The 1138156-nt window shown below is 41.4% G+C and overlaps 4 protein-coding genes and 2 long non-coding RNA genes across 11 annotated transcripts; 2 read left to right on the top strand and 4 right to left on the bottom strand.

Moving 5' to 3' along the window:
* Nucleotides 1-89396: 89396 nt before the first annotated feature.
* On the bottom strand, nucleotides 89397-103797 carry LOC144586310 (uncharacterized). The gene is made up of 2 exons (XR_013541075.1): nucleotides 99994-103797; nucleotides 89397-97529 (listed from the first exon to the last, which is right to left on the bottom strand). It is a non-coding gene; the product is annotated as an uncharacterized LOC144586310 (long non-coding RNA).
* Nucleotides 103798-105490: 1693 nt separating this feature from the next.
* On the bottom strand, nucleotides 105491-137750 carry LOC144586545 (uncharacterized). The gene is made up of 2 exons (XM_078384883.1): nucleotides 124884-137750; nucleotides 105491-118454 (listed from the first exon to the last, which is right to left on the bottom strand). Exons 1-2 carry the CDS (start codon nucleotides 126972-126974, stop codon nucleotides 117060-117062), a joined length of 3486 nt encoding a protein of 1161 aa, XP_078241009.1. The 5' UTR covers nucleotides 126975-137750; the 3' UTR covers nucleotides 105491-117059.
* Nucleotides 137751-139979: 2229 nt separating this feature from the next.
* LOC144586546 (uncharacterized) lies at nucleotides 139980-162032 on the bottom strand. Of its 3 annotated transcripts, none has more exons than XR_013541421.1 (2): nucleotides 153562-153677; nucleotides 139980-148839 (listed from the first exon to the last, which is right to left on the bottom strand). XR_013541421.1 is itself a non-coding variant. In XM_078384887.1 (2 exons), the coding sequence occupies exons 1-2, from the start codon at nucleotides 153969-153971 to the stop codon at nucleotides 148571-148573; spliced, it is 483 nt and encodes a 160-aa protein (XP_078241013.1). In that variant the 5' UTR covers nucleotides 153972-162032; the 3' UTR covers nucleotides 139980-148570. The 3 variants fall into 3 exon arrangements, 2 of the variants coding, with proteins under 2 accessions (XP_078241013.1, XP_078241014.1); XM_078384887.1 differs by lacking the exon at nucleotides 153562-153677 and adding an exon at nucleotides 153758-162032; XM_078384888.1 differs by lacking the exon at nucleotides 153562-153677 and adding an exon at nucleotides 150702-150907.
* A 23177-nt stretch (nucleotides 162033-185209) lies between these two features.
* On the bottom strand, nucleotides 185210-1064207 carry LINGO2 (leucine rich repeat and Ig domain containing 2). Of its 4 annotated transcripts, none has more exons than XM_078384884.1 (6): nucleotides 1063063-1064207; nucleotides 862640-862736; nucleotides 680487-680568; nucleotides 661790-661866; nucleotides 441543-441702; nucleotides 185210-197889 (listed from the first exon to the last, which is right to left on the bottom strand). In XM_078384884.1, exon 6 carries the CDS (start codon nucleotides 197851-197853, stop codon nucleotides 196033-196035), a length of 1821 nt encoding a protein of 606 aa, XP_078241010.1. In that variant the 5' UTR covers nucleotides 197854-197889; nucleotides 441543-441702; nucleotides 661790-661866; nucleotides 680487-680568; nucleotides 862640-862736; nucleotides 1063063-1064207; the 3' UTR covers nucleotides 185210-196032. The 4 variants fall into 4 exon arrangements, with proteins under 4 accessions (XP_078241010.1, XP_078241011.1, XP_072848133.1 ...); XM_078384885.1 differs by having other exon boundaries at nucleotides 661836-661866; XM_072992032.2 differs by lacking the exon at nucleotides 680487-680568.
* Nucleotides 556856-593879, top strand: LOC144586547 (uncharacterized). Its single transcript, XR_013541423.1, has 2 exons — nucleotides 556856-567020; nucleotides 587238-593879. It is a non-coding gene; the product is annotated as an uncharacterized LOC144586547 (long non-coding RNA).
* LOC144586237 (uncharacterized) lies at nucleotides 1030488-1066266 on the top strand. Its single transcript, XM_078384086.1, has 2 exons — nucleotides 1030488-1033538; nucleotides 1065767-1066266. The coding sequence occupies exons 1-2, from the start codon at nucleotides 1030607-1030609 to the stop codon at nucleotides 1066264-1066266; spliced, it is 3432 nt and encodes a 1143-aa protein (XP_078240212.1). The 5' UTR covers nucleotides 1030488-1030606.
* Nucleotides 1066267-1138156: the final 71890 nt, after the last annotated feature.

Below are 1138156 nucleotides of genomic sequence, written 5' to 3'. Positions count from 1 at the left end.
TGTACTTCTGGGAGTTCTCGGTCCACATACTGCTGAAGCCTACCTTGGAGGATTTTGAGCATAACCTTGCTAGCGTGTGAAATGAGTGCAATTGTACGGTAGTTGGAGCATTCTTTGGCACTGCCTTTCTTTGGGATTGGGATGTAGACTGATCTTTTCCAATCCTCTGGCCACTGTTGAGTTTTCCAAACTTGCTGGCATATTGAATGTAGCACCTTAACAGCATCATCTTTCAAGATTTTAAATAGTTCAACTGGAATGCCATCACCTCCACTGGCCTTGTTGTTAGCCAGGCTTTCTAAGGCCCACTTGACTTCGCTCTCCAGGATGTCTGGCTCAAGGTCAGCAACTACATTGTCTGGGTTGTCCGGGATATCCACATCTTTCTGATATAATTCCTCCGTGTATTCTTGCCACCTCTTCTTGACGTCTTCTGCTTCTGTTAGGTCCCTCCCATTTTTGTCTTTTATCATGTTCATCTTTGCGCAAAATGTTCCTCTAATATGTCCAATTTTCCTGAACAGATCTCTGGTCTTTCCTTTTCTGTTATCTTCCTCTATTTCTTTGCATTGTTCATTTAAGAAGGCCCTCTTGTCTCTCCTTGCTATTCTTTGGAAGTCTGCATTCAAGTTTCTGTAACTTTCCCTATCTCCCTTGCATTTTGCTTCCCTTCTCCTCTCTGCTATTTCTAAGGCCTCGTTGGACAGCCACTTTGCTTTCTTGCATTTCCTTTTCTTTGGGATGGTTTTCGTTGCTGCCTCCTGGACAATGTTACGAGCCTCTATCCAAAGTTCTTCAGGCACTCTGTCCACCAAATCTAGTTCCTTAAATCTGTTCTTTACTTCCACTGTGTATTCATAAGGGATTTGGTTTAGATTATACCTGAGTGGCCCAGTGGTTTTTCCTAATCTCTTCAGTCTAAGCTTGAATTTTGCTATGAGAAGCTGATGATCAGAACCGCAGTCAACTCCAGGTCTTGTTTTTGCTGACTGTATAGAGCTTCTCCATCTTTGGCTGCAGAGAATATAATCAATCTGATTTCGATATTGCCCATCTGGTGATTTCCATGTATAGAGTCGCCTCTTGTGTTGTTGGAAAAGAGTGTTTGTGATGACCAGCTTATTCTCTTGACAAAACTCTATTAGCCTTTGTCCTGCTTCGTTCTGAACTCCAAGGCCAAACTTCCCTGTTGTTCCTTTTATCTCTTGGCTCCCTACTTTAGCATTCCAGTCCCCTAGAATGAGAAGAACATCTTTCTTTGGTGTCAGTTCTAGAAGGTGTTGTAGATCTTCATAGAATTGTTCAATTTCAGTCTCCTCAGCAATGCTGGTTGGTGCATAAACTTGGATTATTGTGATGTTGAATGGTCTGCCTTGGATTCGTATTGACATCATTCTATCATTTTTGAGATTGTATCCCATTACAGCTTTTCCCACTCTTTTGTTGACTATGACGGCTACTCCATTCCTTCTACGGGATTCTTGTCCACAATAGTAGATATGATAATCATCTGAGCTGAATTCGCCCATTCCTGTCCATTTTAGTTCACTGATGCCCAGGATGTCGATGTTTATTCTTGCCATCTCCTGTTTGACCACCTCCAGCTTCCCAGTGTTCATAGATCTTACATTCCAGGTTCCTATGCAGTATTTTTCTTTGCAGCATTGGATTTTCCTTTCACTTCCAGGCACGTCCACAGCTGAGCGTCCTTTCGGCTTTGGCCCAACCACTTCATTAGCTCTGGAGCTACTTGTACTTGTCCTCCGCTCTTCCTCAGTAGCATGTTGGACGCCTTCCGACCTGAGGGGCCCATCTTCCAGCGTCATATCTTTTAGCCTTTTGTTTCTGATCATGGGGCGTTCTTGGCAAAGATGCTGGAGTGGCTTGCCATTTCCTACTCCAGGTGGATTGCGTTTAGTCGGAACTCTCCACTATGTCCTGTCCGTCTTGGGTGTCCCTGCACGGCATAGCCCATAGTTTCTCTGAGTTACTCAAGCCCCTTCGCCACGACAAGGCAGCAATCCATGAAGAAGTGTTACTTTAGAGTGTTAGACCATTAGAGTGTTACTTTAACTATTAGTTGATTGGAAAAGATAAATAGGTGGTCACAGTTCTTCCCATAGTAATGGAAGCCTTCTCTGGTTTCTCCTCCTCAAATTACTGTTCAGAGCATGAGAACTATCTAGGATTCTTGCTCTAGTCAGCTGATAATTTAATCATTTGACATTGTGTCTTGTCTTTTAATAGCGCTGAATTAGGTCTGCACAAGCAAGATATACTTTTTCAAATTATTTTTTTTTGTCAGTGTGCTTCTTGTTCCTGTTACTTAACAATAATGGGTACAATCATGCAACATGAAATCGGCCTATCCAAAGGACACAAACGATGAAAACAGAGCAGAATAACTATTAACTGATAAGACAATCCAGACTTCCATTTCATTACTTAAAAAGAAAAAATTGGAGCAAGAGATAAATTTCTCTCCATCGTAAGGATTTAGAAGTTGAAGTCAGTTTATTTTGAGAGTATATCTGCTATACTTTGAACGTGTGTACATAAACACATACTAGCAGAAACATTTTAAGCTGATTCAAGAAAGAATGTGGCTCCCTGGAGAGAATGGGTGGAAACTTAACAGAATTCAGTGCTCTTCCTTTAACTCTGGATGCCGGAGGCAACTCAAGCCTCCAACTCTGCCTGTTAACCAGCAACAGGTGTATGCTTCCACGTTACATACGTATAGTCTTTCTTACATATTTTATTTACATTAGTACATTTCATATGTTCAAGACTTTAATATAGTGACCTGCTCCATTACAAGTTCTGCTTCCAGTCTGGTCTGGGTCTTCCATGAACACAGTTGTCCCAGTAACTAATGGCTTGCTCATTGCTAAGATTTTTTTTAAAAAATGTTATCTTGAGTATTGGCTTTTTGGTCAGTAGAAACTGAGAATATGCTGAACAGAGAACATGAGAGAAAAAGGATGTGAAACCCACGGTTCACTCCTAATGAAAACAACCAACTATGTTGTATTCAATCTCTACATCCTTTTAAGCTAAGAGAAGTAAAACTCAATTGTGGAAATAAGATAAAACGTTATAACCCACTGGGGAAAAAAGAGTGTGGCAGAATTTCAGGAACTGGATTTAGTATTTACTGTGTAAATTGAAAGTAGCAACTACTTGTATATCTAGAACAGTTGGGTTTTTTTTAGCACTGTGCAGGAAGCATCTCTTTAATGGGGAAAGTTCAAAAAGAAGGCTTGCACAGATCCAACATGCCCTGTCTGATTTCCTCATCCATTTGAGGAACCTTTTAAAATACGTCTGTCTGCACCAGCAGTGTAGCAGGGTTGGAATAGATTCAGGCCCTTGGTTCCCCCCACCCAATACCTCCCACATTCTCTGTTGCTTTTCTGCCTTTGTGGAGACTTTTCTGTTACAAATACAATATGCTGAAAAGGCATGATACAAAGTTTCTGAGGGAAAATGTTTATTTGGCTACGAGCTAGCTGAGATGTTTGAATACATATGTACCCCACAACAACAAACGTAAGAAAAAGACCAAAGAAACAAAGAATGCAGGCATAAATATATGGAAAGTACATGCAAAGGGACATAAAAGCTAATTTAAATTGATATTTCTTTGAAAGTCTCTTTCTCAGGATATATCCCAAAGGATAACATTCCTTTTGGCATCTGTTTGTCTTTTTAAAATGATATCTTATTTCCTTCAGGAGATCTGAAAGAAACCATTTATTGTTTTAGGATACCATTTGCTCCAGGATGGAGGATGGATATGTGAGGTTTACGTTTCTAAACAGTGGCTGCTTATCCTATACAGTAGTTTACTGGGGGGACACTATATACTGGGCTTTGCTATATATAAGAAAATACATTGGCTATATATTTATATAATTGCTACATTCTAGTGCATCTGGTTATATAGAGTTACAATGAGGAGGAATCTTACTTTCCTCCACCAAGTTTTTTTTAAAGGAGAGATTAAGGCAAGATGCTCCCAAGAGGGTGACTGCCCTCAGACTCCGACAAGCAAGTGAAACGGAGTCCATGGTTTAGGCCTCTTGCCATTCTGCTTTGTTGGCCCAGTTCTCTTCCTCGTGTGCTCTCCGCCCCCGCCCCCCCGACTGCCCCACTTCTTCCTTCTTCTGGCTAGCTGTCTTGATCCTTTTATATCTTCCTCTGAGCAGGAAAACTTCTCCATGGCCTTTGGCCACTCTCCACCATTTCCTGCCTTTCAGACTCAATTTTGTTTCTCTCCTCTGAAGAGGGTATAGAACTGAGATGATGCCTCAGGTGGGGCATCCACCAAGGGCCCATGGTAGAGGCCATTTATTTTTAAAGTTCTCAACAGAAATATGTTCAGATAGAACCCTTCCATGGGCCAAAGCACCTAACAAGTAAATTAAAAATTCACTGTCATTGTTATGATTCCATAAAGTATTTAGAAATCCTTTGATTTTACAGACAAAAAAATCTTATGCCCAGAGCTGTTTATCTAAACATGTTTTGAACTTTTTTTAAAAAAAGCAGCCTGTCATGGAACCATGACTTAATAAAGTGGCTTTTCAGAACTGCAAAGTGTAGCATCAGTTAGAATGAAATTGAAACAGGCGGACTTGTCAGTCTGCCTTGCAAATGCACACAGAGAGAAAGAACTTTGAAACACATTCTTGGAATATTTCTCTCTCTCTCTCTCTCTCTCTTTTACAAACACAGTCAATTTTCAAGCTTGGCAACATACAACTTATTGACTTCACAGAGAGAGAGAGATATGGTGCAATTGGGGAATATGGGGCGGGGGGGGGAAGAGAGTCAGTCTTCAACCTTGGCAACATATGATCTATTGACTTCCATATCTGCTAAGTGATGAATGTGAAAGACTGTTCCAATTCATTTTGATTTGGGGGCAACAAATAAATCTATGAGATTTTGAGGATTATGGGTAGCAAGCAATTAGCATAATTCATGCATGCAATTTGTGGTTTTGGACAGACACTTTGATGCACTTACCAATAACAGTAATGAAAGAAGCCTTACACCTGACTCTTTCTCAAACCTCCTTTCCAAAAATACACTGCCTTTTCTCTTCTATAATGTGCCATTTGGTTAGATTTATTAGACTGTAATTATAAGCATCTAAATCTAATTTGACTTGGACACAGGAATAGATTTTCTTTCCAATCTCTCTAGTTCTAGAAAAGAAGCCATTTATTATGTTCTGCAAGGATCTGCTGTTTACATTTCCTGTTGTGTCACCTCTGCAGCTGCCAGTTTGACAAAGCAATCATTTTAACTTTGTCCAGAACCCTTGAAATTCTTTCCAGTAATATCCAGATCGAAGCCCTATTAAGATCAAACAGACAGGGGTGATGGCAATGAAACAGAATGTGAAAGAGAACAGAGAGAAGACTTTGTAGTTGCAGAGAGAGAGAAAGCAGTAGACGGGAGAGCAAAATAATACATTCAATGGCAATAGAAAACAGTTGTTCATAGGCTGTGTTGTCAGCATTGGTACACTATAATAATAAATGGGGGAAGAATTTATGTGACATTTCACATTTTCTCTTCAACCTACATTTGGACCCATAAGCAAGTTAAAACATGTTTATAAGTAATCTAGTCTTTCTCAGCAAATTACTCATAAACATGCTCAAACCCAAGCCGAGACATACAGTAGGTTGCAGGAAAAATACGACATGCCATAGAAATCCCCCCCGCTAATAATAATCACCAAGTCAGTTCTGACATATGATTACCCTTTTTAGAGTTTTCCAGGTGCAGCATATTTAGAAGTGTTTTTTTTTTTTACTACTGGGGGCACCTTGGAGCTTGCCCAGGACCACACAGGCTGGCTCTATTGACAGAAGACTACAGTAGGACCCCCGTATCCACTGGATCAATATCTGCTGACTAACTTATCCATGATCTGAAAATACTGTACTGTACTGTATTAAAAATATTGAAAGAAAGAAATCCCCCCTCCAATTGCATGTTTCACCAGAACAGGCCAGATTAAGGCTTTCACATGGATTTTCTTATTAATGTTGGGAAGCTTTAAAATAGAGAAAAGTGACAGAGGGACAGTTGCTGAATCTGAAGCTCACCTTGTGAACTTGTAAATGCTGAATTTTCCAGGAGACTTTCTTATTCCCAATCAACGTAGCCAATTATTGTGCTATGCCAGTTAACAGCATCTATTTTAAAGCTTTTAGCAAAAATTCCCATTAATTGTGTTTTGTCATTCATATACCACTCCCTTATGATCTTTCAGCAGACTACATTTTAATTTATCTTTCGGGAAATTATTGAAGACTCCTCTAAGCATAAAATATCCAGATGGTACTCAGTCTCAGAAAATAAATTCTGGGTTTTATGGCTTTATTCGACTGACAAGACCCACAAATTTTAAAAATGCAAAAAAGAGTATTTGCTCATTAGATTTATTAACTTTTGTCCCTGAAACCTCAAATAATTTACTTGGCACAAAAAGGATTGTAAAGAATGGTTTTAATGTAATACTTAAAGCTGACTCAGGAAAATGGGTCCTTGCTCCCTGCGGAGAGAGAGAGCCACTGAGAGGTTGCATTTAATTAGGTGGTGATAAGGTCAGCCACCATCAGACCACACTCCCTTTGCTCAGGGGAGAATCCAGGTCTAATGTGTGACCGCCCATGTGGATGGGGCCATTAACATGTTGGGACATGTCCAAGGAAGTCAAGAGCTGGACTGGAAACCTCCACCTCTACATGGATGTTGAAATCACCCAAGACCAAAAGCTTCAGAGATTCCACAGTGCTGCAGAGACGAAGTCCGCCAGCTCCGGTAAGGAAATGGCTGGGTTGCAGGGAGCACGGTAACCCAGCAAGATACCAATACCATCCTTGGCCCAAATCAACACGTGTAGGGCCTCAACACCTGGTGTCAACACCGTGGAGCTCCTAACAAACTCTAGAGCAGAGGTCCTCAACACCCGGTGATGGTCCGTGGCCTGAGACAGACCGGGCTGCTGAGACAGACCTCCCGCCCCCCATGCACTCACCCCCACACAGCCTGCTTGTGGTTGTGCGCACGCTCCAGCACACCCGTCCAAGCACCACATCACCATTTGTGCATGCACATGAGTGTGCGCACACCCAGCGCATGCTTGTTCACATATATGCATGAGTGTGGGGGTTCTCCACCTTCCCTAGCTGGTCTGCAGACCAAAAACGGTTGGGGACTGCTGCTCTAGAGCAGTTTTTTTACAATGGCTACTCCCCCCGTCCCTCCAGTCTACCCTGGTGTTCGACTGCATAGCCTGGAGGGCAGGCAAGGGTCAAGGGAACAACCCCTTCCCCACCCATCCAAGTTTCAGTTATGCATGCCACGTCTACATCCTCCTCCAGAATAAGGTCTTGGATAATCTGGGATTTGTTGGATACAGACCTGACATTCAGCAATACCAGATTTAGAGTGGAAGGATGGCTGGTCTGACTACCTTGAGTGTGACGGTTGGTCACAGTGCTAGAACAGTGAACAGCCTTCAAACATCTGTTCACCGTTCTTCTGCAACGAGTAGGAACTGTGCCAACGCCATATCTCCCTCTACCCGTAATCACTCTGATGTTTCGAGGACCCCCGCGGGGGGGGCAGGCCCTCCACTCCATGTCAATCAAAAAGAAGGGGGAAAAGGAAAAGACCAAAAAGATTACAATTTAATAAATTAAAAAATACAATAATAATCAAATTATCAAAATTAATTAAACCATAACATAAAAATAGACATGTAAATTTAAATTAATTAATAACTAATTTAAACAGTTAAACATTTAAAACATAGAAGAAAAGACATTCCACACCCAGGCTGCCCCGCACCAGTCATACCCAGTAGCAAGTCTCACTCCTCCCAACAGGCTCGTTGCCAAAGATGATTTAGTCACCGTTAGGCAACAGGGTTGGTAATATGGCCAGCCCTTTCTAGATAGCAAGCCTAATCTCGCCAGGGAAGGTAATGAAATTACAAAGGCAGCGGGAGACAAAAGGCACCAGGCACTAAAAGTCTGAACCTCCAAACAAGAGGGAGGGAACGGGGGGGGGGCATATCACAGATTCAATGTGCCGAACGAAGTGCCAAACCTCAGTTGTTCAGACACCAACTGACCAGCCATGTTTCTCAGGGCCAGCACAGTGCTGATGCCAACGGTCCTCACCGAAACCACCCTGCCAGTTGTCAAAGCAGCATCCCCACAGTGGAAGGCTTCCTCCACAGCAGGCTCCAGCCTGTAAGCCTTCTCTCCCCCTGAGCCAGGTGGCTGATGTTGGAAAGGGGTGGGGCAGCCAGGAGTAGCAGGGCCCAGTCCTGCAAGACAAGGGAAGATTGAGCCAGACTCTCTTGGACGAGCTAGCAGCTGGCAGCAGCCTGGCCACAGTCCCACTGTCTCTCACACAGTGACCTGTAGATGGCAGATGTTGTTCAGCTCTCCCGAGCGCAGGAATGCTGGTCCGGTGAGTAAGTAAACACAGATAAACTGGGGACAGAAGTCGTCCCTTATTGGGACAATACATTGGCCTTAACACATTCATGTACACACACATTCAGAATAACATACCTGTGAACATACCAAGTTCTACGTGTACATAGAGACACCCCATTCAACCATGCACACATGGCATTTTAGTGTAATCAAAATCCACAATTGTATGTATTTTTTGTGTATTGAAATAAGGATGACAAGCTGCCATTATTTATATGCCAACTACGGCTCATTATAGAGGTAAACTCCTCTCATCCTTGCTTTCAAAAGTTTGTTTTAACCAATTTTCAATAAAATGCAAGAATGGTCTGCTGCTCTATACCAATGGAGAACCCATTTCCATCGTGCTATTGAAAATCATTCACTCAACTGTTATTCTGTGATGTTTGGAAACCGAAGAGAGAGAGAGAGCTTCTTGAGAATGCGCCTTGCTTGAGGTACAGCAGATGCCAAGAAAATTAAGCGAATAAACCTGAGAAAAGCATTCTCTCTATCTCCTCTTTGTTTTATTATCTTATGTTAGCAGAATACAGCATTGGCATTGCAGCAGAGAAGCTGTTGTCAAATGCAAGCATACTTTTAAAGGCTCATGAGAGCCATCTTACTGGACCAGACTCCAAAGGTGGAATTTAAGTCAGTCTAGCCTGACTGACAGTCCTGTTTACTAGCTGGTTAAAAACCACAAGACTTTCAAAGCAGCAGGCCTCACGGTTTACGTCTGAGTCAACATACACAAATTCATGCTATATGTCTCAAACAACAACCAAACACTTTGTAAGGAGGCTGTGATAGAAAGAACTCACTGTTCATCTCTAGCATCTGTACCTTTACAAGTTGTGCAGAAGAATACATTTCTGTATGTGTAGATACAGTGGTGCCTCAATTTATGAACTTAATCCGTATTGGGATGGCGTTCGTACATCAAAAAGCTCATACGTCGAGCAAACTTTTCCATAGGAATGCATTGAAAACCATTTAATCTGTACCTGCTGTTTTTTGTTCATATGTTGAGGCGCTGTTTTTAAGTTGAAGCATTAGTTCTTATGGGTTAATCCGTACTCTACCACTAGGGGGATAATTTTTTAATATTTTTTCTTCTTCTGACCTAATATGAACTTAGGTCAAAAAAAGGGCAGGAAATATTTTTTTTTCGTTTGCAAGTTGAGGCTCCATTCGCAAGTCGAAGCAACATTTTGTGAACGGAGCAGTTTGTAACTCGAAACGTTTGCAAGTGGAGACGTTTATAAGTCAAGGTACCACTGTACAGTAACCCTTTCTTCTATGTCACATCGCCACTCTTCTACTGGTTATGTTGGCTAGGATCATAGTCAATAGTCGAAGATGATGGGGCATGCAGTTGAACCACAGTTACCCCAAAATACTGATGTTCAATTCCTGGCTGTTACAACAATGTTTAATAAAAATGGGATGTTTGTTCTCCATGCTCAGTATCCTATTGTCTAAATGCAGAGTGAAAAGGCAATAATATGCATTTATCTGGGGTTATGACAGGCTCCCAGACACATGTCTATTTCCATACTGGTTGCAAGATGAGAAAGCCTGAGGGGGCACTGCTTCTGTACCTGCCCTTCTATTCCTCATTTAGCAAGTGGTCCTAAATGAATATGTCTCATGAATGTTTGTTCAATAAAAACAAGACTCATACTGGGAATTACAATATCTTACCTTAGAGATGGTATTTGGGGGATTCCATTTATCGATGTGACCAATGGAAGTAACCTCTGATGTTCAGGGTATTTCTAATATTTCATAGAACACAGACTAAATTGAAGCCATATATCAGTATTTTGTTCTATTCTCTTTGGATCATCAGCGTGTAAACAGTCTTCAAGGTAATTTTTAATCTATATGGAAATTAGGTGTTATTTCTGCAGTCATGATACAAATCAGTCAGCACCAGAAAAGGAAGGATTCATTTGAAAAGCAGCATTTATTGGAGAGGGAAAGAGAGACATGTTTGATCTTAATAATTAGTCACCTGCAAATGCAGATGAATTTGATTTATTTTAGGAATGCTTTTGATGAATCCGTTACTACAACCATCTGGTTTCTATTTACAGAATCTGTTTCTCAGTGGATATGGTGCTATTATTTATTCCAGATTTTTTACAATGTTCAAAATCCTGTTGCACAGTTACACAAAAGGCATAACTTTTAGAGTTGAATTGCCTCATGTTAAGAAATCTCTGTAGGCATTATTTGTAGCATGCTAAGTCATGCTGGCCACGTGGCAACGGAAACTGTCTTCGGACAAGTGCTGGCTCTACGGCTTGAAAACAGGATGAGCACCACCCCCTAGAGTCGGACACGACTGGACTAAAAATGTCAAGGGGAACCTTTACCTAAGTCATGCAACTCAGAATGTAACAGATGTTTATGAAGGTTTCTTAATTTATGGCAATTCACTGCTAAAAGTTATACCTTTTTCATAACTGTGGAACAGGATTTCAGCTGGTGTCTTCCTTACATTTTTCCTGTGGACATAATTTAGGATGATACATATTCCTGGCTATATGCTACATAAAATTTAGCTGATTGGGCTGCTGTCTCACACAGAGCTCATGATACTGAATAAGCAGAGTGCATTCTGTAAATTCTAAAATACTGAACTAGGAAAGCCAACACCTTTAATTCTTCTGCTCTACATGATGAAATTGAGCACTTCTAGATCATTCTAGATGCTTCACAGAAGTGAAAGTTCCCTACAGCAAAGCCATTTGCAGGTAGAAATAATAATAATTAAAGGACCAGCATGTATAATTAATACTAAGTGTATAGTTAGAAAAGATGTGTGTTGAGATATGTACATTAATTACTCAGGGTAAAAGCCATGCATCTTTCACACAGTTTCTTACATAACTTGTTTATTAGTGAAATGGCCTTTAGAACTCTTGCCAAAATAATTGTTTAGCCTGTTCTTTGAAGAACATTGGAAAAAAAATTGGTTGGCATAATCCTCTACATGGAGAGCTCAACAATCTGAACCTATATAACTGCATCAATTTGAAATTACTTGCATTCTCAGCGCTCCTTCCTCCAGAATCCTAGGATTTGTAGTTTGATGAGGAGCTTAAACTCTTACTGTTGAGGGGGAGTGCACTAGAGCAGTGGTTCTTAACCTTTTTGAAAGAACCGCCCCCTTGAGCCATTGAGGAAGTTATCATCACCCCCCTCCCCATGGTGATGATATTTATTTATTTATTTATTTATTTATTTATTTATTTATTTATTTATTTATTTATTTATTTATTAAGACACTTAAATCCAATGACCCCTGAAAACAAAATTCAATTCCAAGAAAATGAAATGCCCCCCAAAAGTAACATTTAATAATTTAGTTGCAAGCGAATTTTAAGACGAAAAAAGAAATACAGTATAAAAAGGGCATAAAAACAAACCGCAATGCAGGAACTAAAAATTTCAAGACAAAAACTCTGAAACTAAATTAAGATTGGAGGAAAATATATATTCATGCACACTGTAAAAAGGCTGCAGCCATCTTCACAGGTTTGGCTTGCTCCAGTGCCCCCCTACCGCCCCCCTTCTGCTCCAGCGCCCCCACACCGCCCCTTTTCGTTCTACTGCCCCCCCTGAAAAATGAAATCGCCCCCTGGGGGGCATTATCGCCCACGTTAAGAACCACTGCACTAGAGCTCTCTAGGAGAGAATTGTTAAGTTTGTGTCCCAGTGGTATACTGGAGCCAGGGCTTGCAGGGTTGAAGCCCAGGGACTTTCTAATTACTAGGGACTATGACATCCCCCCAGCCTCCCCTGTTCCTTGTGAGCTGAACTGCTCTCCTTTTCTGTACTGGCATGCCTATCAATCAATCCAGCACTAATTAATCCTTCCTTCCTGCCTCTCTGCTGAGTGCTTCCTTTCCCTCTGTTTAGTCTGTTGAGGTCAGTTTGTTTGATGTTGTTCTGTTCACAACTGTAAGTAATGAAACTTTTGATTCTTTCTCCTGCAAATGTCTCAAAGTGAGTAATTGAGATTTTAAGTGCTCGTTAATAAGGGGTAGAATATCTAGGGAACATGAATCTATTCGTCTCTGTGGATCTTGGTAATTTTGCTGTGTATCAAAAGGAATTTTACCAGAATTTCAAAATGCTACAATAATCAAAACAATGGGACTTGCATTCATATTAGTTAAATAAGCCTTGTTTGTTTAGTGTGCCTACTTTTATTAAAATCAACAACTGGATTTACCCTGTAATATATTGTAGTGGTTTAATGAAAGCTTAACTAGTGAGGGTGGGAAATCTCTGCTTTGCCTTTTCCTGGTTTGACTTTCCATATTGCCACCTGGCAGGACAAAGTTCCAAACAGAGTAGTCCTAAAACGAGCTGGAATTTTTAGCATGTATACATTACTGAAACAGTGACATCTACGTTGGCTTGGGCACATCGTGAGAATGGCTGACGGTCGGATTCCAAAAGATCTCCTGTATGGAGAATTAGTGCAGGGAAAGCGCCCCAGAGGGAGACCACAGCTGTGATACAAGGATATCTGCAAGCAGGATCTGAAGGCCTTAGGAATGGACCTCAACAGATGGGAAAGCCTGACATCTGAGCGTTCAGCCTGGAGGCAGGTGGTGGAGCATGGCCTCTCCCATTTTGAAGAGACCCTTGTCCAGCAAGCTGAGGCAAAGAGGCAGTACCAAAACCAGGAAAATCAGGGAGCTGGACAGGGGACAGATTGTCTTCAGTGTGGAAGGGACTGTCACTCTCGAATTGGCCTTCTCAGCCACACTAGACGCTGTTCCAAGTCCTCCATTCAGAACACATTACCATCGTTTCTCAAAACTGAAGGATGCCTACAATTACCACAGAGTTCTGCTGGTTTTGTTTGAAGCATGGTATTTAAACTTGCTGAGGGCTCTGCTGAATTAAGGTGTCTTCTGTTAGTGACATTCGTCTGCTCACAATATTCCAGCTGCATTTAACAGATGAAGTCTTTGTTGCAACAGAATGACCAAAATCCATCCCTCACTTCTGATAACTTTAAAAATTGTATTATCTTCTGACATTGCTGTCGTGACAGTGATTTGCCTCATTTTAACTCATCACAGAGGGGTGCTGTCAGGTTCAGGATGTACTTCTGCAGATGGCTGTAAAAATAAAAGGATCAGATGTAAGAGCTACGTATTAGGAGGGTGGGGAGAGAGGAGGAAAGAAGCCAGTCATTTACAGATGCTTTAAAAATAAGCTGCTTCACCTAAAGCAGTGGTTCTCAAACTGGGGTCCCCAGATGTTCTTGGACTGCAATTCCCAGAAGCCCTCACCACTTACTGTGCTGGCCAGAATTTCTGGGAGTTGCAGTCCAAGAACACCTGTGGACCCCAGTGTGAGAACCACTGCCTTAAAGGACACCACAGGTGAAATAAATTATGGGTTGACACCCGGTAATCACATCCAGCAATTACAATACCCATGCCGCATGGCTGAAATGAAGAAGCCTCCTAAAAATACAGAATCACCACACTGAAGAAACATGAGACTAGCTAGGTGGCAAACCTTTGGTGCTCCAGATGTACTGGACTACAACTCCCCCCTCTTTTGCCAATGATAAATGACCATGGGAATTGTAGTCTCAAACATATGACGTGTCAAAGGTTTGCCACCCTTGAGCTAAGAGAGAGCAGGGCATGCTATGGCAGCACCCAGTGGTGCAGTCATATTTAAGAAGAATGGGTGGATAGATTCCCTCGGGTGTGTGTGTGTTCTCTATACACATACTTAACTGCTCTGGTCTTTGCTGACATGGCAGTTTCTCCCCTTGCTATGGTTTCCCTTCATAATGCTGCCTGATATGAGGTCTCTCAAGATTTTGGCAGCAGTACAATGGTCTCCTGACAGCTTGAAAATGTCATTGATTGAAAGTGCAAAGTGAGCCATCACATAGAGGATACCAAACATTTTGATGCTGCTCAATGCCATGACTGTATCCCATGGATCTGTAGTTTGGTGAGGTGCTTAGGATCCTTCCTCTTCTGTGGTTCAGGAGAGTGCTACTACAGCTCTCTAGCAGAGAATTGTTAAGTTTTTCTCCCAATGGTATATTGGAGCCAGGGCTTGCAGGGTTGAATCCCAGGGACTTTCTAATTACCAGGGACTATGACATGCCCTGACATCCCCTCAGCCTTCCCTGTTCTTTGTGAGCTGAAGTGCTCTCCCTAGACAGCTGGGGAAAATTGATGTTTTCAGGAGAAATATAGTTTTGCGTGCTGGTGTAATGCAAGGTATCTGAGGATGGATTGGTTTTGAGTGTGGAATTAAGAACCATAAACTTTGCAACTCCCCCTCCCCACAAAAACCTGTTTCTTAATTGTTGTTGTGGACCAGTCCAGCTGTTTGCATTTTAGGGCTGTTTTTATGAGGGGTGGGTGGCTGTGGGAACTGTCATGATGAGCAGATATACTCCCAAATATGCCATGATGCTACCCTGACTACAGATCGTGGGTCACGACAGTTAAAGGGTTATCAGATTGCTGTGTAGTGTAGATACAGTATACCTTTCCTGGAGTTCGTATCTTCCTCTCAGCATTATCTGCAAAACAGACTGTCAGCACAATCTTACTAAATGCACTGTTTGGATTCACATTGCTGGACTTTAAACTTCCTATTTCTTCACTGGGCTTTAGAATCTAACCAAAAACTTTGCTGTCCGACTTCATCTAGTTTTCATTTGCTCTTCTTGCCCAGAGTGTGGCAACCGTGGGGTCTTGGACTTGGGGCCAATGTGCTCTATTTAGCATCCATGTGTTAGGATCTTCATCCACAAAGCTTATCTTTAAAAAGCAGTGCTTGCTGAAACAGCAACTATCTTTGCATATCTAGGGAAGGCCTACTGCTGCCAAAGCAAACCAAACATTGAAATCTTAGGAAGATGGCTTGAGTTGGAATTAGTAATAGTCCTTGCCTCTTTTCAAAGAGGAAGGCAAAGGGATTCAAAACTACCTCTGCCCATACATTGCTGACCCCTGGTGGAAAGAAGCCTTCTCTCTAACTCAAGAGTTATTAGGATTATTTAATATTTTTAGTGGTGGAGCCCAGCAGCCTAATGTGAAGCCTGTGACTATTGAAAAGATACTGTCTCTGTGGCGACAGGCAGTAAGATGAGAAGGAAGGAAGAACTACAGTGGTGCCTTCACTTATGAACGTCCCAACCTATGAACATTTCGAGTTACGAACAGCTCTGTTCGCAAAATTTTGCTTCGACTTGCGAACGGAGCTTCAACTTACAAATGGAAAAAATGTGGGGAAGGCGGGAAATTTGAACTTTCAGTTAACTGTTGGCCAGCAAAAAGGCTGCTTGTCTGCTACCTCGCTCTCCCCAGCGGTTAGAGAGTGTGAATACAGAGAGAGACTTCAGACTGCCTACTACCTGGTACTGCCTGGTACTGTACGGACTGTATTTTATTTTGGCTTTTTTATTTTTGGATTTTTGACTTTCTTTTTCAAAACAGAGAGACTGTCTGTTCTGGGTGAGTACACTGTGTTTACTGTACTTGCAGCTTGGGGTTGGGCTAGGTGGCTAGGTGGGGGGTTGTGTTTCTGTGCTGGCTGTTGGTTTTAAAATCAGAAAACTGTTTGCAAAGGTCTGGCTGGCTGTTGGCCTCTAAAGTGCATTTTAGTCTTTTGGTTGCTTGGTTTAGCATGTGTGGATTTAGCATGTGTGGTTTTAAAATGTGTTTTAGACTCCAAACTCTTTTTCCTCCCTCCCATTTTCTTCTCTCTCTCTCTCTTCTCTCTTTTTGTGCTTAACAGCACAAACCTTTGTCTGAGGGGTCTGTGTGCTCCAGTGATGACCTTCTTTCTTTCTTTCTTTCTTTCTTTCTTTCTTTCTTTCTTTCTTTCTTTCTTTCTTTCTTTCTTTCTTTCTTTCTTTCTTTCTTTCTTTCTTTCCTCTTTTTGCCATTGTTACCTCCCTCCCTCCTTTCTTGCCCTTTTTTTAACCTAAGTTCATCTTAGGTTAAAAGAAGAAAAATTCTCCCCCTAGTGGTAGAGGACAGATTAACCGGTATTGCATTAGTTTCTATGGGAACCAATGCTTCGACTTACAAACCATGCCTCGACATAAGAACAAAAAACAGCCGGAACGGATTTATTGGGTTTCAGTACATTCCTATGGGAAATGCTGATTTGACTTACAAACGTTTTGACTTACAAACATCTTCTGGGACAGATTAAGTTTGTAAGTCAAGGCACCACTGTACTAATTTTTATTAACTGAGCAAATCCATTTAAGGAAGCCTATGAGGAAAAAGGAACTAAATCTGGTTAAAGAAAGCCCTAGAGTTGGCTTCCCGGCATGTCAGCTACTATTCTGCTTCCCTCCAACTAGCAGGAGGAAGCAAGAGAAAGAGGTAGAGGGAAATAAGAGGATCAATGTACATCTCAGTCTAAAAAAGATGGCAGGAGACACGCTCAGCTTCATCTGGCCATCTATTTCTTTATCAACCCTCCTCTAGTCAGATTGCTGGCTACATGTGTTGATACTAAACTCCAACAAGAACAACAGTGCCAGGAAAGGACTCTCATGTACATATGTCCACAATATATATATTTATTTATTTTTAATAATTTTTGAGCCAAGTTGTAAAAAGCAATGCCCTGCAAAAAAAAATATGCTTGATGAATAGGAATGGAGGAAATTGGGTGATAAGGATGCAGATTCATGGGAGTTTACACTGTAGGATATTTTATTGGCACAACAACTATCTTAAACTGTAGAAATACAATTTAATATCCTTCATGTGACTTTTAAATTAAGTACTTGGTGTCTATAGCATGGTGGCAGTACTATTCAGTTGCATTTCAGTAACTGGGACAGGATCACATTTATTTAGCTGCAATGGCGTTGCTAAGGACACCATTGCAGCAACCTTGCTTTGACAGAAATGGGCAGGTGGATGGGATATGCAAGGTGGCATTCATCTGTGGAGGAAGTGATGTCCTCCAGCTATGTGACTGCATTGTTCTATGGAGTCAGTACAAGTTGCCTTCATCCATCCTTGCCAGCCATGCTCCCTGCATTCCGCAAACTGCCTGAACTAAAAAAAAATAATTTCCTTTCTGTTCAGATCCATTTGCTGAGTCCTCCACAAAAGAATGGGAAACAACAAAAATAAATAAATAAAAAGACTGAGAGAAAATAATAAAAACGGGAAGTATGGAAAAGGGCGATGTGTAAAATGAATCACAAATAGTCAATAAACCCTCCATGCACAGAAGAAAGAGAATGAATTACAGTTTCATAGCTCTGTGCTAGCCTATATTGGCACCATCTTTCTGGTATTGGATTTCTTCTTGCCCCTTTGCTCAGAATATTCTACAGTTAGATTCTGTAAAGCAGTGTTTCCCATGCAATTGAGATTGTTTTATTTGTTTTTAGGCAGGTTCGCTGTTTTTGTTGCAGCTTGTAGTTTTCACAGCCCGTCTTCAAAAGAGAAATCCCTTGTTTGTAAAAAGCTCCCAGCTGTTATCCTCAAAACACCACCCCTTTCAAATTAACCAGAAAAAAAGTTCTTCTTTAATGACTCAGTCCCCATGGAATGAGGCTGACTTGTTTTTGGCCAGCTGTAGACCTAAATAAACTGTTGCTTTCTGTGTACACACCAGCAAGCCCATAACTCTTGTACTGAATAAAGTTATTGATCTAAACCCAGTTCTTCATCTCAGCTAAAACAGATGCTTTGAACTAACTGGATTGACATAAGTGTTTGTTTTGACTTTAATTTGCTTTGGCAACGAGCATGTGCTATAAAGAAAGTAATATGTAATACAATTCAGCAATTGACTTGATGAGAACCAGTCGTTAGAGTTAGGCCACAGATGGATAACTTCCAGTTTCACACATACTCATCCCCGGATCATGGAGAACTATACTTACCGCCCCTTTTTTTATTTATACAGTACTGTACTTTAAAAAAACCCGAAAAGCTCCATTCTGCCCTCTAGTGGCCAAAAAAAGAGGGATGTGGTGGGGCCAGGGGTCCCAGGAGTGCCCTCAGAAAATTACCCCCTCCCCATGCTATGTAGAGGGCACAAAGTGAGTTTTTGAGACTTAAAAAAAAAAAAACATTTTGCGGGGCCCCAGAGAGAATGTGTTTGATTCCCCAGGGACCACATGTGACCTATAACCCACATTGTGTCCACTCTTGATTACTCCCTTGATTTCTACAAATATTACAAATCATCATATATGGGATGATAATCCTATAGTACTTCAATATTAAATGAAATTTTATCAGACAAGGTGAAAAAAGATACGAGATCTGAATGCTATAATCCTTTTACCGCTCTATCTGGGAATAAGCGACTTCTCAGAGCATCTATTTCAGTAGACATGCTTAGTGTTCTAAGACTGATGGAGGTTGCCTGATAGTGTCACACAGCCTTTTGTGGGGGGGGGGGGAGTGGGTTTGTAATTCACATTACAGAACTTGCCTCTGGAAAATCATGTTTCTTCAAGTCTGAATTGGCAGCAACAAAATACAATGCTCTCTTGTTTCACCTCTGTCAGGGTAAGCATCACCCCCAAGAAATGTATTGCCATATGTAAAAATGACCTCTTCGTGATTTTGTGGAAGACCGCTAGCATTTCAATTCCAAAATGACAGTCAATATAGTATAGTGGTTACAGTGTTTGGCTAGGACTTGGGAGGTCCTGACCCAAGTCCCCATTGAGCCATGAAACTCTCAGGGTGTTCTTTGGTTCAAGACCCTATTCTGGCCTGATCTACTTCATAGGACAGTTGTAAGGATAAAGTTTGTTTGTTTGTTTAAAATATTTTACCTCAATATTCTCCTTAAAAGAAAGGCCCAAGGCGGCTTACAACAATGAAAGACAATACAGTATTTAAAGTTGAAAACTATGAGTATACAACAGTGATTAACAAAATTAAAAGACAATATTTAAAACTATGAACAATGAGTAAAGAGGCATCTTACATCAATAACAGGCAATATTAAGGTAAAGATCAATAAGTATACTTTTTAAAAAAGATCAGTAAGTAATGGCACTCTGAGAAATGCAAAACACAAAAATTGAGAAAACAAAAATCCAATCAAAGCAGTAATACATAGCAATCTATCTAAAAATCACACACAGGTAGCTAGTTACTCAGGGAAGGCTTGTCTGAAGAGAAAGGTCTTTGCCTGCTTGTGGAAGGACAGCAAAGGTGGGGACAACTTGGTCTCCTATGGAAGGGAGTTCCAAAGTATGAGAGCAATGACAAAGAAGGCCCTATCAGATGTACCTGTGAAGGTAGCGGGATGGAGAGAAAGGCCTCTCCTGATGGTCTTAGCACTTGGGCTGGCTCATAATGGGAGATATGGTCTTTGAGATAGCTTGGACCCAAACCATTTAGGGCATTGTAGGTTAAAACCAGCATTTTGAATTGTGCCTGGTAGCTGATAGGCAGCCAGTGGAGCTGCTGTAACAGCGAGCTTGTGTGATTCCTGTAAGCAGCCCCAGTCAGCAACCTGGCTGCTGCATTTTGGACCCGTTGAAGTTTTCTGACACTTTCCATTGGCAGCCCTACAAAGAGGACATTACAATGATCCAGCCAGGAAGTAACTAGGGCATGTATCACAATGGCCTGATCAGATCTCTCAAGAAATGGATGCAGCTGGCACACTAGTTTCAATTGAAACCTGGGCATCCAGGCTCAGGCTGTGCTCCTGTTTTTTTTCCAGTGGGAGTTGGGGAGAGGAGTGACCTATATGTCTCTTTTGCTGGAAGAGCAACTATCATATTGTGCCGTTCTGAGGTTTTGTTGGGAGGGATGTAGGGTGAATGCCAATCACTTAGAGGAACCAATTGTTTTTCCCTGTACCTTAGTGTCTATTACCTCAGTCAGGATTCAGTGTCCATTTTAGAAATCAGTCTGTGAGTATGTTAGTATTTAGAAATGCTAGAGACAAGTTAGAACTGTAGGACCCCCATATCTGCGGGATCAGTATCTGCTGATCCACTTATCCATGGTCTGAAAATATGAAAAAATATTAAAAGAAACATCCTAGAAATATGTATTTCTAAAGGTGAAGATACCAGAACTAGCCACTAAAGGGAGCCGGGAACCATCCTACATAGTACTTACCTATTTAAATAATCTGTGATTTTCAGCATCTGCAGGGGGCTTGGAAGTGATCTCTGTGGATATGGGGGTCCCACTGTATATAGTAACTTAGCTTACTGTAACCAGCAAGTTAAGTGAACCAAGACAGTGAAAGAAACTAATGTCAGCTTTTTCAGGATACTGAGAACTCTCCAATGGAGAAAAACAACTTTCCCCCAGCTACATAGTCCAAAGCTATTATACCACTTTATGTTGCCGATAAGCCCGACAGATCAGTACCGTTTACACCTAGTGAGCCTAACCTTTAAAAACCGAGATGAAAAGGGATTGTGAGGACTTATTATTATCCCAATAGGGTGTGCTCAGAATACATTCATTTTCCACAACAGACTTAAGATTTGAAGGGCTCTTGTAAAGGGTTGCCACAGTCCACTGTTCCAAATCATACAAATTGACATGCAAATCAAGTGCATTAACTGCAATTATTTATCTACTAACATGTTTCATCCTTGGCATTTTTATATAGTTAGCACTGATTTGAGCAAGCCAGTGTAGTGCAAACATTAAGAGTGTTGAATTTGAAACTGAGAGATTGAAGTTTAAATCTCTGATCAGCCACAACGTTCACTTAGTTTCTTTGGAATGATCAATATTTTTTACCTATACCTACACTTGGATTCTGGCCAAGTGCCATCAAAGTAAGATTTGAGCAATATTTGCTTTCGTGAAGAAACCCAACCACCACCATCACATGGTTTGAAGAATACACAAAGATTAGTAAATAAAAAGATGTTGTGAATAATAGGCTGAGGAAATTAAAAAAGGAAAGAAAGAAAGATTCTGGATATGTTTAACCTGATACAGTAGGAATATTGAATTTTATAGTAATCTGCCTCATTTATACATCATAATCCTAATGAGAACTTGAACTGTGAGGAGCTCAGTACCTTGTGCTGGAAGGTTCAAAACTGAATAGCATTTTGAACAGAGATAGAAAATCACTGTATCTCAACTTTGTCCAACAACCCTGTTATCCCAGAAGCTCAACAGAGACTACAAAGAACTAGTTATCAGGTTTCCAATAAAACATACCTAAGGCATGTCTAGGGTCTACATAATACTCTAGACATGACCACTTTATATTTGTATCTAGGGATATAAATTTGAACCACAGCCCATTTCCCACTTCCAGAACTGGCCGGCCCACTCACCAGGCTCCGTGCAACACTGGGGTCCTCCTTTGGTGGCTGTACACCAATCCTGACAGGAGACCAGATGGTGCTTCCCTACCTCCCCAGGCCAGTGCTGAAGGAGGGTCCCAGTGCCATGCACAGCCCGTTGAGTGGATTGGCCAGTTCTGGGGATGGGAATTCATATTTCATATCCCTAGATATGAATACAAAGTGCCCATGTCTATAAGACTCCATTCCTCTGATATTACTGTTTCTCTAGAACAGTGGTTCTTAACCTTTGTTACTCTGATGTTTTTGCAACTCCCAGAAACCCCAGCCAGCACAGTTGGTGGTGAAGGCTTCTGGGAGTTGCAGTTCAAAACTCCTGAGTAACCCAAGGTTAAGAACCAGTGCTCTAGAATACCACCTGAATTTTCACACAAGTCTTTGAGGCCTGGCTCTCTAAGCAGTGTTGGCAAACTCATGCTGGTTAAATGAGAGATGACAACCCTGCATGCATAGCATTTCAGCCAGTGGGACACTGAAGATCTGTCCAATGATTATTCTGAATATTCTCATTCAGTTTGGTAGAAAAATTATCTGCTTTGCCAAGAATTTCACAGGAGGAGAATTTCAGAGTATTCCCCACGAGTGAGGTTTATGGTTCTTGTGCTTGTTTTACAGTGGTACCTCGCTAGATGATGACCCCGCTGAACAACGAATCTGCAGAACGATGACTTTTTGGGATCGTTATAGCGATTCGCAAAACAGTCATTCCTATGGGCGATTTCCGCTTGACGACAATTAGGTCCGTGCTTCATGAACCGTTTGTTCACAAGACAACAATTTTTTCCGACGATCGTCAGCTCCGCAAAATGGCTGCCCTGTGTTTTCCGGACCCACGCTTCGCAGGGCAGCCATTTTAACAGCTGATTTGCATTCGCAAAATGGCTTCCCTATGGGCGATCTTTGCTGGACAACGAGGTATTTTCCCCATTGGAACTCATGAAATGGGTTTCAATGCATTCCAATGGGGAAACTGTTTTCGCATGATGATGATTTCGCTTAACAGCGATTTCAGTGGAATGAATTATCGTCGACATGTGGGGCACCACTGTACTTATCAGGTGGCCAAGCAGTGTCTGTGTGTTTACAGCTTAAATTTCACTGTACGATATTCCGCATGGCAACTAACAGCTCCCTTCCTCGCCACAAGCTGACCACACTTCCATTAAACTTCCAGGGAAGATAATATCAAGTAACTCCTCCTAGAGGCTTTTTCATATCAGGCAATGTGGATAGCAAGGGACGCTGCAGAACGAAGAGAGGTATAGAAAGAAAACACAAATAGAACAAATGTGTTTTGGCTACTTTGCAATGTTATGGTAATGCACTGGATGTCTCTTAGTGTGGAACTAGCTAAAATATCATTTTATTTCAGGTATTTATGTATCACCCAACTTAGTGCAAAGCACTACTCTGGGCAGTTCATTCATTCTTAGAAACCTTTATTGGCATTATATGGTACAAGGGAGTACATACTGTAGCACAGTTACATTCCAGTTCCAGGTAAAGGGAGGGGCAGGCAAGGGGTTGTAGTAGGTTAGGTTCAGGAAAATTTATGAGGGTTTGGGGTGGGGGGAGGTCTTCATAACAGTGAGGAGGAACTCAGCTACTTGACTGGTAATAGAAGTCGAAAAATCGCTCAGAAGTATGGGGGAAGGGTCAGGAAAAAAAGGGGAAAGGGAGGAGAGAAGTGGGCCTAGCAGCCGCTTGCGAGGGATATTGTGAGTTGGACACCAAAGTAAAATGTGGTCCAGGGAATCGGGTTCGGATGCACAGAAATGGCACAGTCTGTTGGAACGAGGAGTTCTTGTAAATCTTCCGAAGTGGGCTGCAGATGGAAAAATGTTCAGCCTGGCAAGCATGAAAGCTGGTCTTTTTTGAGGGTTGGACAGTTGGTTAAAATAATTAAAGGGACGGCCGAGGGAAGGGGATAGGCCAAAAGCAAGAGGAGAGCAAATAGGGTTCATTTGGGAAAATAAGGTTGCATATTCAAGATCATAAAGACTGGACCTAATGGTTTGATGTGCTGAGTGGAGATTCATGTCGGCTAAGGTTTCGACAGAGAGAGATAATGAAGATAATTTGGCTTCTATAAAGTGAAACCACATGGAAGTAAAGGGGTCCTTTAATAAGTCTTGTAAGATTGAATCAGGGGGGGTTAGGAGGTGAATTCTGAGCCAGAACTTGAAGGTAATGGTCCAGGCTAGGGTGGAGGGTAAGTGGATACCCAATTCTAGGATGATGGTGGAGAGTCTAATAAGATTAGGGATCCCAAGGATTTTCCTGAGAAAGGAGGCGGCCACCTTGTCAATTTCAGAGTTTGCTGCCTCGATCCAGATTGGGACTCCATAGAGTAGCTGGGAGATTGTTTTAGAGTATAGGATTTTAATGGCAGCAGGGACATACTGATTGCCAGAGTGGAAGTGAAAATGGGAAATTGCACTGAGGGAAAGGGAGGAAGATGCAGTTACAGAAGTGCGATGTGGACTCCATGAATGCCGGAAGTGAAAAAGGATCCCCAGATATCTGAAGGTCTGAACCTGTTGATATATGGAGTTGCCGACTCTCCAGGATGACGGGGCCCAGGATTTGCCGAAAACCAGTATTTTAGTTTTCTCTGAATTTATAATTAAATCGTTGTTGGAACAATATTGTTGGAAAGAGAGGAGGAGCTTGCGGAGGCCCATTTTGGTGATAGAGAGGAGAAGGGCGTCATCCGCATACATGAGGAGAGGGGTAGGCGAGTTATTTAGAGCAGGAGGAGAGAAATCGGTACCGGTTAGAAAAGAAGGAAGGTCAGCGAGAAAGAGATTAAATAAAAGGGGGGCTAGGATGCATCCCTGGCGTACACCCTTGGTGACAGGGACATTGTCTGTCAGGGTGCCAGCACGATCAATCCTGATTCGGCATGTATTGGAGGAATGTAAGCGCTGTATTAAAAACAGGAGGTGTTGGTCAATCCCCCAGTTGGAGAGTTTCCTCCAAAGTAAATCTCTGTTGACCGAATCGAATGCACCTTTGAGATCAATAAAGGCTGAATACAGTTTGGTGCCGTGGTGTTTAGTGTATTTGCTGATCAAAAAGGAGAGTGTGAGGATATGATCCAGGGTGGAGGCACCCGGGCGAAAACCAATCTGTTCTTTGGCAGGGAGCCCAATGGCAGAAGACCAAGAGGTGAGTTTCGAAAGGAGGTATTTGGAGTACAGTTTTCCTATAAAGGATAGGAGGCTGATAGGTCTATAATTGTTTGGAAGGGAGGGGTCACCTTTTTTGAAAATTGGGACGATAGTTGAGGAAAGCCAGGAACAGGGGATAAGACCAGAATTGTTGATAAGAGTGAAAAGGTTAGAAAGGAAAGGGGACCACCATGTGGGATTATTGAGTAGGAGTTCGGGGAAGATCCCATCTGGGCCAGGGGCTTTCCGGGGTTTTAAGGAAAGAATCAGCTCCATGATTTATTCTGGGGCAACCGGAGGCCAGGATGGGAGGTTGGGAGGTGGAGTGGGATTAGTTAGGGTAGAGCAAGAAGAAGCAAAGGTTGTGAAGAAGTACTCAGTCCAAGCAGAAGCTGTTATGGGAGTTGGCGAGCAGAGAACGGCGGAAGGAGATGTATAGAAAACCAAGGCCCTACTCTGGGCAGTTTAAGTCAAGAAGATAACACATCAAACCAAAATGAAAGCAACATTAACACCTATCTCACCTACAGGCCCTGGCTCCATGTGAAATTTATTTTCCAAGTCTTCATTTTTGACCTGGGGAAAAAACCTGTGAACTTTTCAAAATATTTACAAGCTGAATACTCTGATCAAACATTTCCTCTTCTATCTGTCCTCCCTCAGTCCCTTATGCAGTCATCCAAATAAAGGGCAGGGGAAATGAAACACATCCTAATGAGATCAGACCAGGAAGGCATTCAATAAAATTCAGAACAGTGACAACATGATATACAGTATGCCATTAAATCAAAGTGAGGAAACTTGTGGCTCTGAGGTGATGATTAAATAGAACTCCCACCATCTCTTACTGTTAGTCACCATAATTGTGCTTGATGGGAACTCAAACAGATTCCCAACCTTTTGCTAGGGATACACCTCAGCTAAAAGCAACATGTGATCTCCTAGCCACTCTGTCAAGATATTTACTGATATCTGAAATGTAAGATGACAAACATACCTTTAAAAAAAAAAAAAAGGTCTCATCATTATATCAGTTCCAGTATCTTGTATTTATTTCTTAAAAGTATTATTTGCTGCTATAGGTTAGGAAAATCCTTCTGGCTGGCCCTGAAAATAGAGACAGTTGTTTTCCCCCAACAGTCATCCATCAAACAGGTGGTGACTATAATCAATCAATCAATCAATCAATCAATCAATCAATCAATCAATCAATCAATCAATTAGTTAATCAATCATTCAATCATTCAATCATTCAATTAATTAATTAATTAATTAATTAAGGGATTCAGATCAGCTCCCGGTATTAAAAAGACAGTATGTCATAGATTAAAAATAAATAAATTATAAAACTAATGAAAATGCATTGAATGATGGAAAGCACGTAAAATGTTAAAAAGCTATCTTAACTACGAAATGGCATTCAGGAACTCAGTCATGATTGTTAAAAGTCAACCTGAAAAGGTGGGTCTTCAGCTGTCAGCAAAAGGATAAAAGGGAGAGAGCCAACCTAACCTCCAAAGGGAAAGCATTCCATAACCTGGGAGCAGCCACAGAGAAGGCCCTCTCTTGTTTCCCCATCAACCGTCCCTGCGCTGGCAGTGAGACCGAGAGGGGGGCCTCTTCTTATGATCTTAAGTGCCAAGAAGGCTGATATTTGGAGATACTGGGTTTTAATACTAGGAGTTCCTTCAGGTAGCTTGGACCAAATCCATATAGGGCTTGACAGGTAATGACCAGCACTTTGAATTGGGCCCAGAAACAGACTGATAGCCAGTGCAGTTCCATTTATATGTGACGGAGGTGGATGGGTGGGTGAGAGAGATTAGAACTAAGCTCTAATTAATTTTGTTTGTTATTTCTAAAAACATCTTCTTGTACTATTTAATATCTTGCACAAAATTGGAAAAGGGATCCTTTAATCTGTGGTAATTACATCATTCCTGCTGTGCAGGCAGAGCTGCTCAATAGGTTTCACCCTATGTTTTAAAAAGAGAGAACAAAATAATCTCTTTATTCGGATTGCTCTGTCTTTCACCTTCCCACTTAACATAGTCATCATGACCACCAGCTACGATGAATGATTATGGGAGAACACAGATTCTCTGTGTCAAGAGTTATCCCAAAATGTTTTGTTGCCTATGGCAAAGGGAAAAATTATGGCCCTCTCCATTTGGACGTTGACCAATTTGGCATCAGAATTTTCCTTCAACAGGGCTAAATGTTTAGATATTTATGCATAATTTATTCATGCAGCTCATTTTTGTTCTAATCACTAACAACTGGAGCTCCTCTCCAAACAGAAATAGATATAGCAGTGTCTAAGGTAAAAAAATGAAAAATACATCCCATATATTTTCTGTTTTGCACTTTGCCCATATCATTCTCATTTACCATTTCTCCACAATAGCAAACTGAGTGGCTGCATTTGGCCTGTAGGCAGTACTTTGCCTACTCTTGGAGTACAGATTTCTGACAGAAATTTAAGATTAAATGTTGATGGAAATACATATACCAGTGGACCCTCGACTTACAGACGGCTCGACTTACAGACTTTTCGAGTTACAGACTTCTCTGGCTGCAAAATTTAGATTCGACTTGCAGCCGGAGAATCGACATACAGACCAGAAAAAACCCAAAATGGAACAAAAATAGAATAAAAACCGCCAGTTATGGGATTAATCGGTTTTCAATGCATTGTAGGTCAATGGAGATTCGAGCTACAGACTTTTCGACTTGCAGACACCATTCCAATACGGATTAATTCCGTAAGTAGAGGGTCCACTGTAATTGCCAGGGGCTTTTAAGTGCAGACGCATAGTCCAGGAATGGGAGGGTATATATCACGGGTTCCCAACCTGGCGATTGGGACCTCCAAGAGGGTCATGAAATATTTTCTGGGGGAGTCACCACAGTTATTTTTAGTTGCAATTATTTTTGTATTTATTATATTAAATATGCTATACACAATGCTGTCTTGTTTAATCTTCTTGGCCTGCAGACAGATAATTTTAATCTGAACCAGAATTACAGGCAACCTAGAGTTCTTAGTTATTTCTGGTCCCTTTTGGGTGGATTTTCCATTTATGCATGTGCAACCGCTCCTACCCCCTCTGAAATTCTCTGCTTCTCTGTATGCACCTCTGGAGGATTGATGTCAGGCCTTTGGACCAGAGCGTCAGCCTTGTTCAAAGAGGCTTGAATGAGGTGGGTATGTGGTGCACACTGGGAGTGCTAACATCCAATATGGCGGCAGGATGGAAAAGTTATTCTCACTGTGCCAGTGGTTTGTTTCACTCCACCTGAGTCTCCAGCTCTTCTAGGTACAGCGATGGCAGCATAGTGAAGGGAGAGGGGACCTGGGCAGAGAGATGCCTCCAGGCCCCACTTGAGTCTTGGAGGAGGAAGGTAAGAGGAGCTAAAAGGTGAAAGAGAAGAACCAGGGAGGGGGTGGGCATGGTGCGGGTTGCATGTGGGGTATTTATTTGGGCTTGAGGGAGAAAGGCTTTTCACTGAGGGGGCTTTTTGAGGATGAGGAGACATGGAGGGAGAGTCATTTCCATACTCAAAAAAGGGAAGTAAATTCAAAGACATTTTTCCCTCTCATTTTTTTTCTGATATAGTCAGATTTAGAGCCCTGCCCATAATTATGTATTAAGAGTCTCGTGGTGCCGTGGTTAAACTGCAGCACTGCAGCCAAAACTCTGCTCATGGCCTGGGTTCAATCACAGGTAGCCAGCTTGAGATTCACTCAAGAGATTCACTCAGCCTTTCATCCTTTTGAGGTCAGTAAATTGAGTATTCTGCTTGCTGGGGCAGGGCAATGTGTAGCCTGCATAAGTAAATTGTAAATCATCTAGAGAGTGCTTTAAGCACTCTGGGGTGGTATATAAACACTATGCTTTTACATTAATATGAATGTATTAGAGTAAAGTTTTATTCTGAAAAATCTATTTTAATGTCTTTTCTTTACCTCATTAAATGCTTTTTTATTCAAATGTGGCAGGTTACTTGGTTATAATGAAAGGGGGCTGCAACTCAAAATAGGTTGGGGAACTGCTACTGTATATATGCTAGTGTTGATTTCTTCAGCATTGGAAATGAAGAAATAAACAAAATATATAGTTTAAGACAATTTGTATTTATTTCCTTGCAGGAGGCCATTTCTTGATTAGTTTGGCAACTTTGCTCTGTGCTGCTCATGTCAGGAAGATGCATGAGGATTTATTTCAGGGCAGACAGATGAATGAGCCTCTTCCATCAGAAAATAGGATTTGTAAAGCAAGAACTGCTGGTTTGCATTTCAGCACATTTTGAGCACTGTATATGATTAAGTTTGGTTTCTTCATTGTGACACAGTTTAACTTAACAAGCTTTGTCTCTTATACAAACACACAGGGCAGTATTGCATTGACCATCAATTAAGGCAATACCTGCCCAGAGGTAGGGCAGAGGGTGCTCAGCCCACCCTCTGCCTTACCTCTGTTGCACAAGCAGAAATCATAGTGGGGCTTGCACTTGCACAAGGAAATGCTATTGTGAGAAAGGGGGCAAGAGGAAGCCACCTCCCCCTGTGTGCTGTTCCCTCTATCCTGGAAAAGGGAGGGTTACTCAGAAAGTCAAGCCCCAGGGCTTGGAAGCAGGGAGAAAGAACATGCAGAGGAAAAAACTGACAGCACAGGCTTAGAGGAGAGAAAAGGAGAAGAAGAGAGAGGTGGGGGGGAGAGAAGAAGGAGGAAGTATATAAAGGTGGGATGAAAAGAGGGGACGCAGAGAGGAGACAGGGTGGACTGAGATTGAGAAGAAGGCAGGAAAAGGTCTACCAGAATAGACTGGGAATGGATTGAGTTGGAGGATCTGTGGACAGGGGACTGGGAGAAGTTGATTTTGCTCAGGGAAGAAGCAGCGAGATGGAGACAAGAGAGAATCCCCAGGAAGCCTTCATATTGGGAAGAGCAAGAGAAGAGAGAGAGGAGGGGAAAAGAACAAGGCTTGTGTGATTGGGTTCATTTGAAAGTTGCGGCAGTTCCTCAGCTTTGGTGGGAAATAACGACTGAGACTTGTCCTTACTGTTTACAACTTTGAGTTTATTAAACCTCGGTGTTTCAACAACCACCGCAATCGGATCGTAATAAGACAAATCAGGCAAAGGTCCATAACTAGATGAGGATAGTTCTTCTTGAAAATTAGGGTAACTCACTGAGGGGCTGGACCAAAGCGCTCCTGATCCATGGGATTTCTCAGAAGGGCGCTCCTTACCACGCAAATGGTGTCACAACTTGGGTGTTGAACTCAGTCTCCATTTTTCGGTGGCTTGTTGTACGTCTGCTCCAGCCAGATCACCTTCCTTCCACCTCCCTGTCCCCGCAGGAAAACAATCACTGTCCATTCTTGAGTTTCAAACGTTGTCTCTCATTCTCTTTTCACCTCCAGGTCCAGTAACAACCCACCAACCTTTAGGTTAGGAAAGTCTTTCAAAGGACCACACGTCCTCCCATACTTTGAATTTACTCCTTCATTCTCGAATTTACTGCCTAATCTCCTCTCTCCTTGATCTTATATACTTTCCTCCCATACTGTACTTACTGTATGTTTTTAGCTCCTCCCCTTTTCCTCCCTCTCCTTCTACCAGACAGACCTCTATCTTCCCTTTCTCCTCCTCTGGTGTCTCTATGGGTGAGGACGGCTCAGTTTCCTCCTTCTTTACTTCACATCTTGGTACAGGGAAAAGTGGGAAGAGGGGAAATGATGAGACCCGGGAAAGTCCCTCTCCAACCTGTACCAGGCCTGTACAGTCTCCACACTCTTCTGTGGCGTATGGATTTTTGTTTGTTAGTGAAGCAGAGTTCATCCTGCCATACATCAGGCCTCAACACTGGTATGTTGAGTGTAAATTCAATGGTGGGTCATCTCTGTGGGGCTGAGGCCTGCTTTTCAGATTTGCAGACAGCCTGTGTGCAAGAATGGCCTTTGGATTCATCTAAGGCCCACCTCTGCATTCGCTTAAAAATGCATTTTACCTTGGCATTCTTCCAACCATGAACCCTTTGAGCTCTTTCATATTTCATGTGATTGTGTTTCTTGTGTTTCTTAAATCAGTTTCTTTTGTTCTTTGTTCTGTTCTCATAGACTGCTGTATGATTTGTACAAATGAGAAATGGTGTAGAGATACTACTGCTATTACTACTCAAGTCAAAGCTTTTCATATACATTATCTTCATCAGTGTGAAAAAATTATATTAATCCAAAACTAAATCCACAGTTTAGGTTTGGATAGGAGAAGGTCAATGATAGTGACAATGGAAGGACAGTTTGAAATGCTGTATTAGTTAGTGGCCAAGCTATTCAGTCATATACATAGTTAGGTGAATGACAAGTTAATAATCCAGAATGGCTAGAAAGTAGCTGGAATCATATCTGTAAGATTGAGAGCAAAGAAAGACTCATCTTCGATGTAACTTCTGTCACTCATGGAATGAAGTGGATAGACGAAGTCAATATCTCTGAGGAAAAAGGAGTAACGGATCAGAAGCAGTCTGAGAGTTGGACTAGACTATACATTTACTATGCACATTTTTAGAAGAGATGCTCCCTTGAGTGTCATAGCATTAGATATGCAGTTGCTTGTCTACATATCTTGCATGTAGCATGCTTGGTTTTATTATTAGCTATTTGACGGGAAACACAGGCTTTACCTGAAAAGCTGGTTGACAGGTATGAATGTCTTCAGAATCCCACTGGAAGAAAAACAGTTTAATTGGAGGAAAGCATTCTCTTTAATGTCTATCATGATTCAGAGAGCAACATGAGGAGAGACTTGTTTTAACCTTTTGAAAAAGCTCTTTGGAGTGCCTCTCTGGATGATATTATTTATTCACTTCATCATTAAATTTACCTGTCACAGCCTACCAGAAACACAGAACAGACATTTGGTCTAGATGGGTGGGATAGAAATCCAATCAATCAATCAATCAATCAATCAATCAATCAATCAATCAATCAATCAATCAATCAATCAATCAATCAATCAATGTACAAGAAAAGTCAGATTAAAAAGTAACTTTTTATGAACTAAAACTCCCAGAATTCTTCAGCTAGCATGGATGCTTTTCATAGTCTGAAAGACTATAAAGTAACTTCTCATGCCAACAGAGTCCATTCAGTTCCAGGATTTTGAGGGCTGAACTCAGAAGATTCACATATTTGAATCCTATGTTATTGCTAAATTTGAGTTATTACCTCTTTTTCCTTGGGAGGCTGCTGATTTTCAACTCTTACAGTCCAACACTGTTCTCGCCATGCAGAAAACGGCTATATCTATTGAATTTGGCTTGTTGAAATGGGGTAAACTTTTCTTTTAAGGATTTAAAAATCTCTTCAGGTGGGAGGTGAGAATACATGAGATTTGTTATTGTTGAATGACTGAGATAATGAAACTTACAGATTTCACATCCCTAAGGCAAGTATTTTACATCTCTGGTGACCCCCCACAAGGGAAACCCCATTCAGGTAAGCAGTGCCTCAGGATCAGAGCATGAAACCATATGTTGTTGGACTCCTATCAGCTCCAACCAGTATGTCCAATGAGCACGAGAGATGGGGGCTTAACAGCAATAGCTGCGTTCATATGATTGCTGCACTTTCCCAGACAGTGACAAAGTTTCAGCAAGAGTGGGGAACCAGTAGAACTCCAGACGTTGTTGGGTCTACTTAGACAGATTCTCTAGCTCTCCCTAGAGCATCCCACTTTTGGGGAAATGAAACATATGCAAGAATGTGAACAAGTTTGTCTGTGTGATTAGACTCAGTAGAAGCTGGTGACTCTGATGCCCAGTGGCAGTAAGCCCCTCTGAGTTTTAATCTGAACTTTACAGGAGCTATCCAAAGTGCTGAATCACACCAGCAAGATAGGTTCAGCTCATTGGGTAGTTTTCTGAATGTTCGAACTAAAACCCATAGCAGAATCATCACCATTGCAGAAATAGGAGTCACCAGACTCCACTGGATACTGCTTTCTATTCCCCCGCCCCATACATTTCTGTAAAACTGCATATCACAGCTACATTTCTATAACCACAAAATGTAACCTCTTGATGTTGTTATGGAAAACAGTTATTACATTAGTTAGTACAGGAATTTATGCTTTCGCCATTAAATAAAGGCATGTATGAGTACACATAAATACCACTTTCATTATCTACTGCATTAGTTACAGCTGTAAGAATGAATGGAGCCTGTAGGAAGACGCAATGTTATAATCATCTTTCCTAATTGGTTTTTTTTGGTTTTCAACACTATATTTCATTCTTCTTCCACTTGTAGTAATGATTCTCTACTGAGCAGTGCAGACCACTTGTTATTGAGTTCCTCAGCAAATTATGGCATAGTGTGCTGTAAATAGCTTAGGGAAATGACATGTTTTAGCTGCAATCTGGTCTGAAACGTTTCATGATCTGAGATTATATAATGCATTTAAAAAAAGAAAAAGAAAACAATAAAGAGAGACACGTTTTGAAAGACTTGGAACTGGTTATTTCTCACATTTGCTCAAAGCTTTTTCATTATTCTTGGGAGACCAAATGGTGCTAGAAATCTCACTAGGTTTTTGCCAAACATTTCCAGACAAACAAAACAAACCACTGCCCCCAAAGGACCTTTGTAACTCCAGGGTATCTCTTTATATTATGTTGGCTTTGCAAATGGATTTTGTATTTTAAAAATTGGCCTCCTGCTGCAAGCTCAAGGCAGCTGACCAAACATAATCTACAATCACAAAGTCAGACAGTGCCCACTTATAACAAGGAGCTCAAAGCACTAAAAATAAAATCTCCTTGGGATGCATTCAGCCCATCACATCAGCCTTCTATGATTCTTTTACTGACCAAATCTGTTCTCAGTTTTGTTTTGTTTGCTCATTGTAACTCCGTGTAATTTAACAAGCTTCATCTCTGGTACACACTCAGGGCCATATTGCATTGACCTTCGATGGAGCTCGCTTTGTGCTCCAACCAGTCTTTGCCTTACCTCTGTTGCACATCACAGCATGGCCCCATTCTTACACAAGAGAACACTAAAAACATGTTTTCAAAGAGTAAAGTAGTATATACAGTAGCCCTAAATCCAATACAACCACAGCACAGAGAAAATCTTTGCCGGCGCCATGATTGTGTAACTGCTTGTGCAACCTCTTCCATAATCTCTTGCACAACCTCTTAACCACAACTGTATTAGACAGTACACAGTGAGATATAGACAAGTACAATTTGTAAAAGAGTTAGGTAAAACACAATCCTACTCAGCAGATATTAAATGGTGTGGGCAAATAAAGCGCATTGCCTGGCCTTGGAAAGAGATGGCAGAAAGCATGCCTATTGGGGAAGGGCATGCCAAAGACAAAACACCACACGTCACCGCACAAGGACCCCAGAGGAACTTAGAATTTTACTAACAAACATAATATTTTCCTCTGGGAAGTTTATCTCTAACATTTTGGGGACTTTAGAAATAAAAAATTAAAACTTTTGTGCCATCATAGTGGTCACAATGACCAGATAGGCGGGGTATAAATAAATAAATAGATAAATAGATAAATAGATAAATAGATAAATAGATAAATAGATAAATAAATAAATAAATAAATAAATAAATAAATAAAATCAAGTCAGTTCTGATTTATGGTGACCGTTTTCAAGGCTTTCCAGATAAAAAGCACTCTCTGGGGAAACCCTGGGACTGTGCAGCTTGTCCAAGGCCACACAGGCTGGCTCTCCTCCCAGGAGGCACAGTGCAGAATCAAACTCTTGACCATATCTAAACCACTGAGGTAACAAGAATTGAATTCTGAATTAGATTTAAAGTTTCTTTTTGCTCAATCTAGGCAATAAGCTTATTGTGTTCTGAAACAGTCTCCAAAGGAGCCCCATACACAGCGTCGAGACAGCATGTTAGCAGAGCGCAAATAAGTGTAGCCAGGCTACCTCTGCCCATTTAAGAAGATTCAGTGAATCAGTCTCTTCTACAGTACTTCATTTTCCAGGTCTATATTATTCCCCGGGGCACCTATATCCTTGTCGGCTAAACTGACCAGCTGTATAGTGTGAGTATCACAAACAATGAAATAGAGTTACATATTGAGAAAGTCATCCAATAAGTTCTCATATGTTCCCCACATTCTGTCTGCACGTGGTACCCCATGTGCAAGAGTTTACTGCTTGCTTTCTGGGGCCCTGTACTTGTGGGGTGGATGGCTAAATATGCCATATACATCTTTCTACTATAATTTTTAAGAATGGCTTATTTGTTTGTTCAAAATGGGAATGTGTCCAATTGTTTCATTGCAAATAAAATATGAAAAATACAAGTATTAAAAGCTCAAACCAATGTCAGTTCCAACTGGCCCTTTGAAATCAATGGCATTTAAGTTATGTTTGATTAATCTATTCAGTTTGGTTCAATACATCTATTCTAACTGGGACTAATATTAGATTTAGCCTAAAAAGTGTTCCATAAGATGGTATTAGGCTACATGTTTGAAAGGAAATTGTAAAAGCACTTTCATCAGCCAGTTGCCTAGATCTCTTTTAAACATTACACTTCACTGCACCAGTCAATGCTCATATGGAGAGGCCCTGACTTGCGTTGATACACCAGTAAAAAGATAAGCTACCTCTTGTCACTGTGTCGTATTTACTTGCTTTTGTCTCTGTCATAAATATGTCTGGTTGTGAAAAGTAAGGCGGAAGTCCCTAATACATATTTCTATTTCATTTTATGAAGGACTTGGTTATTTATTTAAGCTTAAGTTAGAGTGTGACTGCATTGCCACATACCACATAGTTTGTGTTAGAGGTTTTTAAACCAGTTGGGGACTATCAGGAATAGTTTCTGGTGCTGAATTCACTGTAGTTACTGTTGATATGATTATCTATTTTCAGTTGTACCAACTGGTACAATTTTCAACGGGATCACAAGCCCATTCCATTAATATTCCTATTTCCCACCTTCCCCTTTATCCCTCCCCATTTATCCATCCTCTCTGGCCAGCTGCTGTGGATGTCAGGCATTGGGAAGAATTAGTCCTCATGTTCCATACAATGATGGTAACTGCTTTTTCCACATAGTGCAGAGATATAACATTAATATCCGTGCAGTTTATGACTTGGGCACACTCTTTTAAAATTTATTTATTTATTTATTCCTGAAGTGACATAGCACTGAATTGATTGAACAGCTTGTTAGTCTAGTGCAACTTCTTGTCATTTTTTTGAAAAATTGACTAGCTTTGTCAATTTTATCTGGATCCCATTAAGGCTTTAAGATCAAGGCAAGAAGATGAGGAGGGGGAGTCCTCTCACAAACAGACTGGAGAAAGAAATTCCAGTTCCAGCCCACATCAATGACAACTACACACCTTGTTTGGATTAGCTCTTAGTGAAATGACTGCAATGAGGAAAACAAACTAACAAACCAGCAAGGCAGCCTAAAAAGTATGATGTTTATCTGACACAGTGCTAAATTTAACAAGCATATATAAAATTGACAAAGCTGGTCAATTTTACAAAAAAAAATGACAAGAAGTTGCACTAGACTAACAAGCTGTTCAATCAACTCAGTGCTATGTCACTTCAGGAATGAATGAATGAATGAATGAATGAATGAATGAATGAATGAATGAATGAATGAATGAATACATACATACATACATACATACATACATACATACATACATACATACATACATACATACATACATACATACATACATACATACATACATACATACATACATTTTAAAAGAGTGTGCCCAAATAGAAGAATTATTTGGAGGAGGAAAGACCACAAAGCGCTCACTTGAAGGGAATTATCAAACTGTAGGGACATACTCTGCTCCATTGGAGATGTCATGGTCATTGTTACCAATTTTATTTACATAGGCCAGTTCACATCTTGATGGTGACCTAAATGTAACCACTGTGGTGATATCTGAGCCCACAGCCATGTATACATCTGAATTTCGCTCATAGGAAGGTGCTGTTTGTGCAGACTGACATTCCCCCCAGGGAAGGCTGAGATTTGGGACCTAACCAGATACAGAGATGGGAGGCTGGTTGAACAGGGAGGTTTTCTGGGAGCTGTAGTAAAAACACTCTAACCTTCACATCTTTGCCAAAATGACTGGCAATGCATCTTGCTCAAAGAAAGCATCAATTCACTGAACACCCAAGAAAGCAAAGTCTGTTGGTGAGATAGTTGCTTCTATTCCAGAGAAGCTCATGGAAGGCAGTATCTGTCCCATTTCTTAGAAATGCTATTCCCACCTGGCCACACTCCAAAGGGAAAAAGGTAGCATTTCCAACAAATATCTGATTTTGATCTATAATTTAGAATTTCCTGTGAATTAATAAGAAGGGATTGCTTTCAGAGTATACTGGTTTAATTCCCCCCCCCCCAATGAGCATAAATTGACCAAAATCCTGTTGAGCAAATTACACCTGTTTGAGGCTCATGATGTCAGCAGAAGAGGAAAATCTTTGGTAATTAAAGAGTTCCTGCCTCAATCCCAAACTTGACTTGCTTGCAACTCGCTTGAAATAGTTTCATGGAGGGTGAGTTGGATGACCCCTAGGAGTGAAGCAAGAATTCTTTAATCACCAGTAATGGTAATTAATATATTCGTACTTCAAAGTTGGGGCTTACCCAACTCTCCTGAATCCTACTTCTTCACTCTGTCCATTGCACTACATTGGCTGTTATTCAGTTGGTTTGTATTGTATTGTATTTTTACTGTCAAGGACAGCAAGAGATACTGTTGGAATCCCTGCCATTTGCCCCCAAAATAACTTGATGTCTTGACTGGAGGGAGCTGGGTTGACATTTGCTACTTTATACAGCAAAAAAATAAAAAAAAACATTTTCAAAAATTGTATATTTTGAAGAACCTGGGTAACAGGAATATATGGAACAGGACTCCAACATCTCCACATGGGCTTTGTGGATAATTTTTGTTAAATGCAAATGATATTTCATAACATAATTTTATGAAGCTTGTAAAATTAGAAATACATGCAGACAGATACGCATAGACATTTCTCTCTCTTTATACAGTATGCTTGGTAGGTGGCCATGATTCTGTCTTACTTGTAGACTTCAGTGTGTCTTAATTAAACCTAGATATGCTATAAATCAGATCATAAAAGTACTGCAACACATTTTTTAAAAATGGAGGTGGAGAGAATGAATGAACTCATTTTTATCCATCCTAGGCAGCAACTCAGAACTCTTTCAGTTTGTATAGTCTATTGCAGTTTGATTAATAATACTGCTTCTTCCCATGCAGTCACTCTGCTGTTATATATTTCTCTCTGTTCTTTGGCGCTCGTTACTTTCACTCTCTTCAAAAATGAAACAGTGCTCCTACTTGGGTCACTTAATTACAGCCCACACAACGCCCGGTGGGGGGAACATTTTGCTGATTCATGGAATTCTGATCAGCTCCAAATTACTCTCAAGAGCAGCCTATTACGAATCCTGCTCTCAGGTTTCTCCCCTTTTCTTGAGTGCTGACATATCTTTGATCGCAGGTTCTCTCTGTCTATTAACCACATTTCAAGTTTCAGATCTTTTCACCCCTAGCACTTCTGCACATTTTAAAATCTCTTTTTATCCCTCTGAATTACATGGTTCTCATTTCCACTATAAAGCCACAAGTATTTTGCTACTTCAGGCAGAGGACAAGATGGCACCCTAGTTACTGCAGCCAAATGTGGTAGCAGTTGAAGCTTACTTCAATAAAAGGCAATGGGATTGAATTCTCCACACCTGAGAAAACAGGTCAGTTTAGAGAGTGCAGGACCGGCTTTATGGCACACACAGCTCTGTCTTCCAAGAGAGAGAAAGGACCTGGCGCTCAGGTGGAACAATTCAGAGGCTGCCCTGAAGTAGGTGCCTCACTATTCCTATAATAAAGCCAGCCTGGGAAAACATGGCCATATAATGGTGGGTTCATAATCTCCTGTTTTGCTTGCTTGTTTCTGAAGTCAAGAAATAAAAAGCTGTTTCAGGGGAGACATAAGACTATTCTAAGTTCTTAAGGGCTTTAATGTTCCATAAACAGCTCACACAGAAATTAAGCTGCAAATCTCCCTGTCTGTATCTAGGTACTGATGCCACAGATAAGAGAACAATACACATAGAGGTCCAGTACTGGTGAGCAGAAAAAACCCTCAGTATTTGAAGGGGAGTGGGGAGAAAGAAAATTAAAGTTTAGCACCACAGAGCAATTAGCAAAGGTGTTAAGTCAACTTGCTAAGCAATTTGGGATATCAGACATGCAATCAACATGGGAGACAATAAAAGACACTGTAATCAATGATTAAGTGGAACTGCAGGGATGTAAAGCACAGGAGATTCGTATGTAATTGAATTTTAGAGAAAATTGATCTTTTCATAACAATCTGCTTTCTGAAAACCATTTGTTCTTTTTTAAAAAAAATTGGGAAAGCTTTTTATCAAAATGGAAAATGGATTTCAGTCCCAACCCTCACCTTTTGAAATTGTATCAATGTATGCTTTAAAGTAATCTTTCCCTCCACCTTTGATGCCAGACTGTACAAGGTAATACCAATCTTGTCACTAAAATCCTGTAGCAAGTTGCAACTGGAGTAGGCTCATTGAATCAATGGAACTTACAGAAGAGTTGACCCACCTAATCCCCTCTAATTCAGTTGGCCTACTCTATTTGCAACTTGCTACTGGGTTTTAATCAGTGATTGTTAAATTAATGCGAAAGTGCCTAAATCATATTTCTAGAACCACAAATGTGGATTCCACCCTATCCGCAGGGAAAAGACTGATGTGGCAAAAGTCAAAACTACTATATATAAATTAGAATTTGGTGGGAGCAGAGAATGTAAAATTGGGTACAGAATATAGCTAAGGGGTGCTTCTCTGTGTTCATTTTAAAATTGTTGTAAATTGTAGATATGTATGGAATAATCCTGACTGGATTCTGAGCAGCCAGTATAGCTGAAATTCTCAGTGGCTAACAATGTGACCATGGAGCAGCTTTGAACAGTTTTCAGATCAGATTTCCTGAAATCCAACAGCCAGCTTGGGCTAGTGCTTGGCTGGTTGATTCTGAGGAACTTCCCCAATCTCTGAATCATAAGCATGTTTATTATTATTATTATTATTATTATTATTATTATTATTATTATTATTATTATTATTATTATTATTATTATTATTATTATTATTATTATTATTATTATTATTATTATTATTTTATTTTATTTTATTTTATTTTTATTTATTTATTTATTTATTTATTTATTTATTTATTTATTTATTTATTTATTTATTTATTTACTGGCCAGGTATGTAAACCATACCCGGAATTTAATATGGCTACCAGCCACACTTAAAAACAATACACACACACACACACACCATAAACAGAAAAATTCACAAGACAATTAAGAATTGAAATTATTGAAAAGAAACTGTCAAGGAATATCTGGCTGCAGAGACAGAGGTTGGGAGTTTGAGTCCTCATTGTGCCTCCAGGGAGAAGAGCCAGCTTGTGTGGCCATGGGCAAGCTGCCCAGTCCCAAGATGCCATAGAAGAGGAGAATGGTAAATCGCTTCTCTACTTTGAAAACCCTGAAAAGGGTTGCCATAAGCCAGAATGGACTTGATGGCACATCATTATTATTAATCCTACATAAGTGGGTACAAGTATGGGGTGGGGAGTCATGGTAGAAGACACTTCCATTTTGTGGCAGTTGTATCTTCTTCAGTCATGTCAGAAGCAACCCAAAGGGGCTACAGCTAACAGGATGCTGCTGTTGCTGTCCAGGGGATGCCAAAATGTGTTCACAGTCCTCACATTCTTTGGGGAAATGCCTTCCGTGTCCCTCACTTGTACCTAACAGTACAGTACCCACATTCCTCTGTGTAAACTTTCTTGAGCAATGGTGGGCAGAGAGTAGATTTGGAGTTACTGACATCTTTTGGTGAATTATAGTAGATTTGAAGGAATCCTTTGCTTCTAGTAGTTTAACATGGCATTAAAAAAAGGGTTAATTGCCCCTGGACTTACTCCACCCTGAAATGATAGAAATGGAGAAAGTTGATGGTATTCAAGAATGGAGCTTAATTAGAGTTTTGTAACAGCTCCTTTCCTCCCCCACCACTTGCTTTGGAGATTGACTTAATGGTGCATATTGTGCTCTGATGTGATCCATGCTGATTCACATCCAGTCTGACTTAATCTGGGTGGCATGTCTGCATTATGGTTCAAAAACACAAATCTGTAGGTATGCTGCTGTGCATTGGGAAACCTCACTAGTTATGCATTCTATACCTATTATTTATTTATTTATTTATTTATTTATTTATTTATTTATTTATTTATTTATTTATTTATATGCCGCCCGCACTACCCAAAGGTCTCTGGGCGGCTTACAGCATTTAAAATACAATAAAGATATGTAACAATTAAAATACAATTAAAATATATATAAAATTGCCATCGGACCCACAGCTAATATTATTTCAGTTAAAAGCTTGTTTTTTTAAATTCATGGATATGATATTTGGAGACAAAATTGGACTTTTAGAACACATAGCCCCTCACCAAGCTAGAAATAGAACTTTTGTGCTAACCACCTTTAAAATTTGTTTCTTTCCCCACACATACTCAAAAGATAAATGCAACTTGTTGGAAGCAAATTAATGTGATGTGATGTAATGTAATGTAGCGGCAGTGTGAGGGCTCCATCCTGACTGTTCATAAAAGTTTTTGCATTCTAGTATCTGTTATGCTTTTTTGTTTTGTTTTGTTTAATGGCTTATTTATTGTTTAATATTGAATCTTGGTTTGTGTTGTGGATGCTTTTATTGTAAGCCATTCAGAGTAGTGACCTAGCCACTAGATGGGTGGGGTGAATATTGAATTGTAATGAATGAATGAATGAGAGACTATAACTGACAAAATAGAAAAATGAGAGGAAGAAGAGTAAAACACATCCCCTTTGGTATTGCAGGCCCCTAAGCATTCAGAGTTTAAGTATAGTTGCATTGAAGAGCAGTACAAGCATGGTGGGAAAAATACTGCACTCAGAGCATGATTACATTGGCAATAAGAACCACTGTTCAATTGGGTTTTGTGTAATTTAAATTGATTTTTAAAATTCTGGCCACACGACACACAACAAAGCCTGCTTCTTTTTGACGATAATCCAAGTCCAACTGGGATTTTTAAATTTAACACGCTTTTGAAATTGATTCTTTATTAATTGCGCTGGGCAATGTGAACACCCCTGTGGTATTAAATATTGTCTTTGTGGGCAGTCACGGGTTTTGGACGGCAGGGACACTGCTGTCTGTCCCAAATAATTTTTTAATTATTAGCACTGCATCACTGTGGAAGTGTGGCAGTTACATTTTTTTTTAAAGAAAGAAATGCAGCATTCCAAAGGATGCCTGAAACACTAAAGAAATACTACACAATGTTCAAAACAAGATTTGCAAACATGCTGGTTAATGAAATGATTTAAAATTTCACATGTAGTTTCCCAAAGCACTTTTGAGCCCCGGCTTTATATCAGAGTAATTATTTTCAAAGTGAACGTGCACAGAGGAACAAAAGCCACATGGCTGTAAATCAATTGGAATGCATAAGAGCTGAAATCGATACAAATCAGCAGTGTAACCACGCCCTATGAGGCAGCATAATGGACATGTGATAGGAACATGTGTCAATTTTCAGAGGCAAGTGGGTAGGCAGCCTGAGATCTATAGCCAATTGCTAAATGCAGTGATGCCTCGCAAGACGAATGCCTCATACAATGAAAAACTTGCAAGACTAAAGTTTTTTGTGGGTTTTTTTGTGACTCACAAGATGAATTTTTCTATGGCCATGCTTCGCAAGATGATTTCCCCCCCCCCTTTTTTTTGGTTTGTTTTAAATGGCACAACTGTTAGTACCGCGCTTCACAAGATGAAATTTTTGCAATACTACACGACTCGCGAAACTAATTAATTTTGTCTTGTGAGGCATCACTGTATAGCAAAAGAGTACAAACCTGCATATAAGAATTGGGTATATACAATTCCAGGGAACACACATAGTCATCATCAAGCATTTTTATTGAAGCATATGGGCAAGTCTCCACTCTGAACTGGAAGCTAGAGCTATCGACAAACAGAGGTCATCTCTGTCTTTTCCCTTCCTGTCATCTCATGTTTTCCTTAAAAAAGGATTGTTGGAGACATACTGGCTGTCTCAAACCAGGCCAGTTTTCCATCTGAAGCAACGTTTATCCTTTTAGATGGTGCCAATCCGCTCTGGATCTAGATCAGGTTGATCTGACCCAATTAGGATCCAATTCAACTTCATCTAAATAAACTTATTTGTCTTAAATTGAGTTGCCATTATTTTTAATATACAGGGGTTTGTAAGCTTCGTTCTGTTTTTATACTCTACCAATAAAATAAAATAAAATAAAAATAATTCTTCAGATTATAAGTCTTTATATCTAAAGCCCCATACAAGCTTTATAGTATCAGGATTCATCAATGCAATTAGAAGGGAGCACCTGGCCCAACCCCAGCTCTGAAGATTTTCCACGGACTTGGCTTGCAAGTCCATACATAAGTATGAACGTCTCTTCTTCAGACCCATCCCTGACAGTGTGTGTGTGTGTGTGGGGGGGAAGTCAACAGATGGGCAGGGCTAGTCATTTATCCCTGTGTTCATGGTTCTGTAAAACTTGAATAGAGGTTATGTGTGTATCTTTTGCACTGGGGTCTGTGCTTAGTTTGCAGGTTACAAGTCACTCACCACTTGATGAAATTTCCTTTTGACTGACAGAACCAACCTGTTGTACCAAAACTATTCTTTCCCAACTTCAAACAGGCCCATGTTTCTGGAGAGTCCTATCTTATTGTCGCCTCTGGTTATATCTCTTTTAAAAACTGGCCAAAATGCTGTTACTTAGCATCGTAAACCCATTGAATCAACATGGTTTTGATGAGACAACTCCTCCTTAAGTTCCATTGATTCAAATGGGCCAACTCTAACTGTGACTTCCTTTATCATAGTAAGTTACAATTAGGGTAGGTCCATTTGAATAAATCAAACTTATGGAAGTGTTTGCTCACCACTTCCCATTGATACACTGGCCCTACTACTCAGTGGCCCTACTACTTGAGTGTGGCTTGCTATGCTAAGACATTATCTCCAGTCCTACCTTTGTCCAGTAGAAATTCACACAGTCTTTTGAACAGAGACAGCCATACTCAATTCAATATCAAAACCAAAGAACTGGGCAAAAATTGTGCTTATTGCTGTCTTAGACTGACTGTCTCTAATCCTTTTGCATACCTACACCTGTGTAACTTGAAGTTGCATCAGATATAGGTCTAATAAGCACTGGTGCAGGAACAGTTGCCCAACCAGTTGTGCAGTCAGACATGCAAACTGCCTGGTCATCAGTGCCTATGAACTTCTGTGGGCATAAGTGTGATAGGATTGTGGCTACTATCTGTTAATTATCTTTTGTTCTCATGTCACTATCTCTTGATTCAGTAAAAGAGACATTTATTTAGCTCAGTTTCTTCCTTGAACGTCTTCCACTTGTCTGAAGAAAGAACTCTGTGAACCTTCAAAGCTTTGCCTATCCTCCTACCAGCTAAAGCTGGCCTACCAGTAGTTATTCAGCCTCCCTGGTTTGTCTGCCTATCGTGGAAATGCATATATTTCAAAGTACATCTCTTTCCGTGCCCCATTTCTCCTGTCAAGGAAGTCAAATGCAGAGCCTATTAGACAAGATGGAAAGGCAGACTTTTGTAGAGATAACAGGGAAGCAATAATGGCTTTGCAGCTGCCAACATGTATTCATGAGCAAATACTGTGATACACTTTTCACAGTAAAAGTGTGTAAGGGAGAATAAGGGACTCTTTGAACTCTAAATAACCATAAAAAGTTGTTATCTGTCCAGAAACTGCAGAGAGACAAGATCCTTCCCTAGATACTTGAAGCTAGAAAAGGGAATTGTAAAGAAATGTTCAGTGAGTATTGTCTTAGTGCCACACCTGTACACCCTGGGTTGCAGTATCCATTTCCACAACAGGAATGTGAAGAAGTCTCACCCAGGTGTCTTCTGTGCTTGAAGGAAAGGCTGGCTAAAAATTGCAAGACATCTTGTTCATGATTCTCCATCTCCATCCACCAGAATTCTTCTTTACTCCAGTGCGAAACCATGACAGAAAGCCTCATTCCTCATTGGGATACCTTGTATGTGCAGTGTGCATATTGCTCCAGCCTCTTGTCTCCCTCTTTCCTTTTTTTCACCCCAGTTATTAGCAGATGCCATTCATTCCCCCACCCCACCCCAAGATTCCACAGTGAAGCTCATACTCAGAGTGGAAACATTTGCCTGTACTGCTTCATGAAACCAAGACAGGGTGAGGGCTGGGCTTCTTGAAGTTATTCTGGAGATTTGTGGCTTAAGAAAAAAAGTCACCTGCCAGTAGTCGAGGAGCTACCTCTGCTTCTGGCACCGTCTATGTCACAGTGATGACAAAAAAAGAAGAAAACAACATAGTAGGGAGGGATCTGCCATGTCCTGAAATATTTTGTACTTCATCCTGAAACTAGAGCTAGCAAAGTAACTTTCTGAATGTTCCAGTATAATGACATACTAAAGCCATAATAGGGCCTAACAACCATAACATGGTACTAGTATGATGATACTGTGGGTTCCACTTTCCATACTACCCAATCATACTTGATTTCAGAAGCTAAGCAGGGCATGGACTTGGTTAGTACTTAGATTGGAGACCATCAGAGCATACTGAAGACCTCCAGGCAACGCCAGGAAAGAATCTTGCCTGGAACCATACAGCACACCATTTAATTAGTTTAGTCAGTTTGCTTCATCAATGATTTGATGGAAGACCGAAAATATAAATTCAGTTTAAGTCTCCTGCATGGTAAAGATCTGTGCCAAAACTTGAATAAATTGCTGCCTACAGTTGTCTCCAATAAAAAATGGCCAGAATTCTATTGCCAATTTACACTTGCATAAGAGAAACTGAGTATGTCTTGGTATCATATTGGTGTGTATTAACAATGCGCTGGTTATTTTCCTGGCCAGGCACCCATTCTTGCAGGGAGGCATGTGTCCACAAATGCAACTAGCATCTCATTAAATGGCAGCAATTTGCCTCTGAAACTATTGCCATTTCTCTTGTGCAAGAAGACTAAATCAGCAATAGGATTCTGGCCAATAAGTTGTAGATGTTTAGCAACATCAAGTTTGTGTCACATGTCTTGTGCAAAGTGCCACAGATTGAAATGGAGTAAGGAACTGGCATTTTGAAGGAACAAATACTTTTTCCCTCTCCCCCCTTCTCTTCCTTTTCTATTGGTTAGATATACAGGTAGAATAAAGATATACACTGAGCCAGGGTGCTGGTTGGCTGTTAAAACTATTTGGCACAGAAAGGCTGTCTGGAGTCAGCTCTAGGCACTTGGAATCTGGAAAGCCAGTCTCAGTAGCTTTTTGAGAACATCAGCATCTGCCTCAACTCGTGTACGATATAATACGAGCAGACAGTCCTGAGCTTCTAAAGGCCCTCGTGTAATTGCTGTGTCACCAAGTGTCATCCTATGCAGACGCTCTCAGGAGGCTTACGTAAACAAAACTCACTACCTTTTAGAGAGGACACGCTGGCAGTGGCACTTTTCAGGCAGACGCAAGACAGATCACGCCATCAACACCATATGGATGGCACATGAGTGTATTCTTGATGGAGCGGGAAATGATGATTACCTGTCAAAATTATTATACCCAAGGAGTGGTTTATGGACTGAAATGGCACCTCTGTTTGCAAGCATATACTGTCCTCAACGGCTGTCTATATTGCTTTCGACTAGCTCCTTCTGCAGCTGAACAGTAATGATGGCCGTTAGAGGTGCTCTTACTTTGGGTCAGCATTTCTTATTAGATGCAACGTTTGAAGGACTGCGATTCAATTATCAATATTATTGCATACGGGAATTAATATAATTGTTATCTGTATTGTGATTTTCACTCTGCTTGATCCCAAAGGACTCAGCCAGTTGCCTAGACAACAGAAGGGTAATGGCACTGGAATATCGCCTGTAGATTTTTTTAAAAAAAAGATCTATACATATGGTGTGAATGTGCTTAATTTGCCTGTCACGAATTGCAGGAGTAGTCCATTGTGTGTGCAAACAAACAAACAAACAAAACCACGGTCCTCAAAACTGCATGCTAAAATGTAAGTGTAGGCTGTATTATATAGGGAAGAAAAATGCCTGCATAAGATGTATCTCTGTTACAGTGCATCCAAAGGGACTGTCTGGATCAGAACAAATGTCAGGGTTGCCCTTCCATAAGAGAACGAGAAGGCTGCTAAAGCCTTCAAGTTTTAAATGTTATAAAATAGTAGTGGTTTAACTTATTTACTTTGTTGTCACTGTATTTTCATTGTCAGGATGGAGAGAAGTACATATAGGGCTGTTTGCCTCATATGCTCAAAACAAAACAACACAACACTGGCTGGCTTTGGACATTCTGTATCTCACTTTGGGTGGCATTTTGCTGTCTCTGGCAGCAAAATCTTTTGGACTGGCCCTGACAAAGGATGCTGCTTATATATTGCCCCATAGTGCTTCGAGCACGCTCTGAGAGATTTACTTTTTATGATATTAGACAGGCTACACATTCTCCTCCCCCATGCTGGGTACTTATTTTTACCAACTTCATAAGGATGGAAGGCTAAGTCAACCTCAAGCTGGCTGTCAGATCTGTTGGTATTGAACGCTGACCATGAGCAGAGTTTTGGCTGCAATACTACAGTTTAACCACTGTAGCATGAGGCTCTAAGTACGAGCCAAAAAGGCTGCCTAAAGAGAGTCAGATGTAGAATGTCATGCTACAGCTCTGCCAAATGGCAGGCAAAGTGGTTGCAAGGCAATAGATAGATGCCACGTGGTGCCCCCTGTTGAAGTCCTTCCTGACACCTTAGCGGATGGAACATCAAGGAATGAGAGGGGGAGTTTACTTATCACTCAGGTTCTCCTCTGACTCCAGCAGCTGAATATACTGTGCTACTTTCAAATTCCCCTCGCCTTAGTTCAAATTACTAACTAATCTTTTTCGCCTTGCAAATGGCAAATGCAATACATGTGATCCATTAAAATGTCGTTCTACCTCATGGATGAATAGCATCTCCTTGCTGTGCCTAGTAGTTGCTCCCCAGTTGAGCAAATACACATGCTTTGGTCCATTTTTGGTCCATTTTTGTCTGGAATTCACATGGACTGCTACCTGATCTCAGGGGCTTAGCTAGGTGGCTCATTTGGAGCAGTCTGGTGCAGTCTGGACAGGGTTGCTTAAGGTCAGGTAGAGGTCTGGTATGCCATGTGGAGCGATTCTTCTAGCCACATGGCATATGCACCTCAAGTGACTCTAATTTGCCTGTGTGCCTAAAGAAAAGAAAAAAGAAAAGCAATTCCCTCTTTGCCCCTTCCTGTGTTTTCTTCCTCCCATAGCAAGCTTCCATATTTTAAACATATTTTTCCAAAAGTGCAGTTCATCATCACTGCCATTAATTTTGGTTCCTCCCTCTGCCCTACTAAGGGAGAGGAAACAAGTGGCTAAATCTGTTCAAGCCATTAATGATACCGGGAAATTGGGACCAGCTGGCAACAAAAACTCTGCTTTAGTTGATCTCAGCAGTCGTATGCGCTGGAGCAAACAAAAACGGAGAAATGCTACCTGCACCTGAAAAACAGTAGCCAGACAAGTGTGGGTAGGAATGCTCTGAATGTTTTGCTCTAGCTGTTACATTCTGTCACCACCAGCAATTGGCGCAAATCAGGCCATCTCCACAGCAGACCAAACAGTGGGTTAAATAGCCATGTAGTCACCCCCAATGTTACGTAGCCACAACCGACATACCCTATCCTCTGCTCATTATCAGGTATGGCATTTCTTAAATAAATATTTTCACTTAAAACAATCTTTGGTACAGATTCCAACCACCTAGCTTCCACACAAAGCCTACAATTAGCAAGTAATATTTCTGTTCACCATGAAGTTGACTTAAGATTTTTAAAAAAGCCATCCTAGAATGTCTGCAATGTGGTTGCAACATTTGTAATATGGTTACAACATTTGTAAGTTGCTGCCACATCTTGCTGCCACTTGCTAACACCTTTTTGAGGCAATGAGGCAAATCTTAATCTAAGTTCGGTTTGTGCCCTGAGTGGGACAGAAAGAAGCAGGTAGATGGTATGGTGGACCTGGGGAACTAAGGCAGGCAGGTGGTGTGGTGGCAGAGAGACTGTCATGAGATCCCTACCTCATTGAGTTTAATGAGGGGAAGCCCAGGAAGGGAAGGTTCATCTCGATGAATGACAGACTCTCCACAATTACAGGATCTAAACAGGAGTGGCTAGTTTGGAGCATGTCTCTGAGATGGGAGAACACATGCTGACTCTGGATGTGGGGGGGGGGGATATAAAGATAGTCCATGACCACAGTGGACAGCTCTGAGCATATGACCATTTTCTGAGTCCAGAAATGGAGGGGATCTAATTGGGAGTGACTGGGGGGGGGCTCTGCCAGGTCCTCCCACACCATGGACTCTGCCAGGTCCTCATCTGCCACCTATCTGCCCTCCGCAGCAACCACTCAGCTCACCACTGAGCTCCAGTAATGGGGCTGGGGTCCTTGCCAGCAGAAGTCCCTGACTGTGGCACCTGTGAAATACCCTCCCCCTTGTCTGACTCATGCTCTGGCATCCCTAGCTCCCCACAGATGTGTTGTGCACCTAATGCCAATCTGTGGCACCGAAGCCCACCTCTCTTCCCTTGGGTAAAATGGGCATGGAGGACATGATGTCCTCCAAAACAGTCTACTGCTCCACCAGGTGGGACACCGAGGTGTAGGTGGAGTTCCTCCTGGTGGGAAGGTCTGGCAGGAGAACATACTTCCTCCTGCCCCAACTCCTCCTGCCTCCCACACAGCCGGTGGGCAAATTTCAGGCTGTGTGAGAAATGGCCCACCAGTCAGGAGCCTCCTTTCTACAGAAAGAAGCAGGTAGATGGTATGGTGGACCTGGGGAACTAAGGTCCAACAGAGTGCAACATCGAACTCTGTCTATGCCAGCCTGCCTCAATGTACCTCTAACCCAGGGGAAGAACAAAGCCTGCCTGCCTCAGTGTCCCACCCTGCCAATCCAGGGGAATCCTACAGGTACTTTGCTTGCCTGATTCCCACTCTCTCCCACATCTTGGTTCCATATGGCTGGTTTCTACAACTATGCCACAGATGGAAGAAAGAAGCCTGCCTGCCTCATTGTCCCACTCCACTAACCGAGGGGGAAGCAAAAGAAACCTAACCGCCAGCCGGTCACCAGCCCCACAAACACCCCCCAAGGCCACATCTCTTCCAAACGCCTCCATGCCTGGAGGCAAACAAACTACCTCAGTGCCACCCATCTCTGTTCCTGATGGCAAACTAAAGTACCTCTATTTCAAACACCTTTGTACCTGGAGGCAAACCAATGCCTTTTGCCTCTGTGCCTGGTGGCAAACTATGCCAGCTGCCTCTGTCACTTTCTGGGGGGGGGGGACCCACTTTGTGGGTGTATAACTTGAATGTCCGAAACCCAAACTTCACCAAACGTGGGAGTGGGTGCTGTAGAGGAGAGTCAAGGGAAGCTACTCTGCAATTTTTATTTCTCTAGGTGCCTGGGGGGTTGTTTTATAGCATTTTGAAGTAAAGATGGATCGACAAATTGATTCATCAGTTCATCAGAAAGAAACATAAATTTGTGATTCATGATTCATCTACATTGATGCATTATGAATCACAATGAATCACCATTTTTTAAATTCATGCCCATCTCTGGCAGTTACCTCTGCAAGAGACTGAGCCAGACAATTTGTACATGGAGTTGGCTTCAGTCTCTAGCTGTCTGGAGAAAGTAGAAAGCGATATAGAAGCCGGTGTTCCAGTTTGCCCAGAAGCTATGCCTTCCTACATGGAAGTCCTACTTCTTCTTCCTTTCTTTGCATACGCATAGCTTGAAGAGAAGAAGAAAGGAAGTCAGTACGTGTTCAAAAGCACTTTCCTGGTTTGTAGCTTCATGTGTTCCTGGACTCTACTCCCAACCTCTGCTATGTGAGAAAGAAAATCTAATTCTGAACTCTGGGTTGAGAGGCCTGTCATAAATTAACATCTGGAAAGTTTTTTCCGAAGTGGATTCTTGATGCTGACACTTCAAAAGAGTGAAATGTACGTGAATGACTCTATCTAAATTTATCCTAAGAATAATTGTCTCAGCTTTGCTATTTGGTTTTATCTTGGATTATTGTGTGTATTGTGTCCTGTCAAATGGGAATCAACCTATAATGACCCTTAAAGGGCTTCAAAGTGCGGTATTTAAGGTGTGCTTTTTATCAGTTCCACTCTCCCAGTGAGTTTCCATGCCCAAGTGGGGATGTGAACCCTGTTCTCCAGAGTTCTAGTCTCAGATTACTGAGCCTACTATCTTTGTACAGTGGTTGCCTGGGTTAATGTTATAGTCTTTGATTTTGTTGGAGCAGCGCAAGCAATAATGAGAAACACTCTCCCATTTTCCATGTCAAAGTAAGATTAAGCTGCCATTTTAGGTGGCCTTTACTCTGTATGTGTAGTGGTGGAGGAGTCCATTTTGTTTTTTTACCTTCGGATGATGCCATTAAAGTCACCTGTAGTTTTACACAGGAAAGCTGAAGCATGTTAAAAATGTAATTCAGAAAGGCAAACATATTTGGGGGGGGGGAGAAAAAGAACACAAACATGGGGTTGGAGGCTGCACTGACCGAGGGATGGAATAAATATCACCAAAAAACCCTTCCCATCTGACTAGTCAGTCTGTGGCACAGATTGTCGTAACCGCCTGAGTCTTTGCCTTCCATCTTTCTGCCACTGTCTTGAAATCGGTCAGGTACAGCCTGTGCACATTTGTTCTAATACTGCCTATCACAGTGACCTGGAGAGGAGCAATTTTTAGCCCAGGACATTATGTTCATGCTATTTGCAGCCAGCACTCTTCTTGTACATCGCCCCACTTTCTCAGACCTTTAAGAAACCTCTAAACAGCCGGTCAAGATGATTTTACACAGCCATCCATAATGAACAATTATTTCCTCCCATTACCTATTCAGTGTTTGTCATTCCAACCGCTCTGGCAGATGGACATTAACAAATCGGGAGCTCTTGTAAAACCTATTTACATTGTATAGTCACACAGCTAAAAACATACATACAAAAAGCAAGCTATACAGCTGTGGGAAGGAAAGGCAAGGAGAAATTCCAGAAGACCAGGGATGGGGGAGTGAAGAAAAAGTTGCTGTAACAAGGATAGATTATAGAATTCCACAGCCAGTATTGTAAAATGGAGAGGCCCACGAGCGGTGCGATGCAGGCCCTCTCCACCTGTGCAGGTATTGCCATTGCACACACACTGCTCTTCATGAAGAAAACCCAACCTCCACCTGCATAATGCAAGACTTCTACAAGCAGCACAGTCCTACCTTAGTAGGCCGGCAGGTCTCACTGCACAACAGAAGATCAGAGGAAGTTGGTAAGTTAGTATAAGGTAAAGGTAAAGGTTCCCCTTGACAATTTTTGTCCAGTCGTGTTCGACTCTAGGGGGCGGTGCTCATCCCCATTTCCAAGCCATAGAGCCAGCGTTTTGTCCGAAGACAATCTTTCCATGGTCACATGGCCAGTGCGACTAGACACGGAACGCTGTTACCTTCCCACCGAGGTGGTCCCTATTTATCTACTTGCATTTGCATGCTTTCGAACCACTAGGTTGGCGGGAGCTGGGACAAAGTGACGGGCGCTCACTCCGTCATGTGGATTCGATCTTACGACTGCTTGGTCTTCTGACCCTGCAGCACAGGCTTCTGCGGTTTAGCCCACAGCGCCACCACGTCCCTCAAGTTAGTATAGGCAAGAAAAAAATGTTGTTTTAAAATGTGGTCCACTGAGTCATGATGAAAATTGAAGTAAATTGTGGCTCATTCAAGGACATACAGTGATGAAAAAGAGATGGAAATCCATCATCTCCAGCAATCTGATCTTAATGTCAAGGTCAACTGTATGATGCATCTTGTAACCTTCATAGCTATATCTTTGTAATAAACCTAGTCATTTATTCCCTTGCATGAACTAAATATTCCCAAAGCTCAGGAGAACAGCCTTCCATGTTGGCCTTGACTTGCTAGGGTCAGGTTGTTAGGACTATTGGTTGAGGAAACTGTTTTAGAGTTTAGTACAGATTTTAAAGTTACTTTTGATACACTGTATAATAACAGAATGAAGAAGATAATAATCTGGGCATTGATTTCAATGGCAGCTTTTGGAAAAGGGACTTTTTTGGACTTCAGCTCCCAGAACTCTCCAGTGACCATTCTGTCTTAAGCTTTCTGATTATTTTAACCAAAAAAAAGTGTTGAAGCTCAACTCAGTGGTAAAGCATTGGCCCTCTTAAGAACTTCATCCTCCATCACCAGAGTGCCTTCCAATTTGCTGCCTACTAAAGTTATGAAAGTTTTGAGGTATGTTACAATAAAACTTGCCCAAACCCACAGGACTAACATTTCCTCACAACTTAGGACCTGTCCAGACACCAGAATCTGGAGCAGTCTGGTGCGCCCGTAAAAGGTTTTTCTCTTCAGTGCAATCTATTTTATTTCGCTCCTGAGCAATTCTTCTGTTCACACTGGAGATGTTTATTCCCCCTTGAGAAGGGTCCACGCTGATCTTTGGATCACTGGTTTATTCACAAGAAGGTTTACCCAATTTATTCACGAGTAAGGAGGCAATAGCAGGAGCAGCTGAGGCACGAGGGGAGGATGTTGAAGTGAAGGTAGAGGAAACAAAATTCAAAATGATCTTGATAGAATGTAGCACTGGGCCAAAAGCAACAGAATGAAATTCAACAGGGATAAGTGCGAAATACTGCACCTTGGAAAAAAGAAACCAATTGCACAGTTACAAGATGGGGGAAGCATGGCTCAGCAAAACTATGAGTGAGAAGTATCTTTGAATTGTTGTCAACAGTGTGATGCGGCTACAAAAAAGACTAATGCTATTTTAGGCTGCATTAATAGAAATATAGTTTCCAGATCCCACGAGGTGCTAGTCCCCTTCTATTCAGCACTGGTTAGGCCTCACCTTGAGTATTGTGTCCAGTTCTGGACACCACACTTCAAGAAGGAAGCTAACAAATTGGAACAAGCTCAGAGGAAGGGGACAAGGATGATTAGGGGGATGGAAACCAAGCCTTATGAGGAAAGGGTGATATGACAGCACTTTTCAGATATTTGAAAGACTGTCAAACAGAGGAGGGGCAAGATCTGTTCTGTTCCCCAGAGTGCAGGACACGCAACAATGTGCACAAGTTAAAGGAAGCCAGATTTTGGTTGAATATCAGGAAAAAACTTCCTAACTGTTAGAGCAGTACGACAGTGTGATCTTGGGAGTTGGTGAGTGTTCCAACACTGGAGGCATTCAATAAAAACTTACATAATCACCTGGCAGATATGCTTTGATTGTATTCCTGCATTGAGCAGGGGGTTGGACTTGATGGCCTTGTAGGACCCTTCCAACTTCACTTTTCTATGATTCTATGAGTTGGAAAGAAGATAACTCTTTTTTTCCCACCTTTCTCTTTAGCCAGGGCTCTGCTGGGGCTGGTTTTTTTTTTTTGGGGGGGGAAGCCCATGGAGTTGACATAGTCTCCTTCCCTACCTTTTCCTACAGCCATTATTAAGTGGGCCACAGTGACTTTCCTTTTTTGCTATTGTTAAATAAAGTAAGCAGCACATCGAAACAGCAATGCAGCAACCTAGCATGGTATTAAAATTTTGCTTCATCAGTTAGGAAAATGTTAAAGAAGAAGAAGAGAATAGAGGAGGAGGAGGAGGAGGCTGCTCCGTTTTCTTTTTTAATGACACCTAACACCGCCCACAGCTCCATTTGGGTACAAACCACATGTTCACAAAGACTACATGACCGGATAATTATAATCTTAAAAAAACCCAACCCCCACCCCCCCCCAGAAAAAAACAGAAGCCTCTAGTGCTTTGGCAGAAAGGAGTGAGGATCAATCTAAGTAGATCAATCTAAGTAGAAACATATGTAGATGCTGTAATCTGATTTGCACCAAACCATACCAACAACAGTCCAAACAGCAATCCAGGTACCTGTCTGGACAAGCCCTCAGTATAACAAGTTTGAGTCTAATACAGTGTGTGGTGGATAGATCTACAGCAGGGGTGGGCAATTAATTTCTATAGGGGGCCACATAAAAAATCTAAACTGTGTTCGGGGGCTGAACCAACTTCACTTAAAAATAAAATGAGACAGTGATGTTATTATTGTTTTTATTTTAAACTTGTTAATCCTCACAAATACTAAAGAGGTTTTTTGCGGTATGTTAAAGATAAGCAACTGATCAACTTTAGACAAAAAGCTATAAATGGTTTTGAAGGCTGGCGGTCAGGACAGGAGCGGCTGGTGGGCCGTATGTGGCCCTCAGGCCCCACTTTGCCCAGGTCTGATCTACAGGGTAGATATTCCCCAGACCCAATGCTGAGAGAAGAGGCCACTCTCAGTGTTGGGACAGTAAAAAGGGAAAAGGCAGATCAGATCAGATGCGAGGTCTTTTCTCAGGGCAAAGCACTGAATTTGGCAACATTATGAGTCTAGCTTCAAAATGTTGCCAAATGAAGATAAGGGCTTTTTTCCTGCCTCAATGTTGAGGCAGCGGAATGAGCAAGGAATAAATAAATTGTAAAGAGAAGCACAGTGGACTGGACGAAGAATCTCTGCAGGCTGTGAATAGCTCACAAGCCAGAAGTCCCACCCCCTTCTGTTTCTACAATATGGGTTTAAGTTCATGATGGACTTTTGGTATCACCATTGTCATGTGACTTGTGAGTGCAAACTGGAACACACTGTGTGCTTCTCTGCTGTTCCATGTTTCAGGGAGATATTGGCATGACAGGACAGAGAGAGAGAGAGAGCGCGTGTAGAGATCTCATCCAACTTTATGGATTTTCTAACTTTGAGAAGTTTGGAAAAAATTCCAAAATTCCTTGAAGGACAGTTTTGAAAGCATTGCTAACAGATCTCAAGTACATTTACATCCAGAAGCATTTGCTGCATTGCAGCCTATAAACAAAATACTTTTGTTGTATTACTATGAATGGCCAATAGAGGGCAGAAAAGAATAATATATGCCCCTTTTTAAACAGTTGCAAGAAATTGTTTTTGAGACCTCAATTAAGGTCACACTTTACAGTGGAATATTTTAATAACCACCGATCCATTTCTCCAAGTCAGCCTTTGTCTAATATTCCATTGGTCTCTTGTAATACAGTCTTACCTCCAACATATGGTTTGTGGTGAATAATTCTACTATTATTTGCACATCTGTTGAAGAATATTACATTAAACTGTTAAATGCACAATTATGTTCAATTATTTTAAGGGAATCTACTTTACCTAGTGCTTATTCTCTAGGGCTTTTTGTGTTCTTAGTTACAGGAAGTTAGTGCAAGGTAGCAGATGGTGGAACATAATTTCTCTCCGCTAATACATTTAAAAGCTGAACGCGCTATGATAATTGTATATGCATATACATGTGCGTGTAATCTATACGTATGCTGTGAATGTGTCTGTGTGCATAATGAAATTTCATGTTCACTTTCTTTTTGTAAATATTTGCGTATGCATCTAAAATTGGCATATCACTCAATGTCTTTGAGTATGGAGGTCTGACTGCAAACTTACTTAGACATAATTTAGACTTTACTGGAAACTGATTTAAATCTGCAAATCCATTTAGGCCTCTTTCCTGCTGGCCTTCTGCAGAGGGGGAGGTAAAAGGAATGCAACCAGCATCCTGAGCACGTATATTGTTTTTATTTTGTTTATTGGTCTACAAGCATGCCAGTTCTATGCATTCCTCCTAGGAAGAGATAATATGGTGATTTTGTACAGTGATTTCATTTCTTTCCTCACCTTTTTTTCTTATGAATTCATAGCAGAACACATAGTTTTCTCCATCATTCACAAGTACCCCGTGAGATAGTGTCGATTCGCTAGTCCATGACTATGTGGTGATTTGATTATCCATCAGTTTTCACATTTTCTTGCAACTACATAAGTGGCATTAGCTGACCATTGGGCCAGCGAGTATTAAGAAAAGAGCAAATCAGCAAGATTCAATGCCTGTTTGTTGGTAACTGATCGTCATCTAATAATAAAAAGAATGTCCAATATTTCTCAGTGTCTTGTGCCATCATAGCTCTAAGGTCACAAACCTAGACATGTGGACCTTCGTATCTATACTAAGGGAATTCTGAGTGGGTGCACTTTGGGATTATTTTATTTTCTAAATGGATTAGTTTTAACTTAATAAAAATCTGACTGTAGCCTGTGGTACCATCTTTAGCCACTAGGTGACTGACATGTCTAAAATGTCCTTGAGATGAAGCCTGGGGTGGGCTTGACGGACTTATTTCCACACAGGGCCTGGAGGCAGCTCTATATGATGCTTCCCTTTGCAAGGCTCCGAAACTCTTTAAACAGCTAAGGAAGAGAAAAAGAGAAGGACTAGAGATGGGCATGAACCATTCTTGCGGCAGTTCGTGCTGCTTTGTTTAAGAGCCAGACAGGTGTTTAGTGCTTCCCATGCCCTCTTCCTGTGGCGGGCACTCACTCAGAGGCAGTGCCCAGAGGAGGTAGGCAGGGAAGCTGGAACACTGCCTCTGAATCAGCACCCACTGGAGGAGGTAGACCTGGGAAGGGCCAACAAGCACCTCTTTGGCCAAGAAATGAATCGGTGTGAACTGCCAAACCAGCAGTTTCTGCCTATCTCTAAGAGGGACCATTAAGTTCTATGGCAAGGGTTAAAATGAAGAAAAAGGAGAAGAACCTGCTGAATACGTATTGGTAGAAAGGGAGAAAACAGAAAGAGGTGAAGAAGAGAGAAGAAAGAAAGACCATAGGGTGGGTGTGGGGCTTCTACACCTTATGAAGCTGAGTTTTTCTGCTAGATTGGAGTAAAGCCGGAGCCTTTGTAATCAGTGGTTTAGCGTGGGTTGCCAGAGCCAGGGCAAGTATTGTGCCCCCTTAAGGTCACCTTGTGAAGTGGCAGGGAAGGAGACGGATGCCAGAAGAGCCCCCTCCCAGCACTGCTCCCTCCATATGGCCCTCCTGCCTGCTTTGTTTATGCTAGGAGGAGGAGGCCAGGCTGCCGCCCTCCAGGCCGTATTTCTTTGTCATCACAAAAACAAGAAAGAGTCTTGGGGTACCTCAAGATTAAGAGGTTTTCACTGGGCATAAAATTTCAGGGGCTGCAGTCTCTAACGGGGCCTGGTGTGCAGTCTCAGCCATTTATACTCAGAAAAGTGAGCTACAGGCCACATCAGGTTATGCCAAATAAAATGAAGTACTCCTCAAGATGCCTGCCCTTGCTGCTACAGGCTAAAGCCTCTATGCCTCCCCCCCAATGGCAACACAAAAAAGAACATTTCAGTGTAAAGAGTGGAAGTCCCTCAACCTGTTGAACAAATTCATCTCACCACCCCTGCCGAGCCCAATGTGCCCCTAAAAGATATGGGCGGTAGTCCCTGAAACCTTCTGCCTAAAAGAGAACTTTTCAGTTCTACATGCTGCCATTTTTGTTGCTAAGAAAGAAAGAAAGAAAGATTTTTCAGTACAACGGTGGCAGTGGCAACCTGAGGCTCGAAGGCAGATTGGCTCCTCAGGCCCACACACCTGCTGCCTTGTTCCAACTCACTCTTTCTGGCAGTGACAGCTGCAAGATGTTTGCTCTCAGAGGGGTTGGACTGCACATTTCCATGAGACTCAGACTAGCAATGGAGTGTCCACAAGAGGATAACACAACGGAGAGGAGATGGTCATGGACACTGCAGCTGTCGCCATGACCACCACCATCAGGGTTGTGTTCAGAGAAGTCAAGTCAAAGTTTGGAGGAGGAGGAGGAGGAGGAGGAGGAAGCTGCTCCCCCCCTTCTCCCCAGGTGAGTAACTGGCCAGGCTTGTGGTGCCCCATAGGGAGCCTGTGCACCCACATGCCCTCCACAAAGCAAAATTCTTGGTCAAGAGAAGAAAAGGCCCTCCAGGTGGCACCCCCCAAGAATTTTGCTCCTGGTGCCATTGCCCCTGTGCCCCCCCAGACTATGGCACTGTTTGTAATGCCATATTTTTCCTTTTATAACACGCTCCTATGTATAACACACACACCCATTTTGACCCTTTTGGGCCCGACTGTCCAAATCAGTGGGAACCCTCCGGGTTGGTGCATCCTCCTGAGGGCGGCCAGGGGACGTCTTTTTCCCCTTCCCGAATATAGGCAGGGTCTTCTCCCAGGCTTCCTGTGCTGCACTGCACTGCCCTCCACCCCATTCACTCGCTCGCTCTCCTGTGGCGCTGGAGTTGCAGTCAATGGGCAGCAGCGATTTCACACTGAGGGGTGGCTGGATGCAGCTCCTCCTGCACCTCTGCCTCCTCCTCCTCCTCCTGCTTTCGCTGCCTGATCACCACCTCCAGCACCACTCACAGGCTCTCTTCAGGCAGGGGACAAGGCGGCAGCGTGATCTCGAGCTGAGCCCCAGCAGCGAGCAGCACTGCAACCTGCACTGGGCTGGCATGGGCAGCACCATCTTTGTCCAAAGAACAACAATGAATGCTATTTACTTTCATCAAGATCTCCTTAGTTTGTGCAGAACATGTTTGCACAAAATGGGTGTTGTTTCTCTTTGAAAAGCAGATCCCACACATGTGTATGGCACTCTGATTAATTTGCACCAAAGAAAGCCTCATTCCTGCTCCCTTCCATAGTTGAAAGCAGCACAGAATACATCGCATTCGCACAGGTGTGGGGGATTATTTAGTGCTTCCTGATTCCTGGATGGAGACAAGCAAAGATTTATATCCCTGGCCAGGAGCAATGTGAACAGTCAGAATGTGCTTTGATTGAAGTGAGGTAATTCTCTCTGTGTGTCTCTCTCTGTCTCTCTGTCCCTCATTCTCTGGTCCTCTTGGTCAGATATAATGGCCTTTGGGATTCTGCTCTTCCATGTATAACATAAAGGAGTGTTTAAAGAAGGGCACTGTAGACTGAAATAGAACAGTGATGGTGAACCTTTCTGAACCCACATTCTGAAGGAAATCAACCCTGAGTGCTCACTGGAAAGACAGATCCTGATGCTGAGGTTCCAATACTTTGGCCATCTCACGAGAAGAGAAGACTCCCTGGAAAAGACCCTGATGTTAGGAAAGTGTGAGGGCAAGAGGAGAAGGGGATGATAGAGGACGAGATGGTTTGACAATGTCAGTGAAGCTACCAACATGAATTTGACCCAACTCCGGGAGGCAGTAGAAGACAGGAAGTGCTGGTGTGCTCTGGTCCATAGGGTCACGAAGAGTTGGACACGACTTAATGACTAAACAACAACAAAAAGTAAAACTGCAACACAAAACCAACCACGGCTGTCCCGAAGAGTCCCACTTGTCCAGCCATACAACCTCCAATGGCCGCCTGGGACACTCCCCGCTCCGCCTCTGGCTGCAATCCTTAGAGGTGCAGGTGGCAGGAGCTGGGTGTTTCTATGCCTGCCATCCAGGCATGGTGTGTGTGTGGGGGGGGGCGGTTGAAGCCATTGCTGTCTTGGCTCTCCCTCCCTTCCCAAGAGTTCTTCCCAAAATTGGGGATCAGAGAATGGGCAAGTATTTCTTAATGGCAACTTATGGCTCATGTGCCCACAGAGAGGGCTCTGCATGCCAGCTGTGGCACGCATGTCATAGGTTCACCATTGCTGAAATAGAGGATCAATGACACAGTTTCAAAACCACGTTCTTAATCTTAACTTATTTAGTACAGGCTTCAAACAATGAAAGGAAGCCAGGTTAGCCGAAGATATATTGCTGCTTCAGGGGAAAGACAAGATGGCGCCTCTTTACCCACCTTTACCCAGTGTATATGCAGAAGCTGGCTGAAGTGTGCTTGGTAGCGGAATAGTGCCTTCCACTATACCTAAGGGCAGCAGGCCAGTTTAGAGGCTGCAGGACAGCTTGTGTAACACACACACACACACACACACACACACACACACACACACACACACACACACACACACACACACACACACACACACACACACACACACACACACACACACACACACACACCTCTAACTTTTTCATCCAGCAGAGGGAATCTGTAGAGACTGAAGAAGCCAGTTGTCAAGAGGCCAGTGTTGCTCACAAATATCTTCCACCTGAGATGGTTGGTTCATTCTGCCCCGTGGCAAGGTCAGCCTTAACTTCAGGATAGTAGTTGTTTCATGTTGTTGGACTACACTTCCATGAATCCCCTGATCATTAGCTATGCTGGCTGGGAATTATGGGACTTGAAATCCAATTATATGCAGGATGCACTGTTTGGGACCATTATTTCAGAGAGTAGCAAAAGCAGACGGGGGAAGGTTAAGATGTTCTTTGAATTATCATGCAAACTCTTGTATTTTAAAAGGTTCTTGGCCAAAGTGTTTTGACTGAAGTGGCTAATGCTTTTTTCTTCTCGCCATTTAGAATCATGGTTGAGGCTCAATGCAGGTTTTTAAATAGCCACAAAACCCATTTATCTGAAAATGCACGATTTTTGCACAGTAAGAATGGCTTGATTAGGAGGGCCTCAGGCTTGCCAGCAATAAATTGTCAAATTGCATGACACGGACTCAGCGACCAGGTTTTTTCATGTGCAATATTTAATGAATGGAAACACATATTTGGAGTCATACACTGTTCCTATGGGACAGGTAATTAGACACAAGATTTTGCTTCAGAATTCCCAATGATTTGATACAGGAGAATAAGGTAATTAAAGGCCTACCCCTGGCTTGGTTGTAGACCAAGAAACCGAGGTTCATTCCCCATCTGACTCCTCCATTTAAAGAATTAATCCCAATAAAAGACAGCGCAGGAAACAGGACGGAGTCACCAAGGGAAAACAGCTAAAATTGTCTCTTTTTCTGAATAACTGGTTGTTCCCGATGGAGTGCATACAGAAGCTTGTGCAGATCACATTCCCTGCCCCTCCTCTGCACAGCCGTCCTCTGTTGTCTAATTGGCCTCCCCTGGATTTCACCCTATTTTAGGTCCTGAGAACATCTCCCATCTCTGGCAGGGACATCCTCCTATGTGTGCATCTATACACACACTGCTCCAAAATGCACAGTACTCCAAATGTGGAGAAATGCTGTATCTGTACCTCCTTCCCAGTGATGTCAAGCAGCACAACTGGATTAGAAGTGAGGTTAAAGATGGTTCTACAAGCTATTGAATCATAAGGTGTACTTAGTTTTTCGCACATGGCTGCACTTTGGCCTTCTAATGTACTTTGGCCTTCTAACTTCCTCACATGTTTTCATTCCCGTTTAAAGGATGACTTTCATCCCTCTCCTCTCCTTAGTATAAATATGTGTGTTGTGGGGTGGAGTGTGGCTCATTTCATTTCACCTTTGTGCATGCATTGGAAGTAGCCCCTTTTTTTTTTACTACGTGCATTGCTTTGCCAAGAAACAGGCCATGCTGTCAGGGGGGCAGGTGGTGATAGAATAATCTCTTGGTACACAGAAGAACATGTAACAGGGAAGACTGGGATCGTGGAGTAACGAGTGGCAAAAAGCTCTAGCTATGTTGGCCAAAACCAGAAGATGGTGCTGCTGCTCCACAAGACCAAATGGGGGAGGGCGTTCTGAGGCCTTTGGCTGCACACAGATAAGAAAGTTGCATTTCAAATGAACAATAAAAAGAATTATGGATGCCTATATGAGGGATCGGCTGGAAAGAAGAAAAAGGCATTGTGTCAGTCAGCATCCGGCTCTGTGTGGATGACCTTGGGAACCAAGAGATACACAACAAGAACAAAGATGAGGATGGGTGGGCAAGGGGGGGGGGGGAGAGAGAGGCAGGAAAAATAAAAAGATTCATTCCTGCCTACCTGTGTATTGAAATAACCCTACCCCCAATTCATTGAAAATAATGCAGCCAGACAGCTTAGCACATGAAAATGCTTGGCTTAATGCACACTGAGGAGTCTGTGAAATCATCCAAGCTTTTAATTTGGTTTATTATCTCCCCCCCAAACCTCTTTTTAACACCCATGAGAGAACATACAGACCACTTACTTACGTCCTCCCTAAGAGCCTTTTAAATCCTCAGGGCAATGGTTTATTGCGCGAGGGGATTAACTAGAAAAGCAAAGGAAAGCAGCACATTTCCATCCCTAGAGTTGGTGTTTTTATATCACTCTTCCCCAACAAAGGGTTTTAAAAAAAGAGAGATTGTGAGCACCAATGTAATTGATTCCCTGTTAGGGTTTTCCATCTGGGTAAGAAAACCTGTGCTGCATAGCCCATCGTTTCTCTGAATTACTCAAGCCCTTCCACCACGACAAGGCAGCAATCCGTGAAGGGGCTGGATGTGGTCAAACAGGAGATGGCAAGAATAAACATTGACATCCTGGGCGTCCATGAACTAAAATGGATGGGAATGGGCAAATTCAATTCAGACGATTACCATATCTACTATTGTAGGCAAGAATCCCATAGAAGAAATGGAGTAGCCCTCATAATCAACAAAAGAGTGGGAAAAGCTGTACTGGGATACAATCTGAAAAATGATAGAATGATTTCAATATGAATCCAAGGCAGACCTTTCAACATCGCAGTAATCCAAGTTTATGCACCAACCACCGATGCTGAACATCTTCTAGAACTGACACCAAAGAAAGATGTTCTTCTCGTTCTAGTGGATTGGAATGCTAAAGTAGGGAGTCAAGAGATAAAAGGAACAACGGGTAAGTTTGGCCTTGCGGTTCAAAACAAAGCAGAGCAAAGGCTAATAGAGTTTTGTCAAGAGAACAAGCTGGTCATCACAAACATTCTTTTCCAACAACACAAGAGGCAACTCTACACATGGACATCACCAGATGAGCAATACCGAAATCAGATTGATGATATTCTCGCAGCGAAAGATGGAGAAGCTCTATACAGTCAGCAAAAGTGAGACCTGGAGCTGATTGTGTCTCTGATCATCAGCTTCTTATAGCAAAATTCAAGCTTAAACTGAAGAAAGTAGGCTAGTCAGGTACAATCTAAACCAAATCCCTTTTGAATACACAGTGGAAGTGAAGAACAGATTTAAGGAACTAGATTTGATGAACAGAGTGCCTGAAGAACTATGGACGGAGGCTCGTAATATTATACAGGAGACAGCAACAAAAACCATCCCAAAGAAAAGGAAATGCAAGAAAGCAAAATGGCTATCTAACAAGGCCTTACAAATAGCAGAGAAGAGAAAGGAAACAAAATGCAAGAGAGATAGGGAAAGCTGAATGTGGACTAGCAAGTAGGAACAAGAGGGCCTTCTTAAACGAACAGTGCAAAAAATAGAGGAAAATAATAGAAAGGGAAAAACCAGAGATCTGTTCAAGAAAATTGGAGATATTAAGGGAATATTTCATGCAAAGATAAAAATGATAAAGGACAAAAATGGTAGGGACCTTACAGATGCAGAAGACATCAAGAAGAGGTGGCAAGAATACACAGAGGAATTACACCAGAAAGATCTGGATGTTCTGGACAACCCAGATAGTGTGGTTGCTGACCTTGAGCCAGACATCCTGGAGAGCAAAGTCAAGTGGGCCTTAGAAAGCATGGCAAACAACAAGGCCAGTGGAGATGATGGCATTCCAACTGAACTATTTAAAATCTTAAAAGATGGTGCTGTTAAGGTGCTACACTCAATATGCTAGGAAGTTTGGAAAACTCGGCAGTGGCCAGAAGACTGGAAAAGATCAGCCTGCATCCCAATCCCAAAGAAAGGCAGTGCCAAAGAATGCTCCAACTACCGTACAATTGCACTCATTTCACATGCTAGCAAGGTTATGCTCAAAATCCTCCAAGGCAGGCTTCAGCAGTATGTGGACCGAGAACTCCCAGAAGTACAAGCTGGATTGCGAAGAGGCAGAGGAACTAGAGACCAAATTGCTAACATGCGCTGGATTATGGAGAAAGATAGAGAGTTCCGGAAAAACATCTACTTCTGCTTTATTGACTACGCAAAAGCCTTTGACTGTGTGGACCACAGCAAACTATGGCAAGTTCATCAAGAAATGGGAGTGCCTGACCACATTATCTGTCTCCTGAGAAATCTATATGTGGGACAGGAAGCAACAGTTAGAACTGGATATGGAAGAACTGATTGGTTCACAATTGGGAAAGGAGTACGACAAGGCTGTATGTTGTCTCCCTGCTTATTTAACTTATATGCAGACTACATCATGCGAAAGGCTGGACTGGAGGAATCCCAAACCAGAATTAAGATTGCCGGAAGAAATATCAACAACCTCAGATATGCAGGTGATACCACTCTGATGGCAGAAAGTGAGGAGGATTTAAATAACCTCTTAATGAGGTTGCAAGAGGAGAGCGCAAAAACTGGTCTGAAGCTCAACATCAAAAAACAAAAAACAAACCTAAAGTCATGGCCACTGGTCCCATCACCTCCTGGCAAATAGAAGGGGAAGATATGGAGACAGTGACAGAGGTTACCTTCTTGGGCTCCATGAGCACTGCAGATGGTGAGAGCAGCCACGAAATTAAAAGATGCCTGCTTCTTGGGAGGAAAGCGAAGACAAACCTAGACAACATCTTAAATAGCTGAGACCTCATCTTGCCGACAAAGGTCCGCATAGTCAAAGTTATGTTTTTTTCCTGTAGTGATGTATGGAAGTGATAGCGGGACCATAAAGAAAGCTGACCGCCGAAGAATTGATGCTTTTGAATTGTGGTGCTGGAGGAGGCTCTTGAGAGTCCCCTGGACTGCAAGGAGAACAAACCTATCCATCTTGCAGGAAATCAACCCTGAGTGCTCACTGGAAGGACAGATCCTGAAGCTGAGGCTCCAATACTTTGACCATCTCATGAGAAAATTCCCTGGAAAAGACCCTGATGTTGGGAAAGTGTGATGGCAAGAGGAGAAGGGGACGACAGAGGATGAGATAGTTGTACGGGGTCATCGAAGCTACCAACATGAATTTGACCCAACTCCAGGAGGCAGTGGAAGACAGGCGGGCCTGGCATGCTCTGGTCCATGGGGTCACAAAGAGTCGGACACGACTTAACGACTAGACAACAACAATAAGAAAAACTGATTAACAAGGAAGTATAGTTAGCCATGGGTGACACATATGGAATGATTTTACTTTACTATGTAAAGCCAGTGTGGTTCAACAGTTTATTTATTTATTTATTTATTTATTTATTTATTTATTTATTTATTTATTTATTTATTTATTTATTTATTTATTTATTTATTTATTTATTTATTTATTTATTTATTTATTTATTTATTGGACTTATATACCGCCCCATAGCGCTACAAGCACTCTCCGGGCGGTTTACAATTTGATTATACAGGCTACACATTGCCCCCCCAGCAAGCTGGGTACTCATTTTACCGACCTCAGAAGGATGGAAGGCTGAGTCAACCTTGAGCCGACTACCTGGGATTGAACCCCAGGTCATGAGCACAGTTTTAGCTGCAGTACAGTGTTTTTAACCACTGCGCCACATGCTTGTTTGGGATTTGAGTGGTTAAAGTTCACAGTCCATTAGATTTATTTTCTCAGCATAGGCTGCCTTGCAGGATTGTTGTGAGAGCTACGTGGTGAAGAGAAAAACCACATTTGTTGACTTGAGCTCTTTCTAGCAAACATGGGATATAAATGTAGCAAATTCAGAATTACAATTATAATTGTGCATAAGAGTGTACAATTTGTCTTGGCAGATCTGACAAAAATACATCTCATCTGGGGGTGGGGAAAGTGTCTCTGGGATTTTGTAAAGTCCCTGTGGCTCTTTTTACATCCTCTGCTCTGCAGCTTTTTTGGCATCTTCAGTCTTTTCTTACCTGGAAGATGCCTGGTGGTGCAATTCACCTTTTAAAATGCCACAGACCCACCCACTGTACTGTTTAACCCACACAAAAGAAAAATATCTTAGAGTACCCTGGGGCAAAATCTTGGCCCAGGGAATCTTATCCATCCCTGATTCAATCAGACATATTGTCTATAATAAGAGATAGCTTGGTGTCTCTAGAGGAACCTGCCATTTAAAAAATGAAGTGAAAGCTGGTTTTAAAGCACTTAGAAGAAATAGATCATCAGGAGTCAATGGAATACCAGTAGAACTATTTCAAACTACAGAGACTTAACCTGTCAAACTCCTAACAAGAAAATGCCGACAAATACGGAAAACAAAACAATGGCCCACAGACTGGAAATATTGGTATAGATTCCAGTTCCCAAGAAAGGAGATACCAAAGACTGCAGTGACTATAGAACCAGTCCTTTAATTTCCTAACAAGCAAAGTAATGTTCAAGGTATTGCAACAAAGTTTTTTAAAATCACCCAATGAGTGAGAAATCTCTGATGTTCAAACAGAGTTATGAAAAGGAATAGACACTAGGGCTCATATTGCAAACATATGTTGGCTACTGGAGTGTCAAAAAAAAAAAAATTCCAGAAGAGGCTATCAATCTTTGGGCACATCATCAGAAGATAAGACTCACTGTAAATGACAATAATGCTAGGAAAAATTGAAGACTGCAGGAAAAGGTGACAAATATAAGATGGGTTAACTCCGTAAATGAAGCCACAGCCTTGAGTTTGCAAGAACTGAGCAGGGCTGTTGAGGAGAGGACATAAGCCTCTGGGAGAAAGGTGGAATGAAAATGACACAAACAAACAAGTTGGAGGTGACTTGATGGCACATAAAATTAATTAAAATGAGGTAATTAATAATGTTAAGAATCAAGAGTAAAATCAGAGAAGAGCTTTGTGGAGGATTAGGAGTGTCAGTATTGCTCTAGCAGTCTCATAACAAGCTGAGCCTCTTCTAGTCAAAAGGCATGTACAGACTTATGCAAACAGTGGCATGTCCTCGGACACTTGTTGACTAATTCTTTAGAATATACAAAAGTGAATGTGAAGTTTACATTTTCTATGCATTCAAAAAGAACATGTAGCAAATACTGCATCTGTGAGTCCTTGACTTCAGCCATTTTCTCCCAAGTGCCACATGCATGAATTTGAACAGTAATAGGGGAAAAAATAGCACAGACATGGGGTCAGGATGACACAAAGCAGGAGTTAAGGAGAAACAACAGAGATCCAATCTGAGGAGGTTCATCTAAATCCATTTAGCCTCCTCCTGAAGGATTCTATTGTAGGCAAGATCTGAGGACATGCTTTTGTTCAGGGAGTTGTCCCTGGTTGTACTGCTTTAAGGGGATCCCTTGGGACCATCATCATGATGGGTTGAATCAAGATGCCTTGCTTGAGGATACAGGGAGAATTCTTTTTGCTACAGAGGTGCTGCTGTGCTGGTAGTTATTTTGTATGTAACTTTTGTTCCAGGGCCTGTATTGGTGAACACAGTACAGTGGACCCTCTAATTACGGAATTAATCCGTATTGGAATGGTGGCTGCAGGTCGAAAAGTCTGTAGGTCGGGTCTCGATTGACATACAATGCATTGAAAACCAATTAATCCCATAACTGGCCATTTTTGTTCCATTTTTGTTCCATTTTTGTTTTTTTCTGGTCTGTAGGTCAATTCTCTGGCTGCAAGTCGAACCTAAATTTTGTGGCCAGATAAGTATGTAACTTGAAAAGTCTGTAAGTTGAGCCGTCTGTAAGTCGAGGGTCCACTGTATTGTATCTCTATGTTCATAATGAAAGCAAGTAACACTATAGCATTCTAATTGTGAAAGAAACAGTGTGTGTGTGGAAAAACTCACCTCTGTGTGATTTTTTTGTTTTCATAGTACACACATAGGTCACAAGTAGACATGGGGACAAATTTAAAAAATGAATTGTGATATTTGTAACGTAAATCGATGCAGTGGTGTCTCGATTTATGACCATAATCCATCCCAGAAGATGGTCGTAAGTCGAAATGTTCATAATCAAATCAGCATTTTCCATTGAAATGCACTGAAACCCAATTAATCCATTCCGGCTGTTTTTTGGTTGTATGTAGAGGCGCCAGTTGTAAGTCGAGGCATTCGTTCCCATAGGAACGAATGCAGAACGGTTAATCTGTCCTCTACCACTAGGGGGAGGATTTTTCTTCTTTTAATTTAGGATGACTTACCGTATTTGCTGGTGTACAAGATGACTTTTTGGGCCAAAAAACATGCCTCTAAGTGGGGGGTCGTCTTGTACGCTGGGTGCACTTCATTCGGGCTCGCTTGCCCTCCACCTGCCCATTTCCCTTTTCCTCCTCCTCCTCCTGCTGCCCCCCCTCAGCCTCTTGCCCTCTTCCTTGCCCTCGCTCAGACCCCGCCGCCCCATGCGCGCTGAGCCAGCGGCGCGCTCGCTCACCTGCCACCCCCGTTTCCCCTCTTCTTCCTCCTCCTCCTCCTTCTCCTGCCACCCCCCCAGCCTCTTGCCCTCTTCGTCGCCCTCGGCCAGACCCCGCCGCCCCCCGCGGGCTGAGCCAGTGGTGGGCTCGCTCGCCCACCACTCCCCCATTTCCCCTCTTCTTCCTCCTCCTCCTGCTGCCCCCCTCAGCCTCTTGCCCTCTTCTTCGCCCTCCCACTGCTGAGCCAGCGCGCTCGCTTGCCCGCCACCCCCGTTTCCCCTCTTCCTCCTCCTCCTCCTGCCTCCACCCGCCCAGGCTCTTCCTGTTGGGGGGGTCATCTTATATGGCCAGTCGCCGTGTCTTGTAGGCCGGCACATATGGTAGGTTAGAAAAAGGGCAGGAAAAGAGGGAGAGAGGGAAGGAAGGAACAATGAGGAAAAGAGGAAAGAAAGAAGGTCATCACTGGGGCACACAGACCCCTCAGACAAAGGTTTGTGTTGTTAAGCACAAAAAGAGAGAAGACACAGAGAGAGAGAAGACAATGGGGGGGGGGAGAAGAGAGTTTGGAGTCTAAATCACATTTTAAATCCAGACATGCTAAACCCACACATTTTAAACCTACACATTTTACACCAACACATTTTAAACCAAACCAAACACCTTTTAAACAAAGCACCTTTTAAACCAAAACCAGCAACCATTATTCCAGCAAACAGACCCCCTCAGCACAAAGAGAGAGAGAGAGAGAGAGAGAGAGAGAGAGAGAGAGAGAGAGAGAGAGAGAGAGAATACAATTGGGGAGGGGGGAAGACTTGAGTCTAAACTCCATTTTACACCAAGCCAGGCAGCACAGACCAGCAAAGAGAGGTCACAATACACAAACCCTAGGAGCCACAGAATGCGAAAATAAATAAATAAATTTTACATTTTAAAATTACAGTCTAATTTTCACATTTAATTTAAATTTAACATTACAGTCTACTTTTCACATTTTAAATCTATTTTAAAGATGGTGACAGTGACTTCCCTTAGAGTGGTGGAGCTGGCTCTAAGGGAAACCAGGCCACTCTTTGCAAAGGACAGCCTGGTTTTCCTTAGAGCTGTCTCCAATGCCCTAAGGGAAGCCACCACTGCCATCTTTGCAAAGGGCAGCTGCAGCTTTCCTTAGGTCTGGCTCCAATATCCTAAGGGAAACCAAACCACTCTTTGCAACTTGGGCAGTGGGAAGGGGATGGGAGGGGCAGGCTGTGGAGGCTTTGGGCTCAGGGTTTTGTTTTTTTAAGATAGCTGTCAGTTCACCAGGGGAAATTTGCTGTTCATGGTTCGTCAACCTTGACAAACTATGAAGCAAGACAAACTGCCATTTTGATGGTTTGTCCCCATCTCTAGTTGCCGGCCAAATTCTTGTGACCAAGCTGCAAGAGGGGTGTGTGTGTGTGTGTGTGTGTGTGCGCGTGCGTGCGTGCGTGCGTGTGTGTGTGTGTGTGTGTGTGCGCTGTGAGGTTCTGGAAAATGCATGCACTTCACAAAGTTCTACAGATATGCAGAATTTAAAATAAAAAAGCTACACTGTTCTTCAAGCCTGTGGATGTGTGCATTGCAAATTATCTTCCTTCCCCCCTCCATAAATTAATGGCTTACGAACCATCCTCATCATCAAAGCAGAGGAAATGGATGGTAACAATAGATTTTCTGCCAGCAAATCAAAGGTCAAAGCTGAAGGTGGAGAAAATGTTGGAAGGCTGACTCTAAAGCTTTGAAGTGACTCCCATCGATATGAGTTACAATGCCACACAGTGAGTAGTGGTATACATCTAAATCAATACCACTCAGAAACCACAGTATATTTTAAAAGGAATAATAACAGTAGTCTGAAAAACACCGGGAAATATAGGCAGTGATAGCATGAATACAACAGGATGCTGAGTGCATCACAGGCTGAATGAGACAGACAGACATCCCAAAAGTGTTTGTTTGTGGGACCTAATGCATATTGGGGTCACAAGCCATCTTATATTCAGAAAGTTGCTATTTATATAATAGAGGGCCAAGAAAAAAAAATACATGGATAGCTCGGCTGCTCATCTGTTCCCTGGCAATACCTTAATGCTGCAGTTGTACCACAGCTATGTGTCTCCTACTTTACCCAATCTAGATTCTAGATTCTAGCTTATTTGCCTATAAATGATAGTTGCAACATAGCATTGTAGTATATCATCACCTTTGATCAATTCTCCAGGATTCCAGTCAGACATGCCTTCTTCAAGTCCTCTTTTTCAGTCCTTAAAGTTGGGGAAAGCTCAAACTGTCATTCACTCTCCCAATACTCAAGATCCCATGGATTGTACAGACCAGCAAACAGATATTGCTCCTCTGTTTATTGTTTCTGTGTACCTCAATGCTCACTTGGGCATGCTGAGACCTCCCCTTGATTCTTAGTCCTCCTGTTTGGGAGTCTTCTGTCCTACTAGCATTTAATCCCCTTTGAGGATGTCCAGCATGGCAGCTGTTGATGGATTACAATTCGGATGAGCCTTAGCCAACATAGCCAATGATAACAGATCATAGAGCTTAGAGTCCAGTAACGTTAGGACAGACACACATTCCTCATCCCTGTAACAGAAAGAATGACGCCTTGTAGAAAAAAATACTTGTAGAAAAGGTGAAGGTATCCAACTTGATTATTTGAATATGACTGAGGCACACTGCACGTCAGTTTTACCCTACTGCCCCCACAATAGAATCTTCTGAGATCATGAACATGTTCTTCTCCATGACTGCCGAATCACTCACAACACTTCATGTGCACTGCTGGATAGCAGTGCTTTAGGTCACTGGCTGCAGAGCCAAAGATTGGGAGTTCAATTCCCCACTGTGCTTCCTCAACAGGGGCTGGGCTTGATGATCCGTAAGTTCCCTCCCAGCCCTGCAGATCTAAAATTATTTTATATATATATAACAATTTGTTTTCCTCCTGTTTTTACTACAACTTTGTTATTTTATTTAGCTCTCAAAAGATGCTTAGCCATATGGCCTCCCCCTCCCCTTTTGTTACAAATGCACTTCTGCTTGTCAAAAGAATTGGATAAAGCCATATTTGTTTTAGCTACGTGCTAAAACAAAATTCTACTCAATTTTGTAACACAAACAAGCGTGATCCCCATGAGTGCAGTCCTAGAGGAGACAGGCTAAACTACTTTTCAAACCAATACAGTTCCCCCCCCCCTCTAAATGTGATAAAGAGCAATAACATTATTTGGCAGACACAGGTCAAATGTATTCACTGCAATGTGTTCTACAGTTAAGTTTGATTAGCACACAATTCAGCGTGAAGCTCCAAGAAGGAGTAAGAGTGTGTTGTGGTTAGTTTTCAGTGTTTTACTGGCGGTGGGGAAGGGTAAAATGGAAGAATAAAACAGTGTGTGCATATTTTATTTACAAGGGCTGATCACACTGGTAGTTGAGTCTTAGGGTATGACTACACTGTTGAATTAAATTGAGAAGTGGTTCAGGTTTTTAGAAATTGATTTAACACCACATGGTTTTTGTGTTGGTGTGTGTGTGCCCACAGGGAACAACTTTTAGTCTGATCGCAAACTATGTGGTATACTGGCAATTCCATGTTCTGGGTTCCTGTTTTCCTTGTTTTTGCTCTATACTGGGAACTTAATTTTTCATCCCTTTCTTGAGGCAGAGCTTGCCTGCCTTGAGACAGATGATGCCGGACTCAGCAGCTTTTATTCACCAAAGCCAGCATCAGCAGCCTACAATACAGCCTACAACTACTCTAATAGCCATTCCCTCTGTCCTTTAGGAATCATCATATCTGGGAAATCACATTTTTAAATTAGTGTTTTTATATTACGTTTTGAACTGGCATAGTGCTAGATTGATGCCATACTAAAATAGAAACAGATAGGGAGAAAAGGATGAGTTTGGACTGCAGGGAATCTTGCAGTCCAAAACCTGTTTTATTCAGCAAACCCCTCAGATCCCATTGACGCTGTTTACTCTGACATAGGTAATCACACATACCGAACAGAGTAAAATCAAGCACAGCCAGAATCGATTCAAGATAAACAACCCCCAAGTGGGTGTTTTTTAAAAAAACATGTGCTTAGCTGTATGTCATATAGTTGGAGATTGTTAGTTTGATTTCAATTGTGCCACACCAGATGTAAAAATAGGAGTATTTTGACATGTAGTTGTGCCCTTAGTTCACATTTATGTTAATTTGTTATCAGAGAGCAGAAGGCAGGCTGGGTGACATTCATACAGTTAGTTCTGCAAAATATGTGTGTGTGTGTGGAGGGGGGGGGTTCTGTAGATTTTTCCTTTGGCTGCCCATTAGAAAGCCAAACTGCTATAAAGGAGAGGAGAACAGATCAAGTCTCATTCCCCCATGGCTTGAAAAGCATTTTGGAAAATGAGTGAAAAAGTCTGATTTCAACAAACTCTCTTTGTGCAAAAGACAACTCAGGGGGAAAAAATGGGCTAGCAGGTTATTGAACATGGAAAAAACCTTGTAAGCCATTTTGTGTGAGACTTCAGAGGAGTCATAAGTAGCACGGGTTTCTTTTGCTACTGTAACCTTCCCTAAAATTATGCTTACTTTTGTTTTAGTACGTAGCTAAAACAAAGCCTAGGTCATCCAGTAAAAGCACTAACTTGGGGTCTGGTTTGCAGCTGAGTGAGTGCAGGATACTGAGAAGGAGCCACTTACCATCTTGGGTCCTCTTCCTGGGCATGTTTCAGATTGGGGAGAGAGTTATAGAGTGCAGACTGCAGTCTGGCTAATCAGGAATCGCCAATAGTGCTTAAAACGGGAATTCTTCTTGTGGCCTAACTGGACGGATGGAATTTCCAGTCTGGTCTGCTTGGTGGGGATTTAAGGGGAATTCCAGGACTCTTTTCAGCAGTCTTCAAGCAGACATGGCTAAACATCATTTGAGAGCTAAATATGAAGTAAAGCAGAGATTCCCAACATTGGATAACCCAGGTATTCTTGGACTAAATCTCCCAGAAGGCTTCACCACTACCTGTGCTGCCCAAGTTTTCTGGGAGTTATAGTCCAAGAACATGTGGGGACCCAAGGTTAGGAACCATTGAAATAAAGGAATAATGCCAATCCTTCCCAAGTCCCCTGCCTGTGCAAAAGGTCTCAAGGGAGGAAAGGGGTGGGTGATGATCATATATCAGGGATGGGAAATATGCAGTCTTGCTAACATGCTGGACTGCAGCTTTCCTCATTCTTTGCTAGTAGCTCTGCTGGCCAGGTCTTAGGTAGGACTGCCAGCTGTCAGGGACTGGTTAGTTTCAAGGAAGCTTGTCTTGACAGAAACACAAATCTGAGATTGAGTGGCAGTGAAGAAAGAACAAGCTTGGCACTGTTAGAATGTGTTTCCTTCATTCCACTTGCATTGTATCCATCCTATTGGCATCCTGCCCTTCTCCCAAGAACTTCAGAGAAGAAGCAAGTGTAACTAGTTTCATCCTCATGACAACCTTTTGAAGTAAGTGGGATGAGAGGTAACGTTCTGGCTGATCAATAACATGGGCCTAAATCTCCCACAGTCATTCCTGAGGTAACAGTTATGCTGCTTTGTGGTTATTATTTTGCACTCACTGCTGTATTCAGCTTTTATCTTGCCATCCCAATTGAGGCCCCCTGGTGGGCTAAACAATTTTCAACATGTCTCTGTGCTGCAGATTTTATGATTCCTTTAGGATGTGTCCTTCAAGAGAACTTGGCTGAAAAGCTGCAATACAGATTAAGTTATGGGTGTTGTGTGCTCCTTCCATACTTACAACTGATACTGGCTTCGGGCAATGTTACTCTTTTAAAAGTTCTGTGTAACACAGCAGTGTTCTTTTATTCTCTCTCAGAAATCTGCAACCAACAAGAATCCTATACTGTAGTCTGTGAGCTGTAGTAAAATACACAAACCAAACCAAAGAAAAACAGAAAAGAAAAACCACGAAACTTTTCCTCAGCCCGACCTTAATAGTAGATTCAGAGAGTGAGAAAGAGCATTTATTTGCCATGGAAAGAAGAGAGTTTAGCCGGAGGTTTAGGAAAAAGGTTTAGCTAGTAATCTTCGAAAGCAAATCCCAAAGACCAACCCAACCCTTGTGGCCTATTTACCAATTTCTCCAGAACCGCTCCAATTCCTTTTTCAGCTTCAGAGTTCTCAGATTCTGTGCAGTCACAATTCTTTAGCTAAAGATTATTCCTCCAACCTCAAACCAAGCATTCCAGGCTTTGTTGGACCAGATGAGCAAGGGGTGTGATGTTCAAAAAGCATGTTCTCTCACATGCGTGCAGTAGAATGTAGACATGCATTATAGCATTTGCTATAAAAATTCCTCTACAGATGATCATAACATTTTGTAACTGTTGCAAAAATAACCACTCCCAGATTATGGGCTGTTAAAAATACAGCCACTCAGCAACATCAGAGGTTGGTTCAAAAAATCTGTATGTGGAAGTGATTGTGAATGCTGTTATTGGTGGCCCCACAAAATAATCTCCAGTATAACATTTCTGATTAGGTATTTTAAAAAATGGGAGTCTTAAATCAGGAGAAATTAAGACCATGGTTGGGACAAAATGGCCCAAATCCTCTTGTGCAGCTACACAAATGACATATATTTGGGGAACAAACTGCCCCAGGCTAAGAAATCAGCATAGATATTATTAGCTGCATGCTGAGTCACGCAACCCAGCATGCAATTGATAATGGCGGTGGTGATTTTTTAATGTAGGGCAGTTTGCTTCCCAATGTTACACTGTTTATGCTACACCAGCATAGCAAGGTAAGAGGATTTGGGCCGATGAGTCACAAATAGTACAATGAATTCCTGTTTGGTAATGTTGACATGTGGATGGGAAAAGTTACTTTTTTGGATAAGAGCTCCCAGAATCAATCAATCAATCAATCAATCAATCAATCAATCAATCAATCAATCAATCAATCAATCTCTATCTATCTATCTATCTATCTATCTATCTATCTATCTATCTATCTATCTATCTATCTATCTATCTATCTATCTATCTATCTATCTATCTATCTATCTATCTATCTATCTATCTATTGAATTTGTATCCCACTCCCATTAGTACCAAGGCATTACTCTGGGTGGTTACAACAAATATAAACAATTGATAAATAAAAGTAAAAATACTAAAAGCAAATTGCAAATTGCAAATAACCCTAAAAGCAGATGGCGTGAAGCAATCATACTGGAATCAAAGCAGATGGAAGAAAAAAGGAAAGGCGATCAGCCAGGGTCAATGTGGACAGCCTCCCTGTAAAGCCAGGTCTTCAGTTGCCTCCAAAACGTCCACAGGGAAGGGGCAAGGCAGAGCTCCTCCAGAAGCTGTTTCCACAAGGCTGGAGCTGCCACAAAGAAGGCCCTACCTATCGCAGAGGACTTACAGGCCTCCCTCAAGGTGCCTACTTGGAGGAGCTTTGCTTGAGATGATCTTATGGGTTGGGCAGAGGACAATGCTCACTGGAAGGACAGATCCTGAAGCTGAGGCTTTGGCCATCTCATGAGAACAGAAATCTCCCTGGAAAAGACCCTGACATTGGGAAAGTGTGAAGGCAAGAGGAGAAGGGGACAACGGAGAATGAGATGGCTGGACAGTGTCATCGAAGCTACCAACATGAATTTGACCCAACTCCGGGAGGCAGTGGAAGACAGGAGGGCCTTGCGTGCTCTGGTCCATGGGGTCACGAAGAGTCGGACACGACTTAACGACTAGACAACAACAATAAGAAAAACTGATTAACAAGGAAGTATTGTTTGCCATGGGTGACACAGAGCAAAGGGTAGACACATATGGAATGATTTTACTTTACTATGTAAAGCCGGTGTGGTTCAATGGTTAGCATGCTTGGTTGTGATTTGAGAGGTTAAAGTTCACAGACACAACTTAACAACTAAACAACAACATTGTATTTTATTTAGTTTTACTTCCCAATTTCATTTGTAGCCATTTAAAGTTTTTTACACTGTTCCTTTATCGATTTTAGGATTTTATTTTGAAAAGAGCAACACATAGCAACCGGTAATGTACTCAGTACTGCAATCTGCTAATTTTTTGTACACTGTAAAAGGTAATGGCAAGGATTGCTTTTTTAAAAAGACAAAAATTAATACACATAGAACTCTTTTAAATAAAAAAAATTCTCAATCTAGTGGCAGCTTCCATTATACCAAGAAACACACTGCCATCCAAATTTCAGAGATCAGTACCTTTCCTCTTTTTTTAAATACCCCAGATTAGTGCTGTTCAGCTCTTGACTATGTCATAACAGAAGACTGATAAAGCTGTCACTCCCCTTTGTGAGATCACAAATCATAGTAGAGATGACAGGAGGACAAGAAGGACAGTGTGAAGGCCTGCTCATGCTGGACTCAGCTCCTTCACCCGGCAGATTGACTGGCAGCAATTGTCCTGTGGAAATGAATGAGAGACACCACCCACCCCACTGCAAAAGAGATTCATTATCCTTGGAGAAGGAAGATCTAGTACAAGATCCTGGTTTAGAAATCCCCCAGCCCTTCTAACAATTAATAATGACATGTCATCAAGTCAGTTCTGGCTTTCAGCTTCCATTTCTGGAGTTTTCTAGGTATAGAGAATGCAAAGGTGGTTTTCCATTCCCATCTTTTGGATGTGTTCTGAGACTGTGCAGCTTGCCCAAGGCTACACAGGCTGGAACAGGGGGAAATTGAACTCCCAGCCCCTTGCTGTTCAGGAGGTGCCTAACTCACTGGGCTATTTAGGCCACCTTTGAGTATGTTATACAGTGGTGCCTCGCTTAACGAGCGCCTCGCTGAGCGATGAAATCGCTTAACGAGGTGCTCTGGGCCATCGCTGGAGCATTCGCTCAGCAATGGCCCCTATGGGGATTTTTCGCTTTGCGATATTCGCTAAGCATTTCGCTTAGCGAATATTGCATAACGAAGCAGGGAGAACAGCTGATCGGCGGTTCCAAAATGGCCGCCGGAAGGTCCGCGCCGCATTTTCGCGCCCTGCCCTCGCTTACCGAGGGTGCGAAAATGGCGGCTCTATGGGACAACATCGCTTAACGGTGAGTTTTAAAGCCATAGGAACGGATTGAACGAAGTTCAATGCGTTTCTATGGCTTTTTTATTCCCGTTTAGCGATGTTTTCGCATAGCGAAGGTTAATCCGGAACGGATTAACCTCGCTATGCGAGGTACCACTGTACCTGGAAAATCATAGAAAGAGCCACTATAAGTCAGAATTGACTTGATGGCATTCGGCTATGCACCCCTTCTAGGGATAGGAAAATCTCTCCATTTTGCTTTTGATTGTCTTCAAAATGCATGAGGTTTAAATTCTTGAATTTTAACTTATTTCTGTCTTCAATAGGAACAACTTCTGCAAATTTCAGTAATTCTTCAAAAACAAACTGAAATAAATTTTCCTCTCTTTAGCATTGGTCAAATTAACAGCTGTGGTGAATCCCACACTACATAGGTGTTAAAGGCATGGAGCCTGTCACATAAAAGTAGTGACAACTCTAAATCACCCCCCCCCCCGAGTTAAATGCTCACCCTTGAGCCTGGATGGATGAGCCTGGCAGTTTTGGTTTCATTGTCATCTGAACTCTTTAACAAGTCTTTTTGCCACCCTGTATATGAAGACATTGGCATACAGTATATCACAGAAGTGAGTACACCCCTTCACATTTCATAAAGATTTTAGTATATCTTTTCATGTAACAACACTGAAGAAATGACACTTGACTGCGATGTAAAGCAGTGAGTATACAGCTTGTATAACTGTAAATGTGCTGTCCCCTCAAAATAACACAACACACAGCCATTAATGTCTAAACTGCTGGCAACAAAAGTGATTACACTTCTAAGTGACAATCTCCAAATCGGACCCAAGTAGCTATTTTCCCTGCCTGGTGTCGCAAGTCTCAGGTGTCAAGGGGGAGCAGGTGTTATCACTCTCATTCTCTCAGACTGGTCACTGGAAGTTCCAAATGGCACCTCATGGTAATGAACTATCTGAGGAGCTGAAAAAATGAATTGTTGCTCTATATAAAGATGACATAGGCTATAAGAAGACTGCCAAAACCCTGAAACTGAGCTGCAGCACAGTGGCCAAGACCATAGAGCAGTTTAACAGGACAGGTTCCACTCAGAACAGGTCTCGCCATGGTCTACCAAAGAAGTTGAGTGCTCGTGCTCAGCGTCATATCCAGAGGTTGGCTTTGGGAAGTAGACATATGAGTGCTGCCAGCATTGCTGCAGAGGTTGAAGGGATGGGGTGGGGGTCAGCCTCTCAGTGCTCAGACCATGCGCCACACACTGCATCACATTGGTCTTCAGGGCTGTCGTCCCAGAAGGAAGCCTCTTCTAAAGATGATGCATAAGAAAGCCCGCATACAATTTGCTGCAGACAAGCAGACTAAGGACATGCATTTCTGGAATTATGTCCTGTGGTCCGATGAGACCAAGATAAACGTATTTGGTTCAGATGGTGTCAAGCGTGTGTGGCAGCAACCAGGTGAGGAGTACAAAGACAAGTGTGTCGTGCCTACAGTCAAGCATGGTGGTGTGAGTGTCATGGTCTAGGGCTGCATGAGTGCTGCCGGCACAGGGGAGCTACAGCTCACTGAGGGAGCCATGAATGCCAACATGTACTGTGACATATTGAAGCAGAGCATGATCCCCTCCCTTCAGAGACTGGGCTGCAGGGCAGTATTCCAACAGGATAATGACCCCAAACGCATCTCCAAAACGACCACTGCCTTGCTAAAGAAGCTGAGGGTAAAGGTGATGGACTGGCCAAGCATGTCTCCAGACCTAAACCCTATTGAGCATCTGTGGGGCATCCTGAAACAGAAGGTGGAGGTGCGCAAGGTCTCTAACATCCACCATCTGTGTGATGTCATCATGGAGGCATGGAAGAGGACTCCAGTGGCAACCTGTGAAGCTATGGTGAACTCTATGCCCAAGAGGGTTAAGGCAGTGCTGGAAAATAATGGTGGCCACACAAAATATTGACACTTTGTGCCCAATATGGACATTGTCAGGGGTGTACTCACTTTTTTTTGCCTTCAGTTTAGAGATTAATGGCTGTGTGTTGCATTATTTTGACATTTACACTGTCATACAAGCTGTATACTCACTGCTTTACATTGTAGCCCAGTGTCATTTCTTCATTGTGGTCACATGAAAAGATATACTAAAATATGTATGAAATGTGAGGGGGTGTACTCACTTCTGTGCTATATTGTATTTTGGTAGGTTCTTATGAGAAACAAATTGACATTAAGTTCTTATCTATTTTTCATAGATTCAGAATAATTTGTTACAAATAGTGACTTGCTTCCTGTTAGTTTCTTTCCTCAATAATAAAGGCATAACTAAATTACATTATGACTAGAACTTTGCAAGGGGTAACTTCACTTAATTTGCTGCATAACTGCAATAATTCCAGAGTGGAGGCATCCAAGTTACAGCTGTGACTATTTTTAAGAAGTAATTTTCCAAAGGCTGTCTTTCTACTTGTTTAGTTCAATTTGGGTGGATTTTTTTTAATGTGGAGTTCATGGTGTGTCTTGCATTTTATCAGTGTTGTGAAAATTTTGAAAAGTCTAGGTGAAATGCAGGATTGAAATCAGCCAAATTCCAATGAAACATCATGTGTCTGCTTTTAATGTGCTTTTACAATCAGACATCTTTTGTCTCTTGAGAAAGCACTGCTTTCGGATATGGGATGACTTTCTTGTCTAGTACAGCTCTAATTGGAGATCAGATACAGAGGATTGGATATCTACCAGATTGCTAATGCCACCCACCTTTCTTCTCATTTTTGATATATCTTCAATGGATCAAATGACATTTAATTTAAAGCCTTCGAAACAGTAAAAAGAACATAATTGTGGCTCTGTTACTGGCCTTAGAAACAACAGGCTTCTTACTGTATACTGGAGTTCCCTAGAGCTGCTTTGGAATGATGTCACTTATTGTCTAATTTATCTCAAGGGGCATCAGGTTGGGAAGATTAAGCTTGGGCATCTTTTTCCTTGCTTTCCAAATGAATCAGCTGCTGAACATGTAGCTAGTCAAATTGTGTTAGGATGAATTAAGGTAGCCTAATCACAAGATGACTGATTATTTGAACAAGCAATGAAAGAGCAGCCAGAAGGCCTGGCTTCTTGTTCCGGGGGAGGTAAGTCAATGTTTCAGACATTTAGCATTTCTGAGGTCTTGAGAGAGCGTGTGGATTCCTGAACTAACACCGAACAGTTGCAGTGAAGGGTCTTGGGCTTTCCATGGAATGATAATGACTGACTAACATAAACAAGCTGTAAAGAAAGGATAACCTCCTAGGCCCCTTTTGAAAATGTATGGATTAAGAATGAAGCCAATGCTATTTGGTGACCCTACTGCTAAGGTTAAAATAAACTTTGTGGAAGATCTTCAGATCCCTCTCCCCATTTTAGTCCTTGATTCTCAAAGCACGTACACACATATATAAGCTCAAGGCTATTGAATTCTTGCAAATCATCTCCTACAAATGTTTCTGCTTTGTTCACTGCATCTATACCAAAGCTTCAGTCTTCTTTTGCTCATTCTTTCCTACTCCAGTGCCATCTTTCCCTACTCTTGGTTGCTCATTTGTGCATTGTTCTCAGTGTTACTGCAGAAAGTCTTTTCTTAGGCACTGGCAGTCCTGCAATCCCATCCCTTCCCTCATCTTGGTTCTCAGTTTTAAGGTTATGCTTGGTTTTGGTTTCAATCTGCCGCTTAGTGTTTCTTCTGTCTTCATGAGAAACAGCCTGTCCAGATGGGGGAACTTGGAGCATTCTGGTTTGGGCTTAAAATGTTTTTATCATCAGTGGGATGTATTTTATATCACATTTGACCGATCCTTCCTTTCACATTGGAGGCAGCAGTGGAGGATTGTGGCAGCGTGGGAAACCCCCGGTGGTGGTAACAGTGCAAGGGGGAAATGTTGGGGTGAAGGGTGGGGAGATGGGACTATCTCCTGTCTTTCTCCTCAGTTGGAGGTTTGCCAGGGCTGTGCTGCCTTGTGTGGGCGGAGCCCATGGAGTCAATCAGTAGGAATGCCCCCCCCCCTGTGAGAAAGTAGTAGTGATTCCACTGGTTGGCTTTTAAAATCCTGAGCAGGGTACTCAACAATAGGTGTTTTAGGTGTGTATGTGTGTGTGTGCTGAAGGAAAAGCAGTCTTCAAGCCAGCTGGTATTCTTACCAGTTGCTTTAATTTACTTTCCACATATCTCCCCCCCTCCCAAGCATTCGCTAAGCCAAAAATAATGGGGAAGGGAGAGAGAGATGCTGTCATCTGTCAATGAATTTACAGGGTGCATCGTCCATTTCCCTGTCTTTTCTGCAGCCATCATTCAGCAGATCGTGGTGACTTTCCTTATGTGTATGTGTGCTAAGTAAAGTAACTGACATAATGAAACAACAATTTATCTACCTAGCATGGCATACCTACTACCGTCAAGGTGTCTCATTTGTCTAAAATAATGGTGCATCAATAGAGAAATATTTTAAAAAATAAAATGGTATAGAAAATGAAAATAAAGGATGGAACTTCATCATCATATCACAATCCACAGGGTTGTCACTTCAGATAACACCGCCTCCAGATAACTCCATTTGGGTGTGAACTAACCATATGTATAGATGGGGTATTCAGTACTGTACTATATTGTTGCAACCCCCACCCACCCCCAAACCATAAGCCCTAGCACTTTGCCAGAAAAGAGTGGGACAGGTCTAGAAAAGGGCAGAATAGAGAGCTTCAAGTCAAAATACATATGGATATTGTAATTCACGCGCCTCCTGTCAGTGCGTTCTACTGTCAGCGCAATCCTAATGCTGCTGCTGATCTGACAGGAGGCGGAGCTTCAATTGCATCTCCCCTCCCACCATTTCCTTTATAAGCTGATTCAAAGCTATCCTCCAAGAACCTACTGCATAACAAGTACCCCCCTCCCTGGTCCTTTGAAGAATGGTCTTCAACTAAATCAGTCCCTGGTGTCAAAAAGGTTGGGGACCACTGCCATAATTTAATTTGAACCACTCCTCACCAAAAGTGATCCCATTAGTGAGCTCTGGACAGGCTAAGTTTACAAGCACCACACAAAAGTCACAGACCCTACCATACTGTAGAAACACAGCACACATACCAGAGATATTTGAATGCTAAAGCAAATTTTAAAGGCCAAATCTCCCTGAACCGATGTGTATAAAATGTTCCAGGAATAATTAAAAGAAGGAACACCAGTGCCACCAAAATTCACATAGTAGTGAAGAAAAACAAACAAACCCAGAAGCCTAGGGTGGTTGTTGTTGTTGCTTTAAAGTATAGCATCAAAAGTACTGTATATATCACAAAATCCTGGAATCATTTGTCTAGAACTTATCTGGAATAATTCTCTCCAAGTGTCTCCCAAATCTCCCAGTTCAATGCATATTTGTGAAGAAAAGGGAATTTAAATGATTTAAAATTCTCAGTGCAAATTACAGTATAGGGAGTTGGGGAGATTAATATTTCTAAATTTTAATTCAGCTTTGGATCCAAACTGCAGCAGGTTTGAACTTATCTGAAGTGAAGCAGGCCTGAACCTGAAACCTCTGAACCAGGAAAATTTGCACACTCCCATTTAGAGAAAGGGGTGATTTTGTTCGTTTCTCCTCTCCTGATAGGAATCAAGAAAGAAGCACGGAACAGCAGTGGCTGTGCATTTGAAGTCCCCTTGTTTATAGAGGGGGAAGGGGGGAAAACAAGTTTCCATAAATCAGTCACACTCTTTCTCTTCCCCTCATCCCATTCTATGTGGCAGTCTTTCTGGCAGCTGTTTTCCACATTGGTAAAAATGTGGAAAAGAAAAAGAAAAAAAAAAGAAGAAAAAAACAACATATGTTGTCCACATATTTTAAAGACTAATAAATTTACTTCACTGTGAAATTTTGTGGACCTGAAATCTATAAAATATTTTTCTTTTTTCCCATCTTTTCTTTGTCAGCATGGCCAGACAAAGTACCACAGTTGCTTCTTTTGTAACTGCTTTTTTCTGTATTCTCAGTGATCACCCCTCTTAACGACGGTGTATTCTTGAGTTGTTTCCCACAAGTAAGATTCATACATGGGCCTTATGATTTTTTAAAATGGTTTTCCTCAAAGTTAGAAGTTTCATTGAAGGGCTTAATTGTACAGATGAATGAGCTGTATTTGAGCGTCTTTTCTATTTCCTTCTTTAAAAGTTTTCAAGTGTGAATTCTGGGATGCACAGTATGATTCAACTGCACATACAGTACAAGTTCTTTAGGTGAAAATGGGAGTCAGGCAATTTTGTTCTTTGCCTTAGGCAACAAAATGCCTTTCACTGGGTTTGGTGAGCTTGTTAAAAAGAAAATGGGGGCTGGCAGAGAGGGAGTTGTAAAGTTCAAGGGGGAGCATGATGAAACATGTAGAAAAAAGAAGACAGGTTAATCCATAATGGGTTCAAATGTCTCCAAAATGATTTCCTGTGTTTAACATGTCATGCCATGCTGCCTTCATGAATTAATTTTTTTAAAAATGTACAAAAGTAGCTCCAGGAGTGATTTCAATTGTGCCTCCTTCATCCATAGCCAGTTGAAATTCTTGTAGTTTGTACATATATCTATTTGATATTCCCTTCCTTCTTCCTGCCCCAAATTTATGAGCACAGTTTTCTGCCATTGAAAGAAAAAATGTGGATTTTTAAAATTCACAATATTTTGAGAACTTGCAACGAATGGAGAGCTGCCAAAGGAATTCCCAAATTTCTCATGGTTAATAAAAGATGCATTCTTCTTTAGTTGGAGTTTACATTAATAATTAAGACAAAAGCACTAGGAAATCCCACTAGAAACCAGACATTTCAGCAGTAGTTAGTATTATATAGTCAGGAGCCTTCAGCTGAATCCATTTTATATCACTGAGAAAGAAAGCAGAAGGCCTTCAGCTAGCTCCACTGAGATTCATCAAAACCAATAATGAGTGGTTACATGTCCATGTCGAGTTTCAGCAAAGTCTGTCCCTGGGAAGTGGAGGAACATTTTGTGACTGGTGCTTTATTCTTCCGATGTGTTGTTCCTCAGCATTCCTCATCAGAACAGTCAAGAAAGGGATTAGAGTAACACAGTTATCAAGGATGATGGGGCCCTTGGGCTATGAGCAGTCCATCTGAGGCTCTAGCTTCACATACTAAGGTATCTAAGTTTGAATCTGTATTCTCTTTGTGCACACAGCAGAACAGGGATGTCCCAGCTTTAGCAGTATGCAGAGGTTGAAAATGTGACTTTCTTGAGTTACAGATCCCGGAATCTTCATGGCCTACTAAGACTGTAAAACGGGCCTTGACAGTTGGTCGTGTTGCCAGCAGTCATGCCACTTTACCATTCTGAAAGCTACGATTAAAAAAGAGAGAGAAACTTTTCCAGGCTCTCTCACTTAAATCATCCTTCATTTTCTCTTGTTCAGATAAATTCCCATCCCTGTACAAACCCATTTTCTCTTCCCCTTACTTGCTCTGTGCCTGATTGTGTGTGCAGGACTAGACCAGAACCTAAAAGACAGATGAGATGAGACATTGAACTGGGATTTAGAAGTACAGCATCCCTTAAGTGGCAAAGAATGTTGCATGAGGTTTGCTCACCTCCAGATTTTGGAAACTGCCTTGTTTTGCTTTGTGATTGGTCACTGAGAGGTAAGCATGGATGTCCTCAGCTAGTCTGATTGCAAAAATATGTGCCTCTGATGAACCCAAATGCTGAAGAGCTTCCAATTACAAGCTTAACATCTCATGTTATTTGACTTTGCGAGATCTTTTCTGCCAAGAAGATGCATTAAGCTAATAACTTACCACATGGGTCAGGTGTACAAAGAGCTGAAGGTTCATACTTCTAGTTGGGTAGCCTTCTATGAATACTTTCTGAATCAACAACATTATTTTTTTTCCTTGCTGCCCTTCACAGCACTGTCTTAAATATTCTTTTGCACTTCCAGCAAATGACAGCAGGAACTAAGATAAGAAAATTTCTATCCTGGACCTTCTAGGACTGTTCTCTCCCTCACACTCTTTACCATAGTCTGGATGTAATATTTACATTTGACTTCATGAAGAATCAGTTCTGCCTTTTCACACAATCCTGGATTTTTGTTGGATGACGCTAGGGCTGTTCAAGTATTGTCCCGTCCAATCTGTACCCAAATATTTCTGGTCCAGGTTGGGACCAAACTACCCCAGCCTTGTGTGGTGATAGTCTGAACCAATTTGTTTATGGGTTGCTGCAGGTATTTGTATGTTTCCCGATTAGAGGGGAATTGTGAATGGAGAAGGCAAAGTTATGTGACCTTGAAAGGGAGATGATGGACAGAGCTGTTAGTTTTGGAATCTGCTCAATCTTTAGCATGTAGGAAAAGCTCTGACCACCTTTCATCCTTCCTTTTGTTCCCTCTCTTGGAGAAGAGCTACTACATGTGCAGCTCTTGCTATTCCATGAATCCACTCTGAATCAGCCAGAGCAAACATTTTTTAAAAAAAGAAAGTGGAAAACTACGTGTGTGTTGGGTGTGTGTGAGAAAGTCCTTAGCACAACATGAAGCTGTCCAATCAAAGCTCACATGAGCTTGTTATTCATCTCATGCTCATACACATACCCATTCTTAAGTGTAATCAAGACTCAGTGTAGCAACCTAAAAAAAGGAAGAAAGTCCTAGCACACAGTTGGCCCAGGAAGCAAGGTAGCATCCTCTCCATACCTCCATGAGAAATGGCTGCACAGTCAGGTGGATGAGAATATAGAGTGTCTGGTGAAGTCAGTTATCAGAATCACCATCACTTTGGGTCTGTTGGCCTTCCACCATACTATGTGTTACCCTAGATATTTGCCTTAGGTGGCAGATCAGAAGAGTAGTAGGCACCCCATTCCCATTGCCACCTGTCCTAGCTAGCACCTAATGTTTTGCTTAAGCCCCTGGAAAAAGTTACAAATAAGGTGTGTTTTAAAGTTCTGCAGAACTCCCCATAGGGCTAAGATGGCATAACACTTACGGTTCAAGCAGAAAGTATAAAAATTGAAACAAATATAATGTAAAGTAATAAATGTCTCAATTTACAGGTTGTCTGCTGTTGCCAATACCAAGGCTTGGCTTGGCCTCCTGCAGATCTGCCCACTGTCCTGTCTAAGGCATCAGTAGTAAGTTTGCTGCAGAAAAATGGGGAGCTGGCACGAATCTGGACAAAAGGAAATAGTAGAATGAACTGAAGTATTACACTCGGCCAAAAGGGGGGAAAAAGAAAAAGAAAAAAAGCCAGCTGTTGTCAAATTGGTAGTCCTACCTAGTGGCCGGAAGAAACAAACTCCTCACTGAATTCTGTGTCATGGAAAAGTCTCTTTCTAAGGCAGCAGGACGATTTCTCCTGAGGGCTCATTGTGGCATTTCAACTACAGGTATAAAAACAACTTTCTGGTCCGCTCATAGAAGCAATGTTCTGGGTTAGGCAAGACCTTTATTAGATCACTAAAATTTTACAGATATGGTGAGCTTCTGAGTTTTGCATAAAAACTGGAGTTTAGGCAGAATATCCCCAAATTGGGCTCAATGCATTGGCCAGAAGGTCATCAGACTGCTAGGTACGTAAAATGGAGTCTGGAAAGCATTCTTGTGTTGAAAGGCTTTTGAGAAATAGTTTGGCTCAGTCTTTCCTGAACGTTCTTGTCTCAGGCAATGTGCCATCCATCATTCCCAGTGACTGATCAGATTAAGCAGTCATTTTGCTTGCTTGAAATAAGGAAGGTCAATTAACCTGTACAGTTTCTCCTTTCTGCCATTTTAATAGCTGTGCTATTTCCAAGCATAGAACCTACATCTAGCACTGTTAAATGTACTTTGTCTATAGATCATGGATGAGGTAACCAAATGACCTTTGGAACTGGGAACCAAGTTCCCAAGATGAATGAAAGGCATGTTCATATCTCACAGTCAGGCACACTGAGGAAGATTCAAGAGACAGGAAAGCTTAGCAGTGGGGGATGAAGGTCCCTAGATATACAGGAAGCCTCTCTCTCTCTCTCTCTCTCTCTCTCTCTCTCTGGAGACTGGAGGCTCTCTACATGGTATACATTTGTCAGTCTGGGGGTAATAATGGAGCCAAATACACTGCTTCTGATTGCCTTAACAGTCCTAGCAAAAGTATGATCTTGTGTTTTGTGATGGAGATAGGTCTCACCAGCTGCCCTCCAGAATGCTTAGGAAATAAGCAAAAGAAGGATGCTAAGGATGATATGATCTAGAGATGAAGGGAATGCATATTAATGTATTCTCAAAGGCTTTCTTTCACGGCTGGGATCTGATGGTTGTTGTGGGGTTTTTGGGCTCTTTGGCCGTGTTCTGAAGGTTGTTCTTCCTGACATTTCACCAGTCTCTGTGGCCAGCATCTTCAGAGGACTGGAGTAGGAACTCTGTCCATGCTCTGTAAGCATATTGCTTACAGTTAAAGTGCTTTCACTCCCCCACTGGTACATCCTTCAAGATATGTCAGACATCCTGCAGGCACGTTAGACCCATGTTTACTCTCTAGTGCCTAATCATAAAGAATGCATGGTATATATACGAAGCTACACAGGTAAGCAATATCATGCACTATGGAAAACAGACATCTTTCTCACTTGATGCACCTCTCCAAAGAAATAATAAACTTTTCATATTTGTTGAGTTCATGTGGCTCTAGATAATGAGAAAAATGACCAATTTCTGTGTGACTGTTAGATCACAGAGTTTAGAATGAATGAAACAGTTATCAAATAGTCCCCTAGTGCATGGAAGTCCCTGCTTCTCATATTCATTCCTCACTTTCATGTGTTCAGCCAGATGCATGATGTCACAGTAATGTGCACTATTTCCATGCATTATGTTAACCTACTCCAATACCATTTCTGCTCTCTCTGGAGGAACTGTTGTGGAAATTTTTTGCTTCATCACTAAACCAATTCCTAACAATTGGGGAAGGAAGTAAATATAATTGTGTATTCTATACCTTTGCTATTAAATAAAATGGAATGAGAGATAAATTTGAGTGGAATCAGAAATTAATACCTGTTAGATTCCTTTAGTATATGGAGGTGGGAGAACCACTGAAAATTTGTTTTGATCAGAAAGGCACATTTTCCATAGAATGAAAGTGAGCAAGGCAAAAACTTCCATAAGGTTTGCTGGCATGTTCTGCCAGGGAATGTCTGAAATAACAGGATAAATGTATGCACATTAACCCAAAGGTACATGGTCATAAATAACTTCCAACTATGGACGTATATGGTAAGCAATTAATGCTTCTGACTTAGTTTTTCAAAAACTGTCTGGCAGGTCCTGCTAGTGGAACTTTTATGAGAGACTGGCTCATAAAGTCATGAAAACATTTAAAGTAGCAGCTCATGGTTTAAAGAGAGAAACTTTCATTATAAATTTTGATTAGAATACTGTAAGTTACACCAGTCAGCATAAATCAATTGGCCTACATTTCAATGGTCATTTACTATAGGTTGTGGAATCAGTGTAAGCATTTGCTATTGCCAAGCTGTGCCACCTGAGACATGACAGTGAATATCTACATTGACTTCTTAACTTGTGGCAAGTCACCAGTGAAATTTACACTGTGTTAACCTGAAGTAAATACTGAATAGAAATCTGGCCTATCTTTGAAATTGTCTTCTTTCTTCTTAAAGAGAACACAAACTCATTCAACAGACAAAAGTATAGGCTGATTACAGAAAGCCTAACTTACGGACTGCTGCTGATGTTTCTCGCAAATCCATTCCTTGATCCAGGCCCGATTTTTCAGAAAGTTTCAGGATAGAAAAAAAAAACCCTCAGTATTCATAGGACAGGAAAAACCTGGAAAACTCTACCTCTTCCGAACCTGATATGAATCCAGATGCTGCATGACGCAAAGGGTAAAATTCTGTTGGTTAGCATAATCACTAGAGTAGGCCCATTGAATCAACATGGATTTGGTAAATCAGCTTCTTCATATGTTCCATTGATTCAATTGAGACTACACTGTAACTGTAATTTACTGTGCTAAAGTAAGTCACAATTAGAGTAGGCCCATTTAAATCAATAGAATTTACAGAGGAGTTGACTCACCAAATTTCTCATTGTTTCAGTGGCCTTATTCTATTGAGATTTATTATGCTACTCGACAGGATTTTGGCCAGTGATAAAAGTTTGATTCCACTGTCACTGCCATGGCTATCTCCTGCTCAGTCCTGGACTTCATAGTTTGGCGAGGGACTTAGAATTCTATGTCTAGTGAATTCACCTGAATCACAATTGAGCATTCTAAGTACTTCACAAACTACAAATCATAGGATTCCATAGGACAGAATTAAATGGAAACAAACTGGAAACTTACAATATAGAGGAAAACTATAACATGGTAATAACTATCATAATAAAAAGAATAATTAATACTAAATGCCCCAAAGTCTTACCAGTATATAATAGTTTAACATCATTCACTATGCATTAGACAAATAAACATCCTCACTGTTTTTAATATTTATATAACCTTGTGTTTCTCAACCTCAGACTGTTAACCTTCACTGACATCAGAGTAACAGAAAAAGGGAGCCCAGGGCTGAACTAGATAATGCAGTTAATATATAATTAGAAGCAGTCTTCCTTAAGAGGAAAAAACCTGACTGCTTATTCTAATATCTCAATCCACCCTTGGCAAATTAACCTGCTTTTGTTTTGTCAAGAATAGGGATAAAAATAGTGTGACCCAAGTGTGACCTCTCAGTCTGGCAGCTTTGAAAGGTTTGTGTGTCTGAAGGGACAACATCATAACAGGAAAAAAATTACCTAAACATGTGATTTGAACCCCAACTGTCAAAGAATTTATTTATGTTGTGTGGCTCTGACCCAGCAACATGAAATATATTAGCTTTATTTTTAAAATATTATTTTAAATTTGTATTCGTTTTATCAAAGAACAAACCAGTATCTCGAACTCCTTACATTTCACTCACCTCCGCCTTAGCACCAACAACTACCGTGACATATTGCTGAGCCACACATACAGACATTTGAAAAACACACCACTAAAATACACAAACAACAAAAGATCGGGGTGGTGGAAAAGGATAACAGAGGGCGAGGGGAATGAATGGGGAAAATAGCTTCTAGATAACAGCTTTCATATCTTCACAGATCTAAGGTACCTATCAAATAGTTCTAAGAATGTGAACCAAACATTCACATATTTTCAACTTTCCTATTACAGTATATGCTCCTTTCTTGTCTGCGATCATCTTCAAGAGATCCTCTGTTTCTCATTCTCTGTTTGGTGTGGTAGGGGATTTCTAGCTTAGCAACACAATACATTTCTCTCCAAAGTCTGGGTCCCTTCCCCACATCTGTCTTCACAGGTAAATCACCCACCTGTCAATTATAATGAGAAAAAAAAATCAGTTCTACATGAAATGCAAAACTGACATGTTTTCTGATGTTGGACAAAAAATGTGTATCCCTAGGCAAGTCATGTACAGAAGGACCAATGTGTGTGCATATGGATCACATGTGTGTGCATTTGCACATATAAATTGCAAAACGGTGTCAATATCAGATGGAACAGGAGCCCTATTTAGGTGTTTGGCCTGAAGGCAGTACAGACACAGAATGTCCATAAGCCCCACCATCCACATTTCCATCCCACCTGGAAGCCTTGCTGAGCTTTTTTTTATCCCAGCAGAAAAATATGTATAGACTGTGTGTTTTCAGTCAAACATACAAATATGTAGCATTTCCATGATTTGTAGCCTAGACAAAGAACAGTAATTATGGAAATGCTGTAAGTGGGTTCAACTGAACGTGCTTACAGCACCTCTGCAGATCTTTGTGTGGAACATGGGAAGATGTTCAGGAGTGCCTGTGTGTGTGTGTGCTTACATCAGTAAAAATGTGTGTATGAAGACACTGAGAACTTGTGGGAACATGGGAGATGGGTTCTGTTTTGAGTGAGACTACGCCTGAGAGCATGATTTCTAGCCATCTCTCTTGGGATGGTCTTCAGCTGCTAAAGATCAAAGCATCTCCTTTCTTATCTCATGAGAAGACTTATTTGGCTTAGCAGAATCCTGATTAAGAAGTGATTTGGCTGAGACCCTGGTCACACAAGGGAAATGTTTTCTAGTTCTTCCGACACTTTCCATACCCCTGTTTATACTGAATCATGGTCACATGGCTTATATCCCGGGATGAACGTCCCAAGAACTTTTAGCAAAACGATTCATTTCTTCCTGTTTGAATAGTTATGGCTGGCTACACCATGGTACCGTTGGTTTTCTCTTTTGCTTCAAGGGGCAATTTAGCAATTAAAAAAATAATATTTATCAATAAATCAATATATCAGAAACAAGTCTCCCTCTGTGTGATTGCATGGGCGGGCTTGATTTGCTCTCTGCACAGCTTTCCTGCTCCCCCACTCCCCCAGCCTTCAATTCTCAACAGAAGCAGAGCAAGTTGTGCACACAGGCAATTCTAGTGAGTACAACAAAAGTACAAAGGTACAAAATAACACAGCCCCAGCTGGGAGAATGTCTTGGTTTTGACCCTGCATCATGTGACCAGGAAAAAAAATACCGACATAACTGGTGGATAACTACATAACATTTTGCCTTTTTAAAAATCTATTCTTGGTTTTATTTACAATACAGTTTAACTTTTTATTTTTATTAATTTTAAAAATTTACAATACAATTTAACTTTTCTCCACACAAAGATGTGGTTAGTAAGTAGGGATTTTTTAAATTAAATCTAACCGGAACCCCTGGACTATCTACCATGTCTTCTTTTAGTAGTTGTGGGGTGGCTGCCTACTTCATTCTTAGCCTGGTGTGCAAGGAAAAGGGCACCATCTTGGAGTTCCTGGTCAGAGCTAGGCTGGGAGTGCTTGGAACTGAGGTTTCCCTAAGGGTTTGTAGCTGGAGCTTGAGTCTAACATATGCTCAGGACGTGAAAGCTCATGTTTCAGAGTGGCTAGAACAAACGCCAGGTACTGTCATAGGGTGGATATCTGGCGATCAGGGCATCAACAGCCATCCTATGAGCCCTACATGCTTTCAGGATGACTGCCTGACTAGGACTAGGTTTATGACCTGCACCCTTCTCATCCCGCCCCCCCCCCCCCACGCAAAAGCTCAATTCCTTTACATTGGGGAAATTGATCTCACACCATCATTATTTGCATCACCTAATAGGATTCTTAATTGCATCTTTTTAAACCCCATACAGATTGTATAGCTTAAGGAAGCTCCAGCTAGTGTGCATGGTGTGGAACCATCTTTAGCCCAATGCATTAGCCTAAGCGCCAGGGTGATCAAGATTCCAGTAATGAAGTCACTGGGACTGTTTTCTATCAAGGACTAACAAAGCAATGCATGGGATGGCTCATTTCCCAAAGCATTTCTCAAACTTAAAGGAGGCTGCTTTGTTATTCACATTTGAAAGGCAGCCTCATCAAATTAAGCCAGGAGGGTGAAGGCATGAATACTAGTTGAAGACAACAGATTTGTGAAAGGAGAAGGCTGCATTGCAGGGCAGACATGTCACTGAATGGTAGTAGCTGTATGATGGTTTCATTAACCTTTTTGGCCATAGTATAAAGAACCATTATGCCTTATAGGCCACATGCTGTCAATTGAGTTAACCAGCCCAAAATATTTTGCTGTCTGAGGTGGAGCAACAAACATGCTCTCTCTATTCCTTACCTATTCAAGTAGCACTGCATACAGTTTAAAGCCAATTTAGTTATTTTGGCATGTGAGGCAGAAAGGCCCACCAGCTCTTCTTCCTTCCCTGGTTGTAAAATAATTAATTAGAATACAGCAGGACTGCCCTATCTGCAAGATCAGTACTCACAGTTTCACTTATCCACTGCCTGAAAAATAGTAAATAAAAAACCCAGAAATACAGCAGGACCCCCTTATCCATAGGATCAGTATCCTCTGATTCACTTATTCATGGTCTGAAAATAGAGGTACTAAAATATTGTGTGAAAAAAACCACACCTATAAATACAGTAAGGATTTTCTAGATGTAATTATCAGAACTGGTCACTAGAGGGAATAAAACACTACACTATATATGTAAGCCAGTGTCATTTCACCTAGTCTCCCGGCAGTTCAAGGCAGCTTCCTCTATGTTCCAGAGAGGGAAGGAGGGAGGGAGGGAGGGATATGTATGTATATATGTATGTATGTATATATGTATATATGTATATATGTATGTATGTATATAGAGAGAGACATCTTCAGCACGTTGATGAACAAAGGAAGACTTCAAATTGGTTCCTACTCATAGACCCCATCAAGATAAAAATTACAGGTACAAGAGAGTCTTGGGTCCAACAGACTGTTCTGTATAGCATTTTCTATAATTTGTGGTTTTCAGTATTCATGGGGGGCTTGAATTGATCCCCTGCAGATACAGGGGTTCTTCTGTATGTGTTTCCAAGGTGTATTACCAGAACTGGCCACTCAAGCGGACCAGAGGCTATGCTATATATATAGGGTTTCTCTATCCATACATTCCAGCATCTGCAGTGTGGGGTGGGGGACTTGGAACTGATCCTCTATGGATACTGCAGTCCTACTGTACATTAAACAGCAAACAATTTGCTGTCTTTTCATCACATCCGATATCTGTATGCTTGAGGTGGCTGCCTCATGATAAGAACAGCTCTTCCTTCAGTGGACAAAGAAGTAATAATTAGCTAGGTTCAAGGAAAAAACAACAACAAAAGACCTTGGCAACTTGTGTGTTGATCTTCTTTTAGGAATCTTCTAGCTTCTTTGTACATTATAACTGGTTTCCTGTTAGTTTGGGCAACTGTACAGCCATTTAGAGTGCAGCTGCAATTTTCCAATTATTTTTGAAACCCCTTGCAAAAACTGGAAAGCCCTATTATGTTGAATGGGGTGATTTTTGGGTTGCATAAGTGCAAACTGGAGATCAGTGATGGAAATGCTCTGGCCACAGAGCGGGCATATTCTGCATTTGTAAGCAGGATTCTGGCCTGTGTCTTTAGATGCCTGTGTGTTTTGCTTTACATGTATACTACGAAGTGCAGTGTTGATGGACCTCTATATTTTCCAACCCTTTTCACACAAAAGGTACTTGCAGTAAAGTGAGAAGACCATGTTAAATGGGACTTTGAGCTGTTCTGTGTTAATATATTATTTACACATTGTCTGGAATTCTGATTTCTTTTCTGCTAACTACATCTTACAATGTAATCAAATGGCTTCAAAGGTGTGTACCTGATTGCACCAGAAAGGGTTGTTTTAATGGGACTAGTCCTATGTAAAGTGACCCTTCTTTCTGTCAGGGGATCACTCCAACTCAGCCCCCCAAAATAAAAGCCCTTTAACCGGACCATAAAAGGTCCAGATTGGGCATGGATCGGTGTTGTGGTGGAGCACATTTTCCTATGTGTTGTGTGATCTCCAGGAAATAGATCAAATTGAACCCACTCAACAAACAATCAAACTTGTGATCTATTGCTCTACGTGATTGCACGTAATAAGGTGATACATTTTGAAATGGAGATGACCAACATGACAGCATCCACACCTATGAGCCTATGAAGTGTGCAAAAATATAGGCAGATGTGTTTTGTATATTTAAAAAATCTGTCCTACTTGTTTTCTAGAGGAGCTGGTCTTTTGTAAAGCTAATGGGTCCTAATTGCACACTCAGAACCAAGCTACTGGGGAATACTTTGCATTAAAACAGGAATAAGTCACAACAACAAACTGTTGCTGAGAAAATCCATACATACTGCTATTGCATCCGAGCTATGAGAAAATGGGAGACTTGCGTGAGGATGGGTGAGACTGGCAGAGAACACCATGGCTTCCATCAGTGAGGAAGTCCTGTCACTTATACTTTGGGAGCCCTGGCTCTAAAACACTCTTGTATGTAGCTCACTATGAACTGGGAATGTGTGCTGGGCCAGTCCAGACAAGAGCAGGGAAACACATCCTGGAAAGAGAGAACAGTAAATCATATTTTTGTCCTCCTTCATTTTGACAGATTTGTGGAACCATAAAAATGCAGCTGACATACTAGTTTAGAAAGGGAGGGGAGAGAAAAAAAAGCAGGCAAATTATAAGCTATTGTAAACCTTGTTGATACACTGCTGGCAAAATGTTTCTGATGCCTGTCACAGATGACAGATCACAGACTACCGTTATCTTCACGGGTCTCCTGGAAAAATAAAACAAAAATCCTTTGTTGAGGAGGAGCAGATTTCCATTCCTGCACAAACAGTGCAATTAACAAGTGCAGGCGAGTTGGTGGCATTAGTAGATAATAAGGTTTTCTTTCCCTGCCTATATAATTATGTATGTGTGTGCAGGCAGGCATGCTCCTATACATTTCTCTGCTACATCTTTTCTTGGCTGTCACCCAGCTTTCCCCAGGAAGAAAATATTCTGTATACAACATAATGCTTTAATGAAGCTTTGGTTAAAGACATGCAAGATCTGCTTATAGCTCTGTGAACAGGTGGAACACGTGCAGGTGCCGCTCTTTGGAATGCCTGCTCACTGGAGATTATGGAAATTGCTTGCTGGCCTGGGGACATCTTCCTTTGCAGTTTTAACAGTAGGCTTCAAACTGTGTTGAGGAAACATGTGGTGTATCATTAGAGGTTTGAATGCAGATAGACAAACGAGGGGAAGGGAGGGGCAACGCCTTACAGTAAAGACAAATCAAATGTTCTGCAGAAAGTGCCGTAAGTGGTCCAGACCTCCCAGTTTGATCATCACACTGTACTTTCCGCCTGAATGGAAAAACAAAGCATAAATGTGAAAGAAAGTTAGTCCTAGGCCTAAACCCAACACAATGCTACAGAAATTAACAATCCTGCTATCCTAGTCATGTTGGATGAAACCATGGTGCAAGTGGCTGTGCAAATGGTCGTGCAAAAAACTATGCAGCTGGTTACAGGAGTGACCATGTGACCTTTTGCACAACTAGTCCTTTAATAGTAGAGGACATTGGTTCCCAACCTTGGGTAATCCAGTTGTTCTTGGACTGCAATTCCCAGAAACCCCAGTTGGCCTAGGTAGTGGTGAGGGCTTCTGGGAGTTGCAGTCCGAGAATATCTGGGTTACTCAAGGCTGGGAATCACTGGTAGGGCACTATGCGGGAGGCTGTGTTGGACAGACAAATCAGCATCAGGACTACTTCTAATGCAGAGCTTGGCAAAATTGCTTCTCCTTCTCAACTACAAATCTCAGAATCCCCTAGCCTGCATGGCCACTGGCTACATTTAGCTTGGAAAGAACTGTAGATTTTAATCCAAAAGAGTAACTTTTCAACTTTCCCTGTAACTTGAAAGTTACCCACTCTCAACCAGCTGTGGCTTCCTTCCTGGATTTACAATACGAAGATATTGACCTACATTTGCCTTTGGTCCTGGCAAGGTAATTTGCCCAAAGTAACCCAAGAAAAATCCATTTTCTGTGTGAAATAAGACCTGGGTTAGAAAGAACACCCACTGTGTCTTTGCTGAGACCTATTGCTTTTGGATGGACACATGTAATAACAGGTGTGCTAAAATCTTGGTTTTGTCCACACTTCTTCATCACTTCAGTCTCAAGAAAGACCTTTCCCTTTCTGAAGTGGGGATGGGGTATCATTCTAGGGTGATGGAAAGTGGAAACTGGATCAAGAGTAGATTTTATGATCCTGTTTTCAGTCTTCCGCTTTTACTTCATAGGAATTTGGTTTATTCTCAAATCCATTAACCTCTTTCTCCCAGTTCAAGTGCATGCAGGTGCACAGCAAGGTTTGTCTCGTTTGTCCTGAAAACATCCTAATTAATGACAAGCCAGTCCTGACAGCATCCCTAATCAAGAAGGCACTTAAAAGCATCATTTCCTGTCTCACTGAAGTGTAAGTAGATGCACTTAAAAATCTTTCTCCAAGTGAGGCCTATCTTAAATGCAAAATTGGTAAAGAGGGGCTATTATATTCTATTATGTTCCAGCCGCAGTATCTGACAAAACAGCATAACTGCAAAATTTTGTAATGCTGAAGTGTGAAACAAGGATTGTTAGGTGTACAGGAGGAGTGATGGACATATAACGGAATTTTGTAATGACATCAAGTGTCCTCATGCCACTCTATAGCCCTGCATTCTGAATTCAGCCACATTGGCCCATTTTCCTGTACAATTATTGCTCCTCAACACAGACCCAAGGCAAAGGCCTAATTCACAATTAATCTCACAGTGAGTGTAAAACACTAGAGTTAATTTGGCACATATAACCACAAGGCTTTATAAAACCATACTTAAATTTTACTGCATTCTACACTAGATTGACCTATAGTGCTTTATAGATGGTTCTGTGAATCATATGAGAAATAAAGGAATTAAACTCCACCCCCTCCTCAAGGTATTACAAATACCTCATGACATCATATAGCTTATGCTTTTGTTCCACAGGCAAACGTTTCACAGACATTTGTTGTGGGCTGAATTGTACTTAGTTTTCGCAGAAACTATCAGGAGATAATTTAAGCCACGAGTATTTCATCTTTCTTATTTCAGTGGGACTTGAAGTGGGACTTTGTTTGTCCCAGGTTGACACAAATGTCTCTTTGAATAGTTGTTGCCACTCACACAGATATGTTTAATCATTCAAGGAAAATGAGTTTCAGCTACCCACACGACACACACAGCTCCCTTTATCTGTCATGTTATATCTAATATTAGGAGAAACAGAGACCAGATTCATTGGCTTAATGAGGTGGAGTGGTACTGTTAATGCTGAAAAGTACTTATGAGTCTGGATCCATAATCTCAGGTAATTCTTACTGTTACATCTTGTTTTATAATCCTAGGGACTCTGGTGGAGAAGAAACTTGGAAGTGTGTGTGTGTGTGTCGGGGGGGGGGGGGAATGAATGCAACGGTTCCTTCTCCACTGCTGATTCCATTCACTTAAAATTCCTCAAGGGTTCATTTGACATGATAAGAGTGGCATCTGTCAAAGGATAGCAGATGGGAGATAGCCATTTCCCATATGTGATCAATTAATCATGATCACTTAGCACGCCCTCTTGTGGCTTATCTGAGGAAGCAAATTGGTAGATGATAGGTCTATAATGCATCTGTCACCAGCTTTAAACTAAATGTGGGGATCAATCCTAATTAATTTAGCAGCCGGCACTGTGATTTCTGTTTTTTCAAGCAAAGGTTGAGTTTGTTCTGCACATTTATCATTAGATCCTGCTTACCATGGTTGGGAAGAGTGTCCTTCAAAGAAGGTGCCTTCATCAGACTTGAAGCAGAGCTTACTCCATTTGTAGAGATCACCCTGTTTTGGCTCAGGTAGAAGATTATTGGCATGTACCAATGAGAGCTGTTGGGAGGCGGAGCCAGAGAAACTAGAAGGGAGCGGTGAGTCAGAGTCTAGTCAGTGCAGTCAGAGAGAAGAGAGAGTTTGGAGTTTGAGGCAGAGAGAGTGTTTAAGGAGTGATTAGTCAGAGTGTGACCTGTATTAATTAAGATAGGAGAGGTTAAAGTAAAATACTGAAGCTTTGTGTAACTTTAAGAATGTGCCTAACAATTATTCCTGAAAGAATTTGTAATCAATAAACCTGTTTCTGTTTAAAAGTTCAGTACTGAATGGACCTCAGTCTTTCATAGGAGATATAGGTTGATAAAGAGATCAACTGGTGGCAGTGTGTTAAAGGGCGTGTTGGGATACCTTCGTGAGCTCTGTGTTTGGTGAAACAAGCAGGGCCCACGGGGTAAACGTAACACCATTCATGAAGGATCCCTGATTCTTCATGTTGCATTTCCAAGATGTTTGGGAGTCTCCTGTGGGAAGGAGACAGTGCTACTGCCCATTTCCAGAAATCAAGTTAAATGTACCTGCATCAAAATCCAAACATTTAGCACTGGGATATACACATATATGACAGATAAAAAGCCCTGTTTGGTTTGGGTCCAAGCTATCTGAAAAACCAAATTTCCCCATATGAGCCTTCCTTGCCCTTATGATCTTCAGAGGAATCCCTCCTCCCAGTCCCATTGCCATCGCAGGCATATTTGACAGGGAAACAAGAGAAGGCCTTCTCTGTGGCTGCTCTCAAATTGTGGAATGCAACTACGGTAGATTGGCTAGACTGGCCTCCAATTCACCAACAGTTGAAGTCCCACCTCCTCAGGCAGGCTTTTAGTAGCTCCCTAGATGCTGGCTTTTTTTTTGTTTTATTTTTCTAAATCTTTTTTAAAGTTTTAAATGCTTTAAAATTCATTAATGGATTTTAAAAAATCGCAGCACATCTAACTCAATACATTTATTAAAGCACCAGAGAACAATTTAGAAGCTACCAATGGTCAACTAAATTTATCATGAGCCTAAGGTAGGAATAGGAAAAAAAGGCCCACATTTCTAACGTAGCTGAAGCCCACATTGCCTCTTTGCTAGTTATATGAAGACAAAAAGAAAGCCTCTTCAAAAGAAAGAGCTGTTCCTTGGTGGGGAAAAACTGTGGAGTTTCCAAAGAAGGAACTTCAATCTGATCAACCAGTAGATGTTGAAGGACTTGGGGCTTGTGTTCTCTGGAGCCCTCCTAGGCAGGCGGCTGTAAGAATGTTAAATCCAAATGCATGAGTGACCATGGAGACCTCTCTCCCCACACAGAGGGTACCAGTGGAGGAGAGGGTGAGTCCTCTCCCCTGAACTGGCACTCTCCATACATGAGACTAACCATCTCCCTTACACATCAGGTCTCTTTTTGCAGTTGGGATGCCAGGTCTCAAATCATGGGCACATGCCCCATGCATAACATAGGGTCTTCTCAGACAGCCACTCTCCATGTGTGGAGAGCAAAAACAGAGCAGGTGGAGGCTAGCACTCCCTCCCCCTTCCTGTATTCAGAGTAACCTCCCTTTTTAAAATGTTAGGTGGTTTCTAAAAGGCTGAGTTAGTCTAAAATATGTGTAGAAATGGCACTTGGGCAGCTGCTTAGCCACATTCTTTGCTCAAAGTTCCTTCAGGATAGGATGGAGAGAAGAGGTTTGGCCCATCACAGTCAGTTAAGAGAAAATCGCCGCAAGTGCAAATGACTGTCAAAGGCACATTATCTAACCTGAAATATATACTGTTGCTTAGTTAATGCAGTGCACATAGAGTACCTCTGGGAGAGATACTCTACATACACTGAGTTTAATTGAACGGCAGCGTCTAAGAAAAACTGTGGCTAATTTTGCACCATCCTTCTTAACATGCAGGAATAGATGCAAATTGTTGATACGTATCCTGGGTCGGCCACTTTAGCAACCCTGCTGAGCAAGCACAAAGCAGAAACAGCCGAAGCATCTCACTGTTTGGAGATGGATGCATTGCAGCTTATGGGTCCAATTCTAAAAAGAGCCAGGTGAGGTGGGATAAATCTGTGCCACACTTCACTGTATTCCAGAAAGTGCAGCATGTCAATCATCTCCGAGTCACAAAGCTCTAATTGGGTAATCTGTCAGAGTTTGGCAAAACTAATTGCTTTTTGAATTATAAATCCCAGAATCTCTTAATAAGCTTGGCCAATGAACAAGCTATCAGGGAGATTCTGGGAGGACTGTTTTTTTAAAGTAATGTTCCCAAGCACTGATCTGAATAACTGTTTGCAGAAAAAATAATAATAATGAACAGCACCTTTCCCCTGTGGCAGTTGCTTCTCCTGATATAGAATCAGAGAATCATAGAATAATTGAGTTGGAAGGGGACTATAAGACCATTGAGCCCAATCCGCTGCTCAGTGCGGGAATACAAATCAACATGTCTCTAACACTGAAGTTCACCTTATTCAACAAGGCCCACTGTTTGGTGAAGTGAGGCAGATTCTGGATATCATTAAAAGGCAGTAAATTAGTGGTAATTTAATCTGAAGTATTTTTATTGTCAGGGCAGGGCAAAGCATTGCTGAGCTTTTCTACACCAAGTGACAAGACAACCTGGCTCACTTTCAGCCTTCAGCACTTTGACCAGGTAGTTGAGGGAATTATTTGCTGCTAATTCTAAATGGATCAGATCATACTTTTGCACTATTAAAGAGCAGGCTGGGTAGGTGGGGCTCGTCAGCCATGGAAGGCAGCCCATCTAGGAGAAGGAAAACTCCAATTTCAAACTTCCACTGCCTTGTGGCTAAGATCCACTCATGGAAAAGGCTTCAGGAATTAACCTCGAGGCAAAATCCGGAGCTGGAGTCCCGAAGGCAGCATGTGTCATTCTGCCAACTCCTGCGACATTGCTGGAACCAGTTGTATTGGCCCTTGCCTTTCCATTGGACCATTTCAGCAATGTGGAGAGGGGGGATCTGCTGATTGGGTAACAGCCTATCCTCCATATTACCTTACCCAGGCTTCATGCTCTGGAGAGGACACTCCTCGATTCAGAGCATGTTACCATAGTCTCTCGAGACTGAAGGATGCCTATGCTATGCTATAATTCTAAATGTCTGTGGAGACTTTCTGTGATCTGTGATTTCTTGCTCTCACTCCACATTGTCTTGGTGGCTGCTGGAAATAAAACACATCTGAAGGATTAGACATATGCATGTCCCAGAATTCTCTATTCTGAGAGTTCTACCAGTAAGAGACATCTAAATTGTGCTCACCTGAAGGAGGACTGGGCTGGAAGGCCTCATGGAACAGAATAGGCTGTGCTTGGACCTAAATTCCTGTTGCAGAAAGAAAGTTGATTCCCAATGCTTGTTGGGAACAGAGATGTGACTCTGAGCATTCCTCCAGTTTTCTGGACTTCTGCTTCCACATGGCCTGTTCTTATTGCCACTTCCAGTCTGCCTGCTTGCCTCAGCTCCTGGCTGCTGTTGCCCTGATGTTACTTTACAGCAGGGTTCTCAAACTCAATTTACCTGGAGGAAGAGCCCGGGTGAGGCTGGGCTGCGTCAGATTTTCCCCCAAGCAGAGCAAGAGCCCGAGGAAGCCGCCCAGGAGTTTCCTTAGTCTGGCTGGGGCGAGGAGGAGGGGTGTGTGTGTGAGCCCTCCTTGCAGGCCATGAGCCCCTCCAGCTCCTTTTTCACTACCACCACCACCACCACCAGGAGGACGAAGAAGCAGAGAAGGGAGGGAGCACCAGCAACAGCCTAGCCGGGGGAGGGGAGGGTACGATATAAATTTGTTATAAAAAAACCCTCACAGAATTGCCTTGCTAAAGGAGAAAAGCCTCCATTGGTACCCGCAAAATTAAACAGAACAGGGTGCCCCCTCACAGGTGCTTGCGGGCATGCACACACACACATACACACACACACGGAGGTCCGGCAACCTTCCTCTGAGGGCCCACCTCAAAAAAGCGCACTCAGCAGCAGCAGCTACCCCCACCATAGCAGAGGAGCAAACTTTCTGAGGTGAGCCCAGGCAGCCTCCAGAGCCGAGGTGGCTGAAGCAAGATGGAGGAGGAAGCACCGCCGGGTACTGGCCGGGCTGGTGCTGGGGGTGCTGAGAGAGAAAGAGATCCACAGAGCTGCTTCCCTGGAAGAGGTGGCGGTGGCAGCTGCTGTTGACGGCATTGTTGGAGGCGCTCTTCGAGGACAGGCTGGGAGTGAGGTCCACTCTCAGGCATCACTCGGCGGCAGCTCAGGCACTTGGGGGAAAGGGCTGGCAGCGCACCTCGCTCGCCGGATCTCCCAAAAGACAGCACCTCTTGCACCCTCCATCCGGAACTGGAGCCTGCCAGCCGGCAGACAGGCTGGCTGGCTGGCAGGCTGCAGTTCCGGATGGAGGGTGCAAGAGGCGCTGTCTTGTGAGAGAGCCAGCGAGCAAGGCGGGCCTTTTTTTTACTCTTGACAGCAGAGGACGCGTGGACGCTTTGGGGGGGCAGGAAAGGCGGGGGCCGCAAACTATCATCTGGCAGGCCGCAAATGGCCCCCAAGCCACATGTTTGAGACCCCTGCTTTACAGCATCTAAATATACAACAATGAGACTGGGCCACTAGCACTTGCTCCTGGAGATGTCCTATGCTAGAAGCCAAATTTGAGAGTATTGAGAAGAGGAGGGAACAAGGACATATGTGGGGCTCCCTGTAAATTTTATATTAAAGATAATAACACTGCAATGTTATAATTCTATAATATTGAATACCCCCATGTAACCACGCTGCTTATCCCTACCCACCCACACTCCCCTGTTTAGATGAATGCAAGATGTCTCTTTCCACCACCATCACTTGGGGGGGGATAGTACATTGAACATCTCCCCAAGTTAGGCTTTGCCCACATTTATCCCTCCCATTCTTACTGTGTTCTGCCTTGGAAAATAATGGGGAGGGGGCAAGAAAACGAGAAGGGAGATAGGGGAGGGGAGGACGTTTGGCTTTTACACCCTACCATGGAAAGCCATCCCCCGGAAGAAATTGGAAAACAAGGAGAACATGTGTGGATTAGCAATTCGGAGGGTGGTGGTACATCAATTGGACAGAAATTGCAAATTCAGTTGCAATATTAAATGAAGATTGCACAGTCCAGTGGATAAAGTGGGTGGTGTCGATTCCCTCTATGTTAGGCATTAATCTCTCTAATCTGTTTTTGTTTAAATTGGTAGATGAGGTCAGGTTTTCTTTTTGTTTTATTCAATAGGGTATTGTTATTACCTTATGTGTTTATCTGTAGAGACAATGGTTGCTTGTAATTTCTTTTATTCCTTACAAACTGCTATAGTTATTGTTATCTGATATGTTGTGAGTGGCTTTTGGTGCTATTAGTGGAGGGGGGGGCAAATAAATAGATGAGAATGAGAATGACGAGATGGACAAAAGAATGAAGTGACATCAAGGATGTTTGTGCTTTGGCCCTTAGAGGTGATTATGGCATTTCTGCCAATTTCCACTCCAGTTTAAGACATGTAGTCTCAACCATGAAATGCTTTCCCCTTCTTCTCTCGGGAGTGATGTTTGTGTGACATGGCATCTCATGTTATTCCTGGCTCATTTATAGCACAGTGATCCCCCACAACTACCCAGTCTGTTTATTCCCACAACACTTTCTTCCACTTTGGGTCATGAGGGATCTGTGGAAGTACTCAAAGCTAATACAGTTCCAGGGGACCGGCAAAGCTATCTCATGCCAGACATGCAGTGGAGGGAGTTTAACAAAGCACAACTGCATGGAAAACTAGTTGAGGTGGAATACCCTCCTGACTTCCAGATAGGGTCAGTGCAAATTGCCAGAGTTAAACCCTTTTTAATCATGTAACCCAAACGAAGGCTCCCATTCTATGCCTCCATTTCCGCGAGTAAACTGCACTAAAACAAGTGAGATTTACTTCCATGTCCATATGAGTAGAATTGTGCTACAAAGGTTGGATCAGATTTAGGGAGCAACTAGATAGGAATTTGTCCTGCTATTTGTGTCATAATAATACAATAATCTTAATACTGCAGAGCTGGAAGTGAATGCAGAGCTGGAGGTTGCTAGGCATGTCCCGAGGGAAGCCTTATGACTGGAAGATTGGGCTGCAGTGTGGAAATGAATCCTATTCTTTTAGCTTCCCTCCTGCTCACACCTTCAATAATAGGTGTAAATTATATTGTATTCTCAAATGCAAATTATATTATTGCACACAATTTCCATATCTTTAAATGTCAATAGTTTATAAAACTCCTAAATCGAAAGGTGTTTATAACAATTCTTAAATAAAAGGAGTAATGTTATCACATTTTTTCCATTCCTATAACTCCTTTTCACAGAGTATACATCTACTCCAGTTTTAGTTACATTTTCACCATAATCGCCTCTCCTAGGGACGAGAAGTTGTATCTAACAGCGTCTGATAAATAATCAAAATGTAAATGGCATAAATAGGAAGAGAGTGAGATTTCCACTCAACCCTTGATACTCTAAGGACAGATAGCTTCACAATATTATTAATCAGCCTAACTGTGGAAAAGGAAGGCCTTCATCTCTGTCATGCAACCATTCCTGGGACAGATTGTAAGTGCCTTGCAGATAGCAGGCAATTACTCAGCCCGCTCTTGTTCATTATCTTGAATGTCTGATGAATTACCAAGTGATTTAAGTGGTGAGAAATCCCATAGCTCAGGGCTTAAAACTTCCTTATCCCTTAAAACTGTGGAAGCTAGCTCTGAAAACTGTAGTCTGTACATTAAATGTATATGTAAGAATGACTTATGTCACAGTTCTCATTCTTCTTGTGAAGAGTATGGCTGATGGGTAAAAAAAACCCCACATTCAAGCTTAAGGATAGTCATAAATTCAGGTCAATCATTCTGGGCCAGTGTCCACAGTAAATTTTGTATTTTAATTATGGAAAAAAGTTTATTTTCTGAAGTCACAAATATTTCTTTAAAACAGAAGTGAGGAAATGTTGGCTTTGTAATATTTGGACCTAAAAGTTGCCACAGTTCCTTATCACTGACTGTGTGAAGGTGGGGCAGCAGGCAAAAACATCCAGAGGGCCCAAAATTCCCTGCTCCAAAATTTTTGCCAATAGCTGGTGTGAATGGAGAGGAATGAGAAGCAGCAACAGGTAGATCAGATCAGAACATGAACAGGCATATGAAGTATGGTCCTTAGCAGATGCCCAGTGATACCCACCCAAAATATTACACATGCAGATACTATGAGGATACTATAATGAAAAGGTTTTAATGTAAACTTTTATTTGAGATGCAATCGTCCTGCCAAGGACCTTTATAAGAGGTCCACAAGAAAGCCCTGCTGGATCAGACAAAGGGCCTACCTAATCCAAGATTCCATCTACACATTGGTCAACTAGTGTCACAGAAAGCCCCATCTACAGGACACAACTGTATCTCCATATACATTTCCTCAGCTATATATGGAGGCACACTTGAGATGATATGTAGCTATCTTGACTAGTAGCCTCAACATTCCTTAACAGAGGTTATCATCAGTTTGCAAACCTGTATATTTCATCACTTTTCTATCTTTTTTCCTACGTAAGGAAGGGAAATGGAATATCTGCAAAAAGTCTTTTTAGCTCTAGTGGTAGAATTTTGCTGTGTCGAAATGCTCCAGTTAACACCCCTCTCCACAGAATTCAGGTAACCATTCTTCACTCTTGACCTCAAAAATCCATTTTCTCCACATATACTGTTTCTCTGCAGCATGTAGTCACAAGGAAAAGACACGACGATTGTATGCTTGGCTGAAAAATTGTATCTGTGTATATATATATGTGCAATAGTACTGCAGCACGTCTCCCTCTACTGATTTAGCAAAATGAACAGCTGTGTTTACAAAATGTTTGACACAAAATAAGGTGGTTTTTTTCATGCCTTGGTTGTGCTTTTTCTTTATGTAGGTCACATATACTTTACAGGTTTCATAATCAAGGGCTCAACAGCTCTTTGGAAGAATACCGGGACATGTATACCATGGAAGAGTCTGGCGAAGCGGCTGCTTTAATCAAATGTTAATCGAACAGATAATACTGGAAATAATTGCCACTTAACAGAACTTGGGACTTTCACTTATACAGTCAGCAGTATAATTTTCCTGATGAAAAAAAATTAGATTTTATCTCTGACCTTTCTCTAAATTCTTAGGTGCAAAAAAGGTGACAGAAATGTTTACAGTCATGGACAGCTTTCCCGAACCAGACAGCCTGAAATGCATTGGACTACAACTCACATCATCCACATGCTGTTCAGGGATTGGAAGTAAAGTTCCATATATACAGTAGTTGTCTGGGTTGGAAAGGCTTATGTAGGGAAACTAAGGGTGCAACTGCACAGTGAGCTAAATGTCAATTAACTTGCATTCTTTCACTGTGAAGTCACACCAGGGCATTGGGATTTTTAAATTATTATTATTAAAATGACTGCACAGGCAGAGAAGAAACATCCCTTCTAATTGCGGTTCCATTTGAAGTGCCTGTAGGTGGCACAGTTCAAAGGAACTGCCCGAAGAAGGCTTTCCTTCCTCAGTCACTTATTTCTTCATCCTATTTTGCTGGCAGTGGAGATCATTAAGATGTAAAAAATAAATATGAACTCAGAGGAGAAGATGTTAAAAAAGAGGATGTCTTGGGAGACAGACTTTGCAGGGAGGAGGTGAGTGCTGGCACTGCTTGTGTGTGCACACATGTGTGTGCTGTCCCAGTCCTCGCTCAGGAAGTAGGAGGGAAAGTGCTTTGTCAAAGCACCACTTTGTGTGTGGGTGCTTGTGCTGGATTGTCTTTCCTTTCTGCATCAGTTCCAAGTGATCAGATGCTTTGAACCACATTGAAGGGAAGTGACTTCTAAAAAGTAGAAGGATCTCTGTTAAGGAGGTAGTGCTGAATTATCATCTCTGTGTTAAAGAATGGAGGATGAAGCTGAGAGAACAGCAACTTGCTTTACCACATTACGTCTTAAGGAATTCTTTAAATTATACCCAAAATTCTCAGTTACATGATTTCACATTCCCATATACCAGTTCTGTTAAAACACACACTTCAGAATGTTGTCCTGGGTTGCATGTGGGGATCGCCAGAAACATTTGCTCGGGGGACTGTTCTCACTTTGATCTGGCCTTTGGCAATAATTCCTCTTTCTCATCTCTTGCTACAATCTTGTCAACTTTCTCCTTTAGGCCACATTCCTAATCAAATGTTCATTGTGTGTAGAAAGTTAGTATGGTGAAAAATTTTTGAGGCTAGAAGAGTTTTCTTTCACAGACTTCTCCACTTTGAGGAAGCATTTTGGTAAAATGTGGTTGTCCTGTTACTGTACAACAAGTTTCCTTCCAGGCACATAGTTCCTTCAAAACTTTATGTCTGAGCAAAGAGATTTGCAAATGAACCCATATTTATCTCCCAATGACCAGTCACAAAACAAAAGCAAACTAACCTTCAAAATGTGGCAGTGCTTCCAATTATGGGCTAGCTGTACTATTTAGTTTCACTTATTTGCACTTTTGCTATCTTATCTAGGTTCATTTTGGAATGGAATTCGTAGTTCCAAAACCATCTTCTCCCTTGCCTCCCAGTTCACCCTCACCTGAGCCCAGTGGAAGGTACATGAGTCATGTCTCCTTGCAGAGTTGAAATGTTTCTCAGTGCCAGTGCAAACATCATGGTCCAAGATGGAGGCTGTTAATAAACTCTTTTCTACAGCTCTCGCCTACACAATCCATCATAGATATTCCTGTAGCTGTGGTTACCACTTGCATGCCAGCATACTGTCTATCCCAGCTGTCATGTAGGTATCAGATATCCAGTGTGGTATAATAAATAGAATGATGGACTAGGAGTCAGGAAGTCTGGGTTCAAATCCCCACTCAGCCATGAAAACGTAATGAGGATATTGTATTTTAAATGCTGTAAGCCGCCCAGAGACCTTCGGGTAGTGTGGGTGGCATATAAATAAATAAATAAATAAATAAATAAATAAATAAATAAATAAATAAATAAATAAATAAATGGTAAAACCATTCCTTACATTTCTCACTTACAGTCGTGCCGCGCTTAACGATTACCCCACATTACGATGAATCAGCTTCAAAACAATGTTTTAAATGCTTTTTTTTTTTTTTTTGCTTTGCGAAGATCGGTTCCCTGCTTCAGGAACCGATTCTTCGCATTACGACAATCAAAACAACTGATCGTTGGGTTTTCAAAATGGCTGCTGGGTGCTCAAAATGGCTCCCCGCTCTGCTTAGGGATGGATTCCTCGCAATACAGGCACCGAAAATGGCCGCCGTATGGAGGATCTTCACTGGACGGTGAGTTTTTAGCCCACTGGAATGCATTAACCGGGTTTTAATGCATTTCAATGGGTTTTTTATTTTCGCTTTACGACGTTTTAGCTCTACAGCGATTTCACTGGAATGAATTAATGTTGTTAAACGAGGCACCACTGTACCTTGAAAGCCATATTAGGATCACTATAAGTTGATTCCAAGTGACAACAATGACAATGTAGGTATCACCCATGGCAGGCTGTCATCACGAAGATTCTAAAATGTAGCTCTTCTATGTAAACTGGTATAATGGGGAGTGTTATTTAGCTGAGAGCTAAAATACTGTACCTGTGTTGGCGTTTAAAGCCAAATGAAACACTACACTTGGAAAGCAATCACTCGCTCTCCCATCACTTCGTTTTTACTGGAAATGAATTACATTAAGATTTGATTCAAATTGGAGAAGCAGTGTTAGGGAGGGCACTGCATCATTTCCTTTCTGCATCATTTCCCTGAATGTAAACCACTTCTCCAAAGTGTTGCCAGTTTGGTTACATGGGGGTATATATATTGTTATCTACCCACAGGGAGAAAAGTAGAGGGAAAAGATTGGGCTCCCATATCCCTTAAACAGGGGTGTGTTTCAGGAGGCGTCTTTTATAGAATATAGAGACCATTGAGACTGCAACCCCAAGTGCTGCGTGTAGCTGGAAATGAAGATTTGGAAGAAGGCCTTGAAGAAGATCCGGTCTTGTCCAGGTACTTGAAATGAAGGTGTCTGGAGGTATGTGTTTGTGGGCTGGACCTCTGAGAATTCTGCCTGGAGAATTAAATAAGTCTGGCATCTGTAGTCCAAAGAAAACATAAATGGCACACCCTGATCCCCAAGAGAGCCCACTACATTTTCTTTGGCAGTGGTGGGTTAAGTAAATGTTTAAACACACATTACAACAGTTTCCATAGCCAAGCCTCCAAAGAGAATAGAAAAATGCTGACAATTGTTTTGGTCTCTATCAGTGATGGAGTTCTAGCAGCTTTTATCTTCACCAAGAGCAGGCCTTTGATTTAAAAAGAGAGAGAAAGGTGTGTGGATCTTCATTGTCCATTCAAAACCATGCCACTCCAAAATACTTTGGAATACAATAGTGAATACTGTACTGCCAACGATATTATGTAGACACAACATGTGGCAGCTTCTTGAAAATTAGCTGGTAGACATAAGGTGGAATTTAGGATATGCCTGTTGGATCGACTATTCTAATCCCAAACTTAACCGTGTTCTCTAATCCTTCATTTTCTCAAAAATATCTGGAACTAAAGCTTCTGCACAAGTTCTACTTTGCAGGAAGAAAAGGAAGAAGAAGCATTTAGGCTCTGGATGAGTATCAAAACAGATGTCCTTCTATCCTGAGTTGCTTTTGTTAAGTTTTCTGAGCAAGGATCATTACTATAGCTGCTTTGTACATAGACTGGCACTATTAGGAACAACTGCTAGGGAAACATTTTACTTTTGCATAAATGAAGGCCATCTGACAATTGCCTCTGAAGAGTTACTTTGTTTATAAAGCTCACTGAAAGAGATGAACAAAATAAATACAGAACTATAAAAAACAATCTGAGAACAAGTAAAAGAAAATGGATCAGCAGGAAATGATGCAGTAGTGATTGTCTGAAGCTCATATTAACCATCTTGGACATGACCCAGCCAAATTTAAGCACCATTAAATGCTGTTGATTTCATTGGAAGTGATCTTGCCAAAACAATGAGCACATAGGAAGTGCTTCACTTATCATGCTTCCCTAGATTGTACCCTTTGCCAGTAGTTTGCTAGAAAACTGTGGTAGAAGAAGAAAGTTCAAAGTCTGGGGAGTCCTCTTCTCAAAATGTGGACTGTTCCTCAGTGGTAGATCACATGGCTTCTGTCTAGTACATCCCAGGTTGAATTCCTGACATCTCCATTTGAAAAAGGAGCAGGTAGAACACCTTAGAGCACCAAGACAGCTGTGGAGATTCTTTTTCCCCACCTCACCTCAAAGTAGACTATATTGGGCTAGATTGGAAAGGGATTGGCACCCAGGAAAGGGAGCCTTGAACCTAGTTTCACCTTTACTGAATTTGGAACTTTGCCCTTGGAGTGGAAAGCCGAATGTCACCTTTCCCATTGTCATGACAGTGGTCATCTAAGAAGCAAAACATGCAACAGCAGTGGCACCAATGCCCCCACCACAAATGCTGCAGCTGCTGCTGAGTCCACGGAGTTCGAGCAGCGAGGCTGGCTCTTTGCCCTACACCCCGGATGAGGCGAAACTGGTTGGTCTCAAGAGACTTATCAGTAGGAGGGGGAATGCAAGTTTACTTAAGGGGCATTCCCCCCTCGTGCTGCCCTCTTCTTTTCCAGGCCCCCACCTGCCCACCCTATTTCTAGTGTGAGTTTTTCTGGTCACCTTTAGGGGCCGGATAGGAATTTTTGACCTTCATCCTGATTGGCCTTTGGATGGGGGGATTTTTCACCTAGCCCACACTGGAAGAGGGTTGTAGGCATTTTGGTGGAAATTTTTGGTCACACTGGCGGATAGTGCAGAAAAACCCGCAGGTATTTTCAGTGTGTCCCACTGTAATTTCAGGTAAGCCAAAAGCACAGCCGACCTCCCAGCACTGTGGACCATGCAATTGCAGGGCCGGTTCGGGAAGGATGCGCTGGGCCATTTCCAGACCAACAATCACCAACTAAAGATGGCTTGAGGTTTGGGGGTGTTTATTAGCAGCTGACCAGATTCCTGCAGTCTTTAAGACCACTGGAACCTGGGGCCAGGGACTCACCCATTTGTTGATCAAGGGGTATTTGGATACCCCTGCCATTTACCTGTTTCCGCACTACAGCAGACCCCTTCCTTTTGCCAAAGGATGGCAAATTCGAATTTGAATTTACTATATTTTTCTGTTTATAAGACTATACTTTTGTCTAAAATCTTTAGACTAAAAATTGAGGGTCATCCTATACATGGAAGTAAGCTGAGGAGAGAACAAAGACACGTGGAGGGGGAAAGCAGGGATCAAAGCGATTCTGCAGTGCTTTTATCCCTTTTCCCCTACACTTGCTAAGCCCCACTTAGATTTTTTAATTTTGGATTAGAAAAGTGGGGGCATTTTACACATGGGGGCATCTTATACATGGAGAAATACGGTAAATCAATAAAGTGTATTTAACCCAGATCACTGTCTTGCGTCTTTACTCCAGGGTTGGGAGGGCAAAGGAGGATCTGATGGCTCTTGTACCCATATGCTTGCCAAATAACCTGCCTGCCAGATCAAAATGGAGGAGAAGGCTTGCATCCAGAAGCAAAGAGGACAAGGGCACTAACACCCAACCACTCCCCCCCATGGCTGAAAGGGAGGACATGGTGGCATCTCACCTGCACTTCCTACTGAAGGCTATGGTGGGGCTCCCATAGACGTTGCCACTACCTGAGGCTGCTCAATGAATTCCTGGCCTTTTGGAGCTGGGTATTCAGGGAACAGGCAACTTTGGAAAACAGAGTGGGCAGTGGTAGTTCTCTGGAGAGGCAAGGATCCTGGTGGTGAGTGGAAGTAGCAGAAGGGAGAGTGGTGTTTGTTATTCCCTGCATCCTGCCATTTAATTTTTGTGACACGGGGGGGGGGAACCTTGGAATTTCCCTTAAAAACAAATAAAGAGTGTCTGTGTCTTTCTTTAAAACAAGATCGTGCTTCTGGGATCGCAATTCTATTTTAAAACGAGATACATACTTCCTATGCATCTTATTTTCAATAGAAATGTAGGGGAGTGGCAAATTTGTTAGATGATGGTAGCAGGGCTGAAAAAAAATGGGCAAGTGAGCAGCATGTTACTCATGGACCACATGCAGGCTTCCCGTGTGCTAAATGGACAAACACGGTGATCTGATAGAAAGCAGCATCTCATAATTAAGAGCGTCCCAACAAAGAACACTCCACATTGGGATTCCTGACAGAACAAATGCATTAGCAGAACTTGATGACAATGGAGATTCAGTGGATATTAGATCTGTGTATATCTCTTTTGGGACTTTAGCAATCTCAAATAACATACTTCCCTATAAGCTATCTTGGTATCGAGGGCGGGGGGGGGGGGGAGAGACAAGCCAAAACAACAGTGCCTCGTTCCCTGTGATTCATGAAGAAAATTCTCAAAGCAATTTCCACACAGACATCATTCTGCTATTATATACCGGGCCGGAAAAGGGAATGGCCTTATCAAAATAGCACAGTTTGTCTAGATCGCTTTGCAACAGACAGATGTCTATAAAGAGCTAAACGTTATTCATTTAAACTATGCAGACTGAGGCTGTAACAATGTAATGGAAAGAAATAACTCAGAAGACACCAAATTAAACTGTTCTTCGAGAATAATTTAAACTTCCTGTAACTGCTTACCACCGTGCTTGCAATTCAGGGCATGAATGAAGTTCCACACACAGTTGTTATACACATGAAAAATTGTAGAGTCAACCAGCTCCTTTAAGCAACGCTTCACACTCTTTAATATCAAGTGCTCTGTTTCAATTTTTTAAGGAACCACCTACAAACCCATCACGTTAACTAATCTCCTGCCTGGAGAGTTGTGAATTTATATTGAGACTGAAAGACAGAACAGAATGATACTAGCGCTTCATTCTGATCTCACTCATATTAGAAGTCCCTTTGTTTCCTCTTTCCTATGGACATGAAGACTACCCATAAAATTTCTTCTCTTCCTTGATTTAGGTTGTTCCAGCTCAATGAGACTCTATCACTAGGAATGTGGAAGCCTTGTGAAAATTCTTGCCTCCACCCAAGAATAAGACAGGATCTTTTCTATTAGTTTCCCCATAATATGTGCAAAACTACCATCCTTTGTCCTTGGGAACTAAAATATATGCACGTATACCATACAGGAGTACCGACTGATTGTTAGACACAAACAACTCATGCAATGTTTCAGGTTCTTAAACATTCATAAAGAAAACACCAATCACCCTAGTTCTACAAAAATTGTACAATTCTGCAGTTTGCATGATTCATGCCAATTGTGTGATTTGGTGCAAGAAACTGGACATTTATCAGAAAACGTCATTCTTGTCACTCTGAGAACAGTATCAAGAGTACCTGCAAATTTCTCATTACAAATGCAGAAATAGGCAATACATTTACTAGACAATTAAAAAATGAAACCAGAAACATAAAGCAGGATTTCGATGATAATTAATCTTCTTCAGGCTGTGCACCAATGTCTCATGGTGTAGTTCCAAAATCATTTCCTTTTATTAAAGTCCCAAAGTCTCATGGCCAATGAAGAGGCTAGGTTAGCTCCTTAGATGGAAATAATTGTAGTCTACAAGGGGCCTATGGGGGGGAGGGTATGACTTCAGGCCTCTCCTCCACCATTATTTTGAACTTTATGTTGTAACTTCTTAAACAAGGGAAGCCTAATACTCTGAACCCCCCCCCCCATTTCTTCCTCCTGACTTCTTTCACAACTCATAGGACTTCTGTTTGGCTAGAGAAACATCTTCCTTGGCAAGAAAAATGTAGTAGTTCTGCATCTTCATTTTAAAGGGTGAGCGGTGAGGATTTACATACTTACTCAACATATTATGCTGCTTCTTTGGTCCAAAACAGATGTGACACTTGGGTATTAAGGGGCCACCACTCTGCTTGCAGAGTAACATGAAAGACTTGCTGATTTCTTACTCTTTTGGGAAGTGGCAACTCAAACTCTCTCACCGAGATGGTGCTAAAGGGAAAAGTGGCTTTGATTTTATAAATCCTCCACTGCATTGTAGCCACCATCATTACCCACTGTGACAACCCCAGACCTACTGGGATATGCCACAGTTTCACTAAGCTGCCACCAACCATTCCCTGTAAGGAGTCACACAGACCAGGAATGGATTTTTAACAAATAAAAGAACAAGGTTTATTTAAATAACACACAGGGAAAATAAAATGATCAAGTGAATAAGATACAGTAACGTGGCTTAGTCTCAATCATACATACACCAGTTTGGGTTCACACAGAACACCTTTAAATAAAGCACAGACCCTGAACCTATCAGTTCTGGCTACCCATACAGACACCTGAACCTATCAGGTTGGTACTGACTGACACACAGTAGTACCCTGTCTGACACACAGACTCCCACACCAGCTTCTTCTTCCCAGCTTCTCCTTCCAGCTTCTTCTCCTTTCTAAACTTCTCCACACAGGCTCCACATATATATACAGTACAGCCCCTCCTCCTGATGTCCCGCCTTCCACTCCCCATAGGATGGAACTTTCCCTCCAAACCATGACAGACAGGTAACATCAGTGCTGTATGTAACACCTCCCCTCTTTATAAGTTGTTTTGTAGGGGGAAAGCTAAAGTGCTTTTCTCCAAAAAACAACCTGGATCCAAAACATACAAAAACAGTTATACAATAACATACCATACCATACTTACTCTAGGATAAACATATCAATTAGGCATTTACACATTTACCATTTACAGTACATCAAGTTACCTTTATTCATACAAACCAAGCATGTTTAATAAACAAGTACATTTAACTTTTGGTCACCAAAATATATACATAGTCCATGTTTCTTTCGCCGTCTTCATTCTTCGGGTCTTCTTGACAAGGCGTCAGCAACACAGTTCACTGACCCTCTGACCACCTTCACTTCAAAGTCATAGTCTTGCAGGTTTAAAGCCCACCTCATAAGTTTACTATTGTGGGTTTTCATTGTCTTTAACCATTGCAGTGGTGAATGGTCAGTGCACAGAATAAAATGTCTTCCCCAGATGTAAGGCTTGGCCTTCTGGATCGCGTCGACTATGGCCAGGCACTCCTTTTCCACGGTTGCCAAATGTCTCTCACCTTTCTGGAGTTTCCTACTCAGGTAGGACACTGGATGCTGGTCACCATTTTCATCCTCCTGGCAAAGAACTGCTCCTACCCCGCTGTTAGACGCATCGGTGTAGATGATGAACTCCCGGTCGAAGTCTGGAGCACGCAGCACTGGATAGTTGATGAGGGCCTCCTTCAACCTCTGGAACGCCTCCTCACAGTCGCTGGTCCACGGGATGCGGTCATCAGTCTTCTTCCGCGTCAGATCGGTCAGCGGAGTCGCTATCTCGCTAAACCTCGGGATGAACTTTCTGTAGTAGCCCACCAACCCAAGAAATGATTTGACTTTTTTCTTGGTGTTGGGTCTGGGCCAATCACGAACAGCTTCTATCTTGGCCTCTAGGGGTTTGATCACTCCTCCCCCTATCATGTGACCCAAGTCTTTTATTTCTGGGCTACCCAGCTGCAGTTTGTTCTCTTTGCAGAGCCTAGGCCAAAGCACTTCCTCCCCTGGGTTAAAGTGCCTCTCCCTGGCTTGCTGGTCATCCCAAGCTTTCTTTCTGACCTTTTGAGCTTGCAGGGTCTCTGCTGCTAGCTCTAGGTTTCTCTTTAGGTCATTCCTTAAAGAGTCTATATATGTCACAACATCTTGTGGGTCATCCTGGGTGATCTGCTCCCAATTTTGTTTGATCAAATCAAGTGGCCCTTTCACCCTTCTCCCAAACAAAAGTTCAAACGGACTGAACCCAGTACTGGCTTGTGGCACTGATCGATAAGCAAACAAAAGGGATTGCAGCTTCTGGTCCCAATTGTTTGGATTCTCTGCCAAGTAAGCCCTAAACATGCGCATTAGAGTCCCATTGAACTTCTCCGTTAGCCCATTACTTTCGGGGTGATAGGCAGTGGTTTCCTTGTGTTTAATTCCACAGATTTGCCATAACCATTTCATGAGCTTCGATGTAAACGATGTGCCCAAATCTGTGATTATTTCTGAGGCAAATCCCATCCTGGACATATACCCCACCAAGGCATCTGCCACTGTGTTAGTTTCAATGTTAGTCAAGGGTATGGCTTCAGGGTACCTTGTGGCATGGTCCACAATGGTGAGAATGAACCGGTTCCCCCTCTTTGTGGCCTTGGGCAAAGGTCCCACAATATCCACCTGTGGGGAAAATTTATGCTGTTATGCTGTTACAATGTATATGTCTGTGGCAGTAGCAAATGTATATCTATGACAATGGCAGGCCTCATGCTAAAACTGCAAGTCACTAGTTTCCAGTAAGGATGATCATTAACCTGCTGTCTATTGTCTCTGGATAATGTAGTTAAAGTGTTCGTGTATTCAGGAACTTGTCTGTGTATTTGGATGGTATCTGTGTCTGTTTACTATTAACTGTCTGCTTACCAGCCTGTCTGTTTACCAACCACTCTGTTTACTGATGCCTGTGTATTCAGGAAATTAGTTACCTCTGTATTGATTAACTAGAGCAAATGTAGTAGGGGGATACAATAAAAGAAGAGGAGGCGGGGGAACAAGAGATTCCGCCTCTGAACAGCTGCCATACACTCGAGTGTCCCGTCTTTTCTTCTCCCCCCTTGCTGGTCAAGGAGAAAGATCCCTGCCCCTGAGGCTTCATCTGCAAGACCCCTACTTTCCTTCATCTTGCAGATCCCGACAAAATGGTGCCCTCTCTGAGGTAATTCACCTATCATCCTACTCATCACGCCCGGTATGGAAGGGCTACAGCGCGCGCACGCATCCTCTGGATCCCGATGAGTAGGACTGAGGTCAACTTTCGACAATTCGCACTCATCTCGCCTGGCACAGGCCCCAAGACGCGTCAATCATCCGCAAGGATCCCTCGGGTGAGTGGAATTTGTCAAGTAAGACACCTACACTTCTAAGAAATATGGGGACTTCGTTATCAAGTCCTCAGGAACAATCTGTAGTGTGTACTTGCCTCCAAGACACACGTAACATCTTTTCCGATCCAGAATTCGAGGCTAATCTAATCAAACAACTCCCTCAAATTCTGCCTCCGCTCCCTTCAGCCTCTTTGGCTTGCCTGGAGCAGCATGAGAACAATTCCTGGAAAATCCAGGATGAATTAAAAGCATTGCCATCTCAAGCAACTGAGATTGATAACCATCCTTCAATGGATACAACAGGTGCTTGTTCAGAAAATTGTCCAGAAACTGGCTGTGCAATTTCTGCTGTCATGCAAGAATCTGCCATAGCAGTTCCTGTTGGATCTGAACTGCCCCCATCTCAAGGCATTCGCAAAATGCAACTCAGTCTTAAAGACACAGAGACAGAGGCTCTCCCAGACTTCTCATCCGTCCAATGGCTTGTCTCTAACGACTGCAAGGCCTTGATAAAAGATTTTTTTCCACCAGCAGAAGGACTCATTTGCCCTAAGCAAGTGGACATTAATGCTGGTGCATCCCCTGATGGTCCTCTAATGTTTATGGGAGGAGCTGCATTTGCTACTGCTGTTCAGCAAAGCTTCATGACAACAGCTTTAACTCAAGCAGCAGAAGTATCTATAAATGCATTCCAATCAGCAAATCAAACTGCATGCCTGACTCCCTTCCCTGCTGGTCTTAAAGAAGCAACAGCTACCTCAGTGTCTCCGCCTGTTCAGCCAAAGTTGCATGATATCTCATGGAATTGGGACCCAGGCCCAGATTTCTTTGATATCATAGACTGGGGGTACAAAAGCAGCTCTACAAGCATTTGATGGATCATATAAGGAAGGGGAGAAGGAAGAGAATCTAAGGGGGGTGGCTGCTACACCCAACATGAAGCTTGTTTTGAACTGCTTTTTCCATGTGCTAATCCTGTTTGACACTCAAGCCACTTGTAAGGATCCAAATGATGTCCTGCACACTCTAGGTTCCATGTTCTTAGAACTACAAATCCTATCATACTTTGCATTGCTGTGAGCATATGGGACTTCATACAAGCCTGCATTCCTGTCTCTGCCTTCCAGGAGTAACAGTGTCACATCCCTAAGAAAATGTTTGTTTCAAATGCTGTAAATTGTCAAAAATGTTTGTTTTTCTTTCTGCAGGATAAAAGTGTATGACATGTTTCCTCTGTTAGCCAGATCTTAAAGTATTGAATTTTAGAGAAGCAATTCTTAGTTTTATGCTCAGAATTAAATGCAGTTTTAGCCTTTGAGTTTTTCCTAATATGAATTTAATTTTGTTGTAGACACTGTATGTTTATTCTTTTACATGTCACAGTTTTCCTTGAAAATTATTTTCTAATGTAATATGAAAATTTTGTCTATTTATCCCTGAGACAGAGAAACATATTATTCCCTACAAGTAGGCCCCACAGTAGGCAATTTTGTACACTGTGATGCTGATACATCTGATATGCTTGCCTGTAGAAACGCATTTTCAGTCCAGGGGAAATTTAAGGGCACTAGCAGGCAACTTTTTAATTCAGTCAGTTGTACAGTTTAAGAACTTTGCCCCAGAGCAAGGCAGATGCATACCAGCATCATTCTTTACTACTCATCCCTCAAAATAAGTTGCTGTTCTTTTGCCAAGCTCTATATGTATCTCTCCAATCAAGTGTCATACAAGAAATTCATGGTGTGTTTGTCTTCAGTGGGGAAGTTGTCTGTGTCACATATTTCTATGCAAAAGTTCTGTATACCTTAAAGATTTTTGCTTTTGTCTATTAGCAGTATGTTGTGCTTATATATCTGTATAATATGTTTTCAATATGTTTTCTTTTCCTGAAAATTGTTCAGTAATCTTGTTATGCAAACATTATTGTAATTGTAATTTTAGCTATCCAATATTGTGTTTTCTTTAATCTACACTGTAAATTTAATTCTCTTGCCAAGATTCCATGTTTATTCCATCAGAACAATGTTTTAAGGTTGTAAAGAGTTTTGGCTCTCAGTGCAACAAGGAAGCAGGTTTGGCTATTGGAATGCTTCCCTAATTCCCAGTGGCCTGGAACATGCTATGCCACCCTCTGCTGAAGATGAACCAGACTGTCTGCTATCATACCTGCACCGGAGCCCCCTGGATTCAGAAGATTCAAGAGTCGACAACAGCCATTGTCTTCAACAAAATAAATAAAAAACGGTTGGGATGTGGGGAAAATTTATGCTGTTATGCTGTTACAATGTATATGTCTGTGGCAGTAGCAAATGTATATCTATGACAATGGCAGGCCTCATGCTAAAACTGCAAGTCACTAGTTTCCAGTAAGGATGATCATTAACCTGCTGTCTATTGTCTCTGGATAATGTAGTTAAAGTGTTCGTGTATTCAGGAACTTGTCTGTGTATTTGGATGGTATCTGTGTCTGTTTACTATTAACTGTCTGCTTACCAGCCTGTCTGTTTACCAACCACTCTGTTTACTGATGCCTGTGTATTCAGGAAATTAGTTACCTCTGTATTGATTAACTAGAGCAAATGTAGTAGGGGGATACAATAAAAGAAGAGGAGGCGGGGGAACAAGAGATTCCGCCTCTGAACAGCTGCCATACACTCGAGTGTCCCGTCTTTTCTTCTCCCCCCTTGCTGGTCAAGGAGAAAGATCCCTGCCCCTGAGGCTTCATCTGCAAGACCCCTACTTTCCTTCATCTTGCAGATCCCGACAAAATGGTGCCCTCTCTGAGGTAATTCACCTATCATCCTACTCATCACGCCCGGTATGGAAGGGCTACAGCGCGCGCACGCATCCTCTGGATCCCGATGAGTAGGACTGAGGTCAACTTTCGACAATTCGCACTCATCTCGCCTGGCACAGGCCCCAAGACGCGTCAATCATCCGCAAGGATCCCTCGGGTGAGTGGAATTTGTCAAGTAAGACACCTACACTTCTAAGAAATATGGGGACTTCGTTATCAAGTCCTCAGGAACAATCTGTAGTGTGTACTTGCCTCCAAGACACACGTAACATCTTTTCCGATCCAGAATTCGAGGCTAATCTAATCAAACAACTCCCTCAAATTCTGCCTCCGCTCCCTTCAGCCTCTTTGGCTTGCCTGGAGCAGCATGAGAACAATTCCTGGAAAATCCAGGATGAATTAAAAGCATTGCCATCTCAAGCAACTGAGATTGATAACCATCCTTCAATGGATACAACAGGTGCTTGTTCAGAAAATTGTCCAGAAACTGGCTGTGCAATTTCTGCTGTCATGCAAGAATCTGCCATAGCAGTTCCTGTTGGATCTGAACTGCCCCCATCTCAAGGCATTCGCAAAATGCAACTCAGTCTTAAAGACACAGAGACAGAGGCTCTCCCAGACTTCTCATCCGTCCAATGGCTTGTCTCTAACGACTGCAAGGCCTTGATAAAAGATTTTTTTCCACCAGCAGAAGGACTCATTTGCCCTAAGCAAGTGGACATTAATGCTGGTGCATCCCCTGATGGTCCTCTAATGTTTATGGGAGGAGCTGCATTTGCTACTGCTGTTCAGCAAAGCTTCATGACAACAGCTTTAACTCAAGCAGCAGAAGTATCTATAAATGCATTCCAATCAGCAAATCAAACTGCATGCCTGACTCCCTTCCCTGCTGGTCTTAAAGAAGCAACAGCTACCTCAGTGTCTCCGCCTGTTCAGCCAAAGTTGCATGATATCTCATGGAATTGGGACCCAGGCCCAGATTTCTTTGATATCATAGACTGGGGGTACAAAAGCAGCTCTACAAGCATTTGATGGATCATATAAGGAAGGGGAGAAGGAAGAGAATCTAAGGGGGGTGGCTGCTACACCCAACATGAAGCTTGTTTTGAACTGCTTTTTCCATGTGCTAATCCTGTTTGACACTCAAGCCACTTGTAAGGATCCAAATGATGTCCTGCACACTCTAGGTTCCATGTTCTTAGAACTACAAATCCTATCATACTTTGCATTGCTGTGAGCATATGGGACTTCATACAAGCCTGCATTCCTGTCTCTGCCTTCCAGGAGTAACAGTGTCACATCCCTAAGAAAATGTTTGTTTCAAATGCTGTAAATTGTCAAAAATGTTTGTTTTTCTTTCTGCAGGATAAAAGTGCATGACATGTTTCCTCTGTTAGCCAGATCTTAAAGTATTGAATTTTAGAGAAGCAATTCTTAGTTTTATGCTCAGAATTAAATGCAGTTTTAGCCTTTGAGTTTTTCCTAATATGAATTTAATTTTGTTGTAGACACTGTATGTTTATTCTTTTACATGTCACAGTTTTCCTTGAAAATTATTTTCTAATGTAATATGAAAATTTTGTCTATTTATCCCTGAGACAGAGAAACATATTATTCCCTACAAGTAGGCCCCACAGTAGGCAATTTTGTACACTGTGATGCTGATACATCTGATATGCTTGCCTGTAGAAACGCATTTTCAGTCCAGGGGAAATTTAAGGGCACTAGCAGGCAACTTTTTAATTCAGTCAGTTGTACAGTTTAAGAACTTTGCCCCAGAGCAAGGCAGATGCATACCAGCATCATTCTTTACTACTCATCCCTCAAAATAAGTTGCTGTTCTTTTGCCAAGCTCTATATGTATCTCTCCAATCAAGTGTCATACAAGAAATTCATGGTGTGTTTGTCTTCAGTGGGGAAGTTGTCTGTGTCACATATTTCTATGCAAAAGTTCTGTATACCTTAAAGATTTTTGCTTTTGTCTATTAGCAGTATGTTGTGCTTATATATCTGTATAATATGTTTTCAATATGTTTTCTTTTCCTGAAAATTGTTCAGTAATCTTGTTATGCAAACATTATTGTAATTGTAATTTTAGCTATCCAATATTGTGTTTTCTTTAATCTACACTGTAAATTTAATTCTCTTGCCAAGATTCCATGTTTATTCCATCAGAACAATGTTTTAAGGTTGTAAAGAGTTTTGGCTCTCAGTGCAACAAGGAAGCAGGTTTGGCTATTGGAATGCTTCCCTAATTCCCAGTGGCCTGGAACATGCTATGCCACCCTCTGCTGAAGATGAACCAGACTGTCTGCTATCATACCTGCACCGGAGCCCCCTGGATTCAGAAGATTCAAGAGTCGACAACAGCCATTGTCTTCAACAAAATAAATAAAAAACGGTTGGGATGTGGGGAAAATTTATGCTGTTATGCTGTTACAATGTATATGTCTGTGGCAGTAGCAAATGTATATCTATGACAATGGCAGGCCTCATGCTAAAACTGCAAGTCACTAGTTTCCAGTAAGGATGATCATTAACCTGCTGTCTATTGTCTCTGGATAATGTAGTTAAAGTGTTCGTGTATTCAGGAACTTGTCTGTGTATTTGGATGGTATCTGTGTCTGTTTACTATTAACTGTCTGCTTACCAGCCTGTCTGTTTACCAACCACTCTGTTTACTGATGCCTGTGTATTCAGGAAATTAGTTACCTCTGTATTGATTAACTAGAGCAAATGTAGTAGGGGGATACAATAAAAGAAGAGGAGGCGGGGGAACAAGAGATTCCGCCTCTGAACAGCTGCCATACACTCGAGTGTCCCGTCTTTTCTTCTCCCCCCTTGCTGGTCAAGGAGAAAGATCCCTGCCCCTGAGGCTTCATCTGCAAGACCCCTACTTTCCTTCATCTTGCAGATCCCGACATCCACCCCTATACATTTGAACGGAGTGTCAATCACAGGCAAAGGGCACAACTTTGCTTTGGTCCGGTCACGGTTATTCCCCTGCCTCTGACACACATCACATTGTTTACAGAACTCCTTGATCTGCTTCCCTATTTCAGGCCAGTAAAAATTCTGTGTAATTCTCTGTTGTGTTTTGTTCACCCCAAAGTGCGCAGCAAACATGTCAGAGTGCCCCCTTTGTAAGATCATGGGGCGATACTTTTCAGGTACCACTAGCTGACTTCTGATCCCATCTCCCCCTTTTGAGATATTCCTCAGGGTCTCTCTATATAAAATTCCCTTTTTCTCTCGAAATCTCACTGGGGCTTCAGGTGTTAGCTGGGCATCTGTCACCTGTTCAAAACACTTTTGGAGAGTGGCGTCTGCCTTTTGCTCTTGGCCAGATTTGCTGTTTGTGGTTAAGGTTTCCACCACAGCTTCGGAACTCCCCTCTGCTTCCGTCTCGGGCTCATCAGTACCCCCCTGAACTGTCCCCGCGGTGGCTTGTGAGCGTGTAATCACTAGCACCCGTTTCACATGTTCAGCCAGGTCATTTCCCACGAGCACGGCTGCTGGCAGAGTCGATGAAATCGCTAGCCGCCAAACTCCCCTCCAGCCTTGAAAGTTCACAGGTACCTCAGCTACTGGCAGCGAGATCACCTGTCCCTCAATCCCTGCCACCTTCAAGCTCTCATTTGGAATTATATACTCCCTAGGAATAATATCTGGATGGCACAGGGTCACCTGGGAACAAGTATCCCTTAGCCCCCTATACTGATGGTCAAATATTCCTACGTCCACCCCTGCGGTTTCAAACAACTGTGAATCTGTTCTCACTAGCAAGCAGCGCTTGACCTCCACAAGAGGACCATTTTCCTCAGCCTGATCAGCAGATGTATCTGTTCCAGATTGAGTAGCCATGGCAACAGGCTCCCTCAGTGGCAAGGAGCTTTGCTCTTTCTGGACACAGAACACAGCTTTTGGCTTGGTTCCACTCAAATCATGAGGCACATTTCCTTTTAGCTGCTTTAATTTCTCACACTCTGAGATTAGATGGCCCTTTCCTTGACAGAAATAACATTTTCTGCTGTACTTGGAGTCTTTCTCATCTGCTTTTGGTTTTCCCTCCAAAATCTGAGGTCTTGGTTTCATGTCTGAGGGCTTCCCTTCACCATGGGTCCCTCCCCCTTGCTGGTTTCTCCCTGGTCCCTGAGAGTACTTGCTGTAGGTCTCTTTGGGTTTACCTATCAAGTTCCCCTCACCTAAGGGCTTTCTTATTTGGGAAATAAAATCTGCGATCTCGGCCGCTTCTGCCACAGATCTAGGTTTCCTTTCCCTCACCTGGAACTTCAGTTCCCCATGCAGGACTGAATAAAACTGTTCCAGCGCTATCAGGTCTTTGAGCTGCTGGAAGGTCTCTGTCCCCTCCTGAGATAGCCATTTCTCTAGCAGCCTCACCAGTTGGGCCCCCACTTGGGTAAAAGTCTGCTCTGGTTTCTTGGTGAGTGACCTGAACCTTTGCCTCAGCTGTTCCGCATTTATCCCATGTCTGGCAAACACCAGTTTTTTAAACTCTGCGAAATCTTTCAGCAGTTCCTCTGGCATCTCTGCATAGACTTCTGCCAGGCTGCCACTGATTAAAGATCGCATAATGGTCATCTTCTCAGTTTCCCTCACTGAGAAGTCCACAAACGCTCTTTCCACGAGGGAAAAGAACACCTCAGGGCAATCTCCCTTGTGGTACACAGGGAATTTCTTCAGGTCAGTTTTAGACAATTGGCCTCCCTCAGAATCCCTATTGTTATTATTATTCTGGTTCATCATTTCCAATTTTCTTAACTCAAACGCCATCCTTTCTTTTTCCAGAGCAATTTTCTCTCTCTCTAATCTTTCCTCCATTTCCAATTGCCTCATCCTCAGTTCATGCTGTTGGGCTATGAGCATTTTCCTGAGTTCTGGGTTCTGTTCTCCCGTGCTGTCATCCTGCACTGAGACAAATTCATCCTCAGAACGTTGGTCTACCTGGGGTTCCCTCACTTCACCCATTTCTGCCATTTGGCTTCGAGTCAAGGGCATAATCCCCCCCCCCCAGAACAGGCTGCTTTCAAAAGTCAAGCCTCAAAATAAAGCGACCACTTTTTTTTTCTCTTTTGCCTCAGAACCAGCCTTCTATAGATTGCTGCTGTTCTTTCAGCACTAACTTGCAACTGTTGCCAGCCAGAGTCCACCCCCCTTTGCTAGGCCTCTCAGCAGACAGGCTAGATCACTGCTACTTCACTCAGCTTTGCCTCAGCTTTTTCCTGCCAAAACAGGTTGCCTCAGAGCTCCCTAATCTAGTCCCACCAATCTGAGGTTACACGTTCTTCCACTAGCCTACCTCCCCGTGAGGTAAGCCTAGAAGATTACCTACGCGCTCTCAGATTGTCCCTGACTAGACCCCCCTTGCTCTGGGCACACTTGCCAAGGCTTTGCTGGACCACTGGACAACTGGACCAGTCGTATCCCACACGCTGGACACCAATCAATGTGACAACCCCAGACCTACTGGGATATGCCACAGTTTCACTAAGCTGCCACCAACCATTCCCTGTAAGGAGTCACACAGACCAGGAATGGATTTTTAACAAATAAAAGAACAAGGTTTATTTAAATAACACACAGGGAAAATAAAATGATCAAGTGAATAAGATACAGTAACGTGGCTTAGTCTCAATCATACATACACCAGTTTGGGTTCACACAGAACACCTTTAAATAAAGCACAGACCCTGAACCTATCAGTTCTGGCTAACCATACGGACACCTGAACCTATCAGGTTGGTACTGACTGACACACAGTAGTACCCTGTCTGACACACAGACTCCCACACCAGCTTCTTCTTCCCAGCTTCTCCTTCCAGCTTCTTCTCCTTTCTAAACTTCTCCACACAGGCTCCACATATATATACAGTACAGCCCCTCCTCCTGATGTCCCGCCTTCCACTCCCCATAGGATGGAACTTTCCCTCCAAACCATGACAGACAGGTAACATCAGTGCTGTATGTAACACCCACCATACTGACTGTGATCATGTTGCTCCCACTGTATTGACCACCTGTTGCTAATACAGGTGTACCTCAGTTTACATATGCCTTGGTTTATGTAATGTTCGATTTATGAGCCGAAATCCATAAGAAAGAATGCCTCAGTTTACGTTTTTTACTGTTTTTTTTTTTTTTTTTTTGGTACGAAAAGGCTGCATTGCACCTGGAAGTTTCTAGCGCCGCCCCTGTTGTTACTGCAATCCGCATTCTGGTTTACATAATTTCTGCATTACGTAACGTCCCAGATGACAGATTAATTTCGTAAAGCAAGGTACGACTGTACTATCATTCACACTTGGTGGAGAAGAGTAGTTCAGTGGCCAGGTCTCAAAAAAAAAACAAAAACAAACCTATGAAAGGTCCTTCCCTAAAACCAGCTGCTGCACAAATGAGCTGTGTCAGATCCCTCTGAGCCAGGAATTGAGAGTATGACCATTTCTGTGAAGCCAAGAAGGATAGGCAGAAGCAGTGGAGTTGGGCCAGACCAGTTTCTGGAGAGTGAATATATTTAGAGCAGTAGGTGGGTGATCTTTGGGGAGGGGGCACACATGATTTGCTACCAGCCACACACTGACACCTGAGATAGCTCTTATTACTGCACATTTGAAATCTTAAGGGTAAGACAGCAAACCATGGTTACCACTAACAGTAGTAAATCTGGAGTCAAATACTTGCTAGCTGCAGATCAGAGTTATGTTGGTTTAAGCTCCATTAAGCTAAGACATTGGAATCTACAGCTGATACCTAAACAGTTATGTCTTGTGATCAGTAACGTTGTGCAATACATTGTGTTTGCTTACAGCAGCTTCACACATCCATGTTTCTCCTCAATATTTCAAGCCCAAATTCAAATGAAAAGCTAGAGAATCATGAATCAGTGAAAGCGCCTCACATTGTCCTCACGCTGTATTATCTTATCCAAGCCTTATTCTATTGCTAGGAGGAATTATCCTGTGAGATGTCCTGTGCCTGTTTATTAGTTTCTTGCCTCTTCATCTTGTAAGATAATGGGGACTTATTGGTATCTCTCTATATATACTTTCTAGGAGCAGAAACTAGCTGAGCAAGCCATACCATAGTTTCTTACATTTAAAAATCTTAAGACATAAAGCCAGGATTAGTTCTAGTTAAGTATCAAGCTGTCATAATGCCAATTGGTTGCCTGATCACAGTTAGGTAGTCAGGAGTACTGTATGCAGAGCTTGAAAACCTAGTTGCACGAAGAATGAATATAACACTATTACTCAATAATGGATGCCTTCAATATGTCATCATGACTATTTTTCTTGGAAATAACTTCCAAAATCTTTCTTCTTCCATGGCACAATGGCACCCCCTAGTCCTTTTCAAGCCCTAATCAGTCATTAACAATTGATATATACTTTCTGTGAGTAGAGGGGAGAGCTTCAGCCCTGTATCTTGTGTTTCTAGTTTTGGTGCTCTCTTCCACATGTCTGAAGTAGACAGCCTCCATTATTCTTGGGGGCTTTCCCCATGAATCAAGAGATGATGGCCTTATAGACTCCTTTTAGTGCAATTATTCTAGGATTTTCTAGGTTTCTCCTGCTCATGAAGAGCTCTCACAGACAGTGGAAGCTCTCCTCTTCAAACTTGGCCCTCTCCAAGCACAGGAGAGTGACGAATCTAGAAGCAGAGGGGTACATGTCACAAATATGATTTAGTGATGACTGATCAGGTTCTCAGTCTCAGAGTTAACTGTACTCCAGTGATGCAGCTGTTTAATATGCTGGAGCACAGAGTTCTTAAAGCACGTGAAAGATTGACAGATTAAATGTGGCATAAACATTCATGGGCCAGAACCCATTTTGTCAGATGCTAACTATAGTTAGCATTAAGTGTGCACCAGTCCTAATGATAACCATTGTTGGCACCAAACTACAGTTTATAAACCTGTGTCTAACATCGGTTTCAAATGTAGCTTGGCATGATTTATAGTTTGCATTAATGCCAGTACACATTCAGTGCTAATTAGAATTACCTCTGAAACTGAAAAAGAGAGAGTTTTACCCACTAGAGGGGAATGAATGAACTGTGCTTAGATTATCACAACACGGGTGCCAGAAGTGAACACTAGACCCCAGAGACTTTCTTCTTCTTCTTTTGTTGTTATTTATAAGAAAAACCTAAGCAAATGTAAGAAAAGACACCTTTGACAACCAACCTTGGTGGTGTCATTCACCTTATTCTAGGGACAATCAGAGAAAATTACTTTACAGAGTACTCACAGGAGTTAGAGGGGTGCTGCACATTATCCCAGAACAGGTTCAGCACCTTGGATAACTCTTGGGAAGTAAAGAATAAATCCTGGAGTGGATTCAAAGGAATCCTGAAATAGGAGTCAGCGGGAAATAAGTCAATGATCCTGGAAAGTAGTTGTCTGCCATTATTATTTGGAGTTTAATAAAGGTGCTAAATAAGAAAATAAAATAATATAAAAATAAAATAAAATAAAAATAAACACTTTCATTATTTACCCTGAAGATACTGGAAAGAATATTTAAGGGCAGTTTTTAATCTGATTTAACTTGCAGTTCATTCCAGGTTGATAGGTTTTAAAAATGTTTCTTGTCTTGTTTTCTCAAAAGTAGAACAAAATTGGAACACTAATTTGGAGTACAAAATCCATCCTCCTCCTGTCTCTCTGGTTGTCTTCTCAACAGGACAGGAACCAGCATTTGAACTGTGTGATACTCTCCTGTCAAAGTTCAGTGAGACCAAAGCTCTGTAATGATAAATTAACTAATTAGTTATACAGTTGCCAAAGAAATGAAGTTGTGTCTATAAAAGGAATGAAGCTACAATCAGAATGTAATCTCATTAAGTTATATCTTTGTTATTCCAAAAAGGAATTAATTACCACTAACTAGTTATTTGTACATTGATATGCCCAAATTCTGGGGCCAAGTGTTGATTTCAGCTTGTGGAACAAGAACAACACATTTGGCTGACACTGTGGAACCAAGTCATGTCACATGTGTCTTCATTTGCCATACGTTCTGTCAGGAGGGCTTTATGAATGTCTTTCTAATTCTCAGATACACATAGCAAGTTGCTTTCTAATGGTGATCTTTCTAATGGAGAAGAATAGCTGGATCTTTCTAATGGAGAGGAATAGCTGGGAGAATATTTTCCAAAGATCTGAGGGAGAGGGTCAACAGGAAGAGATACAGTGGGGGCCTCGACTTACGGACATCCCTACTTACGAAAATTTTGACTTATGAAAAGCTCCAGCTGCAAAATTTTGCTTCACCTTGCAGCCGGAGCTTCGAGTTACGGATGAAAAAAGGCAGGGGAAAGGGCAGGAAATTCAAACCGTTGGTGGCGAAGAGGTTGCTTCTTCACCCCAATGGTTAGGAAAAGGGAGGCTCAGCCTCCTGGGCTTCCACCGCTGCCGCAACCGCTGCCGGGAGGTGAGCTGCCGGACCATCCCGGCTGGGCTCAGCCTCCCGGGGTTCCCCTCTGCCGTGACTGCCGCTTTTTTTTTTTTTTTTTTTTTGCAGTCCCAGCATGGTACATGCTCTGTTTATTTTCTTTTTTTATTCTCCTTTTTTTGTGTTTTTCCCACCCTTCGGCTGGAATGGATTAATCGTTTTTCAGTGAATTCCTATGGGAAAAGGTGCTTCAACTTACGAAAATTTTGAGTTACGGCCACCATTCCAATACAGATTAATTTTGTAAGTCCAGGCACCACTGTACTTGGTGGAGAGGGGGAGAGATTCCAATTGAAGGGGGAATGCAGTGTTGGGTGGAACCACATCTCTTTCAAATGTATATTTAAAAACTCTGCTGGTTCTAATTAATATAATTTTATGCCCAAAGTAAGCTTTCCTCTACTATTTAATTCACAGAAAAATTCTTGTGACTCTCTATGATTCCATTTATTTCCATATTCATTTGCCAACAACACAACTCCAAGTCATGCTACCATATTCATGAGAGACCACAAGATGGTACATTGCTCTACACTTTTGTTAAGATTTCTGTCTGCAGTACCACTAGGATTTGTACAGAACTTGGGGGGGGGGAAATGGCAGTTGTGGGGAGCTCCAGGGATTTCAAGAGATATTGTCCAAGAATGTAAACGGTACAATTTTGTACCATATGGAGGAGACTCTTGAGAGTCCCCTGAAATGCAAAGAGAACAAACCTATCAATTCTGAAAGAAAACAACCCTGAGTGCTCACTGGAAGGACAGATCTTGAAGCTGAGGCTCGAATACTTTGGTCATCTCATGAGAAGAGAAGATTCCCTGGAAAAGACCCTGATGTTGGGAAAGTGTGAAGGCAAGAGGAGAAGGGGACGACAGAGGATGAGATGGTTGGACAGTGTCACTGAAGCTACCAACATGAATTTGACCCAACTCCGGGAGGCAGTGGAAGACAGGAAGGCCTGGCATGCTCTGGTCCATGGGGTCACGAAGAGTCAGACATGACTTAGCGACTAAACAACAACAAAAATATTTGGGAGTAACCTGTCTAGGGCTGCATGTGGATGGTAGGTGAGGCTGGAAGCTATGTGAGCTACTCAGAGCCAAAGTGAGCAGACTTCACAATGTGGGTGGGGTTCGAAACTAGACTGAAGCCCATGTGAAATTTGGTGGTGGTTCAGTGGGATGTTTGTGTGAGGGCACATAGGTGTTAGGTTGCAGGTTTCTCATTTCTGATTTAGGGTCATCTGATGAAGATACCTGGCAATAGGTTGAAGACTGTTCAAAGGAAAAAGTATTTCACAAATAATATGATAGTAATAATAGTAATGCCATTGTTGTTGTTGAGTATGATGATAATGATCATCATCATGTGCCATGTTAATCTTTCATGTACCATAAAAATGGTTGTTATCCCTCAGCTAGCTTTTATGGAAAATAGTTCTATGAGCCTCTGAAGTACAGTTGGAAAGGAATTCTTCTGTCATTTTTCATTCTACTGATTTCTTTGTCTTCTAAATTTGGCAGCATATTAACAAAGTGGGTTAATGTTCTGTGTTGCTCAACATTGGTCCAAGAGAAAAAAACAAAACCAGAATCTAAAGCTGACACACATCTTTTCCTTTATGACTCAATAGTGTGCAAGCATTCCTTCCCTCCTTAATTGCCACTTCAGAGCAACAATGAGCCTCAAGAGATGTTGTTCATTCACAAATATTAAGGGTGTGACAACAAATAAACTAGATCAATGCACAGTTTTACTGGTAAACTGATTTATTTCTTGAGACACTTTGAAAGGAGTACATATGTTAGATAGACCTAATTACTGAGGGGCAGCTAGTTGGGTTCAGAGGCAAATGCCCACTCTGGCAGTATATGTCAAAATCTAACCAGGAAAATATGGCATAAAAGGCATCATTGAAGGGTGACAGCTACTGAGGCAGACAGCCGGGCACACTACAGGAATCCCAACCTGGCTACAGTGTGGTGACAAAGTGGTTAAACTGGACAAAATGTGGTAGAAGGCAATTTTGCCACCAGTAGAACTGGCTGAAAGTGAACTGACCAAAGACCGAACATACATTTTCTCTATTCCGTGAAATAAGACAGACAGACAGACAGACAGACAGAACACACACACACACACACACACACAGAGAGAGAGAGAGAGAGAGAGAGAGAGAGAGAGAGAGAGAGAGAGATTACTTTAGCAATTTAACTGTAGATTAAAAAACCAGGACAGATAATAGCCGGCTAGATAGCTTAGTGGTTTAGAAATTTGGCTGCAGAGCCATAGGTTGGAAGTTCAATATCCCACCCTGCCTCCTTTGAGAAGAGCCAGCCTCAATGTTTATGGGCATACTGCACAGTCTCAGGTTGCACCCAGAAGAAGGGCATGGGAAACCACTTCTGAGTACTTGCTACCTGGAAAACCCTGAAAAAGGTCACCATAAGTCAGAATTGATTTGATGGCACATTATTATTACAGATTTATACCACTTGTAGGAAAACTGTTTGCAAGAAGCAGTGTGGCATCAAAGCAATGTACTCTACCTGCCTGTATGGTTCCTGCCACAAAGAATGGCTCCTCGTGGGAGATACTTCCCTCAGCAGAAACTATTTTGCCTGTCTCAATGGAATTGTCCCACAATCAATAACAACAGCTGTTTCCCCTCAGGGTTTATGTTTATGCTTTCTCTTGGTGAGACAAAATAAGGGTTTTGATGCTTTGAACTGAGGGGGGGGGGAAACAGCAGCAGTATTTTTAGGATACAGAAATGGTATTGGTTACACCTTGTCGAAAACAAGAAAACATGGCTTAAAACAAATGTACAGTTTTTGTAAACTTTTGGCTGTGGGCATTTGGGCACTGAGGAATATTATTAGTTATGCACCTGCAACTCTTCTGTGGACACAGGTGATGTCTATAGCTGGCAATACAATTGAACTTCAACTGGACTAGAAAATATCCCAAAAGCCACTCAATGCAGGCTTGGTGGGTTTTATTTATTCATTTATTAGGGGCTAAAAAACAAAGTAACATCTCAAGTGAGTGAAATGCAATGAGAATTTGTAAGCCGCAGGAACCCAGGGCAGTGGATTGTTGTGAACTAGCAGCTAAATGCAGCATACCAAGTGGGCGCTACTTGATCGTGCCCGTCTTACAGGGAGGTGGTTAAACAAATCACAGATTTATTCTGTTGTCCGGCAGCTGGCAGCTTCTCCTTTTTTTCGTTTGGTCCTTTTCACAAAACCAGAGGAAGAATCCAGGGTTTTGCTATTGGCTTGTTTCTCTGGCTTGTTGAGTGGGAACAAAATCTAAGCAGGGAAATGGTTGACTGCCAGACAACATGATAAACAAACTGCAGGACCAAACTCTGCCATTTGTTTTGCTCCTCCTGCCAAAAAAACACTGTGCACCAGCATGCTGTTCATGGTGGCAGACTGTGGTTTCTCGTAGGCCTGTGGCGTGCTTGAAAAAGTTCTCATTCTTGGTGGTTTTCTTATCATACCAAGATTCGTCATTAAAGCTTCTCTCTGCACCACCAAGGTTTCCCAAATTATCATTTTCCCTTTTTACAACCAGCCAGAAAACAGCCAAATTCTGCATGGTCACTGCCCTTTCCAGAGAATCTCTTCCCAGAAAGACGCCATTTTGAACAGGAATTGTAACTCTATGCAAACTATTCTCCACCCCGAAAAAGGACCACAAAACAGGGAGAAATCTTGAAAAAAAGAGAGAGAAAAAGTTTTTCCTCTTTGGTTTCTCATTAAAAACTAGAAGTTGCAAGATTCACATCCTATTTTCTACTCTGTGGAGTGAATGGGAATCACACACAAAAAATCAGCTTCCACAGTTACTCCGTACCTACTGGAAAGAAATTACTTAAGCACATAATTTCACTCTGACTTTACTTGTAGCTCACTCCTGGGGAGAAGCATTTATGTTGCCCCTCATAATTACCCCAAGTAGTCTAGATGTCAATGCAAATTATACACTGCAGCTCTGAAATGGCCTCAGAAGGTTGGTGGTCACCTATAATTATAGTGGATAAATTGAGGGGGGGGGAAGAGAGAGAAATAGGCTATGGGAAACCTTGGAGGTCCACATTCAGATATTTCAAAAGGAGATTTGGCACTACAACTTGCTCTAGCTTAGTTGATTTTGAGTGCTCAAAAGCCAAGGGTTTTGCACAGCCAAAATTATCATGGGTACCTATGTACAGGGGCCTGCTGAGTTACAGGATTGTGTCCAACATTTTTTTTCATTTTTTAAGGATCAACAAGTACAATTAAACTGTTCAGCTCCATTTGGTTTCATTTAATTTAAATCAAATGTCTCAACCTGAGCCAAAACTATCCTCTGCTTATGTTAGGATGAACTTCCCCCTTTTCACTTTCAGCTTCTGTAAAACCCAGCCTTTTCTGTATCCTAATATATGGACTGTGTATTTGCTGTCAGGCCCTCTGGATGATTCTTTTTGCCTTTTCATTTTTCTTTTCTATGTCAACCTCCTTTGGAAAAATCTCTGGTTGGCCCCTGAGAATTTTCCTGTATTTGCAACACAATCTTTGGCATACCTAAGTGTTTAGGGAGGGTAGAGGGCAGGAACTCCCTGTGTGTTCAAACTCAAGAGATGATCCATCAGGCACACATATATCAGTGGTCAGCTTACAGTCATGGATGTTGAGGGTACTTTGCATCTACTCTGGGGTTTAGTCTGTACCTTACAGAAGCTGTTGAAGCTGCTGAACCCTACTCCAAAGTAAATTAAGTATCCTAGATAGATCTGGCAATATCTAGACTAAAACATGGAGCAGATTCATACCGGCCCTGCAATTAGAGTCAACAAGTGCATACTGTTCTCCAACACACTGCTAACATTTCAGACTGCCCAGATCTTGACTGAGGAGCAAGGAGAGATTATCCCCTGTTTATAGAGGATTAAATGCCTCTCCCAGAGGTAGAAGAAGTTAATTTGTGCATGGTAACTCTCAGAGAACTACCTTCAGCACGGCCAGTAGTAACAATATCTGGAGCATTCTGAAACTTTGAGTCCAAAAAAGCAACTTTCCCCATTTCTGGATGTACCTCTTGCAATGTCACAGTTTCGAGCCATGCGGAGCTCCCACAGTGATGGACAACAATTTAAAGTAGGAATTACTTAACTAGCAGCATTTAGACTCATTTTAATTAAGTTCTTAAGTTCCAACCTGTGCTTCTGGTGATAATGTAGAAATGTTTGTTGGAATCCCCATAAAGCGGTTAACCACTGAACACAGTGTTTCAAGTTTGCTTATATTATCTCCAGGTATGGATTTCTCCCTTTCCCTTTTCCAACTTGTTTTCTGGGTTCTTTGAAGGCACCACTCCCACTGAGAAAGCCATCAGCATTTAGAAGCCCCATAAAAAGGTGGCTCTATTCATGAAACACACAGCGGGAGGGCTTCATAAAACTCTTTTAACCAAACACTGTGGAAGAATCTCATACAGATTGCCTTGTAACATCTGCTCTATAGATGTGGCAGGAACAGAACAGAGCAGAGTACATTTCCCTTATCTGTGCATGTATTGCTCCTGACTTCAATTCCTCCCTTCTCTCCATCATATACAGGCTCTTAAAAGCATTCAGATAATTGGTGAGCACAAGTTTATATGCTATCCAGTAAAGAGGAAGATTGTGAAATGGTATTTAAGGATATAATAGGACTCCTACAGGTTGTCAACAATTCCCACAGAACTTTATGAAAAGATGCAAGTATCCTGTTAAGTTCATCTCAATATACTACATATCATGAGAAAGCACAAGAGAAGTAGGCAATTTCCTGTTCTGTTACTTGCTTCTAACATTACACAATGGGACATTTAGGCTGTAAGTCTGGACTTACTTACTTGGGAGCAAATTACTTTTAACTCACTGGTACTTTTGTGTCCACACGTACTTTTCACTTCTGTCATTAGCATATAATCAAATTGTCCCCTACAAATATTTTTAGAAATGGGGTAATTTGGAAAATATAAAAAATAAAATTGTTGCTGAAGAATAATATTCATTATGATCATTATGAGCGATACATATCAACTTTCTTCCTTTTTTGTAATATGTGCTAATGGATAAATCCATTATTGGTGGGGTTGTTTTTTGTCTTAAGGGATAATTACAAGGACTAGAATGAAATGGCTCTGTAGGGGGGATGGTCCTGCATGATTTCTGTTTATCATTGCACAAGCCTGGTGACAGCAATTGTGCTTTCGGTTTACTCAGTGGGTTTGTGAATTCCCCCTTGTGTAAAATCTGGAAAACAGACAACCATTTGCAAAATGGTTCCTTGTTTCCTCTCAGCTGAGCTGCAATTCTTGCAATAACTTGAAGAAAAATGGATTTAGGCCAATATATTGTTATGAGCTGTCCTTGCTTTCTTGTATGAATTTTGATCTTAAATGGGTAATAGAGACCTATTAGCTTTACAAAGGTGGAAAGGAAAATATATGAACCAAGTTTGTGAACACGAATCAAGACAGTGTCTTCATATTTGGACTTGCTTTGGGGACAGTCAGCATAGATTCCTGTATTTGAGTACAGTACATGTATTTACTATAGCACCCACAGGAATAAAATATGATGAACAGCAGAATGGTAAAAATAATGATTTAAATCAGCAAAACAATCAGACAACCTTACTAGGCTGAATTAGGACCAGAGGCTGAGTCTTTCTTTGTACTATCACTCCATCCTGCTGAGAAGCTTGATTTAGAAACTTAGGAAGGAATCTTGTAGTAGGCCAGGCTCTTTGTCTACTTAGCCGTACAGTATTGTCTAGAGTAGCGATCCCCAACCGTTTTGGGACTGCGGACCGGCTGAGCCTCCAAGGAAGGTGGGGGGCCTGCCTGCAAGTGTGCGTGGATGTGCGCTCTTGGGCGCATGCGTGAAGCTCACACCAGCACTGGCAGGCAGGCGCTCCCCCACCCCTTCACACATGCGCAGGAGCCTCTGCACGCTCACCCGGGCACCCCTTTGTGCGGGCACTCAGGCACTTGGGTGCATGCGTGAAGGGGTGGAGGAGTGCTCACACCGGCGCTGGCACACGGGCAGGTGCACAAAGCAGCTATGGGGAGGGGAGTGCATGCAGAGGGGAGGTCTGTCTTTGCGGCCTGGTCTGGCTCAGGCTATGGACTGGGGGTTGACGGCCTCAGGTCTAGAGGCATAGGAAGGGGAGGGGCTTTCATATTATTCAGTCCTGCAGGTGCTAGTAATTGAACCTTGAAATTGGAATCTTTTGCGTGCAAACAAGCAATTTCTTCCTTCAATGTGGCTGCTATATAACAGGGTAAGACAGTCACAGTTAACAGCAGAGAAGATCAGAGATTTTCAAAAGGGCCTTGGATCTAAGAAGCTGAGGTAAAACTATACATTATGGAGACTGCATCTTTAGAAAAGGGGATTCTTTATATGTCGAAAGCTGCCAATCGTCACATCTGGAGCTATTCCTAAGTAATGCAGTTTACAAGTTAGCTTGCTTTGTGTTGTGATTGTCCTGCATGTAACTGGGTCTGCTGGGACACTGGCAAGATTTCAGTTGGAATGATGCATTCTATTTAGTAAGCTAGATTGTTTCTTAGTGGTGATAAATAGTTGTTGTGGCTGAAGAGAGCCTTTGTGCAGAACGAACCTTGACACAGGACTTCACAGAGAAAAGAGAATTGGTGTAACAAAATTGTACTGTCCAATGGTTTCTAAATATATTAATTGAAAAGGGCTACTAAGGAGAGGGCTACCTGGGAACGTTGGCATGCAAATCATGTAGTCTGTCACCAAGCTATGGTTCCTCCCCTTAAACTGGCCTGAGAGTCACTGTTGCCCAATATAGCTTGGGGCAAAACAGCTCAAGGAAATCCTTTAAGCCCTCATCTTTCATAAGGGTTTAAACATCCACCCTATAAATACAGCCTTATCATCTGACCGTAAGATAGCTACTACTCTGTGCTATCAATTGTATGGTTGTGCTTTATCCGATCACTGTAAAATAGGATTAGTTAATGAAACGAGAATGCTTCACCAGCCCCTAGTTTCTCATATTCACAATGTAAGAATTTAGACTAGTAATTTTGTGTTCAAAACAGTTGCTGCATGATTAGCCCCAATTGTTCGCATTTAAAGGATTTCACTTCCCCCTCCTATGAAACCACTCTGGCACTTTGCTGAGCAAAACAAAACAAAACAAAATTTTAAAAAAAACCCACTTACTATGTTGCCTCAGCAAATTGCCTTTATTTCCCTCCAATTAGGATAGCTTATAGGCTATATTGGTGCACTTAATGTAATAAACAATTTTCTAATCCAACAGCGTTAACTTCAGGAACATCCATTTAAGCACGCAAATAACTCTCCTCTCTCGAGCAGAAAAACACTAATAAGTGAGCAGTGGGACTATATTGCCTTCCTAGGTTGTGCTAAATAGTCAGGTATTATTGTTCTACATTAAAGAAAATGGAAGGGTGGGTGGGTGGGGGACAATATACCCACAGGGCAAGAAGGGCAAAGAAAAGGGGGGATGTGGACAATTGGTCCTATTGATCATTGCATCCAAAGCTGTTAGCTGACGAGGTCTGACCTTGATGAAGACACTGCAGTAGCAAGAAATGTCAATTCCATTTTCTTATATTCAGACGGATGTTTATTTTGGTATTGTCAGTAGGGAAAGACCCTTGGGTGATGTCCGAGATTGTAACTTAGGACATGTTTCCATGGGAACATCTCATGTTGCTGATGAACACCAAGAGCAAGAGATGGAGAGACAGAGAGAGAGAGAGAAAGAAAGAGAGAGAGAGTAAGTTGCAATTAGAATAGGACCATTGCATCAGTGGAATTTACATAGCTGACCCATTAAATCTCATTGATTCAGTGGCCCTACTCTATAGTCTTGTGCAACAGAACCACTATGTGGAGAACTTCCTTTTTTCTGTTCTACATCACCCATAATTCAGCTTCAGTGGATGATCCCAAGATCTTGTATTATAGTAAAGACAGAAAAGTTTTTCCCCATCTACTTTCTCCACACCATTCCTAATTTTATGCAACGTCTCCCATTGCTCAACTGTTTCCAGAACTAAACAACTTCAGAAGGTGTAACATTCGCTTCTAGGTTACTTGTCCCTGGTTATTCTGGTTGCTCTTTTTTTCTCCTCCCTTCTTTTTGAGGGGGACACATTTTCCAGATCAACAAAGCTCTTTGTCAGGTGTGGTGACCTGGGTCTATGACAAGACAACTTGGGCCTTGCATGTCCAGGACTAGTCAAAGATATTTGCACCATATGCAGGAGGGTATGACAAGCTTTAACCCTCCTCCCTGAGATACATACAGAAACTCAACCGGCAGGCAGTTCAATATTATATCAGTGCTGCTAACAGGACAGCATCCTCCCCACCACTGCATTGGAGGGCAGCAGGATACGTTTGAGGTGCAGGCAGTTTTAGAGAGCCCAGAGCTGTATTTCAGCTCTAACCACCTGTCAGATTAAAAGATTAAAATGGATTGAGCCTTGTTCTCACAGAGGAGGGAAATCTGTGAATGAGACTACAGGAGGGGCTCAGATGACTGAATACTGAACTGTATAACCAGTTTCTGCAGAGAAAATTAGTATTCCAGGGATCCGCCACTTCTTGGATGAGGAGCCCAAGTCCATTCACAAGATTGGAGGGGGGGGCATTCAGTCATGTGATCTCTTCGCAGCAAGCTAAAGTGGTACAGTCCAAAAATGGCCTCACCACCTCCATAAACTCCATGTAAGCCTGGCAGAACACTCCCCAGTAAGCCAGAAATAAGCCCTGTGTCATTTTGTGCTCTGAGACAGAAATGACTTGTTATTTCTGCATAAATGATGACCTTGTCAATTCCATTCCTTCTCATTTTTTAAAATAATTCCAGATCTCTCTGGAAAGCAAAGCTGCATATCCCCTCACCAGCTTCCCATTGACAGTCTGTGCCTCCCTTCCCAGTCACTCCTCTCAAATTCCATCTATTCCCTCAGTTGGCTCGATCCTTCTCTGCAGCAATTTGCATTTTTATCGTTCATGTTGTGTCTGTACGTTGCTGTTTTTCAAACTGTGCACTCTATATATTTAGAAGGTTCATTAAAATTCAGAGCCTGTGTACAGCACAGCCTCCTTATTAAATAATGAGCATGCTGCATGAACAGCTCCCACATACAGGCTTCTGTGTTTGTCAGAGATAATCATGGGGAGTGTGAGTAAATGTAATAAAATTAAGAGTAAATTTAATAAAATTGTTATTGCACGCTTGCCACCAACCTCCCCTTGCTTATTTCCCCCCTCCTTTTTCTTTTATTTTCTTTTCCTTTCCTTTTTTTCCTCTTTTGGTGAAGAAAGGAGATGGGAAGTCCATTTCTGTTACGAATGGATGGCTGGGCTGGAGAAGAAAGATTAGAAACTTCAAAAACAAACAAACAAAAAACAACTAACCTGAAGAGACTTTATGATACTTTTAACAGTCAAATATCCTTTATTGTGACTCTAGTCAGCAGCACACGTGTGTGTTCTGAAGAAGAACACAGCTATTCCCCTGCACAATACAGTTGTAATGGCTATGTGTGGTTCATGCAATCAGCAACAATATCTTCAGAGTCTGTTGCTATGAAAGCTCGGGTATATAAAAAAGTAAGATGTCTTGTTCAAAAAGGAAAACAGAGTGACAGTTTTATGTATTTGAGAAGGTGTGGCCAGAGCTATTGATAGATCTTTGGGTGACTCTGTAGTGTATCACTAAGGATTTCTGATGATTTAGGTGTCTCGCTGCAGAGCCAGCAGTTGAGAATTTGATTCACTACTCTGCCTCCTGTGAGTAGAGCCAGCCTGTATGGCCTTAGGCCAGCTGTACAGTCCTAGGGCACCCCCAGAAGGGAATGGTAAACTACTTTTGAGTATTCTCTACCTGGAAAATGCTGAAAATAGTTGCCATAAGTCAGAATTGACTTGATGGTAGGCCCACTCTTATGTCTGAAGAAGTGGACTTGCTCACAAAAGCTCACATTAAATTATAGCAATCAGTTTTAAGATGCTACAAAAAAAAGCAAAAACGTACTCCATAGTGCTTACAGCACTTTCTGGGCTGTTTACAATTTAATTACACAGGTTACACATTGCGCCTCCCCCCTGCAAACTGGGTATTCAGTTTACTGACTTTGGAAGGCTGGAAGGCTGAATGAACCTCAAGGTGGCTACCTGGGATTGAACCCAGGTTGTGAGCAGAGTTTTGGCTGCAGTATTGCAGTTTAACTAATGTGCCACAAAACTGTGACACGTTTTGTCTTCTTTATTTTTCTTTGGTTTTTGCCTGATTTGATGACACATGATTATTTATTATTATTAAATATATTATTAGACAGTGAATCTGGCATTCTATCCTCCAACTAAATATAGCATAGGTTCTACATTACTCAGTGGCCAGGAATGACAACAGGATTTACCTCAGCAGATTATTTTTGTAATTTAGAACTGAAAATCACCAGGCTGTGATGGATTCACAGCTGACTTTTATAATGTTTGGGAAGATGATGTCAGAGAACATCTTCTATAGTTATTCAATTCAGTCTTGGAAGGAGGAGAAATATCAGACTCATGGCAAACAACCAGGATAATAACTATTTTAAAATCAGAAAAAGATCCAATACTCCCTTCATCTTAAAGGCCAATAATGTTGCAAAATCAGGATAAAAAGATTTTTTCATCAATACTGGCAAAAGGATTAAGCAGCTTTGTCACTAAATACATCCATACCAATCAATATACAGTGGTGCCCCGCACAGCGACACTAATCCGTTCCGAAAAAAATCGTCGCTATGTGGACTCATCGCTATACGGGGCAAAAAAGCCCATAGGAACACATTAAAACATTTAATGCGTTCCTATGGGCAAAAAACTCACCGTTATGCGAAAATCCTCCATGCGGCCACCATTTTCGCTGCCCGGTAAGCGAGGAAAGGGCGCAAAAACACAGTGGGCGGCCATTTTCTTTACCTGGTGGCCATTTTGGAACCGCCGATCAGCTGTTTGAAAAACATTGTTATGCGATAATCGGTAAGCGAAACAGCTTACCGATCATTGCAAAGCGATGTTTTCCCATTTAAAACATCGTTATGTGATCGCAAGAACTCAATCGCTATGCGGATTCGTTGTTAAACGAATCGCTCGTTAAGCGAGGCACCACTGTAGTTTTATGCCAGGAAGACAAATGTGTGATGCTATTCACAGAGTTCTGAATATTATATATATGGGTAATAAAGGAAAATAGCAATTCTCTCACTGGATGTACTCAGGGCCTTTGATTGGGTAGAATGGCAATACATATTTGATCTTTTGGAGAAGATTAATATAGGTAAAAACATCATGATGTATTAAAGGAATGATATATAAGGGCAGTGGCCACATTATTTATTAATGGGCTAGAATCTAAGAAATTTACTTTTTTCAGAGGAACAAGACCAGGTGACCCCTTGTTCCCAATTCTATTTGCTTTAACAACAGAACCCCTTGCAGAAAGAATAAGAGAAATAGGTTGATGCAAAATATTTTATCCTTATGACATCCTTGTGGTTTCATATGGTGGTTATTGTTTCGAGTTGCCATCCAGGTTTCTTTTTCTTTTTAGTTCAGTGTTTAATGGCCTTCTGGATCTTACTATTTATGCCTTGTGAGTTGGAATGAGTACCTGTAGTTTGTTTTTAAATGTTGTCAGTCACCCAGACTACTGCCTTGACACCAGATGGGCAGGGTGTAAAAAAGCAAGCAAGCAAATAAATAAATGAAACAAAGGCTAGGTAGAAGGCCTTCCAGTGATTTTGTGTCCGGAAGTTGAAAAGTGATGGGGATCATGACTGAATTAGGATCCACCTTTTGTTTGAAGAAACTACATGGCCTTATGCGAATACGCATAAAGTTTCCTCCTATGGTTGTCAAAAGTGAAGATGGCAAACACAGTATGTTTTCAGGGTGTGTGCTGGTGCCTGGGCAATCTTCTTCTTTCCTTCTTCTCCCATCCTTCTCCTATTGTGTTATACATAGGAATATGATTCTTTCCTCCCCTTGGTTTCTTCTTTGGAGTTCTTGTGCTGGTGCCACAGCAAGGTAAGCAGTTTATCAATGCTGAAGTTTACATGCCTTCTCTGAACAAAACATCCCTGAATTACATGGAGTTTATTCTTGAACAAGTGGATACAGGAGAGATGGCATCTCTCTCTCTTTTTTCATTTTTTCAATTTTTTTAACATAGGGGGTGACAAAAGGGAAAAGGGAATTGGAATTGATGAGGAAGAGGGGAGACAATAACATACTGATATCCAATCTATACCTATTGCCATATCAAGATTTTAAGTTGTTCTATTTACTCTTTTCTGCCTTCTAGATTGAGTTCTCATTTCAATATATGCTATTCACAAGCTGCCTGTTGATTCAGTCCACTTGTTAAATAGATCCCATCTTTCTGTTGCCTTTTGCAGGGGTTGATCTTTCATGACTTCTGATAAGATATCCATTTCGGCTATTTCCCGTATCTTTTCAATAAGATCTTCTTGTTTCGGTACCGTCGGGCTTTTCCAATTTCTAGCATATATAATTCTAGCTGCTGTCACAATATATATAACTATATATTCCTTTGACTTATCTATATTATCGGGGGGTTTCGCACCTGGGTCCAGAAGGCTGTAAACACCTCTTTGAGAGTGGGAGTCATCCCTACCACCTTGAAAGAGGTGGTGATTTGGCCACTCCTAAAAAAACCTAACCTGGACCCAGTGGTGGTGGTTAACTATCGACCAGTGGCGAACCTCCGTTATTTGGGCAAGTTGGAGCAGGCTGTGACCAGGCAACTCCAGGTGCTGCTGAATGAAACAGATTTTCTGGAACCATTTCCATCAGGTTTCAGGCCAGGCTTTGGTACAGAGACTGCCTTGGTCGCCCTGTATGATGACCTTTGCTGGGAGAGAGACAGGGGGAATGTGACCCTGCTGATACTCCTGGACCTCTCAGCGGCTTTCAACACCATCGACCATGGTGTCCATTTTGATTGGCTGGCTGGGTTGGGAGTTCGGGGCACCGTTTTATGGTGGTTCCGCTCCTTCCTGGCTGTCCAGAAGGTGGGGGGGGGACAGTTGCTCTGCCCCATGTCATGGAGTTCTTCAGGGCTTGATACTGTCCCCCATGCTGTTTAACATCTAGATGGAACCGCTGGGAGATGTCATCAGGAGGTTTGGGCTGAGGAGTCAGCAATATGCTGACGACACTCAGCTCTACCTCTCGTTTTCCACCAATCCAGGTGAGGCGGTTTCTGTGCTGAACTCAGGTCTGGACCTAATGAACTGGATGATGGTTAATAAATTGAAACTCAATCCAGACGAGATGGAAGTACCGTTAATGGGTGCTTCGCCGGACAGGTTGGAGGGCCATTTCCCTGCCCTGAATGGGGTTACACTCCCCCTAAGGGACAGCATCTGCAGCCTGGGAGTGCTCCTGAACCCCGGTCTAACTCTGGAAGACTAGATGGACTCAGTGGCCAGGGGCGCCTTCCTTCAGCTGCAGAAATTATACCAGCTACAGCCCTATCTGGACGAGCAGAGTCTCATGACAGTTACACACGCACTGGTAGCATTCCGTATAGATTAGTGCAATGCGCTGAATGCGGGGCTGCTTTTGAAGACAGTACAGCGACTGCAACTGGTTCAGAATCAAACTGAATGGCTGGTGAATGGTGGGGCTGTTAAGGATCACATCAGGCCAATTCTGTTCAAATTACATTGACTACCAGTTGCTGTCCGGGCCCAATTCAAAGTGCTTGTTTGGACATATAAAGCCCTAAATGGCTCGGGCCCTGGATACCTGAAGGACCTCCTCCTTCCATATGAACCTACCCAGCAATTAAGATCTAGCCAGCGGGCCCTTTTGAAAGAGCCGTCCCTCAAGGAGGTAAGAGGGATGGCTTGTAGACAAAGGGCCTTTTTGGCAGCTGTCCCCAGACTATGGCACACCATCTCGAGGGAGATTCATCTGGTGCCAACATTGATGACGTTTCCAGAAGGTTTTTAATTGAAATGATATTAATTGTGGGTCCTGATGACAATTTTTAGAGCATTGTATTTTAATTGTATTTTAATTGGTTTTTATCTTTTGATCTTTTTATTGAATTCAAATTGTTGTAAGCCACCCAGAGACCTTTGGGTAGTGTGGGCAGCATATAAGTTAAATGAATGAATGAATGAATTAATGAATTAATAATTTTCTGTTGTCTGTTTTCACTCTCACAACACTCAATTCGAGTGGATGTCCCCTGGTTTTGGTATTGTGTGAGAGGGAAAAGAGCTTTCCTTGATCCTCTTTATCTACTGCTTGCATAATTTTATATGTCTCAATAATACCCTCCGCTCAGGCACCTTTTTTCTAGACTAAAGAGCCCCACATGCTATAGCCTTTCCTCATAATGGAGGTGCCCCAGCCCAGTCATCATTTTGATCTCTCTCTTCTGCACCTTTTCCAGTTTCACGATGTCTTTTTTGAGGTGTGGCGACCAGAACTGTACGTAATACTCCAGGTGTGGCCTTTACCAGCATTTTTCACAATGGCATTATAATGTTGGCTGTTTTATTTTCAGTCCCTTTTTAAATGATACGTAGCATGGAATTGGCCTTCTTCACTGCCGCAGAACACTGGGTTGACACTCTCATCAAGCTGTCCACCAGCACACCAAGATCTCTTTCCTGATCTGTTACGGACATCTCAGAACCCATCAACTGATAAATAACGTTAAAAATGTTTGGCTCTATATGCATTACTTTACATTTTCTTATATTGAAACACATTTGCCATTTTGCCACCCATTCTCCCAAGTTTGGAGAGATCCTTATGGAGCTCTTCACAATCCCTTCTGGTCTTTACCACCCAGACAAGTTTTGTGTCATCTGCAAACTTGGCCACCTCACTGCTTATCCCTGTCTCTAGGTCATTTATGAACAGGCTGAAAAGCACCAGTCCTAGGACAGATTCCTGGGGCACACCGCTTTTCACGTCTCTCCATTGTGAATATTGCCCATTGACACCTACTCTCTGTTTCCTGCTTCTCAACCAATTCTCAGTCCATAAGAGGACCTGCCCTCTTATCTCCTGACTGTGGAGTTTTCTCAGCAGCCTTTGGTGAGGGACCGCATCAAACACCTTCTCAAAATCCAGATAGACAAAATTTGATTTCATTTTTTAAAAATTCATTTTCAATAGGGATAGGATTTTGGGATAGGGGGCTGGAGAGGCTGGGGGAGTAGACATGAGTAGGGGAAGGGTAATATTCCAGAGAGCACGAGGGTACTTTTTGTAACAGGCAGCCCTGACAATATTTGATAGACAATATTTGATAGACAATATTTGATTTCATTTTTAAAAAATTCATTTTCAATAGGGATAGGATTTGGGGATAGGGGGCTGGAGGGGCTGGTGGAGTAGACATGAGTAGGGGAAGGGTAATATTCCAGAGAGCACGAGGGTACTTTTACATCTACTTATACAATTCTATACTAGAATAAAAAGAAAAAAATAACAATTTAACAGGTTTTACCAGAATTACTATAGTTACTAATCAATTCCTTCCCTGATTGGACCTTCACAGTCTTCTTTTATGTGTACTTTCCAGTCCATATTTCAAATCCAACTACAAAATCATTCCAAATTTTTGCATCCTATTTAAGATAACCATGTTACTGTTTTCTTCCAATGTTTCCCATATTACAGCTACAGTAATTACGTGTATTATCAAATGTTTCATTTTTATCTACAATCTCAGATATAATACTCAATTTACACAATTCCAGTTAAATGATATCTCACAAAATACAATTTTTTTTCAACATTTCAACATTTCATATACTAATCTGCAATAATCTCCAATAATTTTCGGCTTCCCTACCTGTCCACCCAATATGGTTGAAAGTAACCCCCTATATTTTACATTTCCAAAACATTTCATAAAGCAGTTCATACTACGTATAAGGTTTGAAGACAGACAGTGTCCAATTTTAATTTCTATATTTGTTCGTAAAGTCTGATGTTACTCTATTCTTTTCATATGAGTTTCTTGGAGGCTCATTTTATGCATCTTTGTTATTAAGGTTTTCTTCCCTCTTCTTAGATCCTCTTTTTTCCACGATAGGCTTTCCTTTGGCACTTCCCATTTGGTTTTGTAGCTGAAATTCTGAACTTCCTTCTGAGTTTGGTCCTAATGATCCACTTGATTGCTCCTCTTCCTGTTTCTCATCTATCTTTTTCTTTTCTTTCCTACGCAGCTTTTTCACCTCTTCCCCCCTTTTTTCATAAAGTCTTCTGCCTTCATTGTTGAATTTATAGAATATCTCTGCACCTGGAATTGGAAAGAGACACCTTCAGGTATCAACCACTTATATGTAATTGGTTAAAAAATACAATTGTCATGAATTTAATATGAATTTCTCTGGGGAGTTTATTATTCCTGGTGTATGTTGTATTAATTCTTTGTGCTGTATCTATATTTTGCTTTACTTCTTCTGGTCGCATCTCCATAAGTGGGGCTAAAAGGTTAGTTACCAATTGCACTGTGTCTTCATCTTTTTGTCCTGGAAGATTCTGGAATTTAAGTATGAGGCTGGTTAGAACAGAGTTCTAACATTTCACCAATCTCTGCCGGCCACAGAGATTTGTGAACGTTAGGAAGATAAACCTCCAGAACACGGCCAAACAGCCTAAAAAACCTACAACCATCAGAACCCAGCCTTGAAACCTTCGAAAATACATTAGTTCTCTCCATTTGTAACTTTATCAGTTTGATTTCATCTTGTTTTCTTTCGTGTTGCATCACTACCAGCTCTGCATTCACAGTCTCCATTTTTTGGGGTTTTAAAAAAAGTTTTCTTGTATTTTGGCTATTTCTTTTTCAATTTCGATAATTTGGTGTTTGATATCAGTCATTTGTGACCCTAAATCTTTAATTTGTTCATATAGCTGAGCCATTCCTTCTTGTATCTGCTGTAATCCTATGGATAACATATTTTGAACGTTCTGTTGCCAATCCTTAAGTGTCTCTTGCCCCAATAATTTCAGATTTTGTTCCTACGCAACTGAGCCTCTCAGGGGCCTTTTCCTTTCCCCCCTTTGTTGCTATCTTCCAAATTTCTTAAAGATGCTATCTGTTTTTCCCCCAGCAGGTGTCGCTGCTGCCCCACCTTTCATTCAAACAACACCCATTTACATAGCCCATCCAAATCATAGGTCAGCACCCCCCTGTCAAAATGTTCTCGCAGTCACCAGTCAAAACAATGAGTGTTTAAGATAATAAACAATCCCTTGAGGCTAGTAACATCAGCAGTTCAATTTTTCTCTCCAGCCTCAGTAATTAGAGGTAGGTCCTTGGATCAAAGCTGCTTCAGGCTTCAGGAAGGAGGGTCGCCTCCATCATGGTACCAAAGGAAAGCAAGGAAATAAATGTGCCTCCGATCCAGTGATGTTACACAATCCCAAACTCTTCTTGAGTTCAAGAGTTCTATATTTAATTCTAGTTTCCTCCATCAGCATTGTAATTAGACGGTTTATGATTAAACTGTTTTGCAGGAGTGAGCCTTTGATTAAAGCAGTTCATTCACCAAATAACTTTATCCCCTCCTCCCTCTTTCTCCTTCTCTTTCTTCTCCTTTTCTCAATCAAGGCTGGGGGATGGGGGGAAGGGTGCTCTACTGTGGCTCAAAGGGTTACAGGAGCTAATCTGCTTTCATTAAGTTGGTAAGCCCAGATTTCTTCTGTGTCATTGTTTTAGGTCCATAAAGGTTTCTTTATATAAAACACATATCTTGACTGGTCAGGATATTTTTGAAAGTCCTTTACTCCTCCACTCTCTGCAAGGGGTGTTCTCGGCTCTTTGTCCAACATGGCTTCCACCTCGGTTCCTGCACTCAGAATGACTGTGTGTGTGTGTGTGGGGGGGGAAGCAGCTTTTGCCAATTTCTCTCCCCTTTCTGTCACCTCTGCTGCTTCAGATGCTGTTTTTTCCTAGTGGACTATCCTTTGCCCTCTACATTCAGGGCCTTGAAACTGAGGGGTCTTGGTCTCTTTCAGGAGCTCTCCCAAAACCTGATAGGTCTCACTCTGACAAAACCCCACCTCCCAGATAGACAATATCCACTGGTTCGCCCACATCCACATGCCTGTTGACCTTTTCAAAGAATTTCAAAAGGTTTGTAAGGCAAGACTTACCCTTACAGAAGCCATGCTGCTTTTCCCTCAGCAAGGCTTGTTCTTCAATGTGTTTTAAGATTTTATCTTGGATAAGACTTTCCACCATCTTCCCTGGAACAGACATTAGGCTAACCGGTGTGTAATTTCCCGGGTTTCCCCTCTTCCTCTTTTTAAAGATTGATGTAACATGCTATCCTCCAGTCCTCTGGCACTGTGGCCATTTTAAGAGACAAATTATCTATTTCAGTTAAGAGAGCAACAACCTCATCCCTCAGCAACTTCATTAATAACTCTTGGGTGGATGGCATCTGGACCCAGTGACTTATTGATCTTCAATTTATCAATTAGGTCTAAAACATTCTCTGTTTTAACCTGTATCAGATTTAATTCATTAGTCAGGAGGGGCCCTTTGAGTAGTGGAATCTGCCTAAGGCAGGGGTGTCCAACCTTTCACCTTCCCTGGGCCACATTAGAAGATGAAAATTTGGTTTGGGCCGCACATAAATCTGGTTTGGGCCACATGGGGTGGCAGCCCTAGCCGTCCTCCACAGCCCCCCTCCAAGCGTGCTTACCGGCAGCTGCAATTTCAGACAGCTGAGGCTGCCAGCTTCGACTCTGGTGGCTTTATGGGGCCAGGAGGGGGTCCACCTATTGACGGGGATGGCACAATGCAGTCACACAGCCCCCCTCTCCTCTCCCCTCCCACTCCTTCCTTCTTTCCCTCTCTCCCCCCCTACCGTTGTGACATGCCCCGGCCACATTCCAGCCGCAAGCGTGGCAGTGTAACTTGAAACTTTGGAATTTCTTTAAAAATAAAAAATTGCACTGGGCCGCATTATGAGCCGACTTGGGCCGCAGGTTGGACAAGCCTGGCCTAAGGTTTTCTGTCATGAAGGCAGATGCGAAGAACTCATTTAATTTCTCTGCAGTCTCCAAGTTCCCCTTTTCCTCCCTCACCATCCAGAGGGGCAGCCACTTCTCTGGCATGTTTTCTGCTTTTAACATATTTAAAGAAGCTTTTATTATTCTCCTTTATATTGCTGGTCATATGTTTCTTGAAGTCTTTCTTTGTCTTCCATGGCATCCTCTTACATTTCTTTTGCCAGAGGTTGTGTTCCTTTTTATTTTCCTCATTTGGGAAGGATTTCCATTTACGGAAGGACCCCTCCTTGCCCTTTAAAGCGTCTCTAACCCCAATCGTTAACCATGCTGGGACCTTCTTGGACTTAACTGAGCCCTTCTTAGATTTAGTTGAGCCCTTCTTTCTTTGTGGTATATACTTCGGCTGGGCCTCTGCTACCGTTGCTTAAACAGGCTCCATGCACTCTGGAGAGACTGGATTATTTTTACCTTCCCTTTCAACTTCTTTCTAATTAGTTTCTTCATCTGAGGGAAGTCCGCCCTTCGGAAATCAAGGGTTTTTGTGTCAGATTTGCTTGACACTCTCTTCCCACGTACATGATGAAACAGATCACAGCACAGTCACTGTTCCCTAGTGACTGTGATTCCCTCTCCCTGACACCACCGTCTCATCCACAAATTGAGACCCCTGAGTTCTGCCTGCCTAGTAGGCCCTGCATGTGGAACAGGTGGCACTTCTGAGAACACTACCTTTGAGGTCCTGGCTTTGAGCTTCCTCCCTAACAATCTAAATTTGGCCTCCAGGACCTCATGGCTACATTTCCCCATGTCACTGGTGCTGACATGCACCACCACTGCTACCTCATCCATGGCACTCTCTACCAGTTATCCAGACGATGGGTAATCTTTGCACCAGGCAAGCAAGTCACAGTGCGGTCCTCACAACTGTCACAAACCCCTCGCTCTATGTTCCTGATAATCAAATCGCTCACTACTAGAGGCCCCTTCCCCCCTCTCTATAAGAAGTATCCTCAGTGCAACTGGATATGGGCCCCTCACCTGTAGAAGGGGTCCCCTCGAGGGGAGGGTTTCCCTCTTGTCCAGATTGGCATCCTTCAGCCCAGAGACTTCCAATCCCAGCAGCTGAGAAGATGCTTGTCTGTGGGTGGGACAATGCCTGAAGGTCCCTGGAAGTCTCACTGTGGTCCCTCTCCCCCGTCTCTGTTTCTCCTGGTCCACAACCAAGACCTCAAGGGAGCGAACCTGTTCCCTGAGTTCTTGGACCTCTTTGCAAAGAGAACACACCCATGACTTTTGCCCAAAAGGTGTCAAATCAAACATATGACACTCGGTGCAAAACATGGGATAGCCCCCAACCCACTGCTGTCTGTCTGACTGCATGCTGATATTTGTTTAGAGCTTGCCAAACCTCTTCTTGAGAGAAGTGACAGGAAGTATATGGGGCCCTGGCTTTCTCACCCTGCTGCTGAACTTGCACAGCTGCTAAACTCGCTTCGTCTTCTTACCCTGTACTTCTCTGCAGGAGGCACTCATGCTCGAGCAAGAGCACTTGCTAGGATGCCTCACTTTTATGCTCTTTCCTAGCAACTCCCCTTGCCTTTCTGGCTGATTGCAAATGGCAGAAGAGACCTGCAAGGGCATGCTCTACAACACTGATTGGAAAACAGGGGCAAATTATCCCAAATGGGGTAAAAATGAAAATCCTGGGGTTAATGAGGATGGTTGCGGCAGCGCAACCTTCCTCATTACCCCCAGGCATTTTTTTTCAGACAATGCTGTATTTAGGCAGGCATTCTGTTGTGGGGAGAGCGAGCCCCAACAAGGAACTGCACAGGGCTCCCACCCGCCCTCCTCACCTCCAAAGTGGAAGGGGTGGTGGTGGACCGGGGCCAGCTGGACTCTTTGCCAGGCAGAGCCCTGGCTGGGGCTCTCCTTCCTGCCCGCACCCGCCCACCTGGTGCATTGGCGAGGAGGCCCCCTTCCTGCCCCGCCTCACCTGAGCTCATGGCCGGTGGCCCTACTGGCCCTGTGGCACCTGCCTCCCCTCGCCAAGGGCGCACTTTCCTGGTGGTGTGGCAGCTCCAGACTGGCTGCCTGGGTGGCAGCCGCAGGTCCCAGGCGAGGGCGGGGGGGTCGGCACAGCTTACAGGCAGGTCCCCCGCGTGTATGAATTGGCTGGGATGGTCACTCACTCGCTGTGCCAAGCTGCCCCAAAAGGGAGAGCCTAGGAAGAGATGGAGGAGGAGGAGGAGCCGTGGCGGCAGCGGAGGAAGAAGGACCCTTGTTCTCCTCAGCTCCTTTTCTCTCGCCCTTGGCTCTGAGAAGCTGGAGCATGGGGGCGTTCACCGGCTGTGCTTTTCTTCCTCTCCCCCTCCCGGTATAGGGCTGCCGGAGGGCCCACGTCATGCTCCTGCCCACGAGGTGCCTGGGCTCATCAAGAGGTTCTCATTTTATCTGTTTTTAAAAAGCACATACAAAGGAGTAATGCATGCTTTTATAGAATAGTATCTACTGTGGGACATAATAGGTTTATACACCACAACACGTGGAGACAGAGCCAGCAAATTCTATACATTTTAACTCACAGGCAAATCACACAGATGAGGATTTATTATAAAACAAATTGTAATGCAATTGCAACAGCCCCAGATTCATACTTGGTTTTTCTCCTAAAAAATAACACTAGAATAGAATAATCATTGCCGAATACTTTAAGTCAAAGGGAGAACAGTTGGTCCTTCGGATGTTATGGGATCACAACTATCAACCCACACCTTTGGCTATGCTGGCTGGGGCAGATGAGATCTGTGGTCAACAACACCTAGAAGGCCACACATTTCACACCCCTCCTTTGAAGGTAATAGTTCAGGGAGTTTTATTTATATGAAATACACTTCTGTCATTGTGCATCCTGGTCCTACCCTGTTTCTCTGAAAATAAGACCTAGTATGATTTTTCAGGATGCTCGTAATATAAGCCTTACCCCAAAAATAAGCCCTAGTTAAGTGAAACCCTGCCCTCCAGCATTGTGTAGCAACCAGAAGATGACATGACTGTATTTGAATAAACATAGATTCAAAAAAATAAAACATCTCCTGAAAATAAGCCCTAATGCATTTTTAAAGCAAACATTAATATAAGACCCTGTCTTATTTTCGGGGAAACACGGTAGATGTGAACTGATGGTTCTTGATGCCCTGATTAAGATGAAGAACGAAATGGACTCCACCCTGACCTTCTGCCGGTCCTGCAGAGAAGGTAAACGTGCTTGTCATTTGGTGTGGTGTTCTGAGAAGCGACAGACTCAAGCAGGCAGCAGGTTCAACAGGGTGGGAGTTTCACCAGCATGGGGGCGTTCTAAGGCTGTTTGGTTTGGCATTTCATTTTCACTCCAAGGCCTTCCTTTGATAGTCCATTTGGTATTCAATAGCAAAATTTCTGCTGACAGACACACACACTCATCTCTGAGGCAAGGCCAGAGTAGAAAGCCAACATATTATAGTTGCATTTACAGTTTTGGGGCATGTCATTATTTTCAGTGGAAGGGCTAAAAATAATGTATGATTTCCCTCCTTTCAAATCAAAGGGATAATGTCAGCACGTATAATTTTTTTTTTGGGGGGGGATAAAAGGTAAAAAAATTCCCTGTCCCCTGCTCTACAAGGTCAGGAGAACAATGGGGCCCTGATTAGAGTGCTCCCTGGGGCCTGTAGCACCTTGTTAATCAAATTTGAAACTCCAGAAAGGCTTAGCTGGGGTAATTCTCTGGGAAACTGAAGCCTACAGCCTTGGCCTCCTAATGTCTTAATTCCAACTGACCTTTGGACTGGTCTGTTTTTAAACCTGTGTTTAGACTCCAAGCTAGTCCCCCCTCAATTTTAAACTTAATGGCTTTAGAATTTTAGAACTTCGGCAGAGTTTAAATCTAGTTTAAAGTTTAAATCTAGGTTTTAAGTTTCAGTCTAGCTTAAGGTTTAGGCACTAAAATGTGTTTTCTCTCCTTTTATCCTGCTCCTGTTGTGCTAGGGCTCCTGCTCTTCAGGAGACTCTCATCCTACTCAGAGTAGAGCTGTTTAGACCTGAGCTGTAATTATCTGCAGGAATAGCTCCCATTCAATTCTTGTGCCCTTTCTAATATTTCTCCACCTCTCTTGAGCCCTGTGCCCTACTTAGGTAAAGGTAAAGGTTCCCCTTGGCATTTTTAGTCCAGTTGTGTCTGACTCTAGGGGACGGTGCTCATCCTGTTTTCAAGCCGTAGAGCCAGTGCTTGTCCGAAGACAGTTTCTATTGTCACCTGGCCAGCGTGACTAGGGAACGCTGTTTTACCTTCCCACCGAGGTGGTACCTATTTATCTGCTCACATTTGCATGCTTTCTAACTGCTAGGTTGGCGAAGAGCTGGGACAAAACGATGGGAGCTCATTCTGTTGCGTGGATTCGATCTTACGACTGCTGGTCTTCTCACCCTGCAGCACAGGCTTCTGTGGTTTAGCCCGCAGTGCCACCACGTCCCCCTTTATTGTCCCTTAAAAAACCCTCTCAGGTTAATTTAAGGCCCACCTTTAAGGTAAGCCCTCTCTTTAAGGAACCTTGAATGTAAAACTGAAGGTTACAGTAGATTTAAAATAGACAATAAATATGCTTACCCTCTTGCACAGCCCTTCTCCCTCCCTGCTTTTCCTCACACAGATCCTCCTTTCTCTCTCCTTTCACTCGCACAGCTGCTAAACTTGCTGTATCTTCTAACTCTTCACTTTGTTACAATGCAGCACTTCGTTGCAGGAGACAACAAAGCAAAATTAGTCCAGGATAAGGCTGTAGAAGGCCCGTGTAAACAGCCATGTTTTCAGTTATTTTCTAAAGCCAAGGAGGGAAGAGGCCAGTTGCACCTTTGTTGGGTGAGAATTTCATAACCATGCAGCCACCACCAAGAAGGCCCAGCTCCAAGTTGTTGATTTCCTCTGGGTGGCCACCCATAACATCCCAGAATTTGAGATGCAGGTGGGGCCGGTTGTCATTCTGAGGGAGAGGCACTCAGACAAGTCTTAAACCATTTAGGACTTTGAATATCAACATAAGCACCTTGAACTTGGCCTGGAAGCATACAGGCAGCCAGATGACCAAGGGCTGCATTTTATACTAGGATTTTTTTTAGCATTCTGTCCCTTTAATTTATTCATTCTTTTCTCTGATATATACAGTTTCTCATGATATTCTCCACTGCTTTTGGAACAGGGATTTGGACGTTTGCCACACCTGTGCAAATGTTTCTCTACCTTGAGGATGGCCCAGTGGCAATGATGAAGCTGGACACCTCCCTTTTGGGACTTCCCAGTGCAAAATGCAACTCTGCAGATTTTTTTTTGTAACAGTTTGGCAGAGGCAAAATGTTAATCAGTCAGATCAGCCAAGCTAATTAAAAAGCCTGCATAGAGGTCAGAGAACACACTCTTCAGTACCATAAAACCTTTCTGTTTTGAACTAGTGTCACAATAAATTGCAAAAAGAACGATAATGAGGATGGCAATCTTTTTGTCCCTGCCCTGTCCCTGTCCTGTACCAAGGTCTGAAGCAGAATGTAGAATTGTTTGAAATGGTTAAGCAATGTAAAACCAAAAAGCTGTTCCATGAAATGTTCAGATGTTGCATCTGGCAAACAACCCTCAGATGTGGCTCCTGAAGCTCAGGAAACAACCCATGGCTGACGGTTCCCGACCTCTCTAGCACTAGGACTGCTTTGGGTCCTATTTAAAGAGAAGGGCAGGATAGAAATAGTTTGAATAAAATAAATATCTATCCCTCATTCCAGAAAAGAAATTCCTGGAGGAATGAGAAAAAATGGCAATGCCAGCGCAATTCCCAAGACTCCAGAGTAATTTGTTTAAAGTGTTCTCAAGAATAATGAACCAGGCTGAGAGGACAGATAGGAAGAAGGAACTGTGGTAGAACAGCAAGACGGGAGAGGCTGACTGGGAGGAATAGAGGGAATCATTGAGGTGCAGCTGTTGGGGGGGGGGAAGGGCTTTTTCACCCTTCTCTCTTCTCCCTCCCTCCCTCTCCCCTCCTGCTCCTCTCCTAGGGCAAAACATTACAGATTATGATTAGAAAAAAAGAAAGTGATAAATGAATGAAACATCTGAGTGTCACAACATGTATTTCCCCCTTCTCCTGGAGTTCACAAATTACCTTGCCTTTTGTTAAACGTGAGATTCCTTTGAAGTCTGATTTTAGAAATGTCGAAGACTACTTTTGTCAGGTCTCTCCAATACTAAGGTGCCTTCAGTTCTAATTATGGGTTATCTATAATTTCCCCCCTGCACTCATCTCCCCACCCCCTCTATGGGTGTGCATGTGGGTCTTCCCTACAAATTCAGCCAGCCAGCCCAAAATCTCTGCCGCTGCTTGGTATTCTATGAAATAGGCTTAAACACCTCATGATATTATGAAAAACAAAACAAAACAAAAGAAAACAACCCTTCAAACAAACACTCCGGGCCTATAAATCTGTTTTCCCAATCAAACCCCCACAGAATAAACAAGGTCCTTTTTCATCATGGTATATCACTCTGATGGTCAAAAGGGGAGGCAAGTTTGTTTTTTGGTTCATTTCTTCAGGTGAGAGCCGAAAAATACTCTTTTTGGCTCAGTGGTATTTGGCAATGTGTGGCTATCTGATATTAGATGTGGCCGCCAACCAAGGTGAAAGTTGGGACAAGGTTTTGTCAAGGCAAGGAGAAACAGGGTGCCGCTGTCTTGGGACCTCCAAGTGTATGTAATTCGATGTGGGGGGCGGGAAGGGATGGCACATTCTGATCTAATGCTGTCTGAGTGCTTCTCTGTTCTCTGTTGTTCAAAGTACTGACGGATGTTGCAAAAAGGCCATTACTCTGTTATATACTGTACCTTCTGTGGGCCAGACTATTTTTCTGCCTGAGGATGAGAGTGAAGATAACATCCTCTCACTGCTCATATTTTCAAAACAACCCTTTTCAAACATCCTTTTGAACAACAGAGCTTAAATGTTGTTAGATTGCAGCCCCCACCAGCCTATTGGTGAGGGGAAATGGGCTTTGAAGCCCAGTAAAGCAAGATCTCCCAAATCCCTTATCTCTACCTAAAACAGTATTAAATAGGATGCAATCTGGGTACAGATTTTTGTTGTTGTTTAGTTTTTTTGTTTTTGATACAGTGGCCAGGTGGCTGAGGATGATCCCTTTCATGTCCTTATTGTGTAGAAAAACAGCTCATTGCATTGGAGCACTCAGCTGTGAAGCCAGAGGCTGGGAGTTTGATTCCCCACCGTGCCTCCTGGGAGAAAAGTCAGCCTGTGTAGCCTTGGGCAAGCAGCACAATCCCAAGATGCCCCCAGAAGAAGGGAATGGCAAAGCACTTATGAGTGCTTTATACACAGGAAATCCTGAGAAAAGTTATAACAGGTAAGAATCACTTTGGTGGCATGCAATTGTTAATTCTTATAGAGAAGCATGCACACCAGTATCCCGCAAACATGAGCTTCAGTTAGCAGTATGCTGACCTGTGTGCAACCCTTACTCAGCTTCAAGCCATTTCCAAGCTCCTGGCAAACTCTTATCTAGGCCAATCCCTTGGAATGTTTCAAGACAAGCAAACCTCTGAGTGCAGCGAAGATCCACTTCATGAAATGGGACACAGCCATTTCCGCTGTGATTGGGTGGGACAGCTGGACAGGAAGATTCCATCAATAATGCATGCCGTATTGTAAAGACAACAACAACAACAACAACAAAAAACTCAGCAGGGGAGGCCAGCCTTGTCACTATTTACCATGCAGATGTTTAATTGGAAATCTAAATAATGGATTAGGCTCTCAGCTTTGGAATCCGTCTCTGCTGATCTGTTTCTGGATCAGCGAAGGGTGATATGAATTTCCAGAGACGAACTCCACAGTTGCTTTTGCTCTCAACGCAAAGGCAAACATTGTTAACATTTCGCTTGTTTGTTAGTATAACAGAGCAAGGGATTGGCTCTTGGGCCTTGCACCGAAATGCATTCATTTTCAACCAAAAATAAAATAAAATAAAAACCCCCAAGAATAAGACAACAAGCGCACTGTCCGTTTTTGGGTGTATGTATGTATATATACACACATAGACATACTCTGCTGGAATTGTTCAAAACAGAGGGCTTAACAAAAACAAGCAAACTATTAAGGACACATGCACCATATATATGGCTGAATTCCCCTTACATCCAGGGAAGGAGAAAAAAAGTGAATCCGTGAGTGGCATTAATCCAATGAGAAAAGGCTGACAACATGCATCCGAGTGCAATTTGTTCACATATATACAAAGAAGCAAATGTGGATTTCTAACTTCCAAGACCAAGGAATCTGTTTTCTTAACTGGACATCAGCAGTGATCTCACCATGAGGCACAGTAAGGCTTCTCTTTCAAATTTGGGATGTCATGAAAGAGCAGGAAATGTTGTTATTTTATTCTTATTCCCAAGTATCCTCTTATGAATGAACGGCGCACAGAGTGATCCATTCTACATGTGGCTTTTCTTTCCCTGCCACTTGTACAGGAGGGAGTCCATTAACCCCTTGTGCAAACAGAAATGACCATTGTTTTCAGTGGGGCAAACTCTGGCTTGCAGTTAGTCCGGCCACTGGACCAAATATGGAGTCCTTTGTCTGCATAGCCTTTACACACACAACTCCGTTTGCCAACAGGATTCTGGCAAGCTTATGTTTGCTTGGGAGGGGGGGCACTTGGGTGGTGTTTTTGTGTAAAAATAAGCTGGCTGGTTTCAATAGCACGTATTTTGATGTGGATGCCCAGCCTTGCCTGCCTCACATAGCCGGTAACACACAACAAACTCATGAATTCCAGAAATGCTATTTGTTTCTGCCCACAGGAGTGTGAATCTAATACAACGTTCTCGGGTTTTCATGTGATAGTTGCTAACAGTTTGTTCTGTAGCTCCCACCAGTTCCTCTCAATGGAAATTTAGCTTCAAGAGTGAAAATTACTACAGTGCCTTCCCAGCTCCGTGGAAGTTTGTCCTCAGTCCGTGGTGCAGCTATTAGAATTGTGTTTTTACATTGGTTGTGCAGTACACAACCAACGTCCCACTTCAATGCTTTATAAATGATCCTATTTTTTTTACATGTTACAACAAAACAAACAGTTTGCCAATTCTGGGAGAAAAAAATGTTTCTGATCATGTACAGCTCTTCATTTTACTCTTTCAAATAAAGGCATGATCCGCCTATAGGAATATAGCAAGGTTTGCTGCTCCTGACATGAGGTTAAACATATTTACCTGGGGAAAAGCTCCATTTTGTTACAAAACAGGAAATACTATTAGTTTGGATATTTCAACTGGAAAATCAAGTAATTTGTAAAAACTAGAATAAATAACATGACTATCTATACACATTAGGATGATGCATAGAGAAAATTTTTCGATTTTATTAGTTTCTTGTTTCCAGGTGGTACCTCATTTGTTTTTGTGTCTTCTGTTTACAAGCCCTCTTAACATGAAAGAGGCTGGCTAGTTCAGGTTCTTTCAGTTCATTTCTCTCTTTGTGTTTTTCCACACACTCTAGTTCCATCCCCTTTCCTGCTTCTCTTTATGCTACAAAACCAGCCTGAGTCCTTTTCTGCCAAGAAAGATATACAAAGAGGTCAACAGCACTCTGAGGCTTTCCATGAAGTCATTGCCATGTGGACTGCCCAGTCTTGTGAGGGGAAGAGAGCCAGTAAGTCTGCCTGCTGGCCACCCTACTTGGGTCTTTTGCTAGAATGAGTGGTGGCAGTCACAGACACAATAACAAATAGTGAAAAGAGCTGAGCCTGGCCTTGCTGACTGCCAGCCTTGCCATTACCCCATTTTTTCCTGCTCTATGACTAACCTGTTGGAATGAGGTGCACTAATTTTACCCTATGTTTCCCAAGCCAAATGCTGCTCCCAGCTACTCTGGCCTCCCAAGTGAAGAAGATCTCAATTTATTCCCTCAGCAAGATGATGCTGTGGCACCACATGCCGACTCATTCACTGGCAGCAATGGCGCAACAACAGTGAGCACAGGGTAGGCCACAAGGTGGCCACCTTCAGAAAAATTAAATGACTGGCAAGATCATGAGCAATCCAGACCCTTCTATTGATTCATAACTGTGTCTCCCTCCTGGTTTTGTTATTTGTTATTTATTTATTTTATTAAACTTCTACCCTGCCCATCCAGACCAAAGGTCTACTCTGGGTGGCATTACAATTTTTAAAAACAGTAAACTCAATAAACATATACCATAAATCCAAGATGACAAAAATGACAAAATTTTAGATACGGCAGGAGGGAAAGCCTGCCTAAATAGCCAGATCTTAACTTTACTCCTGAAAACACCCAAAGTGGTAGCCAGGCGGATCTCCACAGGCAAGTTGTTCCAGAGGCGAGGGGCCACTGCCGAGAAGGCCCAGTTTCTTGTTGTCTCCCTCTGGATCTCCCTTGGCGTTAGGCCCCTCTGCTGCCCGGCCTGGCTAGAATGAGTGACTCTGGCAGAACTGGGTGGGAGAAGGCACTCTGCCAGGTGTCAAGTTCCTAAACCAGTGATGGTGAACCTTTTTGAGCCCGAGTGCCCAAACTGCAACACAAAATCAACTTATTTATTTCAAAGTGCAATTAAAATTTAGGCTGAATGCTGAGGTTTTAGTTTAGAAAAAACAACTGCTCCTGCACTGCAAGGGTTAAATGCTTGGGTTCCCCCCCCCTTTTTTTTTCCTATGGGCGGTATTAACAAATAAATACTTACTGGTTCTCCAATTCCCCATTGGGTTAGACCAGTTATGGTTGCCATTGCACCCCTTCACATGTCGGAACCCCATATCTGCAGGGGATTGGTTACAAGCCCTGCATGGATGCTGAAAACTGTGGATAGTAGAGAATACTATAATAATAACTAGCATGGTAAGAGAGCAAAATCCAAGAATATGTATTTTCACTTATATCACCAGAACTGGCCAACCAAGGGAGCCAGAGACCATGCTATGTATTCTTCAACAATAACAAGACCTAGTATGGTCTCAGGCTCCCTTTTATTAGCCCACTAGTACAATGTTTTTTAAAAAAATCATGAAAAATGCAAGCTTTTGTGGGTGAATCACATGATCAGAGGGACTGTTGACATCATTTTCAGGACTCAGCCAATCCTGAGGGTGCTGCTGCTGCTGCCTTGGGAACCCAACCCCATTCACCTTGGTCTTTGTGACCTCACAGAGCCCCACCTCTCTGCTGGCAGATAAAAGGGGCTTGCTGAGCTGGGCAGGAGACCAGAAGGGGGACCAGTGGCCAGAGGGCAGTCTGGCAGAGAGAGCAGCAATGGCTGCAGGGGATCCAGCCCTTCTGCCCAAGGCTAAGTGGCCTTGCGAGTTAACAGCTCGGGGCTGGCGGACATCCATGACTTGAAGCTGGCTGATGGACTGGGGGGGAGTTGGTGGATGTTGGCAGACAGAAGTGGTGGAATCTCCCTGTGAAACCTGGCTGAGGCCGCAAGGTGGAGGCCGACAGAGGTTGGCGGATGAAGCCGGATGTTAGCCTCCTGAAACCAGCTGGTGGAAGCTTTGTGGATATCGGTGGATGGAAGCCCGAGCGTGAGTGTGAATGGCTGGTGGAATGAAAGTGTGTGTGTGTGTCGGGGGTGTGGTGGCTGGTGTGTGTGTGTGTGTGTGTGTGTGTGTGTGTGTGTGTGTGTGTGTGTGTGTGTGTGTGTGTGTGTGTGTGTGTGTGTGTGTGTGTGTGTGTGTTTGTGTGTGTGTATGCCGCTGGGCGTATGTGTAACCCAAGTATTCGGGAGCTGGCGGAGGCTGGCTTCAGAAGTGGAGTGGAAGAGATGAAAGGGTGGATATTCCTGGTGGAAGCCAGTGGATGTTGGCAGGCAGATCTTTGGGATGAAGTTGCCAGAACACTGGTTGGTAGGTATGCCTGGGTTGAAGCCGGTTGACGGCAGTGGACAACCTCGCCCCTTAGTTTTTTTTTCCTCTCTCTTTCTCTTGCAGGGCCTGAAGCTTCCCCTTCCCCAGGGGGATGCGAGGGACCAGAAGGCAGGCATCCTGCTGGAGCTGAACCATGCCCTTGCCTCCGCTGAGGATACCTGTTTTGCCTCTTTTCCAAAAACAATAAAAGAATATTTCCAGAATGGTTTTGAAGTGTTGTCTTGTTTGTCAGGAGCTGTCATGGGATTATCTTCCCCATCCCCTCATTATATCTGGGGCCCAATGCCTGGGGTGGGTTGGAGAGGGTTGGAGAGGTTTGGAGTTGGGTACCCAAACACTATGGCCAGCCTGTAACAATAAACGAGACTCGCTCCTTCCCTTCCACCACTGCTCCTCACATTTGTTTGCCTGGCCTGGAGATTCAGGGGAGCCCAGCCATTTCCTGGCACAGCAGCTCATTCTTTGAGACCTGGAAAGCCTCATCTTCATCATCAACACCATGAGCACTCCATGGACAGCTCCTTGCAGAGTACAAGTGGGGACAAAATATGTCACTTCAAAGAAGCTTCCAATCCAACCTCTCATGCCAGTGCCACAACCGAGGAAATGGAGATGGGCAATGATTTGGAGATGAGCATACATTAAAATTCATGTGGATCCATGCCATGGATAGATGGCAAAAATACACTGGTACTGCAAAATCTGCTGCTTGAGGGCAGTGAGTGCCTCTGAGCACCTAGCGCAGTGATGGCAAACCTTTTTGAGCCCAAGTGCCCAAACTGCAACACAAAATCAACTTATTTATTTCAAAGTGCCAATACTGCAATTAAAACCCAAATGCTGAAGTTTTAGTTTAGAAAAAACAACTGTTCCTGCACTGCAAGGGTTAAATGCTTGGGTTATTTTTTCCTTTTTTTCCTATAGGCGGTATTAACAAATAAATACTTACTGGTCCACCAATCCCCCATTGGGCTAGATCGGTAATGGTCACCATTGCACCCCTCTGCTGGACTACTGCACCAGCAGAGGGGAGTGCTGAAATCCAGGATTGGAGCATGAGTAAGTATTTGTCTATGGTGACTTATGGCTCATGTGCCCACCGAGAGGGCGTTGTGTGCCAGCTGTGGCATGCATGCCATAGGTTCGCCATCACTGTCCTAAACCATTTAGGGCTTTATATGTCATAGTTAAAACTTTGAAATCAACACAGAAGTGAATGGGCAGCCAATGCAAGGTGGCCAGGGTGGGGAAAATATGGTGATATCTTTTCACCCTTGTAAGAAGTTTGGCTGCAGTATTCTGTACCATCTGAAGTTTGTGTCAGTCTCAAAGGCACATTACAGTAGTCTAAACTCAAGTCTATGAGCACATGGACCAAAGTGGTGAGTGCCCCCACATCAAGATAGTGACACAGCTGGGCAATCTGCTGAAGGTGGAAGTTTACGGAACGGACCACTGACGCCACCTGGTTTTCCATGGTGAGCACCAGGTCCAGATGTACACTCAGACTGCAAACCTCACTCTTGGTGGCAAAAGAGAAGGAGTTTCCCAAGCCCCTGATGTCTGGACCACCCACCCCAAGGACCTTTGTCTTGCCCAGGTTCAGCCTCAGTCCATTCTCATGCATCCATTTCTGAATGGACGCCAGGCAGCGCTCAAGGGATGAAACAGCATCCACTGAAGCTGGAAAAAAAGGAGATGTAGAGCTGAGTGTCTTCAGCATACTGATGGCACGACACCCCACATCCTCTGATGACCCCTCCCAGTGGCTTCATATAGATGTTAAACAGCATTGGAGAGCTAATTGAGCCCTGCAGAACCCCACAATTGAGGCTTCATGGAGCCGAGAAATGCTCTCCAATCTGCACTTTCTGGGTATGGTCCTCCAAGAAGGAATGGAGCTAGGCAAAAGCCAGGCCACCAATTCCAAACTCATAGAGCCTCCCTAGGAGGATACCATGGTTGACAGTATCAAAGGTGGCTGAGATATCAAGAAGAACCAGCAGAGACATTTTGCCCCTGTCAGCCTCCCTCAATAGACCATCAAACAGGGCGACCAATGCAGTTTCTGTGCTGTGGCATGGCCTGAAGCATGACTGGAATGGATCCAGGGTATTGGTTTCATCCAGTGGAACCTGCAACTCGTCAGCCACCACCCTCTCAACCACCTTGCTAAGGAAAGAAACATTGGCGACGGGTCTATAATTGCCAATATCTTCCACCGCCAAGCTCGATTTCTTCCTAATGGGCCTAAATGAGTGGCTCATTGAGGGCAAGGGGAACCTTGCCCTCCAGGAGAGACCCATTAAATATCTCCATGGCCTATTCAGATGTTATAGGCCAGGGTGCTTTGATTAGCCAGGCTGGGTAAAGGTCAAGGGATGAGGTGGTGGTGTGACAGTGATCAAGCACTCTGTCCACCATGTCTGACATCACAGGCTGAAAGTAGCTAGGTCTCATTGGGCAAAACTGAGCGCTGGGTGCCTCTGCTCAATCCACTGTTTTCAAATGGGGGGTAAGATCCCGGGGAATGGGCTCCACTTTTGATTTTAAAAAGGCTGCAAATTGGTCAGGTGAGATGCTAGTGGGAGGCCAGTCACTATGACAAACTCCAGATAGATTGTGAACTATACAGAAGAGTTTTGCCTGCTGCTTGGAAGCTTCACTGGACAGTGAAGTAAGCTCGACTAGCAGCCTTCACCTTAGATTGGTAAAGGTTAGTTGCGATCCTAACAGCTATTCGGTTATTTTCTGTTGGGTTCCACCTCCATTTGCACTCTAACCTTCTCCTATTTCACTTCATTGATCGCAGCTCCTGGTTGAACCAGGGCGAAGGGCAATCTCTGCGCTGGAGAGGGCATCTAGGTGTGATCGTGTCAACAGCCCTGGTGGTGGTGGCAAGCCAGCTATCAACCAGAACCTCGACAGGAGTGCCAATCAAATCAGCCAGAATCCCTCTCATGATATTCTGGAATTCTATAGGATCCAAACCTTCAAGGGTGAACCATTAATACAGGTCCTTGCTCCCCAAAGGGGGGAAGAGCCACTGCAAAATTGCATTTAATTAGGCAGTGATCCAACCATGACAAGGGGAAAGACACTAGGTCAGTCACCATCGGAGCACGCTAACGCTGCTCAGTGGAGAACACCAGCTCCAGTGTGTGGCCCTCGTGGGTGGGGCCGTTGACATGTTGGGACATGTTCAAGGATGTCATCGTCTCCAAGAAGTCAAGAGCCAGCCCGGAAACCTCCGTCTCTGCATGGATGTTGAAGTTGCCCAAGACCAGAAGCCTCGGGGACCCCAACAGTCCCGCGGAGACAAAGTCCGCCAGCTCTGGTAAGGAAATGGCAGGGTCGCGCAGTAACCCAGCAAGATCCCAATACTGTCCCTGGCCCCAATTGACACGTGGATGACCTCTAGACCCAGTGTTGCAACTGCAGAACACCTAATAACCTCAAGGATGTTCTTGTAAACAATGGCTACTCCACCTCTGCCCCTCCAGTCTGCCCTGGTGTTGGACTGCATAACTAGGAGGACAGGCAAGAGCCACGGGAAAGCCCCCTTCCCTACCCATCCATGTTTCGGTTATGCATGTCAGATCTGCATCCTCTTCCAGAATCAGATCTTGTATAATCTGGGATTTATTTGATACAAATCTGGCGTTCGACAATACCAGGTTTAGAGTGGAGGGCCGGTTGATCTGACTACCTTGAGTCTGGTAGAAGGTCGCAGTGTCAGAACAGTGAACAGATTTCAAGCCATGGTTGGCTGTTGACATCACTCTTGCATCATAAAGGGCTGATTTTTTTTTCTGGTGGATTTGATAGGCTAAGGTTGGAAGAAAGGTTTAACCGCAGAGGGAAAAACAAAAACCCAACGATGTATTCACGAAGGCTTTCACGGCCAGGATCTAATGGTTGTTGTGGGTTTTTCGGGCTCTTTGCCGTGTTCTGAAGGTTGTTTTTCCTAAGGTTTCGCCAATCTCTGTGGCCGGCATCCTCAGAGGACAGCACTCTGTGCTCTGGTGTAGTTGACTTGGGAGTGCAGTATTTATGACTGTGAGATAGGCTTTTGTCTTCTTCTGTAGATGGGTTATTAGTGTGTCTTATTGTGAGTGTATTGTTGTGATAAGAAGAGATTATCTGTCACTGTGGTTGATGGCTGTCATTAGCTGGTCTTTTGTGTACAGTGATCCCGTCCTCGTGGCTGGGTAGAGTTTGTTGACCTTTTGAACGCTGTATTTTTCAGAGCTGGGAGCCAAGTTTTGTTGAGTTTCAAACTTTCCTCTTTTTTGTTGAAGTTCTGCTGGTGCTTGTGGATTTCAATGGCTTCCCTGTGCAGTCTGACGTAATGATTGCTGGTGATTGTATTTTGAAATACAATTTCATGTCCAGTTTGTTTTAGGGCATGTTCAGCTACTGCAGAATTTTGTGGTTGTTTTAGTCTGCAGTGTCTCTCATGCTCTTTGATTCTGGTGTGGATGCTTCGTTTTGTGGTTCCAATGTATGCCTGGCCACAACTGCAAGGTATCTGGTATACTCCTGCAGTGGTGATGGGGTCCCTTCTGTCCTTTGCTGACCGTAACATTTGTTGTATTTTTGTGGTGGGCTTGAATATTGTTTGTAGGTTGTGTTTTTTTCAAAAGTTTCCCCATGCAGTCCGTGACCCCTTTGATGTATAGCAGAAATACTTTATTTGTGGGTGGCTGTTTTTCTTCTTCAGTTTGGTGTTGTTTTCTTAGTTTGATGGCTCTTGTGATTTCATTTTTGGAGTAGCCATTTGCCTGTAGAGCCCAATTCAGATGGTTGAGTTCAGTGCTGAGAAACTGAGCTTCACAGTTCCCATTTGCATGGTCTACCAGTGTTTTGATTATGCCTCTTTTTTGCTGTGGGTGGTGGTTGGAGTTTTTGTGTAGGTACCGGTCCTTATCACAACAATACACCCACAACAAGACACACTAATCACCCAATCACGCATCTACAGAAAAAGACAAAAGCCTATCTCACAGACATAAATACTGCACTCCCAAGCCAACTACACCAGAGCAGAGTGCTGTTCTCTGAAGATGCCGGCCATAGAGACTGGCAAAACGTTAGGAAGAACAACCTTTAGAACACTGCCAAAGAGCCGAAAAACCCACAACAACCAAAAGCCCAAAGAATTTTCATGTACCCCCTTTTTTTGTTAAGATGGGTCATGTGTGTTTAAGAAACTGTTTCAGAAATCAACTCGAAAATGGAAAAGAAAAGCCTCTTCTGTGTTTTCCCCCTTTTGTTTTTAATGAGAGTCCCATCTCTAATACCATGTTTATGACTATTTCATAATGGCCAATCTGATGAAATGCTGAAGAAGAACCAGGAAGAGGAAATAGAGTTGTGGTGAGTAGCATGAACTCTGGTTTTATTTATTACACTTAAGCCCTCCCTTTCCACTAAAAGATAGCTATCAAGACATCTTAAAAACTTCTTCAAAGAGTCATGGTGATAACAGGCATGCCTGCTGCTATCACTGTCACCGGTCACACTCAGGGTGGTAGCCAACTGGAGGATTGTGGACCCTGGGTCTTCTGGACTTCAGCCCATGTAACCATTTCTAATTCCAGTACCTGCCCTCAGCAAATCTAGGCTTTTCAAATAATAAAAAAGAAATTCAACCATTTCTCAGAGCATACTTTACTGGCACTCTCATTCACAACCTTCCTTTTCACTTCTCCCTTCCTCCTCCTGGCTCTCTCACCTACGACAGACTTCTTAAAACTCAGATTTATACAGGATACAACAGTCTTTCTATTCCTCTTATCAAAGTGCCCACAGTAGAACTTTTCCAGACAATGTGGGCTTCCAGCTGCCTTCATGGAGTTTGTTGCTGTTGTCGCTCTTGTTGTTATGTACTTTCAAATTGCCTTTTACTTATGGAGACCTCATTAAGAAGCGATCTACAAAATGTTCTGTTCTCAACAGTCTTGCTCAGCTCTTGTAGACTCAAGCCTATGGCTTTTCCTCAATTAATAGTTTTAACAATCATTTAAGCAGGAGCCAAATCAGAACCTACAAGAGGACTCTATTCATTTGAAGGGTACAGTAAGTGTTTATGTCTACAATCCTCTCCTTCCAAGCAATACTATCAATCTGTATCCCCACAGACAATAACATGTCCCAGATCATAAGCATATCATAACAAAAAAAGTTGCAATTGAACAGGATGTAATCCCAAACAACCAGCCTTTCCAGCTCATTTCCATATGCTTACAATCTTTGTGACCCTGCCATAGTATTTTAATGAACCAATAGTGCAAAGTCATTGTATAAGATGCACACACCAGAAGAATAATTTTATCGACCTTTATTTTTGTAGGAAAGTATTTTATTTTTGCGTCTCAACAGATGAAATTCATAACCTTGTTTTCTGGTAAGACAATTCAAACATACAAATCAGTTACAACAATGTGCTTTTCAGCTTTTTTTCTTTTTCTTTTTTCTTTTTTCTTTTTTGTCATTTAAATAACCAACAGTTCTGAAGGACACAGACAATAGGGCTTTAGCAGAACAATGGTACAATTAAAACAGCTTTCAGTGAAAAGCAAAAGTCAGTTGTTGAAAAGGGGAAATGAGGAAGAGATTTCTAGTATGGTTGTTGCTTTTTGATCACCAAAGAGAAGTTTTAAAAAATCAGTAATACCAGTGTAGGAAAGGACAGTGGTAAGAAATCTTTCCTGTAGGAGACCTGGAAAGCATTCTTTACACTGAAACAATACAGATAATGGCAGGGCTGGCAGGCAGAAATAATAAATCCCTCACAATAAAATATGTCAGTCAGTCTCCATGCTCATGTCTTCTTCACAGCACATTAAAAGACACCTTTTAAAATATCTGTTTCCTTGTGAGTACCTTGCAGTTATCATTATATATCTATTACATCATATACTTATTCATTCCTTCATTAGTATTTGTTGAAGTATTTCCCGCTTTGGGGGAAAGAAAACAAGAAAAACAATTACATTTCATACACCTGATACCTGAGATTGCTTCACATGTTTCAGCCATATCTAAGCATCTCATATCTTTAACTGATCATTATCTTCACAATATCTCTGACAATGGGCAATACAGCATGTCCATTTTTGCACATAAACGTCAGTTTGTTCCATGGTGAGAGTGGTGTCACATTTACAGAGCTTGTTAAAGAAGTTGTGTAATTGAAAGTCTCACTGGTGTCACTGAGTGATCGCCGCTTGCAAAACCGAGATTGTGTGCAGCTACACTGGAGCTATGCCTGTGGAGTACTGCACTTTTTTCACAACCAACTGGATTCTGCCAGAGGTCTCTCACTCACTCTTCCACTTTTCTAAAGCCCAGTTTTGAAATTGATTGATATCTCAGCACAGAGAGCCTCCAGCTATGACCTTTTACTTATAATATACAACACTGGATATTTTGGCTCTTTTATGATCTCTGTGTTAGCCCTCGGTGATGAATGTTCATGGCAAAAAACAGGAAGAATCACACTGCTATGAACTGCAAGTAGACCAATGCCTTAAAAATGACTTTCCAGTGAACTAGGGGGTCATTGCCCTCTACTAGGGCTTCCCTTCTTACTTAGAACATCCTTCTGACTTAGACTTCATACTAGCAAACATGCTGGTTTGCACCAAGAGCCAATGGGATGACTAGACCCCTTCTGACCACAAAATGTCCTTTTCAGTGGTGGCTTCACAAAAGCGGAATGGTCCTCTCAGTGAGGTCCATCAAGCCTCCTCTTGATCAGATCTGAAACATCATATGGAAACTACGTATATGATTGTACAAGACTTCTTTGAACTGAGTTGCTATCATGTTTTATTTTCTCCTGCTTTTAAACCGTTGTTCCTTAATCAGACAGTTAGGTCATGTAACTTTCCTTTGTGAGCTGCCTTGGGAAAAGATGTTCTTAAAAGTCAGATATAAATATTGGAAAACAAACAAATGGTGAAATGGTGCAGTTCAATGCTCTTACTGAACAAGGTTTCCCTGCATGTTAACAACAACAATATAAAAACCAAATCAGAAGAATGGCTACGCTAGTGCTTTGTCTGTTGACAGTAATTTTCTATGTGCAAATATTTTATTTGAAATATTAGCTTTACAAAGTGATTCCTCTCTCCACCTGCAGCATAAAGGTATGCACTGAATAACCTGTTTACTACTGCATCTGCTGTGTGTTTGAACTTACGGTGCCATAGGCATGTTTTACAAAAATCACGCAGCCATTGTAAATGCAGCTACTGCTGCTGTTTCCTCTCCTTCAGCCCAGGGACAAGCAATTTCCCAGTAGTGGTGGGGTGCAAAAATAGAGCAGCTACCAGAATAGCCACCACTGCTGTCCCTACCGAAATCTGGCAGGAAGTGTGTCAGTTCTCTGTGTTGCTAGAACAATGCTTCTCAACCCTGGCTCCCCAGATGTTCTTGAACTAAATCTCCCAGAAGCCTTCACCAGAACTTCTGGGAGCTGTCGTTCAAGAACAATTTGGGTCACAAGGTTGGGAATCACTGTACTAAAGTGTGCCTGAGTGCACCACAGAGTTGTGCAGATCAGCAAGACAGAGCATCCTTTCTCTCTTCTGGAAGGGAAGAGAAATGAAGAAGGTTTTTTTGCACTTCTCCATCGTAGACCTCAAACTACTAGGGACGTTTTATCAATGACCAGCAGTAGCTCTCCTGGGATCAAATCTGGGACCTTCTGCATGGAAAGCATGTTCTTTACCACTCGGTTACAGTATTTTCCCATGTATCGGTGATAGTCATTTAAGGTATATCAATAATTTGGGGAAATAATAAGGAAATCAATAACATGGAAGAATACACAGCATAACCATCTTGGGTCCCTCTTGGGAGAAAAGGAGGATGTGAACTGGGGGAATTAATCAATCAATATATCACATTTAGTTACCCAAAAGAAAGTGGCTGCTTTCAAGACTGAGTCTGTGGCTCAAGCGGACATGAGTGTGGCTGCTTGAATGGATAGACAGGGCGTGAGACTTTTTAAATAAACAGGTTTTTTTTTTTTTACTGGCTGGAGTTGCAACTTCTAGCAACATATGGGCTTTCTGAGATATATGTACACATATTCTAGTTAACCCATTCCACTTTATAAATGTCAGTTTTGTTCTGTAGAGGGCCTCAGTATATCGGAGCCACTGTCTATATTAGCAAGGGGGAAAACTTCCTGATTTGGGGGGCACAATAGACCATCTCCTCACACCCTTTGGGAGCCATGCTGCTGCAGCTGACATTTGGTGCCACCAGCGAGGTTGCTACCATTGCTGCTGTTGACTCCAAAATTCCCTATGCTGCAGCATGATAGAGGCTGGCATGGCAGAGCATCTCTTTCACTACTGGAAAGGAAGGCTGAGAATAAAGGAGAAGTCTTGAGTATTGGTTATTTAAAAAAAAAACTGATGAATTTGAGTGGCACAGTTCTATTGGCAGCAATACTGTAGTAGCATTGCCTGCTTTGATGATGGCAAATGGGAGGTCTATAGGGTCACCAAATGGGAACCATTCTGTATAAAGGGAATATAAATCACTTCTCAGTATAATTGATTTCTAGCTTGTCATGAAACATTTCAGGTACAGTACTTTTCAAATGTATCAGTAAAACAAGAGCCATAATAATATTCTAATAAAGGGGGGGGGTATATTTTCAGCTTCACTCTCATGTCATTTGAAACCTGCTGCCTCTGGTCAGGAGGGAGGAATGGTACACAGATAAATAAATATTGATAACAGAAGAAAAATTCTTGAGGCTTTTAAGATATTTTGCTCAAATAATGTCCCTTCTACAGTCATAATTAACTATTCAGACACTATGGAAAAAGAAGTTCCCTGAGGGAGGGGGAAATTAAGACGTGTTCCTTCTAATTATAAGCAAGCCAATTAAAGTAAATGAATCAAATCAGACACATCTGAAAAATTGCCAGGACATGGTCTAGTTCACGACAGAAAGTAAGACCATTCTAAAAACCATGGTTTAGAACCTAGAAAGTGACTCATAAGGAAAGAACCCAGAGAAAAATAACTTGCATACTGGACTTACATTTATGTTTGCAACCATCAGATGATAGCCAGAGCATTTAGAATTTAATGCATTGCTGAGAAAGTTGGAGCCCTTTGATCCAGCTTTGTACATAATAATATACAGGTTAATAGCCTGAAAAAATCAATTCTCAATCAATCAATCAATCATTGTTGTCTTATTGAGGGCCGAGTCTATTTCAAGGCTGGTATGTAAATATAAGCTGCTAGCCTCTTAGAGGGTAGTTAAAAACAAAGGTCTACTCAATAGGATGGTATCACTCTACCCTCATTGACTCCACCCATTGGCATCAGGCAGCAGCAAGAGACCTTTTTCTTGTCATGGCAGATGTGGAAACCTAGTGGTCTGGTGGAGAACAAATGGAGCAACCCCTCCTTTCTGCACTGCCACACTTTCCCCTAATGTAGCTGGAGATTTGCACTGTGTCTGCAGGGCTCAGCAACAGGGTTTCAGCCAACAAGTTATTAAATACAAAACCACTTTAATCACAGTAAGTCAATACTCGTCAGTTGAGACAGAAAACTGTTGGAATTTCCATTAAAGTTTTGGAAGAGGTGGTGGGAGAACAACATATGGAATAATGGAAACCAGAAGTCCAATTTCTATAAATGACCAGATGCTGGAGGTGTTCCCTGCTTTGTTTGCCCACTATCAGTAGGCTGAATATTGGTCTGGATGAGCCAGTGGCTTCTTGGCCAAACGTTATTATAGAGAGAACTTATCATTAGAGCTGGAATAATGTTAGCCTTCAAGGGGTGTAATTCAAGCAGACTTTCATGCTGACTAACCAGATTTACATATGTCCCCGTGAACGATCATAGAAGAAAACAAGTTGCGAACTATGGGAAGTGAGAAAACCTCACAATCACAATAAACTCTTAGGGGTTGCTTAGTTAGAAGAATATCTGCAACAGTGGCAGCCCTCGGATTCAGTAGCCAGGATCTGTTTGTACCATACATGGAGTGTTAATACTCTGTCTTCGGTGTCACATGTACCAGGCTTGCTGTTGTGCAAGCGGGCAATCATCCTCATTCTTCTCCCTTTCACAAGTTTTAAGAAAGCCCTCTTTCTTCATCACTCTCTTCCCTTAACTGGAAATAAAGCATTCCACACCACATCTTATCTTGAAAGCAGGGGCATGCAGAAGCCCCTGACCTGCTCTGTACCCAAATACATTGTATACAGATAAGGACCAACTAGTCCTGTACCTTTTGGAAGTACATTCCAGCCCGCATTGTCCCCAGGTCCGCAGCATTATCTATCTGTTTCCAGATTTATGTTTAATGACCTGGTGGGAGGGAAACACAAATAGCTTTAACCCTGGAGGGCTGTGCAGCCATCATAATTCTGTGACCTATTCATTAAAAACTCCATAAAACAACCATACCTCTGTAGTCATGCACACACACTCAATTCTGATAGTGTGGTTATATTTCAGTAAATTTAGTTGCATGAGAGATCAGAGAAAATGCAAAAATATTCCACAAAACAAGTCTTTCTCTTTACCCTACAGCTGTGTATAATGGCTGGCAGAATGATTGAAAGGGGTGATACTGGCTGGCCGGCCTGTCCTCAGAGCCACTTTGCCAACCATTTTACAGAGCTGTAGGGCAAAGAAAGAATTGTGTTACTGTTTATGAATGTCTTGGTGACCTCAGTCTGAGCCCTCCCTTAATACCTCAATGGTTGAAGCATCCAGGAGAGAATTTGCATTTTATTGAGGATTTATCTATCATTCACCTTCTTTGGTGAACTACGAGTTCAGCAATTTCAATCTGTAGTTTAGTATAATTTGAAATTTCTCCCTTCCTCATGGCTGTGTTTTAAAATTTACTCATATTGAAATAGATCTGAACAGTTCATAGTGATATGGCTCTGCCTAGATGGTGAACAGTGGGGCCCCATTGCACCCCATAGTCACCCCAAAACAATACAACTCCTCCCCTCACCGATTTGATTTGTTTTTGGACATTTGTCCAAGGACAGTGCACATGCCTGCTTGAAACCATACCTGTGTAATGTTTGCAGTTTCTCTAAGGACCTATAACACCTCCCCAAACCTTTATCTTCAAAATCTTATGCAACCCACTTCCATGACTCTGAGACAGCACCACCACACACATGGCCCCAAATAAAGTCAAAATCTCCAGGAGGTAAAGAGAAGATGGTACATGGCAATGCCTTGGGTCGCGCTTCCCAACCTTGAGTCACCGGATGGTCTTGGATGACAATTTTCAGAAATCCTAGCCAGCACAGCTCCTGGTGAAGGTGTCTGGAAATGTTAGTCCAAGACCATCTGGGGACCCACTGCCTTAAATATGGTTGGATGAAGGAAAGGATCTACAGGACAAGGGTTGGGAACCAGTGCCTTAAATACAGTGGACCCTCTACTTACGGAATTAATCCATATTGGAACGGTGGCTGCAGGTCGAAAAGTCTGTAGGTCGAGTCTCCATTGACCTACAATGCATTGAAAACTGATGAATCTTGTAACTGGCCGTTTTTGTTCCATTTTTGTTCCATTTTGGCTTTTTTCTGGTCTGTAGGTCAATTCTCTGGCTGCAAGTTGAACCTAAATTTTGTGGCCAGAGAAGTCTGTAACTCGAAAAGTCTGTTAGTCGAGGGTCCACTGTATGGTCGGATGAAGGAAAGGATCTACAGGACAAAGATATTTGGCAAGGGTGGCATGCCTTTTCAGCATAGTGCAGTTAAAGGGAGAGAAACAGTTCTATTTGAATTATTTTGCAGCCCTTTAAAAGCACAAATGTTTCCTTCAAAGCCAGGCAATCAATAAAGCGCAGATAAAATATTTGCTCTTGTAAATCAAAAGGCTATCGCTATGGCTGCAAACTCTTTGCTTGTTCTCCTACTCAAAGAAAGGATTCTCATGAGAGCATTAAAAGAGATGCACTGCACAGATTTCTATAAAACATGGCCGTTTTTTTAAAAAGGAAATGCTGTTTGTTTCTTAGTGATAGTCAAACTTTGCATAATGGATGCAACCTGTTAGTCTTTGTACGCTCAGCTAATAGCTTGTACCAAATGCAAGCAAAGTTCCAGGAAAACAGCTTAGAAAAATGTAAGTTCCCCCCTTCAAAGAGATGAGGTAAATAAGCCCTTCCAGCTGGTGATTACAGCTCTAACTAGCTAAATGAATCCCTCAGGTATCAATTACTGATTTAGCTCTTGCAGTTCAAATACAGACCCCCAGATACTCAGGCAAGGTGTTAAGTAGCCCATGTCGCAACCACTTTTGCAGAAGATTCATTTTTCTTTCCTCATTGTTATCCAGATCAGGCTGGTGCTATCTTGTTACTCTGTTACACTTTCTCCTTAATTACTTGGGCAGAAATTCCCCACTGCCAGCATTATTCCGTGTATGTGGAGGAGATGAGAGAAGAAAGGTAACTACTTACCCTAATGGTGGGAAGAAGGATTGCTCTTGGAAACAACCAAAGTAGCTTGTTTAGCACAAATGCATTAGAAGAGAACGCACACACACAAGGACATACAATATGTGTGTGGACATATGTGCACGCTTGCACATGAACACACATTGTAATTTGTTCTAGACCAGTGGTGTTGAACTGTGGCCCTCCAGATGTTCTTGGCCTTCAACTCCCAGAAATCCTGGCCAGCAGAGGTGGTGGTGAAGGCTTCTGGGAGTTGAAGTCCAAGAACATCTGGAGGGCCACAGTTCGACACCACTGTTCTAGACTGTTCTTCCTCTAGGTCTGGGCTTGGGAAAATCTAGATTTCCAGATATGTTGGTCTCTGATTCCCATCCTCTATTAATTTGTTGTTGTTGTTTAGTCGTGTCCGACTCTTCGTCACCCCATGGACCAGAGCACGCCTGGCCCTCCTGTCCTCCACTGCCTCCCAGAGTCTGGTGAAATTCATGCTGGTATCATCGATGACACTGTCCAACCATCTCATCTTCTGTCGTCCCCTTCTCCTCTTGCCTTCACACTTTCCCAACATCAAGATCTTTTCCAGGGAGTCTTCTCATGAGATGGCCAAAGCATTGGAGCCTCAGCTTCAGGATCTGTCCTTCCAGTGAGCACTCAGGGTTGATTTCCTTCAGAATGGATAGATTTCTTCTTTTTGCAGTCCAGGGGACTCTCAAGAGTCTCCTCAAGCACCACAATTCAAAGACATCAGTTCTTCGGCGGTCAGCCTTCTTTATGGTCCAGCTCTCACTTCCATATATCGCTACTGGAAAAACCATAGCTTTGGCTATGCGGACTTTTGTTGGCAAGGTGATGTCTCTGCTTTTTAAGATGCTGTTGCTTTCCTCCCAAGAAGCAGGCGTCTTTTAATTTCATGGCTGCTGTCACCATCTACAGTGATCATGGAGCCCAAGAAAGTAAAATCGGTCACTGCCTCTCTATCTTCTCCTTCTATTTGCCAGGAGGTGATGGGACCAGTGGCCATTATCTTAGTTTGGTTGATGTTGAGCTTCAGACCATTTTTTTTGCACTCTCTTCTTTCACCCTCATTAAGAGGTCCTTTAATTCTTCCTCAATTTCTGCCATCAGAGTGATATCATCTGCATATCTGAGGTTGTTGATATTTCTTCCGGCAATCTTAATTTCATCTTGGGATTCATCCAGTCCTGCCTTTCGCATGATGTATTCTGCATATAAGTTAAATAAGCAGGGAGACAGTACACAGCCTTGTCATACTCCTTTCCCAATTTTGAATCAATCAGTTGTTCCATATCCAGTTCTAACTGTTGCTTCTTGTCCCATATATACATTTCTAAGGTGATAGATAAGGTGGTCAGGCACTCCAATTTCTTTAAGAACTTGCCATAGTTTGTTGTGGTCCAGAGTTTGCATTTGGTACAAGGGTTTTGCGTAGTCAATGAAGCAGAAGCAGATATTTTTCTGGAACTCCCTGACTTTCTCCATAATCCAGTGCATGCTAGCAATTTGGTCTCGAGTTCCTCTGCCCCTTCGAAATCCAGCTTGTACTTCTGGGAGTTCTCGGTCCACATACTGCTGAAAGCTGCCTTGGAGGATTTTGAACATAACCTTGCTAGCATGTGAAATGAGTGCAAATGTATGGTAGTTGGAGCATTCTTTGACACTGTCTTTCTTTGGGATTAGGATGTAGACTGATCTTTTCCAATCCTCTGGCCACTGCTGAGTTTTCCAAACTTGCTGGCATATTGAGTGTAGCACCTTAACAACATCATCTTTTAAGATTTTAAATAGTTCAACTGGAAAGCCATCACCTCCACTGGCCTTGTTGTTAGCCATGCTTTCTAAGGCCCACTTGACTTCACTCTCCAGGATGTCTGGCTCTAGGTCAGCAATCACACTATCTGTGTTGTCCGGGATATCCAAATCTTTCTGGTATAATTCCTCTGTGTATTCTTGCCACCTCTTCCTGATGTCTTCTGCTTCTGTGAGGTCCCTCCCATTTTTGTCCTTTATCCTGTCCATCTTTGCACAAAATGTTCCTTTAATATTTCCAATTTTCTTGAACAGATCTCTGGTTTTTCCCTTTCTATTATTTTCCTCTATTTTCCTCTCTCAATAAGCCTGACCAATTGTGAATCCTGAGAGGGATTATAATTCAGCAACAGCTAGAGGACCCCAGGATCCCAACCCCTCTTCTTTGTCTGCATGTTAGGTCTCTAATGAGTTATTGCTGGAGCTTGCTAGCTATGGAAAGCTGTGTCAGAATCTATGCTTCTAAAGTAGCAAAGATAGATTGAAAGGGAAATGACACAGGCTAAATCTAGCAAGAACTGTGTGCTGTTACAAATGTCAGACTAAACGTGGTCCTGGTGATATGGTTTAGAGATCAAATCGAGGTGACAGTGCTTATTGTTAGACCACCTTTTCTATATATCTTTCATTGGTAAAGCATATGATATGTGTGTATATGTACACACAAAAGAGGGGGGCTTTTTTTGTCATGGTGTTCCAGATTTGCAATATCCTATCTAAGCATCTGAAGGAGGGGATTGTAATCATAAATCATGATGGCACACACTAAAGTAAATCTGTTCAAGACTTTCTTTTCTGTCTAAGGGCTTGATCAGGCAGGCAAAAGAACCAAGCCGAATGAGTGCACTTCATCTTGAAGGAAGGAGGAGCTTACTGGGTTTCACATCTGTAATATTTTTGCACTCTCAAGTTAATTCTGATTTACGTCAACCTTTTTTTCCTGGGTGTTTCAGGTACTGAATAATCAGAAGTGGTTTATCATTCCCTTCTTCTGGAGACATCCTGGGACTGTGCAGCCTGCCCAAGGCCACAGAGGTTAACTCTTCCAGATGCATTGTGAGGAAGTGAATTGTGAATTCCCATCCTCTGACTCCATTGTCAGATACCTAACTCACTGTCCCGCACTGCAAAAGCTACATCTTGAGAAAATGTTTCCCCAGGAAGGAAATCCCCATAGATTGGCTTCCTTACTGCAGCTTTGCCTCCAGTGTCTCTCCTTACCTCATTTTACACAAAGAGCTATTTAAACAGTTCTGATTAGGAGTGTCTGAAATGGAAATAGACTTGGTATTCAAAGCGCTATAATGCAAACTCTGCCCTATGAATGAATTCCAGGAAAAACGACCACCACTCTTTCAGGAAGAACAAAAAAAGCATGGAGAAAGACACTGTTCATATCCAACCAGGCCTCGGGGTGTCTGGGCAATGGGAAAAATATCAAAATGTTCCATACCAAACGAGGTACTGTTACTGAAACATTGCTGTGTGGATAAGCCATAACCTAGCAAATTCAGTTAGCAAACTTTTCAGTGCCAGCTCAAGACCCATTTGCCCAGGCATTTACATGTGGCTTTATGGCTTGTTTGCTTTATAGTCATAGCACTTTTTTGTTCCTTAATTTCAAAGTTTGCATGAAAAATGCTGGGCTGCATCTAGTACTGTCCTTGCTCTCATGAAGGCAGTTTCTGGGAGTGCTAGTGGAAGGCAGAGAATTCACATCTCCTCTGCAGCCACCCAAGTAATACAAACAAACAAGCACCCTCCCTCCAAAAACACTTTGTGTCAATGTGCTGGAAAAACCGGAGCATGGTTTTTTTCTACCAGGGAGAAAAGCAGAGAGGGTTAAAACCTTTGATGCTATCATAAGCATCACACTGCACTTTTTCTATTATGACAAACTGAACTGGAACATATTTGGATGAAGTGCTGTGTATACATTTTATACACACATGTACAGTGGGGTCTTGACTTGAGAACTTAATCCGTATTGGAAGGCAGTTCTCAAGTCAAAAAGTCTGTAAGTCAAGTCTCCATTGACCTACAGTGCATTGAAAACCGATTAATCCTGTAACAGGCCGTTTTTGTTCCATTTTGGTTTTTTTCTGGTCTGTAAGTCAAATCTCAGTCTGCAAGTCAAACCTAAATTTTGCGGCCAGAGAAGGCTGTAACTCAAAAAGTCTGTAAATCAAGCCGTCTGTAAGTCAAGGGTCCACTGTATGCATATAACACGCACGCACACACACACACACATATATACTCTCTTGCACTAGGATGACTGTAATTCTCTCTAGAGATGGGCATGAACCACTAGTTCGTTCCAGTTCATTTGACATCCAGACAAGTGTTCGGTGATTCCCTGTCCTTTCTCCTCCAGAGGGTGCCCACTCAGAGGCAGCATTGGGAGGAAGTGGGGCAAGGAAGCTGGGGCACAGCTGCTGAGGGGCCCTCACTGAAGGAGGCAGGGCTGTGAAATGGCAAACGCCTGTTCAGACTCAAATCGGTACAAGTCACTGAAGCAGCAGTTCACGCTCATCTCTAGATGAGGCCACTCACTCTATTCGAACAGACGGGTTTCATGACATTGCACTTTACAGTAAGCGTTTGTGAAAATGGAGGTGAATTTATGCCCTCAGTCCAGATTCTCTTTACTGTAATATGGAATGGTTTCCAGAATGGACCTGGAGTCGGTCTCATTCCGGGAGCCCAGGTTTGCTGTGTAAAAACATGCACAAGAAGGTCCAGTACCACCAACCTTGGTTAGACCTCTCCAGAACCCACTCTAGAATTTTGACAGAGCAGAGTGAACACGTTTCTGCCTCTGCCAAAATATTTTCAGAAACAAACTAAGCAGTTCATCCAAGCATTTTCATATTTAATGGCATACACTCTACTCTGGAGAAAATGGCAGGTTTCTTCAGGTGAACTGCCTCACTTCACTTGCAAAATATTGTCTGGAAATTATAAAATGATCACACCCTAGATCAGCTGTGGCCTCAACCTATCATTTCCGACTCCAGTACATCCAGAAATCAAATTGCTTTCACATACACCATAACATTTGTACCACAGGTATCAGTGACCTTATCTCAGGCTATCTATATATCTTGCAAGGAGAGATAACTTTTTTTCCTCTTCTTCTTTTTTTCATTCTATTGAATAATTATTTAAAACGTATTTGAAAAATGCTATCCTATATCTGCATTTGCACTTTCTCAGAGTTCTGTACTATTGGAGCATGATTTAAAAAAATAAAATAGTGGCAGTACTAATCTAGGTGCTGAGTCTTGCCAATGACTGGGCCACAACTTCTCCTTCCTGTGCCCATGCTTCACCGTTTACCTTCTTCATCTGCTACAGGGCAAGATTAAAAAAAAACCACCTTTTTTTGTAAAATCTTGAAAGTCATGTTGATGGTCTAATAGGCAGTGCAATCTTTAGCATCACCTTTCTTTGGAACTGGAATGTACATTGAGTTTTTCCAGTCTGTGGACCAGAGTTTTCTTTTCCATTTTTGGTGCTGTATTATTGTTTGGATTTTGAATCTGTAATCTGAAATAAGTCTATTGATATCCCATTTAAAGATGTGATGAATACTGGCAAAATTTTTCATTCTGAGTGATTTTTTTAAAGTTTCACCATGCTGAAACTATTGAGACTTCCTCCTATAAAGGCAAGATTTCTTAAGTTCCTGCAAAAATGAGATCCCAATTATCATTTTCTCTTGACTGATTGATTGATTTTCACCCCTTGCTCAGCAGTGCTAAATTCTGCACAGCTCAATGCCCTGTTCTTGTGCAGGAAAGATGCCACTCTGTGCAGGAACTGGACCAATCCTGCAGAGCTTCCTGTTTCTTTTGCCATTTCTAAGTGCATCCTACACAGAAAAGTTGCCATCATGCAAAGGAACTATAATAGACCTGCATAGCTGGTCATTTACTTCAGAATAAATATGCATGGAATTTCAAAGAAGTCCCAAGAGATTTGGAAAAATAAACGCAACAGAGAAAAAATCTTGCTAGTTGGAAAAGGAGGGATTTTTTTGTTAGCATCTCTTCTGTACAGTTATTCAGTATACTGTTTCAATTCTGTCTTTATTGTATTTTGATCAGATAGTCTGTTCCCATACTGACCTTTCAGCAACCCTAATCTTGGTTTAATTTTTCCTATGACATCAGGGAAGAGATCTCGCTCCCCACCGATCCCCACCCATTTTGTTATTCCCTTGCATTTAAGATTCTGGCCTTATTTCTGTCACAATTTACTTTGCTTCTTGTTTGTCATTAATAATTTAAAATTTCACCTGTCATCCCCCATACTTAGTTTTCCTTTGACTACAGGAATAGCCTTTTTGTTTTCTTTCCTGATAATATGTATGGTTTCATTCTTCTGCTCCTGTAGATTACAGACACTTCAATGTAGTAATGCACATTTGTATTTTAACTTCAGAGTTCCAATTGTATATGTGATGCAGCATCCATCTTTCTTTTTGCCTCTGTGCACATCTGCAACAAGATATCCTTCTGAGTTTAATCCAGTTGCTTCAATAGTGACAGATGTATTTGTTCTTTGCTCTTCCCAGTAGCTGTTACAGTGCCTTCCAGTCTGAGGGGTCTTATCTGCCGGCCACAGAGACTGGCGAAACGTTAGGAAGAACAACCTTCAGAACATGGCCAAAGAACCCGAAAAACCCACAACAACCTAGGAGATTTGATTCTAACCCTGGAGCCGAGGAGAGTTTTAGGTGTGCTAAGGGAAGATAAGGGGAGAGAATCAACAGATCTAATTAAAAAGAGCCTGGAAGATCTATTGGAGATAGATCAAATGTATAAAATGTTCTCAGGTGCACAAGGCATGGCAGAATTTTTAGAGAGATAGAAACAAGAATTGGGAAAAGACAAATAAAAGAAGGAATGTATGTGCCTAACTTCTGGAACTGCAAGGGGGCCTGGCATATCTTATATATTAGAAAAGGGAATTAAACTGAATAAGGTAAAGGCATAACATGGTGGTTCTTAAGGTAAATTGAAGATAGATATAAGGATGATGTAAAACAAATAGTACAACGAACATACATTACATATGTTATTGATATAGACATGATAGAAAACATGGAGATAGAAATGGCTAAACAATTATATAAATAAAATCTGTATAAAATGCTTTAGATAACATCTATTATGTGTTAGGAACCTATTCAGTAATTATTGGTATAAAGTACAAAGTTTGCCGGTTAAATCACCTCAAAATTATATAAATTTGGAAATGGAATTACGTTCCATATGCACATTTTTGGTATTACCTGGCAGGACAAAGTTCCAAATAGAGTAGTCCTAGATCGAGCTGGAATTTTCGGCATGTATACATTACTGAAACAGGGACGTCTCCGTTGGCTCAGGCATGTTGTAGGAATGGCTGAAGGTTGGATTCCAAAGGATCTCCTGTACGTATGGAGAATTAGTGCAGGGAAATCACCCCAAAGGGAGAACATACAGTAGCTGCGATACAAGGATATCTGCAAGCGGGATCTGAAGGCCTTAGGAATGGACCTCAACAGATGGGAAACCCTGACATCTGAGCACTCAGCCTAGAGGCATGTGGTGCATCACGGCCTCTCCCAATTTGAAGAGACTCTCACCCAGCAGGCTGAGGCAAAGAGGCAGTCACGAAAACAGCAAAATCAGGGAGCTAGACAGGGTACAGATTGTATTTGTCCTCATTGTGGAAGGGATCATCACTCTCGAATTGGCCTTCTCAGCCACACTTGACACTGTTCCAAGTCCTCCATGCAGAGCATGATACCATAGTCTCTCAAGACTGAAGGATGCCTATGATGATGAGCCAATATTGTATACTAAAATACACATATGAATGGTTTAAACATTTAAGAAATGTATAGATTTTGAAGGGACAACCAAGAGGACACGAAGACGCAAAAAACAAATAATTATAAGCAAACCATGTAACATGATGTAAGACTATGTTTAACAAGCAGGAATTGAATGTAGATAGATTGAGAAACTAATAAAATGTTTTTTAAAAGTATGCTCTCTCTCTCTCTCTCTGTGTATATACATACACACACACATATACACACACATATGTATATGTATATGTGTGTGTATGTATGTATGTATGTATGTATGTATGTATGTATGTATGTATGTATACATACATACATACATACATACATACATACATACATACATACATACATACATACATACATACATACATACATACTAGGGTTTTCATGAAAAAATCATATATATATAGATACCTAATTCAACTGAGCTGTCCAGCCAGCACATGCTACAAAACCAATATTCATGTCTCCTACTATGCATCAGAATCTCTGAGGTGTAATGGGAAAAAGACAAAACTATTTAGCTCCTCTTGTTCCTTGGTCTTCTCTCTTAAGTGGGGGGAGTTGTCCTCAGTTTAGGACTAGAAGATCAAGAGATTTGCAGGTCCAGATGACATAAAGACAAGAGAAAAGACTGAAAAGCACCTAGCCAGCTGAGCTGAATTTAAATTTCAAGAACCAGATGAATTACAAATTCAGGTGCTACAGGAACCTACAGATGTTGTACTCCAGAGCCACTGACAGTACTGCTTTGAGAATTTCTAGAAAAGAGAAGAAAGGCCAAACAAAATGGAATTGAGCAAATGCCCCATTTTCATGAAGCTGAAAAGGTTTTATCCAGTGAACCAGCCAGCAGTAAGGGTGACAGTAATACAGGCCAAAATTATTGAACAGAGTATTTAGATGTCAATCTGTGAACGTATAGAAAATTGTGTTGGTTATTCACAGTCAATGTAGCTTCGTAAAGAGAGAATAATAAATAATAGAAGACCAATATTATGTCATTTGGGTGTTACAGAATTTTCAGTCTAACAGATTATGGGAATGCTGTGAACAAAGTTATGTTATGGATATGCTGCCTTATAGGTTTTGGCAGCAGTAGTTATAAAAAAATAATTTTGGTGAGACCTGTTGCTGGATGTGACTATAATTTGATGGCTCCCCAGCAGGGTTGAGCATTTGCTTAAGTTTCATCTTCGAAGGGTACGCTACACTATACGCAAGACATTTTAGATTGTATGTAAACAAAAAAAGTAAATACTGATCATAATCAGTTTATAGTCTCCATTTATATTTAAATCAATAGGACTGATCATTCTCCATCTAAAAATGAAATTCACTAAAATTCATTTTAATAATAAAATACATGATTTCTTTCCTATATGTAAACTTCTATCAATTTTTCTTTACAATTAAAATAAATATTAAAATTCTCAGACTGTTTTTTACACAAATATATATATATATATATATATATATATATATATATATATATATATATATATATATATATATATGAGATCTACAAGTTGTTGTAGGTAGAGTTTAAATGTGCAACTGCTTATAACATATGCTATAGCAACATACTGCATCTTTGAAAATTTTGGCTTCTTGGCATAAATATTCATATACAACAAAACCCTTTGAAATGGAGATAAGGATTTCCTATATGTTTGCAGAATGCTCAGCCAAGATTGTGTATCATACTGTCTAAATGCTACTGGCATAAACATGTTTATGCATTCTTTTCTAGTTTTTACTCATTGTTAAAAAGAATGACCATATAGCAGTCTCCTCTTCTTCAGATATCTGGAAACTGAACTTCGTATTAGCACTGCTTTCTCAGGCTAGTCTGTCTGTCTGTCTGTCTGTCTGTCTGTCTGTCTGTCTGTCTGTCTGTCTGTCTGTCTGTCTGTCTGTCGGAAAATTATTCATCCATTTAAAAGATTAGGAAATTCCTTTCAGGATAAACCTTTGCAAGTGCAGTAAAACTAAAACAATGATAATAACAGTAGTAAAAAAATTAATAAAAATAAAGGGTTAAAACAAGACAACATACATGATTATTAGTCAAGGCAGAAAGAATGTTTCAACTGGTAGATGCGAAGTTTGAAGTTTTGGTTAGATAGGTCTACACTCGACAGACTTGTATAAACCTTGTCAGGCTGAGAGGGTTTTTGGTCCTTTTCCCCCTGGTATCCCCCCCCCCCAACTTTCCTTTCTTTTCCTTTCCTTTCCTTCTTCTACTTCTTCTTTTCTTTAAAGCAAGTGATAGAAATCATGTCACAAAAACAATAGGAACATCAGAATGAAGGATATGGAAGATGATCAAGGAAAGTAAATAACCATGTATAGCTTTTGAAAGATTAGCCTTTAGCTATGGAAGGAATGGGTCTGTTGTATTAAGCATATCAATTGTAGAAATGTAGGACCATTTTTTGATTACTGTACTGTTATTCCTCATGCATTAGAAATAATCTCGATCTTCCATTTTTCCCTGCACATCTTCATTTATTTATTCCATGCTGATTGGAATAAAGAGACAAAAGCTACTTCTGAGATCAAGACTGTTGTTTGCTTTGTCCCTTCCAGGCTGCTATGCATATCATGAAGAAGGCTTCCTTGAAATAATCATAAAGCAGTGGAACACATTTTCTCTGCCAAGGGCTGTTTTTCATTCGCTTTGGATGACTGAAAACAAAACAAAACAAAAACATGCAGGGGGTGCACAAGCAAGCAAGGGAGATTGCTATTATAGGCGGGCATTTTATCACAGCAACTGCTTGTGATATATGTAAAGAAGGTTGGGTGGAATGGAGTTGAGGGAGAATCCAAAATCATTAAAAACTACAGTGATTTTCTCAAAAGCAAGAAGAGGTGTGCAATAATCAACAGGTTCCTTTTTTTAAATAGTGAAGCCTCACCAAACCTTTTGCTTGCATCAACATTGTCAAGACAATGTGTCCTCCCCCCTGCCTTGAAGAATGTGTTTTCTTCTGGACAAAGTGGATCTTGATGTGGTATTCTAAAATATTATTAGTGAACAAGGAATTCTTTCAAGAACAAAGGATGCACTAACATTTCTCATGGTGTTTTCATGTAATTTAAAGAAATCTTGGAAAAGGCTATACAGTCTACGATGTGTATACATTATTTCTATCACAGGCTAAGCAAGCATGAATCTGTACCTCCCTGTTTACTACTTTCTACTTAGCTGGCCTATGTGGAAGAGTACTGTTAGTGCCATTTTACAGATGGAGAGATGGGTCAGTGAATTGGCTCTATATTCAAGTGGCCAGGATCCAGAGTGTATACCTACAGGGCTTTTATTTCATGAAAGGAGAAGTTAATAATACACAGCTCTTTGTGCATGATTTATTTCCAGCATACATATGAACTTTTCTTTTTCACAGAACATTAGGTTCACAAGCAAAAAGGGGCATGAAACCACTGGTGAACTGTAACAAAAGGGTCTGTGAATAATCACAGTGCTGTACCATGATCTTTCCATTCCTAATTCAGAAAAACATCCTAGGGACCACATTAAAATAAATTCAGATTATCCATTTGACAATGGCTTTTGATGTTATGGGTACTGGGAAGGTAATGGAATTGCCTTACTTTTCCTGTGCTCTATGCTTTTTCATATAATTCACAGTACAGTGGTGCCTCGCAAGATGAAAGTAATTCATTCCGTGAGTACCACTGTCTTGCAAAATTTTCATCTTGCGAAAAGCGGTTTCTCTTAGGAAACCTCGCCGTTTCCCTAAAGGAACATCGCAAGACAAATGAATTATTTCCATCTTGCGAGGCATCAGTCTTGGGGGGGGGGGAAATCGTCTTGTGACGCATGGCCATAGAAGAAGCTGGCTTGCGAGGTACCACAGCGATTGCAAAAACTATCCATCTTGCGCGTTTTCCGTCCCATGAGGTGTTCGCCTTATGAGGCGCCACTGTACACCGGATCCTCTCAACCCACTGAATCACTGCTGAAAAACTGTGGTTGCTGCTCAGCTTGTCATCACTATAAGTGCTGCTCAAATACAGCAGCAGCTATGGAAACTATAAGATATCCTGTACCACAGAACCTGACAGGTTGGGAGACAAGAGTGTCTTCCAAAATGGAAAGATAGGAAGGAAGGGTCCTATTTTACAGCAGGGGCAAATCTCACCAACCACTGATATAATTCAGTATGAGAATCTTGGCTCTCCCATACAGAGGATTCACAAACTCCCAATACGGATTGTGGTTCATGGGAGGCACCATACTTCAGTGGAAAGCCACATACTTTGCAAGTAGGAGTTTCCCGTCGGCCAAAATAATTTTTAAAATAACAATGCTAGTGCACTCAGTTCTTCAGTAGTGTTTCCAAGCCTGAGGGTTTCAGTTTTCTTTCTTTTTTCTAAATGGTGAATCCTATTAGTCTTTGCATAAAGTTTACATAAATGGACACACCTAATTGTTGCTAACTGACAAGGAGCAAGTGACATCTGTTGGTCATGTGCCTAGATAGGCAAATAAGATGTGTCCCTGCTTCTCATCAGTTAGCTGTGGCAGGTTACACAAATTTTACACAAATATGAACAGGATTCCAGCTAATATATTTACAGTAAAGATGGAGATTCAGTACACACATACACACTACTGTGCATCTATATTATGAAGGCCAATGAAAATCTCCAGACGGAATCAAGCATAAATACGTGACAGTAAAACAGGAACTCAAAGAATTGGAAGGGAAACAAAAAAAGGGATTGAGAAAGAAATCCAGTTCTATTTCTTGTAGTTAAAAACACACAAAATGTTCCATTTTGCTTAAAATTAAGGGCTAGATGATATCCAAATTGCCAAGGTGACTTTGAAACATCCTCCATCTTCTTCAGTAACCAGCCATATAATTAATTCTGCTATCATTAACATGTACTATTCCCAACAGCGTTTATCCAGTCTTTAACCTTGCTGCACAATCAATCACGACTTGTATAATTTCTGGCTTGCTTAAGCTGGTATATTTTCATCACAGAGAGGGGTTAGATTAAGTTTGTGACACTGAATGTATGATTAGGGTAGATTCAGTGCCAGACTAGGTGGGCAGTATTTGAAATACAGCAATAGGCAAAAGAACCATATGATTACTGGAATACTTAGTACCTTGTTCACGTTTGACAGAACCCTGATTTAGTCTTCCTCAACAGATACAGTGCATGATCTGAAAGAAGTCACAGACTTGAAAAGCATGAGTTGGTCTCCATAATGCCAGTTACAATATCCTGTGTTTATTAAGATAACGGGGAAGGAAGCAAGTCAAAAGCCAGACTGGATGTAGTCCGAAATATTCACCGTTAGAATGCCCTGATATTTTTTTTTAAAGAGCAGCTCTAGCGACCTGTACACCTGAGGCAAAGTGAAGAAGTGGAACCCTTTTCTTTGCATAATTTTTTTTTCTCCCTGTTGAAAGACATATACTCCAAATAGCTGTTTGTTCAGTTAAGAAGATATATCATGCATATGAATTTCTCCTGTACAGCAAATAAAATATTTATTTTTAAAAAAGGAGGTATGTTAATCAGGAAAACAGTCTTTGGGGAATGAGTTAAATATCTTTCCCGGTATCATTGTCTCAGTTTCCACTTTGGGCCATTCCATCACTCTTATTAATTGAAAACAGGTGTTCCTGATCCAAATATCTTTGATATCACATTTAGTTGCATGCTCTTCTTTATAATTTGTAGGATTGTGAAGACTTTCAAGGGTGGTGCAAGCAGAAACAATTTCCTGAAGCTGGATAACTCCACTTCATATGCCGTTGCTCATGCACTGTTTGAAACAAAACACAGTATGGCTGAAATCTTGTTAATGCACCTCTGCATGTGCAAGGTTGATTATGTCATCAGCCACAGCCTTTTACAGTAAAAGTTTCTGATTGCTCTCTCTCCCCAGTTTTCAGGGCCCCCAAAAGCTTCTCAAGGACAAAAGGGATCCCTAGGGAGCCTCAGAACTGGGGTGGGTATGGACAGAAACTTTTATTCAGCAATAAAAAGATGTGGCTGATGATGTCAGCAGCTTTGTGCTTGTAGAGCTGCGCCAACAGGTTTTCCACTTTCAAATCAAAGTAGATGCAATTATTTATTGTAATTTTGGAGGTCCAAACAGCTAACAAGTGGAGATACATTTGACATGTCAGGAATGTATTTTATACTTCCAGTCTTTTGGGGAAATAAGCTTACCTGTGTCATTGACTAACTATTCTAAATTCTTGATTTTTTTTTTCCATTTGAGAAGAACAGGAACAGGAGTAGATTTCTGAACAAACAAAAATTAAACAAGGGATAAAAATGGAGAGCTAGGAGAGCTATAGAATACACCGGAGCAGGCAAAGAGTAAAGCATTATTCTTAAAAAAGAGCAATTAATCACTATGTATAATTTTTGGCAGTCTGAGGGTTACATTTCATTCTGTCTTGTAACACAAATGATATACCCATACAGCGCAAAAAGACATTACTCATTTCACAGTGACTTGCTTTTGCCGGGTTCAGCAATTAATAATTAAGCTTCAAAACAATATGTGTGACATTAATTTTTTGCTTATACAGCTCTTCATTCATTAGAGAAAATATATTTTCCATCTGGATATGAGCCAGATTCTTTTAATCAGAATTCAGATAGAAATGGCATCAAAACAGAAAGTCTTCCCTACTTCATAAATAAATGCATTGTATTTGTTTTTTAAATAGAATGTTCATGAATAATGGCAACTACCTTTGTTTGATTTAGTTCTTTTACCTATATGAAAGCACAACAAAGTTACAGAAAGCTTGCCATGTAGTTCTCAGAGACAACCTATAATTCTTTTAGTTTCTTTGGTTTGTTTTGGGGTCAGCTAGCATTAATAAAAGTCAAAAACATCTTACAAGTGTGACAAATTACTTAAGATCATTGGTAACGAAAAACAGTGCTCACAAAGCAAACCTCTAAAATTCTCTACTCACTCTTGGAGGATACAGATACTTGAAATGTATCAGCATACATAATTCAAAATCCAGTGTTAGTCCAAGCTAGAGCAGACTCGTTGAAATCAATTGAATATGTATTTATTTGATTAACATCCCTTTCAGTTTGTCTAGCCTATGTGGGACTAATTTTGGATTTAGCACAGAGAAATCAACAAAAACTTAACACTGGTCTGTTGTTCTGATTCTTCAGTTCCCTCAGACATCTGTAGTCTGTGGGGCATAACTGAAAAGTCAGAGTCTAAAAGAGCAATGGCCAATCCTGAATAAAGCATGTAGGGCATGCTGGCTCAAATAGCTAAATAACTTAGTTGGCTTTGAGTACCCTGTATCTGACTGTGAAGTGGGTTTGAGGGTCGTCTGAGGGAGCACAAAGAATGAATTTCTTCTCAAACAACTCAGAACCATATACATTGGTCAGAAATGAGAAACTTCAAATGACCTCTGAGATATTTCCCTCACCCCCAGACTTTAGAGAGCTACTCCATCTCCAACATCACTACATTCCCCAAATATTTTTTGTGAGTGTGTGTTTGTGTGTTCCAGTATTGCAAGTCATGCCACTCTACAAGCTTCTGGCATACAATGTGGCTTTTAAGTATAACTTCACTTTTAATGGCCTGTTTCAGACCTTAAAAAGCATTTTCTACAATGCCTGTTAAAAAGGCAGTTAGTTAGCAAGGCATTTTAAGTGCGGGATTTGAGGGACCAAATTATGCTTAAGAGGCCAGTCATCCCCAAAGAATAGAACTATAAGAGAATATTATTTTCATACTATTTTGTCAGGTCAGATGTCTGGGGGTGCTACACTGTGGATCCAAGGTTTTTCCCCCCCCCCCCAAGGGTCTCTATATGAACTCACTTTCTGTGGGCCCATTACATGACTCTTTCCCACTATCATCCTCCTTATTACCTGAGGAGATGTGCAAAACTCATTAAACAGGCTCCATGTGATATTATCCGGATTATTTCGGGACAGTGTGAAAAGAAGCTGCAGAGACAGCTTCAGAGCTGCTATCACAATTGTGGATTTGACTTAGTAACTAGTTCTTCACAGAAATTGCCTTGTGCCTATTGCATTTCATGGTTGTTTCTCATGGTACTCTGGCATCGTACGGTCAGTGTAGTGGCATGAGAAAGGCCATAATTCCTCCTATGATTTTCCTGTTCCAGAGTTACTAAAGTGATGCGATATGAAATACAGGTGTATGCAAATCACATCATAAGAATGTGTCACTAGACATGGTGTGCAATCATAAATATGTTTTGTATGAGATGCATGAAAAGTTATGTGAATGCAACCGTGCTGAAAATAACATAATCCTGATTGTACAAGCATATACACATTGATCCAAGAGCAAAACAAATGTTGCTAAATGTTGTTAGATGTTGGAGGTGAGTGGAAAATGCATTAAAATCCTTTAAAACTGCTTTGAAATCTCAGCCATAAGCAATATGATTTCCATGTTTGTTAAAATGACAGAAAGGTCAGATATAGAATCTGAATACATGTCTCTGTAAAATCCTATTCATGGCTTTCAAATAATCCATAACTGACAGATAGCTAACACATACACATGCACACACCCCCTCACAAACATTCATAACAAATTGCTCACTCGCTACTTATTCATCTTAGTTTCAAAGAATCACATAGATCTCAGCCAAATTCTAAAGGAACATACTATATAGGTAATGTCACCGGGAGTGTTGGGAACATATTGCTTCAGTTTTTGTCATTTCTACATTACACTATCTTGCCACCACAGTCCAGCTCTCAAATCCTTTTTTTTTTTCATGATCTTGAGGGGAAGAATAACACATAGCACAATAAAGAAATAAAGCTAGCTAGCTAGCTAGCAAGCAAGAAAGCAAATCCATCCATCAGTCAGCCCAGGGATTCTGTCACATACATTATTCCCAATCTTCCTACCCTCTGTGTATTAGTTTTTATACTTGGGAAAGGCTAGGCAATAGAAGTACTAAAATGACAACAAAACAGTTAAAGCAGTCATGAATTGTAACAATTGTTAAATCACAGACATTCACAAATATTAGATTTTACCTTTCTAAGAGTTAGTCAACACAGAAACTCCCTCCCTGCCTTCTTCCTGTTTCCTTTGCATGATCAATATTTCTCCTCCCCACCCTGGGTTCTGGGAAGAAAATACCATGAACATAGAGCACATCTGTCTGCTCTTTGCTTCACACTAGATTACAATATGGCTCCAGTACTCTCTAAAGGCGTTGTGATCAGAGAACCTCCTGCATAGGATTCCCATAGAATATCACCAGCGGATGCAGTACCCTCCTCTGTCTGGTGGGCCATTCTGAAATAGTGTACTCAGCACTCTTCCTCAATATCATTTTTGGACCAAATGTGATTCTTCTTCAGGAGCATCCATTTGCACTGGTTTCATACTACTGCTTATAAACAATGAACTTGGACTACAAACTAGATGTTTATGCCAAAGGCCTAAATTCTTTTCTTTAAAAAGATGCCTTTTTGTTCTGGATTGTATATATATTATACACTTAAGGTGAGGTGTAGGTGAAACATCAATAACAAATTATTTAATACCTAGGGTCAGTTCTCCCATGTGTGTGCATATCTGTATATATGTATATACACTCACATATATACATATGGCCAGAATACTATTGGTTGTGAACACTGGTGTAAATACAGTGGTGTAAATCAAAATGACTAAATGCTGCTAGCTAATGAACTGCTGCTTATACTCCTTGTGGTTTTACTTGACGCACAATGAGGACTATAAGGGGCAACTTGTTAATCAGCAGCAGTTTGCACTTAACACCACTATAAACAACCAATAGGATTCTACACCTGCACACATTCTCTCACTCAGTCACTATCACTCTTATTTAAGAGCAGACACCTGCAAATTTCTTATTTTGCTACTAACAACTCTTATATATATATAGAATATTGGAATCTGGTATGGTACCACTACGCCTTTTTCTCCACAGGATCATCTGTCAGGGTCATTTATGTGAGGAAAAACTAGCAACAATGGAATCAGTTAGCTACCAGCCTGCATTATCTATGGATACAAAACTGGCTCTGGCTTGTAGTTTGGCAGTACTTCGGCTTTTTGGAAGCTATCAAGTATGGAAGGTTCTGTTGAGTGGCATCTCCTTTCATAATGCATGGCTAAGTCTGGTTTATTGGCATCAGGGAGGAGCTTATTCCTCTACGCTGATTTTTTAAATCTATTTTCATTTGTTTCTATAAATACAATGCTGATAGCATTTCTCTAAGTATATGGCAGAATTTATTTTTCTGGTTCTTTATCCCCGGTACACATTAACCTCTTAACAATGGTTCAGAAATTAAAAGAGAAGAATATGGGAAGAGGACGAGGGACGGTCCTCCAAATGTAAGTGTTGCCAGCTTATAGGTCAACAGTGATGAGAAAGCCGAACCATGGACTCTATCACAATAGACTGGTCCAGTGGGATATCACAGACTTTTAAAAATCAAAATTAGGCACACGCCATTTCTTCAAATGAAGAAAAGTGTAACAGGGCATGGAGAAATTCTGCCTACTTTAATAGTTCTTCTCTGGTCTTTCACATGAGGGTTGACACCAGACAATACCGTTTATTGGTGACTACAGAGGTCTGATTTAGGAAGTTGGCTGTACTTACGGGAAGAGTTACATCACATCAGGGTCAGTTACCGCGTAAAAAACAAAACCTCTCATTTGTATTGCTTTAAAATGTACACAGTAAATATGTATATTTAAAAAAATAAAATCAACATACTAATCTTGTGATGCTGAACCAACTAGAAGGAATGTAGGATGCAAGGCTTTAGCAAATGAGAGCTATAGATACAATTTTCTTTGTAGTGTATGTTGTAGACAAATGTCTCTTTCTGTAAATATGAAATCCCTACACTGTAGGTTTTTTCTTTTTTTCTTTTCTTTGTTTTTTTTCTCTTTGTAGTGGTAGAAAATGTTTTGAACAATTATCTGTGAGCATGAACCGATAGTTCGTTACTGAGATCCCCAGAATGCCAAAAAATTTGCAATGCAAACAATTAGTACTGTATGCCAACTCTGCAAAAAGCCCTAACACACACACAGCCTCAAACCACGAGGCTCAGATGTACAACCTCAGATAGTTGTCTTTTCTGATTTCTGTGTAACGTTTTGACACCATGACAGCCTAAGTGAAGCTGCCCCCAGCCTGGCAATCCCTACATGCCAAGCTTGTTGAATTGGTTAAAATGCCACAGGAGGGAAAGAAGGGAGAGAAATAATTAATGCTAGCAGCACAACCATCAAATCATTTTCATATTGAACCTGCGTGGTCCTGGAACTTCCCCTTCCACCACTGCACCATTGTTTTTACGAGGGACGTACTCTAGGTCAATGCTGGTTTTATGCTTGCCTTTCCCTCGGCTCCAGACAAAAAGTAGTAAGAAACAAAATAAAACCACCCCAAGGAATGTGAAGCAGCCCATGGCTGTCGACACCAGTATTGTCTTAAGGTCCAAGGAGAATGTATTCACATTGGTCCCATTGGAACTGGTGTCATTGGAATCCGTCATATACATAGGAGTCCTGTTAGCATAAAGGAAACGATCTGGTGGAAACCTTTTGACAGTGAGGGTGGCTGACATGGTGTCATTCCCAGCAGCATTGCTGGCAACACAAACATAGAGCCCACTGTCTTGATCCTGGGCAAAGCGGATCTCCAGTGTGCCATCCCCCAGGACGGTCGCTCTTCCATTGGATTTTGCTGTGACCAGCCTTCGTCGTGGTGTCAGCCAAGCGATGGTTGGTTGTGGGTCACCATCAGCGCTGCAGAGCAACTGTACAGTCTGCCCCTCTTCAACCACCAAGTACTGTAGCTTCTTGTCGCGGATCCTGGGCTTCTTGCAAGTGAAGTAGAAAGAAAGGGCAGTGCTGTGGAAGTCTTTGAATGGCCTTTCTTTGACGCTGTCTGGGCCAGCACACATTGGCTGCTGACCACCAAATTGTAGCGTGGGCTGCCGTTGTAATATCCAAAGCAAGCGGCAGTCACAAGCTAATGGATTGTTGCTGATGCAAAGGACTTCCAAGGCTTTGGTAGAATAGAATGCGTTCTCCTCGATGGTCTCTAACAGATTTTGGGACACGTTTAGCACACGGAGGAATCGAAGTCCTTGAAAAGCGTGGGGCTCAATTGTACGCAGCTGGGCCCCAACCATGTGAAGCTCCTGCAGGCGCAACACATCTGCCAGCATGCCTGACTCAATGGTGCTGATGGGATTGTAGGAGAGGTTCAGGTGTGTCAGGTACACCAGGTGCTTCAGAGCAGAATAAGGTATGGTGGACAAGTTAGCATTGGTGATGGAGAGGGAAGTGAGGTTCAAGCCATACAGGCTGTTGGCAGGAATCATGTCCAGCATAGGCCAGTAGTCAATTTCTAGGTTTTTCAGGTGGAACAATCTCTTAAAGGCATATGCAGGCAAAAGGTTAATGTTGAGATGTCTCAGGTGCAAGCTGATGAGGTTGTGAAGGTGGGAAAGGGCTTCTGTTGGTACAGCTGTTAAGTTGCATTTTTCCAGAGTGAGCTGCTCCAAGCTAAGCAGTCCGCTAAAGGCCCTGTGGGATATGTAAACCAGATCATTATCCCCAACCTCAAGGGACTTGAGGTTGTGCAGATCCTGGAACATGTAGTCCAGAAGAATGACAATCTTGTTCTCGCTGATATCTAGCTTGGTTAAGTTTGTCAGTCCAGTGAAGACCCCTAGAGGGACCAACTTGAGACGGTTCCCTTTCAGTCGCAAGGAACGCAAGTTAAACAGATTGTTAAAGGCTCCAGGCTCGACATTGGCAATGATATTGTCACTGAGATCTATCTCCTCAAGCAACGGGAAAGCTGTGAACTCCTCTGGGTTGACGCTTTTCAGTCTGTTCTTGCTAAGATCCAGGATTTTTGTCTCTATGGGGATGCCCTCAGGGATGGCAATCAGGCGCCTCCGGTGACAGCTGACAGACTTGTTCTGTGCTGAACACTCACAGCGGGCTGGGCAGCCTATGGTGGAGCCCATGAAAATTAGCAGCACAGCCAGACTTAGAAATGGCTGCCAGCATGATATGGCTGTGTGAAGCATGACTCCACTGATATTGTCTAATCCTCCGTCACAGACCTGCCGAGAGAGAGGAAGAGAAACAAAAATGGAAGAGTTAGCATCACTTAATAAAAGTCTTACAGTCAAGTTACATCCCATTCAATTTAATTTAAAATACATGTAACAATTTGTTCCCCCTTCCAGTAAACACAGTCTGTCTCTAAAATTTGTGAGGGCCACCAAATGGGAGAAGGAAGTATTTCATTACCAAAAATCACTGCTGGCAGGATGACTTTATTGATGGCAGCAATTTTTGGTAATGAAAGGCTTCCTTCTCCTGTCCTGGATCCCAGCAAATAAAGGATTTCATGGGAGCCTCAGAACCTCTCGGAGTTGTCAGAAATGTTTAATTTCTGAAAGATCCCCACTGCTGCTGCCACCACCAGCCTTGCATGAAACAAGCCATGGCAACAGCATTTCAACCACTGGTTCCTTGTCTAGAAGCACAAAAAGGACCCTCAACTTCCTGTTCCATAGCTCAGTCTCTCATCCATTATGCTATATTGCTAGTAATTTCGTGGATGACTTTCTGTTACAAAAAACTCAATGAAGCTTTCAAATCAGTTAATGTGAAGCAAAAAATATATTAATTCAGTGAGGTGTTGCATGCTTAAAGGTAAAGGTTCCCCTTGACAATTTGTCCAGTCATGTCCGACACTAGGTGGCGGTGCTCACCTCCGTTTCCAACCCATAGAGCTAGCATTTTTTCCGCAGACAATCCTCTGTGGTCATGTGGCCTGTGTGACTAGACATGGAATGCTGTTTACCTTCCCACTGGGGTGGTACCTATTTATCTACTCACATTTTTGTATTTTGCATACTTTCAAACTGCTAGGTTGGAGGGAGCTGGGACAAGGGATGGGGGCTCACTCCGTCTGTGGATTCGATCCTACGACTGCAGGTCTTCTGACCTTGCAGCACAGAGGCTTCAGCTTCCTCTTATATGCCCTTATGTATGTAAAATTCTTCAGTTCCTGACGTTCAACCTTAACAGCCCCTTCCACCACATGAAATCTGTACACACGAGCATTGCCAGATATACAAACATTTGCACATTTACACTGGGAGCAGATTGGATGGTGATCGGAGATAAAATTGGCCAACCAATCTAAGACATAACTCATCCCTGCTCTTTCCAACTGCCATGTTTTTTAAGGTGTCCACTTTATTATAAAGGCAGAAGTGCTCTCCCTTCTCATCCATTCAAATGGGATCTAAGTTCATCTTAAGAATTTGTTTTCTCAAATGGGAAAATTGCCATGCGTTATGATGTTTTAAGTGGGATGTGGTGGCGCTGCGGGTTAAACCACAGAAGCCTCTGTGCTGCAAGGTCAGAAGACCAGCAGTTGTAAGACCGAATCCACATGACAGAGTGAGCTCCTGTCGCTTGTCCCAGCTCCTGTCAACCTAGCAGTTTGAAAGCATGCAAATGTGAGTAGATAAATAGGTACTACCACGGTGGGAAGGGAACGGCATTCCATGTCTAGTCGTGCTGGCCACGTGACCACAGAAACTGTCTATGGACAAACGCTGGCTCTACGGCTTGGAGACGGGGATGAGCACCGCGCCCTGGAGTCGGACACGACTGGACTAAATGTCAAGGGGAACCGTTACATTTACTTTTATAATGTTTTATTTATCTAGATAAATTTGTAGAGGGGATGATCAAAAGGTCTATCCCAGGCAGTTGGTACATTACCCTCTGCATTAAAGTAAGCCAAAGGCTGGCTGCACTGTTAGACTGAAGTGCCCCCCTCAGAAAACTAACCTGGAGTTTCATGAAAGGGCAAAGAACTGCCTGATAGTTTATTTACTATTAACAAATCTAGTGCGACTTAGTCCCAAGTAAATGTGTTCAAAAACCCTACAAAAATATGTTTTCAGTGTCAAGTTGTAACCTAAATAGTCATGTGATGATTTCCCCAGTATTTGAACATCAGTATTCTACACAATGAGGGTTCACAATTAATGAATTAGACTTGAACTAACTTGCTGTGAAGGACAGGATGCTAGTGAGCCATCCTCAACAAAGAATGGACAGGAAGAGGTGTGTGGATGCGCAGAGGGTGTGTTAATAGAAATAGAAGAGGAAGGAGTGAAGGAAAGGAAAGCGGTAGAAGTGTTCTTGGCAGACGATAAGGAGGAGGACCAGGGGGAGGAGCAAGATCTGATAGTGTGGGAGTAGGTTATAAAAGAGTGGGGTGACGTGCAGAAATTTAGGGTGGAAACAGACAAGACAGAGAGAAGCACCAAACATAGTGCGGTACAAACAGAAAGGCATGATGAGACATCTGACAAGGTCTGTGACTTACTGAAAGATTTTCCCAACTTTAAGACAGGAAGAGGATTACTCCCAGATCCAAGATTACCTAGAAATGAAGAGAAGGAGGTAAAACCACTAGAATGGACGGTGGTGGTTTACCCCTGCAACCAAGGTGGGGGGAGGAAAGTGATCCATCCCAGTCCCTCTTACAACAATCCACCTCTCAAAGGGGATTGGGTGAGACACCCTTGTTGTGGGACGGTATGTGCAGTAAGGAGCACCCCCTTGAGGGTGATAACTGATCGCGAACACTTTAGTCCAGCCCCAATGTAAGAAGTGACATATTTACATCAGGAGCTAAGATCCGAAGTTACAAGATGATTCCAGAATTGAGCTGTTGTGATCTGTTTCATTTGGTTAATTCAGAAGTTGATGTTAATAAAGTTGAGCCAGTTGGACTTTCAAAATCATCTCTGTCTCTTATTCCTGCCAAAAATGAGGGAACTGTCACCAATTTTTGAAGAACCTGATCACAGTGGCAGCCAACGTGGGGCGGTCCCTCAGGTGGGATAGGAAGAAATTTTGAAACTTCAAAGAACCATTGAGAGAAATTGATAGAGAATTTGGCCAAGCAACAGACATTACTGACGTTACTGACGAAGAGAATTATGAAACAAGAAGCGGAGGAGGATAAATGACAAAAGAATTGCGGCTGGAATAGGGGTGGACTGGTAGCAGGACCAGCTCCGATTAGAATACAAAAAATGAGTTTGACATATGATCTGGAGGCTTATTTACATACTTTTGAGAGTGTGGCCGTAGCGGCTGGGTGGCTGAAGGAGCAGTGGACCCTGATCCTGATCCCTTGCTTGACTAGGCTATTACAAGAAGTAATAGATGTCTAGAGCCCCAATGAGGCAGCGATCTTGCAAATGTTGAACTTGACAGAAGCATATAGGAAGAGGTTTAGAGAGCTGCAGATGAAGGCGGGAGTACATCCATGGACACTCGCCCAAAGAATGAGAGCCAACCTGGCGTGGTGGCTGAAACCTGAAGAAAGAACCAAAGAGCAGTTGCTGGAGGTGATCATAATGGAGCAGCTAGTCAATACTTTAAGCATAAATGTGAGGGGTTGGGTGCAGAAGAATAATCCGAAGACTTTGGAGGAGGCACTCCACCTAGTGGAAGATTATTGCATGGCAGAAGAGTCAGTAAAGAAAACTCTGCCTTGTGGGGGAGCGTGGAATAGCACGTGAGAAGGCAGTGGCACCAAGCCCAGGAATTAGTTTGCGACATACACTGGAGAGGAATGATACAGCAAAGACTCAGGGGCACTCCTTCAGGACAATGGCCCCGAAACCAGTGTGGCCCATTACCTTTGACTACTGTTTGTTTGAGCCAGGCACTGGTTTGAAGGAGGGCAAGGACGGGCGTCCTGTGTGTTTCGACTGTGGATTACTTGGACACATGAGACGGGACTGCCCAGGGACCGATTGTTCCTGGGTAGGGCAACAACCAAAGACAGCAAATAAATCTAGGCTGGAACGCACAGGTTGGGAGGTAGAAGCATGGGTGAATGGAGAAAAGAAATGAGCTTTGATAGATACAGGATGTGTCAAGACTTTGGTATGGGACTTGAAAGGGGAAAAGAGGGAGGAAGGATTAGTGGTGAAATGCATACATGGAGACGTTAAGACATCAAACAACGTGCGCGGAAGTGAAAGTGGGAGAAGAATCATGACGGATGAAAGTGGGGGTGGTGCCAGGATTATCTCGGGAGATGCTACTAGGTCAAGACTGGGTGGGGACTTGCCCAGTGTTTGGCTCTAGGGACAGTTTGCAAGGGGACTGAATAGAGACTGAAGATGATAGCGATATTTTACAGGAAACATCATGCAAACAGACATGAGTTGGCAGCAGGGCGACCCTACTCTACAGGAGCATCTCCAAGGAGTTCAGGAGGTGGGAACCATAGTAAGAGGGCAGAAGGGATTGAAAATGTGCAAGGGATTATTGTACTGGGTAAATGAGGAAGGGAGACGACAACTGGCAGTGCCACAGAAGTGAAGGAAGAAGGTTTTAAGACTGGCACACAACATCCCAATGGCTGGACATTTGTCAGAGGGAAAAATGAAACCACGGGTAAAACAAAGGTTCTGGTGGCCCAGGATGGATAAAGATATTACAGACTACTGTCTGATGTGTCCTGAGTAACAAAAAAACACAAGCTAAACCAGGACCAGGAGCGGATCTAATTCCCCTGCCCCTGGTAGATCAGCCTTTTCAGAGGATTGGCATAGATATTGTGGGACCATTGTTACGGTCAGCTGGGGGGCACACTCATATCTTACTTATCATAGACTATGCCACTTGCTATTCAGAGGTTATCCAATTGAGATCCACCACTGCCAAAGTATTAGTGAGGGAGCTGATGCAGGTGTTTTCGCAGCTGGGTTTCCCCAAAGAAGTCCTGACTGATCAAGGCATAAACTTCATGAGTCAGACTTTCAAAGAAATGTGGTGCTTACTGGGAGTGAAACCAGTCCATACTGCTGTTTATCATCCTCAGACCAATGGACTAGTGGAAAGATAAGACTTTTACAAGTATGTTAAGGAAGTTAGTGATGGAAAACCCTCGGAGTTGGCATCTATTGATAGCCCCCCCCCTAATGTTTGCAATCTGGGAGGTATGACAAGCCTCCACTGGTTTCTCTCCATTTGAAATGATGTATGGGAATCTTAGATCTCGTAAAGGACAAGTGGGAAAGTGGGAAGGATGAAGCTCAGATAGTGGTGTGACAGGTGATAGAGATGCTTGAACATCTACAAAAGGTAGCAGGAATAGCGAGGGAAAAACTGCTGAGGGTGCAACAGGGACAGAAAAGAAGATATGACGCGAAGGTTAAACCTAGACAGTTCGAACCAGGTGTTACTATTGATGCCAGCTGAGAATGCTAAGTTATTTGCTAAGTGGCAGGGCCCATATGCAGTCCTTCAGAAGATAGGTCCAGTGGATTATGAGATTTTGATGCCTGATAAGAAAAAGAAAAAGGGAGTCTTTCATGTGAACCTCTTAAAGGAATGGAAAGAAAGAGAGGCCTTATGAGGAGAAATTGGAGAGGAGAGCTTTGGCCCCGAAACTAAGAACTGCCTGCAGAAAGACCTCAGGATTGTCATTAACCAGGAGCTAGAGGAAAAACAACAGCAGCAGTTGAAAGAGATAGAGCAGGAATTCCAACATGTGTTTTCAGGTTTACCAGGGTACACAACCCTGATAGAATACCCAATTAACATGTTACCCGATGTGGGGGGAAAGAATTGGCCTCATCACTTAAAGGAGACAATAAACTAGACTAAACTAACTAGAAGTTACAAGAATTGAGCTGTTTTGATCCATTTAATTTGGTTAATTCAGAAGTTGATGTTAATAAAGTTGAGCCAGTTGGACTTTCAAAATTGTCTCCATCTCTTATTCCCGCCAAAATGAGGGTACCGTCACCAATTTTTGAAGAACCTGATCACACTTGCATTGACTAGAATAACATGAGGATTGTATTTAACAATGGACGGGGGCGTGGTCTGCAAGCCAACGAAGATGGCTGCATAGAAGATCAGCTCCGCTCAATGCCCTGGGAAAATAAACAATTAAGCGTGAATGTTTATAAACTGAGAGTTAAAATATTGTAAGCTGCCTAGCTATGGGGAAGACAAAAAAGAAGACATCAAAGGGAGTTCCTGTTGAAGCCACAGTCTCCTCAGATGAAGACGAAAAGCCATCCAGCTCATCGGGTTCCGAGAGTGAAAGCAAAGTGACCGGTAAGGCGAAGGGATGAGGGCGAGAAAAAGTTAATAAAGATAAGGATGAGATGAGGCAGCTAATGAAACAATTAAGAAAAGACTAACAATGTGATATGAAGAAAGTAATTGCACCTCTAGAATGAACTTTAATGGAGGTCAAGTCAAATATTAGCAAAATACAAGAAACAGCAGATACGGCATTTGAGCTGGCACAGAATTTACAAACAAAAATGAATTATTGGAAAGGCAGGTGCAGCAATTAACAGACAAACTCACAGAGCAGGAGAATCGGGGGAGACGTTATAATATCCGTCTGAGACATTTTAAGGAATCTGAGACAGGAGGGGAGGACTTAAAACAAATCATCTTAAAATGGATTCAAGGACTTTGCCCAGACCTTGAAATCACTCTCAAGGATTTGGATATAGCTCATCGGGTCGGGAGAAGATCAAAGAACTGGAGAAGGGACATACTAGTGAGATTTGTCTCATTTACAATAAAGACAGATGTCTTCCATGCTTTGAACAAATTGCAGGAGTTAACATACGAAGGAGAAAAAGTTGAACTTTTTAAAGATCTTGCAACAGAGACAATATCTAAATGTAGACAATGAAGGAGTTACACACAAGCTCTTCGGGAGAGGAAATTAATCTACAAATGGCTCTATCTGTTTGGACTATCGGTTATGATGGGAAATAAACGGAGAACAGCAACAAATATAGAAGAATTGCAGCGTCTTTTTGAAGATTTGAATGTTCCCTTTCCAGGAGAACAGACTACAGACGAACAGAGAAATCAAGCAGATCACATAGAAAAAATGCAGCTGTGGTGAAAGAGAAAGGTGAAATAAGTTATACAGCTGCACTTTCAAGGTCATTAAATGGGAGTTTATCTGTTGCTGAAGATAATTATGTTACTCTCAGAACTTAGTAAAAGAGCTGGAAGGATTTATATATATATAGACTTCTAGCTATCATAAAACTCCAATAACTCATTAAAAAATATAAAACAAGCTAGTGTATTGTATTGTTAGAGTTCACGCTTATATGATGGTAAAATAATATAAAATGCTATTTAAGATAAATATGTACGATAGAAAGGAACCTTAGAATTTTTAGATAAGAAGCATATGTATTTAAGAATGTTTAGAATATATGTTTAGAACACTTTAATGTATCGATAAGTAAGAGATGCAATAGTTACAAACAAACATAGATAAGTTGTAATCTGTTATATTAATGTATGTATAGATTAAGAGGGTCAGAGCGGGCATGGGGAAAGATCTGATCTTTTACAGGGAATGTTAAATTTTCTGGCTCCCTATAGTTCCACAGAGCACAGCTCAAACAAGAGCTGGGGACTTGTTCTCACTGACCATTGTTGGAACAGGGTGAGGGTGGGGGAGGAGGAAAAGGGTGGGAGGGAATTAGGTATAGGTAAATGGGTGACACTGAAAAGAAAATTAGAACGAAGTAGACAATCTGGCTTAGTAAAATATGAATATAGACTGTATACCACAACATATATAAAATCTATTAGACAAATATTGATAAAGAAAGCATATAGAATGTATGTCTGTAATGGTTGTTGTGGGTTTTTCAGGCTTCTTGGCCGTGTTCTGAAAGTGGTTCTTCCTAACGTTTCGCCAGTCTCTGTGGCCGGCATCTTTAGAGGACAGCAAACTGTGCTCTGGGTAGGCTTGAGAGTGGGTGGAGTATTTATGGCTGTGAGAAGGCTAGTTTGTGAGATAGGCTATTGTCCTGATCAGGAGATGGTTGATTAGTGTGTTTTGTTGTGGCTGTATTGTTTTGATAAGGAGGGGAGATTATCTGTCCCTGTGGTTGATGGGTGTCATTAGCTGTTTTTTTTGTGTGTGTGCAGTAATCCCTTGACCTTGTGGCTGGGTGGAATTCCTTGACCTTTTGCACTCTGTGTTTTTGAGAGCTGGGAGCCAGGTTTTGTTGAGTTTCAGACATTCCTCCTTCCGGTTGACGTAATGATTGCTGGTGTTGTTCAGTATTTCAGTATTTTGAAATAGAATTTCATGTCCAGTTTGTTTTATGGCATGTTCAGCTACTGCAAATTTTTCTGGTTGTTTTAGTCTGCAGTGTCTCTCATGTTCTTTGACTCTGGTGTGGATGCTTCAGTGAAAAGATATAGAGTCATTAAAACTATTCAAAAATTAGGAGTAGATGTTACATGAGACTCATCAAAATAAGAACAAGAAAGGGATAATTAAGCACCCAATGGTAGGTGAAGAATATATAGCAAATGGAACGAATAAGGCTAGAGGGGTGGCAATAATCTTTATGAAGAACTCAAAATTTGAAGTGATTGATTATATGGGAGACCCTGAAGACAGATATGTTATAGTAAAAGGAAAATTGGAAGACAAATTATTAACTATTGGTTCTTATTATGCCCCCAATATAGGTCAAGCAAATTTTATGCAGAGCTTTTTAAGAAAAGTGTAAGAATTTGCTTGGGGAGAAATTATCCTAGGCGGTGTGATGAGATGGGTTTTTAAGTTAAAATCTTGTAAGGAATATGGGTTTTGTAATTAAGAAATGAGCAAGAGAGGTTCCATCTTGTTCTCTGTATAAAGGATCTGTATAATACTGACATGCTATGTTTGCTAGTGCGAGCAGAGAGAATGTTATTCTGAGAGCCTGAGAAAGGACTCGGTGTGATTAGATAGATGGGAATTGTTGTGACTCTTTGCTAAACCACAGTAACCCAAATAACATCTGTTGTGTATGGGAAAGAAGTCATGTGGTGCAACAGGACTGTTTGCCTAGTAACTGACTCTGATTGGATGACATTGTGGGAAGGTACGATAAGCCCTTGCCAGTTACTCTTGAAAAAGGAACTTTTCCCCTATGGACATTGTCATTCGTGACTCTTCAGTCTTTCGTGACCAACCCTGAAATCTATTGTGACCATTCTGTACATGGACTGATTCTTATGCTATACTGGATTACCCTTGGACCTATGGGCTATTTCCTAAGGACCATTTCTTTAAGGACTATTTCCTACGGACTATTTCCTATGAATTATTTCTCTATGGACTTTTACTTTTGGAATACTTCATATGGACTTTTCTAAGGACAATGGGACTTTTACTGGATTTTTCTTTTTGGTACAGGATTTTTATTCTACAGGATCACTGAGGACTATAGCCTTTTTCTAACATGATTGGACTATTTTGTTTTTCCTGATGAATTACTTTACTGGAACTGTTTTTATTCTTTTTAATGGCTTTTTGTATTTTTGTAAGGTTTTTGAACACTTTTCTATTTTTCATGTTTTCTTAACTGCACTGCATCTTTGGCATAGTTTGGTTTTGATACCTAGAAACATGCTTATTCTTTAATAAAATAATGATTATAAAAATCAATTGGTTTCCTGAACAGTAATCTTGTCTTAGGGTCATCTGAGAGTGCTACCTCGGCCTAGCATACTTAAGGAGTCCTGCCTGTGGTGTGAGATAAGTCTAAGGACTATAAAGCCCACATGTTTTTCTAACAGTAATATCTGAGAGTACAAGGGTGTTCTTATGTGGGCAGACTTGTAAGAAGGAGGGTTGTAGCACGGCTAGCTGAGCTCTAGGACTCACTCAGCCCATTTTAGCGTGTGCAAACTCCTGATTACTCTCTGTCCAGGCATTCACGCGTGCTTTCGAGCGCTGTGGGGCTCACAGCGGAGACACAAATTGTATTTTAAACAAAAACGATACAACATCAAAAAATAGAAAGGTATCAAATGATGGTAATAAAATTAATAAGCTAATACAGAGATCAGGTTTAATTGATGGCTGGAGGTATCTAAACCCTAAAGTGAGAGAATATACATATTTTTCTAAAAGATATTGAACCTATTCAAGAATTGATCACTTTCTTATATCAGAGACTTTGGCCCCAAATCTAGACAAAATAGAGTTTGCCCCTGAGATAGCCTCTGATTATGCACCATTAAAACTTTCTTGGGTTAGTGAAGTAAAGAGTAAATCTAGAATTTGGAGATTGAGCCCTAATGTGTGTTTAAATATAGAGATTATTGGAAAAATAAAGAAAGAAATTAAAAAATTTTATGAAATAAATGATACTGCAGAAATAAAATCAGCATTGCTATGGGATGCCCTAAAAGCCTACCTAAGAGGAATTTTTATTATGAAAACCTCTAGAATAAAGAAGGAATGAAATAAGCTCCAAGAACAATTAGAAAGTAAAATAAAAAATTATCAAAACAACATAAACAACTAGGAACCAAAAACATACTTAATGAATTAACAAAAACTAGAGCAGAGTTAGAAGCATTGGATACTACAAAGGTTCATACAGCTATGAGCTATTTAAAGAGAGAATATTATGAACATGGAAATAAAAACACTAAACTGCTATCACATGCAGTTAAAAAGATGGCAGCAAAAAGAACAATTGTTTCATTAAAAATGAAGGTAAATTCACAGCAACAAATACTCTCTACATTCATGGAATATTATAAAGATTTATATAAATCAGAAGTAACACCGGACATAAATACTAAGAAATTTATACAAACATTACCGATAAGCCAAATTTTAGAGGAACATAGGCTATTTAAACAGCCCAATAATGAAAACTGAGAAAAATTCAGTTGTCAAAAAACTTAAGAAAGGAAAAGCACCAGGCTGTGATGGATTCACAGCTGATTTCTATAAAGTATGGGAAGAAGATGTCATAGAACATCTTCTAAAGCTATTTAACTCAATTTTGGGAGGTGTCAAAATAGCAGAGTCATGGCATACGGCCAGAATAATAACTATATTGAAACCAGAAAAAGATCCAATGTTTCCTTCATCTTACAGACCTATAACACTGCAAAATCAAGATCAAATTTTTTTTCAACAATATTGGCACAAAGATTAAGTAGTTTTGTAACTAAATATGTTCATACAGATCAATATGGGTTTATGCCAGGAAGACAAATGTGTGATGCTATCCGGAGAGTACTGAATATTATATATACAGCCAATAAAGAAAAAAAGAAGATGGCACTACTCTCACTGGATGCCCTTAAGGCTTTGATCGGGTGGAATGGAAATTCATGTTTGATCTGTTGGAAAAAATGAATATGGGTAAAAATTTTATTAAAGTTTTAAAGGAATTATACACAGGAGCAAGTGCTACGATACTTATTAATGGATTAGAATCTGAAAAATTTACACTATTTAGGGGAACTAGACAAGGCGATCCCTTGTCTCCAATCCTATTTGCATTAATAATAGAACCTCTTGCGACAAAAATAAGAGAAAGTGAAAACATTCGAGGACTGTCCACAAAAAATAGACAACACAAAATAAACATATGCAGATGATATGCTCCTTTTTTGGAGTACCCATTACAAAGAATAGAACATTTAAAAGAAATATTAAAGGAATATAGTCAATATACAGGTTTAAAAATTAATTTCCAAAAATCTAAATTATTATGTTTAAATATTCCTATGTACAGAGTATTACAGCAATCATTGAGATTATTAACACATGGATCAATGTCTTCAGCACTTTCTCTAATTCTCCATCTCATACTAGACTTACAAATCTACTTGAAGAAACAATTCTGGAAATCCTCCACCTCAGGATGGCACCAGATTTGTGTACAAAAAAAATTCCCATGAGAATTCTGACAACACATTTGTCTTGAATGCTAGCAATACTTCTTAAAGCCACTAATTTATTGTTCTTTCCACAAATCTGTTATGTTTCCTCTGTCACTTTTCTATTGTTATACCTAAAGCAGCAGAGAAAACTGCCCTCTTTTTATGATTTTGCACTACTTTGCAGACATAGGAAGTATTTTTGAAAAGGAACGGTTGTGCATCACTATCCCAACTCTATCTCATTTTGAAGTTTTTGCTCTGAAACATCCATGCAAAACAGAATTGTAACAATTCTAGAACCCTCATTTAAGAGATAAATTTGTGGGAAGGGCAGTAATATGTTCTAAGCTTTTTATTTCTTGTTAGTGGTTGAGAAAAATACATTATTAGAGCAGGCCACAGTGATGTGTCCTCCAAAATCATTGCTGCCATTCCATATCCTGACATTTATTTATTTATTTAGGCTATATACCACCTGACCCTATGAGATCACTACTTGGGACAGTTTACATAGTATGAACCAAGGTTATATAAACCCAAACAAAAATGGAATTTCCATAATCTCCCCAGAAATTGTTTTAAAAGGTCAGAGAAACATTAACCCCCCCAAAGAAAAAAAAGCAGAAAACTTATGATACCTGAAATGAAAGTAAAATTCAAATCAAATTGCAATAAACCAATAAACCACATAAACAAAATAAGCACATTATATCAAAATGTAACAGAACATAAAAAATATAACAAAGTATGGCCACAAGGCAGATTTTGGTAGGATATTGCTGAAGGACTTCCTAAATATTTTGGTTTTAATAAGTCTTCTGAAAGTTTGTAGGAAGGAGGTCTGCCTCATTTCCAAAGGAAGTTTGTTCCACAGAAAGGGTGCTATGACTGAAGATGTCCCATTCCTAGTAGAGCTTTTCTTTACTTCTCTCAGAGTGTACATGCTCAACAGTAAGGTTTGAGAGGATCTGGTTAACTGATATTTGTGAGGAGAGGCATTCTGACAGGTAATGAGGTTCCAAACTGTTAAGGGCTCTATAAGCTGTGACTAGCATCTTGAATATGGCACGGAAGCTAACAGGAGGCCAGTGCAGGTGAGCCAGAGTCAAGGAAATATGATCAAACTTCCTAGCCCCTGAGATTAGCCTAGCTGCCTCATTCTAGACCTGCTGAAGCTTCCATGTCATCTTCAAGGGAGGCCCCATGTACAGAGTATTACAGCAATCATTGAGATTATTAACACATGGATCAATGTCTTCAGCACTTTCTTGTCCACATAGAGGCACAACTGATATGATGCCTGAGACAACTAATTCTCTTTCCCTAATAGTAGGGACAACTCTGTGTAATCTCCAGCATGTACAAGCCCAGAACCAATGCAATCCTTTTCAGGCATAATGATGTTAGAATTCTGCAGTCTGCACAGCTAAGTACAAAGCCTAAATGTACATCTCATGAATAAGGCTTGGAGCCACTGCAAACATTGATGCTGACATTGTGACATCCAGTAACTCCAGAGAGGCAACACAAGGATGGGTCAGCTCTTTCTTTACTGCCAGTATTATTTAGAAGAGGGGGTGGAGAGAGAGAAGGAGATTTTTTTTTACCTGATAACCATTTAGAATTCTCCATGGAACAGTTTGTAGAGTGTAAAACATGCTGGATAGGTTATGGGTGATTTTCCACTGGGCATTGCATACTACGTATTTTTTTTGTTGATCCCTTTAGATTCCTTTAGAATGGGCTGTGTTTTTCTTGTGGTATAAGAAGGGACCCTTTTTTGCTTTTCCCCTTCTTTCAAAAATGTACACAAACAGCCCAAATAAAAAGGCTCCTTTTACTCTTGTGAAATGGAAGAGTCAGCTAGCAGAGACATTATGTGAAGGAGCAGTGTAAACATAAACACACACACACACACAAACACCCTGCTTCTCATAACTGTGTAAACACACCTGAACCTTAACCTGTACAGCCCTCAGTTTTGCTCCTGGGTGTCTCTCCTGCTGATCCTGATGGCTTGCGGGCAGGTTATGTGGCCGCCCTCTGCTCTAGCCTGAACACATGAACAAAGGCTTCTCAATGTTACGTGACCTTAAGATGAGATTGCAACACTGCCTGGGATGAAGAGACTGCTGAGATTCATTTAGGTCTCCTCCTTTTCTTCCGCTGAAGCCTCCTAAGGAAAAGAATTGCCCACGATGTCCAGCTGTGTCAAACTCACCAAGCTAAACTTCACTTCATTAGGAATGAAGTTACAACTTGAAAACCCATCAGGCCCTGTGATTTGGGCCTTTCCTGTGAATTCTGATCAAAGGAGCTTTCAGCCACTGTGATCATTAGTTTCTGATTGAACTCTGGAAGGACAGCACTGCTGATACTTCTGCTGTGTAGGGAATCCATTTCCTATCTTAGTCCTCAAATAGATGAAGCTGAAAGTAAACAGGCTCAGAGGACAGCAAGCATCCAGCCTCACCCACCATACAGTACTTGTTTTCATTCCAGAAGTGTGAAAAGTTTGACTTCAGACATCCATGTTATGTGATAACAATAAAAACCCTTCTGAGCAGTGCAGATTGGATAATTAAATAAGACAGAAAGGAGTTCTCTACAGTACCACAAGGATGGAGCTGTGGCATGTGCTCCTGATGTTGCTGGATTTCAACTCCCATCATCTTGCAACACTGACCATGCCAGAAGTGATGGTAACTGTGGCCAAATAATATCTGGAGGGGTTAATTTTCCACTGTTGCAGCTACTATGGTTAAATATGTATTTCTTAGCAGTCATTTAACACTGTGGTCGTCCAACATTGGGACCCAGTTTAAAACAGCAAATATATCAGAATTAAAAGAATCTTAAATATAAACCATTTTTAAAATTAGCACCAAATATCTAACAGCAAAATAATGTGTTTTATTTATATGCATTACTACTTAGAGTGGCTCTTAAGTACTACTTGTGTTTACCATATCGCAGAGAGGTATTTTGTTTGTTCCTTTTTAATATTTATATACTTATTGTTTCAGCTTTAATATAGTCTTTTAAGGATGTAAGCTACCTCATTATACTCATTGTTCTTAGCTTTATTGTCTTTCAATGATGTACTCGTAAACCACCTTGGGTTCTTAAGGAGAAAGTCAGGGTGTAAGTAAGTAAGTAAGTAAGTAAGTAAGTAAGTAAGTAAGTAAGTAAGTAAGTAAGTAAGTAAGTAAGTAAGTAAGTAAGTAAGTAAGTAAGTAAGTAAGTAAGTAAGTAAGTAAGTAAGTAAGTTGGATCTAGGTCCAGGTCCAAATTAGATTGAGTTGGTTCAGATGGGGTCTGAATAGATCTGAATAACTTTGGAGAGATTCAATGATCTGAAGAGTGAAAGCAAATACAACCACATACCTTAAAAATAGTACCATAAAAGCAATGAAAATGAGAGTGTGGCGAAGGAAAGAAGTACGAAAGACATATGCACCAGTTCAAAACGCAGCAACAATCAGTCTGCTGACTGGAGTCAATTACAGGGATCCCTATAATTCCCTTGTTGTGATATCTAAGGAAAATATTTCACCTCATGAAAGCATTCTGGTAAAAGGATTAGGAGCACCACTATTTCCTGTACCTGTAACCAATGTAAATATTCAGTCTAAGAACTGAGAAGGGCAATGGAAAGTAGCTGTGTATGATGATATTTCAGCCACATGCTTAATCAGAAATGATTTGGCTTGGTGTGTAAAGAATGTGTGTGTAGCTACCTAGTCTCAGAGGCAAATCCAACTTTCGTGCAGTCTGAGACAGGAACTGAGAAAGAACCATCTGATAAAAATGCTCCTGTTCCAAATGATTATCCTTTAAAAAGTAAAAAAATACCACCACCACTACCAACAAAAAGGAAATTAACTAATTCACTATATGGGCCATGTGCTCTTTTAAATTTGGCCTCTGAGCTCACCGGCCCAACTGGATAATGGCTCTTGGACATGCTGAAGCTGCCTATCTCATCATAAAGGAATGGGGGCACTACCATTCCCATAACAATAAATTAACATTGGATTTTAGGTGTTGAATGTCAACTTGAAGACCAAACGGGAGAATGAGGATGTGGGATAGAATAGAGTATCCTGGAAGAGGTCACATATAATTGACACCTTGAAGAGCAGGAATTGTTTTAGAAGGTGATGATATAATGGAAGATTTTACTGTAGCTTCTGCCTGCCTGCCTGCCTATCTAATAGATGTTATGGTTTGCAAAGCTGCTAAAAATAAAGACTAAATTTTACCACTGAGGGCGATTTTAGTTTAGGCACTGGAAGTCTAAGCAAATTAAATGTAATATATTATTTTTAGAACAAAGCTTGGAATTTTAGCACTTACAGGTATTATTTCACTCATGAAAATTTAGTGAGCCTATTGTAAGAAGTAACTCCTAGAAAAATATACAAAGAAGTGCCACATGCAGGAGCAGAGATGGATTTAGATGCAGAATTTTTTTTTAAATGCAAAGAGTACATAGGAAGCTGCCTTATATTTGATCAAAAGTGCAGCAATTTTATTGTGCAGCAGACCAAATCAGCATTTTACAAGGAAATTCTAAAAATGAAGCCACCACAAATAAAAAAATATATAACTTTGAAACTGGACTTCGGATAAGCAACAAATGTGGCAGAGACATAGCAGACTGTCTGCTCTTGCCCTATACCTAATTTGGATTAATCTGGGCACAGGATTTTTTAAAGTCATTTTTTAAAGGTAAAACTGTTTTACTCTCCACACGCAGAAACAAGCAGCCCTAAAATGTCCCCAGATTTGAAATTGTTCATATAAAATGAATGCACCAATCTTGCTTACCTTGAAAAAGAGTGGTTGACCCCACACACTAGTGAGAGTTCAGGCTTCACTTGGTTGAGCACCCAGTTTTCTGCCTCTCTGGCTGTCTATGGTGTCTGTAAGGCTCTCCTCCAACACTACATTTCAATGACTTGATTTCCCCTCGCTCCTTTTGCATAGTGTGAATGATTTTTTACTTTGGTTTCCATTGACAATCTTTGTTATCTCTGAGTCCTCCCTGTTACATACAGCACTGATGTTACCTGTCTGTCATGGGTTTGGAGGGAAAGTTCCATCCTATGGGGAGTGGAAGGCGGGACATCAGGAGGAGGGGCTGTACTGTATAAATATGTGATGCCTGTGTGGTGAGACACACACTAAAGGAGATGCTGAGAGACACTGGGTGGTGACGAAGCAGCAGCTGGGAAGAAGAAGCTGTTGTGAAAGTCTGTGTGTCAGACAGGGTACTACTGTGTGTCAGAGTACCAACCTGATAGGTTCAGGTGTCTGTTGGTCAGCCAGAACTGATAGGTTCAGGGTCTGTGCTTTAAGTTAAGGTTCTGGGTGAACCAAACTGTATGCTTGTATGAGTGAGAATAAGCCACGTTACTTTATCCTATTCACCTGATTGTTTATTTTTCCCTGTGTGTATTTAAAATAAACCTTATTCTTTTTATTGTTTAAAAATCCATCCCTGGTCTGTGTGACTTCTTAAAGGGAATGGTTGGTGGCAGCTTAGTGTAACTGTGTGGCAGATCCCAGTAGGTCTGGGTTTGTCACATTGATTGGTGTCCAGCGTGTGGGATACGACTGGTCCAGTTGTCCAGCGGTCCAGCAAAGCCTTGGCAAGTGTGCCCAGAGCAAGGGGGGTCTAGTCAGGGACAGTCTGAGGCGCGTAGGTAATCTTCTAGGTGTACCTCACGGGGAGGTGCGCTAGTAGAAGAACGTGCCAACTGGGGAGACTTAGATTAAGGTGCTCTGAGGCAGCCTAGTTTTGGCGGGAAAAAGCTGAGGCAAAACTGCATAGTAACAGTGATCTAGCTTGCCAGCTGAGAGGCCCAGCAGAGGGGGGTAGGCTCTGACTCGATACTGTTGCAAGTAGTGCTGAAGAACAGCAGCAATCTCTAGGGAGAGCTGGTTCTGAGGCAAGAAGGAAAAAAGTGGTCGTTTTATTCTGAGGCTTGACTTTTTAAAGCAGCCTGTTCTGAGGGGGGATTATGCCCTTGACTCGAAGCAAAGTAGCAGACATGAGTGAAGTGAAAGACCCCCAGATTGATCAAGGTTCTGAGGAGGAATTTGGCTCAGTGCAAGGTGACAGCACAGGAGAGCAAGACCCAGAACTCAGAAAAATACTCATAGCCCAACAGCATGAACTGAGGGTGAGGGAAATGGAGGAAAGGGAAAGAGAGAAACAGCGGCAATTTGAAATAGAGAGAATGGAAAAGGAAGAAAGATTAGAGAGACAGAGAATTGAATTGGAATTGCAGAGAGAGAAAATGGCGTTTGAATTAAAAAAAATTGGAAATGATGAACCAGAACAATAATAACAATAGGGATTCTGAGGGAGGCCAATTGTCTAAAGCTGACCTGAAGAAATTCCCTGTGTACCACAAGGGAGATTGTCCTGAGGTGTTCTTTTCCTTAGTGGAAAGAGCGTTTGTGGACTTCTCAGTGAGGGAAACTGAGAAGATGACCATCATGCGATCTTTAATCAGTGGCAGCCTGGCTGAGGTTTATGCTGAGATGCCTGAGGAACTGATGAAAGATTTTGCAGAGTTTAAAAAACTGGTCTTTGCAAGACATGGGATAAATGCAGAGCAGCTGAGACAAAGATTCAGGTCCCTAACCAAGAAGCCAGAACAGACTTTTACCCAAGTGGGGGCCCAATTGGTGAGGCTGCTTGAGAAATGGCTATCGCAGGAGGGGACAGAGACCTATGAACAGCTTAAAGATTTGATAGCACTGGAACAGTTCTATTCAGTCCTGCATGGGGAATTGAAATTCCAGGTGAGGGAAAGGAAACCGAAATCTGTGGCAGCAGCCGCAGAGATCGCAGATTTTATTTCCCAAATAGGAAAGCCCTTGGGTGAGGGGAAATCTGTGGGTAAACCCAAAGAAACCTACAGCAAGTACTCTCAGGGACCAGGGAAAAGCCAGCAAGGGGGAGGGGCCTATGGTGAAGGGAAGCCCTCAGACATGAAACCAAGACCTCAGATTTTGGAGGGAAAACCAAAACAAGATGAGAGAGAATCAAAATACACCAGAAAATGCTATTTCTGTCAGGGAAAGGGTCATCTAATCTCAGAGTGTGAGAAATTAAAGCAGCTAAAAGGAATGGTGCCTCAGAATTCTAGTGGGATCAAGCCAAAAGCTGTGTTCTGTGTCCAGAAAGAGCAAAGCTCAGTGTCACTGAGGGAGCCTGTTGCCATGACTACTCAGTCTGGAACAGCTACCTCTGCTGATCAGGCTGAGGAAAATGGTCCTCTTGTGGAAGTAAAGCGCTGCTTGCTGGTGAAAACAGATTCCCAGTTGTTTGAGACAGCCGGGGTGGACGTAGGAATACTTGACCGTCAGTATAGGGGGCTGCGGGACACTTGTTCCCAGGTAACCCTGTGCCATCCAGATATTATTCCTAGGGAGTTTATAATCCCAAATGAGAGCATAAAGGTGGCAGGGATTGAGGGGCAGGTAATCTCTCTACCAGTAGCAGAGGTACCTGTCAGCTTTCAAGGCTGGAGGGGAGTTTGGAGGCTAGCGATTTCATCGACTCTGCCAGCAGCCGTGCTCGTGGGAAATGACCTGGCTGAACATGTGAAACGGGTGCTAGTGATTACACGCTCACAAGCCACCACAGGGACAGTTCAGGGGGGTAATGATGAGCCAGAGACGGAAGCAGAGGGGAGTTCAGAAGCTGTGGTGGAAACCTTAACCACAGACAGCAGATTTGGACAGGAGCAAAAGGCAGACGCCACTCTCCAAAAGTGTTTTGAACAGGTGACTGACGCCCAGCTAACACCTGAAACCCCAGTGAGATTTCTGGAGGAAAAGGGGATTTTATATAGAGAAACCCTGAGGAATATCTCAAAAGGGGGAGATGGGATCAGAAGTCAGCTGGTGGTACCTGAAAAGTATCGCCCCATGATCTTACAAAGGGGTCACTCTGACATGTTTGCTGCACACTTAGGGGTGAAAGGGCCCCTTGATTTGATCAAACAAAATTGGGAGCAGATCACCCAAAATGACCCACAAGACGTTGTGACATACATAGACACCTTGATGAATGACCTAAGGAGAAATCTAGAGCTGGCAGCAGAAAACCTGCAAGCTCAGAAGGTCAGACAGAAAACATGGTATGACCACAAAGCTAGAGAGAGGCACTTTGACCCAGGGGAGGAAGTGCTTTGGCTTAGGCCCTGCAGAGAGAATAAACTGCAGCTCAAATGGGCAGGACCATATAGGGTCATTTCCAAGATGTCAGACCTGAACTACCTAATAGAGCAGGAGGAGAACCAAGCAAGGAGGGTGGTTCATGTGAATGCCCTAAAACCCTACTACAGAGGGGAACAGAGGGTTTTATTCGCGATAAAAGCAGCTGAGAGTGAGGAAGCTGAATTACCCTTCTGGGAGGGTAGAGGGGAAGTAAAATACAACCCAGAGGAGGTAAAGATCAGTCCTGCACTCACCCAAGACCAGCAGCAAGAACTAAAAATGCTGCTTAGCAAATATCAACAGGTGTTTTCCAACAAGCCGGGGATAGTGAAGGGAGTGATGCATCGGATCCACACAGGGGATGCACCCCCGCAGGCAGTATCCCCATACCGAGTAACGGGACCCTATAGGGACAAGGTGCGGAAGGAGCTGGACGAGATGCTGAGGGAGAACATAATCGTCCCCTCTTCTAGTCCTTGGTCCTCTCCGATAGTCCTTGTGGACAAGCCTGATGGGAGCATTAGGTTTTGTGTCGATTACAGGAAATTAAACCGTGTAACCACTCCTGATGCCTACCCAATGCCCAGGCTAGACAACCTGATTGAAACCATAGGGGGTTGTCGGTTCATCTCATCATTGGACCTGGTAAAGGGATATTGGCAATTAAGAATTGATCCCAGGGATCAAGAAAAGACTGCCTTTTGCAGCCCTTTTGGTCTCTATGAGTTTCGAGTCCTGAGCTTTGGTCTCAGAAATGCACCAGCCACATTCCAAAGGCTGATGGACCAGACCTTGGCAGGGCTCAGTGACTTTACAGTGGCCTACATTGACGACATAGGGATCTTCAGTAATACCTGGGAAGATCACCTGATACACCTGGAGTTAGTGCTGCAGAGGTTAAGTGCAGCAGGGCTAACAGTAAAGGCCAGCAAGTGTCAGCTGGGTAGCCCAGAGATAAAATACTTGGGTCACATGGTAGGGGGAGGAGTGATAAAACCCCTGGAGGCCAAAATAGAAGCTGTTCGTGATTGGCCTAGGCCCAACACCAAGAAAAAGGTCAAATCATTTCTTGGGTTGGTGGGCTACTACAGAAAGTTCATCCCGAGGTTTAGCGAGATTGCGGCTCCGCTGACCGATCTGACGAGGAAGAAGGCTGATGACCGCATCCCGTGGACCAGCGACTGTGAGGCGGCGTTCCAGAGGTTGAAGGAGGCGTTAATCAACTATCCTGTCCTGCGTGCTCCAGACTTCGACCGGGAGTTCATCATCTACACCGATGCGTCTAACAGCGGGGTAGGAGCAGTTCTGTGCCAGGAGGATGAGAATGGTGACCAGCATCCAGTGTCCTACCTGAGTAGGAAACTTCAAAAAGGTGAGAGACATTTGGCAACCGTGGAGAAGGAGTGTTTGGCCATAGTCTACGCGATCCAGAAGGCCAAGCCTTACATCTGGGGAAGACATTTTATTCTGTGTACTGACCATTCACCATTGCAATGGTTAAAGACAATGAAAACCCACAATAGCAAACTTATGAGGTGGGCTTTAAACCTACAGGACTATGACTTTGAAGTGAAGGTGGTCAGAGGGTCAGTGAACTGTGTTGCTGACGCCTTATCAAGAAGACCTGAAGAATGAAGACGGCGAAAGAACATGGACTATGTGTATATAATGATGAAAAAGTTAAATGTACCTGTTTTGAATTTGGTTTGTATGAATAAAGGTAAATTGATGTAATATATATGGTAAATGTTTAAATGCCTATTTGCTATGGTTAACTTAGAGTGTGAGGATAAGTAAGTATTATATGGTATGTATAACTGTTGTTGTGTATTTTGTACAGGTTGTTTTTTGGTGAAAAGCACGTTAGCTTTCCCCCCACAAAACAACTTATAAAGAGGGGAGGTGTTACATACAGCACTGATGTTACCTGTCTGTCATGGGTTTGGAGGGAAAGTTCCATCCTATGGGGAGTGGAAGGCGGGACATCAGGAGGAGGGGCTGTACTGTATAAATATGTGATGCCTGTGTGGTGAGACACACACTAAAGGAGATGCTGAGAGACACTGGGTGGTGACGAAGCAGCAGCTGGGAAGAAGAAGCTGTTGTGAAAGTCTGTGTGTCAGACAGGGTACTACTGTGTGTCAGAGTACCAACCTGATAGGTTCAGGTGTCTGTTGGTCAGCCAGAACTGATAGGTTCAGGGTCTGTGCTTTAAGTTAAGGTTCTGGGTGAACCAAACTGTATGCTTGTATGAGTGAGAATAAGCCACGTTACTTTATCCTATTCACCTGATTGTTTATTTTTCCCTGTGTGTATTTAAAATAAACCTTATTCTTTTTATTGTTTAAAAATCCATCCCTGGTCTGTGTGACTTCTTAAAGGGAATGGTTGGTGGCAGCTTAGTGTAACTGTGTGGCAGATCCCAGTAGGTCTGGGTTTGTCACACTCCCTTTTTAATATTTCTAAAGCAAGAGGAAACACACGTTTGTACAGTTTTTGGTCCTATATTGCTTTTCTTCCTCAGTTTATCTACTTCAAGGAAAGTGCTTGGAAACTAGAAGATAGCTTTCTCATCTGCATTCTGTGGAATGGGCATGGCAACATTAGTTTACTCAAGAGGTTCTCTATTGTATGTATTGCACTTACTCACATCTTTGCTCCACCATTTCATTAAGTCAAAACAGCCCTTCAAAATATTTTGGCACAAAGGGACTGCAGCCGCACTCCACCTGATCTTAGTTCTGCCATCCCCCAGCACCCATTGTACAGTTAATGTAATTATCTTCTGGGATCCCCTATACTGGGAAATTGTACATGAGGGAAGTTTCTGTTGTAATTTGTTTGAAATGTATGAATATATAAACTTCAATTTTAAGAAGATAGGAGGTAAAGCGCTCTCTCTCTCTCTTTTAAAACCCTCTCTGGTTTATGAATGTGAGATGGAGTGCTTCTGTATCCATGATTCAAAACAGCAGCAAATGGCCCAATATTGTTGCACAACATCATGTCCACATTGCCAGCAAGAAAAAGAATGCCAAACTTCACACAGAAAAGGGTAGCCTGAATGTTGATAACACCAATGGCAGCAGTCAAGATGGTCTACAGGATACCCTACTTTGCTCACTACCATTAACATTTGTTGAAAAATAACCTGACAATTGTTTTGTGTTTGGGTGAGAAGTGGTGAAGTGATGAAAAAAGGAGTCATCTTCTGAGATTTTCCCTGCTTGGTAATATTTTGTGCATAGTAATGAGTTCAAAATTCCAAATCTGAATCCACTGGCAGAACTTTGCATGATATCCAGTAGATACAAAGGATTTTGTTGTGTAGCTCATTCTAAAGTATGGCATACATGGCACTGTAAGCCATTGCCTTTGTCCACAAAGCCATAATTTTATCCCTGGCTTAAACTGGTAGATCTCTTGGCCTAATTAAAACAACTGAGTTAAAAACACTAGAACATTCTGTTTGAATATTAATTTGTTAATGCTAAACATTAGAAAATTGGAAATTATTAACACTGGGAGAATAAATTGTTCAATTTGTTCAGTTAGCACTAATTAATCTGTTAATTAAATAATTTGTTGTGGGATTTTCAGAAAATGGTCTGGTTGTCACAATTAATCCCCAGGGGCATTTTGTTACTGGCACTTTCAAAAGTGTTCTGTTTTGTTGTTTCAGGTTGGCCTTCCTCTGTCTGGCACTTTTTTCCAGGTGGACTACAGATCCCTTAATACAGTTGTTGATTGGGAAGGGTGGGATCCTGTTGGAGGTTTTGCAATCTTGCATGCTGTCTTTAGTAGGTTTGTCTGGGAGGGACTTTTTTGGGCTGGGGTGGCTGAAAAATCTAGCCAATTGTTCATTCCTGCCAATGAATCCATAGCGCCCCACTTCTCTGCTCTATGTCTCTTTTCCCCTCTGTTGCCTCTTGGCAGCACAGTCTGTTGAAGCTGTTGCTGAAGAAGCCATGTTTGTCATTTTGCTGTTTGATTTGTTCATAACTGTAAATAAAGAAACCTTCTATTCTTTCACCAACATCTCAGAGTGAGTTTGAGACTATAAGTGCCAGTTTAATAAGAAAAAAAAAGGAATGGATTAATCTAGGGAACCTGAAGTTATTCGAATCTGTGAATCCCTATACTTCTGCTGTGCAAAAATTTAAAACTCTGCAACAGATCCAACACATGTGTCCCGACAACTGCCCCCATCCTTTGCTTTCTATTTTAAACAGACAGTAAAAACTGGTGAACTGTTAACACCCTGGCAGACCACAACAAATGGCTACTGTTGAGGCTGCAGTTGGGTTCCTTACATTTGGGGAGCTCTATCTGCCCTAAAGCACAGAATCTCATCGTACAACCTGTTCAGCTACATGTCCCATTTGCACCAACTAGGTGTATCCTTTTGTTCCACAAGTATTCACTATGCATTGCAATGACATTGATTCGGAAATAGGAAGTGCTTTGTGAGTAGTGGCCCAAAGCCTATAACATACTCTTCTCCACTGCCTCCCCCATCTCTAACATCACAAGGGTCTGCTTTTTGCTTGTAGTTTTTTGGTTATGAAATCTCAGGGAATTATTTCTTCTTAAGTTTGAATAGCGGCTGCTTATACAAAATGGGTGGCCAGGCTACTGTTCACAGCAACATAATGGGTCTATAGACCTTGTTGAGTGACTTTTCCATCAGTAGCATGGTTTTTCCCCCTCCCCATGTTTCCACCTGGACAAGCATGTTGGCAGCTCTTCAATCAAAAAGTCCACACTAATTCAGGCAGGCAGGGCAAAACATATGTTCTGTGAGGATACTCGTGCTTTGAACTGCCAAAGTAGAGCCTCCTGTGGATTTCAGAGAAAAAAGCAGCTGAAGTCCCACTGGATGCTGCTGCTGTCACCCATATTGCATCCGGAAAAGATGGAGAGCACACGACACTGTCATCAGATTTCATTTTGGGATTCAGGCATGAGGAACCAACATGATGTTGCACAGTGATAAAGTCCTTCATTGTTTGCAAAGATAATGAAATGGGCAGAAGGGGTTTTCTGAAATTTGCTGTTGATGCTCAGAAGCTGAACAAAGAATAAATTACCAAATTGTCTGCCTCCAGATGACCACCAAATTGCAAGTGGGCTTTTATAACAGGGTCTGGTATGCAGTGTGGTTATACAAACAAGCTTATATAAATTATGGTCCACCAAGTACTGTCTAAAGATGAGGAGCTGCATAGGAACCTCCAAAGTAGTTTTCCCACACAAGGCCTAGTTGTTGAGGCCAGGGAGGAAGACAGCATAGAAATGAAACAAACAAAAAAGCAAAGCAAAAAGCAGAGTGTCCTGTCACATAGGTTCTTAAAGCACTCTCTGGGTGGCTTACAATTTAATTATGCAGGCTAGACATTGCCCCTTCAGCAAGCTGGGTATTCAGTTGACCAATCTCAGGAGGATGGAACACTGAGTGAACTTTGAGACAGGTACCTGGGATTGAACTCAGGCCATGAGCAGAGTTTTCGCTGCAGTATTGCAGTTTAATCACTGTGCCACAAAGCTCCTGTACATGCATCCCAAGTACTGTCTGAATAACTGGGCCCCATTGCTTTCTCTTTTATACATACAATAAAAAACTGGATGATGGTTAACATCCTGGCAGATCACAACATACATTTAGCTACAGTCACGGTGGACCCTCCCATTACACAGGGAGAGGCAGCTGCCTTCTCAGTACATTTCAGATACGATGGAAAGGTGTAGAAAAATAACAAATAGTTAGCTTTCTTTCTTCCTTCCTTTCTTTTTATGGCAATGGAGAGGGAAAGATATTGGTGATTTGTCTTGTTCTCCCCACCCCACCTGAATACTTTGTTGGGCTGTGGTACTATACTCCTTGGCTTGTGAGTTGGCAGAGCATTTTCTGCTCTGTATGAAAGCAAGAAAATATCTTGGCCTTGCCTGTGGTACTGAAGCTGACTTGGTGAATATCCACAAGCTGTGGAGGTCTGTCATGCCCACTGTATATATAGCAAGAGCATATATAAACGTCAATCCGTTGTTCCAAATTGTTCATATTGGAAAGGATGTACCTTAAAAGGAAAGGGAAATCATTTCCTCTTTCCCTTTAAGGTAAATGTTAAGGAAATCATTTGGAACATGCCTGACAACGTAGCCTCCATTTTCTTTTTTTTAGTACCCCTGAATTACTAATAATACCTATATTTTATGTTTCACTCCCTTTATTTACCAACAAGTAGGGAGCATGGATTTGTCAATTGTCAACCCTGAATCCATGTACAACCATCCACTTCCTCTTTTCTCTATAGCTGAGAATAGCAGGCTTTCCTGCAACATGCTGATGTTTATTTATTAAAATGTTTCTATATCACCCTTCACCTAGTGGTACAAAATGCAACTAAAACAAAATTAAGATTTATTTATTTATTTATTTATTTATTTATTTATTTATTTATTTATTTATTTATTTATTTATTTATTTATTTATACCCTGCTCCCCTAGACAGTGTCTACTGGGGCGGCTTACAAATATCATAAAATATCATAAAAAATCATAAGATTCTAGTAAAACTACAAAAAAAACACCCCACAACCCTCTATAATAGCACTGTAGAGTCAGCTGCTCTTTTTAAAAATAGAAGATGCAACTATAACACCTTACTAACACAGTTGTGACAAATCCTGTTGACCTGCAACTCTCACCAGCCCTGGCCAGCATAATTAAATTCATAAAAGTTTTCTTTTTAAGTGTAAGAATAATACAGTAGTGTTTATTCAGTGCTCAGCACCATGGACAGGTACATATATGAGCAGCTTGTGACTTCCAGAGGCCCTTATACAGTAGGTCAGAGATTCTGGGGACTGTAGCCCCAAACAGCAACTTTTCCAAACTACAGTTTCAGCTTGGATTCTTGTACAGCATTGGATTCTAACATCTCATCTTTAGTCTGAACAGCGCAGGGCTCAGGTTCATATTATACTGGAGCTTCTCTCAAATTCCTTGTGCTGATTTCATAGCCCACTGCAAAGCAGGCTTAGTGACCTAACTGCTTGTTTCCAGCTGGCTGCGCTGTGATGATAACCTTTGTTGTGTAAGCAAACGGTATGGTCTTGTCTTCTGGGGTGAAAGTCTCTAACACATAGTCTCATTAAGTCGTAAACAATTCCTGAAACATACTATATATCATTTCCCTCCAAAGTCACTTCCATAAAACACAATCTAGTTAGAAATTTCACACAAACCTGAAAGCATATCTCCTAACAGGGGAAAACATGGTGAGTTAGTGCTAGAATCAATGAGGATTTATTTTAGTGATATTGAGTGTGGATGATTATAATTACTTGGTAATTGACATTCTCCCTGGAGGCCGTGTCCCCACTTAGCCCTAATTATAATGATTTTTCTTGCTGCTTCCTCCCAGAGAAGAAGGTCTAATGCAGGAAACATGGCATGCAATGAATTATCAGACCAAATTTTCAGCAACGGTTGGGTACATATGAAAAATATACCCTTCCATACAACACGTACTTATTTTTAACAATGTATCCTCTACAACACTATATCTAGAAGATAAGCCATAATTTTTAAAAAATAGGCTAAATGCTATTTTGAAAGCCAAAGCTCTGGCAAAATAAAGCAGTTTTTACTGGCTGTTGGAAATAGGAAGGAGCAGTTCACTCCACAATTGCCATGTCAATGGCATCTTGTCTCATATACTCACCAAATCCTTCTTGATGGTAGCTGGACATGCAACGAAGTTTCAAAGGAAAATCTTCCAAGCTTATATAGGACATATATCACTCAGGTAACCATTTAGGACTTCACTGGTCAAATCCAGGACTTTGAGTAAAGCTCAGAAAGAAACAAAAAGCCAGCATAGGTGGCTAAATAGGCAACACTATTTGGGATCAGATTATAAAAGGAATATGTTCATCATGAGCCCTGCTCAGGCTTTCTACATAAGGTTTAATGAAACATGTGAGCAGGGGACCACTAAAGCCAGCTCCTTCTGTCATTACTTTATTCATGCAAAAAGCACTAAATCTGAAGAGGAAAACCTGTTTGGAGGCAGAATCCTGATTTTCTGGAGAGCCTTCATGCATACAGGAAGCTCTCCACTTCAAACTGTCACTGTTCATACATGGTAGAAAAGGCGAGAATGCACCAGTACACTCTCCTCCTCGTGTATTTGGAATAGATGTACGTATATCCTTACATAGAACACCCCAATAGGACTTCTGAGAAATTCTAATCAGGTTCTCTAGTAATGGGGTTTGATAGGCTTAAATACTTAAGGTTGTGCAGGTAACAGTTGCTGTGTGATTCATCACTTTTGCAATTTTGATGAGAGAAAAAAATTGACAGATCCATGCTCCCTACTTGTTGGTAAATAAAGAGAATGAAACATAAACGATAAGTATTATTTTCCCTTCTTAATTCATAGCCAGAGCTAATACCCCCACAACACACACTTCTACATCATTCAACAAAGGGGTCAGTGAGGACTTCTTTTTCCAGCAATGTGTTCTCTCCCACCAATGTAATGCAAAATCTATGACCTTTGAACTAACTCATGTTCTGTGTTAATGGAAAACCATAAACCTCTGAGCAATCTTAGGTAGGTGGGGAGAGTGAAATCTAAATGTGCACCTGAGGTGCTTACTGAGCCTTCAGTTCTGAATGGCAAATGGTAATTGATGTACTGTTGCTTACAAAATAAGATCACTCAGAGCTATCACATTCATTCTGTTGCTCACAGCAAGCAGTACAGTGAAATCGGCATTTGCACTTGAAAATCGGCATTTGCACCCATTTTGCACTACATTATCCTCCTCCATTTTCTTGGAGGGGTTTTTGCACATATGCTTCAGTGTGGAATGGGTGGGAGATAACGCCTCTAGTGCCAGCTGCCAAGATTTCTCCTTTCGGCTCCACTCCCATTCTTTGGCAGTAAATATACAAAAATAATAAATCAATAAGGAAGATTTGTTGCCTTTTCTTGAGACCGAATATCTGCTGCTGAGGGTTACAATTAGTCATGGCAAATTTCTCCATACAGTTCATTACCTAAGAAGTTGAATTTGTGTGTGTTGATCAGCCACACACCAGTGTTTTCTTCCCCTTCCTCCGCCTTCTCTTCTAGCTCTATTGTTAACTTCAGCTTGACCATAGTGTATGAAAATGTGCTGTAGTGGCACTCAGTGGAGAATTTGCTAGCATTTGAATTGAAAGGAGGCCAAAAAGGGGGGGGGGGACCTTGTGAAGTGCTGAGTAGAATTCATCTCATTATTGAAAGCAGCTGGTGTGGGAATGGAAAGAGTGAGAATCAAACACCTGAAGGGCTATCAAGATACCTTATCTCACTAATTACTGTCAAATGGAAATATTTCAGGTGTAGCAGAAAAATATGGTGGGCCTGCACATTTTGTTTGCTTGCGTGCTTTGTACCGCAAAAGCAGAAACACATAGAACTCCCCCTTTCCCATACATACACCGGAGTTATCTTTCATTTGCAGGGAATTTTCCATCAGCTGTCACCCAAAAATTGTGTGGCTGAAGCTATTTGCATAACTCCAGTTATGTAAATACGAGAAAGATAAGTTTTCTCTTTGCCACTTTTTCAGTTCTACTCCGCACACACACACATGAGCATATTTTAGGTACCTATTAAGGGCTTTCACAATTGCTTCAGCTTATTCTTCCTGGTTGACTGTGCAATCTCATCCAAAGTTCGGATTGCACACTCTGTATTGTGAGCCATTGTTTTATACTCTTTCAAGTGTTCTGTCTGTTGACTAATTAATGTTTTACCTGATTACTTTTTTTTTTAATTTTATTCATTAGTAAGCTCCCTTTTTTAAAAAAAAATGCTGCTTCAAGGTATTAATTTATATACAGCATGTGGGAAAGTAAAATAAAGCTTACCAGGAGTAAGTGCCAGCTTCTTACAACTCCTATTCCTAAGCCCTGAATAATAACTTGATCTTCAGAGACAGGATCACTTCTGTTCTCTTTACACCCCTTTTATTCTTTTCCAGAAACGGATTTGTTGTGAAAACAAGTAGGGCCTTCTTGTACAGAAAAAATTCATCCCTTGGTGTATCACACCTTCTTTTGGAGGAAAGGTATAAGAAAATGGTGAGAACTTTGGTAGAAATTTATATTTAGGGCAGAAAAACATATGACCTCCACCTCTGACCTCTATCATTGTGGATGCTGCCACCCAGTCTAAACAGGCTGGACTCCTATTGTTCATGTAAGGTTTGTGAAATCTGGAATGGCTAATCATGCCCATTTGATGAGGTGCTGGGCCATGTGACTGAGATGTGCACCCCCAGCATTGTGTCAATTAGCTGCAGGTCGCCATCGTAAGGTTTGCACAACATATACCAACAGTAATATCTCTGCATAATATTTTGACTATCTATATCTGGCCACTAATTTAATATCTCAAGTTGCTTACAAAAAAGATAGGTTTGGCTGCTAAGTAATTTCCTGATTTGGTGGCTAGGCTGCTAATATTAGAAGCAGGCTATACATTTACTACCCTAAATTTCAACATCCAGATCAGTTAAAGGAAGTTGACAGATAATACAGTGAAAAGATCTCTATGATCAATTATCTATTTATCTGAGTCATTTCAATAAATTTAGGTAATCAGTATACAGGAAGGTAAAAAAATTACAGTAGATTAATAAACTATGTCAGTTTGCCAGGAGGTTGCTATTAGAACATAGCTTACTGAGACTGTTAATGAGATATGAAAAGTTCATTGACTAAAACATGCACAGGGCCAGGTATCACAAATATACTCACAACGAATTCAACAACTTTAGCTTGGTCTTTTCCCAAAAGACAGTCTATGACCCTCCAGGCAAATATGAATTACAAATAGATAGGACAATATTGCAAATGGAGATATCAAGGGATATCTTATTAATTTGAACAAGAACCTGGTGAACTGCACCCAAGAGTATCGAAGGAACTGGCTGTAGAACTCTCAGAATCACTGTCTATTCTTTTATTGAAATCACAAAAGATGGGTGACGTGCCAGATGCCTGAAGGAGGGCTAATGTAGCCTGCATCTTCAAAAAGGGCATAAAGGAGGAACCTGGGAACTACAGACCAGCCAGCCCGGCATCAATCCCAGGGAAATTTCTGGAGCAGATTATAAAGTCATCGTTCTGCAAGCACCTTGAAAACAATGAAGTAATAACTATAAACCAACATGGATTTATCAAGAACAAATCCCGCCAGACTAATCTTGTCTCATATTTTAATGGATAACTTCTCTGGTAGACAGAGGGAATGCTGTAGTCATAATGTATCTTGACTTCAGCAAAGTGTCCCATGATATTCTGATTCACAAGCTAACTAGGTGTGAGCTGGATAAAATAATTGTTAGATGAATACACAGTTGGTTTCAGAATCGTACTCAGAGAGTGCTTATCAATGGCTCCTTCTCAGATTCGGAGGAGGTAACACAAGGCCCTGTCCTAAACCTGGTGCTCTTCAACATTTTTATTCATGAGTCAGTTTAGGGGTGGTGGTGCAGGTAATGTGTATCATAGTTGCAGATGAGACAAACTTTTGTGGAATAGTGAATATTCTGGAAAACAGAACCTTTTTTAAAAAATACAGATCTTGAGAGGCTCAAGCACTGGGCCAAAAACAACAGAAGGAAAATTAATAGATATAAGTGAAACATTCTACAATTAAGTGGGAAAATGCACAGTTACAAGATGAGGGACAGTTCACTTAGTAATACTGTGAGTGAGAAAGATCTTAGAATTGTTGTGGGTCACAAACTGAATAATATCCAATAATGTGATGTGACTACAAATGCTTTTTTATGCTGCATTAACACAAGTATAGTTTCTAAATCCTATGAAATACAAGTTTTCCTCTATTCAGCATTGGTTAGGTCTCATCTTGAGCACTGTGTCCAGTTCTGGACACTACATTCTGAAAAGGATACCAGCAAACTGGAATAAGTTCAGAGGAGGGTAATAAGACTGCTCAGGAGGCTGGAAACTAAGCCCAATGAGGAAACTGAAAGAACTGGGCACGTTTAGCCTTGAAAAAAGAAGATGGAGCGGATATATGATAGCAATTTTCAAACACTAGAAAAGCTGTCATACAGACGAGAGGCAGGATCTGTTCTTGATAATCTCAGAGTGCAGAACACATAATAGTGGACTCAAGTTAAATAATGCTGGATTTCGGTTGAATATGAAGAAGAAGCTCCTCACTGTTAGAGCAGTATGACAATGGAAGCTATTACATTGGGAGGTAGTAAGCGTTCCAGCGCTGGAGACATTCAAAAGAAAATGAGACAACGATCTGTCAGATCTGCTTTCATCTGGATTTCTGCATTGAGCAGGAGGTTGGACTTAATAGCCTTATAGGCCCCTTCCAACTGCTGTACTCTATGATTTTATGAACAATTCAGCAACAATTGGGGAAGAAATTAGCATGGGGGACAGATCTTTATCCAAAACTATCAGAGGATTGGTGAAAAAAAATATAGGAAATATTCACTTGCAAATGAATTTCAGCTAAGTCAGCAATTTCAGCAAAGAAATAATAATAAAGATACTGCACAGATGGCACTTATGCCCATAGAGGATAGCTCATTACACTGCTAATGAATTACAAACATGCTGACAAAAACGAAGGCAGTGGGATACCTTAGAACACATATGCTAGAACACCCGAAGGAAGAGAAAATCTGGTAGCAAATATTAATCATGATGGAAATTATAACAGGATAAAATATCACTTACTACTCATACTCCTAATTGTTTGAGAAATCACGGCCAGAATTTTATTGGAATTTTACTTGCTTACTCCAGAGTAAGTGAATTGGATGGGGCAACAAATTGCTGCTAATGAACAGCCAGTTGTGTGCTTTGTCATACTTCCAGTTGTGTAACTGGCACATAACCAGGCTGCAATTTGCTGCCACAACTTACTAGATTTCACTTTCTTGGACGTAAAGTCCCACTAGGACTTTGGCCAATGAAAAATTAATTTCCAAATGACTAGGTTCAGACACATTAGTAGCAGCAAGAATTGTGATAACAACATATTGAAAATTTATTTACAACTGCAGCTACTAAAATGCTGTTAGATAAAGTCTGGGAAATAGCTTTGTTGAAGAAACTAGTGTGCAGACTGAGTGTAATAAGAGAGTAATAAAAGGAACAAAAAAGCTGAACAAATTAATTGAAATATAGGATAGCTTTATTATGTTTGTAAATGAAGAAAAATCAAAACATGGACCAGCATACAAATAATGTAACTTCTTGAAGGACGAACGACAGAGAAAAGAAAAATATTCACCAGATAGGAACCCTGTAGTTTATCGTTAACAAACTCATCATTCATGAGTTAATATGAAACATGGTTCTGAATTATTTGGTACTGTTATTACATTTCTTTATTTTAGAAATTTCAGCTGTGTTGCACTGGCATATATCTAGAAGCCAGCAAATATCTATAAAAGCATTGTATACGATTGTAACAATTAATTAAAAAAAATAATGAATTGGGCAAAATTAGTCTCAGCAAAATAGCTGGCTTTCCATGAATTCTGATCTCCATATACATGAGATTTTGTTCATTCCCCAAGTGAACGTGGTGTGAGAGAGACCATCTTGGCATCAACTTAGAAGTCACTAGGACAACACTTGAGAAGTATTGCTTTCACACCTATTTTCTACCTTATGGTTACAGAGTAGCCAAAATCCTGTAGCTTAGCATAGTAAATCACACAAAAGTTAGGCCCATTGGATCACTGGGGACTTGGTGGCTCAACTCCTCCAGAGGTTCCACTGAGTCAAATGGGCCTCTTCTAGTTGTCAGTTACTATGCTAAGCAACAGGATTTTGGTCACCATAACAGAGTTATTATTTCCAAAATTACTAAACTTAGTAACAATAGCAAAGAATTGCTTCAACCTGACTGTCAGCAGACTATCTCTAATCCTTTTGGGGAGAGGATCTCTTTGTAAAGAAGGAGTTGTGCAGGAAGGAAAACAGTTCCCCTTCCCAAACTGTAATAACTGCAGGGAGGAACACATCTGGCTTAGTGACTTGGAATGATGATGGGCATTTCAGCCAAAAATGGCAATCTGCATTCTCAATCCAATGCCACTCAGATTTAATTTGGTTGAATGGTCTAGCTTGGGACTAAAGTACAGCTCTAATGGAAAAACACATGGGCAGGTGAGTAGGGACTGATCAAATGGATACCCTGTGTCTGATACCCTTTCAGCTGCCTCTTCTGTGTCCCCCTATACACCGTTAGGAAAAGACTTCTGGTTTGTGTTGTGGATTGTGTGGAACAGCTTTACAGCAATCTTTCTGCTTTACAGATTCTGCATCTCGTTTAATCATCTCAGCAATTTCCCTCCTTGTTTATGGCTCTTAATTCCTTTCTCTGCATTCTCTGTAATGGCTTCACTTTGTTTGGAAAGCAGTGGGAATGCCGTTTGAATTACAGAGGTCTCACTGTTTTAGACGCAGGGTGAATTTGAACAATCTCTTGACTATGTTATCACTACTGATAATGTCATCCATGGCACAAATACCTATTTCAGTACTTCGGGTCCCCAAGGCAACATATTACCCTGGGTCATGTATACACTTTTAAATGTGTTTTTCTCACACTTCTCATCACAACCTAGAGTGGCATAGGTGCAAGTTAATATTGGGTTTGTCAGAAGGTTGCTGGGCTCTGTGCTGTAGACGGTCATTTATTATCCTGCAACTTTATGTTGGAAATGAAACAGAACTTTAGTCACTAAGCAATGTCCATATATATGCTGCCTTTCTTCAGGAGGATCTAAGGCGGCTTACAGCATATATTCAAAGATAAGTCCACAGTGGATGGAAGTTTTGTAAGGGCAATATATTAAAGGCACAACTACAATTCCTATGAGAAAGAAAGGGGGGGGGACACTTAAAAGTACTGGGATGGCTGCATAAGGAGCTTCAGAAGACCTAAGATTTAACGGCCACAAGTGCAAGAAATGGAAGGGGGAAAAATCACAAACAATTGGTACTTTATGGAAAGAAGATGAGGAAGGCTAAAGTTCAAAATGAGCTCAAATGTGAAAGAGAGACAACAAAAAGCGTGTTGGTTTTTTTTTTTCCAGCTATGATTGAAGCAAGAGGAAGAACAGGAAATGGGCAGTCTCCTGTGAGGAGGGAATGGAGAAGTAATAATGGAGGACAGAGAGGAAGTGGAACTACTTGAACACCTACTTTGCTTCTGTCTTCTTCCAAAAAGAAAACAGTGCCCAACCTGCTGCAGTTAGAATAAAGGAAGAAGGAAGGGTTAGGCAAAGAGATTGTATAAGAGCATCTTTGTTATTGTTGTTATGTGCCATCAAGTCATAACTCACTTACAGTGACCCTAATAGGGGTTTTTCAAGGTTAGCGAGATATTTAAGGAGTGGTTTTACTAGTTTTGCCCCCAAGTGAGTTTCCATAGCAATGCAGGGGAATCAAACCCAGGCTTCTTGAGTCGTATCCATTACTCTACTCATAACACCACATTGGGTAATAATAGCATCTAGCTACTTTAAATGAACTCTTCTGGATCAGATAAACTGCATCTAAGGACACTGAAGGCTATTACTTCCACAGCCCCTTTCTTTAATCTTTGGGATTTCTTTAAAAACAAGTGAGGACCTTGAAGACTGAAGGTGAGCAAATATCATTGGCACCTTCAAAAAAGTGGGGGAAGAGAAGATCTAGGCAACAATTGACCGGTCTCCTTATTTTATTTTATTTTATTTTATTTTATTTTATTTTATTTTATTTATATCCCGCCTATCTAGTCGCGGTGGACTACTCTAGGCGGCCAACAACAAAGATAAAATACAATAAAATAAAGCAACAAATTACAAAACAATTAAAGTAAAGAAACAATAAAGGAAAAAAGAAAATCAAAAGTAATCTGGTGAGAAGGCCTGCCGAAACATCCAGGTCTTTAATAAATTCTTAAAGGTGCCCAGCGAGGGAGCCCCGTGAATACCAGGAGGTAAATTATTCCACAGGCGAGGAGCCACCGCCGAGAAGGCCCTATTTCTTGTTTTCTCTTTTCGGGCCTCCCTCGGCGTTAAGCTCCTCAGCCTCACCTCCTGGCTCGCCCGTGTGACCTGGGTAGAACTTGTTGGGAGTAGGCGTTCCGCCAGGTATCGAGGCCCTAAACCGTTTAGGGCTTTATATGTAAGCGTTAACACTTTGAAGTCGATGCGGAAACGGATGGGCAGCCAATGCAATGTGGCCAGAGTGGGCGAAATATGTTGGAATTTTTTCACTCCACTGAGTAATCTGGCCGCCGCATTCTGCACCACCTGTAATTTCCGCAGCAACCTCAAAGGAAGCCCCACGTAGAGCGCATTACAGTGGTCTAATCTTGAGATTACGAGCGCGTGTACTAAGATGGTGAGCGCCCCCACTTCCAGGTAGGGCCGCAGCTGGGCTATCCGCCTGAGGTGAAAAAAGGCGGTGTGGACCACCGATGCCACCTGTGATTCCATGGAAAGCACCGGGTCCAGATGAATCCCCAAGCTGCGTACCCCATCCTTTGCAGGGAGAGTCACCTCCCCAAAAGAGAGGGAGTTTCCCAAATCCCCGACTGTGGGAGGGCCCACCCTCAGTACTTCCGTCTTGTCCGGGTTCAGCCTAAGCCCGTTCTCCTGCATCCATTCCAGTATAGTCCCCAGGCAGCGCTGAAGGCACAGGACGGCTTCTCCTGCAGTTGGCAAAAAGGAGATGTAGAGCTGCGTGTCGTCCGCATACTGGTGACACGAAGCACCACACCCCCTGATGACCCCACCCAGCGGCCTCATATAGATGTTAAATAGCATTGGGGAGATAATCGACCCCTGTGGAACCCCACAATTGAGGCTCCACGGGGCCGAGATTCTCTCCCCAAGCTGAACTCTCTGGGGGCGGTCCTCCAAGAAGGAACGGAGCCAGGACAATGCCAGGCCACCTATTCCCAACTCGGAGAGCTTCCCCAGGAGGATACCGTGGTCAATGGTATCAAAGGCCGCTGAGATGTCGAGGAGGACCAACAGGGACACTTTGCCCCTATCGGCCTCCCTCAATAGGTCATCACACAGGGCGACCAAAGCCGTTTCTGTGCCGTGGCGCGGCCTGAAGACCGACTGGAATGGATCCAGGGCATCTGTTTCATCCAGGAGCGCCTGAAGCTGGTCGGCCACCACCCTCTCGACTACCTTGCTAAGGAAAGAAACATTGGCGACGGGCCTGTAATTGCCAATTTCGTCCGCCGCCAAACTAGGTTTCTTCCTGATGGGCCTAATGAGTGTGTCCTTCAGGGCAGATGGAAATCTGCCCTCAAGGAGAGACCCATTTATTATAGCCGTGGCCCACTCCGTTGTTAGCGGCCTGGCTGCTTTGATTAGCCAGGCCGGGCAAGGGTCCAAAGAGGAGGTGGTGGCACGACAGCGGTCAAGCGCCCTGGAGACAGTGTCAGGCGTAACAGGCTGAACGGTGTCCAAAATCACCGGGCAAGACGGAGCGCTGGACATCTCAGCTTGACTCACTGTGCTCAAAAAAGGTGAGAGGTCCCGGCGGATGGCCTCCACTTTTGATTTAAAAAATGCTCCAAATTGGTCCGGCGAAAAACTAGGGGGAGGCCCATCGCCCGGACCAATTCTGGAGAGGTCGCGTACTATACGGAATAACTCCGCCTGCTGGTTGGACGCCTCGCTTATCCGGTTAGCGAGGTATGATCTACTAGCAGCCTTTACCTTAGCAAGATAAAGGTTTTAGTAGCGACCCTGACAGCTATCCTGTTAAAATCCGTCGGGACCTTTCTCCATTTGCGCTCTAGCCATCTCCTGACCCGCTTCCTCGCCCGGAGGTCCCGGTTAAACCAGGGGGCCGGGCGGTCTCTGCGGCGGAGAGGGCGTTTAGGTGCGATCATGTCAACAGCCCTAGTCACGGCAGCAAACCAGCCATCTACCAGAGCCTCGACAGGAGCGCCAGCCAGGTCAGCCATAACACATCTCATGGCATCCTGGAATCCAACCGGATCCAGTAGCCTTCGAGGGTGGACCATAACAATAGATCCCTGCTCCCTGCAGGGGGGGAGAGCCATTTTAATGGTATACTTTATTAGGTCGTGATCCGACCATGACAAGGGTACCGACTCAAGGTCAGTCACCATCGGACCACTCTCACTCCCATTGGTAGAAAAAACCAGGTCAAGTGTATGACCCCCCACGTGAGTGGGGCTGTTGACATGTTGGGACATGTTCAAGAAGGCCATGGTCTCCAGGAACTCAAGAGCTGGACCAGAGGTCTCCGCCCCCGCGTGCACGTTGAAATCCCCCAGAACCAATAGGTTCGGGGAACCCAACAGTGCCGCGGAGACGAAGTCCACCAGCTCCGGTAGGGAGGTGGCTGGGTCGCGGGGAGCACGGTAGCCCAGCAAGATCCCAATACCATCCCTGGCCCCGATAGACACGTGGAGGGCCTCAAGACCCGGCTTTATCACCGAGGAGCGCCTAGTGACCTCCAAGCTTGTTTTGTGGACAATGGGTACTCCACCCCCGACCCTCCAGTCTACCCTGGTGTTGGACAGCATAACCGGGCGGACAGATGAGAGCTAGAGGGGGACCCCCCTCTCCGCCAATCCAAGTTTCGGTTATGCAAGCCAGGTCTGCATCCTCCTCCAGGATAAGGTCTTGAATTACCTGGGCCTTATTGGATACAGACCTGGCGTTCAACAACACCAGGCGTAGAGTGGAAGGCTGGCTGGTCTGGTTACCTCAATGCTGGGGGCTGGTCTCCGTCTCAGAACAAGGAACAGCCTTCAAACATCTGTCCCTAGTTCTACTAACACGAGCAGGGACAGAGCCAATGCCATATCTCCCCCTACCCGTAATCACAGAAATATTCTGGGGCCCCTCGCTGGGAGGGCAGGCCTTCCATACCATATCAGAGGGAAAAAAAGAAAATTAAGGAGAAAAAAGGAGGGGAAAAAGAAAAAACAACTAAGTACGAACAATCAATTAACCCGAAGTAAATAACTTATACAATTATAAAATAAACAAAATTAATCTAACTAAAAATAATAATAGTATCAAATAAACAAACATTAAAAAAAATCACAGTATAATAACTAAGTAACTACAGGATTCCCCCAAAGGTTATCCCCCACATATAACCAAAAGCTGTTTTTCTCTGCCGATTGATTTTGTCCCTTTAGATGATACCAGAGTCAGTGGCGTTTCGTTAACAAGGCAGGAGTCCCGGATCACAGTAATGGGCTCAGGGGTCTCGATATTGTCACTGAGCAGGGTCACAAGCGCTGACAAGCAAGCTGGAAAAAGCTTGGACCCTGCCATTTCCCCCCCTTAAGAATCCAGTTAGGGGGAGATCAGATGGCAGCAAGCAGGCGGAGGCAGAGAAGCAGGCGAGGGAAGAAGGAGCTGGGAGGGGAATCTCCAACATGGCACCCGCGTTCCCACGCTCCGGCAACCTCTCAGCTCCCGCTAGTTCTTGCAGGATCTTGCACCCTCTCGGCTGCCCTCAGCCCCAACAATATCAGGAAAGTTTCTGAATACTGTACATTGCTAAACAATTGGTTTGAGAACACTTAGAAAAGAACAGTAAAATTTCCAAGACCCAAAAAGCCTTCACCACCAGCTGTGCTGCCCGGGGGTTCTGGGAGTTGCAGTCCAAGAACACCTGGGTGACCCAAGGTTGGGAAGCACTGAGCTAGATGATGCTACTGTTATGTGGATTGGTAGTTGGCTGTACCCAAACTGTGCTCACCAATGGTTCCTTGTCACCTGGGAGAAAAGTGGCAAGAAGGGTGCCACAGAGTTCTGTCCTGGGTCCCATGATGTTCAGCATTTCTGTAAATTAATTGAATGAGGGTACGGAGGGGATGCTCAACAAATGTGCAGATCACACAGTCTCATAATCCACCTGGGTGTTGGTACCAGGAATCCAGTACTGAATAGGGATGTCTGAATTGATAGTTTTGCACACTCTCAGGGCCACCATGGGATGTGGTGGAGCTGCGGGTTAAACCACAGAAGCTTCTGTGCTGCAAGGTCGGAAGACCAGCAGTCATAAGATTGAATCCATGCAACGGAATGAGCTCCCGTCGCTTGTCCCAGCTCTTGCCAACCTAGCAGTTCGAAATCATGCAAATGCAAGTAAATAAATAGGTACCACCACAGTGGGAAGGTGATGGCGTTCTGTGTTTAGTCACACTGGCCATGTGACCACGGAAACTATCTTTGGACAAACGCTGGCTCTACAGCTTGGAAACGGGGATGAGCACCGCCCCCTAGAGTTGAACATGACTGGACTAAATGTCAAGGGGAAACTTTACCTTTACTTTTACCTAGATTTTTTTAAACATTGGGTTCTTAGGAAGAAATTTGGAAACTTTTCTAAGTTTCCACATCTTAGTGGCTGAACATCCCTCCTTCTTTTCCTCCTCCTCCATTTTTAATGAGAACCAAATGAAATTTGCATCCATCTGGTCTGGCCAAATGCAATAAATACAGTTATTCTTCACATGTAAGTGCTAAAGATTAAGAGTTTGTCAGGAAAAAAAGGAGGTGGAAACTTGAATTCATTGCTAACATAATTGAATATGTGGGACTGGAAACTAGATTTTTACAAGTTGAACATGCAAAACATTCTCCCTGGATGGACAAATTCATTAGCTTTGCAGCCACTCACATTCATTTGTTTTAAATGATGAAGTTTTTATTTCACATTTTTGATGAAAATTGAGGAATGTTAACATGAAATTGCCACCCATCCCTATTCCTGACTGCTACCAGTTTACTCTTTGTGTATATCTACCTCAAATATTGTCAGTTCTTGGCTTGGTCAACAGATCAGGTCTTCACTGGTTAACTCTGTTTATCGGGGCATGCAGATGAGAGGTAGCATGCAGTGGTTCTATTTTTGTTGGTCAAGTCTTTGAAGCCGTTCTTAAAACAAACAAACAAACCCAAAAAGCTACACAGCTAAGAATTTGCTGTTATATTTGATGTCTGAAGGTTTAATCAATAAACCTGACTAAGAGCCACCTTTGCATGCTGCCAGCCAACTTGAGTGATGTGATGCACACCTCTTTGTTTTAAAGAAGTCTTCCTTTTATCACTTGTTCCAGATTTTTTTTTTTTAAATGAGAGTCATGTGGTATAATGAAAAGTTCAACTAGCCCTCCTTGGCAATCATGTCACTGAACTGGAGGGCTCTCTAATGGAGACTGAATTGCTAATTAAAGTTTTGGTCAGGGATCAGTGTTTTGCAGATCAACATCTTGGATCAGTAAACACGTTCAGCGAGATCCATGTCTTGTTGGCTTATTAAAAATCAGAATATTTTTCCTTGCAGCCACTTTCTCCTGAAGAAATTTTCCTGGCAAGGTACAATTGATATTAGAAGGGAGTTGATTAGCTGATTAGTCTATCTATAAATATTTTAGTCTTATCTATAAATCTATATCAGTGGTTCCCCATCATGGATCCCCAGATGCTCTTGGATTAAAACTTCCAGAAAACATCACCACAAGCTGTGCTGGCCAGGATATCTGGGAGTTGTAGTCCAAGAACATCTGAGGACTCAAGTTTGGGAAGCAGTGATCTATATGATTAATGACAGGAAAAATTTCACATATGTTCCATCATACTTTATTTTGTGATCAATTGATTCCCTCTGTCTGTGTTCTGAGTGGATGGGATGTTTCCTTCCACAATGGCAGGGAAGGAGTTTGTGCATTTTTAAATATTTATTTATTTATTTATTTATTTATTTATTTATTTATTTATTTATTTATTTATTTATTTATTTATTTGTTTGTTTGTTTGTTTGTTTATTTATTTATTTATTTATTTATTTATTTATTTATTTATTTATTTATTTATTTATTTATTTATTTATTTATACTCCACCCATCTAGACCGAAGTCTACTCTGGGCAGCTAACAACAGTACAAATAATAACAATATAAAATAACTAGTGCATAACTCGTTCATTTAGTCGTTTAGTCCTGTCCGACTCTTCGTGACCCCATGGACCAGAGCACGCCAGGCCCTCCACTGCCTCCCGTAGTTGTGTCAAATTCATGTTGGTTGCTTCGTAGACACTGTCCAGCCATCTCATTCTCTCATCCCCTTCTCCTCTTGCTGTCACACTTTCCTAACATCAAGGTCTTTTCTAGTTGCAGGTAATTATGTTGCTTGTATCTAGTCATTTCCAAGCTCTATCCTGCACAGTGTATTTAGGTAGTGTTTGGCACTATGGGCACTTGCAGCTGATGGTCAGTATGAAGATTTCAGAACATAAACTGCATCTGTCTGGAAGTATGGGTTGAGAGGGTCATCATCATCATCATCATCATCATCATCATCATCATCATCATCATCATCATCATTGTCATAGAACTGTAGAACTGGAAGGGACCCTGTGGATCATTGAGTCCAATCCCTGTCAAGGAGGCACAGTGGGGAACTGAGCTGCCAATGTCTAAGGTTTTCAGAGAACTGCCCTGAATCTGAGTCAGAAAGATGCTGCACACACAGCAGCTCTGAATGGTCAAATAACATGACCAGGTGGTCAGTGGCAAAGGAATAAAATATTATATTCAGTTTCTGTTATGTTTGGGTAGGGCAGGTGGGGTACCTACCTAACACTGCTTTATTAATTCGCTAAATATCAAGCAAGCAGAAAGATACTGTTCACCATTTTTGTGTCAAGGAGATAAGCCAGGGGAAACCTTCAGCTCACATTTTGAGCTAAATGACACAGACAGAAAAGTATTAAGGCAGGAGTGTGGAGAGAGAGATGCTTTGTCTCTCTCTGACATATTTCTTACATGAAGACACTTTTTTGAATGTTGAAGTCCAGGGAAAGGCCTGTGGCTTTTTCTTTTCTTTTCTTTTCTTTTCTTTCCATCTTTCTGTCTTTCTTTCTTGTTTTTGAAAGCGAAGCAGAAAACTTTGCTTTCCAATGGTTGGTGGTTGATTTAACTTCAAAGAAATAAGTCTGAAGGGCAGTTCTTGGTCACGTGCCTCCACAAAACCTGGTTGCATAAGTTAGCTGCACATTAAGAAATGTTGTGGAACAGTTTTTTTAAAAAAATATTATTAATCATGGAGCAACTAACAAAATTATTACCAGTCATCAGGCAATAAAACAATTCATCAAGTATCTGAGAAGTGTTGTGTTTGAAGCTTAAAAAAGAAAGGCAAATCAAAACTTAAATACAAGGAATTACATATTTCTGGCAATTATTTTCAGGACTGGATTGGTATCTAGACATGGGAGAGTGCAGGTGTTTTACAAAGATATTTGTGTTTCTTCATATGATATTAATGTATTGCTGCTTGTGATATGCGGTCTGGAAGCTGAAAGAGGCTTGAGGCCCCCCTCCTCGAAAACACCACACGTGGGGAAATTTCAGTGTGTCTTTATAAGGTCATAGAGGACATATGCATGCACTTCCCAGCTCAGCATTTTTAAGAGAGCCTGTGTGTTCTGAAACTGAGGGATGAATACCTTTCTCTGCTTCACATTCAGCATGTATAGGAGAAGCCCTTGCCTAAATGGTGGTGGGTCTCACTCCAAAATTTCAGGGGATGGCATCCCTTGTACTGGTCATCGGCCAGCTATTGTGTGTAGCAATGTTCCTCTGCTTATTTAAACTAATTATTTAAACAAAAAAGAACCTCACCATGTGAAACACTGATTCAGTATCTAGAAATAGGATGCCCTTAAGTGGAAAAGGTATTCTATTTGCTCTCCCCCTCCCATCGTTTTAATTGATCTTTCACACATATAATTACATAATAATCTACATTCATACATTTATCCATTCATCAGCATTCTGTTTGTTCCACCACAACCTTGCTTCAGTCTATATTTGGCAAAGTAGTTTGCTTGCTTTCTAATTAGTCAGAAGGGAGATCACACAGCTTTATTTCAGTCATGAAGCATTGCAAGATTTGCCAGCCTGGAAGTAAAAGGTTATAAGAAATGAAATATACATTTACCTCCAAGTATGATCTGACCCTCAGTTTTAGTACAAAGGCAAGTTTTAAGAAAATATTCAGGAAGTTTGTAAGTCACTGAAACCTGGCCACAACTGAAGAACTGTGCGCAAAAATGTGCACATGTAGATAAAATACAAACAAAAATATGTACAGTTTTCTGTATAAAAAACAAAGCACAGAGGCACAGTGGGGATTGAAACACCTGGCTTCTGATTCAGCAACTAAGAACTATTTTGTCTTGTGCATGCATGTGTGCATATTTGCAAAGAGACAGGAAGGCAGAGAGAGAAAAGATTCTACTCCATATCCAGACCCTCCAACACTTAACATATGAAAATGAGGATGCAACACCCCTATTGTACTGTCAACAATCCTCGATCAAAGTCAGGCACTGCTATCACACCTTGCTGAAGACTCAGTTATTCCACCATTCATGTATGTGTTGAGTGATCTTGACTAGCCCCTCTCCCAGGAGGCATAGTAAAGATACTCCTGTCCACTTGCTCTGCAGCCAGACGTTCCAACCCAACAGTATAAATATGTGGCTAGAAGTCCTGGGTTTAATCTGGAAATATTCCCATGCATAACTCTAATGACTCTACAATGTGGATATACAGTAGTCAGAAGGCAGGAGGTATGCTTAAAAAAAGACACAGGGCTGGTCCAATGTGAAGGGCAAGATCATTCTTCTCCCTGCTTTCCATCTACAGTTGGACTGGCCATTGAAATGTACTTCAGCTCCAGTGACGGGACGCGTAGCACTTCATCTGAGGGAAGCATAGCATATATCTCAAGGCACCCAGGGCAGGTTGCCTGGATTACACAACTGTCTTCTAACAAACAGGTGGCTGCTTTTGCTGTGCCTTCTACATCAAGTCCCATCTGCCCCCTGTGGCAACCCTCACACTCTGGCAGGGCCAGTGCTGCAAAGAAGTAAGCACGCAGCTACAGACATAATGTAAGTTTCTATTTTCATGGATAGCCATTGAGACATGCATTATTTTTTCCCTAAATAAAAATGAATTGGTGGAAGTGAAACTCAAAAGGTCTGGCAGTTTTTGCAGAGGAAAGCTTCCAAGACCACTAGCTGCATTAATTTGCTTATTACAGTCCCCTGAGACCTCTGCCAAGTGACCACATTAAAACTCAAATGGAGTTGAGAAACTGGCATTTGCTGCTAGTTAATGAGCCCCAAGCAAACTGATCTAGCATTCTGCAAAAGTGAGAAATGGAGGGTGTTTTTTTTTAAAGGACATTGTGGTTGTCCCTTCGCACATACTCACACCCCAGCTGCAAGAGGCCATGGCAGCACAGAGCACATAATCTAACAACTGCCTTCTGGTTCATTTTTGCCAGTAGATTTCAAGGCCATATGAGCTAACAGAATTTATTTAGCATACAAATCTTGAAACATGGTTACGGCCTGCTAATCACATGGCACAGAAGTGGCAGAGAAAGAGCAGGAGCAACAGTGGTCAACACTTTAGAGAGTGGCATACAATGATTGCAGTGTTAAGCCATTAAGAGTTGATTGCCTAGGGCCCACAGTATTGTAGCAGTTTTCAGTAGAGGCATATAAAAAGGGGAGAGGTCCCACACATCTGAATGGTGCTGGGGGAAAAAATTAAAGCATAGGAAACATGAGCATCCCTTACTAAGGTTCCCTCCACCCCATTCACATGGATTGTCCATCTTTCTTCTCTCTGCAGTATATAGACAGTGCCATTCAGATATGTCTCTTGATTAGGGTTGCCAGACATCCAGCAAAAGGAGGACATGTCCTCTGTCTGGCAAGCAAAGATAAAAACCTTTATAATGTCTGGCTTTTGTATGTTTTATGTTACAATTTTGGATGGGAGGGGGAGAGGTGGAAGGACCCCCCCTTCCCCACCTTTCCTCACCCCTCACCTGCCCAGCCCCCGTTATCTGCCACTGCCACTGGAGCGCAGCCCTCACCCCCTCCCGTGGCGGCTGCTCGGCGATCCGCCATGCCTGCCCAAACCACGTGGGGCCCAGAAAGCCAGCGCAAGTGGAACACCGCCCCCTGAGCCAGGCAGGAGCAATGTCGTGTAATTAATAAAGATTATAAGGTTATAATTATACAAATGGCTGTTCAAATAATGTTTTTTGGTATTTTGAAAAAAAGCCTCCCTTGAATTTATTTTTATTTTTTAACATGACTGTTTCTTGGTCAGTTCACCAAGAGACATTTATTGGCAGCTATTGTCATAAAATTGTATTGGTTGCAGGTTTAATCCGGAATGATCCAAATGAAACATTCAATACGTCCTCCTCTGTCCTGTTTTTTTTGTCTTTCTATGTCCTCCTTTTGGTACCCACTTACTGTATCTAGCAACCCTATTCTTGATCGTCTTTGCAGCATCAATTGATGCAATACCAAAGAAAGGAAGGACTGGGATGCAGGGTCATGACTAGGGTGGAAAAACTGGGACTTTGCCCCATGGGACTAAAATTTAGAGGGCATTGAAATCTGGAAGTCATTCTAATGAATGTTGGGAAAATAAATGGCAACATCTCCTGACCTGATTCACTTTCCTCTTTTTATTTTTTATTTTCTTTTTTGATTCCTTTAAGAGCATAGACTTTTTCTTTCTTTTGGGAACACATCACATTCTTCCCCTCTTTTTTTTCTTGGGAAACACACCAATGTATTGGGGCCACATGGGTGGCAGATAATGCCAATGGCCCTAGGTGCCAATATTGCTAGCTAACATCTCTGCAGGGAGGTTTGCTACAGCTGGCCTAAATCTGGATTTAACCTGATATGTCTTTGTCAAAATTTTGTACTGAAATAATTAAGGGGGTTTAGAAAATGCAATCCTGGAAATGTGTGTTGTACTTTAAAAATGAAGTTTGAACAACAGCTTATTAAGAGTAACTGCAAAACAATCAGCCAGCATTCCAGCCAGGCCTGGGAGCAAGTCATTATAAAAATAACATTACAAAATAATTTCCTTTATAGCTGACAGTTGAACATATTAATGCTATAATGTGTTAATTTTATGACTGGAGATGGCATTTGCAGGTCCTATAATTTTCAACCTGTATAACTATAGTATTCTGGTTTTACTATACAAGATAACTGTATAGTATCTTGGTGTACCAAATTCTTTATTTTACAGGCCCTTTTTTTCCTCCATGCGTTGTGAATCTTAGTCACAACAATTATGTTTTGATCATAATGGCAGTGTGCCAGATTCCCAATTACAGGGCCTTGTATTACAGAAAGTGCAGGAACAACAGAGATTCCTACTATAAAATTTATGTTAGTGGCCAGCCCTTGTACCGTGTTTCCCCGAAAATAAAACAGGGCCTTATATAGTCGTGCCCCACTTAATGATTACCCCGCATTACGACGAATCCGCTTCACAACAATGTTTTTGTGATCGCAATTGTGATCGCAAAACGATGGTCTAAATGAGTGTTTTTTTGCTTTGCGAAGATCAGTTCCCTGCTTCCCAGCTGATCGTCGGGTTTTCAAAATGGCCACCGGGTGCTCAAAATGGCTCTCCACTGTGCTTAGGGATGGATTCCTCGCTATACAGGCACAAAAAATGGCCACCGTATGGAGGATCTTCGCTGGACTGTGAGTTTTTAGCCCACTGGAACGCATTAACCGGGTTTTAATGCGTTTCAATGGGTTTTTTAATTTTGCTTTACGACGTTTTTGCTCTACAGCGATGTCGCTGGAATGAATTAACATCGTTAAGAAAGGCAACACTGTATTAATTTTTGCTCCAAAAATGCATTAGGGCTTATTCTCAGGGGATGTTTTATTTTTTTCATGTACAACAATCGACATTTATTCAAATGCAGTCATGTCATCTTCTTCTGGTTGCTGCACAGTGGTGGAGGGTGGGGTTTCACTTAACCCGGGCTTATTTTTGGGGTAAGGTTTATATTATGAGCATCCTGAAAAATCATACTAGGTCTTATTTTCAGGTTAGGTCTTCTTTTTGGGGAAACAGGGTACCTCCAAGACTAGGAATCGCTGATAGTTGATGAACGATAGATAAGGGTATAAATAACGGCCAGAAAAGCTAGCTAGGCAAGGAACAAAGGATGTTAGAGGGGAGAAAACCCTGCTGGGGTGTGTGCAAGATTTTTTTTTTATTACATGCTGATGTGATTTTATAATTGCTTATACTCTAGTCTTTTTTATTACATAGACTGTTAAGATATTTACATAGTGTGACTTAATTAAGAGGTTTTTTAAAAAATAACTTAAAGAGTATGCCTATGTCATACTTTTTATTAAGTATTTGCAGCATTTTAGTTGCAGTCTTATTCCATTCTGAGACACTATATTAAATTTTATTAGAGCATTTTAAAGTTTGTTTGTTTATTTGTTTGTTTATTAGCCACACCATTACCAGTGGCTTCCCCAACAGAGAAAAATGTCCCTGCTGATTGTCGTCAATCTCTCAGCACCCTTTGATACCGTTAACCACGATATCCTCCTGGGGAGTCTCTCTGGGTTAGTTTTATCCTGGCTCCGATCCTTCCTAGAAGACCATCCTCAGAGAGTGCAGCTCAGGGAGATGTCCACCCTAGGAATCTTTCTTGTGGAGTCCCACAGGAATCATTGTCTTCCCATTGTTACTTTCTCCATGAAGGATGAGGTTTGCAGTCTGGGCATAATTCTGTACCCAACATTATCAATGGATTCCCAAGTTGCCTTTTTCACCTTAGGCAGATCACCCATCTTTATCCATACTTTGGCACCGGGTCTTTCACTATGCTGGTCCTCACGCTATAAGACTTGAGATTAGACTACTGCAATGTTCTTTATGTGGGGCTGCCCATGAGTCTGCTACAGAAACACCAGCAGGTCCAGAATATACCAGCCAGATTGCTGAATGGAGTGAAGAAATACCAACACATCTCTGCCTTGTGGCCGAGATACCAACAGAGTGGCCTTGCAGCCAGATGGGTGGTATAGAGGTCAACAAACAAACAAACAAACAAATTCTGCTACTTAACTTATTTGGGATAAAAGCCAGCTGCGATGAACACAGGCTTCTGATTTTTCCCTGGATGTCTATAAAATTCTGTAAGACTTTTAGGGAGAGGTTCAGGCATTAGGTTCCCTGACCTGATGGTATCCCTCTTTTCAGTTTAGGAATAATAAGAGAATGACAGAAAAGACAATTTGGGGCAGGGCAATGATGCTTGCTCCACATAGTAAGGAACAAGTGAATAAACTGTATTTCTTAAATAAACAGTAAGAATATCAGTAAGCTATGTTGTTTTCCGCTTACTTCATGTTTTACTTCTGATAAAATTTTATCTCTTGTAACAAACGTTTAGAAATTACTATTTTACCCATACTAAGCAGGTTTAGCCTTTTATGGAGGGTATGAATTCTTCCAGAATGTTTTAGATCTTTAGGAAAAGTGTAGAGACCAATCTCTTTAAACTGACCTTTCAAATGGTTTTACTAAAACTGTGCTCAAGACCTGGGGTTCAAATCCCAGGTAGCCGGCTCAAGGTTGACTCAGCCTTCCATCCTTCCGAGGTCGGTAAAATGAGTACCCAGCTTGCTGGGGTGGGGGCAATGTGTAGCCTGTATAATTAAAATTGTAAACCGCCCGGAGAGTGCTTGTAGTGCTATGGGGCGGTATATAAGTCCAATAAATAAATAAATAAATAAACTACTATGATAATTTTAATTATGTTGATTATTGTGTTTTCAAGTGGTTTTATTGTTTAATTTCTTCTTAATTTGTTTTTAATTTGATTTTAGCATTTTTAATTATGCATGTTAGCCACCTTGAGTACTATGGTTTTTGATGCAACAGTGGGCTACAAAGAGATGAATAAAGAAATTACTTAAAAACAACCATTTTCACTTATCACATTTGGGATTTTACTGGAAAGATTGTCTGCACAGGTATGCTCTTCAAATCAGTGTGCCTATTTTTGTATTTGCCTTCAGCTCCTATACTCTTAAGCGCACAATAAAGAAATCTGAGAAGTGTCCTATTATATTTTCCAAGAACATCAACAGCAAATTTATTTCACAGGAATTCATAAATCCAAAAAGAACTTCCATTTATTTCAGCATGCTTTATTTTCACATAATGAAACTTCATTCAATTTACAGCTGGCATCTCAGTGATTTTCTTATCAATGCATTCACGCCAGTAATCAGATCTCAGAATAGTCATGCTTAATGGATGCGCTTTCTGTGAAGTGCTAAGAGAATCGGTGGGAGCACAGAATGTAAATGTGAAAACATCGCACAAAAAGTGGTGGCCCCCCTCTGAACCCCAGAGAGCTTCTTCTGGCATTAAGACAGTTTCTTGCTTGACTTGACGCATGTGGCAGTTCTTGAACAATTAGAAATTTCACAGCCATCTTTAACACAGCTCCAGGAGGGCCACAATGGATTCTAATCCCTGTTTCATGGTTTGTAAACACTATTAAAAGTATTACTTCTTTCCACAGAGTTGATTTAGTACAGTCGCAGCTTGAAAAATGCATGGCAAACTTTTGAGCACAGAGAAATCTCTCTCTGATTTAACATTCAGGAGGAGGCCTTACCCCCTGATGTTTGTGACAAAAAGGGTGGCGATGAGCAGGGTTGGACCGAGTAAGAATACGGAGGTCATGGCCTTTCTCATTATGGTGTGGTGTGTTTTATTTCTGTCTAAATTATAGTAATTGTTTCTAAGTTTGCATTTAAAGCACATAAACTAGTGGAACACATTCCATCCGGCTTTGTATCCTTTTTGCTCTTTCTCTCTTTTTTTTTGCTGACACATTTCCTCTTTTTTTGTGAGGGTTGTTGTGACAGACAGGTCAGGAACCACTCCTGTCCATCACAATGGAACCCTGATTCAAGAGCCAATAGCTGTACAGAAAAGGCGGGACTAGGGATATATAAGAGAATGGACGACCGTTAAAGGGCAGTTAGGGTCTGTGTTAGTTTTGGAGTTAGAGTTAGGGATGAGTTAGGGACTAGTGCTAAAGAGAAAAGAAGTTAGGCAGTTAGGACCAGCCTTGTGCTAGTTAAGAGTAATAGAGAGATGGGAAATGAGAAAAGAAATGAATAAATACCTTGATTGAAATGATTATAAATACACAAATATAAATGTTACCAAAGCACAATCTACTGAATGAATAAAATGAAACCATCCATGATTTACTTTATATGATTTACTTATGAACACTAATACATTTTGTTTGATTGAATAACACTGATTGAAGAGTTATATTTGATAGAGTGAGGAGAAATCCTCTGGTGGCAGCGGGAAAAGGTTGAAATATAAATGTCACACCTGAAAGTGAACCTGGGTTGTGTGGAGAAGGCAAACAGGGGAACTGGGTGTGTCACAGTTGTCAATGTGAAAATGATCACATTCCCCCTCTGCACAAACTTTTCCCTTCAGGTTTTCGGCATGGTAACTAGAATCCTGTTCAGGCATTCTTTACCTCACAAACATATCAGATAGGAAATGCTTTAGTACCACCTTCTTCAATTCCTTGTTCTGTTGCTCTTCTATGTGGGGCAGCTTAATGTCAGAACTGGAGATCTTTCTGTAGCAGTTCCACATATGAGTTAGAACTCAATTTCTCCAGGTTGCTAAATGACCTGGAGACCCCCCCCCCCATGGAAAGTAGAAACTCTTCACTTCAGACTTGTCACCTTCAATAAAGGTGGGTGATGGAAAAGTCTCTGTGTGTGTGTGTGTTTGAGAGAGAGAGAGAAAGAGAGAGAGAGAGAGAGAGAGAGAGAGAGAGAGAATAATGCTTACTCTACATAGGAAGGGAATACCTGAATAAGCCTTATTTATTAAATAAACAGTAAGAAGCGATCAATGCTATGTTGTTAGTAATGGGGTGACCTGAAGGCAGCTGTATTCTTAAACTGGAGGTTTCAGAGATGTCCCCATCATTCTCTAGTACAGGAAATATCTGGTACTAGAAAATGAAAGGACATTCTCTGAAAACTTCCAGCTTAGGAATTCAGTTGTTCAAAAACACCTCCAGTTTATGAATGTGGGATATTGTGCTTCTGTACCCACAATTCAAAAAGCCAGGAAATAGCCTCATATTGCTGCAAAATATCATGCCCACATTACCAACAGAAAAAAGGACGCCAAGCTTGACATAGCAAAGGGCAGCCTGAATGTCGACAACACTAATGGCAACAGTCAAGATAGTCTGCAGGATACCCTCTTCTGCTCACTTCCATTCCCACTTTTTGAAAACAGCCCTGACAATTGCTTTGTGTTTGGGTGAGAAATGAAGAACTGATGAAAAAAAGGAGTCAGCAGCTGGGATTTCGCCTTGCATGGTGTCACGTTTGTGAATGATAGTGGTGCTGGGGGACTGCTGTTCAACGTCTTGACTGTGGAGTGTCTCAGGGTACCGTGATTCCCCATACTATTTCACACACACATGAAAAACCTGAAAGAGGCTGTCCAGGATTTTGTGGTCTGGTACCACTGGTGTGCTGATGACATCCAATTCCATCTGCTTTTTAAAGATCTTCCAGGAGGCCCTTCTCTCAGACTCTCAAGCCCCCATGTGTGGTCACCCATGAAATCTTTTATTATTCCTTAAGCTGCAATCTTATTTGGAGCAAAATGTATACTTTTATTGTTGAAAACTACGGAGATTTACTTCTGTGTAGACCTTATACAGTGGCACTGCAAGTGGGAAAAATCTTTCTGTATGGCAAGGGAACCCTTGGCCTTTCAAGGTATTTTGATCTGTAATTCCTTCAGCCCTATCCAGCAAAGTCAGTGCTGCATGATCATGGATGGCACTTGTAGCCAAAAACATCTGAATGACCAAATATTTCTCATCCCTAGAGCAATTATGCAACTTCTGATTATTCGATTCGATTTCGATACCTTTATTGGCATATGAACAGACGACAGGAAAACATAGGTACAAACAAACAATAATCAAAGGGAAAAGTAAGGTGAAAAATACTCTCAAAGCAATGGGGAATATCATAGATTATGGGTTAAAATAGAAATTTCCAATAGATATCCAGCAACGGCAGATGTAATCAAAGGACAAGAATCGCTCAGGAAAAAAAACTAGGGAGTTGGGAAAAAAAGAAAGCCACGGTTCAAGACAGAGCTTTCTCAAAGAAGAATGAGCCGGGCAGTGAAATAAAATATGATCCAGGGAATCTGGTAAAGTATGACAGAAGAAACAGAGCCTATTTGCACGGGGAATCTTGGAGAAACGGCCTACATGGACCGCCGATGGGAAGATATTCAGACGAGCTAGCATGAATGCTCTTCTCTGGTCAGGATTAGTCAGTAAAGAGAAGTAGTTGGAAGGACGTCCTAGGGAAGGAGGAAGACTGAAAAAAAGGGGAGAACAGGTGGGGTTCAAATCGGCTGAAAGTGTCTCATACTCAAGCTGCCAAAGTTTGTGTTTGATCAAGGAATGGGCCTGTTGTAATCCAAGATCGAAAAGGGATTCTAGATTCAGTCCTAAAGAGAGAAGTTTAGAATCGATCAGTTGGAACCATTTCGATGTGTAAGAATCACTAAGAAGATCAAAAAGGAGAGAGTTAGAGTTAGAGTGGAGATGGATGCGGAGCCAGTATTTGAAGGTGGTAACCCAGGCAAGGGTAACTTCTGATTATATTTTTGCCTTTTTGGGGGGGGGGGGAGTTTATAGTACTGCTACACTAGAGATAAGGGAATCACAGTCCTTTATGTTTATTTTGTTTACAAAATAAAAAGGACAGTCAAAATGGTGTGGCAGATACCACAATTTCTCCTTCTTTGAATTTTTCTTTTTGTAAAACCATTGAAGGGCATATGGGGACTCTTGGTAAAATATGAAACATTTCATTTCTTTCAAAACACTAAAACACTTCATTTAAATTTAGTATTTGTTGTTAAAATAACAGGTATCATCACTTAGCCATTACTAGAGCCATCATTGAGCATGTCTGATTTCACAGATAATGGCACCTGTGACTTTAGGTACATTTTTCTGTTTCAATAAATAGTTTCCAGTTTATGTCCCAAGAAAATTCTGCTCCATTCTTTACTGAGTAGAAATGCTTTACCTTTGCAGTCATTCCAGCCAGGGGCTGTAACAGGAACCACTGGAACTGTATAGTGTGATGCCACACAACTATTGAATGTTGACATTTTGAATAGGCTTTCCTTGGAGGTGTCCTGTTATAGCAGCAGTTTGCCCCATTTTATATAGTAAAGCAGATAATTCCAAGAGATTTCACTGCATATGTTGATGACAGGTAACAGTTTAGCCTAGTAATGTAAACTGATTTCACATAGAGGTGGTGACATATAACTTCCTCCAGAAACCTGTTATATCCAGAGCCATTGCAATTTAATTGTCAGTCTTTTTACACCACTGAAATTCTTTTCTGATGTGAAAATTACCTCAGGATAGGGCTCACAAACCTTTCTCTAAACCTTTACTTTTGTTATTTCTTCTTAATATGAGAACTGCAAGACACAATGCAGCTGAACAGCTTTGTTTATAGAGGCTGTCATATCTTGGTCAGTGTAAAAATAACAGCAGACAAAACATTGCTAAAAAGCTTTGAAATAGCAGTCTTGAAGGCACTCAGTGACAGGACACTTCAGCTTCATTGGCAAGGTTTTTGTCACCCCAATATTGTAAAGTCATTTTTTCCCCAAAATGGATCCCAGTTTCTCAGAAATAATACTAGAATTTGAGTTAGATTTTCAATAAAAGCCAGAGCCTATCATAATGAGCAGCACAGTATCAATCTAAAGGAAAAACAAGATGGGGGGAATATAAAAGGCACCATATAATATTGGTCGCTTTCTAGGCGAAGGAAAGAAAACCTATGGCTCTTCTCCTGAGCTCCTGCGGCCCTCAGCCTAATTGCAAAATCCCTTTTGAAATGGGCCATTCCTGCAGGGCACTGTAACAGTGATCGATCTCTTCCCATCAGCCAGAGGGGGGGGCAGCAACTTGTATTATTTGCCCCCCACCCCTTGTTGGATTAGCCTCACTCATTGCTCGCATGTGTCTCCAACTAAATATTCCCAAGAGGCTGCTGGTCCTTGCTCAATTCTCCTCCCTACTTTTAAAGTCTCAGGCAAGCAACAAAAATATAAGGGTTGTTGAGTTCCTGCCACACATGCCTGCTAGCCTTACTTCAGCTTGAGGGGGGTTGTGGCTTGCACAAACTTGGAGCAGGTTGTTATGTGTCATCAAGTCACCTCTGATTTATGAGAGAATTTGCGAATGAAAGATCTCCAAAATGTGCTGTTTTCAACAGCTTTGCTCAGCTTCTGCAGACTAAGCCTTGTGGCTTCCTTCAGGGATACAATCCATCTCTTATTTGGTCTTTCTCTTTTCCTGCTGCTTCCCACCTTTCCCAGCATTATTGTCTTTTCCAGAGAATCCTGTCTTCTCATGATGTGCCCAAAGTATAACAGCCTCAGTTTTGTCATCTTTGCATTCAGAGAAAGTTCAGGCTTGATTTTATCTAGGACCCACTTGTTTGTCTCTCTGGCAATCCAAGGTATCCACAAAGCTCTCCTCCAGCACCATTTTTCAAACAAATCATTTCCCCCCCATCAGCTTTGTTTACTGTCCAGCTTTGTTTACTGTCCAGCTTTCACGCTTGATGTAAGAGTAGGTTGGCCATTTCCAGTAGGCCACGTGACTCTAATTGGATAGAGAAGGGATGTTTCCCCTCCCCAAGTTTGGGATTGAGAGTTAAAATTAAAGTTTGTTATGGACATTGAAAAACGAAATGGTTTAATTCAATAAATAAAGATTATTTGTAGAATCATAAAATAATGGAGTTGGAAGGGTCCTATAAAGCCATCGAGTCCACCCCCTACTCAATGCAGGAATCAAAATCAAAGTATATCTGACAGATGGCTGCCCAATTTTCTCTTGAATGCCTTCAGCACTAGAGTGCTCACCACCTCCTGAGGTAATTGTTTCCAATGTCTCACCACTTTAATGGTTAGGAAGTTTTTCCTAATATTCACACAAAATTCGGTTTCCTGTGACGTGAGCCCTTTATTATGTTATCTGCACTCAGGGATGATTGAAAACAGATCCTGCCCCTCCTCTGTATGACAACCCTTCAAGTATTTGAAAAGTACTTTCCTATTTCTCCATTATCTTCTTTTTTCAAGGACAAAGGTAAAGGTAAAGGTTCCCCTTGACAATTTTTTGTCCAGTCGTGTCCGACTTTAGGGGGCAGTGCTCATCCCGCTCTTCAAGCCATAGAGCCAGCGTTTGTCCGAAGACAATCTTTCCGTGGTCACATGGCCAGTGTGATTTAGACATGGAACGCTGTTTACCTTCCCACCAAGATGGTACCTATTTATCTACTTGCATTTGCATGCTTTCGAACCGCTAGGTTGGCGGGAGCTGGGAGAAGCAACGGGCGCTCACTCCGTCGCGTGGATTCGATCTTACGACTGCTTGGTCTTCTGACCCTGCAGCACAGGCTTCTGCGGTTTAGCCCACAGCGCCACCACGTCCCTGTTTTCAAGGACAAACATGTCCAGTTATTCAGTCTTTCCTCACAGGGTTTCATTTCCAGTCCCCTGGTTAGCTTTGTTGCTGAACTTATTCCAGTTTGTTGGCATCCTTTTAAAAGTGTGGTGATGAGGCCTAACCTATGCTGAATAGATGGGAACTACTATTTCATAGGATTTGGAGACTGTACTCCTGTTAAGGCAGCCTAAAATAGCATTTGCCATTTTTGCAGCATATTGTTGGCTGATAATCAGCTTCTGATCTACAACAATTCCAAAATTATTCTTGTAGTATTATTGAGCCAAATATCCCCCATCTTGTGTATTTGTTATTCTTTTCCCTTGTGTGTCAAATTTTTCACTTATCCCTGTTAATTTTCCTTCTGTTGTTTTCAGCCCAGTGCTCAAGTCTATCAAGATCTCTTTTTAAAAAGTCTGTTTCTGTCTTCCAGGGTATTCGCTATTCCACCCAATTCTGTCTCATCTACAGCTTTGATACACATTCTCTGTGCCACCTCAACTGACTCACTGATAAAAAAAGTTAAAGAGCACTGGGCCCAAGAACCACTTGCTACCTTCAACCAGTTCCTTCAATACTCTTGGATGCCATTCACTTGTTCAAAATAATAAGGTATTCTTTACTATTTGTTTATCAGTCTCCATCTGCAATACTGTCCTCTCCGCTTGTACTTCACATTTTCCTGGAGAGTCATAGTCTGTCCTTTGGGAAAACACTGAACCAAAGTAGAAATTGAGTACTTCTGCCTTTTCTTTGTTATCTGTCATAATTTTTCCATCCCCACTGAGTAGCTGAGACACTGTTTCTTTTATCTCTCTTTTCTAGAAATGTGCATGAATCAGAAAAATGGTGATTCATTTTGATTTGTAATTCATCAAGGTGAACAAATCACAAATTACAAATTTATGAATTTTTATGATGAATCAAGAAATTGATTCATCAGTTCATATTTTACTTTAAATCCCTACAAAACAGCCTCTAGAGACACTAAATTTGCAGGGCAGATTCTCCTGACTCTATAAGCTCTGGAAGACTGTTGAAGTTAGAATTTTGGATGTCTAAGTTATACACCCACAAGGAGTCCCCCCCAGGAAGGTTCCCCCCAGACACGTAGAGACACCAAAATCACAGAGAAACTTCAACTGGCTCTCTTCTACAATGCCTCCATGTTTTGTGAAGACTGGGTTTCAGACATCCAAGTTATACACCACAAACTGGGGCCCCAGGAAAGTGCCCTTTAACAGCTGGCTTGAGAATGGGAAAATTCAATCTTCATCTAACCTGGAAGGATTATAGACAAGAGCCAGGAGAAACTTCTCTGCAATTTAAGTGTCTATAGGTGCCTGCAGTGCCATTATATAGCCCAACAAATTGGTGAATAAAAATACAGTAGCTAAAAATGCATGGATTCATATTTGTCAGAGCATTGATTCATATGAATATGAATTGAACAATAAGCAATTTTTGAATGAATTTTGTGATTCATTTTTAAATTCATACCCATCTCTACACTTTTCCTATATGAGTACCTAAAATGGGGAACTGACTGTTTCTTTCTATTCATAGAAAGAAGCATTCATCAATCCTCAAAATGTTCAGAAGGGAAAAGGGCCCACATTGTCCTCCCAAAATTAAATTTATATTGGATCCTGTCAAGCTGGATCCTTTAGTACATTTGAACTGTGATACTCAGAAGCCTACAAATTGTCAAGAGCAATAGCATTTTTTTTTAATTTTTAAAATTTGATTTTGTGGTTTAAAAGGTAAGTTACAATCCTCTGATCACATAACAAAAAAATAAAAAATAAAAAGAGCAATGGTATTTCTCAAGGCCTCTGGACTGTGATTTTCTTCCAAATAATGGGATACAGAATCTGGTATTTCTTTGCAGTTATCAATAGCACCATTGAACTGAATTTTGAGTGTCATAGGAATTGCCCCCTACAATCTCTGCAGCCCCTTGGAGTGGACAGCCAGATCTCCAACATCTGTTTAGGCGTATTCTTTCAGAAAATGTTCTTATAGTCTTAGATAAGAGAAGTGTAACTTGGATAACTATAAATTTGTTTTTTATAGCACAGTGTCCTCAACCTAGAGATTTTAAATCAGACTAAGTCAGACTGTTGTGTAGGCATACCCATATAATGCAAATGGTATAACTTGCAGTGGCTTCTCACTAGCAATGAATGAGCGCTGTTTGGATTTTCAGCTGCACCCCAACAGCCCAAAGTAGTGTGCTCCCAAAAATCCAAGTGAAGACTTGAAATGACAAACTGCTGCAAGTTACACCATTTGTCTTCTGCGGGTGTAATTAAGCAACTGAATTTTGGCCTATAAATCCTTGAAGTTCTGAGAAAAGCCAGAGGGTCTTAGCAGTTGTAGCTAAGGTTTCTGTGCATTAATAGACCAAATGCATTTATAGTACTAAGGCTGGGCTACAGTATAAATCTATTTTGGGAAGGACCTCTAGTCCTTTTTCCTTTCTGAAAATGGGAGTGTGAAGTAACATGTGTCTACTGGAGAAGGGAATGACCTAAACTTAAGTTTATGATGAGCCAAACCCATAATATTACTATTCAAATGTTATTTTTAGAACATTAATTTTTAAGAGCCTTTTTCTTGCTTTGGTCTTTTAAAAGTAACACATTCAATGTTAATATTCTCATGAGTTATTGCCGATTTCTAGCCCTTCTCACCATATAAAAAAAGCAAAAAACAAAACAAAACAAGTGTGCTGCTTATATACCACCCCATAGTGCTTCAAGCACTCTCTGGGCAGTTTACAATTTAATTATGCAGGCTACAAGGCTACACATTCCCCCCCTTCCGCAAGCTGGGTACTCATTTTACCGACCTCAGAAGGATAGAAGGCTGAGTCAACCTTGAGCCAGCTACCTGGGACTGAACCCCAGGTTGTGAGCACAGTTTTGGCTGCAGTACAGCGGTTTAACCACTGCGCCATGAGGTTCTTATGCCTGTACTGACTATAACCCTATTCAGGTATTAAAAATAGGGTTTGCTGAAAGCATGAGCAGAGAGAGAGAGTTGTAGCCTCCTCCTCTTGTCCATTTTCATCCCCATGGGAAGAAAAACAGCCTGTAGAGGAAAGCTTCTGCAGGACTTTGAGTGTGAGACTGGAGATCTGAAAAACCAGGCTTTGGAATTGTGTAGAGACACTCCATGTGCAGCAAACTGGCTTCTTTTCTGACTGTCCTGCTTCAGGTGCAGTGACAGTCAGTGGGCAGGTCTAGAATATTATTGCTTCTCACATTTCCAACTTAACTCGTTTTAAGGCATGCCTCAACATATCTGACAATTCTAATTTCACTGCATTTCTTTTCTCTAAAGATCAGCCACATTGCTTTTCATATTGTTGTCTCATATAGCATCACAACGCTTTGTTTTCTTTTCCCGCACTGAAATATGTGCACTGTTTTCCCCTAATGTGTACATTTATTGCATGGTTTATCTCCTGTATACACTCTTTCCCCATGGTACTAAAGCATGTTGCGTGTATTTTGTTTAATTATGCTAATTTCAGCTCTCTGCATTTTAAAATGCGTACATTGTTTTGAGCACACTTCACTTTTCCTAAATGCAATGGAAGCCTCATAAATGTGCAAGTTCTTAAGTTGAAGTGTTTGGGTGTGCCCTCCCCCCCCCATCTCAGGAAGTGTGAAATATAACTTTCTTCAAGACTGTTAAATCCAAAGAAATTCTTTTCCACCTCTATGTATGATAAGCTGGCACCATATCTGGAAATGCGAGGCAATAATGCAACGATGAAAGGGCTCTTCTATAGGTGCCTTTCAAAAATGATGTTCTGGCAGGTGTGGTGCAACATGGCAGGTGAGAAAAGTGACCTTGCCTATGAGATTCCTTCTCCAGCAGAGCTATCAAAAAGTAGGAGGTGTTCTGTTCTCTTTGGTACCCAGACACTCCAGCAATGCTTATGCCATTTAGCTTATTCTTATCAAGTGGGAGCACCAGATGAAAAGATTCTTCTGTTTACTTAGGTTTATAACCTGCTTGGCTCCCAGGAGCGTCCTGCTATGGTATCCAGTTGTGGTGGTGGAGACTGGAAGGCCAAAAGCTTCTGCGAGATGAACATCACCAAGTTGCTACTATCTGGCAAATCCTGAGAAGTCAGACGGGCTGCCGTGAGTCACACTGGCATCAGCAGCCACGCTGAGCATCCTGTGAACGATTGGGGCCTCATCTGGTACTCGTTAGAATCTCACCAGTCTTCACATTGTGCGTTTTGAACACAAATGCTTCAAAACAATAAAACAATAAAATTTTTTAAAAAAAACGGCAGTGGGGTGGGTGGGGGAGAAACTAAGAGATGGTGTGTAGTCAGCCTGCATGTCTTATTGGATAAACTTTGGCAAAGCCCTCGGAGGCTGTGTCCATGCCATAAAACAAAGCTCTCTTTGCTTCACTTGTCTCTTCACACCACACAGCTGATGCTTAGTTTCTCCTGTTTCATCACTAGTTTGATACAATAGTAGGGATTACACACCAACCACAGCTGCTTCGAAATGCATATAATTCCTCCCTCCTTCACATTAATTCAACTTCCTCCTGGAGTGCAGTTTTGACTGAATGAAAGCCTTCCATAATTTATGGTCAACACATCTGCTACAAAGGACTATATACAGAAAAGTATACTAAGTTTTCAAATTTTATGGAAATGTTAGCCACTTCCATTAAAAACAAAACAGCAGGAATCACTAGAGCCTAAATCAGAGCTTAGAAAAGTTGTTTTTTGGACTATAACTCCCCAAATCCCCAAGCCATCATGGCTGCTGGAGAAAAAATTTGGGGACTTGCAGTCTAAAAATAACTTTTTGAGCCCCAGAGATGTATGTTTTGTATGAGTGGGAGTACTAGTTGTAATAGTGCCAGTAACAACAATTAACAAGATTAATAATAATATTTTAATCCCATCACCCAGATTCATGGTGGCAAAGTGGGTCATCAACATTTTGCTAAAGACTTCTTCACAATATTTCATCATGCTTTGAGGTCACTGACAATCTTTTTCTTTTTTAAACAAATTCAGTTCTCCCCATTCTTTCTGGCCTCCACATTTGCAACCTTGGTGGTCCACTGCAAAACTTTTGCTCTTTGGGAATTTCGAGCCCATCTATTTCTTTTGACTGTGCCCATAGAAGTCACTGGTTTTGTTAAGTGACAAACAGTTCACACTATGGCAACACCTAGTCAACATTAATAGCCAAATATAATCAAATTCCCTGAAGAAAATATTAGATTTACTCATTTCTTTGAGTAGCTCTTCATTATCTCAAGTTTTGAGCTCATGAAGTGTGCAGAGCATAACTACATCATTTTGGAAAACGAGATAACCTCTCTTGTCTAGTACTAATGTGTGTTTCAATTATAATTGCTATAATGGTCTCAGACACAAGTACTAATTTTTGGCTAATGCCTGCCCTTGATCCATTAGATGCCCCATTTTTCAAGCCATAGCAAGGGTGCTCACAGACAAGTGAAGTGTTCTATAATTGTGCTGCAAGAGCATGGGATTAGTGCGCTCTGCAGAGAAAATTCAGCAGCATGCTCAACTAACTACCTATTAGGCAAACATCTATATTGCAGCATAAAAATGCTAATTAAAAAGACTGCACCACGGACACCACAGTGGTTAGTCTTACAGTCTTTTTAGAAAATAAAGCAAAAGGTAGGCATGTGGCACAGAAAAAGAACAATTCTATTCCACTGTGAGAAATTCTTTTTTCTGCCTTTTGATTGAGTTGATTGAAATTATAGCAGCTGACCAACACAAGTCTGGAAGTCAGAAGCACTGCTTCTTCTCTGCAAAGCTACCTGGGACTGGAGAAGTTGCAGGTAAAAGGGGTGCTTAATCCTTTCCCTAACTGAGGCAGCAGACATATGTACCATATTTTTTCCATGTATAAGTCTATACTTTTTCCTAAAATAGAGCAAAAATTGAGGGTTGTCTTACACATGGAGGCCAAACCACTGGCATGCAGAGCCCTTGCGGCCACTTGCTGCCAGGGCTCAGCTCAAGCCCACGCTGCCACCTTGTCCCCTGCCCGAAGGGAGCCTGCAAGTGGTGATGTAGGAGGTGACTGGGCAGTGGCAGCAGCAGGAGGAGGCAGAGGAGAAGGAGGAGCCATGCTCGGAGCCACAGTCAATGGGTCGCTGTGAGGGGCAGCTGAGTGCAGCTCCTCCTTTGCCTCTGCCTCCTGCTGCTGCACTTTTCACTAATACAGCAACTATCCTGAATTTTGGACTAATCCCTATAATAATCTAGAACAGGAAACAAACCCATATAGGGACCATTGGAAAATTAAAGACCAATGGCTTATTGCAATGGTCCCCAACCTTGGGCCTCCAGATGTTCTTGGACTTCAACTCCCAGAAATCCTGGCCAGCAGAGGTGGTGGTGAAGGCTTCTGGGAGTTGTAGTCTAAGAACATCTGGAGGCCCAAGGTTGGGGACCACTGGCTTATTGGGTTGTGTGCGTGCGTGTGCATGTGTGTTTGTGCACATGTGTGGTGGAAAGGGAAACTCCTTTTAATTTCATTCATTAAGATCATCAATAAACAAAAGCCTGATATTCACAAACGAGGCTATCATTGCTGAGATTTGAGTTGACACCAGCCATCTTGGCATGGTGAGACAGTATTTTAAGGATTCTTCACCCCGCTAGAGAAAGCCTGCCTCTATTGCCAGACCAAGTTGGTTCCCTCCATCTCCCCACTGTAGTTTCTGCAATCTGTATCTGATACAAACACACAATTAATGTCCTTTTCCATTTGTGAAGCTACCCATACCTAAGAGAGCAAGTAGAACAGGGCAGATGGATTGATTACAAAGATGGAAACAAACCTTCCAATGCCTTTAGTACTAGGCAGCCATCATCACATTTTCCAGTGCAGCACAGTCTACAAAAATGTGCAAATCCATTCATGAAAGTGTACAAATTATGTCTAATTTCACCACCACCACCCAAGGTTGCTGAATTTTTTTAAAATCATGTCTTATTTAAGAGATGAGGACCAGAAATGACATTGCTGTGACAAACCAAGACATATCTCTGCTGTGCCTTGAAGACTGCACAATCCAAAAATTTTGGAGTTCTAAGATTTGATCTGAAGAGCAACCACAGCCATCGAAATCACCTCTTCCATTTCATTAGTCACATAAACCATCATTTTCATTTGCAAAAAAAGGAATACTTATGATTCCTGCCACAGACTTGCAAATCATGCTTTAATAAAAATCTTTCCAAGTTGGTTAACAGAAGTGGAAAAGAGTAACACTGTGAAGCAACAGTTTTAAAGGTAAAACAATAAAAGTGCTAAAACTTCAAATACTGTATAAGGAGGCCATTAAAACTTTAGCCTTTATCTATCAGAGCAGGGCTCATCAACCCTGGGTCTGCAGCCTGGTGTTGGTCCACGGGCTTGTCAGATCAGGGCCGCAGATACAGATCTCCGCCTCCCCCACATGTGTGCATGGTGGGTGTGTCACACTCACAGAGGGGTGTGTCACAGCCATGGTGGGCAAGTCATGCTCCCGCAGGGGCATGTCATGGGCCTGGTGACATGCCCCCTGCGAGTGTGACACGACCCCCCGCACATGGATCTCGCTCTGCCCAGTCGGTCCGTGGCCCCAAAATGGTTGGAGACCACTGTATTAGAGCACTGCAATTAATAGGCCTTGTTACTGGCCAGCCTGACTCAGACAGCAGCAGGTGACACATCAGGACAACTTGTGTGGGAGCCAGTATTCATCTAGTAATGAACAGATATGGTGGCAGTGCCAATTACTCTCCCCGGAGGTCAGTTTCTCAGATGAGTGCTTCAGTTTGCCTAATGGGCAGGCAGCTCTGATACTGAATGAGCATGACCACTGCACAGTGTGAATTGTTAGAATCCTTCATAATCCATTTTCTAGAATACCATCTTGTTGCCAGCAGATCCACAGGCAACTCTGTAGACTAGGAAAGTAATTTCCAAAAAGTAGACAGCTGGCAAACTACTAGCCTGCAATGTGGGGTTGTTGCAATGCATATTTTAAGTGCCACGTCAGTAATCAGCAGCAGTTGAGTGGTGACAGCATACCATTCATTCTCACCAACCCAGGAATACTACTGCTACACCAGCAAAATCTCTGTGCAATAAGGAAGATGCTGTGAACATTATGCTTTGATTTCTCCTCCTCCCTGTCTCCACCTCTTAGCAGCCAACCTGGATTACAATCCCATGACTGAGTTATTTACTGGGAGTGAGGGCGAAAGGTTACATGGGCTGCTAATGATCCGTTGTGCATGCATTCAAGTAGATTGCTCTCATTTGTTCTACTGCTTAGCACCATCTCTACAAGAACATCATTGTTTATTCTGTTCAGTGACTGCATTTCATTCCTGACCACCTGAGTACATTCCTCATTGTTTATTGTGGCTCAGAAGTAATAGTCATTTTCCATAATATGTGTGTGTGTGTGTGTGTGTGTGTGTGTGTGTGTGTGTGTGTGTGTGTGTGTGTGTGAGAGAGAGAGAGAGAGAGAGAGAGAGAGAGAGAGAGAGAGAGAGAGAGAGAGAGTATTTTTCACTCAGTTACTCTCACACTTTAGGCCGATGAGAATATATAATCATGCAACTATTACTTATACCTCTGTAAATGATGCTCAGAACACACAGCAGGTCATTTTTTTAAAATATATATATATACTTTTGTACACTTTTACTTTGAATTTTTTTAAAAAATAAGCTATCATCTGATGGTTTATTTTCTCACAACGGGATTTCTAGGAAGATATGATGGTGGCATGGAGAAGGTAGGGGTTGAAAGAGATGGGGCTAGAGGAAATGAGACAAGGAAATGGGGCCAGGAGGAGAATAAAGAGATTATGTAATGGTGGGTGGGGTAAAGCAGAGAGGAGGTGATGAGGAAGTAGAAAGGAGATAGCACTGATGACACCGGGGAGAGATGTGGGGAGGAAGGGAAGCAGAAATGATGGTGGCAAATTAGTGTGGTGGTGGCAATGGTTCTCCTCTTTCCCTTTGCCATGGGGACAACTTGGGCGACCAAGGCCTAAACCAGTGAATTCCAGCCTTGGATCTTCAGATGTTCTTGGCCTACAATTCCAAGAAATTGTGGCCAGCACAGCTAGTGGTGAAGGCTCTTGGGCATTTTGGTCCAAGAACATCTGAGGACCCTAGGTTGGGAACCACTGGCCTAAACAGATAAAAAAATTATGAAATGACAGCATCTCTGACCTCTGGTTGAGGAATTTGAGAGACAAAAGTATTGTCTATTTAACCTACATATAGTGACACATATTCTCAAATACGTTCTCACCAATATCTTTGTTTACTTACTACCTGTGAAACACACAGGACAGGACAATGTACACAAACAGATATACCGGTACCTAGACCATCCGCATACTTTTAATGAGAGAGTTAAAAAAATTAGCAACCACTTGGTATCTCTGATGTTATGACTTTATTTTCACAGGAGTTCAAGTAACAGTTTTCAAAACACTCTTCTAAATGCAAATTAGCTTAATTTGGGAGCAACAAAAGATGATTGAGTGCTGTGCCACCTTAAAGACTAGCACGTGTTACGTATTCAGCATAAGCTTTTGTGAACTGTAGCCTACTTCTTCTGATGGATCTCATGACCCATTTTGGGAAAACTGATGTCAGATCGAACTTATGTTAGTCTTTAAGGCACCATAAGTCTGGTCTTTTTTTAAAAACTGAAACAGAGTATAGACTAGCATATCTTCCTCACTGGAAATATCATATTTGGAAGGAAGGTCTACATAAAAGAAAATGGACTTCCTACTCCCATTTTGCCTTTTGAATTTTGGGGATTAAGTATTTAATATTTCTTCAAACGTTCTTGTTTTAGTAAACTGCCAACCAACCCTGAGGCTACGGGGGTGGGGGAGGCAGTATATTACAGCAGTTAAATGAATAAATTAGAATCCTAAAACAGATTTTTCTTAGAAGGGAGGTTTATCCCTGTCAAGGGACATCTCTGGAGGCATGTGAGAAGCCTCAGGCTATGTAGGAGGTGTCCCTGTTGCAGGTCCTCTTTGCTCTTCCTTATGCCAGCACTATCCCAGTCTCTGAGAGAAATTGAACCGCACCTGATTATACAACATGGCATGGGATTTTTCACCTTACCCAGCAGTAATGAAAGGATTTATACCGAAGCAGTGTCTATAACTAATGGAGATCTTGGTCTACAAAAATTTGCTCATTATTTCTCACCTCTGAAGCACTTCATAAGATGGAAAGGCTAAACATCATGTGTTCACCAAAATGTGGAAGGCTGCTTTTTAAAACACCAATTCTTGCTTAACCCATTGTAATGTCCAAAGCAACTTGCTGCTGCTGATGTTACTAAAGAGCAAATAATTCTGTTTTTCTTCATTAAAAAAAAAACACAACAGGACTAATAAGGCAGAAGAGCAAATATTGAAAGTTCACCCACTGTCTACCCACCAGGCAAAGTGAGACAATTGTGCAGTGCAGCACAAGTAACAAATTGCGTCATTTCCCTCTCACTTGCTGCTTCTCCTCCTCTGAGGAGAGCAGTGGTCTCTCTTTTGTCTGCTCTTTGCCATGTGCCACTGCATCCTGCCTACCCTGGCGCAAGACTCCCCCAGTTACTGATGGGTGCTGTTCTATACAGGATGCAGTTTTACACAAAGGCTACAGTGCATGGTGAGGCGTGTGAGGTGCAGAGGGAAATAAGGGAGGCAAACAGAAGGAGAGAAAAAGAGTAGAGGCAGAGAGAATAACAGTAGCAGAACAATACTCAGAATAATACATAAGGACATGCAAAGAGTCCTACTGGATCAGGCCAAGGACCCATTTAGTCCAGCTTCCTGGATCTCACAGGGCCCCACCAGATGCCTCTGGGAGCACACAAGACAACTAGATACTGGTCTCCCGATGCCATTTCCCTGCATCTGGCATTTTGAGGAATCTTCCTTTTAAGCCTGGAGATTATAGATCCCCATCATGGCTTGTAATCTGCGATGGACTTTTCCTCCAGGAATCTGTCCAATCCCCCTTTAAAGGCATCTAGGCCAGATGGCATCACCACATCCTGTGACAAGGAGTTCCACAGACTAACCACATGCTGGGTAAAGAAACATTTTCTTTTGTCTGTTCTCACTCTCCATTGAAGTGGATGTCCCCATGGTTCTGGTATTGTGTGAGAAGGAAAAGAGCTTCCCTCTATCCAGTTTATCATCCCCTGCATAATTTTATATGTCTTTTCCAGTTCCACTATGTCTTTTTTAAGGTGTGGTGACCAGAACTGTATGCAATACTTCAAGTACACTAAGCCTGTGAGGGCACTATTTTATCCTAGACTACCCTTTTGTAATTACATTAACAGGATATGACAGAGCATACCATCACACCATTCTGAGGGCATTCTGAGAGGAAAATGGCAACTAGCAGCCAGGTCTACAGGACCCCACATAGGCATATTAGCTAGTGTCGTTCTCCTACAACCTCAAATTTGCTTCCACCTTCTGACCAGGTAAAGAGAAGACCTAGTTTTATCCCAAGTCATTATCCATAATTGTTTTGCTTTTTAAATCTGGCATGCAATTTGCTTCTGGGAGAGTATTTCACATCGACTTTAAGTAGAAGAGATTCCCTGACTTTCTGCCATAGAATTTCTGCATATCTCACAGGATTGTGTGTGTGTGTGTGTGTGTGTGTGTGTGTGTGCATGCATTCATGTGTGTGTGTGCGTGTATGCATTGGTTGAAATCCCAGTTATGAACACCATGAACACTTTCACACGTTTCAGAATTGACGAACTAAAACAATATAAAATGTGGCACCGAAAAATAGACTTCCAGTGCGCCATTTTAAATATAGCTGTGTGGAAATCTTTGTAGTTGGACAAGACCAGGAATTCTTGGACCATCACTCACTGGGACCAATAGAATAAAGAGTGATTAAAGGCACACAAAGCAAGAAGAAAATAGCCTTCTCTCTCCACGAAAATAAATAAGCAACATCTCCTTCTTTCTAGGGCAAGTATTAATTTGGCAATAATTGCAAATCCCACAGCAGAAGGATCCAGCATCCGAATCTAGCAGCAAGCATGATGGAAACAAACAAAGACATTTCATTTTGGCACATTCAAAGAAGAGCAGTTCTTTCAGCAAGAAAGGGAAACACAAAAAGGCTCATTTTGCAGCAGGTTGCCTAAACGGTTCGTGGTACCCTAGCAGGAGGAAAAGGATGATAAAACAAGAGAGGAGCCTTGGTGCCCTGCCAAAGAAAGCACAGCATCCACTATCTGCTCTGCTAGCTCAGCTATTCCAAGACATTTTGCCAAAACTTGCTCTCAGTTATTCAGATTTATTTTGATGCACAGGAATCAGATTTTTTTTTATTTTATAAAAGCACCTCAAAAGAATTAGGTAAAGTTTTCCCAATGCAATATTTCTGGCACGTACATGACAACAATGCATGTACTAGAGGTGTGCAGAAACTTACTTTTAAAAGTAATTTGTTACAATTAATTCTAAACCCAAAATAGTTAATCAACATTTGTTTACATTTTTAAACAGCAGATTTTGCTTTCCAAATATAACTTGCTTTCCAAATATAACTACTTCTAAGGTAAAGGTAAAGGTAAAGGTTCCCCTTGACAATTTTGTCCAGTCATGTCCGACTCTAGGTGGCGGTGCTCATCTCCGTTTCCAACTCACAGAGCTAGCGTTTGTCTGCAGACAATCCTCTGTGTTCACGTGGCCAGTGTGACTAGACACGGAATGCCGTTCACCTTCCCACCGTGGTGGTACCTATTTACTCGCATTTTTGCATTTTACATGCTTTCGAACTGCTAGGTTGGCAGGAGCTGGGACATGCGACAGGGGCTCACTCCATTGCGTGGATTCAATCTTATGACTACAGGTCTTCCGACCTTGCAGCACAGAGGCTTCAGTGGTTTAACCCGCAGTGCCACCACGTCCCATTCTACTTCTAAGGTAGTTATATTTAATTATTTTAAAATAACTAAACATAATCAAAAGCAGTATGCTAATAAGCTGCAAAATACAATCCCATCGAATTTACCATCAGTTTAAGAACCACAAACAGAGCATGAAACAGCACTAGACACATGGGACATTTTGTCCTTCCATCATTTAGTGAGACCACATCCCTGTAACTAGAAACCTAACAAAAAGTTACAGTTGCACCACAAAAGGAATGAAGCTATTCCTCATTAAGTTACAATAGCCAATGAATGTAATTACATGTCATTTACTGAGGAAAGAAATTAATAAAATTAACTTCTTATTTGTAACTAGTTTCTTCCAAGTTCTTGTGCAGATCTTGTAAGGTAGCCACCTTCCCTCATGTTTGTCTGTAAGGTAAAGGTAAAGATTCCCCTTGACATTTAGTCTAGTCATGCCTGACTTTAGGGGGTGGTGCTCATCCCCATTTCCAAGCCGCAGAGCCAGTGTTTGTCCATAGACAATTTCCGTGATCACGTGGCCAGCGTGACTAGACACGGAATGCCATTACCTTCCCACTGTGATGGTACCTGTATCTACTCACATTTTTACATGCTTTCGAACTGCTAGGTTGGAAGGAGCTGGGACAAGCGACGGGAGCTCACTCCGTCATGTGGATTCGATCTTACGACTGCTGGTCTTCCGACCTTGCAGCACAGAGACATTTGCGGTTTAACCTGCAGCACCACCACATCCCGCTGTTTGTCTGTAAGTAGTAGAAAATTATCAACAGGATGGAATGCCATCTGTATGCACCTGTCAGGTGTACATTTTTGAGATAGTTAAAAAATTGTCTCCCTTATTTTTCAAACTTCATGTGCTTAGTCCTCCAGAGCAGTGGTTCTTAACCTTTGTTACTCGGATGTTTTTGAACTGCAACTCCCAGAAACCCCAGCCAGCACAGTTGGTGGTGAAGGCTTCTGGGAGTTGCAGTCCAAAACTCCTGAGTAACCCAAGGTTAAGAACCAGTGCTCCAGAGCACCAACACATTCTTCTTATAGTGTTTCTGCAGTTTCATTTTTTCCTTATAAAATACTTGATGTGAGTTATATCCATCCATCCAGAAATATTTGTCCCTGTTCCTATTGAAACCCAGTTTTGCATTCCTAGAAAGAAGAATGTGAATATATGGATGAGAGAAGTGAGAAGAAAAAAAAATCACACACACCGTATCAAACATACTACATGCAAAAGGTCAACGAACTCTACCCACCCACAAGGACAGGGGATCACTACACACAAAAGACCAGCTAATGACACCCATCAACCACAGGAACAGATAATCTCTTTCCCTTAGCACAACAATACACCCACAACAATACACACTAATCACCCATCTACAGGAAAAGACAAAAGCCTATCTCACAGCCACAAATACTGCACTCCCAAGCCAACTACACCAGAGTACAGGTTGCTGTCCTCTGAAGATGCTGGCCACAGAGACTGGTGAAACGTCAGGAAGAACAACATTCAGAACACGGCCAAAGAGCCCGAAAAACCCAGAACAACCCCCCCCCCCCAATTTTCCAATTTTGTTGTTCAGGCAGAAATGCTCTCACTTATAGGTGAAGAAACCCAGAAACACAACCTATAGTTGGTTACTGTGATGTATCCCTTGTCCCCTTTTAATGCTGTTCTGGGCAAAGGGGCAGAACACAAATGAGCCTTAATGTACATTAACATTGCCTAATTGGTTAGAAAGACTGCACATCAACATCCAGGCCTGGAGTGGATGTTTATGTGCAGAGCCAGCTCTATCATTAGAGTGTGTGTGTGAGAGAAGGAGGAAACAGCAGTAGAGGGGCAGTGGCAACAAGCCCATTCCACCTTCCCAGGAGGAGGAGGAGGACATTGCATTGTCTACCGGGAGGTCCTCAGAGCTAGACTTTTAGGAAGCAGCTAGTTCTGTACACTTGAGTCAAGAAGCCAAGCTCCCCCATCCACCACGGGGAATTGTGTGGTGTCACTTCTGTGTCTAGCTCTGAGGACCTCCCGGTAGCCAATGCAATGTCCTCCTCCTCCTTCTGGGAGGGTGGAATGGGCTTGCTGCCACTGCCCCTCTGTTTCCTCCTTCTCTCTCTCATGCTGTTTTTAAAAAGAAAGCAGGGGGATGTGAGTCATAGAGCACAGAGCACGGGCACTGCTGTATCTCCTCTTTCTAGCCTTCTTCTTTCAAGAGAATGGTTGCGGTGTCCACCTCCTTGGTTTCCCACAGTGTAGGGTGTTGGCAGCAATGCTGTAAAGATAGATTCATGAATAGGATGTCTGTTTTTAAACATGATAATAGTGGGTTGTTTTTATCCAGCCACAAAGTTAAGCACTGTGCCCTATGCATTTGCCTATAACACTGAATAGCAGAAGAATGCACTAAACATAAAAACAGGCTGTACACTGTATTGTTTAGCGACAGCTGTTTTGATTATTAAAGAGAAGCCTTCTGTGACTCCAAGATGCCATTGTTTTAACTCCTCTGATGTCACAAAGAACGCTAGGCAAACTTTAGTGTGGTGCCTGAGTGGTAAAATAATTAGACACCCTTCCTGCTCCAAGTTCTATGTGCAGACTTTCTTTAATTAAAACCTGGAAGTATATCTTTATATGGAATCTGAATAAGCACTGGTGGGTCGGGAAAAACAGATTCATGGTTCAGGAGCCCTTAAACAGAGAGATATTTCTGCACCATGTGGGTGACTTCAAGAAATGTCAGCAGCTGTGCAAGAGGACTTAAAGATGGAGAGAAGCAACTTTACTCTTTTGAAATTCATCCTTTTGAAGTGTGGTGGTATCTAAAAAGCAATACACCTGTTTAACTCCATGGCTGTGCCAATATTCACAGACTTTGTCATTTATACCTCAGGTGGCAGAAAGCATGACAGAAGAACACCAGCTGCTCTGAAGGGACCACTGTTTTGCTCATTGCCTATTGGGTGTTCAGGAAACCCAATTATTCCCCCACCCCCTTTGCTAATGAACCTATCTACAAATAATGCAGAAGTCTCCTGCTTTAAAAAACACAACACTTTCCCTTCTGAGCCAAGCCCTTAGAAATCTGCGTCAGAATTAACAGCAATGCTTCCCCCCCTTCTTGTTATCTCAGCCCTTTTTTTCCTTTCCGCATTTTCAATCTGGCGTGAAGGATTCAGCACGCCAGTGAATTTACCGTAGAAGAAATTGGCACGTTGCCACTACAGAGCTTGGTAAACAGAAGATATGAAAAAGTCATAGGCACCCAATGGGAATCTGCTGTGATGTGTAACAGAGAGGCTGTTCAGCGAATCTTTATAATGAAAGGGTACCTCGCTGGTTTATTCATACAAAGTCAGGCAAACACACTAGTCTCCGAAGGAGAATGTATATTCCCCTGCCCATGGACTAGCCCCAGAAAAGGATGTCATAGGGATATTTTAATTATATCTCCCTCTGCCTGTGAAACCTTCCATTATTCTAAATGAGACTCTCTCTAGTCAGCTCAGAACACACACGGTGTTCTGCACATTTACCACCTTCTGCAGTAAATAATGCCTCCCCCCAAAAAAAATCTTTTCCTCTGCGTATCAGTAATTATATGGAGGGCTATTTTGAATAAAACTGTGAAGATGATACTAATTAAAGAAATATTGCTAGCTGGCATTTCGACAGAGCTGGGTTAGCTAATTATATGGTTCAGTAGCATATGGGGGAGCACTGAATGGGGAGAAGCTGGTGTGGCCATTTTCCCCTTAGGAAGCAATAGTGTGCATGTGTGAGCACGCACACACATGTGCGCATGCACGCACACCTGTGGTGAAATTTTAGTAATGGTCATATGGCCCTACTTTTTGGTCTGCATCTTGGCTTCCACATACTTTTTAAACTTTTGACACTGGAGCAACTTACAACAAACTCTTCGTCTGCATTCATTTCAGTACACAGGAATTATTTCATCTAATCTTTGTTGGAGCTCAGTGGCAGTTTAGGCCTGTGGCTAGCTTCAAATAATGCAGTGAGCTGCTTAAGGACGCAAGAGCAGCCCTGCCCATCTAGTCCAGCATCATGGTGGCCTAATACGGTGCCTATAAGAAGACCAAGGGGGCAAGAGCTTTCTTCCACTGGTGCTCTTATTAATTGGTACTGTGCCTTGCAGTATCCATATTTATATTTAATTGCTAGAGCCCTGTGGCGCAGTGGTTAAACTGCAGAACTACAGTCAAGACTCTGCTCATGACCTGAGTTTGATCCCAACCGGCTCAGGTAGCCAGCTCAAGGTAGACTCAGCCTTCCATCTTTCTGAGTTTGGTAACTAGAATACCTAGCTTGCTTGGGAGGGGGACACATATAGCCTGTAATTGAAAACCACCCAGAGAGTGGTTTAAGCACTATGAGATGGTATATAAGCAGCACACTCTACTTCTTGCTCCAAGTAGTTTAGAGTGAAATACAGTACTTTTTATATTTACAACTATCCTGTTGTGAGGTTGAGTGACAAATGTAAAAGATTTAACAACAGAATTAAATTCAGATTCAAATCCAGGTCCACTGAAAAATCTGAACCTGTTAAGAATTATTTGTTTGTTTGTTTGTTTATTAGTGCCACTTATATACCACCCCATTAGTTCTGTAGCACTATTCTGAGTGGGTTACAAAGGATTAAAAACAAAGCTACACAACAGAAGACTAAAATATAACATAACAAAACAAAACAAAAAAAGCAATAATGTGGCAAGAACATTTTTAAAAGAACCAGTGGCACCAACAAACGATCATGGAAAATGGAACTGGAGGCGAAAAGCTCAGCCAGAGTCAGATTGGAAAGCCTCCCTTTAAATAAGTGTTTTCAGCTGTCTCTTGAAAGAATACAGGCAGGGATCAGCTGCAGCTCCTTCAGGAGCTGGTTCCATAGTCTTTGTGTCACCGCGGAGAAGGCTGCACCTCTGGTAGATGACCATTGGGCTTCTCTTGGGGTGGTTACTCAGAGGAGCCCGACCTGAGACAATCTGGTGGGTCAGGCAGATGACATTACCTCTGACAGGTAATGGGGTCCTAAACCACGAAAGGCTTTAAACGTGTCAAAATCTTGAACCTGATCCAGGACACAATGCGTAACCAGTGGAGACTGTCCAGAATTTGAGTGATGTTATCAAATTTGCTTGCACTGGCCACCAGTCTGCCTGCCATGTTCTGGACCCACTGTCGTCTCTGGGTCAGCCTCAAAGGATAGACAGCATTGCAGCACAGACAGCATTGCAGTAGTCAATCTGGGAGACCACCAGTGCCTGCAGCAATCTTGAGAGAGCCCTCACCAAAGTATGGGCAGAGTTGAATGATAAGCCCGAGCCGGCTGAAGACTGATCTGGACATGGCTACAATATGGGAGCCCCAAGAAAAAGCCAAAAACAGAACAACACCCATATTGTGAACCTTATCCCTAAATGAGAGAGCAATGCCATCCAGTCTGGGGATAACTCCCTCCAACCTCTTGGATACCCCCCCCCCCGCCAAGAACAGAATCTCTGTCTTGTCTGGGTTCAGTTTGAGCCTGAACGGCATCCACCGTTGTTGAAGAAAAGGAGATGTAGAGCTGGGTGTCATCAGCGTACTGATGTAGATATTAAACAGCATTGGGGAGATGATCGAACCTGCGGAACCCCAAAATTCAGGATCCACGGGGCCGATAACCTCTCCCCAAGCTGTACTCTCTGAGGACGGTCCCCGAGGAAGAATCGGAGCCATGCAAGTGCATGACCACCAATTCCTAACTTGGAGAGCCTCCTCAGGAGGATACCGTGGTCGACGGTATCGAAGGCCACCGAGATGTCAGTACTGCAGGATATAGAGAAACCCTATAGCTGCTTTCTCCTGAAACAATTACAGTGGTGCCCCGCATAGCGAGGTTAATCCATTCCGGATTAACCATTGCTATTCGGAAACATCGCTAAATGGAACAGAAAAACCTGCATGCCAATGGGCCCCAAACTCACCGTTCAGCGATGTTCCTCCATAGCGCAGGCATTTTCGCGCCCTCGGTAAGCGAGGGCAGGGCACGAAAACGCTGCACGTGGCCATTTTGTGTCTTCTGTGGCCATTTTGGAACCGCCGATCAGCTGTTCCCCCGACATCGCAGTGCGAAGATCGGTAAGCGAAACGCTTACCAATCGTCGCAAAGGACATTTTGCCCATTGGAACCATCGGTATGCGATCGCATTAGCGATCCCAAAAAACGGATCGCTATGCGAATTCGTCGTTAAATGGTGCGCTCGTTATGTGAGGCACCACTGTACAGTACAATACACAAATGCAACTTAAAATGAACTTTGGAAGGCACATTATAAAAAAAGTTAATGAAGCCGGGTTCTTGCTCATTTGCAGCAATAGGAAGCAGGGTAGGGAGTGGGGAACGACAATTCTGTGAAATGCTGATGAAGTGCTAGTTGTTACTCTGCTTTGTTTTGAAGTCATTTTCTCATTTCTTCAGACTTCAAATTTCTTATAAGGTAAATATTCTCGAAGTGCCACTGTTATTTATCAATATAAACAAATGTTAGTTTTCAGTGAGGGACAGTTTCCTGCTGATTTTCCCCCTCCTCTCTCAGCAAACATGTCCTCCAGTTTTGGCCAAGCAATGGCCAACTGCTGTGCTGTTTAATCTGAAGAAGGCAAACAGATAGTCTGAAGCAGTCCCCAGGAAAAAAAGGAGTGTGGGTGGGTTCTGAGTTGCAAGCTGAGTTCAAGGCAAGGCGGTGGGGGGGGGGGGACAAGTCAAGTCACCAGTGCCACTTAATTCTGACTTGACAGCAAGTCCTGTGACTCAAGTTCCCATCCATGGTCTAAAGAGATACTATTGGATATGCCGGAAAGAAACCAGGAGCTTGGCTTTTTTCTTTTTTTCTTTTTTCTTTTGGTAGCTATCAAGAACTGAAATGGTCTTAAGAAGAATATTTAAACCAATTGTGGGGAAACTCGGACTTTCCAAATGTAGGATTTTTCCCTTGCCTGCATAAACAAATGGAAAAGGATAATAAGAGTTGCAGGCCCCAAAATCTGGAGAATGCATGCTCCCCATCCTTTTTCAAAGTCCCACATAAGTCACAAGAATCCCAGTGACCGTGCTGTATTCCTCTCATATTGGTACCATTTTTCTCTCTTTAACAGGTTGCAGTGATGACATTTTCTTTTGAAATTAACTTAGAACTAAATATTATGGGCTTCAGAACTCTTAGTTTATGTTTGTCACAATGTAAGAGTAAGGTAATGATCAGAACGCTTGAGATGTTTTTCAACGCTGCATCATGGCAGTAGTTTTCAATATGTGTTCCAGGGAACTCTTTGATTCCTTGAAAACCTATCTGGAGTTACTTATCAAGAAGACCACAGTTGAGTTACTTGTGAAGAGGCATAAATGTAAATGTAAATTTCCCAAATGACAACCTGCTACCATGTTTTCCCGAAAATAAGACAGGATCTTATATTAATTTTCCTCCAAAAAACGCATTAGGGCTTATTTTCAGGGGCTGTTTTATTTTTTTTTTTTATGTACAACAATCTACATTTATTCAAATACAGTCATGTCATCATCTTCTGGTTGCTGCACAGTGGTGGAGGGCGGGGTTTCACTCAACTAGGGCTTATATTTGGGGTAGGGCTTATATTACGAGCATCATGAAAAATCATACTAGGGCTTATTTTCAGGTTAGGTCTTATTTTCGGGGAAACAGGGTAACTACCAATTGTACTCTGGAATGTGCACCTATAGAGATGTGTTGTGCATGTATGTGTTCAGGGGATGTTCTCTGCTTATATGGGAAAATGACTAAGTCCAGTAGCCTGGAGAAGCTGGATATGTGCTGGCTAGAACTGATGGATATTATAGTCCAGCATCCAAAGAGACATGCACTTCTCAACATTTCTCCAAAACTGTGTACAAAATCCAGACCCCAATGTTCTACCCTCATAAAGTACAAGTGTTCTGCTTATATACCACCTCATAGTGCTTAAAACACTCTCTGCATGGTGTACAGTGTTTTAGTTATGCAGGCTACATATTGCCTCACCACCACAAACTGAGTACTTAATTTACCAACCTCGATAGGATGGAAGAACGAGTCAACCTTGATCCGACTACCTGAGCCCAGGATTGAATGAGGGTCATGAGCAGAGTCTTGACTGCAGTGCTGCAGTTTAACCTTTAAGTTTAAGACTATGCACTACAGCAGACCACACAGAATTATGTGCACTGCAGCAGAACCTATAGAAAAAATAATATAGGAAGACAAGTTAAGTCACATGCTTTTGGGGCTGAGGGAAATGGCAGCTAAGTTACAACTTATAAGGGAATGTCAGAAAGGACCCATTCTAGTCATGATAAATCAGATACATGTGAATCATTTGAATATTATAACAGGAGAATGGGGACTTGAAAATGTATGTATGAAACATCACATGAATCAAACATCCTACAAATAATCTCATCAATCAGCTAATCAATGATCATGCACTCAGCTGTGAGTCATCAGAGGCTGAATAATCAAGGGAACCAACCATAACTGAGGCAGCCCCTTGAACTGTGAAAAAAATGCATATCTATCTATCTATCTATCTATCTATCTATCTATCTATCTATCTATCTATCTATCTATCTATCTATCTATCTATCTATCTATCTATCTATCTATCTATCTATCATACAAAGGTAGCCTTGATATAGTAGCTAAATTTACCTGTGAAGAACAAAGGACTCACAACGAATGCCTGGCAATTTACATAACAGTCCTTACAGTTTTTATATAAGAGGTAAACTGAATTGTACTCACTGCAACATTTTCAGAGTGCAATAATTTAATCCAGGAACTATGAGCTTTAATATGCAGGTTAATTGGAGCAATCTGACAGGTAGTCCCTTAGGACTTGAGTACTAAGTGTAAAGGGGAAAAAATGAACCGCATAAGGAAGATGCTGTTCTATCAAGATAAAAAGAAGGCCATTCCTCCTCTGAGTTCCATTTTCCCATCAACTTTAATCTTCTATGATTTTCCTTGTTTGTTCCTTTGAGAGGCAATGCTACTCCATGGAAGGGAATTTGCTCCAAGCCTCGAAATATTGTTAGTACGTGTCTCACCCATGCTTCCATGAAGGCCAAACAGCATCTCATATAATTGAAATACACAATTTCCCTGCAGGGTTAGACTAACATTTGATTTAGTTCTTGATTTCATTAAAAAAAGAAATCAAACTGGGCACATCACTGTAGGGGGTATTTTAATTAAGGAATATTCCTACCAGAATTCCCTTAAATCTTGCTGGGTTTGACCTTTGGGGAGGGAGATGGACAGACATGTACTTCCAAGAACATTTGGTAATGTTTTCAAGCCATGAAAGCAAACAGTTCTATTCCAGCACTTGAAAGAGTTTCTTTTTTGGACTACAATTCCCAGAATCTTCCAACACCACTATAGCCAGCAATCATGCCCGGTGGGTGGAGGGAGGCTGTGAGTTGTACTGTTGAGGGTGGGATGAAAGTGTGAATTTGACTGAAGTGTTCCTGGAGGAGGAAATGTTGAGGTAAAGGTTAAGAAACTATGATTCATTCAATATTGCTCCCAATGGCCAGTCAACTCTTAGCCTGCGTAATTAATTTGTAAACCACCCAAAGAGTGCTTGAAGCGCTATGGGGCGGTATATAAGCAGCACGCTTTGCTTTGCTTTGCTTTGCTTTACTGGTTATATTGTCTAAATACATAGGGAGAGGCTCAAGCCTTGTACCCTTGATTTCATTTGTTCTCAGATATGTTTTACTGCTCTAAACTTTCCCTTGAAGTAGCTGCTAGCCCTATAGGAGTTAGGGAAAGGATATCTCTCTCATATTCTCTGCATTTCTGAAATAAAACTGGGAAACACAATCCTACCGTTATTTCCTCAAAAAGCAGGTACATGCAAAAGTTGTCTTTCTGAGGGTATCACTGGTCATTTAAGCAGACACAGCCAAGCTCAGGTGAATGATGCATGTAGTCAAGCAAGCCAATATACTAAACACAATTTACAGGGACTGTAAACATTCAGTCATGGGCCTCATGGCACATAACCTTCCTTAACTTCATACCTTGCATTTACTGTTTCACAAGAAATCCCATTGTAAAAAGGAAATTTAATCAGAGGAAATTTCCATTCTCCATACTATCTGTTTTAACCCTGGAGAGGCAGCAGATAATCCTTACCTCTGGAGTGGTATTTTGACTCACAGGATATACTGATTTAATGTACAGATTTTCTGCAACACACTTGTCCTTCTTTCACTGTACTCTACTATCCCCAACATACAATTTCGGAATTACTCAGCCCATCATAGTTATACGCACAAAACACAAAAAAAGGACCAATGTTCTTTCTTCAATTCAACTGGGACTTCACTTAATGCCTTGCTTTGGCTGGATCATACATTTTGCTTACCTCCCTCCCTCAAAACTATGGATGCTAGAAGTAATCTAGCAAAGAAATAAAGCTGTTGTTGTGCACAAGTGTGCGCATGCATGCACACACACGCACGCGCGCGCACACACGCACGCACACAGGGAGAGAGACTATACTCTCTGATGTACTGTACAGTGTACTTGGATGTTACATAGATCATAGATTCCCTGACCTGGGTGGTACTAATTGCTTTTCCATTGCTGAGTTGGCTCTCCTATTTCCCCCTGGTGATAAGTAGTTTAGGATGTCAAAGTGACTTTGGGTGCAGACTTGAACACCACAAACCTGTAGATTACTTTCTGGCAAGCGGAACTGCAGGTGCTCCCCCCCCCCCCCAGGAAAAGGTCCCTTGAGTTCTTGCCTACTAAAAATCTCTTGCCATATGCCTATGAATAATGTAAAGTGATCTCTTTAGGAACTGAAGAAAAACAGCTAACATGACACAGAGCTTTGTAAATCTCCCCTGCTCCCACCATCACCCATACATAGCTTTGCACATTCTCATTGATAACAAACACTTCCTTCAGTTAGAACAGAAATGGCTCCAGCCTTCACTCTCTCTGTTTCCTGTCTGGGGCATTTTCTTAAATTATCATGGATTTCATTTTTAATGATTGGATGATGATTAACCACTTTGTAAGGGTTCAGGAAAATGCAGTTTAAAAATTAAACAAGTAAACACATAGATGAATATTTAAATGAGAATTGTTATATTAACCAGTACAGTTTATTGCTGCTCCACAATTAATACATTATCAGAGGGACATTTTGAGTCCCTGGGAGCAGAAATGCTACACTGGGTGTCTTCTTTGACCATGTTATTAATCGGTGTCTCAGTTGGTATATTTTCACAAGCCATTGCATGGGGTTGAGATGGCAGCTCCTCCTGAAGAAAGGATTCCATAAATGAAAGGCTAGACAGTGATATTTGCTTCTTATCAGATTTGTGCATGTGTGTGTGTGTGTGTGTGTGTGTTTTGTCTTGTTTTAGCAGCAGCTGTGATTACCCCGACCTACACTGCTTTTACATCTACCATAATCAGTATAGGAGCCACAGGAGTTCACTCTGCTGACTTTGGATTAATCTGCGGTGCGGAAGGGAACGTGTTGAAAATACATCTCTGTTTGTTTTCCTCCTCTGATACTCTCTCTCCATGGTCTTCTGTGGCTTGAATTAATGGAGGCAGAGATAGGGGGAAGGGAGTTGGATGGGAACTAAGTACACACAGCTTTTGTAGACTCCTTTCTCCAGCACTTCCGGATAATAGAATCTGAAGGGGACCTAAATAAATCAACAGTAGCTGTCACTGGTCCCAAGTCACCTAGCAAGTGTCTTCAAGTACTGTCCTCCTTCGCATATCAGGTCAATTACTAAGGAGAGACCTGATGTCGTCAATAAAGCTGAGCTGAAGGAGGAGTAGGGAGGAGTTGGCATAGCACTTTCAATTGCTCATGGAAGGGTTCAGGAGAGAGAGAAAAAAGTCCCCCATCGATGCCTCTCCCCATATCCTTATAGAAATTCATGTAATCTGTCTTTATCCTTCCGGTCTCTGGTGTTTCCATGACAGGAAGAGGTTAAGAAGTCAAATATATTCACATTGCTCTCTCTCTTTATCCCTCTCCCTCTTGTGTTTGTCCACATGCACATACACCAGGGCTGTATTTGACAGTGTAATTATGTTACATGCTGACTTGTTACTGACCATAATCCCATTTAAAAATTATAACTGAATAACTCCAGTAGTGTAAATTTCAGATATGATTTGCCTTAAGTTAAGAGGTCAGTGGAGGCACTTCCTGTTGCATGCCGAGCCACGTGATTGGTGTGCAACAGCAAACGCCTACACCAGCTTCTTAACATGTGTCAATTTACAGGTGAGATGTACACTAACAGAGTCACCCTGGGGGATGTAATTACTAGGATTCTGGCCAATATAACATTTAAACAACTGATTGAATTAAAAAAAAACACCCAAACTATAATTGTGCATAAATTCCCTTCACTTCTCCCTGGAATTTTTACTGAGTGTGACAGAAAGAAATGGCAATGGTGGGTTGGGTGTGGGTGTGTGGTGTTCAAAGAAGAAGAAAATGTGGATAAAGTTGTCGCACTTTGTTCTGGCACTCAACTCGGGGCTTGTTTACATATATGTTTGGCTCTTAATAAGCTCCATTCTAAACTGAATCAATTTAGAAATCATCTGATAGTCACATGGTATTTGGGTTGGTGAGTGTTTCCTCCTGGGAAAAGTTTTAATCCATTTTAAAGCTGTGTTGCATCTTGGATAAGATGCCTTTAAAATTGTTGTATCCTGTGCCCATCTGCCATGCCCTCATGCTGGCCCCTGCTGCTGTGGTGGTGGGGGGCAAAACAGGTTGTCCCTTTAGAAAGCTATTTTGGACTGGCCACATTCTCCCCTTTCTCTCAGGCTTCCAGTGCCTGTCCCCCCTGCATCCCCCTAGTAGCTCTTGTTGCTGCCACTGCCTCTCCCACTGCCTCTGCTAGTTACCTAAAGATGCAATTTGCAGTGACAGAGATATGTGGAAATGAATGAAATAAATTAGGGTTTTATATGCATGCTAAAATAAATGACCCTCTAATTGACAGTATTTTATGTTGTTTTCCTGGCAAAACAATCTGTGTTTCTGTTTACGTCATGGAGACATCTTATTGTAAACCTTAAAAAAAAAAACCAGAACAGCATTTTTATTGTCAATGGGATCAAGTTTGCTGCTGTATAAGTGTTCTGCCTTCAGTTATACTATCATTTCTGTCTGGAACTCTGCCACTGCCCTGGCTTTCTTCGCTACAATTAAAGTCCAAGGGAAGACATCATAACATAAATACCCCCATGGGGACTTTCCATATCAGGAAAGGTGGACAACTGGGAAGATTGCAGTGCAGTGAAGAAGAAACAAACAAACAAACAAAACGTAAGTGCACAGTCCCCTGAGATGGTAAAATAAGCTAGAAAATGATACGCAGCATCCCTCTGAGAATGAGATGGAAAAACAGAGGAGGGGGTGGAGGAAGAAAATGATTCTCTAACTTGAAGAACGATGAAAAGCTTAGATATTAAAATATACAAACAAATAATATAGCAACAAGGAAGTGGGGGAAAAAACAAAAACTTAAAATAATCGAATCATAGAATGATTGAATTGAAAGGGGCCTATAAGGCCATCGAATCCAACCTTCTGCTTGAGGCAGGAATCCAAGTCAAAACAGATCTGAAACTTGGATGAGCAGTCTTACTGAAGCCAACATTGGGGGGGGGGGGATTCGGAATTAGCTATTTGTGTAAAAGGACTTGAGAGCCAAATTGATAAAAAACCTGGAACAGGTTCTCTCCAAAATGGACTCTTTAATAAAAGAAAATTAACAGATGGGAAAGGACTTGAAAGCAATCCAGGGAGAAATGCAGAACATGAAGGCAAGCTTGGAGAAATCGGAGGGCAGAGTTCAACAACCGAAAAACTTCCAAGGGAAAACAAAGGTGCAACAACAGAAGATAGATGATTTGCAAAAGAAAGTTATCTATCTGGAAGATAACTCAAGATGTAACAACATCAAAATAATGAATTTTGAACATCAAAAAGGAACTGCTTTTAAGCAGGAAGTGGTGGCCTGGATTAATTCTATTAGGAATTCCCAACACCTGGCAGAAGAAGATATAGAGAGAATACATTTTGTTGGGAATCCCAGAAGCAAGAGATCAAGACCTATAATATTGAAAATTTTCAACTATGTCAAGAAAGAGCAGTTTCTTGAGGTCATTAAAGAAAAAACAGAACTGTTAGTTTATAGATCTAACCCAGTTCAGATCTACCAGGATTTAAGCAATGAATCTACAGAGTGGAAGAAAACGATGAAACCAATCACTTCAATTCTAATCAAGAATGGTAGGAAATACAACTGGGGTCATCCTGTCTTTTTTAAAATATGGAAGGATGGAGTCTTTTTCAAAATCTACTCTATCAAAGAAAGCAAGGATTTGCTGATTGTGTGGGGGCTTTGGCAAGAAGATGAAGGCGACCAAGGTACAAGCAAGTAGGCTAGTAAGGAGTGGAAATTTGAAAGAGAAAGATATCTCGATTGGAAGAAACCATTGGATATTATCGGATGTTTGATGACTCCCCCCTCTTTTTTATTTTCCCCTTTTTAACATGGTATTTCCCCCCTTTTTCCTTCTTTTTCTTTTTATTAACACACTTTTTTCTTTTGTGGGTATTTTGGTTTTTTATTTTGTTTGTTTGTTTGTTTTGGGGTTGAAGAAGTAAGAGGAAAATTTAAGGGATAAGGACATAAATAGAAACAAATATGTTAAATGAAAGAGGGGAAGGCATTAAGGAATACATATATTCCTTATATAGGGTAGGGTGAAACAGGAATGAAGATTTGGCTGGGGCCCAGACTAGTGTGAGTGGCGTCTCCCACCCTCCCAGAGCTCGCGTCAAACTTTAGTGAGATGTGGGAAAATGGGAGGGAGGAAAAGAGTTTATATGTAGAGAGGGAAGTTAGGGATAGGAGATTAGATAGAGATGTAGCTGAATTTGTTTTTTATGGTGTTTTTGTTTTGTGGGATACACAATGGGACTGAATAAAAGTCAGATTATGGAACAAATATGGAGAAAAACATATGAGTAGCTACTTTAAATGTGAAAGGCCTAGGGTCTGTAACAAAGAGAAAGAGAATAGAATCACTACTGAAGAAAAACAAGGTTGACATTATTTATTTACAAGAGACTCATCAATCAAAGGATGGAGTTAAGGATCTGAAATTACAAAATATACACATTTATGAAAAAAGATTTGGACTTCCAAATCCAAAGGTGTAGGGACATTGATATCTAAACATTGTGAATTTGTGGTAAAAGAACTAGTAAAAGATAGTAATGGTAGATATTTGATAATACAGGGTCAAATGGGGGAAGAAGATTATACATTAGTAAATGTTTATGCACCGAATATGAATCAAGGAGAATTTTATAAAAATGTGATTAAAGAGATGGAGAAGGTTAGAAAGGGATATGTGATTATGGCAGGAAATTTTAACATGGTTTTGGATAAGGTAGGGGATAAATTTGTATGTGAAAAAGATGTGTTGAATAAGAGAAGTATGCTTTTGATCAAGATGTTGAAAACTATGGATTTAAAAGATACATGGAGAGAATTGAAGGGGGATGAAAGAAGGTTTATGTATCATTCTTCTGTACATAATAATTATTCAAGAATAGATTTTATGTTTATATCACAAAATTTAATTTCAAAGGTAGTACAGACAAATAATGTGATAAAAATAATGGATCAGGCATTGCTGGTGATGGAGATGAAAGTTAGGAAGGACTATCGAGAAGCTAGAAGATGGAGAATAGATTCCAATATTTTTCAGCATACAGATGTAGTGGACAGAGTTAAGAAAGAATGGTTGGAAATATGGTCAATTAATGAAGCAGGTGGGAGTAAAATAGGAGTGTTATGGGACATTATGAAAGCAATTATAAGAGGAATTGCAATAAGAGAATTCTGTAGATTAAAAAAGCGAGAGAAGAATATATATATATATTAAAGGATTTAGAAAATAAATACAGTACTATATATATATATAAAATTATTAGATATTCAAGTGAAAAGGAAGGAGTTAGAAAGCGCAGAGTTAGAAAAGGTCCAGAGGGTTTAATATTTATTTATTTAATTTATTTAATTTATTTAACTTATATGCCGCCCATACTACCCGAAGGTCTCTGTGAAGAGGAATTATTTTGAGTATAGTAATAAAAATTCAAAGCTTTTAGGTAGAATAGTTCAAACTAAAAGATCAAAAAATACAATTGGAGTGATTAAATAGGAAATAGGAAATAATTGTAGTCTAATAAAGGAAAAATTAAAGATACTACAAGAATTCTATCAAAATTTATATAAAACTAATAGTACAATGAAAGAAGATATAGAAAATTATATTAAAGAAAATGTTAAGAGTAAACTATTAGAGAATGATAAAAGAGAATTAGAAAAAGAGATAAAGGATGAAGAGACTATAGAGATTATTTATTTATTTATTTATTTATTTATTTATTTATTTATTTATTTATTTATTTATTTATTTATTTATTTATTTATTTATTCATTTATTCATTTATTTATTCAATTTATACACCGCCCATCTACTAAACAATGGTAAAACTCCAGGCTTTAATGGGATGGGGACAGAATGTTATAAAGCTTTTAAGTCAATACTGATCCCTAAGTTAAAAATACTTTATAATGAGATATTGGAAGGAGAGAAAATACCAGACTCTTGGAAACATTCATTAATAACTCTTATCCCAAAACCTAATAAAGATTTAACAGACCCAAGTTCATATAGACCCATTTCATTATTAAATCAAGATGCAAGGATATTCACTGCAATACTGGTGAACAGAATGAACACATTGATTACAACATATATTAAAGAGGATCAGAATGGGTTTTTAAAGGGAAGAGAATTGGAAAATTTAACTAGGAGGGCACTGCTGTCCTCAAAAGCAAGCATCAGACTTGATTTCCCTTCCAGGTGCAGGCCTGACTTCTGTGCATGCCCAGAAGCAGCAGACCTTGCTCTTCGAAGGGAAGCTGAGTCTACAGCTTGCTTCTGATGACAATGATGTGCAGCAGTAGCAAGTAGGTGCGGAGTGATGGTGGCAAGGAAATGGGGGGGCAGTAGCAGGAGCAGGTAGTCAGCGGGGGGCAGGAGCTAGGCCCACTGTTTCTGAGCATGCACAGAGGCAAGGGCTAGCTCTGGGAAGGGAACCCAGGCACATGTTCCCTCCTGGCCTCTGCCCAAGGCTTGGGACTCTGACTCGAGGCTTGGGACTTGGTACCAAAGACTTGAAACTTGACTTAAGTCTTGGTGCTAAAGACTCAGACTCAGACTTGGGTCTCAAGTCCAAAGAATCACCAACATCTCTGGTATAAGGCTCCTGATTACAAGAGGCTTCTTTGAGCCCTTCTTCCCACCCCATTTCAAGTTTTAAATAACTGTTAAACCTTTGCTTATTTGTTCTGTCAGGTGAGAATGAAAACATTCAGAAGTTTTGAAAGCTTAATGCGTAGGCATATATGGCAGCTTTCATGCCTGTTTCACAATTCTGGAAAAAAAATCACAACCCTTATTTTGCACAATTGTTTTTCAAACGTGAAACACTGAGTTGTGTGTGTATGTGCAAGTGTGTGTTTACACTTTACAATTTCTTTAAACAACAACCAAGTTTTTCCTAAGGAGTATGTGTGTGTGTGTGTGTGTGTGTGTGTGTGTGTGTGTGTGTGTGTGTGTGTGTGTGTGTGTGTGTGTGTGTGTGTGTGCACCCACAATTCTTCAAAAAACTATTAGTTTATAAATGTGAAATATTGTGCTTCTGTATCCAAGATTCAAGATGACAGGAAATGGCCCAGTATTACTGCACAATATTGTGCCCATGTTGCCGGCAGGAAAAAGGGATATCAAGCTTTACATAGCAAGGAACAGCCTGAATGTTGCCAACACCAATGGCAGCAGTCAAGGTGCTGTACAGGACACCTTCTTGACTTTCAGGAAAAGGCAATGGCTTATGCTGTCCTATGTGCCATATTGTAGAATGAGCTGCACACTACATTACATAGTGCTTTCTATCTACTGCATACCATGAAAGGTTCTACCAGTGGATTCAGATTTGCCCTCTTGTGCTCACTACCTTTCACAAAGTGACACCAAACAAGGGAAAATCTCAGAAGCTGACTCTTGAGATGAGTGCCTCGTGCCCCAGTAGCTACAGCTTCTGCAATTCCTCTTGTATGATTGTAATAAACTAATAAAACCAGGTCCTCAGTAGTGAATGTGCAATTTCTTGTTCTCAATCACATTCCTTCTCTTCATGTCACTGTTGCTGTTGGGTTTTGTCTGGCAAGAAGATCTGGGCACTACCTCACATTTTAAATTAAACACTGGGGGAGTTCATTATGTGTTTTCTCCTATTACAAACTAAAAGCTCCATCAGGTGCAATTAGTACCCAGATGAAACACTGTAGCTAGCCTACAAAACAAACACTTCCTAGTTCTGAATGGAGGCTCCCTTTCTAATTAACACTTTGAGAACAGAATGATCAGGCTTTCTTTCAGCACCAGCCATTTCCTACTACAGGCTTTGCCTCTCATCCTCCAAGCCACTGGAGTCATAAATGTCAACCAGCAGTTTAGTAAGCCTCCCAGAGCAGTCAGGGCTTTGAATGCCTGTCTCGTACTTCTTTAGGACGTACCATGCAGCTTTGGTTATGGCACATTCTTAAAGGCATCATGGGAGCATGATGTAATGGTCCCATTATTGATGGTGAAACAGTATTTCAGAAAGTATTGCATTTCCAAGAACTGTATTACATTTTCATGAAGCTGCATTTCCAAGAACTCTCACTACTGATTCACCATCAATTGTGCGCATCATTGATTTGGGGGGCAGATAATACCAATGGGTCCGATAATGTAAAGCTGGGTGAGGGGGCAAAACTGGCATGTCTTGCCTGAATATATTTATTTTATTTTTATTTATTTAAAATATTTTTATCATTTTTAGCTTTTAAATCTTGTCTTTTAATTAAGTAAGCCTTTTAATGAAAACTTACTTAATTAAAAGACAAGATTTAAAAGCTAAAAATGATACATATACAAATATCAAACAAATACCACACTTAAAAATGGTAAATAAAATCAGCACCAAAAACACATTGAAAGCAACAACATTAAAAAAAACCCTTCTCAGACAGCCTGTCGCTAAGGGAAAGACTGTCTGAAGAGAAAGATTTTTGTCTGTACTGTATGAGCATCAAAGAACAGGAAGCTTAAGCTGAAAATCATTGGGGAAACATTTCTAAGAAGGAGACTGCAGGCTGCTTTTTGAGCAGGGGCCGGGTCTCAAAGTCAAGAATTGAAATGCCAGCCTATTCCTCAGGATTAGGGACATTAAGTCAGGGCAAGGTGTGGAAGCAGTTAAAGATTTGTGTCTTGCTCTCTGCCTTTGCCTTGTCATCCCATCTTGATGCTCAGCTTTACTTCAGGACACTAATGGAATATAAAGTAGTCGCTCTGCAGGCAAGGAAGGCAGTGTGGGTCTGTCCAGGAATACATTGTCATGGGATGGTGATGGGGCAAACTGCAGACAGGGGGGCTTCAGAACAGAGAGGTGAATGGTTGCCCTGGCAGGTATCAAGGATGTAAATGGAGGAATCATGTTATCCTCGAAAAGGCACATGTTTCTCCAAGTCACTCCATATTAAGTATGTCCATTTCATTTTTCTCAGTATCCCACCTGCATTTTTGTCCTATCCACTTCTACGCTGGCTTGCAAGACGTCTGCTCCCATGCCAAATGTGCACATTTTTAATTGTGTAAATTTTTCAAACACACATATGGCTTTATGTAGGGCTTAACATTTGTGTCATGGTTTGTCCTCATGAGCTAAATAAAGAAGGACATTTTTCCCCACAGAGAGAAGGCAAGTTTTTTATTTAAAAAAAAATTGGTCTCCGAGAGAATATGCACATTTGTGGAATCATATTTTTGCACAATTATGTGACTTAATCGCACATAGTTATTATGATGATGTGAGGTTTAGTATTAACATACATGGTGTTACTTTTAGAAAGCAATGGATTTACTTTTTATGTGGGACAAATCACCTTTATGTGATTTATGTGTAGTGGGGCAAAGAGTTTATCTTCACATCCCTAGTTTTGTGTACATTTCCTTCACTAAAATGCACCACAAGCCTTGTAAATGTACAGACTTCTGATACAAGATGTGCTACATCCCATTATCAGCCTCAGGAGATGCAAAATGGAGAGTTTTGCAGAAAAATTCATCCTCTGCAAATATCTTTTAAATCCCCACTTTTTTATGTTTACACAAGTGTCCTCTTAGTCTTCTGCATCTATACTGTATACAATCCATGTTTATCTATGTTTGCTTGCTTTGCTTGATCAGATACAAATATCTAAATATACGAGGGGGTGCTGATAAGTATTGAGCTTTCCCCAGAAAAAAATTGAGCTAGGAAGCTATAAATCGCAGGGTGTATTGGCCAATTTGTCTGTATTCAATGGTGCAAAAATCAACTACCTATGATTTTAACTTATCTTCCGTGTTCAGGTCCAAAGTGAACATGGCAGCACCTCCAGAAAGGTTCAATGTGGAAGAGCATAGGACTATAATCAAGTTCCTGTTTCTCCAAGGGAAAGGTGCAAAGCAGATCCATGATGAAATGTCACAAACTATGGGTGATAGTGGCCCTTCATATGCAACAGTTAAACACTGGGTTGTCAATTTTTAAACTGGCCATTCTGGTGTTGAAAGTGAGAAAACCAGTGGAAGGCCTGTTTCTGTCTCTATGCCTGCAAATGTGAAAGCCATTCATGACATGATAATGGAGGACCAATGAATATCGGCCAAAAGTATTGCTATATATCTGAGAATATCACATGAGAGAGTTGGTGCCATTATCCACAACAACTTGGAAATGAGAACTGCAGCAAAGTGGATCCCCAAACTTTTGACAACCGAACAAAAGAGGAAACGTGTGGAGTCATCAGTGGCTGTTTTGGAACATTTTGCAAGAAATGAGTCAGATTTCCTGGGCAAACTGGTAACTGGTGATGAGACATGGATCTACTGTTAGGATCCTGAGGCAAAGGAACAGTCTAAGGAATGAAGGCATAGTGGTTCCCCCAGGCCAAAGAAGTTCCGAGTGCAAAGGTTGGTGCAGAAGAAAACAGCAACAGTTTTGGGGGATAACAAGGGAGTTCTGCTGGAGGACTGCCTTCAACGGGTTCAACCATCAATGCAAAATATTATTGTGCTTTATTGATGAAGCTGAGGCAAAGCATCAAGAAAAAACGTCGATGAAAGCTCTCCAAAGGTGTCATCCTGTTGCATGACAACGCCTCATCACACACTGCAGGTGAAACAATGGCAAAACTGACCTCCTTAGGCTTTCAAGTGATGCCCCATCCCCCCTATTCTCCCAACCTGGCTCCTTCTGACTATTATCTGTTCCCCAAACTCAAAAAACACCTAAGGGGACAACGATTTGGGAGTATTCTGGAGGCAACTAATGCTGCAAATGAATGGTTACACCAGCAGTCAGAAGAATTTTATTTGCAAGGGACTTAAGAAGCTGCAGGACAGATGTCGCAAGTGCATTGGCTTCCTGGGGAAATATGTAGAATAGTGTGGCAGTTACAGCTTGCTAGTTCAATTTTTTATCAGCACCCCCTCATACATCTCACTTTACTCCCCCAGGTTTTGGATAGTTAAGAGATAGGCATATACTATGCTGGAAACAAACAAACAAAAGCACATTAAAATAACTCAGGACTGCCAGTGGTAATTCTAGAAGATAGTTTTTGTTTGGCTCTGGGAGATGCTCAGATTGCTCAGAACTTCTTCCAGCAAAGGGTGACATTAGGGATGGGCATGTTGGGGAGTCACCTGGGGCTTTGAATTGAAGGGGGAGCCAAGCAGAGCTGAAAGAAATATCAACTGCAGCTTGGGGCTGTGTTTCTTTAATGTACACTATGCAATGAGCCAGGGAGGACAATTTAAAAAAAAAGAAGGAACAAAGAGAAAAAGAGGGGGGAAATAGGGGCAAATCCAGTACAATACACACAGTATGGATAGCAAAAGTCATGCTATTTAATTTGCAATATATGTGCCTCTCTTCGTATCCCCCATCAACACGCAATTCTTGGAAAGCAAAAATCTGTGATAAAATAGCTTGTCAATCTAAGCATTTTTCTCCAAAATATCTCAATTGTGGCCAATTTATCGGGCCACATCAAATTCAAAATGTCTGATCTGTGCCAGTTTGTATTTTGAGGCTCTGTATTGCTCTCATTGGCTAGTAATATTACACACTCAAACACATACTAAAGTTCGGGCCCAGGGGTGAAAGTAGCCGACATTTGTATTCACAAATTTCATAATATCAGTTAAGGTTACAAAAATTGTAAGGATTAAATAATTTGTGGAACTATATCAATTGATGCCTCTCCTCTGAAGGCCACGGTCAACTACGGCTATGTTATGAAGTCCCAAATAACTGTTTTGTAGAGTTCCAAACACAGACAGAGTCATGGGGTTTTGTACTTGTTATTTTGGCACATTACCATATGTCACAAAATCAGATATTCAAGTAAGTAGCATTTCCCCTCAAGCTGTCTAATTTAAGAGGAGGCTCATAATCAAAAGCATGTCTAGGCTGAAACTAGACATTAAGGGGCAGACATGGTAAGTATGATTGACTTGTTTTCAGTCCCACAATAGATTTCTTAGAGATGCATGCTTCAACAATCCGCTTGCAAATGATGCTTGCGTTTGCACTTCAATGACGTATCACAAAACACACTAAATGCAAGATACACAGATAAAGAAAAGTATGTCTTTCACTATATGATGGAGCACATCTTCTAAAAACATACAAAATATATTTTCTGTCTTGCCATATATTTTGTATCTCCAGAGACTTTCTAAAGAGCTTCAATCTGGCCACTTTCAGTCTGGCCATTCAAGAAATACGTTCTATAATAACCATGAAAGAGTTGGCAAAATGTGATTCATGACTCTTTCCACAAGCAATGAGGTATGTAAGCACACATTCTACACTCTTCAATTCCTGTGGCCCACGGTCAGGGAATTGATATAGCCTGAGCATGCATTGCTTTGCAGTTTGCAGAAATCAGATGAATCCGTATGACTCTCATGTCCATTCCTACCATTTAGCTAGATGTGCTTCTAGTGTCTAGATCATTAGTAGAGATCAGCCATAACAGAGTAAAAAAGTTTTCTATGATTAGAAAATTTACTTTTGATTTTTGGGTGCTGCTGCTGGTTACTGTGCCAGAATCAAAATGCCAAATTGGATTGTGTCTTTGCCTGGAATTCACTTGTTAGTCTCAATAAAAGTAGACTTGTTTATTTAATAAAACTTACATAACTGTTGAATCAGCAAATTCCACATTGTTAAGAGTAGCTATTTCAATTGGGAATACTTATTGGATTTAGGCCTTAGTTATTGGATTTAGACCCAGCAAACGAATCCTTATGTTCTGTATCCAAACTCATGCTTTTCTATTTGTGTGAACATAGATTTTTGTAATATTCTGTCTTCATCATCATCCAGAGATAATATTTATCTTTCAAGCTAGGTATCAGGGGAACAGCTCATAAGCAATGAACAATAGTTTATCATCATATCTCAGAATAAGGCCAATAGGGAGGTAGGTTGAAACAGTAATCTTTCTCTTGGAGTTTTAAATTGGAAACCTGGTCAGATGAATAATGCCTGAAATCACTGTGACCTGATTTGGATTATCTTGAATCAGTTAAGAAGCTATGAATCAGTCTTTTGCATATGTATGAAGACTCTTCAACTCCTTTCTTTACATGAGGCAATTATACCAGGAAATGTCTAATCATGGATTGCCATGGAGTTCTCTGGTTTAATAGAATGGCTTCTTCCGTAGCTGTTAAGAACAGGTTGCCTGCCTGTAATGGTAGTTCTTTGAGTGGTCATCTGTGAAGTCACACTCCGGGTAACCAGTGCATGCGCAGAGCCTCATCGGAACTTTCTAGAGAAGTGTTCTCCAACCTTTTTGGAACCGTGGACCGGTTGTGGGGCGGGCTCTGTATGCGGGGGGCACCCCTGCACTTGCAGGTGGGTGTGTTGTGCTCGTGGATGGGCACACAAGCGTGACATACACCCTGCAAGGGCAATATGCCCACCGACAAGCATGACACCTCCCGCAAGCGTGACATGCCCACCGTGCATGTGTACGGGGGGGGGCAGAGACCCATGTCCATGGCCCAGTCTTGGAAAGCCCATGGACTGGCACTGGGCTTTGGACCGGGGGCTGTGGACCCCTGTTCTAGAGCTTCTGAGATCAGAAAGAATCATGTTAGTAAAGCCCCCACTCCTGGATTATATGTACCCTGGCACCAGGACTCTCCCATCAGTACAAGTCAACCGCCAGTGTGGGTTAGGATGTGACAGAGAGGGGAGAATGGGAGGGATGTGTGACTTCACAGAGGACAACGTGAAGAACTACTGTTACAGGTAGGTAACCTGTCCTTCTTCATGGCCTCTGTGAATCACACTTTGGGTGACCAGCAAGTTGCCTTACCCAGTAGGAGGGTGTCACACTAAGGATGAAGAAATCACAACTCTTCCAAAAGAGGAATCCGTTTTCTGCCTGACTTCCACCTGACAGTGGATTATAAAGGTTGATGGCTGTGACCAGGTGGCTGCTGTGTACATATCGTGCAAGGGAATTCCCTTGAGGAAAGTTGTGAATGCTGCCAAGGCTCTTGTAGAATGAGGTCAAAGGGGTGCCAGTTAAGGGGCATGTTACAATTGGTAAGCCAGTTGAATCGTAGAGGTGACCCACTTGGAAATACATTGAGTGGAGGTTCTGTCACTTAAGGTGGAGGAGGAAGCATAGGATTGTGTGTACTGAAGGATTTTTTCAGTGATTTGCCAATGGAAGAGGCATAAGACTCAAACTTTTTCCACTTGTAGTTATTAGCTCTCCCTGCAGAAGGCTTTCAAGCCTGTTGAATTACATTTATCAGGGAGGTGAAATCCTCCATGCTGCCAGATGAGGTGCTGGGCGATCTGGGTGAAAGACCTGTGCCTTAACTTGAGTGAGAAGGTGAAGTAGATGGGGGAGGTGGTAAACGTCAGATGACAGCTGATATAAAGCTGAAAACCAGAACTGATGTGGCCACCAGGGGGCCACCGGGATGGCACTGACCTTGTTCTGTCACAGCCAAGTAATTACTTTGTGTAAAAGAGGAAATGGTGGGAACGGGTAGATGAGAGATCTGGGCCAGGAGTTGTCAAAGGCATCACCCAGGGTGCAGAGGGTGCAAGAGACTGTCTGGTATAGTTCCCACTTGTGGGCCAGGTATTCCGTCCAGCTGAGAAGATCTGTGAGGTCATTGTCCTGGCTGGCCCCATGGATGGCTATGAGGCAAATGTGGTGCAAGAGACACCACTAATATAGGCCTACTGCAAGGTAAGGTAGGCTTGGGTAGTGGTTTCCACCTTGTTTGAGGATATAATACATTGCAGAAGTGTTGTCTGTGGCAATCTGTACAGTACCATCTTGCCCCAGAGATGGTTCTGAAATGCCTTGCTAGCTTTGATAACCACCAAAAGCTCCAACTTATTGATGTGGAGCCTTTTCTCTCTTTGGGACCACTTGGCATGTATTTGTAGGGATCTGCAGTGCGCACACATAGCCCAGCTGGTGAGGCTTGCATCTGTGGTGACTTGTATGTGAGGTTGTGGTTGTTACCAATCAAGAGGTTTGCCTCTGTTGACCATCAAGAAGATGGTCAACAGAGTTGAAAGAAAGTTCAGGGATGACTTCGGGGGGGGGTAGAAGGTGGGTTGGAGAGGGGTTTGAATAACACCAGGAACCATGCCTGGAGTGATCTCATTTTCAGGCGAGTGTGCTGGACAACAGGGGTCATGGAATCCATCATGCCCAGGACACACTGGACCATCAGAGCTAGGATAATTGCATGAGGGCTGAAGGTGCTGAGTAGGGAAAGCAGCTTGTGGCGGTTATTGTCTGGAAGAAAAACTTGGGCTTTTTTGGCATCTAGGTAAGCACCGATATATTAGATGCATCTGGTCAGAATGAGGGCAGACTTTTCTAAGTTCACAGTAATGCTGAGATCTCAGAGGAGTTGCGATGTGAAGGACACATTGTGCTGAGCTTTGTGGTGGGAGTGAGCCAGTCATTGATGTATGGGAAGATTTGGACACCTTGCAGCCTGAGGTATGCTGCTACCAGGGCCATACATCTGGTAAACATCCAAGGTGCTGTGGCCAGGCTGAATGGTAACCTCTCGAATTGGTAGGCATGGCCATCCATTTGGAAACAGAGAGACAGCCTGTGAGAGAGATGGACGGATATGTAGAAATAGGCGTCCAATAGATTGATAACTGCAAACCAGTCTCCCTTCTGTAGCAGGGGAATAATGGATTTGAGGATAACCATGTGAAATTTGGTTGTAGAAATGTAATCATTCAGGTCTCTGAGATCAAGAATGGGGCAAAGGCCTCTGTCTTTCTTGGGAACTGTGAAATAGTGGGAGAAGAACCCCTGAACTACGGGTTGTGGTGGTACAAGCTCTATGGCATCTATGAGAGGGATTGTATTTTTTCCTGCAGGGTCACCAAGGGAAGCGTGGACCTGTGGAATGATGGAGTTGATAGAACCTGCTGCCATACCATCGTTCTATGATGGATAGGACCCAGGCACCTGTGGTGATGTTTTGCCATGCAGGTAAGTGCCATTGGGGGCAGGTAGAAAGTGGCTGGGAATAGAAAGATTTTGGCCACTGGGATGTCAAACCTGATGTTTGGATTTGCAGTCATGGCTCCTGGTCATGGTTTGCAGCTCAGGTTTAGAATGGGAAGGCTGATGCTTATAATAAAAGGTAGTGGCTGCTTGCCTCTGTGCTTCCTGGTAGGTGTTGTAGGGGTGACACCACTGCATGCAACAAATGAGACTCTCAATGCTTCAGTCCCCTCAGAAACTGAGGGGAGAGTCTTGGTGCCAAGGTACATATAGTGGGGGTGGGGCCTATATTAACATGTTTCTTTCTTTCTGATCTCAGAAGCTCTAGAAGGTTTCAATGAGGCATGTGCGAATTTCCCAGAGTATGATTCAGAGGCCACAAAGAAGAACCATAGTTCTCTAGTTCAGATGAAATGTGAAACAACAGTAAATGAGGGGGTTCCTGTTTTTACCAGACTGTGCGCAAGGATTTAATGTGCACTTCTTGAATTTCCTAACCCAACCAGGAATCCCACTGGAACCAAACTACTGGCAACCAGAGTATGTCAGATCTACCTCCTTGGCACAACCATTCTCTGAAAAAGGTGTTTTTTTTTCCATTTTAGGAAAATAAAAAGGGACATTTTCCCTCATCTCTTTCCCCACCACAAAATCTTGTATGATGTGGGACCAAATGACAAAACACAGTGAATTTGTTTGGATAATTTCCCCCCAGCATTTTTTCTCCTTTTTAAAAATGTCCTCTAGCAATGGACATTTTGTACAACTCTTCAATGACCAGGTCATCCAATGCCTACATTGTAGATCTAGTTCTGTGGGAATTTGGCAACAAAACATGAGATGGGGGTGGGGTGAGCGCTAAAACATGCATTGTAATTAAAACGTGTCTCAAACATTTTGTGGCAATAGACCTCTTGTTTCTTGAATGCTTGGAATGCATTTTCAAATACCCCTCTTTAGCCCCAGTGTCAGAAAGCCATTTAAAGGTTTTCTCAAGTTGTACGTCTCCGATATCTTTCAGTTGTCACGCTGTGGATTCAGAGTATGTGATAATGTATTATTCATATTCCCCCCCCCCCGAGTTCATCAATGTCTCAGCTTGTTATTCTTACCATTTTCCCAGAATAATAGGGCTTAGTGAGGCAATTTATCCTCAACTTACAGCAGTTTGTGTAGTAATAGAGTCTATTCAAAAATGTTAGGAAGAAGGGGAGGAGGACCCCATATTTAATCACCTCTATTCCTTCAAGGCTGAGGAGGCTAAGAAACTCTTTGCACCCCTCCTAACTTAGTATTTTTTAAATTTAACTTTCCAGAGGAAATCTAGAACCCAGTAACTTCTGAACTAAAGTATTTCAGTTGAAATTCAAACTTAGTCATGGATCCATTGATTGGCTTTGGATAAGGCATTCTGCCGCCACTCAAACAAATGTAAATAAAACCAAAACGAAGTGTGCTGCTTATATACTGCCCCACAGTGCTTAAAGCCAATGAGCTGGGTACTCAATTTAGCAACCTCGGAAGGATGGAAGGCTGAGTCATCCTTGAAGCTGATCACATCATGAGCAGTCTTAACTTCAGTAGTTCAGTTTAACCACTGTGCCATGGGGCTCCATGTAAAGTTCATTTTGGTACATCTGTATGAACTAAAAACTACATCACAAAATTCGGAGAAGTATAAAATCTTAATAAAAATTGTTTACAAATTAGTGCATTAAGCTAAGAGATGAGAGTTCAGGACAGTGTATTTGAAACATGCTTGAACTAAAGTCCTTAGCATCCCTAGATAATACAGTGGTCCCTCGACTTACAAACACCCCTACTTACGACCATTTCGAGTTACGACCAGCTCCGGCTGCAAAATTTTGCTTCTACTTGTGACCGGAGCTTCCACTTATGAACAGAAAAAGGCAGGGGGGAAAGGTGGTAAATTCAAATTTCTAACTGTAGGTGGCGACGAGGCTGCTTCTTTATAGCTCTTTCGCCTCAGCAATTAGAGATCGTTGGAGGCTTCGGAGGCTTGGGACTGCCTCCTGCTTCTGAGAGCGTGTGTGTGTTTGCAGGGAGGCTTCGGGCTGCCTTGTAAGGTAAGGTGCTGTTTTCTGCTTTTTAAAAATTGTTCTGGGTGTTTTTGCATCATGGGTTTGAACTGGGGGGGTTATGTTTCTGTGCTGTGATGGGTCTTGGGGGTATGGTTGCTTTCTGGATTTTTTTCCCCATTTCCAATGGGTCGGGGGGTTTCCTTGCTTTTTTGATTTCCCCCCCATTTCCGATCTTGCACAATCTGCTTGATTGCTTTTTGATTTCTCTTGTTTGCCTCTGCAATGGGTCTTGCACGGTTGATCGGTTTTTGGTTTGTTTTCTTTGCATTAGGTCGTCCACCCTTGATTGCTTTTTGCCTTCTCTTGTTTGCATTTGCAATGGGTCTTGCATGGTTGATTGCTCCCCCCCTTGGTTTGAAAGGATAAATTGCGTTTCCGACCAGTCTTGCAGTGATTTTTTTCCTGGTGATTTTTTTCTTTGGCCAGAATGGATTAATTTCATTTCAATGCATTCCAATGGGAAATAGTGCTTCAACTTATGACCATTTTGACTTACACCCATCTTCCTGAACCAATTAAGTTTGTTAAGTCGAGGCACCACTGTATGTCCTAGCAAACAGTCCTATGAAAGGTTTTAATCTACATTTATAAAAGTGGCCTGTGCTCCTGTGCAAAATTGTATCAGCCACCAATAGCTTCAATGAAAGAAAAAAAAGGGACTTCCTTGCTTTGTCAACTGACTGACAATTCCATCAACACAACCCAGCTTTCATGGTATAAAAAATTCTCTTTTAACATAAAACCAGAGCATGGAAATTTACTTTGAAAAAAAGAAAATGCCAGTGATGGTTCCCAACACCCTTTTTTCTTATTTGTCATCACAATTACAAATTTTAAAAACAAACTCTTTATCTTTTTTGCCTCCCAAATGTATCTAAAATAGTTATAACAACCAAATGCAATTTTAGAGACTAACGAGTTTTATCTGGCATAAAGTCTTGTGTACGTCATCCCATACATCCCATGTTTGATGAGCATTTTTTTAAAAAACAGTTATTCTTTAGTTACCTTTTTTTAAAAAAAACAGTGAATGCTATAAGGTGCTAGCTGGCTTGATAACTTAGTGTGTTAGGTGTCTGGCTGCAGAGTCAGACACCTGGAGTTTGACTCCCATTGTGCCTCCTGGGAGAAGAGCCAGCTTGTATAGCCATTGGCTTCATAGTCTCAGGATACCTGGCAAACCCACTTCTGAGTATTGTATACCTAGAAAACCCTGGAAAGAGTTCCATAAGTTCAAATTGACTTGATGACACACAATTCTTCTTCTTCTTCTTCTTCTTCTTCTTCTTCTTCTTCTTCTTCTTCTTCTTCTTCTTCTTCTTCTTCTTCTTCTTCTTCTTCTTCTTCTTCTTCTTCTTCTTCTTCTTCTTCTTCTTCTTCTTCTTCTTCTCCTCCTCCTCCTCCTCCTCCTCCTCCTCCTCCTCCTCCTCCTCCTCCTCCTCCTCCTCCTCCTCCTCCTCCTCTTCTTTGATGCTGGTACAAAATACTCTGTCCTGCCACCCATTTTGTTTATACTTTGGCACCCACAACAGTACAAAAGAAAACACATGAGGCACAGCATAAGCCAGCAGTTCAATTGTGTGATATTCCTCCACCACCATTTAATGAGGCCACACATCATAAGCATAGAAGTAACTAAAAGGTCACAGTTACACTGCAAAAAAATAAATAAATTGATGCTGCCCTTTGTTACATCACAGCTGTAACACAATTTAGTTACACCTTCAATATAGGCAAAATGAACTAATTACAAATGTGATTCTCCCACTGTGCATGGAGAATGACTAGTCTTGGGCAAGCTACAAAGTCTCAAGGTACCCCCAGTAGAAGGGAATGGCAAACCACTTCTGAGTACTTTATACCTAGGAAGCCCTGAGTTGCTACAAGATAGAATTGTTCTGATAGCACATCATTATTATTATTTAATTAGTTCTATATAACAAATTACTTCTAACAAATTATTTATAAGTAGCTATAATTAGTTACATCTAAACAAAAGAATGTATTGCAACTTCTTTCTATATGGGCTCTCGTAATAACAAACATACACCTTCCCCCATTCTAACAGTTAGGAGGTGGACAGGAGACATCTCACAAAACCCAAAATGAAAAAGCAGCACAGAGAACACAGAACAAAGACAGCCATAATGTGGAATTATAGGGCAAAGCCACACAGCCTCTTTGTCCACCTGGCTCAGAAACAGTGCTTTTCTTCCAATTACACATAAAGGGTTGTAGATCATACAAGGTGTACTTTGGAAAGCTTTAAGTCTTTCAGTTTTTGTGGTGCATGGGAGATGAACAACATCCCCATTTAAAGCAGCAGGATGGTGGGAGTTTAGGGTTTCCTCTGTATAATACACCCCTTCCGCCTTTGTAGTGCTATATCAAAACCATTTTGTCTAGAAGAACAAACCTTTCACAAATGAGCACACAGATACAAAAGAACAGAGTTTAAGGAGAAAGATAAAAAAATGTACAAAATAAATCTTGGCAGCCTGGGAACCAGAAGATAAAGCAGATAAAAGGGGTGAATCAAAAGAAGGTTCTGTGTGGTATAGAGCTAAGCAATCTTATCTCCATCTCTCTACTCTCTCTCTGTCACAGTCTGGCTATTAGGTACAGGGAAGAGAATAAACTGAACACCTTAGGTTCTTTCTTTCCTTCTTTCTTTTCATCTTTCCTTCTCTCCTTCCTTCCTTCTTTCCTTTCTATCTTCCAACAATCCTTCCTTCCTTTTTTTCAGGCCAAGACACGAAGCATACAGCACAGGCACAGACTGGATGATTTGCATGAGTGCAGCTCGCATTTCGAGATTTACCTTCTGCTTCTGCTTGTGGTAACAACACATCCAAGTAAGAAGCAGGGGTTGCTGGTCATCCCTCATTGGCCAGCCTTTTCCAACCATCCAAGGGACCGCTCTCAAGGACGGGGGCCAAAGGCAAGCCTGATTCTTGCTAAATAGAACAAAAATCCTGTTTAACTGTCATAAAGACTATCGTGCCCAAACTGCAGCCTCTAGCAAGCCTCTATGCATCCTTCCTGGGGAAAGAGGAGGATGACGTGCTTATGCTCTATACATAATCAGAGGAAACGTAATTTATACATATGAGATCATCACCCCTGAGACACTGTGCTAATGGCTCCAGACACAAAGACCTTGAGGAATTATTTGTGTGACTATTTTTTTTGAAAAATTGTCTTATTTATTCTGCTAAGAAGCTATCAGACTACGTAGGCTCACTGATTTATACACTGATTTATTAATAGATCTATTAATATACCAGAAGTGATTTATCTTGAACTCTGACTACCCTGTGCTATGTTAATGAAGCCACTTTTGATTTTGATACCGTAAAAAGCTGAGGTTTATTCCAGCCTTGAAAAATGTGCCACTAAGTTGAAGATTCTGTTTGAAATATATGGCACCTGAGATGTAAACAACAACAGTCTTCAAGTTGGAAGGGACCCTATGGATCAATTGAGTCCAGGCCCTGTCAAGGAACCACAGTGAGGGGAATCAAACTCCCAACCTCTGGCTCTGCAACCAGAGACCTAAACCACTGAGCTATCCAGCAGTTAGTTCATATTGTTCTATTTATGAGGTTAAATTAATTTGTCCGTCAATTAGAAAACCAACAATCATCTCTAAGCTTAAGATCATATCTAAAATTATCATAAAACCATGAATATGGAGACACATATTCAATCTGAGCTGGCTTCTGAAAGGTTGGTATCACTTGGTGGGTGCAGTTCAGGTAGAAAGATCAGACTAAAGATTAGAATGCTCCTTTTTGAAAAAGCAATTACTGTAATTACAATTTCAGATCGAAAAGCAAGGAGTTACTATGATAGTTACTGTATAATCTTAAAAACAACTGTTTACTTTCACATACTTTAAAAACATGCACACACCTCTGAATGCTACCAATCATTGGCCCGTGGTACAAAACAGACACTGCTCCCATTACCTCAGCAGACACAATGGAACATTGGCAGCATGAAGGCAGCATGAAGCACAACATAACTTAGCTTTTGCATATGTGATACTCTTCCTTCACTGCCTAGTGAGGACACCCATCCATAATTATAAAGTAACTAAACATTTACAGTTACACAGTTACATATAAAGTTCCACTTACAGTTACAAAACAAAAGGAGTGAAGCTATCATTATGTTACAGGCATATTACAATGTCATTTGTTATGGGGAAAAACAGAATTAAACTCTCAGCCAGCCATCTGAAATACATCTTAAAAGTACCAGCCTGCTATTATTTTCTTCTGTGTTTCTTTTTGAGCTAAACAAAACCACTGGGCGCATGAAGAGGACTATAGACCACTCTTAATTAATAAAAACAATGCGAAACCCTGGATTAAGCAGGTATTTGCTCAGGGTAGGAAGGAGTTCCTCCAGACTTCTATGGCAGCAGGACTGACTTCTGGGCCAAGGGAGGGGCTCAGTTCAAATGTTCAGAAACACGACCTAGCCTGCAAACTGCCTAAGGAAATGCTTGTCTTGTGTATTTCTTTCCCTTCCCTTCAGGAAGCAACACTGGTGTCCTTCCAGCTATCACCTCTTTTGCACAGAACACAAAGGAGACATGACATGGAAAAGTATTCAAGTTATCCTTGACTACATATAGCTGGAATCTTGAAGACATGGGCACACATCTACATTAGGAAGGGTGCTGTTACTACTGTTAGTTTCTATTGAGCTCTCTTGTTTTCAAAGATTTAAAACTGCAAAGTAAAATTCAGCCCCTTCTGAAACTCAGAATACAAATACTGGATCTTTCTTCAGAACAGAACTACACTGCAGACTGAAACAATGCAAACTAAAAGTATGTAGGCTTGGAAGGTCATTTCACACCTGCAATGAGTTGGAATCTTTAAGGTTTCCCCCTCCACTTTCAATCACAATCCACTCTCAAGGGTGTTAATAGTTCTTACCAAATGGGGAAGAATCGTCGTTGTCTAGCAAAGATCCGCCATAGGAAAGCTGCTTTGCAAACCGCCAATCAGCTGTTTAAATAGCTGTCTTGCGAAGCTTAGGTCCTGAAAACACCCGTTTTGCGAGCGCGGAGGGAGCTGTCAAAATTGTCGTCTAGCGAAAATCGGCTTGCGAAGCAGGGGCCAAACATCGTCCAGCGAAATTCCCCCATAGGAATCACTGTTTTGCGAATCACTATAGCGATCGCAAAAAGTCAATGTCTAGCGAAAAAACTGTCATCTGGGGTAACTGTCTAGCGAGGCACCACTGTAATAACATCTGAAAGTCACCAACACCACAATTAACCCAACGGGCCATTTAATGGGTTTCGCAGAAAAACAGAGAGCAAGAAACACAGCAGATTGATTGGTGCACAGGAGCAGAACTCGAAACTCAGCATCCCAGTGGGCTGCTCCTCTGATGAGAGAGAGAGATTCCCCTATAAATAGCAGCAATTCCCCATTTTCAAATTTTCCTAGGAACATACGAGGCAACCTTATACTGGGGCAAATCATGCAGCTCAGCCCAGTCCATCTGAGCCATCTAGCCCAATATTGTCAAAGCTTACTGGTAGCAACTGTCCTGGGATTGGGACATGATTCTTTCCTAGCGCTACATGGAGATGCTAAGGATTGAACTTGGGATCATCCATATGCAAAGCAGATATTCTACTACAGTACTATCATCTATGTTCCCTTACTACTACCAGCTATGGTCCCTTCCTGAGGGCAGTATATATTGCCACAGCATTAAACATCATAATGAGCACAACTGGGGCAAATAAAGTACTACCCAGGTTTCAGCAACACCCATTAGTGACACGGCAAACTAAAATTAAAATAAATATTTTGCAGAGCAAAATACATATTAAACAACAATGTTTTAATGCAAGAATTGTCGCGGTGGAAGCGTTAAGACCTCCTTGTTTTTGAGGTTATAAAAATATAAAGCATTGAAATTAAGTGTGCACGCATGTGTGAACATGTCTACTGTAAATATTATTGAGATATCAGATTTGTCTTTTGTTACAGCAGTTGTCATGTTGCTAGCTACAACTTTAAATTTATTCAGTAAAAATTATAACAGAAAATTCAGCTTTTGAATTCCTGAAATATATTTTAGATGCAAATTAAATTGGCCATCTCCCCTCCCCCAGAATTGTTCTATTTTAGAAATGACAACTGAAATTTGCCAAGTTCACCCTGGCTTTCTATGTATGAATTATTCTTTTGTTAATCTATAAATTAGAAAACTCAGGAGAGGTTATTGTTTGTTTCTTTTATTTGCTTTTCTTTCAAAAATACAAATGCTATTTTCCTTGGTTTTCTTTCTGCCAAAACAGAGGTGGTTTTAACAGTGCACCTTAATATGAGTGTCTGTGTTTAGCATAATGTAATGTATTTTTGCATAAGTAAATAAGTACCATGTAGACAGGCTGAGAAATTCCACAAAGAGATAATAATAAACAAAATTATTTTCTTTTCCAGTGCACTATAACTATTGCGATAATTTTCACTGCTAGCAAAATACGTTTGTTTTAAGATGAATAATGAAGTCCAGAAAGGTCACACTGATTCACTCTTTATTCAAGTCACAGAACAAAGATGCATGTAATTGGCAGAAATTCTATGCAAAGAGCTCAAGATGAAAGTTCTTCTCACCTAACTTAAACCTTCTGAATGTATTAAGATAGAGAACTTGTTAAAACTGTACTCCCCCCCCCCAATGATGTATTCTTCAAGGACTGTACTCGGACCCTGTGTTCTTGGGATTGTTTGTTCTGTTGTAATTTATTAACTACTGCAACAGTTTGAAAAATATGAGGAGCAGCAGAACATGGAGTGTACAACAGAGCATGGAAATAATGTATTGGATTCAACCCATTAATGTTGGACATAATCTGATTATTTATGCATGCTGATGCAGGTCAAATTGTGTAATTCGTTGAGGTGAATTGCCGCTAGGTTTGATGCTTATATTTCTCATTGTGTGTCAAGGCTTGTGACTGGTGTGTAATGAGAAATATAGACCTTAATTTCTCCACTTTCATTAACTGACTCCAGTATGATTACACTATTCGACTTAGCCTGCTACGCCTATGTAATAGGATTCTGATCATTAAACAAGATACATTTTTGGACCAACACCAGAAAAAAACTCTTAACATTTAAAAAATGGCTCAAATCCTCTTGAATAGTTAAGCCAATAGAAGAGAAATGGCACTACTCACAGTGAATAGCTGCTGCTAATTAACAAGCCCTTTCTTGGATCCCTAGTTGCATGTCAAACCAAACTTCACAACTGGTGCAAAATGAGAAATCCAAGCAGGGTTTTTGTCAATTAGGGGCAACCTAAAGCTGTTAAGTTATTCCCACTTCCTTTCCACTAGCTCAACCAATTTGCTCACAAATGGTATTTATTCTCTTTGTCCCCAATATCTCTTCTTCCCTTGTGTTTTCTCGCTTTTCACATTTCTCCTCTCAGCACTGCCTGTTCATAGTGCTGCCAATTAGAGCGGGGGGGGGGGATATTTAGGGTATTGGTGGATTTCCCCCCTCCTTGTGGGCAGCTGCCTCTCATTCTTCTCTCCCCCTGCAAGACTTTCGAGGTGTGATAGCATGTGAGTGACAGAGAGAGCGTGTTTGAGTCCAAATGTTCTTTTAGGAGTCCCAGGCAGTCAGTGTCCTCACACAGCGCTGAACTAGGAAATCAACATTTATATATATAAAAAAATATTCTGAGGAAACCTAACAGGGCATCCACCCTAGGGATATGGACCCAAAGTAAGTAAGGCTGAACCATCACCTCCTGTCCCAGTGTGAAGACATCATCCTCAGTGTGGGCAGGACACCCACACCCATTGCCTCTTTGGAGCAATATAGGCAATCACATATGCTAGAAATCGGGGGTGGGGGGAGGGATGATGTAAGTAGAATTGTTTAAAAAAATCAAACGTCATGACAAAAGACCGGGCTTACTCACAATTAGCTTTACATCATGGAGTCAATGGAAAATAGATTGAGATCGTCAGTGACAACTGTAGCTCAAACGGTGTGATATTTTGAAGTGTAATCAAGCTTAGTTTTGATTTGCTGTTAAATCAACTAGAGGTAAGTACCCCAAGGGGTTGAATTGCTCGGACAGAGCTTGGGGTGTAAGAATGCCACAAAAATATGTGACTGGATCTCTTGCATGCTTAAAAGTTAAAAACTTGTTTGGGGGAAATGGCAAAACACAACAGGAACAGAATCAATCTCCTTCCCTGGCCCCAAAGTCCTCCTCATTGCCCCCAACACAAACACTGCTTACAGTGTTTTTTTTACAAGTGGATTCTGATAATAAATCTCTCTCTGCCTCATGCAGTCATGTATTTAGTTATGGCTTCTACCCATGTTGCCATGTTCTAATCAGTAATTTGAGGTTTCGGGGGGGGCACTTATGCCCTAACTAGATTGTAACCTGGTATAACATCTATACGGACAGGAAGCAACAGTTAGAACTGGATATGGAACAACTGATTGGTTCAAAATTGGGAAAGGAGTATGACAAGGCTGTATATTGTCTCCCTACTTATTTAACTTATATGCAGAATACATCATGCGAAAGGCCGAACTGGAAGAATCCCAAGCCGGAATTAAGATTGCTGGAAGAAATATCAAGAACCTCAGATATGCAGATGATACCCCTCTGATGGCAGAAAGTGATGAGGAATTAAAGAACCTCTTAATGAGGGTGAAAGAGGAGAGCGCAAAAAATGGTCTGAAGTTCAACATCAAAAAAACTAAGATCATGGCCACTGATCCCGTCACCTACTGGCAAACAGGAGGAAGTGACCGATTTTACTTTCTTGGGCTCCATGATCACTGTAGATGGTGACAGCAGCCACAAAATTAAAAGATGCCTGCTTATTAGGAGGAAAGCGATGACAAACCTAGACAGCATCTTAAAAAGGAGAGACATCATCTTGCCAACAAAGGTCCGCATAGTCAAAGCTATTTCTAGTAGTGAAGTATGGAAGTGAGAGCTGGACCATAAAGAACGTTGACCACCGAAGAATTGATGCTTTTGAATTGTGGTGCTGGAGGAGACTCTTGAGAGTCCCCTGGACTGCAAGGAGAACAAACCTATCCATTCTAAAGGAAATCAACCCTGAGTGCTCACTGGAAGGACAGATCCTGAAACTGAGGCTCCAATACTTTGGCCATCGCATGAGAAGAGAAGACTCCCTGGAAAAGACCCTGATGTTGGGAAAGTGTGAAGGCAAGAGGAGAATGGGACGACAGAGGACGAGATGGATGGATAGTGTCATCAAAGCTACCAACATGAATTTGACCAAACTCTGGGAGGCAGTGGAAGACAGGAGGGCCTGTCGTGCTCTGGTCCATGGGGTCACGAAGAGTCGGACACAACTAAATGACTAAACAACAACAACAATAACATATTTGGGTTTTATTTAATAAGAAGATTGCTTGATTTTTCAAATATTGTATTTTTCTGTAGCTCGATGCTCTTCTCATGTTTTAGACTACATGTCCAATCAGCCCCTATCGCAGATATAGTCCAAAGCAAAGCAAAGTGTGCTGTTTATAGTGTGATGCTTAAAGTGCTCTCTGCGCAGTTTACAATTTAATTATGCAGGCTGCACATTGCCCCCCCCCCCGCAAGCTGGTTACTTAATTTATGAACCTCAGAAGTATGGAAGACTGAGTGAACTTTGAGCCAGCTATCTGGGACTGAACCTGGCTTGTGAGCAGTGTTTTGGCTCTAGTACAACAGTTTAACCTCTATGCCACAACACAGGGGAAGGGCACCAGGTTGGGAGAGTCCACCATATTAACATACTCTGTGTGAGAGAATGATGTTATCATAAGAAGCTTTTGTAAAATCCAAATGTATTTGAACTGAAATACCTGACTGGGGATAAATCAATTCATCTCTGTCCAAGAAATCTGAGGATAGGCGGTTAATGGATTTTAAATTTGAATTGTGCTGTTATCTGTCTAATTTTAGTAATTTTTTTAAAGACACAGAGGTTTAATCATTATGAATTTTTGGAAGAGCTAGAAATACAAATTGTCTTCTACTTCCTGCAGATGATATTCTACATGCAGTAGTAGTAGTGTTATCATACCTAACTATTGCCTATATAGTAACTAATTTCTTGATCCAAAGTTCCAAACTCTGGGTTGAGAAGGGGATTTTTGGATCCCACAGTGCCAAGAGACAGAACTCCAAAGTGGCTACCTAGGATTCAAATCAGCAAGGTGCGGCCACTAATTGTAAGCTCATGTGTCTTATGTTGAACAAAGTGAAATAAGGCACATTGGCTTACATCTTACTGTGCATGTATACTTGCAGAATGCAAACAGTAAAACTTGCAATGGCTTCTCATTGGCAGTTAATGAGACACTTCCCCTTACATGTTTTGGGATATGCCAATCGACTAGAAACTCAAGCAAGTATTCATTAATTAGTAGTGTGAGCCTGTTGTGATCATGCCATTTACCTTCCTCAGGCATAACCATGCAATAGGATTCTGGCTATTCCCTTCCAACATATTTTGGGGTTTGGTTGAGTGATTGACTGGAGCATTCATGTCAGAGATTACAAATCCTTAACTACATCCCTGCTGGGTTCCATAGTCTGTAATGCCTGCCTGTTACTGGCTGCAAAACAGAAGAAGTGCTAGTTTGGGCAGCAAACATCTGCTGACCTGGGTATTTTATGGCTATTCCCCTTCTTTATCCCTGGTGGTCCAGAGGGGGACCACCTGGAACAGCTACTCTCACATACAAACCCACTGAGCAGAGGAGCAGTTAAAATAACTGAGAAGTTTTCAAAAGGCAACAAGTTCTGTGGAGACCATTGCTTTTCCTCTTCTTTGTTATAAGGGGGGGGGGGGAGAAAAATAGAAGATCAGGGAGTGACAACACCTGCTCCTAACCCTATTTGTGCTGCATCTCCAGATACATAAGACCAGCTAGCTGCCGGAGGCAAGGCCTCTGTGTCGCCCAAGTGCGCATTTAGTGTCGCACATGGAGCCACAGGAGGAGTTGTGAGCCAAGATCCATAGATGCTGTGGTCCTTGTGCCTCCAGCATAGCTCTGGAAGGTCCTTCAATGTCTGTGCCGAGGCAGCTTTGTTGGGAGGGGCTCAGGGCTTCATGTGGCATGGGATCAAGATGAATATTACCCTTACCCAGTGGGATTCTTCTTATGCTCTTGTGCCTGCAGGATTTTCCTCAGGATCTGTTTCCAATGGCCATGTGCCTCCTGGCCTCTTCCTGCTAGTTTTTTTACTGTGTGCACTGCCCAGCAGCTCAGCAACTAACTAGTGCCTGATACTATTTTTTTAAAAATATCTTCCCTTTCTAAGCTAGCTGCATTTTCTTGCAGGTGAAATCATCAAACAAAAAATAACATAAAACCTTCTGCCTACAATGCTTGCATTCTTTTATTCAGTGTCTTACGCTTGCACACCTTCAAACAAACAAACAAACAAACAAACAAACAAAACCCAGAGGGCAGTCTTTGTAGCAAATTCCAGCTAAATGTTTTTATTCTCTATAGCCTACTTCTAGTAGGCAGAACTACATAGTGAAAAATGCAAATTTTAAACCATTTCCCCATTTTTTTCTAAAGGATCCTCTCCTGATCAAAGGCCACAAGTATTTTTTTTTTCAATAACATTTTCAACACCTTTAATAGCATTTGCGTCCTACCAAAGGATGGCTAATTTTACCTTAAATATAATCTCTTTTTTTGCCTAATATATGTGATTTTTGCAAACAATTTCTCTTAATACTGTTCATTTTCATAAATATGTACATTTTTGTGAGTACTTCCCTTAATATACACCCTGTGCACACATTTTTACTAGAGAACTGTGTGCTGAAGCTCAAAGAAACATGGACACTGACAGTTAATTGGGCTAAGATTCTTTTACTGATCCAGGAAGCATGAATCCAGCAAATTCATATTAAAATGCAAATCAGTCCCTCTTGGGAACTAGAAGTTTAGACTTCGCAATTTAGTCCACCTGGAGAAATTTATGCAAAAACTACAGGAAATAAAAATAAATCTATGTTCTTTAATACGTGGTATCCTTTTTTCAATTAAAAAATGTAAGAAAGTTTTCTATGTATCACTCCTGATTCAGCCCACATTGTGGAATTATGTCTATGACTGAGCCTCCTAAAATCATTTCAGGCAAGACAGAAATACTGTATTTTTTGCACCATAAGACTCACTTTTTCCCCACAAAACAGGGGTGTGGAAAGTCTGTGCGTCTTATGGAGCGAAGAAAACAGATTATATTTTCCTGTTTTCTTCTCCTAAAAAATTGGTGCGTCTTATGGAAAGGTGCGTCTTATGGAGCGAAAAATACGGGTAAGTTTAAATGGGAACATTTGAACTTATTTCTGTCTTGCCTGAAATGATTTTACTACAGCAAATGTACACATTTCTCTTTGTAATGATTGCTTGGATCCTCGTTCATTTAATGAATTATATTTTTCTTGTTGTTCGTTCTTGTTGCCCAATCAATGGAATAATACATTTCAATGAATAAAAAATAAATGTATGCCAATGTACTTTCTCACCCAGCTCTCTTGAAGTTCCATCTTTTGATATATTAGCATATGAGCTAGGTTTGATTCATGGGCAATGTACTGCAACTGGCTCTAGTGGTCATCTGGTTTGAGATGGCAAACAAAACTGTTCATGTAAGGTATGTGTATGCAAGAATGGAGTTATGATCAAGGAGACTCTTCCATTTAAGGAACCTCTCAGCTGATCCTGCATCTTGCATATGCAGTGACATCAGAAGCTTCTTTATTCTGAGTAGACACACTCTTCCATCTAGATCAGTATTCTCAACACCAACAAGCACTGGCTATTTAGGATTTCGAACCAGCTTCTTCCTCAACCCTACCAACTTTGGGTAACCCAGTTGTTCTTTGCAAAACCTGGAAATCCTGGCCAACACAGCTGGTGGTAAAAGCTTCCGGGAACTGCAGTCCAAGAACACCTGGATTAACCAAGGTTGGGAACCACTCATCTAATGCCATGCTTACCAGCTCTTGCAAAGGGCTTAATTACGGGTGGTGCCACTGATCCACTGCATGCCTGGCAGGACTGATCACTGGACAAGTTTTGCTCACTGAGTAAGAAGGTCTGTAGAGGAGTCTATAACCTTGTTTAATGTGCTTGCAGAGACCCTGTCACTGTGAACGAGGCCTTGGGCTCCCAAATGTAGGTACTCACGATCAAAATATAGTTAGAGAAGACCATTGTAGAGACCATTGTGCTCCTTGTGCTTCCATGTGTGCGACAATGTGGGTTGGTGGAGTACACATGCACATCCATGCCTTTGTGCATGCTTAGCCCAACATACAAACAGGCAAACATTTGCTGATGGCCTTTGAGATGCTAGGGATTTAGGACAATGAGATGAAAAAGTGGACAGCATTCTTGTACCGTGAAAAGTTGTATAGAAGATTGTGAACCACAGCCCCACAGTGATTAATCCTTCAAATAGAAGCCATGTGTTCTCTCACCAAGTTGATGTTCAAGTTCACCACCAAGCTACAGACTTTCCCAAAGGGTAATTCATGCTGCATCATGCTCTGTGGTGTGGAGATCACAGTGGTCTCTGCAAACGATGAGGCAGTAAGGAATTCAAGAGAGAACTCTGCACTCTTCCTACGTGCATCCATATTTTTTATGCTGAATCTTTATATAGGGACTCTCATGTTTAAATACCGCAACTATCTGGAAAATTTATATTTTTTCCTGGAAAAGATCTTCGTTCTACAGCACTGTCTGGAAAAGGCCCATCAAATAAAATGCTTCCTTCTTTAGAAAAAAAAAGTAACTTAGAATCAGCCTTTGCAATGCTTTACTGTTTCCCACTGGGCAATGTGCCTGAGTGATTTTAATAGAGCTGTTCAGTGTCTAGCAAACAAATTGTTGCTGGTGTGGTTTTTTTGTTTGTTTTTTACCTCATACAACACACCCATCTGTTACCCATCTGCTTTCCTCACAGGCTTGCCTCTAGCCTGTAAGGAACCTCTTCCTCAGTAGACTGGTTAGTCTTCACTTTATATAAACAAAGAACTGTCAGAATAGATGAATTTCACTTTTTATTACTTTAGCTTCTCTGGAAGTACTGACAGCCTTCTAATCCAAAGGCATGGGTCTTATGACTGATTTACCCCAAAGCTAAATATCAGGAAGAAGATGGGATGACAGAGAGTGTGGGAATGTCATACTATTGACAGATGGATGGAGAACTAAGATACTCCAGTGGAATCTATTAGTGTTTGATTAAGCACCATTTTGTTATCTCTCACATTGTATTCTGACTGTTTACAAAGTGACATTGTTGTAATTAGCAAGCAGGTAGTTCCTCATAAAGACAGTGTGCAGGCAAAAAACAAACAAACAAACTGTAGCACTTTAAAGATTAACAGTTATATGAACACCAGTGTCGTCGTCATTTAGTCGTTCAGTCGTGTCCGACTCTTCGTGACCCCATGAACCAGAGCACACCAGGCCCTGCTATCTTCCACTGCCTCCCGGAGTTGTGTCAAATTCATATTGGTTGCTTCGATGACTTTGATTTGGCTCCTTCCAGTCTGAAGTTCCATTTTGTCATCAATGGCTTAATAAGCAAGTCCAGATGTCAGCAAATTGAACATTTCCTCTGCTCCTCAGCAGAGGGGGAGAGGAAGTAAAATTTGTTTTTAGACTGAAGTAGACTTTTGGTGATGTGCTGCATCTCTTATTTAAAAAATAAAAATTCTTTGATTTGTCTTAAAGGACCGGTTGAGAAATTGATTTGTCTGTTGGCAGTTTCTTGACTGGCACTTCAGACAAGGTAAAGGAAAAGCTTAATTTTTAAAAAATAAGTTATGCTGCACATCAGTGATCTACTGCAGCCTACCACAGTTTAGAAAAAAATAGTTTCCCTTGCTCCTTCATCAAGGAATAGAGAAAGTGTTCCCCAATATCCTGAAGTGGTTCACTTAGTAAGTCACTTCACAATATCAGAAATTAAAACAAGAAGGAGCCTTGATAGCCATTTTGAGTCCATATCCAGTCATCACACATGCTGAAAATGGACCAAGCCAAAGCGATTTTACCTGCACAAAAAAGTGGAAGTGTCAGGGCTCAGAAAGGTGCAATACGAAATATATAGGGACAATTTGGTCCGCTCCACAGATTATATCATCACTAGAAAAAGGAGTGAACCAACTTATCCCCACATCAGAGTAAACAGTGGACTAAATGCCTGTCTGATCACATCCTCAGATGATTCTTTAACTTCACAGATCCCAACTCACCTTACAAAGAACTGAACCTCCCCAGCTTTGCTAGTTAATAATTATAAGATTGTAAATTTCAATCTAATTTTCATCTTTATTTTCCAAATTCACATTTATCTTCCTGTTTTCCAGCTAGATTTATTTCTCATTTCACTTATTGTTTGACTCATTCCTCACACTACCCTTTCCTGCTCATATTCTTATGACGTTTTACCAGGAAGTGTAGAAAACAAGCACCTATTCAGCATTTGGAAAGAATCAGATCTGTGTCCCAGTTGTCAAGTGTCCTAGACATTGGCTAACTGAGCACAGAGCAACACGCTTGGCATTGAATGGCCATTTTTCCCCTCGTGTGTATGTGATTCAGTTTTATTCATTGTGCTACTGTGTTCTGTCCAAAAGCAGGGGTAATCATTACTATCTGGGCCTTTAACGGAGGCAACCCTCACAAAATCTGTTCAGTGCCACTGAGCTATGAGATTTGGCCTGGATAAGAATACTCAGTCATGTTCTTAAAGATTATGAGGACTGGCACAATGAGGCCAAACATCTTAATCACGATGACAGAACTTAGTCAATGCTTTGGAAATAACAATGCAATACCCCCAAGAACATAAGAACAAATAATAAAGATTATGTATCTAGATTTAGAGCATTCATTTCTCCTAAATTTGATAGACATGACCTTTGCTGCTAATATTCTTTTCAGCCCCAGTTAAGTGGACATTCAGTGACAAGAAACAAGCAATCGAGGGGGAAAAAAGAGAAGAGGAGATGGTCACAAATATAAGAGAAGACTCATCTCTACAGAGAGGGAATGAAGTCCTGTACAAATCTGCTCAGAGAATGGGGTCTGGAGTTCAGCAAAGCTTGCTATATGGATATAGCCAGCTTTGGATATAGCCATCTACATATGGATATAGTTATTACTGCAGCTTAAAAGTGGCATTCACTTGTATATTAAGGAAACAAAGGAATACCTTCCTTAGGTATGCAATCTTCTAAACTGACTTGTACTGAGACAAATCTATCCATCATCTAGAAAGCAATAAGGAATGTCTCTTCCTTCAGACAAAAATTGTTGCACACATGTGCAGGTTCAGTTGCATGATGAAAGGTGCAACCGTAGGGGGCAGGAACCCCGATGATTAAGCGTGGTAATATATCCAAAGCCCTTTTAGGCTGTTGTGATTAGGAAGGACGGAATAGTAGACGTTTCTCCCCTCCAGGGTGTTTGCTTTTCACAGCCTAGAAGGTTCCCTCCCAGTGCAGGCAATCGGAAGGAATTCATTTATACCAGTTTCAGAGATAACCTTTTCCCCCCCCCCCAGTGTTAGAAACACAGTTGTGGGCTACAAGAGTTGTAGGACCCTGTGGATCCATACCTTCTCCCTCTCCAATCTCCAAATACCTCTGGCACATCTCTTTTTCACATTATATGAGGCCAGAGTTTGGATGTGGGAAAGGTGAGGAGACATGACAGGCCTCCATAGTGTCTGGGAAGGGACAGAAGTAGGGAAGAGTTGAGAGATTATGTTCCCCATTGCACCCCAAGGACAGTGTCATTTGCGGCCTCTGTGGGGTATATCCATTCCTTCCTAATGCCCCTGAAATGTGCCAGAAAAATTGTACTTGCCATCTTAAGGATTCTCAGATTGATTACCACTTTGCTGGTAGATACTGGTCTGTTGTATTTTTATCTTGCCATTCTTCCAACAGGCTCAAGACAGTGTACATCACATAGACATGCATTCTTGCTTGTCTTCTTGTTTCTCCATTTCTATGACACTGCAAGACATTTTCTAATGGTAACAATGGGACTATCAAATCGAATGGAAATTATGGAAGACTTGACGCACCAAATCCCCAATGATTCTGTGGGCCTACTCACAATGCTAAGCAATATGATTTCAGACATTGTGTAAAAAAAAAATAACACCTTGCTTCTTTCTCCTGATTTTGACTAATTTGCTTGTAAACACTGAGAAGAAGAAATACTATGAAAGGAGGAGAAAGTCTCTTCATCCACTTTTACTAAGCCATGCCTAATTGTATAATGATTAAATTTAGCCTGAAATATCATAGCCCTTCCTTCTTGCAAAGGTACTCCAGATTCAGAATATATTCATTCATTCATACAGAAACCTTTATTGGCATTACAGGGTACAGGGAGTACACAGGATAGTTACATTCCAATTCCGGGTGGGGGGAAGGGTGAGGCTGGGATTATAGTAGGCTAGGTTCAGAGAGATTTATAGAGGGTTTAGGGTAGGGGGAGGGGGGAGGGGAGGTCTTCATAACAGTTAGAAGAAAGTCAGCAACTTGACTGGTGATAAAAGGCGAGAAATCACTCAGGAGTATGGGGGTAGGGTCGAGGAAGAAAGGGGAGAGGGAAGAGAGGAGTGGGCCTAGTAGCCGTTTACGGGGGATGTTGTGGGATGGGCACCGGAGTAAGATGTGGTCGAGGGAGTCGGGTTCGGATGCACAAGAGTAACACAATCTGTTGGGGCGGGGGATTCTAGTGAATCTCCCAAAATGGGCTGCAGATGGAAAGATATTCAGCCTAGCGAGCATAAAAGCTCGTCTTTTTTGAGGGTTGGACAATTGGTTAAAATAATTGGAGGGGCGGCCAAGGGAGGGGGATAGGCCAAAAGCAAGAGGAGAGCAGATGGGGTTCAATTGGGAGAATAGGGTTGCATGTTCAAGGTCATAAAGGTTGGATTTAATGATTTGATATGCTGGGTTGAGGTTCATGTTGGCTAAAGTTTCGACAGAGAGAGATAGTGACGATAGTTTGGCTTCTATGAAGTGAAACCACGTGGAAGTGTAAGGGTCCTTTAATAAATCTTGCAGGATCGAGTCAGACGGAGTTAGGAGGTGAGTTCTGAGCCAGAACTTGAAGGTAGTGGTCCAGGCTAGAGTAGAGGGTAAGTGGGTACCCAGTTCTAGAATAATGGTGGAAAGTCTGATAAGATTAGGGATCCCGAGGATTTTCCTAAGAAAGGAGGCAGCCACCTTATCGATTTCAGAGTTTGCTGCCTCGATCCAAATTGGGACTCCATAAAGTAACTGGGAAATTGTCTTGGAATATAAAATTTTGGTGGCAGCAGGTACATACTGATTACCAGAATGGAAATGAAAACGGGAAATTGCACTGAGGGAGAGAGAGGAAGAAGCGATTGCGGAGGTGCGGTGTGGGCTCCATGAGTGCTGAAAGTGGAAAAGGATCCCCAAATATCTGAAGGTCTGGACCTGTTGGTATGTGGAGTTACCAATTCTCCAGGGAGACGGAGCCCAGGATTTGCCAAAAACCAGTATTTTGGTTTTCTCTGAATTTATTGTTAGGTCGTTGCTGGAACAGTATTGTTGAAAGGAGAGGAGGAGCCTGCGGAGGCCCAATTTAGTGATAGAGAGGAGAAGGGCATCGTCCGCATACATAAGGAGAGGGGTAGGCGAGTTGTTTAGAGCAGGGGGGGAAAAGCCAGTGCCAGTTAGGGAGGAAGGGAGGTCAGCGAGGAAGAAGTTGAATAGGAGAGGGGCTAGGATACATCCCTGGCGTATGCCCTTAGTGACGGGGATATTATCTGTCAGGGTGCCAGCACGGTCGATCCTGATTCGGCATGTATTGGAGGAATGTAAACGCTGTATTAGAAACAGGAGGCGTTGATCAATCCCCCAGTTGGAAAGTTTCCTCCAGAGTAAGTCTCTATTGACCAAATCAAATGCGCCTTTGAGATCGATAAAGGCTGAGTACATTTTGGCACCATAGTGTTTAGTGTATTTGCTAATCAAAAAGGAGAGTGTGAGAGTATGGTCCAGGGTGGAGGCGTCAGGGCGGAAGCCAATCTGTTCTTTACCGGGAAGTCCAATGGCAGAGGACCAAGAGGTGAGTTTCGAAAGGAGATATTTGTAATATAGTTTTCCTATAAAGGATAGGAGACTGATGGGTCTGTAATTGTTTGGGAGGGAGGGGTCACCTTTTTTGAAAATTGGAATGATAGTTGAGGAAAGCCAGGAAAAGGGGATAAGGCCGGAGTTATTGATAAGAGTAAAGAGGTTAGAAAGGAAGGGGGACCACCATGAGGGGTTGTTGAGTAGAAATTCGGGGAGGATACCATCTGGGCCAGGGGCTTTCCGGGGTTTCAGGGAAGAAATCAGCTCAGTAATTTCTTCTGGGGTAACCGGGGGCCAGGGTGGGAGGTTGGGAGGAGGGGCAGAATTGGTTAGAGTAGAGCAGGAGGAAGTAAAGGTTGTAGAGAAATGCTCAATCCAAGCAGAAGCTGGTATGAGAGTCGACGGGCAGGGAGCAGCAAAAGGAGATGAGCGGGAGACCAGGGCCCAGAATTGTTTATGGTTATTGGTTTGGATTGCATGGTATAGTAAGTTCCAGCTTTGTTGAGCCGCAGAGTGTTTCTTGGATTCTAGGAAAGAGGTGCAAGCTTTCCTGAGCGAGAAATAGAGGTTCAGCCTGTCGGGGGAAGGGTTGGGTTGAAGTGAGCGGAAGAATTGTCTAATGAATTTTTTTTGCAGCCCAGCAGTCTGCATCAAACCAGGAAGAAATTGGGGGTTGGGAGTGGGGTATAGGGGAGGGACGCAGAGTGGGGGAAGCTCTCGAGATTTCAGTTAATGAATGCATGAGAAGTTCATAAGAAGCAATGGCGGAGGAGGGTGAGTGAGTGGATGCAAGGTCCTGAGATAAACTTGATATCTCAGGTCTTGAAATCCATTGGGAAAAGGTGGCAGCAATTTTAGGGGTCCATTTGCGGATATACATGGGGGGCGGGGAGGAGGGTACAGGACGCTGGGGACAGGAAGGGAGGAGGAGTTTCAAAGAGATTGGAGAGTGGTCATTGTCAGCACGAGATTGGACAGCGAAATCAGAAATGAGAGGAAGAATATCCGGGGTAACAAGGGCATAGTCAATGACACTGGCCCCTCTGTAAGAGAAATGGGTTAGTTGGCCCGGAAAATCACTGGGCTGAGATCCATTAAGGATGTGAAGATTGAATTCTAAACATAAGCTGGTCAGCAAAGGAGTGTGTTGATTAAATGAAGGGTCGAGTGAGAGTCTGGGGCCTAGAAGGGAGGGGGGGATAGAGTCGTCCCAGATCCAGTTCAGGTGGGAGACGAGGGAGGGGTTGTCTGGGCCTAACCTGGAGTTAAAGTCCCCTAACAGAGCTAGGCTGGCAGAGGGGTTGGTCCGGAGGTAATCTAACAGGAAGATTTTGATGTCTTCCCATAATGGGAGGGAAACGGGGGAAGGGGGGGAATGTAGATATTAAGGATGAGTAACTTATGGTTTGAGGTGAGTAATTGAATGGGTTGAAAAAAAGAAGACTGAGTGGGTAGACAAGTAACAAATTGTGAGAGGGGGGGACTGAATAAGCAGCAGAGGCCCACACAGGGGCGTCCTTTCTGATGGTACTTGAATGCTGGGGTGAGGAAGGAGGAGAAGCCCGGGAGCTGAGGAGGGGTTAGTGACCAGGTTTCTTGGAGGAAAATTAAATCGAAGGAGGAAAGGTAAGCAATAAGATCGGAATGGCCACTTTTCCCACGCCATCCGCAGATGTTCCAGCTTAAGAGGTTAAGGCAATGCGGGGATGGCGGGGGGGGGGGGGAAGAATGGGCAGGGTTGAGTAGTCAGAGGTTACGATCAGGATTAATGAAAGGGGCAGGGGGGGTTGTACTGTTGAGAGCTGTGGTTGGGGTTATGGGATCAGAGCATGGGGAGGGGAAGGATTGGGATGGAGCGTCAGTAGGGAGAGGGGAGTCAACCGAGGCGCCTCTCTTCACAATACAGATAGGGGAAAGGGGGATGGGGGTATGTGTGGGGAGGAGGGGGAAGGGGGAGGGGAATCTTGGGCAGCTAGGGAAGGATTGGGGTTAGGGATCAGGAGGGAGGCAGGGGAGGGGATTAGGGGTCGAGCTGGTGAAAGGTTTGCAGAGTATTCAGGGTTAATAAGAGGCACGTTGTCCAATACTGTGTGGGTTCCTACTGTGGGGGTAAGAGGAGGGGGCAGGGGGGAAAGTTCAGGCTCGGTGGAAGGGGCGGGTGGGAGGGGGTGGGGGGTCAGTCTGAGCTGAGTAGGCATTCAGGGGGGGAGTAGTTTTCGGTGTTGGCCTCACTGGGTGGGGAAGGCTCGGCAAGAGTTTAGAGACGGTAGAGTTCCGGAAAAGACGGTGGGGACGTTTCCCTTTTCCGTCTTCGGACAAACGCTAGCTCTATGGTTTGGAAACGGAGATGAGCACCACCCCCTAGAGTTGGACACGACTGGGCAAATTGTCAAGGTGAACCTTTACCTTTACTTTATTAAAAAGTTAGCTAACTCTGGGGAGTCACACAAAGTACTCTCTGGACTGATGAGCTGGGCAAATTTGTCACTTTTGGTAATTTGGTGTCTGAGGTAGCTGCCTCACTCTGGCTAATGCTGGAGCTGGTTCCAATGCTGCATCTTTGTTGGTGAACATTCTTTAAAGAAACAAACAAACCTAAAACGACTATTATTTTAATTAGTTTTGAAAAACGGGAAAGTAAATTGATATTTTTCAAATATTGTAACTATATCCATAACAAACTACATTTACAGGCCTTAGAACAATCTGTAGCTACTTTTAAAAAGTAAAAACTTTCCAAGCTCTGCTTGTTTATGCCTAGAGGAGAATTTTAGAAGCAATGAAGCAATGGTGTTCATTATACTGTTAAAGATGGGGGTAGGGGCAAGATAACCTTTTTCCCCCCAGTGCTTCCTTAAGAAAAAAAAACAAGACCAAACACCAGCACACCAAGAAAGGGTTGAACTAAAACCTCATTACTAATACTGTGGTCTTTCTTTTGAGTTTTCAGAAAGGATCTCGTCACTTTCTATTGGAGACCCATTAAAAGTGGCATCCCTTCCTTTAGTCAGAGCTGGTCCAAACTACCGTAGCCCTTCAGGATCCCAGCTGCTCATTCTGCTGCCCTACAGAGACTGGGGCACTGCATCTGATACGTATGACTGCTATGCTGTTTGTCGTGGGGGGGGGGGGAATGCCAGCTCTAACTTTGTTTTTAGTTGGAAAAAAATTGAAGAAATATTACCTCCAAGGTAAAGAATTCAATTTTTAAGTCCAGACAAGTCAATATGAGGTGCTGAGAGTGTGTAGTACCCTGGATGGCATTGCTTGTCAGTGAGATTTCAGTTTATTAAATACCACACCAGAGAATGGTCTGTACTTTGCAGACTGGGATAGTAAATGGCTGCTGGGACATCCTGTGGTGTCCTAGTTAATGCACTAATCAAATGCAAAATTAAGAGTGGAGGTGCCAGCATAGTCCATCCAAGCAGAAAGGCTATGGCCTGATGGTTCCTCTGCTAAATATCTGACCACGTCTTGTTGTGTCTCTCCATTTCTGTTTTTGTTTATGCCACTGTAGCCTTTGATTAAACCTACTTCCCTTTGTTCATACATCATCCTGAAAATCCCTCACTGTAACCTCTACTAATTAAATGGAAGCCAACCTAGCTGACGAGAATGGCAGTGCAAATCCTTACCTACCACACTTCAACTTGGAGACAGGACTAACATGTTAATAGATTTTAAGTTGCTCAGTTTAATGGTCCTCATTATATTGGATTTCTTTGTTAATATGGTAATATTTATTACTATATTTCATTTCTATGCTGCCTTTCTCCAGAGTGTCCAGAGCACACCCCACGAAGTCAGTGGAGCTACCTAATCACTTGGGACAACTCATGACCCACATGAAGGAAATGGTGTTGTCATGGATAGTGAAGTCTTTCAACACAACAAGCTGAGGGGAATCCAGCAGCTTCCTTGTTCTGGAAGGAAGACTTTGTCCGGTGAGATGGTCATTAACCCAACAGAATCTCTGTGCTGTCCCATATCAGGCCCCATAAACAAATGGAAAATATAAAATGGACGAAAATGTTGTGGCACCTTAAAGATTAACTACTATATTTCAATGTGAGTTTTCGTGGACACGTCCACCTCCCGGGCTGTCCCAGTCACCCAATTTCAGGTCCACACATCCAACCCAGCAGACTGTGCAATGGGACACCTAAGTAAAGGTAACAGACTATCAATAGATGGCAACAGCTCTACCTCCCAACCATCAGGTCTTGCCTGCAACTGCACAGATAACCAATGTGGATAAAGCTGAGAGAGAGAGTGCCTTCTCCAGTTTCATCCAGGTCTTTAAGGCAGCCACATTAGTCCTGGATGTTCGCCATCTTAACTTTCACTGACCTGGATGATCTGCCACTAACTCTCTTTGAATTGGGAGACAATTTGGGGGCAGCCAGCACCTTATTTCTGATAGGATGATAACATTAACGTGTCCCTATGCTCACCTCCTCTAGTACTCTATGACTGTAATAACTGTTCCCTCTCCCCATTACTCTTTCTCTCTTGAAAACACATTCTTCCTGTTGCTGATAGCAACCTCACCACCATCGCTCTAATAGTAAATAAAATCAAGAAGGTAATGGACAACGAAGGTTTGCTCTTCCCTCCCTTGAGCAGGATGTCAGGCTGTTATTCATGTGTACTCAGAAGTGTCTCTAAAGATGCAACAACTTCAGGAGTACCTCTTTCAGAGGTTGCCCTGCTGACAGTGGCCCACCCCCATTCCCCCCCCCTTCTCCCTTAATACAAGTGGCATAAACTGTAGGAAGAAGGGAGCCTGGGGCTGCAAAACACATGACCCGGAGCCCAGAGAAGCTCCTGTCCTGTACGGAAGTGATGCCCAGCAGGCCAAAACTCCACAGAAGCGACAGAGGCAACAAAGCAGCCAGATGTCTCTCAGCACCCATACTCCCTTGCCATGGCAGGGGCCTCTCCATACGGGAAAACAACATTTAGCCAAGTGGATGGAAGGGATATTCAAAATGTTTGTAGAATGTTCAATTCATATAGAAACGAGTCTTGTTGATGATATAATGTTACCTGATAAATGACTATAAACAGATTCAAATAAACATGGTTTGGGATAAAGGAAATTCAGCTAATTGGTAGCTCTGTTTTCCTCTCTATATGCATGTATTTGACTCAGTGGTCTATATTCCCCTTCCAACTGTCATTTGGGGAGAACAGTTGACAGAGTTGATAGTGTGCCAGGGGGCGCTAACGAGTAGATTTCCAGAGAAATCTACTATTTCTATATGGGCACCACTTTTAAAATAGTTTGGGGGACTGAGACGATGGAGGCCCAGGGTTCAAAACTACATGGTAGATCCATATGTATGAAGGAGTTCCCCCTTTGTAAATGCTCCCTTCCAGAATCAATGTTCATGGAAAGGATATAATGAATATTGAAACTTCCTCATCTCAAGGATAAGTCAAATTGGAAAAAAAACTGGTAATTGCTGCAAGATTTTTGTCTCCTGTAAAGACTAGCAGTCCCCTCCCCCCACAACTAACCAACACCCTATGTTTTCTTCATAAAATACAAGCTTTTCTACATGAAAGACAGTGTTTTCTGTGCAAAATTGTGTTACCGCGAGAACCTGCGAAAATCCAGCAGAGTGATATTTCAGGTCCTGATGGCAAAATAACTCATACAGACACATTCAGCTTCCTCCAGCACAACACGTGTTTTTACAGCATATATACATATATACAAAGTGGCAGCACGACAGCATGGAATCATCAAAGGGAAGGGTGGTACATCTTCTCTGTTCATTTCATATATATACACTCAAGCATCTGCCCTTGCCCAATCAGATAAGGTGTTGCATCATCCAGGCACCACCTCTCCAGAGTCACTGTGACTCAGCATTTTACACACCTGGATATCATGGCAGCTCATTAATGCTTCTGTTCTGTTCAGGCCTGTAAATTTTTTAATACTCTCACAAATTGCCTCAGTCCTGCAAAAGATACGTTTATGAGTTTTTCTCAAAAAAGTACCAGAAAACAAACCAAATAATGCCCTGAAGAGAGAAAATATACATTTTCCCACAAGGAAAGATGAACTGTATTTTTCTGTGTATAAGATTTATAAGAAAAATTGATTGCTGCTTTCCCTGCCACTTCCTACACCCCACAGGGATTAGCAAGGAGAGGGGAAGCAGGAATCAAAGGGCTGCAGGATCGTTTTGATCACTGCTTTCCCTTCCACTTCCGAAGCCCCATGGGCTTAGCAAAAGGAGGGGGAAAGCAGGGATCAAAGGGCTGCAGGATCACTTTGATCACTGCTTTCCCCTCCACTTACTAAGCTTAGCAGGTGGCAGGGAAAGCAGTGATTAAAGCAATCCTGCAGCCCTTTGATCCCTGCTTTCCCCCTCCTCTTACTAAGCCCCTGCGGGGAGGGGGGAAAGCAGTGATCAAAGCACATCAGGATTGCTTTGATCCCTTCCCCCCTCCACTTGTTTTTGTTTTCTCCTCAGCTTACTTCCATGTATAAACCCCTTAACTGTCTAAAGATTTTAGACAAAAGTACACGGGAAAACATGGTATATTTCTAAATGGGCTCCACTCTGGAGATCCAAGCCAGCTATGATTATCTGTCGCACTTGAAGAGTAGCTAATGAAGCTCTCTGGAGCACAGAAACATGGGAAGATGGCTTATACAGAAGCAGACCAGTTTCACTGAGGTATTTTAAATGCTCATGGCTGTTCTAAATTTGAGGAAGGATTCTTTCCCAGCCCTACATAGAGATCCCTAGTATTATGTGATGATCTAGGTAGTATTTGTTGTTGCTGTTATGTGCTGTCAACTCACATATGACCTATTGGAACCTTACTGGGGTTTTCAAGGTGTGTGAAAAATGTAAGGAGTGGTTTTACCTATGCCACCCAACCCATGTGACTACATGGCAAAGTGGGGATTTGAACCCAGGTCTTTTGAGTCCAAGTCCATCACTCTGTCCACTATACCTCACTGGCTCTCTATTTCAGGAAGGATTCTTTCCCACCCTTCCTGGAGATCCCTAATATTACATGATTTTCTCCTATGTAACCAGGCCTAACTGGGCTTAGCTTCTAAAATCAGATGAGATCAGATATGTTCAAGGCACATTCTAGATGATGCTGGCAGAGGGCATGTCACAGTATTGCTGGTACTCCACCAGGCATCTCACAGCAGGTCTGGCCTGGGAACAACTGTAACTTATCTTTTAACACTAAATGAAAACAGTCAACTAGGCAATGTGATGCCTTTTTTTTAAATCAGTCTTTGGTTTTATGAACCTTTGGATAGCTTTACTTCAGGCATGTTGCACAGGGTAGCAAAGAAACCACTGGTTCTGCACCCAGAGACAGTTGCCTCAATCAAAAGTGTACCACTGCTGTTGCCAAGAAAACAGATAACTTCAATGGCAGCTGTTTCCCTTTACTGTCACCTGGAGGAAAAATATGGGGCAAGGGACCAACTGTTAGGTGGGTGGCCTATATAATAAAACAGTAGAAAGAATAAAGGAGCCATATTGCTCCCTCCCCAGCCCCCATCACTGTTTCCAGCTTACATGACATGCTCTCATTCATTCTATATCACTCAGCCTTGGGACCTGTAGAGCATAAATCACTGGTCGGACTGTGCTTACTGGCAATGCGATAAGGGGGGGAAAAGGCTTAAGATTGCATGTTGTGACAGAAAATATGGTACTCCACATTATTCGCACTTCAAATGCTGCAGAAGAGTGTATAAAAAAAACAGAATGGGAGGGAAGTCAACAGAAGCCAAATTTTCCATTTTCTTGATAGATATTAGCTGGCTGACTTGTCAGCTTCCTACAGATCAAAATGTCACAACTCAGTGCCAGAAAGATCTGTGATTTCCTAAAGAACTAATGCCAGCTTCAGTTCAGGTACTAAGAAGTGCACATGCTCTTCCAAAATGCCATTATTAAATGAGGAAAGGAGAAGGGCAGAATAATTTAAATGTCTACAAAAACAACAACTCCTAAATTTGGATTGTAGTCATGTTGTCCATGCTGATGTGAGTTGTAGTTCAGAAATGTCTAGAGGGCCACAGATTGCCCACAGTATGTTTCAGAGTACAATAAGAAACACACACACAAGCACACAACACAGGATCCTGCGTGAAGTGTCTGATAATCCAAGCCACAGGGACTTTGGTGTGGATAAGGGGTAATTGTCTGCATCCAGGACACTTGAGGAGCTACAGAAATGAAAGAAGAGAAAAAGGAAAGGGCAAATGTCTATAAGTTCATTTCCAGTTTTGAAACATACTAAGACACACCTTTCCATAAGACACACCAATTTTTTAGGAGAAGAAAACAGGAAAATAAAATCTGTTTTCTTCGCTCCGTAAGACGCACAGACTTTCCACCCCCCTGTTTTGTGGGGAAAAAGTGTGTCTTATGGTGCGAAAAATACGGTAAGTATTTTCAGGCATTAAGTGGTGTGGGGGCATGGAGAATTTGGAAAAGCAAATAATTGCTTTTGGGCTTCCAGGAAGTAAATTTCCCCTTTTTATAGCAACAAAGTATATGACGGTATATAGCTGTGGGGCCCACACTCTGGAGGGCATATGTGGCCCCAGAGATTCAAGTATTCCTCTCCTGGAACGTTGATAGCATACAGAGGGACTAGAACTGCAAGGACAATAAAGAATGAATGTAAGCTAATGACACTCAGAAGTACTTGAGTTATTATTTGTTTGGGGTGAAGAACTGGAGAGCTGAGCAAAAGACAATGAACCTGAAAGACCATTATTGTGTGGAAATCTCCTGGAAATAAGATGTTGTATCAGCCCTTGTATGACTGAAGATGACTGATGTTCTAAGCAAGGTTTCCACTCCAATTCAATTTCTGTGTTTTACATAAGAATGGAAGTTTGCGTGCCACACATGCCAAGATGCACATGAAAAATGACAGGGAGTGTGCTTCCTCTGCCTGCTTTTTGCTGCAATCCACACTCTGGGGCAAACTGCAGCCAGCCTCCCCTCCTTTGTCTGAAGAACTGAACTCTTTGCTTCCGTAAAGCCATTTGCAAATGAGGAGTGGGGAGCTTTTTCCCCAATCATGGGCATGGTGGTGAAAGGGGGTTATTTTGGTTAGGCCATAATATGATACGAGATCGAAGTATGGCTCTCTTGCAGATATTTAATTTAATCATCCCTGGGGCTAACTGATCTTCGGTATTCTACCTCAGATTGAGACTGTGGTGGAAGAGACAGCGAAGGGGACTTCTATTCTTGATCATCTTTGAAATTAGAAAGCAACAGTCTTCCATCATACCAAAGCATGACAAATATAAGCTTGGAAAAGGTTCTAAAGAAGAGTTTGTTGCTGAGAGTACGGGTGGTATATATATAAAAAGGAAGGAAATGGAAAATAAAATAAACCCTGGGAGATGGAGAGACGTACTGTAACAAGCAAACGTTTCTGCTTCACCAGGAAGGACTCAAAGGAATGCATGCATACACATGCATACACACCCTGTAAAATGTTTCTCTAAAGCACTCGTAATGTCTGCTTTTCCGACTCCTCATTAAAAGAGCCAAGTGGAGTGACAACTTCAGAAAGCCTCCCTAATTTAAAAGGGAGCTCGGCTTTGACATCCTTGATTAACAGTGCAGCAACTGGAAGAAGACTTGACAGGAAAGAGGACTGGGGCTATCCTCACAGAGAAACAAACAGCTCATTTACAAATTGCACTTCATTAGGCTGCAGCAGATTAATCCAATTGTAGATGGCAAAATGTAACTAATGCTGCATAATTTGGATGGAAGTACCAGTAAAACTTAATTTCCCTTAAAATTGCGTCCTCTAAAACTAGCGCTCCTCCATCTTTCTTCCCTCCGCTGTACCAAAAATCAAACTACAGGAAAGTATCAAGGTTGTCTCCAGAGATGAGAAACAAATGTTGCTTGGCTCTGAGGCAGAAGATTGAGAAGCTGTTCTAGAAACAGTCTTATTTAAATTTAGTATTATTTTTCACCAAAAGGCACCCAGCATATTGTGTTTGAGCTCCTGGACATGAATTGTTGTTAACGCTAAATTAGTTTCATGACATCAAGCTAAATCTAAAGAGACTTAGCTCCACAATCAGCCTTCAACTGCAGGGGCAACAAGGATTTCCTCAAGAAAAGAGATGAAGGCCATGCCCTACTAAAGGAAGGCAGAACTGAGTTGATCTAGCATCTGCCTCTCTTGAGATTACACCTGAATCAGCTGTGTCACAGGCATCACGGAACTGTGCAGATAGTAAACGGTGCATATATATTTGAAATCCTAAATGTATCTGGAAACAGAAACAAGTTACAACAAAACCGATTTCTCCTTGGCCTCACAGTGAACGGTGTGTAATTGTCAATTGCTTCATGCTCACAGGTAAGGGTAAATAACTCCCCAAGTTTCAACCCCAGTGGGAAAAATTTTCCTCACTGGGAAAGATTTTGTGCATTTTTCCCATTCTAGTGCTTTTAAAATGTTTTTTTTTTTTTTTGGTGGCACAATATTTTGCATCACTACACTGTGCAAAAATTACCCCCTCTCAAAATGTTCTCCTTGCTTGCTTGCTGCTAATGCTGCTAGTTAAGGAAGAAGAAGAAAAAAGAAAAGCATTGGCCTTTTCACTCTCGTGCAGGAATGAAAAATCCCACAGCAACGACTAGATTAAAAAAAAAATGTTTTGATACAACCAGGTTCCAGAAGAAAACATTCTTGTGAATATTCACTATGTCCTTAGGCAGCATAGTCTACAGCCCACAGGTGGCCTCATAACTGCTTTTTATGATTCACTGTCCCATATAAAACATCAAACAGTGATGTCGAAATTACCACTACACAGAACTCCCATCCTCTCACAAATGGGTGAAGAATTAGTAGGTACAATAGATTTAGGGCCATCAAGCATGTAGGAGAAGGTACCCCTAGATGAAGACAGCTCTGCATAAAAGTTGAAAGACTCTACATTCCATTGATACTTGTGAAAATACCCCAGACCAAAGGCATTAGCTTATCTGGAGCTAGACGCTCAGCCTAAAGGAGAAACTACTCATGAGAAAAGTCTGAGTTTAATTGCTAAAATCCTGTTGGTGAAACTATGCCTGTGGAAGCGTGATGACAGCAGAGATTAATTTTCAGTAATAAAAAAAAATCCTACACCTTCCCACAATTTTTCCAGCTCCCTTGTAGATCTCTTTCATTGTATAGAAATTGTGGGACAGAAGGAAGAAATCTTTAATTATAAAAAAACTTGACACTGTCAGATGACAATACTAACAGGGAGACTTTTTGGAGTAATAAAATACCTCTTTCCTTTCTGTTGTTTGTGTGGCGTCCACACAAGGAGAAGTATAAAATGGGAGTCCAAAGAGCTACCGGACAAAAATAGGAAGTTTTTAGTTATCAAAAATCACTTCCTGCTGCTGATGTCACATAGGTCAACTCAACAAAATTTCAGTCAGTAAGCCGATCCTTGAGCGAAAGTTCTTCCTCTCAGGAAGACCAGAGTCCCAAATACTGCAGCCTGAGCAGGCCAGTCTATCTGTTATCTGTGTCTCAGTCTGGCAAAATCTTGCACCTGCAAATATACTAGGTGTAGATATAACTATTTTAAATGGAAAACAAACCCTATAGCAATCTCAGAATTTCTGGCTGTTTCTGAGCGGTTCTAAGTGACTTCTAGTTTGGAAAGAAGGAGAAAAAAGTCCTGTCACCTACTTCCATCTAAACCATCTCAAAGGGCCCCACTTGTGGTCAGATTACTACGGTGTCCCCTGGGAAAACATTGACCATTTTCTTCTGTTTTGGAGGGGATGTCAAGGGACCGGTGTGCTGGGGTGCATGCTTTCTCCCCTGGGGCCACATGTGGCCCATGGACTGCACTTTCCTAGCCTCTCTTCTAAACTGTACATGTAATTCCAAACTCTCAGAGTTTATTAGCAAAATAGAAGGGATTAGGCCAGACCTGGGCAAAGTGCGGCCTGAGGGCCACATAAGGCCCACGAGCTGCTCCTATCCGTCCCGCCGGTTGTCGCTCCAGTCCGGTGTTCAAGCACTTGTTAAAGCCCAAGACAGAATGGATTTCTCTCACTGAACAAGTTGAACATCAAAACCATTTATAGCTTTTTGTCTAATGTTGAACAGTTGCTTATCTTTTATTTTTAACTAAAGTTGGTTCGGCCCCCCGAGCACAGTTCAGATTTTTCATGTGGCCACCCTATAGAAATTGATTGCCTACCCCTGCATTAAGCCAACCTTCCCAAACCTGTTGGCTTTTAAGTGTGCTGGAAGAAAACTCCCTAGAATTCCTTGGCCACCTTTTCTTGTTGTGAGAGCCTCAGTTAGACATTATGCCTGTTGACAAAGGTGTTTGGGTGTCAACCCAGCACCTTGAGCAACAAAACATGAAAGCCACCAAACGCTTTTTTTAAAAATGGCAATTGTATATATCCCACCACGACAATAGCACTGGGGAAGGATGGTAGACTGCAGAGAATAAGTTAACACTTACTGTCTTAGTGGCACCATCACTGTTGCACTTAGTTCTTCCCAACTGCCTTTAAAGTAAGCAAATACACACACACAAAAAAAAAAAATACAGGAAGATTTGGATCACCTGATGTCCTGCCTTCACTGTTCTTGAGCCACTGCTCTTTTAATGTTAGCTTGGAACTTTGAAATGTGTTATATCAATCCCACTGTTATTATTATTATTAATCTGTCATAAATAATCATTTTTTAAAAAAAACAAGTCCAGGTTTTGAACTGTGTACAAGACTGTAATCATGATTGCAATCTTGGCTGCAGTTCCATATGGTTATTCTTGGAAGCAAGCTCCATTTGGCTGAAGAGGGTAACGTTTCAATAGATTGTAAATCTTGCTTTCTCTTTGCAATGGATCTGTATGTCAGGCTGCTTCAGTTCTGATTTTCTACAATAGGAAATGAGGCTTGTTTGCTGAAGGAAAAAAAATCTTGACCTGGCCTGGAACTAAATTACTTGAAGGTCAAACCAAGCAATACGTATAGCCTGTCACTGGAACCATATACCACTTTCACAGAGATTCATGCTTGAGTAATGAGACACACGTTTGCCTATCAATGACCAATCACAAAAGAAAGAAAGCTAATTTGCAAGATGTGGGGGTGGGGAAGATTGTGCTATGACAATCAGGTATATTTCGGCACTTAAGTAGTTCCTGTGTCTCATTCCAAAAGGAGCATCTTTTAGCCCAGCCTGTCCACTCAAATAGACACCAGATACCTGACAGAAAGCACCCCTAGGTATGTTACCTGACCTTCCTTTTCTTCCACTCTTCTGCAGGCCCTTCTACCAGAGTCCACCAAATCTCTATGCACTGAAGCACTCCCTGGCCCTCAATATCCCCATCATAACATTACTAAGTTACTACAGTGTCATCTCATGACATAGGTGTTATTCAAAGTAGCAAGACTTGCACTTGTTAAGACTTTTATCCAAATAATATCCCAGCCTATTACAGAGAAAGGTGGATAATAACTCTAATAGCAAGGAAGGATTCGGCGGCAGAATGAGAAATTATTGGTTTCAGCTCATTCAGTGAATCTGATATGACAGAAGGTTATTACTACAATTTTCACCAGGAGCTGATACGGATATCAACCCATCCTCCATTACCTCTTTGGCTTTACAGGAGTATACACAGGTATAATTTGCATTTTATAATGGCAAGAAGCTACATACTGTACCTCCGCAGCAGTTATTCTCTTCATAGTGGCATTAAATTACCTAGCTTCATATCTCACGCTGTATCTGAGGCTTACAATAACCCTCCCAGAGCATTCTTACTCACGCATCTCATGCGCTCCCCTCCATCTACATCCCCACCACCGCCTCTTTGTTTGACTTTGCCGCACACCAGACACCCACCCCCCAAAGGCATCACCACCCTCCTTCCTCCTTTTTTTTGGGGGGGGGATCCTTTAGGTATCCTCATAAATATTGTAAGGGGTCTGAGGCATTTCATGATAAGAATTCCATGTCTCTAATCTTTAGGTGTCTCTACTTTGACCTCCCAACCCACTGGGAAATATGCCCATGGAAATGGTATTTTAAAAAACAAAGCTTGTTTTTTAGAAGCTTTATTTTACATTTCTATAGACTGTCACAACCTAAAGGGTTTTGTGTGACTTCACAGTTAGGGAAATTCAGAGATACATGGGTTCTGAGTGAGCCCATGATGGATGTCTGAGATTATTTCTAGGCAGTGTTGGTTTTGTAGGTGTTTATATGTACATCCATTCTCTCCCATTTCTGTACAAATCTACATTTTATGTTAAAAAAAATTAAAAGTATACAGAAAAATCATCTGGAGTGTGTTTCCCCAATACATATTTTTTCTGTCAATTTTTGTACCCAGTATATGATTATATCCTAAAGTACACATTTTAGTTTACACTCTGGTGAGGAATATTTCATAAAAACAAACAAAAGCTGAAGGATAACTGGATTTTCTTTGGCATGCTAATCTGGCAAGTGTGGATCAACCGGATTCATGTAAAAATGACTGTGGAGGGGGATATTAAATTTTTTAGCTGTCTTAACTAGGTTTTCCTGCCTGGCCCTGCTTCCTTGTGGGATTGTGATCTTTGCAAGAGAAGCTGCCTTAAGCTATGCCTGGCTTCGCTCTGGATGAACATATGATAGTCTCTTCTTTTCTACACATGTGCACAGAAATGTAATTACTAGGGCTCTTGGCGCTCAGGGCACTGGCTGATGTTTCATCAGGCAAGGATGTAGAGAATACTTGCAAATATTCATTCTTATTTTAAAAAAAGATTCTCAGCACTCAGGATGTCTCAGCAATTGCTGTAAGATTTTTCATTGCTACACAGAACCAGTATTTTTTTTTACACCAGACACAGCATTTGCAAAACCCCTGGTGGGTTATGTACAAAGAAACAAACAATCTTTTGAAATGTTTCAAAATGATGCATTTTGTGCATAACACAAACTTTTATGCACAATATATGGTATGTGTGATTTGATGCGAAACCCACTTTCATTTCCCCAAAAAGATCTTTTTTTTGCAAAAAAATTACCAAACACAAAATGTGTACAAAAACTCTTATGACCTCAACAAGGCAGGAGAAAGCCTTTAAAAAGGAGTCAGTTTTTAAAAAAGCCTTACCTGTGAGAATGAAAGACGTAAATAGTTGCATACCTAGTTTTCAAGAGTTGCTATTGCTGTGCTTCTCTGCTGTTCTTTGGCTTGATAATTGGTAGCAGCTAATCTTGGTATTTTTCCCTTTCCCCAACAACACAGATTTGGTATGGGAGAGATGCTGAGAAGGAGAAAAGGTGGTATAACTGGAGATTAGTAGGCAATCTTATGCAGATATGCAAAAGGCATAACTTTTGGAAGTAAATTGCTGTAAGTTAAGAAATCTCTGTAGACATTATCTGTGGCATGCTGATTTGTACAACATGGTGCACAACAGATAATGTCTGTGGAGATTTCATAACTTAAGACAATTTGCTTCCAGAGGTTATATCTATTACATAATTATGCAACAAGATTTCAGCCAATGGTTTCCACAAGCCCTTGAGAATAAACTTTAGTTTGTTTCATGAGACAAGGAGAAATTTCTGCTGATTCTGTTGTTGTTTAGTCGTGTCTGACTCTTTGTGACCCCATGGACCAGAGCACACCAGGCCCTCCTGTCTTCCACTGCTTCCCGGAGTTGGGTCAAATTCATGTTGGTACCTTCAATGACACTGTCCAACCATCTCATCCTCTGTCGTCAACTTCTCCTCTTGCCATCACACTTTCCCAACATCAGGGTCTTTTTCAGGGAGTCTTCTCTTCTCATGAGATGGCCAAAGTATTGGAGTCTCAGCTTCAGGATCTGTCCTTCCAGTGAGCACTCAGGGTTGATTTCCTTTAGAATGGATAGGTTTGTTCTCCTTGCAGTCCAGGGGACTCTCAAGAGCCTCCTCCAGCACCACAATTCAAAAGCATCAATTCTTTGGCCGTCAGCCTTCTTTATGGTCCAGCTCTCACTTCCATACATCACAACTGGAAAAACCATAGCTTTGACTATGCGGACCTTTGTTGGCAAAGTGATGTCTCTCCTTTTTAAGATGCTGTTTAGGTTTGTCATCACTTTCCTCGCAGGAGTCTTTTCATTTTGTGGCTGCTGTCACCATCTTCGGTGATCATGGAGCCCAAGAATGTAAACTCGGTCACTGCCTCCATATCTTCCCCTTCTATTTCCCAGGAGGTGATGGGACCAGTGGCCATGATCTTTTTTTTTTTTTGATGTTGAGCTTCAGACCATTTTTTACACTCTCCTTTTTCACTCTCATTAAGAGGTTCCTTAATTCCTCCTCACTTTCTGCCATCAGAGGGGTATCATCTGCATATCTGAGGTTGTTGATATTTCTTCCGGCAATCTTGATTCCAGCTTGGGATTCCTCCAGTCCAGCCTTCCGCATGATGTATTCTGCATATAAGTTGAATAAGCAGGGGGACAATATACAGCCTTGTCGTACTCCTTTCCCAATTTTGAACCAATCAGTTGTTCCATATCCAGTTCTAACTGTTGCTTCCTGTCCCACATATAGATTTCTTGGGAGATGGATAAGGTGGTCAGGCACTCCCATTTCTTTAAGAACGAATTAACATTGTTAAGTGAGGCACCACTGTAGATGTTTTTCTGGAACTCTCTGGCTCTCTCCATAATCCAGCGCATGTTAGCAATTTGGTCTCGAGTTCCTCTGCCCCTTCGAAATCCAGCTTGTACTTCTGGGAGTTCTCGGTTCACATACTACTGGAGCCATGCTGGAGGCATGCTAGCTGCTGATTCTAGAAGCACCCATTTTAAAAACCAGTTTTTACTTATTTTTTTACATTTCCACCATGCTTACTAATTAATGGATAATTCTTTAGTTGGCTAACAAACTTTATTAACAACAGATTAAAAACTAAATAAAACACGTTTAACCCAACTGAACATTAAAACAATTATAGGAGGCAACCCAAATCAAGAAAAAAATGATCCATAGGTTCCCTTCCAGCTCTGCAGTTCTAAGATGAGGATGATGAAAACTCAACAAACAAAGAGTTCTTGCAGGTCAGTTTGAAGAAATGTGCCTTCACGTTCTTACTAAAATAGTGAGGGTAGGAATAGATTGCAACTATGGAGGGATTAGGTTGGGATGTTTTTGCTCTCTTATTTAATATTTATTTGCTGTTTATTACTGATTTTTAGTTTATGTTGTTGATGCTCTCATTCTAAGCCACCCAGAGCTGTCACTCGGCTACTAGATGGGCAGGGTAAACATTGAAATGAATGAATGAATAAATAAATGAATGAATGAAAGAAAAAGAACCCAAGGCAACTTGCATAATTAAAAGACATTGTTTAAAGCTAAAAAGTGGCAGTACACAAACACTAAAAAAGATCAAGCAAATGCCATACTAAAACATGGTAAAAAAAATTCAACACCAAAAAATGCATTCAAAGCAGTAAGGCATAACAATTTATTTAAACCTCCCATTTAGGCAGTGAGTCATTGAGGGAAAGCTTGCCTGAAGAGGAAGGTCATTGCCTGCTTTGGGAAGAACAGCAAAGATAGGGCTAGTCAGGCCTCCTGTGGGAGGGAGTTGCAAAGTCTGGGAGCAGCAACAGAGAAGAGCCTCTCCTGTGTCCTCACTGAATGCACCTGAGGGGGTGGTGGGACTAAGAGAAAGGCCTCCCCTGGTTATCTTGACTAGTTGTTGTTGTTTAGTCATTTAGTCGTGTCCGACTTTTTGTGACCCCGTGGACCAGAGCACGCCAGGCTCTTAACTAGAAATAGGCACAAACCACTGGGTGTTCCAGCGGGCACCCACTTGAAGGCAGCACCTTGGCTTCCCTGCCCCGCCTCCTCCAGGTACTGCCTATGAGTAGGGGTTTGCCAGAGGGGATGAGGCGCTGAACCGCACAACAGCTGTGAGGCCATCAGCAAACCGGCATGGACAGCCAGACCGGTGGTCCATGCCCATCTCTAATATTAAAAGCTGAGCATGCTCACATAGGACCCAAGCTGTTTAGAGCTTTATAGGTTAAAACCAGCACTCTGAGACTTTCCTTTCTTCAGGGTACTTTAGGAGGCTTATCAAGCTCTCGCTTGTTTGCCACAAACAGTTATGTTGAAATACATTATCGGTTAGTTCTAGTCACTTTCTAGTTACTATTGATGAGAAGTTTCCATCTTATCTGCACCACAGATGCAAATAGTGAAGATTGTTCCTTTTTTGGCAACTGCTCAATTATGTCTCTTATTCAGAGAAGCTGCAGCATCACCTTTAGATTCTGCCAGCTTCTGAAACCTTTAGGTTACTATTTGTGCATTTTACCCAAATTATGCAACCCTAGAATGTACAATTCTTAGGTGAAAATTGTAGTTTCCAACCTCCCCCCATCCTTGCGAAGGACTAGGTTTTGTTGCAAAACATCTGATGCTGAAATGTATCTGGGAAAACTTTGGACAGCTAGCCAACAGATAAATTAATGTAGAATGTATTCTCGAAGGCTTTAACTTAATGTAGACTTTCGGGTAATATCATGTGCTATGCAGGATCTATAATATCTCTAAGGCTTAACTAGAAAGTCCTTCTCCTTAGTGAGAATGTGTGGTTCCCTTAGAAACCTAGCTAGAATTAATTAAGAGAGGTTGCTAAGGTGTTATATTGTTGTTGAGTGTATGCCTTGTTTGTGGCTTTAACAAACATTTCTCTTATTTTACTTCATTCAGTAAAGACACTAATGTCTGTGTTCCTATGTTTCAAAAAGGAGGGAACTTCATCCAGAAAGGGAAAAAACTATTTAAAACAAAATGTTATGACTGAAACTATATGTCATGATGCAAGATTCTAACACCTTAACATCCACCCCAGGTAAACACAATCCCACTGGCCACATTATTCTCTAAACTCTTACACCTATTCTCAGCATAGGTGTAAGAGTTGAAATGGAAGGGTGACTTTGATAGAGTCAGCAACTTAGATAGTGTCATCATCCACAAACATTAGATTTTACCTATATATATATATATATATATATATATATATATTTAATAGTCCAGTGCAATTTATCTGTATTAGTAAGGAGGAAGACTTACTCTGTTTACTGGACGCAGCTTCAAGATTTTACTTTTTAGGGAATCAAAGGCTAAAGTACTATTAATACACATAAAGTGTATGAAACCTGCAATGGCTAGCTGTGCCTGATTGATCAGGTGCTGGGGCACATCACTGTTGTGCAGTCAGGCATGGGACCGGGCATGTGACTGAGATGCACTCAAGTGCCTCATCAATTAGCCAGGGCAGCTTATGCAAATCTTACATGAACATCAATAAGATTCTGGAATTCACCTCTTACTGTTACTTGTCATGGAAGTGAAAGTGCATCCTCATTATATTAATGTACTGCTCTGTTATCTTCACTTACTTGTCATGGATGTGAAGATACAAGAAGAGAACATTAACATAACATTTTGAATGAAGATGGAATATTGATCTGTAGTGCGCATGTCTTACTTCTGGAAGAACAGCTTCAACTTTTTGCTTTAAACTGATGATTCTCACCTGGGGGGGGGAGGGGAGAGTTTGAGAATATAGCCCTGTTCAGGCATTCCAAATACGCTGCTGTGAACATGCTTAAACATGAGTGTCCAGCTCCTCCTACTCTGTTTCCCCAAAAATAAAACCTAACCTGAAAATAAGCCCTAGTATGATTTTTCAGGATGCTCATAATATAAGCCCTACCCCAAAAATAAGCCCCAGTTAAGTGAAGCCTCACTCTCCACCCTTGTGCAGCAACCAGAAGAAGATGACATGACTGTTTTTGAATAAATGTAGATCATTGTACATTAAAGAAAAATCCATGAAAATAAGCCCTAATGCATTTTTTTGGAGCAAAAATCAATATAAGACCCTGTCTTATTTTGGGGGAAACATGGTACTTTGCCATCTCCAGAGTTTCAGTGCTGGGTCTGAATAGCAAGGAGTTCTGGTTAAGTGTAGGCTCTATATGCAAGCAAAAAAAATCTGAGTTCTGACCAGTGTATAAAGCTTACACATGATTGTGACGATCTCTTCTTCAGGCCCAGTATCAACATTATGAATAATACAATGAATGATGGGTCAGGCTAAGAGCCCCTGTCTCAGCATGTTCCTGGTGTTGGCATTACAATAGGGTTTATGTGAGAAAGAAACAGCATTAATGATATCTTCCTCCTACCTACCGGTTTTTCAGTAAGAGGAAGTTATCATTAATGTAGATTTCCCTTTGCCTGATGTGTTTGCCGGGATCAGTTTCAATAAACTGCTCGGAAGGGGTAGAAGCTGGGCAGAATGACAGTGAATAATCATGACCACCACGACAGATGTGAATGACCTACTTAAAACTGGATGCAGGTCCATCCCAGCTACTGAAATTTTTGTCAGCGAAAGCACAATTCAATATTGGCTGCGAGGTGCCTCTTTGTAGTGCTGGCTGGCCTTAAGTCTGCAATCGTCCGGCCCATGTTCACAATGAACAACCTTTGATTTTGATTTTCTGAATAATTAATTACTGCCCTGTGTCTAGCCTGCCCTTTTCTGGAACTGTTGTTGAACTGAATACTACCCTGATGCTTCATTTTCCACCTGGAGGCTCTTATATTCCTGGATCTGTCAATCTTGGTTTCAGCTAGAGCACTGGTTCTTAACCTTGGGTTACTCAGGAGTTTTGGACTGCAACTCCCAGAAGCCTTCACCCACCAGCTGTCCTGACTGGGGTTTCTGGGAGTTGCAGTTCAAAAGCATCTGAGTAACAAAGGTTAAGAACTACTGAGCTAGAGCATTTCACCAAGACTGCACTTGTGGACACTAACTAAAACTTAGGCGTAGGGAATGGGGAAAACCGGGAGATGTATTACTTCGGATTCTTTCAGATGTTTCAGGAGCCTTTGTTTACATTGATTATGAGGTTTCAATGAGGCATCTAGGAACTGTCAACGACTTCAAGATGGATTCTGATGGTTCTGTTTCCAGTTGTTGCCTAGTTACACAAAATCTACAGACAGGAGATACATGTATTAGGACCAACTAAAAATCAATACAAATGTCTAAACTTCTTAATTTATTTATTTTTTTGGTAGAAGTAGAGGTACAAATTATGATCAGGTGGCACTGATCAGGTGGCAATATAGGTTGTGTTCTGGACCATTTTTTGGCATGGTTTGGTTTCATTTTTTTTCCTGGTGGCCAGGCAATGCACAAGAAATCACAAACTAGCCCATGCCCAAGTCAGACCTTTTTCACTCAGCTGCAGGGCTACTCTTTGCATGAGCCCAGAAGAAGGTCACACTCTGCGAAGTGACCCAAGGTAATCCAACTTCCTTATCTGATTGTAACCTGTAAGAAGAAGGAGTTTTTTACCTGCAAAAAGACACATGATTGTCACAACAGGAACATTTCTCATCTCCTGTATCTTGCAAAGTAGCTTTCATTTTTCACTGATTGGCCTTTCACAGTGAAGCTCTTTTTTTCATGTCTAACTTCTCAGACAGAAATATTTGGCTCAGCCATGTGTTCAGAACACTAATGTGATTTCAGCCTTCTAACAAGTTACCTGTAACATTAAGTTTGGCCCTCAATCAGCCCTAGTAAAGATATGATTGTGGACGTGGGATTTAATGTGTTTTCACAAATCATAGCTGTCTTGATTTGTGAAAACACATTAAATCCCACGTCCACAATCATATCTTTATTAGGGCTGATTGAGGGCCAAACTTGTGACAATCAGACAAACTTCTGTCCTTTTGCAGGTAAAAAACTCCTTCTTCTAACAGGTGTAGTGTGAACAGGCGAATCTTTGTGTGTATGATTGTACATGCAAACAGTTCCATGCAATCAGAAACCCCCAACATCATGCAGAGCTTTCTGGCATGCAGCTGCTCATGCAAAAATGTTTGACCTAGGTCAAAGCTAGGGCTAGTTGGTGGATTCTCTGTTGGCACATTATTTGAACGCACAGGTGCAGTTTCTGAAGAGTCTTCTGTTACATATTAACCCGCAATGGGGCCTTTCCCTGTATATCCAAACTAAGAATAATTGCAATTAACTTTGTTTCTAGGGTTTGTGACTGCATAAATCACATTTCCATCTTCTCACCTTCATTTTTGCTTGCTCAGCATCTTGCAACTTTAATTCAAAGCATTAACATTCTCTCTCTCTCTCTCTCTCTCTCTCTCTCTCTTCCCCACATAATGGACACTTTATGTTTTAGCTATGCAGAAATCATTTTAAGCTAAGTGGCTCCTTCCTCATCTCTACGCAACCTCCTCCTTACCTCGGTCTCCTGATGCCTACCATCCCCCCATGTCTGTTTGCTCATTCCCAAATGTGCCTTTGGATGCAGAAATGGTCTACTTAAATTTTTCAAGCAGCCTGTGGGACAGCCTCCTTTCTCAAAACAGGATCCATAATGACAGAGCTAATGAGGATGCCCTGAAGTGACTTATGCTTGTTTTATCTATTTTTTTTTACTATATCATACCTGAGAGCTTTGGCTATAGGGTGACTCATAAGTCAAATGAATGAATAAATAAATAAGAACAAATTGTGGCATTTGTGCATTTGTAAACAGACTGAGCAAAGGGCTGCCTGAATCTTGCTTGAACTTGGTTCAACAGGTTGCTTGGGGCTTAGTTCCTACTGAGGAGATAAAGTTGTCTTTGGATTATACCATTTTTTACTGCAGGGGGCTAACTGGGAACTCATATGGTTGAATAATGCCTTTCTAACTATTTTCAGGAGAAGCCTAGATTTCTTGACATTCTAGTTTCTGCATGCCCCCCTTTTCTTTTGGAAAATGCAGGAATGTTAAATCACACAAATAACATTTCAGTAGTACAGCTCATCCACAGGTTTACCATTTTTTGCTTGAACTTAGTCCTATTCAGGTGTTTACCTACATGTATGTAAGGTTAAACCTGCGGCAATATATGCAAGTACATAAAACTCCCGAAAGTCCCCATGAATCTAGTAGTGTTAGGGACCACCATATGAAGTCTGTAAGCACATCTGACTGTGTGGAATTTCCTTGACTGAGAATGCTGCATTCAGTGACCAGGTGAATGCGAATATCAAGTCTCTTTAAATCTTCCAGCACATTTCCAGGTAGTGTTTGGGGGATGTATATCCCCACATCCTTGCCAAAGATTTTACTTTATATGTAGTCAGAAAAACAACAACACCTGCATAAAACTTAAGCCTTTTTTGAAGAGCTGCAGCTACTAAGAAGCAGAACAAATCAAATTACATAGGCGAAAAGTATTTGGATTGTTTTCAAATACTAGTGGATTTTGGCATATAAAGTAGCACCCTCATTCCAAGCCCCCCCCCCCGTGGATGCTGAAAACTCTGACTGCTATTTTAACAGTGAATACTATACATAGCGTAGTCTAATCTCTTTCAATATTGATTGATAGGCATCCTTCAGTCTCGAGAGACTATGGTAATGTGCTCTGTATGGAGAACTTGGAACAGCGTCTAGTATGGCTGAGAAGGCCAATTCGAGAGTGACAGTCCCTTCCACACTGAAGACAAATCCAATCTGTCCCCTGTCCGGCTCCCTGCTTTTGCTGCTTTTGTGACTTCCTCTTTGTCTCGGCCTGCTGGGCAAGGGTCTCTTCGAATTGGGAGAGGCCGTGATGCAGTGCCTGCCTCCAGGCTGAACGCTCAGATGTCAGGTTTTCCCATCTGTTGAGGTCTATTCCTAAGGCCTTCAGATCTCGCTTGCAGATGTCCTTGTATCACAGTTGTGGTCTCCCTCTGGGGCGCTTTCCCTGCACTAATTCTCCATACAGGAGATCCTTTGGAATCCGACCATCAGCCATTCTCACGACATGCCCGAGCCAACGTAGACGTCGCTGCTTCAGTAATGTATTCATGCTGAAAATTCCAGCTCGTTCTAGAACTACACTGTTTGGAACTTTGTCCTGCCAGGTGATACCAAAAATCCGTCGGAGGCAACGCATATGGAAGGTGTTCAGCTTCCTCTCCTGCCGTGCACGAAGGGTCCAGGACTCACTGCAGTACAGGAGTGTGCTTAGGACACATGCTCTATAGACCTGGATCTTCGTATGTGTTGTCAGCTTCTTATTGAGCCATACTCTCTTTGTGAGTCTAGAGAACATGGTGGCTGCTTTGCCAATGCGTTTATCCAACTCGACATCTAGAGAGAGGGTGTCAGAGATGGTTGAGCCGAGGTACACAAAGTCATGAACAACCTCCAGTTCTTTTGTGGAGATGGTAATAGAAGGAGGTGAGTCCACGCCCTGGCCCATGACTTGTGTTTTCTTCAGGCTGATTGTTAGTCCAAAGTCTTGGCAGGCCTTGCTGAAACGATTCATGAGTTGTTGGAGGTCTTCGGCAGAGTGGGCAACAATGGCTGCATCATCTGCAAAGAGGAAGTCCCGCATGCATTTCAGTTGGACTTTGGTCTTTGCTCTCAATCTAGAGAGATTAAAGAGCTTTCTGTCTGATCTAGTCCGGAGATAGACGCCCTCGGTTGCAGTTCCAAAGGCATGCTTCAGCATGACAGCAAAAAAGATCCCAAAAAGTGTTGGTGCGAGGACACAGCCCTGTTTCACTCCGCTTCGAATGTCAAAGGGGTCTGATGTTGAGCCGTCAAAAACTACAGTGCCTTTCATTCCCTCATGGAAAGATCTGATGATGTTGAGGAGACGAGGTGGACAACCAATCTTGGGAAGTATTTTAAAAAGGCCATCCCTGCTAACCAGATCAAATGCTTTTGTAAGGTCTATGAAGGCCACAAGGAGTGGCTGTTGTTGTTCCCTGCATTTCTCCTGCAGCTGTCTGAGGGAGAATACCATGTCAGTGGTGGATCTATAGGCTCGAAATCCACACTGTGATTCTGGATAGACTCTGTCTGCAAGCACCTGGAGCCTCTTCAGCACAACGCGGGCAAGCAGCTTCCCTACCACGCTAAGAAGAGAGATGCCACGGTAGTTATTGCAGTCGCCCCTGTCTCCTTTGTTCTTGTACAATGTGACGATGTTTGCATCCTTCATGTCCTGTGGTACTCCACCTTCCCTCCAGCAGAGACGAAAGACTTCATACAGTTCGGTGGTGATGATCTCCTTACAGCATTTCAGCACTTCAACAGGGATGTTGTCCCTTCCAGGTGCCTTGCCGGAGGCGAGGGAATCCAAGGCCGCATTTATTTCTGCTAGGGTTGGTTCGCTGTCTAGCTCTTCCAAGACAGGCAGGCACTCAATGTTATTTAATGCTTCTTCGGTTACTACATTCTCTCTGGAATATAGCTTGGAGTAGTGCTGTACCCAGCGTTCCATCTGCTGTACTCGGTCCTGGATGAGCACACCTGTAGCAGACTTCAAGGGAGCAGATTTCTTCTGTATTGGACCTAAGGCTTGCTTGATACCGTCATACATTCCTTTGATGTTACCTGTGTCCGCTGCTAACTGTATCTGAGAGCAGAGCTGGAGCCAATAATCGTTGGAGCATCTCCTGGCTGCCTGTTGGACTTGGCTGCGAGCAGCTCGAAGAGCTTGCAAGTTGTACTCGCTAGGACAGGCTTTGTATGCTGCTAGAGCTCTTCTCTTATCCTCGATGGCTGGCATTAACTCCTCTGAATGGGCTTTGAACCAGTCAGCCATCTTTTTGGTCTTCTTGCCAAAGGTGGATAAGGCGGTGTTATAGACAGTGTTCTTGAAGTGTTCCCATCGTTCAGGTGCATTTGCATTAGCCGGACCTGGAAGGGCTTCCTCAAGTGCTTGGGCAAAATCCTTCACTTTTCTTTGATCGCAAGTCTTGCTGATGTCAATACGTGGTCTTCCTTCCTTTGTCGTGTGATATACTCTCTTTGTTCGCAATTTTACTCTACTACCTACCACGGAGTGATCAGTATCACAATCAGCGCTCTGGTAACTGCGTGTGATCGTAATACTAGGAAGGCTGGAACGTCTAGTGAGGATTAGATCGAGCTGATGCCAATGCTTTGATCTTGGATGTCTCCAGGAAACTCTGTGTTGCAGCTTCGTGTTAAAGTATGTGTTGCTGACACAAAGACCATAATAGCAGCAAAACTCCAGCAAGCGTTGGCCATTTTCATTCATCTTTCCGATGCCAAAACGGCCTAGACAAGTGGGCCAAGAATTATGATCAGCACCAACTCTAGCGTTAAAGTCTCCAAGAATGAACAGTGCCTCTCTTTCAGGGACTTTTTTGATAGTAGCTGCCAGATCGTCATAGAATTTGTCTTTCACTTCTGGAGTGGATGACAGTGTTGGTGCATATGCACTAATGAGGGTTACTGGTCCTGCTGATGAGTGGAGCTGCAGAGACAGGATTCTTTCACTCCCCACAGTAGGTGGAACAATGTATCTCAGAAGAGTATTTCTGACTGCAAAGCCAACACCATATTCCCTGGTCTCATTCGATGGTTTTTCCTGCTAGAAGAATGAGAAGTTTTTTTCTTTGACAGATCCCGAGTCTGGCAGTCTTGTCTCTTGCAGCGCAACAATGTCCATCTGCAGTCTACTCAGTTCCATGTCAATGACAGCTGTCTTGCGCACATCGTCTATTTCTTGCAGGTCGTTAGGAAAGCCATAGTCAGGGAAGCCAGGGGTCATTGTCCGTACATTCCAGGTGCCCAGCTTTAGGGCAGAAGTTTTCTTACGATTGTTGCATGGTGCACGGTTATCGATCTGCTTGTCGGGTTTGACCCTAAACCCCACGCACCCCGTGAAGTTAACAGACCGTGGCGAGGTAGCAACTTACTGGCTGGGGGCTGCCCAGCTTAAGGCGGGTGGTATCTACCTAGTGAGGTGCAATGACCTCTCCCACCGTCAGAAGTAGCCCCTGGCGTCCTGCTCTATGCCAATTGAGCAAAGACTTATAACCGGTAACTGCTACTTCCCGTGTTGTTTCGACGCTGTATGCGAAGCTGGAGTGTCCTCTCCAGAGCACGAAGCCTGGGTAAAATAATATGGAGGATAGCCTGTTACCCAAGCAGCAAATCCCCCCTCTCCACGTCGCTGAAATGGTCCAGCGGAAAGGCAAGAGCCAATACAACTGGCTCCAGCAACGTCGCAGGAGTTGGCAGAATGACACAAAATGCCTCCGGGACTCCAGCTCCGGATTTTGCCTTGAGGTTATCTCCTGAAGCCCTTTCCATAAGTGGATATAGCCACAAGGCAGTGGAGGTTTAAAGTCGGAGTTTTCCTTCTCCTAGATGGGCTGCCTTCCATGGCTGACGAGCCCCACCTGCCCGGCCTGCTCTCTAATAGTGCGGAAGTATGCAATGTTGATTGGCTTTCTTATTTACCAAGTTAGGGGAAGAAATAGGATTAGAGAGTTTCATGCACCATTAAACATGCTCTCTTGCTCATAATCCTTTAAAGCTAAAAACTCTGCCCTCCCTCAGGCCACTCATATTTACCAAAATCAAGGCACCAGGCTCGCCCCCTCTTGGGCCATGTGATGATTGAAACAAAAGCAGCACATTCCTTAGCAAAATATTCATGGAGGCCTACCTGGCTTTCTTCCCCGAAGCCTCCAAGAGGAATGGGATTTTGGGATTTTCCTCTTTCGGTAGTGAAAAGCTAAACATAGCATGATCTCTGGCTCCCTCTAATGGCCAGGTCTGGTAACTTCATCATTAAAAATATATTTCAGGGGATTTTTCTTTGAATATTTTCAATATTTTTAGACCATGGATAAGTGAATCAGCAGACACTGATGCTGCAGATAAGGAGGTCCCACTCTAATCTGAATTGAAGTGTTGAATTAGGAGTCTGGCACATGCTCATTCCACAAATATTAATATGTAACTATCAACTCCTTGTGCATCGTAAGCATGCTGCAAAGTGTGAGACAGATCACAGATGGGGATAGTTCCTCTACAGTTCTGCAAACTTCTAATCTTTGGAATTGGAGGAGATGAAATCCAGAAAGTAAAGCTTCCAAATGCTGAGACAGAGCTCTCAAATAAAACTATTTGGACAAACACACCTTAAGTGGGCAGAAGCAGGATCACAGCTGCTGGTTTTAGCCTGCTCCAACCATAGATTCAGAAGGGAGGAGCACACGAGCATACTATAGCACGTCAAGTGTGCCAAGGTCCTTTACGTAGAGAAGGGAACTTGGGTCCGTCATGGTCCATACAATTTCAGGCACGTTCACATTGTCACTGTATGCACAGCCAAGGGCAGTGAGCATGGCCTGAGCACTAGACTTGATAAACCAAACATAACAAGTTGGTGGGTGTTGTTAAGTGAACCCCCTTACAGTGCCCAGTCATAATTGCATCGAGAGGAGTCCATAACATGCAAATAGGCAAAACTGAAGCACTGATTGGAACTTACCACAGAGATATGATTTGAGGTCACATTCTAGCTATAAACAGAGGTCTATGCAAGAGCCCATATTCCCAAGCAAGTAATATAATTTGTTCAACGTCTCAAAATCAAAATTATCTAAAGCCAAAGCTAGGACACCCCCCCCCCCCAAAAGACTGTGCATCTGAGGCTTTTGATGGCAGGATCTGACAAAGACTAAAATACACAACCCTATGGGCATTTCAGCAGGATACTGTAGTTGGTGTCTCTTTAATGTATACATATGCTTCATTAAAGGCAAAGCAACACAAGCAAGGTAAAATTGGAAACAGCGTATATATCGATAAGGCTTCCATCAACCACACCATTTTTTGGTAAGAAAGGTAGGAAAGCCTGTTCTGAAACTCGTGAATGGGCTGGCAACATGTTCTAATTTAAAAAGAGGGTGAAAAAAAGGAACTTTCAGTTTTCTCTGACATGGTTAAGTCTAAGGAGGCAAAAAACACCCCTACCCCCAAAATCCAAGCCATCAAGTTTGAAAATGCAAATTCACAATGCCTTTTATATGATGGTAGAACCACTTCATTGCACACCACTAAATCAAATTAAGGGCCAGGGGCTCTTTTCATTTTAAACATTACTTAACAATAAATTCAAAATGAAAGAGACATGGCATAGATAATGCACTGATACTGAATGGTGGAGAGGAACTGGAACTTGCTCCAAGTGATGGATTCAAAATGAACTCTGGTATGTTCCAGCTTTAATGCTATACTGTCCATTAGACAACAAATTATATATAAAACCCAATACAATCAATTGCCGGTAGGTTGTATTTTTCAGTATTTGTAGTTTTCTTTGCACACCAGTCATTTGACTTGGTAGACAATAAGAAACACAAGCTCTGATTTATCAACTGGTGGCAGACCACCACTGAGATTTATGTCTTTGAACTTACAAAGATGGATCCATCCATCCATCCATCCATCCATCCATCCATCCATCCATCCATCCATCCATCCATCCATCCATCCATCCATCCATCCATCCATCCATCCATCCATCCATCCATCTATCCATCCATCCATCCATCCATGATGCAAGACTGTAGCTGGAGTCAAATAAGTCTTCGTCTTTATTAGAAAATTTGACAAGGAAAATGAAAGACGAACTAGCAACCAGAAGTACAAAACTGAAAGGGACCACCTGGCCGGATGGACTCCATACTCTAAGTCATACTATCTCCAAAAAGAGAGACAGCATTTTGGTTCAAAGCACTGAATCAGAAAGCATTGTGAACCAAGCTCATCATTACCAGTTTATCACAAAGGTAAGCCCAGATAGGGTCCTTTCTGTTCCTCAACCCTCACTGGGCAGTGCTAGGAAATTATCAGCCTTGATGGCCCCTGATCTTCAAGGTGGTGCTTTATAAGGGTGTAGCAAAGCCATCCCTAGCTGAATGCTGGAGGGCCAGAACTCAAACATACATGTACAGTGGTGCCTTGCAAGACGATTGCTTCGCAAGACGATTAATCTGCAAGACGATTGTTTTTTGTGATCACTCAAGATGATGTTTTCTATGGACGATTTTCACAAGACGACAATTTTTCCCCATTGGAACACATTAAATAGATTTCAATGCATTCCAATGGGGAACCGTGTTTCACAAGATGATGTTTTCGCAAGACAGCGTTTTCGCGGAATGAATTAACATCATCTTGCGAGGCACCACTGTACCCATGCAGGCAGACAAACATGCATGCATACCATTAGGGCAAAAGATCTTCTCTTCCCTACAGTCTATTGACACAAGCAAATCAACCCACCTCCTCCTCCTTGAATTCAACCTATTCCTTCCCATTGTAATTTAAAGATATCTACACTAAGTACAGCTCAGTGAACCACAAAAAACATCAGCTCCATTAAGTCTACTTCCACCCTCAATACATGATTGAACTCCACACCTCACCCCATTTTGCTTCATGACATACCTGTTATGACAAGGACCTAGAAGCAGAGAAACATATGAAAATATGCTCTTTTTGCTTGTCTGTTCATTCCATTCATAGGCTTAAAGGCATGTCTCTTCCTGATATGGAGAGTGGAGATAAGCATTATGGCAAAGATCAATAGAAAAGAGATTTATAGCCCTGTCCAAGGCCTTTCACAGAAGCAGTCGGATAACCTTTTCCACTTTGGGAACTCAGCTGACATCTTTGCAGGAGTTTTGAATTGTACGGAACTTACCTTTAAAAAAAGATAAATAAAAATGGGGAAGGAAAATATTTATGCTAGGGGCCAGTTCTCAAGTTCTCTATCACACAACTCCCTGCTTTCTGAATGGGAGGAGCGCATTTCTTTTTCTGTACTTAAAACATAAAAGCATGACCAAATTCAAAGTAACAGACTCCTTTCCTTCTTCTGATATTTTATTGTTGGTGTCTCCCAACCTGGAGTGTTAGAAGAACTTAGTCTTAGTAACTTATAGTTCAAATTGACCTGATCTGAATCTCCTGGACAAAGGTGCAGAACATAACTTAATTTATCCACTGTCTTTTCCAGTACTCAGTTATTCTGATGCAGTTCTTGGAAATTTAATCCTAACAAAATTATCAGACTATCATACTATGGTTCTCTCTCTCTCTCTCTCTCTCTGTGTGTATGTGTGTTTGTGTGCGTGCACGTAGAACTGCCTAAATGATTCACTTACCTTGAAGGCCCTATTAGAGCCACTATAAGTTGGTTCCAACTTGACAGCACATAGCATACACAGAGATACTAACCTAAACCCACACACTATTCTTGCTACCACATTTAAATGAGCCAAGGGTTCCAGTTCTAGTTTTCAGAGGGTTTCTGGAGAGTGTGGTTCCCCCATTCTTTTCCTGGACTAACTCCAGCCCTTTCTCTTTTTCCATTCACATCCTTGTTCCAGCATCTTATACAAATCTGCTCCATTCCAACTTTTTCTCTAGTTGTACAGTCATCCAAACATGTGACAGGGCATGGCTTTGTTAATGTCCACATCCAGCTGTGCTGAAATTCCCCATCTGACACCAACCTCTCCCCATGGTGACAGTCTTTTCTGGTTTCCCGTCTTCTACATGTTTTTCCTCCAGTCTAAAAAGCTGAAATGAGCTCATACAGTTGAGTGGGTTGGAGAACTTTGCTGCAGAAGCAGATGCTAAGACTTTGGATCCCCAATGTGCCTCTTGGGAGAAGAGGAAACCAAGATCACCCCAAGTGTGTGCAACAAAGGGAGTGGGGTGCCCTGGCACCTGTGAAGCCTTTGGCAAGTGGCACAGTCCCAGAGCATCCCCAGAAGAGACTGGTATACCATTTCTGTGTATTTTTTACATAGAAACCCCTACAGCCAATCCAATGGCACATCGTTATTATTTAAAAAAATGGAAGCACTTGTCAGAACCTGAATAGGATAACTAACTCCCCAAGGAGTCCTACAAGATTTATGGAACTCCCAAGCAAAGAGAACAGATTCTATGATTCATCATAGGTGACATTGTCCCAGTAAAGGGTTAATGACACCAGTAATCAGCAAAAAGCTCTTGCGATTGATCTGGGCATTTAATTATGTTGATGTCATGAACTTAGCAGGCTGACGGGCTTTGTGGTGATCACCAGATAATTAGGATAGCAAAGAGTCTCTTAGAAATAGAGGTTAAAGAAGTCAGCCACACACACAGGGATGTCTGCCAGCAGTGCTCCTGGTGGGCAGCTAGTAGAAGAGGCAGAAGAACACTGAATGGGTTCCCAATGCATTCTGCCCTGTCCCCAGGAGGACTGTGCTTTTATTTACCGTACAAGCTCACAGATAGTGGACAGTATACAGATAGATTATAGAATTCAGATAGGACCATGGTTACATCATGCCATTATAACTGGCGTAAGGAAAGGCAATTAAGCAAGCTCTCTATCATCTATGAGAAAGAGGAAGAATGGGTAGTAGCTCCTCCTCTCAGAAGCAGCTTATGGCATCATCCAGGAGAGTTTTCTCTGCACTGAAGAACCAGCCAACAGCTTAGCAACTTTGGGAGAAGCGTTCCCCCCACAAATTATATGTGTCGTCCTTGTTACAATAATTCCAGGAAACTCCAGAACTTATTAATTCTATACAAGTTTTATTTATTTACATCATTTCTAGGTTCCATTTGAAAAACATAAAAGGCTTGGTTACTAGCAGTAATTTAAGGCAGGTATTTTGGGTCCCCCCTTTTGTTTTTGGTCTTGCTGAGCCCCAGAATGGTCTCCGAAAACTTCTCTAAAACTGTCTGAATGAGTTTGTCCATTGTTTGCATAAGATTCCCTCCCCCCAACATTTGTATCACTGATTTCCAAAGTTTTTGATGTATGCAGATGTATCCCTCTACTCCCCAGTAATGTCACATGCCCAGCTCATGAAATCAGTATAGGCAGTAGGTATGCTGGCATTTGAGAATCATGGTCAGGAAAGAAGGGATAATTCTGTACCTTCCCACTTGCACTGTGAACATGTGATGGACATCAGCTGTATAAGGCATTTGCTCAAGGCTGAAGGTATTCTCTAAGAAATCGAAGTGCATAAGCCTAAATGCTGGCTCACTATAAGACTGCTTGGCATGTGCCCTAAGCGTCATTCCACCCTTCATTGATTTAAAAAAATGAATAAGCAGGAAAAATGGCATATGCATTATAGCCACAGTTATTACCCTTTAAGCACTTTAATTAAGGCTTTAATTTTAAACCAAGATATGACCAAACTTTTATCCATTATTTGGAAATCATCTCCAACCATTATTAATAACTGATATCAGTATGCAGTTGCCAGAACATGGAAAAGTCACTTTTAAAATCTATAACTACCAGAATCTCACAGCCATATAGGACCAGGATTCTGTGATCTGTGGTCCGAACACCATGTTTCAAAACTCTAGCAATTTCCCCCATAGGAACAGGACACACCGGATCAGAATAGAGTTCGGAACAATATTTTTGGTAAACAAATTTGACATATTACTCACTACATTGCAGCAGTCCAATGACTGTTATCACTAAGCGATTTTATCAATGAGTTGTATTACAATTACCAGTCTGAAAAAGCAGAGAAATACTTGTGGTTCCCTCTTATTGACCAGTTCTGATGTTGCACCTTAAAAATGCTTTCAAAAATACAAAAGATGAAAGTAAGCAATATTTCCTTTACTGCTTTAAAAACACTGACAAGATAATGGCACAACACTTGGAATTTTTATGAAAATGCTTCCTTAAGATGCCCTTAAAATAACTCTATGCAGCAATTAGAACATGTTATTTGTTACATGGAAAAATACCTTTTTAACCATTAAATGAATTGCTTTTGAAATGAAACTTGGTCATGGCCTGGTTCCCTACATGCAATTAGTTATGGTAATATTACTTGTAACTAGTTACTTCCAGCCTCTGGGTAAAGGTCCATAGCAGTGCTTAACCAAAATAAAATAAAATAAAATAAAATAATGTTTCATTTTTGAAAAAAGACCAGTCCTTTTTGGCCAGATTACAGCTAATCAAAACAGCATCTTGAAGAATGAATTCCCCGGTTTCATTATGTGCTTTTTTGCCCGGAGGCTATAGAATGAGATATTTAGAGACCCTGAAGTGAAATAAGATGAAGGGGGCACTTAAAAATGAAGCTCTTTTTGAGGGCTCAAGCCTGATCCAAACTAAACTGAGCATGGACGATAGCGGGCATGATTGTGCTTCAGTGCTGTGCTGCCAGCACTGTCTCCTGCGTTTTCCTCGAAAAGGGAAAGGCTATCAAGACCCTTTTATATCAAAGATCTCCCTCCCTGCTTCTTTTGGTACCATTTCATTGAAAGGAAGACATGAAAGGTCTAATTGTACACATACACATAGCAAGAGAGGGAGATTTTATTTGATTTTATTTTAATCAAACCTTGAGGCAAATATTCGAGTATTAGTTTGGCTACATCTCAAGTACTTTGAGTTGGCAGTAATAAAAACCCTAGCAGCAGGTGAAGACCAAAAGTTTCAAGTATGGGGTTGCTTTTTCAAATAAGTTTCACTGCTTGGAAGTCCGAGTCTCAAGTTTTTTAATCACCTGCCTACTGACCCCTGTCGATTGCTGCTAAGTATATAGACAGCTTAAATTTTTGCCTGGGGTGGAGATTTTCCATCAGCTACATTTTAACCTAAAACTTTGAAAATGGAGGAACTCCAGCAGATGAAGATAATTCACTTGTGTGCTTGTTTGTGCATGCATATATAAAGGTTAGAATAAAATTGGTACCAAATTATTTTTGCATTTCTGCTCTGCTATTTTTAAGGCACAGATATTTCTTCAATGATTAATAAAGGAAGGACCACCATAATTTTATCTTACATTAACTTTACCAATGCATTAAACCCGAGTTTATAGATGGATAATCTTAGTACTCAGTTTTTAAACCAACAAAACACTGATAGTTTTGTCTGGAATCTTTATAGCTAAACCTAGTCTGTGGTGTGGTTTATGTTATAGTTTGTACTAAGACAAAAGGAACTTTGCAAATGTTCAGTAGCACTAATTCTCCTCTTAATTTAGAGATGAGTTCCAGTGTTAACATTTATAGTCTAGGGCAGTGGTTCCCAACCTTGGGTGACCCAGGAGTTCTTGAACTACTATTCCCAGAAGCCTTCACCACCAGCTGTGCTGGCCAGGGGTTCTGGGACTTGCAGTCCAAGAACATCTGGGTTACCCAAAGTTTGGAACCATTTGTTTAGGGCTAAATATTTAACAATGAAATGTATCTTCTATAGTATAAGAACAGACGAAGAGCTGCAAGTGTGGGGTAGAGGACAGAGTGTGTTGGACTAGGACATGTAACCATGAAAACTTACTGTGGGGTTGCATTGGTAAAACCATCCCTTAAATATCTCGCATATCTTAGAAACCATACAAGGGTCTCCATGAATGAGGTCTAATGGGCACATCATAGAAAGAATACAGACTGGGTATGCATATAGAAGGAAATGGCTGCTCAGACCTATTGAAAAACTGTATGGTTTGTTACAAGGGTGGGGACTATGTGATGATGTTGGAAGACAATAACCAGGGACGGGGACTCACGCGTAGCAACGAGCTGTCGGCAAACTGACTTGAACTGAACTTGTTTTTATTTTTTTTAAAGAATTGGACTCGACTTGCAGCTCAGACCCATTTTTCCAATTTGCGTGGCTGAACCACTATTAGGGATGAGTTTCCCTACCTGCTCCTGCCACCACCGCTGCCATCCTCAGAGCTGGCAGGCCTGGCTTCCCTTTCAGGAGCCAGCTGCTGCCTCTGCCCACGCACCCATGCCCAACTGATAGGCCAGTGCAATGCACAGAGGTAGGGGCTGGCTCTAGGAAGGGAAATCAGCCTGCTGTCTCTGCACAAGGGCTAGCCTGGCTTCCCTTCCAGGCCCACTCTCCCCAAATGTGCTTCCCCGGGAGGGAAGGGGAAAATACTTGAGACTGGGACTCCACGCATGGGACTCAGACTCGGGACTCAGAACAAAAGACTTGCCAGCATCCATGACAACAACTCCCATTATACCTTATCATTAGTCATACTGGCTAGGGTTAGGGGAGTTGCGGTCCAACAGCGTTGGACTTGCAGCACAGTATGCTAAATGCCATCCTTGGTGATTTACCACACTTAAGACGAAGCCTTTTCTGTACTGCTTTTCCTGCTAACCAGACAGCGGGGATCAGATGGCCACAGAGAATAATGGTTAATGAAATTTCAGCAAAAGCTGGAGGAAACAAATCTTATTAGAGCCATGCTTGTCAATGTGTTTACATTAGACTATCATCTTAATCAGCCTTTCACTGTATACGTTGTGCACAAATTGCAGTTCCATCTGGAATTTTATTTTCCATCGTGATGAGTTGTCTAGAATGTAAATCAATTCTCTGGAAGATATCACACTATTGGGAGCAGTTAGGGCAATGAAAAGGCCGGTGGAGAACCAGCAGCCAAGAATCATTGTGCTCGTGGCATTAAAAAAGAGCATCAAATCCTTTTGAAAGCAGTTAAAAGACATGTGTGAATCAAATAGCCAATATACTAAGAACACTGGCCTGTTGTCTAATGGGCCACATTTCACAATTAAGTTTTCTTTTGTCCAAGCCACTCATGATGCTACACAAATTCAGCCATGGGGTCATGCCATCTTTTTTTTTTTCTTGACAAATGAGAAATTATCTGGATGAAGTCCATATTATTTATCTATGGCCATCCCAAACATGAATGAATATAAGCAAAGCCTTCCCCCACCTCATGATATCTAGATCTCTTGAAATACTATTCTCATCATCCCCAGCTGGAGTACTTTTTGGCTATGCTGGCTGCAGGTGACACGACTTGTAGTTCACTACATCTAGACAACACAAAATTCAGAAGGTTGTATCAAACAAGAGCTCAGAAAGTTACTTAAAAATTAGCTGTACTTGTATTTCAAAGAACTAAAGAGAAATCAATTTACATTATAACCACATTTTTTTTAAAAAAGTAACTGTGTATTTCCCTGTTTCTCAAAAGTAACTAAACTATTGTTTACCTTTTAGATAATACATCTAAATGATACAGTCCACTGACCTGTGCGGCAAAACATAATCTTGATACAGCCATCTTGTCATCATCTCAGCACTCACAATGGGGCACAAGGCGGTAGTAGAGGTGTGGAGATTTGTTCTGCCTGGGAAATTCTGGGAGTTTCTCTCTCTCTCTCTCTTCTGATATGTTTTCCCTCTATTTTCCCCAAGAAACATGTCTTAAGTACATGTCAGTCAGGACCTACACTTTCACTACATCTCATGTGGATTGCACATGTGGATTGCACATGTGGATTTACATGTGTCTGCCTCTGAAGACTGGCAACCATAGCTGGTTCAGAATGCTGCAGCAAAGTTGTGGATTGGGAGGATGTGCTTCGGAAAAACTATATTAGACTGGAACTGTTACATTGGTCTCTGATCCGCTGCTAGGCACAATTCAACATGCTGTTTAATGACCCATCAGGCCCTAAAGTGCAAGAGATTGAGGTATCTGAATAATTGTCCATCTGGATGCTGAAATCACTCAGAAGGACCTTCCCATCAACATCTGATGTACATTTACTGAGAACTCAAGAAAGTACTGGAATACTTTATCAAAGAAGGCTGATCTACCTCCCCTGGTCATTTCAACTTTACAAATGCAGGTGTTTATGGTATGCTATGTAGCTTTTGGACATGCTAACCTATAGAAACTAACATATATTTCATCACACCACCTTGAATGCACCTGATCTTGTTTTATATTTGGTACTAAGCAGGGTGAGGCCTGGTTAGTTTTGTATGGGAGAGTACTGTGTAATACCAGAGATCTCCAGGCAGGGCAAGGAAAGGATTTTCTGTGAAACTTGGGACAGCTACCATTGGTCAAGAGTTGAAATTAATGGTCTAGATGAGTCTATGATCTGCGAAGGAGCTTTGTCTAGTTTTAACAACAGTTAAACCCAGTTTCCTTGTGATGCTTGGAGCAGAGACCAGAATGTTTGACCTCTGGAAGCAGATGTAGAACCAGTTAGTACGTTGGGTTAGGGCCCTTGCAGCTGCCCAAGGATGACAGATGCCGGTAGGAGCCCTACTATTCTTTAACACACAGGCACTGCACCCCATGTCGATGCATTATATAATTACTTTTTGTTACATTAGTATCAGTCTACCAAGTCATACTCATTCTGGAAAACAAAAACAACTTGATCCAGTTAGATAAGCCTCCTAGTCATCTCCTTAAACAAAGCATAGTCTGGCTCAGATTTTGATGAAGATTGAATATGAAATCACTTGTCTTAAATAATGATTCAAACGGCAAAATGCACACGTGGCAAGAAAATAATGATTTCAAGATTATGTATTCAGTTAATTTCTGATTGCTGTCAGCAACAATGAGTTTTAAGGGAATTACTTTGTTTTAGGAGAGACTTGGCCATACACCTAACTTGTTGCTCTGCATAAAGTTCAGGGTGGCTCCAAGTGAAATAAAGAAAAACAAAATGGCACCCTTCCAATTCCACATTTAAAAAAAACCTATGGGATTGGCAATCATTTTTCTGTGAGATGACAATGACAGGACAGTGTTGTTCCCCTGAAGGCACTTAGGCTAGTTTATGGAGGACAAGGTAGCATGTGTGATATGCAACTCTCCTCAAACGCTTCTCAGGTACTTTACAAAATCTGTAATCTGAGGCAATCACCTCGCTTTGCCTGACAGAACCAGTTCTGTGTGATCACACACATGTGCATCATGCACATGCATGCATGCACAAACATGTGCTAAATACAATAGGAGAGTAAAAAAAATGTACATACAAGGCTTGAATAAAACATCGCATTAAGCATGACTTCTAAGTCTCCTGCCTCTTGTTCAGTGTCATTTTGTTCCATCCCTTTTCCTTTAAAGCTGTTCGGCTTTGGGAATTTTCAGTTCTGACAGACAGAACGAACATATTACAGAGAAATGCTAACTGAAAAAAACAGAGAGAGTAGAAATTCAGTGGACACATTCAGAGAAGACATGGGGAACAAATTTATGCATGCATAATGCAAGGCAGATAAGAAAGCTGAAGAGGAGACCCCAAAGCCAACTGAAGTAGGACAAATTCTGTTCACTGCACATGAAAGGGAATGGGAGACAAGAACCAAACAAAGCATATTCTGGGTTGGTGTGGTGAGTGATTTCAGATATCTAGAGCTGCCAGATGGGATTTGAATTCTCTGCTTGTCTCATAGCATTGTGGAAAGACATAATTTTGGCAGTTGCATGTTCTCCCACAATAGAAGCACAAGGAAGGGAGAAGCTGTGTGTGCCAGCTTTTAGTCCATCTACAAAATTACAAAAACTATAAGAGTATCATCAATTTCAGCTTGGTAGTCGGGAGTACTGGCAGTCACCATGACAGAAAAAAAAAAGACATTAGCCTAAGATCATTATTGTTCTGCCATTTTCTTCTGTATTGTATTGAACATTCATGTAAACAAAAAACTATGGTGTCTCTACCTTTTTAATTTCAATACATATATGCACAAACACACTCTTTGATTTTGGATTTTTAAAACACTTTTGAGTAAGGAGACAACTTGTTGGCTCTTGCGAGACTTTAGCTCAGTTATCTCTTTGGATTTTGGACCGAGCATATGGGTGAAAATTTCATCTGGCTAACATTGAATAAGAACTAATCACCTAAATGGAAAGAATGAAATGTTTTAAAAGATTCAAATGTTTAAAAGATCCAAACTCCTGACTCAGTTTGGTCAGGAGCAAAACCGACAGATTCATCATTCTCTAGTCACATGAAATGAGAGACTGAGTGCATCCCATCTATTGACCAGAGAAGCTTCAACTGCAGAAAAGTCGCTTCCTCCCTCCCTGACAGAAGCAAGGGTCACCCGGGGCACTTAGTGGGGACCCAGTTTGCATCTTGGGAGACTGCCACCCCCCCCCGACTCTAAAGTGGAAGGAAATATTTATTTTGTTTCTAGTTTCGGTAAGCTATTGGGTGAGGCTTTTTGAGCTGAACTATAGGGCACAAATGCTCAGGAGGTGTGGAGGAGGAGGAAGAAGACAAATTGCGTATAAAATACTGCCAGCATCTGAGAACCTCTAATTCTCCAAAACCAGGGTTGGTCAATATTTTGAAACACATAAATAACTCTCTCTCTCTCTCTCTCTCTCTCTCTCTCTCTCTCTCTCTCTCTCTCTCTCTCTCTCTCTCTCTCTCACACACACACACACACACACACACACACACACACACACACACACACACACACACACACACACACACACACACACACACACACACACACACACACACACACACACACACACACACACACACACACACACCAGCCAAGGAGGCAAAGTAAGGCACAGACATATGAATGCAGCCAGCCAAGCACAGAACTTTGCCGTAAAGGAGTTATTGCCTTTCTCCCTCTTTATATTCAACACCAAGTAGAAGCCAAAGGCAAGTGAACTGGAGCAATAAAAAGCACTGACAGACTGTGACATTTCTTCTGTTTGTGCATCTACTTCACTGACAATGGGCAGTTATTAAAGCCATTGTGAGAGAGCAATTTTCAAACGCATCTGCTTCTTTAAAAAAAAGCATTCCTGAGAATATATGCCATGTGAAATCATGGAAAGACCATTTTGGGAACTTTTCCAAAGCAACTTGCACCAACTACAGTAGTCAGAGTGATCATACAGTGATCCTTTCTCTCATTAAAAATGATATTGCATCATGTATTCATTTGTATTCATGGGGGAGTGTCCCCCCTCCTTCTTCTCCACTAGGAAATAGCTCAGAAGAGTACACAAGGAAGAAAATTTTCTTCTCTATATCCCATTACTCTTCTTTCATTTTTCTAAACAGTTGAATGCATAAGTGACTTAAGACTGAAGGAGAAGTGATACCTCACCCTGAAATTCTGGACCAAGGATTCCTTCCCCATTACTGCTCAGAACATTAATGGCCCTGAGAAAGAGTACAGAGGGACAAGTGGAGTAATCTTTCTGCTTTTCACTCTTTGCTGGTATTATTTCTCCTCCTCCCCAATGGGTGCAAGGAGGTGCTGAAGGGCAGGAAGTGACCAAATGGAGAAGAAGAAAGATATAGGCTCACTACACAGCCAGCCAGCTGTCCTATGTGATACACTGCTGCTCTCAAGTGAAGTAGGTGTAATCCCCTGAACTGCTAGTCTGGCCAGCCTGTGCAAATAAATTGTTCGTGTGCTATTTTGTCCTTCACCACAGGCAGCACCCATTTTGGGATGGTCCTAGTTCAGCCAATAGGTGGTTCACAAAGTCTGAGGTAAACTATAGACTAATCTAAGTCAACACAATTTGTCCATCATCCTTTTTACAACCTCGTTGAAAACAGCATGACTTATATCCAAGAAAATTTACAAAGAGCTACAGTGACTCTTCCCTTTCATGGATTGCTGCCTTGTCATGGCGAAGGGGCTTGAGTAATTCAGAGCAGCTATAGGCTATGCCGTGCAGGGACACCCAAGATGGACAGGTCATAGTGGAGAGTTCTGACTAAACGCAATCCACCTGGACCAGGAACTGGCAAGCCACTCCAGTATCTTTCCCAAGAAAACTCCATGGACAGAAACAAAAGGCTAAAAGATATGACGCTGGAAGATGGGCCCCTCAGGTCGAAAGGCGTCCAACATGCTACTGAGGAACAGCGGAGGACAAGTACAAGTAGCTCCAGAGCTAATGAAGTGATTGGGCCAAAGCCAAAAGGACACTCAGCTGTGGACATGCCTGGAAGTGAAAGCAAAGTCCGATGCTGCAAAGAGAAATGCTGCATAGGAACCTGGAATGTAAGATCTATGAACCTTGGTAAGCTGGATGTGGTCAAACAGGAGATGGAAAGAATAAACATTGACATCCTGGGCATCAGTGAACTAAAATGGATGGGAAAGGGGGAATTCAATTCATACGATTATCATATCTATTGTTGTGGACAAGCATCCCATAGAAGAAATGGAGTAGCCCTCATAGTCAACAAAAGAGTGGGAAAAGCTGTACTGGGATACTATCTCAAAAATGATAGAATGATTTCAATACTAATCCAAGGCAGACATTTTAACATCACAGTAATGCAAGTTGATGCACCAACCACCAATGCTGAAGAGGCTGAAACTGACTAATTCTGGAGATCTGCGCATGCGTCGACGAAGCTAGACGCCTTTACATCGCCCTCCAGGAAACTTACAGATTAAACTATAATACAACCAAACAATTGAAAGATAAGCCTGAAGGAACTTTTGAGGAGGTTCCGGAAACTCAGCTACAAACTTTCCCTTGACTTGGTGAGTTTATTCTTGCTAATTACAAGCAATAATACTCTCCGTGAAAACAACAAAATAACATAACAAGCATAATGGCGACAAAACGTGAAGTTAAAGAACTGTCGGAGTTGATAACTAATATGGAGAAAAATATTAGACAAGACCTAAAAGCGCTTCAATCTAAGTTTGGGCAATTAGTGGAAGAGGTTAAAACAGCAAGGTCAGCTGCAGATAGTGCTGTGAAAAAAAGTGAAAACAACGAGAAAGAAATACAGCAATTAAAAAAAAGGCTGGCCATATTATCAGACCGCCAAAGGCGAAGGAATTTAAGACTTTCAGGAGTAACAGAAGACATTGCTGCAAGAGACCTTGGGAAGACTGTAATTGCTTTTTTTCAGGAACATGGCATAAATATAACAGATGAGGACCTTGAACGCACTCACCGATCTCTGAAACCCAAACCAAAGCCTGGAGCCAGGCCTAGAGACATTATAATAGCTTTTTCAAGAGAGAAAACGCAGAATTATGTTTGGAACAAACTCAGGAAAATTAAAGACTTACAATTTCAGGGACAGAAGATATTTCCTCGCCCTGACTTATCACCAGAAACCATGAATGAAAGAAGACTTATGAAACCCTTTGCACAGAAGTTGCATGAGAATGGTGTTTTATTTTCCTGGGGTTATCCAGCCAATATTTTAATTTTTAAAGATGGAAAACTTTTGAAAGCTAGTAACCCAGCAGAGGCGGAGAAGTTACTATACAGACTTAACATACAACGTACTACTCAGGAGGTCGAAGAAGAGAAGGAGGGAGGAGAAGAAGAAGAAGAAGAAGATTGAAGGAATTTATATGTGACTGTAAATATGAATAAGTTTTCTTCAGGAATGTAAAATTTATACTACGTGAAAATAGTTTTTTTTTTGTTTTTCTTGGTTAGTGTTGGTTGAAAAGAATGAAATTTTGTGGGGGGGGAGTATGTGGGTAGACAGATCTCCACGTATAGAGACGAAAATGGGGGGATATAGAATCCTTACCCAACTCCTTGGGAAGGGGTTATTTTTGGGCTATGGGGGAGGGAAAGACCATCAAAAAATAGTAAATAATAAGGGCACACCAGGGGGAGTTGAGATAGAGAAAAAATGGGGAGGATAATTAAAGTACTCTCCTTAAATGTGAATGGTTTGGCCTCAGATCTGAAACGATATAGATTAAATAAGATGATAAAGGATCAAGGGGTTGATATTCTGTGTTTGCAGGAAACGCATAAGAGTAAGAGAGACGAAAGACCTTTGATGAAGTCTATTGATTGGAGTTTGCAGATAGAGTCAAGGGGAACAAACAAAGCAAGGGGTGTGGCTATTCTCTTGCACTCTAGAATGAATATAGATGTTTTGGAACAATGTAAAGATAGAGATGGAAGATTTATTTTTGTGAAATTCAGGATGAATGGAAAGAAGTATACTTTGGCATGTATCTATGCACCTAACAAAGGACAAACCCTATTTTTGAACCGAACCTTTCAAAGATTGCAGTCATTTTATGAAGGAGACTTGTTAATTGCAGGAGATTTGAATAATGATATTAGGGAAAATAAGAAATTAAACTTAAAAAAATGGAAACTTAAAGAGGTATTTAGTCTCCTGCAGAATGAAAAGCATCCTACCTTTTTCTCAAAAAGGTATAAAAAGTTTTCCTGTATTGATCATATCTTAGTGAAAGAAACTAACGATATGGAAGTTAATAGAGTGGAAACAGGAGCTATATGGATTTCAGATCACGCACCATTACTTGTTGAGATTGGTTTGGAGGAGGAACAGAAAGTTAGAAGGTGGAGGTTTAACTCTAGGATATTCTTGCAACAAAAGGATAAAGAGGATTTAATAAGAGGGATACAAAAATATTTTAAAGAAAATAAAGGATCTGCGGAGGAAGATATAATTTGGGATGCTGCAAAGGCAGTAATCAGGGGAATATGTATTTCTAAAGAAATTCATTTTAGAAGAAAGGTGAATTTTAAAAGGGAACAAAAACTAAAGGAGATAGTTGAATTACAAAGAAGATTACAGGTGAAGTTTGAAAGACAAATACAGGAACAGTTGAATAGGGTGAAAGACGAGCTGCAAGAGTTAGATAATCTCTTTTTGTGGAAAAAGGATTTATTGGTGAGGAATGAGTATCAGAGAATAAATATAAACTCGATGAAAAGATTGGCAAATTATTTGAAGAAAAGAAAGGAAAAACAAAAGATAGGGTGCATGAAAAATGAAACGGGAAGTAAGGTGTTTAAAGACAAACAAATAAGGGAGACCTTTGAAGATTTTTATAGTAAGTTATTTAAAGTAAATGAAGAGAAACAATTTGATGAAGCTATTGTGAACAAAATTAAGAAACAAGATTTAGCAATTTTAAATGAAGAAATCACACAACAAGAAATCTTGACAGTTATTAAAAATTTAAAAAGTAGGAAATCACCAGGCTTAGATGGTTTTACATCAGAATTTTATAAAATGGTGGGGCCTTTAATAGTTCCAGAAATGCAGAGTTTGTTTAACAAGATAATGAAGGGAGGGAGAGCCCCTGAATCATGGAGGAAAACAGAAATTATGATAATCTTGAAACAATCGAGAGACCCGATGGACCCCAACTCTTATAGGCCTATTAGTTTAACAAACCAGGATTATAAAATTTTTGCAAAAATTTTAGCAAATAGATTGGAGAAAATACTCCCAAGATTAATAGGAGAGGATCAATATGGTTTTGTTAAAGGGAGATATATTGGACACCCTATAAGGAATGTGATTAATACTCTACATCACGGAAATAGGGAAGGAAGATTTGCCCTTTTAAAATTAGATGTATATAAGGCATTTGACACTCTAAGTCATGGGTATTTATTTCAAGTACTAAGTAAATTTGGATTTGACGGTCCCTTTTTGATAGCATTAAAAGAAATTTATAGAGAAGGGAAGGCAATGATTAAAGTAAATGATAATTATACAAAAGAAATTATGCTCCAGAGAGGAGTGAAGCAGGGATGTCCCTTATCCCCAATGCTGTTTGTGTTATCTATGGAACCCTTAGCCGAAAAAATTAGAAGTAGTAGTAAAATAAGAGGATATACAGTAGGGAAAGAGGTAATTAAATTAAATCTGTATGCGGATGATATACTATTGGTGTTACAAAATCCCCTTGATGCAATAAGAGAACTACTGATAATTTTAGAAGAGTTTAAAGAATATTCAGGTTTAGGAGTAAATATTTCGAAATCAGAAATAATGTTTAAAAGGATAGATTTAAAGGAACAAAAAGAAATAGCAAAGCTGACAGGTATGAAATTAGGAATTAGGAGACTAAAGTATTTAGGTATAACAATAACAAAAAGTATTAAAAATTTGATGGGAACTAACTATAAAATAACTTGGAGAAGGATACAGGAAAAACTAAATGAATGGGATAATAGATATATAAGTATTTTAGGGAAAATAAGGGCAATAAAAATGTTTATAATACCAAAGATGTTATATCTATTTCAGGTACTCCCGGAGTACATACCTAAAAAACAATTAGCTGTATGGGACCAAGAATTAAAAAATTGGGTTTTTGGGAAGAAGAAAGCTAGAATAGTAAAGAGGGTAATATATTCACCACAGGAAGATTTAGGGTGGGGTCTCCCACATTTGGAAAGCTATTACGAAGCTTTCCAAATAAAAATGCTATTGGAATTAGATGGGAAAAGTGTGGAGAAATGGGTAAGATGGGAGGATACAATAAATAAAGGAGTAGGTAAATTTGGAATATTTACACAGAAAGTTAAAAACGACATTAAAAATACAATAGGTCCAAGACAGACAGCACTAACAATATGGGGGGAAAGGCAACTTAATTGGATGCCAAGTCTTTCCAAATGGACCCCACTAGAATCTCTAGGTGAGGATTTGAAAATTGAGAAAACTTTTTGGAAGAAACTAAAAGAAACTGGCTATTATAGAGTGAAGGATTTATACAACCCTCAGGGGATACAGATTCCGCCACAAAATGTAGTAGGACAAGTTGGAAGACAATATTGGTTACAGATTATGGCTTTATACAATATTTTGAAACAGAGAAGGTTTTCTGGAATACTAAACAAAGAGGATACCCCGCTAGAAAAACTATATAATAATAAAGAGGATAATAAGAAGGGTATTGCAAGGAAGTTGTACAACTTGATAAATACAGATAAAGATTATATGATTGGGACAATACAAACGAAATGGGAAAGAGAAATGACATTGTCAGCATACGAAATAGATGGGTTAATGGAAGGCATATTGGAAATCAAAATGGATAAATTTAGAGAATTGGAGATGAAATTAATATTGAAATGGTATAGGACACCCCCTCAGTTGTCTTATATGATAAAAGGTTTGAATTCAAGTTGCTGGCATTGTAAGAGGAGTAAGGGATATTATGCACATCTTTGGTGCGAATGCCCTAAGGTTATTGAATTTTGGCAGCTGATTTTAGAAAAGGTGAACGCCGTATGTAATATTAACTTGCAGCTGACTGGGAAAATCTTGTTTATGGGAGTTCTGGGGAATAATAAAGTAAAAAAACCTAAACAGAATTTATTTAAAGCTATGATTATAGCAGCACATGCAGTAATAGCTTATGGGTGGAAGGATGCATCAAAATGGACTTTGGAAAGATGGAATTGGTATTTATATGAATGGATTCAATCAGACATACTGTCGATTTTGACACAGGATAAGATATGGGAAGAAAAAACATTAGAGATAAGAAAGAAATGGTCGGGATATGTAAGATGGGTAAGAGAAGGGGGGGCCAATAATGTTATATTGGTTAAACTCCAAAAGGTGTGCTCATGGTTGCAGATTTAAAATTAAATGGTCTTTTTCTGTTTTTTTGGGGGGGTGGGATAAGGGGGTAGAAATAAATAGGAGAAATGATGACTATGTAAAGATAAGAGAAATGGTTATGTATGGATATGTTAATTAAAAAATTAAAAATAATAATAAAAAAAAAAAAAGAAACTGACTAATTCTATGAAGACTTACAACACCTTCTAGAACTGACACCAAAGAAAGATGTTCTTGTAATTATAGGGGACTGGAATGCTAAAGCAGGGATTCAAGAAATAAAAGGAACAACAGGTAAGTTTAGCCTTGGCATTCTGGTAGGGACCTAACAGAAGCAGAAGACATCAAGAAGAGGTGGCAAGAATAATTATACCAGAAAGATCTGGATGTCCTGAACAACCCAGATAGTGTGGTTGCTGACCTTGAGCCAGACATCCTGGAGAGTGAAGTTGTGGGCCTTAGAAAGTATGGCTAACAACAAGGCCAGTGGAGGTGATGGCATTCCATTTGAACTATTTAAAATCTTAAAAGATGACGCTGTTAAGGTGCTACACTCAATATGCCAGCAAGTTTGGAAAACTCAGCAGTGGCCAGAGGACTGGAAAAGATCAGTCTACATTCCAATCCCAAAGAAGGGCAGTGCCAAATAATGCTCCAGCTACCATACAATTGCACTCATTTCACATGGTAGCAAGGTTATGCTCAAAATCCTACAAGGTAGGCTTCAGCAGTATGTGGACTGAGAACTCCCAGAAGTACAAGCTGGATTTCGAAGGGACAGAGGAACTAGAGACCAAATTGCTAACATCGCTGGATTATGGAGAAAGCCAGAGAGTTCCAGAAAAACATCTACTTCTGCTTCATTGACAATGCAAAAGCCTTTGACTGTGTGGACCACAGCAAACTATGGCAAGTCCTTAAAGAAATGGAAGTGCCAGACCAAAGCAAAGCAAAGCATGCTGCTTATATACCGCCCCATAGTGCTTCAAGCACTCTCTGGGCGGTTTACAAGTTAATTATGCAGGCTACACATTATCTGTCTCCTGAGAAATCTGTATGTGGGACAGGAAGCAATAGTTAGAACTGGATGTGGAACAAGTGATTGGTTCAAAATTGGGAAAGGAGTACGACAAGGCTGTATATTATCTCCCTGCTTATTTAACTTATATGCAGAATACATCATGCGAAAGGCTGGACTGGAGGAGTCCCAAACCAGAATTAAGATTGCCAGAAGAAATATCAACAGCCTCAGATATGCAGATGATACCACTCTGATGGCAGAAAGTGAGGACGAATTAAAGAGCCTCTTAATGAGGGTGAAAGAGAAAAGCGCAAAAAATGGTCTGAAGCTCAACATCAAAAAACCAAGATCATGGTCCCATCACCTCGTGGCAAATAGAAGGGGAGGATATGGAGACAGATTTTACTTTCTTGGGCTCCATGATCAGTGCAGATGGTGACAGCAGCCACGAAATTAAAAGACGCCTGCTTCTTGGGAGGAAAGCGATGACAAACCTAGACAGCATCTTAAAAAGCAGAGACATCACTTTGCCGACAAAGGTCCGCATAGTTAAAGCTATGGTTTTTTCCAGTAGCGATCAATTATTCAAGATATGAGAGATGCAAAAGACTACTCAGCAATTTTTCACTTTCATGTAATAGAGAAGAGGCAGAGTTCTAAATCACTGGAGCAACAAATGCTAGGCCACAGCAGTCTAGAATGTGTCTCCATTGTCTGCTTTGCTGCATTCTCAAGAAGAAGAAGTCAGAATATGCAACAGAAGCCACCCATAATAATCAGGTATCTTCCATGGGTCCTTTTACAAGTTTTGTGCTTTGTGCCAACAGCAAACACAAAACAAAGCAATTGGTAGGAAATGCCCAATTTAATGTATTCCGTTTGCATAATTAGCAAGCAATTTGCATAATATGCATATCAGGTTGCCCAGGTTCAGGGAAGTGGGATACAGTAGGCCGATACATAGGCTCATTAAGACACATCAGGCAAGAACCCTTCATAGCTGTGGGATTTATCAAGGGAATGGTTCCTGTAATTGTTTGGAGTTAATTTGGAGATGTAGCTGTAATGGTAAACATATGAAGTACTGGCGGTTATTAACGTTGAATCGCCACGAAAATGTGCTTCTGGCAATGTTATCTTGTTTTAAGATAATTGGCTCAAACAGTAATTTCCATTATTTTTTTATATCACGGTCAAAAACAAGGCTAGATGAAAGAAACCACTTTGTTGTGTGAATTTACAAGCATGACCTCATCAAGAATTCTTTTTGTACACACTTTTGCATGCATAAAGAGGACAACAAGTCCTTTTCTCTGTGGCTCCAATTTTAATACATATTTCTTTTGATGAATACAGAAAGTCAAGGAATTTCACTTTAATTTGTTTCAGATGTTATGTTCTAACTGGAAGAGGAAACGTGCCTTCTATGGCACAAGGATTCATTAGAGGCAGTCAATTGGTCAGAATCTGCATATTCTTAACTCTCAGGACCAATAGCACAGCATGGGTTGCCAGCAGCCAGGAAAAGTATTGTGCACCTCTAATCCATGCCCCTGCTCCTGCTGCATTCCACAGGACCCCTCCTCCTCCCTCTGTTCACATTCCTTCCACCGACCCAGGAAGGGCCATCAGACAGAGAGTAACGGCTCACTGTCCTTAATGGGGCAGTCTACTCCCCCTTGTTGCACAACACTGCACTTGTGCTGGCCAGAGGTGACTGGCTCGCTTTGCCCATCAGACAGCCTCAGCAAGCAGGGAGTTAGGGGGTGGCAGTAAGAAGGAGAGAGGGAGGGAGGGAGAGAAGATGGACTGATGGACAGGTGCACCTGGGCCAGCCCGGGGGCAAGTCAGAGCATAGGGGTGAGAAAGGGCAACAGATGCACCCCTTAACCAAGTTGCACCCAGGATGACTGCCCCTCTGCCCTCCCATGCTATGCCACTACCCAGGACTATTAGATTAGAGCTCCCAAGAAACAGTTATCCTATCAAAAACACAAAACTATAGGGAATCTAATTCAACCATTTCAATTTTTCATTTATCATTCCAGTTTACCCCGAGAGGAACAATCCAACAGAAGTTAAAAGTGTTGATCATTCTATTGATAATCAATGTGGGTTATACACCCACAAAGGTCTCCCCCAGGCACCTACAGACACCAAAATCAGAGAGAAGCTTCCTTTGACTCCTCTACAGTCCTTCCAAGTTTGGTGAAGATTGGGTTTTCCCCATGCCAGCTGCGGGGGTGGGGGGGGAATTCACTTCATGGACATGTAATTCAATCGTCTGAAACCCAATCTTCACCAGACATGGAGCGTTTGTAGAGGAGAGTTGGGAGAAATTTCTCTGTGATTTTGGTTCTCTAGGTCCCTGGGAGGAACTTTCCTGGAGGGCTCTCTTTGTGGGTGTATAACTCAGACATCTGAAAACTTCGCCCATCTTGCAGGGCTTGTACATGAGAGTGAGGGGAAGCTTCTCTGCAATTTCACTGTCTCTAGGTGGCTGGGGAGCATTTTATAAGGTTTAAAAGCAAAATGAATTGATTGATTGATTCATCAATTCATCAGAAAAACTCATAAATTCATTATTTATGATTCATTGACTTTGACAAATCATGAATCAAAACAAATTTTCTGATTCATGCCCATTTCTAGTACAAAACACTTGCAATCTAACTACAATTAGATTGTCTAACTACAATTCCCAGATTTACTGGCCAGCACAGCTAGTGATGAAGGCTTCTGTGAGCTTTAGTCCAAGAACATATGGGAAACCAAGGTTGGGAACCATCAATATAGGCTGTTTAGGACTGGAATGAATATATATATGATTTGGATGTATCACTAGTAGAGATGGGGGTAGTCTTATTTGCATATGAATACCCCTGCAAAGGTGGACATAACGAGGATCCAGCCCCCTGGGGTGGACCATCCACTCACCTTCCACTGTTGCCATGAACTCTGCGCTCTCTTCCTATCACTCCGGAGCTCGCGGTCTGTGGCAGGAGGCAGGAGAATGAGCCTCGCTGCCAGGTCAAAGAGTGGCTCGCAGACCGCAAGCTCTGGAGCGATAGGAAGGGAGCACAGAGCTCAAGGCAAGAGCGGAAGGTGAGTTATGTTGATATGTCCACCTGTGCGGGGTTTTTTCGTATATGAATATCCCCCATCTCTAGTATAAATGTGTTAATTGCATAGTTCTTCCTCAAAAAAAGAAGGAACAATCACACAAATGCAGACATGTACTTCTCATGTCAAGCAGTGAACAGCATAGACAGTGGGCCAGTACATGTGTTCTTGCTTTCATGCCACATATCTTATATTTGAATAGAACAATAGACCCATTTATAGTTCACAGCATGCTATGAAGCCTTACAGGCTACTTTTTATATAGCTACCTCCATTTTTAGCCAATGTCTGCTATACAGAGAAAAAAGATCTTAATGGAAACAAGTGGGAGTTCCTGTAACTTTAGAACAGTTCTTGCATGTACAATTAAGAGGACAGAGCAGTGCTCAGGGGAGAAATCAGTAAAATCAATCCTTGCTTTGATGTTAGTTAAGCAGGGAGAATTGATTTCTGCCACAGAGCTCAGTGGAGAGTCTATTTTGTTTCACTTTATTTTTGAAAGAAAAGTGCTCATGTAAATCAAAGTGGAAAATTACATGGAACTACATTTTTCAATACCTCCAAGAAGGTTGTTTCATGAGACAAAGCAGCATGCTTTGCTTTACATGCTGCTTGGATCCTTCTCCCCATGGAAAAATTTCTATCAATGGGAACTGAAGATGTTGGCTGAAAACTTCATACATGATGCTGTTTGTTGCGCCAAGGTACAGAATTGCAGTTTTCTGAAAGAAGGGGCAATTCAGTATATTTATGGAGTCTACACAGCCTATTATAGAATTGTCATCAAATAACACATACTGAACTATGCTTGGACAAATGAACTACTGCCATTCTCACCTGCTGTGGATGGTCCAGTTGCATCAATTCAATGGCCTAGAGTAATAGAGTAATCCCAGGCACAGTTATAAATAGAAACTTTGGTTTCTATGGCAAAGGGCATGCCGAGACATGGACATGAATGCTAGGAATTGCATTTTCAGAATTAAATAACTCTCAGGCCCATAATGCGGCAGGAAACTCCCCCCACCCCAATATTATGGAGCTGGAAACCCTCAAACAAGCAGGAGGTAGAGCAGCTCCCTCACCTTCATGCTTCTTCAAACTGCTCGAAATGCACCATGGGAGTTGTGAGGACTCTCCAAGATTCCCAGAGGTGCATGGTGGAATGAGTTCCAATGAAGGCTGCTTTCACACAGAGTGTATAGAGGAAGCCTTCATTAGAAATCATTTCCTAAGGCACCTTTGAGAATACTGGGGTATTCTTGCAGGTCCCACAATTCCATGGGGGCACTTCTATAATGGTTGACGAAGTGGCACTGGAATGGCATGGAAGTGAGGGGGCTGTTCTATCTCCTGCTGGTTTTAGGGTTCCCAGACCCACAATTCATCCTGGGAGGGGTGCTCCCACCAAATTATGGGACTGAGATCTTTAATTCGAAAAAGCAAATTTCTAGTGAGCCCTGATAAAAAAAAAAAAGCACCCCCCAAAGAAGGAGGAGGTTTCTGCTTTCAACAAACAAATTAACAAGAAACTGAGTTAGGCTAAGAGGCATAGTCATCAACTTTCCTTACACTCACTAGTAGATCCTTCTCTAGATATCTAAATTTGACACCCTGGCACAACATCCTGTTTGTCCCACTCTAGTTACAGCCCTGTTTCAAGGATCAATTGTTTCCCCTCACTTTCAATCCAGAGACAAGATGAGCCTTACTGTATGGGCTAAACCAGTGGTCCTCAAACTTGGGTCTCCAGATGTTCTTGAATTGCAGCTCCCAGATATCCTGGCTGGCACTGCAAGTAGTGAAGGTTTCTGGGAATTGTAGTCCAAGAATATCTAGGGACCCCAGTTTGGGAACCACTGGGTTAAACTATTGCTGGATGAGAACATATTATAAGAATTAACAAAGTCTGAATGTTACTTTTATGTTATGAATGGAAAGAACTGGATTTTTTTTTCTAGTAGACAGATGCCATAGACATTGCAGAGCCTCCCCTACCTAAATCTTGGCTGAAGAGATTTGTTTGCACAGGATATGGCCAGAGCTTTGCAGAGCTTTGCTTCTACCCTTGATATAGTGACCTGATTTCTGTGTGGGGCAACCAGCATGGGAAAGATGAACTAAAAAGGAGCTATCTTTGATCAGCAGGGACAAAACAAGGCAAATGTAAGGTTGCAAAACAGAGCTGGGAATCACCAGGTTCCGGGTTCAGGAAATTGGGACAGCTGTGTAGCACACCTTGCAAGGACTTCAGTGGCCAATTCCTAGCGAACAAACTTGATTTGGCAAAAGCTTCCATGGACTGCAGCCCACAAAAAGGGCCACAAGACTGCTTGGCCAGTATCACATTAGCTCGTCTGTGTGTGGAATGGAAGTTGTGGAAACTGTTGACTATTCGTTGAGTTACTACTGATCATGTGCCTGGTCACATATTCAGTTGCGCAACCAGGCACATGACTGATACATCACTGAATAGATGTAAACTCTTCTGCAAATAGATGCGAAGCTTTCTATTCTAGGCACAAACATCCAACAGCCATAGGTTGTTTTGCTTCATTCGGATGCCCCTTCCATTTATTAACTTGTATATAACAGCCCTTAGGAAAATTCAGGCACAGTGAAAGTCAATAAAACAAAGGTGTCATTTCCATCACTCTATGTACATGAAAGGCAGCTTTTTGACACTTTCTATTCCATGTAGGCTTTCAGTGAAATTTAAAGGATTCCCTCCCACCCCCACTGTCAGGGTTTCACATTAGAGTGTGCCTTTGCAGATGGAGGAGACTCTTTCGTTCAGAAGGACACACATGATGTGCAGAGGCAGACAGAAATAAATCAGCCTATTTCCCATAGACAGAAAGAATAAGCTGGTGTGCTACTTACCTATTGATTGCTCACCTCCGGAATCCAATATTAATTAATTTAATATTAACAGACAGATACGGTGGGTGAAATTCAGGAGTAAATCACAAGTGAATCGGTAGGGATCTGATGAGTCAACTTGTCTCTTAGTTTCACTGATTCTAGTTGTGATTTACAACTGGACTGTATCTGCTCTTTTGTAATAGTGAAGAATATCCACACAAATTGGGCTACGATACAGCCTTGTGGCTTTTCTACCCTCCCCTAGAAGAATTCCTGCCCTCTTCCTCAGGCGTTGTCTTCCACTTTCAGGTTGCTTGAATGGAGCTTCCCATCTATTCTCACCCAATCTGCAACATCAGGTTAATAAGAATACTGTGAATGCAGTATTCTGCTGCATTTTGATGATTACAGAGAATGATGTAAATGATAATGCATGGGATATAAGTAGGATTTTCTCATCCTCTTTACACTCTGAAAGGAGTTCTGAGGGAAACACTTGGGACCTAGTTTGTAGGCAGCAGAAAAAATCAGGGAGGGCAGGGAAGGGAAGGGGCACATTCCCAAAGTTTTACCAGCAGAATGTTTGTTTGATTTAGCACACATAAAAGATTAGGACAGCAAGGTACACATATCTGTACATTTGAACATGTTCAAAAATGTTGACCATAAGTGGGAACCCCTTATCTGTGGCATCAGTATCTGGTGATTCACTTATCCACAATTGTTAAAAGAACAATCCTAAAATATATATTTCTAAAGAGGTTACCAGAACTGGCCACTAAAAGGAGCCACAGACTGTGCTACATGTAGCATTTGCTATTAAATTAGCACCCACTATAATCTGCGTTTTTTTTAGCGTCCACAGAGGGCTTTGAACCAATCTCCCATGGATATGGGCGTACTATTGTACTTTCAAACCGTTGATGATCCTGCAATGTTTCATACAACTCATATTGCTTCACCCCTCTTTTCCCACTCCTTTTTTTTTTTTTGGAAAAAGAAGCGAGAAAGTTAATGGCTCAGAGATGAGGAAGGAGACTTTGGGTATGATAGACGTGCCATTGCCTTAATATTCAAAGAAAAATTGCCTCTGAGTAGGCATCCCTATTGCTTTTCCTGGAGACAAAGTTAATGGTGCACTTCATGTGTGAGGTACAGGAAGATTACCCTCAGTGGAAGCTGACATCAGGCGTCTCTGTCAAAAGAGCAACAGCTTGTCAGGACAAATAGCAGAGCCCTCGGCAAACACCAGCAGCAACCTATCCAAGCAAACAGCCGAGTCGAAATCAGGGTTTCTAACAGATAATTACACATTCTTAATAGTGTTGCAGAAGTGCCTGTGAATGTGTATTGGGCAAGGCAGCTATCTATAAGTTTAAAAACAAGGAGAGAAATGTGGAAGACACCACACAGGTGCAAAGATACCTTTACAAAATACACTAGTATTTCTTGCACTGCCTGCCCATTCAGTCAGTTACACACATCAGTATTTCAATACTGTACAGTAGTTAATGTGCAGGTTGTATTTTGCTAGGAATCTAGGAAGTTTGCAGAAGGTAATGCATTTGAGGGAAAGCACTTGCTCCCACATACATTAAATTAGTTAAGGACCAAGACTAATGCAACCACTTGCATGGGGTTCATATGGAATAATACTGATGCAGCCATGTTCCTATGTTTGGTAAGTAATCTATGGATTAGGAAAAAATTGTCCATACAAAAACTGATCTTTTAGGACAGTGAAAATTAGTTTTGCATATTTTCTGGTTATCTCAAGATTAACAATCACATAGAACATATATTCTGTCAAGTGGTCTATTCATCCACAGTTACCTGGCAGCTATTACAACAATAGGCGGAGAAAAATCTGACACCTCTCTGATTGGCACTTTGTCACTGCAGTTTTGTCCATGGTTTTGCTGGCTGATTCATCTTGGTGCTGACCCAATTTCCAACATGAAAGCCAGCTGACCCATCACTTCTTCCTAGAGCCATACATCACTCCCATTGTACTGGGTTGGATCAGACATAGCCATATTTAACATCAGACACACTTAAATTATTGGGACTTAAGTCAATTATCAGTTGGCCAACCAACTTTTCCTTCCTTCCTTCCTTCCTTCCTTCCTTCCTTCCTTCCTTCCTTCCTTCCTTCCTTCCTTCCTTCCTTCCTTCCTTCCTTCCTTCCTTCCTTCCTTCCTTCCTTCCTTCCTTCCTTCCTTCCTTCCTTCCTTCCTTCCTTCCTTCCTTCCTTCCATAGGGATGATGTGACTGTAAAATATCATGGGATGGAGTCTTCCCTGCTTAGTGTCCCTGCAGACAAGAATAATTCATTCATTGACTTGGAGCAGGAACTACATTTACTATGCTGAAGTCATAACTTGGACCTATCAGGAATCTCTGATTTCTAATTCTCTTTCTCTTTAATTTCTCTACCAATCCTCTTTTTGAAATCAATAGAAAGACCATCCTAGGTTTAAAGAACAAGGAAATTTTGCCTCAGCACAGCGCAGGAAGGATTTTCAGGGACAGACACACATGTTTCTTGCAGCAAAACCAACAAAGCTTGTGGCACTTGAAGGCTAACAAACCTTATTTGGCACATGTTTTTGTAGACTGCAGCACACGTCATCAGATGCAGAGGACTGAGCCTCTGGAAAATATTCTCTAGTGTCATCATGAGCATGAAGGCTATTTCTGGTCACTTTGCTCAGCATTCATACACACCAGAAAAGCAAATGAAAACAATCACCTTCACTTCCTTTTCCAGCAGTTTAAGCTGAATGGCAACACAAATAACTTTCCCACCAAATAAAATTTCACATTCAATTAAGAGTATGAAGGCCAGAAGTTCCTTTCAATTTTGCTGATGCCTGCAGTGCATTTGGAATAGATTTCCACTGGATGTCAAATATGCCCTGCTTCTCTTGCCTGCCAGTGATTAGTTTCATCTACCATCATTTGCAGAAGAGTCTCTTTATGCCTCATCCATAGGTTGCTTGGCTAAAGGAAGATATAAATGCAGTCGATTACATTTATAAGAACCTGCCCTTCTTCCACGGAGATCAAAGCAACATACATGGGCTTGATGGTGATCTTAGCAGATCCAGTGATCCAGTAAAATTCTCCATATCTCATGCAAGAAGGCCATGCTAATGCTGCTTGTTTCTTCTCTGCTAAAAATTAATTACACAGTGGGCAAAATCCTGTTGTGGAACTTTTGACCAGCATAGCCCAGATTGGGTTTCAGAAGCATTTAATTTAAAGTAATTAAAAGGGAAATGGGGGGGGTGTTATTGTAAAAAATCACAGCCAGATCACCACAGTTGTGATCAGGTGGCAATTATTTTCTTTTAAATTGCACCCCCCCCCAAATCTTCCTGATGCTCCCAAAGGCTTCCCCAGTACAACAGGGAACCTCAAGGAGCCTTGGAACCTAAAACGAAGGGGAGAGAAAGCTTTCAATTACTTTACATCAAACGCCTCTGGCACTCAATCTGGATTATGCTGGCACAAAATTACTCCACCAGGATTTTGTACCAGGGGAAGGCAAGTCAATCGTTCTAGTTCCATTTACCTACCTGCCAGGTCTTATATTAACCAAAACATAAGAGGAGGGCAAAAAGGTTTTTTAAAGGTCTATACAGACAAGACTGTTGGATTACTAATATCAATTTTTTAACAAGCTGCTGTAATTTTCTGAAGCATGTAAAGTAGGGCTGTGGAACACTCTCAGTCTAATTCATTTCCCCAAGTCATATTTTAATTCTGATCCTTCCTTCCTTCCTTCCTTCCTTCCTTCCTTCCTTCCTTCCTTCCTTCCTTCCTTCCTTCCTTCCTTCCTTCCTTCCTTCCTTCCTTCCTTCCTTCCTTCCTTCCTTCCTTCCTTCCTTCCTTCCTTCCTTCCTTCCTTCCTTCCTTCCTTTGTGATAATGTTATTTGCATCAAGTTGTCAGACTTATTTCCTTCCTCTTGTGGTGAAATTCATTTTGAGGACCTATACATTTCTTTGTGCCTTTTTCTTATAGTACACATTTTAGTACACATTATTCCACTGACTGAGGTCTGGTTTCAAACATTTTGTAATTGTAAATATTTTCAATGGTTGGAATTTTTTAAAATGTATTGATGATGCTTATAGAATCATAAAATAATAGAGTTGGAAGGGTCCTATAAGGCAATCTGTTCCAACTCCCTGCTCTATGCAGGACTCCAAATCCAAGCACATCTGACAGATGGTTGTCTGATTTTCTCTTGAATGCCCCCAGTGTTGAAGCTCTCAGCACCTCCTGAGGTAAGTGGTTCCACTGTCGCACTGCTTTAACAGTTAGGAATTTCTTCCAGATACAGTGGTGCCTTGACTTACGAACATCCCAACATATGACCATTTTGAGTTATGACCAGCTCCGGCTGCAAAATTTTGCTTCAACTGGAGCTTCGAGTTATGAACAGAAAAAAAGGCAGGGAAAAAAGTGGGGAATTCAAATTGCTAACCGTTGGTGGTGACGAGGCTGCTTCTTTGTGGCTCTTTCGTCCCAGCAGTTAGAGAGTGTGCAATTGGAGAAGGCTTCGGACTGCCTAGTAAAGTAAGGTGCTGCTTTCTGCTTTTTAAAAACTGTTCTGGGTGGGTTTTGCAGCGTAGTTTTGTGCTTGGGGGGGTTATGTTTCTGTGCTGTGATGGGTCTTGCAGTCTTTGTTTGTTTTTTGGGCTTTTTATCATTTCTGATGGGTCTTGCAGGGTTTGTTTGCTTTTTGGGATTCCCCCCCCCATTTCCGATGGGTCTTGCACGGTTTCTTTGCTTTTTGCTTTGCTTTTTTTGCATTTCCAAAGGGCCTTGCATGGTTTGTTTGCATTTTGCTTTGCTTCTTTTGAATTTCCGAAGGGTCTTGCACTGTTTGTTTGTTTTTTGCTTTGCTTTTTTTGCATTTTCAAAGGGTCTTGCATGGTTTCTTTGCTTTTTGCTTTGCTTTTTTATTTTTTGCATTTCCAAAGGGTCTTGCACGGTTTGTTCGGTCCCCCCTTTGGCCAGAACAGATTAATCACATTTCCAATGGGTCTTGCAGTGGGATTTGTGTGTGTGTGTGATTTTTTTTCCTTCAACCGGAATGGATTAATTGAATTTCAGTGCATTCCTATGGGAAATGGTACTTTGACTTACGACCATTATGAGTTACGACCAAAGTTCCAGAATCAATTAAGTTCGTAAGTTTGTAAAAGGCACCACCGTATTTAACTGAAATCTGGTTTCATGTAACTTGAACCCATTATTACATGCCTGCACTCTGGAGTGGTTGAGAACAGATCATACCACTCTTCTGTATGACAATCTTTCAAATATTTTTAAAGTGCTATCACATCTCCATCCCACCCCACCTCCAGTCTTCCTTTCTCAAGGCTAAACATGCCCAGTTATTTCAGTCTTTCCTGACAGAGCTTGGTTTCCATTCCCCAGTCATCCTTGTTGCCCTCCTCTGAACTTGATCCAGTTTGCCTGCGTCCTTCTTAAAGTACAGTGTCAAGAACTGGGCACAGTACACTAGATGAGGCCTCACCAGTGCTGAATAGAGGAGAACTTGTACTCCATGGGATTTTGAGATTATACCTCTGTTAATGCATCTTAAAATAGCATTTGTTTTTGTTTTTGCAGACTCATCACACTATTGGCTCATGTTCAGCATATCATGATAATATTATGATAATAATTCCAAGATCATTCTTGCTTGTAATATTACTGAGCCAAGTATCCCCCACCTTGAAATTGTGTGTTTGGGTTCTCCCCCCCCACCATGTAGAATTTTGCACTTATATCTGTTCAATTTGGCTCTGCTGTTTTGAGCCCAGTACTCAAGCCTATCAAGATATTTTTGAATTTTGTTTCTGTCCACCATAGTATTAGCTATTCCACTCAAACTGTGTCATCCACAAATTTAATACACATTCCCTGCATTCATTCATCCAAGTCATTAATAAAAATGTTGAAGAGCACTAGGTCCAGGACTGAGCCAAGTGGTGTCCCAATTGACAAGCACTCTTCCAATTCTTTAAAGAACTGTGCATCCACCTGACAGTTGTTTGTATACACCTAGCTGGTCCACACCTAATTAGCTTGGTAATCAAAATATTATGGGGCCCTTTGTCAAAGGCTTTCTTGAAGTCAAGATACGTCATGTCTACAGCATTCCCACTGTCTACCAAGGTGGCTACCTAATAAAAAATTGAGATAAGATTATTCTGGTAGAATATGTTCTTGAGAAATCCATGCTGGCTTCTAGGTATTACAGCATTGTTTTCAAGGTGCTTGCAGAGTGACTGCTTTATAATCTGCTCCAGAATTTTCCCTGGGATTGACGTCAGGCTGGCTCATCTGTAATTCCCAGGTTCTCCATTTCCCCACTTTTTGGAAGATAGGGACAACCTTAGTCCTCCTCCAGTCATTTGGCATTTCACTCATCCTGCATGATTTGAGGAAAATAACAGACAGTTGTTGTGAGAGTTATTCAGCCAGTACCTTCAAAATTCTTGGATGCAGTTTTTCTGGCCCGGAAGACTTGAACTAATTCAAAGTAACGTTATTCCTTGACTATTTGTTTATCAATCTCAAGCTGCAAACCCATCTCCTTTAATTGTACTTCACATTTGCCTGGATGAGTCATAAGACTGCCTTTTGGGGGAAAAAACTAAGTTATAATAGGAATTGAGTACTTCTGCCTTTTCTTTGTGCTCTCTTATCATTTTTCAATCCTCACTGAGTAGCTGAGCTATTGTTTCTTTTCTCTGTCTTTTGCTATGTACCTGAAGAAACCTCTTGCTAACTTCAGCTCATTCTCAGCTTTTGCCTTACTAACACCATCCCTGCAATTTGTTGCTTCTTGTCTGTACACTTCCTTTGGGGTCTAGCCTTCTTTCCACTTCCTATGTGCATCCTTTTTTTATTTTCAGATTAGCTCCGATTGTGCAACCAAAATGCTCTCACAACGTTTCAAGTGTGCAAATATATGCTGGAGAGAGAGAGAGAGAGAGAGAGACATAACTTGATGGTAAATCAAAGGCATTGTATCCAAGTGATCCCAGGATCGGTCATTAGCATCTGCAGTTACCAACATCCCAGCCTATGATATGGGACAGTAGGTCTGAACAAGAGTAGACAGTGCTGGGCTAGAATACTGGGGCTACCAATGAGGGGCACGCTACATTCTCTAGTTTTCCTTTGGAGAAGCCATGACCATTAAGCCCAGCTTATTCAACAGTAAACTCCACTGGGTTTAGTAAAACTTACTTCCAAGTAGACATGCACTACAAATCCAATTAACAGCCATAATCCTATTGCACATGTATGTGTTTTTAACATGGCATCGATTTATTACTTCTAAAATTACACAACTCAACGCCTTATTTCAAAACTGTGCACTGGAGTTCCCAATTAAACATACTTTGCAAAATAGTTTTTAATCACTGCTACACATTTACCACTACTGCATTATGTTTCCCTGTAGAAAGAAGTGGTGGTATATTTCACCTGAAACAATGTTGCAGTGAAACCAAAACTATATTATAGTGGCATTCTTAGTTCATCACAGACCATTTGGTTGAAAGAAGACATATTCCTTCTAATTTAACTAGAACTATTATTTTAAAATAATACGATAACTTTCAGAAGTTTTCAATGAGGTATCTTTGAGATGTGCATGGTGTCTTGGATCAGCTGTCTGATCCAGCTTCGGAATAATAGTTTTCAGACCTAGCATGAACACCTGCAAGCATGAATACTGTGTTAGTGTTTTAAATTCAAGAGCTGCTTGGAATGCATTCAAAGGCGTCCAGTTTCAGGTTTGCAGGTAGTAAGAAATACATAATAACGCAGTCAACCTATTTTTCAATGTGAGCAAACAGAAGACTAGTCACACGATTTCAGATCCATGGAATACTTGGTGAAATGTTAGAAGTTAGAAGCAAAAAGGCACTTATGCTATCTATAAAAAAACCTAGACAAGCAACTTGGAGAGAATTTTCCCAGGAGTTCCTACTCTGGACTACACACTAGAATACAAATGGTATTTAAGGGAGAAAAGACACCTGTTTACACATTTAACTACCATATTGTTTTATAAATAAAACAATACAATGATGGGATGAATTTTCTGACCGGTATCTGTATTAGCATCATATCATGATTTTCCTGGTTTTAAAGGAACCATCATCCACACAATAGCCTGGAAGCAAGACTTGGAAAAATTACTTTTGGAAACCTCAACTCCCAGAATATCCTAGCTGGCACAGATACTGGTCATACTGCTTATAGAACTGTAGGAGCTGTAATCCAAAAATCTGATTTTCCCAAACTGCACAAATGTTGGGAATTTGCATGGCTTCTAGAAAAATCCACAAAGGAAACAATTTCTTTTCTTTTGTCGTTTTGGACATATTTCAGTTAATTTAAAGAGGCAGGCAAATCCGGAGGACTATTTGATGGGTTTGTCACGACGTACATTCCATTCATGGTGCTGGTGTCTATTATGGGGGGTGGGCAGGAAGCTGTAGTGGAATCCTGTTGCATAAGTTATGCCATGTAAGGCTGATGCTGTCATCAGAGAGATTTTTTCAAAATAAAAAAAATGCACACTCCCTCCAAATGTCCCACAGCTCCCTTGGAATCCCTTTCATTGTGGGGAATCCATTGGGGATTCTGGGATAAGGGAAGGTGTTAATTTTCCAAATAAATAAATAAATAAATAAATAGATAGTGTGACAACCCCAGACCTACTGGAGTGTGCCACACTATAATTAAGCTGCCACCAACCATTCCCTATAAGGAGTCACACAGACCAGGAATGGATTTTACTAAACAAAAGAATAAGGTTTATTTAAACAACAAACAGGGTAAATAAAAAGATCAGGTAAATAGGATAATGTAACGTGGCATAGTCCAAATCATATACATACAACAGTTTGGTTCACACAGAACACTTTAAAGTAAAGCACAGACCCTGAACCTATCAGTTCTGGCTACCTATAAAGAAACCTGAACCTATCAGGTATGTACTAACTGACACACAGTTGTACTCAGTCTGACACACAGACTCCAACTCCTCTTCTCCACACCAGCTCCAAATATATATACAGTACAGCTCCTCCCCCTGATGTCCCGCCTTCCACTCCCCATAGGATGGAACTTTCCCTCCAAACCCATGACAGACAGGTACCATCAGTGCTGTATGTGACACCTCCCCTCTTTATAAGTTGTTTTGCAGGGGAAAAGCTAAAGTGCTTTTCTCCAAAAAAACAACCAGGATCAAAACATAAAACAGTTATACATTATAACACAATACCATACTTACACTCTAGGTTAAACATAACACTTATGCATTTAAACATTAACATTTACAATACATTAAGTTACCTTTATTAATACAAACCAAGCCTGTTCAAAAAAAAACAGGTACATTTAACTTTTGGTCATCAAAATATATACATAGTCCATGGTTTCTTCGCCGTCTTCACTCTTCGGGTCTTCTTGACAAGGCGTCAGCAACACAGTTCTTTGACCCTCTGACCACCTTCACTTCAAAGTCATAATCTTGCAGGTTTAAAGCCCACCTCATAAGTTTACTATTATGGGTTTTCATTGTCTTTAACCACTGCAGTGGTGAGTGGTCAGTGCACAGAACAAAATGTCTTCCCCAGATGTAAGGTTTGGCCTTCTGAATCGTGTATACTATGGCCAGGCACTCCTTTTCCACTGTTGCCAAATGTCTCTCACCTTTTTGGAGTTTCCTACTCAGGTAGGACACTGGATGCTGGTCACCATTTTCATCCTCCTGGCAAAGAACTGCTCCTACCCCGCTGTTAGACGCATCGGTGTAGATGATGAACTCCCGGTCGAAGTCAGGAGCACGCAGCACTGGATAATGGATGAGTGCCTGCTTCAACCTCTGGAACGCCTCCTCACAGTTGCTGGTCCACGGGATGCGGTCATCAGTCTTCTTCCGCGTCAGATCGGTCAGCGGAGTCGCCATCTCGCTAAACCTCGGGATGAACTTTCTGTAGTAGCCCACCAACCCAAGAAATGATTTGACTTTTTTCTTGGTGTTGGGTCTGGGCCAATCACGAACGGCTTCTATCTTGGCCTCTAGGGGTTTGATCACTCCTCCCCCTACTATGTGACCCAAGTATTTTATTTCTGGGCTACCCAGCTGCAGTTTGTTCTCTTTGCAGGGCCTAGGCCAAAGCACTTCCTCCCCTGGGTTAAAGTGCCTCTCCCGGGCTTTCTGGTCATACCAGGTTTTCTGTCTGACCTTCTGAGCTTGCAGGTTTTCTGCTGCTAGCTCTAGGTTTCTCTTCAGGTCATTCATTAAAGAGTCTATATATGTCACAACATCTTGTGGGTCATCCTGGGTGATCTGTTCCCAATTTTGTTTGATTAAATCAAGTGGACCTTTCACCCTTCTCCCAAACAAAAGTTCAAACGGACTGAACCCGGTACTGGCTTGGGGCACTGATCGGTAAGCAAACAAAAGGGATTGCAGCTTCTGGTCCCAATTGTTTGGATTCTCTGCCAAGTAAGCCCTAATCATGCGCATCAGAGTCCCATTGAACTTCTCTGTTAACCCATTACTTTCGGGGTGATAGGCAGTGGTTTCCTTGTGTTTAATTCCACAGATTTGCCATAACCGTTTCATGAGCTTTGATGTAAACGATGTGCCCAAATCTGTGATTATTTCTGAGGCAAATCCCATCCTGGACATATACCCCACCAAGGCATCTGCCACTGTGTTAGTTTCGATGTTAGTCAAGGGAATGGCTTCAGGGTACCTCGTGGCATGGTCCACAATGGTGAGAATGAACCGGTTCCCCCTCTTTGTGGCCTTGGGCAAAGGTCCCACAATATCCACTCCTATACATTTGAACGGGGTGTCAATCACAGGCAAAGGGCACAACTTCGCTTTGGTCCTGTCACGGTTATTCCCCTGCCTCTGACACACATCACATTGTTTACAGAACTCCTTGATCTGCTTCCCTATTTCAGGCCAGTAAAAATTCTGTGTGATTCTCTGCTGTGTTTTGTTCACCCCTAAGTGCGCAGCAAACATGTCAGAGTGCCCCCTTTGTAAGATCATGGGGCGATACTTTTCAGGTACCACTAGCTGACTTCTGATCCCATCTCCCCCTTTTGAGATATTCCTCAGGGTCTCTCTATATAAAATTCCCTTTTTCTCGCGAAATCTCGCTGGGGTTTCAGGTGTTAGCTGGGTGTCTGTCACCTTTTCAAAACACTTTCGGAGAGTGGCGTCTGCCTTTTGCTCTTGGCCAAATTTGCTGTCTGTGGTTAAGGTTTCCACCACAGCTTCGGAACTACCCTCATCTGCTTCCGCCTCGGGCCCTTCAGTACCCCCCTGAACTGTCCCCGTGGTGGCTTGTGAGCGTGTAATCACTAGCACCCGTTTCACATGTTCAGCCAGGTCATTTCCCACGAGCACGGCTGCTGGCAGAGTCGATGAAATCGCTAGCCGCCAAACTCCCCTCCAGCCTTGAAAGCTCACAGGTACCTCAGCTACTGGCAGTGAGATCACCTGCCCCTCAATCCCTGCCACCTTCAGGCTCTCATTTGGGATTATATACTGCCTAGGAATAATGTCTGGATGGCACAGGGTCACCTGGGAACAAGTATCCCTTAGCCCCCTATACTGATGGTCAAGTATTCCTACGTCCACCCCTGCGGTCTCAAACAATTGCGAATCTGTCCTCACTAGTAAGCAGCGCTTGACCTCCACAAGAGGACCATTTTCCCCAGCCTGATCAGCAGATGTAACTGGTCCAGATTGAGTAGCCATGGTAACAGGCTCCCTCAATGGCAAAGAGCTTTGCTCTGTCTGGACACAGAACACAGCTTTTGGCTTGGTTCCACTCAAATCATGAGGCAAATTTCCCTTTAGCTGCTTTAATTTCTCACACTCTGAGATTAGATGGCCCTTTCCTTGACAGAAATAACATTTTCTGCTGTACTTGGAGTCTTTCTCATCTGGTTTTGGTTTTCCCTCCAAAATCTGAGGTCTTGGTGGTTTCATGTCTGAGGGCTTCCCTTCAACATGGGCCCCTCCCCCTTGCTGGTTTTTCCCTGGTCCCTGAGAGTACCTGCTGTAGGTTTCTTTGGGCTTACCCACAGACTTCCCCTCAGCACCTAAGGGCTTCCTTATTTGGTAAATAAAATCTGCGATCTCTGCCGCTTCTGCCACCGATTTCGGTTTCCTCTCCCTCACCTGGAACTTCAGTTCCCCATGCAGGACTGAATAAAACTGTTCCAGCGCTATCAGGTCTTTGAGCTGCTGAAAGGTCTCTGTCCCCTCCTGAGACAGCCATTTCTCTAGCAGCCTCACCAGTTGGGCCCCCACTTGGGTAAACGTCTGCTCTGGTTTCTTTGTGAGTGACCTGAATCTTTGCCTCAGCTGTTCAGCATTTATCCCATGTCGGGCAAACACCAGTTTTTTAAACTCAGCGAAGTCCTTCAGCAGTTCCACTGGCATCTCTGCATAGACTTCCGCCAGGCTGCCACTGATCAAAGATCGCATAATGGTCATCTTCTCAGTTTCCCTTACTGAGAAGTCCACAAACGCTCTTTCCACGAGGGAAAAGAACACCTCAGGGCAATCTCCCTTGTTGTACACAGGGAATTTCTTCAAGTCAGTTTTAGACAATTGGCCCACCTCAGAATCTCTATTGTTATTATTGTTCTGGTTCATCATTTCCAATTTTCTTAACTCAAACGCCATCCTTTCTTTTTCCAGAGCAATTTTCTCTCCCTCTAATCTTTCTTCTTTTTCCATTCTCTCTCTCTCTAATTCGAATTGTCTCTGTTTCTCCCTTTCCCTTTCCTCCATTTCCCTCACCCGCAGCTCATGCTGTTGGGCTAGGCGCATTCTTCTGAGTTCTGAGGTCTGTTCTCCCGTGTTCTCATCCTGCACTGAGCCAAATTCCTCCTCAGAACCTTGGTCTACCTGTGGATCTCTCACTTCCCCCATTTCCGCCATTTGACTTCGAGTCAAGGGCATAATCCCCCCAGAACAGGCTGCCTTCAAAAGTCAAGCCTCAAAATAAAACGACGACTTTTTTTTCTTTTGCCTCAGAAACAGCCTTCTATAGATTGCTGCTGTTCCTTCAGCACCAACTTGCAACTGTTGCCAGGCAGAATTCACCCCCTCTGCTAGGCCTCTCAGCAGACAGGCTAGATCACTGTTACTTCACGCAGCTTTGCCTCAGCTCTTTCCCGCCAAAACGGGTTGCCTCAGAGCTCCCTAATCTAGTCCCCCCAATCTGAGTTGGCACGTTCTTCCACTAGCGTACCTCCCCGTGAGGTAAGCCTAGAAGATTACCTACGCGCCCTCAGATTTTCCCTGACTAGACCCCCCTTGCTCTGGGCACACTTGCCAAGGCTTTGCTGGACCACTGGACAACTGGACCAGTCGTATCCCACACGCTGGACACCAATCAATGTGACAACCCCAGACCTACTGGAGTGTGCCACACTATAATTAAGCTGCCACCAACCATTCCCTATAAGGAGTCACACAGACCAGGAATGGATTTTACTAAACAAAAGAATAAGGTTTATTTAAACAACAAACAGGGTAAATAAAAAGATCAGGTAAATAGGATAATGTAACGTGGCATAGTCCAAATCATATACATACAACAGTTTGGTTCACACAGAACACTTTAAAGTAAAGCACAGACCCTGAACCTATCAGTTCTGGCTACCTATAAAGAAACCTGAACCTATCAGGTATGTACTAACTGACACACAGTTGTACTCAGTCTGACACACAGACTCCAACTCCTCTTCTGCACACCAGCTCCAAATATATATACAGTACAGCTCCTCCCCCTGATGTCCCGCCTTCCACTTCCCATAGGATGGAACTTTCCCTCCAAACCCATGACAGACAGGTACCATCAGTGCTGTATGTGACAGATAGATAGATAGATAGATAGATAGATAGATAGATAGATAGATAGATAGATAGATAGATAGATAGATAGATAGATAGATAGATAGATAGATAGATAGATAGATAGATAGATAGATAAATAAATAAATAAATAAATAAATAAATAAATAAATAAATAAATAAAATGGAGTAGCTGATGACATTATCAGCTTTATGTGGCATAGCTCCATGACAGGATACCAGCCAATGTTATATTTCACCCTTTAAGGTACAGTATTTGCTCTGTTGAAATGGTAGAACATATTTATTAAACACAACAGAGCACGGACTTCAATGAAGCACAAGCAGATAAAAACCCTGGGATGCCAACATCCGAAGAGAACACCTCTCATTTTCTTATTTATTCTCAACTCCTGGAAAGTCATTATGCCACCTAGGTTGCTTACCCACTCAAGGGATTCTCTGCTGTTCTGTGACTGTTCAGGCAACCTGCTCACATCACCTCCAGGAACTGCACAGCTGAGATAAAAAGATTTGGAAACTTAAAGTCATGTTGCCACTTTCATCTTGACGATTGTTGGGCTATTTGCTGTGAAGCAATTCCATTTCTCTTGCAACGGAAGAAGGAGCAGTGAATATATTTGGGGCTATGGGATGTGAGTGGAGAGGAATTCCTGTTTCAGCTGGCTGACTGTGGACTGAAAATCAGTGTTCTGAGGGACAGAATTGGCTTCCAAAAATATAAAAAGATACTTCTGTACAAAAAGAAAAAGAAAGAAAGAAAAGATGATTCCAAACAGTGAGCTTTCCAGATGTCAGGCAAACTGAAGTAGAGTGTCTGGGACCAGCAGACCTCATGGAGGAACTGCTTTGTGCTAATCCTTTACCAGTTCAAGTGGATCAGCCCAAGCTTGTAAATAACCATGTTCCCATTATAAGTAAGGCACCTTTCCAGTTGACCGGGCACAGAAGCGTTTTCTTTTACGGATATATTTTAGGGATCTGATTTCAATGCAAGGTCTGCATATCTTTTTTTCTATACTTCCTACAGTCTTGGATCAGATACTTTAGAATTCTCTAGCTGACAGATGGCCCTGGGCATGCGCAAAGCAAAAGGAGCACATTTAGAAACCAATCAGAGAAGAATACTCACATTTTCAGTATATGCCGAACACTGCCGAAGCACACTTTAATTAAAGGAAAAACTGTGTTCAAGCCATGTAAGCTATTTTTAAATGTGCTGGAAATGTATACATTGGGAGGAAGAGTGATTATTGTAAAACTGACTCTATAGAGAAGAATAATTTTGATGGAGTCAGTCATGGACCAGACATGGATGTGGGTGAGCGGGGACATATGTGGACAAACTCTGCTTTTCAACATGTTTTTGTCAGGACACAAATGTCTAACACATCCGTGCAACTTTTCTCCTTTGACTTCTCTCTTGATTAGTAGTCAACTATGAGACCAGCAATGCAGGAAGCTGTCAAGGAAATGCAACCTGAAGGCAGATTTGCCTAGGCACTCCAAGGATCCCAGGAGTCTGAACTTGCTGGGCATAACATCAGAATTCATGCCAACAAATACATTCTACATCACAGTGTAACTTTAGATGATACCACCACACCCTGCATGGAGTGTACTGCTATGTGACTGAGAGCTAGGCAAGGCAGCTCCTCTCTGTGACTTCTGTTAAACAAGAAAAAGACCTGGGGAAAATGAAACACAAAGTACCCGTGTCATACTTATTTTATTCTTCTTTGCCCATTAAGTGGGTAAAGATTACCTATTCGTGCAAAGTTCAAAACAAAAGAAGGTTCATTGATGGGGGAAGGATTTTTAATGGTCTTCTCATAGAAGGAAGCAATGATCAGAATGTAGGTTACATCACACGTCTTGCATACAGTTATGTACGCTCGAAAATGGAGTTTACTCTTTCGGTTTTAAAATCAGAAATGTCTTTGCAAAGGTCTGTGCTGACTGGTGGGCTATAAAATGTTGCTTGGTTTGGTTTAAAATGCGTTGGTGTAAAATGTGTGGGTTTAAAATGTGTGGGTTTAGCATGTGTCGTTTAAAATGTGTTCTAGACTCGAATATCTCTTCCCTCCCCATTGTCTTCTCTTTCTCTCTCTATCCTCTCTCTTTTTGTGCTTAAAAGCACAAACCTTTGTCTGAGGGGGTCTGTGTGCCCCAGTGATGACCTTCTTTCTTTCCTCTTTTCCCCATTGTTCCCTCCCTCCCTCCTTTCCTGCCCTTTTTTAAACCTAAGTCAACTTAGGTTTTTTTTTTTTTTTAAAAAAACCTCTCCCCCTAGTGGTAGAGAACAGATTAACCGGTTTTGCATTAGTTCCTATGGGAACGAATATTTCGACTTACAACCGGCTCCTCGACATACAAACAAAAAACAGCCGGAATGGATTAATTGGGTTTCAGTGCATTTCAATGGAAAATGCTGATTCGACTTATGAACATTTCGACTTGCAAACATCTTCTGGGATGGATTAAGTTCGTACGTCAAGGCACCACTATATGTACTTATTTTTTTGCTTTGAAAACATAAGCAGGTCATCGGTTTGGAGACAGAAAGACAAAATAAGTATGATGTGAGATATCTGTTTCTGGTTTCCCTGATAACTTTTCCTTGCTTCATCAGGGAGAAAAGCAATATTTTCTAATAATAATAATAATAATAATAATAATAATAATAATAATAATAATAATAATAATAATAATAATAATAATAATAATAATAATAATAATGTGTGTAATGGGGTGCACAGATAAATTGTGCTGACCAGGAGCCTTTGCCCACATTTATATCAATCAAGTATCAGTGGCCAATACAGATACTTCATTTGTGACTTGCCAATATCAATCTCTTTTTTTCACACCACACGACATTTTTAGACCTGGAAAATATCCAAAGAGGATGCAGGACCCCTTAAAGACTTGGAAGCAAAATTCTGGCACCTGCAAGTTATCATTTTCCCTCCGGTATTTGGAAATTACTGCATCGAGAAGACCATTTTCCTTAACCTCAATACAGGAGAAAGCTACATTCTTAGCTATGCTTCATAGACCTGTTGCCATAAACACTCTGCCTGATTAAAGCATACACAGACAAGCAGCACTACTCAAAGCACAAAAGAATGGTCCCAGCTTGATGCAACCAAACTGTGAGTCCCTGTGGCTGTGATTCTGCTCTTAGTTAAAATGGAAGTTGGTGTATGTGTCTAACATGAAGAAAGGCTTCCCTAACCATGGCTGTGATCAGAACACTGACCAGCAAGGACAGTGTTCGGGGGCTCACAATTTGATCCTTCAAGGAGTGAAAAGCACTGTAAAGATCTCAGTTCAGAAAAAAAAAATGTCATTCTTCTCCTAGCTTTTCCATGCTTGGGTTAAGCTTCAATTTGTTATCCTCAGCCAATTCATTGCTGCTTCCAGTTCAGGACATCAGTGGCTTCCTTGGAAACACACAGGAAGGAAGGAAAACAAAATAGTGTTATCTACTCTTCAGAACAGGAGCTACCATTTGACAAAGGGAAGCAATCAGGTCAAGCGACCGTAGTGGAGGGGGCGGGGTCAGCAGTGTCATTCTCCATCTATTCTCCTGAGGTGTTTGACAGCACAACCAGGGCCCTAAACTACTGTACTTTGGTGCCTCTGATGTCATAGAGGATGCTATGCCACCCCTAGTGTTTCAGCCATCAGCCTGGTCAGCTTCTGAACCTAGAACAGGGAGGAGGTGTAATGTCTTTTCATTTGCCTGGGGCATTAAAATGCATTGATCACTCCTGAGGACAACCTACGCCAAATCTCCAGAAACCCTCTCCTCGTAGTTTCATGTGTTGCGCTGTTCTCTATTTTCTCTCCTACATATCTCTTCCCTGATGCTCCTTCCTCCCCTTCTCCAATCAGTTAGCATTTTGTCTCCATTGCACATGCCTGGTTTTCAAGGGCTCCCATCTTTAATATTTCCCCCTTTAAAAAAAACTTTGTAAGCCTTTGAGTTTCAACAAACATGTTGATGCCTTCCTCTCACAACCAGTGTATCAGTGGTGCTCTGAGGATCCACACTTACCAAAATGAGCATGCTAATTAATGCAGAAGATGATTCTCCAATTAAAAATCAATAAGTTTGTGATTTCAGCCCAGGATGTGATTCATCCACCATTCTAACCAGCCAATTTGTAATTAAAAAAAAAAGTGGGGAGGAGGAGGAGGAACATATGCAATTACCCAGGTGTCTGCTGAATACACATACAGAGGGAGTCAGACAAGAGTCCCAGCAATTGCTCACACCTCCCTCAGGGAGAGCCACTTGACATTTTGGGAAGCATAAGAATATGTCAGTGAAATACAAATATTTAAGAGAACCAGAGCTGCAGGTTAGACTAGATAAAAGAGTAATTCTATCTCTCTTTCTCTCTCTTTCTTAAAGATTTGTCTACTGACCTTTGTAATAAGCAGAAACAGATACCAAATCCCTCAACATGAAGACAAATTCCCAAGCTCTCCTTAGAGAGGCAGGTGTTTATTGTTGTTTTCAAGCTGCTCACTCCTATTGATCTCCTGTCTAAAAATGCCGGTGAGAAGCGAAATACTCCTAGCTTGCATAGGCAGGTTCTCCTGCTATGCCAGAGAAAGAATGATTTGTAAATTAATAGACCACTGCTAGAACACATACATTTTATGTCATCAGAAATGACAAGGCTACAGGAGATTTCTTGGCTCTGCTCACAAACATCCACACATCACTTTTTCTGCTTCTTTGAAGCTCTGTCGATAACATGCCCAATCTCCAATCAGGCTATTTTCTTTCAGCGAGAAAGAGCTCTGTATGAAGACAGGAACGTCCTGTGGCCCCACGATTCAAGAAGAGACAAATTCTTGTGTTTACAAGTAAAATATAATAGCAGGACCTCAACAAACAGCTTTATTGATCTGGATTCAAAAGTCAAGAGCATACTTAACTAAGCCAGAGCGAGGGAAAACAGCTCACATTTTCTGTGCAATTGTTACTGTGTTACTCTGCCTATGGGTCTTTTTTCTTCCACAGGTTTATTTTCTATGTATGTATTTGTTAGCGCCCTCTTGGCTACCAGCTGGAAAGGTACAGAGCCATTTCTATACATTATAGATTTCATAGATGCCAGTGATTGGACAAGATAGTTTTTGGACAAGAAGTCTTGTTTCTAAGCTTTCTTTGATATTTGATGGTGTCATGTATGAAAAGGATTCTTTCATTTATTTGCTCATGTTATCTCATCCTGACATCAGTCATAAGCACAGAGCAATTTTACTGGCCTCTACCTTGACATAAAGATAATTTCCAAACTCTTTTCAGGTTGAGGTTATAAGTTTTCAATTTTTTTGTTCCTTATCTTTCCATTGAAAGCCTAATTTTTTTTAAAAAAACATAATTTTATTTTGTCAGTCTCAGGCCACAGTGAATTCCCTTCTCTGTCGAGTAGCCAAGGAGACCTTCAGCATGTGCCCAACCTGTTTCCTTCCTTCTCTCTGCACCAGAGTCCAAGTCCAGAAACGTCTGCTATGAATTCTAGACTTACAGATTTGTTTACAAGAACAGGAGGCAACAAACCGACAGAGGGGAAAATGACGGTGAGAAAAAGTTAAACCTATATTTATTTATTTATTTATTTATTTATTTGATTTGATTTATATCCCGCCCATCTGATAAATCTATACCACTCTGAGCGGCTATAGATGAAGTGATAGATAAGTTCTAATATAATTTATGTGTACTAGTAAACAACAGACATCAGAGTTTCATTTCTTTGCAGTTCAGAAAAAGTTGAAGAGTGGATGGCAGAAAGTGAATTGTATATAGAAACAAAAGATATTTTTCTTGGAAAAATAGTAGTGGGTATTGTCGTTTCTAGAGAAGCAGTAAATATAATTTTTTTTTATACTAGCATTTTTCATAAATGAAAAAATAATTACTTCAAATGATTCCTGATGTAACGACAACCATACATCTAGGTCCAAAATTAGATGTTAGAAAGTGTAAGTAGATTTAAAGATTATGTAAAACCAGGGTCTAATTAAGATTTCTTTCTCCATTTGTATCAGTGCATTGCACAATTTAAAACTATGGACAGATATGAAATATTAAGTTCAAACGAATTTAAAACGTCAACATGATTAGATTAATTTTGACAAGAAGCAGGCTATTTAACAGTGTTAGCTTGGCCATTTGCTAGATCTCCTTTTGTACACATGGTAGGGCATTAATTGCAAGTACATAAGTGTTGTGCTGACTGAATTTCCTCACAGTTACAGACAATTTGTCCTGTATCCGAATAGATCCATTTTACTTGATTATTATTTGATCTTTCTACTTTGCTTTGAAGTTTGTTAAGAGACTTCTGGATGGTCTGGAATTTTGTCCTGGTTTGAAGCACTCTTCAGCGTTCATCCATTCAACAAGGTGTCTGTTCTTCCACTCCATAGATTTAACCTAACATCTTCTGGTTTAATATTCAAGCTTGAGATGTGTGCAGAAAACTTCCTCAATTTTAGCTGTCATCTAGGGCAGTGGTCCCCAACCTTGGGCCTCCAGATGTTCTTGGACTACAGCTCCCAGAAGCCTCTGCTGGCCAGGATTTCTGGGAGTTGAAGTCCAAGAACATCTGGAGGCCCAAGGTTGGGGACCACTGATCTAGGGGATTGGTATCCATGAAGCAGACAGGTTGGGTGTTGTATTATCTTATTTCATTCATTATTTGCTAGCACCTCAGCATACTTCTGGAGCAGCAATACCGGCCAAATAATAGACTTTTTCAATGGAGGTGTAAGTTTCTGGCAGCCAGTAAAAATCCTACATGATTCAATAAGACCTACCTCCACTTGTTTGGCATGTGCTGATTTAGCATATTCTACTGTGGAGTAGCACAAGGATAAAGCTACTTTTCTGATTGTAGGTGTGCATCTGAGTCTGACCTAGCCAGTTTCCTATGTATATTATTTCTGGCGGCAATTTTGGTGCCCGTCAAACCCAGCCAAAGGAGCTGTGGAATTCTCTCATCCTTCACTGCTGCCTCTCCTGGGCTGGTGGGTCTTCCTTGACTGCTGGCCAGGATCATGCCTAATACCCTGCCTGTGCCTCAGGTGCAGATCCCAGGGCAAGCTGCACCTCCATCCCCAGATGCCTGCCTGTGCAGGAGGAGGAGAGTCAGAGGCAGCAGAAGCTTTTTTGTACCAGGGAGGCTCTAGGATGGAACAAGGGAGCGAGGAGTGGAAAAACATTTGGGAACCACTGGACTCAAAGGTTCCCCCCTAGACTGTCAAGGCAAGATCAAAAGCATAGATGAAACTCCTGGAGTATGGGCATGATGGTTGATCGTTTGTGCAAATGAAACATCATCCTGTGAAAGACTGTTCCTCTGATTTCTCCAGCAACTGTTCCTTCCCTTAAATTCAACACAGAATACTCAATTTTGAAGTAGAACAGATACAATTTTTGTTAGTCTACAATCTTTAGTTAGGAGGTAGAGGTTTTTGAGCAGCAATTGATGGTAGACAGTGTCTTATAACACTGGAAGGCTGTCTAATGCTGCTACAATTATTTTATCTTTTTCAATACCATCTTCTGCATCCTGGGTTAGATTGAAGATTTGAGCCATATAGCTCTTGCCTGTTCTGGAAGTTTTGGAATCTGGTGGTTCTTTGCCTGGCTTCAGTATAGTTATTATTTTTACCTTCCGCCATTTGTCCATTTGTCTGGAATTTGTTTCCTCATCCAGCAGTTACTAAAGAGCTGAAACCATTATTTTGTGTTTTGCCCAAAATCTTTAATCTGCTTGATCTGGATATAATCATGTCCTGCTGCTTTGCCAATACTACATCTTCTTATGGCTTCCTCTATTTCTTCCTTTGACGCTTTATTTACTTCATTTACTTTATTTAATTTTATTTAATTTCTTTAACAACATGAATCACTAGGTGGGTTGCTTGTGTCTTTCAGGTCCTTAGAGCTAAGGCACCACTACATTACAAAAGGGTCATTGGGGATTTTCTGCCCTGCAGTACAGGCACTTTCTCTACTTCAGTGTTGCCACTGTAACTGCTCTCAAGAGCAAGAAAGAGTTTCCTAGGGTTGCAACAGTGGCAGTGAGCAGCATATTTATTTCCTCCAGCACCCCATTGTGTGACCACCTCGCTGGAACTTGTGATATGACCATCCTTGTGCAAGCTGGCCACTGTGAATTATTGTCCTGATTAAATTTTTGTCAGTGTACCTTGCTAGAGGTCTTTTAGACTTTAGTCCCTGCCTCCCAGTCTGCAGCAATTATTCATCTGTATATTATCGAAGGCTTTCACGCCCGGGATCCGATGGTTGTTGTAGGTTTTTCGGGCTATTTGGCCATTCTGGAGGTTTTTCTTCTTAACGTTTTGCCAATCTCTGTGGCCAGCGTCTTCAGAGGACAGGAGTTAGAACTCTGTCTTTGAGTTCTGTGAACTCTTGTCCTCTGAAGATGCCGGCCACAGAGACTGGAGAAACGTTAGGAAGAAAAACCTCCGGAACACGGCCAAACAGCGCGAAAACCTACAACAACCTATTGTTCACCTGTTTATTAGTTACACATGAAATCTGTGTTTGAAGCAACATGCTGCAATTTAAATTCAAAAAGGGAAGAAATAAAATACAAACTAATGAAAAGAAAGTGAAGCAAATTTGTCAACACAAAAATACAACTGTGTTCATTGTTATGTGCTATCATATCACTTACGGCTTGGTATTCCTCTGAACTAATTGTGTCCCAAAATCCAATCACTAGCAACCCTACTCAGGTAATGCAAAATATAGGCGACGGCTTCCTTTATTAAGTCATCCTATTTTCTTCTTTTTCTACTTCCTTCTACCTTTCATAGATTGTTGTGTTTTCCTGTGAGTCCTGCCTTCTCTTTTCATGATAAATCCAAGGTACAAATGCCTACAAAGGGCCATATTATATACAGATGAGAACAATTATACTTTCTCAGTGTAGAGGATAAAACTAATCTACACCAATTTTATACTAAAATTACATACTTTTCTTTTTAATAAGGATGCTCAAAGGCCTGGTAGAACAAGAAGATCTGAATCTGAAAAGATGACAGCTGCGAGTGCCAGAAAATCCTGTGTAAGAAGAGTATTCCACACTTGGGGGGGGGGGGGCTATGAAAACGCCTGTCTCTCCTTGTTGCCACCCTGCACCGGATGGAGGACCTTTGTTAAAAATGAATGTGAGTCCATTTGTGCAGAGATATGACTGTCCCTGTTTGCAGCTATAAACCTGTAGGTTATCCCACTATGTAGGGCAACTCATCAACCAAGCAAGAGGCTACATCACTCTCATATTGGGGGGGGGGGAGGTTCCTGTTGTAGTCACTATAGCTAATGCCCTCTGAACATGCTTTGTTTATCCAAGCCAGCAAAGCAACTGGCCATGCTAGCTGGGGAGGGTGAGATGTGTAGTCCAAAATATGTGGAGGTAGCACCTGGAGAAAAGGTGTGTTAGAAAATAAGGGATAAGAACTTGTAGGGCTCAGCTTTAATCAAGTGTAATGAAACTAAGGAATTTAAAAAGAAACTTAAGACCTTGCTAGAAAGATCAAAGATAGTTGATTTTTTTAAAAAAAGAAGAAGAAATATGTTTAACATAAAGAAGAGAAGTGATTTATTTATTTATTTATTTATTTATTTATTCTATTTATACCCTGCCTATCTGGTCAATACGACCACTCTAGGTGGCTTTCAACCAGACAAAAAAAAATACAATAACACATACATATAACAAAAAATAAAAATATACAAAAATAGATATTAAACAATAAACAATGAACAGTAAAAATAAACAATAAGCAAATTCTTCAAGATGGCAAAAACAGCAAAGAATAGATAAAGAAAGATCAAGTGTTATCTGGAGGGAAGGCCTGCTTAAACATCCACATTTTTAGATGGGTCTTAAAAATGCCCAGCAACGGGGCCTCACGAATCTCTGGAGGCAAATTGTTCCAGAGGCACTACTGCATCACCACTGGGAGAGAGAGGCTTTATCAGTATATCTGTCCCTGTTTTTAACTACCTTCTCACTAAAGACACAATGGATATTTGCAAGTTTTGTCTTCCTCAAAGACAAAGAACAGCAGCCTTAGCAGAAAAAAATATCCAGAAATTTAAATTTGTATTTTGAACAGAAAATTTGCATTTTAATTAAAACAAAACAAAAACACACCTTCATATTTTTCCATAAACTACATGGCTTTGGGCACTAAACAAGTGACCAGATATTTTACAGAAAGTCCACAAACATAAAGAAATGGATGCAAAGTATTATAATCATGGCCAGCAGGGAGACAACATTTGAAAATTTTCATTCTCATTGCAAGGGATGAAGTTAGTGAGGATCTACATTTCTAGTCTTCATTGCTCACAAAAGTGCTGATTAAAAAAATATGGAACAAGTCAGGAAAATGAGAAAAGAGTGAGAATAAAAGTGTGTAAAATGAAGGAGAAGTATCACTAAATTAATGAACTGTAAGAAGTACACAGGACTAAAGGAGCTTGATTATTCAATCAAATTCCCGAAGCTTAATGGAAATAATAAACCATCTGAAGATCAACGGGGGTAGAGGGTGGGGGGCACTTTAGAGTTTTTACTGAAAAGATTTTACATCAAATATTTAATGAGATGGCAACCATGCATGAATAATTATTTTTACTTACTGTTCCCATTAAGGTATAGAGGAGTTATAATTCTTTCACTCAAAAGTAAAGCGTTCTTCTCTGATCATTAACACAAAATTGGCTTTTTATTCTGCATTCAGCAAGAACAACAACAACAACAAAAGGCAGCAAACATATACAGAAATGAAAAAAGAATGAAGGAGAGCCTCTATTTGGAGATGTATACTGACACATAGAACTGGATATGGAACTAGAACTGGATATGGAACAACTGATTGGTTCAAAACTGGGAAAGGAGTACGACAAGGCTGTATATTGTCTCCCTGCTTATTTAACTTATATGCAGAATACATCATGTGAAAGGCTGGACTGGATGAATACCAAACTCGGATTAAGATTGCCAGAAGAAATATCAACATCCTCAGATAAGCAGATGATACCACTCTGATGGCAGAAAATGAGGAGGAATTACAGAATGAGGGTGAAAGAGGAGAGCACAAAAAATGGTCTGAAGCTCAACATAAAAAAAAAAAAAAAACTAAGATCATGGCCACTGGCCCCATCACCTCCTGGGAAACAGAAGGGGAAGATATGGAGGCAGTGACAAATTTTACCTTCTTGGGCTCCATGATCACTGCAGATGGTGACAGCAGCCATGAAGTTAAAAGATCTCCCTTCTTGGGAAGAAAGTGATGACAAACCTAGACAGCATCTTAAAAAGCAGAGACATCACCTTGCCGACAAAGGTCCACATAGTCAATGCTATGTTTTTTTCCCAGTAGTGATGTATGGAAGTGAGAGCTGGACCATAAAGAATACTGACTGTCGAAGAATTGATCCTTTTGAATTGTGGTGCTGGAGGAGGCTCTTGAGAGTCCCCTGGACTGCAAGGAGAACAAACCTATCCATTCTAAAGGAAATCAACCCTGAGTACTCACTGGAAGGACAGATTCTGAAGGTGAGGCTCCAGTACTTTCACCATCTCATGAGAAGAGAAGACTCCCTGGAAAAGATCCTGATGTTGGGAAAATGTGAAGGCAAGAGGAGAAGGGGACGAAACAGGATGAGATGGTTGGACAGTGTCACTGAAGGTACCAACATGAATTTGACCACACTCTGGGAGGCAGTGGAAGACAGGAGGGCCTGGCGTGCTCTGGTCCATGGGGTCACAAAGAGTCGGACAGGACTTAACTACTAAACAACAAATACAGTGGTGCCTCGCTTTACGATTGCCCCACATTACGACGAATCCACTTTACAATGATCTTTTTGCGATCACAATTGCAATCACAAAACAATGGTCTAAATTGGGGAATTTTGCTTTGCGATGATCGGTTCCCTGCTTCAGGAACCGATTCTTCACAAAACGACGATTTTCAAACAGCTGATTTGCGGTTTTAAAATAGCCACCGGGTAAATAAAATGGCTCCCCGCTGTGTTTAGGAACGGATTCCTCGCTATACAGGCAGCGAAAATTGAGTGAGTTTTAAGCCTATTGGAATGCATTAAAAGGTTTTCAATGTGTTTCAATTGGCTTTTTACTGGCTTTTTATTTTCTCTTTATGATGTTTTCCCTTAACGGCGATTTTCCTGGAACGGATTATCGCCGTTAAGCGAGGCACCACTGTAACAACATACTGACACAGGGGGGATACACAATGTGTATTTCTCCTAGTAGTGTTCCCCTAGGTGAGGAACCCAAATTGTGTATTTTGATATTCAGAGACAATGGATATACACTTCCTTCCACCCGCTTCTGTCACAGTCCTCCACATTGCTCAAGAGAGTTGCCCAGCCCATTTCTAAATTAAAGCTCATTGTGACATTTTATGGAATGCCAAGATGGCTGTCACATTCAACTAAGAGAAAGATGTTTGAAAGATGCTCCCTTATACAAGTGTAATGAGTTACTTATCAAAGTTTCACAGAGGGACAAACAAAGGATAAAAGCTGTGCAAGAAAAATGGTCCTCCCTCCTTCCAACTTGACGACCTTTCGTTTAATGAACAAGACTTCACCTAGCTTTTCTTTGCCCACTTCTTGTTGTTTGATTAAGGCAGTGAGAGTGAAGATAAGATGAAAGAAAGATGTGTGTTTATTTCACATCAGGTAAAGGAAATGTCATGGATATTGACAATGAAACAAGAAGAGTATCTTATATTTTGCTGTGGCTGATAGTTTTTAGACATACTGCAAAATCCCATGGGAAGGCATGTCTTGTTGCTATAACATCTATCTTACAGAGAAAAATCTCAGCAAATCTGATTATTGAAGGCAACAGGTAAGCAACTCCACTTTTTTTCTTTTTTACTTTAGAAGACTGTTTATCAAAAATGGGCTGCAAAACGATGCTTTGATTGATGATTAATAAAAGATTTGATGGTATACCTGCTGGACTGAGACACTGGAGATCAAGGACCAATCTCCACTGGTCTTGGGCACCATCTTGAAATCTGACCCACCTCACAGGGTTGTTCTGAGGATAAAGTAGGGAGGAGAAGAGCAAAAGACTTTCTTAAGCATGGTGGAGGAATTGTGGGATTAGAAATGACAAATAAGTACTAAAATAATGAATTATAATGTGATCCTACCCAGGACCCTCTTCCCTGGTAGTACCAGACAAGGTTTCCTCAGATGTTATTTTTATTGTTCAACTCAAAAATAGCCTCTCACAGTGGGTGCCAGGAAGTTTTATGTTCTCCCAAACAAACATTTGCTCCCAAATGGAGTCTTTACAGTTGTTAGCATGGGCTCAGGGGGAGCTCCTCCCCTTCTACAGTATTTAGTACCCCTTGCAAGTAGGCAAGGCAAGGAGTCCTGCAACAGGAATGCTGGATATACACCTGCACTCCCCCCCCGCACCCAGGTAGCCCACCATCTTTTTTCTGTTATGCCAGGGCAAGCCTTGTTTGAGGTGGTGTAACCTGGCTCCTGACCCACCTCCTGGGTTGTGCATCTAAAGTCCACCCTAACCTGTGCTGACTCAGATTGGCACACTGTGAGAGGTGCACAGGGAGGAGAGGACTTGGCGCATTGATTCACAGGAGGCTCCTGGCCACTCCCAGAGATTGGAATTACAGATCCAGGGTGGTTCTGCTGACAATAGTTGTGGCAGTGCCTTGCCCAGCGCTTCTTCTCCCAGCATCTTGCTTCATCTTTCCTTACTCAAGTCACCTATGCTGGAACCAGGAACATCTCCCACTGGGATCCCAATGGTGGATCTTCTCCTAACCTTCCATGGATAGCACTTGGGGTAGCAGCTCCTCCTGTGCAGTCAGGGCATCCCGATCCTGGGTGTCCTCATAAGTCTTGCTCTTGCCCTCTCCACTCTCTTCTTGGTCCTCCTTAAATCTCCAAGCCCCCAGGCTTAGCTGGGATGCCTTCTAACTCCTCACCCCAATCTACAGGTGTGCTGCATGGGGGAAAGTGAGCACCTGCTCCCAAGGAGGTAGGAAACCCACTTGCTCCAGTGAGGGGGCCAGGGCTGGACTCACAGTTAACCATCTTAGTTGGTTATAAATAACCAGCAACAAAAAACACTTTGGAATTGTCCTTCAGATTATTGTCATACATGAGAAAATGTTTCTTTTAATATGATGCCTACTAAAATACACAAGTTACCCATCTGAAAACAAGGGATGCTACAAACTTATTTCAATTCTTCCATAATCTAAGTGTTCAGATAATGATCACCTAAAACCAAGTCAAGAGGATGTGCTCACCTTATTATATTGCCAATGAATCTTTTTAAATATTTAAAATGGCTCTAATTCAAGGAGTTCCTCTAAACAACCCAGGTCTTCTCAGACTGACAAAATTTAATTTAGCTGTTGTTTCTTCTAAACCAGTGGTTCCTAACCTTGGGTAATCCAGATGTTCTTGGGCTGCAATTTCTAGAAACCCTGGCCAGCACAGCTGGTGGTGAAGGCTTCTGGGAACTTCACTCCAAGAACACCTGGGTTACCCAAGGTTGGAAACCACTTTCTTAAATGGTTACCAATATTTAGACTAAATCTAAAGCAGAGTTGATTTCAGTGACTTGGATTAAGAAACATCTGAAATCCCAGGGCAAACTCCTTTCCTCTTAAGCAATTGCTTCAGCTGGTACATAGTAAAAATCAGCTTTATGAAGGTCAAGTCTTAGGAGCACAGGATAGGGGGTTAATTTAGCAGCCATTTCAATTGCTTTATTTCAAAAGATAGGAATTTCATGCTGGATTGTTTCAGCAATAACTCTGGTATAACTCTCCTTCTGCACAATTCCTTTATTTAAAAAAGAACTGCATGTATGCTGATTCACATAGGTTTAATTCTAATACATTTTCCAAATGGCTTTGAGGAAGGGGATTTCCTAAGAGATTCAGTTAGCAATCAAGATCTTCCATTGATCAGATTTCAAGATCACTTTTTTTTGGCAGATGTGCCACCTCAGTTGACGTTCCAGTACATTTTTATGTAGTCACTTATGTAAAATTTTATATTGTTTGCTCGCCAAATGTTCCAGTTGAGCCTTCTCATTAGTTAAATGGTATATTGGCGACTGAGAAGTATCTTATTAATATGATGTATTTAAGAATTGGTCCCAGCAGCTTGAGTAAAGAAGATTTGTAGATTCATCTGATGCCTTCTGGAAGAGACACACATGGTTGCAGGTCACACTTGATCGAAGTACACATCATTTTTGACAAAGTATTTTCTGAAACAATAAATTATCCAGATTCTTGTCAGCTGACTAATTATTGACCAAGGCATTGTTATAATGTTTTGTATTTAAATTACAATATATTGTTTTTATGGTGTTCTACCCAGGATGCCTAATTCAGTAACTTGGCTGTGGAGTCAGGCTCAAGAGTTCGATTCTTCCCTTGTACGTGAACAGCCAGATGGTGTGCCTTTGGGCAAGCTGCACAGTCCCAGGATGCCCCAGAAAAAGAAAGTAGTGTTCCATACCTAGAAGATAGTTAAAAGGGTCATCCAAAGTTGGCATCAACTAGACAACTTGTTGTCATTATTGTTAATTTGCCCAAAAGACCAGGGGCTGCTTCCAGGGTTGATTGAATTCTCAGTTAATGACTTTCCCAGTTAGGGCATGACTCTGGTTCGGGTTCTGGCAGCTTATGTACAAAAACTTTAGCCCAAGGTTGGAAAATAAGGTGAAAACAACACATCCATAATTGGGATTTTTCCATCGTTTGCATTCCTAAAACTCCTGTATTTCTGTTGTGTTTTGATATGTCATTGGCTGATCCTTGATTGGTTTTGGACTCTGAATTATTTCAGGGGATTTTTTTTTCATTTATAACACTTTACATTTATTCAAATACTGTACAGTCATGTCATCTTCTTCTGGTTGCTGCACAATGGTGGAAGGTGGGGTTTCACTTAACTGCGGCTTATTTTTGGGGTAGGGCTTATATTACGAGCATCCTGAAAAATCATACTAGGGCTTATTTTCAAGTTATGTCTTATTTTTGGGGAAACAAGGTAGAATACTGTGTCCACTTCTGGACACCACACTTTAATAATGTTGCTGATGAACTATAAGAAGTTCAGAGGAGGGCAACAAGGATGATCAGGGGGACTGGAAACCAAGCTTTGTGAGGAACAACTGAAAGAACTGGTTGAATGTAGCTATTTGGATAGAAAGTCATGTTACAACAACAGACTGGTGTTTTGACAAGGGGGCTGCACTATTGAAACATGGGTATATAACCATTTACACAAGCTGTTTTCATTTTAGGTTTAAAGAACAGGAATTAATGATTCCCTTCAGCAAAGCCATGCTATTCTTTTTTCCTCAAGATGCTGAATAAAATTGTCTTAACAATCTTCCAACTTTTATTTTAGATATGAAACTCCAAAAGAAGCACATAACAGAAGCCTTTAAAAACACCTTCTAGGATTTTCTTTCCCCCACAAAGGAAAGCAATCTAGGGAGATTAGCATTCAGTTCACCCGAGAATCTTGTTAGTAAGGTACAGAGAGAAATCAGGTCTTCACTATGAAAGCTGTGAGCTACAACATGGAACATCTTTCCTCAAACCATTTCACCCTCATCTTTATTTCCACTGACTCACCAACCATACCAAAGCTTATGCCATGAATATAAATCATGTCCAGGAGGAATTTTTCTCTCGCTCCCTCTCCCTCTTTCTTCCCGAAAGAGTTGAAGTAAAGACGTGCATGTTGTTTTATCCTTCAAACAATGTGCTGAATATTTTATAAGTAATGAAGCTTAACAAGCTCTTCATGAAAGGAGGGAAATGAAGGAGAATTGGGCTTATTTCATTTCCTTCTTCATCCTCCAAAATTAACCTCTTCACTTCCCAGGGCCTGGCCATATTAGCTTTTGTTCAAAGTAGCTTATCCATGGAAAATCCAAAAACAAAGACAGAGATAACACGGAAACAGGCCTGGAATTAAATCTTCAAAGAAATGTTACCGAAATGAATGTACTGAGCATGATTGTTACATTGAGCAGCTCACAGCAGTATTCAATAAAAGAAGGACACCATTGGTAGATGAAACGATATACCCAGAGGTGAAAATTCCCCAAACCACATGTAACTACATGTATGCATCCACTCCATCTTTCTCCGTCTCTTGCTCCTCTTCATCTTCTCCAAATGTAGTGGTGTAGCATGGGTTGCCATCACCTGGGCCAAGACAGGTATTGCCTTGGGAAGTGGCAGTGGAGGGGGCTCAGTGCCAGCTGAGCCACCTCCATTCCCTTTGGCCTGCCTTCCCACATTGTTTACACTGGGGGAGGGAGGCCAGGCTGCTCTGGGCTGCCCTCTTCAAGGAGGCAGGTCTGCTCAGCCATTGCCAAACCCTGCTGCCCCCTGCCCTGAGGGGAAAACAGGGCAAGGGAGGCAGCCACAGCCATAACAGGGAAGGGGAGGGTCACACGATTTTTGTCCTCTGTCCTCTCCACCTCACCCAATGACTTCATGACAGGACTGAAATTTTGCACCCCTCAGAATTTTGTGTCCCATTTTGTGTGCTGCTGCTGTGGGTGCTGCCCCTATGTTGGCTTCAGTGGTGGCAGAGAGCCTGTGGGAGCCCTTTCCCCACCCCTCCTCCTGCTCAGAGGAGCCACAGACATGGAAGTCAGAGGAAAGGCCTCTTTCCTGACCAGACCCCCTCTGCCTCCACAAGGCATGGCAACAGAAAGAAGGAGAGGGAAGGGTGAGGTATCACCTACCATCTACTGGTGCTGCCACTGCCCTGAGTCCCCCACTATCCTTCTCCCCAGCACTCCCCTCAAGGGAATTGGCAAGGCCTGAGCCCTTCCCTTCTGGCACCTGAAGCGGGATGAATCCTTGAGGTATTTCTCAAACTTGATGACCACTCACATGGCAGTTTGCCTGCCCAGTGGTTGTGGTGGGCCTGGCACCCCTGGTGGCTTGGACTGCCAAGAGAGAGAAGAAGAGGGTGAAGAGGAGCTGGAGGGGTATGCTGGCCTCTAAGATTTTGGTGCCCAGGGCTACCATCCCTGTCATTCCTCAATGCTACACCACTGCTCCAATGTCAACATTTACCTTACAAGATCCTGGGGGCAGCAAGTCTTCTATGTTCTGGAGACTGAGACTGAGCCCTATGCAGATGCTCTCTTTCCCTCCTTCTCTTTTTCTCAATCTGGGGGGAAAAAGCAACCTCCAAAGTTTATTATATTTCCTGTTCTAGCAAAACTAGGAAACTGATTTCATCTCAGATGACAACACAGTGTTCATAGCTTTATACTGTAATGTGCAGCTTGAAATTAATGGTTACTCATAAGACCAGGAAAACTGTGGTTTGTTTCCACTATGTCCAGTATCCTCTTTAACATATATGTGCATGAAATTTTAACTGTGGAAGCTGCCACTGCAATCTGACAAGGTTTCTTCATTAGATCACTAGCCCTACTTATCCACATTTGTTGCTATGTGCTTTCAAATCAGAATTGACTTATAGTGTCATTAACAGGATTCTCAATAGGATATTTAAGAAGTAGTATTTAAGAAATAGTTTTACCAGTTCCACATCCATAGTGAATTTTCACAGCCGAGCCCTGGTCTACTGAGCTGTAGTTTGACACTTTGCTCACTACAACACACTGTGTACTGACTTATCCATATACTGCCTGACAATAATTTTTTGACAGTTTGATACAATCTAGTATCTCACAGGGTCACAGTCAGGATGGGAGTAAAACAGGGATATATCTTGGTTCCCCTGTTATTTAATTTTTACTTCAGTTCTTTAGTTCATTTCTTACTCACTCCTGACTTACTGAACCCAATTAATTTAGCAATTAGAACAGGACAATCAACTTATGTATTATTCACATCTGTGCTTATAAACAGAACAAGCGTTCACTAGAACATTCTTGTGAACTGTATACAGCCTCCCACACTGTAGCTGAAATGCTTTATTTAGAGCAGAATCTGGGATGAATTCACTTGAAGCACATCCTACTGGCTCAAACTGAACCTCAGTGCCCTTGAATTAATGCCTCTGGCTCTATTATACAATTTTCATGCAGGCTGTGTAAGAGCTCTTAAAAACAAAGTACAACATAATGGGTTCATCCAACAGTTCTATCATACCAAGGGTTTCCAAGAAAGAAACAGAAAGGGTACAAGTTCACCAAGGATGGTTCAATGCTACGAGTGGTTGGGAATCATGGAAAATTGTGGTAAAATCATGACAAAAGCCTCACCTAGTCAAACTACATTTATACTCCAGCATTTCTTTATAATGGAAGTTTTTTAAAACTTTCATGCCTTACCATCAACACTTCAGAAGAGAGATACTGCCATATTATTTGTTTGTTTATTCATTCATTCATTCATTCATTCATTCATTCATTCATTCATTCATTCATTCATTCATTCCCTGCCTTTCTCCTAAAAGATACCACTCAAAAGAGTTTATAAACTTCTTGAAATAATTTTTAAAAAAAGAATTTAGTTGAAAAAAAATCAGATAAACCAACAGTAAAACCATTAGAATCAAGTATTTGTGTTAAAACCATGAAAATCAACTTAGGATACAGTTGGAAACAACTCAGCAGGATAGACCACTCTTCAAAGATATGCTTGTATTCTCTTGTTAAATTCAGAGGAATGTGACTGAAGCTCAGTCGGGAGTACATTCCACAGTCTGGGAGCCCCATAGGAGAAGGCCCTAACCCACATGCTTGTTAGATGGGCCTCTTGAACTGTTATTTATTATTATTATTTTACGAGGGGCTCACCTGAAGATCCAAATATCCAGTCAAGTTCATAATGATTCAGGCAGTCCCTTAGACAATGAGATCTTGATTGGTCTAGATAAGGATAACTGGAAACACATGCGTTTTTTTTCCAAGCTTTGGGGTTACCATACACCAGTTAGCATTAGCTGCATGTTCCCGTGTTTGAAGATCTTGGACCCTCTCCAAGGTCAGTCTGACACAGTTTGCATTGTCAGTTGCAGTAGTCAAGATGTGATGAAACTAAGCCATGAACAGGGTTGAAACAGTTGAATATGTGTTACTGTACTGCCCGTATCCTAAAGATATTTGTTCTGTACGTATTTCCACAATTTCAACAAATTTTCCAGGCAGATATGATAAATGTTATAGCTCCCTTCAAACCTTTCTAATGTAACAGCCTCTAAGGTGGTAAAATTTTGTATATTGGCATGTTCTACAAGGAAGCATTTGGTGAAATCTCTTCACTAATTATGTCTGTAGCATCAGATACATCATCTTATGTTACACACTAATGAGACACTGTATTTTAAATATAGTAACAAGACATTTGCCTACTGCTGTATGCATATATCTGCATTTATCTTGCCTGTACAGTACTTTTAGTGGTTGATCCCAAACAATAAAGATTGGTTGATTGATTGAATTATTGACTCCCACTCCCTCCTGCTCAGCATAAAATATTATGAGATGCAATCTAAACCAACAACATTTATAAATTTTTGTTGTTAACATTTATAAAAAATCTGATATTTAAGAATTTAGACCTAAGAGGAGCAAACAATTGGCATGTCCTATACAAGGTAGCAGACTGATTGCATTTATAATCCAATAGATTATATTTATATAGTGTCTCTAGATTTTAAAATGAGAAAGGTTTCGGGAGAAAATGATGTTTCAAGGATACTAGACACAACAGTGTTGTTTTAGGAAGGAGCTGACCAGAGTAGCTAGAAGTTAGTATGCAGTATCGCTAATACTGTTTTGAGACATATGACATGGTCATGCCCTCCATTGGTTTCCTCCTCATCAGAAGCTGAGATTTATATTGATTTTCTCTTAAAGAAATTCTTGATATTTGCAAATGTTCCTACATGGCTAAATCAAATTCCTGCAATGCTGACTCTAACAGAAGGACAATTTAAATAACCTCTTCATGCAGTTATAATTGTAAAGAGACTTAGACTTAATGCCAAAAAGGCAAACATTCTGTCATTCAGTGGTCTTATTATCACCATTATCATTATAATCCTAGAACGGCAGAGCTGGATGGGACCCTATGGATCATCAAGTCCAGCCCCTGTCAAGGAGGTACAGTGGGGAATTGAACTCCCAACCTCTGGCTCTGCAACCAGATGCCTAAACCAATGAGCTATGATTTCATGGAGTTATCTGCCATGGGTTAGGTAACTTAAAGTAATATTTATTTTCACATTCATAGATTGCCTATATCTATATACATGAGGGACGTGGTGGCGCTGTGGGCTAAACCGCAGAAGCCTCTGCTGCAGGGTCAGAAGACCAAGCAGTCGTAAGATCGAATCCACGTGACAGAGTGAGCGCCTGTTGCTTGTCCCAGCTCCCGCCAACCTAGCGGTTCGAAAGCATGTAAATGCGAGTAGATAAATAGGGACCACCTCGGTGGGAAGGTAACAGCGTTCCGTGTCTAAGTTGCACTGGCCATGTGACCACGGAAGATTGTCTTTGGACAAAACGCTGGCTCTATGGCTTGGAAACAGGGATGAGCACCGCCCCCTAGAGTCGAACACGACTGGACAAAAATTGTCAAGGGGAACCTTTACCTTTTACTTTATATACTTAACATGTACAAGTGAAATAGTATTGCTTGATTTTTATCCATGATACTGTAGACTGGGTTTTTTTTAAAAAAAATTCTTGCTCTTCCTTTCACCTGCTTTTGTTCCTTTCTGTATATTTACAAAAAAGAAACAATAATCTATTTTTCCAATGAGATGTAATCATAGATAATCTCCCACATCAAATCCCCTTTCCCTTTAAAAGCAGTAACCAGTGCAGAATTCAAATTCAGTTCCTTTCCTTCAGAAAGACTGCAATGTAATTTATGTTATGTTACATTTTTAATCTAAACTATTGAATTCCTACACTAGGAAAAAAGCAGCGTAGAAATTAAACAAACAAATATTTCAAAAATACAGAATGTGAATGACTGTCCTAAAGGACTACCAAGTCATCATCATCGTTGTCGTCATCATCATAATCATCTAACACATGAATATTTTCCAACAACGTGAATGACTGTCTATGTAAATGTTTTACTACACCCTAACAGATACTCAGCACTCGCCTCTGCGAATCAGAGCAGACTGCCTCCCTAAGGCCAACACCACATACATTTCCACAGGCTGGCTGATCAAAGGAAGTTGCCTGGATAAATAGATGTCAAGTCTCAAACCCTACTGGAGAGATCAGCTCCTTTGGGGGAAGCTTTAGGGGAGTGAATGGCAGAAAAGGAATACCAGCCTCCTTATTTTCATCATTGCATGCACAGTGCGGGATGTGTTAGAAACTTGTTGTGTGAGTCCTGAGTCCTGAAGGAATTTACTTTTGGTCTTACAGAAGGTAAGATCAGTTCTGAGGTTTCAGATTCATGCTGTTGTTTAGTTCCTCAGAACACAGTAAAAGCTGAAAGGTGCACTGTTTTGAAGACAGCACTAGCTAACTAGAAATTTATTTAACTAGAAATATAAATTCCCAAATTGAGTTATTCTTTTTGAATCATGTGTCTTTCTTTCTATGTTTCTCTAATAACATGGATGCAAAGAATGCTTGCAAAACTACTTCTTATTTTGGGAAATGGGGCCGAATTCTTGTCTCCATGACTTACACCAGGCAAGGCTGGTGACATCAGCAGTAATTTTTCAAAAATTTTACATTTCCAATATTGGAAGGTCCCATTGTTAGACCAGATAAACCCTGATGCCTGACCCTCCCCAAGAGTCCTTTAAATCTTTAAAGATGTCCACAGGGGAAAAGATTCAAAAGTCTATGTTCATCATAGCTGGCACAACCCAATAAACAGTTAACTCCAGAATGTAATCAAACAATCATAGGCAATCATATCAAAATTCATCTGGATATCAAAGTAAAAGTCTTTTCATTATTGCAATGATTCTTTATTGCAATACCCTGTTCAATTTTACAAGCTGCACAGAAGGCAGTGTCTATTTTCATTGAAGGCTGCACTGCCACTGGACCATCGTCATTGTTGTGCCACTGCCACTATTGTTGTCGCTGTGGTGGTGGTGGAGCAGCAGTGTGGACTTCAAGGAGCTGGGTGCTGCCTTCTGTGCAAGCGCCAGCCTCCCAGCTGATCATGGTGATCAGCTGGGATTTAGATGCTTGCGCAGAAGGAAGCACCTTGGCTTCTTGAAGTCCATGATGGTGGCAATGGGACAACGATGGTGGTGGTGGTGGTAGAGGAGAGCACAGGGCCAGTAGGGCAGCAACGGAGGCAGCGGGAATGAGGCAGGCAGGCATCCATTTTGCCAAAGCAAAATGAAGTGCCCAGTGGAAAAACGTTTGGCTCTTTGTTTTATTTCAGCAGAACAGTTTGCACAAACTGAGCCATGAACAGAACTAAAAATTAACCTGATTTTTTGTTTGTTTGTAACTCAGTTCATGGTCATATCTAATTTATAATTCTTACCAATTATCTTCCTTTCCTCCTGACTATAAATAAATCTTATCTGCAGGTCTTGGAAGCCTAAATCCTTAAAGATTGAAGATTTTTTTTTAAAAAAATAGGGATCTCAATTGTCCAAGCAGAGTTAGTAACTTCCGAGGTTTGTAATTTAATATCTGGCAAGTCACCATTTTACTGATAACAGGTTTGTTCTGACAAAATCTTTTGCAAAGTCTGGAGTTTCAGGGGTCCATAGGATCAAATATTTAAAACCTAGAAAACCCAAATATTGCAATATAAATGGAAATACAAAAGGCGCCAACTATCAGACCTACACATGTCATCTCTATATTGTAACAAAAACATTATTTTATGATTCAGTGACCTTGCTCAGTTGTACAGCTCGCTAATTGTTTTGATTCACCTAAATATTCTTTTCAATGATTATAGTAAACTATTTCCAAGTTGCACTTTTATATTTACTTTCATTTTCAAGGGAAATTTTTCTATACTCTCTTTAACTGTATTTTAACATCTTATATATACACCATGGTTCCTATGTAATCCCCTTCATTGACAGGAAGTCATGAGGACTACAGGACGAGATTAGGAAATCTTTACAAATATCCTTGATTCAGTCAGTTTGGTTTGTGGTGAGAGTTTAGGTTTGATCTGATCTAAATCTCTCTTATCTGTCTTGTGGTCCATAGTAACTATAAAACTCTCATCCAACACCAAATTTTGAACATTGTACTGCAGTATTACAATTATTTGTGAAGATTCTCCGTCATCCAGGTGAGGTTATCTGGAAGTTGAGCCATGACAACTGGACTTCTTTCTTGTTAGGTTGAAAGGTTTTGTTACTCATCCAAGTAGCTTCTTCAGTCTGAGGAGAGTTGGTAGGAGGTCCCTGATATATCCTCCCTGTTGATTTCACTTCCTCCTCGTCTGAATAGGCTCATTAGATGGACAATGGACTGGGGGTGAGGGATAATCCCACTTCTGCAGTCCTTCTTCACCCATTGTCATGGGTTACTAACAGTTGTTAACAGTGGTCTTTCTGTTGTGTGTGGTCCTAATCTTTCTGGGGATGTATGAAAGGGCAGCATGATAAACAGGAGACAGATTGTATATACAATCTAAAAAAAAAGTTTCAACCTAAAAAGAAACAGTTACCATGACTCAAATTCCAGATATTACAGTTATTGTATCCATGAAAAAGCTGGATAATGAAGAAAACTAATGGTAAAATAAATGATGTGCTCAAAATCTGGTGTTGGATGAGAGTTTTATAGCTAGTATGGACTCCAGAAGGGACTTCTCTCTAATTATGTGTTGGAGGGAGGACTCTCCCAGATGGAGTACAGGTATTTGTTCTCCTTAATGTATGAGGGTCACCATAAATATTATCTGCATTTGTCTCCCAATGATAAGCCAATAAAGCAACCCAACATTAAAAATAAACCATGCATTCAGGAGAAAGGAAAAAGTATGGAAAGTCACAGAAAAACTTTCTGTCCTGAAAGAAGAGGAACGTCATATGGATGGCAGGAAAATGCAGGCAATATCAGAGCAGAACTTGATGCTTTAAAGAGAACACTCAGTCTGCAACAGCCCACTTTCTAACACAAGCTTATTATGGATGCGCAAAGCACAACTTGGAATCCCAAACTGGCATGGCAGAGGAGGTGGATTTGCTGTCTTGGGAATTATGGGAATTATAATTTCAGTCATTTTTTTTTAAGTAACCTTGCTACTTCTGGTGTAGATTGGCTCTAAGCTGATTATTTGCCCCACTGCTCTTCTCCATGTTCACAATATGAATTTCTATCATAACTGCTATCCAGTAAATCCCGCTCCTTGCTTATGGTTTCTAATATTTTTTACCCTTTCACATTCTATTACCCAAAGAAGTGTTTTGCACTTCAAATCAGGACTCAAGTCTCTCCCTTCTAGTGATTTCTCATCTAGTCTGGCGTGGCCAACAGTCCCCCACAGCTGAAATTTTACTTCCTCTCACCCACAACTGTAGCATTGTTTTTCATTTTTACCTTCCACAACAGTATGAAACACCACAAAACTCCTTCTCCCCCATTGGGATCCAGCTCCAAGCACTCCTCTTTAGAGTCCATTATAGAGTCAGAAGGCACAAGAGGAAGAAAAGGAGCAGCCCAACCACTGGGTAAGTTTTTTTTTAAGTTGCAATGCAAAATTCACCATCAGGCTGCATTGAGATGCAAAGAGCCAGCCCTAGCATGATCAGTGGACTTAGGTGTCACAGAATGACAACAAATTAGAGACGGCAGCGAGGGTCATCCTCCTGCCTCCCGCCAGCAGTGGCTCACAGACTGCAAACTCTGGAGAAATAGGAAGGGAGCCCAGAGCCCGCAGCAACAGCAGATGGTGAGTGGACAGTCCGGCCCCAGGGGGCTACCCTTGTTATGCCCACCTGTAATTAAATAACCAACAATTTGCTGTAGAGATAGGGCAGTGGTCCCCAACCTTGGGCCTCCAGATGTTCTTGGACTTCAACTCCCAGAAATCCTAGTCAGCAGAGGTGGTGGTGAGGGCTTGTGGGAGCTGTAGTCCAAGAACATCTGGAGGCCCAAGGTTGGGGACCACTGAGATAGGGCATCTCTACAGCAAATTGTTGGTTATTTAATTTGTTATCAATGAACAGGGTATAAAGGTGCATGTAGAATTTTCTGCCTTGTGCCAAAATAAACTTGGCTGGCTTTGGGTAGTATACAGCTTGACTTTGGTGATGGGGACACCATTTGCTGCTTAGCCACAAGCCACAACACAGCTTGGGCTGGCCTTGCTACTGCTTTGCCAAGACTTCAGTGGTGGAAAATATGGCTGACAGAATTCTCTTTTCTATGCAGATCTTTCTCGGTCATTTTGTCCATCTCTCTCACTAGGGCGAAACGTCAACCCAGCAATAATGGATTTTCAGTTGGAAACTGGAGCTATTTGAAAGAGATATGTAACAGGTGAGAGAAATACAACACTTTTACACATGCCACGGATGTAAAGAATACTTCCTAAATTCTACGTTCTCATCATTTTATGCTGTCTCATTTTATGTGAGTCATCTAACTGGGAAATTTCCAGAAACAACACAAGATTCCATAGATAGAGCATGGAGAAGCCATGCTGTGCTTGCTTGCCGGGTACCTCTTACAGGTTCGTTGAGAAAACAAGTGGTAACCCTACCTTAGCACCATAAGCACAGTTGAATCCAAAGGAATCCAAAGCCAAAGCCATCTCTTAACTTCAAGAGTTCAATGAGATCCTTAGATGCATCAAATTTATCAAACTTTTTTTTAAAAAAACTTATTTCCAATCATTTTATGAAATCTGTGAATTTTAGATGTTCTTATTTTTTAAAAAGCCTACCAAATAGAGTTCTCACCCATCCCTATGAATCTTGTCTCTTTTATCAAGCAGACACCTCAATGTCTTGCATCTGTGATCTTCAACTCCCTACCTTTTGCATTCTCCTTACAGTGCATGTTCTAGCTCTTAAGGTGTTTTTCCATTGTTCTTTATTCCAAAGGAGATGCATAACATAATCCAAGACAAAAATGACACTATCCTTTCTCATAGAACCTGCATTGTGAATATGTTTTAGCTGAAATTTTTTTTTTATTCCAGAAAGCTGGAATATTCCTGGGCATTCTATAACATCACAGTATTTTGAACAAGTTGGTGCCAGAGATTTCACTACCATAAATATATTAAAAACATAAATTAGACTGTTTGTTTTCTCGTGTTACATGGAGTGGCTGCTTCTCAGTAGTTTGAAGGGAGGAAAAAAATAAACAACAGCAACTGTAGAAGTGAATAGGTACTTATGGCTGAGTCTTCTGGTACTGGAAAGCAAAAGTTCCAGACTGCTTTTAAAATCTTCAGGATTTGCAAGCTCATTATTTGATTAGTCTTTTTATTAGGGTCTATTAACAAAGTACATTTCTGCTTCCAACAATTACACAGATTATTACTGATTAAAACAGTTTAGAGAAACTTCAGTTGTGTTGCACATTACTGCCTGGGTAATTTGGTTGCTTTCAATTGTTTTGAACCAAATAGACCTCTTAAAAATTCATCTTTTTTGCTTACTATAATGTTAAACAGTCTCCTGATTTCTATGACTCTATAAGATAGGGGAATTTAAAGCCAGCAGTGACAGCAGCTTCTCTAAGCACTAGTACAGACTGAAATGCAGAATGTCACCTTTGACAGAATAGATTCTGCCCAAAGCCAGCTAACAAGTGCAGAGGGGATTTTACTCCCTTCTCTGAAATTTCAAAGGCTGTTGAAAAAAAAGATGGTAATATCAAATCAAATCCCATTCTGTTTAATGGAAAAAAACCCGAATATATATAAAAAAGTTTTGTACAGATGAACAATGACATCAGGGGTTGCTTCATGATTTTCCTGATGACAAGCTAGGCAAAGATGATACTATCTTATTTAGCAATTGCAGCCATTGATTCATTTCCCTCCCTTCAGCCACGTACATAACATTCACATGATTTCTCATGAACATCTCTAGCTTTAACACAGACTCCCCTGCCCCAAAACATAGCCTATTTGATCTTCAACAACAATCTATGATTCAATGGCAAACAGTTAATTAAACCCCAAAGGTCCTGAAGGTTTTTTATTTATATTCTTGCCAAACTACAGCTTGATACATTTTTTAAGCAATGGCAGACAGTTCCACATCTGATATGATTTCTAATGCACAGAGTGGAAAATGCATGCTCTGGGCAACAGAAGAACATCATGCTGGATAGACTTAGAGGATTTTGCTTAGGGAGGAGAAAAGCTCTGGGTTTCAATTTTGCTGCATTTCTCCACTTGCATTTTCTTCCTCCCCTTGCTCTATACCAGATTGTGAGACTCCGGCTTTCTCATAAGAAAATGAGGACATATTTTTAAAGGTAGTTTTTCTAGCCTTGTGCATTTGTTTACACCTTTTACCTAATGCACACATTCCCCCCACTGACTAAACTGTGTTTGTGTGCATTTCTCTTCAGCTGTATACATTTTAAGTCATTTGCATTTTGTGTGACGTGCTGTTTTATACACCCTTAATAGCTCTGAAATACCCTGCAACCCTAAATGTGCAAACTCTCAAGGTGAGAAGTGTTTCTTCCCTCAGAACAGATCTCAGGAGGTGTGAAAAGGCTATTTCCATTAAGACTGTTGAGTCCATCTAAATTCTCTTCCATCCTTAATGCTCCCATGTAATATAAACTGAGGTGGCAAAGTGAGATCTGCAGGATGCATCAAACTCCTCAGGGACCCAGAGGCTAACCTCCAAAGTCCCTCAGCCTAACAGCTGACCTCACATTTCTAAAATAAAACAAAATGGCTCAAATGTTCCTGTGTGCCCTTCTAAGTTGTGTAAGTAGCAATTTCACCATGTTTTGGGGCCCTCAAAAGAAAACCACCTGCAAAAGGTTCTGATTTTTTTTTTAAAAAAAATGGCTACTAGTTTACATGAGAGGGCTTTTTTCAGCATTTCCTCATTTTCTTTAAAAATAAAAATAATTTTGGGGTGCTCAGGGAGAGAAAGTGAGTGTGGCCCTCTAAGTTCCAGGGATTGTGTATGTGGCCCTTCAAGCCCTGGAGTTTGCCCACCACAAATATGAACTTAAAAGAAGCAAGTTTACTGGAAATGTTCCTTTATTTAGACATATTGTGGCTCAGGGAAAAAAGTGCCCAAATGGGATGAAGGAGGGATATTTGCCTGCTACTGGAGCAGATGCAGGGTGGTTCAAGTAGCCTCGAGTTGTACTTGGGAGTCCTTACAAATCAGTGAAGTTTATAATAATAAGCTTTGAACTGCAGAGGTGGAAGGGACCTTATGGATCATCGAGTCCAGCCCCTCTCAAGGAGGCACAGTGGGGGAATTGAACTCCCAACCTCTGGCGCCACAGCCAGAGACCTAAATCACTGAGCTATCCTGCTCTTGTGTGCACAGGAGGGGTACTTAAAATTCTGAAATTTGAACAAAAATACTTGGCACCCCAAAAAGAGGAGCACCAGAGAAGGAGATTCATAGTAAAAGCCAAAACCTCTCCTGGAAACTCCAACTGCTGAGCCCTGTGGAGGGCTCAGATCAACATTACAATAAGCATTCATTCCTCATCTACCCAACACAGGAACTGCTTTCCAGGCATGACAAGGGGAGGGTGCTATGGCATTTATTAGACTGGCGTGCTCTGGTCCATGGGGTCACGAAGAGTCGGACACGACTAAACGACTGAACACAGACTGGCTTCATTCTGGAATTTTCTTTCTTTGTCTTTTAGATAGCTGCTCTTAGTCTTAGGTGAATGTGTGACAGTATGGGATGGATAACCAGCTGTTTTGCATGGCCTTTAACTGGATAGCTCAAAGTAATGTGATCTTCTTCATCTCCCCACCATTTCTCCTTTCTTTTATTTTTGTAATATGTGATGCTGGCCTTTATTTGCAGAACCTTATTTTTTTTCTTGCTGTGGGTATCTATTCCAGAGTGGATGGATGCCAAATGTAAAGTGCTTTGATTTGGGCTAAGCAGTGGCTGGGCAAACTTGAGCAATCCAGGCTACTGACTGAGGAGATATCTTCCACATCTCCAACACACACTCTCCCTAAGTATGGATCCTATAGTTGGTAGTTATAGGGAGATAGGGAGGGGGCAAGAAAACTAGCTAGACAATAGGAACTGTGTCAACAAAATAAAGGTTCACCACATTTCCAAAGCTGATGGCACTGCATAGGGCACCCCATGCATTGTTATGCCACTTTATTTTCCACATTTTCAGGATATTTTCCCTCCAAATTCTGAAAGATACAAAGGCATACAAATATGTAGAGAAATGTGAGAACAGCAGTTTCAGGACATATTCAAAACAGTTTGAGTTGGTCCCAGTTTATAGGGCAAATAATTGGATACAAATTGGATGAGATGATATTCATACACTCTTAGTTCCAATCAAAGTAAAACAGACAAAATAGTGACCAGTTCAATGACTTACTAAATTAGGTTTATGCTGCCCCCTTCCCACTTCCCACTTTCCTCCCTTCCCCCTTCCCACTTTTGTAAACCAATACTTTCCCCCTTGATTAGATGTTAAGGCTTTCAATGTTCCTGGTGGACATCCTCCAAATAAGATGTCAATGTAACAAATGGAGATGTTAGTATGGGAGCAAGTATATGAGTAATTTTTATACAAATGAAAATGTATGAATAAGACACTCGTACAACTTGAGAGATTATATGGCCTATAAATACTTCAGTCAAAGAGCTCAGTTTGAAGGCAAGATGGATTTATTGCCTTGAAAAATTCAAAGAAATAGTTACATATTATATATTGACAAGAAAAATATTTTAATACTGCTGTTCCTAAAGTTCAAGGTGGCCTAAAGTAAATATGTAAGTACAGCACAAAATGACAAAACGCAACTACTTTTGAAAGGGGAGGCCCAAAGTGTCCTTCCAGTCGAGGTCAGAAGGCATGTGCAATCTCTGATATTGTGCCACTGCTTCTTGCCAGTCCAGCTATGTGCCCGTTTACTTCCTTAACTCTAACTCTCCTCTTGCCACTAAGAGGTCCTTTGGTACTTAAGGCAAGGACACACACAATCTTTAGGGCTGTTTCTTTGCTGCATCAGGAAAGCAGATGGCGTATCTCTCCAGGGATCCCCAATCCCACCACTTGGGAGAAATGTTCAACTGCATTTGCTGTTGGACAGTTGCTGCAGCCAATGAGATTCTCTAGAACAGTGCCACAGGCTCTTAGGGGGTGGGGGTGCAATTCACCACCCACAATTTCCCAACCCCTTAGGGGGGCACTTAATCCTATTTAATGGCAGTGGTGCAATGACCCTGACTTCAGCAGTGGTATTGACATGACTATACCAACATATATTTCCCTCCAGTTTTGTAAATCGCCAGCTAAACTAAAAAGCATAAGACAGCATGACGCTCAAAACACATATACTCATAGTATGGTTAACGCCTTCCAGCTAAATAGAAAAGTTAATTCAATTGCCTGTTGATTAATTAGAGAACATGCCTCCACACAATAACATTATTTCTCTAATATAGATCTATTAGGGAAGCTCCACATAGTGAGTGGAATGACTTATGAGAGTCATCTCAAAAGTGTGAAAGCTCCATAATTCAATAGTGAATGAGTGAGTAATGTGCAGACCTACAAGAAAATGAGGCAAAACTTTAATATACGCCTGCCTTGGGCTTTGTTATTGTGTAGAGCAGCTTATTTGATTAAATACCTCTTTTGATTAAAGGAAACCATTAGCACAATCTGGCTTTTTAAAAATCAGCTACATATGTGCATTTGATAAACTACAGCAATAAACTATCTTATTGTTGCTTTCTTAGGGTGTATCATGCAATATTCTTTATTTTCACATTTTTTCTAATTCATTCGAAAGTCTACATGTAGAAATGGGGCCATTCTGTTTTAAACTTCTTTGGAGATTTGCCTTCAGACAAATATCAAATGTGAACTGTAATTAAAATGTGATCCAGCTGGTGAAAAATGCAGCAGTTAAATTATTGTCCTTGACAGGCTGTGTAACATCAGTCTCATACTGGAAATTAGAGATTGGAATTAATCACTTCATGCTGGGTCACCACAAGTCATCAGTGCAACACCAGAGGTGCCACACGTTCCCTTCATCCACCCCCTAGCTGGCTCCCCCACTCACCAGCTGGTGTATGCTGCTCATCTTCTCCTCATCACATGACTGTCCAGTGGCAGCAGGAATGCATGCTTCCCTTCTCCACGTCCTTTGGCAGCAGCTCACTCAGATGAGGAGACGGGGCAAGGATTCCTGCAGTGCAGCCTTTCAGTGGGTGGCTGCTGGAGGAGGCCGGGAAACACATGCTCCAGCTGTGACCTGGCAGTCATGTGATGAGAAGGAGATGAGCAGCATGCAGGGATGAGGGAAGGGAATGCATGGTACCTGTCGTGCCATGCCAATCACCCGCAACCACCTAACATGAATCAATTCATTCCCATCTCTACTGCCTATACTGGCTTTACGTTTGTTTCTGAGTGCTGATTTTTAGCTGTGGAGCTTTATAAAAAGTAGGGAGCAGGATATCTGAAGCATTGCCTCCTCTATGAGATTGCCCTGAATAATCTGAGATCTTTATTGGAGACCCTATATTCATGTCCTACCACTATGAAAAATTATCTTGGTGGACACATAATACTGGATCTTTCTGGAGCAGCATCCTGACTGAAATTCCCACCCTAGGAAGCTGGATTGGCTTTGTCTCTGCCTGGGCTGTAAACACTGTTTTATTCTGCTTGTCTTTTGATGGTAACTGCATTTTCCAACTTACTTTTAATAGATCAACACAACACCCACCCACTCCCAGTGTGTGTCTCTGGGTAGAACTGTAACAGTGAAAAGGACTACAGTACAGGGTTATCCAGTCCAGTCTTTGGCAATGCACTGAGACTATTGTAAATACCCTCGTATTTACAGTTGTTAAAATGCTGCAGCTGTACTGCAGCTAAAACTGTGCTCACGACCTGGGGTTCAAATCCCAGGTAGCCGGCTCAAGGTTGACTCAGCCTTCCATCCTTCCAAGGTCGGTAAAATGAGTACCCAGCTTGCTGGGGGGGGGGGCAATGTGTAGCCTGCGTAATTAACTTGTAAACCGCCCAGAGAGTGCTTGTAGCGCTATGGGGCGGTATATAAGTTTAAAAAAAAAAAAGTAAAAAAAAATTAGGCCAGAATTAGGACAATGGTGTCTATTAGTACAGGTGCTTATTAACATTGTAATGGAAGAATGTCTGGCATTTCCACTGATTACTACTGTTACAAATCATCTCATCTTCACTTGTGGTCATGCAAACTTTTCACTGAATCGTCACTAACAGTGGTTCAAACCCTGCTGTGTTGGGAGTTATTACAGGACTACGACGGTTTTTTTCTTTTTAGAAGAGACTGATTTCCTGTTTGACGTTTACTTTGGACCCTCTCTCGGCTGGACTGTGTAGATTCTGAGTATACTGTGATAATTTCTGGGCAAGGAGGGGGAGGACATACTTAGTGGGAATGTTGTCAGACAAAGAATGGATGGTTACCATGCGAATGGCAATAATAGGATTCCAGCAGTTAAAAGAAAAACTTAGACAGCTAGAAGGCCTGATTATGGGGAAACCATTAGAGGCTAAACTGCAATTGAATGAAATTGAAACTCCAGAACAGTTTTTATTGAGAGAGATGCCAGGTAACATGGTTGGTAACATAGAGGGGATTGGAGGTTTCCACGTGGGATACCCAGTTACAATAGTCAGAAAAGGCGATGTTAAAAATCAGACTACTGTTTTGGATTTAACTTTATCTCCCCAAGATTGGAAGAAAATAGAGGCACAAAAATGGGGAAAATGTACTGAGAAAATATGGGAAGTGCCAGAAATGGATAGCTTTCCAGATAGGCTGATAGGTCCATGGCAAAAGGAAAATCAAAGAGGGGATGTGTTCTATAATTGGCCTCAATTTTATGATAGAGTTGGAATAACTTAGACTTAAATTAAAACATGAATATAAGCAGATATATGGAGGATAATCAAATAGAATTTTTTTGTACTGGAAAATGAGTGGATCAGAGGCATACATACTTAATATGAATAGAATGGATGATTATATACTCTGTGTTCTCCTATCCTCAAACCTTCTTTTCCATCCCCTGTACTCCCTTTTACCTTTTGTATTCCCTATCCCATTCCTAGTAGTTTGAAAATAAAAATAATCAAAAGAAAAAAAAGAAATGGAAAGCATACAAGGGGCAGAATTCTCTTTGCAAAGGCGGTGGGTGCTCCAAAGCTCTATGTTTACTTTACTAATCTCTAGCCTGCTGTTACAAAAGTCAGATACTGCCCTATTCTACATAGTGGGGCTTTCCACCTATAAATCGATTAATGTCTGTGTAAGCATCAGAAAGAGATAACTATGTACATAATGGCCCACAAAGTGAACAGAAAAAATGGAACAGGGTACTGCCCAATAAATCACCAGATGCTATGCTGCAACAGAATATCATGACTACCCTTTCAGAACTTTCTCATTTTGCTTTATGCTAACTCTCCAAAATATTCTGAAAGTTCCACTACCACGTCCTTAATCTCATAGCTTGATTAAAATTTGGTTTCAGTAACTGAAATATGACTAATTGGTTAACCAACTAAAACCACAGTAAATTGAAGCAGATCATAAGGCTACAATCCAAAGCATTTCAGGGAGCAGTCCGCAATGAATGCACTGGGATTTCCTCTGGAATAAACATGCTTTAGATTACACTGCACACTTTGTAATCCTAGTATGAATTTAGATATGACTACAAATTTTCCCAAAGAATGGTCAACAATCCATGCAACAAACGTTTCAGCAAAGTCTTCAAGTATCTTTTTAAAAGTTTTAGAGACAAAGATGATCAACAGAAAAGTCTCATTTAATTGACTCCTTCTCAAGTTCTCATATGGGTCACACTAAGTAAGGTCAATTCTTCTTCTTTTGACTTTCCCACCACTGCACCAGTCCAACCCTTGTTAACAGTATCATTTCTGGACTCACTGCCTTGCTAACCAAATTCTTTTTAGGATACGAGCTGAAAATTGACCCCAGAACATATTGCTTCAAAATTCCTAAACTTCTACCAAACGAATAGAAGTATCTTGGGCAGGATTTCAGGTACTTTGTCCCTAATGATTTACTAGGCCATTACTCTATATTGTCACCTGGTGTACAAAGGAGCACACAAACTGTGCATCTGATAGATTGGATGCTGGGGAAACTCAGGAGATTATCTAGACATGCTAACAGCTACATCCGTTGTTAATCCCAGCTGGAGTAGGACCACTGATCAAAGAGACCTTCATAGGTCTTCACTTAACTTACCTAAGTGTTGACAGCTAGTCGTAAATGACTGCATTCAGAATGGGAAATGATTCAGGGCTAAATGTCAGCACTTATGTATGTTAAGTCAGAGTGCTTTTTTAGCTTCAGTACGGACAGTCAATTTCCATTAAATATGGAGAACTTTTCCTGACCTCTAGATTGAATTAAGTCTGATCTCTTTAGGTTCTGAACCTGTACTCTGAGCTGCTTGTGTAATGAAACTGAGCATCAAAGACATCTCATGAATATCTAAAATGAGGCTTCATCAAGACAAAATCATAGAGGAGCACAGTATCATGTAGATATTTATGATTCACCTTCGTTAGTTCTTTCCCCCCCTATTTCAACCCTTAAAAAGGGGGCTTACTTTTCAAAAGTCAAATAAATGTTATGGTACATTTCAAACCCCTTGTACACTAAGCTGCAGAGTTTCTAAGGGGCATTAAAAAGACATTTTGTCATATAACTATATATTAAAACATATTTGAAAAATAAAGAATTTATGCAACCAACCATGACAGCTCATTTGGAGCTGCTATCATTTCAAATGTGTACTTGGGGACTTCTTGAAATGTATGCTATTTACTTGACAGACCATGAACTATTACAAAAATCTCGATTAGGAGCTTTATAAGAAACTGATTTTTATCTCGATCATATGTGACGGCTAAACATATTTTCTGTTCCTGTTTATAATGGCAACAAGGGCATTCTCTTTATTAGGGCAGCAACATCAGTTTGCATCACTCTAATCATCCTCCATCAGCCGTCCACTTTCACCTCATGAAGGGAGGAAGGTTTCCCTGTGTACTGGAGTGAACATGACGTCTCTGTCTCTCATTATAATTGCACAGTTCTTCAGTCAACAAAGCAGGGTGGTGGAATCCTCCACCCTCTGAATCCCAAATAGAGGGAGGAATTGTCCTTGATTTAAAGTCAGGCTTCGTGTATGACCCATCATGTGGATGATAAGCCAAATCGCTGATGTGTGACACCAAGGGAACCATGGAGAATACTGAATAGATTTTTCCCTCCTTGGTAGGGATGGAAATACAGTGTGCCTGGCAATCCTGGTTGAACTCAGAGTGTTAATAACAGTAAATGACAGCTGTGGTACTATCAGTCTGAATTTTTATTTAAAAAGGGGGTTTTGTTACCCTCCTCTTCGTCCAACACTTTGTATTCCTATCTATTAGAATCACACAAATAGCAAGCTTTACCTCTTCCATTTAGTGTAAATATCTGAAGGTGTTATAATGAACCATTAGGTGACATGCCAACTGCTTGTCCCGTCTAGTTCGTAAGGTCTCAGAAGAGGCCCTTTCCATTCCTGAAGCCCTATTACCTAAAAAAGAAGCACACACACACACACACACAGAGTCTTCCCTAACTCCTCAGTGGTTGGAGTGTTCGGGAGAGATCTTGGATTTTACTGGGTGGTTCAGCTACCACCTTCCCTCTCCTTTGATACCAAATAAGTCTTTGTAGATACTGTGTATCACTTCCCATTTCCTCTTTTTTGCTTGAAATTACAGTGTCTACCCCCACCAACCCCAAGCTCACTAATGCTGGAATGAACACAAAAGATGTAATGGCAGTGGTGCAGTGACCCTGACTTCAGCAGTGGTGTTGACACAACTATACCAACATATGTTTCCCTCCAGTTTTGTAAAACACCAGTTGAACTAAAACGCATAAGACAGCGTGACTTAATGTCATAGCAGCTATAATTACCAGTCAAGTAGTCAGGGGAAGTAGCCATCATGGATGGTTTTTAGACTGAGCTTTGTATAACCAAGATCTACCTTTGGATAGGACAGTATTTGGGAAGCTACTGAACAACAGAATAGAACAGAACAATCACTTTATTGTCATTGCATGTGCAACAAAATCACCAGAGTGCTATCCAGACAATGCATCACTCATTCAGCTAAAACTCCATGTAAACTCCTTACAAAATTCAGCATAATATAACGGCAACAAAATACATTCACATGCAACTATACAATAAAGTCAAATTAAATCTTAACTGAATTTAGGAAAGTTGTCGCCTTTGGAGAAAAACAGTTTTTAAAATCTATTTGTCCTTGTTTTAATAGATCTGTTAAAACTACTTCCTGATGTCAGTAGTTCAAGCAAAGGGTGTCCAGGATGGGAGGTGTCCTTTATAATATTTTGTGCTTTTTTAAGACAGTGGGACCTGTACAGTTCCTCCAAGGTGGGGAGGGGGATTCCCAACATTCTTCTGTGCTGTATTCATCACCCTATGGAGCAATTTTCTCTGGGCCTCTGTACAACCCACGTACCACGTGTACATACAGTATGACAATACACTTTCTATTGAGCATCAATAAAAAGACACCAATAGTCTCTGAGTGATGTTATTCTTTCCAAGCATCCTTAGAAAGTACAATTTTTGTTGAGGCTTTTTCAGTACCTCTGAGGTATTTATGCTCCAAGACATGTTCTCCTCAGTATGGACACCCAAAACCCTCACCATTTTTACCCAGTCCCCACTGATGGATAATGGTGGAATATCCATCCCCCTTTTCCTATAATCTATTACAAGCTCCTTAGTTTTTGAAGTATTTAGAAGCAAGTTATTCTCACTACACAGTTTTACCAATTGTTCCACCTCATCCCTATAAGCAGACTCATTCTCCTCTGAGATAAGCCCCACTTCTGTGGTATCATCTGTGAACTTAATGATGGTATCGCTGTTATAAGTAGAGATACAATCATATGCATAGAGGGTACAGAGCAGGGGACTCAGCACACAGCCTTGTGGTGAACTGATACTAAGGCTCAGAACTGTAGATGTATATTGATCTACTCTAACCCTCTGACTTAAGGGACGTGGTGGCGCTACGGGTTACCGTATTTTTCGCTCCATAAGACACACTTCCCCCCCCACAAAACAGGGGGGTGGAAAATCTGTGCATCTTATGGAGCGAAGAAAACAGATTATATTTTCCTGTTTTCTTCTAAAAAATTGGTGCGTCTTATGGAAAGGTGCATCTTATGGAGCGAAAAATACAGTAAACAGCAGAAGCCTCTGTGCTGCAAGGTCAGAAGACCAGCAGTTGTAAGATCGAATCCACGCAATGGAGTGAGCTCCTGTCGCTTGTCCCAGCTCCTGCCAACCTGGCAGTTTGAAAGCATGTAAAAATGTGAGTAGATAAATAGGTACCACCATGGTGGGAAGGTAACGGCATTCCATGTCTAGTCGCGCTGGCCACGTAACCATGGAAACTGTCCTCGGACAAAACGCTCGCTCTATGGCTTGGAAACGGAGATGAGCACTATGCCCTAGTGTCGGACATGACTGGACTAAATGTCAAGGGGAACCTTTAACCCTCTAACTGCATTCAGACAAAAACCTGCCTATCCACATACAAGTGGAATATGGAAGTCCCAAGTCCCTTAGTTTAACCACCAGTCTCTGAGGGAGGATGGTATTAAATGCCAAGCTGAAGTCCACAAAAAGCAGCTGTACATAGTTCCCCTGCTGCTCGACAGTGCAATATTAAGGACTGTAGCTACACCATGCTCCGTTGATCTATTTGCTCTCTATGCAAACTGGTGGGTATCAAAACTCTGGGGGAGAAATGATGTAATATGACTCCGAACCAGTTTTTCAAAACATTTCATCACTACTGGAGTGAGTGAAACCTGTCGGTAATCATTTAGACTGGAAATGTGAGATTTCTTGGGCACAGGAACAATAGTGAAGCGCTTCAGACAAGATGGAGCACTCTAGTGTAACAATGGCTGGTTAAAGATTCTAGCAAACACTCCGGCCAATTGGTTTGCACAATCCTTCAACACTCGTCCAGGGATGCCATCAGGTCCAGCACCCTTCCTTGGATTGACAGTTTTCAGTACGCACCTCACCTCATGCTCTTCCACTTTAAGAATGAAATGGCTATGAGCCGGGGACTGTAAAACAGCCCTCATTGATGTTCCCACTTCAAACTGAGCAAAAAAGATGTTCAGTTCCTCTGCCAATGCTGCATCACCCACCACAGCTCCAGTATTGGTCTTATAGTTGGTAAGATGCTGGATTCCTTGCCACACTTCTCTGTCCAGATGGTGCTCAATCTTCCTTTTATAGTCTAACTTGGCCTCTCTGATGCCTTTCCTCAGGTTTGCTTGGGCCATACTATAAAGGGCCCTGTCACTAGACCTGAAGGCAATGTTCCTTTCCCTTAACAGCTGCTGTACTTATTTATTTTATTTATACCCCACCTATCTGTGGTCTTTTAGACCAGATGGGCGGGGTATAAATCAAATAAATAAAATAAAATAAAATAAAATAAAATAAATAAATCTGGTCATTGCGACCACTCTAGGCGGTTTCCAGACAAATAAAGAATAACATGTACATATACCAAAATAAAAAATTATAGAACAATAAACAATAAATAGATTCTTCAAGATGGAAAGATAACAGAAGATAAATGAAGAAAGAAGAATTAAGTATTAACTGGAGGGAAGGTCTGCTTAAACATCCAAGTTTTTAATTGGGTCTTAAAAATACCCAGCGATGGGGCCGCACAAATCTCTGGAGGGAGGTTGTTCCAGAGACGAGGAGCCATCGCCGAGAAGGCCCAATTTCCTGTTTTTTCCTTTCGGGCCTCCCTCGGCATCAGGCTCCTCAGCCTCTTGACTTGATCGAGTGATAGGGGTAGATCTTGGTGGGAATAGGCGTTCCAACAAATATCGAGGCCCTAAGCCGTTTAGGGCTTTATACATAAGCATCAACACTTTGAAGTCAATGCGGAGCCAAATGGGCAGCCAATGCAGTACGGCCAGAGTAGGAGAGATATGATGGTATTTTCTCACTCCACTAAGGAGTCTGGCCGCATTCTGCACCACTTAGAGTTTCCGCATCAGCCTCAAAGGTAGCCCCACGTAGAGCACATTACAGTGGTCTAATCTTGAGATTACGAGCGCATGCACCAAGGAAGCAAGCGCCCCAACATTGAGATAGGGTCGCAGCTGGGCTATCCGCTGGAGGTGAAAGAAGGCGGTACGGACCACCAATGCCACCTGAGTTTCCGTAGTGAGTGCTGGGTCCAGATGGAACCCTAAGCTGTGAACCCCACTCTTGGCGGCAAGAGTCACCCCCAAAAGAGAGTTTCCCAAACCACCTACTGTAGGGGTGCCCACCCTCAGAACCTCCGTCTTGTCCGGGTTCAGCCTCAGCCCATTTTCCTGCATCTATTTTCCTGCATTCCTGCAGTGCTGAAGGGACAGAACGGCATCTCCTGCCATCATATCGAGGGCTTTTGACTGTGGTAGACCTGGATCCGTTTGTCCGCTGTGACAGTAACTATGGAATTCCCAGTATAACCACATGACACTATCTCTGAACATCTCCTGGTCCTGATGTTCAAAAACCTCCCAGTTAGTCTGATTGAAACAGTCTTGCAGCTGTTGAGAGGCACCATCTGGCCAAGCTCTTATGGTTTTAATAGTGGGGAGAACAGTTTCCCTGATGGAAACATATGCAGGGATTAAAAACAAGGACAATGATTAGATTGGCCTAGATGTGCTAATAGTCTGACCCTGTAGCCCAGCCTGATATTAGAATAGACCTTATCCAATACATTGTTCCCTCTGGTGGCACAACTAACATGCTGGTAGAATTTTGGGAGCGCTACTTTCAAATCCATATGACTGACGTCTCCTGCTAGGATATGCACTGTGCTAGGGTATGTGCTCTGTTGTCTGCTGATGATATTATATAAATATCCAATATCCAAATTGGGATGTGCATCTGGTGGAATGTGAACCACAGTTATCATAGTCATGGAGAACTCTCTCAGAAGGTAGAAGGACCTGCATTTGACAGCCACATACTCTAAATCTGGGGAGCAATGTTTGTCCACAGTCACTGTGTTTGTGCACCAGTTATTATTAACATATACACAGAGTCCTCCTCCTCTGTTCTTACTAGAATCCTTTGTCCTATCACAACGCTGTGCAGTGAAGCCTGTTAGCTCCACCACAGAATCTGGAATGAGTGAATGCAGCCATGTCTCTGTAATTAGTAAAATGCAACTGTCCATAATAATACTATTAGTTACAATCTGAAGCTTCAGTTCGTCCATCTTATTAACCTAGGATCTGACATTAGCTTCTGTAGCCTAGTTAGTACCGTGGCTCTACACCCCTGCTTCTTTTTCCTCTCTTTTTGCTTCGTTCCTGTTGGGATGACAATCCACAGAGAGCCAAGGTTCCTGAAGGCATCTCAGACATGATTTTATCCATAGGACAGATCAGTCATCTTCAGCATTTATTAGCAATGCAAAAAAAAAAAAAAATCATTTATCTAACCTTTGTTACTCGGATGTTTTTGAACTGCAACTCCCAGAAACCCCAGCCAGCACAGTTGGTGGTGAAGGCTTCTGGGAGTTGCAGTCCAAAACTCCTGAGAAACCCAAGGTTAAGAACCAGTGATCTACACAATGCCCACAGAACAATTTGGTTTACTTTATTTGACATAAAAGACATATGAGCAACATTCTCTCTAATGTCGAGCCTGGCTGGGTGAGGCTGCACCCCTCTCATGCACGACTCAACGTGAGTTTCCGTTGTGACTGGAACCAACGGGACTTGAAATGATGATCTCTGTGGATGCATGGGGGAAGAGGAGGGGAGGAGGGAAGAGTTGCACATGACCGCACAGCCACACACCTTAGAGGGAATCTTGCATATGAGCGCCTTTTAGGTTTATTGCCTGAAGCAAATTTTGCCCTAGCCTACCAGGCTTCCTTAAGAGCTGGAATTTAATGATTGACAGAAATGATAAAATGATGACTAGAAAACTAAAGTCTTAAAAAATTATAAAAGCCTCACAAGAGAAATAAATTGGTGAAGATGGTGTCTGCTTTTTAATTGAATCGTATTTCAGGAAGAAGATGATGGAATTTCATTTCATCGAAATATTACTGAGGGAGTTTTTAAAAGCATTTGGCTGGTAGATTATTGACCTGGACTGAGTTGATATGACCCAGTGGGCAAAAGATATCAAAGCACCTTTCTTGGCACAAATGGATCTCCTTTGAAGTAAAAACTCAAGGGTGGGGGTGAGAGGGATACAGCCAGATTCTAAACTAGCTTCCCTGAGATTTAAGTGGAGCTTATTATCAAGTAAGGATGCTGTTCTCTTTATATTCCAAGAGCACTGATAATATTTTGCCATTCTGATTGAATTTTCTAGATAAAGTTTCATTGGGATCTGTCATATATTTTGCTCTGAGATAGAGAAGAGGAATTCTTACACTACTTGGAAATGTTACCTTTTTAAAAAACTATTAACTCCCTAAATCCTCTAGTTATCATGGCTAGAGGCTGTGCTTACTTACAGGTGAATTCTGGGATATGTAGTTTAAAGTGATTCTTTAAATCACTTTTCCAAACTCTGAATCATGACATTTCTTAAAGTGTCATTTAGAACAGCTGAAGGCCATCCTGAAACTTCTACAGATATTGGCCATTTACTCTTCTGCATTCCTGGTGCTCCTTCTATTTTAGACATGCTACAGCTGCTACTAATACTACTGATGCCACAATGGAGGGAAAAGCACTCTTAGCAAATAAGATGGCTTTCACAGTCTTGACAGATGAGAAATAAAGTATCTCTTCAGATCAGATTTGGGGGCCCAGAACTGTAAGATCTTGAACCCTATAGAAGATGGTATTGAGGCAGCAATGGGGAATACAGTGCTATGCTTGCTGTCGACTCATTTGTGCCTGTAAGCCACTTTCTCAGAAGCCACAGTATATTTTTCTAGTATACAATATGCCTCATATTGTGGTGCAGTGTACTTAAAAAGCAAAATAAGACATGGCTGCTACCACAAGGGAAAGAGAAAGAACTGCTAAAAGCAGAGGCCAGGACAGTGTCTCCCCACCCACCTCCCTTCCATCTCCACTCTGGAAACTCAATAATGAATTAAGTACTTCAGCAAGATGATGGCATCAAGCCTCAAACCCACAATGGAGTTTAGTTGGCAAGTGGCCTTTGATCAGACACTGACAACAGGAAAGAAGTGTAGTGAGACATGCCATATAAGGAAGGAGGTCTCCTGACACAAACTATCTATAATAGGCCACCTGGAAAAGTTTCCGCTCAGATTTGTCTACCGTTTTAAGGAACTACGAGTCTCCATTCTTGATGACCTTAGGCCACTTTAGGCTTCCTTTCTCTTTTTATTTCTCTTACTTCTCCATTTGCTTAAACAGTCACTGTGCCTGATAGTGTCAGAAAGAGAGAAGAGGAGGAGGCAGAGAAACAGCCGGGCTTTTTAATCTTTATGTCTGTCTGCTTCGGATTGACCTGCCGACCCATCTAGCTCCAGGTGCTTCATCTCCAAGCTTATAAAACCGATCACTCCATGGCAATGAATCAGTTCTAAAATCAGGGTGGTGTGTTCCAACCTGAAAATGTATATGATACAAATTCAGGAAGCCACTTTATTAATGTGTGGGTAATACATGGAGAAGAAGTGCCTCAGCCAAGACAAAGCAGAGTGACTGGATGTTCTCTTGATGTACAGTGGTGCCCCGCATAGCGACGTTAATCTGTTCTGGATTAATTGTTGCTATGAGGAAACATCACTAAATGGAACGGAAAAAGCCATAGGAAGGCATTAAACTTCGTTTAATGCATTCCTATGGGGCCCAAACTCACCGTTCAGCGAAGTTCCTCCATAGCGCCGCTATTTTCGCACCCTCGGTAAGCGAGAGCAGGGCGCGAAAATGGTTGTGGTGGCCATTTTGGGCACTTGGCGGCCATTTTGGAACTGCCAATCAGCTGTTCAAAAAACATCGCAATGCAAAGATCGGTAAGCGAAATGCTTACCGATCATCGCAATGCGATGTTTTACCCATTAAAACATCGCAATGCGATCGCATTAGCGATCTAAAAAAATAGATCACTATGCAGATTCATCGTTAAACAGTGCGCTCGTTATGCGAGGCACCACTGTATTTTTCTCCCTCAAATGCTGTTTTTCTTCAGTGTACAATAGAAAACATTTCATTTAATAACACTTCACTCATGCATTGTCCTTGATCTTGCAAAGTTACGTATGATGAAAAATGAAAGAAAAAAGTATGTTTACCCTGACTGTTGCTCCAAACAATGACCAGAACACCTAGTGGTGTTTGTGTAAGATTTGCTTAATTTGTCACAGCTAATTGAAGCTAACAAAGTGCTGGAGTGAGTTTGGATCATGTATCTGATTATGGGCCTGACTGCCACTGAGAAGTGCTACAGGATATCTCTAATTAGCTGCAATTACCCATTGACAGGTTACATACTGTAAGCCTTATGCGAAATCACTAAGATTCCAGTTAATATTCCAGGAACAGGGAAAACATGTACAGGAGGAATTTTAAGGAAATTAAAATAATTTTTTGATAAAATTAATGGAATTCTCCAAGAAATACAGTTATTGATCCAATACCCAGACTGAACTGCAGCTCTTAAAGACTGGGAAAAGAAAGACAGAGAGAAATCAAATACAGCATGAACGAATATGGAACAACCAGCCACTACGAGCCATAAGAGGAAAATCTGAATGTCAGGTATTCCCCTACACTTTAAAAGCAAGAAACGTGGAAGAACGGGGACCCATCTTTTTCCTATGAATCCCAGAACACAAATACAAGCAGAACAAAAGTATGATTTCTGTACATTAGGGGTTCAGTTGGACTTGCACATCTTTCTTGAAGGATGCAGGGAGTCTTGCAGGGAGAACTGAATGAGAGAATGCAGAGAGAACTCTGTTCCCACCACATAGAGCCAGAATGGGGAATGGAAAATTATATATGTTCAATATATGGGATTCCAATATATTGTGCAAAACCAGTCCCTTTCCTGCTATTTTTGAATACTGCCGCAAACAACAGGTTTTGGAAGAAGTTTGTGAAATCCATCCATCATTTATAGAGCCGGGCTGTGCATGCCACAGAGAGTTTGTCTATGTGACATTTTTAAAATCTATAAAAAGATATGTATGCGATTATATACAATGATAGCCTGAACATTCTATTTATTTTTACATTCAGTCCACCAGAGGCCCTCAAAGGCATACAGTACAGCTGCTTTTCAGTATTCTGCCAGCACAACATTAATAAGATTTAGCATTCAGCCGGTTTTAATGGGCAAGATTTATCATGTGAAGATCATATGTGAGGATGGCTGCAGACTGTTACGTAGATCTGCACATGCACACATCTCGACACACATCCCACTAGCACAGAAGTCCAGGATTTTCATCAGCAATTTCATAAAATATTCATTCACTCACTCACAACACAGTTTTAGAAGAACCACGTCTTATTTCAGTTTGTTCACAACATTTGGAGCAGCAGGTGTCACTTTTATGAGAAGAAAGCATGGAACCACTGGTGTCACCACAACTCCCTGACAAATCCAGCGGCTTAATAACCATTTCATATATTATGTAAAGGAAAATCCTTATTTGTGACTAAGAAGTTGGATGACAATCTTGAGCCTCTCATATACATACCATTGTGATATACGTGGCAGGAAAGATGTTATGCAATTCCATCTTGAGACTTTAAAGTGTATATTAAGGACATTTCCTGAGCTCATGCAAACACTTACATGAACTGATTCCATGTCATCTGCTTTGTAAGCTTAATAGAGATGTCTTACATGGTTGATAAAATCAATAGATCTCAGTGACCCCTAGCCAGAGGAGGTGGTGAACTGGGGATGATGGACTAGATTCATTGCTAGTATAAAGCCAAAATAGCGAAATTTATGTTACAGAGTGACCATTTTCTTGACAGCCTTGCAAAGCCATGTAGACAGGGTGGTTGGAACTGGAAGAATCAACAAATCAAGATTCATGGTTTCAAAAACAGGATGAGTTGTGTATTTGGGGATATCTAGCCTCTTCTCAATCCAACCAACACAGACTCAGCTACTCCCAGCTGCTTTTTTGTTATCTCAACTCAGCATTCAATTCTATTCACAAATTGTGGCTCTCCTGTGTCAGGCACACTCTCTCTGCTGGAGGATAAGGCCAGGTAAACTTAGTCTAAATAAAAAAATTATGGAAGAAATTGTGATCGATTCAATCAAAGAAAACGACTGTGTTTCCCCGAAAATAAGACAGGCTCTTATATTAATTTTTGCTCAAAAAATGCATTAGGGCTTATTTTCAGGAGATTTTTTTTCATGTACAACAATCTACATATATTCAAATATAGTTCAATAAATAAATAATAGTCATGTCACCTTCTTCAGGTTGCTGCACAGTGGTGGAGGGCGGGGTTTCACTTAACTGGGGCTTATTTTGGGGGTAGGGCTTATTTTCGAGGAAACAGGGTATATCAACAGTTCCTAGGAAGATTCCATTAAAACTGCCATATTGATGGTATATTTCACCAGTGCATTTGGCAAGAAAAATGCACCTGAATAACTAAAAATATTAGAAAATTTGTAATAAAAAGATGCAAATACCTGCACATGGTTGGGCCTTGCTGTACTACAGTTTGAAAATATAATATTTTTGGAAGTTAGAAATAAGTCATAGGCATCCTTCAGTCTCGAGAGACTATGGTATCGTGCTCTGCATGGAGGACTTGGAACAGTGTCTAGTGTCACTGAGAAGGCCAATTCGAGAGTGACAATCCCTTCCACACTGAGGACAAATACAACCTGTACCCTGTCTAGCTCCCTGATTTTGCTGCTTTCGTGACTGCCTCTTTGCCTCAGCCTGCTGGGCGAAGGTCTCTTCAAATTGGGAGAGGCCATGATGCACCGCATGACTCCAGGCTGAGCACTCAGATGTCAGGGTTTCTCATCTGTTGAGATCCATTTCCAAGGCCTTCAGATCCTGCTTGCAGATATCCTTCTATCGCAGCTGTGCTCTCCCTCTGGGGAGATTTCCCTGCACTAATTCTCCATACAGGAGATCCTTTGGAATCCGACCATCAGCCATTCTTGCAACATGCCCGAGCCAACGTAGACGTTGCTGTTTCAGTAATGTATATATGCTAAAAATTCCAGCTTGATCTAGGACTACACTACTTGGAACTTTGTCCTACCAGGTGATACCAAAAATGCGTCAGAGGCAATGCATATGGAACGTGTTCAGCTTTCTCTCCTGCCGTGCATGAAGGGTCCAGGACTTACTGCAGTACAGTAGTGTGCTCAGGACACAGGCTCTATAGACCTGGATCTTGGTGTATGCTGTCAGCTTCTTATTGGGCCATACTCTTTTTGTGAGTCTTGAGAACATGTTAGCTGCTTTGCCAATGCGTTTATCCAGCTCGACATCTAGGGAAAGAGTGTCAGAGATTGTTAAGCCAAGGTACACAAATTCATGGACAACTTCCAATTCTTGCATGGAGATGGTAATAGAGGGAGGTGAGTCCACACCTTGGCCCATGACTCGTGTTTTCTTCAGGCTGATAGTTAGTCCAAAGTCTTGGCAGGCCTTGCTAAAATGATTCATGAGTTGTTGGAGGTCTTTGGCAGAGTGGGCAACAATGGCTGCATCATCGGTGAAGAGGAAGTCCCGCATGCATTTCAGCTGAACTTTGGTCTTTGCTCTCAACCTAGAGAGATTAAAGAGCTTTCCATCTGATCTAGTCCAGAGATAGACACCTTCAGTTGCAGTTCCAAAGGCATGCTTCAGCATGACAGCAAAAAAAGATCCCAACAGGGTCGGTGCGAGGACAGAGCCCTGTTTCACTCCGCTTCGGATGTCAAAGGGATCTGATGTTAAGCCATCAAAAACTACAGTGCCCTTCATTCCCTCATGAAAGGACCTGATTATGCTAAGGAGTCGAGGAGGACATCCAATCTTAGAAAGTATTTTAAAAAGGCCATCCCTGCTAACCAAGTCAAATTCTTTTGTAAGGTCTATGAAGGCCACTAAGAGTGGCTGTTGTTGTTCCCTGCATTTCTTCTGCAACCGTCTGAGGGAGAATACCATGTCAGTGGTGGATCTATTTGTTTGGAAACCGCACTGTGATTTTGGATAGACTCAGGAAAGCCAAATAGCATTGCATACACCTGAGGGGCAGGAAAACCTTAGGGGTGCGGACCATACCTTAGCGCTATTAAGGGGCAGGCTGGGTGGATGGGGCTCTTCAGCCTTGGAAGGCAGCCCATCTAGGAGAAAGAAAACTCCAATTTCAAACCCCCACTGCCTTGTGGCTATATCCACTGATGGAAAAGGTGTCAGGAGATAACCTCGAGGCAAAATCCAGAGCCGGAGTCACGGAAGCAGTTTGTGTCGTTCTGGCAATTCCTGTGACATCGCTAGAACCAGTTGTATTGGCTCTTGCCTTTCCATTGGACTATTTCAGTGATGTGGAGAGGGGGGATTTGCTGCTTGGGTAACAGCCTGTCCTCCATATTATTTCACCCAGGCTTCGTGCTCTGGAGAGGACACTCCAGCTTCACATACAGCGTCAAAACAACCCAGGAAGTAGCAGTTACCGGTTATAAGTCTTTGCTCAATTGACATAGAGCATGGTGCCAGGGGCTACTTCTGACCGAGGGAGAGGTCATTGCAACTCACTAGGTAGATACTGCCCGCCTTAAGCTGGGCAGCCCCCAGCCAGTAAGGTGCTACCTCGCCACGGTCTGTTAACCTCACAGGGTGTGTGGGGTTTAGGGTGAAACCTGACAAGCAGATCGATAACTGTGCACTATGCAACAATTGTGAGAAAACTCCTGCCCTAAAGCTGGGCACCTGGAATGTACAGACAATGACCCCTGGCTTTTCTGACTACAGCTTTTCTGACGACCTGCAGGATATAGACAATGTGCGCAAGACAGCTGTCATCAACATGGAACTGAGTAGACTGCAGATGGACATTGTTGCCCTGCAAGAGACGAGATTGCCAGACATGGGATCTGTCAAAGAAAAAAACTTCACATTCTTCTGGCAGGGAAAACCATCGAAAGTTAGAAATAAGAAACATCATTAATAACTCTTATCCCAAAACTTAATAAAGATTTAACAGGCCCAAGTTTGTATAGACCTATTTCATTATTAAACCAAGATGCAAAGATATTCACTGCAATACTGGAGAACAGAATGAACAAGTTTATTACAAAATATATTAAAGAGGGTCAGAATGGGTTTTTAAAGGGAAGACAAATGGAAAATTTAACTAGAAGGGTTTTGAATATTATATATAATACAGAGAAAGATAAATTAAAGGCAGGTATTTTATCATTAGATATTTTCAAGGCATTTGATTGTGTAGAATGGCCAACATTAAAGATTCTTTTAGAGGGCTGGGGTTTTGGAAAGAAATTTAGGGGGATAATAGTTCAATTATATGTGGAGATACTTCTGCAGTAATAGTTAATGATGGGATGACATAACAGATAGCTCTAGACCAAGGCACTAGGCAAGGTTGCCTTCTTTCTCAAGTTCTGTTTTGTTTGATTATTGAAATGCTAGCAAATGTAATAAGGAATGATGATTTAATTGAAGGTATGGGTGAAAATACTGTAATAAAATAAAGATTAATTTGTTTGATGATGATTCTCCATTGACAATGAAAAATACATTGGAAAGTATAGACAGAATTAAAACTCATTTGGAAAAATTTGGAAAAATAACTGGATTACGTGAAAATTGGCAAAAATTTGAAATAATGTTGTTTAATAATAATAAATTAGAACACGAAAGGTTTGCTGATAAATATGATTTTAAGATATGGAAATCAGTTAAATATGTAGGTATAGACTTAGTAAAAGACATTCAAAAATAAAGGAACATAATTATAATAAATTAAAAGAAGAAATTAAAAAGAAATTACAGGTATACAATAATTTTAAATTTTCTTGGTTTGGAAGGATTGCATTGATAAAAATGAAAATTTTACCAAAATTAATTTTTTATTTAGAATGTTACCAATACATTTAACAGAGAATGATTTTAAATTTTGGCAAGGACTGATTAACAACTATTGTAATGAAGGGAAGAGAGCCAGAATAAATAAAAAGTATTGGTATAAAAGAACAAAAAAGCTGGTATAGGTTTACCAAATATAAAGAGTTATCACTTGGCTAATCAGTTAAGGTTTACTGGATAAATTATATATAACCCAGAAAGGTTAATTTGGTGGAATATGGAATCATCAGAATTACAGTTAGATATTGAAAAATACCTATTTGGTATGGTCAAGAAATATAAAATAAGTGAAATTAATAACCCTTTTTAAAAGACAATGTTAGACATATGGTATAAATATAGAAAGAATTTATGTCCATTTAACTCTCCACTAAAATTAGTGACTGAAATAGAGAATTTTCCTGTCAATATGAAAGTGTATGTAGAATTATTTAAAGAAAAAAGTGATTAGATTGAAAGACTGGTGTATAAAGTGAGATTGAAAGATCAAATGAAACAAATCCTTTCAGAATAAGAGTATTTCATGGTTGAATTCTATGCAATTAGAAAGATGGACTAATGAATGGGTAAAGAAATATAACAAAGTTAGAGATACATGAAGTATGAACAATTTCTATTATTATATGAAGATATCCAGATGACTGATTCAGTAAAGGGTACAGTGAGTAAAATTTATGGATTCCTGCTTGACTTAGAAGAAGAAGAAAGTGAGAAAGAAAGATTGAAATTAGTGTGGGAACGAGATTTTGGAAAAAGAATAAATGTGGAAGAATGGAGGAAGATGTGGAAAATGAGGGCTTTAAGATATATGTCAGTGAGAATAAGAGAAAAAAATTTAAATTGGGCTTAAGATGGTATTTAACACCGAAAAATTAAATAAAATTAATGCTAGTTATCTGAATGTCTGCTGGAAATTTGAGAATGAAATTGGTACATACTTTCATATGTGGTGGGAATGTGAAAAGGTACAAAAATTTTGGAAACTAATCTTTAAAGAACTAAATGACATATGCGAAAAAGATATAGAATTTAATCCTGAGATAGCTTTGTTATCAATATTTGAGACTGTGGAATATGATAAGATGACTAGAGAATTGATCACCAATTTATTAACAGCAGCTAGATTTATAATAGCTAGGCAATGGAAATCAAACTCTGAATTTTGAATGGATGATTGGTATAATGAAATATGGAATATAGCTATAAATGATAAGCTAACATGTAATTTAAAGAAAGGAAAGTTGAAAAAGAATAATTTTTATGATATATGGGGTAGATTTTTGGAATATGTTATCAACTGGAAAAGGGAAAGCTCCAAATCAAGAATCAATGCAGTTCTGGAGAAGAGGACAATAGAAGAAGAAGTATATAGATGGAGGAAGAAGAAGATTATTGCAAGAGGTCCCAACGATGGTAGTGGGGAATACAGTTAATTTGTATTTTGGTTTATGTATTTTATGTTTATGTTATAGTTAAATAAAAAAAATAAAAAAGAAAGAAAGAAATAATAAACATTACATGTCACACCCATAAGTGCCATATGAGCCCTGGGACTGCTAAATATTTGAGAGGAACAAAGGCAAGAGAGTTAGAAAAGGCATTAATAAGGTTCCTTATATATTACCTACAGGGTAATATATAAAAGCTGGAAAAGTTCAGAGTTTCTCATCCTAAACTCCTGTTCTACAGAGCTGTGGCAAATAGACATAGTAGGAAAAATTGGCACAGTCACTTCAATTAGCCAAGGATAATGCTAAAATATCCAACTTTTTTCTTTTCTTTTCAGTTCAATGTTTAGAAACCCAGAGAATATCACAACTAGAATAGACCCACTGAATCAGTGAGGATTCAGTAAGCCGACTTCTCTGTTTCATTGATTCAATGGGCTTATTTTAGGCATGACATACAACTGGATTTCAGCCAACAAGGCATGGTTTCATGCCATGTTGGCTGAAATTTTTTTAAATTACTGTAAAGAAATACAACACTGTAGTACTTGCGACTTACGGGCAATACTACTGCTGAGGTGATCAGGATGCAAGCACTTTGGTCAGCAAAGCGAACAGCCAAGACTGCACAACAGAAGGATCAAGATGCTGCCGTTGAAGTGGAGACAATTCAGTTGTAGCAGGTGATTTTCTACCCAGAACTATTTATTGGGATAACATTTGGCAGACATAGTGACAACAGAGAACTGTTTCATTGCAGCCGTTACTAGCAGAGCACTACTCATACTGGCCTACTGAACAATAATTAACTGTAGTACTGATCAGATGCAAATCCTACACTGCTACATTCCTTTTCTACTTCAACAGCAAAAGAGAGGGCATCCTGATGATCAAGACCAACAGCTACCAGATTGGCAAGACCAGTGGGGATAATGATGGATAGCAATCATGGTTAAAGTCACTCATAACATGGACCAATGTAGCTGCTCCCAGTTCTTACAGAACAAAGGAAGGCACCTTTAGAAATCAAATGCAGTGTAGCTTTTGGAACAATCAGGGCAGAACAGAAGATTAACACATAAATACAAATGGATCCAGTACAGTCGTGCCCCGCTTAATGATTGCTTTACGATTGGGTTTTTTCGTTTAATGATGATCAGTTCCTTGTTTCGGGAACTGATTTATCGTTTTACAACAATCAGCATACAGCTGATTGTCGAGTTTCAAAATGACCGCCGGTTTTCAAAATGGCCCCCGCTGTTTTCTAGGACGGATTCCTCGCTATACAGGCACCAAAAATGGGCGCCCTATGGAGGATCTTCGCTGGACGAGCAGGTATTCAGCCCATTGGAACACATTAACCGGGTTTTAATGTGTTTCAATATTTTTTTTTCATTTCATTTGACGATGTTTTCGCTCTACAGTGATTTTGGTGGAACGAATTAACATCGTCAAGCGAGGCACCACTGAATAGATCCCTCTTGTATGTTCTGCCTTGTATGCATGCGATCGTTCAGAGGTGCTATCATATCTGACACCTATCTTGATGATATAATTTCAGCATGTGCCATATCTGCACAACCTTAATACCACACTCAAGACTAGCTCAACAAGTACAGCCGGGCAGCCATTTTATGTGACCATGTTGCCAAATAATGTGTATGTTATTCTTGTCCATGCACAAAGGACAAAGAAAATTCAGCCAAAGATAGACACTTTAAGTCCCACTGCTTTCAGGGGAAGAGAAGTATATGGTAATTGTCTCACAGTCTTTTGGATTGATTGTGCTTGAGGTAAAATTACTCAAGCCTCTGAGATCACACCTTTGTTTTCAATTTGGTGTCATTTTTAAGGATCTTTCAAGAATTAATAAATAGTTTAGTAGGCTGCTACAGAATGCATCCAATATACACTATACCTTTCAACCATCAACAAAACACTGAACTGAAAGTAAGGAATTTGGTAGGAAAAGACAACACAAGGCAGTTGTTTTGAAGCAGAAAGTATGTATAAATAGAACTGGAATATAAAAAGCAGCTGATATTTCTCAAAATAGGTAAAAAGGAAAAACACAACATCTACAACAAGTTTTTAAAAAAAAACAGAGAAAGAAAAAGGGACAAACAGTAACTTGTAAATACAAAAATATAATCTTTCTTAACATTTGAATGCCAGTTTGCTGAAGGGTGCTTTTCTTTTTGGCATTCTTCCCAGTATGCTTTTAATATGGCTTCATGTGTTACTAGACTAAAGATGGCAAGAGTGGTACACTTCAGACATCAGCTTGCGGTTTCTTTTATAGCATGCTTTCAAAGCTCCAATAAAGAGAAACACCCAAAGGCATACAATTCTGCTAGAGCTCAGCAGACCGCAGTCTAGCTGGTACCTAAATGGGAGGTAACAATGCCAGGTCAGCAGATTCCCATTCCCTTAAAGCTTGCAGCTTAAAACCTATGGCCAGGTGTGCCCTTGTGATGTCACAGAGGGTGAGCCTTGTGATGTTACCAGAAAGGAGTCTTTGCCTAAAGCTTGTAAAATAATATGTGGGTGAGAGAGAGGGGAGAGGGAGGAGAGCGAACGAGGGGGAGTGAGAGTGGCAGACAAGTAGATAAAAATGAAATATTGATTTCTTCCACTACCTCCTGAATAGATATTGGCTGAAATTCTGTTACTGTAACTTGCACAACAGAAGACTGATGACATCATCAACAGTGATGATTTTTCAGAAATTCACACATTCTGATTTTTCCCCCCAAGACACCCCTGCTTCCCATGTTATCCCTTTCGTTGCCAGGAACCTGTTGAGGTTTCAGGGAGGAGGAAGCCTTTAATGACTGAGCACTGCCACTGTTGGGACAGCAACCTCAATGGTGGTGATTTTTGATAAGTAAAGGCTTTCCCCTCCCCTCCTACAGCTCCTACTGGTTCTTGATGATGAAGATACGGATAGGAGAGAACACAGTATTTGATATTCTGCTTCAAAAAAGAAGGTGTCCCTTAAGGTGCATCACAAATCTTTTAGTCATCAGTTAGTGCTCGGCCCTAATTTGCTGGAATGACCTCTTCCGGAAATGGGGGGAGGGGAGATGGTGTAGAATCCAGCTCCCCAAAATGGGAGGAGAAGTAATGATTTTTTTGGTGGGGTGATTGTTACTCAGGGTGTAACCTGGATGGATACATTTCTACTGCTTGTCTTGGGCATGATAGAGAAGAGAAGGCTTTTCTGTGTGTATTATGGTAATGAGCAGTAGAATCTCTTTTTAAAATCTGGGGTGGGAGTAAATAGCATGTGGAGTGGCAACAGGCTCCTGCCTCTTTTGCTGTCTGTTTATGCAGTAAGAGTGTAAATCTCCACAAATTTCATTTCCTCCCCTCTGGCTGAGATCAAGAGAGATTTTGTACATTTTCTGGATGAAAACACTTTTTGGAAGTAAACCCCCTCCCCCCCAATTTCTTGCAGAAGGCCACACATTTGTGTATGGTTTAAAAAGAAAAATATACTCTTTTTTCCCACACAAACAGAGGGTTTGTTGTTGTTTTTTCAAATGCTACTGCTGAAAACAAATGTTAGTGTCTTCACTCTCATGTGGATGTTAAAAATCTTGTAGAAATTGCCCTGGTTTCAACAGGGAAGAAGCACATTAATACACTGAGATACCAATTTTCGTTGAGGGCCAGAAAGCATATGAATATTCATCACGTCCTTATTATGCAGTTTATCGAGTAACCATGATAGTCATTGTTTCCCAACCCTTCAAAGTTTCTTGACATGCAAGTCACCACTACCCACCTGCTATCTAGATAGCAAGAGAACACTAAAGTCTTTTGCTCTGAATCTCTGCAAATATTTTCTCCCCAATCCTGAACAACAGTGAAATGTTGTTTGAATGGCTTGTTACACTGGGGAAAGAATTTCTCAGGCACCCAAATTCACTTGGGGTGAAGGAGGATAAATCCAATTATTAGTCTTTCCTAGGCTCTTTAAATCAAAGAGACTACCATAACATTTTTTTTAATTAACAAGCTCCATTCATTCAATGGGTCTATTCTAGTTGGGACTAATAACTGGATTTCATCCATTGCATTTATCTCTGCCATTTCAACTGAATTGTGATATTTTTCTTCCAAATGCCATGTAGTCTCATTTCAGTCATTACCTTTACTATTTATCCATCTTCACAAGCCTACATAATAACAAAGCATAATATACACAGAGCTGCCTTAACAAAAACATCAGAGACAAATATGCTCAATTATAAATCATTTTGTCCTGAAATCAGAGAATAGACACGATAGACTGGTAATCAGATTTATAAAGCTGTCTTTTCGGTTAGTTATTGTTTAATGTCCCCTGAAACAGTGATATATAGCAAGTGGACCAATTTTCCTACTATGTACAGAGTTGGTGTGCAATTATGCTATGAAACATTACGATCAATCCCATTACTGGTCTATTTTTTACAAAGAATTTGGCTACTGATGGTGGGCTTTACTCAGATCATCATACAGATTAAAATAACATACATTTTTATCTTCTCTGCACTGAGGATTTTTCCTAGAACCCAAGAATCCTCATTCTAACTGGGTTTTATTTTGTCTGTGTTAACAACACAAATAGGGCTTTTAAGGTAAGTGATGTATTTAAGAAGTTATTTTATCAGTTCTACTCCCCCAGTGAGTTTCCATGGCCAAGTGGGGATTTCATCCCTGTTCTCCAGAATCCCAATCTGTCATTCTATCCACTTTACCTATATATTCCTTATTTCCTCCAGTTTATAACTGTGGTTCTAATTTCCAGGTGGTCACTAATGATCAGAAGCTGTTGATCAGATACTTGAAATGTAGCAGATATCATCAAGGACAGAATTTTCTATAGACCTCCTTTTAGCAATGAGATTTCATTTCTTTCTCTCAGCCTTGGAGATATTTACCTAGTTGAGACAGGTGTATTTGAAATTCTAAAAATGCAGGTAGTCCAGAGGAAACCAACTATCTACTCAACCAGTAAGTGATGATGTGAGGGCATGCAGCTTCTGGTACAGACTATCAGCTTGGTGTTCCTCCAGACATCACCTTCTTGGTACCCCTGGGCAAACAAAGATTTTACTGCAAGAGATCTTCTACTTTGTAAATTCTAAGGTTTCTTTCCTCCCCACTTGCAATACATCACTGCTTCAGGGGATATTAAACAATAACTACACAAAAATACATACCTGATTATAATTCTAATTACAAACCTATCTTGTCTGTTCTTTAATTTCAAGACAAACTGGTTTATAACTAAGTATGTTTGACTCTAAGGCATACACCTGAAAATGTTTGTTTGCTTTTTAATTTGAAAGGGGGATGACAGAAAACAGAAAGAGGAGAACTGACAAAAGAAAGAGTGGAAGCAAGAGAAAGAGACACCTTTCAGTTTTCCAAGGAAGAAAAGGATTTTGTTTTTTGATTTTGTAATTGTGAAGCTGAAATGTGCTGTTTGCATCTGTGTTTCTACAAAGGGGATTTGATGGAGATATAAAAGAGTACAAATCTGATTACTTCTGCAAGGATTCTAATCTGACAAGCTGAACCTTTTCTTTAATGGCCAAATGAGTATTTATCTTGCTGTCATAATAAATATAACATCTGAACAATCTGTGTATTCCATTCTGCCATTCAGCCCTATGTGACTAATTTTATTATACCTTTTAATGTATGTTTTCTTTTTAACCTTTGTGCATCTCAAGAAGAGAACGATCCATTAAACTGTACATACTTGTCTGAGATTTCACAGTAAAAGACAACTTTTATGGGAAGCCATCTGCTGTACCTATTAAAAGAAACTGAAAAGCAATATGTCGTGGAATCAATAGCTGGTGTGCCTTTTTAGAGCCTTATAAAGATGTCAGGAAGCCAACAGATTTCATGAGTCCTACCTGTTATGCTCTCTTTAAAAATCCAGTCTTTGCTGCCAACCATGCAGATTTCGTGGCCAGTGGTTAAATTCGAAATGGAGTAAGCAATCATGATAATCCCAGTGTGTCATGGACAATATACGCTTTCATGGCACTGCACTGTAGCTGCTTAAAACACATCCTGCAAATCAATGACAAAACACATTTTCAGTGAAACAGTAAATCAGTAAACAATATTCATTATAGCTGAAACACAAGAGAGTACATACTCCACAGGAATCATTTTCTGCTGAGACCATCATGCTACTTGATCATATTGTTGTCAGAGATCTATTTGAATTGGAAGAACAATTTTTTAAAAAAATAAAAATAAAAAGATATTGCTCCACCAGGATTGTCTTAGAAGGACAGAACCCCTCAGGAGATCTAATGCTTTTATTATTCATTCATTCATTCATTCATTCATTCATTCATTCATTCATTTCGATTTATACCCCACCCATTCAGTGAGCATGCCACTACTCTGGGTGGCTTAGAAAATATTATAAAACGTACAGCTAAAACATTAAAACCATATAAAACATATTAAAAGAAAACAAACAAAACCCTACCCCCCATAAAATCACCAGTCTGGAACCTCAGATGGCAGACAATGGGCAGGCATAATTTTATGAAAGGGTGGTGTTTGGGAAGGCCTGGGTAAAAAGGCAGGTTTTTGCTTGTGGAAGCTCAGGAGGGTGGGGGCCAGTCACACCTCCACAGGAAGACAGTTCCAGAGTGGAGTGGCCACTACTGACAATACCCAGTTTCTGGTTGATGCCTTCCAAGACTCTTTTGGAGTGGCCATTTGCAACATTAAAGACTGTGAGGTATGTGTGGGGGACGGAAGATGACCTGAGGGAGAGGCGCTTTGATAGGCAGCAAGGTCCTAGATTGTAAAAGGGCTTCATATTTCAGTTTTCTTGATTAAACTTCATTTTCAGATCTTGGACTCTTAAAAACAGGGAAACAGGCTGTCAAAGAGAGCAGCTAAGAATACATATATGTGGGGCATGTTGGAAGGCTCATGTGCAGAGCCATTTCTGTTGAATAGGCTGAGTTCTTCCTTTCCCATCCTCTCCCGTCCAAAGGGGGGAAAAAAAACATTCAATTGAAATATTTGCCAGGGATAATTGTCCCATCAAAAACACAAGTCCATTAAGGGTTTGTCCCTTTCTTGTCTTTCTAGTCCTTGTCCCCAGTATTTTGGGAACTCCATATTAGTGGTACTACTACTACTACTAATTTTATTGAGCATATTCACAAAGAAAGCACTTTTTATTACCTGTATTTATTTCCCGCTAATTTATTTATTTATGTATTTATTTATTTATTACCCCCCCCCCAGACAGCGTCTACTCGGGGTGGCTAACAAAATCATAAAATATCATAAAATAACAATAAAAACCATACAATCAAATAAACAACATTCATAATCAAAAAACATTTGAACATTAATATAGCGTGATCAAGATGGGGAATAAAAGAACAGAAAAGATAGAATTCAAGAATTGAAATGAGGGAAAGAAGCCTGCCTGAAGAGCCAAGTTTTTAAATGGCTCTGAAAAACACCCAGTGAGGGAGCCAGGCGGATCTCTGATGGAAGGCTATTCCATAGTCGAGGGGCCACTGCCGAGAAAACCCGGTTTCTTGTTCTTTCTTTCCGGGCCTCTCTCAGTGTTAGGTCCCTCAACCGACTGTCCTGGCTATACTAAGTAATTTGGGTAGATCTGGGTGGGAGAAAGCGATCAGCCAAATACTGAGGTCCCAAACCGTTTAGGGCTTTATACATCATCATTAACACTTTGCAGTCGATGCGGAAGCGAATGGGCAGCCAGTGTAGGGCAGCCAGGGTGGGAGAGATTTCCTGGTGTTTTCTCACCCCACTCAGAAGTCTGGCCATCACATTCTGCACCATCTGAAGCTTCCGCATCAATCTCAAAGGTAGCCCCACGTAGAGTGCATTGCAGTGGTCTAATTGCAAGATTACGAGCGCGTGGACGAGAGTAGTGAGAGACTCCCCATCAAGGTAGGGTCGCAGCTGGGCGATCCGCCACAGATGAAAATAGGCGGAGCGGGCCACAGATGCCACTTGGGTTTCCATGGTAAGCGCCGGGTCCAGATGTATCCCCAAGCTGTGAACCTCACTCTTTACAGTGAGGGTCGACCCCCCAAAAGAAAGGGAGTCACCCAGACCGCTGATGAAGGGACCACCCACCCTCAAGACCTCCGTCTTGTCCGGATTCACTAATACTTCCTTCATATTTTTTCTCTTACAAGATGTGATAAGAAGCAAACTATGGACACTGCAAAATCAAAGCATAGTAATAGCCACTTAGAAGCTACCCAGCCCCCCCTTTTTATGCAGAGATGCTTCTTTCTCTCACTAGGCCATAAATATATTTAAGAAATGAATTTATCAGTAACCTTAGTAGTAACCTTGGAACCAAAACTTTGTAGGCACACTGTCACGTCTCATATGAGAAAGGGCCTTCTTTGCCAAGTAGGTCTCCTTCTCTAGATGTCAGCCTCACAGCAAACCTTTTTATGTGCATAGACTTCACAGCAGATGATGGGATTTCATATCCCCCCCTATGCTATCTGGATGATCCTTACAACTATTGTCAGCTTCTGTTTCAGTGAAAATGAACAGCCCCCCCTAATTTTTTCAGATTCCTTTTAATGCATTAGTTACACACACAGCTCCCTTTCCTTCCACTGGCCTCAAGGCAGTGAACACAGCTCTTCTTCTTACCTCTTTTAACCTCTCAACAGCAACTCTATGAGATACAGCTGAAAGAGAGTAATAAAGACAGAGTGACTGGCCCAAGGTCTGTGATTTCCATGGCTCAGCAGATACAAAGCCCCATCTTCTTCCTACATACTGCATCATACTGGCTTTCCAATTCATTTTGAGAATGATGATAATGCTTTTATCCTGGAACAGGCAGTCCAGATAGTTATCAACCTGAACACACAAAGAAAAGGAACAGACTCGTCCCCCTCTTCCCTTTCATCATCAATCTGTTTATGTGGAGAGTAATGGTCTGAAGAGGACAACATGCTGTATATGTGCAGTCTCTCCTCACAACATGGCACTCTCATTTTCAGGCATCTGGATCACGTGGAAAGACTCCAAACACAGCAGAAGCTCTCATTTTTTCATACTACACCTCTCCATATGAAAACGCAGTAACAGAAGGAGTGCAACAAGGCTGGGCTCTCTCCTCATATGTAAAGGTTAACCTTGGCTTGAACGTCTGAATTAGACTTTTTGCAAAGGGAGCCGAAGGGCATTGCATTGTAACTCTGGGTGGTGATGACTGTCCATCATATCAAAACCTGATAAAAAGAACAACTGTTCATGAGCAGTTAGGAGAAGGGAACACTTTTCTTCCCATGGCCCAAATGCAGTCCCTGTTGCCAGCTGTGCATCTTTATGAGGACTAACTTTCTGCTCTAGAACTTCCGTAATACTCCACAAAGCCAAAGCTGAAATTTTCATCTGATATCTGAAAAGAGAATTAATGTATGTAGCCCAGTTGGATATGAAACAACTGATTGGTTCAAAATTGGGAAAGGAGTACGACAAGGCTGTATATTGTCCCCCAGCTTATTTAACTTATATGCAGAATACATCATGCGGAAGGCTGGACTGAAAGAAACCCAAGCCAGAATTCAGATTGCCGGAAGAAATATCAACAACCTCCGATATGCAGATGATACCACTCTGATGGCAGAAAGTGAGGAGGAATTAAAGAACCTTGTGATGAGGGTGAAATAGGAGAGTGCAAAAAACGGTCTGAAACTCAACATTAAAAAAAAAAATAATAAGATCATGGCCACTGGTCCCATCACCTCCTGGGAAATAGAAGGGGAAGATATGGAGGCAGTGATAGATTTTATTTTCCTGGGCTCCATGATCACTGCAGATGGAGACAGCAGCCACAAAATTAAAAGACGCCTGCTTCTTGGGAGGAAAGCGATGACAAATCTTGACAGCATCTTAAAAAGCAGAGACATCACCTTGCCAACAAAAGTCCGAATAGTCAAAGCTATGGTTTTTCCTGTCGTGATGTATGGAAGTGAGAGCTAGACCATAAAGAAAGCAGACCGCCGAAGAATTGATGCCTTTGAATTGTGGTGCTGGAGGAGGCGCTTGAGAATCCCCTGGACTGCAAGGAGAACAAACGTATCAATTCTAAAGGAAATCAACCCTGAGTGCTCACTGGAAGGACAGATCTTGAAGCTGAGGCTCCAATACTTTGGCCATCTCATGAGAAGAGAAGACTCCCTGGAAAAGACCTTGATGTTAGGAAAGTGTGACGGCAAAAGGAGAAGGGGACAATCGAGGATGAGATGGTTGGACAGTGTCTGCGAAGCAACCAACATGAATTTGACACAAGTCTGGGAGGCAGTGGAAGATAGGAGGTCCTGGCATGCTTTGGTCCATGGGGTCACGAAGAGTCAGACACGACTAAATGACTAAATGACTGAGCCCAAAACAGAACTCTATGACAGCATGCTCCTTCTTATTAAAACCTGCTCCTCAGTTCTGCTATATATTTGGCCTCACCTAATGGGCTGCATTCCATGTCTATTTGCGCTGGCCATGTGACCATGGAAACTGTCTATGGACAAATGCTGGCTCTACAGCTTGGAAAATGGGGATGAGCACCGGCCCCTAGAGTCAAACACGACTTGACTAAATGTCAAGGGGAACCTTTACCTTTACTTTAATGGGCTGCAGTCTATACATTTTTCACTAGGGACACTCTCAGTCATGTCTTTTCACATTCACAAAGAGAAGGGCCTCATGAATTTTAGCTAGCAATATAATAAGCCATCCCCCTCTACCGAGTTCATTTTTTCCCATTAAAAGTAGGATATGCAAATCTGTTGATTTCACTTTTCCCACACTGAAATTTAGCAAATCTTGGAGAAAATGTCACTCGGTACTGCTGGTAATCAAAGTAAATAGTGAATAGATGATAAAACCAGAATGTTAAGGACTCTTACAAAATCCCATGCATGTCAGATGACATCTGAAATTTCTTTACTATAAGTCTGGAAGCATCTTCTTATCTTAAAACTCAAAAGGAAGAAAGGTAAAGCAACAGACACAGCAGTTCATTGCTGCATAATGCTACATTTGAGGTCAGCAAAAGCAGAGGAATAATTCCCCCCCCCCGCGTTATCCTCTGTTTTAAGTTTCTTTGCAGACAGCCAAGTGCTGTGTTCAAGGCCTAGCAGTATGCTTCTAATCTGACCATGACAATCTGTATTTTAGCTGGCTCTTCAAATGCAAAGGCTTTGTCATTCTATGACAAAAAGCAAATACTTACAGCTAGCGAGGTAATTTTTGACAGCAAGTGTCCCACACAGCAGACTACAACAATATGTCCTTCCAATGCTGTAAATTTGTAACTGCTGAGATGGTTAACTAACATCTACTATTGTCAAACAAATGCTGATTTAATGGATGAGAGAGAAATGACTCATTAACACTGAATGGGGTCAAATCTCTTCATATTGAGGACATGGGGAACATAAAATTTGGACCTCTGTTGATTACTCAGTGCCTGAACCATTTACAAGACAACTGGACAAAACACTGGAGAATTTTCTGTCAGGAACAATCCTGAAGTCAGGATGAACTGCTCTAGACTCTTTTTTAGGTATTGTAAGGGGAAGAAAAACTCAACACTCCTTAGAGATAAGTGGGTAACTGCTTTGCTGAAATGTGACAAATTGGAACCAATGCATATATTCCTCACAGACCAATCAACTGCTGCATACTTTTGTTCTCTCTCTTTTTGTAGAACTGTATAAAAACTTGAACTCTGTTGATCTCGTGGTCCCCACCCTACTGGGCACCCTAGTGCACACTTTTTTTACCTGAACAAACCTGTTGCCCTTTCCTCCAAGAAACTGTCCGCTTATTATTATTGCTTGAGACTTGACTTAATAGAATTAGTGAAGACACTGAGCTCTGGGAGTAACAGTGTTATTTCTATAACTGTGATATATAGCAGTGTAGGAAGAAGAAGCAGATCAAAGTCTGCTATGTGTGGAAGGACAAGGGAGGGAACCTTTATTCTGCATTGTGGAAAATAGTAACTTCTGCCATTTCCAGGTCAGTATTTGACCACTTTGTTATGATTGAAGTGTTAGTTTGGCCGTACTGTTTGAGATGCTAATATGCAACAAAAATGGTAGCCATGTTATTTTACCAGCCATTGGCAAATTTTTTGCTAGCCTCCCTGTGCAATTCAGCCCCTTGTTTGCTCCCAAAAGAGGGCTGCAGACCACCTGGAACAGTTTGAGACATGGTGCAGAAGGGTACTAAGTGAAAATTAGGTGCCTTTTAAGAGCAAAGACTAGGGGTATTAATCTCACAATTTGTCATTCTTGGTGAGAGGCTGAGTCAAAAAAAGGGGGGAAAGGAGAAATGAAAATTGAACCCTTCTACTCTTTTCTCCCCACAGTGAGATTTTTCTGCATGAAAAGAAAATCCCTTTCAAAATCTCACAGGAAATGTCACTCGATTTCTCAGGCACAAGCTCTCTCTCTCTCTCTCTCTCTCACACACACACACACACACACACACACACATCCTCCTTTTCTCTTGCTCTCACTCTATATTGTGTAAGACATGGAAAGTTGCACTGAATTGTTATGGAAATCGCCTGCTGTCTATTTTACTATAGACAGCATATGCTTAAGGAGATATAACATTAGAAATGGTGGAATTTAATGAGTGCCTTGGACTCTCAACATTTACCTCCTGTTTCCTTTTATGTGGTCAAGGAATTCAAATTACTGTAAGCATTCCATTGTTTGTTTGCCTTAGTCACTATTCACTATTAGTTACCAAAATCCCTACATATATAAAGAGTGTTACATTTCAGAAGCAAAACAACTCTTCCTTTCCCTTGTGACCACCTGATGTAGGTTGTGATCTTGGTCTGCAAGTCAGTGTTTCCCAACCTAACCTGCCTTATAAGGTTGCTGTGAAGATAAAAATGAGGAGGAAGACTATGTCCTTGGAGTAAAGTGGGATAAAAATATTGATAATGCCAACAGCAGCAGCAACAACAACAACAACCCCATCAACAATATCTGATCTGCAACACTGCCCATGTTCTTGGGCCACTTAGACGTGAAAGTAATTCAAGACAGAGCACTTCGTTGCTCTTCCATTACCAAGTCAGTTTATTTTATTACATTGTAAACAGAACAATGACGGTAGTGGTACATATTAAGTGTATGTAATTGTTTGGTTACACTAATTGCACAGCTTATAACAGTCATCCAAGTTATTCGTTTTATGTGCCTCTCATTAAAAAATCTCAGTGGGAAACTCTATAACCAGGTTAAAAAAAAGAGAACTTCCACAAAACCGAAGGAGGCCCGAAAGACAACAAAATTCCTAACAAAAGTTAAGTGCATGAAAAACATATCAAAACATCCCAACAGAACTGGTGTTCCAATGTTTACCCACATGGCAATGAGAAAAGGCAAACATTCAGAATTTGATGAAGAACGAAAACAACAACAACAAAAATACCATTTGAGTTATGGTAGTACCAGAGGTTAATTTCCATTACATTTTAGATCCAATCTAAGAACTAGTGCCAAAGGCCTTCCCCAATATTGAGTTATTATTTCTTTTGCATTTGGAAATAAGTTCTGTAGAGCAAACAGGCAATGAGTTGAAAATAAAGTCATCACAATCAAGAAAAGAAAAGTCATGACTGACTTCATGTGGCTCCACAATTAAGCTATTGATCCTTTCAATGCACAGCAATGATTCACTCCTCTGGTTTATTGCTTAGAGAGATGACCATACTTTTTATAAGGGACTATATAATAAATAGTTTGCTACATTTTGTATAAATCAAACAAACAAACAAGCAGCAAAATTGAAAATAATGAAGCCATTTTGGGATGATTATGTGCAAGTCATGCACAACAAGAACAATCAGGGTCAAAACTTGCAAACACTGTATTTCCATTTTTGCGACAAGTATTCCAGAGATTTGTTGCCACTGTCTAGGAATACGAAAATATCTCTGAAAACAAAATGATAGGTTAAGAATGTCTTCAGTGAACATGAGGCATCACATTTGCTGAGCTGTCACAAATAGTTTCTAAGATATCCAAAGCTGATGTGATCATAGAAGCACAGCTTTCATAACCCCTTTATTTTAATACTCTGAACACACTGATGTTGCTGTTCAGTTCAATCATACAATTAGGTTGCCAGCCAGCATCCCTTTATGCACCCTTATTATTATGTGCTATCAAGTCAGAAACTCACTGATAGAAATCCTAATAGGGCTTTTGAGGTAAGTGAGATATTTAAGGAGTGGTTTTACCAATTCCACACCTCCAGTGAACTTCCATAGCTGAGCCAGGGTTCTAATCCTAGTCCGTCAGTCTGTTCACTACATCTAGATAGCCTTGGTGGTTTGGATTTAGAACCTGATTATATAGAATTGTTCTTTGGAGTGGAGCTCAAGGCTTTGGGTTGTCACCATTCTCATCCATGTATGTCCTTGATTCACTGTGCTCCAGACTTAGCTTCACACCTGTTTTGAAGCTGCTGTAAGCTGCTCTAGCTAGGAAGCAAGTTTAGATTTTATAGCTGTTCCCACAGCTAGAAATACACAACTATTCAACAAACAGCAAAAGAGCAAGGACAGAGTTCCTACTCCTGTCCTCTGAAGATGCCATCCACAGAGACTGGCAAAACGTCAGAAAGAACAACCTTCAGAACACGGCCAAAGAACCCAAAGAACCCACAGCAACCATCAAGTTTTGATTATACTTCTCCATCAACTACAAGGTTAAAAAGCATGTTATTCAGGAGTGCTTAGTAACCTTGCTTTCAGATTCAGATCATAGTCTGTCTATTATCTTTATCTTACTTCTAAAAGTATATGACTTGGTGCTGTCAATCCTGACATACAGGAGCCTTTTAGAGTCTCAAACATGGATAGAACTGGTCTGAATAATTTTATTGGAGGTACAGTATCAGGGGGTCTATAAGCTCTGTTGTTTTCAGAAAAAGAAGAATATGGTCGTGCTTTAAGTTAGGATGCTAGAGAAATTAGATCTGTGCTATGTAAAGCTTCACATCCTTTTTTCCTGCTGGCAACAGGGACATGATATTGTGCAGCAATATCAGGCCATTTTCTGGCTTTCTGAATTGTGGATACAGAAGAGGAACAGCAACAACAATAGTGACTGCAATTCAAAAATAAATCACAAAGAGAGTAGGCCCATTGGATCAGTGGAACTCAGAGAGTTGTTGACTCACTGATTCAATGGGCCTATTCTAGTTGCATGTTACTACTGGATTTCAGTCAGTAGGTTGCTTGGTGTGGTTATGAAATGGTAAAGTGAAAGGGAAGAGCCCAGAAATAGATCATCCAAGCTGAAATGATTTCACCTCTTTCAATTTTTTCTGTAAGAGTATCCTTTATGATGTTTAAAAAGGATTGTCCACCAGATATAGAATGAAAGATTTGGAAATGACAGAAGATCATTAGTCTCTCTCAGGGCCACAAGGAATATCCAGCCAATCATTAATGTCAAGACCTGTCTACTTGTAATAAACTAATAGTAACTACCATTGCAGCTGCAGAACAAATAACTCAAAATGATGCCGATCATGGTGAAAAATATGGATACCTGAAAAGTTCAGTCTTTGTGAATTGTGTTATGAACTGACTTTTCCCAGATTAAGATGAAGACTGGAACATAGTTGTGCACTGGCATTCATGTTTCCTAGATATTCTGACACAGTTCTTAAGTTTTTTAAAAATCACCCAAATATATGAATAAATATGAGAAATTAAGAGAAAATGTGTAGGAATACATTTAAGTATTTTTAAATGTGAATTTTCATAAGACTTTTTTTTTTAAAAAAACCAACAGATGCAAAAAGAGGATAGAATGGATTTACGAATGAGCATATGTAAATGTGAGAAGAACAGAAACTGACCATCCATCCCAATGGAGGCAATTCCCAATAGGGGAGGCTAGTGGCCGGCAGGGAATGCAAAAGAGAAAAATGCTAAATTCTCTCTTGTATAAATAATCTTATATAAGTAATCTTGCTGGATGACTGTGATGCACTCTACTTGGGGCTGCCTATGGAAAGGGTCAGGAAACTTCAGTAAGTCCAAAACGCAACAGCCAGATTGCTACCTGGGTCTGGATACAGGGATCAAACAACCCTCCCCTTACTACAGCAACACCGGGTGCAAATCCATTTCTGGACCTTCTCTATTGCTGCTCCCAGAATCTGGAATGTCCTTCCAAAGGAGGCCAGACTGTCCCCATCTTTGCTTTCCTTCCCCAAGTAGGCAGAGACCTTTGTCTTCAGGCAAGCTTTCCCTCAGTGAACGGCTGTTGAGTGGTGGTGTTTTTTTAATGGATTGTTGTATCTTATTGCATTGTGTTTTAGTGTTGCTTATGGGGTTTTTTTGTATTGTATTCATTATTCCTTCTAATATTTTATACTCATTAGTAACTTAATTGTTGTAAGCTGTCCTGGGTCCTTTTTAAGTGGAAAGGAGTGTTAAAATATTTTTTAACTAAAAAAATCAAATTAAGGGCAACAATGAAAAATGTAATTGCTTTCCTTAATATCCTAAACCTGTCATTTAGGAGTGATGAGGGGAAGAATCTGGTAGTTTAAATGTGTTTTAAAAGAGCAAATGTGGGCTGTTGTACATCATGACAGAAAAAGCCACATTTATTGCCTTTTCAAATAACCCAGAAGATGTGTTTGCTTCACCAAGCACAATGGGAATATCACGGTATCTCAAAGAGTTAGTTGAACTATCTATAAAAACTGAAATTCCCTGAACTCCTCAAAACTGAAAACAATTAGCAGCGTAATAATGAAGGCATGCTCCTCACAATTGCTATGGGATAATCACCAGGCTTGTTTTGTGACTGATGAAGAAAGATGCTGAATGGAAATTTAATCACTGATTTCCTATCCTAGAGTGAAATGCCTAACGAGATCACATAATTACAGTTGAATGGATTTATATCTTTCACTGATGCACAATCATGATTACCTGAGGAAAGGAGCAACATTTCATACAGCTAAAAAAACCCAAACAAACAAACAAACTTTAAGGAATGCACTCAACATGTGTTATTGATACACTATAGCAACACATATTGGCTTGGGAAGTGGAGAATATATCAAGTTGTTCTATACTAGGAGAGTAAAATGAAACAACCACATATGAAAGACATATGTATATACTGTATGGTCTGTCTCACCTATTATTCATATTACCTCATTAGTAAGGAGAAACAGAGATGCATTCCTGTTCCAGCTAGAAATGTGGCGGATCCACCATTAGGTATAGTGAAAAAAAAGTTAGATTGGCACATGAGGAGTAACCCCACCCACCCAACAGATCTCTCCATCCCTGGCAGTGAAAATGCAATAGTAACAAAGGAAACTAACCAGGGCACTGCTACATTTCCATGACACCTAATAGCTGCCAGCCAAGGCCTCAGTCTGCTTAATGACAGAGCCACCGTTCATTAAATCAACATAGGACAGCCTGACTGCTACTTAGGTAATGCTACATTACAAACATTATCTTCCCTTGCCTGTCTGCATTTGTGGACAAATACAGAAAAAAAGACACAATTCACCAATGCTGCACTTTCACCAACTTGTGCCCAGGAAACAAACAGTATCTTTGTTTTTGGGCCATGTATTGTATAAATATTTGCCATGTAGTCCCACACTTATGTCTGACGAAGTGGGCCTGTCCACAAAAGCTCACATTAAAATATAGCAGTAGGTTTTTATGGTGTCATAACCAATCACCAAATTAGTTCTGTGAATGGGTTTTCTAAATTAAGTGTAATAGGAAAGGGGCCATGATTTTTTTTAAAAAATAACAAGGTAATTTTGTGGGGTTTTATAATATTGTGACAGAATATAGGAATTCACCCTAAGTTCCCCCAATAAGTGAGGAAGAGAGGACAGAAAGGCAATGGTGATTATGACTGGACTTGTGGGCCATGGGGCTAAAAGGAAAGAGGATGCAATGGTTAGAGTAGGACATGAACTGTGATTTGGGAGAACTAGATTTCAGTCCCCCAAAGAGCCATGAAATGTATTGGGTGACTGTGATGGAGTGGAAGCAGTGTGGGATATATAGTTAATGTAAGATGGAGTCAGACTGATTCTGTGTGAAGATGATTTGAGAGACATTGGAATGTGTTTTTCTAAGTGCTATGAGAGTGTTTTCCTGAAGACGGGTACAGCATGGTTCAAGATAAAGCTGAAGGTCGGACTGAAAACCCTGTGAAAGACTCAACATTCCGAGCTAATTGGAGAAGAGATAAAACCCCTGGATCTTCATGGGAATGGAGGGTGGAGGAAGATGTTACATTCCCCCCCAAGGCTAATTGGTTAACAGCCATGAAGTGTCAAGATGAAGGGAGGAGTTAGAGAATGTAGAAAATGGTTATGTGGGAGAAGTTCAGTTAAGTTCAATTCCATGATGAGGGGAGAGAAAAAGAACTTGATAGTTTGAGTATGTGACTTGAAGGAGAGAGAATGTAAGTAAAGAGAAAGAAGGAGGTGGGGCTAGCCCACAGCCCAGCTTAGTAGTTTTATTTTTAAGTGGGGATTAGCTATTTTATATAACTGTAATAATCTTTGAGTACGTTCTTTATGCTAAAGCTCGAGCAATATAAACTGAATCTATGAAACTCTATTTTTCTAATAAAAAATAATTATAAAAATTCTTACAAAAGGACTGGTCTCTTGTGCAGCAGGGTCTGGCCAAATCCAGGGAGTGGAGAGGGCCACAAACTAGCTATCATTTAAGAGTCCTACCTAACTGAGCTTTAGTGAGTTCTAAGGAATCACAAAGCCCATGTGTCTGTACTTGCAAAGTACTGGGTAAAAGTAAAATGTTCTTTTAAGGTCAGGCTTATTTAGGGGGCTTACACTACGCACTGCTGAGGTCTTGGGACTTGCCTCAGCACAAAGGTGGTAGGTAAGTGGCCTGTTGAATTCTCTGACCGAGTGCTAAGTGCTAAGCACTGAAGTGAGGTGGGTATAAAATAAATAAATAAATAAAATGGATTCTAGTAAAGTGATCAGTAGCCTGAAATACATTTTGGTTTTTGGCTGAGTGTTTTGCTCTAGCCTAGTTGAATATTACTTCTATACACAGCCAGGCTTCTCACCTGGAGTTCCAAATCTGTTTCCTTTAAAGCACCTTCAAAATGCAGAGCGTAGAAATTTAGACACGGATGGCATCTGCCTTGGGTGATTAGACTGGGGCATTAAAAAGTGAAGGCAGACAGACAAGAGCAGCACTGAGCTCCAGTTTATACGAGATAGGCTCTTCTCAGGTGATGCCGAAATAAACAGCTGACTTCCAAGTAAACAAATCAGGAGAAGAAATCTACCTGAATGTATTTCTGCACCAGCAGTTTAGCACAATTCCTTTTTCAAAAATGGAAGCAATCCTTGTGTGGTATTAAAACAATGACAAATTACAGAGCATCTAAAGATGCCAAGTGCCATCTTCTGGGAATCTGTGTTTAATATTGCATTATGGTAAATCACTTTAAACATGCGGGAATCAAGCAGGCTAATCCATTCTTCCAGAATCTTTCCATGGTCACAGCCAAGATGCTGCTACTGCCATAATCTGTCTTGGACCTTTGTCTGCAACAGAAATTCTGTTTTAGAGACAGCTGCTCCCATCTTAATGTTTGGCTTTTAGACAGGAAACTCATGCCAAAGCCTGCTTCACAATGGCACACAAGAGCACACTGCCTTCTGCATCTTTCTTTATTTCTGAAGGGGCGAGTTGTTTGAAGTTGGAAAACATACTTAGTATCAAAATTCAAACTGGAGAGAGAGGGGTGGGGAAATGATACATTTATTGGCAAATGTATTGGTGGCCATGCTGCTACACAACTGATGTGTTGATTTGCCTGAGTGAGATGCTTTCAAGATGTGAATCTTGAAAGATGGAATCTTCCATGCTGCTCAGCATGGCTTCTACGATTCAGTAACAGTGACAGAAGCTACTTCATCCTGAAGACTACAAAAAGAGGCACCTAATGGTATCTATTCACCTTCAGATACTTCCAAGAAATGAAAAAAGTTAGCATTATTATACAGTGGTGCCTCACTTTACGATTGCTCCGTTTAACGGCGAAACCGCATTACAATGAACTTTTTGCGATCGCAAAACAATGTTTCCTATGGGGGAATTTCGCTTTGCGATTATCGGTTCCCTCCTTTGGGAACCAATTCTTCACAAAACGACAATTTTCCAACAGCTGATTGGCGGTTTCAAAATAGTTGCCGGGTACACAAAATGGCCCCCCATTGTTTTCTGGGACGGATTCCTCGCTGCACAGGCAGCGAAAATGGCTGGCCTATGGAGGATCTTCGCTGGACGGTGAGTTTGCAGCCCTTTGGAATGCATTAAACGTGTTTTAATGCATTTCAATGGTTTTTTTCTTTTCGCATTACGACGTTTTCGTTCGCATTGCGACACTCGTCGTAATACGAGGCACCACTGTATATCCTTTCTGTTGGTGCTGACCTCTGCTGGTCTCATGTAGTAAAGATGTTAGCTCCAGGGCATTGCCTCCCCCAATGAAAGAGGCAGGACTTCTGGCATCATGGTACAACCAGTATCAAGGGACGTCTCAGGAGGGCTTATAAGCCTCACACTGGGCTCTTCCACTGGAGCTTGAGCATGGATGGGAGCAGAACATTGTCAAAAAGGAGGGCAGCATGACCGAAAAGGAAGACATGGGGGGGCAGAGATCACAGAAAGGGGGACATTTATCTTCAAAAAGTAGGACCTTTTTTTTTTGCTGGTCTGTAATTCCCAGGTTCCTTCTTTACATATGTGAATTTAAGCTAATATTTGCAGAGGGAATCAAAATTATACATACCTCTTGTAATTTAAGTAGAATTACAATATACAGCTCACCACACAGCAGAAGAGTGACCTAGGTACTGGTACTGGGAGAAGGGTGGGATATAAATTAAATATATAAAGTGCAGGGATGGGGGCTTGAGTCGTGGGACTCACTGTCAAGTCAGACTTAAGTTCCATCAGTGACTCGATTAGGACTCAAGTTGTTTTTTTTCCCCAGTGACCCAGACTCAGCTTGCAACTTGGAACCCACTCCTCACTTTTTTGGCTGATGGGGGTTGGGGAAAGAAGTTTGTATTTAATAGGAACTCAGACTTGGGGCTTGGGACTCAAGACTTGGTACCAAAGACATGGACTCAGACCCAAAGACTTGCCAACACCTCTGATAAAGTGTCGTGCTTAATAGTCCTCTAAATGAAATGTCCTTATTCCTTCAGTATTTCTGTAGCTGACTAAGTATGAATATACTTGGGAAAATATATAACATCCATTGTATCTTTATTAGCTAATTTCATTCCAATATACTTACTGAGTATTAAGCTATAAACACCTACCACACTACCCACTCAGAATCAATTATTACTTACAAAGAATATTTTGTTTTTAATTCACCAAATATCACTTAATTATTAAATTAAGTTCATTATAGACAAATTAAATGAACTAAAATAAATTAGACAATTTTCATTAACTTGTCAGTCAACTACTGGATTCATCGACATTTATTTAACTTCGCTATTATAACTATGACTGGTAGCCCAAAGCATTGATTGCAACATGGGGAGGGCAAAGCAACGTGCTGCCCCCTGCTGCAGAGCCATTCCCTCACTCAAGGAGCTGCCTCTCTACAGTGCCAGCTCCTTTTCTTGAATGCTGATCCCAAGGGAAGGACTTAGAAACAAGGCATGATGGCAAAGGTAGTCCCTGAGGTCACATCGATTCAGCTTATCTCTTATAAGGCAGTGTACATGGCTGGAATGACAGGTCTGGGTTTTTGTTTTGTTTTTTAAGCCACCCCATATATGAGGGGAGGCACAACTGAAGAATGACCCAGCAGGGTAACAATGCACTTTGCTTTGCTTTGAGTTGCATGCAGCAGGTAAGTTTTGGCACCCCTGATTATTTATTTTCTGCCAGATCTCCAGGTCCCTTGTAATCCTTCAGATGCTGCCTCCAAGTGGGTGCCTGCTGGAAGGGGCAGCCTGCCGAATTGTGGATCAGTTGCACAGCAGTGAAATGAGTCATGCCAAACCACTGAACCAGTGGTTCATGCCCATTTCGAGTGATGGCCTATTTATAATACTGGAAAGGCCTGGAAAGATCTCTCAAAAACAATAGAGTGCTGGTATGGTGTTGTAGGCATGAAGGCAACAGGCTCACCCTAAAAGAAAAGAGAATGTATTGGAAGAGTCCCCCTGACTCTGTCCTAGGAGTCTTCACTATGGGAGACTCCACGGAAGGGTGAGGAGGTTAAATTACGATAAATAAAGTTATAGCTTCAGTTCAACCACATTACAGTTATCTTGCCTCTTTATCCCTTGAGAAGGGCAAAGCTATCCTTTTGAATGCCTTGTACCTGGAAGGAGATGTAAAGGCAGAAAGGAAGAAAGACATACTCTCTAGCATCTGAGAAAGAGTACTATTAAACTGTTCCAGTAAGTAGTGTGGTACATAGAAATGGCTACGGATGCCAATCTTACACCTAATATACATATGAAACAAAATGGCCAAAAATAACCATCCTCTTGTACATACCCAGTCAATCTTACGCAGCAAGAACAATGTAGTGTTGTTGATGATGAAATTACTTTCTAAAGAGAAACCTCTCCTTCTAAAATAGCTTGCAGCAAATACTAAACAAAACAAAACAAAAGGAAAGACATTCAGGAAATAAGTAGATAGAGTAAATCCTAAGGCAATAGGACATAAAAACACTCTATTACCTTTTATATATCTGCTATGCCTGATAAAAATTCATGCCACTGTTTAGCACACACAATTGGTTGGAAATGTAATCACCACTACTAAATTTCTCATTGGAAGAAACCAACATCAGCTCTTACAATTAAAGTCTGGTTAGGAACATAATTAAAAACCAAGTATTTGAGCAAGTTTTAATGCATGCAACTGGAAGCCTAATTGGCTTTTGGAACTACTTGGGAATCATTCTTCAGATTCCAGAAGCTGTGATGCCCAGAAAAAAATATTCTAACTCTTTCTCCTTTTGAATGTCAGATTCTCCCAATCTAGGTGAAATGAGAGTTTCTGGGGTATTTGGAAACTTGAAATTACTTTCAATATATCACTAATATATGTTGGCTCTGCTACATTTTGTCCCTGATGTGTGAGACTCTACTGCTGCAGCTACTGCTGTTGATGATGTTCTTTCTTCTGTTGCTTGAAGCAGGAAGTGTAACACATTCCACAGACTATTTAACTGCTGGGAGAGAAGTTGATATAAGTACTGTTCAGAGGTTAATCTAAATTCACTGGATGATTATGAGGCTGGACAAAATACTGTGGATTCTTTCTCTGAGTATGCCTTTGAACTGCAGTGAGGCTCTCCTCCACCAACAACACACAGGATTACTCTTTGTTGTTGTTATGTGCCATCAAGTTTCCCCTAACCCAATGCAATCCTAACAGAGCTTCAAGGTATGTAAGATATTCAAGAAGTGGTTCTTAACATTGTCAACAATTACTTTCCATGATTAAAATGAGATTTGAACTCAGGTCTCCTGAATCCTAGTCTGCCACTCCATCTGCTAAACCACACTGGCTCTCCTTACAAACAGAGATCTGTGGTAAGCAGGGTGGATAAAAATCAATGTTTTTTTTAAAAAATCAAATTGATTTAAATCATGACTTAAATAAATTATGGAAATCAAAAATCAGTTTTTGATTTAAATAATCCAGTAATTTGATTTTCTAATTTAAATCACTTTTTTTAAAAAAAAAAAATCATGATTTAAATCAAATCCACCCAGATGGTAAGAGATAGAGATTCTGCTAGTGATAAATAGAAATAGTGGTATAAATGATGTGTGGGTGTGCCCAAGAACAGCAAGCCTCTGAATCTTGCTAGGAATCTTAAATTCCCATTTCCACCCCAACCCTCCCCTCTGAAATCTCACTGTTCACACACATCCTCTTGATGGAAACCCAGGGTGAGGGAGACACACCAGCTTCTTTTAGTCAATTCCATCCTTCCACCAAATTCCTTCAGACATGCTTCAGCTGTCATGAAGCAAACCAGGCTACACTTGTAGCTGCAATCAGTCCACTGACATTCAACTTCCACTGAGATAATCCAGTGAAACTATATTTGCTGCTTGCTCTCTCTGTGTGTCATGGGTCTGAACTTGCTTCTGGCATAAAAGAGTTGCGCCCTGAATTACTTGTACTGCTTGTACGGAACTTTGAATTTGAACACCCTGTTATGAGATATTATTTCTGGAGGAAGATCAGGGTCCTCTCTTTTAAGATGCTAACTGAACCAATTTATTGTAAACGAAGAAATCAACTATATACTACAACATACCATAGTATTCCTGGCAGTAACACTAGCAATCTTTAAACATGATGCCTTTTCAAATACTAACATCACAGGGTCTGACTGACAATGAAGCATCTAGAAGGACAAGCCCGGTACAGCTGTCAGGATGTGACATGAGACGCCTGGCAGAGCAATTAATCACGGTGTTTTTCCATAAATAGCTCTTTGGGGACAGTCACTGATACACACAAATGTGCACATGCTTACTTGCACCACCCACACTGAGAGGCTGACACCATCACTGGCTTGCCCAACTGAAAAGTGACTGAACATAATGATGTTTTCCACCAGCTGGAATGTAATGTAAAATGCTCTTAAAGTAGGGATGTATGAATTTGCCAATTTCACTTTCAATTTGCACATTGGTTTGAAAAACCAGAGATGCCCACCTTAAAGTGCCAACCAAACATATTTCTCCTTATCCTCGTATGAAGTAACACTGGCTTTTGGAGCTAGTAAAATACTGTTGGATAGCTCAGTGGTTTAGGCATCTGGCTGCCTGAACCAAAGATTGGGAGTTTGATTCCCCACTGGATCCATAGGGTTCCTTCCAGCTCTGGAGCTTTTAAGATGCTGCTGCTGCTGATATCCTGGCATAATCAGGTCAGTCTGTGCCATACGCTTATGCTCAAAGGAAAGAACAATTGTTTCCATTTGCCCATGGTTTCAACAGCAGATAATTGGTAGGAAAATTATTCAATAGGTGGTATAAATCAGTTCTAGGCTCTGTTTCTCATTGTCCAGAAATATTATCCTAGCCTCTTGTTTCTGCTTTCACAAGTCAATTCCCATGTTCTGAACCTTTAATTCTAAACACATTTGCTATGGAGAAAGCTCTTCTGAACACAATAGGAATTACTTCTGAGTCATTCCCATGGCAGTTGGAGTCTACTACTGATTGCCCAATCAAGGAAAAGATACAGAGACATGATGTAGTAGTGATTGGACATTTCAATTATTCTGATAGCTGTTGAGAGGCAAATTCTACCAAATATAGCCCTTCCGAGAAATTCCTGGCTTGTGTGGCTGATAGTTTTCTCCTACAAAAAGTGTAGGAGCGTTCCTGCATTCAGGGGAACTGAGTAACATCTGCCTTCTACAGCTCACTGTGTGAGAGACGGTGGGTCTGTGGTTGGGCTGCTGCCAGCCTTTTGCCAAGGCAGCTGGCTAAGTCTCCCTCTGCTCTGCAGGACTGGGCCTTGTTGCTTCTGGGTGCCTGACCCCCTTCCCAACATCAGCCGCCTGGCTCAAGGGGAAAGAAGGCTTTTAAGTCAGAGCTGCTTCTAGGACCCTACCAGACCAGTGTTCCTGTGTTCAGGGGAGCTGAATAACATCTGCCTTCCACAGTTCCTTCAGAAGGGCCTCCTGGCCTGATCTTAGAGGATGGGCAGGCTCGTATGGAAGAAGGCGGTCCTTTAGGTAACCAGATCCTAAGCCATTTAGGGCTTTATATGTCAGAGTATATATGGGTGGATAAGTAATCTTAAAGAGGAAATGAGAAATGTTTATGATGAGATTTAGATTGATGGAAATGCAGATAAGAGAATTTATAAAATTTATTATAAACTTAGGATGTTAGATACTTAATTAGATATACAAAATAGGGATGTGAAACATAACATGTGTAGATGCACACTGATATATTATTCCTGTAGTCAGAAATTATATAATAGATAAGCTGGTATGGGAAATACCTCCCCGCTTGTATGTTCTGTTAGTCTTGTATGTTTTGTTAGTCTTATGTGTTATTGTTTTGTAGATTTTTATTTGTTTTGTAGGTATGTATGTTTTTAAAAATAATAAAATGTTTAAAAAATAACCAATAGAGAATCCATAGAGGAGGAAGTGGCAGTGAGGAGAACTCTGGGTGAAAGTGACCATGTTCTACTAGAATTCTTGATTTCAAAGGAAACCAAGGCAGAGTGTAGCCACACCCACACATATATCCTGGATTATTAAAAAGCAAATTTTAATGAACTCAGAATAAGGAAAAGTAAGGTTCCACGGTAGGAGATCCTTACAAGAAAAGGAGTCCAAGAAGGATGGGAGTTTCTGAAAAAGGAAATTCTAAAGGCAAAATTGCAAACAATTCCAACAGGAAGAAAAGGTAGGAGAGAGCAAAAAAGGCCAGTGTGGCTTTACACAAAACTCAGGGAGGACCGGGGGGGGGGGGGAGAATATGTATAGAAGGTGGAAAGAAGTCCAGGTCACAAAGGAAGAGTACAGAGAAGTAGCAAGAAATTGCAGGAATGGCATTAGGAAGGCAAACTCAGAGGATGAGCTGAGGTTAGCTAGAGACACTAAAAGCAGCAAAAGAGCATTCTTAAGGTATGTGTGTAGCAAAAGACATAGAAAAGAAACAGTGCTCAGCTATTCAATGGACATCAATCCCAGGGGAAATTTTGGAAAAGATTATAAAGCGGTCACTATGCAAACACTTAGAAAACAGTGCAGTAATAACCAGATAGGCTTGAACACTGGGCTGAAAACAATCGAATGAAACTCAACATGGATAAATGCAAAGTACTACACCTATGAAAAAGAAACCAAACATAGAGCTACAGGATGGAGGATACCTGGCTCAGCAACACTACAAGCGAGAATGATCTTGGAATTATAGATCACAAGTTGAATATGAGCCAACACTGTGATGTGGCTACAAAAAACACAAATGCCATTTTAGGCTGCGTTAACATAAATATGGTCTCCAAATCCCACAGGGTACTTGTTCCCCTCTATTCAGCACTGATTAGGCCTCATCTTGAGTGCAATATCCAGTTCTGGACACCACACTTCAAGAATGATGCTGACAAACTGGAACAAGTTCAGAGGAGGGCAACAAAGATGGTTAGGGGGCTGGAAACCAAGCCTTATGAGGAAAGAATGAAAGAAGTGGGCATGTTCAGCCTTGAGAAAATAAGACTGAGAGGAGATATAATGGCACTTTTCAAATGATTGAAAGGCGTTCATTCAGAGGGGCAGGATCTGTTCTCAATCATCCCAGACTGCAGAACACACAACAATGGGTTCAAGTTATAGGCAACCAGATTTCAATTAAATATCAGGAAAAACTTCCTAACTGTTAGAGCAATGGAACCAATTACCTCAAGAGGTGATGAGTGGTCCAATGCTGGAGGCATTCAAGAGAAATTTAGACAACTATCTGGCTAATATCCTGTGATTTGTATTCCTGCATTGAGCAGGGGGTTGGACTCAATGGCCTTATAGGCCTCTTCCAGCATCATGATTCTATGATTTTATGATTCTGTGATTTCTATTGGATTGTGCTGTTGGCTATTAATTATTCATTACACTCAAGTTCAGCACATTGTAGCATCAACATCAGACCAACCCTTCCTGAATAATTCTGTGAATGCAGTGAATGGTCTTCCATTTTGAACTTTTGGAGTTATAGACCTTCAGAAGCTTCACTCTTGGTGACTGTCTTATGGTCAGGGAGCTCTACAGAGAAAGAAGCTTCAAACTTATCTTTCAGGAACAAAAATCCTGAAACACATTTTACTGGAAGGAAGTTAACAGCAATTTCAGTAGAACCTGATTCAGAGTAGATAGACTTAGTATCACAGCTGAAAAGTCTAATTAAACTCTTAATAGTTTTCAGCAAGCTTTCTTTGAAAAGTTGTATTCCACAGTCATTTCCTATTCTGCCTGTGTTCATAATGATGTGATTTGAAGATGTTCAAAGTTGAAAGCCCTATTAATCAATGGCTGTATTATCCTACATCTTTGCAAAAGCAGGGGGAAGGGGATACAGAGAGTGAAGAAGAAAAGAAATTCAACCTAATTTGCAATACTAATAAGGTTCAATTACTGTGTAATTCAGCACATACCATTTATTTATTTATTAGGTTCTGAAGCTTCAGAGTGAGGGCTAGAGAAAAAGATTTATTATTCAGAGCAAAGCTTGGCAGCATCACTTTGGAGGTAATATTTGTGGGCAAAAGGAAATGAAGGTGAAACAAGGAAAGAATTACTTGGTTCAAAAACTTGCATCTTGAAAAAGTGAGAAGACAATGGCTATTACATTTGAATGGGGTTGCTGTTGTTTTGGGCAGGAGAAACCATGCATTGCAATGAATTAAGAAAGGTGTTATAAGATTTTGTGTCACTGTAAGGTGCAAGGTATACTGTATGTTCAAACAGATGGACTCATCTTTCATGAAAATTAATGTACAGAAAGAGAATAATAATGCATATTGGATGAGATGCCTTTCAGAAGATATTAAAAGAATAGCAGCTGCTACTAGAGTAATGAAAGAGTACATAAATAAGAAAAAATACAAGTTAATATATACTAATTGGTTAAAAAACAGATTAGTGGAACCTTAGAGAGTAGTAGAACCAGATGTCCCCCTTCAATATTCGTGCTTAGGTTGCTGTTACTAGTAGCCCCTGGGCAAATGAGTGGGAGCCATAAGGCAATTATTTTCAGTCAGATGTTAGGCAGCAAAAGCTATTTAGCTATGTCAACGGTGATGCTGCAAAACTGAGTATTGGCATTCTCACACACACACAAGCTGGGAGCTTTCTTTCTGAACAAGAAGCTAGGGAAAAATAGGTGGAGTTCAGGTTCAAAGCTTTCTACATGAGTTTTTCTCTCAGATCAGCCACATTTAGGTGTCTGCAAGACGTCTGACATGTAGGTAGAATTCTCACAATGGAGAATTATGGGATGTAGTGCAGCCCAATAAATCCAAAAATTCCTTCCCTACTTTAGTGCAGCAACTTCCAACTATCAATGGAAGTTATAGAGGGGTTGACTCACCAAATCTCCATTGATTCAGTGGGCTTATTTTAGTGTGATTTACTATACTAAGCAACAGGATTTCAGTCAATAAATTCTACTATTCCTAGCATTGATTAGGTAGAACCTTATAGCATCCACCTGTCATATAAGTGTGCCAGATAAAATCTTTAAGGGGAAAAAGGAGGTGGCAATCCCAAATCAGCATTAACATAGTAAAATGCACAACAGATTCAGCATCAGTTTTGGAAATGTTATGCATTCAAAATCTTGGGCTATGGTGGATGAAGCTGGGTATTTCAATTTTTATGTTTGAAATTGGGAAACACATTTTTTACAACCTGAATATGAAGACATCCACAAATTTTGGTAAATTCTTATTATTAACAAAAATGCATTTCTCTGCATTTAAGAAAACTTTCTTTTTTCTGTGTTACCTGCTAAATCCCAAATTCTGCTCTCTTTTACAAAACAAACAAACAAACACTAATAATTTTGCTCCTCATGGACTTCTCGTTGGGCTTTGCTCTCAAGACCCATTACATTCCCAAGTAAACATTTCAGGTCAACAAGTAGTTAAAGCATACATCTGAAAGCTCAGTGGGTATATGACATGAGATGAAGGAAAACACCTTGGGTATTATAGACTCTGTACTCAATGTCTTTGTTTCCTACATCTTTTGGGATGAACAGAGAAGTGTATGTTGCAGACTTTTGAATTTCTGGTTACATTTCCTTGTGCCACACAGTAGAAATACAGAGTTCCACACCACAGAATCGCTACAAGTTTCTCATTAACTGGAACTTAAGGTCTTGATAACTCACTTTGGGACATTTGTAGGAGAAAGAATTAAAAGTTTGATTACTTACAGTTGTGAACAGATTGACAGACAGACAGACAGACAGATTTCCAATAGTCTGAAGAAAGAGGAAAAGGAACCTTCAGCAGAGAACTGAGGCTCTCTTTGAATTTAGAGGTGGGAGTAAACAATTGGTTAATGCTAGATAGATTGACACTCACCCCAGCTCAGAAAAGGTCCCTCCCAGTTAAACTAACTACAGACAGCATACCAGGTTGTAAAAAGTCCAACAATGTATGACATAGTTCACAAGAACAATATGGGCCTTTTGGGTTTTAACAAAAATCCAAAACACAAAAGAGGCGCTCTTTCACATAATTCTTGTCTTCTGACAATTGCCAAAAGAGACTTAAAACAAAAGAGGGGCAGGCAGAATTTCATGTTTCTTTTGTGTTCCTTCTTTCATGTAACTTTTAGGTGCCTTTTGTCTTTCAAATCACCTCAGAAATTTCTCATCCAATATCATTGTGAAGGTTGCGGTCAGCAGCCAATCAGAACGTCTGTGGAGGACGAGGCATTTTGAATGTGTAGAAAGGCTTGGAGCGCAGTGAGGACTGAAAAGTGTTCTTCCCTTCACTCATTCCTCCAGGGATTACTGTGAGCTGAAGTCCTGAGCCTATCCATCTTGAATTGCTTTTGCTGCCTGCCTGCGCAGCCTGGAATCTTTTTAAATTTACTTTTTTTCTTGTTTTTTTTTAATTTATTTTTTAGGGAGGGACTCTCCTCATTTCTTTTGATTATTTTGTTGCTGCCACACACTCTGCCTGACCAGTCTGGCCCATTGGGATTATATTTTGGAACCCCACACCCATTTCTTAGGTTTTATTTTTGGTCCTTTTCTTTCTTCAGTTATTTTTGCTGGTACCTGGGCCTCCTTGACTCAAGTAAGGGAAGAGATGGCATCAGGTGGTAGGGGAAGACAAATCTCCTCATATTCTTGGTTGGGATGGCATTAGTTTTGTTTTTGATCTTATTTCCTTGCTTGCTTTTTTGGTTTTGCAGAGGAGAAACTTTATTTGCATTTGCTTCTGCCTTTTTATTTCTCCCTCTGCATATAGGTGGCTGCTTTCCCAGTTTGACTGCTTTTTTAAAAAAGCCATTTGTTTAATTTACTATGAATTCATTTTCATGTAGTGTGTTTTGATGTATGGGGAGGTTGTTTGTTTCCATGGGGTTGTATGGGCCAGGAAGGTGGGCTTTGTGATTACAACAGTGTGCCACTAGTCTATGTGGGTGGCTGTTTAGGGCGCTGGTTGTTTGAACATAGAGGCACTTTTTTCTTGTTGTTGTGAATGGTCAGCACTGCTGTTTTGAATGTTATAATTACCGGAAAATTAGATTTTCATGGTTTGGTAGAACGGCAGTGAGTAAAATGAAGATTTTACCCAGGCTAAATTTCTTATTTATGATGCACCTAGTAGAGGTAACTGAAGATATAAGAGATGAAAGATTGACAAAACATGATTAATAAATTTTACAATGGAAATAAAAAGAAGGGATGGTACAAAGCTCAAAAAGTAGGAAGGTTGTGACTTCCTAATTTAAGGGAATGTTATGTTGCCAATCAATTAAGATATATAGTAGATATTATCTCACACTCCAATAAAGGAATATGGTGGGATATGGAATAATTAGAAATAGATTTGAATTTTGACAATATGTTTGTAGACAATCTAATAAGAGTAGGTTTTAAAAAAATGGCAACACTTTCCTTACAAATATGTTACTTTGGAAAACATACAGAAAAATATGCAGTCCAATAATTTCTCCACTATGTCCAGTGGTAGAGTTTGAGAATCTGACAGTAAATTTGAAATGAAATGTGTAGAATTTACTAATAGAGAAATTAGAATAAAACACTGGGTGTTTTATTGAGATGGGGAATCAAGAGCAAATGAAAGACCTATTGGAAATAGAGGAATTATATTTGTTTAATCTTATATAATTAGAGTAGTGGACAAAAGATTGGGTATGAAATTCGAAGAAATGGTAATAAAGGAAATAACTAAGGAAAATTTAGAGGTATTATCAAAAAGCACTATTATCCGTATTTGAGAAGGAGTAATTTAAGTGGTCAACTAAATAATTAATTTCAAATGTATTAACAGCAGTAAAATTAATGATAGCTAAGAATTGGAAAATAAAGTATAATTTTCAATTAAACGAAAAGCTAGCTGGATACCTCAGTGGTTTAGGTATCTGGCTGTGGAGCCAGATGTGGGGAGTTTTATTCCCTATTGTGCCTCCTGTGAAAAGAGTCAGCCTACGTGGCCTTGGGCAAGCTGCACAGTCTGCAGATACCTGCAGATGAAAGGAATGGTAAACAATTTCTGTGTACCCTCTACCTGGAAGACCCTGGAAAGGGTTGCCATAAATCAGGATTGACTTGAGGGCTCACAATTATATTATTATTTCAATTAAATGAATGGCATTAAGAAGGGCCTTTTCAGCAGCTGCCCCCAGACTATGGAACACCATCCCGAGTGAGATTCATCTGGCACCGACATTGATGATGTTTCAGTGCCTGGTCAAAACCTCCCTGTTTCAGAAGATTTTTAATTAAAATAATATTAACTGTGGGTACTGATGGCATTTTTAGAGTACTGTATTTTTAATTGTATTTTTTATCTTTTTATTGCATTTAAATTGTTGCAAGCCACCCAGAGACCTTTGGGTAGGGTGGGTGGCATATAAATTAAAGGAAGGAAGGAATATGGAATATACCTACTTATGACAAGCTAACATATGTTATTAAAGTAAATAAGTTATTGCTTTAAAAGGATATTTTAAAGATATTTGGGGAGAATTTCTTGATCATGTATTAATAAAGGGGAATGGAAGCATACCTTTGCAACTACCTATAATTTTGGAAGGGAAATGTGTCACCAGATGAGGAATGTCTTGAGATTAATTCTTATATAAATGATAGAGACTTGAAATTAACCTTTGGCTTTCAATGGTAACAGAGGAAGCAAAGCCCGCAAGACTAAAGAAGCACCACCCCTGGGGAATCTGTTTTTTCTCATTCCTGTGATATGTTAATCTCACTCTTGCCTCAATAAACAATTGAAAAGGAAAGTACCCACAAATGGCCTAAGGGAAGTTGTTGGCATCCTCTCAGTTCAAAGGACTTCCCAGACCAGATGTGTGTTTCTCAGTTCACACCTGAAGCTCTTTGATCCTCAGAACAAAGGGTTCAGGGGAATGACTTGAGGTAGGGAGAGAGAAAAAGAACATGATGTAAGCACAGAGAGAGAGAGAGAGAGAGAGAGAGCAATGGAAATGGTGTGCAAGCAAGTATGCCAAGGAACCAAAGGCTTGAAGGGAACTCTTAGATTTTAGTCTACCATGGGCTTACCTCATGGCAGTTAGTAATTGTTTTGGGTGTGTAATGTTTTACCTGTTACATTGTCTATGTAACACCCTTTCTGATCTAACTCTTCCTGTTGTGTTTGCATCCCCAAAGCATCCCCCGGTTCTCCCAGAGACAACCCTTTTCTATTTTGTCCTTGTCCTTTTCTTTTAATAAAGTTTTTAGTTAGACTCCTAGGTCTGGCTAACCCTAGGTTATTTAAATCCCATATGTACTGCCAAACCTCAACCAGAAGTACTGAGAGCATGCACAGAATACAATATGGCTTTACTGTGACTAAGGGGATGGTGGCAACCAAGAGAAGGAGAATAAAGTGTAATTCTGTCCCTCTGGACCGCAGAGGATTGAGTTTATGACTAGGATACCTGCCAAGGATTCCCCTACTTGGTGGTAAGGGCACTAATCACAGCACCCCACTGGAGAAAGGCTCAGAGGAAGGATCTCACCACAGAAGGGGACTCCATGAATGGAGAATCAGTTATATCTCCAATGGCTGGGAGAACACTTTTGATATAGTTGTTTTGATGCTGTGTTATTAGTTTTTCCTAGGTTTTTTAATGTTGTGTTATGTTTATAACATTTTGTTATGTTTTATATTTATTATTAATAAAATTAAAAAATAAACCAATAACTGCATAGGTCTGATGATGATTATCTCCCAAAATAACCCAAAAGGAAATACACTTTTTTTTGGCATGCACATCTGTAACTGAGAGACTGTCCATATTTCTAAAAAAAAACCCCACAATATGTACCATTTTAATTTTAACTTACTCAAATCATGTGGTTTTTAAATTTGTTTCCTGTGTTCCCACTTAGTAATTGAAACACTCCCTTTCAAAACTGGCTATAATGTTCACAATGGGCTGAAGTCATTTAAGAAAACAGCATGCTAAAATAAACAGGTGCCTGGTGGCCGTTTATTTTAACTTGCTTCCTAAGGGGGGGAAAAATCAAATCTGAGAAAAATAAATACACACTTTGGAATTCATTGTGTGAATGTGAAACTCAGCATGGTTTTTAACACAGGTCAGATCTCAGGTTCTTGGCTGTGTGACCAGGGCTTGAGATCCTGGATGTCTAGATGAAGGCACAGCACACTGCAGGACCAAATGGCAGTAATGGAATCAGAGCTCTTATAATCAGTAATCATCTCCAATATAATCTGAAATATTTAGGTGTGTCAAGTATATGATATAAATATGATATTTCTTTGAAACCTGGTGGGATGAAACTCATGAGTGGAATGTAGTTATTAGAGGGTATAAACTATTTTAGAGAAATAGACCTAGCAAGAAAGGAGGAGGAAGAGGTTTATATGTCAAGGATGTTTATACTTGTGAAGAGATCCAGGACTTAAATCCAGGAAGCCAGTTTGAGAGCATCTGGGTAAGAATTAAGGGGGAGAGAAACAAGAGGGATGTTAATGTGGGGGTATACTACAGACCCCCAAGCCAGCCCGAGGAGTTGGATGATGCCTTCATGGAGCAGATGGCTACACATTCAAAAGGGAGAGATGCAGTAGTAATGGGAGATTTCAACTATCCCGATATATGTTGGCAGTCAAACTCTGCCAAGAACATAAGGTCCAGCAAATTCCTCACTTGCCTTGCAAACAATTTCATGGTCCAAAAGGTGGAAGAGGCAACAAGGGGATCAGCTGTTTTAGATCTGATCTTAACCAACAGGGATGACCTTGTTAATGGGGTCAAAGTGGTGGGATCCTTAGGTGGGAGTGACCACACTCTCTTGAAATTTGTTATACAGTGGGAAGGGGAAGCCAAGTGCAGCCATACACACATTCTAGACTTTAAGAAAGCCAATTTCAGTAAACTTGGGCAATGACTAGTTGTGTTGACTTTTAGTGATGACACTAAGTAATAACAAACTGTCTGTTTATTGATCTGCCCAGGCTGACTGGGCAATAATTATTAGGGTCTTCTTTTTTCCCCTTTTTTTGAAGATAGGGACAACATTTGCCCTCCTCCAGTTTGTGGGGGCTTCTCTTGTTCTCCAAAAATTCTCAAATATTATTGCCAATGGTTTTGGAATTACTTCTGCCAGTTCTTTTAATATCATTGGATGTTACTGTATTTGTCTGGCCCTGGAGACTTGAATTCATTTAGAGTAGCCAGGTATTCCTGTACTATTTTTCTACCTATTCTTTACTGCATTTCCCCCACTACATCACCTGCTCTTTGTCCCTCAGGTTGAGCACTATTTTCCTTTTTGGAGAACACTGAGGCAAAGAAGGTGTTGAGAAGTTCAGCCTTTTCCCTGTCCTCTGTTAGTAGTTGGCCATCTTCTCCACACAACAACCCTATCATTTCCTTCTTTTTCCTTTTGCTGCTTACTTAATCTTTTATTAATGCCTCTTCTCTAAAAGAGGGATAAAATCCCATTTGTTAATCTTAGAAGGAAATACGCATTTGCAAATAACCCACAGTAAGCTTTTTACTGAGGGTTATCTAGGAAGCAGGTACAAAATAGTAGGAAGCACACATCTTGTTTTAATGTGATTTCTTGCATTAAAGCAGGACATGTGGAGCAGCTGCTGCCCTGCCACTGCTGGGAGGCTTCCTAGCTCCTGACAGTGCCAGGGTCAGGGCAGCAACTTGCCAGCTGGCAATGTTGTTCTTGCCAGCGAGGCAGCTTCAGTGGCAAAAATGGAACTGCTGAAACTGCTTCCCCAGCAAGAACAACATTGCCTGTTGGCCAGTGCTGAGTTAGCTGGGAGCCCTCAGAGCACTGGCCAGCTGGCAATGTTGTTCTTTCCTGGCGGAGGGGGGGCAGCTTCAGTGACTCATTTCACCACATGTTAAGATAAGGACTCTGTTGCCCCAACCGTGGTGCTGTCAGTAGTCGGAAGCCCTCACAGCAGTGGAGGCTGGCGACAGAAGTCCTACTGCAATTTAAGCATTTCACACATTTTTAAAATGCACTAGAACTTCTGTTGCCAGATGGTTAGTGCTGGGAAGCTTCCCAGTTCCTGACAGCACTGGGATCAGGGCAAAAGGCTCCTTACCCGCTCAGTATGTGATGAAAATGGAACCACTGGAACTGCCCCACAATCTCCAGTTTAGCCATCTAAAAAACCCAGTAGGGCTTGTGTCATGTGCAGTGGCAACATTTGCCGGGAATCCAATTTGGATTAAAGTAAGTGTGGAGTTCTGGCACTTCTTTCCTGACATTTTAAGTGGGTCATAGCAAACAAAACGTCTTTTGACTGTTACAAAACTGCACTTAGTTTATAACAGTTCCATATAAAACGTCGGGTTCTTCAAGCAAATGAGATGAAAATGCGTGGAAGGAATGAAAAAGAAGTCAGAGCAGGTGGAAGCCATGCTATGCATGAAAAATTCATCTGATTATTGCTCTGCATAGTAGTAAATATAGAAGTGCCAGCATTCATTGTGACTGTCTCCAAAGTCTTCCCCTACCATGGGAATAAAAACTTGCAGGCAGATGGATTGGTCCTTACAAGGAAATGAAGTTCATGGACCTTTACTGACCATTTGATCCCAAACAATACTGAAAACAAAAAACAAAAATCCTTTGCATTATAATCAGGATAACTTACAACCACCTGCTGTTCCTGGGAAAACCCATTTCTCTCCTGGTTGGTCTGAGAATTGCAGCTAAAGTCAGAGAGGGCTCAGAAGCTTGAGGAAGTTTGCGTATGATGTCACAGGCTCAGCTAATCAGAAAGTCTTGGCCCATTGATCCAATGTACCACCGGCAGCATCTGATCTAGTTATGTCACTGTTGGTAATTGGCTATGAATGAGAGCCACTATGGTGCATTGCTTAGGGAAGATGGGAAAAGCATTTCCTAAGTTCATAGTTCTTTAGGAAAACATTCATTACTCATCTTTGGAGGTTGGCAAGAGGACAAAGTGCACCTTGTCTCAAGAATCTGTATGCTTCTGTCACTTACAATATATTTTGTTGAAGAAACAATGGGCACAAAACCATATATAGTTTTTTTAAAGCATAAAAACATGATTGTCAGTGAGAAAATGGGTAAAAACACAATTAGCATGAAAAATGCATGTGAACAATTCTATACAGTACTTTAAAAAATCTCTGTGACAGACTATATATGCATTTCACTGGAAGAAACAAAAAGAGCTGGGACACAGTAAGAAAGCTGGTGAGCTTCTGAGAAATGCATCAGAAATGAAACAGACCAGATTTTCACATCCCTCTTGGTTAGCTGTTGGACTAGGATGGGGAAACCCAACTTCAAATTCCTGCTTGGCCATGAAGTTTATGGGTGACCTTTGGCCAGTCGCTATCTTTGTCCTTAAGTTATTTTAATGTGTTTTGGAGTGAAAATAAAAATAAGAAGGAAAACCATGCAGCTCATCTTGAATTCTCTTGAAGAAATGCAAGATTCCAAGTATCTGTCTGTCTGTCTGTCTGTCTGTCTGTCCGTCCATCCACCCGCCCGCCCGCCCGCCCACTAACTAGCTAACTAGCTAACTAGCTAACTAGCTAACTAACTAAGTAACTAAGTAACTAAGTAACTAACTAACTAACTAACTAACTAACTAACTAACTAACTAACTAACTAACTAACCAACCAACCAACCAACCAATACCCTGCCCAATAATGGCAAGCCTCTACTCTGGGCAGCTATACAAAATCAAACACAAGAAACAGATTAAAACTCTATTTCCTAATGGTATAAGTAAACAAATCAAAAGTGAAAAGACTAGATTGGAACCTGACTTGGATGGAACTCTAGACCAGAATAACAGAGTCTGCTATGCCAGAGGTTTTGGCATGGCATCTCCTAGAATCCCGCCCCCTGCCCCAGCTACTATAGCTCTGGCCATTCTACCCAGGGCATTCCGGGAACTGCCATCTATAAGGTACCTTCTCCAAACTTTGACTTAGCTCTGTCTGCAGAAGAACAGATTTGCCTTAAATTTAAGGTTGGATTTGTTGTAACATAAAAGAAGTAGAAAAACATTGCATATGTACCAATCTGAAGTATAGGCAATGTCTGAGAACACTGAGCCATGTGGAAGATAAAGGATGGATGGATGGATGGATGGATGCTGTGTTCCTCCTTTGTCCAGAATAACTTATTCCCAACAATGAGCGTTCATGGCCTGTAAGGTCAAGGAAATAATATTTTCTGATTAGTGTGTCTGATTATGTCAGAACCATAGCAGGAAATCATGGATAACCATTGAGCCTGCACTCTTCATCCATTATTGACACACTGCTCTTTTAACAAGATGTGAGATAGAGAAAGATGTGGGAAGCTGCCAGTATTGACCTTTGCTCAAACTCACTGCCTATTTTCTCACCAGGATGAAAGTATGGATCCCTTTACAAGATTTATATAAAAAACAAACATTAAAAAACAATTGGCAGAAGCACTATGGAATCCAGGGTTCCATTTGAATGAACAACAGTACGGTGGTTTGAAGATCATTAGACCCCATCAAAATTGGTTGAATTTGCAAAGTTAGGAATTAGATGTCAATCAAAACTCATGTATTCAGGTCATGACATCAAAAATATAGGAAACAGTTCTTAATAAAATAAAAGGCGCCAATTTCATAAACTGGAAGAGTGAATAAGATAAAAATTTCTAAATTTCTTGCCTTGTCTGATGCTTTCAAATGTAGATTGGAGGTGCGATAGATATACAAGCTCTGGCTGGTTTCTATTTATTCAAAACAGATCCCAAGATCTTAACCTTTGAAACAACTCAAATAATTTTTTAATTCAAGACTCTGCAGTTGTGTGTACCTAAACATCTCCTCTATTTTAAGATACACTTTGTTCAGTACATAATAAGAAACTTGCAAAATATATTTATAAATATCTAATGCTAAGTATGACATAGAAGCTTAGCAGAAGCATGCAATAAAGCAGTAGATTGACCTCCTTTGTCTAATAAGTGGATGCTGAGTCTGCCTTTATACCCAAAGGCTGGAGTCCTGTTGCTTTATTATGCATGTGGAAAGTAAACAGCATAGTATTCACTTACTTGTGGTTGGCAATTAATGAGTCACATCCAGGATTCTTGGGCACATGTACACCACCTGTCTTGGCTTGCACTTGAGAATCCCAGCAGTGACCCATTAACTGCCAGCTAGAAACAATTGAACATAACACTGTTTGCCTTCTATATGGGTAGAAAAACAACAGGATTCCAGCCATTGAATCTACAGATCTAGAGTTGTGACTTTCTTAACAGAAAATTATGTTTCATGCAGACAGGACAGTGCAATCATTTTTCAGCAAAGGTTTGAGTAAATCTGCAAATTATTAGTGGTGTAATATATGATGCATCTTTTGAACTTATGCTTTGGCTACATCCTGTTGTAGTTTGTTACAGGACAAAGATATGGGAGGTGCCAGATAAAAATAGAGTCAGTGAAAGTTTGGCAACTTTAATATTAGTGCAACTTGTAATAGAGGTCTTGGCTACTGACTGGTTAACCAATTTGAACATTGATATTACAAGGCTGGGATGTAGGGCCTATAGACTGTCTAGGTGCTTACATCTCCCCACAACAACATTGTACTAAAGCAGAAAGTATCTGGGACACTCTTGATGCTATGGTTTGTAGCTAACAGATAGTTTATCCTTATGCCTCCATAATTGTGTGGAGAACATAATGCATGTTTAGCAAAGAGCTGATGAGAATTCAAAGAGTAACTAAGCCTGGATATGTTTATAACAAGTTGTTTTGAAAGTATTTCATGGAATCATAAAATTTCAAAGACAGTGCAATATATGCTCACTCTTCTAATAAAATCAATTAATATGCCTGAATGGCAGTGCAAAAGATAGTTCAGGAAGCCAATGTACAGTATGCAACAGAAGACTCAGATATAGATATAGCTTCCCAATTTACAGTATGCAACAGAAGACACAGATATAGGTAACAGAAGATCTAAATTTGGTCAGTGCACTTATCTGAAAGTACAGTATAGCATGAATGCTATGGAGGCAAGTGTTGGGGTATTTAGAGAACCTATTTGAAAACATCTGCTTACTTTAGCGGTATCTATCAGTGTCCCAAACAAGAAGCCTTTCTATAAATTGTAGAATAACAAAAAGAGGAGTTGATAAAATTTTCAACAATTTTTGTGTTGCATTAGAAAATGTAACTATTTCTCAGAAAATAACCAATGGTAATGGAAACTGGATTAATTTGCAGGAAATTTTGGTGATTATAAAGGATGACTTAGAAGGATACGTACCTCTCTGGTGTCGCTTAGTGGACTGAGGACCTCATCATTTTGGAAGCATTTGAGTAGGTAGCATATAAAAGCAATGACATATGCATACCTATCTGAATTATCTTTTATTAAATTTATGCATAGGCTCTTTAATATTCTGGGTAGGATTCTTTTTGTTATGTGCTGTTTGGAATATTTTTGTTTTATTATTTGCTTTTGCTTGTTATCCTTTTTTAAAAATCTAATCACAAAAAATTAATTAAATATGTTGAGTTCACCTGCAAATGAATAAGCAAGCTGCGCCGAATTTCTGCTCATTCAAAAGAGACTTCATATATTAGTGTTTGGAACAACTTATTTAAAAATTCTAACCAATCACAAACATTAATATAATATGCTACTGTAATGTGTCTTAGGCAATATTGTTTTATGCCTTCTTTTCTCATGATCAAGGGGGATTACTACAGGACATGGGATTTTAGGATTATGTTTTTGACTGAGATGGAGATGCTAGAAGCAAAACTGAGTCAGAGAGGGACAAGAGGTGTGATTTTGAGGATCCTGAGAAGGAGAGGAAATGAAAGGACTAAAGAGGAAACCCAAAATCATCCCTCTATTCAAATATTTTTATGTCATGGAAACAGGTATGGCATGCTTGTACCTCAGAGTTTTTAATATACAGTAATTAGAAAGACACCAACTTGCTATCAATGTTTTTGGGTGCAAATGTACTTCAATTGTCTTCCTTTCAGGTTCTCCGATTGTAAATCATATCAATCCCCAACAATGCTGATTTTATGTACAGAGCAACTATGAAAGACAAACCAACACCTCTACTGAAAAGTTTACAACACAGATTTCAAGAATATGCAGGGGAAGGAGCAAAAACTAGACGAGATACAGTTTAGAGTGTTTTTTATCTTGCTTGTGGTATGTGCAGCACCAAACTTTTTCTTAAAGAGGCTCTTGCTTAAATATTTAAGAAGCTCATATTTGAGGAAGATATGTTCTCTAAGAAAACCACAGTAAGCAAGTGAAATACACATTGATGCTGTCAAACAGTTTGAGTGACCATATCAGAGTATATAGAGTGCACTTTGTGAATTGTTATTGCACTGCGTGATCAACTTGAACACAGAAATTATCTGACAAATAGTCACTAGGATTCAGGAAGTAGTAGCCACATTTGTAGTACTTATTTAAACATTTAAGCTTTTTCAATATTTTGCAAAGAGGCATTGATTTTTGCAGTAGACTAACTGTATTGCCTATAACAGCAAAAGAATCACTCCAAAATCTATTCACTGCACGATTCTTTTAGCCACTTAATAACTTACAAAGACACTCTTCAAGAGCAGACCTGGGCTACATTTCAGTTTATATTGATTGATTGATAATAAATTATAGAACAAAACTTTGGAGTATTCTCTTTAGCATACATAGGATGAATGCATTTGATCCAATGTTGCAGATAAATCATGTAGACTTATCTCATGAATGCTATGTAGAAATAATGACCAGAAAGCAAGAAACATGTTCTGACCTAATAGTATGCTGAGATGTACTGCTATGTATTCTCTGTTTATTCATGATGTTTAACACTCACTGGGATTAATTTAACTAATGTCCACTGAAGTAGATTTCCTAAAACTTTTTACAACATCCTTCTTCAAATTTCTAATTTTCTTTTCTAACAGAAGATTATACATAAACAGGTTATTCTATAAAAGGATTCTGCACAAAACAGTGCAGATTTTTAAAGATTAGTATGTTTAAATATGCTACAAATTTGAATCTGTCCTCTTCAACATCGAATATGCTTTATTCCCTGGGTTGCAAAGATAAATGTTAACATTCATATTATAGCATCATCTTAATAAAGATCAGATAGGTGGATCAAGGAACTGTGGTTACGACAGCATATTTGCTTTCAGAAAGGCTTTCAACATGATCTCCATGGTGGATGTCTTGGCAAGCTGATCAAATATGGGTTAAATGAAGCTATTGTTAGATATACAGTATACGGTTTTACATATCAGGGCTTAATAAAAATATTCCGGTCCTTAGCAGTTCTGAAAATAAGGTAAATACAACCTCAGACGAAGAACAACACATAACATGTTACACTGTGTCATGATTTATTTAACAAAAATAGAGCTAAAATGGAGAAGACATGTGAAAAACTAAGCACACTCTTACTGCTTCCATAGGAATTAAGAGGCAGCAGCCAGCTGGTGCTAACCAAATGCCCTTGAGCAATGGATGATCAGCATATGTGACTACCTATATAATAGTCAAAGTTCTTGCTGTTTGCTGGTCTGGAGCATTCAGGTGTATAACACAATGCGAAGGAGGAAATACATCAACAATGATAGTAGAGAAGCAATTGTTGTTCCTCATCAATCTGGGAAGAGTTAGAAGGCTGCTTCCAAACAATTTAAAGCCCATCATTCCAGAGTGAGAAAGGTTGTTCACAAGTGGAAAACATTCAAGACAGTTGCCAATAAGCGCAGGAGTGGAAGTCCAAGAAAATTCACCCCAAGGTCAGACTGTGTAAAACTCAGAGAAACTGCAAAACCCCAAGAGTTACAGCTCAGATTCTAGAGGCCTCAGTTAACATGTTAAATGTTAAAGTTCATGATGGTACGGTTAGAAAAAGTCAGAACAAGTAGGGTTTGTTGGAAGGGTTGGAAGTATCTGGCTGCTTCTTAGCCTCCTAATTCCTATGGAAGCAGTAAGAGTATACAGTACTTAGTTTTTCACACATGGTTTCTCTATTCTGGCTTTATTTTTGTTAAATAAATCATGACACAGTGTAATATATCATATGTTGTTGTCCATCTGAGGCTGTATTTGCCTAATTTTCAAACCAGCTAAGGACCAGATGATTTTTATTATGTCCTGATATGTAAAACCATAAAATTTAAAAAATGTACTTTTTTCCACGAATGTATGTTATATCATTGTTATTTATTCATCTACATTACCTATATGTTCCATATGCATAAAGATAATTCACAGCTGCTGAAAACATGTAACTTTTGAGAGGTTCATGAGCATGTTACTTAAAAAACCATTTTTACAGTTCTGGACAAATGCTTAAAATATACTGTATAGCCTCAGTGCTCCTTACTGAGTAGGACAATTGAAACAGGTGGACTTAGTGAGGAGCCAATAGGCCTGTCATATAGTCATGCCCAAGTGTTATTTTCTATTCTTCCGTCCTCTTCCCATATGTGCCAGTCATAGGACACACGACCAAGCTTATCCAATAGGCCAGCAAAGCCACATGTGATAAAACTGCTAGTTACAGCTCTGTTAAAACGGTACCTATATTAGACTCAGTTAAAGGAAGAAGAAAGTAAGGTGTGTGTGTAAAGGATCTATTTTCTTGACAAGCAGTTGGTAGTTGCCATGGAGACAGAGCACTAACGCAAACAGTATCATAGCTGGGAAGTCTGGAAGATTGGTTTTCTGCAAGAAAATCTCTGCGATAAGATAAACAATATAAAAGAGCGGAGTACATGATGGTTTAAGAGTTCCCCACATGATCCCATTTGCTCACAAAACGGGCAATCCATGGCATAAGAGGCAGTGAGAAAGACACAAAACAGGAGGTATCATTTCAGTTAGAAAATGACAGGGAGTATTATCCCTCAGTTAAATCCCAGATGCACGGCACAACACTCAATATAGACAGTGCTGTGGTTTATGTAGCAGGCAGGACTGCTGCAGCTGCATGACATTATACAATGCTTTCCCCAGCAAACAAGTGAAGATTTGAGGACACTTTACTTTGGGGAGTCCCAGCCCAGATTTATCCGTCACAGATATAATGCATTGTTTATGCCTTTCCTTCAGGACAAATGCAATCAACAATTGTGTCTTTCATGTCAGTAAAAAACTGTCCATGTAATTGTCCTTGATTATGAAAAGGTTCGCAACCAGTCCATGCTTGTGCACTTTATTATCAATTCCCACAGTTCCTTCCCTGTAATCAGGGACAGTCCAAGTCATTTTGCTGCCTGAAGCAGAACAGCAAATGGGGCCAGGATGACAAACATACCCACAGATTTACACAAGTTACACACAGTACACATAGTTACACTAATTGTTCTGGCACAAGCCAGAAAATTCCATAAACACCCCTCTTCATTTTGGGACTTAAAAACACAGTAATTACACAGCAATTACCTAACAATGTGCTGCCCATTCCAGACACCCCACCTCTATTGCCTGAGGTGGCTCCATCACTTTCTGAAGCCAAACCTTGTTTGAAAGTAGCTATACGGCAAAAAAGTGCAATGCAATGAAATATTTGTTTAAACCCCTAAAGCTAAACTTCCACAATACAGTAACAAGAATTATTTTGTTTTGCCATTACTTAAAGGGCTTGGCCCAGTGAATATGTCTGGCAATTGTCTGACTATGCCCCAGATTTTCTGAATGAAACTCTTTTGATTGTCTTCAATTTGGTTTTAGGCCTGTTACTAGGAGGCAGATGGGATGAGCACGCTTCTCCACAGATTCTTTGTCTCAGCAGATCTGAGACCATGGTACACTTCTCGACTTTCTGGTTGGGAAAAATGCATGGGATACTAATCTCTTGTGTTTCTATTTCTGTTTGGAAGCCTGGACTTAGAACATGAAGATCTCAGACTCTAATTCAGATCTTACCCCTTATCTACTAGTACCTATTCCACCTTTTCTCTCATTTTTTAACATCTATGTGAAATCACTGGAGGGAAAGTTTTAAAAGAGAGACAGGTAAATGCAGCTGAGAGTAAATCTGCAGAGATTGCCCAGAGAAAATGCTGCTCTGGATTAAAAGCCTTCTGTGGGTTTAAAGAGTTTTCCTGGCTGTAGGAGATAGGTTCTGGATGGAAAGCTTATAACTATTACATTGGAACAGTTTGATATACTGAATATAAATTTTGAAATCAGAATTGGCACTGCTGTCGTGAAATGTTGCTTAAGAGGTGTCATTTTCAAGACATGAAAAGTTTTTAGTTTTCCAAACAACAATCCAAAATATACTGTAGTGAACAACTGCATGTTGGCTAATCAACAGTGTCAAAGAGGGATGTGATCAGTACTTACAAAATGTATTTTTCACAGCAATTCTCGAGACCCCACTCTCAGACTTCCCCCTGCAACAGTGAGATTTCCTCACCTTCTGAAAAACTGAGTTCAAGGTCTCTTTTCCCACTCCCCTCCCCCTTTTTTAATTCTCTGTTTGTGTAGGAAACCACCAAATTTTGTGCCACACAATGCCCTTTCCATTTGAATCCTGCAGAGGACAAGTGCCATTCTTTGCAGGAAGTGTAACAATCCCATAAAGCTTGCTATTTCTTTCAGGGGGAAAATGACCATGAAAATTCCACGGAGTCCCAAAAGATCTTGTGAGATTTCTTGGGCAGAGGGAGGATCTCGTGCAGATAAATCCTGCTGTGAAGAGATTTTTTTTCCCCCTCTCATTTCTTCAAGAGCAAGAGGCAATGAGAGTTCATACCCTTTGTGTCAATTATAAGGCAAATTTATTTGTCAACTCTGCTGTGAAACAAAATCAAATAACTTTTGAAGTGCATTATTGGACGTTAAATATGAATAGCACAGGTTTTGTGCAGTTCTGAATGTTCCATGGTTATTTGGAGAATACTCAAAATAAAGATTGACAGAATAAATTGGGCAGGGAGTGCAAAGGTTAACGTTCTTTCAGCTCTATCATTAGCTAGGCGGATAATCTTGCAGTCTTTCATTCTTGGTGAGAAACTGTGGTGCGGGAAGGCCTTCTTTTCTCCTTGCAATGAAATCTTTCTGCGTGAGACTGTCCCTGCAAACATGAATTTCAGAGAAAATCTTGCAGCATTTCTCTGATTGTTTTGAAAGCCTCCCCCCACCCCCAGAAGAAACACCAATCTGTGCAGAATTTCTACAATTCCTGTGCAGGATGGCACCTGTCCTGCACAGATTTTCCCCAGAATCTTGCACAGAAAACTCAAGAAAGGACACCGAATTCCAGAGAATGTGACAACTTCCTAGGAAGCAGGTGAAAAAACGAGGGAGAGGGGAGAGGAGAGTGGTGGAAATCGGACTGGAATCTCATCATCACAGGAAGATGGGGATTATTGCTGCTGGTGGTAAAGTCTATCATCATTGGCGGGAAGCCTTAGCCAATTAGTAAGAGGAACTCTTACTAATACTAGGCTTTCCTAGTATTTTTTAAAGCAAGGATAAAATCCAGACTAGTAACTGTCAAGCATACTTCTATTTGTACTATTATTTCTCAGTTCATAGTGGCTATAATTATACACAAATTCTGCTGAAAAATACATTTACAGCTAAAATTGGGGAAAGCAAATTATAATCTCATCTTTTTATCTATGGGTTTTCTTTAGAAACAAGAGGATAATGCAGAATGAGACCCAATGTACATAATATTACATGCAGGTTTATGCCATGCTTACATTCCCCAGCAGAAGGCACTTAAGAGTTCATCTTGCGCACCATGGCTTTGATGAATGAGTACAATTACTGCATTTTAACTTCTTTCTTAGAGGGGGAAAACAAAATAAACTTACAATCCCTGAAGTTACAATTCAGCATGTAATACAATAAGCAATTCCCCAGCAAGGGGACAGGTTTAACCTGTAATTTACAGACAACTTAAACAGTGGCAAGGGTACACTGTTCTTTGATTGCGCTGCTGATGTAATATCCCTGCTCTACAGAGAACATGCTGAGCATACAACTAATACAGCAACATCTCCAGCCAGCTAATTAGGCTACTCCCAGATGTATTGGTATCCTCAATATATTTCACAGGCTACACTCACTTCGTATTCATCTCACAGTTCCGAAGGAAGGAAGGAAGGAAGGAAGGAAGGAAGGAAGGAAGGAAGGAAAACATACACATGATGTTACTTCTATGTTCTGTCTCTGAACCTACATAAGGAGGAACAGCAGCTTTGCTGTTGGGGCTCACATATATTGATGTAGCCTGCTTAATTATGAATTGGCTCTGCAAAGAGAGACACTTGCTTGGTTTTAATTCTACTGCTCTACTGTTGGGAAGTAAACACAATAAATATATTTCAGTGTTGAAGTGGACAAGTGAATTACAAATGCTATATATGGCCTGGAGGCCATTTTCAGTTTCAAGTCTGAGTATCAGTTTGAACCTTGTACAGATACACTTTTTCAAAAGCACGAAGGAGAAGAAAACACAAAGTACAATGCAAGGATTTCCTAGAAGCTTGATTTCCGAGTATGAGCTTGAGGATATCAGCTTTGTTCCTGTGTATTCTTGCTACATAAGAGTGCAACAATAATTTTGTGCTGACAGAGCAAATCAACACTCTAAGACAATTCTAAAAATGGAGGCAGCCCAACAAAACATTGTAACTTTGAAACTGGGCTTTAGATCAGCACACTTGTAGCAGACAGTCTGCTCTTGTTCTGCACCAAACTTGGGGAAGTTTGGGGAAAGGGTTCTCAAGTTATGATTTTTAAGAGTAAAACTGTCTCCCCCATTCAGAAATAAGCCACCCCAAACACCCCCAGGTTATAGATCATATAAATTGAAAAAACCAAGCTTGTTTATCTTGAAATAGTATGATTGGCCCCACCTGCTCTAGCGGTTGACATACTGATCCTCAAAAAGGGCCTTTCAAATGTGAGAAACAGTGATTTCCTGTCACACTGAGCATGCATGGAACAGGCTTACCAGCAAAAGCATTGCAAAGTAGATAAAATGTTGCAGCTTTGTGGGTAGGGAAGGGAGATATTTGGATGGCTTTAGAACAAATAAAGGTCACAGAAAAAGAGTCAAAGACAGGATTTTTTTGAAGAGTCAAAACTAGGCTTGTTTTCAAAAAAGTAATGGAGTGACAGTCCTCCAAATATAAACTTAAGACTTGGCTATTTGGGCAGGCTTTCCCTCCTGCTGTATCTTAAATTCACATTTTCCATCTTGGATTTATTGCATATTTATTGGTTTTACTGTTTTTAAATTTGTAATGCCGCCCAGAGTAGACCTTTGGTTTAGATGGGCAGGGTATAAATCTAATAAAATAAATAAATAGATAAAAATAAATAAATAAATAGGACCTCGATATCTGGCAGAGCACCTTCTCCCACCCAGTTCTGCCAGAGACACTCATTCTAGCCAAGCTGGGCAACTGAGGGGCCTAACACCAAGGGAAGCCCGGAAGGAAAGAACAAGGAACCAGGCCTTCTCGACACTGGCCCCTCTCCTCTGGAACAGCTTGCCAGTAGAGATCTGCCTGGCTCCTTTTCTGAGTGTCTTAGAAATAAACTTGAGACATGGCTCTTTAGGCAGGCTTTCCCTCCTGCTGTATCTTAATATTTAATTTTCACATCTTGGATTTTTGCATGTTTATTGGTTCTATTGTTTTTAAAGTTTGTAATGCCGCCCAGAGTAGACCATTCATCTAGACACCAGGTTGAAGATGGACTCTCTGTGGAATTGAAAATGAAACTGAGCAGGAGGCATGTCTCTAATTGTCATTGGATCCCCATGGGTTCCACACTAGAGATATTCTTCTACCAAAGTCCTCCCACCAGGGCAAGATGTATAAACTTAAAGTCATCCTAGTTGTTCTGGTACATGAGGCAGAAAATCCCTAGCTCTGGATTTCTCATATCGAGCGAAGTATTGAACTAGATGGCCTCCAGGTAGCATTCAAATCCTCTGCTTGCTGTGAGGAAGCCCATAACCCCTTTAGCTGAGTAGTTCTCCTCAAGATATTATGAGTTCAACTCTCAGAAGATACAACTAACATAGCTAAGGTTCAATAATTAGGGTTGTAAAGAAATCTTACTAAGTCTTGCTAAATTAACTTGTTCTCAATGAGACAGGGTGTTTTGACTCATTTAGACAGCCTATTATGAGAATAAGACAACGGTATGCTTTTAAAAATCAAAGTACAGTATACCCAATTTGTGCAAAATACCTTTGTGCAAAACTACTTTCCTTTTTCTTTGTGAAGCACAACACACAGACACTAATCACAGAAAAGAGGACTGGGCCGTTAATCAAAAAGTCATAAATAATGTAGCTGATGCTTTTAATTGTTCAAAGTCCATACAAACTGGCATAGTAGTTTGTCTGAAGATCATTCTTGCAAATAAGAAAACTCTTTTTGCAAATGTCAGAAAATATCCTTCTGTGAGGAAAAAGATAATGAAAGATTAACATCTGAAATTCTGGGAACTGTAGACCAAAACATCTTGGGGAGGGTGGCAAAAGTTAGCAGCCATTGCTCTCAGGAATTGATTCCAGATATAGCGGTGCCTCAACTTACAAACGTCCTGACTTACAACCATTTTGAGTTATGACCAGCTACAGCCGCAAAATTTTCCTTAGACTTGCAGCTGCAGCGTCCAATTACGAACAGAAAAAGGCAGGGGGAAAAGGCGGAGAATTCAAATCGCTAACCGTTGGTAGGTGAAGAGACTGTTTCTTTGTAGCTCTTTTGCCCCAACGGTTAGAGTGAGTGTGATCGGAGGAGGCTTCAGACTGCCTGGTAAGGTAAGGTTCTGCTTTCTGTTTTTAAAAAACTGTTCTGGGTGGGTTTTGCAGCGTGGTTTTGGGCTTGGGGTTATGTTTCTGTGCTGTGATGGGTCTTGGGAGGTTTGTTTGCTTTTGGGGTTCCCCCCATTTCCAATGGGTCTTGGGGGGTTTGCTTGCTTTTGGGATTCCCCCCATTTCCGCTGGGTCTTGGGGGGCTGCTTGCTTTTTGGGTTTTTTCTCCCATTTCTGACAGGTCTTGGGGTTTGCTTTCTTTTGGGGTTTTTTCCCCCATTTCCAATGAGTCTTGGCAGGGTTGCTTGCTTTTTGGGTTTTTTTCTCCCCATTTCCGATGGGTCTTGGTGGGTTTGCTTGCTTTTGGGGCGTTTCCCCCCATTTCTGATGGGTCTTGGGGAGTTTGTTTGCTTTTTGCTTTGCTTTCTTTGCAATTCTGATCTGTTTTGCACGCTTTACTAGTTTTTCTCTCCCCCCACCCCTTTGACAGGAAGGGACTAATTGCGTTTACGATGGGTCTTGCAGTGATTTTTTTTTGTGATTTTGTTTCTTCAGCTAGAATGGATTAATTGCATTTCAATGCATTCCTATGGGAAATGGTGCTTCAATTTACGACCATTTTGAGTTATGACTGGAGTTCCGGAACCAGTTAAGCTTGTAAGTCGAGGCACCACTGTACAACCTTGATGGGGGCTCTTTATAAGCGCTGTGCACAAATTTGATATTAGAATAAAAAAAAAGATGCCAAAGGAAATGAGGGTATAATCTACTTAGCAGCAGCAGCAACGTATTTATCCCATTCCTATGCATGCCATGTCTCTTAATGTGTAAGGAGGGGAAGGAAGAGCAAGCCAAACTCTTGATTCTGCACATGACTGTTCAGGTTCCCAAAATGGCACTCAAACATATATGTACATGCTGTGGCCGTGGCACAGAGAAACAGTCCATGACAGTTTTCTCAAAGTTGAATTATCATCTGCTGGTTGTGCAAAAAATCTGTACGTGTAATGATTTGCATCTGGACACCAGCACTTGTACTCATGCATTAGGTCTTTATACAATCTGGCACAAAAGTGAAAATCTGTCAGTTCCATATTTGTTGCATTTCTTCGTAAACAGTCCATATTAGGTTGTGACAACTTTTTTTCTCTTTTCTATATAGATATTCGTGTGCATTTTGGCATGTATTTTTTTTTTCTCAATATATGAATTTTTACACACTGGTCCCATTTATAATACATGTTTGTGTTATCTCTGAGCTTAATATCTCAGTGGTTTAGGGCTCTGGCTGCAGAGCCAGAGGTTGGGAGTTTGATTCCCCACTGTGCCTCCCTGACATGGAGTGGGATAATGATGATGATGGTCCACTTTCCAGCTCTGTAGTTCCAGGTTCATTATATATAAGATTTGGGGGAAAATGTTGCACATACCTGCATGTATGTACTTCAAAAAAGGAAAAGGAAAATAATCTGATGCTCACAGGTTTCTCCCTAGATTAGGAGACTGAATGTTAAGTGCTTGCAGTATTAGGCTTGCAGACCACAAATGGAAGTCACAAAAAGAAAGAAAGAAAGAAAGAAAGAAAGAAAGAAAGAAAGAAAGAAAGAAAGAAAGAAAGAAAGAAAGAAAGAAAGAAAGAAAGAAAGAAAGAAAGAAAGAAAGAAAGAAAGAAAGAAAGAAAGAACCCACTTCACGTGAATTGCATTTCCATCCCCAGCAGTCATATATGTCAGAACAAAGCTAGGGAGGGGAGAAGAGGAAGAGAGATTAGAAGGTACGCAAAAGCCACTGGAGAATCAGAACGCTCTTGGTAATGGAGAGGGTTTTGTATTTAATGAAACAGCACAATTCAATACGCATTTAAGGGATGAGCATCATTAATAAAATACTGCTATACTGGCCCTTCTGGGAACCCAGGCCTGATAGTAGCAGATAATTGCCTTTGAGAGGGACACAAAGGAGTCTTGGAGAGGCAAATGCTGCTGAGCTATTTCTTCCAAAGGAGAGTGTTAAGGCCATCATTGCAGCTAGAACACAATCAAGGTCTGCCTCTGACCACCCAAGGACCATAGCTCAGAAGGGATAATATCTTTTGCGTTGTCTATCAGCCGAATTCTATCTCCATTAAGGCAAAAGAAACCCAAGCAACTGATAGAGATCATGGCTTTTAAAATCTCATTCTGCTGAATGCTGTGTGTGCTTTTGCAAATGCACATTGCTGAGCTTCTGGCTGCAGAGAGATAAAGTCAAGCGTGTTGTATTTAATTTTTTTTTATAGATGGTACTTTCAATCAGAGAATTCTAGGGCAGTATATAGAAAAGGCAAATACAACATTAAATCAACCCTTAATATACAAAGAGGGGGAGATCATGTTTTTTTGTGAGGGGGCTATTGCTTGAACTGAAAAAAATCCCTTTAAAAGAGAACTTTGCACATGGTACTATAAATCTTTACTGCAGTGAAGAACCATTTCCTGCTCTATCTCAAGCAGCAATATGTCTTGAGTAAATAAGTAGTAATTTTAATTCTCGGAAGTCAAAGATGGAGAGAAAAAGATGACATCCTACATTGTTTGGTAAGCATGCATACATAAATATACTATCATCAAGCTCTATCTGTAGCTCTTTTCCACGACCATGAAAAAGAAGATGAGGTAAAACTGGGGCTAGAGGCAGGAGTGCACATATCTTAACTGACAACTGAAAGGATAAGTTACTCACAGTAACTATGGTTCTTCAAGTGGATCTCTGTGAACTCACTGTATGCTTGCACTAATCTTCGGAACCTTTTAGAGCTAAAAAATAAAGAGATTGTTAGAGGCCCTCCCCTCCTGCACAGCCTCTAACTGTCCTCCCTCAGTTCTCCAGTTGCCCCTAGAAAGCAGCGTGACAAGAGGGGAGGAGAGAGGGACCTGTGAATTCATAGAGATCCACTCGAAGAACCATAGTTACAATGGATGGATGGATGGATGGATGGATGGATGGATGGATGGATGGATGGATGGATGGATGGATGGATGGATGGATGGATGGATGGATGGATGGATGGATGGATGGATGGATGGATGGATGGATGGATGGAATTCATACCCCACCCATCTAGTCAACTGATTGAGTGGCTTCCAATATAAAATATAACAACATTTAAACAACTATGAGTAACCTATCCTTCATCATGGTCTCCGTAAAAGAACACTAATGAGTGAGTAGCAAGCTAGCTTACTGGTTGGAAGGAGGAGAGAAGACAACACCTGTCTGCTCACAGTGGCAGAGGAACACTCATGAGTGTCAAGAGAGTAATGGGAGATGAAGATAGGAGGCTGGGCCCACCTGGCAGCAGGACAGATGTCATCTAGGGGGACACCCCAGAGAAAGGCTGTTAAGGACAAAACAGCGTGTGTTGAATGCACTTGCACTGTCATTGTCAAAGTACAAAAAAAGTGATGGTACCGACTATCCACCTGGACAACCTCTGGGGTGAGACAGGGGAACTTGCCACACTCTGCTTATAGGTCATGAAAAGCTGGGCAGTGCTGCAAAATGGTGGCATAGAAGGCTAAGGCTGGCCTGACATCCAGTGAATGAAGAAGCTTCTCTAGATGAGAGGACAGGTTTAAAAAAAACAGGTAAAACTATGGGGCAGAAAGATGGAAGTGTGAGTGAACTTTTGGAATGAAGGAGATGTCCATTGCCTCATCTTTGTAGAACTGAGCGGGATCATGCTGGAGTGTGCAGAGTTCTTTAGTTCTTTGGGTGGAGGTGATGGCTACATGGAAAGCCATCTTGAGTGTCAGGAAACGAACGTGAGTAGTTGCCAGGAGCTCAAAAGGAGGTTTCACAAGACATCAAAGAACCAGCATAAAGTACCATTGAGGAGGGGGAAGGTGGATGTCAGGAAAGAGGCTGTGGAGACCTTTAAGGGAGCGCTCAATTGTAGGGTCACGGGGGGGGGGGGGAAGGAAGGAATCCTGAGGTTGATTGGCTACAAATGCCAAAAGATGGATCTTGATGGTTGAAAAGGAGAGCCCCATCCTTTTTCAAGGTGAGAAGGAAGTCACAAACAAGGCGAAGGGATGGGTGGAGTGGTAGCAAGCCACTAAAAGTCACAAAAGAGATGAAATTCTGCTATTTATACTTGTAGCACGTCCTAGTAGAAGGGTGTTGTGAGCCCTGGATAACCTCTAATAGCACAGCAAAAGCCTCCAGGATGTCAGAGCAAGGGTCTGGGGGTCAGGATGAAGGATCAGGCCCTCACTCTGGGAGAGGATGTGTGGTGACTTTGGGAGATGAAGGTAGGCTGTGCAGCTCTGTGGGGCGTAAGCTATTCTTGAAGACTTACTTGTCCTATTGATACTAATGGTCCTGCTTCTAATTAACTGCAAGTAAATCTGGACTGAATCCCAGAAAATGCCTGCCTGCAGTAGCATTTATAAAAGCACAGGTCTCTTGTAGATGCAATGGCCGACAGCCTGTCAGTCATTATAGTTATATAATTTATTACAGGTATTGATATCACCTGGAACCATATTTCCAGGGTACAAGAATAAAAAGTTGCAGGTGACATTTTCTCTGTTAATATATCTCAGCATGTGACAAAGGAAGCCCATTTCTGTAGCAAAATGGTGATGGGAGGAACTTGGACTTCCAGATCTTTTTGGACTACACTTTTCATAATTCCTTATGTCAACCATGCAGATTGGAGCTAGTGGGAAATGTCATCCAAAATATCCAGAGGGCCAAATTCTCCCACCTTTCCCATATGGCTAACTTCCTTCCTTTGTTTTTGATTATGGTTTCTAAAACACTTGGTGGAGCTTCCACTCATTAAAGTTCTCAAGGCAGAGTCCCCAAATTGCAGAAGAGCCCTGTGGCACAGTGGTTAACCCCCTGTATTTATTTATTTAAAATAGTTTTTACTCCACCTTTCTCCTTAAAAAAGACCAAAAGTGTCTTACAATGTTAAAAGCCAACATTTAAAGGGAAAAACAACAAGGAAAAAAATACCACAATGGATCAAACAACTAAAAGACAGTAAACAAAAGCAACACTAAAAACATGTTCAAAGCAGTAGAACGCAACAATCCATAAAAATTAAAAACCCACTCGGGTAGACAGTCAGGCAGGGAAAGCTTGCCTGAAGAGAAAAGTGTGTGGCTGCACGAGAAAGGATAACAAAGACAGAGCCAGCGTAGCCTCCTGTGGGAGGGAGTTCCGAAGTCTGGAAGCAGCAACAGAGAAAGCTTCTCCTGTGTCCCCACCAAACACACCTGTAAAGGTGGTGGGATTGGGAGAAAGGCCTCTCCTAATGAAAACACTAAAGCAGGCTTATAAAGGGAGACACGGTTCTTGAAATAGCTCAGACCTAAGCCATTTAATGCTTTATAAATCAGAGCCAGCATTTTGAATTTGCCTAGAAATAGATTGGCAGCCAGATTGGCAGATTGGAGCTGCTGTAATTGGCTGTGTGGGTGGGAGTATGTGATCCCTGTGACCAGCCCCAGTCAGCATTTTTGACCTCCTGAAGTTTCTGGATACTCTCCTGTGGCAGCCCCACATACAGCACGTTACAGTAATCTAGCCAGGATGTAATTAAGGCATGTGTTACCATGTCTAGATCAGACATCTCCAGGAATAGGCGCAGCTGGTGCACAAGTTTTAACTGTGCAAATACACTCCTCGCCACCACTGTAATAATCAGTTGGAGCAGTACTGCACCCAAGCCTCTGCTCACAATCTGAGTTAAATCCCGAGAGATTTAGGTAGCCAGTTCAAGACTGAATCAGCCTTCCATTTTTCCATGGTGGGTAAAACGAGTACCAAGCTCATTGGGGGTGGGGGTTGAACAATTATGTTGTAAGCCACTCAGAGAGTGCTTTTGCATTATGGGACAATATATAAGTCAAAACAACAACAACATATACTGCAATGCTGGACTAAATTCCAGTGTAAAGAATGATATAAAGGAATTTTGTTTTGTTTTGATATAAAGTTGTTTCAGCCTTCAGACACCCCCTGTGCATTTTCATTTAATATTTCTGCCATTACAATATGCACTATTTCTGCTCTTGCTTCAGCTTGCCCTCCCCCTACATTTCCTCAAGGACTTCATTGAGACAGTAAATAAAAGCCTCCAACAAATAAATCATGTTCAGTTTTATTATTGAAAACAACACAGATGCAAAAACAGGGGGCGAGGGAACTACTAAGTTCCACCTTGCTTGCTAAACACATCAAGCCACATCTGTTTAGGCAAAAACTCAATTCACAAATAATAGGAATGTTTCACTACCAAATTAGTGGTGTTTGATGTGCCCAAATCCCTTTGTTCTTTCTGCTCTCCTGGTTGACAGGAGTCAAATGCCAGATCACTCATGTTTGCTAAGCACAAGCAAACAGCTCAAGAACTTGACATTTTGTAGCTAATAAGCTTAACCTTTATCCACAACCATAACCCTTCCTTTAGCAAAAGGGTCTGTATTATCATTTTAAATAAAGCAATAGAAATGTTTAGCTAATAACTTCCTAATCCTCTCCAGGTGAAAAACATATATCAGATCCCTGCCATAAAGACCTTGCAAAGAGAAAGGATCTTTCTTTATGACAGAAAAAACAACAGAGAAACTGTTGCACAGAAGACAGACCAGCTTGATTTGACATACACTTTCATGGACTATAGTCCACTTGATCAGATGCATGGTGTACAGTATCAAGTTGTCAGATATTTCAGTACGCAGTAGAAGGACAGAGTGAGGAAATGTAGGTATATGGTCATGCAAAAGGTACTGTCACAATGATGTTCAAAGCCAATGAGGGCTTTAGTATAAAGGCCACAGGCGATCTGCTTGCATGTAATTGGCCCTACATTACATTTAAGAGTCAACATGGACTTTGGGGTACTCAAGAGTCTGAATAGCAGGCATTCTCTTTCTGTGCTCATCCTTACTTAGAATCACACCTGACAAAGAAAATCAGGGGTGGACAACAGACTGCCCGTCTGTTTGAGTATCCCAGGGGTGTCCCCAAGACAGTGCACACTACCTAACATTAAGTTGATGGAGCAGCAGGAGGAAGAGGAGGGGGGGGGAAAGGGGTAAACAGTAGCTGAAACTCTTTAAAAACTGACTTTCTAAATTCTGCTCCGAGAATAAAAACTAGGTGGGCCTGTGCAGGGAAAGGACATCTGTATCTGTGCCCCTAATGCAGGAAAATGTGACTACCTAATCTTAGAGTGGACTGGATAGTTCAGTCAGTTGGAACATTTGGCTGCAGAGCCAGAGGTCAAAGGATCAATTCTTCACTGTGCCTCCTGTGAGTAGAGCCAGTCAGTGTAACCTTGGGCAAGCTGCACAGTCTCAGGATGCCCCCAGAAAAAGGGACCAATGGACTACTTTTGAGTAGTCCATATGTAGAACACGCTGGAGAGGGTTGCTGTAAGTTAAAATTGACTTGATAGCAGATAATTATTACCTTAATAGTCACAGACAAAATAATAATACAATATAGTAATGTTAGCAGACACATTGCTCTGACAGGAAACTCCTCTAGGTTTGGTGGCAGATAATGAGCATGCTCTGCACAGACACCCACTAATAAATGAGAAACATGCAATATTGTATTTTTGTCCCCAACAGAACAAAGGGTGGGTGGATACTATTGGAAGCTCTAGTGGTCCATTCCCCCCCCCTTTCTGGACCCATTGGTACTACCTCCTCCCACCCACAGTAGATGTAGCATAAGATCACTTCTGGTTTTAGGAAAAAGAAAAAACTCACACTAGTTCTTGACCTAGTAAATAAAATTAATTGTGCCTTTTGATTTAAAGATGAATTATCTGTTTTAATGTGAAACATATTTGGGGGCCATAAGGCATTTAAAAAGGCTGAAAGGCTGCATGCAGGTTGCCTATTGTCCACGATATTATAGAAGGAGAGGGGCTTAAGCCTGAGAGAAAACTGGGAGGTTCCTTGAAATTAAGTCAGACTATTTATTCATCAAGTCCATGCCTGTGCTGTTTGCTTGGTAGCAGATATCTCAGGTTTCAGGTGGGGATTCTCCAGTATCTTGTATCTAATCATTTTATTTGGAGATTTGAATCTCTTTCTGTGAGAACTCATTTGAATGAACTCAGGACCACCTGCATGCAGCCCTTGTGGTCTAATACTGATTTATTGCCTCTTCACTAGCAGCTGGTGAAACTATCTGCAACCTTTGACAAGGTTTGAACTTGCTTCTTAGCTAGAGATGGACATACAGTACTTTCTGCCCTTCATCAGGAGTTGTCTGCTGCCACACGTTCCCCTGCCAACTCACCCACCAACCTGCTGGCACATGCTGCTCCTTCCCTCTCTGTTGTGTGATCTTCTAATCCGGGCTGGAGTCTGGACTTCCCTTCTTCGCCTCCTCCAGCAGCTGGCCACTCAGATGAGGAGGCGGGGCAGGTATTCCTACAGCACCACCTTTGAATGGCCAGCTGCTGGAGGAGGCAGATAATGGAAGTTTGTGCAACAGGGAGGGAAAGAGCAACATGCACTGGAAGGTTAGTGGGTGACCCGGCAGAGGGAAGAGAGAAGAGAATACATGGCCGCTGTGCTGCCATGTAGATGACTTATGATGAAAGGGCATGAAGTATTTTGTGCCCATCTCTATTCTCAGCTCTATGTTTAATTTATCTGATTATCTAGAGTAGCTCTCTAACTATAGTCAGCCAAAGCATATCACAAAAAATAAGATCACAAAACAGCCATGAAAATGAAGACAAGTTTCTTCCAGCTATGTAGCTCAAAATCCACCTAAAATATTAACTATGAAGGCACCTTCATAGTTATCTCAATTTCTGTATCAGTTTGTGTATCCTCAGCACTGTTGAATTCTCAAAATCTTATCCAGCTCATAAACAACACTGCAGTAAAGCTGCAGCTCTGTTACAGGAAGAAAAAAAAATCTAAAACAGAATGATCAAGCTTAAAATTGCAGGTTTGTTTGTTTCTTTCTCTTTTTAAAAAGCAAATCACATATTTTGCATATTCATGATTTCCAACATCTAAAGCTTGATTTTCTCTAGTCTTTTGATGGAACTTTATTTATATTCCCTTCATCAGTCACACATTCATATAATTAAGCAGCCTTCTTCTGATTTTGAAAAAGACCCTAGTATTTACAGTTTACCACTGTAAGATCAATCCGTTTCTCTGTGTTAGTTTCTTCATAAATACGTACAGATAGCTGCACAACATCAAAGCTGTGACAGCAAAAGTATCAACATGATGCTATTGACTTTGTTCACATCACATTGCTAATTCAGATGTTAGGCTGCAGATATAGCAACACAAATCATGTACTGATTCTTTTCTTTTAAAAGAAAGCCAAGCAATTTGATTGCTGTTTCTAATTACAAATCAGATTATTACAACTGTAACACACATATACACCAATTCTAAACTGACAGGTTGAGAACCTACCCCCCAAATTTCAGACCTTGGGGGCAGAAAGAAAGGCTGTGCAGGTGGAAGAGTTTATTACCAAAACATAGATAGTCCAACAAATGATTAAAATATTTTCCTTGGCAGCAACACTAAATTTAACTTAATTCCTAATAAAATTAAAATGGAGGCAATATTAAACTGATTTTAGTCAGAGTTGAGAGATAATAATGTCATTACAGTTTGTTTCTGAAAAAGTTACCAGCATTAACAAATTAGATATTCAAGACTTGAGGGGGGGAATCAAAATTTCCAAAACTGAAAGCAAAATTGGCTGATTTCCTATTTTTATCTCTTGCTACCACATGCAGTAGTCCTGCCCTCACGATCCTAGAGCACTAAAAATCACCTTCATATGGTGCTATGGTGTTGTGTGGTGTAGCCTTGCTCTCAGCTGCTTCTTGTTTGCCTGCCATGTGAAAGAACTGCACATACCTCACTTTTTTCAGTATTAATATCCCAACCCTCTTGATCAGGAAACAAGGGAAGTTCAGAGAGGTATTCATTCAGAAAGAGTTCCAAGAAATTTAACATACTTGAAAAGATAATATTTTGAATTAAGTAATAAGAACTCTAAATTGTTAGCAAGAGTTACTCAGGTGCAAAAAGCCAAAAATACCATAGAAGTGATTGGAAATGAAAAGGGTATTAGATGCAACAAAATGAGAGAGAAAATAGAAGCCTTTCAAGACTTTTAAAAAAGATTATATATTAGCCACAATATGTCAATAGATATATAGATAACAATCTGATTGGAAAAATGCAAATGGAAGATATGGAAAAATGTAACAAAATATTACGGAGGAAGAGATAGAAGAGATTAGGAATACATTAAAAGTAGGTATGGTATGGATGGTATGGATTGGGCTCAGAATATTATAAGGTTTTAAAGAATCTCCTCCTTTCCAAATTGAAGTTTTTCTTTTACAAAATATCATAGGGGTATGAAGTTCCATTGTCTTTGAAACTTTCAGTGATTGTGTTAATCTTGAAACTAGTTAAGAATCCCATGAATATGGGATCATACAGACCAATATCACTGATAAATCAGGATGCTAAAATATTTACAGCCATATAAGCCAAGAGATTGAATAGTTTTATTGATTAATATATCAGTAGAGATCAGAAAGGATTTTTGAAAGGTAGACAAATGGGGGATATAATGAGAAGGGTACTTAATGTAATCAACACAAAAAAAGAGAGAAAAATAAAAGCAGGAATATTAGCATTAGATATTTTCAAGGCTTTTGATTCAGTGGAATGGTTGGCACTGAAGATACTAATTTAAAAAACCAAGGTTTTGGTACATGCTTTAGAAATATTATCCAACAATTATTTTCAGAGAATACAGCTACAGTTTTAGTGAATGATGGGATGATAGAAAAATATCATTAGGCCAAGGAACAAGGCAAGGATGCCCCCGATCTCCAGTCCTATTCATTTTGATAACTGATTAGCAGGAGTGATTAGGGAAGATAATGAAATAAGGAATAGAGGAAAAGAAAGAAAATGCAGTGAATTTATTTGCAGGTGGCACATTATTAACAATTAAGGATTGAAGAAATAACGGCGTTAAGAGTAAATTGGAGTAAATCAGAAATTATGTTAGCAAATTATAACAATGAAGAGAGACAAAAAGGAAAGACAAATCTGAAGGTAAATTAAGAACTAGTATTAGATATTAGGGATAAATATTACTGTACTTGGAATTTGCAAGATGTTAGTAATGAAAATGAAGATAATCCTTCAATCATTTTTATTTTATTTTGGATGTTACCCATAAAGATAGATAAGGATTTAAAAGTGTAGAATTTGATTAATATATATTGTATCAAAAATAAAAGACCACAAATAAATAACGTTAAAAAGTATGGTATTTATCTCAAAAGAAAGAAGTTTAATGTTTGGTAAACCCAAAACTATCAGGAGATGGTATTTAGCACTAACAAGAATGAATATAAAGAAGGAGGTATGAACTATATGTTGGAGAGGTAAGAAAGAAGGGAAAACGTATTTACATATGCGGTGGACATGCGAAGAGAGGCAGAAGGAATGGAGAATTGTTTTTAATGAGATTCATTCCCCCCATGGATACCATGGGGACTGATATACACAAAGATGTCCAATGTTAACTTTTTAAATATTTCTGGAAATGTTCAATTAAAAAGGGGGGAATGAAACTGATTAATCAAGAAAATTGATACAGGGTACACAATTCAAAACAAAATAAATTGACAATTAAAAATGGAGGGGGAACCCGAAGGTGGTGGGCTACATTGTGAACTTGAGTTACGATTGTATTTTCTTTTAGGTTTTATGGTTTGTTTTTTGTCATTATGTATTTGTCTTAGAATAGTTTTTGGTTATGTTATTTTTGAAAGTAATTTTATTTTTTGAAGAAAAAATAATATACCAGACATCTTTATCAGGAAACAAAGGAAGTTCATGGAGGAAGTGTTTAATTAAAGACCTCAGCTGCATGCTAGGCCTCTATACCAGTCAAGTTGTCTCTGCAACTGCATTTTTATAGCAAAACAAATGGATCCAAGTAGGTTCTGAAAAGCATTTATAGACAACACAGAATACACTGGATTACAAAACATCTGTCAGCAACATTGTATGTCCATGAAGAATTAGTGGCTAAGTATGGCAATTCCAGAGAGGGAGAGAGAGAGAATGGCGGGTAATAATGGAAAGCCAATTCAGAAGTGGTGAAAGGATGCATGGAAACAGAAGATGCAACTGATTTCTGCTTTGTGTTCTTCAGATGTATTAATCTTTACTGAAAATGAAATCAATTTTCCTCAATGGGCAGATACACAAAATTCAAATAAGGCAGGAACTCATGTAGAAGAGAAATGACATATTATTTTTCCGTGTATAAGACTATACTTTTGTCTAAAATCTTTACACTAAAAATGGAGGGTCGTCTTATACACAGAAGTAAACTGAGGAAGGAACAAAAACAAGTGGAGGGGAAAGCAGGGAACAAAGTGATCCTGCAAGGCTTTGATCCCTGCTTTCCCCTCCACTTGCTAAGCCTTAGCAAAAGGAAAGCAGGGATCAAAGTGCTGCAGGATGGCTTTAATCCCTGCTTTCCCCTCTGCTTACTAAGTCCCATGGGGCTTAGCAAAAGGAGGGGGGAAAGGATCAAAACGATTGTGCAGTCATGGGATTGCTTTGATCTCTTTCTCCCTCCTTTTGCTGAGCCCCGTGGGGCTTAGCACGAAGGGAGAAAGCAGGGCTTTGATCGGCTTCACCCTATCCTTGCTATGCCCCACTTAGATTTCTTAATTTTGGGTTAGAAAAGTGGGGTAATTCTTATTGCCCTTGTCCATTATGTCTGAAACTGCTCCAGGGTACCAGAGTAGAAAACCAGAACATTAAATATTAAATTTAGGAATGAGATATCCAATTAAAATTATCAAAAGAAGGAGAGGAATATACTTGTGTGCATATATTTAATTCCTAAAAAATCCTGTTTCATAAATGTGGGATATTATGCTTTGTGTGTCTATGATTCAAAATGCCAGGAAATGGCCCAGTATTGCTGCACAACTGTGTTGCCAGCATGAAAGAAAGATGCCAAGCTTTACATAGCAAAAGTGAGCATGAACGATGACAATACCAATGGCAGCAGTCAAGATGGTCTACAGCAATGTTTTCCAATCTTGGTTCCTCAGATGTTTTTGGACTACAACTCCCAGAAATCCTGGTGGTGAAGGCTTCTAGGAGAATTAGTCCAAGACCATTTGGGGACACAAGGTTGGGAACCACTGGTCAAATCGATTGCTGTCTTGTACTCAGAAACATTCAGAAAGTGACAACAAACAAGAGAAAATCCCAGACTCTGACTCCTTTTTTAAATCAGTTAACCACTTTTCACCCGAGCACAAAGCAATTTTCAGGGCTTTTTTTCTGACGTGTGAATGGTTGAAATTATGACAAGATATAGGCACCAAAGCTCTGATAACATTAGGTAAGACCACCCCCAGTCCAGTAATTTAACTGCCAGCACAAACAACCAGGAAGGAGTTAAGAAGTTCTCCTCTTGAGACACAGCTAATTGGGTCCCGGCTGACAGAATCAAAATGTTCAGATTGCCAAAGAACTGAATCTGAATGTTTGTGTCAGGAACTTGGCCTCAGAAATCCTGAGAAGGATGTATACTGAAAGTACTCAGGGCTGGGACAAACACAGCTCCTCTGTGCTTCTGTAAGGCAGAAATACTTTGATTGTGCCTTACAAAATTGTATGCTAAATTCTTGGAGATAACATGGCAAATTGTGTTTGGCTTTTTTTTTTTTTTACTCTTCAAAGAAAACCTATAATTTGACTCTGTTTCTGTGACCTTTAATTGCCTTAACCTCTCCAAATAATGCCCTTACCTGCCCAGGAAGCTGCAACAATGTACTGTATCTACTTTGCAAAGTTCTTCCTGGCACGCCTGTTCTATGCATGCCCAGTGTGTTAACAAATCGCTGTTTCTTGTACAGTATTTGAAAGGTCTTTTCTGAGGACCAGTGTTTCAGTCCTACAGCCTCGATTCTTTCCAAATTAAAGAAGTTAGTGAGGCCAACTATTCTCTTTCAAGATAAGCAAGACTAATCTTTTCAATTTATATGATCTGTTTTAAATCTGGGGATGTTGCTTGTTTCTGCATAGAGATAAAACACTTTTACTTTTAAAAATCACAAGCTGAAAACCATTTGCCCATACTCCCCCAAATATCTGTCAGACAGACAGACTGTCTTGTACAACTGTGCCAAATTTGGTGCTGATCTGAAGTCCAATTTAAAAGTTATAGATGTTTGTTTGGGCTGCCCCCACTCTTAGAATTACCTTTTAGAATATTGATTTGCTTGGCTACACAATAACATAGTTTCACTACTGTGCAGCTTTAATTTGACAGGACCAATCTGCTACAGTCAGTTAACCTTAAACCCTACAATGAACATAGATATTTCAATCACCTAGACAGACAAGAAAAATATGTTTATGAACAAATAACATAATTCCTTTTACTTGATTAGAACTGAAGAATCTAAAACATACTCTTGTGCACTTATTTATCTGTAGTGCCATATGGACATCTTTCCAACATACAGTACATCTTTATAAGCCTTTACTATGTTTTGTGGTGCTGGAGGAAACTCTTGAGAGTCCCCTGGACTGCAAGGAGAACAAACCTATCCATTCTAAAGGAAATCAACCCTGAGTGCTCACTGGAAGGACAGATCCTGGAGCTGAGGCTCCAATACTTTGGCCATCTCATGAGACGAGAAGACTCCCTGGAAAAGACCCTGGTGTTAGGAAAGGGTGAAGGCAGGAGGAGAAGGGGACGACAGAGGACGAGATGGTTGGACAGTGTCACTGAAGCTACCAACATGAATGTGACCCAACTCTGGGAGGCAGTGGAGGACAGGAGGGCCTGGCGTGCTGTGGCCCATGGGGTCACAAAGAGTCAGACATGACTAAATGACTAAACAACAACATGTTTTGCTTTGCCTCATAGTGTCTTTTCTAAAACACTTCAGGAGATCCCTTATCTTCCTGCCATACTGATAATGCTTAACAATGAAACTGTGGAACCTTGATTTTAAATGATGCATTCCAAATAGGCATGGTACGCAGTTCTCAATAATCAGTATCCAAAGAGTAGTAATCTCCAAAAGTATTCAACACCTTATCTGTCCATATACACAAATGTTTACTATTTATAACCTAAAAGAAAAAGAAGAAAGGGCAGAAGCTCCCCTTAAAATTTCAACACCTTACTTGCAAACCATTTTAGATACCTGGATGACCAAAATATCTGCAAGCTTGCATTTATGTTCCAGGACAGGACAAAGCTCACTAAGGGTTTGCTTTGGTTTTCTGATCTTTGCCAGAAGGAAGTGTTCATAAAGCTTGTAGGTCACAAACAGCAAATAAATGACCATGCAATGATCCAAAGGCTGAAAGGGATGATAGATTCCATGGGGTGTTTCGTGATTATTTTGCACTACAAGTGATATGCAGCCAATCATTTAAGCATTCTAAAAAACATGGATCAATGCAAGATACACTACACAGACATCAAATCTTTCAGAGAATGAAAGATGGTCATAGCTGTTAGACCAGCTTTTTTAAGATCAGCTGAAGGATGTGCATTCAGTATGTTTTATGAAAACAATCCCATTCTTTTATCCTTTATTCAGACTTCATCATATCTTTTTGATTATACTGACAATCAAGACACAATATGCAATTTCCCCAATATAGAACCAGCTCTATCAGTAAGCAATGATAGGAAGCTTACTTCCCATGGAGTGTCACTGCATTATCTCCACGACAAAATACTGCAGTCTAAACATTGAAAAAAGGTAATATCCATACAATTGCACCATATGCTTGAGAGAAGACACATCGTCTGTGTCATCTCTCAAGCATATGTGCAAAAACCTTTGCTATTTTGCTGGCCACTGTGATGATGCTGATAGACTATCAAAATTAAGGGGGAAGCTGAGGCAAGTAATTTACAGTAGGAACCCCATATCCTCTGGAGATTGGTTCCAAGCCTCCCCGTGGATATTGGAAACCACAGATAATAGCAAATATTATATATGTAGCATGGTAAAGGGGTAAAAAAAAAAAAACAACGCAGAAAAAAATATTTTCACATGCAGTACCAGAACTGACCACTACTGGCAGGAGAGACCATGTTATGTATTGCTTTCTAATAAGTACTGTATTCATAGCAGTCTTTCACTCCCTCTAGATGTAAAAATAGTTTTAATGGATTTGTTTTCTTTTAATATTTTTGGACCACAGATAAATGGAACTACGGATATTGATCCATGGAAATGGGGGTCCTACTGTATAATCTACCAAATGCTCCTTGTCAACCTAACCAAGATAGCAAGCCATATGTGCAGGGTTACCCTATTACCTATTTATTTATTTATTTATTTATTTATTTATTTATTTATTTATTTATTTATTTATTTATTTATTTATTTATTTATTTATTTATTTATTTATTTATTTATTTATACCCCACCCATCTAGACCAAAGTCCACTCTAGGCGGCTTTTTAACAGGTTTTTTTTACCAGGTAAAGCCTGTTATCAGGTTTACCTGGATTTGAGACATGCCACTCATGCCTATCTCGACAATCACCTGGGCAAGGTCTCAAGCTTCCTTAAAGGAAAAATAAATAAATAAATCTAGCTCTGGAATTATAAAACTAAACATGTAGTAACTGTTTTGTCAAATTGTTGTGGGGGATAAAAGATTTTCACATGACAAGCTAAAGAATGAAGCCACCCACAGCCTCCCTGGATGTATAAACGAAGGAGTCCTTCTCTCATGAGCAAACGCAGCAGGTGTGGAAAAGCTCCAGTCTAGGTTGTCTGCAAATGCTAAAATCTGCACAGAAAACAGTGATGAATCCTGCCTCAGGCTTGTAAGAGCTTTAGATTAAAAAGGATGTGTTCCGAACTCTCATATTGTACATCATACGGGTCTTCCAGGAATAAATCACATTCCCTTTTATCTTCCACAGAAAGCTGAGCTGGTAGATGAGTTTATCTTGGTCCAATATTGAGGAAAGGAAGGAGGACGAGCTATTTTAGATGAGGAGGAGGATGAAGAGGAAGCTAGTGATAGAGATGATGATTAGGTTTATTGAGTTTATGGGTCCTGCAAATCTTAATTTTTTTGGAAGAGATTTCAAACAATGAGTGGCAGGTAGTGAACACTGGACTCAGGCAACCTAATCTGAACTGCAACAACTGGGTTATCTTATTTTCAGTGAGGATTGTTTCTGAATATGTATTCTAATAGTATTTTGTAGGTGTACTGTGTGATTTGGCACATGTTTATTTGGAAGAGGTGGTCACTGCCTTTAATGCAACTTCTTCCTTAAATGACTACCCTGTGCACCATAGGTAGGTCATGGCCAGAGTTCACCTCTGAATGTTTGATGTGAGTGCAAAATGTTGAAGTGAATTAAGTCTAAAAGCCATGCCCTGTGCTCTTCTGAACAGTATGTCTTACAATATTCAATGGCAAAAATTCTGTTGCTTTGGATTTATGACTTACAGTAGTGCATAATTAGGCACTACTCAAACAAGCCCATTTGAACCAATAGCCATTACAGAGAAGTCAGCCCATCAGGTCGCCATTGATTCAATAGGACTAGTGAAACTTAATATGCTAATCAACAGGATTTCAAGCAATGAGACTTAATTTCAAATAAACATACACAGCTAAGTGAGCTGCTCCACAAAATCTTCTCTTTGGATCCCCAAATATATATTGCTGAGAAATGAGATTACTTTCTCTTTTCTCAACAATATTAGTGGTTTTTCAACTGGGCTGTGTGTGTTGTGTGTCTATACACTTGTTGCACGACCCTTATGAATTTTCATCAGCGGCTTAGTTCCTACCCGGTTGCATAATGAAACTTTAATTCAAATACTCTTTCTCTCTTCATAAAATCTTGATATGCCAAGTCCTACTGACATCTCCCTGGTGGGATTAAGGGATGTTCAAACTGAGGCAAAAGCACGGGAGATGAAAAAGGAACATCTAACAAAGAAAGGTGGGAGGTAAGAATCCAGTGAAGGATTTTTCAACCTCATTTTATCTCCCTTAAATTCATTTGGCATAAGTCCAGCTGGCCTGTTTTTGAAAATATCTCCCCCTTATTGTGTGATGACAGGGAAGATACTGATTATAAGGCTTGCTATAGGATTCATTGAGAGGTTTTGTGTTTGGTTTTTTTTTTAAAACTGAGGGCTACTTTATATCTGCACAAATTGGATAGGGTTCTGGGAACCTTTTTTTTTTAAAAAAAAAAAATCTAAGTCTGCATCTATTGAGATTCCATGAGAATTTGTGCATGTGGCAAACTTGAGAAGATGCTAAAAGGTAACTTCCCATCATCTTAAATATGGCTTGCGTTCTTTGGTGTCCCCCTTCTGGTTGTAGTTATTTAAAGATAGATAATGAGTAGGAATATCATTTCAGCTCTGTGGCTTTTTTAAAAAAATAACCTTTTACCAAATTAGACCAATTACTTCATATTTTGAATGGGCAAAACATGGAAACATAAGCAGTAGCAGCAACACATCTAAGAAAAACTAAAATGGACAAATTCGTTTACCTGTGGCTGAGGAGTTCAGTGTTTCACTTTTAGACATCTGCATTTCAGTTCCTATGTATTCAACTATGGTTGCTGTACATTAGGTTTAGGACTTCTCCCCCCATTGGAGGATCCTTATCTATGATACCTGCATGGCGGGCAGGTTCAACTTGGTCTTCTGCATGCAAGAAAGAATTTACTGGAATGTGCACATTTCCTGATACTTGAAATGGAAAGAACTTTTAAAAAGTATGAACACAAGAGAAAGTGCAAAAAATATTCTCATTCCTTGTAGCAATTTCAGAAAAGGCTTTCTAGTATTAGTTTTATATGTAGTCCAGTGATTCTTAATTAGTGATATATGCAGCACTGGTAAGACATGGAAGTAGTCTAGGTGTGACTCAGGGGTTTTGTAATTTTCTCAAAACAATTCAAACCCAAGAAATCCACTTGCTACACAGAAAACATCTCTTCTAATTTCATAATTCTATCAATTATCACTCATGTCCCCAGTGCAAATATGATATGCCAAATCATACCAATTCTGCCTGGCAGAGATTATTCATTTGTTGCCTTTTTGATGATCAGTGGTTTGTTTTTTGAATCTCTCATTCCTTTTGTTCACCAATTTACTGTAAAAGATACAAATATTAATAGAATGGCTGTACAGTAAGGATGCAAATCTTTGTTTGCCTGCTCTTTCCACATAAGGACATAGCATTACAACATTCTTACGTGTGTGTGGTGACAAATTTGTGTGTGGTGACAAATTTTCTGACTCTTTCAATAGAGTTTTGGCATTGGTGAGAGTGGTGTTTGCAGAATGTCAAAGCTTGTGCAATGTTGCACATTTTTGTGCAACACTGTGTGAATAGTCCAAACACTAGGCCAGATGGTGCTTTATTTAAAAATATGAAGCACTAGGATGTTGCTAGTATCTTTCTTAAATACCTTCTGTGCTTGTTGCATACCTGTGGGGTGGGTGTATTTTGCTACTCAAAGTAAAAGGACGCTAGAGATATTTTGCATTAATTATAAAGATCATGAGGGACAAAAAGAAGCTTTGCCTCCATGCTACCTGGAGGTTTGGAATTTTGCATGCTTTAAAATTTGTTGTAGGGAGGGCTCAGAACAGCCTAAATGTCTCAAAACAGTCTAAATCCATGCAAACAAGCAATTTAATGAGCATTCATTATAATTCATAGTGCTAGTATAACACTGAACGAAGGAGAAGGAATACTGAGGGAACAGCCACCACATTTTACCTCATTCACCACCTTTAATTTCTACCATACTAAGTTTTAAGCACATTCATTAATTCATTAATTTATGTCATTTCCCCCCCCCTCCAATGTATTCAAGACTGAGTGCATGATTTCCTTTCTCCCCCACTTTCTCCTCACTACAACCTTGTGAAGTAGATAAGAATGAGTATCTGACCTAAAGCCGCATGGTGATTTTCATGGCTTAGGGAGGACTTGTATCTCCAAGAAGGGAGATCAAGATTGACAATCTGCAAGTGGCCCCTCAAGTATTCCCAGCAGATCGTCTGGCCCAGCTCCATAAGTCCAGGCAGCCTGGGAGAGAACAGGCTTCCCTGGCCTCTAGCCACCAGACACACACCACTACAGGTGGAGGAAGGGCCACCACCTGATACAGGGTAGCTGGAGGAGAGTATAACAGAAGAAATTAAAGGGCAGGAGTTGCAAGGGTGAAGGTCATCATTAAGATGGGCTGTTTGTATTTGTGTCCCTGGTGATACGAATATGAATAGCAGCACCACAGGTGCCATGGATACCCATTCTCTTCCCCCAGAACTGGCTGGCAGTGCGCGGCACTTGGCTCCATCATCATTGTTGTTGTTGCGCAAATTGCAGAAGTAGCCTGGCCAGCTCTTCCCCACCTCCCCAGGAAGCTAACCGTTCATTGGCTGAGTAGGGAGACTCCCTGTCTTACCTCCACACCAGAGTGGTCAGCTGCACGGGGAGGCAGGGAAGAACCAGCGAGGCTCCTTCCACAATTAGCACGATGACAACGACAGAGATGAATGCAGCACAGCGACCAGTAAGTGAACCAGAATCCCCAGAAATATGAGTACAAACAGCGCATCACTAGTCATCATCATCAACCATGTCAGATGAAGGCAGTGGGATCTCTGCAGAAGTGCAAACAGGGATAGGGGATAAGGGGAGCCATCTCCTCCCAGCCAGTCTTCTTGACCATGGAAGGGGGTGTGAAACTGAGGCTCTGGCAACGCAGCCCCCAAATGACCCAATCTCCCTCAAGCCTTGGTGTCCTCATTGCCCAAGGGGAGCTAAAGAGCATACCCACAACACAGCTTCAGCGCTACAGATGCAGTCAGCAACAGGCGCAGCAAAGGAGGCTCTGGGAGGAGCAGTGGTGTGCAACCCAGCCCTCATCACAGCTTTCCCCAAAAAGAACTGTGCCCTGGATTTGGACGAATACTTTCCTCCTGCTTCCCCAGACTTGGACTTTTGGAGCCCACCATAAAGTCAATTAAGGTCCCAGGTTAACTGACCATGCCCAAGGGGTTAGTGCCAGAAACTCAACCCAGTGGGGTTCCAGGCGGAAGGGACCGCAAAGGACAGACTATGTGCCTTTAATAAAAGCGAGTGACCAAATCAGCCTGAAACCCAAGGGATTATTGCTGGGGGACTCCTCAGCTGCTGGTCTCCAGGAGGGGGTGCCAGTGGATCTCACGCAATCATAAGTGCAATCATGATCATCATCATCACCATCATCCTTTTCCTCCTCAATCGTTTCACAGCATGGGAAAGTTCTGTTTATTGCAAGTCTTTGAAGCATTTGCAACATGATGCCTCTTACAGATCTTTTTTGTTGACTTAACATGATCATTATTGAGTGAGCAATTAAAACATTGTATTATTAGGACTTTCACTGAGCTGAACACACATAACAAAACAGATTTTATTATCTAGATTGGCTAATAAACCAAATGAAAATGCTGGCTGTGGAGAGTGCCAGTTCAGTACAAGGTGATAATATATAATACAAAAATAAAGAGGTGAAAAATAATTATAATAATTATGTTCTGGTTTTGCTTGTTTTGTAAGATGGGAAGAGCACACAGTAGAAATTTCACCAAGGAAGAACACTCCACTCCTAATAGTTTCCACTGAATAATGAATGGGAGATTACTAGACCATGTATCATGATATCTGGGATTTTAGCATACAGGCAATGTAACTTCAGGGCCAACGCACAAAACATGACGAAAAATTGCATAATCCAACGATGAATCAGTGTGGCAAAGTGTTTGAAATGCTGGACCAGGGAGACCTGGATTCAAATCTTGAGCAACTTTGAGTCTCACTCTCTCTGCCTTAGTTCGCAAGACTTTTGTGAGGATGAGGCTAGATCATGCCTGCCACCTCAAGTTCCTTGCAGAAAAGTTAAAACATAAATGTAATTAATCAACAAACAGAAACAAAATTAGGCTTGTCGTACAGAGATGGCCAGTACAATATTGTTCCAGAATCCAGGACCTTTGTAAGGAAATAGTATTGCCAAGCACTCAGAAAGGTCTGTGCCTCACCATTAGACCTCCTGGGTTCTAGACCTGGATTTCTTGTCTTGATGATGTGCTCACTCATTTTTGCCTTGTGGCCCAAAGAGAGAGCATTGGAGCACAATTCTAGCCAGCCATGTTCTTATAAGTGGGAACTGTTACTATATTTTAGACTGGAACTTCCAGTGTTCCACAAAAACAATAGTGGTGCTGGTTGGTTGTAGTTTACAAAAAAGAATTGTTTTCCTAATCTGGTTCATGTGTACAAAAGGAATACATACATACTAGTACGACTTTTTAAGTACAATCACAAAACAAAGTGCAGGAATTGGGACGTGCAAGAAATGGAAAGTGGCAGATCTAAAAACAAATACTGTATATAATACATACATACTTTAATTCTTTATAGCCGATCAGGCTGTATGCAAGAGAAATTACACCAATCCTAAAAATACTATTTAAAATCTAATATAAACAAGCATAAAAATAATACAATAATACTAATAAAATAATAAAATAAGCATTCTCCAAAAAAATAATAATATGTGAAATTAACTTGAAAAATGTATGAAGCAGGCAATATGTTCTGTCTTTCCACTGCTAGTTTAACAAATGTTCTGTATTCTAGAGCAGTGGTTCCAAATCTTGCATCCTCAGATATTCTTGGATTGCAACTCCCAGAAACCCTGGCACAACTAGTGGTGAAGGCTTCTGAGAATTCTAGTCAAAGAACATGTCGGGATCTAAGACTGGGAACCACTGTTCTAGGACAAATGTGGACAGCTGTAGTTCCCTGGATATTTTTGCCTTACAAAGTATGAGCAACCCTAGTTAAAATCTGAGCAGCCTAAAAGTGAAGGTTTACAGGCTTTGAAGGCCTCCAAACATCTGGAGGGCCAAATTTGTTCACAACTAGAGTCAAGCTATTAAACAGGAGCTATTTTGTAGTACGCCATTTTCCAGCTGCAACTGTACCTTCATTTTTGCTATGCCTTGAGAGTAGAAGATTATGACCTGACAGGGCAGGAAATCACATGGAATTCAGGCGTTCTTTTCAACTGTATGGATAGGCTGTAGAGGAATTGCCCACAGCTGCAAATGTATCTGTTAGCATATGGCAGGAGGTAGCAAGAGTGTAAAATGCAGCTGCTGTTTGTGTGGGATGCTGAGAAAGAATGATGGGAAGACAGAACATTCCTATTTTTGGAAGCTAGTTAATGTCAAGAGTAAACAAACGATACCCATTTCCATGAAATTACTCTGTACACCAGATCTGTGCACAGGCATTACCAGTTGGAGTTCTATTTTTAATTGGACATATTTTTGGTATATGTGTGTCTATGTGTGCATTTGGTAGGCTAGCTTAAATAATTGCAGTTTTGAAGGAGATAAAAAATGTTAAATTTCCAGATCTTTTCTGGTGCTCACAATGCCTTGGATTTCTCAATCTGATGACACAAAATGTTTTACCATAATATACATGGCAAATCTTTATGCGCTACTAAATGTTTTATTATCGGTTAGGTTTCGGCTTTCTTTGTGGTCCAAGTACACCTTGGGATTTTATTTGTTTAAAGGAGGAGTTGGGATGGGGCACTGTCACCATGTGGGTGGGTGGTCACTGGAGATGGTGGCATGCCAAACCACAGATCAGTTGTTCAGCTGGGAAGTGAACCTCATTGCACCACCCAACCAGTAGTTTGTGCTAATCTCTAATCATATATAGTTGTATCTCGCAAGGTGACGACCCCACTGAACGACGAATCCGCATTATGATGACTTTTTGAGATCGCTATAGCGATTCGCAAAACAATCATTCCAATCGGCAATTTTCACTTAACGACGATTAGGTCCATGCTTTGCAAACCATTTGTTCGCAAGAAGATGATTTTTCCGGCTCCGCAAAATGGCTGCCCTGTGTTTTCCGGGCCCATGCTTCACAGGTCAGCCATTTTTACAGCTGATCGGCGATCGCAAAATGGCTTCCCTATAGGTGATCTTCACTGGATGACGAGTTCAAGTCCATTTTCTCCATTGGAATGCATTAAACCGAGTTTCAATGCATTCCAATGGGGAAAGAGTTTTTGCATGATGACAATTTAGCTAAACAGCGATTTTCCCAGAATGGATTATCGTCGTCATGCGGGGTACCACTGTATATAAAATAACCCTATAAAAATTAAAATTTGTTCAAAATAATTAACAGCATCCAAGAAATTCAGTTGTGAAAGGCAGCTTTAACTAATTCTGTCTTTATCAATTTCCTGAACATAAGGAGGGAAGGAGCCTGGCATATCTATGTTGGTAATTTGTTCCAGAGACTGGGGGCCACCACGGAAAAGGCATGATTCCTTGTAGTTTCCAAACAAAAGCAAGCTCATTTACCATTTCCAGAGTTGAAAATTTATGCACTAAGAATAGTGAGTTAGACTTTTGGCTACAGCGCCAGAGTTTGGGAGTTCAAGTCCCCATTGTGCCTCCTCAGAGAAGAACTAGCTTGTGTGGCCTTCGTCAAAGCTGCACACTCTCAGAGTGCCCCTAGAATAAGAGAATGGTAAACCACTTCTGAGTATTCTTCACCTAAAAAGCCCTGAAAAGGGTCATCATAAGTCCGAACTGACTTGATGGCACACAAGGACAAAGATTTAACATATTTCAAAACCATTACTTGCTTCTTCTAACAAAACGTGCCTCTGAATTACGGAGCAGACCTGTGTTGACCTTTCCCAATTTTTTGCGAATATTTAGCCTAAGCCTGCTAAATTACACTTTCAGGCTCTTTGATCTAATACTGGTCTCATAAAGCCTTGGGGAAGCTTAACAATAGGCCTATGTGCCCTGTCCAGAAAAGCTGCAAATCTGTCCAAGGAGAAAACAGATCATGCTAGTTTGACAATCAGCAATTTTTTACAAGGGAAAAAATTCATGAGCAGTCATAATAACAAAAAGCTTTTGCTAAGAAACAGCAATGATAAAGTACTTGAAGGAGGAAACACAAGAAAAGGGATGTTTTAAAAGTTGTGGTGGGAACAAAAATAGGAACTTGGGTAGGGCTATGTTGGGAATGGATACCGGAAACAAAGATTTTAATGAAGCATTTTATTCTTTCTCCTACTAATATCTCAGAGTGAGTTATTAAGACTATAAGTGCCAGTTATTGAGAAAAGAGGTGGACTGATCTTGAGGAACTTGAAGCTATTCTGCTGTTTGAATCCCTGTACTTCTGCCGCACAACTAGAAGAATTTAACCAGAAATTCAAAACTCTGCAATACATGCCAACCTCTGAGATGTATCATATCGATTCCTTCATAAGATGGGAAAAATCACATGGCCTAAATCCAGTTGCTAGTCCCAACTACAGCAGCAATTCTGAATCAATTGAATGATGTTGAATGGTAAGACAATACTTATGTAAGGCTTATTGACTCCACTGACTGATCTACTTGCCCTGTAGGACTACCAATTGGAATCAGGCCCATATCCTACTTTCTTGTGGATTTTCTGGCCTCATTTGGATACACTCATCTCCTACTTATAACTGGAGGCTTCATTTATTTATAGGGCCATAGTTTTAAGCTTAATTTCATAATTTCTGCCTACCATGATATCCACAATGCATTATTTTGGAAGAGACAGGGATATGCAAATACAATTAAATTGTGTGTTCTTCAACATATCTTTCAGCCATTCCTCCAGTAATTAAATTAAACCATTTGGAATAGAGCTCTACATAACAGAGAAATATGGAATCCAATTGCAACTGTACAGTTGTGATAAACTCATTTGGTGTTTGAGTGTAGACATTCTGGATGTCAGCTTAGTCTCACTCATCTGAAGCATCATTCAAAGCAATTTTTTTTTCAAAGCAGGCTTTCGTTTAGAAGCAACAACAAATCTCTCTGTGTGTGCATGTGTGTGTGTGAGAGAGAGACGGAGAGAGAGAGAAGGAAAGAGAGAGATTGAGAGAGACACACTATAGAGTGAAAATTGGTTTGAAATGTAGTAAATTAAATTCAAATAATGAAGACTAACAGTTTTTAAGGTGGGGGATCACCCATGTCATTATAACTACAGAGTCTAATTACACGGTTGCTTTGAGACATGGATGATCAGTACTCAAGTAAGATGCAAGCAAGCAGAGTCCCTCCAGATGTTTCAAATAGAATTTCTATGGCCATTAGATGTGTTGGCTTGGCGGATGGGACGTGGAGTCTAAAACTCATGGAAAGCATATACCCAGATCTAGACATTTCTTTTGGATAAACCACTGTTTGAAATGTTTGGAGGGAATGTTCCTTTTATGTGTGCTCAACCTTCAGAATATTTAAAAACATCATAGTTTTACCCTGTGAGAGGGTTACTTAGCTTTCAAAGAGCTTGAACTAAAATCAATGCTTTTCCTCAAATAACATGGCAAAACCCACCGGAGCAAATAAATAAATAAATAAATAAATAAATAAATAAATAAATAAATAAATAAATAAATAAATAAATAAATAAATAAATAAACAAACAAACAAACAAACAAACAAACAAACAAACAAACAAACAAACTTGTCCTCCCTAAAATTTATCTTCATATAGCAATCCAGATAGCAACTTCCTATGTAATTTAAAACAACAAAAATTCATTTAAAAAGAAAGAATAACGTTTGCATTGATTTTATGCGCTTCTTTGCTTTTTCCTCAGAATTCTATGTTCATGTGTTTTCATTAGTGCCTCTAATAGATGACATAGCAGAAATTAATGCCAAACACCTGGTTGCAAAGACTTAATATAAAACGTTACTCACCTAGCTATTTTGGGAGCAATTTGACAATGCTAAAAGGAAGCAAAAGAGAAGAGACACGGAAAAAGGAACATAACCTTAATCCAGACAAGACAGAGGTGCTCCTCGTCAGTCAAAAAACAGATCAAGGAACAGGGTTGCCACCTGTGCTGGATGGGGTTACCCTCCCTCTGAAAACACAGTCACACAGCTTGGGGTTGCTCCTGGATTCATCCCTGAGTCTGGATGCTCAGGTTTCAGTGGTGGCCAGGAGTGCCTTTGCACAGTTAAAACTAGTGCACCAGCATTGCATGTATATTGCAGACAGTACCATACTTCAGAAAATCAGCACACACATTAGCTGACCTTTACATGCAAAAATTAAAGGTGGACAGAAGAAAAACTCCTGAACCTTTCTGTGTAAAATTTATTGGAAATATTTCTCACACACATCCAGCTCCTCTGTTTGTTTTCCCTAACAGACAGATTTGCCTTCGGGCATGAATGTTTCTTTTCTCCCTAATTACGCTGCCACCGGAGGATTTCTTCCTCAGTTACCAATTATGAACACAGAAACACTGATGTCAAATATAACAATGTTTATTTAAAGATTAAAAGGCGAAACACATAAAGAAAATCATGGATGGTATTGTAGCTGCAATTCATTAAACTTCTTTTGCTTTACACAAATGTTGCTTCATTTATATTCATTTTCAAGCACAGTGTAACTATTTAGTTCTTATAAATTTCACTTCTTTCAGTTCTCTCATACATTAACTTTCCAAGTGTTCTCTTTTAAATCCTATCTTCCCTATCTATCCCTCTGTCTATCCCTCTCCTTCTTCTCTCTAACTCTTCCCCTGTTCTAACTTTTCCTAACTGTCCACCCTAAGTGATTCCAACTGTCCTTCCTTTTTTTCCCTCCTCCCTGGTTCTGTCCTATCATTGGCTCCCACATCAGGGTTCTAATGTGATGGACAGGTGTGACATTTGGACTGTCCATCACAATAATCCACTCAGAAGGAACTACAATTCTTCCAGTCTTCGAGTATTTAGGTGAACACACACACATGGTGCTGATATAAATCAGTCTGCAGTAGAGATGCTCCTCAGAAAAATTGTGATTCATTTTGATTTGTGATTAATCAAGGTCAACAAATCACAAATAATGAATTTATGAATTTTTTCTGATTAATTAACGAATCAATTCATTGATTCATATCTGCCTTTAAAACCCTATAAAACATCTCTCTGAGGACCAAGGACACCAAAATCACAGGGAAGCTTCCCCTGACTCTCCTCTACAAGCCCTGCAAGTTTGGTGAAGATTGGTTTTCAGACAATTGAATTATACAGACACAAAGTAGGTCCTCCCAGGAAAGTGCCCCTCAGCTGTTGGCTTGGGGAAGCCCAATCTTCAAACTTGCAGGGCCTGTAGAGGAGAGTTAGCGGATGCTTATGTGTTTTAAATGCCACTAAGTCAACTCTGATTTATAATGGCTCTAATACAGTATGCAAGATATATGAAATATTTAAGGAGTGGTTTTACCAATTCCATATTTAACCACTGAGTTTCCAGGACTGAGTGGGGAATCTGAGACCTAGTCTGTCATTCTATCCATTATGCCACCATGGATACCACCACTTGACAGACATAATTTTCATTTTTGAAGGCACTCAGAAATAGTTAGTTAGTTAGTTAGTTTCATTTTTATATCACCTGGCTGAAGGCCACTCTGGGCAGTTTACAACATATAAAACCACCTGACTAAAATGTAATCAACAAAACAAAGAATAAAAATAATTAATTGTGAATAATACCATCAAAGCATAAAAATACATTAACATAAAACATTCAAAACATTTAAAACAGCAGACATTGATCAAGTAGGCTAGCTAAACTCAAGTGAGTTTGGAGTTATAACATTTTTGAATGCTTGCCTTAAATAACCAGGGTTTTAGTGATTTTTTTTTTTTAAAAAATGCCAGCGAAGGAGCCAAACAAATTGCAGGGGGGAGTTCATTCCACAGCTGAGGAGCAACAGCCAAGAAGGCCTGATTTCCTGTCTTCTCCCTCTGGGCCTCTCAGGGTTGGTGTCCTAGTTTGGGGTGGTAAAAGAATGTGAGGCTATTCCTTCACTCCAAAATTGCTATCATCTCAAGCAAACTTGGAAGTGTGATTTACATGCCCCAGATCTGCCCAATGTGTAGAGAAAGGGAAGAATGATTGAAGAGCTACTGAGTGATACTTTTCATGGCAGTGAGGCAGGACTGGAAGGATGGGAAGCAAAGCACCCTGTGCTAGTCATCTCTTTCTTGGTTTCTTCATGCCCAGTGCCCTATCGCCCCTCACCTTTCATAGACAATTGGCTAATATCCAGGGCTAGGCTTACCATTAGGATGAATGAGGCTGTCACTTCAAGGAGATGTGGGTTGTTATGAAAGAGCAGAAAACTGTTAGTTAATTCCATGGGGAGGGGTGCTTGGAATATGAGCCAATTAATCAGGCTGCTTTTGTCTACCATGTGCCAAAACTTGGGTGCGTAATGTATTTTTCTCACTATTTCTTGTCCATCTTCAGGCAGCAAAAGGCCTTGGGCTAGCCCTAGTGGGATCCCATGACCAGCCCAAATGCATCAGTTGCCCTTGAATGCCTTGATTTGCCTAGATCCCTTTGCTGGATTTCTCTTTGGAACAGCTTCTACATGACGTAAATTTGGGAAATGAGATAGATGAGCCAGACCTTTGCTTTACTTGCTTGTTCTATAAAATGCAAAATAATTACCAATGAGATCACGTCATCCGTGCTTCATACATAGCAAAATTATACAATCAGACACAAAACTAATGCTCTAGTTTTCCTTACTTCTTCTTATATCCCATTCAGTTCCGATGTTTCTGCTCTTGATTCAGTTCTGAATTTAGAATGTCTGAGACTAAATTCTAAATTTAAAATTCTGAAGTCCAAATTCATGTAGTTTAGAAGTGATTATTTTCTCAACTTTGAGAAATATTTCTTAATATTTTTCCCCAGACAGGCCCATATGTTACCACAACCATTTAACTTTCTTGCCAAAACAGAGTCATTAAATAAACCTATTACCAATAAACTTTGAATAAAGGAAAATTAAAAATATACAATTGTAAAAACAATGATAAAAAGAAACAACACCCCTCATCAATCCATGTCAGGCTAGATGACACAATAAAAGTCTCTGCCTGTTGATAGGACAACGGCCTAGACTTCCTTCAAAGGAAGTTCTAAACCTTGGGAGTGGCCGCCAAGGAAGATTACGCTAATCTAGGGATGGGAGTGGAGGAGACCTGCTAAATTCCCTTCCTCATACCGTGAAAGAGCAGACAACTGTTAGTTAATTCCCCATTTTGCTTCTAGGCATAGGGAGAGATATGTGGAACATGGGTCTGTAATTCAGTTTTGTCTTGACACAAGTCATCTCAGCCAGGGATTTTAAAACCATGGAAGAGCTTTGCCTCCAGCAAAAGAGCTCTCCCATCCCCTGGTAAATGCAAAACATCTCTAGTGTAAAACATCCCCTTTGAAAAGCCAAACACATGCGCACATGTACGCACGCACACAGAGACCCTACACAGAGAGTGAGCACAGAAAGATTGGCTGACTTACTACTCAAGATGCAAAACTATATTGTTTCGGACAATTTGGACAAATGGTCAAAGTACAGTATATGATTTTGCACAGAAACAGTAATTTTGTACAAGAGCAGACAACTTAAGGCCCAAAACACTCTTACCAAGGTAAGAGCTCCATTGAGAGTGGCAGGAAATTCCCTCACTAGCAAGTAAAAGAAGGGTGCAAATCTTCACCCTTATCTACACAGACAAGTTTTTCAAAGTTTGGCAGGGTTGCATTGGGAAGTACAGTTTTTCAAATTCTACGGAATCAGATGTTTGAAAACAAGAAACAAGTGCAGCATAAGCAGACTGGGTACTTTGTGGAGAATTAAAAACAAAAAAAGAAATATAACATTGTTATTGGAAAAGAATGGTAACTCTAACTTTTGTTCTCTTTCAGTGCAGATTCAACCCTGATTGATTTGATAACCAGTTTGAATATGGCAACAATAAAAGCATTCATGTATGTTAATGTGATTCCACTAAAGGGCAGCTTGAATGCTTTTAGAATTTCCATCTGTCTCGCTTTCAACACATTTATAGTCATATTAATTATACGTGCATAATAGAAAAAATGCTGTTATCAAACATATTAATAGGAATTTTCAATTGCAAGATTTCTGGTGCTTCCTTCAATTCAAATTAATTTGGGTTCATAAAGCTTCCCCAAGCACACCCACCATTTATTATATAAACTAAACACTTTACTGATCCATTGGTTTCATTAATGTAAAAATGCACTTGTGGACCTTAGCCATAGCAACAGAATTTAATACAGGGGTGCCTTGACTTATGACCGTCCAAACTTACAACTATGTTGAGTTACGACCAGCTCCAGCCGCAAAATTTTGCTTCGATTTGCGATTGGAGCTTCAAGTTACGACCGGAAAAAAGGTGGGGGAAAAGGCAGGGACTTCAAATGTACTAACAGTTGGTCGCCGAAGAGGCTGCTTCTTTGTAGCTCTTTCACCCCAACTGTTAGAGAGTGTGCATCGGAGGAGGCTTTGGACTGCCTGGTGCTGCTTTCTGCTTCTGAGTAAGTACATTTAAAGGTTTTGCAGGTTAGGTTTGGTCTGGGGGGCAGTTATGTTTCTGTGCTGTAATGTTTTTTGGTGTGTTTGGTGTTGTTGTTGTTTTGGCCCCAGCGCCTTCCAATGGGGCTTGCTCTGTTTTATTTATTTATTTATTTATTTATTTATTTATTTATTTATTTATTTATTTATTTATTTATTTATTTATTTATTTTCGGCCCTGGCGCATTCTGATGGGACTTGCTTTTGTTTGTTTGTTTTTTGGTGTGCTTGTTTTTTGCCCCCAGTGCATTCTGATGGGGCTCACTTTGTTTGTTTTTTTCCTGGCCCCGACGCATTCCAGTGGGGCTTGCAATGTTTTTTTGGTGGGTTTTGGTGATTTCTTTTTTCGGCCTTGATGCGTTCCAATGGGGCTTGCATAATTTTGGGGGGTTTTGGTGATTTTTTTTCTGGCCCCAACACTTTCCAATGGGGTTTGCAGTATTGTTGTTGTTTTGTGGTTTTTTCCCCGTATTTTTTTCGGCCAGAACGGATTAATCGTGTTGTAATGCATTCCTATGGGAAATGGTGCTTCGACATATGACCATTTCGAGTTATTACCACAATGCTGGAATGGATTAAGTTCGTAAGTCGAGGCATCACTGCACAGAAACAAGCAGGATATAAGCATGCTGAACTTTATTACTGAAAAGGGATGGTAACTAGAACAACAAAAGCAGATGGCTTGTTCTTAAACAAGGGGTTCAAAGGGAATTGCTTGCCAACATGTCTCCTTCACCATCTACCACATTTTAGTTTTTGGAATCTCAAGTTTTTTCCAACAAATTGATGAGGAAATTTATGAATCTTGGTTCTGAAAAAAACAATGAACTGATTTTTTTTAATCCATCTATACCAGCCTAACTCAATACAGCTGCTATTCTCACAATGAAAAGGGCCATTATATTGCAGTAGTTTGCACCAACCTTTCACATTTAAAGAAAAGACCCCAAACATTAAGAGTCTCTCTTTGGTTTATTTCATGTTCTTTTGATGATTTCTGGACAGAGTTTCTCTTACACAAACTATTCGTCTTTCCAAAATAGAGGTTCACATAAGTTTTGTGTTCCTTTCATGTCCACTCCTTTGTGTTACCCTTTCATGCCCTTTCTTTCAACCATTCTTTGTGAAATTTCTTGAGAAAGTTTTCATCCAAGAGTGTCTCTGTGAGCACTGTCAGCAGCCAATCAGAACGTTCAGGATTGAAAGAAACAGGAATTTCAGATTTCTAAAAGGGTCTTGAGACCAATAAGGAGCGTTTACTTGTTTCAGTATTCCTTATGGCAAAGATTACTATTTTCTTATTTTCTGAATTCCTGGTGCCTTCTGTCTTTGATTGCTGCCTGCTTGCCTGCTGTGCCTACACCTTTCTGCCTTATTTTCTTGATGTGAGGGATGTCCTTCTACTTTGAATTATTGTTATTACTGTCAAGCAGCCTTCTTTTTTTTCAGATCCCCTACCCCCCATTTCTTTATGAATTTTCTCCTTCTTTGATGGGAGGTTTTTCTTTTCTTGGATTATTTTTTTCCTGCTGCTTGGCCTGCCTGTTGCTGGTTGCCAGAATATTTTTTAAAAAGGCATCAAGTGATGGTGGTGGGATAAATCTTCCCATATTCTAATAATATTGGTTGATGTGGGGCTTTGGTTACATTTTTTGCCTTTATTTGCTTGTTTGCTTATTTTCTTGTTTTTTGGGAAAGGAGCAGTTTGTGGGGTTTTTTTGTCCCATGTGTGGGTGGTTGAAAGGCACTTTCCCTGTATGACAGATTTTTTTCAAAAAATGTTACTTGGCTATTTTACTTTGTATTCATGCTGTTAAATGTTTTGGTGAGGTTCACATAAGGGGGGGACTGTTTTGTTCACGTCTGTGGTGGTGTGTGAGCCAGGGCTATGTGACTGAGAAACTGTGCTGTGGGGCGATTACTGTTGCTAGCTGGGCACAACTTCAGGTGTTTTTCTCTCTTTTTTATGTTGTCTTGTTGGTGGTTGCTTTGGTGAGTGGTATCTCTCTGTACCCACCTGTTTGGCTGCTTCGTTGCCTTTTTTCTGTGTTGTTGCTCAGGCCCAGAGAGTTTCTGCTTGGTTACACCAAACTCAGCCTGTCATTTTCTCTTTTCTAATTTTTGATGCTTTACTGTTATTTGGATTGTTGGGTGGGTGACTGAAGTACTTTTTTGCATAGGTCTGATGATTATTTTTATTTCTTATGTACTGTTACCTGCTTTTAGAGTAGACTGATTCTCTGTTGCTTGGCTTCTGCTTTTTTGGAGTAATTTCAAGCGTTTTTAGGGCTTTTTGACTGCCAGGAAGCAAGAACAGGGAAATATGTAATGAATGGCTCAAAAGAGGCTTTTCTTTTCATATAAATCAAAAGAACTGGTGCACCAAAAATAAAAAAACAGAAGAGGCCCCACTGAAAGAACCTGAAATGAAACAAATATGAATATTTACATCATGCACATTCCTATCTGTGGGTTTAGGTAGAGTTGTCAGGTCAGCTCCCTGGAATCTGAGAGCCAAAACCTGGTATAAAGCACGTGACAAAGTGGGTCCTTGTAATATCACAGAAGTAAGGCAAGTAAGAGTTAGAAAGGAGCCAGATCTGTTTATGATTCTATAATTTACCTCTGGAGCTTCGTGACTCCAGATTCTGGGTAAAAAGTGCCTAACTAGATAATATGACATCTGAAAGCCAGTAGGAAAAAAAAGTTGATGGCTGGGCAGCTGGCAAATGTATCAAATAACTTTATCAAAAGCTTCCATTCCTATCAGGGCTTGATCCTTTTGTGGTCTTATCTATAACTCACATACCCTTCCCAGGCCCTATATTTTGCTGAGATTTATATAAGAAAACCACAGGGAAGCATTTTGAGCCCCCCTGTTACTGCTGCCATTGCGTGCTCAAAAAAGAAGCCCTATGAGTTAGAATGTTTGTGCTTTGTCCTTGCTGCAAATGTCAGAATCACTGAGATCTATTAAAAGGCTCTCTCCCACGAGCCTCTAAATCTCATTTCAGATTTTGATGTGATAATGTTGTGCAAATATAACATATACTGTATAAACACCTTCACATTGAACTAGCAAGCCTTAGTGGGAGCATGGAGCAGTGTTTAGAAATTATGAATTATCAATTAATTTCATAGGTGTATAATAAAATCACTATTTTTGTATTAAACAGGCGAAAGCATCCAATGCGCCTAAATAACAAGATTTTAAATGCATCATTTGAGACAGTCTAACATTATTTTGCAAATATTTTCTTAAAATGAAATTCACTCCTTCCATTTAAAATTGCTATTATGTTGCAGGACTGTAACCATTTTAATATTAACACGCTACATCTAATATATTATTTCCTAGTAGTGGCTGAAAATTGGTGGAGGTAACTGCGCATACTTTAAATGTACCTGTCTAGCATGACTCACTCCCCACTTGGAGACTTCAAGAAGCATATAAATTCCCTGAGATTGCAGCAGGAACCTTGAGATATTGCAACTCTATGTGCGCTGGTCACAAGAATGTTCCTGAAACTGACTGGACCCCTCAGTTTCGAAGTCCTCAATGTAGGGGGCAAAAAGACAGTCCACTACGAAAGGCAGCATCTGAAGCAGCAGAGGCAACAGAAAGGGGAGAGAAGTAGAGGGAAGCTCCTCCCACCTTTAAGTCTTTCTGAGTGCACGGACCAAGGTGGAAGCCATGTTGGGCAAAGAGCTGAGAACACCCCTTGCAGAAAGTGGAGGACTACAGAAGGATTTTGGAAAATATCAAGTCAAGTCAAGATATTTGTTTATATAAAGAAACCTTTAAGGACATTAAACAATGACACAGAAGAAGGCTGGGCTTAACGACTTAATGAAAGCAGATTAGATCCTGTAACCCTTCTAGTTCCAGTAGAGCAAGCCTCCCCCCATCCCCCAGCCTTGATCAGGAAAAAGAGAAGAAAGAGAAAGAGGGAGGAGGGGAGAAATATATTTGGTAAATGAACTGTTTTAATCAAAGGCAAAGATTCGCTCCTGTGAGATAGTTTAATCATAAACTGTCTAATGCTGATGGAAGCAAGTAGAATCAGAAAATAGAACTTCGGAACTTTGGAACTTAAGAAGAGGCTTAGATTGTGAAACATACCGGTTCGGAGGCACTTCTTTTGATTTTGTTTTGTTTTCTTTGGCACTGTGGTGGAGGCGACCCTCCTTCCTGTAGCCTGGAACAGCTTTGATTGGAGGACCTATCCCTAATTACTGAGGCTGGAAAGAAAAAATTGAACTGCTAATATTACTTGCCTCAAGGCATTGTTTGTTATCTTAAACACTCATTGTTTTGACTGGCGGCTGTGAGAACATTCTGAGGAGAGAGAGAAAGACAGAGACAGAGAGACAGAGAGAGAGGTGCTGACCTATGTTTTGGATGGACTAGGTAAAATCGTGTTGTTTGAATGAAAGATGGGGCAGAAGCAAGACCTGCTGGGAAAGAAACCAGATAATATTTTTTAAAAATTTGGAAGATTAATCATAAAAAAGAGAGAAGATGACAGTGAAAGGAGGAAAATAAAAACCCCTGAGAGGCTCACCTGTGCAGGAACAAAATCTGAAATTATTGGGGCAAGAGACACTTAAGGAATGGCAACAGAACATTCAAAATATATTATCCACAGAAATACAGCAGATACAAGGAGGAATGGCTCAGCTATCTGAACAAATTAAAGATTTAGGGTCACAAATGACTGGTATCAAACACCAATTTATAGAAAATAAAAAAGGAATATCCAAAATACAAGAAACCTCAAAAGAGAGAGAGAGAGAGAGAGAGAGAGATAAAATGGAGATTATGAATGCAGGACTCGAAGTGATGCAAAATGAAAGAAAACATGTTATCAACCTGCTAAAGATACAAATGGAGACCGCCAACCTAATACTTAGATTCCAGAATTTTCCAGAACAAAAAAGTGAAGACACAATGCGATTGGTAGCTAATGTTTTAGCCCTACTTATGCAGATGCAACCACTAGAAGTACAGCAAAATATAAATATAGCACAAAGAATTAATACAGCATACACCAGGAATAACAAACTCCCAAGAGAAATTCATGTTAAATTAACGAGAATGGTATTTCGAGAAAAGGTTCTAAGAAATATGCAAGATAAAGGATCCACTATAAAAGGAAAAGAAATTAAGATTTTGAAACATAGTCCGTAGCAAATAAGGCGGAAAAGGAGACAATACACAGAGTTGACATATTTTCTGAGAACAAAGCCAATTACATATAAGTGGTTGATACCTAAAGGTGTCTCTTTCCAATTCCAGTCACAGAGATATTCTATTAACTGAACAATGAAGGAAGAAGACTTAATGGGGAAAAAGTGGAAATGGCTTGGTCGGAAAGAAGAGAAAAAGACAGATGAGAAACAGGAAGGGGAGCAATCAAATGGATCATTAGGACCAAACCCAGAGGGATGTTCAGAATTTCAGCTAGAAAACCAAGTGGGAAGTGCCAAAGAAAAGCACACCATGGAAAAAAGAGAATCTAAGAAGAGGAAAGAAAACCTTAAGAACAAAGTTGGATAAAATGAGCCTTCAAGAAACTCATATGAAAAGAATAGAATAACATCAGATGTAAAAGAATCTTACTTATTTTTAAATAAATGTTGGAATTGTATAATACAGGAGGGTAATTCTATATGGTAAATCATATCGGGTGGACAGGTAGGGAAGCAGAATTATTAGAGATTATTGCAGATTAGTATATGAAATGTTATCATATCTACTATTGTGGGCAAGAATCCCATAAAAGGAATGGAGTAGCCCTCATAATCAACAAAAGAGTGGGAAAGGCTGTACTGGGATACAATCTCAAAAATGATAGAAGCATTTCAATATGAATCCAAGGCAGACCTTTCAACATCACAGTAATCCAAGTTCATGCACCAACCACCAATGCTGAGGAGACTGAAATTGAACAATTTTATGAAGATTTACAACACCTTCTAGAAATGACACCAAAGAAAGATGTTCTTCTCATTCTAGGGGATTGGAATGCTAAAATAGGGAGTCAGGAGATAAAAGGAACAACAGGGAAGTTTGGCCTTGGAGTTCAGAACGAAGCAGGGCAAAGGCTAATAGAGTTTTGTCAAGAGAACAAGCTGGTCATCACAAACACTCTTTCCCAACAACACGAGAGGTGACTCTATACATGGAAATCACCAGATGGGCAATATCGAAATCAGATTGATTACATTCTCTGCAGCCAAAGATGGAGAAGCTCTATACAGTCAGAGGACATCAAGAAGAGGTGGCAAGAATACACAGAGGAATTATATCAGAAAGATTTGGATATCCCAGACAACCCAGCTAATGAGGTTGCTGACCTTGAGCCAGACATCCTGGAGAGTGAAGTCAAGTGGGCCTTAGAAAGCATGGCTAACAACAAGACCAGTGGAGGTGATGGCATTCCAGTTGAACTATTTAAAATCTTGATGCTGTTAAGGTGCTACATTCAATATGCCAGCAAGTTTGGAAAACTCAACAGTGGCTAGAGGACTGGAAAAGATCAGTCTACATCCCAATCCCAAAGAATGGCAGTGCCAAAGAACGCTCCAGCTACCATACAATTGCACTCATTTCACATGCTAGCAGATTATGCTCAAAATCCTCCAAGGTAGGCTTCAGCAGTATGTGGACCGAGAACTCCCAGAAGTACAAGCTGGTTTCCAAAGGGGCAGAGGAACTAGAGACCAAATTGCTAACATGCGCTGGGTTATGGAGAAAGCCAGAGAATTCCAGAGAAATATCTACTTCTGCTTCATTGACTATGCAAAAGCCTTTGACTGTGTGGATCACAGCAAACTATGGCAAGTCCTTAAAGAAATGGGAGTGCCAGACCACCTTATCTATCTCCTGAGAAACCTGTATGTGGGACAGGAAGCAACATACTATAGTAATTCTGGTAAAACCTGTTAAATTATTGTTTTTTTTTTCTTTTCATTCTAGTACAATTGTATTAGTGGATGTAAAAATACGCTCGTGCTCTGTGGACTTTTACCCTTTCCCTACTGATGTCCACACCCCCAGCTCCCAAGCTGTCTATCCCCAAATCTTATCCTTATTGAAAGTGAATTTTTTAAAAATAAATAAATAAATATACCAAATTTATGTCTATACAGCCAACTGCCCTCCTCTCTTCATGTCAGCTGGACCCTGGGAACCTCAGTGGATACTTCCACAGTGGAACTGCTGGAGAAGGAAAAGAATTGGTCTCATACTATTCTGGGTGGCATGGGATCATTACAACAAAGTTTAAAATCCCAGCAATAAAATGGTAGCATCATACACAGATCAAAGACAATGTGACAAATTACTTCTGAAATGGAGGTAATGAGTTGGTGATGATAAACTACTCCTTGAAAATTTCACATACCGTGAAAACCCTACCATCATCACCATAAGTCAGAAGCGACTTGACAGCATCTAACAGCAAAATATATATCTACAGATGCAAAATTGGGGGGGGGGGATTCTATATTTTAGACAGAAATGCAATACATTACACTATGGTTGAAAAGACTATGAGAAAGTAACTCATGTGCATTCTACATCTGCTGTCCAGATGCTGACTGTTGATAAAGTAATTTCAAAGTTCCCTGTTTCTTTTATTATGGTTCTTATACTTGACAGCCATTCTAATAGGCAATGCCTTTATACATTGGACCATCCTTTGAAAACCCATGAAATAGAGGGCTCTCCTCCACGGAGAAGGCCCCACTGTTATCTTCTGGCCTTGGCCTATGTTGGTACTATATTTGGGGAGTACTTGGAAAGGGTAACCCCATGCTCTCATTCCTGACACTGACAGCACTCTTTATTCCCACTCCTTCTAGGCCTATGGACTCCACTGCCCAGAAGGGGAGGAAAAGTCAAGATATCATTGGCTGCAAGTTTGGAGATGATAGGTGAACAGCCACAACAAAAAGCAAGAGCAAAAGAAGGCAGTCCAGGTCCCTCTGGGGGTCAGCAATACCCTCTGCTAGAATGTGGCCCCTGAAATCCTTATCTAGGCTCTCAGAAGCTTACGAAACACTGGTGTAGCAGCTGAGCTTTATGAGCTCAAGGGGTCAATCTGAAGTCTTTAAGCATAATGTGTAACTCCCATTGCAAGGTCATGATGCAATGAATGATAGGAGGAATTAAGTCAAGAATAAGTTCCTCTGTATCAGTGGTTCCCAACCTTGGGTTACCAGATGTTCTTGGATAACAACTCACAGAAAATCCTGGCCATCACAGCTAGTGGTGGAGGCCTATGGGGGTTAGAGTCGAAGAACAGCTGAGGACCCAAGGTTGGGGACCACTGCTCTATACCCATCAACATAGTTTCCCTACAGACTAATTAAGCCTTGTAAAATTACCTTATTTTTCGCACCATAAGACGCACTTTTTTCCCACAAAACAGGGGGGTGGAAAGTCTGTGCGTCTTACGGAGCGAAGAAAACAGATTATATTTTCCTGTTTTCTTCTCCTAAAAAATTGATGCGTCTTATGGAAAGTTGCGTCTTATGGAGCGAAAAATACGGTATATAGTTTACTTAATATCTGGCACTGAAAGCAAGTGCTTTCAATATTGTCCCTTTGACCCTGGGAAACAACGTATGCTTCAGTTTTTGGAAAAATATCATTCAGGTTTTTCATAAAGACTGCAAAGCATAAGTACTATATACAGACTTCACACTGAATGTTTTTTCCATGCCCTTCTTACACCAATTCTACTTTTTTTGGGGGGGGGGAAGGTTACTCTTCTTGGCAGGAGTAAGTTGCTAGTGGCATCAATTTGGGTAAGCACGCCCTCTGGGGGGGGAACAGCAAAAAGCATTTCGGTCAGAATATTCTACAAGGTAAATTACAAAGAGGGATATAATTACCAATGTTTTTCCTCAGGTTTCTTTTTGTGTTCTTCTGTAGATAGGAGAAGGCAAAAAGTTTTCTCTTCAGGCAAGCCTCCTGAATAACTTGCTACCTGTGTGTGATTGTTCAGATGGATTGTTATGAGTTACTGCTATGATTGGATCTTTAGTACTACTTCTGTTTTCCATTTTTATGTTTACTTTTTCTCAGGGTAGCATTTTTTAATCATATACTCATTGTTCTTAGCTTTAAATATTGTCTTCTATAATTACGTTAACCACCACTGTATATTCATTGTTCTCAACTTTAAATATTGTATTTCGATGTTCTAGCCATCTTGGGTCCTTTTTAAGGAGAAAGGAGGGGTAAAAATATTTTAAATAAATACAGTAAATAAATTCTATAGTGGATATTGCCCCAAAGGAAAATGTAGGAACTGATTTCAACAAAATGCTGGAAAACTATCAGACATATTTGTGGCATGTTCATACCATGTGCACTGTGGTAACCTCTCAACTGATATGAAGTTTTGTGTACAGCACTGAAAGAACTTAAAAATGGACTATTGTTCATCGTTTGATGTCAATTCATTCCTTAACATTATTTTACTGTCAAAACCATCACGGAAGGCTGCCAAAGCAACATGGAAAATGAGACAGAATCCTCCTGACAAAGACCAGTAAGTGCTTTTTTTAAAAAAATTGCTCCTCTACCCCACCAGAATTCTCAAACTGGTTCCAAGAAAGATGTAAAACCATGCTGTGTAACAGTCTGGCATTGCCTTCCAATTTCTGCAGATTTAATGCCACTGTCTTAAACATGCTGAGTACAATAGCTTTAAACAATATTTGAGCTCCTACCACATTTTTTAAAATTTATTTATTTATTTATTTATTTATTTATTTATTTATTTATTTATTTATTTATTTATTTTCTCAAATGGATGTTGGTATTTCTCTTCATCCAGAAAGACCACTTGAGAAAATTCTGAGAAAACTGAAAGTTTCTGACTAGTCAGATATCTTGGTGTAGAATGAGGGAGGGATAAAATTCTGAATCTCTCAACATTGCAGTGACTGGCACTTTTTGAACGCTTTCTTCGGGACAAATACTTGAGGAAAGCTGAAGGGAAACAAAAAGCTATATTTCAGAAGGCCAGTGATATTCCTCAGCTGTGGATTTCAACATTCTTATGTCTAGCTCAAATGCTCTGAATGGAAACAAATCAAAGCCTGAAAAAATTATTTTCTGAATGCAAATGGCACAAACTGGGGATTTGGGAAATTGTACTTGAAAAAGTAAAATCCCTAAGCTCTCAACCAATGCAGAAAGCAGGAAATGTGGGACTGAAATCTTTCCTAAGCAACAGTTTAGAATAAAAATGCTGCTGCTGCTGTTACTAATATCAATTTATTTATATTGTACTCTATACCAGAGTGCATTCCAATAAAACCAATAATGTACCAACATGCAACACATTTAACAACCTTAATATTATATATATATATATATATATATATATATATATATATATATATATATATATATATATATATATATATATATATATATATATAATTCACTATATACAATTAAGCCTATTGCGTTTACAAACACTGAATGATTTTTTTTTTTTTAAAAAGACTTCCTTCCTTTCCAGTTTGGTCTCATCCTTTTGTCCCAGCCTCTGTCTATCTCTCCTCCTGCCCCCGACTGGGATGGGTCATTTAAGCCTGGTATTTTCAATGGTAGTCATCTGCTTTATGCCTCCTCTCAAATCTTTTGAGTCTCCTGCACTGCCTCCCACAGACACCCTTGATTTTTATTCAGAAATAACAATTCTCATTATTATTATAAGCCTACAGGCACTCAAGTGGCAGATCAAAGAAGAGCCTGTTGCTCTACGCAGGGTGGCATATCTGTACTACTTGACTTGCCTGACAGGATGACTCCTCAAAGCGTGCAGGAAACCTTGTCTCTAGTCCATGTTCATGGAGGAATGTTGAGAGAGACACATAAAGCAGAAACGTTAGACAGAAATGTCATGAAAAGAATCCAGCACTTAAAAGTTGACCCTCTCATGCATCCTCTATCATCCATTTTTGATAGAGGATTGCAATATATGGCCCTGGGGGCAAAGCCAGCCTTCTGAGAGGCATTCTTTTTACTCTCTGTACCGGTCTCAGCTTGCGGGTAGATTAGCAATGGACACATCTGCCATTTCTCTTGTCTCCCCTTTTGAGTTTTCCAAAAATGTCTGTTTTTTTTTTTCCTTTCCCGTTTCTTACCCAGAGATGAATGGAACAGAATTTCCATCCACACTTGCCAAATATAATCAATCCAGCTGTTCTCAGCATGGAGAGGAGCACGTAGCTAGCACTGCTTGCCATATAGCTAATAAAGACGACGATACTTGTCAGAAAGAAACAGAGAGACAAACAACAATAGAGGTAGCGAAGGGAAGTGCTAACACTTACACGTTTCTGAAAATGAAAATGTCTTTCCTTAGAGCAATTTACAAAAATAAAAATTTCAGCTGTCTCACTATTGAACCAAAACCTGCTTTAGCACCACAAATAAGAGTTGGATACATGCAGATACACTGCCAGTTTTTAAAGAGGTAAGCACTCAATAGTCTAGGGCTTTGAAACTTGAATTTGCCATGTTTCATTTTCCTCACATTCAATTTAAAAACAAAAGTAACAAACCAGAGCAAAAATAAAATGGTCTAAAATTCTTTCTCTTGCCTTTATGAAGAAACAGATATTGGTAAGTTCTTATCAAAGGAAGCAAATAGCATCTAAAATTCTCCCTCATCCCAGTCAATGCCCTTACACTCTTCGCCATCTTTCTAGAAGTGGCTCAGAAAGAGGCTTCCTATCCCACATTTCTTAAAATGGGTCAAGGTTGCAAGGGAAAATATGTTAGTTGGAGTACTGGAGCAAGAAAAAGCTTTTGCCTTCCTCACATGGACCTGTAGTTTATCTAACTGCCTCTGCCTGCACCACTGAATCAGTCAGTGCAAACGGAAAGGAAGGACCGAAACTGGAAGTGTAGTAGAAGAAGGTTTTTGCACACACCACTCCCTTTCATATCCATGTAGATCTGAATGAAAAATATGATAGTTGTTGTGGGTTTTTCGGGCTCTTTGGCCATGTTCTGTAGGTTGTTCTTCCTAACGTTTCGCCAGTCTCTATGGCCAGCATCTTCAGAGGACAGCACTGCCGCAGAGACTGGCGAAACGTTAGGAAGAACCACCTTCAGAACACGGCCAAAGAGCCCGAAAAACTCACAACAACCATTAGATCCCGGCGGTGAAAGCTTTCGCGAATAAAAAAATATGATAAATTTGAAAATCTAACAAAGAGGGCCAGCATGACAATTTGCTGTCTCAGGCAAGGAACAAAATGATACCCTATCCTACAGTCCCTTCACAAAAGCTGACAGGACTTGCAGCTGATTTTGAGCACTGAGGATGAGAGAGCCCTCTCTGCTACTCCATGGCAGCCAATTGGTGTAGGGGGCTTGGGAAGTGGAAAGGCATAAATAGTTCTCTCATCAGAGGTGGCCTGTAACTGGAACAGGAGGGCACCCCCCCAAAATAAATTGGAGGGGGAAGAAAGCGCCCTTCGTTAGGCCCACTGCCAGATGCCTTTGCCTCACTTTGCTAAATTTTAAGCCTGTCTCTCCTGAAGAAATGATTAAGAAACTTCACATTTCAACCATAATGTTAGATTAATTCTAAAACATTGGAGTCTCTTCTTTTATTTTGTACGTACACGCAGTGTTAAATTAGGGCCATATAGTTAATTGCTGTGTTGGCTGATTACAGCTTCCTACATTCACCCTGTGTCGTTTTATTGAAATCATTGCTTAAAAACACTGACATCGGAAAGGGAAAGAGGTCATAAATCATGGTTACTGTCTCAGATAAAATTCTTTATTGCATGGTGGTTGTTTCATGAATACCAACAGAAATCCAAGGTTATTGTAAAGCATAATTCTTCCATATATCTAAGGAAAATCTAAGGAGAGATAAGAGCTTCAGGGTGCACTGAAGTATGCACCAAAAATAATATTTTAAGTGGTCATTTGGAGCCCTGTTAAATGAACTGTGCTCTGAAATTACTTATAAAGCAATATTTTATTTTTAATTTTAGTTTTAGTGCTTAGACTATTAGTTTAATAATGCAGATAGCCTGTCCATATGCCAAATAACAAAAACAATCTAGAAAATGTTTTAAGAATGATTTGCATAGCAGAAATAACTGTTTGGAGTTGAGAGGTTATACCACCTTCTCTACAAATGTTTGGGTGTCTTGTACTTCCAGTTTCCACCAAGTTTCAGCAGCAACAGTAATGTATCTGTGGTATCTATCGCCCAATGCTCCCCAACCCTGGGTCCCCAGATATTCTTGGACTACAACTCAAAGAAATCCTGGCCAGCACAGCTAGTGGATTCTGGGAGCGGTAGTCCCAAAGCATTGGGAACCAGTGGTATAAACTTAAAATTACAAATTGGTAGCAGCAGTACAAGATGATTCCAACTTGAAGGCATATAATAAAGTAGTTACATGCACCTCCTACAGTTAAAATTAACACTTCCACCACGTTTCTAGGTTGTATAAACAAATACATTAAAGTTGTAGAAGTTTAGTCACCTTAAGAACTCTGCTGTAACCTTCCTGTTGTTATTAATTTTTTTCAATCCTCCCCATTGGGCCATTTTGTCAAGGGTACGCTGTAAGAGCAGACAGTAGTAAACCTTTAGATCAATTAGCTACCTACAATGCCACCCTCTCAACAGACAGTTCAAGCTGTGCAAAATGTGTTCCTTCACTACAAAACATCAATAGGAACACAAATGATAAGTATTTCAACTTTGTGCAGTCATTTACTTGTAAATATATACGTGTCAGATCATATTTCTCTCACTGCTGCAATCCTGCCATCTGTGTTGTACAATTTACCGGAACTGCAACATATGAGGACAATAAAAACAGCAACCAATCAACAAAATTATATTATGCAAATCTAATTTCCTGTCCCCTCTTAATGCACGATCTTGGGTTGTGCCACAAGACATAACTTCAACTGTGCCATAAGATGCAGCTGTAGGCAAAGTCAGGGGTGATTAAATGCACATGTCTTGGAATTGAACATTGTTGGCTGCCTTTTGCTTAGTCTGCTGGGGCTATTTTGGCATCAGATTAGAAGAACGCTGGGAGCCATACTCCATTCTTGTGATGTCATATCAGCTGACGATGCTCAAAAACAAGTGAAGTAAGAATAACTTCATCCAGAAACAAAGCCACCCATTGCTGCTAAAGAAAAGACAGGGGAGTAGGACCAGGGAAGTAGAAGGAACATGAGGATTATGTACTTATAACAGATTAAGTTAGGATCCCAGTTTGGGATGACCCCTGTGTCAATCGGTTACTCCCAGATCTGAGAGTGCTGTGAATCCATTCCGGGATTGAGTTTACATACTGCAGGAGTTAATTTAAGGTGCTGAACCAATCTTGAGGACAGAAAATGGTCACTATGCCAGCTGGTTACATCCAGTTCTGAGAGTACTGTGGATCCATCCTGGGGTTGGGAACCTGATCACACAGCCAAAAAGCCTGGGATTTAACTTGTGTGTTAACTTGTGCTGCTGAATTCTGCATTCACACAGTGAATTCCAAAGTGTGTATTTATTTCCCTCTGACTTGTTTCATTTTCTTAGGAAGCAAGTTAAAATAAACGGTTACCATAGGGCTGTTTATTTTAGCACACTGTTTTCTTAATCGACTTAAGCCCATTGTGAACCTTACAGCCAATTTTAAAAGGAAGTTTTTCCATGCATACCCGATTAAAGAACACAAGCTGAAAGTATGTTGCCTCAGAAATCAGTACATTAACGGAAGGGAATGACACAAAAAAAGTCTGTTGCCAAGATTGTTCTTTTCTTTTCTCCCCCTATTTTTTAACAAATAAGAGCAAAGATATAGGTTACCCATTATAATTATATTTCTCCAAGTGGTGATCCATGTATTCACACAAATGGGTTGTACACCTGGGAGAACACCGTTTTGGAAAGTTCCAGAACCTCCAAAAAAGAAAGACCCTTTGCCTCTACCATGCAAGCACAGTTCCACTCTCCTAAGTCCCAACTGTCCACCAGAAGGAAGGGGGGGGGACGAAAAAAAGGTGAGACAAGAGGGGAGGTGGGCAGGATGTGTGAATACATGGATCACCTCTTGGAAAACTATAATTACAGTAAATAACCTATATTTATCCATCATGGTGTCCATGTATGCATACAAATGGGTGACTAGCAAAGTAAAGAATGGAGGTGGGGTCAAGCCAAAACAGAAGACAGAACAGCTCTGCCAAAGGAAGCATCACACTGTGCTCTCAGGTCAAGTCTATAGTGGGTGACAAATGTGAGCGGGGTGGACCATGTAGATGCTCGGCAGATGTCCAGTACATCTATACCCTGCATAAAAGCAGCAGAAGAGGAGATCCCTCTGTGCCCGAAACATGGGTTGTGATTGGGAAGTTGCAATGATATGCACCAGTCCCAGATGAGGCCTATAAGATAGAAAAGGCTTAGAGGTTTGATATTGCCTTGTTTGTTCAGATAATACATTGTCATTGTATTATCTGTGGCAATTCAAATGTACAACCCTGCATGATCTTGTTGAATGCACATAGGGTTTTGAAAATGTCTAAGAGTTTGAGAAAGCTGATGTGGTGGAACACCTTGAAATGTGACCATGTTGCTTGGATCTCTCTTGGGCTACAGTGGGGCCCCCATCCTGTTGTGCTCACATCGGTCACAATGAGACTGGATGTCTGAGGTTGGCGGAAGGAAACTCTGTGTAGGAGATTATGTTCGAGGGCCCACCAACGAAGCTGGGTGTTGAGTTTGGGTGAAAAATAGTTTTTTGTTTGGTGTGTCTCTGTGCTTGTTGTAAGCAAGGAGGTAAAAAGACGGGAGCAGCCCCATCCTGAGTCTGGAGTGAGCAATGACTCCTGTTGTAGATGCCATCAGTCCAAGTACTTTCTGGATCATCTGGACCGAGGTGAGACACAGAGATCAGGTGGAACATTGACTATATAATGTCTGCTTTCAACTAAGGGAGGGATGCTCTGGCACAAGTGGCATCTAGAATCGCCCTGATGAAGTGGATGGTTTGGGAATGTATGAGATGGGATTTTTGTGTGTTGACATAGTTTGAGACTTGAGAGGAGGTGGAGAGTGAATGAGATGTTGCTCTCCAGAGTGTTGCAATCTGATGCCACCAGGTACCAGACATCTATATATGGGAAGACTGTTACACTGTTTCTTAGAAAGGCTGCAACTGGCACCATGCATTTTGTGAAAACCCTTGGGGCAGTGGACAGCCCAAAGGGAAGTGCCTTGAAGTGATAAGCAAGTTGAACAACTTGGAAGCTGAAGAATTGATGATGCTGAGGTTGAATGGAAATGTGAAAATATGTATCTTGGAGGTCTATAAAGGCAAAACAATCCCCTTGATGAAGGAGAGGTAGGATGAATTGAAGTGTCATCATCCTGAAACTTGTTGGTTTTATGTGCTTGTTGAGAGCATGGAGATCTGGTATTGGGAGCAGCCCTCCATCCCTTTTGGGTACCGTGAAGTAACAGGAGAAGAATGTCTGTGAGTGATGATGAACAGGTAGTCCTGATATGGCACCCTTTTGAAGTAGGGTGCAGATCTCATCTTGAAGGATGGGTGATGGAGGAGTGTGCTGAATATGACTGGTAGGAGATAGGGAAGAGAATTCTAAGGAGTATTCCCAGGCTATGATGTTTAAGACCAATCACTTGAGATGATGATTTGCCAAGTCAGATATCTGTGGATCATAATAGACTGAGTTCAGACAGAGGAAAGTCAAAACCGCTTTTTGAGGTTCCATCTTCTTGGGGGAAGGCAGGTGGTTTGTACCTGGCGGAAAGTGCACTAGAGTGAAAATGATGTTGAGAGGATCGGTCAGATATTTTTGAGCAATCGGAGAGTGATTTATTCTGGTTATATGGGAGAGGGTGCTTCCACAGTTGAGTGAGTGAGCACAATCTTGGAGCAACAGTTAGAGGAATGAAAGCAGGCAGAAGAATGAAAGAAGATGCCTGACTCCCCTACATATATATACTGTATATACAGACCTGGGCAAAGAACACAAGCTTATGTTTGTCATAGAAGTCATTTAAAGAGTTAATCTCAGAATGAAATCAGACAATCACAGACAAGCATTTCAAAATTCATCTAGGTACCTAAGTACAGTAGCTCCCCCATCCACTGATTCAGTTAACCATGATCCGAAAATATTTAACATTTTAAAACAAAATATTTAGATTTATGAATAATCAAATGTAGTTATCAGAACTAGCCATTAGAGGGAACCAGACACTATGATCGATAGCAAGGCAGCTTCCTTCCAGAGCAGCATTGCAAAACACAGAGCTGAATTGGCTGGCAAGGTGGGAAGAGAAGCGCAAGCCTTAAGCCAAACTGCTTCTCACCTCCTGCCCCTTCCTGCCTTCCAGCCAGCTCCTTCCTCAAGCTTCCTAGGCAAATGAGGAAATTGATTATTAATTTTCTTCAAAGAGGAAATGCTGCAGAGCCATTGAGATTGTGTGTGCGCGCATGAGTGGGGGGGAGAACTATCACCTCACCTTCAGTCTTTAGTGGGTTAGTAAACGAGAGATGACTTCAGCCTGGCTTTTTAAGATACCCCATTGAGATGAAAATTACAGGTACTGGGTCCAACAGACTCTTATAGCATTTATTTATTTATTTATTTATTTAATTTATATGCCGCCCACTATAAACCACATTTCTCACCATCCACAGATGGGGGAGGCTTAGATTCAATCCCCCGCAGATAAAGGGGCCCTACTGTACAGTATGTCTGAGGACTTACTTAAAATTACAGGAGTGTCTCTTTTCAAAGTGAAGGCAAATGAGTACAAAACAAGCAATAATGTTTTAAAATGCATTCCCAAAACGTAATAGCCTATAGCCTAACAATAAGGCACATTAAAATACCAAAAACACGACAGTTATCTTCTAAGCATACTTGGACACATGGAGAAAAATAATACCATTGTACATTCTCACCCAACCTGGCCAGTTAGAAAGTGGCAACAAAAGAATATTTCTATATAATATATGTTAACTATAAAGAGACCCCATGATATTTGTGATGCTAGAGGTATCAGAAGGTGCCTAATACCACATGAGACTACTTGTCCCTCTAGTCCAATATTGTTTAGCTGGCAGTAGTTCTGCAGGCAAAGGGACTTTACAAGCTACTTGTTCCTTTCTACTGGAGGCACCCAGGATTGTAACTAGGACCTTCTATGTGTAAACTATGTGGTTTGCCACTGAATGATAACACCTTTCTATTGATTCTCCTGTGCTCAGATTATTAATATTCCATACTTATTCTACTAACAAAACGGCTATTTCTGGTATTGTTAATATGTTAGCAGCAATATCAGCAACAACAAAATGTAAGTGTGATACATTCTTTTATTTTTAGAAATATTAATCTACTCCTGCTCCCTTCTTCTGTATAAAATTATGCAGGAGATGGATAAAATGGATAAAGGGAAGCGCTTTTCCCTCTCACGCAGTACTAGAACCAGGGGAGATCCACTCCAATTGAGCGTTGGAAGAGTGAGAACAAAAGAAAATATTGCTTTACCCAGCATGTTGTTAGTCCTTGCCACAGGATGTGGTGATGACATCTGACCTAGATGCCTTTAAAACAGGATTGGACAGATTTCTGGAGGAAAAGTCCATCGCAGGTTACAAGCCATGATGGGGATGTATAATCTCCAGGCTTAAAAGGAAGGTACCTCAAAATGCCAGATGCAGGGGAGGGGTATCAGGAGACAGGTATTTCGTTGTCTCATGTGCTCCCAGAGGCATCTGGTGGGGCCACTGTGAGATATAGGAAGCTGGACTAGATGGGCCCTTGGCCTGACTCAGCAGGGCCCTCCTTATGTTCTTATGTTCCTCCATTGGTGGAGATACAAAGAATTGTCACATATTTTATCACATCTGCCCTCACTAACAACTCCATCTTTGCCATAAACAAGGTATTTATTTACAGAGATATGTCTGTTTTCACCTGGGATAATGGCAGCACAATAATAAAATAAAATAAATGTGAGCAGTTTTATTCCAATACATAATAACACTCATTTCATTACTTGGCAGATTTACAGTCAGTCTTAAATATAAAGGAAAAGCCCTGCTGCATGAGATCAAAGGCTTATATACTCCAGAATTATGTTCCCATAAAAGAAACCCAAGAATGGAACATGACAGCAGTAGACCCTTCACAAATGAAAGACCTCACTGTCATTGGCATGTCTGCATGACTTTTTCTCAGTCAAAATAAAAGCAAAAGCGTGCTGCTTACATAACCGCCCCATAGCGCTTCAAGGACTCTCTGGGCAGTTTACAAGTTAATTAAGCAGGCTACACATTGCCCTCCCAGCAAGCTTTTTTACTGACCTCGGGAGGATAGAAGGATGAGTCAACCTTGAGCCGGCTACCTGGGATTGACCCCTGGGTCGTGAGCACAGTTTTGGTGATAGTACAGCAGTTTCACCACTGCGCCACAAGGCTCCCTATAGCTCTCATAATCCATGGCCACTGTTCATGATGGGAGTTAAAGTTCAAGAAATCTTACGGTTTGATGGTTGTTGTGGGTTTTTCGGGCTCTTTGGCCATGTTCTGAAGGTTGTTCTTCCTGACATTTTGCCAGTCTCTGTGGCTGGCATCTTCAGAGGACTGGAGTAGGAACTTTGTCCATGCTCTGTTCCTACTCCAGTCCTCTGAAGATGCCAGCCACAGAGACTGGCTTAATGTCAAGAAGAACAACCTTCAGAACACGGCCAAAGAGCCTGAAAAACCCATAACAACCATCAGATCCTGGCCGTGAAAGCCTTCAAGAATAGTCTTGTGGTTTATTCAGATGCAACTTTGCAAACCTAATCCGTGCTGCCATGTTCTTTTTAGAGAGAAGAGTCTTTCTCCTGGCAACCTTTCCAAGTAAACTTTACTTGTTCTGATTTTTTGTAATTGTACTGTCACGAACTTTAACATTTCACATACTAACTGAGGCCTATAGAGTCTGGGCTGTCACTCTTGGAGTTTTTTGTTCAATTCGGTAACCTTTATTGGCATAGGAAACTTAAAAAAAACTTATACTGGGAAATTAATAGCAAATAGAGATACACATAATGGTAGTTACACGGCTAAAAAACAACAACAGCGAAAACACAATAGGAGATACTTGGGAGTAGTCTAGTTAATTTTAGAGCCCTGGGCAGAGAGAACCTTTGTAAGAAACTCGGCTACTAAGGCCGTTATTTTTTGTGAATAGTCATTAAGGAGGAAACCTGTGAGTAACTGAGGAGGGCCAGAAAAATTTGAAATTATTGAACCTAATAGACAAGCACACATATCTTTAAACTCAGGGCAGTGACAAAGGATGTGTGTGACTGAATCTAGTTCTAAACCGCAGAAATTGCAAATTCTTTGTTCAAAAGGTACCCGGGTATATCGTCCTTTAAGCACCTCTGAAGAGAAGATATTCAGTCGGGCTAACATAAAGGCCCTCCTAATAGAGGGGTTCACCAAGGACTGGAAGTAAGAATATCCATAACCAAAGGAGGGAAAAATACCGAAATGAATTGGGGAGCATGTCTGATTCACATTAGAAAGTAACTGAAGGTACTCAGACTCCCATAGTCTCTCCTTGATAAGGGAGAGTGCTTGATTAAAATTACTGTTAAATAGAGAGTTTGAGGATAAGCCAGTGGTCATGAGTTTGGATTCACATTGTGAAAACCATATGGATTGGTAAGTATCTTTGAGAAGGTGAACAAGGAGAGCATCTGGGTTTATTTTAAAAAAGAGGCGCAGCCAGAATTTGAAAGTAAGAGCCCACACCGTCGTTGAAGGAAGATGCAGGCCTAGCTCTAGGGCTATAGTAGATAATTTGATTGAATTGGGAATCCCTAGAATCCGTCTATAGAAAGTAGCAGCTAGTAAATCAACTTTATTGTTCATGGCATTGATCCAGACTGGGACACCATAGAGTAGGTGATTAATCAGTTTAGCCTGAAAAATATGAGTGGCTGCTGGAACAAACTGATTCCCAGAATTAAGATGGAATTTATTTATTGCTCCGAGAAGGTGTGAGACAAAAGCTATCGCCAGGTTTCTATGTGTATTCCACCTGAGTTGGAAGTGGAATGATATGCCTAGATATTTAAAGGTTCTGAATTGTTCAATGGTCTGATTGTTGATTTTCCACTGAAGAGGCTTCCAAGATTTTGAGAATACCATAGTTTTGGTTTTCTCTATATTGATAACAAGATCGTTACGAGAACAATATAAATTAAACAAGAAGAGAAGTTGTCTTAAGCCCGAGCTGGATATAGAAAGAAGGACGGCATCATCCGCGTATAATAGAAGGGGTACTGACGCCTTGTTTAAAAATGGGGCAGATTTTTCAGCTGGTGACAACTGAGGGTGTAAATCTGCTAAAAAAAAGATTAAATAAAAACGGGGCTAAAATACAGCCCTGCCTCACTCCTCTGGTGACTGGAATCTTCTCGGTGACAGAGCCGCAACAATCATAGCGGACTTGGCAAGAGTTGGCAAAATGTAACTTACGAATTAAGAAAAGTAGACGTGGGGGAATTCCCCATGTGACTAACTTTTCCCACAAAATAAGTCTATTGACAGAATCAAAGGCAGCTTTCAAATCGATGAAAGCCACATACAGGTTTCCCTTGAATTGGTGTGTATACTTCTCTGCCAAAAATGAAAGAGTTAATACGTGATCTAATGTTGAGCTACCCGAATGAAAGCCAATTTGTTTGTGTCCTGGAAGGTTCACAGAAGAAGACCAAGTAGCAAGGTGAGCTAAAAGATGTTTACTGTTCAGCTTTCCGATTGCCGAGAGCAAGCTTATTGGTCTGTAATTACCCGGGTTAGAGGGGTCACCTTTTTTAAAAATGGGAACTAAAATAGAGGTGAGCCAGTCTTCTGGGATTATCCCATGTTCATCAATTAGAGTGAACAGATTAGCTAGGGGGTCAGCCCACCATTGGGCATTATTAATTAGAAGGTCATTGGAAATCCCATCTGGACCTGGGGATTTCCCACGTTTCAGAGAGTGGATCAGCTTTATAACCTCATCCCTGGAAACTGGTGGCCAGGGAGGGAGATCAGAGGGAAGGTTTCTTAGTGTTAGGACTGGGTCTTGGGAGGAGAATATTTTAGAGCAATAGGTTGTCCAGTCAAGAGGGGAGATAAGTAAAGGACTCTTATAGGGCTCTTTCGGGAAGGATTGTGCAACCAATGACCAGAATAGTTTACTATTTTTTGATGCAATAGCCTCCAGGAGCTGGGACCAATTCCGCAGGCCAAAGTGATGCCTCTTGACATCAATGAGCTGGCACCATGTGCTTCTCGCGCAACCGTAAAGGGCCTTGGTCACGGGAGTGTTATAGGATTGGAATGAGAGGAATAGGCGGCGAACTAGACGTTTGGTGGTTCAACACTCAGCATCAAACCAGGTATGACAGATAGCCTTGTTTTTAAATACAGTTGCAGAGCTAAGTAGTTCTGCCAGAGTATGGGTGATCTGCTGATAGGATAAATCAGCCAGAGGTGGCGGCGTGGTTGATTGAATTGTTTGTTTTAAAAGGATCGTATCAGGTCTGAAAGCCCATTGATCAAAGGCTAAAGTTTTTTGTTTGTTTTTTGCAATTTCTCTGAGCATTGCATGGTCTGACCTTGGGGTGAATTTGCTCGGCTGTCCAGTCGTGGGAAGGCTGGCAACTGTCTTGAATGTTTTCTACTTGTGGATAATCTTTCTCACTACGGAATTACTTTAAACTGTTTGGAAATGGCCTTCCAATCTTTCCTATAATGATGAGCAGCAACTTGATGGGCATTGCTTCTCTACAGTCATTACATTAATGCACACCTGAATGCTCCAGACCAGCAAACTTCTAAACCCTCAGTGTTTATAAAGGTGGTCACACTTGCTGTTGTGCATTTGGTTAGGAGCAGCTGGTAGCTTCTTAGCCTCTTAATTGCTATGGAAGCAGTAAGGGTGTACTTATTTTTTTACACATGACGTCTTCATTTTTTTTTGTTAAATAATTTATAACATAGTATGTTGTGTGTTGTTTATCTGAGATTATATTTACCTTATTTTGAGATATGAAAAAGACCAGATGATTTGTATTATGTCCTGATATGTAAAACCATGGAATTCAAAGAGAGTATACTTTCTTTTTCACATGATTTTATATATGTGTTTACTTCATGCCCCACTTCTCTCAAAAAATCTAGCCCTGGAATATTCCCTTTGCCTTTCCCAAAGGTTGCTTCTTTTCTCTGTGAAGATTTGTGCAATTTACACAAAGCATCTCTATGACAGTCTGCACAAAATTAGTGTCCTTTTCTTTTGAGACTCAAAGCTCGTAAATAGCAAGCACAGTAGGACTTCCTGGTTGTTAGAAAAGAACACAGACAACTGTTCTAATTCGTAAAAATCCAAGCAACAAGGCTATAGTGATTGTAGTGCAAAATACACAATCTGAACAAGTTACAAGATTTGCAGAAGAGTCATTGAGCCAGTAACTCTAGTAACTCCAGAAAATATATGTCACAGTCTAAGAAGCAATATTTTTTACTACTCTTTTTCCTCACCTCTGAGAATGAGACAAGCAAGGATTTAAATCACTGAGTAATTTCAATCCCCACAATTGTCAATGGGACCTTAGCAGCACTAACTTAGCTTGGATCCAGGCATAGTCATCATCTGAAGTAAAACCTTCAGGAGGGAAAACAAATTGCCAGAACCTGTGGAACATCAGTGTCACATACAGCACTGATGGTACCTGTCTGTCATGGGTTTGGAGGGAAAGTTCCATCCTATGGGGAGTGGAAGGCGGGACATCAGGGGGGAGGAGCTGTACTGTATATATATTTGTAGCTTGTGTGGAGAAGGGAGTTGGAGTCTGTGTGTCAGACTGGGTACAACTGTTTGTCAGTTAGTACATACCTGATAGGTTCAGATTTCTATCTAGGTAGCCAGAACTGATAAGTTCAGGGTCTGTGCGTTACCTTAAAGTGTTCAGTGGGAACCAATCTGTTGTATGTGTATGATTGGGGCTATGCCACGTTCCAGTTTCCTATTTACCTGATTCTTTTATTCACCCTGTTTGTTGTTTCAATAAACCTTGTTCTTTTGTTTATTAAAATCCATTCCTGGTCTGTGTGACTCCTTATAGGGAATGGTTGGTGGCAGCATAATTACAGGGTGGGATACTCCAGTAGGTCTGGGGTTGTCACATTGATTGGTGGCAGCGGTGGGATATATGTCCAGGATGGGATTTGCCTCAGAAATAATCACAGATTTGGGCACATCGTTTACATCAAAGCTCATGAAACGGTTATGGCAAATCTGTGGAATTAAACACAAGGAAACCACTGCCTATCACCCTGAAAGTAATGGGTTAACGGAGAAGTTCAATGGGACTCTGATGCGCATGATTAGGGCTTACTTGGCAGAGAATCCAAACAATTGGGACCAGAAGCTGCAATCCCTTTTGTTTGCTTATCGATCAGTGCCCCAAGCCAGTACCGGGTTCAGTCCGTTTGAACTTTTGTTTGGGAGAAAAGTAAAAGGTCCACTTGATTTAATCAAGCAAAATTGGGAGCAGATCACCCAGGATGACCCACAAGATGTTGTGACGTACATAGACACTTTAATGAATGACCTGAAGAGAAACCTAGAGCTAGCAGCAGAAAACCTGCAAGCTGAGAAGGTCAGACAGAAAACCTGGTATGACCAGAAAGCCAGGGAGAGGCACTTTAACCCAGGGGAGGAAGTGCTTTGGCTTAGGCCCTGCAAAGAGAACAAACTGCAGCTCAAATGGGCAGGACCATACAGGGTCATTTCCAAGATGTCGGACCTGAACTACCTTATAGAACAGGAGGAACACCAAGCACGGAGGGTGGTACATGTGAATGCCCTGAAACCCCACTACAGAGGGGAACAGAGGGTTTTATTTGCCATAAAAGCAGCTGAGAGTGAGGAAGCTGAATTACCCTTCTGGGAGGGTAGAGGGGAAGTAAAATACAACCCAGATGAGGTGAAGATCAGTCCTGCACTCACCCGAGACCAGCAGCAAGAACTAGAGGTGCTGCTCACTAAATATCATAAGGTTTTTTCAAATAAGCTGGAGATAGTGCTGCAGAGGTTAAGTGCAGCAGGGCTAACAGTAAAGGCAAGCAAGTGTCAGCTGGGTAGCCCAGAAATAAAATACTTGGGTCACATAGTAGGGGGAGGAGTGATCAAACCCCTAGAGGCCAAGATAGAAGCCGTTCGTGATTGGCCCAGACCCAACACCAAGAAAAAAGTCAAATCATTTCTTGGGTTGGTGGGCTACTACAGAAAGTTCATCCCGAGGTTTAGCGAGATGGCGACTCCGCTGACCGATCTGACGCGGAAGAAGACTGATGACCGCATCCCGTGGACCAGCGACTGTGAGGAGGCGTTCCGGAAGTTGAAGGAGGCGCTCATCCATTGTCCAGTGCTGCGTGCTCCGGACTTCGACCGGGAGTTCATCATCTACACCGATGCGTCTAACAGCGGGGTAGGAGCAGTTCTTTGCCAGAAGGATGAAAATGGTGACCAGCATCCAGTGTCCTACCTGAGTAGGAAACTCCAGAAAGGTGAGAGACATTTGGCAACCGTGGAAAAGGAGTGCCTGGCCATAGTATACGCGATTCAGAAGGCCAAACCTTACATCTGGGGAAGACATTTTGTTCTGTGCACTGACCACTCACCACTGCAGTGGTTAAAGACAATGAAAACCCATAATAGTAAACTTATGAGGTGGGCTTTAAACCTGCAAGATTTTGACTTTGAAGTGAAGGTGGTCAGAGGGTCAATGAACTGTGTTGCTGACGCCTTGTCAAGAAGACCCGACGAGTGAAGACGGCGAAGAAACCATGGACTGTGTATATTTTGGTGACCAAAAGTTAAATGTACCTGTTTATTGAACAGGCTTGGTTTGTATTAATAAAGGTAACTTAATGTATTGCAAATATTAATGTTTAAATGCATAAGTGATATGTTTGATCTAGAGTGAGTAAGTATGGGATTGTGTATGATAATGTATAACTGTTTTGTGTTTTGATCCTGGTTGTTTTTTTGGAGAAAAGCACTTTAGCTTTTCCCCCGCAAAACAACTTATAAAGAGGGGAGGTGTCACATACAGCACTGATGGTACCTGTCTGTCATGGGTTTGGAGGGAAAGTTCCATCCTATGGGGAGTGGAAGGCGGGACATCAGGGGGGAGGAGCTGTACTGTATATATATTTGGAGCTTGTGTGGAGAAGGGAGTTGGAGTCTGTGTGTCAGACTGGGTACAACTGTTTGTCAGTTAGTACATACCTGATAGGTTCAGGTTTCTATCTAGGTAGCCAGAACTGATAGGTTCAGGGTCTGTGCGTTACCTTAAAGTGTTCAGTGGGAACCAATCTGTTGTATGTGTATGATTGGGGCTATGCCACGTTCCAGTTTCCTATTTACCTGATTCTTTTATTCACCCTGTTTGTTGTTTCAATAAACCTTGTTCTTTTGTTTATTAAAATCCATTCCTGGTCTGTGTGACTCCTTATAGGGAATGGTTGGTGGCAGCATAATTACAGGGTGGGATACTCCAGTAGGTCTGGGGTTGTCACAATCAGTTACAGTCTGCAGGAATGGAGGCAATGTTGAAGGAGGAAAAACTTGTTAACAATGAATTCAGTCTTACTACAGTCAACTTCTTATTTCTTATTTCTGTCAATTAACTATTAAGTAAACCAAATTATTTCCCCCATGTAATGTCCTCTATGGTTACATAGTTCTTCTGGAACTCTGCACTACAGGGGCAGACAATCACTAGGGAGGTCTGTTACATACAGCACTGATGGTACCTGTCTGTCATGGGTTTGGAGGGAAAGTTCCATCCTATGGGGTGTGGAAGGCGGGACATCAGGGGGGAGGAGCTGTACTGTATATATATGTGGAGCTTGTGTGGAGAGTGAAGAGTTGGAGTCTGTGTGTCAGTTAGTACCTACCTGATAGGTTCAGGTTTCTTTATAGGTAGCCAGAACTGATAGGTTCAGGGTCTGTGCTTTACTTTAAAGGGTTCTGTGGGAACCAAACTGTTATATGTATATGTTTGGGACTTTGCCACGTTACAGTATCTTATTTACTTGATCTTTTTATTTACCCTGTTTGTTATTTAAATAAACCTTGTTCTTTTGTTTGTTAAAAATCCATTCCTGGTCTGTGTGACTCCTTATAGGGAATGGTTGGTGGCAGCATAACTAAAGGGTGGTATACTCCAGTAGGTCTGGGGTTGTCACAAGGTCTTTCTCTCTCACTTGCTACTCTCACAGGTCTAAGAGGGGGACTAAGGGCCTTCCCTATCACCACTCCCATGCTGTGGAACCTCCTCCCACTGGGGGGGGGCAGACTGGCTCACTTTTGCTGTCTTTCTACAAGCAATCAAAGACTTTTCTCTTCAGGCAGCCTTTTCCTCTATAACGGCTGCCTAAGAAAGGACCCTTAAAATTGTGCTGCTGTTTGTTTGTTTTTAATGTATTTTAAGAATGGCTTTAAACTTTTTTTAGCCATTAGTTTTTAATTTGATACAGTATGTTTATTTCTTTTGCTAACATGATATTTTTTTTAAAAAAGCTTTTGATGTTTGTTTTAATATTGTAAGCTTCTTTGCATGAGGCTCCCTATTGCTCACATTATCCCTGGCCACTGTTCATGATGGGGCTGATAGGAGTTAAAATTCAATATTTATTTGTGTAAGGAAATAGAAGGAAACTGGGAATTGTAGTTTTACTAAAATTGAGTCTGTTAGATTCTGTGTAAGATGAATTTAAAAGAGATGTATTTCAGGAGCTTGTTGTGCAGAGTTGTTTGTCAAAGTCACAAGGTTGGACCGTCCAGGAAAAGATGAAACAACAAACCACTAAATGGGAGAAGATACGGCACCTGGAGCCTGGATCATGAGAATTTTGGGTGGTGATCGGAGCGTTCTGAATTACGCCTACTTGGACTTAATGGGTTCACAGCTTGAAAGCGTCATGAAGAAGGTGGTCCTAAAGAGATGTAAAATTAGAGAGTTTGTGTATGTAAAAAACTTGGTTTGGTGAATGCTGTGGAATGTGAAACAGAGAGGCTTGTTTTTCTTTTCAAGAACAAGTGGTGGTGGGGAGATAGCCCAGCTGCTACATGCCATCATGTAGATATGTAAAGATGATTACTTAACTGTTTTTATTTTAATTAGAAATTGTAAGTTTATTTAAACATTGTGATAGTCTGGAAATGCTCAATGCTTATGCTTTGAAGCTACAACTGTATTTTAATTAATCTATTTTATTTTCTTAATAAAACAAATATAATTATTCAGCAAGGATCTAGTCTCTTGATACAGCAGGACTATCTAAATCCAGTATGGATGAAAGTTAATAGTAGCTACTGTAAGTTAAAATGTCCTACTGTCCTACTTGGTAAGGCTCTTGTGCATTCTAAGGAAACACAAAGCCTATGTTTTATTGCTTTGGAAGCAACTCAAAGGTTACTTTTAAGTCTCAGGGTTGTCTATGGGGCTTCCTACACACTTCTGAAGCCTAGAGGACCTACCTTGGGAAATAAAGGTGGCAGTTTTGCACCCAGAGGGACTCCCTAACCGCAAACTTGGTCTCTTTAGGGAGACGGGATCGTTACAATTTGTTTTATCTGTTTGTTTTATTTATAGACTGTCTTTCTCCCAATAAGGTGGCTCTAGAATTCAAAGAGCTATTATTTCCCATTTTTTTCTAAGAGTGACAGAGTGATCCAATCACATGTTACCTATCCTTAAAGAATACTAATCAGAAGGATGTAGTTCCAAAGCAGTGACTCATACCGTGAAGCAGCAAGCTGCTGCTTCTATGGTGGGCATTTTGCATTAATCACAGGAATGTCTTTTCTTTAGTTAATTTTCTCAAGGTTTGACAAATTATATGGGAAGCACTGGATGGGAGGACCATTGAAATGAATCAGAGTGAATGAAATAGATGTAGAACAATACAGAATATGGAGGTGCACTCTAATAATATGAAACCAGAAATTACAAAGACTGCAGGTCCAGAGCTGTTGGACAGTTGTGGATATACAAGCAATTAGATGGAGGTGTTTCTGACCTATTTCCGAAAGCAGCCAAGGAGGAAAAAACAATGATGGAAAAAATGCAGGTGCTGGTATACTTGCAAATCTATTCCTGGCATCTAGCAATGGGAGATTCTTCTTTAGCCTAGGGACTTGAGTTGGTAGACATTCAGCTTACTAGCTGAAGAATCAGCACATTCTCATTTTCTGGAGTGTAGGTTTTATACCATAGTATTGACTATATTCCCCTTCATGGATTGCTGCCTTGTTGCGGCGAAGGGGCTTGAATAATTCAGAGAAGCTATGGACTATGCCGTGCAGGGACACCCAAGATGGACAGGTCATAGTGGAGAGTTCTGACTAAATGCAATCCACCTGGAGTAGGAAATGGCAAGCCGCTCCAGTATCTTTGCCAAGAAAAGCCCATGAACAGAAACAAAAGGCTAAAAGATATGATGCTGGAAGATAAGCCCCTCAGGTCAGAAGGTGTCCAACATGTTACTGAGGAAGAGCAGAGGACAAGGACAAGTAGCTCCACAGCTAGTGGTTGGGCCAAAGCTGAAAGGACGCTCAGCTGTGGACGTGCGTGGAAGTGAAAGGGAAGTACGAGGATGCAAAGAAAAATACTGCATACTGTAGGAACCTGGAATGTAAGATCGATGAACCTTGGTAAGCTGGATGTGGTCAAACAGGAGATGGCAAGGATAAACATTGACATCCTGGGCGTCAGTTAACTAAAATGGATGGGAATGGGCAACTTCAATTCAGATGAGTATCATATTCACTATTGTGGGCAAAAAATCCCGTAGAGGAAATGGAGTAGCCCTCATAGTCAACTGGGAAAAGCTCTACTGGGGTACAATCTCAAAAATGATAGAATGATTTCGATACGAATCCAAGGCAGACCTTTCAACATCACAATAATCCAAGTTTATGCACCAACCACAGATGCTGAAGAGGCTGAAATTGACCAATTCTATGAAAACTTACAACACCTTCTAGAAATGACAACAAAGAAAGATGTTCTTCTCATTATAGGGGATTGGAATGCTAAAGTAGGGAGTCAAGAGATAAAGCAACAACAGGTAAATTTAGCCTTGGAGTTCAAAATGAAGCAGGGCAAAGGCTAATAGAGTTTTGTCAAGAGAACAAGCTGGTCGTCACAAACACTCTTTTCCAACAACACAAGTGGTGACTCTACATGTCAACATCATCAGATGGGAAATACTGATATTGATAATATTCTCTGCAGCCAGAGATGGAGACGCTCTATACAGTCAGCAAAAACAAGACCTGGAGCTGATTGTGGCTCTGATAATCAGCTTCTTATAGCAAAATTCAAGCTTAAACTGAAGAAAGTAGGAAAAACCACTGGGCTAGCCAGGTATAATCTAAACAAAAGCCCTTATGAACACAGTGGAAGTGAAGAACAGATATAAGGAACTAGATTTGGTGGAAAGAGTGCCTGAAGAACTATGGACGGAGCCTCATAACATTGTACAGGAGGCAGCAACAAAAACCATCACAAAGAAAAGGAAATGCAAGAAAGCAAAGTGGCTGTCCAACAAGGCCTTACAAATAGCAGAGAAGAGAAGGGAAACAAAATGCAAGGGAGATAGAGAAAGTTACAGAGAATTGAATGCAGACTTCCAAAGAATAGCAAGGAGAGACAAGAGGGCCTTCTTAAATGAACACTGCAAAGATATAGAGGAAAACAATAGAAAGGGAAAAACCAGAGATATTTAAGGAACATTTTGTGCAAAGATGGACATGACAAAGGACAAAAATGGTAGAGACCCCACAGAAGCAGAATACATCAAGAAGAGGTGGCAAGAATACACAGAGGAATTATACCAGAAAGATATGGATGTCCCAGACAACCCAGATAGTGTGGTTGCTGACCTTGAGCCAGACATCCTGGAGACTGAAGTAAAGTGGTCCTTAGAAAGCATGGCTAACAACAAGGCCAGTGGAGGTGATGGCATTCTAGTCAAACTATTTAAAATCTTAAAAGATGGTGCTGTTAAAGTGCTACACTCAATATGGTGGCTGGCGTTTTTGTGTAGGCACAGGTCTGTGTGGGTGGGTTTTCTGTAGACCTTGTGTCTAGGGAATTGCTTTGTGTTTGGATGAGAAGTGGTTAACTGATGGGAAAAAAAAGAGTCAGCTTCTGGAACTTTGCCATATCTGTAAGATTCTACTCGTTCTGCCAGAAAGCTAAAGAGGCATTGTTGACAGTTGACATTGCCACTATAGTCAAAGGAAGCATGCATGAAATTAAAATGAAGCTTCAGATCTGAGCTAAAGCAGGACAGCTTCAAAGCACTTGAAACCAAAGCAACCCAACTGCCTGAGGTACCACAGAAGGATCCAAATAAATTTCCATCTTGAGTGCCCTTAGCTAAAGAACTAATACCCACAAAGAACACTACATGTAAATGGAAAATATTCTTGAAATTATACCCCTTCTTTGTCCGGAAGAAAAGTGTCTTTTTTGAAAGGTATAGACTGTTCCTTCAGTGATGCAAGACGTGCTGCTCTATTGAGGATGAAGTGATTCAAGATAATCAAATACAAGATAATCAAATCTAAGAAGAGAATAATAATTCAAAAAAGTAAGATTGAATATTATAATTTTACTAGTTAATTTTTAGAATATGGTACATGTGAGTCAAGCAACTCTTAAGGGAAATGTTTTTAAAATTATTTCATTTTATTTTTTCATGCAAATGATCACCTATGACTAAATGTACATGGTAGAATTCCACATCTCATCCACTTTTTCTGGTACACATCACTGTTCTCACCCTTTTAGAGCTATCACCAACACTTACATAAAAGCCAGATGAAGCAGGTTTTCATACAACCCCAGACATTATATTATATATGTCTGTTTATTAACACCTTTGACGTCCTTATAAAATCCTTTCAGCCCTAAAGCTAATGCCACCTGAGCTTCTAATATTATTCAGAAGCTCAGAGAACAGCTGCTTTCTGCTTTAAGATTATAAAGAACAGATTCAAATTCATTAAATGTTGTAGCCTCTTTTACTTTCACCTTTGAACTTCGGTATTTTTTTGTTGGTGGTGGTGAACTTTAAACTCTCTTTTATAAATGAAATTTATAATGATGGTTGTGCCATCATTAGCTGACATATTCTGAAAACGTTTGATTCAAGTGCTCATGAAACATCTGTGCTATAGCAGAGTAAGAGTACCAAAGGATGGGATATGCACGCACCAATGTGAACCCAGCCCTTTCTGTGCCACAAAATGGGAGGCTCAGAAGGGGTAACGTAATATATTTCTGAAGAGACTAGTGAAAGGCTTTAAAAAGAAATAGACCATTTGTATTCTTGAAGGCTTTCACAGCCGGGATCCGATGGTTGTTGCAGGTTTTTCGGGACGTTCGGCCATGTTCTGAAGGTTTTTCTTCCTAACGTTTCACTAGTCTCTGTGTCCGGCATCTTCAGAGGACAGGAGTCAGAACTCTGTCTGTGCTCTGGTGCAGTTTTGTGGGATAGTCAGCTATAAATACTCAGCTATCCAGCCTGAAAAACCTACAACAACCAAACAGACCATTTCTTCAACAATAAGAGCCTATTGGAAACAAATGTGCATAACTTTGACCTCTTTGTAGATTTCTGCTTATTTGTTTATTATATGTCTTTGCCAGCCAATGTAATGCATTGTTCTCAACTTTTTTTGGGGGGGGGGTCACAACTACAACCATAAACACAATATGAAAGAAATATAGGCAAATAAGGATTGTGTAAGTCATGTAATTTAACTAATAAGGTGGTGTGTAAAGAATCGTTCCCAGTCTGTGCCCCCCTTCAAATGTGTCAGCCCCCTCCCCTCTGGGGGCATATGGCCCCCTTGAGAATGGCTGGTGTTGTGGATAGAGCGATGGACCAGAACCCAGGAGGCCTGGGTTCAAATCCCCACATGGAAGCTCACTGGGGCAGTAGAACTAATAAAATCACTTCTTAAATTATCTCACGTACCTTGAAGCCTTATTAGGGTCACTATAAGTCAGTTCTGACTTGATGGCACATAACAAACAGCAAAACATATGTCCTTAGAAAACTTGGTTTGCCCTCAAACATTTTGCAAAATTCTAAATACACAAAAATGTCAGATAGAATATAAGTGAAAGAGAACACAATAAAATCAAAAGCATCAAAGGAAGGTTGGTTTTGCAACTAGCACATCCACTGCAGACTTAATTACATCGTCGCCTCAATCTGTTTTGGCTTAATTGCATCCTTCCCTTAACCTGTTTTTGTTTCGCAATGTTTTGGGAATTAAATTCACAATTCTGAGCCTTCCTTTAGAAAGCCTGGTCCACGAACTTTCAAGATCATAACCTGTGATCCTATAAGCAGGGTACTTTATATAGTATCAAAGGGCAAGGAGGTTCTTAAGCTCTGCAGAGGAACAGCTGCCACTGCAATGGAACCAGGGCAAGCTGTCTCAAAGTCTAATGCATAAACACTCACTCAGTAGAACTGGTAGCAGGGTGGAAGATTCAGTTCAGCAAAGAACTCAGAGAGTACTGTGGCTTCAAGTTATCACAGGCATGCTGAACAGTGACCTGAGGGGGTCAGAGGGCTGGCACTTTTTGATTAGAAAGTCACAAAGAGAATCCTAGTGTCGATTTACATCAGGAGAAATGTAATGGCATAAACACTGACAGTGAAGTCCTGCTAATTAATGAATTGCCATTTGGATTATAAATTGCCTGGCCAATTTGTAATTAGCAGCACATAACTGCTGCAGCTTACGCAAGAATTCAGTAGGGCTGTGATATCCAGAGGAGATCAGTTCCAAGTACTCTCGGAGATGGTGGAAACCATGGATAATAGTGAACCCTATATATAGCACTGTCTCTGGTTCCCTCTAGTGCCAGTTCTGGTAATTACAATTTGGAAATACATTCATACATAAAAATATTTTTAATATTTTCAGACCATCAATAAGTGAAACTGTTACAGACAGCTATGACATCACCTGCCTGTCACTGCTGAAGCTGTGTGTCATCTACCAATGGCGTGACGGAGGGTGGGACTTAAGGGGTGGAGCTGTTGTATATAAGGGGAGTGAATGGTGTGAGAGAGTCAAATAGGGACGGTTAGGGAGATAGGGTTTGGTGATAGGGTCAGATAGGGCTTTAGAGTTAGGGACGGTTAAGGCTTGCTGATACTGTGCTATTTAGTGAGAGTCTGTGAGAGTGAGTGTGTTATTGTTATCATATTAAAGTGATTAAAGTATTATTTACATACAAGTGATTTACCATTCCTTTTGTTTGTATTCAATAAATCTTATTTTTATTTTAAAATCATCCTTTGGCCTGAAGCTTCATTTGAGGGAATGGTTGGTGGCAGTGGTACTGAAGAGTGATTGAGTGTGACGTAACAGCCCCTTTGTGAGGTATAAGGAGGCTGTTACAATAAAATTGGTGTCCAGCGGTGAGATGCAAGTAGTCCAGTAAAGCCTTGGCAGGATCGTGCCCAGAGCAAGGGGTCTTCAGTTAGGGTCATCTGAAGTGGAGAGTGTGGGTCGCCTTCTGGGGCTTTGGCTCAAGGGGAGCAAAGTCTAGTAGAGGGGCGCTAAGGCTTCGGAGTGAGGACTGAGGCAGGGAAGCTCTGTGGAGTCCATATTGTGTGTGTGTGGAGTGTGGCCCAGAGCAAAGGCTGTGGTGGTTTGGCCAGCGTGTCCTGAGTTTAGGGAAACTCTGAGGGGACAGAGCGAAGGCCAAGGGCAGCAAAGCTGAGGGAACTCCGTTTAAACAACTAAACCTAGCTCAAGGTAGAGCTGTGTGAATTTAAGATTGGTGCCAAAGGCAGAATAATAAAGTGAACTTTGTTTGGCAAGAGGCCCAGCTTAAGGGGCAGAAGCCTAGCCTAGTTACAGTTGCTAGCTAACAGTGCTGGAGAAGGCTGCAACTGTATATCACAGACCAATAGCACAGGAAAAAAGTGACTTTTAAACCAAGGCTTGGAAGTTGATATAGGAGCCTTTGGTGAAATAAAATGCCCTCAACCCGAAGTAGAAAAGCTGAACCAAGACCATCTGAAATGGCAGCTAGTTCAGATGAAGAGATTAGTGGGAGAGAGGAAAGATTTTCCTCAGCTCAAGAGGAAAGGTCCTCTAGAGAAGATTTATCAGACCTCAGAAAATTGGAGTTAGCGCAAGCACATGAATACAGAATGAAACAGCTAGAATTAGAAAAAGAGTCTGAGATGGAGACAGAGAAGATTGCCCTAGAGAAAGAGAGAATGGCTTTTGAAATCAGGAGAATGGAATTAATGAACCAGAACAATAACAATAATAGAAATTCCAACTCTGAAGAAGGGCAGTTGTCAAAAGCAGATCTAAAGAAATTCCCTACTTTCAAACAGGGAGACTGTCCAGAAGCATTTTTAACTCTTTTTGAAAGAGCGTGTGCTGATTTTTCAGTCAGAGTCAGAAAAAATGATTATTCTGAGATCTCTAATTAGTGGAAGCCTCGCTGAGGTTTACGCTGAGATGCCTATTGAAATGATTAAAGGTTATTCTGAATTTAAAAAGTTGGTGTTTGCCAGTTATGGCATCAATGCTGAACATCTGAGGCAAAAATTCAGAACATTAACCAAGAAACCTGATGAGTCTTACACACAGCTAGGTGCCAATTTGACTAGATAGTTGGATAAATGGTTGGCGCAGGAAAATGTACAGACAATTCAGCAATTTAAAAGTATTATAGGATTGGAACAGTTTTATTCCCTTCTACATGGTGAAATTAAATATTTGGTCAAAGACAAGAAACCTCTAGATTTGAAACAGGCAGCAGAAATTGCAGATTTCATCTCACAAATCAGAAAACCTATGTATTCTAAGGGAAAGAGTATGAGAAAAACATGGGATGACTACAATAGAAATCCCAAGGGACAAGTTAAAAGCCAACAGATAGTGGGCAGCCATTTTGTGGGAAAGACTTCAGAACACTGTGTCACCCTGATATCATACCACAAGATTACATTTTACCAAATGAAAATATGACTATTAAAGGAATAGGGGAAGAATTAATTGTTTTGCCGGTAGCCAAAGTGTTAGTTCGTTATAAGGGCTGGCAAGGAAATTGGCGCGTTGGAATTTCCTCGCAACTGCCTTCAGCTGTACTTCTTGGGACAGACCTCTCTGAGCATGTTAAGAAAGTGTTAGTTCTTACACGTTCACAACCAGATCAAACAGAGGCAGCTGAAAAAGATACTGACATTCATGAGGGAGAAAATGAAAATATACAACTAGCTGAGGCATTCTCACTTGAAATACCCCAAAGCAGTATATTTTCACAGGAACAGCAAGCAGATCCCACATTAAAATGTTGTTTTGAGAAAGTGTCAAGCATGGAATTATCCCTTGAATCCCCTGAAAGGTTCCTTACTAAACATGGTTTACTGTATAGAGAAACACTGATGAACATTTCAAAAGGGGGACATAAGATGCGAAGCCAGTTGGTAGTACCTGCTAAATATCGCCAAATGATTTTAGAAAGGGGACATTCTGATATATTTGCTGCACATTTAGGGATAAATAAGACCAAGCAGAGAATATCTCAAAACTTCTATTGGCCAGAAATAGGAAAACAAATAAAAAATTTCTGTCAGAGATGTGATGTGTGCCAGAGACAGGGTAATAACCGTGATAGGACTAAGGCTAAACTGTGTCCATTACCCGTAATCTCTACACCTTTTAAATGCATTGGCGTGGACATTATAGGGCCGTTGCCTAAGGTCACAAAAAGGGGAAACAGATTTATTCTCACTATTGTTGACCATGCCACAAGATATCCTGAGGCGATTCCTTTAAATAACATTGAGACCCATACAGTGGCTGATGCACTGTTAAGCTATATGAGTAGAATGGGTTTTGCTTCAGAGATGATAACTGACTTAGGACCATCGTTTACTTCTAAACTTATGAAGAAACTATGGCAGATTTGTGGTATTAAACATTTAGAAACTTCTCCATATCATCCGCAGAGTAATGGGTTAACGGAGAAATTAAATGGAACCCTGATGAGGATGATTAGAGCCTATTTAGCAGAAAACCCTAATAACTGGGACCAGAAATTGCAATTATTGCTATATGCCTACAGATCAGTCCCACAAGAGAGTACTGGGTTCAGTCCTTTTGAACTGCTATTCGGGAGAAAAGTGAAAGGCCCACTTGATCTGATTAAGCAAAATTGGGAACAGATTGTAGAAGAAGATCCACAAAATATAGTCTTATATATAGACACATAAATAAACAACCTCAAAAGAAATTTAGAGTTGGCTGCAGAAAACCTGCAAGCCCAGAAAGTCAAACAAAAAGTTTGGTATGACAAAAAGGCTAGGGAACGACAGTTTAACCCTGGAGATAAGGTGCTGATGTTGAGGCCCATCAAGGGGAACAAACTACAATTGAACTGGGCAGGACCTTATAGGATCATTTCAAAAATGAGTGATCTTAATTATATTATTGAAGGAGATGAACACCTAGGCAGGAGGGAAGTTCATGTAAATGCCATTAAGCCATACTATAGAGAGAAAAAGAAAGTGCTTTTTGCAATGAAAGCAGCTGATAAAGAAGAACATGATTTACCATACTGGGAAGGAAGGGGTGAAATAAAGTTCAACCCAGGGGAGGTGAAGATCAGCCCTGCACTCACCCTGGAACAGCAGAGGGAAATAAAGATGTTGGTTACTAAGTATCAACAGGTCTTCTCAAACAAGCCTGGTTTAGACAAGGGAGTGATGCATAGAATCGATACAGGAAATGCACCCCCACAGGCAGTAACCCCATACAGAGTAATAGGACCTTATGTGGTCAAAGTGTGCAAGGAGCTGGATGAGATGCTAAAAGAAAATATTGTTGTGCCATCATCTAGCCCTTGGTCAGCTCCAATAGTTCTGGTGGTCAAACCGGATGGAAGCATTAGGTTCTGTGTGGATTACAGAAAATTAAACCTAGTAACCAAACCAGATGCTTACCCCATGCCCAGACTTGACAACCTGATTGAAACCATCGGGGGTTGTCGATACATTTCCTGTTTAGACTTGACTAAAGGCTTTTGGCAAATGCGAATAGACCCTAGAGATCAAGAAAAAACTGCTTTTTGTCGCCCTTTCAGCTTATTCGAGTTTCGTGTCCTCAGTTTTGGCCTTAGGAATTCCCCAGCTACATTCCAAAGGCTGATGGACAAAACTCTGCAAGGGTTCAGTGCATTTACAGTAGCCTACATTGACGACATAGGGATCTTTAGCAACACCTGGCAGGATCACCTTTGTCACCTAGATTTAGTACTGCAAAGGTTAAAAGCAGTGGGGTTGACAGTAAAAGCCAGTAAATGTCAACTGGGTAGCCCCGAGATGAAATATTTGGGTCATATGGTAGGGGGAGGTGTAATCAAACCCCTAGAAGCCAAGGTAGAGGCAATACGTAATTGGCCTAGACCCAATACCAAGAAAAAGATTAGATCCTTTCTTGGGTTAGTGGGATACTATAGAAAATTTATCCCCAGGTTCAGCGAGATTGCAGCACCGTTGACCGAGCTGACGAGGAAAAGGAGTGATGACTGCATCCCATGGTCCAGTGACTGCGAGGAGGCATTCGGGAAGTTGAAGGAGGCGTTAACCAACCACCCTGTGTTGCGTGCTCCAGACTTCGATCGAGAGTTCATCATTTACACCGACGCATTCAACGCCAGGGTAGGAGCCGTGCTGTGCCAGTGTGATGACAACGGAGACCAGCATCCTGTTTCCTACCTAAGCAAGAAACTTCAGAAAGGCGAAAAACACCTGTCGACCATAGAAAAAGAATGTTGGGCCATCGTGTACACGGTCAAGAAATTAAATCCTTACATCTGGGGGAGACACTTCATTCTGTGTACAGACCACTCACCTCTGATGTGGTTAAAGACTATGAAGGCCCAAAACAGCAAGCTAATGAGGTGGGCTTTAATTTTACAGGACTTATGACTTCGAGGTTAAGGTGGTCAGAGGGACTATGAACTGTGTTGCTGACGCCTTATCTCGATGACCAGACAACGACAGATGAAAAAGTTTGGGCTCTTGAAGTTAATAACTGTGTTTAATATGTTATGAAAATAGGTGGTTATTGGATTATTGTTATGTATATATATATGCAATTGATTTAGTATGTGTAAGTATATTTTGAGTAATATGGTTATTTAAGAGTGTACTTAATATGATAATGGTAAGTGTTGATATGTGGGGAAAATGTATTGTTTTAATGTTGTTTCCAGTTGTTTTGGGTGAAAAGCACCTTAGCTTTCCCCCACAAAACAACTTTTAAAGGGGGGAGGTATTGTTACAGACAGCTATGGCATCACCTGCCCATCACTGCTGAAGCTGTGTGTTATCTACCAATGGCGTGACGGAGGGTGGGACTTAAGGGGTGGAGCTGTTGTATATAAGGGGAGTGAATGGTGTGAGAGAGTCAAATAGGGACAGTTAGGGAGATAGGGTTTGGTGATAGGGTCAGATAGGGCTTTAGAGTTAGGGACGGTTAAGGCTTGCTGATACTGTGCTATTTAGTGAGAGTCTGTGAGAGTGTGTGTGTGATTGTTATCATATTAAAGTGATTAAAGTATTATTTACATACAAGTGATTTACCATTCCTTTTGTTTGTATTCAATAAATCTTACTTTTATTTTAAAATCATCCTTTGGCCTGAAGCTTCATTTGAGGGAATGGTTGGTGGCAGTGGTACTGAAGAGTGATTGAGTGTGACGTAATAGCCCCTTTGTGAGGTATAAGGAGACTGTTACAGAAACCATGGATATTGATCAAATGGATATGGAGGTCCTACTATACTTATGCTGATATAAATCCACAATTAGATTCTAGCTATTATGTTCATGCAAACTAGTCCATTTGGAAGACTGAGCATTCCAGGGGAGTTAAAATATTTTTGCTTTACAACAGACCTGTTCCTGATGGACTGCAAAACTGCTGTAACTGGTTTGTTCATACAGAGCAGTATAGCTGACTTATAAACACTATGAGGGTTTCATCATGCGAGCCACCATGATGACCACCAGATCTTCAACACGTGTCAGAATGGGGAATCAACAGGAAAAAAGAGAGAAAAATATCTACGAAATGAGTCATGCTGCTTAAGCATCTTGTATTTCAGTGTACGTTCATCCTCCTGGTTTAAATAGTAGTAACTAACCCACCAACCTTGACAAATAGCTGATTGGAGAATATAATATGAAGAAGGATATAAATTTTATTTGTCTCATTCTTGCAAGTGAAAAAAAGCAGCATTTCAAAAATCTTTCTCTCTGCTAGGTGAGTTTTTGCATTGTTCATGAAAGCGGGGAGTGCACAAAAAGCATTTTTCACATAGAAAAAAATATTTTGCACAAAACACATGGCTTCCTGTGGAAAACACAAGGTTGCCAGTGGAAAATGCAACCTGCTGATAAGGAAGAACATGCCTATATTTTTCTCTTGCAAAAAGCGAACGAAAGAATCTCATTGTGTTGACAGGTTCTTCGGCAGAGTGTTTTGGCCTCAGGAGACAGTCTTTCTCATCATGGATGAAAAAGCTGGTGAATATATCTTCTGTCCTGAAATACAAGCAAGTTGGTCAGTAGTCTCAAGACTTCATTATAGTGGTTGCTTATGTTCTCACCTAAGATTTTTTCCATTTGCACAGAAAGATAGAAGGTTGCCTGAAGAAGGGCCCTGAAGCTATTGCAAAATAACACTAGAGTAACCTGATGTACTTACATAATGGATCTCTCAAATGTACCACATGCATATCTATTATATTCAATAATAGAATAAGTTATAAAAGACTTTTGACAAGAAGGAGAAGCTGGCATTTACATCCCCAGTAGCTCTGCTGGAAGGGATGCATTCCTGAGCTACAGCACTTCCCTTCACCACATACTCCATGATTTTATCTTTGGGTATATTTTTTTCCTCAAAGGGAACAGAAACATAGTATGACATTAACAAGTAATGGAACATTAGTTTTCTCAAGAGCATACGATTAATGCTGAACTATAGTGACTGGGGTTTATTAAGTCTTCCCATTGTGCCATAAATGCAGTGTCTGGGCCCTGAAATCTACTGAATGCTTCTTGTAATGCACAGCTACACCAGAAGGGAAAGACCAGCAGTGGTACCAAATGATGGTCTTTATATTGCCCCCTCCTCATGTACGCTGCAATGAATGGTTGATGGGGAGTGGAATGACACTCACTGTACAGGCCCAATGGAGAAAATGACTACATACACTTGTACGAGCCATATGCTAAGTAACACATGAAGAATATAGCCCTTTGCTATGTAGGCATAGCGTTGCTCCCCTTGATCAGAAGAGGGGGCGGTCAGATTTGCAAAACACAGGAAACTGCATCAGCATGAAGATCTCTGCCTCGGTAATGCTATCTAACTGGCAAGAGGCATGGCCAATGGGTATGTTGATAGGAGAGGACATAGTTAGCAGCTGCAGTCCGGCTCCATGCAGTGCCTTCAACAGAAATGTGTGCATAAAGACTCTGCTGTTTCTCTTGCAAACAGGCCTACCATTAATGCTCTGAGGCAACCCAGTGAAGCTTTGCAGGACAACCAGAATCCCCTAAAATCCAGTCTGAAAATCATTTGAGGCAATAAAATAAAATATAATCCATGTTCTTAGCAAATAGGTGTGTTGTCATCTATTTTACAACCCCCCCCAAAAAACAAAACAAAATGGGGGGGTGTCTATTTGTGAACACATATTTAAGGACTTCAGAATCTCTGACAAGCTAAGCCCTCCCCTCAGACACCATGCTGGGAGTTCAATGCATAAACTTTTTACTCGTTTGTTTTCTTTAAGCTGTCACAGAATGGATGTAAAAAGAAAAGGCCTTATGGTGTCACTCTCCAGTAGAATGGTTTCTGCTGTCAGTCCACTTTTCAGTTAGAATGACTGAAAGTAAGAACGTTGCAGAAATTCTGTTTTGAAGCTAAGGCATTTCTACATCTTTGCGTTTTCCCCTTAAATCCAGCCCCTGATCCATAGTACAATCCTTTATATTTACTAGGGTAATTAATGTTTTTATATGAGCATCTATTTTTAATAAGATCTACTTGTTTGGGATTTATCAGGTCTAAGGGAATGATTTCCAGTCTGATTAACAATGACTTTGTCAATTTCTTTCCCTTCTTCTAGTGGTATTAATCAGTGATACTGGAGATAATTCCCACATAATTCAGGAAACCTGACTTCACTTGAATTTTTCAGAACCAGCTAACTTGATAAAATTTAGCAATAACACATAATAGCTGGTGTGTGTGTCTTTGATAAATGGTGCTTAAATTTAGAGGGTGTACAAATTTGCTGCAGGAAGGGGATGAACTGTTTGTGCACAGCTTCTGAACTGCCTCTATAATCTCTTACTCAGGCAGGAAGAAACACAAACCGGGTGACTTTAGCACAGAACCAGCGTGGCTGTTGCAAAGTCAGACCTGGACACTCTTCCCCATTCCTTCGTCCTCTCCCCATGCAGGTCAGTCTCATGTGGCTGAAGCTTAGCAATAGGGCAGCAAAGAGACAGACAGCAAATTTGCTATGCCTTGACAAAGCAAGACAATTTTTGTCTGGGTTTTCCCCCAAAGATTTCTGATTATTTAGGATTCCCAAAGCAGCACCAAATCTTCTTCATGGGGTCTCAGACATTATCTGATGGGGAAACAATTTTCAGCATCAAAATTTGAGGTGGGCAAATTTTTAAATGTTTTTAAATATGTTTTCAAAATATTTTTAAATTTGTCTTTAATCTTGATCAATATTTAATTGTTTTAATATATAGTTTTGTATAATACTTTAATTTACTATTATTGTATGGTTTTAGTTACTGTGAGCTGCCTCGGGTCCCCTGTCAGGAGAAAGGCAGCATATAAATTATACAAATAAATAAATTAGTGCAAATCACAGGTTGCCTGCAGTCCTCATCTCCTGAAGTCTACTTCAATCCCATGACCAGCCTAACAAAGTTTAATTTTTGTAAATGTAATGCTCCCTCAGGACTTCATAATTCAAAAAGGCCTTTTATAGAATACAAAAGAGTCTGCCTAAACAACATACTTTATTGTATGTAAAAATTATATTAATTAAGTAAATCAGACTCAGGGCATGGTTACACTGCTGATTGGCAGTGTATTTTAAATCAATTGATAGCCACATAGTTTTTGTATTGCTGTGTGTGTTTACTTTGAAAATTATTTCTCCGATATAAAATAAGGGCTTAAAACTGCTTCAGGAAACTACTTGTGAGGTTGTAAAATCATCTCATTAGCATGTTTGCAGACTGTGTTTTCAATGCTGTGTAGTATTCACAGTGTGTTGTGTAGCCAGGACTTTTAAAATAAATTTTAATCATGAAAAATATGATTCAGCAATGGTTCTTATTATCAGTGTAACTGCACCCTGAATCAGACTAATTAGAATTTCTGATTTGTTAGAGTCCAGTACTGGTTGTGTTCCTGGCCATGCAATAAAAGAGTCAATCGCCAATAGTATTTTGGATATATGTCCTGCCAGACATGCCTGAATTCCTCCCTGTGACTGATCCCCCTTCCCCACTTTGTCCTTGCCTTGAAGGCATCTTTTATTTGAGGAAGTGCCCTGTCCAAGCCTATTTTAAAGATGAAGATCAAAACCCCATTTAAAAATAACCTTCAGCAATCACACACAGTTTCTCTGTTTTGCTTACTGTCCATCGCAAAACTGGGTATGCAGCAATTTACAGTGGTGCCTCGCATTACAACGTTAATTCGTTCCAGTGAAATTGCTATAAAATGAAAACGTAAAACAAAATTTAAAAGCCCATAGAAACACATTAAAACCTGTTTAATGCATTCTGATGGGCTGGAAACTCATGGTCCAGCGAAGATCCTCCATAGGGCGGCCATTTTCACTGCCTGTGCAGCAAGGAATCTGTCCCAGAAAACAGCGGGGGGCCATTTTGTTTACCTGGTGGCCATTCTGAAACGGCCGATCAGCTACCCGAAAATCATCGTTTTGCGAAGAATCGGTTCCCGAAGCAGGGAACCGATTATCGCAAAGCGAAATTCCCCCATAGGAAACATCGCAAAAAGTTCATCGTAATGCGGTTTCGTCGTTAAACGGAGTGATCGTAAAGCGAAGCACCGCTGTACTGAATTGGTAGATACAGGAGCACAGGGACAGCCTGGAAAACTGATTGATCACATCAAGCAACAAGGTTTTTCCCCTACAACCATAAAGTTGTCCAGACACAGTGTGTAGCTGGACTGTAGACCTAGCTGGCAAGATAAGTCATTTGGTCATAATGTTGCAATTATGTATTATCTTTTCTAGTTTTGCACCTTTACTTGTAAATTAGCATGTGTAATTTCATGCAAATCAATATGTTCTTTTGTTCTCCTTCTCTCTATTTTACTCACTATCTCTCTCCGGTGATGCCTAACCCTAGCCCTATCTATCTATAGCAGAGTTTTGAATTTTGGTTAAAAACCTCTATCTGGATTGGTTTATAGTCACTGCAGCTCAGAAAGGTCCCTCCCATCTACAAGAGTCAGCATATGAGGTTGAAATAACTCCAACACTATCTTTCTGTCTTTCTTGTTTACATGCTACCTTTCTCCCAGAACTGGGATCTAAGGCAGCCTCCAATACAGTTAAAAAGCAACTAGCGATTAAAAATACAATTGTTATACACGGTGAAATATAATTAAATTCACTGGGTTATTAAAAGACAATGAACTTTCTAATACTAGATGTCTTCATTAAAATACTCATTCTAGATTACTTTCAAAAAGGAAAAACCAACACATCAACTAAGACCTGGTGGTTTGAAACTATCAATTGCCAAAGTCCTTCCTAAATATAAAAGGTCATGGCTTACTGGCAGAAGGATAACAGGGAGAACACAAACTTAATCTCTCTTCACAAATAGTTCAGAAGGATCTCTCTCTCAAGTCTCCACCAAATGGGCCCCTGAAGATGGCAGAACTGGGAGAAGGGCCTCTCCAGTAAAGCGCAAAGCCCAAACCCAAGTTGCATAGGGCATTGCAAATCATAACGAGAACTCTGAATCATTCCTGGAAACAGACTAGAAACAAGTGAAGCTATTGCAAGAATGGATTTTTCTTTCCCTATAACTGGCCCTCAGTCAGCAGTCTTGCTGTATTATTCTGGAGCAGCTAAAGCTTTAAAACCCACTCCAAAGGTAGCCTCAGGTAGAACATACTACACTCATCCAGTCAGGATGCTAAGCATGAAAGCCAATTTCTACCCTCCATATTTTTCCAGGATTCTCATCTCCTTCAACATAACAAATGAATTAGGACTGATCCTAAAGACACAACCCTTTTTAGGACTGTGCCATCTCAACATTATGCATCCTGGAAACCAGGACTTACACTGTAAACTGAAGAGTGTCATGGGGTCAAGCCCTCAGGAATCTGCAAAGAGAAGGCACTCTGCAAATATTGTGCAACACTGTTGTCTACAGCTTGTTTGCAGATGGAGAGAAAAAAGATTTATCCAGGTACCCAAATGTCCAGCTTATTTCCCTCTCTTTTCATGTTGAGTGATCATCATTTTTGCTAGTGAATAGCTTAAAATGTTAAAATGCATCAATGCATGTCTCAGTCATGTAATCTTCAGTCTTTCTAACCTACTTTTCATCTGAGTAATTCATGAACAGGGTTAGTCTCATCCCAGCAGAAATGTAAGTTTTCCCATAGCAGACTCTAACAGAATGCAATGTGTCTTCATGCATTCATGTCACAGAGTCGCATTTATCAAAAATACTTTAAAGTATGTAGTGCACTCAGACAAATGTCCACACAGTAAACATAGGTAGGAAGCCATAAATTGCATATTGACATAACAAGTAGGATTTTGTACGGATTTTAAATGTTTCACTTTAGGCCACTAGCGTGTTTCATTCTCTCTATCCAATTTGGATGCCTCTTATTGTTGTGGTATACTTCTCAACTCCCGCCAACCTAGCGGTTCGAAAGCATGCAAATGCGAGTAGATAAATAGGTACCATCTCGGTGGGAAGGTAAACAGCGTTCCGTGTCTAAATCACACTGGCCATGTGACCACGGAAAGATTGTCTTCAGACAAACGCTGGCTTTATGGCTTGAAGAGCGGGATGAGCACCGCCCCCTAGAGTCGGACACGACTGGACAAAAATTGTCAAGGGGAACCTTTACCTTTACCTTTACCTATACTTCTCAAAGTTCAACTATCTCCTGCTTCTTATTTTCTTGTGTTCTTTTATTTATTGGCAAATGATTCTGCTAGATATAATTCTAATGGCCATGTGTAAACCTTCTCTGCCCCCTCACAGCCATTCACCTCTCCCCCATAATTACAACAATGGGTATTTTTTTCTAAGAGATCTTGAAACACACCAATACTTTTAGAGATCTGGAAAAGGATCACAGCGGTGCATCTTCAAAAGGACAGAGGGTGCATCAGGTACCAATCTGTTTGCCTTTATTCAAGCACAGACTTGAGTCATGGGGGGTCAGTGACATCTCTAAGAAAATACTTTATTGTCAATCTGCCGATGCATCTATCCCAGTAGTGTCAGTCTGATTGGTAGTCTCTGGGAATTAGGGCAGGATTTTTTCATGCACTTAAAGACCCTGGTATTCCCTTGTAGTTTCACATCTGGTTACTAAAATGGCTTAACCATCAGAAAAGATTGGATAGATTTAAGTGGCATGGTAGTAAATTTCCAATTATTATGCAGTAAGTAATGTGATGCCTCCTGACATTTTGGACCACAACTCCCTTGAATGTTAGCAATCATGCTGAATTGCCAGGATTATAGATACTGAAAATGAAAATATCCAGGCAGTACTAGGTTGTTTCCTCTATCTGTTTAGCTTCCTGTTAAGTATCTTCATTTATACTGGTCTTAACGCATGCTGGAATTGTTCGTTCTCCACTTGAGAACTTATAAGTTTAAGCACTGTCACTATGGTGATCTCTGTGACCTACTACACAGCACTTTGGTTGACCCTAAGGTGTTAAATATCCTCCACTTACTAGTTGTTAAAATACTTTCAGATACCTGAAGTGCTTTTACAGCCCAAATGCAAATGAACCAAGAATGTGCTTTCAGTAGTTAACTTCAGCCATTAACTTTGGAAGAACTACCAGCATTAAAGCATGAGCACATTTATCCTGGGACTATAATGTGACAACTATGCAAAGGATTGAGAACAGACATTTCTCTTCAATTATATGTTAAGATTGCACAGGATGAACCAAATCCCCCCATTATAAATAGAAATTAGGGAGCAATGGATTCTGTGACTTACACTAAGGAAATAACTCACCCGACTGATCTGAAATTTGGCAATGCAGAAGAAATGGGATTGAAGTTGTGTTTTTCCAATTACAGAGTGGAATGAAAAAGAAGTGGCTCATTCATAGGAGTGTAGATTATGATTAGAGACTTCCAATTTCACAGGTTTTTTCTGTCTCCTCCACCCAAAAGATGTGCTGGGGTTAATGTTTATTAGCTGATTTCTCTGTTTACACAGAGAATGCTACACTACTACTAATAGTAGCAGTTCTAGGAGAAAGCTGTGTACTAAACATCTGCCTAATCTGAAGAAGCAAACCATTTCCTGAATAGTATACAATTCCTCTGTTTACACAGTTTTACCCACTTTACACAGAAAAACGGTATACTATTCAGGAAATAGTTTGTTTCTTCAGATCAGGCAGATATTTGGTACACAGTTTTTCCTCTTATTGTTGTTGTTAGAACCACAGAGCTGGAATTACTGTTGCATGTTTGCTGTTTTACGAAAAATGTGATTTTGGTCCCATTTCAGCTAATGGAGTTTATAATGTTTCATACCAGAATGACCCCACTCTCTGTTGTCCTTCCACCAACAGGCAAAACACCTTTTCATTCAGACAGTCTTTTGGAAAATGATGGCCTGCTAAGGACAGGGATTTAACTGGATGTTCCACCTTTCTTTTACTTTTAAGGCAAAATACTATTAGTACTTTAATGGAGAAGTGCTGTAACTTTAATTGCATTTCAATATTATAATGTAATAGTAAATTACAAAATTTAAGACTTGTCATCTACTGTGTTTTAGTGAAGCTTCTTCTAAAATACACTGTACAGACATAAGTTGATTTTGAAAATGACATTTATAATGTAAAAATGTACATATATTTAACTTTCTTTCTTTGCCTCATTTCCCTCCATAGGGAGTCCAAAGTGACCTATAAATTTATTATTTTATCATTTTATGATATTTTGTAATTCATTATATTTATAACTGTAATTAGTTATAATTTAATAACACACAAGGTTCTCTGTTTTATTTACAAAATGTATTTTGGGCAGTTTTAGGTTTCCTAGCAGCCTTGTATCAGGTGTGTTTTGAAAATAGGGAATACATGTTAACAGTGAGACATTCAGACTATACTTAGATTTATACATTTTTCCCAGAATTCAGTATAGCTCAGGAAAAAAAAGAGTTACAGTACTGCCTTGCTTATAATAACATCTACTTCATGAAGCGATGGTAATCATTCAAAAGAAACGTAATATAACATTATTCCAGTATTAAATCTCTATTAGCCTCAAACATTCCTTTGCTGCTGCTGCATGTGATGTCTGATAACAAAGAAGATCGTATTAATAACATTTGGTGATAAACTGGAAGACTTTTTTTCAGGGAAAATTTCTATGGAAGCCAGTTTTACCTGAGGGTTTCCACCTTCCAAGACAAATTTAGTGACTTACTGTTTCTAAATCTCCACTTTTATTCTGTTTTACTAAAATAGGGATGTTCACAATCAAAGAAACCATCAATTCCTCCCTCTCTCCACCTATGTGGGATTGTATCCCATGGTTTTGTTAATGAAGACTTCTCTGTTCTATTTCAGGCAATTTCCCATATGCTATGCCTTCGACCTTCTAAGAAGGCATTTTAGGAATGCAGGGACTGCAAGGGGAGAGGAAGGGAGAAAGATGAGTTATGCATGCTGCTTTCTGTTTGTCATAACCACTGAGATCAAGCATGTGCACTTGCGCCTTTGGGTAAGTGCAAAAACAGACAAAACCAGGAGGCATTTGTGTGCTTCCAAGTTGACGGTTGGGTGGAGCAAAGAGCTGGTCTTAATCACCAAGGTAAAACAACACTGCAACTGATCCTTCATATCCCATTCAGCATTTATAGGGGCAGAAGGATGGAACTGAGGATATTTTGGGGAATAAAAATAAAAATAATATTTTCAGACCAAGGATAAGTGAATCAGTGGTTACAGATCCTACAGGTAAGGCGGTCCTATTTGTTACTTTTAACTGTTAAATATGACAGCCAAAATCTTGTTCACATGACTATATAGTACCTGCAGAAAGGGGATGAATGATGTCACTGGCAGGGGTGTTTTTTGGCAATTAAAAGTTTCCTACTTCTGTCCTGTAGCTTTTCTGATTCTTGTGTAATCCCTTTCATTATGTGAAAGTATGTGAACCATGACATAAAAGGAAGAAATATTATTTAATTAGCAAAAATTGCCACCACCAGATTATATTACTGGCAGGGGGCAATTTTTGGTAATTAAATACTTCCTTCTTTTGTTCTGCAGCTCCCATTGGTTTCTATGAGACCTTCTGGGCACGAGAGAAAGACAGGAGAGACTTCACTTATTGGTTTACGAAAGGTGAAGACAAAATGCCTGAAGTGACTAAATCAACAATGTCTGGGAGAACTCAAACAGAGAGGTTACCTACCTGTGACCGTGGTCCCTCTAGTGGGCCTTTGGAATTAAGATGTTTTTTAAAGAGCTGTCTTGGGTAGATATCCCCCACCTCCACGCTCTAAAATATGCAGTTAATGCACATGACTACACGGTACCAGAGTACATAACACTAAATCAGCACAACGTGTCTTTCGATCTGGCTGTAACTATGCATTCTATTTTTAAAAAGTGATTTTACTGGGTGGGATCCAACAACAGAGACTAAATATCTTCCAGCAGCAATGTGGAGAAATCCGTCTCTCCCTTTAGCTGGCCCTGTTTTCCCCAAAACTACCTTTGATGGCTACAGCTTTCACCTGAACAGGTTTTAGAACTGTGCAAAGTACTGCAAAGGAAGAAGTGAAGAAATTCCCATTGTGAAGAAATTCCCATTAGAGGCATCCCATTATAGATGTCCTCTAATGCAAGCCTGGATTTAGGTTACTGTTTTTCCCCATTGTACTAATGCTATTTTGCTGAATATAATATAGACACACAACATGGTACATGATGAATAATTACAAAAATTTGTCTTTCTCAGGGATTTTCTGAGTCTTCCAAAGCTTAGTCACCTAGCTAAACCTTCCCTTGGCATCAGCAACATTTCCACCTTCCCATCAAATAAGATGAATTTCCCCCTACCCCTTTTAAAAATATTACACCTGTTGTTCTGAGCAAGAAACTGCCTAATTCTGTGCAGTTTTATGCCTGTCTGGTGAATCCTGCACGGGAAAGATGCTGAAGAAGAATTGCAACAATCCTGCTCAGCTTAGTGTTTCTTCTGACCTCTCCAGGTGAATATTGTGCAGGCATAGTAATAATCGTGAGCATCTTGACATTGGTCCCAGGGGAAAAAAATGCAAAATAACTAGAAATTCTATGAGATTTACTGTAACACTCATTTCCTGGGGAGGAGGGGAGTGAGAGAATCTCATGCACAACGATATTGTTGCAAGGAGAATGTAATTAATTTTCTCAGAAAGGGAAAAGCTGTGAGATTTTTAGCCCTATAACATAAAAATCTGTTGTTGTTTTTCTTGGAACTAGATTAACCATAATTGAGATGGATTTTAAAAATTGTGCCCTAAGTATGTTCTGAACACACAGGAATGTCTATATGTTGCCAGTCACTAGGCTGACATCTCTATGCCTTGCATTTCTTGAAATTTCTGAGAATTTAAGTGTCCCAACAGAACAGGTCCAGTGCACTGACAACCTAAATAAGTTCTTCCTAGCATGAAGGTTTACTAAAAAATTAAGTAACACCTAGGTGATAAAGTACAATAAAATAAATAAATAGAACAAAAAACAGTTACAAAAAGGAATTTTGTTTGTGAGCCAGCTTTTTTATAATAATAATAATAATAATAATAATAATAATAATAATAATAATAATAATAATAATAATAATAATAATAATAATAATAATAATAATAATAATAATGCTGCAGTATTGTAGTGTGTTCCTAAATTGTTTTGCTGTCTGTTTTGGGTTATGATGTATGTCTGGCATAGTTTATTGTTTGTATTATTATATAATATATGTTTAATTTGTTGCACACCACCATAGGAACAATTTGCTAGATGGTATATGAATTGAATGAATGAATGAATGAATAAGGTTTTTTTTTAGCATCCCCTCTGCTCCCCCTTACAGGGATGTGGTGGTGCTGCGGTTTAACCACAGAAGCCTCTGTGCTGCAAGGTCAGAAGACCAGCAGTCGTAAGATTGAATCCATGCAACAGAGTGAGTTCCCGTCGCTTGTCCCAGCTCCTGCCAACCTATTTGAGTCATTTAAAGGTTCAGGCCCATGACATGATCAGAGCAAAGTTCATGTTAATGCTCCCAGCTTCTCACACATTCATAATGTATTTTTCTTGTGAAATCTAAGCAACTAAATTCATACCTGCAAGCATCTAGATTTCAGAGTCAGCTGCTTAACACTTTTGTTTGCAACCGTGCTACAGCTGACTTAGTAAATCAAGCAGCTGAGAGAAGAATTTAGAGAAGTCAGCAGTAGCAGCAGCAAATAAAGTTGACCAGATGCTGTACATGATAATAAAATTAAATATACAAACCCTGGTCTAACACTTCCAGTCTCAGTAACTGGGCTTGGAATGGAAGAAGAACAGAGAGCAAAAGTTGCAAAGAATATCAGTTAAAGATGTCAAAGTGAAGATGTGAATTTTTAGCATAAGAATATAAATGCATAAATAGAAGGAGGAAGGCAGAAAAATGTTTGAGGCAAAATATTCTAATAGTAGGGGGACATCCTGTCAGAAGGCATCCTTTTAGGAAGCAGGCTATGCAATTTGAACATGACATGGAGAACACAGAATAAGAAGAGTGTTGGTAAATTAAAAAGCATGGAATATGTCACATGCTAATTGTACTCTATTTTGTACATGCACACCAGGCATGAAAGGACAGCTGAAACCTTTCCACAAGTCACAATTCTGATAAATTTGTGCTTCCCAGCTTCACTATATGAACACTCGTCTCACTGCAAATAATACTGTGTGATAAATTTTATTATAACTTCACTGTTATTAATCTTTGCATGGGTCAAACCATCAAACCTCAAAACTGCTTCTGTAAGAGCATGATTCCACTTCAAAGTATGATGACAGAATATGATAAAGGACCAATAGTATTACAATTGAGAACAGCCTACATTAATGAAAGTCCCACAGCACAAGGATGCATGACTTAAGAAGCTATTACATGGACAGCACCCAGGTTACCTTGTGGATGATAAATGTGGATAAACTACAGTCAAACCTGTGGTTTATATGAGGCTGTTTCTGGGCTAAAATAGAGAGATTTACTGTATATGAGCAATCCAAGACCAAGTTATTTGTACTAGATATTGTCACGAAGAAACAATTCACTGAAAGCCTTAAGCTACTGCCAATGGATTATATGTGAAAAGATAAGAAAGTTGCAAAGACCATTTTTCAGCTGCTGGCTAAATCTTATGGATTATTCACATATTTTCCTGCATAGTATAAATTCCAGTCACTTCCAGTTTTAAAAAGCAAAACCACAATACTACATTGGGACAGGCACATTATCATGATTAAAACACTTAATTTTAGTAAGCCAGACAATACACTTCTGATAAACAAGAAAACATACCCTGTAGAAGTTGGAGTTCCATCAACAAGCAACCTCAAAAATATAGAAAGTACAAAAATTGCAAAATATCAAACATTAAGGTAAGAAACTTAAAGAATATGGAAACAAGTTCAGGTTGTTCTCCTCCCCAAACTAATTTCAGCCACCAGAGTTGTCCCAAATTATTAAGGCTTGGCTCTAACTTTTAGGCTTAACTCTTTCCCCTCCACTCCCCATGCACTAGCAATACGGAGGAGGCGGCGGAAGCGGAGACAATGACTGTGATCTACCCCCATGAACTAGCAATGCTGAGAAATAAGATGTGCAATGTAATACTAACAAGAACAAGAAGAAAATAATATAATTGTGTATAGAGGGAGTTAAATGCTGCTTTCAAACCATCCCAGTTCTTGATCCTTCTCAAAACCACCCTGCCCAGGGATTTCCACACTGGAAAAAAAAACCCACCTGACACCACCTGCCCATTAAATGTCATGTCTGGTTCGACCTTGGGTTTGCTTTGAAATTAAGATTCCCATCTCAGTAGATAGTGTTCTTCTCATCATAGACCATTTGCCATGCACTTGACATTTGATAAAATGCTGTGTGCGTGTGTGTGCGTGCGTGTGTGTGTGTGTGTGTGTGTGTGTGTGTGTGTGTGTGTGTGTGTGTGAGAGAGAGAGAGAGAGAGAGAGAGAGAGAGAGAGAGAGCACATGTATACCTGTGCAAACACCACAGGGAGTCTAGATATAGCTTTCAGATCAAACTAAATGAGTTCCAGTGCAAATAAAGTAGTAGAGAAATTGCAGCAAGCACTTGGATATGTTCTGACCCCTTTCTCCCACCCTAAAACTGATGCTGTATGTTAGAAGTAAGTTCTAATTTCACAAGTTCCATCAAGGAGTTTGTCGATTCAGTGAAATATATATTGTACCCTATATATTAGCTTTTACATCCCACATGGGGGGACAAAATATAAAAAGAAGCAAGAAAAGTTTTGTGCTGTTGCTGAACTCAAGCAAGAAGTATCCAGTTTGTTGCCAAATCAAAAACAGAATGTGCCCAACTCTTTACATCATACATGTCTCAGCACTTTATGTCACTATAAAAAAAACACTCTCCCTCCCAAACCCAAACCCATTATGCTCGCATGGGTAACGCAAAGAGAAGCTGGACTCCTTGATATCTTTACATCTCATTTCCTAAACAACTGCATTATTTATATTTAGAAAGATGGCTTTTCTTACTTTGCTTAGGGATTCAGCAAGAGATAGAACTGCAAAGGCAGCAAAACTTTATTGGCATCTTTCTGACATGAAGAAGTTTGTGTGGCTCAGTGGAGGCCCTTCATTTCTCTAAGTTTGCCTCGCGGGAGCCCACGCAGACAGTTGTAGAATGTTCCTTTGTTAAGCTTTAAACATTGACGGTTCATATTCACCAAACATATAGCGTCAATCCTGAAAAGAAACATTAATCATTAAGTTTTCTATAATAAACAGCCCTTCACTTATTTAGGTGGAAAAAGAACCATCATAGTTTATGGTGTGCACTAAACAAGTAACAACAGAGAAGCCTTTTTTTTACTTTACCTAACAGGAACGCTAGAATATCAGCTCTTGTGCTCTGAGACCAAAGCAGAATCAGATCTCATGTTAATGGATACTTGAAAGAGGAGTCTTTTGGTCTGAGGCCAAGAATCAGACCAAGAATGTACCGAAGATCATACAAGTTCAAGCTGCAGAGCTCTTTTCAGAAAAAGAAGAGGACAACTTTGTGTAGCAAACTCTGTGACCACAAGTATAGTGTCAGCATGAGCTAGACCAGGGATTAGGGATATAAATCCTGATTTGCTTTGTCTTTGGCTCAGTAAACAACAACAGCAACATGCTCCTCACTATACGGTGTTAGGATTTCCCCCATCTGCCTTGGAATCAACTTCTGAAATTAATTCTGAGAATGTTGGGATGTTTGAGATATCCCCAGTGTCATTAAAGAAAAATGCCAGTTTTGGAAGTCTTTATGAGTGGAAATTGCCATTTTGTCCCCCTGCCCCAATTTACATTGGATGCCTCAGAGGAGGGATGCAAAAAGCCCTTGTTGGCTTGCATGTGCAATTTACCAATCTTGTGTTGGGGGAATATACCTTGTGTAGGCATCAATTATCTTTTGTGCTGAGATAATCATAATAACAAAGCTACGTTGATGCAATACTAATGAAGTACACCTATGTACACCAATACCTGTGACTCACCCTCTCAGTTCAATTGTGTTACCTAAACAATATGAAAGTGGCCTCCACTTGGCTGATTCCCCTTCTGTTCCAAAACCACTATCCCCACAACTGTCTAGGAAATGATCGCGGTGATTAGGCTGAAGATGCAGTTATGTTCATACCAAAATGACAGGTTTACTAATGGTTCATTTGTGAAGGAGCTCATAAAACTAACAATCAAATGGTGATTTCATTGTTCTATCAATTCAGTTCCAGGAAAAATCCACTTTGTTTCGTGGACAGTACTATTGACCATTTGCCCCTGAAGAAATAACTACAAATGCTCATTCAATTTCTCTGAGGCAAAAAATCACTTCCTGAGGTGTTTACTACCCCTCGTGTCCCCTGAGCTTCACATATATATTTCCACAATATGCTGGTTACGCTGATGCTGGCATAGCATTGGTATAATTGCTGTTCTAAACTTTTCTGGGTTCAATCGAAGTCAATTAAGCAAATAAGACTTGAGGTAAGTTATGGTCTTCTTGCCATACCTTTCCCAGTTACAATGATTGCAGTATGAAGAACCTGACTAGAACTACAGAGGTCTTTCCCACCACAGGCCTGCGGATTTCTCAAAAGTAAATAGAGGTTTTGCAAACTTCTTTTTGTTTCCCTGTTACTTGTTATGGTGCACTGCAGAAAAACAAGCCACTCCTCTTCTCTATGAAACTACCATTCCTCAATTGTGTCAAGTTCTTCATTCAGGTTTTGACACATTTACCTCTAACACATCTTCACCTGCTCATTAGCTTCCAGCTTCTTAGCTTAAGATAGACCTTTCCTGGCCCTTTCCACCTCTGCTTTTCTCACTCTCACCTCATCCAGTCTTAATTCCATAAAGGCTGCCAGCTCTGAGATGCCATTTGCCCTCTGTTTCCATAAAATGAACCAATAACCTTACAGTGTCTTCAGACATAATGGAAATGTAGGAAATTCCGAACATTTCTGTGAGAACTGCAGGTGTCCACTTTCCATTCCACAAAATCAAGTTACTGTGTATTCTTTAAGCACTTCTAAAACAGAGTTTTAGAAACCTAAGGACTTAATTTTATTTATGCTTTGTTTGGGCACAAGTTCTGCAAAAACCTGTCAGAAATTCCCTCCAAGTGCAATAATCAAATGCATTTCTTTAAGCAAATACACCTGCAGAAGGCAGTTGAATGTTATTTAAAATGAAGTTGCTGGACCATAGTTTTAGCCATAAACTGGAAAAGTGAAAAAATCACTTTTTATAACCTCTCTCTCTCTCTCTCTCTAAATTTATACCCCACCCCGAGTAGACATGGTCTAGAGGGGCAGGGTATAAATAAAATAAATAAATAAATAAATAAATAAATAAATAAATAAATAAATTTGCCAATGCTGCTGGTGAAGAAAAAACTGATGAAAACTGCTTTGTCAAGCAACTTTATGTAAAGAAAGTGATAGAACACATTTTTTATCTTGTACAGGAGCTCAAAATCTCAAAGATGATGGTGATGACGTGCCAATGTAATTTGTTAACATCTGCTATAATACCTTTTCCGGGCTTGTAAAATGAGAAACTAGGCAATGGAGCATAAGATAGGTTTGTTTGAAAGATTTCACTCAACACTGCCTTCTTAAGTGCAGCTCAACCTGCTCTTTTATCACCTTTGAGGTCCATGTCTTTCATCCAGCTTTGGCAGCTTCTGGTAGCCAAATGGCAAGGCTCCAAAGTTCATATGGTAGGCATCAATCTTTCGAATACATTGTCCACATCCCCAACCTGCACAAACTGAAACATATCCATAACAAGAGTGGACAGTGTCCTAGTTTGATTAATCCTTGACCTTGTTACAAGTATGCCATTAGCACAGACACAAAGAATTTTATGGAAAACAACTTGATTTGCCGAGACTGAGCCTTTGAGGGCTCTGCCACCAACACTGTAGAGCCCATGTTAAGCAGATCTGCAACAATTTGACTGCTCTGTTGGCCAACTTTGCAGGAAGACAATCATGGTATGTGCTCAAGTATTTTTCCCCTGTTCCTACTCAGCTGTATTGATTCTATATTCTCTTGCCCCTTGCTCTCTGATCTTTGTCCCAAACATGTCATTGCCTTTAGTTCCTGAGAATATCAAGAAATCTATACAGATGGTCCTGTGGAAGAGTGATTATACTGATGACCCGGTTAATTCCCACATTTGAAGTAACAGCTAGAGAACAAAGTGATTAACATAAAGACAGGATCCACGTTTCTTTGAATTTTTTTTTCTATTTGGAGTTCTGTATGGATTTCTATTTGTCATCCTTAACATGTTTCACATACTAATGCTTGAAACCAAGGATGATAGCTGTTTAAAGTATTCAGGAGAGAAAGGTGTGTTGTGTTTGAAGGAAACTGGCCACACACTGGCTGGTTCACAGCCTTGAAACCTTCAGAAAAGCAACAAAACTAAAGAATACAATGGTTGGCTAAACAAACAAAACAACAACTAGCCTCAAAACTTCAGGGTCATATTAATTCTCTAATTTGGTGTTGTACATGACAAATTTCCAGAGGCACCCTTCTTTGGTGATTCTCATATATTTTTTCTTTATCCTAAGGTGATGGAGACTTGTTTAAGTAGGAAAGCTGATGGACTAATTGGCCTGAACCTCAGGGACAGCAATTTGAGCTTAGAAGTTTGGCAGCTTAACATTAATGTGCTTTCAAAAAGCTTGCGGCTGAAGCAAATCCCCATGAACTAGAGTGAAGCGCAAAGCTGATACCACAGTGTCTTGGGTCACATTTGATATATCAGACATCTCCAAGAAAAAAGGGAGAAGTAAGGGGAGAGAAAGAGTGTCTAATGCCTGCAGGAGGTTAAAAAATTATGTTACCTATCTATAAACATTGCTCAAATTTGGCTGTATTGCAGAAAGGGCATTGTGTTTCTTTAAGAAGAATTATCAGTATTTTAACTGATGACCTTCAACACCAGTTAATTGGCATCTGCAAATCCAGGTTCTTAAAGAGTAAAAGGGACTGGAAACACTGTTGCAAGTCAACTCTGTTGAGACATTCTGATTGAGCCTATATTGGTCAGAAGTTTGTACAGAATCCTGCAAAAGAAGACAATTTGGAAACTGGATATGGAAACTATCTTCACCAGCCAGCCCAGGACAGGATAGCTTTTTTTTCTAAAGCTCCAAATTCAGAAATAGGCTATCTTCTGCCCTTATGTGTGATGATGACGCAGATCTTTCGCTTGGCTTTCCATCCTGTTCATATAAATCTTTTAAGCTGTGGAACTGAACAAGCCTGTCATATAAAATCCAACAATGTTCTATTAAAATATTTCCAAATAATTTGTGTTTATGTCACTTTTTTATATAAAAAAGATGCAACAATGAAAAATAGGAGCAAGAGTAGCATCAGCAGCAACAACAACAACACCAAAAATTAATGGAAACCTAGCCTATAAAATGCTTTCCCTTTTTTTGGATAACATTTATGTTTAATAGATTGAAAACAAAAATTACAACAGACAATGAGATTAATCTCTCACACATTAATACTGAGAGTGACAGACCCAGTAATTAAGAAATGGCATGGCTTTTCATTCTGCACAGAGTACCCAGTTGATGAATGCACACACACCGCAGCAGGAGAGACAAAGGAACAAAGGTATCTCCTGTATGTAGGATTCCTGGTGGTGACCTTTGGAGCATCACCATATGCTCCTGAAGTGCATATGGAAGGCATGGGCTCTGTGCCTCTGAAGACCAGCCCACAGCACTCATACATCTTGTCTTCCAGATGAATTGCCTTTTAATTACTACTGGGGAAAAATATTAATCCTCCCTCCACTGGAAATATGTTTACTTTCTTCTAAGAACTGCTGGATAGGTCAATGGTTTAGGTATTGGTTATCAGTTCAATTCCTCACTGTGCCTCCTTGATAAGGGCTGGACCTGATGATCCATAGGGTCCCTTCAAGCTCTGCAGTTCTAAGACTGTTAATTAATTAATCTGTAAAAACAACAGCACATAGACCGTCCTGATCTTTTGTTAAGAAAATCTGATACAGAATGATGTCTTTTCTGAGAACTGCACTTTAATATGGCCATGTATATCCTGTGCTTTGCAGAGCAAAGTAGTCTGCTAGAGTAGTCTGCAAGGAAGGATATCGATCTACCTTTCCAAAAGTTCAGATACATTTTATCACCAGCTTGACGTATTTTCTGCTAACCACTTTGGTTTTGAGAAGTACAGATCTTCACAGCATCACTGAGTGATCATTTTTTCAGCTCTGAGACAAAAAGCTGTTCTCCAATTTTACAGTGAACAAAAGAAAAGCCTAAAAGAAGAAAATAATTAAACAAATAATTCTACCACTCTCTTTGACACAATGTTATTGCATTGTACAGTGCAACCGGGTGATAAACAGGGTGATAAACACAATAGCAAGCAACACAAACAAATGTTGGCTAGCTGGGGAAAAGCTTGATATATAAGCCTGGTTTTCAGTACCATAAAAATGTACTTTCTAGAGACTAGCACATTATGGTTTAAGTGAAGCTCTTAATTAGATAGTGTGAGAAAATGACGCATGACAGAAAGATATAAAGGCCTTCTTAATGGTTCCTGTGCAGATAATATAGGGCAAAGACAATCAATAGCCACGCCTCATTTCCTTTATGTCTTTTAGCTCTGAGTGGCAAAGATGTTAGTGTTTTCTGTACTATTGAGCATCTCAGAGTTTGTGCTGTAACGAAAAAATGAATTTGCATATGATGATGTAATTTGATGCAAGCTTCTCATCAAGTAAAACACTTTTCTCAATAATTAGCCAACATAGGAACATCTACTTTATTGCTTTGTGTTCATTAAAAAACAAAAACAAAAACAAACTATGCATTTATGTAGTTCCTGAAAATGACCGATATAATCGATATAAAGGCTGACAAACCAAATTATCAGATCACATTTAGTGCACATTAGTGGATAAACAGACTGCCCTTGACTACTCTTTTAAAACAGCAACAAAAACAACAGTCTGAAGCAAAAAAAGAGAAAATCTCATTTTTGCTACTTTAGAAAACATTTGCTTTCTAATGCATTCTGCTAATGGTCTGGTTGTCATAGAAAATAGGAGTATTCAGAAGCCCCCTGACCCACTCTGTAGCTGAAAACAAGGCACATTCCTAATAGAAAATACAGTTTCTTATCATAAGTATATCACTCTCAAACTTCAACATGCCTCAGCTCTGCCTCATGCTCACACTGCATTTGCAAAATGGCAACAATCATAACAACTCGAGGTTTAGGGTTCCTATATGGATAACTGAATTATGACAGGAAAATGCATTCAGATACACATATCCGGAATTGGTCTGGGTGAAGGGCCTCCCACTAGCATCTCACCTGACCAATTTGCAGCGTTTTTAAAATCCAAAGTGGAGGCCATCCGCCGTGACCTTTTTCCTTTTTTAAATACAATGGATTGAGCCGAGATGTCCAGCGCTCCGCCTTGCCCGGTTATTCTCGATTCCTTTCAGCCTGTGACGCCAGATTTGGTGGACAAGGTGCTTGATCGCTGTCAGGCCTCCACCTCTTCTCTCGACCGTTGCCCGGCCTGGCTAATCAAAGCAGCCAGGCCAGTAACAACTGAATGGGCCACCGCAATAATTAATGGGTCTCTCCAGGAAGGCAAGGTTCCCCTTGCCCTCAAGGAGACACTCATTAGGCCCATTAGGAAGAAACCAAATTTGGCGACGGACGACATTGGAAATTATAGGCCCGTCGCCAATGTTTCTTTCCTTAGCAAGGTGGTCGAGAGGGTGGTGGCAGATCAGCTCCAGGCACTATTGGACGAAACCAATGCTATGGACCCATTCCAGTCGGGCTTCAGGCCTCGCTATGGTACGGAAACGGCACTGGTCGCACTGATGGATGACCTGTTGAGGGAGGCCGATGGGAGCAATATGTCCTTGTTGGTCCTCCTTGACATCTCAGTGGCCTTTGATACCATTGACCACGGTATCCTCCTGGGGAGGCTCTCTGAGTTAGGAATAGGTGGCCTAGCACTTGCTTGGCTCCGTTCCTTCTTGGAGGACCGGCACCAGAGAGTACAGCTTGGAGAAAGGGTCTCGACCCCGTGGAGCCTCAATTGTGGGGTTCCACAGGGGTCGATCATCTCTCCAATGCTATTTAACATCTACATGAGGCCACTGGGAGGGGTCATCAGGGGGTGTGGAGCTTCGTGTCACCAGTACGCTAATGACACGCAGCTCTACATTTCCTTTTCATCTACCTCAGTGGATGCCGTTCCGTCCCTTCAGCGCTGCCTGGAGACTGTACTGGAATGGATGCAGTTGAATGGGTTGAGGCTGAACCCAGACAAAACGTTGGTCTTGAGGGTGGACGGTCCTCCCGTCAGCAGTATAGGCAACTCCCTTTCTTTTGGGGGGACGACCCTTACCGCAAAGAATGAGGTCCGCAGCTTGGGGGTACATCTGGACCCGGAGCTTACCATGGAAACCCAGGAGGCGTCCGTGGTCCACTCTGCCTATTTCCATCTATGGCGGATTGCCCAGCTGCATCCATATCTTGATCGGGGCACCCTCACTACTCTAGTACATATGCTCGTAATCTCGAGATTAGACCATTGTAACCCACTCTACATGGGGCTGCCTTTGAGGCTGATGCAGAAACTTCAGATGGTCCAGAACACGGCAGCCAGGTTACTTAGTGGGGTGAGAAAACACCAACATATCTCCCCCACTCTGGCTGCACTACACTGGTTGCCCATCTGTTTCCGCATCGACTTCAAAGTGCTAATGGTCACTTATAAAGCCCTAAATGGTTTGGGACCTCAATATTTGGCAGACCATCTCCTCCCACCCAGATCTACCCAAATCCCCCGTCATTGCCAACAGGGACGGCTGAGGGGTCTGACACCGAGAGAGGCTCGGAAGCAAAAAACTAGAAACCGGGCCTTCTCGGCGGTGGCCCCTCAGCTGTGGAATGCCCTTCCAGCAGAAATTCGGCTGGCACCCTCGCTGGGTGTTTTTTAAAAACAGTTAAAAACTTGCCTATTTAAGCAGGCCTTCCGTCCAGTCAGCTAAGTCTTTTATTTTTTTCTTTCTTTCTTCTTATTCCATTTTGCTAACTTTTAATCCAATTGTATTAATATATTAATTGTATTTTATGATTATTTATATTTTATATTGTCCTATTTTATGTTGTAAGCTGCTCCGAGTAGACATGGTCTAGAGGGGCGGGGTATAAATTTAATAAATAAATAAATAAATAAAAATAAATAAAACAAGGGCTGGGGAGAAAGAAAATACTTTCTGGACTGTAGTTCCAAGAAACCCCAAGCCAACATAGTCATTAGCCATACTGGCTGCAGGATTCTAGGAGTTGCAGTCCAATTCCCTAATCTATTTGAGCATTAGCATTTGAGGGCTGCCTCTTGAACCTTTTAATAGAATACCATTGAGCATTACCAACCACATCTGTTCATATAGTGCAGGGATCAATGAGTCGCTTTATAGCACCCAGGAGTTTAGGTATCTGGCTGCAGAGCCAGAAGAGCTTAGGAGCTTGATTTCCCATTGTGACTGGACTTGATGGTTGTGAAGGAGGTCCAGGAGAGAGTGTGCCATCCCACAAGAAGGAGCGGGAAGAGGGAGTAAGGAAGCCTGAAGGTGCTGGTGTGGAGACAGACTCAAGGGAGAACATGACCAAGGAGGGGGAAAGAACGGAGCTAAGCGGGAAATTTGAAATATGTCTGGTGGAAGAACGTGGGAGTGTGAAGGGGAAGGAGCAGGAGCTGTCAGTCTGGGAAGAGGGTATAAGTAGTCAGGGGGAACGTTGATTCGAGGTAGAACTAGAGTTGTGGAAACGTAAGAGAGAGCTGGAGAGGTTGCAAGAGTAAGAGAGGGTAAAGACCCAAGAGTTGCTATGGGACTTTCCTAACCTTAAGTTAGAAGGGCTGTTGCCAGATCCAGTCTCTAAAGAAGCTGCTGAGGCAAGACAAGAGACACTGGAATGGTCCATTATAGTCTTTCCTAAGACCAAAGGGAGATTAGACTACTGCAATGCTGTTTATTTGGTATTGCCCATGAGGCTGCTACAGAAACTTCAACAGGTCCATGAATATGGGGGCCAGATTAGTGAGTGGAGTGAAAAAATACGATAATATCTCCACTACCCTGGCCACCATGCACTGGCTACCTGTTTGTTTCTGTGACAACTTCAAGGTGATAATTCTAACATTAAAGGCCCTAAATGGTTTAAGACTTCGATACCTGGCATAACACTTCCTTCCAGTGAGATCTGCTTGACCTTAAGTGTTGAGAGCACCGACTCAGAGAAGACCAAAAACCAGACTTTCTCAATGATCACCTTCCCCCCCACCACCTCTGGAATAATCTCCCAGCTGAAATTTCCCTGGCCCCTTCACTGGGAATTTTTAAACAATCGTTGAAAACATGGCTCTTTAGACAGGCTCTCACCATCATAGCACAGAGGCTTTTCATCGCTTAAATCATCTGGTTTTGTGTTGTTTTATCACATTGTGAACAGCTCAACAGTGGCCTTGGTAGCCAGATGGGTGGTATAAAAGTTGGATAAATAAATAATAAATAAACTGTTTGCTTGAGAACTCTGGTCTATTCGGCAGAACTAAAATAATCAAGGTACTCCATATGCCTGCCAACAGTATGAAATTAACCCAATTTAATTCTCAGTCTCTCTCTTTTCTTGGTGCCTTCTAAACTGCTAATCAAAGTACAAATACAAGGACTGGGTTGGCTCTTGGGTGTTATGCTTCTGTTCCATTGCTGGGGGTGGGGGTGGGGGTTGAGATGGGGATGGGATGGAACCCCTTTTCTTTTGAGAAAATCAGGAAAAGGCAATGTGGTCCCCCAAACAATATATATGCAGGAATTGGATCACTCACAAAATAAAACAAACAAACAAACAAACAAAAAACAGACAGCAAGCTTTTGATGATAATTAATTTTCTTCAGGCTCTGCACCAAGATCTTATGGGTGGTTCCAAAATTATATGCTTTTATTAAAGTCCCAATGTCTCATGGCTGTTTTTGGGGCCATGTTAAACTTCTTAGATGGAAATGGCTGCAGTCTGCAATCTCTAGGAGGCTTTTGGGGAGAGGGTGTGGATTCAAACCCCTCCCCAACCAGTATTTTTGAATTTATCACCCAGCTCTTTAAACAAAGGGCAGCCTAGCAATCTGATCTTCCCTCATTTTCTCCTTCTGCCTTCTTTTGAAACTCAAAGAATTTCTATTTGGTTGGGAAAAACAAGAGAACATAGAAGCGTGGTCAGCTTCCATCACAGTTGGGATTGAATCCCCCCCTCCCCCAGTTATACCACCAGGAACAGCCTATTATAGCTAAATCAATAGTTTTATCTGGTGGATGCTTTCCTCGGCATTCAGTACTGCTTGTCTAGTGTTAAAAAGGCCATGCTGTTCAAAAACTCACATTGTTCCTCAGTTGTTGCCCTGACTTGGCCATTCTACGGTATTTTACACAGTTCAGAAAAAATCAGGAAAAGGCTTTGATGTCCACAAAACAATACAAATGCAGGAGCAGGTGATATCTTTAATGGACCACTAAGGTAATAAACCAAACAAGCCAAACAAAGAGCAAGTATTCAATGATAATTCATCTTCTTCAAGCTTTGCATTTAATTTATTTGAGTTTCAAAAGAAGGCAGAAGGGAGAAATGAGGAAAGATCATATTGTTGGGCTACCCTTTGTTTAAAGAGCTGGCTGATAAATTCCAAAACAGTGACAGACTGGAGCCATTTCCACCTAAGAAGCTTAACCTGCCCCCACTGAGGGCTGTAACATGTAGAGATTTTAATAAAAGCCTGAAGAAGATGAATATATTATTGAAAGCTCACTGTGTTTTTTTGATTTATTTCTTTAGCGGTCCAATAAAATCACCTGTTCCTGCATTTTTTTAGAGTGCTAGTGAATATTACTGGGAAGCTAGTAACACTCACATGCAAAAATCTGTAAACTGTCAGTACAACCAAGCAATAGTGCTGCTTTTCAAAGCTCACTCTTTCATAATGCTACATAAGGTATGGTGTCTCAGCAGGAAATACTGTGACAGGAAGGGCACCGCAGCGCAAAAGTAATAACTATCTATTTGAAATCAAACAAGGTCTGTTTATTTTCAAGAGCAAAGCCTGTGCAGTTTCTGGGCCTTGTTTTGGGTTTTTGCAATTATTCCCCCTTTAGGTACTTTACGTAACCAAAAAGGTAGAAGCAGGGGAGCTACTTCAGGGGAAATGAGAGATAACAGCAGCTTGTGTGCTAAGGGAGAAATTCAAACAGGCAATTTGTAACCTTGTATGTGTCCATATTATTCTGTTCCTTTACATTTACTTATGGACAATCCAGAGAAAGTAAAAGCAAAAATGGAAACATTACAGTTCCAAATAGCTTGACGGCAATCCGTGATCAATGGGAAAACTTGTCGATACAATGAATAAAACTGTGCATTTCATAAAGAGATTTGCATGAAAATTTGCATTTTGTATTATATTTTATTTGCATATTTCCTTAATGCCCAAATGCATTTTTCTTGAAGTACTGTTGTGATTGTAGAAGAAAGGTAAGACTTGGACTGAACACACACACACACACACACACACACACACACACACACAAAAAGACATTTAAAGAATCCTGTTGTTTAAATGTGTGGACAGGGAGGCTGCTGTCACTGTAATTGTTGTTCTGCTAACAAAAGCACTTTGCTGTACAGTATTACTTCTTAGCACTATTGTCACAACCAGTGCACCAGAAGAATACAAGGAAATAGTGTTCATTTCCCTCTAGCTTTCAATAGTATACTGTATTTGGATATTGCATCTGGAAAATGTTGGAATTATTGGAAACTCACATGCTGTCTTTAGTAGGTGTAGCTAGGAGGGTCATTTCTGGACTGGAGTGACTATCAATTTATCCAGCACTAAGCAATAGTTCCTCCCCTGCCTCTGAATTCAAACATTCTTAACTCTCTGCTAAGAATGTTTTCTCTCCAGCCACTGGGTTGAAAGTAGACAGTGATTCTGTTGAGGCCTTTTGTTGCAAGCTAACGTGTTTTGAATTTGCTGTTATCTGTTCACTATAAATAAAAGGAATCTTTTATTCTTTCTCCAGCTAATGTCTTAGATTGAGTTATTAAGACTGTAAGTGCCAGCTGATGAGGAAAAGGGGTGGAGTAAACTGGGGAAATCGAAACTAATCTACTCTGTGAATCCCTGTGCTTCTGCTGTGCAACTACAGGAATTTAACCAAAAGTCAAAACTCTGCAACAGAAAATATTTTAAGAGTACAAAAGACAAAACAATACTTTCCTTGCCATGTAGTATTGCTGAAAACAAGATATAAAATTTGAAAAATTGCAGTGAAAATGCCTTTAAAATGCCCTGAAGAAATAACTTTTGAAAGAAACTAGGAAGCATTTTCACATAAAGTTTCGTGATACATTACTTTTGAAACTTTAAGTAAATGGTTGCAATAACTACACTTCTATTATGAGCTGCTTCCAAGCCGTGCCTCAGTGTGGTGGTGGACCCAGTGGGGGCAATCGAGAAAACACAGAAGCTGGGTGGATAGGGGCACATAATTCCATCTCTGGATCTTGGAGGTCTGCATTTGTGACCATGCCTTGAAATGTCCTTAACCTTCCTTAACCTTTTCTCTTTTTACATTGAAAGATCCCTCTTGTGTCCTACAGAGGTACAGTAAATATATTTTTAATCTTGCTGTGCTCTAAAGCATGTAGTACCCACTACATGCTTTAGAATGCAAAAGGGGACATTGTCAGCCCATCTGTTTTATACAAGAAAGGTAGTTTCGGGTGCTGCTGAGGTGGCATGTGCCAGTTAAAGAACTTACTTTGTCCATCCCTACTGTGAGCTCTCCCACTGAGAGAGATACATCTGAAAGAGGGTTCTCCGTCTAGTCTCAGACTTGCTGGAGCAAGCTGCTCACTAGAAACTCTGGCCTGCATTTCTGGACCCCATTCCTGAGTTGAGAATGATTCAGCTCTTTGTGTGAGGCGAAATGTTCTTTCCACAGGGCCTCTTTGCCCCCCTGACTGGCAAGAGGTGAATGTTCAGGGGAAATGAAAGTTTCATTTCCTTGTAATTGAAGGCTCAGGGTGTATAAGGAAGCCCAGCCCTCACCCCTCCTCTTTCCAGATTGTGTGCCTATCCTGCACTGGTTGTGGAAGGGGCACTTAAGGGCAGATCAGGGTGGGCTGTATTAAATAGGTCACACTGGAGGGTAGAGCAGAAGGGGAGGATTAGCAGAGATTCCAAAGGGGCATCCGGGTGGGTGCTAGCCCTTCCAACATCCCAGCAGTGCAAATCATGAGATTCTGTTGCTGGGGTGGTAGAGAGATGTACTGGGGGGAGCATCCCTGACTGTTGCTCGCCTAAGGCCATGAGGCTTGGGGTGGCGGTGGGCTGGAAGGTTCACCCAGTGCTCACCAGCACTGAGACAGGCTGTAAGTAAGATAGTCCACATCTGGAGCTTTGGACTTGCCTGTGTCAGGGCAGGAGCGGAGTCGGGAGGGACCCCCTGATCCTCATATAGTCCTCTGCACTATAGTAGGCCCCTCTACAAGAATTGGGTGGTTACAGTTTAAATGTTAAAATCAAATTGTGGCCCTAGATAAACCCATTACCTATGTTTCATCTCTTTATTCTGGTAATGGGGGAAGGGGTATGCAATGCATTGCAATATTTGGAGAAGGGTGGCATCCAAAGAGGTAACTGTGTTCCACACACACACACACATATTCACCTGGGGTACATGGTTGCAAACTAAGGCAGTTCGCTTAAAAAACACAGACCAAACAAAATTATCCAGCATCCCCAATCCAGATCACTCAGACCCAAATCTGATTCCGTCAACTGTCCTACCTAATACTACTGGAGTGGTCTGGATTAGTACAACAGTGTACTAACATTTACCATTGTTAAAACTCACTGATCTTCATGTCATAAGTCTTTTAAAAATGGTATTAGGATATAAATTATGAGGTGTCCAAATATATCACACACCTTTATTTCAGAACAATAGAAGGTATTTGTCTGCAACATAGCTGCTCCCTCCCACCATGGAAAGCACTCAGTGAGACACTTTGTCTTTCTTAAAACGCCTCTCTTACTGCCTCTTCAAAGGATTACTCTTTAATCAAAGAGTATCTGCTTCCTGGCTGGCTTATGGGTGATAGTGAGGGACTACGTATATCACCCATAAGCTAGCCAGGAAACAGGTACTCTTTAAATAATAATTATTAATAATTTGTAATCACTGAAGAATTGATGCTTTTGAATTGTGGTGCTGGAGGAGACTCTTGAGAGTCCCCTGGACTGCAAAGAGAACAGACCTATCCATTTTGAACAAAATCAACCCTGAGTGCCCACTGGAAGTACAGATCCTGAAGCTGAGGCTCCAATACTTTGGCCATCTCATGAGACGAGAATAATCCCTGGAAAAGACCCTGATGTTGGGAAAGTGTGAAGGCAGGAGGAGAAGGGGACGACAGAGGACGAGATGGTTGGGCACTGTCATCAAAGCTACCAACATGAATTTGACCCAATTCCGGGAGGCAGTGGAAGACAGGAGGGCCTGGCGTGCTCTGGTCCATGGGGTCACGAAGAGTCGGGCATGACTTAATGACTAAACAACAACAATCACAAATAATTTGTGATTACAAATTATTTTCCCAGGAAAGCCTTTTTCAAAAAGTTCTTCAGAAGGATGGGCACACAACAAAATTGGCCACAATGTTGTTCATCTGGAGTTGTACGGAGATTTTGCTTGGTATTATGGGAGGAATTAGAACTAACAAACCACTCGTTATATGGAAGAAATTCTGCCTTGTGCCAACTGAAAAAAATGTTGGTATTTTGCAAATTATGGTGAACTATGCCCAAAGCACTTCTGCTAATGTACATGCCATCTACTGAGAGCTGTAATAGCCCTCAAATATCATGCTGTATTACACACATTACGTATGGGGAAATGTGAAATCTATGTAGACAGATGCAAGTACAGGAATGCTAATGGTGAAGCGAAAGATAGACAGATGGTCAGTTCACTTGTTGACAGCATATCCCTTGAGCTAATTTCTCCAAAAGTACTTTGATTGGCCTCTGTTACTTCTGAGTTATTGGTTGCCACTAGAGATGATGGACTTCTGCAAAGGGACAAATCTGTGGTAATGCTTCTGCATTACAGGCTGACAATGCTGTCAGTCAAATGGATGACATGAGTTCTCCTCACACCCCACCATGGGCTGACATTTCTAATTTTATTTACTTATATTTGATTTTCTAGGCCACATGTCTGCTCCAAGCAGCACTCAAAGCAGCTTTGATGAGTCAAAAATTTCACAGAGTGGATCAAACAGATATAATTTTTTTTTTTAGCCGATTAGGGGCTTGAGTGACAGCATTACAGAGCAGAAGATCATCTCTGCTGCAAGTAACTCTACTTCTCTGATATTCTGCATGAACTGGCATATGGAAAAGAACTGGGCATTCACAACCACTGGCCATCCTGGATTCTTGATGTGGGTGTTAAACGCTGCTTTCTGTAACATGGCTAAATAAGTTAGTGAATGGTAGAGCAATTCACTTTGACAAATTATTACTTTTATGAAAATCAATTTGCAAAATTATTTCAATAAACCTCTGTAAGTGTTGAGTACAGATCATTTGCATTATGAAACTGACATGGATTATGGAACACACTGAAAGCAGAAAATGTTTTACTCTAAATGAAAACTGGAGCAACATGGGGGGGGGAAACATATAAGTGAATAAAATTTACAGTGGGAGTTTTGGTAGTACACTAGCAAAACTATAGCAGTGTGTGGTAGCTTTTAAAAACTGGAGATTCAGAGATAATTTCGTGTTAATTATTCATTTAGTAAAATTTACTAGGTGCCCAAATCCCACCTTTACTAATCAGTTCTTAATCTATGGAGGATAACCCTCATTCTAAAGTACTGAAACAAACTGATAGAGACATGTGTGATCATGCATGTTACACATTGGGATGTGAAAAAATGGTCATGGATCATGTACTTTGTTTCCTGAAAGCTCCCTTTCCTGAAGTCAGGGTATGAGCAGATATACCTTGGAGAATCTGTACCTCAAGCAGCTGCAGTTGTGACTTAACCACCCTGGAGCCCTCCCAATAAACTGACTCCTCTTTATCTTCCTCAAACCAGTCCCCCCAATTACCCATGACTTCCTCCCCTGGGCATTCTTCCAGACCCTCCCTTTCATGACTCCTCCCAGTCTCCACCTCAAACCTCTCACATTTTTAAGTCAGTGAACTGTTAGTCACGCCATGCCACAAACCATAGTCTTTGCCAGCTTCTTTCCTGTATTAACAATTCCAGGTTGTCTCTCTTCTCTGCCTCTTGCTTCATCTTGTACGTCTACCCATCTTCTCAGCTTGTGCTCACCATGGATTTTAGAAGATCTGCCAAATCTGTGAAGCATACCCTTCCAAGCTTCCTTCTGATGCTATCTGTCAACTGCCTGCCATTTTTGAAGGTTTCCTGGTTCACAATGCTGATTCTGTCTGTGGCTGTCAGTATACACTAGTCCTGGAAATAACACTGAATTTGGGTACAATATTTTCAATTTAATCCTACCCCCAACCCAACGCAAGCCCTCAACTTGGTGGAAATTTATAATCCATAAATGTGATTTAAATTTCTAAGTGCATACTTAGTAGATGTCTTTGGATGTACCACTAATCTGTGGCTTACCATTATATGAAGAAACGTTAGATTTGTGAGTACACTTTTCATCCTCCAGTACAGCCACAAGAAGACAATTTCTTACTTTCAACCTATTCTTCTGTTCCATTCAAGGAAGGCTTGAAAGAACACCGGGTACAGTTAAAAGTGTGCTGCTTATATACTGTCCCATAGCACTTAAAGCAGTGGTCGGAGAATTTGTCACAAGGGCTGAAAAGCTTCATATTTTGTACTACAAGTCCCAGAATTCCATGCCAGCCTAGCTATTGGTTGTACTGGCTGGGGGACTCTGAGGAGCTATAATCCAGAATATTATCCCCTAAACCTGTAGTTTAGGAGACTCTTTTTTTTTCCAGATCAAAGTTTTGTTAATCGTCAGGTTCCCTCAAATAATCTGCCTCTTAAGATTCTGATTCAAGAAATGTGTTCTTCCTTAGAATTTCAATGCATCCAATGGGGCCAGGAGACTACTTCAGTTCAGAGAGAATTAAAGCAATGGCTTTTTTCTAAAAAAAATGAAATGTGCTCAACTTGTAGTGTATGATTTGAATTATATATACTTATCTCTGTAGGAACCTAGCTGTTTCAGCCACTGCTCTAACTTGGCAATATCTAGATCATATGATGTCACAGTAATCTGTTCACGAGGTCACTATTTTTAGTATAAACATAACAGCACATCCACGGGCACCTTTCCTCTGTAAAACTACAACCCCCAACAAGAACTGTGGCTGCTGCCTGTTTTTTATACAAGAAGAAAGGCCTGAGTCAACCATGCAGCCTTAGAGCTAGGCCCTGCTCCAAGTGAACAAAATGTAGGCCTCTGAAGGTGCAGAATTCCCAGAATTCTGCTTGGGGAATTCTTGAACGATTCTGGGAATTGAAGTCGAGAAAGAAAAAAGGATGGCACATCCCTAGTATTGAATATGTAAAGACAAGGATTGCAGTACCTCCATCATTCCAACCCTAGTTTTGTTATCCTCTGTCTGACTGTGAAAGAGAGATCAGTGTCTCGGGACTTAAGAAAACATATCACTTTATTTCAATCTAAATGTGCCTGACATGGTTTGTCCTGAATGTATGGCTTTCTTCAGAAGCTGTACAAAGTAAAAGAGAAAGAGAGGGGGCAACACTTTACCATTTCTACATTTTTTATTACATCACATAGATATACCCATCTGAAATTTTTATATACATGGTTCACAGTAAGAATATTCATCCAGCCTCTGGGCTGCAAGGTCAAATGACCAGCAGTTCAAATCCACGTGATGGAGTGAGCTCCCGTTGCTTGTCCCAGCTCCTGCCAACCTAGCAGTTTAAAAGCATGTAAATGTGAGTAGATAAATAGGTACCACCTCGGTGGGAAGGTAACAGCATTCTGTATCTAGTCGCGCCGGCCACATGACCATGGAAACTGTCTACGGACAAATGCTGGCTTTACAGCTCGGACACGGGGATGAGCACCGCCCCGTAGAGTCGGACGCGACTGGACAATTGTCAAGGGAACCTTTACCTTAACCTTTAGTCATTATACTTTATACATACTGTTGATTTTTTGTATATTTCAGATCTTTTGTAGCAAAAACTTGAAGTAATCATTTTCTGTATGCCTTTATCAGTCTCTCACATCATTGTGGAGGAATTTTGGCTCCCTTTTCTTTACAACGTTGCTTCAATTCATTGCGGTTTGCAGGTATTTGTTTATGCACAGCTCTCTGAAGGTCCCATGTCAGCATTTCAATCAGGTTGAGGTCTGGACTTTGAGTGGGCCATTGCAACTCCTTAATGCTTTCCTTTTTCAACCATTCTGTTGTCAATTTGCTGGTTTGCTTGGGGCCATTGTCCTGTTGCATGATCCAATTTTGACTAAGCTTTAGCTGTTGGACAGATGGCCTCACATTGGACTCTAGAATACTTTGGTATACAAAAGAGTTCATAGTTGACTCCATGACAGCAAGGTGCCCATGTTCTGTGGCTGCAAAACAAGCCCAAATCATCACCCATCCACCACTGTGCTTGACACCTGGTGCAAGGTGTTTGTGTTGATATGCTGTGTTTGGTTTTCAGAACAAAAGGAACTGGTACATCCACATAGTCCAGATTATAAATGAGAGACAAGGTCTTAGGATGTAGAAAGTAGAAACAAGCTCTGTATTCTGTATTTCTTTAAATGAGTAGTTAAAAAACTCTGGCTCAACGCGTTTCAGCGAAGGCTTCTTCAGGAGCGAGCTTCTTTATGCTCTTTTAATTCCTAAGGAAGCAATATGGGTGTATACATTGTTTTTCACATAATTGTATCACCCAGCTGGTGTTACACGTGACTAGTGAGGAGGTTTATAGGTGCCAGAAATAAATAAATATATAAATAAGAGGTCCAGCAGAACCAACAGGGACACACACACACACACACACACACACACACACACACACACACACACACACACACAGAGTCCAGTTCTCAGCATAAATGGTTGACCAAGGTGACCAAAGCAGTCTCCATCCCATAATCAGGCCTGAAGCCAGACTGAAATGGATCTAGATAATCCATCTCATCCAGGAACCCCTGGAGCTCAGAAGCCATGACCCGCTCTTGCTCTGGCACCGTGCCCAAGAATGGACTAAGTGGAAATTATCCAATACTGTGGGATCCAAAGAGGATTCCCCCCCCCCGTACCCAACAACAGTCATACTACTGCCTCCTTTAAGCATGCTGGTATCCTACCCTGCTTCTAGGAAACATTAACCACTCCTCATATCCACTTGGCCAATCCTTCTCAGCCACATTAACATCAGTGGGCTAACAGTTTTCTTGAACAATTTAATGTTAACACTACCATGCGCCTTTCTAATGGGGCAGGGAATGTGAGTGGTATCTATGCTCACATGTCCCCCCCCCCAAAATAAACAGCCTTAAATGAATTTGCCAAGAGTCACTCCCTGAATCACCCAACATTTTAACAAAACCATGGTTAGACATTGAAGAACAACTGCCCATCACCAAAGACTGCAGAGTTAGCCTCCTATTGGGCCCTCTTACTGTTCAAGTATGCTCATCTCCTCCCCTCCCTATTTTCTACTTCATTTCTCTATGTGGCATGTAACAATGGAATTTGTCCTCCATTCATAAGTCTGCTTTGCATATCTTGTAGACCTATCTCATTTAGAGGTTTCAAAGTGGCACATCTATGTCTAGGACTCATTAAAACTTGATGTCCCTCCTGCACATCCAAGATGGGCTTGGGGATGGAATGGGCAAGCACACTTGCCTATACCCGATATTAGCACAGAAATTTGGATGAACGAAAATAGAGAGATGAATGATGAAAAACTCTGCCAAGTTAAAGTGCTATATGAAGGATTTAACACAGCTGGGTCAGGCCAGGCATTTGCCAGAACGGGGTAGAACCTGCCTAAGGAGATGGGAGAGTCTTTGCTGGCACTGAAGATTAACATACAGTATATCACAAACATCACATCTTTTCAGTGCTGACATGTAGCCTTATATACCGTGTTTCCCCCAAAATAAGACCGGATCTTATATTAATTTTTGCTCCCAAAAGCGCATTAGGGCTTATTTTCAGGGGATGTTTTTTTTTTCCATGTACAACAATCTACATTTATTCAAGTACAGTCATGTCATCTTTTTCTGGTTGCTGCACAATGGTGGATGGTGGGGTTTCACTTAACTAGGGCTTATTTTGGGGGATAGGGCTTATATTACGAGCATCCTGAAAAATCATACTAGGGCTTATTTTCAAGTTAGATCTTATTTTCAGGGAAACAGGGTAGTATATACTAATTAATGTTCCAGAATTGTTTCAGCATTTATTATTCAATTGAAGACATTGCACAAACAGAACCTTATCACTAGATAATAAAATTAAGAACTGTACAGAATTAGAAATTATATTATAGCCTATGCTAGCTTTAACCTTGGATCATTGTGCAGAGTTTGCTTCTAATGTATGTAGTATAAAGTTGTAGGGTGTTGTCATTTTTAATTATCACATCAAATTAAAAACAATTAAAACTGGCTTCTTTCTTAACAGTAACAACAAGATTTCTTGAATGAACACTCTGAATTTGTGAAGCCACGAGATGGCAGTACACAATCCAATTCATTTAATAGCTCTTCTCATGAATATTTCTGAAACAGTGTGATGTGGAGGGGAAAATGATACACTGCAGTTTAGGAGAGATCAGATATAAGAATAAAACATTTTAGAGTGCAGAGGAGAAGGCTGGAAGAGAATAGTTAATGATTTTTTAATTGAAAATGTGTAATATTTAAGAATGTTTTCTTAGAAGTCTGACATTTTCACTCCTGTTCCTTTTAATGGGAAGATTAAATTGCATACTTAACACTGGCCAAACAAATGTTGTTATCTACCCTAAATTACTTTGGAGTTGGGTAAATACAATGCCAAATAAAAACATGAGGGATGACATTTGGAGGTAATTTCTGGAATTAGCCATAACATTCGTGGTACTGATATAATTTACAAATTGAAAGCTAGCAATTTGTTACGGAGCTTTTAAAAAATAGAAGCAGGCAACCTTACACAAAACACTCTCCTCTAATTAATACCATGCATTTCCAGTTGATGTCCTATTTCTGTGCCTGCATGTTTGGAATCCATCCAGCAAGGGCTGGAGTTATTGCTGGCCAATGCTTGATTATTGTTACTTCATGGTGTAGAGAAAAAAATCCCCATCATGACACCCGCAAGAAGAGTCCAGAAATTCCAAACAGCTGTGTTGACCCGCATCTCTGTGTGTGTCTCTACAGATGACATAATTCAAGATTTTCCAGAAATATCTCTTTCCCGCATCAGGGAGACGGATGTTATTTCAAAGTTGCCCAACTAGTTCTAGCAGTCTGCTTGCCCCTTCCAGCTACTGTGATGATGGCAACCACATTCAAAGGGAACGGGGGTCTGGGCCATGCATGTGTTTGTCTGGTTATATTAACATCTCAGCTTACAAAAAAGGTTCTGCTGCTTTGACCCTGCAAACCCCAGCTCCATTGTATCACTGCTTTCGCCTTATATGATTTTTTTTTAAAAAAACCAAAAGCACATCCTTCCTTCTTGTTGGTTTGTGCTACATTTTAGGCCAGTCTTCTTGTGGGTTGTGGGGAGAGTCTTCTCTACATACACATACATATACACTCACTAAGGCAAAAAGGATACCAAAACAAAGAGCCAGGGAGATTAATTCCTATTATTTCGGAAACAGGTCGTATTGAATAAGAAGCATTAAAATAACAATCCTATTAATGGATATATACTAATGTATCTATTAATATGTATCCATTAATATGTATCTACTAACAGTTCACTTCCCTAGTTGTGCAGTTCGGAAGGGGATGGGTCTTAGAGATGACTTAGAACAATCCAGAGGAGTTATTCATATCAAATACGACAGACCAAATACTGTTCCTATGTAATTAAGTGTCCATTGCTGTGTGGAGCTTGGGCTGAAGGATGAAGCAGAGCTTACAACAACCTGCATTGTTATCCTTTGTTTTTATCCCTGTATTTCATGATGGGCTGAGAGGACAGTACAGGACAACCCTGCAATGTATCCACTATTACATCTCTCTTTCAGGTTGAAGACCTGTTCTGAATTAGAGCAAATGATAGTGTAAATAGCCCATAGTTATATTGCCGGCTAGAGTTGGGGGCTTTTTGAATTACTGTACCTCTTCAAATCTTCTCCCCAGATAACCAAGTGCTCAGCTTCATCTTCCACTGACTTGTAAATGCACTACAGACTGGTTGCAACTGTAATTGTTCCAACACTAAAATAAATATCCCTTTCCAGTAAATATTGTCCAGGAAACAAGATCCAAGGTGGTGTAAAGTCTTATCTTTAATTTTAATGTCTCCTACAGTGGTGCCTCACTAGACAATGATAATCTGTTCCACTGAAATTGCTGTTTAGCGAAATCATTGTCTAGCAAAAAGTATTTCCCTATTGGAATGCACTGAAACCTGTTTAATGCGTTCCAATGGGGAAGAATCATCGTTGTCTAGCGAAGATCAGCCATAGGAAAGCTGCTTTGTGAACCACCAATCAGCTGTTTAAATCGCTGTCTTGTGAAGCTTAGGTCCTGAAAACACCCGTTTTGCGAGCATGGAGGGAGTTGTCAAAATCGTTGTCTAGCAAAAATTGGTTTGCGAAGCATGGACCAAACTTTGTCCAACGAAATTCCCCCATAGGAATCACTGTTTTGTGAATCACTATAGTGATCGCAAAAGTTAATGTCTAGCGAAAAAACTGTCATGCGGGCTAACTGTCTAGCGAGGCACCACTGTTATTTTTAATCCTCTTAACCAATGGTTCAGGCAATGCACGCATACCAGCTGTACTCTGGAACTCTTATATAGAGATAATTAGAGTGCAGAGGCCTTGCTAGCACTGCTGATCCTTGCACTAATTCTCCTTGATTGATGCCAGCCTTTCCTAGAGGCTCTTCTGTCAGTTTTGCTTTCTCCCATCTTCAGTTCTTTTTAAAACCTCATACTCTTTCTAGCCTAAATATGAAGAAATGTACAATTGTGGCAAATTCTTCAAATAGAAAAAGAGACAGAGAGGAAGAGAACTGTGTTTCCCCTACAGGTACAGCTGTTCCCAGCACACAGAGGGCCATATTTCAACTGGTGTGCCAAAAAAGAACCCAAAAGTTGACAACTTGAATTAACAGCACAAATGCAGTGGGGTACAAGGAGTCAATTATAGTATCTCCAGTGGATGGGTTCTTAAGTCCATCCCTATGGATCACAGCTATAGTGAACCACATATATAACATAGTCTCTGGTTACCTCTGGTGCCCAGTTTGGGTAATACACCTTGGAAACATGTATTTATGGGGGGGGGGTATTTAATGTTTTCAGGCAGCGGATAAGTGAAACTGTGGTTATTGATCATGCAGATACAGTAGTCCTACTATACATACATTTTAAAGAATAAAATATTCAGAACCATAGATGAGGATAGATAAATCACTCAAGCCTTGCCCAGCCATTACTTGTCCTATTCTTTGCAAGATATTAGGGAGGAAATCCTGGACCCTTGCTTCTCTCCCACCATTTTTTCTGTAAGGAAGCTGACCTGTCTGTAGAGAGATTACTGTTCAACTGTAGGCTCTCCACAGAAGCAAGGATGCCAGGAAACTGTGGTTCTTGCCTGCAAGTAGAGAGCAAGACACATCCATTTGCAGACGATGTCACACTCCACATGTAGAAAGCAACAACAGAGAGGAGAGGGGGCTAGGCACCCTCCTGTAAGTGTGTCACTGAGAAGCAGGTGAACAAAGACTTCAGTCCCTGTCACATTTAATTTTTATATGTTATTTCCACCCAAAATATGAAGTTTAATACACAGTTCAACACATTCTTATAAAAACTGAACTCATGTGAAATTAGCTCCCCTCCATAGTTAGAAGCTAGAGAATACAATGTGGAAGGAATAATACATTTGTTGGCTGAACAGACAAAAGCAGAAAGTTAACCAAGACTTGGCATTTATACCAGTCCTGGCAAATCTACGGGCTTCACACTGGCGACCAATCATAGGTGCTGATGCTCTCACTCACCAATTCCCTGTGTGCCTGAGCTGAACTGTAAGACCCAGTATGCATATGTCACAGAAGCTTCCTAGAATCTAGGTTCTAGCCATCCCCACTATGCTTTGATTTCCAGTTTGAGCCCTGCAGTGTAGGGCACCTTCTGATTTGAACCAGGGGCTAATTTCATTTCAAAAATTCAGGTGACCCGCTCCCCCGCCCCGGTTCAGATTTCAGCATTTGACATTCATGACATACTTTCATTTATTTTTGTGCTAGTTGTATATTCTGTTCTGAAATTCAAGATAGACTAAAAGAGATAGCAATCACCGAAATAAGGTTATATCCAGAATTTGAGGTTATATCCAGAAGGTAGCATTGTGCATCTGCAGTGTTAAGAAGCTGACATTTTAGCATACTTTGAATTTACTTTTCAGAGTATCTCCACATTAAACAATTCAAGCAAAGGGAGGAAGGCCAGCTAAACCAGATCTTAATGACTACTTTTGCAGCCAAAGGCAAAATTTTACAGCTCAGCAATGAAGGATTAATGTAAGGGCTAACAGTGCTCTATGCAGAATATGGTTCAGTGAAGGTCAAAGCTAGAAGGTGAAAATGAAGAGTAAAAATATGATCAAAAAATAGATGTGGCGCTCAGGGTGGAGTGAAAGATGAAGGGAACTGGCACTCTTGAAATTTCCCTTGATTCCTCCCTTTTCAAATACATTCTAAACAAACCATAACATAACTCTGTTCAGCAGTCAGAAGGACTGGGACAAATGAAATCTGATAGTTTTCAAAGAGGTCAGCAGCAGATTCCTTTCTGATTCAGCTCAGAAAATGTTTTTGAAAAATTAGAAGATGGCTGATATCAAGGATCTCAGTTAAGGTATTGCAGCATTTTAAACAGTTCAGAGAAGGACTACAAGGATGATTAGGGGTCTGGAAACTACTTTTGGATGGATTGTTATGCATTACTGCTCTGTCTGGGTCTTTAGTACTACTCATGTTTACCATCTCTCAGACTGGCATTTGTTTTTTCTTTTTTAGTATTTGCATAATTATTATTTTAGTTTTAATATTGTCTTTTAATAATGTAGCTTTAATTACAGTGGTGCCTTGACTTAGGAACTTAATCCATCCCAGAAGATGTTCATAAATCAAAACGTTCATACGTCAAATCAGCATTTCCCATAGAAATGCTTTGAAACCTGATTAATCCGTTCTGGCTGTTTTTTGTTCTTATGTCAAGGCACAGTTTGTAAGTTGAAGTATTAGTTCCCATAGGAAGTAATGCAAAACCGGTTAATCCGTCCTCTACTACTAGGGGGAGAATTTTTCTTCTTTTAACCTAAGACGAACTTAGGTTTAAAAAAGGACAGGAAAGGAGAGGCGGAGGGAGCGAACAATGGGGAAAAAAGGAAAGAAAGAAAGGAGGTAATCACTGGGGCACACAGACCTCTCAGACAAAAGTTTGTGCTTTTAAGCACAAAAAGAGAGAAGACAGAGAGAGAGAGAAGACAATGGGGGGGGGAAGAGAGTTTGGAGTCTAAAATACCTTTTAAACCCACACATGCTAAACCCACACATTTTACAACAGCACATTTTAGCAGACAAGCAGCCTCTTCGCTGGCCAACAGTTAACTGAAAGTTCAAATTTCCCACCATCCCCGCGTTTTTTTCATTTGTAAGTCAAAGCTCCATTTGCAAGTCAAAGCAAAATTTTGCAAATGGAGTTATTTGTAACTCAAAATGTTCGTAAGTTGGGACATTCGTAAGTCAAGGCACCACTGTACTGTCTTTAATTATGTAAAAACCACAATTGAATACTCATGGTTTCAGCTTTAAATATTGTCTTTCATGGATGTAAGCCACCTTGGGTCCTTTGTAAAGAGAAAGGAGGGGGAAATATTTTAAATAAATAACAAATAAACAAATATGAGGAAAGACTGTAAGAACTGAGAATGTTTTGCCTTGAGAAAAGAGTCTCAAAAGGGGAGATAGGATAGCACTTTTAAAAACTAAAAAGGCAGTTATACATAGGAGGGGCAGGATCTGTTCTTAATCATCCCAGAGTGCAGCACACACAATAATAGGCTCAATTACAGGAAGCCGGATTTATGCTATCAAGAGGGGCTTCTTAACTGTTAGAGCAGTACGACAATGGGACCAATTGCCAACACTGGAGACATTCCAGAGAAAATTGAACAACCATCTGTCATATATGCGTTGATTTGGATTCCTGCATTAAGCAGAGGGTTGGATTCAATAGTCTTATAGACCTCCTTCCAACTCAATTATTGTATGATTCTATAATGTAAAGGGTACCTACATACATATGTTCACTCACACATGCTTACTTATGGGGCAAATATCCAAGCTGACAGGAGCAGTACAGGGATTTGTTTATAGACTCTGGAATGGAGATAAGAATACGCACTAAATTCTTCAGTCTTCTCAGTTTAGGTTGCCTCTGTCTGACAACAGATTTTAAAGCCTCTGTCTTTACAAGACAAGAGCTCTTTTCTTTTCCTCAAGAACCTTATTCATTTGTTATCACATCCAGTGTAATAAACAGAAATAGAGATCAGCGGCTAGATTTGCCCCCTTCTGCTACTCAATGTGAGCAGAGATGAGTTTGAAGAGGACAGGTTATTCCCTTCCTGTAGGCCAGTAGTCCCCAACCTTGGGCCTCCAGATGTTCTTGGAATACAACTCCCAGAAGCCCTCACCACCACCTCTGCTGGCCAGGATTTCTGGGAGTTGAAGTCCAATAACATCTGGAGACCCAAGGTTGGGGACCACGGCTGTAGGCAATACATGCCAGCATGAACACTGAAAAATCTGAGTTCTTATTTTTGTACATAGACTCTAGACACAGCCAGGTTCCTCCTATCTTCAGACATGTCCATATTTGCAAGGAGAAAATTATGGGGTAGAGCTAGCCACTCCACTCTGCTTTGTTGACCATGCCAAATAATGTAAAAAGTAAAGAGGGCTATAGTCTCTAATTTCTGCAGGTCTCCATTGAAGACATAGGCTGAGACTTAGTCCTTTTCTTCTGTCCCATTCAATGAATAGTTGTTATTGACATCTATGGGGAAATATAAAATACTGGGTTTTGGATGTCAAAAGCAAGTTTGTGCCTAAGAATAATGAGGACAACATAGCAAATCTTCACAGAGCAGAGGAGGAAGGATGAGGCATTCACAGGAAACTCTTTTATATACCAATTTTGTGTAATTTGCAAGTATAGCAAGAGATTCAACTGCTATAAATATTTGGTTCATTGATTAAAAATATATTCATTTGACTATCAGACTGGTGCTGCACTCACGTGCAAGCAAATGTGGGCTTTCAGTCCATTTTATGTGTCTGAGCTGGGACAGATTTGTATTGCCAAAAAGTAATTATTTTCCAGGTCAAGAACGTGTGTGGCGAGTGTAGTAAACAGTAAAAACCAGTGTTTGGATATTGACTGTCCAGTAGAACCGCTATAAAAGATTAAGCAATAGAAATGTAAACTGCATATAGGAAGGTCGTTCTTTTTCCAAGAGTGAGACAAATGGCTGATTTTAAAGACATCCTTTCTCACTCTTGGCTTCCGGCTGTGTTTCAAGCAATCTCATTTTCAGGGTTGTAACTTACAAAATGATTGGCTTTATATCTGTGTACTCTAAAGTGTAAAAGGCTAAGCTACAGGCCACAAAGTTACTACTGAGAAACTGCGGGCATATTGTACAGGGAATTGGATTTTTGGATTCATAATTCTCCATTCTGGGAATTCTACTTCCCTTCCAGACATCGTACAAACACCTGTGTGATGCATCTGGGAGAAAGGCCTGCATGAGAATCTCAGCGGCCTAGCTAGGCCAAGCTCCACCAAAGCTTCCTTCTCAGAAAGAAGGCTACCAGCTAGTACTGAGGTAAGAAGCTTGGGATAGCTAAACCTCAAAGCCCTCTAATTATAGCTGCACCATAGTGCATCTGTGTTGTTGTGCAACAGAACAAGTCAACATTCTACAAGACAATTCGAAAAATGGGGGCAGCACAAACCAAAATTATAACTTTGAATCCATACTTTGGATCAGCACCAAATTTGGCACAGATGTAGTAGACAATGTTTCTGGTGTGTGCCTAATTTAGGGAGGTTTAGGCAAAGGGTTTTCAAATTATTTTTTCCTGCTAACAAAATGCAGCAATATCGGACCATTTCCTGGTGTTCTGAATACAGATGCATAACATTCCACATGCATAAACCAAAGGATTTTTAAATACCTGAATTTAGGCCTTTCACCCAAGTGCATCTCATTGAGGTGTTCGTAAAGTGTCTGCAAGGTGGGTAGAACTCCCAAAATGGAAAATGATAATATTCAGTAATCATCATAAAAGCCAAACTGTACTCTGTATATAGCTTTTGGGTCAGTCTGGACATAAGAGTTTCAATGTATGGTTTTAATTGAAAACATTCCTTGTAGCTAGCTATGGCTGAAGGCAGTTGCAATTTTGCAACATTTTGAGATCCAGAAGGTGTCCATTCCTGTTTGTGATAAAGCTAGGACTACTAGTGAGGAGCGACCTTCAGAACTTGCCAATCACCAGTCAGAATGCAGCTGCTGAAGTGTGGCCTGAAGGCCCTTAAACTCTTGTGTATGTGGGTGGGTGGATAAGGCATTCAGACAGTGCACAGGTTGCAATACACAGCTTGTAAAGTATGTAATGTGTTGGTGGACCACATTTTCTGCAGTGCAGCTGGAGGAACACTGGACGGTAGCTACTACATTAACGTCAATAACACTATATATTAGTTGTTACAGTCGGCTGACAATGCTGGTTGACTGCTGACTGGGCATTGGAAATGTGGCCTGAATTGTGAGTAGGGCTTTGGAAAAAATACTTTTCAGACTACAGCTCCCATAATCAGCTAGAATACACACTAAAAATCCCAGAGACTCCCAGCTCTGTACAGGCAGATATACATCTAAATAAATAAACAGGCAAGCAAGCCTTTCAAGTCCAGCTTGCAAAAAGGTGATAAGTATGGCTGTGTGAGGGAGAAAGGTTGGGTGGGAGAAAGCACTTTCTCCTTCACCAAGTGAAACTGAGCAGTGAAATGTACAAGACCAGGAGATTCTAGGCTTGCGAAGGAGAAGGGGTTGCTTCCCCCACAACCTTTATTTCTCTTCTGGCTTGTAAATTTCCAGTAATTGGTGTGTCTCCCTTCTTGCCAGCCTTGCTTTTGCATCCCTCTCTCTCTGTGTGTGTGTGTGTGTGTGTCCTTGCACATTTGTGGGGCTGCAGTGAACGTTTGCATTCTGATCTGTTTTTTCTCTCTGTGTGTGATGCCATACTATTTCTATCCCACTTGGAAAGACTTTTTTTTAAAAATACCCACAGCGCAACAGCGACAAGTGGCAGTGATGCAGCCAGCATGAGAGCACAGGCCAAAGCCTCAAATGCAGTGATTTTAAAAGCCTGTGTATCCCACTTCACTGATCTATAATATCCAGTTTAAAAACAGATGAAAAGTTTTCCCATGCTGACCCAAAAACTACATAAGTACCATGTGTCTTTAAAATGATTTTTTAAAAACCCTGATCCATCTCCCATTTTATTTTCATAATGTAACCATGCTTATTTTTCCCTGTAAGGAAGAAATCTTGAAAAGTCCTCATTGAAGTGTCACAACAAGACAGTCGGAATCAATGGCTAACAAGCATTCTTTTACATACATACACGAGAGTTGGATGGCTTTAGTGACCTCAGACAGCAATCATTTTCACTAACATAATTGGTAAGGCCCATATATCCCTGCAGAGGGCAGGGCTAGGGACAGTTAGTGTAGGGCCAGGAAGTAAAATGGAGGGAGGATAGTGTCACAGTCAAACACAAAGTTTTTGTAAGGGCAGCTTTGGGGAAGTGACTTTTTTTCAGTCCATAGGAATACAATGGTCTTGCAATCTTAAATTCCTCCAATTTGATTTCATCAGAGATGCAGGATGTATGGAGGGAAATGCCTATCATGTTTAGAAATATCCTTAATTCAAGAAGGACTATGTGGTCTTCGAATTCTGTTTGCAATATGATTATGTCACTCTGCTTCCCTCATATTTCTTGGGAGCATCTGGTGGATATGCAGTCTGCATTGCAAATTCAGCGTGGTTGTAAAATTAGCACATGTTCAGAAGAGGCAGCATGAACAACAGGGAAACAGTAATAGAGCTAGGCAGATTTATCAGTGCATTTGTACCTCACTGAGGCCTTCAGCTGAGAAGTGTCTTCCTCTGTGACTTGTAATTTCATGCTGTCAACATCTGAGTTATTCAGATGAAGAAACTAGTGCAAGGCAGGGAAGAAGCAATGTGCTGCCGTTTCTTACAAACTCTCCTTCTCTCTAAACACTTCAATTTCTACAGTCCTAAACATCCTAGGCTAGGAAATCAGGCAAAGAATACATGGGCTTCCTGACCTCCCTGGGAGCAAGAGGGGAGTTATTGCAGCCTCTATCCATATGTTCATCTCTGAAACTAACTTTAGAAAAATGTTTAATTTATCCAGGCTCCTGAGACGGGAAGCCAGCTGTACTAGGCTATCTCTTGATAGCATAGTATTGAGATACTTATGGTACAAAAAAGTAACTTTTCCAAATGTTAATCCTTGCACTTTGACCCCTAGACCTCCATCCCTCCTCTGTATGTTTATAATGTACTCATTCTTTGCTCTGTGAAAGGTATAATTTGCTATTGGAGTGCAGGGAGGTTCATGTAAGATGTTTCTGCCTCCTACATTCCTATGGGGCTTTGTTTTTAAATTGCTTTAATCTGACCCTGGTGAAATCCAATTGTTCTGCTCATTCGTAATGCACACTCAACTTGAATCTGTTCTTTACATGACATAAGAAAGAAAAAGGTGGAAAAAAAAAACCCCTGTGGAATTGTGGAATTAAAATCTAAAGAGCAGAGACGAAGAAAAAGGATAAAGGAATCATCAAGTTTCCTTTGCTGCCTGTCATGCTCCCAGACAGAATGAATCCAGGAGCCACACCTTTGCAGGCTGGGACATATGGAAGAACAGGTAGGAATTCTAGCAAACACAAAACTACTGGAATGTCAGGTAAACTAACTATGGGAGATCTGAAGCCAAAGTTGAAAAGTCAAGTCACAGCAGTAGTCACTGCAAACAAACAAGAAGAGCACAGTCAAGCAAGTAAGAATTCACACAGCCAGGAAGTCGCAACAAAAATTAGGATACATGACTGACATGAGTTAGAATTAGGAGAGCCATTGGAGAATTCCAAAAAGGAGAATTCCAAGAGGAGGCTTGTACAGTTGGGCTGCTAAAGCCATACCCTCAGCTCAGTTGCAGCCATTTGGAATGTTGGCCTTCTTGGGAAGACAAGCTTTCCTTCAAGAAGACCTTCTCCACTTAATAAAATTTATTCTCCCAAAGAGTCTGTTGCTGGGTGCTGTTATTTGGGCTCAAACCTGATGGGGAATTCTCCTCCTCTGACTCAGCACCAGAGCTGCCTTCTTCCAGGGGTTCAGTATCCCAGCCCCTAATGGCTCAGGGTTAGACACAGAAATGCAGTCAACTGAGTGTTTGGCCTCCTAGATATCTGAGAATCCAGGATTTGGAAGATCTATGCCTGATCTCCGGAAGCACTGGATTATTCTTGCAGGAAGTTTCATCTGAAAACACCATGACACCAAGCCTTGTTGCTTGGTCTGCTAAAAACAGAAGCCCAAGATGTATTGATTGCATCTTTCTGAGCAGCTAGTTTCTTCGTCTTTGCTTGCTCTGGGTGTGTTTGGGCATGGTTTCACAATGGGAAAAGACAGTAAAGCTTGAAGCACTATCCCAGGACACTGTTCCATACACTCTTTAAAAGTGGACTTAAGTTTAACAAACACAAACGTTAAAATCATAAGTGAGACAAGGCAGAATTTCTGACTCCCCTTTATTTGTGATATTTAGGGGAGGTAGGTAAATACTAGAATTTGCCCATCAAGACAGTAGGATACAGATGGTAGAACTGCTGGAGGTGAAGAATTTCTATGGTCCAGATTTAGATGACAGGAGATTGCGACCGTTGCCACCACCAACATAATTACAGACAAATTCTCTTTCCCTGATCAACATGCATTTAACTAAAAGCCACTCGCTGGCTTCTGCTCATTTGCAGTGAAGGCAAGGAGTATTGCCCTTACTCTGAATTGGCTTTTCTTGCCATTTATGGCATTGTCACAATCAAAATTCAACTGGCTGTTTGGTGTCCAGACATTTTAACATTCTCAACATGTTCCCTCATTGACTAGAATGATACTGTGATTAAAAACAATGTCTTAGGGGAATGAAGGGGAAAACAGTCCTTCCAAGCAGTGGCCAAGACGAACAATGTCCAGCAGAAATGTTTTGGAGATCTCTAAGTAAACATAATCCTGCAAAGTACTTTGTCATGAATAAAAATATCTACCTGAAAACATTAACTGCAGGAAATGTGCAGGCCTATTATATGTGCTCAAGGAGTCTTGTCATACATTAGCAAGGTGCACTCTGGTTAAGTACACATACCCCAGCAATAGCATGTTTCTTCTCATCTTCTGAGAAAACTGGCACACTTGAACCTTTGGGTGTTTTATGTTAAAGAAGCTAATTATAAGCTGCACAAATGAAATTACCAGAATTTGTTTGTGATACCAAGGGGTCGAAGAGAAAGACAGAGAGGAGAAGAGTGTGATGGGAGCAGAAAGAATTTGTATTTTTGACAGTGGCCTGTCCAACTATGGCTTTGTCCCTATCCCCTGCCAGCATGAATCCTCTAACAACTCTGGACCTTGACAGAAAAAGAAAAGGGTTCTAAGACCTGGGTATACAGATGCAAACTGAGACTGTCAGCATTTTCAGGAGCTGGGCGTTTTCAGAAACTGGCTTAGCTCTGATCACTGTGCTCTCTGCAGGTAAGCATGATGCATGATATAATCCCTTAGGTAGACTGCAAAACAAAAGGACCTTCAAATCTGGATGTGAAAAGAATTATATCCATCAGTCATCACCTAGATGCCATTGAAAGCACCCTGAAGGTTTTTTCTTGGTTTGGCTTAAATTGGTATAGAATGAGGCACATAGGTGTTACATACAGCACTGATGTTACCTGTCTGTCATGGGTTTGGAGGGAAAGTTCCATCCTATGGGGAGTGGAAGGCAGGACATCAGGAGGAGGGGCTGTAATGTATATATATGTGGAGCGTGTGTGAGGGAGGTAGGAGAAGCTGGAGGAAGAGCTGAGAGAAGAAGCTTGAGTGGGAGTCTGTGTGTCAGACAGGGTACTACTGTGTGTCAGTCAGTACCAACCTGATAGGTTCAGGTGTCTGTATGGTTAGCCAGAACTGATAGGTTCAGGGTCTGTGCTTCAAGTTAAGTGTTCTGTGTGAACCAAACTGTGTGTATGTATGATTGAGACTAAGCCACGTTACTGTATCTTATTCACTTGATCCTTTTATTTTTCCTGTGTGTTATTTAATAAACCTTGTTCTTTTATTTGTTAAAAATCCATCCCTGGTCTGTGTGACTTCTTATAGGGAATGGTTGGTGGCAGCTTAGTGAAACTGTGGCATATCCCAGTAGGTCTGGGTTTGTCACATTGATTGGTGTCCAGCGTGTGGGATACGAGTGGTCCAGTTGTCCAGTGGTCCAGCAAAGCCTTGGCAAGTGTGCCCAGAGCAAGGGGGGTCTAGTCAGGGACAATCTGAGAGCATGTAGGTAATCTTCTAGGTGTTCCTCACGGGGAGGTGCGCTAGTAGAAGAACGTGTAACCTCAGATTGGGGACTAGATTAGGGAGCTCTGAGGCAGCCTGTTTTGGCGGGAAAAAAGCTGAGGCAAAACTGTGTAGTAGAAGTGATTTAGCCTGCCTGCTGAGAGGCCTAGCAGAGGGGGGTAGACTCTGGCTCGCAACTGTTGCAAGTTAGTGCTGAAGAACAGCAGTAATCTGTAGAAAGCTGGTTCTGAGGCAAAAGAAAAAAAAAAGTGGTCGCTTTATTTTGAGGCTTGACTTTTGAAAGCAGCCTGTTCTGGGGGGGGGATTATGCCCTTGACTCGAAGCCAAATGGCAGAAATGGGTGAAGTGAAAGACCCCCAGGTTGACCAAGGTTCTGAGGATGAATTTGGCTCAGTGCAAGGTGACAGCACAGGAGAACAGAACCCAGAACTCAGAAAAATGCTCATAGCCCAACAGCATGAACTGAGGATGAGGCAATTTGAAGTGGAGGAAAGATTAGAGAGGGAAAGAAGGGAGGAAAGGGAAAGGCAATTTGAAATGGAGGAAAGGGAAAGAGAGAAACAAAGGCAATTTGAATTAGAGAGAGAGAGAATGGAAAGAGCAGAAAGATTGGAGAGAGAGAAAATGGCGTTTGAGTTGAGAAAATTGGAACTGATGAATCAGAACAATAATAACAATAGGGATTCTGAGGGAGGCCAATTGTCTAAAGCTGACCTGAAGAAATTCCCTGTGTACCACAAGGGAGATTGTCCTGAGGTGTTCTTTTCCCTCGTGGAAAGAGCGTTTGTGGACTTCTCAGTAAGGGAAACTGAGAAGATGACCATCATGCGATCTTTAATCAGTGGCAGCCTTGCAGAAGTCTATGCAGAGATGCCAGAGGAACTGATGAAAGATTTTGCAGAGTTTAAAAAACTGGTGTTTGCCAGACATGGGATAAATGCGGAACAGCTGAGGCAAAGATTCAGGTCACTCACCAAGAAACCAGAGCAGACTTTTACCCAAGTGGGGGCCCAATTGGTGAGGCTGCTAGAGAAATGGCTATCTCAGGAGGGGACAGAGACCTTTCAGCAGCTCAAAGACTTGATAGCGCTGGAACAGTTCTATTCAGTCCTACATGGGGAACTGAAATTCCAGGTGAGGGAAAGGAAACCGAAATCTGTGGCAGAGGCAGCCGAGATCGCAGATTTTATTTCCCAAATAAGAAAGCCCTTGGGTGAGGGAAAATCGATGGGGAAACCTAAAGAAACCTACAGCAACTACTCTCAGGGACCAGGGAAAAGCCAGCAAGGGGGAGGGGCCCATGGTGAAGGGAAGCCCTCAGACATGAAACCAAGACCTCAGATTTTGGAGGGAAAACCAAAACAAAATGAGAAAGACTCAAAATATAGCAGAAAATGTTATTTCTGTCAGGGAAAGGGCCATCTAATCTCAGAGTGTGAGAAATTAAAGCAGCTAAAAGGAATTGTGCCTCAGGATTCGAGTGGAACCAAGCCAAAAGCTGTGTTCTGTGTCCAGAAAGAGCAAAGCTCCTTGTCACTGAGGGAGCCTGTTGCCATGGCTACTCAATCTGGAACAGTTACATCTGCTGATCAGGCTGAGGAAAATGGTCCTCTTGTGGAGGTCAAGCGCTGCTTGCTCGTGAGAACAGATTCTCAGTTGTTTGAAACAGCAGGGGTGGACGTAGGAATACTTGACCATCAGTATCGGGGGCTGAGGGACACTTGTTCCCAGGTGACCCTGTGCCATCCAGATATTATTCCTAGGGAATATATAATCCCAAATGAGAGCATGAAGGTGGCAGGGATTGAGGGGCAGGTGATCTCACTGCCAGTAGCGGAGGTACCTGTGAACTTTCAAGGCTGGAGGGGAGTTTGGCGGCTAGCGATTTCATCAACTCTGCCAGCAGCCGTGCTCGTGGGAAATGACCTGGCTGAACATGTGAAACGGGTGCTAGTGATTACACGTTCACAAGCCACCACGGGGACAGTTCAGGGGGGTACTGATGAGCCAGAGACGGAAGCAGAGGGGAGTTCAGAAGCTGTGGTGGAAACCTTAACCACAGACAGCCGATTTGGCCAAGAGCAAAAGGCAGACGCCACTCTCCAAAAGTGTTTTGAACAGGTGACTGACGCCCAGCTAACACCTGAAACCCCAGTGAGATTTCTAGAGAAAAAGGGGATTTTGTATAGAGAGACCCTGAGGAATATCTCAAAAGGGGGAGATGGGATCCGAAGTCAGCTAGTGGTACCTGAAAAGTATCGCCCCATGATCTTACAAAGGGGGCACTCTGACATGTTTGCTGCGCACTTAGGGGTGAACAAAACACAGCAGAGAATCACACAGAATTTTTACTGGCCTGACATAGGGAAGCAGATCAGGGAGTTCTGTAAACAATGTGATGTGTGTCAAAGGCAGGGGAATAGCCGCGACAGGACCAAAGCAAGGTTGTGCCCTTTGCCTGTGATTGACACTCCGTTCAAATGCATAGGGGTGGATATTGTGGGACCTTTGCCCAAGGCCACAAAGAGGGGGAACAGGTTCATTCTCACCATTGTGGACCATGCCACGAGGTACCCTGAAGCCATACCCTTGACTAACATTGAAACTAACACAGTGGCAATGCCTTGGTGGGGTATATGTCCAGGATGGGATTTGCCTCAGAAATAATCACATCGAAGCTCATGAAACGGTTATGGCAAATCTGTGGAATTAAGCACAAGGAAACCACTGCCTATCACCCTGAAAGTAATGGGTTAACGGAGAAGTTCAATGGAACTCTGATGCGCATGATTAGGGCTTACTTGGCAGAGAATCCAAACAATTGGGACCAGAAGCTGCAATCCCTTTTGTTTGCTTATCGATCAGTGCCACAAGCCAGTACCGGGTTCAGTCCGTTTGAACTTTTATTTGGGAGAAGGGTGAAAGGGCCCCTTGATTTGATCAAGCAAGAGTGGGAGCAGATCACCCAGGATGACCCACAAGACGTTGTGACATCTATAGACTCTTTAAGGAATGACCTAAAGAGAAACCTAGAGCTAGCAGCAGAGACCCTGCAAGCTCAAAAGGTCAGAAAGAAAGCTTGGGATGACCAGGAAGGCAGGGAGAGGCGCTTTAATCCAGGGGAGGAAGTGCTGTGGCCTAGGCCCTGCAAAGAAAACAAACTGCAGCTGGGTAGCCCAGAAATAAAATATTTGGGTCACATGGTAGGGGGAGGAGTGATAAAACCCCTAGAGGCCAAGATAGAAGCTGTTCGTGATTGGCCCAGACCCAACACCAAGAAAAAAGTCAAATCATTTCTTGGGTTGGTGGGCTACTACAGAAAGTTCATCCCGAGGTTTAGCGAGATTGCGGCTCCGCTGACCGATCTGATGAGGAAGAAGGCTGATGACCGCATCCCGTGGACCAGTGACTGTGAGGAGGCGTTCCGGAGGTTGAAGGAGGCGCTCATCAACTATCCAGTGCTGCGTGCTCCAGACTTCGACCGGGAGTTCATCATCTACACCGATGCGTCTAACAGTGGGGTAGGAGCAGTTCTTTGCCAGGAGGATGAGAATGGTGACCAGCATCCAGTGTCCTACCTGAGTAGGAAACTCCAGAAAGGTGAGAGACATTTGGCAACCGTGGAAAAGGAGTGCCTGGCCATAGTCTACGCGATCCAGAAGGCCAAGCCTTACATCTGGGGAAGACATTTTATTCTGTGCACTGACCATTCACCACTGCAATGGTTAAAGACAATGAAAACCCACAATAGTAAACTTATGAGGTGGGCTTTAAACCTGCAAGACTATGACTTTGAAGTGAAGGTGGTCAGAGGGTCAGTGAACTGTGTTGCTGACGCCTTGTCAAGAAGACCTGAAGAATGAAGACGGCGAAAGAAACATGGACCATGTATATATTTTGATGACAAAAAGTCAAATGTGTCTGTTTATTAAACATGTTGGTTTGTATGAATAAAGGTAACTTGATGTATTGTTAATGGTAAATGTTTAAATGCCTAATAGAGTGTAAGTATAAGTAAGTATGGTATTGTATGTTATTATATGACTGTTTTTGTTTGTTTTGGGTCCAGGTTGGTTTTTTGGTGAAAAGCACCTTAGCTTTCCCCCTACAAAACAACTTATAAAGAGGGGAGGTGTTACATACAGCACTGATGTTACCTGTCTGTCATGGGTTTGGAGGGAAAGTTCCATCCTATGGGGAGTGGAAGGCGGGACATCAGGAGGAGGGGCTGTAATGTATATATATGTGGAGCGTGTGTGAGGGAGGTAGGAGAAGCTGGAGGAAGAGCTGAGAGAAGAAGCTTGAGTGGGAGTCTGTGTGTCAGACAGGGTACTACTGTGTGTCAGTCAGTACCAACCTGATAGGTTCAGGTGTCTGTATGGTTAGCCAGAACTGATAGGTTCAGGGTCTGTGCTTCAAGTTAAGTGTTCTGTGTGAACCAAACTGTGTGTATGTATGATTGAGACTAAGCCACGTTACTGTATCTTATTCACTTGATCCTTTTATTTTTCCTGTGTGTTATTTAATAAACCTTGTTCTTTTATTTGTTAAAAATCCATCCCTGGTCTGTGTGACTTCTTATAGGGAATGGTTGGTGGCAGCTTAGTGAAACTGTGGCATATCCCAGTAGGTCTGGGTTTGTCACAATAGGAAAGAAAATAACATTGATGAAATAATCATTCAAGGAACAAATTCATAAACACAACAAACAAATAACATTGTTGGGATGCAACAACAGTCTAATAGCTACAGTTGTGCAGAGACAATCTGTATCTCCACCAATGCATGTGGTCTCACATTCCTCTGAACCAAAGTGTGATACTGGGAAAAACTACTAAGCCTGGCTCCTCAGCTACAATAGGAATGGGGGGGGGGGGGAAGAGAGTCAAGGTATTAAAACTGTGGTAAGGAAATTTTCTTTTCCTTCTCTTAACAGTTTTTCCCAGTCCAGACCCCTATGAGGCCAGTTTAATATTTAGCCATTTTGCTGTGTCTGCAGCTCTCAAAATCCTGAAAGAAAATTACTGCCTGTTTGAATGACTTGAAATTACAGCTTAAAGGTTGGCACAAAAGACTCATGAAAAACTGCTGATGTGTCTGTTTCTCTTCCCCCACCTCACTCCTCACACATACCTTTAGTTTACAGACAATGAAAAACTATACAATCTTTCCCTCAAAATTCTCCCTCTCCCTCTAGAAATTCATAATCGGCTTCTTTAGAAAGGAAGATATTCAACCTTGCACTTCCGATTCCCTGTTTAAAGACTTCCAACACTGTCCTTAAATCGGGTTTCCCCACAATCATACACTGAAGCCAATAGTAAAAATGGAGAACAGAGGTTGAGCTGCAGGCACTTTCATGAGGTTAGCAAGATATTTTGATGACAGAAAAAAAGGACATACAAGGGTTTTCTTTTCTTTATGTCTGTAAAAAGTATTTGGTGTAGGCATCCTTCAGTCTCAAGAGACTATGGTAGCGCGCTCTGAATAGAGGTCTTGGAACAATGTCTAGTGTGGCTGAGAAGGCCAGTTCGAGAGTGACAATCCCTTTCACACTGAAGACAAATCCAATCTGTCCCCCGTCAGCTCCCCGATTTTGCTGCTTTTGTGACTTCCTCTTTGCCTCGGCCTGCTGGACAAGTGTCTCTTCAAAATGGGAGAGGCCGTGATGCACCACCTGCCTCCAGGCTGAATGCTCAGATGTCAAAGTTTCCCATTTGTTGAAGTCCTCTGGTCCATGGGGTCACAACTTAACGACTAAACAACAGCATAATTGATGATTATCCAACACTGCTGGCAATGTCACTCCAGCTGCACTAGAAGAATGCTAAAAGGGGACATTGGCCACAGACAAATAAGAGTACTTATTAATGCAGATGTGGACACAACAGCAAGACAACACAGCATGGCGCAGCAACATTAAAAGTCATCCTCGCAACATCTATTGCAGCATCGTTGTTGTTTATGCATATGATGATGGTTGTCTGACCGTTGTCTCCCCATATGAGCTTCTCTGGCTCTAAAGCTCTTCAGGGGAGTGACTTCTTTTGATCCTACTGAGCTCAAAGGCACATTTGGAGCGGACACCTTCTCAGTAGTTGTTCCCACAGCTCTCTTGTTGCTTAGCACAGTAAGTCACAACTACAGTAGGTTGATTTGAATCCATAGACCTTGACTCACCAAATACCCACTGATTCAGTGGGGTCTACTCTAGGGCAACTTATTACATTAAGCAACAGGATTTCAACCACTGGCTTGTTGTTGTTTTTTTAATTGTGTACCACCTTGGGTCTCTTCACCAGGAGGAAGGTGACATAAAATTAAGTAAATAAATTATATTAAATTATGAGAGGCAGGCATAGGACATGATGTACAGCATGATGATGTATCCTCTTAAAAAGTGCTTCATAATGTAGGGAAGAACCTAATAGAAAAGGAAGCTTTCATTGGCGGGGGTGGTGGTCTGCAGCCCTATTGAGATGCTATTGAGATGCTGAGCTAATCAACATCATCCACGTGATTGGATGCAGACAACCAGATGAGCAGGGATGAGGCTAGTGGCTACATGGAGGGATGGAGGGATCATACAAGTCTCGTTTCCAACTCCCAAGCCCATTCCACATGTATATTTCTATAGTTTTACAGAAAAGAATATACAGATATTTGTATATATATTTGCATAAAATACTCATGTCTCAACAGTTCTATAGAATTCCATGGCAGGAAATTCTTGAAATAAAATAAAATAAAAGATTATAAAATTCCAAGGAGATGCTAACCAAAACAATAATGGTAAAATTATGCTAATTAAATTTATTTTTAATGGAGTGAGCCATTTCTTCTGCCTTGGTTTTATATTTTCACTATAATACTTTCTTGTGAATAATTTTTTAAAAAGATCACATTCACATTCCTACATCTCCCATGTTATTTGCAGATGCTATGTATCAAAGAAAACAAATGCTAATGACATAGTACTGGAAATTGGTATGTACAAGACCTCCACCATTGCTATGTTCTGTGCCATAATAAAGGGTATACAAATCAGGTCCAACCCCTCTCTGCCCTTTTGGTGACACTCCAACCAAATCCTTCTCCAGACAGACACATGGCGGTATTTGTGTGTTTCTGGTTCTCCATGAAGACTCCCTTTATATAAGTGGGGAAAACACAGATGGCAAGGCCAGGTCATGGGCTGAAGGGTGCAAGCAGGGCAGAAGGGTGTCAATGGCAATTTGCAGAGCTGGGTACTCTGTTTTATTTTTATTTTCTCAATTCTTTTTTTTCCAGATGTCAGGAGAAAGTCCCAGTTGCCTTCCTAAGGAAGACTTCGGGAAGAGAACTTAAAAGGATAATGAGCACAGCAGTGTTTGATTCCTTCTCAAAGAGCAATGCTGAAAGCCCATTCTACACTTTCTTCCATTTCTCATCATCCCATCCTTCTGTTCTCTGGAACAGAAATTAGTGCTGCTGCAACCACAGTACAGGCTTTGGTGAATTAATCAATGACTTTGCAGCAGGAAAGACAAGGAAGGTTCATTTCGAAAATAAAGAACATACCCTTCATCTTTCTTAGTGTTCCTTTCTCCTTCCCCACTACTACTCACAATACATTAATAGCAGATTTAACACAAATAATCCAAGGGAAAACTGTTTTACCCTACAACTGACTAGATATTCTGTACTACAGGTTGGAAGTCCCAGACATAGAAATACTCTCAATTCATTTTGTATATACAGTATCTGCATTTGTCCAAAGTCAGTGCACATGCCTACTGAAAATCACTAACGATGTAAAAGTCAGGAGTATCAAGGTCACCATCCTGCTCTATTAGTTCTGTGCTTCTGCAAAGGAATCTAATGTTGCTATTATATCTGGCAACATCGAAGGCACAACGTTTCCCCACTAAAAGTTTGAAAAAAAGAACAAACACTGCTTATGGGAAGTATTCTATAAGTCCCAAAGACTTTGAAAAGAGGGCTGAGGGTGTGGTTTCAGCGCCAGAGATCCAAACCAGAGTCCTATTGACAAAAATTTCAGAAGAGTCAGAAGATGCTTGGGAACTGAGTAATCAATCAAAAGCACTGAATAATTGGCTCCAGAGACCTAACAATAAAATACTATCAACAACACACACTTCTCAACTCATTTGCTGCTCAGATGCTAATCCTACAACAAAAACTGTCTAAGATCTCCCTCCAGCTGTAGAGGGTTGGCCACCAGCCATACTTCCTGCAAGTCCAGCATCCTCCTAGACCCTGGTCATTGGTACTTCCTGACAGTAATCATTCACTGGAGGCACTGGGTCTTCATCTAAAGAGGAGTTATCCAGCAGGGGCATGGCACTTACCTGCTGTTCATAGAAACTAAGTGTAAAAACAGAAAACAGGAAGATGAGGAAGCATGAAGGAAGGAGAACCCCCTGGGCCAAAGCAGATCTGCCGAATGATGTATCTGTTGATATTCATGCTTTCGTTTCAAAAAACAAAAAAACAAAAACAAAAACATGGCAGTTCATGTCCCGTATTTCAGCAGCTTTACAAAACAAAACAGTGAAGAAATACCCTTAACTTCACAAAATATTGCGATCTTTCCTGATACATATTTTTTGCCTATTAGAACTTGCTGACCTTCTTTGTATCTTTTTATTTATTACATAGTTGCCTGTGTAATTTATTGTTTAAATGGCTCAGTAGCATGGTAGCGCATAAGGACACTCATGTTTCTTTTACTGCACAGTATAGGTATTGCTCAGTCTGCACCATCTTCCAATGTGATAAAATTTTATTTCAATAACATGTCTTAATATTTAATGTGGAACAAAAGGTCACTTTCTCGGTAGCCAACAAGCCTGGGAAAATAGAGATGCACTGCCAAATTCATGCAGTAGACAATCCTTAAATATGTAGCTGCATGTTGGACATTTTCTCCTTCCCTTGACTCATTTTCCAGGATGTGACTACCCTGTTTCCCCGAATATAAGACAGGGTCTTATATTAATTTTTGCTCCAAAAAATGCATTAGGACTTATTTTCAGGGGATGTTTTATTGCTTTCATGTACAACCATCTACATTTATTCAAATACAGTCATGTCATCTTCTGTTTGCTGCACAGTGGTGGAGGGCGGGGTTTCCCTTAACTGGGGCTTACTTTTGGGGTAGGGCATATTACGAGCATCCTGAAAAACCATACTATGGCTTATTTTCAGGTTAGGTCTTATTTTCGGGAAAACAGGGTAACAAACCCAACAGGTTATGCATGTTTATAATGCTCTTCTCAACATGTCCTCTAGGTATTTATAGCTTGAAAAATATGAATGCTCATCAAGTGCTATGAGTTCTTGCTGCTTGGTGTCTCTTTGTGAAAGCTAGTGAACACAAGAGGGTATCCTGTATACCATCTTGACTGCTGACATTGGTTTTGTCAACATTCAGGCTGCCTTTTGCTTTGTCAAGCTTGGCATCCTTTCCTCTGCTGACACCATGGACACAATGTTGTGCAGAAATATCGGGCCATTTTCTGGCATTCTGAATCATGAATACAGAAACATTCATAAACTGCTTTTTTAAAATAAATGAATTAAGATGAATAGCCTCATCTATAAACGAGCACTCATATTTGCATTCCTGCTGAAGTCCATAGCAGAACCTCCATGACAATGACACAATTTTATCCTTTAAAAAAAATTAATAGTACAGCCCTTTCGAGCTAGTTATGAAAAATTATAAACAATGTGACAGCTAATGCTTCTTAAAATCACACAGGAAGTCTGACACCAGCAAAATCAATGCACTTATTTATAGCCATATTAGGTTTTAGCATATGCTGTTGTGAAGTAAGGTATAATACTCTTGGTTTCTGGGGTAAATGTTACATTTGGTCTTCTATTGATTTTACTTCAAGAAAACGCCTTCAGCGTACTTTTTGTTGAATGTAATACACATGCCTATTATTACAATCAAAGCCAACTGTAACTCAGTGATATCAGGCCTGTAACTCACAGGGTTTGGCAGCTGCTGCTGTTCTAATGTGATAAATGTCATGCTGCACTCCTACAAACCCACAGATGCCACAGAGTTTTTTCAGGGTATACATGATTATAAGGGAAAACTAGATGCTAAGTGGTTGTAGACATTTTTAAATTAATGGTATAATTACCATATAGTACTTCTGGATTGATGCAAAGATTTATTGTATGTTATCAACCGTCCAGAGTGATAACATTAACAGGACAGCATAGAAGTGGAAATTATAAACAAATAATAAAATAAGTTTCATATATGTCTTTGAAAATCCATGTGCCATATTCCCAGCAGAACTACGTAGTAATTCTCAAACACAAAGCACAGAGGAAAGTTTTTAAAAAAAAAAAACAAAAATCCCAGACTATGATTTTTTTAACAAGCAGATTTTCCATCTACACAAATTCAGAGTCAAACCTGCTACTTCATGGATGCCTTGGGCTTCAAACAATGGCCACGCTAGGTGGGGAGAACAGGGATTATAGTCCATCACAAATGGAGGACAGTCAGTTGGAGAAGGCTTGTCTTGACATGAGACACTTTCAGCACTAGGTTAATTCTTTTTTATTAGTGCTTCTTTTGAGGAGTTTACTGTTGACATACAAGTTCATTCACACACACATATATTAAGGTTAAATGTTGTGTCGCATGTTTGCACATTATTGATTTTATTGGAATGTACTCTGGTGTTACACTCTAAACAACAATAACAACAACAACAGACAAGGAATTTTCAAGTCCTCTTAAGTTTCAACAGTTTCAAAATTTCCATAATTTGCACCAAGTCTGCAGAAAACTAGTGTCCTTTCCTTTTGAAAAGCAAATCACATACGCAAAGAAGCAGAGAAGAACTGGCTGGTGGATCAAAAAGAAGCAAAAAACTCACTCAATGCCTCTAAGTTTTAAAAGTCCATGAAATAAAGCAACAGCTCTTTTTGTTCTGTAGTTTTTATTGTTTGTATGATTTGGGCAAAAATGTCAAAACTCTTTTTGAGATCAACAGAGATCCTCTCTGTTCATAGAGGAAGGAGAACACAGTACCGGTCTCACATAGCTTTGCTCATGTCCATAGCTTTGAGCTTTATTATTCTTAATGGGGATGGAAGAAAATGAAATACACCTACCTATACAATGTATAGCTAAGTGATGCTGTTCTGTACCTTACATATATTCTTGCACATTATGAGAAGAATGGTTTAATTTGATTACCAGATTGGTTTCATTTCTTAGATACCTTTAAAAGGAGATCAGACTGGTAATTCATAGAGCAAGCATCAATCTTTATTTTTATGAGTATTATCCGACTATGATAGTTAAATGGAACCTCCACATTCAGAGGCTAAATGTGTGGAAATTAAACATGATGGCAGGTGCAAGGGTAACAGCAGTGGTTGGCTAGCAATGGGTTAGGCACTAGATACTGGCAAGTGGGGACTATATGAAGAGAATTAAGGTAACGTGGACGTTCACAGTGTAGGTGGTACTGGTTAAGGACTCCAGAAGACTAAATCAGCATTATTGCCAAGATGTTTGGGGACACACAGGCTTAGGGGGTACTGAAGGAAACACACTATTTGCATAATCAAAGAGATGTTGGATCTGAACATAATGTATCTGATTTTTATCACCTAAAGAGACAAAAAAAGTATTGCATACACATGCATAGGTAGCAAAAACATAACACAATTTTATGCACAGACAACTACTACACAGTCAGCATATCTCCCTGTCTCCCTTTCCCTCAACCATGCATGCACAAACTTGTGAACAAATGGTGGTCACCATGACCCCTTTGGGTCATGGGCTAAGAGCATCAAAGTAACCATACGAGGTAGTGATGAGCCTAGTCCATCAAACAGCATTCCTCACCCCATCCCTAATTTTGGGGCACCTCTAACTATGGGAACCAGTGTAGGCATCCTTCAGTCGTGAGAGACTATGGTAACATGTCTTGGAACAGCGTCTAGTGTGGCTGAGAAGGCCAATATGAGAGTGGCCATCTTTTCCACACTGAAGACAAATACAGTGTGTCCCCTGTCCAGCTCCCTGATTTACATACATATAAACTTTATTGTTTCTGGCCATAGACCTTTACAATGTACTGTCTACTGTAGCATATAAAATCCAATTAAAACAGGTAATTACCTTAAAACCATTAAAACCAATAAAACCCGGTCTAAGAATATTGTCATAATGTATGATGTCAGTCCACTGTATTCAGCATTTATGTGGCATTATAATCCCTGACAAATCGATGCCTCAGCTTCTTAGCTTCTAGTGCAAATTGTGCTACAGCATATGTAATATGCAACGGTGTACCAGCAAGCAATCCTACTACTGTTTCAGTGGTGGTACAGTTAAAATACATCTGAATGATGGGTGACATCATGGGTGACATTCCTGATTTTGCTGGTTTCGGGAACGCTATGGGAACACATTTTTTAAATTTAAATAGAGAAAAGGAGAAGACCTTTGCCAACCTCATAACAATTCTTACCTTTAAGATATTCTGGAGAATATTTAACAGGCAACGAAGTCCCAAAAAATTCTGTGTGTGTGTGTAGGAAGGGGAATGTTTCAGCTTGATTATACAGTGTATGTGTGTTTGCTCATTTCTCTCTGTGTTGCTTTTCTTTTGGAAAGCAATCCATTGCTGAAACCTTAATTCTAACTACAGACTGACACATTCTGATTACAAGGTAAGCAAGTCCTTCAACAAGGAAAAAACAAAAAACAAAAATAGTACAGTCCAAAGACTTTGCTAATATTATACACAGGAACACTGCTACTTTCATAAGTTAGACCCCCCCCTCTCTCTCTCTCACACACACACACACACACACACACAGAGAGAGAGAGAGAGAGAGAGATGAATATTCTATATTTAAAAAGCTAAAGGTACTGAAATGTGTTCATGTGTTTGCATCTCTTCTGTTATGTTTTTGAAGGAGAAAGTGGAAATAACAATAAGTCAGCACAAAATTGGAAACTCTTTTGTAAATGTGAGGTTTCCTCAGCCATCAAACCAATGCTACCCATCAAATGGTGTCACAAATTATGGCCTTGCTTGTGGATTTGTTACTTTAAAAGGGATGAGAGGAAAGACACCATTGTTCCTGTCCTTCTTCTCTTACTACGATTCATTATCCCCTTGACATTGGCTGACAACCATTCCCATGGCCAACGTAGGTGCTGTTAACTTTAATATTTGTATGCTGCTATCATATGAATATATTACTGAAACTATAAATGCATTAGTATTGCAAATATTAGTATGTTCCCTCTTTTCTTTCTAAGAAAATAAGTAATTGACTGAAATGTAGTCGGATTGCTTAATTCTGTTCTTCAACATTTTGACTCTATTTAACCTCAATTTTATCTTATATTTCCAGTTCCTTTCCTTTTCTTAAGTCAGTTTCAAGGGCCTCCGACAAAGCCTACTAATAGCTACTTCAGATGCCTTCTAACTGGTAATGCTGGCCTCAAACCTGAAACATTATGTTTACATAGGATGTGTTCCACTCTTAAACGATGGTTCCTCCTCATAAATTTGGTGTATTTTGTCAATGGGAAATATATGCGGTGGTTGAGAATACTGAGGGAGGGGGAATAAAGAAATGGGTTAGCAACAGAGCAATCATATCATTGATAATGAACAGTGAAAACTAACTCATATTAGAAAGGGCAGCCCAGTGGCAATTCTAGTATCAATAACTGCCACATGCAATAACTTCCACTTTGACAAACTGAGTGGAAATACTGCCACTTGCATATGATGCATTTAAGGAGATTTTAGCTGGGAGGGGCCTTTCTGGACTGGAGTAGATGTCAGTCAACTCAGCAGCAGCCAAACATTCACTCTCTTGGCTTCTTTTCCTTGCCTTTTTAAAGTCAAAAGTTAGTTTGTCAGTGTTAGCATTGGAGTCTGTCAGAAGTGGGCAGTTAGTGTGTGTGTTCTGTCAGCTATGTAGCCTGTTAATAAGTCAGTAATGAAACTGATTAACCAGCCAAATTTAGTGCTGCAACAAGTTAATTTTACACAATATATTTGTTTTTATAAAGAACTGTAAGCAAATGGAAACATTTTAATCTTTCTCATTACTAAAGTCTCTGAGTATTGAAACAGTAAGTGACACTTTAAGGCAGGGGTCTCAAACTCAGATTACCTGGGGGCTGCTGGAGGCAGAGTCTGGGTGAGGCTGGGCCGCATCAGATTTTTCGCCAAGCGGAGCAAGGGCCTGAGGAAGCCGGCCAGGAGTTTCCTTAGCCCGGCTGGGGCTCCGAGGAGGAGGAGGAGGAGGAGGAACACACAAGCCCTCGTCGCCAGCCACGGCCTCCCTCCAGCTCCTTCTTCACTACCACCACCACCAGCAGCAGGACGAAGAAGCGGAGAAGGGAGCGAGCGCCGGCAACCAACTAGCGGGGTAAACTTTACTAGTTAAAAAAAAACTCACAGAATTGCCTTGCCAAAGGAGAAAAGCCCCCATCGGTACCCGTGAAATTAAACAGAACAGGGTGGGCCCCCCACAGGCCGGCTGGCTGGCAGGCTGCAGTTCCGGATGGAGGGTGCAAGAGGCGCTGTCTTGGGAGAGAGCTGGTGAGCAAGGCAAGGATTTTTTTGACTCTTGACAGCAGAGGATGGGTGAGCGTTTTGGGGGGGCAGGCAAGGCGGGGGCAGAAAATATCATCGGGGGGCGCAAATGGCCCCCGGGCCGCATGTTTGAGACCCCTGCTTTAAGGTAAACTAAAAAAGGTGGTGGTATGTTTAGAGAGATGTGTAGTTTAATCTGCTCTATAGGTTCCTGGCTGAATCATTTAATCCGCTGTGTAATTAGTAGGAAATTTTAAGCTACACTCAATTTTCTCATGCACTGCCCCAAGAAAAACTAGGCAAAATTAAGAGAAAAAGGACCATATCCTCTTAGTATTCCCTTCTCCCCTGCAGACCTCTGATTTCTATCACCAACAAACTGTAGATTACACACAGAGCTGGTGGTTCCAGGTCACTGAGACGGCGCCTTCAATCTAAACCCTAATTTTCAGTCACTCACAAAATTCTCTCAGTGCCTTACAGTTTGCACTGAAATATCTCCTCCTGTATGACTGAGTCAAAGTTCATTTATTTTGAAAAGCCTTTAGAAAATCATTTCATCTATTAGAGTCTTTTGACTGTGTGGACTGTAGTTCTGGCTGGAGATGGGTTTTCTCTTTTCCATCTGTTTAGAGGATTGGCTTCATGTTCTTCTCTAGCCAGATAGATCATACCACAGGCTGCTTTAAAGACAGTAACAAAAAATTAATCAAAGGGAATCCCAATTTACCGTAAAATTGTCCCAGATACTAATTCAAATTTCTACTTACTGTATGTGGCTGATTCCCATCACTTCATCAACTAGTAAAATTCCTATGCAAAAACAGTTCCCCTGCCTTTAGTTTATTGGGCATTTTCTCCTGCAGAGTGTAGCAGCAGTGCTATATGTGATAGGCATAAACCACTGGTTCATTGATTCATGCCAGTTTGTCCTTTGGACAAACAAGTGTTTGGTGGTTCCAGCCCCGCCTCCTCCGGTGAACGCCCACTCAGAGGCAGCATCCCAGCTTCCCTGCCCCACCTCCTCCAGGCACTGCCTCTGAGTGGGTGCCTGCTAAACAGGCGGGGCTGGGAAGCACCAAACACATGTTTGGCCTATGGATGAACCAGCATGAACTGCCGAAGTGGCGGTTCATGCCCATCTCTAACAGTGATATTACATAAGGGAAGTTTCTGTTTATTAACTTGGAAATCCATTGAAGGGAGTGCAGGAGGATAAAGAACCTTAAATTTAGACAGAGACGGTTCTACTGCTGACTTCTACACATGCAGATCTGTCTCTTTCACTAAAACAGAAGAGAAATGAGTAATATACAGTTACTTGAGGGGAAGGAAGAGACCCTAACAGTAGCCATCTAAACAGAACTAGAAAAGGCAAGAGGTGGACTATCTGGTATTGCAGCTCTCCCCCAGGATTTAGATTATCCGTTGTATGTGTTGGTGCTCTGTTACAACATACAACACTAATTGCCTATTAACCCCTTCTAATGGCCACCACTCCTGCCCCTGTTGGGCATGGTGGAGAGGGCCACTTCTACATGGGCTCCATGAAATCCAGACTCTCATTACTGCCCAAACTAGTCTTTATTGAGGCAAATGAGAGAGAGGTATGAAAGCTGGCTTGGTGTCTGATTCTTTCTGACACAACTGTGCAGTGGGTGGGTGGGTTAGTTACCTCCATTAGGCCTTCACAGAGCTTTGTTGCCAGCCAGGCCTGAGTTTTAATCACTGTGCCAGCACAGTCTCCAGTTTGTGGCTGGGGTCTAGTATATTAAAATGATACTGGTTGAGATAATAACATTAAACTTATCACTCATATTCCAAATGCTAAGGTCTACAACTTCGTGAAATTTCAAAGCAAACTGGTAAAAACTGTGATAGCGCAGCAAGGTAAAAATGTCAGAAAAGTACTGCAAGTAAAAGATGCCAAAACTTTGCCTCATTTATCCTTAAATGCCACTTCTAAATATGCATGCCATATGTTTCTATCAATTCATTTTGAGAACTACTGATGTGTTTTTGTTCACGCTTTTCAAGGAAAGCAACCCTTTGAGCTGGTACTGCTCTCAGAAATATTTCAAATGCTCTATTCCTTCAAGAAAAGCACCTAACCCTTCCCTTCTCCTTTCTCAATGCGAAAATGAATGAATCTGAACAGGAAAGGTTTCCACCTGTGTGTAGACTCTCCATGGCAGCAATATCTAAAATTTTCCTGAATTTCTGCTTATAAATAGAACCTACACATACAGTCATGTGAAAAACAAAGTAGGTCCCTTTTGAATTCTATGGGTTTACATATCAGGACATAATAAAATCATCTGGTTCTTTAGCAGGTCTGAAAATCAGGTAAATACAACCTCAGATGAACAACAAAACAAGACCTATTACACTGGGTCATTACTTTTTTTTTTTTTTACAAAAAATAAGCCAAAATGGGGAGGCCATGTGTGAAAAACAAAGTACACTTTATGATTCAGTAGCTTGTAGAACCACAGTCAGCGGCAATAACTTGAAGCAATAGTTTCTTGTATAACTTCATCTGTCTCTCACATCATTGTGGAGCAATTTTGACCCATCATCACCCCTCTACCACTTGACAGTTGGTATTAGGTGTTTGTGCTGATATGCTGGGCTTGGTTTTTGCGAAACCTGGAGCTGTGCATTATGGCCAAACATCTCCACTTTGGTTTCATCTGTCCAATGGGCATTGTCCAGATGCAACTTTGCATACCTAAGCTGTGCTGCCATGTTCTCTATCAAGTGGGGCAACCCTCCCCCCAAAAAACCCATATTTGTTCACTCTTTTTCTAATTGTACTGTCATGAACTTTAACATTTCACATGCTAACTGAGGCCTGTAGAGTCTGAGCAGTAACTCTTGTGTTTTTCTTGCAATTTATCTGAGCATTGCATGGTCTGACCTTGGGGTGAATTTGCTTGGATGTCCACTCCTGGGAACTGTCTTGAATGTTTTCCACTTGTGAATAATCATCCTCACTGTAGTATGGTAGACTTTACGTAGTATGGTAGACTTTACATAGTTTGAAAATGGCCTTCTAAACCTTCCCAGATTGATGGGCGGCAACAGTTGCTTATGTGTTTCTGTCTTGGCATTGTGTTAGCACACACCTGAATGCTCCAGACCAATAAACAGTTAGAACTTCAGCTTTTATAGAGATGGTCACACTATGACACAGTGTAATAGGTTATATGATGTTGTTTATCTGAGGTTGTATTTGCCTAATTTTCAGATCTGCTAAGGACCAAATGATTTTTATTACATCCTGATAACGTAAAGCTATAAAATTCAAAGACAGTGTACTTCATTTTTTTGAGAGAAGAAATTACGCAAGGACAGTGAGTGAATGAAAATCAGTAGTCCCATGTCAGAAGTGACAATCCTTGTCAGTTGTGTCTATAACACAGGTCTATAAGTCTCTCATGGGGAGTCTGCTCATAGTAGGAGCCCAGTGAAGATATTCAAACATTTCCTTTTAGGATTTCCGACAGCTGGAGGAATAAATAATATCTGGTTTAGTAGATAGCAGTTCATGCACATATTTTTAAAGCCCACAGACATATTTGTTACCATAAAGTATATTCTCACAATGGCCATATCTAATCAGAAGTGCACATTTCAGTCTTCAGACTGAGAAAAAAAATTATTCTGCAAATTATTCCACTTTTTCCCATCTGAAGAGTCAGCTCTTCCTCACTATGCTGCCTCAGAGTACAGAAGCAGAAAACAGCTCCCGGCATTAGTTTCACAGACTGAAGATGAATTTTTTTTAAGGAGATCCATTTCCCTTTTGAAACTTTGACCTTCCAGTGACTGAAGGATAAATCTCAGGATCTGAACCAAAAAGCGAGTCACATGGGGAATCAACAGAAACAAGCCTTTAGCTGTACAAACCAGTACACAGCCAGATGTAGAAAAAGCAGAGAGCTCCCTCCTGGCAACATTTTTTCTGTTCACCTATTCCTTGCTTAAGTTAGAAAAAAAAAAACATCTCACCACATCAATTGAAAATGGATGTGATGCAGTTCATTGTCATGACCTTGGGCCTGTTGTGACCTTTCCCTACCCCCAACTAAACTTCACTGAAAGATACTGCACCAGTTCAATTTTCTGTTGTTAAAACCTTCACTCAAAGAACTTTGAATGTTCATGAACACCCTCAATGACAGCACAGCCAATACTGTCCAATGAAAACTTTAAGAGAGGCAATCACAGATGACAGGCAGAGAGTTCCTGTTCCTCTGCTTTGTGATGTATGTCATGCTGCTAGCATTTTAAGATATGAGATTAGGCATCTTGGGGCAGAAGTGGCCAATGTGGCCCTCTAGATGTTGCTGGACTGCAAATTCTCAGCATATTCATCATTGGTTATGCTGACCAGGGCTGATGTGGGTTACATTCTAACAACACCTGGAGGGCCACAAGCTGTTCGCCTTCATTTTACAAGCTCTCTGGGACATAATATTTTGATTTATGTGGAAAATTCACAGGACATCTTACAGTTATATAGTTTTCTCAGTTGTTTCCATTAAAGTCAGGAGAAGACTAGACAGGATTTATTTATTTATTCATTTATTAAATTTATACCCCGCCCATCTAGACTGGTTTATTCTCTATTATCTAGAAATCTTCCCAGTCTCCATCTTTTGAGTAGGAAAAGTAAGGAATGTCTAATGGCTGATAAAATAAGAAGCCAGTGAAAAAGCACACATTTTTTTTCATTTAGAAGATCCCTATTTTAGTCCCTCCCATATCTAATATAAATAGTAGAGAAAGAAGATCTGTTGGTTTCATCTTTGCTCACATTCATTTAAAAAAAGAAGATTGTGAATTTTGGTAGTCTTTTTTTAATGAACTGAACTGAAACTCTCCCATCTGCTATGGCCAAATTCAATTAGCAAAACCTTTTCTTAAAAAAGGAGGAAGGAGAAAAAGTAGGGACCCACCAACTATATTATTGGGTCTATGAGCAACATCTAAGATAAACTGAAGTACCAAGATGGGGACTGCAGACTTATGAAGACTTCCATGTTTCTTAGTGCTTCTGCCCTAACACAAAAGAAGTGCTATGCACGTTGCCAAAATGGCAATGTGGCTGGTTGCTCTTTATCTAAAGACAGAGAAAGACAATTAATTCTATACCTCCCACCAAATTAAACTAACTATACATATACCTTAACTCAGGGATCAGGGAACTTTTTTACCTTCTACCCCCCAAAAAATTTATAAACGCAAACATTACCCCTTGATTTGAAAGTAAGGAAATCATACATTATTTGAATTCAAAATATTATTGAATCTACAAAGGCTGTGTACTGAACTAGCAGGATATATCATAAGTATCAATGGTTGCCAGGCTATGTACCGAACTAGCAGGATGCACCAAATTTAATAAGTGCACTATTTTTGCTGGAACACATTGCACTCCAGCCATGGTGTGTTATAGCGAGTAGTAAGGTGTCCAACGTGCTTAGCAAGTTGCATTAAATTTTTGTTAGCTCGCAGAGGATTTAATCATCATCAATGGCTGCCAGAGTGGTGTTAGCAATGGGGGGGAGGTGCTTTTCCTACCACTTTAATCATTCTGTGTGTGGTTTGCAAAAAGGAACAAACCAGGCTAAAGATCATGTCACCCACCCTGGTGCCACAGCCCAACATCAAAGACCAGTGCACTTTTTAAAATCATCATCAATGGAAAACTCAGCAGTGGCCAGAGGACTGGAAAAGATCAGTCTACATCCCAGTCCCAAAGAAGGGCAGTGCCAAAGAATGCTCCAACTACCGTACAATTGCACTCATTTTGCTAACAAGGTTATGCTCAAAATCCTGCAAGGTAGGCTTTGCTCATTATCCCCAGGATTTTCATTTTTACCCCATTTGGGGTAATTTACCCCTGTTCCCAGACCACTGCCTTAACCTGATTCTTCAAAATTGTAATCTCTGTCCTGGGAGTTTAACTTCAGATCCTGTGGTCATAATATCTGGATAGTGTGCTTTTTTAAAAAAGCTATTTTGTTTCTCCCCCATCCCACCCTTTATGGACTCAAAAGTTCAAGAACTCAAAAGCTTGCTGTAAAGCAGTGGTTCCCAGCCTTGGGTCTCCAGAGGTTCTCGGACAAAAACTCCCAGGAGCCTTCACCACTAGTTGTGCTAGCCAGGTCTTCTGGGAGCTGTTGTCCAAGAACATCTAGGGACCCAAAGTTGGGAACCACTGCCTTAAAGAATTATTCTGGTGGTCCAATAAAGGTAGCACCCAACTTTGGTTCCAAATTTAGTTGGTATAACTTTTCCAATAATGAAGAGCAGTACGTTCTACCTGCCTATCTTATAGCTGTTAAATCTGAGGAAACACTCAGAAAAAAGAAGAGATAACAAATACGTTCATGGCAACTGTAACTATGTGCCATCAAGTTGATACTGTCTTATGGTGACCTTTTCCAGGGTTTTCTAGGTAAGAAGTACAGTACATTACTCAGAAACACTTTCCCATTGCCTTCTTCTGGGGATGCTCTGGGACAGTGCAGCTTGCCAAAGGTTACACAGGAATGCTATACTCTCAGCACACTCACTGAGGAATTAAACCTCAAGCCAGGTGCTTCAATGCAGAAAGCTATTCAGCCAACTCAGGACTGAATATATATTAATCCAAAACTAGATTTCTAAGATTTTTGAAACCTCTTGAAGTGAAGGAGTGAATGTGTCAGCTTTAGCTCCTCCTTTGTTGTTTTATGCTGACAGATTGCTTCCCACTTATGGAAACCCTATCAATTAATGACCTCCGGAAGGTCTTATCTTTAGTAGTGCTGGCTGAGGTCTTGCAAACTCAAGGCCATTGGCCCCTCTCAATCCCTCTCATATTAGGTCTTCCTCTTCCTACTGCCTTCTGCATCTTGCCCGTGCTACCAGGATGGTAGCATTCATACCTTGCTGCTCCTTGGTTCTCTGCCATCATGGCTGTCAGCACTGAAGTCTCAGCCAGCAGTGCAGCAAGTACAGAGAGCTATGAGGGCAGGAGTATCATAAGGTCAGGACCTTTAGGCTGGGTGCAGAAAATACAGCTGAAGTTTCCTCTTTTCCTCTCTTTCATTTTTTTTAAGCCACTGGCAGGCATTATCAAACTTGGATTTTCAGCACTTTCAAGCTATTGTGTCAAAACCAGTCTATGGCTTTCCCTCTGCTCGCAGTTTTTCTCCTTTCCAACGTCTCTTTATCCACCAGATGTCTCATGCTGTTCCACTTTGCTTGAACACTTGATCATTTGGCCTCTCTACCACACTGTAAGCAGTATGTTTCATGTTCTCTATGAAAGAGAATTTCAAAGTCACTCTATTGCACAGAAACCAGAGGGGAGGGCAGCAGCTATGGTGGAAAAGAAGCACAGTGTTCTCGATCTGAAGTTGAAACTGCTTGAAAGTGCTGGTGTCACACTTACAAAAACATAAAAGGAAGGAAGGAAAGAAGGAAGGAAGGAAGGAAAGAAAGAAAGAAAGTAGGAAGGAAGGAAGGAAGGGACAAAAACTGCCATGTTTTTCCTCCACGTAGCTGTCACACAGTACAGGGAGTCAAGTCTCTCTCATACCCTTCATTTGCACAACTGTTATTTAGTGCCCGCCCTCAAACTACAATGAGAGACTATTACAATTGAACACTTGAAACATATAATGCAAGTGGAAAAGGGGAATCCAATGCTCTACAAAGGCCTGGAGAGAATGGGAGGAAAAGCCCTCTCTAATGCTTCCCACTTGGCTTTCTCACAAAATTGAACTTCACACAGGCCAAATTCCTCTTTAGCTCACACTGGCTGCTGCAAGGAACCAAGAGAATAAATGGGATTTAGATTAGGAGCACAGTCTGCACCTGATGCACAGTGTGTGTGCTTTGAAGGAGCATTTGATGCTGCGTTCACCGCCTGTTCATTCTAGAGGACCGCGGAGAAAACCCCTGACCTTCTGGAGCAAAAAAAAAAAAAAAAATCTTGTAAGAAGCTGGATCACTGAAGCTTTGAATGGGTGACCACTCCCCTCCTATCCTCATTTGCAAGGCTGACATAGCCCATACTGTGAAAGCAGAATAACCACTTTAAAAGGAATGTGGCTCTTGAAGGAGAGGAGCAGTGCAGAAGGGCAAGTGATGGAGAGGTAGTTCCTCAGCCACATGTACGTATATTTGCCAGGCAACACATAAAACTCATGCACAGACTACCACACAAGGATACTTATTGAACAATAATTAATCAATGAATATTAGCTAGATTCAACAGCCATGGATTTACAATCCCAAACACCACATGACCTTTCCATGATAGCTGTGCAGAATTATGGCTTGTAAGGACTCAGTTAAGGATGGAAAATAAGGGTCAAATCCCCCCCCCAAAAAAATCTACTTAGCAACCTCATGTTCTGCTCCCTGCAAAGATTGTTGTCAGTCATGATTATACAGTCTAACAGATCAGGTTGTCTATCAAGATCTACATGATTTGCCGTAGCTGAACAGGAACCTTGTGTTTCAAAAGCGGGCAAGGGAGGGTGGGTGGAGGAAGAGGGCACTTGGGGTTTGTTTGGCAGCCCTTTGTTTGGAAAATTGGGTGGAATATTCCAGCCAAATGCTAATGAGGTGAAGCTTGAAATCACACAACCCTAAAGGTCATTCACAGCCAATGATTGAACTCACCTCTGAGAAGGGGACCATGCACAGCCACCTGCCATGAATTTTTGGGACCGTCATTTGTGGTTTTTCTTTACTGTGGCCCACAAAAGCCCTCTGTTTGTTCAATGTTTTTAGGAGTCTAATAAAAGTATCACATACTCTTGTGTGTCAGAGGCAGAGAGATAATAGATTGCTGGGTTTTCTTTATCATATCATTTTGCAGTATCTCATCACTGATTATAGTGATCATCTACATCAGTGATCATTTCACAATGATTAAAGTGCTGAGTCCTGTTTTTGACCTGAGCAGCATGATAACAAAGGGAATTATGGAAATGCATGCTGGCACACACTCAGTCAATCAAGGACAAGGTCTGGAAGAAACCGCAGAAATAGCTATGAACAGTGTTATCTGGTCAGTGCAGGAGATGAATAGAAAAACAGATGAAGGCAGTAAAGAGCAAGGACTGCTTGGAAGCGTCAATGCCTTGAAGTGCCTTTCCAAAGAAATAGCTGAGAGGCACCTCACCAAAGTCTTCCCATCAATGTGACGTAGTAGTCAGAACAGTGAATTGTAATGACTCTTAAGAGTTACAGTACTTAATATAGAGATAAACTGAATATTTAGGTCTGAGGATATTTATCACTTGGGTCATCTGTCTGGCAAAGCATCATTCTATCCCCTAGTTGTGCAGCCAGACACACAGTGTGTGGGAATAACCCCCTGAGAACTTCCACAGGAATAACTTTATACCCTACCAAGTTCAACAGGATTTCAGTAATTATTTATTTATTATGTTCTGACTCAAGTTAATGTCCTTGTTTTTCTTCTGCTTATTCCCAATTCAGAAAATTACTGGTCCTATCCCACTTTAAAGTGCTATCTTCTGAAATTCAAAGGGTTCAATATATGTCCTTGGGAAGCCAGAGACACTGAAACTATTTGACACATTCTTATGTATTGCTTTTTCCTTCATTATTATGCACTCTTTTCAAAATATATCAAGGATCTCAGAGGAATTCTATCATTCCCATCTTCCTCTTGATCATGACTTTCCAGATTAGTGATACAGTGGCCCGATTTTGTGCCACTTCTAGAGCTTGTCGTGGTCCTCAGCTAATCAGCAAAAGCGTATTTGTTTGCTTGTTTGTTTAAAATATTTTACCCCATCCTTCTCCCTAAAAAGGATCCAAGGCAGCTTACATCATTAAAAGACAATATTCGAGCTAAAAACAGTATGTTTACAAATACTAAAAAGGGTCAAGCAATACTACTCTAAAAAACAGTAAACTGAAGCAACATAAAAAATTTATTCAGATCAGTAAGGCATGTCAATCCATTTAAAAATCCGAGTCAGGCAGCCAGTCACTGAGGGAAAGCTTCCTTGAAGAAAAAAGTAATTTCCTGCTTGCAAAAGGATAGCAAAGATGGGGCCAGCCAGGCCTTCTGTAGGAGGGAGTTCCAGAGTCTGGGAGCAGCCACAGGGAAGGCACCCTCCCATGTCCCCTCCAAATGCAAGGGTGGTGGGACTAAGAAAAAGGCAATATTTTGTAAATGAAACCAATTGAAAATTTGATTTCCTGAATTTGAACATTACTTTTAGTAGTTGATGAATAAGGGTTTCTCTTTCTTTTTGAATTCTATTAACTGGATTAATAAATTGAAATGCATGAAAGAGACTGCTGTGTTATTTGTAGAGTTTGAAATGACATCACATTCACAAAGAAAATGTTACTTAAAATTCCATTTACAAAAAAATAAAAGCAAAAGAAACTTAGTATTTTGTTTTTGTAAAACAAAGGTTAACAAATGTTATAAAGAATACTATGTATCCTAGTATCAAAAGAAAGCACATAATATGGCAATTATGTGGCATGTTTTATCACCATGGTAGCTGAAAAATGAACCAATACAATTTCAAAAAACAGTCTTAGTTGACATTAAATATTTTTGTTAACAAACTGTTTTACTTCACTTTAAGTTGTACAACCCTGAGTGCTCACTGAAAGGACAGATCTTGAAGCTGAGGCTCCAATATTTTGGCCATCTCATGAGAAGAGAACACTCCCTGGAAAAGACCCTGATGTTGGGAAAATGTGAAGGCAAGAGGAGAAGGGGACGACAGAGGACGAGATGGATGGATAGTGTCATCGAAGCTACCAACATGAATTTGACCCAACTCTGGGAGGCAGTGGAAGACAGGAGGGCCTGCCGTGCTCTGGTCCATGGGGTCATGAAGAGTTGGACATGACTTAACGACTAAACAACAACAACAAAAGTTGTACATAATATGCATGTTTCCACCAGTATATTAGGATGTGGGGTTGCACAAAGTAAGCATAGCCTTGTTGTGGTTGCACAAAGTAGGAACAAGTCCCACAATCTGGGAATGGGATGAAGAGTAAATACGAGCTACCAATGTTTGGTTGGAAACATTTACTAAACCTGGAAGAAGCAATTCTGTCATGCCTGTCTAAGCATGATGCAAGCTAATCTTGAAAACAAGAGGTTTGTAGTCCATAGAAGTTTCCTGCTCTACCTTCACAGATCTATCAGTCCAGCATAAGTAACATCTGTCTTAAGGAAGATGTAGGTAAGGGAGGAAATATTTATACAAAGTTCCGTCTATCAATGTTTACCACAGGGGATCAGACAAGAACCTGTTTACAAACCTGAGAGAATCATTATTGGTCTCTTATTGTTTTAGTCTAGTCAGTTTGAAACATTCATCATTTTAATAACACCTTCCACAACTCAGCCAAAGTGAGAATGTGACAGAACAGTACAACATAAGTGCTAGAAATTAACCCATGAGAGGTAAAATAATTAAAATGATCATGCTAATGACATGACGACAATATTGATAGTGGTGGTGAATATAAATAATTACATATAAATAATTAAAATGATCATGCTAATGACATGACAATATTGATAGTGGTGGTGAATTAATAATGTTTTAAAAAACACATACACAAACACAAAACCAAATGTCTCCCACCTTTCCAAAATATTAAGGAAAAAAAAGTGCTCTAAAGGCAGGTAAACTAGAGCACTGGTTCTTAACCTTGGGTTACTCCGGAGTTTTGGACTGCAACTCCCAGAAGCCTTCACCACCAACTGTGCTGGCTGGGGTTTCTGGGAGTTGCAGTTCAAAAACAACCGAGTAACAAAGGTTAAGAACCACTGAACTAGAGGAATAACTTCCATTATTCTTCTTATATGAAGAATTACTTTCTGAAGACAAATTGTTACTATTGTGTGCCTTCACATTTGAACTAACTTATAGCAATTCTAATGGGATTTTCAAAGTATTTAAGGAGTGGTTTTACCAGTTCCCAGGCTTTCTGAGTCTGCTCATCACTCTATCCATTACACCACACTAGGTATCCTCTGAAGATGAGTCGTCTATACTTGTAGACCCGTCACCACAAGGGGCTCTGATTTTACAGGATTTCATTTTTGCTGAAAGCCTTACCATAAAAGAGACATTCCTCTTCAGAAACTCATTCTCTACATGAGATGAGGAACAATCAAAAGGGTGGGACTAGTGTAATGGCCCTTCATCCATATTTATTTCACCAAATTTTAAATGTGCAGACAGGGCTAAACATGAAGTAACTCAAAAACTCAGCCCATATAGCTTTCATCACAGTGTTAACAGTGTCTTGTTAACTCAGCAATTGTTATCTAAACCATTACCTTTCATTGCTTTCAAGAATGGAAGGCAAAAATTATGAAGGGATTTTTCATTAACAAAATTTGATTTATTCAAAAGTAACTCACTGAAAGTTACTTTTCTGGGAGAATTTACACACAGAAAATTCTCCCAGAAAAGTAACTTTCAGTGAGTTCAGGGTGATATTTAATAATCCATTTGCACGTAAATACAGATTTATATTTTAATTTTTTTTTTCTTCTTGAAATCTATTTGGGTACAAATTTTCAGCCAAAAACTGCAACAGAACATTCAGGACATGGAAAGGCTGGTCTCCTTTTCTACTGTGCACATTCATTTGAGATTTGTGTGATCTGCATATATTTTGTTCTGCCAAGAGGTTAAACATTTCACAAGTATCTTTTTAGTTCCTAATACTGAGGATGTTATTTATTGTTGTTTGGATTCATTTCATGATAGATGATTTGTTGCTTTGAAGTTTGAATGTTGATTTGAAGTCAGTGGTTACTGTTGCTTTTTCTGCATGTTGCCTTTGTGGGCTTGCTGAGCCATGTGGTAGTTGTAGATTTCAATTTAAATCAACAGAAGAAAAAAAACAATGGTAATTGGCACATTTCTCCTCTCTGGTTTTCTATCTTTCTAGTGGTAGTTTCTGTACACTGGAGCTGGTATGACGGAGAGAAGAATCAGCATAGAAGGAACCACTACATCTGCTTTGTTAGCCAACATCACCAAAACCAGCCCTGAAAATATTGTTGTACCAGTAACTAATACAGTGGTGCCTCGCTTGATGACGTTAATTCATTCCAGCGAAATCGCTGTAGAGCGAAAACGTCATCAAGTGAAATAAAAAAGCCCATTGAAATGCACTGAAATCCGTTCAATGCGTTCCCATGGGCTGAATACCTTCTCGTCCAGCGAAGATCCTCCACACATCAGGCATTTTCGGGTGCCTTTTAAGTGAAAAATGCCTCCTAAAAACAGCGGGGAGCCATTTTGAGCAGCCAGCAGCCATTTTGAAAACCCGACGATCAGCTGTTTTGATCGTCGTAATGCGAAGAATTGGTTCCCGAGGCAGGGAACTGATCATTGCAAAGTGAAAAAAAACCCATTAAAACATCATCGCAATTGTGATCGCAAAAACATTGTCGTGAAGCAGATTCGTCGTTATACGGGGTAATCATTAAGCGGGGCACGACTGTACAAGGTATGCAGTGTGGTGTAATGGATAGAGTGATGAACTGGGACCCTGGATTAGAATCCCCAATTGGCTGTGGAAACTCACTGGGGCAATGAAAACGGTGAAGCTGCTCCTTAATTATATCACTTGACTTGAAAGCCCTATTAGGGTTTCTATAAATCAGTTCCAACTTGAAAAAAACATAACAAACAGTTGAACCAATTACCTTGAGAGGTGGTGATTGCTCCAATACTGGAGGCATTCAAGAGAAACTTAGAGAACTACCTGGCGAATATCCTTTGCTTTGTATTCCTGCATTGAGCAGGGGATTGGACGGGATGGCCTTATAGGCCCCTTCCAACTTCACTATTCTATGATTCTAACACAACAACAGCAACACAAGAAGAAAGATGAGTTTAAAAACTCAAATACATAAAAATTTGTATTCATCACCCTTCCCTCACATTAAAGCACACATTTCTTGAACAAGGAATTGGTTCCAGAGCATTTAGGACTGTTCTTAAAAATGAAGTCAATTTATAGTTATTCATTAACTTCACTCAGGTATTACATCAGAACATGTGTCCAGGTCTAAAAAAGGTTGTGGAGATGTCAGACACAGAAAACCCTACAGCCCATCTCCTCCTTACTTAGAAGTCACAGGAATGAATGACGAATGTGAAAGTTTGAAGCAGAGTTGTATGTTCAGCTCAGCTTGGCTACAGTGTTCACTTAAGCATGAGGCCCAGATCACAAGAGAATCTGTAAGAGTATTGAGAAGAATGCACTTAAGAGTCTGTGGTTCCTCCTTGCATGAAGTTTTTGCTGATGCCTGGTTGGGGAGAGGACATCTCTATGGCACACAGAGGATTGGATTATTGAGGAGTAAGCATAAACCATAGGTTCCTGAACATCCAAAATGCACCTATTTCCACGAACAGTCCTGTAAGTCTTCCTCATACTCAGCAGGAAAAAAAAAGTCAGAAAGTGCCAAAATTCAGACAGCCAACAGCTCTGCCTGTACCAAGATCGGCAACTTGCAGCACAACAGAGGTAAGTGCAACCTCACCACCAGCAGTGGCATTTATTCTGCAATTGCCTCAAGTGCCTGCATGGATGGCCATTCTGGAGTGAAGATCTGGCTCCTACGCAGCAGCAGGAACATCAAATTGTTGGCGAATTGATTTTTGTGAGAAATGAGAAGGACATCCTTGATTTTCTTTGCTTCACACTGAAATGTTTAGAGGAGAATACTGAGGGTGTTTAGCATGCACCCTCGGTATTTTCCTGGGGAAATGTTCCAGATCAAACAAAGGTGGCACTAGCAGAGCACTTTGCTTACATATCTGGAAAAAAGAAAGAAAGAAACGGAACAATTATGGCAAGTGGTGAAGGCTCTCAATATAGAGGCCCTAGGAGAAGCATTGCTATTGTTTCCCACATAACATGGGTGTGTGTGCACACAATCAGGGTGTGGTAGAGTGATACTTCATTTAGACATCTTCTGTTCAGCTCTCCCCATAGCCTATGGATCAATTTTAATGTCACCATGTTTGCATCTTTGCTTTCTCTCTGCATTAGGCCCTACTGGAAAGGAAGTATGGCAAATTACAGGTGTACTCTCCCTCTTTACAATCTCAGTGTGCAACGTGTTCCAATTTTACATTAAAATAATTACAACCCCATGAAAATTGCTGGCATGCTGGCACTTATTACACATAATTTGGGGCCCTACAATGGGCAAAGGCAATTTGGGTTCCATTTCAGAAATATCTTTAGGCATATGATAACATTTGACTACTAAATAATTCTCTAGATTTTCCACAAAATGTCTTTTACAGGGAAAAAAAACCCTGGAGCTGGTGGGCTATATTAATTTGGGTGCTTTTGTCATAGCTCTCTTGATTACAGAAAAGCCAATTAGAGGAAAAACCATCAATTTAAGTACCTTTTTCTATGTCTGTTTTGTATGTAAAAGGTTTTGTTGTTGTTGTTGTTGACTAAGCTAACCTGGTATTACAGACAGGACATTTTGATACAACTCCACACCCACATTGAGCTTACTTGGTGTACTGGTAAAGGATATATGTGAAATTAAGCGCTGCCAATATCACATATGAGAAAGCACTCTTTTTCTTTGCTGAGTTACAAAAATGCGCAGATTAGCCCATCAGAAACCAGCTAAAGTTAAGGGGGTGTAAATTCCAAGTGTACCCAGATTTCAAGGTACACAGTAGCTGAAATCCTGCTGCTTACTGCAGGAAGTCACAATAAAGTAGGTCCTCTGAATTAGTGGAGATTTGGTAAGCTAGTTTCTCAGTAAATTGCATTAATTCAAATGGGTTTAGGGCTTACCTACATTACTGATTAATCCTGCAATATGCACAGTAGTTTTTGTTGTGATTTGAAAATCATATGACAGTCACATGGTATATAAGTCACTGTCTGCATCTCCTTGAGATAGTGGCTAAGGTGTAGCATTTTTACACTGCTTCTCTTGGGAAAACCTAATATGTTTTAGGCTGTGTTGGAAGGGACTACACAGGCTTTTAAAACTGTCATTTGAGGCTGGCCTGCCCTGCCCGCATGCTGGCCACGTGCCCCTGCTGCTGTGGTGAGGTGAGCAGGGGAGGGGAGGAGGTGGAGAGGTCTAAGCTGCTAGTCCTTTTAGATAGCCCAGCAGCTTCTGTCTCTTTAGGAATGCTCCAGGTCCTTCCCCTTTAGGAATTGAACCCACAGAATACAACAGAGAAATGAGGTGTGTCTGGCTTTACAGTGGTGCAAAAACACTGATCCAAGCACAGTTTTTAACATGGGATCATCCCTAAACCACTGCTCAATCTGTGAGCAGAGATCATGCCTATGATTGAGATTGTCTGAGGGATGGTCCTACAAAAAAATCACGTGGATCCATGAGGATCTGGGCCTCTGATCCATTTTTTGGCCCAAAGACTTTGCTCCTTGCTCCTCCAATCCTGCACCAGACTGGCCACATCCTCCTTTTCCTCTGAGGCTCCCTGCACTTGCCCATCCCTCCTTCTTTCTCCCCTCCTTGGGGCTCTTGTTGTTGCTGCCGCCCCCACCCCTTTCTCCTGTTTACCCTAAGAGGTAGACATTATCCGGGCAGAGAGGGGAAGTGATGGGACAAGGAGCAAGATGGCAAGGAGCAGAGTGGAAGAGGGCGATCAGGCAGGGAGCAATTTACGACGGGAGAGCAAGGCCCATTGGGCAATTGCAATTCAGCCCCAAGCTAAAATAAACAACTCATCCAGAAGGAGATAAAACAGCGGGCTACTATCATGAGTCCAGGGGGAAAAAACACAAGATCCACTGTGCATCCTGTGATCAATTTTTTTTAACACTGATGCAATTGCAGCTAAACACTGTTCATATACCAGTTGTTTCACCAGTATAATCAGGATCTAAGTCTAGCTGTGAGTTATTTCAGCATAGTAACTTGCAGTGACAATAGGTCCATTTGAATCCATGGAACTTACAGAGGAGTTCATTCACCAAATCTCCACTAATTCAGTTAATGTACTGTACTGTGACTTCCTATACTAAGCCATGCGATTTCCGCCATTGTTGGATTATATTAAAAAAGAAATTGCAAAAAGGCAGTTAGGTTAGGGCATTTGTCATGGCTGCTGGGTTAGAAGCCCACAAGTACCATTCTCATCCCAGTGCTTCCCCCCCCTCCACTCCTCCTGCTCCCCCATTTTTTGTGTTAAGTAGGTACTCAAACTGTATCAGCTCTATCTTTGCTTGCCTCACCAAAGGTCTGTTTCTTTTGTCTCATCCTTTATTCTTTTTCTTCCTTCATGAACTTTCTCTGCCTCCTCTCCTATGATTGTTCAACCTTTCCCTCCCTTGATTTTCCTATTGATTCTTACCTGGGACCATTTAACAGAGTGACCAGAAAGAGAGTGGGAGAATTTAAAAGGGCAACGGAGACAAGTCTCTTTGATTTTTCTTTAAAGGGGAGATGTAGGTGACATCAAAAATAATAATAAAATAACCCCAATTTGGTTTGTTTTCACATATTTGAGTACCTCTACTCTGACAGAGACACTATTTCCTGTCTTCAGAATTAGAAGTATCAATTGTTGCTGAACATCTGCAGAAGTCTTGTATTGTAAATAAAAGTAATTAAAATGCAAATACAGATACAAATGTAGTACAGCCAGAACAAGTAATTAAATTACAAATAAAGATATAAATAAAGTAGATGTACTTGGTAATAGAGACATTTGATCTATGTTTATAATTCTCATTTTTGCACATTCATTGATCCATAAAGTTTTATTGTGACATCTGTTGGCAGATCAATAAATGAAACAGAATTATTCTAAAAATCTAGCAACAAAGGAAATCCATGGATTTTATAGACAAAAAGCTGCATTGGAATAAAAAGATATCATCTAGCTGCCTTGAAGACAGGTAATTCTGAAAGACAGCCTATTAAAAAATCTAAACAGAAGATTGGCCTTCTTCAGACCAATGATCAAGTTGTATCCAAATTGTATCAGTTCCATGTGATGCAGGTCTGGAATCTAAACACTATGTTTTAAAAACAAAAGGATAGAACAAACAGTATGTTAGAGGTATAGCTAGCAGCTATGCCTACCTGTCTGCCTTTCTTTCTACAGTGGGGTCTTGACTTGAGAACTTAATCCGTATTGGAAGGCGGTTCTCAAGTCAAAAAGTTTGTAGGTCAAGTCTCCATTGACCTACAGTGTATTGAAAACAGATTAATCCCGTAACAGGCCGTTTTTGTTCCATTTTGTTTTTTTTTTCTGGTCTGTAAGTCAAATCTCAGGCTGTAAGTCAAACCTAAATTTTGCAGCCAGAGAAGTCTGTAGCTCAAAAAGTCTGTAAGTCAAGCCGTCTGTAAGTCAAGGGTCCACTGTAGTAGGGGTTGACAAATTGTGGCATAGGGATGGCATGCAAACCTCAAGGCTGTTTATGGCTGCTGGACCTCTGTCACACCTGTCTCACAGTATATCACAGAAGTGAGTCCACCCCCTCACATTTCATAAATATTTTAATATATCTTTTCATGTGACAACACTGAATAAATGACACTTGGCTACAATGTAAAGCAGTGAGTATACAGCTTGCATAACAGTGTAAATGTGCTGTCCCCTCAAAATAACGCAACACACAGCCATTGTGTAAACCACTGGCAACAAAAGTGAGTACACCCTTAAATGACAATGTCCAAATTGGGCACAAAGTGCCAATATTTTGTGTGGCCACCATTATTTTCCAGCACGGCCTTAACTCTCTTGGGCACAGAGCTCACCAGAGCTTCACAGGTTGCCACTGGAGTCCTCTTCCACTCCTCCATGATGACATCACAGAGCTGGTGGATGTTAGAGACCTTGCACACCTCCACCTTCCATTTCAGGATTCCCCAGAGATGCTCAATAGGGTTTAGGTCTGGAGACATGCTTGGTCAGCCCATCACCTTTACCCTCAGCTTCTCTAGCAAGACAGTGGTCGTTTTGGAGGTATGTTTGGGATCATTATCATGTTGGAATACTGCCCTGCATCCCAGTCTCCAAAGAGATGGAATCATGCTCTCCTTCAGTTTGTCACAGTACATGTTGGCATTCATGGTTCCCTCAATGAACTGTAGTTCCCCAGTGCTGGCAGCACTCATGCAGCCCCAGACCATGACACTCCCACCACCATGCTTGACTGTAGGCATGACACAGTCTTTGTACTCCTCAAAGTACCACCACACACGCTTGACACCATCTGAACCAAATACATTTATCTTGGTCTCACTGGACCACAGGATATGGTTCCAGAAATCCATGTCCTTAATCTGCTTGTCTGTAGCAAACCCTATGTGGGCCTTCTTCTGCATCATCTTTAGAAGAGGTTTCCCTTTGGGATGACAGCCCTGGAGATCAATGTGGTGCAGTGTGTGGTGTATGGTCTGAGAACTGACAGGCTAACCCCCCACCCCTTCAACCTCTGCAGCAATGCTGGCAGCATTCATATGTCTATTTCCCAAAGCCAACCTCTGCATATGACACTGAGCACGGGCACTCAACTTCTTTGGTCGATCATGGCGAGGCCTGTTCTGAGTGGAATCTGTCTTGTTAATCTGATGTATGATCTTGGTCAACTGATCGTGCTGCAGATCAGTTTCAGGGTTTTGGCAATCCTTTAATAGCCTAGATCATCTTTATGTAGAGCAACAATTCATTTTTTCAGATCCTCAGATAGTTCATTACTATGAGGTGCCATTTGGAACTTCCAGTGACCAGTCTGAGAGAGTGAGAGCAAGAACACCTGCTCCCCCTTCACACCTGAGACTTGTGATACTAACAGGTCTCATGACACCAGGGAGGGAAAACAGCTACTTGGGCCCAATTTGGACATTGTCGCTTTGGGGGTGTACTCACTTTTGTTGCCAGCGGTTTAGACATTAATGGCTGTGTGTTGCATTATTTTGAGGGGACAGCACATTTACACTTGTCATACAAGCTGTATACTCACTGCTTTACATTGTAGCCAAGTGTCATTTATTCAGTGTTGTCACATGAAAAGATATACCAAAATATTTATGAAATGTGAGGGAGTGTAATCACTTCTGTGATATACTGTATGTGCTATCACATCAACTGTGACTTATGGCAAACTTTAGTAAGGTCCCCATGGCCATATTTAAGGAATGGCTTTTCCACTGTCACACCTCCAGTGGGTTTCCTGCAGGTTCCTTGCCTCCTGGGCCAACAAATTATTCACTGCATTAAATTGTCTATGCATACTTCCTTCCGCAAAATATTTCATCTAGCAAATCTTCACCTTTAAGATTTGTAGATAGAGATGGGGACATTTGTATTCACAAATGTATGAATACCCCGATCTTTATTTGTAGAATCTTTTGTCTATCAATACTGCCCCAGAAACCTCTAAGGGATAGAAATGGCTATTTAGGGGTCTCTCCCTGCCAGCAGAAGTCCCCAAAAGTTATGTGAATTTTTAAGAAAAAGACTTTCCTAAGCCTAGAACCGCTGGTCCCCAAAAGTCTCAGAATGACCAATTACACTCCAACGAGTCTTTAGGAGTTGTGATTGGTCGATTTTAAACAAACATATTGGTGAGGGCCATCACAGGCATCCTTCAGTCTCAAGAGACTATGGTAACATGCTCTGAATCGAGGAGTGTCCTCTCCAGAGCATGAAGCCCGGGTAAGGTAATGTGGAGGATAGGCTGTTACCCAAGCAGCAGATCCCCCCTCTCCACATTGCAGAAATGATCCTGGGACACGCTCTTTTACAGCGGGAAGTCCCACCCCTAGGCCCCACCCCCAGGCCATGTGGTCAGGAGACAAAAAGAAAGCCCAGGAAAAAAAAAAAACTCAGCATGACATCCATGCAAACAGACCTGGCCTTCGCCCTCAGCCCAGCTTCCTAGGGAAAAGGGTCCTAGGACACGCTCTTTTACAGCAGGAAGTCCCACCCCTAGGCCCCACCCCCAGGCCATGTGGTCAGGAGACAAAAAGAAAGCCCAGGGCAAAGGAGGTAAAAAGGGCAGATTGGGGGAGGTGTGGCCCTTCAAGGTCCTGGGGCAGTACTATAGCCTTTTGGCCCCTATCCTGCTCTACAGTAACTACAGGGGGTCCAGCACAGAATAAGGCTCTAAAATGGGATCTTTCTTCCTGACCTGCAAGTTTTCTTGTCCAAGACTTATACAGTGATATCACTTTTTAGTATGACAAACTGTAAGTGTGGTTGTCTTCTTTTGGATCAGGGCCACAGTGGGAAGGAATAGGAAATGTCCTCCTAACCCCAATGCTGAGATCCTAAACCATATTGGGTCCTCTGTGTCTGCTTCAGCATAACGAAGGAACAAAAAAAATGAAACAACAATTCTAGTGTTTTCTTAAAGGTATTGGTCTTGAAACAAAGACCTATGTAGCTGCCCCAAACTTAGTCATACAACTGTTCCTGTAGAGCAGGAAGAACTGGTACAAGTGAAATGGTTAATATAGGTATTTATTTGTAATACCTGGATTTATTTGGGATCTCCAATTCCAGCACACAAGTGAAATGATCTCAAGACATATATCCTTGAAATACCTGAGATGCGGCATGTTTGATATTTTCACTTCATCCCACCTACTTCATTTTTAATATAGCCTATTAAATATGGAACATAAGACTCTCCAAGCACCACAAGATATTCTCTGAATGTACTATTCTCATCCTATTGAAAATGAATCTGCAGAGACTGTTCATGTGAACATTCAAATCTAGGCACAACTACCTGAAAATGAATTTCATTTACATCAGTGGCACTGAGGCCATTTTTGAACACTGTATTTGCCATTCAGCAGCTGCTGAAAAATGAAGCATAGAGGAGCCAGGCAGGTGCGAAATGACTCTTTCATGATTTTGCATGAGAACCTTGCTGCTTTAGATCAAAGGCTCACCAAGTCCAGCACAGACTCCCACTGGTCTACCAGATGCTTTTGGGAAAGCCATACCTACAGCCTTTCAGACACTTTTCAACTGTTAGCCACAACATAACAACATAAGAAGAGGCCTTATGATGGCTAAAATCATGTTGTTTAGTATAAGAAGCCACTAAGTTCACTGAATTGATGGTGTTTGGCAAGCCAACTCCTTCATAAGTTTCATTGACTGAAATGGGGCTCCTCTAAGTGCGACTTGCTATGCTAAAATAAGTTGCAACTAGAATAGGCCCATTTCGATCAATGGATTTTACTACTCACATGCACTATCTTCAGACAAATGTGCAAAACCAGACTGAATCAAGGCTATTTGTGCAATTTTGAGGTAAGTGCTAGAGATGGGATTTTCAGAGCCTAAGGACTCCCAGCCCCATAATTCAATGGGAACTCCCCAGGCCGAATCATGGAACTGGGAGCCCTTAAACCAGCAGGGAGTACACACCAGGCTCTCTTTACGAAGGTAGCCTCCATTATTTTATTTATTTATTTATTTATTTATTTATTTATTTATTTATTTATTTATTTATTTATTTATTTATTTATTTATTTAATACCCTGTCCATCTGGTCTTCTGACCACTCTAGGCGGCTTTAGAACTAGTTCCTTCACTCACCTTTGCAAATCACAGGGAATCCTCACAATTCCTACAGTGCAACGAGACATGTTTCTAACTGTTTGAAAAAAAAAAACCAGTGCAGTAACAGCAGGGAGGTGTGGGGGCTATTTAACCTCTTGCAGTTTGAGGGATCCTGGTCCCATAATTTGTCCTGGGAAATTCCCACTGAATTATGGGGCTGGGAGTCCTTACATTTTGAAAATCCCATCCCTAGGGACTACAAGGTGGAGCAAGGAGCTGCTCTTCACCCCCAGAGTGGAGCTTTTTGTGTAAAATTGTATTTTGATTAATATGTCAGAATGTTTAAAAGGTGGTGCAGAATAATGAGGCTTTACCATAAGCCTCAAAAGGAACAGGTACTCATTTATCACGTGCTTTTTAAGTGTCTTTATTCAAAAGAAATTTAATCAATAATTTTTAGATTCTGGTAATATTTTTTTCCTATTACACAACTTTCTTACGCAACCACATGTGGTACATTTATAGGAAGATGTTCAATTGGAAAGAAAAAAAATTCCTGTCAAGATAATAAAATGGGGGTTTGCTTCCCCCCATTTTCCTTTCCTTCCTTTTTTTTTAAACAAATGGTAGTCCAGTCAACATAGGTGCCCTCACACATTTGGATGAGCTTCTGCATTCTACCCACGCTGATTAAAAATCCTGTGCAGGATGCTTCCTGCTACAATAGGGTCAATGTATAAGAAATTACTAGACTGTGCCCCAAGTGCTGAGGCTGTCACCACATATTATATCCAGCCTGGTATTTAAATTTTATTACTCATCATCATCATCTTCATTTTCTTCTCCATCTAAAAAGGATGTGGAGGGGCGGATTTTTATTTAGTGGTCAAGCCACTTCTCCACCATCTGTGTTACCAGAGGATGGTTGCGATAGCGGAAACTTTTCTGCATGGCAAAGAGGACTCCCTCTGTCATACAACAGTGCAGCTACTCCCTCAGCAGCTTTTCTTGCTGTTTTCTCATTACCAATCTCTTGAGCCGACAGGAAGTGAATGTGCAGCAGCTTCCTTTCACTGTCAACCAGTGGTAAAAACATGATACAGTAGTAACATCATCATCAGTATTCAAGTTAGTAACAGCAACTCAATTGCTATAGCCATCACTCCCCATGGCAACCAAAGCAGAGAAGTGGCCCCTTGTGAAGTCCAGAGCAATAGGGCTTTTCCAACAAAAAACTCTGTTCCCATAACAAAGGCAAATATACACCTTAAAAATGGGTAAAGAAGTTCCTAAAGTATTCTCGAAGACTTTCACGGCCAGGATCTGATGTTGTTGCAGGTTTTTCGGGCTGTCTGGCTATGTTCTTGAGGTTTTTCTATCTAGCATTTCGCTAGTCTCTGTGATGACAGCCACAGAGACTGGTGAAACGTTAGGAAGAAAAACCTCAAGAACACAGCCAGACAGCCCAAAAAACCTACAATAAGCAAACTCCTAAAGCTTCTCCCTGTAAACTCATGCTTTACTCCATAAACTATAATTGGTCTTCTAAGAACATGTGCAAGTATAAAAATATCCGTCTGTTCCAAACTTGCTTCAGGCTGACAAGCAAGTGAAAGTACTGTATAAAGTCTTCCTGCCACTGTTCTTCTCGCAGTGAGAAGTGCAAACCAAAGCTCTGAGAGTACCATGATTCCCACTCTCTCCATTGTGTATGCTGTTCATTAGTTTTTAAGTCATGTATGACTCTTTGTGACCCCATAGCCAAGAGCACGCCAGGCCCTCCTGTCATCCACTGCCTCCCAGAGTTTGGTCAAAGTCATATTGGTAGCTTCGCAGACACTGTCCAACCATCTCGTCCTCTGTCGTCCCCTTCTGCTCTTGCCTTCACACTTTTCCAACATCAGGGTCTTTTCCAGGGAGGCTTCTCTTCTCATGAGATGGCCAAAGTACTGGAGCCTCAGCTTTAGGATCTGTCCGTCTAGTGAGCACTGTCCTCTGCCCAACCCACAAGATACACTCAAGCAAAGCTCCTCCTCTTTGGGATGGATTTTGCTGCTGTCTCCTGCACAATGTTACGAGCCTCCATCCATAGTTCTTCAGGCGCTTTGTCCACCAAATCTAGTTTTCCTACCTTCTTCAGTTTAAGCTTGAGTTTTGCTATAGATGATCAGAGCCACAATCAACTCCAGGTCTTGTTTTTGCTGACTATATAGAGCTTCTCCATCTTTGGCTGCAGAGAATATAATCAATCTGATTTCAGTATTGCCCATCTGGTGATGTCCATGTGTAGAGTCGCCTCTTGTGTTGTTGGAAAAATGTGCTTGTGATGATCAGCTTGTTCGCTTGACAAAACTCTATTAGCCTTTGTCTGCTTCATTTTGAACTCCAAGGCCAAACATACCTGTTGTTCCTTTTGTCTCTTGACTCCCTACTTTAGCATTCCAATTCCCTATAATGACAAGAACAACTTTCTTTGGTGTCATTTCTAAAAGGTGTTGTAAGTCTTCATAGAATTGGTCAGTTTCAGCCTTTTCAGCATTGGTGGTTGGTGCATAAACTTGAATTACTGTGATGTTTAAAAGTCTGCCTTGGATTCGTATTGAAATAATTCTATCATTTTTGAGATTGTATCCCAGTATAGATTTTCCCACTCTTTTGTTGACTATGAGGGCTATTCCATTTCTTCTATGGGATTCTTGCCCACAATAATAGATATGATAATCGTCTGAATTGAATTTACCCATTCCCATCCATATTAGTTCACTGACACCCAGGATGTCAATACTAATTCTTGCCATCGCCTGTTTGACCACATCCAGCTTACCAAGATTCATAGATCTTACATTCCAGGTTCCTATGCAGTATTTTTCTTTGCAGCATCAGACTTTCCTTTCACTTCCATGCACCTCCATAGTTGAGCATCCTTTCGGCTTTGGCCCAACCACTTCATTAGCTCTTGAGTTATTTGTACTTGTCCTCCGCTCTTCCTCAGTAGGACGTTGGACGCCTTCCAACCTGAGGGGCTCATCTTCCAGCGTCATATCTTTTAGCCCTTTGTTTCTGTCCATGGAGTTTTCTTGGCAAAAATACTGGAGTGGCTTGTCAGTTCCTGCTCCAGGTGGATAGTATTTAGTCAGAACTCTCCACTATGACCTGTCTGTCTTGGGTGTCCCTGCATGGCCTAGCCCATAGCTTCTCTGAATAACTCAAGCTCCTTCACCATGACAAGGCAGCAATCCATGAAGGGCTCCATTGTGTATAGAACCACTGAAAACAATCGTGTAAGCTGTCATTAAGAGCTTTACGTAGCACTGAATCATTATTAGAAACACTCTAGGTAGCTTGTAATATTGAATCAAGCAGGCAATCCCCTGCAATCCGATTCCAAATTGCATAAAGTTAACTGTCCAAACATGTACCCAATTCCAGTGAGCAGTTTATAATGTGAGATTCTTCTTGTAGCTCTTTTTGGACATCCTTATCAAATACTTCATCAAATAGTTTATCTTGAACTGTTGGTGGTCTATTACTGACTGTAATAAATTATTATTATTACCCCCAGGTGGAACAACACAACAGATCCCTCCTATCCCATACTGAATCTGCAGAGTCAAAAAGATGGGCAGCTATTTGAATTGAGGAAAGGGGAATTAAAGAGTACTACAATAGGCTGGAGAATGCAAGTGGCCATTAAATTCCCCAAGAAGGTCTGATTCCTGGATCTTGCTCATCATTGTTACAATAGTTCATCAGTTTTATTCTTTGTCTCAGGACTTTCTGACTGTGGCACCAGGATGGGCTATTAAAGAAAGTTAGAGGGCCCCTGGCTCCCCAAAGGAGTGTTTCCAACAGGAAAATGTAGACTGTGGTTACAAGGCTGTAGCCCACCTCAGAAGCTGACATGCCTGCGAGACATCTAGGTGGCAGAAAACACTAATTTACTAATCCACACCGTATGTATCCATGGCTCTTTCTGTCCCTCTCATGGCTAGCTGAATTCACAAGCTGGGGTGGTAAAGTGGCAACAGAGAGGCAGTGCAGCCATGAGATCCGGTCCTCCAAATCATGCAAGCTGTAGCCTACAGCAAAGGTAAAACCTATTTTAAATCCATGCTGACTAGTTATATGTGATTCTTCCTTCCCCTAAAAGTACTACAGGGGCAATAGACCACTCGAAATCAGAGTGCTATGATTAAGGATCTTGCTCTTTGTGTCATCTGTTCTTAATTAAAAACACTGTCCTTTAGTATAAGAACACTTGTGGGAGGCCAATTATGAACACAACACGTGCCCCCCTCTGCTGCATCTGCATTTTCAAGCCAAATGCACAACACTTCAAAGAGATTTTTCAAGATGCAAGAGGAACAGAGTTCCGTTTATGAAACCTTCTGCTAGCATAGCGTTTCAATTTCCATGATGTGTTTAATCCAACTGAATGGGGATTTACAAATAGCTCAAATGTAACCCCACTACCAGCACACCACATACTGATCCAGTAATGAATGGTGCAGAACAGCTTTGGCATTCACAGTCGCAGCTAAGAGCAGTGCTGACAGAAAATGTGCCATGTTGATAATTGGTTGGTGAGTGAATTACTTGACAGCCTTCAGTCCTATTCAGGCATTTAATACAATGGTTAATTCTAACCCAGGAGCAGCCTGGAGGAGCAGCAGGGGCCTACACCCTCCATACATGGAGAGTATATTTGTACGAGTGAGCAGGTGGAGTCAGTCCAGATCATCAACAGTCCTGATTTTTCAGGGTTTCCAGTTGCAAAGAGAGTCCCTCTGGATAGAAATCATTCTTTTCAGATGTACCTCTCCAAATGCAAGAGGCAGGATAAACTGGAGGGGAGTTGACCTGCACCCTTTGCTCATGAGTTAGGATTATCTCTTCCAATGAACCCCTAGAGGGCTTTTTATGTACACCAGTGCACAGATTTTCCATCAGTCATCATAGGTATGGTCATTCTCATTTGTTTCTATGGCACTGCAGTTCTGTGTGCACATCCCAAGTCCATCACCATCCATTAAACAGAATATGGAATCCTTTATGTACAGTAAGTAGTACGCCGATCAAAATACAGAATCCTGGATCAAATTATCAGCGAACTACTTGGTGGTTTCATAACAAGTTAACACTCCTTTGCAAGGAAACATGCACACTTTATAAGGTTCCAAGACTCAATCCCTAGTATCTTCAGGTAGGCCTGAGAAAATCTCCACTCTGAAGTCCTGAAGACCAGCCAAGGGTAAGCCAAAGGCATGAAGCCTTTTGTCATCTGGCTGCTTCTGCTTGCAACGCCCATCAGCCTCATCTAGCAATGGACAAGTATTTCATTTGATTTACAATCTCCTTCGAAGTAGGGATTTACACTTCTCATACTTGTTGCGAGAAGAAATACCCTTTGCCTTGAAAATCTCCATATTGGTTATGTTTACAATAAAAGTGGCATTTTAAAGAAACCAAGTGCAGACAAAACTTTGTATACAAGTAAAAACATAAAGGGCTAAAATGTGTACAATAAAAAGAATACACATATTTTATCAGTGGGGGAAATGTGTGAACTAAGTAAAATACATAAATCAAAACATACATTAGGTAAAATACCCAACTAAATGTGGCCATTAAGAAAAATGTGCTGAAAATGCATATGAATGTCACTGCAGGAGAAAAAAAAACCAAAATCTTGCACCATGACACAAAACAAGGATGGGACAAAAATGGGATTTAGAAATGTGGTTTGGAAAGTTCAAGTTCACAATGAAGGACTTCCACACCTCCAGCCCCCTCGTGATGGCCAATATTAAGGAGCTGTGGGATCCGGAGTTGGAAATATTAGAAAGGGCAGAAGATTCCTATTTTGGCATACATAGTTGAGAAAATAGTCTGATTCATTCTAGGGCAGCTTCCTGTGTCCAAGTCCAGAAGCTTAAGGAAAGAAGAGACATGTCACAATGTGCAAATCCCAATGACTCAACTCCTGAGTTAACTGTAAGCATACACATTTCAATGCCTAGATTCTCCACTCATCCACCAAATGTGATCACATTTCAATGGAAGATCCTAAAATTCATGGAACAGGTAATGTCAGTGTCATTGGCAGCTAAGAAATTGAGGCTGCAACCTTCAACATACTTACCCCAGAATAAAACCCATTAATTACAACCAAAGGATTGGTCATCCAATGGACTTATTTGTATTCACTTCTTCTAGACATGACATTTTGCATTTTCCTTCCCCATTTCAAGCTTTTTAGACCTTTGGCCCACACAGAGAGACACACAAGAAGTAGGAGCTAACTAGCATGAGCAGTATCTGAAGAGAGAACGTCCTTCTCAACATTCCGGAAGATTAGAATAAAATATTAAATAAGACTTTTCTTCACACTGAGGCAGAGGGATACCATTTTACCTCACAAAGCTTCGGGTCACTGCAGAGGGTAATAGATAGATTTTGAGTTCCTGTGATAAAACCAGAAAGAATCCTTTGATTCATAAATACCAATATCTAAAGAATGAAAACTTGAAGAGGGTATTTCAGAGGAGGAGATAATTAAAGATCCTATCTGTTTGAGTTTTAGTTCCCTTACAGAGAAGCCTTTATTGAATTATTAGCAGTTTCTGGATTATCCTAAGCAGTAACCTTTCCGATACAGAACATTTCAAGTGCTGATTTTTAATTATGTGCCACAGAACAGTTCTATTAACATTGGAAGAGACTTGTCAAAGGCGATTGGCCTTTTATTGTTGTGACTTTCACCCAACTTCCTTTTCAATACCATCTGCAGATGACGGGTGGTACATGCAAACCTTTTCTGAAGGCTTATTCTTATGTAATGTTTGCGGTGCAATAAAAAGTATTGGCATGGAAAATAACTATGAGTTATAGCCAAGTCATTTAGAATCAGACTCTCCTCTTGTCATGGCTGTTGTTTCTCCTCTGACTGGTACTATAGCAGGGTGAAAGGCTTAATGTTTCCTTTCTCCTACACTGTAATGGCAGCAGTAGCAGCAGCATGAGAAGCAAATCAGGAGAGGCAAGGTGCCCATAATGAGCCCCCAAAGGTAGCATTCAACCTGTGGATTGTTCACTTCTACTCTACATATTGGTTTTAATCTTCTCCTGTACTGTTTTTTTTATGCAATATTTCAGGTATATGACAAATCTTATATTTCCTTTGACCTTTAATCCTTTTTAGTCCTTCAAAGCATCTGAATAATCAGGGAAAAATATTCTTCTGAACTTCCCCTGGGCATTTTTTAATATCTCAGAAACAGAAGCTATTCTCAGCACCTTCCAGCTTTTCTCAGCTCCTCCTCCGTCACAGGGTGAGCCAATGTTTTCCAGACTTTGTTTAATTACAGCTTCCAGCATTCTTCACCATTTTCTCTGCTGGCTAGGAAAGATGGGAGTTACAATCTAATAACATAGCAGGAACCATATTTTACCCAGCCCAGTCTACATACCTATTTCTATATTTAGCTACATTCAGATACAGATACAAGGTACATGTAAAAACACATACTGCAAGTACAACTTTTGCAAAGACATCTTTCCCAACTAAAAAGTTAAGAGTGGGTAAATGCAGAGATGTACAAGGGCCAGGATTCCAAGAAATGAGATTTATTGAAGATGACCCTGCCCCAAATTAATGCAAAATTCAAAAATGTACAAAAATGTACAACTTCAAGGGCAGTGGAAAAGGTAGACACAATACATGTAATTTCTGAAGCACCAACAAGGATCACTAAGTCTGAAAGTATAAAACCTGTGAAGGTGTCACTGGGGATTTAGATGAGAATAAACTGGAAATTTTAATACGAAATTGTTAATTTAGTAGACAGAAGAACATTTTGCCATCCTGTCTTCTGAACTGCAACACTTAATATATTAGTTTCCACCACTGCAAATAAAATCTGTGGACAAAGGTTATTGAAATGTCCTGGTTAAAAAATCACAACTTCCTTCTCTGAGCCATAAATCCTGGTTGTATTTCAATTGTTGTTGAATCCCATTCACCTTTCCTTTCTTTTCTTGCTATACACAGTCTTTTCTTCTTTATTATCACTGACAAAACCTAGCTGTGTGTCTTCTTAGTCTGACGTTTTACTGTGTTTTTATCTATTGAGTGGGCTAGGTGAGGAGAGCAAGGAGGGTCATGTTGACCAGCTCAGTTACTTGAATCGTTTCCTTCCACACTGTATTTCTGTTTCAAGTTGTACATTAGGATACAGTTCATTTACCAAGCAAAAATCCATAGAGAAAGGGTTTTGATGGAAATGGCAGACAAGTATCAAAACACTTACCCTAATGCTTGTGTGAAGGAGAAATAGGAAAGAGAGAAAAAGAACAGAGTGAGCCGTCCCCTCGAATAGAAACGTCAGAGAAAGAGGGAGAGAGAAGGGAGGGAGAAGTACTAGAAAGGGAAGAATTGATTGTGGAAGAAAGAAAAGGAAAGGAATCAAAGGAGAAAGAGGCAAAAGTAGAAATCTGTTTGGTAGAGGAAGGAAAAGGGGAAGAGGAAGAGGAGTTAATTCTACCGGTATGGGAGGAGGACAGAAAAGATCAGGAGAGGAGGAGAGTTTTCAGTATACCTAGAAGGGGAACAACAAAGGAAGACCCAGATCTAAAGGAGGAGAAAGTAACAATAACGGAGACACAAGAATGGGCAGTGGTGGTCTTTCCTCGAGGGCAAGGACATTGGAGGAAGGTAATCAGACCGGATCTGACCTTCAATCAACCACCATGAGAGGGAGACTGGGCCAGACACCCTTGCTGTGGCACGATATGCGCAATGAGGAGTGCTCCATTGAGAAGTGCTCCACTGTGGAGCCAAACTGCTCCACAGACATGGAGCAGTTTGGACCAGCCTCTCAATAAACTTCCCTAATTTACAATCGGGATTTTCATCTTCGCGCTATGGACAAATACCCAATCTTAGCTGTTTTGATCCTGTAGAAGTTACGGTGGTGCCTCAATTTGCGAAGATCCCTACTTACGACCATTTCGAGCTACGACCAGCTCTGGCTGCAAAAATTTGCTTTGATTTGCGACCGGAGCTTCCACTTACAAACAGAAAAAGGCAGGGGAAAAAGGCGGGAAATTCAAATTTCTAACTGTAGGTGATGACAAGGCTGCTTCTTTGCAGCTCTTTTGCGGAAGCAGTTAGAGAGTGTGCATTGGAGGAGGCTTGGGACTGCCTCCTTCTGCTTCTGAGAGTGTGTGTGTGTGTTTGCAGGGAGGCTTCGGGCTGCCTGGCAAAGTAAGGTGCTGTTTCCTGCTGTTTAAAAACTGTTCTGGGTTTTTGCAGCGTGGTTTTGAGGTGGGGGAGTTATATTTCTGTGTTGTGACCGGTCTTGCGGGTTTGTTTGTTTTTTGGTTTTTCCCTCCATTTCCAATGGGTCGGGGGGGTGTTGGTTGCTTTTTGGAGTGTTTTTCCCCATTTCCGATGGGTCTTGGGGGGTTTGTTTTTGGCTTTCCCTCCCAATTCTGATGGGGGTTTGGTTGCTTTTTGGGGTTTCCCCCCATTTTGATGGGTCTTGGGGGTTTGGTTGCTTTGGGGGGTTCCCCATTTCCGGTGGGTCTTGGGGGGTTGTTTGTTCATTGGCTTCCCCCCATTTCCAATGGGTGTTGGGGGGTTTGGTTGCTTTTGGTGGGCTTCCCCAATCCTGATGGTTCTTGGGGGTTTGTTTGTTTTTTGGCTCCCCCCCATTTCTGATGAGTCTCGGGGGTTGGTTGCTTTTGGGTTTTTTCCAATGGGTCCTGCATGCTTCCCTTGCTTTTTCCTTTGTTTTCTTGCATTTCCGACCTGTCCCCTTTGTTCTCTGTGCATTTCCGATCTACTCCATTTGTTTTCTGTGCATTTCCAATGGGTCTTGCACACCTGATTCCTTTTCTTTTCTTTTTCCCCCCTTCAACCGGAAGGGAATAACTGCATTTCTAATGAGTTTTGCAGTGATTTTTTGGGAGGTGATTTTTTTCTTCGGCCAGAATGGATTAATTGCATTTCAATGCATTCCTATGGGAAATGGTGCTTCGACTTATGGCCATTTTGGGTTACGTCCATCTTCTGGAATGGATTATGGTCATAAGTCGAGGCACCACTGTATTGTTGAATCACCAAATGTTAAAGTAAATAAACCTGTTAATCTTTCAAAATAATCTCAGTGGTTATTTCCCGCCGAAAAGGAGGAACTGCTCCAGCCTGCTAACGAACCCAATCACAGCTTGTATTTAAAAGAAGAAGAAGAAGAGTTGCACTATAATACTTCTGTTTCTGCTCCTGTTTTGTTTTCATTTGTATCCTTTGTGCGGTAACAGACAAACAAGGCCACCTCCCTCAAAACTATTCTCACACAAGCATCTTTCATCGTATTATCTAGTATATTCTTTCTGCATAATAAAGTTCAAAGTAAGCACTGAAAAACCTCATTTCCCCCTTCTATTATTTATCTATTACACCTATATCCAGCCTGTATCGCGCATATGGATCTCAAGGCTGTTTAGAATAAGATACAATTAAAACATAAAAGTTTTAAAACACAATTTATTCCAGTGGGGGAAAAACCCAGCACCCACTGGGCTCAAAACTCTTTCTGCAGCAATGAAGGTCAGCTGCCAAAGGAACTTTCCTCATATAGTATGATAAATTGAGCTATAAGGGTTAGGACTCTCTCTCTCTCTCTCTCTCTCTCTCACACACACACACACACACACGCACACACACACACACACACACACACACATTCAGAGATTTTTCTTCTAATCTCCTTCCCAATCTTTATGACTTAAACTGCCTTCCTAATTTAAGGTGGAATTCCAAAACAGCTTTTTCTTTTTGAGTTTATAATCCTATGCACATGTAGAGGTAACAAATCTTATTGAAATAAACATATGTAGGAGTTTGTCTGAGGACCCCATAATTTATTTCCTTTTTATAATTTTGGAGATGAATCTATAAAATACTTTCCCCTCCTTCCATCAAGACCTGTTTAGAGATGTCCTAATTTTCCTCTCCAGTTCAAAGAACAGTGATTCTCAGCTGAAGGTTTTCCAGATGTTTTGGATATCCAGTCTCTAGAATCCCTCACCGTTGGCCATATTAGCGTAGGCTTCCTGGATTTAAAATATCACACAACTATTTTAGTTCTCTCCCTCTCTCATATGCCAGCATTCCTCCACAAAGACACTAGCTCTGAGAAACTGGAGGATGCAAAATAGTGCTAACACTGTTGTTTGCAGGATTAGCAAAAACAACCTACGGCGAGCACTGATGTTAAACTGTTAACATTCTTCTTGTAGAGAATACTGGAAGAAGGCTCTCTCTCCCCTTCCCATTTCTTCCCACTCCACAAAAAGGGGTAGAATTTGTGGAGGCAATTTTCATTGAGGAGTAGTTAAGGGCTATCTTGCTGTAGAAACGTCAGTCATACACAAATGTATATGGAAGAATAGCACAAATTCTTCTATTTGAATATTATAAGCAAAACCTAAGCAACAGCATACCTTTTTATTTTCCACTAGTGGCATCCAACAATGAGCAACCATTTTACTATAACTTGAGTATAATTTGATAAGGCTGTCAGGGAATAAAGGAATTAACATTTGAGTGAGACAAATTCAGCCAACAGCTAACCAATTGTCTAGGCATAGGCTTTCCAGCACAGAACTTGATCAACTGATTATGCTATATGCTCTACAGAATATTTATGTAGTCATCTCCCTCCTCCTCCCAGACACTGGATATCAACATGGCCATACTGACTTTGTATACTAATGAAATTAGTCTCTATGGCTATTCAGCCAGCTGTTGTTTATTTATTTATTCCAAACTTCATTTTTTGTCTTTTTATTCTTTTCTTATAGGCTACTGTCATCCTTTCCCTGGAGAATGGCAAAAAACAAAAACAAAACTTGTACATAATTAAATATAGTGAAATGCCATCACATGTGAACTGGATAGTTTGACAAGTTGTATACATCTGCACAGTATCTTCCATTTTTCAGAATTTAAACCTTGGAGAGAATTAAAATATATTCTTTCATTTTGATACAGAATTTCCCAACTGCAGGTGGTTGGATACTTTATGGTGTATAGAACAAGCCTGTTTTTTTTAATGATACATCTCTCTGACACTGAAGGACAGTACTTCCAATCCCCTTTTATTTTACTGACCATGTAGTACTTTATTTCTATTCATATATATTCTAACACATCCCATTACTATTGTACTTGAACAGAGTGTATTTAGTGATCCAGAAAGTATGCCTACGTACACTGGGAGCAGTCCCCTAACTATTATCTATCTACCTGCTGCTGCTCACAAAAGTACGTTTTGCTGACTGCGGCAATGATAAACATTTCACCATATTTTATTCCTGCACAATAAATTCCTTCTCACTGAAATTAGTTCCTATAATTAAGTATTTGAACAATGCTGAGGTGTACTGAAATGCAGCAATAATACGCTGAAATATGAACAGGAAGAAAAAATTTGTGGACAATAAAAAAAAAGTGAGGATGGGATATGGAAGAAGTAACCTTTCAAGCAGTGAGACTGAATTTTAAGAAATTAAAATAGTAGCTATGGTTGAAAAGGCAAAATGACACAACTTTAGAGGAAAGTGGACCATTAACTTTTCTTCTTTTCTTTCTTCTCCAGGTGAAGGTTAGAGAGCATCCTGATCTTTCTGAGGTTAGAGGCAGTAACTCTAAATAATGGTGTTATGTTACATCTGAAGCAGGCTCCAGTACTTTCAAGAAAGAAGTTTTTCTTCCTGCAGATCTTTACTCATTTATTTTTATCCTGAAAAATCAGCTGTCGCAACTCGTAATTTTTGCTTCTCATTAAGAGGTACTATAGCTTTTTATAATTTTGTATTCTCTGTGTTTTGTGATTTCTTTGTCTTCCTTCATTTATTTTAGTATTAATTGGTTGGCCTCCCTCTCAGTCCATGGCAGTTTTAGTATCCTGCAATAAAGCTATATTTCTAATATTTTTTTAAATAGTATCTTGAGTTAAGGTCCATATTCAATGCCATACAGCATAACAACAATTTTTAAAAGCACTGCACAGTGTGTATTCTTAAAGTCAGTTTGATGTTTTTGGCCATAATTCTATTTGTCAGTTACAGTGGTGTAAGTATAATGGTATAAATTGCAATAGTGAATTGCCACTTGTATCTTTCATCACAGTTGGTGTACAAACAAGGAATACAAACAACTCATTAACTAATGTTAACTGCATTTATGCTGCAGTAATTAACCAAGAGGATTCTAACCTTTGACACACTGTACATTCTTTATCTCTGTAGGCCATCTCCATTCTGACTTTTATTGCATGTTGTTGTTTAGCCGTTTAGTCGTCCAACTCTTCGTGACCCCATAGACCAGATCACGCCAGGCCCTCCTGTCTTCCACTGCCTCCCGGAGTTGGGTCAAATTCATGTTGGTTGCTTCGCAGACACTGTCCAGCCATCTCATCCTCGATCGTCCCCTTCTCCTCTTGCCTTCACACTTTCCCAATATCAGGATCTTTTCCAGGGAGTCTTTTCTTCTCATGAGATGGCCAAAGTATTGGAGCCTCAGCTTCAGGATCTGTCTTTCCACTGAGCACTCAGGGTTCATTTCCTTCAGAATAGATAGGTTTGTTCTCCTTGCAGGCCAGGGGACTCTCAAGAGTCTCCTCCAGCATCACAATTCAAAAGCATCAATTCTTTGGCAGTCAGCCCTCTTTATGTTCCAGCTCTCATATTGCATAGATGTAATTATTTTATCCATTCAACCAAATTCCAAACCAGGTCCAAACTGGTGTCTCTGTTAGCTTATCTGTGGGTGGAGAGGCTGGCAGCAGCGGATTGGCTTGCACAGTGGCACTCAGCTGATGTCAGGAAAGCCCAGGGAAAACAGCTGTAGCAACCATTGCCAACTTAGTTTTCTCAGAATGCATCCATGTCCCAAACAAGGTGGGAAAGAGTCTTGTTTTAAAGGCCTCATGCCACCGTAAACACACTGATCTTGCCTTATTTTGGACGTTAAGCAAGCCTGATGGTTAGAATTTGCATGGGGGACTCCTATGGAACATTAGGAGTCTTCAGGTAGGGCCAGGAAATAACCCTAGGAAATAATCCCTGGGAAATCAGTGCCAGACATAGGTTACAGTACTGAGTTTGATGGACCCATAGTCTAACCCAGAAAAGGGCAACTTCATTTGTCTTTCTAATTCAGGGCTGAACTACCTGCAAAGGTCCAGTGACTATAGCTGCACACCCAGGGATCTTGGAGAGTTAGCACCCACGCTCTTCCACTCTAATTTTTTTTTCAAGCCAGTCCTCCCATCACATTCTCTACTCTTACCAAAAAAGTATTGTTCTAGCAGAAACAGGAATATAGCTTTACAAAGATTTATTCACAGACCTCCCATAGTTTACTAAGTTTGTTCATTCATGAATCCAACACACAATAAGCTCCATTCACAATATGAAGAACTGTTTTTTAAACCCAGTATTTTTACAGCTACTTTCTTTTCTCAGATCCTTTGAGTGTAACACAGCAAATGCAGGACATTTTACTGCGATATGTTCATGACAAAAATAGCAATTTCCAATGAAACTGATGCAGGGCTGGCCAAAATGGGGAGAAAAGGAAAGATAAAGTCAGCTGGACAACAAAGGCATGGAGTATGCAGAGAGTACTTTGTTGTGAGTGAGAAATGAAGGGAAGACAAAGACAAGGTTCATTATTTCAGTAAGTTGCACCATCTAAAATGTGTCACTACTTGTGACAGCAAATTCAAGTCTTCTGACAGTGTTCTTGAAGAGAGAAGACAGCCTCTGAGACTGGAGTCTATATCCAATGTGAAAAAGCAGATCTACAGAGGGATCATTAAAATGAGAATCTTCATGTAGCTGCATAATGGATGTAAAATACACTATCCTATCTCATTTGAAATTTAAATGCATGAAATGACAAAGCAATGGCGATTCCTTTTGTATAAAAGCTATCAGCACCAGAGTCGAAACGGACATCTGCAATGGCCTTTGAATGCAAGGAGTTCCTTTGATTCATTCAAAATTGATTTGATTACTCAGCTAGGCGTATTAATACAATTTATCATAATTGTCCAATTGAAGGAGTATACGATATCCCAGTAAATGGCTATTTATGATTACATGAATTCTCTTCATTACAGAAGGTGACAACTTTTATATGGGGGAGATCTGCTATATTCTTAAGCGGTCATGTAGATAATCAAGGGCTGACATTTGGAAACTGCCATTTCTGTGAATTTGGAAATCTCTATGCATGCCATCAATATCTATCTACTCTCCACAATCAAGCTTTAGATCACTGGAAAATAATATCTTCCATTAGCTTGGAGAATGACAGGAAAAATGGGCCAATCAATGCAATAATAACAAAAAGTTAATAACGACACGTTTCATATACGGAAGGTTTTTTTTTTTAAAAAAAAAATACATTACATCAACCACCATGCAATATAGTGGGTAAAATCCTGTTGTGTAATTTTTTGTCAGCCTAACCCACTGTTGATGGACCTGCACAGTGGGGACTCTCAGTGAACTTAACTGAAGATCCCACTAAGGGAGAGGATGCCCAAGGACTGGTGTAGCTGTAGTACTACTGTAAACTAAGTGCCCATATAGTTAAACTCTGAAATTGAGCCCATGGAGTTTGTGCCAGGGAACCCAGCCAGATCCACAGTGCTGGAGGCTGGCTGCAGCCACACCTGGGTATCTTAGCCTTGAGAAAGCTTGGACCCCAACAGTTTAAGGCTTTATAGGTTAGAACCAGCACTTTGAAATGTGCCCTGACTGGCAGCCAGTATAGCTGCTGTAACAGGAAGGTTATGTTATCCCAGTAACCAGCTGAGTCAGCAATCTGGCTGCTGCATTTTGGACCCAGTAAAGTTTCCAGATACTTTCCATAGGCAGCTCCACATAGAGTGTATTACAGTAATCCACCTGGGATATAGCTAAGACATCTGACACCATGGCCAGGTCAGACCTCTCTGGAATGGCTGCAGCTGATGGCACTAGTTTGCTCCTTCCATCCTCTTTTACAAACCTTTTAAGTGAGGACTTTTGCCATTTTGGTACATAAGGAAATCCACACGTTGACTATTGTTAGTACTGTATTTATAATATTGATTCCTCTGTTTATGGGGCTATGACGAACTTTGGAAGATAATCTGATCACATGGAGAAAGCACTAAACATGGTATTTACTTGCCACAAAACGTAGAGATGACTGGGACACATGAAATAAGTGGGCTTCTAGATGATGCTTCCTTCCATATAGTCTTTTTAAAAGCAAAATTGGACTAGTGAGTGGAGGCTTTGTCTGTCAGCAGGTGGTAGTAAACAGACATCTCATATTACTCAGAGGGAGTACACTTCCTCAACATCACCAAAATGGAGGACTGTTGCCTTGTGTAAGCTTGCCAAAGGTGTCTGTTGGACTTTCTTTGTGAATAAAATATTGAACCAAACCCTGGAACAGATCCAACAGGGCTTTTCTTCCATCATGAAAAGCAGGATGCTTTTCATCTGAAGCTCTGTTTTCTCTTCTAGAAAAAAAAAACGTCATCCGTGTAAGACCATCCAGATACAAGTATGTATATTCTAAACATAGTCTCATGTGTCAACTTTTATCATGTACTGTATTTTTCTTTCTCAGTAGTTTGGATAAGCTAATTTCCAGTGGTACAAAGTGTGGGGGTGGGAGGTGATGGACTCTAATGGACTCTAAAAGCTTCAGAGGGCTCCTGCCACTTCAGAGAGCTCTGTAGATCCCACATGTCTGGTTCTGAAGACTCTCCGATAGGTCCTTTTCTGCTTCTGGTCTTGGTGACTGCTTAGCTTAACCTACCATCATAGGTTGAAAAAAATGGGGTGGAGAACTGTGTGCACCACCTTGAGCTCTTTGGAGGAGAAGTGGTATATAAGTATAACAAATAAATAGAGATAGATTTCAGAACAAGAAAACCTAATACCATGGAAAACTTACTTTGCTTTTCTGATAACAATGATTTAAAAATAGATATATTCAGTGGAAATGAAACCATCCAATAGATAGCAGTGGACAAGCAGTTGTCCTTTAATCATAAAATGAAAGCATCGTAACATGGTTGATCAGTGATCCAGAAGGAAGGACACATTCAAAACTTCATAAAATCATATGCATTTTCACCACCTTGCTACTACTCAGAAAATATACCCCCGTTAGCTGGGACTGATGTCATTCAGGATGGAGATAAATCCCCCACTTTCTTGTTCATGAATAAAAAGGGTTGTATGTGTCATGTCAGGTGTGCAGCTCAGGCTGAATTGACTTTTTAAAAGAAATAGGAGAAGGGGGGAAAGCTAGAGGTTCCCTAGTCTATCAGTCCCATTTCTCAAATGTATCTGCCTTCCACTCGAAAGAACCTGCTCACTCAGCAGTACTTCAGCCAGAAGGGAGAGTGCCTCTCTACTGCATGCAATTCATTTAAAGCTCTGATTTGTGAGCAAAACATGCACATCCTTGTATTGATCAGTCTTTTCTAATGGACTCTAAAAGCTTTGAAACACCCCCAAACCTCTCACTAGGATGAATGATTCAGTGGCATTGTATTTGGAGAAGGAAAACTGTCTACATAAAACTGGTAGAATTGGAGTGAGGGGGGACAAAGCCATCAATGTATAAAACAAATGTAGACCTTTAAAAAGAAGATAAAAACAACTAGAAACCACTCCTGAGTACATAGAACAACAGTCCTCAACCTTCTTCAAGAAGGGCTGCTAAATTTGACAGAGTCCCCAGTCAGAAGTTGGAAAATTCTTAGAACTGCCACCAAAGATAGGAAGTCGACCCATGCATGCCAATATTTCTTTTTCCACACACCTAGTAAAGAGAAAGCAGCTCTTCCCCCACCCCATGACCAAAAGAATTACACATGTGTTGAATATGAATGAATTTCATTATGTAATTACTACCATGTTCACAGTATATAGCAGAGAAAGAAAGACGAAAAAGCTGAGTATAACTATTTTAGGCCAGCCACTGCATGGGAAAATAAATATACAACATATACAAAATCCAACATTTCATCTGCAAAGTACTTGCACTCATTTATAAATATCAGTGTTTTAAAAGAGACGTCTTGGCTTACCAGGGAACATGTTTAGATAGATAGATAGATAGATAGATAGATAGATAGATAGATAGATAGATAGATAGATAGATAGATAGATAGATAGATAGATAGATAGATAGATAGATAGATAGATAGATAGATAGATAGATAGATAGACAGACAGATAGATAGATAGAAAGAAGTCATGTAATCTTGACTAGGATTTCACGGCTGGAAACCTCAGTCTATTTACCTGGGAGTAAGTAGAACACATTTCTAAACACACATCTAGTATTGCATACTGAGATGCACAGATTCCTGAAGCACACAAACACACATTGCAAAATATGGCCTTTATGCATTAATGCATTCAAATGAAATGGGGTAGGGTAAGGCAGGCTAACCCACCGCCTGTTACCTGGTGAAACTGAAATCCATTGATCAAGGGAGAAAGAATTATTCACCTCAGAGTCTTCCAGCTCCACTTCTCACTTACTGAAATTAGAAAAGAAGGTCAGTAATGTTAAAAAATGGTCACTTTTATGTCCGATTACCAAGTATTCTAAACATTTACTTTAAGTGTGCTCTTGTAGTCCATCTCTGTTTTGAACATCTGAACATTATGATTATCCATGTGCATCACGGATGGGGAAAACTCCCCCAAGGCCAATCAACTGGGGGGCATAATTGAACTACTCCTTTCAGAGCAAATAGTTCAATTATGCCCACCATTTGATTGGCCTTGGGGGAGTTTTCCCCATCCGTGATGCACATGGATAATCATAGAGAAACTACTACATAAGAGCTATTACATTTCCTTGGTTCCCAGATTCGACAAAAAGACAAAAACTTAAAAACAACACTACTCTTGTTTATCTTATGGTTAACATTGTGGGGGGGGGGGTTAAAACAACTTTTACCCTGGCTGCAGACTGTTTCAGACTAAGACAACAGCCCAGACAACATGAGTGTGATGTTTAGTTTACTTATTACTTGAGAGTGAGTAATAGTAAGATTAGGTCCAGAGCCTGGATACCTAGGTTTCAGTGGTGGCCAGGAGTGTATGTGCACAGTTAAAGCCCATGAGCCAGGTGCCCCTCTTCCTTGAAATGTCTGATCTGGCTACAGTGTCAGGTCTGGGGCCATGCTGGAACCATGCCAACCATAGTGCATGCAGGATTGGCCCCATCCCTCTGGGAAAAACTGCTCTAGAGATTGCAGGGCTGGGTCTTTTCCCTGCAGCTGTTGCCCAGGAGTGCCACATGTGGAATCTGAGGACTGGGCTATATGAGAACAGGCTTTCCCTACAGACCTTTGCCATAGCAACAAAGGTCTTCAGCCGTGCTGTGGTGTTATTCCTGCCTTGCCTCCTTGTTCCTGCTTTGCCTAGTGGTTCCTATCTTGCCTCTCCTTGAGTCCCTGGACCCTGCTGCCTTAGCACTGTTCCTCCTGACTTCGACTCCTGGACTGTCTGATCACGATTCCCGTCATCCTTCTACCCAGCTGCTGTTTGAACTCAAAACCTCAGCTGGCTGGTCTCTGCTTGGGCTGTGAGGTTGTTTCTAACTTGTTCTTGTGGTCTTGCTCTGAACTGAGTCCTGGCGCCTTTTCCACTGAATGAACCCTGACATACAGTGACTCACGCCTTGGTTATACCCCTTCTAAATTACTGCAATACACTCTGTGTTGGGGTGCCTTTAAACGCTGTTTAGAAACTTGATCTACTCCAACATGCTGTACCCATGCTGCTGACCATGGCTAGTCACAGAGAGCATAAAATTGCCATTACAACATCTTCACTGGCAAACATCCATTTCCAGGCCCAGTCTGAAGTGCTAATTATGACCTATAATGCCCCATATGAATTGGGTCCAGATTATCTCAAGAACCATATACTGTATTCCTATTAAAGATGGGCATGAATCAGAAAAATGTTGATTCATTTTGATTCACAAATTATAAATATATGATTTCCTAATAAATCAATTAATCAATCTGTCAATTTTTTTTAACTTTTAAACCCTATAAAATGGGTTTCAGACATCCATGTAATCCACCCACAAAGTGGATCCCCCCCAGGAAAGTGCCCTTTAGCAGCTGGCTTGGGGAAGCCCAAACTTGGAGAGACTGTAGGGGTGAATCAGGGGAAGCTTCTCTGTAATTTTGGTGTCTCTAGGTTCTTGGGGAGGGGGCTTTCCTGGCGGCCCCTCTTTGTGGGTGTGTAATTTGGACAGATCCTGAAGCTGAGGCTTCAATACTTTGGCCATCTCATGAGAAGACTTTTTGGAAAAGACCTTGATGTTAGGAAAGTGTGATGGCCAGAGGAAAAGGGGACGACAGAAGATGAGATGGCTGGACAGTGTCTGCGAAGCAACCAACATGAAACTGATACAACTCCGGGAGGCAGTGGAAGATAGGAGGGCCTGGCGTGCTCTGGGGTCACAAAGAGTCAGACACGACTTAACGACTAAACAACAACAACAACGAATTTGGACATTGAAACCCAACCTTCACCAAACTCAGAGTGATTATAGAGGGGAGTCAAAGGGAAGCTTGTGATCATGTTCTTTGACAGTGTCTGACAGTTTCTTGTTTTTGGCAGGAAACGACAAGAGGGGAGATTCTTTGAATAAACTTTTATTAACAAAGCTAATAGGTTTTTCAATCACAGCTTCAACAGGATCCATAGGTTCATTATTAACTGGTAAGTCAGCCCACAACAAGGGGAACATGTTCTCATAAATGTCTCTTTTTAACGGAAGGACTGACCAAAACGTTCTTGATCCGTCGGCCTTCTCAGACATCCACTCCTTACTGCACAGATAGTCCTGCAGCAAGGATGACATGACCACTCTCCCTCGGGAGGCTTCTCGTGTGGTTGGACTGGCCCCGGATAAATCACCCTCTTCCAGGGACCTCATCCTCGCAGGTACCTAAACTGTCCATTCTACCAGTCCCAGTCCCTCAATTATTGGTTTCCCTTCCTTCACCTTCTTCTCCGTCTCTTTCAAGTCCCGACTTTCAACACCTGTCCCTTTCTGTGGGATTTTGGAACAGTTCTCCTTCCCCTTCTATCCATTCTTCTTCCAACACCAACACCTTTCTTGTTTCTCCCTCTCCCTTTCTTGTTTGTCCCTCTTCTGAGGTCAAGAAAATGTCTACCTCCCTTTTTCCTCTCTTTCCCGGCTGCTCCTCCTCTTCTCCCACTTTTAACCCTTTCATCTTTGTTATACTTTCCTCTGTCTTTTTCCTCTTTTACAGAGACGTTTGAGGGGCTTACTCTTACTCTTCTCGTCTCTTATATCTTATTTATTTATTTATTTATTTATTTATTTATTTATTTATTTATTTATTTATTTATTTATTTATTTATTTATTTATTTATTTATTTATTTATTTATTTATTTGATTTATATCCCGCTCATCTGGTAAATCTATACCACTCTGAGCGGCTGATCTTCTTGATCACAAAGCTTCCCTGCAATTTTGGTGTTTCTAGGTGCCTTAGGGGCTGTTTCATAGCCAAATGAATTGATGAATCAAATATCACTAAAATTCATTGATTCATGATTCGTCAAGGGCATTGATTTGTACGAGTATGAATTGATGAATTAGTCATTTTTAAAACAAATTTGTTGATTCATTTTAAAAATCATGCCCATCTTGACTTTCTATATAAGCCATCCTGTGCTTTAACATCTTGAGGGGAGGCACTTTTTGTGGCCTTGCTCCCATTTGCAGGCATGTTCGTTGAGGATGCTACACAAGACCTTTTTAATGGAGGTTCTCAGGTTATGGAATGCACTCTCCTCAGGAGAAGAGACTGCCCCCTTTCCTGCTACTCTTTCAGTGATAGGTACAGAGATTCCTTTTTAAAACAGCCTTTCACTGACTAAACACAGATCAGTTTTACTGCAGGTTTTTTCTTTTCATACAAGTCTTTGGTTTTTTGAGTGTTTCTAAAATTGTTCTTATTAGCAATTTTAAAATACTGTTAAAAGTTGTCCTAATAGTATAACTTATAGTATTTTTCATTGAGCCTGTTTATTTATTTATTTTTGAGCTGGCATGGGTCCCTATACAGTGGTACCTCGACTTGAAAACATCCCTACATAAGAACAATTCGAGTTAAGATAGCTCTGTTTGCAAAAAGTTGTTTTGACGAGAATGGAGCCTCGACTTAAGATCCATCCTGCCTCTTTAAGAGCTGTCACACACCTTTCTGGGGCAAAGCATGTATACTTTTCGATGCAATTCAGCATGATCCTAATTATCTCATTGTGTAGCTTGTGCAGCCCATTAGTTCTCACCCAAATGGAGCTCTGTGTGCATTTTCAGAGGTGACAACCCTGTGACATAATAAGTGGGTTCTGACATTGAAAGGGAAGATGGAGAAACACTCTCCACTGTTTTCATCTTCTTTTTCTTTAATGTTTTCCAACTGAAACAGTGAAATTATAATACTATATGAGGTGGGTGCATTGCTCTTTTGATATACCACCTACTTTATTTCATGAGGAAAAAGGACAGCCACTGCAGCTGGCTGAATGAGAAAAGGCAGGGAAGGGGGCTATGGCCATGGGCTCTGCCCCCCACAAGACATCTCTCCAGTGAGAAATAACACAGATTGCTCAAAGATAAGAAGCTTTTAAGTGTGAAACAGAACTCTCCAAATTCTGGATTGCTTCTTTCATACTCTGTAGAAAGCCCCGAAGGTCACGCTTCACTTTGGTTGCTAATTGCAGCCTCTTAAAGAGCTGAATTATGGAATGATGAAACAGAAACAAACTTAACCATATCCCCAGCTATGTAGCTAAAAACAGTTAAATTCAATGAACCTGACGTGGAAACCCAGAGCCTTCAACACGATGGCATTCTCTTTACAAATTTCTATACCTTGATGAGGTAGGGGGTGCCTGACCACCTTATTGATCTCCTGAGAAATCTATATGTAGGACAGAAAGCAACAGTTAGAACTGGATATGGAACAAATCATTGATTCAAAATTGGGAAAGGAGTATGACAAGGCTGTATATTGTCTCCCTGCTTATTTATTTATTTATTTATTTATTTATTTATTTATTTATTTATTTATTTATTTATTTATTTATTTATTCATACACACACACACACACACACACACACACACACACACACACACACACACACATACATACATACATACATACATACATACATACCCCACCTATCTGGACCACCAGACCACTCTAGGCGGCTTCCAACACAGGATAAAACAATAAAATGCAAAAATGTGCATCAGCATTCAATAACAATTACTATAAAATAAAGAAAAAATAAAATAGGGGAAAAATAGAGAAAGAGTTCAAGAATTAGCTGGAGGGAAGGCCTGGATGTATAACCATGTTTTTAATTGGGTTTTAAAGATGCCCAGCGTAGGGGCCGCACAAATCTCCGGAGGAAGGTTATTCCAGAGGCGAGGAGCCACCGCCGAGAAGGCCCGGTTTCGTGTCTTCTCCTTCCGGGCCTCTCTCGGCGTTAGGCTCCTCAGCCTCACCTCCTGACTCGCACGGGTGACCGTGGTAGACCTTGGTGGAAGCAGAAGTTCCACCAAATATCGAGGCCCTAAACCGTTTAGGGCCTTGTAAGTAATCATTAAGACTTTGAAGTCGACGCGGAAACGAATGGGCAGCCAATGCAATGCGGCCAGAGTTGGAGAAATGTGTTGGTATTTTCTCACTCCGGTGAGGAATCTGGCCACAGCATTCTGCACCACCTGAAGTTTCCGCATCAGCCTCAAAGGCAGCCCCACGTACAGCGCGTTACAGTGGTCTAATCTTGAGATTACGAGCGCATGCACCAAGGTGGTGAGTGCCCCCATGTCGAGATAGGGCCGCAGCCAGGCAATCTGCCAGAGGTGGAAAAAGGCGGTGCGGACTACCGACGCCACCTGCGTTTCCATAGTGAGTGTCAGGTCCAGATGTATGCCCAAGCTGTGGGCCCCTCTCTTTGCGGCCAGGGTCATCCCCCCAAACGTGAGAGAGCCACCCAAGCCGCCAACCATGGGGCCACCCACCCTCAGAATGTCCGTCTTGTCCAGGTTCAGCCTCAGCCAATTCTCCTGCATCCATTGCAGTACGGCCCCCAGGCAGCACTGAAGGGATAGGATGGCATCACCTGCAGTTAGTGAAAAGGAGATGTAGAGCTGGGTGTCATCGGCATATTGATGACATGAGGCCCCACATCCCCAGATGACCCTTCCCAGCGGCCTCATATAGATCGCATTGGGGAGATGATTGACCCCTGTGGAACCCCGCAACTGAGACTCCACGGGGCCGAGACACTCTCCCCAAGCTGCTCTCTCTGGGGGTGGTCCCCAAGAAGGAACAGAGCCAGGTGAGTGCTGAGCCACCAATTCCCAACTCGAAGAGCCTCCCCAGGAGGATACTGTGGTCAACGGTATCAAAGGCCACCGAGATGTTGAGGAGGACCAACAGAAACATTTTACCCCTGTCAGCCTCCCTCAATAGGTCATCGTACAGGGCGACCAATGCCATCTCTGTACCGTGGTGTGGCCTGAAGCCCCACTGAAATGGATCCAGGGCGTCTGTTTCATCCAAGTAAGCCTGAAGCTGATCAGCCACCACCATCTCGACCACTTTGCTCATGAAAGAAACACTGGCGACGGGCCTGTAATTGCCAATTTCGTCCACTGCCATACTGAGTTTCTTTCTTATGGGCTTAATGAATGTCTCCTTTCTTTCTTATGGGCCTAATGAGTGTCTCCATCTGCCCTCAAGGAAAGACCCATTTATTATTGCTGTGGCCCATTCAGTTGTTATCGGCCTGGCTGCTTTGATTAGCCAGGCTGGGCAAGGGTCAAGGGAGGAGGACCGGCAGCAATCAAGCACCTTGTCTACAGAGTCAGGCGTCACAGGCTGAAAAGAGTTGAAAGTTACCGAGCAAGGCGGAGTGCTGGACATCTCTGCTTGACTCACTGTATTCAAAAAAGGAGAAAGCTCCCGGCGGATGGCCTCCACTTTAGATTTTTAAAAGGCTGCAAACTAGTCCGGTGAAAAACTAGGGGGAGGCCTGTCACCTGAACCAGTTCCGGATAGGTCGCACACTATACAGAATAACTCCGCCTGCTGATTTGACGCTTCACTTATCTGGTTAGCGAAGAATGATCGACATGCAGCCTTTACCTTACTCAGGTAAAGGTTAGTTGCGACCCTAACAGCTATCCAATTATAATCTGTCCAGTTCTTTCTCCACCTACGCTCTAGCCTTCTCTTATGCCGCTTCATCGCTCGAAGCTCCTGGTTAAACCAGGGTGCTGGCCGAGCTCTATGGCGGAGAGGGCGTTTAGGTGTGATCATGTCTATGGCCCTGGTGGCAGCGGAGGACCAGCTGTCAACCAGAGTGTCGACAGGAGCGCTAGCCAGGTCAGCCGTAACACCTCTCATGGCATCCTGGAATCCAACAGGATCCAGTAGCCTTTGAGGGTGGACCATAGAAGTAGATCCCTGCTCCCTGCGAGGGGGGAGTGCCACTGAGAGGTTACATTTTATTAGGTGGTGATCTGACCATGACAAGGAGACTGACACAAAGTCCATCACCATCAGATCACACTCGTTCCAATTAGTGGAAAAGACCAGTCCAACCTGTAGCCACCCATGTGGGTGGGGCCGATGACATGTTGGGATATGTTCAAGGAAGCCATGGTTTCCAAGAACTCAAGAGCTGGCCCAGTAGTCTCTGCCCCCGCGTGCACGTTGAAGTCGCCCAAGACCAAATGCCTCGGGGATCCCAACAATGCCGCGGAGACAAATTTGGCCAGCTCCGGTAGGGAAGTGGCTGGGTTGCGGGGAGCGCAGTAACCCAGCTATATCCCAATACTATCCCTAGCCTCATTCAACACGTGGAGTGCCTCTAGACCTGGCTTTACCACCGAGGAGTGCCTAGTAACCTCTAAGATGGATTTGTAAACAATGTCTACTCCCCCTCACCCATCCAGTCTATCCTGGTGCTGGACAGCATAACCGGGTGGGCAGATGAGAGCCAGGGGAGGGCCACCCTCCCCACTAATCCACGTCTCGGTTATGCATGCCAGGTCTGCATCCTCCTCCAGGATAAGATCATGGATCACCTGGGGTTTGTTGGATACAGACTTGGCATTCAACAGTACCAGATTTAGAGTGGAGGGCTGGCTGGGCCAGCTGCCTCGATATTGAGGGTTGATCACAGTCTCAGAACAATGAACAGCCATAAAACATCTGTTCATCGTTCTTCTGACACGGGTAGGGACTGTGCCAATGCCATATCTCCCTCTACCCATGATCACCGGGATGTTAAAAGGCCCCTCGCTGGGCGGACAGGCCTTCCACTCCATATCTAAGAAGAAGAAGATGATGATGATGAAGAAGAAGAAAAAGAAACTAATAAAAAACAATTTCCCTAAATTAAGAAACAAACAAGCTTAAACACAAGATAAATACATAAATCAAATACAATACTAATAAAACCAAATTATAAACCCCTTGTGTATACAATTAGATTAAATTTAAGGAATCAAATGCTTAAATCCCACATATAGTCCTGGTCTTTCCTCCTCCTTCACGTAAGCTTGTCCTTTCAAATATTGCAGATTTCGGTGTTATTTTTGATGTTGTTAACGCTGATGTTGATAATAATAGTGATAAAGTTACTGGAGTACAGATGTTACTCGTGGGGCATACCACAAAGGTCTTAGTCATAAGCATAAGGGAGAGCAAAGTCCAGGATATAGGTGATTCAATCACTGGCCTTTCCCACCCCCAAGGAGGAGACAGGGCGTCTCTGCAGATAGTCCAAAGGAGGGAGGCTGAGCAAACCAGTCTTAGAGAAGGTCCCGTCTCTTGGAGAGCCAGCATGGCGACCAGCCAGCCAGATTCCAGGACAGACAGTCCTCGCTCCCTCACGACCGCCCAAAGTCTCCCCCCACAGCCTTGCACACTGACTTGCCAGAAAATTAAAGATCTTCGCCACAACCAGCCACAAGAAGACCGGCAGTCTCTGCTGCAAGCTTCGGTTTCAAACATGCTGAGAGGGATAGCTTTTGGGGGGGGGAGGAGGGCATTAATCTCCAGCCTCCAGATCCTTTCCTCCGATGGACTCCTCCAGAGTCAGCTGGGGCTTCAGGGGGAGGGAGGAGGCGCGAATGTCCAGCCTCTGGGTCCTTTCCCCTCGACAGTCTCCGGTGGTCTCCTCCAGAGTCCAGCTGGGTCCAGCTGGGACCTCCAGGTGGATCCCACTCCCCTCCAATGCCTTGAGCGCTCACCAGCCTCCTCCAAAAAATAAGCAAGGCAGGGCTTCCAGCTTCCGAAACACCAACGGCAGGCCAGCTGCAGCTCCGTGGCTCCGTGTTTCGAGCCAGGGGCGGCTCCGCGTTTTGAGCCTGCAGCGGCTCCGCTTCCGAGGTCCTGCTCGGCACAGCCTAGCCCAGCAAAGTGCTCCACGTCTCTTCCAGCAACCCGGGTACAGGTAAAATGGGAAGAGGAGGGCGGTCAGGAAGAAAAGAAAAAAAGAAAAAAGAGCAAAAAGAAAAAGAAAGAAAGGCAGGAGACCAAGAGGCAAGCCGGAGCGGCGGATAAAAACGTTAGCCGCCCAGCACCGGCGCCATCCTATTTAACTTATATGTGTGACAAACCCAGACCTACTGGGATATGCCACACGTTAACTAAGCTGCCACCAACCATTCCCTGTAAGAAGTCACACAGACCAGGGATGGATTTTTAACCAATAAAAGAATAAGGTTTATTTAAAACAACACACAGGGAAAATAAAAGGATTATGTGAATAAGATATAGTAACGTGGCTTAGTCTCATTCATACATGCATACAGTTTGGTTCACACAGAACCCTTAACTTGAAGCACAGACCCTGAACCTATCAGTTCTGGCTAACCATACAGACACCTTAACCTATCAGGTTGGTACTCTGACACACAGTAGTACCCTGTCTGACACACAGACTCCCACACCAGCTTCTTCTTCCCAGCTGCTGCTTCTTCACATCCCAGCGTCTCCTGAACTTCACCACACAGGCTTCACATATATATACAGTACAGCCCCTCCTCCTGATGTCCCGCCTTCCACTCCCCATAGGATGGAACTTTCCCTCCAAACCCATGACAGACAGGTAACATCAGTGCTGTATGTAACACCTCCCCTCTTTATAAGTTGTTTTGTAGGGGGAAAGCTAAGGTGCTTTTTCCCAAAAAACAACCTGGATAAAACACACAACAACAGTTATACATACCATATCATACTTACTTATACTTACATTCTAAGTTAACCATAGCAATTAGGCATTTAAACATTTACCATATACATTACATCAATTTACCTTTATTCATACAAACCAAGTTCAAAAAACAGGTACATTTAACTTTTTGTCATCAATATATATACATAGTCCATGTTTCTTTCGCCGTCTTCATTCTTCAGGTCTTCTTGACAAGGCGTCAGCAACACAGTTCACTGACCCTCTGACCACCTTCACTTCAAAGTCATAGTCCTGTAGGTTTAAAGCCCACCTCATAAGTTTGCTATTGTGGGTTTTCATTGTCTTTAACTATTGCAGTGGTGACTGGTCAGTGCACAGAACAAAATGTCTTCCCCAGATGTAAGGCTTGGCCTTCTGGATCGCGTAGACTATGGCCAAACACTCCTTCTCCACGGTTGCCAAATGTCTCTCACCTTTTTGAAGTTTCCTACTCAGGTAGGACACTGGATGCTGGTCACCATTCTCATCCTCCTGGCACAGAACTGCTCCTACCCCGCTGTTAGACGCATCGGTGTAGATGATGAACTCCCGGTCGAAGTCTGGAGCACGCAGCACTGGATACTGGACGAGCGCCTCCTTCAACCTCTGGAACGCCTCCTCACAGTCGCTGGTCCACGGGATGCGGTCATCAGCCTTCTTCCTCGTCAGATCGGTCAGCGGAGCCGCAATCTCGCTAAACCTCGGGATGAACTTTCTGTAGTAGCCCACCAACCCAAGAAATGATTTGACTTTTTTCTTGGTGTTGGGTCTGGGCCAATCACGAACGGCTTCTATTTTGACCTCTAGGGGTTTTATCACTCCTCCCCCTACCATGTGACCCAAGTCTTTTGCTTCTGGGATACCCAGCTGCAGTCTGTTCTCTCTGCAGGGCCTAGGCCAAAGCACTTCCTCCCCTGGATTAAAGTGCCTCTCCCTGCCTTCCTGGTCATCCCAAGCTTTCTTTCTGACCTTTTGAGCTTGCAGGGTCTCTGCTGCTAGCTCTAGGTTTCTCTTTAGGTCCTTCCTCAAAGAGTCTATATATGTCACAACGTCTTGTGGGTCATCCTGGGTGATCTGCTCCCAATCCTGCTTGATCAAATCAAGGGGCCCTTTCACCCTTCTCCCAAATAAAAGTTCAAATGGACTGAACCCGGTACTGGCTTGTGGCACTGATCGATAAGCAAACAAAAGGGATTGCAGCTTCTGGTCCCAATTGTTTGGATTCTCTGCCAAGTAAGCCCTAATCATGCGCATTAGAGTCCCATTGAACTTCTCAGTTAACCCATTACTTTCAGGATGATAGGCAGTAGTTTCCTTGTGCTTAATTCCACAGATTTGCCATAAGCGCTTCATGAGCTTCGATGTAAATGATGCTCCCAAATCTGTGATTATTTCTGAGGCAAATCCCATCCTGGACATATACCCCACCAAGGCATCTGCCACTGTGTTAGTTTCAATGTTAGTCAAGGGTATGGCTTCAGGGTACCTCGTGGCATGGTCCACAATGGTGAGAATGAACCTGTTCCCCCTCTTTGTGGCCTTGGGCAAAGGTCCCACAATATCCACCCCTATGCATTTGAACGGAGTGTCAATCACAGGCAAAGGGCACAACTTTGCTTTGGTCCTGTCGCGGCTATTCCCCTGCCTTTGACACACATCACATTGTTTACAGAACTCCCTGATCTGCTTCCCTATGTCAGGCCAGTAGAAATTCTGTGTGATTCTCTGCTGTGTTTTGTTCACCCCTAAGTGTGCAGCAAACATGTCAGAGTGCCCCCTTTGTAAGATCATGGGGCGATACTTTTCAGGTACCACCAGCTGACTTCTGATCCCATCTCCCCCTTTTGAGATATTCCTCAGGGTCTCTCTATATAAAATCCCCTTTTTCTCCAGAAATCTCACTGGGGTTTCAGGTGTTAGCTGGGCGTCAGTCACCTGTTCAAAACACTTTTGGAGAGTGGCGTCTGCCTTTTGCTCTTGTCCAAATCTGCTGTCTGTGGTTAAGGTTTCCACCACAGCTTCTGAACTCCCCTCTGCTTCCGTCTCTGGCTCATCATTACCCCCCTGAACTGTCCCCGTGGTGGCTTGTGAACGTGTAATCACTAGCACCCGTTTCACATGTTCAGCCAGGTCATTTCCCACGAGCACGGCTGCTGGCAGAGTCGATGAAATTGCTAGCCGCCAAACTCCCCTCCAGCCTTGAAAGTTGACAGGTACCTCCGCGACTGGCAGTGAGATTACCTGCCCCTCAATTCCTGCCACCTTCATGCTCTCATTTGGGATTACATATTCCCTAGGAATAATATCTGGATGGCACAGGGTCACCTGAGAACAAGTGTCCCGCAGCCCCCGATACTGACGGTCAAGTATTCCTACGTCCACCCCTGCTGTCTCAAACAACTGAGAATCTGTTCTCACCAGCAGGCAGCGCCTGACCTCTACAAGAGGACCATTTTCCTCAGCCTGATCAGCAGATGTAGCTGTTTCAGATTGAGTAGCCATGGCAACAGGCTCCCTCAGTGACAATGAGCCTTGCTCTTTCTGGACACAGAACACAGCTTTTGGCTTGGTCCTACTCGAATCCTGAGGCACAATTCCTTTTAGCTGCTTTAATTTCTCACACTCTGAGATTAGATGGCCCTTTCCCTGACAGAAATAACATTTTCTGGTGTATTTTGATTCTCTCTCCTCTTGTTTTGGTTTTCCCTCCAAAATCTGAGGTCTTGGTTTTATGTCTGAGGGCTTCCCTTCACCATGGGCCCCTCCCCCTTGCTGGCTTTTCCCTGGTCCCTGAGAGTACTTGCTGTAGGTTTCTTTGGGTTTCCCCATCGCTTTCCCCTCACCCAAGGGCTTTCTTATTTGGGAAATAAAATCTGCAATCTCGGCGGCTTCTGCCACAGATTTCGGTTTCCTTTCCCTCACCTGGAATTTCAGTTCCCCATGCAGGACTGAATAGAACTGTTCCAGCGCTATCAAGTCTTTAAGCTGCTGGTAGGTCTCTGTCCCCTCCTGAGATAGCCATTTCTCAAGCAGCCTCACCAATTGGGCCCCCACTTGGGTAAAAGTCTGCTCTGGTTTCTTTGTGAGGGACCTGAATCTTTGCCTCAGCTGTTCCGCATTTATCCCATGTCTTGCAAACACCAGTTTTTTAAACTCTGCAAAATCTCTCATCAGTTCCTCAGGCATCTCTGAATAAACCTCAGCCAGGCTACCACTGATTAAAGATCGCATGATGGTCATCTTCTCAGTTTCCCTCACTGAGAAGTCCACAAACGCTCTTTCCACTAAGGAAAAGAACACCTCAGGACAATCTCCCTTGTGGTACACAGGGAATTTCTTCAGGTCAGCTTTAGACAATTGGCCTCCCTCAGAATCCCTATTGTTATTATTGTTCTGATTCATCAGTTCCAATTTTCTTAATTCAAACGCCATTTTCTCTCTCTGCAATTCCCTCTCCATTTCCATTCTCTCTCTCTCTAATCTTTCTTCTTTTTCCAATTGCCTTTGTTTCTCTTCCCTTTCTATTTCCCTCAACCTCAGTTCATGCTGTTGGGCTATGAGCATTTTCCTGAGTTCTGGGTTCTGTTCTCCCGTGCTGTCACCCTGCACTGAGCCAAATTCATCCTCAGAACCTTGGTCAACCTGGGGGTCTTTCACTTCACCCATTTCTGCCATTTGGCTTCGAGTCAAGGGCATAATCCCCCCCCTCAGAACAGGCTGCTTTAAAAAGTCAAGCCTCAAAATAAAACTTTTTTTTTCTTTTTCTTTTGCCTCAGAACCAGCTTTCCCTATAGATTGCTGCTGTCCTTTCAGCACTAACTTGCAACTGTTGCGAGCTAGAGTCTACCCCCCTCTGCTGGGCCTCTCAGCAGACAAGCTAGCTCACTTCTACTTTACAGTTTTGCCTCAGCTTTTTCCCGCCAAAACAGGCTGCCTCAGAGCTCCCTAATCTAGCCCCCCAATCTGAGGTTACACGTTCTTCTACTAGTGCACCCCCCCGTGAGGTACACCTAGAAGATTACCTACGCGCTCTCAGATTGTCCCTGACTAGACCCCCCTTGCTCTGGGCACACTTGCCAAGGCTTTGCTGGACCGCTGGACAACTGGACCAGTCGTATCCCACACGCTGGACACCAATCAATGTGACAAACCCAGACCTACTGGGATATGCCACACGTTAACTAAGCTGCCACCAACCATTCCCTGTAAGAAGTCACACAGACCAGGGATGGATTTTTAACCAATAAAAGAATAAGGTTTATTTAAAACAACACACAGGGAAAATAAAAGGATTATGTGAATAAGATATAGTAACGTGGCTTAGTCTCATTCATACATGCATACAGTTTGGTTCACACAGAACCCTTAACTTGAAGCACAGACCCTGAACCTATCAGTTCTGGCTAACCATACAGACACCTGAACCTATCAGGTTGGTACTCTGACACACAGTAGTACCCTGTCTGACACACAGACTCCCACACCAGCTTCTTCTTCCCAGCTGCTGCTTCTTCACATCCCAGCGTCTCCTGAACTTCACCACACAGGCTTCACATATATATACAGTACAGCCCCTCCTCCTGATGTCCCGCCTTCCACTCCCCATAGGATGGAACTTTCCCTCCAAACCCATGACAGACAGGTAACATCAGTGCTGTATGTAACAATATGCAGATTACTTCATGAGAAAGGCTGGACTGGATGAATCCCAAGCCGGAATTAAGATTGCTAGAAGAAATATCAACAACCTCCGATATGCAGATGATACCACTCTGATGGCAGAAAGTGAGGAGGAATTAAAGAGCCTCGTAATGAGGGTGAAAGAGAAGAGTGCAAAAAACGGTCTGAAGCTCACCATAAAAAAACTAAGATCATGGCCACTGGTCTCATCACCTCCTGGCAAATAGAAGGGGAAGATATGGAGGCAGTGATAGAGTTTACTTTCTTGGTTAATAACTCTACATCAGAAACCAGTATCAAGAACTCACTAGTGCCTTTAAAATGTGTTTCCTTGTTCCCATTAAGATCTACACAAAGCAGAAACTTGTATTAAATATTGGTGACATGCAGCTTCCTAAGGGAAGAGATTGTTAATGAAGCATTAAAGATCCAACTTAAACAGCAGTGTTGTGAAACGGTTTTTTTTTTTTTACAAAAGGACCATTTAGCTATATTTTATTTATTGCAGTAGTTACATCAATGTGTTATGTTATGTGCAATCAAGTCACTTCCAACTTACAGTGACCGTAACAGGGTTTTCTAGATATGGGAAATATGCAAGGAGTAGTACAACAGTGCTAACACCCAAAAGAAATTCCATGGACAAGTAGGGATTTGAACCCATGTCTCCTGAGTCCTAGTCTGACACTCTGTTCAGTATACCATATTAGGCATCTTCATTACCCTTATATTCAAAGTGCTGGTTTCAACCTATAAAGGTCTATAAGTTTTGGGTCCAGGCTATCTAAAAAACTGCATCTTCCTCTATGAGCCTGGCCAGGCATTAAGATAATCAGAGAAGGCCTTTATCTCAGTTTCACCACCCTCACAGGCTTACTCAGTAGCAGAAAGACAATCTTTTCTGAATTATGTGAGAACGTTCTTCAATCAAGCATTGTATGCAACAAGGAAAATGGCCACAAGAAAATGGTTATTAGTTAATATAATGCACAACATGCTCAGGAAAAGATTTGGAAAATATGTACGTTAGGGAAAACAGGAACACAGATCAATAAGGTAAGTATATAGCCAGATTATAATAAGTCATACTCCAATATTATGACTACTATAGCTGACTGGCACACATGCATACTAATAATCATACCATGAAGAAGAGGCAAAATGAATACTTCTGTTTTTCTTTTTGTTTAAACTTTAAAAAAATTGATTTTACAGCCTTAGCACATTCTGAATGCCTATGCTGTCCCAGAGAGTGAGAAATCAGATGAAAGGTAGAAGGAAAATATGCTTGTAGATTGATGGATCAACTAAGTGTGAGGTAGTCTAACCAGTGACAAGCTCTTAAAGCAACATCTGACAGGCATTATTTTATGTCCCTCAAACACCTCAAAGAAACAAAGAGAACTTTAGCTTGTGTAAAAAGCTCTCCCTACTAGTGTTTGTATGATATCATAAGCAGACAACTGAATGGAAGGGTCACTGACATCCTTCAATAGATTTTTCAAGGCTGCCCATGGACTTGTAGCTTCTCAGTTTGATGACACCTCAGGAAATGTTCCCAGAGACCCAGCGACTACCAAGATATCAGAATAAGCGACTTCAAGGCTTCCAGAAAAGGTGTCATATCCATGACCCTGACTCCTTGTTGATGTAAAACGGCAAGTTAACTATATTACACTGACAGAAATAGCTTCAGAAATCAGCAAAACATATATAAAATCTGAGGAATATACAAGAGGCAACAGATTTAGCATTACCTTTGAAGACACACAAGTAGATTAACAATACTTCCTGTATGTACAATATTGCTAATTCAGGATGAGAAGTTAGAACATCTTGTTAAGCAACTAATATGTTATCATTTGACTTTACTTCTACGGTATGTTACTAGGACTCATTGTTCATTAGTTATGAGTTACACATTAACAATGCATTACTAAAGCATTTTTTAAAAATTAGTATCTATTTAAAGCAACTTCAGGACTGAGAGATGGCCATTCCCTAAAGATCTCAAATGTAGGTGCTGGGGTGCTGTTATGTGAAATCCATACAGGACTTTGTAGATCATAACCAGCACTTTTTAATAGACCAAGAAACAGAATAATATCCAGTTAAGCTGTTCTAACAAGGCAGTAATACAATTCCTATAACTGGCCCTAACCAGCATCTGGACTGCAGAATTTGGAATTAGCGGATGTTTCCAAACAGTCTTCAAAAGCAGCCCCACAGACACTGCATTACAGTAATTCAAGTGGGACATAACTTTAGCATTTGCTACTGTTGTCAAGTCAAACACTTCCAGGAAAGGGGGTGCCTGGAACATTAGGTTTTAACAGTAAAAGTTATTCCTGACTTCACTGAAGCCTAAAGAATGAATCTGAGCTGTGAACCTAAGGTTTAGGGGGAATGCAAGCTCATGCAACACTGTTTGACACTTTATTCCCTGATTGACCTTTCGACTCACTAGGAGTGCTTCTGTCTTGCTAGGATTAAGCTTCAGTTTGTTCCATCTCATTCAATCCATTATTGACATTAGGCATTAGCTTGTACCCCTCTAGCATCTTGTCTATATCCTCATGCTCTAGAAATTGACACACACACACACCGATTAATGTAAACAGGCTACATCCAAAGGTTCTGTATCAATTACAGGATGCAGATCAGAGTGGATCCAAGGAATTTTGTCTGCAAAGAGTTCTGCAGATTCTTCACAACAGACTTTTGAATGGTTCATATTCTTCTCTTGTGAACAAGAATGTAATAGGCCCCTGACCAATTGAAGCAGCTCTACTGGAAGACTTTATGCTGCTTTAATACACACATGACCTAAGTATATGATCTATATTACATGGGCACAGACTATGAAAGACCATATTTTTCCATACAACCTGTCTTCTTCAGAGGCACTTTTGGCGAGGGCACAAGAGAGGGCATTTTGGTGGTGGCTCACAGACTTTGGAATACCTGGCTTATGGATGTTAGATTGGTACCTCCCTAATGTCTTCCCTCCAGGATCCCAAGACTTTCCTGTTTAGGTAGGCCACCAGCAACAGATTGATAGATGTTCTGCAATTTTCTATTCTTCTATTTTAATTACTATTTTAACTGAGATGCTTTAAAATGGTTTGAATTATCTTTCTTTCTCATATTGTAATTGATTTAGTTGTGGTTTAATATTTATATAATGGATTTCCCTATGAAAAAGTATTTATTAACTGGAGAAAGAGCAGCCTTTCTACCAAATGACTTCCACATATTGATGCTTACGGGGATATAAAGATGGCATAGAAGACAGACTCTCACTAATAGATAGAATCTCTGTGTTAGACAAACAGTAGCAAAACACACCAAGATTCATGTGAAAAATGAGGAAAAGAAACCCTTTGAAGTATGTCTTATTAATATCAAATATTATTCAAAGAGAAACACACAAAATTTCTCTTTTATTTCTTCTAAAATCAAATTTCAAGCTTAACTGCACTGGCTCATCATACTTCTTGTCACAAATAATCACAAACCTCTCAGATTTTCTACACATGGTATCAAATGCCAAGCTGGATCTTCTTTTCAGCATACTTTAAAATGCATAAATTTTAAAGCACAAAGGCACACACTTAATACACTGTGGAGAAAAAGATATGAGTGAGTGTTAAGTAAGAGGAGTTTGTTCCACAAGCTGGGCAAGTTCATGTTGCAAGGTAGGCCCTGTCGTTCAACAGACTGAACTGGCCTGCTTGAGGTGGAGTGAAGGGTGGTATAGATTCACCATCAAAGAAAAAGGAAATGCACCATGAGGCAGATGAACAGGAGAAGGTGATGAAGGGCACAAAGCAACAAAGATCCCCACACACTCATTTATAAGTACACATTTAAAATGGGAAGTATAATTTTGTAGAAATACCATGCATCTCACCTGAGAGGAGAGACTTAAGAACCCTTGATTAAGTACTTCATTCCCCCAAGCCCATGCTGGCAGGTCTTTATTTGCTTACACACAATACCCCAATCTGAAGCAACTCTTGACACACAATGGACTACACTACATTAATACAGAGATGAGAACGAAACCCTGCTACAAACCCAGATGCTAGCTCTGCCCGCACATCTACTTTGGAAACATATTTATAGGCCCCAACATAGGAGATGCTTACTTGTTCCTCTGCCAATGTGATCTATGCCATCCTTTGCCAACTATGCCCCTCTGTACTTCACACGAGACAAACAGGAAAATCTCTGTGCAAAAGAATTAATGGACATAAATCCAACATCAGAAATGGCAACAGACAAAAACTTGTTTCAGAGCACTTCAATCTACCTGGGCTTCCTTTGAATGACTTGAAAGTCTAAAGGAAAAACACTACAGAAAAAAAACGTAGCTAAGATAATATATATACGGATGTTGGAGACACACTTAGAAGTACTGAATATCAATCAAAGATTCTGAACTCATTATCAAGTGTGAAATGCTATATTGATTCACACACTGTGCTGTTATTATCTTGTAGATTGATAGCTGGCATTACTCACAGCCTGACAGCTTAACCAACAAATCATTGCCACTTTGTCCACCATCTGTATCACAACCTGGTCACCATACATAAATATGACAGTCATATAGTGTCACTCTGATGCCTGAGAAAATAGTTTTGATCCACAAAAACTCACATTAAAATGTAACAGTTAGTCTTTAAGGTACCACAAAACTTTTTATTTCCTGTTTTTCTTTCTTCTCTTCTCTTCTCTTCTCTTCTCTTCTCTTCTCTTCTCTTCTCTTCTCTTCTCTTCTCTTCTCTTCCTTTCTTCCTTTCTTCCTTTCTTCCTTCCTTCCTTCCTTTCTTTCTTTCTTTCATATGTGCTTGCAGAGATTAACATGACTGCTCTTTCCAAATCTATACAGTCACTGATCATTAAAATAACCCACTGCCAATTCAAGGAAAAAACAAAGCTTCCATGTTCATGTTGCACTGCAATGGCTTATAATGTGGGCTTTTCAAAGGCAAATACAGTATGTACAAGAAATGAATTTTACCAGGTAATAACAAACAAAGCAAAGATAGTTGAAGCACAGAAAATCACAACAAAATAGACTACATTTGATATTAGGTGATTGTGGCTTTGTGATACATGTTAGTGGCAAGATATTAAACAGTAAACAATGGATTTGAAGCTAGTAGTATATTGTTTTCATAAAAATTAAACCAGTACAGATGTAGCTTCCAGGTGCAAAGTTCCTGCATTTACTGAGAATCTCTCCTAACAGCCTCTCTCCTCTTTGTTGAGAAGACACCATTGTGAAATTGAGCAGAGCAATCTAAATTCTGTATTTCCCTAAAATCTATATCCCATCCTCCTGTTTTTCAGCCCCTCAGGATTATTAGTGAGAAGCAGAATCATCATCAGCATCTCCATCATCATCTCCACCATCTCCAATGCATATCCACTGTCACGAAGATGAAAGCAATGCAAATAGCAGCCTCTAACAGATGAACATGTTCCCCTTCTCTTGCGAAGCCATGAAATGGTGGCCATTCCTGAGACAACAGAATTTTCCTGGTTGATCTGAGCTCTCCCGGGATCTCCATGACTAGGGTTTACAGAATCGTTTAGGATTTTCATTAGTGCTTGAGATCTTAATCTCTCATTGCTTTCGGCTTCCTGATACTGTCAAAGTCTTACTTTCATTTTTTGAGTGAGACTCACTAGCACATTTTTTTAAAAAAATAAGGCTTTTTAATGGAAGTCCCACAGGTTCAGAGAGCTCTGATTCAAGTGTGCCACTTCTGGCTTTCTGGATTTGTTTTGGAAATTGATGAACACCCCTGTTTCAATTCAGATTCCAAATAACTCCCAAACCAAGAACACCTCCCTATTTCTCCTGGAGGCAAAAATGTTGAAGATGAGGCAATTCTACTTCGGGCACATTGCGACAAGGCAAGATTCTCTGGAAAAGACAATAAAGCTGGGAAAGGTGGAAGGCAGGAGGAAAACAGGAAGACCAAGTACAAGATGGACTGACTCCTAAGGAAAGCCACAAGCTTGAATTTACAAGAGCTGAGCAGGGCAATTGGGGACAGGACATTTTGGAGATGGCTCATTCATAGGGTCATCCTGAGTCAGATGTGACTTGACAGCACATAACAACATTGCTCCTTTAAAAATGATTTAGTTGCCACTACAGTGGTGCCTCGCTTTATGATTGCCCCATATTACGACGAATCCGCTTAACGATGGTCTGAATGGGGGAATTTTGCTTTGAGATGATCAGTTCCCTGCTTCGAGAACTGATTCTTCGCAAAATGACATTTTTTGAACAGCTTGACAGAGGTGCTGCGTTACCAGACTACGCCAGGGGGCGTAATGGTGAAGTGAACTGCCCAGAGATGAAACCAAACAGACACTGTTGTAGTGTTGAAAGTATTATTTACAATAAAGTCCATATATACAGGGGTAAATACAGTTTCTCTTGGTCTTTTATACAGTCCTGGTCATTCACAGTAGTTCTTCAGTTAGCAATGGTAAATTACAGTTTCAGTAACCAAATATTGTTACCAATATAAAGAGTCCTGCATCCACGAAGTCTTCTCCTCTCACCACGGAGATAGTCTTCTCCCAGGATCTTCTCCTTGCAATATGGCAAGTCTTCATCCAACGATGCAGAATATACAGCTCTCAGCAACAAGATCACCAGCAACACAACAACCAAACACTATCCAACAACCCAAACTACCCAAACTACCCAACAATTTGTCTCTGCAAGCTTGGCTAGTTTTATTCTTGGATGAACCAATCAAATTGGTTGTCACACAGCTGCCTCAATTAACTCAGCTGTGTTCCTTTGTTACATGTTGCTTCACTAAATCTGATCCTGTAACAACTTATTCACTGAATTGCGATGAACAATTCCCTAGGTTGACTTTGAGACCTGTCAATCTCCTCCAATTGTTTATAGCAATTCTGTAACATACATTATACATTGCCTTGAACATATACAGAGTTCTTCTTACATTCACATACATTATATCATTCCCAACATTTCACATGCTTTGTTATGTTTAGTTGGCCCCAATACTTTTGTCAAACAATCAGCTTTATTATTTTCTGTTCCACAGTATACCAGTTCAATTAACCCATTCTCTATGCTTTGCTTTACATTTTGGTATCTGATATCTGTGTGTTTAGATCTGCTTCTTACATTTGGTGAGTTTGCCATCTGTATGGCAGCTTGATTATCTTCAAAAACTTTTATTTGTGTTTTTATATTCACACCCAGATCTTGTGCCAATTGTTTATAGAATACTAGATCTGTACACAATTCAGATAATGCTGCATACTCAGATTCGGCAGAAGACAACGATATAAATTTCTGTCTAGCTGTCTTCCAGCTTATCAAACTTTCTCCCAAATGTACAGTCATGCCTGATGTTGATCTTCGGGTTATTAAATCACTCCCATAATTTGCATCGGCATAAGCAGTAATATACAGTTCTCCCACTGGTTCTAAATTTAGCTTTTTATTTTGTGCCTCCTTTAAATACCTAAGTACTCTTTTTGCTGATTGCATGTGCCTTTCATTCGGCTTGCTCACATTCCTAGATAGCAGATTTACAGCTATAGAGATGTCTGGCCTTGACCATCTGCTCAAATATAGTAAGCTGCCTACCAGTGATCTATATACATCAATATCACATTCTGGGCCACTCATATCTTCTTTCTCGAACTCTATGTTCATTGGAGTTGCTGCACCTTTACAATCCTCCATCTTATATTGTTTTAGGAGTTTTAATATTTTGCTCTTTTGGGCTATTTTAAATCCTTTCTTACTTCTTTCTATCTCTACTCCCAAGTAGTTACTTATTTCTCCCAAATCTCTCAACTTGTAGTGTTTCTTTAACATTTGGATTATTTCTTCAGCCTCTTTCTTATCTTTTGTAAATATGGCTAAATCATCCACAAACACTAATATTATAGCTTGTGTTCTCTCATTTATAAATAAACAAGGGTCAGCTTTTCCTTGCACAAAACCATTATCCTTTAAAGTTTTAGTTAAATGTTGGTTCCATTCATGGCCACTTTGTCTGAGACCATATAGACTTTTTTTAAATATCCAACATTTACCTTCACTTTCAATACCTGGTGGTATTTCCATATAAATTGTGTGTTTCAGGTCAGCATATAAATAGGCTGTTTCTATATCAACATGCCTGGTCATGAGATTATGCTTGGCTGCATAGGTCAAAGCAAATCTCAATGTTTCTGGTCTTAGAGCCGGTGCAAAAACTTGATCATAGTCGTTTGAAGTTTGTGCATACCCTTTTGCCACTAACCTTGCTCTATACCTCACATTACCATCGGCATCCACCTTTCTTTTAAATACCCATCTGGAACCAATTACTTTTGATTTTTCAGGCAGTTTCACCTCCTCATAAACTTTCAGTTGTTTTAATGAATTTAACTCCTTCTCCATTGCCTCTTTCCATTTTATTTGTTCTTTTTCAGGCATATTACATATGTCATCATATGTCTCTGGTTCAGCCACATTGAGACAGTAATAGGTCTCAGGCTTGTACCTGTCAGGAGTTTTTCTCTCTCTGCTAGACCTCCTAGGTAATTCTCTGTCCTCCTCGAGAGTTTCCCTCCTTTCTGAGTTGGATGGAATTTCTTTGTCAGTTTGCATATCTTCAGGTTCTACCTCTCTTTTAATTTCTTGCTCTGTTTGAGAGTCACTTTCATCTGCATTATCATCACTACTCTCATTCCTTTCAGACAATTTAATTATTGTTTCTGGGGGTTTGCATATTTTGTCCCAGTTACTGTGCTCATTAAATGAAGCACTGCTACTTATCACAAGTTTGTTGGTATTTGGCAACCCAAACCTAAATGCTCTCCTATTTTGTTGGTATCCAAGGAAATACATCAACCTGGCTTTCTTCTCTCCTTTTCTCCTTATTTCTTTTGGGATGTGAACCCAAGCAGGAGATCCAAATACATGTAAAAATTTTAAATTTGGTTTTCTCCCAGTCCAAACTGTGTAGGGTATGTTGTTTATTCCACTGTGCCAAAGAATATTAATATAAAAATTCGCACAAAGTGTAGCTTCACCCCAATATTTCTCTGATAGATTACTCCCCCTAATCATTGCCTCAGCCATATTCTGCAGAGTTTGGCCCCTTCTTTCAATAAAGGCATTCTGAGTAGGTGTATAGGTAGCGGCTCTCCTGTGAGTAATACCATTTTTCTTTAATATTGCTTGAAATTTGGCATTGGTAAACTCTGTTCCATTGTCAGTTTGTACCACCTTAACCTTTTTCCCTGTTTTACGCTCTACAAATTTGAGCCATCTTTCAAACTCTACATGTACTGCACTTTTATCCTTCATGAGATAGCAATATCCAAACCTGGACTTTTGGTCTTGGATAGAGAGAATGTATCTAGCTCCTCCTAATGATGCACTTTTGGGTCCAATTACATCAACTGACACCAAATCTAATATATTTTTCACTTGTACATCACTATGTTTCATTATAGGAGCTTTCTTACTCTTGGCTAATTGGCAAGCTTGACAATTCACATATTCATTGCATTGCTTTAAATTAACTCCTATTGAGTTTTCAATTGTTTTTCTCAATGTTTTGTAGTTTGCATGTCCTAGTCTTTGATGCCATAAATGAATACAATCTTTGTGTATACATTTGTTTTCATAGACATTATTAGCCTTAGTACAGTTTAGCCTATATAAATTGTTTCTAGCATAGCAATTCAATTTTTCATCGCTCTTGCTAGTTATTACACATTTCTCCTCATAGAAAGTGCTAACAAACCCATTCTTTGCTAATGAACTCACAGAAAGTAAATTATGCTTCAAATTTGGAACATGTAAAACATCTATTGGTCTAGCAATATAAGGCAATTTCACTTTACCTTTTCCCAGTACCTTAGCACTAACACCATTTGCTAAGCATACTTGTTGGTTGGATACAGGTTGGTAGTTAAATATTAGTTGTTTACTCTTACACATGCTGGCAGTTGCTCCAGAGTCGACAATCCACTCTTCTGCCTGTTCAGAGTTATGAATTTCCTCAGTCAGGCTTAGTGTTTCTCTCTTGCGTCTGGTTTGTTTTTCTTTTCCTTTCTTAAATTTACAGTCTTTCATCAGATGTTTTCTTGAGCCACAGGAAAAACAGCGTTTTCCAGAATGAATGCTTGCAGCTGTGTCCCCCTCCTCCTCACTTTCCTTCAGCTTATCACGGTGATTAGTGAGTTTGGAGTCTCGGAGCTGTTTGTTATCTTTTCTCTTTTGTTCTTCTTCCAACAGTTTGCTTGTTATATTAATTACTGTTAGCTCTGCTTGAGGAAGAATTTCTAAATTGGTCACCAGCTGATCATATGACTCATCTAATGAAGACAGGATAATAAATGCTTCTTGTATTTCTGTAAATGTGATGTTCTTTTCTCGTAAATCCATCAACATTGACTTCATTGCCTCTAAATGTTGAAGCATACACCCTCCAGCTTTCAGTCTAGTTCGGAAAAGTTTTCTGGCAATTTGAATCTGGCTTCCAACGTTATCTCTTACGAAGAGTCTCCTTAAATCCTCCCATGCCTGCTTTGCTGAGTTTTGGCCTCTCAGGTGGATAAGAAGACGGTCTTCTAGAGTTAACCCAATAATAGCCAGAGCTTTAAAATTTAGTGCTCTTTTTTCTTCATCTAGGACTGCTGGGGGATTTTCTACAATGTCCCATAATGCTTCCTTTTGTAATAGCAACTGAACCTTCTGCTGCCAAGTTGCATAATTCTCCCCATTCAACTTTTTTATGCACAGTCCAGCCATAGACATTTCGTTGGCCATTTTTACCACAGACTGTAGACCACACTACTAGGCTCTCTCTGGTCAGCAGTTTCTTCAATAACTTCTTAAATTTATACCTGGATGCAGTCTGGTGCACTGTCTGGGCCCATAACCAATTGACAGAGGTGCTGCGTTACCAGACTACGCCAGGGGGCGTAATGGTGAAGTAAACTGCCCAGAGATGAAACCAAACAGACACTGTTGTAGTGTTGAAAGTATTATTTACAATAAAGTCCATATATACAGGGGTAAATACAGTTTCTCTTGGTCTTTTATACAGTCCTGGTCATTCACAGTAGTTCTTCAGTTAGCAATGGTAAATTACAGTTTCAGTAACCAAATATTGTTACCAATATAAAGAGTCCTGCATCCACGAAGTCTTCTCCTCTCACCACGGAGATAGTCTTCTCCCAGGATCTTCTCCTTGCAATATGGCAAGTCTTCATCCAACGATGCAGAATATACAGCTCTCAGCAACAAGATCACCAGCAACACAACAACCAAACACTATCCAACAACCCAAACTACCCAAACTACCCAACAATTTGTCTCTGCAAGCTTGGCTAGTTTTATTCTTGGATGAACCAATCAAATTGGTTGTCACACAGCTGCCTCAATTAACTCAGCTGTGTTCCTTTGTTACATGTTGCTTCACTAAATCTGATCCTGTAACAACTTATTCACTGAATTGCGATGAACAATTCCCTAGGTTGACTTTGAGACCTGTCAAAGCTGATCGGCGGTTTCAAAATGGCCGCTGGGTGATTAAAATGGCTCTGCGCTGTGTTTAGGGACGGATTCCTCACTATACAGGCAGCAAAAATGGCTGCCGTATGGAGAATCTTCGCTGGACGGTGAGTTTTTACCCCATTGGAATGCATTGAACGGGTTTCAATGTGTTTTAATGGGGTTTTTATTTTCGCTTTACAATGTTTTCGCTTAATGGCGATTTTCCTGGAACGGATTATCATTGTTAAGCAAGGCACCACTGTATATGAAAATATCTACATACAGGGCCAATACAGCTCTACCCTATTGACTGCTTTTAGTCTGGAGGTTCAGTATAAAGAGGGTTCTGGTAGCACATTGTTATACTTTTATATAAAACATTCACCTGTAACCTTGAAGCATAGCCACACAGCCTGAGGCTAAAAGTCAATCCTTCCAGCTCTGCATTCATATGCATCTCAAAAATGTCAGAGCCCTCTTCAGATAACAGTTAAAAATCCTATGACTGGCAGACAATAGCGGCCTCTGCAGACATTGATTTGTTCATAAGAAAGGTTAAAATGAGGTCAGAAACATGAGCGCACAGGTAAGCCCCACCTGGAAATCTTCCCACCTTCCCTCATTTGTCTCATCTTTTCACATGAGGAAGAAAAATCATAAAACAATTCTCCTCAGCTTGTGAGACAGATGGTATCTCATGGTGTTTTTGAAAAAGGAAAAGAATAAAAAACCCATATGTGACAACCCCAGACCTACTGGGATATGCCACAGTTTCACTAAGCTGCCACCAACCATTCCCTATAAGAAGTCACACAGACCAGGGATGGATTTTTAACAAATAAGGGAATAGGGTTTATTTAAATAACACACAGGGAAAATAAAATGATCAAGTGAATAAGATACAGTAACGTGGCTTAGTCTCAATCATACATACACCAGTTTGGTTCACACAGAACACCTTTCAAATAAAGCACAGACCCTGAACCTATCAGTTCTGGCTAACCATACAGACACCTGAACCTATCAGGTTGGTACTGACTGACACACAGTAGTACCCTGTCTGACACACAGACTCCCACACCAGCTTCTTCTCTCAGCTTCTCCTTCAGCTCTCCTTCTTCTCCACACAAGCTCCACATATATATACAGTACAGCCCCTCCTCCTGATGTACCGCCTTCCACTCCCCATAGGTTGGAACTTTCCCTCCAAACCCATGACAGACAGGTAACATCAGTGCTGTATGTAACACCTCCCCTCTTTATAAGTTGTTTTGTAGGGGGAAAGCTAAAGTGCTTTTCACCAAAAAACAACCTGGATCCAAAACATACAAAAACAGTTATACATTAACATACAATACCATACTTACTCTAGGATAAACATCTCAATTAGGCATTTAAACATTTACCATTTACAATACATCAAGTTACCTTTATTCATACAAACCAGGCATGTTTAATAAACAAGTACATTTGACCTTTTTGGTCACCAAAATATATACATAGTCCATGTTCCTTCGCCGTCTTCATTCTTCGGGTCTTCTTGACAAGGCGTCAGCAACACAGTTCACTGACCCTCTGACCACCTTCACTTCAAAGTCATAGTCTTGCAGGTTTAAAGCCCACCTCATAAGTTTACTATTGTGGGTTTTCATTGTCTTTAACCATTGCAGTGGTGAATGGTCAGTGCACAGAATAAAATGTCTCCCCCAGATGTAAGGCTTGGCCTTCTGGATCGCGTAGACTATGGCCAGGCACTCCTTCTCCACGGTTGCCAAATGTCTCTCACCTTTCTGGAGTTTCCTACTCAGGTAGGACACTGGATGCTGGTCACCATTCTCATCCTCCTGGCAAAGAACTGCTCCTACCCCGCTGTTAGACGCATCGGTGTAGATGATGAACTCCCGGTCGAAGTCTGGAGCACGCAGCACTGGATAGTTGATGAGCGCCTCCTTCAACCTCCGGAACGCCTCCTCACAGTCGCTGGTCCATGGGATGCGGTCATCAGTCTTCTTCCTCGTCAAATCGGTCAACGGAGCCGCAATCTCGCTAAACCTCGGGATGAACTTTCTGTAGTAGCCCACCAACCCAAGAAATGATTTGACTTTTTTCTTGGTGCTGGGTCTAGGCCAATCACGAACTGCTTCTATCTTGGCCTCTAGGGGTTTTATCACTCCTCCCCCTACTATGTGACCCAAATATTTTATTTCTGGGCTACCCAGCTGACACTTGCTCTCTTTGCAGGGCCTAGGCCAAAGCACTTCCTCCCCTGGGTCAAAGTGCCTCTCCCTGGCTTTGAGGTCATACCATGTTTTCTGTCTGACCTTCTGAGCTTGCAGGTTTTCTGCTGCTAGCTCTAGGTTTCTCTTTAGGTCATTCATCAAGGTGTCTATATATGTCACAACGTCTTGTGGGTCATCCTGGGTGATCTGCTCCCAATTTTGTTTGATTAAATCAAGGGGCCCTTTCACCCTTCTCCCAAACAAGAGTTCAAACGGACTGAACCCGGTGCTGGCTTGTGGCACTGATCGATAAGCAAACAAAAGGGATTGCAGCTTCTGGTCCCAATTGTTTGGATTCTCTGCCAAGTAAGCCCTAATCATGCGCATTAGAGTCCCATTGAACTTCTCCGTTAACCCATTACTTTCAGGGTGATAGGCAGTGGTTTCCTTGTGTTTAATTCCACAGATTTGCCATAACCGTTTCATGAGCTTCGATGTAAACGATGCACCCAAATCTGTGATTATTTCTGAGGCGAATCCCATCCTGGACATATACCCCACCAAGGCATCTGCCACTGTGTTAGTTTCAATGTTAGTCAAGGGAATGGCTTCAGGGTACCTCGTGGCATGGTCCACAATGGTGAGAATGAACCTGTTCCCCCTCTTTGTGGCCTTGGGCAAAGGTCCCACAATATCCACCCCTATGCATTTGAACGGAGTGTCAATCACAGGCAAAGGGCACAACTTTGCTTTAGTCCTGTCACGGTTATTCCCCTGCCTCTGACACACATCACATTGTTTACAGAACTCCTTGATCTGCTTCCCTATTTCAGGCCAGTAAAAATTCTGTGTAATTCTCTGTTGTGTTTTGTTCACCCCTAAGTGCGCAGCAAACATGTCAGAGTGCCCCCTTTTTAAGATCATGGGGCGATACTTTTCAGGTACCACCAGCTGGCTTCTGATCCCATCTCCCCCTTTTGAGATATTCCTCAGGGTCTCTCTATATAAAATCCCCTTTTTCTCACAAAATCTCACTGGGGTTTCAGGTGTTAGCTGGGCGTCTGTCACCTGTTCAAAACACTTTTGGAGAGTGGCGTCTGCCTTTTGCTCTTGGCCAAATCGGCTGTCTGTGGTTAAAGTTTCCACCACAGCTTCGGAACTCCCCTCTGCTTCCGTCTCGGGCTCATCAGTACCCCCCTGAACTGTCTCCGTGGTAGCTTGTGAGCGTGTAATCACTAGCACCCGTTTCACATGTTCAGCCAGGTCATTTCCCACGAGCACGGCTGCTGGCAGAGTCGATGAAATCGCTAGCCGCCAAACTCCCCTCCAGCCTTGAAAGTTCACAGGTACCTCCGCTACTGGCAGCGAGATCACCTGTCCCTCAATCCCTGCCACCTTTATGCTCTCATTCGGGATTACATACTCCCTAGGAATAATATCTGGATGGCACAGGGTCACCTGGGAACAAGTATCCCTCAGCCCCCTATACTGATGGTCAAGTATTCCTACGTCCACTCCTGCGGTTTCAAACAACTGCGAATCTGTTCTCACTAGTAAGCAGCGCTTGACCTCCACAAGAGGACCATTTTCCCCAGCCTGATCAGCAGATGTATCTGTTCCAGATTGAGTAGCCATGGCAACAGGCTCCCTCAGTGACAAGGAGCTTTGCTCTTTCTGGACACAGAACACAGCTTTTGGCTTGGTTCCACTCAAATCATGAGGCACATTTCCTTTTAGCTGCTTTAATTTCTCACACTCTGAGATTAGATGGCCCTTTCCTTGACAGAAATAACATTTTCTGCTATATTTTGAGTCTTTCTCATCTTGTTTTGGTTTTCCCTCCAAAATCTGAGGTCTTGGTTTCGTGTCTGAGGGCTTCCCTTCACCATGGGCCCCTCCCACTTGCTGGTTTTTTCCTGGTCCCTGAGAGTACTTGCTGTAGGTCTCTTTAGGTTTACCTATAGATTTCCCCTCACCTAAGGGCTTTCTTATTTGGGAAATAAAATCTGCGATCTCGGCCGCCTCTGCCACAGATTTCGGTTTCCTTTCCCTCACCTGGAACTTCAGTTCCCCATGCAGGACTGAATAAAACTGTTCCAGCGCTATCAGGTCTTTGAGCTGCTGGAAGGTCTCTGTTCCCTCCTGAGATAGCCATTTCTCTAGCAGCCTCACCAGTTGGGCCCCCACTTGGGTAAAAGTCTGCTCTGGTTTCTTTGTGAGTGACCTGAATCTTTGCCTCAGCTGTTCCGCATTTATCCCATGTCTGGCAAACACCAGTTTTTTAAACTCTGCGAAATCTCTCAGCAATTCCTCTGGCATCTCTGCATAAACTTCTGCCAGGCTGCCACTGATTAAAGATCGCATGATGGTCATCTTCTCAGTTTCCCTTACTGAGAAGTCCACAAACGCTCTTTCCACTAGGGAAAAGAACACCTCAGGGCAATCCCCCTTGTGGTACACAGGGAATTTCTTCAGGTCAGTTTTAGACAATTGGCCCCCCTCAGAATCCCTATTGTTATTATTGTTCTGATTCATCAGTTCCAATTTTCTTAACTCAAACGCCATTTTCTCTCTTTGCAATTCCAATTCAAATTGTCTCTGTTTCTCCCTTTCCCTTTGCTCCATTTCAAATTGCCTTTCCCTTTCCTGCATTTTTTCTTTCTCTAATTCAAATTGTCTTTGTTTCTCTCTTTCCTCCATTTCCCTCACCCTCAGTTCATGCTGTTGGGCTAGGAGCAATTTTCTGAGTTCTGGGTTCTGTTCTCCCGTGCTGTCATCCTGCACTGAGCCAAATTCATCCTCAGAACCTTGGTCTACCTGGGGTTCCCTCACTTCACCCATTTCTGCCATTTGGCTTCGAGTCAAGGGCATAATCCCCCCCCAGAACAGGCTGCTTTCAAAAGTCAAGCCTCAAAATAAAGCGACCACTTTTTTTTTTCTTTTGCCTCAGAACCAGCCTTCTATAGATTGCTGCTGTTCTTCAGCACTAACTTGCAACTGTTGCCAGCCAGAGTCTACCCCCCTCTGCTAGGCCTCTCAGCAGACAAGCTAGATCACTGCTACTTCACACAGCTTTGCCTCAGCTTTTTCCCGCCAAAACAGGTTGCCTCAGAGCTCCCTAATCTAGTCCCACCAATCTGAGGTCACACGTTCTTCCACTAGCCTACCTCCCCGTGAGGCAAGCCTAGAAGATTACCTACGCGCTCTCAGATTGTCCCTGACTAGACCCCCCTTGCTCTGGGCACACTTGCCAAGGCTTTGCTGGACCACTGGACAACTGGACCAGTCGTATCCCACCGCTGCCACCAATCAATGTGACAACCCCAGACCTACTGGGATATGCCACAGTTTCACTAAGCTGCCACCAACCATTCCCTATAAGAAGTCACACAGACCAGGGATGGATTTTTAACAAATAAGGGAATAGGGTTTATTTAAATAACACACAGGGAAAATAAAATGATCAAGTGAATAAGATACAGTAACGTGGCTTAGTCTCAATCATACATACACCAGTTTGGTTCACACAGAACACCTTTCAAATAAAGCACAGACCCTGAACCTATCAGTTCTGGCTAACCATACAGACACCTGAACCTATCAGGTTGGTACTGACTGACACACAGTAGTACCCTGTCTGACACACAGACTCCCACACCAGCTTCTTCTCTCAGCTTCTCCTTCAGCTCTCCTTCTTCTCCACACAAGCTCCACATATATATACAGTACAGCCCCTCCTCCTGATGTCCCGCCTTCCACTCCCCATAGGTTGGAACTTTCCCTCCAAACCCATGACAGACAGGTAACATCAGTGCTGTATGTAACACCATATTATTAACGTAGATGATGCAAATAACACTTTATTGCAAATAACAAAAATTGTATAAAGCAAGAATGGGCTACTGCTTACTTGAATGGACTTTTAAAGAACTGGAAATATTAGATGGATTGTTTCTCAAAAGGAAGTGACATTAATTTTGGACAGCAAGTGAAAATAAAGGAGAGCTCGGTGAGAAAAGAAAAATACTCCTTCTCTTTTTAAAATTGGATATGAGGAATTTTGTGGAGCTCCAAAATTCATATCGGAGTTGGGACAGCTAACATGAAGAAGAATTGGGAATTTAGCAAGTATATTTTATGTTCCTGCCATCAGTATTCTAAAATGTTGGGACACAAGTAGACATAGGGATGAATAAAAAAAGCAAATTGCAATATTCATTAAATATCACTGATTTGTTAAATATTCATCCCTTCATATTTGTCAGTTCCAGAGACCCTGGCGAATATGAAGAGATTAATATTTGTCCATTTTTATTTGTCCCCCATACGAAGAAAGGGAAGGCTACTCTTCCCTCTCTGCCTATGGGCCCGCTGAGCAGATGATCAGCAGGCCCATCATCAGGCAGGCCATGGCGGCAGATGCCACCGCAGCAAGCGTTGGTCAATGGCAGTTGCGTAGGTCACAGTGGAAGCAGCCCGGACTGTAGGCACAGATGACGGCAGCCAAGGTGGCAGGGGGTAGTGGGAAGGGGGAGCAGGCTGTGAGGGGGGTCACCTTTTTTTTTACAGCCTTGGGCTGTCTAAAAAAACCACAAAAAACCCAGACAAACCAATTTGTGGTTTGTTGGTTCATGAGGAGGAAATTCATGGTTTGTGGTTTGTCAACTTTGAGAGACAATGAACCAAGATGAATCGCCATTTTGGTGGTTTGTTCCCATCTCTAGAAGCAAGGGTCAGCATCAGAGGTGTGTAGATTTTGCATTTTTTCTATATAGCAAAGCTGCAGAACAATTTGGGGAGTTTTAATCTGAAAACACAAATCTGCACACCTCCAGAGAAAAGTGGCAACTACCTACAGTCCATAAAACAGGAGAAAAGATAGAAGAAAAGTGAACCTGAAGACGCTACATGTGATGGCAGAACACAAAGAAGCTCTATTTCACTGGTTCTTAACCTTTGTTACTCAGATGTTTTTGGACTGCAACTCCCAGAAGCCTTCACCATCAGCTCTGCTAGCTGGGGTTTCTGGGAGTTGCAGTTCAAAAACACCTGAGTAACAAAGGTTAAGAACCACTGCTCTGTTTCATAGTTAAGAATTCATAAGATATGTTGTGATGCGAAGGAAGGTGCAACCAATGATGGATCCAGTGGAATCTGTTCAAATGGTTTATTATAACTTATTAATTCCCTCCAGTTGTTATTTTTGTTTGCGTTTTATTTGTAACCTCACATGTTGTCTGTAGTTTGAGTGACTGGGAGGAACTTTTCCGGGCTGGGCTGATTGTTTCTCTATCCAGCACTAACCTTTAAGCCCTTGAAATCAAAGAGTACCTTGTCTCTCTGCTGAGTATTCTATCCCTCTCTTTAGTCAGTTGGTGGCAGTTGTTTATTGCTGTTGATTTGTTAGTTTGGCTGCTAATATGTGCACAGTAAAGAAAGCAATATACACAAGTCTGATTTCAGGCAACTTTCTCTTTCTCCTACAAATATCTCAGACTGAGTTACTGAGATTTTAAGTGCCACTTAATCAGAAAGGAGTGGACCCTAGAGAATGTGAAACTATTCTTCTTTGTGGATCTCTGTGCTTCTGCTGTGGAGCAAAACCAAATTTTATCAGAAATTCAAAACTCTGCAATGTTTTTCATATAGATTAAAAAAAAAACAATGCCCTGAACCTCGTGTATCTTCAAAATTCCTCTGTACAGGATACAAGCCTCTGAAACAGCTATGATGAATATGATGACCTCTTCAGGTTTAATTACCACTATACTGTACATGGCCATTTTGGACAAAGGAGGACTCAACACATAGTATTACTTATCTGCAGCATAATTATTAAAAAGAAACAATTGCTTGTCATTTGACAGAAACAGCAATTGCCAGTGGAATTGTCTAACATTATGGCCAGGTACATTTTTATGATTCTCTCTTTCATAATTTCAACTCATTAAGTACATAAACAGGATTTGTTATGGTGACTAAAATGAAAGTAAAAAGGAGAGGGGTTGCCTCATTCAGAAAACACTTAATTTCCATCACAGCTATGGGCAAACAACAACAACAACACAACAGAGGAAAAAGCAATTACAACACAAGCATCCTGCTCCCCAGCAAATCACTTCTAACTGCTTCTTCTAAGACTTTCTAAGCCAGTGATCCCCAAATCTAGGACCCGGGCTGTTTTGAAACTGCCATTCCCAAAGCCTTACTCAGCACAGACAATAGTCAAGGGTTCTATGAGTTATAATCCAAGAATATCTGGGGCCTTACATTTTGGAACTTCTGCTTATGTGGATTTATGCTGGCATAAGTGTAACTGCTTAAATAACAGCAGATTTCTCTTAACAGGTCACCGCCCACATTTGTAGCCATGCACCAATCTGCTTGACTAGCACAAGACCAGAAATATCAGCAGCAAGTCATTATTCATCCAAAAAGCCATTGAACAAAGAAAGTGTTTTCATACAAGGACTACATATGTATTTGTACATGCATACAACTCTAAGCTCATATATGTTCTTCGTTTCAACTACCACTGAGATCAAGGGATGGTTCTGCTGGGCAATGAGAAAAGATGTTCACTGCTAGATAGCTCAGTGGTGTGGGTAGTTAGTTGGGAGTTTAATTTCCCACTGTTCCTCCTTGACAGGGTCTGGACTCAATGATCCATAGAGTCCTCTCCAGCTCTGCAGTTCAAAGATGATAATGATGATGATGAACTATCAGTGTTTAGAGAGCACTATTTGGGGTGGGGGGAGATTCAGTGCTCCCCTGCCATCTCCACCAAGATCACCAGTTTCCCACTGCTATTACTCTGATAACACTGAAGTGTGTAAGAATTGCAACTACAGTGTACGGCTATTCAGATTTTAAATATTATTGCTTATTTTGATGATGATGTATGTTTTCAAAGGAAATAATCGGTGATCTAGGTAACATTTATTTAACATAAAGTGTTCTGTTTCAGAATTTCCAATAATATTTTCTTACCCTAGCATCTGGTGTACAGGAATTAATCTTTGGAAATCTGGCTACCCATGTAGAAAATAACAAAGCATGTTTATGTAAAACAAAAAATCAATATGTGCTAGGTGACTGAATTTTAAAAGTGAAGGAAAGCTAGTATCGAATACTGTAACTGTCAATATATTATAAAGACAGTTGCGTGGAATAAATAACACTAATTTCAAAGAATACACGTTTCCTACATTTTTCTAACATAGATGACCAGGTTCTTGCTTGATATGTCGAACAAAACTAGCATAGTACCATATTTTCCCATTTATAAGACAACCCAGTGTATAAGATGATCCCCCCTTTTCTAACCCCAAATTAGAAAATTTGATCTCTGCTTTTCCCTTCCTTTTGCTAAGCCACGGAGCTTAGCAAAAGGAAGGGAAAAGGAGGGATCAAAGGGCTCCTTTTGACTGCCGTTTTTCCTTGCCTTTTGCGAAGCCATTGGGCTTAGCAGAAAAGAAGGGTGGGCTCTCAGTGGGTAAAGCAGTCATGAAAGTGTTTCAGGATCAAAGGACTGCAATCATGCAGCCCTTTCATGGCTGCTTTACCCAAAGGGAGCCTTCCCTTCCTTTTTGCTAAGCCCTGTGTCTTCACAAAAGGCAAGAAAAAAGGCAGTCACTTTGACAAGCCACTTTGAAGCCATTGGGCTTAGCAAACAAGACCCATGGCTTTGCAAAAGGCAAGGAAAAGTGGCAGTCAAAGTAACCGCTGCTATTCCTTGCCTTTTGCAAAGCCACGGGGCTTAGCAAAAAGGAAGGGAAGGCTCCCTTCCTTTTTGCTAAGCCCTATAGCTTCACATAGAAGTGTTTACCATTCCCTTCTTCTGGGGGCATCCTGGGACTGTGCAGCTGTCCCAGGGCTACACAGGCTTTTGTTTGTTTATACCCCTCCTTCAGAGAATCAAACTCCCAACCTCTGGATCCACAGTCAGATAGCTAAATCACTGAACTACTTCCAAGTAAATAAGTATTGAGTTTCAGCCTGAATGTAGTCCATTCCATTCCACCATTCTAATCTTTTCCCTTATGCAGAAACCATTCAGCCCCCTGGCCCTTTATGTGGCATAGATTACAGTCAAAATTTGCAATAGCCCTTGAAAGCTACAGCAGTGTAAATGATGCTTTAAACCTATAAAGCTGTGCAGACCATTTAATGGTGTATGCAGGAGGCATCACCATGTGAAGATGATTCTGCTGACATTGCTCTCTTCACTGTAGCAATATTCATGTGTACTATTTATATTTTTGTTGCATATTGTGCAATCTGAGTGCTATCGTAAGTAGGCTTGACAACACACAATTATTGTTATTATTCAACAAGTCAGACACAGTTGACATCTGCGTTTACAGAGAGCAAATTCCACAAAAACATGAGGGCTGATGAAAAGAGAGTTGACATGGAAAATCAGGAGGTTCCAGTCTTCTTGGCAGATATCAAAGATTATGGAAACTAGAATAATAGAAATACAGTTGAAACATATACAGGTCTGGAACAGTATCATTAAGCCCAAGAGGACAACAGCATGGCTGATGTGCTCAGAAAAGAGGGGAAAAAACCTCTGAGGCAAGAAGAGTTCCTTCACAGAATGGATGCCTTGTCCAGACAAGGAGAACACAACAAAACAACCCTTGGCAAAAGCAGGATAGAAGTGAAGCAAACAAACAAACAAACAAACAAACAAACAAACAAGGACACTAGAAATAATAATGGAGCATCCTTGGGAGTTTGTTGGGTGATTGGAGGACAAGGAAGTTAGAGGGCTGATAAATGAGAATGAGGAGATTACGGAGAAGCTGAGTGAATATTTTTGAGGCTGTCTTCCCTGCAGAGGATTTACAGTGGTGCCTCGCGTAATGAGCGCACCGTTTAACGACGAATCCGCATAGCGATGTGGATTTTACTATCGAAAAACCGATTGCATCGCTATGTTTTCAAACAGCTGATCGGCAGTTGCAAAATGGCCGCCGGAAGAAGAAAATGGCTGCCCGCAGCGTTTTCGCGCCGATTCCTCGCTTACCGAGGGGGCAAAAATGGCAGCCGGATTGAGGATTCCCGCTTAGCGATGAATTTTGTCCCCATAGGAACTATGGGTTTTGCCCCATATAGCAATGTTTCCGGATAGCGACGATTTATCCGGAATGGATTATCGTCGCTATGCGGGGCACCACTGTATTCTAGACACCTGTGCATCAACTACTATTTTAAAGAAAACAGATCAGGAAAACTGAAGCAAATCGTTGTGACAAGAGGCAATGTCTGTATCAAAAGATTAAAACATTTAAAAAATCATTAGGTGTTCATTAGGGTCATGCCTTAGCTCCCTAAACCAGCCCACACAAAATATGAAAGAAATATAGTCCAAAATCAGGAGTGTATAAGTCTCATAACAAACTTTATAAGGGGATGTGTGAAGAATTGTTTCCAGGCTGTGACCCTCTTCAAAGGTGCCAGAGCCCCCCCAAGGGGCCATATGGCTCCCGTTAAAAATGACTATTCTAGGCTGTCTTAGACCAACTTCCTGGACAAATGGGAAAGTGGCTTGGTATTTCCTGGGAGAAAGATTAACCTCTATAGATGGCAACCATCAAAACAATAGAACCGTCACAAAGACCCAGGTCACCCTGGAAGCGTCAGGCCAGTTTCCCTTTTCTAAAGGAAATAGGCCCAAGAAAGCCTAGAAGATACAGCCTATTCCAGGTGAGAGACGTGTAGCTTCTGTAGGTGTGTGTCTGCGGGCATGAGCTCCCAGAATTCTGTCTTGACAGTTATTGGAAAATTCTGGGAATTGGAATCTGAAACGAAAACAAGCAAAACAAAACAAACAACTCAAACCAACCAAACAAAATGAATGTCACATCCCTTCTAACATCCCCTCATCTCCAAAAAGGGCTTCCTGCTCCGGGTCTAGGTTTTCATATTGCCCCATTAACTTGCTTTTACCTGGATCATGGCTCATTTACTTAAATTCTACTCATGCCCATTTCTGGCTGCTCTTTCAGTCCTTGCCTGCCTTCTAGCCATTATGGCTTCACAAGGGCCCATCCCTTGTCTCAGGTTTACACCCTGAAATCTCAGGGGGACAGATTAATTGCTGACATACCAACCCTCAGTGGTGGTAACATGTTTAGGAAACTCTCTTCCATCAGACATCCATGTGTCCCTCACACCTGTGTCTTTCAGGATCCAGTTAAAAACATTGCTATTTGTACATGCTTTCAAATACTTGATCTGTCTTTTACTGCTGCTTGTTCATATTATGTTTACTGTATTAGACCTTCATAATTTGTGACATTAGATATCTGTAATTTGTTACTTTAACTGTAGCTGTGCACAAGTGGCCTTTTTAATATTCTCTATTTCTTAACTGAGAAATTGAATGAACAATTTCACAATTTTTCTGCAGTGAAAGGACATATTCTACAACATTCCTCAGAGGTGGGGATCACCATTAGCGCTGGTTGCAGCATTATTGTGTCCCCCTTTCTCTAAAGGATTTTGTTTTGTTTTGTTTTTGCATTGCCTCTGAAAACGGTAGCTGCAGTAATTGTGCTAGGAGCCTGGCCCCCATTTTGGTTCCTCTACAATGCCTCCACCCAGTGTCATTCTAGGGCATTTAAATATATATTTAAGTGCTCTAGAATGACACTATATATATCTGAAAGGTGGTATTTCTGTTTCCAATGAAGAAAGAACAAAAAATATAATATGTTTAAAGAAAATCTAAACAATATCTTCTCCAGACCACACTCACTGACATTTTTCATTTCAGAGAAACATAAAATTTATATCTGTTCACACTGCACTTACAATCTGTGAATTAAATTCCTGTCCTTCATTGAATAATCACACAGTTATAAATAAATCAAGAGCAGAACTTTAGGTACAAGCAGAACAATATTATGCATTTGTAATGTGTTACATGTATGAGAAATCAGTTTAATTTTATATTTCTTTTTAAAATTCATTTATTATTTTTAAAAACTAGGGATAAGGTAAGGAGTACAAAAGGTAGAGGGGGATATGGGGGGAAGAGGGAGAAGGAGAACACAAAATGTACTGTCATCCAATCTGTTCATGTTGCGATATCAAGTCGAGTTTTTGCTTTTCTACAATTTGATTACCCTCCAGGTTTCAACTTACAGTTACATCTTAGTTTAATTCTATGTTATTTAAGCACTATCTGGTGACTCAAGCCATTTATATAGTAAATCCGATCGTTCAGTTGCCTTCTGTATTGGACAGTCTTTCAATACTTCTGTTAGAATATCCATTTCTGCCACTTCCCAGATCTTCTCAATTAATTCCTCTTGTTTTGGTATCCCTGACTTCTTCCAGTTCTTAGCATAAAGAATTCTGGCTGCAGTGACTATATATATAAAACTAGATAATTCTTTGTCTTATCTATATTACATGGTATAATGGTCAGTAAAAGTAATTAGGTGGTTAGTGGAACATTACAAAGCAGTATTTTTTGTAACAGAGTATGTACTGCTATCCAATACTGTTTCGCTACTCTACAAGTCCACTACATATGGTAAAAACTTCCCTCTTGTGCTTCACACTTCCAACAAACACTTGACACCTCTGTATAAATCTTTGACAATTTTTTCCAGAGTCATATGCCACATATAAAACATCTTATATATGTTCTCCTTGAAATTTACCGATTTTGTGAGCTCCGTTATTTTTCCATATTTGCAACCACTGATCAATATCAATATTATGTCCTATACTTTGTGCCCACCTAATCATACATTCTTTTACCATCTCATCTTGCATTTTAGATTCAAGCAAATAATCATACATTTTCTTAATTACTTTATCATTTGAGCCCAGCAGAATTTTATCAAATATTGTTTGTTCTGTGTAAAAGCCCTCTATTTTATCTTTTCTATACCTCGATTCCACTTGTGCTCTGGACCACCACTCTAGATATATGTTTCGTGTTTCTAACTCTTCTTTGGACCTTAGCTCCAAAGAAGAGTTAGTTTAATTTTATATTTCTTGTAGGAGACAGAAAATACTACGACAATACAAATAAGTTAATAGTTGCATTTTTAAAGAAACTAAGTTCTGTAAAGGCTCAGAGCTTTGTTTTGTTTACAGGCTGCCTTTCTCCCAATAAGGGAATACAAGGCAGCTCACAAAATGAATAGAATAAAATTTAAAGCATAATAAGTTAAGCATTACAAAACAATTTAACTACAGTATACACTAATTAAAATACAATTAAATAATTTAAAGATGGGTCTTCAGCTATTGACTGAAGGAGAAAAGGGTAGAGTCTACCCTGATCTCCCCAAGGGAGAACATTCCATAGCCTGGGAGATGCCACAGAGGAGGCAGTCTCTTGTGGTCTCATCAACTATGCCTACACTGGCAATAGGACCAAGAGAAGGGTGTATATTCTTGATCAATACTATTGATCTATATACTTTTGTACCGGCAAATGTATTATTAAGTTCTTGTTCACCAGCAATACTATTTTCTGGACAAGCACTTTAGAGCAACCAGTAAATCTAAGAAGTAAACAAGAACCTTACCTAGCCTGTAGCCGTAGGGGCTAGTGAAGTGAAGCAAAACATTAACATTAGATGCTTCATTTCATAAAGTCACCCCAAAGCACCAAAGAAACTATCAGAACTGAAGAAATGGAAGGAGTAAGATACACTTTAACCAATCTTTGTTTGAAACTGGCAGCATGAAGTGGAGAACCCATTCTAAAGGTGTTGTGTGATACCTCTATTCCATTATATGTAATTTCTGATTTAACTCAAAATTGACTTCTAGTAGGTGAACAGTCTATCCAATAAGTGGATTTCATTGGCAGCCTTTTTCAAGCAGGCTCCCAGCAAATTGGCAACATTTTCTACTCAAAAGATATTTCTGGGATTCCAAGATGCTATGATTGAATTCTAGCACCCTTTCAATTTTACTGATAAATGCTTCAAAAATGTCAACTAGCTTTAACCTCTCTTCATTGAAAGCAGTTGGTGGTGTACCTTTTTCTTTTCCCAGCCTCCATCATTGCTGAATCCATAAAGAATCCAATTAAACTATTGATGGTATTAGAAAATGGAATATATGCAAAGACTGCCAATGTATCTGTTTAGCTGTTGGAAATCATGAAATACACTAAGGCTGCTCCAATTGCTTTGTGAAATTCTTGTGCACTTGTCATTTGTTATGTAAGAATGCAGATGTCTTTACTCAAGGAAAGAGTTGGATTTATCAGTATATTGTATTTCCTTAGGTGCACTAAGGAGCAATGACAGAGACAGTTGTTATGAATTTGATAGTGATACTACCACACAAACAAGAAAAGAGAGACCAAAGATTGGGAAGAAAGACAAACCTTAGCATTCTAAAGTCAATGACTCAAAACCCATACAGAAATGCAGACATCCATCTATCCACACATACACACTTAATCCTGTGTGTTTTATGTGCTGTCAAGTCACGACAGAGTTATAACAACCCTAATAGGGCTTTCAAGGTAAATGAGTTTCCATGGCTGGGTGGGGAATTTGAACCCACATCTCATAAATCCTAATCAATCACTTCATTCACTACACCACACCGACTAACACACTCAATCCTGGTAGTAGAAATAATTAAATGGAGGAAGAGGAGGCGGAGATGATGAAAATGATTCATTTGATTTGAAATGAAAGTTAACACTAATGGAAGTCTTTTTAATGTTTTAACTACACAAATCCCAGATTTATAATATGACAACCATGGATTATTCTACTCCACCCCATGGATGCCCCATCCTGTGATTGCTTCAGAAATACACACATGGTCCAGATTTGTTCCATTATATCTACATTTGTCTGAAGGTAGTGTGCAGATTTTTCAAAACATTATGCAAATAATACATACATGGGACCAGAAGATTGGGGAGAATGTGCATGGAAATATATTTACTTTCATGCTGGAGGTGGAGGAAGAAAAGGGTCTGCAGCCTGTTATGGAGCCAAGTCAGAATGAGCTTGGTGGAAAGCTTGAGGAGATCGAGCTTGACTGATTGACCCATCACAACAAATAACACATTTTGTTATTGAGACAGTTATATTAGTCTCACAATTTACTATATGGAATATGTCCTGAAATGGCAACAGCAGTAACAAAGCAACAAGAGTAACAAACTCAAGAAACATCACTGCATCACTATAAATGCTCTTACAGTGTGATACAGGCTTACCAAGCAAGAATGTGCTCCTGAATTCAGTTCAGGTTTAGTGTAAGTTAACTGTGTAAAGCAGAACTGGGAAGCCTGTGGCCTTATACTTGTTACACAAGCAGCCATGTGCTCTACCCAGTATGGCTAAGGGTTGGGGAATTGAAAGAGTCCAATGTCTAAAGAGCCAAAGGTCTTCAGGTGGCCACAACTGTAGCCTTGGTGTCTTCCACATTTTGCCATAAGAAAACAACTGAATAACAAATGAATATAAGCTGTACTCAGGTGGCACGATGTTAAATCCACATGGATGGATTTTATATAATTAAAAAATGTTTTTTAAAAAGAAAACGACTTCTAAGACGCCTATAACCACTATACTGAGGAGGCCAAAAGGGAAGGGAAACACTGAAAGGTAGTCAAAGGTTATAAAGGGATTAAGTGAGCAAAATGCAATTTTCCAGACTTCGGCTTAATTATCATTGGGAGTGGAGATGAAGGTGTGAAGCAAATAGGTTTAATGTGAAAGTGAGTTTAGAGAAAAGGAATCTAGAGAAATTATGAGAATGGGGAAAGAGGGGGATTAATATGATGCTGTCAGTGCAAGCTACACACTATCCTGATGAATTCCACCACCATTTGTCATACGCTCACAGCAATGTAAAGAATACTTGAAAAATTACGCCTGTTTGGGTAGACTGCTGGTTGAGAAATTGCTTAGACCTCTCTGAACAAAGCTAAAGCAAGCTAGATGAACAGAGAAAGCACAGAAAATTTGCTGCTTGATGAAAGAGATAGACAGCTCATCCAATGATTCTTGGTTTTAAAAAGTTCATGAAACATATAACAGCTGTTTGCATATTTTGATTAACTCATGTACTGTGTGCAAAAAACTATTGCAAACAAAGGTGCTCTAATACTGGCATTAAATACTTCATTGTTTTACAGGTGAGGAGGAAAAATGCCCACAAGATTGAAATAAGTGAGGATTTACATGCCTAGAAACTGATCATACTGGATCTTACTTTAGCCCTGGTAGCAAGATAGTATCATTCATTGTATGTGGGAGTAAAGCTAAGTCAGCATAGGACCAGCCACATGTCACACACAGCCCTTTGTTCCAGCATCTCTCTCTCTCTCACACACACACACACACACACACACACAGAGAGAGAGAGAGAGAGAGAGAGAGAGAGAGAGAGAGATCCCACATCCTACACAGTGACCCTATCCCTTCCTTTGTGTGAAGCAGCACAGTCCTTTTTCTGTAGGGTTGTACATAGATCACTGAAGTCTGTTTGGAAGGTCATTCAGCTCTACCAAAGGAGACCTGATTTGACGTCTCACCTGATCCAGACATAATATTGAGATTTCTGAATATTGAGAAACCTCTCCCTTCTTCAGCTGAAACACACAAATTGTATAACTTGTGAAGGGAGTGGCAGCATGATGTTTGGCAACAAGGTCCAATGAGGATTCAATGTGCCAAATTCCAGACTTGCAGCCTTTCAGGTTTGGAGACCAGCCATAGAACTCAGTTGCTTAGGCATCTGGATGCACAGTCAGAAGTTGAGAGTTTGATTCCCCACTATGCCTCCTTATGGGACCTTATGGTCCATGAGGTCCATTCTGACTCTGCAGTTCTAAGATGAGGATGATTCCCAAAATAATTCTAACTGAATTCTAGTTCTTCCTTTTACAAACTAATATGTTTTTGTCTTTTTATGATGGAAGTGTCTTTCTTTCTTTCTTTCTTTCTTTCTTTCTTTCTTTCTTTCTTTCTTTCTTTCTTTCTTTCTTTCTTTCTTTCTTTCTTTCTTTCTTTCTTTCTTTTCTTTCTTTCTTTCAACTCCCTTCTCTCTCCCTTATCTTTTTCCTTCCTTCAATTTTGTAAAGTTGTAATGAATGGTGTGATGGAGCCAATTCTAGCTAATCATCAAAGTCTTCCAGTTCTAGGCCTTTTTCCCCATGTGAACCCACCTATTTAGGAGTGTGAAAGTGTGTATGTGAGGTAGAACTCCTTGAATGGGAAATTATGGGACATGTAGCCCCCCCCCAAAAAATAAGAAAATCCCATCTCTACCAAACATTGGTAAGGCAGTCAGATACAAGTTATGTTAGATAAGGGAAAAGAAAAAAATGTGTGTTTCAAAGTATTCCCAGGAACTGAATAATAAAAGAAAATACATTCTGTAGTAACACTACTACACAAGGGCGTCTCACCTTGTCCTTGATTTTTTAAAAGGGAAGAGACATTCAAGGCAGTCCTCCAATCTCCTATCTTTTCTTGTATGAGCTGAATGTGGCATCCATAGCTCTGTCTCTGTCTAAAGTTCCAACAATCCTGTGAAGTGGGATAGACTGAGAATGAGCAGGTGCCCCAAAGTAGTTCAGTGAGTTCCTTGGTGCAGTGGGAATCTGAACCCAGACTTCTGATGCCTACCACTCAGCTGCTAGAACCACAACTACTCTAATACCTGTTACTGCAGGACTAGAACAGGAGAAGAAAAGCTCAACCCACTCATGGAGTTACAATTACTAAATAAACAGCAGTACACCTGTACATAGTAGAGTGTTACCTCACAGATTTCCTGGTCTACCTCTCTTCGTATCAGCTGAACGGTCCTTCTCCTAGCATTATCTCAACTCACCTATTGTGATGTTTCAACATTCTTCACTGAGCAATTAAAAACTCCTGCATTTGCTATAATAATAAAATGTATCCTGGAATAAAAATCCAGGTGCTCAATCAGGACTCATCTGCCACTGATGCAAGTTTTAATTCCTTCTTTAATAATAAGTCAGAAACTACTGGGGTGAAAAATTGAACTTTTATTTTTATCACCTCATCACATCCTATTTCCATACTCTCATATGAACTCCATAACCACTAAGGGAGGGGAATAGCAAGGAAAAGGCTGCGTAGTCCCCAAGATTACACAAAGGCAAGAGTGGATGATACCTTTTATTAGACCACTTTTAAAAAATCTCAAATTGCAAGCTTTCATGGATGAAATCCACTTCTACTGGCTAACCACACCTCCTTCATGAATACTGCAGAGATATTGTAGACAAGAGTCCAAAACTTAATGTTGCATCCCTGTGAGTGAGTGATGATCCAGGTCTTCCTGAGGCTGGGCCTCTAGTGTCTCTGCAGCATGATTTGGATTGTTTTACACCCCAGTTCTTGAGAACAAAAAGCCATCAAATACCCTGTGATTGCCCCCCCCCCATTGTTTAATTGAAATGTAAAACATTTCTTTTTATCTGTGGGAGTGGGGAAAGACAACACAAAGACTTAACATGTTCTAGCATACATTACACATGGCATATGAAAGAATCTTCTACATTACGTATATCCTCCTCCTGTGATAAACCTTTGTATTATTTGTCTGCCATTGTCACTGGAGCTTCTTATTTGGATTATTAGTCTTCTTGGGGTATATGTGTGTGTTTTTATGTACAGTACTGTAAATTGCCCTACACTCCACACTAGAGGAGTGGCAGAGTGGTATATAAATCCAATGAATGCACGCACGCATGCACACATGCATACATACTGTTCTTTAAATGGTTAGTGGAAACTTCACTGTTATGTCAGAATGTTACCAATTAGTGTCTCTTCATTATTCTAAAAGGTCCACCTGTTCTACTCCAGTGGTGTGTATTTTACCAATTTTGTTTTCATTTCCATTTGGATTTGAATGATTCTGTTGTGCTGTTTTTACAGTGTTATTGTAAATTGTTTTCAGTGCTTATTCAGCGGAAGGGCAGTTCATAAAAAATCAAATGAATTCCCTCCCCCCACCCCCCAAAAAAGGTAAGTTACTCTATTTTCCTTTTCAGAAGTTTTATTCATTTACCTACATTTGTTTTGCATTTCTTTGATTACTGATTTGGAACTTGCCACTTCAATTCTGCCACTCCTGTTCCATCTTCTTTTATAATTCCTGCAGAATACCAAACACCACTTATGAGGAATGGGGGGTGCATGCTCTAGAATGGCTTGGGATGTGCAGAATCACATTCCAACTGGAAGAGAAGGAATTGGCAGAAGCGAGAATGCCTTGTACAAGTGGAATTTATTTTCCTCTTGTGAAAGGCACCAGTGGAGTCAAGGCAACCTAAGGCTAGAATAGTATTGTCTATCTCTTAGACAGTAAACTAATCAAACACAGTGGGACTTACTTTTTAATGGGAGCACATAGTGGCCCACCACCCAGCCTGTGGCCAAACAAGTGCACACAGATTGATGCCTGACTAGCCTGCACTCTTTTGGGGACTGATAACCTGATATTTCCTGGGTCTCTGACAATATATGTATGCCTATGGATCTCTAGGTAAAGTTTTATTCCTGCCAATGGAGAAAATCGCATAGCAAAGCCAGATCATAGATTGAGTAGAACAACGATATGAGGCTACAGTGTTTTGGAAGACATTGAGGTGCAGGTAGGATAGCAGGACTTGTGAGCAGGGCACCAGCAGTCTGCAAAGCTGGACACTCTGTTTTACTCTCCCACCTTGGCTCTTTTCCCAGATGCCATAAGAAAGCCTGACTGGACTAGTGAGCAGAATGGTTTCCCATAGGAAAGTAAGAGGTAAGTAATTTAAAAGGGTAATGGCCATTGTCTTATTTAATCCCTTTTTTAAAAAGGCAATGCAGAGAGCTACCTCTTCCTTTACATCACCTGGGGTTTCACCTCATCCTGTTCTCTGTCCACCCTTTCCCCTTCCAGAAGATAGAGCGAGGGACACAAGTTTATTTCTACTGTGAAAGAAAGATGGAAGAAACTTCATGTCCTACTTCTACACTTTTCATCCTTTCTCTCTACCTTATCTTTTCCCTTCCTTTAATTCCTTAGAGCTAAAATTAATAGTGTTGTAAACCTCCCTTGTTGCAGGTATGCCTGCCAAGCATGCACAGGGCATTAAATGATTAAAGAAACAAATAACTCTACAATAAGGCTAATTATTTAATCAATGACTATGCAGCCGAATACGCAAGGAAGGTTTATTTCTAAGATAAAGAACATGTTCTTTTTCACTGTTGGTGCTAACTGAGTATCACCCTTGGTTTTTCATTTTGTTCCTGCATGCTATCAATTTTTTTATTTTGACTTTTTAAAAGCCACAAATACTGGATTTAACACAAAGGATCTCGGGGGGGGGAGGAGGTACTGCTCCACTCTGCAGATTCCTGTGTTCTCTTTGCTGTGATCCATGGCTACCCTGGAAACACACAAATACTCCTGAATTGGTTTGTTTTTACAGGTTTGTCTGAAGACACTGCATATTCTTACTTTTACTTAGTCTTTTACTTAGACTAGAAGTGTTTATTCTGGGTGGGTTTTGCAGGGTGGGTTTGGGCTGGGGGGGTTATGTTTCTGTGCTGTGTTGTTGTTTTTTTGTTGTTTTTTGATTTTTTTTTTAGCCCCATGGCCTTCCGATGGGGCTTGCTCCATTTATTTTGGGGTTTGTTTTGTTTTTAAGCCCCACACCTTCGGGGCTTGCTTTGTTGTTTATTTTTTGTTTGTTTGTTTGTTTTCAGCCCCAGTGCCTTCCAATGGTGCTTGCTTCGTTGTTTATTTTTGGTATTTTTTGTAAGCCCCAGTGCCTTCTGATGGAGTGTGCTCTGTTGTTTAATTTTGGTGTGTTTTTTAAAGCCCCAGCGCCTTCAGGGCTTGCTCTGTTGTTTATTTTTGTTTTGTTTTTTGTTTTGTTTTGCTTACAGGCCCAGCACGTTTCTAAGGGGGTTGAAGTATTTTGTTTTTATTTTATTTTTTAGGGTTGTTTTTCTTTTCTTCTGGATTGTATTAATTGCATTCCAATGGATTTCAATGGGAAATGGTGGTTCGACTTCATGACCATTTCGAGTTATGTCCATCTTCTGGAACGGATTACGGTCGTAAGACAAGGCATCACTGTATTTGTGTTTTTTACAAGATACCTCTGTCATGGCCATTGCATGCTTCTTTTTTGTATATTGTCATATGTATTCTTTGTGTTTACCGGATTTTCTTTGAAATAGAATTAAATTAGAAAAGAAAATAAGACTGATTACAAGGACATGAAAACCCATCAAAGGTTACTACTTGTACTAGTGCATAAAAGAAGGACATAGTTCCACCATCAGTTAATTGCAGCCTCATGAATGAGCAAAATCTCTCTGACATTGACCCAAAAAACAAGCAGGCAAAGAAACAAGCAAACACCCAACCATCCCTGACTTCAGGTGGAGATACTTTGGTGTCTGTGTTTTCTCACTTACTGTGTAGATGTACACAGATGGATAAACAGGCAGATAAATGTGCCATAATTTTTCATATACTGTCCTAATATACTGTCCCCATAACAGCAGCTATGTAAGGTAAGCTAGGATTATTCCCATATCGCATGTTTATAAACCTAGCTAGTACACGTAGGCCAGAATCCTGTTTGCACAGGTCTACAGGCATAATGTCATCAGCCATGGACATTATTATTTAATTAAAAGTTTCCCATTCCCTTTTGAGGTCCTTAGGATAAAAGGGAGACGCTGCTGGGTCTACCACTGAAGGGATTCCTAGGTAGCCTGAGAGCAAAAGGCTGATATAGGAACTTTTCAACTAAAGATAAAAGGTGTGGAGCTGCACAAATACGATTTCAGCCAATGTGAAAATCAAACTGAACCTGTTAAATCAGTATAAAAAGAACTATCATGCAAATAGAGAGAAGAAGTAAATATTAATGGAAAGTATAGGGACCATTTTTACATGGACCAAGAAAATTGGGACCCTTTTCCTATCTCCTTGTACCCAAGTCAACATTTTACAACATAAGCCAGTATTGACAGTGCTGTTTTTGCTGGTGTCATATTCATTTAAGACATACACCAGCAAGACTAATACCTATATTTTTTAAATGAACATACATTTTAAAAATATGTCTGTTTGGGGACTGAAATTTATTAATAAGCTCACTAGAGAAACACAAATCAGCAAATATAAGCCACCAACATTTTTTAAGCAATCCTTGATATATTCACTTCCAAGGTATTGTTACTATCCAGTACAGAACAGTTTTCTCCAAGAAAGGTGACTGAATAAGACAGTCAACAGGAAATTTCAGAAAAAGAATGTGATCAACAGTGGGGGCCACAGAACAAGTATTTCAAAGAGTTTCTCAAACAGTGAAACAGTCTTCTCAGTTTTGCAGTCTAAACCCTCATACTGCCCACCCATAGGTATCCAAGATTTATTTAATTTCTCTCTATTTAATAAAAGCTGAGCTGGTCTTTTTCTTCTTCTTTGTGAACATTTAACAGAAATTAAATTACAGTCATAAAGCACACCATTGCTTTGACTTCCTCTTAAGGTCATAAACTTGAGTGCCAAATAGAGGTCCTTTCCTTTCCTTTCCTTTCCTTTCCTTTCCTTCCTTCCTTTCTTTCTTTCTTTCTTTCTTTCTTTCTTTCTTTCTTTCTTTCTTTCTTTCTTTCTTTCTTTCTTTCTTTCTTTCTTTCTTTCTTTGTAAGTAAGTATAAATCAAATTTTGGAATGGTTACAAAGCATTACACTTCTTTCTCCCACTAGAAAAGCAGATATCAACTAAGGAAACATGCCTGAATGAACTGCTGATTGAATACCAGAAATCTACTGTTAATCACTTAATGTCATTATGCCATTATATAATTGACCATAATTGTAGACCTTGCAATATGCACTCATTGCTTCAAAAAGGTCTCAGAAGAGTAGTTATAGACAGTGTAATCAAAGTGTTAGGAACTTTCCTCTTCCTCTGAGCCTTCATAGTATGGACAGTTTCCAAGATGATATGGACTGCACTCCATTCCCCTCCCCCCAATTTGGAAAACGGAAACTCATAAAACAGGGTGGTAAGAGAACTGCAGTATTACTGTCATGAAAACAACGGGACAGCAATTAGGCCTAGAGGTGGGCACGGATATAAAAATGAATTGCTATTTTTGACAAATATAGCCAATTCATCATATATTCATCAATCTGTATTTGTTAATTTTAAAATCCTGCCAAATACTTGACAAATATTTTCTCGATCCATCAATATTCGTCATATTTGTTACCCTTTTTGGGGGCCTCTCTATGCCATCTCTGAGCTTGCTGGTGCCATTCAGAAGCTCTGGCCAATCAGGAGATCGTGGATTGGCATGTCATGCACCCAATACAGTAGCCCTGCTGAAAGGGATGTGGGGGTGTACCTCTTACAGAGGCTTTATAAGCTTTTTCCCTGCAGCCATTTCCCACTTCTGTTCTGATTTTCTTGAGAATGAGAACAGTTGCTGTTGGTGCTTGTGCTATTGCTACTTGCTAGCTATGGTGGTGCTTTCACTTCTATGGCAGCAAAGCAGACACTTTTTTCTTGTTCATTTTATTTCATTTATTTCATTAGTAGAACTTCACTGGGAATTTGAGGAGGGATTTCTTTAGCAGATTTCAGTTAACTTAGACTACTTCCTTTTTGGATGCTTGTGTTCAAGCACAGTGGGTGGGGGAATTTGGTATGTGACTTTGTGGAATCCCTTTCTCCAAAATTTAATTCCTGAGTGCTTGTGTGTCTCTCTGAGTGCTTCTAAAGCACCTTCAATAAATTCATTCTTATTTTCATTAGTGGGAGATGGGGGGGGGCTTTGTTTAGGCAGGTCACATTTCAGTTAAACAATTAGTCCCACTCCCCACCATCATTTTAAAAAAAAAATTACACTCTCTGAATCTCTCTGATCTATTACTAGTTTTAGCCTTGTCACCACCTACAGTTAGCAATTTGAATTTCCCACCTTTCCCTCCTGACTTTTTCTGTTCATAACTTGAAGCTCTGGTCACAAGTAGAAGCAAAATTGTGTGGCTGAGCTGGTCGTAACTCGAAATGATTGTAAGTAAGGACGTTCATAAGTCAAGGCACCACTGTATTGTGCTCATTACTTCTTTTAATGCGTCCCAAAAAATAAATGGTTGGCCATTGTGGAAACAGTATACTGGACTGGATGAAACTTTAGTCTGACCCAGGCTTACTCTACTTCATTGCCAAATGCCTCAGTGCCTGATGGGGGCAAACTATACTTCACTGCCAAATTTGATGTAGCTGAAGATAAACTCTACCTCAAAGCGACATGTCTCTGTGTGCCTGCCAGAGACAAACCAAACTACCTCAGTGCCAAAAATCTCTCATTCTGCTGGGGCCAAATCAAACTCCCTCAATGCCATGCGCTTCTGTGTTGCATGGTAAACTTTTCCAGTGGGCTCTCTCACTTGGGGGGGGGACCCAATTTGTGGGTGAATAACTCAGATGTCCGATATCCAATCTTCATCAAACTTGGCAGGCTTGTTGGGAAAAGACATAGGAAGCTTCTGTGTGATATAGTGTTTTCTAAGTTACCTGAGGGGATCTTTCCTGGGGGTATCCTTCTTGTGACTATGTAACTCAGGGGTCTGAGACCCAATGTTTACCACACCTGCTGGGCTTATAGAAAACCATCTGAGGAAGCTTCCCTGTGAATGTGGTGTCTCTAGATGCTATAGCATTTTAAAACAAAAGCAAATTGATGAATCGATTCGTCAATTCATCGGAGAATATTCATAAATTTATATTCATTGATTCATTAATCTTGATGAATCACAACAAATCACCATTTTTTTTAATTCATCCCCAACTCTAATTAGGCCTCTTGCACATTCAATATTCTGACTGTTTTGAGCTCTGAGACATGACAAAGGAAAGTGTTAAATTGCCATTGTCTGCCACAAACCTCAGGAGAAACCAGCGCTTTTGGGAAAATAAATGCTTTTTTAAAGTTCCAGACCAAATTCACATAGATCTGCAAGAATGAAAATATCCAAATGGACTGCCCTGCTTTAGAACATCTGGCACCCATATAAGTATGATACTATATCATGATTCTATGGCACTTATCTATCATCACAGGGCTAAACTGTGAATATCCAACAGCAATAGGGAGCACCGAACACCTCATCTTTAATGAAACGTCGAAGGCCATACCGATCATCTTCTCAAAAGATTTAGGTTTAGAATTAAATCATCATTTCTTTTTAAGTCTGGAGAGAATTAATTGGGACTTCTCTGCAGAATATGGATGAGCACTGTGTAGCTTCTGTATAGTGCAATCACACCTGCATTTCAATCTTCATTCTGCCTCGGAAGCCTTACATACCATTTATTCCACAAATGAATCAAGCACAACTGAACACAGTGTTCTGAAATCACACTGTCAACACCTAAGGGTTGTTTGAAAGCTTAAATCACCTTGCCTATTAGCTTCACTGTGGTACAACTCAGAAATTACTAGTCATCAATGTGATTTATTTCTTTTTTCTGTATGATTTTCAAGCCTAGAGAGGCTGTGGCTTAAAATTGCCTGCCTATGTTTTTGTCATCTGTCAAGGACAAGAATGTGAGTGGGAGTTGGTGCTTGCAGAATTTACCTAGGCATACATTGGGACTTTATCCTAACCTAACCTGCAACAATCCTGGCCAAATGGTAATACCCTGTTCACAGGTGCCATTCCCCTGTTCACATCACACCTATTCATTGCAGTTGGAGCCATATATTGTCCCTCACCTACTGAAAGGCTGTTAACATTTCAGAATATTTAATTCTTTAAAAAAAATCTCTGGTTTACGAATGTGCGATATTGTGCCCTGTACTCATGATTCAAAACAACAGGAAATGGCCTGACATTGCTGCACAATACCAGGACCATGTTGTCAGCAAGAAAGAAGTTGCCAAATTTTACAGAACAAAGGGCAGCCTAAATGCTGACCGCACTCATCTCAGCAGTCAAGGTGGTCTACACTCAGTATACTCTCTTGTGCTCACTACTATTCACAAAGACACCACCCAAGGAAAACCCCAGAACCTGACTCCTTTTTTCACTAGTTAACCACTACTGAGTGACAGGCTCAAATGTTCAGATTGCCCCAGACCTGGGACTGAATTCCCCTTTGAAAACTATTGTGAGGAGGCTGGTCTCAGAAATCCAGAGAAAAATGTTTTCTGAAATATCTCCTTCTCCCATCTATGAATGCACAGAGAATTGTTTGCTGGCAAATCTGTACCAGGCATACTAAATCTTATAACAAAGTAGTTGTCTTTCTTTTTTTAAAGGCCTTTTTTGAGGGTCAATTCAATATTTCACCCCCTGCAGCCTTTCCAAAAAAATTTAAAAAATGGGATGGGGTCAACCATTCTCTTGCAAAATAAGGAAGATTGGTAATTTCAATTTATATGATGTTTTAAATCTGGGGGTGTTTACGGTTGCCTATTTCTTAATGGCGAAGTAAAACACTTTACTTAAAAATGCTAATTTAAAAATTCTTTCTCCAAAGTCTTCCAAATTTGTCAGAGAGCAAGAGACACCTGTCTGCTACAACCGTGCCAAAGTTGGTGCTGATATAAAGCCTTGTTTAAAAGTTATACATTTTTGTTTGGGCTGCCCCCTTTTTGGAATTGTTTTACAGGAAGTTGATTTGCTCTGCCAGGACTTTCATGCAGCAATAATAAAAACATAAGAAGACTCCTGCTAGGTAAGACTGGAGGTTCATCCAGTCCAGTATGCTGTTTCCATAATGGCCAACCAGTTGTTTTTTGGGAAGCATTAAGAGAAGTAATGAGCACAATAGCACCTTCTCACTTGTGATCCATAGCAACTGACAAATAGAGGCATATTGCCTCTGATGCTGGAGGTGATGTATACTGTATAACAGTGGTCCCCAACCGTGGGCTTCCAGATGTTCTTGGACTTCAATTCCCAGAAATCCTGGACAGCAGAGATGGTGGTGAAGGCTTCTGGGAGCTGTAGTCCAAGAACATCTGGAGGCCCAAGGTTGGGGACCACTGCTGTATAACTAGCTCAATTAGTAGTTAATGATTCAATAACATAGGGTGAAACTAGTTGATAGGCTTAGTGTGTATTTGGCGGCAGTGCTCCTTCAAGTGGTGAAACACATCAGTTTGCCATAGCACGTTTTTCCTACTTCATTATCCTGGATTCTGGTGTTCTTTGTTTTGTGATTGGTCCCAGATAGATGAACATGGACTTAATTTGAAAGTATGCTTGCAGAGGCACTTCCCTCTGAGCAAGTGCTATCCTGGGAGGAAAACTAGGCTGCCCTCAGGGTATATGCATTCCCTTTAATGTCTCACTTGACCCATGCTCCTCATTGTTCTTGGCTGTCATCTATGAGTAGTCACTCTGCCTAGTCACAGTAGAGAAAACAGAGTGTCAAGAAGATCTGTCCAGTTAGCTCAGCTGACAGTCCAGCAGTCATTGGGCTCCTCCCCTTTCTGAACTATCTCCATTCAACTGGTCATTGTTGCAGCCTTGTTCTGGTATTCAGCCTGGAGTAAACATGACTAAAGGGTATGGGTTTGTACATAATATTTGTGCTCCAACATTCAACTCTGCACTTCCCTACCCCTCCCTGGCCGTGTGGCCCTCAGTGGCCCTGAAAATACTATGCAAGATTTATTGAGGTCAAGATAATTCTCTGTCTGTTCCTTCATTTTGACAAGGCAAGTTTCCTGATCACATGAAACTTTCCAACTCTTGAGCTTAACAGCAGGAGATAGCTTTTATTTCTTTACAACTTGGTGACTGAGTGTGCTAATTTTCCTCTCCTCTCCCTGTCAATACGGTAGTTTCTTCTAAAATTGTAACCCTGAAGGCAGGAACTGTCTAGGTTTTAATCTATGTATATTGCTTAGTAAATTCAATATGCTTTAACATGTTTAATAATAAAAGAGTATGGAGAAGAGTATATTTTTTACTTGGGATGTGCACTAGCTCCAACATTCAGATTCAGATTTAGTATTTAGAATTAAACCTTTTAGATTCAGAATTCAGCATTTTAAAATTCCAGAATACGCAGGTATACAGGATTGCGCTACAGCCAACATGAATATTATATGGTCATTATATTTAAGAAAAACAAACTTTAAGAAAAAACGAAAAGGTGAAACATTTTTTAAAAGGTTCCCTTGTCTCCTCTGACCTTCCCAGTGGTTGTGCCCAACACAAGGAGTGCACACCGATAGCCAGCAGTGCCTAAATATTACTGTAATGGGGATACTGACTGACCCTGAACAATGGGAATTCCAGCAAGAAATGCCAGCAGCATTGGGAAAGCAGAGGACAGGTCATACTAGGGAGTGGGCAAATACACCGGGCAGCAAAGGCAGGTAGCCCATAGTGGGTGCATCAAGTATCAGGCACAGCACAGTTGAGTGAGTGAGTGAGTGAGGGAGGGAGCACAATCTTGGAGTAGCAGTTGGAAGAATGACAAAGGCAGAAGGAGGGGGCAGCAGACTGAGGCATGGCATACCTAGTACAGTGGTGCCTTGCTTAACGAGGAAATCGCTTGACGATTAGGTTTTTGCGATTGCAAAAGCGATCGCAAAACGATGTTTTAAATGGGCTTTTTTTCGCTTCCCGATGATCGGTTCCCTGCTTTGGGAACCGATTTTTGCATTACAATGATCTAAAAACAGCTGATTGTCGGGTTTCAAAATCGCCACCGGGTGTACAAAATGGCCCCCTGCTGTTTTCTAGGATGGATTCCTCGCTTTACAGGCAGCGAAAATGGCCGCCCCATGGAGGATCTTCACTGGATGGTGAGTTTTCAGCTCATTGGAACGCATTGAAGGGTTTTCAATGCATTTCAATGGGCTTTTTTATTTTGCTTAACAAGGATTTCGTTCTACAGCGATTTCACTGGGAACGGATTATCCTCGTTAAGCGAGGCACCACTGTACTGTGAGCCGAGTGTGCATTTCTCTTTTATATAAAGGAGACTTCAGGAAAGCCCAACAATGGTAGATAGACTTTAAGGAAAATATGTTTTTCTACAGGTCTAGGTTCCAGAAGTGAGCAGTGTAGACTGACAAATGTCCTGCGCCTGAGGGAAAACTCTCTCTCCCTGGTCATATGATTTCGTGGACAAGACAGCAGTTTCACTGCCACCTTGGCCAAACCTCATCAAACAGACTTCTTCTCAGCCCAGTATGATGAGATCAGTCCCTTTGGCTTGCAGGGCTTCTGCATCTACATCTCTACCTCTACCTCTGCCATGTCCTTCCTCTGGAGTGGTGTCTCTGGAGGACAGGTCCCTACCATGCTTCTCAAGACAGCGTCCAAGAAAGCTTGCCCCATTGCTGCAGGAGGGACTTGGTTTCTAGAATACAACTGCTGGTACTGCTGTTTGGGGTGCTATGAGCATGACTAGGTTCTTCCTGCTCTGTGTGGCTGCTCAGTGCTAGCCAGGCCCTTTTCACTAGCTGCTGCTGCTCCATGCGATGGAAAATTGGCTGGCATTGCCCCTCCTCTTCTGATGCTTAATCTCCATTGTCTGCTGTTTCATTCAGAGGTCCAGGAAGGTTGCTAAAATGTACTGCTCCTTCTCCACAAGGAGGCAAACCTGTCATGGAGCAAGTCCTTTAGCTTCTTGGCAGGGCCACCAATTCTGGCTAGAAGTCCCCCAGTCTCCTTCCTACCCTGTCATGTGTATGTACGTGAAGGGGAGTTCCCACCAACTACAATTCTGTTTTACACAGGAAAGATCTGCTGGGAATTGGGGTTGGGGGGCAAACCTTTTGTTGAATGTGAAGGAGCTGCATGGTATGGAAGGCAATGTCTGGTGCTCTAGTCTTCATAGATCTCTTTCCAAACCACAAAAATAGAAGACTGCTGCCGCCCAGGCTGACAGTGTTGGCTGGAGTCCTGGTGCCATACAGTACTTGTCCTTTTTTCTGGCACATCAGCTCCTCAGGAGAAAAGTGCTTTCTTCACTATTTTTTTGTCCTCTTGCCCTGGTTGCTTGGGTTGGATTGCACAAAGACGTAAGTGGAACATGTTTTGAGGTTCACTTACATTTGTCTCGTGGCACAGTGGTTAAACCGCTGTACTGCAGCCAAAACTGTGCTCACGACCTGGGGTTCAGTCCCAGGTAGCCGGCTCAAGGTTGACTCAGCCTTCTATCCTTCCGAGGTCGGTAAAATGAGTACCCAGCTCGTGGGGGGGGGCAATGTGTAGCCTGCATAATTAACTTGTAAACCACCCAGAGAGTGCTTTAAGCACTATGGGGCAGTATATAAGCAGCACACTTTTTGCTTTGCTTTGTCCTACCCTGAATCAGAGGCTTCTCTGACACCTCTTTGGCAGAGACACATACCTTGTACTGCCACCTGCTGCTCTTTCATAGTATCAGTGCTGAACAATTGTTCGGGACTCAGCTCATAATAGCAGTTGTAGGCTGTTTCTTATTGGCAGACTGGAAATGTATTAGCTTAGAAATCTCTAGCCATGCAGCAGATCAGAGATCTACAGAGCAGAATTAGCTTCAAGTCTCCCCTCTGTAGACCACCCCTTATTTGTTAGTTCTCCTCAACTGGCACTTACTGTCATAAAAACTCACTCAAAGATACTGGTAAGAGGAAAAAAATATTCCATTTATTCACAGTCCTTCATAGATGAAAATAAACAACATTCTGTTGAAAAATAATGACTAATTACATGAACAGAGCTTAACTGATTAACTGACTCTGACAACATAGCTAACTCTAACTGTCCACAAACTGTCCAACAAAAAAGAGCAGGAAAAGAAGACTTGAGTAGAGAGGTATGGCTCTCTTCAAAAATTCTGAGGCAGAGGTGGAACAACTGCCTGCTTCTGGATTGATTGATTAATATTTACCTCTATCCAGAAAGGTCCTTTGCCCTCCCACTCCAGAATAATGAGGCGAGACACAGGTGATGGGTATAAATAGGGCCACACTTTATTAAATCAACACGCCATAACTTATGGCTTAGAAACTAGGGGCCTCTGGTAGTGTGGTATCAGGTTTGGTGCCGAAGGCCACACTGGACCCCCCTCACCAACCTATATGGGCAAGTCCCACGCCCATTGTCATGCTGTCCCTAAGCATGACCACGGCTGGCAAAATATCATGCCCTCCCGGACATGCAAGCCCCTAGCCTTTGGTGGCCCTCAACCCAGGAAGGGCCCCAGCAGGTCTTTCCTCCCAGCAATGTAACCTCACGATCCGCAGCTCCAAAACTTCAGACCTGCTATGCACTGCTTGAACTCCATGGGCACTCACTAATTCAGTTCCCTTCTGCACTACCCGCCGTGTAACCAAACTTTAAAACAATTTAATAGCAATGGAACTATATTAACCACATGCCAGTGAGGGATAGGTGAAAACTTCAGCCAATTGAGTAGCAGGTCAAAATTTCCTATCCGGCCCCCAATAGGACAACCAGTCAGACTCACACTGGATATCAGGCAGGCGGGTGGGACACAAGCCTCGAAAGAACCTGAGCACGTGTGTGTGTGGGGGGGTCCTTTTAAGGACAGCCCCCTCCTCCTAGGTAACTACAAGAATAGTGTGTCTCATGCTAACCCACAAGCACTGGCGGAGCCAACATTCCAGTCAAAACCTCTTAAAGGCATCATACAAAGGTTGCAACATTTTCAACATTTCCTCTCCCTCTCCTCTAAGTAGAAGATGCTACAGTGAATGTAGGCAACATTCCTGCAGCCTTCCTCAAGTGCCTGCTACCACATCCACATTTCTTCCTGCCTGCAAACTCTACCCAAAGAAGAACAGGATCTGATTCTGTTACAGCAGAACACAAACCCTCCCAGTGAAAACTAGACACACAGAGAGACACAAAATCTATTAATTTAATATAGCTGTCCATATATTAAAAAATTCTTATTCCCCCACCTGATCTACCCGAAAGGGGCCTAAACCTAACAATATTTCCCTGACGATTTACTGTATAATGTATGAATTTACTAATCATAACTCTCATTTCTAACTACTATATATTAAATAAACTATATATTGAGATGTAGAGAATGTAAATGTAAGTTGAGGGTTTAGACACAGGAAAAAAAACTGCTATAGTGTAGGCTTGCACTACAGCATATCCTAATAGCAAAATGCTCACAGGATTTATAAGCAACTATGCCCACCTTTCAACTGGAAAAAACCAAATACGGTGTCAGAAAAATACCTTCTCTCTCTCTCTGTCTGTCTCTCTCTGTCTGCCTGTCTCTCCTTTTTTTAACATTGTGCCAATAGCTTTTCTTCCAGCTGGGGTAGTTGCTTGATCAAGATGCCAGCTTATCATCTAGGGCAGTAGTTCTTAGCTTTTTCTTTACCCCTTTAGATATATTTTGTTGTTGCAGACCACAAAGACTTAACTCAAGATTAAGTGCATCAAATATTTATTTAAAGTTTCATCAAATAGTTATTTAAAATTTCTCATGAAGGGTCTTTAAATTTGGAGAGAAGGGAGAAATAAGTTAATCTGTTAATACACACACTCCTATTATAATATTTTTATTAGAATGGTTCCATACAAATTTAAAACAACAACAACAATAATAATAATAATATCACACAGAAACTGACTGACTCTTCCCACAGTTTCTGACTATCTGTGTAGTAGCAAGAAATGTCACGTGCTGTCTCTCAACCACTCAGCATTGTTCACTTGTACGTTCTCACTGTGTGCAGGAATATAATCATTTGCTATCAAACATTTCCATAACCAATTTTTACTTTTGTTTGTTTTTAATGCAGGCAATAGGTTAGGAAAGTAAAGATTTACACAAAATAATTAAGACTTTGTTCTATGTTTCCTTTTCTTTCTTGTTTTCATCCATCCATCCATCCATTGTATTGCAAAAGAGCATAACATTTCTTCAAGCTTTGTTGGCCCTCTGTGAAAATATTGTGCACCCCCACCCCGGGGTCTGCGGACCACAGGTTAAGAACCCAGGATCTAGGATATTCAATTTAACACGATTTTAACCATTCACCCTGTGCTTATTTAGTATCTGCACTACTTGGGATTCATAGAGACCATCCATAAATATTTGTTAAATTAAGCATCATTACATTTGTGTGCCAGGAAATCTGCTACCCATCACACAGAGAATGCAAAGCACCAAAAACTACCGAGGGCCAGCTGTTCAGAAGGATGCCATTTCCCCTTAAAACAGCAGCCACAGAACTTGGATTGGCTTAATACATTTGGCAGTCTTCCAAATGCTCTTAGTCTTAAACCATGTCTGCGGGTGGGTGGATTGATTTAAATTGTGCTCTAAATCACCAAGATGACCAATTGAAAGCAATGATTTCAAGCTCATTTTTTGATTCATGCCTTGTCTGTAACAGAGGGCCTAGCAATTAGAGAGTCTAACAATTAAAACGGGGTGGTTTGCAACTAAATAAAGGCTCTATACTCTTCATCAGATTAACCCCAAATCTCTGCCCATGTAAGTGCAAATGTTTTTTATACTACACGGTTGCATCTGCTTAGAGACAAAGAGGCTGTGGCAACTGTGAAATAAATGAATTGATATGTGTTTGGCTCTATAGACATGGAGAGACATTTAGCAAGATCACTTCCTTGATGATCCTGAGGCACAATCCAGATCAATTAAGGTTTGATGGATTGTGGGCTAAGTGCCCAGAAAGTCTATGAAAACAAGAGCTGGAGTGAAACACAGTGAAGTTCTATGTGAAAAAAAGAGTAAATTTAACGTAACTGCCTGCACTCATAATGGAGACAATTTTAAACTTCCAAGTAGATTTTTATATTTTTCTAAAATGGCAGAGCCAAAACGTCTACCTTTCTTCACAACATTAAGCACTCCGTTCACATCCCTATTATTCCTACTCTAGGTAAAACAAACCATCACAGCACCTTCTAAATCTTAATTGAATATCTGTGGATTACCCTTATCCTCTACCAGGTGATCATGCAGTAACCATTGCTTCCAGATTGTCATTTCCCCTCTCCCTCTTTCCACCCCAACTTGCCTTTTAAAACAAGGAAGCAAGCAAACAACCTCTGTTTGATAAAATGGTCTGGAGGTTGCAAAAGGTTGTCTGTGTTTGTGTTTTTTCACTTGATCTAGTCAAGGTATCACATGGATTTTGGTGTGACATGGATTTAGGGATCTTCACATTAGATTGCTGTGACTGATAGTATTTATGCAATAACCAGTCTAGCTCATGACCTGCTACTGGATTCTTCTAACTGGAGATGATACCAGTTGAACAGGTGGCCTTGCGTTTGCAGATCAGGTCTCCTCTCTGACGGAACTTCGTCAGTCTACTCTCCATAGAATCAGCCCAATTTATATCCAGCTTAGTTCCTGTCCATCTAGCAAAACATTGATTCAAACTGTGTATCAGTGATGGGACTTAAGTATGCTGGCACAATCTACTGCTTGAGCTTGGGAGAGTGGGAGCAATCATTCATAGTCAACAAAAGCATGCTATCACAGAGGAGGCCAGTTTTATGCCTGAGCAACTGAGCTAGTTAAATACAGACACTAAGGCAGAATCAGCAACTCCAGGGCTTGCCCCCAGCTGTGCTAGGATATGCAGTATTGCAATGTTAGGATCCAAACTGGCCATGCCAGCTGGAGTAGTATGAGATTTATAGCCCCCTCTCTGACCATTACACAGCCAAGTTAGGGTACCTAAAATAACCAGGAGAAGTCCAGATGAACTGAACTGGCAAACATTCCCATTTTAAAATAGATCCCTCCACACAAACTTAAATTGCATTTACTACATTTACTAATGCAGATATGCTTTTGTTTACTGAAACATCACATATGGACACCCATAGCTGATTATAAAGGCCAGAGACTAACATACTAATTCAGACTTCTCAGCTACAGTCCATTAAATGTCACTTCATAACCGCAAAGAACAGCAACAAAATCACAAGACAGAAATTAAAATTTTAGATTGCAGAGGCTTAGTCACAACCAACAAAACACTTTATTTCCCCAGTTGGTAATAAAATTAACACTGTTCTTGATTGTTTATACACAACTTGGCTTAGCAAAAAAACCTGCACCACTATTAAGCCATTAAAGCAAAAAATGCTTTATACTGTAACTAGGCTTCTGCAAAATTTTTGTTTCCCCATTTCACTCCTTGAGCTTTTTCAAATGATGGGAAAAGGTTTGAATATCTTCAGTAAATACCTTTAATTGAGAGAGTGCTCATGTTTTGGTGTATCCTAGTCACTGTTTGGGATTCCCAGTGGAGTGGAGTGGACAGAGTGACAGATGAGGATTCTGGAGAACAGGGTTCAAATTCCCACTTGGCCATGGAAATTCACTGGGGGAGTAGGACTGGTAAAACTACTCCTGAAATATTTCAGTTACTTTGAAAGCCCTGTTAGGGTCATTATAGGTGCGCGCATGCACGCACGCACGCACACACACACACACACACACACACACACACACACACACACACACACAGAGAGAGAGAAAGAGAGAGAGAGAGAGAGAGTCATGTTTACTTGGTCACCTTTAAAGGGGATTGGATAAATTCAAGGAAGTACACTCAAACAACAGGATGGACTAGAGAGGCCTGTGTCTGATCCATCTTGGCATTTTTGTGGCTTAGCTATTCTATCTCCTTCTGCTCTGGCACATAGTTTCCTTAGTTTTGAGGTGATAGTATATGAATGTCCTAGCAATGAAAGATTTGTTCCACAGAAGATAGAAGTCAATGTTATTATTATTATTTATTAGTTTCATTTATATGGCACATTTCTTCCAACAAGGGACCCAAAGTGGCTCACAACATTAAAAATTTCTCACAATTTAAAAACATAAGTTAAATATTAAAGGACAAATTAAACAATATATGATTTAAAATAAAATTAAAAGATTAAAACATTAAAAATGGAAAAGATTAAAATGATCTACTAAAATGGGTTTCAGGGATTCAGTTATAACGGTTAAAAGCCTCCCTGAAGAGATGGGTCTTTAGCTTTTTTTCGAAAGGGAAACAGGGAAGGTGCCATCCTGATCTCCCGAGAGAGTGAGTTCCATAGCCTGGGAGCTGCCACAGAGAAGGCCCTCTCCCGTGTCCCCATCAGCTGGGCTTGTGCTGGCAATGGGACCAAGAGGAGGGCCTCCTCTGCTGATTTTAATCACCGAGAAGGTGCATAGAGGGAGATACGGTCCTTCAGGTAGTCTGGACCCAAGCTGTATAGGGCTTTATAGGTAATAACCAACACTTTGAACTGGGCCTGGAAACAGACTGACAGCCAGTGCAGTTCTTGTAACAGGTGCGTTATATACTCCATGTAGCTAGTCCCAGTCAGTAGTCTGGCTGAAGAGTTTTGCACCAATTGAAGTTTCTGAACCGTCTTCAAAGGCAACCCCACATAGAGTGCCTCACAGTAATCCAAATGGGATGTAACTAAAGCATGTGTCACTGTAGCCAGATCTGACATCTCAAGGACTGGGTGCAGCTGGGCATCCAAGCTTAGGGATGAATCCAGGAGTACACCCACCCAAGCTGCAGACTTGAGTTTTCAGGGGGAACGTAACCCCATCCAGCACAGGTAGTATCCCTATTCCTTCATCTGCCTTCCAACTAACCAGGAGTACCTCTGTCTTGTCTGGATTAAGTTTCAGTTTGTTTGCCCTCATCCAGCCCATTACTGATGTCAAGCACTGGTTTAGAGTCAAGACAGCTTCCCTGGAATTAGGTGTAAAGGAGAGATAGAGTTGGGTGTCATCTGCATACTGGTGACACTGAACCCCAAAACTCTAGACAACCTCTCCCATTGGTTTAATGTAGATGTTAAAAAGCATGGGTGACAAAGGAGAACCCTGAGGAATGCCACAGGCCAATGGCCAGGGTGTTAATCAGGAGTCACCTAGCAGCACCTTCTGGGTTCTCCCCTCCAGGAAGGACTGGAGCCACTGTAAAACAGTGCCTCCGAGTCCCATCCCAGAGAGACAGCCTAGAAGGATACCATGGTCGATGGTATTGAAAGCCACTGAGAGGTCCAGCAGAACCAACAGGGACACACTCCCCCTGTCCAGTTCCCAGTGTATGTAGGTCATCCACTAAGGCGACCAAAGCTTTCTCTGTCCCATAGCCAGGCCTGAAACCAGACTGAAATGGGTCTAGATAATCTGCTTCCTCCAGGAATCCCTGGAGCAGAGAAACCGTACCTTGTCCAGGAATGGGATGTTTGAGACTGGCTGGTAGTTATCCAATACGCTAGGATCCAGGGAGGGCTTCTTCAGTAGCAGTTTTACTACTGCCTCCTTTAAGCAGGCAGGGATCCTACCATCTGCAAGGAGGCATTTACCCCTTCCTGTACCCAATCGGCCATTCCTCCTCTGGATGCTTTTATGAGCCAGGAAGGGCAAGGGTCCAGCATACATGTGGTGGCATTCACCTCTCCAAGAATCCTGTCCACATCATCAGGCTGCAACAACTGAAAAGTATCAATTAAACCAGGACAAGCTGGGGACAAAGTTACATCCACTGGGTCTGTATCAAATCCATGTTCTGCAATTCCTCTCCACTAACACCTTATTTAGAATGCTACCACCGCCATATGCAGGCATTCTGAATAGCCTATACAGCTAGAATCATGTAAGGGGAAGTTTGGATGAGGGTGCTCGTGCTGTCCCTCGATCAGCACTTTCCCTCCATGTGTTGGAGGGCAAATATTTGCAGAATTCTAGTTATGTAAGCTCCCCCCAAAATGAAGAACCCAATAACATCAGAGATGTCGTGTTCCAGTGTGGGGATGACAACAGAAGCAATGATGGAGGAAGTTGAGCTATCATTATCATTCCTTCTCTCCCTCAAATTATCAGAATCACATGAGAGATCAGATTGCCTGAATTGAGTTCAGAGAGTTGGTGTGGAATAAACACAGGGACTGTGATGAAATGTATTTTTCTAATTAGAGATGGGTTATGTAGTCATGTTTTAACCATAGAGGAATCCATTTTGAGTCTGACACAGGCTAAGTTCTGGAAAATTACTAGTAGTTATTTTCAGCTTCATGTCGCCAAGCTTATCACTGCAGCTGGAGAGAAAAACACAGCAGAGTCAAAATATTTCTGACCTGAATTATAAACAATTCTTTGTGGTTGGTGAGAAAGTAGGGCGTACCTTATGTTAATTCCTTCCTTCGTGATTGGTCGAGTATGTCAGGAAGGGGCAGGTTGGAAAATTTACAAGAGGTTGGAAAAAGGGACTCTTGGGAGAGAGGGAGAGAGGAAGAAGAGAGTTTTGGGTATCCGAAAACATGGCGCTGAACATCTTTGATCCAGACGATGGGACCTGATTTAACAATATGGACTGCGTAAGAATATAGTTTATTTTCCTTAGTTTATAGTTTAGATTTTGTTTTGTTCAATAGTTAAGTTTTATAGAAGGTGCTGAATGTTATGCTGATGTTTAGAAATGAAATTGTAGAGAAATGTTTTCTTTGTTCACTTAAATAAACTCATGTTGTTTAATAATTGGCCTTTCTAGTCCTTTGAACAGAACAGTTTCCCTATAGATAATGAATTTGGCCTTACGTTACCAAGATTGAGTCACTGAACAGTAAAGATACAATATTAAGTGGTTTCTTTTTAGTAAAATCGAAACAGACTTAAATACAGGTTGTCCAAAAGTTCATGTCCCGGAACTGTGTTGACTCAAGCAGTTCATTTCAATCGGGAGTGAGGGAAGCCTGGATTTTCCTGTTTCGTGGTTTTTGATCTCATTTATGAGACCAATTACTGACATGGTGGCAGCGGTGGGATGATTCACGGGCCTGATTTATAACCTGATTGCAGTAGTGTTAGCCCCGTGCTTTCTTTTTACACGGTTTGCTTTGGATTTATCCAGATGCTGTGGTAAATTGAAGCCGAGGGTCAGGCACGGACTGGTTTCAGTTTGAACAGTGCAGTAACACAGCATGGGTTGTCCTGCTAACTGTTTAAATGTTTTTTCTCTGCTCTATTTTCTTTTCAACTGAAGCACTGGCTGAGAAGGGTCAGTTGAGGGGGCGAATTCTGTTAAAGGACTAAGTGTAAATTTCTAAAGTGAGCTTTTTCATTGCTAAGCACAGCTAGGTCACAGCACCTTATCAGGGTTTTCAGGGAAGTTTTATGGCTGGCGGTAATTGAATGCCGAAGCAGTGGGAGGTTTACAGCTCAGCGGCTGGGAGCAGTCAGCATGGCACAGAGCGGCAGTTTTGTTACTGAGAGGAGAACTGGCCGGCGGAAAACATCCAGCAAATTGCGGTTGCTGATGGAGGAATCTGATGTTGACGAGGAGCAATCTATTGTTGAACATTCGGTTGAAGAAGGAGAAAAAGACCAATTGGATTTACAAATTGGTGGGTGTGACAACCCCAGACCTACTGGGAGATGCCCCACTTTCACTAAGCTGCCACCAACCATTCCCTGTAAGGAGTCACACAGACCAGGAATGGATTTTTAACAAATAAAGGAATAAGGTTTATTTAAATAACACACAGGGAAAATAAAATGATCAAGTGAATAAGATACAGTAACGTGGCTTAGTCTCAATCATACATACACCAGTTTGGTTCACACAGAACACCTTTAAATAAAGCACAGACCCTGAACCTATCAGTTCTGGCTACCCATACAGACACCTGAACCTATCAGGTAGGTACTGACTGACACACAGTAGTACCCTGTCTGACACACAGACTCCCACACCAGCTCCTTCTCTCAGCTTCTCCTCTTCTCCACACACGCTCCACATATATATACAGTACAGCCCCTCCTCCTGATGTCCCGCCTTCCACTCCCCATAGGATGGAACTTTCCCTCCAACCCATGACAGACAGGTAACATCAGTGCTGTATGTAACACCTCCCCTCTTTATAAGTTGTTTTGTAGGGGGAAAGCTAAAGTGCTTTTCTCCAAAAAACAACCTGGATCCAAAACATACAAAAACAGTTATACATTAACATACAATACCATACTTACTCTAGGATAAACATATCAATTAGGCATTTAAACATTTACCATTTACAATACATCAAGTTACCTTTATTCATACAAACCAAGCATGTTTAATAAACAGATACATTTAACCTTTGGTCACCAAAATATATACATAGTCCATGTTTCTTTCGCCGCCTTCATTCTTCTGGTCATCTTGACAATGCGTCAGCAACACAGTTCACTGACCCTCTGACCACCTTCACATCAAAGTCATAGTCTTGCAGGTTTAAAGCCCACCTCATAAGTTTACTATTGTGGGTTTTCATGGTCTTTAACCATTGCAGTGGTGAATGGTCAGTGCACAGAACAAAATGTCTTCCCCAGATGTAAGGCTTGGCCTTCTGGATCGCGTAGACTATGGCCAGGCACTCCTTTTCCACGGTTGCCAAATGTCTCTCACCTTTCTGGAGTTTCCTACTCAGGTAGGACACTGGATGCTGGTCACCATTTTCATCCTCCTGGCAAAGAACTGCTCCTACCCCGCTGTTAGACGCATCGGTGTAGATGATGAACTCCCGGTCGAAGTCTGGAGCACGCAGCACTGGATAGTTGATGAGGGCCTCCTTCAACCTCTGGAACGCCTCCTCACCGTCGCTGGTCCACGGGATGCGGTCATCAGTCTTCTTCCGCGTCAGATCGGTCAGCGGAGTCGCTATCTCGCTAAACCTCGGGATGAACTTTCTGTAGTAGCCCACCAACCCAAGAAATGATTTGACTTTTTTCTTGGTGTTGGGTCTGGGCCAATCACGAACTGCTTCTATTTTGGCCTCTAGGGGTTTGATCACTCCTCCCCCTACCATGTGACCCAAGTATTTTATTTCTGGGCTAAACAGCTGCAGTTTGTTCTCTTTGCAGGGCCTAGGCCAAAGCACTTCCTCCCCTGGGTTAAACTGCCTCTCCCTGACTTCCTGGTCATCCCAAGTTTTCTTTCTGACTTTTTGAGCTTGCAGGGTCTCTGCTGCTAGCTCTAGGTTTCTCTTTAGGTCATTCCTTAAAGAGTCTATATATGTCACAACATCTTGTGGGTCATCCTGGGTGATCTGCTTCCAATTTTGTTTGATTATATCAAGTGGCCCTTTCACCCTTCTCCCAAACAAAAGTTCAAACAGACTGAACCCAGTAGTGGCTTGTGGCACTGATCGATAAGCAAACAAAAGGGATTGCAGCTTCTGGTCCCAATTGTTTGGATTCTCTGCCAAGTAAGCCCTAATCATGCGCATCAGAGTCCCATTGAACTTCTCAGTTAACCCATTACTTTCAGGGTGATAGGCAGTGGTTTCCTTGTGTTTAATTCCACAGATTTGCCATAACCGTTTCATGAGCTTCGATGTAAACGATGCGCCCAAATCTGTGATTATTTCTGAGGCGAATCCCATCCTGGACATATACCCCACCAAGGCATCTGCCACTGTGTTGGTTTCAATGTTAGTCAAGGGTATGGCTTCAGGGTACCTCGTGGCATGGTCCACAATGGTGAGAATGAACCTGTTCCCCCTCTTTGTGGCCTTGGGCAAAGGTCCCACAATATCCACTCCTATACATTTGAACGGAGTGTCAATCACAGGCAAAGGGCACAACTTTGCTTTGGTCCTGTCATGGTTATTCCCCTGCCTCTGACACACATCACATTGTTTACAGAACTCCTTGATCTGCTTCCCTATTTCAGGCCAGTAAAAATTCTGTGTGATTCTCTGCTGTGTTTTGTTCACCCCTAAGTGCGCTGCAAACATGTCAGAGTGCCCCCTTTGTAAGATCATGGGGCGATACTTTTGAGGTACCACTAGCTGACTTCTGATCCCATCTCCCCCTTTTGAGATATTCCTCAGGGTCTCCCTATATAAAATTCCCTTTTTCTCACAAAATTTCACTGGGGTTTCAGGTGTTAGCTGGGCGTCTGTCACCTGTTCAAAACACTTTTGGAGAGTGGCGTCTGCCTTTTGCTCTTGGCCAAATCGGCTGTCTGTGGTTAAGGTTTCCACCACCGCTTCGGAACTCCCCCCACCTGCTTCCGTCTCTGGCTCATCATTACCCCCCTGAACTGTCCCCGTGGTGGCTTGTGAGCGTGTAATCACTAGCACTCGTTTCACATGTTCAGCCAGGTCATTTCCCATGAGCACGGCTGCTGGCAGAGTCGATGAAATCGCTAATCGCCAAACTCCCCTCCAGCCTTGAAAGTTCACAGGTACCTCAGCTACTGGCAGCGAGATCACCTGTCCCTCAATCCCTGCCACCTTTAGGCTCTCATTCGGGATTATATACTCCCTAGGAATAATATCTGGATGGCACAGGGTCACCTGGGAACAAGTATCCCTTAACCCCCTATACTGATGGTCAAGTATTCCTACGTCCACCCCTGCGGTTTCAAACAACTGAGAATCTGTTCTCACTAGTAAGCAGCGCTTGACCTCCACAAGAGGACCATTTTCCCCAGCCTGATCAGCAGATGTATCTGTTCCAGATTGAGTAGCCATGGCAACAGGCTCCCTCAGTGGCAAGGAGCTTTGCTCTTTCTGGACACAGAACACAGCTTTTGGCTTGGTTCCACTCAAATCATGAGGCACAATTCCTTTTAGCTGCTTTAATTTCTCACACTCTGAGATTAGATGGCCCTTTCCTTGACAGAAATAACATTTTCTGGTGTATTTGGAGTCTCTCTCATCTGGTTTTGGTTTTCCCTCCAAAATCTGAGGTCTTTGTTTCATGTCTGAGGGCTTCCCTTCACCATGGGCCCCTCCCACTTGCTGGTTTTTCCCTGGTCCCTGAGAGTACTTGCTGTAGGTTTCTTTGGGTTTACCTACAGATTTCCCCTCACCTAAGGGCTTTCTTATTTGGGAAATAAAATCTGCGATCTCTGCCGCTTCGGCCACAGATTTCGGTTTCCTTTCCCTCACCTGGAACTTCAGCTCCCCATGCAGGACTGAATAGAACTGTTCCAGCACTATCAAGTCTTTGAGCTGCTGGAAGGTCTCTGTTCCCTCCTGCGACAGCCATTTCTCTAGCAGCCTCACCAGTTGGGCCCCCACTTGGGTAAAAGTCTGCTCTGGTTTCTTGGTGAGTGACCTGAATCTTTGCCTCAGCTGTTCCGCATTTATCCCATGTCTTGCAAACACCAGTTTTTTAAACTCTGTGAAATCTTCCAGCAGTTCCTCTGGCATCTCTGCATAGACTTCTGCCCGGCTGCCACTGATTAAAGATCGCATAATGGTCATCTTCTCAGTTTCCCTTACTGAGAAGTCCACAAACGCTCTTTCCACTAGGGAAAAGAACACCTCAGGGCAATCCCCCTTGTGGTACACAGGGAATTTCTTCAGGTCAGTTTTAGACAATTGGCCCACCTCAGAATCTCTATTGTTATTATTGTTCTGGTTCATCATTTCCAATTTTCTTAACTCAAACGCCATCCTCTCTCTCTCCAATCTTTCTTCTCTTTCCATTCTCTCCATTTCAAATTGCCTTTGTTTCTCTCTTTCCCTTTCCTCCATTTCAAATTGCCTTTGTTTCTCTTCCCTTTCTATTTCCCTCATCCTCAGTTCATGCTGTTGGGCTAGGAGCATTTTTCTGAGTTCTGGGTTCTGTTCTCCCGTGCTCTCATCCTGCACTGAGCCAAATTCCTCCTCAGAACCTTGGTCCACCTGTGGGTCTTTCACTTCACCCATTTCCGCCATTTGGCTTCGAGTCAAGGGCATAATCCCCCCCCAGAACAGGCTGCTTTCAAAAGTCAAGCCTCAAAATAAAGCGACCACTTTTTTTTCTTTTGCCTCAGAACCAGCCTTCTATAGATTGCTGCTGTTCTTCAGCACTAACTTGCAACTGTTGCCAGCCAGAGTCCACCCCCCCCTGCTAGGCCTCTCAGCAGACAGGCTAGATCACTGCTATTTCACACAGCTTTGCCTCAGCCTTTTCCCGCCAAAACAGGTTGCCTCAGAGCTCCCTAATCTAGTCCCACCAATCTGAGTTGGCACGTTCTTCTACTAGAGTACCTCCCCGTGAGGTAAGCCTAGAAGATTACCTACGCGCTCTCAGATTGTCCCTGACTAGACCCCCCTTGCTCTGGGCACACTTGCCAAGGCTTTGCTGGACCACTGGACCACTGGACCAGTCGTATCCCACACGCTGGACACCAATCAATGTGACAACCCCAGACCTACTGGGAGATGCCCCACTTTCACTAAGCTGCCACCAACCATTCCCTGTAAGGAGTCACACAGACCAGGAATGGATTTTTAACAAATAAAGGAATAAGGTTTATTTAAATAACACACAGGGAAAATAAAATGATCAAGTGAATAAGATACAGTAACATGGCTTAGTCTCAATCATACATACACCAGTTTGGTTCACACAGAACACCTTTAAATAAAGCACAGACCCTGAACCTATCAGTTCTGGCTACCCATACAGACACCTGAACCTATCAGGTAGGTACTGACTGACACACAGTAGTACCCTGTCTGACACACAGACTCCCACACCAGCTCCTTCTCTCAGCTTCTCCTCTTCTCCACACACGCTCCACATATATATACAGTACAGCCCCTCCTCCTGATGTCCCGCCTTCCACTCCCCATAGGATGGAACTTTCCCTCCAACCCATGACAGACAGGTAACATCAGTGCTGTATGTAACAGTGGGTACCCTCGAGAGTTTGACCCACTACCTATTCCAAGCAGGAGAAATTCCAGAGGGCGATCGGAGGAGCAACGTCCCCAACCCCCACCTACAGAGGAACCCGTTGGTGAGAATCCGTCTAGTGCGGGGGGGCGTAATCCAACCACACCGAGGCATGCGTCTGAGGAGTTAACCCAGATGGTTGCAGATCTAGTGAGGACCCAAAAGGAGTTTGTTAACACTTTGAATCAGGCTGAGAAAGTAAAAACTAAACGCAGAGAGCAGAAAGTGCAAGAGCTGCAAGAACAGAGAAAGGCTAAACAGAAAATTAAAGACTCTATAGCCAGTGTGGATAGGGGGAGTCTGCCCAGATACCAGGAGGGCGATTGTGTGTTGAGTTTCCTTAAGAATTTCGAGCAATCTTGCCAAGATTTGGAGATATCTAGAGACTGGTATGTTAAGTTACTGCGTACACAAGTTTCTGGACAGTTGGCCATAATATTAGCCAAAGTGGCTGAGGAAGATTATGATTGGTCTGAATTAGTTTGGGTTATTAAACAACGATTTGGTTATACAAAAGAGCTAATGAGGCAGAATTTTAGAAAAATCAAGAAACTGCCTAATGAGAGTTATGCAGCTTTAGCTGACAGGCTGGAATTTTTAGGAGACCAATGGCTGGACTCTTTGAAAATCAGATCTGTAGCAGATATGAGAAAGGCATTGTTCATGGAGCAATTTATGAACTTGGTTCCTTTAGAGTTGAGGAGCTCTTTGCTTGAGAGAGAATTTAAAGACCTCCAATCCCTTGCGCTGAGGACTGACGAAATGTTATCGTTTAAGAAGCCTGAACCAGCGCCTAGAGCCAGGGTTGGGGCAGAGGCACCTAAGAGACAAAGCCAGCCTGATTTTAAAAAGCCTTACTATCAAGAGTATAGGCAGACTACAACTGATAAGCGCAGGAGTTTAGCTCCAAATCAAAACAGACCCACTTTTTCCTGTTTCAAATGTGGGGGCCCTCATCTACAAAAGGACTGTGGACAATCTCAAGGACCCCCTAGTCAAGCTAGGAAGTCAGATGTTAGAACACCGGTACCTGCGCCACGCAAATCCAAGGGAGGCCCACCCAAAGTATCTCTGGTAAGCCCTAACACCTTAGAGAGCCAACAAGTACCAACTCAAAGCCAATCTGTTATGGGTACAGTGCCTAGACAGAATCAACCCAGTGTGAGTACTACCGCTTTACTAACCAGTGATAGACAGGCAGCGGTAAACTACTATGTGCCTCAAATATTAGATGTTCGTGGAGGAGAAGAATTAGGAACTATGAGACAGACTCCACAGGGGAAAAAGTATACCCTGATGGACCCAGGTTGTGTGATCCCTGAATCTCAGAAGGAATGGGCTATGAAGACTTATTCTGAGGAGGTGATTTTGCATACTGATGAAGGTCAAGTGGTTTTAAATGCTTATAGTGATTCTGGTGCTGAACTTTCTTCCATATCCTGAAAATTTTTGCACCCAGAGCTGATTTTGGACAATTTAAGGTTACCCATTAGGACCTATGGTTCAGGAGAGGCGGGAGAATAACATATTCCTCTCGCGTTCGTGGAATTATCGTTCAAAAATTGGCGTGGTACTAAACTTTGCCTCACTCATGAGGGAAAACCTGACTTCTTGCTGGGATATGACCTCACCTATTTGAATTTCAAGCAAAGCCAAGAAGGTCTTACTGTTAAGGTGGTCACCCGTTCCCAAAGCCAAAAAGCAGAGACTGAGGGTGGTTCTGATGAAGCTGTCCCTACTACAAACTTAGAACAGCAACGGCATCTAGTGGCAGAACAAGGTAATGCAGCTAATACAGAAGCAGAAATAGAGGGATCAGTGCCTATGGGGCCAGCTGAGTTTAAAGTGAAGCAGATGACTGATCCCTCGCTAGCTTCCTTGAGAACACAAGCAGATGACTATGCTCAAAACCCAATACCACAGCAAGTTAACTTTGTGTGGGGCCAAAATGGACTTTTGTATAGAAAATATCATCCCAAATCAAACTTGAACATGCAACCCACACAACAGCTGGTAGTACCACAGGAATACAGACTGAGGATTCTGGAGTTAGCTCATGACAATCCCTCTAGTGGTCACCAAGGTGTGCAAAAAACTTTAAAAAGAATTTCTCAGCATTTTTATTGGCCTGGTATTAACAAAAATGTGAAGGACTATGTCAGTTCTTGTGACTATTGCCAAAGGACTGCTCATCAGACAGATAAAACAAAGTCTGAAATGCAGTTGATGGAGATACCTGATCAAGTTTCCAGTGTTTGCAAATGGATGTCATGGGACCTTTTATTCCAACTAAGTCTAACAAGAAATACCTCATTTCTTTCATCTGCCAAGCTAGTAGATGGATTGAGGCCTATGCTTTGAGCAATCTAAAAGCTTCCACCATCGCACGCATCATCATAGACTTGTGCTCACATATTGGAGTACCATCTCAGATAATTTGCGATCAGGCGGGGGCGTTTCGTAGCTCCTTAATGGACAAAATTTGTGAACTTAGTGGAATAGAAATAAAATTTAGCTCCGCCTATCATCCTGAAAGTCATGGGTTAATCGAGAGAGGTCAACAAACCTTACTGAGGATGATCAAGACCATGGTACAGGTGTATGGTAACATTTGGGGCGAACTGTTACCATCTGCTTTATTTGCTTATCGAAGTTCTGCTCATTCTTCTCTTGGTGGTTTCTCTCCAAGTGAAGTGGTATTTGGGAGGAATCTACAAGGACCTTTGGATTTCCTGAAATCTGATTGGGAAGGTGTGGTGAAAAGCAGCACAGTTCCAGTTGCTGATTTTGTCAGAAATCTGCAAGAAAAACTTTTAGCTGTGCAAGAATTGGCTAAGGACAATTTGCTAAATGCTCAATCAACCCAGAAACTCTACCATGACAGACATTCCAGGCACAGGGAATTTGCTGTGGGAGATTTGGTTCTTGTTTTAAACCCCCTCAGACCTTCTAAGTTAGAAGTTGTCTGGGAAGGTCCAGGGGAAGTGGTACAGAGACTGGGGAATAACAATTATTTAGTAAAAATGTTGAATTCTGATAAAAAGCCTGTAATTTACCATGTCAATAGTTCAAAATTGTATAAAGACAGAACTGCAATGGTTTTGCAATATAATGTGGCTTGTCACCAGTCTGAAAATGAGCCTGTAGATATGCTAGCTGAATTAGAGGATGCTGGTACTTGGTCTGACAATCTTGTTTTGACAGGTACTTCACTCCAGAAGGAAAAGCTGTACCAAATCCTAGAAAAGTATCAAGATGTTTTTTCAGATAAGCCAGGTTACACAAATTTGGTCAGTCATGAAATCATCACTATTGATAATCAACCAGTTCGGTCTAGTCCATACAGAGCAGTTGGCAATCATTCTCTACGGATTGAACAAGAGATACAAAAGATGTTATCTCTGGATGTAATTGAGGAGTCATCATCCCCATACTCATCTCCAGTGGTTCTGGTTTCGAAAAAAGATTCTACTGGTAAGATCCTTGATGAGATAAGGTTCTGTGTTGATTACAGGAAGTTAAACAGTGTTACTGTTTCAGATCCCTATCCATTACCTAGAATGGATCATTTAATTGAAAAATTGGCCAAGGCAAATTTTATCAGTATAATCGACTTAAAGAATGCTTACTGGCAGCTTGATTTAGCCGAAAATTCACGAGATAAGACCACTTTTATCACTCATGTAGGCACTTTTAGATTCAAAAGGCTACCATTTGGATTGAAAAACGCAGGAGCATCATTTCAGAGAATGATAGATAAAGTTTTACAAGGTCTACCTTTTGCTTGTGCTTATCTTGATGATGTTGCTATTTTCAGTTCTGATTCTGACTCTCATATGTCTCATATTGAAACTGTATTGTCTAGAATTCATCAAGCTGGACTTACTGTCAAAGCTAGCAAATGTCAATGGATGAAAGGGAAGGTTACGTATTTGGGTCATTTGGTTGGTCAAGGTGAGATTCATACTCTGCAAGCCAAAGTTCAAGCTATCAATGATTGGCCTATTCCAAAGACTAAGAAGCAAGTGCGTTCATTTTTAGGTGTAGTTGGCTATTACAGGAAATTCATCCCTGATTTCAGTGAATTGGCTACACCTTTGACAGAGCTAACTAAGAAGAGACAGCCTGTCAAAGTTAATTGGACCCCCGAGTGCCAAGGAGCTTCTGAAGCCTTAAAAGCAAAGATTATTAATGCCCCTATACTGAAGTCACCTGATTTTGATAAGCCTTTCATTTTGCAAACCGATGCTTCAGAATTTGGATTAGGAGCTATTTTGTTACAGCAAGGGGAAGATGGGAACCTATATCCTATCTCACACTTCTCTAGAAAGCTCTTGGAGAGAGAGAGACATTATGCAATCATTGAAAAAGAGGCTCTTTCTATATATTGGTCTCTTAATCTGTTAAGACCTTATTTATGGGGGCATAGATTTACACTCCAAACTGATCATAGAGCCTTAGTCTGGTTGCAAAAGATGAAGTCTCAGAACCAAAAATTGTTGAGATGGAGTTTAGCATTGCAGGATTTTGATTTTGAAGTTCAACATATACCTGGGAAGCTGAATGTGGTGGCAGAAGGACTTTCCAGGATGTACTGCGAAGATCCAGATGTTCCTGACCGCTAAAGAAGATGGAAGATAGTTGGAGTAGTTACTGTGGTTTATAAACTAACATGATTGTTTTTTTTATATCTGAATGGTATGCCAAAAGATTGTATTGCTGTTATTATTTGTTATATTCCATATCTAATCATTTACTTTTAGTTGTTTTATCAATTTACTTCAAATTAGCTCAGAATAACTGTTCTGAATTTAGAAGAAATTTAGCAGGTGTGTGTGATGAAATGTATTTTTCTAATTAGAGATGGGTTATGTATTCATGTTTTAACCATAGAGGAATCCATTTTGAGTCTGACGCAGGCTAAGTTCTGGAAAATTACTAGTAGTTATTTTCAGCTTCATGTCGCCAAGCTTATCGCTGCAGCTGGAGAGAAAAACACAGCAGAATCAAAATATTTCTAACCTGAATTATAAACAATTCTTTGTGGTTGGTGAGAAAGTAGGGTGTACCTTATGTTAATTCCTTCCTTCGTGATTGGTCGAGTATGTCAGGAAGGGGCAGGTTGGAAAATTTACAAGAGGTTGGAAAAAGGGACTCTTGGGAGAGAGGGAGAGAGGAAGAAGAGAGTTTTGGGTATCCGAAAACATGGCGCTGAACATCTTTGATCCAGACGATGGGACCTGATTTAACAATATGGACTGCGTAAGAATATAGTTTATTTTCCTTAGTTTATAGTTTAGATTTTGTTTTGTTCATTAGTTAAGTTTTATAGAAGGTGCTGAACGTTATGTTGATGTTTAGAAATGAAATTGTAGAGAAATGTTTTCTTTGTTCACTTAAATAAACTCATGTTGTTTAATAATTGGCCTTTCTAGTCCTTTGAACAGAACAGTTTCCCTATAGATAATGAATTTGGCCTTACGTTACCAAGATTGAGTCACTGAACAGTAAAGATACAATATTAAGTGGTTTCTTTTTAGTAAAATCGAAACAGACTTAAATACAGGTTGTCCAAAAGTTCATGTCCCGGAACTGTGTTGACTCAAGCAGTTCATTTCAATCGGGAGTGAGGGAAGCCTGGATTTTCCTGTTTCGTGGTTTTTGATCTCATTTATGAGACCAATTACTGACAGGGACAAATAAAAAATGAATCAGGATATTCAACTAATGTCCCTGATTTGTCAGATGTTAGTTGCTTCGCATTCTTGGAGTCCAGAGACCCTGACAAATACGAAGCAACAGATATAACCCTTTTACAGTTATCCTTTCGTTCCCTGGATCTGTGGGATGTCTTGGATCGCGCTTTCCTCCTCTTCCTATCCCGCCGTCCCTTAGCCCAGCCGCCTTTGCAAAGGCAGTGCAGTTGTGTGATGGTTTGGATCCCACTTGCCAAGGTAGCTGGGCTGGGGGATCACTTTGATCCCTTTCCCCCTCCTCTTCCTGTGCCCCCCAGCATAGGAAGATTGAGGGAGGGTAGGGCTTTTTTTTAAGTAGCCAAAGGGGGGAGGGAAGTAATTCTTTAAAAAATTCTTTAAAAAGAAATAACCCCGACGAACCAACAAACCGATTTGCTGTTTGTTGGGTTGCTGGGGGGGGGCAATAGGTGGTTAGTCCCCATCTTTAATGTGGAATAATAGTTACGTGGGTCCAGTGGGCATTTGAGAGATCGAGGTTCAACTCCCCAACAAACCATGGATTATGTAATACCAATAATCTTAGAACCTCAGAGCTGGAAGGGAATCTATGGATCATCAAATCCAGACCTTGTCAAACTGTAATAATATGACCAGACAGTAACACAGAGAATGTGTCTCAGAAATCAAAATTGGATTGCCTCACATACTGCTCTCTTGTTGATCTCAGCAAAAGAAAATTCAGTTGAACTTATGAATAATAAACACTATTACCATGATGACAACTTTCTTGTCTTGTGTCAAAACACAAGGTGTGAAACTCTGCAAAAGGCCAGCTCGGCAAGAGCCCACAGCAAGAAAAGCAGAATTTCTTCCTCATTACTTTCTAAAGGAGATTACCTGATACACTTTCAGGATCTAGTAATCAGGCATACACAAAAATATAATGCTCCAGTGGATTGTTTTTGTGGGCTACAAGCAATTAGCACTCCCAAACCTACATGTTGATGGATAACTGTAGATGCATCTGAAAAAAAATCTGCACATATAAATGTGTGCAAAGCACTTTCTAAACATGCTTTCAGAGAGAATATATTTTGAGACAATATATTCAGGCAGTGCATGATTCTAAAATAAGTGGACAAAAGTACACATATATGAAAAAGAAATAATCTAGAATGGGTGGATTCCATGTTTTCAGAACAAAAAAAAAATCAATTTGTGATATTAGAACTAACTATATCTGAGATGGGAGTGGAAGAAAAACTATAGATGCAGACTTTAGAGATGTGCTCCTCTGTTCACCTCCACTACCCTCCCCCAGTCCATTCATTAATATTATTCTCAAACTGTATGAAAGCAAATTTCTCCAATCTCAGCAATCTCCTACCCGGCCGCCCCGAGTAGACATGGTCTAGAGGGGCGGGGTAAAAATCAAATAAATAAATAAATACGATAAATAAATTTTTTAAAGGGATAGGTGGCAAAACAGGATATTCCTCTGAGCAAACTCAGATATATTCTTTATGAAACAATTTGGTGCATGTCATTGTAAATCCAAAATTTTTAGTCTAGAAAGAAGTTTCCCACAGAACATTTCTGATACAGCACTAATGGCTAGACATACTGACTATTGCATAGCAGTTTTTATTTAAAGAGGAATTTTATTTAAGGAGGAATTTTATATTGTGCGCTATGCCCTAAGAATGGACTATGTGGTTTTTTTTAATTATTATTTTAAGTAGAGCTTGGCTACTTTTGGCCCAGGAAGAGAACTAACAAGACACTCCATATGCATCTGAATTATTTCAGTAAAAGAAACTCTTTTCTTCATTTAACATCCTCAAAAATGTGAAATTTGATTAGCCAATTAACTGCTGAATCATTAAGCTCATGATATATAGCAGTATAACCAAAATATTTCATCAGTTTAATGACTCAGCAAATAAATTCCAGATAGTTAATTGGCTAATCAAACTTCAATTACTTGCTAGCCATATAAAGAATATGCTATACACTTAAAATGTTGGAAAAAATATGAAATATGGACAGATTGTCACCCTCCTGATATTATTAAATCATCTATCTAACCCTCTGAAAAGCTGCTGTTCTACATGCCACTTGCTATGCCTTGAGTTTATCAGAAGTGATTTTCAAAGATAGTTGGTAATTGATTTCAAACTTTATGAGGGCGCATTTCTCTTCAAAGTAATTGCCATCCCACTGCTTCTTGTTGCTATATTTATGTTTTTTAATATGTGCAGAACATTGGCTTAAAACCTCTCACATAAGCTAAGATGCTGGATGTCTCTGTAATGATAGCTTTTTATCTTATCCTTCTGGTACCCATGACCTTAATTATTAACGTTTGGTTTTGACTGCTGTAAACGACATGTGAGAATGGCACTTTGGGGGAAACACACATAATTCTGGTACTTTCTGATTGATTTTTTTTACTTCATTCCAAAAGATACCGTATGTGGTGGTGGGGATATATTAAGTTTTAAAATGCAAATGAAAGAACAGAGCATTTTCTGTGTTTTCTAGGCATGTCATTGACATGTCCTAACTCTAACATACCACACTGCACAAAAACTATTTTGGATATGTTGCAGCTCATTGCTTATTTGGGCCCACACAAAAATGCTTGCCTGTGAATGAGTTGGACAGAAAAGTTGCACACAACTGCAGTATTATAAGGATGGAATTCAACATGGCCATCCACAAAGCAGTGGCAACTGGGCCCACTGTAGTTGGGAAGGTGGAAGGCACTACAGTATAGTGGTGGGTGAAGCCAGGGTTGACAGGCAGAATCAATGACAGTAATGGGTATTTCCATTCTCTCTCTCTCTCTCTCTCTCACACACACACACACACACACAGAGAGAGAGAGAGAGAGAGAGAGAGAGAGAGGCAAGCACACACACACACACACACACACACACACACACACACACACACACAAACGCACAGAGCAGGAAGCAATTACAGGCAAAACCCTGACTCTAGCTCTGGATAGATATATAGAGTGGACTAGTGAGGTATAAGCTGAAATCCAGGAACAGCAGTGTCCCGTGTGCCCTAAGCAACCAGCCTCGAGTGAGACAGAGGAAACAATTATGGCAGCAAATGTTTGTATCTAATAGGATCAATTACCAACTATCTATCACCCCTGACCGTCTACTACTGTGAAATTATTTCCTCCCTAGGAGAATGGCATTTTTCCTATCTCTTTCACATTGAGGCTTAGGATATCAGAGGGACCTGTCTGGATTTCTACTTTCTCAAAGCCAACAGAACAGTTCATATACACAGCTTGGAGAGTTCCTTGAAAGAGGAATGAATATAATGCTACAAAGTCATATCTAAATGAGCAATAATGTTCAGGGGCCCTGGATTAATCTGTTTCCACTGGTTCCAGCAATGGCTCTGGCTCAACCTTTCTAGCTCTGGTTCCAGCTTCTGTAGCTGGCCTTGGGAATGCCAAACTGGAGAACTTACCTTCAAGCTCTGAATGTCATCTCTTCTGGCCTAGGCATATGGAAAAAAAATCCTCATCTCTATCTTGACAAGATAGAAGCCCTATTCAGTCATTCTCTAAACTATCTTCACTGACACAGTAAGGAGGAATCACTAACCCTAACCCCAGCCACTCCCTTGTTGGTTTTATTACATGAGAAGGGTCAAGTTGCAAGAAAGGAAGGTCCTGCATTCATGTAGATGGGTTCTGGAAAATCTGGGTTCTTTCTTACATGTAAAGCCTATACACAAAAATACCTCCTCTTCAGACTTGTCCCTTCTCATATGATGACTTAGTTGGATTTGGGTCCTTTTAAGGAGAAAGGTGGGGTATAAACAAACAAACAAACAAACAACAAGTAAATGCATTAGAGATGAATGGCGCTTGGCTGTCTTCAAAGAGAGGGATAGCCTATTGAAAATTCTTTAACTTCTGTTAAAGTTTCTGCCTCCATCATGAAAGTGTGAGAAAAGTACTTTCTCTCATCATGTGCAAACCCTAAACGCACACTTGTAGCAAGCACAAAGGGACTAACTGATTAATTACAAAGACAGAAACAACCCCATCAAGTCATACTCTATCTGCTATTTCATTCACAAATTATCACATTTATTGATATGGCACATTTTGCATAAGTAGGCAAAACAAAATCTTGAAAATAAGCTGATTCTCTCCAATATCCATAATCTTTACCTATAAATTAAATAAATAAACTGTGAGGATTTCTGCATTTTTTAAAAAAAAATCCTGCCTAAGGACAAAACAAATCAGGAATTGCATCCCCAGTCTAGACATACATATTTGCCTGTTAAAGCAAATGTTTGACTTCAGTACTCAGAATCGTCTTCAACCGTTACTGTCAAATCCAGTGTAGTGTAGTGGATAGAAAGACAAACTAGGATATAAAGGACCTAGGTTCAAATCCCAGCTCAGCCATGGAAACTCACAGAAGAATGCCAATGGTAGAAACATTCCTTGAATGCCTCACATATCTTGAAAAGTCTATTACAGTTGTCATGAATCAGATTTGACATGACAGCACATAAAAAAAATTATCTACTTTTAACAGACGACTTTCCAGTTATTGATGACTGTAATTTCCATCATGCTTCAACATGATAAGAACTGGTATTGAGCAACATCTGGACAGCCAGAGGTATAGTTTTTCTGCACATAATATTTGTTTATGTCATGTTTTGACAAATCTACTTGGGTTGAATGCACCACATTGAAAGGAACATAAGAACATAAGAAGAGCCCTGCTGGACCAGGCCAAGGACCCATCTAGTCCAGCTTCCTGTCTCTCACAGTGGCCCCACCTCTGGGAGCACACAACTAGATACCCCTCCCCTACATCTGAAATGTTGAGGTACCTTCCTTTTAAGCCTGGAGATTATACTTCCTCATCATGGCTTGTAACCTGCAATGGATTTTTCCTCCAGGAAGCTGTCCGATCCTCTTTTAAAGGGATCTAGGCCAGATGCCATCACCACATCTTGTGGCAAGGAGTTCCACTCAGCCCCATTTTCTCTAGACTAAAGAGCCCCAAATACTGTAGCCTTTCCTCATAAGGGAGGTGCCCCAGCCCAGTAATCATTTCAATCACTCTCTTCTGCACCTTTTCCAGTTCCAATATGCCTTTTTTTGAGTGCGGCAACCAGAACTGTACACAGTACTCATGGTGCAGCCTTACCAGCATTTTGTACAATGCCATTATAATGGTGGCTGTTTTATTTCAATCCCCTTTTTAATGATACCTAGCATGGATACCGCACCTTCTTCACACTGGGTTGACACTTTCATCTAGCTGTCCACCAGCATACCAAGATGTCTTTCCTGATCTGTCATGGACAGCTCAGAACGCATCAGCTGATAAATAAAGTTTTAATTTTTTGCCCCAATGTGCATTACTTTATATTGAAACACATTTGCCATTTTGCCAACCACTCTTTCAGTTTGGAGAGATCCTTCTGGAGCTCTTCACAATCCCTTCTGGTCTTCACCATCCGGAAAAGTTTTGTGTCATCTGCAAACTTGGCCACCTCACTGCTTATCCCTGGCTCTAGGTCATTTATGAACTGGTGGAAAAGCACCGGTCCCAGGACAGATCCCTGGGGCCCATTGCTTTTCACCTCTCTCCATTGTGAAAATTGCCTACTGACATTCTCTGTTTCCTGGTTCTCAACCGATTCTCAATCCGTAAGAGGATCTGCCCTCTTATCCCCTGACTGTGGGGTTTTCTTTGGTGAGGGACCGCATTAAATGCCTTCTGAAAATCAGATAGACAATATCCACTGGTTCATCTGCATCCACCTGCCTGTTGACCTTTTCAAAGAATTCTAAAAGGTTTGTAAGGCAAGACTGATTTTCCCTCAGCAAGGCTTGTTCTTCTACGTGTTTTAAGATTTTATCTTGGATGAGGCTTTCCACCATCTTCCCTGGAACAGACATTAGGCTAACCAGCCTGTAGTTTCCCAGGTCCTCCCTCCTTTAAAGATTGGTGTGACATGTAATATCTTCTAGTCCTCTGGCACTGTGGCAATTTTAAGGGACAAGCTGCATATTTTTATATTCACTCACTGTAATGGGAGTCCTCTCTAAATCCAAATTGAATAGCTGTTAGGGAATACTGTGCAATGTACTGTAAGGCGTTTCTTTCATCAACAGACCATTTTCAGAGGAAAGAGAAGCTACTCAAAACAGCTACATAATAATATCTAGTCATAAGGAAAATAAAAGTGCATTGTAATATCTATCTATAAAGTTATCATTTTGTTATCATATTTGGCGTGGCTTTCAAAACTAGATTGAAAAATATTGCTGCCTTCTGAGTAGATCTGATATTATGTCCTTATCTATATTAGTATGGTGCAAAGTAAAGTGGTAGAGAAATAAACTATGTCCCAATGCTTCGCTTAGCAGATCTAACTTGATAAACCACATGTTTGATGTTGAAGTACAGGTGAGATTACAGTTTGAATTCCTTGGTGCTTAGACTGATCTACATTCTCCATATTCATGTACAAATTGCTCATGCCCCATTAACTCCTTTGCTTTTCCAATGTATTCAAACTCTCCCTCACGGCCCGTGAGTAGCAACACATATTTTCCTACTGCGGAAACTGAAAAATGTTCCACCACTAGAGAATGTTGTCAATTACCATAGAGAGGCTGCACATGGTAGCCATTACACTGTCTATAGGGCATATTTATATTTCTTTTCCCCCCAGCAGGGTCCAACCTATTAACAGCAAAGGTAGGAGGATAAAAATATGGTCTGCAGACTCTCTGAGGTGCAGTGGAAAATGTACGAAACGTGTGAAGTCTCAAACCCCTGTTTTTGTTTTTAAAGTGTTGAAAATGTGTTGCCTTAAAAATAAAGGAGAGGATAAAAGCAACTTTGGTGTGCAATTACATATCCTTGAAGTATGAAAAAGAACACTCTGAGATATGAAAGGCCATTAACAGGTGCTGCACTAGAGTCAGCAGATTTCAGTGTTTTACAAGGCTTACCCAGAACCAAACCACAAATTGGCGGGGGGGGGAATAAAGTTCATTTCCAAGGTCTTGATCAGTGACAGATAGGGGTAGGCTGCATCAATGAAGTTAGGCAAACATGGCAGTAGTGGCTTAATGAATGGTGGAACATGGTATCTGGCATAATTCTCTTTTTAAGTCAAATTTTTATCTTCCCTCCTTCATTAAGGACAGAAATTAAAATATCATGAAAGATGAATATGTGACAGAGAAAAACCTGCATTTACTTGTTATTTCAATCTCAGTAGGAAATAATGCGTGTGGGTGTGTGTGTGTCCCGCTCCCTTTTTTTCTTCCTTGTTGTTTAATTGCATGGACTGCTGTTGAATGTAGCCACAATCCAACACAGATAAAAGAACACCACAGGCCCTTGAATGTTCTCACTAGCCTTTAGTGATTTGCCATAGCATAATCCGTCCCTTCTGAAAGGGGAAAAAAAAGAATGTTGTGGTACAAATATGTTCTTCCAACTACTCTATAGTAAAAAAATGGACCGAGACTCAACAAAGGACCTCGTTGTGGTAGGTGCAGCAGACTGACCTCCTCCATGGTCCAATGGGGCTGAAAAGAAGGTGGGGGCAGCCATGTGGTGGCTCTGTGCAGCCCCCTGGGGCCAGCCTGACCAGCTGGAATTGTGCTGATGCCTCCAGATTGGCCAGTGTGGGCAGCACGTGGGGTCAGTAGCCGGCCAGCAGACCTGAGAAGAGGAGTTTCCAATCTGGTCCTCTGGCCCAACATATAACAGGAACTTTGGCTGCTGGGCCACCAGTTGATTCTGGGCAGTGTTCTCTGGAGTAGCTCTGGAGCAGAGACAGAGGTGAGCAACAAGTGCTGGCGCAGAGAGCAGTGACAAGATGGGAGAGAGCAGCAAGAGAAGAAGCAATGTGGAGAGAAGGGCTGTGGAGAGGAGGGGGCAGCACAGTACTCACGGACCCACAGGACCTTGTGTGTCCTGGACTGTGATCAAGGAGAGATCCTGCTCCTCCTCTGTATGACTACCTTTCAAGTATTTGAAAGTGCTACATATAATATATCCCCTCAGTCTTTTTTTCCCTCTCAAGGCTAAACATGCCCAGTTCTTTCAGTTTTTCCTCACAGGGCTTGCTTTCCAGTTTCCTGATCAATCTTGTTGCCCTCTTCTGAACTTGCTCTGGTTTGTTGTGATCCTTCGTAAAGTGTGATGTCCAGAACTGGACAAAGTACTCAAGTCCTAATCAATGCAAAATAGAGGATTTCGAGACTATAATTCTGTTAATGCGTCTTAAAATACCATTTGCATTTTATAGCCACATCACACTCTTGGCTCATATTCCGCTTATCTACAACAATTCCAAGATCCTTCTCACTCATAGTATTACTGAGCCAAGGATCCCCCATCTTGTAACTGTGCATTTGTTTCCCTGCACCCAGGTTAGAACTTTGCACTTATCCCTGTTAAATTTAATTCCATTGTTTTCAGCCTGGTGCTGAACCCTATCAAGATCTTTTTGATTTTTTTCCCCTATCTTCTAAGGTACTAGCTATTCCACCCAATTTTGTGCCATCCACAAATCTGATAAGCATTCCCTGCTCTTCCTCATCCAAGTCATTAATAAAAATGTTGAAGCGCACCGGGCCCAGGAATGAGCACTGAAAAGCAAACACAGGCATCGAAACATCTCTCTTTGGAAGGGCAATCCACACCACAGTCAAAAATGTGCTCTCCTCTCTTGTAACAAAATATAACTTTGCTAGCATTGATATTTAGAGATGGGCATCAGCCAGGCAGGAGCGCTTGCCGTGATTTTCAGAGAGTTAAGATTCACCCTTTCCCTGGCCCTATGGTGCTCAAGTGATTCCTCAGGACTAAAGGGATCCTAAGAAAGCCTAATAGCCTGGGGGCAGGATAGAAACGTTTTCATTACCAAAATCTGGTTGTGACTGATGACATCTTCAGACTTAGGCAATGTAATTTTATGTTGCTGTATTTCAACAATTATGTTTAGCAAAAGTAAAACATTCACAAATTAAACAATTATTAATGTCTTGCCCTTTTACTGTGCTGAAAAATCTGCTTCCCAAGGCACCCGGTTCACTCTGTCTAATGTTAGGTCCAGCCTTATTAAGTGTAGCCAGGGTATCACCTTCTAACAATGGAAGAGGGCAAGCCCGTTATAGCTGGATAAAAGCCCTCCATGAAATACAGGCCACTCGTAGACACATATGTATCTTTAGGCAGCCTGCTGCTTCTATAAGTTCCGCAACATGAAGAAAGCCAAAAGGAAAGTGATTGGCTGGCTCAATAAATGTCTTCCTCATCCACTGATCTGGAAACAAGGCAGCAAAAGAGCATTTTCATTTGGTGATCAATTTCCATGACTGTGATTTCTCTCTCTCTCTCTCTCTCTCTCTCTCTCTCTCTCTTCCTGTACCTAACTCTGAGGTCTTGAAGTACTGTAAATACGCAACAAAACTCGCTGCAGGCGCATACAGTACAACTGATATATATCATCTTCTTAATCGTTATGCCACAGTTGCGGGCTGTGCCATGTATTCCTATTAATTCCCGCTCCTCCTGCTTTTGACACTGATGGTGAGAAAATGCTCTCTTATGACACAGCCAATTGATTTAGGCAATTTACTTTCCTTATGTGCCCATCACCCTCTTTTGAAAATCCATCTTGCATGCACAATTGGCCCAAAAAGAACATAATAGAAAAGAACAAAAACATCATGCAGGCATGGGACGTAACATTAGACAGCTGAGAAATAACTGTAAAATTCATCCTGTAAAAATATATAGAATTGAACATTATCACTTTTCTAAATTACAAAAGAATCCAGACTTGTTTTCCAGGGGAACATGTAAATTCCATTCCTCCCCATCCCTCTAACCACTCCCAGCTTTTGAGGACAAAGGGTTTGATAAGGTGAAGGGCACTCTGCTTTTCAGCTTAGAATGGAAATGATGCCTGTGCTATAATTTTGAATTACCTTCACCTTAAAGGCAGGCAGACTTGAAACATGTCCACCTCTTCATGAAATATCTCTTGCAGTTTGGGTGGCAAAGTTCACAAAGTAAACATTGCAAGAACATGGAGTATTCAGTTACGAAGAATGGAACTAACCTGTTTCCCCGAAAATAAGACCTAACCTTAAAATAAGCCCTAGTATGTGAAAAAAAAAAACCTGAAAATAAGCCCTTGTGCGTTTTTTGAGCAAAAATTAATATAAGATCCTGTCTTATTTTCGGGAAAACATGATTGCATGGGAACAGAATCCAATCATTCACCACTTTTCTTTATTTCAAGCACATATGAGCTGTCAACTTCAGAACAATCCTAATATGCATCGCACTGTGGTAAACCCATCCATCTTGGGCAGAAGGTAATTTTGCATAGAAGAAAAAAGTAAAGATTGCCCAATGCTTTATAACAACTACTTCAGGTAAATAGGTGTGTAGGACATCAATAAGAAAAAAACAATAAATGGCTGAAGAATGTCAAAACACCCAGAGAGTAATGAATGTAAGAATATTTTACTTCTCCAAATACTAATATGGTAACTAAATTACCATTTTATGTACTTACTGCTGTCTAAAAACAGAAGGCTGAAACCAACGTCAGCCTTACCTATTTATTTATTTAAAATATTTTGCCTCCCCTTTCTCCTTAAAAGGACTCAAGATGGCTTAAATCATTAAAAAGACAATATTTAAAAGCTGAAAGAGTAAGTATACAAATACAGTGGTGCCTTGACTTACGAATGTCCGGACTTGCGACCATTTAGAGTTACGACCAGCTCCACTTGCAAAATTTTGCTTCTACTTGTGACCAGAGCTTCGAGTTACAACAGGAAAAAAGGTGGGGAAAATGGCAGGGGATTTAAATTACTAACTGTTGATCGGTGAAGAGGCTGCGTCTTTGTAGCTCTTTCAGGTTAGAGAGTGTGTGTTAGGAGGAGGCTTGGGACTGCCTGGTACTTTTGAGTGAGTACATATAGGGTTTTGCAGGGTGGGCTTGGGCTGGGGGGGTTATGTTTCTGTGCTGTGATTTTTGTGTGTGTGTGTGCTTTGGTGTTGTTGTTATTCTCAACCCCAGCACATTCGGATGGGGCTTGCTGTGTTTTTTTTTTTTGGTGGGTTTTTTTTTTGCCCCAGTGCATACTGATGGGGCTTGTTCTGTTTGTTTTGTGTGTGTGTGTGTGTGTGTGTGTGTGTGTGTGTGTGTGTGTGTGTGTGTGTGCCGAGGCACATTCTGATGGGGCTTGCTGTGTTGTTGTTTTTTTGTTGTTGATTTTTCCCCCCGGCCCCAGTGCCTTCCGATGGGGCTTGCTCTGTTTGTTCTGTATATGTGTTTTTTTTTCAGCCCCTGCGCATTCCGATGGGCCTTGCATTTTTTGGGGTGATTTTTTCCCCAGCCCTGATACATTTCGATGGGGCTTGCTCTTTTTTTGGGATTTTCCCCCCCGGCCCTAACGCATTCCAAGAGCTCCTCCTCCTCCTCTTCTTCTTCTTCTTCGTCTTCTTCTTCTTCTTCTTCTTCTTCTTCTTCTTCTTCTTCTTCTTCTTCTTCTTCTTCTTCTTCTTCTTCTTCTTCTTCTTCTTCTTCTTCTTCTTCCTCTTCTTCTTCCTCTTCCTCTTCCTCTTCTTCTTCTTCTTCTTCTTTTGTGATTTTCCTCCCCAGCCCCAATGTGTTCCGATGGGGCTTGCTCTTTTTTTTTTTTTTGGTGATTTTTGCCCGTCCTGAAGTGTTCTGATTGCAGTGATTTTTGTGTGATTTGGGGGGGGGGGGGTAATTTTTTCTGTATGGAATGGATTAATCATGTTCTAATGCATTCCTATGGGAAATGGTGCTTCGACTTATGACCGTTTGAAGTTACGACCAACTTCAGGAACAGATTAAGTTCGTAAGTTATGGCACCACTGTATCTAAAAAAGTAATCAAGTATATTTAAAAAAATGGTAAATAAAATTTAGTTATAGATTTATTTATTAGATTTTTACCCCACACCTCCTAGACAATCAATTTAGTACTGATTTGACTCAATGTCAAATCAATACTAAAAACACTTTTAAAAACAATCCCTTTTTTAAAAACCCTCTCAAGACAGCTAATCACTTAGGAAAAGCATGCCTGAAGACAAAGATCTTTGCCTGCTTGTGGAAGGACACCAAAGATGGTGCCAGCCTGTCTTCCTGTGGGAGGGAGTTCCAAAGTCTCATAGCAGTGAAGAGAAGGCCCTCTCCCATGTTCCCACCAAGCACTCCTGTGAGAATGATGGGACCAACAAAAAGGCGGTCCCTGTGGAGCTTATTGCATTTCTTTATTTAAGGCTTGGTTCTAGAGCCGTTAAAAAGCTGTGCCAGAGCACCTAGGACACACACAAACACAAACACACACACACACACACACACACACAGAGAGAGAGAGAGAGAGAGAGAGAGAGAGAGAGGAAATTACCAATCAGCCCTTCTTTGCAGGTTGTTAAGCAACTTCTGTTGTAGCTGTATTTTCTGCAAATCTGGACAGCAGAAGTTGCTTAACAAGCAGACAACAAGAACTGGCTGGCATTTTCTTCTTCTCTCTGCTGACTTCTGTCTGGATGGCTAAATTACTGTATTTTTCCATGTATAAGACAATACTTTTTTCTAAAATCTTTAAACTAAAAATTGAGCATCGTCTTCTACACAGAAATAAGCTGAGGAGAAAATAAAATGGCCCATGTCTTGCCTTTGCAAACAGGCTGCCTCCAATCAGGGGTGAGTGGGTGGCCATTCGATCAGGGGATCATAACACGAATGGGGCCATGTGATTAGGCAAAAGGTGGGAGAAAGGTGAGAGAATGTAATACTCTGCAATAACAAGGGGAGTGATGGTGGTGGGGAGAAAGAAATGGAAAGAAACAAGGACATGTGGGTACGAGGGGTACATATATACTGGGGAGCCACTTTTCCTACTCCCACTACTGGTCACTTACAAGTCTAACAGAAGCCAGATGGCCCCGGCATCTCCTCTGAGGTAACTTATGGCCAGGCTGGGATGGCTTGCTTGCTTGCTCATTTTTCTCTCAGGCCAGGGATTGGGCATGTCAGGCACTGTCCTCTAATTCATTGAAACACCAAACACAGAAGCCGCTAATCTCCCTTTATCCTTCTACGGATCTCTGCTGGCTTCTCACCGAAATGGAAGAAGGAGACGGGGAGTTCACCAAGTGCCCCAGGGCCTGAGGATGTTGGGAAAGAGCGTTTTTAAAGTGGTGCTGGGTTGCCGTTGGAGGCAGTGCTAGAGGCTGCTGGAAGAAAGATTCGCGGTGCCCATCAGCGGATGCTCTTTTCCTCTTGCAGCCAAACTGAGTTCATCAATTAACTTCCTAAGGTGCGGCTCGAAGCATCATTACTCAATAGGTGCAAAGTTAGGTCTTCTCATTAAAAGCTGTTAGGACAGAATGCAGAAATGACAGAAATGACAGTGTGCGTTTGTGCCAGAGTATGGAAATAAAACCATGCCATCAACTTTCCTTATTAATTTTAGCAGCTGGGCTATCTCCAAAATCTTTAGCTAACCCATTTGAAACCGGTACCAATTTTTATTCCTAAATTTCAAAACTCAGTGATTTTGCAGACATGTTAAGTCATCGGTACATTTCTAGAAAGGTTTACCCTTGGGTCTGTCCTATGGGTCCGTCCTTGGCTATGCTGAAAGAGAAGTTTTCTTAATTTTGGATTAGAAAAGGGAGGGGCGTTTTATACATGGGGGCATCTTACACATGGAAAAATATGGTAAATAACATAGGGAAAGCCAACTGACCAGGTGGGCATTCATGCCAGATCAATGCACATTTTTCCTGCTGTGAAGTTACATCCTATGTTATTTCTGCTTCCCTGTCCCACTCCTCTATTGTCATGAAAAAAGAACAAACTACATCTCCAACATTGTAAATGACAAGTAGCTGAAAACTGGCAACATTTATAACATTTTCCCCCCGAAAAACAGGCCCTGGCTGCAGGCACTCTTTGCACACACAGTCTGGTTCTGATACATGGATAACACCTTCACAATTTGGAACCACGATGAAGAAAAATTGGACAACACCAGCAATAAATATGTTAGACTACACAGGGAAGTCCCTGAAATCCGCAAACATCAGCACAGCTTCAATAAAAAAGAAGAAAGTTTAAAACAATACAAAGCCTGGCTCCCAGCACTGAAAAATACAGCCTGCGAAAAGGTCAACGACCTCTACCCAGCCACAAGGACCAGTGATCACTGCAGACAATAAACTTACCTAACAACACCCATCAATCACAGTGACAGATAAATTCTCCTCCTTATCACAACAATACACACATAACAAAAAACACCCTGATCACCACAATTACTCAATCTCCTGAAAAGGACAAAAAGCTGATCCCACAGTTACAAGTATTCAACTATCCCACACACTACAACAGAACACAGACAGAGTTCTAACTCCTGTCCTCCGAAGATGCTGGCCACAGAGACTGGTGAAATGTTAGGAAGAAAAACCTCCAGAACACGGCCAGAACAGCACAAAAAACCTACAACAATCACTGGACATTCTTTCCATCCCTGACCCATGCCTACCAGTCAGAACGTGCAGGCACAAGCTGCAGCTTCTTTCACTAATGTTTTCCTTTCAGCCAGCTCCCCACAAAACTTTACAGACCAATTAGAAGATAGTTCAGGCTCACCATACTTCTCTGCTATTTCCTTTGCAGTGGGCATGACCTCCTAACCATTGAACCAATCACTGGGTACTCCAGAAGCAGGTAGAACATTTCAGTACCTTTAAAAAAATGGGAGGAATTCATTTCTATCTCAATGGCATAAAATGCTCCAAATTGTAAGCTACCATTTCTGCTTGGAAACAGTAACTGTTCAATAATGTGTGTGTGTGTGTGTGTGTGTGTGTGTGTGTGTGTGTGTGTGTGTGTGTGTGTGTGTTTTCCCCAGTTTGCACTAAGTAATTTTAAAGTATTGTGTACTATATATGTACATAATGAAGTTCATGGTCACTGGCTCTGAGGCACTGATTCAGCCAAACATTCAAGTCTGCATCGAAATTAAGTGCACACTCATAAGAAACTTATGTTCTTTTTTTGTTTGCATTATGCAAAGGCAAAAAGAAGAAGCATGGGGTGATTTCTGTCGACTGAGCATCACAACCCTCAAGCTGCTAACTGCATTGTAGAATAGGAGCCATTGCTAGGAAAGGGCCTTTGTCGGTGAAACAAGCACATGCACTCAAGGTCATGGGTGATTTTTCACTCTTTTCATTTGGCAGTGCATCCCAGAATTCCTTCTCCATCAGGGGCCGTATTACAGCTAGCACCAATATCAGGCTTTGATGGGCACTGTGAGACCACTTCTCTGTAGTCGGCTGTCCACATGGACACATCTGAGTTGATTGACTGTGGCATGGAAGCATTCTCCAAGCAGAAAATTAATTGCCTCAGTGCCTGCCTATTATGGGATAGCTGAATGTGACTGCTCCATTGGACCTCTAATGGATGTATAAGCTGTCTTATGCATTTCCAGTTGTACATGACAGCCCTTCCACTTCACTCTTTTGAAGTGTTCTGATAAGGTTGAAATGGATAGGACTTCCCAGTGGAATAATAATAGCAAGCAATCCTGTAATATTTCCCGTATATTATTGAGGCAATTCTTTAAACAGCCCTTTGAGGTAGTCTCTCAATGTGAGTTTTTCAGGCTCTTTGGCTGTGTTCTGACTCAACAAAACCTGGCCCCCAGCACTGAAAATACAGCCTGCAAAAGGTCAACAAACTCTACCCAGCTACAAGGACCAGTGATCACGGCACACAAAATACCAGCTAACGACACCCATCACTCACAGTGACAGATAATCTCTCCCTCTTGTCACAACAATACACTCACAACAACAAACACACTTATCATCATTGTTACATACAGCACTGATGTTACCTGTCTGTCATGGGTTTGGAGGGAAAGTTCCATCCTATGGGGAGTGGAAGGCGGGACATCAGGAGGAGGGGCTGTACTGTATATATATGTGATGCGTGTGTGGAGAAGTTCAGTAGATGCTGGGATGTGAAGAAGCAGCAGCTGGGAAGAAGAAGCTGGTGTGGGAGTCTGTGTGTCAGACAGGGTACTACTGTGTGTCAGAGTACCAACCTGATAGGTTCAGGTGTCTGTTGGTTAGCCAGAACTGATAGGTTCAGGGTCTGTGCTTCAAGTTAAGGGTTCTGTGTGAACCAAACTGTATGCCTGTATGAATGAGACTAAGCCACGTTACTATATCTTATTCACCTGATTATTTTATTTTGCCTGTGTGTTGTTTTAAATAAACCTTATTCTTTTATTTGTTAAAAATCCATCCCTGGTCTGTGTGACTTCTTACAGGGAATGGTTGGTGGCAGCTTAGTTAACGTGTGGCATATCCCAGTAGGTCTGGGTTTGTCACATTGATTGGTGTCCAGCGTGTGGGATACGACTGGTCCAGTTGTCCAGCGGTCCAGCAAAGCCTTGGCAAGTGTGCCCAGAGCAAGGGGGGTCTAGTCAGGGACAATCTGAGAGCACGTAGGTAATCTTCTAGGTGTACCTCACGGGGGGGTGCACTAGTAGAAGAACGTGTAACCTCAGATTGGGGACTAGATTAGGGAGCTCTGAGGCAGCCTGTTTTGGCGGGAAAAAGCTGAGGCAAAACTGTAAAGTAGAAGTGATTCAGCCTGCCTGCTGAGAGGCCCAGCAGAGGGGGGTGGACTCCGGCTGGCTACAGTTGCAAGTAGTGCTGAAGGACAGCAGCAATCTATAGGGAAAGCTGGTTCTGAGGCAAAAGAAAAAAAAGTGGTCGTTTTATTTTGAGGCTTGACTTTTTAAAGCAGCCTGTTCTGGGGGGGGGATTATGCCCTTGACTCGAAGCCAAATGGCAGAAATGGGTGAAGTGAAAGACCCCCAGGTAGACCAAGGTTCTGAGGATGAATTTGGCTCAGTGCAGGGTGACAGCACAGGAGAGCAGAACCCAGAACTCAGAAAGATACTCCTAGCCCAACAGCATGAACTGAGGGTGAGGGAAATGGAGGAAAGGGAAAGAGAGAAACAAAGGCAATTTGAAATAGAGAGAATGGAAAGAGCAGAAAGATTGGAGAGAGAGAAAATGGCGTTTGAATTAAGAAAATTGGAAATGATGAACCAGAACAATAATAACAATAGGGATTCTGAGGGAGGCCAATTGTCTAAAGCTGACCTGAAGAAATTCCCTGTGTACCACAAGGGAGATTGTCCTGAGGTGTTCTTTTCCTTAGTGGAAAGAGCGTTTGTGGACTTCTCAGTGAGGGAAACTGAGAAGATGACCATCATGCGATCTTTAATCAGTGGTAGCCTGGCTGAGGTTTATTCAGAGATGCCACAGGAACTGATGAGAGATTTTGCAGAGTTTAAAAAACTGGTGTTTGCAAGACATGGGATAAATGCGGAACAGCTGAGGCAAAGATTCAGGTCCCTCACAAAGAAACCAGAGCAGACTTTTACCCAAGTGGGGGCTCAATTGGTGAGGCTGCTAGAGAAATGGCTATCTCAGGAGGGGACAGAGACCTTTCAGCAGCTCAAAGACTTGATAGCGCTGGAACAGTTCTATTCAGTCCTGCATGGGGAACTGAAATTCCAGGTGAGGGAAAGGAAACCAAAATCTGTGGCAGAAGCAGCCGAGATCGCAGATTTTATTTCCCAAATAAGAAAGCCCTTGGGTGAGGGGAAATCTGTAGGTAAACCCAAAGAAACCTACAGCAAGTACTCTCAGGGACCAGGGAAAAGCCAGCAAGGAGGAGGGGCCCATGGTGAAGGGAAGCCCTCAGACATGAAACCAAGACCTCAGATTTTGGAGGGAAAACCAAAACAAGATGAGAGAGAATCAAAATACACCAGAAAATGTTATTTCTGTCAGGGAAAGGGCCATCTAATCTCAGAGTGTGAGAAATTAAAGCAGCTAAAAGGAATTGTGCCTCAGGATTCGAGTGGGACCAAGCCAAAAGCTGTGTTCTGTGTCCAGAAAGAGCAAGGCTCATTGTCACTGAGGGAGCCTGTTGCCATGGCTACTCAATCTGGAACAGCTACCTCTGCTGATCAGGCTGAGGAAAATGGTCCTCTTGTAGAGGTCAGGCGCTGCCTGCTGGTGAGAACAGATTCTCAATTGTTTGAGACAGCAGGGGTGGGCGTAGGAATACTTGGACATCAGTATCGGGGGCTGCGGGACACTTGTTCCCAGGTGACCCTGTGCCATCCAGATATTATTCCCAGGGAGTATGTAATCCCAAATGAGAGCATGAAGGTGGCAGGGATTGAGGGGCAGGTAATCTCCCTGCCAGTAGCGGAGGTACCTGTGAACTTTCAAGGCTGGAGGGGAGTTTGGCAGCTAGCGATTTCATCGACTCTGCCAGCAGCCGTGCTCGTGGGAAATGACCTGGCTGAACATGTGAAACGGGTGCTAGTGATTACACGTTCACAAGCCACCACGGGGACAGTTCAGGGGGGTAATGATGAGCCAGAGACGGAAGCAGGTGGGGGGAGTTCAGAAGCTGTGGTGGAAACCTTAACCACAGACAGCCGATTTGGTCAGGAGCAGAAGGCGGACGCCACTCTCCAAAAGTGTTTTGAACAGGTGACTGACGCCCAGCTAACACCTGAAACCCCAGTGAGATTTCTGGAGAAAAAGGGGATTTTATATAGAGAGACCCTGAGGAATATCTCAACAGGGGGAGATGGGATCAGACGTCAGCTGGTGGTACCTGAAAAGTATCGCCCCATGATCTTACAAAGGGGGCACTCTGACATGTTTGCTGCACACTTAGGGGTGAACAAAACACAGCAGAGAATCACACAGAATTTTTACTGGCCTGACATAGGGAAGCAGATCAGGGAGTTCTGTAAACAATGTGATGTGTGTCAAAGGCAGGGGAATAGCCGCGACAGGACCAAAGCAAAGTTGTGCCCTTTGCCTGTGATTGACACTCCGTTCAAATGCATAGGGGTGGATATTGTGGGACCTTTGCCCAAGGCCACAAAGAGGGGGAACAGGTTCATTCTCACCATTGTGGACCATGCCACGAGGTACCCTGAAGCCATACCCTTGACTAACATTGAAACTAACACAGTGGCAGATGCCTTGGTGGGATATATGTCCAGGATGGGATTTGCCTCAGAAATAATCACAGATTTGGGCGCATCGTTCACATCAAAGCTCATGAAACGCTTATGGCAAATCTGTGGAATTAAGCACAAGGAAACCACTGCCTATCATCCTGAAAGTAATGGGTTAACTGAGAAGTTCAATGGGACTCTAATGCGCATGATTAGGGCTTACTTGGCAGAGAATCCAAACAATTGGGACCAGAAGCTGCAATCCCTTTTGTTTGCTTATCGATCAGTGCCAAAACCAGTACCGGGTTCAGTCCATTTGAACTTTTATTTGGGAGAAGGGTGAAAGGGCCCCTTGATTTGATCAAACAAAATTGGGAGCAGATCACCCAGGATGACCCACAAGACGTTGTGACATACATAGACACCTTGATGAAGGACCTAAAGAGAAACCTAGAGCTAGCAGCAGAGACCCTGCAAGCTCAAAAGGTCAGAAAGAAAGTTTGGGATGACCAGAAAGCCGGGGAGAGGCACTTTAACCCAGGGGAGGGAGTGCTTTGGCCTAGGCTCTGCAAAGAAAACAAACTGCAGCTGGGTAGCCCAGAAGTAAAGGGCTTGGGTCACATGGTAGGGGGAGGAGTGATCAAACCCCTGGAGGCCAAAATAGAAGCTGTTCGTGATTGGCCTAGACCCAACACCAAGAAAAAAGTCAAATCATTTCTTGGGTTGGTGGGCTACTACAGAAAGTTCATCCCGAGGTTTAGCGAGATTGCGGCTCCGCTGACCGATCTGACGAGGAAGAAGGCTGATGACCGCATCCCGTGGACCAGCGACTGTGAGGCGGCGTTCCAGAGGTTGAAGGAGGCGCTCGTCCAGTATCCAGTGCTGCGTGCTCCAGACTTCAACCGGGAGTTCATCATCTACACCGATGCGTCTAACAGCGGGGTAGGAGCAGTTCTGTGCCAGGAGGATGAGAATGGTGACCAGCATCCAGTGTCCTACCTGAGTAGGAAACTTCAAAAAGGTGAGAGACATTTGGCAACCGTGGAGAAGGAGTGTTTGGCCATAGTCTACGCGATCCAGAAGGCCAAGCCTTACATCTGGGGAAGACATTTTGTTCTGTGCACTGACCATTCACCACTGCAATGGTTAAAGACAATGAAAACCCACAATAGCAAACTTATGAGGTGGGCTTTAAACCTACAGGACTATGACTTTGAAGTGAAGGTGGTCAGAGGGTCAGTGAACTGTGTTGCTCACGCCTTGTCAAGAAGACCTGAAGAATGAAGGCGGCGAAAGAAACATGGACTATGTATATATATTGATGACAAAAAGTTAAATGTACCTGTTTTTTGAACTTGGTTTGTATGAATAAAAGTAATTTGTTGTAATGTATATGGTAAATGTTTAAATGCCTAATTGCTATGGTTAACTTAGAATGTAAGTATAAGTAAGTATGATATGGTATGTATAACTGTTGTTGTGTGTTTTATCCAGGTTGTTTTTTGGGAAAAAGCACCTTAGCTTTCCCCCTACAAAACAACTTATAAAGAGGGGAGGTGTTACATACAGCACTGATGTTACCTGTCTGTCATGGGTTTGGAGGGAAAGTTCCATCCTATGGGGAGTGGAAGGCGGGACATCAGGAGGAGGGGCTGTACTGTATATATATGTGATGCGTGTGTGGAGAAGTTCAGTAGACGCTGGGATGTGAAGAAGCAGCAGCTGGGAAGAAGAAGCTGGTGTGGGAGTCTGTGTGTCAGACAGGGTACTACTGTGTGTCAGAGTACCAACCTGATAGGTTCAGGTGTCTGTTGGTTAGCCAGAACTGATAGGTTCAGGGTCTGTGCTTCAAGTTAAGGGTTCTGTGTGAACCAAACTGTATGCCTGTATGAATGAGACTAAGCCACGTTACTATATCTTATTCACCTGATTATTTTATTTTGCCTGTGTGTTGTTTTAAATAAACCTTATTCTTTTATTTGTTAAAAATCCATCCCTGGTCTGTGTGACTTCTTACAGGGAATGGTTGGTGGCAGCTTAGTTAACGTGTGGCATATCCCAGTAGGTCTGGGTTTGTCACATTGATGATCACCCATCTACTGAGAAGGACAAATGTTGATCCCACAGCTATAAATGCTCAACTATCCAAACAAACTGCACCAGAGGACAGACAGTTCTGTCCTCTGAAGATGCCGGCCACAGAGACTGACAAAACGTTAGGAAGAACAACCTTCTGAACATGGCCAAAGAGCCCGAAAAACCCACAACAACCATCAGATCCCAGCCATGAAAGCCTTCGAGAATACATTGTAGGGGACGAGTTCAGCATAAAGCACAAACTCATTCAAAATGCAAGAAGCCCTGCTGGATTAGTCTAAGCAGGAGCTTGTTCTGCCTTCAGTTTCACACAGTGGTCAACCAGATTATTTATTTATAATGTGATTTTACACAGCATTTGGAAATTTGGAGTTGGGTAGATTACAACTTCCAGAACCCCTACCACCATGGCCAACTGCAGTATCCAAAAAGTAATCTTTCCAAACTCGGGAATTGCCCTCTATATTTCTCTTTGTTAAGTTCGAGTGCCAGGCTTCAGAGTCAGGGGCTATGGGTTCAAATCCCTGGAAAGAGGATTCTGCCTCCCAGGAGGAGGGCCAAATGACTTCATTGTAACATATGAATCAGAACATGTATGTCTGACAGAAGCATGTATGTAACCTGTCATTGGTGTAGCTTTAGACAAGCTGTATAGTTCCGGAGTGCCATGAATACAGTGGGAGGGGCAGTATAAGTTGGAATTCAGCTGATGGTACATTATTATTATTAATTTTCCCCAAAGCTAGAACTCAAGGACGTTAAAATGAAATTAATGGAGAAAAGTTAGAGAAAAACATTAAAATTGTCACTTTAAAACACAGTTGAATTAAAAGCATTTCAAAACATAGCAAGAAGGAGGGCATGCCATCGTCTCTTTTTAAAAGGTTCTTTCTCAGCCACAAGGGAATTGCCCAAAGACTGTCCAAAGGAGAAATTTTGACCTTCTCAAAGGAGAACAACAAGGAAAAGATATCCTAGCCTTGTTTGTGAGGAAGTTGTTCCGGAGGGCCCACAACCAAGCTGAAAGGGCCATAACTCTTTGGCGCTGTTGGTCCCAGCAACTGGTAATCCAAAGGTTTTAATGTCTCTGAACATGAACAGTATGAAGTAGTCGCTGTGAAAAAATGGCCTTTGAGAACTTTTTTTAAAAAATAAATGCATCTAATCCGCTCTTAAAGCCATTTTCACTAACAGCCACCGGCTCATCTTGTGGCAGAAAATTCCATAAGTTACTTATGCAGTGTGTGAAGAAGTACTTCCTTCCTTTTAAAAAAATGCACCCATCATCTTTCTTAGTCGATGCAAGTGCTCATTAGAAGGATATAAAAACCTCTCTTTATCCGCTTTTCACATGTCATGCATAATTTTATTAACCTCAATCTCAACTACACTTACATTTTTCCTACACCAAAAAGCCCCTAATACTGCAACCATCCCTTGGCTTCAACTTCCCGATCTTTCTTGCGGTCTGTTTTGCTCACCTTTCCCATCTTGACAATATTTTGTCATTGTTGTTGTAATTTTATGTGCAGAGACTGGAACTATCCACAATATTCCAAATGTGCTTGCACCACAGACAGATACTAAGGTGCTAAAAGATCGTCAATCATTTCTTATCTCCCCCTCTAATGATTTTTATTGTGAGATTTGCATTACCACAGCTGACACATAGAAGTCAAGCTTCACACTTCCTCTGAGCTCATGTCCCTAGGTCATTCACAGATTTCCTGCAGTTCTGTGCAAAACTAGGGCTGCTGATGAAGGAGAACATTTCATAAGAGCAGAGTTAGGACATTCACCAAAGCACCATGCCTAATCAGATGGTCTGGGAAATCAAATGACAACAGAAAGCCAAACTGTTGCTATTGGCTGATGAAAAAAATTCTACAAAGGCTACCTTCTGCCCATATAGGTCACAATATTTTTTTCTCTCTACAGTCCGTATTGAACAATGTTCGTGTTTACCTTCTGCCAGTTCTGGGTCTTGGGAATCTTGGTAGCAGTAATTTCTCCTAACTCTGAATATGCAGAGAATTCAAGATGTTAGTGTTTTTGGTCATTACATAAATGTCAGATTCTCCACACTGTGCAATGGATATTTTTCAAAGGAGACTCAGTTCTCCCCATGACACACTCTGCTGTAAATCCTGAGGGAGGCATCTCCCAAGTAACATGGATGAGGGACAAGCATTGTGTTGAGTTATTCCACAATCAGTTTTCATTGACCTTGGAAAGGTAATGCCAATCTAATTCTCTCACCTAACAGAGGAGGGATGTGTCTCATCATGGAGGATGACTCTCCATTTTCCAACTGCTCACAAAGCTGAAATCCTCTATAAATGTTTGTTTGGGAGTTCATGCCATGAATTAATAACAATAATGTCCCGTCAAGTCAATTTTAACTTACGCTAAACCCTTCCAAAATTTTCTATTACCAAGTACTGAGAAATAGCTTACAATTCCCTCTTTCTGAGACCAAGGCTGCACAGGAGGCTTTTCTCCTAGGAGATACAGATAGGAATTACACTTCCAGCTCCCGGGTCTGATACTCCCAACTCACTGAACTATCTGGTCAGCTAACTGCCACTGCTGGGACTTGTTTCTGAATAAGTATGCATAGATGCAGTGCACGGGTCACTTTTTCTAAGTACTTTGATTGGTACATGAGAATGATCTCTGATAAGGGTTGATTTCCATTTTGCTTTGAATCCTTCAAACTAAGGACATAAATGAACAGTTTCAAATAAACCATCTATAATATTTCTGCTCTGCATGAAAATTAATTACATCAGTGGTTCCCAAACATTTTTGACTCATGGCTCTCTTCACTTACTGGCCACTTGCTGTGGTTCCCCAGTACAGTAGAACTGCCATATCCATGAGATCAGTACTTGCAGTTTCACTTATCCACTTTCCCAAATAATAATAATAGTAATAATAATTAAGAAAACACATGACTAAACCTTCCCAAACTGTATTAAGAGGACTGGCCACTAGGTGGGATCAGAGGCTATGCTAGATACAGAGGCATAATGAAAATGCACTCCGCCTGACTTTTCCTCCAAGGGAAGTAGTTTGTGAGTAAAATGGAGAAGCCACATTTTAGGGTGTGGGGGAGGCAGGGAAGTCTCCCTTGCAAACAGGAGGGCAGAAAACCCAGTCTTTTGGCAAGACTGTGCCAGGGTTCCCTCTTTCCAGTATGCACAGACAGCAGAGAAACTGCAAGTAAGTGCTGCAGGATACTTTGGGTGAGGGGGGAGAAGGGAGGGAGGGGAGATAAGAAGATTCCATGGTGCCCCTGCTGGGTAAGTTTCTCAGCACCTCGTGGAGCCAGGACACACAGTTTGGGAAACACTGAATTACATGATTGTTCTCTTCTGGAGGTATTTCTATTCTTGTATATCTTGGAAACCTCATGGCTACACATGTTTTGCTCTGGTTTGCTACTTAGATCCTGAAGGTATGCCTTCTGCATTGCACTTGGTTGCCTTTGCTCTACATTCTCCTACACACCAAACAGCCTTTCCACTTATCACATATTAAAAACTGTTCCACAGCCTCCATCTTGCTTGCCAGGATGCCATTTTAATTCTTTGCCTCTCCTGCTTCCATAAAGAGCCATGGAAACTATCATAGGATGTCACATCTAAATCTCCATGTCATGTTGACCTATGATATGTCAGCCTATTAACATCTGGAGATGCCATACATAGCATTCACAAGCTCAAGCAGTCCCTTCAACACCTGCGCCAGCAGAAAAGTCACTGGCAACCTAGAGACATGGTTCAGAGTACGAGCAAGTGTTCACAGTACACACCAGTGTTTTTGGTTTGGTCTGCAGTTTGCCTATATTGCTGGCTTTATTTTGGTTAGACCCATAAAGAGTTTTAAAAATATAAAACCAGCCAATGATTTCCCTCATTTGGTTTCTGACAGTAGCACATATCACTAAAGAGAAAAGTAAGAAAAAAGCAGGGAAGAAGAACTCAGCGCACAACTTTTTTTCCTAGTCACACCATAATGAGACTACCTATAATGGTGGCCAGGTTGAGACAGAGTACAACTAGACAACCAACTGTCCCTTGACAGGGTCGCTTTGAGATGCAGTAGGCCATTTGGAGCAATCCTTGCATCCATATGCAAAGGATTGGGGTGGTTTTTCTTCTGCCTTGCTTGGGCCCCATGGCTTCTACTTGCTGATGTCAGCATGAGACCCAGCAAGACAACTGGAGAAGAGGAAGAGGCAGAGATGGTGGTGGAAGAGAAGGATGGCCTGGCTTATGTTGGGCCAGGCTAGTTTCTGGTTGAGCTGTATAACTATGGGAAGCACCATACACGTCAGTGAGTAAGACAAGTGCATATGCAGTCAATGGGGGATATGGAAAATACATGTATGACCTACAGCAACATAGATGGGGGTCACTGAAGTATTTCTCCTCTCATCTCAAGTGATGGGAGGCCTTGGGTTACCAGTTATATTTACAATCTCTGTTTTATGCTGTACAGGCATGCAGTTGGAATCATTCTCTTACTTGTAGTTTCATTTTAGATTGTGTTACTTGGTCACACTAGTTGGTGTGTGGCAAACAAAATCTAAGACCCTCGTGGCGCAGTGGTTAAAATGCTGTATTGCAGCTAAAACTGTGCTCACGACCTGGGGTTCAAATCCCAGGTAGCCGGCTCAAGGTTGACTCAGCCTTCCATCCTTCCGAGGTCGGTAAAATGAGTACCCAGCTTGCTGGGGGGGGGGGGGCAATGTGTAGCCTGTATAATTAAAATTGTAAACCGCCCGGAGAGTGCTTGTAGCGCTATGGGGCGGTATATAAGTCCAATAAATAAATAAATAAATAAATAAATAAGTGGAGTTTTACATGCATGGAGGGTGGAGTGAGATAATGCAAGTGTTTTGTCATTGGGTGTTGATAGTAGTATGAGTAGTATTACTGTATATTAAGAATAGGTACAAAGAGAAGCATGCATCTATCCTGGCTTTTTTTTTTATATTGTGTTTTTTTAGCTCTTCCTCCTCTCCTTCTCCCTCACCCCAAATCAGGCAATAGGCACCAACCAGAATGATCATTCAGTATAATACCCAGGAAAAACGTTGGAGAGACACTGTGCAAACACTTTGATTCAACACATGTCCAACAGTAGCAGCAGAAAAGAAACAAGAATGTGCAAGTTAATAAAAGAATGGAAAAACATGTTGTGTCCTGATGTCTCAGAGGAACACTTTATAGGAGTATGCAATGTTGCACAAGAAAATCTTTGAAGAAAGGACATGGTACATCAATGGGCTCTTGTTCGATCATTACACTGGTCATGCTTGGATGATCATATCTCAGCTTAATAAACTGAGATACTAAGGAGCCTTCTGTCCATGCAATCAGCTCCTTCACTCGAGCCATGATTAATTTTTAAACCAGAAAACTACTAATTATTTGATTAATCAAGCAATTAACCAAGCCTCTAATGTAATCTGAGCCATGGTTTTACACCCAGTCTTTTCCCAAACTTGTTAACTTTATTTTAGCAAAATTAAAGAGGAAAAAGGAGGAGGGGAAAGAGGTGGATGGGTAGGTGGCACAAAATACTATGGCCTGGTGAAGATCGGTACTGTAGATTTATTTCAGTGTGAGCTTTCATAAGATACACACAATAGGTAACATGAAAATGCACTGTTGAGAATGGATGCCAGATAGCTTTGGCTGTCACATAAATGCTAAGAGGTGTTTCTGCAGCAGAAGACAGAATATGTCAATGGAGACAACAACTGAATACCCATAAGAAATTACAAAAGCTGTGTTATTAATATATGAAGTGCATTAAGAAGCCTTGATCTTTATTTAGGCCCTCAGAGATGCACAGGGCCAATTACTGTTGTTTCCCTCTCAAGTTTCCCTTTGTAACTTCTTTTTTCTTCAATAACCTCTCTGACACTCATAACAGCATAGCCTCGGAGGTTGAATTATTCTGAAAATGGTTTGTCTGCATTCCATTCCATTTCATGAATGTGTCCATTCATTATTTTGCACAGAAATTGTTCCATTTGTCCTCTGTAGAATGCAGAGTTGGCAAAAGGTGACATAAAGTACAGTAGAGGAGGAAAAAGTAAATAAACCCATAATTTTGTGGCTGCAATGCTAATAATAACATTGACACTTTGTCTATTATCTGTCACCTTATTGTTCATGACCCCAGCACCATGGGGATATCTATAAATACACATTGTGTTTGAAGAACTGGATTTTCATCACCAAAGCTCAACATGAGATAGTTGCTAGCCTTTAAAGTGCTACAATATTTTGTCCTTTTCCTTTCTCTTCTGCCACCCCCACCAAAAAACTTGGCCAACATGTTGAGACAAAGTAATGCAGCTTCTTCTTTAGAACTTAGTAACTATAGTTTCTCATTTTGGACAAAAACTGGCTATTAGGCTAGACTGTAAATACGACCAATGGTCCAAGGCCTCCCACCACTTGAGATGGGAAGAGAAATGCCCCCCATCTTGGCACCTGTACCCCTCATCGACTGTGTATGCGATTGTCTTACTCACTGCTTGCTTCTTCCATGAATGGAGGCACAAATACGTCAGGATAAAGGGCAAATAAGCTGTTTTATATCACACACTTGTCCAAATATCCAGCCATCCTGACTGTACCAGTCCTGCTGCTTAATAAATGAAACTCAAGAGAAAGGCAGTGTATAGAAACCTCATGAGAAAAACTTGCTACTCTTTCTAGCATTTTTTTCTTCCTTCCAAAATCCTTATTTCGCCTGACAAAAATGGCCAAATCACCTATAAATCCTCACCCATGTAAAACCCAGGAGGCATGCTGTGAGTATGCAGAATCCCTCTGAGAAATGGTGCAACCGTTTTGAAAACTTTTTCCCCCTGCCCTGAAATTCTTTGATGCCTCCTCAGTTATGCTGGAAGCCTGCAAGATTGCCTACAGATGTTGATTTGGGTGAAATTCAGTGACAAGTCTGAGGGGAGAAAGCGAGTTCATGAGAAACCTCTGGCATGGCTGTTCATCAAGGCCAACACCCTGGAGAACAGTTATCAAAGGCATAACATTTTTTTGCTTTTCATCATGATCATGAGTCATTATATTATATATTATTAATCCATCTTTGGAAGAAAACAGAACAGGGATATGTTTTTCATAGATAATCTGTCTTTTTATAAGTAATGTGTATATTTTATATTGATGGGTGAAATCAGAAACAAAACAGTGTAGATTAAGTGAGTTTTTTCCCCTTATAACCACAGAGAATTTCACAATTGTTGATCAACCAGTAAAATATTTATTTTATCTAGATGTTCTTTTTATAATTAATTGTTCCAACCCATTCACTCTTTACATCTTTGGAGAGAAGAGGAAGAACCCAAAGATCTCTGTAGCTGTGAGGCACTCACCAGCATTATGTAATACCCTGGGATTACCTGAATTTCTCCCACCTGGCCCAAAGCATTTTGCTGCCTAAGGCAAAATGGAAAGTAGACACCTAGCACTTCAGGTCAGCCAGGTTATGTGGTTCCAGATTTAGAAAAGCTCAGAACAGCTTAACAAATCAAATCCTAAAAGCCTGGGTCCTATGCATGTGTCCGATCAAAGTCGCTAACAAGGCAAACTATGGGTGCTTTCTCAGGAGTGAAATTGTCTGGGCTTCATTCAGTGTGGAGAATCCATGTGGTGGAGAATCCATGTGGTGTAATGGTTGGCCACTTGGCCTGGGAGTTGGATGATTGGTCACAAAGTTTAGACACTCTTTTGAGTTAATTCAGGTTTTCTCCTGTCATTCTCTCTGATGGTGATCTAACTTACTGGGTTGTTGGGAAAACAGAGTTGGTAGACTTGTATGCTGCCTTGAGCTCATTAGAAGAAAAACAGAATATGGATGGAACGCATAAGTAAATATATATTGTTAAGTGGTGTTACATAACAGCACTGATGTTACCTGTCTGTCATGGGTTTGGAGGGAAAGTTCCATCCTATGGGGAGTGGAAGGCGGGACATCAGGAGGAGGGGCTGTACTGTATAAATATGTGATGCCTGTGTGGTGAAGGGAGATGCTGAGACAGACTGTGAGACACTGGGTTGGGACGAAGCAGCAGCTGGGGAAGAAGAAGCTGTTGTGGGAGTCTGGGTGTCTGACAGGGTACTACTGTGTGTCAGAGTACCAGCCTGAAAGGTTCAGGGGTCTGTGGGTTAGCCAGAACTGATGGGTTCAGGGTCTGTGCTTTAAGTTAAAGGTTCTAGGTGAACCAAACTGTATGCTTGTGTGTGTGAGAATAAGCCACGTTACTTTATTTTATTCACCTGATTGTTTTATTTACCCTGTTTGTATTTAAAATAAACCTTATTCTTTTGTTGTTTAAAAATCCATCCCTGGTCTGTGTGACTTATTATAGGGAATGGTTGGTGGCAGCTTAGTAACTGTGTGATAGATCCCAGTAGGTCTGGGTTTGTCACATTGATTGGTGTCCAGCGTGTGGGATACGACTGGTCCAGTTGTCCAGCGGTCCAGCAAAGCCTTGGCAAGTGTGCCCAGAGCAAGGGGGGTCTAGTCAGGGACAGTCTGAGGCGCGTAGGTAATCTTCTAGGTGTACCTCACGGGGAGGTGCACTAGTAGAAGAACGTGCCAACTGGGGAGACTTAGATTAAGGTGCTCTGAGGCAGCCTGATTTTGGCGGGAAAACGCTGAGGCAAAACTGCGTAGCAACAGTGAGCTAGCTTGCCAGCTGAGAGGCCCAGCAGAGGGGGGTAGGCTCTGACTCGATACTGTTGCAAATTTAGTGCTGAAGAACAGCAGCAATCTCTGGGGAGAGCTGGTTCTGAGGCAAAAAGGAAAAAAGTGGTCGTTTTATTTTGAGGCTTGACTTTTTAAAGCAGCCTGTTCTGAGGGGGGGGTTATGCCCTTGACTCGGAGCCAAGTAGCAGAAATGAGTGAAGTGAAAGACCCCCAGATTGACCAAGGTTCTGAGGAGGAATTTGGCTCAGTGCAAGGTGATAGCACAGGAGAGCAGGACCCAGAACTCAGAAAAATACTCCTAGCCCAACAGCATGAGCTGAGGGTGAGGGAAATGGAGGAAAGATTAGAGAGAGAAAGAAGGGAGGAAAGGGAAAGGCAATTTGAAATGGAACAAAGGGAAAGGGAGAAACAGAGACAATTTGAATTGGCATTGGAGAGAGAGAAAATGGCGTTTGAATTAAGAAAACTGGAACTGATGAACCAGAACAATAATAATAATAGGGATTCTGAGGGAGGCCAATTGTCTAAGGCTGACCTGAAGAAATTCCCTGTGTACCACAAGGGAGATTGTCCTGAGATGTTCTTTTCCTTAGTGGAAAGAGCGTTTGTGGACTTCTCAGTAAGGGAAACTGAGAAGATGACCATCATGCGGTCTTTAATCAGTGGTAGCCTGGCTGAGGTTTATGCCGAGATGCCTGAGGAATTGATGAAAGATTTTGCAGAGTTTAAAAAACTGGTGTTTGCCAGACATGGGATAAATGCAGAGCAGCTGAGACAAAGATTCAGGTCCCTCACCAAGAAACCAGAACAGACTTTTACCCAAGTGGGGGCCCAATTGGTGAGGCTGCTTGAGAAATGGCTATCGCAGGAGGGAATAGAGACCTATGAGCAGCTTAAAGACTTGATAGCCCTGGAACAGTTCTATTCAGTCCTGCAGGGGGAATTGAAATTCCAGGTGAGGGAAAGGAAACCGAAATCTGTGGCAGCAGCCGCAGAAATCGCGGATTTTATCTCCCAAATAAGAAAGCCCTTGGGTGAGGGGAAATCTGTAGGTAAACCCAAAGAAACCTACAGCAAGTACTCTCAGGGACCAGGGAAAAGCCAGCAAGGGGGAGGGGCCCATGGTGAAGGGAAGCCCTCAGGCATGAAACCAAGCCCTCAGAATTTGGAGGGAAAACCGAAACAAGAGGAGAGAGAATCCAAATACACTAGAAAATGTTATTTCTGTCAGGGAAAGGGTCATCTAATCTCAGAGTGTGAAAAATTAAAGCAGCTAAAAGGAATGGTGCCTCAGAATTCTAGTGGGACCAAGCCAAAAGCTGTGTTCTGTGTCCAGAAAGAGCAAGGCTCAGTGTCACAGAGGGAACCTGTTGCCATGGCTACTCAGTCTGGGACAGCTGCCTCTGCTGATCAGGCTGAGGAAAATGGTCCTCTTCTGGAGGTAAAGCGCTGCTTGCTGATAAAAACAGATTCTCAGTTGTTTGAGACAGCAGGGGTGGACGTAGGAATACTTGACCGTCAGTATAGGGGGCTGCGGGACACTTGTTCCCAAGTAACCCTATGCCATCCAGATATCATCCCTAGGGAGTTTATAATCCCAAATGAGAGCATGAAGGTGGCAGGGATTGAGGGGCAGATAATCTCTCTGCCAGTAGCAGAGGTACCTGTCAACTTTCAAGGCTGGAGGGGAGATTGGCGGATAGCGATTTCATCGACTCTGCCAGCAGCCGTGCTCGTGGGAAATGACCTGGCTGAACATGTGAAACGGGTGCTAGTGATTACACGCTCACAAGCCACCACAGGGACAGTTCAGGGGGGTAATGATGAGCCAGAGACGGAAGCAGGTGGGGGGAGTTCAGAAGCTGTGGTGGAAACCTTAACCACAGACAGCAGATTTGGACAGGAGCAAAAGGCAGACGCCACTCTCCAAAAGTGTTTTGAACAGGTGACTGACGCCCAGCTGACACCTGAAACCCCAGTGAGATTTCTGGAGAAAAAGGGGATTTTATATAGAGAAACCCTGAGGAATATCTCAAAAGGGGGAGATGGGATCAGAAGTCAGCTGGTGGTACCTGAAAAGTATCGCCCCATGATCTTACAAAGGGGGCACTCTGACATGTTTGCTGCACACTTAGGAGTGAACAAAACACAGCAGAGAATAACACAGAATTTCTACTGGCCTGACATAGGGAAGCAGATCAGGGAGTTCTGTAAACAATGTGATGTGTGTCAAAGGCAGGGGAATAACCGCGACAGGACCAAAGCAAAGTTGTGCCCTTTGCCTGTGATTGACACTCCGTTCAAATGCATAGGGGTGGATATAGTGGGACCTTTGCCCAAGGCCACAAAGAGGGGGAACAGGTTCATCCTAACAATTGTGGACCATGCCACAAGGTATCCTGAAGCCATACCCCTGACTAACATTGAAACTAACACAGTGGCCGATGCTTTGGTGGGGTATATGTCCAGGATGGGATTTGCCTCAGAGATAATCACAGATTTGGGAGCATCGTTCACATCAAAGCTCATGAAACGCTTATGGCAGATCTGTGGAATTAAGCACAAGGAAACCACTGCCTATCATCCTGAAAGTAATGGGTTAACTGAGAAGTTCAATGGGACTCTAATGCGCATGATTAGGGCTTACTTGGCAGAGAATCCAAACAATTGGGACCAGAAGCTGCAACCCCTTTTGTTTGCTTATCGATCAGTGCCACAAGCCAGTACCGGGTTTAGTCCATTTGAACTTCTATTTGGGAGACGGGTGAAAGGGCCCCTTGATTTGATCAAACAAAATTGGGAGCAGATCACCCAGGATGACCCACAAGACGTTGTGACTTACATAGACACCTTGATGAATGACCTAAGGAGAAATCTAGAGCTGGCAGCAGAAAACCTGCAAGCTCAGAAGGTCAGACAGAAAACATGGTATGACCACAAAGCTAGAGAGAGGCACTTTGACCCAGGGGAGGAAGTGCTTTGGCTTAGGCCCTGCAGAGAGAATAAACTGCAGCTCAAATGGGCAGGACCATATAGGGTCATTTCCAAGATGTCAGACCTGAACTACCTAATAGAGCAGGAGGAGAACCAAGCAAGGAGGGTGGTTCATGTGAATGCCCTAAAACCCTACTACAGAGGGGAACAGAGGGTTTTATTTGCGATAAAAGCAGCTGAGAGTGAGGAGGCGGAATTACCCTTCTGGGAGGGTAGAGGGGAAGTAAAATACAACCCAGAGGAGGTAAAGATCAGTCCTGCACTCACCCAAGACCAGCAGCAAGAACTAAAAATGCTGCTTAGTAAATATCAACAGGTGTTTTCCAACAAGCCGGGGATAGTGAAGGGAGTGATGCATCGGATCCACACAGGGGATGCACCCCCGCAGGCAGTATCCCCATACCGAGTAACGGGACCCTATAGGGACAAGGTGCGGAAGGAGTTGGACGAAATGCTGAGGGAGAACATAATCGTCCCCTCTTCTAGTCCTTGGTCCTCTCCGATAGTCCTTGTGGACAAGCCTGATGGGAGCATTAGGTTTTGTGTCGATTACAGGAAATTAAACCGTGTAACCACTCCTGATGCCTACCCAATGCCCAGGCTAGACAACCTGATTGAAACCATAGGGGGTTGTCGGTTCATCTCATCATTGGACCTGGTAAAGGGATATTGGCAATTAAGAATTGATCCCAGGGATCAAGAAAAGACTGCCTTTTGCAGCCCTTTTGGTCTCTATGAGTTTCGAGTCCTGAGCTTTGGTCTCAGAAATGCACCAGCCACATTCCAAAGGCTGATGGACCAGACCTTGGCAGGGCTCAGTGACTTTACAGTGGCCTACATTGACGACATAGGGATCTTCAGTAATACCTGGGAAGATCACCTGATACACCTGGAGTTAGTGCTGCAGAGGTTAAGTGCAGCAGGGCTAACAGTAAAGGCCAGCAAGTGTCAGCTGGGTAGCCCAGAAATAAAATACTTGGGTCACATGGTAGGGGGAGGAATGATAAAACCCCTGGAGGCCAAAATAGAAGCAGTTCGTGATTGGCCTAGACCCAACACCAAGAAAAAGGTCAAATCATTTCTTGGGTTGGTGGGCTACTACAGAAAGTTCATCCCGAGGTTTAGCGAGATTGCGGCTCCGCTGACCGATCTGACGAGGAAGAAGGCTGATGACCGCATCCCGTGGACCGGCGACTGTGAGGCGGCGTTCCAGAGGTTGAAGGAGGCGTTAATCAACTATCCTGTCCTGCGTGCTCCAGACTTCGACCGGGAGTTTATCATCTACACCGACGCGTCTAACAGCGGGGTAGGAGCAGTTCTGTGCCAAGAGGATGAGAATGGTGACCAGCATCCAGTGTCCTACCTGAGTAGGAAACTTCAAAAAGGTGAGAGACATTTGGCAACCGTGGAGAAGGAGTGTTTGGCCATAGTCTACGCGATCCAGAAGGCCAAGCCTTACATCTGGGGAAGACATTTTGTTCTGTGTACTGACCATTCACCATTGCAATGGTTAAAGACAATGAAAACCCACAATAGCAAACTTATGAGGTGGGCTTTAAACCTACAGGACTATGACTTTGAAGTGAAGGTGGTCAGAGGGTCAGTGAACTGTGTTGCTGACGCCTTATCAAGAAGACCTGAAGACTGAAGACGGCGAAAGAACATGGACTATATGTATATAATGAAAACAAAAAGTTAAAATGTACCTGGTTTTGAATTTGGTTGGTATTAATAAAGGTAAATTGATGTACTGTATATGGTAAAATGTTTAAATGCATATTTGCTATGGTTAACTTGGAGTGTAAGTATATGTAAGTATTATCTGGTATGTATAAATGTTGTTGTGTATTTTATGCAGGTTGTTTTTTTGGTGAAAAGCACTTTTAGCTTTCCCCCTACAAAACAACTTTTAAAGAGGGGAGGTGTTACATAACAGCACTGATGTTACCTGTCTGTCATGGGTTTGGAGGGAAAGTTCCATCCTATGGGGAGTGGAAGGCGGGACATCAGGAGGAGGGGCTGTACTGTATAAATATGTGATGCCTGTGTGGTGAAGGGAGATGCTGAGACAGACTGTGAGACACTGGGTTGGGACGAAGCAGCAGCTGGGGAAGAAGAAGCTGTTGTGGGAGTCTGGGTGTCTGACAGGGTACTACTGTGTGTCAGAGTACCAGCCTGAAAGGTTCAGGGGTCTGTGGGTTAGCCAGAACTGATGGGTTCAGGGTCTGTGCTTTAAGTTAAAGGTTCTAGGTGAACCAAACTGTATGCTTGTGTGTGTGAGAATAAGCCACGTTACTTTATTTTATTCACCTGATTGTTTTATTTACCCTGTTTGTATTTAAAATAAACCTTATTCTTTTGTTGTTTAAAAATCCATCCCTGGTCTGTGTGACTTATTATAGGGAATGGTTGGTGGCAGCTTAGTAACTGTGTGATAGATCCCAGTAGGTCTGGGTTTGTCACAAGTGGGTACCCAACTGCTGGCTAAGAAACTAGAGTTGCAAGTCTCAAGGTGGCAACAAGTCTTAGGAAATTGCTATGCATCTGGGAGGCACAGTGTAGAATCAAACTTGCAGCTTCTGGCTCTGCAGCCAGGTAGCCAACTAGAGAAGGAGAATATTTGATTCTGGAGTCCGAGATGGGATTGTGGAGAGAGAGATTTAAAGACCTTTTGTTTTGAATACTATACTGTGTTTTCATGTACAACCACCTAGATGTGAATTCAGGGGCAATAAACCTCCCTAAGAGTTCCCCCTGTCCAACTTCCCAGACTCAAACTATTTCTTAGAATCTTAGAACTGCAGAGCTGGATCATCGAATCCAGCCCTTGTCAGGGAGGGAACTGAACTCCCAACCTCTGGTTCTGCAGCCAGATGCCTTAATCCACTGATATCCCCTTTGTTGAGGTCAGGTTGGCAATCTCTTAAGCCATCAAATACTTTTAGGTCTTTTTTTTCCACCCTAGAAACCCTGGAGTTGAGATAGGAGGTTGTTTTTCATACTTCTGCCCAGGCATTCTTTCTGCCTCTAGATATCAGCTCCAAGAACTACCAAGGACCTGACCAGATTTGGTGGCATAATTCCTCATGATCCTTGCCTAGCAAGACACTCCACTCTAACTCTCATCTTATGTTCCCAGGACCTGAGTTCTAACCTCCCTTCCTTCTGTGCTGAACCTCTCTACTGCCTCATTTGCCCAGACTGATCCCTCTGCACTGAAGCTGAAAGGAAGCAATGCCAGTTTATATCCCAGCATCTAACTGCTCAACCTGGAAGTAAAGTTTTTGGATTCTCATTACAGTATTCTGAAAAGAAGCAACTGCTTCCCCACCTTCTAGCTGAATCTGAGGTGGACAACTTATAAGGTAAAGGTTCCCTTTGACAAATTTTTTTTGTCCAGTCGTGTTCGACTCTAGGGAGCGGTGCTCATCCCCGTTTCCAAGCCATAGAGCCAGCATTTGTCCGAAGACAATCTTCCGTGGTGACATGGCCAGTGCGACTTAGACACGGAACGCTGTTACCTTCCCACTGAAGTGGTCCCTATTTATCTACTTGCATTTGCATGCTTTCGAACCACTAAGTTGGCGGGAGCTGGGACAAGCGACGGGAGCTCACTCCGTCGCGTGGATTTTGGTCTTCTGACCCTGCAGCACAGGCTTCTGCGGTTTAGCCCGCAGCGCCACCACGTCCCTATAGCTCTCCATATATTGTATGATTCCCACCAATCTCATTCTTAACTTTTCTACCAAGCACTGATGGGAGATGCAGTCCCATAGCATATGAAATACCATAGATTTGCTCACTCCTGGCCTTACTCCATGTCCACCTTTATCATCAGCACCTGATCTTCCATGGATGCATTTTCTCTGAATGCCTCGCCTTGCCATTTCCCCAGTACTTCCTTCCCTTACTTGGCAAACAATCACCTTTCCATTTGCCCTATTTCTGTATATTAGGCCTATTAAAACTGGCGTCCTTATTAGGGCGTGAAGGTAAGGCAAGGCAACTTGTGGCCCTCCAGAGGCTGCTGGCTTGCAACCCTCAAATTTGGTAGTACTTGCTAGGACTGATGGGAATAGCATTCTGGCAACTCCAAGGAGCAGAGATTGCCTACCCCCTACAGCAAGGTTGGTATTCTGGCCTCAGAAAGATATTCTGGAATTACAGCTCCCATCAAACCAAATCAGCATTGCCAATTAGAGGGTTATACCAAACATTTTAGAGTATATCACATTTGTTGTTGTTTAGTCGCTAAGGTGTATCCAACTCTTTGTGACCCCATGGACCAGAGCATACCAGGACCTCCTATCTTCCACTGTCTCCCGGAGCTGGGTCAAATTCATGTTGGTAGCTTCAATGACACTGTCCAACCATCTCCTCCTCTGTCATCCCCTTCTCTTGCCTTCACACTTTCCGAACATTAGTGTCTCTTCCAGAGAGTCTTCTCTTCTCATCAGATGGCCAAAGTATTGGAGCCTCAGCTTCAGGATCTGTCCTTCCAGTGAGCACTCCTTCAGAATGGATAAGTTTGTTCTCTTTCCAGTCCAGGGGACTCCCAAGAGACTCCTCCAACACCACAATTCAAAAGCATCAATTCTTCGGCGGTCAGCCTTCTTTATGGTCCAGCTCTCACTTCCATACATCACTACTGGAAAAACCATAGCTCTGACTATGCGGACCTTTGTCGGCAAGGTGATGTCTCTGCTTTTTAAAAGGCTGTCTAGGTTTGTCATTGCTTTCCTCCCAAGTATATCAGATACTTACCCCTTGTCCCTCAAGACTAGTATGCCACCCAACACATATTTTCTCATTTGTAATTATCAATTCACATTAAGAAAAAAGAAATTGCTATGCTTTGCCTATCCTAACTTTGGGCTCTTCGGATGTTTTGGACTCTCATTATTTATCACTACTAGCCATTTTAGCTAAGGCTGAAGGAAACTGCAGCTCAAAACATCTGCAGGAGATAAGGTGGGGGTTGATGGAGTCCTATGAACAAATGCAAGCAAGTCATAGCTCGGTATAGCGCCTACAATTACACTCTAAAAACTCCAGTAGTGAAACCGGAAGTGTCAGAATTGAATGTGGAATATTCAATGACAGATGAGAACGGGATCATTGTAATTGGCCGAACTTCAAAACTATCATTAATTTCTGTTGCTGAGTTTCCACACAAGAACCCTTTCAGGAACTCACAGTTCCCCAAAATTATTGCATCGGCTTATCTGTAATTAATTCCCTGATTGTCATAAGCAGAGGCAATCGTGTAAGCCAGAGAATTGCCCCAAAAAGATTAACGAAAGCATATAAAATAAATGGAGCTGTATTATGGGAAGACAAGCTGAGCATAAACTGCCGAAACTAGCAGACTGTCGCTCAACTTATTGAGCCATGACAGTAAACATTCATCAAATGAGAGGAAAAATCATCTGCCAACAACAAAATGAACTCTTCCTTCAGTCTTCAAGGCTGTTTTCCCCCCAGTAAATAGTTGTTAATTAATTGGAGATAACAATGGAAGGCGGACGTATCAATAACAAGCCTGTCCCAACTACTTCTTCAAAATCCGAAATGTTGTTAAGTTGTCTGGATGGATCAATAGCCTCATGAATAAACAGACATACAGGTAATAAACCTCACTTGTAAACCACATAATGTGGCATAACTTTCCAGGAACCCAACACTAATGGTAGTCCTTCAACACAAAGAGAAACAGTAAATCAACATCTTCATAATATTCATCAGCTTTCTTCCTGCTTTATCTAACAAGGAAAGAAGTATTTCTTTTGGAAACACAGAATCGCAAGAAGGATTCGGTGGAATATAATGTTCAGTCACTAAACGAGAATAGAAGAACTCAGGCTAATACAATGTAGGAAAGTAGCATTAGAAAATATTGAGACTTAGAAAAGCACTCTCAATTCACAGACACTGAGTCTGTTTTCACAGGTGCTGTTGTGAATAAAGTTTTTTTTTAATTGGTTGAAAGAATACAGTGCTCAATTGAGTGCTGAGCTAAGCTGGCATAAGTTTAGGAGTCTGTGCTGAAATTTGACAGTACAGCAGGAAGATCTTTTCACTGAACTGTTCCACCAATCTCGAGAAAATCAATTTACATCTCTCTCCTCCAATCCACTGAAGTCCTTTACACAAACACTACCTGTTCCAGTGTCCAGCCTGAATAGTATAAGCCATATGTAAATAGGCCATACGATTGTGGACAGCAACCTCACTTCCCACCTCCCATTGTGTGTTGCCGCCACCTCAGTCCAGAACTTGCTTCTTTTTTCACTCTTAATTTTTTTATTCTTTTCAATGAGAGCTGGATTATGGGGGGTGGAATTGAGGGTTGGGGGAGTAGGTATGGATAGAGAAAGGGTAAAATTCCAGAGAATGAGACAGTACATTTACATCAGTTGTACAATTATATTACAAAGAATTTTTTAAAAAAAAACCCGCAAATTTTCCCAGTATTATTATAGTTACCAATCTATTTATTCCCTAATTGGACCTTCACATTCTTCTTTAATCTATGTTTTCCAGGCCTTCTTTTGAAATTATTCCCTATTTTTGAGTCCTTTTAAAAGTAATCTTTGTTTATTACTTCTGTTTCCTCCAACTCTGCGACTTCCCATGTCTTTTCTGCCAGTTCTTCTAAGTCCAGAAATATTTCCATATTTCTTCTAATATTTTCCATCTAATAATTGTAGAAATTACATGCATTATCAAATACTTCATTTCTCTAACTAACATCTCAGATCTAATATTCAATAAAAAGAACAAATCCGGCTTCAATGTTGTCACATGGAATAGAATATTTTTCAAACTTTCATATATCTACAGTAATTCCCTGTATATTCACCAAACATTAATAAAAGTTTCCGCCTGTGTTTTACATTTCCCACACTATTTAAATACATGTTTATATCTTTAAAAAAAACTTTGTTGGCCTTGTGTACCATTAGTAAATCATATATCATCTATAGAACATCTTATCTACATTTTCTTTAATAGTTAGGGATTTTTGAACATTAATATTCTTCTACCATTTTATACCCATTTTGTCTTACAGTCTTTAACCACTTCATCTTTCACTTTCATGTTTTATTCATTTAGTCCATCTTTTTTTGTTGAGGTTTTCTTTCCTCCTCCTGGGTCCTCTTGTTTACATAGTGCACTTTCTTTTAGAGTTTCTCACTTGCTCTTCTGCTCTAGTCGAGCTTCTTTCTGCCTCTGCTCCTGCTGATCCACTTGATTTCTCCTTTTCTTGTTTCTCATTTGCTTTTTTCTCTTCTTTTCTCCTTTGTTTTCATAAAACTTTCTGCCTTCATTTTTGAGTTAATATAGTAACTCTGCTCCTGGAATTTGAAGGGGACATCTTCAGGCAACAAACAACTTATACATAATTGAGTTTGTTCTCAGGAGGGATATCAACTCCACATATTGTCTCCTTTTCTGTCTTATTTGCCAGAGAATATGTTTCAAGATCTTAATTTCTTTATCCTTTCTATTAGGTTCCTTGCCTTGTATATTTCTTAAGACTTTATCTTGAAAGACTTTTTTCATCAATTTAACATGAATTTATCTGGGGAGATTTTTATTCCTGCTATATGCTGTAATAACTCTTCATGCTGTGTCTATATTTTGTTGAATATCTTCTGGTCACATCTCCACAAGCTATGATAAATAAGTAGTAACCACTTGCGCTGTATCTTTTTTTTTGTTGTTCTTGTAGATTCAAGAATCTAAGTATGGCATTTATTTCCCCTTGTAGATTTAACAGAGTAATTTCATCTTGCTTGTTTTCCCATATTAATTCTTCCATCTCTGTGTTCATGATCACCAGTCTTTCTTCTTATCTTTTTGATGTCTCAGCTATTCTGGCTATTTCTTCTTTATTTTCTGTAATTTGATTTTTAATATCAGTCATTTACATCCCTAAGTATTTCATTTGTACTCTGAGCTATCCCTCCTTGTAACTGCTGTGGCCCTGTAGATAGCATATCTTAAATATTCTGTTGACAGTCCTTAAATGGCTCTTGCCCCAATAACCGACTGAGATTTTGTTCTTGTGCTGGTGAGCCTCCTTGAGTTCTGTCTTTTTCACCTTTGACACCATATTTATTTTTCCTCTTCTTAAATTAAGTAAATAAGAGATGCTGTTTAAGACTTCTATTAGCAGATGTCACTGTAATCTTACTTTTCTTTCTCAATCTTATTTACATATCTGATCTAAGAGGGGGCGGAGCTTCCCTCAGAATTAGATATTCTCATAGTCACCAAGTCACAACAATAAAAAATTTAAAGATCCGCAATGCTTTGAAGTAAATAGGATTTTATATCAATATTTCAGATAGTCATGGAAGCGAGGCTTTTATCTTAGACTTATCTCATTTTTAACAAGGTAGTTTTCTACCCCTTCTCCCTTTTTCTCCTCTCTCCTTCTCCCGATCCAAGCTGGGGAGGGGGTCGCTTCTACTGTGACAGCAAGACTTTTTAAAAGGTAAAGTCTATTTTGCTGACTCTTTATATCTATCTCTTTTCTGTGTGGTTATTTGTGTCCATGGAGACTTCCCTTACATGAACATTTAACTTAGAGTCTCTGGTTGAGACACTTCGAATATCCTTTTGTGCTCGCTCGCTCTCTGCTTATGGTGTTCCCAGCTCTTTTGCCAATATGGCTTCCTCCTCAGCCTATGCACTCAGATGTGACTTCAGAGGGGAAACCAATTCCATTTCCCCCCTTTTGTCATCTCTGCTGCTTCAAACACTGCTTCTCCATGTGGCATCCTCCCACCTAGTTTGGGGGGGGGGACTGGAACCAAAGGGACCTGGTTGGTTTTGGGAGTTTGCCTGAAACTCGAAGGGTTCTCGCCACGACAAACCCCCACCTCCTGTTCAGATCTTGCTAATTGAGGGGTAGTGTCTGAAAAGGACCTCTGTGATTGTATGTGTAGCCAGGCACCTTGGTCAAGGCTGGCTTGAAGTGCCAGTACACCATCAGCTCAGAGTGAGAGGTGGATAATGGGACCAGTATCACTTGCCTGATACCTGAGTCATGTGCTGAGCCTATCCTGTTCAGGCTGAGCAGTACTGGAGTGTTATCTCAAACCAATTTTCAATTTCCTTTTTATGGGCCCACCCATGTGAAACATGTATTCCCCTACAGTATATGTACTTCATTGTGGTCTGAAGAGACTGGGATCTTTCACATCATAGAGATACAGAGACACAATGGGAGTGACAAAAATCCTGACTATGTGTTTTCAAAAAAAAAAAAAACCAAAGAAAGAAAGAAAGAAAGAAAGAAAGAAAGAAAGAAAGAAAGAAAGAAAGAAAGAAAGAAAGAAAGAAGAAAAGAAAAGAAAAGAAAAGAAAAAAAGAACAACCTCCATATGGTTACTTTTCTTGACTTTGTGCCAGAGTTGCATTTAGAGGGCTAGTAGCTCTCAATGATACTGCTAATTTACTAACAAATGAACAACAATAGGAATCTAGCAAATATGGTCATCTTTAAAGGGTATAAGGGTTTCCAATTTTTTTAAAAGATCTGTTTGAAAAGACAGCAGTTCTTTTGCTGCCCAAATATCAAAACCTTGGAAACAAGAGATTATATAATTATGTCATTGCACAGTCCACAGACCAAAATTCTTGAACAAACTTAATTTCTGATTAAAAATATGGTGTTTGTTGATCTCTGCATACAACTTCACACTTAAATGTCCCCATAGAATACCAAAGTATACTCATGCTCTTTGAAAGTTCATAGCATTTATGGCTAAATGTGCATGGACAGTTCTCTGAGAATTACAATATGCATCAGGTAACCCAGTTAATGCAGAAGGATCAGTAATGACTGTGATAATATATTCATGAGTAGAATTCTGACAACAAAATATCTGGAAGCTCATCAAGCTGAAAGGTTCTTCAGCATTTGTTTCAAGAACCTTTCAATGCCTGTAACAATAATGGTAAGCACAAATTTAGATCTTGCATCATCAGCAAAAAAAGAGAACTCTAGTAGTCTGAGAACAGAACGCCTCAAGGATGAGGTAAAATAATTTTGCCCAAAGAAAACATTGCAGAGTTAGGTAATGCATTGGTGAGATCCCATTTCTACAGTATTCCTATGAAGTAAAATTAGAGCTTTGAATCTACAGATAATCATTTGCCTTTTCTCGAGAGCAGTTACATAATGATAGTAACATAAAAAGGATAATTTGATTCCTTTTTCATTGTAGCTAGAAATTTTAATTATTTTTACCAGGGTGGATTTATGTGTGTGAGAGAGACGTCATTAATGATGAAAGAGGAAGTTCACTTGGTTCATGTTCAGATCCATATCGTGCCTTGTGCTGGTGCCTCATGTTAAGTTGTAGATGTTGAGACCATGAGGAGGAGGACGGAAGAACAGTCTGTTCGGTATCACAGACTAGCAGTCCGTAATATTACTATGTGATTTAAAAATAACTAAGGGGTTGTCTACATACTCTCAAAGGAACAGATTGGACTAGGCTAAAGAAAGTTGCTATGAGGCCCGGTATGCCATTTAGTGTGAAGCTCATGTCCAAACGGAATAGGGATTGGTTTGGTGGAATGTTTGGTGAACAGGTTTTCCGTGGTTCCATGCCTCATCTCCTCCAGCAGGTGCCCACTTGGAAGCAGTTCTTGGAGGAGGTGGGGCTGGGAAGCCAGGATGCTGCTTCTGAGTGGGCACCCGCTGGAGGGGGTGGGGCACTGAATCGCAGAACACCTCACCCTAACCCTCAAGTAATTTGGTCCATACCAGCCCACTGTTAATTTGCCAATATTGTGAACTGGCTTAAGAATAGAGCCATTTCAGGATATAGGCAAATTAAACACTCGCTTGGCTCTGAGTTTTCTAAGTAGATCAGGGCAGGGAATATTTGCTGCACCACTTTTTTTTAAAAAAAGGCAAATGGAACACTGCTCACAGGTGAATTGTCCTCCCCTTACTTAGGCTCACAGCTAAGGTTCCGAGTGTGGTTGAGGAAAAATATCCTGATTTGTTTACAAACCTGATACTGTATAGAGATTCAGATTCAGGCCTGTTTGGGATCAGACTGATTCAAACAAATTTTTATCTGACTGGGATCTGAATCTGAATTAAAGTTCAGTGATCTGAATTATTGGGGGGTTTAAAATTGGAATCATTGTAGCACTTCCTGATTTTATGATTTCAGAGAAATGCTATAGAGATAAGACTAGGAACGATCCGTCTTTAAATTTTGTTTTAATGTGTGCTGCTTCACCACATTATGGTAGTGTCTGTGATATACACGGGGTGTTTGTGCTCCAAGAATCCTCTGTAATGGACAAGTACACTAAGCAATCTAGATTGAAATTAAAACAAAATATGGCCTAAAATATAGTGTAGAATTTATGTATATAAAGGGATATGGTAAGTGCCCCTAGTTAACTAAAGCATCACCAGTAAAATTACCATATTTTTCATGCATAAGATAATACTTTTTGTCTAAAAACCTTTAGACTAAAAATTGAGGGTCATCTTATACACAAAAGTAATCTGAGGAGAACAAAAAACAAGTGGAGGGAAAAGCAGGGATCAAAGCGATCTGCAGAGCTTTGATCCCTGCTTTCCTTTTGCTAAGGCTTAGCAAGTGGAGGGGAAAGGATCAAAGCGATCCTGCAGCCATGGGATTGCTTTGATCCCTTCCCCCTCCTTTTGCTAAGCCCCACAGGGCTTAGCATGAAGGGAGAAAGCAGGGATCAAAGCACTCCTCCAGTGCTTTTATCACTTTACCCCTCCACTTGCTAAGCTCCACTTAGATTTCTTAATTTTGGGTTAGAAAAGTATGTGGGGGAGTGTCTTATACATGGATGTATCTTATACACAGAAAAATGCAGTAAAACTAAAAACAGAATAAATTACGTATTAAAACAATTGAGCTATAAAAGTAATTAAAATACACTGAATGATTAAAAAGATCAAAATCTTTTAAAAACAAACTTACTTATTCAAACAAACTTGCTCGTTAAAAATACCTTACTCATTCAAAGTTCTGGTTGTTTATAAGTTGAAATCCAGAGTAGGCGCACTGAATCAGTGGGGATTTGGTGAGTCAAAACTTGTGTAAATTCTATTGATTCAATGGGCCTACTTTAATTGTAACTTAATACTGGATGTCAGATACAGAGCCCTAACTGAGCTAGACTATCAGAAGGACCACATTCTGCTTTACTAATGACCTTTTGGCAAAGTGTATCTCCAATATTAGTATGGTAGTCAGTTGGGATAAGGCTAATTCAGTGGTGGCAGCACCTGTTTATAAACATCTTCCCCATATTTGTTGTCTTATAAATGGCAAATTAAATTTGGTTTCTTTATCCTTCATCTTTGATGAATAAGTATGAGTATTTTTCCACTATTTTATGGCTGCTTCATTTCAGCCCATGCTGGGACTTTATCTGTTGTCATTCTATTGAGATATAACAATCTCAATGTAATAAACAAAGAAATAAATAATGGCAAGAATAATCCGTACGAGCCAGCTCGCACCTCCAGTCAGATTCAGAAGCCCTACATAGATTCCCAGGGATGAAAGCTATTTGTCTGGCAGGAACAAAACTAACAAGACTTTTCAAGAGTGGTCTCTCATTTGTGAAAGTCACTTACAATGCAACTGTACTCCACACCATCCCCACAGGTGTTTAAACAGGCCTTGAAAACCCATTTGTTTACAGCGACCCTTTCTCACATTGGGATTTTCTTCTTTGCATATATGCAACTTCATATACAGTGGTGCCTCACATGACGACGATAATCTGTTCCATAGAAATTACTGTCTTGTGAAAACATCGTCTTGCGAAAACCCTTTCCCCATTGAAATGCATTGAAACCCGTTTAATGCGTTCCAATGGGGAAAATCGTCATCGTTTTGCAAAGGCTGCCCATAGGGAAGCAATTTTGCGAAGCACCAATCAGCTGTTAAAATGGCTGCCCTGCGAAGCATCATTCCCCAAAACACCCTTTTTGCAAAGCGCTGATCAGTGCCAAAATCGTCGTCTTGCGAGAAACGGTTTGCGAAGCAGGGACCCAAATATCGTCCAGCAAAAATCACCCATTGGAATCACCATTTTGCGAATTGCTATAGCGATTGCAAAACCTCATCGAGATGCAGATTCGTCGTTTTGTGAGGTCGTCATCTAGCGAGGTACCACTGTATATTATTTTTCTATATACGCTTCCATGAATCCTTATTTGTATATATACATGTATAATATTATATATGAGATATGGTTTTAGAGCTATTATTTCATTGCATTGTTTTTTCTAAGTATATATTTTAATTTTGTTGCTAGCTATCACTTTATGATTTCTTCCTTCATGCTAAGCCCTCTGGATGTGGTTAAACAAGAGATGGCAAGAATAAACATTGACATCCTGGGCGTCACTGAACTAAAATGGATGGGAAAGGGCGAATTCAATTCAGACGATTATCATATCTACTATTGTGGGCAAGAATCCCATTGAAGAAATGGAGTAGCAGCCCTCATAGTCAACAAAAGAGTGGGAAAAGCTGTACTGGGATACAATCTAAAAAATGATAGAATGATTTCAATAAAAATCCAAGGCAAACCTTTCAACATCACAGTAATCCAAGCTTATACACCAACCACCAATGCTGAAGAGGCTGAAATTGACCAATTTATGAAGACTTACAACACCTTCTAGAACTGACACCAATGAAAAATGTTCTTCTCATTATAGAGGACTGGAATGCTAAAGTAGGGAGTCAAGAGATAAAAGGAACAACAGGTAAGTTTGGCTTTGGAGTTCAAAACGAAGAGGGCAGAGGCTAATAGAGTTTTGTCAAGAGAACAAGCTGGTCATCACAAATACTCTTTTCCAACAACACAAGAGACAACTCTACACATGGACATCACCAGATGGGCAACACCAAAATCAGATTGATTATGTTCTCTGCAGCCAAAGATGGAGAAGCTCTATACAGTCAGCAAAAACAAGACCTGGAGCTGATTGTGGCTCTGATCATCAGCTTCTTATAGCAAAACTCAAGCTTAAACTGAAAAAAGTAGGAAAAACCACTGGGCTATTCAGGTATAATCTAAATCAAATCCCTTATGAATACACAGTGGAAGTGAAGAACAGATTTAAGGAACTCGATTTGGTGGACAGATTGCCTGAAGAATTATGGATGGAGGCTCGTAACATTGTACAGGAGGCAGGAATAAAAACCATCCCAAAGAATGCAGGAAAGCAAAGTGTCTGTCCAACGAGGCCTTACAAATAGCAGAGAAGAGAAGGAAAACAAAATGCAAGGGAGATAGGGAAAGTTACAGAAAATTGAATGCAGACTTCCAAAGAATAGCAAGGAGAGACAAGAGGGCCTACTTCAATGAACAGTGCAAAGATATAGAGGATAATAATAGAAATGGAAAAACCAGAGATCTGCTAGCATGTGCTGGATTATGGAGAAAGCCAGAGAGTTCCAGAAAAAACATCTACTTCTGCTTCATTGACTATGCAAAAGCCTTTGACTGTGTGGAACACAACAAACTATGGCAAGTCCTTAAAGAAATGGGAGTGCCTATCCACCTTATCTATCTCCTGAGAAACCTATACGTGGGACAGGAAGCAACAGTTAGAACTGGATATGGAACCACTGATTGGTTCAAAATTGGGAAAAGAGTAGGACAAGGCTGTATATTGTCCCCCTGCTTATTCAACTTATATGCAGAATACATTATGGGAAAGGCTGGGCTGGAGGAATCCCAAAACAGAATTAACATTGCTGGAAGAAATGTCAACAACCTCAGATATGCAGATGATACCACTCTGATGGCAGAAAGTGAGGAGGAACTAAAGAAATTCTTAATGAGAGTGAAAGAGTGTAAAAAATGGTCTGAAGCTCAACATCAAAAAATTAAGATCATGGCCACTGGTCCCATCACCTCCTGGCAAATAGAAGGGGAAGATATGGAGGTAGTGACAGATTTTACATTCCTGGGCTCCATGATCACTGCAGATGGTGACAGGAGCCACAAAATTAAAAGACGGCTGCTTCTTGGGAGGAAAGCGATGACAAACCTAGACAGCATCTTAAAAAGTAGAGACAATCACCTTGCGTAGTCAAAGCTATGGTTTTTCCAGCAGCCATGCATGGAAGTGAGAGCTGGACCATAAAGAAGGCTGACCGCCAAAGAATTGATGCCTTTGATTTGTGGTGCTGGAGGAGACTCTTGAGAGTTCCCTGGACTGCAAAGAGATCAGACCTATCAATTCTGAAGGAAATCAACCCTGAGTGCTCACTGGAAGGACAGATCCTGAAGCTGAGGCTCCAATACTTTGGCCATCTCGTGAGAAGAGAAGACTCCCTGGAAAAGACCCTGATGTTGGGAAAGTGTGAAGGAAAGAGGAGAAGGGGATGACAGAGGACGAGATGTTTGGACAGTGTCATCGAAGCTACCAACATGAATTTGACCCAACTCCGGGAGGCAGTGGAAGACAGGAAGGCCTGGCATGCTCTGGTCCATGGGGTCACGAAGAGTCGGACACTACTAAACGACTAAATAACAATCATCTTATGACTACAGTTTTAATGTGTTGCTGCTTATATATTCTAACATGAAATCGCAATACTGGTGTTTTACCTAAAATATTATTCTACAAATATTCTTAATAACATTAATTAATTAATTAAAGAACAAAAGAGGAAGATCAGGCAAATGTTCATTTTTTTTAACCATGGGAGAAAGCACCCTTGGGAAAGACTGAAACCTGACAGCCTTAATTCTTGGTTTCAAATGCTGTTTTTTCAGTTTCTGTCTGCAACACCTTTAATATCAATGCTGTCACAAACGGGATTTCAAAACTTATTTTACCATCTAAAAACTGAGCAGTTCTTTTGACACTTCAACGAGCCTTGAGGTGTGCAATACTTACATTCCACTAATATATATGCATATTTCAGAAATTCACCATGACATGTTGTTGTGTCCCACCAAATGAATTACGAGAAAGCCAGCCTAACAATCTCCTGCAAACCTTTATTTCTTTTTTTATTCCTGCCCAGAGGATACAGAGAAGAAATATATTTACTGACAAATGCTTGCAAAGTATACTGACGACACTATAAAATGTAGACATATTTCTTCATCAAAGTGTCCTTGGAAATGCTCATGTACTGAGCTGCTCGTCAGAATGCAAAATAGATGCAGATGTAGGGGAATCATCATAAGGAATCATAAGGACATCATGCCAGCATTAGTTCCTCACTGTTATGTTCATCTCAGAAAAGCCTTATTGAGTCATTAAGCAACTATGTAAAGACCCAGATAAGAGAAGCATTGTAGTCTCTCCTCCATCACCAACACTGAATACTGAAATGTGACTGGATGAAGAGACGGACGCTGCTCTATCCAGATAGCCTCTCCACATGAGCCACAATCTCACTTCTCAGGAGGGTTGACTCAGATTATCTGAGTGCAGTGATGTGCTCCTCTTCAGACAGTTGTGTTTCTGTATCAAATAAAATGATAGAAAAGGTAGAACTAGAGCTCCACTCTCAATACATGTGCTCTATGCACATTCTTAACGACTGAAAAGAGCTAATGTCTATCTTCACCCTTCTCTCTCCACATCTTCCTCCCTCCCTCCCTATGTATCCATCTAGCCCAGGGGTCTCCAAACTTTTCATCATATATCCTCCACATTTTTGAGGGCTGAAGGAAGACGCATGTGTGAGCACTCCCACCTGCCCACCCACATGCACTCACACCTTCCTGCCCACATGCACGCCTGCACTCCCACACACATGCACACACTCCCGCATGCACGAACGCCTGCCTGTTCGGACACATGCCAGTTAGGAGACCCTGATCTGGCTTCTACTTATCTAATATTGAAGAACTGTAGTACAAACTTCTTTTAATAAATCTAAAGTAGCTTGGGACATTAAAATAAAAAGTCAACATTAAAATCAATATCTTAGAATTCTGGAGCTGGAAGGGACTCTATATATCATCAAGTCCAGCCCCTGTCAGAGAGGCACAGTGGGGAATTAATTCCCAACTTCTGGCCCTGCAGCCAAATTCCTAAACCACAGAGCCAGATGTTATAAAGGGACATACAAACTAAAGCTATTAATGTACTGATAACTATAATGAAACCAAACACAAAAACAAATACAGCCATCTAAAACTGAGCTTTCTAATCTTAATGATAGTGAACATCTCTCAGCCTTGAAGATATAGTGGCAAAGAGGAGTGGTCATTTTTAACATCCATTAAATTTGAATTGAATTACATTTTATTTATGGATTAATTTAATTTATTGTAGATGTTTTTTATTTCTTTTTTCCTGCTGTTCACCTTATTTTATCATGTTACTGTACTAATGTATTATGTTGGTATTTTATGATTATTCTGCTTTTGTTCTTTGATGTTCTTTCTTTCTTTTTGTTCTTTACATTTCTTAGTGCAGCCTCTGGCCAGATGGGTGGTATAAAGGTATAAAAATAAACAAGTAAAATAAATAATAAATAATAAAGAGAAGGTCCCAAGAGCCACTTTTGGTATAAAATTTAAATATGATTCTCCCAGTCTGGATCATTTTGTTGCATTTTGAGGCAAAGCCTCAAAGCAGCAAATGGCAACCTGCCACACATTATAAACCTAGGTCAAACCAACTTAATTTTGCACCTGAGGCAGAAAATTCCATGAGTGCCTCTCCAACTCCTCTTACAAAATAGTATTTATTTATTTTATTTTATTATATTACTACCCCACCTATCTAGACCAAAGGTCTACTCTGGGTAGCATTACAAATTTAAAAACAGTTAGACCAATAAACATATACATAAATCCAAGATGACGAAAATATAGAATTTAACATACAGTGGGAAGAAAAGCCTGCCCAAATAACCAGGTCTTAAGTTTACTTCTGAAGACACCCAGAGAGGGAGCCAGGCAGATCTCCACAGGCAAGTTATTCCAAAGGCGAGGGGCCACTGCCAAGAAGGCCCGGTTCCTTGTTCTTTCCTTCCAGACTCCTTCGGTGTTAGGCCCCTCAGCTGCCTGGCCTGACTGTAACAAGTGACTCTGCCAGAACTGGGTGAGAGGAGGGGCTCTGCAAGATATTGAGGTCCTAAACCATTTAGGGAAATGTCAATGGAAGCAAATAGGCAGCCAATGCAAGGCAGCCAGAGTGGGGGAAATATGGTGATATCTTTTCACCCTGTAAGAAGTCTTGTCGCCGTATTCTGTATCATCTGGAGTTTCTGCATCAGTCTCAAAGGCAGCCCCATGTAGAGCGCATTATAATAATCTAATCTTGAGACTACGAGCGCATGGATCAAAGTGGTGAGCGCTCCCACATCAAGATAGGGACACAGCTGGGCAATCTGCCAAAGGTGGAAATGTGCAGAATGGACCACTGATGACACCTGGGTCTCCATGGTTAGCGCCGGGTCCAGATGTACACCCAAGCTGTGAACCTCACTCTTGGTGGTAAGAGTCACCACCACCCCCAAAGGAAAGGGAGTTTCCTAGACCACTGATGTCTGGGGCACCCACCCGAAGGAGCTCAGTCTTGCCCGGATTCAGCCTCAGTCTGTTCACCTGCATCCACTGCTGAACAGTCCCCAGGCAGTGCTCAAGGGATGAAACAGCATCCACTGTTGTTGGAAAAAAGGAGATGTAGAGCCGAGTATCATCCTCATACTGATGACATGAAGCCCCACATCCCCTGATGACCACTCCCAATGGCCTCATATAGATGTTAAACAGCAGGAGAGATTATTGAGCCCTGCAGAACCCCACAGTTGAGACTCCATGGGGCCAAAAAGTTCTCTCCAATCTGCACTCTGTTGTTCCCTCCAAGAAGGACGGAGCGAGGCAAAAGCCAGGTCACCAATTCCCAACTCAGAGAGCCTCCCCAGAAGGTCGACAGTATCAAAGGTGGCTGAGATATCAAGGAGGACCAGCAGAGACATTTTGCTCCTGTCAGCCTCCCTCAATAGATCTCAGTAATAAAATATATCAAAATGTAATTAAATTAATCAATCAAGGCACAACCTAGTTGACCACTGCCAGAGTCTAATACTCCATAAGTGTAGCTCTGCACAACCTTTGTTGCAAAAGCTGAGATCATATAGAATTGCTAGTCTGCTTTTTCAATGGACTTTTAGAAGAGGTAACTGTGTTAGTCTGTGCTAGTATATCAGACCAAAACCAAAATTTTTTTTTTGAAAACTTAAAGAACACAGAAATGTTGTGGTACCTTAAAGACTAACTGGTACGTTTAAATGTGCGCTTTTGTGGACAAGTCTACTTCCTCAGACTGATGGGGTGGGATTGCACTTTGTTTGTTTGTTTGTTTGTTTTTGTAGTTCAATAAAAGGTATCATCCACTCTTACATTCCTCTGACTTGCTACCAATTTCTCCATCCAATGATTTTCTTGCCTCCTCCTTTGTTTGGCTGCCACCCATCCATGATCTTCAGTCACACCTTCTGCTTGTTGGTTGTGACTGAAAACCATCAGTTCCAGAATGACAGACCTTAGGTAGTCATAAATCTACCCTCCTCAGTCTCTCATATATCTAATAGGTGAGGTATAAAATGACAATAATGAAGCATGAAAACCCACAGAAAGGTTCAATAAAAATTCTGTCATTCAACAGCTATAACACTGTGTAACTAAATACGCAGGATAAAATGTCATGCATTCATGAGTAACATCTGTGAAAAAGTCTGATCCAAAGCTTAACAAGACATATTCAAAAGATTCATGAGATTCTCAGCAACTTGTGCCCCTGGAATCAGCTATCCTTGAAGTATGAGCCAAAAAAACCCCCCTATTTGTCTCTCTCTTGCCTGTTAAAATCCACTAATTTCCCCCTTTACAGAAAAGGACCCCTAATTGAGGACAAATACTAGCTTTGATGTTTTGTATCTCTTTCTTAGATGTTTAGAACAGCAGCAATACACACATAGGGTGAATTGCAATAATACAGTATCTTGATTATTCCATCAATTTATTTTTTACAAATAGTGCAGAGAAAATGGAATTAGGGAGAGGATATTTAGTTTTTAGGAGGAGAGTGTGGTACAATGTAAAGGGAATATTTTGATATAGGCTGAAATCCTATTGCTCAGTGTAATAAGTCACACTAGAGTAGACTTACTGAATCAATGGGAATTTGGTGAGTTAATTCTTCCATAAGTTCCATTGATTCAAATAAGCTAACTCTAGCTGTCACTTACTTTAAAGTACAAATGGTCACCATACAGTCATGGCCAAAAATATTAGCACCCTTGCAATTCTGTCAGAAAAGGCAACCCTTCTCTCAGAAAATTGTTCGTTGATAGACCGAGATCACGAAGAAGGGCGAGGGTGAAATGGGTGTCTCGTCGAGCTTTGTGATGGGAATGTGCTACAAGGAGCCAGTCGTTGATATATGGAAAGACAACAATGTTTTCAAGTCTGAGGTAGGCGGCTACTGGCGCCATGCACTTGGTGAATACTCTCAGAGCTGTTGCAAGGCCGAATGGGAGTCTTTTGAATTGGTATGCTTGTGATCCAAGTTGGAAATGAAGGAATTTTCTGTGTCGGGGGTCTAGAGTAACCATGTGGAATTTTGTGGTAATGATGTAGTTATTTAATAATCTTAAATCTAGAATATGGCAAAATCCCCTGTCTTTCTTGGGGATGGTGAAACAGCAAGAGAAAAACCCGGTGTTGTTTTGATAGACAGGTTGTATAGCATTTTTGGGAAGTAAATTTGTTATTCTTGCAGGGGTTGTGACGGTGCAGTAATGACATGTGTTGTCGGAGGAAGTTCAAAGAACTGGATGTAGTAGCCATTTTTGATGATGGAGAGTACCCAGGAATCTGTGGTGATGGATTCCCATGCAGGTAAGTGTTTCCAGAGGGCAGGGTTGGTGGCGTGGGTGGTGATCTTGGTCAGAGGAATGTCAAACATGGTGTTTGGGTTTCTGGTCATTCCGCCTAGTGGCAGGTTGTTACTGGGTTCTGGCTCTTTGGTTTCTGAAGTAGGGATAAGACGTTTGTTGTGAAGGGTCTTGTTGGAACCTCTGGTATGAGTTAGAGTCATTTCCATTGATTTTGCTGAGGATGTTGCTGGTAGGAAGGGTAAACTCCCCAATGTCTGGCTGCTGAATGTTTCTTTTGTATGTTCTCTAGTACAGTGGGCCCTCTACTTACGAACTTAATCCGTTCCGGAAGGACATTCGTAAGTGGGAAAGTTCATAATTAGATCCAGCATTTCCCATAGGAATGCATTGAAAAACAATCCATTCTGGATTTAAACCATCAAGAGCCGAGCCTGGGAAAGTTAGTTTTGGGGGATCTAGGGAGTTGTCCGAAACCCCTAACTTCCCCAGCTCTCCCTAGAAAAGTCCGGTCCTTCCTCCCCACTCCCCCACGCCAGTCTCTCCTGCATTCAGTCCGGGCCCCCCACCAGTTCTCTGTAAAATATCGCCTACCTTTGAGCTCGTATCTTACAACCCAAGGGGGACACAAATGCCGCGCCTCTGCCAATGCTCCAGCTTCGAGGCGTGCACGGAATCCTCTAAGCGGGTGAGCGAGTGTGTGCGTGTGCCAGCCAGCCAGCAATGAAGCAGGTGAGCAATCCAGGGAGGGAGAGATTGCCTTTGGCAGCCATTTGCGCCATGCTCCACAGAGATCAGGGAAGGCGACGGGCTGAGCAGCCACAGGCAGGGGAGGGAGCTGCTGCTGCTCCTCCACGCCCTCCCTCCGCCCCGATCCTCCCAGGTTTTCGCGCCATGCTACTGAGAGATCAAGGAAGGCGATGGGCCGAGCAGCCACAGGCAGGGGAGGGAGATGCTGCTGCTCCTCCATGCCCTCCCTCCGCCCTGATCCTCCCAGGTTTTCACGCCATGCTGAGCAGCCACAGGTGGGGGAGACAGCTGCTGCTGCTCCTCCTCCATGCCCTCCTTCTGCCCAATTCTCCCAGGTCCCTGCCGCTGCGATTGGCAGCTTTGGAGCTCTCAAAGGGCTTTCCCCCAACATTGGAGGAAGCCCTTTGAAAGCTCCAAAGGCAGGGAGGAAGGGCAGGAAATTTGAATTTCCTGTCCTTTCTCCCTGCCTTTCGGGTTCGTAACCCGATCCATGTTCGCAAGTAGGGTGTACTACTTGCGATGAGATCGGGTTCGTAACCCGAAATGTTCGCAACTAGGGCTGTTTGTAAGTCGAGGGCCCACTGTATATCATCAGTTTCAGCATGAGAAAGGGGAGGTCTTTGATATATGCCAGAGCATCTTCAGCTAAGCCAGTCGTTTTGAGCCAGGAAGAACAGTGTAGAGTTACTGGCCATGGACTTGGCTGTAGGGTCTACGGTGTGGTGGGCAGAAAGCATCTGTTGTTTAGCAATGGAGAGACCTTCTTGTTGGAAGGTTTGAGCTAGTATCTTTTTAATCCTCTGGCAGGGATTCAATAAAGGTGGGCATGTTGTCCCAGAGGAAGCGTTGGTAAGCTCCCATGGCTCCTTGATAATTAGCAACTCGCACGGTGAAGGCTGTGGAAGAGTAAAGCCATCTACCCATGGAGTCTTTTTGTTGGCTGTCTTTATTTGGTAGTATGAGAGATTATCGGTGTTGAGATCTTGATTGAGAGGCTTCAACAAATATAGAATTTGGAGCGGGTTGTTTTTGTAGAAAAATGGCTCCTGGATCATGGATTCTATAGAGGTTATCAATTTGCTTACACATGGTATGGGAGGAAGCTGGTTTTTTCCAGGATCTCTGCGCAGTACTAAGGAGAGATGGTAACACTGACATGTGTACCAAGTGGTCATATTTTTAGAGATCAGATCATATAGATGATTGGCTGGTTCTGTTGATGGTCAGTGGACTTGCAGATCAAGGGATTTAGCCATGCAAATCATAAGTTGGGCATAGGTCTGGAAATCCTCTGCCAGTGATGGCGGGTCGGTATTGACAATGTCCGACTCTGGAGAGGTAAGTAACACTGATGGATTCTGTGGCTGAGATCCATGGTCAGAGCTATCGAGGTCGCTTCTGGAGTCGATGGATTGTCGACTTCAGTGTCGAGAGGCTGAGTTTCGTAGTATTGCCAGTTATGAGTCGGAAAAGATGGAGGCAGCATGTCCATGGACATCTGCCGATGTCCATGATTGTCAACATTGAAATATGGTGGTTGAGCGTCAATGGACCTTGATTGGTAGGGAGTAGGACCTCAGTGTTGAGCTCTGTGTCATAATGGTGCCAGTGTTGATGACTTGGATTTACTGGAGGACAGGAACTGTGTTGATGTAATGGAGTGGGGTGAGTGTCCATGGACCAGGATGAATACTGACGATCATCGATATCAAAGCCTGTGTCTCTGTGATGTCCAAACGGAGGTTGCTGATGCAATGGCATAGCAGTAGAATAAATTGATGCTGGCAATGCCAAGCGTGAAGAATGATTTCCTTCATCTATTGTAGTAGGAAAGCATCACGAGGCTGGGACTGTAAAAGGCTCACATGTGGATGAAATCTCCTCGACCATCCGAGGTTTTTTTGATACCAAATGGGAAGCAGGTTGAGGTACAGTCACCTCTCAGTGATGTGGCCGCTTCAATACCGATGGTTGTCGATAGGTAGGCTGACTATTAGATGGTATTATCGAACTGGGTAAAACACCTAGTTGACTAGTTGGTGCAGTTTGTCGAGCAGAGCACTGGTCGGGGCAAATGGCAACCTGATGCGCGTGCTGAATGTGGGTTTGAACCACACATGATGAAGTGAGCTGTCGAGATTGTTGATTTCGACAGTCCTGGTTAGGAATTGGTGTGCAATCCAAGGGCATCAAATATTGAACGATGTCAAGCCGTTTGGGATGGGAATCCTCGGGTGATGGAAAAACTGAAGAATCGCTGGAGGAAATGGAAGGTTGTGGACTGGGAGGAGAGGATGTTAGCTGGTCAACTCTATCATCCCATTCTGGAGACTGAGAACAGGGTTGATGCGATGGAAGTCTGTCATCATCTGAGGGAGATCCAACCGAAATTGATTCAGAGAGTTGTGGTTGTGGTGGGATGTAGGCTTAGACTGTTTAGTTCATTTAGGAGGAACAGGCTCTGGAGCTGGAGCAGCTTTAGACGGTCTCTGGCATTTTAGAAGTTGTTTTCAAAGTTGAGGACTTCGGTATGGAGGGTTTTGATTTGTGTGTCTTCAAGGTCTTAGACGATGCAGATGGAGAATCGGAATGAGCTGGTGTAGCTGATTGATGTTTCAATGATTCAGTAATGGCTTTTTCCATTGCTTTGGTTTGGGAAGTGGCCTTACAGGGAGGTTGGGGCATTTGAACTGGTTGTAAGGATTGTTCCCAAAGTCGAGGTTTTAGCCTCAAGAGGCAAGATCGAAAAACTCTGCACTTAAAATTTTTGCAATAGGTACAGGAGGAAGTTTGATGTTGTTCTCCCAAGCAGAAAAGGCACTTAGCGTGTCCGCTGGAAAGTGGGATCTTATTGTCACAGACAATGCAGTGCTTAAACGGGCCCAAAGGGGCCATGAATAGGAGAAAATACATGAGGAGAAAAAACAATGATTGGATGGGGTGTGTGCTGCGGCCGGAGGTTGAGTGAGGAGAAAAGAAAGATCAGTGATGATAAAGAGTTTAATCTAATAGTTTAAAAGAAAAAGACTGATAACAGGAAGGAATCAAGCTCTCTTTCTCTTTTACCGACAGAAGCAGAATTTGAGGCTCTCAATGCAGCAGTTGAAAGAAACTGAAAGGGGACGCTTGGTGTCAAGGTACTTATAGGGATGGGGAGGGGCATATACTAATGTGTTTATTGCTACTGCAGAAGCTCTAGAATCTACTGATGAGGATCCGTGCAGGCGCAAATCACCCATGACGTGATTCACATAGGCCACGAAGAAGAACAGGTAGTTTCCGCAAGATGGGCATACAGTGGTACTCCAACTTACGAACTTAATCCATTTTGGCATTCGAAAGTTGAAAAGTTTGTAAGTCGAAGTACCATTTTCTATTGAAATGCATGGGAATGGAATTAATCTGTTCCAGCATTTCAAAAAATTACTTTTTTAGGTCTCAAAGGGCTTTCCCCCCAACATTGGAGAAAGCCTTTTGAGACCTCCAAAGGCAAAAAGGCAGGAAGAAAGGGTGGGAAATTTGAATTTCAAGCCCTTTCTCCCTGCCTTTTTGCCTTCAGAGCTCTCAAAGGTCTTCGATGTTGGGGGGGAAGCCCTTTGAGACCTCTGAAGCCGCCGATTGTGGCGGCGGGGACCCCCAGGGAGGTCTCCCAGGGCTTGCCCTCCACCATGGGAGACCTCCTTGGGATCCCCACCACTGCGATTGGTGCCTTTGGAGGTCTCAAAGGGTTTCCCCCCGACATCGGAGGAAGCCCTTTGAGAGCTCCAAAGGCAAAAAGGCAGGGATAAAGGGCTGGAAATTCGAATTTCCCTCCCTTTCTCCCTGCCTTTTTGCCTTCGGAGTTCTCAAAGGGCTCCCTCCGATGTTGGGGGGAAAGCCCTTTGAAACCTGCAAAGGTGATGAATGGCTCCATTTGCAAAAAATGACACTGACTTGCAAACGAAGCCTCGACCTAGTTCAGGGGTCTCAAACATGTGGCCTGGGGGCCATTTGTGGCCCGCCGGATGATAGTTTGTGGCCCCCGCCTTGCCTGCCCCTCCCCGAAGCGCCCAGGCATCCTCTGCTGTCAAGAGTAAAAAAAAGTCTCACCTTGCTCGCTGGCTCTCTCCCAAGACAGCGCCTCTTGCACCCTCCATCCAGAACTGCAGCCTGCTGGCTAGTCTGTTTGTCTGCCAGCCGGTAGGCTGCAGTTCCGGATGGAGGGTGCAAGAGGCACTGTCTTGGGGGAGAGCCAGTGAGCGAGGCGCACTGCTGGGCCTTTTCCCCGAGCACCCGAGCCACGATGCCTGAGAGCGGAGCTCGCTCTCGGCTTGTCCTCGAAGAGCGCCTCCAAGCCGCCAACAGCAGCTGCCGCTGCCTCTTCCAGGGAAGCGGCTTTTTGGCTCTCTTTCTCTCTTGGCACCCCCAGCACCAGCCGGGCCAGCGGCCGCCTCAGCACCCAACAGTGCTTCCTTCTCCTGCTCCTTGTCCTGCTTTAGCCACTTCGGCTCTGGAGGCTACCTGGGCTCGCCTCGCAAAGTTTGCTCCTCTGTCGTGGTGGGGGTAGCTGCTGCTGCTGAGTGTGCCTTTTTTTGAGGGGGCCCCTCAGAGGAAGGTTGCTGAACCTTTGTGTGCATGTGTGTGTGTGTGTGTGTGTGTGTGTACACGCGTGCGCATGCATGCACCTGTGGGGCCCCCTCCCCGTTCTGTTTAATTTCATGGGTACTGATTTTCTCCTTTGGCAAAGCGATTCTGTGAGGGTTTTTAAAATTTTATGTCATGCCTTTCTCCCCCCACCCCGCTAGGCAGTCACTGGCACTCCCTCCCTTCTCCGCTTCTTCGTCCTGCTGCTGGTGGTCATGGTGGTAGTGAAGAAGAAGCCAGAGGGGGTGGTGGCTGGCGATGAGGGCTTGCGCGCCCCTCCTCCTCCTCCTCCTCGGAGCCTCAGCCGGGCTAAGGAAACTCCTGGATGGCTTCCTCAGGCTCTTGCTCCGCTTGGCGGAAAACCTGATGCGGTCCAGCCTCATCCAGCCTCTGCCTCCAGCGGCCCCCAGATAAATTGAGATTGAGACCCCTGACCTAGTAGTTCGTAGGTTGAGGCTCCATTTGCAAGTCGATGCCAATTTTTGCCAATGGAGTTGTCTGTAAATCAAAAAGGTCATATGTAGGGACATTTGTAAGTCGAGGGTTGACTGTATATTGTGGAAAACATTGTCCTCATTAAGTATCAAAAGTGTATTCGCGAAGGCTTTCATGGCCGGGATCTAATGGTTGTTGTGGGTTTTTCGGCCAAGAAGCCCAAAAAACCCACAGCAACCATAAGTATCAAAAGCCCCATGAAATTCCTTATCAACCTTAGCAGTGAGAAGAATGTTGCAATTCCTTGTCCTATGAGGCCAAGACAAGTGAGGATTTGTGTCTCTAATACAAATATTTCCACACAGAAGATGCCTTGAAAGGCAGGAAATAAATAAATAAATAATCAGTTTTTGAAATACATATAACTACAAGGAATCACAATTTGTCAGTATTGGTATGCAAAAGCCCACCATAATGGGGGCTTTCACTGTTACATTTATGCATAAATACTCTGCCAAGCATCCAGAAATTAATGAATGAATTGCAGCTGTATCTGGACAGCTCTTAAGTCGCGCTGATGAATATTTAGTTTGTACTGGGCATATGTTTGCTCATGGATCTGTACAACTGAGTTAATTCTCCTTGGCTGTAAATAAATTATAGGTTGATTGAGTATGCTCATTTAGAATATATTAGGAACTCAGAAAGTCTATCGAAATGGCACTCCATTCTTTGTGATGCTGTTTTTCTCCTCTTGATTCTCCACTCCCCCTGTAGAATTCATGGATTTCATTTTTTCTGTGGTTTTGTGAAGGTGCTAATGACAAACTAGTTGTTAAATAAAGATGGGCTGAGCATGCAAAATGACAAAGATACAATGCTACTGCATTCCTTAAAGAGCTTAGCAAGCAAATGGCCAGCTTTATATATGTGCATACAGTTTTGCAAGCTATGAATTGGCTAATCTCTCATTTCCTATATTTGATGTTTGCTGATTCCTTTAATTACTAATTAAGTCTATTTAGATATTCAGCAAGCACGTCTTTATGTGCTGTGGATTATCTTGCACTATGTGTGCTATTTTTATAGTTCTGTAGCGGGATATAGATGGTATGAAAAAACAAATATTAAGAAAGGCAAAATTTGCCAGCTCAGCAAAAACGTGTGATGGACTACATTTTTGTATCTATCTTTCTCTGCACAGGTTGCCCTAATGAGATCCTGAATGGCAAAGGCATACATGTGCGCGCACACGCACACACACACACACACACACACACACACACACACACACACAGAGAGAGAGAAAGAGAGAGAGAGAGAGAGAGAGAGAGAGAGAGAGAGATTAATTTTCACATCTTTTAGTCCCATTGCAGGCACATTTGATGGGGACACATGAGAGGGCCTTCTTTGTGGCTTCTCCCAGGTTGTGGAATGCTCTCCCTTGGGAGATTAGGTGACACCCTTTTATCTTTCCGTTAACAGATGAAGACTCACCTCTTCAGAAAGACTTTTAAGTTTTAACTGAATCCCTAGAAGCTGATTTTTAGCCTTCTTAGCTTGTTTAGTTTGCTAAATCAGATTGGTTTATTAAAGGCACCTTCCTCCCCTCCTGAGACTCCCAAAGGCTTCCCAAGGGCCAAAGGGATCCCTACGGAGCCTTGGAACTTGAAAAGGTGGATAGGAAGCATTTATTACGTCAGACTGCACAGGGAAGCCATTGAAATCCACAAGCAGCAGCAGAACTTCAACAAAAAAGAGGAAAGTGTGAAGCTCAACAAAACTTGGCTCCCAGCTCTCAAAAATACAGTGTGCAAAAGGTCAACGAACTCTACATAGCCACAAGGACAGGGGATCACTACACACAAAAGACCAGCTAATGACACCCATCAACTAGAGTGACAGATAATCTCTTCTCCTTAGCACAGCAATACACCCACAACAAGACACACTAATCACCCATCTACAGAAAAAGACAAAAGCCTATCACAGCCATAAATACTTCACTCCCAAGCCAACTACACCAGAGCACAGAGTGCCGTCCTCTGAAGATGTCGGCCACAAAGACTGGTGAAACGTTAGGAAGAACAACTTTCAGAACACGGCCAAAGAGCCTGAAAAACCCACAACAACCACAGGAAGCATTTAATTTATTTAAATTAAAAGTTATGCTGGTGTAACTTTACAGAACAACAGCCTATTTCAAAGTGAAAATTTAACACCAGCACTACATAAATATAATTAAACCTACCCAGTTCATATAAAACAAATGTTAACTTCTGGATTTCCATAGCATTCCTTTTGTAGAAGTGAGCATCAGACACAGAAAAATGGAAAGGCATTACCTACCCTTTCCATATCTGCCTATCTGACTTTCTCACTTTAATAAAATGGGTCCTATCTGTTTTGCACTTGACAAAAAGAATTTCCTCAAAAGAAAATGAATAAAAATGTGCAAATCCCTGTCTCCCACTGCACAATAAATTCTCCAAAATCTTCCAAGTGGCATCATGACACAGGAGAGGTACTAACTGCTAAATGGTATTACTTGCTGCCAAGTTGCACTTGACTTATAGCAACCCTAGTAGGGCCAATAAGGTAACAAGACTTCTATAGTTTCCTTTCTATAACCAAGTAATAATGGGTACTACTAACTCTGTGTAATGTCTAATTTTGTCTTAACACTGCCAAAGGAAATCATTACATTTGGTTGTTTACACTGTATTTAACTTGAAGAATGTGTTGCAAAATGCTCTTACAATGTTCTTCAATTTATGTCACAACTAACAGGTGATCCAGAGACAATTTTTAGAAAGGGAATATGTAAAGCAACCATGATATAGTTAAGAACTGCATGCAAGACAAATAGGTATTGGTTCTATTCAAGAACAAAGTAGATAATCAGGCTGTCTGGAAAAATAATTTTCAAGCACAGAGAGGAAATGTTGCAGATGCTAAAAACAAACACACACAGACAAAGGAATAGCTAGAAGGCCTGGGGGACCTGCTGGCTTAGCAGGGATAACCAATGAGGTGTTGAAACAGGTCCTGTAACGTGATCTGTAAAGCTATTAACCACTCACAGTGTTCATGAATTTATGAAACTCACAGGCAATGTTCTCCAATAATTTGTCTTTTGACACTTTTAGATCAGCCATTCTCAACTTTTTTTCAGCTACATCCATAAACACAACGGAGGCTGAACTGGGATTGTATAAATTGCATAATGAACCTTATAAGTGGTGTGTAAAGAATTGCTTCAATTTTGTGGCCCCTTTCAAATGCTCCAGGGCCCCAAGGGGGCCATATGGCCCCATTGAGAATGGCTGATTTAGATAAAAATAAGGAACATGGATAATAATCTGGCACAATAGCCGTTGAGAAAGTTTAACCAAAAGAGCAGAGAACACACCAGCCATTATGGGGTTCATGAAAACGCCATTCTTGGCCAGTTTGAAACTGCTGAAGTCCAACACTATGAAAAACCTGGAATCCACAACAGTTCTGTTTAACGGAAGCACAAAAGCACTGTCAGAAGAGCAAACTGCCAAGATCTCATCATAACTGAACTTGTAAAGTGCTGCCATCAAAAACCATGCCAAAATATGAACGCTGGCAGAAGCTTTTCCACACATCGTCCTGGAGCCATGTTAAACAAGTTCCTCAAGGTGCAGAAGAAGTTGTTCCTGGCAGTCCAGGTGCTCAAGAGCTTGCTGATTACACACACACACATGCAGAAACCTTTATTGGCATTACAGGGTACAGGAAGTACACAGGATAGTTACATTCCAATACCGGGTGGGGGGAAGGGTGAGGTTGGGATTATAGTAGGCTAGGTTCAGAGAGATTTACAGAGGGTTTAGGGGAGGGGGGGGAGGGGAGGTCTTCATAACAGTTAGAAGAAAGTCAGCAACTTGACTGGTGATAAAAGGCGAGAAATCACTCAGGAGTATGGGGTTAAGGTCGGGGAAAAAAGGGGAAGCTTGCTGATTTGCAAAAGCAGCACAAAAGCCAAATCTGGAGACCTGTGGTCCAGAACCATCCATTTCCAAACATTCTCCTATCCAGGCCTTGAAATGTCTAGGTTCTTTCTAAAACAAATAAACACTAGTTTACATGATATTAGTACACCTTAGGCCGTATCCAAGGTTTTTTTTAAAGTGTATACATGGCCCAGATCTTCAAATCACAGAACTAAAAGCCAGATTTCTTTTTTGTAAAAGTAACTTAAAAAAAAAAACATTTTACTTGACACAATCTGATATGGCAGCACTTGTATTTTCCTTATATAGAGACTCTATCAGGAGCAAAGCCAAACACACAATGGAGGAACTCAGCTCACCGTAAGACCAGACAAGCATCAGAACCCCAACCCACAGAACTAAGGGCTGTAACTGCCCCCTTCTCAGTCCTGCATACAAGAATAAGTGAGAAGGATACTACAGTTCTCATCTCCTATATATGAATGAGACAACAGTTGATTTTTTTCCTTTGCATAGATTATTTTGGGGCCAACCTGTATCACGGGGGCCTTCAATAAACTGAGTATTTTGGACTAAATTCCCAAAATCTTCCACCCAGCACAGCCAGTAGTCTTTCATGGATTTGTGAGAATTGCAGTATTAAAAAGAAATTTTTCAAAGCTCTGGCAGAACTCAGAGACCTGAGCAGGAATGAGACATTTCAATGAGAAACGTTAAGGCCTTGTGAGATTCCTGCTGAAGGCAAGAACAAGAACCCCTTACCTCATCTAGGTCAGTATAATTTATGCAACAGTATCTTTTCCTCTTAAGAAGGAAAGCAGACCTACCAACTCCCACATACAGACCCAGCAAAAACAGGAAGATTGGTTCATTGTTAAAAAAGATGTAAACAACTCTAGTGGTTTAGATTCATAAGAAAAGCAGCCTTTTTAGTTTTGCACAATGTGCACTATTTTATATGAAATGCAAATATTTTGGAATTTTGTGCAAAACATAATTATGAATGCAAGAACTGTACTGAGAATGGCACAAAGGAAATTAATGTTGTAGTTCTTTATCCACATGTACAAGCATGATGGACGTGAGGAGGCACATCCCCATTAGACAATTCCTATTTGAATGGCTTTGTAAACAAGTTGAGGTTGTTACAGAATTTTTGGTATTGGCATTAATTGCCAGGTTCTATTGGAATTTTACACATATGTAGCTGAAATCACATCAGTCATGGTGGAAAATTCCTGCTCATTAATGAAGTTAATGAGCAGGAATTAACTTCATTCATCACATGATCCTGTAAGACTGGTTCCATTCCCTGCAATGCACTATAATGTGATGGCCACACAATAAGGAACATGACCAGGAACTCATTAATTATCAGTAATTCACCACCAACACTTACAGGATTTAACTTATGCATACATAAATCACCAACCAGATGCTAGTTAATGAAGGTTAATTAATTTTGTAGCCTTATTTACCCAACTGCAATACATATTGTTTCATTACACTGAGGTGTGCCACAACTATATTTCTTTGTTGAGAGTAGAGATGAAATCCTCATTTGTCCCACGCTCACACAGAAGGATGAGAAATCATAACACCCCTCTCCTTGTCACTAAAGATGACACAGAATTTCCTAACATTCTTGCTAAACTTCTCACATTGGTGATAATGACAATTTGCACATAAATTGCCCATTTTTTACACTAAATTGCCATTCTGTGTAAATAGGACACAATTTCTGCAATTGCAGGTGACAGCTTTATTTAAGAATCCAAAGCACTGAAGTAGTTGTTTGCATCTTTCCTACCAATAAGCTAGCCTTTCTGTGCTTGATTGGTGTGCATGTTCTCACAAAATACGCACAAGACCCTAGAGATGTTTTGCACAATTTACACAAACCTTAAGAGAAGGAAAGACTCTTTGTCTCTCTCTTTTGCAGGAGGGAAAGAATCTCACAACTATTTAGAATTCCTAGAGGACATTTCTAATCATGGTGAGACTGCCTAAGGTAGGTCATGATTGCACTGGTAAACTGATTTTTGCAATGCATTTACATTCAAATGAATCGACTTTAAAAGACCATCTCCATTATGTAAAAACAAGCATGGATTACTTTCCCAGGGAAGCGTGTTTTATAGGTGCAACACAAGCTAAAATACTGTTCTGCTAGCAGGAGTAGTGTTGTTTGTGTCTGCCTGTCTATTTGTGTGTGTGTGTGTATCCTGTAGAAGGAATACTGAAATGCACAAATTATTAGCTCTTAGAAAATTAAAACAAGTGTGGTGCTTCTCTAGTCCTGCTGATGTGACTGCAGAAATCAGGCTTCTGCACATCTCAGGAGTCACAGCAATGTACATCAGAGCCAGGCTGGAGCATGTTGCGTGGCCGATGGTGTTCTACAAACCGCATGACGAAACTCTCATCTCTCGGAGGCAGCACTAATTAAGTTAACAGCAAGAAGCTTGTTCTACTGAACAATCTCCCAGGAGCGCTGAATAGCCACAAGCAATGTCCTGGCATAACTTGAACCAGTGATTATAATTAAAGTGCAACCAGCTTCAGCTTCTTCTCCCTTCCCCTCCTTCCCAATGAACTTGAGGATTTGCTCTCTGTTAGAATTTAGAAGTCATTGAAGCTGCATTTTCTTCTTTAATTGTCACTGAGAGATACCATGTTGTTTTTTCTTTCTTGTTTCTTGTTTCTTTCTTTCTTTCCTTCTTCCCTTTTCTGCCATCTCTACCCCTACAATACTTTCTCATGATTCAAAGACAAATCGCTACCTGACTGATACCTGCAAACCACGCTTCCCTGCAGTCTTCCTCTGCAAACACACAAAAAAGGCAGAAATGCAAGATTTAGCTCCGTTCCTTTCACAAAGTGTCCTAAAGCAGGGTTGTCTCAATCTCCAGAATTAGAATCTGCATCTTCACAACATACATCCAAGGATCAAATGTTTCATAGAAATAATTCAGCTCACTGATGTGTAAGGTACAGTATTCAGAAAACAAGAGGAGAACTTCAAGGGAAACACAGCAAGAAGCTTGGCAGAAGGGGCTAGTCAAATAAATATTTTAAGAATGGCCTGAGAAATTGCATTAGATGGCGTGGACAAAGCTATAAAAATCTGAATAGGAATTCCATGCTTAATATTTTCTACCCTAACTGAAGATATGACCTTTTTTTCTACTCCTCCTCCTTTGTCCAGTTAACTTAATTTTCATTTCTAAAATTCCTGTCATTTTTGTCTTTCTATGGAACCAGCGAAAGTTGGATTACTAATTGTGATTCTAAGCATCATTTGAAACATTTACATAATGTGTGACTATAGAAGCATAAGCATTTCTGGGGAATTTGTCTTTTTCTCCCCACCTCCAACAGTGCTCCCCTTCTTCTTAGCAATGCACATGCACCCCACTTTATACTGTAACCTTCAGTCTGAATATCCCTTCTACCTGACTGCACAGCAGATCCTTGGTAACATCACAACGGCCCTTAAAATCATTGTTGTGTATCCATGCTGTCTGTCACATGCCATTTTATAATTGCACCACAAGCCTCCACCTCCCTGTGACGTCAGATGAACCCACACACCACGAGGCTACACTATGGTCCACGGGAGCCTAAATGCACAAAGGTCTTTCAGCTAGAGCCACAATATCTCAGAGGTTGGGATGCTGCTGAGTTGTCAACCCTGTTACCATCAGGTCTTCACTTTCTTCCAAGAAGCCAGTGAGTCACACTGGGTCTTATTCATAGTCAGAAAGTCTCTCAGGTACTTGCAAAACACAGCTGCCCCACCCCCACCCCCATCATAACATGTCTGTTTTCACATTTGATGGATTTGGTGTTCCTTTGGACTCAACACTGTTGTTGTCGTTGTTGTTGTCGTCATCTTAGAATGGCATTGCTGGAAGGGACCTTATGAATCATCGAGTCCAGCTCCTGTCAAGGAGGCACAGTGGGGAATTGAACTCCCAACTCCCTGCATAGCCAGATACTGAAACCACTGAGCTAGCCAGCATCCTGATCATCCCCATGACTTACAACTTCTGTCCTAAATATGGGAGCTTTAAACGCAACTTATGTTCCCTAGCCTATGTTTCCCTAGATATGTCAATAGGTTGTATGTCTACAGAAAAGGGAGTTTGCTTAAAGATAAGCACAGTGTGATTGGGGGAAAAACCTTCGAAGAATCCAACCCACAGGAAGTGGAAGATGAGTCAGAGAAAGACAGAAAAGAGTGCTTTAAGATCACTACCAAGAAGCACATGCTCTCGATAATAAAAATTTTATATTTTCCTGCAAAGATTTAACAAAATTTTAATAACAGTGCTTATGGAACAATTCACTGGTACAGCCCCTTTGGAATAAACTGGGTATACCCGAGGCCCATTTGCCTAAGATTTTCTTACTGTTTTATCAAAGTATATCTCACCTGTGGTATACCAACAGATCTCAGGGTAGGGTACATTCGATCAAACTGCCTTAAACAAATTGAAAACTCAAATGTGCTAAAACATAATGAAATATTTCAAAACAATATTGGAATTTAAAGAAAACCAAACCCAAAAACTAATAAATCGAAAAACTGGGACCCAAATGCTAGGTTTTAACTAAAATAAAGGCAATATCAGCACTAGTCAGACCTCCAAAGGAAGAGCATTCCATAAATGGGGTGCTAATAGCTAAAAAAAAAACCTCTCCTGGATGTCCACAAAGAGGAGGGTCCCTCTAGCAGATATTAATGAATAAGGAAGCATATATAGGGAGAGGTGAGAAGTTTGCATGTGCTATCTTTCAAAGAAGAAAAGCAGCCACAGTTTTGAAAGTGTGTTTTATATGAAGCAGGGTTGAGGATTCTGTTCGGTGTTTGTTTTTGAAATAATGTCCAAAAATTCACAAATTTATTCCTAAATTTGATTCAAAAATAAGATTTTGAGTATGGGAGAAAGCAAAACTGACAGATTAATCTATTTTAAGATTAGGTGTGGATCAATTTAAAAACTTACATATACTCTGGCCACACAATACATGTCAATTACTCATAATCATCAACAGCAAGGGGAGAAGAGGGTTTTTTTAGAAAAAAACTTTTACTTTTTAAAAAGTAATTATCTTTGAAAGAAACATTTCAAAGAGAAGTAAAGGTTTCCACTTCCTCTGGGGTTAAGCGAGGTTTATAATACCTAATATCTTTTATTAGATTCTCTTATATTATGCCTTCCTAAAATTAATTACAACTTGAACTGACTTGATGTATAGTAATTATACATTCTTCCTTTAGTTTCCTGCAACAGCACCTTTGGAAAAAAAATTAATTACAACCAATAGTTTTAATTCAAAGGGGGATAATTATAAGGCTATGTGAGAGAATGAAGAGAAGAGGATGCCATTTTCTAGTTAACTGGAGCATTTAAAGATTTGCTACCCTGTTCTTCGAGTCTAATTAAGCCTTTCTATTAAAACGCATATGAATACAATGATTACTGGGTATTCAATGTCCAATAACATGCAATCAGTATTTCACAGAAAAATTGAAAGAACGTTAAGGCAGTGAACTTTGAGGACTCCATATGTTTATGAAATGCTGTTTCCACCATACCTCACCCTCGACCAATCCTATTAGCAGAGCTAATGGGAACCAGAATTTCACAACATCTGGAAGATTATCCTTGTTTTTATTGGAATAACAACCTGCGTATGATGCCTTTCAGAGGTGAGAATGGGAGGGACTTTGGGGTTGAATTTCAATCACTTAGAGCAGCCCACTGTTTCCCTTTCTATTTCATATTCCTTTTCCTGCCTCAGTCAGAGTTAAGTGTCTCCTGCCTCAGTCAGAGTTAAGAGTCAGTTTAGCAATGTGTTCTGTGTCTCTTAGAGTCAGGTTATTAATGGCAGTGTCATTGTTCTGAGTGTAAATGTAACCATAGTTAATGAAGCTAACCAGTTCAAGTCTTATACCATGTAACCAGTGAATAAGTTTTGTTTCTATTATGACATATATGAAGACATTGTAAGTAGAAGAGAAAACTAATAATAAGGGGTGGAATATCTGAGAGAGATTTGCAGTTATAACAATCTGCTCTGTAGGTCCTTGTCTGGATTTTTCTCTGCTGTGTAGCTGAAGGTTTTAGGCCAGCAATTTCCACATACTCTGCCCAATAGTGTGAAAGAGTTTGGGATCCTGTTTTGGTCTCATCTTTGGTCACCCATTGGGTTCTTGGACCTACTAGGTTCCAGTTCAACACTCTATCCACTAAGCATGAGCACACACACACCAACAATCCCTTTACCCTATAGAAGGCATTCCATTCTGTCTCTTGCTCATTGACATTATTTGTGTTTGCCAATCTTTGTTTTTTAAAAAAGGTTCTGGCAAATTGGGGGAGGGAAAACCAATGGATATAATCTGGATTGGAGCAACTCTGTGATGTTTTCATAAAACACACACACAATAATTGTTCTTCCACAGCCATACTGCAAATGCACCCTCTCCGACCACGACCACCTAGAGACATAAATAAATTTTCCTTCTATACTGTGCCCCATTCTCTTTCCAATACTGCATTTATTCTTGTGAAGGCATACAACCATTCCCTTGTTTTGAAAACACAGACTCAATAACATCACCAATATATCAATAGAAATATCTTTAGGAAACAATATTTTCTTAATTTTCATTTTACACATTAATTTATCATTAATAGCTATATTTCAGACTTCTTTATACTCTTCCTTCAATTGAAAATCATGCTTAACTTTCCTATTCCTTGCTACCATTATTCTTGCCTCTATTAATACATTTGAATTTAGTTCTTTTGTTGCCTAACTCCATTGATCATGATTAAACATTAATAAAATACAGGGCAAACCTCTTGTGTTTTTTGTGGTGTTTAAAGGTTTTTCTACATAGTTGTGGTATATATTTTGTTTTGTAATTTTTAAAAAGTCCTTCCATAGTCAAACATACATTGATTTGCTCTTAATCGTCTTGTGAATTTTTCTGTTTATGGTGTGTGTGTATGTGTGTAGTGTTTTTAAGTGTGGCCGGTAGCCATATTAAATTTCGGGTATGGTTTACATACCTGGCCAGTAAATAAATAATAATAATAATGTCTAATAGTGTCATAATATTTCAGTAAATGTTAGTAAAATAAGTGAGGGGGAAAAAAGAACCCAAAAGGCTATCTAAACAGTGCCACAAATCTTTCTCTTTTAGTACAGTTCCATGAAATAACTGGTAAAATGGCTTGGACCACACAGTGGCCTTAGTCTGAGATCTCTCCCCACACACTTCAGTGGTCAACTTCAGTGGTTAGCGTGTCCAGTGGGGGCTTCATTTGGGAGTTCATCTGTCACTCCTCTGTTCCTCACACTCCGTTAGCATCTGCGGTTCAGTCTTCTCTGCTCTGCTCAATTTCCTCAGCCAGGAGCAGGCAGCACAGTAATTGTCATGGAAGACATTAGGGATGGAAGGATTCCTGCCAGTTCCCAGAGGGGGAAAATGACATGTTGCAGTAGTAGGTGACTCTCTAACTGAGACAGCAGTTTGCAGATCAGACTGAATGTTTGGGAACTATGCTGTCTACTTGGAACTAAGATCCAGGAGGTGACAGAAAGTTTGCTCAGAATCATCAAGCTCACTGGCCACGACCCCTTCCTTCTTGTACATGTGGGAACAAACAGTGGTCTTCAGCATACTGATTATGAAACTCTGAGTACAACCTTGGAGCAGAGGTGGATTTTTCTCATCTCTCCTTTCTGTTAAGGCCAAGGCCCAGCAAGAGAGAAAAATACTGGAAGCAAACAACTGATGGCACAGATGGTGTCATCAGAAAAGGTTTGCCTTCTTGGAAAACCTCAAAGAAGCAGGACTGCTCACAAGTGATGATATACTGCAATATGCAGCAGTTCGGAAGAAAATATTTGCTAGGAGACTTGCAAATCTGGTCATGAAGACTTTAAACTCAATTCAGCTGGAGACATATTGCTGAGGACAGGAAGACAGGAAGTACAGGAGGGCGGGAGTGAAGTGATATATCAGAAACTAAGATGAGGATGTAGGAACTCTCAAATGGGGGGGGATGACAACAAGGAAGCACCTAGAGGGAATAATTTAATGTTTCAAATTTCTCTATACTGTAGAGAGTAGAGATGGGGATATTCGTATTCATATATAAATACCCCCACACAGCTGGACATAATGAGGGTCCGGCCCCCTGGGGCTGAACTGTCCACTCACACGTCCGCCACTGGCACTGACTCTGTTCTCCCTTCCAATTGCTCCAGAGCTCATGGTCAGCTATCCACTTGTCAGCCTGGCAGGGAGACTCGTCTTCCCTCCTTCTGCCAGGAGTGGCTAGCTGACTGTGAGCTCCAGAGTGACTGGAAGGGAGAGCAGAACCAGGGCCCCCACCAGACTGAAGGTCTGGATTATGACTTCTTAGATCTGATTGCCAAATATTAAAAGAGGAGATATATATCAATAATGGGATACTTCAACTATCCCAATATCTATTAGAAGTCCAACTCCTCCAAAAATGTAAGGGCCAACAAATTCCTCACGTGTTTTGCACTTTCATCTTCCAGAAGGTAGAGGAAACATTACAAGGGGATCAAGATAGAAATGGGATATTCGTAATCACATTACTGGGGAATATGGATATGAATATTGGCACCACAGGTGCTGTGGAAATCTAGTCTTTCCCCCTGTCACTGGTCAGTCTAGTCATTGGTCATTGTACATTGTGTGCAGCCATTGTCCTCGTTGCACCGATCATGGAAACAGCATGGCCGGCTCTTCCTCACTTCCTTCCAAGCCAACCACTCCAGCAAGGAGGCAGGATAGGGAGCCTCCTTGCTCAGCTGTTGAGCAGTTGGCTGTGTGGGGAGGTGGGGAAGAGCTGGCTGGGCTGCTTCTGCAATTAGCACAATGAGGACGATAGCAGCACATAGCCAGTCCTGTGAGTAGACTGGCCAGCTTGATGGGGGTGACTGGACTTCCACAGCACCTGTGGTGCCAATACTGTATTTGTAATCATATTCCCAGGGATATGAATATGAATATCCCATGTCTAATCCTAGATCTTATCCTAACTGACAGGGAAGAATTGGTCAATGAAGGGGAAACAGTGGGAATTTTAGGTGGAAGTGACCGTGCTTTCTTGGCCTTTGTTATCCTGAGAAAAGGGAAAGCTGAGAGTAGTAAAACACACACTCTCAGAGTCTAAGAAAGTTGATTTCAATAAGCTTAAAGAAAGACTGGGTGAGATCCTATGGTCAGAAATACTTAAAGAGAAGGCAGTCCATAATGGACGGGAGTTTCTGATGAGTGAGACACTGAAGGCATAAACAGAAACAATTCTGGTGAGGAAAAAATGTGGGAGATGTCTAAAGAACCCGGAGTAACTATGTAAATAACTATCAGAGGAGCTATAATTTAAAAGGGATATGTATAAGAAGGGGAAGGGGGCAAAACACTGAGGAAGAATAGTGTTAGTCTTTGGAGAGAGAAAGTTTAAAAGGCTGAAACTCAAGATCTACAAGAGAGGTAAAAGAAAAATAACAAAAAGGGATTTTTCAGTTAGATTCAAAGCAAAAGCCAGAACAAAGAAACAGTAGGTCTGCTGCATGGAAATGGTGGAGAATTACTAAGGTGTGACAGAGAGAAGGCAGAATAGTTGAACTCCTCCTACATCTCTGTTTTCTTAACAAAGGAAAACAGTGGCCAGCAAGCAGAATGAAGGAGAAAATGAGAGGGCTGAATTTAAGTCTCCAGGGTCAGATGAACTTTATCCAAGGATACTAAAGAAACATGCAGATGTAATTTTAGAGCATCTGTCTATAATCTTTGAGAATTCTTGGAGAATAGGTGAGGTCCCTGAAGACTAGAGGCAAGCAAATGGCTTCCCTCTCTTCAGAAAGATAATCCAGGCAACTTCCGACAAGTTAAATTGATACCAATGCCAAGAAAGGCTTTAGAACAGGTAATTAAACAGTTAGTTTGTGAGCCATTAGAAAAAAGACGCTGTGATTTCTAATATTCAGCATGGGTTTCTCAAAAATAAATCATGCCACAAGACCTTTCTGTTCAGGTATGGTATTGCTTAATGACTGGCAGCCTGACAGGGGTTTTAAATAGATTGTTATGTTCTGTTGTTTTAAATATGCTTTCACATTGATTTTATTTACCATTTTAATATAATACCTGTTTAATTCTTTTTAATATTTGTATACTAATATTTGCATACATATAATATTTGTATACAAGCTTAAACTGAAGAAAGTAGGAAAAACCACTGGGCTAGTCAGATATAATCTAAACCAAATCACTTATGAATACACAGTGGAAGTGAAGAACAGATTTAAGGAACTAGATTTGGTGGACAGAGTGCCTGAAGAACAATGGATGGAGGCTCGTGACATTGTACAGAAGGCAGCAATGAAAACCATCCCAAAGAAAAGGAAATGCAAGAAAGCAACGTGACTGTCCAACGAGGCTTTACAAATAGCAGAGAGGAGAAGGGAAACAAAATGCAAGGGAGATAGGGAAAGTTACAGAAAATTGAATACAGACTTCCAAAGAACAGCAAGGAAAGACAAGAAGACCTTCTTAAATGAACACTGCAAAGAAATAGAGGAAAATATTAGAAAGGGAAAAACCAGAGATCTGTTGAAAAAAATTGGAGATATTAAGGGAGCATTTTGTGCAAAGATGGACATGATAAAGGACAAAAATGATAGGGATACTAGAGGGAGGCCTATCACTGTGGCCAACTCCAGATAGAGTTGATAAAGTAACCAGCTTGATGAAGAGAAAACTCTGGATGTCGTATATCTTTATTTCAGCAAGGTTTTGACAAGGTCCTTCATTATATTCTTCTGGCTTAGTTGAAAAATGTAAGCTAGGTGATGTTGATATGATATACAGCAATATTACTATAAGAACTGCAAAGCTGGATGAGACCTTATCAGTCATCAGGTTCAGCCCTTATCAAGGAGGCACAGTGGGGAATCGAACTCCCAACCTCTAAACCACTGAGCTATCCATTTAGATTTGTAGCCGAGTGATAGGCTGCACCCAAAGAGGGCTTAAGAAAGGCATTTTGTAATCCTGCAGAAAAGCAACAAGTGGGGTGCCACTTGGCCCTAGACCAAGTGTTCAATATCTTTATAAATAACTTGAAGAAGGGCTTGGAGTGGATGTTCATTAAATCTGAGATGACACCAAACTTGCTAGGTTGGTAATACGTAAGAAAACAGGATTCAAAATGACCTTAACAGATTAGAGAAATGGGCTAAGACAAACAAAATGACTTTCAGTGAGTTAAAATGGAAGGTGCTGCACAAACATGAAAGTTAAATGCACAAATACAGGACTGGGGATGGTTGTAACTGAGCCCCCGGCTTGCCCTGTGTTAATGGATGAGTTGCAGTTTCTGCAGCCTGATGATGTGGTCAGGACTAGAGATGGGGGTATTCATATTCATATACAAATACGAATATCCCCACACAGGTGGTGTTAACGAGGGTCCAGCCCCACCTCGAAGAGGTGAGGGCTACCACGTGCCTGTTGGATCCTTGCCCATCTTGGCTCATAAAAACTGCCAGAAAGACTGGTTGATTGGGGAAGAGGAGTGCTCAATGTCTCCTTGCAACAGGTAAGACGGCAATAGTAAGACCAGTGTTAAAAAAAGTCATCTTTGAGCCCCACAAAACTGAATAATTACTGATCCATATCCAATATCCCATTCTTAGGAAAGGTGCTAATGTGGCTTGTGGCCTTTCAGCTCCACATCCAGAGGTTGCTGGATGAGACAGATTATTTAGATTCATTTCAATCAGGTTTTAGGCCTGGTTGTGGGACAGAAACGCCGGGAACTGGATAGGGGATCTGTGTCCCTTTTGGTTTTGAAGGGCCTCTCAGCAGCTTTCAGTACCATTGACCATAGTATCCTTCTGGGCCTTCTCTCTGGGATGGGACTTGAGGGCACTGTTTTACTCCAGCCCTTCCTGGAGGAGAGAACTCGGAAGGTGCTGCTGGGGGATTCCTGTTTGACACCCTGGCTGCTGATCTGTGGTGTCCCTCAGGGCTCTGTCTTGTCTCCTATGTTATTTAATGTCTACATGAAACTGCTGGGAGAGATTACTTGGAGTTTTGAGATTCTGTGTCACCAGTATGCAGATCGCACCCAACTCTACCTCTCCTTGCCACCTGTTTCTGCTCTAGATCAGTGTCTGATGTCAGTAATGGACTGGATGAGGCTGAACAAATTAAAACTGAATAAATTAATCCACACAAGACAGAGATGCTTCTGGTGAGTCAAAAGGTAGATCAAGGAATAGGGTTGCAGACGGTACTGAATGAGATTACACTTGTATTGAAAAACAAGGTGTGCAGCTTGGGGTGTTCCTAGATTCATCTTTGAGCCTGTATGCTCAGGGCTCTCCTTATGATTTTAACACCCAAGCAGGCTCATAAAGGGAGATGTGGTTCTTGAGATAGCTTGGACCAAAGCCATTTCGGGCTTTATAGGTTAGAACCTGCACTTTGAATTTATAATAATAATAATTATTATTATATTAATATTAATAGCTTCTAAAAGAGTCAGTTGTTAAAAGAAGCTTTGAATAGCTCTGTTTTTAACAGTTTCAACACAAGGAGGAAAGGAAACTGCCAAATCTCTGGTAACTTGTTCTAGAGAATAGGGGCCACCACTGAGAAAGCCCGATTCACTTCTGGCCTTTCTCAGTGTAGCCACATTTAGCATCATGAATTAAGACAGAGTAGAACAGGTAGCTTATTTTATACTCTTTGCCATGACAGGATACCAGTTTTATTGCATATACTGTACTATTGTTTCATTGTCTTTTCGGCACTATGGGAAGAGGATATGGGAAAATGGGCACTTTAATATTCATCTGCCTGGGTGAGCCTGTTGATTCTGCTCTCTAGAGATATGTTCTACAGATCACTGCCTTCATATTGGGTCTTTTGATAATACATTGTGGAGTGTTTTTTTTTTTCAGGTTACCTGTCTTCTGGAGTGAAAAAGCAGATCTCCAGGGATCTAATTCAAATGCCACTGGCTTCAGTCTGCTTAGTGATAAATACAGTGGACCCTCTACTTAAGGAATTAATCCGTATTGGAATGGTGGCTGCAAGTCGAAAAGTCTGTAAGTCGAATCTCCATTGACCTACAATGCACTGAAAACCAATTAATCCCATAACCAGTGGTTTTTATTCTATTTTTATTCCATTTTGGTTTTTTTCTGGTCTGTAAGTCGATTCTCTGGCTGCAAGTCAAATCTAAATTTTGCAGCCAGAGAAGTCTGTAACTCGAAAAGTCTGTAAGTCGAGCCGTCTGTAAGTTGAGGGTCCACTGTATGGGTTAGAAATCTTTAGAGGGATTCCCTTTGAGGGTCTGGTGAGAAAGGGTGTGGTCTGGTTTTTCTTCATAAAAACTAATATCTAATGAGATGAATTACGATGTTTGAAAAATAGGACTATTTTGCTGAGATGTAGCATCTATTCACTATGGGCACCAACAGGAAAATCCCAATACATGGTTCACAAACAATCATATATGTTACTTCAGAATCTATTGAACAACCACGTAGCACCATATTGCAAAAAGGAAGCTGTGAGAGATTTTGGAAGAGTGTCTGTTAAGGACTGGCTGGAGCCATATTCAGAGGGCCATCTGTTTTAAAATGTAGAAGGGATCACCGTGTTAGTCTGTGCAAGCATTATAAGTGAAAACAAAATAAAAATTAAAAAGATAAAAATGTGGTGTCACCTTAAAGACTAACTCTTATAATTTTCAATGTGAGCATTCATGGACAAATCCACTTCATCAGACATAAGATAAGGAGATATAACATGGCAAATGTGTATACATGGCCACACACTCGACCTGTTTTTTTCCTCCAGTGGGAGTGGGAGTGGTCCGATGGTGACTGACCTTGAGTCGGTCGCCCTGTCATGGTCGGATCATCACCTAATAAAATGTAACCTCAACATGGCCCTCCCCCCTCGCAGGGAGCAGGGACCTATTGTTATGGTCCGCCCTCGAAGGCTACTGGATCCGATTGGATTCCAGGATGCCATGAGAGGTGCTATGGCTGACCTGGCGGGCGCTCCTGTCGAGGTTCTGGCTGACAGCTGGTTCGCCGCTGCGGTCAGGGCTGTAGACATGATCCCACCTAAACGCCCTCTCCGACGCAGAGCCCGCCCGGCACCCTGGTTTAACCAGGACCTCCGGGCGCTGAAGCGGGTCAGGAGACGGCTAGAGCGCAAATGGAGAAAGGACCCGAAGGATTATAATTGGATAGCTGTTAAGGTCGCCACTAACCTTTACCTGGCTAAGGTAAAGGCTGCCAGTCGAGCATACTTCGCTAACCGGATAAGCAAAGCGTCCAACCAGCAGGCGGAATTATTCCGTATAGTGCGCGACCTATCCGGAATTGGCCCGGGTGATGGGCCTCCCCCTAGTTTTACACCGGACCAATTTGCAGCATTTTTTAAATCTAAAGTGGAGGCCATCCGCCGGGACCTGTCTCCTTTTTTGAATACAGTTAGTCGAGCTGAGATGTCCAGCGCTCCGTCTTGCCCGGCAATTTTTGACTCCTTTCAGCCTGTCACGCCTGACACTGTCGCCAGGGCGCTTGATCGCTGTCATGCCACCACCTCCTCCCTGGACCCCTGTCCGGCCTGGCTAATCAAAGCAGCCAGGCCTACAACAACGGAATGGGCCACCGTAATAATTAATGGGTCTTTCCTTGAGGGCAGATTTCCATCTGCCCTCAAGGAGACACTCATTAGGCCCATCAGGAAGAAACCAAGTTTGGCGGCGGACGAGATTGGCAATTACAGGCCCGTCGCCAATGTTTCTTTCCTAAGTAAGGTGGTGGAGAGGGTGGTGGCCGATCAGCTTCAAGCGCACCTGGATGAAACAGATGCCCTGGATCCATTTCAGTCGGGCTTCAGGCCGCGCCATGGCACAGAAACGGCATTGGTCGCCCTGTGTGATGACCTACTGAGGGAGGCTGACAGGGGCAAAGTGTCCCTGCTGGTCCTCCTCGACATCTCAGCGGCCTTTGATACCATTGACCACGGTATAATCCTGGGGAGGCTCTCCGAGTTGGGAATTGGTGGCCTCGCATTGGCTTGGCTCCGTTCCTTCTTGGAGGAGCGCCCCCAGAGAGTGCAGCTTGGGGAGAGCGTCTCGGCCCCGTGGAATCTCAATTGTGGGGTCCCACAGGGGTCGATCATCTCCCCAATGCTGTTTAACATCTATATGAGGCCGCTGGGTGGGGTCATCAGGGGGTGTGGAGCCCGGTGTCATCAGTATGCCGATGATACTCAGCTCTACATCTCCTTTCCACCTACCGCAGGAGAAGCCGTTCTGTCCCTTCAGCGCTGCCTGGGGACCGTACTGCAATGGATGCAGGAGAACGGGCTGAGGCTGAACCCGGACAAGACGGAGGTACTAAGGGTGGGTGCCCCCACAGTCGGGAACTTGGGAAACTCCCTCTCTTTTGGGGGGGTGACCCTTCCCGCTAAGGATGGGGTCCGCAGCTTGGGAATCCATCTTGACCCGGCGCTCACTATGGAATTCCAGGTGACGTCGGTGGTCCGAACCGCCTTTTACCATCTCAGGCGGGTGGCCCAGCTGCGGCCCTATCTTGATGTTGGAGCGCTCACCACTTTGGTGCACGCGCTCGTAATCTCAAGATTAGACTACTGTAATGCGCTCTACGTGGGGCTACCTTTGAGGCTGCTGCGGAAACTTCAGGTGGTGCAGAACGCGGTGGCCAGACTCCTTAGTGGGGTGAAAAAATTCCAACATATCTCACCTGCTCTGGCCGCATTGCACTGGCTGCCCATCCGATTCCGCATCGACTTCAAGGTGTTGATGCTCACGTACAAAGCCCTAAACGGTTTAGGGCCTCGATATTTGGCGGAACGCCTTCTACCACCAAGTTCTACCCGTGTCACTCGCGCGAGCCAGGAGGTGAGGTTGAGGAGCCTAACGCCGAGGGAGGCCCGGAAGGAGAAGACAAGAAATCGGGCCTTCTCGGCGGTGGCTCCTCGCCTCTGGAACAACCTTCCCCCGGACATTCGTGCGGCCCCCTCGCTGGGTATTTTTAAAAAGCAATTAAAGACAATGATGTTTCGGCAGGCCTTCCCCCCCACCCCCCCTTAGCTAATCCTGATTTTCCTTTTTTCTTTTTCTTAGTTTATAATTTTATGGTTGAAAGTTTTTTTCTTTGTAAATTTGTTTTTAGTCATTGTTGTACCCCTGTTGTGAGCCGCCTAGAGTGGTCTATTGACTAGATAGGCGGGATATAAATAAAATAAATAATAATAATAATAATAATAATAATAATAATAATAATAATAATAATAATAATAATAATAATAATAATAATAATAATAATAATAATAATAATAATAATAATAATAATAATAATAAAATACAGAGATAGCAGTTGGCTGGTTGGTTGGTTAAAAACTCAGTGGATGTTAAACACTGTGATGACTGTGTCTTGGATATGCAGGTCTTTCATAGAAGCTCCTGTTGTAAAAGGATATGATTAACAATGGTAAAATAACTATGGTATGATTACAATGGTTGAGTAACATGAATGTTAATTAGATGGGCTATTTACAGTCATTGGTGAGCTTTTTCCCTACAGGCTTTACTTTGTAATCAGTTATACTGGTCTGTGAATTACCCAAGACAATGGATGACCACAAGAGCAGTGTTTTAGAATGCAGTTGTTTTATTATGATGACCTTTTCTCTTAAGTGCACTTTTGTATTACTGTTCTCTGCTGTGAAAAGATCTGCTAATAAAGCTGCTTCTGTCAGCAGAACCAGGAAGGTGACAACACACTCCCATCTTTCTTGTAGCCCTCTATGCCCCATACAAATCTACCCTCTAGAGTAGGCTAGCAAACAATTCAAAGTACTATATTTGTGTATATGTGTGTACATATTGGCAAAATCCTGTTGCTCAACATATTACAGTGGTGCCTCACTTAACGGGCCGTTAAGCGAAAACATCGTAATGCGAAAAAAAACCCAATTGAAACACATCGCAACCCCTTCAATGTGTTCCAATGGGTTCAAAACTCACCCTCCAGCGAAGATCCTCCATAGGGCAGCCTGTCTTGCTAGGAATCCGTCCCAGAAAACAGTGGGGAGCAATTTTGTTTACCCGGTGGCCATTTTGAAACAGCCGATCAGCTATTTTAAAAATGTCATTTTGCGATTGCAAAAAGATCATCGTAATGCGGTTTCATCGTAATGTGGGGCAATCGTAAAGCGAGGCACCACTGTAATTTACTAGAGAAGGCACATGGAGAGTTTGTTGAGCCTGCTTCTCCATAAGTTCCATTGATTCAAATGGGCCTACTCTAACTGTGATTTACTTTAGCACAGTAAGTGTAGTTATAGTAAACCCATTTGAATCAATTGAAATTACAGTGGAGTCAACTCACTAAATCCCTATGGATTCAATGGGCCTATTCTAGTGTGATTCATTATGTTAAATAACAAGATTTTGTCCACTGGCTGAAATCCAATAGTAAATCACAACTAGAGTAAACCCACTGAAGTAATCTAACTTACATAAATATTGACTCACCAAATCTGCACTTATTCAGTGGGCCTACTCTAGCGACTTACTGTTGGATTTCAGCCATGTTGTTTGTGTGTACTCATTATATCATCATTATCATGGGCCATCAATTTGGTTCTGATTAATGTATATATCTACAAATATGTACATATGTGTATTATACATGTGGGGGGAGTGTGTGTGTGCTATATACATACATGTGTCTTTGTGTGTATTCTGAATACACATACAATATGTACACACAAAGACACATTTTATTCTGGGTGGCTGGATTTATGGATTCAACACACACATTCGCAGTGAATGACATTTTAAATCACATCATTGTTTCATTTTATGAAGTGAAATGAGTTTCATATTTTGACATAACTTATCACTTCAAGGCTGAACTAGTTATCTATCTATATGGGTCAATTTAATACTCTTTAAAAAACATAACATATTATCAAATCTTATGAAAATCACTCACAGCAGAGCTATTGTAGCTATATATCAAAGGAAAAACTAATACTACAGGTACAGTGGGGTCTTGACTTAAGAACGGCTTGAGTTAAGAACATTTTGACTTAAGAACCACTCTCATAGGAAAATATTGACTTGACTTACATATTTAGATTTGAGTTAAGAACTGAAAAAAAAACACGTGGGAGGCACGGAAAGTGCAAAATTTGAACTTTCAGTTAACTGTTGGCCAGTGAAAAGGGTGCCTGTCTGCTTCCTCACTCCTCTCAGCGTTTAGAGAGTGGATTGGGAGACAGTCTTCGGACTGCCTGGTCCTGGACTGCCTGGACTGTATTTTCCCTGCCTTCCCTGAACCTTTCTTGACCTAAGAAAAAAAGAAACAAAATATCTCCCTCTAGTGGTCGAAGGCGGAATAGCAGCTTCCCATTAGTTTCTATGGACGGAAAAGAGCAGATACGGATCAAATGGTTTTCAATGCATTCCTATGGGAAATGCAGATTTGACCTGAGAACTTTTTGACTTGAGAACCGCCTTCCAATACGGATTAAGTTCTCAAATCAAGACCCCACTGTATTTCTATCTGTACCCAAATATCTGTGCTAGCATTTCCCCCAAGAAACCGTCACAAATGTTATCACAGCAGAGTGAATTCTTCACAACATTCACCCTTTAACAAATAGGGAAAATAGGAGGGAGCCACACAACTCTAGCCCATTTCACAGTGCATCACCAGTTCTGTCCAGTTTTCTTTCCCACTCCAGAGTTATGATTTGTTTAGCTCTGCATTACATGAGTAATGGCCTTTTTGTCCTTGGTTTACCTCATTTCCAGGTGAGAAATTATGCAACATGCATTCTTCCCCTTTCCCCTGTTTTTCCCTGTAATAGTGGGATCTCAGAAATTTATGTGAATCAGCCATATGTCCTGAAGTCCCAGTTCACTATTCAATGATCAATCACAAAACAAAACATATCAAATGCAAGATACACTGGTGAAGAAAATCATTGCTATGACAACCAGATGTCTTTTTCCACTTGAGGAAAAACACTCTTCTAAATTCATGCTAAATTTATTATTTAGTTTGTCCCACAATCTGGGAAAGACTCAGTTATTAAAAATAGCAAAGCAAAGGAAAACCAAAGCAAGATTGTAGCTGCACAAAGCCTTTGGGGGTTAACAACCATAACCTCTTACTAGCATGGTTTTCCCTACCAATAAATAAAAGCTACTACAATAACTGAAAGGAACATACCACATGTTACAATTTATCAAATTAATATCTATCAGTATTTACTACTGTTTCTGTTGGAGGATTTTTTGGTTAATTCCTTTTTAATCAGCATAGCATAAAGTACAAAAACAAATAGCTGCAGCACAGCAGAAAGATGAAGGGAGAATAGTTAAAAATTTGAGGTTCCCCACCCAACCTCTTTGCTCACACACAAAACTAGCCCTTTGCATACAAAAATCACTCTACAAGTAGCTTAAGTAGAAAAAGGAAAACATATTTACTTACAGTTTATCTTCAGTTACAATCAGAAGAGTAACAAGGATGAAAGCGGGGGGATTGAATCTCTGAACCATCTGGAAGAGCGAGAAATTCATGCAACCACATGGTTTAAAGGTCAGGAAAGGAGAAAAAAACATGGCTGCTCCAAAGAGGAAGAGAGAGAGAAAGCAAACAAACAACTGGAAGCAAACAGACAATAAGAGGTGACGTGGGCTTGACTCAAGCCTGGGAAAAAGCCTTTGCTAATTGGTTAATGGCAGAAGAGAGTCACCTTAATTTGTGACAGAAAACTCTCTCCTCCCAATGAAACCCAGCATGCAAAATTGTAAACTTCTCCAACATTTCCACAACTTTTGATATATTAGCCTCAATACCTTTAGGTACCAGCTATTCTGCACTCAATAACACACACATTCATTGACATACATCCTCCCTCCATGCCTTCTCACAAAATTCTTGGCTGTAGACTTCAGCTGAAACTAGCACAAAAAAGTGCTAACTCCAAAGAAAGGTACAAGAGAAAAACAAAAGTCACTCAGGGAGTAAGTATTGTTGGGGTGCATCAACTAGACCTGCTGATCAACCTGGTCTCAGCATCTACCTGATATCTCTCAGAATTGCTGCTGGGATGCTGATGGCAAAGAAAACCAGGAAGCTTGAGTTTATCAGATCCTATTCCTAACAGAAGCCATGTGGTGTTTAATACGAGAACAGGATGGCAGTATTTTTGGAACCCAGGTGTGAGAACCAAATTACCACTTTCAGAACAGCAATACATGGAATAAAATGTGAAGTTCTCTATAAAGTGGGGAACCGTTGTGTTTTAGACAACAGCTCTCATGATCTTTTGCCACTGGTCATGCAGACTAGAGTTGGCGGGAGCTCAATTCTGATGGGTCCATATTTCCTCACCTCTGCTGTACAGCATCGAAGGTAAATGTCAAATGACAGAATAGTTGCGATATAATGAAGCAAAAAGACTGCTCTAAAAGGATGTCCATATGCCAAAGAACTCTGTTGTGCTACGTGCACTAATTTTTTTGCAGCCTGGCCCTCGACAAATGGGACTATCTAACATAGCTACTGTACTTACTGGATGCCCAGGAGACAGAATGGAGGACAAGGGGAACAAAAGACAACAAAAAGGGAGGATATTTTACTTCACAAAAAGGAGGATATTTTGCTTCAAATTTGCATATGCGCATTTAAATTAATATTTGCAATTATCAGAATCTGACATTGTCTTTATACTTTAAGTGGAAATGTACAACAACTCACTATATGGAACAACACTATGGACTACTAGGTCATCAGCTTAGGACATGGCACCAAGAGAAAGATGGGATAGAAACTAATCAGAAATAAAGCATAACATTCAGAAACACCTTGTGTTTTGTATTTTCTGAAAATATACAGAGATTAACATAGTTTTGTTGAAATATTATAAAAAGCCTTGTTGAGATCAAGATTTTAGAGGAATGATCTGAACAGCTCTTTCGAGACATCCAGTCTTGGGACTGACCTTCCATCTGAAGTTCATACAGAACTGACGTGCCAGGACCATATCCTTCCTGCCATGCATCAACAGCCATATCAGTGTGTGTGTGGTTTGCTTTTTTTTCCCTTACAAAATGGCCCCCACAATAGAATCATTTTTTAAATAAAACGAGAAAGGGCTGATAAGGTACGTTATCAATCAAATGGCCACCAAGATTTGGATTTCGTAAATTTATTACTCATGACAGCCTGGCCTCAGCTTCTGAACCAAGAAGATTTTGGGGTCACCACCCACGCTCTGCAAAGCCCAGGCAGATGGAGAGTTCTACGGGACTCAAAAACTAGCCTGCTTATGAGATTTTATGGGTCTAACAAAGGTATGACTTGACATTGCAAACACAAAAAGAGAAAATTATCACCTAAATTTGTTTTTGGACTTCATAAATCGACGCATACACCCAGCTGCTAAGTTTCCTTTGAGAGCATGCCTTACAAGGGCCACGATGTTTCAGAGGTATGAGAGGCAGAAGGAAGACTCATGTGACAACGTTTGTATTCTAATGTCTGTCATTCCAAATTTTTAACAATTTTTCCCTCTGACTCTATCTCCCTGCTTCCTCCTGCAGCTTCTGGGATTCCCTGCCACCTTTTTCTTTTCAAAAAGTCCTTCTATTTCTCCTTCTGTGCTTTTCTGAGTCTGTTTTTGTCACTCCTCCTCTTGTATGGGGACCTTCCCTGAGATCAGGTGAAGGGGGAGGACTTGGAGGTGGTACAGAGTGGCAGGCAAAATAAGAAAGCAATGAAGGAGAAAAGAAAAGAAAAGAATGAAAAGAAAATTACTTTCCAGGAAGTGGGAGGAGGAAAGGAAAGGAAGTACACCAGCACAAGGGGCAAACAGAAATGAAAGAAAATGGCATTGCTGGAGGAGGAGGAAGTCAGGACAAAGAGGAGGTGGTTCAGGGGAAGGAGAGAAGGGAAGGGAAGGGGCAGGATATTGAAAGCAGAGCCTGGCTCTGTAAAGGGAAGGTGGAAGTGAAGGTATATTTTTTAAAAAGCTGCACGCTGTCATCCTCTCCCATCCCCAAGCCAGCTCTGCAAAATCTGGACCAACTGGAGGCCAAATCGGGCTAAAATCGAGAACTCTGTCCACACTGAGGTGGCATGAAGGTCTTTTGTATTTTTGTAGATTTTTTTTCTCCCAACCTCTGCTGATAATAATACACGTGCAACAATATTTGCCATACTTGTGTTTCACGGAGCTCTGTTTCGCTTGCTTGTTTTTAATTTTTTTCAAAATTTAAAAATTGGCACAAACAGACATTTGCCATTAGTTTAGAAATGTTACGTGCTCAGATTCGTTGTGTAGAAAGCGGTCTGTAGACTATTAATTCCTATTAATTCAGTTGACAACCCTGATATGGCAAACCGAGACATGGCCAAATGAGAGAGGTTGCTACACACCAAATCTGTCACACTAAATCCGGCAAAACCATACTCTTATAATATGGGCCAAACATCAGCCTACAGTATTGTGAAAGAAATGGAAGTCTGCCTATTAAGCTGAGAACTTATAGCCCTCTTCAGGAATATCAGAAAGGCCTCATCTGAACACATGGAAACAGGAAAATGACCAGCCCTATATCACGCTGTTTGTCATTCAGAAGAGTAAGGTCTTCTATCCAAATCAGGAAAACAGTCTTTCCCAATTATGGGGAGAGCTTGTACATGAAGCCTGTACACATTGGACACCAACAACGAGGGAAAGGAACAAAACACTCCCTGTCTTCAAACCATTAGGCTAACTGTTGTTTTAATTTCATGAACAGGGCTGGCATCTATACGTGTATTTATATTGCTATGTGCACTGCAGGTGTAATTTAGATATGTAAACCATATTCTTTCTTTATTCGTATTAGCGTTGCACAATTTAAACTTATAGACTTACGTATATGTAATATATGTAAAATTTAAGAGCAAATTAAAATGTTGAGATAATTAGACTATTTTTGAACAGAAATAGGCGACTTCAATTCTGTTATCTTGGAGATTTCCTGGATCTTCTTTTATAACATGGTGGGATATAATTTGCATGCACGTAAGCAATTGACTGAATTTCTCCACAGTCCTAGAAAATGTGCACGGCATTTGGACAAATGCATAAAAATATGAACCAAAACAGGATATTTGTGTATTTCCAGGACAACCACATGGAGAAGGAAAGAGGCCAGGAAAATTAACAGACACCGCAGCTCCCTCCAGAGAACATTCATATTAAATCCAACATACATCCATTAACAAACAGAAGCGGGGAAAGGAAAATAAAAACTGAAGCAGATGCTGAGCTGGCAGCACAACACACAAGGGGAGTATGCTCATTATCTTAGAAATAAACCTTCCTTGCCTTTCTGGCTGTGACGCCATTGATTATATATCATCAAAGCCTTGTGGCTGCAGCACCACTGATTTCAGATCCAGGGAATAGGAAGGATGGGGGCAGAGAGAAAGGATGGAAAGGGTGTAGAGAAGAGCAGGCTCCCTGCATTGTCCTTTAAGAAGACATCAAAGAGGGCTGGATTTTAAAAGCACTTTAGTCGCTCCCTTGTTAAGAAGCTGATCAGGTGCTTATCCCAGTAAAAAAGCAAAAGCTGCTGCTTATATACTGCCCCATAGTGCTTAAAGCACTCTCTGGGTGGTTTACAAGTTAATTATGCAGGCTACACATTGCCCCCCCCCACAAACTGGTTACCAGCATCAGAAGGATGGAAGGCTGAGTCAACCTCGAGGTGGCTACCCAGGATAGAAAATCAGGTCCTGATCAGAGTTTTGTTTGCAATACTGCAGATTAACCACTGCACCTCCATGCTCCTGCAGAACCCTTAACTTCAGTATAATAGGACTTACTTTTAAAATTATGAAGTCCTCAAATTTTCATATTATTTCATATTTTAAAATGTGAATGTATGAAAAACTGAAGTTGAAAGATTCATGCAGTCAGGACCTGGGTTTTGACTCCTTTATTCAGGGAGTGTGTATTCAACAAAGTTGATGATGACTCTTAAGTTGTCACCTTTTCTTTTTGTCATCATCCACAAGTAGATGGCAGGCAGGCACTGTATGGTCCTCCCCATGCTAGAAATGCATATGTGTAAATTTGGCAAATACGGGTGAGTGAAAACCTCATTTGACATTATTTCTGAAGAATCTTCCAAAATTTGCTAATCACACAATTGGGACAGAATGAACCTGAGGTGTTTTTTTTAAAAACTGAATGTGTGAAATAATGAAAGATAACTTTTCCCTTCCCTAGTAAATTCACACATCAGTATAAGAATCTTATTTACTGCTATGAAGAGTGCTATTTTTTTTTTTTAAAAAAGTTAAGCTCTCCTTCATGAAAACAGCCTTGGAAAGGGAGAAAAAAATCAGCAATTCAGTCTGGCAAAAAATGATGAGCTCCCCCTCCAAACTTGGGAAAGAATTTAGGTAGACATATAACTTATAGAAAAAAAAATAACTGTCACTGAGCAACAAGGATATTACACAAAGGTAATTTAAAAACATAGCACCTTTAAATCATATGGATTTTCTTCACCTACTAAAGACTCGTTCTATGGATATACAATGGTATACATAGTTAGAACGAATTAAGAATCTACTTGCAGCAATACTTGAATGTACTGCAATGGAATTGTTAGTTTCGCAGCACAAAAATGAATTATGCCATCCTCTACTCAGGCTGCACACAACCCGGCTTTACTAAACATGCAAGCAGAGCAGTGTCTAGCCCAATCCCCTTCCATTGTTGCTTTCTCAATGTGGGAAGTAACATACCTACAGAGGACAGGTTGCTCTTCACCTATAAGTTCCACATATCAGAATGAAACCTGGAAACCTGTTTGTGCCCAACAGAGATCGTTCACACGTGGATATGAATGTCTCCTCTGTAGACATAGTACTTTCTACAGGGACAAAGTTACCAGAGAGATGGGTGGGGCTACATGCTCTTTCCCCACCCCACCCAATTCAAGTGTTTCACAAAGCTGCATGGATAACACATGAATATCGTCTGGAACAAGGGCATGACATATTCAAAACTGTCATTGCCATGGAAGATCAAACACCAACTGTGAGTTATTGCAACTGAAGTCATCAGCTTTATCATGAAGCCCTGCATGAAGAATCTGGAGAGAGAGAGACAGAGAGAGAGAGAGAGAGAGAGAGAGAGAGAGAGAGAATCTAATGGGTGGATTTTAATTTCCTTGGGTAAATATATTTTCACATCTTCTTACTGTCTGGAAGAAGCATTTTGTGTTTTGGGAATCTGTGTATTGGGGATGTTTGTGATGCATTTTACAGAAAAGAACAATCACAAAACCTTGTGCTGATTTAAAAATGTGTGTAAGTACATATTAGACACTGACACTGTCAAGGTTTGATGCCTTGTATGTTTATAGTGCTAAAATGACTATGTGGGTTGCAGGTATCTTTGTCCTTAGGTGAAAGTACTTTTAAAACATGTGGCTTGAAAAAACAGTTCACATATGTTTTTTCAAGACATTGAGCCAGCTTTGGCGGTGTTAGGTCAGTGAATTGTTAACATTGTGGCAACTGAATGTTTTGTTTTTCAAGGAATATTTTGGTTAGAATGAGTAAACAGCTGTTTTTATAGCAAATAAACTGATGCAAGTGAGGTTGACATGATATTTGTAATCAAATAGTACCATCATTTGGAAAATGTAGAATCTTTAATGTATCAGTTTAAAAATGTAACATTGTAAAAGAGGGAAAATGTCAGATAGGAGGCTCCTGGACTAGGTGAAAGAAAGGTAGTATTTTCCTAAAGCTGAAATTTGGTTCTAACAAACATGTTTTGTAAACAAAAGGTTACCAACTTAAGGAAACTGAACAGTATTAAAGTGAATAAAGATCTGTATTAGGCTAGAACATATAGACATTCCTACTGTTGAGAAAGCCAAGTCAGTGAAGAGATAAGAGGAAAGAAAAATAATCTGCAAAAGTGTAAATATGTGTACAGTGGACCCTTGACTTACAGACGGCTTGACTTACAGACTTTTTGAGTTACAGACTTCTCTGGCCGCAAAATTTAGGTTTGACTTGCAGCCTGAGAATTGACTTACAGACCAGAAAAAAACCAAAATGGAACAAAAAGGGGCTGTTACGGGATTAATCGGTTTTCAATGCACTGTAGGTCAATGGAGACTTGACCTACAGACTTTTTGACTTGAGAACCGCCTTCCAATATGGATTAAGTTCTCAAGTCAAGACCCCACTGTAGATGGAACAACACAGAACAGGGCATTTATTCTGATCAAGAATGAGTGCACATGATGCCAGGCGAACTTTATTAGAGGAATGGTAAAGATAACAAAGTGGTACCAGAAAATGAACAATCTACATAGATTTTGGCATGGGTTGGTTAGGTGAGCTCTTTTAAAAATATTTCTCTCTGTGTGTGTTCTTAATATGACTAGAGGCTAAGAACTTTTTTCCTACAATAAATCTTTATTCCTAAGAACATTAATGCTTTGAAGAATATTTTTTCATTTTATATATTCTTATTTTAAGAACTTTGATATTTTTCAATGCATTTGCAAGAAGACTTTTAAAGCTTTTTAAAGTTATAATGCTTTTACTTTTCACTGATGTGTTCTAGAAATACATTATCTGCCTTTTCAGGCTATAAAGCTCTCATGTTTTTAGAATGTAACTTAAAACTTTCTGATATTTGACTATATTTTGGAGTCAAACATGACTGCAGCTTAAGTCTTGACACCATCTTTTTATAAGTTGTAAGGCTTTTATTTACGAATTTGTGCCTACAGTTTTTCTAACAGCTGTAAAACTGTCTCCAATACATTTTGACTTATTTTTGAAATGATTTTGTGCATATGGAATATAGAAGCAATGTAGATAAAAAAGCTTGATACATACACAAGCTGAAGTTGCCTGTAATTAGATACTCAGATGAATATTTATATGATTGTTTGAGATGGTTTGGTTTCATTCTGGGATTAACCCTTTACTGGCATAAGATGTTTTTCTTTATTTTAAGCCTAAATGAATGAATAAATAAATAAACTGAACTCATCAGTTTAGTTAGTTGGTTGGCTGGTTGGCTGGTTGGCTGGTTGGCTGGTTGGCTGGCTGGCTGGCTGGCTGGCTGGCTGGCTGGCTGGTTGGTTGGTTGGTTGGTTGGTTGGTTGGTTGGTTGGTTGGTTGGTTGGTTGGTTGGTTGGTTTGGTTGGTTTGGTTGGGTTGGTTGGTTGGTTGGTTGGTTGGTTGGTTGGTTGGTTGGTTGGTTATATGCTGCATTTTTCCCCATAGGGGACCCCAGGCGGCTCACAACAGATAAAACAACAAATAAAAAAACCACTATATAAATATCACATATTGTTTTGTTGTTAGATCCACCCACTCCACAATAAATACAACTTATTCTGAACCTGCTGACTATATATCCTGCTACCGCATTCTTGTTTCATGGACATGTATTGGTATAGAAGTGTGTGTGTGTGTGTGTGTGTTTGTGTCTGTGTATTTGTATGAAAACATATTTGCAAATACAGGTGTGAAAGTAGATGAATAACTGAACAGGTGTTAAAGTATGGCAATAACAGAACTGGGAGTGGCCATAGACCTTGCTTTGCATATGCCAGTGCTTAGCTGAGCTGGAGAGGTGGGAGCCAATAGGAGAGGGCTTGTGAACCTTTCGTCACCCAATGAAAAATGAATCTCGTTTTTGTGACTTTTTCTTTAGGACACATTCCAAAAGCACTATAACATTTTTGTGTGCAGGCAAAGATGTCTGGATTTTAAAATATAATGAAATATTGCACATGAATGCATAGCAGCACGATGTTACAAAACACAGTGTCTTATTGTATGTTACCAATCAAATCAGAGTGTTCATTAAAGATTGTAGGCAATATTCTTTCAAGTAAGAACAGCAATTCTACAGGAGGAATTAATATATACCAGCATACAAAATATGTGGGAAGCTAGTGCTTTCTTCTGACCTTTTTTGCACCTTCAAAAATGGCAGCTTTCACATCAAAAATTATTCAAATATAGTGCAGCACTAAAACACACATAGGTAGAAAGAACACTTGAGTTTGTTCCCTGTCATGCAAATGGGTTCTAAAAATAGCTGAGATTTTTACAGTGGTAGGTGACATCTCATTTTTATACATGCACATTAATGTTTTGTACGTCAATAAAAATGGGAACAAAATCCAATCATTATTCTGACAACTTCATTAAAGAACTGTAGGGGGAGGGGTGAAAATGGGACAAAAGCATAAATGGAACAAATGGAAATGTCTCCTTAAACTGTCATAGTCTAAGAATAAGTGAACAGAACATATGGGCAAAAGGTGTTCTTTTTTAAAAAAATTAGTTTTCCACCATGAACATCAATATGGAAATGCACAGAAACACACACTTGTCTTGCTGTTTAGAATTGATGGAAACAAGTGATGCTGAGATTTGACAGCTTAAATTTGCTATGCAAGACTTCCTCTTTTTAAGGAGATTAAGACACTTATTATCCAGTTATCATTTCCTTTCCCTGGTATTAGCTCTAGGCATGATTCATTGGAAATATATGCACTATTTATATAGGATATGCACAGAGACCAAAAAAAAAATCATTTTTATTGAGGTACACAGTAATCCTTAAGGGCTTGTTTCTCTTGCTCCTTTTTCGTGATAGCCATGTTCATTCTGGGAATGTGCCCAGCTCTATATAGATCAATAGCATAGGAGGAAGAATACAACCCAATAAACATCCAGTATTTTTAAAGTAATGCTGCACTCAAATTTAATATGCCACTGTAGAGCAGACTGTATCTAGGCACTCAGCATCCATCAACTAAATTCACTCTTCAAAACAGGAAATCCGTACCAAGATATGAAGAATATTGATGTCTTAGTCTTCTATGGTATACTGGACAACAATGAGCACAGTCACTCTCTCGCACATACACACAATGTCTCTGTCCCTCAAATGTACACAAAAGAGCTGAAAAAATGTACAGAAGATTTTGAATATTCATAGTGCAATCCATGAATGCTCAGGTATGCTCAGGTGTCCTCCCTCCAATCCTTATTACAGTACTTTTAATCAGAACATAGAAAAGTTATTTTGGGGTGAAAACTGCCAGTAACCCAGTTGCAGTCTGTGAAGGAACCTTGTTGGGTTCACCAGTGATCACTGCAAGGAAAAAGTCTAGCAGCTTCTGACATTCTTTCACTGAAACGGCTTCACTTGGGCAAATGACCCAATACCTTCTCTATGGGGCTTCTTCTTGTTACATACAGCACTGATGTTACCTGTCTGTCATGGGTTTGGAGGGAAAGTTCCATCCTATGGGGAGTGGAAGGCGGGACATCAGGAGGAGGGGCTGTACTGTATATATATGTGGAGCTTGTGTGAAGAAGTGTAGAAGAAGAAGCTGGAGGAGAAGCTGGGAAGAAGAAGCTGGTGTGGGAGTCTGTGTGTCAGACAGGGTACTACTGTGTGTCAGTCAGTACCAACCTGATAGGTTCAGGTGTCTGTATGGTTAGCCAGAACTGATAGGTTCAGGGTCTGTGCTTTATTTAAAGGTGTTCTGTGTGAACCAAACTGGTGTATGTATGATTGAGACTAAGCCACGTTACTGTATCTTATTCACTTGATCATTTTATTTTCCCTGTGTGTTGTTTAAATAAACCTTATTCCTTTGTTTGTTTAAAAATCCATTCCTGGTCTGTGTGACTCCTTACAGGGAATGGTTGGTGGCAGCTTAGTTAAAGTGTGGTATATCCCAGTAGGTCTGGGGTTGTCACATTGATTGGTGTCCAGCGTGTGGGATACGACTGGTCCAGTTGTCCAGTGGTCCAGCAAAACCTTGGCAAGTGTGCCCAGAGCAAGGGGGGTCTAGTCAGGGACAATCTGAGAGCGCGTAGGTAATCTTCTAGGCTTACCTCACGGGGAGGTACGCTAGTGGAAGAACGTGCACACTCAGATTGGGGACTAGATTAGGGAGCTCTGAGGCAACCTGTTTTGGCGGGAAAGAGCTGAGGCAAAGCTGTGTGAAGTAACAGTGATCTAGCCTGTCTGCTGAGAGGCCTAGCAGAGGGGGTGGATTCTGCCTGGCAACAGTTGCAAGTTAGTGCTGAAGGAACAGCAGCAATCTATAGAAGGCTGTTCCTGAGGCAAAAGGAAAAAAGTCATCGCTTTATTTTGAGGCTTGACTTTTGAAAGCAGCCTGTTCTGGGGGGGGATTATGCCCTTGACTCGAAGCCAAATGGCAGAAATGGGTGAAGTGAGGGAACCCCAGGTGGACCAAGGTTCTGAGGAAGAATTTGGCTCAGTGCAGGATGAGAGCACGGGAGAGCAGAACCCAGAACTCAGGAAAATGCTCATAGCCCAACAGCATGAACTGAGGATGAGGCAATTTGAAATGGAGGAAAGGGAAAGAGAGAAACAAAGGCAATTTGCATTAGAGAGAGAGAGAACGGAAAGAGAAGAAAGATTGGAGAGAGAGAAAATGGCGTTTGAGTTAAGAAAATTGGAACTGATGAATCAGAACAATAATAACAATAGGGATTCTGAGGGGGGCCAATTGTCTAAAACTGACCTGAAGAAATTCCCTGTGTACCACAAGGGAGATTGCCCTGAGGTGTTCTTTTCCCTAGTGGAAAGAGCGTTTGTAGACTTCTCAGTGAGGGAAACTGAGAAGATGACCATCATGCGATCTTTAATCAGTGGCAGCCTGGCAGAAGTCTATGCAGAGATGCCAGAGGAACTGCTAAAAGATTTCGCAGAGTTTAAAAAACTGGTGTTTGCCAGACATGGGATAAATGCGGAACAGCTGAGGCAAAGATTCAGGTCACTCACAAAGAAACCAGAGCAGACTTTTACCCAAGTGGGGGCCCAACTGGTGAGGCTGCTAGAGAAATGGCTATCTCAGGAGGGAACAGAGACCTTCCAGCAGCTCAAAGACCTGATAGCGCTGGAACAGTTTTATTCAGTCCTGCATGGGGAACTGAAGTTCCAGGTGAGGGAAAGGAAACCGAAATCTGTGGCAGAAGCGGCCGAGATCGCAGATTTTATTTCCCAAATAAGAAAGCCCTTAGGTGAGGGGAAATCTATAGGTAAACCCAAAGAAACCTATAGCAAGTACTCTCAGGGACCAGGGAAAAACCAGCAAGTGGGAGGGGCCCATGGTGAAGGGAAGCCCTCAGACATGAGACCAAGACCTCAGATTTTGGAGGGAAAACCAAAACCAGAGGAGAAAGACTCCAAGTACAGCAGAAAATGTTATTTCTGTCAGGGAAAGGGCCATCTAATCTCAGAGTGTGAGAAATGGAAGCAGTTAAAGGGAAATTTGCCTCATGATCTGAGTGGAACCAAGCCAAAAGCTGTCTTCTGTGTCCAGACAGAGCAAAGCTTCTTGCCATTGAGGGAGCCTGTTACCATGGCTACTCACTCTGAATCAGTTACATCTGCTGATCAGGCTGGGGAAAATGGTCCTCTTGTGGAGGTCAAGCGCTGCTTACTAATTAGGACAGATTCGCAATTGTTTGAGACCGCAGGGGTGGACGTAGGAATACTTGACCATCAGTATAGGGGGCTAAGGGATACTTGTTCCCAGGTGACCCTGTGCCATCCAGACATTATTCCTAGGGAGTATATAATCCCAAATGAGAGCTTGAAGGTGGCAGGGATTGAGGGACAGGTGATCTCACTGCCAGTAGCTGAGGTACCTGTGAGCTTTCAAGGCTGGAGGGGAGTTTGGCGGCTAGCGATTTCATCGACTCTGCCAGCAGCCGTGCTCGTGGGAAATGACCTGGCTGAACATGTGAAACGGGTGCTAGTGATTACACGCTCACAAGCCACCACGGGGACAGTTCAGGGGGGTACTGAAGGGCCCGAGGCGGAAGCAGATGAGGGTAGTTCCGAAGCTGTGGTGGAAACCTTAACCACAGACAGCAAATTTGGCCAAGAGCAAAAGGCAGACGCCACTCTCCAAAAGTGTTTTGAGCAGGTGACAGACACCCAGTTAACACCTGAAACCCCAGCGAGATTTCGCGAGGAAAAGGGAATTTTATATAGAGAGACCCTGAGGAATGTCTCAAAAGGGGGAGATGGGATCAGAAGTCAGCTAGTGGTACCTGAAAAGTATCGCCCCATGATCTTACAAAGGGGGCACTCTGACATGTTTGCTGCGCACTTAGGGGTGAACAAAACACAGCAGAGAATCACACAGAATTTTTACTGGCCTGAAATAGGGAAGCAGATCAAGGAGTTCTGTAAACAATGTGATGTGTGTCAGAGGCAGGGGAATAACCGTGACAGGACCAAAGCGAAGTTGTGCCCTTTGCCTGTGATTGACACCCCGTTCAAATGTATAGGAGTGGATATTGTGGGACCTTTGCCCAAGGCCACAAAGAGGGGGAACAGGTTCATTCTCACCATTGTGGACCATGCCACGAGGTACCCTGAAGCCATACCCTTGACTAACATTGAAACTAACACAGTGGCAGATGCCTTGGTGGGGTATATGTCCAGGATGGGATTTGCCTCAGAAATAATCACAGATTTGGGCGCATCGTTTACATCGAAGCTCATGAAACGGTTATGGCAAATCTGTGGAATTAAACACAAGGAAACCACTGCCTATCACCCTGAAAGTAATGGGTTAACGGAGAAGTTCAATGGGACTCTGATGCGCATGATTAGGGCTTACTTGGCAGAGAATCCAAACAATTGGGACCAGAAGCTGCAATCCCTTTTGTTTGCTTATCGATCAGTGCCACAAGCCAGTACCGGGTTCAGTCCGTTTGAACTTTTATTTGGGAGAAGGGTGAAAGGGCCACTTGATTTGATCAAACAAAATTGGGAGCAGATCACCCAGGATGACCCACCAGATGTTGTGACGTACATAGACTCTTTAAGGAATGACCTAAAGAGAAACCTAGAGCTAGCAGCAGAGACCCTGCAAGCTCAAAAGGTCAGAAAGAAAGCTTGGGATGACCAGAAAGCCAGGGAGAGGCACTTTAACCCAGGGGAGGAAGTGCTTTGGCCTAGGCCCTGCAAAGAGAACAAACTGCAGCTGGGTAGCCCAAGAAATAAAATACTTGGGTCACATAGCAGGGGGAGGAGTGATCAAACCCCTAGAGGCCAAGATAGAAGCTGTTCGTGATTGGCCCAGACCCAACACCAAGAAAAAAGTCAAATCATTTCTTGGGTTGGTGGGCTACTACAGAAAGTTCATCCCGAGGTTTAGCGAGATGGCGACTCCGCTGACCGATCTGACACGGAAGAAGACTGATGACCACATCCCGTGGACCAGCGACTGTGAGGAGGCGTTCCAGAGGTTGAAGGAGGCCCTCATCAATTATCCAGTGCTGCGTGCTCCAGACTTCGACCGGGAGTTCATCATCTACACCGATGCGTCTAACAGCGGGGTAGGAGCAGTTCTTTGCCAGGAGGATGAAAATGGTGACCAGCATCCAGTGTCCTACCTGAGTAGGAAACTCCAGAAAGGTGAGAGACATTTGGCAACCGTGGAGAAGGAGTGCCTGGCCATAGTCTACACGATCCAGAAGGCCAAGCCTTACATCTGGTGAAGACATTTTATTCTGTGCACTGACCATTCACCACTGCAATGGTTAAAGACAATGAAAACCCACAATAGTAAACTTATGAGGTGGGCTTTAAACCTGCAAGACTATGACTTTGAAGTGAAGGTGGTCAGAGGGTCAGTGAACTGTGTTGCTGATGCCTTGTCAAGAAGACCCGAAGAATGAAGACGGCGAAGGAACATGGACTATGTATATATTTTGGTGACCAAAGGTTAAATGTACTTGTTTATTAAACATGCCTGGTTTGTATGAATAAAGGTAACTTGATGTATTGTAAATGGTATATGTTTAAATGCTTAATTGATATGTTTATCCTAGAGTAAGTATGGTATTGTATGTTAATGTATAACTGTTTTTGTATGTTTTGGATCCAGGTTGTTTTTTGGAGAAAAGCACTTTAGCTTTCCCCCTACAAAACAACTTATAAAGAGGGGAGGTGTTACATACAGCACTGATGTTACCTGTCTGTCATGGGTTTGGAGGGAAAGTTCCATCCTATGGGGAGTGGAAGGCGGGACATCAGGAGGAGGGGCTGTACTGTATATATATGTGGAGCTTGTGTGAAGAAGTGTAGAAGAAGAAGCTGGAGGAGAAGCTGGGAAGAAGAAGCTGGTGTGGGAGTCTGTGTGTCAGACAGGGTACTACTGTGTGTCAGTCAGTACCAACCTGATAGGTTCAGGTGTCTGTATGGTTAGCCAGAACTGATAGGTTCAGGGTCTGTGCTTTATTTAAAGGTGTTCTGTGTGAACCAAACTGGTGTATGTATGATTGAGACTAAGCCACGTTACTGTATCTTATTCACTTGATCATTTTATTTTCCCTGTGTGTTGTTTAAATAAACCTTATTCCTTTGTTTGTTTAAAAATCCATTCCTGGTCTGTGTGACTCCTTACAGGGAATGGTTGGTGGCAGCTTAGTTAAAGTGTGGTATATCCCAGTAGGTCTGGGGTTGTCACACTTCTTTCATCAGAATAGCCTCTTTCAAGACAAGCACATCACATTTGCCAGGTAGCTCGGTGGCCCATGGATGTGCTTGACTCAATGACCTTTTCTCACTTAAGTATATACTGCACCTGAGATGGGGAGCATTAGACTCTCTAGTAATTCTTGAACCGCAACTCCCTTGACTTCACCTTGGGCTACACTGGCTAAGAATGATGGGAGTGGCAGTCTAGCAACCTCTGGAGGATCACCTAGACTTCATCCCTGATGTAAGTGATAGTCAACTTGATGGGTTTTTCTTTTTTCTCGCTGTTTGTTTATTTTTGTAGGGTCATAGGAGTCCTTTTACAATCGCAACCAGCAGGCTGAAGGCTTTTTTTGTAGAGTTGTAGGAGCCCTTTTATAATCGCAACCAGCAGACTGAAGGCTGTTTTGTTTGCTAACATTCAGACAAACCTGAATTTGCTATCATGCACATACTTAGCAAGGAACAGCAGTCAATATAACTGCTGGATAGCTCAGTGGTATAAGCATCTGGCTGCAGAGCCAGGCACTTGGGGCTCAATTCCCTCACTGTGCCTCCTTGACAGATGGTGGGTCCCTTCCAGCTCTGCAGTTCTAAGACTCCTGACTCCGTGATGGGGGTTCCTATCATGTATGTTCACCTGTTTTATAACATGTATTCAACACTTATTCACTGACAAACAGCAAATACAATGAACTCTTGCTCCCAATATAAAATTAAGGAAAAACCAACTTTTGATTGAGCCCAATCAGAGGTCAGAAAAGTGCACTGGCAGACACTTTTCTGACCTCATGGCATTCTGCTGAGATTAGACATCCCTACCTTTCTCCTGCAGGCACCTCTGCATGCTCAAAACATGCTCTGGGGAGCTGGAAACATCTTTTGGAGCCACGGAACTTGCAATGGGAGGATGGAAAGTCCTGATACCACTACTGAAATGAACTATTAGCCAGGGTGTCCATGGGCAAGATTTCCCCTCACTCTATAGAGGGCTAAGGAAAGCAGCATGGCCCCCTCTGTTGGCTGGCCTGGCACCAAGTGCCATTGGGCTTCTGCCCAAAAAAGGCAAAGCTGCAAGGCCTATTTGTCCTGCCTGGGCCCAACTCTCCTTCTGCCCCCCCCCCCCCCAATAATTTGGTAGCTGAAGGAAGCAGCACAGATCTAGATATATGTAATCTGCTTTGCAAACTGCCTTCAAGGGTTTTTAAGTTGTCACACAGACTAAAAAATACTGCAAATAATATGACATCCTCTACTTTCCTAACCTTTTGCCTGAGATTTCAGTTAGCAGCTAAAGTCACCTTTCAATCTGGAAGCAACAAACTAGTGATCTATATTGAGATAAACTTAAAGATAAATCTCTTGAAACTTTTCTCCACCTGTGCCCTTAATTTGCTGAACTCTTGTCATGTTTTTCTCTGTTCTTCCTACAGACTGAAATGTCTAAACTTCCACTCAACTGCTTCCTGTTTTGAACATATTAATTATGCTAATATCCCATTGCTTGTGTAATATTTGAACATGCTTAATAAACAGTTCTAAAAAAGTAAGAGCTAATGTGAAGGTGGATTTGCAAATTGACAATGATGATTCAGATTTGTGAACTGATCTGTTGTCAGTGATGCCATAACAGCAGCTGTTCTGCATATCAGAATCCAAGTGAGAATTTAGAATCTTTTTATGATTTTGGTAGTTAAATTTAGCTTCTGCCAAGAGGACCAGGACATTGTAGAGCTCTTCGACAATCTGTTTCCCTCTGGGTCTCATTAGATTAAAGAAGCTCACTTGATTCAAGGATTTTTCTTTGACTTTTGGAGTAGACAATACAGGTAGGCACCAGCCATAAGATTTGGCTCGAACTCTGTTCATTGGCTCAGAAATCAGTCCAATTCTACTTGGACCAATCAGTGACCACCATCTTAGTTTACTTGGGGCCAGATCCAATTGAGGAATTCAAAACTTCATGCCACACATTTGTTATGATAGGGAAGCCACATTTTAAAAAAGTAGAACAGGATAAAATTTAAAAGCATAGTAGTAGGCCTTTCTTGGGGAATGAAATCTTCAGAATATCAGATACTGTAAATGGTTTCAGGAGCTTGGTGTCTAGAATTGAATTCTTTGAATTCAGCACATCACCAACTGATACTGCAGGCAGGAGAAAATCTGGGGTTTGGGCCCAGACCTTGACTCCAACAAAGAGGTGACACCATGGTGCACAGCAGCCTTTTCTCCAGCAGAAGAGGTGATGATTTTTGTTGCCTTTTCCCTCTCCTGAAATCCCAAGAATCTCTTCTGGGGAGCTAGTGCACCATTCAGATAATGTAGTGGTTCTGGAAATTTCCCAGGAAAAGGAACCCAGCCAAGTGCCTCTTCAGTTCTGCTGCGGCAACAGGGATTGGCAAATCTTTGGGTCTGAGTCCCAATTCTGAGACTTTGGGTCTGAGTCTGAGTCTTCGGGTCTGATTCCTAAGCCTCGAGCCCGAATCTTGAGTCATTTGCCCCACACCCACTGGTGCAAATGATGCAGGACTGGAGGCTTGGAAGTCAGGGCTCGGACTGTGCATGTGCCACCCTGCTGATAGGCCAGCACATGCACAGAGAGAACAGGCCCAGAAGGGAAGCAGGGTGGACACATGTGCAGAGACAGTGGGGAACTTCCTTTCCTGGATCTGGCCCCTGTCTCTGCACATGTGCCAACCATCATCTGGGTGGCAAGTGCATGTTCAGAACAGCAGCCATTTCCTGGAAGGGAATCCTGGCCTGCTGCCTTTGAGGATGGCAGCAGCAGCAGGAGGTAGGAAGGCCCATCCCTAACAGAGACTTCAAACACGACTCAGAAAAATGGTTCCAAGGTGAGTCCAAATCTTTTCAAAAAGTGTGACTTAAGTTCGACTTGACAGCGAGTCACAACTTGCAAGTCTCCATCCCTGTAAGGTAGTACCTCCTCTGATGGAAACAAAATGTGGATTGAAACCACTAGCTTCATGATAGAGAAGTAGGATGCATTTCAGACTTACTCAACAGGAGTTAAATGATTAGATCTATTTACTGGAAAAGCACCCTTTAGAATCAATGCAATTGCATGGCTGCATTGACAAACTTTGTATGCGCTCATCTCCTCACGTACAAGACAGAAGAGGTAAGTAAGTGAACTGTAAACAAAGCAATAACTGAGAAGTAAGGATAGCTCTTAAAGCCAAGAGCAGAGAGGCATAAGGATACAGAGGATGTAGGAAATATAGAAAAGGAAGGATAAAAGATATCAGATTGAGAAAGGAAATGTGTGGGTGCATTTTTTTCCTTTTGTTCCCTGGGCAAAAATCTTGAATTTAATGTAGGGTGATACAAACTGTCAAGAACAAGAAATTTGAAAAAAAATACATAATGCTTTATCAACATGGCACATTTCTTCCCATATATTGTTTCCTGCCATTCCGTTCAGAAGATTGCATGGGCACGAGTGGGAGGCTAGACAACACAAGGACCAAAATGCTGTGTGTTTGCACCACTACTCCGAACACTATTATTACCCAGAGTACTGACAGTGAATTATTATGAATCACCATGTCAACCTAATTTGCATTTCATTCTAAAAATATTGCTTAAACTCTCAAATAAATCATTAAAAACAATATATCCTTTTTTTAGATATGTATGTGGAGGGGTGAGAACTTCAGAAGTGAGATGCTGAATCATATAATCAGCATCCTTATTTACAGGGCAAACAGGTCATGAAGCCTCTAAATGGAACACAGTGCTGGTAGGATTTTTTTCTGTTGTAGGAAGCCTCCTTTTGGTATGGGTACTCTTCTTCCTCTTTTACCCCTTTGCCTTCTTATTACAATGTCTTTCCAAATTGTTTTTCTGCCCACTGGCACACTCAATGTGTGGAAAAAAAATCACTCTTCCACCTGAAAAATTATACTAGCATGACTCCAACAGTGTTAACTGTCAGCTACAGATTTCTCCAAAGGGAAGATGTCAGTGTAGGCATTTATCATTGTGCGCCAACTCATAGGACTGGTGTGCCACAGCACATGCCTACTTCGCCTTCTGAACTTGTGGCAATTCACAGTTGAGATTTATGCCAATGGGATTTCACCAGCAAGCATAACCAGGAGGATTCTGGCCTCTTAAAAAAAGAAGACCAAAACCCATCTTAGACTTGAAAGTTCTGATAAAATAATAATTTTAATTGGTGTCTAAAATTCAAAAGAAATGGAACAAGCCTGGCCTTCCTTGAAAAGTATTAAGATACAGAAATGTCTTCTCTTGTGGCCCACCAATCTACCCTCCTGGGGATGTGGAGCAGGACTGTCATGGAAGACATCAATAAGGGCCAGGAGTCTGTAACATTAGAAACCTGGGGCCTGAATCACAGATGTGATGATGATAATAAATGATGATGAGTATTTGCTAGTTTAGTCTTGCCAAGTGTAGAATGCTGGTACAGCAGTTGTGTGACTGTTAGTGACAAGTAATCACTCGGGACCCAGCTTTCTTCTAGCCCCACCTCAGAGCACTAACTACATATGTTGGTCCTCTACTCCATCTGGACAAATATTCATCCCACAGCATAAACATGGGAAGGTCTTTCAGTGCAATGGCGGAATTTAATTTCAAAGACTTTTTTAAGGAGTTGCATTCCAAGGCTTAGTGAGGGAGAGTCCAAAGATATCAGAATATTTTAAACTTCAGCTTCTAATGGGTTCTTTTGAGAGTTGACATTTCAACCTTAAAGAATGTACAAAGGGGTGAAACAAAAAATGGTGTCATTATTATTGACAGGATTATTAGTGTCCTGTCAACTTAGTTTTAGGAGGCAGCTTCCTTAGATGGGTGCATGGCGTGCACTTAACACAATTTCTTTTGAACAGAACAGCCCTCAACATTTTATGGAGCCCAGAGGGCAGGGCTTCCAGGAAAAAAAAATAACATTCGTACATGTAGCTCTGAACACACTGAACGCAGCCACAACCCGCCAGTTTCACAGGAAACAAAAGCATTCAACAACAGCTGTATTGCTTCATACACTCAATCATTTAAGCCAAAGTGTTTTCAGTCTCCAGGGTTCACTAACAAAATGACAAGCCTCATCTACACTTGATCACTGATTTAATCTGTATCACATGGGTAACGAAGGATGGCGGATACTGATCCTTCAATTGAGTTTCTGAAAAGATAGGACACTTTAACTCTTTCTGCACTATCTACCAACAATCCTCACAAAAAGACTTTCTAAAATGGTGGCTGACGCCCCCAAACACGGAACACGTAGAAAACAGATTGTATCTTATATTGCAGAAAGTCTGTTTCTGTGTTCACCCTGAAAGATCGCCAGACCACTTATATCTATAAATGCAAGTTTTTGCATGGATATTAGATTTCCTAGCTTAAATAACTGGGTGGTGTGCAGCTCAAAATTGATTCCCTTCAGAACCTCCTTTTTGATTGATTTGTAGATTAGTTGGTTGGTTGGTTTATCCTGAAAGATCTTCAGAAGAGCAAGAGCCTGAAACACAAACATTTGTATGAAGAACATTTGTGTTGGCAATGTTCCCAGGAGGGGAAAAAAAACGTATTTCTTTCTCCATTCTTTTGTCTCTTGAATTGTATAGCTCTGAATTTAATACTACCATTTTGTCCTGTCAGACAATTTATCTGTGTTTCCCTTCCAGTTTTGACTTCTGAAATCTCAAATGATTTGTTTCTTGACTTGAGGGGATTTGTTGAGACACCCCAGTCAAAATGGAAGCTCCCCCCGCCTTCATGTAGTATATGATCCTGTGCCTACAGGCAATCATGGAGTGCGGTGGGGACTTCGCTACCAGACAACTGTTTTACTGTACCACCATATTTCTACTATTAGCTCCTTGTATTTAGTTGAAGAAAAAACATGTTCAATATACAAATTGTAACAGATTCTTAAACCAGAAATCAAAATAACACAGAAGCCATAGTATGCTTCTTGGAAATTAATTAAAACAAAAATCTTTACAGGAAATATGTTTCAGTTATGAATGCTAATATGAAATTAACCCTGGCCCTACCATGAAGGACGGCTGCCTCTGTTGCTTACATATGGGCAGTAATGTCCAGATTTTGGGAGGTGGCCTGTTCTGTATGGTGGTTCCCAATCTTAGGTCCCCAGATGTTCTTGGACTACAATTCCCAGAAATCCTGGCCAACCCAGCTAATTGTGAAGGCATCTGGTAGTCCAAGAACATCTGGGGACCCCAGATTGGGAACTACTATTCCTACTATAATGTGCAGTGGGTGTCCACTTATCTCCTTCCACCAGAGCTAAAGAGTGGTTAACTTGACTACAGATGTCACAGCAGCATCTGGTTTCACTGTCCCTATTGGTATCAATTCCACTCCTTAGTTCAATATCTGAGAGAAGCAGCATGGCATCCAGTAATTATCACTAATGAGGTTTTATGGGGAAATAAAATGTTGTTGCTGTTGTATTAGCAATAGAGGATTTTCCATTCCATGTCAGTTATGATGCCTGACAAGTATGGCGAGGAAAGACTTTTAGAAAAAGATCAAATAAATGAGGCAGCTGTAAAGTTTTGAGGTACAGTAACTGTTAATGAGCAGTACATTATAGGCTGTCAAATGATGAGTTATTCAAATTATTCAAGTTATTCCAATTATGAAGTATCAGATGGTTGAACTGACCTTCCTGGGATGTCTGGAATGTTGAAGATATTAACATTCAAAAGAAGGGTGCATATTAAAATCCTGCACTTTGGCCCATTTTTGCTTTGCCCTTGAAAAAAGAAAAAAAGTGAGCTATTTCAGGCAGAAGGAGATATTTCCACAAGACAAGAGCAAGACATCTGGGAGGTGGGTGAGAAAACAGCTGAGTCGGCAGTTCTAGATAGAGTAGCAGTTTCTGGAGAGAACAAAATAGCTGCAAGGTGACTTCATGATGTAAAAGTAAAGGAGGCTGACAGGTTTAAGCTGAGAGCAGCCAGCAGTGGCAGCAGGATGCCAGTCACTAAGTCACTGTAGGATTTTGGGAAACTGGGGCATATTTCTCTGGGAGAAAATCCTGACAGTTGTGTAAAACAAATGTGGGGGATTGGAAATCCAACAGAGTTACTTCCAGAGAAAGCTGGTTCTCAGATTGCTGGAGGGTACTATTCATTCAGCTGTGAAGTGTGACATTTGGTTACGGGATGCTCAGATGTCTTCCTTTGCCCCATGGTCTTGAGAGAAATACTGGCAAGGAATCAGGATAATTTTTTTAAAACTGACAAATGAAATATTTATAACTTGCCTATACTAAAAAGGAAAACAAACATTCTTCTTTAAAAATGTTCATATGTCATTGCCAGCACTTCATATTTCATCAGTTTCATGTCTCATGAGAGGATGGAATCCAAAGGCCAGCTCTATTGGGCAGCTTTCCATTGACCAAAGACTTCTGCTGAACAATTGTAGGACACTCACAACGAAGCTGTAATAGTATGGCCACTGTTCCACATTTGGGCCAGAGAGCCCAGATATTTGCATAGTCTGGCACAGGCAGCGTTTGGGTGTGGTTTCCCTTTAACTTCCCTTCACAGAGTTGGCCATTACATCTTCCTTCACTGCATTTAACATCACATCCCCTCCTCCCCTAAGCCCAGTTCCTTTTCATACTGATTTCCTCCTCCCCAGCAGTGCCCTCTGGTGTCTTTCGGTTTGAAAAAGGGCTATTTTTTGCCTTACATATTTACGCTTAGGGACGTGGTGGCACTGTGGGCTAAACCACAGAAGCCTGCGCTGCAGGGTCAGAAGACCAAGCAGTCGTAAGATCGAATCCATGCGACGGAGTGAGTGCCCGTCGCTTGTCCCAGCTCCTGCCAACCTAGTGGTTCGAAAGCATGCAAATGCAAGTAGATAAATAGGGACCACCTCGGTGGGAAGGTAACAGCGTTCTGTGTCTAAGTCGCACTGGCCATGTGACCACGGAAGATTGTCTTCGGACAAAATGCTGGCTCTATGGCTTGGAAACGGGGATGAGCACCGCCCCCTAGAGTCGAACACGACTGGCCAAAAATTGTCAAGGGGAGCCTTTACCTTTATTTGCACTTAGATGCAGTTTGAGTGGGGGTGTTTCCCTTTCTCTTCCAGAGAGAGAGAGAGAGAGAGAGAGAGAGAGAGAGAGAGAGAGCACACAAACACTTTTTTAAAGTTCTCATTTCTCCTACATTGCTTTCTCTTGAATTTCTTACAGTATCTGGCATCCTGGGATCCCTACAGAGTTCTTCTCTGGAGTGGATGGGCTGCAGTGTGACAGGAAGAGTGACAGCAACAAACTCAGGAAAACAATGGAGGAGAAAGATAAGGTCTTTAAAAAGTAGGAGAGGGGAAAAGATGGAGAGATTGTTAAGGAATTTGGAATGATGCGTTGTGTGGCATTTTATGAAGTCCCAAAACAAGGGTGGTTGATACCTTTGTGTAGTTTTGTATTAAGTTATTTCCAATGATAGATGAGACATTTAAGAATAGGTGTTACCAGTTCCAGCCCCAGGGAGTCTCACTGACTAAGCAATGATTTGTACCCAAGTTTCCTGGTTCTGTATGGGACACCTTATGTACTACCACCACACTGGCTATCAGGTTAAATATACAGAGAGTGAAAAGCTGCTTCCTTTCACCTGTTCTTGATTTCCTGCTGTTCAGTGCCAACACAACATTTTGCTCAATGGATACAATAGGATTATTAGCCATATAAACAAGTAATAACATAAAGGGTTTAAATGCTATTTAGAATGGAAGCAGTGTTTATAATTATTATTATTCATCTCACTACTCTAATGACATATAGATTTCTATAATTCCTATTCTGCCCCCTATGATCTGCATTTAACACCTTATCAATAGAAATTTGTGTACAACACTAGGATTCCTCATAATGTTTCTGCACTTCCCAAATGCTAAATATGGGATATGCCTGCAGCCCGCATTTTCAGTGAGAGCAAAGGGAGTGTGCAAACTCAAGAGATTGTATTGATTCTTGATAAAATTATCAAACGTTGGTGCCTTGCCCTTCATCCTCTTGGCATTCAGGGCCTATTTGGAATCTCTTAGAATTTAATTGGATGTAGATTGTTTGGCATCCCATCTTAAGTCAGTGTAGTCTTTTCTTTATTTAATAGCAGTGGCAATTCAATTTATGACAAAGGAGAGAAATTAGAAGGATGCTAACAAACAACAAGGCTAATGAAAGTAAATTACTTATCCAGGTCATAAAAAAATTAGGCAAGGTAAGAAGAGCTATGTGAAACTTGAGGTTTAATGTCTGCAGATGTTTTCTCATGTTTTCTGTTTATGCCTGAGGTTATACTCATTCAAGAAGTAGAAAGTTTGCACACTACCTCCCTATAAGCATCACTATATTAAAACAAAGGTGATTAAGCCCACCTCATTAGCTGAGTAGTAAAAACAGTATTCTGCACACTCCATCTTGAAATAGATTTTTAAAATAAATGAAAAATATGGAGGAAAGAACATCATACAAACGAATTTCCCGAACACATTTCCACCAAATACCTTGTTCATGGGTGACAAGTGAAACCCTTACATAGCAAAAGGTGTTTCCTAGAAGTTTAGTTCCTTCTGTGTGGGCTGCCTGATGTATGAACTAAAGCCTTTAGAAGTAAGGATATGATGATTAAAAAAATTTTATTCTTTGCAATTTTCAAAGTATTGTCTTGCCAAGGTTCCCTGCTGATATCCCCCTCACCCTACACTAGTGAAATGTTCTGACTTCTAACAAAAACAAGATTCTAGTCTTCCCCCCTTGAATTTTTTTCATTTTAAACTTACAGTTCTGCACAGGAAACTGTCAAATTTTATATAATTCAATGTCCATTCGAGTGAATCCTGTGCAGAAGAGATGCTGTTCTGTCCAGAAACTGTAAGAATCCTGCTCAGGCTGGAGTTCTTTGTACCGGTGAATTCCATACAGGAAAGATACCATTTCGTGTAAGGACTGAATTAATCCTGGGCAGCGCAGTGTTCCTTTCAGAGAAAAAGAACAGACCACTGAAACTTCCACAAAATCCAAGATTTCCTCTAAATCTTTTTGAAGTGGAGAGATTTGTGCAAACAAATCTCGCTGCAAGAAGAAAAGAAGGATAGTTTTCTCAGTTTCCTAATGAAAGTGAGAGACTACAAGATTTCCATTCTTACTAGGAAACATCTTTCACTATATGAAGACATTCATTCAGTGGCTACTCCTGATTAAAATATTTAATGAAATGTGTTGAGAAGTTCATTGGTAGGAATAGTCCTCTTAGGAGCCTAAAGAGAAACCTTTCTCTTTGATGCTGATGCTGTTGTTTTGAAAGCAGTGTGCTGTCTCTAACCCTTCATCTCTCTTTTTTAATTTAAATAATAAAGACAAGAAACTAGTGCTGATTTTCAGCAGTGGTGTCTCAGTGTGTGTGCTCACTTTACACCAGCAGTCTCTTTCTGTTGTTTTTGTGGTGACGGTGAAGGTGGTGTGTCATCAAGTTGCCTCCAACTCATGGTGACCCTACGAATCAGTGACACCATTCCTTCCCAAATGTTCAACTCTTGTAAACTCAAAACCATGTCTTCCTTTATGGCATCAACCCAACTCATATTTGGTCTCCCAGCTTTCGCATTGCTTTCAACTTTTCCAGAAAGTCTTGCCTTCTCATGAAGTGCCAATGATAGCCTACGTTTCGTAGTTTCTGCTTGTAGTTAGAGTTATGTGCTCCCTTACACCTTCCAAACCAAACCAGTGTGGAACAGTTTCTCAGCTGTCTCCAAGGGCAACAAGGGAGAGTGGGAAGCCATTTGATCATACTGGCAGTGCCGTCACAGAGTTGCATTTAGGCCAACATCTCACAGAATCATAGAATAACAGAGTTGGAAGGGCACTATAAGGCCATCAAATCTACAAACCCTGCCCTATTATGTTGAGAAACTGATGGTTAAACAGCTTCCCAGGATTCTTTCAATGTTATGCAAGCTCAGTTTATCCAACACATTCAATTTTTAAATTTGGGGGTGGGGGAAAAGATCAACATCTTGAATAATTGGATAAGACACAGTATATAATTGTACTAAACAAATACAGTTTAAAAAAAACCCCTCTGCCTCTACATTCCTTTCCATATGTCTTTGTTCGCCACAGAGACCTTTGGGTAATGTGGGCAGCATAAAAGTTAAAAAGTTAATAAACCTGTTGCCCATTTTCCACATGCCTTTTATCTTCACTTCCTCCAGTGGTGGTGGGGAAGCAAAAATTACCACAAGGTGACTTTTCCACTTGAGAAATAATTGTGTGAATGATGCTCAGATACTTGAATAGAAAAGGTGGAGAATTAGGCCTATGCTGCCTTTTTAAAAGACCTTCTTAATACTAGTATTGAAATTTTAGAGATTAAGCACTCAGCATTAAAACACATAATTTACTTTTAAAAAGAATAAAATGCTAATTGCCACTGATCTTTGTGAAGTCTAGTAGGAATTGTAAAGATTTAATCAGGGATCCAGGAGAATCACAATTAGGATACACAATAGTCATTGCACAGAATTACACATTTAAACTTCTCTTTCTGTGAGCATTTTCCCCTTCACAGCATCCTACCAAAGACAAAGCAAAATGTTCTTCATTGTTTCTGAGAATAATCAATCTTTTATAGATTGTAGTTAAGGGGTCTGAGATGAGAAATTACCTAGTTAAGAGTCTCTGTGCAGGAGCAAAGAGGGCATTCTTGATGGCTGTCTGTCCTCACCTTTTGTTCTAACATCACTGGCCAAATTCTAGGCACTTGTTCAGCTTTGCCAATAACCATTATAATTGGCCATGCTTTGCATATTTTTTCCTCAGAATTTTTTTTTAAAGAATGGAAGACACTTTAATATGTTGAAAGACTGCTAATTTGATGCTAAACTTTATGGATCAGATGCTGGACGGGCACATAGATGTGTTAGGTGTCTAGCTTGAAAATATACTTTGAGAAAATTGTTGAGTTCTTTTTTTTCATACTGTAGGTATATTATTGCCCTGGCTATCAATGGTTAGGATTCATAGAATTGTGGAATAATTGAGTTGAAAGGGGCCTATAAGGCCAATGAGTCCAACCCCCTGCTTGATGCAGGAATAAAAATCTAACACATGCTTGTCCAATTTTCTCTTGAATGCCTCCAGATTCAAGACACTTGTTCCAATGATGGAAATCCTAGGAATATAAATGCTTGTTTGTGTACCTATACATTGATGAGGAAATACAGCATTATATTTGGTGCTGGAGAAAATGGGAAGGCATTTACTGGCACTCTTGATAAATTTTCTAAGTAGGTGAGAATGTTTTGTACAAAATTCTACCAGAATTCTTGCAGAAATTTCCAACTGTTAATGTATTCAATTATGAAAATTGCCAAAAGCTAGAATAATTGGCCCTTCATGTAAGAATGTGAAATGCTAGATAGATTGTTTGCATCTTTATCAATAACTAGCCATTCCTCGTATGTTTCCTGTGTATATGTGTGCTTTGCTCCTCAGAGGGAAAGGACACTGGAAACATACCGGGGATATTATGGAGACCTGGGGGTGGGGGTAGGGAAGAGCTGTTGTTTTGTTTTTGTCTGGAGCTGAGGAGTCTAACAGAGCTTTAAAATTTTTCCACGAAAGTGCCCTCTCATGTCTAGATAGTCTGAATGGGTGAAAACAATAAATGTAGTGAATATTCTTTCCCTTCTCAAAGTGGACAACAGCATAGTATTGCCCTGTCAATATGCAAGTTCTTGGACATTTGACACAGTTACAGGTCAAAATATTTCTTGTTGATGTGCTTGCACAGACTAACACAGTTTAGTTCAGTATTACTTGAAGCTTATGCATAATGGTAAAAAAACATACAATTTCCAACTCATCTTGTTTCCTTCACACTGATATCCCTGTATCTTCCTATTAAAGCTGTGAAGGGCCAAGAGGGATGAACCTGGCCAGGAAGAAGACGGAACCAGAACAAAAGTATTGCTTTCATAATGGATGAGGGTAATATTGTCTCAGATACCCAGCTAGGCTGTATCTATTTGTCACATGTTGGGAATGACATAATTTGGGTTAATCTTCAGAGCAGTCTCCAGGATTCCACCCATAGCACTTAGGTGACAAAAGACTAAGGGAAGAAGCAACTATTAGATAACGTCATTAAAGCTGAAAGCTTGTTAGTACTGGAGAGATATAAGAGAGACAAACGTTGGTGTTTCAGAAATCAGATTTCAAAGGAATCCTTGCTCTTGAAAACCAATCACACAACAAAGCTAGTTAATTTGCTAGTTAGTAAATAGTGAAGTTTCTAACGTGGCACTGCATTACAATCAGCCCTTAAGGATTTACCACTTCTTATGGCAGGTGATGTAAGGTCTTTTTTCTCCTCTATGCTTGCTTGTTGTTCTTCTGTAGCAGAGAGATGTATCCTGGTACAATAAGCGTCACTTCTACACTAAAATGGCCATTCCACAACTCTAGCCCTTGGGAGTTAACCAAAATTGGCCACCTGGAATTGCAAGGTGTCAGAAACAGATGACAAAAGGAGGCTACCTACATACTTGCATAGCTGTATTCTAAGGCAGTCATTCTCAACGGGGGGCCATATGGCCTCCTGGAGGGGATCTGGCACAATTGAAGCAGGGGACAGATTCATCTGTTCATGTTGTATTCTTGTTTGCACACAGCCAAAAGGCTTTCCTTGTTTGACAGGGAGCCCTGGCACCTGAGAAGCGCTCCTCAAAGGGCTGTGGCAAAAAGAGGTTGGCAATGGCTATTCAAGGGATAGAACAGAAAGAAACTCCCGCCCCTTCACCTAGGCAGGGTTACACTCAAATGTATTGGATCACCCTAGACAGATGTGGAATAGACACTCTCTTGCACACATACATATATACCACTAATAATTTAATTGTATTTCCTAATTGAAATAAATGGGGCCTTAATTGAGTCCGAAATCTTATTGTCTAGTTTCTCTATTCGCCAACCCCTCCTCTGTCTTGAGTTCAATACATTAAGAGATGTTGAGATTCATGATGGATTTGTTTGAGGAAAAGATTCTGTACTCAAACATTTGTCTGTGAAACAGCCGTAAAAAAAGGAATATGTGCTCCAGTGACCTTAAAACAGTAGTCCTTAAAGCACCATTTTCAAGGAAGTGGCAAAGCAGAACTCCCTTAACCTTGCTGACAACTTGGGAGGATAAAAACTGAAATCTCGAGGGGGAAAAAAACCAGGAAGTTCAATCACAAGCGTTTTCAATATACCTGATCCTTGGCATACCTGAACCTGTAGGAGGAGGACATGGTCAGTTTTCTACATCTAGAACAGAAGATGATTTAAAATGTGCTACATATTCTCAAAGGTATCAAGCCTATCAAGTCATAGCCTACTAGCAGAACTCTTTTGCCAAACTGCCTTCCTGCAATAGGTAATTAAGAAATACATATCATCAAATCAATTCTGATTTATAGTGAGCCTATCCATGGTTTTCTAGGTGAAAATACTCAGAAGTGGTTCACCATTCCCTTCTTCTGGAAGTGCCCTGGGACCGTGCAGCTTGCCCAAGGCTACACAGGCCGGTTCTTCCTCTGGGAGGAACCGTGGGGAATGAAACTCCCAACTTCTGGTTCTGTAGCCAGGTACCCAACACACTGAGCTATTTAGCTATCATCCCAAACAATACATTATAACATGCACATGGATTCGGAAATTAACCAGGAAGATGTATATACCTACTGCTCATTGGTTGCTTCAGGACACACAAGAAGAACAGGACAACTTTGGACCATGGAGCTGAAGCATTTCTAGTTATCAAGAGATGGCAAGATCAGGCCTTTTGCCCATGCCTTGCCAGCTTGATGGAGGCATTTTCCCTCCCATTTTAACTAGTTGTAGGGGAAATGAAATAGGAAAGAATACACTGCTAGGGAATTAAAATAAGAGGAACAGAACAAAAACAATTACACACAAAAACAAGGACTGTCTCCATTCACACTGACTATGAGCTAGCAGATTTGAGGAAGCTGAGAAGAATCTCCTCACTATCCTTACTTAGGATTATCCTGCAAGGCTACAATCCTACAAACATTTCCCTGGTGCATTGGATGCACTGGCCTGCAGACCACAGAAATATGTCCGTTGATCATTGGTGTAGAAATATTAATCTTTGCCTACTTTTCCCCCATTAGGAAATAATGTCATTTTGACATTATTTGCATGTTGACTTTGTCCCCCTGGTAAAAACTCACACAAGTATTTTTTTTTTGAGTAAACAGGTAAAACTATCTTCCCACCCTCCTTTCTCACCCCATCCCACTCCCATTTTTGGTAACTGATGATGACAATGGAAAAAGTGCTGGTCTTTTTGCTGTTGCATGTGAGTAAAAAATCTTATAGCTGTTACCCATTTTTCATTAAGGAAGATGATGATATTTACAGCTATTTGCAGGAGAAATGCAGGGAACAACAACAGCCACTTTTTGTGACCTACATAGATCTCACAAAGGCCTTTGATTTGGTTAGCAGGGAGGGCCTTTTTAAAATACTTCCCAAGACTGGATGTCCACCTCGTCTCCTTAACATCATCAGGTGCTTTCATGAGGAAATGAAGGGCACTGTAGTATTTGATGGATCAACATCAGATCCCTTTGACATCCGAAGCAGAGTGAAACAGGGCTGTGTCCTCGCACCAACACTTTTTGGGATCTTTTTTGCTGTCATGCTGAAGCACACCTTTGGAACTGCAACAGAAGGTGTCTATCTCTGGACTAGATCAGACGGAAAGCTCTTTAATCTCTCTAGATTGAGAGCGAGGACCAAAGTCCAACTGAAATGCATACGGGACTTCCTCTTCGCAGATGATGCAGCCATTGTTGCCCACTCTGCTGAAGACCTCCAACAAGTCATGAATCGTTTTAGCAAGGCCTGACAAGACTTTGGACTAACAATCAGCCTGAAGAAAACACAAGTCATGGGCCAGGGCGTGGACTCACCTCCCTCTATTACCATCTCCACACAAGAATTGGAAGTTGTTCATAACTTTGTGTACTTCGGTTCAACGATCTCTGACACTCTTTCTCTAGATGTTGAGCTGGATAAACGCATCGGGAAAGCAGCTACCATGTTCTTAAGACTCACAAAGAGAGTATGGCTCAATAAGAAGCTGACGGCACATACCAAGATCCAAGTCTATAGAGCCTGTGTCCTGAGCACACTCCTGTACTGCAGTGAGTCCTGGACCCTTTGTGCACGGCGGGAGAGGAAGTTGAACACCTTCCATATGCGTTGCCTCCGATGCATTTTTGGTATCACCTGGCAAGACAAAGTTCCAAATAGAGTAGTCCTAGAACGAGCTGGAATTTTTAGCACATATACATTACTGAAACAGCGACATCTACATTGGGTTGGGCATATCGTGAGAATTGCTGATGGTCAGATTCCAATGAATCTCCTGTATGGAGAATTAGTGCAGGGAAATTGCCCCAGATGGAGACCACAGTTGCGATACAAGGACATCTGCAAGCGGGATTTGAAAGCCTTAGGAATGGACCTCAACAGATGGGAAACTTTGACATCTGAGTGTTCAGCCTGGAGGCAGGCGGTGCATCATGGCCTCTCCCATTTTGAAGAGACACTCGTCCAGCAAGCCGAGACAAAGAGGAAGTCTCAAAAGCAGCAAAATCAGGGAGCTGGATAGGGGACAGATTGGATTTGTCTTCAGTGTGGAAAGGATTGTCACTCTCAAATTGGCCTCCTCAGCCACACTAGACGCTGTTCTAAGTCCTCCATACAGAGCACGTTACCATAGTCTTTCGAGACTGAAGGATACCTAATGATCATTACACCCTTACTTTATCACCACTTATCAGTTTGGCTGTAACAGAGTAGCAATGGCTACTCCCATAGAAATTTCTACAAAAAAGCTTACACCGGTCCGTGCATAGTTCTCATGATGATGATGATGATGATGATAATCATCAAGTTGATTCTGACTTATGGTGACCCTATCCAGTCCTCTAGTGGTTTACTATGTCCCTAATACATCCCCTTCTGCAAGCAAAGTCCCTACTAAATTATGATTGTGTATGTTATTTTTACTAATATTTGTATTATTGTCCACACTGACCAAAAATGTATATGAAACACGGTTTGATACAATTTTGTGTAAATATATATACTGTTTTACATAGTTTTGTTATATGATTTAAACACAGAATTCAGAGACATGTAAAGATAGCAGTTTGACAGCATTTTGGTTTGGGTATTATTTTTCGAAGTGTGACTAAGTCACTCATGTTAACATGGGAAACAAGCATATTTCCCCCTCATCTCTAACCCATACAATGTGGAAATGAAGGATGGTGTTCTGGCCCTAGTTATAAATCACTGATTTCTCTTCTGTTCTTAAACTACTTTTCAAATGATGTGGGTTGTGTTCAAGGTGGAGAATGGGTTATACTTGTATTCTGAAAAAGTGCTATATGTGCAAAATAAGACTAATTATATTTTCAAATACAACAACAGCTCATACAAAGAACCCCAGCAGTGAAATCTAATAAAATTAAGAAGATAGCTATGGAAAAACACACAGCTCTTAATTCGCTGTTTCTTTTCCAGTTACCAGCAGACAACTTGTATTGTCTTGCTGCTGTTTTAGCTCCATGTTTTGTTGCTTGTTAAGCAGTTTTCTGCTTCTGCACAGCAAGCTACATGCTTTTTTGTCTACTCTCATAAATTACTAGCCAGAGAGCTTCATTTCTCAAGGAACAAAGGAACAGGCTTCCCGTACCCTTTTGCAGCAGAGCACGGCACGTACTTCATTAAAGATGAGAACTGCTATTTCACAACACACAGTTTATACTACTAAAGCTACTATTTAAGTAATGGCATCACCTTTGGAAAAAATTATATCAGCAAAAAGATTGCTTTCCTTGTTAAAAAGAAACTTCTACTTCACATGTGTGTGTCAAACTACTGGTAACAGATAGACTCTTCCATATTTTTAAACCTTGTAGGTAAAATGGGACATTATACAGGATGTGCAATTTTGGGGGAAAATTAAGCAATCCCTCTCTTTTGCTAGTAATCCGTTTCCTTGTTGTCAGCTTTCCAGTTACTTTTCATTAAAAACAAATTTCAGTGGGAAGAATAACTGTACAGTGGTGCCTTGCAAGATGAATTTAATTCGTTCCACGGTTAATGTTGCCTTGCGAAAAATTCATCTTGTGAAACACGTTTTCCCATAGGAATGCACTGAAATCTAATTAATGCGTTCCTATGGGCAAAAAAAGTCAGAACAAAGTCTAATTTGGTTTACAAAGGGTTTATTAAGTGCTCTTTAAAGCCATACATATTGTGCAGATTTCAAAAATTTCAATCAAAAAACTTTTTAAACATCATAGAAAAACATTTAAAAATCAGCAAACATGAGGCAGGAACAAAAAACGGAAAACATTCTTCTTGCGAAGCATGGCTATAGGAACATTTGTCTTGCGAGTCATCAGCCCCATTGCCAAAAACCATTTGTCTTGCAAGTTTTTTGTCCTGCGAGGCATTTGTCTTGCGAGGCACCACTGTACTGCATTGCCGTGGAAGACAAATAGTAAACATATGTGCACCTTGATGCAGTTGCCCGTACTCCTCACTGTAGGCCAGGTTGGCTATAACTCAAAGGAAGAATGGTCCAAAACCATCAAGAGGACAACCTTTTGCCCACCCAAAGGCCAGATGGACAGGTCAGGAGCAGGGAGCAAGAAAATGAAGACTAGAGATGGGGGTATTCGTACACCTCTGGGGGTATTCGTATATGAATACCCCCCAAACAGCTGGACATAACGAGGGTCGACTAGCTACTCTTGGCAGGACGGACGGAAGACAAGCCTCCCTGCCAGGCTGATGAGTGGTTAGTCAACTGTGAGCTCCAGAGCGAATGGAAGGGAGCATGCAGACAGCAGCAGCAGATGGGTGAATGGATGGCTCAGCCCCAGGGGGTCGGACCCTCAATATGTCCACCTGTGCAGGGGTATTCGTATTTGTATATGAATAACCCCATCTCTAGTGAAGACACATGCTGCAGGCCCCTCCAAGAGGCATAGAAAGGCAGCACCAACTGTAGGACGCATAATGTTGAAAGTGTATGTGTGTGTACAAAGACAGATGGGTAAGTCTGTAACCTCTATAAAGCTTCAAGGACTCAGCTTGGCCCCTGAGTTTCAGAATGACCTGTTCAGTGCCTTTTGGATGTCAACATCTGTATCTCTCACAAGACAGGACAGGATGATCATGTACAAACTCCTGAAATCTTGACTTCAGTGTCTCACTCATAGTTACAGGAAACACTGTTTGTTATCGCTCTCTCCTTGTAAGCAAAAGAAATGAAACAACTGTGTCTGTGAAACTGAATCAGTTCAGAAATGAAAAATAATTGTTAATGTGTATCAGTTTTATGTTACCTTAGGAGTACAGAGGTTACATGTGCACTGAGTTACACTCACACAGCAGATACAGTACATATGAGAACATTGTCTTGTCATGTGTGACAGGAAACATTTTTACATCTAATAGGAAGTAAACAACAGCAAAAAAGAGAAGACTTTAAAAGGATCTGACAGGTTACTAGATCAATTCCAACAGTAAATTCTTTATTTGCTGAGGGAACATATCATTGAATGAATGACATTCAAACTCTGTAGAACAGATTTTGAAGGTATATGAGTGAAAACAAACTCCTCCACACTCCTAGTTCCCTGATATAAGTTTTTCATCCTCAGTGAAAATGTTCTGCAAAATTTGAATAAAGAAGCTATTACTGTATTTCAGATTTATTACATTGAGAACCTATTACCTTCTTCCTATCAGATGACTGAAGTGATGATTTTTTTTTTAAAGCACGGGACACCTCAGTGGTTATCAAACTGTGTGCCATGGATACAAAGGATGTCAGGAAATCAAACCAGGGGTGCCACAGAATCCTCTCATCCTTCTCCCCCCCCCCCAAGTATTGTACATCACTTACTTAACAGTTTCTCTGCTGTTCATGCATGGTGCAGAGGCCTCTTTCCAAAGGATTGCGTTTTCTGCTCTCCTGTTAGCAAGGGAGGCTTCCCTGGCTCCCCCTTGCAAAAAATGTGGCTTCTCCATTTTTTGCAGAAGGTGCTTCCCTCAGAGAAGTCAAGCCATGAGTGAGTTCCATCAAGCCACCTGTATATAGCACGTTCTCTGTTTCCATCCAGTGGCCAGTTATGGTAATACACCTTGGGAAGGTATATTCTTGTGTTGTTGTTGTTGTTGTTGTTGTTGTTATTTATTTATTTATTTATTTATTTATTTATTTATTTATTTATTTATTTATTTATTTATTTATTTATTTATTGGTCAGGCAGTGAATAAGTAAAACTGCAGGTACTGGTCCCATGGATACAGCAGCCCTATTGAAACGGGGAGCTAGTGGCCAGTACGTTAAGGGTGCCACAAGTCAAAAAAGTTTGGGAACCACTGGAATATCTCATAAAATCAAGAAATACTAGGATCACAGGTGGTTAAAAAATGCATATTGTATCACAGAATATATTTTGAATCTTCAAAGTCTGAAGCCTTTCTAGAGAAGAAGAAGTATAGTAGAAAGAATTTATATTTGTCTGATGTCATCAAAAAGTGACTGTGTAGTTTGGAGTTCACTGAACTAAAGCACTCAATTTATTCAGCTGCCTCAACTTCCTTAATATATGCCACCCAACTTAATCAATGTCTGGATAACTTACAGAAGATGAAGAAAGTGTAATGGCAGCTTTCTGACTCAACATTGTAAATATGAAGAGCATTAGCCTACTGTAACTTACACATCCTTCCACAGTTCCTTGAGGTTGCCTTTCAAGGCAATGCAGCTTTTTTTCTCCAATAACTATTCCAGGAAAAGCCTTCAAGAATTTAATTTGTACCTAATGTTTCTTTCCTTAAGTTAGCACTGAACCTCCTTGGGACAAGTGGCACATAAGCACCTTCCCATGGAGGTTAGTTATTACAAGTGACAGTATATCTCATACTTCCTGCTGACATAACTGCCACAAAGGGGAATGCAGAGACAGTGCAGAACTGAATTTTATAACTACACTGCAGAGAATATTTTTAATCTTTTTTTTAATTGGATTCTTTCCAGAGATTAATAGCTGAGCACTCCATGGATTCAATTCATAATATTACCTCCTGTATCCAGAACATTAAAGAGAAATTTGCAGTGAGCAATACAGAGAGCTTGGGAACAAAGGGTCTATCTGAGCTTACCAAGCTCAACTCCATCCTCAGCCCAGGCATGCAACTCACTGGGTGAGTAGCATTGGGCAAATCTCAATCAGCTTATCTCACGTCATGGAGTAGTTCTTAAGATGAATGAGAATACTAGTGTAGCATTTTTCCCCTCTCTTGCTGAAATATGCAACAGAATTATTTATAAGTAAATTATTTTCCCCTGAAATGAAAGTCCCACCAGTGCAGTACAACTACTTACACAAGTATTGCTTTAGTGTTAGCAGACGGTGGATTTTCTTCATGGAAATCACCAGCTGTGCAACAGCAAAGTCAGTGCAAGTGGTGCCATTGCTATACTAGTGGGGCCTTCTGCTTTGTGGAAGCTCAATAGGATACTGGCTTATGTGAGTGTCTAGAATCAGATGTTTGTCCAAAAACATAAAGTCAAAATGACTTGGGGCTTCCTGTCAACCTCTGATGACTAATGTCAATAAGTGCACAAAAAGAACAAAAGTCTTATCTATATTTGGTTGAGGAAAATCTGGATGAGTTTTCAGACATGCAGCCTGGAATCCTATTTGTAACTCCCACTCATCCCCTGTGTAACTTCAGCAGCATAACTTTCAGCAGTGAATTGCCATAAGTTAAGAAGTAAGCACAGATATTTCTTATCATGCACAAAGCCCAAGACGCGGTGTGCATTGGGAAATGGCAACTCTGACTGCTTAACTTGCCACAATTTGCTGCTGAAAGTGCACGATAGAAGCCTGACCAAAGGCATCCAGAAAATTCATCTGGTTTCCCCAGTTATGTTACAAATTGGATTTTTGGAGGAAGGCTCTCCCATCAATCCTGACTTAGCGTTGCCTTTGGATTCACCCACAAGGGAAGAGATTTGCAGATCCAAGAATGTCGAGCTAACATTTAAACAGACCTCTGAAACACAAAAATTGTCTTATTTTCCTACCAATACAACCCCCCCCAAAAAAACACACATTATCAATGGCCCTTCAACAGGCAAAATGCAAAATCTACTCTCCCCACTCCGACATATATGTGGATATAAGTGTCAATGATCTTCAACATTTACTGAGATGCATAGATTCAATTCCCAGGGGGATTGTCCTCCACCCTTCCCCCCAGGCATTTAACTAAGATGTATTAGCAGCCAACAACACAATTCAGATCCATGAGGGCACAGACAAGAGTAGAAAGGGGGTAGCTTTGCTTCTGCAGCCAACGGTTCAAGTAACTGCACAGAGCTGTTGACAGGCATTCCATTAGCAGCAAACTGACCCTATTTTACTAGCAGCTGTGGTACAGCCAAAATCCCAGCTGTTTGCAAGAGTTCATTCATTCATTCATTCATTCATTCATTCATTCATTCATTCATTCATTCATGTTTAACATACAAGGACAATTGACCAGTCTGTACTCTTCAAGACTTTGACAGCGAGAGTTCTATGGTTATCTTTATTATGTACTTTCTGCCTCCAGTGCCCCCAGTTATTGGAAAAATGTGACCAAGTTATATGTCTATAAGGTGTGTTTCTATGTGTATAGTGGTGCATGGGCATATCGACTTTAACAAGGCATTGGAATTCATGTAGAGACACCAAACACTGGAGTAAGCACTCAAGCTGCACCTTCGCAGCAGTACATTTAAAATCACAACAGAGATGTGCCCAGAAGCAGAGGACATTTTGACCGATTTTATGTACTCTTCAAGTCACCATTGTCACCATCTTGAAACTATGGAGCTGAAAGGGACCCTATGGATCATCAAGTCCAGCCTTTGTCAAGGAGGCGCAGTGGGGAATCAAACTCCCAACCTCTGGCTCCTGAGCCAGATACCTAAACCACTGAGCTATCCAGTAGTGACTGGAAGAGGGATTTACATCTTGCACTCACAGCAGTAGATTTATACCAAGAATCTCACAATCACATGTCTGTCACTGTTGTTCCAAGAGACAAAGAGGCAAATCACCCAAAGATAAAAGGAATAAACCCCAGTTTCCTTCCTCTTCTTTCTGTATTACACAGCCCTCAGTCCTATAATGTCAAACACCTGGCTTGCATCCAAGTAGCAGCCCCAACTAGAGTGGGCTCACAGAATCAAGGGAATTTACTTTAAAGTATTGACTCATGATTCCACATGATTCTTGAATAAGAAGTGCCCACAAGCGCAATGCTTTTTTTTGGTACATTCAGAATCCCATTTGCCTGAGCAATGTGAGGGGAAATTGTACTTGTTGCTCTGAAAAAAAATATATTCTGAAACATATCAGATGGGGTGGGGAAGATGGATCTCAGACAATAGTCTTTCTAGTTCTCCATGGCTTTTACTGAGAAGCACTGTGAGAAGTGAAAGTGGACGGTGATTAAATCCTCTACACACCTGAATCATTGTGGAACTCAATTCACAATGAAATATGTCCAGAAGTCAGCACTGATTTGGGGGCTGCTCAAAAGGAAGTGCCACTCTTTAAATGTTTCCACGGATTGTCCTTTAGTTCCATAAGGCTACATATGTGTCTATATTGAAAATAATTACAAAGCAGCTGATCTTAAAGGTGCACTCTGTTGAGGATGGTGGAAAAATAACAAGATAATTTTGGGCTGCTGAGATATTAAAAAAGAATCACTGAATGCATACCTGACCCACAGAAAGCAAGGTGCTTGATAAATATGTGCATGGTCTGAATAGCTTGGTTAATTTGTCATCCTTTCAGGATAAGGTTTAAACATTTACAGCCTTGATGGGGAATAGATAATAGATAGTCCCCACATACATAGCATACCAATTTCTGTTGTTTTTTTTCCCCATTTTATTTTACAACAGATATCTCTGAAGTGCAGCTTTAGAAACCACCCTTAAGCTGCCACTGAAAAATGAAAGCCCCTGAACAAAAAACAAGCTTTTAGATAACAGAGTTTTATTTTCATCCCTAAATTCCTTGTAAGATGAGACATTTATCATGCGTGTTTACATCAAGGAGCTACAAGTTCTGAAAATAAAGTCTCTACCCCAAGGTCAAACATGCTGAAAGAGATGGGAGTTCTAAGGAACAAACAAGAAACAGACATGAATTTCTATGGAATTGCATCTGAGAGAGCAGTGTTCTGTCAGTTGTTTACCCCATTTCAGAAGCATGCAAATTATTATTATTTTTGCACAAACAGATAGTGTCAGGTAAAATTTGATGAAAGGGCTTCAGATTTTTAGAATTGGCTCCCACATATGCCACTATGGCGTCACTGCATCTTTGCACTGCTTTTAGAACTGCTCCAAAGTTTTTGAATGAAACAGTATCCCAATGCCTTGTGAGCTTACCGCCAATCAAAATAGTCTTCATCCACGGTGTGAAGAATGCTACGAGATCCACCAAATGCACAATTCTCTTTCTTCTACTGTTCTCCAAAAGGATTTCCTGTTAGGAAACAAAGAAACCTTGAAAGATTCATACACACAAATGAACAAATAAAACCATAATTGCTGTAGATCTTAATGTCAGTAAGCCATCAAACTAGAAGACAGCAGGAATATGACCATTAAAAATGCAATAGCATCATGCCTTAGTTAAGTCTTGTGGATCTTCTACCACTACAAGTAAATCATCTGTGAAGGCTTGTACTTTAAATGACTCACCTCTAATTTTAAGCCCTTTAATTTAATCAGAGATTCTTATCTCATTTCGTTGCACCCACTTGTGAGCGCAATGACAAATAAATTTCTTATGTCTTATGTCTTATGTCTTATCTGTTGCAACAAAATTTCAATTAATATTATTATGAAAGAATTAAAAGAGTTTGGAGAAATGGCGTGTCTGAAAATAAATCACAGGAAGACAAAAATTTTATCTAAAAACATGTAATGTAAAGAAATAGACAGCCTCTTGAATTTTACAAATTTCCAGGAGGGAAAGAAAGTAAAGTATATTGGAATAAACTTTTAAAAAACCCATCAAGTACCTTAATGAAAGATAATTATCTGAAATTGATGGAAGAAATAAGGAAAGACTTCACTAGATGGGGAAATCTACAATTAATAATTATGGGCAGAATTACAAGAGTCAAAATGAATATTTTACCAAAGTTGATTTTCTTATTCCAAAACATTCCAGTGATTCTGAAACAATCAATATTTAAAGAACTTGATCAAAGTATATCTAAGTTTGTTTGGCAAGGAAAGAAACCAAGGATAAAATTAAAGTCACTTCAGGACAGGAAACAGAGAGGAGGAATGGGTCTTCCAAATTGGCTGCTATAATATAGGGCTGTCTCATTAACGTGGATTAAAGATCAGATTTTATTGGAAAAATGAATACTGTTAAAATTGGAAAGTCATGATTTGGAATGGAGGTGGCATACCTTTCTTTGGTACAGTAGAGTGGACGATTTTAAACAATTGAATAATCACATTTTGAGAAAATCTTTATTATCATCTTGGACCAAAATTCAAAGACAGATGTATGTCAAAATACCATGTTGGATAACGCCAGTGGAGGCATTGTCTCTAAAACCAGATGGGACATTAAAAAACAAAGATAAAGTATGAAGATTTTTGGCATAAATTCTATGATTGGCTTAGAAACAGAATGCAAATTAATATTTTATATTTGAAAGCCTAAGATTAATTTAGAAATAGAATATGTATTATAAATTAGTTACACTGGAAACGTGTATCTTTGAAATGTAATAGATAAGAATGAATATTGTAAAATGTTCATGTTGATTTACAACCCCTCTTCAATCGCATATCCCATCCCCTATCCTTACACCTAACCTATATAAAAAAAATGCAATAAATACCATCGTAAGTGTAAACTTACTGGAACAGGAAGAAGCAAAACAAAACAGGACCTATTTTCTATTCAGGTTCAGCATACCCAAACCCAAACCACACCTACCATGTTTGTAATTGTGAAAGAACTTGGAGTAGGGCTTTAAAATGAGTTATCCAGGAGGCTATAATGAAAGGAAAGGGATATGGTGGCGCTGTGGGCTAAACTGCAGAAGCCTGTGCTGCAGGGTCAGAAGACCAGCAGTCGTAAGATCGAATCCATGTGACAGAGTGCACTCCCGTCGCTTTGTCCCAGCTCTTCGCCAACCTAGCAGTTAGAAAGCATGTAAATGCGAGTAGATAAATAGATACCACCTCGGTGGGAAGCTAAAATGGCGCTCCCTAGTCACGCTAGCCACGTGACGACAGAAACTGTATTCGGAGAAGCGCTGGCTCTATGCCTTGAAAAACGGGATGAGCACCGCCCCCTAGAGTCAGACATGACTGGACTAAAAAATGTCAAGGGGAATCTTTACCTTTACCCATAATCAAAGGAGGCATGTCCTAGGATAAGTTCCAAGCCCTTTAACTTATTTGAATCACCTGATACCTGAACATTTCAGAGTTGTTTTCAATAATAATACATCAGCTTTCATCATACAGTGGACCCTTGACTTACAGACGGCTTGACTTACAGACTTTTTGAGTTACAGACTTCTCTGGCTGCAAAATTTAGGTTTGACTTGCAGACTGAGATTTGACTTACAGACCAGAAAAAAACCAAAATGGAACAAAAATGGCCTGTTATGGGATTAATCGGTTTTCAATGCACTGTAGGTCAATGGAGACTTGACTTACAGACTTTTTGACTTGAGAACCGCCTTCCAATACGGATTAAGTTCTCAAGTCAAGACCCCACTGTAGTAAAAACATAGGTCTATTTACCTGAATTGCTGCAGTGTAACTCTTAATGGAGGAAGCCTACATGACAAACTAATACAAAATGCTTTTCCATTAACCGGGGGGGGGGGGGGGGAGGAATCAAGGAACTCCTAGATGCTAGCAAAAGTTTGAAGCTTGGATATTACATCCTGGCCTGCAGGCAGACCACTCCAATGAGTGAGCATTTCTGCAGAAATCAGCTGTTAGCCTGTAATTGCAGTGAATTGTTTCATTGTCTATATTAGTGGAGTAAAAGAGGAATTTTTCCTTTCTGTCTGAATTCATCAGTAGTTGCAATTTCAGATGCTATTCTGTGCCAACAGAACTGAGGTCCTGTTCTCACTGTAAGCTGGGTCTGCTTTGCACCTAATATTTTATATAAAATATATAACATTCCTTAAGTATAGCCCTGGTTGTGTGTATTCCTGAACTATTATCTACCATACTTCAGATACCTCTGATAAAGTAGCTCTCAGATAATGCTGCCTCTATCTCCATGCTGAGCCTGCAAGGCTGTGGGGTTGGGGCTTGTTACTGCCCCCGCCCCATGAGGAGTTGAGTAGAGATGCCATTTCTGCCTCAACACTTGCTGAGTAGGGATGTGAGGGCTTAAAACCTCCGCACACAGAAGTCTTGATGAAAGGGAATGTAACACATCCGCTCCTTTTATCCTGAAATTCCAAGATATGAGCTGGGGCATTTTTTGAAGAGGCACTTCAAAAATAAAATTAGAAAATGAATAAATGGAGGCACTCTCAAACAAAAACATAAAACTTTTAGCACTAAATTTGGCCCAGCATGAGTGGCTAGCTTGAGGTTTCATGGAGCTGAAATCTGAAACACATGGCATGCCAAAGCTTGACACCCACCAGTCTCTTGACTTATTATGCTCTTTCATAAACTGATTGGCAGATGCTCTGTAAGATCTCAGTAAGAGAGAGAGAGAGAGAGAGAGAGAGACCTTTTTTCTTATGGCCTTTTACCTGATCCATTTAACTGGAAATACCAGGAATCAAACCTATCATTAACTGCTTTGCTTAGATCTTGCAAACCAACAGCACTGGCTTTCCTTATTGGGTCTCATGTTAGGTCATTCTCTCCTCCTACTGCCCCCTCCCTTCCTGAGCGATCTGCCCAGGGCTTGCAAACTAACAGCTGTAGCTTCCTTTAATGTGTCAATTTGTCTCACGTTAGGCATTTATCTCTTCCTTCTCTCTCACCACGTTTTCCCAGCAAGGTTGTCTCTTTTTTTATCAGCCTTGAACACCCACTGATCTGCTTTTCTAAGTGGCCTGTGGTATCCGCAAGGCTCCTCCAAGACCACAACTTCAAATGAGTTGATTTCTCCTCTTTCAGTCTTTTTTCCTTTTTCATCTTTTACATAGTATGGATGACTTTGGCCTTGGTAATATAATAATGTAGCACACATATAGAAACAGATTCCTCAGGCCAAATGTAGCGAACTTCAGCTGACGTAGACTCCTAGAAACATGGTAAGGCCTACAGGACCTCCAAATGTATTGGGATGTTACAAGATGTGGCATTGGAGGTGTAGAGAGGCCCATTTACAAAACAACAGAGCTTCAGTCTTCAGGAAGAGCAACATGAACGTAGAGATAAGAAATACACATCTGGAGTGCCAAGATGTCTGGAAATTAGAAGGACAATGAGAGGGGGGGACTCCATCTCTCCCCATGCCCTGTCAAGAACTAATAGGTCACTGGATCACAGCCTCAGCACCTATTAAGGCAAGGATCAAACTTGTTGTAGATTAGGCTCAAGCATGGTTTTATTTCCCTATTTGTAAACAGTAGATATGAATCTGACCAATGTATTTTTGGGGCCTTCTCACTCTTTATGAGAGGAGCCCCAGCTGTCTGTTTTGGCATACTTTGTTTTCTCAATAAAAATGTGTTGTATCACAGCTTGCTCGTCTGTGTCCAATCTTATGCCCGAGATTAGCTCACATTTCCAAAAAGCCTTAAAATCAAGGCTAACAGCAGGTGCATTGGCCGGCTCTTCTCCAGTGAACTTTTTTTCCACAACGGGAGGATCTGGCCTTCCCACACTGGGAATCTCTGCTTGGTGTGCCCTGGTAACTGCTCCTTTGGGTGCTTGGGTTGGGGGAGGCTGGCTGACTGGGAACTAATCCCTTCCTGGTGGAGACGCCCCATTCCTGTCTCTGAAGCATTCTGCTCATGATGGCCAAGGGTGACAACAAGTATGCCAGGAACGGAGGAGTGTGAGAGTGTATGTATCTTAAGTCTATTGCCTGATTTTTAATAGTGTGCCAGTGCTAGGCAGATGGGAATTACGTGGCATGCCTTTGTATGCCATTCAGCCACATCCTCATAGGGGGAGGCCTCTTGGATGCATTTTGAGACATTGGGCAGCCATGGGAGATCCTCAGCAGGGGTTGATGAAATCGCAATTCATTCATTTGTGTACCAAAGAATGACCTGGAATCTCTCTTTGTCCTCCCTCTGGCTACTGGCAGACAGCTTAGATGCTGCAACCACAGATGTATTACTGGGATGGTGTCGTAGTATGCCCGGGAAAATAGATGAGGGGCATCTTAAATATGCAGGATGCTTCACCTCCAGTTGGAAGAACCCTGACAAATATCCATGTAAGAAAGGGGAATCTATATGGTTCATATACCACATAAACCTTAGGATATTAACAACCCATACGAGGGCTTTGGGCACCCTGAAAGGGGGGCCTTGCTACATGATCTCCATTATCTTCGTAAAACTGAAGCCTTAACAGCTCTTAAAGAGATCCCATCTGTAGTAGGCCCAGCCCCACCACAGCCACAAAAATTTGTTCTTACAGAATCATTAGAGATTCTTCCCCCACCGGTAATGCCTTCAGAACCTTCATTACAAGAGGAAGTGGACCACTTTCCACCATCACCCCAGTTCGTGACTTTTCAGGATGCACCCTCTCCTGACCGACAGGGCCCCAGCAATATTGTGCAGCAATATTGGGCCATTTCATGGCATTTTGACTCATGGATACAGAACCACAAATATCTCAAATTCATAAACCGAACGGGTCTTTTTTGAAGAACTGAAAATATTTTTCTACAACATGCAGCACTGTGTGGTTATATTGGACATTAAGGGAAGAAAGTTGTCAGAGAGGATGAAGGTTGTTTCCAGTATAGTAGTCTCTCTCAATGATAAGAGAAGGTCAGAATCATGGGCAGGATTAGCCAATATGCATTCATCCCCATGCACAGCTTGACTGGCTGCTAGTTGTGTGCCTTGAGCGATTAAACTGGGACAAGAAACAGATGAATGCAAAGAAGGCTCTATTTGGAGCATCTGCAAAAGATCTATATAGCATCACATTCACTCTGCTGGAAGAGGAGAACAACCTGTCAGGATGATGTCAGGGTTCTGCACATTCTCCACCGGGAAGGTACAGGAAGAGAAACAATAATTGATATAGTGCATTCTACTTTTAAGGATTTGTGTGCTACTGAGATTTGTGTGCAACCTAGCCAATTCAACAGCTGACACTAAGGACATTCTGTTGTTGGCATGCCAGCACTGCACACGAATGAAATAACATTGTAAATCTAAATATTATTGCTGCTACTGCAAAACAAGTATCATAATCATCACGACTATCTTTTGCTGTCAAGTCAATTCTCATTTATAGTGACTCTTTTCAGGGTTTTCCAGGTAGAGAATACTCAGAAGTGGATTACCTCTCCCTTCTACTGGGAGCAACTTCCAATTGTGTAGCTTGCCCAAGACCACACAGGCTGGTTCTACTTGCAGGAAGCACAGTGGGGAATTGAACTTTCAACCTCTGGCTCTGCAGCCAGATGCCTAGCTCACTGAGCTATACAGACAGCATACTAGTGTAAGGAAGGGTTTTATATTTATTATATGACTATAGTGGCTGCTCAACTCCCCAGCTGGAAGTATATAACTGGAATGAAAAAGTGTACTTTGAATTGGGCTAGAGCTGCCCCCTCCAATTTGATGCTCTCCAGAGGTGTTGGAATACAACTCCTATCAGCTTAAACAACCATGTATTCCAATACCTCTAAAGTACCCCATGTTCACCTCACATGGTGATGACCAACCTCATGGGCCCCTTGGATGCCCCCTTGCCCACAGAGAGCTTTGGGGTCCACAAAGTGAGGCTGCACAGTTAAAGCCACTGCCACAATCTCTAACAGATTACAGTGGAACCTCGATTTACGAACTTAATCTGTATTGGAATGGTGTTCGTAAGTCAAAATGTTTGTAAGTCGAAGCACCATTTCCCATTGAAATGTATGGGAACGGGGTTAATCCGTTCCAGCATTTAAAAAAAATACCAAAAATAAAAATAAACAAAGCAAGTCCCACGCTGGGATTGCAAAAACATTAATAATCCAAAAACAAAACAACACAGCACAGAAACATAAACCCCCCAGTCCAAACCCACCCTCCAAAACCCATCCAGAACAGTTTTTTAAAAAGGGAAAAGCAGCACCTTACCAGTCCTCAGCCTCCTCAGCCTCCTTGGCTTCCACTGCTGCTGTGACTGCCGGCGGCGGGAGGCTTGAGCCTGGTGGGGGTGCTTCGGCTGCTTGCCTCCCAGCTTGCTTTCCACTTGCTCCGCGCCATCCTCCATGGGCCGATGGCGGGAAATTCAAATTGTGGCGGGCAGCGAGGAGCAAGCAAGAAGCAAGCTAGAGGTGAGCAACTGAAGAAACCCAGCCAGCTCAAGCTTCCCGGTGCTGGGCGACTACTGTGTCCGCTGTGGCCGGGGGTGAGCGGCCAAAGAAACACAGCCAGGTCAAGCCTCCCGGTGCTGGGCTACCGCTGCCTCCACCGCCCCGCCTTCCTCCCACTCCCAATTCTTAGCCCAGCTGATTTAGCAAGTAGAAACTTCAGATGAATGTAAACTTCATTCATTTTTTGTTTGATTTTGACAAGAATTTTCCAAAATTCAAAAAATGGCAGGAGCAACCTGATCCTTCTCATGCTGATAATAGTTGTACTTGATGAATTGGAGACAGGGAAAGAACATGGTTGCAATTCATGATGGAAAGAAAAGAGAAATTAATGGAGATGTTAGCCAAACAACATAAAGTATTGATGTGGCAATTGCTAAAGAAAGATGAAGGGAATGGGAACGTAAAGATACCATAGTCGGGAGGAATCACTAGAAACTCTTGGGTAGCGGGACCAGCACCTATTCATATCCAGAAGATGGGGACAGAAGATGACCCTGAGGTCTACTTGCACACCTTCGAGAGGGTGGCCACTGCAGTGGGATGGGGCCAAAGGGACATTGGACCCTCATACTTACACCTTGCCTCATGGAGATTCTACAAGAAGCGGTCGATACTTTAATGCCCAAAGAGGCAGCCCAATATGAAACAATTAAGTCAGCCATCTTACATACACTTAATCAGAAGCTTATTGTAGGTGATTCCGAGAATTAAGGGTCAAACCAGAGATACATCCTCGACCCTTAACACAGAGAATGCGAGCTAATTTGATCTGGTAGTTGAAACCAGAAGAAAAGACTAAGGATCATTAGATGTTCTCATAATGGAACAATTAGTAGCAACTTTGAATGCTAATACAAAAAGCTGGGTACAGAAGAACTGTCCAAAGACATTAGAAGAGGCTGTCTGCATGCAGAACATTGTGGAAGAGAGGGCTCCACCCCTTTCCAGGAAAGAGCGAGAGGATGAGACAAGATGGTGACGGGAACGTCACAGGGTCCAGCTCTGTGCTGAGTGCTCAACCTGAATATACAGAGGAGGCCAAGGAAGAAGATTCAACCTGGAGGAATGAGACCAGTAAGACCCCCCAGTGATAGTGGACATGAGGGTCCTGGAAGCTCCAGCCAGATGGCATGGAAAATGATACAAAAGGGATGTGTGCTTCAGATGCAACCTAGAAGGACACCATCAGCGCAAGTGTCTGGGATTCGATTGCTTCTGGGTTGAACAAGTGGAAGCAATGCAGGTCCTTGGGTCGGGACAAGGAGGATGGGAGGTGGAGGTTCACATTAATGGAGAAACAAAAAGGGCCTTAATAAACACTAGTTGTGTGAAGACTCTGGTTCAAGATCTAAAAGTGGTGTGCTTGGGGATGAACTTGATGGTCAGATGCATTCATGGAGATTTGAAGCCACATTTGAAGAAACTGTGTGGGCTGACATAGACATTTTGTGGGAACGGGGACAGTTGAAAGTGGGAATAATCCCTGGCTTAGCTGAAGAGAGGTTGTTGGGTCATGACTGGGAGGGGGCCTTTATACTAATACAGTTAAATGAGGGACTGCAGGGTGAATGTGAGGAAAATGCAGAGAAAACAGACTTGTTAGGAGGAACCTCTTGAGAACAGATTCGATTGTGAAAACAGGAATACCACTCAACAAATTGTTACCAGAGGGGTCAAGAGAGTGGGGAAGCATGGGGTTTCAGGTGAGGGAAGGATTGCTATATAGGCTGTATAAGGATGGGATGAGACAGCTAGCAGTGCAACAAAAATGGAGACAGGAATTAATAATCTTAGCTCACGACATACTGTTAGCAGGACATCTGGCACCCCCAAAAATGGTGCTGAATATGTTGCAATGATTCTGATGGCCAGGTATTGGAAAGGAGATAGAAGAATATTGTAAGACCTGTAAAGAATGCAAAATGACCCAAAATAAGCCACGACCAGGAACACCCCTAATTCCCATGCCCCTAGTGGATCAACCCTTCAATAGAATAGGGCTGGATATAGTAGGACCCTTACCGAAGTCTGCGGGAGGTCACACACACACGTTTCAGTTTTGATAGATTATGCTACTCGATATCCTGAAGCCATTCCCCTCAGGTCCAGCACCGTGAAGGTACTAGCCAGGGAATTGCTATGAGCGTTCTCCCAATTAGGTTTTCCGAAGGAAGTGTTAACAGGCCAAGGAATTAACATTATGAGTCAGATGTTCAGAGAAATATGGTACCTCTTAGAAGTCAAGCCAGTGCATATCACAGTGTACCACCCTCAAACAAACAAACTAGTAGAAAGGTTTAATAAGACCATGAAAAGGATGCTGAGGAAATTCGTAATCGAAAGACCAGGGAGATGGCATCTGTTGGTGGCCCCTTTGGTCTTTGCTATAAGAAAAGTGCCACAAGCATCCACAGAATTCTCCCCTTTTGAAATGATGTATGGCTGGAACCCTTGAGGTATATTAGATCTTGTAAAAGAGAAGTGGAAATGTGGTAAGGATGAATCCTAAATAGTAATGAGACAAGTAATAGAGATGAGGGAGCATCTAGCCAGGGTAACAGAAATGGCAAAAATAATTTAAAGAGTGCCCAACAATGACAGAAACAGAGGTATGATCAGAAAGTGAAACACCACCACCCCATTTTGAGCCAGGACAGAGGGTGTTGTTGTTACTACCTGTATATGGGGCTAAACTTTTCATGAAATGGCAGGGACCATATGAGGTAATAAGACAGGATCAGTAGATTATGAAATAGCTCTACCAGACAAGAAGAAAAGGAGAGGTATATTCCATGTGAATCTATTAAAAGAATGGAAAGAAAGGGGAGAGACAGAAGAAAAAGATTTAGGGCCAGAAACAGACATGGAACCTAACTCCTACAGAGATTCGGTTAGATATAGGATTAGAAGCAGGGCAGGTATCACAGATAAGGGAATTGGAGAAAGTTTGCAGACATCTTCTCCAACAATCCAGGTTCTACCCCTCTAGTAGAACATCATATAAATATGTCCCCTCAAGTGGTGATGAGGACTGGAGGATGTAATTGGCCACACCATCTTAAAGATACTATAGATCAGGAGGTAAAAGAGATGCTAGCCCTAGGAGTGATAGAACCTTCACACAGCCCCTGGGAAAGTTACCCGGTAGTGGTCCCAAAACCTGATGGGAATCTACGACTGTACACAGACTTCAGGTGCCTGAATACTATGCCAAAGTTTGATGCTTACCCCATGCCTAAAGTAGAAGACTTGCTGGAACAGCTGGGGCGGGCTAAATTCTTGTCATTTTAAGATCTGACCAAAGGATATTGGCAGATCCCCTTAAGATCAGTTGATAAGGAGAAAACCGTGTTTGTTACCCCTAGAGGTTTACATCAATTCACACAGATGCCCTTTGGACTACATGAGGCAGCAGCTACGTTCCAGAGGTTTATGGATAAGGTCTTAGAACTAGTTTAGGCATATGCTGCCACATATATTGATGACATTTTGATTTATAGTAATAGCTGGGAGGTACATATAAAATAGTTGAGACAGGTGTTGAAAGAACTGAGGAGAACCCAGTTAAGGGTAAATCCAGCTAAATGTAAAATAGCCGAAAGAGACGTGAATTTTTTGGGATTTCAAGTGGAACAAAGTAGAACCCGTCCCATTTGTGACAAAGTACAGAAAGTCTTCGAATGGCCTCAGCCTCAAACTAAAAAGGAGATACAGCAGTTTATAGGACTAGCTGGGTATTAATAATCAATTTATACCTAATTTCACAGAGACAGCAACTCCTCTTACCGATCTGACTAGGAAGAGGTCAGTGAAGAAAATTGTATGGGGACATCAGGAGCAGGCTTCTTTTGAACAACTCAAAGAGATTTAGAATTCACTACTTAGCTGTTATACTCCTGACTTTAAGATACCTATCATAGTACAAACTGATGCTTCGGATAGAGGGATAGGAGCAGTTCTAGCTCAAATGAAGGATGGAACAGAATATCCTATCATGCATTTTTGCTCTTGCCTCGAGAGCAAAAACATGTGACTGAGAAAAAGGCTTTGGCTGTTAAGTGGACAGTACAATCCTTAAAATATTACCTTTTAGGAGCTCCTTTCATGTTAGTAACAGATCATGCTCCTCTACAATGGTTAGACAGGAGTTTACAACCATTTACATTCTGGGTACATTATAAGAAGGGATGTTCTCATGCTAATGCAGATTATTTCTCTCAACAGGGTCCCTGGATCCAGACAGATGAAGAGAAGATGGCACACTTGTCGGGTGTGTGCGCGCGAAGAGGAACTGATTAAAGCGGTCATACCTGAAAGTGAGCCATCCCCTCAAGCATCTCGGGCGGAAGGAAGCAACACCATGTTACATAACTTACCTGCAAGGGTGGAAGAATTGTCTTTAGCAGGAGGTCAGACTATTGAGATGGGGGAGGAGAAAAAGGCGGGAAGAGAACAGTCGGTAGTGGAAGGTTTCTTGATGATGACAGAGGGAGAGGGAAAGGCAGGAAAGAAGAGGAGCTGGGGTTCGGAAGAGTTGATAGACAAAGGGGAGGGAGAGAGAGAGAAGGGGAGTGAGCGACAAGACAAAGAAGGGCCATATGTGTTTTAATTCCCAAAGAAGGAAGAAAGGGATAGTGATAAAGGGAGCAGACCCTCATGAGAATGCAGAGCAATGGGTATAGAAGTCCAGTTAGGAGAATTAGACTCACTAGAATGGACGGTCTATATCCATCCAAGAGGGAAGGGTCCTTGGAGGAAGGTGCTGCGTCTGGAACCCATCACCACTGGTGAAACACCCCGCAAAGGCGAGTGGGCATGTCACCCATGCTGTAGGACTGTATGCACAGTAAGGAGCACCCCAATGAGGAAGCCGAATGATCGGGAGAGATTTGGGATGTTACCGCGCTGAAGGACAGAACTATACAGATGGGACTGCCTATGATGTGGGCTGGTTCACCTATGTTTAATGGTCCCATTGGATCTACAGAAGTTATTGTATACCCTTCCCCTCCTGAAGATAGTAAATGTTCTGTTAAAGATATCCTGTCCCCTGTAGTTAATCACATTAAAGAAGAGGAACTGCTTAAATTAGAACAAGAACCCAATCATGGCAACCCATAATAAGGTTTTCAAGGTGTGTGAGATATTTTAAGAGCAGGACATACAGAAACAAAACCATAAACAAAACCAACCAACCAACAAAACTCCTCACCTGTTCCAAGTTATTGGTCTTGTCAGCTTTACCCAACATTTTGTGGGGTTCTCTGACACCCTGAGACTCCCAAACCGCAGCTTGGGCTAGGTATTGCTTTTCTTTGATTTTATGTTTAAAGACAGATAGCAAGGGCAGCACAGGTTGATTAGCAACTTGCCGTGTTCTCTGGAGATCCCTCCTAAACATATTCCAAAAATCACCAGAGTAATTCCACAAGTCTTATCCAAACTCTTTATTTCTTGCCTCAGAGAGCTTTCTGCAATATAATTTTGTGGTTAGGCCTCCTCCATTTTTTGCACTCACCTGTCTTTAGCTGTAACATGAATAAAATCATACCACTAGTTTTTCTTGGCTTGCAGAGACTTTTTAAAAGAGAAAACAAAACATATGAAACTTCAGCAAGCTATGGTATACCACCCAGCTCATTTGATTCGGTGTATACTTTGGTGACATCTTTTGATGGAGCATGATCTGGCTTATTTTGATCTGGCTTATTTTGAATGAAATGTATGTCAGTAAGACTGGAATTGATTTGGTCTATCAGAACTAGGTTGTATCCAGCTGACCTACTTACTCCACATTTAAAATTAAAGTAGGACCCCTGGCCTTTGAAGCTCATTATCATAAGTAATTAAAAAACATGAAAGCCTACACATTCCAAACAGCCAAGGACATTTCTTTGACCTGATGAGCTTTCCTGCCAGCCAGAAGAATAAACAACCTTTCTTTACCAGACCAGCTATTTGTTCCTGCTTACCAAATAGTCCTGGAATGTTGTCCCTGTGAGATCTGACACTGTTAGATCAATGGGCTGAACCAGCTATCTTCTAGGAAAGTTTACCCACCTTAGTGCATGTAGCAACCCCAGACCTACTGGAGTATCCCACCCTGAAGTTATGCTGCCACCAACCATTCGCTCTACCAAGTCACCCAGACCAGGAATGGATTTTAATAAACAAGAGAACAAGGTTTATTGAAAAAACAAACAGGGTAAATAAAAGGATCAGGTAAATAGGATACTGGAACTTGGTATAGTCCCAATCATACACATACAACAGATTGGTTCCCACGGAACACTTTAAGGTAACGCACAGACCCTGAACTTATCCGTTCTGGCTACCTAGATAGAAACCTGAACCTATCAGGTATGTACTATCTGACGAACAGTTGTACCCAGTCTGACCCACAGACTCCAACTCCACTTCTCCACGTCAGCTCCCTTACGAAGGACTTCCCCCAAATATATACAGTACAGCTCCTCCCCCCTGATGTCCCGCCTTCCACTCCTCATAGGATGGAACTTTCCCTCCAAACCCATGACAGACAGGTACCATCAGTGCTGTATGTGACACCTCCCCCCTTTATAAGTTGTTTTGCGGGGGAAAAGCTAAAGTGCTTTTCTCCAAAAAAACAACCAGGATCAAAACACATAAACAGTTATACATTATAATACAATCCCATAACCCATACTTACTCACTCTAGGTCAAACATATCACTTATGCATTTATACATTAATATTTGCAATACATTAAGTTACCTTTATTAATACAAACCACGCCTGTTCAATAAACAGGTACATTTAACTTTTGGTCACCAATATACACAGTCCATGGTTTCTTCGCCGTCTTCACTCGTCGGGTCTTCTTGACAAGGCATCAGCAACACAGTTCATTGTCCCTCTGACCACCTTCACTTCAAAGTCAAAATCTTGCAGGTTTAAAGCCCACCTCATAAGTTTACTGTTATGGGTTTTCATTGTCTTTAACCACCGCAGTGGTGAGTGGTCAGTGCACAGAACAAAATGTCTTCCCCAGATGTAAGGTTTGGCCTTCTGAATCGCGTAGACTATGGCCAGGCACTCCTTTTCCACGGTTGCCAAATGTCTCTCACCTTTCTGGAGTTTCCTACTCAGGTAGGACACTGGATGCTGGTCACCATTTTCATCCTCCTGACAAAGAACTGCTCCTACCCCGCTGTTAGACGCATCGGTGTAGATGATGAACTCCCGGTCGAAGTCGGGAGCACGCAGCACTGGATAATGGATGAGCACCTCCTTCAACCTCTGGAACGCCTCCTCACAGTCGCTGGTCCACGGGATGCGGTCATCAGTCTTCTTCCGCGTCAGATCAGTCAGCGGAGTCGCCATCTCGCTAAACCTCGGGATGAACTTTCTGTAGTAGCCCACCAACCCAAGAAATGATTTGACTTTTTTCTTGGCGTTGGGTCTGGGCCAATCACGAACGGCTTCTATCTTGGCCTCTAGGGGTTTGATCACTCCTCCCCCTATTATGTGACCCAAGTATTTTATTTCTGGGCTACCCAGCTGACACTTGCTTGCCTTTACTGTTAGCCCTGCTGCACTTAACCTCTGCAGCACTATCTCCAGGTGTTTCAGGTGATCTTCCCAGGTATTGCTGAAGATCCCTATATCGTCAATGTAGGCCACAGTAAAGTCACTGAGCCCTGCTAAGGTCTGGTCCATCAGCCTTTGGAATGTGGCTGGTGCATTTCTGAGACCAAAACTAAGGACTCTAAACTCATATAGACCGAAAGGGCTGCAAAATGCGGTCTTTTCCTGATCCCTGGGATCAATCCTTAATTGCCAGTAACCCTTTACTAGGTCCAACGATGAAATGAACCGACAACCCCCTATGGTTTCAATCAGGTTGTCTAGCCTGGGCATTGGGTAGGCATCAGGAGTGGTTACACGGTTTAATTTCCGGTAATCTACACAAAATCTAATGCTCCCATCAGGCTTGTCCACCAGGACTATCGGAGAGGACCAAGGACTAGAAGAGGGGACGATTATGTTCTCCCTAAGCATCTCGTCCAGCTCCTTCCGCACCTTGTCCCTATAGGGTCCCGTCACTCGGTACGGGGATACTGCTTGCGGGGGTGCATCCCCTGTGTGGATCCGATGCATCACTCCCTTCACTATCCCCGGCTTATTTGAAAAAACCTTATGATATTTAGTGAGCAGCACTTTTAGTTCTTGCTGCTGGTCTTGGGTGAGTGCAGGACTGATCTTCACCTCATCTGGGTTGTATTTCACTTCCCCTCTACCCTCCCAGAAGGGCAATTCAGCTTCCTCACTCTCAGCTGCTTTTATGGCAAATAAAACCCTCTGTTCCCCTCTGTAGTAGGGTTTCAGGGCATTCAAATGTACCACCCTCCGTGCTTGGTGTTCCTCCTGTTCTATAAGGTAGTTCAGGTCCGACATCTTGGAAATGACCCTGTATGGTCCTGCCCATTTGAGCTGCAGTTTGTTCTCTTTGCAGGGCCTAAGCCAAAGAACCTCCTCCCCTGGGTTAAAGTGCCTCTCCCTGGCTTTCTGGTCATACCAGGTTTTCTGTCTGACCTTCTGAGCTTGCAGGTTTTCTGCTGCTAGCTCTAGGTTTCTCTTTAGGTCATTCATTAAAGTGTCTATATACGTCACAACATCTTGTGGGTCACCCTGGGTGATCTGCTCCCAATTCTGTTTGATTAAATCAAGTGGACCTTTTACTTTTCTCCCAAACAAAAGTTCAAACGGACTGAACCCGGTACTGGCTTGGGGCACTGATCGGTAAGCAAACAAAAGGGATTGCAGCTTCTGGTCCCAATTGTTTGGATTCTCTGCCAAGTAAGCCCTAATCATGCGCATCAGAGTCCCATTGAACTTCTCCGTTAACCCATTACTTTCGGGGTGATAGGCAGTGGTTTCCTTGTGTTTAATTCCACAGATTTGCCATAACCGTTTCATGAGCTTTGATGTAAACGATGTGCCCAAATCTGTGATTATTTCTGAGGCAAATCCCATCCTGGACATATACCCCACCAAGGCATCTGCCACTGTGTTAGTTTCGATGTTAGTCAAGGGAATGGCTTCGGGGTACCTCGTGGCATGGTCCACAATGGTGAGAATGAACCGGTTCCCCCTCTTTGTGGCCTTGGGCAAAGGTCCCACAATATCCACTCCTATACATTTGAACGGGGGTGTCAATTACAGGCAAAGGGCACAACTTCGCTTTGGTCCTGTCACGGTTATTCCCCTGCCTCTGACACACATCACATTGTTTACGGAACTCCTTGATCTGCTTCCCTATTTCAGGCCAGTAAAAATTTTGTGTGATTCTCTGCTGTGTTTTGTTCACCCCCAAGTGCGCCGCAAACACGTCAGAGTGCCCCCTTTGTAAGATCATGGGGCGATACTTTTCAGGTACCACTAGCTGACTTCTGATCCCATCTCCCCCTTTTGAGACATTCATCAGGGTCTCTCTATATAAAATTCCCTTTTTCTCGTGAAATCTCGCTGGGGTTTCAGGTGTTAGCTGGGTGTCTGTCACCTTTTCAAAACACTTTCGGAGAGTGGCATCTGCCTTTTGCTCTTGGCCAAATTTGCTGTCTGTGGTTAAGGTTTCTGCCACAGCTTCGGGACTACCCTCATCTGCTTCAGCCTCGGGCTCTTCAGTACCCCCCTGAACTGTCCCCGTGGTAGCTTGTGAGCGTGTAATCACTAGCACCCGTTTCACATGTTCAGCCAGGTCATTTCCCACGAGCACGGCTGCTGGCAGAGTCGATGAAATCGCTAGCCGCCAAACTCCCCTCCAGCCTTGAAAGCTCACAGGTACCTCAGCTACTGGCAGTGAGATCACCTGCCCCTCAATCCCTGCCACCTTCAGGCTCTCATTTGGGATTATATGCTTCCTAGGAATAATGTCTGGATGGCACAGGGTCACCTGGGAACAAGTATCCCTTAGCCCCCTATACTGATGGTCAAGTATTCCTACGTCCACCCCAGCGGCCTCAAACAATTGCGAATCTGTCCTAATTAGTAAGCAGCGCTTGACCTCCACAAGAGGACCATTTTCCCCAGCCTGATCAGCAGATGTAACTGGTCCAGAGTGAGTCGCCATGGCAACAGGCTCCCTCAGTGGCAAGGAGCTTTGCTCTGTCTGGACACAGAACACAGCTTTTGGCTTGGTTCCACTCAAATCATGAGGCAAATTTCCCTTTAGCTGCTTTAATTTCTCACACTCTGAGATTAGATGGCCCTTTCCTTGACAGAAATAACATTTTCTGCTGTACTTGGAGTCTTTCTCATCTGTTTTTGGTTTTCCCTCCAAAATCTGAGGTCTTGGTGGTTTCATGTCAGAGGGCTTCCCTTCAACATGGGCCCCTCCCCCTTGCTGGTTTTTCCCTGGTCCCTGAGAGTACCTGCTGTAGGTTTCTTTGGGCTTACCCACAGTTTTCCCCTCAGCACCTAAGGGCTTCCTTATTTGGGAAATAAAATCTGCGATCTCCGCCGCTTCTGTCACAGTTTTCGGTTTCCTCTCTCTCACATGGAACTTTAGTTCCCCATGCAGGACTGAATAAAATTGCTCCAGCGCTATCAGGTCTTTGAGCTGCTGGAAGGTCTCTGTCCCCTCCTGAGACAGCCATTTCTCTAGCAACCTCACCAGTTGGGCCCCCACTTGGGTAAAAGTCTGCTCTGGTTTTTTTGTGAGTGACCTGAATTTTTGCCTCAGCTGTTCAGCATTTATCCCATGCCGGGCAAACACCAGTTTTTTAAACTCAGCGAAGTCTTTCAGCAGTTCCACTGGCATCTCTGCATAGACTTCTGCCAGGCTGCCACTGATTAAAGATCGCATAATGGTCATCTTCTCAGTTTCCCTTACTGAGAAGTCCACAAACGCTCTTTCCATGAGGGAAAAGAACACCTCAGGGCAATCTCCCTTGTTGTACACAGGGAATTTCTTCAAGTCAGTTTTAGGCAGGCTGCCTTCCCCATTCCCTGGGTTCCCCTCATTATTATTGTTATTCCTATTTCTACTCATTATTTCCAGCTTCTTCAGCTCAAACGCCATTCTTTCTAACTCCAACTGTCTCTGTTTCTCTTCCCTTTCCATTTCAAATTGTCTTTGTTTCTCCCTTTCCCTTTCCTCCATTTCCCTCACCCTCAGTTCATGCTGTTGGGCTAGGAGCATTTTTCTGAGTTCTGAGGTCAGTTCTCCCGTGCTCTCATCCTGCACTGAGCCAAATTCCTCCTCAGAACCTTGGTCTCCCTGTGGTTCTCTCACTTCCCCCATTTCTGCCATTTGGCTTCGAGTCAAGGGCATAATCCCCCCAGACCAGGCTGCCTTCAAAAGTCACGCCTCAAAATAAAACGACGACTTTTTTCCTTTTGCCTCAGAAACAGCCTTCTATAGACTGCTGCTGTCCCTCCAGCACCCACTTGCAACTGTTGCCAGACAGAATTCACCCCCTCTGCTAGGCCTCTCAGCAGACAGGCTAGATCACTGTTACTTCACGCAGCTTTGCCTCAGCCCTTTCCCGCCAAAACGGGTTGCCTCAGAGCTCCCTAATCTAGTCCCCCAATCTGAGTTTGCACGTTCTTTCACTAGCCTACCTCCCCGTGAGGTAAGCCTAGAAGATTACCTACATGCCCTCAGATTTTCCCTGACTAGACCCCCCTTGCTCTGGGCACACTAGCCAAGGCTTTGCTGGACCACTGGGCAACTGGACCAGTCGTATCCCACCCGCTGGACACCAATAAATGTAGCAACCCCAGACCTACTGGAGTATCCCACCCTGTAGTTATGCTGCCACCAACCATTCGCTCTACCAAGTCACCCAGACCAGGAATGGATTTTAATAAACAAGAGAACAAGGTTTATTGAAAAAACAAACAGGGTAAATAAAAGGATCAGGTAAATAGGATACTGGAACTTGGTATAGTCCCAATCATACACATACAACAGATTGGTTCCCACGGAACACTTTAAGGTAACGCACAGACCCTGAACTTATCCGTTCTGGCTACCTAGATAGAAACCTGAACCTATCAGGTATGTACTATCTGACGAACAGTTGTACCCAGTCTGACCCACAGACTCCAACTCCACTTCTCCACGTCAGCTCCCTTACGAAGGACTTCCCCCAAATATATACAGTACAGCTCCTCCCCCCTGATGTCCCGCCTTCCACTCCCCATAGGATGGAACTTTCCCTCCAAACCCATGACAGACAGGTACCATCAGTGCTGTATGTGACAGTGCATTTCTCAATAAGGGGCATATTATAAGCTAAGAGAGACTGAAAACCACAGAGACTAGAACAAAGAACGGGACACATTCCTCTACCATGATATAGTCTGACTGTTGTGCTGTCAGAAAACTGGACTGCAGCGCCTGCCGAACCTAATAAAACACATTTTAACATATTTACCTGTTGTTGAGCATGTTTTCAAAGGTCCTTCTTAGAGAGTTTGAATGTATCAAATAGATACATATTACAGTACCATTCCCATAGATACCAGGAACGGAGATTCTCAGAAATTCAGATATTACAGTGTTGGCATCTCATTAAACAGGTTAGACAGCCTTCCTGCTCTCCCTAAAGTCTAAAACTCTTCAGGCCCAATTGCCTGAAAGCCAATTAGTGAAGATGTTGTTCCCTGTGTTCTGGGAGTGAAGGCTATGATCTGAAAAGCCATCATATAAATATTAATACCTTCAACTTGCTGTTCTGACATTTCACCAGACTGAAACAATAGGACTGACATTTTACAGAAGGGAAGCCCTTTTAAGTCCTAAGTTCAGTCGATATATTGGGTCCAGGTCATAAACTAAGTTGACAAGGAAAGCCTATTAGTATTCTTGACTTTTAAACATACTGTAATGTAGAAAGAAATCTACAGAAGTTCTGAGAGATGTTTACCCACGTTATAAACTTGTTGTCTGTACAGTACAGTCAAAGGGCTAAATCCAAGGTAGCAGACCAAGGGAAAACAAGGAGACCTAAGTTCAATTGTGATTAACACATTTTGTTCCTTTTCATGAGCCTACTCAAGGTAGGATTGATACTGGATTTAGCCAAATGCTAACCTAATATCATTCACAAAACTATTATCTGGTGGTTTATCTTTACTATCTCAGCTAAAGATGCTAAAATTTGTATTATTTAAAATTAATGCAACTGTTTGGTGGTCTGCGGCACTATTGTTCAAAGTATGCACATGTCTTTCAGTTTCTAACAAAGACTCCCAAGCACTAGGTTCTTGTTTCACTCATTTTTCTTTTCAACTATGTGCAAATAAATACGTGCAATTTAAAACGTGTATCTTGGAACATGCATAAAACCATGATTTACTCAAGGGACAGAATGTATAAAAATATTTACATTAAGAAAAATACATGTGAAGATAAGAACTAGGAAATTGTATTAAAAATATACTTAGTTCCTGTACAAGAACGAAAAACAGAGTCTCATGACTGAAAATGAGACATGGACGTGAAGGAAATGCAAATGGGAATTTGGGGAAACAGCAAAATCAAGACATCAATAGTTTGATATTACTATATTAGTTTTTTCTCAGCCATGACTCCTGAGACTTTTTCCATCAGAGGATCTGGACACTCTTGAGTATCATGGAGGAAATATGTTGTATAATGAACAACAGACCCTCTCCATAACTCCACAAGTTGAATTTACTCAGTTTCACAGCTTGAAAAGTGTTTTTTTTTCAACTTAGAATCTAAAATACCCTGTTTCCCTGAAAATAAGATCTAACCTGAAAATAAGCCCTAGTATGATTTTTTTGTAAGGGACGTGGTGGGTAAGGGACGTGGTAGCGCTGCGGGCTAAACCGCAGAAGCCTGTGCTGCAGGGTCGGAAGACCAAGCAGTCATAAGATCGAATCCACGCGACGGAGTGAGCGCCCGTCGCTTGTCCCAGCTCACGCCAACCTAGCGGTTCGAAAGCATGCAAATGCGAGTAGATTAATAGGGACCACCTCGGTGTGAAGGTAACCGCGTTCCGTGTCTAAGTCGCACTGGCCATGTGACCACGGAAGATTGTCTTCGGACAAACGCTGGCTCTATGGCTTGGAAATGGGGGATGAGCCCTGCCCCCTAGAGTCGAACACAACTGGACAAAAATTTTCAAGGGGAACCTTTACCTTTACCTATGATTTTTTTAGGATGCTCGTAATATAAGCCCTACCCCCAAAATAAGCCCCAGTTAAGTGTAACCCCACCCTCCACCATTGTGCAGCATTGTGTAGCAACCAGAAGAAGATGACATGACTGTATTTGAATAAATGTAGATTGTTGTACATGAAAAAAATACAACATCCCCTGAAAATAAACCCTAATACGGTGTTTGGTGCAAAAATTAATATAAGACCTTGTCTTGTTTTTGGGGAACACGGTAGCTATCACGCTTTGAAGTTAGGATTTTAAGCAAAGTCTAGTGTGTTTCTTACAATTTAGGAGGTTCTTCCTACTGGCTATAATGTGGAATTAATCATTGGACACAGCTCTGGAGCTCCAGCAACATCTAGGGCAGCAGCCATTACCATATGGCTGCTCCACTCTCCTAGCAGTGCTTCTTTGGCCTGCCAAGTCACTACCAAGCTGCAAACAGGCGTCCCAAGTAAGTTTTGGGACTCATGATTATACCTTGCCAAAACTGGATTGAATTTGCAGGTATAGTAGCCCCTATTGAGAGGATGACACCTTTCAGATTTCACATAAACGGGTTACAGAGTGTTAGTGCTAAGATACCATTGAGGTTTTATTAAAAGGCAATGGGAACCATTTCTACAACCAATGGTGTGAAATGTCCTTGCCTTGGAATCCGGATGGACTATGACAATTATGTAATTTCAGTGCCAAATTAAAACCTGACTCTCTCCCTCTCTGTGTGTATTTGCAAATTCTTCTTGCAATTACAGTCAACTCTCGACTTACCAACTTAATCCATTCCGGAAGGAGGTTTGTGAGTCAAAAACTTCGTAAGTCGAATCAGCATTTCCCATAGGAATGCACTGAAAACCAGTTAATCCGTTCCGGCTGTTTTTGGTTCTTAGGTCGAGGGGCGGTTTGTAAGCCGAAGCATTAATTCCCATAGGAACTAATGCAAAGCCAGTTAATCCATTCCTACCACTAGGGGCAGAATGTTTTCTTTTTTTCCTTTTAACCTAAGATGACTTAGGTTAAAAAAAAGGAAAGAAAAGAGGGAGGGAAGGAGAGAAAAGACAGCTTTTCAACCTTCTGGGAAAAACAAAGCACCTTTCAGACAACAGATCACCTTGAAAAGCACCTTTTTTTTTATCAAGACAAGCCAATACAAGCACCTTTTGGGGAAAGGGGGGCAGCAAAGGAGGGAGGGAACAACTTTTAAAAATCCAAAAATCAATTTTTTAAAAAAAGCCAAAAAATAAAAATACAGTCCGAAGACTGTCTCCAAATCACTCTCAAAACGCTGGGAAGAGCGAGGAAGCAGACAGGTACCCTCTTCACTGGCCAATGGTTAACTGAAAGTTCAAATTTTGCGCTTTCCCTGCCTCCCGCGCATTTTTTCAGTTCCTAACTCAAATCTAAGTTTGCAAGTCGAGTCAATATTTTTCTATCAGAGCAGTTTGTAAGTTGAAATGTTTGTAACTAGGGCCGTTTGTAAGTCAAGGGTTGACTGTAGTTCACCTAATGAATGCAATTAATAATGTTCTTGAGTGTATATATGTTTAAATGCATTTCTTGATCAAAGAACTGAATGTCAATATTTGTTTCTGTAGCACTTTAGAAAATAAAAAATTGGTTAGTCCAAATAAAAATACCAAACAAACAGATCCTCCATCCCTTCGTGCGTCCTCCATTATAGGTTACTGATGGACCAGTTGGTACCTCGAAGACAAAGTGATCCGCAACTCTGCTTGAGCCAGCAGCCTCCAGCTGGAATGGGGAATTAACCAATGGCCACAACCACAGGTGCTCCAGAGTTGTCCTGGGCAACAGCCATTGCCATGTAGAACTTAGTTCAAATGTCTGTGATTTTTTTTTAATTCTTTAACTTCATTCACATTTTTTTTCAAAATTCTGTAGATTTTGTTCCCTTTTATTCCCTTAAACTTCTATGGTAGCCAAATCTGAAAAAATACAGATTTATTATTATTTTTATTAATTTTTTACATCTATATCATACTTTACATCCAAAGAGCCCAAGGCAGAGGACTTCCGGCTTGACGTTGCGACGAGACAGCAGCAGGAGGACAGAGCTCTGTCCCCTGGGCTGAATTCTGACCCGTTTTGGGACACCGTAGGGTGTCGGAACCACCCTGGAGGGGTGGTGAACTGGGGGAGAAAGCCTGTTGATCATGGGGGGCGTCGGCCACCCCGGTTCGATCCAGGAAACTCCCTAATCAGCCAACGGCCAGAAATAAGCAGCTTCGACGAGCTTCCAAGTCGCTGGCAGCCAGCTGAGAGAAGCAAGGAACAGCACCTGGCATCGCTGTTTTTCCATCGAGTGAGAATCTTTTTACAACTAATTGCCTACGTACCCCTACATATGGAAAAAAAGAATTGCTATCTTATCTCAGTAACTTTTTAAAGCGGCAGAAAATTTGGTGAGAGGGATAGCTGAAGAAAGTAACTTTTTAAAATTATACTTTAAGAATATTTACAACCTGGCGTTATAAGCTTAAGAGACCTTCCTGCAAATTAAGTGCGGACATTGTTTTGACTATCCAGAGCATTTGGAATGATTCCCAGAACATGTGACCTTGAATATACTGTTGTTGCTTAAGTCTGAAAAACTGTTTATTTCCTCATGAGCTTCTGGCTGGAATTAACCCTATTAAGTGGACTTTTCAAAAACTGTTCCTTGGGTCGAATTTGGTTCAACTTTACATAGCCAAAGCGGAACTCTTGAAATGACTCTGGAAATCTGGAATATCTGTTTATAAGCATCTAGGCAGCAGAAACAGAATGGCACAACAAGGACAATTTTGGAATGAAATAAATTCTATGCTTCAAAAAATATTAACGACTGTGAGATCTCATTATGAAGAGACAAAATTATCCAATCAACATCAGAAGGACTATAGTCCACAAGCAACTGAAAACAACAAGGAAGGAAATGGGAGTATCACAGATGATGTATGCCAAACCAAGCAGCAGCTTGAGAAAGTTAATCTAAGAGAAACATCAGTCTTGGACCAGAGGAGAGTACCAAGGGAAGACAAAGGGAAAAAAACAGCAAAGTTAATCAAAAAAAGCCTGGAAGACTCATTGAAGACAGACCAAGTACAAAAAATGGACAAAAATCAGATCTACAAAATGGTTTCAGAGGACATGAAAGATGACAGCATGTTTAGAGATATAGCAGGGAATGAAAAAAGAGGAACCAGAGAGGGAATTACCTAGAAAGATGAAAAAAGGGAAAACAAGGAAGGGCCCCTTAATATTGGAAACATGTTTATATTTATCATTTGGATCTGTAAAATGGTATATTCTATATATTAAAAGGAGAACTAAATTGAAATAAGGGAGCCCGAATCAGGGTAAAGATGTAATATGGTGACTTTTTATTTTAGGCAGACTAAACTAGATATAAAGCTGGGTCATGGATCTGGAACCACTTTCAATAAGAATGTTATTAGAAGATCTTGAGAACTTTATATAATATGAGAGTAATATTATGATAGTAGCTATATTATATACTAAAATCTGTATATGAATGGTTTGAAAGAAGGTCGGCATTTGGGGGGGATAATCGAGAAGACACTGAGATGTAAAAAACAAATAATTGTAAGTAAGTATGTAACACGATGTCTGATAAGCACAAACAATGTAGATAGATTGGAAAATTAATAAAAAAATGTTTACAAAAAAACAAACAAACAAAGAGCCCAAGGCAGCATACACAACTTCCATCCTACCCATTTTACCTACACAACATCAGGCCATCAGATGCAACTTGTCCAAGGTCCCTTAGTGTTCTTCATGGCTGCGTGGGGATTTGAACCAAGAGTCCTGGTCTAACACCCTTCTATACACCATCAATGTAACTCATTCTAGATGGAAACATTAGAATACAGTAGTGCCTCACAAGACGAATTTAATTCGTTCCGCGGTTAATGTTGTCTTGCGAAAAATTCATCTTGTGAAACATGTTTTCCCATAGGAATGCATTGAAATCTAATTAATGCGTTCCTATGGGCAAAAAATTCAGAACAAATTCAAATTTGGTTTACAAAGGGTTTATTAAGTGCTCTTTAAAGCCATACATATTGTGCAGATGATTTCAAAAATTTCAATCAAAAAACTTTAACTTTTTAAACATTATAGAAAAACATTTAAAAATCAGCAAACATGAGGCAGGAACAAAAAACGGAAAACATTTGTCTTGCAAAGCATGGCCATAGGAACATTCCTCTTGCGAGTCATCAACCCCATTGCCAAAACCATTTGTCTTGCGAGTTTTTTGTCCTGCGAGCCATTTGTCTTGCGAGGCACCACTGCACTAATTTCTTATTGAGAAAGACTGTGATGTTTCCTTCTCTGGAGGAGGGGAGGGAACATGTGGAGCTTCTGATGTTGTTGCATTATAACACTCATCAGCCCTTGCTCACATTGTGAAGTTAAAGGAGGTGCAGTTCAACAGCAAATGGAGGACCTCAAGTTGTTTACTGCTACTTTATGGCAGGACAGGCAAAGTGTGATCCTCCTGATGTTGCTGATCTGCAACTCCCAGCATTCCTCCCCACTGGCCATGCTGGCTAAGGCTGATGTGGTTGTAGTATAATGAATTTTAAATCGGTAACCAAAGATTGGAGCGGGGGGAGGGGCAACTCCAGTTGCTGAAATCAGTATGAGCAGGAGGAGGACTTGATCTTTATTCTATCTTCTTTTAATTTGTTAATGTTTGGAACTTTGACATTTTTAAGGTTGTTTGTTGATGGAACTTGAACCTTTAAATGTTTTTTTTCTTGCTTACCCAGAAGTATAATATTCAAATAATTATGATGATGCACTTCTTGTTTTCCTACCATTGCTGGTGCCTGGGGATGGCCCAAAGGATCTAGCTTGAAATAATAATAGTAGTTATATGCCGTCAAGTCAGAATTGACTTAGAGTAAGCTTTCAAGGTGAGAGATATTTAAGAAGTAGTTTTATCATTACCACTGTCTCCCAGTGAGTTCCTATGGTCAAGTAATAATAATAATACAATAATATAATACTATATAATAATAATATAAAATGTGTATAATAAAAAAAATAATCAGTCATTACCATCATCATCATTTTCCCTTTACTTCTACAAAGGGATTTGGAAAAGGGACAAAAAAGCTTTCTTCACAGATAAATTGGTTTAGAATTGGGACACCTATACTTTTTGTATTACAGTCACTATCATCCACTTCCATTTTGTCTCATCATCCTGCAGTCACTTCTGCAGCAATTTCAGTCAATAAGAAGAGCTTTTTAGTGTGCCTATAGACTGCTGCTTCAGCCTGGTGGCATCCTGTAATAGGAGGATGCTTTTAGCATGGGCTTCAAAGAATTCTACCATTCCCACCGTCCGTTGCAATTGGCCAATTTACAGAAATTGCCCTATAGGGAGAAAAAGAATGAAAAGAATATGGAAGTTTTTTAAAAAAAAAAATACCTACAAAATCACAAGCACTGTGTGGGGGTGAGGGGCAAGATCTCTTAACAGTAGAAGTCTTCTGAACCTTTCTCTGATTGGTCCAATATCCATATCTGTGGAATGTAGAATGATACTGAAAGAACATGACCACTAGCTATAAAGGCTAAAGAACAAAACCAGATACTCAACATCCATCCATCCATCCAGCCAGCCATCCAGTCATCCAGTCATCCAGCCATCCAGCCAGCCAGCCATCCATCCATCCATCCATCCATCCATCCATCCATCCAGCCAGCCAGCCAGCCAGCCAGCCAGCCAGCCAGCCAGCCAGCCAGCCAGCCAGCCAGCCAGCCAGCCAGCCAGCCAGCCAGCCAGCCAGCCAGCCAGCCAGCCATCTTTCTTTCTTTCTTTCTTTCTTTCTTTCTTTCTTTCTTTCTTTCTTTCTTTCTTTCTTTCTTTCTTTCTTTCTTTCTTTCTTTCTTTCTTTCTTTCTTTGCCTTTAATTTATTGTTTTCACAGTCATTATTATTTTCACTGTTACCTTGTGTCATGATGATGAGATATGTTGTCAGGGAAATGTAAAATGGAGTCAGACAGGTTCTGTGTGAAGATTATTTGAGAGACATTGGAATGTGTTTTTCTAAGTGCTATGAGAGTGTTTTCCTGAAGACCGTGCAGCCTGATTCGAGATAAAGATGAAGGCCAAATTGAGAGCCCGTGGAAAACTCAACATTCCAAGCTAGTTGGAGAAGAGATAAACAACATTTGGACTCTCATGGAAATAAGGGGAGGAGAGAGGTGGTACAGGCTCTTAAGGTTAATTGGTTAACATCCAGAAAGGCCAAGAAGAAGGGAGGAGTTTGGGAAGGTAGAAAATGTGTGATGGGTTATGTGAAAGTAACTGAAAGTAACAGTATGTGATTCTGATGGTTCGTGGGTAGTTCTGATCTGAATTCAATTCCATGAAGGAGAGAGGATCTAAGTAAAGGGGGAAGAAGGAGGTGGGGCTAGCCCACTATAGCCCGCTTTAGTTCATCTTATTAGTGTTTATTATTTTTAATGGGAAATAGTTATTTTATTTAACTGCAATGATCTTTGAATATGTTCTTGATGCTAATGCTTGCGAAATATAAACTGATTTCTAATGAAACTCTATTTTTCTAATAAAAATTAATTATAAAAATTCTATAAAAGGACTAGTCTCTTGAACAGTAGGGTTTGGCTAAATCCAGGAAGTGGAGAGGGCCACAAAATAGCTATCTTTTAAGAGTCCTACCTAACTGAACTGCTGTGAGTTCTAAGGAATCACAAAGCCATGTGTATGTACTTGCAAAGTACTGGGTAAGAGTAAAGTGTTCTTTTAAGGTCAACGTTCTTCAAAGGGCTTACGCTACACACTGCTGAGGTCCTGGGACTTGCCCCAGCACAAAGGTGGTAGGTAAGTGGCCTGTCAAACTCTCTGACCGAATGCCAGTGGCCCTTTAGGGAGTCTGGTGCATCACACCTTGTAATTATTATTTTCACTCTTTTCTTGTAATATTAATCAACAACTTTAGCCTTGGTCAAGATTAGGTTTAGAAGGTGACGCCTTCAGGCATTACAGCAGATTGTTAGTTATTTAATTGGTTAGCACTGCATTTTTAGTGCCAGGAATAGGAGAATTGCTTATGAATGTTTCTGCTCTGATAAAATAACTAGACTGATTTTGGGCATTTTGCAACTTGACAGGTGGGTGGGAGGTGCCATCTGCTGCTTCAACTCAGGCAACAAGATATCTTGAGTTGGCTCCAGTTTTGACATACGTGCTGTATTTGCCGGCGTACAAGACGACTGGGCGTATTAGACGACCCCCCAACATTTCCACTCAAAATATAGAGTTCATGGCCGGTGACAAGGAGGGCGAGAAGGAAAGGAAAGGGAAGCGAGCGGGCGGGCAGGCAGCGGCGGAGGAGGAAGTGGAGGGGAAGGAGAAGCAGCTCTCCGGTGGCGCGCGGGCAAGCGGGCTCAGCTGCGAGGGCAAGAAGGAAAGGGAAGTGGGCGGCAGAGGAGGAGGAGGAGGGGAAGGAGAAGCAGTTCTCCGGTGGCACGCGGGCAAGCGGGCTCAGCGGTGCGGGGCGGCAGGCTCAGGCCACTCAGCCATGGCCGGCTCTGCTTCCCTCCCTCCCTCCGTCCAGACCGACTGCCTGCCTGCCCGACTGCCTTCCTCTCCAGCCGGCGCGGCCCCGTGTCACTCACTCAACGGTGGTGGCGGCGATGGCAGCTCCTTCCTGGCCCAAATGAAGTGCACCAGCGTACAAGACAACCCCCCCCCCCCAAATTGGAGGCATGTTTTTTGGGCCAAAAAAGTTGTCTTGTATGCCAGCAAATACGGTACTTGTTTCTGAGCATTCACCACAGCAAACATTTCCTGTGCCAATCAAGTACATTTGAGAATGAGGGAAATCTGGGGGTGGAAGAGTGTCCTTGGGCAGTCCACAACCCATTATTTGTGGTCAGCATCCAATTGAAGAAGTGACTGAAGATGTTGTAAAGGAATGCACTGAAGTTCTTAAGTTCAACCCATCACTCTGTGACAAAGATGGATCCCAGGGCTCCTTAGACCTTCCCCATACCCTCAACATTTATGTTTTCTTTACTTTCTTTTTTTGTGGATGAAAAAGTCCTCTTGTGCTCAAGGGCCTACATTCAATTTTCTTTGTTAAATTTGCCACTAGAAGGCACAAGGGATCTTTTTCAGGAAACTACTACTACAACAAATTCCTGTATGAAAAATGGGGCTTAGGGATTGCAAGTAGAGATGGATACAAACCATGTTTCCCCGTTCAGTTCAGTTTGTTTATCTGCTGAACAGCTGATCTGCAGTTTAGCGCCCATCCCCTTCAGGCACTGCCTTTAAGTGTCCCCCCGAGGAGAGGGGGTCCTGATCAGCTGTCTGACTGGGAAATGAACTGCGCCAAACTGCTGAACTGGCAGTCTGTGCTCATCTCTAGTTACAGCTCACAAACCCAAACACCACACCTGTAGGTTTTGTCCCTCTAGTGAAGTGCTTGGCTTTCCCTGCCTTTACTTCCTGTTGTTGATTTGCTGGAATGTGGGAGGGACAAGGAGAAATATTTCCTGGTGCTTCCTGGGACTTGTAGTCATACTGCTCATTCGACTACATAGTGAATGTCTCCCAAAGAACCTCAGCCCACACCTGCACTATGAATGTCTTGTTGACTGTTGCCAAACTTCTCTTGAACCATTAGTGAATGAACAGATAGAGACTGTGAATGCTAATGTCAAGGATATGAATGTCTTGCTGTTCGTGAATGGCTAAGAAAAGAATAGTTTTCCCCACCCTTTACAGCAAGATTTCTCTATGCAATAGATTCCCCCCCCCCTTTGGCTATATTGTGGTCATTTCCCCCGCTCAGAAGAAGCACCAGTTTGTGCAAAATGATTCAAATCTCTATCCAAAATGGCAACTTACTTGCACAAGATCCCCAGAAAGACCATTGAGCGATGCTTAACTTGGAATTTCCTCCACAAAAGTACAGGTGGGGAAAGAGAAATGGGGTCAGAATAAGACCAGACATTCATTTTCAAAGAAAGCCCCCCAAAAAATCTTGCTTAGTATAGGGCGAAGTATCAGCAAGAAGTCTTGGTACAGTAAGACCTGGAACTTTGCCAATAATGAGATTTTTTAAAATATTCTTCACATCCCTTGCCAAAGCTACCCACCCATGAGGTAACAAGGAGTATGCAAAACAATTATTATTTTTCTGTTATTTCATAAGCCCATTCTTCTGTTGTTGTCATTATTAAAAGACAAACTGATTTTATATGTTATATATTCTTTAAACATTGTGGGTTTTTTTGCTTTTGCTTTTTTTGTTTGCTTTGCTTTGGAGTAGTATTTTATGCTACTCCACATAGTATTTTATGCTACTCCACATGGGGCAATCTCACACTTACTTTTAATAAGTGACACATTTAATAAAGTAGCATGTCAAAGAGAAATCTAGCTTAGGACCCCTCTGCCTGCTAGCATCTTAAGGGTAGGGAGCCTCTTTTTTTGGCATGAGTAAGGGAAGCATTCAATGTTGTCTTGTGGTGGATATGAGACATGAGGCAAAGACAAACTGCCTCGGTATGAGCAGGATTTTGGAAAGTGGAGAAGACTTGATGCTTCCATCAAGTTAACCAGATACGTAGGCTTGGATTAAGACATGGTGAACTCCTAAGTTCTGTCAGATTCGACAGGTCCCACGGCACTACTCTCATTCCCACTTCCCCTGTACTTAATAGGTGTAGGTACTTAACACTTTATGTCCAGACTCTAGATCTGAAGTCAAAAAATGTAGTATCTTTTGTGTAAATCCAGCACTGCATCAATGAGAGGGACGGACCTAAGCTATTGTGTACAGTGGTGCCTTGACTTACAAACATCCCTACTTATGAAAATTTCGAGCTTCCACTTACGAACACAAAAAGGCAGGGGGAAAGGGCGGGAAATTGAAACTGTTGGTGTCGAAGTGGCTGCTTCTTCACCCCAACGGTTAGGAAAAGGGAGGCTCAGCCTCCTCGGCTTCCAACATCACCCTGGCCACCATGCTGGGTGCCGATGCTTTGGAAGCCCGGGAAGCTGGCACCCGGGTGTCAGCTTCTCAGGCTTCCAAAGCCTCCCTGACTGCTGCACCGGATGTCAGCTTCCAACACCGCCTCAACCGCCACGTCAGGTGCTGGTGCTTTGGAATCCCAGACCCCTTGGTGCCCCTCGTATCCCCTCTGTCTGCTCTCTTCTAAACGACTCTCCCCCACCCTCCCACCCATACCCCTGCATGCACCCCAACCTGTGCTCATCCCCCAACCCCATCTTCCCCTCCTCCAAGAGGTGTCCTTCGTCTCTTGCCAGCAGCCTCCCACTTCAGCCCCCAACGTGGTACGGCCTCCTCCCCCTTGGCCCAGCTGGTACTTGGGTGCTAGCTTCCCAGGCTTCCAAAAACTGCGCTGACCGTCGCGCTGGGTGCCAGCTTCCTGGGCTTCCAAAGCCCCGGCGCTCAGCAGTCGGGGCGACTTTGGAAGCCCAGGGAGCTGGCACCCAGTGTGGCGGTTGGGACGGCTTCCAAAGCTGCCCTGACCACCGCACTGGATGCCTATGCTTTGGAAGCCCAGGAAGCCTCCGCAGTGGCAGCTGGAGCCCTCGCCGGGCAGCGGCAGTTGGAGTCCAAGAGGCCTCCTGGCGGCAGCGGTCACGGTGGTGGAGGTAAAGTGCTGCTTTTTCCTTTTTAAAAACTGTTTCCGTGGCTTTTGCAGGGTGGGATTGGGCTGGTAGGGTTACGTTTATGTTTATGTTTTAAATTTTTTTGTTTTTTGCAGCCCCAGGTGCTTGCAGTGTTTTACTTTTAAATTTTTTGTGTGACGTTTTTCTTCAGCCGGAATGGATTACTTGGTTTTCAATGCATTCCTATGGGAAATGGTGCTCCGACTTACAAAAATTTCGAGTTATGGCCACCGTTCCAATACGGATTAATTTCTTAAGTCGAGGCACCACTGTACTTTATTGAAGCAATTGCCCCAAAGCCTACTGTCTGAGCTGCTCTCAGAAGCACCAGAGAAGCTGTATAATAGGAGGACATGGGAGATCCAGATTCAAGTGCCTTAGAGCTGTCAAACTGATCGGGTGACCTTGGTCCAGTCACTCTCACAGCTTGACTGACCTCAGAGGTTTATTAAGAAGAGAGGAGCGAGAGGAGAACAATGTCAGACATTGAAGAAACCACACAAGCAAAGTTTTCCCAATCTCTTTTCAATCACTTCATGGTTTCATTCTTGAGCTCAGTGGATGATCTGGCGGCGGGGGTGGTGGTGGTGAAACCCACCCCTCAGACGGCTTCCTCTGAATTCCATAGCCAATGCTGCTGTCCTATTTGAATAATTTATTATGATATATTACAATTCAGTTTTTCTGACACAATTCCACACCTCTGTGCTTATAATTTAAGCAATGCATCCAACATCCATATTTATATACCACTGCTTGCCTAGCTAGAAATGCTAACCAGCATATCATTTTTCAGTTGTTTCACATTAGGAGTCAGTATAAATTTCCATTATCAGTGACAATACACAGTTTCTCAGACACAACCTTCAAACCCCTCTCTGTTGACTGGAGTAATTTCTGATTGGACTTCTTTTAGCTTATTATACTGTATATCCACACTCTTCATCAAGTAAATCTTTACCCAAGGTATCACTGAAGTGTTAAAAATCAGAAAAGATGATTGGCCTTTAATTCATAGGTATGCATGCAATCTTTCTGCATATATCAAAAGACAGCAAAAGATACTTAGACTGGTAGTAACCTAGCAATTTATTTTATTATTATTATTATTATTATTTCTTTCAGATGTCCTGAGCAAGTGATTATCCTAACAAGCTCTGTTTTTATCATAAGTTTAAGCAATCACAGGTTTTCTCCAAGAAATCCTGGATTTTCCCAACAGTTTTCTTTATGGTCTGACCTGGCCCATATTGCCCCTGTACAGGCATCAGTGGAACAAAGCAGCAACAATTATACAGTAGGGATGTGGAACCTTCACATCTCTGAAGCTGTGTCACCATTCCCACTTCAGGAATGTTTTTAAGGAAAGAGTCTCAAAGGGGAGCCTTTTCTCTCTATAGAGAAATGTTACCTGAGATCTAGGGTTCTAAATTGCATGGCTTAGCCAACATGGTTACAGAAGGCTCCCAACTGCACAAGTTATTCCTCATTATGGAAGGAAGCATGAGAGGAAGCATGCAGTTTATTGTTCAAGGTGGGAGGCCCATACTAACATTTTGGGATGAGGCATTCTCCTCATTAGGCTCATTAGACTGCCCTGGATCAATGCTAAATATCCATCATTGCTGCCTCCATGTTCATGTTTTGTTTCAGTACTGCATGAATAGGGTTGTTTACTCTGAAATAAGTGATTGATGCAAAGAGAACTTACCTTAAAATATGGAAAGAATAATTATTACCTGCTAGAATGCAGGAAGCTGCTTCTATGAAGAACAAATACAACATGCTGAATTTATCCATATTGACACTGGTAAGATGGTCCAGAATATCATCTTATCAGTGGTCACTTATAGATGTTTTTAGCATGACCATCATATTCATTTTTCTCAAAAAATAATGTGGTAATCTGTTGTTTTCTCTCCTAATGCTTTTCTTCATTCGTTAGTTGAATCATATGTTTATCACATCTATTCCATTATCAATATCTTTGTGCTCATTCTATGTACTGCAACACGTTTGCATCAAGTACAGACTCAGCTGTGATCTTTATCCAGTTCCAGGTCTCTAGTGAATTCACAGGTATGGTACTATGAAACCTCCTTGACACATTTCTATCATCTATTTTAACAGCCATCTTTTAAAAAATGTTAGGTGTACACATCCAAATTCTGATTTATGAAATGATTTGTCTTGAGCCACAATAGTTTACTATGGCAGACTGGTTTGTCAAATGGCATTGTTCCACTTTCTCACTATAAGGTAATAACAGAATTGCATTGGCATAGTCTTTGCTCTATTAGTCCTGTGCTACTTAAGAAGTGGTTTTGAGAGGCTAGTGGTTCTTAGGGATTCTGTAAAAGTTGGTCAGCTGTATCATTCTGGAAGCTTCAGGATTCTAGCCCATTTGTCTTTAAGTGAATTGACCTGATTCTCCTTTTGTGGACTGATGCACCATTTGGGATGCATAGAGGGTTGTGGAACTAGGGTTCCTAGGGTCAAAGTGCCATGATATTTTAACTAACAGGGATAATGGCATCATCTGCCGTCTCTCTCAAGCTTCCCCTTCTCCTCTGAGCCGAGCTGCAACCCTAACAATATTAGGAGACAAAAAAGAAAGAAATTTCCCTAGCCACAAAATATTGTTGTGAGTCGCCTGTCTCTGTAATTATATAAAGTATTTTGTGAGAGGTGTGATCTTCAATAGACAACTGAGACCCATAAACTTTACACATGAACTTGGCAAACATTCCTCCACTGGTTTGTTGCAATGTTGTCTGAATGTCAAGCGTTTCCTGGGTGCTGCAGCTGTGGAAACTATCAGGATAAGGCTTTGTATTTCAGAGTTTACTGCTAAACTACTGGGGGTGCAGCTATCCTTGTGGCGGGGGAAGATATTCTACACTTGTAAGTGGAGGATGAAACAAAGAGAAAAGATACCAGCAGTTGGATGAAATTGGGATCTCATCTATTAAGAAGATAGAACTGGGAGGAAATGTCAGCTTGGGTACTTTAACACAGGAAAACATGTGACTGGCTTATCATAACAGATGGGTGAGTTAACCTGGCAGAGAGAGAGAGAGAGAGAGAGAGAGAGACTCAACTTACAATTCCTCCCCTAGTCTCCATCAGTTTGACATGAAGTCATTCTCAATTTGTAAGAGACCTGCCCATGTCACCTTGTTAAGATTCAGGATATGTATGCTAGGATGGTCCCATGTGTGGTTTCAAACCTATGGGCTCTATTGCTCTAATCAGCAATCTGGAATTGCCAATCTCAGGGTGCCATCCCATAACGATTTACCCAGAAATACTTTCCAGCTGAATGTTTTAAAATTCACCCAACACATGTAGCCAAATTGTCCAAAATTCTCCAATATGTAATGGTGCCCATCCTTTCAATATAGAGTTGATGTAGTAGCCAGATGGTTTCCTGAACACTCTGGGGGATTATATGTCTGATATGGTTGGCACTCCTGTCAAAACTCAGATCACCCTATGGAATAGGGAGATGACCCGGGCGGTTGACACTAAGCGCCCTCTCCTTGCATGCAGAGCCCAGACAGCTCCTTGGTATACATCTGAAGTGCAAGTGATGAAGCGAGAGGGGAGACGGCTGGAGCACAGGTGGAGGAAATCCCACTGGGAGTCCGATCAAATACGACTTAGAGCCCATTATCGGGCCTATTCCGTGGCAGTACAGCTGGTGAAATGGCACTATTTCGCCATCCCTATTGCTTCCTCAGAATGTCATCCAGCAGAGCTGTTTTGGGTGGTCCAGGATCTTCTTCAACTGGGAACTCCGGTGGAGGTCCCAGACTGCTCATCAGCTCACTGTGATGAATTTGCCATTCATTTTGAGTGGGAAATTGCTCAGATTCGTAGTGGGTTGGACTCCACGGGGCTGCCTTTGAAGAGGGTCCAGCAACTGCAACTGGTTCAGAATCAAGCGGCATGGCAGGTGAGTGGTGGGGATGCTAGGGAACACATCAGACTGATTCTGTTGAAATTACATTGGCTACCAAATCACTGCCTGGGCCCAATTCAAAGTGCTTGTTTTGATGTATAAAGCCCTAAATGGCTTGGGCCCTGGATACCTGAAGGACCACTTCCTTCCATATGAACCTACCCAGCAATTAAGATCTAGCCAGGGGAACCTCCTGAAAGAGCCATCCCTCAAGGAGGTAAGAGGGATGGCTTGTAGACAAAGGGCCTTTGCGGCAGCTGCCCCCAGACTATGGAATGCCCTCCTGAGGGAGATTCATCTGGCGCCGATGTTGATGTTGTTTCAGCACAAGGTCAAAAACTTCATGTTCCAGAGGGTTTCTAATTGAAATATTATCAACTGTGGGTCCTGATGGCAATTTTTACAGCAATGTATTTTTAATTGTATTTTAATTGTTTTATCTTTTTATTGTTTTCAAATTGCTGTAAGCCTCCCAGAGACCTTTGGGTAGTGTGGATGGTATATAAGTTAAACAAACAAACAAACAAAATATGTCAAGCCAATGTCAGACCGCAAAGTGCCTACTCAGCAACCAGAAGACCAATACTGCAGATAGGTTAGGAAGGATTGATAAGAACCACAAGGGACATCTGGGGACAGACAAATAACCTGATGGAGTAGGTTAGATTGTCTCCTAAAGGGTACAAAGCAGGTTAGCCTTGATATGTATGCTCTCTATTCAAGTACAGAGTGGTTCTGCTGTAGATGACAGTCTTGCTCCTAAACTGCCTTCTCCTTTTTCATGAACACACAGTTCTCCCTTCAGACCATCTGCTAAACATGTGGAGGTGGAGCTGTGGAGGAGAGTGATGTTGAAAGTGGGACACAAAATTGCAAGGTGGTAGGAATATTAAATTAGTAATCAAGACTGGTAACTGTGAAATATTACAATACAGACGGATCACATACTAACACTGTTCTCAAATGTGAAACCTACTGATTCTAGCTAGGGATATATGCGTAGGGAGGGAGAATTAAGAATGGATCCATTCTTTCACCCTTCCTGATGTGTACCCATAACAGGACACTGTCCTTCTCTCCCTCTTTTTTTCAAACTTTTGCTCCACTTATATTTTTTTTCTGGAGCAAATATTGAAGCTGTTTTGTATTTGTGTGTCTAAGAATCATCTCCAAGATCCACTGATAGGCTGGGAAACTACAGAGGCTGAGATGCTCTGAGATACTAAGCTTACTCCGTTTTTACAGAAAAGCACCAGCATGTGACTGAGTCATTACCAAAGCTATTATTCCACAACTACAAATCAGTCTGCAGGCATCTAAAGGGAACAAGGAAACTGCAGGAGAGCAAGTAAAGAACCTGCGCTCCATTGCCTGAAGTACATGTGAAAACAAGGAGCACGAATGAGGTTTCACAGGATGTGCGTTTACATTTTATTCACCATTTCTTTCACACCAGAGACTCAGGCAATACTAGCAAGACACGTTATTGCTTCTTCAATATTAAAATCCACTCATTATTCCTCATCATGTACAACCCCTGAGGTTGGCAACTCGAATGAGCTGCCCTTGGAATTCTGAGGGCGCTTATATTTGAAAAAGGTCTCCGTTTTCCAGGCTGAATTAAAATGCCCTTCTCTGCTTTAATAGAACACTTTAATACAACACTTGTCTCCCATTGCAGAGATTTTCAAGCGGCTGAAGTTAAATTAGGGATAGCATTGCCGCTGCCTCCTCCACGACCTGTGACTGAACAAGGGCACCCAGATTGGTTCCTGAATCACCCTGTGCCCTTCTGGAGACACTCCAACCCAATCCTTCTCTTGGTTCAGGATAGCACATGTGTATTTCCAGCTGTCTATGAAATCCCCTTTTCCCCACAAATGAGGAAACACAAATAGTAAGGCAAGGTCATAAACTGAATGGGGCAGGCAGCACAAGAATTCCTTCGGCAAGGGCAGCCGCTATTCCAAAGCTGGGCATTCTGTTTTATTTTTATGTTTATAATTACCATTCTTTTCTTTTTTCAGTTGCCAGGAGAAAGCCTGGAGTGGAAGTAATTAATCAAAAGACTTTAAAAGAGAAACGGGCATGCTTCTCTTTGGTTTCTTCTTTGAAAGGGAAAATGCAGGAAGACTTCTCTACATTTTCCATCCTTCCTCGCCCTCCACACCCATTTATTTCTAAATTGCCTTTCCTCTTCCATGGATCTGAAATTATTGGCGCTATGACCACAATATATACCTCAGTAATTTAATCAGTGACTTTTTGCCAGGAGCAGCAAGAAGCATTCATTCCCAAAATAAAGCACATACTCTCCTCCTCTGTTGCTGTCAACTGAGTGTCTTCCCTATTTTCTCTTTGTCTTCCTCCACTCCTGATCACAACACACGAATGCTACATTTAACAAAACAGATCTGTAGGGGGTTGTTATTCTACTCTCTTAATGTCTCTGGGCTCTTTGATGCACCCTGTGGTCACCCTGGAACAACATACATATCTGATTCGGTTTGTATTTGCATGTTGGTCTAAAGACAGTGCACATCCCTCAGAAAAACTATAATTCTCAGTCATGGATATAGTGACAGGTATGAGAAAGGAGTTAGTGTCTCTTTTTCCTAGTAAACACACACATACTGTACTTCACTGTTGCAATGCACAAAGGTGGTAGAAGGTAATATTTCACATCATTGTTTCTCACTCAGAATGGTCCAGTGGATAAGGTAGCATGGTTCTTAGAGGGCCACCATCAGTGACCAATAGAAGAGATGTTTCCCAGTCTTGTGAATTCAGACTGTTCTGACATGATGCGATATGTCAGAACATGATCATATCAAGGGGTTTAAAACCCCATGATATTCCTCACCTGTAGCGGAGAGTGAGACAAAAAGGTCTTTTATTTCACTCCAAAGGTCTCCCTAATTTTCAAAAAAACTGTCTAGGGTTCTTTCCTTCTGAGAAGCAAAAAATACGTACACAGAAAGGCCGGCTGATTGTTGAGAAAGATAGAAGCAACCCAGCCAGTGTTTCATATTCCTAAAGAACTCTTCAGTCATTCCAGGTTCAGACAATCACACAAGTGGTTCAGTTCATATTTTGTTCATTTGACAGTTGATTAGTTTTTACTAATCTTCTGAACTAACTGCAATTTAGTGTTACTTCTAGCCACAGAACTTTTATGTAAACATGCATAACAAAACACACAAAGGAGGCTCCTTTTTTTCCTTTTTTTGTGATCTTCTACCAATTTCTGAAAAAGCTTCTTAAAGACAAATGATTCCTTTAAATGAAAGAGGAGTCCACTAAGGTGAGGTGTTCTTTTGTGTTCCCCTCTTTTGTTTAACCTGTCTTTTACCCCTTTCCTGTCAAACTGCTCATGAATGTTTTTCCTCTGTTAGCATTGCAAGGACTGTTCTTAAACAATCAGAACATAGGGGGGTGGGTGGGGAGTGAGAACTTTCAATATGTAAAAGAACCTGGATTTGTTTGGAACCCAATGAGGGGAATGCTTTGCTTTAGTTGTTGTTGCAGGAATCTGTGTATTAGTTCCTTGTGCCCTTCATCTCATGCTGCCTGGCTGCTGGGGTCAGAAGATAAGACATTATGTTGTAGAGATGAAAGAAATTGCTCCAGATACTAATATTTTTGGTTTGAAGTGGAGTTTGATTATATTTTTTGCCTTTGCTTGCTTTATTTTTTTAATTACTATTTTCCAGAAAGGTAGCTGTATATGCTTTTTTATTTTGCTTTTTCTCTTCTGTGTGTGGGTACCAGGGGTGTGTGTGCTTTCCTTGTTAAAATGATTTTTGGACATTCTTATTTGGTTAATTGACTGTGCATTTGTCCTATCGAAGTTGTATGTTTTGGTGTATTTTCAAAAATGATTTTTCTTTCCCATGTTCTATTGCCTGATTTTGGAGTTGATTGACTGATATTTCTTTTTAAAGTAAATGCCTCGGTGGTGGTGGTGGTGGGGACAAAAGTGATTTCTTGAAGACCGCATTTGAAATTAGGGTGCTATTGGTCACTCCTGCAACAGGTCTTAGTAAAGATTAACCATGGTTATAGGTCTGGAAGTAACACTAAACTGTGGTTAAATGCTCATGGAGAAAGAAGATTCTGATGTGCTCATTACAACTGCACTGAAGGAGAATTGTGTGTGTGTGTGTGTAAGAATGTTTGAGTGGGAGATTTGTTCAGATTGCAATAAGGTAGAAACAAATTTCTACATCTGAATAGAGCCACAGCATGGAATACACAGAATTGTTACATTTGAATGCAGCTACAGTTGTGGAATCTCTCCATAGCTGTGACGCTGAACATTAAGAGCTGGAAAAGGTAAGTGAAACTAGGAAGAGGATATAGCAGTTGCAATGTTAATAGATGCAAGCTAGGGAAACCTGACCAGGAAACAGACTAGCCAATTTAAGAGAACAGCCAAGCACATGGTTAGAAGCCGAGATATTCCTTCAAGATTCATCACAGAACTGAGCACTCTCCCAGTATAATAATTACTTTTACTGTTTTTATCTTTGCCTACCTGTCACCCATTCTTTTTAAAATGCTGCCTCCTGGAGATTTCTGTCTGGCATTTAAAAAGCAATGCATTAAACCCCTTTCTTCATCAATGTGTATGTATTCAAGTAGAAGTAAATCAATAATTCCATTTACTGTTGCTGTGGAGAACTCAACGCCAAAGATATCCATTAGCAGCATTCGGGGGGCGGGGTGCAATTTGGGAATTTATGCTTTTGGCAACCTAGCCAATTCCAGACTTAAACTACCTCCCCCACACTACTCCCAATGAAGATGAAAAGCATGTTTAAAGGGCTAATGCTGTATCATGCCTTTTTAATACAAACATTACATTTGTAAGCACAGTATGATAATGCCATTAGCTCTAAATTTCTGCCTCTATAGATATCACCAAGGAAATCTGACCTTTCACAGCATACAGATCTTATTTTGTTTCCTTATAAAAAGGCCATCATTACTAGGACTAATTCAAGACAGCACAAACAAACATATGAATGCATTCACACAGAAGAACTTCGGGAAACACATTTTACAAAATGTCTAGCCATAAGACAGAGGAGAAGGAAAGGACATCCTGTCCTGTACTCAAGATGCCCCACAGTATTTCAGTGGCCATGATTGGACACAGACTGCTCGACAGCAACAGTCTTGGTTTCTACCACCATGTCAGTCTTCTTGTTTAACATCTGGATAGGAATTACAGGGACGTCTATTTGATCAGTGAGTTATAATCAGAGAATTCTAGAATAATTGAGTTGGAAGGGGCCTATAAGGCCACTGAGTCCAACCTCCTGCTCAATGCAGAAATCCAAATCAAAACACATCTGACAGATGGTTGTCCAATTTTCTTTTGAATGCCTCCAGCGCTGGAGCACTCAATGGTTCCATTGTCATACTGCTTTACCAGTTAAGACGTTTTCCTGATATTCAGCCTAAATCTGGCGTCCTGTAGCTTGAGTCCATTATTATATGCTACTGAGTTATTTCTTTGACTTACTGAATGTGGAGGTGAGGGACCTTTTAAGAAGGGTCTTAGGGACTGCTTCCAGCCAAAGAGAAGCACAGAATAAACAAGGCAGGGTTAGATGTAATCTTTAGCAATCTGGACATTTTCCCACCAAGTATAGAAAGTACAACTCTGTTTTCTGCTTAACTCTTTAATACAAAGCACGGAATACCATAAAAGTCTGAAATGCATAGCTCTGACTCAGGTAACAGCTTTGTGGCATTTAAATAGTTTCTTATCTCCAAACACAAACCAGAGGTAGCAGCGAAAGGAGTTTGAGGTGGAATCCACATGGGCCACAGGATCTTCGTCCTTGATTTAAGCAACCTGTTCCACTACAGGTTTTCTGGGCTGGCTTTAAAAAACAACAACACACTAAGCAAATCTAATGCCAAACTACCAAATACTCTACAATGTAAGACAGCAAAGAAGTCAGCAGAAGTAATAACACAAAAAGCAGGAAAAAAGGGCATTTAGAGAGTCTCAAAAAAGATGGGGAAAATAAAAAGACCTTCGCTAGCATTGAAACTGCATTGAATTAGTTGCCAGGGAGAGAGATGAGAGGACCAGGAGGAAATAGAGGAGGAATGGCACATGTTTGTTTTTTTCCCTCCTATGACTTCACATCTTTAGAAATATTCCACAGCTGGGATACCAACAAGCCTGATATTTACTAAATATAGTAATGCTTTCTGAAGATTCTGCGTAATTTATTTTAAATTAGTTCAGGACACTGTGTCTTGCCTTAAATTTCTTTATTTGGTCTATTTCCTGAAGAAATGCCTTCCACTAAGGGAAATAGTGTCATTCAAAAGAGCAGATTCCTGCCAATTACAGAGTTCCCCACTTCACTTCCTAATTGCTTAAATGATCTCATTCATCATGAGGTGGGCAGCTTCATGAGTGAGCCGGAAGCAAAGCAAAGCACGGACTCTTTAATCATCAGCAATATTTGTATATACACACCTTAGTTGCATTCTGTTTGAGTTACAGTCACAGACTTTACATTGAGTTGCCTTTGAATATGGTTTGGAAACCAGATAGTGCAAAATGGTGTAGCCATATTGTGGACTAGGGAGTGTATTACTCCTCTCTTTCAACAGTTTCATTTCCAAGCTCAATTCAAAGTGGTGCTTCTGACCTATAAAGCATTTTATAGCTGGAGTCCAGGTTGTCTGATGGACCATATCTCTCCTTGAGTCTTAAGATCTTCTGGGAAGGTCCTTCTTTCAGTTCTATCACTTATATAAGTTCATTTGACAGGGATCCAGGAGAGGCCTTCTTGGTGGCTGCCCCCAAGTTATGGAATGTGCTCTCCTGTGGCCCCATCTCTCCTCTCCTTACATGGAGAATTGAAAAGCTTTCAACACTGAATTTTAGCATAGCTTGATGACCTACACCTGATGCCATTATATTCTTTATATTCTTTCTACCTATGTGCATGTTTTAATGCCTTTAAATATGTTTTTAGATGATAATTTTGAAACATTCATATTTAAGAGCCTTTTAATGATTCATATATCTTCTTTTAATATTTTGTTTGTTTTAATTATTTGTGAGCCACCTTGAGTCCTGTCATCTGGGAGAAGGGTGGGATACAATAGCAATAAATAAAATGATAAATTAAAAAAAGAGTTATGCATGCAGCCTCCTGACTCAAACTCAATGAGACTATATAGTAAGCAATCAAGAACTGAAGCAAACAACCCTTTAACCATACTTAACAGAAATACAGTCTCCAAACCAGTCCCGCTCTACTCAGCACTGATTAGTCCTCATCTAGAATATTGTGTCCAATTCTGGACACTACACTTTAAGAAGGATGCCAAGGAGCTGGACCAAGTAGAGAGGAGAGCAACAAGGATGATCAGGTGTGAAGGAGAGACAGGAAAAACAGAGAAAAAGAACAGAGTGAGCCGTCCCCTCGAATAGAGAAGTTGGAGAAAGAGGGAGAAATAAGAGGGAGAGAAGTAACAGAAAGGTAAGTATTGATGGTGGAAGAAAGAGAAGGAAAAGAATCAAAGGGAAAAGAGGAAAAGGTTGAAATCTGTTTGGTAGAGGAAGGAAAAGGGAGTTAATTCTGCCAGTGGGGAAAGAAAATAAAAAAGATCAAAAGGGGAGGAGAGTTTTCAGTATACTGTACGGAGAAAAGAGATAATGATGGAGGAGGAAAGGGAGAGAGCAACTAAAGACAATGAGCTTAGATACGGGAAAACGCGCGGGTTATTGGAGAACCTTCCTAACTTAAGGGTGGGAGGATTATTGCCAGACCCAAGGTTAATGAAGGAGAAAGGATTGGTAACTGAGATGCAAGAATGGACAGTTGTGGTCTTTCCCTGAGGACAAGGTCATTGGAGGAAGGTAATCAGACGGGATCCGACCTTCAATCAACCACCACGAGAGGGGGACTGGGCCAGACATCCTTGCTGCGTCACGATACGTGTGGTGCAGAGTACTCCATTGAGGAAACCTACAGACCGGGAGTGGTTTGGACCAGCCCCTTAATAAACTTTCCTAATTTACAGTCGGGATTTTCATCATCACATCATGGACAATTACCTGATCTTAGTTGTTATCATCCTATAGAAGTTGTGGAATCACCAAGTGTTAAAGGAAATAAACCTGTTGATCTTTCAAAAGAGGTTCAGTGGTTATTTCCTGCCAAAAAGGAGGAACTGTTCCAGACTTCTGACGAACCCAATCACATCAGGGGACTGGAAACCAAGCCCTAGGAAGAAAGACTGGTCATGTTTAGTCTTCAGAAAAGAAGACTGAGGGGCATATGATAGCACTCTTGAAATAACTGAAAGGTTCTCAACCATTCCAGAGCGCAGGACACATAAAATGATTTCAAGTTACAGGAACCCAGATTTTGGCTGAATACAAAGAAAAAATTCCCAAAGGTTAGAGCAGTATGACAATGGAACCAATTATTTCGGGAGGTGAGGGGTGTTCCAACAGTGGAAACATTTGAGAGGAAGATAGACAGCCATCTGTCTGGTATACTTTATGGTTTCTGCCCTGAACAGTGGGATTGGACTCATTGGCCTTCCAACTCCATTATTCTATAGTTCTCAGTGGCAATCTGCTGCAATATATGACATCATTTCCTTTATACCATCATATTTTATACAAGAGTATTTAGGCCATTGGTATTAATGTTGCAGTGATTAGAATCACAGCTTATGTTGTTTGCATGCACGTCCCCAAATCTAACCTTGCTTATGCATGAATTCGGCAGACAGAGTTTTCTGACAGAGAAATTCATGTAAAAATGTTTTGCACAAATCCTGGCAATTGCCTGCTTTCATTATACATCAGGTTGCCTCTCCTTTCCACCCAGCCCTCTTTTTCTGCCTAGAAAAGTCCTTCTCCATTTTCACTTAGCTTCACCAGTATTATATCCAAAGGAGATAGCAGCATCTTTATCTTCTAAATACCCCTATCTCAGCTTATATTTCAAAGGGCACAATTCAAAGTGGTGGTTTTAACCTGTAAAGCCCCAAATGGCTTGGGTCCAAGCTTTTTAAAAGGCAGCACCTCCCTCTATGAGCCTACCTGGGCATTAAGATCATCAAGGGAGGCCTTTCTCTGAATCCCAGCACCCTCCCAGGTGCAGTTGGTGGGGACACAGGAGAAGGCCTTCAGACTGTGGAACTCCCTCCCATAGGAAGTCTGACTGGCCCCATCTTTGCTGTCCTTCCACAGGCAGGCAAAGCCCTCTCTGCTCAGGCAGGCTTTCCCTTAATAACTACACATGGGCAAGAATAAATTTAAAAAAAGGATTGCGATGTTTGTCAGAAATTGCTGATTTGTTAAATATCCATCCCTTCATATTTGTGGGTTCCAGAGACCCTGCCAAATACGAAGGGACAAATATTGCCTCATTTTTATTTGTCCCCCATAAGAAGAAAGGGAAGGCTAGCCTTTCCTCTCTTCCTATGGCTTTCTCATTCTGCCTACCGGCCGATAGGCAGCCACGCAGCCCCACAGCCTATCCCCTGCCCCCTTCCTCTCTCTACCTTAGCCGCCCCACCCAGATTCCCTTAGCCTGCCTTAAGGGAGTCCAGGATGCCCTTTGCAAAGATGGCAGCTGCAGCTTCCATCTTTTATTTTATTTTACTTATTTATTTTTATTTTATTTTATGGCAATTCCGGTGGGGGAATGTCAGTGGGGTGGCGGGGGCATTGGAGGGGTCAGCGGCAGTGTGGGGGGCACGGGGTCTGCAGGGGGATTAGGTTTTTTTAAAGTAACCCTCCCAAATCGATGAATAAATTCATGCTTCATCGGTTCATGGGGGCTACTTCGTCTTTTGTGAGTCGTCAGCTTTTGAAGACTCCCGAAGCAGGACAACTCATCAAAATGGTAAGCCATCCCCATCTCTATTAATAACCAGTGGTCTAAGAGCGCTTTTTAATGGACAATTGTGCTCTGTTGTTTTAAATGTTTTAATACTGGTCTTTTAATACTGGTCTTAGTTACCATTTTAATGTAATACTTGTTTAATTCTTTTAAAATATTTCTATACTTAATGTTTTTAGCTTTTAAACATTGTTCTAATGATGTAAGCTGCCTTCAGCTTTTTGGGGGAGGAAGGCAGGATATCAATCAATCACCATCTGCACAAAGAATGAGTTGCGCATCTGGGTGTGGGGCCTTCGTGCGCAGTCCCGTTTATGTGTATGTGTTGGGCAGTGAAAAAGACATCTGAAGAGGACTAAGACACACTGTTTCCCCACTAACTTAGAAGACTACGTTATCAATATATTTGTTCCACTTTACAGCTTTCTCTGTTCACACACACACACACACACACACACACACACACACACACACACACGCACACACACACAAGAGAGAGAGAGAGAGAGAGAGAGAGAGAGAGAGAGAGAGAGAGAGAGAGAGAGAGAGAGAGAATGTGTGGATCAAAATTCTTCCTATCAGTGGGAACCCAACCCCACAAATGTGAGGTCAAGAGAGAACTTCTGTCAGAAGAGAACAGCCAAGCTCAGCCATTGTTGGCTGTGACAGCTGATTCACAGGAGCTCTGAACTTGCTCTGTGGGGAGAGTGCAATTCCAAATGCTTTATCCTTCCTCTACAACACCACCAGCTTCCTTCTTCCCCTCTTCCTGTTATATTAACAGAAAGTTAGAATGATGGAATGCCATCATAAGCAGGAGTCAAGGCAGCCCGAGGGGACTGAGCTGTAATACTGTGCTTGTCTAGTAGGTGTAACTCAAGGCCAAGAGTGCAGTGTTAGTCATATGGGGGTGGGGGTGGGGAACCTTTCAACTCACTCCTCCAGAGGAAAATGGCCCGTGGCCTACAGTGCTGAAGGTAAATGTAGAGTAATGATTTAACTATGTGCCCCTGCAGCTTTTCTTTCATCTAACCAATCTAAATGTAATTCCCATTTGACATTGGGGGCTGATAGCTTTTTTCATTTTCCTTCAATTTTGCACTGTTACCATACGAAACTTGAAAGGTTTACTTTGGAAATTGCAACTTGGAAGAGTAGTTAAAAAGAAACGAACGGTTTCACTTGACGTTCAGAGAGTAAAAGCGAGACATCTTCACACCTCCCAGATGGAAGCCAACAAAATGTAATATTGCCATAGAATGCAAACAAGACCTCCAATAAAAGGTTGCACTGCATCCTCGCTAGAAATGGGTACAAAGCAGAATACTAATGGTTCATGAACCACCATGAAGAAACTTATTTGCAGTTTGTTTTTCCAGTTCATGCCTCGGGGCCCCTACCTGCCGCTTCCATCTTCACCATGGGAGCATGCTCAGAGGCAATGGCCAACTCTGAGGATGGCACCCACAGCAGGCGCTGCAGTGGCGATGATGGTGGCAGGAAGCAGGTAGGCAAAGATGATGGAGGCAGTGGGAAAGGAGCAGGTGGCCATACCCTTTTGCAAAAGCAAACAAAACATCCACGGGGGAAAAAGGTTTGGCTTTTCATTTTGCTACAGCAAAATAGGATCCCCAGCTTGGATTCTGGAATGAACCATGGACCAGCCTGGTTCATCAAGTTTTTTAGTTCATGGTTTGTTTTGTGCCCATCTCTAATCTTTGCCTCTCAGAGCCCCCTGTTCAGAATCCCAGACAAGAGTGACAGGCAAGGCCACCTCCAGTATCATAAAAGTCTGAGTGGCGAGAGATAGAGTGCTACACAGTGCCAGACCTCCAAGGGAACCCCTACTTTTACACCAAGATTCAGTGGGATATGAGAGCGGCAAAGCCTTCTAAACCATACCAGTTCCCCTCAAAAATAAGACATGGGACAGTGTACACCTTGATTTGAAGTTGACCACTACTGTTGTTTCATTCCAACTTGTGTTGTTTTCAATCTGGGTGTTTGAGTGGAACACACTTGATTCTACAAAGACAAACATTTAGAGATAGGATATTTTTATACCTCAGAATACTTTGGAATTTTCAGAAAATATCGCACAGCTCACCCAATGCAAGTTGTCTTTAAAAAAAAAACCAACTTGTGCGGGGGTTAACAATACGTATACATATTTCTGGCTAAGGTAATACTGATTCATGTCTGAACAATACTATCTATCTATCTGTCTATCTGTCTATCTATCTATCTATCTATCTATCTATCTATCTATCTATCTATCTATCTATCTATCTATCTATCTATCTATCTATCTATCTATCTATCTATCTATCTATCTATCTATCTGTCTGTCTGTCTGTCTGTCTGTCTGTCTGTCTATTTATTTATTTATTTGATTGATTTATATCCCACCCATCTAGACCCAAGGTCTACTCTGGACGGTTTACAAATTTAAAAACAATAAAACCAAAAACATTTATTATAAGTCCAAGATGGCGAAGTATAAGAAATTAAGATATGGCAGGAGGGAACCCCTGCCCAAATAGCCAGGTTTCAAGTTTATTCCTGAAAAAACCCAGAGAGGGAGCTAGGGGATCTCCACTGGCAAGTTGTTCCAAAGGCGAGGGGCCACTGCCAAGAAGGTCCAGTTCCTCGTTCTCTCCCTCTGGACCTCCCTTGGCGTTAGGCCCCTCAGCCGCCCAGCCTGGCTGGAATTACTGACTCTGACAGAACTGGGTGGGAGAAGGCACTCTGCCAGATATCGAGGTCCTAAACCATTTAGGGCTTTATATGTCATCGTAAGAACTTTGAAATCAATGCAGAAATGAATGGGCAACCAATGCAAGGGGGCCAGCAGGGGGGAAATATGTTGGTAACTTTTCACCCCAGTTAGAAGTCTGGCCACCACATTTTGAACCATCTGAAGTTTCCGCGTCAGTCTCAAAGGCAGCCCCACGTAGAGCACATTACAGAAGTTTTGAGACTACGAGTACATGGACCAAAGTGGTGAGCTTCCCCGTGTCAAGACAGGGACATAGCTGGGCAATCCGCTGAAGGTGGAAATGTGCAGAATGGACCACTGACGACAGCTGGGTCTCTATGGTGAGCAACGGATCCAGAAGTACACCCAAACTGCGAACCTCACTCTTGGTGTTAAGAGTCACACACACACACACCCAAAGGAAAGGGGTTTTCCCAGACCACTGATGTCTGGGACACCCATCTGAAAGACCTCCGTCTTGCCCGGATTCAGCCTCAGTCCATTCACCTGCATCCATTGCTGAACACTCCCAGGCAGCGATCAAGGGACGAGACAGCATCCACTGTTGTTGGAGAAAAGGAGATGCAGAGCTGAGTATCATCAACATGCTGATGACATGAAGCCCCACATCCCCTGATGACCCCTCCTAGCGGCCTCATATAGATGTTAAACAGCACTGAAGAGATAATCAAGCCCTGCGGAACCCTACAATTGAGGCTCCACAGGGCTGAGAAATTCTCTCCAATCTGCACTCTCTGGGGATGGTCCTCCAAGAAGGAATGGAGCCAGGCAAGAGCCAGGCCACCGATTCCCAACTCAGAGAGCCTCCCTAGGAGGATACCATGGTTGACAGTATCAAAGCTGGCTGAGATATCAAGAACCAGCAGAGACATTTTGCCCCTGTTGGCCTCCCTCAGTAGGTCATCAAACAGGGTGACTAATACTGTTTCCATGCCATGGCGCAGCCTGAAGCCTGACTGGAATGGATCCAGGGCATTGGTTTCATCCAGAAGAGCCTGCAGTTGATCGGCCACCACCCTCTCAACTACCTTGCTAAGGAAAGAAACATTGGCCTATAATTACCAATATCGTGGCCCACCAAGTTTGGTTTCTTCCTAATGGGTCAAATGAGTGTCTCCTTAAGGGCAAGGAGAGACCCATTAATTATTGCCATAGCTCATTCAGATGTTATAAGCCTGGCTGCTTTTATTAGCCAGGTCGATCAAGGTTCAAAAGATGAGGTGGTGACACGACAGCGGTCAAGCACTCTGTCCACCTTATCTGATGTCACAGTCTGAAAGTGGTTAAATCTCATCGGGCATGAGGGAGCACTGGACGTCTCAGCTCAATCCACTATTTTCAAATAGAAAGTAAGATCCTGGCAGATAGCCTCCACTTTTGATTTTTAAAAAGCTGCAAATTGGTCAGGTAAGATGCTAGTGTTATCAGCATAACAGAGTAGAAACAACCCTTATTAGTCAGGGAACAGCAAATTCACTGCTCCATTTTGGCAGTTCCAGGGTCAAGGGAGCTTTATTCAATTCTTTGAATAATTCTTTCTCTGATTCCTTTGTATTCTAAAGATAAAGCTCCTTATTACTCCAGGAAATGAACTTGTCCTCCTTCAGGCAGGGGACATCCTATGGATGTTTAAAATGGGCAAAAATAATGATGCAGCAAATTTACTGGTGAAGGAACATATGATGCGGAACAAAACTTGCACCGGCAATAAAGCAATAATAGAAGAACAGGCTATTTCCTAGTTATACAAAACGAGCACAGGAGATGAATGTTTGCAGTACTTCTTGCTGGTCCTCCTACAACTGAATCCTTTGGATAGGATTGTATGACACTCACACTAATAACTTTCTCTTTTCACTTGATCGTAAAACTCCCTCAGACATAAATCTTGTTAGGTTACAATTTGCCAAGCTCAGCACATGCCTTCAAAAAAGCATTCTCCTCTGGAGAGAGGGAAAACCAAGCGCCTTCAGAGTTTTGCCCTTTTGTTCTTAGAAAAGTGCTTGAAAACACAATTATGGCTCTGATTTCAGACACATCTCCTGGAAGAGAGCTTAACAAAGTTACTTCTTTGTACTACAGCAAATGCTAGCTGAGGTAATCAGAGAGTGGCAGTCCACAAATGTAGCTTTGCCAAATTCTGAATCACAAATCCCAATAAATTTTGTAAGGACTACTTCTGAATACCAATGCTTCCCAAGCTTGGATCCCCAGGTATTCTTGGACTACAATTCCCAGAAATCCTGGCCAGCACAGATAGTGGCAAAGGCTTCTGAGTGTTTCAGTCCAAAACTTCTGGGGACCCAAGGTTGGGAACCACTGGAATAGACAGATAAAAACTTGCACTGTGAAGTATTTGAACACATAATACCTGGGAATGCAGATGCCATGTTGCCAAAGAAATAGAAAGGGCTGGTCCTTTTCAGTTCAAATGGCATTATATCACTCTGGCTTTACTGCCATTAAAAACAATTGCCTTTGGAGGCGACAAATTCGCTGGGCTGCCATGAGCTGGAGGCAAATTGATGGCACCTAGCAACAACAAAGACAGCTGCCACCAAGGATTCTGTTTCAGGGAGAAAATTTGGTCACCAAAGTTCAATGGCCTCCTCTCAAATACACTGATATTTTACCATGAAATTGGAAAAAAAAACAAGCAATGTATTTTGAATGTATTTGTTGTGGTGGTTTCTCCTATTATACCAAATAATAAATATAGCAACATGACAGAGAAGACTCAACAAACTTTGTTTCAAAACAAAGTATGGATTACCATACTGTCATTTGTTATAATTACTGAGAAAGGCAAAGTCACATTTCCCTGCTGATACTAAATCTTGGAATAGATCTGCCACTTTTGAACACTGTCAAATTAATAGCTTCTGTGTTGGCCAGAATTCTACCGGTATTCATATGTGTTTTGCTGCTGAAAAGTAATCCATTGCTGCAGCTAATGGATGATGATGTGTGTGTGTGTGGGGGGGGGTGTGTCTTTCAGTTGTATGCCTGATTGCATTCCTGATAGTGCAATTAAGAAGGAAAGACAGCATACACAGGCAGTCCTTATTGGAAGCAAGAAAATCTATTCCTTTTGCTGAAGATCTGCACAGAAGCCCAGTCTTGTTTACATAATTAGGCTGTAAACTGCCCAGAGAGTGCTTTAGCACTGTTGCTGTTGCTTTGTCCGGTCAAGTCACACCTGACGTATGGCGACCCCATGAATGAGTGATCGCCAAAATGTCCTGTCAGCTCTTGCAAACTCAGGCCCTGCTCAGCTCTTGAAGACATCTCATATTTGGTCTCCCACTGTTTCTGCTGCCTTCCATCTGTCCCAGCATCATTGTCTTCTCCAGAGAATTCTGCCTTCTTATCATGTGTCCAATGCAGGACAGCCTCATTTTCAACATTTTTGCCTCCAGAGATCATTCAGGCTTGATGTGATCTAGGATCCACTTGTTCATCTTTCTGCAGTCCAGGGGATCTGCAAAACTCTCCTCCAGCACCACAGTTGAAATGAATCAGGTTTTTTTAAAATAAAACTCACGTAGCAGGTGTGCTTCATTCTGGGCATAAACATCACATTCCCGCTAAACTTTCCCCACTATTTTAACTGAACTTGAACTGAGATGTATGGGCCCCATGTGGACAGGGATAAACAGCCTAAATTCAGAGAACAGCACACAAGAGAGTGGGAAGGAATATTATTTGGTTTTTTTTTCCTTACCAATTAAGGTGTCCTATAATATATTTTAAATGAGACAGGCTATTACCCACCCCTGTTCCCTGCTGTTGGCTTCTTTATGGCCATCATATCAGCCACGCCATCAAAGAATTGGCTGCTGACACTGCTGAAATTGTGGCAGCTTTCAGGGTGTAGTTAGCTAGCTAGACAAACTGTCTCTCTCTCTCTCTCTCTCTCTCTCTCTCTCTCTCTCTCTCTGTGTGTGTGTGTGTGTGTGTGTGTGTGTGTGTGTGTGTGTGTGTGTGTGTGTGTGTGTGTGTGTGTGAGAGAGAGAGAGAGAGAGAGAGAGAGAGAGAGAGAGACAGAGAGAGAGAGAGAGAGAGACAGAGACAGAGAAAGAGAAAGAGAAAGGGAGGGAGTGGGGTGTGTTAGATAGTGAGCAAGTCAAATGATGAATGAATGAATTCATAAAGAGCTGGTGGAGAAGAGCACCCAACTGAGGCAGGATTTTCCAGAACAAAATCATGACTAATGTAAGGGGGCATTTAATGCACGATAGGTGTAATTGGGGGAGAAATCCATTGACTGTTCATTTGAACAGGCATCCACCTAATTCAAATATCCTGACCTGACACATTAATCAAAACACCACTATAGTTCAGTTTTCACATTTCTTCAGACATTGCCATGCACTTGCTGTAATCTTGCCGCCTGTCATCAACCTCTTTTCTTAACTTCGTCCAAAGAAGAAGTCGTCACACTCAATTCTGCTAATAAAACTGGTTTATTATTTAACATGACTTCATCAATTTTTGAGTCTTGTTTATCATCATCCAAATTCAATAATAAATCATAAGTCTTAACGTGATTAAAACTGGGCATCTCTTCATGGTATGACAACGGGGGAATAACTAGTAACATCGTAAGACCACTTGGGTTTGGCACCCATCAACTCTGACGTGTTCTCTGCCCACTTCAATTGAATGTCGAACCTTCTTGGAGTTCCCCCTTTATCAAGCCATGAACTGTTCTCCATTGGGGTCTGAAGGGGCTGGGCCCACGGGATTGTCTCCGGACTCACTATATATCTCTGCTTTCTCTTCTGTGTTCTTCCCCTTTTACCCAAGCTTTGTACTCTTTATTTTGCTTTCTCTCCTCTGTCTCCCCCCAGTAAGGTGGTTTTCTATACATCTGTTGTCTCCATTCCCTTTCAGCGTACTCATGGGGCACTTTGAATTCCACCCACTCCCCTGTCCAAGGGTCTTCTTGGATCAACTCTACAAGCTCTTCTTTTTCTCTACTTTCTCCTCTCTTCCCCAATGGGCTTCTACTCTCCCCCCCTCCTTCTTCCCCCTTTTTATCTTCCTCTTTTCCTGCCTGATTTGTGCCCTCTTCAGTCTCTTCCTTTATTTCTAATTTACTTGATTCCCTATCACTCCCGTCTCTTGCTCTTCTTTTTTTGAGAGTCGGAGGGTACATTCTCCTGATCCTGGTTGAGGTGACTCTTCCCCTCACATACAAAAACACACATATTAGGGGGCGGACAAAGAGACATACGTCCAGTTAAATGCAGACAGAACCATGTATGATTTTTTTGTTGTTTATGCAAAAATGTGCATGCTGTAGACTAGTATGATTTTTTACTAAATGAGAAATGATCAAAAAATATGACTGTATAAACTTGTGCCTGGGAAAAAAATACAAATATTAAAGAAAGCAAAAGAGACAGATTTGCCCATTTCTGAGGACAAGGTGACAGTAAGATCAAAGGAGATGCCCCATGCTAGGTTGTCTCTTCTGGGCCTATGGGAGGAAGAATCAGTTCACTTTAAGCTTTCTGATTATTCATTGATTCCTGACTTCTACATTTTAACAGAGAGGGAAATTCTGCTACCACGATAGGGACCTGCCGCCAATCAGGTCTCTCACATGTACTCATCTAAATATGTAAGTATAAGGTTTTCAGAGATGTGCTTCTGGCAGACCTAACTTCACTTTTTCTGAATATACTATTGAGGTATCTAAAGTGTACACCTAAAAATGTGTAGTGTGAAATGTGACATTGAACGAATACAAGTGTCACATTTTGGGGATGAAATAACTGCCATCTAGGGTTGTAGAAAATATTTTCTGAATTCTTATTTTGTCAATGTAGGCTGTTTTGACTTGATGAGGTGCCTCAGGAAGCCACTTGAGATTCCTTACCTCCAGGCGAGAGCAAGACAAGAAAAATTATCTCTTCTCGCCTTTGCAATTTGCACAAAGTATCTCTGTAAAACTTTTATGTCGCAAAACGTGCACACACAAACACAAACCACACAGAGCAAGCCCAGAATTACTGGTTTATTGTTAGGAGGAGGTAGAAACAACCCCTCTGAAGCTTCTAGTCCTTAAAAGTCTCTGCAGTAAAGCAGCTGCCACTGTGATTTTGCACCGTTTGTGAATTTTAGCTTTATTTGTACTAAACATCTGTTCTCTTGAGGCAACAACAAAATATCTTGCACCCTTATGGGAAAATTAGAATAATTTTACAATCTACCATTTTGCTTGTCTGTGCTAAAGCAGCATTATGAGTTATTCTCATTGTTTTACTTTAGTTGCTGAACAGGAAGTGATCGGTGGCAAGGATGCAAGTATTCCATTATAATGTTCTTACAACCAAGGATGAAAATCTTCAAACCTTGTGCACAAGAATACAATTGGCTGCTTTCAACAAACCCTGAGGATCACATCAAAAGCTTTGAGAGCCTAATACATACCATAATAACCAGTCTTGGCCAGTTCCCCCAACAGCGCCAGCACCATTTATTTATTTATTTATTTATTTATTTGATTTTTACCCCGCCCCTCTAGACCATGTCTACTCGGGGCGGCTTACAAAATAAAACAAAACAGTATAAAAATATATAAAATCATAAAATTACATATTATTACACCACCAGCATTGTCAGGCTTCAGACATGAGGCCTAGGCTAGACAAAGGATGTCTTGTCCTGAAGTTGGACATGCGGAGGATCTATAATTACTGCAGAACGTCAAGAGCTCCCAGGGTCCCTACACAGTATTTTGTGTTGGGAAATCTCCTTAGAATAGCCATCAAGGAGCTCCATCACTGCTCCATTATGGACCGCTGGTCTCGCTTAGCCCAGGCCATCAACTCGGGTAACACCAAAACATTCTGAGAAGTAGTTTCGGGTTCTCCCACTTTCAGCAAGAACTCACAGGATCTTCCCTCTATCCCAGCTGCAACACGGGAACAGCACTTCTTGGCCATCTTTTATGATAGCTGTAAGCCCGCAGTGCCAAATGCTGTGCTCCTACCGGATCACCTCCTGGAACGGCCCCCAATCACCATTAGTGAAATAAAGACACTCATAGGCCTCCTTAGAACCAGAAAGGCTCTGGGCCCCGATGCCATTCCTCCAGAATTGCTAAAAGCTGATCCCGACTGGTGGGCACCCATTCTCGCTGCTTTATTTACATCTGCTAATTGACAGGGCATCATGCCCAAAGCATAGCGATCCCCATTCATAAGAAGGGAGATAAGAAATCTCCTGCAAATTATAGGCCAATAAACCTTCTTTCCATCATCGGGAACTTGTACACCAGCCATCTTTTACAAAAATTACAAGACTGGCTTCTAGATCTAGAAGGTGCAATGCTGTACCTTCCAACTTGGTGCACGGCAGATTTAGGGAATCACCTATAGAGCTGAGAGTGTGCCCTTGTGCCCAGGGTGTGGTCGAATCATTGCAGCACATGCTGTTTTATTGTAAGTGGTATCAGGATATCTTCCTGCAATACCTGATCCCCTTCCTTTTCTCCTACTCTGGCTGGGATGTGCAAGGTTGATTAAACTGGACATTTGAAAAAAAAATTGCATTTTAATTCAATTAATCTCAAGAATCCTTAATTTAGATGCCTAATCAACTTATCCTGATGCTAACAAATTATGTTAATGATACCATGTTTTTCCAAACAATCTCACTGCAGGTAAAAATCAATGACCAGGTTGTCTGGAGTATTTCAAGAGTTATAGTCCAACATATAGCAACCAAGCTCTAGGGTCTGCTGCCCATAAATAGCTCTGTAAGTTTAAGTCAGTCCTTTCAGTTATGGACCCAAACCAATTCAGTGCTGGTCACTGTAGACTGCATAACTAGAATAAGGCAGTGCACAATACAAATATAGTGTTCAGAATAGTCACATCTTCCAATGCACCAGTACAATACACAAATATCACAGACATCACAGTCATTTTACCTTTGAATTGCCTTCCTTGTTTACATCTTTTCTATTATTATTTTTCTGGAGCCTACAGGATCACATCTTATACTGGCCTCAGTGGATATGATGACCATTTGTCATCCTTCCTGCTGGCACTCTTTCTAAATAATTAAAAACAGATCCCATAATCCCAATTCCTCCTCCATTGTTTTTTTTTTTTGCAAGCTCAAACCATATCCAATTCATCCATCACCTCCTTGGAAAATTTGTGCCCTAGAACCTTTGTAATCATTTCAAGCTCCCGTCTTGCTTTCTCAGAGTCTATATCCTTTTCATTTGATGAAATCAAGGCCTAGGTATATACGGTAACTGTGAAAAGATTGTAAATTCCCAGGATTGTCATCCTTTAGAAATTGGCTGGCACCACTCAGGACGAGATGTGCAGTGGAAAGAGTTTCAGAATAGGATTTGGGAGACCTAGGTTCAAACCCCTTCTTGGCCATGGAAACTCGCTCCATTTGTCAATATTGGCTATACTGTCTAGAGCCGATGGCACACCCTGGCAGCTACATATCCTCCACACTGGCTCTTTGGATCAATGACACTCAGCTCTACTGACAACATGTTGGCAGCCCAGTCTAGCAAACTGAATGAGATTTTTCTGAATAAATATGCATAGGCCTACTCCACTCATATTCCAAGCAGAAGGAAACTACTGGACCCAAGAAAGCTCTTGACTCAAGTTTACTTTTATAGCTGTTTCATATTTCTGCAAAATTGTCATCTTAATTGCATTACTGGATTATGCAATCTTCTCTTCTAATTAATTTTGACCAGAGATGATATTTTGGAGCTGTAGAAATACCCTCCTGCTCATAATTAAACCAGTCTATATGATTATCCAGCTTGATCCGTTCTGATAACACTAAATGCTTTGCTGCATAACAATAGTTTTAGAGATTATGAAGGGGAAAAATTCCTCCCCACGCTTTTAGATTTTGTAAGATTTTCCTCTGGATTCTCTGTGTTTTCCACCTATGATAATAAAAAAAGACTTAATAGTTTCCTGCTATTTCTCCAACTCTTAAAAAAAAGAATATTCATAGAATCACAGGGTTGGAAGAGACCACAGGGGCCATTGGGTCCGACCCCCTGCCATGGAGGAACTCCATCAAAGCACTCCCGGCAGATGGCGATCCAGCCTCTGCTTTAAAACCTCCGAAGATGGAGACTCCACCACACTTCGAGGCAGCAGATTCCACTGCTGACCAGCTCTGACTGTCAGGAAGCTCTTCCTGAGATTCAGGTGGAATCTCTTTTTCTGTACAGTAGTTTGAAGCCATTGCTCCTTGTCCTAGTGTCTGGTGCCGTGGAAAACAAACCTGTCCCTTCCTCGACATGACATCCCTTCAAATATTTAAACATGGCGATCATGTCACCTCTTAACCTTCTTTTTGTAAGGCTAAACATTTCTAGCTCCCTAAGCCACTCCTCATTGGACATGGCTTCCTGACCTTTGACCATTTTGGTCGCCCTCCTCTGGACACGATCCAGGTTGTGAACATCCTTCTTGAATTGAAGTGTCCAGAACTAGACACAATACTCTAACACTGACCAAAGCAGACCTCACCAAACATGTATCTAACACATGTTTTGACTAATAACGTTTTTTCAACAATCAAGATAGATTATAGTTTCTATTATTTCAAAGCTTTGATTGTCTTACTGATGTCTCTTTGTAGCTCAGGTCACACAGCTAAGCTAAACAGAAAGTTCTTAGTATGCTCAGATCCCTTAAGGTTTAGGCCAGAGAATACTGGAAAAATCTGTCAGGTCAAGATTTTTATATGTCTTCATCAAATTCTGACCTGCCAAGCTAAACAAACTAGAACACAACTTCATAACAAATTCTGCACTCCCTGAAATTTTTGATCTGTTTCACAACTCAAAGATACACACAAAAACACAGAAGGGAAAATGGGCACAAAACACATCCCCTGTAGGTGAAACAATCACAAAAAATGCACTTGCAAAAAGTGTGTACATTAAGGAAAATGCACATAGAAGTGCAGCAGAACATTATATGTGCATTTTTGTATGGATCATCCTTTGTTGAGTTATTCTCCATTTGCAAACTGGATGTAAGCAAAAAGAAGAAGAAACAAAACAACAACAATACACTTTGCAGTTGGGGAAATGAAAAAATGTGGTTAAACTGAGAGCTTCTAATTTCATAGGTTGTCAGCCTGGAAATAAACTAGATGTCTCTGCACTACCCATCCTCCTCCCTTTTCCCATGTCTGGCTTTCTTGCATGTGCCTGGGAGGATGTGAGAGTGGGGGAGGTTCTAGTCTTTTTCTTCTACCATCCCTTATGGAACTACAGTTCCCAGAAACCCCCAGCCAGTACAGCCTGGATGTTATTATGTCAACACAATGCAGTAGGGGAGAACAGACAGGGAAGATGAGCTCCACCCACCACAGTCTTAAAAGAAGAGCTGCCACAATGGATGTGCATCACAGACACTTGTTCATGTATTTATCTATTTATTGTACTCATGTGCCACCTTTCTTCCAGCAGTGGGACTCAAGGCAGTTCACAAATTATTTAAAAAAATAGAATTAAAAACATTTTAAAAAAGGAATTAAAAATTATTTAAACAAATACATGGTAAAATAAAAACTTTCATTTTTATTCCAGTTTGTTTTCCTCGGGCTTTGGTGCTTCTTTCACCTTCCTTTTTTTCATGCACCAGTTCTTTCGTTTAGCATGAAAATGGGCACCATCTTCAGGTAATTTTGTTTTGGGGTTTTTTCACCCCATTTGGTGGTGAACACAGCTTTGGTGGCAGTGAGGCAAAAGGAGAAGGAAGGGGAGGAACAAAGTGGGCTAAGCCTTCTAAGAAGGCTCAGGGTAGCGACTGGAACGTCAATGGCTGTGAGATAACTTTGTGTACATGAGGTGAGCAAAGGCAATGTATCAGGGAAACATGATGAACATGAAGATTCCGTGTTCCTCCCACTTGTTCAAAAGGATGGTTAGTATGTCTGTGGCTCTCATATGAAAAGTGATGGAAGATGGTGGAAATAAATTTAAACACCTCTTCATGTTGTTTTTCCTTCATCCTAACCTGAGAGTCCTGTCCCTAGTTGCCACACTCAACTCTTTTTTTAAAACAACAACAACCACAACAACAGTCTGGCAGCGTCTCTCAAGGAATCCCATGCATTCATACCAGGCTCTGACTCAGACCTAGCAAATGCTTGATTTCACAGGAGACCATTTCCTTTTATCTTCTTTCCTCTCCGCAACATGCCTTTTGCAATTTCTCATGTGTCTCTACAGGCCAGTTCAATTCTGTCTGAAAAAACTGTTCCTTCTGTTAGCAGAAAAAACAATATGTGTTTATTTTTAATTTGAAATTATTTTGCTAAGAGTTGTGATTTTTTTAACATACAGGGAGATGGAACTGATGGTCAAGAAGAGACGGGAAGGTTTTTTAAAAAAATCCAAAGAGGGATGTGGTGCCAAAAAGTTTGGGAACCTCTCCTATAGAGGAATGTGATGGATTTGAGGCTCCTGTACACAATAGTTTGAAGATAACTTACAGTAACAGACTGGATGAAGCAATGTGAAATATTACCATAGCTCACTACTTAATTTTACTCTGCCATCTTCAGATTGTGAAACAGCACCCTCTAGATGTAAATGGTGAAATCCTGTTGCTTAGCATGGTAAGACACAGGAAAGTGGGTCCATTGAATCAGTGGTGATTTGGTGAGTCAACCTTGTCATAAATTCAATTGATTCTAATGGGCCTGTACTAGTTGCAACTTACTTTAGTACCACTTGAAACAATGGAATTTAGGCCAAATTTGATTCATCAAATCCCCAATGATTCAATGGGGCTCCTCTAGTGTAATTTTAGCAACAGGGTTTCAATCAATAAGTTAAAATTCCACAATAGTTCAGTTTAGAGTGTCATCATTATTTATTCTGTCCTCAGAATTGAAAATTCCAAGCTGCATATCTTTTGATAATCTATCTGAAACTACTGACAAAAAAAGTAGAAAAAAGAAGATAAATAATCCGAATGTATTTTATCATCCCCTTCGCAGATTGCTGCCTTGTCGTGGTGAAGGGGCTTGAGTAATTCAGAGAAGCTATGGGCTATGTCATGCAGGGACACCAAAGACGGACAGGTCATAGTGCAGAGTTCCAATTAAATGCGATCCACCTGAAGCAGGAACTGGAAAGCCACTCCAGTATCTTTGCCAAGAAAACTCCATGGACAGAAACAAAAGGCTAAAAGATATGACACTGGAAGATAGGCCCCTCAAGTCAGAAGGTGTCCAACATGCTACTAAGGAAGAGCGGAAGACAAGTACAAGTAGCTCCAGAGCTAATGAAGTGATTGGGCCAAAGCCGAAAGGATGCTCAGCTGTAGACACGCCTGGAAGTGAAAGGAAAATCCGATGCTGCAAAGAAAAATATTGCAAAGGAACCTGGAATGCACCTTGGTAAGCTGGATGTGGTCAAACAGCAGATGGCAAGAATAAACATTGACATCTTGGGCATCAGTGAACTAAAATGGATGGGAATGGGCGAATTCAATTCAGATGATGACCATATGTACTACTGTGGGCAAGAATCCCATAGAAGAAATGGAGTAGCAGCCCTCATAGTCAACAAAAGAGCGGGGAAAGCTATGTTGGGATACAATCTCAAAAATGATAGAATGATGTCAATATGAATCCAAGGCAGACCTTTCAACATCACAGTAATCCAAGTTTATGCAACAACCACCGATGCCGAAGAGGCTGAAATTGATCAATTCTATGAAGACCTACAACACCTTCTAGAACTGACACCAAAGAAAGATGTTCTTCTCATTATAGGGGACTGGAATGCTAAACTAGGGAGTCAAGAGATAAAAGGAACAACAGGTAAGTTTGGCCTTGGAGTACAAAACGAAGCAGGGCAAAGGCTAATAGAGTTTTGTCAAAAGAAAAAACACTGGTCATTACAAACACTCTTTTCCAAAAACACAAGAGGCGACTCTACACATGGACATCACCAAATGCACAAAACCGATTGTGGAGCTGATTGTGGCTCTGATAATCAGCTTCTCATAGCAAAACCCAAGCTTAAACTGAAGAAGGTAGGAAAAATCACTGGGTTAGTCAGGTATAATCTAAACCAAATCCCTTATGAATACACAGTGGAAGTGAAGAACAGATTTAAGGAACTTGATTTGGTGGACAGCGTGCCTGAAGAACTATGGATGGAGGCTTGTAACATTGAACAGGAGGCCTCATCCCAAAGAAAGGAAATGCAAAAAAGCAAAGTGGCTGTCCAACAAGGCCTTACAAACAGCAGAGAAGGGAAACAAAATGCAAGGGAGATAGGGAAAGTTACAAAAAATTGAATGCAGACTTCCAAAGAATAGCAAGGAGAGACAAGAGGGCATTGTTAAATGGACAATGCAAAGATATATAGGAAAATAATAGAAAGGGGAAAACCAGAGCTCTGTTCAAGAAAACTGGAAATATTAAAGGAACATTTTGTGCAAAGATGGACATGATAAAGGACAAAAATGGTAGGGACCTCACAGAAGCAGAAGACATCAAGAAGAGGTGGCAAGAATACACAGAGGAATTACGGTATACCGGAAAGATCTGGATGTATCTGACAACTCAGATAGTGTGGTTGCTGTCCTTGAGCCAGACATCCTGGAGAGTGAAGTCAAGTGGGTCTTAGAAAATATGGCTAACAACAAGGCCAGTGGAGGTGATGGCATTCTAGTTGAGCTATTTAAAATCTTAAAAGATGATGCTGTTAAGGTGCTACACTCAATATGCCAGCAAGTCTGGAAAACTCAGCAGTGGCCAGAAGATTGGAAAAGATCAGTCTACATCCCAGTCCCAAAGAAGGGCAGTGCTAAAGAATACCTCCAACTACCATACTATTGCACTCATTTCAGATGCTAGCAAGGTTATGCTCAAAATCCTCCAAGGCAGACTTCAGTAGTATGTGGACCGAGAACTCCCAGAAGTACAAGGGGCAGAGGAACTAGAGACCAGATTGCTAACATGAGCTGGATTATGGAGAAAGCCAGAGAGTTCCAGAAAAATGTCTACTTCTGCTTCAGCCTTTGACTGTGTGGACCACAGCAAAGTATGGCAGTTCTCCCTGCTTATTTAACTTATGTGCAGAACACATCACGTGAAAGGCAGGAATGGATGAATTCCAAACCGGAATTAAGATTGCCGGAAGAAATATCAACAACCTCAGATATGCAGATGATACCTCTCGGATGGCAGAAAGTGAGGAGGAATTAAAGAACCTCTTAATGAGTGTGAAAGTGGAGAGTGCCAAAAATGGTCTGAAGCTCAACATAAAAACAAAACAAAACAAAAAATAAGATCATGGCAAATAGAAGGGGAAGATATGGAGGCAGTGACAGAGTTTACCTTCCTGTGCTCCATGATCACTGCAGATGATGACAAGAGCCACGAAATTAAAAGACGCCTGCTTCTTGGGAGGAAAGTGATGATAAACATAGACAGCATCTTAAAAAGCAGAGACACCATCTTACCAACAAAGGTCCACATAGTTTTTCCAGTAGTGATGTATGGAAGTGAGAGCTGGACCATAAGGAAGGCTGACCGCCGAAGAATTGATGCTTTTGAATTGTGGAGCTGGAGGATACTCTTTGAGAGTCCCCTGGACTGCAAGGAGCACAAACCTATCAATTTTGAAGGAAATCAACCCTAAGTGCTCACTGGGAGGACAGATCCTGAAGCTGAGGCTCCAATACTTTGGCCATCTCATGAGAAGAGAAATCTCCCTGGAAAAGATCCTGATGTTGGGAAAGAGTGAAATCAAGAGGAAAGGGAGATGACAGAGGATGAGATGGATGGACAGTGTCATTGAAGCTACCAACATGAATTTGACCAAAATTCCAGGAGGCAGTGGAAGACAGGAGGGCCTGGCATGCTTTGGTCCATGGGGTCATGAAGAGTCAGACATGACTTAACAACTATACAACAACAACAATTTATCATTGTATGCATTTTTGACAACTTCATCCAATGTACCAACTTTGCATTTGTAACATTATGATATCAAATACAGTCTTTAAAAACAACATGTGCTAACTTTTTTTAAGGGAACTATGACGACTGACAAAATGCCCTGTAAGCAGGCAAAGAGGGACATCACATTATCATTTTGCCTTGCACATGGGGGGAGGGGGAGAACCTCACAGACTGTTCGCTAACTATGTTATTTTCCATCCCTAGTCACATAGAATTCGAACAAGCTGTAACAGCAGAAAAAAACAATCTTCTTCTTGTAAAAAGGAACTACTGTGTAAATAAGAAAAGGAAGAACATTAAATTGTCTATTTCTGCCTTTTTTGAAATATTCACTTACATTAAGATGTCTTTTTGCTCTGATCTCTCTCAATAGGAAATGGTCTTAGAAACCTATTTGCACCCCAAAGCATTTGCTTTGAAATTCATCATCCTTCTATAGTATGAACATATTCACAGTGTAGCATTTGAAATTCATGTGTCATTTGCCTAACATTTTGAGGTAAGAGTTATTTCAAGAGTTAATAGGTTTTCAGTGGGTAGATAGATTTGTTTTTTTGTCATTCTGTGGCGGCGACTTTAAATGAGATATTCCCATGCAGATCCATAGACACTTGTTACAGATTTGCCAAATAAATTTTTCAATACCCAGAGTATAAAAGGATAGAATCCAATTGTTTCTGTAATGCATTGGGCTCAAATAGTTCACTACCAGTACTGCGCCAGAATTCACAGGTGATCACATATGGCACAACACTGCTCTCTTTTAATTCTCCTGTCCCTCCCAGGCCATCTGTGGGAGTGTGTGTGTGTTTGGGAGGGGAGTGTCAGGTGCCATAATCAAGCGCAGGTTAGGTTACGCATCCTTCAGTCTCAAAAGACTATGGTAACGTGCTCTGTATGGAGGACTTGGATCAGCGTCTGGTGTGGCTGAGGAGGCCGATTCAAGAGTGACCATCCCTTCTACACTGAGGACAAATCCAATCTGTCCCCTATCCAGCTCACTGATTTTGCTGCTTTTGTGACTTCCACTTTGCCTCAGCCTGCTGGACAAGGGTCTTTTCAAACTGGGAGAAGCCGTGATGCAATGCCTGCCTCCAGGCTGAATGCTCAGATGTCAGGGTTTCCCATCTGCTGAGGTCCATTCCTAAGGCCTTCAGATCCCACATGCAGATGTCCTTGTATCGCAGCTGTGCTCTCCCTCTGGGGCGATTTCCCTGCACTAATTCTCCATACAGGAGATCCTTTGGAATCCGACCATCAGCCATTCTCATGATGTGCCCAAGCCAATGTAGACGTCGCGGTTACAGTAATGTATACATGCTAAAAATTCCAGCTCATTCTAGGACTACTCTATTTGGAACTTTGTCCTGCCAGGTGATACCAAAAATCTGTTGGAGGAAACATATATGGAAGGTGTTCAGCTTCCTCTCCCGCCGTGCACAAAGGGTCCAGGACTCACTGCAGTACAGGAGTGTGCTCAGGACACAGACTCTATAGACCTGGATCTTGGTATATGCCGTCAGCTTCTTATTCAGCCATACTCTCTTTGTGAGTCTAAAGAACATGGTAGCTGCTTTGCCAATGCATTTATCCAGCTCGACATCCAGAGAGAGGGTGTCAGAGATGGTTGAGCCAAGGTACACAAAGTCATGAACAACCTCCAATTCTTGTGTAGAGATGGTAATAGAAGGAGGTGAGCCCTGGCCCATGACTTGTGTTTTCTTCAGGCTGATTGTTAGTCCAAAGTCTTGGCAGGCCTTGCTGAAACGATTCACGAGTTGTTGGAGGTCTTCAGCAGAGTGGGCAACAATGGCTACATCATCTGTGAAGAGGAAGTCCCATATGCATTTCAGTTGGACTTTGGTCCTTGATCTCAATCTAGAGAGATTAAAGAGCTTTCCATCTGATCTAGTCCAGAGATAGACACCTTCTGTTGCAGTTCCAAAGGCCTGCTTCATCATGACAGCAAAAAGATCCCAAAAAGGTTTGGTGCGAGGACACAGCCCTGTTTCACTCTGCTTCGGATGTCAAAGGGATCTGATGTTGAGCCATCACAAACTACAGTGCCTTTCATGGAGGTGTGCTGGCACAATCCTTGCACATAGCCTAAAATACCCTGAAACGCTGGAGATTATAGAAGCATACACCAGAGTGATATGAGAGTAGTTGTATAGCAGGGTTGGGTATATGTGGCCCCACAGATGTAGTCTGACAACAGCACCCACAATCCCTTGCAATTAGTTATGCTGAATAAGAAAATATGAAAGGCACACAGTTGTCAGCACCTTTCCCATAGATGGAAAACAATCTTTCCAAAATCTGCATTTGACTGTTTTTGGCCATCCTGACTGGGGCATTCTAGAATCTAGGGAAGGCACAGGCAGGAACACAACAACAGTAACTTTTCTCATCAGAGACAGTGCTATATCAGAACAACAGTAACTTTTCTCATCAGAGACAGTGCTATATCAGAGTCTATCTGTTTGAGAAACTGGTATCTAGCTGTACAGTGGATTGCATGGAACCCATTATTTTCCAAATTCTCATTCAGGCTAAGAGTCCTTCAGATCTGAATGATTAGACAGGCAAATGCTCATGTTATCTGGCTTAAACAAAGCAACTGAGTGCCATGGAGGCCAGAATCATTCTGATAGAAAGACAAACGTTTACCTTACAAGTGTGGAAGCCCAACTTGAGTGAATGGAACAGAGAACAGACAGAGTGGTCTGCTCTGACTGCACTGGGAAGAACCGCTTATTGAAACAAAACATGTCTGCTCAGCTTTGATAACATTTACACCCTTTGTGGAAATTGCTACATATATCATACCCTGGACGTTACTGCCTCTGCTTCTTTCCCAGTCATTCTAATTCTAGATACAATACTAAAAGTCTCCCAGTCCCAATTTTAATTATAGCTCCATATTCCTCACAGTTCTAACTCAAGAATTTATTCATACATCCTACAGATAGGAGATGAGAAAACCTCACAGTTATGGCCTTTACTTGTGAAAATAACTAAATAAAACAGACTTCAGATGTTCACAAGCCAGAGCCAGGTGCATGTGTGACTAGATAACCTACGTAGCTGAACAATGTGTTGCCCGGGCTCTAACTGCTGGTGGGCAGTCCCTCCAGATAAAAGATGACTACAAAACCACTACATCAAAAAAGGTCTAGCCTAAGTGGTGGCTAAAAGGAACCAAGGGGACTGCTGGTGGGCGGAGCATGCTCTCCACGGGGGAACGTCCACTAATCACATGTCTTTAAGCTCTAGAAACTTCCAAGAGATCCTGCGCAGGCTCAGAACAACCCATTTGTTCGCATTCACAGAGACCATGCAGTCCTTCCAGATAAAGGATGACTACAAAGCCACTGTTTTACAGTCCTTTCCTCTGTCAAACAGGACACAAAATATTCTGCACAGTCACTCTTTGCTTAGCTACATCCAGTCCAGAGGTTCTGTGTCCTCTTCTAGTTTCAAGGCAGTCTTAGGGTTGTTGAAACCTCTTCTGCTCATATACACCTAGAGATGCAGAAGTACAGCAACCTGTGGGCCTTCAGATATTATTCCAGTGTATGTCCATGCACCCCTTTGTTACCAAGCACAGCCAGTAGGAATGGATGATGCAGTTTGCACAAATAGTAACAGACGAGGCGGAGGACAACAAATTTCTGATAACATCTGGAGAACTAAAAATTGTGCCTTTCCTGATTGAAAGGCAAAAAACAAAACAAAACAAAAAAGGGGGCACTCAGTTAAGGAAGTATCTAAACCCACTGCCGAATCCAAAGCAGTGCTACTGCTTCTCCCCCTCTAGAGGACCCTGTCACAACCAGGGGAAAGTCAGAACAGTACTGGACAGAGCTGAACGATATACCCATTTAAAAGTTGGCTGGATAGCTCAGTGGTTTCACTATCTAGTACCCACTTAAAAGAAGATAAGCAGTAAGATGCCTGTGCTGTTTTTATGGCTTTATTCTAAAACGTACGGGAAGAACCATATTTCACTCTTTTGGACTGCCATCTTTTTGGCAATAGTAATGCTGCGCGTAAACTTCCTGCTACATACACTCTATGGCCAAACTCCTACTTGGACAGTTATATGCATGCAAGAAGAACTGTGCTTAACTGACAAGTGTCAGCTGCATGTCAGTTAGATGCCCTATTGTGTGCCTGATCCTTATCTTATCTTAGAACTGCAGGGCTGGAAGGGACCCTATGGATCATCGAGTCCCGCTCTTGTCAAGGAGGCACAGTGGAAAGTTGAACTCCCAACCTCTGGCTCTGCAACCAGATGCCTAAACCACCGCTGTGCATATGGCATACAGCCAGCACCTTGTCAGTCGACTGAAACTAGCGACGGCAACTTCCATGATTCCTTTTGCACATGCACAAATATCTAATAGGATTTTGCCCAGTATTGTGCTGCAAAGTCAGATTCTAAAACCAAAAAATAATATACTTTCATGTGGCTTCCTTATCTAACACTGCTCCACTGGTAATAGACGAAAGCATTTCATTGGACCACTTGACATTCAGACCACACACACAAATAAAGCTTCTCAGGATTCAAACAAAGATTTCTGCAGAATTAAATATTTTTTTTGCCAGCACAAATCCTGAAGAAAATCAGCATAGGTTATGTGCAGCAGTCAAAGCCATGCTTATGAAAGAAAGAAAGAGAGAGAGAGAGTGAGAGAGAGAGAGAGAAGGAAAGAAAGAAAGAAAAGCTTTGTCCAAAGATTAATGAATTACCAACCACATCATGGGGGGGGAAGCATTTCTAAATTAACAGCAAGAGATCTAAGCTGAATTTGCATTGCATAGCTGGATACTACATAACCCCGTGGATTTGCAGAATATATGCAAAAAGAATAGATCAGGTACCCGGGTAGATTAATACATTTTCCACAAGTACTAGGCGCATAAGCTTCTCACTTGTGACTCTTGTCCCCAAACTGAGTATAATTACATACTGTAGTTATGTTTCTGGGCCTGGCATACTCTAGTCCATGGGGTCACGAAGAGTCGGACATGACTAAACAACAAGTTATGTTTCTTAGACATTGTGTGGATGTCATTATAGGGTTCAGATCTCACTGATTCTTAAGCCCGTGTTCTTCATTGCACAAATGGGGCAGGAGTCCTAAGAACTAAAAGCATCACTGGACATCCAGCCTCCCAAGATATCATTAACAGTTGGGCTGGCCAGGTACTACAGGGCTTACCAGATCATCTTTTTTCACACCTCAGCACTCTGAACGAGGAAGGAAGAAAATGCAAGATGCTGAGAAATAAGAGAGATGGATACAATGCTGTATGTACCCCATTGTACCAAAAGAAGGAACTGACATTATAGACTTATAGAATTCTAGAGCTGGAAGGCATGTAAGAATCTAGTGACAAGGGCCATCTAATCTAACTGCCTTCGAAGGCAGTTTCACCAAATATCCTCCATACATTAATCTGAATGAGTTGGGGGCAGTAATAAAGGCCAAGCTTCCACATGACTTCAGATATTGTTGGACTATAATTCCCTTCATTCCTTGTCTGGGGCTGATGGAAACTGGAGTTCAATATCTTTGGGGGGGAAGTAAGTCTATTACACTTTTTATCTACCTTTTCCCCATAGCAGAGCTAGTTAATGAAATGTTTCCATGAACACAAATAGCTAGTCCATTACCTCCAAGTCTAGGGGCACATGATGGAGTCTAGAGAGAGTTCATTTTCAAATAAAAGGAATGCAACAATAGCCCCAATTATCCTGGCTTAGAGCAAGAAAGGACGTGTATCAGAAAATCTGGCTGTTCCAAGGACAGGAGAATGGGGAGAAAACAGCTGGATTTGCATTATCAAATTCATTTTGACCCTTCCAAAACTGCCAGCAGAAGAGACCTTGCCTTGGAAACCTACACATTTCTGATGTGTTTTGACGGGGGGGGGGGGAGGAGGAATGCACAAAAAATGCTGCACCCTTTTATAAAATATGCATGAGCACAAATGCACATGAACATAGTTTTGTTAGCGCCAAAAAAAGTGAGCAAAACAGTGTGATGTGGAAGAATGCACATATTGTCAAAAACCGTATCCCATAAGATACACACATTTCCATGCAGAAGGAGGGGCAGTTCTGACAGTGTAATACAGAAATAGACTGGAATAAGGAAGACAGTGGAAAATAACAACAACAACAACAACAACAACAACAACAACAACAACAACAACAACAACAACTAATAATAATAATAATAATAATAATAATAATAATAATAATAATAATAATAATTATTATTATTATTATTATTATTATTATTATTATTATTATTATTATTATTATTATTATTATTATTATTATTATTAAAAACAGCTGCACAAAGAATGCATGATTCAGATAGCCCTGTTCAAGGATTTTCAGTGTAAGCACAGTTCCTGCAAGTCAGGTCTCTTGAGCTGTGTTGTTATGTTACTCGAACAGAGAGAACAACTTTATTTGGCCTTTTATATTTCTCATTGAATAAAAACAGGGGGCATGTTAGCTATTCCTCTTTGGGTATTTCCATCAGCCTCTTCATAAGTTTCTGGAAAGGATACCTTTTTTTTCATGGGTCACTTCCCACCATTCAGATCACTCATGTTCCAGTTATTTGAACCCCACAGAGAGTTTGTATGCATGGAGGAAGTTCTCCTTGCCAGAAAGACAATTGAAATACACAAGAATGGAGGCAAACGAAACCTACTTTATGGTGTAGAATTGGTGTAGAACCCAACAGCTTCTGTAGCCATTTTCTGTTGAGAAATTTATTGTGGTAAGATCTTTTTGAGTTCTCAGCTGATCTGAATAAAAGCATACTGCATTCAAGGTACAGAATACAGAAAATGAAGTATTCCAAAGCAGAATGATGATCTCCTTTTGTCTTTTAAATTCAAGTGATGAAGTACTAGGCATCACATCTGTTCTACCACTCTAGCACCTCTCTACCTGAACATAGACAACAGCATCTGACATCATCCTCCTGCTTCTGTATTCTAGAATGATCACCTCGAATATAACATAAGGTTATCTGGAGCAACTAAAGAAGGTGGAAGCCAAAATTTCATTAAAATTTCAATTGTTCTATTTCATTACTCACTCCTATAAATACATTAACAGCATCCTTCTGGGACCCAGAGGTAGCATCTTGTACTGTGCCCTGAGAAGATGAGGCTACCTTAGGAGTTATATGGCATGTGGTATGGCCCACACAGTTAGGTCCTTCAGTTGTTCTGTCTCCTAACATCTATCACTTGAAACTTCAGCCTCTTTCTGTCTCATAGCAGTGATGACCTCGCATGTTCATTAATATCTATAATCCCAAAAGAATGTCCATTTCTATGAATTCATTAGGGGATTGCTTATATCCTCAGAATTGTTGTTTCAAAACGCTTCAGAAGAGAGGCATCACTTTTCATAGTCTATAAAGTGACGAGGTATCAGTGGCTGCAGAATTTTGCTGCACTGAAGTGGAAAGTTTCTTTAAACAGGGAATTCATATTTGTAAAGCAATAATGACTAATTAGTGCTTCTGGTAAATTGACTTTTAAAAATGTTCCCATGGAAATTTGACAGTGCACTGACACTATACAGGTGCTAATTAATTAGATTTGCTATTCTAATCTTCACTAAAAAAAAAACCCAAACAAACAAATATAAGACACATTTTACCCAATGTATTTTTTAGCACATACCCACAAGAGCATGGCAGAATATGCTGATAGACGTGGCCATGAGAGAATTTGTGCCTTAGGTTAATAATCCAAAGAAACCCCATTCGTCTCGAAAGAATGCTGTGCAGGGTCAAATCTCAAAGCAGAATCATGTTTCCCCTCAGCATAATAATTAAAGAACTGTTATACATGAAGCGGTTTAATCTCTTTTTTCGTTATGTGCTCCTTCTACTCCCTAAATATAATATGTTAGAAAATATGGCAGTTTTGAATAATACATCGCTGAAAGGCTGACAAAGACAAAATGAACATGATCCATAATTTAATAGTTATCCAGGCATTTGTAGGAAGAAGTATCAATACAAATGGGAATGGGATTTAATGGAAAATATAATGTTGGACAGACAGAATTAGATGGAGAAATGGATATCTTAACAAAGAGTACGCATGGATTTCAAAGAAAGCTATTCCATATTTTCTACATCTTTTATATATCCCTACAAGACTCAAAAACCTGAAAGAAACCAGTTGGACATGATGTATGTATACATATGTGTATGTTTGTGTATGTCTCTCTGTGTGTATGTGTGCACACATGTATACATATATATACATACTGTATGTGTATGTACTTTTGTGTGTGTGTGTGTGCATACGCGCTTATAAAAATAACTAATATGTATTTTAAAATATATTGTCTACTTTGTCTTTATTTTGAATTTTTTAGTTATGGTGTGTTGTGTTATGAGTGAGTGGCCTTTGACCAGATGGGTGATATAAAAATCAAATCAAATCAAATCAAACAAACCATCAATTGAAATATTTAAACAATATATATCATATATTTTGAGTTGTGTCCTAAGAAAAGGAATTATTACATCTGTACCATGGTCAGAGTTTCTGTCCAATAAAAGATCAATTAATTATGTGTCGTCAAGTCAACTTTGATTTATGGCAACTGTGACGGACAGCTCACACATCACTCCTGTCTGTCAGGTTAGAGCTCTGGTGTGGGAGCCTATGACAGGACGGGCTGGGGGACGGAACCCACGGAACTAGGGGAGAAAAAAAGACAGTTTGAGATAGGGCAGTTGGAGAGTTAGAAAGAAGGAGATAGATAGAGGGATAGAAAACATTAAGATAGACAGTTAGGCCAGGATTAGGACAAGGACTTGGAAAGTTGGTGTATTTGAGAACTGAATGAGTTAAAAGTAATAAGAAACAAAATAAACTGTTCGAATATTGTAACACCGTGATTAAAGTGAACCTATATAAGTAAACATGTCTAAAGTCCAAAGCACGTTTAATGAATGAATAATTCAAAACCATCCATGATTTTCCTTATGTGATTTACCTATTAACCTATAAACATCGTTATATTTGACAGCATTGATCTATTATTCATATTTGGTACAGTCAGGAGAATATCCTCTGGTGGCAGCATAAAAAGGAAGAAAAGAAAAAGTCGTGCCCAAAGGCAAACCTGGGTGTTAGGGAAAACAAACAGGGGAGCTGGGGATTCCCCTCCAACATTTTTTTACATATAACATACTCAAACCTGGTTTACTATTCCCTTCTTCATCTGGCTTTCTGGGACTGTGCGGCTCACTCAAGTCAGCATAGAAAGCAGGGCCACACATACTCTTGATGACCTTGGCTGTCCCTCTTGACAGGAAGTGAGATTTAGATTCAAAACTCCTGGCTTTGCAGCCTAGTTCTCCAACCCGCTGAAACACACCAGCTCTTATTAGAAGACAAGCACTAATAAAATGGCAAGATCTCAAACTTGAAGAAAAACCTTAAAGATTGGGAGACAATGATGGAAAACATTGACTCCTTCTAGTTCCCTACTTCCTTTCTAGAGCATTCTCGGTACTCAAATCAGGATGGATTTACAATTTAGATCATGGACAGAGGAAAGAAGACTCCAGATAAGAGACCGGACGTTTCAGCTGAGAGCATCAAACATGCACGAGCATCTCGGCTCCACATTCTACAAATGCAAAGTTTTTTTAAAATGTAAAATAATTAATGAAAGTAAGGAAGCCAAAACATTAACTTGGATGCAGAAGGAATGTCTATAGTCATAAGGAAATTTTAATGACAGTTAGAAGCTCATATATTAGAAAAACAGAGGGCTTTGGGACAGCATGGAAAGGAGACATTGGGTCCAGTAAAAAGAAGCACAATGGAAAGATATGTGGAGTAAGCATCCATTAAAAATTACTACTGTACAGGAACTTCAAGAAAATTACAACTGAAGCTCCAATTAAACTGCATTACATCAACAAAAAGTCTTCCCCAATGTGTTGGAAAGACTGCTGTGTCGAAAAATTGCTGAGTTGAATGTGGTAGAAATGTTCACATGATCAAACTTTTTCAAAAGCTGCGGCTGACTCCCCCCCCCCCGCCCCAAATATAACTCACTTGCCTGTACGATCAAGTCCTTTACTGTCTCTTACACTTCTGAATAAAATCATTAACATTTTCTTCATGAGGACCTTATGCTGTTCTCACCAGTAGCAGTTAGGCAAGAGAGTAGGGAAAACAGCGCAATCATTATGACTGACACATCAAAGTTGATTGAACAGAGAGGTAGCAAAGAATGATCTATTTATGACCACTGGACAACTTTTATTTCCTTTTTCTTATGTGAACAAGGAACCTTTATGCATTTATCAACCCTGTCATGCCTTCTTTTGGAAGAATGTGATCAGTTGCAAACATTAGTTACTTTTGAACAGTTGACAAAAACAGATAGATCAGTGCATCATCCTATATGTAGTGTACTCAATTAAGTATCAGATCATGACTTCAAATCCCCATTCAGCCATGCAAACTCCTGGAGGTGTGGATAGCCCTGGTCAAATAATACTAGATAATAAATATGTGTCATCTAGTCAATTCTGACTTACAGTGTCCCTTTTCAGGGTTTTCCAAGTAGAGATTACTCAGAAGTGGTTTACCATTCCTTTCTTCTGCGGGCATCTTGGGTCCATGAGGCTTGCCCAAGGCCATACAGACTGGCTTTATTTTCAGGTGGCACAGTGGGGAATTGAACTTCCAACTGCTGGTTCCATAGCCAGATAACTAAACCACTGAAGTATCCAACCAGCACTGGTAAAACCATCCCTTAAATATTTCACATATTTTGGAGAACCTACAAAGGCTGACATAAATCACAATCAATTTGATGGCACATACTACATGCATACACATACAATGGCATGCTATTTGTTTAACTATACTGTAGTTTGTTATAAAATCCAAATATGGAGAAGGTGTGCCTGTGTTTCATTCATGAGTGGGACAAGTTGTCACAACCTGAAGATGATTCTCCAACTACGTACTGGAAGATTTTTTGCCTCCAGAATGAAAACAATGCATCAAACATTTTTTCCCCACTGTGGTTTATGCAGTTTGCACAAAGCGCCTCTTCTAGTGATGTAAACTTTTACCAATCTGATTCTTCGAAGTGACAATGAACACTTTCAACGTCTTCTCACTAGATGAAATTAGAAAGGTTCTTGTGCATTTTTGGCCTTTGACTTTTAATAGAGAAAGAAATTCACAAAAGTAGGGTTTTCCTATTTTGTGTTTTTTTAAAAAGAAAAGTCCTCCCTCCCTCCCTCCCTCCCTCCCTCCCTCCCTCCCTTCCTTCCTTCCTTCCTTCCTTCCTTCCTTCCTTCCTTCCTTCCTTCCTTCCTTCCTTCCTTCCTTCCTTCCTTCCTTCCTTCCTTCGTCACCTTTCTAGAGTACATTCCTAACTAGCCAAGAGAGCTATGGGCTGGCTTAGATGACACTAAGACAACTGAGGCTGTGCTGAATCCAAATCTGTCCCAGTTTAGGGATATTAGAAATTACTTACGATTATTGGCAAAACTTTGTACGAGCACAGCAGTTTGGGGTCTGGGCTGAGGGCTGTTTGAATCTGGCAGGATTTAGCCTTCCACATTTTCCCTCATTCTTCACCCTCCTTTTGTCTGCTTTGATCTTTGATCTCAGCCAGCATAGCAGTTGTGCTAGCAGATCTGAGATCAGTCAGCACAACGGTCATTGTGCCTCTACCGGAAGCTTTTACTCATTCCAGATGCAGTACATTCAGGATATCTTTCAATCTGCACTGAATTGTCCCATCCGTAGAATCTTCTAAGCTAAAGAGAATGGGAGAGCCTAGTCTAAAATTACAGTAGGCCCCCATATCCATGAGATCAGTACCTGTGATATCACTTATGGAAGGATGGAAAACATTAAAAAATATTAAAAGGAAAAGAACAGAAATGTTTTCATATGATTACCAGGAGTGGCCACTAAAGGGGGACAGAGATTATCTATGTACTTTATAGGGTTCACTCTTATCACAACTTGGAACCAATCCCCCGCAGATACCACGGGCCCACTGTACAGGTGAATTATTCACAAAGGTAGAAACAAAAATGCTCCCTCAAGCCAGGTAAAAATCAATCTCAACCTTTCACTATGGGGAGATTGGGTCTGTGTATGCTTTCTGGTTTAGCCTGGATAGACAAACCAGCCACACTTTACACCTCTGACTGTGAATTCTGGAAAAATTAAAACTGATACAAATCCATGTTCACACACACACACACAGGAGTACACATACATATAAATTGCAAGTGGCTAAAAATATTAGCATCTGAAAAATATGTAAAAGCATATGGCCATCAAACATAAAGGGTGTACAGAAATGAATACTTCTAAAAAGCACAAACAAACCTTTAAAAAAAAAAAAAGCAAAGACCTGCTACCCAAAATGAAACTAGGACAAGAAGAAAAATGCAGGTAGGAAATGCAGCAAAGTGGACAGAGAGATTTTAACCACTAACTAGGAGCACATGCTGCTTTCTCTACATTCAAAATGCTTCCAGTCTATCTCCAGTTCTAAACACTGCGAAAGTTATTGCTTAGCTTCGCCTCTTAAGCAAATGAGGCTAATGGAAACCGATACAGGTTCAAACCGATATAACAAAAGCAAGTCTCAACCCAGGCTATTTTTAAGTTCACCTAACCAAACATTCACCTTGGAACAAATGATTTTTCTTTTCTTTCAGCAGCTCATTCCATCTGGTAGCTATGACACAGTACCTGTTGTCCTAAGAGATATATCTGAACAATTAACTTACTGCCCCATGTTTCAAAAGCATTCACACTTCTAATGTTGTTTTAACATTAAAACAACTATCTCCTTGTGGAAATTAGAATTATGTTTTGGACCATGCTTTTCATCTCATTTTTTATTATCCCTGTTATGACTCAGCAGGGTCATTTTCTGGCACAGTTCATTAAAAATATCCTTTTCTAATGACTGCCCAATGGCATCCAATGGAAGGTTAATCCAAACAGACATTTGCATAAATGAAAAGCATTTTAAAAGGGGGTCAGCCACATATGGCTAGTAATCAAAGTTTTATGCAATTGGCTATATTGTTTATGTGATGTCATTTACCACCAAGTTTTGTTTTCTTTTTAAAGTGCGTTTTGAAATGTTCTTGCTCTGGACCCCAGGCATTCCAAGGCCAATTAAAAGGCATCCCAAGGGACAAACAATCCTTTGCAGAAGTAGAAAAATTTGGCACTCTGCACATTGATAGACCCAGCATTCACTATGTTTCTTGTGGGACATATGAAAGTGAAGGCTAATGGGATCATCATCATCCCCTTGAGTTATCAAGTCCAACCCCTGTCAGGGAGGCACGGTGGGGAATCAAACTCCCAATCTCTGGCTCCGCAGCCAGATACCTAAACCACTGAGGTATCCAGCAGTTCCAAAACAGAAATTTGATAAATATCTACATGAAAAGCAACCTCTTATGAAAATTTTCCCTATGAAAATTTCCTGACAGCGCCTTCTCAAAATATAAGGTCATATCCTCTTCCTGCTTCTAGTTAAAGCAGATCCACTGAATTGACTGGAGAAGGGTTAGTTTTATAGGTCTACTCTTGTTCAGTCAATAATTAGCCACCAGGGATAATAAAACCAGCCAACAATTGTTGACACTAGCAATTGGGCTTGAGGCCGGTGATTTGGATCCTGAAGTGAATCGGAGAAAGCTGTTTCCTTCATTTTTCCTGCAGAAACAACAAACCTCTCTGAAGAGCCAGACCACCCGTGTGTACAATCTGCTAAAACGTATAGGAGTTTGTTGGGGTGGCAGGCAATTATCACCTCCAACCAGACATAGGTCCATCCAATTCTGAATAATCCGTTGACTCACAGCAGAGGTTCCTGAGGCCTTTCTAGTTCTCCGGGTGTGCTTTTCGGCAGGCAGGGACAGGTGTTTCAAGGGGAAGAAAGATTGAACAAATGTGTTTATCTACATTCTTTGGTACATAAATTTTGTGGCCAAACTCGATGAACTAACAACACAGTAATATAAATTATTCCTGGACCATTTTGTTACCCCTGATGGCTAATTGTCCCTAGATCCTTCCAATTATGATCAAATATAAACCACAAAAGATGGCCAGAGCTAACAACAGACCTCGGCAGTGGATCCCTTTTCAAAAAGGGGAAAAAAGTGGATTTGGGAAACAAAAGACCAATCAGCTTGACATCAATATCTGGGGAACTCCTGCAAATAATAATCAAGCAGCAGATTTGAGACCACATAGAAAATAACACGGTGATTATTAGAAGCCAGCATAGGTTTGTTAAGGACAGCTCATGCCAAACAAATCTTATTGCCTTCTTTGATAAAGTGACTAAATTAGTGGACCAAGGAAACACAGTGATATAGTATACTTAGACTTCAGTAAGGCATTTGATAAGGTCTACCACAACCTCCTTCTGTGTAAGATAGAACAAAGTGGGATAGACAGCACAAGTACCAGATGGATTTGCAGCTGGCTGACCAACCACACTCAACGTGTGGTCCTCAATGGAACCACATCTATGTAGAGGGAAGTGTGCAGTGGGGTCCCTCGAGGTTCTGTCTTGGGCCTAGTGCTCTTCAACATCTCCATAAATGACCTGGATGAGGAGATTGAAGGAGCACTCATCAAATCTGCTGATGAAACAAAGCTGGGGGGAATTGCTAATACTTTGGAAGATAGACTCAACATTCAGAAGGATCTAGACAGACTTGATCACAATACAAAAAAGAACCTGAGGCGCTGGAAGGGGTGCAGAGAAGAGCAACAAAGATGATAAGACTGGAGGCTAAATCATATGAAGAATGACTAAAAGAACTAGGTATGTTTAGCTTAACAAAGAGTAGACTGTGGGATACATGATAGCATCTTCCAATATCTGAAGGTTTGCAACAGGGAAGACGGCATCAATTTATTCTCCATTGTGCCTGAGGGTGGGACAAGAACCAATGGGTGGAAATTTGTCAGAGGGAGATCAAACCTGGAAATAAGGACGAATTTCCTGATGGTTAGAACTATTAACCAGTGGAACAGCTTGCCTCCTGATGTTATGGGTGCCCCATCGCTGGAGGTTTTCAAGAAAAGATAGGACAGCTATCTGTCCGGGATAGTATGAGGTCTGGGATACTATGAGGTCTCCTGCCTTGGGCAGGGGGTTGGACTAGAAGACCTCCAAGGTCCCTTCCAACCCTATAACAATTCTATGATTTTTATGAGGTATCTGTCACCAGAGGAATAGCCAGAGCGAACACTTAGTGACTTCTGTTCCTTGACCATAGGCCTTTAAAGCCCTTTAGCTATCTTGCCTGTGAGAAGCAAATCATTTCACTCAGGAAACTTGAGAAGTTCTATACTGGTAGATCCAGGTTATTCATACCATAGTTATAACATGTATCCTACATTTAAGAGGCTCTCTTGTGTTCCCCCTTGACTGAAGGATGTTTTCAAAAGCATCCCCTTCTATGTCCTTATATTTTATAACAATGCAACCCTTCACGGATTGCTGCCTTGTCATGGCAAAGGGGCTTGAGTAATTGAGAGAAGCTATGGGCTATGTCATGAAGACATCCAAGACGGACAGGTCATAGTGGAGAGTTCTGACAAAACACGATCCACCTGGAGCAGGAACTAGCAAGCCACTCCAGTATCTTTGCCAAGAAAACTCCATGGACAGAAACAAAAGGCTACAAGACATGACTCTGGAAGAGGAGCCCCTCAGGTCGGAAGGCATCCAACATGCTACTGATTAAGAATGGAGGACAAGTACAAGTAGCTCCAGAGCTAATGAAGTGGTTGGGCCAAAGCTGAAAGGACGCTCAGCTGAGGACTTGCCTGGAAGTGAAAGGAACGTCCGATGCTGCAAATTAAAATGCTGCATAAGAACCTGGAATATAAGATCTATGAACCTTGATAACCTGGATGTGGTCAAACAGCAGATGGCAAGAATAAACATTGACATCCTGGGCGTCAGTGAACTAAAATGGACGGGAATGGGCAAATTCAATTCAGATGACTATCATATCTACTATTGTGGGCAAGAATCCCATAGAAGAAATGGAGTAGCCCTCATAGTCAACAAAAGAGCAGGGAAAGCTGTACTGAGATACAATCTCAAAAATGATAGAATGATTTCAATATGAATCCAAGGCAGACCTTTCAACATCACAGTAATCCAAGTTTATGTACCAATCACCGATGCTGATGAGGCTGAAATTGACCAGTTCTATGAAGACTTACAACACCTTCTAGAACTGACACCAAAGAAAGATGTTCTTCTCATTATAGGGGACTGGAATGCTAAAGTAGGGAGTAAAGAGATAAAAGGAATAACAGGTAAATTTGGCCTTGGAGTTCAAAACGAAACAGGGCAAAGGCTAATAGAGTTTTGTCAAAGAACAAGCTGGTCATCACAAACAGTCTTTTCCAACAACACAAGAGGCGACTCTACACATGGACATCACCAAATGGGCAATACCGATTATGTTCTCTGCTGTCTAGGTATGTCACCACTTTCCTTCCAAGAAGCAGGTGTCTTTTAATCTCATGGCTGCTGTCACCATCTGCAGTGATCATGGACCCCAAAAAAGCAAAATCTGTTACTACCAAAATTACAGATATTCAAATGTAACATTTTTACTGTTTGAATAAAGACAGTGAAAAAGTTTCCCCAGTCCAGATTCTCCCAATTCCTCAGCCTCTCCACAGTTGATTTATGAAAAATATCTACAAAAATCTATGGATTGCAGAAGAGTGCATAGAAAAAAAAAACTTCATGGGGGAAATGATTGCCAAAATGTAAGAGTACCAAATTGTGTCTATTTTGGGAGACAAACATGAAAAGGTGCACACTTTTCATGAAGAGTTTTTTTTTTAACAGATTGTCAATTGATGCAGAAATGGAATGAAGTGAACCTAACATTTGAAAATGCCTATTCAAGCCCCTTCATTGTGAGTCTATGAGTATTACATTTGTCTTTTTCTTCATTTTGCAGATATCTAAAGAAAAAAAAAGGACAGCTATTAATCTTATCTTTTGTATCTTATTTTGTGCTCTTGTATCGGGTGGCAACTACATTTGTCTTCATATATATATATATATATATATATATATATATATAGTCAAGGAAACATGTTTTTGGAAGCTGGAAATTAATGTGGTGGTTACCACTTTTATTCAGAAGGAGGAACAGCCTTTGGCTGCAAAGTAGGAAATTGCTTCATTAATTTCTGTTCACTCAATTTATTTGTGAGAACTTTTTCCCTGACCTGTCCATTCAATCTCAGCAGACGTCTAGAGAGGTTTTTCTTCTGGTATGAAACAGAGAGTTAATTTGCTGAATGAAGTGAAGCTCAGCCGATCTTGATCCTACCTCTGCACACGTTTGTTCTGTTTAATGAGCAAACATGCCTTCAGACAACTGTCAACCTACTGTATCTGATGAAAATTAAGGTGTCATCTTGTTGTCTTCACATTCCAGTAACATCAAGGAGTAGATAGTGACAAACAATTTGGATACAGAGGTTTACTCTGTCTAAAGTGGTATGTAAGTCTTGCAGCATCTTTAAAAGCAGAGACATCGTCTTGCAAACAAAAGTCCGAATAGTCAAAGCAATGGTTTTTCCAGTAGTAATGTATGGAAGTGAGAGCTGGACCATAAAGAAGCTTGACTGCCGAAGAATTGATGCTTTTGAATTGTGGTGCTGGAGGAGACTGAGAGTCCCCTGGACTGCAAGGAGAATAAACCTATCGGAAATCAACCCTGGGTGCTCACTGGAAGGGCAGATCCTGAAGCTGAGGCTCCAATACTTTGGCCATCTCATGAGAAGAGAAGCCTCCCTGGAAAAGACTCTGATGTTGGGAAAGTGTGAAGGCAAGAGGAGAAGGGGACGACAGAGGATGAGATGGTTGGACAGTGTCACCGAGGCTACCAACATGAATTTAACCCAACTCCGGAAGGCAGTGGAAGATACAAGGGCCTGGTGTGCTCTGGTCTATGGGGTCACGAAAAGTCGGACACGACTTAATGACTAAACAACAACAATAACAATTTTGGCTATAGAGAGTCTGTGGAACTTAAAACCAGGCCTTGCCTTATCAATCCACTGAAACCTTGTATGTTCTGTGGGTATGGGGAGTGGCAGTTCTACCTTGTAGGGTTGGCATGACAGTTAAAGCACTTAACCTTGTGTATTCTGCACTTCCCTGGAAGCACTGCTGAGCTGGATCAGACTAGAGTGTTGGGAGGTTACTAGGACAGGTAGATTTTCCCCAGGCATCGCTACATTGGACTCTCCTGGCCTCACCCATTCCAGGAACAGCAGGGTAGAGTGGCTGAGGGATTAGAGCAGGACTCCCTTAACCTAGTGGTACCTGCAATATCACAATATTTGGATAGATGCATGTATCAACATGCAGTTGTAGTTTGCCATGCCTATATGTTTGGATAGTTCAATCTATAGGCATCTGTATGTTTACCAAGCCCTTTTTTAAAAAGGGACACTAACTGCACTGACGGCTATTTTTTGTTGTGACAGTGATTTGCATTATTTAGATTTCTTCATTTAAAAAACTATATTACATTTACTTTTATTTTTAATTCCTTAAAGGTTATTTGAGCCAGGGTTTCATTTGTTAAGCTTACTGTTCCATCTGGTTTTCTCAAGAGTATTGTTGAAAATAAGAGTGAAACACTACAAAACAGAACAACTGCTAATCAATGTTTCCTGAGGTTACTCAAAGATATAAATGCAGAAAGTCAACATAATAATGGGTTGGTTCTGCGGAGCTATTTTTTAATTGTTGAGACTGGAGGATGCTTCAGTGCTCCCATATCCTGAGGTTAGCATATAAAGTGTCTGCTTAACTGAAAGTATTATCCATGGTTCTTGATCAGAAATGTTTCTCATTATAGCTAGTTATATGATATGATCTCTGACATGGAAATGGGTCAATGTACAGAGAGGTAGCAAAGAAATTCCCAGTGTATGTAGCTGATAGGACTCTGGAGAACAGGGTTCAAATCCCCACTTGGACATGTAAATTACTGAGGGTGCGGAATTGGTAAAACAACTCCTTAAAGCCCTATTATGGTCACTATAAGTCGGCTCCAATTTGACAGCACAGAACACACACACAGAGAGAGCACAGAAATATTCCTCATGTGGTAGGTAATGCAAGTGGGTAGCAGAAATGGACTTCAGTCATTAGATTCATTTACACTGGTCAAAATCCTATGAGTTATATCCAATGGCATAATGCAATTGGTGGAAATCTTGTTGGTGAGTTGCCACAAGTTAAGAAGTTAGAGTAGCAGTTTGCTGTTGTGTACTGAACCACAGAATTCAGCACATAACATGTGATTTAGCACACTGATCTTAAACATCAGGGATTCACCGATGAAATATTACACCAATAATGTCACTCTGGTGTAAAAAGCGTATAAGATTTGGGTCAGAAACTCAACTAAAGAGATTTATAAAACTATATTCACTTTTATAGTGCCAACTTGTCTAATGTGGAACTTCATGATCTAATCTTGAAAAGCAGTTGCTATTTATTTACTTATTTATTACAGTAGTTGCATTTCTTTCCCACCCATCTAGTGACAGGACACTATGGGCAGCTGACAGCTATTAAAAAACACAGCTACCCACCCCAATCCAAAAAGACATAAATAATGAGATCCAAATCATGACAGGAATAACCCAAAATATAAAATAAACTAGAGGCAATGATAAATGATGATCTAATTCTCAGATCTACAAGGATGCCATAAGAGGTCAAATGTTTCTGAAGGCCTCTTCAAACAATACAGTGTTTACCCATTTCCTAAAGACCAGAAGGGAGAGGGCCTGGCGTATGAACACCAGCAACACATCCCATAGCATTGTGGCCAACACAGAGAAAGATCACTTCCCAGTGATTGTTTTCCACAGTTGTCACCTGCAACTCTGTAACCTGGCTGAAATGGGGAGCCCAGATGGATAATCTTAGGGAGAAATGCTCCATCAGGTAATTATTATCCCACTGGGCAATACAGGTGGCCTCAGTGATGGGAAATTTGGCCTTCACAGATTTGATCTTTTTGGAAATGTTTCACCAAGTTGAAACATCTCTACAGCAGCAGCAGCAGCAGCAAAAACAGCAACAGCAACAGCAACAACAAAAACAAAAACAAAGAATCATGTAATACCGTGAAGATGAATAGATTTATATTGGCATAAGCTTCCTACAACTAGAAGCCATTATATCCACTGTGAGATGAAGAGTTGGAATGAACAATTACAAAATGCAGAGTCACAAATTATAAAAGTGATGCAACAAATTAAATTAATCATTCAAGCCACATTACGGAGTCAGTGCAAACAAACACTCAGATTTCAGTCATCAGCTGACAAATGTGCAATTCATTTCCGCCTGACTGGCAATGTACCAACCTTAATAAATTTATTGCAAGCCTATAATCATTGATTTCAGTTTGCTGATTAAAACCAAAACTATGTCACAACAGAATAAGCTTGCAAGACAAAATTCAACAGCTGGCTGCTACTAAGAAAGAATCTCAATTACCAGTAAAAGAATAGTCCACCCCATATCATCATAGTTCTTAAGACTACAGGATCTATATCTCTGGTCACATATTGCCTGCATTACAGTGGTGCCTCGACTTATGACCATAATCCGTTCCAGAAGTTGGATGTAACTCGAAATGCTCGTAAATCGAAGCACCATTTCCCATTGAAATGCATTGGAACATGATTAATCCATTCTGGCAAAAAGAAAAAAGAAAAAAGAAAAAAGAAAAAAAAAGCACACAGCAAGCCCAGTTGGAAGGTGCCGGGGCTTTAAAAAAAGAAAAACAAAAAACAAAAATAAACAGCAAGGCAAGCTCCATCACTGGAGATTAAAACAACAACCCCAAACCAAAAATAAACAGCAAAGCAAGCCCTGAAGGGGCTGGGACTGCAAAAAACAAAACAAAACACCAAAAAAACAAAGCAACACAACACAGAAACATAACCCCTAGGCCAAAACCATGCTGCAAAACCCACCGAGAACAGTTTTTAAAAAGCAGAAAACAGCACCTCCTCCGATCGCACGCTCTCTAACTGCTGGGGCGAAAGAGCTACAAAGAAGCAGCCTCTTCGCCTACCAACACTTAGCAATTTGAATTTCCTGCCTTTTCCCCCTGCCTTTTTGTGTTCGTAACTGGAAGCTCCGGGGGGGAGTTGATGCAAAAGTTTGCAGCCGGAGCTGCTCGTAACTCAAAATAGTGGTAAGTAGACAGGTTCGTAAGGCAAGGCACCACTGTATTGAGAATCTTGTCCTATGTATGCAGAATTCTTCTCTCTCAGTCTTACCTTTTACAGTACATTCTGCGAAGAATTGGAAACATTAAATCCTGAAGGCTTTACATCAATCAAGAGATTTAAATTAAAACACTACACTGTCACACTGATTTTGATTCTTTTGGAAGTAATTTTTTTTCCAGCAATACCTGGCATGCCTACAAACTCATGGCAGTTACTAGATGTGAACTGAGATAACCAATTAAATTGTCAGTCTTGTAACAATAAGTGCATGTACCTTCATGCATATCTCCTGCATGACTGACAAATTTGTGTTTCTTCTGTGATCTACTGGAATACATTTGTGGAATTCAAATAAAGATGGAAAAGAGAAAAGCAAAAGAGACTTTAGGTATCACATCCTCTTGAAGTTTGGTGCACTGTCAAAAAACTGGAGACTTAGTAAGTTAACACAGATCTTGAAAGACTACACCCTTTTACACTGACTTCTGACAGGAGTTATCATCCAACAATATCTGGGAGAGGCACCTTTCCCCCACTGTTGCCTAAAGACAGTAGTGGCAAGATTTAGAAATTCACTTAGGTTCATGCAGTAAATAAGAAATGGGAATTAGAATTTCTTACTAGTTATTTTCCCCCCATTTATATTTCCAATTTGGCTTCCTTTACTTAATTATTTAAACCAAAAAAGCATAACCAAGACTACTGACTTATGTCCATTTAAGTAGGAATAAACTCCATCAAGGTGGGTTGGACTTATTTCTGGGTAGACATGTACAGCAGTGCAGTGTCAACTGCTGGCATTTTATGAAGCCCTTGCAGAGAAAATGTTGACTATAAAGTAGATACTGTCTTTCTGCTGTTGCAACAGTTCAGATAAGGGGATGTTAATACAGTATTTCAGTCGTAGACAGTTTAACAAATGCAAAACTTCCTCAGATTTCTTAGACTTCAGAGAAGGTAGATTGTAATGCATGAAATTTCACACTGAAATAAATCTTTTAGTTTTAAAGGTGTCACAATACTCTTGTTTATGGGTTTTTGACTTTGCTGTACTTGTTGGAACAGGTCGACATAGCTTCATCTTTAAAATTGAGCTGTTCATTGCATCTTCAGACAGTTTTTAATTAATAAACGACACACCAAAAATATAAACTAGTAGGATCTAATTGAACCTAAATGAATGTATCATTATCAACACTATCACTGCTTTAGCTTGATCCAGGAATAGGAATCGAAGAAATACTCAACAAATTGTTTGTTCTTATCAGTTTAGGTTGTCTTGACAAAACAAGAAACTCCAACAAGGATTTTTAAACTGTACAAAATTCCTCAACTCTGACTGAAACAAACAAAAAGAACATTTTTTCCTAATTTTATGTAATTTGCATAAAATGTCCAATTCTTTCCCTTTGAGACACACACACACACACACACACACACACACACCTGCATGCATACAGCTAGCACAGAAAAACTAGATTCTTCTTAAGATATGAACAACCTATCCAGCGCTTGAGATTTTTTTTTAAAAAAGTGCAGTCATTATAGCTTGGACAAATTTGTATGACAAAAATCATAATTCTGTAAATATATATATATATTCTTAGGAACACAAGAACTCTGTTGAAAGCACCAGTATAATCCTTACCATTCATACCAGCAAGGAGAATTCTACCCATCCTCCCATGTAACAACAAGACAACTGAAGATTTACATTCATCACCAGGAACGGTGGTAAGAAAGTTAGCTTTTCAGTATAGACCTTTCTTTAAATCATAAGAACACAACAAGATTACAAGTTCAAAGACAAATAACCAAGGTCAGAAAAATTCCATCTGTAAGAACATCAGACAGAAAGCCAGCCAAAGAAGGGGTTGGGGGAGTAAAAATAACTTCATCAAAATCTTTGCTATGAAGTGTAATTGTCATGCCTAATCTGGCTAAGTCCTCTTCAGAGGATGAAACTGGGGGTGACCTACCTCAGCAGTGAGAAGCAAGGACAGGGAAAGGTCTTTGGTACCCAGCTATCAGCTCTCTCCCAGAAACCCAGGATATTGAGGAGGTGCTTGGGGAAATCCACATCCCTCCAGGAGATGATGATAGCACGACGAATGAAGCTACTCCCAAATCTAGAGAGTGCCAGCTAGTCCAGATATTAGATCTGCTAAAACAGCAAAGGTAGTGTGGGCATTCTCAAGATCTGGCACATGCAGTAAATGACCAGTCAGAGCCAGCTGAAAATGGGATGGTCACAGGCAAGAGGAATAAATACCACTAGGCTAGTCAAACCCAGATTGCTGGAAGCAATGTTTGTAATCACATTCTGTTCTTGCCCTTCTTGCATCACATTGGCTTCTGTCTGTTGGTTTGGTAGATTGTAGACCTGGTCCCCTTTGGTCCTGTTGGAGTGGTATGTATGTGATTTATTGCTTGGCTATGGTTCTCACCTCTGAGTCCACCCTAGCATACTCCTCAAACCTCAATTCTGACCATGTAGTGGAGTGGCTGTTAACTCCCTCCTGCCACATTTTATGGGCACTTGATATATGACGCTATAACATGACACTAATAGGCAAGCAATGCAAAAGAAATAGACAGCATTCACCCGCTGAAGTTCACCTTTCATGCGCAAAAAAATTGTATTCTTTTAAAATTCGTGTTGCACTATTTCTCCTGTCACACATACCGTATATTCAAAAGAAATACTTGTGTTAGTCTGTTGAAGAGTCAATTGATAAATAAACTGGTGGATTTTCACTTGACTTAGGTTGTGACTACACAGTGAGAGAAATGTGAAATAACACGCCTTCTCTCACTGCAAAGTCACACTTGGAAAAAAAAATACACACTTAGGCATCTTGTTCTCTCCCATATAAGTGGCCACAGAAGTGGAGGAGGAAAAAAAGCCTTCTACTTGCAGTTCCAGCTGAAGTGCTTATAGGTTGTGTTGTTCAAAGAAACTGCCTTAAGAAGGTTTTCCTTCCTCCCAATTACTTCCATATCTAACTTTGCTGGTGAATTACTGAAGCTATTTTTTTAAAGAAATGAATATACAGGACAGTAGAGGGGGGCAATATTTAAAAAGAAGTGGCAGCTTAGGGAAGCAGAGGCTTTGAAGAAAGAGGTGAGCACTGGTGCTCTCTCTCTCTCTCTCTCTCTCTCTCTCTCTCTCTCTGTGTGTGTGTGTGTGTGTGTGTGTGTTTCTCCCCTCTTCCTTTCTCTCTACAGACAACACACATACACACCTATCCACACAGAAAAAAAGTCCTTTCAAATCCTTCCAGCAAGAAAAAAGTGGCAGCCCATAGCCAGGAAAGAAAAAAGCTGGCTTGCAAGCAAAAGGGGAGGGGCCAAATTGCTCCAGCCTTTACATTATATGGGCAGAAAACCTGTTTTATAAATGGAGCAAATCCTATAATATTTTAGTCTTCAAGTGGTATGACTATTATCATTGGGAGCATTCCAGACCCTAGACCTATTTTACAGTGGTATTTATCTGAAGGAAGGAAGGAAGTTGGAATATATGTCAAATATTTTGTGTTGTGGCTTAATCCTAATATATTGTTGGTAAAACACTTGCTCCACACACTGGTGAGTTATTAAAACATATAAACTTTAGTCAATATCCAGCCGAAGTTAAGCGTTCCGAACCCCCATTGTTTTCAGGGGGAAATATAGGTTTATACTTAAATGAATAATTCCTTTAAAAAGTATTCAGTTTGGGTTTAGATCATATTATATGTTTGCTTATTTCTTCATATTTTTTGTTCTTGCCAAAAGACAGGGATTTGATTTTGTTTGGATTAGTATGAGAGCACTCAGGAATACTACTGCTGTATGTGTACAACTAAAAGCCTGGGAAAGTTACTTTAAAAAAAAAAAAACTCTCAGAATCCCTGGCTGGGAGATTCTGGGACTATCAGTCCAATACGTAACTGTTCTAAGCTATGATGAGACTGGCAGTTTTTCCTGATATACATGAGGCAGTTTTGCTATTTCTGAGCTCAGTCTTGTAACTCAAACACAGCATACTTTCCCAATTTATTACACAAACAATGGAGGAAGATGTCTTTTATTGCACAAAGAGATCCTCTGTTGCACAAAGATTACAATAGGTCACATTTTCCAATAAAGTGGATGACAAGAGACATCTGCACACCTCTCCCCCCCCCCCCGCCATTTTCAGACATTTGGACCCAAATCATTGCTCCTACTTCCCCTGACGTTGCTATTTTTATGTAGGGTACATCAAGCATTCAAATGGCTCCAGGAAAGAAGAAAGGGAGCATGAAAAGATGATTTCTGATTCAAGTGAAAAGCAAAAGGCAAGTACAAACTATTGATTACTCACCTGGTCCCCCTGTATGTGATTTTCCAGCCAACTGCTTCTTCTAAAAGAAGGAAGCTACAAGCTTCTCGTGTTTAATGGATATAAAGAGGCCACAATGCTGTTGCATGTACAAGAAATCATGGGGCACTGGATCAAATAGAATTTTGTGAATTACTGTACATTGATTCAGGATTTCCCAGCAACATTGTCTATGCAATGTTCACCTTATGTTTCACACTGTTTTTAGAAGGGTAAGATATACATGGGAAAGGGATTAGGTAATCATGCCCTTCCCCCCAAACCCACCCACCCACCCACCTAGCACTCCTTTAGATTTTAAAGTTCACATTTAATATGCAAGTAGTCAAAATGCCCCCCTCCCCATTGCTACTGGACTGCAATTTGCAGCATTCCTGCTTATGGATTTTCAGACTAAAGCTAATGTGAGTAGAAGGTCAACAACAACTTGAAGCCTAAACTTTGCCTCATCCTTATTGACCATTATAAACAGGGGTTCTAGTCTTACCTTTACAAGTTTAAGCATGTGGTGGTACATAATTAACCAGGTAGGCGCTGAGGGCTGGCATTTTAGAGTGTAGTTTCTGAGGCATGCACAAGACAGTAGGAACAGATCCCCCAGTTCTGTTTCTCCTCCTCACCATTCATTGCCTAGTCATTTCCTCTCCCTAGCCCTATTAGCAGTGATGAAGAATGATGAATGTGGTCAGCTGGGTGGCTGCCCTCCATCACAGCCACATTCAACAGGGCCAGTCTGTTTCCGGCCCTATGCTTGAAGCCTCCGCCTCCCACCAGTCTCCTGTCAGTTAGATAGGCATGTGTTGTACCCTGTCTACCCTGTCTACTCCAGATGACACTTGTCAAAAGTAACACTTGTGCCCTGGCCAACTGTTGCAGTACCAGTTGAATGAAACCCCAATAAACATCTGTTACCACCCTGCATTTAATGGTAGTTCAGGAGGGCAATTTGGAATGGGATGCCAGTTCTGCTACAAAACTACAGAAAGCAGTGTTCCCACCAACCAGAATGCTGCTGCTTTGCACATTGAGATCTGTTGGGAATTGAGGCTCATAAAAGTAGTTAACAGGTTTTTTCCTCTCCCTCTCATCTCAGTAGAAGCTTCATTTCTGCAGCCTTCCCCAAGTGCCTACTTCGTCCATTACACCCATGTTTCCCACTGTCAACAGACTTCAACCAAAGGAGAACAAGATCTGAACAGAAACCTTTCCAATGAAAATATTGCAATCTCTCTCTCTCTCACACACACACACACACATACAGACATACACAATCTATTAATTAATATCTCTGTCTATATATAACAAAATCTGATTCTTCTGCCTGATGGTCCTCAAGGGGCCTAAACCTAAAAGAATATTTCCCTGTTGATTTGCAGTTAATCAATGAATCTACTAATCCCAAATCTTATTCCTAACTACAATGTGTAAATAGTATACAATGAGATGTAGAAAATGTAATTTAAGTTGAGGGTTCAGAACAGGACACAGAGAAAAAGTGCTGCAGTGCAGGCTTGCACCAGAACATATCGCAAGAGCAAATGCTCAGGGGATTAATAAACAGTTATGCCCATCTTTCAATTGGAAATAACCAATGTGAAAAAACAGCTTCTTTTAATCAAAACTAGATTATTGTTTCTATGGTCCGGCTGCAGTCTCCTTGTGATAGTGCAAACAGCCCAAGTAATCCAACAAAAATGTATTTCCTCCTTTAGATCTTTTACACTGGAGATGAGGGGAATAAAATTGGGATGCCATCCAGAGAAGATATACATGCAGTTTCATTGCCAAACAGTATTCCTTCCTCTAAAAATGTTGTGATCCTGACATATTGCTTTCCGATGCAAGATGATAGGATCATCAACCTGAGGGCAACTCTAATAACAAAGCTACTGCCGTGTTGCACCTCTTGGCCTAATCTGTGCTACTCTGAACCTCTTGAAAGAAATGAGGGATACTGTATAAAGACCACTTTCAGAAATCCAGTATTTATTTATTTGTTCAATTTATATCCCACCCATCTGGTATATTCTACCACTCTGGCGGCTGTTCAAGTAGCTGTTAAAGTAGCACACTCTGCACATGCAAATAGTTAATGTATGCCCAGTTCTGTTCAGCTTTACCCTGTATGAACCACAGTTTGGCAGTTTGGTCCAGTCTGGCACGGTGCCCACACAGGCATCAGAGGAGGTGGAGGAAGGAAGTGTGTGCTGCAATCAATGAGTGGGCAGCCATGCTGAGGAGGCAGGGAGTAAAGTGTGGTTTTCTGGGGAATGGGCGAACATGCAGAGGAGGTGGGAGAGGAGAGAGAGCAGTGCATGCAGAATACCTGAGCAGACATTGCACCAAACAGGGCTGAACCACTGAACTGTGGTTCATGGTCATTTTTACCCTGTACCCTTCTGGATAGAAGTCTGACTGACAGAAATAGAAGGCCTTCATTTGTAAAGAACCAGGCCTCCACAAGTCTAGGTGTAGCAGAATAAATGCAACACATTGTACTAGAAATGCTAGGATTATAAAATGAACACTGCAGTGATGATATGTTTTGTTTCTTCTTCCAGGTACTGGCAATGTGTAATTGGTAGTGAAAGTTACTAATAATGTCTTCCTTCTCTTTGCCTGCCTCGCTCTCCAGAATAACTCCTGCAAACACACTAAGGTCTCACCTGTCTCACTCATTTTTCTTGAGCGTGCAGGTTGGTGAGATTCTTAGGGGCTAACAGGATGAAACTGTTTTTACAATAAAATTTGCAATAATCTAAGGAGAGGTAAAAGTAACACACAGTGTTTTGCTTATTTTCAAACACACACGAGAGCTCATTTCAGTTGACGCGTGGGAAGGAACCAGCAGAAGAAAATGAAATCATGTTTTCAGGGATTTATAACCAAATTGCTTTTACCTGGGAGAAGGATAAAAAGGTAATAGTTTTATATCTCCATATAAATGAATTGCTTCTTGACAAGGTAACTGTATAAAAGTAAAAAGTAGGTGTGAGTTGTTTTCATTGGGAGGCCATTTAATACACAAAGGATACTGTTCATCGCAGACAAAAAGGCGAAGACTGATGGGGGATTTGAGCACGAGCATTAACTAATACAATAAAAAACTAAGATCATGGCCACTGGTCCCATCCCCTCCTGGCAAATAGAATAGGAAGATATGCAGGCAGCGACAGATTTTACTTTCTTGGGCTCCATGATCACTGCAAATGGTGATAGCAGCCACCGAAATTAAAAGACACCTACTTCTTGGGAGGAAAGTGATGACAAACCTCGACAGCATCTTAAAAAGCAGAGACATCACATTGCCGACAAAGGTCCGCATAGTCAAAGCTATGGTTTTCCCAGTGGCGATGTGTGGAAGTGAGAGCTGGACCATAAAGAAGGCTGACCGCCGAAGAACTGATGATATTGAACTGTGGTGCTGGAGTAGACTCTTGAGAGGAGATCAAACCTATCTGTTCTGAAGGAAATCAACCGTCAGAGTTCACTGGAAGGACAGATCCTGAAACTAAGGCTCCAATACTTTGGCTATCTCATGAAAAGAGAAGACTCCCTGGAAAAGACCCTGATGTTGGGAAAGTGTGAAGGCAGGAGGAGAAGGGGGTGACAAAGGCGAGATGGTTGGAAAGTGTCATTGAAGCTACCAACATGAATTTGACTAAACTCTGGGAGGCAGTGGTGTGCTCTGGTCCATGGGGTCACAAAGAGTTGGACATGTCTTAACGACTAAACAACAAAAAATAACTAATACTACAATAATTTAATGTATTCTTCTTCTACACCACCTTGATACCATTGGATGAAGAATACTGCATGTAGAAAAATATTAAATGCTGAATAAATTTCTTAGCTATTCTTGTTGAGGAACTATTCTTAATGCTGGTCAACAGAGACATAGGATGGTGTGCTCTAAATGAATAATGCCTTTTATAAGATAACAATTTTTTGTAGTCATTGTTGATTTCAGATGTGCCTGTTCACTCATCTCTGAGTTGGCGTGCTTCATGTCAAAATGCACTATTTTTCACAAGCCCTGAGATGAAATATCATGTCTTTCCTAGTCTCAGCGGTGAATTCCTTAGGTTGTACACTTCCTTCAGAAACCATCCGCTAGCATATGAATATCAACCTGACAGTACTTCAGGGGTGAGGTAGCCTTCTGACCTCCAGATGTTTTGAACTAAAACTCCCCAACTGCCTGCCACTTAGTCACGCTGCATGGGACTGATAGAACGTGTACTTAAAAACATCCGGAAGGCACCATATTGCCAGTGCCCGAAGTGCTTTATGGCACTTGGAAAAATGTGAGCCGATCCCCCTTGGGGCTGCATGAGCCAATGTTGTGCTTGATGCTAGCTACTGAATGACAGGCAGAGGTGCAAAGAGCAGGGAGGGGGAAATCTTCCTGGCCTGTGGCAAGACAGTTCATTAATGCACTTTGCTGGGGAAGATGTTTTTTTTTCCTATCCCAGGGTTCTCCTGCCTCTTAAATCTCTCTCTGTGTGTAAAATAGTATTTTTTGCTATATGAAGAAGGACTGACTCTGTAATATGGAGCCAATATGATGCATTTCAAATGGACCAGGGTTCTGAGAACTGGACATTTGCCCTACATATTAATAGCAGTTTCATATGCCAGGGTTCCAGTCCATCATGGTTCCATTCAAATCATCTGCAGCTTGATTATAACATACTTAGAAATCTCTGCTAGCAAATTTTACCACACTCCTCTGAATTCTAAAAACACCACCAAACCACAAATTCAGGTTCTCCTAAAGTCGAGGTGTGGAAAAGGTTTCAAAGGCACAATGTGGCCACCTTCTTTTATGGAACAGGTAGATAATGAGAGAAAAAGAGGAGCAGGTGGCTGAGGGAAGAAGAGTGGATGTGAGGGAAAGCGCAACTGGATCGTGGAGCGCTTAAGGGTATTTTGAATACCTGAAGTCAGGCACTTCTGAGACGACAAGAACAATAGAGATGACACATAGTAGCAGAAATCATTGTAGTAGGATAGCTCAGTGAGTTAGATATGGGGCTGTGGAGCCAGAGGTTGGGAGTTCAATTCCGCACGGTGCCTCCTGTGGGTACGGCCAACCCGTGTAGCCTTGGGCAAGATGCACAATCCCAAGGCACTCCTACAAGAAGGGAATGGTGAACCACTTCTGAGTACTCTCTGCTTGGAACATGCTGAAAAGGGACACCATAAGTCAGAACTGACTTTATGGCACAGCAGCAGCAGCTATAGCAGTAGCTGCAAAGGCACAATGGAGTCATTTGCATGGATTTTTAGATCCTGGCCTTCACTATATTCTCCTATTCTTTCTGGCTTGTGAATGTCGTCTATAGCAGACTGACAGTTCAATGCTAACATTACACTACTCACTTGTGTTTTGGGTGTAATTATTGTACACTAGAATCTAGCCTTTTAGTCTTTCTCATTAGAAGGCAGCATTTGTATTGACGATCTATATTTATTTTTAATATGGCATTCATCACAGTTAACTGCCACTAAAATGCCAACTGGACTGAAGTAAATTAGTTTACTTCCTTATATGTGCAATGCTTTAATCAAGCAAAACAGTCTAAAATCAATGTAAAATGTCTAATCTGGACACCACTATGTTATTTCATTTGCAATTAGCTCTTGTAATATCTTTGAGATGGGTCTGTCTATCTTTTGGCTGCCTCGTGAGATGGGGCAGTCTTACCTGAACAGGAAAGAAGACATGGAATCTCTCTCCAAGCCATTTTCCAAATGTGTGGGCTAAATTTATGGTTAGTTCCAACTAGAGTAGGCCAACAGAATGAATTTATCTTGTGACATCAACATTATCAGTATCCCTTTGATTTAGCCCCTATATTATCTTTTTAAAAATGAGATTGATACATTTTAGAACTGACACCTGCTCTGGAACATCCAGGGAGCAAAAAACCCTGTTGGTAGCCATGTTCCAAGCCATGAATTCATTTAAACGGTGTCGATTTGATTAGCACTTATTGGGGTTTTCCGATTGTTGAGGCTTCCCTACCACAAAGTCAAATGAGTCTTTAAGTTACCTCTGTCTTGGGAGAGATGTTAACCCAATGACTTTCTATCGTTTCCTGTGCCAAGGGTCTTCACTGGATAATTTTATTAGTCTCACACTGAAAATGAATATATTGCCTTCTCCACATTTGCTCACTTGAAGCATGTAAGCTTAATGCTGTATTAACCTATTTCCTCATATTAACATCTTTCTTTTTCTTTTTCAAGAAAGTGAAATAGTGGAAAGGAACCACTCAGCACATGGACTTAAAAGGTATTAGGATTTAAATCAGGGCTAAATCTACCAGTAGGAAGACAGCCACCTCAAGCAGCAGGTTTTCATTTGTCATGAAAAGCAATAACTTGTCCATTATTTTATTTGTTACTATTGTATTTTTCCTACCAAAGATGCAATGTGTATGGAGTTTTCTTACTCACATGCAAAGAAAACTTGGATGGATCTGGGTGGTAGGCACCTGGATTAAAACAGTAAGAAACTGAATTGTCATAATTAGCTTTGGATGTTTCACTTGAAGGGCTTGAACATAATAAACAACTTTAATTATTGGTATTGTTGTACGACAATTATCTTAGGGCCAGAGAAGTCCCTTTTGTACCTTCTGGATGACTTGACCAACAATCTGATCAGCCGAAAATAGAATGGCCAATACTCCAAAGATTATGGGAGCGCTAGTCCAAAACATTGAAAGGGCACTAGGTTGCCTGCTCATGTGTCAGGGTTTATAACACTGCTCTATTCACAGGTTCTCATCTTTCATCCCACAACACTCTAGCATTCCTTGTAAGGGATTGAGAGAACGAGTTGAGAAACTATGGTGGAATTTTGTTCCAGAATATGGGAAACTTGAAAGCCACATCCCAGTAGTGTCCTTAGGATCTTGGTCTTCCATACTGGCATAATTGGCACTTTCTCCTCCTCCGTCCCTCCAGCACAAAATAAAATAAAATACAATAAGTTCCCAGAGCAGACCTCTAAGGTGCATGGGAGGCCAAAGGAGGGAATGGATGTCACCAGTTATGGTAGAAGCAGTGGGATCTAGTGAAAGTACACCACTGAATAGTGGCTAAAGATTTTTTGTGGCATCCCTGGAAAACAGCTTCTTTTTAACACAGGTTATCTTTGGCTCTAACTGCTGGAGTTAGATATGGGCTAGCTGTCCATAGTTTGTGTGATTGTCTATCTAGCACTAACCTATTGTCCCTTCCAGCCTTTGAATTCAAAGGGAGCCCTGCCTCTCTGCTGAGTTTTTCCCTTTTCCCTCTTTCCTCAATCAGTTGTTTGTTTGCTCTTGATCTGTTTGTAACTGTAAGTAATGGAATATTTTTATTCTTTCTCCTTCAAATGTCTCAGAGTGAGTTCCTGGAACTTCAAATACTAGTTAATGAGAAAGGGGTGGATTATCTGGAGAACTTGCAGCTATTCTATTCTGTGAGTCTCTGTACTTCTACTAAATAGCAAAAGGAGAATTTTACCACAAATTCAAAACTCTGCAGCACTAATATGCTCTCAAGACCAGCCTTCCTAGTATTTTCTGGATGAAAAGTTTTAAGCAAATGCAGTGAATATCTACAGGTACTAAAAATGGGATATTTAGAGTGCAGATAAACAACCTGAATAAAATTACCAATTTTTAATTCCTACTAGAGACCAATAGGGTCTACTAGAGACCAAGGGGGGTGGGTGGGTTAGGGATAAGGACTCAAAAATTAAAGGAGCAAAATTTTAATAAATTAAAAAGTGATATTAAAGATAAATTGCAGGTGTATTCTAAATTGAAACTATTGTGGTTTGGGAGAATCACTATGATCAAAATGAAAATATTACCAAAAATTACTTTTTTATATTCAGGATGCTTCCAATACAATTAGAAGAAGATTTTAAGTATTAGCAGGGATTAATTAGTGGATTAGTTTAAAGTGGTATATGACTCTGGTGAAATTGAACAAATTCGGACTATTCTAAGGTCTGCTGGAAATGTGATGAAGAAATTGGCATGTATCATCTCATATGTGGTGCAAGTATAAATGGATTCAGAAATTTTGGAAACTGATTTTTAAGAAAATATGTGATATATTTGGAAAATATATCGAATTCAATTCTAAAATTGCTTTGTTGTCAATTTTTAATAAGATAGAACTTGATTATTGTTCAAAGGAATTGATTTTGAATTTTATGACAAGTGCTAGAATATTAATAGCTAGATTCTGGAAAGATAAAAATGATATTAGAAGATTGGTATAATGAAGTATAGGACATTACATTAAACGATAAATTGACTACTGAACTTAAGATGAAAAGAGGGGAAATAAGTACAAATATTTTTTATGCTATCTGGGGTAGATTTGTTGAATTTGTATTAGTGAAAGGAAAGGGGAAAGCCTCTAAACAACAATCGATACAATTTTGGAAAGGAGGACACAAAACGTTACCTGAACGGTTAATGCAGAATGTAGCCAAATACCATCTGGTGCAAAAGCTAATTGAATACAACAGCTTTGCTTTATAAGGCACAGAAATCTACCTCCATCCACCAAACCCCAACAGTTATAGGAAACATGTCTTGAGGGCAAGAGGCCCTCTGAGTGAGAGTAAGAAGATAAGAAGGAATCGCCCAAAGTCAGATTCAGACCTCTCCTCTGAATTGCTTACACAGAGCAGAAATCCTAGCTCTCTTCCTGGTTGCAAACTCATGCTGGCATTTGGCATCCTTAACATTTCCTATCGAATAAGCCTATTTGTACTTCAGATTCACCACCACCACCACTTCATGGTAAACTAAAAAGCCCTGTTTGTGGGGTGTTTTCTGCAGACCAAGAAACCTACTTTCAAAGACTTCAAGCTGAAATTGTACCACCTTGAATAATTTGGTGGCAGCTGCAAAGTTGCGTAACTTTACTGTGCCCCTTTCCACCTTTTTGCAGCACAAACTCTTTAACTAGCACTTGTCCAGGCACCCAACTCATAGGTCAGTGAGCTGGAGACCTTGCTGAGGAGCCAGAGGTTGGGAGTTCAGTTTTCTACTCTGCCTCCCTCGAGAAGAGTCCTGGGTGAGAGCACCGTTGCACAGAACCCCCAGAATAAGAGAATGATAAACTACTTCTGAGTAATTTACTGTATATCTAGAAGATAAGGGAAGAAGTTGCCATAAATCAGAATCGACAGCATATAATTGACACCAATGGAATGGCTTCAAGAACCTGTCTAGTCCAGCCTTCTCGACCAGGTGTCCTTCCAATGGGTTGGTCTACGACTAACATCATTCGCATCCAGCATGGCCAACAGCTGCTTGATTCCATTTAGGAACAGATTTGGGTTAAGCTATTTGATTGGTTGAGGGAAAAGTTAGAATGTCTCTTTCCATGCCATGTACAGAAATGGACCATATCGACAACTGAATCTTACAATGGGACCTCTACTTATTTTTTTTACCTGAAATCAACAAGGGGCCTTTTGGAGGTTCTGGGCAGGCACTTCAATACAGTATATTCCAGTTTCATTCCGAAGGCAATCACATCACAAGAGGGCTTACCTCTTTGCTGTCTCTTTCATATAGAGCAAACAGGAGGCCTCTCAACGTATTAATACCCTCAATCCATGCAGGCATCTTTGATCACCCAAAAATCTAGAGGCAAATGTTTTTTTTCAAATGGATCATACACTGACCAGCTCCAGTTATACATTTGTTTAGTAGCTGAGGACATCACAAGCCATTCACTTCCTACAAAGTACAACACATTTTTGTTGCCTGTAATTTTTCTTTTGGAGGTGGGGGAGGTGGTTCAACTAATTTTCATTCCAGCAAATGCAATATATTCAAGAGGAGAAGCCTGTGGGTTAGGCAGAGATAAAAAATTACTCCATCAACAAAATGTGATTGACTGTTTATAATGAAGCTAAAGCAGAATTAGTCATGCCAAGGGTAAGAAAAGAATAACAGAACTGCAGTTTCTTTTGTGAGGAGAAGAAAACAGTTTCTGTTCAATCTAGCTTATAAATTCTCATGCACAATTCAAACTAGAAAAAGCCACAGGAAGAGAATGATAAAATGGAAGATATCATAGAAAAATTACACTCCAGCTTATTTTGAAAGGAAATAGTGGCTGAAATCCTGTTGCATTTATGCAAAAGGTATTACTTAACTTACATTGAGTTGTGTGACTCACCACAAAACAAATAATGTCCATAGAGATAGCTTAATTTTAGGCAAATTGTTTCTAAAGATTACTTTTTTTTTTTGCTTAACTGTACAACAGATCAGTATTTGCCTTAGACTTTACTACACTACGACCCCCGTATCAGTGGGATCAGTATCCATAGTTTCACCAGTGTGAAAATATTAAAAATACTAAAATAGAAATACATATTTTCATGATATATTTAGAAGAACTGGATGCTAGAGGAAGCCAGAGACTATGTTACGTATTCCTGTACATAGCATGGTCTTTGGCTCCCTCTAGTGTCCAGTTCTGGTAATGCATGTAGAAAATACATATTTTTTTGGATATACAGTCTATTTTTTCTTTTTCCATGCTACATGTAGCACTCAGTATTTTCCATGGTTTTCAGCATTTGCTGGGTGAGGGCTTGCAAGCAATCCCCCTTAGATGCCAGGTCCTACTGTACTATGTTTCAGATATTTCAAGTGTGTGAAGCTAAGAAAGCCCATTAAAATATCTATAAAACATGATTGGTCCTATCTATGGGAAAACCAAGCATTATTGCAGCAAATCTATTTATTTACAAGTTGAGTCCTACCTCAAATCACATGTTGAAAAACAGAGGTAGGACTGATTTGATGAAAAGCAACATGGGTCCAGGGTGGAAATGCTAGAACGTCCTTCTATCACTAGTTCAATTCATGGATGCAAAGGGAAACTATGATTACTTTCTCTGTGAACAAACCACCATAAATATTGGCAGGAGGAAGTAAGAATCCTTATCTTCCAAGTTTAAATTAGCCTCAGTTTTGGAATCAGGAGAATGTGGCAGAAATCCTGTTCCTTAGTGTAAGAAAATTTGTAATGTTCAGTCTGTTCCTGATGGATTATTTTTTTAACAACCTCACACGCTGCCTGTAGTCTAACTAGGTGGGATCATTCTGGGATGGGGTTAGTGTCAAACTATCCAGTACTAAACAATCATTCCATCCTGTCTCTTAATTCAAAGAAGAACCCCACCTCCCTCCTGAGTATTCTCTTTGGTCTGTTGGAAGTCAGTCAATTGCCCGTTTGTTAGTTTGCTGTTATCAGTTCACAACTGTAAATAATGAAACATTTTTTCTACTATCTATGTCTCAGAGTGAATATTTATACCTCCCTCCAATCCTATTATGACATACTCCACAGCAAAATGAGATACAGTGCTGGAAGATGAGACTCCCAAGTTATAAAGTTTTCAATCAGCTTTTGAGGACGAATGAAGGTTACATACAAATATTTATTTATTTATTTATTTATTTATTTATTTATTTATTTATTTATTTATTTATTTATTTATTTATTTATTTATTTATTTATACCCCGCCCCTCTAGACCATGTCTACTTGGGGCATCTTGCAACATAAAATAAATCAATATAAAAATATATATAATCATAAAACACAATTGCTATATTAATTAAGACAATTAATTTAAGAAAGGATTACCAAGGTGGGATAGGATAAGGAAAAAAGAAATAAAAAAGATTTAGCTGACTGGAGGGAAGGCCTGTTTAAATAGCCAAGTTTTAACTGTGTTTTAAAAACACCCAGCGAGGGTGCCAGCCGAATTTCTTTTGGAAGGGCGTTCCACAGCCGAGAGGCCACCGCCGAGAAGGCCCGGTTTCTAGTTTTTTTCCTTCTGAGCCTCTCTCGGCGTCAGACCCCTCAGCCATCCCTGCTGGCGATGACGGGTGATTCGGGTAGATCTGGGTGGGAGAAGACGATCCGCCAAATATTGAGGTCCGAAACCGTTTAGGGCTTTATAAGTAATCATTAGCACTTTGAAGTCGACGCGGAAACGGATGGGCAACCAGTGCAAAGCAGCCAGAGTGGGGGAAATGTGTTGGTGTTTTCTCACCCCACTAAGTAGCCTGGCTGCCGCATTCTGGACCATCTGGAGTTTCCGCATCAGCCTCAAAGGCAGCCCCACGTAGAGTGCGTTACAATAGCACTGCCACTAATGAAACAACTGGATTAAAGCCCGAAAGAGATCTAATTGCCAATGCATAGAGAGGCAGAAGGAAAGTCTGATGCTGCACACATATAATTGGAACATGGAATAACATGAAGCAAAGTGAGCTTGAGAAGTTTAAATTAAAGTAAGCCTGAAATCATAAAAGAAGAAGTGGAATATTTGTTGTTTCTGAACCATCTTCAAAGGCAGCCTCATGCATAGACATGTGCCCCTGAAGCCAAATCAGGCATCTCAAGGAATGGGTGCAGCTGGTGCATCAGTTTTTAACTGTGCAAATGCATTCCTCACTACTGCTGAAACCTGGGCACCTGGCTCAGGGATGACTCCAGGAGTACACCCAAGCAGCAGGCCTGGGTTTTCAGAGGCTTAATCCCTATTCCTTAACCAGCCTTTTGACTGACCAGGAGTTGCTCTGTCTTGTCTGGATTAAGTTTAAGTTTATTTGCCTTCATCCAGTCCATTACTGAAACCAAACAATGACCTAGAAATGAAACAGCTTCCTTGGAATTAGATAAAAAGGAGAGAAGAGTTGGGCGTCATCTGATGACACCGAACCCTTAAACCCAGTCTGGACAACCTCTCCCAGCAGTTTCATGTAGATGTTAAACAGTATGGGGGACAAAACAGAACTCCAAGGGGCAGCACAGGCAATGGCACTGAACAGGAGTCACCCAGCACCATCTGAGTTCTCCCTTCCAGGAAGGACTGGAGGCACATTTCTCCTATCCAGTTCCCAGTATACGCTGTCCACCAAGGTGACCAAATCTCTCTTTGTCCAATAGCCAGGCCTGAAGCTAGATTGAAATGGGTCTCTATAATTCACTGAGGAATCACCAGACACTCCAATACCTTACCCAGCAATTGACTATTTAAGACTGGCCAGTAATTGTATAGTCAAGTGAGATTTTACAATAATTGTCTTATTATTGCCTCCTTTAAGCATGCTGGGATCCTACTTTTCTATACTGTGGCACTCTTCACTCCCCTTGACCCCTCAGCAAGTCCCCCTCTGGACGCTTTTGTAAGTCGGGAGAGACAAAGTTATGAGGCAGGTGTAGATATTACAGTATTGATTCTGCACTGCGTCTCGTGATTCAATTCACAAGAGAGAAAAATCAGCACTGTGCAACATGTGGCAATTTCCCTCAAAAAGCTACAATGTTTGTGTTGTAGGCATAGATAAAAGGATTTTGGCCTATTAAATTTTTCCGGGACACAGTTTTAGTTCATTGAAACAGAAATCTATCTTCAAGTGAAAGAAAACAATGAATGTATACAAACACTGACATGTAAGAAAAGATCATCGAGAGGTGCATACACAGTGATCAAGTTAATTCCTTGTCTATAAACTCTTTTCCACAGGAAAAAAAGATCAGGAAAAATCTCTTTCAATAGGGTTTAAGTAATGTCAGATAAAAACAACAACAGCAGAATAAATAACCAGGCAGAAACGATGTGACTAGATGTTTGCAGGATCAGTCTACTCCTGAAGAGAATTACCAGCAAGAGTTGTTACACTGAATATATACAGTAGCCTGTGTGAACAGCTGAGTTAAAGATTCCCTTTTATTTTCTCCTGCCTCTCCTTGTCTCACTGGAATCTGGTTAAATCTTCCTTAAGAAAGCTTGATTTAACACTACATCAAACAGTAAAAACTGAGAAAAAATATTTTTAAAAACAAAATGTTTTGCATGCTTTTAGAGCTTGCTCTATCCATCTACACTAAGTAGTGGGAGACTCGTTTTGCAATACTGTACATGGTATTCCAGAACTGGGACAACTGCATTAGATGCACTTCCAAACTATGCTATTTTTCTCCTTCAAAGTGTTGAGGAAAGACGTGATTGCATTTGATTTGACTTGATCTAAACACTGGCTAAGCTTGGGACAGGACTCTACCCTTTATAAAACTTCTAGGAGATATCCAAGCATTGAGAACTACAGGGAAGATGGTGTCACATGGTCATGGAGAAGCAGTTACTTTATTTAGTATTTGTGACTTCTAGAGTTAGAAAGAAGATTTCAGAAATACCTGGTCAGGTGTTTTCCTGTAAATGTCCTTCAAAAGTCAAACAATGAATAGTGAAAACCTTTGGAGCTATCCAGAGCTTACACTCTAAGTGGGATTCCATGGAATAAACAAGTTATCAGTAAGAACCTGGGACTCAAAATGCCCATCTCTACAGCTCATAAGTCCAATGGTTACATTAATAAATACTCCATGTGCATTTAAAGGGTTCATTTATGGGTAATTACACCAACACTTCCAGGGCACAAGAGACTCCTACAACCCATACAAGACCATGTGCATTTTGGAGAGAGAAAAAAATTATTGGCTGCAATCCTGTTGGTGTTAACTACATGGGTTTAAATGGAGATGACGTTATCACCCTGTGATGTCAATCTTAATTTAATTTAATTTAATAAAAGCTTCTCATCTCTATCCAAGGCTCCCTAGCAATCCCTTTTGCCTTGGAGAACACTTGGGGAGCCGTGAGATTGGGGGGGGGCTGTAATATTTAAAAATAATCTCTGGATTGCCGCTGCTGGGATCAGGACTGCCAACAAAGAATTTCGGATGTTAAATCCCACTCCCCTTTTTGGTGCATTTTGGATTATCTCCACAGGAGATAATCATGGGGGAGCAGTTACCCTTATAAAGGGTACAGTCCTGTCCCTTAAGCATTCACTAAAAGGAGGAGATAGGGATACGCCAACGCATTGGCCAAAATCCTCTTGCACAACATACTCCAGTGAGGGGAACAGATATAACCAGATTCTTACTAAATAAGTTCCACTTTAATTCCAGGTCATGTCTGATTCACATACAGTGAGACAAAGTTGAAGCCATGGGAAATCAAAGCAGAGAATATTTAATTAGGAGCAATCTGCTGGTGAAATCATTTCTCTTATGTTGGCATAAGGCTGGTATTCCTATCTTTTCCAGATGTTTCATTATAAAATAGAGACATTTGGCAAAACCATTAATGTTTCCCAAGCTCATGTGACAATGAGTTATTGGACTCCCTCTTTCTAGTCAAAATGAGGGCTTTGTCAAGGCTTAACTTAATGAGGTAGCTAATTAGCACTTCTTCTTGGGTGCATTGCACCTTGATACCCTCACACTGATTATGTGATCCCAGGTAGGCTAAAAACGCATTGCCAGAAAGATGAAGAACACTTTAAAGAATGATGTGGAGGATCAGCCCACATTTCACACACATCCGGATCCAGTTTTCCATTAAAATGTTTGCTTTGTGAATATTTTTTAGTCCAGCAGCACTAATCTTCTCATGTGTGATTCTGCAATGAATAATTTGCATCAGAGCATGTAATCAGAAATTATGTTTTGTTGGTTATTTGGACACAACAATCACCCTTATGAAATTTAACATCTAACATTTTTTTCTGTTCTGGGATCCTCATCAATTATGAATGCAGAAGACAGGTCTTCCCTAGAGGTCTTCTCTATATACAATTTGTTGCAAGGATAACATATGGCATAGACCATTCCCTTAGTACTGCAGTTAGTAAATTTCTTCAGGATGTATACCTTGCCCATTCTGTGGATCTTTAAATTCCATCATATGACATGTATTTCTACAACAGGCACAATGTCAATAGAGATGGTATCTTGTGGGAAGGAAAGAACCGGGCAGAATGCTAGGGATTTGTGATGGCACTCTGTCTTTAAATTCAATCTTTACTACATACTGTATAGTAAAGAATGTAGTATATAGGGAAGACCTTTAGACCTTCTAAGGCAAGGATAGGAGAACATCTGAGTAATTTAAGAAATAGAAGACTGAGTAGACCTCTTATCAGCCACTTCACAGAATTTAACCACACAATAAGATATTTAATATTCTGGGTTGTAGATATGGCTCCTGTTAAGTATGTGAGGTCCTTACTGAGGAGAGAAACTGACTGGATATTGAAGTTGAACACTTAGCCCCTTTGGGGCTAAATGAATAAATAGGTTTCTCGCCCTTACTACTGCACAGCCCCCACTGCATTGCTGATTGTCTCACTGTCCTTGACTCCTCATCCAGCTGAGAATAAGTAGATACCACCTCTTCTGTATTTGCACTTCAGATTCGCATTGGAGCTGGTATAGAACAAACCGGAAGCAAAAGTTCTAAAAGGTTGGTATGTATCTTGTATGCTGTCATTAAGCTGTACTAGGAGTTTATGGATCTTCTTATGTGCATATTTATTAATATTTTATAGTGTTAACTGGATAGATAAGAAAAGAGAGCTGTAACTGTTCCAAGCCAGCTGTTTCTAAATTAAAATATTTGTTTTATTTTATGCTTAGCTCCTGAAGAAGGCCACTGCCGAAACACGTCGCGCCTGAGCTTTTTAGATAATAAAATCTGAATTGCCAATTGCCAAGATTTTTAGATATTAGAAAAACACAAGAGTTGGATGTTACTACTACGGAAGACCCACCTAATCACTCTGGTCCTGCCCTCTGTCTCCAGGTCTGCCAGCCTGAATGCATCATGGGTGATGAGTCTGAAAAAGAGCACCTCCACAATTTATGTGAATGGGAGTCCTAGAAAATCTGGGTTCTCATTCATGTGGAGAGTTTTCATCGATCATGAAGGCTCTCCTTTCCACACATGCTGCCCTTCAAGCATTCAGGAGGGCAGAGAGAAGGAAGGACTAGACCGCCTCCCTGAATTCAAGATATGTATTTATTAATGCCTGAATATGGTGGCTACACTTAGAAGATTTTAACAGGGAACTGACTAAAAGGTTTCATAATCTCCCTATCAAAAGCCCAGGCAGTAGGAGTGGGGAGACTGCATGAGGTAAAAAATAAGACATTTCTTATCATACTTAATTCAATTGCTTGTTAGACCCTTTAGCTACTCCCATTAGCAGTATCAAGAATTTCCATATAGTAGAGAAAAATGTGAAACGTATGATAAGAGCAAAAATACCCATTAAGACAAAAGATACCCGTGATGCCTCAACAGCCATAAATTCACCATGAACGAACATCCTGAGAGTTATTTAATTATATGAAAGCTGCTTCTGTACCCTAGGAAAGGAGGCAAACGACTAGTGGAAAACACAGTATCCTGGGTTTTACTGTAGTCATAAATGATCAGACAATACCCCAACGAGGCAGCAAGGTATTTACTTCATAAGCTATTTACCTTGATTTACACCCATGCATAAGCAACTGAAATCTATAAAAATAAATGATTAATGCCAAACCAGACAGTTTTATGGCTTCTGTGAAGGGCGCCATAACACTTAAAATCCCCACAAAAATAGTAAGACACAGAGGTAAAGGAACCACATGGCAAGCACAGTAGGAAATGCGCTATAGCAAAGCTGAAAGGAACCACAGATAATGCACCAAATTGGGGATGTCTGTTTAACTGCACTAACTGTTGCTGGGCTCCTGAAGTGTCCTGGGCAAAATTAGTGTTGCAAGGTAACAGCATTTATGGAGAGATAAAAACAGCATTTGCCTGTTTACCAACAGTGTGCTAAACATTGACAGGTTGATGTACACAGTATAGAGGGTTGTAAATAGCTACTTGCTGTTTCACCTGTGGTAAGTAAAAAACTGCCTTACGGTGACCATACCACTCCCCTTTCCCCTCCTCGTCTCCTAGCATTAATATACATCTCTGTGTTGTAGATAAGCTCGTACATTTTTATTTTTGTTTTGTTGTGATTGTGAGGTGTCATGACTTTCTAAACTGCCTAACGACAGCTAGATGTAAATTACTGTTAAGAGCCAGACCAGATCCATCCTGGAGGCATTTAGAAGGCTGATGGAAGGGAAGTTGGTGTCAGCTAGCATCCTATGCTAACAGTTCCTAGGAGAAGGCCATCTCTTTGTCAAGAGACATGGAGTTAATGCAAGTTCATTCTGAAAGTGGAACTGCAAATTGGTCATAACACAGCTGCATTCCAGTGAGAAACCAACATGGGTACATGTGAAAACCACCTGTATTCTGGAAGGATCTGAGAAAGCCCCACTGGGATTGGCTGATGGGTGTCATCTAAGGGTGGTGGTGGTGAAACTATTATAGTTTAGATCAGTGAATCTCAACCTTGGACTAAAACTCCCTGAAGCCTTCACGACTAGCTGTGCTGGCCAGGATTTCTGGGAGTCCAAGAACATCTGGGGGCTCCTGATTGAGAACCACTGATTTAGAACAAGAAGGGACCATGTGCTTAGGGTTTTAAAACATAACTACATCTGTGAGAACTATGCACTGTGTGAGCTCAGAAATCTGACCATGTTCATTTTTATATCCTCTGAGCAGAACAGGCTAGCTCATTTTCTTATTTAGTGTGTGCTTTATCAACATTTTTTGGTGATTTGGACTTTTCCCATTCACTGCAGTTGACTTACTAATCTAGAAGATTTTTCTCTTTTGTAATTTGCCTCCTTTCCACCCCTATTCTAAATAACAATAAAATTCTTCACAGTATTGTTTTTTTTTTCAAAGTGTGGTTGGGAAGAGTATGGCCTTGACCCAAGAAACTCTTTGCCTCTAGGACAGTGGTGCAGCGCAAGACAATTTTAATTCGTTCCACAAAAATCGTCTTGTGAAAAAATCATCTTGCGAGGTTCCCCATACATACATACATGTGGTGAGATATATATATATCAGCAGTTGTAAGATCGAATCCACATGACAGAGTGAGCGCCCGTCGCTTTGTCCCAGCTCCTCGCCAACCTAGCAGTTTGAAAGCATGTAAATGCGAGTAGATAAATAGGTACCATCTTGATGGGAAGGTAAACAGCATTCCGAATCTAAGTCGCATTGGCCACGTGACAACGGAAATTGTCTTCGGACAAACGCTGGCTCCACGGCTTGGAAACGGGGATGAGCACCGCCCCCTAGAGTCGAACACGACTGGCTAAAATGTCAAGGGGAACCTTTACCTTTACCTTTATATATATATATATCTCACCAGCTAATCAAGAGAACCTGGAAAGTGAGAAATCTAAAAAACACAAAAAGTTACAATTGCTGAGCTAAGGATCATTGACTTACCTGCTTAGTCAGCTATTGCCTTTTGGCTGAACTTTTCTTTTTTTACATTATTTATTACATGAACTCTTTAGGTCAAAAAGATTTAAGATTCAAATTCACAGCATGCTTAGCTGAATTTCCCTGGGAGCACTAGTCAGCAGGTGTATTTAAAAAAAAACAGAATGTCACTCCATGCCATTCTAATTCAAGCACATAGCACATGCCACTACAATACATCTGTGCATTTTCCTTATGTACATACTGCTTGGAGTTACATTTCATGACATTTAAAAGCCCACACAGTGTAGAAGGAAGACAGGAAGGTTGAAGGAGTAAGTGTGTTTGTTATATTCATGTGTCACACAACGATCAGTACAAATATGGTTCACCTTAAATAGGAGACTTTAGACCTTATAGTGGGGACAGTTAACATTCAATTCTGTGTGTAAAAGGTTAAAGTGCAACTATTCAACTAAATGATTATATAACAGGGAGAAGGCCATAAACCAAGGGAGGCACCTTCAGCAGAACCATGTGTGGCAGAATGCCCAAGTCACTCTTGTCCATCATGTGGAGCTCATGTGCAGGAGCCTGTGGTAGGACAGGAGGGGCTGAGTTAGAGTGACAGTTAGACAGCTAGAGAGAGGGGGAGAGTTAGGAGATTGAATTGAGAGAGTTAAGACAGAGACTGGAAAGCATTAAAAGGAATAGTGAATAGATAAGATAGTCAAAGAGTATTGTTGAAGTTGTTATTGTGAATAAGTATATACAAGCAAACGTGTAATCAAATCCAAGTACTTTTATGAGAGATCTTAAACAGTAATAAAATAACATCTGGGATTTACCAAATAAAAGATCAATAAACCTGTTGTACTGACAGCACACATCTGAGATACATATATTTGGTACAGTGCGGACTAAATCCATTAGTGGCAGTGTAAAAAGAGTAAACAGATCCAGAGGTTGGACCTGAGTGTTTGAGGAGAACAAACTAGGGACACTGAATGGAAGCGACACCATGTATGATTTCCTTTCAGGAAACCGTAGTGTTCTACGCTCAATAGCTGCTAATTTTGCCACTAAAATATGGCTATACATTAAAAAGCCAAACAGAAACAGATACCAGGTTCAAACACCCCACTGTATTGGTAATCATCATTTCTTGTGAGCAAGAAGTAATGAATGTATGTCAAGTTAGGGATGGATGCAAAGCTCCATGAAATTTTGCTGCATTTCATGAAATGACTTTGCTTTCCCTTGAAATTCCTAGATTTTTTTGCCAGAAGGAAGCATGGCCACAGCTGGCTTTGGGGGGAAGGGAGGGAAAGGAGGGAGAGGCTGAAAAGGAACATCTGATCCTGGGTCCAGAAACCACCTCATAGTATAATCCTGGTGGCGCCCTGAAAAAAATAAAGATGGCCCAGAGTACTACAGGAGTTCTACCATCCCCTGGAATACAAAAGCAACAACTTTCTCTTTGGAGCCAGTAGTTAGTAGAGAAGGACTGATTGATGTGCTTGCAGCTGCCAGCATACTTTATTACATTAGGATGTCTCTGGTGTCCAGTACTATGTGTGCTTTGTATGGTAATGATAAGGCAGCAGCTGATTCACTTTCTTGTGAGCAGGGTGTACACACCCCAGCCACTGTCTACCACCACATGGCCTGGCAAGCATTATGAAGGTGTCAGCATTAGGAACAGGCAACCAGTAGAAGGAGCATTAGATGAAGCATGAATAAGCTTCGCCAGCCCACTTGAATGGAAAAAGAAACCAAGCAACGACAGTAAAGCAACAGAATAGCTTTAGCAGAAAAATGCCTGAACCTTCCTGAGTGAGTTCACAAATGGCCAGCTGGACATTTTGCTGCCTGAGGTCAAGAATAGGATCACAGCATTGTCCTAGACCAGTGGTTCCCATCTTGATGATCTTGGACTATAACGCCCAGAAATCTTGGCTAGCACAGCTAGTGGTGAAAGCTTCTAGAAGTTTTAGTCCAAGAACATATGCAGACTTAAGCTTGGGACCTACTGTCCTAAGACCAACTATAGATCCTTTTGGAATCAATAGTTGACTCCTACTTGAGCACTGACAATAAGATGATCTCCTTTCATCAGCAGGCAGGTAGCCTAAACAGTTCTGTTCCTCTGAGAGAAAAAAAGTTGAACTCAGGAGGCACAGCCAAGAGATTGCCACTGATATGTTCCCCTGAATATGCTGGCTAAGGCATTTGCCTGATTCTACTGGCCCTGAGATCACAAAAGTTCAACCTTTCCCCTTAAATCCATAATTAAGTTTTGCCTCAACTTTTTAAGCACATGTTCTCCTTCACCAAAGCCTGCATCCACTGTGTTGCACTTGCTTTTGTCAGATGGTGTGCCATTTTATACTTGGATCCTTGCCAAACTCCCTTTTTCTGTGGGTTTCTAAGCCTTCAGAGGAAACAAAAAACAATATTTCAGATAGCCTGGATCCAAGCTGTATAGGGTTTCATAGACCATAACTAGCACTTTAATTTGGGCTTGGAAGTGAACCACTAGCCAGTGAAGCTGCTGTAACAGAGGAGTTACTTGCTTTCTGTAACCAGCCCTGGTCAACAGTCTGGCCGCAGCATTTTGCACCAGCTGAAGTTTTCAGACCATCTTCAAAGGATGCCTTTGGTGGCCAATTCTGATACTGTGTGTTGAAAATACTTACAATGATGTAGAAAGAAAGAAAGAAAGAAAGAAAGAAAGAAAGAAAGAAAGAAAGAAAGAAAGAAAGAAAGAAAGAAAGAAAGAAAGAAAGAACACCAATACGTCTCAAAGGATCGATGCAAGAAAAGCATAAAGCTTGACAACTTCATCCAAAAATGTCTTAAAATTCTATTTAAAAGCAGCATTTCAAAGAAACTAGGTAATTTGGTTTACTGTACAAAAAACTAATTTTGTAACTACTCATTACTTTAACTGTTGACATGTAACTTAGTTAAAGCTTTGTGACGCCCAAATAACCAGCCATGTTTGCATGTAACTAGTTACTCCCAAGCTCTGCTTTATCCAGGATGCATTATGCCGATTTCCTTTTTAAAAATAAATATCGCACCAAATCTCACTTACAGGAGAATTGACAAAAAATAAATAGAAGAGCAGCTCAATTGAGAGACTAAAAAGAACAACGTGTTTTGTTTTTAAAGAGGATGAAATAGCGGAGCTTATTTTCATTTTGCATTAAGAAGAACGTAATTACCTGGGGAGGAAATAGCTCTTTTCCAGGTAATTACTCCAGTTGCCAATCCTCTAGGAGCAACTCAGAGAAATTATCTGGAATTCTGAAAATAAGTTAACAACACTCTAGGGATGCATGTATCTCTCCAGAACACAAGAATGGCAAACTGTATGGAAAGAATAATCTGTTAAGATGGAGATTTTGGTGTACAGCTACCTTTCCGAACTTTGGGCTCCTAGATGTTGTCTGAGTACAACACACAACCTTCCCAGACAGCATGGCCACTGGCTACAGATGATGGTAGGCCCAGTCACAGGAAACACTGGCATGTTCAGCACTGTTCTGCAGTGCCTCAGCAGCAGTCCAAAAAGCACTGAAGTATAAAACAGGCTCTTGGTCTAAACCAGTGGTTCCCAACCTTGGCTAACCCATGTGTTCTAGGACTGCAATTCCCAGAAGCCTTCACCACCAGTTGTGTTGGCTGAGGTTTCTGTGAGCTGCAGTCCACGAACACCTGGGTTACCCAAGGTTGGGAACCAGTGGTCTAGAAAGTTTTGAAGTTCTCACACTAGCTTCACATTACACCAAGATGGGTCCTCCTAGAGCTCAGATCTTCACATTTTGAAAGGCATTCACTGCCTTACGCCTTACTTCTCAGCATCCAAGAGTGCTGTGAATGTTGCCACTGTACCAATGTCCAAGCCATGTTTTTGCATTGTGCTTTATTAATAAGATGTATTCCTAATTAACAACAGACCAAAGAAATATTCATTTGTCCATTCCAGATGCCAACTCTTATATTGTACATTGGATTTTTTTCTAATTTTTTAAAAAAAGCATAACTATGCTCTGCTTAGGATTGATAAGTGAATTGCATAAAACCTGAAAACTTTCTGCCAAAATTCCTTCAGTTTGAAATGCCCATTAAAAGAATCAGAACCTATGGAAATAATTTGGTTTTCTTTTTTTTAATGTACAGTGGTGCCTCGCTTAACGATTTTAATTGGTTCCCAAAAAAATCGCTATGTGAAAACATCATTAAGCAAAACACCATTTCCCCTAGAAATGCATTGAAAACCAGATAATCTGTTCCAATTGGAACGGATTACCATCCTTAAGCAAAAATCCCCACAGGAAAAAACGTTAAGCGAAACCCATTGAAATGCATTGAAGCCTATTTCAATGGGGGAAAAAAATCACAAAAAATTCCAAAAGACTCAGAACAAAGCCAAATTAAGTTAACAAAGGTCTTACTAGGTGCACTAACGATTCCAAGCATTTTAAACATTTTTTAAACATTTTAGAATATTTTAAAATTAGCAAAAATGGGGCTGTAAGAAAAAAGTTAAGCGAAACAAGGGGGCCTAAAACTGTCATCGTTAAGCGAAGCATGGTCCCGAAATCGTTAAGCGAAAATCACCCATAGGGAAAATCGTTAAGTGAAGTGCAAGATCCCTCCAAAAAAGCCATCGTTAAGTGAATTTTTCGTTGTACGAAGCAATCGTTAAGCGAGGCACCACTGTACATTTTTCCTTTCTTTGGAAGTAATTCAGTGGCAGTACTTACACCTAAGTATGTAGTTGTTGCTCCTTACATCTAGAAAGTAACTTTGCTGACTACTTATTACATTATTCGTTACTCAAAAAGTAAGTAATAGCTTTATTGTAAGTGACTGCTTCCAAGCTTTGGCTTCGGCCATTTCCTAATATGGCTTCTAAACTCAATTTCTGCTATTCCCTAACCATGATGTACTTCGCTCCATTTCTCATGAAGATAGAACATTAATGCTTCTCTGACTGGTCTCCAAAAACAACTGCTCACCCCAAACTGCACTAGACTCCACAACTACATCATGACTAGGTCCGTAGTAGTTCAGTTCCCCATCCTGTCACAAGGTGGGCCTTAATAATGTCACGGACACAAGATCGGGAAAGGCTTGAGAAGGCGGCAAACTTAAAACGCATACAAACATCTTTCTATTGCACCAGTGGGTCCTTAGTTTAAAGCATGGGAGTCCATGCTTTAAAACCACCTGACACTCCAGATTTAACATTGCTCCTTCATCGGCATTGCTTATCCTGAGAACTGTCTTCTTGACCAGGAGAACCAGGGTACTGTGAATCCTCAGCACAAAAATTATTCCTACCAGAGTAGTGATGCTTAGAGTTGTCAGATCTCAGGGAAGTCTCAAGGAACTGCTAGTCGAAGGCCTAGGAAAGTGCTTGCACAAATAATTCAATCGAAACCCATAAACCTGTTCACATTCTCACTTGCTCAACAGATGGAACGAGAAATCCACAGTGAGCTTCAACCAGCAGATTAGGTTGAAGGTCAATTCACTGAGCATTCAGAAAGCTTTTTTAGCCTAATGTCCTTGAATCCAAACTAAACAGACAAGCACAAAATGCCTCTTAGCCATCCAGTGTGGCCCTCGGATGAACAAACCAAAAGTGGCTGATTGAGCTCCTCTTATAATGCTGCAAAAGTGACACACAACTTAGCAATTTGTTCTAGGAATGAAATACTTTTAACTGGAAAGTACTGTTCAAAAGTACATCTGCCTATCAAGCTCAAATAGTTTTGTACTGTATATAGGACTGCACTGAAGGTGTACAAAACTCTTTTATTGTGCACATTTCAGCTACCTCAGGTTAGACTTTGCCTTTCCTTGCCACCCTCCCCCAAAATGGAGAGTTTAGCCAATGAATAGTGCAAGAGAAATGAAGTACCCGCCTAACATAGAATGATGGGGGTTGTCAATTGTTATTGTCCGTGTCAGTAGATGGGCAGATCTGTTTTGCTCTCTAAAACTTTGCCTTTTTTTTTCAGCCAGAAGTTCACTCTCTGCTGGTTCCCCAACAGTGTGCAAATGTTCCCTTTAAACCTCACATGGATTTCCTTCCCACACTTCTGAACACAAAAATGTGTATTTTTAAAATGGTTCACATGAAATTTCTGGCTAATTTTAGTAAGCATTGTCCTTTGTATACACCTTTTTGGCACAAAATGGGAAGCTGGGGGCGAAGGTTTGCTACAATTTGGAAATTGGAACTTAAAATCATCTCCCCTTGTTCATTAAGGAGCCAGGAGTTCGAAGCATCTTCTTGTGGAAGCAAATCACAGCTTATGGCTACCTCTGAACTTTTTTTAAGTATCCCTGCTCCACTTTCCCATTGAGAAATGAGACAGATTTTGAAGGCGGGAAGGTGCTTGCCTTTTCTTCACCCCCAACAGGAGGAGAGCTTGCCTTTGTTCATGTGAAGCAACCTTAGAAACATGACTCAACCACCTTTTATTCATGTTGAGAAACCTAGCAGCTAGAGCTGATATTTACTAGAGATTCATGATTTTCCGTTGCTCAGATGTTTTTAGCATCTATCATAATTTGACTATGAGTCCCTGAGGGGACTTCTAACACAGTTGTCAGAGACCAAAATACTTTAGAGAAAATGAAAACGTCTTGCACGTTAAAATAAAACTTGGCAGCACATTCGTTTCTTTCCTGAATACCAATCAGTCCATGCCACACAATTTTGACATTGGGGGGAAGCAATACATAACTCTGAGTCCACTTGCCAAAAGACCTGATCATGCAGGTCATAATGTTGAAAGGAAATAGTAAATATGAATTCTCCCCATTTTAATTACATAAGCCCAGTTGATAGCATTAATTAACATATGGTTTCTATTAAAGTGGAGACTTCCATAATCCCTCACTATTAGCCTAGCTAGCTGGGATTTCTGAAAGTTCAGAACCCAAACATCTGAAGAGGGTTAACACCCTCAACCCTGTTTCAGGCATGCTGGAATAAGCCACAACCCCCTTTGCTTGTGCATGTGTGCCCTCTCCTCTTTTTGAGCAGAAAGGGTGAAAGAGTAAAAGGCAGAACAAACGACAGTGTGTACTCAAGGGTGCAACCCAAGTAATGTTTGATACACATGTCACCTATTTTTAAAATCAGACCATCCTAAACCAACTGTTACAATTTAGAGAACAGCCACCCAGCCATTTTCACCTGACATGCTGATGAATAGAGACACATGCAGAAGCTCAATTTCATTGATGAAGATTTGTATGCATTCAAGTAATTGGCATTTTAAGGTGTGCATCTAATTTTGTGCACACTCTATTTCTCAGAAACATCCTGTAAGCCTGGAAAATATTCAGATTTGGGAGCTGGGGCACATTTTTTTTCTGGTGACATGGTTTCAGAGATGCTACATTTATCATGACTGTGCAATCTGATGCAGCTCTTCTCTATACTCAAACCAAACCAAACCATACTAGGGAAAAGCTGCAGCTTCAGATCTTGGCATGTTAACTAACCTATAACAGAGTTCAAACTTTATGTAGAGCTTTGCTTTATCATTAAGGGGAAAGTATAAGCTGTTATTCTTTTCCCCTTTGCACGAGGGAAAGCCCCTGCACACAAAGTTCCCCAAACTTGGCTCACACCCAACCACTTAAACTAGGGCAGTCTTAAAAGCTTGTAGCATAGATTTAATTTGGTACTGGGACTCTATCAATTGGACTAGAAAGCCTGACAATTGAGTCTAGCACATGGTGACAAATGCAAATGCAAAGCAGTGGATGGTTATAGGAACAATTAACTACTGAACCCTGTAAATCATATACTAAGATGACCTCCATTTCCAGAAACAAATCCACAAACGAGTTACCACAGATTTGGGACTATAACAAATGAAAGCTAACTTTGTCAATGATAAACAATAGAGTAGTGGTTCTCAACCTTGTATTCCCAGATGGATTTTGCTGGACCCCAAATCCCAGAAGCCATCACTAGCTGTGCTGGCCAGGGTTTCTGGGAGTTTTAGTTTAAGAGCATCTGGGTACCCAAGGTACAAAATATCAGACCTTCACATCTGTCCGCAACTTTTTCAAGAGCTCCAAAACACAACTGAGAGGGCTAAACACTGTGGCTAAGATAACAATAATTTTCCCAAATTCAAAATTGACCCATATTGAACAATCTGTGGGCCCCTGACAGACAGCTCTGTAGCCACACTCTTTGTCATAATCTCTCATTTATACATAGTTTTATTTTGAATTTAAATTTAACCACCACCCTATAACTCTCATACTACAGCAAAAATCCTGTTGCTTAGTATAGTAAGCCACACTAGAGTTGGCCCACTGGCTCAATGGGGATTTGGTTAGTCAACTTTTCCATTCCATTGATTCCAATGAGACTGTTTTAACTGTGACTTATTTTAGCTTACAAAATTGCAGTTAGAGTAGGCCCATATGAATCAACAGAACTTATAAAGAAGTTGACTCACTAATACCCCATTGGGCCTACGTAGTGTGATTTACAATGCTAAACCACAGGATTTGGGCCTCCATCTGTGAGCAAATGTCTTCATTTTTCCACAAATGTCTCTACTCTGCACAAAAATGGTGTCTCCTTCTAATCAATTTTTCTTCCATATCATTTTCATCTGAAAATTTCCTGAAAGGATTTGAATAGTTCCTTCTGAGTTTGCAAACAAACAAGTATCTAACAAGTACATAATGCTTTTCAAGAGCTACATAATAAGACTCATTTCAAGTTAGCTCAGAAAGTATAAGTATTCTCTTATAGAAAGAGCATGTTTGAAGCATTCAAGATCTTTATTTAGAAGACTTAAACAACGCAAAGGTATTGATTGCACAACTGCCCATTGATTACCAAAGTCTGTTTTAATTCCATGCTTCAATATATTTTACAAGGGGGAAAACAGTCTGTTACACAAAGCTCTGCAGACTAGTGACTGGATAGTGAATAGAATAAAATTTCAAGTAGCCAAAAGTTTTAAAATATTGCTGCTATAGCCTCCTTGGGATGTGACATTGTAACAAAAGGTGTCCAGAGCGGCCCTGTAAATTCTGGGCATTTTACAACCCTGTATTTGAAGCATGATGTCATAAACTATAATTAGACACTATATCATTACAGAAGATGTCACGAACTGTAACAATATTGTATTTCACTGTAGAATATGATGTCAATGTAGTGGCTGAACAATTTCTACAGCCCATTCACTCCCTATCTCCCTCCTGGCTCACCGATACAGTAAAGAATTATGTCCCCGTAATGTTTCTTTAGTTCACTGCAGATGAGTTTCTTTTCCCACTACAAAACGTTCTTGTATGTATTAATTTTGCTGGTTGCTATTTAGTTTAGCTACTTTTGAAAATCATGTTGGGGAAGAAGTAGGAGGGCATCTGCCAGGTTTGAAAGCGTTTGTTTGTTTGTTTGTTTGTTTGAACACAAAATGCATATGAGAGAATGAATCATAAAAACACATGAGTAGGAAGGGACCTATGAGACCATCAAGTCCAACCCTGTGCTCAATGCAGGAATACAAGTAAAAGAAGATCTGACAGATGATTGCCCAATTTTCTCTTGAATGCCTCCAGTACTGAGGAACATTCCCACCATACCAAGTAGCTGGGAGGCAAATTTGGGGCAAATTAAACTACACAGGAAATGTCAGTTTTTATATGTTAAATTTTAGGGATGTGTTGTGAATTAAAACATCAAAATGGGAAAACCAAGAACCAAATCAGTTCGACTCATGAGAAGGCTAAAACACATTGCTGAACCAAACCAAATCAGAATCAGAGTCCTCTGGGACATGTGTCAATGTACGGGGCAAGAGAAGATACTGTCTCTATGTCCTTCTCTGCTATAGAACAACTGGAAATGAACACTGGAAGAAAGGACAAGTGATGATGTCATGGGAGGAAGGACCAGCATGGGAACAGAACTCCGCTCATGACCAAGAACCTGCCAAATAGGTCCAAAAAGAGGCAATCCAGGCCTGAACCCTAACAGGTCTCTCCTCCTTTTCTAGCCTGGGAGAGCAAGATTCTACAGGAACCCAAAGGAGACAACCTAGAAACACACCATAACTCTTTACATTACAACATCTTTTAAAAGTGTAGCATAGGTACAAAAACTCAGCAAAAAATTCCAGGATTTTTAGATAACTGTGTTTCCAATGTGTGCAGGACTGCACGCAGGAATGGTAGCATAACATGAGCAAAACATTGCCACATCCAGAAAAAACAAACTCAAAAATATGATCTAGGAGGACAGAGTGTCATTCTCTGAAGTAAATATCAATCTCATTGACTGTGATGATAAAAATTACCTCGAATTGCTGTTTGGGGTTCCACACAACCCTAGTCAGATGCAAATCCAACACTACACAATGTGTGCTAAGGGGGATAGGGGCTTATAGTTTTAGATTTACTAGGAGGGCTTATGTTCCAAGATGGTGCAGACATAGGAACTGAAGGAGATGGTATTCCCCAGGGTTCTGTAGAAAAAATGCATATGTGACCTTGTTAATTCAACTGCCTGTGAGGCAAATGAGAGAAGCATATTGTACATACCAACTTCAAGTTTGTGGATGTATGAATAAGCTGTACTTAGTCAATTTATCTGATGAATTCCTACCCAACATCCCCCTACCACTATCTCCAATTCATCATCCAGTTTTGGTCTTGAGTCCTGACATCTATCTGCTAAGCACTGGACATTTTGCACATCAGGGACAAAGCATTTGTGCATGGAGTATGGGAAGATGTTAAAAAGCAGGTGAGGGAGGGGCAAAGTAGGGTACCATCTCAACTGTTACAAAATAGGCTGTAAGAAAAGCTCCCGCCAGACTGTGGATAAATGAATTTGGACTTAATTGTGGGACAAGATACATGAGCCTATGTATTTATGGATGGAAACTAATTTCATTGGATCAACATGAGTATCTATTTCCACATTACTTGAGACTTGTTGTGAAGCAAAGAACACCTTTTGCTTGAAAACCACCTGTATCTGTGAGGCTTGCAGCTCACATCAGTGAAGGAAAAAGTGCACAAAATCATGTCTGCATTTAGTAACTAGATGGCTAAACTATATGCAGTTGAAAAATATGCATAAACCTGCCTTCGTCATTGAGAAATATATATACAACATGAAGCATATGTAAGGAATACGAGGGGGTGCTGATAAGTATTGAGCTTTCCCAGAAAAAATTGAGCCAGGAAGCTATAAATTGCAGGGTGTACTGGCCAATTTGTCTGTATTCAATGGTGCAAAAACCAACTACCTATGATTTTAACTTATCTTTCATGTTCAGGTCCAAAGTGAACATGGCAGCACCTCCAGAAGAGTTCAATGTGGAAGAGCACAGGACCATAATCAAGTTCCTGTTTCTCCAAGGGAAAGGTGCAAAGCAGATCCATGATGAAATGTCACAAACTATGGGTGACAGTGGCCCTTCATATGCAACAGTTAAACGTTGGGTTGTCAATTTTAAAACTGGCCATTTCTGTGTTGAACGTGAGAAACCCAGTGGAAGGCCTGTTTCTGTTTCTGAGCCTGCAAATGTGAAAGCCATCCATGACATGATAATGGAGGACCAACAAATATCAGCCAAAGGTATTGCTATATATCTGAGAATATCACGTGAGAGAGTTTGTGCCATTATCCACAATGACTTGGAAATGAGAAAGCTGGCAGCAAAGTGGATCCCCAAACTTTTGACAACTGAACAGAAGAGGAAATGTGTGGAGTCATCGGTGGCTGTTTTGGAACATTTTGCAAGAAATGAGTCAGATTTCCTGGGCAAACTGGTACAGTAACTGGTGATGAGACATGGATCTACTGTTATGACCCTGAGACAAAGGAACAGTCTAAGGAATGGAGGCACAGTGGTTCCCCCAGGCCAAAGAAGTTCCGAGTGAAAAGGTTGGTGCAGAAGCAAACAGCAACAGTTTTTTGGGATAAGAAGGGAGTTCTGCTGGTGGACTGCCTCCAACAGGGTTCAACCATCAATGCAAAATATTACTGTGCTTTATTGACAAAGTTGAGGCAAAACATCAAGGAAAAACATTGAGGAAAGCTCTCCAAAGGTGTCATCCTGTTGCATGACAACACCTCATCACACACTGCAGGTGAACCAATGGCAAAACTGACGTCCTTAGGCTTTCAAGTGATGCCCCATCCACCCTATTCTCTTGACCTGGCTCCCTCTGACTATTATCTGTTCCCCAAACTCAAAAAACATGTAAAGGGACAACCATTTGGGAGTGTTCTGGAGGCAACTAATGCTGCGAATGAGTGGTTACACCAGCAGTTGGAAGAATTTTATTTGCAGGGACTTAAGAAGCTGCAGGGCAGATGTCGCAAGTGCCTTGACTTCCTGGGAGAATATGTAGAATAGTGTGGCAGTTACAGCTTCCTAGCTCAATATTAAGGTTCAATACTTATCAGCACCGCCTCGTAATTTGTGCAAATATTCCTATAACAGGGAAAAAAATTATGGAAAATACTTTCCCACTAAGAAATATTCACATTCCTACTTTTCACCAAAAATCACTATTACTTATTACTGCCGGCTTTCCAAACAAACCCCTGGTATTTCTTTCTGTTCCACAGCATTCACTACTATTTATGTAGGCAATAATTAGGAGATGGTACAGGGGAAACTGCACACCAGCACATACATATTCTTCCCAGGATGTGCATTAGAGATAATCCATCCATGCACTGAAATTTAACTTTCAGAGATTGGGAGAACCCAAATTAAATTTAAAGAATTCCAGTTTCAGTGACTTCAACATCATTTTGTAAAGGCACTTAAAAACACACACCAAAGACAAAGGATGGCCATGTACAGCAAAATAAAAATGTTTTGTAGGAAATAAGGACCGGCAGAGTAAACCAGTGCTGGCCTTAATACTACAATACAGGCAGGTAATGAGAAAAAGAACCTCTGAGATCTACAAGGGAAGATAAACCTTCCTAGCTTGATGGCAACATGGGAACACTTCCTCCAGGACAAAAGAACAACTGAGCTTGGCAATTCAATTAACAAGGAGAAAAAGTAGTGACATCTTGAGAAAGAAGAGTTAACAGTTGATGTAAACCTGTCACTGATTATATGTTGTGGTCACTATTAGCACCTGTTGCAGTTGTTCCAATTGAAAGATACTGTTCAACATTTCAAATAAAATAACATATTCTCAGTCTCTTTATGCATTATCTGTAGAAAGATTGCTTTAAAATATTATATATATACTGATCAGAACTTGGAAAGTTTTTCTTTCCTTTTCTTTTTTTAAAAAAATATTTATAGTATACTCCAAAGTAGGGATGCAAATCCTAACTTGTCTCTTCCTTATAAGCCAGAAAAAGAAACTATAATTTATTTCTCCTCACCTGTGAAGTATTTTGTGTCAGCTTCAATCACATATTTCACACTTGTGAAAATGATTTTTGTGCAAAGCACATAAATAACTGCACAGTCAAATTATGATAACTGTTAACTTACAGTGTGAACTTCTAAAAACAAGAAGCATCAGATGAGTTGTCTGCCTTTTTAAAAAAAACAAACGGGTCCGTTTGTGTTTGCTGTGTACCTGTGCTTTGCTTCACAAATGTTTTGGTTGCAATTTTGAAACAGGAGTTCTTTAGAACTTCTAAAAAAATAAGTGAAATGGTTACCTTTTAATTTTAATATTTAGCTAGATAATACATTCCCCTCACGTCTATCTCCTCAATACTTCAATACTCGTAGCAGAGCAGCTGTTAGCACTTCAGTCATGAGAACTCCTTTTCCATCACCACTCCTCCAAGCCGCCACCACACTGTCATAACTGAAAAGTAACTAATCAGACAGAGATGGGCCACATAAACAATATAAACATATCCTTGTGTGATTGGGTTCTTTTGAAAGTTGTAGCAGTTCCTCCTTTTTGGCAGAAAGAAGAGGCAGAGACGACTTTTCAGTCATTCTCAATTTCAACTTTATTAACTTGGGCTGTTTCAATTACAACTCTAACAGGATCAAAATATGAAAAATCTGGAATCTGTCCATAATTAGTCAATGTGGATTGTTCTTGTAGCCAAGGATGACTCACTGCGGGGCTGGCCCAAACCGTTTGTGGTCGGTAATCTTGTGTAGGGGAGCACTCCACATCCCACAAACTATTCCACAACATGGGTGTCGAGCCCAATCGCCTTCCTTCGGTGGGGTATTATAGGTCGCATCTGAGTGTATCACACTCTTCCCGCTCCCTTGCCCCCCTGGGAAAGACGATCACCGTCCATACTTGTGTCTCAAAGGTGGTTTCGCCTGCACCTTTTTGTCTCTGGGTCCGACAATGAGCCTCTGACTTTCCAATCTGGGAAGTCCTTCAGAAGATCCCACACTTTCTCATATTCAGCATCACTCTTTCCTTTCTCCAACTCTGCTTTTCTCCTCTCTTTCTCTCTTTCCAGTCTAGTACCAAACCTCCTTTCTCCCTCTTCTTTTATATCCTCCTCCCACACAGATTTTTTGCTCCTCCCCTTTTATTCCCTCTCTTTCTTTCACCAGACAAACCTCCACGCTCCTTTTCTCCTCTATCAAAACTCTTTCTATCTCTCTTACGTCACCCTTACTGATTCCTCTTTCCTCCTTTTGTGGTTCTGTCGGTGAGGACAGTTCACAAGACTCTTGCCTTCCTTCACACCTTAATTTAGAATTATACTGTAATGCTGTTATACATTCATTGCTGAGAGAGGAATTAACTGCAGGCAACAAATTGTTTCTAACTGATTACATCTGAGCTCTGAGATACGTGTGCAGACATGCACATTTTCCTACCATAACCAAGTCAGCCTTTTCATCAGTTCAACATGCTTTTCAGAAAAGGAAGAACAGCAAATCCAAATAGTGGAGATTCACTAGCATGGAAAGTGACTTTTTTCCCCTCACCTGCAAAAACCAGGTCAGATTGCAGCTCAGCTTCCTTTAATGATCACAGCCATCTTCTATCAACTTGTTTGACTTCTGCCGTTGAGTGTCTGCACATCAGTGCTAATAATATTGCCATTCCAAAAGGACAGACGGTTAGGAAAAAAAATGAGGTGAAGGAGAAAAAGGTGTATGATTGCTTGGATCTGCTGCTTTTAGATAGCAAGATACACAGTAGAAAGGACAGCTGGAATTCCATTTGAAGCTGCCTCTTTGTCACAAATGCCTGCCATTATTAAAAAACCAAGGGGGCACTCCATTAGAGATTCCCAGGTCTTTCAAATTATAGGCTGCTATACTTCTTTTTCCATACAGTCAGTTGTGTTTCAAAAATAACTGTCTTTCACTGGGCTATTAGATTTCTTATGCACTTTTCCCATGTCATGGCAGAGCCATGAAAACAGGGTCCATATTCTTGGACTGATGTTAGAAAAACTACAAAAATCGTGTTTCATTTGGATTTTTATTTCTTGGTGTAAAAAACATGAAAATGGAATACACAGAGTCTCAGAACTGCAAAACATCAGAGAGGCATCCAATGCCTAGCACTGGGGTAGGGAACATATTTAAAGCAAAGTGTGCTACTTCTGTCCTGTCCTGTATACTTAACAAACTCATTGGGTGGTTTACAATTTAATGATGCAGGCCACACATTGTCTCCCCCCCCTGCCCCGGTCAGCTGGATACTTAAGTTTATTGGCCTTGACCTTGGAAGGATGGAAGGTCGTACCAACCTTGAGCCAGCTCCCTGAACCCCTTGGGATTGAACTCAGGTCATGAGCAGAGTCTTGACTGTGGTACTGCAGCTTAATCACTGCAGCACAAGGCTTATATTTATTTCAATTCCATTTTGAACAGAATTAATTCAATGTGAACTTCCCAAAGCCATATTGTGAAAGGAGGGAATCAAAACAAGGAGCAAAATCCACACTACATCTTAGACTTGGAGTAGAGTCACTGAGAGTTACTCAAGATGATGAAAAATGTTTTTGATTTTTCAAATCACACTGTGTTCCCACTTTAAACTAATGCAATTTTAATTTTCATATATCACACACGGAGAAAATTGCAAGAAATCTTTTATACCCCAATGCCTTTTAATGTCTAAATCACACAGACTACAGGAACAGCTAGTGGTGTGTTTCAGCAGAAGTAGCTCTGTGGTCCTCTCCGTGATCGTGTGGAGCTGCAGAGGCACGAATCCTTTGCTCACCCACACAGAGGAGGCAAGCATAAAGGGTGTGGATTCAGCTGAGTCGGGGTGGGCAGCAGGCCACAGGATATAACTCTGTTCCCTGCAGTGCCCTCCCATATGGAGACCAGTCCTTGCCACTGGGGGGGTCACCTTCTGCTGGCTATGGTTGAGAGGATTTGGAGGGGAACATTTGTGAATGTTTTTGACCTTTCAGATAGAGAATTGGAGGAGAAAAAGATGCACAAGGAAGAGGAGAGGGAGAAAAAGAGGTTGTGGCGACACAAGCCAGACTGCTGTTGAGCCAGTTAGCTGCCAGGTTTCTTCATTTATGCAGGGACCATCATCCGTGCACAACCAGGGCATGTTCTCTTCCTCATCCAACACATGGACCTCATTTACAGGGTGCATGTAGATCAGTGGTCCCCAACTTTTTCCGACCCACGGACCGGTTGGGAGGCAGGGTCCACGCACAGGAGTGTGGGGAACCTCTGCAGTCTTGGGTCGGCATGACTGCAGGCAGGGGATGCTTGCGGGTGGGCAGAGCACCTGTGTGTGTGTATGGGCATGTGTGGAGGGAGTGCGTGAGGTGGCCCAGTCCTACCAAGGCCACAGACCGACACTAGGCTGTGGGTTGGGGACCCCTGATGTAGATTTGTCAGGGCATGCCTGGCTTCTTTATGGCAATGTGTTTCATATGCACACTTCAATACACTGCAACATGTACAGTGGGGTCTCTACTTAAGAACGTCTCTACTTAAGAACAATCCAACTTAAGAACAGCTCCATTTGCTAAATTTTGCTTCTACTTGAGAACAGAAATCCAAGATAAGAACAGGAAAAAAAAACCTTTCCTGCTCTTTTTTTAAGGTCATCTTAGGTTAAAAAAAATTCTCCCCCTAGTGGTAGAGTACGTATTAACCAGCTTTGCATTAGTTCCTATGGGAACTAATGCTTCAATGTACGAACGCACCTCTACATAACAAAAAAAACAGCCAGAACGGATTAATTGGTTTTCAGTCTGTTCCTATGGGAAATTTTGCTTCAACTTAAGAACATTTCAACTTAAGAACACCATTCCAAAACAGATTAAGTTCTTAAGTAGAGGTTCCAATGTAGTTTCTATGGACGGAAAAGAGCAGATACGGATTAAATGGTTTTCAATGCATTCCTATGGGAAATGCAGATTCAACATAAGAACTTTTCAACTTGAGAACCACCTTCCAATACGGATTAAGTTCTTAAGTAGAGACCCCACTGTATTGGGACATTCAGCATTGTGGGCTGTGACTCCAGATAATGACACCCTCTTGCCCAAATTTGGGGAACTGTGGCCATTTAATTCAACAGGCTTTTCAGGCTATCATGCCCCACCCATAGGCAGGCCAGGTGGTTCAACCCTACGTGGTCTGTTGGCAATTCAACGTGCATGGGTCCTGCAGTCATACAACTTGCAATCTGCAGCACTGTTCCATCAGTGGAGGACTTCACCCCTGTGCTTCATGCTTTAGTGCAGTGATCCCCAACCTTGGGCCTCCAGATGTTCTTGAACTACAACTCCCAGAAGCCTTCACCACCACCTCTGCTGGCCAAGATTTCTGGGAGTTGAAGTCCAAGAACATCTGGAGGCCCAAGGTTGGGGACCACTGCTTTAGGGCACTGGTTCTTAACCTTGGGTTACTCAGGAGTTTTGGACTGCAACTCCCAGAAGCCTTCACAACCAGCTGTCCTGGTTGGGGTTTCTGGGAGTTGCAGTTCAAAAGCATCCGAGTAACAAAGGTTAAGAACCACTGCTTTAGGGGACAGCCCAGGGTAGCAGCAGGAAAGAAGTTGGGGCAGCAGAAACAGGGCTCCAGTCTAATTAGAATTCTGGTACTGGAGGAATGCTTATGAACCTACCCTGACAGGGAGGCTGCCGGTTATCTTTTGGAGGGATTTAAGTGGAGCTTTCGCATTTCAGCAGCTGGTGGCAGGGTTGCCTTCATGACTAAAATTTTTACATCTGTTCAGGGACAGGAGGAAAACGGTCACGTGATTGCTCGTGGACACAGTGTTCAATAAAGAACCTTCCCAGTGTGAACGACACTTGAATATCTGTGGCTTAGGGGTGACAACGATGGGGGGCTATTTTGTCAGCCTTCCAATTTTGGAGGGTTACTTCTCAAGCCTTACAGCAGATTGGTATTAGAGGTTAGAAGTCTGGCACCCATTCATTTCACACTGGCACTGCATACACAGCATCTGCCATTGGGTATAGGGCAGAAGGGATAAAAAGAAGTCGGGCAGTGGTTGCCCCACAGGTACTGCACTTCTGTGTGTCCCTTGCCACAATGTTAGGTGTTTGGCATTGCGTCGTTTTTTCTCTTTACAGGGCCAGTGTTCCTGTTGATCTGGCTTGGAGTCCTGTTGTATTTTGGGCCACCAAGTGTGCCAGTTGGTGTTGGAACTTGGGCACTTTGGCCACCCTGGAGTGGGAGGGGCAGAGAGGAAGGGTTCCTTGAACTGTTGTCCCAAGGTATTCTGCATGTGCCCTCTGATGTTGTGGTGGTTCACTTGGGCAGCAATGACTTAGCTAGAAAGAACAAGTCAGTTATTGTGCAGGTAACTGAGGACTTGTGGGCTCTAGTGGCCAGGTTCCCTGGAACAAAGATCATTTAGATGTCAATTATACCCCAATTGGTGAACCCAGATGTATTGATCGAGTTGAAAGAGGGGTTAACCAGGAAGTTGGCAGGGTTGTGCAGGCCAGCCTGGGGCCCACACAACCCTGTCAACCTCTGGACATAATCTGGACATAAGAGGCCAGTATAATGATTTTTACAGATATGATGGTGTCCATTTTTCAGACAATGGCTTGAAAATATTTTTGTGAGATTTACAATGGGGCCTTAAGGCCAAGTTTTTTGGCCTGTGAGGGGGGCATGGGGCACCTCTAATGCTGTGGTGGGTAGTGCAAAAGGGAAGAGGTTCAGATGAGTTCCATGGTGGCACCTGGAGGGACTGCATGTCATCCCACCTCCCTGCATTGCAGAACCAGAGGCTTCGGGGAAGGGGTGTGGGGCAAGGGAATGCCATGGAACACAGGCTCGAGGGTCTGGAGGCTTGGGCTGGCTGCACCCTTGGGGTAATCTAATGGTTGGTTGGCCGAAACATGTTGTACAGAGGACAGCATAGATTTGGAAATGGGAACTTGCCAAAAGAAGGTCTGGGCCAGAGGTCAGGGTCAACACCAGACCCAGACCAGGTTTCCCACTACAGTAGTCCCCCTTGTGAAAGAGGAAGTTAACATTTAAAAGGTTTTATAAAGTTGTGGCCCTAGTTTAACTCCCTTCCTGTGTCTCACCTCGTTCTTCTGGACTGAGTGCAGAAAGTCACCCGATGCTTTCTGTTAAAATAGAAATGAAAGCTGGTACTATCCAAGCTCACTAAAATAGCTGAAATACAGTAGTAAGGCACTATTAGAGTAGGCCCACTGAATCAGTAAGAATTTGGTGAATTAACACCTATGTAGGTTCCATTGATTCAAAGGGCCTACTCTAGTTTTGCCTTACTGCTGAATTTCAGCCAACAACTCTACAGTTACACACCCTTTTCACCTTGGTTCTAAAGAGGTTGTTAAACTTTAAATCGCTTGAAGCCTTGTCTTGGGTGTTTTATTACCCTTGTTGATTGCTATTTCTTAACTCATAACATGGAGAAATCTTTGTTACCTGGCAGAACAAAAGAAGATAGTAGAGACAAACGCAGTGCTTTTGACTTAAGACTGACAACTTCTAAGTTAAAGCCGTGCATGTAATGAATTAATTACATGCCAGCAGAGGAGGAGAAAAGTAAATGGAAGAGATATTAACTAGAAATGACAAATCTGTAAGATTCTGCACTCCCCACACTCATTTCCCTCTTTTATTCCACAAAACATAAGTAATTTACAGCTGACTGAATCCCACACTATCAGTTACTATTAACACTGTCACCACTTTCAGCTGAGGCAAGGAGTAAATCTACAGTATATGGTTTTCCTCCTTTGGTTTTCTCAGTGGCAATCGCTTCTGCAGCTCCTTGTAGAATGAATTTCTTGATATTCCAACATAAATTTACTAAATTTGGTTTTCTTTCCTGACCTATAAAAGCAAGGATTCCATAGAAGTCACCCACAACAATATCAGATGTTCTTTGCCTCAAATTTGCTGTCATGATGCAAAAACAAGAGAGGGTGGGAGCGACAGGAGAGAAGGTAGATGTGTAAATTGAGCATGTTCTACTTGTTGAAATTCAAGAATATTCATAACTTGACTCTGTTGTTTTCAATGCATTTGTGGAGCTTACAGTTATGTTCTGAACAGTACAATAACATACTTGATTAGTATTACATTTTCTTTCCAATTTACATATGCAGTCTAACAAATGAAGGATATGAACACATATTGTAATAGGACAATATTTGACAACTTAAACAAATATCTTCCTTAGTTTGTCCCATCTGGAATTGAATATTCTTGTTGCTCTAAACAAGATGTACATGTTTCAATTCTAAAACACAGAGCACTTTAGACAGGGGTGGGGGGGGAGATTATTTTAATCTGACCTACTTTGCTGCTACTCATCCTCACAGCAGCTGGGTACACAGATAAGAAACAGATGATATGAAGAGGACTAAATATTGGAAGAAACAGTCTCTTAATCAGCCTTGCTAGAGACAAACACTGTGCTTTTGACTTAAGACTGACAACTTCTAAGTCAAAGCTGTTCAGTTAATAAATCAATTACATACCAGTAGAGAAGAGAGAAGAAAGTAAAGAGAAATAAGCATTGCACAGACATGCTTAAAACTCATAATATTGTTCAAAAGAAGTTTCTATATGTTACTTTTTATACAATTTCTTGCAGCTCTCCACTTTTATTTTTTGTCTTTTTAATGAAGTACATATTTAATCATACTTACACATGTATGCATATGCTCTCGCTCTCTCTCATACACACACACACACACACAGAGAGAGAGAAGATGGGGTAATGGAGGAGACTAGAAATAAGAAAAGAATTAACAAGCAAGTATCTTAACAGTGAGTGTTTAAGGATTGTTGAATGATCAGAAGGCCATCCTAGTATAGATAAATAAATCAACACATGTATGGTGATGAACAACCATTCCCAGTTCACATATCAGAGGCAGAGTTTGACCTCCTATTAAGGCCATAGGAAACAGAAATTCTGAAGATGACTGAAGAAAGATGGGAGCTCTTAATAGTTACCTTCTCTGGTAAGTGAACATTATTTTGTTTTGAGGAAGATAATGAAGAGTGATGGCATATTTCAGCTTAGAGTCATATCTTATTCCTGCATATATGAAGGCTCTGAATCCTCAGGCAAGAGTGAAAGGGCAGCAGCCAGCCACCTACTGGGCAAGATGACCCAGTAATCTAGCCAGCAGCACAAGAAGCCAAGATTGCGTGCTATACTGAAGATGAAAGAGACTATAAAATAGGCAGAGCTACCTTGAAGGGACAGCACAGTGTCTCCCTTATAGACAGACACCTGCCACTTGGGTGAAGCTATGAAGTATGACCAAACATGTACAAAAGTGCTTCTCTCTCGACATCAAAGAATTCCAATCCTTCTGACGATACAACCATCCCTACTCATTTTTGCACACAAACGGCTCTAGCTTCCAGATGGACATGGACCCTTTGAAAACAACTCTGATTTTAAAACTGAAGAGTAGAGAACCTTGGGAGTTCCCTGAAATTTATCTTTTAATGATTAAGCAGATAATAAATAATGACTGGCAAACGGCATTTCTTCCTTATGATTTAGCCACTTTTCTGTTTTTCTGCTTTGGCACAAGCTAACAAGACTAGACTTCTAATTCACTAATTCTTCAGAAACAGACAACTCTTGTTCTATCTCCCAAACTCTGACTCACAAATTGTCATGCCCTTCTGCCACAGGATTTTTTCATTGTTTCATGTCCCTTCTGCGGTAATGAGAAATAGTTGTAAAAATAACAAGGAGTTTTGCACCACACATGAGTGAGAATATTATTCAGGTAATGTCCTTGACAAAGAACTTTCCAAAAGTCACAATTCAAAACTGACTGTTTTTTTTTAATGAACGTAGTTAAAAGTGAATCCGAAAGGTTTGTCTGTTCAGAATCAGACCTTTGAAGGCTTAACTGTTACATGTCTTGGTTATATTCCATATATATTTCAGCATGATAATACTGAATGAAAATTGCCATTTCTTTTTTCTGAGAGGCTTATGAATTTTAAAGTCTACATGTTATCCCCAAGTGTGTGTACATGTGCATGCATGCATGTATGTGTGTACACACACACACATTACATGTACATATTCCTTTCATATCTTTCTAGTGATTCTCCCAGATTCAATTATTTCCACTAGATATTTACAGATTTATGCTATCTGTGCAATTCTGGGAGCTGTATTGAGAAAACACACATTTGCACCTCTAATTGTTTCAGAATCTTGAAACTAGGAAATCACTGCTAGTAAAATAAACAAAATCAGCAAAAAATAAATAAATAAATGGGAACATTTGTGATGAGCTGAACTCTTCCTTCCCATGCTATGCTTAACCACAATATGAGGAGCAACACTATGTCCAGATAATAGAATTATTTTGAATTAAAATCACTGGCTGAAACCCTGTTGGAGGAATTGCAGTTACAGTAGGGTGATGATGTCACCAGCAAGTAGAGATTTTCAGTAGTTAAAAAAAGTTCCTATGGCTTTTCAGAACCTAAGTAAACATTTTCATTGTGTGAAGGACATGAGATCCATGCGACAAAAGGAGGATGTCTTTAATTATTGAAAAAGCTATCACCAGATGGCATTACTGGCAGCACATTTTCAGTAGTTAGAAACTTCCTCTTTCTGTCCCCCAGCTCTCATGGCTTCTACACAACAAAAGGGACTAAGGAGACAAGCTGTGGATAGACATAGACCTCCTGCCTGTGATATAATCACTCTTCCACAGGTATTAGTCACAGAACTTTCTCTCTCCTTTTTTTAAAAAAACAGAAAGTCATTTTGACCAATCAAGTTGTGCTGCAAGAAAGCTTCTAAAACTATGCTTGTATTTGTACTAGACATACAAGTGACAACGTAAATGAAAATTCTGGCACTCAGCCAACCACCTGGGAGTTGAAGGAAGTCTCAATCGCACCTTATAATGGAGACAGTTTCTTGTCCCCTTAAGAGTTCCTTGAACAAAAAAAGACGCCTTTCCTTCATCTTCTTCCCTCCACCAAAATCTATATTTCTCCCTATAAATCAACAGGACGAAGCCAGCATTCAACAGGCTTGTGTATGTTACATACATCACCATCTGGATCACTTGGGAGCATGTTTACTACAAAAGCAACCAGAGAAAAGGATTGTGCAAAACTCGGGATGCTTTTGTTCTCTTCTTGTCAGTCTGGCTCATTTGTAAAATCTTCTATCATTTCAATTATGCTGCCACATAATGTACGTAAAGGAAAGATGAAGTCCTAGCAGCTGTTGCTCAGAGCAATAAATCATTCTAAGAAGCCCTTATGTGTAATTATAACTTCATATTGTTCAAATACTATTCGTCTCGCAGTCATGCATTCCGATTCTTCCAGTCAGGCATTGTCAAGATCCAGGTGTGACGCTCCAGGTCCATCTGGCCAATTATTTGCAACGTCCTGTTCTCAGCCCCTCATTTCCTCTGCTCATCTCCTCCTCTCTCCCTACTCCCCCCCCCACCACCACATTTGCTTTCAAATGATCCCAGCTACTGCAACAGCTCCACCACTCCAATTTAGAAATAGAAAAATAAACCCCTACTTGCATTTGTTCTCTCTGGCAATAATTTCTTTAGAGAAAACCATTTAAAAGGAAGAATGTATTTTACGGGATAAAAGAGGATTTCTAATCAGATTGCCAGTCTTCCAGCCTAATGTTGCAAGACTGCATATTAACTACCATAACCAGTCATTTTATATAGACAGACAAATAAGACTGATTTACACATCACACGGGAGGCAAACTTTTCTCTTTTCTTCTTCCTCCCTTCTCCTTTTTTTCTTTTTCTCTCCACCCCCTTTTTTGGGGGTAAACATGGATTTGGAAAAAATTTCTCTTGCATTAGTGCACATATGCCTTTGCTGAAAAGTGACATTGCGTGCCAGTGATTATTTTTCATTATTTGAGAAAGAGAGAGAGTGGGGAAGGAGAAAGCAAAAGGAAACCAGCTTGTTGAGAGGTAGCAATCTAGCAAGTGATTAAACATCAAAAGCACTGGAGCCATGCATGGCTCCTGAGTCGTTTTGGGAAAGTTGCACAGACCCAGTGCACCACCAGAAGGAGGGTGTAGTAAAAAGTTTCTAAGCACTTTACACCAAGATGAAGTTTTAGCCAGAATCAAATTCAAAATTTCTCCTTTGTAAATGGCTAACTGGTTATATATTTCTAAAATCACCCTGAAAAGTTTATCCTAACATTGTAGGTCCTCATCCCCTTCTCTGGCACACCACAACACAGAAACAAGCAAGGAAGGATGAATGAATGAATGTCCAGCTGCTTTCAGAATAGTGACTATGGCATTTCTTCAAGGTCTGCAGTCATGTGTGCAATGCTGGTGATGAACATTCCTTCACTACTAAATATATTAGCTAGATATTATGGGAATTGCAGTGCAGTGTCTGAACGTGTGCACCTTATTACTATTTCATAAGATACTTAGGGGTATGAAGAAATTGAAATTGGGATATAGGAGATGTGAGGCATCTTAAAATCAGAATCTCTCTCTCTCTCTCTCTCTGTGTGTGTGTGTGTGTGTAAGTGTGGGGAAATGGTTTCCAGCTGTCAGAATATTCACACAGCAGCAGAGGTAAGAATACCTGCCCCTTATCACATGAGAACCCTCAGACTGCCCATGCTAGGTTGGTACAATTCTAAGTGATCTCAGTTGTGTGAGAGAGTGGGCAAGAAGATGCCTTTACTAAGATTCAGGGAAAACAAGACATGATTGCTTGTTAGCACAGAATCATCAGTTCTGACTTCAGGGTGTATAAAGGGACTCAGAAGTCATTCTAGTTGGCCTGATTTACTCCCCAGGGAACATGATGCCCACTCATTGTTCTGCTATGCTGTTCCAGCAAAGTTACATCCTCTGAGACGATGAAGTCTCCTATGCCATCAGTATTTGACAGAGAAGTTACCTTATTGTTTCCTTGTGTGGCCTTCTGTTTTTCCTCTGGGCATTTTGGTTAATGTGCACATGGTGGCAGCTTTTATACTTCACAGGTTTGGAGCATGAGACAAAGTGCACACCTTGGAGGAATTGTAGTCGGACGAAGAGTCAGACACGACTAAACAACTAAACAACAACACGTTCCTTGAAGGTGCAGCCAGGTTACAGCAGCCAGATGTGCTGGGAACTAAGGTTTCCATAAGAGCTTGAATTCAGGACCACACAGTCTACCTGTCTGAGTGTCACACATGCTCAGGGATTGTAAGGTAGGGTGGGAGACTGTCTCAAGGGCTAAAAGAGACATATACCATTGGATGAAACCATGTAGTGACAAGAAGCTTCTCCCACCAACACTTCATGGAAATTTGGTCTCTCTGTCCCATTTTTTTAAAAAAAAATCTTTCATGTATGGCAAAAAATATTAGCTTATCTCAATATCTTATAATGGAAAAACAAACCAGGGGGAGATGACTCATGTTAAGGATACCGGAATAAAAGAGGTGGGCAAAGCATAGGCGTGCAGACCTAGTGAAGCCATTATCTTTCACTATCCCCTCACCACTGGCTATGCAGCCCAGTATCTGGAGGCGGTATGTTGCCCATGCTTGCCACAGTGCTGGGATGAAGCTGCTTCCATAGCACCACTCATGAAGGGCATCTTCCTCAACCATCCCAGACAGCAGGGCATGGGGAATCTCCACAGAAGGGAGAAGACCAGTGGCTCTTTGACTGAGATTATTAGTAATCTGCCTGCAAGCATCAGAGGTCCATAGCAAGGGGGGGCACAAAGCATCCAGAGGGAAGGAGAGCATTTCATCGCACTAAACATCTGTTCTGAACTTCTGTTGTTCTGGGCATTCCTCTTGCTGGGCAAGTTTGTACTCCCTTTGGCTAGGTAGAGAATACAATATACATTTTATGAGTTGCTATTTTTAGAGTAGCAGTGAAAAATTCTGGTGCTACAAGCTATTTAATTCTGTTTAATAGACACACCAATAAGCATGATGATGTGAATCTAATTAGGAGTTACAACTAGAGAAAACCCATTGAATCAAGAGGATTCACATGAGTTTGGCTCAGCATGTAGCAACTGACTGAACGGGAATACTCGAGCTGGGCCTGTCAATTAGATTCAGGTTCTTCCAACTCCTCCTCTATTTGGAAAAACTGGGCAATAGTATGCCGTGTGTAAATTATGAACCATTTGGTTCTTTCCTCTCATTTTCTTGTTTGCATTATACAAGCTGTGTGCATTATGAACAGAACTAAACATGCATATAAAGTAAGGGAGGGCACTATCTTTTTACAAATGTGCAAAAATGGTCTGAATCAGCAGTACTTGTGAGATTCTGGGGTGACTACAGGGTGGAGCAAAGAGCTGTTAGCCATCAACATGGTACAGCAACCACAGATCCTTTCTAGACCATCCAAAATTCATTGGGTTCTGCCAAAGACAGTGTTTTCAACTGAGGAAGTCGAAGTTCAAAAAGACTGACCTGCTGATGCCAAAGCAGAAGGGAAATCACAAGTGTACACAACCTTCCCCAACATAACCCATAATCTCTCCTGGAACTCTAAACACTGGGGAAGGCTCAGATTAAGGTCACTAGTACTATCAATTCCCCTGCAGTTGCTTCCCCAGCTGTTTTGTATAGGTGTAAGGTGACATGAAAGACTTGTGTCTTTATTGCTAACTATGATTCACATTCTAGAATCATTTTTCCCCTTCTACATCTAGCTTTAACAGTTTACTAGTAGTACTATGGGCTTTGATTTGCTAAGTCAGATTTAGAGTCCTTAGATCTCTCTTCCCTCCACATCTATTTTCTTCTTTGTGGGGGTGCAAATCCCACTGTCTGTCGGATAATGACTAGAAGGTTGCCTGCAGGCACGCAGAGGTGGGATTCAGCAGGTTCGCACCTATTCTATAGAACCGGTTCCTAAATGTACTGTTGGTTCTCAGAACCGTTTGCTGGCTTGAGATGAATGAAGGAGGAGGGGCCAGGTGACCAGCGACGAGCGGGGGGGAAGGGGGCACAATTAGCTGCCTCCCTTCCCGTGCCACACTGAGCCATCTGAGGTGGGGTGGGGGTGAGAGAGATAGAGCCCTGGAAAGAGCAGAGGCATCACTGGGGGGAAAGGGGGAGGATGACTCCTTGAGGGGTGGTGATTGACAAGGCATGTGGGCAGGACACAGAGGGAAAAAGTTTTGGAGTGAGACCGCTTCAGTCAAACACCCAACCGTCCTCGTTTTACTATGATTTTTTTCAAGTTAAAGGTACCACATAAGACTGTTGCTCTGCCTAGAAACAGTTTTTTAAAAAATATCTGAGAGAATATCCAATGCATGAACCAGTGACGGCCTCACTGATCCACGCAAGCAAGGTATGCAATAGAAAAGTCACTCACACCACAAAGAGATCAAACCTCCAAGCCTCATTTAGAATAGCAAAGAACTTTTCCTCCTGCCCCAAAACTGACAATTTCGGGAGACAAATGGCCCATTCTGTTTCGGGAGACATATGGCCCATTCTGTTAGAAGGAGGAAGACAGCTATCAGTATTTTAACACTAGTAAGATTTACTATTCTTGAAGGCCATATATCCAAGTCCAAGAAAGGAAAACACATAAACATATCAATAGATAAGGGGAATCGAAACTCTTCTCTCGGAAGCCGCTGAGGGTGAGTGGGGGAGGTGGAGCCTGCCAGGGCTCTGAGGGAAGCCATCATCACCACCAGCGCCTCCACCAACACCAACACCCCTCAAAGCGACTGGCAAGGAGAAGTGATGGGTGAGGGGTGGAGGGGAAAGATGGAGGAGGAGGAGACCTCAGAGGAGTCAGTAACTGAAGGACTGATTGAGGTGGTGGGGTTGAGGTGGAGTGGTGACAGATTGAAAAGAGACCATACCTTCCAAGCCAGAAGGAAGTGTGTGTGTATAACTCCACAACAGGTGCATAAAGGCGGCCTCCAGGTAACAACAAGCAGGGCTATCAGTCATTTCAGGAGCAGGAAAGGGGAGGGAAGCAATTTTTGCTGGTGAGCTATAGGGAAAAATGGGAAGTAAAGGGAAGCAGAGATGTGTCAGTTCTCTGTCAAACTTGGTCATAAGCACCCACTGTGAGGTGTGTGTGTGTGTGTGTGTGTGTGTGTGTGTGTGTGTGTGTGTGTGTGTGTGTGTGTGTGTGTGTGTGTGTGTGTGTGGCACATGCCCATAGTGAGGGTAACAGCAGCGGTATGCCCAAACAGATACACTGTTTGCGCATACCGCTGGGAGACCACTGTGGAAGAAACCCTCATCGGATCCCACTGCCCTGGGCATTTATTTATTTATTTATTTATTTATTTATTTATTTATTTATTTATTTATTTATTTATTTATTTATTTATTTATTTATTTATTTATTTATTTGTCATTAGGACATAGAACCTGTTGTTAATGTATTTGAATCCCACCACTGGGCAGAAGCAAATTCTCTAGTGTACTATATCCCCATAAGTGATGGCACAGTCTTACAACCCTATGTAATAACAAGGATGGGAAGACTATGCCGATGAGATTCCAAGAAATGCAACCATAATGGAAGTTGGAAACTCTGACATCTGTAGTAATTAAGGTCGGGTCAAGTTACACAGTATCTTCCTGTCTGGATTGATTTTGAGGACAGTGCTCCCGTTTCTCTTTGCAATTTAGATTAGGCAAATTAATCAATTAGACTAATCTCCTCTACTAGAGGTGCAGTATGATTTCTATTACTAGTGAAAGGATCTATCCCTAATGTAGCACACACACACGAACCAGAAAGTATCAGCAACACAATCTAATCACCCTCTACTCAGCCCAGGTTTGGTGCAAATAACATCTGCTAAGCAGCTCAACAAAGAGAGATACGTGCTTATGTGTCATCTGCAAATTTTTAATGTAGGAACAGGGAACCTTCAACTGAAACTTCTGCTCACAGCCATTGTGGCCAATGTAAGGTATTATGGAACATACTGCCTAAAACATATGGAAGTTTCTTCATACCTACTTTAATTATTAGGTTATATTCTTATTACAAGTACATGGAATGGGTGCAGTTACTACGGGCAGAAACTCGCTTTATAAAATGGCCTGGCTTCTATTGTGCTTAGTTCCTGCAGATCCCACAGAGAGACATGTGCTCACAACAGGCAAGAAAGTCAAGTGTCTATGAAAAGCTTTGGTTTCTATATTTGCCAACAAGCAAGCTGATCGATCCTGCAGTAAAGCAGAAAACATTAAAAACATTCAGAACAGAAACAAATGGATCAATAGCTTTAGCTTGTCATCCCTACCAGTCTCCACCCCCAACATAATAGGTGAAGGGGGGGGGGGGAACAGCATCTATAATTTTGCAGTACTGTTGGACAGGAATGTAAATTCTCACAGTTTGGAAGGTGAGGATGATGAGCAGCAAATGATTCTTCTTGCTCTGTGAAAGAGTGGAGTATTCTCTCACATTTCCAACAAGAGACAAGACAAAACTAAGCTAAATTGTGCAAAAGAATGCTTAATTGCATAAATAAAGCAATTAGTGCAAAATGACAATGGTTGTGACCCTGTTGCATGGACTTTTTAGGATTACCCGCATTGTAATCCCTTACTTTGTGCATGCATATATGAATTTGTGTTTACAGTTCATGCACTTTGCCTGTTGTTTTACACACAGAATATATATAAGTCATATATGTGTGTGTGTGGGGGGGAACTACATGCTCCAGGGATGGGGACGCGAGTCATGGGACTCGTTGTCAAGTCAGACTTAAGTTACACCAGTGACTCAACTCAAATTCAACTCAGAATTTTCCCCCCAATAACTCACATACAACTCAGATCCCACCCATCATTCCCTTTTTTCTTGGGGGGGGGGGGAAGCTTGTTTTTAAACAGGGACTCGGACTTGGGGCTTGGGACTCTGGACTAAAACCTTGGACTCATACAAACTAAGACTCAGTCAAGAAAGCTGACTGTACTTGCTCTGGGTGGTTCCATCTATTCATTTAAATGAAATTCGTTCTGTTCCGCAGGGGTTTGCAGTCTCTTTAAACCAGTGGTTTCCAGTCTTGGTTCCCCAAAGTGTTCTTGGACTAAAACTTCCAGAAGCCTTCACCACTAGCTGTGCTGGCCAGGATTTCTGGGAGTTGTAGTCCAAGGACATTTGGCAGAAATCACTGCTTTAAGCAATCCAATTCACTGTTCACTTGTCCTCATGGTTCCATCATGGTCACTAAGGTATACATGCCTCTCTGCCAAAGGCACCTTTAATCAATTTAGGCCGATATAACATATTTACTCAAATGAATGTCACCTTGCTATAGTTATTCAACCTACTGTTAATGGGACTTGGGAATTGGATCCAAAGACTTGCCAACATTCCTGACATGCTCTGTCTCACTCTAAGCTGAAAGAGAAATGTCTTGAGTTTAAAAATGCCTCATCAAAGTGTCTTCTCTAATTAAGACTCAGTAAACTAAAAAGAACCAATAATTTAGGGAGTATTACATCCCTGCTCTTCAAATAAAATCATTGGAAATATTTTAGATCTGTATACCTACAGGGGAAAGCAGTATTTTTCTAATCCTAGAAAGTGTAAGTGCAAAGTATTTCTCACAGGAATAACTGACCTTAAATAAGAGTTAGCATTTACAGAGCCGAATTGTTTTCTTAACAGATAGCCCCATTTTTTTCTTGTTCATCATGGCCCCAGTTCCCTGCCTTGGCTAGGCAGATAAAGGCCATGCTCCAGAATGCCTTCTGTCTTCATATAAGTAATGAAGGGACGGATGGATCCCCTAAGGTTTCAAGGTTTCCCTGTTCCAAGGCTACATTTTTTTCTGCCTACTCCCCTAAGTATCAGGTTCTGTTGATCCTTGTCACCTCCTTTCCCCCTTTTCCAGTCTTTATAACCTAGATGAAGAGCGATTCCACTCAGGTCACTCAAATGTGGTGAAAAAAGAAAGTCTCAAGGAAAGTGAAGACAGAAGGACACCTTTTATGATATGTTTCTTTTTTTTTTCTTTGGAATCATAGACCATCACAAACAAGTTACACACACACACACACACACACACACACACACACGCACGCACGCACGGACACACACACACACACACACACACACACACACACACACACACACACACACACACACACACACACACACACACACACACACAAGAGAGTATTTTTAGATGGGATCTTAATAGATCAAATGCAAATCAATGCATATATCCAGAGCTTCAGAATCCAACAGAAACAGCGTGATATTCATTTAATCTATCAATTCATGTACAAAGATCAAATAGCAAAAGACAACACAACATAATGATATATTCTCTCCAATTAAGATCAGAAGACACACAATATAACAATTAACAAACTAGGCAACACAATCAGCCAGGAAAGGCCTAGTAAATAGAGTATGTGGAGAAATGAGTAAGGCTTGTGATTCTTCTATGCATCATCGAATCTCATACCTGTACTAATGTCTGTTTCTGAAGATATGAAAGAATACATTCTCTATTTATTAAATGTAATGTCTCTAAGATTATTTTGGATCCTCAAATTGAGTGGCTTGCTGCAGTTAAGCATTTTGCACCAAATGGGGAAGAGTGAATCTATTATTGAACATCATGTAACTCAGCAATCTAAACAGCCAACATTTTATGTAACTAATTATGAAGAATAATTGCCCAGTGGGTTAAAAAGGAAGACATTTTTAAGGTGTAATGGGTGTTCACATGGGTAGGACTTTTTAAAAGGCTTCCATGAACACAGGGGTTGCTAATACATATGTTCAGTATTGTCCAACACATGTGTAAGTGTAGAGCAAATCAGGGCTATTGGTATGGTCCTGTGGTGACCGAAAGGCACAGATTCACCTCACATTCAATCTGTTATTTGTGGAGTTAAAAATGGAAAAATAAAAAAGACACATCACACAAAAAAGGGGAGTCGAAACTAATACACCACATCATAAAGACTGATATGACTCCTTGAACACAGTAATGGCTGAGGTGCTAGGGAGGGTCTTTGAGTGAGACTACGAAGCTGTAGCAACTTATCCACATTTGTTTTTACATGCCGTAGAGGGAAATTTCAGTTGGTGTAGCATATTGCTTGGACATTTCCTTTCCCCCTTCTTTTTAAAAGCTGAGTGACAATACAGTACAGTACTAGGACTGAATAGGCTTATGTGTATGCTGATGAAGGCCTGCCTTCTTCTGGCAGGTCAGATCACTTTGCTACCTTAGGAGCTGCCTTTCTCTCTCCCCCCCCCCCCATTGGATCTCAGAGAAAAATCTGGTTCCTGTGAATTGGGAAAAACAAACAGCTATGATTTGGGAGGTGCAATGGGAGGTTATACAGCTCCATCCGAGCAATTTCTGGGAGAATTATTGGCCTGCCTCTCACCCAGCAACCACAAGAAGAAAGAGAGAGGAAAGCTGTAGGAGATACGTACCCTACTCTGAATTCTGGCAGTGAAGCCACTGCACCAACAGGAAAAAACCCCAAACAAATGAAAGGGGGGGGGAGGAGAAAGGCAGACCCTAAGGTTGTAAAGTGATCTGACCTACCAGAAGAAGGCCAGCTTCATCGACCATGGATTAGGTTGTGGTCCAGTGTACACATCTAGTCGGCAACCTACGGCCCTCCAGATGTTGTAGGATTTTAATACACATTGTACACATGAATCTGCACTCTAAATTATTGAGATTAATGTCAAAGACTGTTGTTTATCTGCCCTGTCATATAGGGACCCAAATGGATCAACATTTTTCACTGTTGACACAACATCCATTTTATCAGATCTTAACACTAATAAGTGGGATCACAACACACCAAGCTGTTGGGCATAATGTATAGATAAAGGTAACCAGCTTTTGAATGGCCCACTCTGACATTATCATATATCACAGCTACAAATAACCAAACTTCACATTATACATAGGTTTGTTCCTCACCAACTCAGTCTTTATTTGTTTTGTTTCATGAATAGACGTAACGTAGTAGCATATACTCAAAGGCAATGGGGGAGGGTGGGCAGGATGGAGCAGGGAGAAGAGCAGTAGAATCCTAGCCCTTACCTTGACAGGTTAATTATGAAGAACTCTAAGCGACTTAGGAAATCAGCCAGATACCCTTGGTGAATTGAGAGGAAATAATTCCCCTACATCTCAGAATAATTAAAAAGTAGCATTTCAATTTCTCATTAGCATTCACACAGCAGCTCCACTGTGTACACTGCAGATTTTTTTAAAACCTACCTTTCTTTTCATAATACGGACATCAATCTTGGGCTGGCTTTAGACAAAAACAAAGAGATAGAACAAATGACTTTTGCTTACTAGAGTGAAAAGTGTGGCTTTCCATAAGATCACATTCTAGCCCTATATGTTGTTGGGACGTCACTAGCCAAGGAGCCCCATGGTGCAGAGGTTAAACTAAAGAACTGCTCATGACCTATTAAATCTCAAGGGCTCAGGTGGCTGGCTCAAGTTTGACTCAGCCTTCCATCCTTCCAGGGTTGGGCAATGGGGGTGGGGCAATGGGTAGCCTGCATAATTTAATTGTAAACCACCCAAAGAGTACTTTAAGCACTACAGTATGGTGTGGTATATAAGCAGCACATTTAACTGTACTTTCCTAAAGCAGCAAACACAGTATTTGCTGTATACACTACTCCAACACGATGACTTCCAGCTATTTGGAGCTATAATTCCCACCAGATTCACCCCATTACAGCCAATGGTCTGGGAGGATACCAGTTGCAGCTGAAAAAAATTAGAGGGCACTATGTTAGAGAAGAATACAGTAATTCTGTATTGAAGAATCTGAATAACTGGAGCTTGGGAAAGTTTCTTTTCGGGATTAGAACTAGATGGTGCACTAAAAAAATGTCACCAGAACCTCAGCTTCTTGAAGAGGAAAAGGACTAATTCTTTACAGTTTGGTAGTCCTCATGGTTCCTCTCTGCCAAAGGCACCTTTAATCAATTTAGGCTGATTTAGTGTATTTACTCAAACAAATGTCACCTTGCTATAGTTATTCAACCTATCGTTAATAATTAATTTGACTTATATGTTGCCCTTCCTCACCAGAGTTCTATAATTTAGTGATCTCCTGTTTGGATTGCTCCAACTTATTATATAGAAATCCGCCTGTGAAAAAGTACTGGAAATGGCAGGTACCTGAAACAGGCCGAATCAACATCATACAGGGCCAGAATTTACCAGGCGCACTGTGCTATCAGTCCATTTCACATTTCAAAGTGCTGGTTTAAAGCACATGTCTCCTCCCACATCTATGTACTTAGGCTTTAAGGTCATGTTCCAAGACTCTCTTCTAAATGAAGCAAAAAGGAGCCACTTTTCCATGGTGACATCTAGTCTGACTAGCAACCTCTCCAGAAAGGCCTGTTCCACACTTTGATTATGGCCTTTCCAGTCTGAGATGAGCCTTGTATGGAGAGGCTTTTATTTCAGCCCAGCATTTTAATAATTTTTAAAAAAATTGCTTTCAGAACTTAGTACTCTTCTGTTTTGCTGTTTATTTTGATGTTATGCCTTTATCTTGGTTTCAGTCCATGTTCCAAAATCCAACTGCAGAAAAACTATACATACGGATAATTTCACAGAGTTGTCCCCCTTCCTGACCACTTCCCTTCACATGATTGGTTACACAATCAGCTGCCCACCCAGTTCCACAGTCAGTGTGAGATTTAAGTGTGAGAAGATGAGCCTGCATTGGGGCAGAAATGATGACCCTTGTATAAGGAAATTAGAGACTTGAGAGTGTCACCGGTCAGTGCTATTATTTAAATCCCTTTCATATATTTGGTAAAGTGCTTTGTTACGCCCATTGCAGCAACATGGGACATAAATAAAATAAAGAAATACATAATGTTTCTATTTGATATGTTTCATGTATTGTTTACCTCTCAGAAAGCTATGGTGATCAGACAGTCAAACAGTTCATTAAAGAAAAGCAATGCTTTGCACTGCAAGTTTAAGAGCACCTCATTTTTCCAACACAAATTATAGTCCAATAACAGGTATCACCTTACTTGCTTTGTACATACTGTATCAAATTATGAAACTGCAATAGGAGTCATCTATATCAGAAACACTGATGGCCCCTTAAATTATGCTATCTCGAACAGGGATCCTATAATAAAACAGAATGATTAACATCAGGAAGGTTCAAGTGAGATGCAGTTAATTATGAGGAAGGCTGTTCAATTTTCATATTTTTATGTAATTAGATTTCATGTCTCTTGCCTTTTTTCTTTTCTTTTTTTTTTAAACTGAAGCACTTATGGCTTGGTATTATACTTGAGATTCAATATGTCAAGAAATACCAGGACATAAAGTAATCAGGAAATGACTTATTGAATCTACATTCTATTAATGAATACATGTCAGCACTGAAGACATTGTGGCCTAGATTTACTAGAAGATTTGATGAATGAGATAATAAGTTTGACCGTACAGGTACTAGTCTCAGCAGTGGAGCATCTCACAATTGCATTAAAAGGAAGAAATGTTTGTATCTGCTCCAGCTGAACAAAGCAGTGTTTATTGAGCTGTAATGGTATTCCTCAGCCTGAGCAGCACAATTGTTTAGCTTTCTACCCATGACTTTGTCTGTCCCTTGCCTGTTTCATCATCATAGGGCAAAGATTAGGAAAAATAATAGCATTCCTTTCCTTGCCAGCAAGGAATGGCAAGAAGAGCAGGAATCTCCTAACACGACTACAGAGTTCTAGCACTGACCATAATGATTTTCATAATTTTTTTCTGTACAAAATTGTTTTTTCTATGCAAAACTGTACAGTTCGTGCAAATGGAAAAATGCCACCTATTTGTCTGGCTGCTACTTTATTTAATAATTTATTTATTTAATAATAATACTTTATTTAATAATAATAATAATGCTGCACTGGCTGCCCATCCGTTTCCGCATTGACTTCAAAGTGTTAATGCTTACATATAAAGCCCTAAACAGTTTAGGACCTCAATACTTGGCGGAACGCTTACTCCCAACTAGTTCTACCCGTGTCACCCACCCGAGCCAGGAGGTGAGGCTGAGGAGCCTGAGGCTGAGGGAGGCCTGGAAAGAAAGAACTAGAAACCGGGCTTTCTCGGCGGTGGCTCCTCGTCTCTGGAATAACCTACCTCCGGAGATTTGAGCTGCACCCTCGCTGGGTACTTTTAAGAACCAACTAAAAACATGGATGTATAGGCAGGCCTTCCCTTCCAGTTAATTCATGTCCTCTTTCCTTTTTTTCCTCTTTATTTGATTTATTTTTATTTTTCCCATCTTATAGAATCATTTAATTAATTAATTGTTATACATTTTTAAAGAACTTGTTATCCTTATGTTGTAAGCCACCTAGAGTGGTCGAAATGACTAGATAGGCAGGGTATAAATACAATAAACAAACAAACAAACAAACAAATAAATAAATAAATAAATAAATAAATAAAAGTTTGAAAGACTAGAGGGGTTGTTCACATGTTTCTGAACAATAGTCCATCTGTGCTTGTTCTCTCTCTCTCTCTCTCTCTCTCTCTCTCTCTCTGTGCACGTGTGCGTGTGCGTGTGCGTGTGCATGCAGGTGCTTTATTTCTCAAAAGGAAAGAACGTGCACTCTACGGAGTCCCTGGGAGGGAAGGAATTGGTTGTTGTCTTGCTCATTAATGGAGGTGAGGAAAGTTGTTGGGCTTGAATATTCCCTATCAAGGTTTCTCAGCATGTCAAGATCATCTAAATTGACAAAAAAAAATGAGGAATTTAGCTAATATTATTTGCATTTCTACTGATGGTTGTAAGTAAGATACTCCAAGGCCATGGTTTCACAATAGGAGGGGATGATACATCCTATTCAGAAGTGCAATATGTTTTTATTCCACCTGCTAGATATTGGATGGTATATGATGAAGCTGATGTCTCTATCATTTGGCAGAGTGAGGATACAGACTCAGGCAACACATCTTGCCATAGCACCTGTGGCCACTCAAGGACGTTCCTTTTGAACAATCCAGATGTTCTCCTCTGCTTGAGGACAAAGCCTTTATGTATTACACAACCCACCCAGTTGTCCTGTGAACCCCTAACCTAGCTGACTACACACATGTGTTACAAAAGACGTTGTCTCACTGTTAGCATTGAAGAAAACTGAACTCATTCTTTTATGTAGACTTGAGAGGGGCACTCTGTCCTTTGCCTCAGGCAGCAGAACCACTTGGAGCAGCCCCATTGCTAAGAGGAAAACCCTTTGTCCCATAACATTAGCCTTCATCTAAAGAATCAGGTGGTGGGGAAGATGGAAAATTTCATTCCATCTCCAGGGAAAAAGAAGACCAATCAAAATGGTGAGTTCACCGAATTTGTTCTTGTCCTTCTGTCGGAAGCAAGCACATCCTACAGGACAGAAACATATTGTTCCATTTTGATGAGATGTATCTGCAGGAGATATACGTATTGGGAAGGGGATGAAGCTGAGCAGCAGAGGAAGTCCACTGTAGCAAGTACCGCCCTTTGAGCCTCAATCTTAAAGGAATTGGGCAGCAGGGGTAGAGAACGCTTCTGCTTGAAACTACACTGAGCAATATATATGGCTTTACCTTAGCTCTCCTCACCACCCTTACCACCAAGGAATTCCGTCATCCTTATCTATCAAGAACATGAGTGCTGATTTAACAAACTGCTTTTCATCAATTCCTCACACAGTTCAGCCAGCACAGATTTTCATTATGCCTACAAGAAGGCACTGACCATTCAGGTTCAATGGCGATTTCATATTTACCTTGGTCACTTACCATGTTAAATCAGAAATATACTATGCACTTCCCGTCCATGGTCCCTTTAGAGCATTTCCCCCATTCTCTTTTTTTCTTCAGTGTTCAATCAGTATATCACAGAAGTGAGTACACCCCTTCACATTTCATAAATATTTCAGTATATCTTTTCATGTGACAACACTGAAGAAATGACACTTGGCTACAATGTAAAACAGTGAGTATACAGCTTGCATAACAGTGTAAATGTGCTGTCCCCTCAAAATAATGCAACACACAGCCATTGTGTAAACTGCTGGCAACAAAGGTGAGTACACCCCTACGTGACAATGTCCAAATTGCGCACAAAGTGTCAATATTTTGTGTGGCCACCATTATTTTCCAGCACTGCCTTAACCCTCTTGGGCACAGAGCTCACCAGAGCTTCACAGGTTGCCACTGGAGTCCTCTTCCACTCCTCCATGATGACATCACAGAGCTGGTGGATGTTAGAGACCTTGCACACCTCCGCCTTCCATTTCAGGATGCCCCAAGGATGCTCAATAAGGTTTAGGTCTGGAGACATGCTTGGTCAGTCCATCACCTTTACCGTCAGCTTCTTTAGCAAGGCAGTGGTCATTTTGGAGATGTGTTTGGGGTTGTTATCATGTTGGAATACTGCCCTGCAGCCCAGTCTCTGAAGGGAGGGGATCATGCTCTGCTTCAGTATGTCACAGTACATGGTGGCATTCATGTTTCCCTAAATGAAGTGCAGCTCCCCAATGCTGGCAGCACTCATGCAGCCCCAGACCATGACACTCCCACCACCATGCTTGACTGTAGGCATGACATACTTGTCTTTGTACTCCTCACCTGGTTGCCTCCACACACGCTTGACATCATCTGAACCAAATGAGTTTATCTTGGTCTCACTGGACCACAGGACATAGTAATTCCAGAAATCCATGTCCTTAGTCTGCTTGTCTGCAGCAAACCCTATGTGGGCTTTCTTCTGCATCATCTTTAGAAGAGGCTTCCTTCTGGGATGACAGCCCTGGAGACCAATTTGATGCAGTGTGAGGTGTATGGTCTGAGCACTGACAGGCTGACCCCCACCCCATCCCTTCAACCTCTGCAGCAATGCTGGCAGCACTCATATGTCCATTTCCCAAAGCCAACCTCTGGATATGATGCTGAGCACAGGCACTCAACTTCTTTGGTTGACCATGATGAGGCCTGTTCTGAGTGGAACCTGCCCCATTAAAATGGCGTATTGTCTTGGCCACTGTGCTGCAGCTCAGTTTCAGGGTTTTGGCAATCTTCTTATAGCCTAGGCCGTCTTTATGTAAAGCAACAATTCTTTTTTTCAGATCCCCAGATAGTTCATTACTATGAGGTGCCATGAGGAACTTCCAGTGACAAGTCTGAGAGAGTGAGAGTTATAACACCTGCTCCCCCTTCACACCTGAGACTTGTGACACTAATGGGTCTCATGACACCAGGGAGGAAAAATGGCCCAATTTGGACATTGTCACCTAGGGGTGTACTCACTTTTGTTCCCAGTAGCTTAGATATTAATGGCTGTGTGTTGAGTTATTTTGAAGGGAGAACACATATACACATGCTGTATAGCTAATACTACATCCATACTCATTCTAATTAGCTCAAAGTGGTTGCAAGTCAGCTACTAGCCATGGCTGCAAATGGTGGCTAACCATTACCTATCTGACAATATTCCATCCCACTGTTAGTGACTAACCACAAGTTCACACAAGCTGAGAGTCATGGTAAACACAACAGTTCACTCTCAGGCTTAGGTGAAACTGCCCTGGAGAGGGATGTGAGGGAGAAATGAACTAGGAAGCATGCATGAGCTCAAAGGGTACTCCCCAATGCCTAACCAAGCTTTCTGCTGGTTTAATCCCACAAGCAACGGTGGCTTCTCAAGCTACAAGTCACTCACTCCCAGTGATAATGAAGCCACTCAGCTGGATGGCTAAGCATTACATTTCAGTACCAAAACCCTTGGGTGTTGTGCGAAGTTAAGCTCCAGTTCTCTCACTTCAGAATATGGTGCATCTTCACCCTCTACCACCCATGCAAAAGCAATTCATTATAATGATTGTTTACTTGCTTCAGGCAAAAAAGAAAAAAAAAGAAAAAAAAGAAAAGGACAGGAAAAGGGGAAACAAAGCTGAGCAACAGTGTAGAAGGAATATGTTATCAGAGCAGTACTGCTAGGAACCACAGACTCTAACTGGCATTCTGCATAAATCAAGTCTTCCCCCAACCCCAATCCCAGTTGAAAAGATTGTGGATACCCTGAGGTCTACTGACTATGGAAAAATTGCATTTAGTAGAAAGGAATATCTGCATCATGTCAAAGTGGAAGCATCTTCAAAGATTAAAAAAAGGGGGAGCATAAACACCACTTTTGGGAAACATTGTTTTAAACTTACTGAAATGTAAGTTTCTGTTCTTGAGTAGAGGTTTATGCAAGCAGAACCGTACAAATTATGCCAGCTGCCCATGTACAATTTTACTTCTAACTTTCACAAAGCTGTTACTTGCTCTGTCTGCTGGGACTTCAGCAGCCTCAGAACCAACGGGAGGGAGGGAGGAAGGAAGGAAGGAAGGAAGGAAGGGAGGGAGGGAGGGAGGGAGGGAGGGAGGAAGGAAGGAAGGAAGGAAGGAAGGAAGGGAGGGAGGGAGGGAGGGAGGAAGGAAGGAAGGAAGGAAGGAAGGAAGGAAGGAAGGAAGGAAGGAAGGAAGGAAGGAAGGAAGGAAGGAAGGAAGGAAGGAAGGAAGAGAGGAAGGAAGGAAGGGAGGAAGGGAGGGAGGGAGGAAGGAAGGAAGGAAGGAAGGAAGGAAGGAAGGAAGGAAGGAAGGAAGGAAGGAAGGAAGGAAGGAAGGAAGGAAGGAAGGAAGGAAGGAAGGAAGGAAGGAAGGAAGGGGAGACACATGTGCCCATGGCATGGGCGTGATGCTTCTGATCACCAATGCCAGTCACAATAAAACCACCCTCTGGAACTGAGACTAGTGACAGCAATGTGCTCCAAAGTATTTCTCTGACCCTTAAGAGGATTTCTGTCCAGATTAAGCAGCACAGGTTATTGGTCCTCCCTGGGAGAACCTTGAAATTCCTGCATGTCTCACACAAGGGTGGCAAAGTTCACCTGCTTACCCAGAGATCCAAAACTAGATAAATGGGCTATGGGACATGCATTTGTCTGTGAGTATCTACCATTATTTTCTGGTCCAAGCCACAGGGCTTTCACAGCCATTCACCCTTCTGAGCTGTGCCTCTAGAACAGTCTTCTCTGAATAAGAATCAGTTCAGAGGAGCACTGCAGGTGGGACCTCCCGCTGAGCAAATATGGGTTTACTACTTTAGAAGGAGACTGCTACTGTAGAACTGGAGCTTCTAAACACACACATTCAAGCTATCAGCAAGTGGAAACCATCTGCATGAAGTGCATTCATTCTGAACCGGGATATGTTTATAGCTTATTATATGCTTATGTATCAAGTTGGCATAGATGTTAAGGCACACAGTGTCATCCTCTGGAGAGGGATCTCATCCAGATGTTCAGGCATCCAGCTGCAGCATCCAGATGTTTGGGTCAGGTCTGCAGAAAAGGCACATATAGCACAATGACTAGGAAGGTAGATGTGGTCTGAATGAAACTCCGCAAGGCAGTGAGCCATTTCCAGTCTGTCCAGTGCCCAGCTCCACTGCCACATGTATCCAGCAAAACTGATTCACCAATGAGGGATACCAAATGAGCTCTGCTATCCAAACTAAGGGCCTTCATTTTTGCATCTGTATGAATAAAGACTGTAACTTTCCACCACATGTGAAGGTAAAGCAAAAGGTAAGTGGATGCCAACATACTCTCTTGAAGAAAGAGTATTCTGACTCCCCAGAAGTGTCCTTACTGATTCCTTTGTATAAGGTGCGCAGTGAACTCCCAAACAGATCATGCAGCGTTTGCATTGCAATAAACTGCTGCAATTCAAAGCCTACATACAGTAATTACACTGTATACAGCCCTGGAATCTCTCTAACAGTACGCTCTCCATGGTGCTGCTGACTATACAAGCCACAGTGGACAGAGTGTTAGAAAAGAGCTATTGAAGAATCTGAATAACTGGAACTTGGAAAAGTGTCTTTTCGGGATTAGAACTAGATGGTGCAATAAAAATGTCACCAGAACCTGAGCTTCTTGAAGAGGAAAAGGACTAATTCTTTATTCTAAGAGGAGCCTGCCTCAATCCACAAAGTATCTTCTTTTCAGTTTGTAACTGTTCATCAAGCACAGTTTCTTTTTCATGCCTAATTCTCCCAATACAAGCTTTGAAAGATCTGGAGGGAAAAGAGGCACTCACCAGGATCTATGATCTGGATGTTGGGCTCCTAGAATCCTGCACATAATGGCAATGGCCACTAGGTGATTCTACGAGCTGGGGTCCAAATAATATAGATCTTCTTTTAAGTTCTACTAACAATCAACCCAAGTGACAAATAAAAAAAAAGTCTAAGAATCCACCCCACCCCACCCCAAAAAAACCAGAATACTCCACCTGGAAATGAGAGCCTCTCTGACTTTTAGAATGATAGAAGCATCTTTTCTCCTGGGGAGGCAGCTGTCCTATTTGCATAAATACACTTTTGCTTTCTTGTGTGAAGAGAGGAAGTAGTAGAAACAAGTTGCATGTCTATTTTTGGTATGGATCTCAGTGGGATTTATGAAGCCTGAAGTAATCAGACCTATGGAGTGGCATATTTTTAGTTCTTCACAGTCCCAATGACTATAAGGGCCAACTGAGACAATAAAATGAGGCCAGCCATCACAGCAGTTTGTGTTTTTACAAAGAACATAAAGCAGCTCACTGCCCTACTTAATTTATCTCTTTAGATACTATTTTGCTTTTCTGCCATTTCTTCTCCTCCCCCCACCCCCACTTGATGAGTCTCTTCATGTAAAAGTAAACCACTAGCAGATATGTTAGTTTTCTTTCACATACCTAAATAATGCATGGAGAAGATATGGTTGTGTGAACTAGGGCCCTCTCATCCTTCTTAGATCTACTTCCAATCTTTACACATAGAAGCCAAAATTCCAAAACAGGGCTGAACACCTTTGGGGGCCTGGGGACCAATTTGCAGCCCTGAGATCCACTGGATCTCAGTTCCAGAAATATGGGGAGAAATGTGGTTTTGTATCATGTTAAAGACTGCAGAAGGGAATTACAGCCCAGTTTAAAAAGTGAAACACTGCTCCTAGGAGCTTCCAGGAGATGAAATTCACCTACTTACCAATCTACTTACCCTCGATCCCTCCCTTTTATCACAATTTTCGGTGAATTTTAATGGGGCTAAAGCTACAAAAATAGCCCGGAGGGACCAGCTTTGACTCATGGGCCACAGACAGCCTAGGGTTGCTGAACTTCATGCATTCTGCTGAAAATAAATCCTCCACACATTCAGAAATGATCAAGGTTAATGACTGCAAGGCAGATTTCAAACCCCTCGAGTAGAGGATCCAAATACTTTCCTTGCGGATTTTGGGCCACAATATACTAAAGATTGCAGAGATATGGATGTGCAAGTTGGAGCTGATGGGCTCTCCTTTCATATGACGTCTGGGGGAAAACCTCTTTAAAAACACACACCTCACAAAAATATGAAGGCATTAATTTGCTTTGGGACTTAAGAAAATGTGAAAACAGCTGACTGCTACCTTGCAATATGCACATTTATCTTGGATCAAATTGGTTTATTTTGGAATTCACAAAAAACAAAATCCTCAGTACCACATGCACGTGCACGCACGCACGCACGCACACACGCACACACACACACACACACACACACACACACACAATGCTTGGGGATAATTCTAGCTCTAATTCCTTTGCAAGTCAAAAGCAGTAGTCAGTCATTGTTGAGCATACACATGGCTTCAAGAAGGACATTGGTAAATCAGAGCTGATTACCCAGAGTGAACAACTGATTAGAGAGCAATGCTATTGGCTGATAGTCTGGTCCATCAAAAGAAGTGATATTCACCTTTTTTCTGGATGGGGACAAGTCTTTTTTAAAGATCAGTTTCTTAACTTGTCAACAGGGCCAGAGGCAGCCTTACTGTAAGATGACCATGTGGCACCAGCAAACTGTCAAACGTAGAGCAGCTTCAGCTGATTTGACAGCTGCATTCACTTCAGGAAAGCAATAATCCCTAGGGATGTAAGGATGGGGAGACTTTAGTATCTCTTTGGTTTCAGGGTCTTTGAGGGGAGGCTCCTCTTTTGGTTTCAAGTTCTTTTGGGTATTTGGCCTTTTGGTAAACCCCCAAATATCCAAATCTTTTGGGTTCTTTGGTTTCAGGTTTCCCATTCTAGTTTTCTATTGCTAGGCCCAATTAAGTCCCACAGAACCCTCAAAATCAGTCCAAAAAGCAGAGACAAAGCAAATGACAATCATTACTTCAAAAGTGAGCAACAGCAGCACTACACAAGGAAAATTTTAAAAAATCATTCACATACCTACTCAAGTAATAATAGTACTTTAATGTTCACATTTATCACCACAGCACCATCCTCATCATCCTCATTAGATCATCATCAGGAAACAATATGGATGAGAAAGAGAAATCATCATCGTGAGCATAATCAAAATAAAACACATATACCTAATATTATCAAACCACCACCCAGACCGAAACCTCCAAGATATCGGAGAATGAGGAAGGCAGATCTCCCTTCTGCCACTCTGATAGCTTTAGTCCAGCAGTAACACTAGGCAAGCAGCACAAGGTAAAGGGCAGGTAACCAGGCCCTAAAGGTAACAAGGAAAACAGTGGGAAAACCCTCCAAACATCAATCAAGTAAAAGGCCAAAAAAGCAGGGTAATCAGAAATACAAAATATATCCCTAATTTTCATTACACGTTCTTTCAGAAGCTCAAAGATTTTATATTTCAGAGTCTCCTTTTCATAAAGCATGAAAGACTCCCCCAAAACAAAAGAACGGACTCTTTCTCCTCCCCAGCCCACCATTTGGGTTAATTCATTCCTAATAATTTCACTATAGTCACATATGCTCTAGCAAAATCATTCTAGACTAGACTAATGAAATTTATTGTACAAGGGATTGCTCTAGAACGGTTTGTGGAAACCTAGTACAAAGTGTGGCAGTCAGGCTAACTGTGGCATGTTATACCAGAGGCAAGTTTCATTGGCTGCCAGTATGTTTTCAGGATCAAATTCTAGGAGCTGGCCTTGTCTGGACAACCTTAACTGGCCTGGGAATAGATTGTTCAGAATACCAAAGCATAACTACATGCCCTTTCTATATCATCGTCACTACCACACAGTGGCACGTTTGAAAGGGGCTACAGGCTGGAAACAATGTTCTTCACATACCACCTCACAGGATTTATTATGCCATATATACAATCCTGATTTGGCCTATATTTCTTTCACATTGTATTTATGGCTGTGCCCCCCCCCCAAAAGGTTGGGAATGGCTGCTCTAGTGTATTCGGGCATTCAAACCTCAGATTATTGCATGTGGGTCCTGTGAAAACCTGAACATCCTTTGGTCAAAACACCATCATCAATTTCAAGGAACAAAAAAGCTATCAAATCTACGACTATTATTTATTTATTCATTTCTGAGATTTATAACCACCCTGTTAGTTCACAGCACTGTTCAAGGCACACGGGACACCATGCAATAGAAACATTAAAACTTCACATAAAACCTAAGGAAAAAGAGAAGAAACCATACAAAAACATTTTCAAGCAGATTTTAAAAGAATGGCAAAATACTGAGCATTACGAGCCTGAAGGGGGAAAAGTCTTCATTGCCAATTCAAAGCAAAATAAAGAAAGAGTTCTGGAAAAAGCCATGTCTCAAACACACACAAAACTATCCTCAGTAACAGGGCCTCATGTGTTCCTTCCTATTTTCATTTCCAATTATAACAGCATGCAGCTTTTCCAGCTCTGAATATTAATTTTGCTGAATAGCTGAATATTAGAACCACTATATCATAACAAGACTAAAAACAAATACCACCAGGAGAATACCAACGAGAAAACACCTATTTACCAATGTTTCAATCTTTCGTACATCATCATTGCCCACACAGGCAGCAGAACAGTGCTGCTATCTCAGTTCAGGAAGCAATCTCAGAAACAAAGTTCTAATTCATTCATATTTTAAAAGCACTAACGGGAGTGTCCAGATATTACGGGGTAGGGTGGGGGGTGGAATTAGCTCCTCCTACTGGCTAGCTAACAACACTGATCCATACCTATTTAAATCAAAATTTGTTTGTTTTTTCACAGATTTGCATATCATGCACAGGGAAATGAGAAAAATGCTCCTTTTTCACAACAGGGGGCTCTCTGAAAACAGTTTCTCTCTCTCTCACACACACACACACACACACAAACACACACACACACACACCCAGAAGCACCCCTCCGTGAGCACCTATTTCTGACAAAAACTTTAAGTTGGCTTTTCCTGCCACCCGGAACGTTTTTGTCTGTGCTTCTGTGGGGGCAATCTTTTTTCAGGCACCCTGTAGTGTGAGTAGGTGTAGGAGCAAACAGAAGGCTACAGACAGGAAAAATATATAATATTCATGAAATCCTGCAATTAGCCCTCCACTGAGGGACAAATTCACAAATAAATGGAGGGGGGAAGGATTCATAGAGAAAAGAGCAAATACCAACACTTTGATTTTTTGAAAACCTTAGAGAATGATACAAAAAAGAAAAAGGTTTTGAGGCAAATATAGACCAATGCATCTTAGTGCTTGAGGCAGGAAACTTAAATAATAGTTCCAAAGTAGTAAATATGTAAGAACACACCACATAATTGACAAGTTGCTCCCTTTCTGTGTACAGTGGTGCCTCGCATAGCGATCGCTCCGTTTAATGAGGAAATCGCTTTGCGCCGATGTTTTTGCGATCGCTTAGCGATGGTCCCTATGGGGAAAATTTGCTTTGCGATGATCGCAGGGAAGCGATCATCGCAAAGCCCCCATTTTCGGGCAGCTGATCGGCAGTTCCAAAATGGCCACCGGGTAAACAAAATGGCCACCCGCTGTGTTGCCTCGCTTTAGAGGCCCCGAAAATGGCCGCCCCTACGGAGGACATTTGCTTAAGGTTAGTTTTTAAGCCCATAGGAACGCATTAATGTCATTTTAATGTGTTTCTATGGGCTTTTTATTATTGGTTAGCGATGAAATCGCTTAGCAGCGATTTTTGCTGCATGGATTAACATCGCCAAGCAAGGCACCACTGTACTACAAGGTGAACGATGTGGCCTGCTGGCTAATTCAGCAGAATATGGCTAATTCTGCTGTAAGAAATGCTAATCCAAAAGCAATAGGACAAAACTGTGACACTGTGAACATACCCTTAGATAACTTGAATATTCAAGAGCTGGCTGGATAATTCACTGGTTTAGGTATCTGGCAGTGGACCGATAGGTTGGGAGTTCAATTCCCCACTGTGCCTCCTATGAGTGGAGCCAGCCTGTGTGGCTGCACAGTTCTGGGGCACCCACAGAAGAAGGGGACGGCAAACCACTTCTGAGTACCTGAAAAACCCTGAAAAGACTCACTGTAAGCCTGAATTGACTTGATGGCACATGATGATTAGATAACTTGGATGAGGCTTTGATAATTTCTCCTTAATTTCCTCACATTTTGTTTCGGTGAAAGAAATACAAAGGCATACATTTGGCTCTCTGTGTGTGGGTACATAAGGCCACATACCAAAAAGAAAAAAGAATACTAAGGGATTCTTAGAATTTATTTTCATCCCAGCTAGAGGAATGAATTCAAAACTGCATAGATATATACTCTGTGAAATGGTCTTGGGCCAATTACTTACTTAGCTTGGTCCTCCACAATCTGATGTCCTTTAGATGTGCTGGGCTAGGACTTGGGAAATTACGGGATTTGAACTTGGCCACAAGATTCACTGGGCAACTTTGGTCCAGTCATACTTCCTCAGCCTGACTTGCCTCACAGGGAGGAAAATATGGAGGAAGAGAATCATGTGTACTGTTTTATGCTCACTGAAGGAAAGCAGGGGTGGGTAGGATGCAAACTTGACTAACGTACTCACAACTCCCATAATCCTTGGCCAGGCAAAAGTTTATGACAAATATTCAGTCACAATAACTCTGAATTACACACTACATTGGCTTAAAGGACTTAGAAGTCCAGCACTTCTCAAAATATCCAGAATACATGCAGACAATACGTTTTTCAGAGATATTTATCCATCAGAATGGTTTGCTAATTGCCTTGTTTTGTTTCATACTTACTCCAAATCTTTAGACCAGGAATGTAAACCTTCACTTGTCTCATACTTGCAAGAAAAGATGAAGATGTACAGCATTCTTACCACTGTTGACAGATGGTGAAGAATTTTCTGGTGCTCCCAATAGAATTCCTATGTTGAGGAAAAAATGGTATTTTCCATGCAATTGTCAAATTTTGCACAAAATAGCATAGTCTGCACAATTTCACAAAGTACATCAGCTACTTCTGAGCTTCAATGAGTAAATACACAGTAGCCCTTGTTTCTTAAGGGGAAAGGACACTTGAGTCATTTTGTGCAAATTAAAGTCAACTTGAGAGGGAGTAGAGAGCTTTTTGTCTCATTCTCAACCAGAGGCAAGGAATCTCACAGGACCTTAACATTCTTCAAGGTGCCTGGTCATAGCAAGACAGATTAAACTGACAAGGACACAGAATTTGAGAAATATTTTCCCACCCCTGCTTCAGCTATGTGCAGAAGTGTTGGGAAAAGGCTGGGATTTCTTTTGTCTGCACAGTAATACAGAGAAAGCAAGGAGCAGCCCAGTTCTTCCTGCTGCTTCCTCCTTTCAGGAAAAAAGAAATCTTGACCAGATGCCATTTCTGGGCAGACCAAGACGTGTCAGACAGGCTTGACCATGCTTACAGTCTTTAAGAACTGAGCAATGCTTTGAGTTGTCTAAAGATATAACCTGTTTCCTGTAAGACCTACTGAAGCAGAAAAAACTTAAATGGAATTCCCCCACCAAAAGCCTCTGTCTGAGCAGTCACATCAGCAGGAGAAAAATAGAAACTGTCTACTGTATCTACCTTGTTTCCCTGAAAATAAGCCCTAGTATGATTTTTCAGGATGCTCGTAATATAAACCCTACCCCCAAAATAAGCCCTAGTTAAGCGAAACCCCGCCCCCCACCATTGTGCGGCAACCAGAAGATGATGACATGACTGTACTGTAAAATAAAACATCCCCTGAAAATAAGCCCCAATGCATTTTTGGAGCAAAAATTAATATAAGGCCCTGTCTTATTTTCGGGGAAACATGGTACTATACGATATCTACTACAGAATTGGAGAATTCACCTTACAGTATTTGGTCAGAAAGACAAATGCAGCTAATCAGCAAGAAGAAGCAGGGTCTCTTGCCCAGTAACCAGGTGGGTATAAGAGTCAGATCAAAGGTGAGGAAAAATCATATCAGGTCATACATCTGATTGTATCGTCCGTATCTGATATCTTCTGCCAGCAGAACAAACTAGTTTCTCTGGGAAACACTGCATGGTTGCTGGTTGCTTCTTTTTGAGCTCACCTAGGGATGAACAGAAGGATCTTTTTTTTCCCTTCAGAAATGTGCTTTTAGTAATTAATTCCACAATGCTCTGTTATCAAAAGTATTATTGTTTCAAAAGTAAAATTGGGGTCCTCCTCAAACTCTCTGGGGAGCACAAGCTGGAAGAGACGGAGCTTGGAAGAGAGTAGGGATCTTTACCTTGCATCGAAATTTAATTCAAAGAAGAAACAAGTGTTTGTGAGAATTCCACAGTTTTCTTCATAATCAAACCTCTGTGCAAAGGCAAAAAGTTTCCACCTCTTCCTGAAGTTAGTTGTCTCTCACTTAGAGTGAACAGAGAGAAGGTACCAGGAGCATTTGCCTCTGTCAAATGAAACTATGGATGCTCAGTGTTATTTCTCCCCAAAACTATTCCAGATTATCACCTTTTTGCTTTCTAACACATTTTAACACGATCAAACTAAGTTGCCAAAAGACACAAGCACGCGCACGCGCACGCACACGTGCACACGCATGCGCGCGCGCACACACACACACACACACACACACACACACACACACACACACACTACATGCACATGAACACACAGGTCATTAGTGAAATTCCAATCTTTTTATTGTATAATCTACAGCAATTTACAATTTATGGAGTAGACTGAATTCGCAGTTCTCATTTCATGGAATAAGCAAAACAAAGAGAAAGAAAACACAACCTACTCCTGAAAAATCTATGTTCTTTTACTTGACACAGCCTATAAATATTAATTGTGATTGCTAAACGCAAGCAACTTTTAACACAGTTTCTGCCCTGCAGTCATTGTGTTTGAAATTAAATTTATCACCATCTGGGACACCAGAATCTTCTTGCAAGACAGCCTTGTGCAGATTTCATTTTTGAACAGTGCTATCACTAAGGAAAATTGTGGTATTTACCCTAAGACAACAGGCTGCTAGGAATACTTTAGATGTCATGTAAGATATGAAGCTTTCACTATTCAAATATAATACGTCAGGAGGACATACATATTGAATAACAACAAATGAGGTGTTAAGGATGATGACAGAAAAGGAAGTGGATCAAAAGGGTGATCTCCGTGCAAATCAGGAACCATCTCCAGGGAGAAATTGCCACTCTATCTCAGGGAAATAGACACGGGCCTAATCTGCTCAAGATCATGCACAAAACTAAGATGAACTGCTGCTTCTTGAATACAAGAATGTGCCCCCATTCAAACTTGTCCATACAGCCCAGTGCATCTTTATTCAGGATCGTAAACCTGTAGTCCTCCACATATTTTCAGTGAGAACACTTGGAAACCAAAGCCAATGTTGTCAACAGTAAGGAATAGCATTCAGCAGCAGTTTTCAAGGGTCTTATGCAAATCTCTCTGTTACAACCTGCTCCCTGGTCCTTTTTTTACAGTTAAGCTTTACAGTTTTAATTTTGTTAAAGGAAGCTGAATCTGAAAAGAAATATCAATTGCATATTGCATATCAGCCTTTTCAGCACTTAAGATAATCAGAGGAGGCCCTCCACTTAGTCCCATTGTCAACAAAAGCATGGTTGATGGGGACATGAAAAAGGGTCTTCTCCAGGTTGGGCCCCTCCCTTTTATCCTTCTGATGACAGGTGAAGATCCATCTTTTCAGGCAGACTTTTAACAATCATGACTGAGTCCCTGAATGTAGTCCTGTCTTAGATTCTACACAGTTCTAACTCCTGTCCTCTGAAGATGCCGGCCACAGAGACTGGCAAAACATTTGGAAGAAAAACCTCCAGAACACAACCAAACAGCCCAGAAAACCTACAACAACCTTCAGATTCTGGCCATGAAAGTCTTCAAGAATACACTGTTTTTAATGTTTTACATGTTTTTAATCATTCAAAGGTATTTTAATCAGTTTTATAATTTAATTGTTATTTAATGTATAACCTATGTTTTCTATGATTCTGTTGCTGTTTTTAATACTGTGATCTACCTTGATTCCCCTTCTTGGGAGGAAGGTGACCAACAGGTGTAGCAGAGTTGCAGAACCAACAGCAATATTGTGCCACTGAGTTTTGGTGGCAATTTTTTCACCATTAAAAATTCAGTCGGGCTTTGGCAAGGCATAAAAATGGCTTGAGGAGATGCATGTTGCCCTTCCCTGTTTTAACTGGAGGTTCAAGGCAGGGAGACTTTGACCTAATGGCCTGCAAAATATCTGCCCTGGCACCTAGTTAAAGGCTTTTCTGTTCCAGCTAGTACAAACCTTCTCTACTCCAGACCTGAGCTATTATCAGCAACCTTCTATTCTGCAAGCTGACGCAGGAGGGTACTTCAGAACCACTGGAGGGACAGTTAAACCTGCAGGCTCCTTATAGAACAAAAACTGCACCAGGCAGCAGTGAACATTTTTTCTTCTCACCAGATAAAGGGGGGTAATAAACCACTGCTGCTACAAATTTTATGGGCACTGTTTTAATCTGTGGCACGGTAACCATCTATCACTAAGAAAAACACAAAATAAATGAAAGGTACATGGCTATTGAACAAGCATGATTTTCCTGGATCATTGGCTCCAGATAGATTTTCTTCTTCCTCTGCTACAACAGAATTTTACGGAAAATGCTCTGTTGTACAAAAGAAGCTTTCTGTAAAGTTTCAACATTCTGGTAAACTTGAAAAATTTGCATGTGCTTAATGCTTGGATTTGCACCTTCAAATTCTATTTTCACACATCTCTTTTTCCACCCCAAATACACCCCCTACTGAATTAACTGCATTTACTAGTCATAAGCATGGATTGGCTGCTTCCTCAGTCTCTGCCAGTGTGCCTTTGCATCAATACAAATTCTCTTTCTCTCTGTGGCATTGCCAGCTGCTGACTTCTCCACCATGAGCAAGTTAATACCACATTATTAAAAGAAAAAGAAAAAGAAAACAAGGCTGGAAGAGGGGAAACAACGAACTGTCAGTGTACTCAAACCAAGCATGAATGACATTTGAAGATTCCTTGGCCATGCACCTGTGACTGGCAGACAACACAAGAAAAACACCAGATGTGCTGGCCCAATCTGTTGAAGGCAAGGGGCATTCTTTATTTTCCCTAGTGCATAGTAACTGGTATCTGTCTCAATATCAAACAAAATAATTATATTACATGATTAAATCTATGGTCCACTCACTTTTGTATGCATTTTCAGAGATCAGACTGAAATGCACACGGATCTCTTCCTCACAGTCTAGGAAACAAACACTCCTAGTTGATGCTGCTTCAATGAGCCGAATTAGAGGAAGAACCAGCAAAACACACCTCTGTGGTCAAATAACACACAGAGCCTTCTGACCATTCTTTAAATAATAGCAATAGGGAAAACACCGACCATCATGAATACGACGGGCTAATAATGATCAACTCTGGTCTCGTTTGATGGCAATGGGTCTATTCCACCTATGCCTAATTTTTAGTTTGACCCATGGAAGGTTTCTCACTGAACATAAAGAAACTAACACTGAAGAAGGGACAAAAGCAAAACTACTTTCTGATAAGCTATGGACATCCTACTATGGTTGTACACAGTAGTTTTCATAATGTAGAGTTTTGTTAACAGAACAAGTCATGCCAAATGTCACAGTATGTATGAGATGAATACCAAAAATCTTTCTGCACAGCAGCTTTTTTCTCTGTGGAGGTAATCACCTTCAGTACATTTTGTGATGGTACCCAGTTTCAGGGAGTCCCTCTCTAGCCATTCAGCCACACTAGTCTTGTTTATCCTAGGGCAGGTGAACCCAGAACAGTCAAATGTGATGATGACTAGGAAACCCGCCTGACCTCAATGACTCCTAACATTCCAGTCTACCTAGACTTGGCAATGCTCCAGGGGAATAAAAAAAATCCACAAGGCTAGGTCCTCAGAATCACTACAGCCATCTTGCAAAGTAGAGATGTCATCACAGCCACATAAATATCAAAACTTCTGAGCTAAAATCCCAGACAGCTGAAATCATCTTCCATTTAGTGCAGTATCAGGAAACAAGCGGACTTGGCACTGAAGGCCACTTTTACAAGAGATAAGCTACTCCCTTCTTGTTACTGAAAAGACACTGAATGCCCCTAGTCCGAGCCAGCCTTTCCCAGGCACTTACAAAGAAACCTGAACTTTCCAGATAGATTCCATATTCCCTCAATTTCCCACTTTCTTAAAAAAAATTATTGCACAAATCACCACAAAACACACAATGAGTCATCACATATTATTCGGAGTTTCCTGATGGCAGCAATATTGTTCATATCTGACTAGGTCCAGAATCAGTACTGAGCGATTTCACCTGAAATCTCCACTGATTTAAGATCAGGTTAACAGCTATCACAAATTTATTAACTTGAAGCTATTGCAGATTTTTTTTGTTTGTGCAATTGCCCAGAGTAGTGGATTCTCGCTAAGTGGGGTGGTATAAAAATGTAATTAATTACTTAACTAACATGTTCTTTGATCAGGAATAATGTTGTGCACTGTTAGAAACTATGCTTGTTTGAACAAAACCCTACTTGTATTTACTCACATCTTGCCTTACCTTTTCAGGCTAACATCCAAACAGGAAGGATGGAGTATATGGGAACCATAAAGATGCCCAACTTTGTCTTGATTCTGTACAGTGGTATCTCGACTTGAGAACGTCCCTACATAAGAACGATTCAAATTAAGAATGGCTCCATTCGCAAAAAGTTGCTTCGACTTGAGAACGGAACCTCGACTTAAGAACCAAAAAAATAAAAATAAAAATAAAAATAAAAATTCCTGCCCTTTTTTGACCTAAGTTCGCCTTAGGTCAAAAGAAAAAATAAAAATTCACCACCACCCCCAGTGGTAGATACAGATTAACTGACTTTGCATTAGTTCCTATAGCAGTGATGGTGAACCTTTTTGAGCCCGAGTGCCCAAACTGCAACACAAAATCAACGTATTTATTTCAAAGTGCCAATACTGCAATTAAAACCTGAATGCTGAGGTTTTAGGTTTTTTTTTAAAAAATCTGTGCCTACACTGCAAGGGTTAAATGCTTCTCTCTCTCTCTCTCTCTCTCTCTCTCTCTCTCTCTCTCTCTCCCCCCCCCCCATGGGCAGTATTAACAAATAAATACTGGTGGAGCAAAACTGCCTTCCAGTGGGAGGGAGTTCCAAAGGCTGGGAGAGTCTTTGAAACAAAGCTGCATCTTTAATAGTGCAGGGATGGCGTTAAAATACTCATATGTGTTTCAAACACTTAGGTTGTTTTCTTAACAGACTCCTTATAATATCTTTTTCATGGCAAGGGCAAGAAAAAAATGTCCAAAAAGAGGCAAAAAAGCATCAAAGGCTTCCTTGTGTGACTGTGCCCATCCTTATAAATTTATTACTTTCATTTTTCCCCCTAAGCTCAGGGCTTAGGAAAGTTCCTTTTGGTGCAAATGCTGGAAGATAACTTTTTGGAGCACCAGCCTAGAATCCTGTCAGAAGGCCAACATGGGGAGATTTAACAAGAGGTATTGGTCACAGGGGATACATTAAAAAATCACAAATTAAAAAAAATCATGCAAAATGCTAGCTTTTGTGGATGAATCACATGAGGGACTGTTGACATCATCTTCAGGACTCAGCCAATCCCGAGGGTGTTGCTGCTGCCTTGGGAACCCAACCCCACTCTCCTGGGTCTTTGTGACCTCACAGGGCCCCACCTCTCTGCTGGCAGATAAAAGGGGCTTGCTGGGCAGGGCAGGAGACCAGAAGGGGGACCAGTGGCCAGAGGGCAGTCTAGCAGAGAGAGCGGTAGCGGCTGCAGGGGACCCAGGCCTTCTGCCCAAGGCAAGTTCTCCTGCGAAAGAAGAGGAGTTTTCTAAGTGGTCTTGGGAGTTAACAGCTCGAGGCTGGCAGAGATCCTTGGCTTGAAGCTAGCTGATATCGGTGATGGACCGGGGGGAAGTCAGTGGACGTTGGCAGACATAAGCTGGTGGAATCTTCCTGCGGAAGCTGGCTGAGGCTGCAAGGTGGATGTCAGCAGATCTTGGCAGATGAAGCCAGGGAACGTTAGCCTCCTGAAACCAGCTGGCGGAAGCTTGGTGGATATCTGTGGATGGAAACCCAGGCATGTGTGTAAGTGACTGGTGGAGTGAAAGTGTGTGTGTCGGGGGTGGCTGGTGAGTGTGTGTGTGTGTGTGTGTGTGTGAATGGGCTGGCTGGCGTTCTGTGGGGATGTCTCGGGCGGAAGCCAGTGGATGTTGGCAGGTGGAACTTCGGGATGAAGTTGCCAGAACATTGGTCGGTGGATACGTCTGGGTTGAAGCTGGTTGACGGCAGTGGATGAGCTCGCCCCTTAGTTGTTTTTTTTTCTCTCTCTCTCATAGGGCCCGAAGTGTCCTCTTCCCCAGGGGGATGCGAGGGACCAGAAGGCAGGCGTCCTGCTGGAGATGAACCAGGGCATTGTCTCCGCTGAGGATACCTGTTTAGCTTCTTTTCCAAAACCAATAAAAGAATTTTCCAGAATGGTTTTGAAGTGTTGTCTTGTTTGTCAGGGGCTGTCACGGGATTATCTTCCCCATTCCCTCATTATATCTGGGGCCCAATGCCTGGGGTGGGTCTTTGTGAAGTCATGATTTAGGGCCTTGTGATGTCACAGGAATTGGGAACATAATATTTCTCCATGCATGTGTGAGGGAGTGAGCTAGGCATTGTCGGTTCTCTGTCTTTTTGCAAGACAGAATCAACTTATTTATTCAAAGTGACAATACTGCAATTAAACCCCGAATGCTGAAGTTTTAGTTTAGAAAAAACAACTGCTCCTGTACTGCAAGGGTTAAATGCTTGTTTCCCCCCTCCCCTCTCTATGGGCGGTATTAACAAATACTTACTGGTCCTCCAATCCCCCAATGGGCTACACCACTAATGGTTGCCATTGCACCCCTCCACTAGACCACTGCACCAGCAGAGGAGAGTGCCTAAATCTGGGATCGGAGGATGGGTAAGTACTTCTCTATGGTTACTTATGGCTCATGTGCCCACAGAGAGGGCTCTGTGTGCCAGTTGTGGCATGTGTGCCATAGGTTCGCCATCGCTGTCCTATAGGAACTAATGCTTCAACTTAAGAACAGTGCCTCAACTTAAGAACGAAAAACAGCAGATACAGATTAAATGGTTTTCAATGTATTCCTATCAGAAATGGTGCTTCGACTTTGTGAAGGTGTAGAAAGAGAGAGTGTGCCGTCCACAGAGAAGACAGAGGAAAAAGAGGATGGAAAGAAAGAACAGCTGGATAGCAGTGAAAGTAATAAAGAAGAGAAGAAAGGGTTAACAGGGAGAGAAGGGGAGGTAAAGGTGGAAGTGTGCTTGGCTGAAGGGGAGTGGGAGGAGTCAGAAGTGACAGTTGGAGGCAAGGAGAAGGAGAAGGAGGGAGTAGTGTGGTTTAGCGCGGTGGTGGAGGAATATGAGAGGAAGAAGAAATATGAGAAAAGACAGGCATTTGAGAAAGTTCGTACCCAAGGTTTATTGAGAGACTTCCCAAACCTGTGAGTGGGCGGACTTTTGCCGGATCCCTCACCTCACCAATACTCACCTGTGCCTACACCAACTCAAGAGTGGAAAGTGACCATGGCCCCGTGGAAAGAAGAAGAGCGGCGAGAACAAGGTGGGAGGAGGGAAGAGTTCGAGGAGGGCCCAGATGAGAGGGGGTGGATTCGGCACAAATGTTGTGGGACAATCTGTGCCAAGAGGAGTCCCCCACCCCCTCACTGGGGCTACAAGAAACCCTATGGGGCCCATCGCCGTTAACCCCTTGGGACTATGTTCAATGTTTGGAGCATGTTGATGAGGCTTTGTTGCCAAGTTGTAAACCGTTGGAACCGTTAAAGGAAGTGCTGGAGAGTGGAAGAAGCAATAAAAGTTCTGTTGTTAAAGTTATAAAGACTCAACCTTTATTATTTCCTGCTGACATGGAGGGGCCGCCTGAAGGGAAAGGCGAACCTTTTGACAGTGGCGCCCAACGTGGGGCGGCCCCTATGGCAGGAAACGAAGAGATAAAAGAGTTGCGACAAACGATTCAACGCCAAGCGAAATTGATCGAAAATTTAGCGGAACAACAAACGTTATTAACACGTCAGTTGGTACAATTAAATGTAGGAGAAGATAAGGCCGAAAGTGAACAGAAAGATGTGAAGAACCCATGGGTAGCCGGTCCCACACCAATACGGATGCAGAAGATGAGTGCCTCAGATGACCCAGAAGCTTATCTGCATACCTTTGAAAGAGTAGCCACCGCAGCTGGGTGGCCGAAAGAGCAATGGACATTAATTTTAATACCCTGCGTAACCGGAGTATTACAAGAAGTAGTGGATACGTTATCTACACAAGAAGCAACTCAGTATGAAACAGTCAAAGGCGCCATTTTACAAACTTTAAATTTGACAGATGAAGCCTATCGCAAAAAGTTCCGAGAGCTCAAGTTCAAAACAGGGATGCATCCGCGCCCTGTAAGCCAGCGTATGAAAGCTAATGTTATTAGATGGCTAAAACCGGAAGAAAAAACGAAAGACGAAATAATAGAAATGTTTGTTATGGAACATTTAATATCCACGCTATCGGTGAACATGCGCAGTTGGGTGCAAAGAAACAGACCAAAGCGGTTAGAGGAAGCAGTCTGCCTGATTGAGAATTATTGCGCGGCAGAGGAGGGAGCGAAAGAATACGCCAGAACTACTTTTGAGAAGACACGCCCGCAAGACAAGATGGCAACCGGGAGCAGCCACGCGCCACGCGGTCCGTCCTCTTTTTCGGTTATCGGCAGGGGAAGACTTCAGCATTTCGAACCGATGCGCCCTAAACCAACGCGCCCTATCACATACGACCAACGGCTGTTCGAACCGGGCACCGGGCTGAAGGAAGGAAAGGACGGCAAGCCCGTATGTTTCGATTGCAGCCGCGTCGGCCACGTGAAGAGGCAATGCCCCGGACTGGACTGTTCTTGGGTAGGACAGAACGACGAACGAATTAAGATATTGGGATCAGAACAAGAGGGTTGGGAAGTGATGGCTACTGTAAACGGACACGAAAAGAGGGCATTGATTGATACGGGGTGTAGCAAGACGTTGGTTTGGCAGCTAGAGGGAGTGGTAATACCGGATGATTTGACTGTAAGGTGTATACATGGAGATTCGAAAAAATACGCGACTACTTGGGTAGATGTACAAATTGGTAAAGATTGTAGAAGAATGAAAGTGGGAATTGTGCCAGGGCTTTCGAGGGAGATGCTGTTGGGACGCGATTGGGAGGGGGCGAGTGAATTGCTTAAGAGTAAAGAAGGGCTAGCCGGAGATTGCGACATTAATGAAATTGAAACTGACTTTTTAAAAGGAGCCTCACGAGATCAAATGAGGCTATGGCAACAAGACGACCCGACATTGCAAAAAATATTAGATGAAGCTCAACCTACAGGATCTATCATGCCTGGGAATACGGGGTTTGAGATAGATGAAGGCTTATTATATCGAGTAAACCAAGAAGGGGAGAAACAGTTAGTGGTGCCCATAAAATGGAGAAAAGATATATTAAGGATTGCCCATGATATACCCACTGCTGGTCATTTAGCTGTAGATAAAATGAGTGCTCGCATAACTCAAAGATTCTGGTGGCCAGCGTGCAATAATGATATACAACAATTTTGTAAAACATGTAAAGAATGTCAAATGACTCAAACAAAACCCAGACCAGGTGCTCCGTTAATGCCAATGCCTCTGATAGACCGCCCATTCGACAGAATAGGAGTTGACATTGTAGGACCCCTAACGAAATCAGCGGGCGGACACACCCATATCTTGGTATTAACTGATTATGCAACGAGGTATCCGGAGGCAATACCACTGAGATCCACGAGTGCTAAAATAATAGCAAGAGAATTGATGCAGGTTTTCACTAGGTTAGGGTTTCCCAAAGAAATATTAACAGATCAGGGAAGCAATTTTATGAGTTTAACGTTGAAAGAAATGTGGAAACTTTTAGATGTAGAACCAATACATGCCTCAGTTTACCATCCTCAAACAAATGGATTAGTGGAACGGTTTAACAAAACGTTGAAAGGCATGTTACGTAAATTGGTGATAGATAAACCCCGAAAGTGGCACCTACTGGTGGCACCGCTTATGTTCGCAATCAGAGAAGTGCCACAAGCCTCCACGGGATTTTCCCCATTTGAAATGATGTATGGTTGGAACCCTCGAGGAATTCTAGATCTAATTAAGGAAAAATGGGAAAGCGGAACAGATAATTCCCAGATGACGGTACAGCATGTATTAGAAATGAGAGCCCATTTAAAGAAAGTAGCAGAAATGGCTAAAGGTCATTTAGAACAAGCTCAGGCCGGGCAAAAGAAAAGATATGATGCAAAATTATCTCCAAGGTCGTTTGTAGCAGGTCAGAAGGTCTTATTATTATTGCCTGCTGACAATGCTAAATTGTTTGCACGGTGGCAAGGACCTTATGAAGTCATCAGACAGGTAGGTAAGGTAGATTATGAGATAAAAACACCTGACAAGAAGAAGAAGACAGGTATTTACCATGTCAATCTATTGAAGGAATGGCATGAAAGAGAAGCTTTGTGGGGTGAAAGTATGGAAGATGACTTAGGGCCAGAATCATCCCTATATCAAGGGGAACGAGTGGAGATTCCTTTGGGAGAAAGTTTAGACGGGACACAGAAAGCACAAATAAAAGAGATAGAGAAAGAATTCCAAGATGTCTTTTCCACCAAACCGGGCCATACCCAAATGGCAGAACATTGTATTAATACCAAAGAAGGAATGGTGGTACGTAGTGGAAGTCGAAATTGGCCCTTCCACTTAAAAGATGTTATCAACAAAGAAGTAGATGAAATGTTAAAATTAGGAATAATCGAACCCTCGAATAGTCCATGGAGAAGTTACCCAGTAGTAGTCCCAAAACCCGATGGGAAAGTAAGATTATGTATTGATTTTAGGAAACTCAATGAGGTATCAAAATTTGATGCGTACCCAATGCCACGCATTGAAGATTTATTAGAAAAGCTAGGGGGCGCTAAATACCTCAGTTCGCTAGATCTTACAAAGGGTTACTGGCAAATTCCCGTGAGGGCTGAAGATAAAGAAAAGACAGCATTTGTCACCCCAAAGGGGTTATACCAATTTATGAAAATGCCATTTGGGTTACATGGGGCAGGAGCCACATTCCAACGCTTAATGGATAGAGTTCTGGAACCTGTTAGCACCTTTGTGGGAGCCTATATTGATGATATACTTATTTTTAGTAAGAGCTGGGAAGAACACATAATTCATATTAAACGAGTACTAGAAGAACTCAAGAAGGCAGGATTAACTGTTAATCCCTCTAAGTGTAAGGTTGCCCAAGAGAAGGTGAAGTTCCTAGGTCATGTTGTAAGTAAAGGGGAGATACGCCCCTCAGAAGAAAAAATTGACAAGCTATCTGATTGGCATGTTCCCAGAACGAAGAAAGAAGTACAACAATTTTTGGGATTGGCCGGGTATTACCGACAATTCGTGCCTAACTTTTCTGGTATTGCAGCCCCACTAACTGACCTTACCAAGAAGAAAGTGAATAAGTATATTAAATGGGGTAAGTTAGAACAAGAGGCTTTCGATAGGTTAAAAATTATTTTGAATGAGTTGCCTAAGAGATACGCCCCTGATTTTTCTCTTCCTTTCATCCTACAAACAGATGCGTCAGATAGAGGTATTGGGGCGGTGTTGGCTCAAGAAAAATCTGGAATAGAATACCCAATTATGTATCTCAGCAAAAAGTTAAGCCCTCGGGAACAAAAATATGCAGCTATTGAAAAAGAAGCATTAGCAGTGAAATGGGCCATTTTGACATTAAAGTATTATTTATTGGGAGCGCCTTTTACATTAGTAACTGATCATGCACCCCTTCAGTGGCTAAATAGAATGAAAGATGCTAACCCACGATTAACACGATGGTACTTGAGTTTACAGCCATATGCATTTCAGGTGAAATATAAAAAGGGGGTCAACCATGCTAATGCTGATTATTTTTCACGACAGGGAGAAGGAAATATGCGCGGTGATGAAGAGCGGACGGCCCACTCCTCCGGGGGGGCGTGTGAAGGTGTAGAAAGAGAGAGTGTGCCGTCCGCAGAGAAGACAGAGGAAAAAGAGGATGGAAAGAAAGAACAGCTGGATAGCAGTGAAAGTAATAAAGAAGAGAAGAAAGGGTTAACAGGGAGAGAAGGGGAGGTAAAGGTGGAAGTGTGCTTGGCTGAAGGGGAGTGGGAGGAGTCAGAAGTGACAGTTGGGGGCAAGGAGAAGGAGAAGGAGGGAGTAGTGTGGTTTAGCGCAGTGGTGGAGGAATATGAGAGGAAGAAGAAATATGAGAAAAGACAGGCATTTGAGAAAGTTCGTACCCAAGGTTTATTGAGAGACTTCCCAAACCTGCGAGTGGGCGGACTTTTGCCGGATCCCTCACCTCACCAATACTCACCTGTGCCTACACCAACTCAAGAGTGGAAAGTGACCGTGGCCCCGTGGAAAGAAGAAGAGCGGCGAGAACAAGGTGGGAGGAGGGAAGAGTTCGAGGAGGGCCCAGATGAGAGGGGGTGGATTCGGCACAAATGTTGTGGGACAATCTGTGCCAAGAGGAGTCCCCCACCCCCTCACTGGGGCTACAAGAAACCCTATGGGGCCTATCGCCGTTAACCCCTTGGGACTATGTTCAATGTTTGGAGCATGTTGATGAGGCTTTGTTGCCAAGTTGTAAACCGTTGGAACCGTTAAAGGAAGTGCTGGAGAGTGGAAGAAGCAATAAAAGTTCTGTTGTTAAAGTTATAAAGACTCAACCTTTATTATTTCCTGCTACATGGAGGGGCCGCCTGAAGGGAAAGGCGAACCTTTTGACAGACTTAAGAACGTTTCGACTTAAGAATGCAGTCCCAATACGGATTAAGTTCTTAAGTCAAAGTACCACTGTATTGCCTTATGAAGTGTGTGTGTGATGTGCCACCAAGTTGCTCCCAATTTCTAGTGACCCTCACAGAGTTTTCAAAGCAAGTGAGGTACAGTGGTGCCTCGCTTAATGATTTTAATTGGTTCCAAAAAAATCATCACTATGGGAAAACATCGCTAAGAGAAACATGCTTTCCCATAGAGATGCATTGAAAACTGGACAATCCATTCCAATGGGAACGGATTGCCGTCCTTAAGCGAAAATCGCCCCAGAAACATCGCTAAGCAAAACACAGTTCCCCCACTGGAATGCATTGAAACCTTTCCAATGCATTTCAATGAGGGAGAAAAAAAATCACCAAAATTCAAAAAGAGTCAGAACGAAGCCAAATTTGGTTAACAAAGGGTTTATTAAGTGCACTAACTATTTCAAGCACTCTAAACCCTTTTTAAACAATTTAACACCTTTTAAAAATAGTGAAAACGGACCTATCAAAAACATCACTAAGCGAAACAGGGGACCTAAACTGTCATCGCTAAGCGAAGCAAGGTCCCGAACATCGCTATGCAAAATTCCCCCATTGGAAACATCGCTAAACAGAGCGCAAGATAGCTCCAAAAACCTCATCGCTAAGCGAATACATCGTTAAACAAGGCAATCGCTAAGCGAGGCGCCACTGTATTTAAGGATATTTTTTTCCAAGTGCCATCCTCCCCCCCCAAAAGGAGCAACTGTTCCAATTTTCATCATTTTTAGTCTGCTGTACTTCCAGCAGTGTTTTTCAAACTGCTTTGAAATGTGATAAAATTGTACACCTAATCATATACTCAAGGATCCTGAGTGTCACATTATTAGCTGATTATTTACATAACATGATTTTGTGGGTCATAGTGGTAGGATTTCTCTTAACTAAAGAGATTCTGTTGTGACTCCTTAATCCAAGGAGACTCCTCTGGAAGTCCCCCCCCCACTGCAGGCCCACAGTATATCAAGATAGAGGAACTCAAGGTACCCCAAAGGATATTACAGAGGTCCATACTGGTAGGCAGTTTTACAGAAGTTATATACATAGAAGGGGCATTTCTCAGGAACTGTTGCGGTGTAGAAGGGAAAATCCCTGCTCAGCCAACCTCAGCCAGTTCTCATCTCATACGCTGGGGAGAAAGCAGACCCTGATGGAATTAATAAGGAGAAAAGGGAGCTGCTGGAGGTCAATGGAGCAGCAGTGATGAGATCTAGGAAATTTCCTGCCTGGGCCATTCAGCAAAGAGAGTGGCTAGTGCTTTCTCTTAGATGCCTGCTCCCTTCTTTCACAGTAGGGGTAGGCAAGCTAACACCTTCTGAATGCTGTCGACGCCAGCTCCCACCAACCCAAGAAATATGGTTATGGCTGGGGATTATGGGAGTTGCAGTCCATTGTCTCAAACCTCTGTAGAGCCCCAGAGTACCTCCTGCTTTATAAGTTAATAGACATGGGATGTAACTGATAAATCCATCCCTAGAAAGCCTGTCACCCATAATTTTTATGGTGTTTATATATAGTTAATAACATTTAACTGTATCTCAGGATAAGCCCCATAAATTTGTACCTATCTGAAAATTTGTAACATCACATTTACCTGCTTAGTAAATGTGTGAAATATTAATATAATCTGGACAATGAAAGCAATGTTAATATTGTGTAACCATTCTGGTTGCTACTCCCTTCTCTTCAAAACTGTGGCATTTTTTTTCTTTCCCTGGTATTACCGTTCATCTGAATGCAATTTCAAAGTGCCATGAGATTTTTAAGCTCCTTAATATCCTAATTTAAAAAGATGTACAACTGAATTATGCAGTTAATGGGTCTCTTTCTCACTCACTATATCTTTTAAAAAGGACAGTTTGAAACATTTAGTCATTATCTAATGCAATATCATCCCCATATCTAGTGAGGGAATGTGGAATGGAAAGGCAACCACACAACTTTTTCCATTGTGCTGGCAGGTTGCGATTTCAGATGTCTGGTCTCATGCTGGCTGTGTGACCAGTCACGCAACCAGTCAGGTAACAAGGGAGGGGTGGCCTGCCAGAGGTGCCATGGCTGAACTGCCATGACATGCGATTTATTTCTTAATGAAATTATGCCCAAAGAAACAAAATTAAGCACCATGCTGGTGGTTTCAATTCCCAGTTGTCAATTCCCGTGGCCTCATGTGGGCTGGCCTTAAAACAGAGGATTATCTCTGTTCATTTCTGGACATGGAAGCATTCCCACCTCCACCAGCACCTGAAATAGAGATTTAATTCAGAGTTGAGAGTGTAAAGCAACTCTCACACTTCCTCCTCTGCCCACCACTCAAAACGGAGAAGCATTTGGCTGGTATTTCATGCATTTCTGCACAATGTCTTTCCAGGCAACTGTCCAAACTCTCCTAGCAACTATATGATGAGTTCCGACTGTCAAGTGTAAATTGGACACATGTCCAACTCCACGTCTCTCTAAAAAAGAAAGCACAAGAAACTTCAAGTAGTGTTACAAAACACTATCATTACTTGAGGAAAATGAACAGTCACTGACCTTTCCTCAGTCATATTCTATATCTGCTCTGGTTCTGTTGTGTGTTCTTGCACACACAGCCATAGCTCACAGTAATCAATGCCTTGGCTGCAAAGAGAAAAAATGCCATGTGGCGAAACACAATCTTGAAGCAGCCATCTGAATTTCTCTCAATGCACTCTTCAAATGGTCTGGCCAAATATTTGCCAATTTTATGCCTTTTAAAACAATCAGAGAAGTGGGGAATGCAACAAGAACATAGAAATAGGCCACATAAGCCAGCTCACATGCTTCTGTTACAGCTGGAATCCCATTTATGCTTGCCTGAAAGAAACTGCTGAGTCTGGGATCAAAATGCAGCCCTTTAATTGAGGTACAGGTTGAGCTCCTGGGAACGCACCTCATTTTCTGCTCAACTTAGCACAGCTTCCTGTGTTCCTTTAACATAGGTAGCTGAAAATGGGTGTGTAGGAAGAGCCCATTAATTAGAGCAATTGGAATGGCTATGCCTCCCCAGAGAATGCACACTTGGTCAAATCCCCAGGCTTGTTACCAGGTGACATTTGTAGGCTTTGTATGCAAGACCTCTGCACCATTCAGCAACCTGCATCTTACCAAACCAAACAAGTATGCATTCTTTCTGGAGGATTAAAAACATCTTCTAAGCTGTTGCCCTCCTATATGAATTGGATGTGAATAGCTGGTTATTGAAAAGAACCTGTCATCTATATTTTGCCCAACAAAATTTTAAAATGTCAGCATACCCGTGGCAATTTTGATAGTAACCGAGATGCTGGAGATTGTTAGGCAAAATCTAATATGGATTTGTGCTCATTGTTAACAAAGGATTAAGGCAAATTCTTTCAAGAACTTTAACAAAGCTTCTGATTAAGAACATCTAATGGTCCTGTTGCACAAATCAAAAGCACTTTCTGGTGCAAAGGAGGGATCCCAATTTTCTTTATTTTAAGCAACCTCTGAAAACAGCCCCCCAGCTGCTCCTCAGAATTGGGGAACAGTTTGCAGCAGCACATGATACAGTGTAGGAGACAGGGCAGAGATTATTATTTTATTTTATTTATTTATTTATTGGACTTATATACCGCCCCATAGCGCTACAAGCACTCTCTGGGCGGTTTACAATTTTTTTTTTTAATTATACAGGCTACACATTGCCCCCCCCCCAGTAAGCTGGGTACTCATTTTACCGACCTCGGAAAGTGTCTACTTTCTGCAATCCAAAGCTAATTGTCGTCATTGTTTAGTCGTTTAGTCATGTCCGACTCTTCGTGACCCCATGGACCAGAGCACGCCAGGCCCTCCTATCTTCCACTGCCTCCCGGAGTTTGGTCAAATTCATGTTGGTTGCTTCGCAGACACTGTCCACCGATCTCATCCTCAGTCATCCCCTTCTTCTCTTGCCATCACACTTTCCTAACATCAAGGTTTTTTCCAAGGAATCTTCTCTTCTCATGAGATAGCCAAAGTACTGGAGCCTCAGCTTCAGGATCTGTCCTTCCAGTGAGCACTCAGGGTTGATTTCCTTTAGAACTGATAGGTTTGTTCTCCTTGCAGTCCAGGGGACTCTCAAGAGCCTCCTCCAGCACCACAATTCAAAGGCATCAATTCTTCGGCGGTCAGCTTTCCTTATGGTCCAGCTCTCACTTCCGTACATCACTACAGGGAAAACCATAGCTTTGACTATTCGGACTTTTGTTGCCAAGGTGATGTCTCTGCTTTGTCATCGCTTTCCTCCCAAGAAGCAGGCGTCTTTTAATTTCATGGCTGCTGTCTCCATCTGCAGTGATCATGGAGCCCAGGAAGATAAAATCTATCACTGCCTCCATATCTTCCCCTTCTGTTTGCCAGAAGGTGGTGGGACCAGTGGCCATGATCTTAGTTTTTTTGCTGTTGAGTTTCAGACCATTTTTTGCACTCTCCTCTTTCACCCTCATTACAAGGTTCTTTAATTCCTCCTCAGGAAGCTAATTGTACTGGGTGCCAATTTTTCCCCTCCAGATATGTTGTCCTAAGGTGAGACTGAGGATAATTTGAATAAAATAGTATCAGTATCTTGGGAAAAAATACCATGTAACAAGTTATCTGAATCAATGATGTGTGTGTGTGCGTGTGTGTGTGTGTGTGTGTGTGTGTGTGTGTAAATGCCATCAAATATTAGATAACCCTTACAAAACAGATATTGGTGTATTCATGGCATAAAGTGGGGAAGAATTCCACAGAGTGGGAATCTATACATTAAAGTTCCCCTGTAAGTGCCTTCATACCCAGCCTCAGGCTTGGCAAACTCTGAAGTTCACTCAAAAGGCAGTGAGGGCTTAACAAGAAAGATAAAACATACTCAGAAACCCTGGTTAATGACTTCATAGTGAATACTAAGAAAAAAGCAGCTAATGCACTTCCTCATGCAATGGAGTACTTCCAGCATGTAACAGGCAGTTTCTCACAAGAGTCAAGTCCCCAATGTCCCTGGTCCAGGAAGAGTTGGAGCTGGTGCCCCAGCTGAAGATGTTAAAGGATACTTCAAGCTGCCCTGGCTAGTTGGATTTCCAGGGACAAAGAGGGATCTATGCATATCCCGGATTATGAATCTGGTGTTTCAGAGGGAAGGAAACCTATCCAGAACAGAAAACTGACCTTAACTCCAGAACTTGGAAACAACTCACTTACAGGAGCTCTTTGCCAGAATTCAGAGGCAGTTTGATGGCCCCCAATCCACCCCATCACTCAGTCTAGACACTGATCAAGGACTTGCACAGACATACCTGATCTGGCTGCTACCAGAGAAGCAGCTTTCATCGGCATATCAATGACACTCTGATCTAAATCCCCTAATCACCACTCTTGGTTGCTTCATAAAGATGTTAAATTACAATATGAACTGAACAGCTCCCCACAGATCATCAGGGCTCAATTGCCAAAGCACTGAGAAACACTTACCCAACTCAGCTCTCTGAAACTAGCTCTGGTGGCAGGACTGAAGCAAGAAACACCCAGGGATGGTCCAGAAGGAGATAATGGCTGATAGCATCAAAATTCATGAGGTGTTGAGTAAAATTAGCTGTGTGACATACCTACTGTTTTTCTTTCACCAGGATAACAAAATATGGTTCAGCTCCATACCAAGGTTCAAACCCATACGGATCTTTAAAGCTATCTCATTATCAAGAAATTTCCCTTTTTCTAAGATTATTTTTGATTTTTCAAAAAAAAAAAAATACAGTAAATCGCTAGGTTCAGTGATGATGTCTTTGTCCAAAAGCTCCTAGGTTTTTTCATTCTTCAGTTGTCATTGGCCTGAACTTTGAGCAGTGGATGGTTCCCAACCTTGGTTTCCCAGATTTCTTGGACTAAAATTCCTGGAAGCTTTCATTACTAGCTAGCCAATTGGCAGAGTGGTTAAAACTGCTGTACTGCAGCCAAAACTGTGCTTACGACCTGGAGTTCAATCCCAGGTAGCCAGCTCATGGTTGACTCAGCCTTCTGTCCTTCCGAGGTCTGTATAATGAGTGAGTACCCAGTTCGTTGGGTGGGGGGCAATGTGTAGCCTCCATAATTAACTTGTAGACTGCCCAGAGAGTGCTTTAAGTGCTATGGAGTGGTATATAAGCATCAGACTTTGCTTTTTGCTGGCCAAGATTTCTAGGAGTTGTACCGCAAAAGCATCTAGGGACCCAAAGCTGGAAACACTGACCTAGAGAATAACATCAAACGTCAACCATTTGGGGATACTCTGTCTTCTCTACATGCCATCTTGGTTATAGCCAATTTTTATTCAGAGCAAACTGAGGAAGACATAAGTTAAAATGCCTCATCTTTTATTTTGCCATAATATTCAACATTCAACATATAGCTTACCATCATTATTGTTTTGCAAATTAATGCCTTTCCAAGCACTCTAAGGAGAAAGAAAAAAAAGTTATCCAATTTCAACATTTTCACAGTATGAGCACATTAAGACTTCAAAACTGCCTACTCGGTTCAGTACTGCAAGGGGTGCGGCTGGAGAATGAAAATGGAAGTTCTTGACAATATAGACTATAATCAAAGCCCTAAAATAAGATTTTGAATTGGTCAGGTGTTCCTCTCTTCTCCAAAAATACTCACTTGTAGAGCTTAAACAGGGATAATTTCATATTGTGTGGATTATACATTTGGTTCTAGCATAATTCTGTTATGGACTTGGCAGCAAAGTTAAAAGATCTAATGTAGTGACCACTTTCCGGGCTAAGAAAATTTGGATCCAGCCCATCTTAATCATGCATCCCTTAATCTGCACAGTAGGGCTGTTAGCAACCAGAAAGGCAGAAGAGCTGGTAGATCAAATCAAGGGAGAACATTGTTTTCCAAGATACTGTAATCTGCCCTACATTGAGAAGTTTAGCTGCAATGAAATCTGAGATGAGAAGGCACTCTCTGATGAAACACACTGCAATGCAGAATAAACTCTTTATAATCTGCTCCAAGAAGTAGGAAAACTCTTTCAGCCCCAGAAATGAATTTCAATTACAGACAAATTCTTGGAGGCTTGGTAGGTGGAGCCAAATGCAAAAGTTAGGGCCAAATTTATTGCCAGTAATAAGCCTTAAGAGGGCCATTTAATGGAACATAAAATAAGATACAATAAAATCTTATACAAATGCTTGGAAAGGACCCCCAAACACATACGTATGTGTCAAAGGAGGGGTCATGCTGTCTCAACCAAATCATTTGCCTGCTTTCTCAAGCAAAGCACATCATGAAAGGATATGGTTGAGACAAGAGGCAGTTCAGATTTGGGCTCAGGGCCTCGGGTTATCCACCCCTGCTCTTCTTGAAGAGTGGGGTTCCTCTGGCACTGCAGATGTTTTAGACGCCAGTTCCCGGAAGCCCCAGCCAGTTTGGCCATTGGGAATGGATTTTAGGCTGGCAATCTAAAACAATTGATGGGTCAAAAGTTCCATAACCTTGCTCTAATCAGTCACCCCTGAAACGAAATGAAGGAGAAATTCATAATACTAATTATCTTTCAAAACCTTGAGAGAGAGATAAGGCAAATGGATTTGACTTGGAGAAAACAGATAGCTTTTGCTTCAATGTGATGCTAGATACATTAGTGCAGTTGAGCAAAGTGAGAGGACCTTCATCCTGTAATTTTTTTTGGTGGGGCATCCTGAACTGCACCTGGTTCTCAAAAAGATGGGAATTAAGAGATCTTTACACAACTTCACCCAATGTGTTGAAAGAACTTCTTTGCTGGCCTATTTCTTTCCAATGCATTTCAAAAGACTGGTTTTTAATCTATAAAGCCCTAAGCAGTCTAGATCTGAAGGACTGCTTTCGACTACATGAGCCTACACAATTCTTCAGATTTTCCTCAGAAGTCCAGCTTTGGGCATCCACATCTTCAGAAATAAAACCAGAAGCCACCAGGAAGAAGACATGCTACTTTGAGGCACCTTGTTATCTGTCCAAAGGGCATCTACATTTTTGGCATTTGAGCAACAGGTAAGAACAGCTCCTCTCATCTAAACAACTGGTGGCATCCAATCTGTGTTTCTGTTGCACTACAGAATGGCCGTGTTCTGCTGCTGATTTTTTGAGAGATATAAGGGAGCAAGTCACCTTGAAAAATCTGCATTAAAAGGCAAGGTAGAAATATTTTACATAAATAAAAGGTGATGGTACTGTTGCTCCCCTGCATAAGCCTGCAGGTAAAATGAGCAAGCAAAGTGGGCTGTAGAAGCATATAAGCAATATGTGGAAAACTTGAAAAGTACTCACTATTATATTCCCTTAGGAGCTTAGACAAAAACTGACAATAAATGAAAAAAGAGACTCCACTGTTAACATGACTGCACTTACCATTCTGCAGTACCTTCAATAATAATAATAATAATAATAATAATAATAATAATAATAATAATAATAATAATAATAATAATGATGATGATGATGATGATGATGATGATGATGATGATGATGATGATGATGATGATGATAATAATAATAATAATAATAATAATAATAATAATAATAATAATAATAATAATAATAATAATAATAATAATAATAATAATAATAATAATAATAATAATAATAATAATAATAATAATAATAATGTCTTCATAGCAAATACCCATCTCCCTTTGTTTAGGTACAGGTGCTAGCAAGTGCCTATAGCACCCACCAAATATAAAACTGCTTGTTCCCTCTCAAAATTAGAAACGTCAGGTTCCCACAAAACTTAAGGCTGAGACTTTGTGATACAAGTTGCTCCTTCTAATTTCTGTGGCATTTGCTTCTAGCTGTGTGTGGTTAGAACCAGTTTGAACCCATGTGTGAGCAATGCAGAAAAGACATACAACCTTCATGAGAATGGGTGCTCAAGCAGAGAGAAAGCAAATTGTTTTACGCGTTATTACTATATCTTGTTCACAGTGCTGGCATTTGTAACACCTGAATAGGGCTTTTACAAATACATGCCTAATCGTCATGTAGGAACCATACCCTTCTTATAGGATAAAAGTGTGTAAAATCCATTATTATCAGAGACTTAAGTGGCATGCCTCTTAAACATAACTTGTGATGAGGCTAGCCATTTTCTCAAATCAGTATTTTTCTGTTATACAAGGATATCTGCAAGCAGCATCTGAAGGCCTTAGGAATGGACCTCAACAGATGGGAAACCTTGACATCTGAGCGTTCAGCCTGGAGGCAGGCGGTGCATCATGGCCTCTCCCATTTTGAAGAGACCCTTGTCCAGCAGGCAGAGGCAAAGAGGCAGTCCCCAAAGCAGCAAAATCGGGGACTTGGACAGGGGACATATTGTATTTGTCTTCAGTGTGGAAGGGATTGTCACTCTCGAATTGGCCTTCTCAGCCACACTAGACAGTGTTCCAAGACCTTCATACAGTTACCATAGTCTCTCGAGTCTGAAGGATGCCTAATCTAATTTTTCTGTTCTGCATATTCCCTGTGCCTAATGACTTGTCCGCTGAAGAAACCTCATCACAGAAGATACTTTTTGCAGGAGATTTAAGTCATGGGGTTGGGAAACAGTGGCCTTCCTGAAGCAGTTGAATTCCTAGTTTCAACATCCACAGCCCACACAGAGGACCCCATGATCCCAACACCTGATTTAGTGGTATAATCCCTTTCTAGGGAACTAGTTAAGCCTTTTCTGACTTTCATACTCCTCTCATACAAAGGAAATTTTACTCTGAAGCAGTGTTTTCCAACCTTGGGTAACCCAAGTGTTCTTGGACTACAATTCTCAGAAGCCTTCATCACCAGCTATGCTGGCTGGGGTTTCTGGGAGTTACAGTACAAGAACATCTAGGTTATCCAAGTTTGGGAACCCATCCTCTAAAGCTGTGCTGGAGAAGCTGCTGTCCTCCAGATACTATAGTACTCCAAATTTTTATCAGTCCAAGCCAGCCAAAATGGCAGGAACAGGAGCTCATCAACATTTGGAAAGTCAAAGAATCCCCTCTGAACACAAGAAACATTCGTCTGTATTGCATGGCATTACATGGAGAGAGTGCTATCTTTAAGAGAAACTTCTCATCAAGGAATTCTTCATAAATTTAGGGGAACTACTGAGAATCCATGGAGCACCATTTAAAAACCACAGTCTTAAACCACTGATGTTAGGTGTCATTGTTCAGAATTCTCCATTTCATCATCATCATCATCATCATCATCATCATCATCATCATCATCATCATCATCATCATCATCATCATCATCATCATCATTATTATTATTATTATTATTATTATTATTATTATTATTATTATTATTATTATTATTATTATTATTATTATTATTTAAAAAAACACTGTACAATAAAACTATCCATTGGCTGGAGGGGTCATTGAGGTAGGTACCTCACTGCAAAGCCAGAGGTTGGGCGTTTGATTCCCCACTGTGGTTCCCACAAGAACAACCACCTTGTATTGCCTCAGGCAAGCTGCACAGACTCTGAGCTCCCTCAGCTCGAAGTACTGCACTGGCTAGTAGAGAGCACAATAAAAATACACTGTGTGCCATATCCTTTCATTCTGCACTTCTTCTTCTTTTAATAAAACACTAAGCAAGAGCAGCAAGAGCTAAGCTTTGCAATGTAATTCTCAGAGCATCATCAATAAATGTTTCCTCTTTTGAACAGTTATACTTCAGTCTGTACCACAAGACTCCCTGGAAAACTAGAGCAGAAAATAACACTGATAGTTTGTGTCTATGTCCAGCAGAGAACAAAGACAAACAGATAGAAAGTGCTTTGGGAAAACAAAAAGTCAAAGATATTACGTAACTGATTTCTGTAACAGAGAATAGTTCAACCACCAGGGGAAAAAGTTTTCCTTTTATAAGAGTGAGTATGGTATTTATGAAATACAGTAGAATACACAAGGGAGGTGATTTTTACTTACATCACTAAAAATGTTTTTTTAAAAAGTTTAATGCAATGGGTTAATTATATTAGTGAAATCATTGCTAAGGTCTAGTCTAATGATATTCAGTTTGGACCTGATCAAATTTAGATGTGCTTCTGCCAAAAATGTGGAGGCTCAGTTATTTGCCCAATGACAAGCCTTCAGCGACTTTGCTTCTTTTTAATCATTCAAAACTTCATCTCACTGTAATCCTCACTGCTTGCAATTACTGACATCAGCTCTAGATTGAGCTACGATTTTTAGAATATCTTATTTAGAATAAGTTTTTGCCTTCCATATCAAGTGAGAGAACCCCAGTCCATTTCTCCATGAAGAGTGCCTGATACGATCACAACAAGATGTGTGAAAGATTTGGGAAGTTTTACTCTAACCCTTGGACATGGGAGGGAAACACCAACTAGCTCAGTAAACAGGGCCAGCACAACAGTTGGGCAAAATGGGGCAGCCACTTTGGGTGGTCAATTCTGAGTGTCACGAAAAAGCAGCCAACTATTAGTTATTTAAGTGGTAAATATAATGGGTTAAATCCAACCAAAATTGATGCATTTGTACATGCGTTTGTGCTAACAGTTTACACTCTTTTGATGAGTCTTACCTGTCATGGCTTTGTGGAATAAGTCTTCCACTGAAGATGAACCACAGCCCCTCTAACCGATGAAGTGCCAGATCTCACAGACCCTGGACCCTCAGAAATCCTGCACAACAAACCCTCAGATGACTACAACACTGTGCCCAACCTTAGATCTTGGGAGATAGCAGTCTGAACCCTCAATGAAGGAAGTTCTGGGGCTGAGTCATGGAAGATCTGACTTTCCCCCTCCTCAAGAAAACACTGCAGATTGAAGACATTGCCCATATAGAGGCTTCCCAACAAAGTGCTTGGCTATGGAGAAGGACTTCTTAGAAGACTAGGCTTCCTCGGGGGGTCTCCTTGAGAGAAAACTCTTCCTCCCAGGAAGACCAGTGGGCCAAATCTTGTAGCTAAGCTCTCCTATCAGTTGGCTAAATGCCGGAAGCTGCACTCAAGGTAGGGCTCCATCCAGCTATATGAACATCAACTTTTTCCAGCTCTTGCCTAAGACGTATCCTGGCCCTTGTGACTGTGTACACCTCTTTGGACTAATTTGATTCTACAGGTCAGACTCCTCCTGTTTTATTGCAGCAGCTACTGGCTGGGGTTGGCTTCTGGACTGCAGTTTCAGATCTCCCCTACCTGCCTTACTTGACTCTGTGGCAGCATCCTATATGATAGACCTCTGCTATTAGGTCAGGTGCCCCATTCAGCAACAATTATTTCCCTTGGGCTCAGCCTTCTAGGAGAAGGGCATCACTTTAGTGGGAACTCACAACTGGACTACGGACTAGATTTTCACTGAGGAAAAATCTAAGCAGAAATGTTTGCTAGGATTTTATGCTTCATGCATCAAATTAACTTACCTACCTCTGTGAGGAAACATTGCTTCAGGCAATAAAATGAGTCGGGATGGCCCCACATTAACATTCCTATAGGAAAGGCTCCAGTCAGTTATTGTTCATTATTACAACAGTCATGAAACAACCTGATACGTATTCAGGTTTGTCCTAAAGATCTGTACAGCATATAAATTGCAGTCTAGGGATTTCTGGTCTCTTAAGTCCCATTGCATTTTAGTGCAAAGAACATAATCTTCATTGCATGTGAATGGAGGTGTTAGAAGCAGCTCTGAGCTGGATAGAGCAAAAGAGCTCCACATGTTCTCATGGAAAGAAGCCCAGCTGGAAAGAAGCTAAACAGTAAAGAGTCAAAGGTTGGATGGAAGAGGAAGAAATATACACTTCTTCCAGAGATAGGGATTGTAATGTACAGTACATTGACCTGACAGTCAGAGTGATCCATTCAAGCCAGATCTGTTCACAAATAAGTATAGACTGGAAATAAGATCAGGGCACTGCAGAATGCAGAAATCATATTGTATTGGGAACCTACTGACTGGCACACATGCCAACATGGTAATAGCTTTGATCCACATTCCACAGCACAAAATCCACCTTCTATAGCCAGGCATGTGAATCTTTGCTTATTTCATCCTCTCAAGTAAAAATGGAAATTTTCAAAAATTTTAATTCTGCTGAGTGAGTTTATGAGGGATTTTGTGCACTGGTTTTTTTTTAAAATAATCCTTTTGGAAAAAAAATGCATGTAAAAGCCTTGGATTTCACACCAATGACAGTTTTAAAAAACATTCATGATAAGGGTCATTTTCTTTTCATTTCTTTTTTTTTCTGTTTGCAGAGATGAAAATGGTTTTTTTTTCCTTCATGAAGCTGATGACCAATTAAAATCCTGTTGTTTTTGCTGTCATGCAGAATTCTAAAATCATGGAGCTGTTGACAATTTTTGACACTGTGTCTCTGACGATAAAGAGACCCTTTGTCACTGAATATGAGAAAAATGTGTGACTCTTCAACTGTTCAAAATGAGATATAAAGCTTCTTGGATTTACCTCAGGCATGGTTGTAATCCAAGGAGAGAAGCAAAATGGCAGATCCACAGCGATGAACTGGTACCCACAAATAATCCACTACACATTACTTGGCTTAGAACAGAAAGTGCAGATCAGAATCTCTCACCTAAAGATGTAATGTACACTAACGATTTTTCTTATAAAGAACATAGCAACAATAATAAGAAAAAAACACCCCGAACCACACAACAACACTTTGCGGGATACTGTCATTGCTCTGCCACCTCCTCAACCCCAACATGTGGTCTAGTAAGATCATATCCAAAAGCTTTTGTTTTCTTATTCCTCTGCAGTGTACCAAGTTCTTATTGGACATCAGTATAAATAATACATCAGAAATACAACTGGAATAATAATGATAACTCATTATCTCAGCATACAGCCCATAATGCTTGCAGAAACAACGTATTCGCTCCCTGAGCCAAATAAATATGAATCACACATTTCCCAGTTAGATCATACACCCAACTACAAAGCAGAATAGCTAGGGGACTGGACACTAGATTTATGCTTCTCTCCAGAGGGCTTTTTAAAGCCCATGAATCTATTAAACAGTTTCTCCAAGAGTTAGGCGCAGTTCTTTTTCCAAAGTATGCTATGTGAGTACATTGAATGAGCTCAAAGCTTTCCATGTTCCCAAATGTTAGCTGCATTGAGACATTTCACATGAAAACCTAGGCAAGCTCTACTCAGATTTTTGCATAACTATCAAAATCACAGGCATCTTCATTTCCTTTGGTCAATGGTCGCTTTCTTTAGCTCTCAACACAACAAAGTTGCATCATTATAAAAGGAGAAAGACAGATTCTGCCTAAGCCAAACATGGCCTGAAAGGGAGAAAGGAAGAAAATAATATTAACATACACTAGTGAGACCATCAACAGGGATTGTGTGTATACTGTGTTTGTGGGATGTGGTGGTGCTGTGGGTTAAATCGCAGATGTCTTTGTGCTGCAGGGTCAGAAGACCAGCAGTCGTAAGATCGAATCCACGTGACGGAGTGAGCTCCTGTCGCTTGTCCCAGCTCCTGCCAACCTAGCAGTTCAAAAGTATGTAAAAATGCACGTAAATAGGTACCACCATGGTGGGAAGGTAATGGTGTCCCGTGTCTAGTTGCGCTGGCCACGTGACCATGGAAACTGTCTCTGGACAAATGCTGGCTCTATGGCTTGGAAACGGGGATGAGCACCGCACCCTAGAGTTGGACACGACTCAACTAAATAATAAGTTGTTGCCCATCTTCTCCCAGTATTGTCATTATTCATGCTAAGGCTCTGAACAGTCTTCAGGCTGCACAAAGCAGCCTAAAGTCTTCATATTTGGCTATTGTTCAGTACAGAAAGGATAACGAGCAGAAAATAAGTTGAGGATTATCTAAGTGGTCATAAAAGGAAGGGGGGGAATCATATTCAAACACTCCTCTGTAACAAACCACTTTGCTCCTAGTAATCTCTTCATGCCAGCAAATATGCTCTAGCCTTTGCTTTACGGGTCTTAAAATGCAGCGCATTTCACTACTGAATATGTAGCTTGAATATATCCCAGAGAAAAGGAAAAGAAACTTCTCTCTAAACTAAATAAATCAGCATGATCATGATAATAAAGAAGTCTGTATCTTCTACCAGAAATGCCTAGACGGGATGTGTCAGGGATCCATAAAAATGATGTGCCACTGCATCATTAGTGGGGAACGTATAAATCTCTAGTTCTTGTTGTTAGACTGCAACTCCCGTCAGACCTATTCAGCCCTAGCCAAAGGTGAAAGATAATAGAAACTGGAGTCCAACAGCATGGGGGGGGGGGGTTTTAACATACTCCAGCTCTGAGAATGCACCTAGAACCAATAGTAATGGAGACAAGCTGAGGGCCACCATGCTGAAAGGAGACAAGAGTAGCTGAATGTTTATATTCAGCCCCAGGCTACCCTAACAACCTACTTCCCACTAATGCAAAAGTTTGTCAGCAAAGCTAAGATGATGGATTATAACACTGTTTGAGTGCTCAACACTGGTAACTTTTCCTCAAGTAGGGATAGAGAATGTGTGGCCCTTCAGCTATTGCTGACTTGTACTTGTACCTCCCATGAACTCTAGGCAGATGTTGCTGGACTGCAGCTAGGATCTGCTCTAGCCAGCATAGCCCAATGGAGAGTATTAAGAGTAGTCATTACATTATGAAGAAGAGCCTTTGTTGTCCACTTCAAGATACCCTAGGGCTACAGGCCCTCTCATGAAGTCTTTTGTTAGTCGGCTGCTTCACTTAGGACACACAGAATGATTTATAAAAGTTACAGCTTCCATCTGGAACAGGGGCCTCCAAACTATAGCCCACAGGAAACATCCAGCCTGCCTTGCCTTTTTATCCAGCCCAGGCAAAGGAAAAGGAGGGAAGGGGGACCCAAGCAATACCCCAACCAAGCTGTCTTTGCAAAGGATCTTGCTGTTCCAAACTTTTGGGCCTACATGCAACACAATGAGCCTGGATAAATTTTTGGAAGGGAAGGGAAGGGAAGGGGTGTGTGTGTGTGTGTGCGCGTGTGTGCGTGTGTGTGTGTGTGTGCGTGCGTGCATGTGCGTGTGAGCGCGCCTATAGAATTTCAACTAGGACAGCCTTAGGCTCTAACATACAAGCCCTACCTTCTGTCACTTTAATAACATCTGCCTCAAAAACTTTGTTCCCTCTACTTCTCTTAATATCTGAAAAGGCACCTGAACTACTGGAAACCTCCTTCTTATAGTTCTGTGGTAGGACTATAATACTTTTTTTTTACAGGAGTCTGAAAAAGCCATACATTCACCACTATCTATTTTCCAAATGACAATCTGATGTGGATACTTTTACTTATGTACAAGAAGGCACTGTTGGGAAATTCCAGAAATTGAAATACTGTAGTTCATCTCCTTAGGATATGTTTTCCCCCTCAAATGGAACTAGCACATTCATTCTATAAACATAGTAGGGATAGAATTTGGCAAGAAGTTATTACTCTTACAGTACGTGTTCCGTGCTACACTGTGCCACAGGTGTAATTTTTTTTAAAAAATTAATTTATTAAACAAATATGCAACCTAAACAACATAACGCTAGAGTAGTAGTAGTAGTAGTCATCCTTCAGTCTTGAGAGACTATGGTAACGTGCTCTGTATGGAGGTCTTGGAACAGCATCTAGTGTGGCTGAGAAGGCCAATTTGAGAGTGATAATCTCTTCCACATTGAAGACAAATACAATCTGTCCCCTGTCCAGCTCCCTGGTTTTGCTTGTTTCAGGACTGCCTCTTTGCCTCGGCCTGCTGGACAAGTGTCTCTTCAAATTGGGAGAGGCCATGATGCACCACCTGTCTCCAGGCTGAACGATCAGATGTCAAGGTTTCCCATCTGTTGAGGTCCATTCCTAAGGTCTTCAGATCCCGCTTGCAGATGTCCTTGTATCGCAGCTGTGGTCTCCCTCTGGGGCAGTTTCCCTGCACTAATTCTCCATACAGGAGATCTTTTGGAATCCGACCATCAGACATTCTCACGACATGCCCAAGCCAATGTAGACGGCGCTGTTTCAGTAATATATACATACTAAAAATTCCAGCTCGTTCGAGGACTACTCTATTTGGAAGTTTGTCCTGCCAGGTGATACCAAAAATGCATCAGAGACAATGCATATGGAAGTCCTGGGCACAGAGGGCCCAGGACTCGCTGCAGTACAGGAGTGTGCTCAGGAGACAGGCTCTATAGACCTGGATTTTGGTATATGCCGTCAACTTCTTATTAAGCCATACTCTCTTTGTGAGTCTTAAGAACATGGTAGCTGCTTTCCCGATGCGTTTATCCAGCTCAACATCTAGAGAGACGGTGTCAGAGATTGTTGAGCCAAGGTACACAAATTCATGAACAACCTCCAATTCTTGCGTGGAGATAGTAATAGAGGGAGGTGGGTCCACGCCCTGGCCCATGACTTGTATTTTCTTCAGGCTGATTGTTAGTCCAAAGTCTTGGCAGGCCTTGCTAAAGCGATTCATGAGTTGTTGGAGGTCTTCAGCAGAGTGGGCAACAATGGCTGCATCATCGGCGAAGAGGAAGTCCCGTATGCATTTCAGTTGGACTTTGGTCTAGAGAGATTAAAGAGCTTTCCATCTGATCTAGTCCGGAGATAGACACCTTCTGTTGCAGTTCCAAAGGCCTGCTTCAGCATGACAGCAAAGAAGATCCCAAACAGGGTTGGCGCAAGGACACAGCCTTGTTTTACTCTGCTTCGGATGTCAAAGGGATCTGATGTTGAACCATCAAAAACTACAGTGCCCTTTATATCCTCATGAAAGGAGCTGATGTTGTTAAGGAGGTGGACATCCAATCTTGGGAAGTATTTTTAAAAGGCCGTCCCTGCTAACCAAGTCAAAGGCCTTTGTGAAATCTATGAAGGCCACAAAGAGTGGCTGTTGTTGTTTCCTGCATTTCTCCTGCAGCTGTCTGAGGGAGAATACCATGTCGGTGATGGATCTATTAGCTCGAAATCCACACTGTGATTCTGGATAGACTCTGTCTGCAAGCACCTGGAGTCTCTTCAGCATAACATGGGCCAGCAGCTTCCCTACAACGCTGAGAAGGGAGATACCACGGTAGTTATTGCAGTCACCCCTGTCGCCTTTGTTCTTATACATTGTGATGATGTTTGCATCCTTCATGTCCTGTGGTACTCCACCTTCCCTCCAGCAAAGACAAAAAACTTAATATAGCTTGGTGGTGATGATCTCTTTACAGCACTTCAAAACTTCAATGGGGATGTTATCCTTTCCAGGTGCCTTGCCAGAGGCAAGGGAATCCAAGGCCGCTTTTATTTCTGTTAAAGTTGGTTCACTGTCCAACTCTTCCAAGACAGGCAGGCACTCAATGTTATTAATGCCTCTTTGGTTACTACATTCTCCCTGGAATATAGCTCAGAGTAGTGCTGCACCCAGCGTTCCATCTGCTATGCTTGGTCCTGGATGATCATGCCTGTAGCAGATTTCAAGGGAGCAGATTTCTTCTGTATTGGACCTAAAGCCTGCTTTTTACCGTCATACATTCCCTTGATGTTACCTGTGTCTGCTGCTATCTGCATCTGAGAGCAGAGCCGAAGCCAATAATCATTGGAACATCTCCTGGCAGCCTGTTGGACTTGGCTATGAGCATCTCGAAGAGCTTGTAAGTTGTACTCGCTAGGACAGGCTTTGTCTGCTGCTAGAGCTCTCCTCTTATCCTCGATGGCTGGAATCAACTCCTCTGAGTGGGCTTCGAACCAGTCGGCCGTCTTTTTGGTCTTCTTGCCAAATGCGGACAAGGCAGTGTTATAAACAGCATTCTTGAAATGTTCCCATCGTTCAGGTGCATTTGCATCAGCCAGGCCTGGAAGGGTTTCCTCAAGCGCTTGGGCAAATTCCTCCACTTTTCTTTGATTGCGGATCTCGTTGATCTCAATATGTAGTCTTCCTTCTTTTTTCGTGTGATACAATCTCTTTGTTCGCAGTTTTACTCTGCTACACACCAGGGAGTGATCAGTATCACAATCAGCACCCTGATAACTGCATGTGATCATAATACTAGGAAAGCTAGAATGTCTGGTGAGGATCAAATCAAGCTGATGCCAATGCTTGGATCTTGGATGTCTCCAGGAAAATCTGTGTTGAAGCTTTGTATTAAAGAACGTGTTGGTGACACAAAAACCATAATAACAGCAAAACCCCAGCAAGCGTTGGCCATTTTCGTTCATCTTCCCAATGCCAAAACGGCCTAGACAGGTGGGCCAAGAGTTGTGATCAGCACCAACTCTAGCATTAAAGTCTTCGAGAATGAACAGCGGCTCTCTCTCAGGGACTTTTTTGATAGTAGCTGCCAGATTGTCATAGAATTTGTCTTTGACTTCTGTTGTGGACGACAGTGTTGGTGCATATGCACTGATGAGGGTGACCAGTCCCGCTGATGAGTGGTGCTGCAGAGACAGGATTCTTTCACTCCCCACAGTAGGTGGAACAATGGATCTCAGCAGAGTATTTTTGACTGCAAAGCCAACACCATATTCTCTGGTCTCATTCAATGGTTTTCCCTGCCAGAAGAATGAGAAGTTTTTCTATTTGACAGATCCCATGTCTGGCAATCTCGTCTCTTGCAGGGCAACAATGTCCATCCGCAGTCTACTCAGTTCGATGTTGATTACAGCTGTCTTGCGCACGTTGTCTATTTCCTGCAGGTTGTCAGAAAAGCCAGGTGTCATTGTCCGAACATTCCAGGTGCCCAACTTTAGGGCAGAAGTTTTCTTATGATTGTTGCATGGTGTAGGGTTATTGATCTGCTTGTCGGCTCTCCCACCATCAGAAGTAGCCCCTGGCGTCATGCTCTACGCCAATCGAGCGAAGACTTATAACCAATAACTGCTAGTTCCTGTGTTATTTCGAGACAGTTTGCAAAGCTGGAGTGTCCTCTCCAGAGCACAAAGCCTGGGTAGAATAATATGGAGGATAGGCTGTTACCCAAGCAGCAAATCCCCCCTGTCCACATTGCTGAAATAGTCCAATGGAAAGGCAAGAGCCAATACAACTGGTTCCAGCAACGTCACAGGAGTTGCCAGAACGACACGAACTGCCTACGGGACTCCGGCTCTGGATTTTTCCTTGAGGTCATCTCTTGAAGCCTTTTCCATCAATGGATATAGCCACAAGGCAGTGGAGGTTTGAAATCAGAGTTTTCCTTCTCCTAGATGGGCTGCCTTCCATGGCTGACGAGCCCCACCTACCTGTCCTGCTCCGTAATAGTGCGGAAGTACTATCCTACTCCTGAAACTTTCCTGCCCCCAGGTGTATGAAATGCTATTTGGCTTTCCAAATAAAATGTCCCCCAAGCACAGCTCCCTCCTGCCTCTGCTTCCTCTTCAGGAAAGGGGACATAAACCTAACACCACAATAAAATACAATTACATAATACACCAGTGCCACTATCACCCTCAGGGCTAGCATTAATAATATTTTAAATTTCATTCAGTCCATTTTCTCTCCAAAACTTCATTGTTTCTTCCCTCGGTGTATACTCCTTCCCTCTCCGAAATACATACTCCAAGAATACACTCCATATTTTTATAAAATCATTATTTTTTGATAGGCCTCTTCTTATTTTCATATCACATGTCAGTTTATCATTAATTGCCATATCCCATAGTTCTCTATACCATTCCTCTAAATAGAGTTGGTTATCATTTTTCCAGTTTCTTGCAAAAATTAACCTTGCTGCCGTAATAATTATTACTATTAAGTCCTTATTTTCTTCCAACAATTGATCCTTCTGAGCCAAATTCAATAAAGCCATTGATGGGGACATTTGAATATTTAATCCAGTAATTTCCCTTATTTCTTCAAAGATTTGCATCCATTCTTGCTTTCTTAGTTCATATGACCACCACATATGTATATACATCCCCTTCTTTTTTATTATTATTTAAATTTTATTTATACAAAAAAATACACAAAAAAACCCATACATAACATCCCCTTCTCTTTCTTACACCTCCAACATAGTGATAATACATTTTTATTTATTATGTTCAGTTTTAATGGCGTTAAATACCACCTCCATATTACCTTATAACTTTCTTTTATCCTTACAGATATATTCTTTATAATTCTTTGATCCCACATTTTATCCCATTCTTCTCCTATTACTTCTTTATCCAAATCATATTGTCACTTTGTTTTTAATCCTTGTGTATCCTTATTTATGCAAAAATAAAAGGAACCATACCACACATTGCTCATTATGGTTTAAGGTGTCTAAAGCAGTGCTCCTCAATCTCTGGCTCTCCAAAGATAGACTCTGACTTCCAGAGGCCCCAGTTGGCAAGATCAGTAGTCAGGGGTTCTGAAGACTGAAGTCCAAAAGAGCTGCAGGATAAAGGAGTAAGAACTACTGTTCTAGAGAAATCACCACCCAGATTTTGGCTGAAATATTAGGACAAGAGAACATCCTTAACTAAACCATTTTCTTCCTGCTGCTAAGCACTCTTACTCAGCCAAAACCTGTTGGGCTTCATGTTCCAATAGGTTATATGGCCAGAGACAAAACTGGACACAGTTGCACATGTGATCGTTGTGTTTGCTCAGTTAAAAACAATTGGCACTGGGAGTATAGACACTTGCATCAGGACATCTTCCTTCCCAGGTCTGTCAAGGTTTCCTGCGTAAGCTTCTATTACCCTGGTCCATTTGTCAGGCACTGGTTGCTTCTCCTGCTTTGAATCCGTCACACCATCAGCAACACTCTTTTTGGTGCCTCCCTTTCAAACAGCCACCACTTCTAAACTAAAGCAAGTTCAGTCCTATCCTGTCCCCTTTTATAAATAAAAGGCAAGCCATGAAACACCAAAACCATATTTTCTACCAAAAAGGGGGGGAGGGGAGAGATGCTTAAACTTTTTAAGCCATTTGGAAAAAAAAATCTTTTCGTATTTTTATTAACCAGCAAATTAGCTATCTATGTTTACTCTCTTGCTAAAGAACCAGAAATGTTATGCTAATTTTTGTAAGCCAGCTGGCAACGTCTTGCCTCTATCGACAGCTACATTATAAGAAGCCAGCAGCTAATGTACAGAAATCTTACACATAATGAAACTTAGCCTTTTAAAAACACTTTCTCCCACCAAGAAATTAAATTACAGGCATCCTTTTCCCACATCCCTTACCAATTCTGAAAAATATGTGGAAGTTCAGAGAAGAGTCACCATTTTCACTTTGGAAGATGAAGCTGTATTAAGTATCCAGTCTCATTCAGTGACATGCATTTTGGACAGAGAAAACATAACTCTACCCTTGACCAACAATGTCACCTAAGGTCTAAAGAACAGTATTTGACTCAGCTTTGAGAGAAAGCTTTGCAATGCACAATAAATTCCAAGAATTCTCTTCAACAAATTCTTAAAAGAACCAGAAAAACATAGATTCTATCAAACAACACTTATCTGTCAGCAGCCATTGCTGGGGTATTCACAGTCTGTTTTGTAAGCATGCTTATAATGCTCAGAAGACAGTGCATTCAAATCTAAGAAAACATGCAAAAGAATGGGGTGCTTGCACACTTTGTGGAATAAGTCTTTTTGGACAAAGGGCCTTTGCCCAGAACAGGTTGTATATGTCTTTTATGAATTACTGAGGGGCTCAGAACAATGGCTGACCCCAGAACCCCCTTGATGAAAGGGAGGGGAGCTGTTTTTGCTGCTTCCTAGCAGTCACGTGGGTCCCCTGAGTTTTTAATATGATATTGCTTCCAGGAAGTCACCTCCACACAAAAAATGACAATCCAGATCCAACCTTGTATAGAAGAATCACATGGAATTTCTTTGTAAGCCCTTAATAAATGAAGCCATCTGCATTTACTGCAGCAAGAAGAGCACATATATGCTACTCTTGCAAATCCTACTTGAAGGTGCAGCTACCACAGGATTCCTCTCAGCTAGCATACATTTTACAACCAACATTACAATGGAATAGCCACTCAGAGCATCCATAAAAGAATGAAGTTCTTCAGTGAAGCAAAGAGAAATCAGCTGCATGTTTCAAAGGGAATTTAAGATTAGTCTCTTGCCAGATATATATCACCGATCAGTCTGATTGCAAAAACCCATTGCAGATGTTATTATACAGGTTGGTTTCAGAGGAAAACTGAGGGGGGGGGGAAACAGAAACAAAAACAGAACACTTGGCTTGCATATTTCTGTAGAAAGTGGGTCACTGAAATGTCATTTAAACATGTCAAGGACAGTTTAGGACAAATCCACAAACAAGTGTTGATTTGACTAGTTAAAGTGTGCTAAAAGAGATCTAAGACTTCATTTGCATGTTTATTTATGATAGTTCTTGTGCTTACAAAAGGAAAGAAAGCATCCTACTCTAAAGATTACAACCTATTGGGAAAAGTAGAATGACTTTGTAAGGACAAAAACAAGTATAGTGAAAACTATTTTATTCCAGCCACCGGTCCCAGAATTTTAGAGAGCTGTATACCTAACTGTGCAAGAAATTTGTATTTGCATTTGTTACTCCCATTCACAATTGCATTTCTACATTCATAAAACACTGCTTTCTCTCTCAAAAGTTCCTCTCAGTTTAAAGTGTATAAACCAGGGTTTATTTCCTTCAGGGCACTTAATTAAGAAAAAGGAAAGCATTCTTCCTTGTTTGTAACCTACCAACCTCACAAGAGCTTACTGCAAGGTTTGTGAAAGAGAACCACAATGGAAAATCATCCTACAGCTCGTGAAGGAATGATTTGCTAAAAACACTCACCTATTTTATTTCAGTGCTCATGGTGCAGTGCAGAAACTACATTGCCAGGCACCCTGATAAACATGAGATTCCATTTTTTCTGTAAATTATGATTATCCATGGGCCGTAAGGAATCCCAGTCTACAGTATGTCACCCATCAATCAATGTTTACTTCCAAACCAGGAATACGAACAGTAATTTGCTATTTCATTACAAGCCACTATGGCACATCTCCAGGAACACAGCTAAGGACTTCCTACTGTAAGTACTCAGCAACTAAGAGGCTGCCCCTTTAGAATGAGAAAAGCAATTATTAATTTTGCATTAGAGGTACAGTAAATGCACTGGAAGAACTCCATTCAGAACATTCAGTTCTCTCACATTTCATTCTTTCAACAACTCTGAGACATTCCCTCTCTTCGCAGAGGTCCTGCTTCCTCCAACCAGTGCAATCGATAGAAACGTCTTCAATGATTCAAGCAGGTTTTCAAATCAGCCACTGAAACATTTTAAAGAGGATGTGCAAAGAATTGATCTCTCCACAACACAAGCTATGAATTAATAAGAACAGAGTTGGCATTGGCCTATTTATTTGTGCTGGCTTGGGGACCATATCCATCATGGGATCACAGCGACAAAGGTGAAACCATGATGAAGCGACCAAGTTATAACCATCCACGAAAACCATATAAGGAAGGCTCTACCACCAGGCAGGCTGAAGTGGCCTTCTTAGGAGGCAGAGGCCAGGATACAAAGAGTAGTACTGTAGTAAGGTGTTGATTGATATAGATGGACATACTCTACGGCCTGCCCTGCAATTATTCTGCAACCCTCAAATACAGTGGAGGACACTCCCCTGTGGAGGGCAAGATTTGACAGTTGATACAATCTGCTCCTCTATGTGGGATCTGGGGGTGGAGGAAGAAACATCTTGCCCTTGACCCTCACGAGCTAAGACAGTTTGAAACAATCCTGAGACCATATCCACTGCTGTTTGGAGCTTAGCTTCATTGCCCCAAGTTGCTGCTCTGAATTCGCTTCTCCCTGTTAAATGGATTATGAGGCTTAGAGGTAATTTATCTGCCACAGGTGAGCATCTCTAGTACTTGGGTCTTTCCTCTGTGCTTTCCACACAGGAAAACATTTCCACCTAGAGCCCTTTCATAGAATACCTAGAGACAAAATAAATGCAGCAAGATGCGTCATTACATTGAAACACCAATTGCACAGAACGTAATCCCTTCCTTACTCAGCTATACCTTTTATGTAAGTGACTCAATTTGCAAAGAGAAATTTCAGGAATGCAAAAAGCGACACTGAAGCCTCATTGATTTCACATATTACATGAGATCATGTAATGCTGGAATGAAAATTAGGTACTTCCTTTCTTCAAAAAGAGAAACGTAAAACCTTTAAAAAGAATAATGTCTGATGTAAAACTATTAACAAGTGTAACAGCCAAGGCAGAGCACTGAAAAATATATGTGCTTCTATCTGCACATTTAGTTTGCAGTAAAAAGCTTTTCTTTAAATAGATGTAGCCCCTGGAATACTGAAGTCAAACTTCAATAGTGAACAAAATTCACACAGAAAAGCTTTCTAGAAGGATTGCCCTCCCTCTTTCTCAGGCTACAAACTAGCACAGACTTACTTGCATGTAAACCCCAAAGGAACACAGCGGGACTCAGCCATGAAAGAACATACAAAAGATTGAACACTACATTTACCACTGCTCCTTCCTCCAACTTCTAGTAGCTGTTTCTCGTGCCCCTATGGGAATACTGTCTTAATTCCAATTAATATGAGAGGACACCCATTCTGCAAAACATGGGTCATAAATAGAGATATTTCACTGGCGGGAGAGGGGCACATTAAAAAATTTTCTTAACACTCTCCATGAGATCAGTTTCACACTTAGGCGCTATTCAGCGTGTTTGAAGCGAAACCGAAGACAGCTCTTTTTCACATGAAATCTGCAAATAAGCAGACATGTGCCCCCTTCTCATTTCTTGGCAAGCCGCTCGAGTTGTTGCTATATTTGGGAGGAAATTATTCAGCACAGTCTCAAAGCTTTTCTTTTCAAAAGAAAAAGAAAGAAGAAAATGCTGCTCAGTTTTTGAGAAGTGAAATTAACAAGAACAACAACAATAAGATCGGCATATAACTTACTTCAACCCATTCTGTTATCTTTAAGCCTTTTATCAGAAAGCCACAGACAAGCTTTCTGATAAGGACAATCACATCATTATAACAGAAAACATGAAATAATATTTCACAACCACTGCAGAAATTGCAAAAGAAAAAAAAAGATGGAAAAAAAAAGAAGCATTTTTTCCCACACTAATTAGGCAAAGCTCAGTAGTTCACGTAAGCCAGTGGTGAAAGATTAAGCTATTTTGATAGGAATATCTTTGTTTGCCTGAAGCCTCTTTCACATTGCTGCTTACTACAAAGATGTGCTACATGACATCAAGCCAACAGCAGCTAGACCCTTTACAGAAAGGAGTGCTTTTATGTAGCACGTTAATTTTTCTCTCATATATGATAAATAATGATCTTTTAAAAATGCTCCATATAGTATACTCCTAGTATACAACAGACCATCCAATTAAAAATATTTGGTACCATTCATACAATGCCACCTATTATAGCGACATTATTAGTGCAATCCTATTGACTTCTGTTTAGAAGGACTCCACTGAGCTTAGGGGGACTTACAACCCTGAAAGAGTGTACAATTTTAAAGCCTTAAGCTCTTAGCAGTGGCTTACATTCCACCCCAACTGAGCACTTTTCTTCAAAATATAATAGAGCAAATTTCTGGCTCTGATGAGAGCAGATGGGGGAGTCAAGTATTTGGGGCAGTGTTAAAAAACACAACATGCACTTCTCCAGAAATGGATGAATAAGCCAGTTCTCCTTCTCCCTACTTCAACTGTCTGTGTTTGCTTTGCCTATTTTACGGGAAACATAAAAAGGATGCTCTCACACTTGAATGGCTGCTGCTCTTACCATTTTAGCTGATCCTACCTGCCCCAGCCAGGAGCCTAGACAGGTGGAACCAGAGCCACCTGGAGGATGTCTATTTCACTCCCCTTTCTCTGTCCAGTAATCACCGAACTACAGCTTGCTGAACCACTTTGAATAGCTATCCAATGTTCAGATGTAGCAGTCCTCTGAAACAGAAGCACACCTCATACCACAGAACAGAATAAAACTAGTCATTTGGAGGCTATACATTTCCCTCCTCTTGGATATCAAGGATGCAGCATCCCAGAGGACAGACAGCCCCAAGAAAGTAGGCAGCTTAGTAGGGGATGAGAACCTGTCCACATCTGGCTGCAGCCAAGCTTAGCTTTCTTCAGCATTTTCTCAAATCTCTCTCTCTCTGCCATGGGTACTCATCAGCTGGACTCAAAGCTTTCTTTTATAAGGTCCTCACTTTCCTTCCATCCAACTTCTCTCATAAGGAGATTTAAAGCTGGTGGTGGGGAAAGGATATACCCCCTGCTCTGCCTATGGTGAACTGCAGGAGAAACACAGAATTACCTGGGAATGAAGAATTGCATTGCTTTGGTAAAACTGAATGGGGAAAAAAAGATAAGTGTAAGATGATGAGAAGGTTTTAGTGACTGGCTGTGTGTATGGGTGTAGGTTACATAAGTATTATGAGGAGGAAATGGAACAAGAAGATGGAATGGAAGGATCAAGGCCCCTGAAGTGTCATGCTTGCTAAGCAGAGAATCATATTTGTTTGTTTTAAGCCCATGCTGTTTCCTCAAAGAGAAATATTGGGAATACATCCGAAAGCCAAAGCATCTTCTCCCCACATATCCTTGTGGTCAAAGTGCACCCTCATTTCTGCTACCATTGCATCAAATGAGGAGAAAGTGGGTCATCAAATAGCTTTTGGTTGGGAGAAAATTAAACAGCATCAAATGGAAGGAAGGAAATGAAAGGCCCTAGAAAATGAGCCGTGGCATGGTAACCAGTTCTGTGGCAGGACAAGCTAGGAAAAATGCCTTAAAAGGCCAGGAAAAATGTGTAGCTTCCCCCTCCTTCCCCTCCAGAGACAAAAGTACGTAGGACGAATCTTTGGTTTGAAAGCAGTGGCACAAGAACAAAAAAAAAAAAAAAAAGACATGCCCTGATGAAGAAATGTTTTCAAAAGAGCCACGATATCAATCTGTTGCAGGAAAAGGAACCGTCTTGTGGCATCTGAAGAGACCAACACATTCCTTGTGGCATATGCTTTCACAGACCCAGTCCACTCCCATCAGAGGCATGGCAACGAGTGTGGCGGAAACTGTAACCAGTGAGGCAGCTTAAGTCTGGAGAGAGAACAAGGTAGGCCACTGAAGGAGACACGTAGATATTTTTTTTTGGGGGGGGGCGAATTTTCTCTCTCTCAGGTGTGGCTGACACCAAGCGTTATTCTCTACGAGGGCTTCGATTCCAAGGCTGTTCCGTCAAGCGCTCACGGGGAGCCTCTAGTGGACGCAAAGGGAAGCGCAGCCAACTAGAGCTACCCCCAGAGTTTGACACCCCCCCCCCCTTTTCTTATTAAATAAAAGACAACTGCTTTTGTGATGAAACTAGGCGATTTGGGCAGGTCCATGCCTCCCCCTTCTCCCGGGGAGTAGGTTTGGAAGCACACACACACGCGTCCCACCTTCGCACGAAACGCGTGGGATGGCAGCTTCCTCCCTGTTCCCCCCTACGTGGCCAAAGCCGAGGTAAAAGATGCCACTGTCGGGGATCAGACACCCGAAAGTGGTAGTGCAAAGTGTGTGTGTGTGTGTGTGTGTAAAGGGGGGGGGAAGAGATCTCGTCTGCCTCTATTCATTTCTCCCTACCCCCCTTTCCAACTGGAAGCTCTTCTCGGTTTTTTTACAGACAATAACTTTCCTTCCCCTTGCAATCAACGCAGGGTGGGATTTGCTTTTTAACAACGAGATCTATGAGGAAGGGAGGACAATATTTTGATGACTGGTTTTTACTTTGGGGGGGGGTTCACAAGGGAGAGAGAAAAAAATCAAAAGATTTGAGATCTTGGGCGGGCGGGTGGCTGGGGGGGGGGATGAAAGGAGGCTCTCCTTTTGCCTTACCTGGATGCAGGCTTGGATCCTCCTGGAAGTCCTTTAAACCCAACCAAGCCGCGGGCTCCACACCCGGTCCCCGCTCGCGGTCTAATCCTACGCGGGTCCGACGGCGGGCGATACAGAAATATCGGACCACCACCAGAAACAAGAAAAAAGAGAAGACTCCACGGAGCAATCCTTACATCGTGACCCCACAGGTCGTTCCCCAAGTTGGCTTCCTCCTCTTTGAGTTGTCCTCTTTTTCCACAGATTAAATTCCCCGAGATGAAGCTGACCAAAAAAAGGCGTGTTTTTTTTTGGGGGGGGGGAGGCTGGAAATGGAAAGAAGCTAGGAAGAGATGCTCGTCGTCCGCAGCCGTTTTCCCCTTTGCTGGTTACCAGGCATCCTTCTTGCCCCCTCCCCAGAAAGGGCCGGGAGGCACCGCCGCTTCCCGCCGCCGCCCCCTCCAAGGCGCCTTGCCCTCCTCGCCCGCCTGCCCGCCCCGGTCCGGCTGGCTTTTCTCCCTTCCTCTTCCTGGCGATGGCTGGCAAGCCGAGCTCCTCCGCCGCTCCGGGGAAATCGCTTGCGCGTCGCCGCCGCCGCCGCCCCCCGCCCGCCCGGGGCTTTTTTTGCAGCGCGGTCCGCTCGGGCGGCGGAAACTTTCAGCCGGAGAAGGCGGCAAGGCGGGCGGTGGAAGCCGCATCGAGCGAGCCCGAGAGCAAAGCCAGGGCTAGGGGAGGAGAGGGATGGGCGGGCGGGCGGGCGAGTGCCTGCGCGTGTGCAGGGATTATTGGGTTGAGGGGGGGGCAGAGCGAGCGAGAGTGCGAAGACGACGAGGAGGAAGAAGAAGCCGAAGCCGAGCTCCTTCCAGGGCTCGAACTCGCGCCGCGAAAGTCCCGCAGAAGCGGCGCCGGAGGCCGGCCGGCCCGGGGTGGGGTGGGGTGGGGTGGGGCACAGGCAGAAGGGACCCAATGCCCGCGCAACCACCGACTCCTCGGCGGCTCGCTACCCGGCTTTCAAGCCAGCCCGGCGGGGGTCGTTCCCGTCGGGCTCCCTTCTCACAACCAACTGTTCCGCGGCTGCGAGTCTGACTCGGGAGGCGAGGAGCCGCCGCTTAACTCTTTCCTCGCCAGCCTCCGCGGCTCTGGCAGGCCGCCGCTTTGGCTCGCAGCTCAGGGAGGCCCGCAGTTCTCCGAGTAGAGGCGCGCGGCGACATCCCCCGCCAAAGCAAGCCTCGCGGCGGCGGCGGCGGCGAGTCCTCCTCCCTCCCTCCCCGCCGTGACCTGATTAGCTACGACAGGGACAGGACGGCTCCGAAGGCGCCTTGGCAGGCAACGCCGCAGCCTTTGACGCGCGTCTTTCCCGGCTGACCCTTCCACGTTTTTTTCCCCCGGACGCTTCTGTTAGGAGATGGGGGGGGGGAGAGAGAGAGAAAGCAGGTGGAGCGCTCAGCTGGCGGAGGGAAAGGGAAAACCCGGGCGGCTCGGGAGCCGCCATCGCCCGGGTTGTGCAACCGGCAGCTCAGCTCCTGATAGACCGTGTATCGGATCGGAGTGCCAGAGAGGGACAGTGGCATCTGGCCTGCGGCTCCCACCAGGGATCCGCTTCACTTTTCCCCTCCCTGCCCTTGGGGGAGGAAATGATAGTGTGAAGGGGCTACGCTCAGCCTCTTGAACGGTTTGATTCTTGCATATTTGCGCACCTAGGCAAATCGGTTATCGAGCTGACCTCGGGTGGCCACTTGAAAAAGAGGACAAGGCGTCCGTACGGGTCATATGTTATTTATGTGCCTTCAAGCTTTACAACCTATGGGGACCCCTAACAGCGTTTCCACGGTATGAGAGATGTTGGAGGAGCGGCCACTAGTCTGAGTTTCCATGACTGCGCTGGGGATTTGAACCAAAACCCGACGTGACACTGCCTCATGCCGTCGTTCTGTGGACGAGGGACTTTCCCCTCGTTACCAGCTGCACCTGCGTGACCAGCTGCACCTGCCTGACCAGCTGCACCTGCGGATATGCCCTCTTTCACACAATTATTAAAGATCCAGGAGGAGCCCTATCCATTCCCCTCTCTCTTTATGGCCTCTTCGCTCCTTCCAGCTGCGCAGGGGAGGAAAGGGCCGTAGGTTGTATCGCCGTCGTAACCGCCAGCCTATTGAGTTCAAGGCTTTGAGAGGGTTGCTAGTAAAACTGGTTTTTAAAGAGGCGTGCTAATTGAAGCCGTGTCATTCCTTTTTAAGCTATTCCCCCCACCCCGTGCCTTGATCTAGTAGAACCCGCTCCGTAGTAAGTCTTGCTGCTGCGCAATTCTTCATTAAAACCCTTCAACTCTGCCTTTCAAGCAGGCGGATTCGCAAGGCGGTTTACAAAGCATCAAACAGCAACGGGAACTGCAGGGTTTCTTGGTGGACGGTTCCAATTGCCTGATCCGATTTTCCCTTTCGGTGTGTGGCGGCGAAACAGGGCGTGTTCCCTGATGGGCTTAAGTGGACCAAACACTCGAGAAATTGCATTGGCGTGCGATCTCGGAGAACCCGGAGATTACTGAAACAGGCTCCTTCGACGCCGGGCGTTCAGGTGTTTCGACTACAATTCCCATCATCCCAGGCCACTCTGGATGGGAATGACGGGAGGTGTTGTCGGTAGAGGTTCCCCTCCTCCCTGAGTATTGTTCATCCCCCTGACGCGGATGGGTCCCTCTCTTTTCTTTCCCAACTTATTCTCCTAGCAACGAGGCGGCTCCGTTCACTGCTTGCAGTCGCGAAGGAGGCAACCGGCAGGGTGGGCGCTCGGCGAGGCGGAGCCCTCCAGCAGCTCCGAGGCGGCCGGTTGCAGAAATACCCGCGCCTCGTGTCATCAGGGCTTGCATCTCCAAGCACGTGGGAAAGGACTTCGCGCTCGGCAGTTGAGCGCTCGGCCGCCGGGGCCGGGAAGGACGAGGCTGGCGTCGGACGGAGGCGCAGTTCTGGAAACCGGGCAGTTGTTGCGCAAGCCCCTCGGCCGCAGCGTCCGTCGCGATCCCTCCTGAGAACCACCCCTTCGGCCCACCGACTGCGACGGGCCTCTGGGACCGAGTTAGCCAAACTTCCCCCCGGGCCGGGCTCTGCCCTCGCAGGGCTAACCCGGTGGCGAAGGGGCAAGCGCGGCGCGGGTCCTTCGCTTCCCGCCTCCGATGAGCTTGGCGGTGAGGGTTGCGGGGGGCGCGGACTGCCGCTGATCAGGGAGTAAAGCTCTGTTTCCCGGCGGTGGGAGGGAAGGGATTGAGCTGCTGGATCCGTCTAGGTAGGAAATGCCAGCCTGGAAGGCAAGTCTGCGGGCTGGCTCATTGGGCGGGTGTAGGCTGAGTGTATCGCCTCGTGTTTTTTTTAATGTAATAACTCAATAAAGATTGACTTCAACAGCGGTTACTCCCTGGAGGGGGCATGAGTTCATGCAGCAGCTCCCAGTGGCTGGATGGTCGTGCCTTTCCTTTGCCCTCTCATTCAACTGGATTTAAGGATTCCATTCTTTAAAAAAAGCTACACTACATGGTTCATGAATTGTGCTTCTGGACCCACGGTTCAAAAAATCAAGGAATGGCCAGATATTGCTGCACAACATTGTGTCCACAGTGTCAGCAGAAAAAAAGGATGACAAGTTTGACCTAGCAAAAGTCAGCCTGAATGTTGACAACACTGATAGCAGCAATCCCCCAGATGTTCTTTAAACCTTCACTAGCTATGCTGGTCAGGATTTTTGTAGTCCAAAAACATCCGGGGACCCAAGGTTGGGAAACACTGCCCTACAGGATACCCCCTTGTGCTCACTGCCATTCACTATGTGACACTAAGCAAGGGAAAACCCCAGAAACTGACTCCTGTTTTATTCTTCTCACCAAAACACAAAGCAATTGTCAGGGCTTCCCATTGTGAATTTATGGTATTCTTGTATTAATTTCCTTTATTTCTTTTACCTTACTCCACTCAAAAGGAGCCTAAGGACTCCCAAAACACCCTGCATACTCCTAAAAATTCTCAGGGGGATAAGTTTTCAGGGTCACCAGAAGCCCTAGAGAAGGAGGGGGACAAAGAGAGAAAGTCCTGTCTTTTGCAGGTGCAAGATTCCACTTCATGATTTCTGTGAAACAGAGGCAAGGGAATATATTTCCATAAATATCTCCATGCATGGCCTTCCACAGTCTCAGGTTTTTTTTTTTTTGATCCCTTATGACAGTGGTCCCCAACCTTGGCACTCCAGATGTTCTTGGACTTCAACTCCCAGAAATTTTGGCCAGCACAGGAGATGGCAAAGGCTTCTGGGAGTTGTAGTTCAATAACATCTGGAGGCCCAAGGTTGGGGACCGCTGCCTTATGATACTGGTTTGAAGCTGGCCTCTTCTAACCTCTGGTCCTCAATAAGTACATCCTTCTTTCCATTCTCAGCTCTTACTCCCCTCCCTCCCTTCCCAAGAATATAATGTCTGAGAAATCTACTCTAGTTCTAATAATAACCTGTGGAATGTGGTCAGAAAGGAGAAGATCTCACAAAGAAACGATGAGGTTTCACTATTTCTCATCTGCCTTCAGTGTACATATAGACTCATGTAGACTCTTCTATCACCTGTGATGGATCATTCACATAAGGCAGTAACTTTTCGGTGACAAAAGTTACCACCTTACTTCAAATATAACAGCTGAAATTCAGTAGTAAGTGGCAACTAAAGTATGCCCATTGAACCAGTGGCCATTTGGTTGGTCAACTCCTTCATAAGTTCCATTCATTCAATGGGTCTACTGTAGTTGCCACTTCCTACTAGATATCAGCTAATATATTCCAGTAGAGTGGGTTTGCAGATTTGGCTGCCTGTCATCAACTGCACAGCAAGTACTTGTATATAAAAAGCTAATGTGTTTCCCCGAAAATAAGACAGGGTCTTGCATTAATTTTTGCTCCAAAAAGTATTAGGGCTTATTTTCAGGGGATGGGTTTTTTATGTACAACAATCTACATTTATTCAAATACAGTCATATCATCTTCTGGTTGCTGCACAATGGTGGAGGGCAGGGTTTCACTTAATTAGGGCTTATTTTTGGGGTAGGGCTTATATTACAACCATTCTGGAAAAAAATCATACTAAGACTTATTTTCAGGTTAGGTCTTGTTTTCGGGAAAACAGGGTATTCCTGAGAGTGACTCATAATCTACGGGGAGGAAGTGGATCCCAAAATTTATGGGAAAGCATCTTCCCCACTCAGAACAAGTTGATCCCTCATTTTAACACTGCAAGGTAGAGTACATGGATGAAGAAAGGCGAACCTTTGCCTTACGTCCCTGCGGTCCATTTCTCCAGACATTTCTCTCCAAACTCCTTTTGTTTTAAATGTTAGTAGCACAGCACAAGAGCTCATGCGGTGTATTGGAGTGGCTTCCAAAAAACCCTGTCAGCACAGCTGTTGGTGAAGGCTTCTGAGAACTGCAGTCCAAGAACATCTGAATTATCTGAGGTTGGGAACCACTGGTGTAGTGGGTAAAAAGTGTGGTTTAGACTCAGGTTGTCTGGTTTCGAATCCCCATTTGGCTATGGAAACTCCCTGAGGGGTACTAATGATAATGCCATTCCTTATATTTCTCACACACCTGGCAAATTCTATTAAGAGTCATCTAAATTATTTGATTTCATGGCACAAAACAACAAATGCAATGGCAAATATGTGTGGGGGGCATATTTAACACCACTCTCCACTGTTCCCTTTTGACGTTAAAATGAGATCTTCTCCTCCCCATATTTATGGATGAATGGTGCAGATGCCTAATTAAACAAATGTGGAGAGGCACTACCATCATTTCTAATTGGACTGTTACAATAAACCAAAAAATCAGCAATTTCTATAATGATGCAATTGTATGTGTGTTGTATTTACTTTGTGCTGTGCACTGCCCTAGAATCAGATATGATGGGAAGTGGCAGAAAAATATAATTCAAATGAATAAGTAAAAGAGAGCAGGTAATTTTATTTACTGAAAACAGACATTTCTGCTGATTGAAGCATCCCTGGTGAAGCAGCACAGTGACAGAAGTGAAATGCCAAATATATAATTTAATGTTAAATCATAACATCCTCCAAATGATCACATAATCAGTGGGTGTGGACTGAAATAAGATTTTCTGAAATATCACCAAATGCCTGTCTTCATTCCCTTTTGCTCTGTTGCCCAGAATTTTACACTTATGTACTGTACCTTCCAAAAAAATTAAGCAGCACAAGATAATGTGGTGGGTTCTCTGTCCGTCTCCCACCCCCTCTCTTTCTTTCTGGTAATGGAAGCAGCCAGATAGAAGATAAAACTTCAGCCCAGAAGTGAGTTGAATTCTCCACATTAATCAAACCTGTCTCAGTTTTGTAGAGACACCTTCAGACTGTGCCCTGGTGGGACTATCTAGCTTTGCTTGATCACAAGCACTGCTAGCACCGGCTTGGATGGTGGAGGCACAGATGTAAATACCCCTCCATAATCTCCAGAAGGGGCAGATCGTGGAAATGCAGGATTTCCATAGGTTGTGTCAGATCCTCTTGGATACTACATGCAAGATGGGAAGGTTAGCACTGTTACAATGTGCTACAGTAGATGTCATGGTCAAACCTAAATGCTGTTTTGTGGGAAATGCTACTCTGGCTACTAGTCTTGGAAATTTCAGGAATTGTTTTAAAAAAGTAAATTCTAAGCCAGTGGTTCCTAACCATTTTTCAAGTTGCAGTCCATCTTTCGTAATAGCTAACTAACCTGTGACTTCTCTCACCGTGTCTGCACAACATTTTTAATAAGGCAAAGTCATCCCTTCTCAGAAAGTAGAGAACTTCTTTCTCCCCCAAAGGGCCTGTTTCTCATACATGCTAACTTTAATATCTGACTCTGAGAGTTCAAGGAAGAAATTATTTAACAAAGGCTACAACATATACAAGATCCACAACCCCCCAGAAAACACTTTGTCACCCCTTTGAGGGTCATGACCTCCAGGCTGGAAACACTGTTCTAAGCTGTGATTGGAGATGCCCCTGATATCTAGGAAATAAAAAGTATGCTCAGCTTTCTAGAGACATCTGAGAACTTTCATGTTCTGAGAATACATACAAAGAACATATTTTTACTCCATAGAAACCAGCTGGAATCAAAGTATACACAACATTTGCATTGAGTTTTGCAGGTATTGTTGCAGAAATTCTAGGATCGGTTAGCTCATAAATGGCAAACGATTTGAGTGAATGAAACAACCAGTTCTAGAAACCAGGCTTTCCTGAAGGGACGTAAACAAACTCAAAAGGACATGCTCAGCAGACATTTGTGTGTGCAGATGTGCACAAGTATATGCATGTTTGTGTGGGTTCTGAGGAAAAGGGGAAGCCAAAAATTATTCAAAATGGCTTCAGAATCCAAAAGCAGGGCTTTTCATACAGATCTCCAAGTGGCTTTCTCAGTCTAACAGCAAGGCTAGCCTTGCTGAAATACTTAGTGCTGACTCAGTCCTTCTCTATATTTGTTTCCTTGCAAGTATGACTCTTGGGCTGTGATTCTTTATTTCTCCATAAACATGCATAAGACTGGGCTGCAGGGTCTTTTCTCAGAAGAGTGTATTTGAGTGGCATGCAGCCAGTCCCAGGAGCACACCATGACCTGATTTCCCACGAATTGTGTGTTGGACATTCCATCTTTTTGTCTGCAATGCCTCTTCTCCCCCTCCTAAGAAATAAGAATACATGTGATTCTTTTTACAAAGTTATAGGTTTTTTTTCCAGTTGCCGTTTGGATCTATCATTAAAAGTTATATCTGAAATGTTTCCAGATGTGAATTTCCACACACACAGCATGCATCAGCTTTAGAATGTCAAAGCTTTCTTCTCCTTAGTGGAAAAATAAAATGCTAGTCCATCTATGCACCCCAGTGGGCATAATAGCTAGCTGTAGGAGCCTGCGCCTTGGGCACCTTTAAACTTTGCTATCTTAAAGAAGGGTTGAAGCCACCTGTGCCCTATCCAGTTTGATGTGTGTGCTGGATACACATCAGCCTGTTAAGTGGGTTCATTTCCCTCTGAAACTAAAGATGGCAATTACAGTTCAGTTTGGACCTTGTATGTGTAGATCTGAATCAGGACGATTCAGTTAGTAATTTGGGATTGTCTGAATTTGGTACACAGCCCTTTCTTACACAGTTCATTCTAAAGGTGTTTCCAGTTCAACAATTAAGGGGAGGATGTACTAATAACCTGCAGCTTCAAGTTCAAAAGGGCAATATCCTTCTTTAAAAGACAAAGAGCCTAACAGTGTCCATAAATTGGTTCATTTATCATTTGATAAATGTGTCATTTGCCCACTGGAAGCAAACTAAGAGAGGTACTTACAAAAAGTGGGTAATTTGTTTGTGTCATGGGGCCTGTGTGGTGGTAGCCATTTGATGTTTCTATTAGCAGTTAGGCAATCAATGTGTAAAGATGCTCGCCCTTAGCTCCCAATCACCAAGCATCATATTTATTTAGTGAAAGCTATGCACTGAACCCAAAAACTCAAAGCAGAGCTTTTCTGCACCTTGAGAGCCATGTTTCTTTCAAGAGTAAGGTCTTTGCTAGAGATGGGCCCAAATCAGAATAATGGTGATTTCTTTTGATTTGTGATTCATCAAGGTGAACAAATTACAAATTTATGATTTTTTTCTGATGAATCAATGATTCAATTTGTCAATTTGTTTTTAAATTAAAAACCCTATAGAATGCCCCCCCAGCACGTAGAGACACCAAATATGCCGAGGATCTTCCCTTGACTCTTCTCTACAAGCCCTGCAAGTTTGGTGAAGTTTGGGTTTTGGGCATATGAGTTATACACCCACAAGGAGGGCTTCCCAAAGAAAGTTTTCCCTAGGAACTAAGAGACACCAAAATCACAGAGAAACTTCTACTGACTCTCCTCTACAATCCCTCCAGGTCTGGTGAAGATTGGGTTTCAAACATTATACCCCCACAAACGTTACACACCCATAAAAGGGGTCCCCCAAGGAAAGTATCCTTTAGCAGCTGGCTTAGGGAAACTCAATCTTCACCAAACTTGGAGATATTGTAGAGTCATGGGAAGTGTTTCTGTGATTCTGGCATCTCTAAGTGCCTGGGGAGAACTTTCCTGGGGGGGGGGCTCTCTTTGAGGGTGGTAGCCAGAACATCTGAAACCCAATTTTCACCACACTTCGAGGGATTGTAGAAGAGAGTCAGAGGAAACTTTCTTGTAATTTTTGGAGGTTGTTGTTGCTTTGGCTGTTTTTGTTGTTGCTTTGGCTGTTTTATAGACAAATGAATCAACAAATCAAAAATTACTAAAATTCATTGATCTGTGATTTGTAGGAGGGATTGATTTGTATGAATACAAATAAATGGATTAGTGATTTTTGAATGAATTTGGTGATTCATTTTTTAATCCATGCCCGTCCCTAGTTTTATCACTCGGCATTAAGACATGGAGAGCCTGTGATTCAGTCATTGCATACCATTGTGGGCAAAGATGGGGGGGGGGAAGAAAAGAGGGGGAGGGGTGTGTGGATTTTTGAAGACTGCAGATTCACTTAAAGCTCAAGAGGGAGAGAAAAACAGAATATTAAATATAAAGGTGAAAGAAGATGGCAGAGGAATCGTGTGTGTTAATGTAGGGAATATTGACAGTTTTTACCTTTGAGCCTTGTGTAAGCCATAAATTACTGCATGTAAATGTAACACAAATCCAAGAGCAGATGAATATTAAGTATAAAATTGATACTTCATTCAACATTTCATTCTGTTTCCATATGTCTGACGAAGTGGACATATCCACGAAAGCTCACGTTAAATGTAATAGTCTTTAAGGTGCTACCTGTTTTTTTGTTTTGTTTCTTTGGATTTTGCCTGTTATGCTTGCACAGACTAAGACAGCTACCTCTTCCAAAACTGCATACCATTGGCTATTCTGACAGGAGTAGCTGTCCAGCAGCACTAAAAAGGCCACAGTTGTTCAAACCTGCATTAAGTAAAACCCTTGGATTTAAAGTATATGGCATATGTTCAAAAGGATGAAGAGGAGATTTATCTGGACTAAATAACAATCCTGATATCACTATTCCAACACTGGTTTGGTTAGGATTAGATATGGGGATGAATACTAAAATAAATTGCAAGATTCAATGAATATCGCTGATTCGTCAGATACGTAGTTGTTGCTTTGTATTTGTGAGGTCCAGAGACCCCTACAATGATGAAGCGATGACTATAACCCTTTTATATTTGTCTCTTTGTCTTTCCCTCCCTGTGTATGCCCCCACAGATCAGCTCAGGCAGAGAGGGGTTTTCTCTCAGGCAGAGAGGGGTTTTCCCTTTGGGTACCTTGCTTAAGCCTGCCTGAGGGGTGTAGCGGGCACACTGAAGCCTCTAACAACTCAGGCCTCCAGTATGTGCTCACTCCTCTTCTCAAGTAGCTGCCACCAGGTATTGCTGATCCAATACCAAATATTCACTGACACTTGTATTTACTTTAAAACTTAAACTTGTTTATTTGATTACATAAATGAAATAAGTAAATCACAAGTAGATAATCAATTTCTTTCACTCACTGAACTTTCTAATACACAGCCCCTGCTCTCCCTGGCTCATTAACACACTGCCTTCTCACTCAGATCTCTACACTCTCTCTCCTCTCTCTCACACCATCTCCTCCCCACATACCTCATACACCCTTCTTTATATCCCAGCTCCTCCCCCTTTTGCACCAACTTCCGTCCCCTCATTGGCTGCTGTTCGACTGCTCAGCTGTGACGGACAGGTGAGGGCAGGCCTGAACGCTACAAGAGGAATCCTGCCCCCCTGTTTACAAAGACAGTGGGGTGTGTGTGCTTTGGTCAGCTCCTCTCTTTCTTTGCCCCTGAAGCATAAACAGGGGAAGCCTGACTGAAGAAATCCCCCCCCCCGTTTTTTGTTTTTTTGCAAACAGCGAGTGGGGGGGCAGATTGCATCTGTCAGGCTTCCCGGACAAAGGAAGTCTGAACCAAGCGATTCCTGTCTTTGCAAACAGCCGGAGGAGTGGGTCACTTTGGTCAGGTTTGCCCAAAGGGAAGCTCTCCCCACTGCTGTTTGCAATGGAATGGATGCTAGGCTGCCAGAACAGAAACTGCTGTTCCGGCAGCCTAGCTTCTGTTTCGGCAGAGGCAGCAGTGGAGCAGGAGGAGGCTGAAGGACAAGGTAAGCGGCAGTGGGAAGTGGGGAGGGCAAGCTGTGGGGGCAGAGGGGGCTCAGCCTTTTTTTTTAGATAGCCTCAAGTGCAGTCTAACATAAAAAAGACCTGATAAGCTGACAAATTGATTTGTGGTTTGTCAGTTCCCTGAGGGGAATTCATCAATTCAAGGATGATGACCCACAAACCAAGATGAACTGCCAGTTTGGCACTTCATCCCCATCTCTAGTTAGGATACAACTCAATTTATTTTGTAGATGAATTGAAATCATTTGTTGGGTTTAACATGTAGCTAGCAGGATGGTAGCAAAACAGGTGGGGATTAAAAACAACATTCTTCTTCTCTCGATGAGAATTTCATGGAATGTCAGAGCATCCCCTTGCTACTGGTGAGAAGAATTTGCACAAGGTTGTTAATACTGTGCATTCAATTGCCCATTTTTGAGCAAACTTGCTAATTTGTGCAATAGAAATTGCTCAGAACTAGACTGGCTGTTGTTTTGCATACTGATCCAGAGTACTGGGTGAGCTGTCTGCATCTTTCTTAATAATCAGCCAACCTACCTTGCTCTGTGCACATGTGTATGTGTGCATTTCTTCTCAAAAAGAAAGGACACTAGAAACATTTTGTGCAAATTGCAGAGGTTGGGGCTGGAAGACACCTCTTTCTCTCATTTCTGGTTTGAGATGAAGAATCTCACAGGGTTTTATAATTCCTCATTATAGACTGCTATACGTATGGATGAGTAAGAGCTACTAGAAGTGTAATAAGCAGCCATTCTAAACCTTTTTTTAGCCACAGCCACAAACCCAATATGAAAGGAATATATAGGCCAAATCAGGACCGTATAAATTGTGTAACAAACCTTAGAAGGTGGTGTATGAATAATTCTTTCCAATCTGTGGCCACCAAGGGGACCATATGGCCCCCATTAAGAAGGCCGGAAGCAGCACCAACCTGTTCCCTGTGCTATGACAGTCATTTCCAGATGTGGACTCCCAAATGTTGTTAGACTATAGCTCCAAGAATCCATGATAATTGGCCATCCTAGCCAGGGTTTCTGGGAAATCAGATCAAGCAGTATCATGTTATCTTTATTCAAGAACCACCACTCTAATGCGTGGTGGAAGGGACCATTTTATATACAGTGGTGCCTTGCAAGACGATTGCCTCGTGGGATGATTAATCTGCAAGATGATGATTTTTTGCGATCGCTGTTGCACTTCGCAAGACAGGTTTTCCTATGGATGATTTTTGCAAAACGATGTTTGGGTCTATGCTTCGCAAGACGGGTTTTTTTTGTTTGTTTGTTTGTTTTAGGCCGATGCTTTGCAAGACAGTTTCCCCCCCCCCCCATTGGAACACATTATATAGATTTCAATGCATTCCAATGGGGAACCGCGTTTTGCAAGATGATGTTTTCACAAGACAGCAATTTTCGTGGAACAAATTAATATCGTATTGCGAGGCACCACTGTACTCTAAATTGTGATGGAGGTTTAGGTGATGAGAATAAGATGAAGGGGCTTCTCAGTCATCACACTCAGGTGTGGAGTAAAGCTCCATAGCCTTCTTTCTTCCTGTGTTACATGGGATATGAAAATCATTTCTGTTAGCAGTTCTTTCTTTTACTTGGCATTATGCTTTCGTTGTATGTTGCCCTCTCTCTTTTTAAAATCATTGTTATGTCTATGGAGAATTCTTGTTTTTATAAGTGGCTTATTCTTCTTGCTGTTCTGGATGTTACATAAGCATCCAAGTGTTGGGATATAACTGTTAATATACACATTTACATGAACACACTCTCACACACTCTTACTGCTGCTTTTACTTATGTAATGAATTCTGTTAACTCGTTATGAGGAGCAGCAAAGCTTTTTAGAAACCTTTTTTGGTTATTCTTTTTTTCACCTTTTAGGCCTTTTTGTTATTTTAGATGGATTTCTTTTAGGAAAAATGGAGTTTGAAAGTGACAAAAATGAGCAACAATGGATAACTTAACATCTTAATTTTAAAAAAAATAACTGCAATGGATAGTGGTAATGAGTTAATTGTCAAAACATCTATCCATAAGGGTAACAATTATTTTTATAAAGCAACTTTCCAAGCTACAGAAATGCATAAAGTCTCCATAATAAGCTTTAGAAAACTCACCCATACTCTTTGACTTTTTCCTTGGCCTTTTAAATAAAAATGTTATGAACTTTTGCAATGAATCAGGGTAATTAGTCATGTCACCATAACCATTTTCCAGAGGCAAGGCTTCAAAAAGGTGAGAAAAGGCACTAGCATGTATTCACCATGGCTGCCAGCTTTTCTAGCGTGCTTAATATTAAATCAGTGCACAAAATCAGCATACAAGCTTCTTATAAACCAGTTCAGTTCAGCTTGAACCCATTCATAAAGAGGAGAGGGGGAAGAACACTCTTTCACTACGAAGAATGAATGGACTTTGTCTGCAGGATTCAGACAAGATCTTTTCTTAACAAAATATATCAAACTGCAATAATTTGGATAATATATATTTTTCTTTATTCTAGCCACATGAAGTTCTACAGTATATTTTACTAGGGAACTTGGACCAGCCATTTGCTATCCATTGTAGCAATAATAAATAAGGTGCCATGTTTTGTGCTCCACCTGAGCCTCCGACTGGAATCCAAACTGCCCCCAACACTGCTGCCAGCTGTATTACAATCTATTTTTCTTACCAACTTGCAGCAGGTGAGCCTTGGCAGCAATGTAGTCAGCTTCTGGCAACTTGTAAACAAGTCATGAGTGATGATCTTGACCTGTGGCACCAGCTGCCTTCTCTGTAAGGCACATAAAACCATTTCAAGGGAGAGCAGCAAACCCAGAATCAAACAGAAATGGCTTCTGCTACATCATTCCAACAGTCAATTGTTTTTCTAATATTTACCAGTCAGATGCTCCTAAAAGCTCACAGGCAGCATGTAATAGAAATGACCATGGTTTGTCCTTTCTCTCTACCATTAGCTGCTATCGTATTCGTTGGGGGATTCTGGGGGTCATAGTCTTCAAACTGTATTGTTTGAAGTGCACTGTACTTTTTGATGGCTGAACATCAGACCCCTTTGACATCCGAAACGGAATGAAACAGGGCTGTGTCCTCGCGCCAACCCTGTTTGGGAACTTTTTTGCTGTCATGCTGAAGCAGGCCTTTGGAACTGTAACAGAAGGTGTCTATCTCCAGACTAGATCAGATGGAAAGCTCTTTAATCTCTCCAGATTGAGAGCGAGGACCAACATCCAAATGAAATGCATGCGGGACTTCCTCTTCGCTGATGATGCAGCTGCTGTTGCCCACTCTGCTGAAGACGTCCTACAACTCGTGAATCGTTTTAGCAAGGCCTGTCAAGACTTTGGACTAATAATCAGCCTGAAGAAAACACAAGTCATGGGCCAGGGCGTGGACTCACCTCCCTCTATTACCATCTCCACACAAGAATTGGAGGTTGTTCATGACTTTGTGTACATTGGCTCAACAATCTCTGACACTCTGTCCCTAGATGTTAAGCTGGATAAACGCATTGGCAAAGCAGCTACCATGTTCTCAAGACTCACAAAGAGAGTATGGCTGAATAAGAAGCTGAAAGCATATACAGTGGTGCCTCGCACAACAGGCGCCTCGTAGAGCGATGAATTCGCTCTACGAGGCCGTTTTTGCGATCACAAATGCGATCACAAAACGGTGCCCGTATAGGCGGGAAATCGCAGAACGAAGGTTGGTAAGGTGCTCGTTTACCGACCTTCGCTTTGTGACCCGACAATCAGCTGTTCCGCAGCTTCAAAATGGCCACCGGAACAGCCGAAAGGGGCCAGGGCGCAGCGTTTTCGCACCCTTGGTAAGCAAGGGGAGCGTGCGAAAACACTGCAGAAGCCCTGAAATGGCTGCGCACAACCATTTCGGGGCTTCCGGCAGCGTTTTCGTGCGCTCCCCTTGCTTACCAAGGGCGCGAAAACGCTGCACCCCAGCCCCTTTCGGCTGTTCCGGCGGCCATTTTGGACCCGCCGGACAGCTGATGGCAGCCATTTTGGTGCCCTCGTTGTGCGAGGGGAGGGCGTGAAAATGGCTGCCGGCCCCTGGGAAACATCGCACAACGGTGAGTATTCTATGGCATTGGAACGCATTAAACGCTGTTTAATGCGTTCCAATGCCTTTTTGTGTTCCGTAGTGCGATGTTTCCCACAGCAAAGGTTAATGCGGAACGGATTAACCTCGCTGTGCGGGGCACCACTGTACCAAGATCCAGGTCTATAGAGCCTGTGTCCTGAGCACACTCCTGTACTGTCCTAGACTCTTTGTGCACAGTAGGAGAGGAAGCTGAACACGTTCCATATGCGTTGTCTTTGATACATTTTTGGTATCACCTGGCAGGATAAAGTTCCCAATAGAGTAGTCCTAGAATGAGCTGGAATTTTTAGCATGTCTACATTACTGAAACAGCGATGTCGACATTGGCTTGGGCATGTTGTGAGAATGGCTGATGGTCAGATTCCAAAAGATCTCCTATATGGAGAATTAGTGGAGGGAAATGGCCCCTGTGGGAGACCACAGCTGCGATACAAGGACATCTGCAAGCAGGATCTGAAGGCCTTAGGAATGGACCACAACAGACGGGAAACCCTGACATCGGAGCATTCAACCTGGAGGCATGCGGGGCATCACGGCCTCTCCCAATTTGAAGAGACCCTCACCCAGCAGGCTGAGGCAAAGAGGCAGTCATGAAAGCAGCAAAATCAGGGAGCCTGCCTCCAGGTTGAATGCCCGACTCCTCAACAGGCTCCTTTCTCAGTCCATTAAGACAAGGGATTGGTCTCTTTTGACTGGCACACAAGCAATCTCTTAGATGGTACACAAGCAATCTCTATTTTTCTTGCCTTAGCTCGCAGCCTTGGACACTATAGTGAAAATGATCTGCTACCTTTCTGGCCCAGTCAGAATCCCAGGACCCTTGAGGAGTCTGCCTGCTGCTTTTGGGAGTTATAGTCCAGAACATTGAGAGGCCAACAGGCTGTATACCTTGAAACTACCTTAAAGGTGATAAACTCTTGTTTATTTTTCCTCCATGCCAAGTACCCTCACCTCTAACTTTCTGTCTTACTCTGCTGAGGTCACACCATGTGAATGCTTTTCTTTCTTTCTTTCTTTCTTTCTTTCTTTCTTTCTTTCTTTCTTTCTTTCTTTCTTTCTTTCTTTCTTTCTTTCTTTCTTTCTTTCTTTCTTTCTTTCTTTCTTTCTTTCTTTCTTTCTTTCTTTCTTTCTTTCTTTCTTTCTTTCTTTCGACCAAACAGCCATTAGACTGTGGTCCATTATTGTCCATTAAGCCCTGTTGTTAAAGATATTTTGCTGCTTACTGTGAACAAGATGTGATCTCTCATTCCTTGTAGGAAAGCCAACCAGACGCAGAATCTTACTGGAAGCAGACACTGGCAGCACCACAGCTGAGGATATCTTGGGAGTTCAGGTCAGGCTGCATGGTACATATAGCTTTGTCCCTCAATACCTCACTATTGCTTGTTCTTACTTCTGTCTCTTGCCTTCTCAAGACATGCTGCTATGCACCTGCAGCAGTTGTGGCAACATGGGTGCTTTGTTTGAGTACAGTCACATGTGCACAGTGCTTGCTGGAGTTTCTGTTCTGGGCAATCTGTCTGTTTATACTGCCTGTTTGTTCAGACAGCTTGGTTTCTTTGTCTGTTAGTTAGTTACATGTATGTTCTGCCCCACCCCAAAACTTTCCATTATGTGAGATGCCATCCTGTTAGCACTGAATCAGAAACTGTCCTGCAAAAATCTACCATACATTTCGGCAATAAACTGATTGTTGTTGTTTAGTCGTTAAGTCATGTCCGACTCTTTGTGACCCCATGGATCAGAGCACGCCAGGCCCTCCTGTCTTCCACTGCCTCCTGGAGTTGTGTCAAATTCATGTTGGTTGCTTCGCAGACACTGTCCAACCATCTCGTCATCTGTTGTCCGCTTCTCCTCTTTCCTTCACACTTTCCCAACATCAAGGTCTTTTCCAGGGATTCTTCTCTTCTCATGAAATGGCCAAAGTATTGGAGCCTCAGCTTCAGGATCTGTCCTTCCAGTGAGCACTCAGGGTTCATTTCCTTCAAGATTGATGGGTTTGTTCTCTTTGCAGTCCAGGGGACTCTCAAGAGCCTCCTCCAGCACCACAATTCAAAAGCATCAATTCTTCGGTGGTCAGCCTTCTTTATGGCCCAGCTCTCACTTCTATACATTGCTACTGGAAAAACCATACCTTTGACTATACCTTTGTCTAAGATGCTGTCTAGGTTTGCTATCGCTTTCCTCCACAGAAGCAGGCAGCTTTTAATTTCGTGGCTGCTGTCACCATCTGCAGTGATAATGGAGCCCAAGGAAGTAAAATCTGTTACTGTCTCCATATCTTCCCCTTTTATTTGCCAGGAGGTGATGGGACCAGCGGCCATGATCTTAGGTTTTTTTTTTTTAATGTTGAACTTCAGACCATTTTTGGTGCTCTCCTCTTTCACCCTCATTACGAGGTTCTTTAATTCCTCCTCAATTTCTGCCATCAAAGTGGTATCATCTGCATATCTGAGGTTGTTGATATTTCTTCTGGCAATTGTAATTCTGGTTTGGGATTAAACCAATCCTGCCTTTCGCATGATGTATTCTGCATATAAGTTAAATAAGCAGGGAGACAATATATAGCCTTGTCGTTCTCCTTTCCCAATTTTGAACCAATTAGTTGTCCTATATACAGTTCTAACTGTTCCTTCCTGTCCCACATATAGATTTCTCAGGAGATAGATAAGGTGTTCACGCACTCCCATTTCTTTAAGAACTTGCCATAGTTTGCTGCGGTCCTCACAGTGAAAGGCTATAGTGTAGTCAATGAAGCAGGAGTAGATGTTTTTCTGGAACTCTCTGGCTTTCTTCATAATCCAGCACATGTTAGCATTTTGGTCTCTAGTTCCTCTGCCCCTTCGAAATCCAGCTTGTACTTCTGGGAGTTCTCGGTCCACATACTGCTGAAGCCTACCTTGGAGGATTTTGAGCATAACCTTGCTAGCGTGTAAAATGAGTGCAATTGTACGGTAGCTGGGATTGGGATGTAGACTGATCTTTTCCAATCCTCTGGCCACTGCTGAGTTTTTCAAACTTGCTGGCATATTAAGTGAAGCACCTTAAAGCATCATCTTTTAAGATTTTAAATAGTTCAACTGGAATGCCCTCACCTCCACTGCCCTTCTTGTCAGCCAGGCTTCCTAAGGCCCACTTGACTTCACTCTCCAGGATGTCTGGCTCAAGGTCAGCAAGCACACTTTCTGGGTTGTCCAGGATATCCAGATCTTTCTGGTATAATTCCTCTGTGTACAGTGGTACCTTGACTTACAAACTTAATCTGTATTGGAATGGCATTCGTACGTCGAAAATTTGGTAAGTCAAGGCAAACTTTTCCATAGGAATGCATTGAAAACCATTTAATTCGTACCTGCTGTTTTTCATTCGTATGTCAAGGCGCTGTTCGTAGGCAGAGGCATTAGTTCCCATAGGAACTAATGCAAAGCCAGTTAATGCGTACTCTACCACAAGGGGGAGATTTTTTTTTCCATTTTTCTTCTTCTTTTGACCTAAGATGAACTTAGGTTTAAAAAAAAGGCAGGAAAGTTTTTTTCCCCCTGCCTTTCTCAGACTTCTCAGCAAGACTTTCTTATGCACCAATGGGATTTTCTGGCTTCCCGCAAAAATGAGAACCCAGCCCCATTTTTCATGAGAAGCCAGAAAATTTAACTGGTACATTTTCCATTAATATTTTATTTCGATTTGTTTTTATTTTATTTTTTCATCTCTTGTGAGAAAAAACTGTCAAATGCTATGCAGCTCTATTTCCTTCCAGGGCATCATAAACAGGAATTATGCAATTTTCATGGGGACTGTGATAACTCTGTGTAGATTACTGTATTCCCACCCCCAAAGTTCATAAACAAACAGAAAAATCACATGAGATTTTCCTGGGGATGGGGGAACAAGAAGCAAAAACACCTCACACAGAGAAATCCTGTTGCAGGGAGAAAAAAGGGACACCCCCCCCCAATGTCTTACTGAGAGCAGGAGGCTGCAAGATTTCACATTACTACCCTCATGTACCTAATGTGATGTAATGAATGGAATAACATTCCGTGACTCCAGAGATCTGAGTTCAAGTCCCCACTCAGCCATGGAAAGTTACTAAGGGTATAAAACTAGTAAAAGCATATCTCAATTACACCTTTTAAGGGCACTATTTCAGCTCCAACCTGAAGCCACATAACCACACCCTCATAACACCCACATGGATTCAAATTTACATCATCATGGATTAGTTGTCCATGATAGTTGTCTGGATATGGGCCAGGGTTGGCCCTAATATTAGGCAGTGTGCAGATTGTAGGTGCCATGAATATGCAGCAAACTAAGAGTTATTTTGTTGTTGCCACTGTTGTTCTTGTTGTTGTCTTTTCACTCCAAGAGGAAAAGAGAGAGAGACTTGTAGGATTGCTGCCTACATGACAAAATAACTTGTCTGTTTTTTTTTATACTACACACTTCAGCTTTGGTTAATGATAGGTGCTACTTGCCACTCATGTCTTAGATGACAAAATGTCTTGAGCTGACTTTGGCAAAGCCTCCTTAATTTATAGAATACTTTATTATTAATGCTCTTGAGAAATGGCACCTGGCATTCTCCTCAGGAAAAGGGTTCCATGTATCCCAGGAACACAGCAGCGTGGAAAAAACACTTGGAAATGTTTGTATTACAGCTCTCAAGATCCAAGCTCTCTAACTGGTCAGGTGTATCCAGAACATAGCCTGGAAATGTTACTCTTATTTTGGACTACAGCTGGTTGGTGGCCCCATAAATTATACTCCAAAAATGTAAGGATTTTTTCAGCTCTAGAACTGTAGCTGTCTTTTTCTGAATTTTTGGGCTCAAAAAGTGCCTATATTTTAGCTGCCAGAACACTGTGGATTGCTGCCAGGCACCAGCAGCTGTAACAGGTGGAAATGCCAGATCAAATAATAATTCTTCCACAGCACTATATTATAGCTGCATGGTAGTGCACCTGGGTTATTGTGCAGCAGAGCACATCAACATTCTGCAAGACAATTCTAAGACTGGGGGCAGCTCAAACAAAAAATTATGACTTTGAAACTGGATCAGCACTAAATCAGAACACCTTCCCTCAAGAAATCAGGATGGTCCCTCCCTTTTATCCTTTCAAAAAAAGTGAAAGACCCATCTCTTCAGGCAGGCTTTTAATAATTATATATATTTAAAAAGTGTGCTACTTATATACCACCCCATAGCACTTCAAGCACTTTCTGGGTGGTTTACAAGTTAATTATGCAGGCTACACATCCCCCCCCCCCCCGTGAGCTGGGTTCTCATTTTACTGACCACGGAAGGATAGAAGGCTGAGTCAACCTTGAGCCAGATACCTGGGATTGAACCCCAGTTTTGGCTGCAGTACAGCAGTTTAACCACTGTGCCACAAAGCTGAATCCCTGAACCCCATCTTAACAAACAATTTTAATTTTTTTCATGTTTTCGTGTTTACTTTATTTTAAATCATATATTGTTTAATTTGTCTTTTAATATTTAGCTTATTGTTCATTTAATTGTTTATTTATTTATATGCCGCATTTCTCCCAACAAGAGACCCATGAAAACTGTGTGAATTTTAATGTTGTGAGTAGCTTTGGGTCCCTTGTTGGGAGAAATGCATCATCATCATCATCAAATGTCAGACAGATGTTGTTGACAGTCTGCTGTTGCATTGTGCCAAATCTGGGCAAATGATTTTCAAGTTATGGCTTGTCAAAAAGTAAAACTGTTTTGCCACCCATGCAGAAACAGGTGACTCTAAACATACCCAGGTTTAAAACAGGTCAAATGAATTGAAAAGATCAATATAGTTATCTTCAAAGATAATGGTTGGTCCCATCCACTTTTTTTACTTGGAAAGAATCCAGGCTGAGGGGCTGAAATACTAATCCTCAAAAAAGCCCTTTTGTAAGGGAAAAACAGTGATTTTGTTATAAGGCTGAGAATGTGTGGAACAGGCTTACCAGCCAAAGCATTGCAAAGTATATACACTGTTACAGCTTTGTGGGTGGGGAAGGCTGTAGGGGAAAGAAAGGTGAAAGAAACAGAGGAAAAAGGCATGTTTTCATTAAAGAGTAAAAAAAAAACCCTTGCTTTAAAGCAGTGGTCCCCAACCTTGGGCCTCCAGATGTTCTTGGACTACAACTCCCAGAAGCCTTCACCACCACCTCTGTTGGCCAGGATTTCTGGAAGTCCAAGAACCTCTGGAGGCCCAAGGTTGGGGACCACTGCTTTAAAGAAAGTAATGAAGTGATAGACCTCCAGAAAGGGGGGCATTTTGCCGCGGATATGCAGGGAAATAACATTCAATTTTGTAAGGCATATTCAAAGTATTTCTGCCTTACAGAAGCACAGAGCAGCTGTGTTTGTCCCAGACCTGAGTTCTTTCAGTAAACATTCTCTCAAGATTTCTAAGACCAGGCTCCTGATATAGGTCTTCAAAGGGGAGATCAGTGCCAGGTTTGGGGCAATCTGAACTTTTGACAATAGACATGGGATATATGTATTCATATCTCAAGGGATATGCATATGAATATCAGCACCACAGGTGCCAGCAAAAACCAAACCTTTCCCCTCAGAACCAGCCAGTCCATTTACTTCACTCTGTGCAGTGCACGGGGCCGTCGTCAGTTGCATATCGCTAGTCACAGAAGTACCCCAGCTGGCACTTCCCCACCTCTCCACACAGCCAACCACTCCATCGAGGAGGCAGGATGATGAATCTCCCCAGTCAGCTGCTGAGTGGTTGGCTGTTTGGAGAGATGTGGAAGCGCTAGCTGGGCTACTTCTACAAGGGGTGATATGTGACTGAAGACAGTCGTGTGCACCACATGGAGAGCGGTGAGTGGAGTGGCAGGTTCTGGGGGGAGGGTTCAGTTTCTGCTGGCACCTTTGGTGCTGATATTTGTATTCATATCCCTCAGGATATGAATATGTATAAACCATGTCAATCTGACACTGCCAATGAGAAGCTGATTTATTTAAGCTGTGAAATTGCTGCTTTTTTCTCACCTTCCTTACAATAATGTTTTTTCCAGTAAGTTCAGCTCAGTCTTAGAAATTAACAGTTGTGGTTTTCTTTACTGAGGCAATCTGTCTCATGTTATGGCTTCCCCTCTTCCTACTGCCCCATCCTTTCCAAGCAACATTGTCTTTTATGGTCAATTCTGTATTCTCATGGTAGGATAATATCAGTTGACTCATTTTTGCTTGAGTGAGAGTTCAGACTTGACTTGATTGAGAAACTACTTTTCTGTTTTTTTGGTTGTCTTTAGTATTGGTATGGCTCTCCTTCAACACTACATTCCAAATGATTTGATTTTTCTCCTTTTCTTTCTTCACCATCTGTCTTTCTCATAGTATGGATGATTTAGACCTTGGTTTCCAGTAACAACCTTTGCTACCTCCCTGTCAAAGTAGGCAGCACTATTGATTGGTGTTGTTTGAGTTTAATAACTCTCAAACAGTGAGCAGTGTAGAGACAAAAATGAAAACACAAGACTCAGGTGTGTTCATTTCACCACCAGAACTGTATTTACAAAATATACATACATATATACACCTCTTCAGAATCGGCAGTGCAGAAATAACAGTCACAGTCCAGTACAGTCCAATACTCCAAGATACTGACTAACAAAGTGACACGCTGTTTCTCCATGGATATCTCTACCTAACTGGCTTACTTATATACCAGTGTATGATGCAGCACTTACTCAGCAAATTGAGCATTGCACATGTGCAGGTATGTCACCTGTTCGGGCTAGATGCCAACTAGAATGACTCTGTGTTTTCTTCCTTTGCTTAGTCATTTTCCCATAATTCAGACAGACAATTCCATATTTTTCTGTCATAACATCCCTCCTAATTGTCTCATCTGTTTTAATAACCTTTGTTTACACATTCATAGTAAACAATATATTTACAAACATTGTTACAAAGTTATACATTTTACATTTGCTTTAATCCAAGCTTTTCAAGCATTTGGTAATGTTTTATTGAACCGTCTTGTCGCTCTTCAACAGATACTCCTAAATATTTATGAACAAGACCAAATGTACTGTTCAGTTTTTCCAGTATTTTGTTCTGTGATTGGTGCATTGAGGTATGCTGTTTTTATGTCTGCTTGCCTGATATGCCATCCTTGCAATGTGGCAAGAGTTAATAGCACTCTAATAGACTTACTGACTACAGTTGGTGAAAATACTTGATCATAATCTGTGTATTTTACCAGAGAATACACTTTTGCCGCAAGACGTGCTTTGTAAATTATTTCTGAATTCTTAGTTTTTATTTTATAAACCCATCTGCAACCAATGGTCTTCTTTGTATCTTGCACTTCTGTTTCCTAAAAAACCTTCTTTTGACTTAATGCATCTGTGACGTTCCACCCAGTGTCCCCTGTTTTTTTCCCCCAAACACAGGTTCACTCTCTGGATAAGTTTACTCTCTCTTCCACTACCACCAGTGGATCTCTCATCCACACTGCACCATAAATGCATCAGGCACGTGCTGCCAATGTACAGTAACTTCTTTATTTATCTTTTGCTTTTTAAATCACAGAAGTTCTTTTATTGTTGTTAGGATCACTCATTAAACTTCTTATATTTGATTATACGTTTTCTTATTCAGGTGTTGTATTTACTTGTTCACATTAACCAACTCATTAATATTCTCTGACTATCTATTTAGCTTTACTATTCCTTTTATCTCCTTCACATTCCCTCTAACCCTCCAACTTTCCAATTCTCTCTCCTTAACACTTCAATTCTCATCTCTAACTGCCTCTCTCTCTCTCTCTCTCTCCTTGACTCCGCCCCTCCTGTCTTCCCATAGGTTCCTGCACTTGAGCTTCATCTATGATAGGCAGGAGTGACGTGGGCATTCTGCCACAGCATCTAATTCTGCTTGCATGGCTGCCTTCTACTTTATCTACTCTGTCTTTGGCGATTTCTCAATGTCTTCAAAATTTTCAGGAACCGTTACATTATAAATAGTTACTTATACCTCACTGGAGGTATACCTTTATTGCTATATTTAGACCTTCTAAGTGTCGTCTGTCTGGATAATCCTGGCAGTCCCTCTTCTTCACTATCTGAACATTCACCTAAATCTCTCTGTTTCTCCTCACTTTCTGCCATCAGAGTGGTATCATCTGCATATCTGAGCTGTTGATATTTCTTCCAGCAATCATCCAGTTCTGCCTTTCGCATGATGTATTCTGCATATAAGTTAAATAAGCAGGGAGACAATAAACTTGCATTTTGTTTCCCTTCTCTTCTCTGCTATTTGTAAGGCCTCATTGGATGGCCACTTTATTTTCTTGCATTTCCTTTTCTTTGGGATGGTTCTTATTGCTGCCGCTTGTACAATGTTATGAGCCTCCATTCATAGTTCTTCAGGCACTCTGTCCACCAAATCTAGTTCCTTAAATCTGTTCTTCACTTCCACTGTGTATTCATAAGGGATTTGGTTTAGATTATACCTGACAAGCCCAGTGGTTTTTCCTACTTTCTTCAGTTTAAGGTTGAGTTTTGCTATAAGAAGCTGATGATCAGATCAACAATCAGCTCCAGGTCTCATTTTTGCTGACTGTATAGAGCTTCTCCATCTTTGGCTGCAGAGAACATAATCAATCTGATTTCAGTATTGCCCATCTGGTGATGTCCATGTGTAGAGTCGCGTCTTGTGTTGTTGGAAAAGAGCCTTTGTCATGACCAGCTTGTTCTCTTGACAAAACTCTATTAGCCTCTGCCCTGCTTTGTTTTGAATTCCAAGGCCAAACCTACCTGTTGTACCTTTTATTTCTTGACTCCCTGCTTTAGCATTCCAATCTCCTATAATGACAAGAACATCTTTCTTTGGTGTCAATTCTAGAAGGTGTTGTAAGTCTTCATAGAACTGGTCAATTTCAGCCTCTTCAGCATGGCTGGTTGATGTATAAACTTGGATTACTGTGATGTTGAAAGGTCTGCCTTGGATTCATATTGAAATCATTCTATCATTTTTGAGACTGTATCCCAGTACAGCTTTTCCCTCTCTTTTGTTGACTATGAGAGCTACTCCATTTCTTTTATGGGATTCTTGCCCACAATAATAGATATGATAATTGCCTGAATTGAAATCACCCATTCCCATCCATTTTAGTTCACTGACGCTCAGGATGTCAATGTTTATTCTGCTGTTTGACCACAGCCATCTGCTGTTTGATCACATCCAGGTTATCAAGGTTCATAGATCTTACATTCCAGGTTCCTATGTGATATTTTTCTTTGCAGCATCGGACTTTCACTTCAAGGTACATCCTCAGCTGAGCGTCCTTTCAGCTTTGGCCCAACCACTTCATTAGCTCTGGAGCTACTTGTACTTGTCCTCTGCTCTTCCTCAGTAGCATGTTGGACGCCTTCCGACCTGAGGGGCTCATCTTCCAGCGTCATATCTTTTAGCCTTTTGTTTCTGTCCATGGGGTTTTCTTGGCAAAGATACTGGAGTGGCTTGCCAGTTCCTGCTCCAGGTGGATCGCATTTAGTCAGAACTCTCCACTATGACCTGTCTGTCTTGCGTGTCCCTACATGGCATAGCCCATAACTTTTCTGAATTACTCAAGCCCCTTTGCCACGACAAGGCAGCAATCCGTGAAGGGGATATCTTGTATAGTGATCTATAATTGTTAATGCAAATCAGGTTCCTTCCAAAGACTTTGGCAAAGGGCCAATTAGATCACATGCCACTAATTGAAAAGGGTGACTTGTCTGTCTGTCACTATGTTTTCAAACTGATGCCGCCTTGCTTTTTCACAATGCAAATAATTTGTATGTTCTTTTGCTTTTAGCCCCTTTTAATTGCATTTTGTGTATTTTAACTACATTATATGTTTTATGAACTGATTTCATATTTTTAAACTGCATTTTGTATATTTTAACCACATAATATGTTTTATGAATTGGTTGTACATTTTTAAACTGTATTTCATAATTATATTTTATGGGCTGGTCACCTGACCATAATAAATAAATTCATTCATGCTTTTAGCCCTATAGAATGCTCAATTGTTTTCTTAATCAAGTCATAGCTCATGTGTCCTAGTCTCCTATGTAGCATATGTAAACAGTCATCATGTACAGGTTTATTCAAACTTACACATGCTTCAGTTTGTTCATTTTCTGTGAATATTAATTTATACAAGCCATCTCTCAACTTAGCTTGCCCACAGATATTTCTATTTTTCTTTATAACGCATCCTGAATTTTTGAATACAATTTCAAAACCTTGTGAAACTAAACAAGCAACACTTAGCAAATTATGTTTTAATTGAGGTACTAAAGGAATTTCTTTTAATTCACCAATACCTGGTATTACCTGGTTGGATTCTTCACTGTGCCTTCTGGGAGAAGAGCCAGCCTATGTAGCCTTGGTCAAGCTGCACAGTCCCAGAAGTGCTCTCTCCAAAAGGAATGGTAAGCTACTTCTTGGTACTCTATACCTAGGAAATTCTGGAAAGATGTATCTGTAACTCAGGATAGACTTGATGACTCTCAGTTTTCTTCTTCTCCTCCTCCTCCATCATCATTCCTTTTAATGGTACCACTTGCAAGGTTCTGCAGGCAAGCAATTGGCAAAAAAGAGAGAGAGAGAGAGAGAGAGGCTTTCTCCTGTTTCCTGTGTGGTCACTTAAATCATGCAAATCAGAATCCCCTAGTACAAGTTCACAATCAGTCAATTTGCATTGTTCTCACCATGTAGTTGCACCCTTGATCTGGAAGCTTGAAAAAGAAAAATGTCTGAGAGTCAGTCAGAAGAATTAGTATGTGCTAAAATTTATTAAGAGAAGTCTGTCAGAAAAGGTTAGAGTGTGTATGTAAGAAGGAATGAGTGTCCCTAAGGAACTTACTTTTCCCTTTAAATTATCTGTGGTTCCTCAATTAAAAAAACCTGTTTAAATCAAACTCGCCTCCTCCTTTATTTAATGTGCCATTGAGAAGAAGTAAAGCAGACTAGAAGGAGACAATAATACATTTGTGTGATACAAATCTACTCGCTGCTGACCAAAATAATTAATTTAAATTAGAAAAACTATTTTACTAACCACTTGAATAACTGAAATTGAAAGTACCAGCTTGGAGCAAGGGGGTTCTGGCAGGGGCAGAATAGAAGGTGCAACACCAAATATTTAACAATGGCTTTCCCTAGTGACACTAAGAAATGGTAGCTAGGATTTTATGGGTTAACAGAAGGTGTGTGTGAGGAGTTTCATGGCATAGTTGATTAAACTGCAGTGCTGCAGCCAAAACTTTGCTCACAACCTGAGTTCAGACCCCAGGCTCAAGGTTCATTCAGCCTTCCATCTTTCTATGTTTGGTAAATTAAGTATCCAGATAAGGCCTTTGCTTCCTCACTGGTGTGAAAAAGTCATTACCATTGGTCAGTCTAGCCCAGTATGGTCTACTTTGAATGTTAGCAATGACTCTTCAGGATTTCGGGCAGAGTTCTTTCCCAGCCCTTATTGAAGATGCCCAGTGTTCCCTCAACCAAGTGATAACCAGGAGTGATCCTGCTGAGATTCTATCATCATTCAATGAGCAGTGTGTTCAGTTTGTCATGTCACTCAGAGTCAATGCAGAGTGCTGAAATCCTATCAGTGAAGACCCTTTGGTGTTAAAAGATCCATGTGTTCAGTCCAGGTTGTTCTGAGCCTTGTGGTGGAAGCCTTTGGTTTAAAACATCTCAGCTCTGATCCTACCTAACATGACATATGTAGATGTAATCTCCTCTGAAGTGAACAAGGTTTTACTTCCAAAGAGAGGTGTTTAGCAGCCGACTGTTTCTGTTTTAATTAAAGCAGGGGTGGAGGACCTTGGAGGATTGCCTCGGCATGCTCTATTGTAAATCTATAAGCGAAAGCAAGGAGTTACCTCCTATAGGAATGATAAGTATGCATGACAGGGAAATAGTATAGTTTAGAGCAGCAAAGAACATTTGTATCAGTAGAAACAAAGTGAAGCTTATAAAGTGGTTTTGGCCACCTGAGCAACTCTGGGCAACTCTGGACCCATGATAACTCATCATCCCATGTTACACACTTGATCTTTGAGTGAAAAGCCAGCTAGAACAAATGATGCAGTTGCTGTCTAGCAAGCAGAACAGCATAACCAATAAGCACACTTTTCTCCTACAGATTTTCACATTGCCTCTACCTGCCAAAACACACACACACCACCCTCCTGAACTGGCACCAAATATTAAGTCAGAATCGCTGCGCCCTCTCTGAGACCAGAGGATATAAAAATGGCCAATCAAAACAGAACTGTGTGGAGTTGTGTGTCATCAGCATAGTTCCAGATAATCAAGAATCTAAAAAGACCCAAACATTTTGATTTATTGTAACACACTGCAAACCCCAAGTAACTTGTGTGTGTGTGTGTGTGTGTGTGTGTGTGTGTGTACTCTGTTGAGCAACTTGTTGTATTAAATGTTGCATAGCTTTTTGCTCCCATATTCACTTTTAGATCCTCTTTTTTAAAAAAAAATATGTAAAAATGTAGGAAAATAGCCTCAAATTTAAAAATCCAAAAAAAAAAAAATCTCATCAAAATTACTTCTATTTGTTATATATCTTCAGGTTCCTTTTGATTTACAGTGGCCCTACAAGCTATAGATTTCAAAAGGGTTCAATGATTAACAACCCTGCTCAGGGCCATGGCTTCTTTTAAGGAGTCAATCCATCTCATGTCAGGTCTTCCTCTTTTCCTAGTATCTTCTATTTTCCCTGGCATTATTGCCTTTACTAGTAAGCTTTCCCCATCCCATGGCCAAAGTACAATTACGCTGGCATAATCATTTTAGATTCCAATGAGAGTTCAGGCTTGAGTTGATTAGAATTTATTTGCCCATGGCATCCGTAAAAAATCTCTCCTTCGATGCCATATTTTGAATAAATCAGTTTTTAGTTGCCATCTTTCTTCATTGTCCAGCCTTCACATCCATGAACAGTCATTCAGAATACCACAGGATGGATGATCTTGGCCTTGATCGCCAGAAAGACCTCCTGATTTTTCTAGTTCATTTCCTTGTACTGATGGAAGACATCTTTTACTTTTCCTGTTCTGTGGTTCTCTTCTGTTTCTTTGCATTGATAGTTGTTATAATTGTGAAAAATTGCATTTAGGAGTCTGATCACCTGTTTCTATCACCTGTTGCTTTTGCTTCTCATCTTTTGTTAACGGTTTTAAGGGCTTTTCTTTTGGCCGCAAGAATAGTTCTTCAAAATTCTTCTCAAATAATATCTCTGGTTTCAATTCACAGTTCTGGTTCATGGTCAACTGAGAGGGTGAGGACATGAACATTTATCAGCACGCACGCTCAAGAAATGATGCGAGCAAAGCCCAGTTAGCAAGATTTTTCTATTTCTTACTTTTTCTTTTCTAAACAAGTTAGGGCAAAGCTTCTTGCCTTTATAACAGTTTAACAAGATTAGGAGCCTTGATAAAGAAATTTCCTTTTAACAGCACCATTTGCTGGGCTATTGTAAACAAGGTGTTAACAAGGCTTTCCTCTGTCTCCATGTGAGTCAATGCCAAGAGACCTGAATTCCCCCTGTGTGACTTGATAGCAAATGAATGTGAATGAATTTGCATTTCCCTCACTGGGTAATGGCACTTTCAGTGCTTTCCAGTCCAGGATTCTTATCTTCCAACACTACCTTTTGTTTCTTTTGCATACTACTGACTGGAGTTAGTTTGAGTGTCACTGTCATTATCTATCCAAAATCCCTGGCCAATGTCATCTTCTACGACTGCTCTTCCCCAGTATCTGCCTTTCAGGAGCTTCTCCTCCCCATCACCATTGGAACTATGCATTGCTTTCTGGTTTATCCCGATGACTATGGTTGCCTCTTAGTCTGGTGCCTCAGCTTTGACCACTCCATCTTGAGTGCTCCTGTTAGGAGTCCAGATGCATAATAGAGTTCATAATGGTTCCTGACACCCTTGCCATTAGTTTACTTGAGACACTAAAGGTGTACATCCAAGAGTATGCATTACTTGCTACATGTAACATGGCAAAAACGTGATGGTCATTTCTAATTTGGGATGATGAATATTATTGGTAATAATATTCATGTGCCATTGTCAGCTCTGACTTATGGTGACTCCAGAATTTTCCAGGTAGAGAGTACTCGGAAGTGGTTTGCCAGTCCTTCTTCTGGAGGCACCCTGGGATGTTGTTATCTGTAACATGTTACGTCCACATTGTGGGCTGGCCATTTCACACAAATTTAAAACAGCAGGAGGGAAGCACTGACCTTGCCAGGAAAGATTGTGAAACACCTCCTTCCAGTCTCATCCTGGTAGACTTTCCTATTTAGCCCAGGCCAGCAGAGTTCAAATGTCAGCTGGTGGAAATGCTATCATTTTTTAAAATGAATCTTGCATGCTTTGTACAATTGACTTTACACTTAGCCAGACAGCAACAACATCAGGAAGAACAAGAATAATTTGGCACCGGATCAAGAAAAAAATATTTAAACCACTGTTTTGGCCAATTTGATTCCTGATGCAGATTTGATATTGCTCATACCACACTAAGGCACAGCATGCAATCCCACACTTCAATTTCCCAGAAGCAGATACAGAGATAAAAACAATTATTTATAGGTAAATTGGGAACAAGTGTATCTAGGCAACTTACATTGTCTCAAATACTCATATCTATAGTTAGATCTCCTAAGTGGAGAAAAGAACCTTTTATATTTGAAATTCAAAACTCACTCGTTTCACTGTTAGATATACCGAAAGTCAAATAATTTGCCCATAGAATGGTTATTTTAAAGTTCTGTTAACTAAATACTGAAACATCTCTGTGGGCCTAAAGCAACATTAACCTCACTAACTCATTGCTTTTGTTTGAAATTTCACTGTATTTCTTTGCTATGGGTTTCATTCCAAACAAAGTACACAACATAACCAAACCTTTCATTGCTGGGAGGCACAGCTGCTGTTTCCGCCATCTTGTTTCCCAAACCCAATTCAATGTTGGCCATAGCCTAGATCTCTCCTACTGGCTGTCACCAATATGTTTTGTACTGCAAATCCCTTTGGCCTGAGCTATGGAAGAACATATAAATGGAGTTAAAGTCCAAACCATCTGAGATGCCTCAGTTTAGGAATGCCTGCCATAACCACAAGTCTTTTCACATAGCAGCGTTGTCAATGGGAGATAGGGAGCAGTTGTTCTCTTTAGAGAACAGATTTGAAGATGGGAAATGTTGTGTGTGTTGTTGTTTTTTTATCCACAGTTCATAGAATTTTCCTAGACAGAATTTTCTATGTCAATAGCCATGCTTGCTGAGAGTTTCTGTGAGAATCTTTTGGGATCCATAACCCAGATTTTCCATCTCTGGTCAGATTTGGTCTCCTGTTGCACATCTGTGCCAGTTCAGCCGGAAGTATGGAGAAACACACATAATGAGGGGGGGAAATGAGGGTTCTAGTTTAGATGGAGAGCTTAGATAGACAATCCATCTGCTTTCTTTCAGACTGTCACTTTCACATGATTATGACTGAGTAGGACATGACTAGCATACTCCCCTCACTGCAGGTGGTCTCTGCATGCTTGTAGTGATAATGAATAGATTACAGTGGTTCCTCAATTTACAACCATAATCCGTTCCAGAAGATGGATGTAACTTGAAATGGTCATAAGTTGAAGCACCATTTCCCATAGGAATGCATTGAAATGCATTTAATCCGTTCCAGCTGAAGAAAAAATCATACACACACACACCCAAAAATCACTGCAGGACTCATTGGAAACACAATTAATCTCTTCTGGCTGAGGGGGGAGGGAAGAAAAGCAATCAAGCATGCAAGGCCCATTGGAAATGCACAAAAAACCAAATGGAGCAGATTGGAAATGCACAGAGAACAAAGGAGGCAGGTTGGAAATGCAAAGAAAACAAATGAAAAAGCAAGGGAAGCATGCAGTACCCATCAGAAATGGGGAACCCCCCCCCAAAGCAACCAACCCCTCCAAGACCCATTGGAAATGGGGGGAAAGCCAAAAAACAAACAAACCCCCAACCCATCAGAAATGGGGAACCCTTGCAAAAAGCAACCAAATCCCCTAATACCCATCAGAAATGGGGAAAAACACTCCAAAAAAGCAACAAAGCCCCCAAGATCTATCAGAAATGGGGAAAAAAAGAACAACCAACGAACAAACCCCCAAGACCCATCACAGCACAGAAACATAACCCTCCCAGCTCAAAACCACACTGCAAAAACATCCGGAACAGTTTTTAAAAAGCAGAAAACAGCATCTTACCTTACCAGGCAGCCCAAAGCTCCCTGCAAACCCACACACACATGCTCACTCAGAAGCAGAAGGAGGCAGTCCCAAGCTTCCTGCAACACACACTTTCTAACTGCTGGGGTGAAAGAGCTACAAAGAACCAGCCTTGTCTCCACCTACAGTTAGAAATTTGAATTTCCCACCTTTTTCCCCTGACTTTTTCTGTTCGTAAGTGGAAGCTCCGGTCACAAGTAGAAGCAAAATTTTGCAGTCGGAGCTGGTCGTTGTGATGAGATGGGTTTTTGAGTTAAAATCTTTTAAGGCATATGGGTTTTGTAATTAAGAAATAAGCCAGAGAGGTTCCATTTTGTTTCTTTGTATATAGTATCTGTGCTATGCTGACAAGTTGTTTTCTAGGTGAGCAGAGAGAATGTTATTCTGAAGGCCTGAGAAAGGACTGTGTGATTAGATAGATGGGAATTGTTGTGACTCTTTGAGAAACCACCGTAAACCCAAATAACATCTGCTGTGTATGAGAAAGAATTCATGTGATGTAACAGGACTGTTTGCCTAGTAACGAACTCTGATTGGATGACATCGTGGGAAGGTGCATTAAGCCCTTGCCAGTTACTCTTGAAAAAGGAACTTTTTACCTATGGACATTGTCTTTCCAAGACCGACCTTTCAGTGATTCGTGACCTACACTTCAGCCATTTGGGACTTACCCTGATGTCTTTAGAGAGAGTTTAGTGGCCTACCTACATGGACTGGTTTCTATGATTTGCTGGATTACTTTTGGACTTATGGGATTTTACCTAAGGACTGTGCATGGACTATTTTCTATGGACTGTTCTATGGAATATTCTTTATGGACTTCTTTTCTTGGAATACTCCATATGGACTATGCTCTTGTAATTTTGTAAGGACTATGATATATTTACTGGATTTTTCTTTTCTAAGGACTATGGGACATATAATGGATTTTTACTTTTGTTTAGGAGTTTTTATTCTATAGGATCACTGAGGACTATAGCCTTTTTATAACCAACTTGGATTATTTTGTTTACTAATGATTTCCTGGACTGGAACTGTTTTTATTCTTTTTAATGGCTTTTTGGGTTTTTGAATACTTTTATATTTTTCATGTTTTCTTTGCCTCACTACATCTTTGTAACTAAACAGCACAATGCTAGTTTATTTGTTTTGGTTTAATTTGGCTCTGATACTTAGTAACATGCTTTTTCTTTAATAAAATAAAGATTATAAAACTCATTTGGTTTCCTGAACAGTACACTTGTCATAGGGTCATCTGAGAGTGCTGCCTCGGCCTAGCTTACTTAGAGTCCTGTCAGTGGTGCAAGTTAAGTCTAAGGACTACAAAGCCCACTTGACCTTTTCATAATAATATCTGAGAGTAACAGGGTGTTCTTATGTGGGCAGACCTGTGAGAAGGAGTGTTGTAGCATGGCTGGCTGAATTGGACTGTTTCAGCCCATTTTAGCATGTGCAAACTCCTGATTGCTCTCTGTCCAAGCTTACACGTGTGTTTTCGGACCCGTGTTCGTCACAGTCGTAACTCAAAATGGTCATAAATAGGGATGTTCGTAAGTTGAGGCATGACTGTATATCTCATTCTTTACTTCCACCATACTTTGGGGGATATAGTTAGTGCCCAGCTTATAGTACTCCTGTGAAGGCCCTCACAAATTAAAACTCTCCATCCTGTTAAATTCTTGGATGCTATCCTCACATAAATTTCTCATATCAGAGAAGATATGGAGTTCCTCTACCAAGATGTGCCATATGCGAATGCTACAAGATAATAGTTTTGTTGTGGTTCCTTTCCTGGAAGCCAGATGATGTGGCTAAGGCTGCTGAATGATAATTGAGATGCTATTCCTGCCCCTACCGTATCTCCAACTTTCCACCCTATTACCTTAAGCCAGAATTTTTGTAAGAATCCCCTGAAACTGAAACAAAGAGAGCAACAGAAAGTGTTTTTTTAATCATCTGAAGTCTGCCCATGATTCTTCAGAGAAAAGCTATGTGGGACTTAGAACTACAGGTTTTATTTATTCAGTTAATTAATTTAAAATATCTTTATCCCACCTTTCTCCTTAAGAAGGACCCAAGGTGGCTTACATAATTAAAAGGCAACATTTAAAGTTAAAATCAGTAAGTATACAAATACTAAAAAGGATCAAATAAATACCACACTAAAAGAAGGTAAACAAAAGCAATAGTAAAAAACAAACAAACTCCAAGCAGTAAGGCACAACAATCCATTTAAGAACCCCACTCAGGCAGCCAGTCATTAAGGAAAAGCTTGCTTGAAGAGAAAGGTCTTTGCCTGCCTGTGGAATGACAGTAAAGATGGGGCCAGCCTGGCCTTCTGTGGTGCAAAGTCTCAGGGCAGCATCAGAGAAGGCCTTCCCCCATGTCCCCACCAAACATACCTGTGAAGCCCTTTCTAGCCACCTCTGTCCTCCAATCAATCCACTGTTACGGGCATAGGGGGAGACAGCAAAATGAATATGCGTCTAGGCCTTGGAGGGTGGCTGGGAGGTAATACCCCATTTGTCTAATGTACCATGTCACTGATAGCACGTGGTGCTCATTGAACAGGGGAGAAGCAAGGGAAGAAGACAGTGGAAGACATCTCACCAAGCTGGTCCACATGTCACATGTAGAGGAATCTGCACCTGTTCATCCCCGCTTTGACAATGGGTTTGGTTGAAACCCAAAGTGTAAGTTTCTGCCTATTTTTCCTTGGTAAATGGAGTGCCGTACCAGGATTCTTGGGGCAGTGAGTGCACATGCACCAAGCCAGGGGCACTTTGCTTTCCAGGGAGGAATGACTGGAAAGATATACTTTGTCTTATGCTATAAACAGAATTTCAGCTGTTGTTTAATTTTCTGTATCAGTCCAGTGGGAAGCCTATGGTGATTTTCAATCAATAAGAAATCAAATATTAATTTGAGCACCAGTGTGCTGTAGTGGATAGAAGGCTGGACTCAGGCTCAGGATAACTGGTTCAAATCTCTGTTCAGTCATGGAATCCCGCTGGGAATGGCAATATTAAACCACTGCTTGAACATCTTGCATACCATGAAGTGCCTCTTAGATATTGTTGTTGTGTGCCTCCCGCAGTGACTGTACGGCATGAAATTAAAAGCTGTCCAATACAATCTGATTTTTATTTACCATCCAGGTTTCTTCTTTTTTTGGACAGCCTGGGCTTTAATGTTTATCGGTTCTCTTTATTTATGTCCTTGCAGGTGGGAACTGGGTAATTGTGTTTTAACTGTTATTAGCTGCCCAGTGCCTTGACACTAGGTGGGATATAAATGTAACAAGCAAGCAAGCAAACAAACAAAATAAATCTATGAAACAAAGTCTTGCAAAGCAGACCATAAAATCAAAAAGGACAGAAAGAGACGGCTACATCTACTTTGATGTCAGTGGCTAAATCCAATTTTGCCCCAGTTAGTAAAGAAGCATTGAACGAATGGGACAGTTAAGTCAACAGTAATGAAAGATTTATATGTAAAAATCACATGTAGCCAGAATAAATTTGTTTCTAATCACATGTAGCCAGAATAAATTTGTTTCTACATGGCACTGCTTTAGTAATGGGTCCAGTTTAAATAGCTGTACATACCTTCTGCTTGGCTTCCAAGCCTTCCCAAGGGTACTAGAAAGAGCGGATAAATGAAGCACTTCCCGTTTCCTTTGTGTCTATGCATGGTTGAAAGAGGGAGCCCTGGCACAGTTTTTTCAAAGATTTTGGTTTCCTGCCCTTCTGTTTGCAAAGAAGGTTTTCCTGAAACCAGCAATTGCCGCCTCCCTCCTGCCCCTCCCCCTGCAAATGTGACTTCTCCATTTCCCTGGAATCTGCTTCCCTAGTCCATAAGTGTATTTGCATTAAGCCACCTGTATATAGCATAGTTTCTGGTGTCATCTAGTGGCCAGTCCTGAAAATGCACATTGGAAAGATAAATCTTTGGGGGTTTTTTTATGTTTTTTTTTTTTTCAGACAGTGGATAAGGGAAACAATGGGTACTGACCCCATGGATATGGCAGTCCTGCTGTTATTATTAGCTATTGTCTCACTTAATTGTCAACACTGAAACACATGGGAATTAAAAACCTAATGTAAATTTTGGTGGCTCAGTGGCCTACTCTAGTTGGTCTGACAACTAGATTTAGTTCTGTAGCTTTATCTGCATCTCATTTATTTATTTGTTGAAAGCAGTTACACTTATCTACATGTTATAGCTATGAGGTGCTTCAAACAACAACAACAACAACAACAGATTATCAGAGTAGTTTACAGCAGAAAAGCTATTCTCAACCTTTATTTGGCCATGACCATAAACACAACATGAAAGAAATATAGGCTGAATCAGGATTGTCTATGTCACATAACGAACCTTACAAAGTGGTGTGTGAAGAATTGTTTTCAGTCTGCAGCTCCCTTCAAAGAAGCCGGAGCCCCCCAAGTGGCCATATGGCTCCCTCTGAAATTGGCAGGTTTAGAAAGATGAGTGTCTGGACGGTCCAATCTTTCCCCCCCAGACATAACACACAAGGAATAAGGAATGGAAAAATAAAGAATGGAAAAAGAATGTTCATTTCACAGTTCCTATAATAACCAGCTGGCTGGAAAAGTTTGTGCTCTTTAATATCGATATGGAGCAGCTAGGAGAAGTCATATGGTTTGTTGTTGTGAATACTCAGATGACATACAGCTCTCTCTCTTCTTTTCTTCATCTGCAGGTGATGCTCTACAGGTCCTTGAGCACCGCCTAGTCTTGATTGTGGACTGGATGAGGGCCAGTAAACGGAAAGTGAATAAGTTTAAGACAGATATTGTATTGCCTGGACGATCATTGGACTGCTTAAAGGGGATATTTACCCAACTCCAACGGGGTTGCACTCCCCCAGAAGGACTGGGTTTGCAGTCTGAGGGGTACTTTTGGATCCAGTTCTCTCTATGGAGGTGCAGATATCTGCTGTGACCAAGAGTGCCTTTCATCAGCTTTGGCTGATTGCCCTGCTGCACCCCCTGCCTGTAAGAAATGTCTAACAACAGTGGTCTATGCTTTGGTAATCTCTAAAATAGACTATTGTAATGCTCTTTACATAGCATTGTCGTTGAAGTCAGTATGGAAACTGCAGCAGGTCCAAAATGTGGCTGCCAGACTGATTATGGGTACCAGCAGATATAAACATATATATCCAGTCTTGGTACACCTTCATTGGCCCCCTTAGTTTCCATGCCCAATTCAGTATCAAGCCATGATATATAAAGCCCTTAATTAATAGTTTAGAACCTTGATAGATGTTGGAATGTTTCCCTCACAGAACAGCTAATCATCCCACCCACTCCTTGCACTCCTTCATGTTAAAAACTAAAACACCTAACGAGGCCAAAGCACCAGGAAGAGAGCTTTCTTGCTCATGGCCACTTCTCTCTGGAACAAGCTTCTTACAGAGGTTCACCAGGCACCATCCCTCTCAATTTTTAGGAAGCTAGTCAAGATGGAATTATATAAAGCTGCCTTCTACAAAAATTGATCTATTGACCTGAGATGGTTAAATTAGTATGTGTAATTCTATTCAAACAGAATTTAAATAGTATATTGATTTAGCTAGCAACATGGTTTTTATTGTATTTATTGTACACTGCAGTTTTTATTGTACCGTTTTACTGTATGTTGTGAACTGCCCAGAGAGTGCTTGCACTTATGGGACGGTATACAAATGGAACAAATAAACAAACTTACTTGCTGGAATCTGCTACTAGGTGAGAGTTGGTGTGTGTGTGTGGGGGAAAAGCAATAGCTGTTTCGGTATAGCTATATTGCCATAATACTATTTTCACTTATATTTATTTGATAGGAATAGTAACAGAACAGTGAATTTCATTATAGGTAGGTAGCATTAAAAATGTAAACCCTCAAGTTGTTAAACCTTGGGCTTTTACATTTTTATTTTATGTTTTACATCCCCAAACCATTTAGTCTGTATTCCTTCTTATGATTTGGTATCACTTCAATTTATCCTCTTCAGCTGCCCGTGCTGAATATGCTCCATCGTTCTGATTCCAAGTATCCACTCTGATTAATTTGTGTCTCACTTCCACTGCTGTTGCCTCTTTCTCAATTGCCAGCAGCCAGAAGGAAGAGCACAGCAAACCTATTAACTGCCTCATAGATCTTACTTTTCATTCTGCTGGGCACTCTTATCAAAGATCACATTGCTCAAATTGAATTTCCTAATCTGCTTGTAAATGCATCACTACTGACCCAATCCATAAATTAGTTATGGCAGACTTTTAGATTTCAGATCCAATGCCTCTGACTTCAGTGAGACAAAGCCAGCTTAAATTCAATTGTTCCAGTTTAACTGATTTTGAAATCAGACATTCGGCTTCTGATTTCCTGATATGACCACATCAGAGATTACATTCTGTGTCCTTTTAGCAACAGTTGCCCTTCCCTCTGTAACAGCTCTTCAGGATGCAGCAGTTGTTCTGTCTTGTGTTTGTTGTTGCTTAGTGTCTCTCACTGACGAGAGATCGTAAGTAACACTGGAATGAATGTCTTAATGGTTAATTGTATAGAGCTGAAGTACTTCACTACTTCAGTCCTGTACTTGTACTTCGTACTGTCCTGCAAATTTCTTCCTGGTACCTGATAATTGATTAGTATACAGAGCAGTCCAGCTTATAGTGAGAGATACACCGACAGCAAGTTTACCGAGTCATCACATTCACCGAGGGTTCTCCCCCCTCTTCGTTTCTGAATTGGGCAAGCAGAGGCAACTGGGAGATAGGTGGTGGTATTCTTTGCAAACTCTTCTTGCCATTATTAGTGCTAAATTACTTGGGAAGTGCTATAGTGTTAAACTCTGCCCTCAATTATGAAATGGTAGAAATATATTCTAAGGAGCTTGGGAAGGACAAAAAAGTGCAGGAAGTATTTTTTTTTAAACTTGCTATGATAAGATCAATGCACAACTCAGTGTCTAAAACAGAAGAAATTCATCATGCGGAAGATCCCTAAATCAGTGTCAGTCTGATCTTTCCTTCCTGGCAAAGTATTGCACAATGATTCTACCTTTTCTTAAGATCCCAGACACCCTATGTCTGTATGCAGGGCAGAAATGAGAAAATCACTTTCTTGAATTCTTACCCAGCCAGTGTGTCCAAACGGAAATGAATCTAGGCTTGTCCATGCTGAAGTCCTGCAATTTCCCCCCGCAACTCTGATTTAAAATGAACTGATGCCAAATTCCTGATAGTCAGAGCACCGCAGCATTTAGCCAGTGAGTTGATCCAATGGGCAGGTAGATAGCATGAGCATTTTCCCCTCCTTGCTTTTCCTCAATCAACCCCAGTGAATTTCATGCCTCAGCAGGGAACAGAAAGTGAATCTTGCAAGTCCTAGGCCAATATTTCTAACTGCTATATCACACTGTTTTCATTACCAAACTTGTTACATTAATTTTAAGTTTCAGACTTATCATGCAAGTAATCTTAGAATTCTGTTTTTCACAGAGCTAGAAGATTTGAGTCTTGAAATGGAGGGGAGAAATACACTAAGTGAGATGGATCAAGTTTTCATCTCCCAGGTTTTGTTTCTGAACTGTTTTGAAATTTACAAAAGTTTGCAAAAGAAGGAAGGCTGTTGGCATTATCATGAGAAGAAAAAGTACAATTGTCTTTAATTATCCACACATTGTGATCATCAGGGGAAGCTGGGAAGAAAATGGAGTGTGTTATGCCTGGAGCAGCTGCAATTCAAACTCTCTAGAATGAGTAATTTTCATAAATATCTGAGTTTGCTATTTCTTATAGCTGTAGACATAGCAGACATTAAAACCAGACACTCATCATTAAGAATACATAAACCTTACTCCGTATAAATTTTATGCCAAGTTATCCATAGATGCATGTATAAAACTGCAAAATGTTATTATGAAGCTGAAACTATGGTTACAAATGCAAGGTTGTCTGGATAGCAAGGATTAAACAATTTAAAAAAGGAAAATCTGTGCTGCATCTTTTTATCAGCAGCCTACATTTCTTGATCAGGTGGCCTACGTTATGTAGAACATAATGATGACTAAAAAGTGGCATGTGCTTACTACTTTAATGTGCAATGATATACAATTCAGGCAGGGGTGAGGAACTTTCATGATATCAAAGACAACTTTTCTGGTTGATTCACTGGTTGAGGGCTGTGGGTCCAAACAAACATGGCCTAAAGAAAAGGCTAGGATTTTAACAGACTATTAAAAGGAAAAATAAGCAGATTATAAATAGATATCAATCACTTAATATATGTAAAATAGATACAAACAGATGAAAATGTGTTATCTCACATCAACCCACTCAGATTTAGTATAATGTGATTTCTTAATATTAAATAATAAAATCACTCTGAAACTCACTGAGGTTTAATTATTTTATTTTAAAATACCACTTCTAATGCATTTCTTTTGAACATTTAACACCCTCCAGCTACAGAGACGTAGAGATTAATTAAAATCCATTTAAAATTAATTCATTATTATGCATTAATAAAAGAGAAAGTACTTGAACCAGCCACTTTAAATTTCTTTGCTGTGATGTCAGCACACACTGCCTCCGGTTAAGTAAGAGCAGGAGCAACTATGGAAGTCTCTCGTCCCTGGAAGGATGAGAGACCCTCACACAGAAATGAGGTGCTTCATTTGGGAAGGGAAACACTTTGTAAACACAGGGAAGCACTGAAATGAAAGCTCTTCTAATCTCATAAACTAGGGATGTACTCAAAACAATTCTCATGTATGGATGATTTTCTTAGTTCTGCCATACCAAGACTTCACATGAGACCGGTGGGATTTCCTAGTTTCCTACAAAAGTAGGATCCCCAGAAAGATGCCATTCTGCACAGGAAGTGTAGTAATCTTGTGCTGTGAAACATCTGAGGTTACTTGTAGCATTTATCAGGAAAGAACACCTCTCATACAAAGAAATCTCACCACCAATATGAACAAGTTTTTTTTTTCTTGGTCTCTTACCAACAGCAAGAGGCTGTGAGAGTCACAATCCTGCCATGAACACATGCTAATACAACATTTGAAAAAAATGAAGGAAGTAAAGGTTTCATAGCCTTACAAAGAGACATGAATTTCTCACCTTTGCGTTACAATCTTGGTAGACCGAAAAGCTATGGCTACATAGAACCTGAAAGACACAGCATTTATTCAATTATTTTTTTTAAAAAAAAAATCTGTGAGCTTTTAGAGGATAGTTGAGGTTATCTCACGTCAGCTCAGACACAACGAAGACAGGAAACAGGAAGTCAAGACTGATGTCTCAACAGAGGTGCCCAATGATAAGGAATAATGTTTTGTGATATCACAAATTAGCCAGAATCTCTTGGTTAGTTATATTGGTGTAACTGCAACAGCATATATCAGAAAAGTGAATTGGCTAATGATTCTCCAGTTGTATCCCAGGTTGCACACCAACTCACAAACTGGCTGCATGACAAGGGATACAAGCATTGACTTTGTAATTAAGGGCCATTTGCCTCTGCAATTTACACCATTGTATTTATGTTGCAGTAACTAACCAACAGGATTCTAGCCATTGTGTTGGCTTACAACTTTCCCTCTGTGCACCCACATTTTGCCTTCCTGGGGAAAATGGAATACTTTATAGTAGCAAAGATTCCACACTTTGTCCTAGTCCCTACATGAAGCTACTTTTCCTGATCATATTGCTACAGGAATCCAACTGTGAAAAGATGCCTGTGTTTCTTACTTACATCAATACCTGTCTAGATGGTTATAGTGCTGCACCCCAAGAGCAAAGGCTTATATGGGAAGGGGGAAATCCATTATTAAGTGATACTTAAGTAAAAAAGATATGCCTATGGAAAAAGTGGGAGAAAGAAACGGCAAATGAAGGAACATAACAAAATGTATATTTTTTTAGAAGAACTGATGGCGGTCCTATTATCTCAATGCATTTCTTCCTGAAAACAATGGGCCCCAATCTTTTTGCTTGTTGGATTTATATTCAGCTCATAGCAGGACAATTAAAAATAAAATAAAACACAAAGCAAGTTTAAATATCAAATGTTGCAACCTCAATTGCCAAAGGCCTCCAGGTTGTTGCTGGTGGTGGAAAGGCACCAGGGATGGGACCAGCATAGTTCCCAAGGCAGAGACTTTGGGAATGTTTCAGAACTGGGTGTGAAATAATTAGATACACAAAGTTAGACAAAAGCTACAGTTCTTAGTCCATTTCACCTATGAACCAATACATTTTCAAAGGACAAAGTGTGGAATCTTTGCTACTACACTTTTAAAATAAAGATTTAATTGGGGGAGTCTATATTATATTGAGGCATTGACTTTCCTCAGATTTTCCCCGTAAGTTTAGCAAGAATTTTAATGCACACCTTATTTTCTTGCCTATCATCATCTGTTCTACATAAGATTAATGGGAAGTGATTCATCAGCTGTGCACAGCTCTGAGCTTTAATATTTCAGGCCTTCAGTGCATTATTACGTGATAATTAGCTCACTAGGCAAAGGGGGTATAATTCAAATGCAAGGTAGTGCTGAAGCATCATGTCCAAATGATTATGTATATGCTTGACAAACACATTTTTCAAATAATTAAATAATACAAAACAGATCTTTGGAAAGGAAGGGGACCTGGCATATAAATTGATAGGGTTGTGAATTGGCTTCAGAAAAAGTCTCAAAATGAGGAAAAACATAGATATTTGTAAATTTCTGAGGCATATATAGGGGGGTTCAACAAGGTCTTAGTCATGCTCAGATCAGTTAGTACAAATCACTGAAGTTTGTTTTGGGGTTAAACATGTTGAAATGTGAACATAGTTTTTTTTTCATGAGCTGTTAAGTCAGTTCTAATTTATGGTAATCCTTTTCAGGGTTTTCCAGGTAGAGAATATGCAGTAGTTTATCCCTTCCCTTCTTCTGGGGCCACCCTGGGATATGCAGCTTGCCTAAGGCAACAACAGCCCAGAAAACCCACAACAACCAACAGACTGGCTTCACTTGCAGGAAACAGAGTGGGGAATCAAACTCCCAACCTCTGGTTCCCACAGCCAGATACCTAAACCAATAATTGGTCTCAATTGCACCAAAGCAGGAGATTGAATGAAAGGCCAAATCTCTCCTGAAACTCTGATCACAGGGCTCTAGGGAGGGCTGAGACTGACTTCACCAGACTCTAATGCCATCATTTACTCAGCAGAGTCCCCCCTTCATTGTGAATGAGCAGGATGTGAGACAGACTATGAAAGTGGTTAACTCCAGAAAAGCAGCTGGACCCGACTTAATTCCTGGTCAGGTGGTAAAAGACTGTGCTGATCAGCTAGCTGGGATATGGACTGTAATTTTTAATCAATCCCTGACACTATGCGCAGTTCCCATCTGTCTCAAGGCTTCCGTCATCGTTCCACTGCCTAAAAAGTTGCCTACAAACAGTCCGAATGACTACAGGCCGGTGGCACTAATTTCAATCTTAATGAAGTGCTTTGAGCAGTTAGTTCAGAAATATATTATCTCCTGCCTTCCTGATCCCTTTGATGGGCTTCAGTTTGCTTATAAAGAAAACAGATCAACCGAGGATGCAATCAATACTGTGCTTTATATGGCTTTATCCCACTTGGAAACACAAGGGAATTATGTAAGAATGCTGTTCGCGGACTTTAGCTCTGCTTTTAACACCATTATACCCCACAGATTAATAGACAAACTTAAAGATCTTGATTTTCCAGATTCTATCTGTCTGTGGATTTTGGATTTTTTAACAAATCGTCTACAAAGGGTTAAACTGAATGACTACATCTCTACTGACAAGATACTCAGCACTGGCACTCCACAAGGCTGTGTCCTTAGTCCACTACTGTTCTCCATTTATTCATCGGATTGCACCAATAACCATCCCGGTAATAGGATTATCAAATTTGCAGACGATACTACACTAGTAGGACTTATCTCTGGGGATGATGAGTCTGCGTATCGGGACGAGGTATTACAGCTATCCCGCTGGTGCAAAAAAACCCAATCTTTTATTTAACATCCAAAAAACCAAGGAATTCATAGTGGACTATAGGAAAAAAAGAGCAGACATTCAGCCACTGTATATAGATGGAGTTCGTGTGGAACAGGTGGTTGAATGTAAGTTTCTTGGGACTATCATAACAAATGACCTGACTTGGAGTGCAAACACCGCTGCGTTAATCAGGAAGGCACAACAACGGTTGTATTTTCTAAGGATTCTTAGAAAGCAACAATTGACTGAGAGTTTGTTAATCACCTTCTATCGGAGTTCGATTGAGAGCATATTATCCTATTGTCTCTGTGTATGGTTCACGAGCTGCACAGTGGCAGAGAAAAAGGCAATTCAAAGGGTGATTAAGACGGCCCGAAACATCATTGGCTGTTCACTCCTCTCTTTGGAAGAATTGTATAAGAACAGATGTAAGAGGAAGATATCTAACATACTGAAAGACTCCTCTCATCCGGGATATCAGCTCTTTAAACTATTACCATCAGGAAGGAGATTCAGGGTATTGAAAGCAAGGACAAGCAGATTCAAGAACAGTTTTTACCCAAGTGCAGTATTGAGTTTAAATGCGGGGTCCTAAATTTTTGGTGGAATTTTAATTGCTGGGAGCAACGGGGTATCTATATTTGTATGGTGAGTGTTGTGTATATTTTTAACTTTTTTTTGTAGTGGTGTTGTCCAGTTTTACCTTGGGGAAGAGCACCTCATTTCGTTGCACCCACTTGTGAGCGCAATGACAAATAAATTTCTTGTCTTATGTCTTAATCCCCATGCAACCCATCCACAGTCATTTTGCATCCAGGCATGACAACAGGGGAGTAGTAATCACAATTATCGGAATGGATGTGTTCTAGACATTTCTTGCTTTTTTCTTTAGGTATTACACTTCAGTCTTCGTTAGACTTATGATGGTCTCTGTGAATGTGGGATAGAAAACTGACTCTCTTGTGTGGGCTTTGGTTGGGTAGTGCCAAGAACTATCTCCCTCCAACAACTGCTGTTTCCTACTTTCGTTTTCTTCCATTCGATTTTTATATGCTTGCTGCTAGCCTTTGCAGAATTATCTTTTTTTTCTTAATGTGGATGCCTGTGTATATTCCAGAATGGGTGACAGTCAAATACAAATAATCCTAGGTCATAGCCCTTTCTACCCACCTTTTCTGTCCTGATCTGGAAGCATATAAACATACAGTGGTGCCTCGCAAGACAATTATCTCGCAGGACAAAAAACCCGCAAGACGATTGGTTTTTGCGATCGCTATGGTGCCTCACAAGACAGTTTCTTCTATGGCCATGCTTCACAAGCCGGGTTTGTTTTTTGTTTTTTGAGACCGAGGCCTCACAAGATGAATACATTTCATTTATACTGCAAGGTTCCCATATGGAACCTCAAGACGATTTTTTTCGCAAGACAGCGATTCTCACGGAACAAATTACATTCGCCTTGCAGGGCACCACTGTATACAAATAGATGCAGACACATGAGAGTAAATTGGTCCAGGCCATCTCCAAATCAGTTCCAGGCAGGTTGGTCCTGATTTGCCTGTATGGCAAATATTTGAATACAAATTGGATAGGATGGTGTTCACATATCAAATGATCATATTGATTAGTGTGTACACCAGGAGGAGGAAGAGGAGACAGAAAGGCAGGCAGAAGAAAAAGAAAAGGTAAGGAAAAAAAGCAACAGATCAACACATCAGTACCTGCTTTGGAAAGTGGGTTGCCATTTGACACTTTGTACTGATGTTCACCCTAGTTTGTTTTCTGAACGTCTGAAGATCTTTCCCATAGAAGGGAAATTAAGGCCTAGTGCTTTGAGTTCTTCACTCTTCAAAGTCTGGGTTTGAAAAAACCTGCATATTTAGATATCTCAAAGCTGAATCAGGGTTGGCATGTCTCTGTGCTGGGAACTGATGCACTTTTTGAAAGGGAAAATTTTTGTCTTGTCTTCTCTTGTCTTAAAAAAATCCACAAACTTTATACTCAAGAAAGAGGGAATTACAGTTTAAATATAAGTTGGGGGGGGGGAATGAAACTGATTTTCTCATACATACTTGATAGCATTTCTTTATGTACTAATGGCAGTGGGACTCTGAACATCCATCACTCAAGAATGAAATAGCAACTCTAGCTACCAGTTTATTTTGAAAGAGCCTGTAAGCTTCCTGCAGGAACAGAAGATAGGAGCTCAAAGCTGAAGGCCATAGCACCAAGAGGAATATTGGCTTGATTACAAATATCCATAACTTCACACTTGATTTCAAGCTCGCACATAATGAAATATTCTACCTTCTTGCTGTTGGTGCTGACTGTAGTAATAAAACCACAGGTCTAAGTGTATTAATTGCTTCCTTAGCTTTAGATCCTGCCTCACTGTTTTTGACACTAAAAATAGGAGTTTGTAGAACTGATTGACTTGCAAATTTTTGGTCATAGTCTCTCTCTCTCTCTCTCTCTCTCTCTCTCTCTCTCTCTCTCTCTCTCTCTCTCTCTCTCTCTCTCTGTGTGTGTGTGTGTGTGTGTGTGTTTCACTCATTTTGTGGGTTCAGCAGGATGTCTGTAAACTGCTCCATACTAAAAAGAGTGGGCAAGATTATATGCGTATGATCAGATCAAGATACTGGTTTTGATCTTAAAATCCCTAAATTAGTTGAGTCCTGTGCACTTGAAAAATGTCTTCTTCCATATGTTCTTCCCCACATAGTCTTTTCATCACTGGGGGCATTAATCCAGATCTTTCAACCTAATGAGGCCTGGAAGGAGAAGTTAGAACAAGTTTTTTTAAAAGTTAAGGGATGAGAGAATTAATAAAAACCAAGGCAATCTGTACTTCCCAAATGAATATGCAAACCATAACACAATTATTATCCGTTTTCTTTCATAGAATCATAGAATAATAGAATAATAAAGTTGGAAAGAGTCTATAAGGCCATCAAGTCCAACCCCCCTGCTCTATGTAGAAATACAAATCTAAGGATATCTGCCAGGTGGATATCTATATTTCTCTTGAATGCCTCCAGTATTGGAGCACTCACCACCTCTTGAGGTAATTGGTTCCACTGTCTTCCTAACTGTCTCTAACAGTTGGGAAGTTTTTCCTGATATTCAACTGAAATCTGGCTTCCTGTAATTTGAGCCCATTGTTGTGTGTCCTGCACTCTGGGGTGATCAAGAACAGATACTACCTCTCTTTGAAAAGTGCTATCATATCACCCCTCTGTCTTCTTTTCTCAAGGCTAAATATGCCCAATTCTTTCAGCTTTTCCTCATAATAAGGCTTGGTTTCCACCCCCCTGATCATCCTTGTTGCCCTCCTCTGAACTTGTTCCAATTTGTTAGCATCCTTCTTGGAGTGTGGGTCCAGAAATTGACAATACTCAAGGTGAGGCCTAACTAGTGATGAATAGAGGGGAACTGGCACCTCACAGGATTTGGAAACTGAACTTCTTTTAAAGCAGCCTAAAATAAAAAAAAGCATTTGCATTTTTTGTAGCCACATCACACTGTTGGCTCATATTCAGCTTGTGATCTATGACAATTCCAAGATCCTTTTCACTTGTAGTCTTGCTGAATCAGGTATCCCCCATCTTGTAACTGTGCATTTGGTTTCTTTTTCCAAGGTGCAGTACTTATCCCTGTTAAATTTCATTCTGTTGTTTTCAGCGCAGTCCTCCAGCTTATAAAGATCATTTTAAATTTTGTTTCTCTCTTCCAGGGTATTAGATATTCCACCCAATTTTGTGTCATCTACAAATTTGACAAGCACTCCCTGCACTCTCTCATTCAAGTCATTAATGAAAATATTGAAGAGCACTGGGCCCAGGACGGAGCCTTGGGGTACCCCACTTGTTACCTCCTCTCAGGTAGAGAAGGAGCCATTAATCATCACCCTCTGAGTACGATTCTGTAGCCAATTGTGCATCCACCAGACAACTGATCTATCCAACCCACAAGTTAGCTTGCTAATCAGGATATCATGGAGCGCTTTGTCAAAAGCTTTGCTGAAGTCAAGATATACGATGTCTACCACACTCCCTCTGTCTATCAGGGAGGTTACCCAATCAAAAAATGAGATCAGTTTAGTCTGGCAGGATTTGTTCTTGACAAATCCATGTTGGCTTCTAATTATTACTGCATTGTTTTTCTTGTGCTTGCGTGACTGCTTTATGATCTGTTCCAGAATTTCCCCTGGGCTTGACGTCAGGCTGCCTGGCCTGTAGTTCCCAGGTTCCTCTTTTTTTGCCCTTTTTGAAGATAGGAACAACATTAGCCCTCTCCAGTCTCTGGCACCTCCCCCATTTCCCATGATTCCAAGAAAATAATGGACAGCAGTTCTAAGTGTTTTTCAGCTAGTTCCTTCAGTACTCAGAAGTTCCTTCAGTATTCCTTCAGAATGCAGTTCATCCTGCCCGGGATATTTTAACTCGTTCAAGGTTGTAAGGCATTCCTTGACTATTTCTTTATCAATCTCAAGCAGCAATCCTATCCCCTCCACTTGCACTTTACCTTTGTCTGGAGGTTCATAGTCTGTCCTATGGGAAAAGACAGAATTAAAATAGAAATTGAGCACCTCTGCCTTTTCTTTGCCATCTGTTATAATTTTTCCATCTCCACTGAGTAGCAGTGCCACTATTTCTTTTCCTTGTCTTTTGCTTTGCACATCCCTGAAGAATCATTTTTATTGCTTTTAGTGTCTCTAGCTAATCTCAGCTCAATCTCATTCTTCTCCAGCTTTCTCTTATGTAACTGTCCAGTCAAAGAGTGTATAGTTTAATAGAACAAACCATATATCTTATGGGAAGGTGTTTGGGGAAAATACTGATATTAAGGGAAACTGCATAGCAGGATGCTTGGTATACAAAGGAGTGTGCAAGGAAATGTAAACAGGTTGCTGTGTAGACTGTAAAAGGATAATTCATAGTTGGGTGTAGAAATCAGATGGGAATAATCTGTGCTTGAAAATGTTTATGTTACTGAAAGTGAGACAGCCATATTTGTTCATTCGTACTAGGAGCAGGATCATTTCTGCAGTGGCACCCTCCCCCATAACGTGTCAAACAAGATCTGCCAGACTCTGACACTTCATAATTTGATATGGCTGGTACAAACATGGTTACTTGCAAAGATTTCTGACCAACCTCCTTCAGACTAAACTATTTTGTTAATGTAATGAATGGTTAAAAGATAGAGTGAGAATAATATAACAAGTGAGAACAAAGTTAATTTGTGTAAGGAGTAACTTTTTCCAGTTACTTTCCAAAGTTATTTTAATGGCATTTGAAAGGCATATTAAACAGCCTTTACACAATATTTTCAGGATTCCTGCTACTCTCTTTTCAGTCCTAAGTAACAAGACAAATATACTTCTCCTGCGTCTTCTTTTATAACTGTATAAATACTGTACTGTATATCCAAGGTGCAATATCAGAATTGCCTACTAGGGGCATTTTCCTGATAAGGACTGCTCAATTCATCACAGATTCATAGCACACCAAATTACTTGCACAAAAGGAGCACCTATGGCAAAAACAACAACATGGCTGCTGAGAAGTAATGAATAGCACAATGACTTTCTTTTGAAAAAAAATGTGTTCTACTCTCTGGAAGCTGTCTTTAGTGTTTTAGTACTAAACCTGAACTATACAGATTTACTGTGTATTACTGGCACTAGTTTCTCCTACTTGTATAAGAAGGAATAATTTTGCATGTATACACACATATACAGTAGTGTGAAAAGGAAGTACACTTGGCTTTATTTTTGTAAAATAAATCATGTCACAGTGTAATATGTCATGCGTCGTTGTTCTTCTGAGGTTGTATTTACCTAATTTTCAGACCTGCTAAGGAACAGATGGTTTTTATTATGTCTTGACAGGTAAAACCATAGAATTCAAGGAGGGTATACTTTCTTTTTCACATGACCGCATGATGTTCTGCCCATTCTGAATTCATTTTTGTTGTTGTTTTGGGAAAAGGTAAGAGACAAAGTTTCCTGGTGAAAAAATAAATCAACCAGCCCCCTTCCCACTGAACGTTGTGTCTGTGTTTGTGTCAATGTCAGTAGCACTGGCGTTGCCAAATATGAATCAAATGTTTCCCTGGCAGCCATGCTGACACACGTATGGTTGTGGTGGGGGCAGCCTCATTATCCTCCCAGGATGCTATCAATATCTGATTTATTATACAACGTTAGTTGTCTCCTGTCATTTACCAGTAACCAAATGCTCAGGCTGGAATAGAGTAACAGACTAAGATTCAGGGGGTCTGGGTTTGAATCCCGGCTCAGTCATGGAATCTCACTGGGGATATGGAACTGGTAACACTACTCCTTAAATATCACGCTTACTTTGAAAGCCCTATTAGAGTTGGTACTGACTCAACGGCACATAACAGCTTAGAAGAAGAGACAAGTAAGAGGGAAAGACATGACAGAGGTATATCAAATTATGTATGGTGCAGTGAACATTTTTCTCCATCTCTCAGAATTCAGGAACTTAGGGTTATTCAAGGAAGCCAGAGGTTCAGGACAGATAAACCACCTATCTCAGTTTAAACTACAAAATTTACTACCATGGTGCATAGGGAGTTATAACTATCGTGGAGCAAATGCAGCTTTATCTGTGGGCTCCAAAACTAGAGTTGAATCTATTGGCAAGTATTAGGAGAATAAATGGCAACACCTTTTGCCCTATTCACTTTCCTTTTCTTTAATGAAAGTATAAACCTTTTCTTTGAGGCAGACACCATATTTTTCTCCTCTTTCTTGGAGGACTTGCCTCTGTGCCTCATGGCCACGGGAGATGATCCCATCTGCCCAGTGCCAAAATGGCTAATCACAGCTCTGGTGATGACTTCGATAAACACATGGAGAGGAGGGCTGTGGACGGATGTCCAAAGTAACATTTTACCTCCCATACAGCAGAGGCAATCTGCTTCTACAATGAGGTGTGTGCCAGCCTCCTTCCTTTCCCATCCCCAACACAGTTTTTTTTCCTCAGCCAGATTCCCATAAGGGATGGAGAAAGGAGGAAGAAAGCTGGTAGGAGTCTACAAATGGAAGGCTGCAGTGGAAGAGGCAAAGAAGGCATTCTTCTCTACCACCATTGCATCTGCACAGAGTCAACCAGCAGTGCTGTTTTGAGTGGTCAAGAGCCTGTTACATGCTGGCCCCTAGGAAGAAAATGTAGATCACACAGGAGTGCATTTGCGAAGTTAAAAGTAGTTACACGGCTTAAAAAAAAAACAACAACAGCAAAAAACACAATAGGAGATACTTTGGAGTAGTCTAGTTAATTTTTAGAGCCCTGGGCGGAGAGAACCTTTGTAAGAAACTCGGCTACTAAGGCCGTTATTTTTTGTGAATAGTCATTAAGGAGGAAACCTGTGAGTAAACTGAGGAGGGCCAGAAAAATTATGTGTATCTCTATTTGCTATTAATTTCCCAGTGTAAGTTTTTTTTTTAAGTTTCCTATGCCAATAAAGGTTACCGAATTGATTGAAGTTAAAAGTAGTGTGCCAGCAGTGACCGTTTCTTGAGAGGTCTGATCTGGCCAGTGACGCATGCCTTAATAATATCCCAGCTGAATTACTGTAATGTGCTCTATGTGGGGCTACCTATTGAAAGTGTCAGGAAACTGCATGGGTCCAAAACGCAGCAACCAGACAGCTGACTGGGGCAGGTTACAGGGACCACATAATCCCTGTGTTACAACAGCTCCACTGATTGTCAATCCATTTCTGGACACAATTCAAAGGAATTTCCTTCCGGATCTTGTAGTTAACCTCCAATGCTTCATATGCTACAGTAATGTTTAGAAAGGTCTTCAAGGAAAATTACACCTATATTTTATGCTGGGCAGTTCATTCATCACCATCAGATTTAATGAGCCAATGACAGGGTGGCTGAAGGAGGAAGAGAGCCAAAGAAAAGAAAGACATCAACAGAAGTTACCTTACTGCTTATGTGTTCTGCAGCTGTTTGAAACCGATGGATGTGTGAAGGTCAACAACATCAAATTCCAATACAGTTTTTATGTTGTAGTTGTTGCTCAGACTGTTTTTCCTGTCTTTGAGGCAGTCATATAGAAGTAGAAAACCCTATTTAAGCTCTGTTAAAATAATACAAGAAACTGAACAATTGCTTCTAAACAAGGCAACCATTCATAACAGCCAGGAAAAAAACAATCAATCAACCAAAGGTCTCCAACAATAGGCTTTATTATGATCTTATGAAAAACAGAGAGGAATAAACAGCATCCACCCTCACACAGGAGATCATTTCATTATTTGCTCTCTGTGGATTGCTACACTCATCTTCTGTTTAGTCATGACTAATGATGGACATGAAATGCCAGGTTGGGTGTTCATGCTAGTTTGGCAGGTGGCCAAACAGGTATTCTGCAGCTTTGAGCCCTGCCCCCTCCAGTGGGTGCCCACTCAGAGACAGTGTCTGGAGGATGTGGAGCAGGGAAGCTGGGGCCTGCTTCCATGTGGATGACTGCTGGTGGGGGCAGGGCGCTGAACTGCAGTACACCTGGTTCAGCTGTTTGCCGAAAAACATCATAAACCACTGAACCAGTGACTTGTGCCCATCTCTAGTCATGGCTCTTTTAAGATCAGCTGATACTTGACATCACAGAGGGCTCTAGAAACAAGCTGACTGAGCAAGTGAGGTGAGTTATACAGCCACTTACAAGTAAATGGTCTAAATAAATAATGGGCAAGAATTTCATTCAGGTTTTTAATTGAAAAAAAAACTTTCTTGAATTCTCAAATTTCTTCCTAAAGTGGACATGGAAAACTTGAGATTTTAAAACATTTGTGAATAGAAAAAAGAAAATTGTGTATCTGTGGAAGCAAATTGATTGATTTACCTATTCAAGCAAATGTTAAGAATGCTTAGCTTTTAAAATTCTGTGGCTGAATCCCTTTGCATTTAGCCATGCATTTGGAACTGCCATCTCTCTCCCTCATCCTGCTCTGCTTTTTAGACAGGATCTCTCATGTTAACCATTGCATTGCAGGTAGGGATCTTTTCCTTATGGGAAAACTGCACTCATAATTCAGATTACATGATTCTTTTAAAGAATATTTTTTATTATTTAAAAAAAGTAAAGAATTTACTATCATCCAAGTATTTCTTCTTAAATTTGACAGAAAAATTTTGAGGTTAAAACAAATGGAAAATGAGACAAAGCAAAACTCACAGTTTGAGCAAACCCTTGTTGTTTGTTGTTGTTGTTGTTGTTGTTGAAAGATGGTTAGATAACCATTTTTGTGTGTCTGTGTGGGTGTGTAGATATGCAAACACCTCAATACCACATGGCTTCAGACTGGATGGCAAAACACCTGATACATTTCATCCACATTTGACTATTCCATTATTCACCACATTGTGTAACTGCAAGCTTGAAAACAGCATTATTCGATTCAGCGTATTTTGCTGCATTTTGCTATAATATTTTTATGTCTATGTTATTCAGGATGTAATCCTATATATATTTTTCTGAGACTAAGTGCACCTGAACTCACTAAGAGCTATGCAAATATACTGGCATAGGATTGTGTTCTTCATAGTTTCTGGAGCTCTAAATATAAAAATTCTAGATGATGCTGTTATGGTAAGTCATTATACTATTTATAAGAAAACCCACAAGGAAAAGAAATACCAGAGCCTGTTGTGTACACGAACTATGTAAGATCCTGCATAAAATCATGTGTTTAAAGGGCCATACACCCACTGCGTTCACCCGCTTGTCTCTGTTCCAGCTTTTCTTAGGTTCTTTCAGATGCTTTTGTATTGTTAATATAGTGTGCATATGTATTTTTGCTGACAGAGTTTGGAAAGAGATTTTATGCTAACCTAAAGTATCTGGCTGCAGAGCCAGAGGTTGGGAGTTTGATTCCCCACTTTGCCTCCTTGACAGAGACTGAACCTGATGATACATAGAGTCCCTTACAACTCATTAGCTCTAATTATTCTATAAACTACACACACATTCCATCAGCTTCCTCATGTAGAATTACCCAGTGCTAAAGGATTCCAGTAATCTGTATGATGGTTGCTGGAATCGAAGGTAGCAAATAGTGACACTTAAACACCAAGGACAGAAATCAACTCATTTGAAATGTGGTGTTGGAGATTAGCCTTACAGATACCATAGACAACCAGAAAGGCAGAAAAGTGGGTGCTCAATCAAGTCAAGTCTGAATAGAACAAGCATGAGTAAACTGAGGTTATCTTTCCATACGTTTATAATGAGAATAGAGAACTGACCTGGAAAGACAGCTGGAAAAATTGGGGCGGGAAGTAAAAAGAGGAGGACCTAACATGAGATGGACTGACTCAGCAAAGGACCCCACAGCTGTTATTTTGCAAGACCTGAGCAAAACTCAATGGAGAAGAAATTATTGCTGGGGAGGAGGCAATAGGAAAAGAGAACAACTGAAACATGAGATATTGTTGGTTTCAGGATCTGAGTAACAGACAACAAACTGGCATGACCCTTCTACTCTAGTCAGACTTGACTTAATTGAATGTCTTTCTCTCATTGGATTGTTCTTGTGAATGCACATTAGTGCTGTGTCAGGTGCATAAGAGTCCTCTTGGCTATCCTTGAAAGACTGAAATTCTAGGCTTTCATTGGAGAACTGTGAGCCACAGGTTCCAAAGGGGTATAGAATAAAAGGACCTTGTCTTTTTGGGAATGGCCCAGGGACTGGCAACACGTGACCCTCCAGATCCTGTAACTCTCTTATTACCTCATTGTGATCTATGCTGGACAGGAGCATAGGAGGAAGTTCATGATCCCATTCATGCCTTATACTGAATCAAACCATCTAATCCAGGGCTGTTTGGCATTGACTGGCAGCAACTTTGTAGCATTTCAGGTAGAAGTCTTTCCAGCCCTGCCAGAAGGTGCTGAAAGGCTAGGCCTCGTATCTTCTGCATGCGAAGAATATTTTTCTACCACTGTGTTGTGGTCCATCTGATGGCTCCTGTGACTTTCCTTAATCAATAATAATGTGTGCCGTCCAGACAGTTTTGACTTTTGGCAACCCTTTTTCTAGGTAGAGAATGCTCAGGAGTGGTTTGCCATTCCCTTCTTCCGGGGGTGTCCTGGGATTGTGCAGCTTGCTCAAAGCCACACAGGCTGGTTCTACTCACAGGAGGAACAGTGGGGAATGAAACTGATACCACATCCAGACACCTAGGCCATTCACCTATTCAGCAGTTCTACGCATATTTCTATTTTTAAAAGCCAGGGAATTCCATTCGTCAAAAAACCCCTCTGGTTTATGAATATGTTATCCTGTGCTTCTGTATCCACGATTCAAAACACCAGGAAATATTGCCCAATATTGCTGCACAATATCATGCCCACATTGCCAGCAGGGAAAAGGATACCAAACTTTGCACAGCAAATGGCAGCCTGAAAGTTGACAACATCAATGGCAGCAGTCGCAATAACTTATAGGATGGTCTAAAGCACTGGTCCCCAACCTTGGGCCTCCAGATGTTCCTGGAATACAACTCCCAGAAACCTTCACCACCACCTCTGCTGGCTAGGATTTCTGGGAGTTGAAGTCCAAGAACATCTGGAGGCCGAAGGTTGGGAACCACTGGTCTAAAGGACATCCTTTTGTACTCTCTATCATTTACAAAGAGACACCAAGTAGGGCAAAATCCCAGAAGCGGACTCATTTTTTCACCAGTTAATCACTTCTCATCAAAACACTAAGCAATTGTAAGGGCTGTTTTTCAACGTTCCCTAGAGGTCAAAATGTGGTATAGTCACAGATTTAGAAGTGCAGGGTCCATCCCTGAGACTTACACACATACATACATACACTCTACTTCCTGCACACCTTAGCCTGCAGCTATGGAGAGAAAAGGGACAGGAATCCATGGGGAAGGAAGGGGGAAGCTGCCATCCAGAGGCCTACTACACCATGCATCTATCCTGCTCCCCCTCCTGGGACACTGCACCACACACACATATATACACACACAGACTAAATGGGAGGGAGAGGAGTGTGTGTGTGTGAAAGGAGCAACATTCTCCAAACAGCCCAATGAGTGAGTTGCAGGATGGCTCCTTTTTAGGATACAGCTTGGAATGCATGTGCAGACTGAGACAGGAAGCCTATCGGAAGCAAACCTATCATACTCAGGCAAGGACAGGATGTGTCAACTGCCTTGGCCTTTGACAGAGTGTGAGGAAAGACAAGATTCCTCACCCACTCAAAAGGCAAAATATTCTTGCGATATAAATGGAGGATAGTTTTGAAGGAGGGAAGCTACCTGAGGAGAGGGATGGAAGAAATGATCTGAGAAAGTCAATAGGGAGCGATCTGAGAGGATCCGGCCTGCAGGAAAACTGCTGGATAGAGATGGGAATAAACTGGGGAAACAGTGGTTGGTGGTTCATGGTTAAATGCTATGGTTTTGTGGTTTGTGGGATTTGGGAATTTCAGGAGGAGTAGAATGCCCCCCCTCAGGAGTTGAAGATACCAAACTCACAGTGAGTCTTCCTTTCACGTTCCTCCCCACCTGCTCAAAGTTCTGTGAAGTCTGCATATGGGATGTCCAAGTTATACCCACACACACATGCAGGTGCCCCTAGGAAAGTGCTGTTTAGAAGATGGCTGGGGAACAATTAAATGAGTGGTTAATACAGGAGAACCTGAAACAGCGTGTTGCTCATCATGAGGAACAGAAAGGAGATAGAATGAACAGACAAGATAACTAAGTGTACTCTTCTCGTGTCACCACCAATAATACTTTGGCATTTCATTTCACTTCAGGCAGGCACTCTGAAATGAACCAGAAAACACCCTGATACTTTTTTTTTTTTTGATTTGTGGTTCATTGTATGCCCATCTCTAGTGCTGGTGCATCACCTCCTTGTAGGATGCCACAAGTACACCACTGTACAGGAATTCACATGGTAACATGTATCAAACCAGGTGTAGCATGTGGTTTTCTCATTGAGAGCAAAGAAACCCCCCTTGTTCTCAGCTGAGTGGCAGAGGAGAATATATCCATTACCAAGGCAAACATCAGACACAAGCCCTCAATACATTGATATGATATGATATAATATGATATGATATGATATTCACATACCCACTTTGTCTCAGAATTAGAAATCAAAGTGGTTTACAAAATAGTTTTAAAATAATAGAAGACTGAAATACAATAAAATCACAAACATTAAAGTACAGTATAATGTTACAAGCACTAATAGTTACTTATGGCACTTGTTTGAAGTTGAGTGATTTTATAATACAGTATATTTATCTAGTTATACTATTGTAAACTGTCCAGAGTAGCTGGTTTGCTAGATGGGTATAAAAACCAACCGACCAACCAACCAACCAACCAACCAACCAACCAACCAACCAACCAACCAACCAACCAACCAACCAACCAACCAACCAACCAACCAACCAACCAACCAACCAACCAACCAACCAACCAACCAACCAAAATGCAATTACATTATTAAAGCGCAATGAGAATTAAAACACTTTAGAATCATGTGGCTGAAAATCCTAATGTTAATTTGTCATTAAACAGCTAAGATCTCATGATTCAAAGCTCTTAGTTGCCAAATGCCTGCCTGAATAAAAAAAAAACTCCTGCCTGCTGCAAAAAAGGTTGGCAACAAAGGTGTAAACCTAGCCCTCATGGAAATATGTATTAGCACCATGGCTGACTCAGGAAGAACAAGATGGAACCTCCTGCCCATTCCATACACAGCAGCAAACACAACTGGTAGGTGAATTTTCATTTCATACTAACAAAGTGATCCAGGAAGCTGGCTCCATGGGGTGTATGTGTATGCACGAATTTACAGCATCTACAGTTCTGTCCCCTCATGAAGGGAAGTGGCCATGTGTTTCAGAATGAATGTTTACGGTGCCCGTTCTGCCTGTTGCCACTCAAGGTGGCTACTTCACTTTGCCTAAAGATAGGGCCAGCCCTGATTGCTACAAGGGACAGCTCACACCATCCTGCAACTAGGAAACATGTTCAGTGTCATCATGTTTAGCATCTTAATTCCTTCATTTTCCCCACTGAAATGGAGGACAGATGAATGATATGAGATATCTTACCAGATATCTAAATAATAGTACCACCACAGCATGATGCCAATTGGGTTAACTGCACTGCTGTTAGTAAGCTTCGGGAAATATCAGTATTATAATCACCCAATAAAGAGAACAATTTCTTTTCCATTGCATCTCTGAACACAGCATGTCTTTGAAATACGGCCATTGTAGCTCCTTTACCCTGTTCTAGCATTCAGTAACTTTCCCAACATTCCACATTTTCTTTGCCTACTGGAATGATTTCTTAAGCAAAATGAAGTCCAGACTGAAAAAGATGAGCAACTGACCTATTATCTGTCAGATTTCCCTCTTTTTGACAAAGTTATGGTTTCCTGTTATCCTGTCCTTTGACCTTTTGATCAATGATTTCTCACCTCACTTGAGAAATGTGATAATTTATGCATTTTTATATCCCTGTTTAAATTTAATTAGCAAGAATGGGAGAAGGTAATTTAATATGGCTGTGCACTGTGCCCATTTGTCCTTCAGAATCTTAAATGATTTTTAAAACATGTAGTTATTCAGTCAATATGTGGTATTGTGAGACAGGATGAGAAATCTGGAGGGGTATTCTAAACATTCACTTCTATTTTGCTGTGGTGAAATTTAGAACATCACTGGCTCCATTTGAGCATGGCTTCCATGAACAACAAGAAGACAGCTGTACGTTCGTTCGTTCGTTTAGTCGTTTAGTCGTGTCCGACTCTTCGTGACCCCATGGACCAGAGCACGCCAGGCCCTCCTATCTTCTACTGCCTCCCGGAGTTGTGTCAAATTCATGTTGGTTGCTTCGCAGACACTGTCCAGCCATCTCATCCTCGGTCGTCCCCTTCTCCTCTTGCCATCACACTTTCCCAACATCAGGGCCTTTTCCAGGGAGTCTTTTCTTCTCATTAGATGGCCAAAGTACTGGAGCCTCAGCTTCAGGATCTGTCCTTCCAGTGAGCACTCAGGGTTGATTTCCTTTAGAATTGATAGGTTTGTTCTCCTTGCAGTCCAGGGGATTCTCAAGAGTCTCCTCCAGCACCACAATTCAAAGGCATCAATTCGTCTGCGGTCTGCTTTCTTTATGGTCCAGCTCTCACTTCCATACATCACGACAGGAAAAACCATAGCTTTGACTATTCGGACTTTTGTTGGCAAGGTGATGTCTCTGCTTTTTAACATGCTGTCAAGATTTGTCATCGCTTTCCTCCCAAGAAGCAGGCGTCTTTTAATTTCGTGGCTGCTGTCTCCATCTGCAGTGATCATGGAGCCCAGCTGTACAGCAGGAAGAAACCATGGGTGGCTCCCTTGGCACCAACAGTGAACTGAAAATCTTGCCACAATCCATAAAAGGTTAGGCCAGCTATAATGTCTTTGTCTTTAAGGTGCAAAACACCTTATTGTAAACAATATTTTCTTCCTATAGTAAATGAATCTGGACAGAATCACATTGTTTCTAACAATCTGTCTCATGTATATAATGGGGGGAAATGAACCCAAACTTTTCCACCCACTTGGCATACCTGAAACAAGTCTAGATGTCTCTGGGTATCTGAATAAGGCATATTCAGGCTTTGCAGGCCCAGATTGTGTGACTGTTGTTTGAAGTCCAATCAAGGAATTGCCCCTGCAGATATTCCACCCTAGCATGAAGACTTGGGGCAGTGGAGGTAGGAGAACATTTGATGATGACAAAGGAAGCTGTGTTCTTTCTCCTTGTTTCGGTGTTTGTGGGGGAAGATCATGCTCTTTCTGGAATAAGATTCCCCGAGTCCCCCAGCCATTGTGGCCTGGTTGGGGAGATTCTGGGAGTTCTAGTCCAAAAAACCCTCACTTTTCCAAGCTACACTCTTTAATATATACACAGAATGCATCTGTGTACAGCTTATCATCCAGTTCACTCTTCTCTGTATAAATATAATTTCTAAAAGATGGAAATTAAATTATATAACTTCTGTGAGATCTATAGCAAAATTTGGCTGGCAGTGGGAATGATTTGTTAACTGTCTTAATGTTTAGCTTTATGTTATTATATTGTATGATTTAATAAAGTGTGAATAAAATAGGTATTTAAAGATTTGGTATTTAAATAGCAGTCATTCCCTTGGTTCAATGGCGCTGAGCTGCTAGTGTGTCAAGAGCGCAGCAGCTATTCCGTCAACCCAGGCAGGCGCGCATTGAAAAATGCTGGGTAGAAGGACACAGTTAGGAAAACATGCAGCTAGGAAGGAGATCAAACACTTGCTAAATGTCACAAGCAGAGACGTTGTTTCACTTTGTGTATCGTGTTGCTCAATGGGATTAATCCAACTGTTACTGCATTAAGACCCTCCAAATGTCAGAAATCATCATCATTATCATTTAAATAATAAAAAAGAACACCTCACAGGTGAGCAGCACTAATGCTAGCTTAACAGATGGAATAAGAACAAAATCTTAGTTAATGCTTTAATTGGCTTGAGATACCTTGTCTGTTGGCAAGGCAGCATTCTAGACTCTTTGTTGCGTAGTTCAAGACATATGCTCATGCCGGGCTTCTAATTAGTCTTTGCAGGGTATGCTAGGTTGGTTATCTGACAATAGCAAAAGTATTTGTGAATGGCATGAGCTATTAATTCATGTAGAAAAAGAGGGTACAGAACACATACACTGTTAAGTAGCTTATAATATAATTTATCAACAGTTTAATTCACCGTATTTATATATGAAAACATGCATATTATGTTTTGTTGCCTGAAAAAGGTATTGTGCATGACATGGCCCTTAAAATGTTGTCCACTGGTCAAAATCTTCATGCGGAGCCACACAAATGCCATAAATTTTGGGGGCCTATTGTCCTAATTTAGAAATCAACATAGACATTATCAGTTGCACAGTGAGTCACACAACTCAGTAGGAAACAGGTAACTACACTGCTTTCTTAATTTAAGTCTACTGGCTTCCAAAACATTATGTTGCTTTTGTAACTAGGCAAAACAGATTGGGCCATTATGCGTAAGCAGATACTGAATATCCATTAAATTCCTTGCCACTGTCAACTTAGAGAATGAGGAACTTTGAAGCCTCTAAGAAAGTGCAAGAATAGAACGAGGAGACTCCTGAGACATCTACCAGACTTGATCTGAGTACAACCAATCCTCAAGTGAATACTTTGGTACCACTTTTCTTATTTTGCCCTAGCCAAATAAAAAGAATATACTTTAATATACCTTTCCAGCACACCTTACAACTGTAACATATAATGCATTCAAGATGTAACCTTCAAAGCATATTTGAATGGTATAGTGCATAGTAAATTGTTTCCACAAATTGCAGCCATAAATATCCTAAAGGTCCCCTTTTCCTCTTACTAAGTGCCACAATAGTCTTTCTTTCTTTCTTTGTGGAATGACAGATATTTAGTTGTGCTTCAGTTGCTCATTTCTGAGCACCTGCCACAGATGCAAATACTAATGCTCTAATATTACCACAATGACTTAAGCAACATTATTCCCTTACTGAAAAGGGCATTGGTCCCATTAATATATAGGCAGGCATCTCTGCATATATCAAAAGTAGTGATGTGATAAGTACTTGATCCAAGTTGATTTCAGTTTGCCCTTTGCAAGCTTTCCTCACGAATGTTCCAACAAAAAGCCCGATTGTCTTTCTGAAGCCTCCATAAGATACTTTTCCATACACTCTGGAAGAGGAGGAATGCCAGCTTGATGGCAAGATCATATCATTAGAAAATATGCAGAGAGCCAGTGGATACACAATTGTATGCGTGGAGTTCTCTACATATATACTTAAACATGTATAGGTTGGGACTGAGCCTACTATCATGATGTGATCCCCTCTCTGTGAGTGTATTTTCTACATAGTTTCTTCATAAGTGCTAAGGAAACATCCCTGAAGGTAAGGGGTTTTATATATTTGTATTTCACTTTTATTCCTGGGTTCTTGCATGGGCCATGTTTCTTGCAGGCCCAAGAGCCCTGGCAGACTACATTTCCCAAGGGGCTTTGTAGTGGGGCATTGTTAATGCTGCAGCATTATAGATGTTAGGATAGGGAGAGAGGAAGTGACCAAGAGAGGCAAAGACCTGCAAGAGAAATGGGAGAATGTGCTGCCATCTCCAAGGAGTCTTGAAAAGGAAGTAAAATATTGCAAGTATGTATTTGCTGACGATATTGCTGGGAACATGCATTTGCAGAGAGAATATCCAATCTAGGGGCAGAAACAGGCATTCTAGAGAGCCCATCATTAGAAGAGGAAAATACTGAAGACCTGATTGTGTGCAAATGTCACAGCAGGAGCTTCCCTCTACTCTTTACAAACCAGCTTGCTTTGTTTTGGAATTGATTCTCAAGGGTCATGAACAAGATTGCTTTGAGATCTGAAGTATCAAACACAAAAGTCTTGTTGAATCATATCTGTTGAAGAACAATGTGCTCCCAACACTAATGATGGGTTCAAGTTGAGAGCATATTAGTGTTGAGACCACAGGAGTGTTCACAGAGCAGTAGAGCAAATACCCAACAGCCAATTTATGACTATATGTCTCTAAATTCTTGAAAAACAGCAAACATGTCTTCTTCTGGCCTAGAATTCCATTTTCTGTCAGTACTTTAACTCTGGGGTCCCCAACCCCCAGTCCACGGTCCAGTGCTGATCTGTGGGCTTCCTTGAACTGAGCCATGGACACGGATCTCTGCCCCCACACACACAGTGGGCGCGCAACACTTGTGGAGGGGTGACATGCCCGTCTGCAAGCATGACACGCCCCTCCACAAGTGCAACGCGCTGATCCATGAGCATGACACACCCCTCCGCAAGTGTGTCACACCCACCCATAAATATGACACGCTCACCCGTGAGCATGGGGGTGCCCCCCGTGCACACAGCCCGCACCCCCAACCGGTCCATAGTCCAAAAACTGTTGGGGACCATTGCTTTAACATATAATTGACCCTGACAACTTGATTAGGTCGTTTGCCTATTATCTCACTTTATTTCCCCCACACACGTTTGTTTTGATCTCCCTGATAGAATATTTTGAATTTCCTGAACCAAACAAGGTGTGAGGCTCTTTAAAACAAAAACCTACTTTGGCCCAGTCTTTCCTCTAACGATTGCTTACATGTCTGGGATTTTGATTGATAATATCAAAAGGGACACGGTGGCACTGTGAGTTAACTGCAGAAGCCCCTGTGCTGCAAGGTCAGAAGACCAGCAGTCGTAAGATCGAATCCACGCAATGGAGTGAGCTCCCGTTGCTTTGTCCCAGCTTCTGCCAACCTAGCAGTTTGAAAGCATGTAAAAATGCAAGTAGATAAATAGGCACCACCTCGGTGGGAAGGTAACGGCGTTCGGTGTCTAGTTGCGCTGGCCACGTGATCATGGAAACTGTCTTTGAACAAATGCTGGCTCTATGGCTTGGAAATGGGGATGAGCACCGCACCCTAGAGTCAATCACAATTGGATTAAATGTCAAGGGGAACCTTTACCTTTACCTTATCCTGGACTTTGAGGGCCATAACCTCTATTTCCCCAAGCTCCTTCTCAAAGCAATTCTGATCAATCTGCCTACACTGTTTCCTGTGCCCTCGAAGACCCACAATAACATTCCCAACAAAGAGGGATTCAAGGGGTGGGATGTGGAATGATTCACATATCTTGCTGCTATGTGAATGCATGAACTTATTGAAAAACCCATTAACTGTTCTTGATTGAATGGTAAATATGTAGGAAACCCCTGAAAAAAAGAGAGAAAGAGGCCACAACAGCTATAATTTGTTTTTACAGACCTGAAGATGTCCCTTGGAACCCTTCACAGAGCAGTAAAATATAAGATTAAAGAAAACAGCAGCAGGACTCATCAGAGGAGACTTACAGCCTTTGTAAGTGTCCCTAACATAGGTCTACTCCCATGAGTTATGAATCATGTACTGTAGATAAACTCAATTAGCCCAACACTATCAACGCAGTGTTGTCCAGTAGACTTATGAAAGGTGAGCCCCCTGTCTCTCCATCAGCTGAGTCATGGGGCCAACAAGTGCCCTGCTGTTTTCTAAATCTTCCCCGTAGCTGTATTTTTTCATTTTGCCACCACAGTATATTCTTCTACTGCCCTTTCCTTAAAAAATATCAACAAAACAAAACATGGCTTTCTGGATCTGTTGGAAAGGAATTTCCATTCAAGATTCATGGTGAAAATATTCTATTTTACATGTCCTGAGAGCCATACAAGACAAAATGCACTTTGCCATGGGAATCTGAGCATCTGGGACAATTGTGATGTGTTTTGAAGAAATCAAATACACACAAAACCCTTAGCAGAAATGAGAACTCTCAGAAAAGGTACGTTATTCAAAATATTTTAATTAAGTACATACACACTGTCCTATAGGAATCTGAAACTGAGTTTATGAAGAAATGCATTTAAAATATTCCTACTGCAGATCAAAGATAATACACCTCCCAACAGAAATCAGAACTTACTAACAAGTGTATCCTGTGCAAAATATTTTAAATTAAATATATGCCCTGTTTCTACACTACTGACTACACATAAAAAGAGACTCTTAAATTGCAGGAAAAAATGGGTTTTTGCATCTCCCACCTTCTCTGTTATATCTCTATGATTCATTCTCCAACCAATTGATCCCTGTCTGCCTCCTACAGGAATCTCCACATAGCAGTACAGCAAACAGGCATCAGCCAATTTCTGAGTTCATTTCTCTGAATTCTCGAAAAACATCCCCAGAGCTGTTAGTGCTTCTTAGGGCATCTTAGGATCCAGCCACTTGTTTTTCCTATCACTGGGTAGGAAGAAGGGGAGCAATGCAATTCCAACTTAAAATGAAGTGTCAGTTTGGATGGGGCGATAGCTCCAGACACTTCTGGGAAATGCTCTTTCATTTTGCCCTTCCCGTAGCTTCAATGGAGATTTCTGGGTACGTATAAAGTAGTGCTGAGTGGTTTTGGACCGGCTTAGATAAGCCAAATGTAAATGCCATGACATCTTGCTTTGATACTCATCACTAGGCATGTCCAAAGATAATAGTGGACTTCCAGAAGAAAAATTGAGGTCAAAAGCATTGATTGCACTTTCTAGATACAAAGAAACGTGAGGATGAGCAATATAACTTTTTCACTCCTTTTATACTGATTTTGGTTTTCAGATTGTTTTGGAGACAAAGCTGAGCCTGAGATAGGGCCACTTCCTACTTGCCCTGCATGACTAGCCTCTACTTGGTTACTGTTTTGAAATGGTACCATAACCCTCACATTGCAGACTAGATTCTGGTGACCCTTAGAGTTACCCCATGACTGCAGTTGCTTAAAGTAAAGTTACTGCTCCGTCATAACTGGAACATGTATTTATCCAGCTAATGTGAAAGTAACTGAAGTTTCCAAGTACTGCAGTATACGTTCCTTGAGATAACTTCCTGGTTTAAGTCTCTATCTCAAGAACACCATGAAAGCTTTGGTCAGAAAGATGGGAAGATGTGACAAACTGCTTTTGGGGTGGGTGTTCTGGTATAGTTGTTTTCTTTTTCAGGATTCTTCGAGCTGTTCTTTAATACTTACATCCTTCTTTTATTATCTCCAATATTAATTCAGAAAATCAGCAGTATCTCTGACAATTAATTGAAAGGAGCAATAGAGCAAGAGCTCTGTTCTTTCCTAACTGAACATCTCATTTTTCCCTAATTGTTTTATTATTTATTTATCTGAAATATTTATAACCCACTTTTCTCCTTAAAAAGGCCCCAAGGCTGTGTACAGTATAAAAACAAGCAGTATTAAAAGCTAAGAACAAGAAGACATTAAAAAGAATTAAACAAATTATCAGGAAATGTGTACAGATTTATATATTTTTTGGATCACTAGTTCTGGAAATTTAGCAGGTAGTTTGATTGATTGCTCCCTAACAGTGATATTTCTTAGCTGTAGATTCTGATTTTTTTTAAAAAAATGTTTGCAACCCCCATGAAGGGCATCTTCCAGTTGTGCAGGATTTTTCAAACTAATTAATTGGATTAGTTAGTGCAGGATTTTTCAAACTAACTAACTTGTACACGCATTTTTCAAACTAATTTAGGACTATTAATTCTGTTACTTGGGCAAAAGGGCTTTAGACAGAGAAGACATGACCACTGTGACAGTGTCTTTATAGTCTGCCTCTTGAGACACAACCCATTTCAAAGCTACAAAGCTTCCACTGCCTGGCAGTATTCATCTTAGGCTATGGTCACACCAGGAAAATGTCCTCCTATCGTTATGTGACTTTTAATCACTTTCCTGTCATGCTTTGAAGTCATATGTAGACATGGGGATGAATATAAAAATGAATTGCAATATTCTACGAATATCACTGATTCATCAGATATTCATCACTTCATATTGGTGAGGTCCAGAGACCCTGATGAAATACAAATATAAGCCTTTTATATTCATCCCTTTGTCTATCTCACTCTGCTTACGCCCCCCATGGATCAGTTGTTCCTTGGGGTCATAGGCAGAAAAGGTTTTTCCCTTTGGGTGGCTTGCTCAAGCCTGCCCGAAGGAACTCCCAGTTCCCCTGCTGACAAAGACAGTGGGAGGATCGCTTCGGTTAGGCTTCCCCTGTGTGGCATAGAAAGACAGAGGAAGTCTGACTCAAGGGATCCTCCTCCGTTGTCTTTGCAAAGACAGCAGGGTGGGAGATCGCTTCATTGAGCCTTCCCCAGTTTGTGCAGAGCAGGAGGAGGCAGCAAGACAAGGTAAGCAGCGGTGGGAAGGGAATGGGAGCAGGCTGTGGGGGCGGGAGGCTCAGTTTTTTCCCCCAATGAACTGATGAATTGATTCATATTTGGTTGGTTCCCCAGGTGGAAATCCTTGGTTCTTGGGTCATCAAGGTTGACAACCCATGAACCAAGAAAAACTGCCATTTTGGTGGTTTTTCCCCATCTCTAGTCATGTGGTATTTATTCCAGGATGTATGTCTCGATGTGTTTTGGATTACTAAGTCATTTCCTTCCAATTCAACAGGTGCCTAGATTTTTTTATTGGTTCCAGTTGACAGAAGTGAACCGACACATCGACACAAATGGTGCAATTTTTTTTTTAAATAAAACAGTTTGAAAGGACATGCAAAGTGACAGTAATTCAAAAAAGTTGTGAGGAGAGTCAGGAGCAACGAAACTTTTTTGAAAAGATCTGTAGCAAAAAAAAAAGGGTAAAAGCCTCTGACTGAGCAAGAAATGATCTGCAGTTAGCACACTTGCCAGGTAAATGATTCACTAATGGCTGTGCATCGTGTGACTGCAAATTTATGATATGAACCCAGTGGCAGATAGGAGGGCATCATTTAGCTCGTGTGACTACAGCCTTACCCTGCTGCTCTGCAATGAAACCATGGCAATGTAGCATGCAGGAAGGGGGAGCATTGCCCTATTGCACCCCCAGTAGCGCTTTAGATCTCAGTCAGACAATTTTTGTTCGCGAACATAATGATGAAATAAACATGACCAGGTCTTTCCTTTACAAAGAGCTCTTGGTGGTGGGATTCATATTTGCATGTATTAACATGCTCCACTGAGAATATGCTTGAACAAAAGGCAGGAAAAATGGTTAAAAGTCAGTATGCTAATTTGGTCCAGACATAAGCAATGCCATTGATATGCAAAAAGGCTTTCCGTGGAGTCAAAACATATACACACACACACACACCAGAAGAAATAGGGGTCCTGAACTTGTGTACTTTTGAAGTGAACCATCTAATTGCACATATATGGAAAACAACAATGTCAGACTAGGATTTCCCGTCAAGTGAAGCATTCACAATGTTTTTTAAGCCCCTACCCACCCTGCCCTGCTGCAGTCCTCTGTCCTACAGTATATTTTAAGACAATTTGTAATATATCTCTATAACAAAATATTCCTAATTATCCCTAGAGATTTCCACAGTGTTTTTTATTTGGTGAAACTGGCAATATATTTCAGGCAATGTATTTTGTGTGAGTGCTGCTGTTAACTTTTTAAGTTCACACTGTTTGCTTCAATTCGCCCAAACACATCTAAAAGTTTACTGGCTAATTGGAAGCACTTGAATCTGCCAAATTGGAGTTAGCAGTCCCATCAAAATAGGTCTTTTCATGAGAATTGTGTAAGCCTGGATGGAAAGAAGCGTCAACCATCGTCATCCTTCACTGCATTAAAAAAAAAACTTTACAATTGTCATGGTTGTGATACAAAACAGAGATACAGATGTAATCAAAATTATTCAAACCCCCCCCCCAATAAACCAGGTTTATTGTCAACATTTACAGACTTTCAGCAGTTTGCAATGAACAAAGCAAAGCAAAGCATTTGAAATAGCTCAACACAACAAATACTTCATGTGTTTTCCCCATATTCAACTGAAAATGCAAATTTTAATGAATGTATGCAAAGCATTCTAAACAACCTTGGAAAAAGAAATCAGAAAGGGAAGACAACATTAACATGAAGACTGTGGGGTTGTGTGTTTGTCTCTAAGATTCCCTCTCTTTTGCTTCAGATTGCAAGAAACAGCCAACTAACACTGCTGTTGTGATTGCTGCTATTGGACCATTGGTTCTAATGCTTTATACTTCAAAACTGTTAAACAGTTCAAAACTCTTTGTATTCATCAGCTTAAAACACTAGAGTCTCTCCCCCCCCCCCCAAAAAGAAAATCTTGGAACTAGAGATGGGCACAAGCATCTCTTTAGCAGCTAAGCAGCTAACTAAAGAGCACTTTTCCAGTTGGCAATAACTCGGACATCCGAAATCCAATCTCCACCAAACGTGAAGGGGGTGAGGAGAAGAGTCAGCTGAAGACTTACCATGAGTTTGGCATCTCTAACTCACGTGAGGGCTGTTCTACTGCTCCTAGAAACCCCAAACACTAAAACCACAAAGCATATGAATTGTGAATGTTAATAATAGTTTGCCATTTTGTTCCTTTTTAGGCAGGCATAATCCCCGAAGCACCCCCAAATGAATCACAAAGCAACCTATTCATGGTTTTTTTTGTTTGTGCCATATTTCATAACCATCTCCAGTTGAAACCTTCTAGATTCCTGTGTTACTTTTTAGACACACAAGCACATGGCATGTCTTAGCATTGGGTGACTACTGAGGGCTCCAAATACTAGATTTTCTTGTGATACATCTGTGTACATTTACATGGACATCACCACAAAACATGTTATCACATAGCTGTAGAACAAGTTGGTTCCCTCTCTGTTTCATGTACAGAATATGGCAGCTGAATCTTAATTTGATACTGGCAACAATATAGAAGATGCAATCACATTAAAGAGTATGAGAGTCACTAAGAGGGTGCAAGCCACACTGTGTGACACATTCTTCTGCCCTCCAAAAGAGGATAATGGCAGGAGGCTCAAAAGGAACAGCTGTAGGGCTGCCAACCCTGCCCCCCAACAGCTCTGGCCTGAGGCAGCTGCCTCACATTTTTTGATGTTTGGGCCAGAGCATTCTCTCTCCATCTCTCCCTCTCCCTCTTTCATCTACACATAAAGAAAAGAAAAAATATTGAAACAATGGATCAAACAATACATAATGCAGAGGGTAGCAGTAGACACATCAGATACTCACATATCATTTTATATGTGATAACATTATGGCAACCAATTCTGTTGAGACAATAAATTACAAGAAATGCAGAATTCACTATTCTAAATATATTATACAGTAAAAATGAGGCTATACTTGGTTGATGAATTCTGTTGAAAAATAATTATGTACCAGTGGCTGACCGTGGGAACTGTCAGCAGGATGTTTCAAGACCTTTGTAAAATCAGACAGAAACAGTTTCTAAGGAGTTAGCTGCATTAGGCTATTACAGGAAAAAACAAAACAAAACAAACAAACAAAAAAACACTTACCTATCAACATTTCTACGCAAACACCTCGTTGCTTCTGTTCCTCATCCTTTGGTAGTCTGGAACGCAGAGATAACTGTGCAACCCAACCTTAAAATAACAATAGAACAATTACAAAACGGAAGTTTGCATTTATTTATTTCAGATACTTTATCCTCAAGCTTTAATGCAGCTATTAGTTCAGCTCACTTGTTGTTGTTTAGTTGTTAAGTCATGTCTGACACTTTGTGACCCTATGGACCAGAGCATGCCTGGCCCTCCTGGAGTTTGGTCAAAATCATGTTGGTAGCTTCAATGACACTGTCCAACCATCTCATCCTCTGTCACCCCTTCTCCTTTTGCCTTCAAACTTTCACAACATCAGGGGCTTTTCCAGGGAGTCTTCTCTTCTCATGAGATGGCCAAAGTATTGGGGTCTCAGCTTCAGGATCTGTCCTTCCAGTGAGCACTCAGGATTGACTTCCTTCAAAATGGATAGGTTTGTTCTCCTTCCAGTCCAAGGGACTCTCAAGAGTCTCCTCCAGCACCACAATTCAAAAGCATCAATTCTTCAGCGGCCAGCCTTCTTTATGGTCCAGCTCTCACTTCCATACATTGCTACTGGAAAAACCATAGCTTTGACTATGTGGACCTCTGTCAGCAAGAAGATGTCTCTGCTTTTTAAGATGCTGTCCAGGTTTGTCATTGCTTTCCTTCCAAGAAGCAGGTGTCTTTTAATTTTGTGGCTGCTGTCACCATCTGCAGTGATCATGGAGCCTAAGAAAGGAAAATCTGTCACTGCCTCCATATCTTGCCAGGAGGTGATGGGATCATCTACCAGAAGCAGATTTCTTTTGGCACTCTCTAGCTTTCTCCATAATCCAGCAAATGTCAGCAATTTGGTCTCTAGTTCCTCTACCCCTTCAAAATCCAGCTTGTACTTCTGGGAGTTCTCGGTCCACGCACTGCTGAAGCCTACCTTGTAGGATTTTGAGCATAACTTTCCTACCATGTGAAATAAGTGCAATAGTACAGTAGTTGGAGCATTCTTTGGCACTGCCCTTCTTTGGAACTGGGATGTAGACTGATCTTTTCCAATCCTCTGGCCACTGCTGAGTTTTCCAAAGTCGCTGGCATATTGAGTATAGCACCTTAACAGCATCATCTTTTAAGATTTTAAATACTTCCACTGGAATTCCATCACCTTCACTGGCCTTATTGTTAGCCATGCTTTCTAAGACCCACTCTCCAGAATGTCTCGCTCAAGGTCAGCAACCACACTATCTGGGTTGTCCGGGACAACCAGATCTTTCTGGTATAATGTGTATTCTTGCCACCTCTTCTTGATGTCTTCTGCTTCTGTTAGGTCCCTACCATTTTGTCCTTTATCATGTCCATATTTGTACAAAATGTTCCTTTAATATCTCCAATTTTCTTGAACAGATCTCTAGATTTTCCCTTTCTATTATTTTCCTCTATATCCTTGTTATTCTTTTGAAGTCAGCATTCCATTTTCTGTAATTTTCCCTATCCCCCTTGCATTTTGTTTTCCTTCTCTGCTATTTGTAAGGCCTTGTTGGACAGCCACTTTGCTTTCTTGCATTTCCATTTCTTTGGGATGGTTTTTGCTGCTGTCTCCTGCATAATGTTACAAGCCTCCATCCATAGTTCTTCAGGTGCTCTGTCCACCAAATCTAGGTCCCTAAATCTGTTCTTCACTCCCACTGTGTATTCATAAGGGATTTGGTATAGATTATAACCAACTAGCCCAGTGATTTTTCCTACTCTCTTCAGTTCAAGCTTGAGTTTTGCTATAAGAAGCTGATGGTCAGAGCCACAATCAGCTCCAGGTCTCATTTTTGCTGACTGTATAGAACTTCTCCATCTTTGGCTGCAGAGAATATAATCAGTCTGATTTTGGTATTGTCCATTTGGTGATGTCCATGTGCAGAGTCACCTCGTGTTGTTAGTAAAGAGTGTTTCTGATGACCAGCTTCTTCTCTTGACAAAACTCTATTAGCCTTTGCCCTGCTTTGTTTTGAACTCCAAGGCCAAACATACTTGTTGTTTCTTTTATCTCTTGTCTCCCTACTTTAGCATTCCAGAGAAGACATCTTTCTTTGGTGTCAGTTCTAGAAGGTGTCGTAAGTCTTCATAGAATTGGTCAATTTCAGCTTCTTCAGCACCAGTGGTTGGTGCATAAACTTGGATTACTGTGATGTTGACAGTTGTGCCTTTTTAAGATTTCATTGCCTGGAGGGGAAAAAACCTTCATAATCTGATATAAAGAAAAAGGAAGGGAAAAAGTGAAAGTGAGATGCAATAAAATGGAAACTGAAGGCTTTTCACACCTCTGGTTGTTGTATCACACAAGGTTAGCACAATCACCATTGGCTTTATTGCATATAATTGGACAATACACAAAAAAGGTCCTCCTAGACAAATAGGAACCTCTGAGCAGGTGTCTCATTGTGCTTTGTTATTTGACATATGGCTGAAATGGTTTTAGTTCATTGTAGTTTGAAGGGTTTTTTGTTGTTCTGCCAAACTTTTAGGGATCATCATTTTCTTTACTTAGGTTTTATAAGAATGCACCAAAACTCACAAATTCTTTAATATTGCAATATAAAAAGTTTTGGGTTTTTTTTTTTTTTTAAAGCTTAGTTTAAGTAAAAACAAGACTAGCAGTTGTTCCCAATCCTAAAAAGTTGTAATTCTTTCTGAAACAAGAGTTAATGTTCAATTTCAAATGAAAGCCATTTCCCCCCCTCACCTTCATTTACCACACGTGTCAGATGGCTTAGGGCTTTTAGCCTAACGTCTCAAACTTCATGAGGCTCTCTAGGCATAAGCCACCAAAAATGCATTTCTTTTTTGTTGTATTATTTAAGTCACTGACTCATACCTGACTCAGAGCCATTGATTTCCTCAGTTTTCAATCCCATGTCACTTCATGGAAACTAGGGGGAAAAAGAAAGGAAATCACTTCTGTATTGGCCTTTGAATCAATAGGCTCCAACCCAAGCAATTATGACCTTGAAACACTGTCACCACTGCTTGCCCCATCTTTGGGATATTACACTGTGAAAAGAAGAGGATTCTGCAACTGCTGAATGAAACAGATGACATTGATTTGAAATTCGTTGAGAAAGGAAGTGAAGGGAAAGACTCCCAGTGACAGAAGAGAAGAAATGTCAAGTGCTTTTAGCCTCAGCAGTCCTCATTATATGCAATCACAAAACCATCATGGTCTGCTCTTGCTGGTAACAAAATGGACAGTGTGGGCAGCTAGGTACGTTTTACGGCTGGTCTGTAGTGTGAAGTCTTTTCTTCCAACTTTTATACTTCTGAGTATCCTCTTCTGCCTTCCTATTTTGGTAACAGTTTTCTAAAGAAGGATCCTCTGGGCTTCGTTTCATAACAAGCAGCAAACAGGACAACGCTTAAACATGTAAAGCTATTTCTGAATTATGTGCCTCACCTGGGTTGAAAAGCAGGCTCACCCTGCAGTCAGGTGGTGCAGCAGATTCACAGTGAATCTTGCTTCCAGGAACCACACAGAACCAGAAAGATTGAGAAGATGTTCAGTTCAAAGTGGGCCTCTCTGAAGTGAGAAGCCTGAAGCCTGACTTGCATTTATGCACTGTGTATGATTATACTTTATTTGTTGGGGCTCCATCCTGTTGAATTCTGGGGTTTGTGCTTTGGTGAGGGACAGAAAAACATATGTTAGAGAGCTCTAGTGCATTCCCTGAATTGCAGTGCTGACAGTTCCAACTATTCCTCAAAGTACAAATTCCAAGATTCCACAAGATAGAACCATGGTACAGGACGCACAGTTTTATTTATAAATCACTATTGCATTTGAGTTCTCCCAAAGCTGCGTCAGGGATTTAGAAATTCAAATATATACACACATACCACCTTTCCCTCCCAAGAACTCTAACCTTTTTATATGTCCAGGATTTTAAAGAAGAGAAGAAGAAAAAGGTTGAAAAAAAGAGAAGGGAAAAAAAAGGTGAAAAGACTGGGACAGAAAGCATCATAGTGTACTTGTATCTGATAGGTCCTCAATCTAGAAGGTGAGTTTCAAAGATGGCCATGTTGTTATAAAAAGATGTGAGGTATAGACAAAGTCCACCTTCTAATATTTAACCGATAAGTTAAATATTAAAAGATAAATTAAATAATATATGATTTAAAATACAATTAAAAGATTAAAACATGAAAACATTAAAAAGATTTAAATTATCTGCTAAAATCGGATTCAGGGATTCAGTTATAACTGTTAAAAGTCATTAAAAGCCTGCCTGAAGAGATGGGTCTTTAGCTTTTTTTGGAAGGATAACAGGGAAGGTGCCATCC

The sequence above is a fragment of the Pogona vitticeps genome, chromosome 2, assembly GCF_051106095.1.
Source record: "Pogona vitticeps strain Pit_001003342236 chromosome 2, PviZW2.1, whole genome shotgun sequence".
In the NCBI taxonomy this organism is placed as follows: Eukaryota; Metazoa; Chordata; class Lepidosauria; order Squamata; family Agamidae; genus Pogona; species Pogona vitticeps.
Note: the sequence above shows the minus strand (reverse complement) of the source record. Positions and strands in the feature narration are given on the sequence as shown.

Bases quoted from the DNA above. Each gene is read 5' to 3' on its own strand.
- LOC144586237 (XM_078384086.1), top strand. From the start codon at position 1,030,607: ATGAGGCTATGGCAACAAGACGACCCGACATTGCAAAAAATATTAGAT. The intron at 1,033,539-1,065,766 runs GCAAGGAGAAGG...TTATTCTCCTAG, and splicing joins GTCAGAAGTGACAGTTGGGG to CAACGAGGCGGCTCCGTTCA.
- LINGO2 (XM_078384884.1), bottom strand. From the start codon at position 197,853: ATGCTTCACACAGCCATATCATGCTGGCAGCCATTTCTAAGTCTGGCT.
- LOC144586545 (XM_078384883.1), bottom strand. From the start codon at position 126,974: ATGCCCTTGACTCGAAGCCAAATGGCAGAAATGGGTGAAGTGAGGGAA. The intron at 118,455-124,883 runs GTGGATGTCGGG...TTTTCCCCACAG, and splicing joins CTCCGTTCAAATGTATAGGG to GTGGATATTGTGGGACCTTT.
- LOC144586546 (XM_078384887.1), bottom strand. From the start codon at position 153,971: ATGACGTGGGCCCTCCGGCAGCCCTATACCGGGAGGGGGAGAGGAAGA. The intron at 148,840-153,757 runs GTGAGTGACCAT...TTCCAATTCCAG, and splicing joins GGGGCAGCTTGGCACAGCGA to GTGCAGAGATATTCTATAAA.